This window comes from Lissotriton vulgaris, chromosome 5, assembly GCF_964263255.1.
Source record: "Lissotriton vulgaris chromosome 5, aLisVul1.2, whole genome shotgun sequence".
In the NCBI taxonomy this organism is placed as follows: Eukaryota; Metazoa; Chordata; class Amphibia; order Caudata; family Salamandridae; genus Lissotriton; species Lissotriton vulgaris.
In genome coordinates this window covers 1,747,672,653-1,748,637,153 of record NC_141693.1, presented here as the reverse complement: position 1 = coordinate 1,748,637,153, position 964,501 = coordinate 1,747,672,653, and the positions used below count along the sequence as shown (strand labels likewise).

The following is a 964,501-nucleotide window of genomic DNA, read 5'->3' as shown; positions in this document are numbered from 1 at the left end:
CAACTCAGGGAAAGAAGCACACATATCAATTTTACTTATATTATTTTAGAGGCAGTGTACACAGTCATATCAGCCATTTTAATGGCCAAACCCCTAAAAGCATCTAATGTACACAATACATATCCATATATATATGTCTGAGGACCCCAGTTTTGGGGGTCAGGGGGTAGCAGCCCCACACTCGCTCTGTTTATCTCCTGCTTCTCCTAAGTTACAGGCCCTGCCCCGGTTCCAGCTCTTGCTTGTTCTGCATTATGGCTCCCCGGGGCCCCTCACGCGTCTGTTTTCTGTGTCTTACAAGGTGTACAAAGTGCCCTGACATCGTGATGACCGTTTTCTGCGGCTCCTATTCCACCCCCGACCTGGAGTGACCTCTGACCAGGGGCATAATTTAGGCTCCTGCAGTTTATGCTGGCGCAGAGGGACCCAGCCGTCAACCCCCTAATTCCCCCGCCCAAGGAGTTTGGATAGCTGTGTGTTAAAACATATTGTATAGCGCCGCTCCTCCACAGTTTCTAAGCGCTGCAGATAACTGCGTTACACTGGCTTGCACGCTGCTATTACTGAATGTGTTCTATGCATCTTTTAATGAACAGCCATTTTCAAAGTAAAGCAATGTGACGTGCACTCAGATTACTCTGTCACAAGGGGAGCATTAAACACATCTTTATTGAAATCGAATGATAGCAGCCTCTGCGGGCACGGGGCAGGCTGGGTACCCTGCAGCGGGGCCCATCCTTTTCACTTGACAAGCGCAAGTTGTAGCAAGATGTAGCAGGGAAGGCCAGCATTCACAGTATGTCTCCTCCGAGAGATGTCAAACTAATGCTTGCTTTTCCAGCGGCTGACATATGCCAGAACACGCGGGCCTTCGCGACGTTCCGCAGGGGGGATGCAAAACGTCAGCGTTTACGGTGCTCGATTTGAGAAGCTAAAAGTCACCTTTCCTTGCGTTTCACAATTAAAATAGAATGTCAGCTTCGCCAGTGGTCACGGTGAGATATTAAAGTACAGATTTTTAATGCGTCAATGGCAGCTTTCTCTGGTTTTTGGTGTCAGATGTAAAACAAGGAATATTTTAGTGGTTCAAATTGAGGTGTTAAGAGTCAGACCCTGCTAAGAGTCAGGTTTTCCAGTGTGTTAGCGTGAGAGATAAAACGACAGGTTCACGCGGTTCCGGGTAAGACGTTCTAATTCGGATTTTCCAGTTCTTCAGAGTGATATATTAAATGTCAGTTTTTTGGGAACTCAGTCAGATATGAAAAGACATGGACGCTTTTCCAAAGGATCGGAAAAATAGCTTGGACCTGCTGATCAACTCACTCTGGTTGGCGCTGCCCCCGCACAAGGGGTCCGCCTGACCCAACCGGAAGCGCGGCGCCCACCCCATGCCCCCTGACCTGGGCGGACAGGTTCGATGTCAACAGAGCCTGGGGCACTTTCCTTCCACGAGGGACCGCTTTCGGGAGTGGGTTTTTCTCCTCCCATCCCTCACTGAGGTCAGAATAGGAAAATACCCCCGAGGTTATTGGTTTTTCGTGTGTGTGTGTGTGTGTGTGTGGAAGCAGTGGTGGTGGTGGTGGACGTGAGGTAATTTAGTGTACGTGTGCTCATTGGTGCACGTGTGTGGCCTTGTTTGGTGCATGGTAGGCTTGTATCTGTGCGCATGTGTGTCTTTGTGAGGATGCATGTGCCTGCAGTGCATTTTCTTTCATCTGCGACTGTGTTATGTGCATGCGTGTGCTCTGTGTGTGTCTTGTGTTGTGTACTTTCTGTCCAGTTGGCGTGCGACCGCCGAATTATACAGTATGCACCTGGGTGTACAACGTTGTTTCTTTGGATTCTGTGTGGACAATTGAGTGCCTCTTTCGGTGTGAAAGTATTGCTGGTGTGTTTGCGTGTTTGTGTCCAAATTTGTGAGTGAGCGTGTGTGTTTGTGCGTATGTAGATGTGTGGTGTTTGTGAGGCTTGGGGAATGTATGTAGGTGTGTGTTTGGTGAGACTTTGGGAACCCGCGCCATCGCTGGACAGGGACACGATCCCCGGTCCCTGTGGACTTGTGCCCCTGCCCGCCCCCGGCCTCCAGACGGCCTTCTCCCAGGGCCCGTCCCTCTGGCACCACTGTAATTGCCGGACACTTCCAGGGCCTCCGGGAGCCGCAGACGGGCCGCCTCGGCCCGAGACGCTCAGATGTTATCCGGCGAGGAGTCCCGCTTGCTGCTCCGTTCCCAGGCTCCGTGGAGTCGTAGCCTGCAGGGCAGATGTCTCTGGCCTAATGCCTCCCCGCCTCGCAGCCCCGGGCCCGCTTTAAATGTGCTTTACTGTACACTTGGAGCAGGACATAGATCTGCACAGGCATGTGTCAAACACAACAAGCCTTTGCAATGCAATGGTCTCGGCATTATTAAAGGTAGAGCTATTGGCATTGCTCATGACATTTTTTTTCATTTTTTTTTAAAAACATAAATAAATGGTATTGTCATTTACAATGGCAATAGGTGAGCATTAGAGAGTAGTAGAGAGTATTCGCGGACACAGAGCCGCGCACACACACACAGACAGAGCCGCGCACACACACACAGACAGAGCCACGCACACACACAGACAAGCCACGCACACACAGACAGAGCCACGCACACACACACACAGACAGAGCCACACACACACACACAGACAGAGCCGTCTGTCTGTGTGTGTGTGCGTGGCTCTGTCTGTGTGTGTGTGCGTGGCTCTGTGTCCAGGAATATTCTCTACTACGGTCTAATGCTCACCTATTGCCACTGTAAATGACAATACCATTTATTTATGTTTTAAAAGAAAAGGAAAAAAAATGTAATGAGCAATGCCAATAGCTCTACCTTTAATAATGCAGAGACCATTGCATTGTAAATGCTTGTTAAAATGTCTAATCTGTAGCGGTCTAGTTGCACGGTGAGTGCCACCCGAGACCCTTGGCCCTGAAGGGCCTTTACACATTGTAGCAACCTCTGGCCAGGCATGGCCAAAGGGTATAAATAAACGGGCGGAGGTCGCTCGTGACTTCCGGGACACCGATTGCAACAAGTGTGTGGTGTTGATTATTGCGCAGCCCCCTCGCTAGGCCCTAACGCTCTGGCGCGCCACTATGACATAATCGTCATTCAGATGTACACTTTCAAAAACAATGCCGGATTCATGTCTTCCAAATGTTAGTGAGTTCATGGCTTCATATGTTTTATTTTTTATCATTTATTTTAAAATATTTTCGTCAGTACAATTCTTCCGCAAGCTTTTATTTGATCGCCGAAAAATTAATTATTAATGCTACCCTGCTGTAAGAGGCCTGTTAATAAAACGTGAGAGATGTCTAATAAGAACACTGAAAGTACAAAACCCCAGCACAGACTTGGGGTGAAATTGTCACATGTTTCTGAAATTCACTTTGACTTGGTGAAAAAACACTAATGCCCTTTAAATATTGCCTTGTGAGTGTCTCTGCGGAGTCTGCTCAGCCATTCCCCCCCATTAATGTCGATAATACAATGAATAGCAGATCAATTGGGTGTAAATGCTGCTTATCGTGTCCATAAAATCCTCACATTCTATGTAATCATGAAAACTACCGCCCTCAAAGAGCAAAATTCAATAGCAAGAGTTTAAAATATTGTGTTGATTATCCTGGATCTAAAAAGTAATTAAAAAAATCATGGGTTGTTTTCTGTAGCTTACAATTAATTTGCTTTCATAAAAATACTACTACCGATTAAGGCGCAAGACTCATGATTTTTTTAAAGCAATAAAAAGCTTTATTTTAGTTTTCTTACAATTCAAACTTATTGCACTTCTACGAAAGTAAACGGGGAATTTACGTGCCTCTTATTTTTTTAAAAGCCCTCATCTTTTTCCGAATGTTAGGATGTACTTAAATGCCCAATATAGACAAAGGACATTTCAAATGTAAAAACATTTGTCAATTTTGCGTGTGAGGCATAAACGTGGATTCAAATATGAATCTGTTCCTGATGTATACATTTGTGGCTGCAGCATATACATACATACTCCTTATAACTAGTGGAGTCCTCTTTTTTCGAGCAGCTGGCCTAACCACTTCTGGTTCCTCAAACTACAATTACAATGCGCATTACAGGATAAGAAGTCAAGGGTGGGACTGATGGCCAGCACTCAAAATGATCAGGAGGACAATGTATATAATACAACAATTTCCCTCCTGGAATCAGTGGCACAGAGGCAATTAAGGCATCACTAATACAGCTGCTGCCAGCGCCCCCTACAGCTGTTAGGCTTCAGCTGTATGTGATTAGGATCGCGCTTTTACAAAGGCAAGTAATGGAGTTTAAGCTCCACAACGGCCCCAGCAGCGCCGGGGATGCCTGGCTTCACCTTGGGGGTGCCCTCTCACAGGGAAAGCCAGGACGGGTTCCCCAGCGGTATACAGCGCCAGGACATCACGTAACGAGGTAACAGTGCGCTTTACAAGTATACATACATACATTACACATGAATGACTAAATAAACTCGGCGTGGAAGGATGGCCGCTGGTGCATCACGCAGATGCACGAGCTGCACACAATGCACGCGCTTCTCGGGAAATTGAAAGGCCATCTTAAATGCAGCGAGATTGATGTGATCTACTCCTCCCTTATGTGTGCCCGACCGCAACCTTCTCTCTGAACCAATTCACTGGACACCTATAATGTGTGACAATGCATTTCAGTACAGTAATGCAGAGCACCACACTAAATGCATTTGTCTAACACTTGATGCGTGTTACTTGGCAGGACTGGGTGGTAGAACCCACTATTTACAGAAAAGTAGGAATTATATATATGCAGTAGAAGCCTGCATTCCAAAATCCCTGCATTGTCTAGTGTTTACTTTTAGTAGAGGGTTAAGAAAGTGATAACCTACTTGGTTTAGTCAAAATGACAGAAATCAGAAACCAAATTTCAATTAAGAAGGTATCTGTGTAAGAGGAATGGATAAGTGTAAAGCCACTGGCACATTACCAAAAGGTAAGTTGCCTAATAACAATAGGGAAATATTACAGGGGGACACATGGCAATTTTTGCGAACAAGAATGAAATCAGGAAATTATATAAACATTTGCAATAATAATGAATGGAGTTCTAAAAACAAAAACACAGTAAGAGGTAGGAGATTTGAAAAACAAATGTTAACTAGGAATATGAGAAGAGTAAGGCCTAAGCAAGAATATAATGAGATGAAAACAAAGGTGGCTTAGTATGCAAAAGTACAGTATACTGATAGGACTGGAGTGGAAAAGTCCATCAAAGAGACATTTTCGCTTTGGGGCCAACAGACATATATTTCTGGTGGGCTGGTCGAACAAAATGGCCTGTGACCGAGGAAGTGATCGTGTAGAAAGCCATAAATTGTTTTTAAAAAGATTGGATAGGATACTTTTCCAAGCCTTGTTATTAAAACTATACATTGTTACCTCAGACAAGTTGACATTGCAGAATATTTTTTATGCCGGAGTGCAAGTGGCTAGAAACCATTATATTGATTTGCAGCTTAATTTCCATTTTAAGGTGAAAGTAGTTTCAATATGAAGACTATACACAACATTGATTCTGAACACAAAGATGTTGTGCAGGTCTCTTAACAAAATCTTGATTTGCTTTCCAACATTGTGTATTCACGCATTCATTGAATTAATAACCAGTACCCAGATTTTTCTATTCATACCTTCTACGTTTAAGAAATTTCAGACCAATGCTTCCAAAAATGTGTGCTTCGATACAGTAAGTGTATGTCTCGTAATTAGAGCACAACCATTTTTTTAGCACAATATTTGTTTTCTTATGCTTCGCCTTTTGCGTAAGTTTGAACATGGAAGACTAGTTCAAGCTGAACATGTCCTGTGGGATGAGCTGCATGTGCAATGCTCAACACCAGAAAACGAATTGCACGGTAAATACATTGAACCGACTTTACAGCGATATTTGCACTGCAAGGGACTACATTGTGTATGCTTTCCATGCAGATGAGAGTTAGGGCCTTATCCACAGAGCACGTGTCATTCTTGCAAAACATTTATGCAATTTTGTTCATCCTGCTTGAAATGTATATGACAGTTAGCTTGATGCGCTCAATCAGAGATCAAATGTAACATCTGCACGGATACTAATTCTACTGACGATGAAAAACGTCAGCCACGTTACGGTTTATATCCTTGAGAAACATTTATAGAAATAAAATGCAATATCCTTGTTCTTGTGTTACCCATGTTATTTGATTTGAAGAAGCAGATTGTTTCTTATCACTGCTCCCTGTCATTGCGTCCAGGTCAACCTACTTATCCAAATCTACTCGCAAAATAAAAGTGTTGCAATCGAGTACATTGATTTAACCAAAGTAGCTACAGATTGGTCAACATTCGCAGGGAATCCTTTTTGATACTTTATTTTTAGTTCTGAATTCTGCAGTCTTCAAATACAAACGAATTATTAATTCTCTGCATTTACAACAAAATATGACTTATGCAAATGTATAGGCCCCCACTCCAAAACCCCAATAGTTGTGTCTCGTATGTACTCATTTCTTCTATGCACCTTTTTTTTTTTAAATGTTCTTCCGTGCATAAAGTGAATGCATTCAGCTTAAACAACAGGTATTCCAGAGAGACCGTCCACAGAACTGCTATCTAAACAAAGGAGGACTTGTAAACTATGTTCATAAAAGTATCACATTCATCACATTTGATCAAAAAAAACTTCAATAAAGACAATCTATTTTTTAAAAAGTTCAGTATTCTGTGTGCCTTATTTCAGCGTGTTTTTTTTAGTGGTACATGGCTTAAATTACTGTGGAGTAAACTGGGACGTTGGATTTGTGCATCACTTGTCTTGCTTGTATACATTTAGTTTTATGTTTCGCCTGTTAAAACGCCTTTTGTGGACTATATCAAGTACATATAGTGGGCTTAGAGCTTGCCTTTTGCTTACCTTGGACTGGCTTTTTTGTCTGTCTCATTTGCTTTTTTTTTATTCAATGTTTTCCCTTCCTCTTATGTTTTTCCAAGCCTGAAGCATTGCTGCTTTGTGATCATTTTGATGCTTTCAGCACGCCATGAGAGTGCAAGTCCTTTCTTGGTCTCTTCCTTATGTGCTGCCTTACATACCTTCCTCTCCCCACATTGTCTATTGCTTTCCCCAATCCATCTTTAAAACATATATTTTTTGTGTATTTAGTAGTATTAAAACCATTAGATATCTATTAGCAAATACTTAATACTACAATACACATGAGTGTAAAAGAAGCAAGGCTAAACAGTACAAAGTATCGCCTCTAATTAGCTCAGAAACTATAGAAGTGTTATTCACAATGCTTTTAGGACAGTGACCAGTTTTCAGCAAGTACTCTACCACTGCCCAAGTTAGGTGGAACAGTCAGGGAGATCTCACTGACAGGATCCCCATAATTTGTGGGGTTTGACAGGATGTATGTTAGTTTCCTTCTCTATTATGTTTGTATATTGTATATTAACAGCTTGCTGTAGTGGATGAAGAGTTGCCAGCACGGCACTCCAAAACTAGCAAATATTAGCACTCCCATGCTAATGTTTACTGATGATACACTGCTCATATATCGAACCACTCTGGGCCTTCAAGCTTTACTGTGGGGATTCCAAATGTTTGTGAAGACAGGCCTCGAAATTAACTTGGGTAAAATTAAGTTCATGGCCATAAATCCCCGCAAAATTCAGATGGTGATGTACAGGTCATGCATTGAGCGGGTTGCGAGTTTTGATTACCTAGGTGTGAGATTCTCTCATAAACTTTCTTGGGGGCCTCAACTTGAAAAACGTAAATCTTTGTTGCACTATAGCTCCACCATTAATTTATGAAAGCTTAGACACACCTTCTGTAAGGCGCTTTCTCCTGCCTAAGGGGTTTACAGAGCGGTGGTCTGAACCTTTGGAATACAGCGACACTATTCTGTGAGTACAAACAGAAAACAGATTTTTAAGGTCTTTACTTAATTTATTTTGTAGTACCCCTATGTTAGCATTAAGATGGGTCTTAAATATTCAGAGAGTTGATCATATTGTCCATTTTAGGATCCTAAAGTATTGGATCAGACTCTGAATCACCCCTGAGTTGCAGTCATTTAGCATGTCCCTGAAGGAGGTGATCGCCTTGATAAAACATTGTTCCATGCCTTGGCTTAAAGCAGTAAAAGAGATCTGCCTTAGTTTACATCTGTTGGAGGTGTGTGAACCCCGGAACATCGGAGCAGTAATATGGGTACCCAGATTAAGAGGTTATACTGTGAAGAAGCCTTCTTGGGATCTATTGGTGACAATCTCGTTCTGAGGGTTTGATAGACACGTTTCTAACATGCGAGTGAATGCCCAAATATGTACTAATTACAGATAGCATTACTTCCCATTTAGCTAAAACCATGTACTATCATTTTACAATTGGCTCCCTTCCTCTAAATTAGTTAACTACAAAATGGAAGGGTAGTAAAGGTGATTCTAGGGATTGCTCCTTTTGCCAGTTAGTTAGCAAAACCAAGGCCCACTAATTGTTTTGTCCCAAGTGCATTTCCCCTCTCTAAGTGGATCATTTTGATCTGCCACCAACTGGGTGTTATGTACTGTGCGGAGGCGTTATGCATTCTTAGATCTGACACATATGAGCTAATGGTTTTTGCACTTTCAATTTTTTTCAATTGAGCCTGATATATATAAGGGCTGGTAGCTCTAAGTAGTGTGCCTATGTATTGTTTTAATCACTGTAGGGGAGCGTGGTGCCAACAATGTGATGTCCTTGACTTTGGTGGGTCTGTTGTTCAGCACCTAGATACTTCTATGTTGATTGTCTAACACCTTTAAGATAGAATAGAATCTCGTGAGTTTTCCAGTCTCCCATAATGTAGGACAAAGCCTGAGTCTTTTTATTTAGTATTTTATGCTACTGTAAATCCTGGATTTTTATGGTCGTTGTATTTTTAGTAGTCCATTGTACTCTGGGAACTGCTTGAATATTATGTTCTTATCTCCATCACTTTCCTTTTTTTCTAAATACTCATTATAGAAGGACAAAGCACGACTGACTTTAATATGCACTTCATGCCTTAGTAAAGTATGATTTTTAATGTGGCACTGATAAACCATTTGTGTAGGCTGATTTAGGCAAATGTTAGATTTTTTACTTGTGATTTTTATACTGATGAAGCACTCATTCGAGTTGGCTGGCAGTATGAGCCCCCCTAGTAGTTTCTATTATTTTATTGGAACAAATTGTGACATGAAATCTGACTTTTTTCAGTGTTCGAGGAAATTCCCTGATTTTTTCATTTAGGATATGGTGGGTTACTCTTCATTCACTACTAACATTTGTATTACATATTATTATAACTGACCTGTCATTTTATTGGAATTTTCCTGTTTATTTTTTAATTGTGATTTTAAATGTACTTTTATGATTATATTTTATGTACCTGAAACAGAGTTATACTACTACTACACTACCACTTGTTCGTTTCTATTGTAATGCATGAGTAGCAAATTGCAGAATTGTAACCAAACAACTAATATTATAGTTTGGAGTCCCTTAGAAACATAGAGATATTACTGCCTCTACTGACCTAGAACCACCTCAATTACAAGATGTTCTCAATAATTTTGTTATAAGGCACAACAAACTCTTTAGGCTCCTGGTAGGCACCATGGAGTTGATACATTTAGTATTATTATTGTCCTGCTCCTAAACGTAGTCATAAACCAGCCAAAACCTTAGAAAAGTGTGTTTCACTTTTGGTGTCAATTTCAAATCCACATAGGTGTGTCTACCAATAGCATAAGAGTTGTACCTATTCTTCGTCTCTTCAACACACAGTAGATAGCATGTTGTGAACAAGCTTTCCCTGGTTTACTATTGAAAAATGCCATTAACATCCAGTGTTACTAAGCAGGTCCTTGTCACCAAATGCTATATATTGCCTTCCCTTTTCCCGGGCCTGTCTATAATAACTTGTAAATGAGATTTGGTCCTGAAGACATTTAGAAATATAATAACACATTTTTGATCTAGTAAGTCGGATGGGGGCATCAAACCCAGTTCTTAACAAAGACAATTTTGAGTACTGAAGACTGAATTGGACAAGTGTGCGTCACTGCTTCTATACATCAAACAGTTTCATCGCTCCGATCTTCCCCTTTTTGATTCTATTCAAATAATGTCTGCGTTTATTCAACCGTTGTTGTTAACGTGATTGGACAGGTTGATTTAACAAAAGATCTTTTTAGTTTTGTTCCATACCCTCAGATTATAGGGTTTCTAATTCTGTTTATTTGTATTCAATTTGTCTCTGCCTAGATAAAGACTTGCCCATTGAAAAATGGGAATAGGATGTTTTGCCATGCTTCCATTATAGGAGAGCCTTCTCATTTTACCTCATAGCAAAGCTTGGCAATAATCATTGACCGATAAATATTCTGCCGCCTCAGCAGCATAAGCCACGTGTGAAATCAATTCTCCTGCCATGCTCTCTCCCAAAGATCCTCTTTTTGATATCTGGCAACACCATCTGCCATTTGCTGTACGAATTTCTGGAAGTTTGGCATTTCTGTTCATAAGTTCTGAGTAGAAGAAAGGTTAGTTTTTGCTATGAAAAGGGAACCCAAAGTAGGATCCTGCCATTGAAAAAGCCAATTATCATTGTATCTGTGACAGTCAGTAGGTCTTCTATGAGGAAGGCACTTTGAGGAGAAACCTATTGTGAAAGTTGTCTCGTTTTTTTGTTTTATGCTGTCTCTTTCTGGTGTTTGCAAACATGAAAGAGAGTGTCTTAAACTTGAAGGAGATTGGTTCTTCTCAATGACCCATCCCTTCTCCTCTTATGGCTAGACCTACTTGTAGAAAAGAAGAAATGTAAGGGAACAAGGGTCCTAGGGGATATTTATTTTTGAGACCTGGCGCGGACACAACCCCCAATCACTTAACTTATAAACAATACAAGTGTCCAGGGGGCTGAATAAAGAGACTACCTCAGTGACATCTGATACTAGCAATATATCTTACAATTATAAGACATCAGTAACATCCTTAGGGTTTTAAGGAAGCCCATCAGTCACCACTCGGTACCGCCCTTCATCATCTGGGACTCCTTATGGTATTTCCATAGTGTGGCGAACATGATGAATAGTGGACCTGATGACAGTGTCCAACACCAATTGATGCCACACTAGGTATGCCTTCAGATGTACTGCTGGTGGAGAGGAGTGATGGGTAACGAAAATTTCAGTGCACACAAATAGAGAAATTATGAGAAAAAGTGGTTTAAAATTGGGTAGATGAGAGACTTTAGTTTATTATTTCGCTCAAATGCCCAAGATTAAAAACAGTGCAACTAAGGCAGTTTTAACAAATATCTGCCCAGGTTAATGTTGTTCGGTCAACATGTTTCAACAATAATAATGGACCATCTTGTCCTTGCCTTCCTCAGGACCTTGTAAAATCTAATTGCTACTGCAATGTGTGATTGACACAAAAAAAGTGAATAAAATTAAAAGATATCACCTGAATGTGAATGGTGTATATCAATACCCTTCTGCCTGTTAGACCACTGGAAAATATAGAAAACTAGCAGCCCGTCCTGACGTTGTCCGGGTATGAATTGCTGCCCGCCAGTAGTATATTGTTTTGTAGGATTTCGTTTTGATAGCATTTCTTATCTGTGAGAGGCCTGCGAAATGCTCCGATTCACAGTGCACTGCTAATGCACTTAAGAGTGCACGTTCAGTAGTGTGTGAACTCGAGTTTCCCTACTTTATTTTTCCTTGCAATATTATATAGCGTGAACTCGACAACATTGCATGAGCACAATTTACATTACAGAAGAACACATTCATTTGTGGTCGGGGAGACAAAGCGATTTGCCTGGAATCACAGGATGTTGAGCTGATGCCAAGATTCAAACGTAGCTCCCCAGCTCTAAAGTTCGCAATTCTAGAACTTGTGGCGGGAGGTGTGTCTAAAAGTGTATGTCGGTGCTGGCCATCAATTAGAGAGACCTGTGCATTTTTCAAATGGGTGGTGAAAAAATATGAGTACGTTGCTGGAGATGTGGGCCTCCGTGCCACCAATGTACTTACCGGGGGAGGGTAAACACCCATTATTCCGCAACTTTCTTACCGCATACCATCACTCTGCATACTTTCATTATGAAAGTACCATGACTCCTCAATGTCATTATAACGCATGGCATTACATTTGATATGCTTTTACCACGCAATTCGTTGTAAATGCATGAATGGTAAAAGCATGTTTTTTTTAATGTTTGGATAACGTAAGTATGGGTATAGGGGTATATGTTTTGGGGTACTGAGGTATATGTTTTAGGGTGTTTGGGTATTTTAAGGGTTCAGATATAGTTTTGGGTTATGGGGTACAGGGGTAGTTTTAGGGTTTAGGGATAGGTATGAGTTTTGAGGTACACGGGTATTTTTAGGGTTCAGGGCTAGGTTTGGGTTTTGGGGTATAGGGTATTTTTAGGGTTCAGGGGTAGGTTTGTGTTTTGGGGTACAGGGGTATTTTAAGGGTTCAGGGCTAGGGCTAGGCTTGGGTTTTGGGGTACAGGGGTATTTTAGGGTTCAGGGGTAGGTTTGGGTTTTGGTGTACAGGGTTATTTTTAGGATTCAGGGCTAGGTTTGGGTTTTGGGGTACAGGGGTATTTTTAGAGTTCAGAAGTAGGTTTGGGTTTTGGGGTACAGGGGTATTTTAAGGGTTCAGGGCTAGGATTGGGTTTTGCGGTACAGGGGTATTTTAGGGTTCAGGGGTAGGTTTGAGTTTTGGGGTACAGTGGTATTTTTAGGGTTCAGGGCTAAGTTTGGGTTTTGGGGTACAGGGGTATTTTTAGAGTTCAGGGGTAGGTTTGGGTTTTGAGTTACAGGGGTATTTATAGGGTTCAGGGCTAGGTTTGGGTTTTGGGGTACAGGGGTATTTTTAGGGTTTAGGGATAGTTTTGGGTTTTGGGGTATAGGGTATATTTTTAGGGTCAAGATGGGTTAGTGTGTAAAGGTGTTGGGGTATTTTAAGGAGTAAGGGTGGGTTATGATTATGGGGTGCAGGGGTATTTAAAGGGAGCAGGGTGGGATTAGCACACAATATGAGACATGGCATGAAGGGCGGAACGTACCACACGCCCCCAGTGTTTGTCACGCCCCCAGCACACGCCGACAGCACAACGCAGACAAGCCCACAAGGGACTACTTTGCTGACACGGTTCTTTTACTTTTTAAACGTATATGGTGGGCGTCTGTATAGCCTATGTCCTTCTGCTGCAACTGCCCTTTCCAACGCTGTATTGGGTGTTGTGATTGGTGCTGTTGTTCCTGAGATTACCCGCCTCAAAGGTTTGGGCTCACTCTTTATTATATTAGTGTGGATATGTCTGTTACTCATTCATAGATAGTCTGTCATAGAGGTAGACACTTGAAATGTGGGTGTCTCAATCAGTCAACATCACACCAGTGGCAATAATACCTTCTGGATACTTATTACATCACTTTTATTATTTCAAACCATCGTGTCATATCTTTGACATCAATGCGTTGGTACCCCCGCTTACCTGTTATGCAGGGGAATCAGTCCTCACCTCACCTGGCTGCGGGTCAGGGAGAGGAAGCACCGCTCTATAAAAAATCAGGGAAAAACAGCACACAAGACAACATCAAATGTCCCTCTATCCCTGAAAGGTTAAAACAGGTCCAGACGTACAATTCTCATTGGTTGTTATGTCAGAAATAGTAAGGGATAGCTCAAACCATATCCCCTTATTACTTTAGCCACAGTTGCTTCTATTGCACACAAGATGCATGTGCAAAGAAACCTTTTAGGCGTTGAGATCAATCCTTTGAATGGCAACCCCTTCAAGTGGTTGGATCAGTTGTTGCAATTCAGATTTGTCACGTCATCCATACTATGAACATAAATATTCTTTGTCATTAAATCACAATTGTGGCCCCAGATTTGTAATAGAACTCACATCTATTACTAGTCCATTATATCTGATGTGAATAGCGGCATAGTACCGTATTGTAAAATGCGGCATAAGGTTACAATTAAATGCTGTATAGAACCCGCACCTGTGACCCTTATCAATGGTGGGAACAGTACTCTCAAAACGATGAAGTACTGCTAAATGCGGCATACAGTTCAATGCATGGCACAGTGTTACTGAGTGCGGCATACAGTTAAAAAGCCGAAAGGCCCCCGCGCTTGTGGTCCTTGTTCATGCGGGGAACAGTATTGGCAATATGGCAAAATGCTGCTCAATGCGGCATACAGTTAGAAGCAGCATGACCACCGTACCTGTGACCCTTAACGGTACCGAAACACATTAGCACCCTTAATAAAGAATTTTGGAAAGCCCATGTCCCAGCTCCTTACCTCTCAGTCGATACTTCTGGCCGGCTTCCGAGCCGAATGGGGAGGTATCGATCGGAGCAAGGCAGTGTGTTTTTATCGCCACCATTACCCGGACGTTGGTGTCTCATCACGTGTTGTAAACACATGACGCTTTCCGGTGTTCTGGGTAATGTAGTCTGGTTGGAGTGCTTCAATGTGATTTTAAAGATATTTGCGCCTTTATTAACAACTAGCAGCCCGCCCCAGCGTTGTCTGGGGCAGAAAGGTGCTGGGGCAGCATTTGATGCTTGCGTGCCCATCCCTCTGTGCACACCCGCTCCCGACCCCCTCCCTCCTCGACTCCCTCCCGCCCGACTCCTCCCGCCCGTCCCTCTGTGCGCACCCGCTCCGACCACCTCCCACCGACTCCCTCCCGCCCTGACTCCCTCCCGCCCTGACTCCAATGTGCATTTACCTTACCTGAGCTGCCGCTTCCTTCCCGCGCTCCTCACTTCACCGCAGCTCCATGTCCGCCGCTCGTCATGACACACCTGAGCCGCCGCTTCTCCCCGCGCTCCTCACTTCTACACCGCTCGTCATCACGCACGTCGCGGCCAGCGCTACGTCGCGGCCAGCACAGCGTCGCGGCCGGCTCTACTTTCAGGGCACTACTTTTTTTTTAAAAAGTTATATTTTTAAATTTAAATTTTTTTCTATTTTTTATCGCCTATGTCCATCTGGACACCCTGACAATTTCTACAATGTATCGGGTGTGTGGATTGGCGCTGTGGTTCCCGAGTTTACCTGGCTCAAAGGTGTGTGTTCTCTCTTTAAAATAGTAGTATAGATTATACGCGCAATAATATTTTATTGAGTAACCGCTCTTCCAGTGATAATTTATCTATCTTTATTCCTGTCCAGCGAAATGAAGGGAAAAGGTCTATAATTTCATTCGAGCTTAATAGAAGTTTGTAAGGCTTTGACTCGATATGTAAATGGATTTGTAAAGGAAATCACGAGGTATGGGTCTTTTATAGTTATATTAAGCCTCATCCGTTTTTCAAAAACAAAAAACTTTATTGAGCACAGTGAAATGAACAAAGCTTGAAATCGAGCCAGGCTGGTTTGTTCATGGGTGCATAATGATGCTATGGGCACTAAATCATTGAACTCCAGACAAGGGTATAGTCGCATTTTATATGGGGTTCCAAAAAGACTTGATATAAAAAATTAAAAAATTCTGAGTATTGAGACTTTTTGTATCTATATGTATATCAAATCCCATGTTTCTGTGAGTGTATGGAGGGTGCAGTTGGATGGACTCTATGAATCTCATTCTTATAATGTTGTCCATGGAATATCATCGTTTAAGCCATTCTTGTTACACCCCAGCTTGAACACCCACTTCTGTTCTCTGAGCAATAGATATTTGAAAATGTCAGTCACATGGTTAGGAATATATGGCTGTTCTAGGACTGTCCATTTAAAGTCAGTGGCATTGTGTTTGGCCTCTAAAAAATGACTTGTCAGCCGGGTTGCTTGTTTCCTGCAACATGTAGTGCTTTTATGTTCAGGAGTATGAAGTTTGACCTTCCGCGTCGCCATTCCAACGTATCTAAGTTGGCAAGGACAAGTGATCATATAGATCAATTTCTCACTGTTGCAATTTGTAAATCTTTTCTGCTGCCATGGTCGATTTGTATCAATGTCAATGGTAAGTGATCTGTTTGTTTGTGGACATGCTGCACATGTGCCACATGGATGCTGGCCTTGCACTGCGGGCATATCCCACACAGTTCCAACCTGATGTTGTGCTGCATTCTTTGGCCTCGTATGTACCAGTTGGTCCCTTAAATTAGTTCCTCGTTTAAATGCAAATAGTGGAGGTTGTAGAGATTCTTCACCAGTATTCAGTATGGACCACCAATGTTGGAATTGGCTTTGGTTGCCCCCTCTCCTTTTTTGTTGGTTATTACCTCTTCCTCCTCAGTTGGGTCCATTTCCTCCAACACAGTTCCCACGGAATTACAACAACCAACCTTTTTTAGGGTTTGGACGGGGACGCTCCAGGGGCAGGAGACGGAATCATCAGGCTCAAGTACACTGGAGCCCTCCTCCGCCACCACATAGGAGTATGAGGAGCGACAAAAAGAAGGCCCAGGATCAACCTGAAACGAGTGCAGGGACAGGCTTGTGCTGAACCTGAGCTCTAAATCTCTTACACCCACAGAAGAGTCAGCTCTTACAGAGGGTTGGGTTTCGTACCGACTTTCAAAGGTGACCCCTTTCAAACTCACATTGAGATGGTGAAATTCTTCAGAAAAATAAGATCGCATTTCTTCTTTGCGAAAAGTACCAGAGATGACTATGAACCAATGGATATGAACACAGGTTTGAAAAAAACAACCTCTTTCAACCTACCGACTCATGAAATGCCGACGAGGGTCCTCACATTTGAACAAGCAGTGAAGAGACACGTCACTACATTATATCAAAAAGAGCACACTGTCTTTTGTAATTTACCGAAGATCGAACAACAAGCTCTCCGGAATTTGACATCTGATGAAGATCTTATCATCAAGCCAGCCTATAAAGGCGGGGCTATAGTCTTGCTAGACATGTGTACGTACCGCGCAGAATGCCTAAGACAACGCAACGACGTAAAAGCATATCGTCCGCTACAAATGGACCCGACGGCCAGAATCAAAACAACTATTGCCAATATGGTAGAGGAAGCATTAGCAGAAAGATGGATCACGGGGAGTGAGGCACAATTTCTCTGCACTGAACATCCTGTGATGCCCTATTTCTACATCCTTCCCAAGGTGCATAAAATACAGAGACCACCTCCAGGACGCACTATCGTAGCAGGTATAGGATCCGTCCTGGAAACGTTACTGATGTTTGTGGATCATTTTTTACGTCCAATGGTCAAAGAGATGCCCACTTTCTTGCAAGACACTCTGGACGTTTTACGCCTTTTACCAGAGATTTATTTCAATATAACAACTGACTATCTGGTTTCATTTTATGTTGAATCTCTATACAGATCGATCCCTCAAGATGACACCTTAGAAACCATCACTACTCTCCTGATGGAGAGGGATCTTAATTCCATCACCCTGGTCAATTTTATCATGTCATGTGCCACTCTTGCCATGAAAGAAAACTTCTTCAGATTTGAAGACACCATCTTTTTACAAACTTCTGGCATGAGCATGGGAAGTGTCTTTGCTCCAAGTCTAGCAAATTTATATGTTCATAGCTTTGAGCAGGAACACATCCTAACAACATCAAATCCCTTTCGCGAATCGGTTCGCGTATGGAAACGCTATATTGACGATATTTGCGTCGTATGGCGGGGGGAACACAGAAGATCTGCAGAGTTTCCTCGAATGGCTTAATAGTAGGAATGATTTCATACATTTCACCATAGAGTTCAATAAGAAGCAGTTAGCTTTCCTGGATCTATTGATCTTAGCAACACCTACAGGTCTCGAGTCTGAACTCTAAAAGAAACCCATGTCCCGGAACTCACTGCTACGCTATGATAGCTATCACCCAAAGTCCCTAAGAGACAACCTTCCTTATAGTCAATTTTTGAGGGTCCAAAGGAATTGTTCTACAAAGGACAGATTCAAAACACATTCTGCTCTTCTCTCTAAACAACTGAGAGGTAGGAAGTATCCTGAGAAACTAATACGCCGTTCTCTTAAGCGTGCAGGCAACAACAACTGGGAAGCACTTCTTGAGCCACCAGCACCCAAAGAAAGGCTGCAAAGATTGACGTTTGTTAACACCTACAGTACCCTGTCAAACAATATTCAGAATATTATAAGAAAGCATTGGTCCATACTGAGTACTGGTGAAGAATCTCTACAACCTCCACTATTTGCATTTGAACGAGGACCTAATTTAAGGGACCAACTGGTACATACGAGGCCAAAGAATGCAACACAACATCAGATTGGAACTCTGTGGGATATGCCCGCAGTGCGAGGCCACCATCCATGTGGCACATGTGCAGCATGTCCTCAAAAATATCACTTACCATTGACATTGGTACAAATCGACCATGGCAGCAGAAAAGGTTTACAAATTGCAACAGTGAGAAATTGATCTATATGATCACTTGTCCTTGCCAACTTAGAATCGTTGGAACGGCGACGCGGAAGGTCAAACTTCATATTTCTGAACATAAAAGCACCATACGTTGCAGGAAACAAGCTACCTGGCTGACGAGTCATATTTTTAGAGGCCAAACACAATCCCACTGACTTTAAATGGACAGTCCTAGAACAGCCATATATTCCTGACCATGTGACTGACATTTTCAAATATCTCTTGCTCAGAGAACAGAAGTGGGTGTTCAAGCTGGGGTGTAACAAGACTGGCTTAAACGATGATATTACATGGACAATATTATAAGCATGAGATTCACAGAGTCCATCCAACTGCACCCTCCATCAACTCACAGAAACATGGGATTTGAAATACATTTAGATACAAAAAGTCTCAGTACTCTGAATTTTCTTTTTTAATATCAAGTCTTTATGGAACCCCATCTAAAATGCGACTATACCCTTATCTGAAGTTCAATGATTTAGTGCCCATAGCATCATTATACACCCATGAACGAACCAGCCTGGCTTGCTTTCAAGCTTTGTTCATTTCACTGTGCTCAATAAAGTTTTTTGGTTTTGAAAAACTGATGAGGCTTAATATAACTATAAAAGACCCGTATCTCGTGATTTCCTTTACAAATCCATTTACATATCGAGACGAAGCCTTACGTACTTCTATTAAGCTCGAAGGAATTTATTAGACCTTTTCCCTTCATTTCGCTAGAGCAGGAATAAAGATAGATAAATTATCACTGGAAGAGCGGTTGCTCGATAAAACATTATTGCGCGTATAATTGTTAATAAAGGCGCAAATATCTTTAATATCGCATTGTAGCACTCGCGCATATACACAACCAGACTACATTACCCAGAACTCCGGAGGGCGTCATGTGTTTACAACAAGTGACGCGACACCGACGTCCGGGTAATGGCGGCGATAAAAACACACTGCCTTGTTCCGATCGAAACCTCCCCAGTAGGCTCGGGAGCCGGCCAGAAGTATCAACGGAGAGGTAAGGAGCTGGGACATGGGCTTTCCAAAATTCTTTATTAAAGGTGCTAATGTGTTTCTGTACCGTTAAGGGTCACAGGTACAGTGGTCATGCTGCTTCTAACTGTATGCCGCATTGAGCAGCATTTTGCCATATTGCCAATACTGTTCACCGCATTAACAAGGACCACAAGCACGGGGGCCGTTCTACTTTTTAACTGTATGCCACACTAAGTAACACTGTGCCATGCATTGAACTGTATGCTGCATTTAGCAGCACTTCATCATTTTGAGAGTACTGTTCACCGCATTGATAAAGTTCACAGGTGCGGGTTCTATACAGCATTTACTTTTAACTTCATGCCACATTTTACAATACAGTGCTATACCGCTATTCACATCAGATATAATGGGCTAGTTACAGATGTGAGTTCTATAACAAATCTGGGGCCAAAATTGTGATTTAATGACTAAGAACATTTATGTTCATAGTATGGATGACGTGACAAATCTGAATTGCAACAACTGATCCAACCACTTGAAGGAGTTGCCATTCAAAGGGCTGATCTCTATGCCTTAAAGGTTTCTTTGCACATGCGTCTTGTGTGCAATAGAAGCAACAGTGGCTAACTTAATAAGTGGATATGGTTTGAGCTATTCTTTTACAATTTCTGACATAACAACCAATGAGCATTGTATGTCTGGACCTGTTTTAACCTTTCAGGGATAGCGGGACATTTGATGTTGTCTTGTGTTCTGTTTTTCCCTGATTTTTTTATACAGCGGTGCTTCCTCTTCCTTAGCCGCAGCCAGGTGAGGTGAGGACTGATTCACCTGCATAACAGGTAAGTGGGGGTACCAATGCATCGATGTCCAAGATATGGCACAATGGTTTGAAATAATAAAAGTGATGTAATAAGTCTACAGAAGGCCTTATTGCCACTGGTGTGATGTTGACTGATTGAGACAAAGCGATACATGGCTTGGCAGTTCGGGCTGGACTGTTCCCATGAGGCACAGAGTCAGACTGATTTGCATATGGCCATGTCTGAACTGGGGTGGCTGAGTGAGCTAAAGAATGGTGATGGATTAAACCCAGATCAGTTGACTGGGGGTGAGTGTTTGATTTGCTCAAACGCTCTGTCCATCATCCCCTTTTATTTCGCTTTGTTCGCCCTAAGTTGGCAGGGTATGCTCAGACGTGAGTCCCTTGCTCACTTGGCCACTGGATTCAAGATAGCCTGGCTGATGAGGATTATGAATCCGAAACCGGTCCCAGGATGCTTGTTTCCGGTCCAGGGAAGACAAGGCTTGGCAGTTCGGGCTGGACTGTTCCCATGAGGCACAGGGTCAGACTGATTTGCATATGGCCATGTCTGAACTGGGGTGGCTGAGTGAGCTAAAAAATGGTGATGGATTAAACCCAGATCAGTTGACTTGGGGGGAGTGTTCTATTTGCTCAAACGCTCTGTCCATCATCCCCTTTTGTTTCGCTTTGTTAGCCCTAAGTTGGCAGGGTATGCTCAGACGTGAGTCCCTTGCTCACTTGGCCACTGGATTCAAGATAGCCTGGCTGATGAGGATTATGAATCCGAAACCGGTCCCAGGATGCTTGTTTCCGGTCCAGGGAAGACATGGCTTGGCAATTCGGGCTGGACTGTTCCCATGAGGCACAGGGTCAGACTGATTTGCATATGGCCATGTCTGAACTGGGGTGGCTGAGTGAGCTAAAGAATGGTGATGGATTAAACCCAGATCAGCTGACTGGGGGGGAGTGTTTGATTTGCTCAAAAGCTCCATCCATCATCCGCTTTTGTTTCGCTTTGTTCGCCCTAAGTTGGCAGGGTATGCTCAGACGTGAGTCCTTTGCTCACTTGGCCACTGGATTCAAGATAGCCTGGCTGATGAGGATTATGAATCCGAAACCGGTCCCAGGATGCTTGTTTCCGGTCCAGGGAAGACATTGCTTGGCAGTTCGGGCTGGACTGTTCCCATGAGGCACAGGGTCAGACTGATTTGCATATGGCCATGTCTGAAAAGGGGTGGCTGAGTGAGCTTAAGAATGGTGATGGATTAAACCCAGATCAGTTGACTGTGGGTGAGTGTTTGATTTGCTCACACGCTCCGTCCATCATCCCCTGTTGTTTCGACTGATTGAGACACCCACATTTTAAGTGTCTACCTCTATGACAGACTAGCTGTGAATGAGTAACAGGCATACTTTTTATCTTTTGCAGTGGTCTAACAATCCACAGGCAGAAGGGTATTGATATACACCATTCACATTCAGGTGATATCTTTTCATTTTATTCACTTTTTTGTGTCAATCACACATTGCAGTAGCAATTAGATTTTACAAGGTCCTGAGGAAGGCAAGGACAAGATGGTCCATTATTATTGCTGAAGCATGTCGACGAACAACATTAACCTGGGCAGATATTTGTTAAAACTGCCTTAGTTGCACTGTTTTTAATCTTGGGCATTTGAGCGAAATAATAAACTAAAGTCTCTCATCTACCCAATTTTAAACCTTTTTTTCTCATAATTTCTCTACTTGTGTGCACTGCAATTTTGGTTACCCATCACTCCTCTCCACCAGAAGTATATCTGAAGGCATACCTAGTGTGGCATCAATTGGTGTTGGACACCGTCATCAGGTCCACTATTCATCATGTTAGCCACACTACGGGAATACCATAAGGAGTCCCAGATGATGAAGGGCGGTACCGAGTGGTGACTTATGGGCTTCCTTAAAACCGTAAGGATGCTACTGAGGTCTTATAATTGTAAGATATATTGTTAGTATCAGGTGTCACTGAGGTAGTGTCACTTGTATTGTAGACCTACTTGTATCCAGAGAGTATGATTTGAGATAGCAACTTGAATCCGCTGAAAAATTCCAAGGCAATTGCCTCTGGTCAACTGGTACTCAGCAAAAGAGACTTTTGATACTGAAGCTGACATTTACCTTCATCAAACCATTGTAAATAATGAGGGCCACCTTAGGAAGCCATGGCCTCACTTCCCTTGTTCTTATGTGGTGGAGGATGTTTGACAGTGAACATTGAAGTCATTACAACTGAGGACATCCATGCAAAGGTTGAAATTGATAGGCCCTAAACTCAAAAGAGCTCTATGTTATAAACCTATTGATGACAAACATTATGCCAGTGAGCACCTTGATGTTCTAATGCTGATATATTTCCGGATATTAGGAAAGGCCATGGAATGTACTTTGAAGGAAAGTAGAATTGTTAGTTTGACTGATAGAGCTAAAAGTTGCACAGCCCCAACATTGTGGTGCTGATTCCATCAACTCTACAATTTCTTCTCTGTTGGTGTCAGAGGAACATCATGCTAAGGTGAAAGCTGTTTGACTCGATATCTTCAGATGTTTTATTGGTAGGATGGGGGCAACATGTTGCTCATTTATATATATATGTATTAAAGTGGGTTAAAACACTTAGACAACAAATGCTGTATAAAGGAACAAAAATACATAAAGTCCTCAAAACAGTGTGGGTCGTAGACTGCTAGGATTTTGGAAGTAGATGCATATTGGTAGTAGATATGGATAACAATCAAATTAGAAAAATAGGTATATATAAAAATACTATACTGATTAGTGATCCTAATGAGTGTACACATTTTAACATATTTATATTATTGATTGTTAAAGATGTATTGGAGTACATGAGTGGATGAATTAGGACTAGGTGACACTACTTTCACGAAGCTTTTGTTTTGATGGTGGTAAACCAGGTGTAAGAGTATAATTCAGATTTCAGTCTATTCCAGAGGTAGGATCTAAGTAACTGGAATGAGCAGAATCATGATAACACGCATGAGGGGGTGTGGAGCACCAAATAACTTTTGGTTAGCAGAGCGAAGGTTGTGTGATTAGAATTTGTACAATAATCCTAATAAGCATTTGTGATACGTAGGTGGCGGTGAAGGTATACGACCTTTACAACGAAACTTTTACAACGCACTACCATTACAACGCAGTCATTACAACGCAAACCATTACAACGCATTGCGCTGGGGGCGCTCTAGGATAGGGAATAAGTTTAATTTACTAACCAACACCTTCCCTAGTGTCCACGGGGACTGGAGTTGGAATAGTAAATTAAACTTTTCACTAGCCAGCACCCCAAAGCGCTATGCGTTGTAAAGGCATGCGTTGTAAAAAGCGCGTTGTAAAGGCATGCGTGGAAAAGTATGCGTTGTAACGTCATACATCCGGCGGTGAATCATATGAGGATTTATAAACCAGGATAAATGTTTTGTATGTAATTCGTTTTTTTTTTGTTAATAACCAGCTGCTTTGGTTACAATCGTGCAGTGTATGACTATGCATGGAAAACTTTGTTGAGAGGGCAAAGTTAAAGTCTTATCCATGGAAGGTAAAGAACATTGAGGAATACTATTGCAGTAATCAAACTTACTGAGGACGAGCTCAGAGAGTAATACTTTGTATGGAAGGCAACGTGAGGGTGGATTTTTCAAGTGTTAAATACTTACCTGGCAGCGCTAGCTATGATAATGGATTCCATGTTCATAGTTCAGTTTAACAGGATGCCAAGGTTTCAAGTTGAAAGTGCTAGGGTGAAATGAGTTTTGAAGATGCATGGGTTTAGATTTTGAAATAAAAGTGCATGTTTTTAGTTTTAGAGGAGGTAAGTGTAAGGAAAGTGGGGGCTACCTTGTGACAATTAACTGTGGGGCAATCAGAGTTTGTGCATTGTCTGCTTATGAATGATAGGAGAAGCCAAAAGAAGAGATAACATTTTGAAGGGATGTGGTGTAGAGGGGCGAGTAAAAGAGGACTAAGAAAGTAGACTTGACCAACAGCTTGTAAGAGGTTAGGATCAGAGGGTCAAAAGCAGCATGAAACAGAGAAGGATTGATCAGAGGGTTAGGAGGAAAAGAAGTAAAATTTTTCATTTGTGATAACTAGAGTGATGACTGTAGAAGTAGCGGTGACGTGTACAGTCAAATATAGTAGACAGATGTTGGAAATGGGAGACGAAAAACACCTTTCCTAGCAAATGTTATAATCACAACTTAATTTGATCACTGGTTATACCTCTGGTTGTTAGCTACCCATGAATATATAAACAACAGAATCTGGTGGTCTAAGCGAAAAGAGCATAGTCTGATTTCCATCAACTGCCCTTCATGGCCAGTGTCTTCATCTGGATCTCCTTGTTTCCTACCACAACACCTCTTGATCAAAGAGGGAAATTATGTGGATCAGATTTCATAGTAGTCACTGAAATCTCTTCAAAAATAAGCAAGTAAGACCAAATGACCTACTTGGTCCATCTTTTGCAAACTATGAATCTCAGATATATGATAGGACAACTGATGGTAAGTGTTAGTGCAGTGAAGTGCAGTGAATGTGAACAAATAAAAAGAGAAAGCCTTTGTGTAGCAGTTGCAAGCACTCAATATATGTGTAAGCAGGAACACAGAATGTAAATAGTACAGTTTGTATTACAGGACCTATTTTCTTCAGCAAAGATCTGCATGTGTTATAGTTTGTTTAAAGCCGAATCAGAAAGGCCCTGCTATAGACGGTTACAATACTCTATGAGAGATAGAAAACATAGAAATGGTCTTAGCATGGAGAGTCTTAGGTGTATATGACAGAACCTTCCCCAGCATTCGGAGTACATGAAAGCTGGAAGACGTAACAAAGTTCACATGATATCTGAGAGCCAGGTTTTCATCAGTCTATAACCCATCCAGCATGGCCTTGAGTGCAGGTGGTATCAAGGGGAGTCCAGTAATGGAGGCCAACCAGAGTTCTGCCAAATATGTTTTGATTTTGCCAATAATCAAAGCTGTTTTGCCCCCATTTAGCTTAAGAAAGTTGTTTCCGATCCAGGATTGGAGGTGTTCTAAGCATCAGAGGTGAGAAATTGGTTTGTTTGTTGAGTGGGGTGGAAACCCTGCTCAAGCAACAGCCACAATTTCTGACAGGTTGAATCACTAAATTAACCTCTGCTTAACCCTGTGGTAGCTTGGCACAAAAGCAGTCAGGCTTAACTTGAAGACAATGTGTAAAATATTTTTGCTGCACACAAACAGTAATAAAGTAAAAACACAAGACAACAAAAATAGACACCAATTTAGAAATAGTGAGTACATTTTAATAAATTATTTGACCCCAAAACGACAATAATCCAATTAGTAGAATCGGAGTTACGAAATTTTAAAGTTCAAGTTAGAAACTACTGCCTAAAAGTTCAAAGCACCAACATGCAGTAGCCCAAGACTGGTTCAAAGTCAAAAGTGATAGCCCACCACAGTGGAGCACGGTCGGCTATACAAGGAATCAATTGGGCCGGGTCGTCTGCGCTTACCATAGGACTTAAAAGAATTTTCATGGAAAAATGTCTGAGAAGTTAAAGTTCAGCGGGGAAAGACTGCAGGTGGTGTCCGAGGGGCAGGCTTTGTCGTTCGGAGTCACTGGATGAAACTACGGTGACGTTTCTATGTTCAGACTTAATCTCTTTTTTTCAAGTTGAAAATCTCCAGCAAGCAAACCTGCAAGCTTGCATAAGGGCTCCACGAGGCCGGATAACCCTTCTGCGAAGACTCGCTGAACAGAGTTTGCTGCTGCAGAGAAGAAAGTAGCTTGAGCTGCAGTGAAGTCAGGCCAAATGGTGATGCACCTTGGGAGGATCAACAAGCACACAGGTCCAGGTCTACTCTTGGTTCTCAGAGCAGTTTTTAGCCAAAACTTTCCTAAGTCCCAAGTTTTGGATTTTGTAAATCTGAGCACTTTTAACAGCACCTCCAAGGGTCCATGACTGGGGAGTCACCACTTGGAGGGCCAGGACTCATTTAGGCTGTGTTCAGGAGCTGGTTAAGATGGTTGAATCCTTTTCTGACAATGAGGCTTTGATCAGGAAGCCAGTTCACTTGCCCTCTGTGCCGCTCTGGTATTCCTGTGTTCACGTAGTTGAACAGGCCACAAGCATCAGGGCAGGCATCTGAGGGTTAGAAGGCCACTTTAGGCAGCAGAGCAGTCTTTGCATGTGCAGCAAAACAGTCTTCTGAAGTTCACAGCAGGCCACAGCCGCAGACAGTCTTTTGAGAATCCTTCCACAAGTCCAGAAAGTACATTGAAGAGTGGGTCTGCAAGTCCTACTTTTATACCTGGCACCTTCTTTGAAGTAGGAGAGGTTTCTAGAGATTCTCTTTGAAGTGCTTGGAATTTCCTGCCTCCCTGCCCTGGCTGCAACATGGCTGCAGGAACAAGTGTAGCTCTTTGTGCGAAGGCAGGGCACAGCCTATTGATTTTCAGTTGGGGGATGTGACCAGCTTCCCCACCAATCCTGCTAGTGATGGCCTATCCAAGTACACTTAATCTCTTATTGCAGCTGCGGCCTATGCAAGTAACGGCTGTGGGGCCAGGTTGGAGGGGGGGGGGGAGGAATTGGGGGGGGGGGATTTCAAGGGAAGATGCAGAGGGAAAATTATTTATTTAATTTTTCCTCTGCATCGTCCCTCAAAATCCCCCCAACCCAGCCCCACCGCTGTTACCTGCAAGGACTGCGGCTGCTCTATAGTGTGGATGTCTCGGAATAATAAACAAAGGCCCACTTTACACAGTCATGTGACCCAGGAACAGGCTGCAAGCACCAAGAAGTGCCGGAAAATAGCAACTTTCTAAAAGTGGCTTTTTAAAAATTGTAATTTAAAATCCTACTTTACTATTAAAGAGGTTTTTAAAATAAATTTCTTAGGCATCAAATATGACTTTTCTACCTGCTCAAAGTCAAAACTTAACACTTATTAAATGTAATAAGGTAACCCAATGTTATCCTATGGGATAGGGCGGCCTCACAGAAATGAAAAATGAATAATTGAGATTTTCACTTCAAGACATGTTGAACTTAAAAGTAAATGTCCGACCTTTTGTTTACAATGCTTATGATTATGGGCTGCCTAGGGCCTACCCAAGGGGTGATTTATATGAAATAAAAGGGGAGCTTAACGCTTGCCATGGGGGTATTTTGCCAAGTGGAATTGTCAGTTTGAAACTGCACACAGGCTACCGTGCCAGACCTGGGATATGTTTTAAAGGGCTACTTAAGTGGGTGGCACAATAGGGGCTGCAGGCCAACTAATAGCATTTAATTTACAGACCCTGGGTATTTGGTATACCAATTTAAGTAAATTAAATATGCCAGTCAGGTGTAAGGCAACTTTACCATATTTTAGGGTGTGAGCACAAGCACTTCAGCACTGGTTAGCAGTGGTAAAGTGCAGAAAAGAATGCTGCACATCGATTCACCAAAGTCTGCAATGGCCAGTAAAAAAAAATTCAGAAACATAGGAGCGTAAATGCAAAAATTCTGGGGGATGACCATCCTAAGGCTGACAGGTCTTCAAAGGCGTAACAAGATCTGAGTATCATCTGCTTACATTAGGGAGGGACTTGCTTGGCAACAGTGGCAGTATTTTTGGACCAGATAGAGGAGGCTATTGTCAATGGGAGTTAATAGGAGTAGGTCAGATGGTGGTGGATGGCAGAACAAGGGGTCATTTTTAATGTTCATATAACATAGCCTAGAATGAATATCTGAGATGAGACTATATTTTGCATTCTTTTCCCTAGGACACCTCAAGCATCCACGCATCTGTCCTGAACAGAGTATAGGGTGTGGAAGACATACATGACATGAAATTGTAAATGGGGTCCTGGAATAAAGGAGCTTTTCACACTGGGGGTTGTGAGTTCAATAATTGGCAACTGGAGCTTTGATGTCAATGTTGGCCTCCTTGTTTATCTGATGTCTCATAAATTTCATAGTAATGCATCTATTATAGCTTATTTTCTTGCTCACCAGTACAAACCCTTGTACAAGGTTCCACTGTGGCCAGACCAGATTGTCCTATTAGATTTTTTAAGACCACAGTGGAACCCACCTCCTCTGGTCTGAAAAGGACAAGTTACTTACCTTTGGTAATGCTTTATCTGGTAGAGACATAATCTAGCCGTCAGACTTGATTCCGAAAATTTTCAACGAGCAATAGCCTTGCGCGCTAGTAGGTTGCTTCACGGCATCATCTCTGCTGTTGTGACGTCTGTGTCATCTATATAAGCGCCACCTTGGCTCGCTGATGTCAGTTACTTTTCACGACTTTCCACACCAGGAGCATGGAGCCATGAGATGCACTGACAGTGGTGTGTTTCTGAATAACTAGGGCCCTGAAAGGGAACAACCCTGACCCTAAAAACCAGTCCGCAGTGTGGGGAGGATGGGTGGGCCGATAAGAAATCTGCAGTTAGATCTTGCCTGCACCAAATAGGGCGTTACCAAAGGTAAGTAACTTGTCCATCTGATAGAGACATCTAGCCATTCCTTACCTCAGAATACATACCCAAGTAATACCATCCCTAGAGGAGGGACTGCCGATAAGATTAGACCAGGAAGTCTGGTAGGACAGAGCGATCAAAGAGGCAGTCCCGTCAGACCAGGCAGTAGTGCTTAGTAAATGTGAGCAGGGATGCCCACGTTGGTACCTGACAAATGTTGAGGACTGGAACTCCACATTGCAATGCCATGGTAGCTGCCTTAGCTCTGGTGGAATGAGCCCTTAAGCCTTAGGAGGCTGCTTTTTGGCAGAGCGTAGCAAAGATTGATGCAGAGGATGACCCATGGTGAGATAGTCCTCTTCTGCACTGCACAACCTTTCTTTGATCCAACATACCCCACAAAGAGTTGGTCGTCCACTCAGAGCTCTTTTATGCGGCCAAGTTAGATCATCGATACTCTTTTTGGATCCGGGTGGTGGAGTCGCTCCTCTTCTTTAGAGAGGTCCACAGGAAGGCAGAACGTGGGCTATGTGACTCACTGCCCCACATGAATGGAGTTACTACTTTTGGTATACGCACCAACTTATCAGGGAAGATGGTCGGGTAAGGAGGCTTGGATGACAGCCTACAAATCACTCACCCTTCCTAGCAGAAGTTATTGCCACTAGAAAGGCTGTTTTGATGGTAATCAGCCACAGGGGGCAGTTGTACAGAGGGCCAAACAGAGTATACAGGAAGATGAGAATCAAATTAAGGTTCCACTGAGGCATATTTATTTATTTATTTATTTTAGTGTTTTATAGAGCGCGAACTTGACCCGTGAGGGTATCAGAGCGCTTTACAGGTTCATAGAGTAATACAACAAAGACGGTTATCAGAGGGTTGTACAGAATCAAGGGTCAATGGTAGGCAGGGAGTCAAAGGGGAATGTGCAAAGGAGGGAGGGGGCGAAAGCATAGGAACAATTTTCAGAACAGAAGGTTAGCAGGTGGAAACATATGTACAAACCCCTTAAGCTATCTATTCACAATAGGGGATTTAAATAAAAAGGGTTGGTCTGACAGCATCAGAAAGAAGGCAGTCAGGCTGAAAGGTACCCTTTGAGAGTGCCCAGAGCAGATCCCTGCTGGGCAAGGGTCAATTTTATTTATTTTTTTTGCCACCGGCAGGCTTACACGTTTTGGTAGAGGGACATGTAGTCGCCAAGATAACATTACAGACTTTGGGATGAATGCTGTCAACTGCTGCCGCTTAATCTCCACGCAAGAAGGCGTTGACAGGTTTGGGTGGAGGACCATCCCCTGTTGCTGCGACAGAAGATCCTACCGAAGGAGCAGGCTGATCGGAGGAGAGATGCTCAGTTGGAGAAGCTTGGGATGCCAGACCCTTGGTCCAGTTGCTCTTGATCTTCTTGAGCATCCTGGACAGCAGTGGTATTGGAGGAAAGGGGTAAAGGAGGTCTGAGCTCCACTCGAGATGAAAAGCATTGCAGAGCGAGTGCCGCCTTGGAAACTCCTGTGCACAAAACTGCTGACATTGTGTGTTCTCAGCAGAGGAAAAAAGATCTGGTGTTCAGAGAATCTGCCAAGTGTTGAACCTTCAGGGAAATAGCCTGCTGCCCCATCCATGCCCAAAGACACAGAGCCTCTTGACAAATGGTCCAGGACCCCACTCCTCCCTGTTTGTTGCAGTATCACATGGCGGTGGTGTTGTCCCTGACACTTGAACCAGCTTTCGCTCGATTGAAGGAAGAAAGGCTTTCAATGGCAAGCAAATTGCTAAGAGCTACAGCAGGTTTATGTGGAGTCTGGATTCTGCCAGAGATCAGAGTCCTCTGATCCCCACCTCTCCAAGATGGCCTCCCAATCCCACCAGTGATGCATTTGTCACTATTGTATAATCTGGTTGGGGAAGGGAGAGGGGACTGCCTCTGTCCCAGTTGGGGTTGGTCTTATACCTTTGCAGGTTCTGTGCAGTTAAATCTGAGATCTGAACGATATCAGAGAGATTCCCCTGATGCTGCACCCACTGGAACTTCTGGCCCCACTGCAGAGCCTGCATATCCCATTTGGCATGAGTCACAAGCAGGATGCAGGAGGCCATGATGCCCAGCAGCCTCAGAGACATTCTCACTGAAATCCAGGATAGAGGCTGACACATCAGTATCATATCACAAACACATAAGTCACCTTGAGTCTATCTAGAGCTTTAATGTAACTATTGATACTGAATGGTTGTAACCTCTCAAAAAACTACAAGTGACAGTCGATAAGGGGAATCATCCCTTAAGGATTAGAACCCTCACTCACCCAAGGGTGACATGCTTCATCATATGGGTCCTCCTTACTAGTGGTGAAAACCTAGTCAGCACTGGGAGCTACGACTTCACGCTGTTTAAGGAAGGAGCTCAGAGATGTTTTGTTGGAAGGATGAGGACTAATTCCCATATGTGAGAATGGTGGGTGTCATGAGGTTGCAGCGCTGTGTGAAAAGATAAAGTGACGGTAAAGACATGTTTGAGCCATTTGATCAGATCCCTGTATCGTTGGCTTTCTTCAGGACCAGTTGAAATAATAATATTGCTGCTGCTACAATTGTGATAATAAAGAATATATGTAATATATACAAAACCAGTATTCCTTTGTCTTCTTTATCAGGTAATACACAGGATATCTGCAGTTATGGAGAAAAAAGAGAGAGAGAACAACCACACAATTTCTTTCAATATTTTGTCATCAATGTCATGCTCGTTATTGATTTGTGTATCATGACAATATCAATAATTTATTTGCGCTATAAATTAGTCACAATCCATTAGGACTTACCCTCTGAAGTAGGATAGCCCTGCCTCACCTCAAACTGGCAGGCTGCTCAGGAAGGAGGCCCCGCACTATGGGAGAAAACCAAGCAACTTTTTGATTCAGCTCTTCAGTAAGGGACAATGTTAATATGGTTTTCTACGTAAACAGAGATAGTGACTATTGGTCTTATATGGAAATAGATGTCGATATTATTCTTGACCAAGAACTTACTAGTGTGTATTAACTAGAGGGTATGTGGCATACTAGTACAGACCAACTTCAAACTACCATTTACAGTCTGTTTACTTGCTAGCTGATGCATCTTGGCCCTCAGCAATGACCTCCACATGTTGATTTTGCTAAAAAATAACCTATTGCGAATACACATATTTAGTACTATTTCGCAGAGGATTTGGTGAACCATATGTATGCTTGGTTTTCTCCCGTAGTGCGGGGCCTCCTTCCTGAGCAGCCTGCCAGGTTGAGGTGAGGCAGGGCTATCCTACTTCAGAGGGTAATTTTTAGCGCAAATAAATTATTGATATTGTCATGATACACAAATCAATAACAAGCATGACATTGATGACAAAATATTGAAAGAAATTGTTTGGTTGTTCTCTCTCTCTTCTTTTTTCTCCATAACTGCAGATATCCTATGTATTACCTGATAAAGAAGACACAGGAATACTGGCTTTGTATATATTACATATATTCTTTATTATCACAATTGTAGCAGCAGCAATATTATTATTTCAACTGGTCCTGAAGAAAGCCAACGATGCAGGGATCTGATCAAATGGTTGAAACATATCTTTAACGTCACTTTATCTTTTCACACAGCGCTGCAACCTCATGACACCCACCATTCACACATATGGGAATTAGTCATCATCCTTCCAACAAAACATCTCTGAGCTCCTTCCTTAAACAGCGTGAAGTCGTAGCTCCCAGTGCTGACTAGGTTTTCACCTACGGTAAGGAGGACCCATATGATGAAGCATGTCACCTTTGGGTGACTGAGGGTTCTAATCCTTAAGGAATGATTCCCCTTATCGACTGTCACTTGTAGTTTTTTGAGAGGTTACAACCATTCAGTATCAATAGTTACATTAAAGCTCTAGATAGACTCGAGGTGACTTATGTGTTTGTGATATTCAGAACAGGGGAATTCTCACTTTGTGGTCTATAAACTTGTTCCCTTGGACCCCTAATCCACGGTAGTTTTGTATATGTATACATCAGTATCATAGCCTGAATGTCCTGGACTTACCACTAGGGAGGGAAAGCCCGAAACTGCACTGCACTGTGTCCAGAACAGCTCCGATGAAAGGGAGTATATGAGAGGAAGTCAGGTGTGATTTCTGCACGTTGATAGTGAACCCCAGTAAATGAAGGAAAATTGCCGTAGTCTGGAGGTGGGAGACGACAGCCTGGTGCGAGCCCAACTTCAACAGTCAGTTGTTGAGATAGGGGAACACTGGAACCCCTGAGCTACGCAGATGGGCTGCGACCAGAGCCAGAACCTTAGTGAACACCTAAGGGTTGCTGGTAAGGCCAAAGAAGGGCATGGTGAACTTAAGGGGCTCGTAGCCTTCAGTGAACAGTAGATAGCACCGGTGGACAAGCAGGATGGGAATCTGAAAATAAGCATCCAGCAAGTCCAGTGCTACCATCCAGTGTCCTGGGTCTAGGGCTGTCGCAGGGATTCTGCTCCTACACAGAACTGTGCACAGAGACCCAGGACCTCAGTGAATTGTGGTGTACCAAAAAACTCACCTTAGTGCCTAGAAGCCCTAACCAGCTAGCATCAGTGTCACATTAGCTCTTCGTCCTATAGCAAAGGAACCAATGATTAGACAACCCAGAACAAGCGACTTAGGTTATACTCAGGAATGGTGCGAAGCAAGAACACTCTTTCGTTATACTCACATACTAGTCCACAACAGGAGTAAAAAAGAGACACAGGTAAGGTTAAAATATTTATTTTAACAACGTGCTCTAAGATGCAGTGTCTTTGCTAACATAAGCCGACATATGATTAGAAATAATATGATCAGCATTGTTACAATTCCATAAAACACAAAAGGAGAAATCATATAATGATGGTGAAAATAGGTACAATAGCGCCTAGTAAATCACCCTCCCTAGCTAGGAACTATGTTTTATAAAATATAGAAGGTCTCTTAAACTTGTTTGGGGGACCCCATACCTCCAAGATCAGCAGGTGTGACTCACATCAGGATCTGCATAAGCTCTCTCTTGAAAAACGGGCTTTCTCCAAGTGTCTGAAATCATGCTTACAGTGCATTATTAAAGGCGCCAGAATCACGTTGGCTGCAGCTGCATATATGTTATGGCTAGAAGATGAGCCGATCAGCTCGAACAACAGCTACCTTGTTATGATAACCTTGGAGGTTTTAGAACTCAATGTACAGACTAGAGTTACAATGTAAGTCAAGGGATGCTGAAAACAAGCCATTCTCATGTGAAGCATTTCACGCAGCCTAATGTACAACAACAGTTATATGCAGTATTGTGTGCAAAAGCGGCAAAAAGGTAAAATGGCGTTTAAACTTCTAATAAGCCTATGCTAACTTAACAATGTGCGCAACAAGGCCTAGCCCACACTAAACCTCCCTTGATCGGGGTACGCACAATAGTGGGGGCAATTTTTAGAACGCAGAGTTCAAGTTCGAATGAGACAGAACCAAGTTCAAAAGTTCGCCAAAGTAGATAATTGGTAGTAAAATCCAAATTAGTAACCAACATTATTACTTTTTTAAATCCCAATAGGGATGTTTATTGTCATCACACATGTAACTTGTAAAGTTAATGAAAGAAAAAATTGTAAGGAAAAATGCCATCATAGCACTACGCGTCTATGAAGCATAAAAAGTCGTAACTTCAATCCAATAGTGTATAGGCACAGTACTTTGCAACCGCCTCCAACAGGAAGTCGTTGTTTTTGTCAGTGAACATTTCAGTCATCCAATTTAACAATGGAAAAGAACACACATTTTCCTCAACAGCCGGAGCCTCTAGCACCATCAGAGGACAACTCAGGTGTTCTTCGAGATAACTGCGTGCGAGAAAGTCATAGGCATCTGTCCATATGTTCCAATTGCCCAGGACTCCATGAGCCGCTGCGCAGGCCATAATCCCGACTCCAGAACAATCTAGTTCATGAACAACTAAGGGACTGATTAGTAGATCATAATCCGGGTTAGGAGACACCGTGTTGCAGAGACACAAATCCAAAACCCATTCAAATCTGCAATCCAGGCAGTGGAAAACTGGCTGCACGCATGTAAAATATGAAAACTGGAAAGATAAACCATACGCCACACTCCATAGTATTCAAGCATCCAGTTACGTAGTAGGAGCAGCCGGGGCGGACCATCATGGGGCGCAGAATGTGCTACCATTTTGCCGCAAGCAAATTAACAGCAGTAAGCCGGTAGCTAAGGGGAGAATTAACGGTAAACCGCCAAAGACGCTGGAAAAAATAGAATGAAATATGCCGGTATCACACCAAATATAGTCTGACATGAAGTTACAAGGCCGGAACTTACTACTTTAAAATAGTGTGCCAAGCCTTCGGTTGAAGAGGCATTAAAGATTGTGTGAATTAACACCCCAAAATGCAGGGGGAGATCTGTGTTTAATAAAGCATGAACCTCAGTACGAGTATTAGCCACATGAAGGACAAATGTTTCACGGCAGATGTAAGGGCGACTTCCTTTTGAGACAAAAGCGCTCTTATTCGATTCATCTTGTTGAACTCTGCTTTCAAGGTCGGAATAGAAGACCAGATGAATACATCGTGCTTTCCATGTGGAGAAGGAAACAGGACATTCTTACAGCAGACAACAAGTTGGAAAACAGCCACGATGTACTGAATTCCTGCCAGCATACCACAGCAATCTTCATTACTTAAAAGTAAATAACTACCGTTTTCTAATAACGTGAAAGTAGTTGTAATAGCCGGGGCGGGTGTACCTTTTAAGATACAGGCCAAATTCGGGCCATCTGTATTACAGGAACCGTGCAATTGTAAATTCCTACAGACCAATGAGTGATCAGGGTGGAAATGCAATCTTCTCCTTTTAAATGAACTTCTTTTCCCTCCCTCAGACACCTATAGGTGAAAGGAAGAGACCAAACCTAATGGAAATACGTGCTACCCAATGGTTCATATCTGCCTATGGCGTAATGTTTCATGCATGCTTCAAATTTAAACAGCGGGAAAGGGTGCGTTATTAACCCATGAATAAGCCACACTGCAGAATTTATCTCAGCCACTGAAAACGGTAAGGGTTCTAACTTATCAATATGCAAAAGTGAAAACGTGGCATCTTTCATTGACATAAATTGTTGTTTAACAGTCAGATTAAATGGTAAAAACAGTGTAGAAGTGTTCATATAGTCCAAAGGCACCTTCCCAGCCTTCAAAGTTTGTAAAGTCCATGCAAACTGCATAATAGAACGCAATTGATTTTGACTGTGATACAAAATTGAGACTTCATCTTGCACACTATCAACAACAGAAGAAACAATATTATCTAATGTGTAAATTTGGGAAGAAAGTGTGTTAATGCCATTATCCACAACTGCAAGCACTTTTTCTAAATTAGCTTGATCAATAGCACGTAACCTAAAGCAGCTTCAATTTGTGACAGCTTCCAAACTTTGTTGTAAACTGCATAAATCCATCTTTTGGATCTGCCTATTGCAGGAGCTTTTACAAAGTCATTCAAGTCTACGCGTCAGTTAATTTAGACAAATGGAGTTTGACTGACGCCAAGGTGGAGTGTTTGAGCCAGGACTGACATACCCTACACAGTAGGTAGTGACAGAATGGTCATTCGCAAAACGAGGGTCAACCCTAACTTGTGTATAGCCAGGGGCCAAACCCAGAAAACGATGCTGGCATGCATCTGCACTTTTTTGCCTTATTAACCAGCCCTTGGGATTCAAACTGCAAATATTAAAGGATGAATTATGTAACAGAGTCTGTAAATCACTTAGGGCCATATGTATCATTGACCTGATTTGCGATTCCCAAATAGCGATTTTTAAGAAATCGCTTTTTGAGAATCGCAAATAGGTATGTATGTACAAAATCGATTTATTTTGTGATTTCTTAAAATTCCTTAATTGCGATTAGCAAATTCCGAATCGCAATTAAGGAATACTTTCCCATTCCTTTCTATGGGCCAGGAGACCCATAGGAATGAATAAGAAGTTACTCTCAATTTGCGATTCGCAAAATGCTAATCGCAAATTGAGAATAATTTCAAGGGTGCAACACCCTGTTGCACCCCTGAAATATGCATGGGTGAACATGTGGCACACATACATGCCCTAAGGGCATGTATGTGCGTCACATGGCACTTTGAAAAATGCAAAAAGTGCATTTTTCAAGGAATTCGCAACTTACCACCAACTAGAAGTTGGTGGTAATTTGCGATTCCTTAAGGACATTTCGCAAATTATTTTTGCTTCATACATTGCATTTAAGGAATCGCACATTTTGCGATTCCTTGTTTTGCACCACATTTTGCTTAATACATACCATTTACCAAATTTGCATTCGCAAAGGCCGAAATTCTGCGAATTTCGGCCTTTGCAAATGCGAATTTGCTTGATATATATGCCCCCAGGGACCTACTGGTGTAATTATTCCAATTGGAGTATTCTCCCCAATCGGGAATAGAGGGAGCATTACATTAATATAGACGTAGCCAATCCAAAGCAGGTGGTTTGTGAAATAGTCAAATTCAGAAACAACATATGGTTTGGGATGAGACATGCACAATGCAAAGCCACAGAGCTTGGCACTTGCCAACTTTTAGAACCCAAAACATATGTAAGATCAATAGTATCTCTCCACAGCTCATAGCCCCCTACAGCCAATTGCTCGATATAGGACTTTGAATACAATAGTTTTGTGTGGGTGAGTTTAACTTTGGAAGAGGACTTCTCAGTCATCTCAAAATAAAATGCATCAGGATTTGATTGATTAAAATCAGCAAAGTAAGAAAACTTTTTCAAAAGAGTTTTGGAGCTGCCTTCAACAGGAGCGGGACAATGTTCCCATTGTGTGTAATTAACCACATTTCTAAATGTGTTTGCCTTGTACAGAACGTGATTGCCATAGTGTTGGTAACCAAACAAATCAGCATAATTAGCAGAATCTAAGTACAAATGTTGAGCATCAAAGGCAGCATAATATTTCAAATCAGAAAACAGAGCCTCTACGGTTTGGATGTCCCAATCATCAGAGCGAATAGTTTGTTTAACCACATCCCCCATTGAAACACGAAGTACATTAGGGACATTAATAACCTCTGTGGGTCTGTGGATTTGAAATTTTACAGCATCCCATACTATCCCATCCAAGACAGACCAAGCAGTGATATTCACAAAAGTCTGGTCCCTCTTCATTCTGTGTGATGAGCAGTTGGGGGGATGCTAAAGTTCCATCTATTAGTCTAATTGTAGTTCTTTCTTTAACAGTGTCCATTCACAAAACGGAAAAAATACACCACAAATCCAATGGACATGAATAAAAAAATTGAAAAAAGCACCAGCCAAATGTAAGTCCAGGGGGGAACCAGAATTTTTTTTAAACCAAACAGCAAAAATCGAAATCTTTGAGGGGGCCTTTGATGTGGCAGAGTCCATGTCAAATGAAAAATATGATTGATTAGCCTCACAGGTCTCTAAACCGGGCATAGATAAGTCTGTGGGATAAGCGTACTCCGGAACATCAAGAGGATAACCAGCCAGTGGATTCATTAAAGGATTCGTAACTGTAGTCATCTCGATAGCAACATCAGGTCCGGCCGCAGTTGTCGGAGCCAAAACAGAGTTTTGCACCATAGCTGGACAAGAGACCGCAGGTGTCATACTAAGAAGAATCGGCCACTCTGTATTGTTTGACATTGTCAATAGAGATGTACCTGTTTTCCTTTCTACCAGGAAGAGGAGGTAAAATTACTGTTCTTGTACCCTGCATGCCAAGCACAGGAACTGGAGCACGATATGAGGGACCAAACTCCACCTTGTTTGCGACCTTTTCTCGGACCAGTTCCCCAACTCCGGGTAGCCAGCCAACTACCGGAATCTGCAATGCAGCATCAGATGTGGAGGGCAAATGTTCCTTTGCAAGACTGTCTCTGGTCTTTTGGAGGTTCTGTAAAACATTAGAATGTCCATCTATGTCAAAGGATGCGGCTGACGGCGCCATGTCTAGACCCTCAAGGTCCGGAACAAAGATTTTGATGCCAAAGAGCATTTCATACGGGGTTTGCCCACCCAGAGACCTTCTAGGGAGATTATTAAGTGCACGCTGAACGCTATTGAGGTGGTCTACCCCGTTCCGGCCTGTACCTAATACCCTAGCTGTCAAGGATTGCTTAAAGTCACGGTTCATCCGCTCCACAACACTATTGCCCTCAGGCCGATAAGGAGACGAAAATTTTACTTGGACCCCCAATGAACGCATGGCATCCTTGTATGCCTTAGAGGCAAACGCTGGACCCTGGTCCCAATGGAAGGTACCACACGCAAAAATTCCCACAAAGATACCCAAATCCCTTACGACAGTTCGAGAATCAGCACTCCGTTGGGGCCACAAATCACACAAAGCGTGTGCATGAATCAACTGCAACTAAGATGTACTTATACGCAGTATCAGAGGAGAAAGGACCGCAGTGATCTAAATAAGCACACGCAAGTGGTTTATTAGATATGTACAACTGTGTCTGGGGCGGGCGTGCAGCAGTAGAAGGTTTAATCTGCTGGCAAATGTCACAATGAAGGACATAATCACGCGTCTGTTTGTACAATCCGCCCCACCAGTAACGCTGCTGTAGGAGAGAACCAGTAGCTGACACGCCGGCATGCGCTGAGGCCATGCCCTCAGGAGCCAATGTAATCAAAGTATGCCTGCGGTCTGTGTTGGGAATCAACCTGTCACCAACGTCGTTAATTCTCACATAAGGAACTTTATCAGGACTTAAATGATAAGAGTATTTAGAAGGGAAACCTTTTGGGTAATTACCTCCCTTCTCTGTTGCAGCAATAGCTGCCAAGATGTCATCATCAATCTTACTTTTGGAACGTGTAACCGATGCTACTGAGTATTCTGCAACTGCTGTCTTTGCTGCTTCATCGGCAAGACCATTGCCAACAGCGTGAGCTCCAAAACCCTGGTGAACAAGAGTATGAATTACATAGACGAGCAGGAGCCGTTCTTTAAGCTCAGCCACTCGTACCCAGATCATTTTATGTTTTATTGTGCGACCTTTGGAGTCACAATAATCATTTTGAGACCAAAAAAATAAGTTGTCATTGTATGATTGAACACAGTAGTAAGAATCACTTACGATAAGAGTAGTCACACTGGGAGCTGTGTACTCCAATGCAAGCATCAGAGCACGAAGCTCTGCCAATTGGGTGGTACAGCCCCTAATGTCTGTGTATACACGACATCAGACTTGAATTCACCATCCACAATAGTACCAACCACTATTGCGCAGGCCGAATAATATGCATGCTTTGAGCCGCTTGCACAGAACCGTCAGTGTAAATGATACAACGGGATTCCTCTAATGGGCGCATGGTCAGAGGAGCAGGATGAACAAATTCATACTGCAAAAACTCCTGAGTCTGCAGAGAGGAATCAAAAATGAACGTGACATCCGGCGATGTCAAGGACGTGGCCCATTGTATCCACCTCGGGTGAAAAGCCTTCGAATTTGGTACACCGGCTTTCATCACTGCCTCCAAGGCAGGATACGGAGTAACAACCAAAATGCGTTTTCCCTGCGACAGTGCACGTTCCTTGAGAATCGCAATTTGCACTGCTGTCAAAACTTTTTCTACAGTGGAAAACCGCAACTCAGTCGAAGTGTACAAGTGTGACTTGTAAGCGATTGGGACTGTGTCACCCTCATTAAAAAGTCAGGTACGTGAAACCCACCGCCCCGGCACGATTCTTATCACCAGGTTAGTGTGGTTATCACGAGTCAACAAGAATTTAGATTCTAGAAGATCAGCCTGCAAAGATTGCAAAATGGCTGAATGTGCAGGCAGCCAGCACGATTTGGAGAAAGTATGTTGTACCAAAGCGTAAAGAGGCTTGATACACTGGGCATAATCGGGATTATAAGTACCCCCGAAATTCGAAAAGGCCAGTAAAGATTGTCATTTTTTCAGTGTTGTTGGAGCACGCAGCTGTGCTCATTTCTCCTGGAAGTGAGGAGCCAAACCTCTACCTTCATTGTTTGAGCTCGTAGCCCAGGAACAACACTGTGTACTCTGCAATGTAAGATTTTGCAAAGTGGAACTTATAGCCAAAGTCTGCAAAACGGCAAATAATGCCGTCTACACGACAAAGATGCGGCTATAATTCATTGTCTGTGAGATAAATGTCATCCACATATGAACAAGCATCTGGGTTGAGCCTAAGCATGGGCGGAAAATCTGTTCCGCTCGCGGATTTTGCGGATTTTCGGTAAATTCGCAATCCGCGAACTCCCGCGAATTTACCGAAAATCCGCAAATCCGCGAGCGGCGGATTTTTCCGGGGGCAAAAGTTCAAGCCTGGCCTGTTGTAACTATTTTAGGATGGCACCGGCAAGCTGCCAGCGCCATCTTAAAATAGTTACTAAGTTAGCTTCAACAGGAAGCTCTAATAGATAAAATAAAGTAGGTGCTTTCACCTGCTTTATTTTATCTATTAGAGCTTCCTGTTGAAACTAATTTAGTAAGTATTTTAGGATGGCGCTGGCAGCTTGCCGGCGCCATCCTAAAATATTTACAACATGCCCTTCCTGTGACCCTTCCTGTGACTCATTCGTCGTCGAGGCAGGTGTGCCTTCTTCCCAAATCTACCGTGGAAAATCAGCTGTTGTGCTGGATAGAGGCTTTTGCATCCTTGACTTTCACGAGCGCAATACCCGTGCTGTTCCTGTGACCAGGAGCTTTTTCTCTTCATCTGCTGAACTGATCTTTCTCTGACCTTTTATGCACACAAGAGGCATGTGAACTCGCATGGAAGCCCCGCACGTTTGGCCCCGTCTTCCCGCCATTCACCCACTATGATGGACAGCTCACTCAAGGGACCCCTGCGCCCTTCGGGGCGATTGCATAGTAACACACACATGGTCGCTCGAACTAGTTGATGCTCAAATTCAGTGACTCATTCATTAGCCCAAAAACAATCATGAGCGTCTTGGAGGCTGGACAGGTGTGCCTCTTCCCAAATCTACCGTGGAAAGTCAGCTGTGATGCTGGGTAGAGGCCTTTGCATCCTTGACTTTCATGAGCGCAATCCCCGTGCTGTTCCTGTGACCAGGAGCTTCTTTCTCTTCATATTATTGTGTTCGCACGGGTTGCTGCAAGTTCGCACGCGTTTTGTACAATTTCGCAATTTGCGAAATTGTACAAAACCCTCGCGAACTTGCAGAAACCCGTGCGAACATAAAAAAAAAATCCGCAAATTCGCGAGAATTCGCGGATTTTGCGGATTGCGAGTTCGCAAATCCGCAAAATCCGCGAACGCGAGATCCGCAAAATTCGCCCATGCTTAGTTGAGCCCCTCTATAAGAGAGACTACGCGGAAGGCAAATACGCCTGGACTGTTTGTATAGCCCATAGTCAAACGCCAGAATTGGGGTATGTTTGCCACCACTGGTAAAAGCTGTCCCTTGGGTACCAATAGGGGACAGATTGTGGGCAAGGAAGCCATTGGATATGTCAAGTGTGGTTTTAAACCTTTTGCGCACGAGACTATCCACAAGAGCAGAACTGTGAGTATTCTGTACCGGGCACGTACGACAATGGGAATTCAGGTGGCGGTAATCCAATACCAAACGGTATGAGCAATCCGGCTTAGTCACAGTAAAAAGAGGGTTATTCATCGGAGACACACACGTTTCAATAACACCTTGATATTCAAATTGTTCAAGGATCTCAGCTATGGGAGCTTTCGCTTCACGTCGCATGGGGTGTTGGGGTTGAGGCTGTGGCATAGCCCCAAGGGAATCTCATGTCTGGGGGGAAATTTGTCCCACCCACAGTGAGTACGGTACAAAGCCGGTGCAAGCGCCTTAGCCCAATCTTCTGCAAAATGCATAGCCTGCCCCTTCTGCACTGTGATTACCTCCTCCCCTTGGGGAGCTGCTAAAACAAAAGGTGGGGGCCAGTCAACCTCCGCCAACAAAATGTCATAGGTAGTAGTCAGATTTTCCCAAAATACCCCTTTTACAGTACGTTGTATGCCACCTTCAATCAAAAGGACAATTCAAAAAGTCTATCAGGGGGAGCCATCCTAGTGTCAGCTGTCCCAGCTGCAACAAATGTGTCAGTCGCTGTCACCTTCAGTAGTGGACGCAGCGCCTCGTGCACTATGGTAATTTTGGCCCCGCTGTTCAGCATCACCGCCCATGTCAGATTCCGAAGCTGCGTTCTCACTATCTGTGGCATATCTCGCTGTTACAGCAGCAACTTTCTTATTCTGAAACTGGGGTCTCTGATGTGAAGAGTCATCCTGCTTGCCATTACCGTGATCCTTGCGGGGTGGGTCTTGCTTCGCACCCCTCCCTTGGCCGCTGTCTCCTCCACCGGTGAGTGAGACCGATAAATCCTGCAAAGAGCGAGAAGAATGTTGATCAGGACCCTGAAAACGATCAGGTGACTTGATGATTGCGCGGACACGCAATTCATAAGTACACTCTGTAGACACAGGTATTGGCGAGGCGAGACTGGACCCCTGTTTCTGTTGCTTTTTCCCCTGTTTTTTATTTTTAGTCCAAGTCTGTTTTGGACCAGAGGGGCGTCATCTTTGTCAGACTTCGCCCCCTGAGTTTGCTTTTGCGCTGCCTTGGCAAAAGGCTTAACACCGACACTATTACGCCTATTGGTATTATAAGCCACCGTAATAATTTTTGGTAACTGACGGGGTTTCTGCGTCGGGGACATCGCGCAAAGCATTCGACACCTGGAAGCTTACCGCATCTCCCTTAACGTTAGCAAGGACAAGATCGGAAACTACATCAAACACTCCAACGAGTCTCATTCCCAATTTAAAAGCCGCCTCCGGTCCGTGCTCATCCTGAACACGCTTAATGACGGAGGGTAGGACAGACATTGGCAGGGTGCCGAAGCATCTCGAATAGACTGCCGCAAAAATCATACCCCATGTGGTACAGTCAGTCACTTCAGGTACTAATTCTTTCTGCAAACTAATCATAAGAATTCTGTGCTTCTCCACAGAAGTCGTATTAGGAAATACTGCCTCCAGTTGGTCAAATTTCTCGGCAAGCCAAAAATGCATTTCATCCTTATCTTGGGGACGCTTGCCCATAACCGAATTAACCATAACGGGACTAAGCTTCAACCCGTTTGGCCTGACTGGATGCGCCGCAACACCAGGGCCCTCACCTGGCATGTTGCGGGAAATGTAATAAACCAAAGCCCTAATAACCGCAACTGCAGAGGTATTAAGGGGCCTTAATTCAAGTAAGGGACATTCCCCTGCACGCTGGTGTGGGGTAAATCCAGCCAAAACAGGCAGAGAAGCGCCTGGATTGGACAAAGGACCTAATCTAACTGCCGTTAGAGTGTGGGGAAGGGCGCCACCAAACCAAACGCGGTGCTGCCAAGCAGAAATCGGAATCTACTGTGTCCTATAAGGAGTGTACTCCGCAGGCACGGCAGTGTGAGTGTAAGTATGAAACAAATTGGTATCTCCATTGACCGCAGAAAACGTAACCCATGAGTAGAAAATCTCAAACTGGAAAGCTGCGTCAGCCCTTACAACAAAACCGACTGCCATGTCTTCCAAGGCGACGTTACAACCCTGTAAATGATTGCAGACCCCCATCCTACTATGCTGCGGGATGTCAACGGCCACCATTTTGACACAGAAAGAAAAAAAAACAATGCAACGAAAATAGCACAACTGGGTAGTAATCCAATAGAAACCGTTTTTTAAATTATCAAGCTTGAAAACACCTATTTAACTATAGGTAGGTTCATCCGTCACCGCTGTCAACCGGAAACAATAGTGAGGGGGTCGTGGACTGATATGAGCACTACTCGAGAGTCTCACAATAAGACCACAACGTTAGGGGCGCCATGTCGCAGGGATTCTGCACCTACACAGAACTGTGCACAGAGGCCCAGGACCTCTGAGAATTGTGGTGTACGAAAAAAACTCACCTTAGTGCCTAGAAACCCTAACCAGCGTCAGTGTCACATTAGCTCTTCGTCCTATAGCAAAGGAACCTATGATTAGACAACCCAGAACATGCGACGTAGATTATACTCAGGAATGGTGGGAAGCAAGAACACTCTTTCGGTATACTCTCATACCAGTCCACAACAGGAGTGAAAAGGAGACACGGGTAAGGTTAAAATGTTTATTTTAACGACGTGCTCTAAGATGCAGTATCTTTGCTTACATAAGCTGACATATGATTAGAAATATTATGATCAGCATTATTACAATTCCATAAAACACAAAAGGAGAAATCGTATTATAATGATGGTGAAAATAGGTACTATAGCGCCTAGTAAATCACCCTCCCTAGCTAGGAACTATGTTTTTATAAATTATAGAAGGTCTCTTAGGCTTGTTTGAGGGACCCCATACCTCCAAGATCAGCAGGTGTGAATCACATCAGGATCTGCAAAATGGCTCTGCCTCTCTGGAAAAACAGGCTTCTTCCAAGTGTCTGAAATCATGATTACAGTGCATTATTAAAGGTGCCAGAATCACGTTGGCTGCAGCTGCATATATGTTATGGCTAGAACATGAGCCAATCAGCTCGAACAACAGCTACCTTGTTTTGATTACTTTGAAGGCTTTAGAACTCAATGTGCATACTAGAGTTACGATGTAAGTCTAGGGATGCTGAAAAGAAGCCATCCTCAAGTGAAGCATTTCACTCAGCCTAACTTACAACAACAGTTATATGCAGTGTCGTGTGCAAAAGCGGCAAAAAAGTAAAATGGCATTTAAAATTCTAATAAGCTTATGCTAACTTAACAATGTGCGCAGCAAGGCCCAGCCACACTACAGGCCAGACAGGACCTGGGCCACAGTGAGCATCTTGAACTTTTCCTTTTTGAAGGAATAGTTGAGGGCTTGGAGTTCCAGGATAGGATGAAGGCCCTTGTCCTTTTTCAGGACCAGTAAGTAGCAGGAATAACAATCACAGCCTACTTATGGCACGGAACCCTCTCTATGACTCCATTGGCCAAGAGAGTCATGACTTCATCCTGAAGCAAAGTCAGGTGATCTTCCATCAGCCGGTTGTAGGTTGAAGGCATGGAGGGAGGGGTAGTCTCAAAGGGGAGGAAATAGCCCCTCCAGACTATCTGAAGAACCCATCTATCTGACGTAATGTTTTGCTAGTGGTGGAGGTGATCGCTGATCCTGCTACCAACTGGCCACCCATGAACTTCAAGGGCCGGACTAGGAGGGTTTGGAGGCTGAAAAGGCGGGGAGGTGAACTAACTTGACCTCTAGCCACCCAAACTGCGGGGTCGGAATGAGCAGCACCGTACAGAGGTTTCTAAACTTGCCGGGCTTGTTGCTGGGGTATGGTTGGCATGGCTGAAACCCCCTTCTGATGCCGCGAAAGGGAGGAAAAGCTGACGTGTGGCCACTGAGAGGCCCAAGGACTTGGCTGTAGCACATGAGTCCTTAAAGGACTCTAGAGCCATGTCTGCTTTGTCTCCGAAGAGACCGGTGCCTTCAAAGGGCATGTCCAAGAGGGAAGCTTGGACATCCCAAGAAAAGCCAGAAGTTCTTAGCCAGGCCAATGTAAAACAGCCAGCATCGATGACATCGCTTTGCCCAGCGAGTCGGTCATGTCAAGCTCACAGCGCATGGTGAACATTCCTGCATCTCTTCAGTCTGATACTTCTTGAGAGATGATGGCCCAGGCCTCCTTCAGGACCTGTGGCAGCACTTGCACAACCGTTTCCCAGAGGGAGTGGGAATAACAGCACAATAGGCATGCAGTGTTTGCAGGCTGGAATGCAAGGCTAGCTGAAGAAAATATTTTCTTACCCCAACTATCCAGCCTCTTGATTCCCTATCCGGGGATGCAGTGGGGAATGCACCTTGTGAGGTAGAGGCTTGGACTACCAAGCTCTCTGGGGTAATGTGGTTGGTCAGGAAATTTGGTGATAGCGGCGCACAATTTTCCTATTCACAGGAGCACCTGTGCTAGGCTTGGACCAGGTTCCCAGAAGGACTCATTGAATGGCAGGAGGAGTTCAGAGGAGGAGCTACCCGGCTGCAATACGTCCGTTAAGATGTCCGTCTTGACTTCCCCTGAAGGGAGCTGAAGGTCCACGATCTCAGCAGCCCCTCTTACCACCATAGCATATGAAGCTCCCTTCTACGTACCCTTGGTAGGGGGAGACAGCAGGCCGGAATCTTGAGAGATATCCAGTCCACTGGCCTCACCCAGTTTCTCATATCAGTCCATTTCATGTTCAGGCTGGTCTTGTAAAGGGTCCAGCGACCCCTCCCAATCTTCCTCCATTGCTAGCCCTTCAAAATATGGCTGAGGATCCAACCTAGGACCCCAGGGTGCTGTTGGCTCTCAATCAACATAGGTAGGAGCCGATCCGCCTCTGGGTCATCGGTGATTAGAATGGGGCTGGTGCCGCTGGTGGTCTCGGTGTTGGGATCCTCGGTGTCTGGGCAGATAACAGCGTGAACACTGGTGTCAGTCCGGATCCATGGCCGGATCCATGGGGAGGTCATCTGCGCCAGGACCGGAGCTGCCAGCGCAGAATCTGATGGAGCCCCCTCTGAGCCTGTGCGGATCAGGTTGCCCTAATATGAGGCACATTGTGTCATTGAATTCCTTGAGTTGGGCAAGGGTCGTTCCTGCTCCCAGTAAGGATTCAGCTGAACGAGCCTTAGAATGCCATGACCCCTCCATCGCATCAGCTGACCAACGGGGAGCAGTCAAACCATGCTTTGACCTTTTGTGCTTTTTACCTGATCGTCTCAAAGACTTTGAGTGGGAGGACGAAAACGTAGTGCTCCTGGAAAGGTGCGCAAACCTTCGTCTCGACCAGGACTGAGAAAAAGAGCTCTGGGGCAATGACACGGTGTCAAGCAAGAAACTTTAGGGACTACTCCCTCAAAACTTTAGGAGCCATGGCCCGGCAGTCTGAGCACGATTTCGAGTCGTGGTTACGCTCCGGATGCCCCAGGCACACCAGGTGTGGATCCGGTACCGACTTGGTGCGCTGATCAAAGCCACACAACTTGAATTTGGAAGCCTTTTTAGACATTCTACACACCGCAAAAATTGTCGACAAAAAGTTGGGAACTTGGCGACAGGGGGTAAATCTCTTCACAAATGGTGCAGAAAGGAAAGAACTGACGTCAGCCTGCCGAGGTGGCACCGATATAGGTGATGCAGAAGTCACAACGGCAGAGACGACGCCACTGACATCATGCAGAGGCGACTAACGCCATCTACAGGTGCACAAGGGTATTGCTTGATGAAAAATCTTCCGGATTCAGTCTGAACCCTGGGAAGTTATAAGGTAAGGAATCTAAAGCTAGATGTCTCTATTGGATTTGTATATTAGTAGGATCAGGAGGTCAAAGTCTTTTCTGAGTCATAAGGTGTTTTCTTAAATTGCTCAAAAAGATAAGAGCCAGAGATAAGTAGAGATGCATTTGGCTTCTGAACTTGACAATCTCGTAATCAGAGGAGAATGAATCACTTGTGTCAACATTCCAGAGTCTCAAGAAATTTGTATCAGAGACCCTCAACCACACATTCACAGTACACAGTATATATATTTTCCTCCCTCATGTGCAAAGGTAGATAGTGTCATCATTGGGTCTTATCTTTTTAGTGATTTTACACTGCAATTTTCTTGAGACTTTGGAAAGTGATTGATTCTCCTTTGATTATGAGGTTTTCTTAAATTGCACCATGGGTTAATCAATCTTTCAACTCTGTACTGCTATATGGAATGTCCATTGTTCACCTGATTTGCTTTCTCTTCATGCATTCTCCTCACTGGTGCAGTGCTCAAGTCCTGTAATTGTTAACAATCTGACTGCTCAACCTTGCAGTACAGCTCCCAATTCCTTTCCTCCACAACTCCCACTCCATAACCTTCATTAATGATCTGGGAACTTCTATGGTGGATTGCCTTGGCAACAGAAGCCACCGCATATCGCTTAGGGGGAGGGGCAGCCTCTGTTGCTGACTAGGTAGCACATTATTGAACTTATTCAGGGCAATGGGCCATACCCTGTATCTTGTCCAGTGGACATCCCAACTGTACCATCGGAAAAGCAAATTAAGACCCCAAAGATTATAAACATCCTGTCTTGGAATGTGGGTGTGAGATCCAAACTTGGTGACCCTGCATGGGGCTCATTCATAGACCAGTTTGACATGTTTGCTACTAGATACATGGAGCCTTGACTCTGTACATAGGCCTTTGCTACATAATTTGTTTTGGTCTGCTGGCTATAATGGGAAAGGTCGCCCCTAGGTGGTCTCCTAGACTGGGTATGATTCTCACAAAATCTTAAATTATGTTCACTTGCTAGCTCCTCACCTGACATTCAAGTCATAAGCCTTATACGGATAAATAGTTGTATGTCCTATTTGTATAATGTGTATAATCAAGTTATTAGAGGGGAGCTGAAACACCTACATTGAAATCCTTTATGGTCCAATAGGAAACAATTTGACACACATGACACTTTAATAATTGCGGGTGATTTTAACACCACTTTTAAACCACTCTATAATTGCTATTTCCTTATTGATGCAGAGGATGAGGAATGCGGTGTATCTGCATCATATATTGAGCCCGAGGAGCGGTGGACAGAGGTAGCCTATTAATTACTCTCATTAACCATTTCGTATGGACTGTGGGCTTGTAATTGTTGCACGAAGTCTGATTTACAAGCACTTCCCACTTTTAATGGCCCTAATCAAACTAGTAGGATTGACTAGATGCGGATTGCTCTCCCGTTATGGAGATCTGTAGTGGATATGAAGGTTGTTACAAGGAATGACCGTGCTCACAGCACCATTTATTGCACATTGTCTGACTGAATTAACCATCTGGAGGATGTTCCACTTTGACTTTTACTGGCTTGAATCCATCAATCAATAAAATTAAAGTTAAATGGGCTAAAATAGCTGTAAAATCAGATCTTAGGGCTGTTCTGAACCGGGCTCTTACAGACGCTATACTGAATCTAGATAGCCGTTTGACACAGGATAAGAAAAACTCTGCGGCTGCAACAATGCTTGTCAAGATTTCTTTAAATCATAGGTAAGTGTTTCACAAATAATCCCCCTGAGGTGTACAATCTGTAAAATCAACCGATTTATGGTACAATAATAATAATAATGAGCAAGCTTGTAAAGCGCCTGGTTACACTGCTTAGTGTCCCCGCACTGCAGCACAAACTCAACAGACCAGAGATATAGGAGCAGGTGAAAATAGGATCCTAACAACTTTGCCCGAAAGAGACATGTTTTTAGTTTTTTCCTGAAGAGTGTCTCAGATGGTTCTATGCATAAAGAGTAGGGGAGGGCATTCCAGTGTTTAGAGGCGAGATAACTAAGGAGCGTGCTCCCATTCTCGCTTTTTAAATTTTCGGGACTCTGACCAGATGGGCCTCAGCTGATCTAAGATTGCGAGAGGGGATGTAGGGAGTGAGAAGATTATGTAGGTAGCTTAGTCCTTTCTCTTGCAAGATGCGGTGGCTGATACAGAAAGCCTTGAAGAGTATCTCTCTCTCATTGGCAGCCAGTTGAGGTTCTTTGGTTTTTGACTTTGTCCTGTATTCGGCCGCCATTTTGTGTCCCGTCGCCATTTTGTGTTGCCCTCACTCAGGCAGCACGGCGAACGGAGTGTTTTTGCCTTTTCCAGCTGCTACGTATCTCTTTTGTTAAAAAGTAACCCCCTGCCCTTGTTTACGAAACTGATGTCAGGGTCTGGCCGAGTCCACTAATCCATGTCTAGGTTGATTGATCCCTGTCTCAAATGACTGTTTGGCTCTCCCTATTGTTTCCTTACTTTATCTTATCCGACTGGCCTTCGCTATTCTCTCTGTGTATTCTCTTGTTACACAACTATCCTTTGAGGCACACAAATACGCCCTGCCACCTGCAAATCGGATTGTAGGCACTAGCACTGATTAACTTGTGGGTAGGGGTGACACACATGGTCTGAAAGAAGGGCGTATTTGGGACACTTGATAGCTTGTTTTCCAACTTTTCCTATTGGCTAGCCTTGTATGTATTGGGAGTATACGTTGTAAATATGTGTGCTATAAAAGATTGTGTGCCACGGAATAAAGTGGCAGTCTCCTAAGAACCTACTCTGTACTTCTGGGACAACTATGCTTAGCTACAGCTAATAAACCTGGTTTTCTACGCCTAACAGAGTGTCTCAGGTCTCTGTCCGACAAGACAGGTGAACTCAGAGATTTACGGCGTGCCCTGTGCCGCCAGGCCCATAAGGCCCGGTTCTTCACAGTGTAGTGTAGAAAGAGCTTTCCTTGACACAGCTCTTCTTGGAAGCATTAGCACAAGGCGGGCTGCCACATTCTGGATGCATTGAAGCCTGTGCATGCACTTTTCAGTAGCTCCCAAATATAAAACATTTTCATCGTCCAGGTTGGAGGTGACCAATGCTTAGACTAGGGTTTGTATAGCAGATATGTGGAGCACGTCTAGAATCTTCATAATATGCGTAGGACTCCGAAGCATTTCCCCGCTACCTTTTTGTTCTGAGCATCAAAGGAAAGATTAGAATCTAACCACAACCCCAAGTTCTTAAGTTGATTACCTGGGGGGCTAGCGATTTGGCCACCACGCCGATAACCAGATGGAGGGGAATTTCCTAACCACTAGAATTTCAGTCTTGCTGCCATTTAACTTTAAGCAGTTATTGGCCATCCATAAGAAAAGATAGACAGGAGGCGAAATTTGTGGCCGATGTTGAGGGGAATTGCGATAGTGAAACCACCAATTGATTGTCATCCGCATATGACACAATAGTTATGTTATACTTTTCTACCACCTTTGCCAGTGAGGCCATGTACAAGTTAAAAAGAGTAGGGACTTAGTATAGAGCCCTGAGGAACCCCTTGAGATAGTAGGATGCTTTTAGAATAGTGAGGGCGTTGGGCCACTTGAAAGCTCCGGTCTTACAAAAAGGAAGTCATCCATTTTAATGCCTTTTTATCCAGTCCTCCTTCACTGAGTCGCTGTAAGAGAACTTTATGCGATACAGTATCGAAAGCCGCACTGAGATCCAGAAGGATCAATGCGACTGTCTGGCCGTCATCTACATCTTTACGAATAGTCTCGGTTGGCAAGAGCAGGGCAGATTCTGTGGAGTAAGTAGCCCTAAAGCCAGACTGTGTAGGGTGAAGTAGACTGTTGCAATCCATGTGGGCTATCAATTGATTGTTAACTACCGTTTCCGTTATCTTTGCAAAGTAAGGTAAAAGTGAAATGGGACGGAAATTATCTAGCTGGGTAGAATTAACACCTGGTTTCTTTTTAATAAGGAGAACTATTGCTTGCTTCCACAGCAATGGTACCACACTTTCCGCAAACAAGAGTTCCAGCAGATGCCTAATGTGTGGAATTAGAATTTCCAGGCCCTCCCTCATAGTTCTAGGGGTTGCGGGGTCTCTCAGAGACCCGGATTTGATGCTTAAGGCAATGTCTTTGAGAGTGGAGAGGTGGTCTGCCTCCTCCATGTTGTCTCTCTCCACCGGACCGGGGATCCCATTGCGTGCCACATCCGGGAAGGAAGCATACATTTTTGTAACCTTATCTGAAAAAAATAAGCCATTTGATTACATGATTCTACTGAGGGGGAGACTCAGTTCTTGTAAGTGATGTTATGTCTGTATAATGCTAAATAGAACTTTAGAGGAGCATGCAGCTTGGTCTATTGTATCACGAGTGATAGTTATTTAATTTTTTCTTATATTCGGCCTTCCTGAGTACTGAGATATTGCCCCCACAAACGTTCTAGATGCTTACATGCCTTTTTAGCTATTATTAGCTCATCATCAAACCAAGGGGCGGATTTTAAATGTCTGCACAGGACTTGCTGTCCAGGGGGCTACTTAATCCAAAGCTGTTGTAATCCATGTATCCAATGTACTACAGGCTTTCTCAATATTGGTACCCAAAGGAGGGCAGCTCTGCTGCAGTGAGTGAAGGAAGCTTGTCGGTGTGAATTTAGACCATTTCCTGTGCAGCTCATTTGGGCCCTTAGTGCCTATGAGTGGGCAAGTGGCTACAGGGACATTGAAGGGAAGAAGGTAGTGATCTGACCAAGGGACTGCTGTAGGGGGCTCCATTTTCAGAGCAGACCAGTTTGTGAAAATTTGATCTAATATGTGGCCATGTAGGTTGAGTAGGGAGTAGTGATTTCAGTGTGAGCTGGAGGGTAGCTAGTTCCTGACGGAGAGATTGTGCTTCCCAATTAAATTGGTCATCAAAGTGTAAGTTCAGATCTCCCAGAACTAGCACTTTGTTATAACGAAGAGCGGGTCGGATCAGCTGCTCCACTAAACTGGCTGCGAACTGAGTAACAGGACCTGGGGGACAAATAAATTAGGAAGCCCTTTATAATGCAGTTCATTGTAGCCACGACCGAGAAGAAGGTAGCTTCACTCTCGTTGATATTAGCTTTATCCAAGGTGCATTTAGGAAGAAGTTTATGTATAATGGCTATGCCACCCCCCGGTTGACTTTACGGTCCAATCTCAGGATGCCATAGTTTTGCAGGAGGGCTTCAAGTATGTCGGGGCTGACCACTCCTTTAGCCAGGTTTCCGTAAGGAATAAAACATCTGGCTGGCTGGCCGCAATGTAATCATGTACTTCATGCTGATGTTTATTAAGGGATCTGCAATTGATAAGTGCAAAGCAGAGCTTTGGCTAAGACCCCACTCTTCTCTTTTGGGCGGATATATTAAAAGAACAGTGGGAGCATTGTAGGGGGGGTGATAGCAAGCACGAGCTGTGCCTACATTGGTCTGTGATCACTGGGCATAATTGTCGTAATTCCTACCCCATGTATTTCTGCCTTAATGTAGAATGGGCAGGAGGACTGGCCGTTAGCTCTCCCCGGCGCTGACGGGCGCAGATGGGCTTGCCTTTGGCGCGTCCGCTGCGTGTCAGTTTGGGCATGCGTGCTAAATTGAGTTTGACCCTCCCTGAACTAGCACGCCAACTGCAGCACAGGGAGGGTAAGCGTAAGTGAGTGTAGTCAAAGATGTCTGCTCTCCACACAATCGGCATTGTTAGCCGTGATGGAACGGAGCAGAGGAAGAGCTACACACACGGAGACCTGTAAAAATACAATTTACAAAGGAAGAAAGATAAAAAACGCTTTACTCCTGAAACAATCCTATAATTAAAACCTCGTGCAATATAGTATTTAGGAAGTTAAAAATGCCAGGTGGGCAGTTCGGCACTAACTCATAAATCCTGCCTATAAGCTTGTGCAGACACTGCCACTGTCTGCTTTTCAGCCAATAAGGATTGTAGGACAGTGAAAATGAGATGTGCCAAGCCCTGGAAAGTGGCGGTGTGGATCATATCAGACTAATAAGGAAGCAATACAAGCAGGTCTTGGTAAAAGCGCGTAGTCACTGGGACACCCAGATTTGGAAGGAACTATACGCAGCAAAATCTAAGGATGCCAGGAAATGTTTGCACCTGGTTGCTAATGACGGGCAGAGTGGTAAACACCACCTGGCAAATTCTATCCATCCCGAGACTTGGCACAATCACTTTTCTGATGTATACAACATATGTTCGGGGATGGACATAGACGCTTGTGCCTCTTTAGATTCTGGTCGCAAGTGTCTATCTGCCCTTTAACTATAGATCTAAACAAAACTCTGTGTGTGATTAAGAGCATTGCCCTTGGTAAAGCAGCTGGGCCCGATGGGGTCCCTGGGGACCTTTTTCTTTCAGATCCAGAGAACTGGGCCATTTATGTAAATAAACTGTCCAACTGTCCAACGCAGTACTCAAGGGTGTGGATATCCCAATTAGCTGGAAAGCAGCAGAGATAGTTCCAGTGCATAGAAAGAGTTCTAGGGACTCGCCTCTAAACTAAGGACCAATAAGACTCATTGATGTTACCCAGAAGGTCTTTTATATGCATATTTTGAATAAACTTGACCTCTGGAAAGAAGAGCACAAATCCTTATTGAATTTGCAAGTGGGCTTAAGGAGAGATATAAGCACCATTGACCAGGCCTTTAGATTTCAGACCAATTATTGGAAGGTGGTTGCTTTATAGAAATCACATTTATATCTAGTATTCGTGGACTTGAAGTCTGTTTTTCACCTGGTCCCCCGACACAAACTCTGGGAGGTATTAAAGCAGATTTGTTGAGCATTCTTACGCGTTTGCGCCAAGACACGTGTGCACAATTACGCTGGGGACCTTTGGGCGAGCTAATGAAACACATAGGGATTCACAAAGCAGTACGTAAGAGATGCATACTCGCTACAACTTTATTCCTTCTTTACCTTATTGGTCTAGTAGCCTACCTTGAAGACTCCGAGAGTGTCACACCAGGAATCGTAGGGGGGGAAAGGTCGACAGCCTGGGGCTAGACAGAGCTTAGGGACAATTAGGCTGTTACGTGCCGAGTCTAACACATCTATTTATGTGCTGTCGCCAAATATCTACACTGGAGTATTAGAGCTAAAGTGTTGGGCAAATGTGAGTTATGCAGAGCAGTGTTTCTTATTTTCCTCTCCTGATCTGTGGCTTTCCATCAGTAGGCTTTGTTTAATGATCCTCTGAATTTGGGATTATTTACTATAGGTTTATGTGCACTTTAATTACATGGAGCCAAATTCTTGCGTTTGAACAAATGTTGCTCTTGCTAAGATATGTGAGTTTTAGTTTATTAGAATGAATGACCATTCTGTGTTTGTTGAACCTACCCATGTTATTAAGATTTTCTTTGTAATACAATAGGTAAATAGCGAATCCTAATGGTAAGTATAAATGTTTTGTGACCGTGAATGCGGTCTCAAAACATTCACATTTTACCATCTACTTCCATTAGGTGGGAAACCATTTGTAAATGGGAAGGGGTCCCTAAAGACCCTGCCCCCTTCCCCTTTGGGAATGGTTGTAAAAACGCTGAAAAATGAAAAGAAAACTGTTCATTTTTTTTTCACCGCAACTCGTTTTCCTTTAAGGAAAACGAGCTGCATTAAAAAGAAAAAGATTGCTTTATTCAAAAGCAATCACTGACATGGTTGTCTGCTGACCCCAGCAGGCCACCATCCCCGTGATTTTAGCAATTCCTAGTGGGTAACCAATTGTGATCTACCTCATTAATATTAATGAGGTAGGTCAATTTGCGACCCCCTAGGAATCGGTATATGAAACTCTTAGAGTTTCATATATTGGAAATTGTGATTACCTATTTGCGATTCTCAGAAAATCGCAATTAGGTAATTGCAATTTCCAATTTTGATACATGTGGCCCTCTGACTCTACAAAAGGGACTCATTATGAATCACAAATTGAAGGTGGTAAAATAAGCAACTCCTCCTTTTTGGGAATTGCGCTGGAAGGTATCATTTATATAGGACTGCACTTGCTGTCCCAACCCTTTCACCAGATACCTACACCCGAATTGGAGGTATCTGATTCAGCAAAGGGAATTTGTACCCCAGAGACAGGTTCTCCTTTGGGAATCGTAACTACTGGTGTTGCGATAATGAAGGTCCCTTTTTGGGAGGTAACAGACAGTGGTGCGGGGGATAACGACATGCTCGTACGCAGGTCATTCCGGACTAGAAAACCTTTTTTTGTAAATAAAAAAAGGCTCCTGTCCTTTTAAAGGACCTGCCCTGCTTTTTGCTGCCAGGTATGTGAACATAGAAATGGAGTCCAACTGTTACTTGAAGTTTTCCATTACAGAGATCAAGAAATGTCTTCCACCTAATTTATATTTAATAATCTGGAGATTATGCGACTTTTGGCATATTTACATTTTAGGATGCAACGGATTAGTAATTAGTACATCACTTGCTTTGCAAAATGATCGTTAAGTCCCAAGTTCTAGTTTGGGTTGCTAGAGATTGAATTGCTCAGATTTTAGACTGTTAATAACTTTCCGCCCGTTTGATGAATTGCCACAAAACGTTGCAGACCAATAGCTTTTTATTCATTGGCAGAGGGTGCAAAGTTTGGTGGTGACTGCTTAAGGGGAATCAATGAACAAAAAATGGGGGGGAACCAAAAGTGTGTTTTTAGTACAAAGCATTTTCAAAAGACTTTTGTGTCAAGTGGCGGGATTTTGATAAAAATTTGCAGGATTATACATTATGGTGTGTAGAAAATCCTTTTGTGCAGTACAGGTAAGTATTTTTATATCTATAATGCAAATGTAATTGAGACTTTCGTCCCCCCGACACCATTGCAGAAAGGAACCGCCCAAACTTAGGTTGGCGGCTCTGACCGCACCATTATGATGCGGCGTCCAATAGGGTGGTCGCAAACATCCATTTCACAATGGAAGCTTGTGCGGCAAGCTAAAAAGGCCCGCAGCACAAGCTTCCATTGAAAAATGGATGTTTGTAGAACATCCCTGGACCACACGTGCCCCCCATGCCCAAATGCGGAGAGCCAGGGGAGAAGGGGGCCCCAAATGTGATTTCTGGCATCCTTTCAATGTCGGAGAGGCCGACATGGAATGGATGTTGGAAACTGACATCATAATCTCGACCGCAAAGCCGCCGTCATTAAAGGATTATGCAGAACCATGTCGGAATCCCCCCACAGGTTTAAACGCCAACTGCCATCATCCTAATGCGGCGTTCGGACATTAAACCTACCATGCCGGGTGGAAAACCTCAGACCTCTGGTCTGAGGTTTTCCACTGAGAGAGGGACCGATTTTACCACATAATATCCTGAGACATTGTTATCACTCAGCCAGCATGAACCCCTGTGTAGGCCCTTCTGTTCAAAATGTAGGCCTTTGTTAGATTGGCCAGAGTACCGCCATTTTTCTATTTAGCAAGCTGAGGGCATATCTGACAAAGATTTTATTCAGCTCCATTCTCTGTGAGGCTTTTTGCTCCAGCCCCCTACCCTACTGTGTCCTAAGTTCACGAACATTAAAATTCAACATCCCCCCTGTTCTTTCGACACACAATGGACCACATCCTGGGTCTGTGTATGAGAAAAAGGGAACTTTCCCACCGCAGCTACGTCAAGCTGGAGTGATGGATGTGGCAACAGGACGTACAGATTGGTACATACATATAAATAAAATCCCTTTACGCAATAACACATTTTTCTGCTGTCCAAAGCAAATCTACGACAGGCGCCCAGTCTAAGAGGCATGACCTTTAGCCCAGCTTACGTGCCACAGTTACAGGAAGGGCTGCACAAATGTATGGAGAAAGAAGTACGAAGCACAATCCCATAAGTGACGCAGGTAGGAGAAGTGGCATCGGGTGGCGTGAGATGACGTTACCATAGACTTCTCACCACCTTGAAGAATATAAAAAGGGGATCCAGAGAGCCATCTTTGAATTACTCCTCATAAGTGAGTTTTTCCCAAGGGTTACTTGAGAGCCCTTGCTACATGTACTTTAAATGTGCTGCTCTATTTTATATTCTGCCATATGAAATATTGCATTTGCTATGTTCTCTTTTAACCCTGCTTTTTCCTTTTTACATTTAAAGTTATATTCTGCCATATGAAATGTTACATTTGCTATGTTCTCTGTGACCTTGTTTCATCCTTATTACATTTAAAATGTACAAATTGTAATTGCAGGATTTCTCACTTATAGGCAGATGTGAGTATTCCCAGATATAATGTGCTTTGCTTTTTGAATGTATTTTACTTCAAATTATACATGTGCATTTAAGGTTAAACTTTCACTCTGACTGTTAGAAAACTGTCACTCAGTAATTGCAATCTGATCCATGTCGCTATGTGAGAATGCGGAGCACTGGATTCAGAACTGTGATTTTTATGCCTTTATATTGAAGTTACTTGAAGTTGCATCTTCTCAATAAATCTGTTAAACTTTCAGCCTCAGTTTCCATAGCTCACATATCTGTTTTCTCTATTTTTACAGCAAGCGTTCCTGCACACTCTGGTACAAATTAAGGTGCTCCTATTGTCCCTAACTCACTCCCTCAGTCACTTTCTGCAGGCTCTCAGAGTTCTGCAGTTCAGCCCCTTGCCCTTTTGCCCCGTAATAAATCTCCCTCGAACACCACCCGGAAAGAGGTTTGCGTTCAAATGTTGCGTAAATTATATCTAAAATTTGTGTACTTTAAGTTATTGAGGGAGAAAAAATAATAAATAAAGTTACAGTAATTGAAAGGTGGTACAAAAACTATACATTTAAGGTATAACTATAACTTTAGCATTTATAATGTTTGTGCAGTTTAAGTTTGGTTTTTATAGAAAGTATAAATAACGTTTTCCTAAATATAACTTATCTTTAACCTTTGCTTTTTCATTGTGTGTGTGTGTATATATATATATATATATATATATATATATATATATATATATATATATATACACACACACATATAACCTACTGGAGGTCGCCAGTAGGTAGTTATAGTAGTCACATAATTTAGCTAGGCAAAGTATTTTTCCGTGTTGTCAATATCTTTGTCGCCATTTGACGAAACTTTACAACATTTTCAAAATGAATATGATGTTCTGTTCAACTGCTGGCTGTGTTGACACTTTTGGGGTGATCCATCAGGCGGGGTTCAAGAAAAAGGTGGGGACCCAAAATGCTTTTTCTCATGTTAATTCCCGTTGAGAATTTAGACACTACTACAGCCCAAACAGCTGATGGAATTACACCAAATTTGGCAGAAAGGTAGCTTTTGGTCCATAGAGCCCCCTTTTTGTTATTTGGTGTAAAATATGTTCAGTAGTTTTCAAGATATTTGAAGAAAAACAAATTTGTATACACAAATACTTTGCGACTAATTGCGAATGCATGCACCAATGCCTTAATTGGCTGGCCGCAACCTAGGCAGAAAGTTGCAGTTGCCATTTTATGTAGCGGGACACAGTACTGAGGGCTCTAAATATTTATTTGAAGTTATAGAAGGGATCAGGGTATAGGTTCCCTTTTCCCATAGCTGGAATATAGCTGTGTTTGAGGGACACCTTATGTATAAAACAGGTCAAAAAATTGTTTTTCCCTATGTGCGATATTCGTGAATGCGTCTCGAGCTCACTGTGGCCCCCGTATAAAGTTGCAATGAAATAGCGAATATTGCTGTTTAAAAAAAAAAGAACTACATTCACAGACTTTCAGACACAAATGCATTCCCTGACAAACCCACTCAGACTCTTTCACCCACTCAGACTCTTTCACCCACTCACAGACCCACTCTGACACTCATGCACCCACTTAGGGACTCACGTGCCCACTCACTGACATACTCAGAAACTGATGCATGCACTCACAGACCCACTCAGAGACTCATGCACCCACTCAGACCCACATAGAGACTCATGCACCCACTCAGAGACTTGTGTTCCCACTCACAGACCGACTAGGAGTCACAGACCCACTCATAAACCCATGCTCCCAGTCACAGACCCACTCAGAGACCGTGGCTCCCACTCAGAGGCACACTGAGACAGTCATGCACTCAGTCACAGACCCACTCAGACACTGATGCATGCACTCACAGACCAACTCAGAGACCCATGTACCTTCTCACAGACCCTCTTAGAGACTCATACACCCAATCAACCACCCACTCGGTCACTCCCACATCCATTCACAGATCATTTCAGACACTCATGTACCCACTCACTCACCCACTCTGAGACTTATGTATCTACTCACAGACCCACTCAGACACCAACTCACACACTTGTTCATCTAGGTAGATCCATTTAGACACTCATGCACCCACTCACATACCCACATAAAACACTCACACATGCATCTATACAGAGACCGAGTGAGACACTCGCGTACCTAGTCACAGACCCACTCAGACACTGATGCATGTATCTACAAATCCACTCACTCATGTACCCACTCACGGACCTACTCAGAAAGCCACACACCCAGTCATAGACCAACTCAGAGGTCCATGCACCCACTCAGAAAGACACTGAGACACTCATGCACCCAGTCACAGACCCACTCAGTAACTGATGCATGCATGCACTCACAGACCCACTCAGACTTGGGTACCCACTCACAGACCCACTTAGAGACTCACATACCCATTCACACACCCACTCAGACTCATGCATCGATTGAGAGCCACTTACACATCCGCTAGCAGACCTCCTCAGAGACACACATCCATTCACAAACTCATGCAGACACTTAGGCACCCACTCACATACCCACTCAGGTATTCATGCTTCCAGTCACAGACCAGCTCAGAGACTCATGCACTCACTAAGAGACCCACTCAGATACCCATGCAACCACTAACTCGCTCACCTACCCGAAGATGCATGACTCTACTTACAGATCCATTCAGACACTCACACACCCAGCCACATGCATAGAGTCACTTATATAGTTGTGAATTTTAAATGTCCTGGTATCTATTGAATGTTTGCTTTTGTTTTGGTTATTAGAGACATATTTACGAATGTGAAAAAAATGTATTTGAAAAGAACATGAACCAGTGTTTGGGAAATAGGGTGGCTCTTAGAGGAGCATTTGTGTTTATTGTGTGTAGATGATACCTACACATAAAACAGGATGCAGTGTTTCAAGTTGTTGAGGAACACCCTGTGGCCTTTCTCTGTGAAATGAACTCCATCATTTCTATACATACTATCCATGTCAAAGTGCAAGTTGCTGTTGGAGATCGAGCCCATGCTATGGCCCCTGGGGAATGTAGAAACAGTTTTTTTGACATCTTTCCTGGCTTTGTGTATCTGTGGACAGAATTGATTTGACCACTTTCATTTCTGCTTTGGAATATTTTGGATAATACCAAGGCAGTCTGAGGGAACAGTACCATTAATTGAGCAAAGGTATCTTTCATCAAGATTTCCAGTCCTACCCCAGTAAGTGTGCCTGGGTCATTGCTACCACAGTATACAATCATGAGGTCAGGGTGTTGTCAATTCGTAATACTTTCAATCAAAGACAACAATTGATTCAATTGTAACCCTCTCTGGACACTCCAAGTAATGTCCTCATTAGCCAAACCTAAGTGCCTGTCAATGCCACTCTATCTAGCACACTCTCTAGCCCAAAATACCAATCTTAGGCCCACAATCTACCCTCTAACCATTTTGAAGGCAAGGAATAGTAGCACACAGGAGACGGCTGGAGCTGAATGAGACAGTTTTCGAAATGAAAGGCAGTCAAAAGGGAGGGAAGGACCTGGTTTGAAAATATCTTTTATTAGATGGTGTAAGTATGCAGGTTGATAAAATTAGGTAGTATCTTCAAAATATAATTGTCTCTGGTAAACAAAAATGTAATGAAACTTGGATATGGTCTGAATAGTCCACCTGACCTGCTGATGTTCATTGTGAAACTAATAGATTGCTTCTAGAATGTGTTGTGAACTTGTGACCTACTGGTTCAAGAGAGTGTTCCAGAGGGGGTTCAAGGTTTTGGGGGTGGCTCTGAAGGGTGATGTGGTCATCTGAAGAGCCAGATCTTGAGGTCCTGCCTGAACTGGAGTAGTGTAGGGCTTTGCTGGAGGTGGAGAGGGAGGTTGTTCTGGGTCTTGACTGCGAGGTAGAAGAAGGACTTTCCACCCATTCTGGTCTTGTAGATGCGTGGCAGGGTGGCCAGAGAGAAGTCGGCTGATCGGAGGTTTCTCTTGAGTGCGTTGAAGGACATGCTGTTGTTTAGGTATGCTGATCCGATGTTGTGGAGAGCCTTGTATGCGTGCGTAAGGAGCTTGAAGGTTATTGCTAAGGAAATTCAGCTAAGAGACTGTGGGGGAAGGGCAATAAAAATACTTTAATGTATTAGTTAAAGTTAGAGTGGTTTAGACTCATTATTTATGAAGGAGGGTTTATTTTCCTAGTCAGGAGTTTCTTATGAAGTGTAGTGTAATTGTAAAGTATTAAGAGCACAAAGCTAAATATGTTTTTGGACTTCCGTACATATTCGCAAATTTGTTCCGAAGTTACATGGGGGTCCGCGCTGAGTGTTGTGACAAATTGGCAAATATGCCCAAAAACACTACCAGACTGGGCTTTTTTACTGATGTGCAAGAAAGGGTTAAGAAATACTGACAATTCAGAAGTAGAATAACAAAAGTAAAGTATGAAACAGACATTTCGATTTGCTAACTACGACAGTAAAAGTTGAAAAGGTTGCCATTAATGGTTGCTTTGTATGAGTGATGTACCATTATTTTGCTTAGTTTACAAATTTTCTGTGAGAGTACAGTGCAACAAACGATGTCAAAAAAATTACTGACCAAACGCTCAATTAACAGGTATGTGAATTAGAGTACAGTACAAAAAATGTGACTCAAAAGATACTTGTGCACATGAGGTTGATGAAAGTGTGTATGATATCTGCAAAAGTATTGAGTGTTTGTGGCAGGTTGTGAGTGTGTGTGATTGTTTGAATAGGTTTATGAATGGGTGTGTGGCTTTGTGGGTGTGTGTGTGTGTGTCTGGGTCTGAGAGTAGGTGTGTGAGTAGCCATTTAAGGATGTATTGTCCTGGAACAGTAGAACGTGCATATGGTGTTTTACTACATAGTTGAATTACAATTAAACCTTGCTTGCTAAGCTTTAAAGTTCTTTAAAGTTCTGTTTTTCTAAATACTAGTTACCCCTTAGGTAGGGTGTAGGTAAGTGATAGGAGAGAGTGCTATGTGCTTATATGGTAAGGCAAGCACTTTAAGGTCTCAGTCAGTCACATGTAGTTTGAGACTCCTAAGTACAGTTAAATATCTGTGTCTCACCCATACTGCAAAGTCAGTCATTCACCCACCTAGTCAGATGCACTTATGCATTCAGTCACATGCCCATACAGCAGTATCCAGCAGTAACAGAGCAAGTTGCACACACAGTTGTATAACCCAACGTTCAGTAATGCAGCCAGTAAGCAATCCATACATCCTTTTACATACACATATGGAGACCTCTAGGGATACTAAGACAGCTAAGCATATAACAACGGTACAAAAGGGGGTGGCAGAGTGGGATAAAGAACGGTGATGGATCAAACCCAGATCTTTTTGACTGGGTGTGAGTGTTTGATTGATTCAGATGCTCCGTCCATCACCACCCCCTTTTGTACCGCTTTTGGCCGCCATAAGTGTGGCAGGGTATGCTCAGACGTGAGTCCCTTGCTCACTTTGCCACTGGATTCAAGCAAGCCGGGCTGAAGACGGCTGGAATGCCTAAAACCGGTCCTCGAAAGCTTGTTTCCGGTCCAGGGAAGACATGGCTTGGCAGTTCGGGCTGGACTGTTCGTATGAGGCACAGGGTCAGACTGATTTGCATATAGCCATGTCTGAACTGGGGTGGCAGAGTGGGCTAAAGAACGGTGATGGATCAAACCCAGATCTTTTGACTGGGTGTGAGTGTTTGATTGATTCAGATGCTCCGTCCATCACCACCCCCTTTTGTACCGCTTTTGGCCGCCATAAGTGTGGCAGGGTATGCTCAGACGTGAGTCCCTTGCTCACTTTGCCACTGAATTCAAGCAAGTCGGGCTGAAGACGGCTGGAATGCCAGAAACCGGTCCTCGGAAGCTTGTTTCCGGTCCAGGGAAGACATGGCTTGGCAGTTCGGGCTGGACTGTTTCCATGAGGCACAGGGTCAGACTGATTTGCATATAGCCATGTCTGAACTGGGGTGGCAGAGTGGGCTAAAGAACGGTGATGGATCAAACCCAGATCTTTTGAATGGCTGTGAGTGTTTGATTGATTCAGATGCTCCGTTCATCACCACCCCCTTTTGCACAAGCATATAACAACATCATCACTTGCAAATACAGTGACACACCCAGAGAGGGACTGATACGCTTATTTAGATGTGTACGGAAGTAGTGATACTTCTAATCACCCATGCAGACAAGTAGCCCTAAAAGTATGTGTTGGGCCTGCGTGTGCAGTTTTACTGCTAAGTTAAATTGGTATTTAAAACTCCTTGCCAAGCTTTAAACTTCCCTGCTACAACGTATAAGTCACCCCTAAAGTAGGGTATAAGTAGGCCATTGGCAGGGTGCTAGGTGCTTTAAAAGTAAGACATGTACTTTAAAATTTTAATGAGTCACATGTGCACATCAAGAGCCATATTCTCAGCTGAACATCCAGTGTCCCACCCATACTGCAACTCACATACATATTTACAAAACCAAAGAGGCACTCACCCACTCAGTCAGATAGAAACAGAGACACTTATACATTTAGTCACATGCCCACATAATGCTTATGCATCCAGAAGTAACAGAGCCAGATGCATTCGCAGTTATATCCGCATCGCTGCTGCGGCTTTTCCCGCTGTGTGCGGCAATTTACGAAAAGCCGCGTTACGTGACGAACTCAGCTAGTCATCCACACACGACTACCGTGGCTGATGACGAGCTGAGCTCGTCATCAGCAGCGAAGCGGATAAACCCAAAATCTTAGTAATACAGACAGTAAGCATTCCATATTGTCAGTTACATACACATAGAGCTTTTCTGTGCAGTTTTAGTCCTAGGTTGAGTAGGAATTTAATATTAGTTGCCAAGCCTTTTTCTGTACATGAAAGTCCCCACTAAGTTTGGCGACTAGAAGACCTAAAGTGATGCATAGACTGACACATCCAGATACACACTTATACATACACTTATATACCTAAGAACCCAGTCATGCACAGACTGTCACACCCAGGCACACATACTTGCATACACTAAGACAGACAGGTGCATATTCATGCATAAACTAACACACCAATGCAGAGACTGATGCATACACTGACACACCCAGATACGCACTTATGCATACACTGACTCAAAGGCACGTAGTGATGCACATACTAACATGCCCAATGACACACTGAGCCATTCAGTAAGAAACATAGGCACACCCTGATCCATATACTGACACATCCAGGAAGACAGTGATACAGATGCTGACTCCAGATACACTCTGGTGCATACAGTAGTATACCCAGACAGACACTGATAAATACATATACATAAGCAAGCAGACAGTGATGGATACACTGACACACACAAAGACACACGTATGTATACACTAAAACAACACATGACACACGTATGCATACACTGACTCACCCACACCCATGCACACACTGATGCATACAGTGATCCTCCCAGTTACACATTGATTCAAACTCTGACATAGGCATGTACACACTGATTTCAACATGAAAAGTAATAGACTTACAGTGACTATAACATATTGCCTTAGCTGTTTATAAAGATATTTAAATGCTTAAAATATGTAATTTAATAGCATATTATGAAAAGCTAAATGATTTGATTTTCTTTCCAGACATCTACTTCAACTTACAAAGAGTTCACATGCCAAAAAACCCAGAAGCAATAAAGAAATAGAAGAAATTATACTATCTCCTTTCAACAGAGAAACAAAAGGGCCAACATGCAGACAATGTGGTGAGAGAGAAAAGAGCTGCTGGTAAGATAACAAAGATATTTCTGAAAATAGCATGTTGAAAACTTCAAAGTGAGCAAAACAAAGTTAATAAAAAGGGAGGTTTCAAATCAGCTTAGCAAGAGAAAAACTAAGTTACATTAAGAGTAATACATTGTATAAGAAAGAGGATAGTTGAATAAGAAGACAAAAGCAGTTTAAGGAAATAAGATTCAGAATGTTTAATAGGGTAATTCAGAATCTCGTATGAACCATTAAGTAGTGTAAAAGGAGAAGAGTAAAAGTTAAGCAAAAGGTAAGAGTTGAGTCTGTAGTTGATATGACATTGTCCCTGAAGAGGAAGCTTTTTATTTTGATTCTGAGCAGAATGAGAACACTTGATAAAACAGTGTTGTCTATGAAGAGATGCAGCCAAAGAAAGAATAGAATAGAAGTGAACAGAAGTAATTTCTACAAAATGTTTAAAGTTGAATGGAAGCCTACGCCAAGTGCTGAGCCTTTTCTTTAATGAAGAAAGCTACTTCCAAAAGAACACATTAGTGCATGTAGTTGAAACAACTGGTCAATGGTATGAAGTTAAAGATTGTACTGCAATTGCAAGAGGAGATATTTCCTAGGAATTTTGAGGATGTGATAGCTGAAGGGGTAAAAGGAAGACATAGACAGGACCCTATATGCAAATGGAACTGTTGTTGTATTTGCAATGTTCATCAGGAATCAATTGATATAACTTCCTAAGCGAGTTTCCATGCAGAAGTCTAAAACAGAAACCTGCAATTTTGCAAGGATTAGATACATGAAAAGTAAGGAAGTATAGTAATTTATAGGGACATTCACTAGCATGTCTATCAAAGAAAGTGTGCCAAACTACCTTTTTCCCTTTCAGAATGTTAGCTGTTCATTACTATAGAATGCAACATGTAGTCAGGAGACTTCACTATGTGAAAACCCCTGCCCTATGTTTAGGAGAAATGAATAGAGCTCTTTTGCATGGTACAGTAGCGGAGGTAGAAAAATTTTATGAAGATGTTCAGTTTTGTTTCTTTGGTCCAGAACAAGAGTCTAGAGAAAATGAGGAATTGATATGTACAGGCATAGAGGAACAGGACACACGTATCAGTATTGATAACTTTACATTAGAGATTACAAAGTTTAACACAGTTTCTTCAGAGAAAACAAACTGTGTTGGTGTTTGTTGGAGAGGCACTCACTACAAAAGGGAAATTCGCAATGCTTATCTATACTCACAAACTAAACAAGAGAACAGAGATAAGTAGCAATAATTTGCTGTATATTTATTTGTAGAAGAATGCTTTGATTTGTCCACAAAGCAAATTATATATAAGTATTGCTATGGTAAATTAGAGGATAACAAAATGCCAGCCAGAGCAGTTTATAACAAGTTAGAATTAATATAAATTCCAGGAGAATTCTCATACATTGAAGACAACCTTTTCAAGCAATAGTCGCATGGAACCAAAGACAGGAAAATTATCACAGACAGAGCTACAGAAAGGCCTTAAAGGAAGAGTTGTCTACTTACCTTTAGATTTTAAGTGGAATATTGATACTGTAATGGTAGAGAGAGAGATCGATGAACTCCTTATCATTGTGGTAAATAGTGTGCCTACTACGAATATACCCATGTGGCAAGAGTTAGTGGATGCTGATAAAGTAAAAAAGCGACATTATACCTGGTTCAAAATAATATTTGTCATAAAATTGTAGACGTTGTTTAAGATGTAGCTTGTCAAGGGGCTGAAACATTACCATCAAGTGGACAGATTGAAAAAGTGGATCGATCCATGACAGAAGAAATTTATGAATCCTACGTCATCCGTCCACTGCCTTCTAAAGAAGTTATTGGTGATATTATTGATCTCTTTCCAATGAAACAAGCAAAAGGAGCTCCAATGAGTGTGTGCGAGAAAAGTTTAGAGGCTTGCAGTTTTCCTCAACTATTTCCTGCTGGAGCAGGTGGCCGTGCTGATTACCACCCAGTACAAATACCAGCAGCTGAGTACAGGTAAACCAGATTATATTAAGAAGACTCTACATAGACAGAGAAGTCGAAGATCATTTTAATGCAAAACTCTAATCCTATTGTAAAAAAAATGGCTGCAACATCTTAAAAAACCATCACCCCCCCTCTGAAAGTGTACATGCATGGCTTGAGCCCAAACCGCTGCTCTGTACGGTGCGTAGAATCTCTAAGTATCGCTGAGAATACAATCCTGAGAATGCTTGTGGCCCTTCCTCCATTGATCCCCCTGACCTACGACTTGGGTATAAAACGTCTGGAGTGCTTAGCAATTTGGAGAACCTTATCATTTTGGATTAGAACCTGGACAACACCGGAACTAGTAGTGTATAGAGAATCTCTCCCCGAACTGCTGCCACTCGACACCAATGTTTCTTTTCCTTGGTCAATCCATATCAGAAGATGGCTCTTTAATCTAGGTCTGAGCAGGTATTGGTTGAATCCGAGTCTGCCGACTCCTAGATCAAAATGTGAGATAAAGCTTTTATTTTGGGATTGTATTAGAGATTGGGTACCAGCGAGTAGCACACATGGCAGTCTCACTAGACACTTCCTCCAGCATAATGTGACCCCTTGTTTCGAGCTATTCCTTGATGAGAAAGAACCACAACTGGCAAAGTGTTTATATATGAAATTCAGACATTGAATACTGCAAATACATAGTTTTGTTGCAAATGGTCATCTTCGCAACTTAAGGAGGGAAAGTCCCACTGCACTTTATGCCAGATGGGGGTCGGTGAAGGCATTTCACATGTTCTCTTCTCCTGCCCAGCATATAAATCTGCGAGAAGGAAGTGGATAAAACCGATAGGAAGGTGCTTTAGTGTCAGGAGAATGGATGACATGCTGAGAATATTAAAAACAGATAATTCTCGCTTAATAGTATTTGGTGTCAGCCGATTCCTACTGGCTATTAACTTTATCACGAAAAAGAGAGGGCAAAATCCAGGTCACTATCTAGAAGTGCTAATCCAGCGGCAATGGTGCACTATTTGGTAAGAATAGCAATGTCTATAATTCAAAGGGTTGGTATCTTATGTGTGTATCCTATTGTATTGACACTAAATTGTTATTCAGTAAAAATATAATTTCTTTCTTTGAAAAATGCTGTCCTGACAGACTTCGAAGGTGGTGCACCTTATTGATGGAGTGGGCTAGATTTGCGTGGTTGAGTAATAGCCAGGAGTATACAATCAATCAATCAATTGAGGCATTTATATAGCGCGCTACTCAGTTCAGTTCTTTTATTTGTTTCGAAGGTTAAAAACCATCATGAAAATACATAATAATAATAATACATAATCTCATAAAAAACATTCTGAACAACATGACATTTTTAAAACGAGCATCAAGTTAAAACGGGTTTTTGTGAATAGTAGAACCAGAGTACAAATATAATACAAGACCCCATATGACTTTTTGGATACCTCCCAATCCCACCAATTTCATCAGCCCCTTGTATTTCTTAATTTAAAAGCAATTTTAAGAAAACTTATGATAGAAAATAGAGTTCGCATTTCAGTGGCTCTTTGCAAAAACAGTAAAGCAGATTTAGCATGGATAATGTTTGAGTCCTTTAAAACACCCACTAAGAATCTTTGACGCGGCGTTTTATAAAAAGAACACAATAATACAAAATGAAGGGTGTCCTGCGGAGACCTATTGTCGCAGCCGCAGGCACCCTTCTGCTCAATTGTTTGAGTGAACCCAGATGGATAAGCTAAAATATGGTGCAACAAATTGAGCCTAAAACGAGTCATTAAAAACCTCTCGTGTTGACTGTACATTAAAAAGAGGTACGGTTCCATGCCTGCTTGATTAGAGACAAGCGAATGAGCAACTGCCGAGGGTTTAGTAGAGTCAAGCTCCCTCCTCCTGCCATCAAATTTTTCCAACAATTGCCTTTGTACTGAGTGTCTGGAGTATATGTCCACCATGGAGGGGTCCAGAAATAGCCTTTGTTCGTCAATATCCCCCAAAGTGTCTTTGACATATTTCAGCCAGGGGATTTGAAGCCATTTCTCTTTCATCAGGCAATCCTGGATGATCTGTCTGGATAATTCCGCATTGGGGTTTGACCAAATTTTAAGCCAGGCCAGTATAGGTCTCAGTCTGATCAGGTCGGCTATATATGTGGTTCCCAGCTCTTCGTGTGTTATTGCTGCGGGGATGCTCAGCGGAAGCTTTAACAATTTTTTTAGGAATTTATATTCCTCTCTTTGTATTGGTTGTGCATCCCTGAAACCCCACACTTCAGCTCCATAGATGGTCTTTGAGATGCTGACTGATCTATACAATGTCATCACCTGCTCTGGGGACCAACGTCCCATTCGACGGGCGCAGTTTAGTATAGCTCCATTAGCTGAGACTAGTCTCCTCGCCCTCTCCTCTATCAGAGGGGCGAACTTGAACTTTTCATCGAATAAAAGGCCCAAATACGGAAATGTTTTAACAGTGTCCAAGACATGATCCCCCAGTTTAAAAACAAATTTCTTCTGTGGTTTCTTCCCCACTACCATGATGAAAGATTTTGTCATATTGACGGAGAGGTCCAGATTCCTCATGAATTCAGAGAAACCCTTGATTAAGAGCTGCAGGCCAACAGCCGTTCGTGCTAGGAGGACCGCGTCATCGGCGTACAAAAGTACCGGCAGATGACGCGAGCCCACCTTTGGGCAGTCAGTTCCCAGTGCTATCAGGGCACTCTCCAGGCCATTTATATAAAGGGAGAACAGGAATGGCGCCAAGATACACCTCTGCCTCACCCCGCCCGAGCGCGGGAAGGGATCAGTACTCACCCCCCCGCACTATAGCGGACCTTGGCAGTGGTGTTCCAATGTAGCTCCCTCAAGATGTTAATATGATCCGGATCAATTATCAGGTTCGACATGAGTGACCATAGTTTGGCTCTGTTAACATTATCGAAAGCCGCTGCTAAGTCCATGAATCCCATGTATATGGTGCCATCAGTCGTCTTGGTGTACTTAGCGGTAAGAAGGTATAGGTTAAGGCATTGGTCACTAGTTGACCTGCCTGTTCTGAACCCATACTGGGTGTCCACCAAGATGTGGTGGGTGTCAGTCCATTCTATTAGGCGGTTAAGAAGCTCCCTCCCAAGTACTTTGGCAGAGACATCAATAAGCGAGATTGGTCTGTAGCACTGCGGGCTGTCCCTACAGCCTTTCTTGTAAATCGGGACAATCACCGCAGTGGACCATGATCTCGGCAGACCCGATTTGATTGCTGCATTCAGTACTCTTGTTACCATTGGGGCCCATAGCTCAGTGTTGCTGAGAAATAAATCTGGGGGGGGTTCCATCCGGGCCAGGGGCTTTGTTTCGTGTCAGCCCTAGGATTGCTTTAAGTACTTCATCCAAAGATAATTCAAATTTTTCTGCCCTTGGCCCCCTCCATGTTCCATCACCAGTATCTACCTCCTGTTGGTTGTACAAGGATTTAAAATGAGCGATCCATTGTTCCGGTAGAATATTAGAGCTGATGACTGGGGAGCTTGAGTCATGGAAACATGGTCTATTTATGATTTTCCAGAACTGTGCATAGTCCTTATTTTCACCAGCCTCCCTTAAATCGGCCCAGACTTCTTTTTGAAGAGTCCTTTTCCTTATCTTTACCTGGGTTTTGTAGTTCTGTCTGCAGCGAGTGATTTCAATCTTGTCCCTTGGGGGCTTTTTTAAACTCTGTTTTAGGTCTCTTAGCGCTTTGGAACAGTTAGAGTCAAACCATCTTGGCGAGGATAACTGTTTTACGGGCTTCTTAGTTTTCAGTAGCCTCTCTACAATTTTGGTTAAGGATTCGAACGCCTCTACTACTCCTCTACCCTCTGTTGTGCGATCTAAACAATTCTCTATGTGGGCTTTCCCTTCGTCCACTAGTTTGACATAAAATTCTTGGGGATTAATCAATGACCACCTTAGGTGTCTCCCTTGGTCTATTGGTTGGATATCTGTTTGATGGTCTTTTCTAATTAAATCCTTCCCTTTAATTTCTATTAGAATGGGGTTGTGATCACTAAAGGGACTCCACTCTGTTCTGGTATTTAAAATCTGTTCTCTAGCACAAGCGGAAATCCTTATATAATCTATTATGGACCCACCACCTTTTCCCTTAAATGTCGGTGTTGGGGATTCCCCTACCTTGAGTGCGGTTAGATCCATAACATGAGTGAGGGCAAAATTTTCTAGTAGCTTCATCAGAGTTGTACCCTATTTGCTATGTGTAAAATGGGGGCCCTTTTCCAGTGGACAAGCTTACCAATCGGGAGTTAGGGGGAGTAGTTTGGGGCATAGGTGACAGTTAAAATCCCCCATCAACAGGACAGTTGGTTCTGGCCCCTTCGTCCTTTGATCCAGTTCCTCATTTAGTCTGCTCTCCAGCTCTGCTAAAATTGGGAAGTTCCCCTCCACCGGCCCGGAGTTATAGAAATTTACAAACAGTAGACTCTCCCCCTGATGTAGAAGTCTGACTGCTTGTATGTTATCTGACAAACAGTCTGGGTATGACCAAGTACCTTTCAGGTCTAAGTCTACATATAATACTAGGCCTCCTTTTGCTCTTCCCGAATTTGTCCCTTGAAAAGGTCTAAAGAAACACTTATAGCCCTCCAATTGACATGGGTCCGAATCCCGTGCCCAAGTTTCTTGGAGCGCTATAACATGAAAGCGCCTTATAAATTCTAGCCACTCCTTACTTTTTAATTTGGCTTCCAGCCCTGCGATATTCCAAGATAGGATGGTCAAACCCTCCCTCTTCTCTTTGCCTCTTGCTATGTGAATTTCATTTAATCTATCCTCCCCAACTTTTGGTGTGTCTATGATGTTTATTTTGTTTTCCCCCTGACTCCGAAGTGAGTCTAATCTCCCAGTTCGTGTGTTCTCCTCACTCCCACGTTCGCCCCCTATTTCTAGGCCCGGACATCTACTAGTCGCCAAACTTACTACAGAGTTATTTTCTGTGGGTATAAGTCAATCAATATCCTCTAGTGATTGGATTGGGGCACATCTGTTTCTCCATTGTGCATAATCTCGGGGGGAAAAGGGCTGTTCGGGGTGGCTTACTAGTCTAGGTCTATAAGTACGCTGTGGTCTACCAAGCGTCCACCCTCCCTCATCACCCGCCCGATTATTATTCCGGCTCCTTGGGTAAAAATACCCAAGTGGGAGTGCACAGATAGTACTGGTTTGATTCCTGTTAGGATTCTTCAGGATATACTCAACCAGACTGGTGTCCGTAAAGTTTGCAACTATACAGTCTCCTCTTATATCTTTATTTCTCCCCCTGATCCAGTTTACCCTTCTTACGTGTGCTATCTCTCCTCTTTCCCCATTATTTAAGGGTCTGTGAATGTTCAGCCACTTGCAGATTTTGGAAAGTAATTGGTAATGTGATTCTCTCTCGTTGGGCCTAATTTCTGGTACCCCTGCAAAAATTATTACAAAAGGACTTGCCTCGGGGGGTAAATCTATGTGTGGGGCGTGACTATTGGTGTTATAAAAGGGGTCACAGTCTATATAACAGTGATTATAATTACCTTCCTTTTGAGGACGGTCTTCCTGTCTCCAATGCATTCGTGGTTGTAGAGGGGGTTTCTCCCTCTGTGTGTTATTCGCACCTTGATTGTGTCTCCCTCTAGAGTTGTCGTTAGTACCCCCTTTAGGATTTTGGGCGGTTTTAGGGGCCTCGTGTATCTGGACAATAGCATGTTGAGTGTGGCTGACACAGTTGGTATTTTGCACTCTCTTAGTATTTGCGTTGTCATTTGTGGCTTCCTCAGTTGATTGGGATGGGTCAGTGGAGGTTTTTGCCAGTGTGTGCTCTAGTGCCTTGGATTGTTTAGAGAGCTCACACATTATTTTATCCACCTTACTTATTATAGGCTTTAATTGTGCCGCAATGAAGGATTCTAACTGTTTTTTGAGATCTGTAACTAATGTCTCGATCCACCCTGGTGGAATGGATTCTACTTGGGAGTTATTTTCAACTGTTATATACTCTTGTATGCGTGTTGGGGGATTGTCTCTTACTAGCGCTTTCCTCTGTCTCTGGGACCCCTTGTTCCTCCCCAGTCGCTTCCTTTTTTTCCGATGGGTCGTTTCATTAAGCTCAGAGGTTTCTGGGCCTGAGGTTTGTGCACAGGGGACATCCTCCGTCTCATTATTTGGTTGGGATACACTGCCCTGGGTATTTGGGCTATCTGCTATTAATAGGTCTCTAGAGGGTGTTTGAGTGATAGCAATAAGGTTGGGCGAGGAGGATAAACTCCGTTCCATACGTTCAATTTCTCCTGTGACTTTCTTTAACATTAAGTCAATTGCTGTGGGTTTGTTCCCCTTTGCGAGGGCGCCCTCCTTTGTTTCCACACGTGTTTGTTTAGGGGTCGCTCTTTTGTTTAATTTGTTCCCAGCCGAGCGTGTGTTGGGATGGTTAGACATTATGCCCTTGTAGTCTCCTACCTTATCACAGCAGCTCTACGCTACGTAGGTTTCTACCAATCCTCTTGTGTAATGCCGTAGGGATTGTCTAATTACTTTAAGAGGGCTTCAATACCATTTGCAAATTCCCTGTACACACAATGCAGTACCTGGGTGTATTGTCAGAGGATCGTTGGGGCCAAGTGGGGTGGCCCGTCCCGTCCCTCGTCGTCCCCGGACGGCCACAGACGGCCCGCCCTCTGCCCGGGCTCCGCCCGGCGCCGTCCGCGATGCGGAGGAAGTGCCCTGTTTTAATAGCGCCTCCGGGCGCGCTGCGGGAGGAAGTGGGCGGAAGTTGTCGCTCAGCCCTCTGGGAGCTGTAGTCTCCAGCCGCCGCGATGGAGTAGGGCGGCGAGACCACAGCGTCAGGGCCCCAGGAGCGAAGTGGCGTCCCGCTGGTGAGTCTACCTTGGCTGGTATGCCTGCGTGCTGCCAGGAATAGTCCCCGCTCCGCCGAGGAAGTGCCCTGTTTTAATAGCGCCTCCGGGCGCGCTGCGTGAGGAAGTGGGCGGAAGTTGTCGCTCAGCCCTCTGGGAGCTGTAGTCTCCAGCCGCCGCGATGGAGTAGGGCGGCAAGACCACAGCGTCAGGGCCCCAGGAGCGAAGTGGCGTCCCGCTGGTGAGTCTGCCTTGGCTGGTATGCCTGCGTGCTGCCAGGAATAGTCCCTCGTGCTACTCACCCGGAGGGTCTCAAGGTGCTTGGGGGGGTCCGCTACTGCTCGAACAGCCAGGTCTTGAGCTGCTTCTTGAAGGCGAAGTGGTCTTGGGTTAGGCGGAGGTGGGTGGGGAGGGAGTTCCACGTCTTGGCGGCCAGGTAGGAGAAGGACCTTCCTCCTGTGGTGGCTCTTCGGATGCAGGGGACGGCGGCGAGCGCGTGGTTGGTCGATCGAAGCTGGCGGGTGGGAGTGTCGAAGTTGAGGCGGTTGTTGAGGTATCTTGGGCCTTGGTTGTGTAGGGCTTTGTGTGCGTGGGTGAGGAGTCGGAACGGGATTCTCTTGTTGACCGGGAGCCAGTGCAGGTCTCTCAGGTGTCCGGAGATGTGGCTGTGTCGGGGGATGTCCAGGATGAGTCTTGCTGAGGCGTTCTGGATCCGCTGGAGTCTCTTCTGGAGTTTAGCAGTGGTTCCGGCGTAGAGGGAGTTGCTGTAGTCCAGTCGGCTGGTGACGAGGGCCTGGGTGACCGTCTTCCTGGTCTCGGTGGGGATCCACCGGAAGATCTTGCGTAGCATGCGCAGGATGTTGAAGCATGACGAGGAGACGGCGTTGACTTGTCTGGTCATGGAGAGGGAGGAGTCCAGGATGAAGCCCGGGTTGCGTGCGTGGTCCGTTGGTTTGGGTGCGCTGCGCAGGGCAGGGGGCCACCAGGAGTCGTCCCAGGTGGAGGGCGACGATCCCAGGATGAGGACTTCCGTCTTATCTGAGTTCAGTTTCAGGCGGCTGTTCATCATCCACTTGGCTACGTCTTTCATCCCTTCGTGTAGGTTGGCTCTGGCGGTGGCGGGGTCGTTGGTGAGGGAGAGGATCAGCTGGGTGTCGTCGGCGTAAGAGATGATGTTGAGGTTGTGTTGGCGCGCGATGGCCGCAAGGGGGCTCATGTAGACATTGAGGAGGGTGGGGCTGAGCGATGAACCTTGAGGGACACTGCAGATGACTTCGGTGGCCTCTGATCTGAACGGGGGGAGGCGGACTCTCTGTGTCCTTCCGGCCTTGAAAGTAAAATTGCTACTCGTCGGCCCAAATACTGAAGTAACTTTTAATGGATATTTACTTTTAAGCTTTTATGTTTTTAAGAATAGGTTGATGATTTTATGAACTGACAGTTCCAGCTATACAAAGGTCATTTTATTGATTCCCTTCTAGAAAAATCCTTTTAATATTCTCTGTACCATTGCGGATATGAACCAAAACATCCCTACGTTTAGTCATAATGGTATATTGATATAATTGTGATTTTGCACACTGATCGAATATGCAGTTTTTTGATATACTGTAATAATTGCAATTTTGCACATTTACTGCACATGCACTTTTTAGAAATCAATATTGACACAGATTAAATAGTATTTTGCTACCCATACATTGCATAGGCACTTTATAGTTGCATAAGAGACTAGGGCAACCAATGGATTGTCAAGACTACTCTTGAAACCCTTCTAAACTCGAAAATAGATCTATCCGGATGTGATGAAGTGAACAATGGATGAGCGTATTTAAAAAGAACGGTTTTGTATGTATTGAATTTTAACTGTTTTCTTACTCTTATGACCTCTTAGGCCGAAATAAAGTATTATGAAAACCCTAGATTTCGCAGGTAGATATTCCATCCTCTATTTGAGAGTGACTTGTCTGGACTATCATATGCTGTAATTCACATACTAACGACAGGAGCTAACCTACAAAATCTCTGCAGAAGAATTCATTGACAAAGTTCATGGGAAGATGGAAGGGAACTTGATAAATCCGATGGCACGCCAACACGGGACCAATGAGTATTGGTTTCGTCGTCATGGAGAACTGAAATGTATGTTGAGAAACCTAGGTACAACTACTTGATTTGTGACATTGAGTTGTACAATGTATGTGTAGGATGACTTGCTTGAATTTTTGAGAGAAGCAAACTCAATATTTAGGACATCAATGTGAAGACCGCAGGAGAACTTTGCTTTTTGGATCTTGCTAATGTTTGTAGATATTTTAACCAGAGGTTGCAAGCCATGCTGTCTTTCATCTACAGCAAAACAAATCCTCTTCTTGGAGAAGTAACTGATTTCTTTTGACATATAGAGTAACCAAGCAAGAGGTGCTCTTCATATTATGGATGAAAGATGCACAGAAATGTGGAAATAACATTGATGGTCTGTACTCAGTTTCATAGAACAGTGCTTGATATGTGCCATCCCAAGAGACAGTGGTGAAAAAGACCTCGGACAGCAAGTTTTGTGATTTCAAACATATGGATGTGGCAAGTACCATTGTCGAAAATACAAATGTAAAGGACATTTTTTAAACAACATGTCATTTTGGATTTTTCAAGACTTGCCATTGCCAAGGAAGAGTGAACACCTTTATATCTGCAGTCAGAAATACAGTGAACAACGCATACAACCTGAGATGAACACTGTTGCTAAGTATATTAATGACTGTAATCCTGTTTTTCTCAAAATGTGGAATGCTAACATTGATATACAATTTGTTGCAGACCACTCCATCGCTGTTGCTAGTTACGTAACTTCATATATTACAAATTTCTGAAAAGACAGAGATGAAGGATATGTGGGAGGATATTTCTGCATAATTGACTCTAACCAAAACATTGTACAGGTTCACTTTAAAAATGCTTTCACATGTAGAGATATGTTCCTATGAATGCTGAGATAGATTGAGCTTATCCCGTTTATACTCGTAGTTATGTGGAATTGTCTGGAGTCTAGGCCTTGCAAGCACATGAAATAGAGTGTTGAAGCCTTTCCCAGAAATTCAGTACCTACTAGAGTTCGATCTGGAAAGTACAGACATTGTAAAATCTAATTTGTTGGAAGCATAATTTCCAAGAAGGAGTTCACATCTTGAAAACGTGCTTTTATGGAATACTTCAACACTATAGATATAGTAGAAATGTAACAGGAAATGTAGAAGCATAAAATATGCAGTAGTTTGTTGTGATGGCTGTTTGCTCAAACACACAAATGGAAATCTAACAAATTACATTAAACTTAGTTGCTAAACTCCAGCCAAAAGGGAGTTCTTCTATTTAGCATTTCTACAACTCTTCAAGTCTTGGCATTCTGAATCGGAATTACTTGAAGACTATGACTGCTATGAAGATTTTTGACAATGCTGTGAAAGACAGCATTCAGTGTTTCCAAAATACTTGCAAATGTTAAATAATGTGTTTGAAAAAAAAACACACGGAGATGATGGCGGAGCGCTGAAACTGTTCAGACACTTACCCCAGTCACAGATCTGGGTTCATGGGAACAGTCCAGCCCTAACTGCCAAGCCATGTCTTTCCTGGACCAGAAACAAGCATACTGGGACCAGTTTTGGGGTAAGACCCCTCATCAGCCAGGCTAGCTTGAATCCAGTGGCAAAGTGAGCAAAGGACCCACGTCTGGGCATACCCTGCCAACTTAGGGCAAACAAAGCAAATACAAGGAGAAATAATGTGATTGAACAGAAAGAAACCAATGCTGCTGAGATATTTGTGGAGAGTTCACAAAGCAGCCCAAATTCAGACCCACTGAGTCAAGATCCTCTTGAACAACCAATTATTGAAACTGAATCTGCAATAGCCGTGAATGAGGCGGAAAGTGTAATGCAACAAGCGAGACAGGAAAATATTGATTTGGAACAGTTAGTTAAACAACTGAATAACAAGAGAATATAGATCATGGATTCCCCCACGAGAAGAATTAATGTAAATGCTCATTATTTAAGCCAATACTATTATGCATTAGTTGTCAAGCTAGCACTGGGGAATGCTTTTTAAGTAAAGTTCTCACAGCTTACCTAAAGAGAATTACAGAATCAAATTACATTACATCGGATATTTATGCTACCTCTTGAACATGACCATAAACTTGAATACCAGAAGTTATCCAGTGAAACTTGTCATGAAGTCTCAAAAGTACTTAAGGAACTCAAGCTTTCAATCACCGAGCATGGTCTCAAACGTAATGCTTACCTTCGTACACTTGAGAATGCAACAGATTTTGAAAATAGAGTCTGACGTACTGTTTGGAGGAAAGCATTTAATTGTCTTCAGTGACCTACTGCAACTTTCCTCCATCAAAGGACAGCCTCTTGTCAAGACACTTCTACATGATGTAACTTGAAAATCTTTGGTAAATATTGGCAAGGTGAAAATGTGGCTACATTTCCAATACAAGGTACTGGTTAAGAATATGTGTCAAGCATCTAATGTGGAATATGGAAATAGTCAGAAGAACATTAGAATAGGAGTTCTGACAAAGGAGGGGAACCTTCCTTAGAAAGTCGACTTATCAAGAAACTATTTTCCTCTAACAACACAGCAGCACAGCTAATGAGAAATCCATAGTCTGTTTAATGCCTATGCTTCAGGAGTGCTCCAATTTTAACGAAGAATTATTAAACTGGAGAAAGAAGACATTTTGGAAAATACAGCAATGACAAAATAGAACACCGGGTGTCAACAGTATTGCTAAGTAGAAAACTGCAAGCAAATGTGGATACATTGGAGAAATCTGTTTTGAGAACTGCAAGATTAGAATAGTGTTTACGCGTACTATAGAGTAATTTTGAAACATAATTTAAATGTTGAAAAAGGATTAGTAGTTGGTGCTTTGGGTAAAACTATTGATTTCATTTACTTTCCAAATAGGGATGAGGTTGAATATTTAGCAATAAAATGTAATCAGATTGATGGTGTGAAGCAGATTGGTGGATGTTTTTCGCTTGTAAGCGACTTATATGTCTATGTGTTTGCTTTCCCTGGCAGCAGCAGGTCCCATTGTCTGTTGCATACCCTGTACCTATCCATAAATCTCAAGGTGTAGACGCAGCTTTTATTAATATTGGTAGTACTGTATTTGAAGAAGGTATGCCATATGTTGCACTGTCTTGCGTAAGAACATTGTCTGGTTTGTTTATGGTTGATAGCAAAGTTAATGCTGATGCAAGTTCTGTCAAAGAGTACAATCGGTTAAAGAGTGTATATGCTCCTCATATAGGTCAGTATCCCATTTATGAAAAACAGATAATCTGGCCAAAGGGAAATCTTGCCCAAGAATCTACTGATGTTGCTGAAAAGAAGGACAAAAAGCTAGGTGTTAAGAAGAAAAAAATGGAGAATGAGGGAGGCATAGTAGGTTACAAGTTGTCAACCCCTTCTGGTGCCAACTGCTTTGCAAATGTTGTTCTCAACGTATTCTTTCATTTGCCACATCTCATTAATGCAATTGAACAGAAACCACAGAAAAGATTTTGTTTTGCACTTTGTGGGTTGCTGCAACATTTACAGTCATAAGACTGTAATACATTGTGCTTCAGGCTTTTGAGATCTAGTAGATAACTATAGTGAATCAGTACAATTTACTAAGAACAGTTACCAAAATGCACAGGAGTTTATAATGGCCGTCCTTGGTGTTTTAGAAGAAGAAGAAGAAATAAGTAATGATGACTTATTTGGGCTGAGTTACCCGTGGAACCATGACTGTGAAGATTGCTCTTTTACATCTACCACTCAAATGAATTCTGAGCAGTTTATGTACTTAACAATACCTGATTCCAAAACTGTGCCATTTGACATATTGATCAAAAAGGCCAACCAAAATATGACCTGCCCAAATTGTAGAACAGATGTTATGTCTACATTACATAAATGAAGAAGTGGAAAACACCTTACATTATTGGTACAGCGATGCAGAGTAGACGGATCTTCAAATTATGAGCTTCAAAGCTGGAAAAATATCAGTTTCTTGAAGGACTCATGCTACTTTGGCTATCATCATTTATGAAGGACTTAATATAACATCTGGATACTACACTGTCAATTTAAAGAGCGAAACTAGATAAACAGAATGCAATAACAGCAACCTTAAATTCTAATCAGAACTGCTTTTCAAACTACCAAATTCTTACCTTTTGTTTTTTCAACCAAAGTTCAAGGAGGATAACTGTTAGAAAAGTGGTGTACGGTATTTCTTCTACATGGATCATCAGGGTTTAACCCCTTCTATGCTAATGACAAGGTCAGTTCGTCATGCAGTACACTGGACGTGTGCTTATGACGAGCTGACCTTGTCATAAACAATGGGAAAAAAGAAGATGCAGCGTGGGAGAAAAATCTCCATAGCATTGAAGGTGTTAAGGCATCTTTCGGCCTACCAGGGGTGATGCTTTCAAAAGGGTCTCCAAGCTTCACATTTGCTTTATATCTAGTAGTAGTATTGCAATGCATCTAATAATGAAAGTGTTACTTTTAAGATATGTTCAGTACGTATAGGTAAAACAATTAATTAATTGTATTGAGTGAAATGCATGGTGTCACTTGTTTATAGAGATATACTGCATTTCCCCACTGTTCAAGTATGAATCTTTATACAGTACATCCATTATGGTGTACAAGTATGGAAGGTGAGAACTGTAAAAAAGGGAAAATAAAAAGCTTTACTATAATTTGATATACTATTACAGTATAAGCAATGTGTACTATTTTGTTTCTGGAAATTTGTAAATGCAATTCTAACATATATTTATGTTCTTTTTCAACAGTGTTTGATGTGGTACGTATTTAAATATTTGAACATACTCATAATGCCACACAAATACTTTGGCAGGTACCCCTTGGAGAGGGCCTTCTCTATAGAGAGCACTTGATGTGTTTTGCCATAACTTTGTTTCAGTGGAGGGGATGATATACAGCTTTCATGCAAATGATTGCCGCTTTCTCAGGGGTTCTTCCTATGAACAACTGTGTTCAACAGGGTGAGGCTGCTGATTCTTACCACCACTAGACACCATTATATTTGGAAATAATTTCTAATTATTCTACAAAATAAATTTCCAAAAAAAAAGACCAGGTGCTGAAATAACCAGCATTTTTCTACAACCTTTTATTATTTTTCCTCCCTGTTCTAGGATGAATGTTTATACAGGACATCATTTATGATGTACAAGTATAAAAGTTGCGAACAGTAAAAAAAAAGGGGAAAGGAAATGCTTTACTTTAATGTGAGATAATAATACAGCAAAAGAAAAGAATACTATTTTGTTTATAGTATGGACCTATGCATCCAATTGACCGAAGGATGGATGGCCCGCTAGATGTTGTAGAGTGTTTCGACATGATTATGATATGATTTGGACCATGTATAGTCTAATTCTCCGATGCCACTTACCTCTATGTCGCCAGTTTACTTGGTGCCTCTTCCGCAGCTCTCCCTGTACCTTGGATATTCTATGACGCCGGAGTCCTACACGAGAAGCTGAAATGCCTCCGAAGACTGCAAGAGGAGCTAAGACTTGCGGCACTGCAAATCTCTCTTCCACGACGAAGATCAAAAGTGTATCTCAGTGCACCAGTGCAAACTCTATGGGCAGACTTGTGCGAACCCCTGAGGAATCATAAGACACCGGGAAAAAATCCATCCCGGCAGCCTTCTGTGCTGCCAAGTCTTTAACCAAAAAGCTGATTGCAATGGAAAATGGAGGTACTGTAATGCAGTCTAATGAGAAACAGCAATCTGACATCCCCACACTGCCTACTGCAGGGATTACTGTACAGAAGGAGTTAAGTGATCCTACTTGGGCTAAGTTAGGCTGTGTTGGGGGCACTCGGGATAGCGGAGGGGGCTCTAACTCCAATGTTAGAGTGGCCAGTCTATCCCCCCAGGGTACCCAGAGTGGCACCAGAAACAGTAATAATCAAGGAAGGGGAAAACACAGCCTTAGTTACAGTAAGACCCACACCTTTAAGGCAAATGCCCACTAATACCTCGAAGCGTAAGAATCAGAGCTGGGTCAAACAAGTTGACAACTTGGAAGCCAGGATTGAGACTGATTCTGGAGATAAATTCTTCTCTCTTCTGGATCCATCCACTCTTCTTGTAACGAGGATTCTTATGTGCACAAGCGAAGCTCAGGTTGGGACTTGCCAGGGATTGGATGGAGCTAATCAAGTGTCTATTCCTGGATGAAGGAGAGACTCCCAGCAAAAATAGTAAGCCAGGCACTGTCCTAAAAAAAGATTTGCCTGATATGGTGGTTCAAAACCGAGGTACAGGTGCTCCTTTGTGGGACTATTCATTCTCTTCTGTACTCGGCACTGATGGAGGGGATCTTCAGAGACAACACAGATAACCCCGGTCTGAAACCCATGAGTTTTAGCATTTTCTGTATATACTATATAAAGTTATTGATGCGTCAATGCAAGATATTCTGCTTGTGCACGAGCAAAGCTCAGGGTGGGACTTGCCAGGAATTGGATGCAGCAAATCAAGTGTCTACTCCTGGATGAAGGAGAAACTTCCAGCAAAAATAGTAAGCCAGGCACTGTCTGAAAAAAGGATTTGCCTGGTATGGTGGAGCAAAACGATGGTGCAGGTGCTCTTATGTGGGGCTATTCGTTCTCTCCCGTACTCGATGCTGATGGTTGGGATCTTCAGAGACAATGCAGATAACCCCCGGTCTGAGACCCATGAGTTTTAGCATTTTTAGTATATACTATATAATGGTATTTATTCATCAATGCAAGATATTCTGCTTCATTGTATATGTTTTTTTTGATTATTCTGTCTCGCTTCATCCTTGATGTACTGTATTATTCTGTTTTCGGATTGGCCTTAAAAAAAAAAGAAAAATTCATTTCCTAAATACTTTTGTCTGTGTAGTTCAAGAAATGTACTCTGTGAAGCTTTACACCAAGGAATACTCTTATACAGCCTCTGAGACATCCAAACACACACCAATACAACCTCTCACACACCCAGTCACTCACCCATACAGGCACTCACACATACACTCACTCACCCATACAGTTAGTAACATACTGACTCACTTACTAATACAGGTTATACCACATGCTCGCACCCATACAGATACTCACACACCCACTCACTCGCTCATACAGCTACTAACATAGGCACTCTCATCCATACAGCCACTCATACACCTATACAATCACTAACACAACAATCACTCTCCCATGTAACTACTTAAGTCAAGTCAAATAACTTTATTCAAATCAAAAGAATCATAAAAGTTTACAAGAAAGTTCGTACATTCATTTTAAAATACAAAAGATTTTAGCAAACAGTACACAAAAATTGGTATGAAGTTACATAAAGTCAATGCAATTTGTTAATGATTCATAACGTTTCCTGATTAAAAGAACAATTATGATAAAACTGAGCACAGAGCTACAAATGGTAACAGTTGATAATGACCTCAGGTAATCAAAAACCTTCTTGATTAGTACAGAGACGGATGTCCTTTAGAATCAGCTTAATGCTTTATAAAGCAAACAAAAAAGCATAAGATGCATTGTGCTCTGATGGGCTGCATTATTACATAGACAACGGGAAGGTCTCTCACACCATCCCCTCTGTTTTGGAAAAGCCACAAGAAAATGCAGTGTATTTAAACAAAATCTTGTCATTAAAAAGCACAAATAAGCCTGAGTAGTAAAAGACAAGTAGAATTGTTGTTGTTTTAAAGATACATATGCCACTGTGTTACTATCCTGACTAGACAAACTTAAAATAATATGATATGCATTCTTGATGACCGACTTCATATTAGATTGAATAGACTCCAGGTTTTCATAAAAATTTACAAGGCCTATCTTATAAAAAGTGTCCTTGACATAGCGTAACCATGGTACTGCCATTGCATTGTCAAGTAAGTAAGCTTTATTTCGATATATAAAAACATATCATAAAAGCAGAACATCACAATATAACAATATTCGAAGAACAACTTACAATTCATTATACAATAAAAGAGATCTGTCCATTGGACTAAAAATATGTTAAAAAAGGAGGGGAGACATTATTGGATCATCAGTTTTTTAGCGGTTCTTATACGCCAGGCCCATCCTAGGAACTTTGCCAAACAGATTGAGAAGAAGGGTCTTGCGTCTGAGAGCAGTAATCGCAAGGCTTCCAAGTGTGAACGAGTTCCTAGGCTCCCAAAAAGAGGCTTCAACCACCTCCGTCTGGGAGCTAAGTAGGCTCGGCACTCGAATAGGAAGTGAGCAACAGATTCTGTTTTCAGCTCACAAAATGGACAGTCGGGAACAGTTTGCAAGGGTGGTTTCCAAGTAGAAGTGAACTGGCACAAGGGTAAAACCCCGACCCTGAATTTAATATATAAAGCCCTGTCATGAGAGCTGTGTATCAAGTCCAAATAAGCTTCTCTGGAGGGGTTACATTTAACCATCAAGAAGTTGGCAACAGTTTTTGGATGGTTTAATTTACACAGTCTCTCGCTGTCGACCCAAGTCCAGTATGTCTTCTTCAGCTCCTGTTTGGAAGGTGCAGTTTTGTTTTCCCACGCTGAACCCAAACCAAGCAAGGTAAGCGCCTTCTTCACCTCTCTAAGCCAGGCGATCTTGTGCCAGCCAGGGAGGGACAAGACATCTTTTAGGGCGTCCGCATAGCTATGAAGTTCAGGAACATTCCAAATTCTGGACCACAGCAATAAGGGACGTAGTTTGGCTTGATCACAAATAGGGCGAGTACCAGCGTCAAGCAAGAGTGGGATTGTGGGAGTGCTTTGGGGTAGCCTCATCAAGTCTTTATGAAATTTGTTTTCTAGGTGGGCCAAGGTGTCCACTTTCTGGGTTCCCCAAAGTTCTGCTCCGTACAACGCTGCACTCACGACCCTAGCCCTATAGATGTCAAGCAGTGCCCCGATCGGTTTTGTGGAAGAGGCACGTTGTTCTTTGAGGAGAGCGCCAACAACCCTCTTGTGGGTTAGAAACACTTTCTGGTGATGGGCCTTCCAATTCATACTGTCACAAAGGCGAATGCCCAGATAATCAAATTCTTTGACCCGCTCTAGTGGAACGGAGTCTAGGGTGGGAGGTTTTACAGATTTCTTTGGGGGATTCAGAACGAGGAATTTGGTCTTACCAATATTTATTGCTAGGCCCTTGGCGTCACAGAAGGCCTTAAAGCTGGTAAGTAGCGCCTGTATACCTGTGGGTGTCTTCGATATCAGGAGGGTATCATCAGCGAACAGGAGTGTCGGGATTTTCCTCCCAGCCAGGGATGGTGCATCAGCAGGATGTTGTAAGAGGTGCTCCACCACTCCGTTCACGTATAACGAAAACAGAGTGGGGGCAAGCACACATCCCTGGCGGACACCCCTGTCAACTGGGATACGCGATGTTTTTTCTCCCTGAGTACCCCATCTGATTTGAGCGAAGTTATTTGCATGGAATTTTACCAATAGGGCCAGAAGGTAGGGAGGTAGACCTAAACCGTCAAGGACCTTCCACAGTAGTGCTCGTGGGACTAGGTCGAAGGCCGTTTTCAAATCTATAAAGACTAGATATAAACTGCCTCCTCCTAGCACCACTACCTTCCAATAGAGCATTAGAAGGCGGAAAGTCTGCTCGACGGTACCTGTCCCTGCTCTGAACCCCGCTTGGAAATCAGATAGTATCTGGTTGTCGTCCACCCACTCCAGGATCCTGCCCAATACTACTTTCCCGGCCACCTTTTGCGTTGAGTCCAACAAACTAATGGGGCGGTAGTTTGCTGGATCCTCCCTGTTACCCTTCTTGAAAATAGGGACGACTTCAGCGCCCCTCCAGGAGTCAGGTAAGGATCCCCCCATTGTGGCCTCATTGAGTAGGTCTGCAATAAGTCTGCTCCAAAATGTGGGATTAATTTTTATCAGATCGCCCGGGATCCCATCCGGGCCTGCCGCTTTGTTGGGAACAATACAGCTAATTGCCTTCTCTACTTCTATGGTAGTAAATACATCATCATTTGGTGGGAGAACTGTGGTACTGACCCCTAGTGGCGGGTCTAGTTGGATGAGCCCTGTTTGAGCTGTGTACAAGTTCGAAAAATGGGCAAACCAAACAGCGCCAGAAATGTTACAGGTCAATTGGTGATCTACGGGCTTTTCTCTTGACCTTAGCAAGTCCCAAAACCCCTTGGCATCTTTCTTTGTGCTTGCCTCCGTTAGGTCACACCAGAAATTGAAATCGTATGTCCGCTTGGCCTCGGACACAGAATTCCTATAGAAATTCCTTGCAGACCTGATAGCAGTTTGGTCTTTCCCTTTGACTGCAGCCACAAGTTTACTTTTAGCATTACGGCAACTCGCTGTAAACCACTTTCCATTTGATCTTGGGACACATTTTGCAGCGCTTCTGGCGCTGGGTTTAGAAATGGTAAATAGCCCACTTAGCGCAGTTATTGTCTCTAAGAATAGTGTTAAAGACTTCTTAGTAACCCCATTTGTGGAACTAAGCTTAGATTCAGCCTGGAGTAGGATGGTTTTAGCTTGCGTCATCCGTGCCTCATCTGATGCGATTCTTGCCCATTTGAGACGTCTCCCACAATTCGAGGGAAGGATCTCGCGTGACGATTTCCATGCCTGGTTCGTGCTTTCTTGGGAGTCCTGGTGCCAAGGGTCAGAAATAGTTACCGCAAGAGGGTTGTGGTCACTATCACAAGATTCTATAACCTCCATGTCTTGGTGGTATGACCAGAGGGTATAGTTGAGCATAACAAAATCGATTCTGGAAGAGTGACCCGTCCTGTTATATGTATGGGCACCCTTGGGGTCTGACCTGGAACGCCCATTCGTTGCTCTTAGGTTATGCTCCATACAGAGAGCGTTTATATCGATCGCCCGTTGTGACCATTTTGGGATCGGGTCAAGATTCAAAATGGGGATTCCCCTCCTGTTGTCCTCCTCATTAGTGTCCAGAATATCTTCTGCAGCTAGAGGCTCAAAACAGCAATTAAAATCGCCTGCCAGCAGGACGAGAGAGTCAGCGTTGCAGGCAGCCAGGATGTTGTTTAGACCTAATAAGGTTGAAGATCCTCCATTCCTGCTGTCCCTTAGATAGATGTTAAACAGTTCTAGGTTGCGTCCCCCTTTATGTTGGAGCGTTAGCCATTGGAGGTCGGGAGATTCAGTAGTTCTTTGGAGAACGCTGAGGTCAAGAGCTATATTGATCCAGATAAAAAGACCACCTGACGGGCGTCCTTTGGAACCTTGTTGGTGTACAGCCGGGACATAAAAGGTCGAGAAACCCACTCTGTGTCTAGGTTCCTGGCACCATGTTTCCTGAAGCAAACAGATGTCATAGGGTGCCAGGAAGGTGTTCCATTCTGGATTATCGAGATTGCGTTCAAGGCCAGCCACATTCCAGTTTAAGATCTTCAATGAGGAAACGCCAGGTGGACGGATTGTAGGAACATGCAAAGATAGAAGAGATTTTTCTTCATCCCGAATGGTTGGTATTGAGGGGATCTTGGTCCGATATAATTCGATGGGGCCAGTACTACCAGGCTGTTCGATCTCCAGTTGATTATAGTAGACAGGAGGAGATAGGGTTAGGGGGTGGGTGTCTGGCCGTAGTTCCATCCCTGTACAGTCTGAAGTAGTCGTTTTGGGCAGATCCAAGACACGTGGTGATTGAGGCAAAGGTACGCCAACTTTGTTTTGAGGGCTGTAAATTTGCTTTCCAGATAATTCCGGAACCGTGGGAGACAAAACTTTACCTACTTGTAGAGTGATAGTGGGCACAGAGAGTCAATCAACCTCCTCCAGGCCTCCATAACTGTTATAGGTTGAGAGGCCATTCCAATGTGAAAGGGTGTCCGTTGGCCTCGTAGGGTGGATGTTCCGTGAAGGATGTTGCACCAAGGACCAGTTGACCGCTTGGGTGTATGCTTGGCGTGGGGGGTAAAAGTAAGATAGCGGCCTCGGGATAACAAGTGATTCTTCGCTGGTTGGCCAGGACCAGATATGGCGTGCCGTATGTGGGTCGTCAAAAGTTACAACTACACAGTCCCCATTTTTAGATTTCTTTGTTGGTCCCACCCAAGGTATTCTGCGGACCATCATTACCCGGCTTCTCCTCCCATTAGTAGCCGGTCTATGGACGTTGAGCCAGTGCATTGTTTTATTTTTCAAAGACCAATGGTTTTCGTGTTGATCGGTGCCAAGGACAGGGACGCCTGTCAGCACAACTACAAACTCATTGGCCTCGGGAGGGAGATCTATATAGCCACCTCTAAAATTTTCTTTAGGACGGGGGCCCTGGGTTTCGGTAAGATGAAGTCTAGTAGGTGGGGCCAGATTTGAGGTTGTATTTTGTGGCTTTGAGATCCGTGCGGGAGCCTGCGGCTGGGAAGCCTGGGGTTTAGCGGTCGTAGAAATTTGATCCACAGCCACCGTCCTTGGCTTGGGAACAGGCCTTGCAGCAGCAGGTACTGGCACGGGGTGCTGCTCGATTTGTACAGCAGGGGCTGGCAATTGTGGGTCGGATAGAGACACGCCCTGGTTTTCAAGAGTTCTTAGGCCAAGAGTGGCCAGAGCAATAATGCTCTTTTCCATCTCGAGTAGATTGTTTTCTCTTCTAGATAGTCTTAGGTCGAGTGGAGAGAGAAGTTTTTTTAGTGTTTCCCAAACTTGGTCTATAAATTCTTTATTGTTTGGTCCATGGTCCTGTGACTGCAACCCCTCGAGCTCTGGTGTGGTGGTGGTTAAGCCGTCACCCGTTGTTTGGCATACTGGCTGTGAGATTAAAGGGCCCTCGGGTAAGGCAATACATACCTGGGTATTAGCCATTGTAAGATGTTGGGAGCCTGCCACTTTAGCCTTTTTGCGGGAGTAGGCTGAGCGTGATAGGCGTTTCCTTTTAGAATGTGTGCTAGAAGCACAGGAGGTGGTTAAAGTTTCTTTGGCGGGAAAGTTAAGGGTGGAGGGCTGAACATGGGGAAGTACAGGGAAACTTGGGTCTTCTACAGTGCGTATTTGCTCTAAGGGGGGAATGAGAGAAGAAGTGCTCGGGGAATGGTGGAGGTCGGCCTGAATAACAATGCTATCTGGGCGAACAGGGCGGGCAGGGGTGACAGCAGAGGCTATATGGCCTAGAGAAGATTTTTTCGAGTAGGCCATTACCTCAGACAGCCTACGTGCGGCTGCCAGTTCTAGGGATACCCGGGTTTGGAGTTTGGATATTTCTTCATCAATCGCTATGTTAGTGCGGGTGATGAAGTCATCCATCGGGCCGCTGACTTGTGAACCCCTTTTGGCGGCCTTGCTACGTGTCATCCTGGTGCTCATAATGCTTACTGTAGTATTGTATTGTGTTAGGGCCCTCACACACACTGCTAGGTGGGTTGCCTCTCTTTAGCTGGCCCAGCTTACCCCACTAGTAGAGCAACAGGCGGGGTAGGAGTAGCAAGGGGGGTGGGCCAGGGCCGTCCTCTGCCGTCCTCGCCCGGGCTGCGTCCCGCGCTGCGGGAGTGTTAAGCCAAGATATAGTGGGCGTTTTGGGCGGGATAGGCGGGGGGCGGGCCGGCGGGGAGAGCGGACCGGATGTTCAATCCGTGGTCTTCGCAGGGACTCCTGGATGTCGGAGTCCCTGCACACTCGCAGCCCACGCCTTTCCTCTCACCCCTGCCTCCGCTTGCAGTGTCCAGGTGCTGTCAGTGAAGAGAACGCACTCCTGTGCGCAGCGGCTCCCGCGGAGCGGGAGCGGCAAGCCGTGTGGGCGGAACTGCCCTTAAAACCCTCGAGATGCCGGTAAGCCTCTTCGCGTACTTTTCTGCGTCCCACACTATGGCTGGAAAAGGCACCCTTTAAACTGTCAGGTGGGCGGGGGGCGGGCCGGCGGGGAGAGCGGACCGGATGTTCAATCCGTGGTCTTCGCAGGGACTCCTGGATGTCGGAGTCCCTGCACACTCGCAGCCCACGCCTTTCCTCTCACCCCTGCCTCCGCTTGCAGTGTCCAGGTGCTGTCAGTGAAGAGAACGCACTCCTGTGCGCAGCGGCTCCCGCGGAGCGGGAGCGGCAAGCCGTGTGGGCGGAACTGCCCTTAAAACCCTCGAGATACCGGTAAGCCTCTTCGCGTACTTTTCTGCGTCCCACACTATGGCTGGAAAAGGCACCCTTTAAACTGTCAGGTGGGCGGGGGGCGGGCCGGCGGGGAGAGCGGACCGGATGTTCAATCCGTGGTCTTCGCAGGGACTCCTGGATGTCGGAGTCCCTGCACACTCGCAGCCCACGCCTTTCCTCTCACCCCTGCCTCCGCTTGCAGTGTCCAGGTGCTGTCAGTGAAGAGAACGCACTCCTGTGCGCAGCGGCTCCCGCGGAGCGGGAGCGGCAAGCCGTGTGGGCGGAACTGCCCTTAAAACCCTCGAGATGCCGGTAAGCCTCTTCGCGTACTTTTCTGCGTCCCACACTATGGCTGGAAAAGGCACCCTTTAAACTGTCAGGTGGGCGGGGGGCGGGCCGGCGGGGAGAGCGGACCGGATGTTCAATCCGTGGTCTTCGCAGGGACTCCTGGATGTCGGAGTCCCTGCACACTCGCAGCCCACGCCTTTCCTCTCACCCCTGCCTCCGCTTGCAGTGTCCAGGTGCTGTCAGTGAAGAGAACGCACTCCTGTGCGCAGCGGCTCCCGCGGAGCGGGAGCGGCAAGCCGTGTGGGCGGAACTGCCCTTAAAACCCTCGAGATGCCGGTAAGCCTCTTCGCGTACTTTTCTGCGTCCCAGAAAACAAAAGTTATTAATAGATCTTACTTGGCAGTTTTTCCGCTTTTCCGCTTTTCCCCGCTGTAAGGTCTCTATTTGCCTGGGATTCTGTAATTTGCTTAGCCTTTTGCCCTCTGTTCTTCGTCCTCTTCTGCACAACACAGAGCGTGTAATTTCTCCCTCTGAACGCCGCTACAGAAGCCTTCAAGCCGATGCCGATGCACCAAAAACCAGCGTGTGATTACACGCGACTTTCAGAACTTTCCCCCAAGCGCCGTAGCTTCCCCGCCTGCACCAGCACATCCAAAGCCGGGTGGGAGTTGAAGCAATCGCAATCCAAGCCGCTGCACCAAAAACCAGCGTGTGATTATAGGAGACTCTCCACAAGCGCAGCAGCGGCTTCCCCGCCTGCCCCAGCACCACAGGAGCCCAGCCGGGCGGGAGTTACTAAATCCAATGCGTACTCCGGGAATCAAGGTTCATATAGTCTCTTAACCCTTTCGATGCTGATGACGAGCTGGGCTCGTCATGGTGCACAGTGGTCGTGTGCTGATGACGAGCCCAGCTCGTCATGAGCCCCACCCTCGGGGGAAGCGCTGGCGCTCCCCCCGAGGTTCTCTGATCTTCGTTGTTTTGCTGGGGGCGGCAGCGGAAGAGCTTCCGCTGCCGCCCCGCCCCCCCCCATGGGAATCCCTGATGACGTCAGCGCGCACAGCGCGCGCTGACATCATCAGGGATTCCCTGCGCTCGGGAAGCCATTTGCTTCCTGAGCGCCGTGGAAGAAGGTAGGATTTCTGGACTCCGGCGGGGGTTTGGGGCCGCAAAGAGGCATCAGGGGAGAGGAAAGAGGTTTTCCTTTCCCCTGAAGTCTCTTTGCAGGGCATTTCTGCCTCACGATCGCGCACAGCGTCGCGATCGTGCGGCGGAAATGCCCCCACTAGCACCAGGGATTGAAAATGTAGCTTTTCGGAAGCGACCCCTTGGGCAAGGGTCGCTTCCAGGTGGGCAGCCATTTTCTTGACGATTTTCTGCCCCCCCTGGGGGCGAATCGGCCCGTTATTTCGGCCGTTTTGCCCCCAGGGGGGGGCAGAAATAAACCACTGGCACCAGGGATTATTTGTTTTGGCAATGTTTGTTTTTGGAAGCGACCCCTTGGGTAAGGGTCGCTTCCTGGGGGCCTTTATTTTGTCGTTTATTTTCTGTCCCCCCTGGGGGCAAATCGGCCCGTTTTTTTTGCCATTTTGCCCCCGGGGGGGGGGGGGGCGAAAATGCCCACTAGCACCAGGGATCTTGAAATTAGCTTTTAGGAAGCGACCCCTTGGGCAAGGGTCGCTTCCAGGTGGGCAGCCATTTTATTTTCGATTTTCTGCTGCCCCTGGGGGCAAATCGGCCCGTTATTTCGGCCGTTTTGCCCCCGGGGGGGGGCAGAAATAAACCACTGGCACCAGGGATTTTTTATTAGGGCAATGTTTGTTTTGGGAAGCGACCCCTTGGGTAAGGGTCGCTTCCAGGGGGCCTTGATGTTGTTGTTTATTTTCTGTCCCCCCCCTTGGGGCAAATAGGGCCGTTTGTTTGCCGTTTTGCCCCCGGGGGGGGACAGAAAATGCCCACTAGCACCAGGGATCTTGAAATTAGCTTTTAGGAAGCGACCCCTTGGGCAAGGGTCGCTTCCAGGTGGGCTGTGATAATCTTTTTGTTTTTCTGCCCCCCCCCCCCCCCGGGGGGGCAAATCGGCCCGTTTTTTTAGTTGCTTTGCCCCCAGGTGGGGGCAGAAATTCCCCACTGGCACCAGGGATCTGTTTTGGGGCAATGTATATGTTTTGGAAGCGACCCCTTGGGCAAGGGTCTCTTCCTGGTGGCAAGTAATTGTTTTTGAATTTCTGCCCCCCCTTGGGGCAAATCGGAGTGGTGTTTGCCTGGCGGTGTGTGTAGTGGTGCTTGGCTGGATGGTGTGCGTGGAGTGGTACTTGGCTGTCTGTGCACGGAAGGCTGCTTGGCTGGCGGTGTGTGTGGAGTGGCGCATGGCTGGATTGTGTGCGTGGAGCGGTACTTGGCTGTCTGTGCACGGAGTGGTGCTTTGCTTGCGGTGTGCGTGGAGTGGCGCTTTGCTTGCGGTGTGCGTGGAGTGGCGCTTGGCTGGCGGTGTGCGTGGAGTGGCGCTTGCGGTGTGCGTGGAGTGGCGCTTGCGGTGTGCGTGGAGTGGTGCTTTGCTGGTGGTGTGCGTGGAGTGGCGCTTGGCTGGTGGTGTGCGTGGAGTGGTACTTGGCTGTCTGTGCACGGAGTGGTGCTTGGCTGGCGGTGTGTGTGGACTGGTGCTTGGCTGGCGGTGTGCGTGGAGTGGTGCTTGGCTTGCGGTGAGGTGCTTGGCTGGCGGTGTGTGTGGAGTGGCGCTTGGCTGGATGGTGTGCGTGGAGTAGTACTTGGCTGTCTGTGCACGGAGTGGTGCTTGGCTGGCGGTGTGTGTGGAGTGGCGCTTGGCTGGATGGTGTGCGTGGAGTGGCGCTTGGCTGGATGGTGTGCGTGGAGTGGTGCTTGGCTGGCGGTGTGCGTGGAGTGGTGCTTGGCTTGCGGTGTGCGTGGAGTGGCGCTTGGCTTGCGGAGTGCGTGGAGTGGTGCTTGGCTTGCGGTGTGCGTGGAGTGGTGCTTGGCTTGCGGTGTGCGTGGAGTGGCGCTTGGCTTGCAGTGTGTGTGGAGTGGCGCTTGGCTTGCGGTGTGTGTGGAGTGGCGCTTGGCTGGATGGTGTGCGTGGAGTGGTACTTGGCTGTCTGTGCATGGAGTGGTACTTGGCTGTCTGTGCATGGAGTGGTGCTAGGCTGGCGGTGTGTGTGGAGTGGTGTTTGGCTGGCGGTGTGTGTGGAGTGGCGCTTGGCTGGATGGTGTGCGTGGAGTGGTTTGTGGCTGTCTGTGCACGGAGTGCTGCTTGGCTGGCTGTTTGTGCACGGAGTGCTGCTTGTCTGGCGGTGTGTGTGGAGTGGTGCTTGGCTGGCGGTGTGTGTGGAGTGGTGCTTGGCTGGTGGTGTGCGTGGAGTGGTGCTTGGCTTGCGGTGTGGTGCTTGGCTGGCGGTGTGTGTGGAGTGGCGCATGGCTGGATGGTGTGCATGGAGTGGTACTTGGCTGTCTGTGCATGGAGTACTGCTTGGCTGGCGGTGTGTGTGTGGAGTGGCGCATGGCTGGATGGTGTGCTTGGAGTAGTACTTGGCTGTCTGTGCACGGAGTGGTGCTTGGCTGGCGGTGTGTGTGGAGTGGCGCTTGGCTGGATGGTCTGCGTGGAGTGGCGCTTGGCTTGCGGTGTGCGTGAAGTGGCGCTTGGCTTGCGGTGTGCGTGGAGTGGTGCTTGGCTGGCGGTGTGTGTGGAGTGGTGCTTGGCTTGCGGTGTGCGTGGAGTGGTGCTTGGCTTGCGGTGTGCGTGGAGTGGCGCTTGGCTTGCGGTGTGTGTGGAGTGGCGCTTGGCTTGCGGTGTGTGTGGAGTGGCGCTTGGCTGATGGTGTGCGTGGAGTGGTTCTTGGCTGTCTGTGCACGGAGTGCTGCTTGGCTGGATGGTGTGTGTGGAGTGGTACTTGGCTGGATGGTGTGCGTGGAGTGGTACTTCGGCTGTCTGTGCACGGAGTCGTGCTTGGCTGCCGGTGTGTGTGGAGTGGTTCTTGGCTGTCGGTGTGCGCTGAGTGGTGTTTGGCTGGCAGTGTGCATGTTCTGTCGCTTGGATGGTGGTGTGGGTGGACTGGCGCTCGGCTGGCGGTGTGTGAGTACCTACTTTCTGTTGGTCACTACACACACTGCTAGTTGAGTGACACTCTACTCAGTCCATCATTTTGTGTAGTTGCTGTGGCAGATATTTGGGTGTGTGAAAGTGATGGGCCCTTGAATGGCGCTGTCTGCTGGTGTGAGTGTTGTAATGTGATGGGTCTGCGGCTGGTGGTGTGAATGTTTTGTATGTGTCACACGTACGAAAGGTGTATGAATGTCCTTACTGCCCCCGTGTGATGGGGTACTTGTAGGAGCAGAAGACCGACTGGCACCAAAGGGGTTAGGCAGTAAAATAAATTCAAAAAATTAACCAGTGTCTTGATGTTAAACCTCATCTAATCCCAATTGGTCTTTGCCCTATTTGATGGCCCCTCTATGCAAATGTAAATTTGGGGGGCAAATTTGTGTGTGGTTTTTTCAATTGTTATATTATTTGTGAAATGTGGTAGTAATTTTTTTATCTTCTCTATTTTTGCCTTGTTCCAGGCTTTTGCTGTTTGGATTGTTGTAGGTCGCAGGTCCGTTACTGCTGGTTTTGCAGCTTGTGTAGTTGCTTGTGCTTGGTAAGTGAATGTATTTTGTACTACTTTCCCTTGATGTTTGTCTTTTTGAAAAAGGTTGTACTTATATCAGTTTGTGTGGATCTGTTTCTTTTTTTCTTCAGCATTAGTGTTTGATGTGCACTTTGATTTCTAATTTGTTTGTTTTTTCTTTTCTTTCTAGTGGGATATCATTTCTTTTTGCTGTGTCTCAGCAGAGTAGGTGCTGGTGAGTGTAGCTGTATTTGGTAAGAGTGAAATTGTTTTGGATTGTATTGATCTTTGTGTGAAAGCCTTACCTTGTTTACTTCTTACTTTGCACAGTGTAGGTTGTTGTTCACTTGTGTGTGCTGTCTTCTTTCTTTGTAAGGATAATGGCTAGTCGCAGGATTACTGCTCAGCAGGTTCTTAGTTTGCTTTTTGAGTCTTCCTCTGACCATGGTTCAGAGACTGACTCTGATTCGGATTTGGAGGTTGGTGGAGAAGATTCAGGCAGTGAGTTTTCTCTTTGCCTGGATTCATCATCATCGGATGAAGAATCTTCTTCTAGTGCTGATGAAGTGTCTATGGTAGCGGAGGACATTGGTGCGCCGGTAGTGGACCAAGAGGCAGCTGTGCTACTTCCTAGGGCTGCAAGGTTTCCTTTCTTTTTACGTCGGCATGAGGCAGGTGGGCTGCAGCCTGCGCCCAAAAGGCTTCACATTGCTGTGGTGCGCCAAGCGGCATCTGGTGCTGTTAGGCCTCCTATTGTTGTAGAGCGACAAGGTGCATCAGGGCCTGATTTGTTTTCCGGTGGTGTAGTGCAGCAAGAAGCTTCTCAGGCTGCTGGGCTTCCCGTTGGTGAAGTGCTGCAAGAGGCATCTGGGGCTGTTAGGCTTCCCATTGTTGTAGAGCAGTAAGATGCATCTGGACCTGCTTTGTTTCCCGGTGGTGTAGTGCAGCAAGAGCCTTCTGGGGATGCTATGTTTTCTGTTGGTGATGTGCAGCCAGAAGTATATGTGGATGTTAGGCTTCCCGTACGTGTACAGCAACAAGTGGCTTCTGGTCTGCAGGCTGAGGTGGCTGCTCCCCCCGTTCATGGGGATGGCCTCTGGGTTCCCCCTGGCATGGTGCAGCCGGCATTGCCAGAGTTCACTGGTGTTCCTGGGTGTAGAGTGAATACTGAGAATTTTCAGCCAATACATTTTTTTCAGTTGTTTATGGACGATGTGTTTTTGCAAGAGATTGTTGAGCAAACCAATTTGTATGCAGAACAGTTTTTGAGGGACAACAGTGCCAGTCTTAAGCCCCATTCTAGAGCTACCCTGTGGACTCCCACAAATGTTGAAGAGATGAAGAAGTTTTTGGGATTAACTTTTTTGATGGGCTTGCTAAGGAAGCCATCAATGTCTTCATATTGGTCCACTAGTCCCTTGATGACAACAGCTATATTTCCAGCAGTCATAACTCGTGATCGGTTTTTGCTTCTTCTTCGGATGATGCATTTTGTTGATAATGGTTTAGCCTTGGCACGCGATCACCCTGATTGTGACCGTCTGTTTAAAATTCGGCCTGTCCTTGATCACTTTGTTGATCGTTTTTCTGAGATCTTTGCTCCTGGAAAAGAAATTGCAGTGGATGAGTCTTTGCTATTGTTCAAGGGCCGCTTGGTTTTTAGGCAGTACACTAGTAAGAGGGCACGCTATGGAATCAAACTGTATATGTTGTGTGACAGTGAGACTGGATATGTCTACAATTTCAGGGTGTACACTGGTAAGGAGTCCAGCATTAACCCTCCTGGTTGTCCTTCCACTTTTGGAGTGACTGAGAAAATTGTGTGGGAACTAGGTAGAGGATTATTTAACAAAGGCCACCATTTGTATGTAGATAGCATCTACACTGGTGTGCGGTTGTTCAAGGAGTTGGCCAAAGTGGGCACTGTTGCTTGTGGCACAATGCGCAGTAACCGGAAAGGTTTCCCAAAGGAACTTGTTTGCAAAAGGCTTGTGAGGGGACAGTCTACTGCATTGCGATGTGGGGAGCTTCTGGCTGTGAAGTTTTCAGACAAGAGAGATGTGTACATGCTGACTACTATCCATGACGAAAGTACTGTACCTCTGCCTGTTTGGGGTCAGGTTGCTGAAGTGCGCAAACCTGTGTGCATTGTAGATTACAATAAGTACATGGGTGGTGTTGACAGAGTAGATCAGAGGTTGGAACCTTATGATGCTATTCGAAAGGCTTACGTTTGGTACAAGAAGTTGGCTATTCATCTTTTCCATTTGGCATCCTTCAATGCTTTTGTTGTGTTCCAGAAGTCTTGTCCTGAGTCGAAGATGCCTTTTGTTAAGTTTCAGGAGTCTGTAATAGGCAGCCTTGTACTAGTGGAGCAGGCAAGTGTTCCTAGATTTGGAGTGGTGGAGGATGTGGCTAGATTGAAAGATCGCCACTTTGCTGAATTCATTCCTCCCACTACCGCAAAAGACTTTCCGACTAGAAGATGCAGAGTCTGTTGGCGCAGAGGCGTGCGGAAGTAGTCTCGTATGTACTGCCCTGACTGTCCTTCTAAGCCTGGATTGTGTCTGTCAGCTTGTTTTAAATCATACCACACGAAAAAGAAGTTTTGGGAGTTTTAATGAGCTGTGAAGTGAATTGCCTGGTCTGTATTCTGTAAAAAAAATTTGGTTTGTTTCAAGGTTTGGCTTTAGTGCAATGTGTTTAGTTTTAGAATTTGTGTAAGTTGATTTGTAGGTATTTCCATTTGTTTAGTGTTTTTTTGAAAAGAATAATTCTTATTGACGGCCGCCAACGCCAGTCGCGAGGCCACGCCCACCTGACAGGCCACGCCCACCCCTCCCGCCTATAAAAGAGCTGACTACGAGTGCGCCCATTGAAAACCACTACCTCTGAGGCGGAAGCCGGAGGAATTTACTCGCAGTTTATAAAATTGTTTATGTTGTGTTTGGGACATATTTTAAAACTTTTATTCCTACCTGGAGCTCTTTGCTGGGCTATTTGACGAACAAGCATCCCACATTCAGCGGATTTAGCGCTGCTTCGTGGATTTGTTATTGACGGCCGCCATCGCCAGTCGCGAGGCCACGCCCACCTGACAGGCCACGCCCACCCCTCCCGCCTATAAAAGCGCTGACTACGAGTGCGCCCATTGAAAACCACTACCTCCGAGGCGGAAGCCAGAGGAATTTACTCGCTGTTTATAAAATTGTTTATGTTGTGTTTGGGACATATTTTAAAACTTTTATTCCTACCTGGAGCTCTTTGCTGGGCTATTTGACGAACAAGCATCCCACATTCAGCGGATTTAGCGCTGCTTCGTGGATTTGTTATTGACGGCAGCCATCGCCAGTCGCGAGGCCATGCCCACCTGACAGGCCACGCCCACCCCTCCTCTCCCTAAATGTGCCTTCCACGCAAGCGCAGCGGACAAGCGCAGCGGGAACGCCGTTTGCGCGCCAAAGGCGCGCCTAAGGCAAGCCCGTCTGCGCCCGGCTTCGCCAAGTCATCGCCTCTCGCCAGTCCCCCTGGCCATACTCCGTCACCACCCCTCCACTGCGATAAAGAGCAACTACTTGCATGGAACCCTGGACGGTCCTGCGCCAACATCACAGGTAGGCCTGGTCACACTTGCCTACAATGCCAAACCTGCGATTTTACTACCGCTAACCCCTGTTCTATTCGACAACTACTAGAACCTGATAACACCACCTCCATCACGATCCTTCACCTCAACGTGAGGTCGTTAGCCAAACACCACCTTGAGGTCAATACCCTCATCCTGGAAGAAAATCCTGACATCCTCTTCCTCTGTGAAACATGGTTACGGGACGGCACCTCCACCATTCCCAACCTTACGCTACCTGACGACTACCTTATGTCGACTATTAATAGAGATGGAAGAGGAGGTGGTATCGCTATAATCTACAAGAAAATGTTTTCTTGCTCTTTCGCCAAGGAAGAAATACCAGACTGTGAAAGCGCCCATTTTAAAATCACCATAAATCCCAATTTTACTGTGTCGGGTCTCTACATCTATCGCCCGCCTGGCCCGCTTCAAAATTCATTGATGCTCTCCTTGAGACAACTACCGCTTTAATCACTAAAAATTCTAACTTCACGATCCTAGGAGATCTCAATCTTCACTTTGACCTGTTAAACGACGCTACGATCAAAAATCTCCTCGCGGATCTCTCCGCACTACAACTTAACTCTTTTATTTCCACCTCAACGCACCTAGCTGGCCACATCCTAGACCCAGTTTTTTCAAACTTGGAAAAACTTACTTCAGAGACTCCCTTACCGATGGTATGGACTGATCACTTCCTCATTAAACTGGCCATACAGGTCAATAAAAGCAGGCACAAGACCGCCTCGACCAGTCGCCTAAAAAGACCATGGCACAAATTATCTTGTAAGGACCTCCACACCACCTTAGGAGAATTCCACCATGACACTAACTCGGACATCAACGCCAACTACAACGCGTTTCATGAGTGGATCACGGGAGGGCTTGACGTCCTCATTCCAGCAAAATGGTCTAAAGGACGTAACTCTCCATCCAACCCCTGGTACAACGACACCCTTAAAACCTTACGCAAAGAGTGCAAAAGGGCAGAGCGCCTTTGGCGAAGGGAATATAATATGGAAGAAAAATCAAACTACTTACTTTTACAAAAAAAGTACCACAAAGCCATCCGTGCTGCGCGGACTGCCTTCTACGCTGACAAAATTGAATCTAGTTCCACCCCTGCTAAAGAAGTCTTTAAACTCGTGCAAGAACTTCAGAGCAGTAAATCTCCCCTCCCTAGTATCTCCTCCGCGCAACAATGTGAAGATCTTGCTAGGTTCTTTGTCGACAAAGTACAGAAAATCTATTCTTCTTTTCCTCAGCACTCCCCTAGCCCTACCAGCAGCCCTTCTCCTCCTCCCAACTACTCTACCCTGACTTCCATCCCGGAAATCTCCGGTGATAACCTCATCAAACTATGCAAAAAAGTCAAATCTGGTTCCCCGGCAGACCCCATGCGCCCGGCTCAATTCTTAGAGTCACTCAACTTCTTCCTACTGGCACTTACCTCTATTCTGAATCTCTCCTTTACTTCAGCGTGTGTACCATCTGCCTGGAAGCAAGCGTGAGTTTCACCCATCATCAAGAAACCCACCCTAGACCCATCTAAACCGGAGAATTTTCGACCGATCTCCCTGCTCCCATGGTTGTCCAAACTCGCTGAAGCGCATGTGAACAGTACTCTATCCCAGCACATGGTCAATAACATCATTCTGGACCCATCTCAAAACGGGTTCAGACCAGGCCATAGTACCGAGTCTGCTCTCCTGGCCACCACAGAGCACATCCGAACGATTTTAGATGCCGGTCAAAGTGCTGCGCTGATTCTTCTGGACCTCAGCGCGGCCTTTGACACGGTATCCCATGACATTCTCCTCAATCGTTTGGAGACATTTGGAGTATCTGGCCATGCTTTGGATTGGTTCCGATCATTCCTCGAAAACAGATCCTTCCGAGTCTCTGCCCCTCCCTTCTTATCCAAACCCCATCCCATTGCACAGGGAGTTCCGCAGGGCTCTGCATTGAGCCCATCCCTTTTTAATCTCTATGTCCGGCCTCTGGCGGCAGTGGCCAACGAGTGGGGCCTGACATTAGTGTCGTACGCCGACGACACACAGCTGGCCATCGCTCTTTCAGAAGGTCCTTCCAAATCCTCCTCTAACTTCAGAAACGGCCTCTCAGCGACTGCCCAATGGATGACAATGAATTGTCTACAACTCAATGCTGGTAAAACAGAAGTGCTACTCCTTGGCAAAAACACCAACCTCTGGAATGAGCACTGGTGGCCGTCCTCCCTAGGCACCATCCCCTCTCCCAAATCCCTAGTGAAAAATCTAGGCGTTTGGATGGATGCCTCACTCAACTTTCAGGCCCACACCAAAAAAGTGGCTGGCACCTGCATTGGCCTGCTGAGGAGCCTTAGCCACATACTTGGCTTTTTCAACGCCAAAACTCGTCAACTTATCATTCAAGCCACCATCCTTTCGCGTCTTGACTACGCCAATGTACTCCTTCTTGGTGCCAACAAAAGCGAGATTGCACGTCTCCAACGTGTGCAAAACTCTGCGGCCAGAACTCTGGGCGGCCTCCCCCGTAGATGCTCAGCCAGAGCGACCATCAAAAAACTACACTGGCTACCTGTTGATTCCAGAATCAAATTCAAGACTCTCATCATGACCTTCAAAATCCTCAAACTCGATACTCCCCCTCTGCTTGGACCACTTCTTACCCCCTATGCGCCGTCAAGGAACCTAAGATCTTCTAATCAAAACCTGCTATGCATCCCGCGCATAAAACTTTGCCGCATGGGCGGCCTCTCCTTCAGGTTTCTTGGAGCCAAATTGTGGAATGATCTGCCGCAACACATCCGCTCCATAGAAAGCCTACCAGCGTTCTGGAAAGCTGTAAAAACTTATCTATTCCCTCTCCCGTAATGTCCTTTTTCTCCCTTCTTCCGCTTAGGCCAGGTTCTTGGTTTTTCTAGCTCCGGGATGCCTCATTGCTGGGGCAGCTGTTCGCGCTCTACCAAAACTATAGAATAGAATAGAATAGAATGTGATTGTGGTGTGTGCAGGCTGGTGCTTGGATGGCGGTGTGCGTGGACTGGCGCTTGGCTGGAGGTGTGTGTGGATTGGTGCCTCCCTGGCAGAGTGCATGGTTTGGTGTTTTGCGGGTGGTGTGTGTGGTTTTTTGTTTGGCAGGCGGAGTGCATGGTTAGGTGCTTGGCTGGCAGTGTGAGTGTATGGTGCTTGGCTGGTGGAGTGCAAGGATTGGTGCTTGGCTGGTGGTGTGTGCACTGGTGGTTGGCTGGTGGGCTGCGTAGACTGGTGCTTGGCTGGTGGTGTGTGTGGAGTGGTGTTTGGCTGGCGGTGTGTGTGGAGTGGCGCTTGGCTGGATGGTGAGTGTGGAGTGGTACTTGGCTGTCTGTGCATGGAGTGCTGCTTGGCTGGCAGTGTGTGTGGAGTGGCACATGGCTGGATGGTGTGCGTGGAGTGATACTTGGCTGTCTGTGCACGGAGTGGTGCTTGGCTGGCGGTGTGCGTGGAGTGGCGCTTTGCTTGCGGTGTGCTTGGAGTGGTTCTTGGCTGGCGGTGTGCGTGGAGTGGTACTTGGCTGGCGGTGTGCGTGGAGTGGTACTTGGCTGTCTGTGTGCGCTGAGTGATGTTTGGTTGGCGGTGTGCATGGTTTGGTGCTTGGATGGTGGTGTGGGTGGTCTGGCGCTCGGCTGGCGGTGTGTGAGTACTAACTTTCTGTTGGTCACTACATACACTGCTAGTTGAGTGACACTCTACGCAGTCCATCATTTTGTGTAGTTGCTGTGGCAGATATAGGGCGTGTGAAAGTGATGGGCCCTTGAATGGCGCTGTCTGCTGGTGTGAGTGTTGTAATGTGATGGGTCCGTGGCTGGCGGTGTGAATGTTCTGTATGTGTCACACGTACGAAAGGTGTATGAATGGCCTGTAAAGAGGTTGGTGCCTTGACGTGGCTTTACAGCTCACGAGCTGTGAGTCAGTGGTTCAGTTTATCATACTTTCAATTATACGCAGTGTATTTCATTTTTGTGAAATTACTTGCAAATAAAATTGTATGTACTGAATCATCACTCATCCTCGTGCCAAATCCAACCAGTATGTGTGTGTGTTTGCGGTTTAGATGGCTGTCCAGTAATATTTGTTTTTGTTTTCCCTTTTAGAAGTAGGGTGTACCTTGTCCCTTTTTGTGAATGTTGTAATGTGTTGCTTTTCCTTCCGGATGGTGTCAATGGTCTGGTGTGTAACAGGTATGAAAGGTGCGTGAATGGCCTGTAAAACGGTTGGTGCCTTGTCGTGCCTTTACAGCTCACGAGTTGGGAGTCACTGGTTTGGTTTTTATGCATTTATTTATTGACAGAGCATTTCATTTTTTGAAATATCTTGTTAATAAAATTTTATGTACTGAACCATCACTCGCCCTCGTGCCAAATCCAACCTGTATGTGTGTGTCTTTGAGGAATAGTTAGCCGTGCTTGAATGTTTGACTTTTGAGTAACTCTGTTACGGTGTACATTATAGCTATAAATAACTTACTAAATTTAGATTTTATTGTTAAACCATGGAAGTATATGGTCATGTCTTTCTGGTGAATTTTATTGATTTTTTTCCACAATCTCCTGCAAACTTGAAATTGTCTGTCACAATTTCCTTGAACCACACGCTCTCAAATTGAAAACTTAATTCGCCACTGTACAATTTGGACCGTTTCCTGTTGCAGCCACTATGCCTCCCCACGCAAGTGAGGTACCATTTTTATCGGGAGACCTGGGAGAACGCTGGGTGGGAGGAAATTTGTGAGAGCCCATTGACGCCATGCTTTCCCACGCAAAAAAAGTGTGTAAAAACTGATTTTTCCAGCAAAAATTGTGGTTTGCAAGGGATTCTGGGTAAAGGAACGTTGGAGGATCCACGCAAGCCATACCTCCCTGGAAGCCCCTGGGTGTCTACTTTTCAGAAATGTGTGGGTTTAGTAGGTTTCCCTACATGGCCGTCTCGCACGGGGCCAAAAACCCAGGTAACCCCTCTTTCAAAAGCTGGTGGTATTGAATGTCAATACCACCAGCTTTTGCAAGAGGGGTTACCTGGGTTTTTGGCCCCGTGCGAGACGGCCATGTAGGGAAACGTACCAAACCCACACATTTCTGAAAAGTAGACACCCGGGGGCTTCCAAGGAGGTATGGCTTGCGTGGATCCTCCAACGTTCCTTTACCCAGAATCCCTTGCAAACCTCAATTTTTGATGGAAAAATCATTTTTGACACACTTTTTTTGCGTGGGAAAGCGTGGCGTTACTGGGTTCACACAAATTTCCTCCCACCCAGCGTTCCCCAGGTCTCCCGATAAAAATGGTACCTCACTTGCGTGGGTAGGCATAGTGGCTGCAACAGGAAAAGGTCCAAATCGTACGGTGGAGACATTACAATAACCAATAGCAAGATTACCTTCTTTTTTTGGGGGGGGGGACTGAGTTTTTGGACCGGGGCTCGGCGGGCATCTTTGGAAACTACCAAACCCAAACATTTCTGAAAACTAGACACCCGGGGGAGTCCGGGGAGGTATGGCATGCATGGGTCCCCCAATGTTTTCCTACCCAGAAATCCCTGTAAACCATAAATTTAGGTTAAAAAAACAGTTTTCCATACATTTTTGCGTGGGATCGCCGTGTCGGCACAAATGTCCTACCACCCTGCGTTCCCCTTGTTCTCCCGAGTAAAATGATACCTCACTTGTGTGGGTAGGCCAAAGGCCTGTGACTAAGGCAGGGGGGCTTAATTTGTAACACTGAAATACTACTTTTTTCAACATTCATTTTTGGCCTGTTCTGCTTTGGGGCACCCACACAAGTGAGGTATCTTTTTACTCAGGAGAACAGGGGGAGCGCTGGGTGGTAGGACATTTTTGCTGGCACGGTGATCCCACGCAAAAATAGTTTGGAAAAGTGATTATTTTGCCTAATTTTAAGGTTTGCAAGGTGTTCTGGGTAGGAAAACGTTCGGGGACCCACGCATGCCATACCTCCCTGGACTCCCCCGGGGGTCTACTTTTCAGATCTGTTTGGGTTTGGTACTTTCCAAAGAATACCACCGAGCCCCGGGCCAAAAACTCAGGTGCCCCCCCCCCCCAAAATGAAGGTTGTTTTGCAATTTGGTATTGTAAATTCACCACCGTATAATTTGAACCATTTCCTTTCGCAGCCACTATGCCTAACCACGCAAGTGAGGTACCATTTTTATCGGGAGACCTGAGGGAACGCTGGGTCGGAGGAAATATGTTGATTCACGCAGATTCTGGAACTTTCCACCACAGAAATGTGAGGAAAATGCCTTTTTTTCCAATTTCTTAGCTTTGCAAGGGATTCTGGGTAAGAGAACCTGGGGGTAGGCAGTCGAGTCACCCCATCCTGAATTCCCCTGGGTGTCTACTTTTCAAAAATATATAGGTTTTCTAGGTTTCCCTAGGTGCCGGCAGAGCTAGGGTTCAAAAACAAAAGGTAGTCTCTTTGCCCAAAAAGGGCACAATTTCACAGAACAATTGAGTTGTGACCACGTTGCGTTTTGCGCGGTTTCCTGTCACAGCCACTATGCCTACCCACGCAAGTGAGATACCATTTTTCTCGGGAGACCTGGGGGAACGCTGGGTGGGTGGAAATTTGTTGATCCATGCAGATTCCGGAACTTTCCACCACAGAAATGTGAGGAAAATGCGTTTTTTTCCCAATTTCTTAGCTTTGCAAGGGATTCTGGGTAAGAGTACCTGGGGGTAGGCATTCGAGTCACCCCATCCTGAATTCCCCTGTGTGTCTACTTTTCAAAAAAATATAGGTTTGCTAGGTTTCCCTAGGTGCCGGCAGAGCTAGGGTTCAAAAACAAAAGGTAGTCTCTTTGCCCAAAAAGGGCACAATTTCACAGAAAAATTGAGTTGTGACCACGTTGCGTTTTGCGCTGTTTCCTGTCGCAGCCACTATGCCTACCCACGCAAGTGAGATACCATTTTTCTCGGGAGACCTGGAGGAACGCTGGGTGGGTGGAAATTTGTTGATCCACGCAGATTCCGGAACTTTCCACCACAGAAATGTGAGAAAAATGTGGGTTTTTTTCCAATTTCTTAGCTTTGCAAGGGATTCTGGGTAAGAGAAACTGGGGGTAGGCAGTCGAGTGACCCCATCCTGAATTCCCCTGGGTGTCTACTTTTCATAAATATATAGGTTTGCTAGGTTTCCCTAGGTGCCGGCAGAGCTAGGGTTCAAAAACAAAAGGTAGTCTCTTTGCCCAAAAAGTGCACAATTTCACTGAAAAATTGAGTTGTGACCACGTTGCGTTTTGCGCTGTTTCCTGTCGCAGCCACTATGCCTACCCATGCAAGTGAGATACCATTTTTCTCGGGAGACCTGGGGGAACGCTGGGTGGGTGGAAATTTGTTGATCCACGCAGATTCCGGAACTTTCCTCCACAGAAATCTGAGGAAAATGTGTTTTTTTTCCAATTTCTTAGCTTTGCAAGGGATTCTGGGTAGGAGAACCTGGGGGTAGGCAGTCGAGTCACCCCATCCTGAATTTCCCTGGGTGTCTACTTTTCAAAAATATATAGGTTTGATAGGTTTCCCTAGGTGCCGGCAGAGCTAGGGTTCAAAAACAAAAGGTAGTCTCTTTGCCCAAAAAGTGCACAATTTCACTGAAAAATTGAGTTGTGACCACGTTGCGTTTTGCACTGTTTCCTGTCGCAGCCACTATGCCTACCCACGCAAGTGAGATACCATTTTTCTCGGGAGACCTGGAGGAACGCTGGGTGGGTGGAAATGTGTTGATTCACGCAGATTCCGGAACTTTCCACCACAGAAATGTGAGGAAAATGCGTTTTGTTTTCAATTTCTTAGCTTTGCAAGGGATTCTGGGTAAGAGAACCTGGGGGTAGGCAGTCGAGTGACCCCATCCTGAATTCCCCTGGGTGTCTACTTTTCAAAAATATATAGGTTTGCTAGGTTTCCCTAGGTGCCGGCAGAGCTAGTGTTCAAAAACAAAAGGTGGTCTCTTTGCCCAAAAAGTACACAATTTCACTGAAAAATTGAGTTGTGACCACGTTGCGTTTTGCGCTGTTTCCTGTCGCAGCCACTATGCCTACCCATGCAAGTGAGATACCATTTTTCTCGGAAGACCTAGGGGAACGCTGGGTGGGTGGAAATTTGTTGATCCACGCAGATTCCGGAACTTTCCACCACCGAAATGTGAGGAAAATGTGTTTTTTTTTCCAACTTCTTAGATTTGCTAGAGATTCTGGGTAAGAGAACCTGGGGGTAGGCAGTCGAGTCACCCCATCCTAAATTCCCCTGGGTGTCTACTTTTCAAAAATATATAGGTTTGCTAGGTTTCCCTAGGTGCCGGCAGAGCTAGGGTTCAAAAACAAAAGGTAGTCTCTTTGCCCAAAAAGTGCACAATTTCACTGAAAAAAATTGAGTTGTGACCACGTTGCGTTTTGCACTGTGTCCTGTCGCAGCCACTATGCCTACCCACGCAAGTGAGATACCATTTTTCTCGGGAGACCTGGGGGAACGCTGGGTGGGTGGAAATTTGTTGATCCACGCAGATTCCGGAACTTTCCACCACAGAAATGTGAGGAAAATGTGGTTTTTTTCCAATTTCTTAGCTTTGCAAGGGATTCTGGGTAAGAGAACCTGGGGGTAGGCAGTCGAATCACCCTATCCTGAATTCCCCTGGGTGTCTACTTTTCAAAAATATATAAGTTTGCTAGGTTTCCCTAGGTGCCGGCAGAGCTAGGGTTCAAAAACAAAAGGTAGTCTCTTTGCCCAAAAAGTGCACAATTTCACTGAAAAATTGAGTTGTGACCACGTTGCGTTTTGCGCTGTTTCCTGTCACAGCCACTATGCCTACCACGCAAGTGAGATACCATTTTTCTCGGGAGACCTGGGGGAACGCTGGGTGGGTGGAAATTTGTTGATCCACGCAGATTCCGGAACTTTCCACCACAGAAATGTAAGGAAAATGTGTTTGTTTTTCCAATTTCTTAGCTTTGCAAGGGATTCTGGGTAAGAGAACCTGGGGGTAGGCAGTCGAGTCACCCCAACCTAAATTCCCCTGGGTGTCTACTTTTCAAAAATATATAGGTTTGCTAGGTTTCCCTAGGTGCCGGCAGAGCTAGGGTTCAAAAACAAAAGGTAGTCTCTTTGCCCAAAAAGGGCACGATTTCACTGCAAAATTGAGTTGTGACCATGTTGCGTTTTGCGCTGTTTCCTGTCGCAGGCACTATTCAGACCCAGGCAAGTGAGGTAGCATTTTTTTCAGGAGACCTGGGGGAACGCTGGGTGGGTGGAAATTTGTTGATCCACACAGATTCCAGAACTTTCCACCACGGAAATGTGAGGAAAATGTTTTTTTTTCAAATTTCTCAACTTTACAAGGGATTCTGGGTAACGGAACCTGGGGGTAGGCAGACGAGTCACCCCATCCTGAATTCCCCTGGGTGTCTACTTTTCAAAAATGTTTAGGTTTGCTATGTTTCCCTAGGTGCTGGCAGAGATAAGGCTCAAAAACAAAAGGTAGTCTCTTCCTCCAAAAAGCGCTAGATTTCACTGTGAAATTGAGGTGCGACGTTGCGTTTTGCGCCGTTTCATGTCGCAGCCACTATGCCTAACAATGCAAGTGACGTACTATTTTTTTCGGGGGACCTGGAGGAACGCTGGGTGGGTAGAAATTTGTTGATCCACGCAGATTCCAGAACTTTCCACCACAGAAATGTGAGGAAAATGTGTTTTTTTGTCATATTTTTAGCTTTGCAAGGGATTCTGGGTAACAAAACCTGGGGGTAGGCAGACGAGTCACCCCATCCTGAATTTCTCTGGGTGTCTAGTTTTCAAAAATGTATAGGTTTGCTAGGTTTCCCTAGGTGCTGGCAGAGCTAGGACTCAAAAACTAAAGGTAGTCTCTTTGTCCAAAAAGCACAAGATTTCACTGGGAAATTGAGGTGCAACCACATTGCGTTTTGCGCTGTTTCGTGTCGCAGCCACTATGCCTACCCACGCAAGTGAGGTATCATTTTTCTCAGGAGACCTGGGGGAATGCTGGGTGGGTGGAAATTTGTTGATCCACGCAGATTCCAGAACTTTCCACCACAGAAATGTGAGGAAAATGTGTTTTTTTGTCAAATTCTTAGCTTTGCAAGGGATTCTGGGTAACAAAACCTGGGGGTAAGCAGACGAGTCACCCCATCCTGAATTTCCCTGGGTGTCTACTTTTCAAAAATGTATAGGTTTGCTAGGTTTCCCTAGGTGCCGGCAGAGCTAGGGTTCAAAAACAAAAGGTAGTCTCTTTGCCCAAAAAGTGCACAATTTCACTGAAAAATTGAGTTGTGACCACGTTGCGTTTTGCACTGTTTCCTGTCGCAGCCACTATGCCTACCCATGCAAGTGAGATACCATTTTTCTCGGGAGACCTGGGGGAACGCTGGGTGGGTGGAAATTTGTTGATCCACGCAGATTCCGGAACTTTCCACCACAGAAATGTGAGGAAAATGTGGTTTTTTTTCAATTTCTTAGCTTTGCAAGGGATTCTGGGTAAGAGAACCTGGGGGTAGGCATTCGAGTCACCCCATCCTGAATTCCCCTGGGTGTCTACTTTTTAAAAAAATATATAGGTTTGCTAGGTTTCCCTAGGTGCCGGCAGAGCTAGGGTTCAAAAACAAAAGGTAGTCTCTTTGCCCAAAAAGTGCACAATTTCACTGAAAAATTGAGTTGTGACCACGTTGCGTTTTGCACTGTTTCCTGTCGCAGCCACTATGCCTACCCACGCAAGTGAGATACCATTTTTCTTGGGAGACCTGGGGGAACGCTGGGTGGGTGAAAATTTGTTGATCCACGCAGATTCCGGAACTTTCCACCACAGAAATGTAAGGAAAATGTGTTTTTTTCCCCAATTTCTTAGCTTTGCAAGGGATTCTGGGTAAGAGAACCTGGGGGTAGGCAGTCGAGTGACCCCATCCTGAATTCCCCTGGGTGTCTACTTTTCAAAAATATATAGGTTTGCTAGGTTTCCCTAGGTGCCGGCAGAGCTAGGGTTCAAGAACAAAAGGTAGTCTCTTTGTCCAAAAAGGGCACGATTTCACTGCAAAATTGAGTTGTGACCACGTTGCGTTTTGCGCTGTTTCCTGTCGCAGGCACTATTCAGACCCAGGCAAGTGAGGTAGCATTTTTTTCAGGAGACCTGGGGAAACGCTGGGTGGGTGGAAATTTGTTGATCCACACAGATTCCAGAACTTTCCACTACGGAAATGTGAGGAAAATGTGTTTTTTTTTCAAATTTCTCAACTTTACAAGGGATTCTGGGTAACGGAACCTGGGGGTAGGCATTCGAGTCACCCCATCCTGAATTCCCCTGGGTGTCTACTTTTCAAAAATGTATAGGTTTGCTACGTTTCCCTAGGTGCTGGCAGACCTAGGGCTCAAAAACAAAAGGTAGTCTCTTCCTCCAAAAAGTGCTAGATTTCACTGTGAAATTGAGGTGCAACGACGTTGCGTTTTGCGCCGTTTCATGTCGCAGCCACTATGCCTAACAATGCAAGTGATGTACCATTTTTTTCGGGGGACCTGGGGGAACGCTGCATGGGTAGAAATTTGTTGATCCACGCAGATTCCAGAACTTTCCACCACAGAAATGTGAGGAAAATGTGTTTTTTTGTCATATTTTTAGCTTAGCAAGGGATTCTGGGTAACAAAACCTGGGGTAGGCAGACGAGTCACCCCATCCTGAATTTCCCTGGGTGTCTAGTTTTCAAAAATGTATAGGTTTGCTAGGTTTCCCTAGGTGCTGGCAGAGCTAGGACTCAAAAACTAAAGGTAGTCTCTGTCCAAAAAGCACAAGATTTCACTGTGAAATTGAGGTGCAACCACGTTGCGTTTTGCGCTGTTTCATGTCAAAGCCACTATGCCTAACAATGCAAGTGATGTACCATTTTTTTTGGGCGACCTGGGGGAACGCTGGGTGGGTGGAAATTTGTTGATCCACGCAGATTCCAGAACTTTCCACCACAGAAATGTGAGGAAAATGTGTTTATTTTTCATAATTTTAGCTTTGCAAGGGATTCTGGGTAACAAAACCTGGGGGTAGGCAGACGAGTCACCCCATCCTGAATTCCCCTGGGTGTCTAGTTTTCAGAAATGTATAGGTTTGCTAGGTTTCCCTATGTGCTGGCAGAGCTAGGACTCAAAAACAAAAGGTAGTCTCTTTGTCCAAAAAGCACAAGATTTCACTGGGAAATTGAAGTGCAACCACGTTGCATTTTGAGCTGTTTTGTGTCGCAGGCACTATGCCTACCCACGCAAGTGAGGTACCATTTTTCTCGGGAGACCTGGGGGAACGCTGGGTGGGTGGAAATTTGTTGATCCACGCAGATTCCAGAAGTTTACACTACAGAAATGTGAGGAAAATGTGTTTTTTTTTGTCAAATTCTAAACTTTGCAAGGGATTCTGGGTAACAAAGCCTGGTGGTAGGCAGTCGAGTCACCCCATCCTAAATTCCCCTGGGTGTCTACTTTCCAAAAATGTATAGGTTTGCTAGGTTTCCCTGGGTGCCGGCAGAGCTAGGGTGCAAAAACTACAGGTAGGCACTTTGCCATAAAAGGGTCAATTTGTAACTGCAAAATTGAGGTGTGACCACGTTGCATTTTGCGCCGTTTCCTATTGCAGGCACAAGGCCAACCCACACAAGTGAGGTACCGTTTTTATCGGGAGACTTCGGGTAATTCAGATTTGTAAATCAACTGTTATTACCAATTGAGCTTTCTAGCATTTCTCCCTTTCAATGACAGACATTGTGTAAAAAAAAAATGTTTTTGAAAAATGACCAATAATTCTCAAGCTAGTATGGGTATTCCCAATTTTGAAAATGTGCAATTATATACTGTTTCTGAACTTTATATTTTGTACCCAATTCAGAAATACATAGGTGTCTTTCATACAGATTTTTCCATGTATACATTTTCAAAGACAAAGTGCTCTATACCCAGTAAAAAAAAAAAACCATTGCAAGTTGCTGCTCAGTTTTTGGATCTGGGTTCGTCGGGTTCTTAGTGAAACTACAAGTCCTATATATCCCCACAACCAGGAATGTCTATCGGATGTAACAGTATATTGCTTTCCAAGAGCTGTCAAGATTAGAAAAAGTTATAGGTGAAAACGTTGAGACAAAAGGCTGTTTTTTTCAACAAATTTTCTATTATTCCAAGATTTAACTGTTAGTTTCGATAAAGAATCCTTCATGGATTTAGACAAATGACCCCTTTCTGAATTTAGAATTTTGTTTACTTTTCGAAAATGTACAGCTTTCTAGGATCCATTATTGCTTTCAAACTCTTTTTTACCATTAACTGGAAGGAGGTGGAAAGCTCTGAAAATAGCAAAAATAGGCTATGTCCCAGAAAAATGCCAAAACTGTGTGAAAAATGTTGGTTCCCTGACAAAAGACTGTCATTCCCTGAAAGCTGAGAAAACGGAGATTTCAGCCCCACAAACCCTTTTTTGATACCATTTTCAGGGAAAAACTCAGAGGCTTTCATTTGCAGCCCGTTTTTCCCATTTTTCTGAAAAAAACAAAAAAATCACTATATTTTGGTTAATTTCTGGGACCCCTCCAAGGGAATCCACAAACCCTGGGCGCCTTTGGAATCCACATGATGGTGGAAGAAAAGGACGCAAATTTGGCGTGGATACCTTATGTGGTCAAAATGTTACAGGGGCCTAAGCGCGGACTACCCCAAATAGCCAAAAAAGGGCTCAGCACAGGAGGGGAAAAGGCCTCGCAGCGAAGGGGTTAAAATACTCTTGAAAATAACAGCTCCTCTGAAGTCCAAAATTTCCCCCAAAAAAGCAACGGGGAAACATGAATTCTGTCAATCACATAATCTAAGCCCACCTCGGAATGACAGAATAAAGCAGAAGTACTACTGGGGATCAATAGGGGGCGTTTTAAAAATGTGTTCTCTAATATTTGGATCTGGACACTTTTATGGTATCCCCATACCCCTTCCCCATAGGTGGCTACTGACAAACATTTAGATTTATACAGTGTTTTCAGTTCAGTTATCGGCTTATGACTAAGTTTGCTGGCAAATCGAAAGAGCCCCTCTATGGTTCTGGTAGTTTGTTGTAACCATGTTGTAATCAAGTGGTCCCAGCTCAACTTATTATTAAAAAGATTCCCCAAAACTACTCACATACCCAACCACTCACCTATACAGCTACAAACACAACCACTCATACACACACTCTTTCACCCGTAAAATCACTAGCACACCCTGTCACTCTCCCTTGTAACCACTCACCCACCCAATCACTCACCCATACAGCTACAAGCACACCTACTCATTCACCCATAATGATACTGACACAGCTACTCACTCAACTTTACAGCTACTGACATAGCCAGTCAGTCACCCCTACAGCTAGTGACTCACACAGTCTCTCATACTGTCACTGACATAGACACTCACTCAACCATACAGGCATTTACAAACTCACAAGCCCACTCACTCACCCAAACACCCACTGATCGGTCATTTATAGCCTCTCACTTACCCATAAAAAAACACTCACACACTAATTCATGAACTCATAAAGCCATCCACACACTATTCAGACACCCATACATACACCCACTCACTCACCAATACGGCCGCTCATGCACCCACTCACTTACCTATAAGATCACTCACACACTCATTCACAAACCCATTCAACCACTGATACACCCACTCACTCACCCATACACCCACTAACTCAACCATTTACACGCCCACTTACTCACTCGTACACCCACTCACTAAGACAGAAACTCACTCTTTCATACTCTTTTTTTGTACTTACAAATACATACAGTTGATCTTTTCTTAAACCCAGAAAGGTGGTTCTAACGAGAACCTTTTTATTTTTTTGGGAGTTTTAAAAAAAAAATTCTACAAAGAAATTGGCAGCTGGAAAAGGTTCTGACTGAAATAACTCAAAACTGGGGCTAGAAGTGTCCTTAAAAAATAATGATAAGTAGCATTTGTAGACTTTTGCTGCCTCCAGAACTGCAGCAACAGATTCTTCCCCTACAGTGAAATCTTTCTTGCAGTCCAAACAAAATGTCCCAATTTTCTTGAGCTCTGGTGACCTCTCAGGGAAATGTTGCTGGTCAGTTGGTATAGGGTCCCCTGGTGCAATTGGTGTTGCACTTCTCACATAGAGAACACTTCACATACATTGCCACCAATTTCTTTTCCCCGGAGGGGATGGTGAAAAATGCCAATGTGATGGATTGGCGCTTCATCAGGAGTACCTCCTCTGACAAATTGTCTTCCACAGGGTACGACTCCTGATCTCCACTGCCACCAGATGCCTTTTATTTTTTATTTGAAACCTAGAAAATCTCAAAAATAATTTTCCAATAGGACAACAGAAGGTACTGGAATGTGAACCTCCAGTGTCATCACTGGAAGTCTAATGAAAAGAAAACTGGGCGAGGACTTCCTTTCTAGAATAATGAAAAGTGTTTTATCCAATGAATTACCTTTAATCCATATTCATGTGATATTCGCAAATGCGGAGTATTCACGAACACCGATGTATTCACGATAATGGAAAATGGAATAAACAGTGTTCAAACAAAATTATGCATGAAAATATTACTTTAGATGTTATATTAGTAAACTACTGATCATAAACATTAATTACAATATGTGTATATGTGTTTTTTACGCTTTCTAAAAATCAGGCTGGGTTTGCGAATAACCGCCGTACCAGAATGTACTCATCACAAATTTAAAAACAATAGCCAGTAGGTAGGTATAGTTACAACCAACTATTCCCATAGACAAAGCATCTTTTGTTTTGCTAATAACTTTGTCGCCGTCTGTTGAATCTTCACGAAATTTTAAAAAGTAGTATGCAAGTAAGTGAGATGCTGTCGGGAATGTTTCGGGGTAACACGTGAAATGGGGGCTGAGAAAAAAAAGGGGGTCCCAAAAACACTTTTTCCCCATGCAATGCCTAGGGGGATTTTGCAATTTTTAGACACAACTTCCATCCGAACCTCTGAACAGAATTACACCAAATTTTGCGCATAGGTATAGCTTGGTCTAGAAAGAGACCTTTTTGTAATTTTTTGTAAATCTGTTCAGTAGTTTGGGAGTTATTAAAGAAATACATTTATAGATATCTAGGTACGTGGATCCGCTGATCCCCCGCAGATCCGAAGCTTAATTGAAAAAAGAAAAACAGAACTATAGAAATTCACAAAAAAAAAATATTGTTACAGTGACATTATTGTTAGGTTAACTTTTTGCCCACACAAAACTATAGAAATTCAGCAGCTATAGTTATACTTATAGTTATACTTATCGGCAGGCTTTGGAGGGGGGTTAAATCGGACTCAATGGGTGGGCGTTTTCTGGAAAGTAAAATGTGTCCTGTAATAGAACAATATTGGGACAGTATAACTGTACCTATGGACAGGAAGTTATTCTTTCAATTAAGATCTGGTTCCCTCCTGTTGAGATATCTTACAGGCAGATGGAAGGGTCTGAATTCTATGTGCTGCCCAGCATGCGGCGCTATCAACGAAAGCGTAGGACACTTCCTATTTGCTTGTAATGCCTATGCCTCCCCAAGAAGGGTATGGTTAACCCCTGTCTGCAAGAATCTTGGGACATCTAGTGCAGTTGAGGCTCAGAGAATCATCTGTACAACTTCTGAGGAGCCTATTGTCATGGGTACAGCTAAGTATTTGGGCTGGGCTTGGTCCATTAGGCGGAGAGCTCTTTCTCTTAATGCTTCTTGATCAATGTTTTTAGCTTGTATTTATTTTCCCTTTTACAATGATTAAGCTGCGCAACTGTTTTAATATGTACTGGAAGCAATGTTTTTATCAAGTGTTATGTTTTTATATGTATGTTGTGCTTTTATGAGTATATAACTCGAATAAAGCTTTTCTACTACTACTACTAGTTATACTTATCTGAAGAAACTATAACATGTGCCATTAAGTAACTTTAGGCCACAAGTTATAGTTTCTTAGCATAAGTATAATTATAACTGCTGAATTTCTATGGTTTGTGTGGGTAAAACATCAACTTAACTATACAGTTCATGTAACATTTTGTTCTGAAACAAAAACATGTGGAAGAGATTGTACTTATTTTCTCCAATTGTCTAAGTCTACCCTTCCATTACCTGACTATAAGGTGCTTTTGAGGGCTCTTCCAGCCTAAAGAAGTATTATTGAACTCTATTAGAGACAGCGTGGAATTGGGACCAGCATATATTTCATGACTCAGCTTGCACTTTTTGATTAGGCAAGGGCCTGATTACGAGTTTAACACACACATCACTGCCAAAGTCGCGTAAAGACCACCCGTCTGATTTCGAGTTTAACTTGTGCAGGAGGGTGGTCCTTTTGCTGTTCCCACTTTGCTGTCCTGAAAAAGGACACTGTAATGGGAACAGCAAAATAGTTTCCAGCATGGCATAGACTGTGAAGTCCAAGCCATGCTGGAACTGGGGTGCAAGCAGACAGGGTGGCATATGTTGTGCCTCCCTACATGCATTCCCATGGCTGGGGCACATGGGGGTCCTGGAGGGCCCCCTATGTTTCCCCACTCCAGCCTCTTTGTCCCAGGCTCCCTGTCAAAAAAAGGCTGTTGGTGGAGAAACTCAACATATGCTTAGTGGGACTGTGCCAGTCCAGCTCAGCATATTGAATTGCCCCATCTCTACGCCACCGCCAGGAAACAGCAGTTCCTTGGCACAGCTGGCGTTCCACTGCCGGAACAATGAAAAAAGTCGTAATCCAATGATCACACCACCACCACCGCAAGTCTGGTGGTTCATGGACCGCCAGACTTGTAATCAGGCCCTAAATTCTTTGTTGTGCTCACAATAGAATCATATTATTATGAAACAGAACATTTACTGCAGCAACAACCCAAGCGTGTTTCTTCCTTGCCAGCCAGCAATCACCTCACCTGCTTTGCAGTTTCCAAACTCAGCTTCTTTACAGGTTGCATGACACAGAGTTATGTCTTCAAACATGAATTCACTTGGCATTGACACACAGCTAGTCCCTCCCGACCCCTTACCACCCACACTTTACTCTCTGTAATCAGCGAACACACATAAGTGCCAGTGCTGTTCCAGAATCATATTTTGGTGACACAAAGCTCAGGAAGGAGCCACCATGCTGTGGCTTACATCACCATGCTACACTATTAGACACACACTGGCATGACAAAACTATATTTGTATTACTCATATACAGGCAGAATACTAGTACAATTGCAAGACAGCACAATGGGTCTCCCATTGATTCATACCTAATGCCAAATTCCATGGCTTAACCATTAGCTCAAACCTATCCTTCATCAAATCACACATTGTGAAGAAACTGGAAACAAGGCCGGCTTTAGGGCACTGCGGGCAGTGCACCCGCACCTGGCGCAGAGATTTATGGGGGAGGGACGTTGTGTTTAGAAATAACTTACGAGTTTAAAAGCACCTGCTGCAGAGTTAGTTGTGTCCTGCGGTGTTCTGGCAAAAAGAAAAATGTCAAGCTAACTCTGGTGATTAATGTTCTTGCTGGAGATAGATAGCATTTTGTATCGTGGCAGTTTTGACTCATGAGTAAGCAGCACAGTTATTATACCTGCTGCAAAGAAGCACTTGCTTCTATTGCACATACCATTTATATCTCAGAACAACATTATATGTAGATGGCTCAGTGAGTTGCTCCTTTTACCACAAAGATCATGTTGTTACTTGCAGTTCATAAATTACAATCCTAATACAGCACAGTCACCTATGAACTGTCATCAAAGAGCTGCATGCAAACTGCATGGTATAGGTTAGAACATTGTTCTCCAGTCTTTCGTGATCCATATGTTGCTAAAAAGGGGTTGTTTGGGTAAAAAAAACGTCCTTATTAGCAATGCCAGGCACTGAGGTACATTTTAAATCATGGGTTTGTGCTTCTCCATAGTAGTTCTTCAGCAACTTCCCCCGCTCACCCCTACGGACCCCTCATCTATGTCCCTAATGCAGGTCCAGAACCTCAATACGGGACTTGACACATTCACTCCCATAAGTAAGGACACTTTGTCCCCCATTCTCCAATCACTTAAGAGTGGCTCACCGTCTGACCCCGCCCCAGTTAAAATCTTAAAGCAGGTAGCATCTACCATTCTTGCGCCAATGGTAAACTTAATGCCTCTCTAGCAGATGGAATAGTGCCCCCCAGCTGGAAGAAGGCGAAGGTTAGGGCCCTACTTAAAAAACCCAATCTAGACCCCCTCAATATATCCAATTTTAGGTCTATCTCTCTCCTTCCGTGTATTAGTAAGATGACAGAAAAATTCATCAACGCCCAGTTGTCTAATTACCTGGAATCGAACGAACTACTTAAACCTTCACAGACAGGCTTTCGCCCTGGCCAGGGTACTGAAACAGCGATGGTGACGGTGATCGAAGAGGCCAGGAAGATCATGGATGCAGGAGGATCAGTGGCAGTGATCCTCCTAGACCTAAGCGTGGCCTTCGACACGGTCAACCACCAGATCCTGGCCCAGCGGCTTAGAGATCTTGGAATCACAGGTGTCGCCCTGTCCTGGTTGAAATCCTTTCTTCATTGCCGCTCATTCCAGGTGGTAGAGGGTAGTTACATCTCTAAAGAAACCCCTATACGTTGTGGAGTGCCACAGGGCTCGTCCTTGAGCCCCACGCTCTTCAACGTTTATATGTCCCCTCTGGAAAAGATTGTCACCCCATATGGTATCAAACTTCTGACGTATGCGGATGACACCCAGCTGGTTGTCTCTCTTAGTCAGCAGGAAAATCCTCCCATCGACCTGCATTCCTGCCTGAGAGACATAGCCAGCTGGATGGACAGATCTCATTTGAAACTTGATAGTGATAAGACTGAGATACTGGCGATGGGGAATCAGTCCCACTTTCGTCCGGACTCTCTCTGGCCCCCATGCATGGGCAGGCCTCCAACCCCCAAATCCGAGATTAAAAGCCTCGGACTATGGCTGGACCAAAATCTTACTATACCAAGCAAGGAAATCGGCTGGAGTCTGTTATGGTCTCTTGCGCTCCGCCCGGAAGATTCTACCGCTGCTCCCTTTCCAATCGAGGAAACTGCTGATCCGAGCCTCATTCTGCCAAGGTTGGATTATGGAAATGCACTGTACCTTGGCGCACCGCAGAAAGTAACAACTAAACTCCAGGTAGTGCAGAATGCGGCCGCACGGATTCTTACCAACACCAAGAGTCGTTGCTCGGCCAAGCCGGCCATTAGAGCGCTGCACTGGCTGCCCGTCTTGGAAAGAGGGCAGTTTACGGCGCTCTGTCTAACGCACAAAATTCTCAACGGGAAAGCCCCCCCAATCCTTAAAGATCTGGTTACTCCATACACCACCTCCAGATCCCTCCGATCTTCTAACGCCTACCTAACTCTGCCACCTAGGATCAAGAGAGCACGATCGGGAGGTCGGCGTTTCTCTTACAACGCCTCCAAATTGTGGAACTCCCTCCCCCCTGATCTCCGCGCACAACCTAATCTTCTCGCATTCCGAAAATTTCTGAAGACCTGGCTGTTCCCGTAAGCTTCCCCTCTTGACTCCGCCTGCACTTCTGTTCAGCGCTGGGACGCTTACGGGCAGCCATGCGCTCTAGAAATCTTCTAACATTTAACATTTAACATTAAACACTCTTAAAACATAGTGACAACTAGTATTGGTGGCGTGACTCCTATATCTTTTAATCCTCATTGTCATATATAACATTTCTGATAGACTGATTTAGACGATTCATTTTCTCTACATAATGTGCTCAGACACCCTACACTGGTATGACCAGCTCTATAAAGCAACTAAAATGCACGTGGGAGGGGCTTTGAGGAGCATCGCTGGAGGGTGGTAGTGAGGGAATCCGTGTAGAAGGGGGCATTATTGTGGGGCACCAAAAAAGACTGTTGGTGTGTGCGATGGTGATGACAGTGCAGTGTTATGTTGGTGGGAGCACATGGTAAACGAAGACCAGTGGTAATCTGTCTGTGTATGACCCTTTCTAAGGATATCTGAACAAGGACATGCTAGCAATCTGCAGAAATGTGAGGCTTGGGATTAACTGAGGTGCTCTGGTGCATGTGAACCAGGATGCTGCTGTAGATTTCTGGCTGCTCTTTTATCCTGCTGGCTCCTGTTTGGCTGGCTCAAGTGCAGTGGAGAGAGGCAGCATTCGTTTTTATTGGGATTGGCTGTCGGGCTGTTGGCAGCCTGAGTCATATGGTCCTGGATACTGGGATGGTGCTCTGGAGGCTTGTTTTATGTGGAGTGGCAGGAAATCAAGCTCCAGTTCAACTTGACTTGGGTGCTCCAAGCTGTCAGGGAGCGTAACTGATTGGGGCAAGGCTCAGTTGTGATCACATGAGTAATGTCATCAATGATGTCCTCTGAGGTAATCAGTATTAGAATTCATTATGACTATTAAGATATCATTAGTGACATCATCTGTAAGGTCATTACTAGTGCATAGTGGTGGCTTGAGTTGTGGTTTGTGTAGCTAACCTCCGCTGGCCATTTCAAGGTTTTTTGGGTTTTGCGTAGCTAACCATAAATGCAAATTTCGTTTTTTGTGTGTAACCATGGTTATGTTTAGGTCTCGGCTAAGCGCGCGGAAGCGCGTTCTCGCCGAGAACCTATTGTTGCCGGGTCTGCTTCCCAGGCTGTCTCCTGGGAAGCGCAAACATACACAGGCACACATCCCCCTGCACGCATGCGCACACACAACCAAGCGCACATACAAGCACGCACACAGAGACACCCCCCCACCATCGCACACAGAAACACACACACAGGACCGCACATACACGCACACATACAGAGACACCCCGCCGTCGCACACATAACACACACACACGCACACGCACACGCACACGAGCGCCCCCCAAGGCCCAATGTCAGATGACATTTTGTTGGTCTGCTGCACTTGTATCACGACGTGGGAGACTGCCATCCACAGTGGAGTTTAAATATAGCTTTCACAATGTTGCAAAAACACTTTTTTTGAAACCATGGTAACCGGTGACTTAGAACGGGCTAGCTGAAAGCGCATTTTTTGTTGTATTCTCTTCTGAATGGCAAATAAATAAGTTGCGTATTCTCTTCTGAATGGCAAATAAATAAGTTGCAGGTGCTCTGCACATGCATGATTAGAGGAATGGTGGTGTACCCAACGTGCTCGTTCTTCATATATGTGGCAAGTGACGAGAGTTGTACATCTACCCACCTTCATCTAAAGATCACATGCCATGATGGCAGAAAAACCAAAATACAGTTTTATTGTTGGAGGCGCTCTAAGATTTACACACCGAGCCTATTAACTACGATATAAAGGATTTGCCCTCCGCAAAATGGCTTCAAGCTATGGGAAGCCATTTGCCAAGTGTTTTAAATTAGTACTTTGTGGTTGCTCTCACCATTCAGAAGACATCTGTGTCAACTTTGTCCGAGCCAATGCAGTTCAACCGATTTTCAGATGCTTCTGCTTATTGAAATATTAAAGACCGCCACATGGGCATCTCTTGATGTCTGGGAGCCTTAGCACATGGGAATAAACTTAAAAACTGCACTTCCTTTAGAGCTGCTGCCTTAGAAATTCCTTCCTTGTATCCATGCTGGTTTACCATACCATCCCAATTCGTGGCCTGCTTTATTATCTTCCCACACATTAGAAGTGAAAAGGCATGGAGTGTAAGCACACTTGTTGGTGATGTTTTAGGTCAGAGTTAATTTGCTATTGTGGTTCACAGCATTTCTCGTTCTGTATACATATGTCTGCTTACATTTCTTGCTGGACTTCAGCAATTAAGAAAGTGACGGGAGGTGCAGGAATGGGGTGACTTTTGTGGCAGAGGAGTTTTGAGTGCTTCGCAGTGTCTGCAGGTTTTTTTTTGTACATTTCCTAAGCGGCTGTGTCAGTTTGTTTTATCATCGTATTTTGAATCCATGAAGCCAAAGGAAGGTTCCTAGCTTTGGTGATTAATTAGTCTTATACATTTCTGTGGTGTCCCTGCTATTTCAATTTTTAATTAACAGTAACTTGTATGTATCTTTTGAATGTTCACTGCTGGTAATGCGTGCGGAAGCGCGTTGCCGCTGTCGTATTTTGAATCCATGAAGCCAAAGGAAGGTTCCTAGCGGGTGATTAATTAGTCTTATACATTTCTGTGGTGTCCCTGCTATTTCAATTTTTGATTAACAGTAACTTGTATGTATCTTTTGAATGTTCACTGCTGGTAATGCGCGCGGCACACATCCCCCTGCACGCATGCGCACACACACACGAGCGCACATACACGCACGCACACGGAAGCGCGTTATCGCCGAGAACCTATTGTTACCGGGTCTGCTTCCCAGGCTGTCTCCTGGGAAGCGCAAACATACACAGGCACACCTCCCCCTGCACGCATGCGCACACACACACAAGCGCACATACAAGCACGCACACAGAGACCCCCCCACCGTCGTACACAGAAACACACACACAGGAGCGCACATACACACACACATACAGAGGCACCCCGCCGTCGCACACATACACACACACACACTCGCGCACACACACACACACACGAGCGCCCCCCAAGGCCCACTTACCGCCAATTCGGTGTTCTGTCGCTTCCGCGGGGCTCTCCCTCAGGCATGGGAGCCCCGCGTCACCACTGATCCTCGGACCAGGAACTCCGTGGGCGCGGGCTTCGCGCACAAGACGGAAGTCCCGCCCCCACGCTAGGTTTCGTTTTTGAGTGCGTGCGCACATATTGCTGTCATTGGCAATTTTAAGAAGATTAATGCCTTTGGAGAAGTTGTGTTTTCTTATGGCAACTTGCCACTCCAATGCGTAAAAGCAGTCTATTAGGCCGATATGAACATACCCTTTAGAACATGGCCAGTGAGATCTCAGATGCAGTACCAAAGGACCTTAGAACCTGTTTGTCCCAGATTATTCATGACGGGCAAAACGCTCTTCACCTGCTATAACGCCTATGAAACAGCTTTCGTTTGCACACAGCAGCACTTGCCCTACCAGAGCAGGGCAGATTGGAGCACTTGTCATTCTTCCTCTGTATGGCTTATATCTTTGGCAGAGGAAATACCTGAACAGTAGATGGCGCTTGAAAAGAAGCAAAAATAAGCCATTATGAATAAATGTAGATCCCATATATACAATGTAAAAGTCACCATGACAAAAGGCAGATTTTGAAACTAGAAGCTGTCGAGCCACCTGAAGTTTGGGCTCTGGGTCAGCTTAAGGTCCTCTGGGAAACTCTAACGAAAAACTATTCGATGTTGACCCCTCTCAATCCTAAACTGCAGAGGGCGGTGGCGTGGGGAATGGGTGCGTTTGTGTACCTGTGTACATACTTTTGTGTGTGTCTAGCCCACAAAACACTTAAACAAATATTCAACATGTATGCTGTACTCTAACAGCTTTGGAACTCTCCAAACCCGTGGTACATCAATTGAACACTGCCCATTCAATACACACATTAGGTTTATTTGCCTAAGGTGCACCATCAGAGCTGTGTAAATAAAAACTGCGTCAGCCCCGTGCGTGTGGGGCCTCATCCACATTGCTCAGGTCATCCAAATTCCTGCACTCTGTACCACACTGCTTTCAAGAACAGCATACTCTTGCACACACTCTGACTGCTCACCAATTCAAAGTTTGCTAAAAAAGTTATGCAACGCATTGTCATACACAATGCCAATAACTCAAACTTTAATGCTGCGAGACCTATTGCATTGTAAATGCTTGTTTTAAAGGGAACTTCTAAGGTTATTTTAAACATTTGTTAATGTCTTATAAGTAGAAGAAACCACAACTTTCCCTTTATAGCATTTTGTAAGTGAATTTGTGGAGTTTGATGTCATACTTCAATTAATTTGTGCCTTGCTCTTGCACCAAATATGAACTTTGAACTGGGGAAAAATGTGGCATTATGGTTAGAGTTGAAAACATTGTACCTGGGAAACCAAGCTCGAGTGTTGGCCTGGGCTCAATATCTTGAGATTCTGGGCAAATCACTTAATCTCCCATTTCCTAAAAAACAGGAATGTGTCCAGATGTAATATATCTGGTGCTCATGCAAAATGCTCCAATAGCTTTGGGTGGAGTTCGCGCTTTACAAAACTGCAAAAATAAACAAAACAAAAAACAATGAAAGCATTACCATCCTTCTATACTTTGCTTGATGTTTGCATAGTTAGCCAGACGTTTGCAATCTCTAGAGGAAGTCCTGTCCTCGATGTGATTTTTCATCAATTTAGGAGTACTTATTGATTTGAGCCTGCAGGCTCCCCCTTTTTGGCCTGGGGACCTTGTGCATTTTTTTTACAGGTGACAGTTCACTTTGAATGTGACCTGAAATCACCAAAGTGACTCTAGACATCATCTAGGCAGCTGTTAAAAACTAGCAATAAATCCATTAAAATGTAATATAATGTGTTTTTCGTGGCATAGGTTTGAGGGTGCGGTTGGAAGTTTGTAATCCGCCATCTGGAGGTTCCACGTCGCTGATAACAAATTTGGATAGAAGGAGGCTTGTGGATTTCCAGCTGAGTCTGTGAACAGGGGAGAGGTGTGGCGCCGGGATCACGGTTCGATCCCCGGCGCCCGCCGCAGATCAGCTCAGCACCCTGTGACTCTGGAGAATAGCTTGTTTAATCTTCCCGACGGCCCCCAGCGCCTAGAGACCCTTACGGTTGATCGTTCGGGCTTTACAAATGTGGATTATTATAACACAATGCATTTTGGAAGACTCGCAGTTTACTGTAAATGCACTTTGGAGTTGTCAAGGGGAGACAATGCAAACCCTAATCAGTAAATTTAAGGAATACATCATAAATTAGCATATCTTTTGTGATTTAACTTTGCTCAATATGATCGGAACAGGAAAACAGATTTGTATTTAAAATATCACAAGGCACCTCAATGCTGAATACAAGACACCCTGGAAATGCCAAGTGATGTCATTTAACATTTTACCAGGGTTGCCATACCTAAGGTCCTAAGCAGGGTATGACGGGACGCAAGTTAACTGGTGAATATTAGTGATTTTTACGTTTTGTTTGTAACCACAACTTCTGTTTACTGTGTTTTTTCAGACAGATTTCTTTTTGAAATGTAAATTATAATATTTTGTTTCTCCTAACCATGATTTTACTTTAATTGCAGCGGGCAATGCCCTGCGCACATCCGATCACAGGCGGCAAACGAGATTTGGCCCCCTTTATTTTATTATGGATATATGTATATTTAATTACAATTCGTATTGATTCATTCTACGTTATTTTTTTGTTTATTTAGGCGGGTTTACAACTGCTAAACTAAGTCTGCGAACTCCTAGGGACTCGAGGGCCCTAGGGTCCTCCTGTCTCATCCTCCTGTCTCATCACATGGTTTGTGAGCTGGGCCCCAGGTACCCAAACCCAACACAGAGTACCAACAAGAGCCCAAAGAACCCTCATTTAGGGCATGCAGGGAAGAAGTGTTTGCGAACTTCAAGGTGCCACTCAGAGGAATGTGAATCCTAGCCAAAGTTCCACACAACGCTATGTAATTATTTATTTATTTATTTTTGTTTTTTTTAAAAACAAATGGGATATACCTTTGAGTCCCTACCCTCATGAACGAGTGTGTTAGTGAATATTTCTCTGGTCCGCTTTTATCTCTTTCACAATTTTTGTTTACATTTAATGTGGACCAATCACCATGTCCTGCAACGGCAGTTGCTAAAGACGTGTTTTTGTTTGCGGCCAGCTTTTGGTCCACAATGACAATTGTGGAATTTCTGTCTCAAATGGGTGACATGAGTGAAATGCTCCCTTGTCTAGAGAAGGGCTTTTATATTTTTAAATGTAGGTCTGTCAACAGTCTGCGTATCTGTGTACATAGACTGGCTGTGGGCTAATGATCCATATATCCCTAACGTTTGACTCTTTCAAGCTCACCCATAAGTTTTGAAACTCTAATTTCTAGAAAAGCACTAAACGTAAATTTACGCAAAACCAAGCGAATGCGCTTTGCTGACAAAATTTCCAGTTTCATGCCCAGTTTGTATAATTCTGTTCAGCATTTTCTTTTCAGCAACAGAGAGCAAAGATTCCTGTACCAGTTAAAAAATATATACTCTGCTTTATAAACTCCTCTACCTCATGTTTTCCCCTGTGCTAACATCACATTACCCTTTGACTTTTCCACTGAATGTATGTTTTTTTGTTTTCATATTCAGTTTAAGGCTGTGCGCAGCAATGGGGGGAAATGTATGTGGGAGAGGGTTTTGGAGTGGTTGGCTGCAGGGCCTTACTTTCAGCCAAACCGTTTGCCCTAACCCCTGCTGGCAGCCAACCCCCTGCTAAGAACAGACATTGGCGTCTTAAACTCCACACTGAGGACTTGGAAAATCGAAATAGATGCAATCATCTATGCCTCTATGGCTTTCCAGAGAATATTGAAGGCAAGGACATGCTTCTTTTCCTCAAGAAATTCCTATCAGAGCTACTTGAACTCCCTTTAATGCCTTCCCTAAATATTCAATGTGCTCATCGGCTAGGTCGTATTCAACAAAATGCCACCAGACCTAGAGGAATTATTATGCTATTTTTGGAATTTACTGATCTCATGCGTGTCCTCTCGGCAGCTAAAATGAAACGTCGTCTCATCTCGTCAGGTCATAATATCTATTTATCACATTATCTTTCCAATGCGACTAATGCACAAAGAAAGGAATTTTTGGCTCTCCGTCCTCAAATGAGACAGTTAAATGTTCGTTATGGCATTCTTCATCCATGCCTTTGTAAAATTACTTATGATGGTTCTTCTCATACTTTTGATGATCCTTCTAAACTGAGAGCTTTTCTTCTTACTCTTTCTCAACATTCAGCTACTGGCTCTTCTCCTCATCCCTGAATCTCTTGTATCTGTTCCTTCTTTTTTTTTTCTATGATGGCTGTTCATGATTCTATTCTTTCCATCTTCATCTCCGTCGTTTCATCTTCCATCTATGCAGTTGCACCACATGCATCTTTCTCTGATGTTTTCTCTTAGATCTGGATCTCTTTCCTTGGTCTATTTTCTCTTTTTTCTATTCTCCCTTCTTTAGGTCGAGGTAATATCCGGTCTGCCGAAGGCAGAACCGGAAGTACCGAGATTTAACGATTCTTAGTATGGACTATTTGTCCCGCCTCTGTTTTTGCCTCTCTCCCATTGGCTGGCTTCCTAAACGGAGGCCAGCCATTGGAAGAGAGAGCTGTCCCTCCGAATAGGCTCTGTCCTTTTCGGATTTGGAGGTGTGTTCGGTGTTCTTCTTTCCACTTTTAGGCCACGCCCATTCTGAGAACAACGAACACGCCCCCAATCCGAAAAATCTTGAACGTTGTGTCCGCCATTATTTGTTTTGTCTTCCCATGAGGATCGTCTCGCTGTTCGTGGCTCCCGCCCCCTCCCGCTGTTCGTGGCTCCCGCTGTCCCCCCTCCCGCCTCCTCCCGCTGTTCGTGGCTCCCGCTGTCCCCCCTCCCGCCCCCTCCCGCTGTCCGTGGCTCCCACTGTCCTCCTTCCCGCCCCCTCCCGCTGTTCGTGTCTGTCCGTGTCCTCTGTGAAGGTGCCCAAAACATACTTTGGATAAGGGCTAGCAATCACTTGTGCAGTATTTACACTGCCCCAGGGGTGTGAGGGGACCTCTGAACCGCAAACATTGCTTTATTTTTCAAACGAACTGTAGATGGGGCGCTGCACTTGTTGAAACTTAAAGTTGGACTGAAATCCATTTGAGGTCAATCCAACAGCGATAGTCAGTCTTCACTTTAAAACAAACGGGCATCTTCAGTTTTTGTCTCCTCTCTTGTCCTTCTTCTGTATCTAGCATCAACTCTTCCCCCTTACAATATATTTATAGTCCGTCCTTAGTGTCTTTGCCCATACCCTTCCCCTGTGTGCCCGCCCTAGTCCCTCTTCGGTGTCCCTGACTACCCCGCCCCCTTGTGTGCCCTAGCTGTTAGCGCCAGCAAGTGCTTCGGAAGGACTGGCTGTGTCCTCTGTTCTTCCCTATGGCGCTCAGCCGGGGCCTCTGGGTGCGCATTGCCTATGCGTCGATGGGGACACTGATCGGAGTTTCTGCCTTCCTGGCATGGAACGTGGCTTTTGGACAGCCCTGGACGGCGGCCATGGGGGGTCTTTCAGGTAGGAAAGTGTTGGGTTGAAAAAGAAAAGTAGGACATAAGGTACAGTAGGGAAGGGCCATGTAATGGCTACAGTTGGGGGAGGAGAGGGTCGCAACAATATGGGGAGGGGTTTTATCAGGTAATGTGGGGGTCTAATGTCCTGGGAGATATCAATGCTAATATTTAGCGGTCCCATGTAGTAGGGGAATTCTTCAGGTACAGTTGGCCAGGCTTTTAGATCTGCAGAAACGTTTTTTCTTCAACGCCACAGGCGAGGAAGACAGCTTAAAACAGAGGCACTGCCAGGTACATTAGCATGAGCGAGGGTCGGAGGCCAGTACTACATGAATGTGGCGGTGAGATTGTAAACAAAAGTGTGCCAGGTGTGGGGAAGCGGTGATCACAGAATGTGGACTTTCAGGTGCAGCAAGGGTGAATGGAGATTGTTCCAGGTACAGGTAGGGAAGGGAGCAGCATTCGGGAAACGGTTTGTGTCAAGTGCCACAGGTTTATGTGGCCCAAGTTGGAATAAGCAGGGCGCTCTACCTGGTATTTATTTGTAATTTTGCAATTTTTATATAGCGTGGACATGATCCGAAGGCTTCAGAGCGCTTTACAACAGTAGCAGGGTACCTGAGTTACAGCGAGTTACAGTTATGCGAGCGTGCAAATCTCTTGAACATTTTATAACCAGCTCCACTTAAAGATTTACTAAGTAGAACTACAATTTCTCCGAATATTTCTTTCTTCGGTCGACAAATCTTTGCCACTGTGTTAGAATGGAGCACAATCTGAATACATTGCTAACTAACAACATTTAATGTTTGGTCAATGATGAGTAGTTTGATTAAGATTCAAAAGCTTTATTTCTCCTAAAAGGGATTAGTTTGTATTTTTGTTCTTTTATTTAGGTTAGACAGAAAAGTTTGTTTACTGAAATATAAACAGTCATTATTCAATCAATCAAGGTTCAAAAAGTGCGGCTAATCACCCAAATGGGTATCCAAGCTTGCAGGCCCCAGAGCTTTATTCAAACAGCCAGGTCTTGAGAGCCACTTGGAATTCCGAAAGTGAGATAATGGTCTGGAGGTGCGTGGGGAGGCTGTTCCAGTTCTTTGCTGCAATGTGGGTCAAGGACCGTACTCCACTTTTTCTTCTGTACATGCAGGGAGTATGAGGAAGTGATAGGGAGGTGGAGCGTAGTCTTCTCAATGGTTGGTAATTAATGTAGGCGGGACCTTTGTTGTGTAGAGCCTTGTGAGCGTGGGTTTGTAGCTTGAATTGGCATCTCTTCTGTACAGGGAGCCAGTTTCCTGTGGTGGGGTATGATGTGGATTCGTCTGGGAAGGCAGAGGATGAGTCTGGATAGTGGCGTTCTGTATCGTCTGAAGTCTCTGTAGAAGGTTACTATGTAGAGGGCATTGCCGTAGTCCAGATGTCTGGGGACGAGGGCTTGTCACTGTGCATCTCGTGTGTAGTGGTAGCCTTTTGAAGATTTTACATAGTATGCGCAGAGTGAGGAAGCATGCGGAAACAACGTTTATCTGTGATTTCATGGTGAGTTTATTGTCAATGATGATTGCGAGGTATCTGGCGTGGTTGGAGGGAGTGGGTGCAGGTCCTAGATCTGATGGACACCAGTAATTGTTCCATACGTTGCTGCTGTTGCCAAAGATCAGTGCTTCCATCTGATCTGTGTTTAGCTACAGGCAGTTGTTGTCCATCCAGTCGGCGACGTTTGTCTTGCATCCGTGGAAGTTGGTTCTGGTGGTAATGGGAATAATCCGTGAGTGAAAAGATGAGTAGGGTGTCGTCTGTGTAAACAAAATTATGTTGAGACCATGTGATCTGACGATGTTGGCCAGCGGGGTGATGATATATGCGTTGAAGATTGTGGGGCAGAGGGTTGAGGCCTGGGGGAAACACAGAGGGTGATTATCTCGGATTCAGAGGCAACAGTTGAGAGGTGTTTCCTCTGTGTTCTTTCAGTGAGAAATAAGGTGAATCATCTGAGCACGTCCCCTTGAATGCCGATATGGTGGAGTCTTTCGATCAGTATGTGGTGGGATACGTTGTCAAAGGCTGCCAAGAGGTTGAGGAGGATCAAAGCTGCGGTTTCTCCTCAGTTGAGGAAGGCTCGGATGGCGTCGGTTGATATCAGGGCGGTTTCAGTGCTGTGATTGCTGCAGAAGCCGGATTGGGAGGCGCTAAGTAGCTGGTTCTGCTCCAGATGTGTCATGAGTTGATTGATCTTCTCTAGTACCTTTGCTGGGAATGGGAGCAGGGAGATTGGCAGGTAGTTATTGAGTTCGCTGGGGTCAGCAGAGGGTTTTTTGAGTACTGGTCTGACTTTCGCGTGTTTCCAGGCGTCAGGAAATTATGCTGTGGTGATATAGGTGTTGAGTATGGTGGTAAGTTCCTGGTTGATTCTTTGGTTTCCAAGGATTAAGATATTGTGCAGTCTGTGGGAGCTCCTGAGTAGATGGATTTCATGGTGGAGGTGGGTTCCTGGGTGGAAAGGATGTTCCAGGTGGTCAGTGTGTGTTGAGTGTCGAATTTAGTGGTGGTGTATCTGTGGAGCAAGTCCCTTAATGAGGGTTGGGGTTCGAAGTTTCTGTATATGATTGCGATCTTGTCGTGAAAGAAGTGGGTGTGGCTGTCGGGCAGCTTCTGTGAGAGTGTGATGTTGTTTTCAGCAACCGGGTTGGAGAATTCCTTAACAATATTGGAAAGTTCATAGGTGTCACTGGTTTCAATAAGTGCAACAAGGGCTGTCTTCTTTGTTGCCCTTAGCAGGCGGTTGTAGAGGTTGAGGAAGGTCTTGACGGCTGCCCTGTCGAAGGTGTTATTAGAGACAGTATTTAAAATAACAGTGTGTTCCACAAAGGAAATACTCCCTATCGTAATCTAAAGAACCTAACGTATCCTGAAGAGCGCCCATAAAGAGTTCTTTTGGAAAAGAACAAGCACTATATAGTAAAAGGCTAATGGCAATGGAAGGCCAAACTCCCCACAAAGAGTAGTTCTGAAACTCAGCAGAGTTTTCTACCAGCTGCACTGACAACCCATAAAATAAAAGGAAGCAGTCACAGCAGTAGCTATGATCAGCATAAAGAAGGAAAGTCTTGTCACAAAAGGTAAGGAAAATAAAGGAAATCACAGTTTGCAGTAGTTTATAGCAATCTTGGGCAGGATTAGCACAGTAAAGTGGTAAGGGGCATGGCAGGGAAGGTATGCATAGAATGCTTTTCCTCCCTAGCTAGGAACATACGATAGGGAAAAGCACAAAACATGTTGCTAACTCGAAATGTCGACTCACCCCCGACTAAGGGGAGAGGATCTTCCAATGGTCTGTTGCCTTATTCCTGGAATTTAGTGATAAACGTCCATCTCAACATGTTGTTGTTTATTAGGCGGCTACAAAAGATACATCTAGCTAGGTTTTCATGAGAACATTTAGCAAGCTTACTCTGTCAGTTGTTAATTATCCCATTGTATAACAATGGGCTGTTCTATGAAATATTATTATATGGCATGTCTCGTTAGATCATGGCAATCAGAGCGATAGCAAGCATTTTCTTTCACTTAGATTTTGTTCATTATAATCATGTGGCAGAGAAAACTATCTAAATACGATGAAATCATGTGGTGTGAGGGGAAAAGAAATACATTTTGCTGCAAACAGCATTTTTCACCAAAAGTCATGTTTTGCAGTTCAATTATAATGTGTAAGAAAGTGGCTCTATATATACTGGACCAAAGTAAGGTACAGTGTGTATAGAGTCCACAGTCCCCAGAGGTTTGGCAGAGGCTAAAGTTAGATATAACCTTACTCTCTAAAGTGGTAGCTTGGTTGAGCGGTAAGGTAGAACCAAAGGACAGTGTAAAGCATTTGTTATACACACTCAGTCAGCAAATGGTCTCACACACTCGAGAACTGAACTCTAGGCCAATTGTTTTGTATCAAAATATATAGTTATTTTATTTTAGAACCAACAAGGTATCACAATATACTTTGTCAGAATGAGTTACTTTTGTTAAATACTTTTCAAATAGGCAATAGACTTTTTGATTACAATAGTTACAGTTGTTGCAATAGGCAACATAATTTCAAACACAATGCAACATTGAGCTCAATGGGAATTTCTAGATAAATGCAATTAGTTACTTTATGGATTACTTTTCTAACCACAGGACTGTTGAGTGCAGAATGCTGTTGAGTGCAGAATGCTGTTGAGTGCAGAGAGTGCTGTTGAGTGCAGAGTGCAGAGTGCTGTTGAGTGCAGAGTGCTGTTGAGTGCAGAGTGCTGTTGAGGGCAGAGTGCTGTTGAGGGCAGAGTGCTGTTGAGGGCAGAGTGGTGTTGAGGGCAGAGTGGTGTTGAGTGCAGAGTGGTGTTGAGTGCAGAATGCTGTTGAGTGCAGAGAGTGCTGTTGAGTGCAGAGAGTGCTGTTGAGTGCAGAGAGTGCTGTTGAGTGCAGAGAGTGCTGTTGAGTGCAGAGAGTGCTGTTGAGTGCAGAGAGTGCTGTAGAGTGCAGAGTGCTATGAGTGCAGAGTGCTGTTGAGTGCAGAGTGCTGTTGAGTGCAGAGTGCTGTTGAGGGCAGAGTGCTGTTGAGGGCAGAGTGCTGTTGAGGGCTGTGTGCTGTTGAGGGCTGTGTGCTGTTGAGGGCTGTGTGCTATTGAGGGCTGTGTGCTGTTGAGGGCTGTGTGCTGTTGAGTGCTGTGTGCTTTGTACTGTTGAGGGCAGAGTGATGTGTGCTGTTGAGGGCAGAGTGCTGTTGAGGGCAGAGTGCTGTTGAGGGCAGAGTGTTGAGGGCAGAGTGCAGAGTGACTGTTCCAGAGAGAGCAGGGTATGTTTGTGCGCTTACACGGTGCACTGACACACAGGAGCTAAAACAAAGAACAGCGGAATACATGTCTTGTGACACAGGGTTCCAAAACACAAAGGTAGGTTACACTATGCTTAATTCCACAAAACTCATGCTATATACGGCTGAAAAATAGCACAAGGCGAGGATAATGAATTTCAACAGTACTGCGAAAGCATGGCTTACATTACAAACAAAGTCTTGCAGTTGCCCATTGTAAATGACAATGCCATTTATTTAACGATTAAGCTATTGGCAATGTAAATGACAATGCCATTTATTTCTGATTTAAAGAAAATGTCATGAGCAATGCCAATAGCTCTACCTTTATTGATGCCGAGACCATTGCATTGTAAATGCTTGTTTTTCTTTTCTTTCTTTTCATTTTTCTCGTGGTTGTTTCTCCCTTTTAATTTCATTTTATATATTGCATGTGTTCATCAATACTGTTTATTGTCTTAAGATGTATTCTTTCTTCCTTGCTTATATTTGGTGTTTTTCTCCTTACAGCTGTTCCATTCTAATGTGTCATCTCCTTCCATGTACCACCCTCCCTATTCTCCATTATGTGTAACTTTGTCACGTGGAATGTTTGTGGTCTTGGTCATCCCGTCAAAAGGCAAAAGGTACTTTCTCATTTATCTCAATTAAATGCTCAGGTTTCCTTTATTCAAGAAACGCATTGTAATGACACTGAATCGCTCAAATTAAAGGGGCAGTGGGTGGGTCAAGTTGTGTTTTCTCATTCTGTTGGTAAGAAGGGGGCTGTTGCAATACTGTTTTATAAAGCTTCACATGTACGATTTCTGTCTACTCACAATGATACTGATGGACGATGGGTAATGACTAAAGTGGTTATACAAAATAAAGAATTTGTTCTTTTGAGCATTTATGGCCCTGTTAAACCTGACCCTGAATTTTGGAACTCTATCAAGATTTTACTTTCTACTATTGACTGTCCGAATATTGTAGTTGCTGGTGATTTGAATCAATGGTTAGACCCCTATTCTGACAGACAATCCCAATGTAAATTCAAACTTGATAAATCCCACAAAGCATTTCACTCTGCCATTGCCTCTCGTCCATTATTTGATACTTGGAAGACTTGTAACACTGATTCCCTTGAATTTACTTTTTTTTCGAATGTTTATCAAACTCGTTCTAGGATTGATTACACTTTGATTAGTAAGTCCCTTCTCCCATCGCTCTTGTCATCAGACATTGGTTCCATTTTAATTTCATTCCTGTCCTTTCTGTTTTGGACCTTTCCTTAAGTTCACCCAAATTTAGCAGATGGAAGTTAAATAATTTTTTATTGTCCGATAACCCTTTCATTACAGAAGCTACTAAATTTATTAATGAATTTTTCACAATCAATAACCCTTCTGTCACCTCCACTTCTAACAATTGGGATGCTTTTAAGGCTTCTTTTTGAGCTTTCACTATCTCTTATGTTGGTAGGAAAAAGAAAATCACTCGAAATAAATATACAACGTTATTACATCAACTGAAAGTTTTTGAGCACCCATATTTTACTACTCATTCCTTCTACACCTCTTTATAACGTTTCTCCAGATCTTAAACCTAAAGCAGCTCAGATTTATATAATGTTATCATTACGTTATTGAACGACCTAAATCTCTTACAGAGTTAGCCTGGAAACTGACTTATCTTTTCCATTATCTATCTCTAATTGGGATTGATTATGGTCTAAGTTATTTAAAATTTCTGCTGCTGCACGCATTATTCAGTCTCTTTATTTTATTTATAATAGAGCAGTGATAACTCCTGTTTATATTTCGAAGTTCTCCCATGCCTCCTCTCCCTTATGTTGGTCATGTTCTAATTTTTCCTGGGACTTTGAAAGATCAAATTTATGATTGCGCTAATATTTTTAATTTTTGGCGTTCTATTTGGTCTACATGTATGACAATTTTCAAATGTTATATAACGTTATCATTGCAAATTTATTTTCTTGGTTCATCTTCACCTGACTTTGCTGAGTACTCTTCTATATCTTTATTGTTTGACCTATTTATAGCATTAGCATTTAAAGTTATTATGTCATTTTGGAAGGATAATTCAAAATTATCTGCATTGACTTGGTGGAATTTCATTTGTGACGAACACAATATTGCTACGGTCTCTTCTTCCACCTTAATCCAGAAAATTAAATCTGACCTTCTTTGGTTACCTTTCACAACTTATCTTGCTTCACATGCTTAACTACTTTTCTACCGTTCCTCTTTTATTTTTCTTACTATTCTATTTTATCATATACATTTCTACCCCCTACTTATTTCTCTTTTATGTTCTTTCCCTCCTCTTTTCTTTTATCTTTCCCCTCTTTTTCTAGCAATATTCAACACTAGTGTATTTATATGTTATTTGCTTATATAATATTTGTACTTTGTTTTTTATTCTGATAACAATGTAATCTTTTAGTTGTCCTGTTTTTCTTAAAATTCTTAGTTTGAAATACGGATGATTTTTCTAATAAATAAGGTAGTACAGATGAATTAATAATCATCTTAAAACAATTTTAATCAGTGGTTTAGATGTGTGTTGTTTTATGTAGTTTAGTTACGCCGCATTTTCATACAGACACCATTTTATTAACACAGATGCTGTTTGGTGTTCTCTTCATCTTGCTCCTGCTCATTACCTCTCCAAATCTATGTCCCCTGCTTGTCTTCTCTCCTTAATTTTTATGGAACAGAGGACACTGTGATGCAATTGGTTATTTTCTCTAGAGAGCTTGTATTGTTAATGAAACTTTCTTTGTGTTCCTAATGTAACTTTTTGAAGGACACTTCAGCTGGAAGTTCCGATGCAGATTTGGTAACACACTGGTGTATGAGTCTTTGAAAATGTTTCATAGTATGTTGTACATCTCCTGACTGTGCTGCATCTGTGGAAACTAATGGAAGAGTTACTCTACTTTAGACATTGGTTAGTGTTATAGTTATTTGTGTGAAAATCATCATTCTGATTTGTCCAATATGTGTTATCACGAGTCATGCCATGCTGAATTTGCAGTTTTTGCTTATTACCTATGTGTAAAATGTGTAGAAAAACCCTTGGTTTTGGGGGTGAGCCAGAGAGACTTCACTTTTACCTTAGAGATGGTGTCAGCGTTCCTTGTGAAAGTGACTCAAAGAGACTTTTCCTTTCTACTAGAGATGTTGTCTTTATGACTCTTTGTTGCTTATTTGGACTTGAAATAATTCTGATTTATGCCTATATACTCTGTATGTGAGCCTTCATGGCATACATATTTTGTGTTTCTCTGTATTACCTATTTTTAGATTGTGTAATAAAACCCTTTAACTTTTCATCAAACTGTAACTCATTTATGGAGTGCCCTAGTCACTATTATATTGCTTTGCGGAGTTGATTCTGTGGGCCCAATGTCGAGCAGGGTGATGACTTTTATCAGTAGATCAAGGGTGACATAACCAAGCTGCCTAAGGTAAATTTGGGGGTGATCAAAATATTGGGGTGCAGTAAAATATTGGAGTTCGGCTCCTACCCCCCCCCCCCAACAGCTTATGGAATATTTCCATTGCCAGCTTTCTGCCCTAGCCTCTCCTGCCTGCCCTCTGTTGTCTGCTTTTTTCCAAGCCCCTCCCACAATCCCTCAATTGTTAAAGTGTTGCCCCAATCCCTCCCGCCCTCTGTTGTCAGCTTTCTTTCCCAGTTCCTACTGTCAACCATGCATTGTCACCTTGCTGCCCAAATTCATTGTCTGTGTGCCCCCTGCCCCTACCATCAGCGCTTCATTATCCGCTTGCTTCCCAGCATCTACAGACAACCCTCCATCATTAGTGTGCTTCCCCACCTACCCCCAATTGTTTGTGTGCTTCAACAACCCCTTCTGCCTTCCTTCCATTGGCTGTGTGTTCCCCTAACCCCTGCTGCCGGCCCTCTGTTATCTAACCTTCTGCCTCAACCCTCCCCCGTTTTCAGTTTGCTTCCCAACCCCTCCAACTTTCCTTTTGTCAGCTTGTTGCAGCAGCCTCTCCAGTTGGCCCTCTGTTGTCCAGGTGCTACCTCAAACCCTCCTGCTGGCTCTCTGTTGTCAGTGTGCATCCCCAGCCCCTTCCACCTGCCCTTCATTGTCCGTGTGCTTTCCCGTCCTGTACTGCCTGCCCTCTATTGTCTGTGTACTTCCACAGCACCTCCAACCTATTCTCTGCAGTGCTCCCAACCCCTACTCCATTGTCAGCCCACTTTCCCAGCCACTTTGACAGGCCGTCTGTTGTCAGCATTCTGCCCCAGTAGAACGCTGACAACGTGTCAACACTCTGTTGTTGATTTGCAACCCCAACTCACCCCGTTGGCCACAACTCGCAGGGGAGATTATGGTTGACTCATCGTCATCATTAGCAACAATTAGAATGCAACTTGACAGTGCCTTTTCAGAAGTTATCTTGAGGTCTAAGGCTAAAACCACTGGTTGCTTCTTCATGTTTTTGCCAGGTATGATAAGCATGGAAAATGAAAACATGGCATCAGGAAAAACTCAATATGGCTGCCGGAGTTGGAGCCCCATAAAAAACCTCCCTAGTTTGGGATCACATATCTGTGAATATCCCTGATTATGCCCTTCCATCCAACCATCTACTAGTTATCATTGCATCGAAGACCACATTAGAAAGCATATGAACAAACCTGGCTTTACTCACATGCATGATTTTGAAGACTTTCCCTCGACATCTGGTGAATCACAGAGAATTGTAATTTCATCAACTCCCAGCAGTCTGATGAGCCGGCCATCACGCTGCCAAACTCAGATGCTTTTTTCGCTGCTCCTCTTGACCGTAGTCTTCTGTCTAGGTATCTGCTGTGTGTTGCCACAGCGTTTATACCCAGTCTGTGACCACCCAACGACCCTCAACTTTCTTCCGTTGGTGCTGCTATCATTGTTCGGAGAGTGAGTATATGTTACCTGAATGTTTAGTCTGTAGCCCCCAGGCTGTGGTATTCTTGAGGAATTTCAATATGGACCCTGCTGTGTGGCATGGCACCTGTGGCTCTCTGTGGGGCGTTGCTGCCCGTCTATGGAGCCTTGCTGTGAGGGGCTGGCTCATGACTGAGACACTGTTGCCGAGGTCCGTTGCTCTCCTCGGTAAACACACCTTGGAGCTTCCCGTGGGCTCGTTGTCCGCTCGCAGCCATATCCTGCACACTGTTTCATGTTATTGTGGGGCACTGGCACCTTCCTGGTGCACCGCTGGGCTGATGGCCTCCTCCGGAGCTGACTCTGCTACTCCTGTGGGCTTGGCGCCTGCTGTTGTCAAGGCCATCACAGCACTGTCTACAGTCATATCCTGGGAGTAACGTATGTCATTTCCAGTTCGGTCTGGGTGCTAATTGATATTTTGGTAATTCCAGATGAAGAGCCCTTCCGTTGGTGGTGGGAGTTGCCGGAGCACTCAGTGCATTATCATTCAGTCAGTCAAAAAGCTTTATTATCAGTTAAAAACCATAAAAGCACATATATACACAATTACAGATAAAAAAACAATTTAAGCAGATAGCATAAAACAGTCGTAAAAACAGCCTGTGTTCATAGGTATTTAAAAAAAAGCACAATATTACAAACGTAACAAAAGACTGTACAAGTTAAAATGAGGCAATCGGTACACAGTCCCTAAGCTATTTGTATGGAGATTAACTTCTATATTTCAGTGTTTACTGCACACACAGGAGCAGCAATCAAAAATTTTCAATTTTGATTTTAGCACCTCTTGTGCACCACATAGACAGAAGAAATCTAGCTGTCGCAAACACAGTCAAAGGAGTGGTGTCATATTTTAGGATTCTGAATACCTCCCTATAATCCCTGAGACCCCTAGACTTGCAAAATTGAATGATCCATTTGGCTCTAGCCCTAGAGTAGGAGGGGCAGAAGAGCAGAATGTGCAGATCCGTCTCTTCACTACCCTCACACCCTGGGCAAGAACTCGATGTCTGAGAAGCATTAGACCACTTATATGTTACAGCCCTTAGAGGCAGAGTTCCATGTCTAAACTGGAAATATAGTTTCTTAGCCAATAAGGGCTGGATATCGTCCAAAAATGTCTCAAAGTAAGGGATAACCTTAATATCCAAGAAGGTATTAATCAGTCTACCTAAAGCGGAATCCATTGACATGACTTCGTTCGATATCGCTTAAGTAGCAAACTCATTGACCTCTTGGAAATCAGGACGCAGGATTCCTCGGGGGAGGACCACATATCACCCTTGCCAAGTGCATGTCACAGCTGTTTGATGTACATCAACCAAGGGATTTTTTCTCACACCCACTCTGGGCAGAAGGTCCCTTAGGTCCTCCCTGTAGGTTGAAAGCTCAGGGGTGGACCCCAGTCGCCTCCAGTACAGCAGGGGACGATTTGAAACAATCTCCTGAATGCGGACCAAACCTAGATCTAACCGTAAAGGGGTCAAAGGGGAACTCTTGGGTAGTTTCAAAAGGCGTCTAATAAAACTATTCTCAGTAAGGGATAGAGAGGTGGAGCGAAGATGACCCCACAGGTCTGCACCGTACAGTGCTCCTCCTCTCGTCTGGGCTTTGTAAATTTCTACAGGCGGTCCCACCGGTTTAAAAGAACTCTCATTGTAAACCTTTAAAATACCGCCAGAGAATTGAGCCAGCTTCAGGTTTACCTAAGCCATGTGAGACCCCCAATCCATTCTGTCGTTTAATGTTATCCCCAAATAATCAAAGGTAGACACTCGTTCCAACCCCAGACCATCCAGATGGGGGTGGGGGCAGTTGGATGTTTTGGCGTTATAAACCATAAACTTAGTTTTGGAGAGATTAATCTCCAAATTCCTCGTTCTGCAAAAGGAACAGAATGCCTCCTGTGTTCGCTGGATACCCATCGAAGATTTTTATAACAGAAGGGTATCATCAGTGAACATTAGGGCTGGTATCTTAAGGCCTGCTAAAATCGGTGAATCTAGGTCCCTCCCTCCCATTAGGTGTTCATTTAGCCCATTGAGGAAGAGGGAGAAGAGCGTGGGGGCCAACACGCACCCCTGCCTCACTCCCTATTCCACTGGGAACAGAGCCGAGAGCTCCCCATTCCTTCCGTACCTCACTCTTGCGAAGGTACCTTGGTGCATACGTTTAAACAGACGGCACAAATACACCGGGACACCCAATAGCTGTTAAACTTGGCAGTGCTTAAGTCGTTGCCACCTTTTGCCTAGTCAAGGGGCGAGAAGTTGGGGGGTTTGATTTGCCCATATTTTCAGGCACTCAAGCTAAAATTAAGAATTAAATTTAAAGAATATAGAACATCTATATTCGATAATAGGAGTCCAACCACAAATTTCTAAAAACAGTATACTAGGAACAGAACACTGTAGGGGATAGCTGTGACTGATTAAAATAATAATAAATACCACATCAATAAGGGGAAGTCCCACGCATTCGCTTACAGAAGAACTAAATAAAGTGGCCCAGCCCGGCCTCTGACGGCCACAGACGGTCCCGCCCTTGTCCCGGGCTTGACCAGGGCGCTGCCCTCGCACCTCACGCGTTGCGTGGGGCGGGAGCGTTTTAATGCAGGCAAGGCTTCGCTGGTATGGCGTCAGCAGGCCTGCGCTGGCAGGGTAGTCTGGGGGCTGTAGTCCTGGGAGCAGTTTCCCTCACGGCGGCGCTGCTGGCAAGAAATGCCCTGCTCGTGTGTCCGATGACCTGCTGCTGCCCCAATCATCACTGGAAAGCCGTTCCCCTCACGGCAAGAAGAAATTCTGAAAGAATCCAGGTAAGCGCGTCCCGCGTTGCGTGGGGCGGGAGCGCTTTAATGCAGGCAAGGCGTCGCTGGTGTGGCGTCAGCATGCCTGCGCCGGCAGGGTAGTCTGGGGGCTGTAGTCCTGGGAGCCGTTTCCCTCACGGCGGCGCTGCTGCCAAGAAATGCCCCACTCGTGTGTCCATGGACCTGCTGCTGCCCCAATCACCACTGGAAAGCCGTTCCCCTCACGGCAAGAAGAAATGCTGAAAGAATCCAGGTAATCGCATTATCATGAAACTCACACTGTGGGCCTGTCACCTGCTGCTAGCATTCTCCTCCCCTGGTGGTGTTTCCTGTTGGGAGCTCTCTGACGTTTGGGAAGTTTGTGACACTTGGTGCTGTAGGTTTTCGGTCACTCCCGAACTAGAATGTCTGGGCACTCTTCTGTGCAGAAAGTTTGGGTGCGGGCCTCGAGTACTGCTCGCCCGACTTGGAGCTCTCCCCTCAGTGTTTCTGGGGACTGCGCCTAGTCTTGAGTTTAGCATTGCTCTGATTCGACCGTGGAGTCCTCGCTACATTCTTGGTTCTCTTGATTGGTTTGCTTGCTTTGATTATTGTCTATGCCTAATCTATCTGCGCCTGGGTTGTTTCAGTGTTCAATTGCTATTGGGGTGGGTGGTCACACATTCCTGGCCTGCCCTCCTCCTTAGGGGTCTTTCTCTCCCCTTCCCAGAACATGGGCCGCATCCTCAAAATGACGACCATATCACCTTAGAAGCAATCGACATAGGACTTTGTCCCTCCAATACATGGAAAGAAAAGAAGGAATTCCTTGCACACTTACAGAATTATAACTCTAATGTGGTAGCCATCTAGCAACATTGCTGGGCCTACCACTATCAAACTCACATGATCTACCTGACCTAGTACGACATACACGGGCCTAGCGAGAAATATGTCAGGGCCAGAGTAGAAAGGGCACTGGAGATGCAATTGCTCTTGGAGTGCCCCTTAGATATAAATGGCTCAACTTATTGTCCCCTGTGTTTTTTTATAGTGAAAGAAGGCACTACTCTGCTATTTTACCTAATCTGAAAGGAGGTCCATCCTTTCCCTAGTAAAGCTAATGTCTACTAAGTAGAAATAGTCAAAGGACTCTAACCTGCCAGAAACCTAGCATTAGAATGAGGACTCAAACTTCTCTGGATAGCTTCAATCGGAGGCTGCAAGCTTACTAGCTACTACTAGCTTGCCAACCACTCTCCGCATGGCCCAAATGATGACACTCTCGAAGTTTGAACTCCCAATACCAAATAGCAATATGACCCACATGACCCCAGCACCTCTACTCAGCCAGCTCACGAGCGCTCCACCTCTCCCCGCAATCTTAACTCTATCTCTAACTCAACTTCCCCTCTACTAGTCCTCCCAGTTCAGCCGTACCTTAACACCACAGTCCTGAACTCCCCCACACCACCTAGCCCCTGATCCAAAACTACAACTACTTGTCTCCACACTTCTCAAAATTTCAGACTTGAGATTACACTGAATCTACAACAACTTAAAACAGGAAACAAATGTGGGATCACACTGCTTCACCTCCCCGCAGGTTCTCCCCTAGGCATTATGGTGAATGCAGTTCACTAAGTGTGTGTACTTGTAAAGTCTCTCAAGTGTTTCACAAGGTAGGTGCAGATTAGTGCTGGCCATCTCTAGACACGTATTTCTGGATTGTTATCCGTCATCAGTAGAGATTAGGCAATTCAAATGCATGGGGTTGCTGAGCAGGCTGCCAAAGTATTCTCGGGTCACAGTACCTCTCCAGGCGCGCAGGTGCTGCTCCACTAGCTAGTCAGCTCAAATGGCTTGAGGGAGCCTTTTAAACAGGAAACAAATGTGGGATCACACTGCTTCACCTGCCAGCTGGTTCGCCCCTAGGCATCATGGTAAATGCAGTTCACCAAGTGTGTGTACTTGCAAAGTCTTGCGAGTGCTTCACCAGGTAGGTGCAGATTAGTGCTGGCCATCTCTAGACACGTGTTTCTGGATTGTTATCCGTCATCAGTAGAGATTAGGTAATTCGAATGTATAAGGTTGCTGAGCAGGCTGCTAAATTATTCTTGGGTCACAGTACCTCTCCAGGCGCGCAGGTGCCTCTCCACGGGCTCGTCAGCTCAAAGGGCTCCAGGGAGGTGAAGCAGTGTGATCCCACATTGGTTTCCAACAACTTAAAGCAGGTTTACAAACTCTAATAAGCATCACCTCGAAGCTGGCGAACGATTGGTGGTCCAACAGGACTCCTGGGTTGTATAGACATAACCACGCTCAATTTACTATCTACCACTCAAGGCTGCTGTCACCTTCTCCAGCCATTGTGATCTCATCTATCGCGGCGTCACCCCATCTGAGTTGGAGATCCATACCTTACCTCAATGTCTCCACTCAGCCCATTAGACTGAAAGATCCACTAACTATCAGGGACATTCCTTCCCTCCTTTCATATAATTCCACACACTACGGTAAACTAGACAATGGGGACAAATCCAAACAATTCCTTCAAACCCACACAGAGAACCCAGGCCCACCTACAGTGTCATAAACATGTACAACCTTAAGTAATTTCCCATCACACAGACTACCTCAGCTGACACCAATCCACACCTGAAATGCAAATCGACAGTGAAACATGCAGCAGATATTGCTAACCTCATCCTTGCGCAGGAGAAGTGTGGCTCAGGGGTTAGAGGCGGCAGACCCGGAAGAGGAGAAGTGTGGCTTAGGGGTTAGAGGCGGCAGACCCGGAAGCTGAGATCGGCCCTGGACCAGGGTTCAATTCCCCGCCTCGGCGGGTCTTGGGCTCAAAAAATTCCACGGACTCGATAATTCTCGCTCCGGTGCCTTCTCAACTCACGGGTTCACACTCTGCGACTCTGGGCAATAGCTTGCTTAATCTCCACAACGGCCCCTCGCGGCGGGATGCCTGGCTTTCACCTTGTGGATACCCTGCCGGGGTTATCTCACAGGGGAATACCAGGACGGGTTCCCTAAGCAAGCGCCGGGAAACCCTTTGTGGGTAGCTGTGCGCTATATAAGCTCAAATACATTTACATTTACCTCTTAATCCTGAAAGAAACATGGCTAAATGATTCCTATGCACCAATCCTGAACACTCTAGTCCCACCTAGCCATTACATCATATGACTAGATAGAGCTAAATGACCAGGGTGCATCACCTGCATCCACCATAACAATCTCTCAGTGAAATAGGCACAAACTGTTGCTCTATCCTCTTGTGAATACCTATGCATAGATATTATAAGTAGCAACAGGCCTTTATGCAAACTGCATATGATTTACCATCCACTAAGTAATAACCTCTCATTTATAGAACAAATTATGGAAATCGTCTCAACCAATGTGGGACAACACTTCATTGATTCCTGCACCTATTTGCTGGCCAAACCAGGGGCCAAACTTTGTTTGCTGAACCTCACCTGCCAAACTGCCGGAGGGTAGCGGGCTTCCAGGACCACAAGCGCTGTGAGGGGAACGGCTGCCGATCTACTCAACTGGGGCTAAACTACATCTCCCAGCAGCCCCAGTCACAGCCCAGGCACCTGCCATTGGTGTCATCAGGCAGCGCCAGGGCTCTTCATATGCGCAGCCGGTGCCCCGCAGCACGGGACGCACCTTCATCGATTCCTGCACCTATTTGCTGGCTATCCCAGGGGCCAAACTTTATTTGCTGAACCTCACCTGCCAAACTGCCGTGAGGGTAGCGGGCTTCCAGGACCACAAGCGCCGTGAGGGGAACGGTTGCCGATCTACTCAACTGGGGCTAAACTACATAACCCATCAGCCCCAGTCGCAGCCCAGGCGCCTGGCATTGGTGTCATCAGGCAGCGCCAGGGCTCTTCATTAGCCCCAGGGCTCTTCATTAGCGCAACCGGTGCCCCGCAGTGCGGAACACGCCTTCATCGATTCCTGCACCTATTTGCTGGCCATCCCAGGGGCCAAACTTTATTTGCTGAACCTTACCTGCCAAACTGCCTTGAGGGTAGCGGGCTTCCAGGACCACATGTGCTGTGAGGGGAACGGCTACCGATCTACTCAACTGGGGCTAAACTACATCTCCCAGCAGCCCCAGTCACAGCCCAGGCGCCTGCCATTGGTGTCATCAGGCAGCGCCAGGGCTCTTCATAAGCGCAGCCGGTGCCCTGCAGCACAGGAAGTGCACAGGTGGTGCCCGGGCGAAGCCCGTCCCAAGGGCGGCCCATCCTTGCCCGTCAGTGGCAGGAAGAGGCTGGGCTGGGACACCCCCCCCTGTGATTCGGACTTTGTATCTGGCAGGTACGTGCACATTGGTAAATCTGCGACAAGTGACTTATCTGAGGACCTGCGGTCCCCTCTTACAGACAGTGGGCGAGTACATTGTGCTGGGAAATTGCTTGGCCTGGAGTCTAATCATGGGGAAAAGAAAGGCTGTGGATGGTGCGGGAGGCGCTTTAGACTCAGGGGTGGGGGACCGGAAGGGGAAGAAGGTGAGAAAAGTTACCAAGATTCCCCTAAATAGCTGTGTCATGGATAGAATTGACAATATTATTGCGGAGTGTGAGGGAATTCTTTTACCCGATGAATCTACCTTGGTAACTATTGTTAGATCTCCTGCAACCAAGAATATAGGCCTAGTTCATACTCCATCTATACCCCAGATGTTCCGAAGACTTCCTAAATCACAGGCCTCGGGTTCTGTGTCTCCTGCAGACCCTGCTCAGCCGGGTGAAAGGGACATAATGGTGAGGAGTCCTGTTGATATTTCCCAGGGGGCAGAAGTGGGTCACCTGGAGCCTTCAGTGGTTGTGTGTTCAAACCGCTGCGCCGCCCTTGCTGAGCTTACAGATACACCAAGCGGGCTGCAGAACATCTTCACTCTGGAGGACCATGTACCGACCCTGAGGTCATTGAGATTTCCGAAGAACCATGTGATATTGCTCCTATGACCCTTAGAGATGAGGTACAGGTGGTAGGTTCTCTTCGTTTAGAAATTGTGGAATTAAAAAGGATATTAGATCTAGCGGTTGTAATTAAAAAAACAGTGCCTAGTACCCTTTCCAACAAATCAGAGTTCCTTTACCAGTTTTAAATGAAGGTGGTCAATCGGTTTCCTATACGAAAAGTAAATCTGCACAAGAATGTAGTCCCTTGTTTCATCAGGGGCTGGTCCAAATACCAGCAAAACCCCCTACTTTTTTAGGCCTTCACCCAACAGCCAAAAACTACCAAATAGAGCCACGGATGCATCATCCTTAGAAAAATGGGCGTATTGACCCGGGGCCTGGCTTGACAAACAGCTCTCCTGCATGTAAAACCGTCTCGGCAGGAGTGCCCACAGGCTCTTCCATGAGGAACAAAGTCAATCCACAAAGTCCACGGGCTACTATTAGGGACGAAGCAATAACTCTTCACCTTCCACCAGAATGCTCACTGTATGTGGTGATTCTTAAAAATGTTCCATCTTTAGATAATCATCGAAAACTGAGCTCAAGAATAAGGTATGCCATTGGCTTTCTAAATCTATCAATTTCTCTCCTAGTTATATCGGGATATGTTGTTTGTGAGAAGAGTTAAGTGGGTTGGTCCCTCTGTGAAAGAGGTGGGAGGTGATTGTGTTGTAGTCAACTGTAGATCCTACTTACTTTCAAAATGGATGATAGAGGAAGGAAGATTCTGGAATAACAAGTGTGGGGCAGGTGGGATTAGTATTCTACCACTTGGTGATTTCTACAAGCATTCAGATATAAATCATGAAGGTATCAATAGAGGTGGGACTTGGAGCCGGAGGTCTGCTACTTGGGAGTTGAATCATCGTTAGCAGGAGCTGGCAGCGCTTACTCGCTATCAGGCCTGGATGCCCATGATTGACTTTCATCTGTACAAGGTATAATCTTAGACCCCCTTGGTCATTAAATGGTGTGGCTCTACCTGGGGGTGAGTGCCACCTGTCGATTTGTCCTTGTTTTTAACCTACACTATTTCTCCAGATGAATATCAGGCAATTCATGCTAGCGACAGAGAGGATCCAAAGGCGAGGGATACTATTAAGGAGGTGGTATGCCCTATGAAAACTTTGGAAATTCTCACATGGAATGTGGCAGGTATCCAATCCAAACCAAAAGATTTGGACTGGTGTACCTTCATGGAGAAATTTCATATATGCATTCTACAGGAAACTTGGGCGGTGGAAAAAGTTCATAGAGTAGGCTATACTACTTATAGCGTGGAGGCAAAAATGGGAGAGTTGGGTCGAGCTGCTGGTGGCCTTTTGATTTGGGTTAAGAACTCCTTGGTTGGCAGATTTAGGTTCTTAACCTTATATCAGATGAATTATTAGGCCTGGAAGTTTGTTTCCCTAATGGGAAAACTCCATGTAAGATTTTTAACATTTATAATCGTTTCAGCAGCCTTTATAGACTCTCAAATACAATAACCACGCTGATAGATCATTTAGATGCTTCCACAGGGGATTGCTATTTGATGGTCGCCGGTGATTTTAATATCTCTTTTGAACCTGTAAATTATATATAGGATTTCATTCATTCATTCAATCTTTATTTTGGCTCATTCAGCCATAAAAGAAGCATAAACAACAACAATACATTTTGCACAGTGGATACAACATACCAATGGGAAGCAGAAAATATACATGTCATCAAATAATACAATAAAATATCCAGATTAAAATAGGCATATAACTAAAAAAAAAACAGATGTTTTTACAAATACCACCACTAGCCAGGATCAGGGCAACCTAACTTACATGCAATTTACACCCATTTAATGTCTACAGATCAAGAGCCAAATTTTTACGGGTATAACTAGCACTCAATAGGAATCTGCTGACACAAAACACTGTAAGGCGTCCAGTGTCTGTTTTAACAATCCTATATGCTTCCAGATATGATCGTATACCTAAGGCTTTACACAAGGGTTTAATCCATTTTCTCCTCGCTAGTTCGTAGACAGTACAGAAGAACAATATGTGACTGTCATCCTCTCTTTGGTTTAATTGACAACATGTACAATTTGCACTTTTTGATTGCCCTGTGGACTTATCCCATCTCGCTAGTACTGATTTTGTTTTAAGTATACCATATCTAAATTTTAAGTACAGGCTTTTTGCTAGGGGTGGTTGAATCTCATTTAAAAAGTCTTCAAAAAGTGGAGAGTCCTTAAAATCAAGAAAGCTACGTGTAATGGATCCACATGAGTAGTCATTTTGGTAATTGTGTGTTATATAAAACCAAAATCTTGCCTTGACCAGAATCTTACATCTTTGTCTCAAACACGCTGGATCGTCCCAGAAGTGGGCAAGGCCTATCCGATGAAACCAATTTTTAACATGCTTAAGCCAAGGGTTAGTAGTATAAACATCAAGGTTCTTAACTACTAAGATTCCTTGTCTATAATCTACAAGTTCGAGAGTACTCCAGAGTCTGACCCAGAACAAGAGTGGCCTAAGTAATGCAATGTGGTCTGTTCTTTTCATGTTTAAGTCCATAAATAATGGTACAAGTGGAGTGCATTTGGGCAATCTCAAAAGCCTTCTATAAAAAATGTTTTCACTAATCATAAAGATGTTACCTGCATTTATGCCCCAGATTTCTGCTCCATATAAAGCACCAGATTGGGCTTATATTTAAAAACTTCTAGTGCTTGTGAAATGGACTTACTTAGACTTGCCCCATGACGCTTTATAATAGGTAAAGTACTCTGATTGAATATAGTTTTACTTTTTCAATTTGCGTTCTCCATGAGGTTCTTGAATCTAGGGAAACACCCAAATACAAGAAGTTTGAAACCAGTTCAAGCCTTTGGCTATTTAGAAAGATTTGCCCTTTAAATGATTTGTGGGGATTTATGGACATACATTTGGGTTTTTTCGTGTTTATTTCTAGTCCTTTTGAATCGCAGTACATTTTAAAGGAGTTTATAAGTGTTTGTAGACCCATGGGCGTTTTCGAAATCAGTATTGTCTCGTCCGCAAATAGGAGTGAGGGAACCCTCACACCATTCAGTTTTGGGGAATCATTATTGCATTTATCTAAGTATTCTGGGATGTTGTCGACGAATAAGGAAAAAAGTGTAGGGGCCAGCACACATTCTTGGCGAACTCCCCGTCTGATAGGTATGGGTTCTGTTAGTTCCCCTTTCGGGCCCCAACGTACTCTTGCAAAGTTATTATCATGTAATCGTCTAATCTGCCGGAGTATACAAGTTGGTAAACCCAGTGCAAGCAAACAATCCCATAAACGATCCCGCAAAACTAAATCAAAAGCTGCCCTAAGATCAACAAAAGCTACATAAATGTGTCCTTTTAATAAAAAACATATTTCCAACAAATGCTACAAAACCTATCAATCAATCAATAAATCAAAGCATTTATATAGCGCACTACTCACCCGGAGGGTCTCAAGGCGCTAGGGGAGGGGGGGTCCGCTACTGCTCGAACAGCCAGGTCTTGAGCTGCTTCCAGAAGGCAAGGTGGTCCTGGGTCAGGCGGAGGTGGGTCGGGAGGGAGTTCCAAGTCTTGGCGGCCAGGTAGGAGAAGGACCTTCCTCCTGTGGTGGCTCTTCGGATGCGGGGGACGGCGGCGAGGGCGTGGCCGGTCGATCGAAGCTGGCGTGTGGGAGCGTAGAAGTTGAGGCGGCTGTTGAGGTATCCTGGGCCTTGGTTGTGTAGGGCTTTGTATGCGTGGGTGAGGAGACGGAAGGTGATTCTCTTGTTGACCGGGAGCCAGTGCAGATCTCTCAGGTGTCCGGAGATGTGGCTGCGACGGGGGATGTCCAGGATGAGTCGTGCTGAGGCGTTCTGAATCCGCTGGAGTCTCTTCTGGAGTTTGGCGGTGGTTCCGGCGTAGAGGGAGTTGCCGTAGTCCAGACGGCTGGTGACGAGGGCATGGGTGACCGTCTTCCTGGTCTCGGTGGGGATCCACCGGAAGATCTTACGTAGCATGCGCAGGATGTTGAAGCACGACGAGGAGACGGCGTTGACTTGTCTGGTCATGGAGAGGGAGAAGTCCAGGATGAAGCCCAGGTTGCGTGCCTGGTCTGTTGGTTTGGGTGCGCTGCCCACTGCGGGGGGCCACCAGGAGTCGTCCCAGGCGGAGGGTGAAGATCCCAGGATGAGGACTTCCGTCTTGTCCGAGTTCAGTTTCAAGCGGCTGTTCATCATCCACTTGGCTACGTCTGTCATCGCTTTGTGTAGGTTGGCTCTGGCGGTGGCGGGGTCGTTGGTGAGGGAGAGGATCAGCTGGGTGTCGTCGGCGTAGGAGATGATGTTGAGGTTGTGTTGGGGTGCAATGGCTGCGAGGGGGCTCATGTAGATGTTGAAGAGAGTTGGGCTGAGCGAGGAGCCTTGAGGAACGCCGCAGATGACTTCGGTGGCTTCTGATCTGAACGGGGGAGGCGGACCTAAAAACTTGTTCTATCGTACTTGTGTTCCGTCTAAAGCCTGCTTGGAACTTTGTAAAGATCTCATTCTCATCGATCCACAAATCCATTCGATTTAAAAGATGCCTTGAAAAGATTTTTTGTAAAATGTCTAGAAGACAAATGGGACGATAGTTAGAAGGATCATATCTATCTCCCTTCTTAAAAACTAAGATAATTTCTGCTCCCCGCCAGCTATCTGGTAAATTCCCTCCGGCAACTAATATATTAAAAAGCTTATTTATGTATGGCGCCCATACACTGATCTCATGCTTGTACAGGTCCCCAGGTATTTTATCTAGTCCTGGGGCTTTACCGTTTTTCACAGCAGTTATTACTAACTCTGTTTCCTCAAGACTGAACTCTATAGTGTTTGCGGGTGGGACCAACCATGGACTGTTTCCATCAGCTATCAACTTACTACCTGGTGCTTCATACAAGTGGGTAAAATGGTTGACTCAAGTTTGTTCATCAATAAACACATCATCCGGAGACCTTTCTCCAATTTTCTCATTAGCAACTAGTTTCCAGAAACACACATTGTCCTTCGCTTTGACAGCTATTAGCATGTTCTCCCAACATTCCTCATCCCAGTTAATTCTAGCCTTTTTCTGCACCCTCCTGTATTCTTGCCTTAGGGTCCTGATTACATGTGGTTTTTTGCTCTTAATTGCCTCTAAGAGTGAACCCTTACAGTTTCGACATTCCTTATTGTACCAGGGTTTAGTGCCAATGGAACTAGTTTTTTGCAGCCTTATTTTATTTGGCATTATCTACACAAATGGTACTAAGGCTTTAAAAATTCAATGTGCAGGTCAGTAAAAACCTTACCCTCTACTGGTTGGAGCAGATATTTGGCAAAAGTATCTGCAAGAAGTAGGTAAATGCTGGATAATGCCTCTTTATTACTCAATAAGCTAGCCCATTTAAGGGCTATTGTTGCTCATATCCAACATGCTATACTCCATGGGGCTCCTAGTACTAGGGACTAATCTATAGTCCATTGACAGGTGCAGTGGCCGATGGTCACTTTCATACCTAGGGTCAATTGCGAAGTCAGATAGGAAAGACCAAATGTCGAAAGATACCAAAATATAGTCAATCCTACTATGAAAATTGTTTTTAACAAAGGATGGTGCTTTTGGAGAGTCTGATGGAAAACGGCCATTACAGGCCCTCAAACCATGTACAGATACCAATCTCGTAATCTGGGTAGCTAGGGTCGTACAGCTCACACCCTCCGTGTATGATAAGGAGGGGATGTTATTGGCCCTATCCTCATCTGAAAAAACATCTCCAAACCCTATAATCGGTTCAAAATTACAGTTGAAATCACCGCATACTATTATACTGCTAGGCATATCTACATGATCAGTGAGGAGTTTGTCCAGTTTATCAAAAATTACAGATTCTTTCGATAGCCCACAGGGTCGGTTATAAACATTAAACACAACAATGCGCCTACCATCCTTCAGATTAACTACAAGTCCTAGTATATCTGCGGAATCAGTGTTTAATTGTGTAATTTTTACCTCTAATGACACACTGACCCATACCGTGAGCCCCCCCGATGGTCTGCCTCTAGCTGAAGGAACTGCCTCGATATTGAAAGTCCTATATCCCACCCTATGTGGTATTTCAAGGGTCCAGGTTTCTTGAAACAGACAAAAGTCACAGGAGTCTATATAGTTAGACCCATCAGGGTCAGAAAGATTTTTTATCAAACCAGCGATGTTCCAAGATATCAGTAATTTTGTGTTGCGTGGTTGATCTTTCCCTTACTAGTGTTGGACTTTCCCCTACTAGTGTTGCCCCCATTTCCAAGGCCACACTATTACTAGCCCCTAGTATAGGGCTTGCTACTGGGGGAACAGGGGCAACAGTCACTTGCCTTGTAAACAGAACACCTCCTACATCAGTATCGGCTCCCCCTTGGTTGGACCTAGTTGGCATCAGATCTTGAACCGCTTGTTCTACAACAGGAATAAACTTCAGTGTTGGATCACGCTCAACTCTCTGTATAATAGATTCTAGGATACTTGGTGTAACTGGTCCTAGGCTCTCCAACACTGGTTGTTGTATTTTTCCATCCGGTTTACAACCACCATCAGTTTTCTCTATTTGTATTACATTAGTGTGACCAACCATACAGTGGTCATTCTGTGATCTTCAATCACAGTTATCCAAACCAGAGAAAATATCAAACCTGTTTGCAGTCTCCAGGGGTATAAAAGGTCTCCGGTGTTCCATTCTCCTATTAGGGTTTCTAGAAGACCTGGGAGGTACCATATTCCACCCAAAGGGGTCAGCAACATGATGATAATATGGAGGTTCTGGTGGGAACCCAGTGTTAAAGGACATTAGGGGAGCAATCTGGTTGGGTATCTGAGCACCAATGTGGTTAGGAGGAAACACCAGGGATCTCGGGTAAAAATAGGTCAAAGGGCGCGGTACAATGGAGTTACTACCTCCACCCTGGGGCCAACTTAATATATGGGTGACTGCTCGAGGGTCTCTAAAGTTTATAACCACTAAATCACCATCAATATCCTTAACCCTACTACCCAACCAGGGGAGACGTCTAACGTGCACAATATCGCCATCGATGTTATGTGTTAAGGGTCTAAATTGAGCTAACCAGTGCATGATTTTATTTTTAAGCTGGAAGTATCCCTCCCTCTTATTTGTTGGCAAGCTAGGGACCCCCGTGAGAACAACCACATACGGGGCGGCTTCGGGGGGCAGTTCAGCTTGGGGGATTCTACGAGACGATGGCCTGGTATGACTGATGGGACCCCTTGTAGGCTGTTGTGAAGTCCCCACATGAGGTTTTGCAGGTCCGCTCGCCGCTACACTTACTGTTATAGGGACTGAGCTAATATTCTGTTTAGGGGAGGGAACCTTCTGATGCTTGGGATTAGTTGATTTAATTGGTTGATCAGAACCTTTTGAGGAACCGAGAGTACACGTAGGCACCGCGGCTGGAGGTACTGAAGCCCCACTCACCACTACCTTAGATGGACCCTGGTGACTAATAACTGCAGCCTCAATCACTTCGAGCTTTTTCTCCACCCTCCTCAGTCTCTCCATAATGGGTAAAATGAAAGACCTAATTAGGTGTTCCATGTTATCCAGTGAGGCGATAGTGGAAACATCCATATGGGATGGGTAATCCGGAATAACAATTGGAGCAATAGTATTTACAGGTTGTACAGCTGGTGCCAATGGTAGCAAGGGAGCCAGAGTTGGCATGTTAGATTGAGCAACAACAGGGTTCTTAGCAATTCTAATATTAGCTTTAGAAGGTTTTCCGAAATCAGAGTAACTGATCTTTGACTTTTGCTGTACCCCCCATCCGTCTTCCTTTTGCAGGTGGTGGGCCATGACTCTTAGCCTGCACAGGTTTTCTCTGTTTGTTTAGAACATGTTTAGGCTGGACCAGAGTCCGAGTAGACAAGTCAGCGTCCGGCAATGACGAACTAGGGGGAGGAATATGATTTGCGGGCTGATCTGTATGGCCCAATGGTGTAGGAGTGCAGTCTCGTAGCAGGAGTGGAAAGCTTTCCAAGCCTAAGGGATCTTCATTGGAGGAAGTACATCCAAGTGTAAGCGTAAGGGCTTTGGGTGGAGAAACGGCAGAAGCCTTGTTCTTTATACTTTCGACAGAGCGGCGACGCTCCGTCCCTACGATCTGCCAAGGTTTTCTCCCTATCTTGATCAATGGGAGCCTTTGTAAAGTAATTCTCAAGAGGACCATTGAAACTACACCCAGCCTTCTCAGACTGCAAATGGCCCGGACTTTATATACGTGAAGGGGCGTGACACGACCGGGAAGAGGAACCAGCTGAGGGTGTTGAACTGGATGCTGGTCCTCGCAGTCCCGGTCTCCCCTACTCATGCGTCGCAGCTGTTCTTGGTCCGTGAATCACAGGCTCCCAGTCAGCACAGGGTCCACGCAAAGGAAGGGAATCTCCTGCAGCTCTGCTCAAGTAGGGAAGTCTCCAAACACCACAGTCAGATTACGAGCGGCACCCCGCTTTGACAGCATCTGAAGATGAAGCAAGAGGGATTGCGAGATTAAATATTCCCTGTCTAAAAAAAAGCTCTAAGGTTGTAGAAGAGATTTCATCATTTACCATTAATTATGGGTTGCGTGCATGCAAAGATAGAACAGAATCAGATAGAGGAGCATCCCATACCTTTAAGAGAGGGCTATCTAAATCAAGACTGGATTATAACATGGTAGACCTAGATCTCTGGACAAACGTTAAAGATATGACGGTCCTCGAAAGAAGTGATAGCAACCATAACGCACTAGCTCTTTCTATGTGCGACATGATCCATTGGCTTGGCCCCTCTAAGTATAAATGCACCCCCCCCCCCCATAATAGTCAGCGAGGATTGCAAATATTTTGGCTGAACAGAATGTGTTAGCCCAGATCCATGCAAAGGTGTCAGATGTTATCAATAATCTAGACCCAAAAAAAGGGTAATCAAAATGACCCCTTAAGGATCTTTGAGAACCTGAAAATGATATTAAGGGATATTTTTGTTAACCGCTTAGTAATTCCCATCTGAATAGATTTACAGCCCCATGGTTCAACAATACCTGAAAAATGGCCAGGGCAACCCTGATCACAGCAGTTAAGGGAAGCTCTTCCTCAATCATAAGAGAATGTAGGAAAAGCTATCAAAAAATTCAAAAGGAGGCCAAGAAAGATTGGGAGATTGAAAAATGGAGGTTCCTGGTAGAGGCTGCCCACCAAAAGAACAGTAAAGCTTTTTGGCACCTTTTAGCTAGAGGTGCATCCAGGAAGGTGGCTCAATCTGACTCCCACCTACAGCCTCAGGTATGGGAAGACTATTATGGGCAGCTTTTTGCAAACTCTGAGGGAACAGTAGGCCCCGTTTTACGCCCAATGACCTCAGATGATCCTGAAAAGGATTTTTATGAGATCAATGTTGGTGAAACTATTATGGTTCTAAAAACCTTAAAGAAGGGGAAGAACACTGGCCTTGATAGACTCCCAGGCGACCTTTTTAGATCAGAGCCGGTTGCATGTCGCCTTGTTCTGACTGAAGTCTTCAATGCTATCCTTAAAGGGGGCACGCTGTCGCCCATATGGTTGGGCGTAGAAATTATTCACATCCATAAGAAGGGGGACAAAGGGTTACCAGAGAACTATAGGCCGATTACCTTAATAGATGTCCCCCAAAAAAATTCGGCAAAGTAATCCTAAACCGAATCCAAGACTGGATGGATGACACAAACATTCTGTCGCACCTCCAAGCAGGATTTAGGGAATCCACGAGCACAACAGACCAGGTCCTCATGTTCATGATGGTGATCTGGAAAGAGGTCACCATCAACAGGGGCCACTTGTATGTTGTGTTCGTGGACCTGAATACCGCTTTTGATTTTATAAATCGGGAACAGTTGTGGGAGACCCTGAGGGACATGGGGATGCCGCTTTATTTGGTTAACATCTTGATCCGTATGCATTATGAAACCTATGCAAAGGTGAGATGGAGCGGTGAGGCCGCCCTTTCTGGGAAAATATCTATACAGAAAGGAGTACGTCAGGGGTGTGTCCTGGCACCCACTCTTTTCACCCTCTTCATAAATAGTATTATAGGGGAGCTTTTTAATTGTGGTGGGACCCTCCAAAACTGGCAGGTCAACAGATCCCTTGTTTATTATTTGCTGACGACATGCTACTTATTGCAAAAACTCCTAGTGGCATCCAACATTTATTAAATAGATTTGAAAAGGCATGCCAGAGTAGAGGATTAATGATAAACTGTGGTAAAACAAAATACATGGTTTTCAATCCAAATAAGAAAAACACAGGGTCTTTGTTTCTGGACTCCCAGGCTCTGGAGAAGGTTAAAGCTTTTGATGATCTGGTAATCCGATTAAGTGATGATGTATTTTGGTCAAATCAGATAAGAAAGAGTACTTTGAGTCTTCAGCATGTTGATAGAGCGCTATTGTGAAAGGTTATAACTTCCCCCTATAGACCATTAGCCCCTATATTAGAAATTCATAAGGCAAAGGGCTTAGGAGCGGCCCTCTATTGGGCAGAGTTATGGGGTTTGGACAATGTAAAAGAGTTGACCAGGGCTGAAAATAACTTTGCTATGGCAATTGTTAATCTCCCAGGGTGCACACCTTTAATACCTCTCAGATCTGATTTAGGGTTAAGATGTATAGGACATTACGCTATCTTAAGGGCTCTTACCTTTTGGTTATTATTATTATTATATTTCTTATATAGCGCCAGAATCGACCCCCGAAGGGGTATCTCCGCGCTTGCCTTGGGAACCCGTCCTGGCTTTTCCCTGTGAGATAGCCCCTACAGGGCATCCCCAAGGTGAAAGCCAGGCATCCCGCCGCGGGGGGGGGGGCATTGTGGAGATTAAGAAAGCCTAATGCCCAGAGTTGCAGAGTGTGAACCCATGATTAGGTCAGGCACCGAAGCGAGAATTATCGAGTCCGTGGACATTTGAGCTCAACACCCTGCCGCGTCGGGAATTGAACCCTGGTCCCGGGTCTGACCTCTGCTTCAGGATCTGCCTGCTCTAACCAGTGAGCCACACTTCTCCAGAATTTGGGTGAGCAGAACTAAGGTACCACTAAGATGTGCAATGGGCGAACTTCTTGATTTACCCCAAAAAACGGGGCGCATTAAATGGCTCAAACAACTGAGGGACTGGTTTACTAAGCTTAGTATAAGTTACTTATGGGAGGATCCAGGGTCTATCCAGAAGGCGACTATTCCGATTTTTAAAAAAAAGTTCTGAGCTTTTATGGACCATGAATTTTTGATAAAAAATACCAAAGGCTCGCTTACAATAAATGTTCTTAATTTTAAATGCAAGCTTGCCTTTGAACAGTTTTTAGATGACATTGAGCCGCTTCAGGCTAGATCTTTATATTTGCAGTTCAGATATGGGATTTTACCATTACACACTAGAAGAAGTTCTTGGGCCAACGCACTCGTTTCACCTATATGCCCTGTGTGTCTGGATAAATCAGAGACTATAAATCACTTTCTTTTTTTCTGTCCTGCATATAATGATCATCTAAAAAAATGGATCATCCCTGTGTGCCGCATTTTATCTTGTATTCGCCCTTCTGATGCCATTAGGATATTTACATCTGGTAATACCAGGTGGCTTGTATTTGCACTAACTAGGTATCTCTTGTGTGCGTTGCGAAAACGTTTGAAGCTTTTATCAATTTAACCCTAGCACATGCAAAATAGTATTGATTGAAATTAACGGTTACTACTGCTTTTTTTAACTTACCCTGATCTGAGAGTATGTGATATATATTTTTTTATTGTAATTGCTACTATTTAGAATATGATGTTTTTCCCCAATTTTATTCAACTGTTTTTATATTGTATTATGATGTTTTTTATTTCTGTAAATGATCAATTTCTATTTTGATCGAATAAAATGTACTTACTTACTTCTCCCAGATCTTTCTAGGAGATTTCAACTTCCACTGGAATGACCCTACAGTGAATAACCTCAAAACCTTCCTAGTAGACCTCAACCTGATCTAATTCTGCAACAGTCCCACCCGCATCCTAGGTGCTTTCTTGGATTTAATCATTGCTAAGGTCAATTCCATTCAACGTGAGTCTATCGTCCCGTGAGACTGAACTGACCAACACCACAACACCTTCTACTTCACAGAATCTTGGATTACAAAAATTATTGAACTAAAGAAACCCAGACAATGGAAAAGGAGCATGCGAAACACAAACCTGAATGAAATCTTATCCCTCAACAGTAATACCGTGCCTCCTCCTATCGACATATCAGATTTCCATGACCTTATAGATCACTACAACAACTCCATGATGAACATTTTAGACTTGATTGCCCCTTTTACAGCTAAAATGTGTCCATCAAAGATCCCAAGCAATGATTCAATGGTAGACTAAATTCAGAAAGACTAAATCTGAAACTAGCTAAACAATTGTGGAGATTTTCCCCGTACCTTGAACACCTTAAGCACCTGAGAAAATGATGAGGAGAATTTACCACAAATGCATCAGAAGCACAAAAGCAAATTTCTTTAGAAATCAACTAGATAAAACCAGAAATTGTCCCCAAAAAATGTTCAAATTAGTCAAACTACAATCTAATAGTCAACCCAACCCTAACCCAATGGGGACCAGGTCTCAGCCAAACTGCGAGGAATTTGCCTCCTTCTTCCTTGAAAATGCAAAAAAGATTGAAAGTGATATGCGGACAGCAGTGGAGCTTCTTCCAGTCATACCACATATCAGCCCCCAGTCCCCCATATCTCTTAGGACCACCCCAAAAACAACTCTTCTTGGAACATATTCAAAACATTTGACGAAATCACCATCCTCAATATTCTAACAGCTCTGAAACCTTCAAACCACTTCAGAGACCCTCTACCTTTGACTTTCTTCAATGAGATGAAAATGTCTATTCTCCGACTCTGGACCAAGATAGTAAAGGCCTCCCTACCTCAAGGCAACGTTCCAGTTTGCCTAAAGTCTGGGCAGGTAACCCCTGTTTAAAAGAAAACCTACAGTGAATTACTAGGACCTAAACAACTTCCACCCAAACACCAACATTCCGATTCTGGCGAAGCTCTTCAACAAATTTGCCTATGTTTAGCTATGCAACCACATAGAACAATTCTGACTTTTAGACCAATTCTAATCCAGCTTCCATCAGGGGCACAGCACTGAAACAACCCTTACACAGACAGTTGAGGGTGTGCTAAAAATGTTGGATCAGAACAAATATCACCTTCTAATCCTCCTTGACCTCTCGTCAGCTTTTGATACTGTCAAACATGAAAGCCTCCTAGACTTACTGGAATGCCGGATGGGACTATCTGAGCCAGACTTAAACTGGGTTGCCTTGTTTCTCTTCACAACAGAACTCAAACAATCAAGCTCAGTCAATCCCTGTCCAATTCCACCTCAATCACATTAGGAGTTCCACAGGGCTCCATGCTCTCACCCACTCTCTTCATCTTGTTCATTGAGCCTTTAACTGAAATTTTGAAATCAGCAGAAATGTACTATCAAATGTATGCCGATGACACCCAACTATACTTGAAAACCATTCCTCTGAGGATATCAGAGGAATTGATATCCCTCAACACAACTCCAAACAAAACCCAAAAATGGCTGACCTCCAATCACCTCAAACTAAACATTCTCAAAATGGAATTCCTCCTAATCACTGAGCTCAAGCAGTCACCTGATAATGGCGAATGGATAAAACAACTAACAGCTCTTAGCTGCGTACCACACATTATAGATTCCTTGAAATCACTGGGAATAAGGCTAGACAAGAACCTGAACATGCAAGAGCACATCACACAGCCACCAAAGGAACGAACTTCCAAATGAACAGCTTAAAAAACATACAACCCTACCTCCCACTCGATGACTTTAATTCAGCTATTCAAGCCCTAGTAATTACCTCTGTGGTCTACCTAGATACAAGTTTGCTCGTCTTAGGGCTTCTCTTTATTCCACTTCAAGCTCATCTCAGGATCCAAAAGAACCAACCACATCTCTCCTGATTATAAATCTCTAAACGGGCTCCCGTATGAGGCAAGGATACAGTAAAAAATTGTCTGCATGACTCATAAAGCCCTACACTTCAACACCCCATGGTACCTTGTATAGAAACTGGAGCTATGTAAATGTATAGGCATTTATATAGCGCACTACTTACCCGTAGGGTCCCAAGGCGCTTCGACCGCTGCGAAACCCTTCCTGGCTTCCCTGAGAGATGGTCCCTTAATGGGTATCTCCAGGGTGAGACCAGGCATCCCCGGCGGTCTGGTGGGGCCGTTAGTGAAGATGAGGCAAGCTAATGCCCAGAGTTGCCGAGTGTGATCGCTGATCAGAGTGGGCACCGAGGCGAGAGAATTATCGAGTCCACTGACCCTGGTCCAGAAACCTGCCGCGCCGGGAATCGAACCCTGGTCCCGGGCCGTCCTCTGCTCTCGGGTCTGCCGCCTCTAACCAGTGAGCCACACTACTTCACTATCTGGTGACTGCGGATCCTCTAGAAGCACCAGCACTTTATTGCTGAAACCAAAGAAATTTCATAAAAAGAAAAGCTACAACCCAGACTTTTCGAGTATTGCCCCAAGAATTTGGAACTACCTGCCCCCTGAAACCAGACTTAATCCCTCAACTGCGGCATTCAAAAAAGAAGTTAAAGTGCTACTGATGAAACTTTTCTGAACTAGAACTTGCAAACTCTACTCTCAGGGCCACAATATGGTTCACTGTCTTCACCCATGTTTATTAATTGCTTTCTATGCTCTTGTTTGTTGATCCTTTATGGGACTCTCTCTCTTCATCTTGGATGTTGCTACATCCTTTATCGTTCTGGAATATGCAGTTGATTTGCTCTATGGTTTCTTTTTCCTGACCATGTGTAAGCAGTCTAACACCTTCAAAGGTCATATTTGTGCTATATAAAACGTTATAAATAAATCTGGATCAATCTTGAGATCTGGCCACACAAGTTAACTTATTATAAATGAAGACAGCAGTCTTGCTTGCAATTACAAACCTAGAAATAAATGTTTCAGTAGGAGAGTGAGTCCCTGCGAAGCATTGGGCCTAGTACATTGTGTCTCCTTCCCTCCCCTTCTTCCCCATCCCCAACTTCACGTTAGACATATGTTGCAGACTACAGTTGCCGCAGTACTAAAGTCATTTGCATGGCAGTTCTTGGTGGAGACGAACATTCTACATCCTGGTAGACCATCTATAGTTTTAAATTGGGATTAAAGGACACTCTCGAGAGTCCCTCAAACCCAAACATCCAGATATGCAAATATTTGTATCCTCTGTTTCTCCAAAACTACTGAACGGATTTACATCAATTTACAAAAAGCACATTTTATCGACTAAGATTTATCTTCCTGCCCAATTGGCCTGGTTCCGTTCTGCAGTTTTTGAGGTAGCGCAGCCTTAGAATGTCTATGGAAAATGCAGGGGAATTTTGTGTTTTGAGACCCCCCTTTTTCATGACCCTCACTTTAACGGCTCACCATGAAACTTTACACAAACACACTGGTTGAAAATGAAAATCTTTTTGGAAAGTTTCCTGAAGATTCATCAAACACTGCCAAAGTTATTAGCAAACTAAAAAAGTCATTTCCCAAGGCAATGCGTACCTAACTAAAACTATCGATTGGGTACCATCACTGAGATATGTGAATATATATATTTTCACATAATCACTGCTGCAAGACCCTGTGGCCAACCCCTTGAAAGCAGCCAACCTGGGAGGGGAGCACATAGTCCACCACCCCATGCTGATTTCAGCCCCAGGGAACCCATTCCCCGGTGCCCAAAACATTATTTTAGGGGAGGGGGTACATGTCCCCCTCACCAAGCCACATTTCGGCCCTCTGGAACCCCATCTCTGGGGGCCCAACCTTATTTTGAGTAGGGAGTGGGGCACATAGCCCCCCTGGGCCAATATTTGCCCCGGGGAAACCCATCCCCTGAGTCATCATCTTTTATTAATTGGGGAGGGGGCACCGACCCCCCAGCTGATTTTGGCACCAGTAACCCCTCTCCAGGGGGCTGGCCATTTCCTGATGGGGGAGGGTGGTATGCAGACCAAATCCCTGGGCAAATAGTGACCCGAAGACCCCATCCACCTGGGCCAATGCAATTAATAATTGGGGAGAGAGTCACTTGCCGCCCTCCCTAGGCTGATTTAGGGTAGAGGGATCTCATCTCCCGGGGCTTGGCCAAATTAAGAATGGGGAAGGAGGCACAGAACCCCCTTCCTTGGGTTAATATTAGCCCTGGGGGCCCATTCCTCCAGGCCTGGCCAGTACAATGTGAGTGCACAGGAGCACACGCAGGGCACCCATTTCCTCTTTGTTGTGCACTGCGGGGGCAGCTACAATACTCCTGTGTCCCCAGACGGCCCCCACCTCTAGCTGGAGACAGCATTGCTCCCGCCCACAGGGAGCAAAAAAAAGATGTTGCTGTCTGCAGGCAGGCACAATTTTTCCATCTGCTTCCCTGACCGCTTCAGTGCGGGCAGAGAAACAGATTAAAAGTCCGCTCCCAATCGGCGGGAGCATTTTACATGCTCCCGCCTGCTGCAAGCAGACTTAGTGTTTGCTCTCGCTTGGCGAGAGCTTTAAAATTGCTCCGGCCAAGCGTGCATAAACACGCTATGTCCCAAGGGTGCAGTCCCCAAGACAGAGCAGAAGCCTGGGGGGATGGGGTCCCCGGGGCCATTAATGGCTCCTCCATTTCCTATCCATGGCCTGGCACTGGGGGATGGGGTCCACAGGGCTAAATGTGGCCTGGAAGCCGGACCAGGAGGTCGCCCTTCCCCATTTTTGCTTTGTAATGGCAGACCCTGAGGATGGGTTTCCGGGGCCAAAATCAGCCTGGGAAGGGCCAGCGTGTGCCCCCTCTCCCTTAATATAAAATGTATTCCCCCCCCCCCCCCCCCCCCCGGTCGTGGCCGAACCAAGGGGCAAAGAATAGCAAGTGTAGGCAACAGCGCTTGCTTTTTATTTTCAATTGTGCCACAGATTTGCTGATCGGAGGTCAAGGTATTCCTACTCTGCTCCCTCCTTTTTTTGCCTTTTTTCTTGCGACTCGGATGAGTCTGAGTCCAAAGATGGCTGCCTACACTTCCTGTTTGAAGATCTAATTTTGAGATCTTCCGAATCCGCAGAGGATCCATGTTCCTAGATATCTAAATTTCTTTTTTCTTTAATAAGTTCAAAACTACTAAATAGATTAATACCGGATTACAAAAAGGCTCTTTCTGGACCAAGAGCTAGCTTTCTGGCAAATGTGATGTAATTTGGTCCACAGGTTCGGGCTGTAGTCATATGCAAAATCTCTATGGAAGATTGCATAGGCAAAAGTGTTTTGGGCTCACCCCTTTTTCTCATCCCTCTTTTGATGGATTACTCCACAACTTTTCAGACAACAGCTGAAGTGAATAGTACTTGAGACAATGCGGAATGATTTGTCAAACGGCACCAAAGTTAATCGCAAAACAAAAAATGCTTTGTCTATGGAAACTAGGCCCCTAATATACCTACCTATATATATATATATGGCAAGCAACGCACCCTCTCGATCTGGAGCAACGTGTTTTACCTCCAGAAACTTGGTCTGTGCATGAAACTGCAAACCCGTCAGCCCCCCATCGTTTCTAATGTACTACGGATTGATGGGGAGAGAGTAGGCAATACTGATTGCCTTATAAGGGGATATAAGAAATGGCTGAATATTTTGAGACGACTGCGGCTGTTTTGGGAATGTATATTGGGGTATCACATGGTGTCGGGAATGCCTCTCACTGACTTCCAATACCAGCATGCACCTGCCGCAAGGGAGAGCACAAGGCAATTTGCACATCATTAGGTGGAGGAGGAGCGAGAGACCACCTGACTAGGAATGGTCTCATTATCAGCATCACATCGCTCGATCCCCTGGAATATCTAGAAGCCCATGAACCGACACTGATGAAGCCAATCAGAGATATATATATATATATATATTTGTCCGATTTTTCCTCACCTCCTTCGGCGCAGAAATCAAGCCCTCCAGCCGAACGATACGGGGAAACCAATTTATTTCAGCAGGGGTAAATGCATGACCGGTTTCGACCCCATCGGGTCTTCTTCATATGCAGCATGGGGGTTTCAGGCACGTCAGGTTTAAGTGCCTTACATTTTTAAGTAACAGTGAAGAAGGACTCAAACGTGGTTGCACGCAATAGTTTGTTTAAATTCGTTCTTACATCTATGTTCTTTCGTGTTGTAATGCAATACCCTTTACTTTGCACGACCTTTCTTATGTTCTTTTTTGGAAACAGTTCCAGGATTTGATGAAAAATGTTCGAAGGTCTTGTCTGGGTTTTCAATTACTCGCATTCCTGGACTACAAGGTCCATCATCCATTGCGTATTTACATCAAATGCCCCACAGGTCACATCTTTCGCCGCAATTTTATCAGCTTTTAGCTAACCTTAGGCGCGCTGTTGTCCCAAGTCCTCACTGTCCTGATACACAGTGTGGCACCTGCTGAATTTTTGTCCCCGGCGTCCGGCCGTGTGGGAATACACTCTCCCACATACCCAGTGCTTAATTTGTAAAATATGAAGTGCAGGTGCTCTAAATTTTTGGGGAGGCCAAACCCACGTTCACCTGGCTCCACCCACTTCCTCCACTGGCGCCACCCACTCTCTATTGGCTCCGCCCACACCCTCAACTGGCACCGATGAAAGGCTTCTGTAATACCCGATCTGAATTTTAGGAAGGGAGTCTTGCTCCAAATAAGGTTTTGATAGAAGGTTCCCCTGCCCTGTGAAAATTTTGAAAAAGATTACATTAAAAGTGCATTTAAAGCACAATTTTGGAATAAATTACCTAAAATGACAAGTGCATTGAAAAGGGACAAGTAAAACATTCCAGTGCTTTATGTGCCAATTTAGGGAAAGGACAATACTCACATGCATTATAATGCCTAGCCCTGGCATAATGGTGGCATGACACAGTGGTGGCCAGTGTTCGGATATTAGCATCATTGTCAAACTGAGGTAGCCACATGTTGTATAATGGTGGCGACCATTGACAAACTGAGTGCATCCTTGAATTTATGGTGCCACCCTGATTACCGTTTTTAATATATTTTGGGCATCCATAGTATTAATGGTGTCTAGACCTGACACAAAGGTGACATTCACGCAATGGTACCCATTATTGACCTATTGTGTTGTCCTTGGCATTATGGTGGCCATCTCTGGCATAGCACTTTACATGCAGCTGAAGTCTTTGATAACAGTTTTAAGGTTACTGTATATTAGGATTGAAATTTATGAATTGCAAGTAACAAAACAATCTATATAACAAAAGCAGTAACCCCCTGAGCTACCCACATAAAAATACTTGTCTGTGATATGCAGAATAGACGTTCTTTGCAGCAGGCATGTTTACTCTCTCTCTCTGTGCTACTGCAGAGTCAAAAGTTGCTCCAGACAACTCTGATCTCTGCAACATGATAAATCATCACTTTATCTTTCACTTACCTACAGACTCACTGGGTGTTGGGTAAATAATTCCTGCTGCTCAGCCTGGTAGCTGTAGCTGGAATCTGTGGGGTCACTCACTACAAACTGGTGATCTGACTGATAGTGTTCTGATGTGCTGGAGATAAGGGAAGCCTAGCCCATCTGCAGCTTACGTTGAGGGGGAGAGGTCATGGTGTGGCACGCTTTCAGAGCTTTGCCCTGTGTTTAGACACACAGCGCCCCCTCTATCTTACCATGACTGGCATAGCCACCAAAGAATCCCCACGACAAGGCGGGAGGAGCACTGTTCAGGAAGTCATAGAGGTTGTTGAATTATGAAACCATGATGTCCGGGGGCTGGTGCTACGATTAACGTTACATAGTTAAAATCTGCTCAGCACGCATTGGTCCCAGGCAGCACTCTGCAAACTTGAAGCGCTTGAAAACGTGTGCACACGCACCAGCGCAATGAGGTCTGAGGCCTTAACAAAACTGAAAGCACGCCGCAAGTGAAGCATGTTTGAAGTGCACCGTGGTACATGCTACACACCATGAGCCTGATCTTAAGGGCAGTGGGGTGCTCAGTGTGTGGCACCAAAAAAATGAGGGAGCAATCAGACAAGGTCTAGTAATCCAACCATATGGCACCATGAGCCAAGCAGAGGTGGCGTGAATATGCAAATTACTTTTCATACCGCCACTTTAATTCAAGTGGTATTTCTTGCTCTAAACCAGTTTGTTGTAGTGCAAGAGTATGATTATTCTGGCATCGGTGATCTGCATTCTGCTAGTTAGAAGACTATTAGAAACAATCTTACACTTAGTGTGACAAATCAGCCTGACAGATGCCCTTTGTAGAAAATTATGTCACCATTTTCTTATGTTTTTGCATGAAGGACAATTTGCATCAGTAAGGCGAAATATTTTGTACTCACCAAGTCGGTTCCTGGGTATAGGAGGCATTACATTTAGCATAAGGTGCAAATCAGATGCATAGATGCTCCTGTACCCAAATTACTGTTGCTTTCCTATGATTGGCTGTTTACTATAGTCAATAAAACAGACAGTTTGAAAAAGTGTCTTTTCTATAAACAATGCATTTAGCAACCATTTGCTTACACGGTACCTGGTACTCTTTTAAGAGCAATGTGTCACACAATGTAGATTTTCGCTATTTGTTTTAATAAGCAGAAAATTACACACTAACCCGTAGGAATTATTTCACATGCACATTCATTAATTAAGCATTCTGTTACAGAATTTTATTATTTTTAAACCGCATACAACCGCTGAAAGATGTTGAGTCACGTATTAGGATTTTAAAAAAATCTCTATTCTGAACTCTTTTCCTTAACTAGAGTTGGGTTCTACTTTATGGTGTTATTCCCCATTCGTAGTGGTGCCAGTCCGACAGGAGAAACCACTACGATGTAGCTCAGAGCTATCCCCAATTGCACGACTTTTAATTCATGTCATTCATAAAACATGGACTGCGACTGCTTGCGTTTTTGAAAGAGGTAAATAGCCATTACCTGGGGCTGGGCGAGATGTTAACACAGGCTTGTTTTAACTCCTTGAGAACTTAATCTGCTGGTGGCAGCAAACACAGGGCTCTGGGGTCATGATCATCTACCTTCTCAAAACTCTTACATCTTTCCAGAGGACGCGCGTGAGTGTGTCTCTCTAGTAGTATGCACCATCTAAATATTCTTCATTTCCCTCCCTCCTTTCCTCGCTCACCAGGGCATGACAGGCATCCCCTTCAGGTGGAAACTGCACGCTGCCTTCGCGGGCCCCGTTGACAACCTTAATTAATGCAAACTTCACTTTAAATGTGCCTGGAGGCCAGGAGCATTGTTAGACCATCTTTGGATGGCCTCTTCATACCAAACTTTAAAATGGCAACACGCTGTTTACACTTTACAACATTAATGCTGAAAAGTGTTAGCTGCTATTTTAACATACCTAATCAGTCCTGCTCTCCCAGTCAATCCGGTCAATGGCGACGTGGGGGCTGGGGCTGCAGCCTGGCTCCAATCCACAAAGACGCACTGCAGCTCCAAAGGAATGGGATTTGGCAGCAGTAATAGGAGTGCGAGTTCGAGTTGCAAACAAAATGATCTGGCCCGCGCCCGCTGCACCCGTTACTTCTCTCATGTGCAACGTGCAAGGCGCCAACTGCCAAATACACTGTGGGCGGCGGGCCCCTCCTCCAGCCCCTGCTCTTTGAAGTAAAAAGCATTCCAGGTCAGCATGGGGTGGGGGAGGGATTCACGTGTTTACTCAAAATTAACCCTGCCTCTTGTCTCTGGTGCTGTGTGCACCCCACCCCGCCCCAGGCTGGAGGACTTAACAGACTGTCACGTCACCTAATGAAGCAAATATAAATGGCATTGTAAAATGCCGCGCCCACCATCCTGATATACAACACTGCCTTGTGCCTCCGGCTCCGGGCGATTAAATCTCGATGGGTTCACACATGGGGACCTGCATTGTGCATTCACTTTCATTCACAGTGCTTAAAACACGAACTTCAGGATACTACAGCCTGTAACAGCTTGTGGGTTTTCCTTTTGTTAGGCTAATCTCTTAACAGCAGTCACCCTTTGTAGACCCGGCCCTGAGACATAAGTGCCGGTGCTTAGCACCGGAAAGCCCCGTCACAAATTAAGCACTGCACATACCTTGACTGTTCACAAATGTAGCGGGATACCACTGGCCAGTGGATCTCCCTAGGACCGGTGGCGGTGCCTCCCGCATTCCTCAGTCGAGCCGCTTGGCTCTGTGCATCCTGCCAACTCCGTGTACAGCCGGCGGGTACCCCAATGAGATGTGTCCATCACTGAAACTCCAAGTTTGACGAAGGGGGACCCAGCCTGTCTGGTCGGGACTTGTTTGGCGACGTCACCGCCTTCACATGTCCGATTTTTCCTCACCTTCTTCGGCGCAGAAATCAAGCCCTCCAGCCGAACGTTACGGAGAAACCAATTTATTTCAGCAGGGGTAAATGCATGACCGGTTTCGACCCCATCGGGTCTTCTTCATATGCAGCATGGGGGTTTCAGGCATGTCAGGTTTAAGTGCTTTACATTTTTAAGTAACAGTGAAGAAGGACTCAAATGTGGTTGCACACATTAGTTTGTTTAAATTCGTTCTTACATCTATGTTCTTTCGTGTTGTAAAGAAATACCCTTTACTTTGCACGACCTTTCTTATGTTCTTTTTTGGAAACAGTTCCAGTATTTGATGAAAAATGTTTGAAGGTCTCGTCTGGGTTTTCAATTACTCGCATTCCTGGACTACAAGGTCCATCATCCATTGCGTATTTACATCAAATGCCCCACAGGTCACATCTTTCGCTGCAATTTTATCAGCTTTTAGCTAACCTTAGGCGCGCTGTTGTCCCAAGCCCTCACTGTCCTGATACACAGTGTGGCCAGTGGCGTAACGAAACATGAGGGGGCCCCCCTGCAAACTACATGGAGGGGGCCCCCCTCCCATCCTCCGTGCCAGTCTAGAGCTCTCAGGCCAGCGACCCGCCATACTGCAGCGGAAACGGGGCGATTGTTACGCCACTGTCACCAATGCAGCCGTTATAAGTAACACTGGATGGTGGAGTTAAAGGTTGGGCTTAGTCTGCCAGAAGGCTGTCAAAGGGGGTGGTCCATCCCTTACAGGGCCCCTGCCATCAGTAGGCCGGGGAAGTTTGCCCAATTTTAGGTGGGTTTCCTCATGTAGACTCCTGTCATGATATACAACACCGGGCCCACTTATCGTTCAGTTTTGACAAAAGTGCATCCACTGCTCCTTCTCGTTTCCGTTTAAAAACATTAGACAATGCGACAATGCAGTATTTCAAAAGCAGATGTAACTACAAAGAGCACATTTTGATAATACATTTTTATTTTTATTAGACAATAGCAATCTTGAGAGGCATTGCATAGGTTCATACACACTTTGACCCCAATTCCATCACAGTCTCTCTCTCTCTCTCTCTGTCAGTCAGTATCTCTCTTTCAGTCAGTCAGTCTATCTCTCTGTCATTCAGTCTCTCTTAGTCAGTCACTCTCAGTCAGTCAGTCTCTCTCTCTCTCTCTCTGTCAGTCAGTCAGTCAGTCAGTCAGTCCCTCTCTGTCAGTCAGTCTCTCTCTGTGTCAGTCAGTCTATTACTCTCTGTCATTCAGTCTCTCTCAGTCAGTCTCTCTCAGTCAGTCAGTCAGTCTCTCGCTCTCTCTCTGTCTGTCAGTCAGTCTCTCTCTGTCAGTCTCTCTCAGTCAGTCTCTCTCAGTCAGTCTCTCTCAGTCAGTCTCTCTCAGTCAGTCTCTCTTAGTCAGTCTCTCTCTCTGTCAGTCAGTCTCTCTCTCTGTCAGTCAGTCTCAGTCTCTCTCTCTCTGTCAGTCAGTCTCTCTCTCAGTCAGTCTCTCTCAATCAGTCTCTCTCAGTCTGTCAGTTTTTCTCTTAGTCAATCTCTCTCTCTGTCAGTCAGTCTCTCTGTCAGTCAGTCAGTCTCTCTCTGTCAGTCAGTCTCTCTCTGTGAGTCTCTCTCTCTCTCAGTCAGTCTCTGTCAGTCAGTCTCTCTCTCTCTGTTAGTCAGTCTCTCTTTCTCTGTCAGTCTGCCAGTCTCTTTCTCTCTCTGTCAGTCTTTGTCAGTCAGTCTATCTCTCTCAGTCAGTCAATCTCTCTCTGTCAGCCAGTCTCTCTCTCTCCCAGTCAGCCTCTCTCTCTCCCAGTCAGTCAGTCTCTCTCAGTCAGTCATTCTCTCTTTACCCCAGTCAGTCAGTCTCTCTCTGTCAGTCTCTCAGTCAGTCTCTCTCTCAGTCAGTCTCTCTCTCAGTCAGTCTCTCTCCAAGTCAGTCTCTCTCTGTCAGTCTCTCTCTGTCAGTCTCTCTGTCAGTCTCTCTCAGTCAGTCTCTCTCAGTCAGTCAGTCAGTCTCTCTCACAGTCAATCAGTCTATCTCTCTGTCAGTCAGTCTCTGCCTCTCTCTCTGTCTCTCTTTCTCAGTCAGTTTCTCTCTACCTTAGCCAGTCTCTGTCAGTCAGTCAGTCTCACTCTCAACCAGTCTCTCTCTCTCTGTCAGTCAGTCACTCTCTCTCTCAGTCAGTTTCTCAGTCAGTCAGTCTCTCGGTCAGTCAGTATTCAGTCTGAGTCAGTCAGTCTCTACTCTCTCTCCATTCTCTCTCTCAACTCTGTCCACTCTATCTCTGCTGTCTCTCTCTCCACTTTCACCTTTCCCCCCCTCCCCCTTGCATCCTTCTCCTCCTCCCCTTGTACCCTAGTCCACCTCCACCTTGCACCCTATTCTACCTTGCACCATTCTCCCTCTGCCTTGCACCCTTCTCCCCTCTGCCTTGCACCCTTCTCCCCTCTGCCTTGCACCCTTCTCCCCTCTGCCTTGCACCCTTCTCCCCTCTGCCTTGCACCCTTCTCCCACTCTGTCTTGCACCCTATTCCACCCCTGCCTTGCACCCTTCTCTACCTTTGACCCTTCCCCCCTCCGCCTTGCATCCTTCTCTACCTTGCACCCTTCTTCTCTCTTCTTTCCACCATTCTCCTCTCTGCCTTGCACCCTTCTCCCCTCTGCTTTGCACCCTTCTCCCCTCTGCCTTGCACCCATCTCCCCCTCCACCTTGCACCCTTCTCCCCCTCCGCCTTGCACCCTTCTCTACCTTGCATCCTTTTCCTCTCTGCCTTGCACCCCTTCCCCCCTCCGCCTTGCACCCTTCTCTACCTTGCACCCTTCTCCTCTCTTCTTTCCACCATTCTCCTCTCTGCCTTGCACCCTTCTCCCCTCTGCCTTGCACCCTTCTCCCCTCTGCCTTGCACCCTTCTCCCCCTCCACCTTGCACCCTTCTCCATCTCAGCCTTGCACCCTTCTCCCCTCTGCCTTGCTCCCTTCTCCCCTTTGCCTTGCACCCTTCTCCCCTTTGCCTTTCACCCTTCTCCCCTTTGCCTTGCACCCTTCTCCTCTCTGCCTTGCACCCTTCTCCTCTCTGCCTTGCACCCTTCTCCCCTCTGCCTTGCACCCTTCTCCCCCTCCGCCTTGCACCCTTCTCTACCTTGCACCCTTCTCCTCTCTTCCTTGCACCCTTCTCCCCTCTGCCTTGCACCCTTCTCCCCTCCGCCTTGCACCCTTCTCCCCCTCCACCTTGCACCCTTCTCCCCCTCCGCCTTGCACCATTCTCTACCTTGCACCCTTATCCTCCCTTCCTTGCACCCTTATCCCCTCTGCCTTGCACCCTTCTCCCCTCTGCCTTGCACCCTTCTCCCCTCCGCCTTGCACCCTCCTCCCCTCCGCCTTGCACCCTTCTCCCCTCCGCCTTGCACCCTTCTCCCCTCTGTCTTGCACCCTTCTCCTCTCTGCCTTGCACCCTTCTCGCCTCTACCCTGCACCCTTCTCCCCCTCCGCCTTGCACCCTTCTCTACCTTGCACCCTTCTCCTCTCTTCCTTGCACCCTTCTCCTCTTTGCCTTGCACCCTTCTCCCCTCCGCCTTGCACCCTTCTCCCCTCTGCCTTGCACCCTTCTCCCCTCTGCCTTGCACCCTTCTCCCCTCTGCCTTGCACCCTTCTCCCCTCTGCCTTACACCCTTCTCCCCTCCGCCTTGCACCCTTCTCCCCTCTGCCTTGCACCCTTTTCCCCTCTGCCTTGCACCCTTCTCCCCTTCTGCCTTGCACCCTTCTCTACCTTGCACCCTTCTCCCCTTTGCCTTTCACCCTTCTCCCCTTTGCCTTTCACCTTTCTCCTCTCTGCCTTGCACCCTTCTCCTCTCTGCCTTGCACCCTTCTCCCCTCTGCCTTGCACCCTTCTCCCCCTCCGCCTTGCACCCTTCTCTACCTTGCACCCTTCTCCTCTCTTCCTTGCACCCTTCTCCCCTCTGCCTTGCACCCTTCTCCCCTCTGCCTTGCACCCTTCTCCCCTCTGCCTTGCACCCTTCTCCCCCTCCACCTTGCACCCTTCTCCCCCTCCACCTTGCACCCTTCTCCCCCTCCGCCTTGCACCCTTCTCCCCCTCCGCCTTGCACCCTTCTCTACCTTGCACCCTTATCCTCCCTTCCTTGCACCCTTATCCCCTCTGCCTTGCACCCTTCTCCCCTCTGCCTTGCACCCTTCTCCACTCCGCCTTGCACCCTTCTCCCCTCCGCCTTGCACCCTTCTCCCCTCCGCCTTGCACCCTTCTCCCCTCTCCCCTGCACCCTTCTCCCCTCTCCCCTGCACCCTTCTCCCCTCTACCCTGCACCCTTCTCCCCCTCCGCCTTGCACCCTTCTCTACCTTGCACCCTTCTCCTCTCTTCCTTGCACCCTTCTCCTCTTTGCCTTGCACCCTTCTCCCCTCCACCTTGCACCCTTCTCCCCTCTGCCTTGCACCCTTCTCCCCTCTGCCTTACACCCTTCTCCCCTCCGCCTTGCACCCTTCTCTACCTTGCATCCTTCTCCCCCTCTGCCTTGCACCCTTTTCCCCTCTGCCTTGCACCCTTCTCGGCCCCCCTCCTTCCCTCCTGCGGATGCCCATGGTGTGTTCTAACAAGAGGGCTTACCTGAGGGCACCATTTTGCTGCCTCATCCCTTCTCATGTGAGCTTTGCCCTGGAGAATGCTCTCTCTAGGGGCCCCCACTCCCACCCTTGTCAGGGTCCAGAGCACTGCTCTGTGCTGTCTCCTGCTCTTGCTCTCTGAGGCCCCCACCCCATCCTTGTCCCTGTCTCTTCTCTTCTCTTGTGGGGTGGGCTTTGCTTATGGAGAGGAGAGAGTGGGGGCCGGGCTCTGAGCTGCCTCAGAGGAGCAGTGGAGAGCGCTGTATATGGGCCCCCCACCACACCCCACCCCATCCTTGTCCCTGTCTCTTCTCTTCTCTTCTCTTGTGGGATGGGGCCCCCAGCCCATCCTTGTCGGGTGGTGGCCTGTCACTGTCTCTTCTCTTGTGGGTTGGGGCCCCCACCCAATCCTTGTCCCTGTCTCTTCTCCTCTCTTGTGGGGTGGGGCCCCCACCCCATCCTTGTCCCTGTCTCTTCTCGGGTGGGGGCCTGTCACTGTCTCTTCTCTTGTGGGTTGGGGCCCCCACCCAATCCTTGTCCCTGTCTCTTCTCTTCTCTTGTGGGGTGGGGCCCCCACCCCATCCTTGTCCCCGTCTCTTCTCGGGTGGGGGCCTGTCACTGTCTCTTCTCTTGTGGGATGGGGCACCCACCCCATCCTTGTCCCTGTCTCTTCTCGGGTGGGGGCCTGTCACTGTCTCTTCTCTTGTGGGATGGGGCACCCACCCCATCCTTGTCCCTGTATCTTCTCTTCTCTTGTGGGGTGGGGCCCCCACCCCATCCTTGTCCCAGTCTCTTCTCGGGTGGGGGCCTGTCACTGTCTCTTCTCTTGTGGGATGGGGCCCCCACCCCATCCTTGTCCCTGTCTCTTCTCGGGTGGGGGCCTGTCACTGTCTCTTCTCTTGTGGGATGGGGCACCCACCCATCCTTGTCCCTGTCTCTTCTCGGGTGGGGGCCTGTCACTGTCTCTTCTCTTGTGGGATGGGGCACCCACCCCATCCTTGTCCCTGTCTCTTCTCGGGTGGGGGCCTGTCACTGTCTCTTCTCTTGTGGGATGGGGCCCCCACCCCATCCTTGTCCCTGTCTCTTCTCTTCTCTTGTGGGGTGGGGCCCCCACCCCATCCGTGTCCCTGTCTCTTCTCTTGTGGGGTGGGGCCCCCACCCAATCCTTGTCCCTGTCTCTTCTCTTCTCTTGTGGGGTGGGGCCCCCACCCCATCCTTGTCCCTGTCTCTTCTCTTCTCTTGTGGGGTGGGGCCCCCACCCCATCTGTGTCCCTGTCTCTTCTCTTCTCTTGTGGGGTGGGGCCCCCACCCCATCTGTGTCCCTGTCTCTTCTCTTGTGGGGTGCGCTTTGTTTATCGAGAGGAGAGAGTGGGGGCCGGGCTCTGTGCTGCCTCAGAGGAGCAGTGGAGACTGCTGTCTCTGGGGCCCCAGTCCTCTTTTTGGGACTGCCTCTGGCTCTGACTGAAGTGAAACAATGTATATTGATACTTTGTTTCTCTACAGTCAGAGGGAGGGGGCGAGGGGCTCAGAGCAGGCTGCACCTGCTTCAGATGCAGAGAGCGAGAGGCTTGCTTCAGCGCAGGCCTCTCTCACAGCCCTCAGAAGAGCTGAGGGGGCCGGGGTCCCCTGGGGGCCCCCTTCATTAACTGTAGAGAGTGAGGCCCCCCCGCACTGCGGGGTCTGCGGGGGCGTTTGTTACGCCCCTGAGTGTGGCGCCTGCTGAATTTTTGTCCCCGGCGTCCGGCCGTGTGGGAATACACTCTCCCACATACCTTGACTGTTCACAAATGAAGCGGGATACCACTGGCCCGCGAATCTCCCTAGGACCGGTGGTGGTGCCTCCCGCATTCCTCAGTCGAGCCGCTTGGCTCTGTGCATCCTGCCAACTCCGTGTACAGCCGGCGGGTTCCCCAATGAGATGTGTCCATCACCGAAACTCCAAGTTTGCGAAGGGGGACCCAGCCTGTCAGGTCAGGGCTTGTTTGGCGACGTCACCACCTTCACATGTCCGATTTTTCCTCACCTCCTTCGGCGCAGAAATCAAGCCCTCCAGCCGAACGATACGGGGAAACCAATTTATTTCAGCAGGGGTAAATGCATGACCGGTTTCGACCCCATCGGGTCTTCTTCATATGCAGCATGGGGGTTTCAGGCACGTCAGGTTTAAGTGCTTTACATTTTTAAGTAACAGTGAAAAAGGACTCAAACGTGGTTGCACACATTAGTTTGTTTAAATTCGTTCTTACATCTATGTTCTTTCGTGTTGTAAAGAAATACCCTTTACTTTGCACGACCTTTCTTATGTTCTTTTTTGGAAACAGTTCCAGTTTTTGATGAAAATATATATATATCTCCAAAAAAGGGTGTGCCACTTGCTTGGAACGCACACAATGACAAGCCGGACTCCTGTCTGTTTAAAAGCGTCCTTTATTCCAGCAGGTCAGTATTTCTGAATTCCCATTAAAAACGCGTGACGCATTTCGAAGCTGACATGCTTCTTGTTCACGGGCTGGTATGCAAATGAGGCAGTGATTACGAGCTGGAGCCGTCAGTCATTATGATTACTTCCCCCCCCCCCCTCCCCCCCCCCCTTGGTGGGCTTGCTCATGTGCATTCTGGAAAAGCATTCTGGAACTTCGAGTCCCTGCTCGTTTTTTGAGTCTAGCATAGGTTTTGTACTGGAACGGAACCCTTCAAGTACAAATTACCGTGCTCAGACTAACTTTAAACCTTTTCCCAGTTTGTATGTGTGCTTTACAGTTTAGCACCACAAACTTACAAAGTCAGAAAAGAAAGGTGAAATGAAAGCATTTCTCCTTCATAGCGCCTAATTGAAATGCGCACTATTTTCTCACACTAAACCCTGTCTACTTTTATAAGTAAATAGGGCCTAGCATCAGAAACTTTGGGTGGGTGGGTGCTTGGGAACGTCCATACACCACCCATGGTATTAAGTAATGCAAAGCAGCGTTATGCGCTGCTTTGCGCTACTTTCGAGGGATTTTCAAGTGCTAAACAAGTTTAGCACTGGAAAGTAAATTAGTAAAAAAAGATTTAGTTTCAATTTGTGTCACTTTTGTGACTCAAACAGGGCACTAAAACTTAGTAAATATACCCCAGTATCTTATGCTCACACAATAAATGTCATCTACTCACCCAACTACCATATGGTACTGATAAACACTGTCTCTACAAAAACACAATATCATATAATTTTATAAACCTACAAATTCTATAAATAGTTTCCTAAAGCACACCACATTGTAACCTTACTTAGGTGAAAATAGGGGTGACATAGGAATCATCATGAACACACTGAGCCATATTTATACACTAACACATTTGCTATCATATACCTGCACCCCACTATTTTACGTCAATACCATAGAAATCCTGAAGATACCACCTTCACCAGGGAATTTCTTTACTTGTAACGGTGAAGGCACTATCAACATATTGGTGAACATTAACTCCCAATCAACTTGAGATTTTTAAGGTTCGAGGCGTGTTTGTCACTGACCATGTGACATCATAAGAAGTGGATTGTGGGTGCGCAAGTTATACTTAGTACAATTAAGTATAACGGAGGAATTTCAATGGTATTTTACGAGTGAAATGTCCAGCTAACTCAAACACTCTGTAAAGAGAGGTCCACACAATTCAGTAAATGATAAGAAAGTTCAGTTTAATCAGCATAGATGAAGATACCTCCAGCTCCTTCCCCAGCTTCATCTTACTGGTACAACTTCAACACATAACATTCTAAGCACCTAGCAACTAGCAGAGAGTTCCATTAAGCATAGATCCTTACACATCTCCCCCATTACAAATATTGAAAGAAATACAACAAGAACATAAGAATGCAATTACGCACTAAAAACATAAGGAGAAAAGAGACCAGTATGGAAGTAAGAATGCACTAAGGAGCTGAACACTTTGCAACATTACCACAGCTCCAGGCAGAACCATCTGACAAAATAAGAACATTTCTTTTGACACATTTGACTTGCTTAGTTTGAGAGAACTTACTGTCCCCTTTAATCACAATTCCTCCCTTCCTTGTCACAACCCAATCACCCACTTTGAAATCATTCTCACGTACCCTCATTCTCAAGTTATACATCAGAGCAGAATCACCTTGCTGTTTGTCAACTCCACACTTCAATCCCCTACGATCAACCCATACACACTCCTTGTTTCTCAACCAACCCGGAACCTCCTTCACACCCGGCTCACTACCTTTAAGAGAAACAAATAGTGAGACACCAGTAACAGAGTGCGGTGTAACTCTGTAGGACCACATCATTTTTTTTAACTCATCAGACCAAGCCATCCCATTAGCAAGAGATAATTGAATATTCTCCATTAACAACCTGTTCACCCTTTCCACCAATCCGTTAGCCTGTGGCCTAAATAACGCAACCCTTTCATGACAAACTCCCATTCCATCCAGGAACTCCTTCATCTCCCTTGAAACCAACTGCACACCGTTGTCTGACACTAAAGTTTTCGGAATCCCTTCGTTCAAGAACGCTCTCTCCAAAAAACCAAACATTCTTCTAGTATCAATAAATTCAGTAGACTCCACCACAAACCATTTCGAATGATAATCTACAAGTACCATCAAAAACTTATTACGCACGCCCAGTCTATGAATTGGACCCAAAAAGTCTATAGCTAGTTTCTCCCAAGGACGTTCTGGAAACTCAACACATTGGAGAGGAGGTTGTCTAACCACTTTCCTCTTGTCACTACTTGCACATGCATAACAATTCTTCACAATATCGTCTATTTCCCCATCCATGCCTGGCCACCAGTAGGATTCTCGAATCCTCCTCTTTGTCATATTACGACCCAGATGGCCTTCGTGTGCCAAATTCATAATTTTAGTCCTGAGACTGCATGGTGGAACCAACCTATTTCTACGCCATAATTTTCCATCCGCAACACTCAATTCTCCCTCCACATGATAAAAACCCTTTAACCGAACATCAGCACAAGTCTCCTTAGACCAACCCCCAGACACATTTTTCATAACTATCTTCAATAGTTGATCATCACTCATGGCACCTTCCCACTCAACTCTATCAAATGCCAAAATTTCATTGCAACTGGCACTAAACTCATCATCCTCAAATTCCTCAATTACCACATCAACCGGCATCCTTGATAAATAATCCGCAACCACATTTTTCTCTCCCTTGACGTATTCCATTTCAAAATTGTACTCCAGAACTGAGAGAATCCATTTTGATATTCTAGGAGTCACATTCCCTTCCAAACCTCTACCTCCCTTGAATAAATGCACCAGGGGCTTATGGTCTGTCCTTACTCTGAAAGGCAAACCCCAAAGAAAATACCTGAAGTGTTTGATTCCCCAAGTACAAGCAAGAGCTTCCCTCTCAATTACTGAATAAGAAACTTCTGCCCCTTGAAGTCTCCTAGAAGCAAATCCAATGATTCTTTCAACGCCATCAGAAATTTGGGTCAACACTGCTTCAACCCCCGCACTACTCGCATCTGTAGTAACCAAAGTTTTGGCCCGGACATCAAAATGACCCAAGGTTGGTGCATGCAGTATACCATCTTTCACATTCTTAAACGCCTCCTCACAGCTTTCACTCCATTTGAACGCAACTCCATTCTTCATTAGCAATCTTAAAGAGTCTACAACATCAGCAAAACTTTTAATAAATTTTGAGCAATATTCGGCCAAGCCTAAAAAAGATCTAAGCTGATCCTTGCAAGTTGGTGTGGGAGCATTATTGATCGCAGAAACTATGCTTTTCTTTGGTTTAATTCCAAGACCAGATATTTCATGACCCAAGTAAGTCACACAATCACGCTTGAGTTGACACTTTTCCTTCTTTATAGTTAAGCCATTCCTCTCCATACGCTCCAACACTTCTGTCAAAACCTTATCATGATGTTCACAATCCTTTCCAACAATCAATACATCATCTTGGAAACACAAGACATTCTCCACACCAGCTAAAACCTTCTGCATCACTCTCTGAAATACCGCCAAAACGGATGCTAGGCCAAAAGGCATCCTGCAATACCTAAAAGCTCCTAGCGGAGTTACAAAAGAGGTAAGGTGACGTGATTCCTCGTTCAAATCTATTTGGTGATACGCAGCCGACATGTCGATCACACTGAAAACCACGCCACCACCCATCGCACTCAGCATTTCAGAAATGTTGGGTAACGGTTGCCTATCCACCCAAATATTCCCATTCAAATCGCGCAAGTCCACACGGAGCCGAATTTTCGCTCCCCCATCCTTTGGCGCAACCACAATGGGCGCGAGCCATTCTGAGGCTTCAATAGGCTCAATTATCTTCAAATCCAATAACTTGTCCAATTCATCTTTAAGGGGAGCCCTCATTAAATGCGGTACGTTTCTAACTTTATGAACTACAGGCACCGCGTTCCTTTTGAGTATTATCCTGTGCGAAAACCCCGTTCAACTTACTCAACTTTTCAGTAAAGACATCTGGAAACTTTCTCATGATATCAATTTCAAAACCATCAAGATTGAGAACAGTAAAAGAGGACACTGGTTCTGGTGCATTGGGATTTAACATAATGCCTAAATCCTTCTGGTGACGCTAGCCAAGTAAATTAGAACCTTGCTTGGTTAAGTAAACTCGCCCAAACACCTTCCTAGAAGAGAAAGTTATTACCATCCATTTCAGCCCCAAAATGTCTATAATCTTGCCACCATATTCCACAGCTTTAATGTCAGGAGACCCCCAGGAAGAAAGATCACTATCCTACGCCCAAACACTAATATACATGTCTTTGGACAGTAACGTGTAAAGGCTTCCAGAATCAATTAGCATCTTAACATCCTTAGTTTCAGGATGTTTTGGATCCCTGCAGTCAAAATTAATTAAACTATGTGGTTTCTCCAACTTATCCGTACTCTCGGTAGGCACATCAATTAGGCATACAGGATCTTGAGAAAAACTGCAGTTTTTCTCATCACTTACTCCATCAATTCACAACATAAACTCTTGAACATTCTCACAACAATCATCAATTTCATTAACATATTGAGTTTTTGCATTACAAACTTTAGCTAAATGCCCTCTTCTGCCACAGCCTCTACAAATAGCATTCCTGGCCATACAGCGTGTGCTTGAAGCTATATGTCCAGGAGCTCCACATCTATAACACTTCACTTGACGAAAATTTCCCTGTTGTGCAGGATTCGTAGGATTTGGACGGAAATTGCTAGGAAATTTACCACTAGACTTAGAATCAAACTTCTCTAGTGGGTTAATGATTTTCGTTTCATTAACACTGGCTTGAACTAGAGAAGTTTTCTCATTAACTTCAGTTTGCGTCGCCAATGTAAAGAGGGGTCCACACAATTCAGTAGATGATAAGAAAGTTCAGTTTAATCAGCATAGATGAAGAGACCTCCAGCTCCTTCCCCAGCTTTATCTTACTGGTACAACTTCAACATTAAGCATAGATCCTTACACACTCCTTAATACTATGGTTTTTCAGTGAATTTCTAAGGTTTATAAAATGCTAATTCCTAACTATAACATGTCTGAAACCTATGGATTTTTTCAGTGAATTTCGAAAGTTTTTTTAAATGCTAATTCCTAACTATAACATGTCTGAAACCTATGGTTTTTTGAGTGAATTTCAAAGGTTTTTTAAATAACAATTTTTAAATATATTAATTGGTATATTTATTTTTTTGATACTTATTTACTACATTTTTTAAAACTATTTCTTTTTAGAAATTTTATTTTTTAAATTACATTATAATTACATTGTACAATACATTACAAAATATACTTTCTCAGAATGAATGACTTTAGTTTAAATACTTTGCAAATAGGCAATAGACTTTTAAGAACAGTAGTTACAGTTGTTGCAATGGGCAACACAATTTCAAACACAATGCAACATTAAGCTCAATAGGAATTTCTAGTTAAATGCAATGGATTACTTTTCTAACCACAGTACTGGATCCTAGATTCAGTCCTGGGACATCTCCTGTAAACAGTTGAGTAAAATCGTTTTGGTTACAGTAGTGATTTTTAAGCAATATTATTATTTTTTAAAAGTTGACACTTAGAAACTTTTTCATATAGAATCACCAATGTTAGCCTACAGGAGCCAGGAAGCTGCGTTGCAGAGAGGTGTTCAGAGGCCATGCCCCTTAAGACAACACTCTGTTGGTCTTACTGGAGGTACCTAGTGGGCTAGTTCGCCCCCAGGGGACCTCAGGATTGAAGAGGAATTAATTCCCCAACTAAAAACGCGCCACAGGGGGTATTTGCACACATACCACCTCCGGCCCGCCCCCTACCTTTACCACTGTGCAAACGCGCCCTGTGGGGCATTTTAAGTCGGGGGATTAAGTCCCCTTGAATCCTGAGGTCACCTAGGGGCCAACTAGCCCACCAGGTACCTCCAGTAAGTGAAACGGAGCTGCGTTGCAGAGAGGTGTAAAAAGGGGCGTGGCTTCAGAACACCTCCCTACAACGCAGCCCCCTGGCGCACACTGGAGCTTTCTGGTGGGCTAGTTGGCCCCCAGGGACCCCCAGTATTCAAAGGGAATTTGTTCCCAATCTGCAAACGTGCCAGGGAGCATTTGCAGAGTGGTGCAAGGAGGGGGGTGGCCTCTGGCGTGCCCCCGCAATTATACATGCTTTTGCCCCAGGGGTGGCGATGCCCGGGGCAGTGTGGGGGGGGGGAAATTGCCCCCCCACACTTTATTTTTATGAACATGCCCGCAGGATTTGGCCCCCCATGGGCTAATTATCTTTCAAGCGTGGGAGCCCGCGCATTAGGTTTCTTTTTTAGGGCAAGATCCGCGCACCCTGCACGGATTTTGCAGATGTTTAAAAAATATATATATATATTTTTTGGGCCCTGGGGGTGATGTGGGACCCCCTGAGCAGGCCTAGGGGGTCAGGGTGTTTCAACCCTGCCCCCTTTTTGCGTTTTTTGCGTTTTTTATTTAGGTTTCTTGTGCCTCAGTTCTAGGCACAAGATGGCTGCCAACACTTCCTGATTTGGTGTTGACAGCCAATTAGCATGGAGCTCGCGATCGGGAGGGTGCGCAGATCCTGCGCAATCATAGATATATATGTACTTTTAATTGTGATTTTCTCAGGAACTACTGAACGGATTTACAGCAAAAGGCACAAGTCTGAACCAAGGACTACCTCTTTGTCAAATTTGATGTCATTCCGTTCAGCAGTTCGGGCTGTAACCGTGATGAACGGTTCCTATGGAAAATTGCATGGGGAAAACACATTTTGGGACCCCTCCTTTTTTCTCGGACCGCTTCACGAATCACCCCGAGCGCAAAGATTCCTCAACCGGCGCCAAAGTTATTCCAAATAGAATGTTGCGGATTTCCTATGGATAATAGGTCCCAACTATAACTACCTACTGGCGACCGCCAGTAGGTAATATATCAGTAATGTTATTAGAATGCATTTCCATCATTGCATTCTTACTGAATGCCTGTGGTCCACAAAACTGATAGAACCATGCCATTTATGCGAACTATTTATTTGCTGGTGATGTAGCCTACTGTGCATTTTATGAAATATCTGTCACTGTAATGTTTGTGTGATTGTAGAGCAGGGATGTGGTTATTTCAAATACTTATATCAACAGAACTGTAATCCAGTTTGTAGCACAGCATTGCTCACAACACTAGTGCAATTTATACTCCATATGACAAATGAACAGTTTTTTTCTGTGTATGGTTATTGCTATGATTAGTCTTCATCTTCTCCAGAGCTCTGCCTACAGTGTTATTGAAATAAACACTTTTTATTAAGTAAGCTGTGAGAGCTTGTGGCGAAAATCATCACTGTGCCCTGTACTGGAAAGGTATGCTGTGAGACATCATCTGTCAGTGCTGCCTTTGTTATTAGCCTTGACAGAACAGTCGATTTGAACACAGTTGGGATTGCTTGTCGCAGGCGGGTGAGAAGGTGATTGAGGGTCCTTGTCAAAGGTCCCCACCGTACCAGTTACTTATATTATCCCTGCTGAGCTCTCTGGTTAAAGAATAAGAGTTGCAAGTATTTGAACAGGCTAGGAAGGCCATAATATTAAACATAATGGGCCATACGTATGCAACTTTGGTTTTGCGATTCTCAAATAGCGATTTTTTGCAAATCGCTATTTGAGAATTGCAAAATGCTATATATGTAGGATTTGCAAATAATTTTGCCAATCCTACATATTCCTTAATCGTGATTTGCAAATTGCGGTTCGCAATTAAAGAATACCTCGCCATTCATTCTTATGAGCCGAGAGGCAGGAATGTGCGCCACATGGCACTCTGAAAAAAGTGAATTTTTCAGAGAAATCGCAAATTACCACCAACTTGAAGTTGGTGGTAATTTGCGATTCCTTAAGGCCAAATTGGACTTTTTCTGTGCTTCTTACATTGCATTTAAGGAATTGCAATTTGTGATTCCTTAAATGCAATTGCAAAATAAGAAATCGCAAAATTTGCAATTCCTTATTTTGCGAGGCAGTTTTTCTTTCATACATACCATTGAGCCAAATTGCGATCGCAAATGCCGAAATTCAGCGAAATTCAGCGTTTGTGATCGCAATTTGGAATGATACATATGGCCCTGAACTCATATAAACATACAGCATGCATACTGAAAACAGTGTCAGGGCACCCACTCTGTCCATTCAGTGGCACAGCCTCCGAGGTGGTGTTTTGGGTGTGGCATCTGCCAAATAAGTGCCTTCTTGGCTTGGTAGTTGGATCTGGGGTCCTTGAGTCAGATCTGCTCGTCGGGTTCCTGAGTCAGGTATGCTAGTCGGTTCCCTGAGTAAGGTCTGCTAGTCGAATCCCTGAGTCTGGTCTGCTATGTCTGTGTAGGTTTTTCGAAAGATAAAATAGTGGCCTTTGATGTAAAACAGAAGAGAAAGACAGAGAAATACGTCTAGTGGTTGAATTTCATATTGGGAACCCAGATAACCTGGAATCAATGCCGCTTCCCAGCATGTCAAAATTGTGTGATCCAAACATGTTATTTCACAGAGCCTCTATTTTCTATAATATTAAATATGAGAGCACTTTTAAATGCTTGAGTACAACCACATCTAATGTTTGATTATGATGGATATGCTATCTGGGGATTAGCCGCACTTTATAAAGCCTGATTGATTGATTTAATAGACTATAATGCAGTTGCATCTATAATAAGAATCTATGGCATTTGTACGGATTACATGATTAATGACTTGCTTCTTAGTTCACTAATGGCATTGTCTTTGGGGGGGGGGGTGGGCCATTAATGTTTCTAAGTTCATGTTTAAAATCTATTCCTTTTAATAAATGTCTTTCTATGCAGTGATATAATCTGACGTACTGAGGTGAAAAACTTTCTCATGTTAAAAAAATAATCTTTTTAAAATTTTGAAGATACTGTATCATATTTTTACATTAGGTTTATTGCATGATATATATCCCAAACATTTTCATGGCTTGGCTTGTAAACAGACTCCTACACCAAAGCCAGACCATTGGTTCGGCTCAGGCTCAACTCGCAGGCTGGCACTCCCACCTCAACTTGCAACTCAGACTTAATACATGGGTTGTCAGGCATGTGATCAAATAACCTATAAAAGGCGAGAACTGGAAACATGGAGCCTTGCCTACATGAACTGATTTGACAACATTACCATGAAGCTTCTCATAGCTGAAGCAAATAAGAGTCTGTGCAATGAAAATACACTTAAAATAAGTGATTCAAGAGCAGGGATATCAGACTGTTGTGTTGTACGTGACCATAGACCTGAGTTCCCATGGCCAGGTGGGACCGGCAGGGGTGTAGCTTTGGTCCTGGGGGGAGTATTTGGCCAGTGACACATCCAAATGCATTCTTACCTTTGTATTTGGGCCTGGGGGCCCTAAGTCCGGTTTGCTATGTCAGAGCTGGTTTTTATCATCATTCTAATTTCAGTAAAAGCTTTCAACTTTTTCATATTTTGGAGCGGAAATGTAAAATCTATATAGTTAATGGTTAATCAAAAAAATGGTAAATCTGCACCCACAGTAGTATTCCTTGAATGAGTGTACATTTTTTAATTCACAAACATTGGTAGTAGATGGCTTGGAAAGCTGTGCCAGTTGTAGGTTTCCAGGCATACTCCTGACAATCAAACAACCAAACTGTGTTGGTATGAATGCTTGCAAATAGTCTAACCAGTGGCATTTGGTCAGGGTAGTATTCTAACTCATTGTTTTTCATCCAATGTGACACTCTAGACAGAGGCCTACCTAATGAACTTCTGTACTCACTTGTTCCTCATGGAAAAACTTCATCCTGACCCTTTGGTCTAATCCTTCTAGAACAATCTTTGTGTACAGAACCTGTGGGTCTGATTTACTCCATCCCTTGTGACATACGATTGTGGAAGCTTTACTCCTGCTTCAGGTTTTCAGTCAGTCTGCGCTTTTTGAACGAAATTTCTTTTTAATGTAAAATGTATTGCAGCTACCTCAGCCCTTCTGGATGTGTATAGATGTGTATAACTGTAGCTCTGCTTTGCCACTTACGCCACCTGCACTGATGCTTAATGTATGTTTGATGCTATGAAGAACACATTTTTGTTTTATGACATAAGGTTGAGAGAATAATACATCACACTGACATGAATTTATGGGCATGTGAATTTATTAGTTTGATCATTTATTGAGGTACTCTCATACCTGCAGTGATCAGGTACCGACGGTGTGCGGAGATCATTTGAAACACATACCCACAGAACTGTTGTGTGTTGTTTTCATCCTGAGCCTTGGTCATTTCACCCCTCTAACCTGTAGCCCACTGCTTTTTTAGTTGGGATATTTGAGATTCACACCCACTGAATCTCACTGACTAAACGACACAACTACCATTTTTGCTTTCCAGCTTCATTTACATAAGATGGGAACTTGCCCATTAGGCAAAAAGCGTCATTCGGCTCAGTTGTGGTCTGATTGTGAGGTGTAAATCAGTGCCAATCCACAGTCCATTAGCATATGCTCACAAATTTGTGAGCGTTATTGATATCCACTCTGGAGATCCACCCGCAGTGCTTCCTTAGCTGTAATTGATTACCATTGCTGTTTAGACCATATTGACCAACTGCAGTGGGGTCTTGACCATGTCTCTTCTTCGGCAAAAATCCATGCAAGGCTGCAGCATGTACTCTGGAGGCCGCGTTATCTCTACCTGCACAGGCTGACACACTGGCTGTGGACACACATGTTTCTTCACCAGGTCTGAGCATTGGAGAAGGTTATGATGGAAGTGATGGTCAAGAAAGAAGCCTTCTCTCTCATCCTCCCTGTTTCTCATAATTCTTTGCTTGCAGCAACAGTTGTGCCACTTGCTGTTGGACGCGAGTGTTTGCTGTGGGTATCAACATGTTGCTGCACATGCTTAGTAAGATTTCATCTGGCTTAATGAGGGCTCAGCAGATGGATAATGGCAGGTTTAGGGCGGTGCTAAATGCTTGGGCTAATGAGTGTTTCAGATGTATGTAAATATTAATACAGACAGAAATTTCTCATGTGTTAATAGCCTATATGTTAATTGTCATATATTGTTTGGTCTTATTTTAAAATGTGTATATGCACTATTTTGGGAGAGTGTTTATGTACAGGTGCTTACATTTACCACACTATTCTAGAAAAGAGTGCTATCCCAGTTACTCCTTACCTCTTATACTATAGAAGTATTTTATTGTTTGAATAATTAAATCATTACAATCCACATACGAGAATCAAGACTATAAAACATTAAAACATATTTTTCAATAGGTTCCTCCCATCATTCTCGATAAAAGTGAGGCAATAAAATTATTAACATAAAAGTTTTTCTTCTAGGAAAGGATAACGTTCGCTTAAATACAACCACGTAGTGGTATAGTATCAATAAATACAGTTAATAAACACAGAGGTTACTTCTAAAAGAAACAGGTAAGCCATCAGACTTGAGAATGAGCATCCCTAAGTTAATGTAAAATTCAGAGTAATAACAACAAGTTGATGCTGCGTCCTTTCCTCAGCCGCACACCTAATAAAAACAAGCATTTGCAATGCAATAGGTCTCGCATTATTTAAGTTTGAGCTATTAGCATTGTAAATGGCAATTGTTTTTTGCTTTGTGCTATAGTTATTTTTTTACATAAAAAGCTATATATAAAATATGTTTTATTAAAGTTATTTATGCAGTATCTAAATTTTGTTTGCATAAAAGAGTACAATAATATCTTAGTAAAAAAGTCAAATATTTTAATGGTAATTCACCAAATGTTCATTTATGTGTTGGTTTTGAAAATAGCTAAATTAATAGCTTTGTCATTTACAATGCCAATAGTTATAACTTTCGCAAATGTGACACCTATAGCATTTGTAATGCAACATTTGTATTTACGTGACTTAGATGTATTGATATTACAAATAACAATGGCTTTTAATTTTTTTTAATACTTAATAAAAGTGATTGTAATTTATAATGGCAATAGCTTAAACTTTTGTAAATAACTTTTGTGAAGATTATGTTCAGTGTATTTTATTGTAACGAAATCCAAGAACAGAAGTGAAATATTAACATCTTTTTGTGACATTTGTAATAAAGCTTGAAACATTGAGAGAACATATTTGTGCTGTGGTGGTGCTGAGTGATGCTGTGGTGCTGCTGAATGGGGCTGTGGTGGTGCTGAATGGGGCTGTGGTGATGCTGAGTGATGCTGTGGTGGTGCTGAGTGGTGCTATGGTGGTGCTGTGGTGGTGCTGTGGTGGTGCTGAGTGATGCTGTGGTGGTGCTGAGTGGTGCTGTGGTGGTTCTGAGTGGTGCTGTGGTGGTTCTGAGTGATAATGTGGTGGTGCTGAGTGACTGTACTCACTGTCACTCTGCACTCACTGTCACTCTGCACTCACTGTCACTCTGCACGCACTCTGCACTCACTGTCACTCTGCACGCACTCTGCACTCACTGTCACTGCACGCACTCTGCACTCACTGTCACTCTGCACTCACTGTCACTCTGCACGCACTCTGCACTCTGCACGCACTCTGCACTCACTGTTTATGCACGCACTCTGCACTCACTGTCACTCTGCACTCACTGTCACTCTGCACTCACTGTCACTCTGCACTCACTGTCACTCTGCACTCACTGTCACTCTGCACTCACTGTCACTCCGCACTCACTGTCACTCCGCACTCACTGTCACTCTGCACTCACTCTGCACTCACTCTGCACTCACTGTCACTCTGCACTCACTGTCACTCTGCACTCACTGTCACTCCGCACTCACTGTCACTCCGCACTCACTGTCACTCTGCACTCACTCTGCACTCACTGTCACTCTGCACGCACTCTGCACTCACTGTCACTCTGCACGCACTCTGCACTCACTGTCACTCTGCACACACTCTGCACTCACTGTCACTCTGCACGCACTCTGCACTCACTGTCACTCTGCACTCACTGTCACTCTGCACGCACTGTCACTCTGCACGCACTGTCACTCCGCACTCACTGTCACTCTGCACGCACTCTGCACTAACTGTCACTCTGCACGCACTGTCACTCCGCACTCACTGTCACTCTGCACGCACTCTGCACTCACTGTCACTCTGCACGCACTCTGCACTCACTGTCACTCTGCACTCACTGTCACTCTGCACTCACTGTCACTCTGCACTCACTGTCACTCTGCACGCACTGTCACTCTGCACTCACTGTCACTCTGCACTCACTGTCACTCTGCACGCACTCTGCACTCACTGTCACTCTGCACGCACTCTGCACTCACTGTCACTCTGCACGCACTCTGCACTCACTGTCACTCTGCACGCACTCTGCACTCACTGTTTCTGCACGCACTCTGCACTCACTGTCACTCTGCACTCACTGTCACTCTGCACTCACTGTCACTCTGCACTCACTGTCACTCTGCACTCACCCTGCACTCACTGTCACTCTGCACGCACCCTGCACTCACTGTCACTCTGCACGCACTCTGCACTCACTGTTTCTGCACGCACTCTGCACTCACTGTCACTCTGCACTCACTGTCACTCTGCACTCACTGTCACTCTGCACTCACTGTCACTCTGCACTCACTGTCACTGCACTCACTCTGCACTCACTGTCACTCTGCACTCACTCTGCATTCACTGTCACTCTGCACGCACTCTGCACTCACCCTGCACTCACTGTCACTCTGCACGCACTCTGCACTCACTGTCACTCTGCACGCACTCTGCACTCACTGTTTCTGAACGCACTCTGCACTCACTGTCACTCTGCACTCACTGTCACTCTGCACTCACTGTCACTCTGCACTCACTGTCACTCTGCACTCACTGTCACTCTGCACGCACTCTGCACTCTGCACACACTCTGCACTCACTGTTTCTGCACGCACTCTGCACTCACTGTCACTCTGCACTCACTGTCACTCTGCACTCACTGTCACTCTGCACTCACTGTCACTCTGCACTCACTGTCACTCCGCACTCACTGTCACTCCGCACTCACTGTCACTCTGCACTCACTCTGCACTCACTCTGCACTCACTGTTACTCTGCACGCACTCTGCACTCACTGTCACTCTGCACGCACTCTGCACTCACACATGCAACAGTAATGTAAAGCTCTCAATGGACCTTAATCGGAGCGCGTTTCTGATTTAAAAGGCTGGCATGAAATAAATTAAGCGCATGTAAATTAGAAAGGAAAAAAAAACGAAAAAGCTATTAATATTGGGATAGAGTTTACGACATGCAGAAACCACACAGATTAAAGATGCAATCTGGCTGGGGACAAATGCCCACAGGCAAGACAGCAAACTAGAGAGCGCTAGAGTAAGAGTCTTCAAGGAACAAGAGCGGACGCACCGTAATCTCTTGGTGCTCACAGCTGCTTGGAAACTGTAATCAACGAACACGGGGAAATTCTCCGCATCACTGCCTGTAATTCTCTCCCAGCCTTCCACCAGCCCATCCTCTATGCACGTATGCTCATGTTACGCTTAATAAAATATTGACCTTCTATTCAATAAAAAGTGGTGCTATGTCCTTTATACAGCCACTCCATGTAGGCTCTGCGTCCCCACGCTCCAAGAGAAGCAAGGCACAAAATGTGCACTGCATTCAGAAATAATTTTTTTTTAAACATGCCCTAGCTGCGTAGTTGAGGTTCATTTCCGTCATAATGAAAACAAAAAACCCAACATGAAGATAAATCCTTCAGAAAGAATAACCTTAGCAATTGTGTGCAAATGGTGTGTGATAATTAATAGGAAATGTAATATAATATTAGGAGTGTGCGATATTTGCGTAAATTCTTTTGCAAAAAATACATGGAATTCTTCAATAAGTACACGAAATAACAAAAAAACATCGGTCCAGCATTTGGCAGCTGTTTTGCCATGTACATCCTCGCATTCATTCTTGGATACAAGGACATATTTTGCACTAAGAAAAAGTCGCAAAATCACGCGTGCACGAACAGCATCTGCACACGTTCTCTTTGCAAACCTTGTTTCCTGTGTTTATGCCATGGGATATTGACCCGAACAGAAGCTTCTTTACTTGATCTGGTCACGGTGTAATCACGTAATTGCCATGATTTCATCACAAATGTAAAGCAAATGCCAGAAATTAACTGAGATTACACTGTGTAACAGAAATTTCACCAGGACATACATAAAACCACAGAATTAGCGATAGCATCATAAGCGTGTCCTTTCACTGCAATTGCTTAATCCTCTGCATGTACACGGAAATCATTTGTCAAATATCAGGAAATGTAATCAAATAATGGAACAAAACAATTAAATGGAAAGGATAGCAAGGGTTATGAAAACATGTTCTTTGCTCACATAGATTGATTATGCACTCAGCTGTCTGTTGTACGTGCACCACAATATGCTTACAACGTGTGCAGTCTCCGAAGCTGTACGTCGTTACCGAAAGCACAGTGACAGTCCAGTATGCAAATAAACACAGTGCTAGGTGCTTGTGTGCTGACAAAATGGCCGTCTCTTCATCGCGGGCGCACTCTGGAAGTCAGGCAGCCTTTGTTTGGACGTGGGCGGGGCTCGTCAAAGAAACAGGAAGTAACTGCCGAGGAGGACGTCCGAAACATGCAGGCTTCACGCTGAAGTCCCGGGGCGCTTCAGAGAGACCGGGCGAAAGAGCGAGGGCAGACTGCATGGTAACAGAGGCAACACGGGGCTCCCGAGTGGTGAGGAGACCCCTGCGGCGTGCCAAAAGACGGCCCAGGAACCTGCACACCGAGCCGGTAAGTGAGAGCTTGCAGGCGGGGCGGGGCGGGGGGATTGTCTGTGCGTGTACTCTCGTGTGTGGGCGGCGGCGGCTGGGGGGGCGGGGGCGGCGGCGGCTGGGGGGCGGCGGCGGCGGCGGGCGGGGGGGGGGGCCGCCTGGGGAGGTGTAGTGTGTGTCTGTATGTGTGCGCTAGTGTCTGCCTGCGTGTGCATGTGTTGTGAACAGCCTGCTCTGTGTGTGTGTGTGTAGGTGCGGCGGCGGCGGCGAAGGGGGGGGGAGGGAGGAGGTGTGGCTGTGACTGTGATGTGCGCGGCTGTGATGTGCGCATGCGTGAATGTTGACGCGCGTGCACGCAGCTCAATCCACGCTCGTCACAGTTTTGTGTCCCTCATTCCCCGGTGTCAGGCAGCTATAAGTCTCCGACCCTGGACGCATCCTTCGGATGCGAATTCCAGGGCGAGACCTAAAAAATGGATTCAAGTTCCATGTTGTGAGGCTGCGGCTGGGTGCACTGGTTTTGAAGCAGGGCCTAAGATTTACTGATAAGCTTGCGATATGCAAGATGGATAAAGAGTGTAAGACTAATGTTTTAAGCTGTGTTCTCTGGGTTAAATGCCGCGATGATACCCTGCCTACAGGACCAGACTCCCAGTCTGTTCCTCTCAGGCCTCAGTTTTGATCTTGGCAATGGCAACAATGCTGGGCAGAGGCATACAACATGCGCCAAAGACTCGACCGAGTCCCCACAACCTCTGCAGAGAAGCTCTTCTGATGGGCGCTGCCAAAGGGGTAGATGTTTCGAAAAGTGCCAATCCCCCAGTCTAAGTGCCCTGAACCTCTGTTTTAGATACAGGGGGTATGTACAGGCAAGCTATGATGGCAGAGAAGCCAACTGAAGAGTTGATTACTTTCCATGCGTGCTTGCGTTTGGCAAGTATCACTTTGTCTGAAGAGTAGGAACACAATTGGGTGCGCTTCTTGATGCTTATTTGAAAAGCTGCGTTACTTGGGTTAAGGTTCTAGAGGTCACTTGCTGAAAATTGCTGTATGCATTTGTGAAAAAACCGACTCCAGGTAACCAGCTCCGGCCTGCCTTAGCTTATTGCACATTTTTAAATAAGCACCTGGCTTAACATTTCGTAGTTTAGGAGGCCTAGTTCTAATCAAATCTGAGCGGCAGATGCAGTTTTTGGCAGCTGAAAGACCTTTTTATAAATCGTGGTCACATGTTTGTTTAGTGTAGTACTGAGTTTACCTAGGGAGATTTCGAAGTCGTATTTTATCTCTCATGTCTTCCAACATTGGAGCTAGGCTCGGACCTTTCAATTTTTTAGAAAGTTTTGAAAGATTAACTTGAAAAGCCATCTATCAAGGCAATATCGCTGCGATGCTTGACAAAAGTGCCCCTAGAGTCGATATTAACCCCCAAGTATTTATATGATTTTCCTACTGAAAGTTCAGAGTTATTATAAGATCAACCACCACCTCTATGATGCTTCCTGCCAAGTATGACCACTTGGGTTTTCTTTAGGTTTACCTCCAGTTTGCTAATGACGGTATAACTATGTCATTTATTTAGCAGTCGTTGCAGCCCAACTTGCATAAGACTGAAGAGGACGAGGTCTTCGGCATGCAGAGGATCTGCTTAACTGAACACCATCAATATTTGGGGGATGACTATTTATTGCATCTAGCTCCGCTGAGAGGTCGGCAATAAACAGAATAAAAAGCAGCAGAGCAAGCATGCATCCCTGTTTGACTCCCCTTGACGTCCTGATTTTTCGAGATAGGTGTGTGCCGGTACCAAGCTGAATTGTATCCAGGTGTTGGTATGTAGTTGGACTATTGCATCCAGGAGTTTAACAGGGGTTCCCCATTTTGTTTGCTTGGCCCAAAGTGCCTCCCCTGGAACCCGGTGAAAGGCAGCTGTGAAGTCAACTAAACAGTAGTAAACCACCTTGGATGAAACTATCGCTTTATTGATAAGTATTGGTAGAGCCTGTACATTGGAAATTGTGCCCGAGTTCGCAGTGAAGCCTGTTTATTTTTTGGGGATCAGTTCTTCCAAGTAAGCCCAAGAGCTTAGTTCTTCTGGTAGAATGCTCTCAAAGTGCTTTGCCTCGTTGTCCAGTAAGGCTATCAGCCTGTAGTTGTTTGGGGATAAGTGAGAGCCAGACTTAAATTGGATGAATTATTGACCCTCGCCAAGAGTTGGGTATGATTGAGCTCCTTAGTTACTAATCAAATAGGATTGCTAGCTCTTTTGACCAGACAGAGAGGTTCAATTTAAACAAGGACTGAGGCAGGCCAATTAGGCCTGGCATTCTATCTGAACTTGCTTTGGTTAGTATTTTAGCCAGTCTTGTTTGGGTGAAAGAGATGTTCTCGCTTATATGCTGCTGCGTCTCTTGTAAGCAATCCTGGCGCTCCTTAGGGGCATCTTTAATCAGTATGGCATTGTTCATTGGTGTAGAATCTACTCCTCCATTGGCCGAGAAATGGGCACTCAAAATGTTTACCCATTCTACCTCTGAGATGTTTGCACTTCCCTGGGTGGTGTTTCCGTTGGATTGCCTGTTCACTAGCGCCCAGAATTTTCTTGAGTCCCGGTTTTTACTTTCTCAATCGAGCCTACAGCAAAGTTGTTCAAGGTGATGTTGTTTATCCTTTTGGTATGCCCATCTATAGTATTTTTGTGCAATGTTATACTCGTTCAATAGTTCTTCAGAATCAGGATGCTTCCTGGCTGCCCTGAGGGTGGTGTTTCTGATCTTCTTTAACTCAATAGTTTGTTTTGAGGTGGGAGTATGTGTACTACAAAAATCGTTATAGGACTGCGGCAATGTTTGAAACTGACTTAAAAGTTGGGCCCAAAAATGTGTCCAATCAGCTACTGGAGAGGCTTTCAACTGGAAACAACCTAAAGTAAGTAGCAGGCATTCCTTCATAATATTTATACTGATTTCTTCATTCCATTTTAAACATTTAAGGTTTTCAGAATGAGCTCCCCTGTGTGTAATTGTGGCAGGATCATGATAGACTGAGTTTAGGGAAACAGTAACGACTTGTAGGCGGTGATCATATGGCTGAGATACCCGCCACCCCCTCTCGACACAATCCCCAAGGATGGGAAACCGGAAACGGTTCTGAACTTTTGGAAGGCGGGAGGGAGTGACCCTCCCGGCCGTATTTATTAAAATATGAAACAAAATCAAAACATTAAAATAACAGTTTCATATTATGTACAATTTCATTTCCACATTACGATGTTTGGCTAACCTTAACATATTTCTAATACAAAGGTTCTCCTAGCCGAACTAACATCCTACAAAACATTTAACTTGAAATTGTACATCCTAACTTTTAAGGGCCAATGGCAAGGTCGTAACCGGTGTCAGATCCCTAACCAGAAATACCCCCCCCCACTTGGGAGGGGCGACCGCACAGAGGCGTACCTCAAGTGCATCTACCAATTTCCCTTGACTTGACGGGGGCCCCAATGAACTCAACGCCATTTAAAGGTCGTCCGAGGACTCATGTGAGGTGTCTAGAAGGTAGCGTAAACCCCCTCCCCACCCCACACAACTTACCACATCTGCCGTCGCAGGTGTCCTGGCCCCGGGAAATTCCCCAGGAGGGGCCCGTAGCCCCTCCTATCCAGGAAGGGGCCTTGACCGCCTTTCCTTTCCTTTCGGCGGCCCATCCTTAGAAGGGACCGCCTCCCCGTTGAGGGGCCAATGGCCACCTCCCCCGAGCGCTCCCATCCGTAATGGGTGACGCCCCCCCATAGGGATCTTCCAATTACTGCTCACCGATCATGACCTTACCGCCCGACCATAATAAATACGACAATTTAACTAAAATTACTAAATTACTAAACAACCATAACTAATAACTATTTCACGTATGATTACTGATCAACACTAGTGCAGAATTACTTTATTTGAAAAAACATACTGTAAATGACCATTCTTTATTGCATACTCAAAATAACACGACAATCATCACAACCTGCAAGAAATAGAGTTACCACATCAAAACTTTATTTAAAACAACTGGCTGTCCTCAGGGGCTGGTGGGTGGGTCAAAATTGGCTCTTCGTTCCGTCTCGAGCTCACGTGCAGCGGGGAGGTGCAGCTTCAGAGCACAGGAACAAGAGGATGCTTTCTTGGCTTGTTGCTCCTTTTATCCGTCTTCGGGCGGGCGTAAACCCGCCTCCGCCTGCCTCCGGGGGCGTGGCCAGCCGCGTCAGTGTCTAGGACAACCCACTCCAGGGCGGGAAAAGGCGCGCCCCGGCTACGCCGCTTCGGGCATACCAGCCGAGACTCGCCTCCCGCCCAAGATGGCTTCCCGGGGGGATCGGGGTACTCCACCATACGTTCGGGGGGACCGAATGGTCGCCCCTTTCCACTCTTGGATTGTGCTATGATAATGTGATTTTTTAGGTTTTGAAGCAAGTTTAAATATCAGATGGTATAGTCTAAGTAAGAATGTTTTCGGCCATTTGTCCACGTCCAATTTGGTGGTATATCCTGTGAAAATCTGCCATTCATTACAATGAAACTTGCGCTGTAAAGTTGCAACACACACTGTTCCCCTAGTCCACAATGCGGTTAAAGTTTGGGTTTGACCTGATCCTTCAGTACCTGTGGAGGAAATGGAAGGAGACTTTCTAAATCCACTGGGGTTCCCTGAAAAAGGTTGGTGTTAAAGTCCCCAGTAAGTAGACATTCTGTGTGAGGAAAATCCCCAACCAAATCGCACAGAACTGTGAGCAGCCCATTTAAGTGAGACCTTTTTGTTTGAGCATTCGGATTAATGTAGACATTGAGAAGCAGCAGAGGACTCTGTTGTCTCCTCAAATTAATTTTAACTCCAAGCAGCCAGTCCTCGTTGAGGTGTAATAGCTCAATTTGGCTTTTTAGGCTGCAAGAGATATAAATGGACAGGCCCCCCTTAGGCAGTCTGTAATTGCAATGCCTTACAGCTGCTTACCAGTATTCAATGTATCCTATTAAGGGGCAATTGAGTGTAGCCCATGTTTCCTGGAAGGTTAGGAGGTCATGCCTAAAAATGAAGTTTTGAGGCTCTGATTAGGCAATTTTATGTTGAAGCCCACTAATATTCCAGGCGCATAGAGATGAGGAAGACTGCGACTGCAAGTTGGTAAGAGTTACAGGTTGAGGATGTGCTTAGCAGCTTCCTTTTGCTTTAATTTTTGTGAGCATTGCACGTCTTTTCAGACTGACCTTTTATAGGACAAGGTTGCTGGCAACCATCTCCATGATCTGTCTTTTGTGACTGCATGACCTACAGCATTTATTAAAATTGAGTACGGCTTGGTTCTATCACTGTTCCGAAACCGACAAAAACTTGGCTGAGTAAGTGGTAACTTAGCTAGCATGGTAGGATAGCATGGTTTATAATACGGGTAGATTTTAATTCCTCATGACCCGATATATTTTCTGGCTAAGAGGGCTTGAGCCTAGATGGAAGATTTAAATGTTGCCAATGTTACTTCTGAGGGTTGTAGCCCTCTTGGAGGAAGAAATTTGATATACTCGATGTCTTCAGATGCCAATAGATCAAACCCTGGTGCTCCTTTTAATAATTTAATATTGTTAGTTCTATTAAGGACATCGTGCTGTCCTTTTGATTTGTATTCAGGTGTGAAAAGAATTTTGGTGTTCTTAGGGGCACGAGCGTCTCCCTGTTGGTGAGTACCCGAGTTGAATAAATCATAGTTTTCTGTTGGTGAGCCAGAGGCTGTTCCTAGTTTATGCATACAATTGTTTGGGCATCTAGCTGACTAGGCGGGGGTTCACCAAATGACCTTGATGCGTTCTTGATGGTTACTTTTAGATGGTTGTCTCCAGTGATGGATCGAAGAGTCTGAGGTCGAAGGGGAGTCAACATTGAATTGGAGTGGTCAATTTGGTTGTTGAATTGTTTTCTCTACTTGTAGTTGACCATTTGATTTTTCCATGCCAATTAAAGGCTCTTTTGGATCTTCAATGACTGCCGTGTCATGGGGGTTTAATGAAGGTCTTCTTAAGCAAGGAGAAAAAGCATGATGAACGTGGTGGTGTACAGGAGTAGGCCGTTGAGCATTTAATGTTCGGTTCGCAGTAGTAGTTTTCTGTTCGTGTTTCTGTAGACTGGGACTTGAAACTTGTTTATTGTCTGTTAATTTAAACAATGGATACAGCTTAAGAGATACAGCTGTAGTTCTTATTGTTAACTTGTTTCTTTGCTGACGATTAATTTTCCTTTCTCTCTTGCTAAGGGAATGAGATGATAGAGAATTGAGCTTAGGATGTTGTGAGACCAGTATGAGTGGCATAGGTTCCAGCTCTGCGTCAGCTGGGTCAACTGGAGGAATGAAATCACTCCCAACTTGAGGGCTCTGCGGCAAAGGTAATGGGCTCTTGTCCGGCAGCGTCAAAACTGGGTCATTATGGAAAGGTTTTGATACTTAACAGGGATTTACCTCTCCACTCCCTGTCATCCCATGGTCCACTGATGCCAGAGTTTTTTTTGTTTATTTTAGCAGAGCTTACCCTAAACGCTTTAGTTGGACCTGCTCCTGGCACTTATTGTCACTGCCTCCCGTCAGTTGTTTGACTTCGTCCAGGACACAATTTGGAAGCGCTGAAAGACTGCCAATGATGGGTGAGAAACAGCAAACTGACTGGATGAGGTATGAAGAGGATTAAACCCTTATTATTAGATTGTTCAGGTTCTCAAGCTTGTTGTCAATGCTTGCCGTAAACAGGGCTTAGGTGTTCAAGATCAACTTGGATGTCCAGTTTATCTGAATGATAATTTAATGCAGTGGCTGCAGTTTGAAGAGTTTGCAGCAGTTGTGACCATGCTGCTGGCATTGGGGTAGAGATAGAGCCCCTTGTACCGGAATCAAATTTCTTACTAGATTGTCTGTCTGCGTCTTTAATTTAAAAATATAGCTCCAATAATGATTGGCTGTTTAGATCAGTTCCTGTTTGTTGCTTTGTTGGGACAGTTACTATAATCCGGTGTAGTGATTGAGCCATTTTGTATGGGAACGGCTTGATTATGACCATTGCCCACTACCATCTCAGTATATTTTGCTCTAATATAGTGCTGTGTAAGCCTGCATAATACGAACTAGCTGTAAAGTAAGACTCAATAATGTTCTTTCTGTGCCTGACTGTATCTTGCTTAAAGGCAGGGCTTTACCTATTGGCTTTGGCATACTAATTTGGGCTCTTTACGGGAATAGTGGCATATGATATGCTTAAGTGACTCCATTTTCTAAGCTGTCGCCATCATCTAAGCTTTTCTGGGTGAGGAGTCATGTTTCACTTCTCACTTGTTTTTTGCAATTTGTATGCTGGTAGGAACCGGTTCTTGTGGGAGGAATGGGCCGGCTCTTCCCCGGAGCCATAACAAATGCCTAGCTAGCTGATGCTGTGACCTTGGCGCGGAGTGGTACGGAATCTGATGGGAACAGGGGGCGAGGCTTGCTAGAAGCTTCGACCAACGTTTCCACTTGTACTAAAGGGGGTGTTCGGGTCTCGACTACTGGTAGTCCATCACGGTGCAGACGTGCAGCTGTGACAGTGGAGCAGAGAATCCTGATTCGGCTGGAGAAACGGGCTCCCCTCTGGCGAAGTGGAAGCGGGATGTGTAGAAAGTTGGTGAGGTGTTCCACTAACTCTTATTTCCTAACTGTTCTTATCTAACTATTGTCTCCTATTTTCAGGTTATATACTGATTTACATATAAGTTCTGTATATGTACATCCTAATTGCATTAGCAATTGCTTAGGGATTAATGTGAAGAAGGCCTATCATGACATAGTAGTAATTTCTTTCTTTTGTCCTTCTATCATTATGTAATAAAGAACCCCCAGAATATATGTATCATTATTAGCTTGTATTTTTTTTAATTTTTTTTTATTTATAGTGTTTTGTATAGCGCGAACAAGACCCGTGGGTATCAGAGCGCTTAACATAAAAAGATTACAGACTTGACACTTATCACATCAATTATAACAACAAACAGTTATGAGGTAGAAGCGGTGAGGTAAAAGGGTGACTAGATAAAAGGCATTGAGAGGTGCATTGGTCTCAGATTGTGTCATAGTCATATCTTCAAGCTCGTTGAGGTAGGGTTATATAACATTATCAATATCATTGGCTATCTAGTTAGCCATTAGGTATTGCATAGGTTTAGCTTGTCATAGTAGTCATAAACATAATAAAGTGAGGTAGAGGTTATATAGTTTGAGCTGTGAGATACAGTATATAGGCTCCCAAATATATGAGGTAGCAGTTCATTGTGTAGCCGAGGCTCGGACGGGAGTCTTTCATTTGTTTGATATTGAACTTCCAATTATTCATGATGAGTACCTCTTCTTAGGCGTAGATGTTCATATCAATAGTCAGTAGTTTCTCTACGTAGGGTATTTACTCATCAAGTGGCTTTTTAGTTCCCGTTTGAATGTTTCCGTATTTTGAATTTTCCTGATGTTTGGAGGGAGTGAATTCCAAATTCTGGGTGCAGCTCCGGAGAAGGCCCGATCGTAGGTCCTTTTCTTGCGGAAGAAGGCCGGTCGCAATAGCAGCTCTTTGGCACTTCTGCTTGGTCTGTTGCCTCCCGAAAGTTTAATTTTCTTGGCTAGGTATCTAGGCATGTTGTAGTGAACCGCCTTGTGGGTTATACAGGCCATTCTCATTTGAATTCTGGCCTCGTACGGTAGCCAGTTTAGGGCTTTCAGGTGGGGCGATATATGATCGAATTTCTTCGTTCCCGTGATGAGTCTTGCCGCTGCGTTGAGGCAGGCTTTTAGTGGTGCTATGGATGTCTTGGGTAGGCCAGCTAATGTGGTACAACCATATTCAATCCTCGAGATAACTAGCGATTGGGTGGCCAGTTTTTGATCCGCCTCAGAGATAAAGGGTTTTAGTTTTCGTAAATAGTTCAAATGGAAGCGGGCGCTCTTAGCCATTGAGTTAATGTGGGCTTTCATGTCGAGGCTCTCATCTAACGTGATTCCCAGTGATTTAGCTGAGTTAACTAGGGTCGGAGTGCAATTTAACGCAGTCACCAATTTCACCCATTCCTTTACTTCAGGTTGGCTCCTTGTTGGTGAGATTAGCAGGAATTCAGTTTTGTGGGCATTTAGTTTCAGATGATTAGTTGTTAACCATTGCAACGCTTTCTTTAGTGTGTCATTCATTCGGTCGACGTCATCACGGGAGGCGATCTTTATATATATTTGCGTGTCGTCTGCATACATGTGATAGGATACCCGTGATTTTTGAAGAATCTCCGTAAGGGGTTCTACATATAAGTTGAATAGATCTGGGGATAGAGTTGAGCCTTGTGGGACCCCGATTGTGTTAGGGCATGGGGAGGAGGTTGCTTGGTTGATCAGGAATAGTTGAGTCCTGTTCTGTAGGAATGATTTGAACCATTTCAGTACATTTCCGGACAAACCCATCCTATCTTGAAGCCTGGTTATTAGTATTTCGTGATTTACAGTGTCAAAAGCTGATGACAGGTCTAGTAGGATCAGTAGGCATGCCTGATTTTGGTCAAGGGCTTGTAAGGCGTCATCAACAATATGCAGGATCGCAGTTTCAGTACTATGTCCTGTTCTAAATCCTGATTGGCAGTCGTCTAGTAATGCGAACTTAGCGATGTGTTGACTCAGTTGGCCTTGTACACATTTCTCAATAAGTTTGGCCAGTAAAGGTATGTTGGTCACTGGTCGATAGTTATTCGGGTCTGTCGCATCCGCTGTTGGTTTTTTAATGATGGGCACTACCTGCCCCGTTTTTAGGCAGTCAGGGAGGGTCCCTTGTGTAAGTGAGGCATTTATTATCTGGGTCCAGATCGGGACTAGAGTGTGGCTGATTTCTCTTACACACTTTGACGGTAGAGGGTCTTGATAGTGGTTGTTCGGTCTAAGTTCGGCTAGCTTTTTGGCAATCTTACCCTGGTCATATAGTTCAAATGTGTCCCAATTTGCTTTATTTTTTGTTTGAGGACCTTCTGTTGTCTCATTAGCCTCATTTTTAGGTGAAGGAAGGGTCACAAGGTTGGCTGCTGCACTTGTGAGCTCAACTTCTAGTAGTTTGGTTTTTTCCGAGAAAAATGAGGCGAATTCCTCGCAGTTTATGGGAGTTTTTGCGTTCTCTTGGGTCGTTTTGGTTAGTTTGTTTGACTGTTGTTTTAGGATCTCGAAAAGTTTTCGTGGTCTGTTTCTGGCATTATCCAGTTCAGCCCTTATAAATTCTTTTTTGGAGTTGATTATCTTTTTGTTATATTGTTTTCTGGTTTTTCTGAGGGCTTTCAACTCGGGGGAGGAGGGATGTTGTCTCCATTTCCTTTCGGCCATTCTTAGTTTTCGCCTGTCCTCGTTCAGTGCCTCATTAAACCAAGGATTTTTTGGCTTCTCTGAGACGTTTTTCAGTTTTTGAGGCATGGTGTCATTGACGATGTTACCGATCGAGGTTATGTAATGGTCAGTCAGCTCATTGACATTCTGCCTGTTATTAGGTGGCTTCAGGTCTTTCTCACATCTTTCAACCAATTGTTGGATATTGGCTTCCTTTGTCTCACGAATCAGTTTTTTGATCTTGCGAGGTTGCACGGTCTTACCCTTTTTTATTGTAGGTATCGTGAATGTTATGGCGTGATGGTCAGACCAATCGCATGGATCTATAGCAAGGATTGATGTCTCATTATTTCCTGAGATAATCCAGTCTAACGTCGCTCCTTGTGAGTGGGCTGGGTGCATGCTTGAGTAAGGTTTAGTTCATTGAGGAAGTCTTTCATCGTGTTAACCAGCTTGTCATTGTATTCCTTGAAATGGGAGGTCGGGGACTTTCTGACCTAAATGCTGTAGCATCGGAAGGATGGTAAGTTTCCCTTCCTGCAGGTAATTGTTGAAGGGAATGTTCTGCTCTCATCCAGGGAAACCAAAACTGATAAGTAATCCACCCAAGGCATTGTTAGGAGGAGTGTGCTTTGTTTTAGCTCCACCAAGGTGGGCTTTGTTTCGCATTGTTTCGCATTGTTGTTACCCTGTGGCCCTTGGTATTGTGTTGTGCTTTCGTATCCTGGGGTACATTGTTACCTTGTTATCCTTGCTTTCTTGCATTGCTTTACCGAGTGACGTTGTTTCCCCGGGTTGCTGTTATTGTCGTCACTGGTATTGTTTCTTGTGTTGTTGTCGCCAGTTGGCGTTGTAATTTGCAAGCTCCTCTGCAATAGCCATATATCGTTAGTTAATTATTAGTATTATTCCTTTCTTAGGAAAGTATTGTGAAGTGTTGTATCCTTTTGGGTCCCGAGAGGGGATAAGGTAAGTATGCCCTCGTGATTGGCAGAATTATCAGGTCATTACATCTTGGCATCATGACTCACAGGATCGAAAAGGTGGATTATAGGGGAAAAGAGAAGATTATGTTTTCTAGGAAAACAAAGGTTGACTTTCAATTGTCAATGGAAATTCCCGGATGGGAATCGACTCCATATGGAGTGCTGGCTCATAAATGGGCTAAATCTGCTGGTTTGAGTGAAAACTGGAATACATGTTTGTTTGATGCCGAACCGCCTCGAGTGGTTTCATGTTTGCAGAAAGTGCCGGTAACAAGAGGAGAAGAGCTTCCTATATTAGGACGGAGCCGATGGGTTTTGCTAAATGCTTACAGAATGATACATGAGAAATATGTGTAGTTACAGTGTGAGTGTAAAAGGTTGGAAGAACAGTATGTTGAAGCAAAGAATGCCACTACGTTGTTAACATGTCAAAATAAATTACTGTTGGACAAGATAGAGACTTATCAGACCGTAGTGGAAAGGGCTGCACTGCGCATTACAAAGTACAAGAACAGGAACAAGCGAGGGAGAGTTAGTAAGAGGAAGGTACACTTAGTCATTGCAAAAGCAGGGCTTGACTGGGATCCCGAGAAGTGGGATGGAAATATTTGGGATTCTTCAGAGTTTTCAGGTTCGGGGAGGAAAAGGTCAAGAAAACAGAGCCTATTAAGACTGAGACCGAAAATAAATCAGAGCAACGTAGAGAGGTGCATGCGCAGCCGATATATTGGAGAAAGTTGCAGGGTGGTCCGTAACATCCCCAGGGGTTAGCTTTAGACAGCTTGGAGGATTTTACTCAACAAGAGATTATTGACATTCCAGATAAGTTTCGGCAGAGACCTGGTGAGAACTTGCTTACATGGATGGCTCGCATCTATGACTTGGGTGCTACAGGTGTAATGTTAGACCAAGGAGATGCTTTAAAATTTTGTACGATAAGCACAGACCCGAAAATTCAGGAACATTTTAGAAATTATGGACTTAAAGATCGGATTAGTCTATTACAATTAGCTGTGGCCGGATGCAGTCATAAATACCTAACTGATTTCAGATTAGCCAGTGAATGAAAAGCTGTGGTATACATTGAGAGATGTGACACAGAGATTAAAGGAAGAGGTGATGAAAACAACTATTTTTCTAGATACCGCACGCAGACTAATGAAAGGATTACTTAACACTTCTGTAAGGAATAAGATCATTTGTACTCCTCCTCCTGCTTATAAGCAGGTAATGATGACATTGTTAATAAATCAAACAGGGAACACACTAGCACAAGTGATTGAAGCAGTGCATGAGTTGGGCGAACTGGGAGAATGGATGAAGACAGAAAGACCATCTAAATCTGAGATCCGTACAGATAACAACAAATTGACTAGATGAGATCTGTTTACAGCCCTAATGAAAGATGGGGTGAGAATGGAAGACATAGATGGGGAACCTACACAGACGTTATGGACTATATTTCGAAAAAGAGGTTTGGATAGAAAAGAAGGGAGTAGGAGAGTTAATAAACAGGATCATGAACAGAGACAGTCATAGGGAAGTGGTGACGAGCTATATAGGGGAAGAAGGGAAGGATCCCCAGTATATAGAACACGATACGGGAGGGAAGACTCCTCAAAACGTAGGGCCAGAAAAAAAAGAGGTAGATCTCCTGAACTGAGAATGAGAAACGAAAGAGGTAGATCTCCTGATTGAGGATCACAGAGTGGCAGGAATATAAGAAATTCATATTATGAAGAGAGAGTGTATGAGGGAGACGTACTTCCTAAACGATATGAAAGTCTGTATCCTGATTTGTCATGGGCGCAAGACAGGAACACAAACGACTAGGAAATAGGTCAAGCTCCGGTACAGAAAGGGGCTCGCAAAGATCATAGACCCTATGTAGACATAGAAATTTCCTGGAGGCATCGTAATATGCAACAGGCCCGAGCCTTAGTAGATACAGGAGCGGAGGCCACTTTGATATATGGAAATCCCAAGAAATTTAGAGGACAGTATTTTACAATTACAGGATTAGGTGGTAAAGAGACCCCAGCAGTTCAAACTACTCTTCAATTAAGAATCGGACATATACCAAGAAAAGAATATAGTGTACTAGTTGTGCCCCTTTATGAATGCATTATTGGAATTGACATCTTAAAAGGAATGACTCTATGTTTAGATGATGGATACTACCACTTTGGAACGAAACGCTACATCTCAGCTAATACTGTGACAGTAGGTCACTTGAAAATTCCTCCTGTGAAGGTGCCTCAGGCGACTAAAGTAATCTCAATGAAACAGTACAGAATTCCAGGTGGGCATGATGAGATCAGTGCTACTATTCAAGACTAAATGGACACAGGGGTTGTGGTTCCGATTACTTCTGAATAGAACAATCCCGTGTGGCCAGTGCGCAAAAGTGATAACTCATGGCGCATGACAGTTGATTACCGCAAATTGAACAAACATACACCATCTTTGACTGTTGCTATCCCTGACACTGTCACTTTAATTGAGAGAATTCAAAAACATTCTGGGACTTGGTATGCGACTGTTGATATTGCCAATGCTTTCTTTTCCATTCCTATAGCTCCTGAATGTCAGGAACAATTCAGTTTTTTCATGGGGTGGCAGACAAATGACATTTCGAAGTTTGCCACAAGGCTATTTGCATAGCCCGACAATATGTCACTGGCTGGTGGCAGAACATTTAGATGAGGTACCGATAACTTCTGGTGGGCAAATTTGTCATTACATTGATGATATATTGATACAAGGCGAAACACAGGAGCTAGTTCAAACTCAATTATATCAAATTGTAACTCATTTGCAAAGCAAAGGGTGGGAGATTAATCCTGATAAATTACAGGGTCCAGCACAGATTGTGAAATTCCTAGGCATTCAGTGGCATCAGGGAAGTCGAGAGGTGATCCCACAAGTGAGACAGAAAATGAAGTTGTTTGCAGCACCGCGAAACAGGAAAGAGACTCAGAGCTTTATTGGCTTGTTTGGGTTTTGGAGACAACACATTCCCCATTTGAGTCAGATTTTGGCCCCTCTGTACGAGGTTACTCGAAAGAAGAATGCCTTTGAATGGGGTGAGCCACAGCAGACTGCATTTGAACTGGCGAAAGAGGCTATTCAGCATGCCTTGGATTTGTGGCCAGTGCAAGATGGTGACATCGATCTGAATGTGACTGTACAGGGTTTATATGCAAATTGGAGTTTATGGGGCATTACAATGTTAGACAAAAGTACCCCTAGGATTTTGGATGAAGAAATTACCCGACACTGGTGAGCGTTATACACCTTTTGAGAAACAGTTACTTGCATGTTATTGGGCTTTAGTAGACACTGAACAATTGACTTAGGGACACAATATTAATTCGAGACCTGAGATTCCGATCATGCAATGGGTTATGAGCTCCCCTAAAACTCATAGAATTGGACACGCACAGGAAGCTAGTGTGATCAAATGGAAGTGATAAATACAGGACAGGGCTCGAGTGGGTCCTAAGGGGACAGCCATGTTGCATGAGCAGGTGGCGCATGCACCAATAGAAGAAACTGATGTGGAGTACAACGTACCTATAGTACAGGAATCCCCTGTTAAGTGGGGAAAGCCGTTTAGCGATCTCTCCGTGGAGGAGAGGAAGCATGTGTGGTTTATGGATGGTTCAGCCAGGTATGTTGGAGTAAAGAGACAATGGAAAGCAGTATCCTATAATCCTGTTACCCAGAAATTATTAAGTACAACTGGTGAAGGAAAAAGCAGTCAGTTTGCAGAACTTTATGCTTTTTATCAGGCTTTGAAACAGGAAATACCGGGAGTTTGCCATATTTACACTGACTCCTGGTCGACCGCTAATGGATTGGCGACTTGGCTTCCCACATGGCACGCTCATAATTGGCTAATTAATAAAAAAGAACTATGGGGAAAAGAATTGTGGAAAGAGGTGTGGGATATGCTTCCTCAAAGTACTGTTTTTGTGTTCTATGTAGATGCTCACTGTGTTGTTGATTCACTTGATAGGTGGTTTAACCTCATTGCAGACGAAAATGCTAAGATCTCTGAGGCAGAGGTGGAAACGCAGAATTCTTGGTTGGATTGGTGAGATGGGCACATCAAAAGTGTGGGCACTTTGGAGAAAAGATTACTAGCAGGTGGGCTGCAGGTAGAGGGATACATCTTTCCCATGATATGGTTAAAACAGTAATCTTATAGTGCCCTATTTGCCAACATTCTTGACAAAGAGAGGTACCACAGATAGTGGGGGTCAGTTACATCAAGGTAAGTCACCAGCAAAGATCTGGCAGATAGACAACATAGTTCCCTTGCCAACATGCAGAGGTTGTCAATATGTATGTACAGTTGTAGACATATATTCAGGATATTTGGTTGCATCCCCTTATAAACGTGCTACTCAGGTAAATACACTGAAAACTTTGGATTTGTTTGTTCTTTATTATAGGGGGCCTTTACAAATTCAATCGGATAATGCCACACACTTTAAAGGGAGATGGTGCAAGAATATTGTGCTCGACGCAATATCGAGTGGGTTTTTCATATCCCTTATTACCCACAGGCTGCGGGTTTGATTTAGTGCATGAATGGCCTTTTAAAAGATCAATTGAAAAAACTGTCTGATGGTTCGTTACGTAATTGGAGAAATCATCTAGTTGATGCCTTACAAATTCTCAACAATAGACCTTTACATAATTCTGATGCACCCATTATGCGAATGTTGTCTTCTTCTGTGAATGTGCAACCCCATATGGCAATGGCTATCATTGTTTATTGGGAAATTACTCCTGGAGCCTTAGCTCCACACAGAGCGACTCCTGAAGCCGCTGGTCTAGATTTGCATACTTTGAAACAACATGTATTAAAGCAAAGAGATATTGTCCTCATTGAAACTGGAATTGGTGTCCAAATACCAGCAGGACACTTTGGTCTGATTACCCCACACTCTGGACTAGCTCTGAAAGGCATCCAGGTGCTGGACGGTGTAATCGATTCTGAATATTAAGGTGAAATCAAAATTATTCTGTTGAACAGTGGTGATCTGGATTTGACAGTTTAACCTGGTGATCGAGTTGCCCAGTTGGTTATAATGTCAGTTCTTGGAGGGGTGGTGAGAAAAGGGACTGCCCCAACCCTCCTAACTGTACGTGGAGACGGAGGTTTTGGCTCAACTGATAGAAACCCAGGAGCCAGAGTGTGGGTACAGTCGCCCCTGAACCGGCTGAAATAATCGCCATGGGCAGTGATAACACAATATTGGTCATGAAACCTGAACAGGAAAAATGGGACCACGTCCCAGCTAACAAATGTTATCTTCGAGAATGAATATTGCCTATTTTTGACTTGTTTTATTAAGGTCATTGCATGGATTGTTGCTGTGGGATGTGTCGTCGCTGGACTCCTCTCGGCATAGTGCGTTTGGGGCCAAGATGGGCCATGGAGGATCAAAAGCGAGACTACCATCAGAGAATGCAGGATGGATTCAATCCTTTTTGACACTAAAAATGTTTGGGAGAACTTAGCTATTCGAGTGTTGAATAATTCCTATTTCTGCATGTCCAACATGAGAAGCGTCCCTGACATTTTATCCACATGCCTTGTTTCAGTTCCAACTCCTACAGCAGTTTTAATTAAAGCTTTCAACATTACAAATATCGATAGCAGTGTTGACATCGACACAGTGAAAAGTCGGCTGTCAGTGTATGACTATTGTGCCTCCTACACAGTGTTACCTGATCTTGACTCGCCGCAGACTTTTGCCGTTACCACTTATAACATTCCAGAAGGCGATAGTTGCTTCGATTTCACATGTGATCCACAATTTATTGGTAAATGTATTCAAACTAAATTAGAAAATGTTTCCACGCTTCCCCGACATGTACAGATTATGTGTTATCACCATCGCTGCTGATGGTATTCTCCTCCTGTGCTGACAATCATTGAATCCCATTGTTCATGACGAGCTCAGCTCGTCATGAGCACACAAGAGGTGTACCTCATGACGAGCTGAGCTCGTCATGAGCATCGAAGGGGTTATAGTTGTAAGCCTCATATGTGCCTTTTGGTTCGTAATTCTATGTCCTGTAGAACGACTATTCTTTCAGTGACTTATTATAAAAATATCCTACTATCAACTGGATGGTTATTTTCCTGCGGGAATATGTCTTGGTCCTTTATTCCTGCGAACATTTCCGGTGGACCATGTGCCTTAGCCAGACTTAGCCTGGCCATGTTTCCTATGCTACCCTCTATGCCTACTTGGACTGTACGTGAGGCACCTCCATTGGATGAACATTGTAAATCTAATCTGCATTTGCTTTCTAAATCAGAATATATTAGCCTTGCTGCTTCAATTGTGGGAATTCCCGGGCTTTCAATTTACAATTCCAGAGCCATTAGTAAACTGGCATGTCTCATGGTCAAATCTATCAATCACACTTCAACTGCTTTATCAGAATTTGTATTAGATGCACAGAGTGAGCGCCGAGCTATTTTACAAAATAGGGCTGCCATTGACTACCTTCTATTGAAACATGATCACGGTTGCTCTGATTTTGAGGGCCTGTGTTGCTTTAACCTGTCAGACCATTCGAGATCTATTCAGTCCCACAATAATGCCTTGCATAATTTGTCCATGGAAGTTCGTCAAAATTGGGATCAAGGGTGGTTTAATTGGCTTTTTGGGTGGTTGCCTGATTTTAATTTCCTTTGTTCTATTTTGGGTAGTGCACTCTTAGTAGTTTCCTTGCTCATTGCTATATGTTGCTGCATTCAATGTGTACCAAATCTTTTGAATATGTTTCGACCTGGTACTTTATCAAGATCTGTTAGTTATGTTTCCTATTATTCTTGTAATGATTTGAGACCGGTTTAATGTTTATATACGTTCGCTGGTATTGGACAATGGTCTGGGTGGAATGTAGTGATTGAGCCATTTTGTATGGAAATGGCTCAATTATGACCATTGCCCAGTACAGTATATTTTGATCTAATATAGTGCTGTGTAAGCCTGCATAATACGAACTAGCTGTAAAGTAAGACTCGATAATGTTCTTTCTATGCCTGACTGTATCTTGCTTAAAGGCAGGGCTTACCTATTAGCTTTGGCATACTCTAATGCCATCTTGCATACTCATTCGGACTCTTTACAGGAATAGTGGCCTATGCTTAAGCGACTCCATTTTCTAAACTATCGCCATCTTCTAAGCTTTTCTGGTTGAGGAGTCATGTTTTACTTCTCACTTGTTTTTCGCACTTTGTATGCTGGTAGGAACCGGTTCTTGTCAGAGGAATGTGCCCGCTCTGCCCCGGAGTCATAACAAACGCCTAGCTAGCTGATGCTGTGACCTTGGCACGGAGTGGTACGGAATCTGATTGGAACAGGGGCCGAGGCTTGCTAGAAGCTTCGACCAACGTTTCCACTTGTGTTTGGGTCTCGACCACTGGTAGTCCATCACGTTGCAGACATGCAGCTGTGACAGTGGAGAAGAGAATCCTGATTCGGCTGGAGAAACGGGCTCCCCTCTGGCGAAGTGGAAGCGGGATGTGTAGAAACTTAGTGAGGTGTTCCACTAACTCTTTTTTCCTAACTGTTCTTATCTAACTATCGTCTCCTATTTTCAGGTTATGTACTGATTTACATATTAGTTCTGTATATGTACATCCTAATTGCGTTAGCAATTGCTTAGGGATTTATGTGAAGAAGGCCTATTGTGACAGAGTAGTAATTTATTTCTGTAAGAACTGGGACCTCCAGTTTCCCGGGGGGTAGCTTGGCTCGAGCAGGTAGGCAACCAGGGGTTTACGCGTAAAGTAGCTACACAACACACTCATCCACTGAGACAATAAGTGCGCGCAATAATGGAGACCACACCAGCACTTTTGATTAAAATCAATAGCTTTTATATAGGATTAGGATCAGGGCAATCAATACATCAGCATTTCCTAGAGTATTTCACTAAAGCATTTTCATCATGGGCGCAAAGGTAGCAATTCAGTAAATAACATAGCCTGTCGCAATAACCTTTACATCAAGTAAAGTGGATACTTTCATTAATCATGAACCAGCATTTCAGGCAGTAAGATGGGCATTTCATCCTATAAGAATGAACAGTTCATTAAAGGTAAATATTTTGTTAAATTCCTTCCTCCAGAATAACCATTTTATTGAAGTAGTAAGGGAGTAAGTCAATAAGCAATATAGCCCATCTCCTCCAATAAGATGAGCTTGATATAGGCAGTTTCTGAAAAGTAGAAACAAGAACTGTATATAGTGGATATCCTATGTCTATAGGTCACGAGGTCTGTCGTTGATAAGGACTTTCTAATTAATTGGACTTCAAGGATCTTCCTATCCTAGTCTGTACGGTGAAGTAGAAAGAAGGAAATGTTACCTGGAGGTGATTGCCAACCCGTAGAAGTATGATATTATAGTGGGCAGGGTTGCTGTTCAGAAACCAACAGGTGATAAAAACCGGGATGGTGTTTCCTGTAAATAAAAAGTTTCACGAGTTTTAATGTGTGGTGCCCTGATGCAGCTGGTGTTTGCAGTAATATATGCAAGAATCAACATTAAAGCATGGATGGGAACAGGGCTTAGATGGAGGTTAAATAGCAGTTTTATTTTCAATGGCATTTCGAACCGGCTCTAGTGAATGCAAATTACTAGGTAGCACACATTATTGAATAATGTGGTAAGAATGAAACTTTATCATGGGTTGTGTGTGATACAACTTATAAATGGGAAGGGATGTCTAACCCATGACACAAACGAGACGAAAACCAAGACACTGGTGTTGATTCCGTGTCGCATCGAGGTTGTAATTGTTGGCATTAATTAGGTGCATCACGGGCGAGGATCATTTGAAGCGTGTAATTGATGACTTTCCTGGGACTGAAGTGGATAAAGAGGTAAAGAGTGCTGGGAGAATGGTTGAGCCCCCGATGGTTGGCCCAAGAGTATTTTCTGGTCTTCTGCTGTTGGACTTACACTGGGGACATCCAGCGGTGGTTGAATTCTGTTAGTTGGCGGAGTGTGGACAATTGCCTGCGTTGTTATTTGTTGTAGTATTCTAGCCTTGGGCACCTCTGGATCTAGGGGAGGGGGGGAGAACCTAACCCCTCTTGATGTTTTTTTGAAGTATGCTAAGATGGAAGGGGGTTGCGAATGCGTAGAGCCATGCGAAGAGCAACACTCCTTGTTGCTGTCACGGTCAAGTCCCTGAAGAAGAGGGCTTGATAAATGCAGCGAGGGCTTGTCCATGGATTGTTTAGGATTAGTCGCTACGGTTCCTTCTGCCACTGCTGCTATATGTTTTGATTTTTTTTGTCTTGGGAGATGGGAATACCTTCCTTATTTTTACGGATCTCATCACTCTGTTTTGTTAAGCTGCCTTAACAGCAATGCACCAAACACGTCAAGCCACCATGCCGCCTCCTTTTGGCCGGTACTCAAAAACCCGTGCAGTAATCGTGGGGTCTCAGGGTTATCTTGTTCCAGGGGGAACAGGGGAAACCCAAGTGGGAACACACCAGGACCCTGGAAGCCGCACCCAGACCTAACTGGGCCGCTTCTGTGGGGACCTGAGTTCACACTCAGCTTCCAGTAGCTACTACAGCTGCAGCTTGGACACCCCCCCATCCCCAAGGCCCTTCCTCCTCTTCTTTGAATGTTGTAACCTGCCTTGAGACCATGTAACCTCAGCCAGATATGAAGGGGGGCAAGTACCAAGTGCTGGGCGGTATGTGGTGTGAGGTATGGACAAGAGCCAGGCAAAGCGGTCAATGTGGGCACAGTGGCAAAAGTGGGAAGTGAGGTAAAAAGTGCCTGCCGGCGAGGCTGAATTAGACAGACCAGCAAGCGTAGCAGCTGCAGGCTAGAGCTGCCCACAGCAAACGGTGTGGTGCCGGTGGTACGGCACGGGGGATAAAGCACAGAGTAGAGTGTGGAGATAGGTCAGGAAATAGGTCTGGCAGGGCAAGTGCAGCAAGAGCCCTGTTCACAGCAAGAGCCTGTGAACAAGGTTCCTGACCTGTGAACAAGGTTCCTGTATGGAGGGGGGGTTGCGGGGTGATCGAAACTGGGACTCACCCACCTCTACTGGTGCTCCACCATTGCAATAATCCACTGACCTGCTGTCCTCAGCAGATTTTGCACACCTCGTCTCTGCAACCCATCCCTACGACCGCAACCGCAACCGCTACCGCTACAGCTACCGCAACAGCTGTAGCTCCGCCCCATGCTACACGCTCTCTCTGCTCCCACCGCTCCTGCTCCTCTCTGGTCTCATCTGCCATTGCTCTGTGATCAGCACTAGTTGGTAATCTTGCTACAGTATACCCAGACCCAACCCTACAGCAGGCTGTGGCTTCTGACTGCTTCCAAAGTCACACATAATTTCAGTTATGTTATGTCATGCCCTGCTAGGCTAGACTACACTGGGTTATGTTATTCTGTTTTGAGGATTGTGTTGCAGTACCATCATTTGCTACACTTTGGAAAGTTATGCTGCCTGGTAATATGTTGTATTACATTTGTTGCAAATGATATGGGTGTATTGTGTTACATAATGGATAAAGTATCTCCTGCCATACATTGTAAGGATAATCCAACTCACCAAGGAGTTATGTGATCTCATAGAGGAACAAGGCCGAAGGCGGGGTTCCTTTATAAGGTCTTGGAGCTTTGAGGGACTTGCAGTCGTTTAATGTACAGTAAACAGTATGTAAAAGTCCTTATGATACATGGTTGCACTATCTCCATTCCCACAAGCTGCTTAAATCCAAAATGTTTTGCTTTTTCATATGAAAGAGATAGTATTTTTGCAGACATTAAGAATAAAAGCATAATGTATAGTGCAAAAGTAAACACACTAAAAAGCATTCAGTAATTTGTTGTAAAAAAGTTGTTAGTATCACTTTAATGTTAGTCAGATAAAAAAAAACAACTCAGAATGTGTTGTACCATGCAGAGAGAGTGTATTTTGTTTGGAATGACCTATAGCTTACACAAAATTTACATTTTGCCATAAATATGTCCTTTCTGCTGATCACTGTTCATTTTCGAATAGCCAGTTTTGTTATTTAAACTGCAGATGTAATTATGCTCTGTGACTTGCCTTTCTCCTTGGCTACTAGCTCTGCCAGCATGCATTATGATATCAAATTCAAAAGTAAGAACTTATTAAAGTTGAGCAGCTATATCATTTTGCTGGATATATCACAACACAACTGTAATAAGGAAATTAAAGCCTGGCTTATATGCAGGAATTTCCGGCTTCCATGTATTATACTGGAATTATAGCATGCAAGGTGACACCTGGATAACTCCTTAATTCACTTCTTATTTAATTTTTCCTTATGGCCTTCTCTTCAGTGCTCATCTTGTGCATCACTTTCAGCGCTTAGCTGTAGCACCTGCATATAAGCTATTGCTTATTAGTTATTCTGTTCTACTGTCTCTTGTAAATTCTGTGCCCAATGTTCTTTAGGCTAATCCTGTATTCTTAATTCCTAATTTCATTCTAATTCTTGAGTTGAATTTAGCTGTCTGTTCTCCATCACCTCAATGGGTGAGCTCCCAGAATAAAGCCAGTTTATTCACTTTTATTGTTGCGCAATTTCTTTCCACATTTTGTCAAAGAGTTCCCTCAATCTTGGTGCCCACTGCATGATACTCGCTTCCCTGTCGTCATTGCCATACCGTGGGTATCACATTCGGCTGTTGGAAAGAGAACTGATATATAACCACTGCAGATGTCACACAGAACATTGGTCAGCTAACAAGGAGCTTCAGTAAGGAACTGAACAGCTGGCTGGGCAGACACAAGCCTGAGGATTTCTGCCCCACAACCCCAAAGATATGGAAGGCTCAGGGTGTATGCAGGATCAGCCTTAAATGCCTCCTATTTCCCATCAAGCCTTGCATGCAACAAGCAATGTTCTCCCAGAGGACGCAGCAGTGAACCATTCTGCGCTTGCATACAGCATGGGTGCCATATTGGGCTTCATACTACATCCATGCAAATCAGTCAGCTACAGCTGCAAAGGCCAGAGTGTCGATGAGTCGTGTTTGGTGGTCCAGAACATTTGGTGGTAGTGTCTCAGGGTGGATTTGAATGTGCACCTGTCTGTTTTGTCCTGGCTTATTTCCATTTGGGCTCCTGTTGTTTATAGTGGTGTTTCTTCAATCTGAGTACCCATGTACCAACTGGCTTGGGGAGTAGATATCTGGTATTGCTGTGTTTTGAGCAGGGCCAGGGAATCAGTGCAGGAACTGATCCAATTGTTGAAATTCTTGATAGCTCCGGGGAGGCTGTTGCTGTGTTCGAGTCAGTGTGAGTTAAGGGCAGTGCTCCTGTCCTTGTTAGCAATCTTGATCAATGCAAAAACTGTGCAGCTGCAAAGGTCTGTTCCTTTTGTAACTGAACTGGGGAGTTTTCAACTTCACATTTTCAAGATTTCTTGAGCCTGTCAACTTAGATGTTTAATTTGTTGAGAAGATAGAGGATAGCATGTGCACTGTTTTGTATATTAAAAAACCTGCCTTGACCAGGATCCTTGCCTGGTGAGGAGACCATTTCTTACCTTCCGTAGGATGATGAAAACTTGGCTAGTCTGAACCTTCTTTGTGGAACATCAAATTTACGTCCGCCCTGCCCTGGGAAACCCTTCGGGGTAGCTGTGCACATTACAAGTTGCTAATATTAATAATAACAGTGCACATATCTAAGAACTGCAGATAGATTAATAAAGCTCATCAAAGAGCCAAGAATCAACATGAGGTCACAATGTCTAAAATGACAGGTTTTTCCTTACCAACTGGTGCTTAGTTTCTCGGAGTGGTTTCAGGTGGTGGGCATCCAAACTCATTTCTGGGAATTAGGACTTATTTGACAGACTATGGGCCTAATTTAGATTTTTGCGGCCAAGTGACTCCATCACAAAGGTGACAGATATAGGATCTGACGAAATATAAATCGCATAGGTTATAATGGGATTTATATTTCAGCGGACGGGACATCCGTCACCGTTGTGACGGGGAAACCTGTTCTCCAAAATCTAAATCAGGGCCTATGCCCCTGAACAAGAGAAGAAAAGAGAGAATGAAGGAGGACCAGGAAGATAGGAAAACATTGACAGAGAGTGGAAGAAGGGCAGAAAATGAGCCTGCAAGAGTGGGATAAAGAGACATGATAAGGAGACAGGAAGTGGATTATGGTCGAAGGAAGATGCACAAGTTGGAATCAAGAATAGATAACCTTGGTCTTTGGTGAACCTGCCATTTGGCAGCCAGCTGGTGCTCCTAAGAAAAACTATGGGACTTTACACTTTTTTTGTAAAACATTTTTATTGGCATTTGAGATTATTACATACATCACATCTTTCACTGCTGATGGTATTGGCGTGCAAGTGATATCACACGGGTACATCATAAATTGACATAAGAGCCTATAATTTCAAGGTTGTAGAGTCCTCCCGCTCAGTCTATTGATTGGTGATGACCCTTAGAGGCCTGTGTTCAGATACATTTAACGTTCATGCAGGATGACCGCTGCGCCACAATGGGGATGTGAGGCGCATTGTCCCCCCCACACGTGTTCTCGTAGGGGTTATGGAATGTCAGCCATATTTTAACCTTGAACAAACTTGGGGTATGGAACTGGGATGCACTGTCTTATGATGCGATCGATATATATATGAGTGCCTGAATGCTGCACTATTGCGAGATGTCGTGTTGGAGTTGAGCTGGTGCGGGGAGGGGGATCGCTAGGAGCTATCTGTATGAGGGTGTGGTGATGGGTCGTTGGTGGCCATTAGGCATGGCCCATCAGGTGTCTGGTCCCGTTGCATACCCTCCTGAGCATCCGCAGTGGCTATAGGAGCCCTGGGGGAACCGCCCATCCGTATTTCTGCCACTTTTAGAATTTCTTGTGTAAAGGAGTGGAGTAGCATGGTCCAGGGCATGAAGATTGGATGTTTGCAAATTCCTTGGACTTCCTCCCCTCGGAGTCTTCCTCTTCCGCTGTGCCCCATTTCTTGACGGCACCCACCCAGGCCGCCAGGGGAGGGCCTTCTGGTGCCTTCCAATGCATAGTGATGCATTGTTTGGCCAGGAAGAGCACTAAGGAATCAAAGCGCATTTCTACTTTCATGTGCTTGTGACGCTAACAGATACCAAGGGCACTAGTTCCCATGTGTAGAGGTCTTGGAAACCTGTGACCGTTCTATGGGTAGTATGGCTGGTACGCCAGTAGGTGTGGAGTGACAGACAGTCCCATAGCATGTGCAAAAATGAGGCAGTGGGCTCCAGGCATCTAGGGCAGGCGAAGGAGCTGTTGGGGAAATACTTCTGGAGTTTTTCAGGAGTGAGGTATGCCAGATGTAGGATGTGCAACTGTATCTTTTTGAAGTGGTAGTTGCGGGATACCTTCTTGGTATATGCAAGTGCTTTCATCCATTCTCCATCATGTAATGGCCTGCGAAAGTCGGTTTCCCATTTTTCCCTGAGGGTGCAAGAGTGGGTTGTTTAAGGTACTGTATGGCTTTGTATATCCAGGTGACTAGGTGTTGCCCTGGGCCGATCTGTAGAATTGCGTGGAGGACCGAGTGTGTAGGGGGTTCTGTATCAATTGTGTGCCATTGTTTGCAGCAGTCATCTAGGAGCTGCCTATGCCACAGTAACTGTCCCTGGGGGAGGTCAAAGTCATTCATGAGTGCCTCAAATGTCTGCAGTTGTCCGTTAAAATATAGCGCCCCTTCGTCCGTCAGGGCATGTTCGGTCCATATGTGTAGCATTTTCTCCGTGTAGTGTGTGCGGCATTTGGGAAGCCCTACCAGCGGCAGGAGAGGGGAGTATGGAGGTGCCAGATGGTGCATTCTGTGGATGCGTGTGAAACATGTGCGCTCTGTCATCAGTTGGAGTGGCTTGGTCGGGGGCTGCCCAGCCCTTGGCAGAAGCATGGGATGGATGGCGGGGGTTTGAAGTTGTCCAGCTGTAATGATCAGTTACCTCTGCACCCGGCTGGCTGTCCAACGGGACACCAATTGTAACTGGGCGGCCAGGAAGAAAGCCTCGAAGGATGGGCCAGCTAGCCCTCCTTGGTCAAGAGGCAGCTGCAATTTTGCAAGGGCGATACGCCTACGGCCAGAGCCCCCAATGAGGGTCCACAGCAGGTTGTCTAGTTTGCTGAAAAACGAGCTGGGGAACCACTGGGAGGTTGGAAAAGAGATATAGGAGTCTTGGGACTAGGAGAATGTTTGCGACCACTATCTTCCCCGTGACTGCCAGTGAGAGATCTTTCCAAAAGTGTATGGAGGATCTGATGCCTGCCATCAGTTTACGGTAGTTGCCCTCGTAGATGTCCTGCGGTGTATGATATAGTTGAACTCCTAGGTATCGTACCACCTGGGGGCTCCATGCGAGGTCAACGTTGCCCAGTTTCAGCCGGCACTGGGGCATGGCCTGTACCAAGGGATATACGGTGGACTTGGACCAGTTGACTCTGAGTCCAGCCACTTCTTCAAAATCTTGTAGAATGCGTAGTATAGTGGAGAGGTCTGCTGCAATATCTCAGACGTAAATGAGTACATCATCGGCATACAGTGACATAGCATGGGTGGAGTTGGCAATAAGGATTCCTCGCCCGCGGCACGGAGGTGGATTGCCAGAGGCTCCATTGCCCTGGCGAAAAGTAGGGGGGAGAGTGGGCAGCCCTGCCGGGTACCTCCGCAGACCGAAAAAGTGGCGGAGATGAGGGGGCCTATTCGCGCTATGGAGGTGGGCGTGGAGTAGATGAGCCTAGTATAAGCCTGGAGGCGGGGTCCTATTCCTATGTGTTGTAGGACCCGAAAGAAATAAGTATGCCCATGAGAGGGTATGAAAGGCTTTTTCCAGATCCAGGACCAGACACGCCGCTTGGGGGAAGCGGTCACGGATCCGGTCCTGTACATGGAACAGCCGCTGGATATTGTAAGAGGCATTTCTACCGGCACAAATCCATTTTGATCGGGTGGATCAGTTGCGGAAGGATAATGGCGTATCTATCCGCAAGGATTTTTCCTTAGATTTTATGGTCCGCAGGTAATAGGGCTATGGGCCGATAAGAGCCCAGTTGGTGGGGATCCCTGTCCGGTTTGGGAAGGGACACTATAACTGATTTGCACATGGATTGGGGTAAGGCACCCTCGTCAAGAGCCACTTTGAACTGCCTCTATAGTTGGGGGACCAATTGGGATGCAAAGGTGCGGTAACATTTTAGTGGAAGGCCATCTAAACCGGGGCCCTTGCGGGTAGCTAACGCCTTCATGGCATGTCTGATTTCCGTCGCTCGGATGGGGTCGTCGAGGTCTCGGCGGGTGTCGCAGTCTATCTGGGGTAGTTGGTGTGGATTCAGGAAGTGGGAAAGGGCCTCCACAGGTATCTGAGCGGGGCTAGCGTATAGTAATGTGTAATGTTCTTGAAAGGCGCGCAGGATTGAGTCCTGGGAGTATAATAGACTATCTCGAGTACTGCAGATGGCTGTGATTGGCAGGAGGGTTGAATCTTGCTTGACAAGCCACTCCAATAACGTGCCAACCCTGTCACCCTCTTTTTGAGCACGGGCCACAGATGCCACAAAGTTATACTGGCGCAAGCTCGCTAACGCCTCTACATATGCTGTTTTGGCGTCAGCAATTTGGGTCGGCATGGCTTTGTCTGGGTCGGTCTCTTTGGTAAGGGCAGCCCGTGTTTGCTCTGCGCTTTTGATGTCTAGCTCCAAGACTTGGCTAGCTTCCATGATGTGACGAATACATGTGCCTCGTATAACTACTTTAAAGGCGTCCCACTCTTTCGCACGTGTGGTGGCTGTGTCAGTGTTCTCTTGGAAGTAGTGGCGGATGTGGTCCGCCTGAGTTTGTTTGAAAATTGGGTCGTCAAGACAGTCCCTGGGAAGACGCATTTAGGAACAGGGGGGGTGTGGTGGGCGCCATCGGATCGTGAGTGTGTGAGCGTCATGTTCCGATATGGTTCTGCGTAGGTAGTCCTTGTCTGAAATGAGAGGCAGGATAGCGGGGGAGCAAAGGAAACAGTCTAGGCGCACTCTGAGGTCGTGTGGCACTGAGTGGAACAAGTAGAGTCTGGTGGCAAGGTTCCAAGTTCACCAGGCATCTGTGAGGGACCAGTGGTGCGCCCATGTTGTGAATCGCTTTGCCTGTGCTGCAATGGGGGACGCCGGATGGGGGCGGGGGGGTTGGATCTATCCAGCGTTATATTTTGTATGTAGTTGTAGTCCCCTCCTAGGATCCAGGGGATTTGTGTGTATGTGCACTGCTTGACCGTCCAGTCGTCCCTGCAAGAGAACGTATCGGCCGTCTGGCTCAATGGTGTGGGACTGTTCCTGGAATGGAACGCTGGGACGTACCCATATAAGGGTGCCTCGAGCAAAGGCTGAATACGTTCTGGCGCATATGATTCCCCTCCACCGCTTACGCAGCTTTGCTATTTCTCCTGTTGTGAGGTGCATCTCTTGCAAGAAAGCAATTTGCGTGTGGTGGTGTTTGATGTAAGCATATACTGAGTATCGTTTACGCGCGGTGTGCATACCACACACATTCAATGTAAGGATGGTGATGGTGCCGGTGTGTGCCATCGATGTATGTGTATGGTATGTAGGGTTGAGGGGCACTCGGACTCTCCTGAAAGTCTCGAGCTCTAATCTGTTCCTCCGATGTCCGCACTACTTGGGCGTCTGTGCAGCTATTCTTCGGCATACTGGCGGGAACACAGTGCAGTATGTGCATGTTCAATGGGAGGGGAAACTGAGGTGGGCAAAACACAGCCCCAATGCGGGGGACCTATCGTCAAAGGCGATACGTCCAAACTAGCACTCAGTTGGCATGAGAGCATCGACATGTTGTGGGGGTGGCGGTCTAGGTCTGTGAGGTAGCTAAGGCGTTTGGGCTATGCGCGCAGTTTTATGGCTGTTTGCTGGTCTGCTTGAGTATATAAAGGACGTTCTAGGCCGAAGGTGGCATTTGGGCTCGCGTGCAAAGAGACTGCTTGTGTCGGTGCACAGAAGGCATCACCTCCCACCCGATACCTTCTTTATATTGCAAATGTCCATTTATATCAGGTCATTAGCTGTTTGTGGGGGGACCGAGGGCAAGGCCACTGAGTCGACTCCAGATTGCGTTGTTTCGCTGTCTCCTTCCTCTTCTGATGTGAATAGGTGGGGAGCCCGTTCAATATCTGTTGCAGGGGAGGTGGGGCGGAGGCTCGCCACCGCCTTCAGGGCTTTACGTCTTTCCTGAACTATTTGTTACAGGTCTGGGGACCCCAGGGTGCGTGGGAGTGATTTGCCCTGTCGGTTGCGACGCCGTGAGCGCTGTCTTCTGGGCCCGATGTGCCAGTGTTTTGTTCCTGGGTGTGCTCTGCACGATGGCCTGTGGTACAGTTCTGGTCCACCTAGTCATGCGCCCCTCCGGGGTCGTGAAGAAGTGGGTGGTGCCATCGTGTATGACTTTGAGGCGGACAGGGAATAGCAGGGAGTATTGCACCTTCTCTGCTCGTAGGCGCCGTTTCACTTCCAGGAAGGACGCCTTTGGCGCTGGACCGCTCGAGAATAGTCGGGGAAGAGCATGATGGTTTTGTTCTCTACTCGGAGAGGTCCAATCTGATGGGCCGCCTGTAGCACCGCATCATGGTCTATGAAGTGTAGGAATTTTGCCAGCATTGGGCTTGGCGGGGCTCCCGGCTGGGGGTGGCGTGCTGGGACACGATGGGCCCGTTCGATGGAGAAGAACGCTGTCTGCTCTGCATCAGAAGTGAATGACTTGGTCCAGGTCTCCATGTATTCCACTGCGTCCGCCCTTTCGATTCCTTCTGGCAAGTCAAAAACGCCCTTCCAAGTCATCGATTCGTTCTTCCATGGTGGACACGCGGCCTATCAGCGTCTGTATCGAGTCTTGGTGAGTTTGCACCATGGGCTGGATGGAGGTGACTGCTTTTTCATTATCGGAGTCCTTGTCAGGTAATATTCGGTGGTCATCGCGGAGGAGGCTAATGTCCGTCATTATGGTGCCCAGTTGTTGCTCCATGGATAGCCTGGATTGTTCTATTGCCGCTAGAACCCTGTCTAATTTGGCCGAGAGGGAGATGTCCGTTGTTGTTACATCGTCTTTAGGGGTGTCAGTGGAGTGATTATTGGTGGCGTCTGAGGTAGCCCCTTGGGCCGTTGCCGCTGCTCTGGGTTTGCCCATTTCGTCAACTAGGAACTTGTGAGCACGGTGGGTGTTGGCATCTGGGCAAAGTGCTGGATTGACTGACGGTGTGTCTTCTGGCGATGTGACGAGTTGGTGCCTCTTGTCAATGAAAATATCTCAGGAAGGAGACGGGATTTGGGTAGGTCCGTGGATTCCGGGTGTGCCGATGGGTGGGCGTTGCTCAGGAGGCAGCTGGAGTGGGTGCTCAGCAGGGGTAGACCCCTGTGCTAGGCAGTAACATTTGGTAATCTAAGCGTAATCTATTGTGTTTGGCGCCTGTCTGTGGGCTACCGCTGCCCAAGCAGTGGAGAAGCTTGCAATGTTCCCTCACCTGCTACTTTGCTGCTTGCGAATTGCCAGCCGTCGGTTGTGGGTGCTTCATATGTAGGTGGGACACATTCTTTGGGCTGATTCAACGTGGGAATGTGGCGGTATCACCCTGCCCAGGTGGGGGCCCAGCAGGCGGCACTATCAGCAAACGTGGGCTGGTGGGTCCCAAGTACAAGCCAGGCTAACTCTTGCCGCGGCTATCCGTCTGGCCTGCGCAGCATTGGGGGATACCACTGTTTTCCAGTCTCGGGCAGGTAGTCAGCCACTCCTGATGTCAGGGGTGCTGGCACAGTCTCAGTCGCTCGCTGCGGTACACCTCTGCAAATGCCGGTATCACCAGTTGTCGGCAGTCCTGTTCCGGTATGCTGCAGTAAGGGTCGGCACTCGGATCAGTATTTTGCGCGCCTCACACTTCTCCCAAGGAGCTTTTGGGCAACCCTCCCTGGTGAGGTCAGGCTGGTTCCTGCTGTGATGCAGATTGTGGGAAAAACAGTTCTCATCAATCTTCAGGCACTTACGGGCGCTGGTGCGGGTGCTGGCTGTGGTCCCAGGTGGGGGGTCTCAATGCGTGCCACGCTGTGGTGTGTCTCGGCAGTATATGTCGCACAGAACCGCCATCTTGAAGTCAGGCAGGCCACCTAGCGGGCGCAGCCCACGGGGTTTTGTGCAGGGTGAGCAGGGCCTCCTCCCAGCCTTCCAACGCCATCGAGCGGGCTCACCTGGGCGTTGCTTGCAGTCCGGGGTAATAGGAGGCAGGCTGCATGGATTCTCTGTCCAGCTCGGCAATCGAGGACCTCTTTTGGCAGGTTTGACTGGCAGCGGCACTTACGGGAACTCCATGCTCGCCAGACCGCCATTGGTTCATTCAGGACGCTCGGCATCTGCGATGGCGTGCAGGCAGGGAGCCTCAGTCGCCTGCCAGGTGGAAGACAGGTAAGGCCTGGGTGATGGATGGCGGTCACGCCGGTCCTCTTGCCTCTCGCATAATGTGAGCTCGCAGCCCTCCTACATTTTTAGGTCTATTGTTACCCCCTCCGGTGCCTGCGGCTCATCTAGTTTGCCTCTGGGGTGATAGGATTCTATTGCAGGACAGGAGGCTCCGATTATGCTATCTCATTTCTTTAATGAAATGCCCAGCAGCCATAGAAATAAAAGAACTACAATACCCAGAAACACATGGGCAACAACCATAGAGTCTGTGGTATAAAAGGTCATAGAGACAGTCACTCTTCCTCTTTCTTTGCTGCTCCGCAGCCAGTTAAGTGCATTTTGTCTTACCTTATCACTTTTGATGATATTATCTGCCTGATTTCACTTTGCGTGCTTTGTGCTTCTTAGCGCTTTGTTGTTTACATTGCTTGCGCTTCGTTTGCTTCTTCGGCGCGCTTTTGATGTTTGTTGCCCGTCCTATCGGCGCTTCGATTTCTGTTGTTTTAGGCGTTTGTTTAGGAAGCGCGTGTTCGCTTTCCCAGTGACTCGGGCGCTCGGCGCCTGTGTGTCTTGCAGTGTGGAGCGGGAGACCGGGGGTTTTGAGAGCCTCGCGCGCGGCAGCGCGAGCTTTCCTTTCACGCTTCTGGCTTCCTGGAACCCCGCGCATGCGCGGTAGGCATTTCCTGGTTCCTTGGCTTTTCAAAATTATGGAGCCTCCTGAGAGACGCCTCTAGTCAGCGTCGACGCCCACAGCCAGCGTGTTAACCCCTCAGACGCCCATTGTTGCAGAGACACTTTGGGTTGTAAAATTTGCATAGGCTCTGCCTAGAGTGTATTTTTGTTCTCAGCAAGCACTCCCTCCACATTTAAAAATTCGACCTTGGCAGTATTTTTTCCAGCTTCTTGGCTTGCTGTTGGGGTTTTTGCACTCCCCCTGAATTGTGCCTTTGGCATACAGGATTCTAGTCACCCAGTGGGCTATATATTTACTTTCTCACTCAGTGAGACCATGAGTGCTTCATATGGGGATGACTATTATGAGGAGAACGACGTCTCAGAGTCCTTGGAGTATGATTTGGTGGAGGCACTTGACCAAGGGGTCCAGCATTCGGTCAACCAAGCCTTGGTGAGAGCCATCACGCCTTTGTAGCGCCATTTAACCCAGTATGCGCAGCAGCAGGGATGGGTTCCTGCTTCGCGCAAGTCTGCTGCCTCTCCTAATAACCCTCACTCTTCGGATTTTCGGAAGCTGGCTAAGGCTTTGCAAACTGCTAAACCAGTGCCCAGAGTCGAGGCATCTGCGGCTGCTTCCCCTGCAGACACGGATGATCAAGACTCTTCATCCTCCTCTGACCAGGCGGGTCCCCCTCCTAAAAAGAAGGTCTGCAAAGAGCACTATGCGGATGCGCCCACGCATCCCCCTGTCCTGTCCTTTGAGCCCTCGGACATTGTCCATCCTAACTCTTCTGCTTGGCTTCCTTCACCTGCGGTGGCACAATACGTGCAGGCTCACATACGTCAGCCGTTTGATAAGGACGTGAGGGCCCGTCTTCGTTCGGAGTGTCCGCGTCCAGACCTAGCGGATCACCTGGCTGAAACTCCTGAAGTAGATCCCACGATGCTTACATAGCTCCGCAAATTTGCGAAGGACCCTAAGAAAGGGCTGGACCGTTCTTGGCGCTCTTGCCAGGATAAGGTATTAGACCTTATGGGTCCCCTCACTAAGATCCTCGACCTTGGTCTTGTGGCTAAGGAGTCCTCCACTATGGTGGACCCTGACGAACTAATTGAATGGGCTCAGAGGGCCATTTGCCAACTCGGTAATGCAAGTTGTGCCATATCTAGCGAACGTCGTCGTTCGATATTACTAAAACTTGATCCTAAACTTGCTGAGCTGTGCACTTCTGAGGCTGGTCCAGAAGCCCAAGGTTTGCTCTTTGGCCAACCTTTCTTAAAGGAGCTCACAAAATTTGTCAACACCTTTAGTGGCTTGGACAAAGCTCAACCCTCTTTACGCCGGGCCTTTCGTCCGGTTTTTGGCAGGGCCGGACGTGGTAGGGGACATCCGTCCGGCCGTGGTCAGCCTACCCAAAGGGGAACCCAGTCCCACAGAGGCCATCAGCAGGACTCCAGTTATTCGAACAAGTCCAAGTTCTACCTTTCGAAGAAAGGACGTGGCCAGTACCAGAAAGGTCGTTCAGGAGATCCTATGGTGGATACCAGGACTCCAACACATCAGGTGAGCCTAATTCCTGCATGCAGTGTGATTCTTGGGGGCAGGATACAGTATTTCCTACACAATTGGCGATTAATCCCCAGCGATGCTTGGGTTCTGGAGACTGTTCAGGGTTTCCGAATAGAATTCTATCAACGCCCGCATCAGACCCACCCACCTCCCCCTCTTTCTTTTTCAAAGCAGGATCAGGAATTCATTTCCACGGAACTGGAAGCTCTTCTGTCAAAAGAAGCCATAGTTCTGACCGTGCGTCATCCACAAGGGTTCGCCAGCACGGTTTTCCTGGTGCAAAAGAAAGGCGGGGGATCCCGTTTGGTTCTCAACCTAAAGGATTTCAACGGGGTGTGGTTTGCAGGCATTTCAAGATGGAGGGCATCCATCTGTTGAGGGATCTTCTGCAGGAAAAGGACTGGATGGTTCATCTGGATCTAAAGGATGCTAACTTGTCGGTCCCGATCTTTCCCCCTCATCGGCGTTTTCTTCAGTTTCAGTGGCTGAAGAACTGGTACGAGTACAGAGTTCTCCCATTCAGCCTCTCGTCAGCACCTTGGTGCTTTACGAAGCTTCCGAGGCCGGTGGTGGAGTCTCTCCGTTCGAGAGGTGTCCGTCTAATAATTTATCTAGACGATATCCTCATTCTGGCGGACTCTCCGTTTCAGGTGTTGACCCATCTGGACTGGGCCATAGATCTTTTGCAGTCTCTGGGATTCCTTGTGAACGTCCAGAAGTCTGTCTTGGTCCCGACTCAGGTGTTGGACTTTTTGGGTTTCCAGGTCAATTCTCTTACCTGTCAACTTCTCTTACCCGCTCAGAAAATACGTTATATCAAGAGGGAGCTAACTACTGTTATTTCCAGACCGACTGTGTCGTTGAGGTCGTTAGCACGTGTTGTCGGTCTGTTGGCCTCCTCCATTCAGGCGATCTTTCCGGCGCCCCTACATTACATGGCTCTACAGCACCTGAAGATCTGTCATCTCCAGAAAGGTCTTCGTTACTCGGACCAGATTCCTCTTTCCGAGGAAGCGAAATGGGAGATGCAGTGGTGGTTGGACCACATGGAGGCCTGGAATGGTCGGGCCCTTTTCGGGGCCTCCCCGGAATTGGTGATCGAGTCGGATGCCAGTGAGTGGGGTTGGGGAGCCCGGTGCGGTTCCGTCTCGACGGGGGGTCGTTGGTCTCCTCAGGAGCTCTCTCTCCACATCAATTGTCTGGAACTCCTGGCGGGTTCCTTTGCGATCAAGTGCTTCTCTCCCCTTCAGTCCCAGTGCTGCATTCTTCTCCGCATGGACAACGTGTCTGCAGTCCGTTACATCAACAAGCTGGGCGGTACTCGCTCGAAGCTTCTGGCGGAGATTGCCACGGATTTTTGGCATTTTTGTCTGCAGCACAGGAACACAGTTATTGCGGAATACCTTCCCGGCCGCGAAAATCAGATTGCGGATTGGCACTCCAGACACCTGAAAGACTTCAGCGACTGGAGGTTGCATCCCCGTGTCTTTCGCGCTCTTCTCCGGACTTGGGGTCCGTGTCACATGGATCTGTTTGCCTCTCTGCTCAATACTCAGCTCCCTCTGTTCTTCAGTTGGAGACCGGATCCGGAGGCCCTGGCCACGGATGCTTTTCTTCAGCAGTGGCCGTCGACTCTATGTTATGCCTTTCCCCCTTTCATGATGATACCCAGGGTTCTGGCTTACACGAAACGGTTCCAGTCGGAGATCATCTTGATTGCTCCGCTGTGGCAGCCTCAACCGTGGTTCCCGATTCTATTGGAGATGAGTTGTGCAGTGCCGCTCCTTCTTTCCCAGAAGGGGAATCTCCTCTTAGATCCTCTTCGGAATCCGCATCCCCTGATTCTCTCAGACTCTCTCCTCCTGCTAGCGTGGCGGATTTCGGGGAACGCTGGTCGGTCCCAGGCCTTTCTGCAGACGCTGCCAGATTCATTACTGACGCCTGGTCTTCCAGCACCCACAAACGTTACAGGGGATCCTGGAAGCGTTGGTGTGACTGGTGTGTTCAACAACAAGTTGATCCCGCTTCGGCGGATGTCTCTGTCATAGTCAATTTCTTGGCTTCACTGGCCTCCTCGGGTTTGGCATATCGCACAGTGAACAATTTTCGATCGGCCATCTCAGCGGGCCACCTCCCGGTGGACGGCAAACCTGCAGGTGAACACCCACTGGTTTCTAAGCTACTGAAGGGTATTCGTCACGCAAACCCTCCGCGCCCTAAATATGTCTTGTTATGGGACGTGTCTGTTGTGCTCCGTTTTTTGGAGGCCTGGCCTGTTAATTCTTTGCTCTCTCGTAAGCAACTGTTGGCCAAATTGACTATGTTGCTGTGCTTGATATCTTGCAAGCGTGTGTCTGATGTCCGTGCTTTGGATCTGGCCGGCCGCCGATTCACGCCTGATGGCGTTACCTTTCATCTTACCAAGCGTACTAAAGCGAACACTACTGTTATTTCTTATCCCGCTTTCCCTGCTCGTCCTAATCTGTGTGTCGTCCAATGCCTCAAGGATTATGAGGTAAGTACTGCTTCTTTTCGTGCAGATATGCAGGGTCAGTTGTTGATTGCTTTGCAAAAGCCTTTCCGTCCTGTCACCCCTGCTACTCTAGCTCGATGGGTTCGTTGGCTCATGGCTGAGGCTGGGATCGATGTTTCTGTGTTTGGAGCACACTCAGCTCGTGGGGCCATGGCTTCTAAGGCTTATTCCATAGGGGTCACTTTGTTTGACATTATGAAAGCCGCTGATTGGTCTTCAGACTCTGTTTTCAAGACGTTTTATTTTAAACCTATTGATATTTTTGCTTCTGTTGTAGTGGGTCAGCTTTGAACAAGCATAATCGGAGCCTCCTGTCCTGCAATAGAATTCAAAATTTGCAAACATTCGTGACAAGAATTTTCAATTCTATTAAGGACTAGGAGGCGAGGATTTTCCCACCCGTTTGTGTATGCATTTCTTGGTGAATCATATTCTGCATTTATGCTCATTATGTTTTTTTCCTTATATGCATACTGTTTATTCACCCTCCCTTGCTTTTATGCACACTATTTTCCGTAGCTTGGTATTACGGCTTTGTCTTCTTTTCAGGATCTGATCCCAAATGAGGAGTCTTCTGAACTGTCTGATGTCCACCTTCCTGCTTCATCAGAGTCTTCTTCCTTCAGTTTCCTTCACCTGGTTGCCTTCGGGATGTTCCTTGGCCTTCCTGGATTGGTGATGCTGTTTTCATTGTTTGACTTTCCGGATTGGCTTTGTTCTGTTTTCCTGGATTTGTTTTCACGAAAGAAAGAGGAAGAGTGACTGTCTCTATGACCTTTTATACCACAGACTCTATGGTTGTTGCCCATGTGTTTCTGGGTATTGTAGTTCTTTTATTTCTATGGCTGCTGGGCATTTCATTAAAGAAATGAGATAGCATAATCCTCGCCTCCTAGTCCTTAATAGAATTGAAAATTCTTATCACGAATGTTTGCAAATTTTGAATTCCTTCACGGGGCCGCAGGAGTTCTGTAGGCCCATAGCGGTTCAGTCACTAAGCAGGAATTTACGGGTGGGACGGGCGCCATTTTATGATCTGCCCGCTCCCCTGCCGTGAAGTCGGATTACGGCCTCCTCAAGGCTGCACGGTCGTCGTAGGTGCTGGTGATGAATGCCTGGTGTAGTCCGGTACAGCTGGATATTGATGGAGACCATCTGAGCTACATGTAGTCGAGGTGGAAGCCCGATAACAGAGCCTCAGCAGGGCACGTCCGCCATGGTGGCCATCTTGGCCCGCCCACCCATGGGACTTTGCACTTATTTCATATTTTTCTGCACAAATTAAGCACTGTAAAAGTTTTCCGAATTAAGTTCTACCAACACGAATTCGAAAAGGACCAGAGAAGTGAGATGCTCTCATTCAATGTAATTTACACTTTACAACTTAAAATTGACGGTTGAATTTCACCACCAGAGTTGAATGGTTTTGATACGCCTCTCTCTAATGCATTCCGTAGAGGACTTTTAGATACATTTGATGTCGGAAAATAGCTCGGAATCCTCGCGAAAGGCTCACTTTGATATGCAATGAGAACCTCTTACAAAGCTCATTAAACGAATCTAGTCTACTGTGGAATGATGTACTGTAGGCCTTTTTTGTTTAAGATGGATTTTTGCACTTCAGAAGGGGAGAGGCGGCTGCGGAGATGCTTGCTGGGGGTCAGGGGAGGTGCAGGGAGCCATACGGTCCGGCTCAGGCGTGGAATGCCATGGAATGCTAAGAGATCACACAGTTAATTATGCGCCGAACAATCCGTCCAGGCCCTTCCAATGAAAATGTGCTCTCCTGACCGGTGATGTCACAATCGGTGTTGCCGTAGCAACCTTTGCCAGAGCAGCTCAGTGATGCTGCTCCGCATCCCTGCCTCAGTACCGCTTTAACCCTGATTAGAGAGGAGAGAATGAACTCAGTTGAATACTTGGCATATCCTCTAATAGTCGGTAATCAGCGTCAAAACACAGTGCTGAAGAAAAAATGGGACAGCCAGCACTATCAGGGCCACAGGAGCAGAGTACAGGCTGGTATGTCATTTCAATTAAGTCATGTTTGAAATCGTGTTCAGTGTGCTCTCTGTGTATGCCATTTGTCGACTGATGGACCAACGAAGGCAGTATGAGACAATGTGGTATATGAGCGCCCCACAGTTCCTTCCACAGGTGCATTATGTAACATCCTGTACATTAGCCTTCAGGAACACCAAGGTCTCTCCAGCCAATGTAAACAAGCCCAAAGGTATCCTTGTGGTCTCGAAATCCTCCAAACTAGGGCCTGTTTGGAGATTTTTGTTGATCAAATAAAAGGCGCAGCATCCTACAAAAAAAATCACACTTCTCTACTAGCACAGCATTTTATTCCTAGCTGCATGTGGTATTCAAACCTCCTGTTTGTGAGAGCAAGATTTGTAGGGCTCTTTTGAAAGTCGGGAATCTTGCAGTTTAATGTGTCATAGCTTGAAGCATGGGATCTGGCTTGCTACATAAATTGTGGTTGGGCTAAGGTTATTGAATGACTCCATGTCACCAAGAACGCAAGGGCCCAGTCCTGGAGTTTTCTTCTAAAAATATTATTTTCAGGCGTGCTAGTTCATTTGGGGCAAGTGAAGTGAACCAGGGCTTTAATCCCAGACTGCATTAGGTTGTTAAAAAACACATGGATTGGAGCACAGCATGCTGTGTAACACGAAGTCATCTGGTAACCTGATGTGTGGCTAACATATTGAATTCATTTTTGTTATCTACATGTTTGAAATATAGGCGCGTGGCTTGGTAAAGTGTCCAGAATGTTTTGTTTTTGGGGTTTACGATTAAGTGCATTGTAAAGTGACACACAAGCTGGGCTTCTGGCTCGGAAAGTGGTGGTTATTGTAAAAACTAGTTCTTGTATAGCTCTTGCTGACAGAGTTATGTGTTGCTATGGTAACCAGCAAGTTTGCTACTCATATCAGTTGGACCACAGCACTCACATTCCCAATTCCATGCGCGAGTAGCTTGTCCAAGATTTAGCGTTGCATTCTGAGAGTTGTAGACTGCGTTTAAACCTAACTAGAAGTCTCAGAATGCAAAGCAAAAACATGGACTTTATGAACCACTCACGATTGAACATGGGAAACTTGAACCGACAGAGTTGGACTCTGGTACTGTCCTTGTGGAAATAAAAGCCAAATAGACCCTGATGGGTTTTAAACTCGTGATCCGCAGGTGAAAGTCATATTTGTTTACCGGTAATTGCATTACTACAAGTCATGCTCCCTCGCTTTAATTTGTTACACATGAGGTTTACCTGCCTCACCCGGACACCAATTACAAGAACTTTTAAAATAAAAGCCCCCCTTCACCACTTCCTGCTGTTTGTAAACAAGCTCAGTACCAAAAAACATCTCAGTTGCTCCATCCGTGAAGTTTTACGGACGTCAACTAGGGGTCGGCAGGGGTAGCAACTGTGACTAGGGTGACCAACTGTCATGGGTGCAAATTCAGGATGCTAAGTGTAAAACTTCAGCACAAAGGGTCAGAATTCAGGACAAAAATTCAGGACAATAGGTCAAAATTCAGGACAAAACTTCGGGACAAAAGGTAAGTTTTACAGACCCCCAGAGGAAGTTGCACTATAGTATAAAGGTAAGTACAGAGACAACCACTTAAGTACAAGTTAGAATGAGTGTATATTAGGTTGAGACAATCGTGCACTTAACAGTTTTTCGGTATGCGCGCAGCTTTGAGCGACTGTGCAGGTCTTTTTGTGGTATTTCATATGATAATAATCTATTTATATGGTTAATGCACTGGGTTATCCAGTGTGATATTTTGTTTACGACTCATGGTCCTGAGCAGGCATGTTTAGTGAGAGAAGTGATCAGGAAGATCTGCTCAGATAGACTGTGTTACTAACATCTCATATCTGAGTGCCATTGTGCAGCATGCATAGGTAAACTAAAGGGAGGATTGCTGTCATGAACCGACTATGGGGACGCATTATGGGTGTTTCAGCAAGTGGAACTTAAAATAGGGAATCTGACTTTGCTTATTGGGCTTCGCAGAGAGTTGCACTTGCTGACGGAAGTCAAAAAGGTGCTTTTCCCTGCAGCTTTCCTAAAGAAGAAAGAAAAAAGAAAAATATTTTTATTGGCATTTCAGATCATGTATAAAGCTTTCACATGAATAACTGTAAGGTTAGACATCCAACAGTTACAGTTTATATAATAACTATCTGTTTGGGCAGTTGGCCCTAAGTAGAATGCATTCCACACATTGCAAGATAACTCTACCCAGTCCTGCGTTTGGATATGCCTACGCCTTTTCTATCTGACATCCCTGGGGCCCAATCTAGTCAACGAGAGAGAAGTTACCATCGATATGACCTAGTGTAGCTCATGTTCTTGTGCCACTGTAAAAACAAGAAAAAGAAAACATTAAAACAAAATGTAAGAAGACAAAAACAAAACCAGTCCTCAGGCACTATTACGCTTCATGCAGGGGCGGGTGAAATTTCGCTCGACGCCATCAGCCAGCCAGGTGGAGTCGCCTATCTGCTGTCAGGGTCAGGCCCTATTTGCGAGTAGTATCGATCATTTATGCCTATAGCAAAAGGGGGAAGAGAAGAGGGGTGGAAGTAGACAACCAGGGAAGTTCTCCTCGAGAGCTGAGCGCCATTCGAGGAGCACAAATAATCGGAGTTGGCACATGTCTAGGGTAGAATTCCTGCTGTCGATCCCCCCTGTGATCTCCTGGCTCCTCACTATATAGTATCACAATGAGGCCCTCTGTGTTGGGGTTATCCCACCACCCTCCTCCTCACTATTGGGGCAGCTCGGATGTTCCCAATTGAATAGTACCTCCCTCAAAGCTTCTACAATAGGAGACTTACGCATACCCTTCTGTTCTTCCTTATGTAGTGCCCTGCCCTCTGCTGCAGCCCAACACAAGACCTCTGAGTCCCAAGTCCCTAACTGTGGTCCAGCCGCAGATTTGCAGGTGATCGCAATGCTCCTTTTGGCCAAGGCTAGGGCCAGTTCAATAAAACGACTCCCCAACTTGCGCTTAGGCGCTCTTGGGTAAAACCCCAGGAGGCACACCTCAATCTATTGAGTCAACGCACGGCCCAGTGTGTCGGTAAGTTTCTTCACCACTGTATCCCAAAATCATTTTATAATCGTGCAGCTCCACGTCATGTGGAGAAAGTCCGCTTCCAATTGTCTGCATCGTGGGCACTCCCTGGGTTTGCCCCAAATTCTGTGGTGTCATGTTTGTCATGTGGACATAATTGAACTGAAAATATTTAAGGCGTGAGTTGCGGGAGACTTTTTTAATATACCCCCAACTGTGGATCAGCGAGTGTTCTGTCAAGACACCGCTCCCATTTCCCCCAAAGGTCTAACAACGCGGACAGGGAGAACACATAAAACCACTTAATTTGATGCCTGGCCATGCCCAGTGTGACCACTGCATGAAGGACCCCATGCGTTGCCGGCTCCTCTCTTCCGATGCCCCACAACTTTTCAAATGTTCTTACCAGCGTCTCATATAAAATAAAACGGCCGTGAGGCAGTTCATATCCCTCCACCAGTTGTACCAGAGGGAGTAAGCATCCATCCTGAAAGCAATCCCCTGCTGTGTCCATCCCGGCCCCAGTACAAGCCAACAGTTGCTCTGCCCCAAAGACCGCCTTGGGGTCTCCGTGAGAGAGCCCTATCAATGGCAAAACTGGGGTGTATCTCGGACCTATCGGGAGTCGGCTCATGCACATTCTCCAACATCGTAAAGCAGTGGTTTGTAGAGTCGATGTGTAGGGTACCTTCATGGCCAGGTTCAGTAGTTTGGCCAATAATAGACAAGGTTCTGCCCAGGTTCCATCAGGTACATGCCTTCCTGATTAACCCCTTCTAGTCACTGTACCAGCCACTGTAGCTGTGCAGCCAGCTAGTATAATTAAAAGTCTGGTACCCCAGACCTCCCTCCTTTGTAGGGCGTTGCAGCTTCCTCAGTGCTACCCTGCATCTTCCATTCGCCCAGATAAGCTCCCGCACTAACGCATCCAGCAGCTTAAACTAGCCCACATCAAGACCAGTATGTTGGCAAAGAAGTGCAGTAATTGGAGCAAAATGACCATTTTGGTCAGGGAGATCCTAGCCATCAAGGGCAGCCGCAGTGAACTCCAAAAAGCCACTCTTGAGCGCAGCAAGCGCAATGTCTTCTCCAAGTTACCCTCCATCATATCTTCCAGGGTGTGGAAGATCTGGATACCCAGGTACCGGAGAGAAGTCGATGTCCAGTTGTGCTCCTCAGGGAGATACACAGGTCTAGGGGAGGGACCAGCCACCGTGAAAAAGGTGAGTCTTACAGTGGTTCACCCACAAGCCTGACAGGTTGCCAAACCGCTCCAACAACTCGAAGACAGAATCCGCCCCCCTGACAGCGTCCATAAGATAAATCAATAGATCATCTGCATACAGGGAAATCGTGTATAGTCTCCCATTCAAAGGTATCCCCAGTCCCTCACCTCCCGCATGAAAGAGTGCCGCCAGTGGTTCCACTGCCAGCAGGGACAGAGGACACCCCTGGCTGGTTTTGCAAGTTATTGCTATTCCGAGGAGATGATACCACCAGTCTTGGCCTGTGCCTTCGGAAGCATGTACAGCAGCAGAACCCATTGTAGCCAGCCCGTACTCAGCCCCATTTTGTGCATTATCCTCAAAAGAAAATTCCAGTTGACCATATTGAACGCTTTCTCCAGATCAATTGAAAGAAGCGCAGCCCGAGGCAGGTCTTTCGCCTCAACGTGGTAGAAAACTGAGTACAGCTGTCGCAAATCAAAGGACGTATTGTGGGAGGGCACAAACTGCAGTCGAACCCACTGTAGCCAGCCCCATTTTTCGCATTACCTCCAAATGAAAATCCCAGTTGACCATAACAACGCTTTCTCCAGATCAACTGAAAGAAGCGCAGCCTGAAGCAGGTCTTTCGCCTCAACGTGGTAGAAGAAGTACAGCCGTCGCAAATTAAAGGACGTATTGTGGAAGGGGAAAAACCTATTCTGGTCCAGGTGGATCAGATGAGTCATGCGAGGAAGCAGTCAGAGTGCCAGTATCTTACTGAGCACCTTAAAGTACGTATTAAGCATAGATAGCGGTCTAAAATCCTACACTTCCGCCTCCGAGCGCTCTACCTAAGGGAGTGGTATAACAGTAGCAGAGCACATCGTCGGTGGCAGACAGCCCAGATGAAGGGCCTCATTATACATGGTTACCAGACGGGGGGCCAGTTCAGTGCCATACTTTGTATAAAGTACGGCAGGCAGGCCGGCCATCCGAGCCTGATGTTTTATCTCCCGCCAGCATGGCCATGGCACCCCTTACTTCCTGAAGGGTAATCGGGCCCCCCACTCGTCCTCAACATCTCCCTCAACTTCCGTCAGTGCCAAGGGGGCCAGGAACGCAACCATCTCTTCGCTCGAGGGGCCTGACGGCGCCTGGTACAATGTCTCGTAATATGACCGAAACGCATCATTAATCCTATCTGGTTCAACTCAATCCGATCCCCTGGCAGCCTAATCTGAGTGATAGGGGATCCACGTGACTTCTGTCTAATAAGCCATGGCAAGAGCCTCTCCGCCTTCCCCTCTTCACCCTGTCCATGTATGCTCTGTTGTCATGAGTTCGGAGCCTTTTCAGTACCTCATTGTATTGTTTGCGCTTGCCCAATATTATTTCGCAGTTCCCGGGATCTGCCCCCTGCAGGTTGTCAAGAGTATGTAGGTCCCCCTCAATTCCTGTAAGTTCCTTATGGAGTTCCCTTTTGATCCCCATGGTCTGCCCCATACAGTAACCTCGCACCACCACCTTAAAAGCCTCCCACTCAACCAGGGTGGTGGACGCCGTGCCTGTATTCTCGGTGAAATATGTGTCAATTGTCGTACCCAGTGATCCTGCAAATGGTTCATCATCCAGTGTAGTGGGACTAACGTGCCACGCAGGTATTGGGGTCCTACGCCTCCGGGGATGGAGCGTCAAGAGCAAAGGACAATGGTCTGAATACGTGCGGCTCAAGTATTCAATTGAGTGGACAAAGGCAACAATTGCTTATGCGCACCAAAATGCGTCAATTCGTGTATGGAGGTGGTGTAAGTGTGAGTAGTAAGAATACTCTCTGTCCTCACCGCATTCTAAGCGCCATATATCTTGCAAATCCCAATGTGACATCCACTCACGCAGCCCCACTGCTGTCCGGTGCGCCTCTGCTCCCGTGAAGGGGGGTTGTGAGCGGTCCAGGCATACATCTGCTACTCAGTTAAAATCACCCCCCACCACCAATTGACCCACCTCAATATCGACTATGTGTGCTGAGAGGGATGTCAAGTAGACCACTTGATCATGATTGGGGGCATAACAACAACAAATGGTAATTTATCTACCCAGTAGTCATCCTGTCACAAGCACATACAATCCTCCAGCATCCGTCAAAGTACAAGACATTTCAAAGGGAACCCCTGGGTGCACCCACACAAGCACCACCCGGGCAAATGCAGAGTATCCAGTAGCATAAACCTGCCCCTCCAGTGGTCACAAATCTTCTCCTCAACTGGCCCACTTCGTCTAGCATTAAATGCGTTTCCTGTAGCAGGTCAATCTGCACTCCCAGGCGCATTAAGTAATTATACATTTTATATTGCTTCGCCATGGGGCCCACACCTCTAATATTCCAGGTAAGTATCTACACCTCACTCTACACCAGGGTTGTTCAGTAAGCTCCAACACCCATGGCCCCCAGACACCAGATCCCCTAATAATGCATCCCCACCCGCATGAGCTACATAACTGCTGGACTGTAACAACCCCAAACATAAAACAACTCCCCGGCCCCAGGGCATTCTGGCAATGGCCATCTGCCTAAACTCCACCTGAAAGAAAGTTAAAAATTGAAGGCCCAAACCAAATGTGGTGAAGACCTCCATGGGGGTTGCGGCTCCGCTGTCCAGGCAATTTCATCGCAGGTCGCATCAAACAGGACACAGTGACCATTGGTGTCGATCCTCCACTCCAGCACCAGCCCAGTCTCAAAGCCACCCAAGTTACCGTTCCTACTAGATAATGTCATCTGCCTTACGTGGGGTCACCTCCAGGAGCTCCAGGCTATTCTTACCCGAGGAGTCAGACTCGGAGCATACTGTTCCTTATGTAGATCTTGAGCCTTGATCCAACGGGGAGTTCCCTTTGCAGGCTGTGGCGGAGACCCATAAAGAGCTTCACCCTCGCTGTAGTTCCCAAAGCAAGTGGTGGGGTGGAGTAGAATGGGGTGGGGGAGGGTTCACTATGCCCTTGCTCATCGGCAATCTGAAAACTTTGAGTCATGCATGATGCACAGTGGCAGGACATGAGGTGACTGTGACATAGTATTGTTTCCAGGGCTTTAAGTGGGATGACAAAGCTGGGCATCTCCCAAGGGGCGTGTCTGATGTAAGTAAGGGCGTGACTGAAAACACCTAAGCTAAAAATATGTGCTGAACATAAAATGCTGCACGACTGGTATTTTGCTGTTTCTATCATTGCAACCAGTAACATTAGACCTACAACAAACCTAGACTACTGCATACAATAAATAAAAAAACAGCAGCTATGGCTTATTTGTATATAATATTAAAAATTATTCAGCTCTGAAATGATGAGACTGTGTAAGAACTATAACCTCTTCTTTTTAACTTCTTTCGAAAGCTTCTTGTCATGAACTGGCACGTAGGAGCATGCCGTTTTTGTACATTTGTTTTGTACATTTCTTCCATCTAAGCCTAACAGAATGCCCTGCCCTAGACCAAGGCAGGAAGGGGCCACTACATGCTGTAACAGCCCGAACTGGCCCCTTGTCATTTTGTATGTGGCAATCAGCCGGCATACAGAATGACAATGGGCAGTGTGGGGCTGCTCTTGCGCTCAGAGGAGGAGTGCAAGGCAGCCCCATCAGGGAGCTGAGGCTTCTCGCAGGGCAACAGCTCTGCTCCCTGTAAAGCCCACAGTTACGGACAAAAGGCTTCCATAATAGAGATCCTCACAGACAACGGGCATGAGGTCCAAATTATGGATGGTCCGTGAAATTACGGACGGTTGGTCACCCTAACTGTGACCCCTAGGCCACCTATTACGGCCCCTGCCACTTTGCTTGCAACCCCTGGCTCCCATTGCTGTTTTTAGGACACAACAGTTAGATTTGTTTTACCTTTACCAGAAAAAATATATATTTATACATATATATAAATGTAGATATATATGTATTTATATATATATATATATATATATATATATATATATATATATTATATATATATATATATATATATATCCAATCCAGTTGTGGTTCAGTTTTGCAACGCTGGCGCTCTCAATAATGCGCGGTGCTCCTTTCCTTGAATCGACAGAACCAGTCGATATGAAATTCAAACAGGTCCGACTTTCAGCCGGCAGGCAGAAAAGGCACTCACTCAGGCAGTGATTTCGCTCATACCAACAGCTTTATTTTGCTTGTCTCGTCAATAACCCAACGCGTTTTGCCTTCAGCCGAAGGCTTGATCACGGGTGTTGAGCTCTAACATGAGCCTTCTTTTATGTTTAGTGCAAAATTTGAAAAAAACAATCATAAGTGAATGGAAATGCATTCTGGGTGATATAGTTTTTCACATCTTTCGACATTACAACTAAGCAAGGTGATGTTAAAAATGCTCTTTGCATACATAGTGCGTGGAAAAGGAATTGTTTGCAAATTTACGGATGGTCTACACATTAATTCATGTGTTATATTTTTAACCACATCCGCGCACAGAGAATTCTCCTCCTGTGCTCAGATTTACAAAATCCCATGTTTCATGACGAGCTGGGCTCGGCATCAGCGTGCGAGGAGGCTACGCCATGACGAACCCAGCTCGTCATGAGCCTGGAAGGGGTTAATAAAATGTCTCTCTGGTGGGTTAGAGTTACTTCACAGTTTTTTCCATGAGAGCGGATGATCATGTTCCAATTTATCTGTTCTCTCTGATGCAGACCTTTATTTAATTCTTTCTGGCCGGTGCAAATGTTTTAGAGCTCACTGGTGAGCATGATATGTCCATCTATTGGCACTCGGCACCCTGAGTGTCTCTTGAGTCTCCTGGGTGTTGATTTCTCTCTTTGGTGAGTGAATATGTATATCGGTCAAGCAGTTTAGAGATGAACATGTCATTCTTCAGTTTGATTCAGACCTCGTGGCTCGAGCGTTCTGAAGGCGATGATATGCTTGGACTCTTTCTGTCTTAAGAGTTTTCTGCGGTCGCCTCCTCTCTCGGATTCTGCCAGTTGGTCAATTGCACAGTATCTCAGGGTTTCCCAATTATTATCATGGTATTGGTTCATGTGTTTGGCAATGGCATTGGTCTGATCTCGATGGGTGGTGGCTCTTGTGTGTTCCAGGATTCTTTTCTTAGCCTCAAATATCGTACTGCCGATATATCTTTTGTTGCATGGGCATGTTATTAGGTAGTCCACAAATGTACTCTTGCAGGTCAAATGTTGTTTTATCCACCATATTTTATTTTCATGCATTGTAATTGTCTTTGTGGCAGTTGAAATTTTGCAGACTTTGCATTATCTGCAAGGCCAGAATCCTTCTTGTTGTAACCATGTTGTCATGGGTTTCTCTCTGTAATGGCTGTGGACTAGTTGGTCGCCCAGATTTCTGGCTCGCCGATAAGTGATTGAGGGGTGGTCTCCAATGATTTTGACTAATGTTTGAATCGACCGAAGTATTCCCCAGGGCTTCCTGATCACTTTCGATAATTGTTGCTTTTCTGCACTGTATGTTGTTATTATTCGGATTGTTTCATCATTTTTATTTCCTTTTCTTTATGTAGAATTTCTCTTCTGTCTATTTCTTTCACTTTTTTGAGACAACTTGCCACTATTTTTGATGGATATTTTCTTTTTTGGAATCTCTCTGATGCCTTCAGGTTGTGTTTTTGGAATCTAAATTTATCTGAGCAATTTATTTTTAATCGGAGGAATTCCCCATGTGGAATGCTCCACCTTAATTTTTCGTTGTGGAAACTCTGACCGTGCATTATTGAGTTGGTAGCTGTGTGCTTGCGGTGTAATGTCCTTTCCAGATGGTTTTTTTCAATATAAATTTCAGTGTCCAAAAACACGATCCGTTCCGTACTTATGTCGTAGGTGAATTTGAGATTGGTGGGAGTGTTGTTCAATTTCGCGAAGTACTTTTCAAAATCATTTTGTGTGCCATCCCAGATTATAAAGAGGTCATTGATGAACCTCAGCCATAACACAGTTTTTTTCTTCCACTCGTAATTTTCAGTTTTCCAAGCTTCATTTTGTTCATACCATCCCATTGTCAGATTTGCGTAATTAGGGGAAAAAGAAAAGCCCATGGCACAACCATGTATTTGCCTGTAGATTTTATTGTTGAATAAAAAAACATTGGTGTGTAAGCACAGATGGATCATTTGATTCAGCATTTTGTTGTGTTCTCTGTACTTTATAGTCCTTTTTCCAAGATAGTATTTACTTGCCAACCTGATGTTCAATGTTGGTGTACAGGGATACAGCATCCATTGAGATGAGTTTATAGGATGGTTTCCAGGTGATATGTTCTAGCTTTTTTAGGAGATCAGTCGTGTCTTTTATATAGGATGTAAGATCCTTTACTAGAGGTGCCAAGAATTGGTCTATGTAGTTGGAAATCCCCTCTAGCAGTGAACTGTTGGCAGAAACAATGGTATATATATATATATATATATATATATATATATATATATATATATATATATATATATATATATATATATATATATATATATATATGTACATATGTATATAAATATACAAAGAAGCACTCAGACATCCGCTAGCACCAGGCTTTTGAAGGGTAAGAACGGAACCGGCATGCCAATGCAAATAACAGCTTTCGTTTCGAGTTATGCATGCCTGACATGTTTCTGTGCTGCCGCACTTCATCATATATGTATATGTATATATATATATATATATATATATACACACATATACATATATAGATATATTCTGTTTTATATTGCCCACTTGAACAGTACCATTTGCTTACATTTAGTTCTTGGCTTCTACAATGAGTTCTGTACGCAGCACTGGTGGCGTCAAGGTAGGGCACGGCACGCACTTGCAGCACGCACTTGTCCTCTGCGCATGTCAAAGTATGGGCGTGGCCAGGTAGGTTCATGTTGGTGAGCTTCTTTAGTCCATGCATTGAAGTGAGTGAGCGCAGGTCCTGCGGCAGCCAGTGCTCTTGACAGGAAAACCCTAAAGCTGGAAGAGTGGAACATTGAGGTAGGTACTGGCACTGTGGCAATGTGTGTCGTAGCCTGGCCCTGTCTGCACTGCAGTCACCCAGCCTCAGAGATTAGAAATCCCCTGGAAATGCACACGCAGGTAGGCCCTGGGCCCGGGCTGGGACAGTGATTAGGCAGTGCTAGCGTAGCAGGTGTAGGGTGACCACCTGACATGGGTGCAAATCTAGGTCAGTGTAAAAATTCAGGACAAAAATTCATGACAGAAGGTCAAAATTCAGGAAATGATTTTGGGACAAAAGATTCGTATTACAGAAACATCAGAGGAGGTCTTGCAATCGTGTATAAGTAAGTGAATAGACAACCAACATAAGTACAAGTCAAAATAAGTTTATATTAGGTTGAGACAGTTGTGCACTTCACGGTTTTTCTCATGCGTGCAGCTTTGAGCAACTGTGCAGGTCTTTTTGTGGGATTTCATATGATCATAATCTATTTATATGGTTATGGCACTGGGTTGATATTTTGTTTACAGTTAATGGTCCTGAGCAGTCATGTTTGGTGGGAGAAGTGGTTGGGAAGATCTGATCGGATGGACATTGTTACCAGTAGCTCATATCGGAGTGTCATTGTGAGATATAAAGCAGCATGCGTAGAATGTAGCTAATTGGGACTTGAACTGCTGGACTAGAGTGCAGTCCTCTGAGTGGCCAGCTTTATGTGTCAGATTGCCCGAAGGGTGAGAGCATAAAGCAAGAAAAGGGAGTTCTTAACCATCCTGCATTAGCTATAACTGACTGCAGACTGCTGAGTGTTATAATATTATTGTGGGCCAGAATGGTTAGATAGGAGTTGACATTACCATATAATGCCCTGCCTAGCCCTATATCAGCTCTCCTTATTTTACCTGTATACAGGAAACAGTATACTGATTGGGCTGTTTCATTTCTGTGAGCTGTAAAATGCAGATTCTCATTGATGCACAAAAGTAGGCTACAGACTAGTAACTGTATGCGTTGTTGAGGGGTATTTGTAGGTCAGAAGGCGGCACTGTCTTTTACATACAAACCAATCTCCATTGAAATGGCAGCAAAATACCAACATGCAGTTTGACTGATAAAACTATAAAGCGCACAAACAATATTGTGTGGAAATGTGGTTTCAACAAATACTGCTCATTTTAACATGAAGTGAATGACAAACAAGTGGTATATTTGTGGTTTCCTAACTGCTGATACTTTTTGAAACATCTGCACAGTTCTTTTCGGGTATTTAAAAGTTGTCATGTTCTACAAAAAAACAGACAGCTTACAGCCTTTGTTTTTGCACACTCTTTATCACCACAAAAAAATGAGTCCACTTTACGATTCTGTCTTTGACTGCAAAGTTAGAGTTCGGTAAGGTAGGCGTTACATGGGTGGTGTGTGGAGGTATACACCTGTTACAACGCAACTTTTACAACTACCTACCATTACAACGCAACTTTTACAACGCATACCATTACAACGCATTGTGCTGGGGGGCGCTCTAGGATAGGGAATAAGTTTAATTTACTATCCAACACCTTCCCTAGTGTCCACGGGGACTGGAGTGGGAATAGTAAATTATACTTACCACTATCCAGCACCTCTAAGCGCTATGCGTTGTAATGGTATGCGTTGTAATGGTCGCGTTGTAATGGTAGGTAGTTGTAATGGTATGCGTTATAACGTCATACATCCGTGTGTGGACGTTCCCATGCATCTCGATGTAAACCCATACTCAGAAAAGACTAGTAAACGAGGATTTGTGCCAGATTGGTGTGCCTATCAGAGGTAGGTGTAACAATGCGAAATATCATATTTCTCCTTGTTACTTCCTCTTTGCATGTGTGCTACATTCTGCAGCACACATGCAAAAAGGAAATGACTGAAAAGTATAGTTTTCCCTTCTGGCACAAAAAGCTTACTTGCCCACATTTTTTTGACACTAGGCAGCCACAAGTGTCCCAGTAATAGGAGAGAGCAGAACTGCACCATATATTTGAAAACATGGTGCTGTTGTGCTCTTTCCATTTCAGGCAACACAGTGAAGAACTTCACTTGCTGCGCTGCATTGCATGAAATGTTAGTAAATATACCAATCCTAAATTTGGCACAGGTTTTCAGACATAAATCTTTTTTGTGGCATTGTACAGCGCTCCGCTGCCTTTTTGGCTAGGGTCACACTACAGAAATAATATATATATATATAGGCATTAGATAGAAAAATCACAGTTTGTTATGAAAAAAGGCTACTTTTCAAAGAATGAGGGAAAAATGTATCCAAGACCCCAGCTTGGAGCATTTGTCTGACACTAAAAGGTTTTGGGATTAGTACCCACCAGTTTTGTTATGTTAGACATTTCTAATTGTGATCTTCGTTCTCCCTTGACTGGAAATGGTGAAATTAAAACTGTACAGGAACACAGGCTATAAGAAAATAAAATCCCTCCATTCATAATTTATGCCTTCCTACTAGTACGTCCTACATTCAACTCCTTAAGTCATTTCACCTCAGGACCTGGGGCACAGCCCAGGCTGCAGAAATGATAGCTACAACCCTGTCAGGGGGGCTATAGTGCTTGTTGCACCTGGTACGACAATCTTTTGTTGGGGCACCCTTCCGCAAAAGTAGTGGCATAACGCAAAACTATGGGGTCCCCCCTGAAAAATTAAAGGAGGAGCCCCTGAGCCTCCCATATCTCACATATGTACATTGGCATGAGGCTGCATGAGGCCTTGTGTTCCTTTGAACCTGCACCCGCAGTGCAGGGGATAGAGACCATCATTACACCCCTTCCCCAAAGACCCCCCTCTGCACAGATTTCCTCACTATCAACCTCCAATGGTGCCCCTTGCCTCTGTATAGACACTAGCTCATGTGTTTTTCTTTTCTTTACTAGTGCTACTCAGCCCAATGGTAGGGTGTTGAGCGCTTTAGCTCACACACATATTGTTCATAGACAATGACTCATATAAGACTGTAAATCAATGTATAGGAAATGCTACTTATGACAAGGAAGGCTACATGGTGTAGGAGTCACATGTCATCCATGCTGGTAGTTATTATATTCAGGGCCACTGGAATTATGCAGCAGGGGAGGGCCATATTATGCTGCAGGGTTGACTAAATATTTGGCAAGAAAAGGGAAATTATGCAGCATGATGCATCACATTTTGTGGTTTATTACTACATTATTTTCTAATTTCTACACTTTCTAACACTTTCTGGGCTCATTTGTTCCAGTTTAACACTCAATTATAGCAATATGCAAAAGAAAGGTGACCAATCGTCTTTTGCAAAGCACCTTAACACGTGTCAATGCCTTTTTTTTGAGCTAGAAACTTTTTTTAAATTACAATCTTCAGATTATCCAGTTGATGATAGATTATGTGGCAAATGCGGCAAATCCCTAGTGTTACACTTTGTGCTTTGAAAGAGGCGCAATATCCCTCTGCACTTCTTTATGATGAGTAAAATCTGAGGTTACTGAAAACTCCGATCTGTCCAAGCGATACATTAATCACGAGAGTTAAATATACATTTTTGTAATGGTCTTTAAATTGCAGTCACTCAAAGCACTCAGAAGTCTTTGCCTTTAATCCTGTTGGATATTTCTAAAGGCAGCATAGCCCTCCAACATGGCTCCTCCACAAAAGCAGAATACAGGAAAAGGCACACCACATGCTGCACTACACAAGGGCCTATTGCAAGGGAGTTGCCAGGAAAATAAAAAGCACCCTGCTTTATAGGGCACTAAATAAAGTGAGCTATCCTGTCCTTTTGAAGCCAGTGAGAATTGTTCCCCTGATGAAAATGTACATAAAATAATGCAAAATTACGCTTTTTTCAGCATCAAAGAAACTTGATCAAAACCTACATTGACATCTTTCTTTTATTGTTTCCGTCTTTTCATCTTCTTTCTTTCCTTATGTTCTACTTCATCCTGTCATTCTTTCTATCCACCTTGTTTCTTCCTTCTATCCGCCATGTAGTCCTCTTCCCATCTTTCTGTCTGTGCATCCTTTCCTTTCTTTCTCTCTATTCTTTAAATTCATGTTTCATTTTCTTTTCATATTTCATTATTTTATATTCCCATTCATTTTTTGTTCTGTTTTTCATATGATCGTCCTCTTGTCCTTCCTTCTATTGTTAACATTTTCTCAACACTAATCCTTTAAGGGTTCCGTAGTAGAGTGCTACTCGCTGAAAAAGCTCTTCGAAGCCTCGCCAGGGGGTAGTAAGCGCTTTATAAACGCAATTACAATACAATACAAATATATCTTGTCAGCTTTCTTTCATTATTTTCATTCTATTATTCCTTAGCTTTCTCACTCAATTTGTCTCTTGGGCACTCTTTGGCAACCTTTGGCCCCCTCCTAACAGCGGCATCATGATGATTATTCTTGCTTTGTTTATACGTATATTATTCTGTCTTGTGCTGACCTGTGGGCCACAAATCAAAGTTAGGAAGGTCCATGAGGCACTCATATCTGACCCTGTGACACCTCCCCTTAAGCTGATATAGGGGGCGCTTCATTGCACCCTTGGAGCATTGTAATTAGTTCTGTGATAATCAGCAGCAGTCGGAATGACAATGGGCCTGTCTGCAGTCTGTTTAAGGTCGGTGAGGGGCTACTGCAGCCTCTACAGTTTAAAAGAGAAGTGTGAGCTGGCTCCGATTGTGAGAACTTTTAAACTTTTGGGGCGTCCCGCAGGGGAACAGCGCAGCCTGCTGCAATCCACTAAATTATAGACAAAAGGCGTCTGTAAAAGGAATGATGACAGACAACGGATGTGACACCAAAATAACGGATAGTCCATGAAATTTACAGACGGTTGGTCTCCCTAAAAAGGTATCTTTATTAGCCCCAGGAGCACACACCACACTGTACAATGATTATTTTTCCTATTTTCATACGTTGTGAAGATTAACGGCTGTGTTTAGAACAAAGGATCTGTTTCTAAGAAAACAGTTTTTATTATTGGCATGGCAAGACAAACTTTTCCTTCTCTGCATAGCTGACATAACTGAATCCCATATTCCATTCTTTGTAAGACATGATTAGAGGGGCGAAACAAGTTGTTTATATTTGGTGGATGACGCAAAGAAATATCTCCGTTTGCAAAATGACGTAACCAGGGTCAGACTTGGACACAAAATAGGCCCGGCACCAAAATAAAAGTGGCCCCTTAACGGACCACATAGCTAAAAAAGTGGCCTACATTTGCAAATCTAGGCAGGTTCGAACTTGTAAAAATCTGCGGTATGGATATTTTTGCAAGGTATCTGACTGCATGCAGTTGTGTTTGCCACACACATTGTCTATGGCAATATCAAAGAAATCAACAGTAAAAACTGACCCACACACCTGTTTCCACGTTCTTAAATGATTGTACCGCAGCCAACTTGGACATCATGATAATGACGGGCTTTTTGATCCAATTTTAGAGTCTGAGGCATGGCCATCACTCGTGGGTTACTAGGGGTCACAACTATGGCCCCTGGCTTGCTCTCTGTGACTCCTAGCATTGCCTTTGTTGCTTCTGGCCTCAGAGGTGGCACACCCAGTGCCAAGTACACAAGGACCTTTTTATTTCTTATTTTCTGCTCAAGTCGATACCAGTACTAGGTTGCTTGTACTTCGGTTCAGAGAGGACCTTACATGGCAGTTTAGGCTGTACTGCTCCCATGAGAAGCAGGTTTACATATGGCTAAGTCCATATTGAGTTGCCATGGTGGGTGAAAAACGACAGATTGGGATGTGACCCTAGCGGTCCCCAGTTGTTGAGATTAATTCAAGCTTTCCATCCATCAAGTGTGATGGGTATGCCCAGACAAGGGTCCCATGCTCACTGTGCCACTTGAATCAATCTATACCTGGCTGATGAGCCCATAATAAGGGTGAAACTGGTCATTGTTTGCTTGTATGCTGATTCAGGGAGGGCCTGGCAGTTCGGCAGGACTGTTCCTATTGGAGCAAGGTGATGGCCTATTTGCATATGGTTGGATCCAAACTAAGGTGGCATGGTGGTTGAAAAACAATGAATGGAAATGCACCCTCAGCGATCGCCAGTGGCTGAGATTAATTATTATTATTATTAGGGGCATTTGTAGAGCGCCTGGTGTACGCCTACAGGCGTGTCCCCGCACTATAAAAGTGGGGTAAGCAGTTAGACAGCTAGCGCAACCGACTACCATCTGAAAAGGTAGGTCTTAAGTTTAGTTCTAAACAGAGGTTCTGATGCCTCCAGGCGTATCTCAGATGGAAGGTCATTCCAATGCTTTGGTGCCAAAAATCTGAACGATCTTCCCCCATACGTGCTTTCCTGATTTTAGGAATTTTCAGGAGGCCTGTACAGGAGGAGCACAGAGTCCTAGTGGGCTCATACCTGGTCACCAGGCTCTGTAGCGGGGCAGGGGCTTTGCCACCTAGAATCCTGTGACACGTAGCAAGGGCTTTGAATTCCACCCTGCTCCTCACAGGCAGCCAGTGCAGAGCCTGAAGTGCTGCCCTGGAGGAATGTCTTCTAGGAAGCCTCAAAGTAAGGCGAGCGGTGGCATTTTGCAGCACCTGTAGGCGGTTGAGAGCCTTTCCCGTGGCCCCCAGATACAGCAAATTGCCGTAATCTAGGCGTGAGGTGACTAAGGCATGCACCAACGTCCGACGAGCGGAAGTGGGCAGGAAATCCAAGACCTTTCTCAGAGTTCTTAAGACTCCAAAGCATGTCCCCACCACACGACTAATCTGGGATTCGAAGGTAAGGTTGGTGTCCAACCACATCCCAAGATTCCTGGCTTCCTGGCAAGGAACCGGTGTCTCTCCAAGGCAAGGTGGCCACCACGCCGACGTCCACACAGATGGACATCCCCCCACCACGAGCACCTCGGTTTTGCTGCCATTAACCTCATAGATGCTATTAAACATTCCTCCCCAGTGCTGCGCTGTCCATTGGAACTAGTGCTGAATGGACGTCCAATGGTCGTGCGCAGCACTGGGGAGGTAGTGCTGCCGTCGGCCAATGCACCGAGGCAGCACTTAAGGGGTTAAGTTTCAGGCAGTTGGCGGACATCCAGGCTGCCAGTTCTTGCAGGCATTCTACCCATCACTTTTTTTTTTGAAGCCTTAAGTGTATCGGGTCTGGACAGACGTGGACAGACGTGGGTCCCATGTTTACTGGGCCACTGGAATCAAACAGTACCTGGCTGATAAACCCATAATAAGTGCAAAACCTGTCCTGCTTGTATTCTGCTTCAGGGAGGTGCTGGCCTGGCAGTTTGGGCTGGACAGTTCCCATGAGGAGCAGGCTCAAAGCTGATTTGCATATGGCCAAACTGAGGTGTCATGTTGGGCGAAAAACGATGGTTTGGGATGCGGCCCCAAGGAATTTCCAGTGGCTGATATTAACGCAAGCATTCCGTCATCACTTTGTTTTTTGGCACCTTGCAGATCTGCCTTTATTGAGAACATGCTTCAAATGGATTCCCCCTGAATCCCTAGAGGTGGAAATTCACTTGCCACTCCATAGGCCATGGCGATTAACAAATAAATCCATGTAGTGAAGGGAGAAGTAGTTGGTTTCTTTTCAGTTTTGCCTATCCAAAAATAATAAACAGTGCTTCGGTATTTCAAAAGGGTTCAACTCTCTGCAAATAAATTAGGAGAGCCCTCTTTAGATTGAATGCATGCAATCTTCTTTCCTCCTCTGGGGAGGGAAAAATAAAGAACTCAGAGAGAATAACCTATTATTTTTTATTAAAGAGAGAATTTATCTTAGGCACAAAGGAAGGAAATGGAACCAAAAGTACCGTGGCCTGAAGGATCTTACAAAAAGGGTGTTGACATGACCATGTTTATAGTTCCCCTAATCTTCTTGCTGATTTGATTGCATGTTTTGAACGCAATACTTTTCATATCCACCTACTCTAAGGGTTCATAGGGAGATTTTATTAATGCTTCCAATAGTAGAGTTAGATTCCAGTCTAGAAATGCTCTTGATTATCTAGGACATAGGTTTGATAATCCTTTTAGAAATCTACAGGCCAAACCATCATCAGCTCTCAAATTCTTCCAAGAGTTCCTGAAGGCCCTAATTTCTGCCCACTGGTCCCACCAGCTTGCCACTGTCAACCCCAACGTTTACCCATTTTGCAAACATCCCTGATCAAGATTAACCTGACAGGTAAAGTCTAACTTTCTCACTTCACACCAACCCTTAGAATGACTGCCAATATTTGGGATATATCATGAGTGCAGCAGTTGTTTTGGAAGCCTACACCATGACATTTAACTCTTCCGGAATACCCTGTTTTCGTAATTCTCCCCTTTCAACCTTCAAGCCACCTGCTTGAGCTTTGCCAGTATACCATATGACAGAACTGGGAAGTTGAGAGAGAAGGGAATAATAGGGAGCCTGTAAATACAAAAGGCACTGCAGCTGTATGTATGGGACACTATTAGTGCTTGTACCTAGCCATACACAATGGGATTATCATACTAAGATGTTCCTAGATAGCACATGTGAGTACTGAAGGGGAGAGGGGAAGGTACAGAAAGGGTAATCCTTATTGAAGAGGAAGCCTCACACACACAGTATTGTGCCATGTTTCATCATCGGCAACATCTCCCCACCCTGGAAGGGTAATACTTCCAGGGCGGACTCGACCTCCTGTGGGACTCTACACAGGGCAGATAAAAGCTACTGGACAGTGAAGGGATCCAGGCCAGTACATTAAGAATACCTTAACGTATCATGGCTATTTACCTTTATTAGTGGGTACATTGGGTAAGGTTAAAAAGTTCTGAGGCGGTCATGTGAGAGCAATGAGTCACTCTGCCAAAGGAATTCAGGCCAACATGTTTCCACCCTTCTACGAAGCCCAAACGGGTATGGGGATTTCCTGAGTACCAGTACCAGTCCTCAGCATCAGTACTCTTATAAATTATTAAAATTAACAAAGATAGGGCGAGGCATGCAAGTGACACTGCGCAGCAAAACCATTAGCACTCAAAACACACAAGTGAATTTGTGAGAGGACCATGCATAAAAAAGGCAAGCTCAATATGCGCTCTGTAGGTTTTCTTTTCTTTTTACAAAAAACATGCATAGGATTACTAAGCACTTTAAATTTTTGCTCCCAGCCTTCCTATAGATTATAGGGGATACTGGCTCCTTGGACAGAAAGGGGAACTGTGTCCTTTGTAGTCACTCACTATTCTTATTGGGTTCAAAGCCAAAGTTTAGGATTAAAGAGATTTTTGTATACATCAATAGAGAAAGACATGTTTTATATCTGTTATATGGGAGATGTCAGGACATATAGCCATGTAAGACATATTCATCTTTTCTTCAAACAAATATTAGGACCAGTTCCAAGGCTGCCTTGTCGTGAAACCTTTCTAATTGTGTTGGTTTAGTTCATGCGATTATTCGTTATTTTCAAGCAACATATGTGGGTTCCAGGTCACCAGCCTATATTGGCCAGTAATCAGGGAGGGACCCATGCGTAGTATTCATTGCAGTCAAACTGCTTGGAGTGGCATCCAGGTTGTACCAGTAGCAGACGAGTGTTCACCCCAAGGTTAAAAGAAACGAAAAGTGGGCTATCCTTCGGGTCTTTAGCTATGTTTTGCATTAGGCACAGATTCATAAGGTCAAAGTTAACCATATGACACAATGCTCAGGGCCATGTGCAGTAGGAGTGTATGCAATTCTAAGTGAGGGTGTTTGTATTTGTATTTATGCATTCTGAAGGGTTTAAGGCCTTCATTCTTCCCCACTGTACCTCATCATTGAGCCCCGATGGTCAGTACGTAGCCTGTATATCCATCATTGTTCAAAAAGGAACAATGGCTCAGTCATGTCTATCCTGTTGTTTTTCAGTTTCTCAATGACGAACCACTCTAATTCGTTTTTGTTGAGTTCCTTTTCTAGGTAATGTCGAGTCAGTTTTTTTACATCTCATTTGCACCTAATGGTGCTGTGGTGCTCTGTGATCTGTGTGCATTTATTCCTGGTGGTCATCCCAATGTACATAAGATTATAAGGGCACCTGATCATAAAGACCACATCCCTAGAGTTGGAGTAAGTCAGGGATTTCAGTTGCCAGGTTGTGTTCACACCCAAGTCGACTTCCATCATTCTCCTTGTGTGGGGGCATACACTACAGTTCCCACAGGGAGAGTGTCTTACACAAGGCAGTAGGTAATCAAGGCAGTAGGTTCCTTAAAGTCCTTGGATCTCCTTCTGGTGCAGCTCATCTCAGGTGTGTGTGTATTATTATGTCTTTTATGTTTCTGGCTCTCTTGAAAGCATGCATTCATTTTTCTAGTGTCAAGCCGCCAGATTGTAATACTTTCCAATGTTTGTTGATGTCATTCTCGAAAGCATTTGATAGTGGGCTTTGGATAGTCACACACATCAGTCTTTTATTCTCCTCTTTCTCATTTGTGGTCAGCAGCCTTATTCAAGGCCTGGCTCTTTTTATCACATGTGGGGGATATTGTTTTTCTGCCAGTTTTTTCAAAAGTTTCCTTGCATGCGTTTTTTTTAATCGTAGACCTCCATGTAGTTATGCCTCAGATGTAAGAATTGTCCCACAAAGAGATTTTCCTTAAGTGAATGTGGGTGGAAACTTTCCAACCGGAGTAGATTTTTCCAGTCTGTGGGCTTATAGAACACCTCGGTCTTGAGGTATCCCTTTTTTTCTTTGACCAATAGGGCCAGAAAGGGTAACTAATTTCCTTCAATGGTAGAAGTGAAAAGTAGGAAAGGATCTAAGACATTCAGCTACTGAAAGAATGCAGTAGTATCCTCATTGGTACCTGTCCAAATCAGGAGGACATCATCAATGTACCATTTCCATACTCTGATCTTATCCCTGAAGGGCTTCAGACTGTGTGGCACATGCTCAGATTCCAAAGAATGGACATACAAGCATGCCAGACCTGGGGCAAACGTTCTCACCATGGAAGTCCCGTGGACCCAGAGAAAGAAATCACCCTCAAATTCAAAGTAGGTCTGTGTCAGGGTCAGGTGTGCTAGATCCAAGATAAAGTCCTGAGGGGTCATGTATTGCCAAATAGTGTCATTCCGATTCTTATCGACGACAGCTTATCTGGCCTTCTGTGGGATGTTGGTGTATAAGGATTCCAAGTACAGGGTAATCACCAGTTCCTTCCTTTCATCAAAGGTACAGTCCTTGATAAGATTGAGGACATCATTGGTGTCTTTTAGGTAAGTTGAGATCTTTTTTTACCATGGGTCGAAAGAAAAAATCACAAATGTGGGAGAGAGATTCCAGAACCGAACTGATGCTATAGACAATAGGTCTACCTGGTGGGGGACGTTCGTTTTTATGAACCTTCGGAAGGATGTAGAAGTATGGTGTCTTTTGGTTGTTTTTGTGTAAAGAATTCTGCCTCATGTTTGGTTATTCAGTTGTTTTAAATTCCTACACTCCCATAAGCTCTTCATGACGTCCAACAGCTTGAACAAGTTGGCATGTGGCCAATGTGGAACAATCATGAGAACCTGTGCTCATTCTCTTCTCACCCTTATGAGGAGTTATATTATTAATGGAAAGGGAGAAAAGGCATATATGCCACTTGCATGTCTAGCCTAGTACCCATGCTTATTCATCCCTCACACTCTAGCAAACCTTCTAACCTTTTTCTGCTGAGGCAAATAGATCTATCACTGATTGACACCAACGTAGAATAAGTATATTGAATACCATTAACTGAAGGGTAATGAGACAGAATATCGATGCAAACATTTTGAACTACAATAATATTGAGTGAGAAATATCACAGAATGGAAATATTGAGTGCAAGAATATCGTTGTCAAGAGTATATATTTGAAGGTAAGTAATATCGTTTTTCAAAAATATAGGAGTCATTAATATCGTTTGCAAACTTATAGTTGTTTAAAACATCGATTTTTTAATTAGTTATGTATTTTTGTATATATTATAAGTGTATGTGGTGCACTTTTTTGTATAAGTATTGATTGTTTTATATTTAATTTAATTAAAGTTTGTGTCTTTTAGTTCATAGTGGGATGTGGGTTTATAGGGGAAGAGGGTGGGAAGTAATTTAATTATAACAAATGAATGATTATTTTTTCTTTAATCATAATAATTTAATTGATATTTAATAGTGTTAATTATGCTTTTAATTTTTTGGGGGTACATTTTGGGGTCGATTACAATTCGGTAAAATCCCCTATGAATCGCTGTACGGAGCATTTTTCCCGTACGAATCATACACCTTCAACATCCCCCTACGTACGATGAAGTACGGTCCGAACCCAAAGCAGATCTCCGTACGAATCATACGAAAGACCATACGACTAAAAAATACGTACAAATCGCATTCGGAACACACAGTAGGCGACGTCCGTACGGATTGAAGCAGCTTTTCACGAACCAGCAAGTACGATTCAGTACGATAACACTCCGTACGACTCTTTTTCTATGGGAGTTTAAAACACACGTACAAATCGCATTCGGAACACACAGTAAGCGAAGTCCATACGGATTGAAGCAGCTTTTCACGAACCAGCAAGTACGATTCAGTACGATAACACTCCATACGACTCTTTTTCTATGGGAGTTTAAAACGTCCGTAAAATCATATTTTGACTCAAACCGCGTGCGAAACGGATCCCCCCGGGTACGCGAGTGCACCCCATGATTGCAGGGGTACGGTGTGTAAGGGTACGGTGCGAAGGGGAACAGAGCATAGGGGTACGGTGTGTATCCCCATGATTGCAGGGGTACGGTGCGTATGTGAATGTGTGGTTCTCCGTACGAATTGCTCATACGACGTTTTCCGCACGAATCGCGTTCTCGTTCCCCAGTCCGGATCGTACTTGTCGGGTCGTACAGCATGTTTACGATTCGTACGGTTCACCGTGAGGGTCCTGTATCATACAGATTTTCCCTTGCTTTTCATACGGTTCGCACACATTCATACATATTCTTTTCCTACGGATCGTACTACGCGATTCAGATGAATTTGTATGATTCATGAGGAAACGGCTAAGAATACGAATCGTCGTACTGATTTGTTTCCCGTATCGGAATCGACCCCTTTATGTGCGGTTTATAGGGTTTATAGGGATAAACGATGGGATGTAATTTATTTTTAATTAATTAATAATTAGTTGCTAATTAATATTAATTAATTGATAATTAACTATGTAAACTGTGTAATTTTTTTAGGTGCAGGGTTGTGGGGTTTATATGTGTAGAGAGTGGGAAGTAATTAATTTTACAAAACATATAATGTATAATACAACGTATATAAAGACTGACAGTACAACATTTATAAATACAAAACAACACACTAATAAAAATCCCTTACGGGATAATTTAAATTTCCACATATACATCTATAGGGACAGTGTATACAATCAGAGACCAACATGATAACAAGAAAAGATATGAAGCTTAAGGGGTCACTGGGTTCTAAACTTAGGATTTCAATATTGCTTGTTAATTATATAGACTGGCATTACTATTTACATGTATTAAATAAATAACTCTCAGTGAATCAGAGGTGAATGTTTGGGAAAAGGGGTGAAGGGATAGTGGGACCATTATGAGCTATTTGTGATTCGAGTATGTCCAGTTAAAAAATGTGACTTAAGAGCGGCCCATGAAACACACTGTATTGCTTAGTCGTGTCCTTCTCTGACTAATGTCATGTGTATTAGCAGTGTACTGTTCCAAATCATTGGTTTCTCCTTTAGTGTACTTAATCCCGCTTGGATCCAGGGTAGGCTCAATATCTCTTTATTTGATAATTCTGCAACAGTGCCTGGAGATAGGAATAGTAATAATCTTGAGGTTGTAGCTTCCTGTTCAGTGTCTATTGTCCCATACAAATGAGCCTTAACGTTTCTTTTATAAAGAAACTGTATGTATTCATGCTCAATGTTACTTAAAATATAACAAGGGAGGTTTCTCATCCGTTAGATAAATTCCCTGTTGGAATTCCAGTATTATAGCCCATGGATCAGAATATGTTTGTCCCCTTTTGTCTGTGTGAAATCATGATATTATTAAAAAGACCTTGTAAAATGGTCACCATAATTATACTCATTTAATCGTTTATGTAGTGAAAGGCCATGCGTCAACGAAATCTTGACCTCTTGTTCTATTACCAACATAGACACTAGTAAAGACTTTCCAAGATTTTACATAGCTTTTACAGAAGTATATGTAAACACAGTGAAGTTGCCATGTTGATAGAAAAAATAACGATAAAAATGGAACCTCTGTTCCTAGTTGGCCTGAAGACCAAAGTTACCTGCCACATGTTCTCCGTCTAATGTTAAAACGTACTGCAAGAAAAACCATTGTAATGCGAGGAAACCTCTACCCATGTGAAGCCCGGAGCCCAGATCGAGCCTCCGAAGGATTCCCCGTAATACGGTATTAAAATTCTATACGTTTGTAGCCGGAAACCATTTAATGTGATTAAGAGAGATGTGGAAGAGAATATAATGGTGACAAGGTTCTATGCACTCAGCCTACCTTTTATTTAGCTTCTGTTGATACTGCGATGGTCGGCGTCTCTCCATGTCGAGATTCGCGCCCACGCTGGCAGTTTCCTGTATGCGTATACTGTCTAACTGCCCCAGGATCATGCAATGGCCCTTAAAAGCCCATCTCCAAAATAATCTACACCTGGCTTGATTTTTCCTCCATGTAAGGGTGGCATCTCTGTTCAATAGTCGTGTAATAGCCCATAGGGACATATTTGCCACAAATGTCTCATATACTGAAGAGAGATAACATTGGTGGTATGGATAATCCCTCATTGGATATTTTGTTTTAATCCACTGCTACCGCCGTTATGCTTCAACCAGAATCTAACATAATCCCATATGGTTGAAATCAATGTTATTGGTGGAGTGTGTATTTCTACCTTGAATGTTGTATTATCGTCCAATGCTAAAATAATTATGCTAACACTGACATCTATCACAATCCACATCAAGTGATAGGAGATTCCCCAGGGGAGATTTGCAATGATCCCCTAAAGGCCCTGGAATGTGTCACAGTGACCACAACTGGTTCCAGCTTCTTATTCGAATATTGGTGGTACAAGCTTTCATATCTTCTTCACTAGGAGAAAATGGCAAGGTAAACCACAAGTCCCTAGATGAGACAGTGTTGTGTACTTCAATATCATTAAGGAAGCAAGCATTCGTCAAGTAGTCTATAGGTGAATGCAAGATGGACCTTACATATAAAGGACATTATCTCGTGTGTGGGGGTACTCCAAAGTCAGGAGAAATTTGAAAGGCAGATGTTAATTTCAGATTCAGAAATTTTGATAGATGAAATAAACGACTTAGGACTAGATGTAGGTAGGCTTTTACCGGTCGGCGGTAAAAGCCTTTCCCTATGTAGGAGGCTATTTTACCGATTCGGTAAATAACGGATATGTTATTTACTGATTCGGTATTTACTGAATCATCATTTACCGATTCGGTATTTACCGAATCGGTAAATGATATGTAGGGAGCACTGTAAACAGTGCTTCTAGGCTTTAAGAATTCGTTATTTACCACCAACTATCAGTTGGTGGTAAATAAGGAATTCCATGTAAATGCATAAGGGAAACATCCGTTACAACGCGGATGTTTCAACGCGGTGCTGTTACGACGCGTCCGTAACAATGCAAGTCGTTACCACGACTTGCGCTGGAGGGTGCTAGAAGATTAAAAATAGTAAATTTACTATTCCAACACCTTCCCTAGTGTCCACGGGGACTGGTGTTAGAATAGTAAATTATACTATTCGATATCCGCGCCCCAAACGCAAGTCGTGGTAACGACTTGCGTTGTAAGGGACGCGTTGTAACAGCACGTGTTGTGACGGTACGCGTTGTACCGTCACCAATCCATGCATAAATGTGCATTTACACCTGTGCCATGTGACAGACAAACATGCCCTGGCATGTATGTATGCCACACGTGAACACCAGCACTGATCAGGGGTGCAACAGGGTGTCAAAGTGACACCCTGCCACCCTTGACTTCTTCACAATTTTGCTGAATCGGTAATTAGGGATTCGGTAATTGACATTCATTCCTAACGGGCCTCTAGGCCTATACGAATGAATGGCAAATACCGAATCGGTAAATACCTATTCAGTAAATACTGAATCTTACCGATTAGGTATTTATTACCGAATTATTACTTACATTGGATTTACCGAATCTAAAATAGCGAATCGGTAAAATTCGGTATTTTAGATTCGGTAAATCCTAATTTCCTACATCTAGCTCCTAATGTTGAGAATTATTCAGTCATCTAATGAGTGGTTACCTTTACAGGAAGTAGTGGAGCTCATCATCCATGTTGTGTCCCATAGTGACACAATGTAAGCAGCATATCCATCATGCCTCATTGCGTCTGAGTGCCAGCACTCCGTCTCCACCCCTCACCCCAGGTGGCATATGGTCAATCCCATGAAACCAGATCTGGGGTTCCCTTGCATGTTGTTCCATCATGTGTGTGGTCATGGGATACCTGTTGTCCTGTTGTTTGATTGACCTGACGTGCTCCTGTATTCTAGTTTTCAAGGCCCTAACTGTGCTCCCCACATAGATAATGTCACAACTACAACCAATTACATAGGTCACAAAAGGTGTTTTGCAGTTGATAACATGACGGATGATGAAAGTCTGCACTGTATTGTATTGAAACTGTTTTAGTTTGTTTTTACTGTATTGGCATAAATTACAGTTCGTACATGTAAAGAAACCCTGTGATTGTCTTGGTAACCAGTTTTTATCTACCTTGTCCAGTACTATGTGACTTGGACACAGCTTATCACTTATGGTCATGCCTCGTCGGTATGTTACCATAGTTTTCTGTGTGATGACATCCCCAATGCCTGGCAACTCCTGCAATAAGGCCCAATGTTTTAGTAGTATCTTGTAAAAGTCATTACTCTGTTTACTAAACTTTGTAACAAAATTGATACTGCTGCTATTAGTCCTCGTTCTAGACCCATTTCTGTGTTGTTTTAGTGTGACCTCTCTGGGTGTTTGGCTGATCCTTTTCTCAGCATTTTGTAGGACCCTCTCCTTGTAGCCTCGTCCTTGACCTCTTCTAAATTGATTGCAAAAGTGTCTGGTTCGCTACAATTTCTTCTCACGTCACCATACAGAATGTTATTGATGGTAGATCTGGGGTGTGCGCTTGTGGCATGTGGTGTACTGTTACAGGTGGTGGGTTTTCAATATAGCGTACTGTGAATGCATCCTTCTTTAGCATAGAATGTGATATTAAGAAAGTCAATTGTCTTGCTTAAATGGGTTGTCATTCAAAAAGTTGTGATACTCCATCAATTGGTTTACAGAGCCATTCCAGATTACAATCACATCATGCGTATACCTCCCCCAGAAAATGATGTTCTCTAACCAAGGGGAAGCATATCGACATTTTTGAATTCATACTAGTTGGATGGACTAAATAATTTTGGAACTTATTTATTGTGGTGCACTTCACATTTGTGATTGAATTAATAATTAATTATGTTAATTGGTTAATAAACAAAATGTGGGTTTTGGGTTTATAGTGGTAAAGGGTGGGGAGCAATGTAATTTTACTTAATTTATAATTAGTTGTTTAATACTATGTTATTTCATTGAAAATTAATTTTAATTGTGTAATTAATGTTTATAAAGTTCAATTTTTTGTTTGGGTTGTGGGGATTATAGGGGTAAAGGGTGAGAAGTTAATTAATTTTAATACCTTATAATTAGGGCTCCCGGTTTTATGGTATTTATTTTTTTGCCATTTCCGTCTGTATTTATCCATATTTATTTTTCGGGCATTTTTTCTGTATTTATCCACATTTATTTTTACCACAAGCAAAAGATGACGCTACAGCTAGTATTTTTCCACATTTATTTAAATTGACAATGCAACGCGAGGAGCTTGTAAATAAGCCCCAATCTGTGATCTCTGTCGAAGGCCTGGAGGCAGGCAGGACACAGGTCATGTTGGGTCATTAGATTCCTGCTTGGGGAGAAAAGAAGATTGCTGTTGGGTAGAACTTAACCCCGACTCTTTGTTCCTGTTTAAAAGATTTAAGCCTATTGGCTTGAATTCCCATGATTCAAACGTTCAGAGCTGTGTAGAGTGAATAACCACAGCGTCCGTTGAGATTGATGCAGACCCAGCGTGCGTTCATTAGCCCTGGGTCTGTGTGTCACTGGACGGCCGTGCTGCGCCTGGGACTACTCACTGGACTGGCGCAAGCCTAGAGGGATCCTATCACTGATACGCCTTGACAAACCCCCGAATTATGGTAGCCTGCGGTGGCTCACGGCTGGATTCATGAGCCTGCAGCCACTGCCTTGCAGAGAGACGCTGCTTTAGTAATTAAATGAGCCGTCCTCGCCACACTCCAAGTTGGGACTCTGCTTCCGGCCCCGGCCCAAGTAAGTACCAGCTTCTATAAGCTTCCCTTCCTCCCATTCCCTCACTCCCCTTCCCTCACTCCCCTTCACTCCCTCCCCTCCCTCCCCTTCCCTCACTCCCTCCATCACTCCCCTTCTCTCACTCCCTCCCTCACCTTGCCTCACTCCCCTTCCCTCACCCCCCTCCCCTCACTCCCTTTCCCTCTGTCTCCCTCCCTGTACCTCCCTCTGTCATCTCACCCTGCCTGTGTGTCAGCCCAGGCTGCTTCCCGGGCACGCACACACAGCCGCCCCGAGCACTTCACAGGTCTTTAGAAGACCATTTGCATGTTAATGGGGCTTTTGTATTTCACCTCTTCTTAGGCCCCAAAAGAGCAGCAGAGTCTCCCAGAGTTGCGCTCCGCTCTGGTTGCAGACAGTCTTTAAAAAAAAATGTTCAGCTCCATCCTGACATTGTTAGTATCCATTAAAAACCTTTGACAGAGCAAAATGTTCTGTGTGACACCCGATCTTATTTGTAAGGTGTTAGTGTGATTATTGGAGGCGTTGTTTAGATCTCAATGAGGTTGTGTTATCTTTGCTGCATTGTGCGGCCAGCCATGAATGTCACCTGGGTAAAATAACTAAAATGTGTAATATCGGTTCCAAGCTCTGCAATACTCATCCCTTTGCAACCGCTCTGATCCTGCATTGCTGAAAAGCAGGAAACTTCTCAAAACTAAAAAGAAAAAGCAACAAAAAAAAAGTTTTTGTTACGGCCTGTTCAGCTGCAGCACCTTTAAGCTTCCGCACACGTTCGATTTATAAATAAAATGAACATCACATCATAATATTTTTAAAACAGAAAGGTCGACATAAGGTTGTCTTATGCACAGGATGATGGTGAATTATTTTAGCTGACAGTGTATGGTTGACTAAACGTTTCAATTCATAAACTGTTTTCACAGTTAGACAGTTCTTGTGGGCTCGTTATGAAACTGCGATGTCGATGTTGATCAATGGCTATGGGGATAGGTTAGAGGTCTCTGCAAAGCAATGTGGAAAATGTATTTGAAAACTTCTGTTCGAGAAATCACTGCATGGCTGAATATAGAACAATCCCTTTTAACCAATCCCAAATGCAGTTAACTCCATATTCATATGTCAGCCTTTAAAATTCTTTTTTTTAAAACACGGGTGCGATGACTGGAACGTCCGCCAGCTGCCAGGGAAGGCTTGCCGGGCCGTACTATGAGTACCTGTGCTCTAGAGGAACCAGGCCGTCCCGCCGACCTTAACAGTACGGTAAGGTTACAAGGGAAGTGCCCTTCAATTTCTGGTGCTCTGCTGCAGTTTTAAAATCTTCTTTTTCTAGTTGCTTAAATGGATGTAAATTCTGATACTTATATCCTGTCTCCCTATTATGCGTTGCTTTATTTTGCTTGTGAAAGTATCACTCATGGTAGTTGAAATGTCACTCTTATTTACATAGCAATCTGAAACCTTGGCAGCTATGAAGTCCGTCCTAATCTGACTCTGGCAGGGGCTCTAAAAGGGGTGAAATAACAAAGCAGCCTCATTAACAAATAAATGGTGAAGTACTTGGGTGTGGCTGGCAGCTCTGTGTGCACACAGGAAGCTGGGGAAGCTGTCACCTCTTAAGCCTCTAAGTAAGGTGAGACACCAGACGGCAGCACAGCCAAATATACTAGTATTTTCCCGTTTTTTATATATAAATACAGATAAAGGAACTTGTTTTCCTTCTGTATATGTGAAAATCAGTAAAAACGGAAAACCGGGAGCCCTACTTATAATTTCCTTTTTAATTAATAATATTTGTTTAATTGATAATTATGTTAATTCTGAAAATATCTTTTTTTTTTACATTTTAGTTGTGGGTTTTTGCAGGGGTATGGGGTGGAAAGTAAATACATTTTAAGCATTAGTATTTTTTTAAATCAATAATAATTATTCATTTAATAATTATGTTGTGTGTTTTGTGGGGGTATATTGTAGGGAGCGCATTTGTTGTAATTAATTAATAATTAATACTTAATGAAAATTAATTTGTTGATATTTATATTAATTGTGTAAATATTTTTTTAGGTGTAGGTTGTGTGTTTTGTGGGTTTATAGGGCAGGAAGTAACAAAACTAAATTTAGGTAATAATTAATGATTTTGTTAATAAATAATTTCTAAATAAAAATATTTATTTGTATGAAAAACATTTTTGTACTTTATTTGTAATAATATGTGCTGGTATTTGTGATATGTATTTAACATTATAATGTTTTTTATTTTTTTAAATGTTTAATTTATATTTTTTTTATTAAATTTGTTTTTAAAATATTTTTCTTTTTTGACGTTATTTTGTTTATTTTTATTGTTTAACTGACTGGAGTGGGAATAATACATTTTACCCCTCCGCTAGCCAATACATTTCCTACTGTTGCACTTATTTTAGTGGGAATAGTAAATTGTATCCCTCTGCAATCCAACCCTTTCCCTACTGTTGTACTGACTGGAGTGGGAATAATAAATTGTACCCCTTCGCAATTCAACACTTTCCATACTGTTGTACTGACTGGAGTGAGAATAGTAAATTTTACCCCTCTGCAATCCAACACTTTCCCTACTATTGTACTGTGGGAATAGTAAATTTTACCCTGCTGCAATCCAATGCTTTCCCTATTGTTGCACTGACTGAAGTGGGAATAGTAAATTGTACACCGCTGCAATCCAGTGCTTTGCCTACTATTGCCCTGACTGAAGTCGGAAATTGTTTTTTTTTGTTAATAATAGATTTCATTGTTGTGTTAACTGTAGTGGGAATACTAATTTGTAGTATTTTGTAATGCTATATTTTATGTAATTTTATATTTATTGTAGATAGAATAGTAAATCTTATTACATTTGTTATGTTGTAATTTATATAATTGTTTGATTTATTATAATACTAAAATTATAATTTGCAATATGTTTTGTTTGTAATTTATTTTTAATTGAATTGTAAAATATGTGTGTTGAATTTTTATTTTACATTAAATTGTTTCCTTTTTAAATATTGTATGTTTTTGGTATATTTAAATATGTTTACATATATTTGTAATAATATTATGCTATTTATGATTTTTTAAATATATTAATTAAAATATTCGTTTATATTTTGATATATGTATAATTATATATACATATATTTATATTTATATATAAATGTGTGTTTAAATGTTTAAAAGGAAGTTTGATTGTTGTATTTGTTAAAATATACATTTAATTATATATTTTTTATAAATTAAAGTTAGTGCTTAATTTATGTTTATTTGAATCTTTTACATTATAAATATTTTAAAATCGATATTTAATACAACTATATTATTGTAAACAATATTTTTTAAAATATTTTTGTACTTACTTTTTTAAGTATAGGGAGTCGATATTTTTGTATTCTATATTTTTACTTTGCTATTTTTTCCATCTATATTTTTGTGGTCGATATTCTGTCAGTGAACCTAACTGAAGAGAGAAGTCTAGGGATGAAGGTATCTCCCTGCTGAGGACATCGGCTATCACATTGCACACTGGTTGGATGTAGATAGCTGTCGGAGATCTCATTGGGCAAAGGTCCCAGCCAAATATCATGGGAGCAATTTTGTTTAAAGAACCGGATCTCGCCCCCTCCCCGCTTGTTGATGTAAGCTTTGGTTGTTTCATTGTCTGCCCAAACCAATACCAACTTTTCTTTGATTTGGGATACAATGACAGTACAGCTAACCTTACTGCCTTGAGCTCTCTCCAGTATGATGACGTTTGCACCTGTTAGAGGGACCAAAATCATTGAACATGTTGCTTTTCCAACCATGCACCCCAGCCTTATAGATCACTGTGTACTGTGATCCAAGAGAGTCTAGTAACTTCTTGTCTTACAGCAGCTCTTAAATATGACTCTGAAGTTTGCAAAGTCTTTGTTTTCTGGCAATAACACTACTTCAAGCAGTGTGTAAATTGTGTTTTCTGGAGCATCTATACAACCCTGTTTGTGTGCATTAATAGCAAATTTTCTCTTCGAGCTCAAAGAAGCAAGTTGTCGCGGTAGGGGTGCATGAAAATTCCCTTGCTGCCAGAGGAGTGAAACAATTTGTAAAAACCATTGATGAGTATTTTAATCCAAAAGGAAGAACCCTAAATTGAAAGTGTTCACCTTCCACTGCAAACTGTTGGAATCTCTGATTTGACTGTTTATTTGGAACATGCAACTAGGCGTCCTGCAAGCCTATTGCTAGCAAAATGTCCCCTGGTTGGTTCTCCAAATTATTGACTGTATAGTCACAATGCAGAAGTTTGTTGACCTGAGCCAAGTGTTCATCCCTTCAGATCTAGATTAATATTGAGTGTACCTGACATTTTTGGCTGGACGGAATATGCATCCCTTCCTATTCTACCTTTAGAACTCTGGTGATAGCTCATTTCTGGAGTAAAAATTTAAATCCCTCTAATAGCACCAGGTATTTGGGCTCTTCCTTTGGTAGTACATTTGAAAAACTCCAGTTCCTGGTGACCAATTCAAGAATTTGATTGTATAACCTCTTTCTTCTATGTTCAAGACCCAGTGATCATTCACATTCTTTCAAGCTTGAAGAAAATGATGGACCCTCCCACCCATCGGAATCTGCTTGGATGATCTCTAGTTGTCAGGAACTCTTCCTGGTTGTTCCTATTTGTTTAGTGACATCCCTAATTTGAGAGACAGATTTTGGTATGTATTTTCTCCTTCTACAAAATTAAGCCGTCAATTTTGTTTTTGGGGATGTTTTTGAGGACCTATCCAAATTTTTCTTGGCATCAGACTTCCCCTCATATGGAAGAGGATGCTTGCGATCCTTGAACGCTTTCAAAATCATAGTGCCCAATTGTTTGCCAAACATCATCCTTCAGAGGGAATTTAAGAAGAGCAATTTTCTCTGCAGACTCCGTTCTCCACTTCCTCTTTCTGAGATTTCTCCTGGCTGCAATTAAAGAGCCTGAACACATGGCTGTGGCTCTGACCACGTCTGAAGAAATGTCAGCCTTCAATCTTGCTTGTTACTCCATAGCAAAAAGAAGATAAGAGGACTCTTGTTACTCTTAAATATCTATGGTCAAACTGTCATTCCTTACACCATTGACTAAGTAGTATAAGGTGCATACATTCTTGCTTTTAGCACCAGATTTCTGCATCAATCTCTTTAAAGCAGAAAGCTAAGTGAGGGTATAATTCTCTGGATTGACTGAGGTCTTTCCAATCAAGGTGGTCAATATTGCACCCACTCCGATATTCTGGGGCAAATGGTCATCTCAGCATGTACACATTTTGCAAAATTCTTGAAATTGAATCATTGTACAGATCCTTCCAGTTCCCTATAACCATATCCTTAATCTTTCCATGAAAGGGATTATACATTGTTGAGGGCTTAGCATACTGGGGAAATAAGAAGGCCCTTATCTGTCTAAAATGAAGGAAAACCCACATTATTCCTCACATGAGAAAGAACTTCCCAAATGTTTTCTCTCCTCATGTATTTGCCAGATTACGACTGTGCTTCAACATCTGATACAGATGAATGGTTATCATAAACAGGTCCAGCAGACTTGGACACTCTTTTTGCTTGGCTATGCTTTGCTGCCAGTCTTTAGAGACAGCTGCCTCAATCTTGTTTTGTATTTCCTCCTTTGTCATGAGAATGGGGTCGACTATTGGGTGAAGTTGCAACCTGTGTGAATGAACTTTGGGAGTAAGCTCCCTGGAAAGCGCTACCTTTTCGTTTTTGTTGAAGGTGAGTAGATTTGTAAGGGCTCTTATTTCTTGGTCCTGTTACTTCTAAAGTGGGGTACATACAACCATAACACTTCGGGCATGATGTCGATGTTGGACGGACTTGAGTCCATTTTACATTGATTCGGTACTGAGACCGACTGACCTCCTGAACTCTGTTCGGTCGCACTCCTATTCTTTACAATGAGAGCATGCATTTCGACCGGATTGCATGCTCTCATTGTAAAGAGAAGAGTTGCAGTTCATACCTGCACCCCGCGGCAGGCACCTCGAGGTACCTGCCCCTGGGTGAAGGGATTAACAGGGGGTGGCCAACCTGAGGCCATGCACGCATTGAGGCCCCAAAGTCGACTTCTGACAGCCTTTCTCTGTCGGAAAGACTGGCACAGAAAGACTGTCGGAATCCGACATTGTAATTCCTCGGGAGGAAAGAACCGCCCTTGGTATTATTGGAGGCTTTGCAAAAGCCATCCGGAAATCCAGTTCAGATTCCTTAGCAACTGATTTCATCCAAATGGGTTGGTCAGAAATGAATTCGAACAGCTGATTACGATGCAGTAGGAATGACTCTGACCGAGGGTCAGCGATGTTTACTATGGCATGGTAATCAGCCCCTTCGTGTCACTGTTTGATTTGAGTGTAGCAGGTGTTTGGTGTTTAAAAGATACACAGAAGTTGTCTACTTCTCTTAAGCATGAATAAGGCTGTAAGAATTGGATGACTAGATTTCAGCTTTCATCTAAAAGGGTTTCATCTGAGTGTCTTAAGGGAAGATTGTACAGGGCTCCCTGCCATGATGTGTGAGCACTTCTAGGCGATTGAGTCTCATCTGGGGTTTCAGATCCCTGGGGATGAATGGCAGCCCACGGAAATGGGTACAATCTCACTTTAAGGGGCATTTGTGAATCGAGTGGAATATCCTCATGATACCAGGATCACCACCTGACAACGAAACACAAGTAACCAGAGACTAGTTTTCTGTTACTTTTCTGTCTCAGCATGTAAAAGATTACCATGATTTGGGTTATTTCCCAAACCAGTTCGGTTTGCCCAGAACGGAGCGGCTGCTGAAATTGGTCTTTGGGGGCCCGTGGCAGGCCCTCCTTCACCGGGCGGCCTCTGAATCGGGCATGTGGGGGTACCAATGGATCTCCCCTTTCCAATCATGCATAGTGTGGCAGGCACCATGGGGTGCCCACCACAGGGTGCAAGGTTTTCCCCAGCCACCCCTTTCATCAATGGGAGCCTGTGTTCACTTTCGTAACACATGCTCCCATTGAAGTCAATGAGAGTCTGACCAAATCGGATACGGGTGCATACGGATTCATCGTACTCGTTCAGTCAGACTCCCCCATTCAAGTCGTATGGAAATAATTCCAGAACCCTTTTGCTTGTAATGCTTTTCGAACAGGATTGGAATCGGGCTCTAAGTCTTTTGGTAACTAGGTTAATTCATTTTTTTAAACAATTGTATTGAGTTTTCATATAAACCATGAAGCAGGAAAACCACTCATAGTGACAGACATCCCGCAGTGACAGACAAATGACAGACATGCAAGTATAAATTCTTTCGGTCCCACTCTGTTGGCCCCCATCCTCTTCATTCAATGACAGGATCATGGGACATTCATTTGTAATATAATGTTGGACAACACGTCGCCACAGTCTTCCCAATCCCTGATCTGCTATACATGCACCAGGACATTCTGCTACTCCTGTGGTTCAACCCAACCCATAGTGTTCTATCCACATTCACAAAATCTTGTCAAATGTCTCTGAGAATATTCTTCTGGAGTGTACAGCTTATTCAACAGTCATTTGCCAGTCCATTTTTTTTTTTTTGAGACCCACGGCCTCAGATTTTATTTATTTTCACAAAGTAAAATGTATACAAAGCCAATCAATCATACAATGTTATATAATCAGCAGTCTCTTCATACTCGGCAGTGTGTCCGGCATTCCGGACGTATTCAAGTGAAAGTAAACAGTAGCCAGGAAAGATGCATTAGTCTACAGTTAACGATAGCTAGAATAAAGTAAGCATGCTATATCTGCAGTGTACCCCACTGCATACAGGCAAAAATTGTCCATGACAGGCCAGAGCAGTTGTTCAGGGCTGTGCTTCCTGGGCAATACAGATGGTGCATTGGGCTAAGCCACTCCCCGCAGTATATTACGGCGCACGTGGCTACAGTCATGTGATCATGGCAGTATATAATTACATAGAACTAAAACGCAAGAACAGAAATCATGATCACGGCAGAAACATCACCAACTGCAATCAGAAAAGAAAAGAAAAGGGGGGGAAAAACACATCAACAACAATAAGACTAGTGTTCGCATGTATAGCAGTGTGACTGTAGTGCCAGCATACTGGGGACAACAGAGGTGACCAGTAGAGGGAGGGAGCAGTCGTGTATTAAGGGTTGCTGTAGCTAGTGTCCTCTCCTTCATAGTGGGTGGTGATGGACCATCTAATTTCTTTGCAATGTCTCTTCACCACAATAATGCCCTATTTTAGAAACCCTTTCAGATGTTTCATGATGTCCTGTACCCCACATATGCCTAGTTGTAAAACCTGTGCTTCTTTAAAAAAAATCTAACCCTAGGACAGCTGCCATTTCTGCACATATGTTCTTCCAGTACCTCTCCTAGCACCTTTCCATACCTGTGCTGGTCCGGATAACATGTATGAATGTAACAGTGAACCTGCACCCCCTTGAGCAAGTGTCATTGTTCAATCTCCCAAAGGCTTGCATATGTAGAAATTTTAATTAAATTAGTCTAAATTTCACTCTGATAAACACCTCGAGCATAAGTACTTTGTACCAGGAGCTATTGTCTATTTCATCACTCACCCATTGTACCCTAAATGTATTGAGATTTTTCTGAGTGTTTTCCATGAGGTCACCAGGTACAGGAGATAGCTTTGCTTGTCAGCTTTCTTCCTTCAGTCTATACTCTATTGGTGAGTGCTCAATAATTTTTTTAAATTAATCTTTTTATTTAATGTTTGTGTTTTTTCTCATTAAATAACACTGAACAAGAACAACCCCCAATCGGTGTCTTACATGTTCGGCACTCATAGGCAGGCTTAAATTACCACCTCATGATGTGACACATCCCCCAGGAATCTGACCTGTTTTCCCATATGTTACAAAATAGTCCTCACTGCCTCGAGAGCATCACTTTCATTCTCCTCCCCCTCCCCGTTTCTGTCAGTTCCCCATGGTTTGCAGCTTTCTACATTGAACCCCTGTCCAGGATTGATGCACTTTCGGGCATTTCCATATATTTGTAGGAGTGTTCCCCAAAATGTACACCCCTTGAGGCAACGATCAGTTGTGGTTCTGCCCATTGTACACAGCCTCATTCTGGTGTAGTAGGCTCTGTTAAAAATGTTCAATGGAATCAGCTGGAGCCAAGCTCTGATAGACACCTCTCCAGGGTAGTGCCACATGGCCCGCATCTCTTCTGTATTCCTCACACAACCTACCTGGGTTCTGATCATAGAATAGCTTCTGATCTCGGGTTACATAGATTCACAGCCTGTGAATCACAGTTATTTGAAGCCCCTTACTTCCCTGGGTATTGGACTCTGCTATCCTTTGCTGGGTTGCCACCCTATATAAAATATTGATTTCAATTAATACGGAATCCGGAATAATTTCTGAAGACCGCCAGGATCTCCAGTATTCTGCCAATGTATCTCTCTGGGTCCGCCAGGTATAACAGGATGATGGGTGATGCAAGGAAAGTTTATGGGAGGGCAGCAGGCATTTGGGAGGTGGGTAATTGTAAACTCGCCGTTCAACGAATACGAAGGAATTTTGAGGAGCAGCACAGCATGACGTAATCTAGGTAACAGCCAGGATGGATTATTGTTAGTTTTCATGGGCAAGTCCTTACATTCTGAAGATACAGAAGCTTGACAGAGAGGGAGATACATCACTTAAAATGATGTCCTGGAACACCTAAACGTGAGCGTGGCCCACCGAAACATGAGCCTTGGTCCTCGCAGTGACTGTGCATAGGCAAATACAAAATGGCGCATCTTCAATTGAAAGTGTTACTCCGAAAGTTGTTTTCCTTCCTATTCTGGGAGTAATTGGGCCTGGGTTCTTTCCCATAGCCAACTCCAATTGTCCAACTCCTTTTAGAAAAGTGGGCTGTGCCTTGCAGGAAAAATAGGGGCATGTTGAAGGGGACAAGTTCTTTGTTTGGCACCAAGTAACTTTTGCTTGTGGATACTTCCGTTTCTGTTCAGCACCAGAGAAAAAACGTGTATTTATACTATTCACCTTTCCTGACCCCTGCAGCTGCATATCGGATCAGGCTGTGACAAAAGGTTTGACTAACAGAGTAGGTAAGAGAATGTGTACTATTTGTTTTTGTTTTTTTTAAACCTGCACAGGTCCAGCAAGGCACATACTTTAGGATATGCTTCATTTAAATTGTTTGTATCATTATCAATACCATGGATTCCTAAACAATAATACAAAATTCCAGATTATTGGTGATTTATTATCTTGTTGGAGAGCAATCCTTTGCCTGTTGGTAGTTTTGAAATGCAGATAAGCTGTATTTTATGCAATAGCTCAGTGGGTTACTGCCTTTGTCACAGAGATTCTTGTATTACTGCAGTTCAGAAGTTACAATCCTAACATAGGACAGTGACCTATGAACCATCATCAAAGAGCTGTCTACAAACATGAAATATATAGTTAGAACTTCACTTTTTTGTGTGACAATGTAGTTAGAACTTCCCCAGACTTTAATTGTTTTAATGTTGCTAAAATGAGTTTGGGCTGCTACACTTTTTTATTAGAAAATGCCAACCACTGGGGTATGCTTTAAATCCTGAGTTGTGCTTCCCCAGCCCAAACCCTCTTAAAATATACTGCCCACCAGTATGGATGACGTGTGATTCCTACACCTTGTAATCCTCATTGGTTTATATGGAATTGCCTGTAGACTGATTTACATACTTGTATGATTCATTGTCTCTGTATAATGTGTGCGTGGTGTGAAGTACTGTGGCACGCTACACTGATATGAGTAGCGCTATACAACAAATGAAATGCATATGAGAGGGGGCTACAAAGAAATGAAGGGAGGGTGGTAGTGAGGGAATCTGTGGAGAAAGAGGTCATTGGCGGGGCACGAAAAAAGACTTTCGCACTAGCGATAATTGACATGGGCACTTGGGTAGCCCATGTGAAAAGCTTGTACTTGGACGTTTCCAACCCAACTCCTCCAACTAGCCCATTAAGACCAGGGGAGGGAACAGTCAATTTTACCCCTGAATCCACTCTTTTGCTTGATGATCCAACCCTCCCAAGTAAAGGATTAGTCTGCACTACCATAAAGAAGATTCGACAGAACGGAGCACCTGGACCGAATGGGCTGCCTGGCTCCCTCTTCAGAGAAGACATCATCTTCTGGACGGAAAACTTCACACAGCTATATGCTGAATACAGGCTCTTGGGGGATGTTCCAGATTCCTGGAGGGGATCATTGCTCCACCAATATTTAAAAAAGGGCTCAACACCGATCCAAAGAACTACCGCATGATCGCCCTGCTGGACATCGAGGGCAAAGCTTATGCAAGCACTCTCCTAGCGGAACTAGCAGACTGGGCTGGCAATGAAGGCCTTCTGCCCTTTGTTCAGACCTGGGGGCTCCACTGTGGATAACATCATTGCCCTGTCATATCTAGCCCAACAAGCGGTGACCCATTGAACCCTGCCACTCTTTGCCTGCTTCATTGACTATTCAGCAGCCTTCGACGGGGTAGCGTACCATCCTCTGGCAGAAATTAGCATGTTAGAATATCAGCCAGCCTTTACTACAAGCAATTAGATCACTGTATTCACAAACTTGGGTTAGAGTCAAACTCTCGACTGAGTTCGCCACAGAGAAAATCTCCACCGATCGGGGGCTAAAACAGGGCTGTGTCCTGCCCCGATGATATTCAATTTATATACAGCCGACATGGGTCAAGCCCTGCATGGAGCCACTTTAGCGAACCCCAGGATCAGGCACACAAAGATCCAACTGATGCAATACAGCTGACGTGCAGGTGCCTCATTGCCAGGTACCTGGTTGCCTCTTTCCGTGTGGCAAGGCTAGGGTTTGCAGACTTGTGTGGACATTCCGGTAGGTGAGCATGATTGTGTGGCTCTGGTGGAGGTCCATAGAAGTCTTGACCTCCAAGCGCCCTTCACCTTCTCCGGAGACAGTGGCAGGGGATTGTTTGACCAGGGAGAACTCGAGTGTTTCTCTAGGGTGTGGAGCATAGACTGGATACCCATGAAGGCCCAGCCACCAGGCAGATCTACCTAGCCTGTTAGAGGAAGGCCAGGGTTCCAGGGCAAGGTGGCGTCGGAACAGTGAGGAGTCTGGGGCTCCTGTGGGCTGACCAACTCCAGTAAATCCCAGTGAGAGGTGGGCAAAGTACAGCTTTCTTCTGGGAAAACCTTAACGGGCATGTTGGTTTCAAGCTGGCTGCAGGTTGAACAGTTCCAGTAATCTCCAGTGAGAGGAAGGTGAAGGCAAGGATGCACCCAGGTGGCCCTGTACCCGCAGGCCAGGTTTCCAGGCACAGGGATGCGCCTCCTTTCCTACCCGCTATAAGTGTGGCAGGGTATGCTCAGACGTGAGTCCCTTGCTCACTTTGCCACTGGATTCAAGCAAGCCGGGCTGAAGACGGCTGGAATGCCAGGAACCGGTCCTCGGAAGCTTGTTTCCGGTCCAGGGAAGACATGGCTTGGCAGTTCGGGCTGGACTGTTCCCATGAGGCACAGGGTCAGACTGATTTGCATATAGCCATGTCTGAACTGGGGTGGCAGAGTGGGATAAAGAACGGTGATGGATTAAACCCAGATCTTTTGACTGGGTGTGAGTGTTTGATTGATTCAGATGCTCCGTCCATCACCACCCCCTTTTGTACTCCTTTCTTACCCGAGGCATGGTGGCATTGCCAGGGGAGGAGTCTGGGAACAGCTCCTGTAATCCAAACATAAGTGTTGGGCCAGGCCTTGACTTTTGCCTGGGAGGCTTTTAACATGTAGGCCAGTGGTGCCAGCCAATAGGCAAAGCCTCCTAGTCTGCTCGAGCAGGGTGGTACCCCACCTGAAAGGTTAGCCAGGCTTCAAGATGACCACCAGCTAGCTTGATGGCAAAAAAGTCATCAGTCACATTTCATTCTGAAGGCCAGTCCAGCCAATGGACAAGAATGGGTGTGCCAACTCAGTGACTAGCAGGTCTAATTTAAATTTTGCACTGGCCCAATGTTATGGCACTCATAGGAACCATCCTGTGATATTGATGTAAAATAACGGAGACTTTGACCATAGGTACCGAAGCAGCAGCGGGCATGGGTGTTTGCCCAAGAGGGTGGAATCGTGGGGGCCGGTTTTGGTACTGGTGGCCAGTTTTGCAGCGGTGGTGCAATATCGGCCCCCAATAACAAAAGCAGCAGAGCTGAGGACTGGTTCTGTTAAGCAGCAGTGCTTGACACTACGGCCTTCCCCCACCCCTCCCTGGTGGAGTGGGGGCGGACCAACAAAGTTTCCACGGCTGATTCAGGTTCTCAGTCAGGCCTTGTACCAAAGGGATGATTTATGTGGCAGTCAAATGCAAAACTCTAAAGTATTGAACATGTGTCCTATAGCACTGATGGACAGTGACATGTGGCACCGGTGTGCAATACTCTGCAGCAATGGGAGGGTACACTATGAAAGTGATGGGTGCATCTTAGATCAGTAGTGTGCAATTCTCCGTAGCATGAAGGCATATACCATTGCAGTGATTAGAACTGTCCTGTGGCACTAACGTGTATTAATATGCGGCACTGAGAATATATACTGTGGCTTTGATGGGTACATCCTACTTCACAGATATGCAACACTCTCCACCATTAAACGTGTAAAGAGCTTTAACTGAGTGCAATTTCCCTTGGTGCCAATGTGTAATACTCTTCATCAATCAGCATGTGTACCATTGCAATGATGGGTGCATCCTGTGGCACCAATCTGCAATACAGCACTGAACATGTATTCTACATTACTGACAGGCAGCATCATGTGACAATAATATGTTAAATTTACCACACTTAGGAGCTGATTAGGATCGCGGACGGAAACGGGTTCCGTCCGCCAAGGACGCGGCCAAGATACTCCCGACCACTCCGCGGATAAACCGCCAGTGCGTTTAGGATAATAATGTCACGAAACTCCGACCGCGGCGGACAGACCACATCAAACACCGTCCGCGGCGGACGGAGTACACCAGAGACAGCCGCAAGCGGACGGAACCAAATAAACACCGTCCGCCGCGGACGAACATGACCGCGGGAACAGGCACAGCTGCCGCAATACCTGCAGAGGCTCCGTGCCTGCGATTAGGATAACGCCGCCAGTCCTACGGAACTCACCTCCATCCACGACCGCAGCGTAAACAATGCAACGATAAACGGAGCATGCCAGCGGAAGGACAACACGAACACCATCCCTACCGTCAAACCAATTCCAAAATGGCTGAGGGAAGTAAATACAAAACACACTAAACAGGACACCCACCCACCTGAAACACCCACACCAATCACAAGCCACAATGACACCCCCCCAAGCACCTAAAAATCCACACAAGTCAACACACCCACCTAGCACCTGACTGGCAACAACCATTGGGACAAAACCACGACACAGAGTATAAAATTAATCCCACCCACTACCACAATCCTTTGCATCACAGCATAGCAGCAAGCAAGAGGCTGAATACCACGAACAGCAGACACAAAATTTACACATACAACCTGCACACAAACACACCCACCACACAAACACCCACCACACCATTCCTACACACCACACACCTGCACATCCCAACCCACTCCACCCACACCTTGAACATCACACACCATGGCACCAAAGAAAAATCCAAAATTCACTGACACAGAGTTGAAGGTGATGCTGGATGAAATCATCCGTGTCGAACCCCACCTGTTTGGCACACTAGTCCAGCAGACCACCGTGGCAAGCAAAAACCACATGTGGGACAGGATAGTCAACCGAGTGAATGCGTCAGGGACCATGCCACGAACAAAGCACGACATCCACAGGCGGTGGCATGACCTCAAGACAAGGGTCAAAGGCATCCGGGCAAAAAACCACCTGCGGGCACACCACACTGGCGGCGGCACAACCCCGGAGCCCATACCGTATGCAGAATGGGAGGAAAAGGTGCTGGGCATACTGCGCCCAGAGAGCCTGGAAGGAATCGAAGAGGGAGAAGAAGCTGGTAAGTACAAACCAAGCACCACTATCACACCGACATGGTCTGCCTTACACAACTGAGAAGACACATCTCCCAGGCCCCAATCCATGCATGTGGGCCACATACTCACCAAAATGTGAAGGCCTGTGCCCAAATGCACCCACCATGACCAAACACAAATGTCGCCTCATACCTTCCCAGCCATGCATGTTGTCAAACCACCCAGCACTACAATTCCCAACAGGCCCCCATGTCCACAGGGAGGGTGGTGGTGGGTGGGGTGTGTGAGAGACCAGCACTATGACTCCCAACAGGCCCCCATGTCCACAGGGAGGGTGGTGGAGGGTGGGGTGTGTGGGAGACCAGCACTACGACTCCCAACAGGCCCCCATGTCCACAGGGAGGGTGGTGGGGTGTGGTGAGAGGTGGGTGGGGTGAGTGAGAGGTTACTACTACGACTCCCAACAGGCCCCCATGTCCACAGGGAGGGTGGTGGTGGGTGGGGTGTGTGAGAGACCAGCACTACGACTCCCAACAGGCCCCCAAGTCCACAGGGAGGGTGGTGGTGGGTGGGGTGGGTGAGAGACAAGCACTACGACTCCCAACAGGCCCCCATGTCGACAGGGAGGGTAGTGGAGGGTGGGGTGTGTGAGAGATCAGCACTACGACTCCCAACAGGCCCCCATGTCCACAGGGAGGGTGGTGGAGGGTGGGGTGTGTGAGAGACCAGCACTACGACTCCCAACAGGCCCCCATGTCCACAGGGAGGGTGGTGGAGGGTGGGGTGTGTGAGAGACCAGCACTACGACTCCCAACAGGCCCCCATGTCCACAGGGAGGGTGGTGGGGTGTGGTGAGAGGTGGGTGGGGTGAGTGAGAGGTTACTACTACAACTCCCAACAGGCCCCCATGTCCACAGGGAGGGTGGTGGGGTGTGGTGAGAGGTGGGTGGGGTGTGTGAGAGGTCAGTACTATGACTCCCAACCGGTCCCCATGTCCACAGGGAGGGTGATGGCGAGTGGGGTGTGTGAGAGACCAGCACTACGACTCCCAACAGGCCCCCATGTCCACAGGGAGGGTGGTGGGGTGTGGTGAGAGGTGGGTGGGGTGAGTGAGAGGTTACTACTACGACTCCCAACAGGCCCCCATGTCCACAGGGAGGGTGGTGGTGGGTGGGGTGTGTGAGAGACCAGCACTACGACTCCCAACAGGCCCCCATGTCCACAGGGAGGGTGGTGGTGGGTGGGGTGTGTGAGAGACCAGCGCTACGACTCCCAACAGGCCCCCATGTCAACAGGGAGGGTGGTGGAGTGAGTGAGAGGTCAGTGATATGTAATGTTGGCACAAAAAACATGTCATGTCCACAGCATTGATCATGAAAATCTTGTCCCTCAGGTGATCGCAACTTGACTGGTGAAACCAGCAACCGCCTGCAACAGTCGCCCGACTCACAGCACGGACTCTCTGGGGACGATCCCATTGCCAGCTCCGGTGCAGAGGACGAAGCGGGCCCAAGTAGACTCCCAGGGCCATCAGGCTCACAGGACATCCCTGCCTCCCCGACCTTGGCCTGTGTCACTCCGGCAACACCTGCCATAGTGAGCTGTGCAGCCACCACCACCACCACCACCACCACCACCAGTACCACCACTACTGCCTGTGCCACCCTGCCTGACCCATCGCGCGACGCAGGGCCATCTATATCCCAGCCAAGCAGGGAGAGTGGACGGGAAAGGACAGAGCTGAGGGCACATCTCACAACCAGGAGTGCTTCTCACCGGCGAGGTGGGGTAGGACACCCACCCCATCCTGGCGCAGAAACACTGGAAGCCCTAGCCAGTGTCCAGGCCTCCTATGAGCGGGGGCATGCACAGGCTGATCGTGCCCACCAGGACTCAGTAGAGAACAGTAATCTGTTGGGGTCCATTGATAGCCGCATAGGGCAAATAGTGGACCTCATGGGCCAGCAAACAGTACTGTGGAGGGACTGGTTATCCTGCACCACACCACCCCCCCTCACCCAAGTGCCCAGCGGCCACGGTCACCAACACCACCGCCACCAGAGCCCATGGACACGGATGTGGCCCCTGACCAACCTGCCCCCCCAGCTGTCTCCGCTCTGGCTCCAAGACGGAGGGGCCGTCCGAGGCTGGAACTAGGTGAGGGCAGTGGGGATGCACCATCTACCCACTCCAAAAGGGGCTGCAAATGACTTTAACCTTGCCTGAGCCTGCCATTCACCCGCCAACTATCCTGTCCCACAACGCCAAGTATTGGCACACGTCTGTTGAACTAGCTGGACATCACCCAATGTGGTGTCCCCACGGTCTTTACATCTGCCATGACCTTCAGCTCACACTCCCCTACCCAACACTTACTTGTCAATATTCACCAACATCAATTCACACCCCGTAAAAATTTCACGTAAACACTCAATGATGTGTTGTCTCCATGTTTTAATCACATGATTGTCTTAGAATCAGACGTTACCAGGTGCAGGGATCTATGTCGGTGAGAATCATGCCTCTGTGGGAGTGACCTAGGGATAATGAGAGACAACAAACACACGTCATTAAACTGATTCACACCCATCACAAAACACTGTACTGCAACATCCCACAAACCACACTCATCACCAATTCTGTGGATCAGAGGACACAGATCATGGAGCTTTGCATGTACACAAAAAATACCACACACACATGCAAACATAACATACCAGAACAGCCAGCATAGAAACACCACATCCACACTCCACCAGCAAACATACATCACGCATTGTCAACCCGCACAAGAGGTACTTACTCACATTCAAGGAAAATAGCGATCAATGAGCTGACGCCTCTGGTCCACACCTTCTTCCTCACCACTATCCTCATCAGTCGACATGGGTGGGATGGGAGGCCGAGGAACTTGTTGGTCTTCAGGGTCCAAGATCAGTTCAATGTCATTGCGCAAGGCCAGGTTGTGGAGCATGCAGCAGGCAATCAGGATCCTGCATACTTTGCCTGGTGAGTAATGCAGGGCCCCTCCGGTTTTATCCAGGCAGCGAAACCTAGACTTTAGCAGTCTAAAAGTACGTTCCACCACTCTACGTGTCCTTCCATGGGCATCATTGTATCGCATTTCGCCAGCTGTAGTTGGATTACGTATGGGACTCAGCAGCCACGCCCGGTTTGGGTACGCAGAGTCGCCTATGTGGGGGGATGACAGACACAAATATCACAACCAGGATTGGTGGGTACCCCATGCCACACAGAAAATACAACTGTCCCCACAGCATACTCACCAACAAGCCACGCACATTCTGGACGCAGATTAGCCATCAGTTGGGGGACAATGCTGCTCCGCAGGATGTGGGAGTCATGTGCGGAGCCTGGAAATCTGGCACACACATGGGATATGATGTTGTCGGCCAGGCACACCACCTGCACGTTGAGCGAATGAAAGTGCTTCCGATTGCGATATACAGGCTCACGTGCCCGGGCTGGAATGAGACCGATATGGGTGCCATCAATGGAACCCACTATGTGTGGTATCTGGGCCAGTGCATAGAAGTCTGCTTTGACTGCTGCCAACTCTGCCGCCCGTGGAAAATGGATGTAATCATCCTTGTAAATCATCATGGCTTTGAGAACCTCCCGCAGTACCATGCTGAACATGGATTGTGACATCCCCCCGGCATGTCCAACTGTGTACTGGAAGGTGCCAGTTGCAAAGAAGTGAAGTGCGGCCATCACCTTTGCTGTGGGTGTAATGGAACCAGGATATGTTCTTCGTGGCTGCAGATGAGGAGACAATTGATCTACAAGCTCCAGCAATCTACGTTGATCAAGCCGGAAATTTCTGATCGCCTCCTCGTCAACCATGTCCTCCAGCACAGTGTATGGGCGATGCACATTTGGAGCCCTCCTGTGTGGGAGTAGATGTAGTAGATGTAAACTTAACAACAACGCATAGCTGTGCAACTCTATCACATGTAGGCCAACACAATTAAAATGAGAAATGTTTTCGACAATTATCATATGTGTGACATGTCTGAAATTACATTCAATACAGATTAGCATAAAAACAATTGCAGCCACTAACAACATGATGTGTGCAAACATGTACAATGTAACGTACACACATGTCAAAAGAACTGCCAACAAGACATGCCTAAGGACCCAAATGTGGACAAGCGTCATCACAGACACACATGCACGTGCACACACAATACAATAATGCAACACACACTCCATGTCTTCATGCACCAATGACCACACCTACAATGGTGAGCATCCTCACATGACATGCATGGTCACACAAGAGGCAACACACATACGCATACACAGAATGCATGTGTACCCCCACCATTGTAACTTGCACACACAAACCACACACTGACAACAGATTCTGAATGTGGGCAGACAGCCTTGATGTACTGTGTAGATGTGTATAAGTTGAAATGTGTGTAAGGAAAAACAAATTGTCAACACGTCGACATGCACATGTGTAGCAAATTGGGTGCACATCAATGGCCATTGTAAACCACTGGCAAGTCCAACAGTATGAACACACATGAAAAAAAGTGGATGCGAAATACACACGTGGCCACGGGCCATTGACTGCACATCCTAATTCTTGCAGCAGTGGGTAAATGTCCTAACACACATGTACAACTATCAGCATTACATGTGTGCGGAGACATGTAGTGTGTGTACATATGCCATGTGTGGACGGCTTCCACCTACGCAGTAGATGAACGTTGTCCATGATATAGTGCTTGACATATGCTGTTTCGCCAAGTACCATCACGGTCACACCCCTCATTATGCATGTGTGGACTTCCGCGACGGTGCAGCATTTGAAAATATACAATCAGTGGCGTCGCCATGGTGGTGCACGGCTACCGCTATTTTCGATTGCGCATACGCGCCCCGCGTTACCTCTTCCCATTGGCTACATGTGCACGGACCGTCAAGGTCACACATCGGCAACCGCATGCGCATGCTTCCGGTGCATCTTTTGAAAATATACAATCAGTGGCGCCGCCATGGTGGTGCACGCATTCCGCGGGGGAGGTGCAGGCCAACACATACTTGTGATTATGAAATTCGAAATGGCCGTTCATGACCCCCCTTACAGTCACATTGCATCATCCACCATAGAACGGCCGTGCCAGGCCGGTCACCCATCGCTGTGCCAGGCTGGTCACCCACCGCTGTGGCAGCTCAGTCACCCATTGCCGGTGCAGCCCGGTCACCCACCGGCGTGCCAGGCCGGTCACCCACCGCCGTGGCAGGACAGTCACCCACCGCCGGTCCAGCCCGGTCACCCACCGGCATGCCAGGCCGGTCACCCACCGCTGTTGATCTGCTGCGACAGCTGTGTGTGGGGCAGACCAACATGATCAATGCATTCCAAGACCACAATAGGAAGTTTGGGCAGGTGGTGGCATTCATGGAGGGGATGCATGGCGATGTTGCTGGTCTACACAGAACAGTTCAGTCATTGGCAAACACTGTGTCTTCTGCCATTGTACAGTCGCATAGACAGGGTGCTACTTCTGTTCCCCCATCTACACCACTTGATGTCTCAGGGGGGAGTGAATTTTCTGACCAGGACTCTTTTACAGGTTATTGCACTAGAAGCAGCCACAGGCAGCACGGCAGGGCGCTGAGGGCACAGACACCATCCCCTAGGACAGGAAAATCTGTTACCAAAGTCGACGTGAGCTACACTGGAGTTCACACACAGGATCCCCAAGGGGTGTTGGGGGAAATGGCTTCACATGCTACACAGGCATCCCACACAAAAGGTACTCCCAAGGCAAGGGAACCTCCCAAGTCCAGGGACACTCCCTTGGACAAGGACACTACAAAGGCAAAGCCACCTCAAAAGAGCAGGGACACTCCCAAGGACAAGGACAATACTAAGGAAGGGGCGACTCCCAAGAGCAGGGACAAGGACACTACAAATGCATAGCAAAGCTCAAAAGAGCAGGGACACTCCCAAGGACAAGAACAATACTAAGGAAGGGGCGACTCCCAAGAGAAGGGACAAGGACACTACAAAGGCAAAGCCACCTCAAAAGAGCAGCGACACTCCCAAGTACAAGGACACTACTAAGGAAGGGGCGACTCCCAAGAGCAGGGACACTGCCAGGGACAAGGTCGCTTCTGGAGACAGGTACACTACAATGGACAAGTCTGCACCCAGGGACAGGGCACTGTCCAGGGAGCAGGGAAAGTCCAGAGACAAGACTCCTCCTACGGCCAAGGCACATCCAAGGGACAAGGCTTCTCCCATAGACACTAGCTCCATCAAGGACAGGCATACATCACCCCTGGCTGCACTGAGGCTGATGTTGTCGAAGGAACGGAAAACAGATGTCTCCGTGGTGGAGTTCCCCCATACCTCCACTCCCATCCACGCCCGTCAGAGGCAGAGGAAGAAGTACCCTGTTGTTGCATCCCCCATTGCACATGATGCAGAGGCCAGAAGGCAGGCACACAGCAAACGACAAGCAGGGTCCAGCACGTCCCCAGAGAGCAGACCCCCAGCAGCAGATGCTCCACCTTTGGTGGGTGATATTTCATTTGAGTCCACACCACTTACCAGTCCCGTCATGTCCAGGGTGCCCTCACATATCCCTAAGAAATGTAGACACACACCATTGACACCTGACCACCCCGATGTCGCTCCAGTACAGCTATCCCCAGCTCCCAGAGCCACCCTGCCTCCTGGCCCATACAGCCCTGTGGCTCATCATTTCGGTGTTCCCAGTGGCGCATCAGAAGTTCACTCTCAGTTGTCAGATAGTGGCACTGTGTCTGTTGTTTGCTGTCATGCATCATGTAGTGGCACTGTCTCAGTTGTGCCCTCTCCTGTTTCTGGTGCTGGCAGTGTATCTGGATCGAGGGCTCATGTGTCAGTCACTACATCTGTGGCTGTGTGTCACACTCCTGTTTCTGGTGCTGGCAGTGTGTCTGGGTCGATGGCTCATGTGTCAGTCACTAGAGCTGTGGCTGTGTCTCACACTCCTGGTTCTGGTGCTGGCAGTGTGTCTGGGTCGATGGCTCATGTGTCAGTCACTAGAGCTGTGGCTGTGTCTCACACTCCTGTTTCTGGTGCTGGCAGTGTCTCTGGGTCGATGGCTCATGTGTCAGTCACTAGAGCTGTGGCTGTGTCTCACACTCCAGTTTCTGGTGCTAGCAGTGTGTCAGATGCAAGTAGTTCAGGCAGTCCACCAGCTTCCGTGATGTGAGGTGTATTTCCCTTCACTCACATGTCATTTGACTTGGTGTGTAGATTGTCCATTGTAACCAGTCTTGCATTGTTGTTGTCCTTGAGATGGGTACCTTGAACCACGTACTTGTGCTGCCTCTGATGTACCTGCTCTGTTGGCCACAATGCCCTGTTGCTGTTCTGATACTGCATTCTGCCCTCTCATGTGCTGCCTCTGATGTACCTGCTCTGTTGGCCACAATGCCCTGTTGCTGTTCTGATACTGCATTCTGCCCTCTCATGTGCTACCTCTGATGTACCTGTTCTGTGCAATGGACTGTTGATGCACTTAGCCCCTCTCATGTGCTGCCTCTGATGTACCTGTTCTGTGAAATGGACTGTTGATGCACCTGGCCCCTCTCATGTGCTGCCTCTGATGTACCTGTTCTGTGCAATGGACTGTTGATGCACTTAGCCCCTCTCATGTGCTGCCTCTGATGTACCTGTTCTGTGCAATGGACTGTTGATGCACTTAGCCCCTCTCATGTGCTGCCTCTGATGTACCTGCTCTGTTGGCCACAATGCCCTGTTGCTGTTCTGATACTGCATTCTGCCCTCTCATGTGCTGCCTCTGATGTACCTGCTCTGTTGGCCACAAAGCCTTGTTGCTGTTCGGATACTGCATTCTGCCCTCTTATGTGCTGCCTCTGATGTACCTGCTCTGTTGTACCCAGTGCCCATGCTCTTGAGATTGTACCCCGATTATGTTTAATAAAGCAAGTCAATCATGTGTAGTGGTTTGTCGTTGTCATTCCTGCTTGTGTACTTCAATTGTGGATATCTTTTTGCGATCTAATGTGGTTTCTCAAACATGACACTCCCCCTCCCAACGTCACAGCCCTGGCAGGTACTCCCCTTCCGACAGCAAATGGTGTGTTGCGTACCTGCGTCGTCGTCGATGATGGTCCATGACTTGCAGGTGGTGGAGCGCGAAGAGTATCGGAAATGGGTGTAGCGCTGGGTCCATGTGGGCGTGCTGCTTGTGGTGGGTATCTCTGCAATGTGTGGTTTCTTCGCTGTGGGGAATCCGCCGTGTTCAGGCAGGTTTTTTTTCCACAGCGGTTTTATGTGTGTTTTCCGCCATCGTGATTTGGGGGACGGTCGGTGACGTCAGTCCGTACGGCGGTGTCTCTGGATTGGTTACGTCCGCCGCGGAGTCGGGTGTAGTTCGGCGGCGGTGCGTGCTCTTCCGTCGTACACGGACTTTTGACAGTGTTTACAATCCTAATATGGCGGACGGAGTGACCGTGGCAGGCGGACACGGAAAAGGCATTTTCCGCCTACTCCAGGACAGCGGTCGCACTTCCGTCCGCCATCCTAATGAGCCCCTAAGTATGTCTTCTTTAGCACTGAGGAGCAGGGCTACTGGAAAAAACTACATTTCCATGTAAATATGAATGCATTTCACGTGCCTCATAAACCATCAGTAGTACATAATCTCTTAATTTTATCAAAAGCAATATTTGTAGCATAAGTGAATCAAAAGTGTCTGCACACAGGGTTCAGCTGAGTTTCAAGGATTTAAGGATGTGACAGTTTTGCTCAGTGTGTGCACATCCCTAGTTAATGGACCGTTTTATAGGCTTTTATCTGCAGCAGAAACCTGAATTGCCTACATGTAATTGAAAGAGGTTGTTAAAAAGGATTCCGCCTTTATCAGAAAATGTTTTGTTTCGCTGCACGCACAATTTCGTGTTCTCATCATGCTGATCTCAGAGCAGCATTCATTTTAAGAGGGCACTCAGACTTTGAGACAATCCCCAGCACCTTGCCTCACTTTTTAAGGCCCAATGTCATGAATTCTAAATTGCCTCCTAGTGACACCAGTACACTATAAATGTGCGAATGTACTATATTGTTTAGTAGAAGTATTGGGAAGCATTGCTTCTAGTGTGCCCATTGTGTGAGTGTAGGTAAAACACAATACTGAAGAAAGATTGTAAACCATGACTGGAATGCACCCAAAAAAATAAATGAAACACATCTTTTATTAAGTGCACTGTGTAATATTCTGCAGCCTGAAGCATTTGCACAATCTGTTCTGAGAGGTAGAAAGGCCACTGTTAATATAAAATAAGGCCAACGGTAATATAATATAACTGGACACAATGTTGTTTTTTTCTGAAGAACATTTTCAATTCTTAAGAAACCAAGGTGTGTTTTTTGCATTGCAATCTTTTTGATGTTAATGTACTAACATTCCATAATGGCTAAGTAATAATACCACGGACTGTTCAGCACTCTGTATTTTTAATTGCATAATGTGCCACAGAACTTATCTTTCGTTTGTACAATGTTTAACCAAGCCTGCCACATATTTTCGACTTCCATTGTCACATAATAGGCCTCTACCATGTCTTCAATACAATTACTTTGACTGCAATTGTAAATGTAAATGTGGGTGTACTTGTAAAGCGCACTGCGACTCCATGGAGTATCCTGGCGCTGAAGACCGCTGGGGAACCCGTCCTGGTTTTCCCTGTGAGATGGTCCCTTTCTGGGTATCTCCAAGGTGAAACCAGGCATCCCCGGCGTCTGTGGGGGGCCGTTGTAGAGATGAGGCAAGCTTAATGCCCAGAGTTGCCGAGTGTGTTCCCTGGTTAGAGTAGGCACCGAGGCAAGAATTATCGAGTCTGTTTTGAGCCTGGTCCACGACCCTGCCGCATCCGGAATTGAACCCTGGTCCCGGCCCAGACCTCTGCCTCAGGGTCTGCTGCTCTAATCGGTGAGCCACACTTCTCCAATTGTGCCCGGCGACCTCTGGGGGACCAGGCAGTGGTTTTGGACACCATGCTTGCTCCTTCTGAGACGTCCACAAATAGGAAAGATTTTCTTTGTAAAGCAATAGTCTTTCCTTCAAGGAACATTGGCTACTTCAAAAAAATGTTTTCCTTTTGGAAATGCAAATACAAAGATGGTGGTCTGCTTTTCCTTGTGAGCCACCCTTGCTGAGTATTAGCCAATCCCAGAAGGTTGCAAATAGCCACCTACCTAATGAATGTTCCTGAGTCAGGTTGTGTTGCGACCCCCTAAGTCGATGCACAATTTGTATTTTGTTTGTACATTGGATCATATGCATTTTCCACAGAAAAACGACAAAATATAAGACAACTCCAGGGGCTTATTTCAAAGCCCCTTGCACCGCCGGTACGCCACTTTTTCGCTTATTAAAAGTGAAGCAGCGGCAGCGAAAGATGTTTGTAAATAAGAACCCTAGAGCCTCATTTATGAAAAGTGATGCATCGCTGCGTGAGAACAGCAATGCGTCACTTTTCATTGTGCCCTCCTAGCGACATGATGGATTTGTCATATTTACTGTATGATGCAACAGGTCGCAAGGAATGACAGATACGTCAGTTTTACTGAGGCATCTGTTGGCGCAAAAATGACTAATTGCTGGAGTTGTGTTGGAAGCGTGACGCAACTCCAGCAATGCAGGGGGAGGGCTATAGATATTGCACTGCATCACCCTTACACCTACCATGAGGCGTAAGGTTTTGACACATTTGTGCCCTAAATGTGGCACAGTGAAATCTCATAGATTTCACTGCATCACTTCTAAGAGGCTTACTTGCGTGGCAACGCCCATCCTGCATACATTATACCTGACGCAGGTATAATGTAGCGCAGGGGTTTGCAGAGTGACTCATCTGCTTTGATGCATCACTTTGTAAATAGGGCGCTACAGGGGGCATGTTTTATGCCGCTGATGTGTCACAAAAAGTGATGCAACGAAAGCGCACAACTGCTGCAAGGCCTCATAAATAAGGTCCCTAGTTTCCTATTTAAATTGTAGTCAAATCTCTCTGCTTTCTTATTTGCAGTTTATAAGACTCCCCCCTCTCCTGTAGAGCCCAAACAGGACCACTTGACATAGCAAAATATTTACTCCTGACTCAAGGGTTGACTACCAGTGACAGATTTGATTGAAACGCCACTCTTTCTACAAACTTCTGATACAAATATAATCAGCTCAACAAGCCATTGTTCGCTATCACCGCTTGTGGGGAAAATTTTAATAGGAAAATATTAGACATGGGGAGAGATAGAGACTCGGGGCCTCATTTATGAGGACTTGCGTCAGTTTTGCGCTTCCGATGCGTCACTTTTTGTGACGCATCGGCAGCGTAAAACATGCCTCCTATTGCGCACTATTTACAAAGTGACGCATCTAAGCAGATGCGTCACTTTGTAAACCCCTGCGCCACATTATACCTGCGTCAGGTATAATGTATGCAGAGCGGGCGTTCCCCCGCAAAAAGCTTCGTAGAAGTGACGCAGTGAAATCTATGAGATATCAATGCGTCACTTCTAGGACGCCGTTGAGTCAAAATCTTGCGCCTGCCTCACAGCAGGCGTAAGACTTACACAGGCGCTTTCACATGGGGCTTGCCTCATGTGAAAGGTGCATTGCTGGAGTTGCGTCACTTTTGTGACACACTCCAGCAATGGGTCACTTTTGCGCCTACAGATACGTCCGAAATACGGACGTATCTGTAACTCCTTGCGACATGATGCGTCATATTATAAATATGACGCATCAATCATGTCGCAAGGAGTACGCACTGAGAAGTGAGGCATCGCTGCTTTCACGCAGCGATGCGTCATTTCTCATAAATGAGGCCCTCGGATTGTGAAGCCCTCCTTTAAATAATTTCTGCAGTAATTACCAATCACAATTACCCTTTTCCACAACCATACCTTCACAGAAATATTTACTGAACATAGATCGTCACACATTTTAGATTAGGGTTCACAATTTTTTGTAATGTAACTTATTTGACATGAAATCAAATATTTCTACAAATACATATTTTCCTTGTGTTAGAGTGAGGGTGGTCTGATTTTGTATTTTGATTTTGTATTTATTGTAACTTCATTTAAATAATATTATTATACTTATGTATTTATGTGTGTAAGGCTTAAGGTTAAGGGTCAAGATTGGGTTAATTTAATATAAAAATTAGTTCATCTAAATAAACATTTATTGTGATTTTGGTTACAGATTCCTATGTTATATTTAATTTAATTCATAGTGATAGTGATGTTAATAAAATGACATATGTAGCATTTTTTTTAATAGTTTGGGTTAGTGTAGAATTGACGTTTTTGATATAGAGGATATTTTAACTTTTCTGGCGAAGGACAGAGGGTTTACAAAGGACTGAAAGGATAGTATGTTAAACAGAAAATAATGGTTAAGGATAGGATCTAAACGTGATGGTAGCTTGTAGTGATGGTTTATTTAAATGTTAGTGATAGACGGTCAAAGTAATGATAAGGCTAAGTCATGGCAGAGAACAAGAAATATGTAGAAATAATGTTTTCCGAGATAATGGCATACAACTGCACTGATTGGCAGCTCCAAACTGTACTTTTATGCACTATGGGCCTGATAACAATGGCGGGCGGTTCGCCACCGCCGGCCCGGCGATGGCGATCCGCCCGTCATCATAACCTGATTTACCCCAGCCATTATTATATGGTGCATCCTCCAGTTTTCGGGCGGTCAGCAAACGTTACAATTGCTGGCTGGGCGGAGCAGGGCCACAATATGGTGGCGGTGCCTAACAGGCACTGCCATCCATATTATGATGTGTGGTTTCTAAAGCCTGGCGGGGAATTACTTTGGAGGTGGGGGCGGTGGGGGGCTGCACTTGGGAAGTACCTATGGTATCCCCCAACATTACCATGCACGAGGTGGCAGGCACCACGCGGTGCCAGCCACGTTGTGCATGGCAATGCACAACATGGCACTTGGCACTGTGGCGAGTGCTGCTTACAGCACCACCCACCTCAATGTCAAAGATGTGGAAGGTGACCGGCAGGGTGGTGGTCACATCCTAATTAGTGTTGCGGGACCGCCGCATGTCTGGCGGCCGGTCCCAGCAACGCTATTGAGGCGGCGGATCATAATAACCCCCTTAGTTGTGTGGGAGAGAGAGTCCACAGTCTTTACAGACGCTTTAGCTAAGCACCCACTCTGTCCAGACAGAGATTTTAATAGAGGTAGTCGAATTTTATTAAGGTTACCATGGCTGACATTTGGCAGAAGGTCCTAAACAGAAAGGCTTCCTGAAAATGTGTGGGGTGTGTTGTTAAAGGATCACTGACATAATATCGATTACAAAAATACTCCCACTCACAAATATCGACACATAAATATCGATGTCAAAAATATCGACATCCTATCTTTATAATGTAAACTACAAAAATATCAAAAAAACTAATATCAATGTACAAAATATCTTTTTTATATATATATATAAAAAATAATGGTAAATTAATTAATAAAATATTTAGATGTAATGTACATTTTAAAAAATATAATAAATAAATGTAATTTAAAAAAATGTAAACACAAAAAACATGTATTATATATATGTTTACTTTAAAAAAATTCTAAACTTATAATATTAATTTAATGGTACAAATATATAAAAATGTACATATAAATATGTATATACATACACCTATGACATAAAATCTAATAAAAATCATTATATTATACATTAAAACATTACAATACTTAATTTTTAAACTTACATTTTGCACTCCACTGAGTGCAACATTAGGGAAACTGTTAGATAGTGTAGGGGTAAAAATGACTATTCCCACTCCAGTGAGTGCAACAGTAGGGAAAGTGTTGGATAGCGGAGGAGTACAAATTAATATTCCCACTCCAATTACTGCAACAATAGGGAAAGTGTTGGATAGCGGAGGGGAAAAATTACTATTCCCACTCCAATGAGTGCAACAGTAGGGAAAGTGTTGGATAGCGGAGGGGTAAAAATTACTATTCCGAATCAAATTACTGCAACAGTAGGGAGAGTGTTGGATAGCAGAGGGGTAAAAATTACTATTCCCACTCCAGTTAGTGCAACAGTAGGGAAAGTGTTGGATAGCGAAGGGGTAAAAATTAAAATTCCCACTCTAGTCAATTCAAAATTAAAAACAATTGAATACAAAAGAAGTTAAAAAAACAAAAAAAAGGAAACATATAAAAATACTAAAAATTACAAAAGATAGAAGCATATTGTAATGTTAAAAAAATAAAAATTACCTACAAAGATGACTTTATTTAAAAAAGTAACTTTTTTTTTACAAACAAATAACTATATTTAATAGAAATTAATTATAAACAAAAAAATTAATCATTACATAAATGTAATATTTTTTTTCCTACCCTATAATACCACACGATTCACAGCACACTTCTACATTTCTAAAACATTGTACCTCCAGAATTAACATAATTAATTATCAAATAAACAAATATTATTAATTAAGAAACAATTAAAATAGATAAAAAATAATTTACTCACCAAACGTTACCCCTATAAAACCAAAATCCACACTCAAAATAAAAACTAACAATTACCATCAATATTTATCAATTAATGATAGAATAATAATGAGTAATTATTAATTAATGAAACCTAAAATACTTTCCAACCTCTACCCCAATAAACACCACAACACACACCTAAACATCATTACACCATTTTCATAACTAAACTAATTTTACATTATTAAATTAATATCAACTAACAACAACTTATTAAATAATTTAAAATAATGTCCTTCCCAACCTTTACAACTATAAACCCCACAACTCACATCTCAAATTAATTACACAATTGCCATATTTATTTTTTAATTAATAATTAATTCCCATTAATTAACAATTAATTGTAAATACATTTCTTGCCACCCTATTCCCCTATAAACCCACACCCCACTCCTACAAAAATGATACAATTAACATAATGACCAATTAATTCATAATAATTAACCAATTAATGAATATTTTTTTTTAATTTTTTTTATTTTTAAAACCTTTATTTGTGAAATGCACATTACACAGCGTCTGCCTACAACCCCTCGGGCCGGCCGCTATGACATATAGTGAAAGGATAAAAAGAAAAAAGGGACAGTACACTGTTAAAGCAATCTCTGAGCGTACATTATAGTGTGGAACCTGGAACCATATCAAAAGGATATTAAAGGTTTAATTTTATGATTTTGTCGAAGAAAAGCAACAACACACAAACACATGGTATCATACTGGCAAGGGTCATAGGAGGGGGGGAAAGGGGAAAAGGAATAAGTATATAAAGGAACACATCTGGCAAGGGGGGGCGAGCATGAAGGAAGAAAGGACACAAATGATATGGAAAACAGGAAACGGAACGTCAATCATGGGGAGGAGGGGAGAGGAACCTCGTAGTCAAGTGGAGGGGAGCAAATATCTCCGCGGTACGAATTCCACTGAGCCCAGACCTTGGACCATTTCTTGGGACGCCCCGTGCCTCATACACCGTCTTTTCTCGAAACATGCACCAGTCCATGTTCTCCTTCCAGGCACTGAGCAGCGGTGGTCTGGCGGAGCCCCAGAGCTGAGCTATATCCCTCTTTGCAACCATGTTGCCCAGAGTGACCCAGACCGTCTGAGCAGCAGTACAGTCCGTAGGCTCCCACACATTAAGCAAGCAACGTCGTGCTTCAGGAAGGAGGGGGACTCCAGTAACACGTCCCATCACATCGTGCACCCTGGACCAGAAGGCCGAGACAATCGGACATTCCCACAAAACATGGAGAAAAGTACCATCCATACCGCACCCACGCCTACACCGTCCATCCGTCACAAATCCCATTTGCACCAGACGCATACCAGTCACATACACACGGTGGAGGATCTTTAGCTGGACAAAACGAAGCCGAGCCGGAATAGCCACCTCCTTGGGGGAGGAAACAGCTGACTGCCAGTCCTCATCGTCTAGTTCAAGCCCGTCAGCTGTCCAGGAAGCACGAAGTTTCCCCAGCTGGTCAGCCCTGTTGTTAATGAGCTTCTTATATATTAAGGAAATCGTACTATCGGGGACATGGCCGTCTAGGACACGGTCCTCCAGGGGGGAGGATTGCGGAATATCAGTACAGGGGGAAAGACGGAGGACAAGGCATGTCGAACCTGCATATATCGAAAGTGCTCCTTGTCATCAAGCTGGTATTCCAGTTTCAGGACTTCAAAGGATTTCACAGCACCCCGTGCCCAAAGATCATCCACCTTACTGATCCCAATCATGTCCCACTTATCAAACCCTTTCGTCTTCCAAAGGTTGCCCAATCGATCTGAATCATACAATGGCGTCATACGCGTCAGCTTGCCACCCCAGCCCGTAGCCACAGTTGCATCCCTCCAGGCCCGCACTGCACACTTCGTAGGACCCGTAAGGAGACGGATTGGTGACTTCGAGTACAAAGCCCTATTAAAGTTGCCACCAGGCAATAAAAATTTATCCAAGGCAAAGGCGGGAGCGGGTTCCGATGAGTACGTTGCATGATTAATGGCGCTCAGGTGCGAGGCCCAGTAATAGCGTCTGATATCTGGCAAAGCAATACCACCATCGTACCAGGAAAGGGTGAGCTTGGACAGCGCAATACGGGCACGACCATCCCAGATCAATTGCCGCTGTAAACTCTCGACCTCGCGAAAGTAGCGAGCGGGAACTGGGTCGAAGAAATTCTGCAAGGCGTAGAGAAATCGGGGGAGCGACATCATTTTAAAAAGCGCCGCTCGGCCCAATGGAGATAAGGGCAGCTCACGCCACCGTCTCACATCTTGTTTGAGTCGGCGGAGCGGAGCATACAAGTTTCGCTCATAGCGAACTGAAGAGACCATAGAGACATAAATCCCCAAATACTTGAAGCCGTCAGCCGCCACCAAGATTGGGAACCTGCGAGGCAAAGGCGGTAGAACCCCAGCTATGACATAAACACAGGATTTGGTCCAGTTGATGACCAATCCAGAGTTCTTACCGAAGGATGTCAGAACGTCGAAGAGGACGTTCAAGGACTTTTGAGGGGAAGTGAAATAAAGAAGGATGTCGTCGGCATACAATGAGACGCGATCCTCTAGATCTGGCGTCCACCGGATCCCTTTAATCGAGGGTTCCCACCGGAGCCACGCCGCAAGGGGTTCAAGCGCCAGCGCGAATAGGAGCGGGGAAAGCGGACATCCCTGACGGGTGCCGCGGCCCAACGGGAAGGGGTCAGAGCTTCTACCATTTACCACAACCTGAGCCAGTGGTTGTTCATAGAGGAGCCTGACCCAGGCAATAAAGTTAGGACCAAAGCCAAACTTGGAGAGGTCCGCCCAAAGATAAGGCCATTCAATGGTGTCAAAAGCCATAGTAGCGTCTAGAGAGGCCACCACCGCAGGCTCCGTGAGAGTTGCAGCTCTCGCGAGAACACCATGAAGCCTACGCAGGTTAAGGGCTGTGTTTCTGTGCGGTATGAAGCCGGATTGATCCGGATGGATCAGGTCATAAATCACCTTCAACAACCGATTGGCCAGAACCTTGGCCAGGATTTTAGGTTCCGCGTTTAGCAGGGAAATGGGGCGGTAGGAGGTGCAGTGATCACGAGGCTTGCCATCCTTATAAATGACCACTATAGTAGCTAGGCGCTGTTCAAGTGGAAGGATTCCAGCCTCGAACGCGTCAAGAAACATGTTGCGCAGATGGGCGGCCATCTTGTCCGGACAAAGTTTGTAAAGTTCGATGGGCAAACCATTTGGGCCCATCGCCTTACCTGAGCGCAAAGATCGGATAGCGAGGGCAATCTCATCCACCGTAAAGGGAGCCTCCAGAGCTAGGCCCTCTTCTTCCGAGACAGAAGGAAGAGCTATATCACGCAACAACAGACTGGAATCAGCCTCATCACGATCACTCACCGGGGTGTAAACCTTCCGGAAGTGATCAAAAAAGCAGTCAACAATCTCACCGGGGTCAGACACACTCTCACCAGATTCGCGAACAATAACAGGCACAACACGACTCGCTCTTTCAGCCTTATCCAGCCATGCCAGGAGTTTGCTGGCCTTGTCACCCACATCATACAGCCGGCCCAATTGATTCGCTCGCATCAACTTAGCAGCATCGGTAACACAAGCCTTGTAATCCGCCTGTTTCAGTTCCAGAGTGTGTAACAGCGCAGGCGTGTCGTCCCCACCCAGCTCACTTTCAAGCGCTGTGATTTCAGTCTCGAGGGCCAGAACGGCCTCCCTCTTAGCCCTCCGCTCAGCAGCAATGAGAGACAGTGCGGATCCCCGAATAACAGTTTTAAAGGCCTCCCAGAGAACCGTAGGGGAGGTCACCGAACCCACATTTTCATCAAAGTAACAGTCAATAGCCTTCACCATATCTGAACGGAGCCGGGGGTTCCGGAAGTGCCAGGGGGGAACAGGGGGAACTTTGTTACCAAGAAGACCACCCACAGAAATCCTAATCATCAAGGGGGAATGGTCCGAGATGCCCCGGGGGAGATGACGAACCTCCCGGACCAAGGATAGAGTAGAAGCCAGCATAAAAAAGTAATCTATACGAGAGAGGCTGCCATGTGCACCAGAGTGGAAGGTATACTGCATCAGGGCAGGGTGCAGTGAACGCCAAACATCCACCAGACCAAAAGTCTCAGCCATCTCATAGAGCCACATCTGGGACTGCTGCAACACTCTAGGGGGCAAGCGATCACATTCGCCAGACATAACAGAGTTAAAGTCTCCGCCCATGATCAGCAGACCATCAGGGAGACCAAGAAGAGTCTTGCCAAGATCAACATAAGTGGTAGCCTGCAGCCCCGGGGGAATATACACAACCACTAATACAATTGGCTTACCCTCCCATCTCCCGGAGACAGCAGCATACCGCCCCCGATCATCCAGGATAACATCATCAATCTCAAGGGCAAGGGAGGATTTCACCATTATACCCACTCCCCGGGACCCGGAGGTGAAACCAGCGTGAGCGACCAGTCGATAGCCCCGACGGTCAAGAGCCTTACAGGCATTACCGATCAAGTGCGTTTCTTGAAGGAACACAACATCAGGGGCATGACGCCTTAGAAATTGTAACACAATGCCACGTTTAATTCTGTCACCCAAACCGTTGACGTTCCAAGAAAGAACCTGCATCTCACCCCCCCCCCCATCCCAGGAAAAGCGACCCGATCCAACCCCCCCCCACAACCACAGATCCAGAATACTTGCAATCAGTGACATACCATGAAAAAAGAAAAATAACAAAAAACATGAAACACAACCAAGTCCCCAGAAACCACCCCCCAACCAAGAACCCGTTACAACGCCCCCCACCCTGCACCCCTGCTGACTAAAAAGCCACCCCAAACTGCAGTGTGCCTGTCGCCCCATCTGATCTACACAAAGAACCCCCCGAGGAGGAAGGGAGAAATCACCCGCACCCGCACCACCACGGGCATAATCATGAAGCATACAATAAAATTACTCTGTAGAGTTCATAGTCTCAAGTCGGACCTCTGGGGGCCCACGTTAATCCTGGGCCGTCGCACCACCTTCCGCACCACCAGGGCCTCCGCTCTCGGTGTCATCTTTCGGCAACGAGTCCAACCAGTCACTAGCACGGTCCGGCTGATCGAAAAAATAAGCTCGTTCTCTGAACTCAATCCGCAAGCGAGCTGGAAACAGCATGGCGTACTTCAGTCCCAGATCTCTCAGACGACGCTTCACTCCGAGGAACCCAGATCATTGTCGTTGCACTTGGGGAGTGAAGTCAGGATAGATAGAGACAGAGTTATTATCGTATTTCAACGGGCCGTGTTTACGAGCGGCCTGCAGGATAGCGTCTCTGTCCCGATAGTGAAACAGCCTAGCGATGATAGGCCTCGGCGGGCCTCCTGGCTTCACCTGACCACCTGGGAAGCGATAGGCGCGCTCTACCGCAAAGAACTTGCTGAGACCTGCGGGAGCGAGTTTAGCGACAATAAGTTCCTCGACCAGTAGATCGATCGAGGCGGCACCATTGTCTTCCGGCACTCCGACCAAGCGTATGTTGTTCCGCCTGGCCCTATTATCGTAGTCTTCCATGCGTTTAAGCAAGAGGTCGTGTGAGGAACGCAGATTCCCTATCTCGGATTGCGCCTCCGCCATGTCCGTCACCAAACTCGATGCCTTTAAGTCCAGTGCCTCCACCCTCTCGTTCGTCTTGGCCAGGTCGGCTCGAATAAGAGTAACATCCACCGCCACCGTGTCTATCTTGGACACGATGGCTTCGTATTGCTGACTCATATCGGCCTTGAGTCCAGAAATGGCGGCCAAAAGGTCCTGAAGGGACACTTCAGAGGAAGACGACATGTCGGTCTTCGGGTCTTCCAAGCCAACACTGGTAGCACCGGGGGAGCCTCTCGGCTGGGTGTAGCGCTCGATCATATTGGACTGGATCGACCCCCCGCGAGTAACGGTCTTCCTGCATTTCTCAGCCTCAGGTTTCGTCGCCATGTTGCATTCAGCGTCGGCCGGAGACACCCAAGTGTAGCGGGACGGTGACAAGTCCCAAAGCTCAAAAGTCTAGTGTTACGAGAGGATGCCACGGGCCTCCTTGCCAGCACAAAGAAAGAAAACGTTCGCTGTGAGAGTGGCAGGCCAAGACAAAGTAGGAGGTCCCAAGGAGTCAGAGACGAGAGGGCCGGAAACCGAAAGTGAAAGTGGCACACCACCAGTGGGCCAGATGCCAGGCAGCCGTTGTTGTTGCATTACAGCTCGGCCATACTAGGCAGTTGAGACCCCGGTCGCGTCGGGGGTTAGGCCAGAAAGTTGGAGACGATAGAAAAATGGTCCCCGAGGTCCGATTTCGACCAAAAAAGGATCGACAGCATCAGTGAGAGTAGCACTCCAAAAGCCTGTCGAAGTGACCAGGATATCTGCAGGATAGATAAAGAAGGGCGGCGCGGGTCTCAGGAGCTCTCTGCTCACGCGACCATCTTGGATGCCCGCGTAGCTCCTCCAATTAATGAATATTTAATATATATATATATTCTCACAATTAATGTTATAAGATATAAATTAAATACATATGAATACATTAAAATAATTTATAATTTGATGATAATTAAATTAGTTCCCACCCTATTCCCCTATCAACCCACAACCCACTCCTAAATAAAAACGACAATTACCATAATTAGCAATGAATTAATTAATATAAATGAACAACCAATTAATAATTAGCTAATAATAAATGTATTCCCACTCTTAACACTATAAAATCAAAATTAAATAAATACAAAATAATAATTAATTTATTATAATGAAATTACTTCCCACCCTATTCCCCTATAAACCCACAACCCGCTCCTGTAAACAATAACACAATTGACATAATCACCAATTAATTAATTAAAACAACATAACAACCAATTAATAATTAACTAATAATAAAGGTATTCCCCAATTAACACTATAAAATCTAAATTAAATAACTACTAATAAATAATAAATATTTTTTTTATTATAATTAAATTACTTCCCACCCTATTCCCCTATAAACCCACAATCTGCGACAGAGCTAAAAAATGCAAAATTTAATTAGCATCAAATTAATAACTGCAAAAAATGTAACACATATATTTAAAAGAAGCAATACTTATAGAAAAAATAAATCATAAACTTTTAAAACACATGATAAAATACTTCACACTTAAAAATCGATTGGGGCAATAGCCACTAATCTGCCCCGCCAGGGGGGGGCAAAAAGCCAACTAGACGCCAGGGATTTCTTTTGGGCAACTTTGAATTAGGGTGGGGGCTCCCAAAATGGGCATACACATGCCCCCACCCCCTCCCCAGCAAAAATAAAAGCCTTCCTGCCCCCCCTGGGGGGCAGATGGGGCAGTAGCCCCTAATCTGCCCCCCGGGGGGCAAAAAAGTCACTAGACGCCAGGGATTTTTTGGGGTAAATTTTAATTAGGGTGGGGGCATTGGCATGCCCGTTTTTGGGCAGCCACACCTTAATTAAAATTTGCCCCAAAAACTCCCTGTTCTAGTGGACTTTCTGCCCCACCTGGGGTGCAGATGGGGGCATTAGCCTACAATCTGCCCCACCGGTGGGGGCAAAAAGCCCACTAGATGCCAGGGATTTTTTTGGGGTAAATTTGAATTAGGGTGGGGGCTCCCAAAACGGGCATGCCCTTGTCCCCACCCCCTCCACCTGCAAAAATAAAAGCCTTCCTGCCCCCCTGGGAGGCAGATGGGGCAGTAGCCCCCAATCTGCCCCCCTTGGACAAAAAGCCCACTAGACGCCAGGGATTTTTTTGGGCAAATTTTAATTAGGGCGGGGTCATTAGTATGCCCGTTTTGGACAGCCCCCACCCTAATTAAAATTTTCCCCAAAAACTCCCTGGCGTCTAGTGGACTTTCTGCCTGCCTGGGGGCAGATGAGGGCATTAGCCCACAATCTGCCCCACGGGGGGCAAAAAGCCCACTAGACGCTGGGGATTTTTTGGGGGCAAATTTGAATTATGGTGGGGGCTCCGAAAATGGGCATGCCGATGCCACCATCCCCCCTGCTGCAAAAATAAAAGCCTTCCTGCCCCCCTGGGGGGCAGATGGGGGCATTAGCCCCCAATCTGCCCCGCCGGGGGAGAGAAAAGCCACCTAGGGTGGGGGCTCCCAAAATGGGCATGCCTATGCCCCCACCCCTTCCCCCTGCAAAAATAAAAGCCTTACTGCCCCCCCGGGGGGGCCGGATGGGGCAGTAGCCTCCAATCTGCCTCCCCAGGGGGAAAAAAGCCCACTAGACATCAGGGACTTTTTGGGGCTAATTTTAATTAGGGCGGGGGCATTGGTATGCCCGTTTTGGGCAACCTCCACCCTAATTAACATTTGCCCAAAAAACTCCCTGGCATCTAGTGGACTTTCTGCCCCCCCCCCTGGGGGGGCACTAGCCCCCAATCTGCCCCGCCGAGGGGAGCAAAAAGCCCACTAGACGCCAGGGATTTTTTTGGAGCAAATTTGAATTAGGGTGGGGGCTCCCAAAACGGGCATGCCCATGCCCCCACCCCCTCCCCCTGCAAAAATAAAAGCCATCTTGCCCCCCCTGGGGGGCAGATGGGGCAATAGCCCACAATCTGCACCCCCAGGGGGGCAAAAAAGCCCACTAGATGCCAGGGATTTTTGGGGGCAAATTTGAATTAGGGTGGGGTCTCCCAAAATGGGCATGTCCATGACCCCACCCCTTCCCCCACAAAAATAACAGCTTTCCTGTCCCCCGTAGGGCATATGGGGCAGTAGCCCCCAATCTGCTACCCCCGGAGGACTACCCCGGGTGTCTAGTTTCCAGAAATGTGTGGGTTAGGTAGGTTTCCCTAGATGGCTGCCGAGCCATGGGCCAAAATCTCATGGGACCCCCCTTGCAAAACCAGGTTGGTTTGTGATTGGTAATTTTGATTTCGCCTCAATAGGTTTTGGGCCCTTGCCTGTGCGGGTCCTTGACCCACCCACGCAAGTGAGCACCATTTTTATTGGGAGACCTGGGGGAACGCTGGGTGGAAGGAAATTTGTGCATCCACGCAGATTCCAGAACTTTCCACCACAGAAATGTGAGAAAAAAATGTCTTTTTAGGTAAAATTTCTGGATAGGAGAGTGATGGAGTACCCACGCAAGCCATACCTCGCTGAACTCCCCTGGGTGTCTAGTTTCATGAAACGCGTGAGTTAGGTAGGTTTCTCTAGATGGCCGCTAAGCCCCAGGCCAAAAACACATGGGACCCCCCTTGCAAAACCATGTTGGTTTGTGACAGGTAATTTGGATGTCACCTCAATAGGTTTTGGGCCCCTGCCTGTCGCGGTTCCTTGACCCACCCATGCAAGTAAGGTACCATTTTTATCAGGAGAACTGGAGGAAGGCTGGGGTGGAAGAAATTTGTGGATCCATAAAGAATCTAGAACTTTCCACCACAGATATGTGGGGAAAATGTGTTTTTTTTACAATTTTTTAGGCTTGCAAGGGATTCTGGGTAACAGATTCTGGTGGGAGCCAGTCAAGTCACCCCATCCTGGATTCCCCTGGGTGTATACGTTTTCAAAATGTATAGGTTTGTTAGGTTTTCCTAGGTGCCGGCAGAGCTATGGTTCAAAAACTACAGCCAGGCACTTTTCAAAAAAAGGGTCATTTTTGACGGCGAAATTGTTGTGTGTCCACATTGTGTTTTGCGCCGTTTCCTGTTGCGGGCACTAGGCTGACCCACACAAATGAGGTACCATTTTCATCAGAAGACTTTGGGGAATGCAAGGTGGGTGGAAATTTGTGGATCCACGCAGATTCCAGAACTTTCCACCACAGAAATGTGGAGGACAATGTGGTTTTTTTGACAATTTTTTAGGTTTGCAAAGGATTCTGGGTAACAGAACCTGGTGGGAGGCAGTCAAGTCACCCCATACTAGATTCCCCTGGGTATCTAGGTTTCAAAAATGTATGAGTTTGCTAGGTTTCCCTAGGTGCCGGCAGAGCTAGGGTTAAAAAACTACAGCTCGGCACTTTGCCAAAAAAGAGTCATTTTTCATTGCGAAATTGAGGTGTGACCACGTTGTATTTTGCACCGTTTCTTGTTGCAGGCACTATGCTGACCGACACAAGTGAGGTACCATTGTTCTCGTAAGACTTTGGGGAACACAGGGTGGGTGGACATTTGTGGATCCACCCAGATTCCAGAACTTTCCCCCACAGAAATGTGGGGGAAATGTGTTTTTGTTGAAAATGTTTTAGGTTTGCAAGGGATTCTGGGTAACAGAACCTGGTGGGAGGCAGTCAAGTCACCCTATCCTGGATCCACCTGGGTGTCTAGTTTTATAAAATGTATAGGTTTGCTATGTTTCTCTAGGTGCCGGCAGAGGTAGGGTTCAAAAACTACAGCTAGGCACTTGGCAAAAAAAGGGTCATTTTTCACTGCGAAATTGAAGTGTGACCACGTTGTGTTTTGCATGGTTTCCTGTCGGAGGCACTAGGCCGACCCACACAAGTGAGGTACCATTGTTCTCAGAAGACATTGGGGAACGCGAGGTGAGTGAAAATGTGTGGATCCACACAGATTCCAGAACTTTCCACCACAGAAATGTGGGGAAAATGTGTTTTTTTCGACAATTCTTTAGGTTTACAAGGGATTCTGAGTAACAGAACCTGGTGGGAGGCAATCAAGTTACCCCATCCTGGATTCCCCTGGGTGTCTAGTTTTCAGAAATGTATGAGTTTGCTAGGTTTCCCTAGATGGCGGCAGAGCTAGGATTCAAAAACTACAGCTAGGCACTTTGCCAAAAAAGGGTCATTTTTCACTGCGAAATTGAAGTGTGACCACGTTGTGTTTTGCATGGTTTCCTGTCGCAGGCACTAGGCCGACCCACACAAGTGAGATACAATTTATTTTGGAAGACTTTGGGGAACGCGGGGTGGGTGGAAATTTGTTGATCTACACTGATTCCAGAACTTTCCACCACAGAAATGTGGGGAAAGTGTTTTTTTTTTTACAATTCTTTAGGTTTGCAGGGGATTCTGGGTAGCAGAACCTGGTGGGAGGCAGTCAAGTCACGCCATCCTGAAATCCACTGGGTGTCTAGTTTTCAGAAATGTATAGTTTTTCTAGGTTTCCTTAGGTACCGGCAGAACTAGGGTTCAAAAACTACAGCTAGCCACTTTGCAAAAAAAGGGTCATTTTTCACTGCGAAATTGAGGTGTGACCACGTTGTGTTTTGTACCGTTTCCTTCGCAGGCAACAGGCCGACCCACAAAAGTGAGGTATCATTTTTCTCAGAAGACTTGGGGAACGCGAGGTGGGTGGAAATTTGTGGATCTACGCAGATTCCAGAACTTTCCACCACAGAAATGTGGGGGAAATGTGTTTTTGTTGAAAATGTTTTAGGTTTGCAAGGGATTCTGGGTAATAGAACCTTGGATGAGGCAGTCAAGTCACCCCATCCTGGATTTCCCTGGGTGTCTAGGTTTCAAAAATGTATGAGTTTGCTAGGTTTCCCTAGGTGCCGGCAGAGCTAGGGTTCAAAAACTACAGCTAGGCACTTTTCCAAAAAAGGGTCATTTTCAATGCGAAATTGAGGTATGACCACATTGAGTTTTGCACCGTTTCCTGTCTCGGGCACTAAGCTGACCCACACCAGTGAGGTACCATTTTTTCTTGGAAGACTTTGGGGAACGCAGGGTGGGTGGAAATTTGTGGATCTATGCAGATTCCAGAACTTTCCACCACAGAAATTAGGGGAAAATGTGTTTTTTTGGACAATTATTTAGGTTTGCAGGGGATTCTGGGTAACAGAACCTGGTGGGAGGCAATCAAGTTACCCCATCCTGGATTCCCCTGGGTGTCTAGTTTTCTAAAATGTATAGGTTTGCTAGGGTTAAAAAACTACAGCTAGGCACTTTGCCAAAAAAGGGTCATTTTCACTGCGAAATTGAGGTGTGACCTCGTTGCGTTTTGCACCATTCCCTGTCGCAGGCACTTGGCCGACCCACACAAGTGATGTACCATTTTTTTGTAAGCCTTTAGGGAATGTGGGTGGGTGGAAAATTGTGGATCCACACAGATTCCAGAACTTTCCACCACAGAACCACAGAAATGTGGGGGAAATGTTTTTTTTTTTACAATTTTGTAGGTTTGCAAGGGTTTCTGGGTAACAGAACTTGGTGGGAGGCAGTCCAGTCACACCATCCTAGATTCCCCTGGGTGTCTAGTTTTAAAAAATGTATAGGTTTACTAGGTTTCCCTAGGTGACGGCAGAGCTAGGGTTCAATAACTACAGCTAGGCACTTTGCCAAAAAAGGGTCATTTTTCACCGAGAAATTGAGGTGTGACCATGTTGCGTTTTGCACCGTTCCCTGTCGCAGGCACTAGGCTAACCCACACAAGTGAGGTACCATTTTTCTCACAAGACTCTGGGAAATGCAGGGTGGGTGGAAAATCGTGGATCCACACAGATTCCAGAACTTTCCACTACAGAACTGTGGGGAAAATGTATTTTTTTGACAATTTTGTTCGGTTTGCAAAGGATTCTGGGTAACAGAACCTAGTGGGAGGCAGTCAAGTCACCCCATACTGAATTTCCCTGGGTATCTAGTTTTCAAAAATTTATATTTTTTCTAGGTTTCCCTAGGTTCCGGCAGGGCTAGTGTTAAAAAACTACAGCTATACACTTCGCAAAAAAAGGGTACATTTTCCTTCTGAAAATGTGGTGTGTTCACGTTGGGTTTTGAGCCATTTCCTGTCGTGGGCACTATGCCTACCCACACAAGTGAGGTACCATTTTTATCGGGAGACTCAGGGTATTTTATATTTGTAAAGCAACTGTTATTACCTATTGATCTTTGATGCATTTCTGCCTTCCAAATAAAAGACATTGTAAAAAAAAAGAAGTCATTTTGAAAAATGATCGATAATTCTCATGCTAGTATGAGTATTCCCAATTTCGAAAATGTGCAAATATGTACTGTTTCTAAACTCTATAATTTGTTGCCATTACAGAAATACATAGGTGTCTTTCATACCGATTTTCCCATGTATACATTTTCCCACAATAATTGCCATATACCTGGTACATAATAAAAAGCCATTGCAAATTGCTGCTCAGATTTTGACTCTGGGCTCGTCTGGTTCTTGGTGAACCTACAAGTCCTATATATTCCCACAACCAGGAAGGTCCAGCAGATGTAACGGTATATTTCTTTTAAAGAGCTGTCATAAGTACAAGAAGTTACAGGTGAACATTTTGACACAAAAGGCTGTTTGTTCCAACTAGATTTCAATTTTTCCAATATTTAACTCTTAGTTTCGATAAAGAAACCTTGATGGATCTACATGAATGACCCCTTGCTGAATTCAGAATTTTGTCTACTTTTCGAAAATGTATAGCCTTCCAGGATCCATTATTGATTTCACACTCATTTTTACCATTAACTGAAAGCACAAAAAATAGCAAAAATAGGCTATGTCCCAGAAAAAATACCAAAACTATGTAAATAATGTTGGTTTCCTGACCAAAGTCTGTCATTTCCTAAAATCTGGGGAAATGGTGACTTCAGCACAAACCCTTTTTTGATAACATTTGCAGGGAAAACCCAGACGTTTTCATTTGCAGCCCGTTTTTCCAATTTTTCCGAAAAAAAGCAATCTTTTTGCTGTATTTTGGCTAATTTCTGAGACCCCTCCAGGGAATCCACAAAACCTGGGTACTTTCAGAATCCCCATGATATTGAAAAAAAAGGATGCAAATTTTGCATGGATACCTTATGTGGTCAAAACGTTACAGGGGCCTAAGTGTGCAGTACCCCAAATAGGCAAAAAAAGGCTTAGCACAGGGGGGGGAAGGCCTAGCAGGGAAGGGGTTAACCAAAATTGCCTCTCTCCGGGAACTTGATTTATAGCCCACATGAGCTATGAGAGTGTATCCGAACCCATTTAGTGCCAGATAGTGATTGCCTCATAGATGAGTCTCTTGCAGAAGGACTAAATCAGGGGAATGCCTATGTAGGTATTGCAGGACCAGGATGTGCTTGATTTTATCCCCTTGGCAATTGACATTCCATGTCAGGATTTTCAATGTGGTTGCAGACTGTGTCTTGCCTGAGATGGTGATTCAATGGGTGGATCGTAAACAACATATAGCAAATATAACCTTTAACTTCATGAGCTAACTCCCTTTGTATAAACCTCCCTCCCTGCCACTCTGCACCATAGGTTAAAAACTACCCACTCCCCTAAATTACAGAGCAACGGTCGCCCAATTAAAACCATTACTACCTGTGGTTGGCCGGGGCTGCCACTCATGAACAGGCAGTAGCCCTCCCGCCCTCATTGCATCATTTATTCAAACATGTGTCCTACAATATAACAAGGTCATAGACACCACTCCAGTATCTTCTTCAAACATAGGGGTCACTTTTACCTGTTGCAGCCTTCGGTGCCACTGTTGTCTCTCAGATCGAGCACAGTCTGAAGTCCTTACATACGTTATGAAGAGTATCTCTGCTCCTTCCCTGCCCCCCACACTTCATTTGGTTGGGTCCACGGTGTCAGTTTCTGAAAGGGGGCCAGCTTCTGCCTGTTCAGCATGGATTCTCAGAGGAGAGGCGCTTCTCCAATCCTCCGTACCGCCGATTATGTCCCTGCCATGGTTGTCAGTTGGTCTTCTGCCCTCCTTCAAGCCTCTCCTAAACCCCATCAGGTGATGTGAAGTACCATGACTTGCCATTGTCTAGTACTGTCAGCTTGGCTGGAAATAGCATCATGTATTTGACGGTTTCAGTCCGCAATCTTCTCTTGACCTTGTCAAAGGTGCATTGTTGTCACTGGACAATGAAGGTGAAGTCTGGGAAAAATTGAACTAATGCATTTTCATAGGGCAGGTCGCCCTTGACTCGGGCTGCCTGTAGGATAGCATTGTGTTCCTGGAAGTTGAGTATCCACACAATGATGGTCCACGGTGGGGCTCCCGGTTTCGGCATCTGTACCAGTGCTCTGTGTGCCCTTTCCACCAAAAAGAAGTTTGACAGACGCTTGGTTTGGATGTGTTAAAGTATGATATTTTCCAAGAATAGATCTACATGTGGCCCTCCACCCCCTCCGGCAACCCCACCACTCTAATGTTGTTCCTTCGGGACCGCCCTTCCTGATCCTCCTGCTTTGCCGCCATTATCTTGAGGTGATGCATGAGTTGCTGTCTTCGTTTTTCCATTTTTTGTTGGTGACTTTCAATTTGATGTCTGTTTTAGCCACAGCAACCTTTTCTGAGATCTTGTTCATATCTGTTCTCAGCACATTCATCTCAAATGTGACCTTGTCCATTTTGGCCTCCAGAGTTTTTCCCAGCTTCTGGAATCCTACCATGATAGCCCCCAACCAGGGCTCTGTTGTCTCCTGAGTCCCTTGTGCCGCCACACCCTCAGCCATTGTCGTCCTAGGCACCGTGTACTTATCCAGTTTGTTGGTCTGGGGCAGGGGAGCACCCTTGGGCCACATTATGTTCTTGCACTCTGAGGGGGGGGTTGTTGTTCTCGGGTCCTGGTCCAGACACCCACAGCCGGCCTTGAGGTTGCAGCCCTGATGAGCAGTTTCCAGAATGCGCCCCCATCAGACTCTATAGGCGCTTGCTGTTGTGGCCTTGTTTAAAAGAACCTCTGGCTCAACTCACCAGGCTTCTATGTGCCGTAGGATCTCTGTCCCCAGTGTCCGCCCTGTGCAATCTCGAATTCACTCGCTTAAGGGCATCTCAGTAGGGTGCAGCTCCAGGCTTGTGACCTCGGGCCGATCTGCCCAGTCACTTTCGTCCCTCCGGACATCTTGGTTCACCACTGCGAAAGGGGGGTGGGGAGTCCAGTCATCTAGTTTAAGTGCCCCTCACAGCAGGCCTCTCAGGAAGTGATCAATGGTGCGCCCAGCAGTCTCGCACAGGGTCCCCATCCATAGTGCCCAGCTTGGACCATTCCTCGAGCTGGTTTGCCCTAGTATCAATCGGTCTCTGGGGGTGCCAGCCGCATACCTGCCAGATCTCGGTTTCAGGTTGTGTTAAGCAAGGTACTGCAGTGATTCCTGCTCCTCAGGGTTGGATGACATTTTACCTTTCGCTGATGGGGCCTGAGGCCATCGCAGTCCTCCGTCTTCACGTGGCTGTCCCGTGCCAAAGAGGGGGCTCTAGGCCAGGTTCCGTCATCAAGCACTATTTGTTTTGGGGAGGGCCCCCTGGCAGCAGCGGCCAATGTAGAAGCCCGTAGTCCCTCACAGCCGTTAGGAGCCTCCTTCCGCAGCGTTTAGTTTGAGCCGCTCCTCGACCCAGTAGGCCCCAATGGCGACGGGCCCATGGGAGCACCGTCCATGATCCCATTTTGATCCCAGGTACTGTCCACAGCAAGCACAGACACCCTGGTGATCCATGCTGTTCAGGATTGGGCATATGGTTGTCAGATTTTGGTGATGGCAGGAAGGCCTTCGCAGAGCTCTCTCACTGTGTGGCCATCTTGGCTGGCGCCAAGCCACGCCCCCGACTGTGCTTGTTTTTATGCTCACACGTACACGCTCACTCACCATCTCACTTTAGCTGCTGCTGTTTGATTATTTCAGAGTGACAAGTGCTTGCCCCTCGCCAGCCACTGCCTGGAGATTTCTGATGGTTGCTGCTTGGTTGTGCAGGTGTCTCTTATCGCTCCCAAACTGTGATAAGTCTTGGACACAACACTGTGGGGTTATACTGTGCAATTATGGTATAGGATGCTTATTTGGGCAGCTCTGGGAATTGGCCTCACTAGTGGCCCAGGACTCTGGGATGCCTGAACTGGTGTGCTGGAATTTCAGCTCTTGTGCATACCCCAGTGTCTCTCTTATCTCAATATTCTAAGGTCATTAGCAACTTGGTCTAGCTAAAGTAATCTGGGTCCGAAGGAGAGGTGATCAGAGGAGTTCCAAACACATATTGGAGAAAGGAAACTATCCTGTAATCATGGGCACTTTTGGGGTGGAGAGCGAGAGAGGCAATGAATTGCAAGGCAGGGTTGTAGCTCTTCCTTTATTGTCTCACTAGTAGCAGTTTATTGGCTGATTTCAGAGGTTTATTCCCTGTTTTCCAAGTTGCAGTCACCTTCATTGACTGGAATCAGGATGCATCTTTCATGAGAGTTGCATGAGATCTTGGTAATTAACTGGTTCAAACCTCTATGAAATTGCTTGCTCCACTTACAGACCAAGGAAGCGTCAATGCTACCATTGCTTCCGCTGGATAGGCAAGTCTACGGAAATCCGATATAAGTTGTTACAGGCCGAGCTCAAATAACTTACTAAATCCTACCAAGCCTTGATTGATCACAGTATGCAACTTCTTCCCAGCAGTCTGGGGTGTAAAAGGTTGTTATGGGTGTATAATAGATTGCCCGCTTCCTTCCCTAAAGGTGCAAAGTCTATGGCAAAAGTGAATCAAAATATTTTAACATTGATAATATGCCCAATTTTACCTCAGACTCAAAGGTAAAATCAATTAATGGACTATTTTGCTGATCAATCAAGTGAGCTTTTAGTTAACCAGCCTAATACCATTGTGGATGCTAATGCTTCTCCTGGAGTTGCTGATGTAACAAACTCTGGGGTAAGGCACCAAGCATCTGGCAATGTCACTGAATTAGAACAGGCACATTAGAGGGGTGCCTAAATAAGGCAGATGAAGTGGAGCGTGACTCAGCAGCCAATCAGTCTGTTTAATTGTACCTGATTACATCCCCTGTCTTTGGATAACTGAGATCCTTTCTTGTGATTAATTACACCCTTCCAGATCGACCATTAGATGTTTTAGTTATATTGCATGGTATCAGAGTCAATGAAACCTTAGCTTATGACCAACAAACCAACTAAACATAGAAACCTTTTGCGAAGATATCTTGAACCTCCAATCAGGAGACTTAGCTCTTTTGAGTTTCACTTTGTCACTTTTCATGCCACAATGTACAATGTAATCCACGTGAAATCACATGATCAGGATTTAATCATCTCACACATTTTGCAATCATTAGAAGGTATTCTGTACTCTGTACTTTATTGGAAAAGTCCTTAGAAGGATCGGAACATATTTCATCAACATTGACAACAATACTACAAATACTGTTGAGGACTAAAGATGTAAGTAAGGTGGTATCTCACACCTCTACCTATGAGCCTTCTTCACTTCCGCTGCAAAAGCTGGTTGTACCAGCCAGTAGTTCCTCATTGCATAACGTTGATTGTGCAGTAAATGATGATTTGGATGCTGAAGAAAAGGAAGCGAAGTTGGAAAGTGTGAAGACAAGAATTTGTGTAACAAGCACAGATATACTTATCACTAGCCAGGATAAATCCTATCTGAACAGTGATCGGAAAATACTAATAAAAAAAGATATAAGGCGTTGTGTATTTGCGTAAGAAACTGTTTACTGAAGGTAAGTCTGCAGCTGCGCCGTGGCCTATAGTAGTGGTAGGAAAAGAAACCACAACTGTTGTAAAGAAGACTGAGCCTCCGTCTGAGACTCCGGTTTATTGAATCTTCACTTAAACGTGGAATGAAATCTAACACTGAGAGTAGCAGTGCACAAACCGTTGAATCCTGAACCCAACATTTAGACCTAAACCACGAATGATCGAAGGACCAAGGCTGTTACAAACCAAGGCTTTGAAACCAAAGGAAACCCCTTGTTTGATTGACATGGTGACATGGCACCATAACAACAAAGGAAATCCCATTTATGTGTTATGGTTGTACAACGGAACCACGCAGGCTTTTACCACGCATGCCTTTACAACACGGGCAATACAACAAATGCATTGTTACCACGTGTTCCTTTACCATGCAAGTCTGGGTCGGTGTTGGACTTAAAATCCAACACCAGTCCAACAATGCGTTCCGTAAAGCAAGTCGTTGTAACCACTTGCGTGGTAAAGGAACAGATGGTAATGAAGCGTTTGCTGTAGTGTCCGAGGTGTATAGGCAGTGCGTGGTTCCGGCACATGGTAAAGGCTTTTTCCCATCTGTTACTCAGAATTTCAGAGCCTTTGATAAAAACCAACCCCTTAATCTATTGGCAAAGTTTTTCATGATGGAGGAGAAGGACATTCACAAAGTAGAGGCACCTGGATCAAGTTTCTGACCTTACTCCTGATTTTTATCATTTTGCATTCATACATCTGTTTCTGGATGTCCAATTAGTAAGACCTCTGAACAGATCATGTCTCCTCAACATATCCGATGCCATTCCGTCTCTCAGGTTAATATCAACCCACAATGTAAAATGTGTGACTGTATTGAAGATTAAGGGGCATAGGAATAGCTTCTGGCCAGGTCTGACCCAGGACAGAGCTAAATTAAACTTAAAAGGAAAACGATGATACTACATATTTAGTAATAAGCTTTCTATGTCCACAAAGTAGCAATTTGAAGGTCAACAAGTAATAGTGATGGAAAAGTCAAAAGTATCTGTTTGAATTGCAATTTTGTCTTGGAAGATTGCTAGCTTACATTCTAAAACTGCTGATGCTATGTGGCATGTGTTTAAAAATAACTATGAGGTTTGCTGTTTCTAGGAGACATGGGCTTTGTTGGGTTTGGTTCTGGGTGGGTATTTGGAGTTTTACACTCTGGCAAAAAGTTAAAAAAGGGTCCTCAACTGGTTGTCTCTTGGTCTGTGTGTGTCCACCAAGCTAAATTGTAAATCACAACAACATTACATTGTAACACAGGCTCTAATGCTCTGAGTTTGAGACTAACAAAACTAAGCAAATAAAATAGATTGTAATAATAAATATTCTGATTGTGTATATTGCACTGGTTTAATCTCCTGTGGATATCGAGTATTGTGGAAGCATTAGTGAATCTTCAGATCTGCATTTTAAATGTGGAGGTTTACTACATTATCCTCACGTGATGTATAGGTAGCGAGGTTGTGGAAGTGGATTCATGCTGGGGCCTTCTAAAAGCAGTACTAAGCCAGGGAAGAACTAATGAAAAGGGGAAAGCTTTACTTCGTTTCTCCTAAATTATGGGCTAAGGTTTTCACATGGCCATACCACAGCAGATTCACTATCACAAAAGAAGTTCAGATGAAGTATTAAGGCCGCTCTTGCTGACCACTTTCTGATTAATGTCGAAGCATGCGAGCGAGTCATTGATAAGGCAATTGTTGAAGTGTTTGAGGATGATCATGATTGCTAGTGGCTGGTTTTATTATTAAAGACTCTGCTTCATGTGTATCTATGCAGTTGGATAGGATAGAAATCATACCAACAAATGGTAGACGATCAATAAAATGGAACCACGAACAATACTGTAAGGAGGTACCCAAACTATTGTCTGTTTTATCTAAGTTTGCTGCCTCTATCCATGCTGAAAAAGACTTTGAGGAAAAAAAAATTTTGAACTATCTAAGACTATTGTACATAAATAAAAATGTTCTTGCCTGTTCCTATCTCAGCATGATACGAGAATAATGAGAATAAATATGCCTGGTGTTGGTAAAATGATGGTGAATGAAACTAATCGCTTTCATCTGCATAAGGTGTGCGTCATTTGAATCCAGTTATTGAGTTATAATTTTGATGGCTTAGGAATGAGTATAAAAAAAACACTCAATAAGAAACATGGTGATGCCCGGCAGAAGTTCTGGATTAATTTAAGAGAAGTGGTCATTAGACCAATCTTTGTGCTTGTTACGTATGTTTATGGAGGTGAGGGTAATAAGCAAGAAAGACAAATTGGAACAAGTGAATGGAATAACCACTTTAGTCACCTTTATTCTGGATGGGGTACACTCTCTGAGAATGACCAAATGAGCAATTTAGTTCAGAGCAAATTGCCTAGTAAAATTGCTTGCACCTTGATTATATTGGTGCCAGAGGTGGAGAGGAAACATTTTGCCAGAAAGTAAATATCTTATCTTAAAGATCTTATGCCATGCTGAGCCAAAACATGGTCCTCTGTTTCAACAAAGGTCTATAATGCAGCAGCAATGTCTAATATACTCCCATCTTCTTGGTGTTCAGCACTTCTAGTTCCTCTGCACAAGAAAGGTAGTTGTAGCTCCACGGCCAACTTTGTTGCTAGATGGAGCCGACAAAATATTTGGAAGGGTGCTGCTAAATCAGCTGCAGGGATGGATCGATGGTCATAATATATTGTTAGATGCCAAGGCTGGTATTAGGAAGGGACTAGCAACAACTGATCAAGCCTTATGTCTATATATATTTTAAAAATTTCCTATAAACCTGACCTTTGTTAATTTGAAATTAGCTTTTGATTTAGTAACTCAAAACAATCTTTTCCAATTACTGTAGAGATTGATTGTCGAACATGCCCATCTGCCTGCAGGGAAAGGACTACATGCGTGTAATACCGCTAGAGTCCGATACCATACTCTTGGTGAATGGAGTAGCAGTTTTGAAATCCCCATAGGGTGCCTGTCAAGGCTGTGTACTGGCACCGGTTCCATTTAATTTGTTTCTGAATAACGTGATATAATAGCTGCTACAAAATACTTGTCCTGCTCTTTGTAGATGACGTTGTTCTATTATATTGAACACTAGTTTACCCGTCGCGCGATGCTGCGATCGCAGAAGAAAGGAAATTTAAGAAAATATGGTATGATAACATTCAATTTACATTGTGTCATTTTTATTGAAACATATTCATTTTAATATGGAAAACATTTTAAAGTGTTGTTTTAATTCTGTTTATTTATTTGAGTGCTTGTGGATACACAGTATTTTTTGTTTTTCCGTCTGGTGCGTACACGAATAAATCAGAAGGTTTTCCGACGAGTGAGCTGGCCACATACAGTTGTCCATGTGAGAAGCACAGATTCTCCAAATCTAGTCCACACACTTGCAGCGATTTTCCTTGTGCTTTGTTGATGGTCATTGCAAAAGCGAGTCGCACCGTAAACTGTAAACGTTCAGTATTGAAAAGATTAAAAAATAATAATAATATTGCCAGAAACCTTCGCGGGAGTGTACTCAATAACTTTTCAGAATTATTATTATTATTATTATTTTTTTTTCCAGAAACCTTCGCGGAAGTGTACTCAACAACTTCCCAGAGTTTCATGGCGATCGGATGAATGGTGTAATGCATAAAGGACAAACAGACATACTTTCGTTTTTATATATATATAGATAACATGCAATGAATAGACTACTAGATATACAAAGTACTGCAAGGAAAAGGACTCAGTTATAAACACTTCAACATCTAAATCCATTTTGTTGAAGGCATCTCCGTCAATAAACAGCCAATTGTGTATGAAGGACAGGGCACTCAAGTGTGTGAAACATTTCAACTACTTCATTTTGATCAGCATTGTAAATGGCATGCCCCCGTAAAAAAGGCCAAAGCTGCACTAATGCAAAACTCCAGTGCCTTACTTTAGGTATAGGAATAAGGCGGGTAGCCAGTTTGTAAGTAAAATCCTCCAGGTTTATAGGCAAAAGACAGTTGCAGCTGCAATTTAAGGACAGAAATATGAAAATGTAGTAATTGTAAAGAGTTGAATGTAGTGGAGAGCACTTTTTTGAGATCATTGCTGATATTAGGTACATGTACCCCAAGAATCCCATTCTATTTGGAGCTAGTAATCAAGACGAACTCCGATGCTGTTTGCTTATGCTCTCTTTCACACCGGCTATGTGTGAATAGAACCTCCCTCATATTTGGATATATATCAGAGAAATTTGCATATGAGGGTTTATAAGGAAAGTGCCTGTTACTGCATTTTAAAACACACTTGGTCATCTCTGGGGAAATCCCAACTTAATTGGTCCTGACACTATAAGATTTGTTAAGGAACAGTATTGGGCCCATAGTTTAAAGGAAAACACCTTAAGTGTTCGGACGGGCACTTTGGCAGAGCGCTATTAGGATTTCAAAGTAAATGTAGGGTCTGTAGCAACTGGGCATGATCTATCCTGAAGTGCGTCGTACTTTGTATATCAGGGTCGGTTTGGGGACTCTCCCAACTAATAATAATAATAATCCTCCTCATTTGTAAAGCGCGAACAATTACCCCGAAGGGTCTCTAGGCGCTGGGGGCCATCGGGAAGGTTAAGCAAGCTATTGCTTAATCACCAGAGTCACATAGTACTGGGCTAATCACAATTGGCGGCTCTAGAATTTTGCTTCAGACTGGTTTTTCCACTCATTTATTGTTCTGTAGTTTCTTATGTTTAGTGTACATGGCTTTAATTGGGAAAGTAATTTTAAATGCATGCGCGGTAATGGACTATTAATAAATTAATGAAGTAATAAAGGCTTTAAACCACATGGTTTGTCAAACTATAAAATACATACATTTTGTTAGAAATAATTGTAAAAGTTAATAATACATACTTTTTTGCTATGGACAATCTTAAAAGTTCCTTTCAAACCCCTCTGCCCTATTTAAAGCCAATAAATAGCTTTGTACAGTACAAGTTAAATCAGAGAATCACATACTATATGCAATCTGTATCGCTTCCGTCTATGACACAATTGCATATTTTTCTTAAAAATTGGTTTAAAAACCAGAGTCTAAAATATATAAACATATAAACAAAACTGCAGTCATTCTATTCCCTCTCAAAATGAGGACGGTAGTAAAGATGGTAGCAGTGGTGAAATTGCCAGTTTCAATTTCTTGGTAACAAATGTCTTTTTAAAGACAAAGGCCCGCAAATGGATCCCCCGTCCCGGCATCATAAGATCAGGAAATGTATTTCAAACGGAATCGCCAAACCCCGGTAAACAGATCTCTCAAATTGAGGAAACAATGTTACAAAGCTTCCAGGGTTGCCGTCACCCGAGGCAACTGATAACAAACCTCAGATGGTCCTAACAAGGCCAGTCGCAGACCCGGCTTTAGGGCGGTGCAACCGGTGCAGCAGTACTGGGTGCAGACCTGAGAGGGGGCACTGACCTCAGGGGTGGCGGGAGCAGCTGTGTTAGCAATAACTTACGATTTAAAAGCAAATGCTGCCGAGTTACTTGTGGGTCCAGATTTCAGGCAGCAATAAAAGTGTCAAGATAAGTTGTGTTACCATAAAGTAGTGCAGAGTGTCAATATGCCTGCTGCAAAGAACAGATCTGTATTTTATGTGGCTAGCTGAGTGGATTAGTATAGCCAGACTGTACCAGTACTTTAAAACAAATAAAATGTATGTGTGAGAAGGGTTACGGAGAGATCAGGGCCACTTTTGCTGGGTGGTAGTGAGTGAATCTGAGGGAGAGGTAATGGGGGTAGGGCTCAAACAAGATTGTCGCACCAGGCACCACCAGCGCTAAAGGTGGCCCTGGCCAGAAGCCATGAAGGTTCCAGCCACCCATAACACCCAAATCCGAATTTACCTTCTGTCTGTCTAGCAATCACGCCAATGGAGGGGTAAGAACTTCTGTCTTCCACATTGGTGACTGCAACAACAGCACAATGACTTACTCTGCTGCTGCTGCTTTGCCCACTACATGCTTGCAATTTGACACGCTACACATACACCCTTGGACTGAACTGAAACAGAAATCTGAAAACATTGAGGAGGAGCTGACCTAAGCTGACCATCCGGTTCCTCCTCAAGAGCGGAGAAGCGTCGCCCGCCTGCTGCGAGTGCAGCAGGCAAATACAAATAAATAAAATGGCATGGGAATGCCCTTTTATTTATTTGCCACCGCACCCGCTCGCGCTGTGTTCAATGCAAGCGTGGGGGCGTGGCCGAATCCTGAAAATACAGGATGATTATACTGGTCTACAGTGCGCATGTCAGGTTGGTCAGCTGTCTTGGGACAGCCAGCCCAACATGCGTAGACCCAGCAATCCAAAGGCTGAGAAACAGCCTGGAGATTGATGGCTCAGGCCCCCAGCCTCAAAATGAGCACTGGGTTAGTCTGTTTCATCCAATCCTGGAGCTACTATCGTACTGATGAGAGTAGCTCGACGATTGGTTGGATCGCGTTCCGCTGAGCAGTAAGGAAAGTCCTTCCCTTTCCTGCTTGTGGACTACCAGGATCCCGGCAGAGAATTGCTGCACCGGTCGTGCTCCTGCTCCGTATTATGGTGAGTTTTGCGCCATCACACCACACCATAATTCATTAATGCTAGCCGCCACTAAAGCTGACACTGCTCTGGGCCCATCTCCACATAATTAAAGTATCACATTTCACAACATGTAGCCCCTGAATAGCTTCCTGTTTGCTGCTGAAGCCCCATTTTTTTTGTATATAGAAATAAGAAATGCTAATGTTTTGCTCTGGGCTACAGAAAAACCTGCTGATTTAAACGAGACTTGGTGCAGGGGATTCTGGTTAGGTAAATGTTGGGAGATCCATGCAAGCCACACCTCCCTGGATTCTCCTGGGTATCTAGTTTTAAGAAATATCTGGGTATTCCCCGCCTCGGCGGGTCTTGGGCTAAAAATTCCACGGACTCGATAATTCTCGCTCCGGTGCCTTCTCTACTCACGGGTTCACACTCTGCGACTCTGGGCAATAGCTTGCTTAATCTCCACAACGGCCCCTCGCGGCGGGATGCCTGACTTTCACCTTGTGGATACCCGCTGGGGCTATCACACAGGGGAATATCAGGACGGGTTCCCTAAGCAAGCGCCGGGACACCCACTGCGGGTAGCTGTGCGCTATATAAGCTCAACTACATACATACATACATTTGGTCCGTTTTCCTTGATGCCCGCCAAGTTCGGGACCGAAATCGCAGGTTTCTCCCTCGCAAATCCAAGTCTTTTTGTGATCAATAATTTTGAAGTCTCCACAGTATGTTTGGGGCATTTCATGTCACGGGCACTATGCCTACTCACACAAGTGAGGTACCATTTTTATCGGGACTTGGGGGAATGCTGGGTGGGTGTAAGTTTGCGGCTACACACAGATTCCAGAACTTTCCATCACAGAAATGTGAGGAAAATGTGTTTGAGGTTTGTAAGGGATTCTGGGTAACAGAACCTGGTGAGAGCCACACAAGTCACCCCATCCTGGATTCCCCTGTGTGTCTAGTTTTAAAAAATATACAGGTTTGCTAAGTTTTCCTAGGTGCCGGCTGAGCAAGGGTCCAAAATCCACATCCAGGCACACTGCGAAAAAAGGGACAATTTTCCCTGGATAAATTTTGGGCCATTTTCTGTCGTGCGCACAAGACCTACCCACACAACTGAGGTATCATGTTTATTGGGAGACTTGGAGGAATGCTGGGTGGGTGGAAGTTTGTGGCTCTTCACGATTCCAGAACTTTCCAGAACAGAAAAGTTAGGAAAATGTTTTTTTGTAAACAAAGTTTGTGGTTTGCAAGGGATTCTGGATAACAGAACCTTGTGAAAGCCACACAAGTCACCACATTCTGGATTCCTTTGCATGTCTATTTTTAAAGAATATATACAGATTTGCTAGGTTTGCCTAGGGGCTGGCTGAGCAGGGGTCCAAAATCCACAGCTAGGCACATTGTGGAAAAAGGATCCGTTTTCACTGGAAAAATGTTTATATATTTGTTTATCTGTTTATGCAGTTTTGGATAGCTTGAAAATGGCCCGAGGGCAGTAAACTGTGTTACATAAGAAACAATAAGTTTACATGAAAAGAAAAGTCGAACACAGCATTAGCACAGGGGTGTAGCTATTAATAGTGCAGAAGGCACAGTGGCACTGGGGTCGGAGGCAGTGAGGGATCCACTGCACCCCAGTTATTACTTTCTTTTACTACCCTATCGTGAACAGACAGCTCCTTTGCCCTGCTTGTTTTTGGGCCAGAGGTTAGGCAATTGCATTAAGCGAGAGGGTTGCATTAGAGTATTGAGTTAAATAATAGTGGGGTAAGATAGGGTATAAAAATGTATCTTAAACAGTTGACAACCACGGGCAAAGCCAGTAGTTCTGACTTGTTTTAGGCGAATGGCAGTCACTGTGGTATATATATCTTGATGCAGTAGCAGAATACTCTGAGAGCCACCAAAATACTGGTCAGATAGCACGCTATGAGAAGCACAGAATTTTAGTTTACATGTTAAGCCATGCCCTTGATTAGATAGGCCACGTCTCTTGGAAAGGATTCCTTAGTTACACTTTTTAGGCCACGGCCCTTTTAGAAACGCTCACCCATGTTTTTCATTCCACTTTAAAACCTGATAAATTAAAATAAATATTTTTATCACAAATAACAAATACATGATTCAAAAGGGAGCTACAAGGAGTCCCAAGTTGGAGATCTAAGCAACAGAGGACAGTTTCTCATAGGTAGTAATATGGAAGGCGGGAGCAGAAGGTCCAGCTGGAATAGAAGAGCGGAAAAAGGGAAACGGTAATAGGGGAGTTTGGTGTGAAATAACAAGAGCCAAGCGGAAGGGTATATCAGACGAAGAGGGTTAACTGGAACAGGACTAAAATTGTCTTTAAAAGAGTAGAGGTTTAAAATAGTAGAGGTTTCAGCTCAGACTTCAGTGTGGCCAGTTAGGCGATGGATCAGAGGCACATTCTATTCTGACTGCCTGGAAACGATGGCTACGTTGTGTCTTCCCCTGTGAAATCCAGAGCATTTAATTTGTGATTGAAGAGTGGGTCGAAATCCGGAGGCATGCATTTGTGGTTGAAGTGTGGGTCTTTTCTTGAGGGTGATGCCCTGGGATTTAGCACCAACAATGATCACTGATTTTTTTAATAGCCACATTTATTGATTTATTGCACAGGAAAATAAAAGCAACAACTATGACGCATAGCCACCATAACCAGAGTAATTATCAAGTCTCTGATTAATCTCCACATCACAAATTAAGAATAACAGAGCCCTCAAACTTGGAAATCTGATCAACATTACTGTTGGGCGCCAAGTCCAAAGTGATCCCACCACTTGTTTCATATCTTGGTGTGTGTTTTTGGACCGACCCAGGCCTCATACACTGGCCTCTCTTGCTGTGCACACCGGTCCACATTTCGGCACCATTTGGTCAGTGAGGGCTATTTCTATCACCGAGAAATGTCTCATTGTGCAACCATGACCGCTACTCCAATTAATCAATCAATCAATCAATCAATCAATCAAAGCATTTATATAGCGCACTACTCACCCGGAGGGTCTCAAGGCGCTTGGGGAGGGGGGTCCGCTACTGCTCGAACAGCCAGGTCTTGAGCTGCTTCCTGAAGGTGAGGTGGTCTTGGGTCAGACGGAGGTGGGTCGGGAGGGAGTTCCAAGTCTTGGCGGCCAGGTAGGAGAAGGACCTTCCTCCTGTGGTGGCTCTTCGGATGCGGGGGACGGCGGCGAGGGCGTGGCTGGTCGATCGAAGCTGGCGTGTGGGAGTGTAGAAGTTGAGGCGGCTGTTGAGGTATCTTGGGCCTTGGTTGTGTAGGGCTTTGTGTGCGTGGGTGAGGAGACGGAAGTTGATTCTCTTGTTGACCGGGAGCCAGTGCAGGTCTCTCAGGTGTCCGGAGATGTGGCTGTGTCGGGGGATGTCGAGGATGAGTCTTGCTGAGGCGTTCTGGATCCGCTGGAGTCTCTTCTGGAGTTTGGTAGTGGTTCCGGCGTAGAGGGAGTTGCCGTAGTCCAGTCGGCTGGTGACGAGGGCCTGGGTAACCGTCTTCCTGGTCTCGGTGGGGATCCACCGAAAGATCTTACGTAGCATGCGCAGGATGTTGAAGCACGACGAGGAGACGGCGTTGACTTGTCCGGTCATGGAGAGGGAGGAGTCCAGGATGAAGCCCAGGTTGCGTGCGTGGTCTGTTGGTTTGGGTGCGCTGCCCAGGGCAGGGGGCCACCAGGAGTCGTCCCAAGCGGAGGGCGAGGAGCCCAGGATGAGGACTTCCGTCTTGTCTGAGTTCAGTTCAGGTCAGTTAATGATTGGTCGACTCTCGTGCTCCCCATCCCTTTGAAGATCCCCAGTAGAGCAATCTTTAGGGATTATTCCACCTACCAGCCCAGCACCTCTGAGAGCGTCTTAGTCACTTCACCCCAGTAGCTGGCATTTAAAGGACATGAGCACACCATATGATAGAAGTCAGTTGGAGTGTGGACACATCTGAAACATGTGGGACCTCAGAGGAACGTGTGTGGTGTAAGTGAGTAGGGGTGAGATAGGCACTGTAAAGGTAATACATCTACACTAACCTTAATTTAGGTGAGATGGTTATGACACGCGGGCCATCCTAGCGTCCTGACAATCTTCTTCTAAGGGTTCGAACCACCCCTCCTATTGGGTTTGTAGCAGCGCAAACTTGTCAGGGGTGTTAATGAGCAAGGAGCATTAGATTTGGTTACCTTGTGAGGTGTTCGGGGAATGGGGTGCATTGGAGCATCTCCAGCATGGCTTTAAAGCCCATTGAATTTAACTCAACTTTGTATGCCGGGTCTGAACAGTGTACGTTCAACCAATTGTTGATGACAAGAGTCTGGGATGCCAGGTAGCACACATAGAGGTTGAGCACACCCAAGCCCCCATCATACATAGCTTGATGGCATTTGCTAGAGCAATTCTTGGTCTATATGTATGCCATATGTGCATTTTCACCAAGGAGGCCATCTCCTTCATGGGGCACCGCTCGTGGGACATTTTAAAAAAGGTACAGGAATCGCAGACGAATCATCATTTTGTATATTGCGACCCTCCCCATTACATTATGTGGGAGGGCCACCCATCTCTTTAAGTTGGCTTTTCCCTTCTGGACCAACAGTGTAAAGTTACGTTTCCAAGTCGGGAAAGAAAGCAATGTGAATTCCCTGGTAGCGAAGCTAAGGTGCTGCATAGGAATGGACATCTGTCACTCCATACATTCCCGAGAAGGATAGAACGGGACCAATACCAGTTTAGCATAGTTAACCCATAAACCCGAGGCCTCTTCATAGAGCAGAAGAATATGGAGGCAACGCGGGCCCATCACTGATGGGTTAGACAAGTACAATAAAACGTCATAGGCATACAGGGCAATGCGATCTTAATGGCCCCTCTTCCACTTACCAGCTCTGAACTTGTGCTTTGCAATGGATAAGTCTTTCCAAGGGCTTGATAACAAGGGTGAAGAGAAGTAGAGAGAGGGGGAAACCTTGTCTCATTCCCCTATGGATAGAAATCTGATCCGAGTCGTGCTGCTAATTTACACCCGTGCAGATGGTTCTAAGTATAACAGTTTGACATACCCACAGAAGAGAGGACCCGACCTAATGATCTGGATGGATAAGACTGGTTAGGACAGTCTTTAACTGGCTGGTCAATATCTTGGCAAATAATTTGATTTTCCTGTTGATCAAAGAGATAGGGCAATATACAGAGCATCTGTTGGGTGCAGGGCCCAGTTTGGTAATGACCACAACAGTGGTCATGTCAATTTCCGATGGAAAGTGGCCTGTTTATGCGGCCTCATTATAAAGTGTGAGCAAATGTGGATAGAGGATATCTCTATATGTGCTGTTGAACTCTGTAGTATAGCCGTCAGTGCCAGGTGCTTTCCCTGTGTGTAGGTCAGATAACTGGCGCTAGGTCTTCAAGCGTGATCAACTGGTCGAGCTCGTTCCGGAGAGCCCGGGACACCATAGACAATGAGATGTTGTCCAGCACCAGGGAAGCCTGTTTGGATTCCAGCCTCGTGATGGCAGCATATAGGTGTCGATAGAATTCAGAAAAGGCTTGTACTATGGCTGGAGTAGTACGGAGGAGTATACCTTTAGCATCCAAGATTTCAGGGATTGTGCTGGGATGCCAGAGGTGTATTGGCCAGCCAATATAACATCTTCCAACCCTCGCTCTAGATTTCTGATGTATCTCGGCTTGGGCCCAGAGAGTTGACGAGAGGCGCTCTCCATTGGGATCATCTGGAAGTTGCGCCTCAAGGTGCAATGTCTAGGCTTCCAATAGGGTAAAACGTTGGAGTCTGTCTTTTTCTTTCTTCAGTATAAAGCCCTAGGGTGGATCTGCATCTCTAAGACATGTAAGCAGTCAGTGGCTGCATGAGTACAAGAACAATACACATTTGTGTGTGTATTGATGTTGCCTGGGTGCCATAGCCCCTTCGTGTCGCATAAACCGAGTGTGTCTACCCAATTCGATAGATGACGCGTGCCCGTGCACCACCCATGCAGTCAATGTGGGAGTTAAGGACAGCATTGAAGTCCACCACCACCACGTGGTACTGTGTGGAAATTCTAGGATAAGAGCTGTTAGGGTGTGAAGAAGGGACTCACGAGCCAGGGGAGGGACATAGACACATAGCAGATTGAGGCCTTGTCCTTCCACTCTCCCCTCCAGGCTGATAAATCTGCCATGAGTGTCAGGGATGACTTGGGCATTTACCATGGAGAAGGAGCAGTGAAGGAGGATTGTCACCCCTTCAGGAGCCTCGCACAACGCCGGCATGGAAAACTCCTTTGTACCCATAGTTGGGCATAAAGGGGTGTTGGATGCCCAGCAAGTGTGTTTTTGAAGCGCCAGGAGGGGAGAAAGCGTTGACCGTAGTGCAGGACTTTGGACCCTTTGATACAGTCTGTTAATGTTCCAGGACTGGGCCTGGAAGTTCGTCAGGGCAGGCATAGGAAACTAAGTGTGGCCAATAGGGAGGGTACCCAGCACTCTTTAAGGTCAGCAGAGGGTGGGAACAGTCGTCCTGAGGCATGCTGGGGTGGACCATCCATTTTGAGTAGTGATGTGGCTTGGTGGCATTTGCAGAAAAACAAATGAAAACTAAATCTCTCACAAGTAAATGAAACAAACCCCCCTACAAATCCCCCACCCCATACTTCCACCCCTGAAGCATCTGTCACCCATGTAACTGTAACACAACCCTCAAACATTATACAAACAATACGTGGCGTGGTAGACCCCATCCTGGAAGGATGTCTGACTAGCTGTTGTTCAGTCCAGACTTGTCTCCCCCTTGGCGTAGTGCAGTCGGGTGGGCCTGCAGAAGTGCAACATCACCCATTGGTAAGGGTGTAGTTGGGCTGTAGATGGGGTGTGTCCCCGGAGGCCGCCATGTGCAAATTCAATTAAGTGATGTTGACTCATTCTGTGACGCTTGAGTCAAGGCCTGTGATTTCTGCGTCAATGTGTCTGATCCGGGGAAGGCGAGCAGGCCACACCCCATCCATGACCCTTGCAGGAGCGGGTCCAGATTCTGTGCTTCGGAAGACCATTTGTCGGTTCACTTCTGGGGTTGGCAGTTCTGGAAGTCAGAGTGGATTGAGTGGGCTGTCGAATAGGTCTTTCTTTAGTTCGCCAGTCCCATGCAGCTTCTGGAGTGTCGATAAAAAACTGCTTTGCAGTCAGAAACCACTTTCAGGGGCGTTGGAAACAGGAGCATGTAGGACAGGTATGTGGTCTTCAGTTTCTGTTTGATCTCTGTATGTGACCTATATTTAGTTTGAACCACTCTGGTGTAATCAGGGAACACCATTATTTTAGCATTTTGGTAGAGCAGTTCCTTGGTTTGTAAGGCATCGGGAACAATGGCATCTCAATCACAAAAATTTAGTTACTGGGTAATCATGTGCCTAAGTAGGGATCCTGAGGTGGGTTTGTGGAGAAGTGTGGCTCACTGGTTAGAAACGGCTGACCCTGAAGCAGAAGTCGGCCCGGGACCAGGGTTCAATTCCCGACGCGGCAGGGTCTTGGGTCAATGTCCGCAAACTGAATAATTCTCGCCTCGGTGCCTATGCTAACCATGGGTCTCACTCTGCAACTCTGGGCAATAGCTTGCTTAATCTCCACAACGGCCCCAGCAGCGCCGGGGATGCCTGGCTTCACCTTGGGGGTGCCCTCTCACAGGGAAAGCCAAGACGGGTTCCCCAGCGGTATACAGCGCCAGGACGCCACGCAACGAGGTAACAGTGCGCTTTACAAGTATACATACATTAGTGCCCTGTGGGCACACTCCACTACAAACAAGGCTGATAACTTATCCGCTGGTATCCAGGATTTAAGCTATTGTTCCAAAAATTCTGTTAGGTTCAGCATCTCCGAACCTTCAGGGAAGCCAATCATCCTAAGATTATTGTGCCGGGATTGTTTTTCATGATAACAACATGTGTATTTGTTTTATTTTTATTTATTTATTTTTACTTTACGGAGTTTTATATAGCGCAAACTTGACCTGAATCGGGTATCAGAGCGTTTACGTAGCACGAGTTGCATTACATGAGGACAATTAAAAAATGTTGTTAGGCACAGGGAGATTAAGTGATTTGCCCAGAATCACAGGATGTTCAGCATCATTGCTGAGACTCGAACCCAGTTCCCCAGATTCGAGGTCGACTGCCCTAGTCATTAGGCCAACTCCTCTCCCCTTTGTAATGCACATATTCACCCAAGGGTAACTTGGCACTAAATAACAGATGTTTATTGTTACCCAACTCAATGGTACTCATTTCAGCATCTTCGGCTTGATCTCGCAGCTCCACAGTTTGAGACATCAGTCTGGAGATCTTAATTTTCGATTTGTTGATGTCGTCCTCCACTGCTGATATGTGACTTTCGGCCTCTGTGACTTGATGTTATGCACGTCTTGGTGCATCAGTGCCACATAGATGTGAACCTCCCCAATTGTCTTTTCTAATGTGGCTTGCAACGCGTGAATGGCCTGAAGGATTGTGGAAAGGTCTCTGGGATCAGGGTTCGAGCTGGCCCTGTGGACTCTCCTGAAGTTGCGGGCCTCCTACCAGGCTGGTGGTAAATTTGTCGATGCATGTTTGGGAGGAGTGGTTCCTCGCTACGTTCTCAGGGACTCTGCTCTATGCGTGTCTGAGGCAGGAGAAGCCACAGGGACGCTGGCCGTGGTGAGTTGCAGCCCACATTGTTCCGGTTCCGGTGTCAGAGACGCGAGAGGTGGCGAAATACACCAAAGCCGCAAGCCGGAAGCCGTGAGCTGCAGCTGCAGCTGCAGTAAGCAAGTAAAACTCAACTGCAGTCTTCCGAGTTGACTGGGAGACTGGAGACGCTGGAGGCGGAGGCGCGAACGCGGCCGTAGTCAAGCCGTAAGCCGCGAGCCGTGAGTGATTACGGCTGCAACGAGAGACGCAAACGCAAGCCGCGAGGGCGGACAGCCAGAGTGAGAGACGTGGGACGTGGTACGAGGTATGAGGAAAGTTTACCTTCGGACCCGGGGAGGTCTCATGCCCGGAGCTGCTGGGGGTTGGAGGTGATTTTCGTCCTCTGAGCTGTGGGAGTCTGCACGGCCAATTGGACCCTTTGGGAGCCCCCTCAAAGCAGGCAGGGGTCTTAAGGCTCAGGCTCTGGCTCGGACAATTAAGGCAGGCATTGGAGGCGGTCTAGGCGGGTGTGGCAGGAACCACTTGGAGCCGCCAGGAAATTGCCGGGAGCTGGTAAAGCCTGATAATGAGGGAGTAGCCTTTTCCTGGCATTTGCTATTACCTGCTACCCTGTTACCGGTCGGTTTCGGTGCCTCCCGGAGCTGAGTGAGTGAGGTTGTGGGAGGAGTTAGGCCTGAGTGCAGCAGGAGTTGCCGTGGTTGCCGGAGTTGCTGTGGTTGCTGTGGCTACTGTGGCTCAGTGCAGGGGGCCTTTGAGAGACCTAAGTGTAGCAGTGGTCTGAGGAGCCTGTGGAGCCGGTGGAGCCTGTGGAGCTATTCGAGACACAGGAGCTGAACACAGACTACTTACCCAAGCTTGTGCTGGAGGACTAACTGCTGCGTGTCTTTTGTGTACCGACGGCTGCTGTTTGGCGGGACCTTGCAGCCTTTTGGGCCACTACGCTACATCTCGCGCCACCCGCTCCGCGGGTGCCGCTCGCCCCTTAATCTTTGTGGAAGCCTGGACTCTGCTGTGGGGAACTGAGGAGCCGCTGACCACTGAAACCCCACCCACTGCTTCTACCGGGACTGCGAGGACCAGCCTGCTTTGCGGTGAGAATCGGCCGCAGCTGGTCCTCTTCCCGCCTCTCCCTGCATTTAGTCCTCGGGGAGCCGCTCTGCTGTGGATTGCTACTTACCCAAGCTTGTGCTGGAGGACTAACTGCTGCGTGTCTTTTGTGTACCGACGGCTGCTGTTTGGTGGGACCTTGCAGCCTTTTGGGCCACTACGCTACATCTCGCGCCACCCGCTCCGCGGGTGCCGCTCGCCCCTTAATCTTTGTGGAAGCCTGGACTCTGCTGTGGGGAACTGAGGAGCCGCTGACCACTGAAACCCCACCCACTGCTTCTACCGGGACTGCGAGGACCAGCCTGCTTTGCAGTGAGAATCGGCCGCAGCTGGTCCTCTTCCCGCCTCTCCCTCACCTATTTTAATCGAGGGTTGTATTTCCGCGTACCGGAACGTGAGCGGGACGATATCCGGACGTAGCCCGGACAAAGGGCGGACCCTCTGTGGCCGAAGTAGGCTGGGCTGGGCCCACTTATTAACATTTACTCTTCTTCTTATTGGTACTATTTAGAATCCATTCAAGCCCTTATAGACTGCCAATTTCCTCAACATTTGTGATTTGTTTGATACGCTTTATTTGCTTTATTTATTTATCATTATTATTACTGGCATTGTGTATTGTTTTACCCCCTCTGAGGCATACTCTGAAATATGACGGCTAAAAAGCTTCGTTCTGGGAGATTGTTGGGGGGAAGGTCATGCGCTAAGGCAAGATCCAACCCCGTGCGAAACAAAGATGCCTCCAATCTCCATTTGAAGGGCCAAAGCCAGATATTTCAGTTGTGGGAGAAAACGGTGGATAAGGACCCAGTATAGGGGGCTGTCCCGGAAAAAACTGTTTTTAATAAGGGTGCTTGTTCAACTCCCTTGCATGACTCAGTGTCTGATCAGGTGAAGAAGGAGACGGAATTGGGAAATAATTTAAATTTAAGCTTACATTCTAGTTTGGGAGTTTTATCATCTCCTCCAATATTCTCTGAGAATGATAAGTGTTCAGCTCCCAACCTGGATAATTTGCATCAAACTAATGCCCCATTAATGTCCAAAAATTATAATCCCAATGTCTCGATAGGTCATCCTGAGTTAAGGGAGGTTATCAACGTTTATTCGCAGCCTTTGGATATTGACTTAGAGTTGTGTGGACGCTACTTGGTAGATGGGTCCATGAAATTACAAGAGGCTATAAAGACCCCAATTGGCGCTACCCCTTCTGGTTCACATCTCTATAGTAGTACTCCCTCCCTCAAATCCCAAGATATTACATTTCAGACAAACATGTCAAAGAGCCCGATGCTAAATATAACGGGGATTGATGCTATTAATGCTCCTAGCTCAAATGCATCTGAAAAACCTATATCAGAATCTCTGATTTCCTTGGAACATTTGTTATCTTCTATTTTAATACTATTGGGTAAATTTGTGGGCAGTACAAATTGTGTATTGGAATCTGTTACACAAATTTTAAAGTTTTTATTATTGAAACCCCCGGAAAAAAAAATTCTGCACGGATCCTTGTATTGCTCCACTTCCTGAAAAAATACCAGCGAATTCATCTTGTTTGCCGTCTCAGAATATGCCAGTTGCTCCTGTCATGAAGGAATTATGCCCAGTTTATAAAACGTCTGCATATAACTGTATTAAGGATTCTGAACTAGGCGTTGTAATGGATGAAAAAAGTGTTGAATTGCCAGATCCCAATGCCGAAAAAGTACTATTTCCCATTTTTGCGCCAGAATTCCAGGGGATGGAGGATGAGGTGAAAGTGGGAAAACTAAAAAAGATTAAAGGAAAAAAGAGGAAGCCTCTCCGTAGATTTAAAAAGAGGAGGCAGAGACAAATAATTTTTGAGGACTCCCAAGATTGTCATAACTCTCCCCCTGTTAAGGTTGAGACCGATAATGGGATTCTGAGGCATGATTCAAATATTTTGTTATTCAATACCCTGGTTCCTCCTGCTAAAATCAATGAAATTACCACCAACTGTTCTAATCCAACTTCAGGAGAATTGGATGTAGAAGAAGAAAGGCCCTTGGTTCACTTTCCTGTAGTGGAAATAAGAAAATCTGCTCCTGTGGTATCAACCGTTCTTAACCCCACTGCCCCCTCTTTCAATATATTGGCAGAAGGGGTAGTTCCTGCTCAAAATTCCTCTAATAACTCTGTTGAAATCTGTACAGATTCATTGATTCTAGATTTTCTCTCATTATTTGATCCTGATTTAGTATTGAATAGAACATTATTGTTGAAATGCTTTAAGGACATAGAGTGTCTGAAGCTACTTCAATCAAATGATATTGACTTAGTAACGATACTAGGAACTGGGGCCATGTCATTTATCAGGGTAAGGTTTCACTCCAAGCTGATAGTGAATCTTATACTAAATCAAGCAGAAATTTTCCAGAGTCAGGGGATTGATGTGGTGCCCTTTCTGGCCACATGTGGTAATAACCACTATGAGAATGGCTATCAACGGGTCCTGGGTCAAGCCGGTTCTTCTCAGCCTTTCGAAGACTTAAAGATTCGTATCTTAAAAACGAAACGGCTAGTGACACATGTTATCCCCGCACCACTGACAATAAATAGAGGTATATTTGAGAATAATCAGCAATGGAACTGGTTACCTGGTGCCTTGTCGACCAAGGTGACAGATAACCCAAAATTGTTTTCCCACCTTTAGCAGCTCCTTCACTGTTCTTTCCTGGAATGCCGCTGGCATTAACAACAGTCCTGAAAAATTACAGTACCTCTTTTCTTTGAATGCCAGTGTAATTTGCATCCAGGAAACCTGGTGTGTTGACAAATTGAATGCAGGGAGAGATTACTTTGTGTTGGAAGCGGCAGCCTCCCCTTCCAGCAGAGGACATGCAAAAGGGGGAATTGCGTGCCTTCTGACCAATAGAATAAAGTGGAATTTCTCCCACTACGTAGACCCCAGCAATCTTTTCCAGGCAGTGACTCTTTTTAGTCTAGATAACGTGGGAAAAAAGAACCCCTTTGTGATAATAAATGCCTATATACCGCCAGACGATTGTTTTAATATCTTATTAAAACAAGTTTTTGCTTTTATTAAACAAATCAAGGAGACGGTTCCTTCCCCCCACTTTCTGCTAGTGGGAGATTTTAATTGTAAAGTTTCCAACCTTAGCCTAGAGCTATTTAGAAATAAAGCCAAAGAGGAGGCTTTGTTGATTCCCCAAGCCCTTTTTCCAGGAAATATTAAAACAAATAAACGGGGTAAACTACTGTTGGAAGAATTGTATATTACGGAGGGGTTAATAGCTAATGGTAGGCTCCCGTCTGATGTCCCCGCAAAGTATACACATAGCTCCTCCCAAAGTAAATCAATTTTGGACTATGTAATCGTTGATCACTGTATCTTCTCTCTTTTAAGGGACTTGGTAGTTGTAGAGTCAACCTTCAGTGACCATAATGTGATTACGATAACACTTTCAGTAGATCCTCCTAAATCTGACCCTTGGTCGCTTAATGGTGATGTGGTATCCTTTCAAAAGAAAACAGGCAGATGTTTTTGGGACTTTAAAGCCATGAAGGGTTTGGAGCCTATCCTTGAAAAAACTTTAATTAATTTGGATAATTGGCAGGGGTTGGAACTAATCTCTTTTGAGGCTTTTATGAAGGAGATTATCTCTGCAGTAAAAAAATCGAATTTAACTATAAGAAAGATCTTCCTCCCTAAAGCAGTTATTACCCTCAATAAGGAAATAAATAAGTTGGTGAGGGAGCAATATCTATGTAGATCAGCAGAGAGATATCAGAAAATAGCTCTCCTCAAAAGAAGGAGAAGTAGGGTTAAGAAAAAAATCAAAAAAGGAAAGGAGGATTCCCTATGGATAGGTTTGCGGGAGGCCGCTGTCCAAAGAAAATCTAGACAGTTTTGGTCTCTCATTGGGGAGGGTTGTGGTACAAGAGTGAGTCCCCTCCCAATCCCTATCTCGGAACAAACCTGGATAGATTACATCACAAATGTATATGCTAGGAATGACCTGCGGGTGGAACTTAGGGGAATTGGTGAAGATAGCAATCTTTCAATAGAGTCTCCTTCCGAATCATCTATAGAATTGGCTATCAAGGATATGCGTCCCTCAGGAGCTATGGGACCGGATGAACTCCCGATATCAGTCCTGAAACAAGATCCAGTATCTTGGAGTAAAATCCTATTCCCATTATTTAGAATTTGCTTCATTAAAACAATTATCCCATCATCTTGGAAGGGGAGCATTCTGGTGCCCTTGTTCAAAAAGGGTGATAGAAACCTGCCCAATAATTATCGACAAATAGCCCTCTTAGACGCTATTGGGAATGTTTTCTCTAAATGCTTGTTGTCTTTAATTAATGATTGGGTGGTTCTAAATCACATTTTGCCACTAGAACAAACAGGCTTCCGCAAGGGGCATGGAACCCTGGACAACCTCTCCGCCCTTCAGATTATTGCTGATAAATACATAAGGGTACGTGGCGGAAGAGTGTATGTGGCATTTATAGACTTCTCCACAGCATTCGATAAGGTTGATCGCCCTTTGCTGTGGAGAAAGCTATCTGCTCTGGGTATGCCCCCTCAATTGTTAGATATGGTCCAGGCTCTGCATACAGATACATGATGTCAAGTTCTTCAAGGCGGAGAAAGGGGATTATCCAAGATCATTCCTTCAATTAACGGTCTTAAGCAGGGTTGCCTCCTTGCTCCACTACTTTTCTCTCTGTATATTGCAGATTTACCTGCCTCACTCTCCTCTTGTGATGGTATAGCCCCAGTATTGGGTGGAAAGCCTATCTCGTGCCTGTTATATGCGGATGATATTTTAATAATGGACCTTATGCCTGAAGGACTCGCCAAACGCCTCCATGCTTTACATTTGTATGCAGAAACTCATTTTCTAATAATAAATGCTGCAAAGAGTAAAATTATGTGTATTTCAGGCAGGAAAAAACATAAGTATGAGAGCTTTGTCTGGTCTGTGGGAGGTGACAAACTTGAGGTGGTAAAGAGTTATGTCTTCTTAGGAAAATTAATCTCAGACACTTTAAGTGATAAGCCCCATATCGATAATAATGCCCGGAAAGCCTTATCCCAAGGGAGAAGCTTAAATGCCTTGTACTCGGCAATGGGGAAAAGACACTTCTCTTATTTATTGGAGGTCTTCAGGGCAAAAAGTACGGATTGGAACTGGTCGACCTAAGGCATTGGGATTTTTTAAATGTGGTAGAAGGAAAATTATTGAGAGGCGCAACCTCCATTAATTCCGCTTGCACAGTGGCCGCTTGTAGACTTGAGTTTGGCCTGCGCAGCAGTTGGGTGCAGGGCCTGGCAGCTGTAGTGCGTTGGGTCGCAAGCTTAGCCAGAGGAGAAGTGGGGACTATGAGAAACCTTATGAAGGCGGAATTATTGGGAAGTTTAAGAGAATACTCCCTAATTGTTAAAAATTTTAGAAAGGCTGTTTCGCTTCTGCAGTTGGAGGAGAGTACTCTCTTTTCCTTATCTGCAGCTCAGTTAAAGTCTCTCTTGAAACAGGCCTCCTGGGACCTTAGCTTCAGGTTGGACAGTGCCTCGATCCTTGATAAGAAAGGTGTTAATCCCCTCACCGACTCATTTGCAAGGAAATTTGTCCAACCCTATGTCGCCTGGAATTTGCCTCATGGCGTCCGGAGATTTTGGTTTCTCTTGAGGCAGGACTTGTTACCCCTAAATAATCTTTTGTCTAGATGGTACAGAGTTCCTGCAATCTGCGACCTTTGTCATTTGTCCACTCAAGATCGAATGCATGTACTTTTTATATGTCCAGTGCTGCGCCCATTTCGCTGTAAGTGGTTAAGGCAAATATGCTTGCAAATGGGTATCTTAAATGCCAATTCTTTTATGCTTGCCTTACATAACCCCCCAAATGAAAGATTCTGTTTTAACATTTTTAACTTTTTTAAATGTTTTTTATGTATTTATTGATGGCTTGCTTATGAAGTATATATCAATGAATTATTCTGTATTGCGGTAAATTGTTGTAAACTGTCTTTTGGTATTGAATGGATTTCTGTATTGTGTATATTCTTTTATGTGGACCTCCACGGAGCTCCAAAACATAATAAAAATTGAACTTGAACTTGAGGAGTGGGCCTGGTGTATCTTGTCTTTCCCTATAGTTTCAGCTGTAGTGATGTCAGACAAGAATTGTGTGCCATCCAGCCTCCTTTCTCCAATGAGGTAGGGCAGCACGAGCAGCCGGGATAGTCTCAGTGAATAGCCTGGTAGTCTTGCAAGGCGAAGTCAAGCTGGTAGAATAAGTATCCGGGGCCCCCCACACTTCCAATTATTGTCAAAAGCACTGTCCTTCAAGTGTTTGTGCATTCCCCTTTGCCTGAAGGATGTATGTCGTTACAACGCATACTTTTACAACGCATACCTTTACAACACATTTTTTACACCGCAACATCCATTGGATAGTGTAGGGGTAAAAATGACTATTCTAACTCCAGGGGGTGCAACAGTAGGGTAAGTATTGGATAGTGTAGGGGTAAAAATTGCTATTCTAACTCCAGGGGGTGCAACAGTAGGGTAAGTGTTGGACAGTGTAGGTATGCGTTGTAATGGTATGCGTTGTAATGACTGCGTTGTATTGACATGCATTGTAATGACATGCGTTGTAGTGGTATGCGTTGTAGTGACATGCGTTGTAATGGTATGCGTTGTAATGGATGTTGCGTTGTAAAAGTTTTGTTGTAAAGGTAGTGCGTTGTAAAAGTTGTGTTGTAAGTGTTGTTTCCCTTGCCTGAATCAAGGCTGTACAACTAAGTCCTGCTGTTATTTGCATGTAGAGAAAAAGAGGGGCCTCACAGACTATCTGATAAGGGAGCCGCTGCGGGCCCCCGTGGATACCGTTCCGATGACATTCAGTTGTCAGTGTCCTCACTGCTATGGCCTCAGGGGCCGATGTTCAGTGTCTGCTTGTTTGCCAGGGGGAGAGAGGGCGAGTCAGCACTGTGGTGCAATGCTGCAAAAGCCAGCACTGGGCGGCCAAGTCCAGTCAGGTATGGCCTCTGTGATGGGCTTGCCCAGTGCGGTCTGCCTCAGTCATTGCAAAAAACTCCCCTTTGACACCTAGGGCACAGTTTCCCAGTGATGAGCCCTTGCGGGACAGAGCGAAGTCGCCCCCAGACCAGGGCTGCCGGAACAAGAAACTAAAGAGGCCATCAGCTGGAGTGGTCATAGTCAGGCCTAGATCCTCGAGCAGGCTGCCATCTTCAGCGCGGCGGCTCTCGCTCCTCGGTTGGGTCTGCAGTCTGGAGCCACACGCAAGCAACCAGCATCTTATGCCCACTCCCCTCCGGGACACCTGACCTCTTGCAGCCTCTGGAGGCAAGCAGGTGCCGGGGAAGCACTGGATAGGAGCAGCTTTCAGCAGGGAATGATTGAGGGGGGTCAGGAGCACTCTTAGAGTGAGACCGCCATCTTTATGCACTAAGCCACGCCCCATGATAACTGCTTTAAGTGAATCAATCCAGGATTGAATTGGTAGTGGTGACTAAAATGATACGGATAAATATTGCTTTTAAAGGACAGAGTTTTAAGTGGTGAGCGTCCAGCTAGTTTTGAACTGCTTGCGAAGTGTGAGCTTACGTAATTCAATGAATTCAATTGTTGCCATTTGAAGCTAAAGCCTTCCAAGGCCACACATGTAGTGTATGTGTATTGGCACAAAATTTGAATACAACACTTTACAACCAGTGCTTTAAATGGGCCGGTACTCACCGGTACTGAGTACCGGCACTTTTTCATTTTCTCCCTTTGAGTATCAGCACTTTTTAGGTCTTGCCTGGAATAAGCATCCGAAGGATGCGTCCAGGCGGAGACTTATAGTTGCCTGTCTCGGGGGAATGAGGGACGAGAGGGTGTTACGAGCTTTTGCTGCCAGATTTGGGTGTGCGAACGCGCACGTTCCGTCCCGCACCACGCCGTGCACATCCTTCCGATGTCTTAAAGTTGGCACACATGCGCGCGCATATACACAGACAGACACTCGCTCGCACACACCCCCTCCCGCACCCCACCCACCGCCCCACACACAAACACATACACGCAGGCAGGCACACACACAGGTACAACACACGCAGGCACGCAGCGCACCCCCCCAAGGGCTTACATACATACACACACAAACGCGCACACACACACTCCCAACCTTGCTCACCGGGCACATATAGGGCTTCCATCACTGGGGGGGCGGGCACCGTCAATGTGCCCCGACGCCCCCCTCACCGGCTCCTCTCATCCTGTCCCTCCGTGTCCAGACTCCGCAGCCCGCTCCGTTGTTTCTCCGCCCCTTCAGGAAGTTTGTGCGTGTCAAGCCTCTTCTTTCTCCCGGCCGGAAAACCTATTTGCGTGTCAGGCCTCGTTCTGAACAGCTGTCATTCAGAGCGCTGCTCCAGCGACTTCCGGCCCCCTCTGCTGAATGCTGGCTATAGTGCACTTCTGCAGCCTCCCTCGGGAGTCGGGACGCTAGTTGATGGGGGGCAGTCTAGTACACAATTGTCCCTCAGCGCTGGGAGGCTGGCCTGTGATGTCAATGTGCTCATGACCGCTGGACGCTGAAGGGACAGGAAGGGAATGTTCCTCGAATTGCTTGGATTAGTGCCAGCAGCGTTTGCCGTGTGCTTGGCCTGCAGCTCCCGGGTGCCTGGCGTTCTTCCGTTATACATACTCGGTCGGCAGCAAAGGCCTGGCGCTGACTCATGTGGTTTGACCCAAATCACGCAAGTGCGAGTTCGACAGGGGGCTCCCGTCCCTTCAGAAAGGATCAGTACACAGAGGGACAGCGGAGCGGGTCTGCCAGTGCTGCAGGCCTTGCATAACACGACGGTGACCGGCAATTAGCTCACATGGTTGCTGTGCAGGCACCTGTGTAGGGCGAGTTCCCCGCAGTACTCTGGTTAGAACAGGTTGCACTTGCACAGTTACATGCGGAAAAGAGTTCACTGCCCTTAAGAGCTAATAGGAAATCTGGGTTTTGTCGGATGGTTAATAGAAATCCACGCCCTTGCAGGAATTACAGTAATTCGATCCTTCGGGACCGTGTCTCAGCTTGTGCCAGAGCTGTGATGCCTAAAGTCCGCACCTGCGATCCCATAGGTGACGTGGTCTGCACTTCCGCAAACGTAGATACTGTAGACTGCAAACGCCTGGCTTAAGCCCCGTAAGTGGTCGTAAAATGACAACCAGTGCCTTACCAAACAGCTACATCTATAAATAAAACCACCGTAGCCTCCTTGGCTTACCTGTCATAGGGTTTAGCAATGGAGGCTAGGTTCCCAGTCCCATTTTCTACTTGCTGTGACAAGTCACACTTTTAGTCAAAATGTAGGGAAACCACAGAACGGGGCTTCAGCTGGTCAGGCATCCTTATATGTTTTAGAAACATTTCAGTCAGCCCCGTTCTGGGGGAATATTGGCCTGAATATTACTTTCATAATGGGGACATCCTAAAGACATGAGTGTATTGTCCACGATAACCGCAGGAGGGTTCCATAGTGCCTTGATATCAAGAACCTTCATTGAACCCACTCTGCCATTTGGGAATGAATGTACCTGTGCTACGCCAGGGTTGCACCAGAAATTGCTTGAATTATCCAGGTGGTTGTTCACGTCTGAGACATAAGGGATGAGAACCTCCCCTGATGCTGTCCACCCTCACACACTGCACCCTCATATACCACACCCTCACACGCACTGCACCCTCACACACACCGCACCCTCACACACACCGCACCCTCACACACTGCACCCTCACACACCGCACCCTCGCACACACACCGCACCCTCACACATCGCACCCTCACACACTGCACCCTCACACACTGAACCCTCACACACTGCACCATCACACACCGCACCCACACACACCCCGCACACACCCACACCCATACACTGAACCCACACACACACCGCACCCACACACACTCTGCACCCTCACACACACACTCTGCACCCTCACACACAGCTTATCTGTTATTTTCTTCCTTCATTGCAAAGTTTACTCCCTTTAAGATCTGAACACAGCTGCCTGGTCCTGTTTATGGCTAATAGATCATGTCTGCAGCCACACTGCACCCTCACACACACCGCACCCTCACACACCACACCCTCACACTCCGCAACCTTACACACACTGCACCCTCATACACACTGCACCCTCACACACACTGCACCCTCACACACACTGCACCCTCACACATACTGCACCCTCACACACACCGCACCCTCACACACACCGCACCCACACACACACCGCACCCACCCACACCCATACACTGTACCCACACACACACTGCACCCACACCGCACCCACACACACACCGCACCCACACACACACCACACACACCACACCCACACACACTCTGCACCCTCACACACACTGCACCCTCACACACTGCACCCTCACACACACTGCACCCTCACACACTGCATCCTCACACACTGCACCCTCACACACTGCACCCTCACACACACTGCACCCTCACACACACCGCACCCGCACACACACTGCACCTGCACACACACTGCACCCGCACACACACTGCACCCGCACACACACTGCACCCTCACACACACTGCACCCTCACACACACTGCACACTCTGCACCCTCACACACTCTGCACCCTCACACACTCTGCAATGGAACATACACTCCAAATACCACTCAGTGCCACATAATTATATGCAACATAATTGCACGCCTCATACTTACACTCTACTCAATGCAACATAGATACACTTTATCTATCTGTCTATCTATCTATCGCACTCACTCTATCGCCCTCACTCTATCTATCTATATATTGCCCTCCCTCTATCTATCGCCCTCCCTCTATCTATCTATCGCCCTCCCTCTATCTATCGCCCTCCCTCTATCTATCTATCGCACTTACCCTATCGCACTCACTCTATCTAGCTATCGCATCACTACAGCATCACTCAGCACCACCACAGCATCACTCAGGGGCACCACAACATCAGTATGCGCTACCACAGCATCACTGAACGCCACAGCATCACTCGTCACCACTACAACATCACTCAGCGCCACCACAGCATCAATATGTGCAACCATTCAACAACAACTGGTTCAAATATGTTCTCTCAATGTTTCAAGCTTTATTACAAATGTCACAAAAAAAGTTAATATTTCACTTCTGTTCTTGGATTTCCGTCACAATAAAATACAATGAACATAATCTTTAAATATTTACAAAAGCTATTGCCATTATAAATTACAATAACTTTTATTTCAGTATTAATTCTTAAAAAAATTAAAAGCCATTTTTATTTGTAATATCAATACATCTAGGCCACGTAAATACAACACATATTGCATTACAAATGCTATAGGTGTCACATTTGCGAAAGTTAAAACTATTGCTATTGTAAATGACAAAGCTATTAATTTCGCTATTTTCAAAACCAACACATAAATAACAATTTTGTCATTTACAGTACCAATAGCTCAAACTTTCCTAATGCGAGACCTATTGCATTGCAAATGCTTGTTCTAGAAGGAAGAGAGTACCGGTACTCATGGGGACCGGACTTTAACTGAGCCAGCGCTCACTTAATCCCTCAAGTGATACTAAGGCAGCATCTTTATCAAGCACTGCACGGAATCAATAGGAGCTTGTCACCAGGACCCAGCGTGAGCTGCTTTGTAATTCGTCAGAGCAGGGGTGTGTCTGCAGAGCCATTCGCTTTTCCATTGATCTTTCACAGTGGGGCTGAGAGGGGGATGTAAAATCTAATGGGTGAGGGTGGGAGGCACTGTTCAGGACTTAACAAAAGAAGATAAGGGAACACTTTTACCAGCGCCACTCATCTAAATTGCCTTCTTGCATGTTAAAATAAGAAGGGATCTTGTTACCAATGTCGCTGATCCCTATTTTATCAACCTTGGACAGACTGTTAGTCCAATGAAAAATGTGGAGATTGGCAACTGGTTCCCCATGCAGTCATCAGCTCTGGCCCTTATGCCACGTCTGTCAGTTTGCAAATGTTCCAGGAAAGACTCTGGTACTGGCCAGATGGCTCAGTGGGCTGTAGGCCACCAGTTCGATTTAAAGCAGGCTAAAGCAGCATGTCATCCTTAGGCTGTCGATAAAATGAATGCGTTTGTTGGATCATTGAGACATCCGTTATGGAATGGCCTCATTAGTATTTAGACCTTGAGGTTTGATACATAAACTGTCCTAATTTCTTTGGAACACTGCACATTAAAACCTTTATTTCAAACCGTTTGCAAGTGCGAGTGGTTCCGTTTAAAAAGTACTACTTTTATGTACAGATTTCGAAATCTAAGCAAATGGGAAATATCTGCTGAGGTGAACTTTGTGGATGCTGTATTCAGAAAGGAATGTTAACTGAAAGTCATAGTAAGTGACAGTGGAGGCAATTTAAAGCTGAAACCTTCTAACAGTACATGAGCAGGAGTGGGTAAATCTGCCTATCACCCTGAAGGAAATTGGAGTGTGCCACTGTTTGCCAGGGGGGTTATTGAGTTGGCAGAAAAACAAATAAACTGAATTAGGAGAAAGAACTTAAGACAAGCATTGGCAAAGCCAATAGGTCCTGTAATGGGACAGTTAAAAAGAAGCGTTATGCAGCGGCCAGAAGAAACATAGAAGGAATGGCAGTGGGAGGGAGTAGAAGGAACAGGATGGGGAGAGGTGGAGAGGAGAAGAAACACAATGGAGGAGGGCGGGGTAAGGTTAGAAAGGCGCCGTAACGTGCGCAGCGTTCACAGCGTTATATCGTTAAAAAAAAAAGAAAAGAAATAACACCTGAATCATAGCACTGGCAGGGGATGAACACTATTTAAAGTTTTTTCTAATATTTATTTAATCAACAATTGAACAATTGCACATGCAAGAATGCATTTGACATTTAATATAGTAAGTATATAAGGCATATAATATCAATTATTAGCTGAATTAACACAAGTGGGATCATGGTGTGTATTTTTATTACACATAGTACAGCCAGATCAGCCCAGTAGATACTTTATTCTTTCTGATATCACATCTGCAGCCTGTTTACTCCTTCCACCACTCCTTTCAACCACATTAAACGAAATGTCGAAAGGCTGAGCCACCAACAGCAATATCACTTTTGTCTGTATGTTCGCATTTCTCATCCAGTGGCAGATAGAGAGAGAGAGAGAGAATATGCTGCACACTAAAGTTATACGAACTATGTCTCTTCGAAAGAAACTCTGGTTTCCAGGTGACAGAAACACTCACTAGTGGCGTGAATGAAAAGAGTGCCCGATGAATTCCTTACTTTTTGCAGTTGTGCCTTCACCTATCATGAGAACCAGAAAGCATAAGTAACTGAGCTTGGGGCATCATAAGTAACAATAAAGTGGATAACTCTGGAGCTTAATGCACTTGCTTGAAAGATCTGTGCGCATTCTAATCAAAGGTTCAACTCACCATAATATTGCATAGAGGATCAACGTGTCTGCTGGAAAGCACGGCATGCAACATGTATATCACAGATTAGCTGTTTTATGTAGACAGCTTAGTTGATTACTATTTTTGTTGCATAGAGCCTTGTGTTACTTGCATTATAGCTTAGTGAGTTATGAATCCATAGCAGGACCTTGCCCTCAAACAAGAAGGCATATATTTAGAACTCGCTTTTTTTCTCTCAATCATTTCTTATTTTAAAGTTGCTAAAAAAATGGTTACTTTGGATAGTAATAAACACTTATCAGTAAGTGCCATACATATAGTTATTTGTGAGATAACTAATGGACAGATACATCCCACATTCAAACAATGCATGCAGATTTCGTGCATACAACTTTGGCACGGTCAAAAAGCTAACCTCGCCCCTTGTTCCACCTTAGCACCGCCCTGGTGCCCACCCTAAACTCCGCCCACTGCTCCTTTTGGTGAGTACCTGCACTTATTTTTTCCCATTTAAAGCACTGTTTACAACTAAATGTCTCTGCAACCAACGACGTTTGCTTTTCTTGCTGCATTTATCTGGCGATGTTCCCTTTTGAAAGTCTGTCTTGTTATGTGTTAGTTCTGCCAGTGGATGGCAGTATCACTTAGAGCTGAGCGCCACTTTTGTTTATCTGGCGAAGTTCTCTTTCAATGTTAGTCCAACGTTCTATTGCTGCCAGAAGATGTCACTGTAATGCAGGGCTGTCTCTGCTCCACTTGCTCTGTTTATTTGGTAATGTTCTGATAGAGAAGGTCAGGAAATGGGAGTCTGAAGTCTTCACGACAGCTCTAATTTGCCGGGCACGTGCTTATTAATGCTGATAAGGCGGCAGGAATGGTTTTTATCATCCCTCGCCTGCACGAGGCCACTAAGGTTGAGTGTCTATTTTGGGCCTTGCTTCTCTTTAGCTAATTATCCCCCGCTGACAGGCATGTTGCGAGAGCATTTCTTTGTCTCTTGCACTTGTACTTTTGGCCGCGGTTCATCAAACGTTTTTCCATTTTTGAAAACACTAAGTATAGCCGTTTGTTGATGTTATGTCTTACAAATAGCTAACTCTCTGGCTCCAATGTCTAATTGTGCGTGAGATTTAAGGCTAACGAGCTCGTTGCTGCAGTGAGTCTTGTAGAAACATTTTGGAACACCAAATCCAGTCTTTATAAAATGCTGGAGCACGTCTTTACTGTAGTGCTTGCTGCCACAGTCTTGCAGCTTTGTAGCGCTGTTAAAAACCATCTAATTGCCATCAGCAGGATGAAGGGCTGACCTTTCACCGTCTGGGGATTCTAACCTGTGAGACGAGGCTGAGCCTGTAGTGTCCTGCTTGACACGTTCTCGTGTTTGGTACTCCAGTGTTTCCACTAGCCACTCCTTGAGGGCTGGCTTCCACATTCCACCCAACCTCCCCCACGCCCATCCATCATAGGCGTCTCACCGGTCAGGTGACCCTGCTAATAAAAGGGGCCAGGTGCATGTGCCCTGGGTCAGTTCCAGTTACCATAGTGATGTGACTGTGCCATCATTGAATTGCACGTGGGCCTAGGGCCCAAGACCCGAATGAGCCCAAGTTCTACAGGAGATGCGTTAATTGGGATAGATAAACTGAAAAAAGTTAGGTGCTCCAGTAGGCTTTTATTTTATAGACTTCTCATCTTGGCAAATATTGGGGAGCAGGCTGATAATGTGTTACTCACTTCTGCCCAGGATCTGCACAAGGACAAGTATGATTAGGGAGAGGATGTATTGTTACGGCTAGAGCGGTTACCTCAGGCAATCTCCCCTAACAAAAATAAATGTGTCCATCTGTAACTAAACTGGTGCTCATGTAAAGCGCTCTGATACCTGATATCTTCGGGTCGAGTTTGCTTTATATAAAACTAAAAAAAAAAAAAAAAAGTTAAAGGTAGAGGCGACACTTGTTTTTTATATTCTTCCTTCACCTAGGTGCTTGCATGGTTATTTCCCACCTTGACCATGGGCAGGGGGAAATGATATATGCGAATTTGTTGATTTATTTTTGCAGACTTTTGTAGCATGAACTTTGCCCAGCGGCAGTAGCGAATTTTACATGAGAATCAGACCTTTCTTTTCCTTTTATTTTTACGTGAGAACCATACTTTACACATTTTGAAGCAATTTGCCCAGAATCACAGGATGTTGATGCGAGGCCATACCACAAACTGAATAGTCTCTTCTGGCTCTGCCTCATTCTGTGTTTTTTCTTGCGGTGCTTCCAAGGACGTCGATTCACTAAAATGTCAGGGATAGCAGAACTGACATCTCACGCCGTTTGACCCTAATGATATCACTGGAAGTGATAACATATGACCTATGACCACAGACTTTTCTCTGAATCTCAGAAAGTGATGTTACATGACCTCATTCCTGATGACACCACGAGAATTGGCACTGCTGAAGTTCCATGATAACCGCATGGTTAACACAACACAGCACAGGCAAACATCTGTCTTGGATACCACATAATATTAGGATGCTACCATAGTCTTTGAAAGTGGTGGAGAGTAATACTTGCCCTGATTTGTAGCGAACAAGTGAAGTGAGTGAACCAGACCTCTTCTAGGCAGGCTTAAGGGGATTCTTCCCCAAGAACATTGGGAAAAAACACAGTCATTTAATATACAATTTCCACATACATTTGCTAAAGTGCCAAAGGCTCTAAAAGGGCTATATATTTCCTTCCATGGTTTGGCACACCAAATAAATTAAGCTCTCCTCAGGAATTGACCCCATTATTTTTAAAATGTGCTCTGACTACCTCTATATGTAAAAATAACTATCTCCACTATGCCAGGGCCATCATTCTACCATGGGTGTTCTTCAAATGCCATGGATGCCCTTATGCCAAACATTACATGCACTATGCCAGTGCCAGGATCATACCAGAGGTGCCTCATTTGCCATGAATTACCTCTAGTACGCCAGTACTAGTATTTGACCACGGCTCTCCATTATACCAAGAATGACCTCCAGTCTGCTAGTTTCAGGATTTTGTGACGGGCATCTGTCATGCTAAGAGTTGCTTGCAGCATACTGGTGCCAGTATTTTGCCATGGGTGGCACGCACATTGACTCATAATCTGGCTCACTCGTACATTGCCACTTACTCGCAATCACTTGCACTCACTGTTACCCTCACTTATTCTCACTCACAATTACACTAACTCACGCTCGCTCATTCTGACTCACTCGCTAACACTTCCTCACTCTCATCTTGCACATTTATTCTCATTTACCCACTTACTCACTTGCAGTCACGCTTAGTGTCACTCACTCTCATATTGAGACTCAATCTTACTCATTTTCGCTCAGTACCTGTTACTGACTCTCACCCACTCACTTCCACTCAGACACACATGCTCACAAGTACAAACATGCTTTTGTCTAATGACTTTAGACTGCTGTAGCTCTCAGATCGTGGAGGTCGTTGCTGGTAACTTTAAAAAATTCACTGCTGGTTTTAACTTTATTTTGCAATCTTTTACTTTACTCACCTCTGCATTGTTTTGTGGTCCTGAGGCAGTAGCCGCCCGCCTATGCTCCCCGGTCCGTCACGGCAAGTGCCGATTGTATGGAGGGGTCGGAGGGCGCTGTCAGCATGCCCTCACTTCTGGTAGGGTGACAATTCTGGGGGTGAGCGGGCCTTCACATGGGTTGAGAGATGCTAGGATTCTGTCGACCTCCTCATCGACGAAACTCAGACCTCCTGCAGAATGGACAAATTTAAGATTTGTCTGGAAATTAAACAATTAATGCGAAAACTAAAACTGCAAGCCTTCTTCAAGAACGGTAATGAGAATGTGGTCAACAACATTGACCCATCAGATACAGGCCTGAGGAATGAGTCCACTTTCACTCCTCTAGACTCTACCATACCATACCAGTTGAGTTATTGGTTTTCGAGAAAGCAGTAATGGAGGAGCTAGAAAATCTCCCTACAACTGACAAGGCGATATTTCAGAACACCTCACAAAAAGAAAGGGAGGCCCTACATGAGCAAGCCAACAACTCAGAGATTATCATAAAACCAGCTGATAAAGGCGATGCAATTGTCATTCAGACCAAGCAGATTTATGATAGAGAATGCCGCAAACCATTAAATGACAGACGGAATTACGAGATACTAAGAGAGGATCCAACTGAGGATATCCGTATCCGTATTCTAATGATGGTTGAAGAGGCCACTGCCCATGATTGGGTATCCAAAAAAGAAACTGACTTCCTCATTCAGAGAAACCCATAACACCTTATTTTTATTCCATACCCAAAATCCACAAGGAGGCACCCTACCCACCAGGGCGCCCGATAGTATCCGCTATCGGCTCCATATTGGAACCACTCTCCAAATTTGCGGATGCGTTTTTGAGACCGATAGTCCAACAAACCGACACCTACCTTAAAGACATGAAGGCAGTACTACAATTGATTGAGGAAATACCTTTCTACCCCGAGCATGACCTATTGCTTGGGTTGGACGTGGAAAGCCTCTACACGAGTCTTCCCCATCGTGAAACCCTTGAGATAATCGAAGACACCATGGAAATACCAGACCTCGAGACATGTGGTTTTGGAGTGCATCAATCTGGCTTTGAAGAAATATTTATTTCTCTACGAGGGCACACATTACCTACAAAAGCACAGGACCAGCATGGGGAGCACCTTTGCTCTGAGCCTGGCTGGTCTCTATGTTCACCATTTGGAAACCACTAAAATTCTCCACCAACAGAACCCCTTCCGTGATCAAGTGGTCATTTGGAAATGGCACATCCATTGATGATGTGCTTGTGATTTGGAGGGGCGATACCCAGTCTGTCCAGAATTTCATGGTCTGGCTCAACCAGCAAGACCCACTTCTGAAATTTACCCACACAGTATCCAATGAAAACTTGGTTTTTCTGGACCTAAACATTTACCCTAACCGAGGAAGACTACATACATACCAGTACCCACTTTAAAGCTACTGCTAAAAACTGCCTCTTACTGTACAACAGTTTTCACCGGAGACACTTACGAGATAACCTCCCATACGTACAGTTCCTTCGCCTCAAACGGAACTGTTCCAACATCACTGATTTCAAAAGCCAAGCGGCAGACCTCGAGCAAAAACTACTACACAGAAACTATCCAAGAGAAATTGTGAAGAAAGGCCTAAAAAGAGCTAGGAACAATAATAGAGAGGCTCTATTGGAACCCATGTTGCCAAAGGAACAGGAAACCAGACCAATATGTGTAACCACATTCAACACCAACTCAAACAAATTCACTAAAATAGTGAACAAAAACTGGAAAATCCTTAACTGTGGCTCTTTGAACTTCCCGAAACCAATGTTCTCCCACAGAAGGGGGCGCAACTTAAAAGACATCTTGGTCCACAGTAGAACAAGAATCATGAAAGACAGTGGCCCTCCTAAATTGATATCTGTAAATGGCCACCATCCTTGTGGCTCATGCACATCTTGTGAATCCACCTGTAAAAGCAAAACAATCAAATTCTCGCATGGCACTACATGGGAACAACGTGGTTTCACGAACTGCAACATCAGAAATGTTGTCTACCTTATCACTTGCCAAAGAATACATTGGAATGACTTCTAGACCAGTCAAGATTCGTATTGGTAAACATCGAAGCAACATACGTTGCAAAAAACCAAGACTAAGATGGCCTCCCACTATCTAACCATGGGCCATGGTATTCAAGATCTTCAGTGGACAGTGGTTGAATCAATTAAATTTGAGAAAGATGTCCTTGAGAAAGAGCAAGTGTCTTGGGACACACATCACAGGGCTGAATGATGACATACCCTGGGCCCAACTGAGCCAGTAACAAGCTCTATCAGGAGATCAAAACCCTATAAGAACTGGTTGTGGTCTCTCCAACTTGAACTGGTCACACTAGCTATAGGCTGTTTGCACTCTGCATGCCACTGTAGAGTAATGATTAATTGCACAATGATCTGTCTCTACTTTGCACTCGTGTGTGTTGGCATGCCACTTTAATCACACAGCGAACCTTCTGAATAGGTTTATTTATTTTATTTATTTTTGACACTTGTAGAGCGCACTGTTACCCTGAGGTGTCCTGGCGCTGGCTGATCACTAGAGGGGGTGAGCGGGGGCATTAGCGAGAGAAAAGCCACGTTTTAAGAGCTTTCCTTAACTTGAGTAGATCGGGGATCTGTCTCAGATAGGCCGGCAGCGCGTTCCAGGCCTTGGCGGCGTCTAGGGAAAGACTTCTGCCTCCCCAGCGGACTTTCCTGATTCTAGGACGACAGCCAGCCCCAGCTCGGCTGATCGTAGCGCTCTGGCTGGTTTATGCCACTGGAAGAGGGGAATCAGGCGTGGGGGCCAATGCTGTGCAGTGCTTTGAAGATCACACAGAGTGATTTAAATAGGATTCTTTTCCGCACTGGCAGCCAATGTAGTTTAACTAAGTCATGGGAAACTGAGACAAACCTAGACGTGCCTGTGATCAGGCGGGCTGCAGCATTCTGCAGGATCTGAAGTTTGTCAAGGAGACCCTGCTGAGCATTTAGAAGGAGCGTGTTGCAATAGTCTAGCCGAGACATCACCAGTCCGGTTACTACTGTTTTTTTATGTTCTACCGGAAGGAATGGCAGGACCTTCCTGATGGGTTTGAGCACAAAATGCATAGCAGAGGATAGGGCCTATTGTGTTCCTTACCCTACATTAGTATTGATTAACTGTTTGCAAAAATATGGGCCCACTGTGTTCCCTACCCTACATTAGGATTGGTTATCTTTTGACTAGTATGTGGCCCCTTAATACGTATTGACATGAGGCTTGATACTGGATCCATGAGGCCACCCTCCAGACCTGATCCAACTATACAACTGAATACCAGGTTTCTTCTATGTGACACCTTGACCCCAATACCCCCATTTTGCGCTTTCTAGGCAAGATGTCCGCCCTCTTCTTTCGAATCCTGATTCACCACCCGTAGCACATACAGGCATCTCTGCATTAACAGACCCGCATACAATTGCCAAGTTGTCTAGCCTACAGATTTCACAACCAGTTCGGTGTTTTTGATCCTTGATACCGTTCCAAGATGGCTCCCATTTTCGTCCACCTTCCTGAGCTTACACCGCTCTAGTGTTCTGCTCAATCAGCCGCCCCTCCCTGGCACAGGTGCTAGTAATTATCCAGTTGACTCTAGTATATAACCGCATGTTCCTCTCCTTCCTCTCACACCACGGAAGCCGCGGATGAGGGAGGATGCGAGGACTGCTCGTGAACTAGTAAGTACGGCATAGCCGCTTTAGGGAGCCTTATGCCTAGACTTTCAACACCTGCTACCATGACTTTACTCTAAATCATGGCATGCCCCACTTTTACTTTACCAACAGATGGAAGTTCCATGTACCCCTCTTCCAGACCGGCTCATGGGGCACTGACTCTTATTTATTCCAGTATGTATTCAGTCCTCAGTCTTTTAATTTTACAGTTCACCAGGGACTTGTACAGAACTTCACGACATAGAGAGTGTGTTTTATGTTAAGTGTAGGTTTTGTCTTGTAGTGTTTTTCCTTTCACCAACAGGTCACAGCACCTAAGTGTATCTTACCGGCAAATCGCAAAGTCACCTTATATGTCACCATCTTTCCTTCCACGGGTGATATTTAAACGCGCATTGGGACGCGCAGTAAATACTTACCTGCTCTATCTTTATCTTTGCAGGCCCACGACTCAGGAATACTGACAGGCGTATAACTGTTCAATATTGAATGCCATTTTCTATTCACTTGTATATACACATAGCAGAAATTGTTGCCAACCTTAGTGAGTGACAGAGGGATCTGACCCCGTCCTGACGGCCTCGAAACATGTTGACAACACCAGGAGAACTAGCCCATTGTTAAGCTAGATTGTCTTTGCCACACTATTTTTAACGATACCAGCCTATGACTAATAAATAATTTTTTGCTTTCATAAGGCCAGGTATTCTTTTAAATCTCACTTTTCCATATCACTCCTGACCCTACTCACACTCACTCAATACACTTCACATAGCACTTACAATATCTAAGTGCTCCAGCGTAGTTGCTAGTCGTAGCTCGCCCCATCCCGCAGCGGGGCGGGAAGACCCCGATGTTGAAGCATGACACCAAGGGCCCTTTTGGTGTGTGAGGGGTATTTTAACAAATACTGTGTATGCCTGATATACTCTGGCTCACAGGAAACCTTCTAGAGGTGGACCTTGTTGTTTATTCATACCATTAACTGGAGGAGGGTGCGCCCACCTGAGTGCTTTCTAGCACTACCTCTTCACTCCCCCTTTTGATTCTTTGTTTACTGTACCAGGTTTAGACCAGGATAGCAATCTAGCCACGGACCAAGTAAATAACTGGATTAAAACAACGATTCTTTCAGTCACACCTATTAAACGAAAAACTATAAGAGAAAAAACATCTCTGAGCCTTGGTTCTCAGAGATGCTCAGGCTACAAAAACAGGCATGTAGGCGGGCCGAAAGGAGATGGAGTGATAACTATGAGGATAAGGAGAAAGAAATCTATTGCAAGACATTAGCTATCTACAAGAGACTAATAGCTGAAGAAAAATCAGCCTTTTTCGTAAAGAAAATTAAGGAGGCCAAAAACTCAAGTAAGGAACTCTTTGCCACTCACCGAGCCAGCTGCTAAACAGATAGAAGGCAGTCTAGGCTTTTGTAATGAACTGGGGCATTTTTTCATTGACAAAGTGAAACTCATTTACGATTCTATCTCCACCTCTAACTGCTACACCCATGCAATAGGAAATTCTCAGTCTAACCCAGGAAAGCACCCAGAGTCAGTTAACCCAGACTTTCAGTTTTCAGCCCCTTCGGTGGAACAGATATATCAACTCATAATGACAACCAAGTCAGGGGGTCCTATGGACCCTTGTCCCCGTAAGGTTTTGCGCATGTTCCCAGAGATGCTCAGCAATCAACTTCAGCTGCTCTTCGCCCAAATAATTCAGACTAACTGCTTCCCGAAGGCTTGGAAAGCTGCCTCTGTTTTACCACTCCTCAAAAGGCCTAACCTTGACTCTTCGGTACCAGCTAACTATAGGCCAATCTCGAGAATCCCCATCCTGGCAAACATTTTAGAAAAACATTTGAACACTCAACTTTCCGGGTTTGTTATGGCCTCCCAGGCATTAGGTATATCACAGTACGGGTTCCAGGAGGAACATGGGACTGAAACCGCTCTGATTATGGCAGCGGAGGAGATTAGGAGTATACTGGACGCAGGTGGGAAGGCTGTCCTGATATTGTTACACCTGTCGGAAGCCTTCGACACCGTCAACCATGACATACTCCTGACCCGTTTAGAGGAAATAGGTCTGCATGCATCAGCGATCGAACTACTGGCCTCTTTTTTAGGAGAGAGATCCTTTACGGTTCAGCTCAGGGAATTCTGATCAAAATCCTTCAAATCCCCCTGGAGGTTCCCACAGGGCTCGTCATTAAGCCCTCCCCTCTTCAATATATATGCTGCTCCATTAGCAAACATTGTCAGGAATTGTGGCTTCCTACCCATATCCTACGCTGACGACACCCAAATAGTGGTGGCTATATCTAACAACACAACTGAGACAGCCGATAGATTTCGGCACTGCATGGATCAGGTTAGTCACTGGATGCAAGTAAACTGCCTAAAATTAAATGGCGATAAGTCAGAGGTCATGCTGCTGGGGGCTGAACCTAACATTCGGTCACTCAATTGGTGGCCCAACAGTCTAGGCAGTTGCCCGTCACCAGTGGACAACATAAGCATCTTGGGATTCATGTTTGACTCCAAACTCACGTTTAAGGCTCAAATTAATAAACTTGTCTCCTCCGTATGGTTCACACTGAAGCTGATCAGAAAACTGTTGCCATATATCCCATCAAACACCTGCAAAACCCTTGTAACTATGCTGGCACTATCCAAAATGGATTATGGTAATACTCTGTATGCAGTGCTTCAAAAACAGTTACTGCTAAAACTTCAGCTCCTCCAGAACGCTGCAGCCAGGCTGGTATTGGACATTTCCAGGTTCGAGCCGGAGGCTCTCAGAATGAGAAGTCTCACTTGGCTTCCCGCTGAGAAAAGAATTCAATTCAAGTCAGCATGCCTGGCATATAAGGCCTTGCATGGTTAGGCCCTCATTTTCTGAAAACTAACCTATTACAGTACGATCCGCCTAGGACTCTCAGGTCCAGCAGTGCTAAGCTTCTCAAGACTCCCAGATTTAAACAACTAAGATGGGGGGGGGGAGGCTTCATACTAGACGCAGCTAAAACCTGGAACAAGCTACCAGTAGAAATACAAAACAGCCCATCACTGTGAAAGAATCTAAAGACCTGGCTTTTCTCAGCATAGTCCTGGCTCTTGTGTTTGCACGACTCTTTCCCACCCCCGGCAGGCATAGTCATTTCTAGCACCAAGGCGCCCTTGGGCATTCGCGTGCTTTACAAATCTGATAATGAAATCAATCAAATCAAATGCTTGCTCACACAAACACACTCTATCACACAAACTCTCACCCATAAACACACACACAACATACATTTAAAAAATATTGCTCTGTGTACTGTAGCTTCCAGGAAAAAGGAACACTAATAGTGAATAATAATTATTAACTTAGTGTGCCCACAAAATGGGCAGAAAACAAGAAGAGCTGAGCGCCAATGACCAAATGAGTAACCTGTGCCCAATGGCGTAGCAAGAGGGGGGGTGCGGTCTTCCCCGGGCGGCATGTGTTTTAGGGGCGGTGGCCTCCCCCCTACACTCTTACCTGCAGTCATCGCAGGAATCATCAGCACGCCCTGCCGCCGTGGGTAGCAAACGCAGGAACCGCCAGAGGCGGCACAAGGTCTACCTATGCCACTGCCTGTGTCCTTGGCTCTGATTTTGCCACCTTGAGGCCATGTCCCGCAACAGCATGCCAGGGGTCTCTTGGGCCAAGCCAGGGGTCACAGCCGCGACCCCTCCACGACCCCTGGTGGTCCCTAACTGGCGTCCATGGGCACTTCACTCCGAAATGGAAGACATTTGCTGTTAAAATCTTTATTTTGTAATGTACTCGTGCAGTAGTGAGATTGCAAGCATTAGAGCAGTTTAAGTAAAAAAACCACTGCAGGAGTTGAGCAAATGATTAATCTCTATCTCAAACGGTGTTTGCTCTGTCAAAGTAAATACAGCGTGAAAGCACAGAGACCTGACCTGATTCTTTCTCTTTAAACAAGCCATTACTGAACTGAGTGCTTTTGTAACTGGAACCTGTAAAGCAAATACATTTCTAATCTGTTAATGAGAAACTTCAGACACCTTTCATCTCAAACCCTGATAATGTTTACAACAGGGCCCAGAGCTGTGGGCTCTCTTTCATTTTCCGTTTTCCTTTTTTCTATTAATTTATGCATTTGTAATGTTTTTTTCAGGCTTGAAGTGGGGGTGTAGAAGCTTTTGTGCCGTGTCTTGGTGCATGCTTATTAAAAGGCGGAGCCTCTGTTTTCCAGATGTAGTGGTTTTAGAACATTTTACAGCTCTGGGCCTTGTCTCATTCATTGATTGATTCATTCATTGCCAGCTCTTGCTCACAGTGATATCTAACTAAAGGAAGTGCACTAATCTTTAGATTAGCAAGCAGCCATTCTAGTCCAGGTGTTCCCATTGGTTAGGCTTCAATGATAGTCTGTTTATTTTAGCATCCTGTTTATTCAAGACAGTCAACATTCAGTTGTGTCGCTGCACCGTACAATGTAGACAGGGCCAATTCATGCTTCAAGCTCCCCAATTGTGGTGGACCGGGAAGCATGGAGGTGCAAATGTGGGATACCCTGCACACGGTACCTGTGAACATGCATTGTCATAGGCCAATGATTGTTTCCATGATAGCTGGGTTAGAGCCCTTTTCCAAGGATGACGTCAACTTAAGGACACGTTTTACCTTTAGAGATGCTAGTAAGAAGGACTCAGAGCAGCTGCAGCAAGAGGGTCTGAACAACCAGTGAACTGCAGCGGGCTCCAAAACCTTTTTTGCAGCCTGCCCCATACGGTAGTAGCTCAGTTGAGGTTAATGCCCCGGTTACTTACCGGTAATCTTCATTACTCCCAGTCCTGGTCTTCCTGTTTTTTCTTTCTGTCAATAAGGCAAAGTATCTCATGCGTAAAAACTGCAGCCAGAAAGACGGACGAGGAGGTAATGGTCAGTTCGCCCCTTACATGTATAATTGAAAATTAGATATTTGATGGAACAACAGCGTCTATCTTCCCCAATGTCGCACTTTCAAAGAGCTGTAGGGCCGCATTACAAGTTCTTGGAGCAACTCCTTGTGAAAAGCCTCTCTGTACTGGCCTCCATCTTTACTTGTGAACGAGGCTCCCACCCTCCAGAAATGCATGGGTCCTTCACCTCTCAACATCATCCAAAACCTACAAACCATTTCAAAGTGCTCCTGTCATAAAATAACGGGAAACATCCATCACAACGCAGTCATTACAATGACCTACCTTTACAACGCAACTGTTACCAGGCAACTGCCTTTACATCGCATACCATTGCAATGCATGCCATTACAACACATGTCACTACAACGCATACCATTACAACGCATACCATTACAACACATGCTATTACAACACATTATAAGGTAAGTGATAGAGTTTTTTTAGTATTAGGGTGGGTGTGTGTTTTGGGGTACATGGGAATAGTAATTTTTACCCCTACACTATCCAACACTTTCTCTACTGTTGCACTCACTGGAGTGGAAATAGTAATTTTTACCCCTACACTATCCAACACTTAGCAATTTTTACACCTACACTATCCAACACTTACCCTACTGTTGCACTCACTGGAGTGGGAATAGTATTTTTTACCCCTACTCTATCCAACACTTACCCTACTGTTGCCCTAAAAGTATTATGTGTTGTAATGGTATGCGTTGTAATTGTATGCTTTGTAATGGTTGTTTTTTAAAATGTGTTGTAAAATCATGCAATGTAATGGTAGTTTTGATGTAAAGTCTTTGTTGTAAAAGCATGGGTTGTCATTGCATGCGTTGTAACGTCATATATTCTGAAATAACAACTCGTCTATTAACATGAAACAGGATTGGCTCTTTCACCTATCAATCATTCCACCCAGGAAGTGGTTTACTGCGGGAATCTAATGTCCCCTCGAATTCTAATCTATTGCATCATCGGTGAATCAAGGTCAAGGCTGGCACACACAAATCTAAGGGCCAGATGTAGGTCACCAAATACCGGTCGGTAGCGGCCGATTGCGGCCATTACTGACCGGTATTTCGTGATTGACATGTAGGGGGCCAAAATTTTACAGACTCTGTAAATTTACCGATTCAGTACATTTACCGATTCTGTAAAATACAGATTCTGTAAAATACAGATTCGGTAAATTTACCGAATCGGTAAATCAATATGTAGGTGGCACTGCAAACAGTGCCACAGGCCCCTAAGAATTTGTTATTTACCATGTAATACTATTGCATGGTAAATAACGAATTCCTGTGTTCATGCACATCTGTGCATGTACACCTGTGCCATGTGGCACACAGGCATGCCCTAAGGGCATGTATGTGTGTCATATGGAACACAAGCCTGGATCAGGAGTACAACAGGGTGTCAAAGTGACACCCTGTTCCCCTTGTCAATTCGGTAATTTTACCGAATCGGTATTTAGCGATTCGGTAATTGCCATTGGCTCCTATGGGCCTCAAGGCCCATAGGAATCAATGGCAATTACCCAATCGGTAAATACCGATTCGGTAATTACCAAATTCTACAGATTGGGTAAATTAATCGGTAAATATACCTAGATAGCATTTAGCGATTTGTAAATACCGAATCAGTAAAATTCGGTATTTACGAATCGGTAAATGCCATTTACCTACATCTGGCCCTAAGTAACTCCCACGCAAAGACCCTCTTTAAAGTAGGCCTCTCCAGCCCAGGAACCTTTGTGTGAAGAAATCCCATCATACTTCCTTGACCAAAAATGAACACCATCTGGTTCCATTCAATTTTACCTTCACTTCAATCCTAGGCTATAGAGAAAATAAACACGTAGTCCGTAGAAACTGGCGGAAAGTCACCGCTGAAATCATTGGCTCTGCACTATATAACACGCCATTTTTACTCATTAGTGAACCAAATTGTGATACAGCAACCTTCAACCTCTGGGTTGCCTCTGCTTGAGACGCTATCGCCCCTAAGATAGCCATGAAATCAGCCAGGCACAAACCCTCCACACCTTGGTACACGCAGGAAATACAAACAGAAAAAAGCTGTTGTAAACCTATAGCATTGAAATGAAAAACATCTACAGGAAAGCAGTGAACCAATTCCATAAATTAAAACATATCGCTATAAACAATCATATAGCTAACCAAATCGAAGCATCAAATAACTCTACTAAAGAAGTTTTTAAAATTGTCCAAAATTGTATGAAACCTGAGACATGAAAAGCAACATCACCCCTTCTGAGACTCTCTGTGAGAACCTTTCGATCTTTTTTCAATAAAAGATCGAAGATATCTACACCTCGTTCACTGAAAATGAGATCCTGATGACACCCCTCTCCCCACCCACAGAAATTTGGTCAGATTTTAGCCATTTCAGTCCTGAAAACTCTCTTAATCTACTGCTAAAAATTAGATCCGGCTCCCCCTTGGATCCCTTCTCGGCTAGATTTTTTAAACTACTGGTCCACCTGATTAACCCCCCTTTAAATGTGCTATGGAACGCATTCTTGAAAACTGGCATTTATCCGTCCGTGTGGAAAACGGCTCTCAACCAACTAATGCACAAAAAAGAAAATGCAGATCCAGCCATTCTAAAAAAAACTTTAGACCCATTTCTCTACTGCCAGCACCAGCCAAGGTTCTGGAGAAGGAGGTACAGAGGCAGCTATCTAACTTCTTGGAATCCAACAAGCACAATACGCAGTCCAGATTCAGAGCTGGTTACTGCACTGAGACAGCGTTACTAGAAGTAACCAAAATTATTCGAGCAACCTTGGACAAAGGTTGCTGTGCAATGCTGGTGCTGCTTGAATTGTCAGCAGCATTTGATACCGTGTCCCATAAGATCCTCCTCGACAGACTCAGGCAACTAGGAATTACTGGGACTTGTGTTAGCCTGCTTTAACTCTTTTCTTGAGGGACAAGCCCAAAGAATAAGGCTGCAGCCACACGTCCTATCGCCCGCCCTCTGATTTGTGGAGTCCCACAGGGCTCGGCCCCACCCTTTTTAATATTTCCCTTGCCCCCCTGGCCACACTTATTGAGCAACATGACGTTAGTGTCATCTCATATGCTGATGACACACAGCTGATGTTCTCCTTTAAAGACCACACAGATGCAGCTTTTACTAAATCTAAGTACTGTCTGACAGATATCTCCACCTGGATGACTACTAACTGCTTACAGTTTAACACTGATAAGACTGAATGGACCTTGGTGGACTTCCGTGCTCAATCCACCCCCATGTCTTGTCTCATCAGCTAAGAATTTGGGATTCCAAATCGACAATACAGTGTTGTGCAAAATCCAGATAGGACATGTTTCCTCTACTTGCTTCTGGAAACTGAAGGCACTGTGGAAATTCCTCCACCTCCTACCTATGGATTGCAGAAAAACTATTGTCCACGCACTGGTGACATCCCAATTAGACTATGCCAACAGTCTATAACTGGGCCTACCAGCCTACTTGTTCAGAAAGCTGCAAACAATACAAAACGCAGCTGCAAGGCTCAAAAGAAATATCCCCCTAAGACATCACATCTCACCACATCTACGTAGCCTTCATTGGTTACTGATAAGAAAACAAATGGAATTCGAGGCACTCACCCTTGCTTACATTGCAATAAATGGCACCGGCCCCCGCTACTTAAGGAAAAGAATCCATTAATCACATCACACAAGAAATTTAAGGTCCAATCACCAAGAACTTCTCATTACCCCTCGCTTTGCCAAGGCCAGACTGGGAGGGCGCTCATTCTCAGTCAAAACAACCATCCTCTGGAATGCCCTACCCCTACAAATCAGAAAGGCCTCATCGGAGACTAGCTTCCGTAAGCTACTGGGAGGATAGAGGATATTTTGCATATTTTTTGTTTTTAGGGACATCTGATCTTTTTAAGTATAACATTAGCTTTGTGTTTGAACAAGAAAGGAAGAGGATAAAGATGTAAATGATGTTGCTGTAGAGATGTTATGAAAACTGCATACTCAACGAACACTAAATGTGAAGGCTATGATAGAGGAGGGAAGCAAACCATATCCATCTTGGGGATTTTGCAGTTCAGATAGAACTAGGATGGAAACCTCAAGTATCTGCTGCGTGTTAGAAATTGGTTCTATAGTTGGCGGAGATTTGCACCCTGTCCAATTAGGGGCCTTAATCCTCATCAGGGTGAGTATGATGCACAACTAAAATTAACCTGTGCACACCCTCTGGTAGCTAGGCACAAAGCAGTGAGATTTAACTTAAGAGGCAGTGTGTAAAGTGGTTGTGCAACAATTTAATTATAGTATCATAGTGAAAACACCACAAAATGACACCACACCAGTTTAGAAAAATAGAGGATATTAACTGAGTAAAACAAGACCAACACAAATATCCAATAAGGGGAAGTCGAGATATGATTTATTAGGATTAAATGCAAAAACAGTGCTTCGAAGTCACTAGCGGTCAAAAAGTTACTTTAGGCCACAAGGTACTGGTGCAAATTCAAAGTTGAGGATGACCGCGATGGAGGGTAGTCTGGCTACAGGACCAATGCATGACCCACTGGAAAGTACCTTGTACGGAGCAAGCGTCTGCGCCGAAGGCTTCACTGTGTTGGTTCCAATCCACGTAGTTTTGTGATGCGATGGAGTCAAGCCTCACAGTCTGTGTCGAAGGACCGGCACTGCATCATCGTCGAACCTCGCAGTGCGGACCCATGTGGTTGTTGATCTGCCACTGCGTCGGAGAACACTGCAGCAGTTCCGTTTGGCGCAAATATTTCACTACGTTGAGTCCAGCAACACCAGCAGAGTTGTGAGAAGTTTGTTTGTGTCCCTGTAACTTCAGAAAACAAGAGGCAAGCCAGCAAGCCCATGGAAAATCTTGGGTCCAAGGATGTAGAGAGCAGGTTCAGTCCCTCTCACTCCCAGTCAACAATCAGCAAGCCGCAGGCCAACACAGCAGAGCAGTTAGCAATGTGGAAGACCCTCCTACGGCACAGCAGCTCTTCAGGGCTGAGCACCTTGTTTCAGCAAAGGTCTGATTTGGTGGTGTCAGGGGTCCAGTACTTCTATCCAAATTTGACTTTGAAGTGGGGTAAACATCAAAGAGGCCTCTGAATATTACATGGTCCTATGGCAGAGGTGTGGTGCAGTGGGGAGAGTTGTGGTGCAGCGGCCAAAGAGGCTGACTCCGGAGTGCGGGGCTCAAGGTCACTCCCCAGCAGCAGCTCAGCTCAGCATCATGTGAATCTGGGCAAGCTCACTTAATCTCCTCGACAGCCCCAGCGCCTGGATACCCAGAAGGGTGATAAATTGCACTTTACAAATCTGGAATTATAATTATTGTTATTTTTCCTGCCCTGACTCCAGACTCACTATAGGGGGCTCTTTCTGTGGGGACAGGCATAGCTCTATTCAAGTGCAAGTGTCAGCTCCTCTCTCCCAGTCTGCCTCAGGAAGGCCCTTAAACCTGCTGGTGGGCCATCAGAATGCAAATGTCACACCCCTTCTCCCTTGGTGTGAATGTCTAGAATGCATACATAAAGTGCACCCAACCCAGACGTGTATTCAGAGACTGGCAGAGTCACAGAATGGTTAAAGTAAGAAAATGCCAACCTTATAAAAGAGGCATTTTCAGACTTACAATTTAAAATCTGACTTCACTATAAGTTGTGATTTTAAATTGCGAGAGACACCGAACTCCAAATTTCATCAGCTCCCAATTGGAAATTACACTTAAAATGTGTTTAAAGCTAACCCAATGTTAACTTACAGGAAAGCTAGACCTTACAGTTGTGAAAAATGAAGTTAGGAGTATTTCACTACCAGGACAAGTAAAACTTAAAAGTACATGTCCTACGTTTTAAATAAACTGCTCCCTGCCCACGGGGCTTCCTAGGGCCTACCTAAGGGGTGACTTACAAGTAAATAAAATGAAGATTTGGGCCTGGCAAATAGGGTTAACTTGCCAGGTTATAACGCATTTTTAAAACTTCACACACACGCTCTGCATGGCAGGCCTAAGCCATTTTTAAAGGGCTACTGAGTGGATGGCACACTCAGTGATGCAGGCCCACTAGTAGCATTTAATTTACCAGCCATGGGCACATATAGTTCACTTTACTAACGCCATATAAGTCAATTAAGTATGCCAATTGTGGATAAGCCAATGTTACGATGTTTAGAGTACAGAACATCTGCACTTTAGCACTGATTAGAAGTGGTAAAGTGCCCAAAACCCTAAAGCCAGCAAAAATGAAGTCAGCAAAACAAGAGGTCAAAAGGCAAAAAGTCTGGGGAAACCACGCCAAAGATGCCTTGTCTATTGTTGGGTATTTCAGCTACAAAGTAGAGGGTCACACTATGTGAGGCATATTGCTGATTGGAGAGTGAAAATCCCTATTCACGTGTGGAATTTTGCTGCCTAATGACATGAGATTTGAAAACCGTTATGGAGGATGTTGCTTCCAGGTGAGCGGATGATGGAAAGCCCCTATCTATGTGTGGGATGTTGCTGCTGAGGGTTTAAAACCCCTATCCATGTGTGAAATGTAGCTGCCAAGTAAGCAGATATTGGAAAGCCTTTATTAATGTGTGAGCTATTGCTGCAAAACCCCTCTCTCCATTTGGGATGTTGCTGACTGGAGAGTAAATTCTCTAAAAAAAACAATCTGTGTGTGAGATGTTTCTGTCAGGAGACAAGGGTTGAAAATCCCAAACTGTGTGTGGGATGTTTCTACTGAAAGCCTACGGTTGAAAATCCCCTCTCTGTGTGTGGCAGGTGCTGCCAAGAAAGAGGAGGGTTCAAAACCCCGTATCTATGTGCGGTATGTTTCTGGCAGGAGAGTATAGGGTCGAAAACCCTAGTCTGTGTGTGGGATGTGTCTGCCAGGAGAGTAAAGGGTTGAAAAAAAACCTATCTGTGTGTGGCATATTGATGCTTGGAGAGCCAATTCTTACAAGAGGGCTTGATTTATCTTCAAAGCTTAGAATCAAGTGATTTTTGCACTGCTGTTCTCAGTTATATCATTGCTGCTATCAAATTGAGAAGGAGCTATGCATTTTAATGATGATCTGTTTTATGATGCTTTTAGAGTGTTATTTATATTTTATGAAGATGTAAATGTTTTATCCTATGCTTTTATGGTCCTACAATGACTGAATAAAGATGATTTTGATTGATTGATTGGAAACCCTTATCATAAGTGGGATATTGCTGCAGGAGGTTGACATCTCCTTTGTGTGTGTGGATGTGGCTGCAGAGGGTTGAAAATCCTATCTGTGTGTGGGATGTTGCTGCCAGATGAGGGGAGGATGAAAAACCCCAGCTGTCTGTGATAGCTTTCAGCGCAGTTAAATCTGGGTTGTAATCTACCATCCATAAGTGGAATATGCTGCTGGAATTTGGCGGAGATGTGAAAGTTTGCTGTTAAGAAGATGGGAATGGGAGACTAAAATCCCAGTGAGGCATCTTAGCTACTTGTCAGATGGAAAGGAGATTTGTGGTCAGAAGCTGTCAATAAATTGACCCTTGTTTACCCGCGGCTTCTGTAAACATCAGACATCTGCCGCTTGCGCTGTGAACATCTGCTGCTGGCAGGCACACAGTGTAAAAGCCATCTGTCCTTTTGCACTGGGATTAATACATTCAGCTTCAAAGCTAGCTATCAGGTACTCTCCTCTGTTACTGCCTCTGTGTATCAGTTAGATGTGGCTCTTGCACCAGCCCCTGACAGTGGCTGATCTTTAAACCTTGCATACTTCTTTACCGCCATGCCGCCCACAGGCTCACTTCCGAAACAGTTCGGTCACTTCACCTGCAGCCCCATGACTGCCCATAAGTTAACCCAGAACACTTGCGCCCCTTTCTGGGAGAGGTGCACCCCATTGCTGCTAAAGTATTCCAGCAACCATAGACTGATCAAGCTGTGCCTGATGCTTTCCCACCTTTTGCTTTGCATAATTTTTTAACAGCCACATTCCACTTCTCTGCTGGACAAGGCGCCCCTTCATTTCTGCCTTGGTATGATCTCTGAGCATACTAGTGTGGTGCTGTCGAACAATCATGCCACCTCAGTCAATTTGCTCCTGATGTGATGTAGCAGCTCCTTCCTGCCCAGCCATGTCAAGACATATCCCCCCAGGTGTATGATCAACGGATACGCCTTGTGTGTCTCGTCGGTGTGCAGCTCCTTGAGGATGGTGCCTAGTTGCTCCCATCACATTCCCAGTAAACCAAACCCTTTGATATCCATCCGGCATGGGTGTGCGCCCCCTGCTGCCCAGCTCTGCCTCCATCAGGCCTGGATCTCGCAATGAAGGAGGGACCGACTACCCATACCTTCTTGCACTCAGTTCCTGCTTGAGATTAGCGCAGACAAATGACAGCTATGCACACTGCATCCCTGCCCCCCAAGCATGTACTGTTACAGTGCGGTGGGTGGAACATGGGGGTGGGTGTTAGTTGCTTAGCCTGTTTTTACGCTGGATGCGGCTGGTGTACCATCACATAGGTTTCGTATGAGTTGGAGCGCAATCTGCTTACCGCCTTGATACCCTCTGTTGCAACCCCGAGCTGGGCAGCTGATGTTGACGCCCCTATATGGAATGAATGTGTGCCAAAATGGTGCTGTGTTAGGCCTGCCATAGTCAGACACTTCTTTAGTACTGTCTTGAACCGAAATGTGCTCAGGCACTCCTTGCTATACTTGAACAGAACTCCCTCTCCAATGGGACTCACTGCCCAGTGCCTTATCAGCCAGCACACTGAGCATAGGTTGCTGTCGAAGAGGCAGTGCAGCCACACCTTTGCCCCTTTCGCCGGTTGGTCCATTTTGGACCTCCTCAGAAGCACCTCCACCTCCCCGAGCTAAACTTTGTTTTAGCTGCTGTAGGGAGGCCTTGTCTGCTTCTTGCCTTAATGGGGCCACTATTGTCCAATGCCAAGGTGGAAGCTGTTTTGAACAATGTAGCCTCAAAGCTGCTTGTGCGGACAAAGTCTAAAGCAGGTCCCCCACCTGCTGGGCCATCATGTGGAATTCAAACGGAAGCCTTGTATCCTTCATAGGCTGCTCCATCGTTCGCCCCACCCTTTAATTGCTGCCCTTATGTAGTGTGAGCTGGTGGGGTCTTCTCTGGTGTCAAGCTTGGTGAAGTGGACAATTGCTGCTAGGTGCACTTGTACCCAGAATTTTGACTTCCCCTGTCAAACGGCCATTTCATGAACCGCTCGGCCGCCCCTGCTGCTGACTTATGACTATTGAATGCGGCCAGCCCTGTTGCCCTTTTCACTGTCTCTGCTTATTGTGTATACTGCTTTGCTGTTTTGGGGGCTAGCGCATGCTCTATTAGGTGGTATTGGTCACATCTGCTAGGTCCCACAGCCTGTCTGGCTATAGGGTCAGACTCTGCAATTCCTCTGGTGCAATCTTCTTGAATTTGCCCATCTAGTGTACCTGCTTGAGAGTGCTTCACCTTTATGTGTAGGTTGTTAACCAGTTGAATTCTTACCAAGTAACTTAACAGCTTCAGCACCTGGGAGCACCTGGCGGCCCCTCTTGGTAATGGTGTGCACCACAGCCTGGTTATCTGACCAAAGGGTCAACTTCATATCCTTTAGCTGTTTCCATCAGATTCTCAATGCTACCACTATGGGTTAAAGCTTCAGGATTGTAATGTTCCTGGTGAAGACCACCCTGGTCCACTGAGACCATCTCTTTGCACACCACCTTTTCCCCAAAATAGCCCAATACCCAGACTACCTGATGCATCCATGCACAGTGCTGTCTGCCTGTCTGATGCCCAAACTTCTCTGCAGATAAGGACCCTGTTGAACTCCTCTAGAAAGGTCAGCCACATTCTGAGGTCCTGTTCCACTCTAGCCCAGAATGTCGCATTGGGCGTTGTTTCCGAAACCCGCTTGTCAACTGAGTGAGCCTTCTCATAAACACCCTCCCTGCTGGGATAATCCTGACAGCAAAATTCAAATTCCCAATGAGCTCTTGGAGATTGCTGAGTTTGGCCTTCTCCTTCTCTACTAGCGCCCTGATGTCTTTTCTCATGTCAGGCACCTTGACCAGGAGCATGCGGGATTTGCTTGCCGCTGAGTCTAGATCTATGCCCAGGAACACAGGTTTTGTTGAGGGGCCCGCTGTTTTGTCTGCTGCCAGGGGACTGCCGAGCTCTGCTTCCAGTTGCTGAAACACTCCCAGTAAGTCCTCGCACTCTGTTCCCCCAGGCTGCCCCACAAACAGAAAGTCAGCCATGTAATAAAGCTTCCCCCCTTTTGGGTGCCTTTTTGTGCAGGGTCTACTCTAGAAAGGTGCTGATTCGCTCAAAGTATGCACATGATCTGGAGCACCCCTTTGGCAAGGCTTTGTGGAAATAGAAGTCCCCATCAAATTTGAACCCCAGGAGGTGATAGCTGTCTGGGTGTACTGGAAGCAGTCTGAATGCATACCCTGCTGTGCAGTCTTCCAGGTTAATCCCATCGTTCACTGAACCCCCGTCTGGAAATGAGAGGTGATGGATCAACTGGACCTGGCCCAATTCCTTCTTTGGCACTATGCCAAGCAGTTAGGTGACCAGGCCAAGCAGACATGTATGCTGTAAGGAGCCTTACACTCTGCACAATTTCCTCTCCTTCTGAATCTTTTACCTAGCCACCTCATGGTACTCGAGTGCTGACTGAGCAAAGGATCTTTTGATTCTTTGGAAGTGATGGATTCCTCAAATGGTATCCTAAAACCGTGCTTAAAAACTTTACTCAGCAACCGCGCATCCTCCTTGCTGTCTTATTCGTTGGCTAGCTGTCTTATTCTGTGGCTGTTTATTGGATACCTGACCAGCCTTGAATCCCCCACAACCTCTTTGCACTGTGCCTGTCTGGGCTACTTGCTTTTCTATTTCTTGTGGCTGGCTCCCCTGCCTTTCTTCCAGTCTATTGCCGGGCGCCTCCCATCCCCCCCCACATATGGAACCGAGATGTCTCTTGTTTTTCTTTAGAGTAACACATGTGAAAGGGCTGTTCACTCCTCCCAGATCAGCTCCTGTTTTCCATCACTATCATCATCTTGTGCATATTTGTAGACACATCTTCCTCATCCCATTTCATTTCTAGGGGTGCCTGATTTTTTTTACCTAAACCGTTGTCATAATCTAGCCATGCATCGCCTGCAAACTGCCTCTGGGCCTCGTGTATTTTTGACTCATACAACCAAAGGCAGTGCGGAACTTCTCGTCTGTAACCCACGCCATAATCCTAAATGAGCCGAGCCAGTTGTCAAAGTTCCTCTCCTTTCTCACCCTGGCCCTTTCTTTACTGTCCTTACCTTTCTTGTCACAATTGACCAGGCCCAATCACTCTACTTGTATCTCTAATAGGGTGAAAATGTCAAAAAACTTCTTGCACCAAATACACTCTTTCCCTGCCAATGGTAATACGCTTGCCAAACCTGTGGGCCTAGTAACCATGTATGGCTCTCCCAGTGTGCCCCTTTTGTATGTTTTACGTACCAGTACTAAAATGGCTGGGTTGCCTGGTCTCTGCCTGTGTCCCCCCTCTTGTGCCCTAAACTTCTGTGGGTGCTGTTATTATCTTAGCCACTGCCAGCCCCTCTGTTCTATTCGCTGCGGGCAGACCACCCCCTCTGTCGCCTCTTGACGCGGTGTGGTTGCGCTGCGGCCTGGGACCCCAGGTTGGAACCGAACACCCGAGCCCTCAGCTCTGCTCCCTATTGGCGCCCTCGCCCCCCCCCCCCCTTTGTTAACAAACAGAAAAAGTGCAAATTACTTTGGGCATTCATGCACAATCGTGTTGATTTGCTCACTGTTCAAAGTCTTGGCTCATTTGCTGGGCACTGGTATCACCGCTGCTGCTGCTGGCTCCTTGGTGTCCTTCTTCTCCCCATTCTTGCTGCTTTTGATGCCATTGCATTGGTGCTTTTTGGGTTTCTCCGTTTCTTCGTTCCCCGCACTGGGGCCCTCGTTGTCTCTGTCATTGTTGTGCGTGTTGGGGGCAGGCCGCCCCTTGGGCCTTCCTCTTTCAGGATCCATTCCTTCCTGTGTGTGGCCACTGCCTCCCTTGCTGCTCTCAGTCTTTCATCAAAATCACTTACCTGCAGCCCCGCTTTTCCATATCGTCGCTTTGGCTGACCCAGGTTTGCCGATAATCCTTTTGTTAAGGGGGTATTACCCTGCTTGCAGCTCCTTGCGCTGGTTTCACTGGCCCTACAACAGCTCACTGGCCTTCACATGTTTTTTTATCCAGCTGGGTCGCGTCGCCCATGTATTCTGTCCTAGATTGCTCTTCACCTGATTTTAATGCTGCCAGGCCACATCGCCCTTCTGGGTGGTTGCCGACTAATCTTTGCCTGTTTGTTTTGCAACTGGGTCCCGCTGACCGACTGCTATTTGCCTGCTTGTTGCAACAGGCCTGCAGTGCTTGTCATGCTGTCCCCCGCTTCTTATGCTCTGCGTGGAGCCTGGCCTATGCCTGTTCATGTGCTTAGTAGTGGATTACGACCAAACAGCTGTGCCCACTGATGCCCCTTCTGTATTGATTTTTTCTGTTGGTTCCCACGTGGTTATGAGGTGGCGAGACCGCGTGTGCCTTTTTACCACATTGCAGGAGTCTGCTCACTTGCTCCCAATCCTTCGAAGCTCTTAATGCTCTACCCAGTCCATGGTTGCATGTCTCTTGGTTTTTAAAAAGTGAGAGTTGGTGCTTCCTCCCAATTCTTGCTGCCCCCAATGCTCCACCTACCATCTGAATCGCGGCCTGTTGCTTTAATTCTGTCCGGCTGGCCCTCTCGCTCACTTGCAATGGGCGGGCTTGTGGGCTCGGCTTGCTGCCGTGCTAGCCGGTTGACAAGGGGTGCTTTCCCCCCAAGACCTTCTTCCAGCTCCAGACGTGGTGGAGAGTCTTCCACTGTTTTGTCTCTGACTGAGGATCCTAGGTCCATTTTTAGCTGCCTTGCACCGCAGCGGTGCGTCTCCTGCTGGGATGGTCTTCTTTTCTGTCCTGAAATGCCGAGCCTCCGTCCACGCAGGTCTTCTGGCTACTGGCCTCTCCCGGCCAACTGCTGTGCTCCTCGGGGCTTGCTACGGTTCTCTGGGAACTGACAGACGTCTGCTGGGCTCCACTGGACCTCACACAATGACCATTGCAGCACTTCTCCTCAACTCGGATCCCCCGGCTGGCTGCCACCCCTGCTCTGCTGGCCCAGTAAGACTCTTCCTCCTCTTTGTTTGTCGCACCGCCTGGCTGACCCAATACATAGATGGGGGCTTGGCCACAGCAGCTTCTTTTAACCCCTCCAAACCCACCCAGAGTCTATTTTGAAATTCGCCCTAGCCTCCTGTTGGACGTTTGGGGTTTGCACCCTTTGTTACCTGGTGCATTGGCACTCCCACCATTCCCCCTCACTTGGGGGTGGGAGTGCCATGTCTGGTCCTCTACTTTCTGCGCCCTTCCAGGCCTGTGACCTTCAGTCTGGACCTTGGCGCGGTTTAAGAGCTGACCCCTTCATACCCTCTGCGGGTGCGGTCCTTTCCCATACTTCAGCAATGAGCTCGATCAACGTTTGGAATTTGACATAAGAAAATTGTGTTATAAAACTTCATTGTATAAGAAGTTTGGGTCTAATTTACATTGGCTTAATAATGGTTTATGCAGTCTTAAACCTCTTTTAAGTCAGCGATATCCCTTTGAAAATCAAGAATGAATAAGTTCAAACTGTCATCAGACCCAAGCCACTGTTTGAAAGCAGGAAAATATGTATGTAAATAAAGCCTTATAGTTCTAAAATTAATGTAAACCAAAAAATACAATCTATGGCTGTCTTAAACTAGGGTAAAACCCTAGTATATCCGGCATGTCTTTTTTTGGGACCAATTAAGTAAGGATCAATCATTTGTTAATCAATTTCTACGTTTTTCATTAATGTGGCCTTTCTTTACAAAGCCATCTCTGAAAACAGTGTTTGCAGACCCAACCACACAGGACTAAACTAATAATGTCTCAATCTTCATTGCTGGTAATTGATTTAGTTGGTTGGTTGAAAGCTTTATTTGATATCCAAAGACATCTTACAAGCATAACATACATTATAAAAACAACATTTACAAAAAGTACAGGTATGTCATACGTTTTAAGAAGGTAAAATTTTAGGGATCACCCTAGAATAAGTTAGCTAAAAAGTAATTAAACCGAAATAGACAATCTATTGCAACGAATCAACCAGGAACGTTTTAAAAATTTGGAGACACCACATACTATAAGAGGAGAGGTATCCGTCAATAAAATTCGGAGAGCCACCGAATACATGCGTGTTCCCAGGCGTTTGAAGAGGGGTTTCAGCCAGTATCTCCTTGGGTGGATATAGTCTGGGCACTCAAAAAGTACATGTGCCACCGTCTCAGGCTTGGCTGGGCAGCAAGCGCAAAAGGGGTTAAATGAGCATAGGACTTCCACTTAGATACAGTTGCTCTTAGCGGGAGAGTGCCAACTCTGAACTTGAAGTAAAGGGCCCTGTCCGCTGGCATACTGATTAGGTCCATGTAGGGTTCGTATAATACCGCATCCTTTATTTTAAGAAACGCTGCAGTCGAATTGCAGTGATGTGAATTCCCAATCGGTTGGCAAGAGACCCAGTCCCAATATAGTTTTTTGAGGACTGCCTTGGGAGGAGCAGATCTTGTGGTCCAGCAATCTCCTAGGCCCAGTTCCCCCAGAAGAGTTTTTGTGTCCTTCAGCCACTTGATCTTATTCCAGCCCCCCATGTTCATTACTTCTGATAAACCCTCGGCATAAGATTTTAATTCCGGGACCCTCCATATGCGGGACCATAAGAGCAATGGGCGAAGACGGGCCTGGTCTTTGATGCTTTTGCAGCCCAAGTCCAAGAGCACCGGAACTGTAGGGGTGCTCAAGGGGAGAGCTAAGAGGTCCTTCAGGAACTTATTTTCAGCCTTGGATAGGAAATCCAAACTGCAGTGACCCCATAGCTCCGCGCCATACAGGGCAGAAGTAACCCCCCTTGCCTTGTAGATCTCAATTGCAGGCGCCACTGAGGATCTGGGAGATGCATGGTATTCCTTAAGTAAAGCACCGCCTACCCTTTTGTGGCAGAGAACCATCTTGTCGATGTGGGAAGACCAACTCATTTTGTCATTCAGACGTAGACCCAAGTAATCAAATTCGGTCACTTTCTCCAGAGGGACCGAGTTCAAAGTGGGAGGACGACCTAGTTTCCTTGGTGAACGTAGTATCAAATATTTCGTTTTTTCTACGTTTATCACCAGCCCTCTGGTTACACAAAAGTCCTGAAAACGGGTCAACAACTTCTGGAGCCCCTGGGGGGTCTTTGAGATAAGGAGAGTGTCATCCGCGAACAACAATGTTGGGATCCGCACACCCCCCAGGCAGGGTGCGTCCGCAGGTTCCTGAAGCAGATGCTCCACCACACCATTTACATATAGGGAAAAAAGTGTGGGAGATAACACGCAACCCTGTCTGACACCCCTACAAACCGGGATCCTATATGTTGTTTCGCCATTTCTCCCCCAGCGAACCTGGGCAAAGTTGTTCATGTGGAGTTTGGTGAGAAGAAACAGAATGTACGGGGGCAGGCCCAATCGGTGGAGAACCCTCCAGAGTTCCTCCCTGGGAACTAGGTCAAAGGCAGTCTTCAAATCGATGAAGGCCAAATAGAGACTGCCCTTGCCCAGTTCCACCACCTTCCAGTGCAGAAGTGTTAACCTAAAAACCTGCTCAATTGTGCCAGTTCCTGAGCGAAAGCCCGCTTGAAAGTCCGATAGAACTTGGTTCTCAACCACCCATTGAAGGATTCTCCCCAGAATAACTTTTCCGTCTACTTTTTGTGTAGAGTCAATCAGGCTTATTGGCCTATAATTCCCTGGGATGTCTCTACTACCCTTTTTGTAAATGGGGACTACCACTGCCCCTCTCCACGACTCTGGGATTGGGCCGCCCTCCAAGATGGCATTCAAGAGGGCCGAGATCATAAGACCCCAGTCAGATGGGTAGGCCCGCAGTAAATCCCCTGGGAGCCCATCCGGGCCAGCAGCTTTCAATGGGACCACGGTCTTAATGGCATTCTCAACCTCCCGCGGTGTGAACAAGCCAAAGGTGCTAGCCTCCATCGAAAAGGGGAATACAGCTGGCTCATTTAGGGGGCTTCTATCGCTGAATATAGGGCCCCGAAATGATGAAACCAGTTCTTGGGGTGGAATAGTGCACGTTCTCAAGGTATCATCGGGTCTACTACGGGAACCTATCAATTTCCAAAACCCCCTGGCGTCTTTATCTTTGCTAGCAGCCAGCAAATCCGCCCAGAATTTCTCCTCCCATTCCTTCTTTGCTATCTGAATAGACTTGGAGTAGACCTTCCTAGCCTCCCTTGTCCTAACTTGGGATTTTGCTTTAACTGCCTCAACTAGGTTTTTTTTCGCCTCCCTTCAGTTGTGGGTATACCAGCCGTCTCTTTTATTGGCCCTTTCTTTCGCCCCAATATGCCTCTGGCGCACAGTAAACAGATTTGTCAAGGCCCCAGTTAGGTCGCAAAATACTTCACATACCTCCCCCAGGCCTCCATCGACTGTGCCTAGGTTATGATGGGCTAGGGCCAGAAGTTGGGGCACAACCTCAAGTTTTCCGGCAGACAAGAGAAGTTTTGACCACTTCAGGCGCCTACCGCAAAGGGATACCTCCGACTCGCCTAGGTCAACTGTGGGGCTAGGTGCAGGACCCCCACTACTAACAGACCACCAGGGGGCTAGAGTGAGGGACAACAGATTATGATCACTTTCGACTGAAGGTACTATTACCATATCCCTCACTGAGCTCCATAGGCACACATCAAGCAAGATGTAATCAATTCTTGATGTGTGATTGGGCCTATTATATGTATGGGCACCCCCCTTGTCCGAGCTAGTCCTTCCATTTAGAGCCCTCAGGCCATACTCTATACTAAGGGCATTTAGCTGCAGTGCCACCTCTGACCATTTTTTGATTGGGGGCAGCTCTAGGACTGGTATCCCCCTCCTACCATCCTCCTCATCCTGGTCCTGGGTAACATCCGAGCCCAAGGGCTCGAACGTGCAGTTGACATCACCTGCAACCAGGGTGCAGGCTTTGTATGGAGTGGCCCCTAACAAGTCCTCCAACAGTGCGATTGTGGGAGACTGCCTCCCCCCCTTAGTGCCTCGGGCATAAACATTGAATATGTTCAAAACGACACGACCCCTGGCGTCCTTCAATGTGATGTTGAGCAAGTCTGGGCTATTAGTCTTGGTTTCCACTACCCTACAATTTAGGGATGAAGCTACCCAGATAAGAAGGCCCCCCGAAGGTCGTCCCCTGCCCGAATCTGGGCAAACAGCTGGGATGGCATAAGCAGAGTACCCCACCCTGCATACTGGCTCCCTACTCCATGTCTCCTGGAAAATGCATATGGAATACTCTTCCAGTAATGCATTCCAGTCGGGCAGTGCCAGTTTTCTGGTTATTCCAGCAACGTTCCAGCTGAAGACCTTTAAAACTTGGTCCGTCACAGCAGGAGCGCAACGGGAAACTATCTCTTGACATGGAGCCACCCTATCCGAGCATGGCAGTGATCCCCAATGACCAATAGAAACTAGGTCCCCCGAAGGGTCCAAGGTAACCGGTGGTGTAGTTTGGGTTTCATTAAGGGAGGGAGAGATAGGTGACATTGCGATACCGTATGGGGACTCGCCCAATTCCCCCCTATCTAAGCCTCCCGTTGCCTCAAGTCAGTGGCTCCTAAGGCCACAATTTTGACCCGGCCAGCCGGTCTGGGGATAGAAAAGGGGCTCAAACATACTGTGTATTCCACCAATAACACCCTTGCTCGTTTCCCCCAAAACAGGCCTAAAGGCGTGGTTTACAGTCCGCGGGTAGAAATAGGTCAGGTCCACTGCGCTAATTCCAGGGCCACCCACCGCTTGATCTTGACTACAGATCAATCTAGCCACTCTGTTATCCTGGAAGTTGATAATGACGCAGTCTCCCTCCAGCTGCTTCTTGCTCTTACCAACCCAGCCCACCCTGCGGACACCAAGGATTAGTCCGTCTACGCCCTCAGGGAGTGGTTTATTTGTTTTTAGCCAATGAAGGCTTTTATTTTTTAAGGCCTGGTGGGTCTCTAGTTGGTTATCTTTCAAGGGTGGGACCTTCACCAGTACAACGACATAGGGGTGGCAATCCGGGGGGAGATCAGCATAGGGACTACGAGACGATTTCTTCCAGGCGGGTGCAGCTAGAGCAGATACTGCCGAATGGGTTTTGACAGGATTAACTGGCAGAGCTGCCCCATCTCCCTTGGTCTTGGCACTGTTTAGGGGTAATTGCTTAGGTTTAGAATTAGAATTACACCCACCCGTTGGAGCCTTTGGTTGCGTTGCTTTCTTATGCACTTTAGGGACGTTAGTGGGGTTCTCTTGCGATGGAATACAATGTGGGGCGGGACCTGGTTTGGACATAGGTGGGGCAGTGTTAGTAAGAATAGGAGCCACACTTGGTGCTATTGGGGAAGCCGTCTTTAGCGGGACTGGGTCCTGTACCGGAGCAGCAGCAGCAGCTGCTCCTTTTCCCAACTTGCCACATGTGGGGTCCTGACTATTCCTAGTCTGATGTTTGATCAGAGTTTTGAGTGAAAAGAAGTTGTCAAGAGTCGACTGCTCAAGACTATTTACTCTGGCCTCCACCCTCTTAATTTGATCTATAAGCGGTATCAGAGAGCGATTGAGCGCCTCAATGATTTGATCCAGGCAAGCTGGGACTTGGATTGGAGGTAATTTGTCATTAGTATCAAGTCCCATTTCCTGGGACAGAGGCTCTCCCAACCCATCCAAATGCTCTGGGCTCTGACCATTACCTAATTTTGCACCCGTGGCCCTTAACCCTTGCTTCCTGAAGCGCTTTAAAAGTATGGGATGGCTACCTTTACGTGCACTCACAACTCTTTTCCTCTTGGCACGTTTCGGAGCACCCTGAAACACGCACGGAACTGAAGTACCCACAGAAGGAGCAGGGTCTGGCAACGGGGAGTTTTGACTAGTAACAGGAGAAAATAAAGGTAGAGCGCACCCTCCCGCAGTTTCATCACTGGCAACACCTGGTGTTAACTGTACTACTAAATTCTCTAACCTGTCTATACTTTCGCCTATTTCGGACAACCGGGAATGCTCAGGCACTTCTATAATAAGTGGGGGTGGAACCATAATTGTGGGAGGTGACAAGACTTTGGCCGCAGAGCCAAGAGAGGATCGTCTAGCAGGTAGGAGATCCCCGGAGAGGCGACGTTCCGTCATCGCAATCTCCTTCTCTATGACTACCGCTACTCTGGTTATAAACCTATCCATAGCACCTATCGTTGGGTTCCCCCCAGCCCCTTTGCCTCCAGCTCTGAGCGGTTTCCCAGAGCGAGTAGACATGATTGGTGTTTTACCCTCTGGCAGTGTCACAGTACCTTTCAGGGCCAGTATAGGTGATGTTAGGGACCTGGCCCAGCCCAGCCTCTGTCAGCCCCTGACTGCCACAGACTGCCCGCCCTTTGCCCGGGCTTCGCTCGGCGTCCCGCACGCGTCCCGCTGTGCGCCAAGCAGCCTGTTAAGTAGTGGCCGTTGTGGGCGGGGGCGTGTCTCACTGGGGGCGCGGCCGTGTGCACCTGAGCGGCGCAGGGACTCCTGGTCTTTTGAGTCCCTGCTTGCACACGCCCTCTGTTGGTGTTCCACTCCTCCTTGCTTCTTACTCAATCACCCAACAGCCTTGCAACCTGGCCCCTTGCTGCAACCCACGAAGCGGCACCCGCGAAGCTGGTGCCGCGAGCGGTAGCGGGAGCAGCGGTATCCGAAGGGATAGAGAGCAACAGGTCAGCTCCGGGGGTCCGTGGGTCCTTCTCCTCTCCTCTCCCGGGTGACAAACAACGGATAAGACGTCCCGCAGGCAAGAGGAAGCACACGCCTTTTAGATCTTGGTTGGGCGGGGGGCGTGTCTCACTGGGGGCGCGGCCGTGCGCACCTGAGCGGCGCAGGGACTCCTGGTCTTTCGAGTCCCTGCTTGCACACGCCCTCTGTTGGTGTTCCACTCCTTCTTGCTGCTTACTCAATCACCCAACAGCCTTGCAACCTGGCCCCTCGCTGCAATCCACGAAGCGACAACCGCGAAGCGGGTGCGGCGAGCGGTAGTGGGAGCAGCGGTATCCGAAGGGATAGAGAGCAACAGGTCAGCTCCGGGGGTCCGTGGGTCCTTCTCCTCTCCTCTCCCGGGTGACAAACAACGGATAAGACGTCCCGCAGGCAAGAGGAAGCACACACCTTTTAGATCTTGGTTGGGCGGGGGGCGTGTCTCACTGGGGGCGCGGCCGTGCGCACCTGAGCGGCGCAGGGACTCCTGGTCTTTCGAGTCCCTGCTTGCACACGCCCTCTGTTGGTGTTCCACTCCTCCTTGCTGCTTACTCAATCACCCAACAGCCTTGCAACCTGGCCCCTCGCTGCAACCCGCGAAGCGGCACCCGCGAAGCGGGTGCGGCGGGCGGTAGCGGGAGCAGCGGTATCCGAAAGGATAGAGAGCAACAGGTCAGCTCCGGGGGTCCGTGGGTACTTCTCCTCTCCTCTCCCGGGTGACAAACAACGGATAAGACGTCCGTAATTGATTTAGTGTGCTTTAGCAAGGTTATCTTGTATTTTGTCATATGGGGACATCGTCTTTTTTTCTAGGTCTGGATAAATGTTATGAAATTAAAAAATTGGCATACAAACAAGTACGCAGACCTAAGGTTCTCTGTGAGTCTGATCCATATTTTATGTAAATGATCTTAAGCAAGATTTCAAGGCTTTCCAGAACTTAGGGGCCTGTCCTTGTCTGAATGTTTTTATTGTTGAAGGTTCATTACTTGATAAGATGAAGACTAGCAGGTCTAAGGATGCTACCTGGGATCTGGTGTGCCATATTTGGAAGGCCTAGTCCATCTGGAACAAACCCCAATGTGTCATAAGACAACTTCAGTCAATGCAACTGTTTAGCAAGAACAACAAAAAACACGGGAGATCCTAAACTGTTAGAAGTACAAAGTTATTTATATAAAGTAATCGTTAAAAAGGAGTACATACACATGAATGAAGTCAACAAGAGATCATGAAAAGAAAGTGAAAATCAATTATTCTAACAATTCATGGCCAGCAACTATTCTACAACAGTACATAACACGACAAATCTCAACATGAAAACATATGTCGCAAGAGATTTAGCACAATTTCTCCGGAATAGAAGAGAAGGTCGATGTTTAGGTCTTGTGGTCACCATACCCTGATGACATCACAATAATTGACACGGCTGACGTTCCATAATAAATGCATGATTAGTGTAATAACTCATAGACAAATTTCGGTTTTAAATACCACCTGTATTAGGGCTCAGTTGTGATATGCCAGGGAAACATTATTTACTTTTCTTAGTATTGCATGAAAAAGTGTGTGTTCATCTGAAGAGGATACAGTGCCACAAAACACAGACAAGCACTGTGAACCTGAATTATTTTTAACCCAGATTGTCATCTTTTATTGGTTGCTCTAGTGTATAATGCAATGATAGATGCATTGAAAAATCATATGGAGAGAAAAAAGGAGATTTAAATAAAACAATAGTAGTTATGTTGCCATGTATTAATTTATGTAGACCACATATTGGACAATGAACTACATTATTGACCTAAATTATTCTTTACTATTAGTACATTTTGATTTAAGATCATTTGCAAGCCTCTGTCGCTCAAGATGGACAAGATTTATTTAGTGCCATAAGGTGCCTCCTTGATGAGGCTGGAGACGTAGTTTTTTGGGCCGATTTTAAGCCATAAATGAATGTAGCCTGCTTTGTCTCACTTGTATATAGAAACAAAGCGGTCCTTGACACAACTCAAAAAACCAATTAATGTAAATCTTATTTTTAGGATAAACAGATTAAATCTGTAGCTGGGGAGAGGAGATGTATTATTTGCAAAAAACAGTATTAATGCAACAAAACCAACACAAACAGGAAAGGTCCTGAATCGTATTACTCTGCTTAACGATTATTCCAGACTTTACGTTGCGTGTAACACAGGACATGACTCCTTGTTTTGGAAGGGTCCTGAATCGTATTACTCTGCTTAACGATTATTCCAGACTTTATGTTGCGTGTAACACAGGACACGCCTCCTTATTTTGGAAACCTCGGCAAGACGATGCTCGAGTTTGTCATTTTTCGAACCCCTTCTCTCGGTGGTCGGTTGGAATAATCGTTAAGCAGAGTAATACGATTCAGGACCCTTCCAGCTATCAGGCTTTGTTTGCCTTTACCGAGTTCTTTTATGACGGTCTATGAGCGATTGTGCATCCAATTATCAATCCATCCTTGGATATTCATTGACACATCATTAATAGGTGGCCCGTCCAGTCGCATTGACGTGACCCCTTCCCTTCTGACCCCAGTTCTGAAGAAGACCCGGAGCAGAGGCCGTGAATATCCCCTTTTTTGCACTAGGGTCGAAACGTCGACGATTATGCCCCCATCATTTTGAGGCCTACACCTTTAATTTTCCCTGCCCTTGTCCCCCCCTTGGGTATGGTAAAATTATGTATATATAAGTGTATGGGTAGGCTTTTGGTTGTTCAACTGGAAAATTTGTATTTTTAGTTGTACATAATTATCTTAAATTTGTCCTTTGAGCTATTTTCTCTCTTCAATTCACTTGAGCACCCCCTTTTCTTTTGCCTACTGCATCTTGAAGTTTTCTCTTTTGATCAATTATTTTAGGAACATGTAAATAAATTTGTTATATAAAAGAGAGATCAAGTAGAACTGTTCTTTTGATTTGCTTGTGTTGGTTTTGTTGCATTAATACCGTTTTTTGCAAATAATACATCTCCTCTCCCCAGCTACAGATTTAATCTGTTTATCCTAAAAATAAGATTTACATTAATTGGTTTTTTGAGTTGTCAAGGACCGCTTTGTTTCTATATATAAATTGTTACCCAGGTCCTTTGACTCACTGGGTCAACCCCATTGTTTTAATGTTGTCTCACTTGTAGCCTTTCTTATCATCTTCAGCTTTGTCATGAGTTAGAAGATACTGCAAAAGAATGCTTAGTTTGTGCCGGTGTTTCCGGGTGCTTGGCACAGGCACTTATTTTTAAAACTGATGCTCATCTACTGGCATACACCATTTGGTGGTGCTCTCAGCCTGTTTTTGTTTAGCACAGCAAAAGTCTTTAGCAATTCAGTCTATTATAAAATTTTAAAACTGGCACTTCCAGGAAATAGTCTCTAAATAATCTCTACAGCTTGGGTTGATCTGCAATAGTTAAGATGATGCGCTTGTTGAAGTGTGATGGTCAGAAGGTAATGCTGGCACTTCACTGGCAGTGCACAGTGAAAAAGGAGTACATACAGTACATACATTTTGGCCAGTAACTATTGAGGATCGCTTAGAGTGGATTTTACAGCCACCCCTTCTGCCTTGTGTTTGATTGTTTACTGGTGACACTTGGTCTTGAGACAGACGAGCCTAGAGCGGGATGGGGCCCAGAGCTGTGATGGAACTGAGGCTGGTAGTTTAAGTGTTTGGCACTGGCAGAACTCAAGTCACTGATCTCTGCTCTTCAAGAATGTATGAGATATTTAATGATCTGCCAATATGTGAATTGGGGGTTATAGAAACACCTGTTACAGTGCTTAGAAACAGCAAAAGTTGTGGCATTCTCCTTTTGGTTTGGCAAGTTTCCCAGGTGGTATCAAGTTATGTATGTTATGAAAGATGTGGTGCAACTTTGTGTGTGTGTGTGTGTGTGTGTGTGTGTGTGCGTGTGCGTGTGCGTGTGTGTGTGTGTGTGTGTGTGGTTGTGTGTGTGTGTGCGTGTGCGTGTGTGTGTGTGTGTGTGTGTGTGTGTGTGTGGTTGTGTGTGTGTGTGTGAGCGAGAGAGAGAGAGAGGGAGAGGGAGAGGGAGATATCACACTTGATTGTAATTTAGATTTAAAGGTTAATATATTGAAGAATGGCTTCCTATTTGCAGAATAACTTGTGCTGGTCTATTATTAATTACATTTGATTGCTACACATTTTATGATTCCGTAAGGGAGATGAAGCGTTTTCTCGTTAAAGGATTTTTTTTATCATGTTGACATTTATTGTGGTTTATGTTTATATGCTCTACTAATAAACATAATATTGACCTGACAATAGTAACAGAAGCTTGTTCTGCTCTGCTGCGCCTAAACTTTTATGGTTCGAATAGTCGGCTATGCGGCGAGCACAAGGTAAGTGTTTTGTTTTTTAATATAACTTTACTTCGTCTGCTGTCGACTCCCAGCCCCACCCTGCCCCCTCTGACCTGCATGGGCTGCTCCTGCTTGACTCTAAGAGTAAATGCATGTGCCGAACTATGAAAATATTTGTCATGTAAATCATACAAGAAACAACATCTAAAAATATGATGGTTTCTTCAAAAATTCTAAATGTCTTTTTTTAACAATCGGAAGAGTTTCTTCTTAGTTCATCAGGTTATATCAATGCATTGAAAGCCATTTATTGAAAGTGATCATTTAGAATCATAAATGTAGATACATTTATGCCCTCCAAACCCCTTCCTGATGACAATGCCAGTAGTAAACTTAGAGGCAAGTCAGTTGTCATGTGTACCTTATATGTGACCTGCATTCTTATTATAGATGGAGCAAAGTTAGAACCTGTTAAATCAAACTCCGGAGGTTTTTGTGCCACACATTTTCTGAACTCACTCATTTGAAGGTTATCATGTAAGTGATATTGAAGAAAAAGTAGACTCTGTGAAGTAAAATATTTTCCTGCAGTCACATACTTTGTTCAAGCAGGGAAGCTGGGATTGATCATGGATTTTCTGGTTTCACATTATGTAATTCAGCTAATAAATAGGTATCTCTTTCCCTTAAGCATTTTACAGCAACAGTCACTGCTTTGTCGTTCATTCTTGGCACAGGGGCAGACAGAAGCCACATGAAAGATGACCTTGTTTTGGGCTCAAGGGCTCAAGGGTTCAAGAGGAACACTAGATGAGTCACAGCAAGGCACCTTGCCTTTCTATAAGACTAGGCTTGGGATTTCTGTGATGCTCAGGGATAGCGGAGGGCAGGAATCTGATTGGTCCCCTGCCTGTCACTCACTTCAAATCAGTGTGCTGCCTGCAGGACATTAAGTGGGACGGGCCCTGCCAGGTCTCAGCAGTGGCAGTAATAAAAAACTGTCTTTGAAATAGATCCCTATTGGGTTCTAAATTCAGGTCCTTCAGAGAAAAACTCAATGCTTGAATAGAGTAATTGATGTCTCCATATATTTTGTTTATTTAGCTTTTCCATACAACATATGACTCTTTTACATGAGTGAGCCGCCTCTAGGTGTCTGGGTGAGTTCTGGTTGTGGGTGAGTTATTCATGTTGGGTGATGGCTGGGGGCTCTGGAGAAGAGTGCGAAGGTTGTCCGAATTTCTCAGAGTGCCTCTCAACCGGTAATAAAGGTGTTCAGACTTCATGCAATCCTTGGCCTCTATGCAGTGAGTGCACAGCGACGATCACATGTTCCAGCTGTAACTGTGATTGTATTTAAAAGTGTGTGAAGGAGGTACACAACTGTCAAAATATTGACCGCACTGAAGGAAAATAAAAAACCCGAATTTCCTCGTACATGAAAAGTATCAGAGTTAAGAACTGCATTCCAGCGATTTTACCTGGTTTTGTCAGGTCCTAACAAAATCCAGCTTTGTTCACTTTCATTCATCTGCTCATCCATCTGCCCACACAAATGAAGCATTCATCAAAAGATAAATTCCCAAGCCATCCAGGTTCCCACTCACCCAACTGTACAACAAACTTACAACATCATCTACTACTCCATCCATTTTCTAATGTATGTATACAGCCATTCAAGCCTACATAACATAACATAACATAACATAACATAACATAACATAACATAACATAACATAACATAACATAACATAACATAACATAACATAACATAACATGACAAGTTCACCTGTTGGGGAATTTTGGCTCTGTAATGCCAGATGTTTATACTTTACCATCCATAGTTGACCACTTTGCTGGCTCAACAATCCGTGCACTTACGAATACAAACAAACAAACTGAAATGTATGCACCATATATGCAAGAGTGTTAGTACTACTGCTGCTGCATAATGTGGCGCATCTTTTATTTCAGAGAGGAGGTTTCACGGATACTTCCTGAACTTTACCTGCTGTGAAAGGGGGAAATGGGTTCTTCTCCTGGAATGTCAGTTAAGAAAGGTCTCACTGCTATTACAATGTTGTACCTTTTCTATTAAGGAGGAAAGCTTCACTTCTCTCCAGGATGAACCTGTTCCTTGGGGAATGGAAAAACAACAATTGATGAACAGAATGCAGAACAATGTCATACATTCACCCCAGTACAGAGATCTGGGCCTAAATCCATCGTTTTTTTGCACTCCACAACACCCCAGTTCAGACATGGCCATATGCAAATCAGCCTTGACCCTGTGCCTCATGGGAACAGTCCAGCCCGAACTGCCAAGCCATGTCTTTCCTGGACCAGAATCAAGCATCCTAGGACCGGTTTCTGGCAGCCGTCTTCAGCCAGGATAGCCTGACTCCAGTGGTGTGGAGGGCATGGGACTCACGTCTGAGCATACCCATCCCACTCGGGGTGACAAATGCAAAAACAGCAATTGATGGACAGAATGCAGAACAATGTCATACATTCACCTCAGTACAGAGATCTGGGCATAGATCCATTGTTTATTTGCACTCCACACCACCCCAGTTCAGACATGGCCATATGCAAATCAGCCTTGACCCTGTGCCTCATGGGAACAGTCCAGCCCGAACTGTCAAGCCATGTCTTTCCTGGACCAGATTGATTCAGATGCTCCATCCATCACCACCCCCTTTTGTACCGCTTTTGCCCGCCATAAGTGTGGCAGGGTATGCTCAGACGTGAGTCCCTTGCTCACTTTGCCACTGGATTCAAGCAAGCCGGGCTGAAGACGGCTGGAATGCCAGAAACCGGTCCTCGGAAGCTTGTTTCCGATCCAGGGAAGACATGGCTTGCCAGCTCGGGCTGGACTGTTCCCATGAGGCACAGGGTCAGACTGATTTGCATATAGCCATGTCTCAACTGGGGTGGCAGAGTGGGCTAAAGAATGGTGATGGATTAAACCTAGATCTTTTGACTGGGTGTGAGTGTTTGATTGATTCAGATGCTCCGTCTATCACCACCCCCTTTTGTACCGCCTTGTGGAAGGGAAGCCTTACATTGCTAATGCTTGGCTGTGCCTATTCTGTGAGGGAGAAAAACCAAAGGTGATGATGGACGGAGCGTTGACAATACAAACACTCACCCCCAGTCAACTGATCTGGGTTTAATCCATCACTGTGTGCTCTGCCTATTCTGTGAGGGAGAGAAGCTTGTACTGAATCAGCCCTTCTCATGTTCCAGAATCATTCATCACAATCACTGTTGCATACCTTCGTTGGTGCTGGTGCTATAGGGTGAATCTGGCTGTGGGCTGTAACCATGACTATAAGCAACCAGTGAGTGCCCCACCATCTTCCATGAAGACTAACAGGACGAGTTTCTACCTTTGTCAGCGAAAACTGCAGACTATATCTGTGTATTCTGAGGGTATGGAATAGTAAGGGGGTGGGACCTGAATAGCAGCACGTGTAAAGTTGTGTATTGTCTTTTCAATAAAAAATATTTAGGAGCTATATAGACCGCTCTAAAATACTTGTGATGTATTTTCTTCTTGCTGCTTTATGTCTATAGGTCAAAGAGGAAACATGTTAGATTGTGCTGATTTTCATGTTTTTGTATCTGACTTGGCATAACTATACTGACCAGACCAAGGTCACTATTTCAGTCCTTTAGAAATAGCTTGGATGGTTAATACACCTGCACTGTAATCTAATGTTAGGTTAGATAGTTGTAGTCTGAAATAGATTAGCGCGTTCAATGTTTTTGGGCCTGATTTAGAGTTTGGCGGATGGGATACTCTGTCACAAATTAAATGAATATCCGTCTGCTAAATTTCAAGTGTATTTTAGCCATTGGCACTTGTAATATGGCTGATAGGATATCTGTCACATTTGTGTCGGAGTGACCCATCTGCCAAACTCCTAACTCAGGCCTTTTGTTACTGATATTTGTTAGTAGCTTTTGTCCCCACTTCCTGCTGCGCAGTGGGTGCTGGCGGGGGTGTTGACTAGAGCTCAGTGTCTCCCATCGTCTTCCTAGCTGGCCTGTTTCCATCGACCCTTTCTATCATTATCTCCCTTTAAGTCATCGTTTCAAGGTGTTCTGTCACATGCGAGTGGGTGAGGAGACAAACATCCAGGTGGTTCCGTGTTTGCTGTATCAGTAGAGCAACCAGCACAAGCCACACTTACACATCAACCTACAGCAACAGTGCACATTAGACACAGTCCATTTCACCATGATGTGCCCAATGCAGTTCAAGTGTTTCTCGCTCAGGGGTACATCCTTTCGAATTGTACTGACAAATAATAACTTATCATTAATTTAAATATCCACTGTGAAAAAGTTAGACTAAACCTACTACATCCACAAAATACTTGGAATGGCATTGAATCCATATAATTAGGAAAGGTACTCAAAACGTAACCACCATTTGAGCAAGCGACAATTGTACGTCCCAGTAGAATAAAACAAATTGCAATGTCCTCCCGCACATGAATACACAGCTATTCATATCTTTAAATTTGTGATACTATTTCTATATTTTCTATTAAAACAGAAAAAAAGGAGTCACTGGTTCCTTGCTCTGTGGATCACCACCGTGTGCATGAATTTTATACTTCACGTAGTTCCAAATGTTCATTCTTGAAGTATGAGGTGCCTTATGTCATTACACACTACTAGGTATTTTGCAATATTCATTGTTTGCAGATTTCACCTAGCTTGCTTTCTTTGAATTCTCTCTTCTTCAAGCATGGTCTAGTGCTGGGCTCCTGCACTCAACTGCCATCCACAAGCCCGGTCTACTGATGCCAGTTGTGGACTTATTCTAGATTGCACTCTATGGCCTCCCTGCTCTACATTGCTGTGTGGAAGAACCTGGCTTGAGTGGATAACATAGTCCAGACTATCTCAATGAGACCCAATGCTGACTGGCCTTCTTTTCTCACATAGTTGAAAACTAAAGCCCTTAAGCTGTCCATCGCCACTAACCCATAGCCCCAGCCTGTCCTATCCTTACTAGTTGGGTACACCTCGTTGCTTGTTGGTAAATCTTAGACTTGCACCCCTCTAACATTATTGACTAAGCGACGCCCCTTGTCCTGTTTTTCCTGTGTGCGCTGAGATTTGTGTTTTTTCAATTACAAATTGAAGTGCAGGGCTGCAAATAGAAGTAAAAAACTGGTGAATGGCACCTACTCACACCTTCTATGTGGCAACCTAATATATTGAGAATAAATTGTATTAATGTCTTTATAGATGCAAAAGAAGAAAAACTGTAGTTTGATAAAGGACAAATGATGTGCCAAAACTGCAATAGGAAAACCTTCCTATTTTTGTAACAATATTTTTTGCAAAATGTTACCCTCTGCCTACAGCTCAGAAGTGTATTGCGGTCACTACCAATAGCTCAATCTTTTTTCAACGTACTGATTGCAAGTGACGAAAACTGGGGAAAAATGTTGTACTTGGACTGAAAAACACAAAAGAAATAAAGAAATATATGTTTATTTCTAATTTTTTCTTCTTCCCTAGCAAAACCTGAGGTTGATAATAAACCCCCGAAGGTGTTTCTTCACCATCATGTCCAGATGAAAAAACTTCAGGTATGTGTTGTTGATAAAAAAGGAGGTATATAATCAAAAATGCCATGTTTGTCAGATGCATAAGGCTTTTTTATTTATTACATGAGAGGGATACAAATACATCCATCTCTAATTTACACGCAGCATATGCTATCTATAGGTATCAGCACAAGGCTTTGAGCATTTTTTGCTCAGTTGCAGTATTTGCCTAAAAGTGTACATATGGGTATTCAAACGTATTGGCAAAGATTTGATTCAAATTTATAGAGCGCAGCAATTACGTGTAGGCATCAAGGCACTATAATAACGTCAGATTGCTACAGAACAGCTGCAGCTCAACCAATTACCAAACAGTGGAGGCTGACTAAGTAGTATACAGAAAGGTCTTAAGTGCCTTTCTAAAAGGCAAGTGTCTATTGAACCCCATCAGAGACTGGGGGAGGGAGTTCTAGAGTCTGGCTATAGCCACCGAAAAGGCTCTTCCCCACCCCCCAATTTCTTCTTTTGATTTCTAGGTATGGTAACAAGTTTAGGATGCCCTAAACACAGATTTCTGCCTGGGGTATACCGGTGGAACAGATAACTGACTAAATATCGAGGGACAAAATATAGACTACCCAAAATATAGAATCCAAAATATCGACCGACAAAATATCGAATTCCTATCTACAAGCAGGTAAATACCAAAATATCGAACCCAAAATATCGTTTGTATATATATATATACTTTGTAAAAATATCGAATTTCTTAAAAATAATGTACAATTAAAAGAATATTAAAAATAAATAGCTAAAATATACTTAAAATACTTAAATTACCTTACAATTATTAAACAACTAATTTAACCTATAAAAAAAATATACAATCATATCTGGTAAAACATATATGTATATATATTAACATGATATTAATAAAAAATACACAATATTATTACCGTAGGATAGCGTAGGGGTAAAAATTACTATTCCCACTCCAGAGAGTGCAGCAGTAGGGAAAGCGTTGGATAGCGTAGGGTTAAAAATTACTATTCCCAATCCAGAGAGTGCAACAGTAGGGAAAGCGTTGGATAGCGTAGGGGTAAAAATTACTATTCCCACTCCAGTGAGTGCAACAGTAGGGAAAGCATTGGATAGTGTCGGGGTAAAAATTACTATTCCCAATCCAGAGAGTGCAACAGTAGGGAAAGCGTTGGATAGCGTAGGGGTAAAAATTACTATTCCCACGCCAGTAAGTGCAACAGTAGGGAAAACATTGGATAGCGTAGGGGTAAAAATTACTATTCCCACTCCAGAGGGGGCAACAGTAGGGAAAGCGTTGGATAGCGTAGGGGTAAAAATTACTATTCCCACTCCCGTAAGTGCAACAGTAGGGAATGCGTTGGATAGCGTAGGGGTAAAGCTTACTATTACCACTCCAGAGAGTGCAAAAGTAGGGAAAACTTTGGATAGCATAGGGGTAAAAATTACTATTCCCACTCCAGTGAGTGCAACAGTAGGGAAAGCATTGGATAGTGTAGGGGTAAAAATTACTATTCCCACTCTAGAGAGTGCAACAGTAGGGAAAGCGTTGGATAGCATAGGGGTAAAAATTACTATTCCCACTCCAGAGAGTGCAATAGTAGGGAAAGCGTTGGATAGCGTAGGGGTAAACATTACTATTCCCACTCCAGAGAGTGCAACAGTAGGGAAAGCGTTGGATAGCGTAGGGGTAAAAATTACTATTTCCACTCCAGAGAGTGCAACAGAAGGGAAAGCATTGGATAGCATAGGGGTAAAATTTACTATTCCCACTCTAGTTAAAATAAATTAATATCATTCACATAATTATCAATTAATCAATTAATAAAAATTAATTATCAATTAAGAATGAATTAATTATCAATTAAAAATTAATTAACAATGTATTCAAAATAAATACCAATAAATTAATTAACATATTTAATTAATTATAATAAAATTACTTCCCACCCTATTCCCCTATAAACCCACAACCTGCTACAAAACAAAAATTAATTTAATTCACATAATTATCAATTAATCAATTAATACAAATTAATTATCAATTAAGAATTAATTAATTTCCAATTAAAAATTAATTAACAATGTATTCTAAATAAATACCAATTAATTAATTAACATATTGAATTAATTATGAATAAATTACTTCCCACACTATTCCCCTATCAACCCACAACCCACTACAGAATTAAATTAGGCAAAAATAAATAACATAAAATGAATTACTTAAAATAAATTACAAAAATATATACACTTTTGACACATATACTAACATGCAAAACACTTTAAAAAATCGATATTAGTAAAAATTCAATATTTTTAATAAACTATATTATGTACTTCGATATTTTGACTGTCTATATTTTTAAAATCGATATTACATTACTTACCTTCAAAACAATATTTTTGTGGAGAAGTGTGGCTCAAGTGGTTGGAGCAGCAGACCCTGATGCAGAGGTCTGGCCCGGGACCAGGGTTCAATTCCCCGCCTCGGCGGGTCTTGGGCTCAAATTCCCCCGGACCTTACAATTCTCGCCTCGGTGCCTATTCCAATCATGGAGTCCCACTCTGCAACTCTGGGCAATAGCTTGCTTAATCTCCACGACGGCCCCTCGCAGCGGGATGCCTGGCTTTCACCTTGGGGATACCCAGTAATGGGTTATCTAACAGGGGAATACCAGGACGGGTTCCCTAAGCAAGCGCTTAGAAACCGGTCGGTGATACAGCGCTATATAAATGAACTACATTTACATTTACATTTACATGTCTATATTCTGTCCATTCGATATTTTGTCCATTCTATATTTTGGAGTCGATATTTAGGTTAGTCTATATTTTGGAATCAATATTTTGACCATTTACCCGGTGGAACATATCCCTGATACGAGCTGAAATTGCATGATGGAAAACCTTGTGTACGATGTAGATAGTCTTAAACCTGATTCGCTTACAGATGGGAAATAGCCTTTAAAACAAGGTTTTTACCTCGTTGTGCCTTTACCACGCACTTTTCAGCACGCATATTTGAACAGCAAATATGCATTTACAAAGATTGCCAGTACCAAGCATTTAAGGTAGCTTGGGGGGGGGTCTCACCCACAAATATATTGCTTTTAAATATAAAAACAATGCATGGCATTGGCATGCGGTTTAAATGCATATTCACGTTAAAAACATGCGTGCTAAAAAATGCATGTCAAAGGCATGCAAAGTAATTGCCTGCTTTGTACCATCTTACAGATGGGGAGCAAGTGCAGCTCCTGGAACCCAGCGGTCGCTGATTGGCGCTTTAGAATGTGCAGAAGTGCCTTAACAAGAGCGTTCTTTGCTACCTGCAGTTTGGCCTGGGTACTAATATTTGAGTCCAGCAATAGGGCATTACAATAATCCATTCTGGACATGGCCAATGCCAGGGCCACCTTTTTCTGTCCTGAAAAATAGAACATTTTCTGAAACTTCCTTATAAGCCAAAAATAGGTCGCAACTGTATGATTGGCATGCCCATTGAGTGAGAGTTTGCTATCTAGATTCACTCCAAGCTTTTTGACCTTCTCCTCTGGAGTAGGGAGTGTACCTAACATGTACGACCACCAGTTGGCATTCCAAATCGAGGCTTGCATCCCAAAGAGCAACACCTCAGTTTTTTACCCATTCAGTCAGACATGCAGTCTCTTGTTTGTGTTGGTTAACATTGTGGGCCTGATGTAGAACTTGGCTGCAACAGGGCATCTAAACAAAATCAACGTATTTTCCTTATGTCAACCTCTCGCATCCTCCTTCTAGTGGTGGGGAAACCACTGAGATTCGAAATGAGAAGCCCTTTAACTATCTGAAAACCCTGCCATGAAATGAAAAGATGGGTACCCATTGACACCCCCAGTGTCTGAGAGGTACCGCCTAAGTAGGTCTCTTAAGAGTTTGTTGCACCCGTTACATTTAACTGGTACTTTATTAAACTTGGTTGGGAACTCAGACTAAACTGCAAATGAACAGATATGTTATTTTTTACTGTTATCTTACTGCTGTTCTAGATGCAGACTTTCACCTATAGGCTATTATGAGTAAAAGTGCATAGTGAGATATTATCAAGTGTCACAAAATATGCTTTCTTATATCATATGTGTACATAACTACATGACATTGTGTAACTTGTAAAACCCAATAACATTTGTTTAAAAAAAACTATGAGAAAAATCATCTGACAGCCTGCTGACACAGGTCCACCAACTCAACAGTCTCAGAAAGGCTGCCCTAAGCATGGGAGGACATCACCTTCCAATACTGTATTTTCTTGTTTGCAACAGCCATGCATGGCACAATGATTGCAAACATGAAAAATGCCAAAATGTCTCCCATGACCTGGGAGAAAGCTCCCACTGTATTAGAATATTTGCTTTTCAGAAACAAACTTCCTTTTTGTAGATTGGTTCTTAAAAAAAACAAATACCAAAAGGGCTGCAATGACATGGCTTCCCTGCTGGGAGTGCATTATTTCAGGAAGTGTTTCTATAGGTGGAAGCAATTTTGCCAAAAAACCCCTGTTGAAAAAGCAGGGAGGTCTTAAGAGGGTGGGCCTACTGAGCGATAAATATGCTCCAGAGTCTTCCCCATTAAGCAGTCATGTTTGCTCACTGCTGTATTTGCTTTACATCCACAAATTGATGTTTTGTTCTGGCCTATATTCTGCAGAGCAGTCATTTAATTGCATTTTACTTATATTGTAGCTATCTTGACAGGACCTCTTTTATCTATTTAATCAAAAGCGTGGATGTCTGAAAACATGCTTCTAAACACAAGAATCTGTACTGTGAGTGCATGTCTGTATTTAGGTGTTTCTGGTATGGATAATCACTCAATGAACTTGTAGCAGTTAAATCAGTTATTTCCTATTAACAGGAATTAACCTGCATATTGTCCTGTATATAATATATATATATTTATAATTGGACATTATAATATTGTGGCTGCCTGTGATTTGAGTGCCTGCTTACATAGTAATTTATTCTTGTTTCCTTTAAATTAATAATAGTAAAATGTAAGGTACAACTGAAAGGTGTGTTATTTGAAAAGCATCAACATTAAAACAGTAACAGGCCCGAAGTAAAAAATAAAAACTATCCATTGTGAAAGCCAGATCAACTGACTTTGCCATTGCTTGTTTAAAGTCATTTCTAATATTGTCTAAAGTGCATAAGACTTATAATATTGTCCAAAGTGCATCGGAATTAAAGGAATTAAAGTAAAATAAAAAGGGAGGTTAAGATTTAGCACAAAAAAACATTGAAGAAATCCGTTTATGAAAAAAAACTGGAAATAGGTGTATTTTACACTAGGTATAACCCATCACATTTGTTTGAATTTCCTTGGCCTCAAATGCAAAGGGTTCTTTTTGGGGTAATGTCACAAAATATTTTTTTTAATGGAGTTAGTGAATTTTACTGTAAATATGATGTGACATCTCCAAAAGGCAGCCATGAAAGGAGAATTTTGAGGACCCCAGGTTTTTATTTTTTTAAGATTCCTAAAAGGTGGTGATGTGTAATCTAGAAATGATTCATCACACTGGTTTGGTGTGTGTAGGCTTCAAAGGCAACACTACTACGGAGTTTAAAGAATCTATTTTTTAAACAATTGTAAACATTTTTTTAAACAATTCTTTTTAACTCCTTCACTGCGGCGGCTATTCCGCCACAGTGCTGAGGGGGCGAGGCGGAAGAGCGGCGGGCGCATGCTGGTGACGGAACCGCTCCGACACCAGCGTCGGTTGCGCTGTGCTTATGACGGAGCGCTTCCGTAATGGCCCCACCCACTCAATAGAACGCTCAGCGCATGCACGGAATTCACGCCGCGCATGAGCGGCGGGCGGGCCATGACGGAACTGCTCCGTCATCAGCACAGCGCCACCGCAGCTGATGACGGAGCGGTTCCGTCATCAGCCCACAAGGGGTTAAACAATTCTGGGAAGTGGTGACTTTCAAAAAGTAGAGAACTTCAAAGCCAGGTACAAAGGGGAGTTTAGTAAGGGAGGTGGCCGAGTTATTTAAAAAAAATCTGAAACCAGGAAATTGGTGCCACGCAGTATCGCTGAAAGTTTAAAAATGTAAAAAGAAAAAAGCTACATATGCTCAACACTGGCCTCATAATAGTGTTTTTTTTTTATTGCTGCTGGGAGAGTGGGGCACGACGCACCTCAGGGGGAGGGAGGACATGCAACACAATACATTGATACAAGCAACAGAACAGAGGGCAGAGGCTAATAGAATCTGCACCCAACACGTGAATAGTGTTCCTCATTTAATTGAAGGTGCACGAAACCAAGGAGTACTTCCCCCTATACTCACCACAGTATGGGAACTAATCCTACAAATTTGATACAACAGCAAGAAGGTTTCAGCACTCTATAGACAGATTACCAATACTTCTTATCACAGTCCACTTCAAATAAGTATTGAGAAAATGATTGCATATAAATGAAAAAGGCATCCAAATTCGATAAATGCATTTCTAGTTCCAAAATTCTATTTATTATTCACAAAACAGAATCTTCTTTCACAGACGGATTCCTCATAGCCAACGCGTTTCGTCTCATTAGGAGACTTCTTCAGGGCTATTCAAGTAAATATACAAGTACATATTTAAAACGATGGAGTCTAACCTCATTATCCCACATTGAATACACAAACATCAGCATCATTCATGTTTAAAAAGATTTCTCATACAAAATTACCATTATTTACAAAAAAATTATATATGAAATGAACAAATATATACAAAATCTCAAAACAGTGCACGATTTAAAATAAAAATACAACTGATTAGAAAATCAAATCACATATACCCACATCCTCCTATTGTTATAAAAATTACGCTTTACACCTTTAAACTAACACAGGAAGTGAAAACACTCCAACCCTATACATATGTACATGAAACACCACATAAGTATAAATAACACAGTAAAAACAATACCTTAAAGTATATAACATATGTTATGTTCTTCAGGCATCGCGTAGTATTTCAAAAAGCAGTATGAGTTAAACACTCAATACAGTATTCTAACAGTCTGTAATGATAAATAGTACATTAGGGATTAATATTCCTTATAAAAGTTCCCAAACAGTACAGATCAGAGATAACATATAAACAACTATTGGTGAACATATAATTTATGAACAAAAAGTCCCCTGTGGAAAAAGCAGGAAAACCACAAGAGTACAAAACAATGGTGTCTATCTGTTATTGAGTATACATTTCATCATAAAGGCACATCTCTGTGTATATGTTAATCATAGTATTCTAACAGTCCATTGCATACTCGAATTCCTAAAAAATAGGTTAAACCCAGAAACATTTGCATCTTAGAAAGAGAAATAGTCTATTCATAGAGCGCCCTATCTTTTAATTGCATAATCAATTTCTAAACAACAAAGTTGAGACCAAGACATTTGCGTCTTGAAAGGAGAAATAACCTGCTAGTAGAGTAGCCATGCATGGATTATTTCATATAACACTGCAGTTGTGCACTAAGCTCGGTAATCACAACGAGCACAGAAGATTTAAATCCGCCGATCACTACAATTATCGTCCGATCCCATGATGCACCCATCACGGATTACGCCTAATTTTCCCGTTGCGTGCTCATAAGTCTCCCATAATGATTGTAAACAAAGCTTGCATTAACCCCTTCGCCGCGGCGGGAATTCCGCCGCAGCGCTAAGGGGGCGGGGGGGGGGTCAAGCAGCGCTCGCATGCTCGTGACGGAGCCGCTCCATCACGAGCCACGGTTGAGCTGTGCTCGTGACGGAGCGGTTCCGTCACGAACGCGCCCGCTCAATAGAACGGGCCGCGCAGGTGCGAAATTCGCGCCGCGCAGGCGCGCCGAGCGGGCCTTGACGGAACCGCTCCGTCATGAACACAGCTCAGCCGATGCTCATGATGGAGCGGCTCCGTCATGAGCACACAAGGGGTTAACAAAGACCCCGCCCATAATGATTAAGCGAGCACAGCGGCCATTTTTGCCTTGTCACGCACTATCAAGAAATGCCTAAGTTACATCAATTTCGGAGATTCCATATAAAAATACATAAAAATGCGAAAGATGGAGCGCTCAACCACCACAACTGTGAGTATAGTACAATGTGTTTTTAGATAAACACTCCGCAAGCTTTGTGAAACATAATTAAATGCCACCTAACAGGAGCGGTATTTGAAGCCACAATGTTGGAAAGATCCTCAATGACCAAGGATGTATGTCCTGAGCAGTGTATTAATGTTGTTTAAATTAAAAACATAACAATGTTCAAAGTAATAAGCCAATACCCTGTGCTGTAACCATTAATAAATGTAATTAATTAAACACCAAGACCAACTTTAAGGTTCGTTTATAAAACCTAACAGGTGCATAGTAAATCAATTTAACATCCTAAAGTGTCCCCTAACTCACCTTAGAACGGCATAATAACCGCACGCAATCCGATCAGTATGTAGGTTTCGCCAAACAAAACCGTACTGACCTCGCATTTTTAAATACCGCGTAGCGGAAATCACGGATCACGTGACTCCGCAAGTACCCAATCAACAAGTTCATGAGCACATTTCGGCCATCTTTTCCCTTTCGAGCTTTAACAACAACTATTCCTCATTAGAAAGTTACTTAAAAATAGGGGAACTCACCAACTTCCGTTATCGTAAACGCCAGAGAGCATCAAGCAAAACAGTGGCGACCATCTTGTAATTGCTCGCTCGAAGTATCCAAGTCTGTATGTTTAAACACAGATGAATAACGTGTGTGTATAAAAAATATCATAGCCAGGAGGGCTTTTATAAAAACAATTTCAACTCTCTAAGAGAATCCATGGATGTACTGTAAACAAAAGCCAAATATCGAAAGACTGAATTTGGACATTTGTTAGATAACGGAAATTTTAATTCCTCAAGTTCGTACCACTGGCTATACTTATAAGGCCAAATCTATTTCTACTGTACAACCATTTTATGATTGCAGACTAGAATATCAAAAAGCTGTGTGTTTAAAAAGCAGATATATCTATACTAATATAATAAAGAGAGAGCCCAAACCTTTGAGGCGGGTAATCTCAGGAACCACATCACCAATCACAACACCCAATACAGCGTTGGAAAGGGCAGTTGCAGCAGAAGGACATAGGCTATGCAGACGCCCACCATATACATTTAAAAGGTAAAAGAACCGTGCCAGCAAAGTAGTCCCTTGTGGGCTTGTCTGCGTTGTGCTGTGGGTGTGGTTTCGGGGCGTGACAAAAGCTGGGGGCGTGTGGTATGTTCCGCCCTTCATGCCATGTCTCATATCTTGTGCTAATCCCACCCTGCTCCTTTTAAATACCCCTGTACCCCATAATCATAACCCACCCCTACTCCTTAAAATACCCCAACACCCTTAAACACTAACCCATCTTAACCCTATAAATATACCCTGTACCCCAAAACCTAAACCCTAACAATACCCCTGTTCCCCAAAACCCAAACCAAGCCCTGAACCCTATAAATACTCCTGTACCTCAAAACCCAAATCTATCCCTGAACGCTAAAAATACCCCTGAACCCCAAAACCCAAACCTAGCCCTGAACCCTAAAAATACCACTGTACCCCAAAACCCAAACCTACTCCTGAACCCTAAAATACCCTTGTACCCCAAAACCCAAACCTAGCCCTGAACCCTTAAAATACCCCTGTACCCCAAAACCCAAACCTACCCCTGAACCCTAAAAATACCCATGTACCCCAAAACCCAAACCTAGCCCTGAACCCTAAAAATAACCCTGTACCCCAAAACCCAAACCTACCCCTGAACCCTAAAATACCCCTGTACCCCAAAACCCAAACCTAGCCCTAAACCCATAAAATATCCCTTTACCCCAAAACCCAAACCTACCCTTGATGCCTAAAAATGCCCCTATACCCCAAAACCCATACCTATCCCTAAACCCTAAAACTACCCCTGTACCCCATAACCCAAAACTATATCTGAACCCTTAAAATACCGAAACCATATACCTCAGTACCCCAAAACATATACTTCTATACCCATACTTACCTTATCCAAAGATTAAAAAAAACATGTTTTTACCATTCATTTATTTACAACTAATTTCGTTGTAAATGTATGGGTGGTAAAAGCATATAAAATGTAATGCCATGCGTTATAATGGCAGTGCGGAGTCATGGCATTTTCGTAACGAAGGTATGCGGAGTGATGGTATGCGGAAAGAAAGTTGCGGAATAATGTGTGTTTACCCTCCCCCGGTAAGTACATTGGTGGCATGGCGGCCCACATCTCCAGCAACATACTCATATTTTTTCACCACCCATTTGAAAAATGCACATGTCTCTCTTATTGATGGCCAGCACTGACATACACTTTTAGACACACCTCCTGCCACAAGTTCTAGAATTGCGAACTTTAGAGCTGGGGAGCTACGTTCGAATCTCGGCATCAGCTCAACATCCTGTGATTCCAGGCAAATCGCTTTGTCTCCCCGTGCCTACCACAAATGAATGTGTTCTTCTGTAATGTAAATTGTACTCATGCCATGTTGTTGAGTTCGCTCTATATAATATTGCAAGGAAAAATAAAGTAGGGAAACTCGAGTTCACACACTACTGAACGCGCAATCTTAAGTGCATCAGCAGTGCACTGTGAATCGGAGCGTTTCACAGGCCTGTCACAAATAAGAAATGCTATCAAAACAAAATCCTACAAAACAATATACTACTGGCCGGCAGCAATTCATACCTGGACAACGTCGGGACGGGCTGCTAGTACACTTATATTTTAATGCCTCAAATTCATTGCACTAGCTGTGCTAATATTGCCATGTTTACAACTATTATACAACCATCTTGTAATTGCTGACTTAAATATCTAAAACTGTATATTTTAGACACAGATAAATACAAGTTGTTAACGGTAAGTTACACATATTCATTTCATTAGTCCATTTGAGTAGAACATTAAGGGGTCGATTCCGATTCGGTAAAGGAATCCGTATGACGATTCGTATTCATAGCCGTTACCGTACGATTCGTCCAAATCCGTCCAAATCGCGTAGTAAAATCCGTTGGTAAAATATACGTCCAAACCTTTGCGAACCGTACGAAAATCAAGTGAAAATCTGTACGATATGGACCCTGAAAGTGAACCGTACGATTCGTAAACATGCCGTACGACCGGACAAGTATGATCCGGACCGGGGAGCGAGAACACGATTCGTACGGGAAAACGACACGTATGAGCTGCGATTTGTACGGTAAACATCGCGTATGAGCAAACCACAAAATCAAATACGAAATTAACCCCCCGAACAAAGCGCACGAGAACCCCGTAAAAACGTCATGTATGAGCGAGCCACAAAATCAAATACGAAACAAACCCCCCCCTGAACGAAGCGCATGCGAACCCCGTAAAATCGTTGTGTATGAGCGAGCCACAAAATCAGATACAAAACGAACCCCCCTGAACGAAGCGCACGCGAACCCCGTAAAAACGTCATGTATGAGCGAGCCACAAAAGTAAATACGAGACAAACCCCCCTGAACGAAGCGCACGTGAACCCCTAAAAACAGCACCAGGAGGGTGCAAACGACTTGCACAACACCACAGAACATGTCTCCTGTGTACAAACCATTGGAAATGAATGTCCTGGCCAGATCCAAACAGACAAACAGAGGGCTTAACTCAGACCCACCCCTTATAACACACCCACCAAAAATTCAAAATAAGCGCCACCCACAAATGGACCAATAAAAAGGTTCCACACACACAAACCATGATCCTTTGCAACATACCAATTTAGCTACAGACACTGACAACACACCAACTGCACACATCCACCTTCACACATACCCCACCAATCACATTCAGACCCACACCCCCATTCACATTCAGACCCACACACCCACATCCATACACACCGTCACCCCCAATTACATTCACTCCACACCATGTCCACACAGAAGAATCCAAAATTCACAAAGGAGGAGATGGAGATCCTTGTAGATGAAGTCATCAGAGTCGAGCCACAGCTGTTTGGCGCATTGGTCAGACGGACCAGCATAGCTGACAAAACATGCCTGTGGGAGAGGATAGTCAATAAGGTGAATGCTGTTGCACCCATCAGATGCACCAGGAGGGAGTGCCAGGCCAGGTGGTACGATCTGCTGAGGATGATCAAGCGGAAGATGGACGAAGATTACGCCCAGAGCCAACACACTGGAGGTGGGCCCCGCAGACCAGTACAGTACCATACCAGGGAGGAGAAGGTCATGGCTTTGCTACCACCGGAGGGAGTACATGGCATTGAAGGAGTCGTAGAGCCTAGTGAGTACACAAACAACTCATGTAACATGGGGGTAATTGCATCCACACCACAGTTAAAAAAAATGCCTGCATCAACCCCCAAGCGCCCGCCGCCCACAATTACAGTCAAAAAGAATGCTAATGCCACTAACATGTGTATGCCCCATTGACAAACCAAGGCCATGCTATGTCCATTGCTACAGAAAGCACAGACCCAAGAATGGACGTACGGTGTGCTGGGAGGGTGGGTGTCACAAAATGCATTGTGGGACTCCAAAGAAGACCCTATTGCATGGGCGTCCGCAGGGGGGAAAGGGAGGCTCTTGGCCCCCCTGGTTTGCCAGTGTGTCTGGTGTGGGCCCAGTCAGGGCCGGACCTAGTCCATCATGCTTTTGAAATGGTGCCATTGTCCCAGGTGGCAGCACCCGCCATTGGGTGGGAAGGGTACAAGGGGGTTGCTGAGAATTGTGCAAGGCTGAGGGGAGGACGGTGCAAGGGGGAGGGCCAGAAGGGTGCAAGGGGAGGGGGAGAAGGGTGCAAGGGGAAGGGTGAGAAGGGTGAAAGGCAGAGGGCCAGAAGGGTGCAAGGCAGAGGGGGGGAGGGCGCAAGGCAGTGGGGAGAAGGGTGCAAGGCAGAGGGGAGGAGGGTGCAAGGAGGAAAGCGATAAGGGTGCAAGGGGGAGGGCAAGAAGGGTGCAAGGCATAGGGCGATAAGGGTGCAAGGGGGAGGGGGAGAAAGTTGCAAGGCAGAGGGCGAGAAAGGTGCAAGGCAGAGGGCGAGAAGGGTGCAAGGCAGAGGGTGAGAAGGGTGTAAGGCAGATGGCCAGAAGGGTACAAGGCAGAGGGCCAGAAGGGTGCAAGGGGGAGGGCGATAAGGGTGCAAGGCAGAGGGGAGGAAGGTGCAAGGCAGTGGGGAGAAGAGTGCAAGGCAGAGGGGAGGAGGGTGCAAGGGGGAGGGTGAGAAGGGTGCAAGGCAGATTAGAGGAGGGTGCAAGGGGGAGGGCGAGAAGGGTACAAGGCAGAGGGCGAGAAGGGTGCAAGGCAGAGGGGAGGAGGGTGCAAGGCAGAGGGCGAGAAGGGTGCAAGGCAGAGGGCCAGAAGGGTGCAAGGCAGAGGGCCAGAAGGGTGCATGGGGGAGGGTGAGAAGGGTGCAATGCAGAGGGTAGGAGGGTGCAAGGGGGAGATCGTCAAGGGTACAAGGGGAGGGCAATAAGGGTGCAAGGGGGAGGGGGAGAAGGGTGCAAGGCAGAGGTCCAGAAGGCTGCAAGGGGGAGGGCCAGAAGGGTACAAGGCAGAAGGCCAGAAGGGTGCAAGGCAGAGGGCCAGAAGGAAGCAATGCAGAGGGCCTGAAGAGTGCAAGGCATGGTGATGAAGCTAAATATTCGGCCACCCCTATAAACATTTCTGAGGACGCCCAAGCCCAATCGCACTCATCCCTTATGGCCCAGGTACACACCCATGCACCATGCTCAATGCACATGGAGTGGGAATGTACTGACAAGGTAGCTGGCACTGGGCCCTGGTGTAGGCAGCACAAGGCCCCCTGGGACCAGTGCAAATACAAACACCAGGACAACAAGGTCAGATATCTTGGACAGGAACTCACAACCACTGTCTTGGCAGCATGCTCCATCGGGGGACAGCCAAACCACAAGGGAGGCCCAGTTCCAAATAAGACTGCAACTACCAGCATGGCCTGTCACACACCCCTTACACAAACATACCTTCTTGGGACAGGAAATGGAGTGCCCCACTGTCACAATGGTCATGTAACACAACAAAACCAATACAGATCGGATGAAGCATCCAAGCAAAAAATGCAAGGTGCAGATTTACAAGCCCCTTGCGGTTCCTTCACGACACCGTTGCTTTACCTTTGTGACGCAGCGGAGGCACAAAAGTTGCGCCATGGTGCTGGGTATTTACAAGGTCTTGCATCTGAGAGATGTGCCACGTTCTAAAGCCCTGCGCCAGAAGTAGCTGTTCTGGTGCAGGGGGCGGTGGGTGGCCGTCACGGCGCCGCAACACCTCCCAAAAGTGGCTGAGTGAAATCATAACGATTTCACTTAGTCACTTTTATGCACATGCTGCCTCAAAACCCTGTGCATGCTTGAAGCAGGCGTAAGGATTGACGCAGCATTGTGCAGATAGGGCCCCACAGAGCATTTGTGGTGCTTCGTTGTGCCGGCGACTCAACTCCTGCAATGTGCCACTCCTACGGCACAGATGAGTGACGCAGCTGTGCTGTTTTTCCACCATGGTGATCTGCATTGTAAATGTGTTGCATCCATCCTGGCATAGCTGTGGTGCACAATGACTGGCAAATCCCTGCTGATATGCATGGCTGTGTAAATGGCATTGTAAATAGTCCCTCACATGTCAATGACTCCTGAGCACAGATAAATCTGACCCCACAACATACCCATCCACAAGTGAACATTGAGAACAATCCAAATCATAGACAACTACCAGGTGGAAAAGTGCCAACGACAATGTATATGAAAAATGGATGTTGCATTAAATGACATTAATATTGTCTGTCTCTCACACCCACAGGGCAACGTGCAGAATCTATACCCCAACAATGGGGGAGATGAATCGCAGTCCCAGGCTCCACAGGACCATGATCCCACCAATAGCGACGCCTCTCAACACTCCACGGATGACCCCGCCCAACCTGGCACCTCTGGTGCCCAAACCCGTGCAGCAGCTGGATTAGGAACATCTGCGCCAACCACCACACCCATTCCTGCCACATCCCAGCAGACATCTCGGAGCCCTGCCCACACTAAACAACTGAGCCAGCCTGACAATGAGGGACAAGGTTCGCTGTGCCCACAACCGCAGGCCAGGCTTGTGTGGGCAAGGGTGGAGGGAGTGGCACCAGGCGGAGGTGAGAACCTGACCAGCCAGCTGCAGGGCCGGGTATGTCTGAACTGTACAACATCATGAAGGCATACCGGTGGGATACCAGGGACTTCAGCCAGGTAGTGGTGGCCCTCACAGAGATCAAAAACCTGCAGGCCGAGCCCACGCCAGTCAACAACAACACCAAGGATGGATGAAGCCAGGACTGGCTGAGCTCCTGGCGGTGTAAAAGGACATAAGCCATTCACTCCGTCGGATTGCTGACAGCATGGAGCACCCTCCCTGTGTCACCAGGCAAGAAACATCTAGGTGAAGACCGCCAACAGGCACAGGGTGGGAGGAGGAGGAGGAATCGTCCGACAGGGCGCCCCATGCATCGTCAAGGCCTGCATATGAGGGTCCCCCAAGGAAGGTGGGTCGTCCAAGGAAAAGGCAGTGAGAGGCAGTGGCCCATGTCCATCTCCCAGGTCACCTGGTCTGGCATCTTGCCTTTGAGTGCAACAGCATACTCTCATTGACTGTCCTACTCTCTCACATGGATTTGCTGGTTGCAGTCTGAACAATGATGACAAGCACTGTGGTCTGGACACTGTTGACTCAAACTGCAAGGCATCACATCTCCCTTTGTGAACTTTGGATTCCCAGCATTTTTGTACAGCACCTAGCACTTACTTACGTTTCCCGCACAAGACAGATTAATAAACAAAACTAACACAAGTGATGTTGCAGTCATTTTCCATGAGTCAACAACATACGTGTGGGGATATGTCAAACTATGCCAGAGTGTGGAACAAACTCAAGCCATCCATACACTGGGATCTGAGTCCGGTCGAGGACACACATAGGTCAAAATGTATCACCAAATACATACATGGAGCACAATACTCACCTGTGATGGTTTCAATCTGCTGAGGGGGGCTTGCCATACTGCTCGGACAGACAGTTTTAGGAATAGTTTTATGAAGGTGTAGAGGTCATGGGTCATGTGGAGGTGTACATGGAGGGAGAACCAGGTCTGTTTGGTGGTGTGGGAGAACAATCTCCCGCATGCAGTTGTACTGTGTATGTGATGAATGGTGCTCAGGGTAAGGTTGGCAGGACGGAGTTGGGGAAATGGGGTGTTGGATGGGAGACGTCCATGTTCGTCTTTGGGGCTGGGGTTGTGGAGTGCCTCCTGAGTGTGGCTGAGGAGTATGAAGGGGATCCTGCAGTTGACAGTGAGCCTATTGTAGGTATCTCAGGTGTACGGTCATGTGACTGTAGCAGGGGATGTTGAGGATGAGGTGTGTGGATGCACCCTGGATGTTCACAAGTCCTCCTGGAGTCTGACTGTTGTTCCTGCGTAGAGGGCGTTGCTGTAGTTGAGCTGGCTGGTGTTGTGGACCTGTGTAACTGTCTTTCTTGACTAGGAGTGGATCTATCTGAAGATCATTTGCAGCATGCAGAGGGACTTGCAGCATGAGGTAGAGATGGTGTTGAGTTGCATGGTTATTGTGAGCGAGGAGTGTACGATGAGCACCTGTTACGTGCGTGGCCACTGTGTGCTTGTGCACTGCCCATGCCTTTGTGACAGAAGGAGTTGTCCCAGCCGTAAAGGGACATACCTCAGATGATGAGCTTAGTCTTGTCCAAGTCCAGCCTCATGAGGCTGATGTTCATCCATTTGTCAACGCGCCTCATGCCTTCTTGAAGGTTGCATCTGGGAGTGGCTGGGTCTTTGGTGAGGGTGAGGAGCAGCTGGGTGTCAATGGCAGAGGACATGAGGATGAGGTTGTGTGTGCATGTGATGTTGAAGAGGGGGGTCATGGAGACATTGTAGATTGTCACGCTGAGAGATGAGCCCTGGGGCATGGGCCCGATGACCCCAGTGTACTACGTGCCGAAGAGGGGAGGCGGACTCCCTGGGCCTTGCTGGTGAGGTACTTGGTGTTTTCATCCTGGGCCTTCCTCTGGATCCCAGTGTTGGAGATGTGTGATCTGACAGTGTGGTAGCACATGGTGTAGAATGCTGTTGAGAGGTCAATGGGGTGAGGGTGGTGGTCTCACCATTATTGAGCAGGGTCCAAGATGTTGTTAGTGGTGGCAATGAGAGCTGTTGCAGTGGGGTGATTACTGTGGAAGATGGTCTGGGGCGGGTTGCCTGGAGATGTTTGCTTGGAGGGAGATGGTCAGTTGCACGTTGACTGTCTTCTTGATGACATTTGCCGGGTAGGGAAGCAGGGGGATGTTCCAGGAAATCCTGCGGTACTGCCGTTGTTGTTAAAGAAGGGCCTGGGTTTTTTGCATGCCTCCAGCTCCCATGGAAAGTGGCATACTCAAAGGAGACATTCATGACGTGCCGGAGGTGGGCTTCAAGGATGGTGTTTGCTGTGATTGAGATGTTGTGTGGGAAGGGTCCTGATGGAGAGCCAGAGTGGATGGTGTACATGAGCCAGGTGGTGTCTTTGCTGCTGACGGGAGTCCAGGACCTGAGGGGGGAGTATGTCCTGTTGAAAATAGCGCTGTCTGCCTCTGTGTGGCGAGGCTGTCTTGTACATCCTATAGATTGGAGTGGTAGAAAGTTGCAAGGGATCCCCTTGGCCGTGCAAGGGTGGGATGTCTTTTGGATGGAGAGCTGGGGTTAGATAGTTCACTCACAATGCTGATAAGGTCATTCATGTTGTGTGTGTTGGTGCCTAGGCCATACCTGAAGGTTTTCCTCTTGTCCGTGCTGATGATATGGTGATGTCTGTGTGTTGTGGATTTCAGGGCTGAAAGGTAACTGATGGTTGTTTGTTTTACAAGGTTTGCACAAGAGTCCGGCTAGACCTGTATGAGTCCAGTAGGTCTACCTTGTCCCTGGTGGCTTAACTGATGTTGTGCTGCATAGGAAAGTCCGCCAATGTGGCAAGAGTGTTGGATCAGTCGCTGATCCAGTGTGTGCGGTTGCAGGGTGTGGCGGTGTTGTTGGTTGGAGTGTCCTGTGTGAGGGTGCCACACAGCTCATCTGTGTTGACTTAGGTCAAGCATTTTTGGTGGATCTGTAGCGGAGTGTGGTGCAGTGTGTTGCTTTTCGGACAACTGGATGCAAATGTTGATGTACCAATGCAGGATGGTGGTGTGGTTGTCCTCCAGCCAGAATTTGCTGTCCCCCTGACCCATATAGTCTGTGTAGGTGAGGACTTGCGTGCTGATGTAGTTGTCCAATGCCTGAGGACCAATCAGTAAATCCGTTTCCTAGCTCTGTGGTCTCAAATTTTGCCACAAGTTCTGAGGAACCCTCTCTTCTGGAATTGCCGATGTGTAAATCCGGTTCCCCTACTGACCCCTTGCCCGCCAAGCAATACAACATCCTTGCTAAGATTCACAATCACCATTTAAACGCCATCTGGAACCTTTCCCTCAGATTGGGCTCTTATCCAGATGCGTGGAAACACGCGTTCCCCTGCCCATCTTAAGGAAAGCCAACGCAGATCTTCAATCTCCTTACAATCATAGACCTAACTCTCTTTTACCAGCTCCATCCAAGATTTCAGTGATATTTATCCTGCAGCAACTGATGGCCTTTGTTAAAGATAATAGCCTCCTTCACGACTCTCAATCCAGCTTCCATCCCGGCTATAGTACGGAGTCGGCCCTCATTGAAATGGCAGACTCTATACGCTGGGCGGTCGACGGAGGTTCCAAGGCGGTGTTGGGGCTGTTAGACTTGTCTACAGTATTTGACACAGTCGCCCATCCTATTCTTCTGAACTGCCTTAAGACCATAGGCGTGGGGGGCTCAGTGCTGAACTGCATATCGTCCTTAGTATCTGACTGCACACAACAGGTCCGGACCTATCCATTAATCTCCCCAGTCAAACCACTGAAGTAGGGTGTGCCGCAGGGCTCTGATTTTTTATATTTACTTAACCCCGCTGGCTGAATCGATTGCCATGTCTGAAGTCAAAATCATATCATATGCTGATGATCCTCAACTTCTATTCGCCCCAAATGCTGTGTGTGCCGCAAATGTTGACCCACTCAAAAATTGTCTCAAGAATATAGCGGCCTGAATGGACCACCATTTTTTTAAACTTAATCCAGATGACACTGAGATCCTATTTTTAACCAACCTTCTTCCCTCTCTTCCAATCTGTGGTGGTCAGAGAAACTGGCCATTGCTCTGGCACACAAGGACTAGGTCAGGAATCTGGGAGTTAGATGGGACAATCAGCTATCCCTTGCCACACAGGTACAAGAGCCGGGTGTTGCTTGTTTTGGCAAGATTAATATCATCAAGAGATTTATTAACTATCTGCACAATGCAACCCGGAAAACGGTGGTTCACGCACTGATTACCTCCCATTTAGATTACACAAAATGCTCGTACGTGGGTCTCATATTAGGCTTGCTCCGTATATTGCAGACGGTCCAAAACACTGCTGCCCGCCTGGTATAGGAGTCTCACTTTGACAACATATCTCCCTGTATCTTAGACTACTCCATTGGCTGCCCATGGCTACACGAATAGAATTCAAGGCGCTGACACTCGCATTCAGGGCAGGACAAGCCCGTGGTCCGGTCTAGCTTAGGAGGAGACTCCGTCCCTATTTTCAATCACGATCTCTACAGTCCAATGACAAGCACTTGCTCAAGTCCTTGGTTTGCAAAACCTAGTCCAGGAGGTGAAACCTTACAGGTAGGAACCACCCAATGTTGGACTAAGCTAACTGTTCCGCTGCATCTGATTCTGTCTGAATGTGAGTCACGCAAAGCCCTTAAGACCTGTCTATTTAGCCTGCTTGATTAGTTGCTCCTCCGTATGCTGCCTCATTTTCTTCCCACTACAGCGGCGGGACACCCCGTTGGGTTAGATGTGCGCTCAATAAATGCCTATTATTATATTTGTAGATGGCTTAGCAGAATTATGGGTGTAGGCCTGGAGATCTGTAGACGATAGTTAGACTGAGGGTGGTCGGGGGGTTGGTGTGAAACCTTGAGTGCAGATGTTTGACAATGCTGAGTGTGTCCTTGGGGTTGTATGTGACTCTGAGGGTGTACTTCAGAAAGAATTGCAATTCATCCTCCTGGATTGTTGGTGCGGTCCCTGCGGGTGATCTCGTATCTGTCTGTGATGGCAATGTTGAAGTAGTGTGCTGAGAATGCGTTCAACCAGGTTACTGTAATGAAGTGATGTGTGGGGCTGTTGTGTTAATGAGGTAACAGAGTCCAATGGCGTGCTGGTGGATGGAGCGGGTGTGCAGTAGTAGGCACTTGACATGGTTGTATGGACATGGTCTGTTAGGCGGGGCAGCGTGGTGTTGGCAGTAGGAGTTGCACACACAGCATGCAAAGCTGTCCTGTGTGTGCTTAGGGGTTGCCTGATAGCAGGTGGATGATTGTCTGGTGTTCACTGTTTGGAGGGTGGCTGGAGCATGAGTCTGTTGTGTTACCTGCGTCATGGAAGGACCAGAGGGTCTTGCACTGTGCACTTTGCAGGCGCTGACGGTCCTGCCTTTGGCACGGAGGTGGCGCAACAGTGGCACTGACAAGCTGCTGCCTTCATTAAGAATGGGTAGAGGGAGGGAGAAGCATCTGGGAGGCGTGTGTGTTCCAGAATCAGGGTACTCTGTGGTGCGGTGCCGCAGGGGAGGCAGCAGCAGGAATGAGTGAACACATGAAGGTGGAAGAGGTGAGACACCATGCAAAAACTAGCACACAAAGACAAGGAGGTTTGAAAGGCACAATGTAACAGGTGTATGGAAAGGAAGGAGTGTCTGGTTACTCATGGGTTACTCAAAGAAAACGGATGAACAATCACACAAACACCAATGACGGGCACAGGATCAGGCACCAAAAGGCCAAGCTGCGCACAGGACATGCAGTGTCAGCAGGTGTTGCCTGCCCGTTGTGGGTAGCAAGCTGCACCAATACATACACAACCATGTACTTCATGCACAATAGGGATCATTAGCCATGATAAACTGCATGCATGTTGCCACAGTACACATACTCCCATATGCACAATCTTTGTCAATTATGCCATAGATGACGCATGCAAAGTGGCAAGAGATCTGTGGTGACAGTTATGAGGCATATTGTACTGTGTGGAACACATTTTCTACACAAATGTATCAAGTTTGTGTTGAGGCCATGCTGCTTTAGCCAATGACCATGGCCAGTGCCATTGCTCTGAAGAAAATAACAGTCATGCAATTAGTTTACCTGTAATGCTGGTGAAACAATGTGCACACGACTGCCTGGGACTGTCGATTCCTTGAATCCTCAGAAACAAAGTGGTCCATCTCCCGATAGCCCCTTGGTCTGAGTAGAAATGACTGACTCAAAAGGGTGATCAGGTGAGGGAAGGAAAGGAAGGGAACAGCAGGGAGGGAGATCTGAAACAAAGGGAAACGAGCATAAGGATTCAACACTTCTTGTCAATGAATCACAGAATACCTCAGGACCTATACTGTAACAGTTATACCTGTAAAGGAAAACAACAGCCACTGTATCCTAGTTGGGATCACAGTAATGAAAATGATACTAGATCTGAGGATTGAACACAGACACATAAAAGGTAGCAGAGTATTGCAGCTAAATGAAGGGGATATAACGCTCTGCAGGCTGCTTCAATGGAATTAGAGCCATGCGGTAATCAAGAAAATCACACTGTATGAATAAGGCTCCAATAAACAGAAATTATAATGTGCTGCAGTGCTACTCACACAAAGGCAACAATCCGTAGTTACCCCTGGGAATCAGTGAGGGTCAAGAAGGGAAATTACACATCACCCGCAAGAGCCTTAAGAAGCTCATCCAACGAGGGAGGGAATTATGTAAAAATAACAATAAACCCCACAAGAGACAGTCATTGGCTCGTCCAACTGGGCTTTGAAATGCCTAACATAACAAGCTGCTGGACCGGAACTCAACAGAGAGTAATGAGGAGCAATGGCACAAAACCACCCCTACTGTGACCAGGATATGCAGCACGCCACAAGAGAATCCTGGGATTTACGTCACCCGACTGGTGCCACGGAAGCGTTTACATTTGCTACAACACAACGTTGTCACGTCATCAGCACAACATCACAACATTCCTGCCATCATGGGAATAGAAAGTTAACATCAACTTACCGAGAAGGCTTGCAAAGCAGTGTTTACACACAATGATGCCTTCACCAGAGTCAAAACTCCACTACAGATGACTGTCAAGAAGGGTGACTGTCCTGTCATGGGAGTGTTGCAACATGTAATTTGATCCATGGTGATGAGACATGACTGGATGGTTCTACAACATGCACAGAAACAGTTCCCACACATTTCCAAGCCATACCATACCCAAACAGCCTGTTTGGATTTCTTACTCGAACTGACATTTACACATGTCCGTGCATGGAACGCTGATTCCACCCTCGTTGCAATCATCATGAGGAATAGCAGGAGGACTAAGATGACACGAACAGACAACAGGCACAGAAACCTGGGAATGACAGAAACACAAGGGCTCACAGATAAAAATCTTTGTTAAAGACATGGGCATGTACAAAACAAGAACAATGTAGGACACATGTAAATTTCACGCAAAGTCATTGCGCATTACTGTGTGGCATGACATCAGCACTTGCGTGACACAACAGAACACACATCAAAGTTACTTTGCATACAGTCAGCTGGACACACACATTGCAACACATGCCACTCAATGCTACAAGCTTACACACTCATTCCCAGTGACTCACAATTATGAGCTGACTCCGGATATCATCCTCCTCCTCCTCATCACTTACATTGTAACCAAGCCCTTCATCCTCAACGGGTGGATGTTCCTGCTCCTCAGGATCCAGGATGAGTGGTACTGCCTTCTCAACTGCCATGTTGTGCAGCATGCAGCACACGATGAAGATATTACAGACCTTGTCCGGGGCATTTGGGAGGGATCCGCCGGTCTTATTGAGGCACCGGAATCTGCTCTTCAGGAGGCCAAACGTCCGCTCAATCACTCGCCTGGTCTGCCCGTGTGCATTATTGTACCGCTGATCTGCAGCTGTTCTTGGGTTGCGGAGAGGTGTCATTAACCATGGCATGTTGGGATAGCCTGAGTCACCTACAAATATACATCATGTAAATAAGTGGGTCAGGAGATGCAGTCAGAGCAAAAGATACTGAAACACAAAGGACAAACAGAGTTTACCCACCAACAAGACATACCCGATCATTGCGCAGCTGCAGCATCATTCGTGGCACCCTGCTACGCCTCATGATGAATGCATCGTGTGCCGATCCTGGAAAACGTGCACAAACATGGGAAATCAGCATGTTAGCAAGGCACACCACGAGGGAATTTATTGAATGATTATGTTTCCTGTTGTGGTAAGCCTGCTCCTGAGCCTGTGGTGGCAACAAAGCCACATGTGTCCCATCAATGGACCCAATGACATGTGGCATCCCTCCCAGGGCATAGAATTCACCCTTGACATCTCTCAACTCTTCATCAATGTGTTCCAACATGGCTGCTAAAACATCACGCAGGACACAGTTGAACATCGTTTGTGACATTCCAACGACATCAGTTATGGTTTTATTGAAACGTACCTGTAGCAAAAAAATGGAGGGCTGCCAACACCTTTAGCTTGGGGGTCAGCGCAGTAAGATACCTGTGTTGCGGTTGGAGATGTGGTTCCAGCCTGTTCGTCAAGTCCTGAATCAACTGTCGAGTGAATATGTAACGTCGGATGCAGTCATGTTCCCTCATGGTAGCCAAGTCTGGAAAGGGCCTTGAGAGAGGTGGTGCCCTGCAGGACATATTTGGGAAGATTGGAGAATAACTGTCAGCCAACCTCGATGGCAATGTACATAGCACATGCTTAACTGCTACTACATATCAGGTCACTATGGAGTGTGGCGTGTGCAATACATCCAGGACACATATGCCAGCTTGCTGGCACTCCTACGAAAACCCAGATACACCTGTTGATTGAAAAATAAACATGACATACCCTCAAATGAGCTGCTGGGCTGGTCTGAGTGAGCAGCCCGAGATATCACTGGAGTGACCCACGTCACAAAACCTGCAGCGGAAGGTTGTCATCCCATCCAGACAACTGACTGCAAGGCACATGCACAGGCCACATGGAATGTCTAATGAATGTTAAATGTTAAATGTCGTATACTTGTAAAGCGCACAGCTGCCCCAGCAAAGGGGCGTCCCGGCGCTGTATACCGCTAGGGAACCCATCCTGGCTTTCCCTGTGAGATGGTCCCTCCTGGGCATCTCCAAGGTGAAGACAAGCATCCCCGGCGCTGATGAGGCCGTTAGTAGAGATTAAGCAAGCTATTGCCCAGAGTTGCTGAGTGGAACCCATGGTTGGAGTAGGCACCGAGGCGAGAATTATCGAGTCTGCTCACCATGGCCCAAGACCCTGCCGCGTCGGGAATCGAACCCTGGTCCCTGGCCGACCTCTGCTTCTGGGTCTGCCGCCTCTAACCAGTGAGCCACACCACTCCACTAATGCACATATCAAACACATTGCGATTAAGGTGTGCATGTGACAACAAAACAACTCAGCCATTGTGACAATGCAGACATCTATGCCTGGGGAAAAATGATGTCTGATGCCATCAGACCCAAAAGCCGTGGGAATGCACAAGTGGCATGGTGTGGGTAGATGTGAAACCATTCCCATCTCAACACAGACCCAGGTTAGATGCACCAACAGCAGATGCAATTTAAAGAACACAAACAGCAAGCTCAATGTTTAACATGACACACACCGGACATAGTCACATAGGGTCATGCTGAGCGTGAAATGTCGAGTGACAAAGTGCCCCGCTCCCTGGTATCATGAGACAGGTGCACGTAGTAATGACTGTGCAATCCCAGTGTTGTGTGCATGACAACATCTGCATAGTGATACATATGGGACAAGTGTGAAGGTGATGTGTACCACATAGTGCCCCATCACACATGACATGTGTCAACAGGTCATCACACATTGATTGTGCAACAAGATCAGATGCTATATCACTGCCTGCCACACCTAGGGCCTGCACATGTAAGTATGCAATGACAAGTACTTGATAGACATCCTTGTTTGAACCGTACCCCTACATCCCTGCCATATGTTTGCCTCGTATCACTATTGTAATGGGGCCATATGTGAGCGTGTGAAACGCACCGTCCCCCTGCATTCGCATCAGCGTGTGAAACGCACCGTACCCCTGCATTCACATCTGCGTGTGAAACGCAACGTACCCCTGCATTCACATCTGCATGTGAAACACACCGTGTGAAATGCACCGTACCCCTGCATTCACAACAGCGTGTGAAACGCACCGTACCCCTGCATTCACATCTGTGTGTGAAACGCACCGTACCCCTGCATTCACAACAGCGTGTGAAATGCACTGTACCCCTGCATTCACATCTGCGTGTGAAACGCACCCTGTGAAACGCAACGTACCCCTGTATTCACAACAGCGTGTGAAATGCACCGTACCCCTGCATTAACATCTGCATGTGAAACGCACCGTGTGAAACGCACCATACCCCTGCATTTGCATCAGTGTATGAAACGCCCCATGTGAAACGCACCGTACCCCTGCACATCTGTGTGTGAAACGCACCGTGTGAAACGCAACGTACCCCTGCATTCACATCTGCGTGTGAAACACACCATACCCCTGCATTCACAACAGCGTGTGAAACACACGGTACCTCTGCATTCACATCTGCGTGTGAAACGCACCATGTGAAACGCACCGTACCCCTGCATTCACAACAGCGTGTGAAACACACCATACCCCTGCGTTCACATCTGCTTTTGAAATGCACCGTGTGAAACGCACCGTACCCCTGCATTCACATCAGCGTGTGAAACGCACCATACCCCTGCATTCACATCAGCATGTGAATAGCAGCGTGTGAAAACCAACGTACCCCTGCATTCACATCTGCATGTGAAATGCACCGTGTGAAACGCACCTCACCCCATATATTCACCTCTGCGTGTGAAAAGCACCGTACCCCTGCATTCACAAGAGTGTGTGAAATGCACTGTACCCCTGCATTCACATCTGCGTGTGAAACGCACCGTGTGAAACGCACAGTACTCCTGCATTCGCATCAGCATGTGAAACACAGCGTTCCCCTGCATTGGCATCAGTGTGTGAAACACAGTGTACTCCTACATTCCGGGCGTGTATGCGCTTCGTCTCATTATTGTAATCGTGCCATACGCGAGTGCCCCGTACCCCTACTTTCCGGGAGTGTGTGCGCATCGTATCACTATTGCAATGGTGCCATAGGCGAGCGCTTGAAACGCATCGTACCCCAGCATTCATGGCGTGTGTGCGCATCGTATCACTATTGCAATGGTGCCATACGCGAGCACGTGAGACACACCGTACACGTGTGTGGATCTCAAAAAAACTTAGGGGATGAGTAGTAGGCCCTGAATGCATCCTGGTTGTCATGGATACTGAGATTTGAGTGTGTGCTACAGGTGCCCTACAAAAGTTAGTTGGGCAAAAATATACAATGTTGCAAAATGATTGTGGAGCTGAAGCTCAAATTTTGAACGATGCAAATGCTGTCTGAGCCCTATGTTTAAAGGGATTGAAGGAAACGTATGATGCGAACAAATCTGACCTATCACTCTGTACTCCTCGAACCGAAAGCCCCTCATAAGCACTGATTTAAGGCAGCAAGAACCCCTGAGAGGGCATTGCCTGCACAACATTGGAGTGGACCACACTGCTGCTGTCTCTGCATCCTCTGGCATTTGATGGCTCGTTCAATGGAGAGGGCCCCAGCCTTCACCAAGGAGGAAAACCAGGCCCTGCTGGATGGCCTCCTACCACAGTACAGCAAGCTGTATGGGAGACCAGAGGAGCAGGTGAGTGCTGACTGCACTACCTTTGACTATGCACCTGTTGTGTGAGTGTCACAACAGGCATTGTGTATTGGTGGGACACACATGCAATGTGGTTGTGAGTTATTCCCGGGGTGTACATTGTGGTGTCTCTCATGCAGAGCATGATGTAGTTCATGTGTGTTCACTCCTCACTTGCATCGTGCTTACTGTGACATTCACTGCATATTGAATGACACATTCAGCCATGCCAAACCTTGGTAGCTTTATTCCCAAATGTTCTGAGGTGGAACAGTGTTCCCCCAGGAGGGACAGGTGACTGTTCTCACAGATGTTTATGACTTGAGGGGATTGAGATTGTCCAAATGATGTGTTTAACCTCATGGACATTGAAGTGTGTGAATGTTCCTTGTCATCTGGGTGAGTGTGTATGTGATGTGTTGCACCACTGCTGCATGGCGTATGCAGCAGCTCTAGCCATCTGATGTGACAAGTAAGCAGTGCTATGTGCCTGACTTGCAAAGCTAGCACGACACATGTGACATCCCATTGTCAAGTGGCACATGTGCAAAGTGAGGGTTGTATCTGCTGTTGTCAGTGACAGGTGAGTGATCTGTGCAGGGTGTGTCTGTCTGGTCTGCTGAGGGTTCTTAAGTGGAGTGGGATATGTGATTGCTTGGCACGTGCTGTCCCAAACCCAGCAGTTGCATGTGTTGCCCAGTGTGTGCCATGATCAGCGAGTGTGTTGCACCCGTTACGCCATCCGTTGCCTTTTAATGCCATGTAGTTCATTGGGGCTTGCCCACAGGCCTAATTCACATGGACAATGATGCAAGTCCTGTCACCATCCTATGCCCTGTTCACATTATCAATGGTGTGCAAGTGTGTGTCTCTGGGACATGGAGCAGGTGTTGTGATGTTGTTTCACTTTGTCTTCCTGATAGCTAACTGCCTACGAGAAGGGGGAAATCTGGATGGACATTGTCAGGGTCGTCAGGTCTGTGAGTGGCTATCGCCGGAGGCTGCGCAACGTCCAGGAGAGGTGGCAAGACATCCGGTGCTGGACCCGGCATATCGCCCGGGTCCAGCTGAAGATGGAGCCTCCACGCCGCCATGGCGGAAGCCGTCACCTCACCCCCCACATGCTCCGGGTTCTGGCAGTGGTGTTTCCAGACCTCGATAGGCAGTTGCAGGAGAGACAGCAGCAAGGAGTGGGTAGGTACATGGCTGTTTGTTGTGTTGTGTGTCACCTGCTTCTTGAGGTGCTCTGAAGCCTGGCTACACTCCCACAGTCGGGGTGTCTGGTCAGACAGGTTATATGTGCAGTGTCTTTTCAGTTCCCCATAGTCGCCAGGTGCTAATTTTCATCCCTTCCCCTCCTTCACATGTGCCCCCTGGTCTGTGTGTAATCACATTTGCACATGTTCATCTAGGGTGCAAGAAAATTAGACTGCACATTGATTTGAGCATCATGTGGGAGGGTGGTCTGTGACATGTGCTGGGATCTTGCCTGTGCCATGACCTGTGCACTGTGTTTGGGCTTCATATTTGTTTGCACTGATGATGAGCCTCAACATAGGAGTGTGAGGTTTCAACTGCACACCCTTGCAGCATGCATGACCCATGTTGTGTTCTCAGACATGATGTACATCAGTTGGGAGATATGCATAGTGACATGACGGTTACTCATGGTACAGTCAGCTCATTCCAGACCCACGGATCAGTGTGCCCACTACAGTCCCCTGAGACACCCTGGCCTCCTAATCATGTCTGTCATCCAACACTGTGCCCATTCTATGTGGGTTCAGTATGGGTATGCCTCTGTAGCATTGGTCCCGGGCATAGTTTGTATTTTTCCTGTGTCTGCCACATGTGTCCACTGGACATGGATACAAGATTTGGCTTGTGCATACTCACACTGGGCAGTGCCTGTGTGCCTATTCACAACAATCTGTTGTTGGTTGTTTGTGACTAATATGTATTGCCAGCCCCACAAGGTGAGCTTGGGTTACTTTTGGAATTGTTGCTGCACAGTTTTTGTTACCCTGATTCTGAGGTCTGTATTAATCACATTGACTGAGGGATGGGGGTGTTGTGCAGGAGAGGTCTGCATGGGCCTGCCTGATTTAGCCTTGCCAGGTCTGACCTGTGGGTGAGAATTGGCTGATCAATGTTTCACCATGCACTGCCCCTGTGATGGTGGCCAGTGATTTCTGTTGGGGCTTGCCAGTCTGTCATTTGGTTCCAGACCTGATTCTGTCTAATACATTTTTGTCACATGTATGTAGTTCTGATGCAACGCTGTTTTGTCTTAGTGTGCACACTTCTGTGTTGACATTTTGCCTGGGGATAATGGTGTGTCCACAATGCAGCAATGATTTTGTTCATCAAAATTGCAGGCCCATTAGCTTAAGCATTGTCCTGAATTGGGACATGTGTGCAGGCCCAGATGGGCCTTAGCGGGCACCGGGCAATCCCCTGGTGTGCCGCACGGGTGGGGGCCGGTTTTGGGCCCCTGAGGGCCAATTTTGTTACAGGGCCGTTTTTGCAGCATAGCTGCAAAATCTGCCCTGTAATAAAATCAGATGAAACCGGCCCTGGCAAAGAGCTCGGCGGCGCCCCCAATTCCCTAGACAGGGGGAGGTGGGGGGGGGGGGGAATTGAGCACTTTGCCAGGGCCGGTTTTGGTTCCTTGTCCAGCCCTGCACGTGTGCCATTTCACATGACAGCCAGTAGGTCTTATGTGCAAGCAACTGTATCATCAGGAAATGGATGCCCATGTGAGAAATGACATTTTTAAAGTTGTCTCACATTAATGATTGTACCTTGGCACTCACAACACTTGGTAAAAGTTGTTCATGTTTTGAATGTGTTAATATGACGAATTGTGTAAAGGACACTTATGTGCCTGCATGATATTTGCCTCACAAGGTAGTGCACACAAAATTACATTTCCAATTTTTTGAAAGAAGCAGGCAGCTTTTCAAAGAGGCCAGAGTTAGTGATTAATGGTGTGCCTTGATCTCCATGTATATTTCCCCACAGTGGTCTTGAGGTCTTGAAACTCCTTTGTTGTCAATTGTACAAACTAATGATTGTCAAGCCATCAAGACCTCCGTTGGACCATGTATATGGCAAATATGCAACACCATTTGTTTCTAACAGTGTTTTATCTTAAAGGGTGGCAGCTGTTTCAAAGAATGTGTAAATCTTTTTTGTCTGTGCATTTCATCATGAGACATCTGTCATGCAGGCACATACGTGTTGTCTTCACAAGATGGCGAATTACCACATTCAATACATGTCAATTGTGAAAAGTGTGGTGAGTCTCAAAATGGCAACATTTATTTACATTTATTTTTTCCCCAATGTACTTACAGGGCTCTGAGTGTGGGGTCACCTTGGAGAGTGAGGTGGGTTAGTTTACCCTGAGGGGCACCACTACTGTTTATTTCTTTGTGACCTTGAGGTGGCATCACTTCATTGTATTGATGGGCTCTCCTGTAAACAAACAGTAGCTTCTCAGTGTAATTCTCATTCAAGTTGTGGCCTGGTGTGTTCTTTGGATCCTTGTGTCCAAGTAGCATTGTGTCTATACCAACTGGGCAGTACAAGTCTCAAATATGTGCAGAGCTATCTGGCTGTTACTCATGATGCATGCCATGATTTCCAGTGTGACCTACTGATTTTGTGCCCATGTGTCAGATGTGTACAGGTGACTGATGCATTTCTGTTTCTTCTCCTTGCCCACAGCATCATCAACAGAGACAGGAGAAGACAGCTAGCACAGACCAAGAGAAGGGACCCAGCCACAGTGCCACCATGGATGAGGAGTCAGAGCGAGCCAGTGGCACGGAGGGTGAGGAGAGTAAGCCTGTGGACCTCTTGGAAGGCGACACATCCTACCATGCAGATGGATCTGCTTCTGACTCCCAGGAGGAGTGGAATATGCCGCAACACCTGGCAGCATCACTGTGTATGTCCCCGCCTCCCCCAGAACCATTTCCACCCACCCAGTTGCTTCGGTCCCTTCTGTCTGTTCAGCCCCCCATGTCTCCTTCGGCCCCGGCCCCGGCACCCCAGCCCCTGCCCCTATCTCCCCTGCTGCCCTCAGTGCGGAGTCTGTGCACCTACTCCGCCAGATTCAGGTTGTCCAGATATCTATGCTGAATGTCCTCCATGGCCACACTCAAATCCTAACACAGTTGTTGTCGTTCATGGAGGGCATGTCTGCAATGATGTCTGACCAACGTTGGATTATGCAGTCTATGGACTCCTCACTGACGGCAGTAGTCTCCCTCCTGCAGCGGTCCATCCCCCCCTCCTTCGGACCCATCCACACTCCCCTCTCCCATACCTGTCCAAAGCACACGCAGGAAGGCACGATCACGCACACCAATGGACACAAGCAGCACACCCCCACAAAAGTCAAAGCGCACACCTCCTGGCACGCAAACTCAGAGGGCTGCAGGCCCACAGGGACTGGGGTCAGACCGCAGACACGCAGCCAAAGTCACAGTCCGCAACCCTCACAGCCCTCTACCTCCACTCCCATAGTGTCCTCGGGTGTAGGGGTTGGTCTGGACGAACTGGCAGCAGTGTGCAGCGCTGAGTATCTTTCCACCTTTGGCGCTGCACAAGCCACTGAGGACGATACGTCCCCCCTGCACCCACCACACCTACCCTTCCCACTACTGTCCCTGCGGTGCCTGGTCCTGACCCTGATGATGTCCCCCAAGGGTTAACAGCCCATTATATATTTTCTGTGGAAGCAAGTTTGGGGTAGACGGCCTCCCCAACGTCCCCCTACAAGACATTGTTGTGGACTGGCCATTGGCCTTATTTGAGCTGGGACTCATTTTTGCACTTCTTTTCATTTGAAGCTGAATAAAGCCTTTTATTTTGCATTCTACACTATTGCATTTCAGGTACTTGATGTTGGTGATGAGGGCCCTAGAGTTGGTGTCATGGTAATGTTTAGGGGTTCTGAAAGATGTTTTTTGATGATGGTCATGAGGTGGACCATGGTATCTGTGTGCCATCACAATGACTCTGCAATTAATCATTGGTTGTGTGGGTTCAGTTTTCCTACAGACATTGTCCCAAGGAGTGTTCCTTCCTCTTAGACACCTGAGATCTTCACTGCAGACAGTTGCACAGTTGTTGTGCTGACATGTGTGCACATTTGCTTTTTTGGTGACAGTTCCCTTCAACAATAGCCATGCCTGCTCACAGATGTCTACTGCTCATTCGTCTGTGCCATGCTTAAAACTCACTGTTCTTGTGTTTTGAGTATGTACAAATGCCTTTATGGACACATTCACCCTTTTTACCACTATGCATGTGTGTTATCACAGCGTACCCCTATGTTGTAAATTGTTCTGCAGGGTATTTGGGCACATGACTCACAATTTTGAGCATTGTATCTAAGGGTTTTCAACCCTTTTCCTTCTATGAGAGACTACATCTTGGTGGTCTGACCACCACCTGGACATTCATATCAGCCCTGGGATGTACGTGACAGTGTGTGTTCCTTTTCGCTCTCTTTGCTTGGTGGGCTAGTACATCCCTATACACTATTGTGTCATGATGGTAGAATGTGTCCCCCATGGGTGGGTATGCATGTGGAATTTGACATCATACCCACATGTGGTGTGTCACGGAGTGTGTGACTGAAATCCATCCTCCATGGAGTGGGACACTGCTGTAAGTGATGTGTTGCTATGACACTATCATGAAAGTCACAAGTTAGGGATGTGCACATACCCCCATGTAGTTGTGGTATGCTGATGATGATGTACCCCCCTATATCTGAGCACTGCTGGGAGTCCTCTGCACCCACCCCATACTGTTGGCCTCTGCTGGGAGTCCTCTGCACACACCCCTCATATGTCTGGACACTGCTGGGAGTCATATCCACCCAGCCCTCATATGTCTGGCCTGTGCTGGGAGTCCTCTGCACCCACCCCTCATATGTCTGGCCTCTGCTGGGAGTCCTCTGCACCCACCCCTCATATGTTTGGCCACTGCTCGGAGTCATATCCACCCACCCCTCATATGTCTGGACACTGCGGGGAGTCCTCTGCACCTGCCCCTCATATGTCTGGACACTGCTGGGAGCCCTCTGAACCCACCCCTCATATGTCTGGACACTGGTCCCATTTAAAGTCCTCTAGTTTACATCTGAGGCCTGAACTATCTCTCAAATATGATGGTAAATTATTTTACAATAGGTTAAAGATAACTATAAACGTATTGAGATATATGCTCTGTAGGGCCACCATTCCCAGAAATAATGGGGCGACCAGGGGGAAAAATTCCCCCTTTGTGTATCTTTGGTAAAGCGTAGATACACGGTGACCTAGAGTTGTGGGCCTGTAAAAATCTGTATTCATGATCAGACAAGAGGTGTGATTCTTGCCAGTCCCATAGTTTCGAGTTCATATTATCCTCTATCTGTGACATGGGGTTAGTCCTATGTTTGTCATAACATCCTGAATCATTTACCTGTCTATCGATCTCATGCAAATGGTCACACAAATTCATGAGAACGATATTGCCGCCCTTCTCCTTGATGACCAAGTTTTTGTCATCTTTCAATGATTGTAATATAGATCTTTCTTCTGCACTCAGATTTTCAGTATGAATGCAACTTTTCTTTTTATAATGCAAGTTCTCTAGAGCATGTAGGTCATTGGTGACTTTTTTATAGAGAGCATCTATTGAAGACGGTTTGGTCATTGGTGGTATGAATTTTGATTTACATCGTAACCCACTGTCAATTGAGTAATCTTGTGATATGCCTAGATAATGAGCTACCTGAGCAACATCACCTATTTCTTCTTCATCATACAATGAAGCTAGTACATGCGTATGATGTACGTCTGCAATAGAGGGCATAAGATTACTACTATTGGCAGGTAATAAGGGATGTTGGACAGCCGGATGATCTTCAGAAAACTTCTTTATTTTAACTTTTTGGCCACATTTGAATAGATCAGTGTGAACATTTACAAAGTCACATTTGCTGCTGGGAGAGCGGAGCACGAAGCATCTCAGGGGGAGGGAGGACATGCAACACGGATAGTATTGATGCCTGCTGCTCTGCCCTCTTGCTAGCAATAAAAAAAAGTGCTATGATGAAGCTGCGCTGCTGTGCAGGCACGTTTAAAACATTGACAAAGCCAATAGGTCGTGTAGGTGCGGGGGAGGGGGTTTAGAGGAAAAAAGAGAGTGACAACGAAAAACACACCCTATCATTGAGTGCTAAATAACCAAAAGCGAGTCCATTCAAGCCTCGTATGGAAATATGCAAATTACCCTATGAGAACATAGTGAGACAAAAATCCTCTTGGGTGGGCCGAACAAACGAATAGGGAGAAAAGCCATTGACTCAAGAAAAGACAACTGAACTAGACACCAAGACCAGCTAATAATGAGCCAGGGGCTGAACCAAACCCAACTCTCGTGTATATGTAATGTCATATTGTGAGTGCATTCCTGCGTTGTGGGGAGCGCATGTAATTGTAACTGTATTTAGATAGTGCTTACTATCCCTGACGATGCATCAAACCGCTTTTTGGTGAGTAGCACGCTACTCCAGAACCCAAAAAGGATTAGTGGTGAATTAGTATATGGAAATATGAAATTCCTTTGAGCAATGAGTATGCGAGTCTGTTCTTTGGCCCTGCTACCTGCTTTTCTTTATCTTTTCTGTCTTGATCTGGGTGCTTTAATTGGCTGGTGCCTTTATGTCCAGTCTTATCATGACTGGACAGCATGAGAGGGAATCCCTTTTTTAATAGCGCATCATGCAGAGTTCTGCCCTTTCTGTGCGCTATAAATGACATCATATACTATAATCCAGTTTAGTAATACTTATTAGTATTTTAGCAACAGTTTGCCTGAGGGAAGACTCGTCTTGGAGATCAGTGTACTCTTCCCATGTGTTGTGTCGAAGCCATAATTACAGCTAGGTAAAACGTCATGTTCCTTATGTTCAGTAAGCAACAGCTGTTCTAAGACTCCATGAAACATCCTCCTGTGGCTGGTAATTGGTATCTGTTGCACACGCCTACCACACTGTGTGTAGGAAAGAAGAACAACAGTGGTTACAATACAGAAATTAAGTAGAACAAGTTCAATAACACCATGGGGTGTTTAAAGTTTAATTTGCAATAAGCTCTATTGTCAACCTCAAATGCGAAATCTTTGCACATTATAAAGTGCACCGCAAGCGAGACAGCTAAAAATAAAGCCAATATGAGTCAACTTTTGTTTAGTTCGCTGGGATCTGCTGTGCTTTTATGAAAACTGTATGAAGGCTAAATAAACAAACCAACAAAGCTCTGTTTTCAAATTGGTCTCAAAGAGATGTTTTTGCTTCAAAGAAACACTGAAGTGCATATGCAGTCCAGCTTGGAATTGGCCCTGCTGACTATAAGGAATAAAAGCAGCATGGAGGGTCAAATGGGGTGTCAGCAAAGTAACTCGACATGTGACTTGTTCCGTCCGTTACAGCGACCTACTGTCCCACCCCCCAAAAAAGTGCATTGAGCAGAAATGACTTGACACTCCCGTATCAGCCTGGGTTCCTGTCTGATGTAAACATCCCAGGCCTACTATTCCCTATAGAATAACATTTCTGGTGACAGTTTGATGCTAAATAGGTGAGGCGAAAGTCAAGACCAGCATGGCTAAGCCCTTAACACGCTTTTTGTAATGAAATGAAATGAAAGTTTTATAAAGTGTGTATATGCCGAGGTGTCTTAGCGCTCGCTAGCTGTCACTGAAACTAGACCAGAGGGAGATGGTAGGGACTATCGGCCACATGCATCATTGTAAGGTTTTGCGATTCCTTATTTGCGATTTTTAGGGAATCGCAAATAAGGAATCGCAAAATGGGATGCATGATTTTATTCGCATAACATTTGCGATTCGGGAAAAAATCGCAATTTTTACCGAATCGCAAATATTATGCAAATTCTAATTTGCGATTTCGCAATTCCCATTGATTCCTATGGGCCAAGAGGCCCATAGGAATCAATAGGAAGGCATTGACATTTTGCGAATTTCAATTAGCGATTTGCAAAATGTTAATGCATTCCATGAGTGCAGGGGGGGTCCAAAGGACCCCCCCTTGCACCCCTGAAATGTATTTTTAAGTGCATGTTTCACACACACATGTCCTAAGGACATGTGTGTCTGTGACATGACAGTGTTTAAAATGCAATTTTGAGCATTTTAATACTTTTTCGCAAATTACCACGAGGTTCACCCTCGTGGTAATTTGCACCCCCTAATTGCGAATACGCAATTTGAAAAACAACCATGCATGCTTTTAGGGAATCGCAAATTTGCGATTCCTTAAAAGCAATCGCATTTTTGGAAATCGCTAAAAATAGCGAATTTCACAAAAATGCATGATGCATCCCAAAAACTTATTTAGGAATCGCAAACGGACGAATTTACCGATTCGCACCGTTTGCACTTCCTAAATAGGTTGATGCATGTGGCCCTTTGGCTTAGATGTAAAAAGCCATGTTTTTTTGCGATTTTCTGAACAAATGTCTGTTGGTTTGACTTCTCAGACTGATGAGCAGAGTGTTCCACAGTTTAGGAGCCAGATGGAAAACAATTCTGCCAGCCCATTTTACAGTCTGCACCCTTGGAACAACCCGAAGGGAGGCTGTCGATGACCAGAGGTTGCATTTTGGGACTTGCTATCTGATATGCTTACTGAGATAGGCAGGTCCAGCCCCGTGAAGTGTCTTGTGCACAATGCACATTGTCTTAAATTGGATCCTTGTCTGGACCGGGAGCCAGTGCAGGTCTTGAATACTTTGGGATACAGGACTGAATTTGGGAATTTTAAGCAGTAATCGTGCTGCTGCATTTAGTAATGATTGCAGCTTGCATGTAGTCCTCTTATTTTCCCTAAGTAGTATTGATGCTGCTTCTTTTATAACTTTTTTAAAAAGCCTAAAAGCTGGCATGAATCTCCTTTTAAACCACACCTAGATATGTAAGATTGTTATTCTTTAAATATGGGAGACCCCCATATACCAGACACCTTTTTTAAATAATTTCGTACCGAAAATCTTATTTTCATCTTGGTTAAATTAATACTAATATTATTTTCTACACAAAATTGAATGAGGGTATCCCAGGACCTCTGAAGATCCACTTGGTTACAGTCAAATAAAACCATGTTGTCCACATATTTTAAGATTTGCATTTTGCTCCTTGCGAGGTGTGGCAGGAAGATCCTGTGGGAGGTCAAGTAACTTTCCATATATCTGTCATATATAAATTAAAGAGCGGGGGGCAAGCATACAGCCTTGTTTTGATCCTTAATTTGTATAGATCATTTCCGAAGTAGCCCAGTTAGGTGCTATCTGACCTTCACTCATGTTACTATGCAGTCCCTCAATAGCCTTCTAGAGCAGAGGCTGGATTTCCCAACTACTTAGCTTAGGCCAAATCAGGAATCTTGGTATATTGTCAAATGCATTCATAAAATCAATAAAGGCTTCATTAAGGATTTGTACTTTGGGGAATAAGGTATCTTTGATCAGGCAGGTAAGGGCAAGCATTTTATTCTCAAAACTGCTATTCCTCTGAAAGCCCGTTTGAAACCTTGGGATCAGCTGCTTATCTTTTGCCCAAGCTTCCAATTCATTTTTCAGTAATCTTATGTAAAACTTCACCTCGGTATCCAGCAGTGCAATCATTGTCATTTGCAGAGGACTGTCTACTTCTTTTCTTATGTAGTGGCACCAGTGTCAAACCCCTCCAACTATCCAGGCTGTGCATGTTACATAACATATTGAAAAGAGGGAAGTAAGGATGGGGGTCCAGAGGTGATGGTCAGATTTTATTAGTACTGCCGTAAGGCCATTTGGACTAGGGGAAACTGCATCTCTCATCTTTCTTATGGTCTTATCCACTTGAACTTCCTTGGGCCAAAAGTTGTCTCTAGGAGATTGCCGGAAATTGTGTATTACTGCTGTCTCTTCTGCTGAAATTATCATGTCCTCTGAACCGGAGAACCATAACTTCTTTTGTTGCCTTACGATAGTAGCTGCAGAGTGGCTCTGATACACAGATGGTATTTCTTCTGGCTAGTTTGGGCTTGCACTTACAGGAGGAAGAGGTGTTGAACTGTTGTCACCTGGTAAAATTGCTTTATGTGTGTGGCCAACTGCTTTGGAGCGATGTTGCATACCTTCTGATTTTTTCCTTTTGAGTTAGCTTGTTTACTAAGTCCCAAAATTTCATTGGATCTTTAAATTTTATAGTAGGATGGAGTATGGCCCAATTCAAATCCTCAGAGGATCATTTATCGCCTATTTCTATTTCCAATGTACTTGCTTAGTAATTTAATTTCTTTCTTTCAGGCTTGATATCTGAGGGGCATATTATCAAGGGGGTTTATCTCTGCTTTTTTGGCTTTAAAAGCCAAGAAAGCGGAGATAAAATTATCTCCCTATTACCTAGCTGTCGCTAACACCAGTTAGCGACAGCTAGTAGGAGATAGCACCATTTTGGGCCCCACTTTGCATGTCAGTGATATTTATCACTAATGACATGCAAAGTGGGCGTGCCAAGATATTAGCGACTGAAAACAGTCGCTAACATCGCTATCTCCTATTACCAACTTTTGGAGATATTCGCGCTAAGCACGAATATCTCCAAAAGCTAACACCTGCCTGAGCAGTTCTTAGCCATGTTATCCAATGGGAGGTGGATAACATGGATAAGAGCATTAGCTTGGTAATGCATGAATATCGCTGACTTTTCAGCGATATTCATGCATTGCGGCGATTTTTATCGCATTTGCGATAAACCTTGGTAATACCAAGGTTTATTTGGGGTAAAAATTGCCGCAGCTCAGCGGTAAATTTTTGTCTCTAACCAAGCAATAGCGATAATTATCGCTATTGCTTGGTAATATGCCCCTAAGTTCTTATTCCTGTGACTGCTTAGTAGTTCTTAGTAGTTCTACTAGCTTGAGCCTACCCTCCATTGCATCGTTAGTTGTCTTAATTTCCACGCTCCAATTGTTCAGTCCATGATCTTGTTTCAATGTATTCATCTAGGACTCATTCAGTTTCTAAGCAATCCGTTTTCCTGGGAAGTGTTGCTTTCTTGGCCCATAAATTCATTTTAGGGAACCATTCTTTCATTACGATGATCTTGCATGATTTGAATTAAGGTCAACTCCGATCAACAATAGAGCCTTAGGGTATTCTAACCATAAACATTTTAAAAAGTTCTCTAATAGCGTACAGACTCATCTTTCCGTTGTATAGATGGATGCAGATACATGTTACCAATTATTAATGGTTGGGTCATTCTCTTATGCTTACTTTTGGCTAGTTCAATTTTTACAAAAATAGCATCACCTTTTCCAGCCCAGATAACAGAAGTGTTGCCAGCCAGATAACTTTATACTTGTGCGGACACCCGACAACTCGGACGACCACCACATTGAGATGGCAGAGCAGGAGCAGCAAATTCTATGTAATCAGGAAGGGACTCAGGATCCAGGCTTCAAGTTTCCTGTAGACAGATAATATCATTTGCAGTTAATTCGCCCAACTCCTTTGCTTTATCTTCATAGTCTGAAATTCCTCAAGTAAATATTGATTTTCTTTGGCATTGACCTTTCCCAACACCCTTTGCTATCATTAGGAACGTTGATTTATGGGTCTAGCTAGTCATTCCCAATTGTATTGACAAAACATTTCCTGTTCCATTTTTTCCTTATTCTCAATCCCTAGTCATACAGGCCCTTCCACCCAGGATGTGTCAACCTCTTCTGGCATATGTTTAGAATGCCTTGGTGTCGAATAGGTTGTGTTATTTTCACTTGCATATTTGGACCTGTGCGATCCATGAGGGACCATTAGTTCCCTTTCGCTCTTTAATGCACCACTCCCAATCCCTTTCTCTACATTTTGAGGTCGATTTGAGTTTGACACCACTTTTTGCCCCAGACTTAATACTGTGGCATCTTCTTGTAACCCTAATGAGTTTCCCAACAAGGAAACAGTTTATTTGACCTGATGCTCCCCCTTCTAGGGAAATGCCATAAGGATGATATAGTGGGATTAGGTATCAAAGGGTGGAGAACCGGGCCTTATGGGCCTGGCGGCGCAGGGCACACCTTAATCCCAGAGTTCACCTGCCTTGTAAAAAACAAGACACTGCGTTACGCGTGGAAGCAAGGTTTATTAGCTGCAGCTAGCACAGTTATCCCAGCAGTTACACACAAGGTGGGTTCTAAGGAGACTGCCACTTCAATCCGTGGCGCACAATCTTTTATAGCAACATATTTACAGCATCTCACTCCTTACACATAGAAAACGAACCAATGAGAAAAGTTGGAAAACAAGCTATCAGGTGTCTCAAATACGCCCCTCTCTCAGACCCTGTGTGTTACCCCTCCCAACAAATCAATCAGTGATGGCATCAACAATCCCTTCTTGCAGGTGGCAGGACCTATTTGTGTGCCTCAAAGGATAGTTATGTAATAGGAGAATACAAGGAGAGAATAGCGAAGGCCAGTCAGATAAGATAGTATAAGGAAAGAATAGGAGAAGGCAAATAGTCGGTCGAAACAGGGATCAATCTAGCCAGACATGGATTAACGAACTCAGCCAGACCCTGACATCGGGTTTCGTAAACAAGGGCAATGGAGTTACTTTTTAACTGGAAGGACACGCAGCAGCTGGAAAAGCAAAAACACACCATCCGCCGTGCTGCCTGAGTGAGGGCAACACAAAATGGCGGCAAGACACAAAATGGCAGCTAGATACGGGACAAAGTCACAAATCGAAGAACCTAAGACCCTCCTTTTGCCATTACTCAGGCAAAACACCAGGGACTCAAGTTAATCTGAGTCGATGTCAATGGCCATGAGGTCATCGAGGTGTTGCTGTAGCATCATCCTAATATTCTCTGTTTTCTGTGACACAGGCTTCAGGACACACATAGTGGCACAAAGACCACAGATGGCAGGTCCACACTGTACACAGAGACAACAGGAGAAAATAACAGCCAACATCATTCCAAGGAAAGTTAGTATCTTCCATCCCCATGTAGACAGTAGTCCCCAAAACCATCCCATCACAGACCAATCTCCCGTGTCCTGATGTATAGACTCGGAGATGATATGTAACTTGGAGATAGCTTGGTATACTGTAGGGGCATTATCAGGAATGTAATCACTATAACTAGACCCAATCAATTTACAGACACCTCCACGATCTGCAAGGATAATATCTAGAACTATCCGATTTTGCAAAGTCATAAGGCGATCCGCCTGAGGTTCGGCTGTCAGATTACTCAAGGCTCCAGAAGTTACATTTATGGTAGCCTCAACAACGCAAACTAATTGTCTGATGTATCTGCTATTGGCCATTGGGCCCCAGAAAGGAAGCAACCCTTTGATAAAGTCACCTCCCTCTTGTCCTGCTGTGTCTTTCGAATCAATAACTCCCCTGCCATATCTTTTCCTAAAATGACCTGAAGGGGCAGTATATGTTAGAGGAAGAAGAAAGCCACATAACAGGTTCCTGAAAAATAAGTAGGAAGCCATGTATTGGCTCTATCATGACAGATAAAATATGTACCTTGTGATGGCACTAGTGGTGAGGGAATCTGAGGTGTATAGACATAAGTATGGGAGCAGACATTCTTTTCCTGTTGATTTTTAACATTCTGGCCATTAATTTGTAAGCAGAAATTACCTCGATGAGGTACAGTCCAAATTGGTGGGGATCTCCTTCGCCTAGCCTTATCTGTGAGGCTAGTAACATAACGGGTTATGTTCCAGCCATCATATGCTCTTTTCTCATCTACGGGAATCTTACTAATCCCAGCAATTCTAACTATAGCCACTATTCCCTTTATCAAGGAACTGTGACTGAAGTCTGCTCCACCACCATATGGACTACCAGGAGGATACCGTAACTGATTCTGATAGACATTAGAGAACATAGCCAAATAGGCCCAAGCGGAGCCTTCATAGGAGAATGGAAGGACTAAATACGGCATACCTCTCTCTATATTATGAGGCATGAGCCCACAGACCCAACAATCAGTAGTATTCATCACCAGTTGGTGCTGATGCAATAACTGAATAAATGAATTTTTGAAATATTCTGCAATAACTGAATAAATGAATTTTTTAAATAATCTGTTCCTGTTGTGAGAGTGTATAAAACCGATGTGGAGAGGCGGGAGTAAGGAAAGATAAAGAGACAGAGGTTGGAACAGGTGATGGCTGTATAGCATAAACAACCCAACTTACACACGCTAATAAAGTACATAGACATATCAGAATACATAAGATTATGCCACATGGACTAACCATCAATTTCTTGCATTTACTTTTCATGTTTACAGTCTGATCATTAATTTCCACTTTAACATCCATACTCTAAAGCGTTGCTCGCGGCAATCTTCCTAGATCACTTAGCTGTGGTTGTTAGCCGTACTATGAAACTGCAAGTCCTGCAGACCTATGTCACTACTCAGGTCACAGCTTAAGACTCCTACCGTGACCCTGCAACTTGATGGATAGTGGAAGAAAAAACCATTAATGTCTCTCAAAAAGTATAATCAGAAAAATAGAAAAAGTAATGTTCAATTGTCTTTGATTACTCTTGGCCGTAAATTATATCGAGTCTTATCAGGGATCGTTGGCTCCTTAAACAAAGCTTCTGGATTTGCTGTGTTCAAACGCAAATGTAATGGCACGGCTTCTTGTAACACGTCGTCGTCTTCTTTCTCAGAGTTTGTTTGGTCCAGGCGTGCACTACTAAACGGTACAAATCTAGGTACTCTTTCACCTTCGCTGTCACTCATGCCCTTACGAATCCATTGATCAAAAGGTAAGGGCAAAGGTACCCTCTTACAGTGCACGCCATGGACCCAGTTTTTCGTCCCAACGACTTTTACTGCCGTACGTGTTGTCAATAAAACTTGTTGCGGCGGGCCCCAACGAGGTTCCAGATTCTTTTTCCGCTGGAAATTCTTCACGCAGACCCAGTCTCCAGGTTGGATGGAGTGACCAGGATCTGCGGAGGCCTCCGGCAAAGCGTTTTGAACCTGTTGATGAAGAACACGTAATTTAGTGGTGAGGTCATGCAAATAGTCAATCAGCATTGGATATGGAATGTCAGAATACTTCTTAGGTCGAGGGACTCCCCAGACATTAGCTGGGCGCCCAAAAACGACCTCAGCAAAGCAGTGATATCTGGGACAACAGGAAACTGGGGGACAACAATCTTGTTGACCTCCCGAAGATCAATCACAAAGCGATACACAGGAGGCTGAGAAGGATCGCTGCGTTTAAGAAAAGGTAGAACAGGACTGTTACAAACATTACCTCTCGTTTCTTCGACCACATCCTTCTGAACCAGATCATAGATAATAGCCAACAAAGCTCATTCACCATCATTAGAAATCTTGTACTGTGGAATACGTGGCAACTTAACATCAGGCTTAATAGTAACCACATAAGGAGGAATCTGCAGCAAACCAACATCATTCGGACCTGTAGCCCAAAGTGTAGCAGGAAGAGATTGCAACTCAGGCGGAAATCTATCTTTCGATAGGTATGTAGGAGAAACCAATTTCTCACCCAAAGTAAGACGCACACCAGAGGGGGAACAATACAACGTTGCATGAAGATCCAAACCCAACAAGTTTTCCCCGCAACCAGTTGATAGAATAAGTGGAGCTTCAAATCGTAAGGACCAATTGAAAGAGGCAAAGGACAAGAAACTGGGTTAGCAACTGGAGCGCCAGAAAATCCTACAGAAATGTTCGTTAAGCCAGACAAAGGTGCCCCAGGGAGTTTTGAATGAATGATAGAACTTCTCATTGCACCAGTATCCAAAAGGAATGGCTCTGCAACACCCAAAGCAACTACTTCAACATAAGGTCCATTCTGATCCACTGGAACTGATATGACTCCCTTACTTTGTCCATGGCTGTCCTAACTAGAATGGAAATCCTGAACCTCACTCTCAACACAATATTCGTCATTGTAATATTGCGCAGACTGAGTATTCTGCTGATCAAAATAATTCAAAGAATTCTGAGAGACAAAGGAACGCTGTCCCTGAGGCAACGCACCTCGCCCTCTACCCCTAGGTGCTGATTGAAAACCACCACGGCCTCGCGGCCCTTGAAATCCACCATTACGCTGCAATAAAACTGGACAGTTATTCTTAAAATGGCCTTCCTCTTTACAATAGGCACACTGATTAGGACCAAGCAAAGGTCGTGGGACAAAAGGCTCAGGTTTCTGTAACAACCTGTGAAGCTGAGGAGGTTGCTGAAACTGACGCTGGCCAGAGCGAGGGGGATAAGCCTGCTGAAGAAGAACCTTCGTTTTTAATTCCTTACTCTTGTTCTCCATCTTATCTTTCTCTTCCTTATCCCTATTCTCATAATACTGAGCAGTGGCTAATATTTGTGCAGACGAAGAAACAGCCCAGGAACTTTCAGAATCTTTCAACTTAAGGGATAATTCAGGAAGTAAATTAAATACAAATGTATCCACAAATAACCGCTGTCCACCTTCAGTACTCATATCCTGACCGCTGTGATCAATAAATGTCTCCTCAAACCGAGTAAAGAAATCGGAGACACTCTCATCTTTCTTCTGCTTACACGCAGCTAACTTATCCCAGTTAACGCATAAGGCAGGCATCATCGTCTTCATTAAAGCAATGATTCTACCAGGCAACTTCGTAATCAAATCATCTGGCTTAGCACCACCCACTTGTGCTGCATCTGCGGCAGCTATAGCGGCCCAATTACCTCCTAAAGCTTGGTCATTGTCCTCTCTACGAATCCATGCCCACAAAGCTTGTGGAACTACATTCCCCATTAGCATATCAATATCGGCCAAATTCATAATACACGCATCAACAGTCTGGGACAGCTCTTTATAATATCCCACTGGATTTTTACGACGGTCCGGTAAAGACTGCTTAAGTGCTAAAACTTCAGCTCGTTTCCAAGGGACATGTACCCATATATGCTGGAAATGAGCAGGGATGCCTGGAACATTGCCTGCCTGGGGAACCGCTTCCATCCATACTGGAGGAACTTCTCTCATAGGATAATTTTTCGTCCTCTGTCGAACTGCAGGATCAGGTTCAGGAATAGTCTGGGAAGAATATAAGGACCTAAAAGTAACAAGTGTCTTTATAGCACCCTCAACTTCAGGACCCACAATGAGTCATTTGTCAAACCTATCCTGTATATCCAATAGACCCTGAGGAGTTAAATACAACTCCATATCCTCCCATCCTTTAACAAGTGCGTCACACATGACATTAAAAACGTATCTCTGCTCAGGCGCATTCCACTGGAGAAAGGTACTCAGTATATCGGGTACACTATACAGTGGGCCATTCATCATCCATTTGTGAGCGAGGGATTCAAATACAACTTGTTCATCAGAATCTGGAATTTGACTACAAGATTGCCTTCGGGAAAAAGCAGGAGTCCTATTAAACGGCCCAACGAGGGGGGAGAAAAGACCAGACACAGTATCAACTAACTGAGTACGAATCGGAGAAGAAGTAGGGAGTAAAACTGGAGACGCAGTATTAATCAAAGGAAGAGAAGAACTAGCCATTACAAGAGAAACTGAAGGTGAAGGAGACTGAGGTACAGAAGTTGGTGGCAAAGGAGGTGCGGGTGGCAATGCAGGAAGAGGCAATTGCGGAGGAGCCGGAGCTCCTGGCTGAACAACAGGTTGCTGCACAGGTGGCAATAATACGGGTGCATTAGCACCTGGCACATGAGGCAGAGGTAATCTCAGCAAATGGGACATTAAGGGATCTTCGTCAAGATCCTTACGCTGTGGAGAAGTAGGCAACACAGGATAGCACCTATCAATTGCCATTCGATGTTGTCTATCTGAGACCTCAATCGCTCGATCAGTCTCATCGTCTTTGAACTGCTGGGCAGCCTGTATGACCGACATATCTTTCATTTTCTTATCCCTTTTTGCTTGTTTAATTTCTCTCTGTTTGGCTTCCTTATGCCAAAGGCGGAACGAGTCAAACAATGCCGGCCGGGCTTTTCTCTTAAACAAAATTGCTTCCAAATTATCTAATATATCGGGCTCAAAGCTACCATATTGTGGCCACCGCAAAACACCATGGGCCTTATTTATGAAGGACTTGCGCCGCCGGTGCGTCACTTTTTCCCATGTTAAAAGTGACGCACCGGTGGCGCAAGTCCTTCATAAATAAGGCCCCATCTTTCTTCGTGTATCGGATCCATGCCTAATTAAAGGCAATGGGGTCAACACCATGCTTGGAATAGAGCTCATAAGAGGGAGTTCCAACCGGAGGAATCGGACATGAATCCTCGAGCCGGAAATCCCTAGTACAGCAAAAGCAACAAAGCTTCCTAAATCAGCTCAGACCAGGCATTTTAAGCACACCGATCCGTTTACTAACTTCAAGGAGTGAAAGCAAATATCCTCACCCCTCGGCTTCGGCTATTGCAATAGTCGAATAACAAAAGTCAAAAACAAAACAAAGAAGTGGGCGCTACCCACGAATACTTAACTAAATGGTCTTCTCACACCAACAGAGGTCCGTCTAACGCGATACCAGTCATCACCAGAGGGTCCAAGGCAGGGCGGTAGTCAGGGCAGCGGTCATCAGCAGCCGTCAGAAAGGAGTAGCCGCGCTTCAAAAGACCTTCAGTCCACTTCGACATACAGGGGTCGCTTGACGTGGCTCGCGAATCCTCCGGAATTTTCTTGCGGAGCTTCTCACGACCCTCGGGCTGAACCGCTACCACTGAAACCGCCCCACGTTGGGCGCCAGTTGGAGAACCGGGCCTTATGGGCCTGGCAGCGCAGGGCACGCCTTAATCCCCGAGTTCCCCTGCCTTGTAAAAAACACGAGACACTCCGTTGAGCGCGGAAGCCAGGTTTATTAGCTGCAGCTAGCACAGTTATCCCAGAAGTTACGCACAAGGTGGGTTCTAAGGAGACTGCCACTTCAATCCGTGGTGCACAATCTTTTATAGCAACATATTTACAGCATCTCACACCGTACACATACAAAACGAACCAATGAGAAAAGTTGGAAAACAAGCTATCAGGTGTCTCAAATACGCCCCTCTCACAGACCCCGTGTGTTACCCCTCCCAACAAATTAATCAGTGATGGCATCAACAATCCCATCTTGCAGGTGGCAGGACGTATTTGTGTGCCTCAAAGGATAGTTGTGTAACAGGAGAATACAAGGAGAGAATAGCGAAGGCCAGTCGGATAAGATAGTATGAGGAAAGAATAGGAGAAGGCAAATAGTCGGTCGAGACAGGGATCAATCTAGCCAGACATGGATTAATGAACTCAGCCAGACCCTGACATCGGGTTTCGTAAACAAGGGCAATGGAGTTACTTTTTAACTGGAAGGACACGCAGCAGCTGGAAAAGCAAAAACACACCGTCCGCCGTGCTGCCTGAGTGAGGGCAACACAAAATTGCGTCAAGACACAAAATGGCGGCTAGATACGGGACGAAGTCAGAAATCGAAGAACCTCGAGGGTATCTATCCAACTGATTACAAACCAGGTTAATGCCTCACGTCTCCTCCTATAAACCTATCTCCGTGTGTTCAATTAATTCAGTAAGCCCCGGTGCCTTCAAAGCCACATATTTATTGTTGTTTGAGGACAATGTTTCCAATCCTGGGACTTTGTACACCAATCTTATTATGTTTTGTCTGTTAAGGATGTCCCATCTTCCACACAAAACATATCCTGGGTATAACATTATATTTTTTATCCCTTTTCCAGTTCCTTTGATATTCCCCGTTTATTTTTCTGGCGAAGCTTTGATGATCCTTATTATCTGCTCTTCATTCGCTGTTTAGGGTGCCACACCCTTTGAGGGCTTAGCCTCTACTGTTGGTTTTATCATTTTCACAGACCCTTTTCACAGAAGAAGTTCACTCCCCTCCCCATGTCACCTTCTGAGCTCTATATTTATGTTGGCTTTAATGTTCAATTGACCCTTCCTTTATCTTTATGTGGGTAACCTGGTCCTGCCCTCCAGTGGATGCTGTTGATTTTTGCCCATTGATGTTACCTACCGCAACAGCTCTCTGCTCCACCAGCTCTAATTCGGCTTTGAGATAGGATTTTCCATTACTTTAAATTTAGATTCACCATCGTGGTTAACCAATATAATGCTGTGGTAGTACTGACATTGGGAATTTATCAACAAACGTCTCCTTTCTGTGAAGATTGGGAATAAATTGAATTCTCGTTTGGGAAGAGCTATGCTTTGGGCCCCTTTGCAATACCATTCTTATTTAGCTTCTTTAAACACTTTTGTCTTTTCCTTCAGAGTGCACACCAATGTTTGGCCATGTTTGAGGTTTCTTTTTACTTGTCTTTGTCATTTTCCTTCTCATATTTGTTTAAATCATTTCCTCTTCTTGAGATGCACTATAAGTGCAGAGCTCATTTATCTTTTCATTCAATGTTTTTTCCAACTCGCAGGCCGTGAATACACTTACCCCTTGCTGACCCAGTGTTTTTTTGGGTCCATGGTCAGACCTCAATCCTTCTGCTTTATTATTCATTCTCCCACTTTCACTGAGCGAATTCGCTGCAATTCCCTCCTTTATTTCCTGTAGGAACATTGACATAGTAGGCGGTATCCATGATTAAATCACATTGACAATCTACCGACTTGACTTTGATCAAATCTAGGGCTTGTCTTTTTAATTGGTTTAATCGCCCCGATTTGGCATCAGTTGCCACTGTGAATGTAGCTAAGGTCTGTAGCATGTTGATTTGCATCTCCTGTTAATCCCCATGTAACTTACTTGCATTGGCAATGGCTGTCAATGTTTTTTATTAAAGGCTCTCCCCTATAATAGCTGATCTACTGGTGGTAAATAGCGCAGGTACCTGGTAATCTCAGAGATAATAGTCCTCCATCTCATTCTCCGTCTTCCCATCTTGCTCACTATCACACTGGTCATATTCTGCGACTCTTCTGGTGAAAATATGGCCTTTCTCCTCAGTGGCTGATATCACAGGTCATTCACCATCTAGTTTTGTTTTAATTTGGGAGAGCTGTTCTCTTATCCCTGAGTGCGCTATCCTAATTCTGATGCTTAGAATAAGCTAGGACCTTAGATTCGAGGACGTCTCCCTTCAATTCCCTCAGGGGCTACTTCAACCCCAAGTCTTCTTTACAATTTTCCCTTTGCTTGTTTTAATTTTTTTATTTTTTTCACTTTTACTTCCCCTGTCCCCCTTACAGAGGCCTATCCTAACAGAAGTGCTGCTTGGCTTAATGAGAGGGGCCTGCCTGATCGATCTCACCATAGTTAGGCACTTTTACGTAACCCCGGGTGGGTAACTACACTCTGCCAGCCTAGTTTACGTAGTTTTGCCTACTTCGCATTCCCCTGTCGAACGCTGAGTTATGTTCACGTGCAAGACGTACAACGATGGGGTTATTCAGTGCGAGGAGGAGGCAGGAGGGAGCAGCCATTGCGAGGAGAAGGCAGCCAAGGCAAAAATGCCTTTTTAATTATTTGTAATAACTTCGGGAAGGGGAGGGAGCGGAGTGTAGGTCCACTGAGTTTTTTTAAAACCTTAGTGGAACTACGCAGAGCACCACCCGCATACTCCACCAAGGGTTACTTTTAAGCATCCTTCACTCATAGATCTACTCTTGCATAAGTCTGTCCTCCTTACTTTGATATGTCTGTACAATCATAGGAGATCATTACGTTCCTCATCTATAGGGTTACTAACAGTCCCAAAGATCAAGAAATCAAGGAGCGGAAGAAGATCTTTCTCCTATTTAGCCCCTAAATTATGAAATGCTTTGCCTGTAACTTTAAGAATGAACAAGGATAAGTTGAGCTTTAGGAAACAGTTGAAGGCGGTGAAAATCACCTATGTGCCTCCGTTTCTGAGTCTGGTTCGGTCTACCTAGCACTGGGAAGCCCGTTGGGTAGCCATGCACTTTAGAAGTGCCAACAATAGAATAGAATGAAATACTTGTAGACCTGTTTCTAACTGCTTAGCCACATTCTTCTTTTTATCATGTGTTATGAAAAAGTCCCTTATAGGTGCTGTCCCAGCTCTATTGACCTCAGACCTTATTGATGCAGTCTCACCATTAATGGATTTTGGGGGTGAGCCATGCCCACCAAGGCCTCCTGATTGTTATTCAAGTTCTTCTTAAGAGGGGTGTGTGACATCCTTTTATGTTTCGCTTTCTTTTAGGCCAGTTTTATCAACCTTTTCAGCAAAGGTTTTGAGTTAAGGGTTCTCAACCCGCAACCATGGTTCAACGTGGTCAAAAACTAAACGTTCGAAGTGGGAAATAGAAGAGTTGGTGGAGCACACCGGAGAGACACAATCCACACCGAGACCTAGCTGCCTCTGCACCTTCCGGGCTCAACCACAAAGGCGGCACACTAGCACCACCACCGCTGTTAAACCCAATCTTTGGCCCACTCTACCCACGTCTCCATAGCAGACAGACCTGCTCCTCACCCTAACTCATTTTTATGTCTCCTTTCCTCCTTCCTCCTTATACCTTGCAAAAATGAATTAGCACCAACAACCAAACTGCGAGGATGATGGTATGGCAAGCACCTCCGCCAAGGCACAAATTACCACTTCGCTCCAGCAAATGGGCGCAACACCGCACCTCCGTGGTCTTCTGTGGCCCCAATCCTGCCCAGTCACATCTGCTGCTACTGCTGCTGCTGCTGCAGGCAGCCACTCATGTGGGCGCAGGGCCGGCGCTAGGCATGGGCAGCGTGGGCAGCTGCCCAGGGCCTCGCACTCAGCGCACCAGCATGGGATCTCGAACCGATTGTGTGCCCTGTTGTTTCCCTGTCTCCTTGCAATTAGGGTCTATGGGAGGGGGTCCCCTCCCTGGGCCTCTGAGGGATGGTCTATGGGAGGGAGACGCTTCCCCTTGTCCCAATTGCAAGGAGACCCATTCAGAGACACTGCAGGAGGCCCATTGTCCAGGATTTTAGCGCCCCCACAGTGTTAACTCATAGCCCACAAGCAATTCTTACACCTACCAGGCTTGTGGGCTAAAAAAAGGTAAAACTGTGGGGGCGCTAAAATCCTGTACAATGGGCCTCCAGCGGTGTCTCTGAATAGGGTCACTTAAATAAATTAGAGGGGCCTCGTTCATTCACTTTTGGCCGAGGGCCTCGCAAATCCTAAAACCGGCCCTGTGTGGGTGGTGTAAAGCAGTGGGCAGGCAGCAGCAGCGGGCAGGCAGCGGACAGGCGGTGTGCCGTGTGGGGCGAGCCACAAAGAAGCGATGGGGATGAAGCTGGTAGAAGAAAGCAGCCTCTGAGTAGCATGTAGTTTGAGCACCTCCTCTTCCGAAAACACGTGTTAAAAGGATAGATAAGCTTTAATGAGATCTGCAGAAAGAGTAGTGGTTTTCGGAGCATCTGAATCATTGCCGCTCTCCCGGTGCACATTTTCCTCCGCAGTCTTTTACTCTGTTAACAAATATGACATTTTCTCCACACATCTTTCATCTGCATATCTCACATGTTATCTCATTTCTCTTCAGCACATTTTCACTCTCTACTCCTGTATTAATTACTTTAATCTCCCGAAATGCACTCTCCCCCATGCTCACAACCAACCTGTCCACCTATTGGCACTCCGTTATCTTTTCCTTTGGCACTTCTACGGGTGTGTGCCCCCTTCACACGTTATTTCCCACATTTACAATTGGCCCATAGGTGACCATCGCTCTATAGAGTGGCCAAACATTGGATGTGCATAAACCCCTCAGCTGTGTGAGCTACCCACGGGCCCTCCCACCGCTCAATTCTCCCCACAATTATTTACACCAGGGCCTTTGTGGTGTAGAACGACCGCAGTTTATTCACATCGTAAGCTGGTACTTGAGTTATCACAATTGCCTCGTTCATTAATATGTTCAGCTCTGTACAGCCTATATTTACAATTGGTACACCGTATAATCTTATCTTTTATTGTATATAAAACCATAACAGGCATAATGCACAAGGCATTATCCTGCAAATCAAAGGCTTTTGACTGGGTGTCAGATCACTGTTTATCAGCTGCGTTGTCAAACAACAAGGGGGGGACAAATGGAGGGCTTTTAGTAGGTCCAACGTACATGCCCTAGAAGCATTTAAACAAAGAAAGGGTATGGAGTTCCTAGGTGATGTGGTAATCACCATTCAAGTGCCATAGCATGTCAGTCCTGGCGGTATATTACAGGTGTTCAAGGAGGGGAATTCCTCCTTTCGGAACTAGGGCTCTCACACACCCAGCAAGCTAGGTGTCATGCTTCATCATTTGAGCCTGCTCCTCGTCGGGCCGGCGCTGCAATGCCCGACGGACACCCTTAAAGGGGCTCTTGTTCAGAGATCTTCTGTTCCTTGCCATAAGGGTGCAATGGGGGTGAGGGGCCTAGTTCAGTGTAGATGTGTGTGTGGGATGTTAAAACAGGGTGAGAGAGTCTTCATCAAGACTTTTTTTTGTGAGGGACCCTGCCTGAATAAAATGATAAGGGAGGGGTAGCGTATTTTGTTTTAATATGACAAAATGCATACTCTACTCCCCGATGGTTGACATGTTTCTTGCCTTAAATATGTCATGCCATGATCAATGGCGATTCTTCAGGACCATGAGAAAAAATAAATGTTTTAATAAAGAAAACTATCTACAATTGTGTGCTGCTTTGACAGCTAACCTTCTGTCGATTACTTGGCACAGCGGGCCACGGTTTAGAGGCTACCCTTGCTACTGAATGTCTGGAATTCTTGATCATGCCTGGGCTGCAGGTACCGTGTCCGCTCTGCGCTGCCCATTTCTTACCCCATTTGTGTGCCCCCAGAAACCTCTGCCGTGAGGCATCCAATGACCTTGTTGGGGCAATTGTCCTTTAATGACCTCGTGAGAACATATGTTTTTTTTTAACCCTGTTGAACGTTGCATCTAGCCGCCACCCTGGAGGTGGTTTTGCGACCCCTGACAGCTCCTCCCTAGGCTAAGAGAAGCCCAGCAGTTCTAAAGCCCCCACGATGTTCAGGAGGAACATGTCGATCCCTAAGCTAGACAGGTGGAGCTTATCGCCTACTTAATAGCCTGGCATCCTTTGGCTAAAGAGGCATTGCCACACATACTCCCAACCCATGTCCCTGCAGAACATTGTTATGTTCAGCTTCCTCCTTGATCTCTCTACTGCTCCCTGGTTCGCTGCACCCCGCAATTCGTATATTGCGATGATCTCTGACCATACTATGTCGACTGCTTGCACCATCCTTGATAGGGTTGTTAGGTCAGCCGCGATGGCTTCCAACAGGGCGTATCACCCCATTACCGCTAGATCGTTCCCCCCAAGTGTACTGCACAGCAGCAGGGTTCCTGTGAGCCTTCTGCATGTTCCGCACTGTAGGGAGGAGCTGGCCCCATTTCATGCCTGGTTTGCCCAGCCACCTCACCTTGGTGTTCCGTAGCCAACTGCAGCCATATATCTACCTGGCACAAACCCATTTCTGTGCCCTTGTGAAGGAGCAATGTCCCACTATCCATACCGTCCGTTATTTTGATTTGTCACCTGCAGTAAAATATTAGCTTTGCATTAGTACGATGAAGGCCTAACATACATTTTAAATGCTGAAGATGTCCACCTCGCTATATGCCTAATCCCTTTGCCTGCCACACCATGTGCCGCCACAGTTGTGGCTGCCCCAATGCGGAACGAATGTGACCCAAAGCGTGCTGGTGCAAGCCCTACTTTTGTCACTGCCTGGCGCATTACTGCTGTAAATTGTAACCTGCTAAGGTGGCTGCATCCCCATGTATGAATAGAGGGGGCCACCTCTTCCTCTGACCTGCAAGCACTTAAGGGTCAAGCAGACGAGGCAGTGCTTGCTTGCCGTATGAGCCTCTAGCCGTGTGTGCCTCCCTCTCCCAGTTTTTGATCTTTTCTGGTACACAACCAAATGAGTGCTGCCTAGGTCAAGCCAAGCCTAGATTGGCCCAAAATGTCCCAAAGAAAGCCAGGGAAAAACTGCTTCGAACAGCTGTGCATCCCCTGTGGATCTACATATGCCCGTTAGGATGGTTAGGATCGCCTTCAGCCTCTCAACGTCGATCAGTAGTTTGGTGTCAGCTGTCTGTGGTTGCAGTCAGCCCCAGCCCTTCATTGCTGTCTGGCAGTAAAACGTGCTTGTTGGGTCCACACCCCTGTACAACTTAGAGTGGTACTCAAATGCAGTTGCTCCCCAACCCTGGATTTGCGCTGCTCAAAAGCTCATTGTATAAATTGTTCCACTCTGTCGCTAGTGCAGGTTCTGATGGTTCCCCTGTTGTACTCCTGAAATGTTCCACACACTTACGGTAAGTGCTCATGGTCTTCGGGGACAGTGTTTGGTCCACGAGTAACAGGTCATCTCCACTGTGTCAAAACCAATGTGGGTCGGGGAAACCCTTCCCTAAGGAGTGTGCACTATTATAAGGAAACTGAGCAGTTTCTAATCTTCTTTAAATCCAATATTACTTGATGTTTCAAAATCCAAATTAATCTTATGAGTCTTTAAAATTTTTGAATCAATGATGCTTTATTGATCGTAATGCGGTGCTTTTCTTGACACCGATATCATTCGACTGATAAACATTTCCAATCCTTAGTTAACCCAAAGCATTTCGGGTCATATGGGACCCTTCCTCAGGGGTATGTGAACAAAATACATGAAAACTAGATCAATATAATGTCCATTATCATATGCTTCTCACTGAAAACAACATGACAACATTAATCTTAATGATGCAACAAGACCTACGTTACTTTATGTTTAGCACTTAAAACAATGCCATTCATGTTTATAACACAACAACCATATGACTTTAACCAAAATCAGGAGCATGTGGTTAAACAATAAAATTAAAAGATTTTCCAAGATAAGCGCTAATTCTGAAATGTGGCAAAACCAAAAAACGGAAGAATTATATTCAAAGCATTGTGGTGAAATTTTTTTATATCAACTGTATGTGGTTACATAATTACATGCGCTAAATGATCTTCTTAGCATGGCCTGTACTGACTGTCAGTCTTAGACCTGCACGCGCAATGCTTGCTATATTCTATAAACAACACTTACGGGAAGGATGAAAATACGTGCTGGTAAACCGTTACTTGTACGGCTTCTCCAAACGTTGAGAGTGAAATAATTTCTCAGAAACCCTGCTCTTAAAGGTAACACGATCTGAAGACCGCGTAGGAATCTTTGGAGACTACGCGGTCCATCATGCTCTATGATGTGCCTAAATAAGTTCGGAAAGGGACGCGCAATTCTCGGAGAAAAACGTAAGGGCAAAATTCAAACAAACCAAAATATAATCATCTGATAAACGCTAAGCAAACACTGATACATGCTTACGCTTTGTGCTCTATTATTGCAGGCTGATGCACCACTCTGTTCATAATTAGAATTTAATGGAACAATAACAGTGATAGCATGATGTTCATAGATGAAAAATTATACCAATGTGTTACAATCACAGTTGATACATAAAGTTATAAAATATTATAAGAAACAATACATTTCAATACGATCATTCATTCCAATCGGTTGTAACGAATGCAATGTTTTGATCCAGAAATATTCAGCACATAGTAATTGTTTTTGGGGATCCATGTCTGGCCGGAGTTTAACCGCTTCCAAAACAGTGAAGCGTAATTGAGAAATTTGATGTTTGGCTTCCATCCAATGAGACGCAACCGTAGATTTAAGATTCTTTAAACGAATGTTACTTTTATGTTCAGTAATTCGAACTTTCAATTTCTTTTCTGTGAGGCCGACGTATGTCTTGCCACACGGACATTTGATTACGTAAATAACATTCTTCGAGTCACATGTACTTGAATGTTTTAGAGCCATTTTGAAACCTTTGGTCGGATGCAAACATTCATTATCCACAATCACGTTGTTACAATGTGTGCAATTGTTTCACTTTTGCATACCTTTAAACACCTTTTGTTGAACTTGTGTTTTTTCTTTGGATAACATCTCTTTGATATTTTTACCTCGTTTGAAAGCAAACGTAATCTTTTCATCGAACAAATGTTGTAGATCTGGTTCATTTCTGATTAATCTCCAGTGTTTTGTCATGATTTCTCTGACTTTTTTGGCCTGTATTGAATATTTTAAGATGCAAATAGTGGGCTTCTTTTTGTCAGCCTTTGAACCAACCAACAAAGATTCTCTGCTCTTTGTGTTTACACGTTTAATTGATTCTTCCACAATTTCTTTGGAATAACCTCTCTAAATGAACTTCTTGCCAAATTGATTCAAAAATTTCATAGACTCATAAGATTAATTTGGGATTTGAAACATCAAGTAATATTGGATTTAAAGAAGATTAGAAATTGCTCAGTTTCCTTATAATAACCTTAGGGAAGGGTTTCCCCGACCCACATTGGTTTTGATTTCACGTTCGGCACTGCTTTACACAGTGCAACAGGTGAAGCTGCATGATCAGTATAAAGGTAGGATTCCATCATTAAACACGAGTGCACTGAGAAAACTTTGTCTGAAGCATATCCACTATGTCCCATATATCCCGGTAGCTCTGTCATCCGCTCATCTGCCCAAGGCGCCAGCTGGCAGAACCTTTCCCACTGAAAGTGAGAGAGAGCTTCAGCAATATAGTTGTCTCATCGGCCTTTGTCATAACGGCCCTCCTACGCGTTGTCCTTAGCATGTCAATTGCTTCATCTAGCATGGCATTGGATACTGAGAACTGGTCCTGATGCAATCCACCATTACCTGACCCCCCCTCCGGGTAAGATAGATGATGGATGAACCGGAACTGGCCCACTACATTTTGGGCACTACACCCAGAGGAGATACTATAAAATTGTCTAGCAGGGGCTTTTGAAATAGACCCACCCCAAGGCCCAGTTCCAGTTCTCTGCTGGTCGAATTTAAATCTGTGACCTCTGAACAGATGTCAGAAGTAATTGCAAGATTAAATCTGGCTCTCTAGCAGACCCGCTCCCCCCTCACATTTTCATGCAATTAAAACCTGAGTTGATTACTAAACTAACAGAGATTTTTAATATGTTTTTGGATCAAGCGATGGTGCCGGGAAGTTGGAAGGCAATTACCGTCCCATCTCGCTACTGCCATATTTCAGGAAGGCGCTTGAAGCCCTGGTAAACAACCAACTTACTAGCCACTTGGAAAGCCATGGACTTTGCGATTCCTCACAATCAGGGTTTCGATCAGCGCATAGTTCCGAAACAGCAGTAGTTGAGATGGTAGACAACATCAGGCTGGCTTTGGATGAAAGGCAATCAGCTATTCTGGTTCCCTTGGACCTGTCAGTCGCCTTCGACCCCATCTCCCATGCCATTCTAATACAACGGCTCTGGGAGATGGGGGTCCGAGGGAAAGCCCTGGATTGGTTTAAAAACGATCTAAATTACTGCTCCACCACCGTGCATCTGGGTTCCTCGGCCGCATGCAGTAGACCAGTAAGTATTGGAGTTCCTCATGGGTCTATCCTGAGCCCCATGCTTTTTAATCTTTATGTAACGCCGTTGGCCAGGATAATTAGATCGTATGGGTTTGAAGCAGTATCATATGGTGACGACACCCAGCTGATGATCACATTTGGTCCCGAACTTACACATACAATGGTCCGGTTTAGAAACTGTATGACCCACATTAACAGCTGGATGAGCCAAAATAAATTACAGCCAAATGGCAGTAAAACCAAGATCATTCTGTTTGGCAGGGCCGAAGAGTATTTGTCTAGCAGCAGGTGGCCTCAGGCCCTGGGTCTGTGTCCGCTCCCAAAACAAACAGTCTGCAACCTGGGATTAATGATTGACAATACACTCTCCATGAAAAACCATGTTAACTGTGTTCTGGGCACCTGTTATGGCATCATGCGGAAGCTACGTAAAATCTTTAAATGGCTACCAAATGAAATCAGGAAGCCATTGGTCCAGGGCTTAATTGTGAGCTGCATGGATTATGGAAATGCTTTATTAGCTTAATTAAATGAGGATCTTTTTTCCAAGTTGCAGATTTTGCAGAACACTGTGGCCAGACTGATCTTAAATCTACCTACGAGGTTCCCCTCATGCCCTAGCCTAAGTCTCCTCCATTGGCTTCCAGTCAGGAAAGAGGTCATTTTAAAATCCTATGCCTAACACATAGAAGTATCTATGGTACTGGTCCCGGTTACTTAGCAAAATACTTAAAATATATCAGCCTTGTAGAACTTTAAGGTCCTGTTCAAAGTTTCTCCTTTCCCCATTACGAGTCTGCAGTGCAAGAAACAGGGGTTGATCATTCTCTTTTCTTGCCCCTCATCTCTGCAACATGCTGCAGCTCCATCTTTCGTCCATCTCAGACAACCTGCATTTCCGCAACGAATTGAAAACACAACTGTTTTAAGTGGAACTATATATGACCCAGTTTTTGGAATTTCCGCAAGCGCCATGAGACCTCCTGGTGATATGTGCGCTATATAAGATTCTTTGACTTGACTTGGCCACTTAGTAATCTAGCAACTAGCAACCTCTGTGTTATCTGTAATGGGTTTTAGGTTGTTGCAGAGCCTCCCCTCCACTGGCCCCACAGATGGAATGCTAAAGCTGTTACTGAAACTGGCCGCTAGTAAGAGTGCATCGTCTTTTTTTGGGTTATGGTTGAGCAATTGGATGAGATACTGGCAATATATTGGGGAGGGTGCTAGTCCCCCACCCCTGTGTTCCTCTTTTCACTGTGTTTTTGTCACTAATCCCTTTCCATCTCCTGCACTCACTGGTCGGGTGGTTCCCTCCGCAACTGCTACAAGCTTATTTGAATTTGCACGCCACTCCTATTTGATTTGCTCACCTTGAACTTCCATCAGGCAGCGGGCTGTGGCCTCGCCTGTTTGTTCCTTGCGTACTGCTTTGCTTTGCTGCCCTGCTGAAACCAATCTGACCTCCTCTTGCCCCCGTAGGAGCAAAATGACTTCTTGCTTGTCTCTAACCTCTCCTGTGCCGCGACAATGCTTTCTGCTATGCTTTCCCAGCCATGTTCTGGTGGTCCCAGACTGTGATGGGCTAGGACTGCATTTTAGCTCTAAAACCTTCATCATACTTTAGTCATGCCTCTCCTTGGTACTTTCGATGCGCTCCATGCACTTTTTGCTCATACAATAACAACGCTCCTGAGCCATGCAGGAATTTTTCTACAAATACACAAGCCAACATGTGAAATGCATGCAGCCATATTCTCAATGGACTGCTCTAGCTTGGGTTTGCGCCTCTCCCGCTTGTCCTCATCTTTCTTCTCCTGCAGTACCAGGTCCAGCTCTGCCTGTTTAACCTCCAGTAATGAAACTATGCCTATGAATTCTTTCTGCCATATTCGCTCCTTAACTGCCAAGGGAAACAGACTTGCCAACCCAGTCCTGCGCGCCAGCATTGCTTGGTCTGATATATTTGCAGGCCGGCTTGCCATTTGTCCCGCCCATTGCAGTGTTGCCATCCGATGCCATTGTTGGGTTTGCCTCCTGAGGGTCCTGTGCCCCTGGTCCCTGGGTGTCCTGCACTTATGTTCCCAGTGCCCCCTACTGCTCTGTTTAGTTTGTAGGCTGTGCCAGCCTTGTGTGCTTGTCCTGGTGCCTTTTACTGTGTTCATGACCACTACACTGCCTTGCTTCAGCTCCTGTGTCTGCCCAGACTAAAAATAATTCCCTGGCCAAGCAAATGTTGGCGTGGGTTGCCCCTAAACCCCTACTCCTTGCCATGGCCACCCTGTCGGCTGAACCAATGAGGGGTGTGAATATTGCATGTGCCCTACGTGCTGCCCTGAGGATGTAACTGCGAGCTAACCAACCTGACCTGTGACGCCTGATTGGCCAACCCATGAGTGGCGCCGCTCTGTTCTGTTGACCCTAACCTAGGTTGCGCTTCTTCCTTTTCATGCCCTGCACCTTCCTAATTTGCGTGAGTCGTGTGCTCTGTGCTAGCTGTGCGTGCCTCACCATTCACTGCAGAGGTTCCACCCTGATGCGCTCTTCAGTCCTCGTCCATCACCGCTATGAAGGCTGCATGTGCCCGCTGACTGCCCCTTGTAGCTGTTTCCTTATCGGGCACCGCTGTGTAGGCTGCATGTGCCCACTGTTACTTATTCGGTCCACTTCCTTGGCCCTAGTTTTTGGCGCGCTCCTTTTTGTGCCATCTGCTGCTAGGCCCTTCGAGAGCTGCCCACGGGGGCGGAGAGGTGTTAGCTGCTCTATAGCTGCTCTAGTGTCGGCTGCGCCTCCCGTTCCGGCAGGAATTATCACAACACCTTTATGACTCTGAGGTTCTACGATTTCAGATTTCATCCCGTATCAAGCCGCCATTTTGTGTCCTGTCGCCATTTTGTGTTGCCCTCACTCAGGCAGCACGGCGAACGATGTGCTTTTGCTTTTCCAGCTGCTACGTGTCCTTTCAGTTAAAAAGTAACTCCATTGTCCTTGTTCATGAAACCTGATGTCAGAGTCTGGCTGAGTTCGTTAATCCATGTCTGGTTCGATTGATCCCTGTCCCGGCCAACTATTTGCCCTCTCCTATTCTTTCCTTATTCTATCTTATCCAACTGGCCTTTGCTATTCTCTCCTTGTATGCTCCTATTACACAACCATCCTTTGAGACACATAAATACGTCCTGCCACCTGCAAGAGGGGATTGTGGACACAATCACTGATTAATTTGTCGGGAGGAGTAGCACACGGGGTCTGAGAAAGGGGCGTATTTGAGACACCTGATAACTTGTTTTTCAACTTTTCTCATTGGTTCGTTTTGTATGTGCAAAGAGTGGGATATTGTAAATGTGTTTCCTATAAAAGACTGTGCGCCACGGATTGAAGTGGCAATCTCCTTAGAATCCACCCTGTGTATAACTTCTGGGACAACTGTGCTTAGCTGCAGCTAATAAACCTGGCTTCCACGCTCAACGGAGTGTCTCGTGTCTCTGTTAGTTACAAGGCAGGTGAACTCGGCAATTTAGATGTGCCCTGCGCCGCCCGGCCCATAAGGCCCGGTTCTCCAACTCGCTGACAGGTGCTGTGAGAAACACTGCCTTCAGCTTTTGCTCCATCCACAGCTTTCACAAAGACTCGTAGAGGAAGCACAGTTCATAAGTATGCACTAAACAAATGCTATGTGTTGCATGGACTAAACTACAGAAAAATAGCATATAGAAAAAACACATCATTTTAGAGAATGAAAGGTCAAACATGTAAAGAGTGCAGAGGGACTACGTGTCTGACATTAATTTCCTAAAACTGTATTATTAGTCTTCATTTAGAAATTAGTCAATCAGTGCTTTTGCATGCTAAGTTAATGATACCAACGTAGGACCCTATAAGGATGTAAATCTCTGCTGGAAGGCAACAGCTAGGCCTTTCTGGCACTATGAGGAGCAGCAGGACATCTGATTATGATTTGAGGCAGGCATGCGTTACTTTTCGGCGAAAGTGGCTACTTCGATATTAGTTTTCTTTTCATTCATAAAACTTTATTTCGGTCGAGCGACCATAAAAGCGTGCATAGAAAAACAGTACATTAAAATTCACGTCACTTCAAAGTTTTACAGTAGTTGCCATACTTGTTTGCATGGATCTAGTTACAGCACCTACATGGATCTAACAGAAGAAACAAATATATACAATAAATCATGACCTCATATAGGTTGGATAATTACATAGACACAAGCACTGGCTGACGAAACAAAGCCCTAGTGGAAGGCCATGAGTATTTCCAGACATGGTCCAAATAATGAGACTTTGTCTAAAAATGTAAAATAGCCATACAATGTCAGTTCCTTAGTACACGTTATGACTAAAATAAACCAGACAGTGACTTATACTTCTAAAAACATGCTGGCTTAATTGTTTTTTTGTGAATTAAAACTAGTGAGGGATAGAAATTATTTGCGGGACCTATAGTTTATCAGGACAAGATTGATTTTGTTACTGTTTGATCTTGTCTACCAACTTCCAGCGCCTGCGCCACATAGAGGTCAAAAATCGCGATACAGCAAATACAATTGGTCTGCCGGTGTCATATTTTAAAACTCTGAATGCCTCTACACAGTGTGCAAACCTAATAACATGAAGCTCAGATTCATCCTCCCAGCTGCAGGCAGGACACTCACCCCGGACCGTGCCCGTCAATTTGCCAGAAAAAGCGCGGAGCAGGAGGGTGCCCAATCTGAACTGAACATAAAGTTTCCTTGACAGGGGTGGATGGATATCGTCTAGAAAAGCCTCAAATTAATATTCTATGGGAAGGGTATGCCCAGACGTGGGTCCCGTGCTCACTGCGCCACTGGAGTCAAGCTATCCTGGCTGAAGACGGCTGATAGCCAGATACCGGTCCTAGGATGTTTGATTCCTGTCCAGGGAAGACATGGCTTGTCAGTTCGGTCTGGACTGTTCCCATGAGGCACAGGGTCAAGACTGATTTGCATATGGTCATGTCTGAACTGGGGTGGCTTGGTGAGCAAAATAACGATGGATTAAACCCAGATCTGTGACTGGGGATCAATGTTTTGCCATTGTCCAACATTCCGTCCATCATCTTGTGTGTTTTGCTGTTCACCCTATGTGGGAAGGGTATGCCCAGACGTGGGACCCGTGCTCACTAGGCCACTGGAGTCATGCTACACTGGCTGATGAAGGCTGATAGCCAGAAACGGGTCCAAGGATGCTTGATTCCAGTCCATGGAAGACATGGCTTGTCAGTTTGGTCTGGACTGTTCCCATGAGGCACAGGGTCAAGACTGATTTGAATATGGCCATGTCTGAACTGGGGTAGCTTGGTGAGCAAAATACCGATGGATTAAACCCAGATCTGTGACTGGGGGTGAATGTTTTGCCATTGTGCAACATTCTGTCCATCATCTTGTGTATCTTGTGTGTTCAAATAATTATTCCTCCTTCAGAGATAGGAATTTGGCTGTCAATTGTTCAGTGGATGGGTTCCCTAGCACCTGTGCTAGCTTGCTCATTCGATGGGCATTCACTAGATCAGAACGGGAGATTGAAGGGCAAGCTTCCGCCAGGTTAGTTCACAGGCTCGGTTTGCCTAGCCTGCTGCATTCTTTTTTTACATGAGTGAACCAGGGGATTTTTGCCACACCAGGAATACTCACTATCTCCTTCAATTCTGTTCTGTACACATTCAACTCGGGTGTCACCCTTAATCTGCGCCAGAACGTGAGAGGTTTCAATCCCATTTCCTCCCCAATTGATCTGATCCCCAGATCTAGCCGGAGTAGGATGAGAGGAGTGCTGGAAGGAAGACCCAAAATTTGCCTCATAAAGCTGTTTTCTACTTTACTCAGATCTTGACAGCAGCAGTGCCCCCATAATTTGGGCCCGTATAGGGTCGCACCTCTGCCTTGCATCTTGTAAATCTCAACTGCAGGACCAGCAGATTTGAAGGAAGAGTTTCTTAATAATGTAATGATTCCCCCTGATGTCTGCGCTAGCTTAAGTTTCGATTTGGCAATTTGTGGGCCCCAATCCATGTTTTCTGTCAGGGTGACCCCTAGATATTCAAATACCGTCACCCTGTCCAGTCTGATGCCATCTAAGTTGGGGTTGGGGAGAAGTGTTTTAGGTGGATTAAAAACCATAAACCTGGTTTTTAGAGTATTTATCTCCAATCCCCATTTGTTACACAAGGTGGCAAAACAGTCCAAGATCCTTTAAATGCCCATAGGGGATTTGGACATTAGACTGGTGTCATCGGCAAACATGATTGCGGGGACCTTGGTGCCTGTCAGTTTGGGTGCATCGTTTTCCCTCACCTCAGTAAGTTGGGCCAATAAAGTGTTGACAAAGAGGCAAAACAGGGTCAGTGCGAGCACACAGCCTGCCTTACGCCTCTGTCAACTGGGAACCGTGCTGTCATTTTTCCTCCTTTCTCAAATCTCACCTGAGCAAAGTTTGTATCATGTAGTCTAACAAGTATGGTCAGGAGATAGAGGGCAATCCCTAGTTCTGTAAGTACCTCCTACAGTTTCTTTCTGGGCACTAAGTCGAAAGCAGACTTTAGATCTACAAAGATTACATAAAGGCTTCCACCCTCCATTCGCACCGTTTTCCACAGAATTAGTTGTAGTCTATAAATGTTATCAATTGTGGAGGTGTTCATCATAAAGCCCGCCTGGTATGGGCTTAAGATCGCATGATCATTCATCCAACCTTGTAGGCGGTCGAGATTTAGTTTTGCAAAGAGCTTTTGCGCCACGTTAATCAGACTGATCGGTCTGTAGTTGGCTGGTAGGAGGGGGGAACCTCGTTTGAAAATTGGGACTATTTCGGCTACTACCCAGGTTTCGGGGATTGGCATACCTTTCAGAATGGCATTGAATAGGGTCTGTAAATAGGGTCCCCAGATTTTTGGCTCATGCCGGAAAAGATCTCCCAGGATTTCGTCCAATCCAGGAGATTTGCCGGGTGGGAGTTTTTTTATCCCTTTTACCTCTTCTGGCAGGGTGAACGTCTTCACAGCTATCCCTATACAGCGGTGGTGCGGGGGGGGGAGAGGGTGTGGGGGTAGGAACCCAGAGTTTCCTTGGTGGTGTACAGCACCTGGAAGTGTGTTTCCCACACTTCGGCTGCTATGTTGGGTTCCACTGCTGGTTTGCCCTCACTACTGTCCGTGCTGAATGTTGACCAGATTCTCTTCGAGTCTTTAGAGCTTAATGCAGTTTTTAAATCATCCCATCTATTCAGTTCGCACTCCTCTTTTGCTAGGCGTGTGATCTCTTTATACGACCTCCTCTTTAGCCTGCTAAGTGGTTTGTTGTTGGCTTTAATAGCCGCCAATAGATCCTGCTTGGCATTGTGGCAGCTGTCATTAAACCAGGAGTGGATGACTACTTTATTCCTCTTGTTATGCATCTCTGGGTGGAACACGTCTGCAAATTTAGATGTCATCCCTGCCTGCAAAGCTGCAACTTCTTTAACCCTTTCGATGCTGATGACGAGCTCAGCTCGTCATCACCCTCGGGTGTCGTGTGCTGATGACGAGCTGAGCTCGTCATGGTGCCAGCAAAATTGCAATTTGCAGCACAGCGCAAAAATCACCGCAGCAGCGATGCGGTTAAATAAATCAGGCATGGGTGTCCCTGAGACCAGTTCACTTAATTTTATTAGTTTTAAAACAAGCATGGTTTTAAAACTAATATCTAAAATAAATTGAGTAGTTGTGCATTTCAACACATTTGTTGTTTTTGTAAATTATTTTCTTCTATTCACTCTTAATATCAAACTGTGGTACTTGCCTGGGTATCAGTGACCTGTTACACATGTCTACAAAAAAAATTAAAATACAATGATATATTTCTCTATCTTGCTGTGAGCTTTCAGTCCAGGCCTACCTGTGTGTGCATTAGAGTGCCATCAAGGATATATCTAGTGGATAGAATATATCACAACCACAGCCTAATCTTGAAACCTATACAAGCTTTTAGAATGGCACTTATAAACAAGTACTAAAGATCTGGTAGAAACAGCCAATAAGCAAGGCAAAGCAGATATTGAAATGTGAGCACAGGAGTCATTCTTAGTAGTGACACCAGCAAAGATATTTGGCATGCAGTATTTAGGGAGGTGATGATAACATTAAAAAAAATGAAATTTCTAGGGCTAATTCACAGAAAGTCTTGAGTGCAGGAAGTTGTACTACAGACATACTCTTTCACATAATCTTACATGCCTTTGCTGGTCGACCTCCAAACATTGAATTCCCTCCTAGTAAACGTACAAAGCAGTCAAACTCCTTACTAATTGTATTTGAATGTTCCCATTTTAGACGTTTTGGGGCCAGTCCACAAAGGTACTTAAAAGAGGAATACAGGACTGCTCTTTTATGTGCTCTAAAATGCCTTTGGGATTAGCCCCTTTAGTCTCTAGCTTCTTATGTATGTTTCCTGTTAAAATCCACTCACCTCGCACCATATGCTATATAATCAGACACTTTCTTTGTAGTAATTTGACTCACATACTCCTCTTTAACCCCCAGCTGTCTAATTTATGCCTCAGCGCCTGTTGGTGCAACTGGGATTTGAAAGAGTTCTTTAAATCTACAGAAATGTGGAAAATGCTGAAAACAAAAGAATTAGGGGCATATGTATAAAAAAGACTTGCGTTTCTCAAATTGCGATTTTTAGAGAATCGCAATTAGAGAATCATTGAATACAATGTATGTAGGAATTGCTAAATATTTAGTGAATCCTACATATTCCTTATTTGCGAATTGCAAATTGAGATTCGCCAATAAGGAATACCTTCCCATTCATTCCTAAGGGCTAGGAGGCCCATAGGAATGAATGGGAAGACATTCTCAATTTGCAATTACCAATTAGTGAATCGCAAATTGAGAATGCAATTTCAAGGTCACCCTGTTGCACCCCTGAAATATGTATGTGTGCACATGTGGGGCACATACATGTCCTAAAGGCATGTATTTGCACCTCATGGCCCTTTGAAAAATGCACAAAAGTGCATTTTTTAAAGAAATCGCAAATTACCACCAACTTGAAGTTGGTAGTAATTTGCGATTTCTTAAGGCCAAATCGAGATTTTTCTTTGCTTCCTACAGTGCATTTGGAAAGGGGCGACCACTCGGTCCCCCCGAACGTATGGTTGGGTGCCCCGATCCTCCCGGGAAACCCTTTTGGGCGGGGGGCGTGTCTCGGCTGGTATGCCCGAAGCGGCGTAGCCGGGGCGCGCCTTTTTCCCGCCCAAGAAGGGTTGTCCTAGACACCTACACCCATGGCCACGCCCAGTAGGCGTACCGGCGGAGGGTACACGCCCTCCCGAAGAAGAATAAAGAGAGCGGGAATCCGAAGAAGCGTCCTCTTGTTCCTGTGCTTGGAAGCTGCACCCACTCGTTGCACGTGAGCCCTCGACGGAACAAGGAGCAATTTTGAGAACTTGTAATTCTTGTGTTTCTCTTTCAGTGATCTTACAGAGAAGAGACCCGGACTGTCTTGATCGACCCGGAGTGGATAATCGAACCATGTCTGGCAAGAAGGCAGGAAAGGGCTCCGAGACAGACCAGGTGCTTCGCATGTTGGTGAACAGAATGACGAGAATAGAACGAAGCATCGGTCAAGTTCCAGCGCTTGGTCGTGATATGGCGGGCATTAAGAAGCAACTGGCCGCAATGAACAAGCCTGGTAACCCGAAGAAGGTAATAGGCCGGCATTGCCGGGAGTGATCCCCGAGGGTAGAGGGAGACGGGTCAAGAGGAGGGCGGCGTCAGGGGAGGTCCCGGTACCCGAGGTGCCCCCGGTCAGCCCTGCAATACCAGCTGATGCCCCAGTACCTACCCCAGACGCGGGTCAACCGATTCCGGTTGTGATTACGCCCGCCGACGACGAGGACATGCCTCCCGAATTGGCCACCCAGTTGGCCGCATGGCTCAACAAAAAAGCAGGGGGTGCCACGGCGCCCGAAGACACGGCCGAAGAGGCCAAGTTACTAATCCAGCAGTTGCGGCAGTCACGAGATGCCGCGAAGGCAAATATCCCTCTTGTCTCCCCACAGGTGACCCCGGAAGGACCGGCAACTGGCATCGAGAAAACGGCGGGAACAACGACCGAATCGGGTAAGCTCGCTTTGCCAGTGGCGGGGGAGGGCTCATTGCCCTCAAGACGGGAGAGAGTGGTTCAGCATATCCCGTTGGCCATGAAAGAATTGATATGGGCAGACAAGTATGTTAATATGTTTTCGTTGTTGACTGACCATCGCGAGATGGAGTATGCTAAGACACAGAAAGATTTGTGGCACCCGAGTGTCTGGCGAGCAAAAATGGCGGGATTCAGGGTGGATGAGACGATAACAAATTGGGCCAAGGCCTTTGCAATGTTTACTGCGATTATTGGTGAACGTAAGCCCGAGGTATTGCCCGAATTGTCTTGTTATCAGGCACGTATAATGGATGTTTATGAAACATATGAGGGGAATGAATGGATGGGTTACGATATGAAATTCCGTAAAGGGAAAGAGTATGATTCATCTCTGACATGGGATTGTCTCGACTCGATTTCTTGGCAGAAGCAGCTCCTGCCTGGCGCGGCGAGGACGTCCTCGCCAGGTGGGAATGGATCAGGGTTTTCCCGCCAGCAGCCCGCGGTGCCCTTTCGAGCAGGCGCCAGTGGCGATCACCAGCCGAGAACCGGCGGGAACGGGGGAAAGCGGGGGGTCTGTTGGGGCTTCAATAGGGGCAACTGTACCAGACCACAGGGGGCATGTAAGTTTAAACATGCGTGTGCGGGTTGTGGGAATTCCTCGCACCCGGAGAGTTCATGCAGGTCAAAAAATAGCGGGTCGGGAGTTAGAGGAGGGTCCAAACAAGACTGAGTGGGATCGTTTGGTACAATTGCCTACCCCCGTTGATATCATGGCTATGACTCCCTGGCTAAACAAATACCCTGATTATGTCTCCGCTGGGGTGTTGAGGAAGGGATTTTTATGTGGCTTCCACATCCCGGCGGGGGAATTTCGGGGAGAACCCTTGTGTAGAAATCAGCTCTCGGCACAGCATAATCCAGGTGTAGTGGTGAGAAAAATCGCTAAAGAGGTGACCCTGGGCCGAGTCGCTGGCCCATTTCAGCGCCCGCCGGTAGCGAATTTCATCTGTTCCCCATTAGGGGTGGTCCCCAAAAAAGACCCGGGGGAATTTAGGCTGATCCATAATCTGTCGGCTCCAAGGGGTTTCTCAGTGAACGATGCGATTGACCCAGGAGTCTGTTCAGTGCGATACGCATCCTTCGATGAGGCCGTCACCATGTTGAATCGCCTGGGCCCCGGAGCGCTGATGGCGAAATCCGATATCGAATCGGCGTTCCCGTTGCTCCCGGTACATCCTCAGGATCAGCGTCTGCTAGGTTTTACGTTCCAAGGACGTTACTACATGGATAAATGTATGCCGATGAGTTGCTCCATCTCTTGTGCTTATTTCGAGAAATTCAGCTGTTTTTTAGAGTGGGCATTCACTGAGGCCACAGGGCATAAGCATGTTATGCATTACCTAGATGACTTTCTGTTCTTGGGAGCAGCCGGCGACACGAAATGTGCGCAGGCGCTACAGGAATTTTGCATCCTCATGAGGGAGTTTGGAGTTCCATTGGCACCAGGTAAGACGGTTGGACCATCTACTTCACTGGAGTTTCTGGGAATTGAGCTCGATTCTGTGGAAGGATGTTTCCGTTTGCCAGTGGGAAAGGTAGCTAAATTTAGGGCTTCCTTGGAACTGTGCCTTAGTAAGGAGAAAGTGACCCTGCACCAGTTACAGCAGGCAGTGGGTCAGCTTAACTTTGCCTTGAGAGTGATACCAATGGCCCTCCCTTTTTTACGCTCTATTGCACAAGCTATGGTTGGTCTCAAGGAAGGACACCACCGCACGAGACTGTCTGCAGAGGTTCGCCAGGATATGCGCATCTGGTTGGCATTTCTGGCGGACTTCAACGGTCGAGTAGTGTGGAACAAGCCGCCAGCGTCTTCAAACGAGCTGGGTTTTTGGACTGACTCGGCGAGGAGCGTGGGTTTCGGCGCCATCTTTGGCAATCGATGGTCGGCGCAAACATGGCCGGCGTGGTGGCGCTCCAGCGGTCTCACAGGTAACATAGGGTTCCTCGAGCTATTCCCTATTTTTGTTGCTCTGATGGCATGGTCGGACGAGTTCAGAGACCGCTCTGTGGTATTTTGGTCTGATAATATGACTGTTGTCGAATGCATTAACAATCAGGCAGCACGCTGCAAATGGATCTTGAGATTGTTGAAGGAAGTTGTGCTGCTTTGCATGAGACTTAATGTACAGTTCAGGGCGAAACATGTGCCGGGTGTACTGAATCATGCGGCTGATGCACTCTCTCTTTCACATGTGCAGGCGTTCAGGGGTTATCTACCTACAGCGAAGCACTCTGGCTAATCGGTGTCCCGGATTACAAGACCTCGTGGCAGCAAGCTTAGCCCCCAGGACGAGGAAGGCATATGAAGGAGCGTTTCGTTCCTATTGTGCATTTTTGGGTCCGTCAGGGAATCAGAATTGGGGTCAGAAGGATTCCTTCTTAGGGTTCCTGGTAGCAAAGCACAGGGAAGGCCGATCAGCGGCAACGGCCAATAGACACCGGGCAGCCATCTCATTCATGGCTCAGGTGCACGGCATCAAAGACCCAACATGTTCCTTTTTGGCGAAAAAAGCCCTTCGTGGCTGGCAGCGCCTCGAGGGTCGTAAGCAAGACGAGAGGCGCCCGATTGGCCTGGAAAGGTTGTCCCTACTCATGGCGAAATTAGTCACGACATGCTCCTCCCAGTTCGAAGCAGTTCTGTTCCGGGCAGCTTTCGCATTAGCGTTCCATGGGGCTATGCGGGTGAGCGAACTGGTCGCAAAGAATAAGAAGGATGTGGAGGGAGGCTTGTGCAGAGATCACATCCTGATTAGGGGTGATTCGATGGTAGTCACGATAGCTAGGTCCAAGACTGACCAGGGAGCTATGGGAAACAGTGTTGTTGTCCAACGCATACGAGGGTCCCCCACGTGCCCGATTAGGTGCATTGAGGAATACTTGGCACTGAGGGCGGAGACATGGGGGGGGAGTTTGCTGAGGCACATCGATGCCACCCCACTGACGAGGTTTCAGTTCCAGAGGGTGCTAGCACTGACAATCGCGGCGGCGGGCATGGACCGGTGCGATTTTGGGACCCACTCCTTCAGGATAGGGGCTGCCACCGAGGCTGCAGCCAGGGGTCAGAGTGCAGAAGAGGTGAAACAGTTAGGACGATGGTCCTCGAATTGTTTTAAAAGGTATGTGCGTTTGCACGTGATGTGAAGTCAAGTTACATGCACTCACGCTTCTTGTCTTCTGTTTGGTTTACAGTTTCGCGAGCATGTCATGCGGGGCGGAATTTGCAGTCGACCCAGCACCAGGGGACCAGCGGTCACGGATCACCTGCTGAGGAGAAAGTGGTGTGGCTCGTGGGCCACTCATACGTGAGGCGGGCCGGGGACGTATTCAAAGCAGGTGACCCGACTCACGCAGCTGGGGAATACGGGTACAGAGTGGCCTTCCACGGAAGGGGCGGGCTCTGTATTGACCACTTCGAATCTTTTGTTGAGGTCACCGCCATCTGTAATCATAGTACACCTGGGGGGTAATGACTTGGTGACGCTCGGTAGGCGAGTCTTACTCGAGCGAGTTTTGTCTGCCGTTAGCTGGTTGGCAAAAAGAATCCCGGGGTGCCCGATTGCCTGGTCCCACATGATTCCCAGAAGGGTTTGGCGGGGGGGCCTTTCAGTATCAGCTCTGAACCATTCGGTGAAGAAGGTTAACAACAAAATTGGTAGATTGTTTCGCTCTGCGCAGCTGCATAGCATTCCACATGGGTGCATTCGGGGTGAGCACATGTATCTCAATGATGGGGTTCACCTGTCCCGGGAGGGGAATGTATTACTCATAGGAGACTTCATAGCATGGTTAAAGGGTTTGAGGAAGCATGACCTTTAGGAGGAGTTTGTGGGGGGGGCCGGATAGCCGGTCAACTATCCGGCCCTGTGGCGGTAAGGTCATGATCGGTGAGCAGTAATTTCAAGGTCCCTAGAGGGGGGTGCCACCCACTATGGATGGGAGCGCCCGGGGGGAGGCGGCCATTGGCCCCTCCCACTGGGAGGCGGCACCCACTAAGGATGGGTCGCCTAAGGGGAGACAGCCATTGGCCCCTTCCAGGGGAGGAGGCGGCTATATGCCCCTCCTACGAATTTCCCGGGGGCCGGATATCCGCGACGGCGGATGTGAGAGAAAGTGTGGGGTGGGGGGGGAGTTCACGCTGTCCTTCCTACAGATACCTCACACGGGTGCTCCGACGACCTTTAAGATGGCGTCGAGCTGAAACGGGGGCCCCCAACAAGACAAGGGAAATTGGAGTTGGCACGGAGGGTACAGTCCTCTGCGCGGCCGCCACTCACACCGTGAGGGCGAGAGTTTTGGTAGTAGGGATCTGACACCGGTTGTGACCTTGCCGTTGGCCCTTAATGCTAGGATGTACAATTTTAATTTAGAATGTATGCATTTGCAGGATGTTAGACTCGGCTAGGAAACCTTTGTATTAGAGATTTGTTAAGGTTAGCCAATGAACATGTCTTCATCGAAATGTAATAAATGAAAATTGTACATGATATGAAACTTTTATTTAATGTTTTAATTTTGTTTCATATTTTAATAAATACGGCCGGGAGGGTGACTCCCTCCCGCCTTCCAAAAATTCAGAACTGCGTCCGTCTTCCCATCCTTGGGGATTGTGTTGGGAGGGGGTGACGGGCATCCCGGCCATATGGAAAGGGGCGACCACTCGGTCCCCCCGAACGTATGGTTGGGTGCCCCGATCCTCCCGGGAAACCCTTTTGGGCGGGGGGCGTGTCTCGGCTGGTATGCCCGAAGCGGCATAGCCGGGGTGCGCCTTTTTCCCGCACAAGAAGGGTTGTCCTAGACACCTACACCGATGGCCACGCCCAGTAGGCGTACCGGCGGAGGGTACACACCATCCCGAAGAAGAATAAAGAGAGCGGGAATCCGAAGAAGCGTCCTCTTGTTTCTGTGCTTGGAAGCTGCACCCACTCGTTGCACGTGAGCCCTCGACGGAACAAGGAGCAATTTTGACCCACCCACCAGCCCCTTATGGCAATCTTAGTTGTGCAATAAAGTTTTGGCTCTGATAACATCTTCTTTTCCTCCGTATAGCAGCAAATGAACGTCTAGTTTAAAGATGTCAGTTTGGTTTGTGGTACTGTTTTCCTGAGGAGTGAACAATTGATACAAGTAGGCAGGATGCTATTTTCTCCCTTAGTAGGTAAACAAATGTCGTATTTATTCTGGTCGGGCGGTAAGGTCATGATCGGTGAGCAGTAATTTCAAGGTCCCTAGAGGGGGGTGCCACCCACTATGGATAGGAGCGCCCGGGGGGAGGCGGCCATTGGCTCCTCCCACTGGGAGGCGGCACCCACTAAGGATGGGTCGCCTAAGGGGAGACGGCCATTGGCCCCTTCCAGGGGAGGAGGCGGCTATATGCCCCTCCTACAAATTTCCCAGGGCCCGGATATCCGCGACGGCGGATGTGAGAGAAAGTGTGGGGTGGGGGGGGAGTTCACGCTGTCCTTCCTACAGATACCTCACACGGGTGCTCGGACGACCTTTAAGATGGCGTCGAGCTGAAACGGGGGCCCCCAACAAGACAAGGGAAATTGGAGTTGGCACGGAGGGTACAGTCCTCTGCGCGGCCGCCACTCACACCGTGAGGGCGAGAGTTTTGGTAGTAGGGATCTGACACCGGTTGTGACCTTGCCGTTGGCCCTTAATGCTAGGATGTACAATTTTAATTTAGAATGTATGCATTTGCAGGATGTTAGACTCGGCTAGGAAACCTTTGTATTAGAGATTTGTTAAGGTTAGCCAATGAACATGTCTTCATCGAAATGTAATAAATGAAAATTGTACATGATATGAAACTTTTATTTAATGTTTTAATTTTCTTTCATTTTTTAATAAATACGGCCGGGAGGGTGACTCCCTCCCGCCTTCCAAAAATTCAGAACTGCGTCCGTCTTCCCATCCTTGGGGATTGTGTTGGGAGGGGGTGACGGGCATCCCGGCCATATAAGGAATCGCAATTTGCGATTCCTTAAATGCAATCGCAAAGTAGAGAATCACAAATTTTGCGATTCTCTAATTTGCGATGCCCTTTTGGGATGATACATCCCAAAAGGCCTTTTCCCGTTTACAAATGGACCGATTCTGAGAATCTGTCCGTTTGCCAACAGGAAATAGGCTTGATACATATTCCCCTTAGTAACTCTTTGTGCTTTCTTCTGGAAATCCAAATCTTACGAGGGTTGTATTTTACCTGTATGTGCAATGTTTCTTCAACAATGCTAAATAGCTTTAATTTAGTTAAAACTCCATAAAAACAGGTTACCTTCATGTTATACATGGCTCTTACTTAATACAGCGGCAGCTCAGCTGCTATGGCGGAGAAGAGTCGCCCCTCACTGCTGAGAACCAGCTGAGGGAAACGAGAAGAATAAAACAAATTGGTCTTATTATCATTTTATTTTTCCTGTTTTTCTCTAGAGCCAGCCAAGTCTGGGTGGGACGGGGTTTGACTGTCAACACAGGCACAGCCAGAGGAGGGAGGAGTAGTGCACAACCTAAGTGCGCATGGCGATTTGGCTGTCCGTCTGAGGCTGGCCAAATCGTCATTCGCACTTATGTTTCTCCAATCCAGCTGTGTTGCACAGCTGGTTTGGAGAAACAGCACAGACTCCCAGGCACTGTCTGAGTGGCAAAACAAGCCAATCAGACCAATCCTGGCGCTGGTCTCATGCTATTGAGAGCTGCACCAGGATTGGGTAGGGAGCCTGTGCTACTGTCTCAGGGACTGATAGGGACTGGTAGGACACCATCAGGAAAAAGAGGACCACTGAGGCGGCCAGCAGTGTTGGAATAGGTACGTTTTTTAATTATAATTATCTCCCTCGTCCCGTCCCTTCCTGCCCCCACTTCCATTTTGCGATGGCCGCTACTCTAATTAAGAATGATAAATAAATCCCTATGCATCATTGGCGACAACTAATTAAGTCCTACATATATGACAATAGCGGATTACATAGGAGTTCAGTTATTACTGCAGCATTGGTACTGAGTGTAGAGTAATTTCCAGAGCCTTGATGATGGCTGTGCAGCATCTTGAGGTATATTGTCCTACGCTTTCCATTTAAATGGTGAGGGTGGCCTGTGGAATCCACTTCACAGAAGCAAGATCTACATTTAGATCTTGTGCTCACCTATTAGAGTATAACTCTGGTTTGCCCTCATAAATGTCCACAGTTTTATTATATATGATATTATGAAGAATTTCTGATCATGTTGAGGCTGCAACCAACCTTCAAGGTGTACTGGTGAATGATGTCACAATACCACCCAACCCCAAGCAGAGGTCATCAAACAAAGCATCATATATGCCTATTGTTGGTAGGTGTTAGTGACACTGGACAAAATTGACCATTTAGGAGTCCTCTCACACAGCAGACTTGCTAGCAGTGTAGTTCACATTCCTCATTGTTTATTTCTTTTTAGGTAGTTAAGGTTTTTGGTTCCACATATGTAATGCATACTGCCACTCTGCACTTTTAAGATGGGGTTGAGATAATCGCTTTTCAATAATTGCATGTGGTCTGCTTTCACACCATTATGTTTTTTTGTCTAAATTTCCCAGTAGTTACCACTTCCAATGGAGTTTAGCAGCTGCAAGCGGAATTACTGGGCTGCAGTTAGTGTCAATTGTACACTTAGCAGGATAGTGGTCTAATGCACCTCAGGCCATGCCTCTATTCTCCTATGCAACCCATAGCTTCAGCGTTACTGTATTTTCTGTGCAGTATAAGCACCAGCAGCATGCCAACCTCGTCTGCACCAAGTCCCACCCCGCACCAGGGATCAGGGCCAGACTGGGAACAGAAACTGGCCATGGCAAGTCTGCTGTACTGGCGGTGAGGGGGGTGGTTGGCTAGTGAGAAGCAGCTTTTGTTACAGGGGGCCGCTTTTCTTACAGGGGGCCGATATTGCAGCACTGCTGTTAAACCGGCCTCCAGTAACAAAACCGGCCCTCACAACTCAAAAACCAGCCCCCAGCCTTCTAGCCCACTGGGAAAACGTCTGGTGCCCACTACAACAAATCCGAACCTGCCAGGGATCCAGGCCCATGGACTCCTATCCGTATTGAATCACATACTCTTTGAACTTTACAAGAAAAGAAAGATCTATAAAAATTGTGCTGTCTCTCTTATCATCTCAAAATGTTTCTTTCCCTGCTGCTTCTGTCATTTCTCCAGTTTTATTCCCACTGTCTCAGTCCAAACCCTGAAAGCCTCCCAACAACTCACACTCAACTGCTTCTGCCAAGGCATTAGTTAGATATTTTGGATTTTATCTAATTTTCTCAATCCATCTTCTTGTCTTTAAAAAAAAACAGGCTATGAGAGTTGTCAGCTGCCAACATCTCCGCAGCCATCCTTGACTGCTATCCCTTATTTGCATCAAGTCTGCTTGGGAAAAGTAGGTTGTGGTCTACCTGTCATCCACCATCCCTCTCTTAACTGTTCATTATGAGATGTCTCTGCCTTCTTCTAGGGGTAACTTATGCTATTCACACTTAAACACACCCTGACAACATTATTTTGCAGTGCCTTGACTTACCACTTTCTTGGGCCCAAATTCAGTGTCTGCCCTGCATTAGGTGAGCTTTTAGCTTCGCTAATAACTAAATTCAATATCTTCCTAATCTTAGGTGACCTCAATTTACAGTGATGCCAATTCCTTTACACAAACCATAGGAGCTCTTGGGCTCTTGTGGATTATTCAGAACACCACACATTAGACAGAGCAGCTGCCTGACCCCATCATTTGCAATTTGGCTCTTCAGCCCCTTGCCGCTGATCTTGTCTGATTACCTAGCAGTACCTTTTCTGCTGCTATCTCCTAGATATAAAAGATGGTTGCAATCAAGATGAATCCTCCCCATTCTCAATCCTAAATTACTTTTTACAACCTTACTTCAGTCAGAGGTGTAGCTTAGTAAGATTCAGTGGTGTTATTTCTCAGATTTCCAAACTCAATACTCCGGGGGTGGCACAGTGAAAGGGTTAGAAGACCAACTTTCTTGATGGAATGTTTACATAAGGAACAGGGTATGTACTGCTTTAGGTGGCCCTTTGTCTAGAGGGTACAGTGGATTAAAACCCCAATGATGGGTTGGAATGTTGCCCTGGACAATTGCCACTGGTCAGACTATTAGCATTAATTCCATCACATTGTGGGTGTTCGATTGGCAATGGTATGCTTAGAAACTTGAGAAGGGCGTAGCTTGCCAAGCCTACTACTGCCAATGTTTGTGAATTCCAAAAAGTTGTAAATTTGCATAGAGAAACATTTATTAAAAGTGATTTTGGAAACATTCACAGCTCACTGACCAAGGATAATGCCTTTAGAGAACTAAGAGGCTAGTCAGTAGTCTTGTAAACCATAAATGTGGCCTAAATTCATATTATAAATCGAGCAACATCGCACCCTTTTAAATAAAATATAAGTGCTGCTTTCACAGCCCACATCCTGAACTTAAGTAGTTAAAAGTGCGCTCATATGTGATAATAAAGAAAATGGAGGCTCTGCAAAATAAAAAAAGTGACTAGGATCACACATTTTGGACAGGCACGGTAGTGGGTATTGATTCTAGGTTAACTGGTTTCACATTTTGAAATTCAGCCGATAGAAGGGTATCTATGTGTCTCTCGCTCTCCTGTTTACATCAAAGTTCACAGTTTTGTCTTTCATTCTTTGCTCATGATGAGAAACCAGTGACACTCCGGGCCCCAGACTCAACTACCAAGCCCAGAATACATATATTTAGGGGTGTCATACCACAAACTCTGGAGCTACACCCTTGACTTGAGCAATGCAAGCTTTCCATTTTAAAATCACTTTGAACTTCTCTTTCGCCACTGAACTTTTTAACTGTTGGATAACAACTGCACTGGATTCACTTGCTCATCTTAAATCCAACTCTTCTCACCGCCCCCTCCACCCCTGCTCCCTGGTACTCTGAAGGACTCTGAGATGCCAAGCGTAACTATAAAGCTTGAGAAAAGTTGCGGCACCTAGCCTATGCTTCAAATGCCAACCCAGCCAAAAACACCACGATAAATATCAGTGTCTAACTTATGTACTATGCATTTCTTCTAGGCTCAGAAAATTGAGATATTTTCCAAACGTACTATGATCCCCATTGTTAAGGATCTCATACAGCCCGCAGTAAAAGTATTACCTTTTCACAAGAATTGTTTATCAGTCTTCCTACCTATTTTCACACCAAGATTACTACTATTTATGCAGGCATCTCCTCTCAACCAATCTTAGATTCTGCTCTGTCTCGTCTCCTAACAACTTGATCCAATCTTGTAATTCCATTTGACCTGTTGTAGATACGCTCTTTCTGGAAGAAACATGGGACCTTCTCCCTCCATCAAAGGAGGATTTGATCTTGATCCCTGCACAGCTAGTAAAGCTGGTGTTGCACCTGATATGGTAGGACTGCCTTTATGTTTCTCTGCAATTTTTATGCATTCAGCTTCGGTCCTGAAGACCTGGAAGCATCTTTGCTGACCCCCTCCTCAAAAAAGCCTCTGCTGACTTATATTCTCAGCAACACCTGTCCCATCCCATGCCTTTTCACACTAAAATCCTTGAAAAGGCAATGTACATTTTCCTAACTTCGGTGAAGAGGATATCTATGATTTTATCGAAGACAATGAGGTGTGGAAAATGTGCAATATCTCAACAGCAAAGAGAGGTGACCTAATAAAGTCAATGTTGTCACTGGTGGTATATAGGAGTCTGTGCTGGAGCCATTGCTCCCTCCTATTGAGTGAAAACATCAGAGAATAGTATACAATATCAATGTTGTTCTTATTCCTATGAGGCAGTAAAATAAGCAAAGGTGTGGAGACATAAAAAGCTGGACAAACAACTGAACCCTTGATGCGGGGTATTATCTCGTCTTATTGTCTTTCATACAATCTTAATGTTCTCCTCACTGAAGCTTGCAAATTCCCATTTTTCACATGACGATGAGGAAGTACAATATGCAAGTTATAAGCCTGGGGAGGACCTGAGTTGCCATATGTTCTGCTTGCTTGAGGTCAAATGTCCTAAAAGCTGCTGCCCGGGACAAGTCGGCCAGCAAAGAAAATTTAAAGGCCATGCCCACGCAAGTGAAAGGGGGTCTGAAGGAGAATGTAATAATGCCTGCACCTGCCTTGGCTAACTTGGCCGAGCAGTCAAAAGTATCACTTGAACCGGAGTGGGAGGCTTCTTGAAAAAAAGAAGTTGCTAGTCTGAAGAGCTGGGACTGGCGGTGCGAGAGATGTATTTCTGAAAGCAGGAAATCACAAATAAAACATGAGAGGCAGCAAATGAAGGATAAAGTGCCAAGTAGGATGGCGTCTTGGTTTGGTGTGAGCTGAGATGTAGAACATCACCTCGTCCAGAAAGAAATAGAGGCTTTACATGGGGGGGGCTCTGACATCATATAACCTCCTACAAAGATAAGTCTCAACAGAGATCTGGGGAACAAGAAGATAAGAATGTTGGAAATGTCTAAAGTGGAAGAATAACAAGACAGGGGTAGCCTCCAAAGGTGAATGGCCTTCAAGGAGATTGAATTATGCAGAGGAGGGCGAGCCACACTAGTTGATGGTGTCCTGTACAAAAGGCCCTTGGAAAACCAGGCTGAGAGAAAATTGGACCAATACAGTGGAGAACGAGCAAGGGGGTCCAGGTTTCATCTTAGGCAGCAATAAAGCAAAGCATTCTAGGCAGAACTGTATGCTTGATGAATGCCTGTGGCTCAGGATCAATCTGGCAGTTACGGACCAGATTTGGCCACCTCGAGGATCCCCAGAGATATCCATGCTACAATGTGAAGGTGACCATGCAGGATCAGGTTGTGAGGATGGTCCTCTGGATCTAACAGCAGGGAGATGAAGGAGAGAAGAAACAGGGTAGCATCATGGCTAGATCCTAGTTAGGAAACTAGACTTTACAAGACCAGGGGGGGGTTACAACTCACCTCAGAAGAAGAGCAAACAATGGAAAGACATGAGGTCAGAACCGAGACCAATCTTGAAAAAAAGCATCTGTCACCCAAGCTTACGGGTTGGGGTACCAGTTTTCTATGGTGCGAAGCTGGTGATTGAGGTAGGATGTTAAGAGGTATATATCCAGGGGAGGGAACCCAGAGAAGGATCAGAGAATGAAAAATGGATGGACCTAGTCTCCAATTGCTTGAGTCCCTGAGATATTTGAAAAACCAGTTCATAGTAGAATTGGAAAGACCTAGAAAATGTTTTGTAATCACTAAGGTTAATGAGAGGTGCAGCTTTAACGTTATTTTATGTTATGTTAATGCATTTCTAAAGTGGGTGTCTTGGCACTGATGCGGTATAGCAGTTTGGCAAGGAACAAAGAAGACGAGTTGTTAAAGAGCCAAGGTTTGAGCAGTTTCCTAAAAGTCAGTAGGGTGGGAGCTACTCTGATGCTTATAGGCAGACCGTTCTAAAGTGCGAGGGCTTCTGAGGAAAAACAACTGCCCTCCCCCTTCCCATTTGAGACTCTTGAATCTAGGGCAGGAGACCATCATGGTGTTTTTAGATTATAGGTCTCTGCTGGGACCATACCAGGTTAGGGACTGCTTGAGATGACAGGGACCTGAGTCATGGAAAGCCTTATAAGTAAGGCACAACGCCTTAAATTTTAATTTGGTTACTTACTGAAAGCCAGTGGAGTCCCCTAATGGAGGCAGAAACAGGTTGGAACTTGTGGAGATCAAGAATAAGTCTTGCCGCCATATTCTGCATGCTCTGTAACTTTTTTAGGTACTGTTTTTGAAGCTTGACATAAAGCCCTTTAGATTATTCAAGTTTGGTGAGAATTAGTAATGTGATTACTGTTTGTCTTGAATTAAGTGGAATAAAAGGAAGGATCTTTCTGATAACTCTCAAGGGATTAAAACTAACAGAGATAACTGAGATGATGTGTTTATTAACATTCAACTAATCATCTATAAGTATTCCTAAATTTTTCACTTTTTGAACCGGAATGGGGAGTGTTTCTAGCTCAGATGGCCAACAAGGCGGGCTCCAGAAATGTGGTCTATTACCGAAAAGAAGGACCTCGGTTTTATCAGAGTTCAGCTTGAGGCAATGTTTGCCCATCCAGTTGCTAACAGCTCTCATACAGTTATGAAACTGGGAAATATGGACATCTGTCAGAGGCCGACACAACGATCTGCGTATCGTCAGCGTATGAAGTGGGGGAGAACCCGAAGGATCTAATCAGGGAAGCCAGTTCAGTGACATAAATATTGAAGAGTAATGAGCTCTATGAAGATCCCTGAGGGACCCTACAAGGAAGAGCAAAAGACCTAAAGGAAAATTTATCCAGTATGACTGAGTGTTCTCTGCCTGTTAAAAAAGACTGAAGCAAAGGCTGAGCTTTGTTGGCAATGCCAAGTTTTTTGAGAAGAGCAATGAGAGTGGCATTCGCGACCATGTCGAACGCCACTGACAAGTCGAGAAGAATGAGTTCTGCAGAGTCTCCTCTGTCCAGGATAGTTCTTAACTCATCTGTGGTCTTTCATAATGCTGTCGCTGTGCTGCGCTCGGCCCTGAAGCTGAATTGTGTAGGGTCCAGTGAATGATTTACCTGAATGAACTGTTTCAGTTGTGAATTTATTATTTTTTGTACTATTTTTGTAGGAAACTGTAACCAATAAATGGAAAGATGATTTGCTGGGTTATCTGGGTCTCGGTTGGGCTTCTTAAGGAGAGGCAGAATAGAAGCCTTTTTCCACATATCGGGAAAGGTCCTCGTACTGAAGATCCTGTTAAAGATGTTGGCTAGATATGAGGCAATAGGAACAGGGATCTGTTTAAGAATAGAGGGGGTCAGGGGTCGTAGGGTGACCCCAATTGAGTGGAATTGATCAAGTTCTGATTAAGTATGGGCGGAAAATCCGTTACGCTCGCGGATTTTGCGGATTTTCGGTAAATTCGCAATCCGCGAGATTTGCGAATTTCCCACAAAATCCGCAAATTCGCACGCAGCGGATTTTTTTTTCTTGGTGATACAATTTTGCGGCGCGCGGCGTTTATCATCGTTTGCCGAGTTATTTTTCTTGATATTTTGCGAGTGCTGCGCCATTTTGGATCTTGCTGCGGGATCCCGCGGGAATTTGGCAAGCGCGATTACATAATCGCGGCTTGCCAACTAACGCGAGTACGCCGTGATCACGTATCGCGGTACTTCGCAATTGCAAGCTTTGAGATGCGGCGAGCAGCAACAATCTCGCACACGCGAAAATATAAAATTTGCAATTCTGCACAAGAAATCCACCAGCAAGCAGCATAAACCTTCTTGAAATGATGATTTTTATCTGAATAACTCCTTAGGTTGACATTTGCCTGCACTTTTTTTGCGAGGAGTCCATTTTGGGGAGGCGGGGGGGGTGGGAGGAAGGAAGTGCCCCACAGTCTTCAACTTCCTGTTCCTGTCCAGCAGGCTCCTCCCAGTGCTTTGTCCATCTCCTGGTCACTTTTCATTTGGAACTGGAGCTGGAAGGATTCCTTTTTGTGGATGCTGCTGGATATTTGGATTTGAGGCCTTTTTGACTTTCTTTGGATCACTTTTGGATTAGAAATTTCACAAGTAAGTTTGTTTGGGGCATTACAGTTGCTGCAACTACAATTTTGGAATTTTCGATTTTTGGGCTGTTTTGGGGCCTTTTGCCCAGGGGTACTCAGTGGTGGGTGGACTGAGTCTTTCTGTGGGGTGTCTTCTCTTGAACTTAAACATCATGGAGGGCATGGATGGAATGGGATTGTGCTGATTTTTCAGTGATTTTCGTTTTTTGGGGCTATACTTGTGGCCTTTTCACCAGGGGTATTGAGTCTAGCATGGGCCTAGTCTTTCTGTGGGGTGTCTTGAACTTAAACATCATGGAGGGCATGGATGGAATGGGATTGTGCTGATTTTTCAGTGATTTTCGTTTTTTGGGGCTGTACTTGTGGCCTTTTCACCAGGGGTATTGAGTCTTGCATGGGCCTAGTCTTTCTGTGGGGTGTCTTGAACTTAAACATCATGGAGGGCATGGATGGAATGGGATTGTGCTGATTTTTCAGTGATTTTAGTTTTTTGGTGCTGTACTTGTGGCCTTTTCACCAGGGGTATTGAGTCTTGCATGGGCCTAGTCTTTCTGTGGGGTGTCTTGAACTTAAACATCATGGAGGGCATGGATGGAATGGGATTGTGCTGATTTTTCAGTGTTTTTTGATTTTTCTGGGGTGTTCATGGGGAGGGACAGGCCATGTGGCTGGGGGCCATTTTGAGTGCTGCTACAGGCCCTGGCCATGTGCTGGGAGGCAAGTGGCCATTTTGAATGCAGGCATTGTTGTTAGGCCTGCAACCATTTTGCCTACTTTTTAACCTTTATGCCCAGGGGTAGTGAGTCTTGCATGGGCCTAGTCTTTCTGTGGGGTGTCTTGAATTTAAACATCATGGAGGGCATGGATGGAATGGGATTGTGCTGATTTTTCAGTGATTTTCGTTTTTTGGGGCTGTACTTGTGGCCTTTTCACCAGGGGTATTGAGTCTAGCATGGGCCTAGTCTTTCTGTGGGGTGTCTTGAACTTAAACATCATGGAGGGCATGGATGGAATGGGATTGTGCTGATTTTTCAGTGATTTTCGTTTTTTGGGGGTGTTCATGGGGAGGGACAGGCCATGTGGCTGGGGGCCATTTTGAGTGCTGCTACAGGCCCTGGCCATGTGCTGGGAAGCAAGTGGCCATTATGAATGCAGGCATTGTTGTTAGGCCTGCAACCATTTTGCCTACTTTTCAACCTTTATGCCCAGGGGTAGTGAGTCTTGCATGGGCCTAGTCTTTCTGTGGGGTGTCTTGAATTTAAACATCATGGAGGGCATGGATGGAATGGGATTGTGCTGATTTTTCAGTGATTTTCGTTTTTTGGGGCTGTACTTGTGGCCTTTTCACCAGGGGTATTGAGTCTTGCATGGGCCTAGTCTTTCTGTGGGGTGTCTCGAACTTAAACATCATGGAGGGCATGGATGGAATGGGATTGTGCTGATTTTTCAGTCATTTTCATTTTTGGGGGCTGTACTTGTGGCCTTTTCACCAGGGGTATTGAGTCTTGCAGGGGCCTAGTCTTTCTGTGGGGTGTCTTGAACTTAAACATCATGGAGGCCATGGATGGAATGGGATTGTGCTGATTTTTCTGTTTTTTTTCTCGATTTTTTTGGGGTGTATAACTGAACTGATGTTCCTCTGTCTTCCATTGCTTTTAGTTGCACAAGACTCAAGAGAACCACCAGTGCCAGGAAGAAGTCCTGCAGCGGTGTGTGTGTGTGCAGCATAACGTCACAGGACGTCACGTCTGGCCTCAGACAACTCTACAATTCGTGCAACTGCGGCCTGCTGTCTGACCTGCTCTGAAGAAGATGGCCCCAAAAAAAGATCTCCGTAGCTCCTCTAGCAAGAAAGTTGCTAGTAAGGAGCAGAAGAAGCAAGTTACCAAGGAGGCTGGTGTGCCGCCCGCCGCGTTTTTTGGGAGCAAAAAAAAAAGTACGCCTGCAGCAGCAGCAGGATCTGCTGGGGACCAAGCTGGGAGCAGCACCCCCGCTCCATTGGGTTCAGTGCCTCCACCACCACGCCAACTTAAGTCAAAGCCCTTGAGTGCTTCAGAGGCAGTCAGTGTACTTCTCCAATCACCATCGACCAGTGATGTTGGCTCATCGCAAGAAAGTAGCAGCAATGTCCCTGAATCAACACAGGTTGTTGTAAGTCATCTGACAAGTGTTAAACAACCACAGCCGCAACAACAACACCATGTGCAAGTACAAGCCCAAGTACATGTGGAAGGAGAGGCAGCGCAAGGAGATGCGCAAGCAGAGGTGCATGGAGGGTCACAAGTGCCCACAATAGTTGTTCCTCCCGACGTAGGGCCACATCAGGAAATCGACAATCAAGGCGAGGTATCATTTGAGGAAGCCACTCCTCCTGATGATCATTCATTGTCTTCCACACCCCTAGCAAGGAAGAGATCAAGGGTGAGGTCTACATCTTCTTCAAGCACACCTCCTTCTGATGATCGGGATGAAGATTGGGAACCACCAAGGCTGTCTGAGAGTGAGGCACACCATGATCTGACAAAGATACCTAAGCGTAAAAGGAAGGTCGTCGAAAAACTCATAGCTATGGAGTGTGATGAGGCTAAACAAGAAGTGACGCATACTGCTGCTGATGAAGCCCTTCACGACGACGATCCAGTCATCATAATGGTCACTGCAGCCCCAGCGGGCATGCAGCAAAGAGACATTTTGACCCTATCCCGAGAAGCTGCTGAGCGTGATGATGATGTCGACGAGGAGTCAATGGAAACACAACAATCATTGGATTTGGAGTTAACTAGTACACCAACACCTACCGCTTCCATATTTCTTTCTCGCAAGAAGGGAGTGGGACCTCCATCCACCTCGACCTCAATTAGTGGTGGTGACAGTGCAAAACGTACTGAAGTTCGGCAATCCACATCCTCCACTTCATCTGGCATTAGCAGCAGGACCACCACCACCAGTATCGCCGCCTCCTCCGGCCCCCAAAGACATTTCAAGTCTCCAGTTTGGGACTTCTTTAGTGGTTGCCCAAAAAAGGAAAACGTAGCCATTTGTAGCATTTGTAAGCTTCGAGTTAGTCGTGGTAAGTTTGGTACCAACTATGGTACCGGAGGCCAGAGAGGTCATCTTAGAAGAGCGCAACCTGTCCAATGGTTTGCGCACCTAGAGGCGGTCAAGGAAGCCCGAATTGCACGTAATGAAAACGTTGATTTTTCATCTGATGATGACGAGGAGGAAGAAGACGATTCAAACACTTCACTTACACCCAGTACCCCTGTCAGCAGCACACCCCATGTGAGCCACACTAAAAGTGTGGGAGAGAGTGAGACATAAATGCGAAAAAGTTCATCAGCGAGCGTAACTGGGTCGAAGATATCATCATCATCCCGTAAATCCTTGGTCCAGGGCAACATTAAAAAGATGTTGTTTACAGAAGCGCAATATGAACGCAACCACCCACTGACGCGTCTGTATATTACTAAGCTGGCTAAAATGCTAGCTCTGGACCTTCTCCCTTTTTCTTTTGTAGAAGGGGTTGGTTTTCTAGAATTAGTGGCAGCGCTCTGCCCTAAATGGAAGGTTCCTAGCCGGTACTATTTTGCCCGAGTTGCGGTTCCAGCACTACATGAAGATGTTCTGAAGGTGATTGGGGCAGCTTTGCAGAAGAGTGCTGTTCACACTATACATCTGACAACAGACATGTGGACCAGTGGCGCAGGCGCTGATTACATGTGCATCACTGCACACTGGGTCTCTTTTTCAGGGGCTAAAGCAAAGCTAAACGCAGGTGTTGACCCGGACATTGTTTTTAAAGCTGCTCGGAAACATGCAACACTAGCCATGTTTGGTTTGGAGAAACGTCACACAGCAGAAAACATTTTGGATGTCTTTAACACAAAAGGCCTTAACTGGCTGTCCCCCAAAAAACGCCAGGTTGGTTATGTTTCCACGGACAATGGCGCCAATATAGTTAAGGCCATGAGGCTGGGTGACTATTTCAGAGTGCCGTGTTTGGCGCACTGTATAAACCTGGTTGTCCAAAAATTCTTGGGTAATAAAGACAGTGCAGCGTACAGAGTATTGGACACCTGCCGAAAAATGTGCAACCATTTCAGCCATTCTTTTAAGGCCCGGAAGCAGCTGAGGAGCCTGCTATATCAACGTCAAATGCCAGTGAAAGCACTCATCCAGGAGGTGGTAACACGTTGGAACTCAACCTTCTACATGCTTGAGCGTCTGTATGAGCAGTATACGGTACTCGATCACTATTTCTTAACACAGGGTACAGCTCAGAAGGAGGACCTGAGGTTGGGTGCGGCGCAATGGAACATAGTTAAAAGCCTGACATGCATGCTTCATCCTTTTGAGTTCTTCACGCGTGCAGTCAGCAAGGAGGACTGTAATTTGGGAAAAGCTATCCCATTGTTGTACATGCTGGAGCACCAACTGAAGGAGGTGTGTTCTGTGTTTGAAAAAGATGAAAAAAACCAAGACTCTTTTGTTCTGGCTGAGAAATTATTAGAGCACCTACAAGGTGATGAACGTCTTAAAATGATCCACTCAGACCAGCATAACATTTGTGCTACTATTCTGGATCCACGCTACAAAAAGGCGCTGGCAGGCCAAGCATTCTTTCCTTTTGCTGATGAAGATGTTACAAGTTACAAACGGTGGATAGCCTCCTCAGCCAAGAGGTTTGAAAGAGAATGGCAGCAAATTGAAGGAGAAGGCAGTACATCAGCATCAGCAGGCCATCCCCAGTCACAACAATCCTCTTCTGCACCTGTGGCTGCGGCACAAGTGACCTCTCAGCCGTTAAAGAGACCGGCAACCGGATCATCTGCACCACCAGACGCAACAGTAACATTGGAGGCTGAAGAGGGTTGGCTAGCTCGGCTTGGGTTTGGTTCTCAAAAGGTAACAGCAACAGCTAAGCAAAGAGGAGGAACCTTGGAGGAGAACCTTGATTCGATGGTCAAGGACTATCTGAATGACTCAACAGAGGTCTATGTTAATGCTGACCCATTGGCGTATTGGCATGGGAAAAAAGAATTGTGGCCACAGCTCACCAACCTGGCTTTAAACTACTTGTCTTGCCCACTCGCAAGCGTGTCTTCTGATCTTGTTTTCAGTTCTGCTGGTGGCATTGTAACTTCCAAACGGAGCCGCCTCTCGCCCAAAAATGTGGAGAGGTTAACAATGGTCAAGATGAATCAGCACCTCATACCACCAGATTTCAGAGTACGAGAAAGCGCGCCGGATGAAGACGAGGTGGCCAGCAACATAGATGAGGGAATTTCTACTCTGTCAGGTGACACTGAGCTCACCCTGCCTGAATTCGCAGAGTATGATGACGAAGCCTTATTCTCATTCCTGGACCGTGATACCGAGCCCTGAAAATGAGACAACGAATCAATCACTTTCTTTTTCGCCCTTATTCTCTTTTATTCCTGTGTGTCTGTCTTTCTTTGTTGTGCACAGTTAATATAATTCAAACTTTAATCAGATAATCACAAAAACAAGCCCATCAGCAGAACTGTCTTCACTTGTTTGCTAATGGATTTGAAGGTGCCGCAGTCTGCATTCCTCAGGTTCACAAGTTCAGAAGAACATGCTCCTCTATCCTCCTCCTCCAGACTCCTATTTCCATCAAAGCAGAGGGCTCGTTTACGCCCAATGAAGAAAGACTCAGCACTTGTGGGGGTGTTGTTCTACCTCTTTGCAGGTGAGTTGACGGCTCTGGGACCATTGTTGGGAAGCTCTAAAAGTGGTTTGGACCAAATCCGAGGTGCAAATTTTTTAGTGTTTTTGGCTGACTTGCTTGCCTTTGAGGTGCTCTTAGGGGGGGTTCCGTCTGTTTGTGGGTGAGTTTCGGGGTCTGTCAGCACTGCTGGGACACTCTAATCTTGATTGCATTTGCTTTTCAGGAAATCCGTGGTGGCAAAACGGACTTATGGCCAAGCTACGCAGCGCGTTAGGACCGAAGGCCGAGAAATATTGTAAGTAGGAGATGTTGCTTTTGGCCTGTTTGGGGGTGTTATGCTTTTTGGCGGGTGGGTTGGCGGGTCTTGGGCCATTCCTGGGAAGGTCTAATACCGGGTGGAAGTGGTTGGGACAAAATCCACGCCGAAAAGCCTTTTGGCACTTTTTGTAACTTAGGGTTCGTTAGCCCTAGCAGCAGGATTGCATGTGTTTCGGGGTGTTCTACATTTTTGCAACTGAGTTCTGGGGTCTTAGAGCACTCGTGAGAATGTGTAATTTTGGTTGCAAGTCATTTGAAGAAAATCCATGGTGGGAAAGGGGGGATTTGGCATAGTTAAAGAAAGCCTTTGCCACTATTCTTAACTTAGGGTTCGTTAGGGTTAGCAGTATTTCGATTGCATGTGTTTGGGTGGGGGGGGGTTTTGAGTCTTGGAGCGATGCTGGCTATGGATACTTTTGCTTGGTTGCTTGCAAGTGGTTTGAATGCAATCCACGGTGGGTAAGGGGGTATTTGGGCCTACTTTTACTTTCAAAGTACGTTTTGTCACCAGTTTTCTGCTAGGCCTCGTTTTTTGCGATTTGATTGGGGGTCTTCTACATTTTTGCGACTGGCTTTAGTAAGGGTCTGGGTGGGAGCACTGCTGGGAAGATCTAATTTTGTTCTAAAACACAGTTTACAGTACACCTAGCTTGAGGGGAAAGATCCGCTACATTAATTTGCCCATACTTATTTATCCTTCAAAAGGTGACTCAGAGAGAGTACGCACTGTCAAAAATATTGTACTGTCTACTAGGAAAATCAAAGTGTGAGTTTTTGCACTCCACAGCCTACATACCTTATATTTATTTATCACTGGTGTTGTAATATTATATCACTTCCTGTTTTTCGTTGAATAATTACAGGCCGGGTTTCAGTCTGTGCAATGGGGAAAAAAGGATGGAGTCAGGCTTCACATTAACGAGCCGCAATTCAGCATCCGCCAGGCAGGGAGTGGACAGGGTGTCTTCTGGTCACCAACATTGATGGACGAAGCGTCAGATGGAATGGAGGAGTGCCGCTAATAAGAGGATTTTTTTTCTGCATGCAACTTACTTACCAAATTCAACAGGACAACTACAACAACATACAGATACAGTATCCATTGTGTTTTTCTAGGACTGTGACTGCATTTCTTGGATCTCTCTCTGCTTCTAAATTGATCCTTTAACACACCACTTAGTCCACTCCACTATCACATCTGCACCACACATAGTCATTTGTAAGTGCTCCTACGTAATTCGCAAGTCGCAGCACGCCCCAGCCCGTAGAGGACTGGGATGGCCCCAATGATGAAGCATGTCACCAAGGGGCAACCCTGGTGAGTGAGGGTCACCTAGAAAAAGAGCAATTTCTCCTTTTCTATCTACTACACCTTCCAGACCAACCCCATTGAGTGTTGTGAATGGATTTATAGTGACCAGCAAGGCTCTCAGGTATCTGGCAACAGAGACCTTATGTTGAATATAGTTAGCAATAATTCCACACACGCCCTGTACCGTCGCATTCTTTCTCCCACAGTTGTCGAAAGTACTACTTACTTTTCACTGACATGCATGCACTAGTGCATGCACTTTCAAAGATTGATGGATAGGTTTGTACCCAAAGCTTTGTTTATGTTCAATTGTTTGTCCATGCTGTGCTTTTTTTACAGGGTGTCTTCTGGTGGTGACCAACATCGATGGACGAAGCATCAGCTGCAATGGAGGAGTGCCGCTAATAAGAGGATTTTTTTTCTGCATGCAACTTACTTACCAAATTCAACAGGACAACTACAACAACATACAGATACAGTATCCATTGTGTTTTTCTAGGACTGTGACTGCATTTCTTGGATCTCTCTCTGCTTCTAAATTGATCCTTTAACACATCACTTAGTCCACTCCACTATCACATCTGCATCACACATAGTCATTTGTAAGTGCTCCTACGTAATTCGCAAGTCGCAGCACGCCCCAGCCCGTAGAGGACTGGGATGGCCCCAATGATGAAGCATGTCACCAAGGGGCAACCCTGGTGAGTGAGGGGACACCTAGAAAAAGAGCAATTTCTCCTTTTCTATCTACTACACCTTCCAGACCAACCCCATTGAGTGTTGTGAATGGATTTATAGTGACCAGCAAGGCTCTCAGGTATCTGGCAACAGAGACCTTATGTTGAATATAGTTATCAATAATTCCACACACGCCCTGTACTGTCGCATTCTTTCTTCCACAGTTGTCGAAAGTACTACTTACTTTTCACTGGCATGCATGCAGTAGTGCATGCACTTTCAAAGATTGATGGATAGGTTTGTACCCAAAGATTTGTTTATGTTCACAATTGTTTGTCCATGCTGTGCTATTTTTTCTTGTCTCCCAAAACCTTTCCCAAAACCCCCCGTACCCATCCATTTTTCAAACCCTAACCCTCTTCCCCCGGGCTGTGTGGTTTTGATTGATGTGTGACTAAATTACAGCAATAAATCCACACACTTGCTGGGGAGGATAAGGTGATAGCAACAGGCTGGTGAAGAAATCCGAGGATATATTCTTACTCTGCTAGACAAAGACCCATGGCTAATGTCAAAGAACTTCAACCGAATTAGTAGTTATACTTTACCATTTGTTAGGCTACAATGTGGCACTGTTCTAGTGTACTGTCACCTGCTATATTCTCTATTGTACCGTTGTATTGCTCAGGAGGACAAACCATATTTCATTTTCTTTTTTTTCATAGGCATGCAACTGCCACTGTGTCACACCACTAGTACCACCGCTATGAGGAAATTTTATCCGCCCAGGATCGCCAACCTTATTCGCTGTTTCCCCTGGAGCCAGCCCTGGGTCTAGCCCTACTTTAAAACACAAATTACAGGTAAGATAGGCGTTTGGTGGGAGGGAGGACAATGGAGTATTAGGAAAGACGAGAGACTGACGGTAGTACTACTAAAGTCCTAGGACTCTTGAATTCACTTCACTTACTCTGTGAGAGGCACTTAGTGTTGAAAACATTTGGACATTTACACTTAAAGGAAGAAAATGGAACTAAACTTTCAGGAAAACAAAGTTACTGTTAAACCCCCACCCACCAGGCAAGCAGTAAAAAACAGGTATGCTCAGATAAAGTTTGAAAAAGTATATTTATATCCCTAACAAAATAATCTCCCGCAAGACCCTCCCTAACCCCAACGGTTGTCCTTTAAAAGTCCCAAACCCAACTCCTGAATCCCACCCCCCAAAAGTCTCTAAAAAAGGGGCAAGGGACACTATGGGTGGATGCTGTTTACTTTTTGGGCCAGGGCATCATACTCCTGGCGGAGCAAGGCGTGCTCCACGCGGAGCCCCTCCAACACATTTGTGAAGTGGTGGAGCTCCTGCTGAAGGCGGGACACCCTCAGGGTACTGCTGCGCAGGCGTGCCTTGCAGTTACAATGGCTGTGAGAGGCAGCTGTTGTCCTTGCTGCTCGGCGGTGGCGTTTGGCTTTGGCAGCCCGGCTCAGTCTGGCTGGAGCACTGTGCTGGGTGGCAGCCTGTGGGGGCACGGAGGCCGATGCAGACGACGTTGTTGTTGTGGTCGACTGCACACTTTCGTCGTCCTCCAGGGCCACCAGCCGCTGATATTCTGCAACAGTGGCAGCGATCCTCCGTTGCCGGGCCGCTCTAGCCAGCTCCTTCCTCCTTGTTCGTTTGGAAGGAGCATCTATATGAAGAAAGAAAGACATAGTCTGTAACCAATGCTCTTTAAGATTAACTCAATCATTCAGCAGAAATTTGTGTTGCAGTACAACTAGCAACTTGCAAGCGCATTACATAACTATTGAGGCCAGTATCTATCTAACCTCCCACTTCTTCATCCTTGCTCTAACATTAGTGGGAGTTTAAGGAACAAATTCTACGAGCACTATGGACTTCCATTGGAGTCGACTATGAAAGTACACCAGTCTTCTTCTTCTTCTTGTCTCTTGTTTAGGAAAATTGGTACGTTATCTTCTGCAAGCCGGCATAATGCCAGCGCAGTGAACTTGCACCCGAGAAAAAGAGACGCACGCCATGATGAGTGACCTAGACTTGCGTTACTGTACCGGTCCAGTACATGCAGGTGGTGAAGCTCTTACTTTTCTATTACGGGTGGCACTGAGAATACTCTGTTACAAGGGCTACTGCTTAATTAATTTAACTTTCACACTACAGTGCAAATGAGTACTAGAAATGGAAAATGAAGAAGATAAATAAACTGATTATCTACCACCTCACATGGGATGTTTTTGCTTACATATGGGATGACTTTAGGTGCTTTGCTTTTTATTGAGCGACCAGTGATACATCCACACATGAATGACTGAGTACTACTAAACTTATTAAGAGAGGTAGGGAGTGGCCACCGTAATAACCGGATCTATGCTGTGCTTGCAATACAAACTACTGCTACTATTGATGGTAGTATCTGGACAAAATTACAAAACTTCTTTTCCTTGCCTTTCCTACACTGGAACGGACGTGTGGGTGCAGTGTTACATGCTCTTCAAAGTTACACTTAGTTCATCCACTGACCGTCTACTCTCTCTAGATCATGGGTACTCACAGACTTTCTCTCAGGGGCTAAATTTACAGTGTAGTTTGTGGCCGAGGGCCGCACTGGTGGGGGCGGAGTCAGAGGGGGCGGGGCTAAAGCAAAACGAAAACTTGTGACAATGAGGTTGCACACAGGTCCCTGCAGCAGATGCCTTCATCCACTGAGCCACCAGACCCATCATTTACATACATCTCTCTCCCTCCTGCCCTCCCTCTCCATCTCTCTCTCACTCCTGCCCTCCCTCTCCCTCCCCCTCTGTCATCTCACTGTGTGTGTGTCTGTCTGTGTCAGCCTTCAGCCCGGGCTGAGACAGCTTCCTCAACGCGCACACACAGACAGCCACACCAAAGTACTTAACAGGTCTTTAAAAGACCATTAACATATTATTGAGGCTTTGTTTGTTGTAGCGCCCCTGCATCTCCACCCTGACAATCACTGCTTGCCCGGCCCCACAGAGCGGAGGCTTTGTTCTATTTCACCTCTTTGTGGCCCTGCATCTCCACTCTGCTCTGTGGGGGCCGGGGGAGCAGTGATTGTCAGAGTGGAGATGCAGGGGTGCTAACAGGTGAAATACAACAAAGCCTCTGCTCTGTGGGGGCCGGGGGAGCAGTGATTGTCTGCAAGGTCTGTGCACCGCCAAGGAAGGCTTGCCGGGCCGCCACCGGCCCGCGGGCCGTACTATTAGTACCCCTGCTCTATACACATATGCTATCTAAGAGTCAGATAGTAGCATGATCCAGGTATATTATGGACACATACAGTTTCTGTGTCACCCACCCAGGCTGTTGTCCTTCCACCAATCATTGCTTCATCATTCACCCAGCCATGCATCTCATATTCTTTCCTTCCCAGCCACGTCTTCAATCTCAATAAGTAAGGAATATATAAGAGCTTACCTCTGCCCGCCACCACCACCGTCTGAACTCTCACAGCCGGCACTGGAACCGCCGCATCCTCCCCTGAGGAATTGCCCTCCGCCTCCGTGTCGAGCACCACCACCTCCGCGTTGGCCCCGCCACCAGATGTTCCACCTACAAAGTACATTTAAGAATGTTAGAATAAACCACTCACTAGTATTTGGTCTAGGAATGAAGACATGTGAAAACAATGTAATTTGTGACTGTGTACTCTAAAGTAAAAAAAAATGTCCCTTTTTCCAGGGAAGGGTGTTGTCTTGCTGCACTTTTTGGCACAACTGATGAAGGCTGGCTTTTTAACACGCACCATTTTTCTCCACACAGACAGAAGATGGACTTCTAACAACAAGATCAAGTTGAAACAAGGTGAGAGCTCGGCTCAACCACAAGAAATGTCTTCAATTAATCGTCAGCACTAACCACTTTTCCAGTCTCAGTTAAACGTTTAGTTTTTTTATTATGACTTTATTTTAATAAATGTGTTTACTTTTAATAAAGCTTTTAAACTTAAATAGACTCTGTGTTTTTTGGTCCAGACTAGAGTGACTGAGCGAAAGGTTTTGCAATTTTTGCAAGCATGAGTCCGTGCCTCTGACACTTCTTGACTCTGACTCCGAGTCCGTACTCTTGAGCTACGTTGGATAATCATGATTGGAGATGAATCATCGATGAATTTGGGAGGTAAATGACTGTGCTACACTATGTAGTCAGTCAGTAAGGACATTAGGGGTTCAAAGTCTGTTATCACAGAGGTATGTGGAAACTCTAACAGCGCCTATTATAATTGATAAGCAATGCACTATTTATTGTCCATAGTTCTGTTTCTGCAGAAGAATTGTCCCCGCAACAGTAGTGGTATGGATTGTCCTCCTATCCAAACCAAAAGGTAGTATCTTATTCTTTCTTGGTGGTCATGCACATTTTATAGTTGGGAATTTTCACAGCAGATAGAACACTTCAAAAGACATTATGGACAATCCCAGAGGACTGCACTAAGTTGATAGAGCTATTGCTGACTAGAATGGGAGTTTCGCCAACCGTGCAATCTTAGTTAGCTACACAGACAGACTAATAAGAATAATCTAGTAATACCACAGGGAGTCATAGTAGAGGCAGGATAAGAATTTAGATACAGTCTACAAGAAGATCAAAGACTATTTTGAAAAAATCAAATGAGGAACGCTAGGGAAAGTAGGTACTAGTCTAAAATGAAAACTTACTGGGGCCAGCAAAGGAGCCCTCGCCTGCCCGATCCTGGCCCTGTTCAACAGCATCCGCCTGCTGCTCCTGTGTCCTCCCCTCGCCCCTGGGGGGAGCTGACGTACAACATGAAAGAAAGAACAGAAAACATGGATGATTGTTGCTTGTCAATGTCAACCAAATCAAACATTTCAAAACAACAATAATAAAATATTTCCGCGAAATTATATTGATTAGGGTTAGTTTTCATTGATTTGCGGACCTGCGACTTCGAAAGTCACGTAACTCACTAAACAAAGTACTGAAAGGTTCACCTAGGACTGGCAGGCAGCAGTCCGCAGGCAAGAGGCAAAGTGACAGACAAACTCCATTGTGATTTCAGTCAGATCAGTGACAACACTAACAGTTGCCTGCTACATAACCAGTCATTTAAATAGTCAAACTATCAATCCACCGCCACTATTTTTCTTATTGTCAGGGGTACAAAGGAAGGGGCAGATTTAAGCCCCTTGCGGCTCTTTTGCTCCGTTCTTGCGTGACTTTTGTGACGCAGCAGCTAAACAAAAGAGGCGCCATGGTGCGGCGTATAATATTATAACAACGTGACGCATTTGGGAGATGCATCCCGTTATAAAGCCCTGCGCCATCAGGGGGCGTTCCGGCGCAAGGGAGGGCATTCCTGCACTGGAACACATCCTAAAAGTGGCTGAGGGAAATCTACAAAATTTCAATCAGTCACCTTTAGGACAATGATGCGTCACACAAACCCTGGCCTGCACCTGCTTGAAGCAGACGTACGGCTTGAACCAGCATTGGGGAGATAGGGTACCCCAGAGCATTGCTGGAGCTGCGCCATCGTTGCGACGCAACTCCAGCAGTAAAGCTTCGGTGACGTTTTGGGCCCATGGTGCGCCGCATTGCAAATACGGCGCACCATGTTTGGTGGTGGTAGCGGGCTGCACAATTACTGGCGCATCCCTGCTACTTTGCAGGGATGCGACGTTAATTGCAATTCTGCCCCTTAGGGGCATACTTACTTACGCGTTCTGGCGCATCTCCAGAGATGCGCCAGATCAAATGCGTCACGCAAAACTACCCTTGCGACACGGCAGATGCGCCTCATTTACAATGCGGCGCGCCCTGGCGCAAGGGTAGGCACTTGCGTGGCGCATCACGTCACATAAGAGCGGCGCATCGCTGAAGTCACGTCGCCAATGCAATGCAACTCCAGTAATGCTCAGGGCCACCCAATACTTAACATGCTGTGTCAGTCCTTACGCCTGCTTCAAGCAGGCATAAGGAATTGAATTGACGTAGCAGCGTCGCAGAAGTGCCTGCGTTAAATCTTGTAGATTTCACGCAGGCACTTTTGCGAGGCGCACAGCCGCAGGACCGCCCACCCTGAATACTAGGAACGCACCCATTGTGGCGCAGGCCCATGGCTTTATAACATGACGCATCTCCCTAGATGCGTCACGCTGTAAATGACTCGCAGGGATGCGCCACGTTTACGCCGCTGTTGCGTCACGCAAGGCAACGTAAACGTGGCGCAAGGGGCTTGTATATGTAATCTGCCCCCTAGTGTCTAGCATTACGCAGTTCTGTAAAGTACACTCATACATAATTGTTACTCAGGCCAATGAGACCACAAAATAGAAAACAAATAAGCATAGTAGCAACACCACTGAGAAGGAGAGCAGTGCACCTGAAATGCACAGAAGATTTTGAAATATAATTTAACTACAATGTAATCGTCAGCAGCATTATTGGCTTGCTCCATGTAAAAAACAAATATTTGCAATACAACAACACAGAGCAGGAGAAAACATAGTAGTGAGTGATGAAATAGCTACTACTACTCACCAAGCCCGGGGATCTCCAAGCCGAGCTGGTCCAGCAGGTCGCGCTCCCTGTCCAGGACGTCCGTCCAGCGGTGGGTGACCTGGCTGTAGGTGCGCTGGACCCCGGAGAGTTGGGACATGGCCCAGCACACCTTCTCCCACCGCTTCCGGCGCTCCCGGATGTTGTAGCCGGCCGCGATCCTGCCGCCTCCCGCGATGGTCCTGGGCAGGCGGCGCTAGACGAAGTAGACCAGCGCGCCCACTTCCTCCGGGCTGAAGATCTCCCGTTGCGTCTCCTGCTCCCCCCTCAATCGACCGCATGCTGTCCTGGCACGGGGTCCAGGACTCCTCCTCCCCGCCGCCGCTGCAGCCCTCAAGTGCCTGGGCAGCTTCACTGCGCCTGGCTTCACCATGGTCGGGGCAGGTAAGGTAGGAAGTAGAAAATTAAGAAGGAATAGGATAGGGAAGAAGAAAATAAAAGAGTTTAAAAAAGTAGTTTAAAAGTAAAGAAAAATAGCAGAAAAGACAAAAATATACAGCTAGGAAAAGAGAGGGATAGATAAGAAGCAAAATCGTTAAAAAAAAAACTGAAAACAAGCAAAGGTTGGCAAAGATAGCAAGAGGATAAACACCATGCCCAGACACAGGAAATTAATGAAAAACAAGATGGCCGCCCGTTCACGAGCGCGAAAGTAAGTTCGCACGAGATTTTCCTCGCGAGCTTGTACTCGCAATGCGCTTACTTCGCGAGATTATACATAGCGGGCGGAAACGGAAATACGTCACGCAAACAAAATGGCCGCGCCCGTACTCGACCTTGAGGTAAATTCCCGTGTTGCGCTGCAAGCGGCTCGCGAATACTGCAAAAAAACTCGCGAAACAACAAGCCGCAAAAAAAATATAAAGCTCATTCGCACGAATTGGCGGCTTCCACGGTCGGTTTCGCACGACGCCGCGCCTCGCGAATAGCACGAAAAAACCGAAAAACGATTTTTGCAAAAGCAAAAGCAATGAGCAGGTGCAAAAGGTCAACCTCATGATTTGTAACGATTCCCTGTAGTGCTTCCTGAGGGGGCCCTCCAGAATTCGGTTGCCTGCTTGCAACTATTGTGTGACCCTGCTCTGACCTTAACTGTATGCCACAAAGGTCCTGATTTACAGCTAAGGGAGCAGACAACCAGGTGCCAGGCTGGAACTTCAAATTCAGTGACACATTAATTAGCCCCTAATTCATTATTGTCAGTTGGGGCAGGGCAGGTGTTGTTAAAAAACTAACCCCAAATTAATTCATGTCAGTTCAAGCAGGGCAGGTGGGCTTGCTTTTCCCCCCCATCTTCTACAGTGATGATGAACCAGAGGGTGGCATTGATGTAACAGAGGGTGGCATGGGTCAAAGAGAGGGTGGCAGTGGAGAAACAGAGGGTGCTGGGAGGCTGTGATGATGAACCAGATGTAGAAACAACATAGTCGCGACCGTTGCAAGCCGACAAGTAAGTTCGCAATTGCGAACTAGTACCAAATCCTCGCGAACTGGCAGAAACACTTGCGAACACACAAAAAAGAAAATCCGCAAATTCGCGGGAATTCGCGGATTTTGCAGATTGCGAGTTCGCAAATCCGCAAAATTCACGAACGCGAGATTCGCAAAATTCGCCCATGCTTAGTTCTGATACCGTGGTAGAAGAAAAGTGACTGAATTTGGATAGGGAGCTACTAACAACAAGATCAGAGACATTAGTAGAAGATTGAGCTATGGGAGGGCTAATGCTAGAGTCAACAGTTCTGAAGGAAGTGAATTGATTATAGATTTGACCACCTTTGTCACAGAAGTGAGAGGTTATTTTTTCACAGAAAGATTGACTATTATTTAATCCTTTAGTCTCTGGGGCTTTGATAAGTTTATTTATAACGTGGAAGAGTTCTATAGTAGAATGCTTGGAGGCTTCAATTTGTTCTGTGAAAAGGGTAGATTTTAGATTTTTCATTGATGACTGCCTTATACTTGGCAAACGAGAGTTTATAGATTTCTCTGTCAAAGTAATTATAGGTGGTTCTCCATTTCCTTTCGAGCTGTCTATATTTTTGCTTTTCAAGGTGAAGTGTTTCTGTGAACCAAGTTGCAGATTGTTTCGATCTGTTATTGCCAATATTTTTAGTAGGAACAGCTTTGGAAATGGCAGAGTTTAGCCAATCTAAATAGTCGGCTGTAGCCTGATTTGGGTCAAGTAATAGAGCGGGAGCAACCTAAGAGAGATATTGCCACATTATTTCAAAGTTGGTTTTAGTCCAGAGATGATGTGACGTGGGATTAGGGTCTACTGTTCTGTTTTGAATAGGGGAGGTAACGGTTAATTCGAAGACAATAGCTTTATGGTCGGCCATGTAAGAGGGAGAAACTCCTTGACAGAAATAAACTGGTTATTCGAAAAAAAAACGTCTAATATATGACCAGCTCCATGGGTGGGCTGATGTAATAACTGAGGAAGATTGAAAGCTTTCATAATATCTAGTGCAGCCTGAGTATCTTTATCTTTCGCACAATCCAGATTAAAGTTGAAATCACCTAGCACTGTAAAATCGCTGATACAGGCCCCCACCTCAACCAGAGTATTAATGTAATGTAGAAAGTCACGTCTTGGGTCAGGGGGATGATAAATAAGCAGGCTTCTGAACGAGTAGTCATTAGTTAACTTCAAGTTAAAGGAGAGAGTCTCGCATTCCAGATTAGGCGTGGAGTCAGTTTTACACTTAAAGCAACTTTTGTAGATTATCCCTAAACCTCCTTCTCTTTTGATCAGTCTCTCTACTCTGGTCATGGTGTCCTAGAGGAATTGTGATTAGAAGATCAGGACTGGAATATTTATTTGCCCAAGTTTTTGTGAATATAACTCTTAATGAGTTCAGCAAGTTTGTGAGCATGTTTTACCAATGACCGTGCGGTGAAAAGAGCAAGGCAAAATTTAGATAAAGTCTCATAATGAACATTCTTAAAAGGAGTGGATTTGGCATTAGGCAATGTTTCATGGCATTAGATATGAAAGCCACAGTTGTTGCACATAGATCTTAAAAGACCCGGACTAGGGTCGATGTGCATGCAGCAGCGATCAGGTTTGTTAACGGAGTGGAGGTCTTTAGCTGACTAGGTGATCCTAGTCTCCTTTCCTGGAAAAAAAGGGCAGCATCTCCAGCCCTCCGAGCAATCTGGGCGCAGACCGGCGCAGACGGACTTGCCTTTGGTGCTCCTTCAGCATGCCGGTGGTGCGTCCAGCCCAGCATGCTATTTTATGGCTAGTGTCTGGCAGAGTGCTGGCCTGTGACCCCAACCTGAAGTTCGGTAAGCGAAGGGGAGAGTCTGCTCCCCTCCGCACAATCGGCAGGAATTGTCGTGGCGGACCGGGGAAGCAGAGAATGGTGAACAGAACAGGTAAGATGAAATAAATTTACATGAGCGAATTTACAAGTCTCTAAAATCCTGTCGCTAAAACAACCTATTTAATTCTGTATTAATCGTAATATGTACCAAAATAACAGCATAAAATAAAATAAAAACATGAAGACCTTCGCATAGCAAGTGGCTTACCAAGCGGCTATCCCGTGTTGACGGTGCCTGGTGTGATAGTCGTTTTAGGCACCCCACCAATGCCTACCCCCACTGATTCTTTCACTACCACCCTCCAACAGTGTCCCTCATCTCTCCATAGCCCCTCTGTCACCATATATTTCATTATTTTTCTTTGTTATAATTTTTATTGGTATTTTACAAAACAATATATGACACATAAAAAGTAACACCCCCTTGCGGTAGATCTCGCCGAGGCTCACATACTCGACAATTGGCTATCGGTTACAGCTTGTCTGTTAGGTGCATGTATACCATCGCTCCTATGCCCCTCTGACTTTTAAAAACTTAACGTAAAACATATAGGTATGTTCGATTGTTCTTGACTCAAGAGTTCAACACAGTTAACATAAAACATGTAGTTAATGGCTTTTTGTTTTGTGGTTGCCGTCAGTCTGGTGAGGAAGTTTGAGTCTACTGACCATCCGAAATCCCTGCATCGTCCTTACCCCTTTCTGCTCCATTTGCCCCTTGTTAGTGATGTTTGGTTACAATGAGCTGATTGGGGTTACCTACACAAATGTATATCTATTCAAATGAACGCTTTTTTACAATATTAGGAATAGATAATGAAAGACTGGGGCAACAACACTTATATTATGCAGTTTGAGTGCAGCTCTTTGATGCTAATTCGTAAACCACTGTTCTATATTAGGATTTTAATTTATGAACTACAAATAACAAAAGGATCTCTGGTTACAGCAGTAACCCACTGAGCTATCCACATAAAATACACTTCAGGATCTGCATGGTACATGTTCTTTGCAGCAGGCTTACTAACCCTCTGCGCTACTTCATGATGAGTAAAACTTCCACTTGACAAAACTCTGATCTCTCCCACAGTAAAATGAGTCACCAGAGTTATCTTGATATTTCTATTGCTGCCTGAAAACCGCTGGATTCACCAGGAACTCCGCAGCAGGTGCTTTTAAAACCATGAGTTATTTCTAAACACATAGCCTCCTGACATCATTGGCAGATGCGGCTACACTGGTCGCACCGCATGCAAGCCGGCCCTAGTCAATGAGACAGTGTTCTTAGAGAGCGCAGGTTGCTCGTTAAATAAAGGGAAGGTGTGAAGGAAAGGGGAAGACATGGGAGATGGTTGAGTGGCTGCATCAATGGTCATGCATACTGGAAAGCATGAAGAGGAAGTAGCAAATACATCAGTATAGTAATTAGGTAACTCAATACAGATAATAATGAAACAGCAGAAAGAGAGCGCAAGCACAAAAGATGAAAAGGACATTTAGTAGATTTGTAAATTAAAGAGAATAGATATGAGACACTCCTCAATGACTTTTAATAAACTAAAAACGTTTTCAACTATTTGGAATCCAGCAATAAGCTGGATCCCTCTCAACCAGGTTTTCATCCCTGCTATAGCACTGCCTCTTTCCTTGCTCCAGTTACGGGTGATCTTAGACTCCCTGGCAATGGCTGCTCTGCTGCACTAGTCTTTCTTGGTTTGTTGGCCTCTTTACACAAGGTCTCCCATCCAACCCTCATTAATAGACTTTTCAATATAGTTGTCTGCAAACACTTCCTTAACCCCTTCGCCACGGGGCTAATTCCCTCGCGGAGCTGGGGGGAAGGGGGCGCGTGCAGCGCCACGGTGCTTGTGACGAGCCCAGCTCGTAATGCTGCACGGTGGCGCTGTGCTCATGACGAGCTGACCTCGTCATGACAACACCCGTTTTCGTGGAACGCTCAGCACAGCAGGGAAATTATCCCCACGTGTGAGCGCCGCGCGGGTCATGACGAGCTCAGCTCGTCATCAGCACAGCGCAACTGTGACTCATGACGAGCTGAGCTCGTCATCAGCACAGGAGGGGTTAAAAGATTTGCTCACGCTTACCTCTAGATATCTTTTCTCCTCCTTTTCGCTCTGCAGCTACCCCTCTCAATTGTAGCATTCACCACAACTCCTCTCTTAGTCTTACGTTATTCTGCATATAGATCACGCTCCTGTCCCCTTTGGTACGTTATATGGACCGTGATATAATGCCATACGCAGATGATACTCAGATCACTAAAATTCCAGCCTTAAGTCAATCAAAGTTTCGATCCTGTAGATACCTTGTAGATGATAAAAACGACCTCAAAATTATAGTGTCAAAGCAGAAATAGTGCTTTTTGGACCAGTCAGTTGACCCGACATCTCCAGGTGGCTATCAATCTAGTCCTTCCTGGTGCTTTTCGAATCGGCCAATAATGTGTGCTTCATCAATGATCAAAGCCCGCCTTTTTTTTAAACATGTTAATGATATCGTAGGTTGCTGCTTCTCAATCTTGAGAATGCCAGAAAAATCATCCCCATTCTCTGCATCTTGTCTAGAAACACGACGTTCGCTCTGTCATCTAATCACCCTATCTTGGTATCCCAGACTACCTTAGCCATCAGATTATGCAAAATGCCGCAGCACGTCTCTTTCCTAAGACCCAATCACCCCTTCGGTCTCAGCTTGCCTGAATGACCTGCATTAGCTTCCTATCAGAAAGTTTTCTTTGCTCAAGTGCCTCTGTGTAGTTCACAGAGGTTTTCAGGCATGGACGTCATTTAGGGGTCGCCAGAAACACTCCCAGCTTCTGGGGCTTCTTACAAGGGGATAGAGAGGTCTCTGGAGTGGTGAGAGCCTTGTACTGACCATTACGCACCAGCACAGCCCAGACTCCTGCCTCAGCTGCAACCCCTGGTACCTGTAGCACTGTCTTTGGGACCCCTGGCCTCAGAGGTGTCAAATTCAGTGGCAGCAACATAGGGGCAGCTGGGGCTCCACTCTCTTTATTTTCTGTCAAGTTTTTTATTACACTAATAGTGAATAACTACAATATATTATTCCCTCACAGGCACATGCATCAAGAACAGCTTTTGCGAGTCCTTAATTGCGATTATTAGGAAATCGCAATTAAGGACTCTCACAAGCCTATGCATGTAGGAATCGCTATTAAAATAGCGATTCCTAAACATTCCTTAATTGTGACTCCCAAATTGCGAGTCGCAATTAAGGAATGCCTTCCCATTCATTCCTATTGGCCTATAGGCCCATAGGAATGAATGGGAGATTGCGTGCGGAATTTCAAGGGTGCAAGGGTGTCCTAAGGACACCCTGTTGTACCCCTGAAATTGCTCTGTGCACACATTTAATTGCACACACACGCCCTAAGGGCATGTGTGTGTGCGTAACCTACAACTCTGAAAAATGCACAGTTTTTACAAATTACCTTCGAGTTCAACTTCATGGTAATTTGCGCCCCCTATAAGCGTAATTGCTATTTTAAAGTGGTTCTTGCATTGCATTTAAGGAATCGCAAACTGCAGTTCCTTAAATGCAATTGCAATTTGAGAAATTGCAATTATTTGCGAATTCTTTAATTGCGAGTGCCTTGAACCTTAATGCATTACAAATGCCCTTTTTGCGTGCGCAAACAGGCGTTTTCTGCTAATCGCACCGTTTATGCTCCCAAAAATGGATGATGCATGTGCCTGTTATAGTGTAATAAAAAAGAAGTACAATAAACTGGAAAATGCCCTTCTATGGCACCTGAGGTAAGTAAAAAATGCTTTTAAATGTATGTTGTGTGTGTACTTGCGGGTAAAAGTGTGTTTATGTGTAAGAGAGTATATATGCTGTGCTTAATTTGAGCCAGTGGTTTCCGTTGCTCGACACCTGCACCTAATTGTCAGCACCAGCACCTATGACTGTCTGCCACTTGGTGGCAGTGTTTGTATAATTTAGAGATGAGCACAACAAGAGCTGTTTATTAATTCAATAGACATTAAAAATGACTAGTGTCTGTTGCCCAAGCCATTGTTATAGAGCTGGGTGCCCTGGAAGAGTCTGATTTGTTACAGTTGTAGGAGTGTGATGTTTAGTAGTTGTGTTTGTACTGTCATTGGCAGTGCTTGCAGGGGGAGTGAGTGCTGCAAGCTGCAGTGGACTCCTGACGAAAGTCCTGGCACTTATCTTTTTACAAACTAAGCACTGTGTGAACTTGTGTGTAAGTGTAAGTATGTGTGTGTGAGTGAGTGAAAGTGCAGGTCAGAGGTCGACAGGCATATGATGTCACTTCCGCTACCCCTGGTATTTCAGTGAATTGATGTCAATGTCTTCAGGCCCTATTTACCTCAGAAATAAATTCCAGACCATCTTCCCATGCGTTTCTTATGTTCTTGTCCTACCAATCATTTGATGGTTCTAGGCATAAAATTACCCACAATGGGTGGCTTCTCCATCTCCTGCTTGTCTGCTGCACACAATAACTCGATTCTTTTAAGACTACTAGGACTATTCGTTGTCTGTTTAGAATTTTTTAAGTTTCGCCTATTATCATTCGCTTGCGAATGTAATAGGCGAAAATTCAAGGGCTCGATCAACTCGTCAAACCACTGCGGTTTTCTCACAGTGCATGTGAGTCACGTGACCACAAAAGCGGGTCACGTGACCACACAAGCACGCGCATCTCCCTAATCCTTTTGCCACACTTCTCCTCCCCTCGCTCGCATTCCCGCCCCCCCACCAGGCTCTCCTGCCCCCATCCGGCTTCCCTCCGGCCATTTGCCTGCATTACGTACTGCTGATTCCGCTAGGGGTCTCGAGTAGCAGTCCTTCCTTAATCTTCATGACTTCACCACCTGACCTTCATTGCCCAATCCAGCTCTAGTCCCGCCTCCATATATGACACACCGAGTTCAATGGGCTCCCCTATATTCACACACGCTATTCAGCTAACTTCACCTTGTAACCGGTAAGCACTGTCAAAGTTTAATGCTTTGTGTTCAATTATTTGAGGCGCTAAATTAGTGCACGGTGTCAAAAACTTTCACGAAATGCATGTTTCATGAGGATCGGTGTGTTTGGGGGTTGTTGAAGTTGTAATGAATAAGTTAAGTTCAATACCTGAGCACTCACCATTTCCGAGTGCTCTGAGACCATGTTCTCCACTTAGCTAGAAGTCTTCATTTATTTTCAACCAAAGTTAAATTCATTCGACCCCCCCCCACCACCTCCCCCTCATCCTTCCAACTATTCGTCCATTGAGCCACGCAACCAAGTCTGAAATCTCGGTCCATTAATGAACGGACACAGGTTTTACTTGCGAAGACAGGCAGTTGTTTATTCGACACTTACCCGCTCCTTGGCCGGCTTATTACGCGTCATGTTTAAGAACTTGAGCATGCCACCGTCCCCCTGAGTCCTCTCTGTCTCCAGGTTGGCTGCTCCTCCGTCCGTCGGATGACCCGATGCCCGTCTGAGGTAAAAGCCAACACCGTCTGACAGCCCAGCCCAGCGCAGCCGCCCCCTGCCGCAGATCACACGTGCACCGCAGCAATCTTGTGATTCCCAGATACTGCGTTCGCAGTTAGGGCGGGGCATCGATTATCAAAGATCACCCTCTCTTCCATTCTCCTGCCCCGGGCTGCGGGGCTCGTGGTGTAACTGTAAGCTCGCACAACAGCAGCATTGTCCAGCCCTCGCCATCCTTCTCCAGCTCCAGGCAAAATCCAAACAAGAGCGCTGCTGCCTGGGCCGCCCACTTTCTTGTTTACGTAGTAATTTTATGAATTACGTTTTTACACCTTTTTGGTATCAAAGATAAAAATAACTACGCACAATCTTGCAATCACGAGTCTGTGCTGGAGCCAAGTTTCGAGTGGACGTACATCCTGTCCAGTGATTCAGCTTCAGAGATCGAAGCCAGTAGGTTTGGGTTCAAATCACCGCATTCTCGCTTAAGCAAACTGTAAAGTGTTGGGAGCAAGGAGTACTCTTCGCGTGGCTACCAATTATTAGAGCCTACTGTCCGCGCCACTGGAAATATGCGGCAGGGTGGGACCGAATTAAGCAGCACATTCACTATATTATGCGGCAATAAAAGGCAAATTATGTGGCGTAAAGAGGCACATTTACTAAGCAAACCGTGCACGGACCCTCCTCAAACAAAAAAAAGTATAGGACCGTGAAAGGACAATGTTTATTTTGACTCGGGCCGTGGGCGTGGCTTCTCCAGTCACTGAACGACATTTCAGGTTAAACTCGCAGGCGTGGTTGAACACGAGACAGAAGCTCAATCTTTGGCGTTTCGCCTCACGCGCTGCAACCCAATGCCCGAGCAGAAAAACAACTGAAGTCCGGTTAATCTAGCCATGGGTTCCAAGGTAGCGGAAAGCAAGCCTCCAAGCGCTTCAAAGCCTGGTCAACAGTAGACATGCAATTAGAAACCAATGCCAGCACAAGGCACCTAGATACCACAGCAAGGTATAAACGCAGGCACTGTGCGTCCATTCACTCAAGGTGGGGGGGGGGGGGAGATCAATGTCGCTCTACACAAGGATGCCAGCACCCCGTTCGTCTATGCTACCCACCACCATGCAGACTAGACGGCCCTTGCTGGACTTTGGGTTAAAGAAGAGGAAGGCAGGACCATATATTATAAGCAGCGCCACTGGAATTATGAGATAGCGCGGCAGCGGTGACTTTTGCATAATTAAAGAGTTGCCACATTTCCCGCATAGTCCATATGCTACTGCATAATCTGCCGATTTTAACATAAAACAAGCACTGGCGTTGCCAATAGGTTTCGCATTTGGAAAGTTGGAGCTATTGGTTTTGTAAATGACATTTTATATTTATATATCGTTATTGGCATTGTCAATAACAATATATAAATATAAAATGTCATTTACAAAACCAATAGCTCCAACTTTCCAAATGCGAAACCTATTGGCAACGCCAGTGCTTGTTTTTAAAAACAGCCTTTTACATTAAGTTGTTTTCTTTCAGCTGTGTGTTCTTTTTTAAGCCCCAGAAAACCCATTGGGATGTTTAATGCTCCTTAGAAATCTGGCAACATAACATAGCTTAATGTAAATATTTTTTCTCCTAAACAGATTAACCATTTAACTGGAATTTATGTTTAAAAGAACCAGTTGTTAGGAAGCAGTCATTCTGCATTTGCTCGCACAGCATGTACAGGGGATAGACTTGCCTCCTGCAGCCTTCTTGCATTACCTGGGAGCTGCTCTTATTTTCATCCGCACATCTGACTGGAGAATCAAATTATGTGAAGTTTCCCGATAGCCCGGGTCACGATACAGTGCTCATCTGTAATGAAATGTGTCAGGGCTTGCGTGGGAGGGAGGCAGCATCTGAGCAGCATTCACATAATGAACCATTTCGAAGCACAGCACTTTGGCCCCCGCCATATGTCTGAGATAAAGGTTTGATTTGAATATGGATGCCTCAGAAACTCTGCATAAAAGTAACTTTTATTGTAGAGTTACCCAGCATTATTATCCTATCCGCACATTCTAAATGCACCCTGATGGCGTTTGAATGCATTCTTCTTTAATGGTGTGTTTTGTGATTTCTGTGAAACATTTTTTTTTTCAATCAAGCAAAGCACTGGAACCAAGCGGCAATGGAGCACCAAATTATGTGGCTGGGATAGCTAAATTATTTGGCAAGGAAAGGCAAATTCTGTGAAATTAGTTGGCACATTCTGAGCTAAATCGGTCCCAGCATCAAGGAAAATCCAATGATATTTTGAGAAACAAAACAATGGCTTCATCAAAACCTTTTCAAAATGTTACTCACAAATACGTAATGAATGTGGCCTGCACAGAAAAACCCTTTTTTCTATTGACACTCTTCATTCTATTTCCCAGGGTACACTTGGGCTTGTATAAACCATACACACTGTTGTGTCAGCAGAAAACAAGCCTGTATGTCAGAGCTTTCCAAACTGTGTGTCCCGACACAGTACTGTGTCGCCTGCAAATGGTGGGTGTGTCGCCGGATGACACCAGTATTAAGGGCATTTAGCCCATAACTGCTGCTAATTAGGAGGCATTCCTTTGAAAGAGTGTCTCGGAGTTCACAGCAGCAGCAGCGTGGTCTCTGAGACACTCTGCTCTCTGGGGGCCGGGCGATTCACAACAAAGCCTCATTAACAAGTAAGAGGTCTTTTAAAGACCTGCAAAGTACTCGGTGTGGCTGGGGGAACATCGTTTACAACGCAGTGTTTACACTGCACTACCTTAACAACGCTGCCATTACAACGCAAGTTGTTACTATGACTTGCGCTGGATGGCGCTGTTGGTTAAGGAATATTGCAATTTTATATTCCAACACCTTCCCTACTGTTACGTGGACTGGTGTTGGAATATAAAATTATAATATTCCACAATCTGCGCCCTCCAACGCAAGGCGTTGTAACGGCAGCGTTGTAAAGTACCGCGATCTAAAAGATCGCGTTGTACTGACATACATCTGTGTGGCTGTGCGTGTGCCTGGGAAGCTGGGGTGAGGTGACAGAGGGTGACAGGCTGAGGGTGACAGGCAGAGGGAGATAGAGGGAGGAAGACGGAGAGAGAGGGAGACAGAGAGAGGGAGACAGAGAGGGAGAGAGGGAGGGAGGGAGACAGGGAAGGAGACAGGGGAACAGAGGCAGAGGGAAGGAGACAGAGGGAAGGAGACAGAGAGGGAGACAGAGGGAGACAGACAGAGGGAGGGAGACAGATAGGGGGAGGGAGACAGAGAGAGAGGGAAACCGTGGGAGACAGAGAGAGAGGTAGACAGGGGGATGGAGTTTGGGGTAGACAGACAGAGAGAGGGAGACAGAGAGAGGAAGACAGATAGAGGGAAACAGACAGAAGGAGGGAGACAGAGAGAGAGGGAGACAGAGGGAGACAGAGGGAGGGAGACAGAGGGTGACAGACAGAGGACGACAGACAGAGGGAGACAGACAGAGGGAGACAGACAGAGGGAGCTAGAGAGAGAGAGACAGAGGGCGACAGACAGAGGGAGACAGACAGAGGGAGACAGACAGAGGGAGGGAGCAGACAGAGGGAGACAGAGGACGACAGACAGAGGACGACAGACAGAGGGAGACAGACAGAGGGAGACAGAGGGAGACAGACAGATGGAGCTAGAGAGAGGGAGACATAGGGCGACAGACAGAGGGAGACAGAAAGAGGGAGACAGACAGAGGGAGGAAGACAGACAGAGGGAGGAGGGCGACAGAGAGAGGAGGGTGACAGAGGGAAGGAGACAGAGGGAGGGAGACAGAGGGATGGAGACAAATAGAGGCAGATGAGGGAGACAGACAAAAGGGAGACAGACAAGAGGGAGACAGACAAGAGGGAGACATACAAGAGGGAGACAGACAAGAGAGAGGGAGAAAAGACGGAGAGAGAGGGAGGGAGACTGGGGGAGAGGGATATAGAGAGAGGGGGAGGGAGACAGAGAGAGGTAGACAGAGAGAGAGAGGGAGGCAGACAGGGTGAGTGAGACAGAGGAAGACCGAGGGAGACAGCGAGAGAGAGAGTGGAAGAGAGATAGAGAGAGAGAGGGAGATAGAGAGAGAGGGAGACAGAGGGAGGGAGGCAGAGGGAGACAGTCAGGGGGAGACAGAGGGAAGGAGAGGGAGACAGACAGAGGGAGGGAGACAGAGGGAGACAGCGAGAGAAAGAGAGCGAGGGAGACAGAGAGGGAGACAGAGGGAGGGAGATAGAGGGAGACAGACAGAGGGAGACAGAGGAAGAGGGAGACAGAGGGAGATGGAGACCAAGGGAGAGAGAGAGAGTGAGAGGGAGGGAGACAGAGGGAGGGAGACAGAGGGACAGAAACAGAGGGAGACCGAGGGAGGCAGATAGAGGGAGACAGACAGAGGGAGACAGAGGGAGACAGACAGAGGGAGGAGGGTGACAGAGGGTGTGAGACAGAGGGAGCGAGACAGACAGAGAGAGACAGAGGGAGGTAGACAGACAGAGGGAGACAGTCAGTCAGTCATAAATCTTTTATTCGGTAATTTTGTAATAACCATAAAAAGAACATTTATAACATACAGTTTTAAAACAAGTGGTCAGCGGTAAGAATAATTTTAAAAGAACATAAGTACATTTGATAGGATAACAATTTGTTAAAATAGTTAAAAAGACAGAGGATGTGATAATAAAGTGCTAGTACGTTAAAAACAGCCAATTAATCAAGGTTGCATCGATATTTTATACACATTTTCAGAAAACATGCAACACGTTTGGCAATGAATACAGAGTCCAAATATTGTAAAGCCAAAAAAGCGGGATGACAGAATCTCAAGCCCATGAATGAGAGTAAAGGAATAATCTAGCGCTTTTGCGGCAATTCATAGAACCTACAGAAAAATATAACATGCATTGTGGATTGGTCCGAAGAATCATCACATGGGCATTTAATTATAGATTTAGACCAATCCTGTTTTTTCGGAAAAGAAATCATACGAAAGAAAGTATTAAAACGAAAGCTTGTAAGAAGATATTTTTCGTGTGCATTCAGATTATATTTTAAATACGGTTGGATGCCTGAGGTAGTTTGAACAGTTAAAATCTGGATATTGGAGGTTTTGCTAATTTCTTGAGATAAGCGCAACTCCCTTAAGTGTGATAAGCATAACATTTGCAACTTTTTCCTTGAAATGTTTGACATAGTTAATGGCTCAAGGAAATACAGAGACAGATCTAAGTCCACAAAAAAACTGCTCACATAGGACAACCAGGGAATTTTAGCCCAGTATACCAAGCCCAGGCAGTCGGTAATAAGGGTGCGGTTCAAATGACACTGCTCTGTGGTCCACACTCGTTGCCATAAAAGAATGGGCTGAATTTTGATATCAGTGATATAGTCCATACCCAACTCGATATGGCTACCGTAAGTTGGAGCACTTTTAGGAAGTGCCAGCACATACTTAATAAAGGTGTTTTCTACAATCTGAAGAGCATCTGCCGCAGCGTAGCCCCAAACCCCCGCGCCATATACTGCCACACTATGGCATTTGGTATGATACATTTTCAAGAGTTCTTCGGGGGTAGGTTTACCAAGCTTTCTTGCGAAGGCTACCAGGGCAGTAGTGGCTCGAAGAAACAACAGTTTCCTACTGCACATAGCCTGCCTCCAAGACATTTTACTGTCAAATAAAATGCTGAGATAGGGATAGGTGTTAGTACAATCCAGCTTTTCATTGGCAATAACAATCGGTTTAGGTTTCTTTAACCGCTTACCCACGTGCATGACAAAAGTCTTCTTGATATTGACCTTTAGGTCCAAAGAGGACATATAGTTACAATAATTGTTGAGAAGGTGCTATAGTTGGTTAGGGGTTCTTGCCATTATCACAGAGTCATCTGCATATAATAATGCAGGGATAGGGTGATGGGCTATTGTGGGGAGGTCCTGGCTACCTTCCCACATAGCCAACTCTAGGCCATTAGTGTAAAGATTAAAAAGGAAGGGAGCCAGTAAACAGCCCTGTCTAACTCCCCTGGAAATGGTAAATGACAATGTAAGACTACCATGAATCCCGTATCTCACCCTCGCCGAAGCGCCAGAATACAGTTCACGTAAAAATGTGACCAAGGGGAGGGAGACGGAGGGAGAGAGAGGGAGGGAGACAGAAAGAGGGAGACCGAGAGAGAGGGAGGTAGACAGAGAGAGAGACAGAGGGAGGGAGACAGAGACAGACAGAGATAGAGACAGAGACAGACAGAGACAGGGACAGACAGAGACAAATACAGGCAGAGACAGGGACAGGTGCATATAAGGAGAGGGAGACAGAGAGAGGGAGACAGGCAGAGAGTGAGACAGACAGATGCAGAGAGTGACACAGACAGAGGCAGAGAGGGAGACAGAGAGGGAGGGGGAGACAGAGGGAGAGAGAGAGAGAGGGAGATAGAGGGTGACAGAGGGAGGGAGAGGGAGGGAGACAGAGGAACGGAGACAGAGGAACGGAGACAGAGGAACGGAGACAGAGGTAGGGAAACAGAGGGAGGGAAACAGAGGGAGACAGAGAGCAGGAGACAGGGTGACAGAGGGAAGGAGACAGACAGAGGGAGACAGAGGGAGACAGACAGAGGGAGGAGAGCGACAGAGGGAGCAAGACCGACAGAGACAGAGGGAGGTAGACAGACAGAGGGAGACAGACGGAGACAGACAGAGGGAGACAGAAGGAGAGAGAGAGGGAGGGAGACAGAGGGAGAGAGAGGGAGGGAGAAAGAGAGAGGGAGACACTTAGAGAGAGAGAGAGAGAGAGAGAGAGAGGGAGACAGACAGAGTGAGTAAGAACCCCCCCTGAATCCCCCTTAGGTGGTTCGGGCTCACTTGCTACGCTCGCTCGCTGCACTGCCTTACTGTGTCCCCAACATGAAAAAGTTTGGAAAGCTCTGCTATATATTCACACTTCTTGCACTGAAAGGGATGCCACATTCCAACTATGGGCCTAATTATGATGTTGGTCGGATGAGCGCCCAACCGACATCATAGTGGAATGGAAATACATGACCATAGGTCGGCCGTTCCACCTGTTGTATTTGGATGCAAACATCCATTTTACAATTGCAGCTTGTGCGGCGGGCACAAAAAGCCAGCAGCAGAAGCTACAATTATAGGGGAGAGGAGTTGGCCTAACAGCTAGGGTGGTCGATCTCAAATCTGGGGAACTGTGTTCGCGTCTCGGCAAGGACGCGCAACATCCTGTGACTCTGGGCAAATCACTTAATTTCCCCGTGCCTAACAAAATTGAATGTGTCCTCATTTAACGCAACTGGTGCTCTTGTAAAGCACTCTGATACCAATACCTTCGGGTCGAATTCACTTTATATAAAACCCTGTAAAAAAAAAAAATATATATATATGGATGTTTTCATACATCCTTGCACCATGTGGCAGGCACCATGCGGTGCTGCCATGCGGTGCAGGGATTTTTAAGTACCCCCCAGGCCCAATAGTGGAGGGCCAAGGGGGAAAGGAGCCCTGTTAGGAGCCCCCAAAGCCATTTTCTGCTTGTCTTTTCATGGCGGGCGTGCCACCATGAAAGGCCAGGTGAAAAGTGACATTATAATCCTGATGGCAGAGCCGAGGCTGGCTACACCGTCATTATGGATTTATCAATCCGCCCGCCTCCCTGATTGGCTCTGTGAGGAGCAGAATCCCCCCGTTGGCTTCTCACCGACTTGCATTTTTAAGTCACCATTTACTTTCTGAGTACAATTGCCAACAGCTTAAGTGAGAAGTTCATTTTGACAGTGCCACTGTGTTGCATCACTTATGCTATCTTTTTTTATTTTAGAAATGTATGATTCGCTGTTTGAGTTTATACATTTCTGTTTTTGGAATATGCTGCAGATGCTGGGTTATGTTGCGTTTGGCTTCAGAAATGCGAATTTCATGTGGCCCTGCTTATAGTCTGCAACAGTGCTTAATTTGTAAAAAAATAAAATAAATAAGTGCCAGGGCCATCGTCAAGAGCCCTATGCAACTTGCACTACACATTGCCCCTGCTAGCTCTGCCAATGACAGTACCAACACAACTACTAAGTATCACACTCCTACAAGTGTGACAATACAGACTATTCCAGGCCTCAAAAGCAATAAGAATCGCTTGGGCGACAGGTATTAACCATTTTTAATGTATATTAAATTAATGAACAATTGTTGTTGTGCTCATCTGTAAATTAGACAGACATCACAACTATGGGGCAGACTGTCATAAGTGGTGGTGTTGACAATTAAGTGCTTATGCTGAGCAATGGAAACAACTGGCTCAAATTAAGCATTGTGCAAGCTTTGCTGCAGTGAAGTGACTGTCTGCTTGGAGTGTGCAGAATATTATATCACTCCAGGAACCTAGCATCAAAATCACAGAGAGACAAGTGATCTCTCTATGCGTGTACACTGGGGGAATAGAACTTTCAGTGGCAGATTCATAACATAACCTGTATTTGTGTGGAGCGCACGTTAACCCAGAAGGTTATCTTGGCACTAAATATCAGATGTTTATTGTTACCCAACTCAATAGTACTCATTTTATTGACTCCAGAAGGATGTTAGTGGGCCCGCTGGGATTTGAGCCTGTGGATGCATTAGTTCACTAAGCCGCCAAACCAAGCTCATGAAGTGAAGTGTTTCCAAGCCAAATATGTGCCTGTCAAAGAGCATAATGAAGAAATATGTACACTGCGCACAACTCTCAGAAGCAAAATAACATGCCACCAGCACACCTTGGGTCTCATTGACAAAAGAACATTTGCTACTAGATGTACGTTTACAACCAAATTCATCTCACCCACTCCAGGCAGGAATTCTCAAAAAGAATTTCTGGTGAGGAGATCTCAGTCGTAAGTGGGGAGGTCTTCGTTCCCCTTCGTATCCACACATCACAATCAAGTAGTTGGAAATTGGACATTCCAAGGTGTGGTTTGCCTTGGATACTCATGTATATCTACAAACATGGACTTTTGTAGGCTTCACAAAAGCTCATCTCAAACCCTTACCACCATGGAAAACGTCCTAAACTTACCCGAGCACAGGCCCTGGTCAACCACCCTTGCAGGCGGAGAAGGGAATAGATCACCACCAGCTTTGCAAGGGGCTGAACTCAAGGGTTTTCTCCACATGGAAAACATTTTCCCAACAGAAAAAGGAAACAAGCACTGGAAATGCAACAGGTCTTGTATTTGTTGGAGCTGGAGATATTGGCATTATAAATGGCAATGTTTTATACTTTGCAACAGGTCTTGCATTTGTTGGAGCTGGAGATATTGGCATTATAAATGGCAATGTTTTATACTTTGCAATAGGTCCTGTATTTGTTGGAGCTATTCACTTTGTAAATGGCAATGTTTTTTATTTATCCTTGGGGTTTTATATAGCACGAACTTAACAGCCTCAGTTGTGAACTTCGATTCATCAAAGTTTTCTGAGCCCTGAAATTTGCACAAGTAAAGTGCTAACAGTATAAATATGGGACTGTTTAATAAACGAAGCCACTGCAATACAAGAGCAAAGGTGACCAAGTGACTGCTTCTGGGTTGACAGAGTTGCTTGCAGTCACTGCCAGTTAAAGCTAGCAGGCCCGCTACTATGAGTTTATCAAACTTAATGCTATGTTTTCTTTTGTTATGCTATGCTATGTTATGCTATGCTATGCAATGTTTTGTTGCATTTTGTTATGCTATGCTATATTTAGTTATGCTATGCTATATTTTGTTATGCTATGCTTTGTTGTGTAGTGCTATGATTTGTTTTGTTGTGCTATGCTTTGTTTTGTTGTGCTATGCTTTGTTATGCTATGCTATGTTTTGTTATGCTATGCTTTGTTGTGTTTTGCTATGCTGTTTTGTTTTGTTTTGTTCTGCTATGCTATGTTTTGTTTTGCTATCCAATGCTTTACTTTGTTATGTTATGCTATGTTTTGCCATCCTATGCTTTGATTTGTTATGATATGTTTTGTTATGCTATGCTATGTTTTGTTATGCTATGCTATGTTTTGCTATGCTATGCTTTGTTATGCTATGCTATGTTTTTTATGCTATGGTATGTTTTGTTGTGTTGTGTTTTATTATGCTGTGCTTTGTTTTGCTATGCTATGTTTTGTTATGCTATGTTTTGTTATGCTATGCTATGTTTTGTTGTGTTTGGTATGCTATGCTATATTTTGTTATGCTATGATATGTTTTGTTTTGTTTTGCTATGCTATGTTTTGTTTTGTTTTGTTATGCTATGCTATGTTTTGCTATGTTTTGTTATGTGTTGTTGTGTTTTGGTATGCTATGTAATGTTTGGTTATGCTATGCTATGTTTTGTTTTGCTATCCTATGCTTTGTTTTGTTATCCTATGCTTTGTTTTGTTATGCTATGTTATGTTTTGCGATCCTCTGCTTTGTTTTGTTATGCTATGTTGTGTTTTGTTATGCTATGCTATGCTTTGTTATGCTATGATATGTTTTGTTGTGTTTTGCTATGCTATTCTTTATTATGCTATGCTATGTTTTGTTGTGTTTTATTATGCTATACTTTGTTTAGCCATGCTATGTTTTGTTTTGTTATAATATGTTTTGTTATGCTATGCTTTGTTATGCTATGTTTTGTTATGCTGTGCTTTGTTTTGATATGATATGCTATGTTTTGCTATGCTATGCTATGATATGTTTTGTTTTGTTATACTATGCATTGCTATGCTATGTTTTGTTAAGGTATGCTATTGTTTGTTGTTTTTTGTTATGCTATACTATTGTTTTTGTGGTTTGCTTTGTTTTGCTATGCTATGTTTTGTTGTGTTTTGCTCTGCTATTCTTTATTATGCTATGCTATGTTTTGTTGTGTTTTATTATGCTATGCTTTGTTTTGCCATGCTATGTTTTGTTTTGTTATACTATGTTTTGCTATGCTATGCTTTGTTTTGTTATGTTATGCTATCTTTTGTTATGTTATGCTATCTTTTGTTATGTTTTGTTGTGTTATGCTATGCTATGTTTTGTTGTGTTTTATAATGCTATGCTATGCTTTGTTGTGTTTTGCTATGCTATGTTTTGTTATGCAATGCTATCTTTTTTTAAAAAAAAATGTATTCCTCATATACCAATTTTGGGTGCTCTAGAAGGGGATCCTCTCCCCCCCCTGACATCTCGATGTTACGTCCACAGAATTTGATGCCAGTGGAAGCAGGAAAAGAAACCCCCCTCTAGTGTTTACTGTTTGCTTTATCCACCTCAACCTCTGAAACTTGGCGGCCCCCGAATTGGTTGAGGACTAAGCACCAACAGTACCCATGTGAAATCATAGGAATACTCTCATCTGTTCCGCCATGCCACAAGGAGCTCCCAGATCTTGAACTCTGAGGAATTATCACATGCTATATCAGACACACTGATATATATAATATACTTTGAGCATTCAGAAAAAATGGGAGCATCTTCAGATTTCCATACTTTACATATTTCTCGTCTTGCCAATAACATCACATAGAAAATACATTTAGTCTGTAGATTATCAAGATGGTAATCCGCCTCTAGGCCGAACAAGATCATTACCGGTGACACCACATACATCCACCAAAAAACCCTCGATTTTTTTCCAAAACAGGTTGAGACTAGGACATTCAACAAACATATGTAGGTCATCTGCCTCTAGAGATTTGCACTGTGGACAGCTATATTGCAGGTTTGTGATCCTTGTCAATCTTTTTGGGGAAAAATACACTCTGTACAGTGTGAACAGATGGTTTCGTTTAAGAGGAGCTGGCTTTACTATTCCATTCACCAGACTAAAAGAATCCCCCCACAGGTCTACCAGTTTGTTACCATCCAATCCCTCAACATTTCCCCAGAGATTCTGAAGTTCCAAATCAGTAACTCCCTCTTTTTCCTTCAATGCCTCATACCAGAAGGAAAGCTCTTTATCCCAACGCCCCTTTCTGTTTACAAAATCAAATTTTGGGTTAGATGCACAATCCCATGTTACAGTAGACCACCAGCTTGATAGCTGGTAATATTTAAAGCTTGTAAGGGTTCCTCCGGTCAACATGAAGAGGGAATCCCACCCCAATAGCTGTTGGTCATTTTGTAAATCTCTCCACTGCATCAACCCTGCTAGTTTAAGAGGGGTTGACAGTTGATCTCTAAGACATTCTGGGGTCCCTGGAGAGTCCCATATTGGGGCCTGAGGAGCATAGTATGGGATTTGTAGTTTTTTCCTGAAAAAACCCCAATTCTTCAGAGCCGTAACAAAAACCTTTAGTCTGACCTTTTTATAAAATCTGGGGTCTCCAAACTTAAATAAAAAATATTCATAGCCTTGGGGGATACCATGCAGTATTGCCTGGTATCCTCCAAGGCTATGAATATTTTTTATTTAAGTTTGGAGACACCAGATTTTATATGCTATGCTATGTTTTGTTTTGCTATCCTATGCTTTGTTTTGTTATGCTATGCTGTGTTTTGTTATGCTATGCTATGTTTTGCTATGTTTTGCTATGTTTTGCTATGCTATACTTTGTTATGCTATGCTATGTTTTGTTATGCTATGCTATGCTTTGTTGTGTTTTATTATGTTATGGTTTGTTTTGCTATGCTATGCTTTGTTGTGCTATCTTTTGTTATGCTATGCTTTCTTATGCTATACTTTGTTATGCTATGCTATGCTTTGTTTTGTTGTGTTTCGTATGCTATGCTATGTTTTGCTATGCTATATGTTTTTGTTTTGTTATGCTATGCTATGTTTGTTTTGTTATGCTTTGCTATGTTTTGTTGTGTTTTGTTATGCTATGTTATTTGTTGTTGTGTTTTGCTATGCTATGTGTTGTGTTTTGCAATGCTAAGCTTTGTTTTGTTATGCTATGTTTTGTTTTGCTATCATATGCTTTGTTTTGTTATGCCATGCTATGTTTTGTTTTGCTATCCTATGCTTTGTTTTTTTATGATTTTCTATGTTTTGTTGTGTTTTGATGTGCTATGTTTTGTTGTGTTTGCTATGCTATGCTAAGTTTTGTTATGCTATGCTGTGTTTTTTTGTGTTTTGTTATGCTATGCTGTTTTGTCGTGTTTTGCTATGCTATGCTATGTTATGCTATGCTGTATTTTGTTATGCTATGTTTTGTTATGCTATGCTATGTTTTGTTTTGCTGTTTTGTTGTGTTTTGATATGCTATGTGTTATGTTATGCTATGTTTTGTTTTGTTATGCTGTGCTTTGTTATGCTATGCTATGCTATGTTGTGTTTTGTTATGCTATGCTATGTTTTGTTGTGTCATGCTATGCTTTATTTTGTTATGCTATGCTATGCTTTGTTATGCTATGCTATGTTTTGTGTGTTTTGTTATGATATGCCATGCTATGCTTTGATATTCTAGGTTTTGTTTTGCTAGGTTTTGTTGTGTTTTGTTATGCGATGCTATGTTTTGTTATGCTATGTTATGCCAGGCTATGTTCTGTTATGCTATGCTATGTCTTGTTGTGTTATGCTATGCTTTGCTATGCTATGCTATGCCTTGTTTGTTGTGTTTTGTTATGATATGCCATGCTATGCTTTGTGTTGTTATGCTAGATTTTGTCTTGTTATGCTATGTTTTGTTGTGTTTTGTTATGCTATGCAACCTTTTGTTATGCTATGCTTTGTTTTGCCAAGCTATGTTATGCTATGCTATGTTTTGTTGTACTTTGTTTTGTTGTGTTTTGTTATGCTATGCTATGCTCTGTTTTGTTGCGATATGCTATGCTATGCTTTGTTATGCTATGCTATGTTTAGTTATGCTATGCTATGTTTTGTTTTGGTATGTTTTGTTGTGTTTGTTGTGCTATGCTATGTTTTGTCATGATATGCTTTGTTTTGCTATGCTATGATTTGTTTTGCTAGAAAATGTTATGCTATGCTATGTTTTGTTGTGTCTTTTATGCTATGCTCTGTTTTGTTGTGTTTTGCTATACTATGCTTTATTATTCTATGCTATGTTTTGTTTTGTTTTGTTATGCTATGTTTTGTTGTGTTTTGTTATGCTATACTATGTTTTGTTATGCTATTTTTATTTTGCTATGCTATGTTTTGCTATCCTGGTGTGTGGTTGTGTGTGTGTGAGTGGTTGTGTGTGTGTGGGGTTGTGTGTTTGGTGTTGTGTGTGTGGTTGTGTGTGTGGGGTTTTGTGTGTGAGGTTGTGTGTGTGTGTGTGGGGGGGTTGTGTGTGTGTGGTTGTGGGTATGGAGGTTGTGTGTGTGTGTCCTTGGGTGTGGGGTTGTGTGTGGGGTAGTGTGTGTGTGGGTGTGTGTGTGTAGCTGTGTGTGGGGGTGGGGTTGTGTGTGTGGGAGATTTTGCATGTGTGTGGATGTGTGTTTGTGTTTGTGTGGGGGGTTGTGTGTGTGTGGGAGGGGTGTGTGGGGGGTTATGGTTTTGTGTGTGGTGGGTTGTGTGTGTGGGGTTGTTGTTGTGTGTGGGGGGGGATTCTGTGGTGTGGGGTTGTGTGTGTGTGGGTTGTGGTTTTGTGTTGGGGGTTCTGTGGGGTGGTTATGTGTGTGGGGCTGTGTGTGTGAGGTTGGGGGGTTGTGTGTGTGGGGTGTTTGTGTGGGGGTTGTGTGTAGGGTTGTGTGGTTGTGGGTTGTGTGTGGGGGGTGTGTGTGTGGGGGGGTTGTGTGTGTGGGGGTGTTGTGTGTGTGTGGGGTTGTGTGTGTGGGGGGGGTTGTGTGTGTGGGGTTGTTTGTGGTTGTGTGTGTTTGGGGGGGTTGTGTGTGTGGGGGGTGGGGGGTTGTGTGTGTCGGGTTGTACGTGTGTGGGGGGTTGTGGTTGTGTGTGTGGGGTTGTGTGGTGTGGGATTGTGTGTGGGGGGGTTGTGTGTGTGTGGGGTTGTGGTTTTGTGTGTGGGGTGTTGTGTGGTGTGGGGTTGTGTGTGTGGGTTGTGGTTGTGTGTGGGTTGTGTGTTGTGTGTGTGGGGTTGTTTGTGGGGGGTTGTGGGGTTGTGTGTGGGGTTGTGTGGTTGTGTGTGTATGTGGGCGGGTTGTGTGTGTTGGGGGTGTTGTGTGTGTGTTTGTCGGGTTGTTTGTGTGTGTGTGTTGGGGGTGTGTGGGGGGTTGTGTGTGTGTGGGTGTGTGTGTGGGGTTGTGCTTGTGCATGTGGTGTGGGGTTGTGTGTGAGGGGTTGTGTGTAGGTTGGGTTGTGTGTGTGTGTGGGTGTGTTTGTGTGTGTGTGGGGTTGTGTGTGTGGGGGGGTTGTGTGTGTGGCGGGTGAACCTGGAAAAATTGAGAGCTCAGTGGCAGGTGGGGGTAGAGGGGAGGGTGCTGCTTTAAGAAAGTGGCTTCACTTGTGTACTCGCTGGTAAGTGATGAACTGCACTTTGAAATGGTTTTACAGCAAGCAGTACACGCACATTGCCAAAAACTGTTAGAGTGCTCAAAGAAACGCACTGTGAAAGAACACACAGACATACATATTTTGGAACCTGGTTACATCAAACGGAGTGTCCACAATGCCCTCAACATAAATCAGAAGCTCAAAAGAAAATGGTCCAAGTTGCGGGACTTGCAGACAAAATGTGAGATTTGTGGTGTGATGTACTATGGAACACACAAATTATGCCTTCGTTTTCAGTCACCCCATATTTCCCTTCACCACCTCTTTTTTTGTTCACTGAAGCGCTTTGAAGCCATTAAAAGGTGCATACGCTACAATATAAGCACCCCACGCATGCTGACCTCACAGGCGTACCCAGGCAGCCACCCTATGACAAATGCTCAAAGCCCAGAATATCCGAGCCTGAGAGAGTGCTCTCTGAACCTTCCTGTGGTGCCCTGGCTTCTAGGCGCTGCGTGGCCCTCAGGGAGGGGGCGGGGGGCATGCACACATTCCTTTATCCTGCCACCTCATTGCCAGATTTGCCCCTTGAGAAAAATTGCAATTGTCATCACAGTGAACATGTAACAGGCAGCATAGCTCACTGGGTTAATGCGACTACTGCTTAGATCGCATTGACGCCTACAGGTCCCTGGCTTGAACCATACTGGTGCCAACTTCATTCTGTGGTTGCTGAAAGGAGTATCGTTAATATGGAAGTCACCCTTATGTTATTGTGAGTTCTGAAAGGATGAAATATGGTGGCAATGGGTGCTCCATAAATAGCGTGTGCATGTTGTGATTTATAATAACCCTTTCACATGAAGCATACACAGACTGATACCCCAAGGGGCGCCGGGGGAGAGTGTAGATGATCTATCGAACTATGATAAAAGGTTGGGTCGAGCCCCTCTGGGGGCTGCGAGTGCACCGTGTCTGTCCGTCCGCAAGAGTTTCTGGGGCATACTCGCGGGAGGGGGGCTTTGAGCAGCGAGCGGATGGAAGCTGATTTAACGGATGGATTCCAGTAATTAAATGACTTGGAAGAGAATTCCTCATGCATCTCATTCGCATAAAGTCATGTGACCTAGTTTGCAGCTTGTCCAGTCTGGTTGACGCGCAGAGTTTGGGTTCTGTTGAGCCTGTTTGTGAGCTGATTACGTTCATAAAATACATTTTACCGATTGTATGCTAAGACGCCGTCTGATGAAAGATGCTTTACTCGTAAATTGCATCGTTCATAAAGTGCTACAAAGGGCAAGTCCAAGCGGTTCATGTTGCCCACACTGGAGCAGAACAAATTCAGGATATTGTCACACAAAAATGTGAGAGAGAGATAAATCAAGTGTGAGAGAGCAGAAAGGAGTGGGGCTAGGATGCAGCCTCAACAAGCTCTCGGCATTGCTGTGACGGGGTGGGGGAGGGCATTCCTTTGAAGTCTGATGGGGGAGAGCGGATTCCTTTGAAGTCTGATGCCGAGGCTCAGACAAATGGTGTGGGTGTGCGATGTGCGATGTGGCTGGCGATGTGCAAGTGCCTGGCTCACATGAACTGTACCCAATCCGCAGTTTGGGTAGACTTTTGAAAGCCTTACTATAATCTCGACAAACAGACATTGCTAAAGCAATGCTGTAGTCGAGACCTAAAAACCAATGTGCCTGATTTAGATCCTAGCAGACGGGTTACTCTGTTATAATAAGGCTGATGGATATCCCGTCTGCCACAATATGAATCCCATAGGATATATAATGGGATTTATATTTCGGCAGACGGGATATCTGTCACCGTTTTGACTGAGTAACCCATCAGCCAAGATCTAAATCAGACCCTATATGTTTGTATAGGGGATGTGTTTTCCCCTGTATGAAAATTTCCGCTACAGAAATCTCTGCACAGTCAGACTAGCATCCCATTACAACCTAGGAATACACATGAAGTCTTCACCTGGCACAAATTTCGAAGCGCATTTCTGGAAATATTTGTGAATTCCAGAAAGAATCGGCATTTGCATATAGGTGTAAATCTGAGAGTGCTCTTTGATACATTTCTTTGTGAATATGCCCGTAGTGAGCACTGCATATTTATTATATGCATCTGCAAAATGTTTCTGCTTAGCATTTACAGAAACTAATGGGAGCATAAGTGGTGCAAAGCCTGAGGGAGAGTGCACTAAGTCCAGTTTCTACAGAATGAGTGAGGTAATGGTGCAAAAACACAAATATAAAATACTGAATTCCAAGGATTCACTTCCTTAGATTTTCATATTGTGTGCTTTGTGTACATTTTACTAACGTATGGTTAGAAAAATAGACCAACATCAGCAATGTTGTTATGTGAACATCTGTGAGTCGTTGCTAACCAGGTGAAGATGTCCTAAACTGTACATAACTTCATATACATGCAAATCGCTCAAAAAGCACGACCAGTCCTATAACCAGGCATTTGTCTGTGGCGACATGCAGTGCAATAAAATCCTTTCATCCAAACAAACAATTTGTTCCTAATAACATTGCCAGAGTGTTTTTTTCTGTGAAAGTGATCAGCAGGCTGAAGGCTGCTGATAAGACACATATATGCCTCTCTATGGGAGGATTCAGTGTTGGCTTTGAATAAATATAAACATGCTCCTATGTTTTTTTCAGTAATAGCTTTGTGTGCCACCCGTCTCTTAACGCACACAATCAATATATTTAAAAAAAATACAAGTATCCATTTTATTTACTGAGTGAACAGAGCAAGTTTTCACTATGCTCACCAAGGGTAGTAATTAAGGTTTTCATGTGATTGAGTTCTAAGCTTTGTTTTTACTTAAGGTGTGAAAGAGATATAGGTGATTCATACCAGGTAAAATGACATTGATTTGTTCGTGTATGTTGTGTATTAGTGGATAGTGTGTATGTGTTTACTTATGCTAGGAAGGGGGCATGGGGGCAGTCTTACGCATTTTCGTATAGGGCAGCAACAACTTTCTAAGGCCAACTCTAACAAACAGGACCTAAACTCATAAATCAGTTTACTGATGCCCAATGTTACCCCACTGTGGTGTATTATTTCATGTAAGTAATCCCCATTCCAGGGGAAGGAATTCCTTGGAAAGTTTGGTGTAAGTTAAATATCAACCTATTTCAAACTTTCTCATTTAGTATATTCATTTTAAAATTTTGACTTCAATTTGTTACACAAATTAAGATTTTGTTTTCATTTTTTACAAGACCTATGACAAATCTTTGATTCTTGCCAAATGGTGGGAGATGTAATCCTATGAATAACAGGTGTAAATTCCTTTCTTTAAGTGGAAAGGGAAAATGAACACCCTCAATATTGGTATGGGTTTAGGAGATGGAGTTTATAAATGGAAAACAAATATTTTTCCTATGGGGAACTATAACAGTGAGGTGCTATTGCACAAAAGAAATGGCATATTTTCATCTACAATTGCGGGCGAATGCAACTGTGGATGTGACTCCACATAGTCCCAAATACTAAGTTATATACATTTTGCAGGGACATGCCTAGAAACCTGTGACTGTCGCAGATTTGCAAGCAGGCACTAATGTTAATCTATGCTTATGCAAGGGTGTAATTCTACGGATACAGATTTTGAACAATTACCAGTTCTTTTTTAACCCAGCGAATAAAGCAGAATTGATCACCAAAATAGAGGATTCAACTCTAGTAAAGACAACAAAACAGATAGAGGTCACACCATTATATACAGTTCAGTCAAATATATTAGCCATTGCATTCTCTGAACATAATAGTACACCTCACCAATGTATGTATATTATTACTATTAATAGGTATATTTTGCTATTTTGCTTAGATGCGGGAGATGTATCTTCTAACCTAGATAACACATAAGGAGGCAAACATTGAAGAAGATGACGCTGTGGCAATGATACCCATGATAGGAGGCTGGTGTTTCAAATTAACATTATATAGAATTTACAAATCAAAATGAGTTATGAGGGACTCATCTACCAATGTTCCATAAACATAGTTACTATAAAAGATTAAACTTGTTTTAATCATTTAACCAAATTGAAATTGAAATTTTGAGATTAAAAAGTAAAGGATGATATTTAATCTAAAATGCCTTTTTCCTATTGCAGATTCATGTTGTTGGTATAAACCCATTGAAGTGGAATTACAACAATAAGTTACCACTGCTCCTTTGTTTGTAATATATAGGTTGAGATGAGGAGGCTTTCTTCAGTTTTGAACTCCAACAGCCATGCGCAAATTGTTAAAGTTAAAGTTAAAGTTAAAGTTGGAGTAAAAAACAGTTCAAACCCCTACAGACGTAACAGATGTAAAGGTTCTTCTGTGCTTCCCACTACCTTTCTTTTGTTTGTAAATAGTATATCAAGAGTAATACAAGTGTACCTCATTTAGATGTGTTGACTTGGTGCAGGGATTTTGATTTTTTCTGAACCAAATGATCTGAGCTTCACTTTCCATACTCTAAACAGAGCTACAGATGAAGCAGGAGGCAAAAATTACATACCAAATAGGTTGCTACAAACCACTGCAACTCAATGAGAAAAAGCCATATGTGCTACAGTAGAGTGTGCAGATATTAATAGAGTAGAAACATGGATCTCGAAATGGCAAGAGCCAGACTCAAATAGATGCAAAAAAACATTTGGAGGTATAGCTTTCAATAAATATCTGATAATTAACCTGTCACCTTAGCTGTGAATATTTTTTAAATAGTAGTTGACAATAGGGTTTATGTAAAGGAGAAGAAAGGGAGGCAATAGAAAAGGTAATGATGTTCTTGTTCAAATCAGGTAAAATTCAAATAATTGGCAGTATGCAAATGTTAATATAGTAATTTATTGAAATATTTATTGGAATTGACGGAATATTGCAGGCTCTGAAACGTAAAAGTATACACGGATTCAGCCAAGCACGGTGGAGCGAATTTGGTTCCCATTGTAGTTCCCTGTCTTTTTGTTATAATAATGTTGATTGAAACTGAAGTCATTAATCGAGAGCCAAAAGTATAAGATATCAATTATCATACTGTTTGATTCCATGAAGTTCACTGGTTTGGTGCCAAATTCTTTTTTTGGCTGCATTGATGCCATCTGTATATTTTATGGAGGTATACAGTACAGGCGGACTGCATCATTTGTTGTCAGGATATAGGATCCTCCCAGATAATGTTGAGAAGTTATCTCAGGATGCCCTTCCTGTCCTGAGTATAGTAAGGAAGAGCTTTCATATATGGTTGTAGACGATGGTCTTTGAATTCCCCTAATCTTGAAAAAATCGAATTTATTACAGGAATGATGGTGAAAATGCCTTTTTATGCATCTTTGGTGGTAATACTTCAACAATTTGATTTTTACAGTTCTGTCTGCGGTTTCTACAGCTTGTCATATGAATCTTATGGTAAGAAAGCTATTCCTCACCTTCAAATGCCTTGGGCAAGGTTTCATGCAATCCACAGTAGAATAAACATAACGGAGAGAAGGAGTAGTATCATGCGGATAGTTTTGCCCTCTAATGGCTTGCTTTATAGCTTTGTTTGCCTACCCCTTTTATGTCGGGAGGAGAAAGATTTAATCTAACCCCCACACATCTAATATTGGAGAAAGTGTCTAAGTCAAAGGGCTGAGATGTATTATTCCAACTTCAATCCCACAAATATTGGGAAAAGTGGATTAATCGTAGGGGTGCGATTTACTATTGTAACTCCAAAACAACTCAAATTGGGGAACGTTCATAAATAAAAGGGGTGAGATTTATCATTCTAACTCCAGTTTAGACTAATTGGTTAAAGTGCATACAGAAATGGGGTATGATTTACTCTTCAAAATCCAGTCCTATAAAGAACAAATATCTGATTTTCCTCAATGAAGTAATGGCTAAACTAAAGCTTTACCAAACTCAAAGGGGCCTAATGTACATGGACACGTATTCAAGCCTGTTTTTTCATGTCTGTCTGCTAATCTTTCATAAAGAAGAGCAGTCAGATGATCTCAGTCGCAAACACCCACAGCTAATAGGCACTCATTTCTGTATTTGAGCACCAGCCAGACAAATTTGAGGACATTTAGGGCTTGATTACGATCTTGGGTGACATGGTTACTTCTTCACAAACGTGATGGATATACTGCCTGCCAAATTACAATTCCATTATATCATATAGAACGTGTAATATGGCAGACGGAATATCCGTCACGTTTGTGACTGACTATCATGTCCACCAAGATCGTAATCAGGCCCTTAGTCTATCTGGGGCCTAACAGAGAGGTGGTAGGACATGAACATTTTCACCATCTGACATCTCTTCATTTTCACCCTCAAGGATCTTCTCATCAATGACGTTGTAGCAGTTTAGCCACATAAGGTTAAATCTTAGTATACTACCTCAGCAAAAATAAAGAGGTCTCACAAAGCTGCATAAAAAATATTTACAGCACTAATATATTTGTATTAGTTGGGTGTTTTCTAATCGCAGAAATAATTTGTTCCGAACACAGCTGAGCCATGTTACAGACAACAATCTTACATTTGTTTTTCAAATAGCTTATGTATAATTTGAAAAATGTTTTTAAAAGTTTCTTTGAAAGTGGAGTGATTGGAACTCATTAATGCACCACACACCTGTCCAGAAAAGAAAACATTGCTAGAGCTCATGTTTGGTACATAACATGCATGTACCAAACACAATTTTACGGATGGGATAAGTCTTAAATCAGGATTTAAAAAGTCTGGAAGAGATCCTAATTATGTTATATTGTTCATCATGACTTTTGGCATGCCTTTTATGTTGGTCTACCCAATGCTTTGTCATTTCCCATGACACTTTTCCCCAGTTACACCCTACTCCTGGAGATTGAAAGGTGTATCCCATTGCAAGTTTGTATAAAACAGCCATCAAGGCTATCATTCTGATCATAACCATACTGTCCTGGAGAAATTAAAAGGTTGTCTTTGTGGTAAGAAAGATAGCACAGATTGAGCTGAGTGACCTCTTCCTCCTCTGGCAGGATCAAAGTGCCCACTTACAGTGTGACCCTCTAACAACCTAACAAGGCCTAGCCCTGAGGCATATAATTAATTTATGAGCACACCCCAACCTCTTCTTTGCAATAATTCCAATTGTTGCAAGTCCATACAGTGAGAATCTTGTGGCCTTTAGTATCCACTTGTTTTTTGCGCTGTCAACTATATAAATACATTGTTGTAGTCAACCAAAGTTTATGTACAACATAAAACATCTTTGTATTTTAGTAGCACTGGATAGAGAAATCCAACCTTTGGTTTTTTGACCAATGAAATAGACAATTTATCTCTAATAAGTGAAAACAATTTGGACAGTCAGAGCATCCAGAGTAGAACGATTATATTTAACCTTAATGTACAGTCGTAAATACTCATCAGGAGCATGGGCAACAATTGATAAACCAGTGTAAAAGATTAATTTAGTCATGGAGAATTAGAACTCTGTACATTGTAGAAAAGAGAGCATATGAAAATGCATTTTCTTGTTGTTGCGTCTTGATTTGTTTCTCTCTGAATATCTGGTGCATTTACCTCTGAAGTAATGTTTCCTTTTAACTGGGCCCAGTCACATGTTACCTCGACAACCATTTTCTTATATCCAAATTGTCTCAACCTGAGTAAGACTGCTGTGCGCTGCACGTGACCCCTGAACAGTTGCACAAACCACAGATATGGGGTAGGAAATAAAGAAATATTTTCCAACCTGTTCATAATGTTATTTTAGATTATATGTTTTCCCTAGCTGGCTATTGCAGGAAATAGTCCTAGTACACAAAATATTAATATCATAAATCTGTAACATTTTGTAGGAAACTGCTAACATAGTGTACAGTTCATGTGGCTGGGAAAGACATGAAAAAACAGCAGTGAAGGTAAACTATTATTACATATTACATCACTATCACAATTGAAAATATTTTCTGCCAGAGCAAAGGCAGAATTAACTCTAAAAAAAATTCACATTTATATCAGAGATTACTGTTCGTTATCACTTTTTTGGCCTCTTCCTACGTGCTGCTACTTTCAAGGACTTGGATCAGCTTTGACATGTTCGGTTCGAGGACGATGTTGTACTGTAATGTCCATTCCCTGTAGGGAGATGGACCCGATGACAGTTTGGGATTCTCACCCCTCATCTCCATTAGTCATTTGAGGGGCCTGTGGTCTGTCTGAACCTGGGAGTGAGTCCTAAACAAGCATTGTCTCAAATTCTTTAGGGCCCAGACCAGGGCAAATGCTTCCACAGATCCCTGTCCTGTCTGGCACTTTCTGGCCATGATAGCCAGGCCTCCATTCTGCAGGGCCAGAAGCACTTCCTGAAGGTGGATCAGGTGGTCTTCCCAACAGGAGCTGAAGACTGCAGTGTTGTCTAGATAGGCAGCATTGACATCCTTAATCCCAGCCAGAAGCCGGTTGACCAACCTCTTGAAGGTGGCAGGGACATTCTTTAACCCAAACGGCATTAGCTGAAACAGGAAGTGGCCCTCCTGGAGGAAGCAAGGGGGGGTTCAGACCACTCCATCACCTCCTCACTTAAGGCAATGTCCCCGCACCCTTATGTCAAGTCAGACGTATTCCGAAACTTGCAGCTCCTACCTGGTTAATGAGCTAATAAATTTGGAGTATTTGGTGCACAACAGTCTTAGTGACTGAATTTAGCCATCTATCATCCACATAGAAATGGAGTTCTGTTGTGGCACCCAGTGGGAGGACCTTGGATAGCAGAACCACTGGACTGGACCATGGGCTGAAGGAATGCTCATTCTACCCTAACTTCAGCATTTTGGATATCTCAACAATAATGCTGGGTCTCACTTTATCAGGAAGTCTGTAAATCTCATTCCTGAGAGGCATGTGTCAATGTTGTGGGTACACCTGGGGTAAGTTAGAAGAGTGAGGCAAACTGCCCCAGCAAGTGGAACAGTTCCTCTGTTGCTCTGGAGTCAGGGTAGGGGAGAGGACAACACTTTCCACTAACCATCCTGCTCGTTGGAAGATAGGAGTTGTGGAGAGGTTCGCTCTCCTCTTCCACCCCATCATCCATCACCAGGAACAAAGTGACCTGGGACGTCTTAAAGCGGGGCTTGAGTAGGTTGGCATGCACCTCCCTTGAGTGACTCCTTGGGGCCTTGAGACTTAACAAGTTGGTGACCTCCCCTCTGCATTCCTTCACCTCAAAGGGCCTGGTCCACCAGTCCTGCAAGGTCCAGGGTTCCACTGACCCCAGAACCCATACTTTCTCATCAGGCTGAAACTCAACCAGAGTGGTCTTCTGGTCATGCTAGACTCCTGAGAAACATGTAGGGGACTACATCCTGGGAAGGGGGGAAGGTTCCCGGGAGCTTGCACCCACACCTCCTTCACATGGCTGAGAGGCTCTCTGACAGGGTGGCTATACAGAAATTCAAAGGGATTGAACCCTACTATCTTCTATCTCCCTGTAAGCAAACAACACGCATGGTAAAAGGAAGCCCCACTACTGCCTCAAGGGCTCTGACAGGCCCATTATCATGCCTTTGAGGGTCTTGTTGAACCTTTTTACATGCCCATTGGTCTACAGATGGAATGGTGTGGAGCACTTGTAGGTTACTCCTCACATTTCCCACATTGACTTCATGTAAAATGACATGAATTTGGTGCCTTGGTCAGACACCACCTCTTTGGTGAAACCAAACTGGGTAAAGATCCCCAGCAGTGCTCTGGCCACTGCAGGGGCCATCACCATCCTCAAATGTATGGCCTCTGGGTACTGAGTGTGCCACCAGAGATTAGGATGAACCTGTAGTCTTAGGGTCCAGGGGCCAACCATGTTGAAGACCACACTTGCAGAGGGGGGGCCAACAATAGGAAGGGGAACTAGGAAAACCTTCTGCTTTGCCTCTGCCTCCCCACTACTCTGGCCGGTAGGACAGGACCTGCAGAATGCACCTGAGATCGTTTTCATGCGGAGCCAATGGAAGTGGGTGACCAAACTTTGCAAAGGTCTTGGCCTGCCCAAAGGTTGTCCTGCCAGGGGTACATCTTGAGGCAAACCCAGTAGGAAGGCCCTGTAGCACTAGGGGACCACCAACACAGGGGTTGCACCAGGCTCAGGAACCTTAGGCTCACTATACAAGAGATCATTCTCCAAATAAATCAGGTGATCACAAGGTGTTGCCAACTTCTTGGGCATTGGCCTGCCACTGTAGGCCCTTAAGGGTAGAGCATTCTTTCTGGGCTTTGGATAACTTTGCCCTGGATGGTCCCCGTTCAGTTTGCCAGTTGGCCAGCTCAGGTAGGTCCCCCAGGGCAGCAGTGCCCTCCCCTGTAGGTTCTGGGGAGTCACCCTCAGGCTTGGACTCCTCCTGGTCTGTGGGAGTCTTAGGGATGGGTTTCCCATGCCCCTTGCCTTTACTATTTTTGGAAGGTACCAGGGCCATTATTCCAAGTTTCCAGTCCTTTTGACCTTCCTCTCAGGAGCACACGAACCGTGTGGTCAGGTACATCCACTCAAGAAACCCAAGCATCTCCAAATAGGACTGGAGCTCCATGCCTTTCAAGATGGTGTGCTCCAGGTCATTACCAATCAGACAATCCAGAGACATGGCTGCACTCATAGCCACCCATAGGGATCCTGAGCACTCTCCCCCCATTCAAAGAGATACAGAGCCACAGGGTAGTGGCTTTCATGGCTTTCAGCTACCACAACTTGGTTTCCTTCATTGGTAATCATCTGCTCTGAGGGCACTAGATGACACCTGACAGTATTCATGCTGGGTCCTGTGCCTCTCTGAGCCTCCACCCTCTGCCTATTGAAGGTGACCCACTGCCTATAATTTTTAGTATTGGTAAGCAAGTGAACTTTGGGCATCTCAAAATCATCCATGGACACTAGCGTAACATCTGCACTATCTCCCACACTAATTGGAGCAACCTCCTCGCCAAGTACTTCACTGGTCATCCCAGGTGTCTACCCACCAGTGGGGGGCTGCTGCCTTTTAGAGCAGCGCAGAACTCCTTTGACGCGCCCCATGACGCACTCAGTAGTACTCGTAGCATTTAGGAGAAGAACGTCCTGAGGATTTCTTCCCAGGATATCTACCTTTCCACTGGTAAGGCGGGGACTGGAAATCCTTTCCCTGAGAACTGCTTTGGGGGTCTTTTGAGAACTCTTTATTTTTATCTCCCCCTCTTTCTTCTGGTGGCGATGCTGTCCACCATTTTGGTGATCCCCCCAGATACCTTCTTGTGTAAACTCATGCTGAGCCATAGGTTCGCTTCCTTGACACGCTCACTATAGATTGTGAGTTTAGTATCAACAAGGTCTTGGTGTAGCTCTGTAAACAATGACTGAACATGTGCTCTTTGAGAGTAAGAGTGTGCAGTGTATTGTAATCACTCACATTACTGCCCTTCACCCAAAAATCCAGCCACTTCTTGGAGTAACCCATAGAATCCACCCAGGACTGATGACAGCTACTGGCTGTCCCTAGACTTCAATCTGAACTTTTCAGGGGTAAGACCATACTTTCTGGCAATGGTTTCTTTCATGAGTGGGTATTTCATCCGGTCACCCTTCCCTACAGCTTGCAGTGAATCCATTGCCTCATTAGGTATATGCCTCTAGAGGCTGGCTTCCCAGTCATCCGCAGGGATCTTATGCATTTCAAGAGCTACTTCATATGCATCAAACCACTTGTCTATGTCATTCCTCACGACAAAGATAGGCACCAGATCCTTGGGGATGTAGACCCTCCGACCTCCACTGGACACTGGATTTACAGTGTCACCATTACCACTGGACCTTGTGAGATTCTTTGACTTCAGGTCCAGCTTTTTCAGACTCACTTCATGAGTAAACAGCAGTTTCTTTTCTGCTAAGGCCCTTTCAGCCTCAGCTTTCTACTTGGCTGAGGCAATCTCTGCATCAGTCCTTCTTTTCTCCAAGGCCCTCTTTGCAGAAGCCTCCTCTTTGGCTGCACTCTAATTTCAACTTGAGTAGCTGCATCTTAAGCTCTCTGTCAACTCTCATGTACTCCATTTCCTTAGGGGACAGGCTGGTGACAATCAGGGGACCTTACTGCTGTAGGCAGGCTTTCCTCCTCCTCCTGCTGCAGGTCTGGCCTGTAGTCAGGCCATTTCCTTTCTTCTCATCCTCTACAAGGTCATTGCCCTCCCACTCTCTGGTGGCAGCTTACATCTGGCGGACCTCTTCATAGGTTCTAAAGGCTATCTAAAAGTCTACTTTTGTGCCCCCATCTGCAAAGTTAGGACTCTCTCCTTGTAGAACTTCCTCAACTCTTCCATCTTGAGTTTGCCAATGATGCTAAGTTCTTGCTCCATCTTCTCATGAAGGAATCACAGATGAAGCAAATTTGAGTCAGGAATTGAATTTAAATACAAATAAAAAAGAATAGCCAATCAAGGAGAATTTTAAGATGCCGAATCTGATGTTGGATTATTTTATGGGATTTTTAGTTTTTCACAAATCACTGCACAAACACAGGTACTGTATCCTACTAATGAACACCAATGTAGGAAATTAGATTATAGGTTTAGAGGGGTCGAAGATCTACTCAGGCAACACCCACAATTCTTGTAAGGGTGAAGCACAAAAGTCACTTAATGAGCCCGTGCCTATTCCTCTGGTAGCTTGACAGAAAAGCATTCAATCATAACTTAGAGTCAATGTGTCAACTAGTTATGCAGCACTAAACAGCAATAAAGTGATAACAAAACACAAGAAAGTACCCAAAGCCATTTAGAAATTTAAATAAAATGATACCAGAACAAAAAATCATATCAGTAAAACTGGAGATATTCAATTTTAAATTGTTTTGTGAAATAGGGCCTAAAAGTACAAAGCACCACTCACTATCATCTGGTGGGGCTAGACCAGAAAGAGGAAAGTCACAAGTTTAGGTCGATCTCGATGGAGTGTTAGTTTGTACAGGAAACATATTAGACACTCAATAGACTTACCTTCTAAGTCTGGCGCAAAGAGTTCAGTTTGCATTGAAGTAGTCCACAATTTTGAGGTGAGGATCATCTATGGTCATTGTAGTAGCGTAAAATGCATATTGGGCGTTGCTGATTGTTCTGACTGTTGCACAAAGAGCTGGCCAGTTGTTAGGGAAGGTCTTCGCTGTAGCTTGGCATTGGCTGTCTTTGTGGGCTATCATTGCTGTAGTGCAAAGGGCAGGTCCTGTGTTGCTGGTCGGTGTGGACAGTATTGTTGGCGCTAAGAGTAGGGTTCACTGTGGCTTAAAATTGGTGGTCATTGCGGGTGGTAGGGTTTAAGCACAAAGGGGCCCGTTCCCAGTCATGTATAGCCCAAACTTCAGGATTTTAAGATTTTCAACTTTCTTAAGGAAGAGTACACTCTGAAACCAGCCTAGGGTCCAGGACCTGTGGGGACCTCTTGGGGATCAGGAACTCTCTCCAGCAGAGGCCAGCAGCAAGGCTCAGGCTGGTTCAATTGCAGATCTAGGGACGCCCAGTTGCATCAGGTCAGCTGAACAGTTTCAGGAAGGCCTCTGAAGATTGTATTCCTGTAGCTCACACAGGAGATCAGTCAACGGGCCTTTGAAGTCACTCTGGGTAGTCTGCGATTAAGGCATGCAGGTCCAACCATCCTTCTCAGCGATTAAGGTAGTCCTTCAAGCAGCAGGGCAGTCCTTTTCTTGTAACCTTCACAAATCCAGGAGTGTTCTGATGAGTGGCTCTGGAGTTCCAATATTTATATGTAGTGCCAGCCATTGTGTGTGGGGACTCCCTGTCCTACCTCCCCCCACACACATACATCTGGTTCTGGAAATTTCTGACCCTTCCCCTCTCAAGGCTCCAAACTGTCATAGGGAAAGAAAGCACAGGACAGGCCTGGTGCCCGGTTCCATTGTGTGTGCAGGAGGTAAAACCCACAGAAGTATAAATGGGACTGGGTGCAGAACCTCCCCAGTCATCATGACTGGACGGCTCATTCTGTCCACACCTAAGCTGTCTTTGTGCTACTCTCTAGAAGCAATACCCCAACCCCAACAGTAGAGTGATTCACAATCATGTGACCCAGGATAACGGCAGAAGGCACAGATGCATTGGAGAAGAAAATGCCAACTTTCTAAAAGTTCAATAAATAACAGCAGTAGTGCACTCAATGTAATCTTTTCCCTTCTATGAAACAAACTACTCAAATTCAAACCAAGTTGGCATGCTAACCTCGAGGTGGTACTACCCTACCACCAATTCTGAAAGAAAATGTTACCTCTGACAGTCTGTCTAAGGCAAGGTCAGCACTACCCTATTGCTCTCATCCTAGAGTGTATTATTATATATATATAGGTTTTTAATTAACTGTACAATTAATTAAAATCTTTACAGTAAAAAGAGAAAGTGCAGAGAACAGTAATTCTAAAAAAACTTCTTTGCATGTTTAAAAAAAGGTATACGCCAGTGCTAGTTAAAAAAAATGGTATAAAAAAAATATATATATATATAAAAAAAAGACAGAGTGAGAAAGAAGGATACAGCTCCCACAGTCTTAGTCCCATTGATTGGCCTTTCCCCGCAATTGTATGCGTTAGGACAAGTCCATACTTTCTTCCATATGGGGGCGTGCAAGTGGCACTGTCAATGAAACTGCGTGACGAGTGCACTTCAACTCTGATCAGTTGCTTTTGAGGTGAGACTCCTGAGTGATGGAATACTCTCATTATGGATTTTTAGTGCTAAACTAATTTGGTGAACAAATTTCGCTGATCTCGCTAGGAACATAGTGTTGGTGGTTGACAAACACAGGGCTGATGCTTCCGAGCATGTTGTTATGCTCCGATTAGGGCAGAAGGGGCGCAGCAGTCGCCGGCGTTCATTCTTAAAATGAGGACAGCAACAGAGGAGGTGCAGCCAGGATTCCCTTTTGTACGTGCATAGCCTGTAGGATATGGAGTCCCCTCTTTGGGCCCAAGCGGGGTTGAAATCTGCTATCCTGAGCGTGATCAGCCTCATGGATAGGATTTTGCTTCGGGCCTGTGTTGTGATGGCCTCGCTTAGATATGATTGTGCTTTGCCCACAGTGTATAAGTGGTTTAGGGGTTCCAAATTGGGGCTACGGTGAAGGGATTTATAATCAAGTTCAAAGGAGATTTCGTTCACTTGTTTGTTAATGGCTCTCTACCAAACGTTCAGCGGGATGTCCTGCCGCACAAGATTTTCCTCCACTATCTTAAGAGCTTTAATTGCAATTCCCAGCCTGGTGTGCCATGTCGATGCTGGGTCTTCAAAGATGTATCTCAAGTGGTGTTTAAGGGAGTTAGCCGGGCCTTTAATATCCTTTGATACAACTTGATAAGGTCCCCCTGGCCGATCACGTCAGGCCTTGCTAGGCCAAGCTCCAGCCTCAGCCTGGTTCTTCTTGCAGACCTAGGTATATGTAGCACCGACTTGTAAGCCTTACCTTGGGCACAGTTGAGAAGTGGGTCCAGCTTCCCAGGAAATGCCAGATGTCCATAGGAGATTGCAGGAAGAAGCTTTGCTCTTAAGGCTATCAGAATTGGGCTAGCGGAAGGGCTGATCAGGTTCTGGCTTAATTGTCTTAGCAAATGTGTTACCTTGTTGGCTTTCGAGGTCAGCTGATTAAGGTGGACATTTGCTTTGGCCCGTTCTGAGACCCGGACCCCCAGATAGTTGTAAGAGGCCACAGAGTGTATTTGAGCATTTCCCAGCTGCCAATGTGCTTGCCGTTTCTGATGGTAGGATCCGAAAATGATGACCTTAGTTTTCCCTTGGTTGACTGTCAGGCTATTGGCGATGTTGAAGCTGTTTAGGGCCGTTAAAGCTCATTGTAGGCCTATCCTCGTGTGATCCATTATGGCTGTGTCATCAGCGTACTGTAAAACTGGTAGCCTCACTCTTCCTAATCTGGGGGCTACTAGACTAGCACCTTTTAGGGCCTCACCCAAATCCGCGGTGTATAAATTAAATAGGATGGGGGCCAGCATGCACTCTTGCTTCAGCCCGTTTGCTGTGGCTATTTTGCAAGTGACAGTGCGAGTGCTTGTTTTAACCCGCACCCAGGTGGCCTCATATTGTGACCTAATAGCCTTCAAAAGTTTCGGTGGTATCCCTCATTTTTTTAATTTCCACCATAGGCGTTTTCTGTCCACTTTGTCAAATGCTGTGCTGTAGTCCACAAAGCAGCAGAATAGTGGGGGATGGTTCTTCAAGGTTGCCTTGGCTGAAAGATGTGCAAGCGCCAGGACGTTGTCCATTGTAGATGCCTTGGCCCTAAAACCAGGCTGATACGTTGGTATTATATTTTAATCTTCATCCCATTTTTCTAGGTCGCTGAGTAATAGGTGTGCATATGCCTTGGCCTCCAAGTCGAGCAGGGCGATGAGCCTGTAGTTCGAAGGCTCTGAGCGGTCCCCTTTTTTAAAGATGGGAAACAGTATAGAGCCCCTCCAAGAGTCGGGGATTGTAGCGGTCAGGTAGGTGTGGTTAAAAAGCGGAGTTAAGAGTGATGCCCAGAACTCTAATGCCTGTTTAAAGAACGGCGCTGGAATCCCATTGGGCCCCGGCGCACCGTCAATCCTCATCCGCTTGATGGTATTGATGACCTGTCTGGTGTTTGTCCAGGTTGGTGTAGTAACATCAACGTCGGCCTGTAGAGCTACTACCCCTTATGTTGTTGCCTGGGCTTGAGATGGCTGCTTCTGGGTGGAGGCAGGACTGTTGGACATCCTCAGTTAGCTCCGCCTTGTCCGTTGTCGAAGGTTCATGACTGGGGGCTGTTTCGTAAAGCTGTTTCACGTGTTGGATCGAATCTTTTTTGGCTACCCCGTTTTCTCTCGTTGGCCCTCGGTTGCTCGGCTGATTGATGAATCTCCAGAGTCGTGCCGGGTTCTTTTGTTTGAGAAGGAAGAAAACTTTTAGCCATTTGCTTTCCATGTCTGTTTTTTTAAGTTCCCATAGCTTCTTCCTTAGGGAGGCCCTCAGGTCAGATGTTGAAGGCCCTACTGTTTGGCAGCCCCCTCTTTTCTTTGTTGCGCGAGCCTTGCGCAGGAGTCGTTTAAGTTCCCGTATTTCCTAAGGGCAGGTGTTCCGGTTCTTGAGAGGCGCTTTTATCATTGAGTTTTGTGGTTTGGGATTTCCGAGTTTGTTTTGTAAATCCGCAATGATTTGCACCCATCCTGTTGTGGGGGGATCAAATGCAAGCAGACTCCCTTGCTGTGTCTGATCCAGCCATGATTGAAGTTTCCTCTCTGTCTTGTCTGTCCACTTGATTCTCCGCAGGACGGTGGGAGTCTCCTCCCCACTTGACTCCCCAATGGGTTGGTAGAGGGTGGCGGCCGGTATGACCAGCTGGAATGATGCTCTTAATGGCCTATGGTCGCTATCCTGCCGGTTCACAACTTCAAAATCAGTCATTCTATCCGCCAGTACTCCACTTATCAAGATGTAGTAAATTCTGGACACGTTCCGAAAAGTGGGCTGAGGCTGCCAGGCACTTGAGCGAGATGTTTTCTGTACATGAGTTGATGTCAGTTTGCAGCCGAGAAAAAGGTCGCGCAGGGGAGCCGCCCTTCCCGATCCTCAAGGAAGGGTTTCCAAATTGTCTTAATTTTTTAGGTTAAAGTCCCCCACTAAGATGACCTGGTGTGTTTTATATTTATTTAGCAAGTCCTCCAGATTTGATGCAAGTGCCTCCAGATGGTCTTTCATTAGAGTCTGTGAGGGGTTGATGTAGCAGTTTAGTACTAGCAGATGGATTGGATGTTTGGTGAGACTCGGACCCCTTATCTGTAGCGCTTGTAGACCAAGCATGTTCGCGTTGATGGAAGTAGCTTCGAGGGCACACTCATGTTTTATGAAAATTGATAGTCCGCCTGCTGGGCGACCGGAGATGTTTCTTTTCGTTGCTGGTAATTGGAATTCGTAATACCCGGCCAGAGGGGTGTGGGTCAGGGCCCAGGTTTCTTGGAGACAAATTAGGTCTCCACATTCCAGGAACTGCTTCAGGTTTTCATTGTTGTGGATTTTGCTAATCCCTGCTATATTCCATGAGATTACTGGTAGATGAGACTTCGCAGTGGTACCGAGCCTGACGTCCCCGCAGGGGGGCAGACTTTTGTTGCATCTAGGAATGCTGTGTCCTCCTACTTCCGAGTCCCTTTTGCTCAGGGGTGGGAGAGATGTTGTGTATGACTCGTTGGTCATTTTCGTATAGGATTCTGATTCCTGTGGGTGCCCTATGGCCCGTCTGGCTTCTGTATGGGGGACCCAAACTGGTTGTCCCTTTTAGGACTGATCGGGTGGCCTTTCTCCCGCTGTCTGGGACCAAAACGAGTGGATATTTTGGGGACGATAATATCTGAACTTCGATTCCCCACTCCGCAAGTAGGGCGGAGTTTTGCTTGATGGCTTGCTGTATTTCTTTAATCTTCAAACCCACCACGGTGGAGTCTCCATGAGTGTCCCCTTTCAAACTCATGATTTTCACCCATTCTATATCCCCTGATTGTGTCTTGTCCTGGGCGTCCAGATGTTTAAAAAGACGTAGGAGGTTGCTCCGGTTCAGGATTAAGCATGGGCAAATTTTGCGAATTCGCGATCCGCGAATTTGCGGATTTGCGAATTCGCGATCCGCACAATTCGCGAATTTGTGCGAATTTGCGGATTTTTGGTTTTTTGCGTGTTTGCGGGGTTTTTTGCGTGTTCGCTGGGTTTTTTGCGTGTTCGCGGGGATTTTTGCGTCTTCGCGAGCCGCTTGCATAGCGAAGTTACCCATGCAGTCGTTTATGGGAGAGGGAGAGAGAGATAGATAGATAGATAGATAGATAGATAGATAGAAAAAGAGAAAGAGAGGGAAAGAGAGAGGGAGAGAGAGAATGAGAGAAAGAAAGAGAGGCCGGATCTCTGAAGGGCCAGATTCCTGAGTTGCCCCTACAGAACATACAGCTTTTTATTTTTAGCAAAATGCATATGAAAATTGTGCTGTAAAGGTCTCTTTTAGTTTAACCCCTCCTGACAACTCACAATGGGTGTATTTGCCATCCTCTCCCTTCTTCCTGTTTTTTATATCTGTAAAGTGCTTCCTGATGAGGTTTAATTCCTTGGACAGGTGCCTCGTTGCCTACTTGTAACTATTCTCTGACCCTGCTTCAAGGGTCAGAGCAGGGTCAGAGAATAGTTGCAAGTAGGCAACGAGGCTCCAGGAAGCAATTAGCAGCAGGTGTCCAAGTTGAAGTTAATTTGTTTGTAACCCTTTTGTAAAAGGTTTAAAAGAAATTAGGTTCAACTTTTGCACCTGCTGCTGTAAACCTTGCATGCCTGAAAATTCGACCCCGCTGATTCGCGGATTTTACCGCGATTTCGTGAGATTCACGGATCGCGAAATCGCGGAAAATCTGCAAATTCACCCGCGAAACGGATTTTACGCCCACCCTTATTCAGGATGTCATGGTGTCCTGTGCTGGAAAATCTTGGAGTAAGTACCACCTCATAGACGGCTGCAAGTGCATCCAAATTTTGGGCCATGCCTCCCTTTTTTGTGGCTGGTTCTACTGGGGTGGACGCTGACCTGTGACTGCCTTGGGGGGTTGAGGGCGGGCCTCCTTGCGGCCTCTTGTTTTGGTCGTAGTTGATCCTAGTTGAGAGCTGGTGGCTTGTTTGAGGTTGATGTGCTTCTAATTTTTTCTTCATTAAATTCAACGGTAAAACAATATGTGACAATTAATCAAGGTTAATCATCTGCTAAGTAATAATGTGAAACAATAATATCAATCATGAAAATAAGTCTCTCTGTTGTCCAGCGTTGCTTGATGCTTCTCTTTTATTCAAAGATGCAAGGCGAAACAAGCCATGAGTTTCATTGTGTGTGATTCCACAAGTCCCTCAGGGGTCTGGCCTCTTATGGTTAATCATATTAAGATAGTCTTTTATCCGCAGTAATGCTTAGGACATATATTGGATTAGCCAGGTCGTGTAACAATTGCACATGACACATTGTTTATTCACACTTCCTCTGGATTAGTATTTTCTACTAGATTGACAAGCAGACTTTGTTTCTCTAAAAATTATGCACACTGTTGAGTGTTGCTCTAAAGACTTCTATACCACGTCAGAAGAAAATTGCTCTAATTAATGCACTACGTGACCTAACAGTAGTATTGCTCTCCTTTGATGTTCAGCATGACTTTATTCGAATGTTGTTATTACGAACCATTGACCATTATTATTACTAAGATCATTATATTGTGGCTTTGTTTTTTATTGATGTTGACTCGTTTCTATTGATGATTCCATGCCTTATTTAACAACACGAAGATTGTGGATTAATATTAACACCATCAACTCTTATGATTTTCCCCCCCTGCGCTGAAAATCTGTAAAACCCATTGTTCATGACGAGCTCAGCTCGGCATGAGTGTACGAAAGGTGTACCTCATGACGAGCTGAGCTCGTCATGAGCGTCGAAGGGGTTAAGAACAACATAATTACAATATGGCAGGCACTACCCCAGACTGTCATAGGTAACATTAACTTTCTAAAAGTGGCATTTTAAGAAATGTAACTTAAAATCCAACTTCATTATTATAGAGAATTTTAAATAACAATTGATTTTAGTGTAAGCAGCATATCTATCTTCTCCCAATGCAAAGTTAGCACTTATTACATGTATTAGGGTAACCCAGTGTTTGTCAATGGGAGAAATAGGCATTACAGCAGTAAAAAACAACTTTAGGAGTTTTTCACTGCCAGGACATGTAAAACCTAAGCACACTAGTCCTAATTTTTAAGATACAATGCACCCTGCTATTTGAGCCTTTAGGACCTTCTTAAGGCGTGAATTATAAGTATTATAAAGGGAGGTTTATGCCCGGCAAAAGTTTTATTTTGCCATTAAAACTGCACTACAGGCTGCAGGCCTGAGACATGGTTTTTAAAATGCTACTTTATTGGGCGGCACTAGTGCTGCAGGCCACTAGTAAAATTTAATGTACAGGCCTTGGGTACATGTAGTGTAACTTACAAGAAGCTTATTAATAAATGTAATGTGCCAATTAGGTTTAAGTAACTTTTACCATGTTTGAAGGAGAGAGCACAAGCACTCCAACACTGATTAGAAGTGGCAATCTGTACTGAATTCTAAAGCCAACAAACCAAATTCAGCAAAACAGGAAAGATGAGGGAATACCTCGCCAATGATTTCATATCTAGCACACTAGTATTTGGAAAGGTTTATCAAGGGATACCTGCAGCACTACATGAGGCCTGGACCAGGTTGTGGCTCAGTGCATGAGATTGTCTTTTAAGTGGAGTGTGCTGAAGTAGCAGGGTCATGGATAGCATTTGGGGTGTTGGATAGAAGAGCTAAAACATGGTTTCCGCATTTTGTTTTTTGGGTGCCTAGAACTCTGGTATAGTTTTAGTGAAGCAAATTAGGTTCCCCAGGAAAAAAAGTAAATTACTATCCCAAAACTCCTCTTTAGCCCATTTCTGTCAGGGATTCCACTGACTTTACAACTCTGAAAGCTCTGCTGTCCATGTGATAGGTCAAAGGTCTCGCAATCATATGCTCAGGCTAGAGGGAAGAATACGCGAAATTCTGTCAGGCAGGTTGTGTGTGAATGCCTATAAACTTTACCATTCAAAAGTAGAATCAAAATATGATGCAACCCTTGTAGAAGAGTGCTTGAAGTTATAGGACTGTTCAATGACGATCAGTTTGTTCTAAAATCTAAAATAATCTTCTTACAGCACAATGATCCTTTCAGTATTTGTGCTGGGTCACAAACTGTTTAAAGGGAAAACAAAAGTATTAAATTCAAGGCTCTGGCAACGTCTTTGACACATGGCTAGCTAGAAGATGTCAACATCAGATGTTAATTTGAGCTTTCCTTGGTATTCTGAAATTACCTACTTACAGTGGCGGCTCCTCTGCTAAGGCAGAGGAGCATCGCCCCACTGCTCGTGGAGCAGTGCCCAAGAAAAAGAAAATGATAATAACAACAAGTTATTATCTTTTTATTTTTTTAATGCTGGACTCCGACTCCAGCCAGGTCAGGCGGGATGGGGCTAGGCTCCCCCATGCCAGAGGGAGCAGGAGTGATTTACACCCTCTCCCAAAGTACTCATGACGGCTTGGTCGGCCGTCTGGCGCCATCCAAACAGTCATGCGCACCTGGTATTTTCATGGAGAACATTCCCAACCTCCCTTTTACTGCCTGAGCGGTCATTTTGGCCACTCGGACCAATCATGACACTGCTCCTGCAGCGTCGTGATTGGCTGGTAGAGTCTGGGAGACTGGGTGCTTGCAGTGCTCTGCGAGGACTACGGGGAGACGTGCAGCAGCACAAAGAAGGTACGTTAATTTTTTTTTAGATCATCTCTCCCCACCACTGCCCCCCCATCCCTGCACAGAGGCAGCTGCCTTTGCCTACTTAACATCAGAGGTGGATTCTCATCTAGGTATTTCTGCACCACCCATTCTGTGCTGTACATAGTAATCTAAATTAATTTAATTTGATATTATTTAATTTAATAAACCGGTATTTGAAGGACTACTTTACGGTTTCAGTGAACTAGGACTTTAAAGACTTCAAATACACATATTTTTGGAATAAAGCAGATTAGATACTTAGAGCACAGTAATGTTTATTCAACCAATGCGAAAATATCACCATTTATCCGTTTCAATAACAGTCAAATCTCAAATTCATTTTCCCTAAAATAAATGAAGGTTCGTATCATATTAATTCAAACTTATTTCCATACACACCTCATATGTAAAATAAAAAAGAACTATTAACAAGGGACAGATGGTACAGAAACTTTGTGCGGCTTTTTTTAGGAGTTGAGCCAACTTCTAAGGCAAACAACAGTGTTTAAATAGCTATGAGATACTTCACTGATAAACACAACGTGTCCATCAATCATGCACAAACTGAACACATGAAAAACACGCAATTTGAGAAACTGCCTGTTGTATATCAACTAGGGATGTGCAGCGGTGAGTTGAACTGCTTGTTGTGCAATTGTGGACTATCAGAACATTTATCGCAAGATTAACTTTACAATAATTAAAATATCTGAAATCAATACTGGGGATATTCCCAAAATCATTTATGCGTATGGGAGGTTAGATTAAATAAGCTCTCTTGTGGGGTCTTACATGCCTTTGTGAATCAGCTACGAAATGCTCAACTCCTTTTAGAAAAAGTACAAAGATTACACATTCCTTTTTTTTTTTGCTATTGAGTATGAATATTTCTTATATATTCCCATTGCATTCCCATTTTGATGTTTCGGGTAAGGTAAGTAAGAATATGTAGAAAAACACTATAGAAGTGCTACTTTAGATACTCCAAAAGGCCTTTGTATATCAGTCTTGGATATATTAACTGAAGCCTAGCCTAAAGTAATCATCACCCTTATCACTGTCACTAACCCTGTCCTTAGTCATAACTCTAATTGTATCTTGATCCCAAGCCCATGTCCTCCTAGCCTTTTCCTTATTTATGCTAATCCTTGTACCCAGTCCTGTCCCTGTCCGTATGCCAATCCCAGACCCCGTTCAAACCCATCTTTAGTCCCAACTGTACTCCTTACCATGCACCAGATTCATACAACATGAGACATTGAAAGTTCGTGTTTACTGTAGACGTGTGCTGACTCCACCATCCCACCACCTCCACCCACCCCCACCTTCCCCCGCCGGATCGTGGCACGCGTCCTGAGAATCTACTACAGAAGCTGGTGTCCAGGAAGCTTTGCCGCAACAGTCTGCAGCCACCTCAGATAGTATGAGGTGGACAAATTCCAGAATAATTTCAGTTATAGCCGGGATGAAGACAAGGACGCGCTGCAGTGCCAAACTCATGGAGTAACAGAATCGGCCCACGGGTGCATTCCAAGCTGGGTGGTTGAGGTCCTCGTACTCAAGAAATTGGAAGGACGGGGAGATTCACTAGCTAGTGGTGCTGCGTATGCCTACGTTCTGGTGACAGCGGCTGCGGCTTCGGCTACAGTGATTCCTCCAGTGAAGCCATAAGGACTGCGAGGTTCGCCCAAAAGACTGAACCATGCCACTACCTAAAAGAGAGTGAATTCTCTCGAGGAAGGTTTGCGTTGGGCAAACCATCTTGGCGTTTTCAGACCAATGGACATGAGATCCAATAGTCAATTTTTGAAAAGGAATACAAGCTACAATATTACTGTACCTCTGACTCCCAAAATATCAAGAATGGCTGTGACGGAGCCTGTAGATCAAGCATGAAGTGGTCAAACTCAAGCAATACAGATCATGCACGCCTGCAGTAATCTCAGGTTCAGAATTAATTCCTGATGGCAGCCATACCTCGTTTCTAGTTGCTTCAGAAGCAGAAATGTGTAGTGTTCATCAGAGGCTAGCTCACACTGTGGATAGGTTCCTGCACTTTCTCCCAGTCTGTGATCTATTAATCTATAAGACTGTGTGATCAACAGCAGGGATAAGGCCTCAACAGCAATATTACAGGGGAACATATCAGAAGTATTTGAATTGCACGTTTTTTTGACAGGACAATTAAGACGGCACATAGGCGAAAGTAGTTTAGGAATGTGATTTTGCATTTAGATCTGTTGGAGTACAGGCCTACTTAGACCAACAAGAGAAGGTAAAGGTGCTCCATAAGGTACATTTCATGTTTTTGCTAATGTAAATGGTACTCACACTGTTTTAAAAGGGATTAGTACAACAAGGCAATCATGTTCTATGAGATAACTTTCTTGTTGAGAAAATGCTAAATGTTGTTTGCCTAATTTTTCATTGAAAAAGATGAGGGGAGATGCAAGGTCCAGTAAGATTGAAGGTTACTTGGAAGAACAAGGTAGCATATTACATGTTTTTTTTTTGCATGTGTTGGTTTTTGATGTCTTTTTTCATACATTAAATTGCAGAATACGTTTTCTATTGAAAGAGGATGGATGAATCACGCCCACAGCACAAGGCCATTTTACAGCACCCAGTTAGAAGTCGCACTAGTACTGTCAGATTGGCTAATGCAGGTCACACCCTCAGGGGCAGTCGGACAGAAGAGGGTGGTTTCAGGGTTCTCAAAGGAGAAACCTGGGATGGAGGGTTGTACGCAGCACAGGTGAAAAAGAAACCACGGGAGATGCAGTGTTTGAATTTCGAAGTTTCAAAAAGTCTTCCTTAAAGTTTTCATTATGATGAATGGCTTCAGTTGAAATATTATCTTGTAAAGCTAATGGAATAAATAGTAAATGCAACTATCAGCATTGATGAAATGCTTATATAAGCAGGGCAAAGACATAATCGTTCTTCAGGAATTCCCCTTTAAATAAAGAAAGACACATGGATTTCAAAGTGGGTATCACTTCCATTCTTTTCCTCCCCACATCGTGGTGTAGCAATCTGTTTTAAGGAGGATATTAGATGTTAAGGTAATAAGCAATGAGGGGCAGATTTGCAAGCCCCTTGCGCAACAGGTGCATCACCTTTTGTGTCGTACCGGAGGCACATTTTACTGCTCCATATTTACAAGGACATGAAAAGCGATCCTGCGTGACTTATCCTGTCCTTGTAAATATGGCCCATTTGCACTAAGCACTTTGCGTGAAAGGGGTGTTCTATGGGTGTTGCTGTAGGAGTTTCCTCGCAACACCCATGGAACCAGACACATTTCCAGATTTACAAGAAATCGTAAATCTGTAAATGCGTGTGAATGGAAGACGCAATTGGGAGAAATGTATTCATTCTCCTCGTTTTCTTTTCCTCTTTCTATGTGTGCTGCATAGAAAGAGGAAATCACCTCTAATGATTGTTTATTTACAGGAAGGGTTCCCTTACTGCACATAAACAATCATTGAAACAATGACGTTTTTCAACTTCTATGTGTGCTTATGCAGCACACAAAGAAGTTGAAAAACTGCATTTCAGATTGTTTTTGTGAAGGAAGGGAACCCTTCCTCAAAATAAACAATCTCCCAACGATGCAGGCATCCTTGTACTATGGTGCAAGGGTGCCTCAGCAGGCGCATGGCAGCAGTTTGTGCACCAGCGCAGGGGAAAGCACAGAGATGTGACATATTGTTGTAAATATGTCGCATCCCTGTGCTTTGAAAGTGACTCAGTGTGGCACAGCCAAATGGCTTTCGTTCCGCACTGAGTCACTTTCTTGTAAATCTGCCCCTGAATTTGACAGAAACAGTAGATACAAATTTGTTAAAGTTGCATTAGGAAAAAAGGTTTTTCCCAGAGATAATCCCAAGCAACCCGGTCGAAAGCTTTTTCAGCGTCTAAAAATACAAGTCAAATATTAGACCGAGTTGCTTGGGACCAATCCAAAAAGGAAATCACACGTCGAATGTGATCGGCGGTGTCTCTACCTGGGATAAACCCATGTTGGTACTTAGAAACTAAAGGGGACATAATATTGGAAAGTCTAACCGCTAAGATTTTAGAAAAAATTTTGCTGTCAGAATTTATAAGTGAAATAGGGCGAAAAGATGAGGGTAATAACGGAGGTTTGCCTTTTTTAAGAAACACCGTAATAATAGAATCATGCCATGATTGGGGGGAGTTACCTTGCTGTGCATTTAAACATAAATCCAATAATTCTACTTTTAACACATTCCTAAAAAATTTATAAAATTCTAACGGAATGGCATCGGGTCCTGCTGATTTTCCTGAGGCTAGCGACATTAGGGAGAGTTCGATCTCCTCCCAGGTAAATGGTAGATCTAGTTTCTCCTTCTCTTCAGTAGATAGGGTAGTATTCAATACTGGGTCAACAAACTGATTAATCTGGTCTAAACAATCAGGGCGATCATCATCAGCATACAGTTTGGAATAAAAATCACTAAAGACTCTCAGAATATCTTCCATTTTGCTAACAGTCGTCCCTAAATGGTTGTCTATTTTGTTAATACTAGCAAAAGCTGCTTTCTGTCTCGCCCTCTTTGCCAATATTTTGCCCGAACTTTCCCCAACTTCATATAACTCTGTCCTGAATGCTGACACTTGTTGCGCAAATTTCGTAGCAAAACGTTGGTAAATCGTAGTTTTTAGGGCTGCTAGTTTCTTTATAATAATCTCCGTAGGTAATCCTCGCTTATATGCTTGCATAAGTTGGACCTCTAAAGATCTAAGATTTTTAATTTCAGAAGTTTCCTGGACTCGGGCTTCCTTTTGTTTGCTTAATGAGTAACTAAGTGTTTCACCCCGAACCCCACATTTAAAAGCATCCCAAACTATTTCTGGTGATGCAGTGCCTTTATTATTAAGAAAGAATTCCGGAATCCAGGCATTCATGCGGTCAACATAGGCAGAATCATACAATAGTTTACGATCAAAAGACCATAAGCGGGTAGTATTAACGATATTCAGTGCAAACTTGAGTATTAAAGGATTATGGTCTGAAATAACTTTCGGAAGGACCTCATATTCTACTTGCGCTAAATCATTATGTAATCCCTTAAATACAAAAAAATAGTCTAATCTAAAAAAACTTTGGTGCGGTGCAGAAAAAAAAGTGTGCCCAAACATACCTCCTCTTTTCTCATGACCTACATCAGTTAGTCTGTACTCTTCGATAAACCCCTTAAGTGCTGTAAATACCTTCTTCTTCCTGTCCTTGTATGGAGTACTACTGTGAATATCAAATGTTTCTTCCAAATGTAGGTTAAAATCTCCACAAAAAATAATATTGGGTGACCATTGTGCCAGCTCTACACTTAGAAAATCAAGTGCACTAGAGTCATCCAATATAGATCCATACATGGAACATATAGTAACAATTAATCCTCCAACTTTAAGTTCAGCAATCACCCATCGTCCAGATAAATCCTCTTTAACTCTTTTAACTTCCCCCATTCCACGCCTCTTAAGTATTGCGACCCCTCGTGTTGTGGAGCTCTGGCGAGAGCACCCTACCACTTCCAGCCCAAGATCTCTTAAGGTCCCTCTGTTAGACCAGGCGATATGGGTCTCTTGAATGCAAACTACATCCACCCGCATAGTTGTTAGCATCTGGGCCATTATACCTCTTTTTCTTTTATCGTTCAAACCACATACATTGATAGAATATATCGATAATTTAGCCATTATAAAGCATTTTTAAATGGACTTGACTAGACATAAACATATGAGCAACAACTGCCGAAATTCGATATCTACCAAAAATGAATCTTAGATAAAAAACACATACGTCTTCCAACTGTATGACCTTGCACCCCAAAAGAAGGACTTCTTCCCACTCACCAACCCCTTTGTTCCCCCCCACCCCTCCCTTCCCCCACCACCCCCCCACCCGAAGCGTAAGGGCTATTGCCCTCATTGATGGTATGTGAGTATCAGCTGTGAGTTCCACCCGGGTCTGACCCTCCTGACAAAATAGCAAAAGAAAATAAAGTGCATCTGGAACTAGAAAAAACAGCAAGGTAAAAGAAAAAAGGAAAACAGTTAAATAGCAAAGCACACTGCTAAGGGGTCAGCCCATTCAAACTAACTGCAGTGTTAAACATGACCTTTTTCCTGTAACACTTATTACATAGTCTCTAAGTATTGTTGCGCTTTTATCTCCGAGACAAAAAATAAGGTTCTTCCTTATGCACAACTTTGAGTTTAGCTGGGTTGAGTAAGAAGGTTTGACTCCCCTTAGCTTGCATTGGTGCCATAAGCTGTTTTAGTCTCCAACGTTGTTGAACAGTTGCAGCACAGAAATCTGGTCTAACAAAGAATTCGTGCCCCAAGCCTTTTCTGGGTTTAGAAGGTCTTGCCAAATCATATAGGATCTCACGGAGAAGATAGTTCTGCACACAAATGAGAATAGCTCTTGGATGTTTGTTCCTCCCTTCCTGATCTGATTTTTGATTAAATGGGAACCGATGAGCTCTTATAATTTCCTTATCCCAGTCCCATCCAGTGAGATCCTGAAAAGCATCCGAAAACAAGTCTATTACAAAACGTCGAGCGCCCTTCCCTTCTGATTTTTCCCCAACTCCCAAGATACGTAGATTATTGCGCCAAGCACGATTCTCTAAATCCGTTTGCTTCCAGTCCACATCTTGCCTAGTACTGTCCAAGTCTTTGATTGAGCTCTTTTGTAGCGTTAACTCATCCTCTACTGCCGATATACGTGTTTCAGTCTCTTGCACTCTCAAGTTAGTATCCGTACTAGACTTGGCCAATCGTCGAACAACATTTTGGAGTTTACGTACTGCTCCCTGAGTCCGAAGGCCCTCTGCCTTGGTTTCTTCTCTGTGAGTTAGAATCATACGATACATTGAGGCCTGTAACTTATATATGGACTTTAAGGTGATCTCCTCAGTTTCCTCTAATAACTCAGTTTCAGAATTTTCATGATCTGATTCATTATTTACACCGGCCCCATCCCATTGAGGTTGATTCATAGCTGTTATATTCTCCTTAGATTTTTCCTCTATGACCTTGCGGACCGTGTTTGAAGCTCCTTCATTAATTAGAAAGTCAGAGCCAAGCATATCTTCCTCTGTGATTTGATTGCACTCCTCCGCCCAATCTTTTACCTGAGAGTGTTCCTCATTTAGAAGCTCCTCCTCAAGATCACCTTCTGATGCAGCTGATAAGTCAGACATTGAAAAAAATTGACCCCCAGACTCTACAGACTCTGCATCATGTTGTTGTTGTGGTAGGTCATTCGGTCTAGGTGAAACTCTAACTCCCTCTACAGCAAGGCAAAGCTCAGATACTGCATCATCGTCGTTGACTTCCCCTCTTACACCAACATCTTCATCAGCTGGAACTAAAACAGCATCAATTTTAGCTGGTTGGCTTGAATTGGGTTTTTCGGGGTTAGAGTGCACTGTAGCCTTAGATGGAGTCGGGTCAATTGTAGTACTTTTATTAGGGTTAATTGTAGGCTTTTTCTTAAATAACTCAGGTATTGTGGGCTCTTTAGAAACTCCATTTGTTTGTAAATTGCGATTTTCTGGGTCTACTGTTGTAATAGTATTTGCAGCATTCGCAGCATTTGTGGAGTTAGCTAGATTAGTGGTATTTTTTTTTGTTACTCTGCCTTTGGGAGCCATGTTAAGTGGATAACGATATATCCCATATAATGTATCAAAGAGTAAGAGTAGGAAGAGTTTTTTTCAGTCACTTAAATCACTTCTAAAAGTTCGATACTTTCTGGCTTGCTGGCTGCTAAACGAGAGTTTTCAAACACCACAATGTAGCAGATTCAAAAAAAAAATATATATATATTTTCCACTCACCAAAGATGTCTTTAATTAAGCGTTGCAGCAGAAAGAAAGAAAGAAAAAACTGCTACAGTTGCTGACTGCAAGAGATTTTAAAGTACAGCCGTTTGTTTGAGCACCGCCGATAACGCCTTTACTCGCGTCCTTCACAGTATGTCCGAAGCACCGGCAGTACCCTTCTAGATGAAGCAAAGACTAAATATTAACAGTGTAGCCAGGAGCCAGGAGCCAGGAGCCACAAATTCCCGGGAAGTATTCCAGGCAAAGCACACCTCCAGCACAGACGCCCAAGCTGCGTCCTCCACACGCCTCACAGCAGCTCACCTCGCCTCGCCTCGCAGCAGCTGACTCGAAAATGCGATAGGTCACGGTTGGAGCGCCGCGGACGCTCAGAAGCACCTGGACCCCGCCAACCAGCAGGCAAAAGTCAGCACGGCCCTGCAGCTCGGACCAACGGCTCCCATATAGCGCAATAAAACGGAGAACAAATCGATCTTTTCTCCACGGCGCCTGTGTAGAAACCCGCGTAGCCTCCAGCTCTCAGCTCGCAGATGATGATCGGAAGCAAGCACCACGCTCACGCCAGGCTGGGTCGGATCCCCGGACAGAACACGAGCAGCTCCTCACACGACTGCAGTAGCGGCCACCATCTTGCTTGGGATTATCTCTGGGAAATTCTGCTCAGGAAGGGCTTAGGACAGGGGATCATTTAAGCCTTGAAAACTTTGTATATCACCCCCAAAGCTTATATACGAATCAATGGACAATTATCATCACCTTTATCAATTTCCAGGGGTACCCGTCAGGGATGTCCCTGTTCTCCCGTACTTTTTGCTTTTTATATTGACCCCCTAATCAATCGTTTTTTTTCGGAAGCTAACATCAAACCCATACATTTAGCTAATATTAACTATCGAGTCCTTGCTTATGCCGATGATATCGTGATTACTACTGCAGATGTCCAAACAGCCTTACCTATCATTGACCAGATTGCTAAACAGTTCAGGTTCTTTTCGGGTTATAAACTTAATTTGGAAAAGACTCAAGTTTTGTGCTCAGGAGAAAACCCACTAGCAAATATTTCTACCACTTCAGAAGTCACATATTTAGGAATTAAAATTTCGCTACCTATAGAAAAGATACCAGAGCGCAACTTAAACCCTATTATAACCCAAATCAACACCTCATTACAGCGTCTTGATCATTTACGGTTATCCCTCTTTGGTCGACTTAACATTTTAAAAATGTTGGTTTTACCGAAGGTCCTATACCTATTTCGCACAATTCCTCTGGATTTCCAATTACATTCCTTTAAAAATTTAGAAAGAACCGCATTTCGTTTTCTTTGGGGCTATAAACGTCACAGAAAAGCTGCTAAGAAAATGATTCTTAGCAAGGAATGCGTCGGATGGAACGTACCTTATTTTCTTTTTTATTACTTTTCTGCTGTTTTACAATACATTGGCCCCTTAATTTTGGGTGATAGAATTGAACTTGTAGAATGTCAGACCCCATCAATTTACCAAATGATCTTGGGTGAGAAAGTTAAGGGTAGCTTTTTGAGAATAGTAGAACCCAGCTATCACAAAAAAAAAAATATAAGACGCTGAAATCAGCTTTTGGAGTCTGGCAGAAAATTCGGAAACATATTAAACTAGTGAAATTAAATTTCTACACTCCTCTTACATCAATGGATCTATTTCCAGAAATTTTTTATGATTTAATTATGTATAGGTGGCAGCAGAAAGGAATAAAGCACCTGGGTGATTTATTTTACAACGGGCAAATGATTTCGTTTCAGGATTTAATGACTAATTTTTCTGTGGGAAGAAATGATTTTTTTAAATATTTACAACTTCGTAGCTTCCTACGGAGTCATCCTTCAATTCCACCAGTTAAAAATCCTTTACTAGAGCTTTTACAAAAGAAACCTCGGATAGGCGTTATATATTTAAGCCTAATGCAGGAATACGGGGATGATTTAGGCCAATGTCAGATTAAATGGGCTAACAGTCTAGGTATATTGGATGTTGATATCTCATTGTCAATTAAAATGGCTGCAGAGTGTCTCATAACTGGGATGATGAAATCCCAACATTTCATGTGTATCCATAATCTTTATTATACTCCGAGCAAAGTAGTTAAATGGAGCACGACGGTAGGCACGAATTGCAATCGATGTGGATTGTATGCAGCCGATGAATTACATATGTTTTTTCTTTGTTCTAAATTATCATTGCTGTTTCAACAAATCAAAACTTTTTTATCTATTATTTTGAAATGTAACATAAAGTTAACGAATGAATTAGTATTACTTGGTATAGATCACACTGTTACTAGGCCTAGACCAATTTCTTATTTCCTTTTTCTATGCATGGCCGCAGTCAGATCCTGCATTACTAAAGAATGGATTAGCCAGGATCCCCCCACGTTTTTTATGTGGCGTGAAAAATTATTATTTATGTATAATATGGAATCTGCTATCTATAAGCTTAAGGGGGTTAAAAAAAGAATCATGGGAGAAAAAATTTGGGCACCAATTGCCGAGTGGATCTAATTTTATGTTTTCTATATTTGTTCTTCCATTCAGTACTCTGTTAAAAATTTATTATATAATTTGTTCTTCTTTTTTGAAGATATTGTGTTTTTTTTGTGCTTATTAATATGCTTTGCTGTATTTCCTTGCAATAAAACTTTAAAAAAAAAAAAGGAAAAAAGGTTTTTAATTTTATCAGCTTGATTGTTCTTATAGAGGATAAATATGACTCACTGCACCAGCTTAGTATCATTTTAATGCTATTTACCTAATGCATAATAATGAGAGGCGTTTTTAATTATTTACGGATAACTCAACTTGACTTTTCTAGAAAGAATAAAAAACAAAAGGGAACCTAAAACACTATGCTTATTTTTTCACTGTAAGCAGATATTGTGTTTAAAGATCCCTAGAAGGTATATAATCCAGAAAAAGGCAATATAATTCTTTATCTAAAAGCTTGAACACTGTCGTTTGTATTGACTTTTTAAAAACTTCTCAGCATCATACCTTTTCTGAGCATTCCTTCGATAGTTTAAAAGCAGAAATGGAGTGAGTGCATCACCCCCATACTGAGATGGCTTTATAATAAGAAATTACTGTATGGCGAGGAATGGTTAAACATCACTTGCACTTTCATCAACTGATTTTTTGCACAAAATATAGGCACTGCAGATCTCACCACTGTCTGGGATACTTTCAAAGCAGCGCCAGGGGGGCACATGATTGAATTAACTTCAACAAGAAAGAAACAAAAATTACTAAAGCTATCAGCTATGCAAGAATCAATAGAAAATAGGGCCTCGCAAATGATGATCTCTAGCGCAAAAGAAAATATCAAGAATTGGGACAAGGCAAGACACACTTTCAAAAATTGTTTTCTTTCTCAAAAATTGATTAATGATAACGCTCGGGGACAGTACTCCTACAGGGAGAGCAAACATATATAATGAATTCTAGCCTAGTCCAACAAGGTTAAAACCATCAGATGAAGCAGATTTTTTTCAAGCATTATAAGACCATATATCCATCGGTTGATGGTGTTATAGATACCGCAGTTCACCAATTCATGGATAACATTTAAAGCCCCAAAATACCTGATGAAAAAGCTTACGATTTTACACAAATTATATCTCAGGCACAAATCAAAGTGGTATCTGATAGCTCAGCTAATTGTAAGGCTTGTGGGAATGACCGGATCCAAAGTAATTTTATAAAATATTTTTTCCACAAATTCAGAGGATCCGGAGGAATTTATTTAATGAAATTCTGACAGAGAGAAGAGTTCCCAACTATTTCTCTGAAGCCATAGAAGCAAGATTTTTTAAAGGAATAATCAGTTGCAGGATCCAAACACCTATAGACCAATTAGTTTAATAAATGTAGACTACAAATTATTAGTAAAGTAACTTAACTTTATATGTCAGGAGAAACCAGCTGCAATTTTTGAATAAGTTCAAGGTGCCCATCATGCTCCTTTTTTTCTTTTTCACAATTAACAGCATCAGTGGAGGGTATTGTTACTAAAGACGTACTGCACCATATTGCTGGGATTACCACTGGCATAACCCAATTTTATCCCATAGACCTTTTTCTACATTCAATTACTTTATGTACTTTACGTACTTGCAATGTGGATAACGTATGCTCAATGTATGATATTTGCTGCAATACTCCTGTAAATCCCTATTTGACTTTGTACACCCAGTCCAAACATTTTATGTTTTATATCATTCTGCAAAGGCTTCTGATATTGAATTTCTAAACGTATTTTCCCCCCATATTTTATCTCATGGAATTTAATATCGGGCTTCATTTTATACAGTTACCCCAAACTAAAGGTTATTTGTGAATCACCATCTATAAAACGGGCATTTTGAAAGAATATTGTAGTGGGTAAGAACTTTATTAAAAATTCACTATGTAAGGATTAAACTGTAGTTAGGAAACTAACAGAAGGACACTTTATAAACCTGTTTTGCATAAATTCTTGTTGTCATCTGCAGATTATGCCATTATTTTGAATGTTTACATAGAGAGGCTAAAAAATGATACTTTGCATAATCTCACCTTGTCCTAGTTATATGACTCTGTAGAAAGATCTCTTCACAAAGTACTGATTGGGGTGGGTTTATCTAACTTTACTGGGAAAAATATAATTTTCAACATTTGAAAGTGTAAAGGATAAGTACTTTCTTGGGTACCAGGCAGACTGAACAGTGATCCTGCCCACCTCGCAATGAATGTAGTTGTTAAAGACGTCCTTTCCGCAGCAATTATATATGTTGCTTTTGAGAAAACAGAACTAAAATATGAAAGATGTTAGGTTAAACACCGTCAATGGATTTTGAGGCTGCTGGATGTTGCTTGGATTACCATGCAAGTGAGTAATGACCAAACACTCTTTGCTTGAAGTTATTCAGTGACATTTCTGAAATACATTGATGGTCTCTATCCAGCTCCAAATGGTGTGATGACACACCAGTAAAAGTGGGATGTATGACGTTACAACGCATACCATTACAACTACCTACCATTACAACGCGACCATTACAACGCATACCATTACAACGCATAGCGCTTAGAGGTGCTGGATAGTGGTAAGTATAATTTACTATTCCAACTCCAGTCCCCGTGGACACTAGGGAAGGTGTTGGATAGTAAATTAAACTTATTCCCTATCCTAGAGCGACCCCCAGCGCAATGCGTTGTAATGGTATGCGTTGTAAAAGTTGCGTTGTAATGGTAGGTAGTTGTAAAAGTTGCGTTGTAACAGGTGTATACCGTAAAAGTGCCAACTGTACCCTGCGTAGCTGTACCAATGGAGCCAACAAGAGAGTCAGAGGCTTAAAATCTGATTGACAACCTAGTTTGGGTAAGAAGAAGTCTTACATAGTCTTACACAAACTAGGTTGCTAATCAGATTTTAAGCCTCCGAGTTTCTTGCTGGCAGGGTTAGCTACTTCTTAGGGCCCTGTGGTGGGAGCAGCTACTGCTGATTCCCACTGCCAGCATGATATGTGCATAGATGAAATACAGTGGTTTTTAATGAGCTCAATCCAGCCAACAATAAAGTTTATCTATAAATATTGCATCGTCATTACAGGTCTTAATAGTCAACTTTGCAATACTGTGACAGCGCACTCTAAAATCTCTCATCCTGACTTTTCTTTGGTGATATAGGGGCCAATTAGGATGGCGGACGGATCGCCACCGCCATGCAGGCGGTGGCGATCCATCCGCCATCCTTGCCCGTCCGCCACCTATTTCCCCCTGCCATATCACAATGGCGGGGGGACCGTGGCGGACGGGAAGACTGTCCGCCGCTTTTCCGACCACGGCAGAAAAGGTCTAATATGGTGGCGGTGTCTATCAGACACCGCCAGCCATATTAGGATGGTCTGAGGGAAATGCCTTTCCGTGGCGGCAATGCCACAACAAAAAGGCATACAGTCCTTGCTTTGGGGACCCGTTGCGGGACCCCAGGGTGAAGGGGGGGTGGGGGCTTCACATGGGGGGTACCTATGGTACACCCTGCGTTTCACAGTACAACATGGCAGGCACCTCGCAGTGCCTGTCATGTTGTGCTGTGAAACGCACAACATGCATTTTTGACATTGCGGCGGATGGTGATTTCAGCACCGTCGGCCGCAATGTTAAAAATGCGGGATGCACCTGCCACTGTGGCGGGTGCATCCTAATTCGGGGCACGGTACCTTCGCCCTTGTGGTGGGTGGTCCCTGCCCCAGACAGGATGGCGGACGGTCCGAATCGGCCCCATAGTTTGGAAAACCTTTAGGAAATTCCTAATACACTGTTACCGCCTTACTCCTAACACTTGTCAAGAAACGTTATACTGCTTTAACAATTTGGGTATACATCAAAAGTATAGGTGTTGGAATACATTACTTTAAAAAGAAATAATGTATTATTGTTTTGGCCTGCAAATGTAAGCCATACAATAGGAAATCTATAATACTACAAAAGCTGAGAAATCACTTTACAAATCAAGTTGACTAGCAAATTTCATAAAATACTATGTGTTTACAAATTATTGAAACAACCATATAATATTTAAATATGCTTCATTCTCTTCCTCCAAATCCACCAAAAATCTCTAATTATAAAAATGGGAAAAGAAAACACAGGAGAGTGTCGTATGTAGAATTAAGTCCATCTCTCTCCCCAGCTCAATGCACAACCTACGATACAGCCTTCCTGACTGTCTTTAAACTATTTAGTTATGAGCATGAGAATTTGATACAGTCCAGCTAGTGGAACACTATGCACTAATCCTTCTTGTCATGAAAATCAATTGATGCCAAGCCTATTGGCACTAAATGGGAAATGTATTTAGGCAACTTATAATGCTCGAGCACAGAGTTTGCATTTTTCATTGGTGGAGTTAAGACCTTGTAATTTTACATCCACACACATTGCTCCATAAAGTAAGCATAGCTGCTTGGCATCTAGAAGCACCTTACTGTCCTTCTAAAGTGAAAATGTGTTTAACTAAAAAAATATTACATTCATATCAAGTCAAGGAAAACTTTATTCGATTTATTCGATTGTTATTGTATCAATCATAAAAGCACACATACATAAAAAAATCGAATACAATTTCATTAGAAATTACACAAGATAAAATCTAAAAATATACAACATTATGTTTAAGATGCAGTAAAACCATACGAAAACAAATGTTTCATTTTAAAAACCTGCTGTTTACTGCAAAGGAGGTGTCCAGGGTTTACAGGGCATCAAAAAATTTGTTTCGCTGCAGGATAACCTTCTTTAAAAACGTTGTTACTCTCCAAGCAATGCATACATCTTCCTGATGCCAAATAAATGCTGGACAGCATTGCCTTACACCTTGACGTTTTAAAAATGGAAGTATCCACACTCTCCTCAACTCTTCATAAAATGTATAAAAGAACATTAAATGAATTTTGGACTGCTCTGAATGTCTGTCACAGGGGCAAAAAGACAGGTTACATGACCAATTGTTCATAGATGGTGCTGTCGTTATTCTGTGGACATTACCCAATCTCAATCTTGTCAGAGGCATCCTATAATAGGCTCCTGTTACAAATGATAGGTAGGGCTCCATTTGTATACAATAGAGCAATAACTGATGATGCATAACGCTAGGTTTCACCATTTCCCCTGCCATTCTCAAGGAGCCTAATAATTGTAAACCCACCATTCTCAAAGCCTTTCTCAACACTGATAACATAGTGGTGATATTCGTAAAGTATTCCGAGTGACCTAGGTCCTTCATGATATTACATATAAAGTTGATCCATGGGATCTTCAAGGGCCCATCCAGACCCAGACTATCCTTCATAATGTCTCTATTTAACTTTGTCTGCTCCTTGGTCCAGATCCTATGCCACAGGAGTACTGGTTCCAATCTGAAGGTCAGAAATAAAACCAAGACCCAGATCCTTGTGATAAACAAAGGAGGAAGTGCTCGGAGGAGCAGACAAAATGTATTGCAAGAAGGAATTTGTCCACCTGCTACAGTGGAAGGGTATTAGCGAAGCCCCATACCCCTACCCCATACATAATAGTGGATGTGATGCACTTTACTTTAAATATTTGCAGAAGTTCCCCTGGCTGCTTTTTCCCCAATTTCCTAGCGAAGGATGCTAGGGCTGTGGATGCTCTTGTAAATGCTAGCTTTTCAGTAGTTATCGCTTGGGACCAGGTGTCATTCTGATTAAATAAAATGCCCAGATACAAAAAAGTACCTTGCTGTGGCTACTCTCTGAGATCTCTTACCGCATCCCATAACAAAAGTTTTAGAAACATTAATACTAAGTCCCAGATCTTTCATGAAGTCATTAAAGCTGTCTAGGACCCTCTGCAGTGACGCTATTATCCTGGGACGTAGGACGGCCCCTGAGCCATCGGGAAACACTGATCGGTGGCAACTCTGCTTCACCTCAACGACAACGCTCCTGCCATCCGGGGTATCGATCCATTGAGAACTTGATGCAGTTGTTGCCTCACTCACCCTGTGAGGTTTGATATCCCTCCCTCTCCCTGTGGCCACTCGGTGGGAGTCACCTGTTTGCTGTGGAGAAGGACCCTTCTGGAAATTATTTGAGTCTTGCTGGGAAGTTCCTTCGGCCTGGGCTTTAAGTTGCCCTTTGTTTCATAAAAACCAGACACTCTTTGTGCATTTTTAACCTCGGGTGTACTGTCCCATACCTCTTATCCATCTTCGCCCTGATGAAGGTGTAGCCCCGGCTGGGGCGATACACCAAAACGCGCATTGGCATTGTTCGTGGGGGGCAGCTGGATTGCATCCACCCCTACCCCCCTGATGACTTTCCCCAACTTGCCATCTAATCATTCTGTGGCTGTTGTATATACCTTAATGGAACTGCTGAGTGTGATGTGTGAATTTGTTTTTTGGGACTTGATTAATTGATTTATGTTATATTAAAGTGTGGCTTGGTTTTGTATTTAATATCTATTTATAAATTGATGAAATGTTTCTTATAAATCTGATAAAGAAAAAATAAAATGATCATATGTTTTGAATAATCCAATGTGATTGTCTTTCCTAGCCTTGGCCTGCTCCGGTGGGTGTTCACTAGCATCAGGACTCTCGTCTAGGGCCTTTTTTTAATGTATTGGGCAGGTAGTTCCTAGTTGTTGGTTGTCTTCTATTTCCCCCTGCTTACCTGCCTGTATCCCTTTAGGGGTCCCCATTCTTATTAGTAGGATCCTCTGCAGATCTGTCTGTGCCATTAGGACAGCATCATCGCCTGCCTATAGAAGGGCTGGAATAGGTCCCCCTCCAGCTTGAGGGAAATCTTGTCCCTGCCTAGTCAGTGCTTCGCCAAGGCCATTTATATACAGATTAAAAAGGAAGGGGGCCAGGACACAACCTTGCCTGACCCCCCTCCTACTGGGGAAATAATCAGTACGCTCCCCTCCTGTGCCATAGTGAACACTGGCTGAGGCTCCATTGTACAGTTGTTGCAATAACACTATTATGTTTGGTCAACCCCCATTGCTACCAGGACCTCCCATAGCCTCCCATGCCTTACGGAGTCGAAGGCCACGATGAGGTCCACAAACACCAAAAAACAAATTGCCCTTTTTTGCTTTGGATTATTTGCCAATCAAGATAGACATGCTTAGGCTTTGTTCTGTGGTTCCTTGCCCTTCTCGAAAGCCATACTGTAGGTCGGACAATACCTGATTGTCTTCTCCCCAATCGCTCCAAGACGATGCGGCTCACCACTTTTACCATTGAGTCGAGAAGGGAGATTGGTCTGTAGCACCACGGGTCGGGACGATCAGCTTTTTTGAATATTGGGATAATTATTGATTCAGTCGAGGTCTTTAGTATTGATGTTCTAAAGCTGGACTTTATAACTTGAGTATGGGACCCCAGAGGGAGATGTTAAATTTGGATAGATCAACTGGCACACCGTCTGGTCCCGGGTTTTGCCCCCCAGACTGTTAGAGAGTGCTCTGTTTACCTCATCCAGTGTAACTTGCAGCTCTATACTACCTGGCTGAGCTGTGATGGAAGTGAGCTGTTGTGGATCAGATGCTCCTTGCCCATTATACACCTTAGTATAATGGTTAATCCATACCTCCCCCGAAATTGCGTCCTCAATTGTTGGTCCATTACCGTCTGATAGAAAGAGGGCCCTTACTGCCCTCCAAAATGCCCCACTGTCTTTCAGTAAAGCAGCATTCATATCATATTTCATATTACCAAGTGTGACCAATTACATACAAGGCAATTTAAAAACCCAGATTGGATTCCTTCAGCACATTTAGTAAGACTGTTACGTTTCCCTAAATCTCTCCCTTTGAATGTACATGTAGTGCAAATAACCATGTAATACAAAATACATACATTGTAACGAGAAACCATCATAATAATATAATATATTCCAGATTTGAGTTATTTTAGCTGAAAGCCGAATGAAGTTAACTTTGGGTTTCTTAGCGTGAGCAATATAGTTAGATAGCAGTCTACAGTTATGGTTAAATATCAGGCTATTCGTGAGGTGGCAGCCGCGTGACTTTCCAAGCTGCATAAATACAAGTAGCCACTGTACTAGAAATGGATCCACTGCCATTTCGGAGCTATAACTGCATGGCAGACCTGCAATACCTTATATTATATCTCTTAAAACGTAGGTGTAGCTATAATCTCTGTACTGGCAGAGAAAATGTCCATAGCACCATTAAGTGCAGTACTGATTTGTCGCCAACTTGTGAGCAATTTAAAATAGTGACCTGTTTCTTGTTCTACCAATCCTTGTGAAGGTTTTTAAAGGAAGCACACCGGGCCGAAACATTATAACTAAAGCTTTCTTTGTTTCAGGGAAGAGTTAGCCCAAATTATTCTCATAACAATCAGCAGGTAATTTTTCCAGTAATTAGAAACACTGGAAATTTACTTTGAGAGCATTCCATTATATGGATATTAACATTTCAGAAGACATGATGTTACTTGAGCATTCACCCTTGTTTCGGTTTTCTTTCAGAAGGAAGTGGTGCCTGTGTTTTTTGCCTTTGTTCGAGCTATACATAAAACTCTAAAAATAAGAAATGAAATAAAAATACAATCTACACTGTGACAAAAGCCTAGTGTCTAAGATGTGCTCAGATGGAACGCCAGCCTGCTAAGCTTTACTGAACATGGTAAAGTTTAAACCAATTTTCCATATTTTGGACATGTAGGTTTTGAATTCTGCGGTGGTGTGAGATTCCCAAATGGATTTTCATCCACTATAATGCTCCATTAAATTGGTTCTGGTCTAGTACCCGTACTGCAAGTCTTTTAAAATAAGGTTGGCTGCCTGTAGGGAACGTGGGTCAGTTGGCTGCGGGAAGAGTGCAGATCACACAGATAACACAAGTACACATGTATTGGCTGAACCACAAGGCCTTTTTTCTATCTCAGACTTTTATCTGCACACAGCTAGATCTGTGGTGCATAGATCCATTCTGCATTTACACGTGGACCCAAGGCATACTTAAAGTTGGATACCCATATTTCATTTGTATTCAAAAGAAAAAAATATTATTTTTACAGTCAGTATTCACTTTACAGCTAAATGGGGTACAATTATTGACACATTTTACTGAGACCCAAATCTGTTCTCTAGCTATATTACCATGAATATATTCTACCACACATGGGTACATGAATTATGATTTCCTAGTCAAAGTCAAAATCAGCTTTATTCGGTGCAACAAGTATCACCATAAAAGGAATATGATTCGTTATTTCGCATACCATTACTTCGCAGCATTTTGCTACGAAGTTTTTACTTAGCAAATACCATTACTACGCAAGTTTTTTAGTTTGCATAGATTTACATTGCAAGAGTTAATGTATGCGAACTAGACACTTGCCTATGTAATAAAAACATACATTTACCCCAACACTACACTAAATTCTAAATACAAATACACTACCTCACACATAACAAAATCCAAAACACTACCCAAGCACTACACTACACTACTCAAACACCACTACACTACACTTAACCGTAAATCACTACACCCTGGACGACCCCCTCCCCCTTCCCCAGCCCGCTCCCTACATCCAAACACTAACCTTCACGACCCCCAACACTACCCTAAACCACTATCCTACACTACACAACACCACAACACTACCCTTAAACCTAAAACACTACCCCCTGCACAACCCTCCCCGGACCCCCAGTCCTGTCCCTACACCCAAACACTACCTTGCAGGGCACACCAACACTACCCTAAACCCTAAAACACTACCCTAAACTCCACACAAAAACAACAACACTAACCTAAACCCTAAACCACTACCCCCTGCACGACCCTCACCCATCCCCCAGTCTGCTCCACACACTATAACACTACCCTGCACAACACCCCAACACTACCCTAAACCATAAAACACTACCCTTCATTACACAAACACCACAACACTACACTACTCTCTAAAATGCTACCCCCTGCACAACCCTCCCCCGACCCCAGTCCTGTCCCTACACTCAAACACTCCCCTGCACGACCCCCTCAACACTACCCTAAACCCCAAAACACTACACTACAGTAATACCACAACACTATCCTAAACCCCAAAACACTACTCCTCAAACACAACAATACCCTTAATCCTAAAAGACTACCCCCTGCACGACCCTCCCCTCCCCTAAACCCTTAAAAACAGGCCCTCTTACCTCTCTCTCCTCGTGTCCTCTGTTCGCCTTCCTGCGTCGTCAGAAGGGCGGGGATGGTTGCACGTCATTGTGAGGAAACGCCTCAGTTTCCTCACAACGATGTGGTTTGCATTACAACGCATGCGTTGTTACAGCGCATGTGATGTAATAACATGCGTAGAAATAGCTACATGTTATTACAGCGCATGCGTTGTAACACCTGCGTAGTAGTTGTACGCGATGTAATGACCGCATATAAATGGATGTTTACCCCATAAAAGCATACAAATCAAAGAAAACATTCCTATAGTACACCATAATTAAAATGTATAAGAGATAGCAATTTAAAATGCATCAGATAGAAAAGAGGCAGCTAAAAAAAAAATACTGATACATATAAAGTACATAAAATGCAAAATGCCATCATAAAATAGGCATGGAAGATTGGAGTCAATAATACACTACCCATAGTGCATCCAGACATGAGATGTAAAGTGCTAATGCATAAAAGTGCATTACGGTACATAAAGTGGAAGGTGCCACTATTTGTTAAAATAGATAATAAAGAGCAAGACTAAGGATAGTCATCCAAATTTTCATATGTCAATATATCCAAATGTGAATATTCCTTTCTTTTCCTGATTGTAAGTTGTACAAATCGGATAAGAATATTTATTTTTTTCACATTTTCCAGACTACACACAAAGTTAAAATCATATTTATAATTAAATGCATATTTGATAGAAAAAGGGTTTTTAAAACTGATTTCCGAATATCCCTATAAAAGCTACAAAAAAGGATAAAATGCAATGTGCATTTTCCATGACATGGGCAATTTGGTAATTTATAGCACCACTTTTTCGTTCTCTGAAATGCTACTAGATAATGTAGTGTCCCCATCCTTAGCCTAGTTAAGTAAAATCTCTGTTGAATATTTCTTACCAGCAGTAGATATAACTGTGTGCCCCTCATAAGTGGGCGTTCGCAATAAGAAACAACACTAAGATTTTGGCTGGCAACCCTTTCTCTTTCATTTTCCATGGCATTTAGATATCTCAACTTCAGGTCACTTTTACTGAACTCCCGAATAAATATAGGGTTCTTTTTGTCAATATCGACCTTACAGCATTTTTAGGAGGTTAAAAATGGGTTCCAACCATGGTATTTTCCGGCTAAAGTCAAGGGCTAGGCAATCCGTTATTAGTTCTTTTGTAAATTTTGTTTCATCCTTAGCCCATAACCCTTGCCAGAAAGTAAGGCCAGCCATATTTATTGTGTCGCTTAATTACGATACCGAGAGTTCTTTGTGACCTATGTAATTTGCTGTTGCGCTTGGGACTGGCAGAAATCTTTTTAAGAACTTAGTTTCTTGGATTTGTAGGGAGGCGGTGTTAGCTCTCCCCCAAATCGCAGCCCCATAGCAGACTTCCTAGTCACTGGCTTGATGAGAATCGCTTTTGACTGGCGGGTCTGAGTGAAGATAATTGCTGCCCCCTTAAGCTGGAAGATGAAAGTCCCTCAACACAATAGGCCCACATCGTAGAGGGGAATTTTTTAGAACAAAGGTTCTTAGCTTTTTGAAGATAGAACAAATACTATATAGAACACAATAGGCTACTATATGTTTAACTTCCTTGTCCAGCCGGGCAAGGAATTTATTTATCAACAAATAAAAGATAAATGGTTATAATACATTTCTATAGCAGTAGCAAAACACAATCCTGTGCTGTACTGGGAGGAAAGGAGAAAATAGGAAAGGGTGAAAGGGGTGTTTCAGGCAAAAGAAAAGAGCAGGCAGGGCACTGTTATAAGTAAGGAATATTGACAGTATCGCCTGGAGTAGTACATACAACAACAAATATAAATTATTTTCATGTATGACCACTCATGGGTGTCATACATGAAAACATATAGTAGCCTATTGTGTTCTATATAGTATTTGTTCTATCTTCAAAAAGCTAAGAACCTTTGTTCTAAAAAATTCAGTTGATACCCATGGTTCATAGCTACCCGCTGGGTCCCCCTTGTTTTCTTAAAAACACATCGTAGAGGGGAGCAGCTTGAGCCTTCCAAAGGGTAATGGTCGAGGCTGAGAGTTTTACAAGCTTTTGCAGCATTCTTCTGATGATCAGTTCTCAAATTGGACAAATGGCAGAGGGCATAATCACGTTTACATATTGTTACAGGATTCTCCTATCAATATGGGTCCTAAAAGGGTCCAGAGAATAGCTTAATATATTTCTACTTCCTGTAGAAAAACCTGACTAGGAGTAACCTAGTAGTGAGGGGCTCAATGGAGGAATTGATGCAGGGGCGAAGAGGCTGATGGTAAATAGCAGATGCATAAGACGTGGCCTTGTAGTGTATTGAACAGATGGAAGGAGTTAAATGGGCTATAATGAGGAGTATGGAGTTGTGGAGTGCTTTGTTTTTTTTTTGTTTTTTATTGTGATATTGCATTTAAGTTTACAATACTCAATGTTAATCTCTGTTCTGTTATTAATGAGTTAACTATTTTGTTTATGATTGCCATGGCTATGTCGGCAAAAAAATAAAACAACGATGAAGGCAAATTGATTTGCAAAATATAGGCGACTCTGGCATTGGTACCAGAGATCCTTTTGGATGTGGTAAAACATTAATCAAATGGTTATAAACAGATAAATGAGGGATAGGTGGTGCAGAAATTTAAAGTGGTGCTGCCACTCAATACTCAAGTGTGTACATTTACATGCAGAATTGTAACAGGTATATATTTCTGCCTGACAAACTTGGAGCTAAAACATATTCACACTTGTGTCATAACAGAAAATCATTTTTTGTTGGAGAAATACCTTCCTTTACTTGCAGCACCATCAAGGTTTAAAGATGTTCCCATCCAATTCTCACCCTCTAAATTATTTTTTCTGTCCCTGACAGGAGTAAATATTTGAGCATTGCTATTGGTAAAATATTCAAATAGTTTCTCAATGCTCACAGATTTCGCAGTGTGAGATTCTTCATTAACACCATCGATGCTGATGGTATTTTCCTCCGGTGCTGGTCTTGTTGGAAATCCCATTGTTCATGACAAGCTCAGCTTGTCATGAGCACAGCTCCACTGTGCCTCATGACGAGCTGAGCTCGTCATGAGCATCGAAGGGGTTAACCTTTAATTGTGGACCATGCCCTTGTCAACTTCAGTATACCCATCCAGCACCACAGAAGGAACACCATTGCCAAATAGTGATAATGGGTATGGAACAAGATCTCAGAAGCATCCTGGCCTGGTCTTTCAAACTCCTACACCACTGGCCTCAACACAACAACAATCTCCTCAAATCCATCTCCAACTTCAATTACTGGATAACTGCCTGCGTAGACACACTCGCTCCTCTCAAAGCCATCAAAACCATGAGCAGAAGACAGCAAGCAAGTTGGTACACACTAGAGCTCATGCTCACCAAACGTCACTGCAAGCTACTTGAATGCAGATGGAGATAAAGTATGGATGACAATGGCAAGAGCACCTACAGATCCACCCACATACACTAGCATCACCAAATCAGATCCACCAAAGCAACACCAGCCGTGCTAAGGAAATCTTCACAACAGTGAAAGACTTCACCTCTCCGACAGAAAGCTCCACCAACGTAACCCCCTCTCAGGACCTCTATACTTAACCTGCCTTTATTCTTCCGCAAAAGGATCACCAGCACCTACGGCAAAGTTGAGTCCTAATTTGACCTTTCTACCGTTACAACCTTCCTATCTACCTCAACCAACAGCCAGAGGACCACTCTGACAACCTAGCAAATCATCGCCACTCATGAAACAGCAATGACTATGAAGTCCTTACACCCCAAGGCACCCTCGGAACCCTGCCTTCACAATGTCTTCATCAAAGGACTGGACTGCATCAGTGGAATGGGTTTGTATTTGAAGTTAATGAGCAAAACACCAGAAACTTTATCCATTCAAATAAAATGGAGTCTTGCACCAAAATGTGGCATAGCTATATTACATTATTATTCACACTCCTAGCCCACATAATCAAGTTGTTTTGAGTGTGTCAGATACAACCATATGCATCATTAAAATTACCAATTTGCACAAGTAATGTGTCACCCAAATTTGCACACAAAAAAAAACGTTATCACTGTCTCCTCATTACTCCTTCCTCATGGAGACGTAAGATTTTGGCCAACAACCCTTTCTACGAATGTTTGTGTCAAAATCCATGGATTATTGCATGGGAATACCCATATACTATCCATGGAACGCTCCCTTGATGCAAAGTAACGCAAGGCAGTGTATATTGCACCTTTGTGTTGCTTTGGGAAGCTAACACAAATTCCGATTTTTTTTAATGTTAAATCACAGTTAATGCAAACCTGGTCCTAATTTCCCCAGGCCTACAAAAACAAAATTAACAAGAGCCTTTGTAGAATGTTCTGGTGCTCGTGTAAAGGGCTCTAATGCTTCTGGGTCAAGTTTGTGCTACATAAAAACTGCACACAAAAAAGGCAGGAACTGAAAGTCAACCAGATCTGGAGACCAGTCTACTGCTCTTGCTCCTTTCTGCAATCTTGAGTAGCAAATATGTTGAGGGTCTAAGAAAGGGATGAGGGGGTAAATCCTGTGATGTTATCACAGGTCAAAGGGTGCATGATCTCACTTACGCTACTGCTGGCATTTTGGTAATTTAGTGTGGTGAGCATGAAATAACAGCATTTCTACGACATTGATTAGGAGTGACAGGCATAAATATTCCTGAGCTGACTTGTAAGTGTCTGTGTTTAGCCCCCAGATGTGGAATTTACATTTGTATGAACATGTAAAGCGCTGTCATATTGGATTGCCGGCGTATCCCTCAATTGACAAGTCCTTTCCGCTGTGAAAAAAACCCATTAAGGCCTCTTCTTTTTCGTAGATGGAACAGGAAAGAATGGCTGTTATCGAGAAGGACAACCGGCTGCTCTTGGACCGAATCGCAAACATCATGCGCACCAAAGGATGTGTGGACAACTGGAACGAATGCTACATCAAGAGGTGAGCGCGAGCGGCTGGCGCGTTCCCTTGCTAATCTCTTTCCCGCTTCCCGCGCAGGCCGCGCGCCCTTGCCCCCGCGTGACGGCTATTCTTGGAACCCACTCTAGCGTTCCGATTGTGCCTCGGAGCGGGACTGAGATACGGTGAGCCACATCAAAGCTAATAGATGATAAGTAGCTTCCCGTTCCGCCATTGGCTGTCTTTATTAGTGCTCTTTATTATTTCAATATAGAAGCTCGTCGTCGTTCCAAGAATGTACAACTGCCCAGCCCCGCGGGCTTGGAATTTCTTCAGCGTATGAAAATGTCAGTTTTATTTTTGTATTTATACCTCGAGGGAACAGAGCCAAACGTGTTGGAGCCTGGAGGTAGACTTTTACACTTAGGGGGACACTCAAAAATGGCTCTCTCATCGCTGCCCACCTCCCAGAGACCTTTCTAAAGGTAGTGAGGGAGTATGTTACAAATGGTGGTAGCCATTCTTACGTTTATTTACCATATTGCTATGCGCCCGCAACTGTTGCTTTCTAGCTAGATTTGTGCTATACAAATATCCAGAAACATGCACACACTGCAATGTCCGGATTCTCCTTTGTTGAAATATCAATCCTCCGAATTTACAGGAACAGGCCATGCGGCAAGTGGGAAGGTCTCTCAAAATCGGGGCCAGATGTTTGCTTGCTAGGCGGGATTACTTCGCAATGATGAATGAAGGCTATGAATATTTGCATTCAGACATAAAAAAACGATATACTCTGGATCACACAGTGTACTCTACTGGAAAAGGTGAATATAGGAATCCTAATTCATCTGGCTGTGGAGAGCAATCTTTAGGGTTTTATAACATGTTCTATTCTCCCTGAATGTGTTTAGTGCAACAATGAACTCTAGCCGGAAGGTAGTCCATGAGGCCTAACATGCAGATGTTTGTGCCTAAGCAAAATCCATGTCCAGCATGTTTGACCTGATAAAGTGTAACTTGAAAATAATACCCAGGCACAATCTTTATGCGACCCTAGAGTCACTGACCTTCCGGAATGAATCAGGGGAAAGCTGCGGAATGGATCAAGGGCAGTGGTGTAGCTAAATTGCTAAGGGCCCTAGTGCAAGCACATTAACTGGGCTCCCTCACTAGGGTATCATCTCAGTCTTCCAGCTGCTCCTGGCACTCCGTAACCTCCTTTGACAGAGCCTGCCTCTGCCATATCAAAGATCACTACCATTCTCATATACACACTATTGTATTTTCACTCCCTGCACGGCATTTCTGCTAGTCAAAGAGATAACCCTAAAAACCATTTCCAAAGTGCATGCACACACAGATATAACATGCAGGGACCCCACACTCACTCTGCTGTCCTCACATAGGCACATCCCTCATGCTGCACTCACACAGGCGTATCTCATTCGGCACTCACATACCTTTAGACCATTTACCCTGCAGTCACAAAGGAGAATGTTAATTCTGCATTTACATAGGCACATCCCGTGCATTGCACTTACAAAGTGTAGCTATCCTGAACTCACACAAGGACATTGGTCACATACAGGCACACAGCTAACTAAGAAGAAGATGCGTTTGGACAGATGGTGGCATAGGAGACAGGTTGAGTATCTGTTGCATGCAGTGCTTTAAATGGAAAAAATAAGTGCAGGTACTCGCCAAATTGAGATGTGGACTAGGGGGTGGAGCTTGGGGGGGGGGGCTATGGGCGCAGAGCTATTTGCAGTGCTAAGGGACCCAGCCAGGGCACACATTTAATGTAGTTGAGATTGAATTGGTGTGCAGATGTGCATAATGATACTAAAACATTTCAGTTCTATTTTGAGTATTCCATTTATCTTATACGTACAAAAGGTATATTTATTATTAAAGTGGGTTTCTGATGGTGCAACACCTAGATCACATATGACAAGCACAAGATATTTTCCTTACCATTTTTTGGAAAGGTTTAACTATGGTTAACCCTCTTGTCTCATTGCCACTTAGCAGACATCACGCAGCCCCTCCTAGGAGGCACAGCTTTGTCTCCAAGCTCCTTACCTGCTGTAAAGTCTGATTGCCTCTTTCTGGAGGTGGGCATGCTGCTGAAGCCCGGCTCTGGCTCAGTTCCAGGTCCTTTTGCACCCTCAAGCCCAAAATGAACTGAACTTTGATTGTGCCTCTGCCTGTCAACCAAACTTTAATCTCATGTGCAAAGAATATAGAGAAAATAGTGACCTTTATTGAAATACAGGAGAGAAAGAAAGATGCAGTCAACAAGAGGCTGAATTGCACAATGTGAAAGAAGAAATTCTGGGATCAATCCCAGCTTTCCCACATGACCAAATTGTGTGATCGTAGACAAATATTTTATCTTACCAACCTCCTTTTTCTTCATTAGCAAATATGATAGTATATTCAAATGCACGAGTTCAGGATGTGTGCTGTACAATCACATTTTGTGTTACATTTAATACACTATGATGTTGCTTCATTCATGAAAACATATTAAGCCAAATATAATTAACACCTGAAAAGTGACTTGCTTCCTAGATCACTAATGACATTGTTGTCATGGTGGGAGCACAAACTCCTCTCAATGTTGTGAAATAAGCTTGTGCACCAAGGTGAAATGCTTACAAATGGAAACAAGCATGTGCAATGCAATAGGTCTCGCATTTGCAAGAGTTTGAGCTATTGGCATTGTAAATGACAATAAACTCGATTCATCATTGTGAAGTTTTGCGAGTCTGAAATAGCGATTAATAAGGAATCGCTATTCCAGACTCGCAAAACGGGATTCATGTAGGAATCGCAATATTTTTTGCGATTCCTACAGGTTCCTTATTTGCGATTAGCTAATTGCTAATCACAAATAAGGAATGACTCCCCAGTTCAGACATGGCTATATGCAACTCAGTCTGACCCTGTGCCTCATGGGAACAGTCCAGCCCGAACTGCCAAGCCATGCCTTCCCTGGACCGGAAACAAGCTTCCGAGGACCGGTTTCTGGCATTCCAGCCGTCTTCAGCCCGGCTTGCTTGAATCCAGTGGCAAAGTGAGCAAGGGACTCACGTCTGAGCATACCCTGCCAAACTTATGGTGGCCAAAAGCGGTACAAAATGGGGTGGTAATGGACGGAGCATCTGAACCAATCAAACACGCACACCCAGTCAAAAGATCTGGGTTTAATCCATCACCGTTCCTTAGCCCACTCTGCCACCCCAGTTCACACATGGCTATATGCAAATCAGTCTGACCCTGTGCCTCATGGTAACAGTCCAGCCCGAACTGCCAACCATGCCTTCCCTGGACCGGAAACAAGTTTCCGAAGACCGGTTTCTGGCATTCCAGCCGTCTTCAGCCTGGCTTGCTTGAATCCAGTGGCAAAGTGAGCAAGGGGCTCACGTCTGAGCATACCCTGCCACACTTAAGGCGGCCAAAAGCGGTACAAAAGGGGCTGGTAATGGACGGAGCATCTGAACCAATCAAACACTCGCACCCAGTCAAAAGATCTGGGTTTAATCCATCACCGTTCTTTACCCACTCTGCCACCCCAGTTCAGACATGGCTATATGCAAATCAGTCTGACCCTGTGCCTCATGGGAACAGTCCATCCCGAATTGCCAAGCCATGCCTTCCCTGGACCGGAAACAAGCTTCCGAGGACCGGTTTCTGGCATTCCAGCCGTCTTCAGCCCGGCTTGCTTGAATCCATTGGCAAAGTGAGCAAGGGACTCACGTCTGAGCATACCCTGCCACACTTATGGTGGCCAAAAGCGGTACAAAAGGGGTTGGTAATGGACGGAGCATCTGAACCAATCAAACATTCACACCCAGTCAAAAGATCTGGGTTTAATCCATCACCGTTCTTTAGCCCACTCTGCCACCCCATTTCAGACATGGCTATATGCAAATCAGTCTGACCCTGTTCCTCATGGGAACAGTCCAGCCCGAACTGCCAAGCCATTCCTTCCCAAAGAACGGTGATGGATTAAACCCAGATCTTTTGACTGGGTGTGAGTGTTTGATTGGTTCAGATGCTCCGTCCATTACCACCCCCTTTTGTACCGCTTTTGGCCGCCATAAGTGTGGCAGGGTATCCTCAGACGTGAGTCCCTTGCTCACTTTGCCACTGGATTCAAGCAAGCCGGGCTGAAGACGGCTGGAATGCCAGAAACCGGTCCTCGGAAGCTTGTTTCCGGTCCAGGGAAGGCATGGCTTGGCAGTTCGGGCTGGACTGTTCCCATGAGGCACAGGGTCAGACTGAGTTGCATATAGCCATGTCTGAACTGGGGTGGCAGAGTGGGCTAAAGAACGGTGATGGATTAAACCCAGATCTTTTGACTGGGTGTGAGGTTTGATTGGTTCAGATGCTCCGTCCATTACCACCCCCTTTTTTACCGCTTTTGGCCGCCATAAGTGTGGCAGGGAATGCTCAGACGTGAGTCCCTTGCTCACTTTGCCACTGGATTCAAGCAAGCCGGGCTGAAGATGGCTGGAATGCCAGAAACCAGTCCTCGGAAGCTTGTTTCCGGTCCAGGGAAGGCATGGCTTGGCAGTACGGGCTGGACTGTTCCCATGAGGCACAGGGTCAGACTGATTTGCATATAGCCATGTCTGAACTGGGGTGGCAGAGTGGGCTAAAGAACGGTGATGGATTAAACCCAGATCTTTTGACTGGGTGTGAGTGTTTGATTGGTTCAGATGCTCCGTCCATTACCACCTCCTTTTGTACCGCTTTTGGCCACCATAAGTGTGGCAGGGTATGCTCAGACGTGAGTCCCTTGCTCACTTTGCCACTGGATTCAAGCAAGCCGGGCTGAAGACGGCTGGAATGCCAGAAACCGGTCCTCGGAAGCTTGTTTCCGGGCCAGGGAAGGCATGGCTTGGCAGTTTGGGCTGGACTGTTCCCATGAGGCACACAGTCAGACTGATTTGCATATAGCCATGTCTGAACTGGGGTGGCAGAGTGGGCTAAAGAACGGTGATGGATTAAACCCAGATCTTTTGACTGGGTGTGAGTATTTGATTGGTTCAGATGCTCCGTCCATTACCACCCCCTTTTGTACCGCTTTTGGCCCCCATAAGTGTGGCAGGGTATGCTCAGACATGAGTCCCTTGCTCACTTTGCTACTAGATTCAAGCAAGCCGGGCTGAAGACGGCTGGAATGCCAGAAACCGGTCCTCGGAAGCTTGTTTCCGGTCCAGGGAAGACATGGCTTGGCAGTTCGGGCTGGACTGTTCCCATGAGGCACAGGGTCACACTGATTTGCATATAGCTATGTCTGAACTGGGGTGGCAGAGTGGCTAAAGAACGGTGATGGATTAAACCCAGATCTTTTGACTGGGTGTGAGTGTTTGATTGGTTCAGATGCTCCGTCCATTACCCCCCCCCCCCTTTTGCACCGCTACTACTACACCCCAGCTTAGCCTTTGCTCTTCCAGCACAAATCTGGTAATTATCTACTAATACCATTGTCAGCATTTGAATGATAAAATATCTTTTAATGCACCGACAAAAAGGATGTGTATGCGCAACATGGGTGCACATCATGATTTCAGGGGTGCAACAGGGTGTGCTTTTGACACGCTTACACCCTTGAAATTGCATGCGCAATTTACGAATACCTATTGGTACTCGCAAATTGCACATGCAATCTCCTATTCATTCCTATGGGCCCGTTGGCCCATTGGAATGAATGGGGAGCCATTCCTTAATTGTGACTTGCAAATTGCAAGTCGCAATTAAGGAATGCCTAGGCTTTTGCGAGTCCTTAACTGTGATTCCTTAATAATCGAAATTAAGGACTCGCAATATCCTACCTTGAGGCATGTGCCCCAATGATCCATGTTTGTCATGTGTTCACTGACTCCTTGGTGATTTTTTTTTAAGATTCATACATTTGTTTGAAGCAACTTAGCAACTAGTAAGTGTCTCATTGGGGCTTTATCAGCGTGCTCACTAATCAGCAGAGTGAGTTTTTAGTATTTTCGTGAAGGTTACACTTTCCACTAAACTATGATCATTGTGATTTATGATGCAAAACTTATACCATCACAATATTTTCAGATGGAGATAATCGTGCAGTCAGAATAGCGATCCTTTCTTTACGTTTACTTTGAAGAAACAAAGTTTGTGTTATAGTGCGGTAGTCTCAGTTCAGTATGAGTTTTTTTGGCAACTGTGCAAGGGACATTGTGGATATAGAGGATGGCAAGTGTAGACCGGGCCATTGGAATTATGTTATTGTGAAGCTGCGGTGATTTTTGCATAATTATAGACCCAAGTGCCACATAATCCATCTGCAGATTTTAACAAAAAAATAATTGTTTCTAGCTCAAACTGTTCTAAAGTTACTAAAAATGCAGTGGCACGTGTTACCGGCGATCAGTGTAAGGCACTTTACAAAGCTGGACTGGTCACCTTTCTGTTGCTTATTGCAGCCAATGCCCAGAAAGTATTACCAAGTTTTGAAATGACTTACTAATGAAGTAATACTATCACACAATGTGCTGCAACATGGCGCTTATTTGCCTTTTCTTGCCACATAATTTATTTAACCCAGCCGCATAATTTGATCCTCTTCTGCCACATGATTCCAGTGGCCCTATGGATAGGTGTTTCACTACTGCGGATTTCGCTGAAGAATGTTGGTTTCACTAGAGGTCCAGCCCTTTGGTTGCAGGCCGTATGGATACATTTTAAAGTACTCTTTGGGGTCTACAATTCTCCCTCTTCCTTTTTAGTCTCTTGACCTCCGAACCCTCACTGCACATAGCTGCCTTTTACTCTCCTCTGACTTCTATTATTATCACTGAAATTTTTCAAACATTAAGAATTATCCAAATCGTGTCATAATTAAACATAGATAGCATTTCCTGGCGCTTCTCCCAATCTTCTCATTCTTCCTGTCCCACAGAAATTCATATTTTACTACCAAGTAACCCACTACATTCTTGTCCACCTGAATCTCTACTTGCAGTCTTTTAGATTCCTGTGGTGCAGCAGTGCCGTAGCCTAATACCTATCACTTGACAGCCAGGTTACATTGGACAACATAAGTAAAAGCATTGTCATTTGCAATGCCAAAAGCTCTAACTTTCACAAATGTCAGACCAATTGAATTGCAAAAGCTTGTTCATAATAGGGAATTGGGTAGGGCTCATCCTCTTGTGACAATGCGTAGAAATCACTTTCTGTCACAGTGTATGTGACAGATTACATATGACTCAACCATCGGTCACATTGTGTTAGACTCAACCCATACTATAGGTGTGGAGTACAATTTGAGGTGCACTACATTTTTGACATTATCCACTCAAAAATAGCATCTGGTTATCTATAGTTATTGCTAACTTGAGTTGCCCCTGTTCAGTCTGAAGTTGCGGTCACATATCAAGAGAGAGTGTGAGAGGGACATAGAGTGAAAGGGAATGGGTGGCAAAGAAGAGTAATAATATATTGAAATAGAAAAAGACAATGTTTTTTTTTTAATTCGGATATATATATCTTAGAGGTTGTTTGATCACACTTCTTAAAGAAACGCTATGGTATACTGGAAATGGACTTTAGCAGCACTTTAACTGGATGTTTATTGACTAATTAATACAGTGCTTAATTTGTAAGGAATGAAGTGCCTGGACCCAAGTATTTCACACAGGTCCATAGCACTAAGGACTATCGACAAGTTACTATAAACTGCAGTTTTAAATTCTAGTTCATACAGCTAAACTGCATTTATTCATAATAAAACAGTGGGGTACGTGGACCCTGGCTCAGCGCTTGTGTCGGTGGTGCACACAACAGCACAAGCTACCTGCCTCTGAGTAATTCATTCTAGGCGTTTTGTAATTCATCAGGGAAACTGTAGATCTTGTCAAGCACACAAATATAAAACCCTAACTGATTTGAACTCTAATTAGAACATTGGAATGTTGGGAGCTCCATTGAAATCAATGGTGTGCTCTGGGCTTATAATGGCTGGTATCAGCCTGGAGTTCCAACATTCCAATGTTTCTTTGTTCACAGCTCTGGCTGTCAACAAAGGCTTCAGGGAACCTGAGGGGATTCCAATCCCCTCACGCTCCAAAAAGGCTTTGTTTTTTTTGTTAGAACATTCTGTCCTCTAGTGACAGAATGTTCTAATAGCCTTATCGTAGATGGGCTATACCGCTATTAAAGTCCCTCTCCCTTGTTAAAGGCCCTCGCCTTCGGCTCGGGGCCTTTAACGCTGGAGAGGGCCTTTAATAGCCGGTATAGCCCTCTACGGCGGGCTATAAGGCTATATTAAAACAGCATAATCCTGTCTAGAACAATTGTTGGCTATTTCGCCTGTCTTTCATTATTCCATTACATTCACATGCTGATTCAGTTACCGTTGTACATTCCAGAGACTAGTCACTTTGCTTATTCTTCAGTTGCAAGCTATTTCAGGATGTCCACGATACAGTCTTCAGAATCCATTGAATGTTAAAAACAGCTACATCTAACATGTGTTTCGTGAACGGTCACTATCTAAAGCCTTTTTTTCATTTCTAAGTACACATTCATTTCTTATTTGACCCTGCAGATCACACAGTAACACATTCACGAATTCTTGACACTGTGGACCTCAAATTGTGATTAATGACTCATAAATAGGAGCAGATCTAAAAAACGCATCTGATTCGGACACATAGTTTGAAAAGTAAATAAGGCTGGCTCATTATAATGCATGATCTGGCTTGGTTGAACTTCAAAGGTCCGATTGTGATCCACGACATGTAGGGGAATGTCGTATAGCGGAAACGTCATATTGGGGCACCGGGTTGTGACACCTGTTTAGGAAGCAGCACGCGGTTGGACTTGGAAGTTTAAAATTCTAACTTGTCATATTCCATATTTATTCCACGAAGTAAGGAAATGCAGAAAAGGTGATCCAAGTCCATATCACAGCTATGCTTATCCTTCACTCTTTTCACATTGCCTCCAGAAACCCCAAGTCACTCATAAGACAATCTCAGATGGACATCTGAATTGGGTACATACACGTTCATGTGACCGTCAGACAGCCCCTGCCCATCCTGAGACACTGTTAGCCAGCACTATAAGGTCACACAATTAAATACACTAGACATCAATTCAATTGATTTGTCAGTCAGCAGAAGACAAGTCTGAGTACTAATACAGTTCAAATGTTTACAGAGATTTACTTAGCCCCAGGCACGCGTTATACTAGTTCAACATGACCACTGCTGGGAGCATAAATTCATCATGTGTTCTTACTCAACCATAGGAATTGCCAGTATATGCAATCTACCCCCAGGCTTTAGTACAATCTACGTAAACATTGTTTCCTATATGCAGTTGTGGACGTGTAGCTTTATCCTAAAATTCTCACTTGGGGCGCGCCAACGGCCAGGACCTGGAGTGAAGTAGTCCTGATACAGACTTTGGTGCTACCCAACTGGAGACATTGCTCTTTCTTGTAAATTTTGTTGGAATTGGGTTCTGAAACATTCTTGTAAGAATGACAGACAAAGGATGTAATTTCAAAGCTTTATGTAAAGAATTTAAAGGTAGATTACATATAACATGCCATAAGTAAATTCAGCAGCAGCACATACAAATCAGATGTACAGAGAAGTCAATGCAGTTTTAAGTAAAATCCAGCATAGATTCGCCTTCGAAAGGTGGGGGAAAGGGTCTCCTCCTATATAGAAAACTGCATATCCTTTTGTAGAACTTTAGACAAAGGCCTTTATACTTCTTACATGAGTACATGGATTTCAGGATATGCACCAATGGGGTACGAACAAGAAGAAACTTTCACCACAAAATACATTTGAACTTTCTCTCATAGTAATAATACTTTGGGTTTGCAGACATTCTCACAGTTTATTTTAACAATTCAATTGATACAGTGTATGGCAAGAGCCTGAGAAGGTTGAAATGTTCTTGGTTAGGTGAGAGCAAGTCTCCACTTGATTTCAGCCGCTGCCTGGCCACTCTGAGGTTATTTAGGATTCTTCCAGGAGTGGTGACTTTTTCCAAGTTTATTGCAGTATTATTTTTTTAGCATTCTACTAACTTAGAATAGTAAGTGGCCACTGCTGTTAGTATACAGCACCTATGGTTGTTCACTAGTTAATAGATAGCATCTCATTCATCCGATGCAAAATGGTCTTGGATTACTTTCAGGGGAGTATTTTTAAACAGTTTCCTTGCCAGCATTGCTGCACTTTGTCATTCGGAGCCCCCCCCGAGTGGGCTCTAATTGCTGCACCTTGATTCTTGGTGCCCTGATGGGAAGAGACTATCTACCCCAGCATTCTCCTGTTCCAGGAGGGGCCAAAGGTTTGCTGGAAGCGCTCTAAAGCACCAGAGGCTAACGGGCCCGTTTACGGCCATCATTGCCCAGAAGAGGATGGGCTGGGCCAACCCCCTTGTCCCTTGCCTGTCGCATCACATCTATTTTGGAGATTCCTTTTTCTGTTCCCTATTGTGAGCCGTTCTAGCCACGAGCCTTGGGCATGCGCAAATTGGCTGCATGGAAGGATAGTGGCAATATGAAGCAGGGCATCCTTGACTCTCTGGAGGGGTCAGCTTTTTTCAGGGCCCCACAACCACTGGGCTGGGATGTGCTGAATCTAGTCAGTCCATGACTTAGAGTAGATTAGGATGTCATCGGTAATGTTAATGGCACCTGGGATACCGGACAGTGTTTCCTTGATTGCATTCTGGGAGACTTCTGCTGCCAATTGGATCTCAACGTTTAGACGATTGAAGCGGTGGAGCCCCATGAGGGTTGAAAAGGTTGTAATGTACCTATTGGCTTGGTCTTAGAGGAGTTGACGGTAACCCGAGTTGACGTATACCTTGGAAAACTACTTGGCACCTGTAAAGTCAGCAATTATATCATCCATCTTAGACGAGATATGTTATTCTCTCCAGATGGCGGTATTTGGGAGTCTCATATCAATGCAAAGTCTCACGCCTCCAGGTTGGTTTGGTTTGGGGGCAATCACTATGGGGGTTGGCCTGAAGACTTTCTCAATGACTCTGAGTTTATTTAGTCGTAGGAGTTCTTGCTCAACTTTGTCTCTCAAAATGGAATGGGACACAGTGGTGTCTTAGAGCTATGGGCCTGATGGCCTTGTCAATGTGAAGTTTGACAGTGTAATCTTTCAGGAAGATCAGACCCTCAAAGACATACTTGTATTCCTGGAAAAGTTGATCCACTTGACTTGTGTGGATATTCTTGGCAAATTTGATGAGTTTAAGTTCTTCAGCAGTGTGACAGTTCAGGATCGTATCCCCTTTCTTCCTTGTTACAAGAATTTGGCCTTAACCTCTGGGGCCCCGTGTGGATGTGCTCTTCGAAAGCCCCCTCAAGCTGAAGCTGTGTGTTGCTGCCGTAGATGAAGATTTCTTTTTTGGTTGTGTTTAGTGGGGGCTTAAAGCGTACTCTGTTAAACTAGTGTATGTCCATTACATTAAAAGAGGCCCCTGTGTAATTGAGAGCTGGTATAGCTTGGCTATTGATGGTGATGTGACAAGATGGAAGCAGCTTGACTGCTTTCTTGGCGTATTCTGTGGAAAATATTTGGAACATGTCTTTGTCATCATCTTTGTCTTCCCAACTGTGATAATCTGGGAGACGGGGATGGGCTCCTCTATGCCCACCGCTCTGAATGGTGCTCTGGCAGGGGGCGGGCCATCCCTCAGCACACCTTGGCACTGATGTGTCATACTTGGGCGAAATGGCTGCATCTCCTGCACTTTGAGCATGTCTGCCCTTGGGCGGGGCACTTTATTACCAAGTGTGCTGTCCGTACACAGTTGTCACAGGGGGGTCCCCCTTGGGGCAATCTAAACAGAGCGGCTGAGGGACGGGCATAACGGACTTGGTCAGTGGCTTCTGTCTTGATGCATGGTTCAGGGTCCTTAGGTGTTGTGATTGTGGTCCTGGCTAACGCCGCCTCCATGTGCTCTGCTCAGCTATTGGAATGTTTGTGGTTTCATGCCAGTACTAGGATGTTGTCTAGCATGATGCCAACTACCCTTAGGATAAGAAGTCAGAGGAAGCTGGATTGGCACCCCTGGATAATCTGAGTCCTGACCTCTTTCTGCGTAGCATGGGCCTGTGACATCATTTCAGACTGGGCATGGTGGCGAGGTAATGCAGGCTCTAAGCTGGCACCAAGGGATGCACTGTAAAACAGGTGATGGCTGCCAGCGCAGGTGGAGATCGGGCCACACTCACCCATGCCATAGAGGAAGCAGGCTGAAGAGGAGTAAGCTGGCAGTTGCCGCATTGCTTGCGCTGTAGGATACACCCACTTGGGTGTGCACTCCGTGTGTAGGCTGCTTCCATACTTGATACCATGTGTTCCAGGTATCTGTGACTGACGGTGCCATCTGGATAGAGCATGTGGGCGGGCAGAAGGGACTACCCTGGAGGTCTGCAGAAGTGGTGGCACGGTCGGTCTTGCTGGGCAGAGCTTAGCCACAAGGGGCCTGCAGCTTTGCTGAACTACAGCGGGGAACACTGCCCACCCAGCCGTTGAGAGAGTCCAACAAGAGGCGTCAGGCATCAAGGCAGCATAGGAATGTACCTTGTCGCCAATGTAGTGTGAGTGTGCTTGCAGGGCCTACCACAAGCACTGAACAGCAGGTGTAGACTTACATAAAGATTAGTGGGGGAAGAGACAATACGGTCCAGGAATCCCGAGACTGGACATGAATACCAAAGAAGTTTTTTCTTGGAGGAAAGTTATCTCAAGGCTCTGGACCTCTCCAGCCTCTAAAGAAAAGGTAAACAGGGGTTGCGAGCATATATTCCTCCTTTCCCAATATTTTAATTCATTCCCATCAAAGGGCATATTTTCCTTAGTTATTGAAGATAACACAGTACCAGGTGCTTTGAGTGAACGGAGATCTTTTTATTCGTGTTATCACAAGATTGCATCCATCTTTGCTAATTTTTCAGTTATTCATTGTGCAGTTTAGTTTTTTAGAAACAAAAGAACAGAACAGCCGACACGTGTATCGCCCTGTTTGGCGAGTAGGGCCAGGGCTTTCTCAAGGCTAAATAATGGTCTTTCCTTTTTACCAGGATAGCAAAGAATCATGTCCACCCGGATCCAGCGGCGTGGGGTAGATGCGTGAATTGCAGCTCAGGGACTACCAACCTTGCGGTCGAAGATCTACCTGAAGCTTTACCCACTGGATACTGTCGTTATCTGACTGTTAATAACTTTAGGTATTGGCAGTTACAATAGAAGAAGGGTAATATAGTATTGTTCTTCCTTCACCCTTAAGTGTTGTTGTATCCACATTAGCATACATACATTACACATTAGGGAATTAGAGGAGACAGTTTTTCCACATTAAGATACTTGCTAAACAGATCTGGGTCCTGAAGAATCGCTTGTTAAATTCACGCCAGCGAGAAACATGTTGACCGGACTATAACAAATTCTGGAGGATTTCTGGAAACAGCACTCTCCTCTAGAAAACCGTTTTTAATTAAAGCAGTGGACCTTCTGAATAAATCATTCCCGGTACCACTAGCTTTATTTTAATTCACTCCTCAACGTCTACCCTCTATCCTGACCCCATACCCGCACTTCATCCATACGGCTGTTGGAAAAAGATCTCCGCCAAAGAGCCCCTCTAAGAGGTGTTGCCCGTTGGGTATTGCACCGCCGACCCAACGAGGAGCAGGCCCAAATGATGAAGCATGACACCTGAAAGGGTGTGTGAGGGCATTAAATCCAACAAAATGGATTCCCAGGGTTACCTTTTAGTCACCCTGCCATAATCATTCGCGTCACAGACTGTACCTATCCCCTCTCTCCCTTAGGAACAGCACGGCAATTATTGCGAATAGGTATCCCTTTCGGCAAGCTGTAGCTTGACCTTATACTTGTAACCAAGTAGTAATAGCCCATTACTCCTCCTTTTTGATACCATACATAAACCCAGAATGACAACTAAAATGCCTGGGATTGTGTTAGCCAGTATTTATTTCTTTGCTGCTAGGATTTCCTCTAAAAATGGGTTGAGGGTGGGGCAGGTCCACCAGGATTCTTAAAGCACATGACCACCCCATTAATCCAGTGGGATAGAGGTAGGGAGGAGTTTGTGTAGGCTTGTAGATTAGAGATACCAGTTGAATATAACATTATAATGTTTCTCTACCCTGCATGCACGAAGACCCTTTCTTACTGCTGTGCATACAATGATGGGGATAAGTGACATCCGTGCCAGGTAACATGTGCATGCAAGAGTTCCACTGATTGTCAGGAATGCCCAAGCCCACAGTGTCCCCTGCATTTATGTATTTTCAATTAGCCTCTCTCAAAATAAATTTCTCAACCATCGTCAGGACTTCTGGTGCCTCAATGAATGAGTGCATCACCCAATATATCAGCTGAGCATAGTGAAATCTTTCCACATGTCCATGCCAAAGATCATCTTGCAAGCATCAGACAATTTAATACTTCCTCGTTCAAACATGTGGGAGATCGTAATACACTCTACCTATCTCTATTTACCAAATGGACAAGGGCTGTTCTAAAGGACTGGTTAAAGTGGATAGGCTTACATGGTGATGCGGATTTGGCAAGCCCCTGGTACGCGTACACATTATTCATGTATGTGTTGGTCAGTCTGTTTTCTTTCTGTTTCCATGAAAGCTCCTGAAGTGTGCTGCCTTGAAGAGCCCTTTCCATACGGACCTATATGTTGCTTGTGGCCTATTGGAGCCAATCTACCAGAATACGAAGGTAGGACAAGATGTAATACAATAAAAGCAAAAAACACAGACGTGAGACAGAATGCAGAACAAATCAAACACCCCCAGTCAATAGATCTGGGTTAAATCCATCTTTGCTTTGCTCACCATGCTGCCCAGTTAGACCCAGCCATATGCAAATCAGTCTTGACCCTGTGCCTCATGGTAACAATCCAGCCCGAACTGCCAAACTAGGTCCTCCCTGGACTGGAAACAAGCATCCTGGGATAATAAAAGGTCTGGGAGGCCCATGCTTGGTAAGTTATTATTATTATTATTATTATTATTATTTATTTGTATAAAGCGCATAGTCACCCGGAGGTATCCCAGCGCTAAAAACCCTAATTCAACAAATCTGAGGACCGGGAGCTGAGAGCAGAAGAGAGGAAGGGTGAAGAGAGAAGGCCATCATCCACGACTCAAGGGCTGCCTTTCTATCATATAAATCAATAAATATGCATAAGGACAATATGAAGGGTGTTCATTTTTATAGTGTGGATTATATCCATACTGGTGAGTCAAAGGTGAGGCAAACACTTTGTTTCTAAGAGAGGAAAAGAGAGCGAAAAAATTGCTTTGTATATTTGCTTGACACCGGGGAGAGATTGATGCCCAAGTATCTGATAGGGTGGGTCGCATCAGGGCCTTAAATGCCTCCACGTCTGCTTCTCAGATTGAGCAACATCAAGCTACTCTTTAAAAGGATTTTAAAATTCTTCATCTTTTGTTGAGTGGACGAGTGAAAGCTAAATAAAAAAAACAGAGACAAATTTCATATCTCATAGGCAGCGTTTATCATGATCTTGGAGGCACACCAACAATATTAGCATGTCCAAAGTATAGAAGTTCTACCAGGTCTTTTTTTGCCATAAACCATAAAAGGCAGATAAAAAAATAAATTCAATACAGTGACAGGTTATTTCTTTATTATCATGAGCAAATCCATTGTGCGTTGTTGATCAGACGACAGAACAGAATTGCACAATCTTTAAGCAGATAACCAATCAGAGAAGGAAGATGATACATGCCACCAGTGTGATACAATATGACCTAGTGTATGATGTCCACATTCCCAGTGATTGGGATAGTGGGTACTTTCCAGAACTTGACAACAACATATTTTTCTAAATACTTGGTCCAATCAGGGACAGACACTTAGTCCTATATATATATGGTATGCTGAGGATGGCTGTTGCTGGGCTAGTGAGCTAATGCATGTTGCAAGTAGATTCCTTGAGAAAGACTTGTGTTACAAGCTGTTCGGCAGAGCATATTTGTCTGTTTGAGGTCATGTGACTTCTGCACAGGATCTTTTGCAGGCCTGGTCATCACTGAGTATCACAGGACAAGAATATAAGATTCCAATACAAAAAGAGATAGCTTCCATATTTCCCTCCTCTGATAATCAGTGATGATCTCTTCTTCTCTTACTCTTCTATTTCATCTTTCACTTCCTGTTCCTTCTCTGTCTTGTTTAATCTTTCCTTCAAATACCCCGCTCCTAGTTTCTTGTATATCTCTGTCAATTTTCCATACTGGCGTTTGTGTGGTACAGAAAGTGGGTGAGAACAACAGCTGTAGAAAATGGTGGAGAGAAGGGTGGGGACTACCTGTATGAGGATACATATAGATATCATTGCCACCATCCCTTTTTACCAATGCTTCAAGCAGCCAAATTCCGAGCTCCCAAACCAGGACAATATTGAATCTCATATGTCTCCACCCTCCATATCGTGTGCCTCTTTTTCTACTTTCCTTACGTTACCTATGGCTCACCTAATATTGTTGCTGTTGTCTGGTATATATGAGCAGCATTTCTGATGTATTACTTGACACACCCTGCCCTCATTGGCCGGGATAATGTCTAAGGCAATGCTATTTGGAATTACTACTGCACTTAATGCAGTCAGTTCTTCAATTATGTTTCCTAGTGCATCTGTGGTAGAACTGACCATGTCTTCTATCAGCCCATCTAGTTAGTTTATCAAGTGGCTGTTGTGGCCCACTTTGAATGGAGGTACTATACCAAATGCTGATATAATTTTGTTAGCCCATTCAGCTAATCTTTTCTTCCTGATGTTTCCTTGGCCCTGCCCAGGTACATGGAGGTGTCTGGCTTGAGACATTCATGGCAGTACAAAACAGAGGTAGCAACCTCTATACAATTCCATGGGCAAGTAGAAATATGCTGAGGTGCCACACATAAAGAAAGGGGCCTTGTACCCTACCAATTCTGGTGAAAGGTGCATGGGCCTGACCCTGACTCTCATCAAATTGACATAATGTGTGCAGTTACTATCGCCCACATAGATATTGTTTTTTATATGTCGAGAGCAGCGTATAATCACCTCTTTGCTTGGCAAAGCACCCAACCCACATGTCTCATTGTTAGAAGTTCCAGTGTGCATAAGACAAGGGTGTCAACAAGGGCATTGCAGGTGACAAAAGGGGCTCCCACTAGCTGTGCTACCCTCAGTCTTGGTATTCCCAGGTAATATTCATTCTTATCTCCCAGGTAGTGCCAAGCCTTTGGGCCTGGCTTCAACCTATTCCCTGCCTCGTGCTTTTATCTAGATGGACCAGTAGGATCACTGACATAATATAGAAGGCCAAAATATCGACCTACCAAAATATCGAGTTAAAATATAGAATGCCAAAATATCGACCTCCTATCTCGAAAGAGGTAAGTACAAAAATATCGAATCAAAAATATCGATGTAAAAAATATAGTTAGTCAAAATATCGATTTTTTTTAAATGCTGTAAATTAATTAAAAATTAATGAAATAATAAATATAATGAACTTAAACATACTTAAAATACTTAAATAACCTTAAAATTAATAAATAATTATTGTAAGTAAAAAAAAACATACAAATTGATATATATAAACGTAATATTAATAAATAAATTACAATATTTTTACCGTAGGATAGCGTAGGGGTAACAATTACTATTACCACTCCAGAGAGTGCAACAGTAGGGAAAGCGTTGAATAGCGTAGGGGTAAAAATTACTATTCCCACTCCAGAGAGTGCAAGAGTAGGGAAAGCGTTGGATAGCGTAGGGGTAAAAATTACTATTCCCACTCCAGAGAGTGCAACAGTAGGGAAAGCGTTGGATAGCGTAGAGGTAAAAATTACTATTCCCACTCCAGAGAGTGTAACAGTAGGGAAAGCGTTAGATAGCGTAGGGGTAAAAATTACTATTCCAACTCCAGAGAGTGCAACAGTAGGGAAAGCGTTGGATAGCGTAGGGGTAAAAATTACTATTCCCACTCCAGAGAGTGCAACAGTAGGGAAAGCGTTGGATAGCGTAGGGATAAAAATTACTATTCCCACTCCAGAGAGTGCAACAGTAGGGAAAGCGTTGGATAGCGTAGGGGTAAAAATTACTATTTCTACTCCAGTGAGTGCAACAGTAGGGAAAGCATTGGATAGCAGGAGGGTACAAATTACTATTCCCACTCCAGTGAGTGCAACAGTAGGGAAAGTAAATACTTCATATATAAATAAAAATAAAATAAATAATAATACCAATTACAAATTAATTAAAATACTTAACACTTTTATATAATATATTAATTAATCAATTAAAAATGCAAATGACAATTAATTAATAAAAATAATTACCTACTAATACAAATTATTTACCAATTAACAATAAATTAATTAACAATTAGAAAATAATTAAACATTTGATAAAATAAAAAAAATTAAAAATAGAATTACTTACAATTAAATTACTCCCCACCCTATTCCCCTATAAACCCACAACCCACTACAGAAACTAAATTAATAAAATTAACATAATTATCAATTATTAAATTAATTAAAATTAATTACCCATTACATTTTAAATAAATACCAATTAAAAATTAATTAACATTTATTTCACAATAAATACAAATAAATAAATTAACATATTTATTTATTTATAATTAAATAACTTGCCACCCTATTCCCCTATAAACCCACAACCCGCTACTGAAAATAAATTATTAAAATTAACATATTTATCAATGTATCTATTAATTTTAATTAATTGGCAATTATATTTTAATTAATTACCAATTAATAATTAATTATTAATAATTCAAAATAAATACCAATAAATAAATTTACATATTTAATTAATTATAATTGAATTACTTCCCACCCTATTCCCCTATAAACCCACAACCCGCTACAGAAAATAAATTACTAAAATTACCATAATTATCAATTAATCAATTAATTAAAAATAATTACCAATTATATTTTAATTAATTACCAATTAATCATTAACAATTAATTCAAAATAAATACCAATAAATAAATTAACATATTTAATTAATTATAATTAAATTACTTCCCACCCAAGTCAAGTCAAGTCAAGTCCAAAAACTATTCGATTGTTCATAGTAACAACCATAAAAGCACATTTCAATAAACATACGATGACACATAAAATCCGAGCATTGTTAAAAACAACATAAAGTAGAGAATCACAAGCAGAATATACAATAAAAAATATAACTATAAATGATTATGTTAAGTAAAATATATCTGTCAGCAACACAATTACCCCTCCATGCTTTTCCTAAATTTAAGTGCTAGTTTTAAAAAGCTACATACAAATAAAGTGCAATCACAGCTTAGAAGTTGGAGGTAATAAAGTGCTGGTCTGATTTGTGCAAAGTTCATTTGTTTGAGGCGTGGTTTTAAATATAGCTTCCGTGGTACAGTATAAAAGGGGCAGATGAATAGAAAGTGTGCCAGATCTTGCGGAGACTTTTTGTCGCAGCCGCAAGCTGGCAACACTTGGCCTCGATGGGCCCCCCTCGGTACGGCCAATAATAGATGGAATATATCTAAGCGAAACCTCGTCAGCAGAAAGCGATCATAACCTGACAAGGGCCATGACAGGTACGGTTCCATGCGCAAAGAGGTTTTTAGTAGCACATGTTTCCGAACACTGTCTTTCTTAAGTTCGGCCTCCTCCCGAGCTAAATACCTAGATGCAATGAAGGTCTTCTTCACAAAATTAACATCAGATTTAGTGATAAACTCTGGGGTTGCAAAAAGATCAGGACCCCCTAGTTCAGAAAAACAGTTACTGATGTATTTAATCCAAGGGACTTTAAACCCGTTTTCCCATGTTAGTGCTTCTTTCAGGATTTGTTGGGTAAGGGGTATATCAATATTTAGCCAACAGTTTAGCCAACAAAGTAAGGGATTTACGGCTATCCTATCGCATAAATAGGGCATGCCCAACTCTTCATGGGCAGAAAAGTTTGCTGTTCCCCTTGGAACCCTCAAAACTCGTTTTAAAAAACTATTTTCTGCAACCTCCAGGCCTCTAGAGGAGGCATACCCCCATAGCTCACTTCCATAGCATGCAATAGCAGTGCTCTTAGCTTGATAGAGTTGGAGCAATGCGGCCACCGGACTATTACCCATTTTTCTTGCAAAGTCAAGTATTGCTGCATTGGCTCTGGTTACCTCTCCTATTTTTCTCTGTACTGCAGGTCCCCAATTTAATTGATGATCAAAGAGGACACTGAGGTAGCAAAATGTTTTAGCTACAGGAATTTTTTCCCTATTAACGTTAAAGGAGTTTGGCTTTTTTTCCCTAAGCCTACCTTCATGACATAAGATTTTGAGTTATTGATACTCAGGTCCCAGGACTTCATAAAAGCATGGAAAGAATTTAGCAGAGCTTGTAGGCCAATTGCAGTCCTGGATATCAGGACTGCGTTATCCGCGTAGAGCAGAACCGGCAAGCCTTTCCGACCGACATAGGGGTAATCTACTCCTGTACTTAAAAGATGCTCTTCCAGGTCATTAATGTATAGGTTGAAGAGGAATGGGGCTAGAATACACCCTTGGCAGACACCCCGATGTATTCCAAAGTCCCTCGTTACTTTTAAGTCTTGTGTGTAACGGACATTTGCTCTTGTGTCGGAGTGCATGTCGGCTAGCAAATTAATCAGATTCTGCTCTACACCCATTTTTGCCATGGCATCCCATAGCCTACCACGGTCTACACAGTCGAAAGCCGACGATAGGTCCATGAATGCCATGTGAATTGTACCTTGTCGGGCCATGGTGTATTTTCCTATAATCATGTACAGGTTCAAACACTGGGTAACCGTTGAGTGACCAGGCCTGAAGCCCTATTCCCCTATAAACCCACAACCCGCTACAGAATTATATTACGCAAAAATTAAATACCATAAAAATAATTAATATAAATAATAAAATAAATATACACTTTTCAAACATATACTAACATAAAAAACACTTTAAAAATTGATATTAACTTACTTACCTCAAATTCGATATTTTTGTAGTCTATATTCTGTCCATTCTATATTTTTGTAGTCTATATTCTGTCTATTCGATATTATGTCCATTCTATTATTTTTTAATTCAATATTAATGCTATCCTATTCGATATTTTTGTAGTCTATATTCTGTCCAGTCGATATGGTGTCCATTTTATATTTTTTAATTGATATTAATGCAAATCGATAATAAAAACTCAATATTTTGACTGTATACCTCTGCCAAAGGAAGGGCGTCTACCTTTTAGTGGGCGTGCTATTCTAACTGAGCAATCAATCAATCAATCATTTGTAAAGCGCACTACATACCCGCAAGGGTCTCAAGGCGCTGGGGGGGGCGCTACTGATTGAACAGCCAGGTCTTGAGTATCCTCCTGAGGGTCAGCAGGTCTGGGGTCTGTCGTAGGCTCAATGGGAGGGTGTTCCATGTCTTGGTGGCGAGGTGATCTCCCACTGGTGGTTGTTCTTCAGATGTGCGGGACGGTGGCGAGTGAGAGGTCGGCGGAGCATAGCTGGTGGTTGGGGATGTAGAAGGAGAGCAGTCTGTTGAGGTAGGCTGGGTCGGTCTTGTGGATCAACACCAAACCAAGAACTCCGGCATTCTATATAGTGCCGAAGATTCACAAAGCACAAGTGCCCCCTCCGGGTCGCCCAATAGTCTCGGGGATCCAGTCTGTGTTGGAGCCGCTGTCGCAGTTCTCTGACTTTTTTCTTAGGGTATGTGTTGTGAACCAACCTTCCTACTTGCAGGACACCACGGATATTTTAAATATCCTAGAAACCCTTGAATATGATCTCAGTCATCAATTTCTGGTAACGATTGACATCGAATCGTTATACACAAGCAGGTGGCAGCAGCGCGTGCCCTGTCGGTATGTGAGTGGTTTTATGACATGCCCCAATCATTTGTACGTGCATAAACAAGGGGAATCCTACCGATAGTGACTAGGAGGGGTGTTGCCCACCAGGGTGTGGGAACACTCAGTGTTTTTTTAAAATACCCCTCACACACCAAAAGGCCCCTTGGTGTCATGCTTCATCATAGGGTCTTCGCACCCCTCTAGCGGGATGCGGAGTGCTGCGACCTACGACTACGTGGGAGCACTGATAGTAATGACTATGTGTGGTGTGTGTGGTGCAAGTGGAAGGGATATCTTAAGTGAGTGGTGGGATTTAGTGAAGGGTTAAAAAGTACCTGGCTCGTAGGTGTATTGGAAAAAACTTTATTCACAACCCCGGGCTGGTACTACTAAAAGAAGTGAAGTGTGAGGTTGTCTGTCGTGTTTATGGACAGTACCTCAGGTGACGCACACCTGAGGTATGATGAAGCATGACATCAAGGGGCCTTTTGGTGTGTGAGGGGTATTTTAAAAAACACTGAGTGTTCCCACACCCTGGTGGGCAACACCCCTCCTAGTCACGATCAGTAGGATTCCCCTTGTTTATGCATTTACGTTTGTGGAGTAAGAATCCTACCTCTGTACTCTACCTCCCCTCTCTGTTAATTTTTCCAATCATTTGTACTCCAGTGTGTGGAGATAGCCCTCACCCGGAATTTTTTCCAATACAAAGATCAGCTATACCTCAGGTGTCTGGAACTTCAATGGGGGCTACTTTTGCCCCCAGCCTGGTCTGCATATATGTGGGCCAGTTCGAAGCACACTATATCCTTCATTCATCTAACCCCTTCAAGAAGAATATTTGTCTCTGGAAGAGGTTTATAGATGATTTGGACAGGCACAGAGGTTGAACTACAAAACTTTTTTGTCTGGCTGAATGGCCTGGATGAATGTCTCAAATTCACCTGGAAGGCCAGCAGGGATACAGCAACATACCTGGACATTTTTGCAGTGGACAAACGGTTATGTACTAATGTTCACCAAAAGCCGACGGACAAGAACTCTCTACTTCACTATAGGTCATTCCATCTGCATGCCCTCCGGGACAATTTACCAGTAGGCCAACTCCTCCGGTACCGGAGGAATTGCAGCACTACCGAAAAACTTGTGGAACAAGCAAATGAGTTGGCTGAGAAACTTGGTCACCGTGCATATCCAAAAAAGGTTGTGAAGAATGCCTGTAAGAGGGAATTAAATACACCAAGAACAGTACTATTGGAAAGAAACAAAAAAGAGTGAGGACATTGTCTTCCGGTAGTCACCACATTTGACCCTCTGTCCACAAAAAATCGTCAAATTATCAGGAGACATTGGCACCTTCTAAGCACGAACAGCTTTACGATGCCACCCCAAGGTTTGCCTTTAAGAGATCTCAGAACCTACATGACAGATTGGTACATTCTCGCCCCAGACAAGTGTTGAACACCTTGGACATGCTAGCAGGGCACCATCCATGTCGCGGTTGCTCAGTGTGTGACTTAACAGAGTGAGTGAATTGTGTGCAATTGGTGGACGGGAAAACGTGGCATTTGAATAAATTCCCCAATTGTAACACGGCCAATGTTATCTATCGTCTGACTTGCCCATGTGGGCTTTATTACATTGGTCTGACTACATGAATGAATAAAATTCGCATCCAGGAACATCTAAGCACTATTAAAGCCAGTAAATACACCACCCGTGCATTATCGTGAACATAAACATGATTACAGGGACATCAGATGGGTGGTGCTTGAGAAGGTCTGGGGCGATCCATTATACATTAAAAACGATCGATTTCCAAAGAGGCACGCTAGATATATCAGGAGAGAGCAGATATAAGACTGGACTGAATGATGTGATTGAGTGGAACAAAGTAATAACACGCACATAGTCACAATCAGAACAGTATTCCCATTCCCATGAGTAATGGGCTGTGTCAACACTTATGGATTTCCTTCCTCTTAAAAAATAAAAAAACATCTTGGCCTTAGGGAGGCATTATAAGTCTACACACATCCCCTCACCTCTGTGACTTTGAGGTAGGATGTAGTAAAGAGGGCTCTCCGTATGGTTGGTGTCAGGGTGCCCGGCTGGGCATCCGGTAAATAACTGTGAGATCTATGCATTGTGAACTAAAATATGCTCGATGTACAAATAACAGTCCTGGCAATTGTGAAACATAAATATGTGGGTGGTCCCGGTTTTGGTCCACTAATGGGACGTCTATTTCAATTCATATTTCACTATATAGCCGGATTCTGTAAGAGAATAATAAGATGCTCCCTTGTGGGTGTTCTTGTAAATGGTACTGTGAAAAGTTGTGCATTAGTTTTTTTAAAGAGAGAGTTAAATACATTTATTATTCAGTTTACATGATTATCCGGTAAACACGAGAGGTACAATATATGTTGTTGCCCATTTCAAAATGGCCGCCATCACTGTACATCACGTGATGGGCGCATGCACGCCTCGCACTGGCGTCAGACCATGTCTGGCAGAGAGTTAGTTGTTTTAAAAACCCGCACTAGATGTATAACGGAGCGGGGAGCCCTAGACGGAATACGCTAGGAACTGGTCCGGTAAGAGGAAATGGGCATAGACGGGGACGACCGTTAGATAAGGACAAGGCGGCCACCCCATGTAGCATATATTAAGTGCCCGGCATATCTAATAAGTAATGCTTGGAAGAACGGCACAACATCTGTGTCTTTAAACTTGAGGCATTAATACCGTGATAGTAAGCACCAAGGGCAGAATGTTTAGACGCCACGAGGAGATGGGGCTCTAATGTAGGGACATAAAGGTCATGATATTGAGCACTACGAGCAGAATGTATATGTGCCGCGAGGAAATGGGGCGCTGAGATGTAACCAACCATGTTTGGTGTGGCTGAAGAATGATGTGGGATGAATGATAGTACGATGAAAATCATATATAACGGGTGAACCAGAAGGAACCTTGTGGCCCTATATTGGTAGTGTGTATGTGTATGCCGTTACAGGTTGACGGAACGCGATTGGGACCACTAAACGTGAATACATACACGTTCATGGCTGCAGGTATCCCAGCGAGTGGCAACCACCAGGTACAATTTGATGTCCACTGAAAAATTACATGACAATCGAATAACAATTTCTTTGGGCAACCATTAATCAGTGTCACTCTGTGTGTTTTTATATGTTGTGTTTGTGTCTGTGTTCCAACAGGTTTTAGTGCTGTAAAGTGACAGCAGTGTGTGGCACTGACCCCTAGCCCTGAAGAAGTTGCCAACCAAGGTTGACAGGCAACGAAACATGTTGGCTTCATGTATGTTAAAACGAAGCTCAACAGTAGATTTTTGTTTTTAATGTGAGCAGATACCCAGCAGCGCATACAGTTTATCACAGTGCTGGTGGTATCTTGCTCAGTTTTAGTTCGTTAGAACAGTGAGTGTAGGTGCTCTAGCCCAGGGGGTTGGGTTAGTGTAGATGTGAGCGGTTAGTTTCACAGTTAAGTTTTACACTTTACTCTCACGTTTATTTACAAAAAACTTTTTGTTTGTGGTGGGAAGGTGCCGATGACGATAAGTGGAACACACTGGCGAGTACCTGTCAGCAGTTCCTTGGTGGTTGTTTCCGTGAGGTCCCTTACCACCTTGCACACACTTTTTTAGCACACTTTTAGAAATGGAAAGGTGGTTGGAATAACTGAAGACACAGACACAACAATGATTTTAGAAATGAGATAGGCACACCCTGTTAGTAACGCAGAAATGCCGCGTACTATAAATATCCTCACTAATTAGGAGGCAGGTGTTGTTTTGATAGAGCTAATTACAGATGGAACAGGTTTTGTTGATGATAGTACTGTGAGTGGAGGGTAACCTGTGTCCCTTTTCCCCTCTTGGCTCCTGTTTTGTTTTGACCGGTCTTGTGGAGGGACTTGTGTGCGTCGGTGAGGAGCTTGAAGGATATCCTCTTGTTGACGGGGAGCCAGTGTAGGTTTCTCCAGTGGGGGGTGATGTGGCCGTGGCGTGGTACATCGAGGATCAGTCGTGCCGAGGCGTTTTGGATGTGTTGTAGTCGTTTGATGAGCTTGGTCGGGGCTCCTGCGTAGAGGGCGTTTCCGTAGTCGAGTCTGCTGCTGATGAGGGCCTGGGTGACTGTCTTTCTTGTATCTGTCGGGATCCATCTGTAGATCTTGCGGAGCATGCGGAGGGTGTTGAAGCAGGAGGAGGAGACGGCGTTGACTTGCTTGGTCATTGAGAGCGTTCAGTCGAGGATGATTCCCAGGTTGCGTGCATGATCGGTGGGTGTTGGGGCTGCCCCCAGTGCCGTCGGCCACCAGGAGTCATCCCAGGCTGAAGGGTTGGAGCCGAGGATGAGGACCTCCATCTTGTCCAAGTTCAGCTTCAGACAGCTGGTCTTCATCCAGTCGGCGGCGGCCTTCATTCCTTCATGGAGGTTGGCTTTGGTGGTTATGGGTCCTTGGTGAGGGAGAGGATCAGCTAAGTGTCGTCGGTGTAGAAGATTATGTTGAGGTCGTGCTGTTGGGCTACATGTGCGAGCGGGGCCCTGTAAATGTTGAACAGCGTCGGGCTGAGAGAGGATCCCTGGGGTACGCCGCAGATGATCTCGGAGGCTTTGGAATGGAATGGGGGAGGCGACGCTCTGGGTTCTGCTGGAGAGGAAGGAGGTGGTCCAATCCAGAGCCTTGTCTCGGATCCCTGTGGCGTGGAGGCATGTGCGTAGTGTGCGGTGGCAGACGGTGTCGAAGACGGCAGAGAGGTCTAGGAGGTTGAGAGCTGCGGTTTCGCCGTTGTCCAGCAGAGTCCTGATGTCATCGGTGGTGGCGATGAGGGCAGTCTCGGTGCTGTGGTTGCTGCGGAACCCTGACTGGAAAGGGTCCAGGATTCTGTTTTCTTTGAGGTATCGAGTTAGCTGTCTGTTGACGGTTTTCTTGATGACCTTGGCTGGGAAGGGTAGCAGAGAGATGGGCTGGAAGTTCTTGAGGTCTCTTGGGTCTGCCTTAGGTTTTTGAGTAGGGTGTTTATCTCGGCGTGTTTCTATATCTCTGGGAAGGTCACAGACTCGAGGGAGGGATTGATGATGTCGCGTAGTTGGGGTGCGATGGAGCTGCTTGCTCTGTTGAAGACATGGTGCGGGAATGGGTCTGACGAAGAGCCGGAGTGGATTGTGCACATAGTCTTGATGGTGTCATCGATGCTCAGGCTGGCCCCGGTTAGCAGGGGGTCGTGGTCGATGGTGTGCGGAGGGTCTGTTGTGCTGCTGTCTGTTGCGGCTGTCTGGGTGTTGAAGCTGTCGTTGATGTCTGCTATCTTGCGGTGGAAGAAAGTGGCGAGGGAGTCGCACAGGGCTTGCGACGGCGGGATGTCGTTTGTGTTGGAGCTGGGGTTGGAGAGTTTCTTCACGATGTTGAAGAGCTCCTTGCTATTGTGTGCTTTGTTGTTGAGGGGGTCTTTGAAGGAGGTCCTCTTGGCCGCTCTGATGAGGTGGTGGTGGTTGCGGATGGCATCCTTGTGTGCTGCGTGGCTGTCTGGAGTTTGTTCAATGTGCCATTTCTTCTCTAGTTTCCGGCAGGATTGCTTGGAGGTTAGGAGTTCTGGGGTGAACCAGCAGGCCCTCTTGCTGGTGTCTCTATGGGGGAGGTTCTTCAGCGGGGCGAGGGTGTTGGCGCAGTCCTCGATCCAGCGTCTGAGGCTGTGGGCAGCATCGTCGGTGTTGGAGGGTTTGGTGGGTGGGCTGAGAGCGAGGTTTGCGTGATATGTTATGTTGATTCAGAAGCATGTCTCTTACCGGGGTACAACCTACATATTTTGGTACTGGTACCACATTGTAACACATTTTAACCTCAGCATCTGTTGGCAAGTGTGTGCAGACATAACATCCTGATACATTTATTATATACACACACATACATCTTCAGCATCTGCACTTATTTGTTCCCTTCATATTCCTCCCATACCATCTGTGTCGCCTCCCTCCCATCATCAATCTCATCCCCATTTGGTATTTCAGTTACATTATCAAAGTAGGGCAAAGGGTACACAGTCTCTCTAGTATTGGTAGTTGCCACTCGTCTATCCATATATGGTATGGTGATATATTCTAGGAATAGTACTACTAGCGTTTTTATTATCATTGTGGGGACAGGAATACAGATGCAATTCACACCCATGGCCATTTCTGCCCACGCCTTGAAGACATTTTTGACATTGTTACCTGTAGAAAACAAATCGCGCAGTTTCTTGAACCTTTTGGATAATGTCAGAGGTTACGAGCACGTGAGGTAATTTTGAGCAAAGATTGTAACAGTGTTTTTCCGGTGAAGCTGCAGGTGCAAGACCTTTGATCACTTTGGAAACAAACGCTGCTACATCGTCAGTGGTCTAGACATCAACAATTTGACTGCAGTCATAGTTGAACAGTTCTTTTTGTGAAGTATGTCTCTAATTCATTGTAATTGCTGCAGAAATTTGGAAACACATTTTTATAAAGGGAAATCCTGATGCAATGTTGTCAATAAGCCTCTCTGTCTCTTAGTCTATGAGAGTCTGCTGAAAACTGCAGAAAAATGCATCCTTTGATTGAAACAGGTCCTTGTTTTATGTAAACCCCACCCTCCTCTTTGCACACAACTAATCCACAGTTATTGCATTCAATGCCCTTGTTCCCTCAGCTGGGGCAGTCCTTGGTATACCTCGTCAACTGTCAGGCTGCCCGAGATTTGATCGAGAACCTTGCATGAACTCCCTCCGCTGTCCGAAAACTTTGGATGTTACGGACTGGAGATTGCGCCTTTCAGTCAAATGTTAGGCTGACATATCTGACCAGCCCATTTGTTGTACTCCCCCCCCCCCTATGATTTTGATGAGTGTTCAGGAGCCACCCCTCTCGGACATTTTTACTAGGTGAATCTGAACAACCCATTTGTTGTACTCTGCTCCACTCTATGATTTTGGCGAGTGTTCAGGAACCTCTCCTCTCTGATATTTAACCCTCATCCCCTGATGGGATGAATCTGCTCTCCCGTCAGAGGTCCTTTCTCTCCTTGAAAAATAGACATACATTAGAACCCACAGGTCTTAATGCCTTCCTGCACTATTAAGTACCCTCCTAATCTCTCCAAAAATGCCTCAAAAAGACTAAAAAAACAGCTCCTCAAATATCATCCTGAAACATGTATCTCTGACCCATACTTCTGCTCTAGGAAGGGATCACTAACTAATGATCTCATCTTCTACACGTAAAGACGTGCACAATTGAGAAATTGCCTTTATTCCATGAGCCGAATCACCTGCTCCAGGAAAATGCCTCAAAGTCTTAGACTGTCTGTCTTTCCCTTGCTCTTCTGCAGTGCAGACGTTACCATTTCTTTATAGAACAATATGAACATTCTAATTCAATTCTCGAATGGCAAACTAGCAATAGTGGATGAGTTCTTCCTTATCATCAAGAAGGCGTTTAACAATAAGCACTCACACCCCATCCACAATCACTCTAGCTACCTTAGCGTCGCTCAAGCATCCCCTTTAACACCCATGTTTACCCCAGCATCACTCAGCCCACTACCCTTCGTGAGTGTGGACTACCCCACTTTCTCTGCCCTTTCCCCATAGAATTCTCCTATCTGACTGGGCCTATGAACCACTCCCTGACTCGCCAACCCAATGTACACGCCCCCCCTTCCATAAAATGGCAAGCATAGATTCCACCAACCCTGTACCCTTTTCCTCCCATCTGCTCGCTCCCCGGTCCTCCTAACTCTCAGGGAGGGCCCCCCAACTACTCCCCCAGCTCCCTCCTGTGCCCGGATGTTCTCTATTTCTAGTTATATAGCCCCTAACATGATTAACCTCACGCCTACAAGGTCTCCTGCTCAGCACATAATCTCCCCTGTCTCTCCCTTCCCCAACTCCCATCTTCACTCATTCAGTCCCCCCGCAACACCTCCCTAACCTACAATTACTCCAGACCTCCAATAATGGCTTTCCTCTCATATCGGCCTCTCATATGGCCTCCCCACTGAACTGGCCTTCAGCCCCAACCCACAGCAACCTGTCGCCACATCTTTTGGGGATCACCCCTCGACGAGATTTCACTTTATCCTGCTACAGCTCAAAGATGAACTCCAGAGACTTACATCCATCACCACAGAATTGTTGCTCACTCATAGGCCCAAAAGTGCCATGCTGACCCGTATGGATTCTCAAAGAGTCCCGCTGCCTTTCCAAATCCATCACGATACCCTTCCCCAATGCCTCGTCTCAACACAGGAGACTGAATTATGGTCTCTCTTACAGTGACATCCATGACCTCCTCCTTTTCTACTCCCACTCGAAAGATACCAATATGGCCTGTCAGGGACAAATTCAAGCCATCCAGGCTAACTCTTACAGAGAACCTAGTTTCAACCGCAGAGCTGTAAACATTGACGATCTCAACTGTATTAACATCTCTAGGTCTGCTGCTATCCCCACCTATAACCAACTGAAATGTTTGCTCCTCAACTGTAGATCAGCTGTTAAACATGCATCTGATATTTATGACCTCATCCTCACACATGAGTTCGATATCCTTATCCTCACAAAAACATGGTTAAACAACTCATCTCCTCTTATTTTAGACCTACTAATCCCCCCTAGTCATGGCATCATTCGACTAGATAGAACAAAGAATACTGGTGGGGGAGTAACCTTTATCTACCAAACGCCCTCTCTGTGATCCAGTCAGAAACTGCTGCTTTGTCCGCTTGTGAATATCTTAGCATCAACATCGCTAGAAAGAATAGTTTCAGCTGTAAAATACATGCGTTTTACCACCCTCCTGGAGACAATTTGCCTTTCATTGAATAAATCATAGAAGTGATCTCAACCGGTGATGACCCTCAAGTGACACAGATCTTCCTTGGGGATTTTAATCTTCACTGGAATGACCTGATTGATCATGCAGTGAACAGCGTCAAGTCCTTTCTGTCACACCACAAGTTAAGCCAAATATGTGACAGCCCTACTCATATCACATGTGAGACACTGGACCTTATCATTGCTAAAATGGGCAACACCACATTGGGGTCCGTTATCCCCTGTGACTGGACAGACCACTACAGCATCACCTTCCTCATCAATGTGGGTGTGATCCTGAAGAGACCACCACTGAAGAAAACAAAACAGTGGAAAATGAGTTTTTGAAACATAAACTCTAATGACCTATCTGTCCTCTGTAAATGATGCCTTGTCTCCTCTGACGGACATGGTAGATGTCCACTACCTCGCAGATGTCTACAATACCACCATCTTGAATGTCCTTAACTCAATCACCCTCCCCCCAACTAAACAAAATTCCCACCAAAATCTCTAAACCTTGGTTCAACAACAACCTTAATTCAGAAAGATGCAGTCTGAGATTAGCAGAAAGAGCCAGGAGATCCTCGCTCTCTTTAGAGCACCTAGAACTCTTAAGATCAATTAGGAACACATAAAACAGAAGAATCAAATATGTGGAGGCCAACTTCTTCAGAACCCAGCTAGACCATGCCAGGACTTGACCACAAAACGTTTTGAAATTGTCAAGAAACAATCACTCAACGTACCACACCCGCTTGGGAATGGGTCCAACACACTACCAAACTGTGAAGACTTGGCTTTCTTCTTCCTGGGAAAAAATGAAATGATTGAAAAGGATCTACGCTCATCGAGGGAACTACTTATGGCTTCCCACATCCTTCCTCACACCTCCCTGACCGCTGATCTGGTTGGTCACCCTGGGCGGGACCCCAAAAATAATACCTCTTGGCACAATTTCACACCCCTGCATGAAAGTGAAATTTACAAAATTCTTTTAGCTTTGATTGCCTAAAGGTAGGGCAGGTAACCCCCATTCTGAAAAAGCCAACTGCAGATTACTCAGATCTTAACAACTTCCGCCAGATCACCAACTTCCACACTCTGGCAAGCATCCAGAAAAATGCATCCAGATCCAACTTTATCAACCATATAGATAACTTTCAACTCTTGGACCAACACCAATCCGGCTTCCATCAAGGACAGAGCATGGAATCAGCACTCACTCAAATTATTGATGACGTATTAAAAATGCTGGACCAAAACAAATCCTGTGTTCTTATACTACTTGACTTATCTTCTGCATTGCAGTGAAGTAGTGTGGCTCACTAGTGAAGTAGTGTGGCTCACTGGTTAGAGGCGGCAGACCCGAGAGCAGAGGACGGCCCGGGACCAGGGTTCGATTCCCGGCGCGGCAGGTTTCTGGACCAGGGTCAGCGGACTCGATAATTCTCTCGCCTCGGTGCCCACTCTGATCAGCAATCACACTCGGCAACTCTGGGCATTAGCTTGCCTCATCTTCACTAACGGCCCCACCAGACTGCCGGGGATGCCTGGTCTCACCCTGGAGATACCCATTAAGGGACCATCTCTCAGGGAAGCCAGGAAGGGTTTCGCAGCGGTCGAAGCGCCTTGGGACCCTACGGGTAAGTAGTGCGCTATATAAATGCCTATACATACATACATGCATTTGACACTGTTAAATATGATGGTCTACTAAACCTACTTTAACGGAGGAAAGATAATCAGGGTCTGTTCTGCAGTGGTTCACTTCATTCCTCCACAGTAGAACCCAAAGAGACAAGGTTAATCAATCCCTTTCTCAGCCCTCCGCCGTCACCCTTCGGGTTCCATGGGGATTTGCCCTCTCACCCATTCTCTTCAACCTATTCTTGGAACCTCTTGCAGACTCCTTGAAGGCTACTAACATTCATTATCACACGTATGCAGATGACACCCAATTGTATCTGAAAATCTCCTCCCCAGAAGACATTACCTCCCTCAACCCAACATTTTTCAAAATACTCGGCATTGGCTCACAAGCAACCATTGCAAGCTCTATGCTGCCACAATGGAATTCCTCCTAATTACTCCTCCTAACAACATTATCAAGATCAACCTCTGGATGAAGCATCTCACTGCCCTCAACTGTTCTTCTCACATTACAGACTCTGCTAGATCTCTGGGAATTACACTAGACAAATACCTGAATATGCAGGAACACATCAGTAATGTCACCAAAAGAACAAACTATCATATGAGTTTGTTAGGGAAACTAAAACCCTTCTCCCACAGGACAACCTTGAATTTGCAGTCCAAGCTCTTCTGTTGCCCAGGCTCGATTACAAAAGTGCCACACTAGGGCCTGCCTAGATACAAGCTGGCCCCTCAAAGGGCCTCACTTAACACAGCTGCCAGACTTGTCACTAGATCTAAAAGAAATAAGCACATCTCCCTGGATCTAGAATCCCTGAACTGGCTCCCTTACTAAAGATCGTGTGCCTGTCTCATAAAGTCCTACATTTCAATACCCACAGGTATTTGGCACAAAGCTTGAACTATCAGGCGGAAATAGATCATCGCAAAGTGCTAGCCCTCAGCTCTTGAAACCAGCCTTCTCGGGTATCGCCCCGAAGATTTGGAACTCTTCGCCTGCAGATGTCCCCTTGATTTCATCGACCACCTCCTTAAAAAACGAAGTGAAAACATTTCTGATGAACACGTTTTTGCCCTTGGAGTACATCTTTAGTTTATTGATTCCAAACCTCCCTGTTATTAATTTGCTGATGCTGACTTCTACTTTTTGGACTCCCTTTTGTGGTAAAGAATATTGATTTGTTAATCCTCAATGTATGTTCCTCACTCATATATGTTTTTGGTTCTTGATCTCACATCTATATCCTACCTACCCCTTCATGTAAATTTATCAGAAAGGTAGAAATTGCTCTGCAGATCACGCTTTTTGTAATTTGGTATTAATCCGTTCAGTAGTAATAGAGATATTAACCAGAAAACAAATTTATATATAGGGACGTGCATCCTCTGCAGATCCACCCGTGGGGGATCCGTGGATTCATGCACCAAAGTCCTGATTGGCTGGCCGCACTTTCCCAGAAAAGTTACGTCCGCTATTTTGTTTGCTGGGGAAACTGTACCGGGGGTTGAATAGTTGTTTGTATATTATATGAAGGGGTCAGGTAAGAGCATTCCTGACCCCTTGTGCGTGTTTAAAAAGAAGGCTAAGCATGTGTACTGGGGTTGGAATTCCCTAAAATTGTTTTTTTTTGCCACTGACTTGATCTGTGTATCCCTCGTGGGGCTCAGCGCAGCCCCCGTGTAACTCCGCTGGGGAACTGACGTCCGAGCGCCTAAAAAAATAATATTTTTACACTCTTACTCTTACAGTCACTCACATACCCATATATATATATATACTGCCACACCCTCTCACATAGCCAAACAGTCACTCTCACACCCACTCTTACACCCATACAGTGTCACACCATTCACAAACCTATTTCATCCATACAGAGACTTTCACACCCACTCATATATCCATACAGACCCTCTCACACCCACTTTTACACTTATGCAGACACTGTTACACCCATTCACAAATCCATAGATACTCTCATACCCACGCTTACACCTATATAGACAGTTTTATACACACTTGCATACCCATATAGACACTGTCACACCCATTCATCTATCCTACACATTGTTACACTAATTCACTAACTCATACAGAGACTATCACATCCATACAGAGACTTTCACACCACTCACATATCCAAACAGACCCTGATATACCCACTCTTACACCTGTGCAGACAATGTTACACCCATTCACAAACCCATACAAGGACTCTCACACCCAGAATTACACCTATATAGAACACTTTCATAGCCCTTTAGATAGTGCTACAGAGAGGCGCACACTTACTAATATACTTATAAAGACACTGTTACAGCCAGTAACATATGCATTGAGACACTTATGCACCTAAAATGATACTTATTTAGACTCTGTAATATTAAATGTGCTCTTTTGCATTGAATGTCTGCTTTGGGTTTGCAAATCCGCAGATTCAATAAATTGTTTTAAAAGAAGGATTTACAGTTAAAAATAACAACTGTTTGAGACATAGGGTGACTCTTAGAAGATCTGTTGTGTTCTTTGTGTGCATATGATGAGTACATATATGAGCGGATGTAGAAACACTGTTGCTTTCACCTGTGAAGTGAATACCATCTCTCCTGTATATTCCATGCATGTTGAACCACAGTTTATTACTGTAGATAAAGCCCATATTATCGTCTCTGAGGAATGCAAAAACTGTTTTATTAACATGTTTTCTGGCTTTCATACACTGAGACACCCATGAACACACTGATGTATTAATGGACATACTCACTCATACACACACTGACAAACTCTAGATCTCACTAATAGATACACTGACACACCCATGGACACACTGATGCATTACCTAACATACTCACTTACTCAGTCCTGCACACACTGACACAACCGAGGTCTCACTAATAGATACACTGACACACCCGTGGACACACTGATGCATTAACAGACATTCACTCTTTTAGTCATACACAGAGTAACCGACTCTAGAAAGCACAAATATGTACACTGACACACCCATGGACCCACTGGTGCATTAACTGGCATACTCACTCAGTCATACACACATTGACACACTCGACAACTCACTAATGCATACACTGACATGCCCATGTAAACCCTAATGTATTAACTGACATACTCACTCACCCAGTCCTACACACTCTGGCACACCATTGGTTTTACTTTTACGTACACTAACTCACCCATGCATACACTGATGTATTCTCTGAAAGAATATTGACTCACTCATATACACACTGAGACACTCTGGGACTAACTGATACATACACTGACACACATATGGACACACCAACAATTCACTAACACATTCAAACAGTTACTCCTACACACACTGACACACTCTAGGACTGACTACTACATACACCGACACATCCATCGATTCACTAATGCATTCACTAACATACTCTCATACTTACTTCTACACACTCTGAGACGACCTACAACATACATACACTGACACACCCATGAAAACACTGATCCATTAACTGAAATACTCATTCACTTAGTCATACACACACTTACACATCCTAGATATAACTAACTGATACATTGACACATTCATGGGAACACTGATGCATTAACTGACATTCACTCACTCAGTCCTACACACTCTGACATATCCTAGAAGTCACTAGTGCATACTTTCACAAACACATAAACAGACTGATGTATTCAGTAACATACTCACTGCATCACTTATACACACTTATACACACTCTGACACACACTTGCTCTCAGTAGTACATACACTGGCACACATGCATTAATTGATATACTCACTCACTCACTCATACACATTCTGACACACCCTAGGTCTCACTAGTAAATTCACTGACACACCCATGGACAAACTGATGCATTGAATGACACTCACTCACTCAGACATACACATAGTAACCCACTCTAGAAGTCACTAATATGTACACTGACACACACATAAACACACTGATGTATCAAGTAAGATACTAACTGACTCAGTCCCACAGACTGATACACCTTAGGTTTCACTAGTACACACACTGACACACCCATTAACACACTGATGCATTAACTGACATACTCACTCATTCAGTCATACACACATCGACACACCCTAGGTCTTACCAACAGATACACTGACACACCCATGGAAACACTCATGCATTAACTGACATTCAGTCACTCAGTCCTACACACTCTGACACACCCTAGGTCTCACTAATACATATACTAACACACCCCTGCACACAGTGATGCATTAACTGACATACTCACTCAGTCTTACATACAGTGACACACTCTACAACTCATTAATGCATACACTGACTTGTCCATGGATATTGATATTGAGCCAATTTGTAAAGTGCAGCATATACCCGAGGCATCTTGGCGCTATCTGTGGTCAATGGAAAAAGACCTAGTTATTGTAAGTACACTAATGTATAAACTGACATACTCACTCACTCAGTGCTCCACACTCTGACACTCCCTAGGTTTCACTAATACAGATGCAAACACATCCATGCACACACTGATGCACCCTATGACAAAATCACCAACTAACTCATATACACACTGAGACACTCTTGAACTAACTTATACCTACACTGAGATGTCGTGAATCCGCTAACACACTCTCACACTTACTTCTCCACACCCTGCGACAACCTATGAATGCCTAATACATACACTGACACAACCATGAACACACTGATGCATTAACTAACATATTCACCCACTCAGTCATACACACACTGATGCACCATAGATTTTTAAAACATTTTTATAGAGTTTTATATAGCGCAAATTTGACATGAATCGGGTATCAGAGTTCTTTACATAGCACCAGTTACATTACATGAAAACACATTCATTTTATTTTTTTCTTAGGCATAGGCAGATTAAGTGATTTGCCCAGAATCACAGAATGTTCAGTGTCATTGCCGAGACTCGAACACAGTTCTCCAGATTCGAGGTCGACCGGCCAAGCCGTTAGGCCAACCCCTCTGTCGCTAATAGAAACACGGACACACCCATGGACACACTGATGCATTAACTGACATTCACACACTCTAGAACTCACTAACCCATACACTGACACACTGATGTATTAACTGACATACTCACTCAAATTGTAGATCTAATTATATGTCCACATTGCAGATTCAGAGAAGTGGAGAATATCTTATACTGATGCTTCGACTATGCCAATCAGATGGATTAAAAATAGAAGCTGGAATTTCAAACTTTAAAGCAGGACAAATTCCAATTTCTGGAAGAACTTACACAACACTGGCTCTCATCTTTCACGAAGGGTTTTATCTAACTTCAGAACACTACACTGTGTACCTAAAAACTATAAATGGATGGACGGAATGCAACGATAGTAAGCTCACCTTTTTTAAAAAAAAAAAACTGCCTTTCAAACTTCCAAATTCGTACCTCTTCTATCTTCAACCAAAGTTCTAAGGATTAATGTTGAAAAAATGTTATGCAGTGTTTATTCCTCATGGATAGTTTCTGTTGAAAGCATCATTTGGCCTACTAGGGGTGATGTCCTTCAAACGCTGTTCAAAATTCGAATATTAGTTATATGTATTTCGTGTGATGGATTACTAACAAGGTGATAACATTTTATTTTTTGTCTGGTATATTTCTGTAGATAGGTTCAATACTGTAGTAATACAAGGGATTCATTAGCTGTAGTGAGTGCATGGTATAGTGTGACTTAGTTGCAGAGCCATACTGTTAATTCTGTATTTTCCTGCAATCAAATTATTGTTTTTCCCAGCTGTTCAAAAATAAAACTTCATGCAGTACATTGTTAACAGTGTAGAAGTATGTAAGCAGAGAACAGAAAAAAGGGAAAATTTAAACCTGTAAATTAAATGCATATTCACATTACAATCTTTTTGATGTATGATGCTTTATTACTAGCATGTAGAACTATATTTCAGAACTATAATCTTTGGTACCTGTATTCAAAAGAGGAAGAAATAACTTATAATATTTATATTTTTTCGCTTTTCTTACAGATGCATGGAACCATTTATATGAGCAATTTAAATGACTAATATGCCGCCCCATGACATACTAATACATACACTAATACACCAATGCATACAGTCAAGCATTTACTACAACATTAAATCACTCCGGCAGCCTAATACTCTCTGAAACTTACCACGGACTCGGTAGTAACCAATATATTTAGTAAAGAAATAAAAAGAGAAATACAGCCTTTTTTAGATTTTGTGATGAGGTTCTATTTTTTTTTGGTTTAAATTTGTAAACACTTATTGTACTCCAAAAAACACGATACCAAACTGTTTTCAAACAACTTGCATGAAAATAAACTTTTTATCCAGTTCCATAATACAGCAAAGGAATTTGCATGTTAAAATCCAAATGATAAAGTTCACAAGGACGACTATTAACTGCTTCCAAGTACTCTACACCAGATTTTATGTTGATTCCAACTGGCATACGACAGTGTACGAAATGCATTCCCACATGGCCCAAATCTGGAGAGACAGCTTCCACTGTTATCGCCGCTGTTGTTAATGGTGATGACACACTTGCTGAAGACCTAGAGGAATGGGCAGCAGCTTCCTTCTCTCTAAGCATCCTTGTTCTAGGCTCTTTGATGAATGGACCTTAAGTACTTGAAAGCTGTGCAATGACTGCATTTCTTGCTTGTCTCTCTTGAAAGTTCCTTTGCACAAATATTGCGCTTCACCATTTTTCTTGCCAGAAGGTGAAGAAAAGCCAAACCTCAATTTCTTTCCTTCATGGTGCTGCTTGTGCATCTTCTTTCTCACATCTCTTGTTGAAGAAGAGGATCTTCTGCAGGAGCTCATGTTGATGCTGTAGCCATTGTAACAGAACACACCGGTATCACACAGAAAAATAGAAAATTGTTCTTTATAAGTCCACCTCTGTGTGTCCTCTATGCCATATGCAAGGTTTTCAGGAGCAGTTCAATTCCAAGGACCATGCGCCTTATGTGCCAAAAGAAGCAGGCGGGGTCAATGTGCTCACTCGCCGGTCCACGGTGCTTATCATCAGATTCGTGAGGTCATAAAGACATTACTCAAGTGCAGTATAAAGAAAGTTTCATGCAGACCAACTATTTATCGCCATCTACCATGTCTTCTATTCGGCCAGAAAAAAATGCAGCTATAAATCAAGAAGTTTGATTTTTAAAAAAGTAACAGCAAATTTGCGGTTTGCAAACCTGAGATGCATCATGTGCACTTAATCGGACTTCAAATTGATAGAGTTCTTGCTGGCTAGCGAGGGGTTGGGTACAGGCGAAACTCCACAGTCCCTCAAATTGCAAAATGTAAAAAAATAAAGAAATGTTTTAAAAGAAACAAGATAATTTTTTTTAAAAGTGGTCAAACATTTTTAAAAACATGTGCACGTTAAAGACTTGTTTTCAAATATTTACAAATAAACAAAAAAAAGATTCAGAAATATTGGCTCCTAAAAGCAAATGATCCAGACATTGGCTCCCTACTTGGATCACGTCCACTAGTTACATACAGGAAAACAAAATCAATAAAAGATCTAGGGCTTACCCCTGAGGAGGAACCTTTGGTCCCTGTCAGCACAGTGCATAATTTGGGGGTTCTGATAGATGACAATCACCAAATGGAGTCGTCACAGGCAAAGAAGACAGCCAGTGTGTGCTTCTCTTTGATGTGCATGCTGCATCAGATACTCCCAATACTACCTAAGGACTCGCGCACCCTTGTAGTGAGAAACACAGTGTTAAGCAGACTGGACCACTCCAACTCCCTGTATTTGGGAGCACCACAGTATATCTTTCAGGGGCTGCAGAGAGTCCAGTTGGCAGCAGCAAAATTGGTGCTAAATAGGCAACGCAGATCCTCCACTACCCTTGCTCTGAGAGACCTCCACTGGCTGCCTACCAAGGAAAGGGTCCACTTTAAATTACTCTGTTTGGTGCACAGAGCGGTACACGATCTGGGTCCAGTCCCACTACATAAAAAATTTACCTGGTACCTTTCAAAGAGGCAGCTTTGCTCCTCCATACAAAAAATACTCCTTGACTGTAGTTAGATAAAAATGAAAAATACCTACTAATGGACATAAAAGAAAGTCCTTATAAAACAATTGCAGACAAATTGAAGGAAATACATTTGTAATGATATCTGAAAATGTACATGTACTACACAAACAATATCACCACAACAATTTGAATATACCATGTAAATATTGCAATATAATTTAAATGATAACAATATGCACTACATCTCCCACAATGCCGCATTGAAGGCTAATGTGAATTGTATAAAACTGCAATAGTGAGAAGACTCACCTACATGATGACGGTCTTGGAGGGCTGAAACGCGTGGTGTGAATCGATATAGCTGAATAAAAGCTTTAACCCCTCCCATGCTCAGGACGAGCTCAGTTCGTCATGACCGTTAGAACGCTCACACGCGGGGCTAATTCCCCTGCTGTGCTGGGCATTCTAAGGAACGGGCGTGGTCATGATGATCTCAGCTCTTCATGAGCACACGAGAACCGTGGCTCATGACGAGTTGAGCTCGTCATGAGCATGGTGGCGCTGTGCGCGCCCCCGCCCCCCAGCACAGCAGGGGAATCTGCCCCGCAGTGAAGGGGATAAAGTTGGGTTTCCAGAGTGCAGCGAAATTTTGTTCTTTAATTAAGCTTGGGATTGGATTCAGCCCATCGAGACTATGCACCCATCGCTTAGCCCAATTGGGCCCATTGGAAGAGGCCAATCTGCTTCACCCTAACCAATCCGGTTTTAGATCTCAGCACTCTACTAGGTCGGCTCTACTGTAAACGGCTGAATCACTCAGAGCAGCTCTAGATCAAGGAAAATATGCTGTACTGGTCTTATTAGACCTGTCAGCTGCATTTGACACAGTCTCACATGTCATTCTGCTAGACCGGCTCGCTTCCTTTGGCATATCGCACACAGTTCTGGCTTGGCTAAAGAATTTCTTGCAGGACCGAAGACAAGTAATCACTTTAGGTCCCTATAAATCAGCAGTTAAAATCAATGCTTTCCGGGGTCCCTAAGGGGTCAAGTCTCAGCCCTATTCTTTTTATTGCCTATATGGCCCCCATAATTAGGCTGATATTGTCATTTAACATAGAAGCAGAAGAAAATCTACGCCAATGTCTCACTGCCACCTTCAACTGGATGAAGACCAACCATCTTAAAATGTAATTCTGAAAAGAACAGAAATTCTACCGCTAGGATAAGGGAATTTTTTCTCCCCCAAGACCTGGTGGTGCGTTGACGCCACCGCCCCCCTCATCCCCCCGCCCAACACAGTGAATTCTGTTAGAAACTTAGGAATCAAATTTGATGCCACTCTTTCCTTTAAACAAAAATCACTGGCGGTTGGTGGGACTTGTTTTCACATTATAAAAATGCTTAGAAAATTATTTGACTTGCTTCCCATTGCTGCCGTAGAGAGAGTTGCTGTGGCCCTAATAACATCAAAACTTGACTACTGCAGCAGCCTGTATGCAGGCACAAATAAGTCAGTTCTCCACAGGCTTCAGATGGTCCAACATGCAGCTGCACGTCAAGTGCTGAAATGGCCTAGGAAGTCATCTGCATCAGCAGCCCTAGAAACACTTCATTGGCTGCCAATTCATAAACGAGTCCTTTTCAAGGTCCTGCTAATCACTTTCAGGACAGTCAAGGACACAGGTCCCCTCTATCTTCAAACCAAATTCAGGCAATATTTACCCACTCGGAATCTCAGGTTCTCCAATGCCAATTTGCTGAAGGTTCCAGAGTTTAGACTAATTTCAAAAGGAGGGAAATAACTTGCAGTAATATGGTTGAAGGCCTGGAACATACTTTATTTCAAGCTACGTCAAATTCCATCCGAGACACTTTTTAGGAAATCAACCAATCAATCAGACAGATTTGTATAGTGCGCTACTCACCCGCTAGGGTCTCAAGGCGCTGGGACAGGGAGGGGAGCCGCTACTGCTCGCAGAGCGAGGTCTTGAGCTGTTTCCTGAAGGAGAGGTGGTCCTGGGTCAGACGTAGGTGGGCGGGGAGGGAGTTCCATGTCTTGGCCGCCAGGTAGGAGAAGGATCTTATTCCGGCTGTGGTTCTGCGAATGCGTGGGACGGTGGCGAGGGCGAGGCTGGCGGAACCGGAGTTGGCGGGTGGGTGTGTAGAATGTGAGGTGGTTGTTGAGGTATTTGGGGCCCATGTCCTGGAGAGCCTTGTGTGCATGGGTGAGGAGTCTGAACGTGATCCTCTTGCTAACGGGGAGCCAGTGCAGGTCTCTCAGCAGGGGAGAGATGTGGCTGTGGCGGGGGATATCCAGGATGAGTCGTGCAGAAGCATTCGGTATGCGCTGGAGTCTTTTCTGGAGTTTGGCTGTGGTTCCAGCGTAGAGGGTGTTCCTGTAGTCCAGTCAGCTGGTGACGAGGGCCTGGGTAACCGTCTTCCTGGTGTCGGTGGGGATCCACCGGAAGATCTTACGGAGCATGCACAGGGTGTTGAAACAGGATGACGAGACGGCGTTGACTGGCTTGGGGATCGTGAGGGAGGAGTCCAGGATGAAGCCCAGGTTGCGTGTATGATCTGTTGGTTTGAGGGTGGTGCCCAGGGCAGGGGGCCACCAGGAGTCGTCCCAGGCAGAGGGGGATGTTCCCAGGATGAGGACTTCCGTCTTGTCTGAGTTCAGTTTCAGATGGCTGAGCTTCATCCATTCCGCAACGTCTTTCATTCCTTTCTGGAGGCTGGCTCTCGCGGTGGCGGGGTCATTGGTGAGGGAAAGGATCAGCTGGGTGTCGTCTGCGTAGGAGATGATGTTTAGGTTGTGTTGGCGTGCGATGGCTGCGAGGGGGCTCATGTAGACGTTGAAGAGGGGGGGCTGAGAGAGGATCCTTGTGGGACGCCGCAGATGACTTTGGTGGCCGCGGACCGGAACGGGGGGAGGTGGACTCTCTGGGTTCTACCGGCGAGGAACGAGGTGATCCACTCCAAGGCCTTTCCTTGGATTCCGGTGTTGCTGAGGCGCTGTATCAGGGTGCGGTGGCATACGGTGTCGAAGGCTGCTGAGAGGTCCAAGAGGATGAGGGCAGCTGTTTCCCCGTTGTCGAGCAGGGACCTGATGTCATCGGTAGCTGCGATGAGGGCGGTCTCGGTGCTGTGGTTTGCTCGGAAGCCGGACTGCGAGGGGTCGAGGGATCTGTTTGTCTCGAGGAAAGCGGCGAGTTGTTTGTTGACGGCCTTCTCGATGACTTTGGCCGGAAAAGGGAGGAGCGAGATGGGGCGGAAGTTCTTGAGGTCCGTGGGGTCCGCAGTGGGTTTTTTCAGGAGGGCGCTGAGCTCGGCGTGTTTCCAGCTCTCCGGGAAGGTGGCAGATGTGAAGGAGCTGTTAAGGATGTCCCGGAGTTGTGGTGCGATGATGGAGTCGGCTTTGTTGAAGATGTGGTGTGAGCACGGGTCGGTTGGGGAGCCAGAGTGAATGGTGTTCATCGTACTGGTGGTGTCTTCGGTGCTAACCGAGGTCCAGGTGCAGAAGGCGGTGGTGGGGGTCGCTGGTTCTGTGGTTGGGTGCATGGTCTGTGCGCCAAAGCTGTTGTGTATGTCGGCGATATTGCGGTGAAAGAACGAGGCGAGTGAGTCGCAGAGGTCTTGCAAGGGTATGATGTCGTTGGTGCCGGCGCTGGGGTTGGAGAGCTCTTTAATGATGCTGAAGAGTTCTTTGCTGTTGTGGGAGTTGTAGTCCAGTCGTTCTTTGAATGTGGTCCTTTTGATGGTGCGGATCAGCTGGTGGTGTTTGCGGGTGGTGTTCTTGAGGGCTGTCATGTTTTCTGTTGTCTGGTCGTGGCGCCAGGCTTTGCTCGAGGGTGCGGCAGGTTTTCTTGGAGTTCTTGAGGTCGTTGGTGAACCAGGAAGCTTTCTTGCTGCCAGGTTTGCTGGGAGTGTTCTTCAGTGGTGCGAGGTCATCGACGCAGTTGGTGAGCCACTGTGTGAGGTTGTGGGCTGCTTTGTTCGGTTCCGTCGTGTTGGTGGGAGGGTTCTGGCTGAGGGAGGTGATGAGCTGGTCGGCGGTGATCTTGCTCCAGCTTCTGCGGGGAACCCACTGTGGGATGTGGTGGGTCGCGGTTCTCCTCAAGTTGAAGTGGACGCAGCTGTGATCTGTCCAGTGTAGTCCGGTGGAGTGGCTGAAGGAGATGTGCTTGCTGGAGGAGTGATGGGGTGAAGCGTGTGGCCGGCGTAGTGGGTGGGGGTGGTCACCAGTTGCTTGAGTCCGAGATTGGCAAAGTTGTTCAGCAGGGCGGCGGTGTTGCTGTCATTGTTGTTCTCCAGGTTGAAGTTGAGGTCTCCTAGGAGGATGTAGTCTAAGGAGGTTAGGGCGTGCGGGCTGACGAAGTCTGCGATGGCTTCGCTGAATTGTGTGCGGGGTCCCGGGGTCTGTAGATGAGGGCGCCTCTGAGGGTGGTCTTGGGGTCAGTGTGTATCTGGAAGTGAAGGTGCTCGGCGGCGGTGAGGGTGTCGTCGGAGTTGGTCGTGATGTGGATGGTGTTTCTGTGGACGATGGCGATGCCTCCTCCGGTTTGGTTGGCGTGGTCCTTCCGGGTGATGTTGTAGCCATCCGGGATGGCTATGGCGATGTCGGGGGCTGAGGAGGCGTTCATCCAAGTTTCTTTGAGGAAGGCGACGTCTGGTGATGATTTGTCGAGGAGGTTCCAGAGTTCGACGGCGTGTCTGTGGACGGAGAGGGTGTTGAGCAGGATGTACTTGAGGTGGTTGTTGCTGGTGCCTGGCTTGGCGGGTGCGGTGCAGGTTCGGAGTCAGGTGAATTTGCAGGCTTGGCAGGTGAAGGGTCCGTGGGCACGTCTCGGGGTGGCATGTTAGCAGGCGCGGTTCCGGCCGGCGTTGAGTGCGTGGAGGGTGGCGGCGTCGTAAGTCAGTCAGGTGGGCTGGCACCGTCGAGGGCCAGGGATCCTGGTTCTGGGCGCGGTCCAGGCACGGCCGGGCACAGACGGGCTTGCCTTTGGCGCGCCTTCGGTGCACAGTCGGCGCGGTCGCGCAGTGGTCGCCATAAGAGGGCAGGAGGGGAGGAGGGGTCAGCTGGGAGGCAGGAGGGTAGGGAGCCACTGGGTGCAGGGGGGGCGGGGCCGCAAGGGAGGCAGCGTCGGGAAAAGCTCTGAAAACATGGATCTTTACAACATCTGACGCCATATGTAGAACTCTAATCTAATACCTTTTCCTTCGCATCTCTTATGCATCTAATATGGGTTCATCGGCCACGATTTCTATGTTGCCGCTTAGCGCCATGATTCTCTTTTTGGAGCGGCAGTGCGCTTTATAAATGGCCAATTACAATTACAATTACATACCACCAGCATGATTCAATAGTGCGTGATGTCCTCATGCCTAGTGATTGGAACAGTGGGGTCTTTAGCAGAACTAGACAAGAGCATCCTTTGCTAAATACTTGGTTACTTGGTCCAATCAGGGATAGGCACTTAGGGGTCGATTACGATGTCATTTGGAATGGCTCCAAAATCGGATTAGGGTCTGCTGAATCCGATTCGGAACCCGTCTTTCCGACCAATTCGGACAGCTTTCCGAACGAACTATTATGATGTTCGGAAAGTGTTCAGACTTTCTGAGCCGGTTCCGGATGGCACTGGATGAACTGAGCCATTCGGAGCTGACTCGTACAGGTCTACGACTGAGTTTCTGACCAAGCGATTACAATGTCGGATTCTGACAGCCTTTCCGATTCGGTTAGTGCAAAACATATCGGCTGTTGGAATCTGACCTTGGGGGTTCGTAGCAGGGCCACCTTCAGCCAAGCCTTCCGAATGTGGCCCCTGAGGGTACCCAAGGAACCCTTCTTTCAGACCATGCACAGTGTGTGAGGCACCAAGGGGTGCCCGCCACAGGGTGCTCGCTTTTCCACACACACCCTTTTCTTCAATTGGGGGCCGGTGTATTCGTTGGAACACAGGCTCCCATTGAAGTCAATGGGAGTCCGACCGAATGGTATCTGGAACCATTGTAATCGCGTCGGACTCTCCGACTCCGATTCGGTCGGAAATCATTCTGAGACTGGTTCGGTTGGAATTGTTTTTTGCATAATTTATGCGTCACTCTATGCCGCAAGGGTATTGTTTTGACTTATGCAGGGTACTCCCTTGTGTCTGGACAAAGCTAAACCTCTCTGAAGAGCTGTAATGACAGGGAAACACGTGTCAGTGGTTGCTTTTACTCATTTCAGGTTGGCTTGGATGGTATTTTACCAATCCAAAGCTGTAATATTGTGCCTGGAGTGATAAATGGCTTTTGTCATTTTACAGCTCGGCGTGGATAGCATTGTGCTAATCCTATGCTTAAAGACTTTGCTGTACAAATAGCAAAAGACTTTGTCAATTTCTATCTCGACGCCGATAGCACTGTGCTAATCCTATGCTTAAAAACTTAGATAGAAAAGCAGAAATTTGAGGTGAGCTAATTTACAGTGTCGCTGGTGTTGAGGGTGCTCTATACAGGAGCTGCCTTCCACCTAACCTTGGGAACTACCCAGAGTTCTCCTTCTTTTTTGCATATATATATCTATCTATCTATATATCAGTTTCCAAACTTAAAAAGATGCATGATTCACTACGATAGGCGAAAGTCACACAGTGGGCGTGGCAGGAGTAAGGGCACCTCTGGTATTTACCTCATCCCCTTGTGGCTGGTGCTTACGTTCCTGTCAATAGCACCAATGTACCAAGCACCACACTACTGTTCACACAAGCCAACATCCTGCTGCTTCTGTGCTCTTCGGGAAATCCCGACCTGGCGTCTTGGACTGGAGTCAGTCCCAACAATTGTTGCTGGATCTTTCAGGCAGCGGCGGGATGGCAGTTTGCCACACACATTGAGCCACTCACCAAAATACCACAACCAAGGCTCCCCTCCTCTGTGAGGCTCCCCTCACGGAAAGACCGGGCACACACAAAGGCTTGCTTGGAACGGCAATTTTTTTGGAACGGCATAATGCATTTCGGAGAGTTCCTTCTTCAGATGCCTTCCCCCAAAAAACTGTGCCTGCTTCAAATGTCACATGGTGGGCGTGACAGGAGTAGGGGCACCTCTGGTAAGTACCTCATCCCCTTGTGGTGGCGGTCACATTCCTGTCAATAGCACCAAAGTTCCAAGCACCACACTACCGTTCCCACATGCCAACATCCTGTCATTTCTGTGCTCTTCGGGAAATCCCAACCTGACGTCTTGGACTGGAGTCAGTCCCAACAATTGCTGCTGGATGTTTCAGGCAGCGGTGGTACGGAAGTTTGCCACACACATTGAAGGTCTCCACAAGTTGCCACTAATTCCTGCCGTACTTCTTAAGGACGGGATGCCCAAGGTGCTTAGCGGCCAACATACTTGCCTGTTCAGTACTATCAAGATAGGAGTGATTGGATGGTAGCAAACTGGTGAGCTGCTTTCAGGGGAGCCAGGTGGATTTTGGGAATCCTAGCTGCAAAAGCCTTGTCTCAGAAAGGTCCCCGATTTGACCACATATTTGAAATCTTCAGGCAGGAGCAAATATTTCATAGGAGTTCAGTTTGAAATTATTTATGTGGGATTGAGAATTCAGGTTTCTGTCTAGAAAGCCTAGAAATGTATTACAATCAATGACAGTGGGCTCTCCGTTGAGATTCTCAGAAATGGGATTCCTGGTTGCCTGAGGTATGCACCCAGGCCATGCAGGAACCCCCACTCTAGTCAGGGTAAGCTAGATACACACTAAAAGATAATCTGTGCTCATCCTTGGTAGCTTGGCACAGAGAAGGCAGGCTTATCTAAAGAGGCAATGTGTGGCACAGATAAAGTTGCAGTTCATGCACCGCTGGGCTTATGTATTAGACTGTAAGCAGGAGCTGTTAGACCTGCTGGAACTGCTGGGATCGAGACTGCTGCACCAACAGGTAAGAGATTATTAGAATTTCTTAATATAAAGCTATGTTTAATTGCACTTACATATTTCACTACTCCTTTGCAGCAAAGATGGTAGGCACAGGCACCTTGGTGTGAAAATTACATCCCAGCATTCATCTTTGTTACAATGCATTGGTGGAAAAAAAACTATATATATCTTTCCTTTTCTACAGCACAAAACCTTTTGCAATAAATTACACTTAGAGTTACGCTTGCCGCTGTCTCATCTATATATATATATATGTGCATATATATACATATATATATATATATATATATATACACACACACCATAATATATTGTAATATATATATATATTCCACCCACTGTGGATTGCACCACCAAAATTCAAATAATGTCAATGTCAATAAAGAATGTCCAGAAATGTTATATCTTTCTTTTGTTTCTTCTTTATTCAATTTTCTTTTAAGCAGCCAACGTGTTTCGTTCAACAGAACTTCATCAGGGCGTGCTGGCTGTGTCCAATGTGCACAGGCATCACATCAACGTGATATGAGCTAACAGCTCTGCATAAAATAGATAACGGAGACGGGCAGGCTTAAGGCCTACAGTGAGGTGCAGTACACTCAAAAAGTTCGTTTTGGGTGTTGTGTTGAGTTGCTCTGGGATAGGGTTATATGTAATATATATATATATATATATATATATATATATATATGTGTATATATATATATATATATATACATATATATATATATATATATATATATATATATATATATATATATATATATATATATATATATATATATATGCGCTCTATATTACATTACTGTTTATTTAGACTTTGTTACTGGGGAGTGCATGTGATCGATTATCTACTCCAGAGAGACTAGCAGAGTGTGTCAGTACTCAATTAGAGTGCACTCAAGAAAACTTGGGGTCAATATCAATTGAGTCAATTTGCCGGGTATTAGGATTTTTTTTGTGTTCCACTGTGAGTGGAGGTCATTTAGGAATAGATTGTCAGCAGATAGCATCGGAGGCAGTTATGCCTTTGCTTAGGTTAATGGGTAGGAATGGAAGAGGACAATCAGATTGCAAAGGTGGTGGGTCTTCTTTGACTCATTGATCACTGCAAGTCTCTCGCTCTCTGTGAAGTGCAGCACAAAGTTAGAGAACCGTGACAATAGCAAACATACTCTATGGCTAGTGGAAGACTAATATTAATCGTAGTTAATTTGTAGGGCAGGGAACCTTTTTAGATGCAGCGTCAAGGGGAATAGTATTGGTTACTGTAGATTTTTTTCCTTTCAATCAATAAATGTGTTTTAATGTAGTACTACTTCTAAACAGTTTCTTTTTTAATTTCCTCGGTTCAGTGCCACCAAGGAAAAGAAATATGGCCAAAGAGTCCTCACAGTCCGGCACCCAGGGTTTCACCACCACTGACACTACAGCTGCAGGGACTCCCAATGATGTTGGTAGGTCAGGTTCATTTATTTAATCTTTTTAGGTTTAACAGTCAGTCTCACCTCATCATTGCTCTCTGTATCTTCTTTTTTTGTATTCTTCTTATTTTCTGTTACGTTCCCCTTAATCTGCGTATCTGCTTGTTAACACCGCACACAGTTTCATTACCTTCCATTTCTCCAGCCTTCTTCATCCTGTCACTAACTTTTCCCCGTCTTTCCCCTCCTTTTACTCGCTGTGCAGCAATCTCTACTTACTGTACCTTTACATTTTCTCTTTCCATTGCCTTCTTCATCCTTTAATCATTGTTTTCCTGAACCCTTCCTTCCCAAGCTATTTCCCCACCATTAAAAATGTGTTTTATAACATTGAACATATGGCTATTAGACTTTTAAATTGAAGTAAATTCTTCAAATTGATGCTGTGGCGACAAATAATTTCAAGTTAGTTAAGTGTTGCTTTTAACTTGTGCAAATACTGTGGTTGGCTGTGTTTTCTGTTTTTTTTCCAGTATCTACCAGTATCTACCCTGAAGGAGGACTAGTAATGGGGAGAACGGGGTTTGAGGCAGCTGGAATGAGTGGTGGTAAGTCGGTTCCTTTCTCAATAACAACTGATGTATTTACTAATTTGGTTGTACTTGTTTAAGTCTATTACCCAATCCATGTAAAATTATCCACTTTCTGATCTTTCTTTCTCTGTCTTGCTGTCAATTACATTAATGGGTACAAGAGGCACATGGCCAAGGGACCACCACACTGTACCCATCCATACCAACACCACCTTACAGCCCATACATCTCATCCTGGCACCTCCCATATTTCTCTCATAGCTTCTGCCTATGTTTCTTATTCTCTTATGCAATCTCTTACCTTTCATTAACAATGAATGTGAGTCACGTCATTTGACCCAACATGTCTCTAGCCAAACTGACACTACCCCAAGACCGGATTTTTTAAATAATCAGATCTTACCTAAAACTCCCTAGCAAGTAGCGACCTATCAAAGTTATGTTGTTGTACTGTAATGTTTTTGGTAGTAGGGTGTGGTGTGGGGTTGGTGTGATTCAGGGGTGGGCTCTAGCGTAGGGTAAGAGTAGTTGCATGGATGTCAATTCAGGAGTAGCAGAACCAACATCATACACTCTTTGGCCTTAATGACATCACAGAAAGCATCATATGACATTTGATCTTGATTGTTCCCAGAGAATTATGTTACTTAAGCACTATGATGACATCACATTAACTGACAATACTTAGATTCCAAAATAACTATGATTAATTTAACAACGTAATGCAGACAAATGTCTGTTTTAGTTATCGCCTATGTTAAGGTGACGACATGATCTTTGAAATTGGCAGGCCATAATACTTCTGATACATTATACTGAGCAAGGGAAAAGTGAGGCTGAACTATTCTAAAGGGATGTCTGTGGGTTCTACCCTTCCCCCAAAAGAATTCTGAAACAACTGGGAACAAAGAGTACTTTTCAAATTTTAAGACACAGTATTCACATACATTTGCTAATAAGTCGTAGGATCTGGAAAGACAGTAATTAAATATTGAAGTCCTTTTATGGTGTACCAAGCCAATGAAGCCTGATGCTCACCCTAAATGACTGCATTTTGTTCACAATGTGCTATATGTGCCACAATATATGCAAAATTAACTCCATTGTGCCATGGCCAGCATTTTGTCATGGATGCCAAAAATTACGTAGAATATGCCAGTGTCAGAATTTTGCAATTAATGGCATCTATATGGCAGTGCTGACACCAATGGCAAAAAGCATCTCTTATATTTCTGGTAACCCTGGGCGTAGTGTGCGGAGCGGGGCTATGGGGAGGTCCACGGAGTTGCAAGCGAACTCCATAGAGCTCCGCTACGCCGCCCGCCTCCACCCCTCTATTAAGAAATAAGTTGACCTTAATTAAAAAGAAACCTAACACCGCTACCTGTGTACCGAGGTGTCCCCGTGCTGCCCTCCTCCTCTTCCTCACCATACCAGTAATGCCTGAGAAAACTGCGCATGCGCAGGTGTGTGGGCAGTTTTCTCAAGCATTACTGCTACAGTGAGGAAGAGGATGAGGGCAGCCCTAGGACACCGCAGTACAAAGGTAAGTGGTTTTAAGTTTCCTTTTAATTAAGGTTAACTTAATTCTTAATAGGGGATGGAGGAGGGGGCTGGCAAACTCGGCTCTGCTGCGGAGTGTGCCAAGATTTGCCTTCTCCGCGTTCTCCATTCAACGTGGAGAAGGCACATATCCGCATACTCCGCTGGCAGAGTGGAGGTCTCCGCCCAGGTTTAATGTGAGGGCCATCATCCTTTCTTGGTTGCCCTCCTTCTATTTGCTATGGTAGTCCTCCCAATGGAAAACCTGCAAGCATAATACCACATTCTCACTCATGCTCACTCTTATTCATTTATTCATTCACATTCACTTGCATTCACTCATTCATTTTACATAATTTCTAACCTATGTTACTCTCACACACTCAAATTCAAATTCAAATTCAAATTCAGCTTTATTCGATTTTGCAAACATGAAAATGATAAAAACACAGATTAAAAAAGAGATTACAGTTTGCTATAACTACACATTTAAAAAACATCATAATTCTGTAAAAAAACATGCATAGTATGGCGATAGATAATCACATTGTGTTTCTAAATTTATTAACAGACTTTAAAAAAGAGGAAACGGCCATTGTAATCAGTTGATTTTCTAAAAGTTCACACACTCATTCTAGCTCATCCACACTCACTCTCATTCAGTCTTACTCTAACTTACTCATATTTTCCTACTCACTCACACTCACTCAGACTTTCCTAATCACTGACATGCATTTGCAGTTCCTCTTATTCTCCCTTAATTAACCCTGGGTTGGAGTAGCTGGCAAAGCGGGACTACACGGAGGTCAACGAGTTAGGAACCAACTCCGTGGAACTCCGCTCCACCACCCGCCTCCACCCCCCCTAGTAAGAATTAATTAAGAAGACATTAAAGGTAAAAGAATAAAGACTTACCTTGACTGCGGTGTCCCTGGGCTGCCGTCCTCCTCTTCCTCACCGTCTCAGGGTGATCTGCGCATACGCGTGCGCCCGCGCATTTCTCGCAAGGAATGTGCATGCACGCAGGCATGCCCAAGTCACCCTGAGATGGTGAGTAAGAGGAGGACGGCAGCCCAGGGACACCTCAGTCAATGTTAAGTATTTATTCTTTTACCTTTAATGTATTTTTAATTAATTCTTACTGGGGGTGGAGGCGGGGGCTGGTGAACTCCGCTCCACTGCGGAGAGTGCAGAGATTTGCCTACTCCGTGTTCTCCGTGAAACGCAGAGTAGGCAAATCTCCGCTCACTCTCAAGTGTTGTCACATGCTCTGATTCCCACATTCCCACTCTCATTCACATTCACTTTTCTCTCACTTATTCATACTTTTTCACTCACACTTACTGCCTCTCCCTATTACTCATTCTCACTCACTTTAGCTCATCATTCACAGCAACATTTACTCACTGTTTCTCATTCTCACTGACACAGTACCTCACTTATTCTTCTTACTTACCCACTCCGACTCACTTGCAGTCACTCTTATTCCCACTCACTGATTCTCACTCACTCTGACTCACTCATACTCAATACTGACACCTAGTTTCACTCTTTGTTTTTCACTACCTGTCATTGACTTTTACTCACTTTAATTCACATACATGCTCACACACAAGCTCTACAGTGCATGCTCTCTCACACAAACACACTCTTACCTACAAGTATGTACAAAATATACATTTTAAAGTTCATCTGCCAGTGAAGGTCCCATTCCAGGTCCTGGTCCTCCATTTGTTTCTCTAGTAGGGAATAGTAGGCCATTATTCCTTCCTAGTGTAATAAAAAAATACAAATGGCCAGAAAACAAGAATGACAGAGCCTGAAGCCCATAAGGATGCGCTGCCCCTTTGTTCTTGACACTGAGTTTACCACCCGTGAGGCCATGGGTCACAAAGGCATTTCATAGGTTTGCAATGGGAAAGTGAGGGGTCACAGATGAAACCCCAAAAGGATGTCCATGCTGTTGCACTACTGCTAGCAGCAACTCTGTGCTTTACACTGGAGGCATGCTGCTGTTGGCTCTTCGTCCTGCCTGGACCATGGTGTACTGCATCTGCTGAATTACTACTAGTGGCACCTCTGTGACGCATTTTGGGAGCAGCCTGCTGTCTGCTTTGCATGCTGCCTGTGCTTTGGTGCCACTTTACCTGTTGCTCTACTGAAAGAACAGCCCTTGTGCTGGTGCCAGACTGCTTGTAGCTCTTCAGACATCACATGTGCCCTGGTGCCACAGATCCTACTCCCAGCACCGGCCTGTGTGCTCTGTGCTGGGAGCAGGCTGTAAGCTTCTCACACCCATTTGTGGCTACAATTTAACACCCTTCCGCCACCACACTGGACATGGTGAGTGGAGAGCGGGCAAATGGGTGGTTGGTGGGTGCAGTAAAAAAATACTTCAAAAAACGTAACATAAAAGAAAAGTTACTGAAATGTTTTCCACATTCATGTCCTCCTTGCTCCTCTTCTTCTTATGTCACATCCAGAGCCCTAGCTAACTCACTTAACCAATCCTGGTGCTGCTCTCATGCTGCATGAGAGAAGCACCAGGTTTGGAGGGTTGAGAGGTAAAAAGTGCGCATGTCAGGCTGGCTGTTCCAAGACAGCAGGCCAAAGGGACATGCACGCTTGTAAATTAGTGCACAGGCAGCCCACAACTGCTGCCTCTCAGCAGGCCCCACCCCGTCTTGACACTCGGTTCAGGAAGCGTTGATGAAAAATAAAATAGTAAATTCATTTTTAGTCTCAGGGCATTTATGTTGGTGCTCTAACGGAGGAGCTGCCCCTGGCTGTTGCAGTGACCGTCACCTATCAAACTCTGCCACTATATTAACTAAAGCAAAACATTTAGGTAGGAGCAGTAATAAATTGTCAGTCACTAAGCAGGACCTGGCATCACTGGAACTGCAGCTCTTCCATTGTCCAGAGCCTTATCAGACTATAGATAATACAGAGAGATAGACCTTAACTTCTACATGCCTCAGGATTTCTCTCCTCTCGTCTAAAGGTCTTGCAAGTGAAGTTAAAATGACTGCAGCAGTGTAGGAAAGAAACCAAAACTAACTGTTCTAGCAGTAGTCAGCCTCTGCAAGAGAGGCCTTAAAGGTTGGTTGCTAGGTGACAGCTGGCGCTTGCTGATGGTCAAATTGAAACAATTTGTAACAGCTTAGTGCTCTAGTGAGTTTATCCTGAAGTAGAAGTAAAAAGCTTCCTTTTTTGCACAGTAAATATATCAGAGTGCCCTTGTTTCTGGTGCTGCCTTTGCGACATCAGATACTACCAGCAGCAATAGCAGTGTCAGGACTCTCAAGGAGCAAGCCTGGGGTAGAAACAGCGACCCTTGGCGACTCCTAAATTATGTCCCTTATTAGGGACAATGGATTTATTATTGCCATAATTCTGTGTCAATAGTTGTCCGAAAAATATTCCTCCCCACCAGGTTGGTTCTGTTAATGTTGCATGATAGATGTAGTCAAATATATTGTACTGCAAATTAAATTGTCATACATTACTGCGCCAATATATATAAATTTCCAGTTTAATCTTTTCTTTGAGCACAGTATCTGGTTAAAGTGTTCCCCTATGAATTTAATTCATTTAATCATTTAATGTGCACTTTTCATCAATTTCGGTATTTTAACTTAATCATGCAATTGGTCCACCTTGATTAATTTATACCATATATTCCATATAGGAGAGGAGTATGTGAATTTGGCGTAAAAGAAAAGTACCAGCGATGGAGAAACACATAAAAATTTCAGTACCCCTAGGGCCCGAGTTCAAGTTTCAGCGGTGCAGGAGCGGGCGGTGCACCACCACCATGCCCCAGCAAGCCCAAGATTCGCTGCCAACCGCCCGCCAAATTATGAATTAAAAGTAGTGTAACAGGCGTTGCCTCTTTTTTGAAGGCGGCAGTGCCTTTTGAAAAACACCGCAATGGGACTGTACAACATGTATCCACATGCGTAAGAAGCACAGGGGCCTGTAGGGCCCCCTTTGTTTCCTCTCCGCCACGGTGTACATGGAGAAGGAATCTCCATGACACCGCCAAGCATATTGTGGCCCCATGACCGCAGCAAAATTGCCAGGTAACAGCGGTTCCCTGGCGGCATCAGCTTTCCAGGGTGGTCCAACTTTCCAACTCATAATGTGGCGGTCAGACCCCCGGTGCGGTGGTGGCCGCGCCCCCATAAGTCTGGCGCTCCTCAGACCACCACACTCGTAATCAGGGCTCTAAACAACCAGCAACTATGCATGATTGTCTGACTATAAATTCCATGTTCTTGAAGTGGGATTTAATATTATTTTCTTCTGCCCTCAAACCATCCAGCTGTCCCAGCTCTTGACTCCCAGGGTGTGGCGGGAACTCACCAACACCAGCATGAGACAGTGGCACAATTTGCCAATCGAAAATAGAGACCAAAGCTGTGGCCTAAAGCTGGCTAATTTTACTCGAATAGGAAGAGGCAGCAGCAGTTGCTTCAGAGCTGCTGAGCCGGTGGAACTACTAATGCCACCACAGCATCAACAACAGAGTAGGCAGCAAAGCCTACAACCACAAACACCATCACAAAGACCAGCCCAACTACCCACCCCTTTCATCCCCACTGGTTATCCTACATTCCTGAGACAATTAAGAGAAACCCAGAGGGAGACCCTGGTCAGACTGGATATCTTAGAGGTACTTAAAAAAATGTATTAGGGAGAGGGCCGGGTCTGTGGTGGGTGGTACTATCTGGGGAAGGGAGTTTAAATAAAATTTGTTTAGGTGATTTTCAGGATTTAGGTTAGTGGGGCTGACTGGTTGGGGGTTGGTGTGCTTAAGGACAGTCAGGGAAATGGTAGATTAGTTAGATTAGTTTAGATGTTTTAGGGAGTGGGTGAACCAGTTGCAGTAGTGTGGGTGGTAACAACTGGGGAAAGGGTAGTATGTGTGTTTGGTGTATTTTAGGGTTTTGTAAGAGGGTGGGCCAGTTGTGGGTGGGGTGAGGGTGTTTTTGTATGATAAATAGGATTATTATAAATCAGTGTTTTAAATAGTTTTTTTTACCCATGCATTACTGTTTTGTAGTAGCATTTCTGTTCATTAAAACAGAAAGCTTCATTACGTAGTACCCACCTATCCAAGACTGAGCCCTATGCCTGGTCTCATTACCAATAAATTGTCCAGCTGTATCCATCCCTATCATATAGTCTGTCTTTGCCTGAGCTCCCTTAACAGACTACCCATACTACTTCCAGTCTACTAGTCCAGACCACCCTTCTGCTGTATGTATTTACTTTAGAAGTATCTAGAGGGGTCACATTATACGTAGTGCCAGTGCCAACTCCAACCTAAACCACTCCTCATTCACATTCTCAGAAGAACGTACTTTCTTACCTGAGTTGGAAAAGTGTTGTCTGTTACATCACTTCCACTGCCCCAAGAGCACCATAATGCAGTGGGTTTAACAAAGGGTCTTACTGCAAATGGTGGCCCTATCAGGGCAGGATCTTCTTACTGTTAAAGAAGCTGGAGAAGCAGCCAAAGGATTATCATTCTGCAACAGGCTACTTAACTGAAAGAAAATACAGAGTGGATAATTCAAGACAGAGACCCTTGGAAATCAAGATATTGTACAGAATTATATGCTCAATCATTAGTGTAATTAATTTCCTGCACTATAATCACGCTTTCTTACTAAAGTAGGAGGAGTGGCATGGTCCAATTTGCAATTTTTGTTAATTTCCTGTTGTAACAGTTGGCTTAGCTTTAACCAAATCCGCCCCACCAAGCGTGAGAGTTGTTGATGGTGGAAATTATTTATAAGCACAAAAGATGGCACAACTTGTGGAAAGTGGATTAGGGATTTCATGAATAGGTGGGTAGGGGGAATTAGGGGATGGTGAGAGATAAACATACACAATATTAATCATTTCCATGAACACGCCACATCTGTTGTGGAAGGAAGATCACAGGTCAGTTAACAAATGTAAACTGTCCTTCAGCCACACAGACCCCAAAGTTAGCTAATCACTGCCTAGGCTTCGAAAATGCAAAATAGGGAGGAGCCACACAGTTCCACAAGTAGTTATAATAAAAGAAAAAAAATACTATATACAAATGGGCAGTGCAACTGCATTCTTCTGGCATTGTCCGTCTTGAGTGCAGGACTGAACCACAAAGCAGTAGCAACATGGAGCTTTCTTGTAGTAGCGGAGGTCTGTGGAATGCAAAAATAAAATGATAATATTGGAGTTTCAAACTAAGTATGGTGCATGAGAAGCTAGAGGGCAGTGCGCAGAGGCTGGTGTAGTGGTGTGCCATTAACTAAGAACTAATTTTGTACCAGTCCCAGACGGTCAGACAACTAGCTGCATGTACCCGACTGAGCACTCAAACAATAGGATAACAACACTGTGTCCTCCAGGATGTGTCTACCAGACCACATCAACCACTTTAACGGCGTTTGCCACTTGAGCCATTAGTCTGCATTTTCCTTACCAACGCACCTCTCTTCAGTCCAAGGAGGTAGACCTCTTCAAACCTTTTGTATTATATTCTATTGAAGTAGATAGGCAGTGGTCCTTCGGCTTGGTTGTTGCAAACATAACTTTAAGATTTCATACAAAAGAGATCGATCTGTAGTGTTGAACAAGAAAATGAAAAGAAATTGAGGATTAGTTTAGTCTAGGTAAACTGACTGGTCTCAGAAGAACATAGAGATCATAGACTTAAGTTAACAAAAAGACAATGAAACTGCCAGTGAGATGTGTAAGAAAAGCACTGCCCCACAATAATCCTACAAACATTACATATAAATTTAGTTTGACAGACCCTCTCAGCCATCACATAAATCGTTGTAATTTGGTTTTCATTGATGAAAATTACCTTTTCCAAGTGTGGTGTTCATTTACCTATGTGTCCTTCTTTCCACAGAAATGAATTCCCCATATTGAAATTTTCACTGGCAGCCCAGCATGGAAATGAAACAAAGGCTAGGGATGGGAGGCATCTTCTTGCTCTTTTATGAGATGGCAGCTTCCATTGTAGACTGACACCATAGCTCTTTCGAAAGCCTACAGTTGGATCGAAGGTTGAATTAGTCTTTCTCATCTCTAAGTCTGCCTGACCAAACATTGCTCAGTCATCACTGGTCCGCTCCATTTCAGATTAGATATATATAGCCTGCGTTATCTGCAAAGCATATATAAATATATATGTGTGTGTGTGTGTGTGTATATATATGTATGTATACATGTGTTGGAAATGGCCCTTTTTGCAGGGTTATCCTCAAACTTTTTGCTTGTTCCTCCTATTTTTCCCTGACCTGTTCTTGGTGGTTTTAGGACTCTGGGCACTTTACCACTGCTAATCAGTGCTAAAGTGCATATGCTCTCTGTGCAAATTGTGTTATGGATTGGTGTCTCAATGATTTGATATTTGATGTACATGTTAGCCCCTAGTAAAGGACACTGAGTGCGCCAGGGCATGTGAATCAAATGCTACTCGTGGGCCTGCAGCACTGATTGTGCCACCCACGTGAGTAGCCCTGAAAAGGTACCTCAGACCTGCCATTGCAGACAGTTTGTAACTGCCATGTCGACATGGCCGGTGCTCACACTTGCCAGTCCCTAACCTTCCCTTTTCTTACATGTAAGGCACCCCTAAGGTTGGCCCAAGCTACCCTTGTGGGCAGGGTGCAGTGTATGTCAAAGGTAGGAAATGCCCTGGTGTGTGTGGCATGTCCTGATAGGGAATTACAGCCCATTTCGTTTTTCACTATTGCAAGGCTACCTGTTCCCCATAGGACAAAATGGGAAGTTTGTTTATAACATTTTATAAACATAACAGGCCCAGGGAATTAGTTAAGAAAATGTTTAGTATGCTTGAACTCAGAATCTAAGGGTGCATCTTTTAGTGAAGGTGAATTTTACATTCTGAGTTTGAAAATACTACTATTAGAAAATAGGTATTTTCTTGCTCGGTCATCCCGTGTGCCTCTGCTGGAATGTGGATTGCCTGTCTGGGTTTTGGATGACAGAAGGCTGGGGAGCTGGAGGGCTCCAGATATTCTAGGTAGGTCAGGAAAGGGCTGCGATGTGGGAATGGGGTGGAGATTTTCTTGCATATTTTCTTGCATCTCAAAGGGCCTGGTCTGCCTCTGACAATGCCGTCTCCACCTCCTGCCAGGATATCACACCAGAGAAGGCAGAACTGGTTCTGGCCGGGCACAGACACCCTCTGTCTGAAAGATCAAAGGATTTTTAGATACAAATACTGGGTCCCAGACCCCTGAACTTTAGAACTCATCTGGAACAAGAGACTGCCAAGAAGAAGAACCAGAGAAGCTTCAAAAAGGAACGACTGCTCTGCTGGGTGCTTTGCTGGGCTGACCTGCAGTGGCTGCTTCTGTCTTGGGCAGTGAAAGACCTGGACTGGACTTTCTGCAACCTATTTTGTGAGTCTTTCCAAGGGCTTGAGGTAGAGCTTGCCCCCTGCTCACGAAGTCTCAGGAAGTACAAAGACTTCGAGCTCTTCTGCCCGCAGCACTTGGGGACTGTGTGTTTTGTGCTGCAAACAGAGGAAAATCAACTCGACGGTGTCCACGACGCCCATGCCGACTCCTTGTCCTAAAGGCACCGTAGAGGGCACCGCCGCAATGTCGCACTACACCCTTGGTCTCACCGACGATGCCGGTTGATGCCGCAATCGAGTCGCTGCTTGCACAGTGAATTGTGGGCACCGCCTCGCTTCACGCCTCGCTTTGGCACCCCAGAGAACACCGCCGCCATGCCACACTGCAACCTTGGTCTCACCGACGACGTCTGTTGATGCTGCTATCGAGCCGCTGCTTGCACCGTGAACTGTGGGCACTGCACTCAGCACCGCTTCGCGCTGAAGCTTTGGCACCTGCAGAGAGCACGGCCACAATCTGGCACCGCGACCTTGGTCTCACCGACAACGCCTGTTGACGCCACCACTGAGCCGCTGCTCAGACCGCAACCTGTGGGCACCGCACTCCTCACCGCCTTGCTTCACGACAACGCCTTGGCACTGCAGAGGGCACCACCGCAACGCTGCAATGCTGGTCTCACCGACGATGCCTGTTGACGCCGCCACCAAGCTGCTGCTTGCACCGCGACCTGTGGGCACCGCACTCCACACTGCCTTGCTTCACGAGGACGCCATGGCCTCCCTGACACCGCCACTCCACGCCAAAATTGACACCGCTGCTTGCACCCTGGTTTGAGCGCACCGCTCGTAAGTCACACGACGCACCGCCCTCATCCCGCACCGCAGCCTTAGCCTACCGACGGCGGTGCCCTTGACTCCAGTTCGTCAGCCGACGACAGCGCTTCAGCAACGCCGCCGCCACCGCTTGCACCGGGACCTGCTAGCACAGTGGCGAGCACTGCCTTCATCTAGCACCGTGACCCTGATCTCACTGCCAACGCCACCTGACGCTGTCACTGAGCCGCAGCTCGCACCGCGACCTGGGGGCACTGCATGCCGCACCGCTGCACTTCGCACCGCAGCAACTGACGCCTGCCAGCTCCAGCGCTCCTGATTCCATCAGAAAGGAGCTTGGCCTGCAATGCGAGTGACTTCAGGGGCCTCAACACCCTGCATTTCTCACAGGCACCGTTTGCGGGTCTTTCCGACACCATAGCTGGCCCATGACCCCACGACCAGCAAGAACTGTTGGAATTGTTTTTTCTCGCCACGCCGTGATAGCCCCGGGCGGAGCTATCAACATCAAGCAACTATTCTTAAAGCATATTTAGATAAGTGAAGACTTTGGAGTATAGTTTTGTGGATTTTTATCGTTTTTGGTCTTTTCTTAAGTACATAACAATTGGATATATAATGGAGTGGTGTACACTGGAGTGGCGTATATTGGAATACTGTTGAGTGGAGTGATGTATAGTATAGTGACATACAGTGGAGTGGTCTACATGTATATGTGAAATTTAGCAACAATGTAGATTGTGGTGCGCAGAGTAACACAAAACAGCAAATTGAGCGGCCTTGTGTTTCTCCAGATTTACTAATCAATGCAAGTCCAAGCATGGCGACCTTGCATTGCTTTGTAAATCTGACTTAAGTATTGTGTTGCCCATACAACACCATGTATGATGCAAGGGTACCTCAATACAATAATGCAGCTGGAGCTAAGTAATATTTTTGCCATTGTATATTGTTTTAACATTGCGGTGTATCATGGTAATTGGCGATGACAAAAGTGTATATTTGCTCATTTTTGGATAAGGAAAAGGCAGCCATATTTCTTTTACTCCACTTTGGCTGTGTTCTGTAGTATGGCCTTAGATAAAGGTTAGTAGTAGGTTTTACTGTAGTCCCCTACCTATTACCACTTTAATAAAGTGGTAATAAGTAGGGAAATTCATATGTATATTTTACATATTTTTAAATATGTTTATGGGGTCCTGCGATAGTACCTAGTAAATACCATATTTTTTAGGAAATGTTTGTTTTTGTAGGCTTTTTTTAACTTGTGTGATATTTTCCGTGTATTTGTTATGTATTTCCGCAGTACTCTGTACACTTTTTTTTACAGAATTAAATGTGATAAGAATTTGTAAAATACAGTGTGTCACAGTGTTTTTTCACATTTTTGAGCTTTGTTTTTTTTTTCTTTCAGTACTGCAGTACTTTCTTGGTAGTAGAGCGGTACTTGCCCCCTGCTCACGAAGTCTCAGGAAGTACAAAGACTTCAAGCTCTTCTGCCCGCAGCACTTGGGGACTGTGTGTTTTGTGCTGCAAACAGAGGAAAATCAACTCGACGGTGTCCACGACGCCCATGCCGACTCCTTGTCCTAAAGGCACCGTAGAGGGCACCGCCGCAATGTCCCACTACACCCTTGGTCTCACCGACGATGCCGGTTGATGCCGCAATTGAGTCGCTGCTTGCACAGTGAATTGTGGGCACCACCTCGCTTCACGCCTCGCTTTGGCACCCCAGAGAACACCGCCACCATGCCACACTGCAACCTTGGTCTCACCGACGACGTCTGTTGATGCTGCTATCGAGCCGCTGCTTGCACCGTGAACTGTGGGCACCGCACTCTGCACCGCTTCGCGCTGAAGCTTTGGCACCTGCAGAGAGCACCGCCACAATCTGGCACCCCGCGACCTTGGTCTCACCGACAACGCCTGTTGACGCCTCCACTGAGCCGCTGCTCAGACCGCAACCTGTGGGCACCGCACTCCTCACCGCCTTGCTTCACGACAACGCCTTGGCACTGCAGAGGGCACCACCGCAACGCTGCAATGCTGGTCTCACCGACGATGCCTGTTGACGCCGCCACCAAGCTGCTGCTTGCACTGCGACCTGTGGGCACCGCACTCCGCACTGCCTTGCTTCACGAGGACGCCATGGCCTCCCTGACACCGCCACTCCACGCCAAAATTGACACCGCTGCTTGCACCCTGGTTTGAGCGCACCGCTCGTAAGTCACACGACGCACCGCCCTCATCCCGCACCGCAGCCTTAGCCTACCGACGGCGGTGCCCTTGACTCCAGTTCGTCAGCCGACGACAGCGCTTCAGCAACGCCGCCGCCACCGCTTGCACCGGGACCTGCTAGCACAGTGGCGAGCACTGCCTTCATCTTGCACCGTGACCCTGGTTTCACTGCCAACGCCACCTGACGCTGTCACTGAGCCGCAGCTCGCACCGCGACCTGGGGGCACTGCATGCCGCACCGCTGCACTTCGCACCGCAGCACCTGGCTCCTGCCAGCTCCAGCGCTCCTGATTCCATCAGAAAGGAGCTTGGTCTGCAATGCGAGTGACTTCAGGGGCCTCAACACCCTGCATTTCTCACAGGCACCGTTTGCGGGTCTTTCCGACACCATAGCTGGCCCATGACCCCACGACCAGCAAGAACTGTTGGAATTGTTTTCTCGCCACGCCGTGATAGCCCCCGGCGGAGCTATCAACATCAAGCAACTATTCTTAAAGCATATTTAGATAAGTGAAGATTTTGGAGTATAGTTTTGTGGATTTTTATCGTTTTTGGTCTTTTCTTAAGTATATAACAATTGGATATATAATGGAGTGGTGTACACTGGAGTGGCGTATACTGGAATACTGTTGAGTGGAGTGGTGTATAGTATAGTGACATACAGTGGAGTGGTCTACATGTATATGTGAAATTTAACAACAATGTAGATTGTGGTGCGCAGAGTAACACAAAACAGCAAATTGAGCGGCCTTGTGTTTCTCCAGATTTACTAATCAATGCAAGTCCAAGCATGGCGACCTTGCATTGCTTTGTAAATCTGACTTAAGTATTGTGTTGCCCATACAACACCATGTATGATGCAAGGGTACCTCAATACAATAATGCAGCTGGAGCTAAGTAATATTTTTGCCATTGTATATTGTTTTAACATTGCGGTGTACCATGGTAATTGGCGATGACAAAAGTGTATATTTGCTCATTTTTGGATAAGGAAAAGGCAGCCATATTTCTTTTACTCCACTTTGGCTGTGTTCTGTAGTATGGCCTTAGATAAAGGTTAGTAGTAGGTTTTACTGTAGTCCCCTACCTATTACCACTTTAATAAAGTGGTAATAAGTAGGGAAATTCATATGTATATTTTACATATTTTTAAATATGTTTATGGGGTCCTGCGATAGTACCTAGTAAATACCATATTTTTTAGGAAATGTTTGTTTTTGTAGGCTTTTTTTAACTTGTGTGATATTTTCCGTGTATTTGTTATGTATTTCCGCAGTACTCTGTACACTTTTTTTTACAGAATTAAATGTGATAAGAATTTGTAAAATACAGTGTGTCACAGTGTTTTTTCACATTTTTGAGCTTTGTTTTTTTTTTCTTTCAGTACTGCAGTACTTTCTTGGTAGTAGAGCGGTACTTGCCCCCTGCTCACGAAGTCTCAGGAAGTACAAAGACTTCGAGCTCTTCTGCCCGCAGCACTTGGGGACTGTGTGTTTTGTGCTGCAAACAGAGGAAAATCAACTCGACGGTGTCCACGACGCCCATGCCGACTCCTTGTCCTAAAGGCACCGTAGAGGGCACCGCCGCAATGTCGCACTACACCCTTGGTCTCACCGACGATGCCGGTTGATGCCGCAATCGAGTCGCTGCTTGCACAGTGAATTGTGGGCACCGCCTCGCTTCACGCCTCGCTTTGGCACCCCAGAGAACACCGCCGCCATGCCACACTGCAACCTTGGTCTCACCGACGACGTCTGTTGATGCTGCTATCGAGCCGCTGTTTGCACCGTGAACTGTGGGCACCGCACTCTGCACCGCTTCGCGCTGAAGCTTTGGCACCTGCAGAGAGCACTGCCACAATCTGGCACCGCGACCTTGGTCTCACCGACAACGCCTGTTGACGCCTCCACTGAGCCGCTGCTCAGACCGCAACCTGTGGGCACCGCACTCCTCACCGCCTTGTTTCACGACAACGCCTTGGCACATTTCTTAAATGTATAGAAACTTACAATAATTTTTCCCTACCTATTACCACTGTACTATAGTGGTAAGAAGTAGGGATATAATATAAAACCTCATATAAAACCGAGTACTTACCATTATCTATGGCCATAAACCAGAACACTGGCAAAGTGACCTCAAAACAACATGGATGCCTTCAACGTTTGTGAAGGCAGTCATTATCCAATCAGGTAAGGACTTGTCCTCTCCATGTACTGCTGTAGTTTTGCGAAATTTCACAGATTCTGCAAAAGTACTCTGGTCACAGATATCACTGTGGTTAACTGCCTTATAACTTAAAAAATACTCACTCTTCTTACCTGCAGTACCCAAATAAGGTTGTTTCTGTACCATAATGTATAATCCTGCCAAATGGTATGTAAATCCTTTCATGTATACATTGTCACGCAACTTCAAACACTATAGTATATGGAAAGTGCATTAGTAGAAAAACTCATTTTGTGACCCCTATTATCTTTGCATCACCCGCTTAACAATTCCCCACAAAAATTGACATCATCACAAAAAGCAGAAAATGCTATAAGCCTGAACATTTTTGAAGTGATTCGTTAAATGGGTGGAAAGTTTTAGGGAGCAAAAATACAAGAAATGCCTATCTTTGGGAATCCTAACTTTAACTACAGAGTGGCAATCGGACATAATGTGACTTATTTCTTTTTATCTATTTTATTTGTTACGTATTTATTTATCAGTGTGACCATAAATGTGACTTTTAGTTGTTCATATATTAATTCTGAAGCTTAACGTATGCAGTCTAGTTTATTTTTTTTACTTCCTTGCTACTTTTAGTAGTATTGTACTACATATGAAGTCCAAAGTAAGTGACAGCCAATCATTGTTGTTATTGAGATTATTCATTGTTTTCCTAGTGGCCAATTATCATGTCCTCCATATAGTAGTTTGTGTAGCTAACTGCTAGGTCACTTTTCCATTTGCTGCACAGGACCGCATAAGGAAGATGTTTTTTGTTTGGCTTGTTTGGCACAGTTTTATTTTCTGAGCCAGAGGACATGCAAAGAAAACTTATGTAGATTAAGATGTATTCTATTTGTTATTGGTTACCATTAGCACGTAAACATAAATGGGTCTCTCAGTTGTTCATGTAGTGAATCTGAAACTTTACATATGCATTTGTTTGACAGCTGATCCACATTTCCATTGTGAGGTGAAAAAACTGAACAGTGCTCTACTTCATAGTGTCGCCAACCTATTGCAGCACTTGATGGTGCAGCGCTGTCAGAGCAACAGTGGAAAAATAGGTATAACTTACACTCTTCCATTTTGAATGGAGGGTCTCCACTAATTCAAGAACCTTTTTCCTTTCAAAAAAGAAAAATGAGGAAGTCAAGTGCTAACATTTTTGCCAGATTCCCATTGTACAGATGCCCTTTTTCATTGGGTCGGTGGTACTGTGACTCCTTGGTGAACATAGCCTTGATCGTTGTAACTGTCTCCTTTATGCTGCTTCCAGTCGTAGTTGCATATGGGGAGCAGGTAGGCCGCTTGATTGCTTTGGGTGACAAATTCCCGCTGTTCCTTGTGCTATTATAAGGTTTCTGCAGGTGATGCACACCTCTATGTCAGAGGCACAGGGCTGCTTTGGCTGCCATCCTCCTCTTCTTCCTCATCACCATCTCCTTCAATGAGTTAAACTTCTTATTTTTCTCTCTCCCCACCACGAGCTATGTTTTTGAGATGCGGTGCCCACACGATTATGTGCTGATTTTTCATATGGAAAAGTATACAAAAAATGATGGATGGAATGCTTGTGATTAGCTCAGCTACTGGTAATTACTCTGGGCCATGTCCCAGTCCATTTTTATTTTGAATGCCAACTCAGTTTGGATTTTTCAGATGGGCTAGTTGTCTCTTGGTATCATAAAGTTCATCTGGCTTACTACGATAAACCTTTTTATTGTGTGATTTGCTCCTGATTTGACCTGAGGGTAAAGAAACTGGGAAGTAGGATGACAAAGCCTGAAGAACTTGGTTGAGGTGGAGCGAGGCAGCTGTGTTGGACTTTCTCTAGGGCTGTTTGTAACTGCAGTAGGGATTGTGGTTGCTGCAGGGTTTGGGGGTCTTCATGTAAATGTAAATCCATATTTGTAAAGCGCAAACTACTCACCCTTATGGGTCTCAAGGCGCTAGGGGCCGTCATGGAAATTAAGTGAGCTATTGCCCAGCGTCACATGGTGCTGAGCTGAGCTGCCGCCGGAGCAGGGGATCGAACTGTGAACCCTGTGCTCCGAAGTCAGCTGCCCTCGCCGCTGCACCACACCTCTCCACTCCATCTTGAAAAGATAGAAGCAGACGCTGTTGGTGGTACTGCATGACTAAGAGTAGGTTCAGTTGAAGTGAGCTATACTTTCTATGTGCCACTCTCTAACAATTATTGGCTCATTTTCCCCTTCCTCACTTCCAAGGATTTGGGGACTCTTCCTTTTCCCTTTTCTCTTGTGGCAAGTCTCAGACTCAGCTGAGGTTGAACCCAATTCTATAACACCAGAAAGGGGGGCATAAAGAAGATGGGGGAGAGCTCTTTTCTAAGCTGGAGATCTTGAAACCGTTGTGGAAATGTCAGTCTCAAGAACATCAGCAAGCTTAACCTCCTGCTCTGCTCCTATTTCCGGAAGAACAGTCGCTGAATCTGGCTCCTGTTGACTTTCCTGCTTTAATTTAGTTTACTGCTGAGACAATTCCATTTCTGATTCACTGCTCTCTATGACTGCAGTCACTGCAGCTCTGGGAGACACAGGCTTAGGTTTTGGTCGTTTGATGCTAGAGCAATGCCAGTGATTGTAAAATACTTCTCATCCTCATTGGCCATTTTCGTGGAAGGAACCTCCTTCTTTGGGCCATCTTTTGTATAGGTTTGCAGAGAACCTGACACAATCAGAATATCATAGCTGGGGACTCTCTGGTGTCATTGTTAGCTAAATCCCAGAATTATCTCTGTTTCTATGCTATGCATGACATGACATCCTGTTAACCTGTAGCTAATAAAAATGAAACAGGAGTCAGTGATACTTGGGCACTGTAGTCAATGTGATACAAGCCATCAGCAACATCCATTCTTAACAATAGTGTACCCATGCATAAACTATTTTTGCTAGACATTGCACAGATAAAGGTAAATTGATGCCCCTCCATGGCTCATGGGAAGTAGGGGGATGCAGGCAAAAACCGAATAAATACATTAAATAATTACTAGTGCCACTCCGGGGCACATAGGGACTCTGGAGGGCAGGGCAAGGCAGACAAAATTTAGATAACACAATTAAATTATTGGTGGTGCCCCTCAAGGACCCAAGGGGCCTCTATATGAATCAGGTGGCAGGCATAGATCCAATAAATAAATTAATTAATTACTGGTGCCCCATTAGGGCCAATGAGGTCTCTATGGGAGGCAGATAAAAGTTGAATAACTGAATAAAATAATTGCTGGTGCCCCCATTGGCCCATGGGGACTCTTTATGGTTCTATTTTTATCAGTCAGCCAGTTGACTTATCGGTATGCTGAGATGGAGATATTCCCAGATAAATTGTACAAAGTTCTGATAGGAAAGTTTAAAATCTTGACAAGTGATGTGTAGCATATATTAGGGAAGCATACACTCGATGACTATTACAGTAACTTTCCTGACTAACACCCTTCTATATCCTGTTCTTGTATGTTATATTGAAGTTTCAATGTATTCAAACTCTGGCTTTGAGGCTACTGTATGGACTGTGCAAGTATGCTCATGTCACTGTTGGCTGTCACTATTGGCACTATCTCCCTGTTAATTTAAAGATCAATTTTAAGGTCCTCTGTCTCTACATAGAGAATCATTGGGGAGAAGGTTATAAAGAGACCTGTGAAATGTGGAAGGGCAGACATGAAGACTGGTTGCTTGGGGAGAAGGCCTGGGAGCTTATATCCAATTGTAGGCTCCAGTCAGAACATCTTAGAGGTATGTGCGAATAATACATGGTTTGACATAAGGTAGGTAGGAAAGGTGCTAATCATTCAGCCAATATTATGATTAGGAGGTCAATAATAATATAGATATAAATGTTATGTAGAGGTTCGACTAATTATTACAGATGGTAGGGAGTTGCAAAATAAAATCTGTTGGATTTTTCTCATATTCGTCTAGATTACATTTGGGCTGCTGAGATTACATGAATACTTTTCATCATTGTGATACACACTGCTGATTACATTTAGTAAATAATTAATTATGAATGCCAACTGGTGTGTAAATCAACTGCGTTCCCCCGTCATGTCTGACGCCCACCCAATAACAAACACCCCCTGCAGATAAGAGCTTCTGTGAAAAGGGTGTAATAAGCAACTTCCCCTTAGGGCTAAAGAAACCTTTCAGGGTATGCCATTTGATTTGGGGACGGTTCAGGACAGCCTCTAAAACACCAGTCACCATTAAGAATCAGATGTGTCTTGAACAGTTGCACAATTCGGCTCAAGACATCAGACATTTGCGAATGGCTGGGCCGGAAACTTAGCAAAATATTATTTTATCTAATTTTGCTGGCTAGAGATTTGATTCATAAAAATGTAATTGAACAATCCCTCCGGCAGTGAAAGACTGGACTAACATCATTATGAGATTTCGTTTTTAGGATTGTGAGTGCTTTAGCGAAAAGAGAACTCAATTCTGACAACCTGCAAAGAAATGGTTGAGATCTAAGAGGCTGGTCCTATGATTATTCCTTTGTCTGTCTCTGGCCCGGCACAGGCACGGGATATTGGGAGTTGGGCGATACGCTCATTCCAAGGGTCGAGGAGACTTGGACAGCTCTGACATTGCAGTAGATGGATTGGCCCATCAGACATTGGTTTAGTCAGAGTGCGCATTTGCTGTGACAAGGACCTATAAAAAGGATTATCAAACCGTTAAAGAGTATTTAGGAATTTCTCTACTATAATTCCCTTCTTAAATTGACTGCAGCACTAAGAAAAGGGTTTGTGGAATTACATGGATTTAATTAATAAAGTGGCAAAATATTTTAAAGGAAGCAATCAGTACTAAAATATCTTATTTGAATTTCACTTAAATGTCAGAATTGTTTTATGATGTGGACAAATGCCTTTACCCTCCATCAGTTGGGAACATTTGATACTGCCTGGGCAACGGTTTATCTAATTAATACCAGTTTTATACCTGAATTCAGCAAGCAACATTGGAAAGCTGACATGTGAAGGGTCTGCCACAGTGCTGCACCATGTGTGGCATGTTTTCTTTAACTTTTGATCCTTTTGAGCTAGAAAGTATGCAGCAGAAGGTGGGCTATTGATCTTCTAGCATAAATCCATATTAATGTCGGACATGCCATGACCATAATACTGTGTCAATCCAGTTGTCCTGAATGGATCAAGTGAAGCTAGTCTTATTTTTACCGTTAAGTAGTCCCGCTAAATTTTGCACCATTTTTGCAGTTTAACACTTTTGTTGTCCAAATACAGAATAGCTGTTTTTTTTTATTTTACAATTTTACTTGAAATTCCCAGTGGGCTGAATTCACAAGATTTGTTTGAACAACCAGTTTTAACATGGGTGTATTAAAAATGGTGCCTGTAGCTCAAATGGACCATTTCTCTGCTCCCTACTTTGGCTACAGTTACAGACTTTTTTTAGCCAGGTCCCTTTCCAGTGCGCTCGATAAAAAGGGTATTTTAGTCTGGTTTGGATTTACTTTAGAGCACAGGCCAGCTGCAGCTTAATTCGCGTGTTATATGATCCAAGACCTGGAATGTGCTACTGTGTTCTCCTGTTGGATCTACCAGCAGCCTTTGATACAGCTTTTGAGACAATTGATGGGTGGCAGTGTGGCAGTTATAGGCTTGCAGAATAACACTGACAAATTATTACGGTCTTTTTGAAAGATTGCACCCTGAGGGTGTTTTTTTCCTTCTTTTTCATAAGTGTAGTATGAAAACAAATGTTTGGCCGCCTAGGGATCATCTGTCTCTCCTGTCCTTTTCAAGCAAAAATTTGAAGTTCTTGGGTGTATTATTAGTGTGTTTGGTTTACAATCAATCTCGTGTGTTGATGGGAGGTAGTTTCTTATTAAGACAGAACCACATTGAAACAACTGCAAACTATCTTCCTGTATATCTAGAGAAGATACAACAGTAAGGGCCTGATTACGAGATTGGCCGATAACTCCATCATAAACGTGACGGATATCCCATCCGCCAAATTACAATAGGGTATTAGATGTAATGGAATTGTAATTTGGTGGATGGGATATCTGTCACGTTTGTGACGGAGTAACCCTGTGTGGCAAGATCGTTTAGGAATCATCTTAGATAAAGACCTCAGCTTTGACAAACAGCATCGTGCCTTAACATTAGCATGCTTTTTACAGCTCTGGATCCCAGTGAAAATGCTACCTTTAATCTAACTGAAATGTACACTGCAATAATAGTAACCTATACAAATTCTCAGCAGGATTACTGTGATGAACTGTATCTAGGCTTGCAACTGAAGAATCTGAATCTACTTCAATAATTACAACACTCTGCGCTTCAATCGATCAAAAAGCTGAATATTAAGTATCATGGGGCTTCTTTTTAAAGAAAGAGCTGCAGCAAAGTACCCCAGACCCTTTGGCTGCAACAAGCTGTGGCACTTTGAAAACACAGGGATACATCATTTTTACAACAATATGACACATCCCTGTGAGTTGCCCTGTGCTGGTGCATAATCGGCTGCCATTTCCCATGCAGGCACCCTTGCCCCATGGTGCAAGGGAGCCTGCGTTGCGGGGATATTGTTTCTGTGCAGGAAGGGGTACCCTCCTGCACAAAACCAATAAAAATAAATAAAAAGAGGTGATTTCCTCTTCCTATGTGTGCAGCAGAATGCAGCACCCCTAGGAAGAGGAAAAAACGAGAAGAAATGTAAACATTTCTCCTTGTTGTGCCTTGCTAACCCACCCCTGGAGTGGCGTAGCATGCATACGCATTTCCAGGTTTACAAATTCTCGTAAATCTGGAAATGCGGCAGAATACATGGGTTTGCGTGGGAACACCCACAGCAGCACCCATGTGACGCCCCTTTCTCACAAAGTGTTGCTTTAAGGGCCATATTTACAAGAACAAAAGACCCGAAAAAGGGGGCCTAAGGGATTATTTAGAGACTCACAGACTCTATCCCCCTACTTCAATTTGTTATTCACACAAAAAGAGTCCGAAGTCTATAACCAAGAGTGTTCCTCAATATATGAGCACTCCAAAACTCAAGTACTCAAAAACTCAAGCACAACAGATGAACTAAAGGTTTAAATAGAGAGTAGATTCGAAATGCATTCAAAACGCTCAACAATTAGATGACCTCAAGGAGAACACAAGAGAAAGCCTCCGCAAGGGATCATTGGTGTCCCATCATTACACATGTCCAGTGTCATCATCTGGGATGCCAATCAACTATACTTCACCTTGCTTCCAACCAGGAGGAGGATAGAAGAAAATAGTTGTATCCTCTTTGTAGAGTTCTATATAAGAGAATAGTGTAAGAGGACAAAAGCTCACTTAAGTTGATAGTGCAGTGCAAAAAAGACAAAATGTGAGTTAAAAAAGGATAAACATCGGAGATTGAGAGTATCAGTGATTCTCACAAATATAGCCTCCCAGATGTCCCCCTCTCTAAAAACAGTGAAAGAAAAAAGAGATCAAGAGCAGTTGAAATGTAGCACTGCTCTTCTGGTCGACATGTTTCAGCTTACGGGGCAAAGACTCCCTAGCTTTCTTCAGCACCTTAATACTTCGAAGAAGCTTTGTCACTGTCACCTAGTCATACTATGTACATACTATTTGATAAGTTGAGTGATCCATTTTCAAATCCTCGATGTGGACATGATGTATCTGACATCTGAAAGAATTTGAAGAAAGAAGATAGAAACTGAATCTCGTGTCTAACAAACTAAAAAAACACATTCAATGTATATTGTTAGCAATGGTAAACTTACCAATGCACCACGAGACCTAGGCCTCACCTCTCTTGGCACCAGCGTATGTCAGAGAGACCCCACTCTGCGGAAAGATAGTCCAAAATGCAGGGAAACGCATGTAATTATCACAAAGAAGAAACCATTATTTCTAGCAGTAATGCCTGTAACACATATATGTCTAATATCAGGGAATACTTAGAACTTTTGTTCAATAGTGCGTGAATATTCTTAACCTAACACTTGGCTAGTCAGCGGTCTAACATATAAAACATGAAATCAATAATTGTTTTTCAATCATACAAAATAATAAATAAAACAAAGGTAAATATTGATGTGGTCAGCATTGCCAAATTCGAATACAACCTTTGTCTTGTGTCTTTGATTATCACCATTATGAAACTTCAAGTCTATCCCACTTGACAAGACATATGACTTCTCTTGTTTTATCTTGCACAGAAAAATGTATATATGTACTGGCTTTTCTCTGCCTCAGAACGTTATATATGCATTCATATAGACATTTTTATTGGTCATCTTAACAATGCACTTTCGCTAAAGTGGAAGTCTAAAGATTTCTTCAGGAAAGGATGAGTTTTGGCCCGATTCCCATCGATGGTGGACAGCGCTATCATTTATTTTTTTAATTATGAAGCAGGTGAATGAGTTGTAGGTTGTGCAGTAGGTTTGCTGCAATTATTACATGGAGGTGTGTTGGTATATGTGGGGGCAACAACAAGTAATGCTCAGTACATATTTGATGTTTTTTTTCCCCGCTGGAGTTGTTAGTAGTGTATAGTGTGGTGGTCGGGGTCATTGTCAAAAATAGCAGGGACCTGCTCTCAGGCTTACAATTCTGATTCAGCTGTCCGATAGCATCATATTTTGTAGGGGCTCGAACTACTACTACTTGGTCCAATGCCAGTCACAAGTCGTCTGTTTCATCTGCCATTGTTGTGCTGTCTCGAAGTTGTAGTTAGTGGTCGTAGGCACATCTGGTGCAAAGTGTCATTAACAGCTGGGACTAACAGGTGGGCCCAATCTAGTTGTGTGTATCCTTGATTTTTTGGTGGGCTTTGCTGCACGTGGGAATGTGTGGAGGGGCAACATGTTTGCTTCAACCAGTCCCCTGTTGCAAAAAAGTGAGCACTATGTACTACTTTCATGAGTCCCAAAATGATGCATATTCCATGTAATGTGAACTTTCGGATATTTTGTTTCTAGGTTATTGAACTTCAAACTAAATAAATTTTAAATTCGATTCGAATTTTTTCGTTTGGATATCAGCCAACGAACAAATCTGTGCTGGGCCAGTGAGTGTGTGTGGGTTTAGAAGAAACCATTAACCTCGTCTTCATCCTAATGCAATTCCTCCCGCTTGCTATAAAAACTGTACAGTGGTTTATGAACCAATGTTCTAATGAAAACTTTGCCGGAGGAAGGTAAACACAGCAGTGACGGAAAACCATTACATTGCCAATGAGGCTTGCAGAGTGCTTTCTCCAGCAACCTTCTTTTCAGCCGTACCATTTTCATACAGGCCAGCATGCCGCTTTGTGGAAAGATGCAGCTAGTCCCGACTAATGTATGTTGATTTAATTAGCTGCATAGTGGAGGAACTTGACGCCAGCTTAGTTCATTTGTATGAATCCCCTAAATGTGATGCTAATCACAAAAGACAAAGAGAACAGCAAGGATCCATGTTGTCACAGGAACGGCATGCAACTAGGACGAGAGCTGCAAATAAAACTAGCTCAGAAGGTTGCGATGACGAGAATAATAACGATCTATTGTACATATTATGTTTCATTGGATTGGGGAAGCACTTTTGAACCACAGCCCCCCTAGAGCGTAATAGGTACTATCAATTTATATGGGGTTAACAGGAGGAGCAATAGATAAGACAGAAAGAGTTGGTGGCATTTGATACATATTACAAAGGCAGTTTTAGGCACAACACGTCATAGAAAAAAACATGTTGCACTCATTTGCACCTTTGATAACGGTCACCCATGTACAATTTGCAGCATAAATTGGAAGAAAAACGTAATACAAATTGGGGTTTTCCCTTTTCTAATGCAGAAGAAATCGGATGTTATTAAAGCCATTGAGGTGAGTATAATTTGCAAATATGAATGTGTTACTACTCCCAGTGCAATAATAAAAAGCATTGGCAAAACCAATAAGTTCGGCGTTGGATTGTGGCTATTCTTTAGTCATGGTTTTTGCAACAACAAAAAAATATTCTGGAAGCAGCAGAACCTTCGCTAAATTAATACAAAAAAATTTGGTTAAAGGAAAAAGTGTTTTTCTGGTCTCAAAAAGGTACACATTGCCATGGTACACCCGGCTTTAGAGGGAACTACCTAGTGTGTGGATGTGCTCCTTGTGAAAGGGCAGCATGCTGTAACTCATTGTGAAGTCAGTCAATGGCTGAAATGAGCTAACATTGCCTTAATGCATATTGGAGTAGATGGAAGAAACATGTGAATGACACAGTCTCATACTAATGGATGAAGTCTGGTTTAAAGCCCCCATAAGTACCTATGTTATGCATACTTTTGGTATAATTAGAAGGTCTTGCCTAACACAGACCTAAAAAAGTTATTGGTTTGGCATTGGCTGCTAGCCTAGCCTTTGAGAAAAAAGGCAAGAAAGAAGGAAAGAAAGTATGGAAAAAAAGGAAGGAAGGGCAGCAGATGAAAAAGGAAGGAAGAAGCAAAAAAAATAAAGAAGGCATAAAAGAAGGGAGGGAGGCAAAAAGGAATTAAGGATGGAAAAAGAATAAAGAGGGAAGGCAAGTAAAAAGGAAAGAAAGGAAGAAGGCAACATATAAGAAATGGAGAAAAAAGGCGAAAAATAAAGAAGGAAATAAAGACGGCAAAAAAGAATAAAAGAAAGAAAGACAGACAAATGTAGGAAAGAAAGAAAGGAAGAAAAAAGGCAAAAAAAGGAATAACAAATAAAAGATGGCAGAAAAGAAAAAAGGAAAACAGAAATAGGGAAGGCAATAAATAAAGAAAGACAAAAAGAAAAAGTAAAGGAGGGAAAAAGAAATAAAGAAGGAAAGACAAAAAGAAAGAACAAAAAAGGTGAACAAAAGAAGGTAATAAAGATGGACAGAAGGAAAAAAGAAGGGACAAAGAAAGAAGGCAGAAAGAAAGAAGAAAGATAATATTGAAAGAAGGCAATAGAGAAAAGGGAAGAATAAGGAAAATGAAAGAAGAAACAAAAGAAAGAATGAAAAAAGGACAAATGAAGAATGACAAAAAGAAAGAGAGAAAGAATGAAAGTAGACTAAAAAGAAAGCAAGGAAATAAGAAGGAAACAAAAATGAAGAAGGCAAAGAAGAAAGAAAACAAAATAAGGAACGGCAAAAGAAAAAGAAAAAGAAAAAAAGAAAGAAAGAAATAAGAAGGAACAAAGGAAGGAAAATGAAAATAAAAAAGCAATAAGGAAAAAAGAAGGAAAGTAAAAGGGAAAAAGTAAAGAAAAAAGAGGAAGGAAAGAACTAAAAAGGAAAGAAGGAAAGAAAGAAGGTTCACAGTATAAAATAATGGATACTAAACCAAAATTACACCCCACCTATGTGTACATAAAACTGTTACAAGTGTGCAGCAAATTAAATAAAATAAGGTTTGGTTTTCTTCCTGGCAAAGTTTATTAAAGAACCCATTGCAGGAACACAACATGGAATACTGTGAAATAGCAGCAGGCCACTTTCAAAAGAATTTGCAACAGCATTGTAAAGAGACAAGAACTGGTAAAGCTGGAATGTGCCCTGTGCTTACTTCAAAGGTGTCTCACTACCACATCAGGCAATACGACATTGTTTCCTAATGTGCTCATTGTGAAAGAGCATAATGCAGTCACTCAGAGTGAAGTTAACCAGTACCTTAAGTAGGCTGACCCATTGCCCCGTGTTGTAAACTGTATAGGACGGAAGCAACATGTGAATGACACAAAAATGGGCTAATAGGTAAAGAGAGGGGGCTGGACGCCCCTTTAAGTAGGTATGTTATTCATGTTATTTTAGTAAAATCAGAAGGTGTTCTCTAATGCTAGACCTAAAAATCTAAGCAAGTCCATTATGACATAATTCACATATCCTTCAAAAGGAAGGAGCAAACCGAAGATATTCACCTTATTGCAAAGAAAGGAAGCAGCAACTTCCAATGACAAGCAGGAGGAAACAACAACTTGAAAGGACAAGAAGAGGCACCACTATGAGTGGAGTTCAAAATAGAGAGCTAGTTGCAGGATAGGATCTTCAGTCGGACAGGAATGGAAATAACCTTCAAGAGATGGTGGAAAATGTAAGAGTACAGGGATGTATCAAAACTAGGGAAAGGAAAAGGTACAATAAAGAGAGAAGTCAGAGAGAGAAAGAGAGAGTCAGAAGAGGATCATATGGAAAAGACCATCAAGTAAGAGTGAGAGGGATATTATACTTGTCTCCCTGTATTTGAAAAAAATCTCAAATTTCCTCTGCGCTAAAACTGGAAAATGCCTATTTTAAGGCAAGAAAACGTGGCTTAGGAAGTACTGCGTCACTTATGTGAACATCTGGCTTTAGGTAGATGGTCCTGACGTTAGCTGTGTGTGAGCAATTGACAACTTGGAGGATGACATACATCCTTGAGCCAGTGCGGTTGGCCTTGGATGCCATGGTACTCGGAGTAGCGTGAGCATGAAAGACTTCATCACCCATAGAGGCCTTGATCTTGGTTAACCAGCAAGTCTAGGTAGAACAGGAAACTGGTTTAAAAGGGACCCTGAAGGTTTCACGGGTTGGTCAGAAGAAGGGATTCTAAAATGGCTGGTATTAGAGAGATATTCTTTTAGATAAGCATAAAGAAGGTTAAGAAGATAGATAGGCACAGAGAACAGAGTGTAAAGTGGCCTTGGTATGACCTGAAATGTAAAACAACCCCATCTGGGGAGAAGCAGTGACCTGAGGTAGACAGGGCCCTAATGTCGGACACTCTTTTTAAAGAGATGAGACAGAGTAGTGAAGAAAGCTTAAGAGAACTTTTCTTAAGGGAGAAAGAAGGATTGGGGGAAGCTGCAGAGAAGAAATTAAGAACTAGGGAGACATCGCAACTAGTGGAGTACTGAGGTAGGGAGGGGTCTCATAAGGTAGATGCCTTTTATTCTATGACAGAAAATTGAAGCCTTCCCATTGGAAAGGTGGTTAAGGAGAGAAAAGTGTGCAGTGTCTGCTGAATGGCAGACAACAACCTCAAGGTTACAGGGAAAGCTTTTATCAACTAAGTCTAAAAGAGTTAACTGTGGAGGCAGGAGAGGCAGCAAGGGGTCCTGATCAAGTCCCCGTCTGACTCACCTACAAAACCAAGCTGACCATACTGAGCTGTAGGCGAGTCGGGTTTATGGAGGACATAACGTTTTATCCAGATTAGCAGAGAGTCCCAAAAAACATTACAATTGTGAGAATTCCCTAAGGTTTTCCAGGAGAGAAGAACAAGATGTCCTCGAAGGATTAAGTCATGGAGAAAGCCCTCTGGTCTCAGGAGGAGAGTGTCCAAGAGAGGAAGCAGGTGAGGAAAGGTGGTTGTTCGTTCAAGCAGATGGGGAATGTATGCTTGAGAAGACCTTAACAGAGAATCAAGGAAGAAAATGCAAGCAAAGTGTCTTGCTAAAAGAAGAACCCTGGATAGAAGAGGGAAAGCATGTGAACAAAGCCACTCCAATCTTGAAGAAAAGCATCCATGACCAGAGGTTCTCAATGATCCAGAATATTTGAGAACACAATAATAAAATGCTGGAATCTCATGGGGGAAAAGAGTACCAGTCCACAGTCGAGTTGGAAAGAGTAGAAGCATACTCTGCAGTGACCACAAAGTTGTTGTGGAAACAATGTTCCAATAGGTCTTTGGAGAGGTTGACCAGAGTTTTTGACCCAGCACTGTCAAACGTGTTAACAGTGGCAGCTGGCACCCTACATATTTTGCGGGGCAATCACAACCCACACTTTGAATCTTGTCACTATGATCTGGTGTTTCAGGGTGTTTTAGGGTATCACACTCTGATGAAAGTTTATTATCAGGGCTGTTCCAGAAATTTAGAGGCTTTTCCCCAGGACAAAATGAAAAATTAAATTTCAATAAATTAATTTTATTACCATTTTATTTTTCACCTTTTGCGGCCCTGGCAGCAGGTGGGTGACGCTCCTCCCCAATAATGGAGAGGCCGCTGCTGCTTGTTCATGTAACAGACTGTGGTGAAATTCTGCATAAGACTAAGGGGCTTATTACAATGGCGGATGGACTTCAGTCCGCCCACCATCGTATCTGGGATTGGGACCACCCGCCTACAAGGTGGTGGACCCACAGGGGTAATTACAATGCGACCGCCATTACGGCGCTCACAATACCTATATTTTACATTGTTTATTTATTTATTTTATTTTTGCAATTTTTAAAGCGCAAACAAATACCCATACGGGTGTCTCGGCGCTGGTGATCTCAGAACTCACTGCAGAATGACGGGGGAGTTAGGAGGAAGAGAAGAGCCATGTTTTTAGGCTTTTACGGAATTTAAGAAGCGTGGGAGCCGATTTGATATGGAGTGGGAGAGTGTTCCACAGTTTAGCTGTGGCTGTGGTGAAGCATCTGTCTCCCCAGGTGGCCTTTCTTGTGCGAGGTACGTTCAGCAAGAGGGCTGTAGAGGAACGTAGCGTCCTGCGTTGCTCCACTGGGCGAAGAGCTTCTTTTAGGAACTGTGGTCCTGTATTGTTTAAGGTCTTATAGGCTATACTTAGGGCCTTAAATTTGATTCTACTCCTGATTGGAAGCCAGTGGAGCTTTCTGATGTGGTGGGAAGTGGAAGTGAATTTAGGGATAGAGAGTAAGGTTCTGGCCGCCGCGTTTTGCACGGTCTGCAGCTTGTTAAGAACCCCTTCTTGAGCATTCAGAAGGAGAGAGTTGCAGTAGTCTGTTCTTGAAAAGACTAAAGTGCTGATGAGTGTTTTGCCGGCTGATTGAGGTAGGTAAGGCAGAAGTTTTTTGATTTTTTTGAGGGTGAAAAAGGCGGAAGATACGACAGCATTGGCATGATGGTGAAAAGTCAGCTTATTGTCGAAGAGGACTCCTAGGTTGCGGACTTTTGCCACTGGTTGGGGGGGGGAGCCCAACTCAGGTGGCCACCACTGCGGGGACCATGCTGGCTGCAGGCTCCCGAATGTCATCACCTCCGTTTTATCGGGCGGGTGCTGCTAGCTGCAACACCTGCCACAATATAAAAACAGGACATGTAACATATCCCTGCACTACGTGGCTGGCACCATGCAGTGCCTGCCACATGGTGCAAGGATATGTTGAGGGAGCACCTATAGTGCCCCCCAGGGCCCACATCCGGGGTGCAGGGGGCAGAGGGGGCTTCCGGAATGGGCCCCCAAAGTACCTTTCCGCCTGCCTTTTCATGGCGGGAACCCGCCATGAAAAAGGCAGGCGGAAAGGGACATCCTAATCCCTGGCAGGCACCGCCACCGTTGTAGGGAAATGATTCCCCTCCGACGGTCTGACAGGCTCCTTGAGCCTGTCGGAACCATGGCGGTTGGTCTTCCCGACCGCCAAAGACACGCCCGACATTATAATGTGGTGGGCGTTAAACCTTCTTACGGTGGTGGTGAAACCGACACTGACAGACTGTTGGTGACAGTTTCACCACCATCATAATGAGACCCTATGATCTCCACTGTTCAAACCATTCAGATTGACACTTCTATAATAATGTAGGGAGTCAGTTCCAAGACTCCATATTCAAGAGCTCTGGATAGAAGATGCCAATGCAGAGATGACTGGATTTGCAGTAGGGAGTGAAGGAACTGCGTGGAAGCCACAGTGAAACCAAGGCAAGCCAGGGACCTGGGTAGAACGAGCGGACAGAATGAGCTGAGTGAAGCTCTTGCTTGATGCAGGAGATTATTTTGCTAGGAAACGCCGGAGTACAAGAGGTTGTGTCTACATTGAAGTCTAGAAAATCTGTGGACTGGGAAGGAGTGCAAGATGATTGTGTCCAAGTAGACCAGAAATCAAACTGTAGGTGAAGAGAGATAGTCAGCTCACGATGACGGTGTATAGTGACAGGACACTGGTGCATCTTTATCATATTGTCAAGGTAGATAATGTTAAGAATGCCTCGGAAGCAAAGATGGGCCACAATTGTGCAGAAAATCTTTTTGAAATACCTTAGGATGGAGGAGGCTAAAGGGAAGGCAGCAATACTATCAAACTTGGCAGCACCAGAAAACCTTTAAAAAGGGCAGATGTCTGCACAGATAAAGATAGGAGTAGAGTGTGAAAGTGATGGATGCTCCTCTCCATCATAAAATGTCAGTAGTCTACCCAGTGGTTCAGGATTTGGAGGTTTATGACTGCTCTTAGAACCTACTGTTATTTCTTGGCTAAAATGAGATTACTAATAAAAACCCCTTTGAGGTGGCTGGGAACAATGACACCCTTGTTGAACCTATACGAGTCCTCTTCATCTACAGAGGCAGATTCTTCGGGTAAGAAAGTAATGGAATCAGAATGCTTTATTTCATGAGGAGGGACCCAATAGTTTATTTGGTAGTCACAAATAGCTTGCAGAACTTAGGGGTCCAAAGTAATGGAATGCCACTTGGGTAATAAAGAGGGCAATGTGCCCATCTACCTCGATATAATGTTTTCATTGCTCCTATTTAGGTGCCCCTATTGCACTCCATATAGTAATGTATTGGCCGCTCGTGCAGCGTGTAAATTCTGGATTGCGCTTGTGGCCATACTGGGGGCAGTATCTACAGCGGAGACCCCTAACAGACCTTCTTTGTGACCTGGGAGCATTTCGGCTCGGTCACCTCGCCTGGGGGAGTGTCACAGACGCCGCCTGCAGAGGGAGCGGGACTGCGAGGTCCAGAAGTGCTTGCGCCGTCCACCACGCGCACCTGGTTCCTCTTCCCGCCCCCTCCTCCCTCCGACCTTCCTGGACGCTTGAAAACTCCTCGCGGCCCCCGCTGGCGCGGGAGCCGCTTGTGCAGCGTGTAAATTCAGGATTGTGCTTGTGGCCATACTGGGGGCAGTATCTACAGCGGAGACCCCTAACAGACCTTCTTTGTGACCTGGGAGCATTTCGGCTCGGTCACCTCGCCTGGGGGAGTGTCACAGACGCCGCCTGCAGAGGGAGCGGGACTGCGAGGTCCAGAAGTGCTTGCGCCGTCCACCGCGCGCACCTGGTTCCTCTTCCCGCCCCCTCCTCTCCTCCTCTATTTTAACCCCGCCCTGAACGCGAACGCGGGACGCACGCGGACGGAGAAGCGGGCGAAGACCGGGCAAAGAGCGGGCCGTTGTGTGGCCGTTAGGTGGCTGGTGAGGCTGGGCTGGGCCCTGCCCCTTTTCACTCTCGGTTGTGTACCCCGGACTTAAGTTCTCACCACTGTACACTATCTGCGTATTTCCCCATTGTATTGCATTGCGCTCTTGATGTGATTATCTTGTGGCAGGTTAGTCCCTTGAACATTGTTGGCTGGGAAATTATTAGCACGGCTATTCTCGCTAACCTTCTACAGTTATCTATTCATTTGTCACTATGGACATGGCCTCACCTGGGAAAGTGGGGGCAAATTCTAACAAGGGTACACTGGACAATTACTTTAAGAAATCCATTTCAGAAATTGATAGAGAAGAAGCTCTAGAGGAGAAAAGGATGGAGCGTCGCCGCTCCATCGAGGGTTATAAGGCTAGACCTACCCTGGGTACATCCCCGCTCACCCAACTACCTAGTATAGAGCTGATTACTGAGGACCCCTTTACATCCCAGGGAGTCCCAGAACTCCTAAGAGATATCTCTCCCACGCTACTCTCTCCTGGGGACCCTTTAAGCTTACCCCCTCTTGCCCCCCCACCACCCTGCAACTCTGATGCAGCCCTGAAACCCATGCCAGCTTCCATCCCAAATGGAAAAACTATTGTCAAAAATCAGCCAAGGAAGGTTGAGACCCAGATAATTCATGGTCCTCCGCCCAAAAAGAGAATGAGGAAGGGGGGCCCCATTCAAAAGGGTAAAACTAGTCATACTGAATTTGGCAAGGGGTAAGGGGGGGGGGGGGTAGCCTCTGTTTCCAAACCAACCGAGGGTACAAGAACTGTTAACTCTACAGTGACTATACAAGACACACCACCTCTCACACTAGCTACTACCCCTCCAAATGCAAATTCTGAGGAGATTCTCCCGCTTGCCCCCACTTTGGAGTATCTTGGGCAAATGCTCAGGACGCTCACCTCCCCAATCGTGGATAGATTACTGGCCATTGAACAACGGCTAGTGAATCTGGAGCAGACTATTCTTAATAAACTGGACAACCAGATGGCTGCTCCCATACCTAGTATAGTGCCAACTCCAGTCAGCTTTTCAAATAGCTCAAAACCTCCTATACCCAAGAAGGCCCATCCAACTTCTACCAACCTAGCCAAGGCGGCTCATACAACTTCTATTACTACTACAACAGCTTCACCCCCCATGTCCATTGCCCCTACCAAAATAGTGGCAAATAACCCCTTAGGAACCTCAACTTCTACAAATGTCTCTAGACCTGCCACGCACTTGAATGGTGCCGTCCCCAAGGGCGGGAATAGTATGCTTCCAAGATCAATTCAGTTGGTTGAAGAGAGGGAACCCCCCACTAAAGTACAAAAACGTAGGACTCCCCAGGTCGAACTTCCTCCGGAATCACTACCTTACGTAGTGGTGCTCACCGGTGTCCCGACTCTTGACCCTGATAAGCGAGAAGGCCCACAGCAACTCAAAAATAAAACCATGTACTGGCTGTCAAAGAATAGACCACTCCCGGAGAATGTAAACGGGGACATAGTGCATGTGCGCTGACTCTCCTGGTTGGGGGGGCGGGTGAAAGATATAGAAGGCGACTTGATTGTGATCAACTTCATGGACCCTGAAGCTGTCAGGCACATTTTGAGCTGGATGCCAGGGAACCTAGGTAAATCCATCATGCCGTGTGATCTCACCTATTTCTACCCCAGAGCTTTAGTGGCCCCCCTCTCATGTCCATGGCCTTCTATGGCCCTGAAAGGTATAAATGGTCCAAAACAAACCAACCATTATCTACCCTTGTACACTGACCCCTCGATTCCCAAGAATGCTCATAGGTGGGAATTTGTCCCACAGAGGGGCTATGGTACTAATTATAGGAGTTTGGACCATTTTTCTCAAACAGGGGGGATGGACCACCTGCTTCCCTTCACACCCCTGGAAGTTAGCAACAGATTTGAAGTATTCTCCGGCTTGGATTCTTGTGACTGACTCGTGGGGTGCTCCCCTGGCCACTCCACCGCAGAGAGGCCTTCAAGCGAACAGGATGGTAATTTTGATGCTCAGGCTCTTAACCCTCCTCGACAATCGCATGGTGGTGTCTATGGCACAATCCAAACCCTTCCAGCTAGAATTAACCACAGTTTATCTCCCCCTCCACGGATTTCTACTTCTTATGTATGCAGTGGTAGAGACACCTCTGGGGTGCAGGACACCACATTCCATAGTAATTCTAGAACCCTAAGGGTACTTTAATGGAACGTTGCAGGTATCTTTAACAAAATACATACTGAAGAATGGGACTCCCTAATATTAAATAATGACATCTGCCTCTTCCAAGAGACATGGGCGAGGGAACCGGTTTTCAAGACGGGCTATGCTGTATTTGAAATTCCTGCAACTTGGAATGGTAAGGGGAGGTCCTCAGGGGGTTTGGCGGTGTGGATCGCTTCTCACATTGGCTGCATAGCGGAAAGTATAGCCACATTTTCACAAGATATCCAGTGTGTTTCACTAATCTGGACGGGCGCCCCGAAGTTGGCAATATTAAATGTTTATTCTCGCCCAGTAGGTCCAACGGCGGAGTCTACTACACTTGAAGACCTTGCGTCTTTCTTGAGTCAGTTGCCGTCAGACTATAAGGTGATTATGGGTGGTGATCTTAACTGCCATTTTGAACCTTTAGAGGGCTTGAGGGAAGGGGCCCTCACGGCAGAAGACGATTACTGGGGCATACCAGCGTGTCAATCGCCCCACCCCAGATCCTGGTCTCCACTAGCGGTCCAAATTATGTCATTAACTCTTAATTTCGCGTTAAGAGCTTGTAATGGTCGCACACCCTCAGACACCCCTTCAAAATGCACATTTAACAGACCAAACCACGAGTCACGACTGGACTACATCTTTGTTGATACCAGTTTGTGGCCAAAGGTAGAGGATTTTAATATAATCCCTCGCATTGATAGTGATCATAATGCCCTTTCACTTTCCTTGGCCTATCTTCCTGAGCCTACCGGACTCTCCTCCAGGGAGGAAAGAGATGAACGGGGAAACCTGGTATTAACCTCAAATAGGCGTAGGGTGAGATGGCAGAAATTCTCCAAGTCGGAAGAAAATATTGGGAAAATTTACAATCTCCTGCTCCCAAAATTTGAGGCTTTGGATGAATTAATTAGTCACTCCAGTACTCAAGATTTATTTAAAACCCTACCTTCTATACATGAAGACATAGTGGTAGCTTTGGGAGAGGTACTCTATCCAGAGGTACCTAAATTAAAGCACAAGACTAGAACCTCTACTTGGTACAACTCTGACTGCAGAAAGGCCAAATCTGACCTTATTGCCGCAGTCAAAGAGGGCGCTCCTCGTTCCAGGGTGTCCGTTCTGCGACAACAGTATAAGGTCACTATGGCTCGTGCGAGGTCAGACTGGGATTGGGATAGATGGCAGGATCTTTCGGCAGCCCTAATAGCTAAAGACACAAGAAGATTTTGGTCCATAGTCACTACTGGTTCAGGGGAACCCAAGGCTGCAGTTGAACCCAATATAGCAGCACATATATGGGAAGATCACTTTGGGAAACTTTATGCAGATGAATTAGAAAATACTGATGCCACTGTTGCAACACTTCTCTCCCTCCCTGGAGATACCTTGGAGTTTACGCTAGGGGAAGTGGTTAGCGCAATAGAAGGCCTAACGTTGGGCAAGGCCCCCGGCCTTGATAAATTACCAGGCGACCTTTTTAGGTCCCAATCAGAGATCTGGGCGCCCTACCTTCTCATTCTTTTCAACTCAATAGCATGTGGAATGGTGATCCCCTGTACTTGGCTGGGGGCAGAGATAGTCCCTATCTTCAAGAAGGGCTGTCCTCTGCTCCCATCCAACTACAGGCCGATCAGCCTGATAGATGTCCCCCAGAAGATTTATTCGCGACTCTTATTGGACCAACTCATGGACTGGATGGAGGAAAATGAAATCTTAAGCCCTCTCCAGGCTGGCTTCAGGAAAAATACGTCCACCATGGATCAGATCTTCCGCCTCGTTCTCCTGTATTGGAAAACGATGACCATTGAGGGCGGGAGATTGTACATGGTGTTCGTAGACCTGAGGTCAGCTTTTGACCTGGTTCCACGGAAAAAACTCTGGGAGGTCCTGAGGGAGATGGGAGTACCCACCAATTTACTCCAGGCAATAATTAGACTCCATCAGGGCAACTTCGCCCAGGTACGATGTGGGCGGGGTGGTGCTTTGACAAAAAGGTTCCCTGTTTCCCGGGGGGTTAGGCAGGGGTGCGTACTTGCCCCCACCCTTTTTTGTCTTTATGTGAATAATGTCATCTCGCATCTAGCCAACGTAGGGGACAATGACGCCCCTGTCCTGGCAGGCAGGAGGGTGCCAGCAATTATGTTTGCTGACGACACCCTCCTGCTTTCCAAATCACCCATGGGAATCCAGAGAATTCTTGACGGCTTTGATCTTTTTTGCAGGCAGTACGGCCTCGAGATCAACGCCGGGAAGACCAAGTATATGATTTTTAACCCCTCCTCCACAACTAGACCCAACCCATCCCTAAATTCCACGGTCCTAGAGAGGGTCAAAACATTCCAGTACCTGGGCGTAACGCTCCAAGAGAATCTTTCATGGTGTCCACAGATCGCAAGTTCGCGAATTAGGCTCTCTCAACTTTTTGGGGCTATTTTAAAGGTTACAAATACCTCAACATACAAACCCATAGCTCCCGCAGTTGAGATGTACAAATTACAAGCGAAATCTGCTGCACTTTATGGCAGCGAACTTTGGGGACACCAAGCTGCAACTGAGTTGGTACGCGTTGAAAATAGCTTCATGAGGCGTCTTTTGGCCCTCCCAGCTGCAACTCCCCTGTTTCCCCTACGTCTTGACCTGGGCTTACCGTCTATCAGGGAGGATGTCGAACTCAATCCCATAAGATTCTGGCATAGACTCTGGTCAACTAAAGAGCTCAGCCACTACAGGCAAGATCTTGTGCATGTTATGAACTTAAACCACAATGACAAGATCCCCTGGCTATCTTTTGTTAAAAAAGAACTGTTCCGGCTAGGCTTCAATGAATTGTGGCTGGCTCCCGAAACTGGATGCAACAAGGTCCCTCGGAAAAGACTAGTGAAATCATACAAGGAACAAAATCTGGTATCCCACATGACTGCACCTAGTATTGGCACCTTAACCCACTGTTTTACCCAATCCAAAAATTCTTACAACTTTGAAATTTTTTTGGATTTTATTTACCCGATCACGGCAAGGAAGCTCTTTATACAGTGGCGGTTCGGAACCCTACCCCTCAAATCCTTTACGAGCAAATGGACCAATGGAGGGGACAAACTATGCCCTGGCTGCAATTCCTGTGATGAGGAGGAAATCCATGTTTTGTTTTTTTGTCCCACCTATAGTTCCGCAAGGAAATACTGGTTGGTGCCTCTATGTAGAAATATGGCAATACGAAACTGTCTAACATCCTATAGAATATTGAAGTCTGATTCCTCCCCACACATTGTTTTTGCAGTTTCAAAATATTTGTTCGCCATGTGGCGTATTAGGTCCAAGTTGATTAACACCTTAGCAGCTATAGAACGTCCAGCTCCAGTGCTGGACGTTCCATTGCGCAGGTGCAGTTCGAACGTTCAACGGCCGACGGCAGCACTCCCGAGGTAGAGGTGCCGTCGGCCACTGAACGGGCGCAGCACTTAAAGGGTTAAGGTTAAACCAACATAGGATGATAGTTCCGGCCACTGTCTTAAAGTAACCTCTAGCTCCTGTTGGTAATGTTTTTATAACAACGCTTATTACAACGCTTATTTTACCCTAACTGATACAAACTGTGCTGTTTCTTTTCTATTCACCTTATTTATCCAATTTTAAATTGCCAAGACTTGATTCTCATCTGTATCTATATGCACTTAAATGATGATGTATTTAAATGATGATTTTAACAATGTTGTATGTTTTTTCATGCATCTTTTATGGTCTTAATGACCGAAATAAAGATTTTTGGATTGGATTGGATTGGTAATGTATTTAAATACATGCTATTTTCATTATAAATTCACAATAGTCAAATTGTTTAATGATGGTTTTTTTGCAGTGTTTGAATATATTGTGTAATGTTAGTTTCAGTATAATCTGATATCTTAATTTTCCAGTTATATTTTCAGTAAACAAGGTTTCACAGAATCATAAGTAGATTAAAGGGAACTTGGGCTCCCACACTACTTGTTTGTTCCAATAATAATCAAAAACGTTTAGTTAGAGTACAAACGCTGCATTAGAATGTTATTTGGGGAGAGAGAAATCTTCCAGGTGACAGCAAGCTTAGGGCTGCGCAAAAAGCTGTAAACGCCTTTCCCTTTCTGAAGGCTAAAGGAAGGCCTATCTAATTCTATTTCTTAACTATAACGTCCCTGTGACCTTTTGTTTTTTCAGTAGATTTCTACGTTTTTTAATGGTATTTCGTAAGTATGTGTCCCTGTAACCTGTTTTTTCAGTGAATTTCGACATCTTTATAACATAAAGTCATATTTAATTACCATACTTTAAAGGTTTTTAAAATGATAACTCCTAACTATAACGTGTGTGAAACCTATGTTTTTTTTCAGTGAATTTGCAAGGTTTTTTAAATGCTAATTCCTAACTATAACGTGGCTGAAACCTATGGGTTTTTAAGTGAATTTCAAAGGTTTTTTAAATGGTAATTCCTAACTATAATGTGCCTGAAACCTATGATTTTTTTCAGTGAATTTCAAAGGTTTTTTAAATGATAATTTTCAAATGTAATAATTATTATATTTTTTATACTGATTTACTACATTATAAATTATTTATTTTTAGATATATTATTTTTTAAATTACATTACATAATTTTAATATAAATTTAAAAAAAAATGTTTGTACACCTCTCTGCAACGCGGCCCCCTGGCGTGTTTGCAGAGGAGGAACTAATTCCCCTTGCATACTGGGGGTCCCTGGGGGCCAACTAGCCCACCTGGAACCTCCAGTATGCGCCAGGGGGCTGCATTGCAGAAAGGTGTAATGAGGCCACACCCTTTTTTACACCTCTCTGCAACGCAACCCCCGGGCGTGTTTGCAGAGGGGGAAATAATTCCCCTTGCAAACTGGGGATCCCTGGGGGCCAACTGGCCCACCTGGAACCTCCAGTATGCGCCAGGGGGCTGCATTGCAGAAAGGTGTAATGAGGCCACACCCTTTTTTACACCTCTCTGCAACGCAGCCCCTTGGCGCATTTGCAGAGGGGGAACTAATTCCCCTTGCATACTGGGGGTCCCTGTGGGCCAACTAGCCCACCTGGAACCTCCAGTATGCGCCTGCATTGCTTTGCCCCGGGGGCAGCTTGGCGGAAATTGGGGACCCCCACACTTCTTTATCACAATGCCCTGCGATTTGATCCCCCCGGGGGTAATTTTTAAAAAAACAGACCGGGTTTAAAAAAAAGAAATTGAGACTTTTTTGTCCTTGTGGAACTACCTGGGCAGGCCTAGGGGGTCATCATGGTGTGTCTACCCTGCCCCCTGTTTTTGTTCTACACGTTTGTTTTTCTGCTTTCTTCTGCCTCGGTCTACCTAGCACAAGATGGATGCCAACACTTCCCGGTTAGAAGTGTTGACAGCCAATGAGCATGCTGCTTTCTCGGAAAGGCATGCTGATTGGCTGCCACTGTCTGTCAACACTCCAAGCCAGGAAGTGTTGGCTGCCATCTTGTGCCTCGGTAGGACCAAGGCACAAGAAAGCAGTGAAACAAAAGTGGAAAACACGCAAAGGGGGCAGGGGAGAAGCATCCTGACCCCCTTGGCCTGCTCAGGGGATCCCACAAGGACCCCGAAGGCCCCAAAATTGTATTTATTTTTTCTAAAAAAATCTCGGGGTGCGCGCACCGTACGCGTAACTAAGCGAGGTACACACACGATGCGCGTACCCCGCGGGGCCTAGGGGGTCAGGGTGCTTCTACCCTGCCCGCTTTTTGAGTTGTACACGTTTGTTTTTCTGCTTTCCTGTGCCTCAGTCTACCAAGGCACAAGATGGCTGCCAACAATTTCTGTTTTGGAGTGTTGACAGACAGTGGCAGCCAATCAGCATGCAGCTCGTGCACGGAGAGGTCCGCGCACGGTGCGCGCACCGTGCGCGGACCCATGCGCGCACGGTGCGCGCTTATATCAATCAATCAATCAATCAAAGCATTTATATAGCGCACTACTCACCCAGAGGGTCTCAAGGCGCTAGGGGAGGGGGATCCGCTACTGCTCGAACAGCCAGGTCTTGAGCTGCATCCTGAAGGCGAGGTGGTCCTGGGTCAGGCGGAGGTGGGTCGGGAGGGAGTTCCATGACTTGGCAGCGAGGTAGGAGAAGGACCGTCCCCCTGTGGTGGCTCTACGGATTTGGGGGACGGCGGCGAGGGCGTGGCCGGTCGATCGAAGCTGGCGTTTGGGAGCGTAGAAGTTGAGGCGGCTGTTGAGGTATCATGGTCCTTGGTTGTGTAGGGCTTTGTGAGCGTGGGTGAGGAGACGGAAGGTGATTCTCTTGTTGACCGGGAGCCAGTGCAGGTCTCTCAGGTGTCTGGAGATGTGGCTGTGACGGGGGATGTCCAGGATGAGTCGTGCTGATGCGTTCTGGATCCACTGAAGTCTCCTCTGGAGTTTGGTGGTGGTTCCTGCGTAGAGGGAGTTGCCGTAGTCCAGACGGCTGGTAATGAGGGCCTAGGTGACCGTCTTCCTGGTCTTCCTGGTCTCGGTGGGGATCCACCGGAAGATCTTACGTAGCATGCGCAGGATGTTGAAGCACGACGAGGAGACAGCGTTGACTTGTCTGGTCATGGAGAGGGAGGAGTCCAGGATGAAGCCTAGTTTGCGTGCGTGGTCTGTTGGTTTGGGTGCGCTGCCCAGGGCGGGGGGCCACCAGGAGTCGTCCCAGGCAGAGGGTGAGGATCCCAGGATGAGGACTTCCGTCTTGTCTGAGTTCAGTTTCAGGCGACTGTTCTTCATCCATTCGGCTACCTCTTTCATCCCTTCATGGAGGTTGGCTCTGGCGGTGGCGGGGTCGTTGGTGAGGGAGAGGATCAGCTGGGTGTCGTCGGTGTAGGAGATGATGTTGAGGTTATGCTGGCGTGCAATGTCTGCGAGGGGGCTCATGTAGACGTTGAAGAGGGTTGGGCTGAGCGAGGAGCCTTGAGGAATGCCGCAGACGACTTCGGTGGCTTCAGATCTGAACGGGGGGAGGCAAACTCTTTGTGTCCTTCCGGCGAGGAAGGAGATGATCCACTCCAGTGCATTCTCCTGGATTCCGACGTTGCTGAGTCGCTGCACTAGTGTACGGTGGCAGACAGTGTCGAAGGCCGCGGAGAGGTCTAGGAGGATGAGGGCTGCTGTTTCTCTGTTGTCGAGCAGGGCTCGGATGTCATCGGTGGCTGTGATCAGGGCGGTCTCGGTGCTGTGGTTGGCCCGGAAGCCAGACTGCGAGAGGTCGAGGGATCTGTTTGTCTCGAGGAAGGCGGCCAGCTGTTTGTTGACGGTCTTCTCGATGACTTTTGCAGGGAACGGGAGCAGCGAGATGGGGCGGTAGTTCTTGAGGTCGGTGGGGTCGGCTGAAGGCTTCTTTAGTAGAGCGCTGAGTTCGGCGTGCTTCCAGCTCTCCGGGAAGGTAGCAGTGTCGAAGGAGGTGTTGATGATGTCCCGCAGGTGGGGTGCGATGACAGCATCCGCCTTGTTGAAGACGTGGTGAGGGCAGGGGTCGGTCGGATATCCGGAGTGGATGGAGTTCATCGTCCGGACGGTGTCTTCGGTGCTGATTTGGGTCCAGGCGCAGGGGGTGGTGGTGGGGGGCGGTGGTTCGGTTGTGGCGTGCGTCGGTTGAGTGCTGAAGCTGTTGTGTATGTCTGCGATCTTGTTGTGGAAGTAGGAGGCGAGGGAGTTGCAGAGGTCTTGCGAAGGGGTGATGTCGTTGTTTCCGGCGTTGGGGTTGGAGAGCTCTTTAACGATGTTGAAGAGTTCTTTGCTGTTGTGTGCGTTGTTGTCCAGTTGTTCCTTGAATGCAGTTTTCTTGGTTGCGTGGATGAGTTGGTGGTGTTTTCGGGTGGCGAGCTTGAGGGCAATCATGTTGTCCGGTGTTGGGTCTCTGCGCCAGGTTCTCTCGAGGGCTCTGCAGTTCTTCTTGGAGCTCTTGAGTTCTTCGGTGAACCATGGGGCTTTCTTGCTGCCGGGTCTGCTAGGCGGGGTCCTCAGGGGGGCGAGGTCGTCAGCGCAGTCGCTGATCCACTTCGTGAGGTTGGTGGCCACTTGGCTGGGGTTTGTTGCGCTGGTGGGTGGGTTCTTGCTCAGGGACGTTGCGAGCTGGTCGGCTGTGATCTTGTTCCAGCTTCTGCGTGCAACCTGTTGTTGGTGGTGGTGGATCGTGGTCCTCCTGAAGCTGAAGTGGACGTAGCTGTGGTCCGTCCAGTGGAGTCCGGTGGCGTGGCTGAAGGCGATGTCCTTGCTGGATGAGAAGACGGGGTCGAGTGTGTGTCCGGCGTAGTGGGTGGGGGTGGTGACCAGCTGCTTGAGTCCGAGGTTAGCGAGGTTGTCCAGCAGGGTGGTGGTGTTGCGGTCGTTGTTGTTCTCCAGGTGGAAGTTGAGGTCCCCGAGGAGGATGTAGTCAGTGGAGAGGAGTGCGTGCGGGCTGATGAAGTCAGCGATGTCTTCGCTGAATTGTGTGCGTTGTCCCGGGGGTCTGTAGATGGGGGTGCCTCTGAGGGTGGTTTTGGGGTTGATGTGGACCTGGAAGTGCAAGTGTTCGGCGGTAGTCAGGGTGTCGTCGGAGTTTGTTGTGATGCGGATGGTGTTCCTGTGGATGATGGCGATGCCTCCTCCGGTCTGGTTGATGCGGTCCCTTCGGATGATCTTGTAGCCGTCTGGGATGGCGATGGCAATGTCGGGCGCTGAAGAGGCGTTCATCCAGGTTTCCGTGAGGAAGGCGACGTCTGGTGAGGTGGTGTCGAGCAGGTTCCAGAGCTCGACGGCGTGTCTGTGGACGGAGCGGGTGTTGAGCAGGATGCACTTCAGGTGGCTGCTGTTGTTGCTCATATTGGTCTTGGTGGGTGCGGGTGTAGTGCGGGTGGCGGGAGCGGGGTGGCCAATGGGCAGGATGGGGGCGGAGACGCCGGGGGGCAGTGGCGGGAAGGAGGCCGCTCGAGGGAGGGGGAGGGCAGCACAAGGGGTACAGAAGGCAAAAAAGGGGGAGGCAAGTGAGCAAATGCGAGGGGGGACAGGTTAAGAACCGTGGGGAAACAGGAGAAAGAACAAGTGGAGGCAAGTTACACAATGGGAGGAACAGGTGAAGATACGAGTGGAGGCAAGCTTACAAAACGGGCGGAAAAACAGGAGAAAATGCGAGGGGAGCTAGTGGACAGTACAAAGCAGCAGGCGCACAGATAACACAGGGGGAAACAGGCACGCCGCAGCAGACAAACAGCGGCGAAAACGGGGGTGGTCGAAGGCAGTGCGCGGCACTCAGCAGGGCAGGGTCCTGGCCACAGCGGGCAGGAGCAGCGGAGGTGGGGCGACCTCACGTGGTACAGGCTCGAGCGGTCGCTTATAGATATATACATTTTTTCAAAATCGATTTTCTCAACAACTACTGTAGGGATTTACACCATTTAACCAAAAGCGTGATCTGCGTACCAAACCCTACCATTTTCCCAAATTTGGTGTAATTCCGTTCAGCAGTTCTGGCTGTAGCCGTGTCTAATCGTCCTATGGAAATTAACATTGGGAAAACACGTTTTGGGACCCCCCTTTTTTTTCGGCCCCCGCTTGACGAATCTTCCCAAGACTTTCAGGGAAGGAGCGGAGCGGGCCATCTTCTTTGAGAAATTCGCGAAGATTCAACAACCGGCGCCAAAGTTATTCCCAATAAAAGGTTGCGGATTTCCTATGGAAACTAGGTCCTAACCATAACTACCTACTGGAGACCGCCAGTAAGTAATACATATAATATTTTCTCGCTTGATGTTTCCTTTCTAGAAATAAACGAGCGTAGAGCCAAATCTGTGCTTCATATTCTTTATTGCCACCAAGCTAGTCTGCCATGAAGTGTTTCGGCCATCCCACAGCCTTGATCACATGATACGACTCAAATTCTGATTGTCGTATTTAAATGGCTAGTGCTGAATTTGCATTAGTTGACATAGACAACATACATTTGTTACATTGTAAACATATCACTCCAAAATTATACATTATAAATATGTGGATATTGTGTGTATATATATTTACAGTGCAATACATTATTTGAAATGTTCTGCGTACAGATCCCTGTATTGCTCAAATATGTGAAAGTTGCCTAGACTGTGCATGGACGGTATGTCTGCTTGATATGTGCTTTTAAATACCAATCCTGATGAGTCTATAATTCAAATATCTGCAAGCTGTTTTTAAGTGCATAAGCTAAATGTAATAAATAAGTGTTGTGATGCCCTATAAAAGAAAAAGTGCAAAATGTAAAAGTGTGTGTGCTGTATATTGCCGTTCATCCTACGTAATCATTTCTGGGACAATATACTTATACATTTAAAGTGTAAATATACATTGTCTACTGATTCTCGACAGTAGGTAGTTATAGTTATGACCTAGTTTCCATAGTTAATTCTCGTAGGAACGCGTTGTTGAACCTACAGCCCAAACAGCCCAAACAGCTAGATGGAAATACACCAAATTTGTCAGAAAGGTAGATGTTGTTACGCAGATTGTGCATTTTGTTATGTGGTGCAAATCCGTCCAGTATGTATGAATGAATTTTATTTATATTGCACAGTTACTTAAAACCCTTTGCAATATAGCCTGCCGTAGAGGGCTATACCGGCTATTAAAGGCCCTCTCCAGCGTTAAAGGATCGAGCCGAAGGCGAGGGCCTTTAACAAGGGAGAGGGACTTTAATAGCCGGTATAGCCCAGCTACGAATAGCTAGAACATTCTGTCGCTAGAGGGCAATATGTTCTAACAAAATAAAATAAAGCCTTAAGGGAGCGCGAGGGGATTGGAATCCCATGAGGCTCCCTGAAGCCTTTGCTCACAGCCAGAGCTGTGAACAAAAAAAAACATTGGAATGTTGGAGCTCCAGACTTATACCAGCCATTATAAGCCCGGAGCACTCCATTGTTCTCAATGGAGATCCCATCATTCCAATGTTCTAATGCGACTTACATACAATTAAAAAGAGAGTTGGAACAACCATTGTTCCAAAAAGCATTCGTAAAAAAGCATTTACATACAGCACTATCAAAACATAATAAAAGGATGAATATATACATTAGTAAAATGGCGAGAGATTGCCAGTTCAACGTTTTTGCAAATTTAATACTGGTTCTAAGGTTTAATAGTTAAAATGTATTTATTTTATTTATTTATTTTTGCAATTTGTTTAGCGCGCAAATACCCGGGGGTGTCTCGGCGCTGTAACGATCAGAAACTGCACAAACTAAAGCCTCTATTGTGTAAACAACCTGGTCTTAAGTTGTTTCCTAAAGCTAAATAGCGTGGGGCAGATCTTAATACACAGAGGGAGTGAGTTCCACAGTCTGGCAGTAGCCACGGTGAAACGTCTGTCACCCCAGTTGACCTTTCTTGTGGGTGGGACGTTCAAAAGATGGGCTTAAGATGAACGGAGAGTTCATGGTGCCTCTGGAGGTTTAAATGCTGATTTGAGGAACTGAGGTCCCGTATTGTTAATAGCTTTATAAGCTATACATAGGGCCTTAAACTTTGTGCGACTTCTCACTGGAAGCCAGTGCAGATTGTGAATAAATGGGGAGATGGAGTGATGTTTTGGAATCTTGAGCAGTACCCTGGCCGCAGCGTTCTGCACCAACTGCAGCTTATTAATCACTTTAGCCTGAGCATTAAGGAGAAGGGCATTACAGTAATCAGTTCGTGAAAATACCAGGGAGGTGATAAGGGTTTTTGCCGCCGAAATGGGTATGTAGGGTAGAATTTTTTTAATTTTCCTCAAAGTGAAAAAGGATGAGGAAACAACATTATTTACATGGTGGTTAAAGAGAAGCTGATCATCAAAGATGACTCCAAGGTTTCTTACCTTTTTGACAGGTGTAGGCAGGGGGCCTAGTTCACTAGGCCACCACTGAGGGGACCAGCAGGGTTCTAACTTGCCAAACAACATAATCTCGGTCTTGCTGGAATTCAGTTTGAGACAGTTGGCCGCCATCCATGAGCTGATGGACAACATTGCTTCCCGTAAATTGGCGGCCACCCTGTCTCCTTCCCGGTGTATTGAAAGGACTAACTGGGTATCATCAGCATAGGTGGTAAGGCTGATGTCATGTTCCTTTATCACCCTCGCCAAGTCCGACACATAGATGTTAAAAAGAGTCGGACTTAGCGAGGAGCCCTGTGGAACACCGCAGGGAAGGGAAAGAGGAGATGAATAAAAAGAACCCAGTTTAACAGTTTGAGACCGGTTACGTAGAAAGGATGCAATCAAAGCCTTGGCTTTGTATTTCACCCCTATGGCTGCGACACAGTCGATCAAGATGTTGTGATCGACCGTGTCGAAAGCCGCTGACAAGTCTAGCAATATCAGAACTGCCGCTCCTCCCTTGTCTAGTGTGTACCTAATTTCATCTGCTGCTTTGATAAGCGCTGTTTCGGTTCCATGTGCACTCCTGAAGCCGAATTGGGTGTCATCCAATAGGTTATGAGTATCAACAAAATCGGAAAGTTGTTGATTCATAAGGCTTTCAAAAATGTTGGATGGAAAAGGTAAACATGCAATTGGTCTGAAACTAGCAGGGTCTGTAGAATCAAGGGAGGCTTTTTTTAAAAGGGGTCTGATGATCGCTTTTTTCCATACCGATGGGTAGGTACCTTCCTGAAACATATTATTGCAAATGGTGGCCATTGCAGGTGAGATAGCCTCAGGAATGAGGTTGAGAATAGAAGGAGGACAAGGGTCTAATGGTGAGCCTGATTTAATGGTGGTAACAAGATGTGAAATTTGTTCAAGTGTAACTGAATGAAAAAAAGAAAAAGACGGAGAATTAGGAAAATAATTGGGGACTGGGGATTTAGCTGGAGACATGGCTTGAGGAGAGAAAGTGACGTCTTCACCAGTTGGTTACTAGAGACTAATTAATTAATAAACCAGATTGTCTTTCATATTGCCTGGCCCCTCTTCTTCCATAAGCCTAGGTCGGAGCTCGGCCAAGTATCTCCCAAACCTGGCCAAGTCTGGCGGTAGAGTGCAGGAAAAGAGTACAGAGGCGGCTTCATTTACTGTCCGGACCTTGTTACGCAGTCATATTTGTTTTAAAAGGTTCTGACGGGGCTGAGGCATACCGGGACAGCAAAAAATCAAGTGTAGCAGAGATTCTTGTTTGAAGTTGCAGATTCTACATCTGATTTTGTGTTCAAGGGACTTCCACCCATGGTTTAATTCCTTAATTGGGAGAGGCACTAATCTGGCCCATATAATGTTTTTGAATGCTTTCCTTCCCAGAGCTTGATAAATATAGGGCTGGATTTTGTGCCCTGCATATGATGTTAACAGCCCTGGTTAACCTCTTCCTGTTACATATTGCGCTAGGTCATTTATGTGTGACAGGGAAACATTGTTTATTAATTGAGCTTTTAATGGCCAGATAGTTTATCGACCCTTTGTGCCAATTTTCAATTGCCAAACTCAACATTTCCACTGCTTTCTCCATGTATCATTGCCACGGGTTGATTGACCCTCCATAGATTGGCTTCAGCATGCTCTTTAAGCTTCCGGCTGGGGTTGTTTATACTCGATATTAATATTTTGCGTGCATTCCCAAGAATTCTTTACTTTGTTGCTTCACTCCGAATTCCAAACGAATTAGGCTGTTGCGAGTGTATTTAGGGAGTTTGAAATGCGTTTGTAGGCCAGGCATTGTGCTTTGTCCAACATTGCTTCCATTTTTCCCGGAAATGCCTGCTGTGCATAACCTGCAGTCGCCCTAATTTTAGCTTGTATTACTTTTCTGATAGGGGCTGTTATTAGACTATGCATCAACTCATTTATTTTGCATAGGGCAAAAGTTGTTGACTGTGCTCTGGCCTTCAATTTCTGCAGATGTAATGTTGCTTTACCCGTTTCACTGACAGGAAGCACCTGAGATAGTTGTACGATCTTGCGGGAGCGATGATTTCTTTGCCCACATGCCATATCAGTAAAGCTGTTTTTTGAAAGATGACCGAAAATGACTACTTTAATTTTTTGAGCATTTATTATAGGCTCATTTATTTTGTTGTACTTATTGAGGGTGTCTAGGCCCCTTAGTATACTGATTTTTGTGTGGTCCATTACCACTAAGTCATCTGCATATTGTAGTATTTGCAGTTTGTTGGTTCCAAATTTTCAGAGTTACAAGACTGGCATTATGAAGCTTCTTCCCCAGGTCTGCGGTGTATAGATTAAAGAATGTGGGGACAAGTACACATCCCTGTTTTAGTCTGCGATTTGTCAAGCACTTCTTCGTTGTGGTGTTATCTGCTAACTTCACTTTGATCCAGGTGTTGCTGTATAATGAAATAATGGCATTGAGGAGACCTACTGGGATATGCTAGTTACGCAATTTGTCCCAAAGCTTGTGTCGGGGCACCCCATCAAAGGCAGCTAAGTAGTCAACAATGCATGCAAAGACTGGTTTACCATTTTTGCAGTTTGCTTGCTGGCTTAGATAGGACATGGCCACGATGTTATCAGTTGTGGAGCCGCCTTTACGAAATCTGGTCTGATAGTGGGGGAGGATTTTGTTCTCTTTAATCAATCTATTTAATTCATTTAGTAAGGTGCTGGTGTAGGCTTTTCCTTCAATGTCCAAGAGGTCGATTAATCTATAATCTTTTGGGTCTGTGTTGTCTCCTCTCTTGAAAATTAGATGTAAAAATGACCCTCTCCATGAGTCAGGCACTTTTGCTTTCAGTCTACATTTGATGAACAGTTTCAATAACATTTTTCCCCAATATACTGGATCTTCTCTAAAGATAGCTCTGTAAAATCCGTCCAGTAGTTTTTCAGAAATTTAAACAGATACGTTTTGATATATCTCTGGCCATGGATATTTCACGGTGGTTTCTCGAATATTCGCGGATATGCGCTCCATCCGGAATGCTGTGATTGGCTGGACGCAACCTGAACAGAAAGGCTAACATAAGGGGTCAGGGTGGAGATACTCTGACCTCATGTACGCGGCCCCGTGCACCGTAACGGGGACATCGTGAGTATCATGGCGACAACGCATATATTGTTAAAAATGTTTTTTTTAAATCAGTGAATCAATAAGACACATTGTTACAGAGATTTTGAGATTCTGATCAATGTTTTTATAGAGGTATTTAGGTAGTGATTTATCTAGTGTGGTTAGAATTAATTATATAGTTATATTTTGTATGTGGTTTTCGCTATTGAATTCCTGCTTTTGCTTTCTACTTTTGTGACGTATTCGCCGTGATTGTGGGTACCAACGTCATCGCAACCTCGAGCATCACCGCGAAAATGTAAAATAGATTTTAGAGATGGTTTTCATAGAAACGCACTAGAAAATCATGACTTTAGAGAATACTGTAATAATCCCCTAGTGTGTAAAATACTGTAATATGTGTGCACATATGTGTTTTTCACTTTATGGAAAAGGTGCAATGGTTGCGGCTAATGATGGTATTGCAACTTCCTGAATAACCACGAAAACAGAAAATAGGTCTTAAAGAGGTACTATAAAGAAACTTAGTACAAAAACATGAGTTTAAACATGTTTTTAAAGAAGCATGTATATAGTAGTATGTGTAGCGTAATATTTACAATGGATTTTTTAGTTCATATTTTTGGATGTGCTGGTGGCGGTTGAATGTCTGCCTTTGTTTTCTGATTTAGAGATGTATTTGCGGCAATGGTGACGTCATCGCAAAGAAACCCAAAAACTAAAAAAAGGATCTTTATAAATAAAATTAACGATATTTTGGGTACGAGGGTGGCTCTGACAAGAGCTGTTGTGTTGATTGTGTGTATATGACAACTATACATAAAACTGGATGCAGAGTTGCAGGTTACTTAGACATAACCTGTTGCCTTCATCTGTAAAGTGCACTCCATCAATTCTATAAATTTCATGCATGACAAAAGGCAGATTGTTGTTATAGATACAGCCCATGTGATGGTCTCTGAGGAATGCAGAAACCGTTTTATTAACATGCTTCCTGGTTTTGTCAATCTGTGGACAGAATTGATTTGGTCACTTTCATTTCTGTCTTTAGCATATATTAGAGTACACCAAAGCAGTGTGAGGGAAAAGCAACATCAGTCCTGCAAAGGTTTATTTCATTTGAATTTCCAGCCCTACTCCAGTCAATGTACCTAGGTCATTGCCACCACACTGCAAAATCATGAGGTGGGGAGCTTGGCAGTCCACAATGGTGTTTAACCAAAGCCAGGAACTGATGAAACTTTAATCCTCTCTGGCCAAACCAAGTATCTCCACATTTCGTAAACCTTAGTCCCTGTCAATACCTCTCTTCATTTCAGCCTCTTTAGCCCCATAGACATGCTGTGGCCCACAATCCACACTCTTAAGTATTTTGAAGTGAAGGAGCAGTAGCAGTTAATAGAAGGCTGAAGCTGAATGAGGTAGTTTTCCAAATGAAAAAGAGTTCAAATGGAGGTGTTATTTTTTTATTTTTTTTAAAAGGTATATTTCATTAAATGGTGTCAGCATAAAAGTGAATCAAATTAGGGAGTGTGTTGGATGCCTTAGCAACAAGTCCTTTCATTGGCTGTTGTTTAAAAAAACCAAATGTAATTCAGACATAGATATGCTTTTGAATCTGTAGAGTAAACCACACCTGCTGTATCTTATTTGGATGTAGCATGCTAGTTTTAGAATGTGCTGTGAACTTGTGACCTAATGGGTCCACTGAGTTGCTATGTACACTGAGCTAAGGGTCTATTGGGGGGCAGAGTGTGCTAAAGAGACAGAACATTTTTTTAAGTTGAGGAGTTATGACAGAATGTAAGTAATGGAACACTTTAATTTTCAACTCAGTACTATGTAAGAAAACTGTGGTTCAGTATTTAAATGTTAAAGAACTGAAGCTAAGTATTGCTTTGGACTCTTTTTTGTGATTATCGCGAAAAAAACATCATGAACCTGCAGAGACAGGAACCTCATTTTAAGACAGGGCAAGGGTTAACAAATGCTAACAATTAACAAGTGGAGATACAGTAGTCTAAAATGAAAGACATGATTTAATTTGCTGCCTTTCACATGATAATAGAGTGGAAAGTTGAAGAGGTTGCCATTTTATAGTTGCTTTCTATGAGAGTTGGGTACCATTCTTGTGCTTAGCTATTACAAACTCTTAACAGTCTCAAAACTTTCCAGAAAGAAATAAAACAACAATATAATATACAAACTAAATTCACTGGTATGAATATTTTACCTTAGAAATGAAGATGTATATGGGAGTTTGATTAAAAGGAGTATCACAGTGAGGTGAACAAAAATATATCAGATGAACAGTATGTGACAGAGGGCATGTGTTTCAGATGTTAGTACCGTTGAAATTTACCATGAGCAATGCCTTTAAAAATGGCAATGTTTTAAATGTCTAAGTGTCATGTGCAGAACAGACAGATCTATGTTATTTGCATTCTGGGAACTGTACTTTTAGTCACATTATTAAATAGGAGTAGTGTAGTCATGAAAAACACATATGAAATTGTGCTGTGCCTGTATATATACAGTATAAAGTAGTAATACTTGTTAAGTATGTACTAGGAAGTATTAGTCAATGTGGTTTTTAAATGATATGGGTTTGCATATGTTAAGGTGGTCAGATATGGTTTTTCTGGCTGCAGATAGTTATATGTTCAGTGAGACTCTTGAGTTTACTTAACGATGCAGAGAACTATATATTTTTGGAAAGATAGCCTGAATGTATATATCTATTATGAATTCACATACATGTTTACATGATGATCTATGTTCTTTAACGCTGTTGAAAATGTCATGTATATGGTGAGTGTGGTGTATTTCTTTAAACATGCTATGTTTAAAATTGAGGAGGGTTAATTGTGCAGAATGTTTCTTGAGAGTTCTTGTGCTAGCTTCACTTGGCATGTAACTTTTCTTTGCAAAATGCTGAATATATGTTTTAAAGACACAAGAAATATTTGGAAAATGATGTAGGTATGCCATTAAGAAAAGGTTTTGTGCTTTGAAAAAGTGAGAATTGTTTTAAGTTTTAGAAATGTACTGACGCATGTGCACGCTGAGTAATAGGGCAATGTATGCTTTTGGAGAGCCACGTAAGCAAATATATATCAAGTGTGATATCTAGACTTATTCAATTATCCAGGCATTACACATTCACTCTTCCAGTCATGTAGGCACTATTTATGTACTCATTGAACTACGCAGGCAACACCCATGCGTTCCTCCAATCACCCAGATAGTAGCAATATAGTTGTGAGGATGCACAGACACGAAATATGCAGATATGAAACCACCAATGTAGTTCCTACATGCTCAGGGAATCATGCAGGCACTACCTATATTCTGAGGGAATCACCTAAGCACTATCTATGCACTCGTCCAATCATCTAGGTAGTAGTGTTGTACTCAACAAGAAACATATGTATTTAAAAGTTTTGGTGAGGAATATGTACTCTTTTAGAACCATCTGGTGCATTATATATGTAACCGGTCAGACACTGTTTGCATGCACTTGAAAGAATTAGTGAGCTATATACTGTGATACTGATTATTCTGATGATATTTTTACACAGTGTTTCTCAAAATTTAAATCTGACACATCTAAGAAGAAAAGTAATGAAACACTAAATGTACCAGTGACCCAGTGGTAGAGAGGCCCATAAATAGCTCTTATGTTGTAGTTTTTGATATACAGTATTGAGACACTGTGGTTGATGTATATTTTAAAATTGAGTACATAAGGGATAAAGTGGTATTTTACTATGTATAAGTGAAAACTGAGATATGGTGCAGCTGTGTTGTAGAAGAGGGTGCTATAATATTAAAAAGTAAGTAATAAATTAAGTTGTGTGCATGATTTGTTTTTGGTACATTGAAATAAATGTTTGTAGGTATGTGGGTAGGTTGATTTGTAGATTTAAAACTGCAACATAACATAAAAATGTGTTTGTATTATGTGTAAGCCAGTAGTAAAGTCAGTGGTACATTGGATAGAAAAACAAAATTACAGAACAATAGCTGCTTAATTACATACAGATTGCCTACAAAAGCGTGGAGGAAACATGCACACAAGCAAGTATAGTATCTATTCAGAACTGAGGCTCAAACTGAGGCTCAAAAGGGGCAAAATTAAGAAAAAGTGGTGAATGAAAAAAGAGCTATTGGTAATAGTCAAAGTAATTTCTTAAAAATATATGTGGACATTTCCAAAGATTATGAAATAATGAAAATAACATTCATACTATGAGAAAGATTAACAATAGACAAAATCTATATAACAAGAACAGGAAAGAATGTAACAAAGATGGATACACCTTAACCAGTAGACAGAAGCTGTGTAAGAAAATCAGACCTACGATGTTTCATAGTAGAATAGTTACAAGTCTACTGAGAAGAAGGATAGAGGGAGACATACAGTGAAACAGAAAGCATGAGTTGGGAGAGTAATTGACAGTCTTTGCTCTGAAGGTAAAGCTTTTTTTTAATTATAAATAGAATGAAGACTATTGACAAAATGGTGTAGTGGATGAGGAGACAAAAGCAGAAAAAAGATTAGTGCATAGTGAAATATTAGTGAATAGCATTTGTAGCGCTTTTAGTGGAGATTGCATACATACTTCTGGTACAGAGTATTTCTTTAATGAAAAAAGCCATGTCCAGGATAAGAGATTAGTTCATGTCATTGATTACAGAGGACAATGTTATAAAATGAAGAATAGCACTGATATAGCTAATGTTATTTGAGAACAGGAACAAGGAAGGTTGAGCCGGGTACCAGTATAGAAATGGAATTGTAGTAGTGTTTGTAGTATTCAACAGCAATCCATTGATATATTACGTTTTATTTTACATATCTTTCCAAGACAAAGTATAAAACGGAAAAGAAGTACTTTACATGTCTTGGATCCTTGCAAGTTTAGAAAGCTTACAGATTTACAGGGACACTCACTAGCTTGTTTATCAAACAAAGTGTGCCAAAACCCCTTACATAATTTCAGGATGTTAGCTGTACACCACTCAACAATGCAAACTTAAGTTAGAATGCTGTATTATATGAAAGTTCCTGCTTTATGTTTTGGAGAAATAAATAGAGCACTTCTGCATGGTAGTGTGGCAAACATAGAAAATTATTGTTGTGATGTGTAGTTTTGTTTCTTTGGTCCTGAGCAGGATTCTATGGAAAATTAAGAATTGTTTAGAGGAGGAGTTGCAGAACAGGACACAGATATTACAGTTGATAATTTTGAAGAAGAGATTACACAATATTGATGCACTCACTAGAAGATTTAAACACATACTGTTGACTTGTATTTAAAAAGTGAAATAGTAAATAATAATAACTGGCAAAAGTCCATATGGCAAATTATATGTAAGTAGTGTTACAATAAATGAGAAGATAATGAAATGAACAACACATAGATATTAGAATACATTCTTACGTTTTGTAAGGTAATAAAATACCTGCTAATGTAGAAAAATTATTAAGGGCCAGAATTTTAAAAAATCCACATTGATGATTTTTTGCAGGATTGTAAAGGGCTCTTAGGGACTGCTCTCTAGCACTCACTACAACTCCACAATCCATGCAGCATGATGCCATCCCGTAAAACTGTGGATCCAAATCTTGAAGTTGAACTTGGACCTCTGAAGTACTCTCTACCCGGTGCTGTTATGACTGCTATTGTTTTTTTTTTTGTTTCAAAACTTTTATTCGATTAGCACTTAGCAGAATCATAAAAAGTACATCATAAAATGACAGTACATGTTTAAATCACAATGTATAATACAAATAAAAACTGATTGACTTTAAAAACTATGGATAAAAACAGTTATGACGAATTGTGTACAAAGAGACATAAAATCATGAGAACGGTAGCTCAAACTGCACACAACGGATTTTCAAACATGATTTAAAAAAACAAGCTACGCATTTAGCGGCATTTTGTGAGTCTAACGACTGCAGGGCCAGATAAGCTGGCCAACAGGTTCTCAGGCCCATTGCACGAAGAAGGGGGATAATCCAGCGCTTGCGGGGTTGCTCGTAGTATCGGCAGAACAAAGTTACATGTAATGTGGACTGAGAAGATATTCCATCACACGGACATTTAATCAAATCATGGGACCAGTTTAACTCAGTGGGGAAAGTAACAAGACGAAAGAAAGAATTAAATCGAAACCTAGTTAAGACAAATTTTTCATAATTAGATAAGACAAAAGTTAAATATGGCTGGATACCGGGGGAGGTCTGGACCATTAAGATCTGCACATTAGTTGGCTTAATTACTTCTTGAGAAAGACGCAAATCTCTGAGGTGGTTTAAACAGATTTTTCAGGGCACTCCTAGAGATGTCTGATGTTGAAGTGGGCTCACAGAAGTAAGATGTGCAGTTCAAATCCTTTAAAAAATTGAAGACATAAAAGAGCCAAGGAATTTTGCTCCAACAAGCCAAGGATAAAGTCAGTTATTAGTGAACAGGTTAAATGGCATTGCGGTTTATTCCAAATACTGTGCCATAAGAGGATCGGTTGACATCTGATGTTATCTATTAAATAGTCGATGCCCAGCTCGATATGGCAACCGTAAATTGGGGCGCTTTGAGGAAGTGCCAAGATGTATTTTAAAAACCCGTTTTGGACCTTTTGTAGATCGTCTACGGGAGCGTAGCCCCAAACACCTGCGCCGTAAGTTGCTACGCTATGACATTTAGCGTGATAAATTTTAAGCAACTCGGCTGGGGCTGGTTTGCCCAATATACTTGAAAAGGAAACAAGAGCAGAAGTTGCTCTCTGATAGAGTAACTTTTTACTAGACACTGCTTATTTCCAGGATAATTGGTCATCCATTAGAATACCTAAATAGGGATATTCCCTGGCGCGTTCCAATCTAACTTGTTCTATAAAAACAGGTTTAGGGTTCTTCGCCTTGGGCCCAAAATGCATAACAAATGTTTTGCTTTTATTTACTTTCAACCCCAAGGAAAGCATAAACTGGCAGTATTTGTCTAGTTGTCTTTGTAGCTGTATTAGTGTTCTTGCTAAGATAACTGAGTCATCCACGTATAATAGAACGGGAATAGGGCAGTGTTTAATAGATGGAAGGTCCTGGCTCCCTACTAACATGGCCGATTCCAGTCCGTTGGTATACAGATTAAATAAGAAGCGGGCCAGGACACAGCCCTGTCTGACTCCTTTGTTTACTGGGAATGAAGGAGATAGTTCGCCGCCGATCCCATATCTCACGCAAGCAGTAGCATCAGAGTAGAGCTCGTGGAGAAATTTAATAAGTGGGGGGTCTACCCCCAATTCACTGAGAATGGACCACAGCCTAGAATGCATCACGCAGTCGAATGCTGCGCTGAGATCGACATAAACTAGATACAGATTATCTCCTTTTGCCCCTACATACTTGCCTATTAGGAGGGTGAGATTCAGTGCCTGTTCAACAGTGCCAAGTCCCTCCTGGAATCCATACTGGAGATCGGTTAGGATGTTATTCCCAGACGCCCTATCCTGGAGACGTTCCAAGATCAGACGGCCTGCGCCTTTCCCCAAGGAGTCCAGGAGGGAGATAGGCCTGTAACAGGCTGGATTGTTGCGTTCACCCTTTTTAAAGATAGTAGGGAGCAGAATAGAGGAAGACCAGGAATCTATTAGGCCTATCTTTGACACTGCTGCCATTACCTGGGTGACGAGGGGTGACCAAAGTTCTATGTTACTTACAAAGATATCAAGTGGGACTCCGTCGGGGCCGGGGGCCTTACCAGTTTTGGAGGATGATAGTGCATTAATGACTTCGTTTAGGTCGAAGTAGAGGTCAATGGGATATATTGGATCCTTGACACTGTCCTTACCCATCTGAGCCACAGTTGTAACGTCGACGGTTGAACCACTAAATATCTTTGAAAAGTGAGCCACCCACTCGTCAGCCATCACAGCCACATTTAAGTGTTGAGAGGCTGTGGCATCAACCAAAAAGGGTGATTTACCTGTGCCCCAAAACAGGGAGCTGTCTTTACGTAGACAACTCTCATGCAATTGAGCCCAAAGATTTTTCTTTATTTCCTTTTTGCGGTTGTGTTGTGCCAAATTGTAAGCCTTTCTAAGTTTGGCAATCGCAGCTAGATCTCTATTTTGACTGTGAAGGGCTCTTTTTAGGGCAGTTAATGCTTTACGGCAGGTAGAATCAAACCATTTTATGGATTCCTGTTCTCGGGGTTTATGATGACAGAATAATTCTGCCTGTATGACTTTTAAGATCTCCAAAAAGCTGGATATAACCAACTGGGGGGTGGAATCCTCTGCCAGGATGTTGTTCATCCAAGGGAGGGCTTTGGAAATAACTTTGCCCGTAATTACTTCAGGGTCAACTTTGGACCATTTTACTGAGAAGCGGTTTACCTTATCCATGGTCAAAGATTGTTGGTTTAATAAGCTGATCCTGGTGGGGTGAAGTAAAGGGATGTTAATTGACAAGATGATACTATTTGGGAAGTGGTCGCTGGAAATATCAGAACCTGTTTTAAATAGTTGCAGTTGTCCCTTTAATATTTGGGAGCATATAATATAGTCAATGAGACTTAACAGACCCCTACCGTGAAATGTAGGCTTAAATTCAACGGCGGGTCCGCAAGGTCATTAGCATGTTCCAGCTCCAGGGAAAAAAGACAGTCATTCAGGGTATTGCCTAAATACGAGTGTGTGAAATGGGTCAAGGGGCAGCCGAGTTCGTCTTGGAGACCACAAATACCTTTCTTGTAATTGTTACACAAAGGAACATTGAAATTCCCCCCCCACCCAAATCACATAGCAAATATGAGAGGGGTACTTATTTTGTTGTTCTTTTATAAAAGAAGTAATTTCAGTTAAAATCTTAACACAATCAGCAGGGTGGAGGTTATTGTAAAAATTAATAAACAAATGTGACATGTACTTATTGAATGAGACCATTATAATTTGAAAACTCACATTAGTAAGAAGGACTATTACGTTCGTTGATGGTAAGTTATTTGAGAAATATGCTACTAGGCCTCCCTTTGATCTACCATGTGTTGTAGTACTAGCTGGAACGTGGTATGTTTTGTAGCCCTGAATGTGCATGGGCTCGGTGGCCCAAGTTTCCTGTAAGCATACTATTTGGGGGGCATTCACAATATCTAACCATGGTTTGAGATTTATCTTAGAACGGAGACCTGCTTCGTTCCAAAATAGAACAGAGAGCGTCCGGTTATAGGTAACTGAGTTACTTGTACTCAATGAAACGTCAGAAGGTAAAGTTCCTGGGCGTAGGAAGGTGTGTGTTGTTGAGACAGTGGAATAAAGTACCAAATGATCATTAAGTCCAGAAGGATTATCTTGTACTAAATCTAAGTCTATTGAACTTAGGGAAGGAGCTTGCCTGGTAACACTAGGGGGCTCAGTCAATGCTTTTACTTCTCGGGGGACTGATGGTTCGAGGGCCGATTCTACAAGAGAGGGTGGTATTATTGGTTTGGAATTTGCCATTGAAACTACGATACCATCCGTACAATGTGGGCTCGAGGAGCAATAAGCTGGATGCAATAATTTAGCCTCGTGGAAGGTGAGACCTATTGCTTTGGTATGGTTTTAGATGGTAAAGCATAGACGTAGTCCTGCAAGTTTATTTTTTATTTGTACCCCTTGACATATTGTGCATTGCTCATATCTGCTCACTATGAACTCCTCTTAAAGAATGTTCAAGATAGATAAATGGGCATGTTCTTCTTATTATTTTAGTTGAAAAGTGTATTATCCAATGATATTTCTTTATTTCCCTGTGACTTGATTTTCAGCTTTTTTTTGTGGTTTTGTTAAGTAGTAAACAATTTTTATTCTTTTTCAAGGTAATCAAAATAGCAACACGACAGGAGGAATTCTAAAAATTTGCACTGAGAAATGTGCAAAAAATGTAAAAGAGGAAACAATTTGCATGTATGATTTTTTGCAGCATTGTGAATAGCTGTAACACACTGCTCACTAGTAGTTATCACAACACTACATTCCATGAAATATGTGGCTATTACTGAAAACCGTGTAGCCATATCTGTTCTAGTAGTCTTTCTGAAGGGACTTTCTTGCCGGGCATTGTTGTTCTGCTACTGATGTAGATGGTTCTCCAGCTTCCCTTTGCTTAATTGCCAGTTGGAGATGTTTTCTATGTTAGGTTTTATGATGAAAGAACATGGACGTCATCCCCCATGAATATGTTTTGTTCATCCCTCTGGAGAGGGTCTTGTCACAGATTGTGCATTGCACTAGTTTGCAGCAGTTTCTGATTCACCATGAGTTTGGGTAACAATGGGTAGTTTGATGAATGTTTGGTAGTTAAGTTGAAAGTTATTTTTTTAATTTGTTGTATTTGTCAAATATGTTGTTAAGATAAAGTTAAACCATTGTGTTGATAAACAGCTAGTCTCAAACTTTGTGCAAAATATGTTTATATATCTGTTTTACACTTGGTCATTTGTATTGATGACTACTGATGTCATTGCAACTACCAGTGGTGGTGTAATGAAGAAAAATGTATTTTTATGTAATTATTTCGACAAATGAATACAAAGTGAAAGTTAAATTAGTATCTTACTAAATAGCTACACTGAAACTTTATGTAAAATATCTGTCTATTTATGTTTTTTTCACGTTGTCAAAAACACCCAGTATTTGCAGTGTGTCCTTGGAAATTGCACTCATAGAATCAATTCAATTCAAAAAGTGCTTTATTCGAGTATTACTCATAAAAGCAAGACATACAAACATATAATAAAATCCAATTAAATTTACATAGTCAATCAGACAAAGCACATTACACAATTTAAACAATTAAAAACTATTACACAATTAGGCAATTAAAAACAATGACACATCATATATACAGGTGCAAAAATCATTACTGTTAAAAAATACCAGAGGGATGATATTCATAATAGCAATATAAAAATCCTCAAGAATTCATTCCATTGAAAGTTCAAAGTTCGAGCCGATGACACATTAAATAAGCGTAAACAGAGAATAGACAAAAGTCTAGCAGTCTCTGGTCAGCTAAAAGATTTACAGAGAATAAACATTAGTTTAGCAGTCTCTGGCTATTACTAAGCAGTTACAGAGAATAGACAACTGTCTAGCAGTCTCTGATCAACTTGATGGCGAGTAATTAACTTACCAACAGTCTCTGCCTTAAAACCCACGCCCACCCCAAGTACTTTGCAATTGCAATATTGATCCATTCTTCAGTAGTGGATTTTACAATACGCAGTGCCACCATGCTACTTTGTGTACCTAAATTCCTACACATAGGAGCCAACCATGCTCGCCTTGGGGCAAAATATACTGGGCAACAAAACAAAAAGTGACCTAGAGTTTCTTTTCCTACCCCACAGGCTGGACAAAATGCTGCCCCCCCAGATTTCCATTTAGTTGTTAAGTTACGAAGGGGGAGCGAGCCTACCCTCAATTGGAATAGCAATTTCCTGTCCAAGGGGTTCGTTATGTAATCCCAATACTTTTCATAAATGGGGTACATTTTAACTTCTAGGTAACTAGTTGCCATGGTCCCACTGTTAGTATTTAGCATACTGCTATTGGCAACATATTCCCAAAAAATGTCTTTTAAAACAGACTTGGAGGGAAATAAAGCCCCAGCAGGATCGGTCCATAAAGCATGTAGTCCTAAGTTGAACAATGCAATCTTTAGTGTTTGAAACCATCTGATTTTATTATAATGGTCAGCTTTAATAACATCAGTGAACCCTTCCGCGTAGTGGGAGAGCTCTGGCGTAGTCCAAAGTCTACGCCAGAATAGTATCGGACGTAGTTTAGCCTTTTCCGTAATTTCTCTTCTACCTAACTCGTAACGCAGGGGCAATAATGGACTGCTCTGTGGGGTACCTGTCAACGACCTCAAAAATTTATTTTCAGATAGTTGGAGTTCATGGAGGTTTTCATACCCCCATAACTCCGCACCATACAAAGCAGACCCAATTGCTTTTGCCTCATATATTATCAAGGGTGGTTTGATGGGTTTTGTCAGTGACTTCCTATGCTCCTTGATTATAGTGCCGGCTAGCTGCTTGTGCCTTAATGTAGCAATATTGAGGTGTTGCTGCCACTTATTGTCATTGGAGATCAGGATCCCCAAATAAGTGAAGGGTTTTACAACTTCCAGGGTGCGACCACTCATGGTAATTTTTGATTTAAAATTTCTATGTGGGTTAAAAGCCATGAGTTTTGTCTTGGACGCATTCACCTCAAGTCCGTGATCAACACAGAACTCGTCAAATATTGCCAATGCTTTTTGTAAACCACTAGGGGTTTTTGATAAAATTAGGGTGTCATCGGCGAACATTAAAATAGGGACTTTCTCACCAGCAAGAGAAGGGGCATCCACAGCCCGAGATTGCATGCGGGAAACAATACCATTAATAAAAAGGGTAAACAAAGTAGGGGCCATTGAACATCCCTGCCGAACCCCGCGCTCAACAGGAAATTCGGCAGTGTCATTCCCATATCCTCCCCATCGTATTTTGGCATAGTTGCCCTCATGCAATCTCATAATTAAAATCAACAGATCCCCAGGGACCCCTAGTGTCTCAAGCACTTCCCACAGTTTTGCCCTAGGTACCAGGTCGAAGGCAGCCCGCAAATCAACAAATGCTGCATACAGGCTACCTCCGCCTAGCACCACGGTCTTCCACTGTATCAGTTGGAAACGGAAGACTTGATCCACAGTACTGGTTGCCCTGCGAAATCCAGCCTGGAAGGGGGATAAAATGTTGTATTCATCAGCCCAATCGAGCAACCTATTAACAATTACTAGCCCCACTATTTTCTGAATGGTGTCTATTAAACTAATGGGGCGATAATTACCGGGCTGTGCTCGATCTCCTTTCTTATATATAGGGATGATTACAGCACCCCGCCAGGTTACTGGGATATCTGCCCCTCTGGTAATCAAATTTATTAACAAATGAATATATTTGCACCATCTATCAATGTCATTCAAATAAACATCTGCCGGAACCCCATCAATACCAGGGGCCCGCCCACTTCGAACAGTATTAAGGGCAGTAACTATTTCGTTCTTGGTGAAGATGTCATCCTCAGTTGGTAAAAAATGCAGGCAACTTCTATCCACTGCCTGATCTCTGGAGGCATACTGTTCGCTAAAGAACTTAACCCATGCGTCCTGAGGGACATTATTAGTGCTAACCTCTTCTAACCTGTCATGTCCCCATTTGACTATATGCCAAAATAACCTGGAGTCCTTTCGATCACTTGCATTTTTTAAGTTGTTCCAGTGTGCCTCATCCCAATCTTTTTTCGCTTTTGCTATGCACTGTTTATAATGCTTCCTGGCAGATCTAATAGCCTCTAGATTTTTGTTTTTGATAGCATCACCCAAGGAGGTTCTTGCCAACCTACATTCATGATTGTACCATCGTGCAGGTCTATAGGCACAGATCTTCTTTTTATTTACCGGTTTCAGAAAATGGCCTTTGATTTCATTAAAGAGAACTTCATGGACCTTGGTGACAGTGTTTTTGCTAGGAGGGAGCCCAGCTTCACCCTCAAGGGCCATGATAGCCTTGTCAGTTGCCATACTTATTTTTTCCAGAACCAGCTGATCTGTTTTAACACTAGTCCACCTCAGCCTGCGTAAGTCATTTGTAGGCACAATCAGCGGGGGTAAGGGATCAACAGAAGCACTAGGAGCTGTAACTTCAGACAGCCACCATTTATGGAGAACACAAAGAGGGTTGTGGTCACTCTCGAGCCTTTCCTTAACCTCCATATCAATAATAGATGACCATAGGGACATACTGCATATAACATAGTCAATACGGCTCTTAGATCTTCCATTATTAAAAGTCATGGCTGATACTCTGTCTGACTTAGTACGACCATTCAAAGCCCTTAACCCATGTTCAAGGCACATAGCATTCGAACCTAAGATATCCTCGGTCCAGCGAGTTATTGGGGTTAGGTCAAGTGCAGGGATTTCCCAGATCTTATCTTCCTCCGCACCTAAAAAAGCCTCACCAGTATCAAGGGGTTCAAAAGTACGGTTTAGGTCTCCTGCCAATATAATGTTGTTCCCAGAAGAGTGGATATCTAGGTAATTGTACAGAGACGATAGGACCACTGATTTACCAGCACTTCCTCCTCTAGCATATAGATTATAAATGTCAATGGAGGTGGATGAGTCCCTCGTAAGTCTAATGAGCTGAATATCTTTATGATTAAGCTCTAGATTTTTTACTAAGATCTTCAGGGACTGACGGACCCATATAGTGAGTCCTCCCATCGGTCTCCCTTTGGGACCTTTAATGGCCGGTACATAGTAATTCAAATACCCCAAAGCAAAAACAGGATCACAGGCCCATGTTTCTTGAAAAATGCAAACATCATACTTGCTGACAAATACAAACCATTCTCCACAGTCCATTTTGGAGCAGAGCCCTGCTACATTCCAAGATAGTAAGTTCCCGGAGGCATACTCCGCACATATTTCAGAACTGTGATCAAACCCATTCAAATTTGCATCAACATTAGCATTGTCATTTACAATTGGATAAGTTAGTCCTACTGAAGCATCAGGATTACATGACTCATTTGGTGTACCTATAGCTCGACTATGCCCCCCTATTGTGCAAGCGGCTGAAATTTTTTGCAGCAGAGGCGTACAATTAGTTATTTGTCAGTCACAAGCATCTAGATTGGAAAGAGCAGAAAATCTGTTTTCCAGTCCTAGACCCCACTCAACGGAACCAAAATTCTTACTGCCCCTTTTGGTTACGACGTTCCATTTTGTTCTTAAGGTGCTTGGATTGGGGCCTCTGCCTTTCCGGGGGTAAAAGAAGTCTAGAGTCAATGGAACAATAGAAGTAGATCGTCTCTGTGGAGGAAAAATGTTAGGCAAGATGTTTGGTAGAACCTCAGGGTCAGAGAGATTGAGCACAACGCAATCACCCTTGAACTTTTTTTCCCTGTTCCCAATCCACTCCACTCTTCTTGCGTTTACCAATTCTTCAGATAATTGCTGTTTGCCCCACGGAGATATGGCCATGTTATTAGTTAGCCAAGATAAAGATTTATTTAGAAGTGATGATGTTGTTTCAACTTCACCAGGAGCCAGAGGGGGCACATTTGCTAGTACAAGAACTAGTGGCGAAGCTTCCACCACCAGCTCAAATGACCCTTTCGAGGTATTACGTTCACCATTAAGATGGGCGGAGGGTACAGCACCAAAGGTATTATCCGGTGGGTTTATCAGTGGAGCCACTGGGGGGTTTGGGGCAACAGTAGGAATCAGTCCGTTGTATTTAATCGATTGAATGTCATTAACCAAAGGTTGAACACTGGACGTAATGACTTCTGGGAGTTTCCCCACTTCACCCAGAGTTTTTCCAAGAAGACCTTCCAGTTTAGTTACCTCAGCGGCTAATTTATCAATTTTGCTTATCAAAGGTTTAACTATTCCTTTGATTTTTGTGTCCATCAAACTGCAAAATTTCTGAAATTGAACATTAGAGAAGGTCACATAGGTTTCCCCAGTCAAATCGTCCTCCTCCTCGTCAGAAATTTTCCTTGGTGGTGTTGCAATTTTATTTTTAGCTGACCTTAATCCCACCCGTTTTTGTATAGCTTTTCTTTTGGCCCCTGTAACCCTCGGTGCCGGAATAGGGACAGTAGAAGGGATGATGGGCTCACAGGTCGTAGGGCTCAAAGTCACGACTTCATTATCACTGTTATCTTCAGTACTGGCTACTATGCCACTGGGCTGGATGGTAATAGTGTCCTGAGCGGAAGCATGTGCCACTCCAGAGAGGCTATTATTTAACAGATCAAAGGAGTCCTCTGTCTCTTTGTCTACTAGTGGAGATTGTGTAGATGAATCCAAGCCCAAAGAAGACCTTCTATCACTATTTATTTTCGCCACTACCTGGACTAAGTAGTTCTCCATAGTATTAGTGGCTGGTGTTAACTTTCTACCAGGCATGTATGCAGATGGCTTTAGCGCTAAAACAAGACTTAGAAGCTAAATAAGGGGTGAATGTTTTACCTGGAGGTCGATGGATCGGAAGAACTGTGATCGTTTGTAGGCCTGTAGAAGATTGGGCAGAGTTCCTGGCCCAACCCAACCTTGGCCGACCTCGGACGGCCTCAGACAGCCCGCCCTTTGCCCGGGCTTCGCCCCGGGCGTCCCGCTCGCGTCCCGCGTCTCCTTCCCCCTTTATTCGCCTCTCTGCGCTCAGCTGGCGCGTCTCGCGTCACTTCCGCGCGCCGCCGCGAGGCCTGCCGGGAGTTGAAGTCCCCCCGGAGCCGCGGCGCGGTTTCCAATGCCCTGTTGTGACTCTCGGCGGTGGCGGCTTGGGCGTCAGCTCTGGCGCGTTAAATTAGCCTGGAATGACTCTCGGCGGTGGCGGCTAGCAGGTTAGTGCAGACGGGTCCCAGGATGTGACTCTCGGCGGTGGCGGCAGGTAAGTGATCTCCCCCGCTCTGCCGGTCTCCTTCCCCCTTTATTCGCCTCTCTGCGCTCAGCTGGCGCGTCTCGCGCCACTTCCGCGCGCCGCCGCGAGGCCTGCCGGGAGTTGAAGTCCCCCCGGAGCGGCGGCGCGGTTTCCAATGCCCAGTTGTGACTCTCGGCGGTGGCGGCTTGGGCATCAGCTCTGGCGCGTTAAATTAGCCTGGAATGACTCTCGGCGGTGGCGGCTAGCAGGTTAGTGCAGACGGGTCCCAGGATGTGACTCTCGGCGGTGGCGGCAGGTAAGTGATCTCCCCCGCTCTGCCGGTCTCCTTCCCCTTTTATTCGCCTCTCTGCACTCAGCTGGCGCGTCTCGCGTCACTTCCGCGCGCCGCCGCGAGGCCTGCCGGGAGTTGAAGTCCCCCCGGAGCGGCGGCGCGGTTTCCAATGCCCAGTTGTGACTCTCGGCGGTGGCGGCTTGGGCGTCAGCTCTGGCGCGTTAAATTAGCCTGGAATGACTCTCGGCGGTGGCGGCTAGCAGGTTAGTGCAGACGGGTCCCAGGATGTGACTCTCGGCGGTGGCGGCAGGTAAGTGATCTCCCCATAGAATCACATAGTCCCTACCTGTGCAATCATCAAGGATGTAATTTCTCCAACACACTTCCTGGCACACTACTGGTTGAGGGATGAAGTGTCCTTGGCTATTGAGGGTTGTTTAGGGCCAACTACCTCTCCTTTTACCTTAAGCAAGTCACACACAGTGTGTTTGCTAAGATGTCTACGGAGGCCACACCCCTTTTCTCCACCACTCTGCAAATGTATTTCCTGGCATACTATAGGTTGGGGAATGAAGTTCTCTTGGATGTTAAGGGACCTTGGGGACCAAGACGCCCTCCTGGTACTTTCTGTAATTTCTACACAGCTGAATTCCTGAGAGCTGGTCACGTCCACTACTCTGCAAACACCATTGACACTTTAAAAAAACAATGCAATTCACTATAAAAAACAAAGGTTACAGGACTGTTATAGTTATAGGAAATACCATTAAAAAAAACCTTATCAATTCACTGGAAAAAATCAAAGGTTACAGGGCCGTTATAATTAGGAAATATAATTAAAAAACCTTAGAAATTCACTGAACAAACCAGAGGTTACTGGGACGTTATAGTTAGGCTGACATTTCACTCATGCAAAACCAGAGAAATTCCGCAGTTTCGCACCCCTGCAATGCACTGCTTATGACCTCATATATTACATCGCTCATGACATAGTCAGTGACATCACTGATTACATCATCCATAGAACCTCTGATGCACCCAATCACACCCCATATAACATTTGATACACCCACTCCAACTTTAACACTGCCATTCTCAAACCCATTCACACACCCGCACAAGTACTTAAACAGCTAGTCACTGATTCATAGATCAACACACATATCTCCTCACTCACCCATACTGGCACTCACATACCCACCCACTCACTAATACAGCCACCGACATATCCACTCATAGAGCCACTCACACACTGGGTCAGTCACCCATAGAGTTAGTCACATACCTACTCACCCATACAGTCAATCACACAGCCACTTACCCATATAGTTAGACATACACTCACTCATACAGATACTAACACATGCTCACTCGCCTATACAGTTGCTGTCACAAGCACACATTCACTTATACAGCCACTATCACATTCACTCACTCACCCATACAGTCACTCACATACACCATCACTAACCTATACTGCTTTTCACATACCTAGTTACCCATGCATATACCACTGACACATGCACTCACTCACCAACACAGCCGTACACACACTCTCTCATCCATACAGCCCTTCACACACACACTCACTAACCCATAGAACCACTGACTCATCTACTCATTCATCTATACAAGCAGTCACACATCCCCTCGCCCATACAGACAGTCATACATCCATATAGGTACTCAGACAACCAATCACTCACCCATACAGAAACTCACAAACCCACACACACACCCCTACAGCCACTTAGACACCAGCTGACACACTGATACAGACATTCATACAACATAGTCACTCACCCATACATTCACTGTGACACTTAATCACTCACTTATGCAGTCAGTCACGCACCAGCTGAGTCTTCCATGCAGGCACTCATACACAAAATGTTTTAACAATACACCTTGGTCTATATATTTAACACTCATAACCTTTTTAAAAACATTCATAGTTATTGGATGATGTAATGAGTGAAGTTATTTGAAATGTCATGAGTGATGTCAGTGACTGTGTCATGAGTGATGTAATTTGTGGGGTCAAAAGCAGTGCATTGTGGGGGTGCGAGTTATAGTTACCTTAGCTAACTATAACAGCTGAATTTCTCTGGTTTTGTACTAGTGACATGTCAGCCTAACTATAGCATTCCTGTAACCTTTGGTTTTTTTCAGTGACTAAATACATATCTCAAATTAGCACAAAAGGAACCCTCACTCATGACACGGATCGGATGTTGAAAGTATTATGCGTTTCGACCAGCTCAAATCGTGAATGGCAAACAAGTGGTGGTGTATATAAAGGTGAAAACAGAAACACAAACAAAGGACACATTGTTCCCAAAGTCTTGTTGACTGGATTTTTGCAGCAGCCATATTTGAATGATGTCATTCTGTTCATTTGGCATTCTGCACAAGTTAAATATCAAAATAACGGTGTAATACAGCAAACAATGTCAACATTACTTCATGGCAACTGAAATGCTTAGCAAATCAATCTCAAGATGTGCGAGGCAAATACAAAAAAGCAGCAGTGAAATCATAGTGCAGTTAAATGCCAAAAATGAGTGAAAACATGACTTGAGTGTGGTAACCGTGGGGGTACTAGAGAGGGCGGGCATGTTGGAAGAAGTACCTGGTGCAGATGTTGAAGGCATAATACCCCACGGTTGGTGATAAAGACTGGAGAAAAGCAGACATGTATATGTACATGAACAGTCAAGTGCCCTGATGCAAACGCATATCATCACATAGGAGACCAGTAATGGTCTTGGGGAACCGCATGGTTCACTTTGCGCCGGGACACTTTGAGTAGCTGCGCGCTTTATAAGCTCATAATAACATAACATAACATAACATAGCATAGATAGCATAGCATAACATAACATAGATAAGGAGGTCCATTGGGAGACCATGTCTTGTTCCCTTTGCGGTGATAATAAATGAATGGCGCATGCCCTGGTCCACACGGTGCAGGTAGACACTAGCAATGAAGACCAAATGGGCTTCTCATGACAAAAGTGTCTGAGTGCATAGTCGCGTCCAAGTGGGCAGACATCGGAAAGAAGGAATCAGTCCAGAATCATATGTGCCAGCACACAGTGTAGGCACAAAACCTCATGTAAAATTCAGAGTTCTGAAAAGTAACAATGTGCAATTAAATTAGTGAAAAAATAGTTTGATCTGTGAAGTGCACTACCACCAGGACTCATGAAGAGGAAGGGGAGGAAGGGGCTTCCTATATAGTCTGGTGTGGATCTCCTTCTAGACATCCCTACTTTAACATCTACACACCCCACCATGGTGGTGCTAAATGTTGTGAGTGAGGATGACATTGTGAGGGTTGTCATTGAGCCTATAGACAAAGAGCACTGCCAACTCCTCAGATAATGAAAAGGTCATCAATATACCTGAGCCAGAGCAAGACATGCTCCAGCACAGGATAACTCCCACCAACTTAAGAACGAGCTTGCAATGCTAGGAGCAAAACATGTCCCTATTGTAGTATCAAATATCTGTGTATACAGGGGGCGTGGCCAGCCAGCAATAAAGATAGCCACTTTGTGAAGCGGCTCCGATATGCAACCTCGCCTTTACGTCTCTCTGCTCACTAATCCGCCCCCCCTCGGAGCGATCTGAAGCTGTCGGACTGTTCGTGCCTCTGAGGGGAACCAGAGGAGCCCACACGGTCCCGAGGCGGGAGACAATGTGAGCTCCAGGGCTCTGGCATCGTACACGGCAAGGAGAAGCGCCACCCTTTAGTGTTCCAGGAAGCAGAGACTGTGCATTGTGGGTGGGAGGCAAGGTCTCATTCACCCCTCCCCCCGTGGGGTCCACAAGTCAAAACGGGGGAACAGTGGAGCCCAGCGGCCCTGGAAAAGAGGGAAGCGAGCCGCGGGGACTCTGGCGGTCTCCCCAGCAGGGTGTGGCACCGGCCTTTTTGGTATTTAGAGGCTGGAACCGAGTGTGGCCGATGCCTAGTGGCACTTCACTCTCCCATTCCCCTCCTGTGACCTAAAAGCCTGAGCTGGGACGAAGAGAAGAGAGGGGAGTCGCAGGAAACAGAAATCAGACGGCCTGCAGGAAAACCGGCACCGGGCACCTGTGCTCATCTCTTGGTTTAAGCAGGCATATTTCCAAAGGTGAGAGACACCAAGAAGAATTCCAAAGTGGAAATAAATATACAAAGCTGGAACTACAGTAAACAAACTATATTTGTCCCAGGAGACTCTGTACTGGATGCCCCACCACAGGTCACCCCACAGCCCACCTACTGTGGGTGACAATGCAGGGGGGTTCAAACTCAAAAGGACAAGGGGAAAAGCAATAGGCCACGTGGAGCAAGCCATCACTCCACAGGAGGCAGGTGGCACTGAGTACTCCTTTTCACCTACAAATCTCTCCCCGCTCCACTCAGCTGATCCATTACTGGTGAAATATTGCACTGGAGACAGGAATCAGCCACAATGGATGGTGGCAAAGGCCATAAAGGTGCCACCCAGACAAAACTGGACCAGTTTGTTCTTATAGAAGATGGGGGACTGGGCAACTTTGAGATGAGAATGGACACAGTCACAATGAAAGTGTCACTAATGAGGGCAGACATCCGCAATGTAAACTCTAGAGTGAAGGAAATAGAAGATACTACTACATCCCTAGACCAAGTTACCAAGACCCTACAGAAGCAAGTCTGGGAATTACAAGAAGCTTGTGTCAACAATGGAGGGAACTTAAAGGGCAATTTTTAACGGGGTCCAGTGCATGCGCCCATGAACTATAGCAACAAAAAGAAATACACTGTTCTCCAGAAGAGAGTACTATACGGAGTAACCAAGCAAGAAAGCAGCAAGGGGGGAATCCCCCTTTCGGAACTGAAACCCTCACGCACCCAGCAAGCTAGGTGTCATGCTTCATCATATGTAAAGCCCTGCACCATCAGGAGGCTTTCCGGTGCAGGGGAGGACGTTCCAGCGCAGGAACGCCTCCTAAAAGTGGCTGAGTGAAATCTACAAGATTTCACTCAGTCACTTTTAGGCCAAAGCTGCGTCAAAACAGGCGCAAGGCTTGACACAGCATTGGGGAGATGGGGCCCCCCAGAGCATTGCTGGAGCTGCGTCACGCTTGCGACGCAGCTCCAGCAATGCGCTGCATTTACGGCACAGATGCATGACGCATTTGTGCCGTTTTTGCCACATGGTGCGCCGCATTGTAAATGCGGCCCACCATGGGTGGCGGAGCTGCGGTGCACAATAACTGGCGCATCCCTGGGGATGCGCCAGTTATTGTAAATCTGCCCCTATACATTTAGCCAACGAGGGAGCACTTACTGATTAGATAGTAGAAAGTACTCCAGTTGAGTGGAGGTATTGCACAAAACAGTGGCATATTCGTGGACAAACACGCATTCTCCCCCCTGTTAGACTCGTTTTTTGTGCCCTACTGCCCTCTGTTAGACTCGTTTTCCCTTGGTTTTCTTCCCTTCTGTCCTCTGTTAGACTCGTTTTTCCCTTGTTTTTCTGCCCTTCTGCCCCCTGTTAGACTCGTTTTTTGTGCCCTTCTGCCCTCTGTTAAACTTGTTTTCCCTAGTTTTTCTGCCCTTCTGTCCTCTGTTGGACTGGTTTTTTGTGCCCTTTTGCCCTTTGTTAGACTCGTTTTCCCCTTGTTTTTCTGCCCTTCTGCCCTTTGTTAGACTGCTTTTTGTGCCTTTTTCTGCCCTCTGCATCACCACATCATCACTTAGCGCTACCCCAGCATCACTCAGCACCACCACATTATCACTCAGCACCACCACATTATCACTCAGCATCACCACAGCATCACTCAGCACCACCACAGCATCACTCAGCACCACCACAGCATCACTCAGCACCACCACAGCATCACTCAGCGCCACCACAGCATCACTAAGCGCCACCACAGCATCACTCAGCGCCACCACATTATCACTCAGCACCACCACAGCACAACTCAGCACCACCACTGCATCACTCAGCACCACCACAGCATCACTCAGCACCACCACAGCACCACTCAGCACCACCACAGCACCACTCAGCACCACCACAGCATCACTCAGCACCACCACATTATCACTCATCACCACTCAGCACCACTCAGCACCACCATAGCATCACTCAGCACCACCACAGCATCACTCAGCACTACCATTGCACCACTCAGCACCACCACAGCATCACTCAGCACCACCACACCATCACTCAGCACCACCACAGCACCACTCAGCACCACTACAGCATCACTCAGCACCACCACAGCATCACTCAGCACCACCACAGCATCACTCAGCACCACCACATTATCACTTAGCACCACCACAGCATCACTCAGCACCACCACAGCATCACTCAGCACCACCACAGCATCACTCAGCACCACCACAGCACCACTCAGCACCACCACAGCACCACTCAGCACCACCACAGCATCACTCAGCACCACCACAGCACCACTCAGCACCACCACAGCACCACTCAGCACCACCACAGCATCACTCAGCACCACCACAGCATCACTCAGCGCCACCACAGCATCACTCAGTGCCACCACAGCATCACTCAGCGCCACCACATTATCACTCAGCACCACCACAGCACCACTCAGCACCACCACTGCATCACTCAGCACCACCACAGCACCACTCAGCATCACCACAGGACCACTCAGCACCACCACAGCATCACTCAGCACCACCACATTATCACTCATCACCACCACAGCACCACTCAGCACCATCCCAGTATCACTCAGCACCACCACAGCACCACTCAGCTTCACCACAGCACCACTCAGCACCACCACAGCACCACTCAACGCCACCCCAGCATCAATCAGCGCAACCATTCAACAACAACTGGTTCAAATATGTTCTCTCAATGTTTCAAGCTTTATTACAAACTAGCAGCCCATGCCGACGTTGTCCGGGTATGAATTGCTGCCGGCCAGTAGTATATTGTTTTGTAGGATTTCGTTTTGATAGCATTTCTTATCTGTGACAGGCCTGTGAAACGCTCTGATTCACAGTGCACTGCTGATGCACTTAAGAGTGCGCGTTCAGTAGTGTGTGAACTCGAGTTTCCCTACTTTATTTTTCCTTGCAATATTATATAGCGCAAACTCGACAGCATGGCATGAGCACCATTTACATTACAGAAGAACACATTCATTTGTGGTAGGCACGGTGAGACAAAGCGATTTGCCGGGAATCACAGGATGTTGAGCTGATGCCGAGATTCGAACGTAGCTCAGAAAGCTCTAAAGTTCGCAATACTAGAACTTGTGGCGGGAGGTGTGTCTAAAAGTGTATGTCGGTGCTGGCCATCAATAAGAGAGACCTGTGCATTTTTTAAATGGGTGGTGAAAAAATATGAGTATGTTGCTGGAGATCTGGGCCTCCGTGCCACCAATGTACTTACCGGGGGAGGGTCAACACCCATTATTCCGCAACTTTCTTTCCGCATACCATCACTCCGCATACTTTCATTACGAAAGTACCATGACTCCGCATTGCCATTATAACGCATGGCATTACATTTTATATGCTTTTACCACGCATACATTTACAACGAAATTCGTTGTAAATGCATGAATGGTAAAAGCATGTTTTTTTTTAATGTTTGGATAAGGTAAGTATGGGTATAGGTTTTCGGGTACTGAGGTATATGTTTTGGGGTGTTTGGGTATATTAAGGGTTCAGATATAGTTTTGGGTTATGGGGTACAGGGGTAGTTTTAGGGTTTAGGGATAGGTATGGGTTTTGGGGTACAGGGGTATTTTTAGGGTTCAGGGCTAGGTTTGGGTTTTGGAGTATAGGGGTATCTTTAGGGTTCAGGGGTAGGTTTGGGTTTTGGGGTACAGGGGTATTTTAAGGGTTCAGGGCTAGGTTTCAGTTTTGGGGTACAGGGGTATTTTTAGGGTTCGGGACTAGGTTTTGGTTTTGGGGTACAGGGGTATTTTAGGGTTCAGGGGTAGGTTTGGGTTTTGGGGTACAGGGTTATTTTTAGGGTTCAGGGCTAGGTTTGGGTTTTGGGGTACAGGGGTATTTTGGGAGTTCAGGGGTAGGTTTGTGGTACAGGGGTATTTTAGGGTTCAGGAGTAGGTTTGGGATTTGGGGTACAGTGGTATTTGTAGGGTTCAGGGCAAGGTTTGGGTTTTGGGGTACAGGGGTATTTTTAGGGTTCAGGGGTAGGTTTGGGTTTTGAGGTACAGGGGTATTTATAGGGTTCAGGGCTAGGTTTGGGTTTTGAGGTACAGGGGTATTTTTAGGGTTTAGGGATAGGTTTGGGTTTTTGGGTACAAGGTATATTTATCGGGTTAAGATGGGTTAGTGTGTAAGAGTGTTGGGGTATTTTAAGTAGTAAGGGTGGGTTATGATTATGGGGTGCAGGGGTATTTAAAGGGAGCAGGGTGGGATTAGCACACAATATGATAATGAGACATGGCATGGAGGGCAGAAAGTGCCACACGCACCCAGCGTTTGTCACGCCCCCAGCACACGCCCACAGCACAACGCAGACACGTCCACAAGGGACTACTTTGCTGGCACGGTTCTTTTACCTTTTAAATGTATATAGTGGGTGTCTGCATTGCCTATGTCCTTCTGCTGCAACTGCCCTTTCCAACACTGTATTGGGTGTTGTGATTGGTGCTGTGGTTCCTGAGATTACCCGCCTCAAAGGTTTGGGCTCTCTCTATTATATTAATATGGATGTCACAAAAATATGTTAATATTTCACTTCTGTTCTTGGATTTTCGTCACAATAAAATACACTGAACATAATCTTCACAAAAGTTATTTACAAAAATTTAAGCTATTGCCATTATTAATTAAAATCACTTTTATTTAAATATTAATTATTTAAAAAAAATTAAAAGCCATTGTAATTTGTAATATCAATACATCTAAGTCACGTAAATACAAAACATGTTGCATTACAAATGCTATAGGTGTCACATTTGCAAAAGTTATAACTATTGGTATTGTACATGACAAAACTATTAATTTAGCTATTTTCAAAACCAACACATAAAAAAAAATTGTCATTTACAAGACCAATAGCTCAAACTTTCCTAATGCGAGACCTATTGCATTGCAAATGCTTGTTTTTATATCTGTCAGTGTTTCCTGTTGAGGTTTAGTTTTCGTGACAGGCGCCTCATTGCCTACTTGTAACTATTCTCTGACCCTGCTTCAAGGGTCAGAGCAAGGTCAGAGAATAGTTGCAAGTAGGCAACGAGGCGCCAGGAAGCACTTACAGGCTTTCAGCAGCAGGTGCCCAAGTTGAAGTTAATTTCTTTGTAACCCTTTTGTAAAAGGTTACAAAAAATGAGCTTCAACTTTTGCACCTGCTGCTGTAACCCTGTAAGTGCTTGGCTTAAAATTCGTCCCGCTGATTCGCGGATTTTAGTGTGATTTCGCAAGATTCGCGAATCGCGAAATCGCGGAAAATCCGCAAATTCGGCCAGCGGAACGAATTTTCAGCCCATGCTTAGTTTCATGCTTTGGGAGCAATTCGTCAGGACCTACAATGAAATAGTGCTACACAGGGAGGGAGGGGCGATTACTACCTTCCTCTTGAAGTAGGAACGCAGGCCGGATGGACCTGCTCTGTCTAAGTGGTACCCTACTAAGACCAAAGCTGGGCGTCACCAGTCTTCGCGAGTGTGCTGGCACCCAAGTGGTAGGTACCTGTCCACAGGTGGGACCACACCGCAACACCAACCCGCATGTCAGGGTCAGGGAGAAGCTAACACCACAATGGAGGCTCACCTGGAAGATAATGAAGGTAGAGCGAAGCGTAATAATATCCACATTCAAGGGGTTCTGAGCGGTGGGACCCTCAACTGCAGCACCAAGGGCTCTCCAAATATTTTTCAGTGGAACGGGCCCATAGAATACCGGGCAGGAGCCAGCGACCGTGAGCAGCCCCAAGACCTATCATAGCCAGGCTCTTTAACTTTAGATATAGAGATGTAATCCTTCAGACTGCCAGAAGTGCATCCCTAGTGCTCATTGAGAACTCACACATCACCATTTTTCCAGACTTCATGCTCAAGTTACAGAGACTGTGGTGTAGTTTCCTTGAAGTTACAGAAGAATTAACTGAGCACACTGAGAGAGAGGCAATATAGAAGGTGGAAGGAGGATCTATTATGCAGATGCTAACAAGTATGGTAAGACGCTGGAGAGAGGGGACTGGAGAAAAGAACGGTGAGGTCCGGGACAGAAGGGTCAAATACAGAACCGAATCGAGGTAGAGGATCAGTTTGAAATATGACCACTTGGGAATAAAACCTTTGAGTGATCTGGACATTCTTGACAGTACTAATATGTGGGGAGGTCGGGTGAAATGCTGGGGGTGGTTCATGTCACCTCTACTGTAATGTTGTTGGGGAGGGGCAATAGGCACCCTGCAGAGTTTGGGGGACGGGCAGTTTTGAGCTCACTGTGCAGGGAGGCAGGGTGGGGGGTGGTTCAATTTGTGGGGAGAGGTATTGAGGGGTGGGGGAAGGGGGTGGGAATGTTGTTTTACACAGTATGGTGGCTGCGGAATGCATGAACTTGAGCTACATAATGTACATATATCGATGTGGTTGTATGCAAGCTTGCTATCATGCGATTACTGGAAATAGTACAGGGAGAAAATGGGAATACAGACAAAATAAAACGAGGAGTTGTGCTACAATTTATTAAACAATACTTGCCCGAAGTGATACTCCTCCAAGAAACACATCTATGGGCAACACTTGTAAGGCCCTAGGTAGATGGGGATATAAAATGGTGGCAGACGCAGGATTTACAACTAGCTCTAGAGGGATAGGTATACTATTAAAGTGGCAATTACCATTGATGATACAGTGCTTCTGGTTTGACCCTCTTGGCTGATATGTTGCCCTTTCAGGGACATGGAAAGGAGGGACAATAAATATACTGTCGGTCTACGTTTTCCCGACTTTACATAAGACTATACTGACAGACCTTGGTAGGTTCTTGTTGGAACTCCAACCTGGCAAACTCCTCATGGGAGGAGATTTTTATATGACAATATGCGATTCACTTAACCGTCTCCCTGCATGGACAACTACACCTTCCACCACCCACCACACACACTTCTGTGTGCCAATGGGATTAATAGACATATGTCACGTCCAAAAAACCACAATTCAAAAATTCACATTTCATCCAGGAGTACACGGGGGCCTTTCACGGATTGACCTGATATTGACTCAGGGAAACAACTACTGAGATTTAGCGAGGTACTTCATTTGGTGAGAGGAATATCTGACCATTCCCCTGTATGGGCCATATATAGGATTGACAAACAGGTACCCAGTAAAGGAATTATACTCAACCAATGGTCCTGGCTCTGTGGGATCTGTCCGAATCCTCTGAGAAGCATACAAAACAGTAATTAAAGGTGAAGCACTGTCATTGACTATTGGACATAATAAACAATCTAGGCTAGAGGTCAAAAGATTGAATAGGAAATACTAGCACTAGAGGCCCAGCTAGCCACGGACCCCACCACTGATGTTAAACATGAACTAGCACTTAATAAACAGGCATATAGGGACCTGAGCACTGAGGCGGGAAGACTTAACTGCAGTGCAACCCAACACCGTTTATATGAATCAGTAGATAAAGCTGGGAAATTGATAGTATGGCTTAATAAGAGAGAAAAGGCAAGCAACTGTGGACAAAGCATTGGATCGCCTTCGAAATTTGCACCTCCCCACCATCACAAAGGAAGATAGTGACATTATAGAAGCTGACCCAACCATAGAAGAAATAGCTCAGGAAATCCAAAAGACAGCATCAGGTAAGGCCATGGGGCCTGCAGAAATCCCAATAGAGCTATACAAATCCAAAATGACGCTCCTAACACCCCACTTACTGAACATGTATATAGAGAGCTGTGAAAAGGTAGAACTTCCCAGAGAAGAAATACTGGCATCTATTGTTGTTATACACAAAGAAGTAAGAAAGCACAAGAACTGTTCCTCTTACAGGCCCATTTCCCTCCTCAATACCGAAGCTAAACTACAGACGAAACTTCTAGCCCTGTGACTGATCCAAATTATTAACAAATTGGTTCATCTGGATCAATCCGGCTTTATGCCTGGGAGGAGTACAGCTCTAAATTTGTAATGTCTCCAGGGGTTTCTGGGATGAGCTTATTTCATTCAAGAAGACGCTGTGATTCTGTCACTAGACGCCCACATGACGTTTGACACGGTCGAATGGCCATATCTTTTTACAGTGCTCGAACGCATGGGCTTCGACCCTAACTTCCTGTCTTGGGTACGCCTATTATATACGGCTCCATTGGCAAAAGACTCGTAGTTAACAGAAAGATTTCTAGAGAATTCCTGTTGTGACAGGGGACAGGACAGGGCTGCCCCCTCTCGCCTTTGTTGTATGCCCTAGTCCTGGAACCATTGGCGATTTGGGTCCGTGCAGACCCCTAGATACGATGTTTGCGCTGGGAGTGGAAAGACGGAATATCCCTCTATGCGGACAATATCCTATTATACTTGGCATCCTGTGCGCTTCCCTGAGTAGGATATGGGATTTATTCACTTACTTTTGGAGACACTTGGGTACACCATTAATTGGTCTAAATCAATGTTCTTTGTTTTCAGGGAAGAAGCTCAGGACCGGACCCAGTGTACTGAAGTAAAGGTGACTAGGGATGGATACCGGCATCCAGGGATTTATGTCACAGTAAGCTCAGAGGCCTTCATTGACCATAATCTCCCGGGTCCCTTGACACAACTTTAAAAAGAGGTCTGCCACTGGAGGAAACTGCCTCTTTGCCTATTGGTTTCTATATGTGTGGCAAAGCACGCCATTCCCAGTCCTGGATGTATGTTTTTGGACTATTGAGTTGGATTTCAGAACCCTGTTTGGGATGGGAAGTTCTCCTTGTATAGTGCTCATATAGCTGACCCGTGATTGGTACGATGGAGGAATAGCATTGCCAGACATCCATAAATATTACCTAGCGGCACAGCTTGCCACGATTAACCAATGGATGCCCTGCCCCCGGGAGATCCAGTATACAACATGGATCATCAACTGTTGTAACCACATGGCTACAAATGATCACTCTACACTCCTTTCAAAAGTGGAACCCTGACAGAACCAATCACTCACAGTCTAAACATGGCATAGGACCCTCAAAACACTAGGATCCCCCGTCCTGAAGAAGACCCGCTGCTGAGGACCACACTTACCCTTACGCAATAGGATCGAAACTTCGACGCACCTGAATAGGCCTACACCCTACATCTGCCCCTTACTCCTGACCCACAGATGAAGTTACACTGTGAATAAAAACAGTTCAAATAATGTATTGTACGCAACTGTGCTTATAGGGGTAGGCTGGAACATTTTAACGGAGACTATCTTCAACCAATGTAGGCCCCCGATTGTTTTTCAAATATTCAAATTTCTTGAATACAACGTCAATTGCTTCTTATCATTTCCTTTTATTCTTTCGCATGAGCACTAACTTTTCACGTACCTCCTTCTCCCTGATGATAACCGTGTGGAAAAACATTGTATATCAAAATAACTAATTGTATCCGTTTGAAATAATTCTTTGTGTGACTGAATAAACTCATGTTATCAGTCTTTTGGAAGTGGCCTTTTTTATTTTTCTGTGTGCGCCTATGATCTTATGTGCCTAAATGACCATACGCATTCAATGACAGTGTTTTGAATCTTAAACTACAACAGTCTAGGACCATTGTTTTTCTGTACACCTGAAGAGCAACAGATGCCATGGAGCCTCTGATCATGCAGCTCGGACACCCAAAAGGGCCACAACATCCACCTCCACCACCCCCAGGACCACTCCCCACCCCCTGGGATCCCCACCGCCCACCCCGGACCATCACTATGGCAGTGAGGCAAGACAGTGCCCCCTGAAAACGCACCAACCTCACAAACCCATCACCAGAGAATGACAGTGCCCACCACAGGCTCAAAGGGACAATCAACATCCCACCTCAATCAAAGCTGCTGGCCGTGCTGCATGTATTGGCCTCGGGTACCTTCCAGCCAACAACTGCTAGACACAGAGGATTCTCACAGCCAGCCCAATCCAAGTCCCTCACAACGGTCGTGGATAACATCATCACCTTGGTACCCCACTATCTACACTCCCCCCACTGCGCAGGAACAGCTGGAGACCAACCAAGGCGTCTATGCCATAGCCTGCTTCCCACACGTGTGAGGGGAAATTGACTGTACACATGTGTTCCCTGGCAACACTGCACACAATACCCGCAACAGAAAGCACATACGTTCCATCAATGTGCAGGCAATATTGGACCACCCAGGAATCTATCTCCACCAACGTCAACACTAACCACCCAGGCAGTGTGCATGATTCCTACATCTACCGACAGTCCATCATCCACCAGCGCTTCCAGGAAATGCACTGCTCGTTGGTAATGATGGGTATATTGTTAATGAAAAATGGACCCAAAGATTCTCCTTTCGCACAAGGGTCCCTCTCATACACGGAATTTAAGAAAAATAACCCCCTTTGGTGTGTGATCATGATAAAACAGTCATGCAATCCCATTTTTCAAAACGCAGTTTTAATTTAATTTAACTTCGGTTACTCAGACCATTAAGGCACATAAAAAAAAAAAGATAAACATTTCCATCATGCACTTAATCGACAGTTGATTTTGACACATTGATTGGGTATTAGAAACCACAATTTCATGATCCGTCCTTGATGTACAATTAACCCCTTGGCCAAGGCGGTAATTCTGCCGCTGCGGTGAGGGGGGTAGGGAGGGGCCGCGCAGCGCCGCCATGCTCGTGACGGAACCATTCCGTCACGAGCCACGGGCGCGCTGTGCTTGTGATGGAGTTGTTCCGTCTGGGCCCCGCCCGCTAAATAGAACTGCCGCGCAGGCGCGTAATTCCTGCAGCGTGGGCGGGGCGGCCGCGCCGTGACGGAACCACTCTGTCACCAGCACAGCGCGTCCGTGGCTCGTGACGGAGTGGTTTCGTCACAAGCACGGAAGGGGTTAAAAACAATTATTCAAATAAATACAATAACTATGATAAAAAAAAATTTGGAACAATAAAAATAGGCACGTTAAAACCTATTAAAATCCTTCAATCGCACTCCTCATAATTACAATTATCAAAGTATATGACATCTGGAACTCCACCATTTTTGCGAGGTTGAAGAAATATTCATCACTGGGTTCTTTACAAATTTAGAGTGCAAATGCAAAATATTTCAAATATTTGCTAGAATTACATGTTACAGTATTACAATTTCAAACCAATTTTGGCTCTAATAAACATCACATTATACAGGAATCTCGATACACAAAAAACCACCAGTTGCGTGGTGTCCGTCCTTAATAGATGCTCAGCCTCACTGCAAAGCCTAATATTTAAGTTGTTGCAGAGGGTTTAATCCATTTTTTTCTTGGAGTGTCATATAGGGGACAGAAGAAGAATATGTGTGCATCATCTTCCTTGACCTCAGCCAAAGTTTTCCAAAATGTACACTTGTCATAATCCTTATCATCACGGTTACTGCCCCATTTGGATTAATTATTATTTGTTTGTAAAACCCCGTATCTAAATTTCAGGTACAAAGATTTTACCGTTTGCGGACGCACCTCATCTAGAAACGGTTCAAACTGAGCTATGTCTTTGAACAGGAGAAATTATGTTGTCAGTGGGCCTAGACTAGAGTCATGTAGCAATTTACTATTTACATCGGTTCAAAAAGATGACTTCACTACCTTGCTACATGCCATAGACCGTTCTAGAGGCTCCTCCCAGTAGTGTAATAATCCTATTCTGTCTAACCAGGTTGACACGTGTTGAAACCTTGGTATAGCCTTGAAAAGACCAATATTCATTATCTCCTGTAAACCTTTTTTGTAATGTACGAGCTGCATTGTTGACCAGATTCTTACCTAAAATAAAAGAGGGCGTAATACAGCATGATAATCAGTACGTTTCAGATTCAAGTCCAACATTACTGGGATAAACGGGGTCCTATTAGGTAGAGACAATAATTTACGGAAGAAGTTATTTTCCCCATTTTCAAATTTACGTTTGCAATAGGCACACCATATTTTTGCTCTGTACAAGGCAGCTGACTGGGCCTTGAATTTAAAAACCTCAATGGCAGGAGATACAGCCTTAGAAATACTTTCCTCATGCTTCTTTATGATGGGAGTACAATTTTGGAGCAGGATTATTCAGTTTTCTTCCAGTTGTGGCTTCCAGGTCAACTTTGTATCTAATGTGATGCCTAGATAGTTAAAACTGTGTACATATTCTAGAATTTGATAGTTTAGCTCTAAATTCTTTTAAAAAGATTTGTGAGAATTAATAGACATGTATTTGGTCTTGCTGGTATTTTTTTTAAGTCCCTTGTTGGTACAATACAACTGGAAGGAATTCAACAGATTTTGGAGACCGCTGGGAGTTTGCGAGAATAAGATGGTATCATCTTCAAAGAGTAATGCAGGAATTACTTTGCCTCCCAGCTTAGGTGAATCATTTTTACAGCCTTCCAGATAACAAGGGATGTCATTTACATACAGGCTAAACAGGGTGGGCGCCAATACACAACCATGACGTACTCCCCGTCTCACAGGTATTTCCTTGGTAAGTTCCCCCCTCGGCCCCCATCTCACTTTAGCGTAGTTTCCCTCATGGATCCTAATTATCTGGACAAGCAGTTCGATTGCCACCACCAGATCTTTCAAGCAACCCCGTAGCCGGTTCCTGGGTACCAAGTCGAACGCAGCCTTCAAGTCTACAAAGGCAATATATAAACTACCTTTCCTTAAGTTTATATATTTCCAGCAAAGACACATGAATCTGAAGACTTGATCAATAGTGCTAGTCTTCTTCCTGAACCCAGCTTGATAATTTGAGAGTAAATCGACCTCTTCAATCCATGCAGTTAACCTATATAAAATGTGCCTGGCAAATAATTTTTGTGGTATATCGATCAAGCTAATGGGGCGTTAATTTGCCGGATCGTGTCGATTTCCCTTTTTAAAAACTGTGACTTTTTCTGCCCCTTCCATGTGTTAGGTATCAGTTCAAAATCAGCTATCGTATTACAAAGATGGTTTATATAGGGTCTCCAAATAGTTAAATCATGTTTTAAAAGATCACCCGGGATTTTTTCGGGTCCTGGTGCTTTACCTGATTTAACTGACTCCAGTACTAGTAGAGTTTCATTTAGTGTAAAGTACAATTTAGCTGCCTTTGCAATTTCTCCATTGTCTTTTGTTACCACAAAGGCGTCGCCATTGGTTTCAGAGTAAAGACCAGAAAAGTGTTCCACCCATGTATTTTCGTCAAGGAATAGGTCTCTCTGCGTTCTTCCCGACCTGTTCCCTTTGGCTATCAGATTCCAGAATCCAGCCTGATCCTTGGCTTTAGCCGCACAGATTAGGTCAGACCAGATCGCCTCACCCATGACCTCTTTGCATCTTCTAGGGTCTGTTTATAGTAATGCCTTTTGTCCTTATTCTATCTATATTTTTGCTCCTAACGGCCTGAATTAATTCTGTCTTGGCCGCTCGGCAATTCCCATTATACAAGGGATTACCAAAGCTATTCTTATGTGTTGCTCCTGCATTCCCTTCTTTGGGTATTTTGCTTAGCACTGGTCCTAAGGCATTTACCCGCGTACCATGCAGGTCCTTCATCTTAATTTGGCCTATGGATTGTTCTATAAAAGGTGCAATTGTATCTGCAAAGGTAGAATAAATACTAGCCATTGCTTTGGTGTTCCCTAGGATATATGGCCACTTTACAGATCGGTTGTTTTTCCTTAGTATGAATTCATCATCCTTAGTATGAATTCATCATCTGTGATGCCAGTCTCATTGGAACCAGTTTGAGTCGGGAGAAAAAATTCCGATAGTACCATCAAACTCATGGGTCGATGGTCACTCTCTGATCTGGCATCAATTTTAAAATCAACCAGGTGGCTCCAGAATCCTAGTGCCACTAGAATATAAACTATATTAGTTCACGATTGGGCATTTGGTCTGTCAGAGGGGAGGCATCCATTACAAGCTCTGAGGCTATGGCCCATTGTAAGCCTTAATAGTTGGGTCGCAGCGACTGTACACTTCGCCTCTTTGTTACTTTCTATCTCTGGAATATTGTACGTGAGGTCTTTAGCCTCTAGCAGGTTACCAAATCCCGATACAGGTTCAAAATTACAGTTGAAGTCGCCTCCAACTATAATATTTGGTCTGTATCCTAGTGTATCAAAAAGGAGGTCCAGCAGGCTTATTACTGCCGACTCACGATGTGCAGGGCCAGGTCTATTATAGATATTAAATAAAAATAGGACCCCGCCATTCTTCGCAACTAGTTTTAGGCCCAATATATCTCGGGACGGTACATTTAGTTGAACGATGGTAATTTCCAAGGAGACCCGAATCCAGATTACCAAACCCCCCGAAGGCCTTCCTTTCAATGAGGGACTAGCCCCCACACTGAATGTTTTAAAATCAACTCTGTGAGGTATTTCTAGGAGCCAAGTCTCTTGTAAGAGTATGATGTCACTATCCTCTATATATTCGTTCCAGAATGGGTCGACTATATTCCTCCTTAAACCAGCAATATTCCACGATGTAACACATAAATTCGAGGTATTGCTCGAAACCCTAAGCCGCTTTAAGTCATCTCCAATAGTCCTAGTTGTTATAGATAGATCATTACTGCCTGTCGTGTTGGTTGATTACACCTCTACGTCTGCCACCTGCAGTTCCCAAGTACCCTCTACTATCTCTGGGATAATTGCTTCGTTCATTAGATCCCTTGGTGAATAAGGCTGGTGAACCTCCACTATCAGTGTCTCTCTGGTGCGAAGCCCCTGTCACCGAATCCTCTTTCCGAGACACTGTTGGTGATTTCAACCTACAATTTGGGAACTTTAGATGTCAATCCAGATCCTCGAGGGTTGACAGTGCCTCAAAGCAATTATTCAGTGGCACCATGGGAACAGCACCATTTGCATTTCCTCTCTCCATCGGTCTGTAAAAATATCCCAGTGGTAACACACTGATGCTGGTGTTCCCCAGAGCAGTTATCTCTTTGGTGGCTAAAATGGCCCTGGCCATCTAAAATTTACTACCACACAATCACCCCTGATATTCTTCCTGGATCCACCCACCCAGCCTACCCTGTGCACTATTAGGATATCAGCCGCTCTCATTGAATTGAATTGCTTGAATTTTACTAGCCAATCTATCGTCTTGCTTTTTAGATTCATCCAATTCTCATTCTGGTCCCTCCTAAGTGCTGGTACCCCTGCTAGAACTCGACAAACAGAGGAGGGTCCCTGAATACTGGAATGCAGGGAGAGGAGAGGAGGCAGGGAAATAACAATAGCAAAAAAACACAAAAACTCTCCCTAGCAATAATTTTGATAAATGGGTGTTACCTCAATTCAATACATAAATATCAATATTGTCCCAAACCAGAAACAGTTCTTTTTTTATTGAGTCATAAATTTCAACATGTTATTTATATCTTATACACATTAGTTTTCTGTACATCCTAAGTATTTACATTAAGCCCCAAACACAAATATATACATGAAGGTCATTCCAATCCTACTCATTCCACACATGCCCATTCGCATCAATCAAACCATACACAGCACAAAATACATCATACTAAAATACATGAAACTAAACAATATACACAAAAATAACAATATCTACAAACACTAAAGACAATAATAAAAGAAGAAAGCACCGACGCGCGTTTCGGAGTAGGATAAGGATCCAAATTCCTTCTTTAGGGCGCAATGGATGCAATTCCTTACAGATACGGGATTCCTCCAAGGATATAGGAACAAAAAGTTGCGTAAACACCAGAAGGAGCTCAGACTCTAAAGCATATTCCAAGCCTGGAATATAAAGTGGCTGAATAGGCCTTAAAGATAAAATAAATCCAACTGGCTGCCTGCAAGATTACAGATCACCAAGGAGAGCAATTACGGAGCTCAATCTTTCGCGCAATTAACAAGGGGTTCAATCTCTTTCCTGGATTTGGGGCCAACAAAATGCTCATACATGGGCTCAAAGTCAATCTAAGTCAATGCTACAATCCAATGGGAACAGGGCTGATATCCACATTCCCTCAAAGGCACGAGCGTCATTCTCCTACCACGATTCGAAGGGATATATGCTGGAACTAACACATACGGGCATGAGGCAGGTGGTAAATTTAGGACATCATTAATTATTAGGAGTTAAATCTGTACCTTTCGGGCTATATAGTACTGGTTTATCAATATGAGTTTCTGGTCTATCGCAAGCTGTATCACAATATCAGAGACCTCTTGGATTACGTTGTGGATCAGTACTAGCTCGTGTCTCAGCCTCTATTGTTACCACCCTATCGTCTCCCATGGATTTGTTATGTGAACTAGGACTATTCCTAGCCGCACCACACCATATACTAATATCTGGTTCGAGCGGTATTGGCCAATTGGCACTCTGTGCAATCAATTTTGGCGAATCTCCATGTTTTTTTAGCATCCCTCTCTTTTGGGCACAGTCACTAGGGGTTAGATACCTTTGCTCAATAATCCTATGGATTTTTGAAGTTGGCCCAGCTTCTCTTCCAAGGGCTTCAAAGCCACACTAATATGACTCGCTAGATCAGATAGCATAGCTTCCTTGGCAGACTCAAGAGATCTCTTTACAATGCTCTTGAAATCCCCATAGTAATTAGCTAAGTCAGGGTAGTTTTGGTCATCATTTGTCTCTGTCTGGGTACATACACTTTTCACAGATAGCCTAGATGAATCGAAGCTGGATTTCATTTTCCCTCCCTGTGATGGCCCCCCTGCAGCCCTGGCCCTAGATTTCCTTACAACTGGAATAGCTTTATTTTTTACACACTTCTCATCTCCTTTTTTCCCCAATCTCGGGTTTTGCTTTCTTAGTCTAGTTCCCACTGTCGAACTTGGTGAGCTAATTGTCATTTATCCCTGCAGAAGCAGATATGATAGAGCAATTAGTTGCCAATCCATCCTCTTTGTCTGTTTCTATGGATATCAGTGGGGATAGGTGCGGAGTGCCTGAGAGCCTAGGTGAGCACAATTGTGTGCGTATTGGTTCAAATGATAATCGCCTTTTGGCTATTTCGATCTCATGACTTAATAGAGATTCTGACCTGATGATGAAAGCATCTAGGGTAGCCGCACGACCCTTACTTTTGCGCATGATACTTCCCTTTATGAAAATAAAATAAACAGAGAATAAACAGAGCACTTTAGGGTAAAGGAAGTTCAACTACTATAATAGTTCAAGCTCACAGCTATAGGGCTACCAGTGTCCAAATGTCAGATGGGTGGCCCAATTCAGTCTCTGTCGGGCTATGACGGGTGCAGACGGGCCCGCACTTTGCCCGGGTTTTGCCCGGGCAAGCGCCCGGGCAAGCTGCGCGCGTCCCGCGCTCCCCCCGTGTGGACCGCAAATGCCGGGAGCCTGGTGGGAGCTTGACGTAGAGCAGGTACGTGCGTTGCAGTCTCCTTGGACTGTGGAGCTCCTGAAAAATACTAGGCAGTCAAGATCGGCAGCAGGTGCTTGAAGTACCCGTGCTGCGGGAGCCCGTGCGCGAGCCCGTGCGTGACTTCAAGCATCTCCTGGCGCTTCCTCTGTGACACGATGTCCGGCGCAGCAGAGGAGGATGCTGGGGATTGTAGTTCTCTCCCCCGTGTGGACCGCAAATGCTGGGAGCTTGGTGGGAGCTTGCCGTAGAGCAGGTACGTGTGTTGCAGTCCCCTTGGACTGTGGAGTTCCTGAAAAATACTGGGCAGTCAAGATCGGCAGCAGGCGCTTGATGGACCCACGCTGTGGGAGCCCATGCACGACTTTAAGTGCCTCCTGGCACTTCCTCTGTGACGCGATGTCCTGGGCCGCAGAGGAGGATGCTGGGGATTGTAGTTCTCTCCCCCCGTGTGGACCGCAAATGCCGGGAGCCTGGCGGGAGCTTGACGTAGAGCAGGTAAATGCGATGCAGTCCCCTTGGACTGTGGAGCTCCTGAAAAATACTGGGCAGTCAAGATCGGCAGCAGGCTCCTGAGGGACCCCTAAACGCAGTTAAAAAAAGAGATCTCACACCCTACATTACTTTCAGCTTGCCACCGCTTTCAAGATACAGCCACTCACTCTCGTCTCTCGTTGTTATTTAATGCCATCATGCTGTCTCTAACAACACCTTACCACCCGGGGCCCCAGGGAGCACTTAGGATGTGCGAAAGGTGAATCTTTGGGTCCATTTTTCATTAACAATACACCCATTATTTTGCAGATTGACATTGCAGTTGAATGTTAAATCCAACGAGAGGACTCACAGACGGAGCCTCTTGTATGACCTAAAACGATAGAGCCGGTACGCAGAACGGTGGCTCATTTAGGGTAAATACAAACTCTATAGTTGAGATGAATGCATCACAGTTTCTCTGCATGAAAGCAAGAGTTGAGAGTAAAGGGATGTGTACTTTCCCTGTTTTTTTATTTGGCAGTCCTCGGAAAAAGTTATTTAAGTGTCCAGTACTGGTGCCATGCGACTTTGTTTCTCCTAAAGAAATTGCCCTAAAATCACTGTGGCAATGAAACATGTCGGTGCTGTATAAAGCGGTATAAAGCGGTATGCATGACAAGCAACCGATTTTAATTTGAATAAGTGCACACGTGAATAATAAAATTGGTCCAGAGTAAAGTGCAACTTACTTCAATTTTAACTTCACATGGTCGCATTGTGGGATGTGATCTTTTCACTTCACTTCACAGCACCTATTGTTTTTGATTTAGACACTATACTTAATATTTTTCAAGACAAGATGACTACCGATGATGATAAAAGTGGGCCCAGCTGGTGAGTACCAACCAGTGAGCTCGATTGGTGGTGCGCACGTGAGGGGTCATCTTGCCTCTTCAAATTTTTTCTGATTTTTTTCTGGTTTTGTTTTGATTGTGATGTTTAGAACTTTATGCACCTTTCACAAATTCTCCTGCACGTTGGTCAAAAGGGGGGGGGGGGACGTGGTGACTGCCATCTGTCAAACGGTTTCTATTTTAATTGAAAGCAATCGCTTGGTTACTACCCTACCTCGTTATGGTAAAGAGAGGCGTATATGGGAATTAAATTTTATGAATCCCTACCTCCACTGTAAATTATTTGGCCTAAAGAGAGGCGCCTTATAGACCAGGTCTTTATGTATTTCGATTTCCCTTGCTGGAAACGTCTACTGCCTACACTGCGGTCGAGTTGGTCGCACAATTGGAACTGAGCATCGATTTTTCAACGCGTTGCAGTCAGGAGGAAAAAAGGATAATCGTTACGGAGGTGATCAAACACTACTGACAACTGCCCTAATGTCACTAACTCTGTGTATCGTGAGCCAACGATAGGTGGCTGTAGGCCACTACTGACCGCTGCCTCAGGCCTACACTGTGTTCGAGTAGGTCAGACATTTGAGACTGAGTCTTGATTTAGCAATGACAAAGTTCATATCATTGTACCGGCCTCATCGCAGACTGCATCCCCTCTCAGCCCCAGTGCCACTAAGTCTGTTCCCCGGCATTCATGGACACTCTCTGGTTGAACTTTGGTGGCGTCTGAGTCTATGGACTAGGGGGTTGTCTTCATCCTCATGTAGCTGATACCGAAATGCTGTTGGAAACGAGGATGTTGCATTCCACTTATCCATGTGCTGCACCCAGACGGCTACTGCCTTCTGCATCATGCCTTGGAGGACACCTTCCACTGTCCCCCGCAACCCTCCACCACATTCCCCTTGGACATCGTCGAGGACCTGCTCAGTCCGCGTGGCCCTACGAAAGTCACAATCCGTGGCGGTGTGCCTGTGCCCACACTAACTCTGTGCAGCTCATGTCACAGAGTTAGTGGCCCTGCACTGTCTGCTTATGGACTACATGACGGATGTGAGGTTTTACGTGTACATACCCATCGCACAGTTTTCTGCTCGGTTAGATGTAGTTGCCCCGTTTCTGCATATGTACGGAGCCAGTTGTGTCCTCTGTTCTGTTGTTGCCAATGTGGATGTGCTGTTCTTGCTATGTGTGTGTGCTGCAGTGTGCCACGGGGATCAGGGGCATGATCCAGGGTCATTGTGGGTGTGCAGTGTGCCACACATTGTTGTGCATGTGTGTCATTGTGACCATCTCCCCCATCCTCCCAGTCCCTGGTCATTACTCACCCTGTTGATGTTGTGTCAGGTCCTCTTGAGCTGTGTCCGGACTCCCACCTCCTTGCACCGTCTCCACACAGATGACTGTGGCCTCCGTTTCCTGTAGCTCCTGCTGTGGTGCAGGACTCCCACCTCCTGTCACCGTTGCTGCCTTCCTGTTGGCAGCGGGTTTGTCCTTGGTTTGGTTTTCACATCACGTCAGCGCCTCTTGAACTCCTCGACACTCTGACTGCATTCACAGTAGTCCAATTGTGGGTCAGTTGATGGTAGTGTCCTGTCACCTCCATGATGGAGATCTGGTTTTCCTGCTGACTGCATGCTGTCTTCTTCTCCCTCTTCTCCTTGGCATTCTCCAACCCCGTTGTTCCTTGCTGGTGGTCTGTGGAGCTTATGGGGTTTGCGTTCACCTCTGCACTCGGTCAGAATGCATCCATGTTGCTACGCACTTTGAAATATTTTTGGTGTGTATTTTTGGTTGCTTTTATAGTGCATGTTTCCGCCAGACGTGTGGGATTTGCAGACCTGCTGCTGCTTTTCGAAGCTTTTTTTTCCACAATTAGCCTCATCTCAGGTTTTTTTGCGTTCATGTCTTGTATGTTTGAGGCTTTGCGTTGACTTTATCGCTGACATTTTACGCGTTGTCGGGGGCCTATCACATGGTGCCTCTTTGTTGTGAAAACTTAGTTAACACAGCTTTATTTTCCAGCGATAGACTGCGATGTTGAAAGTTGCGTTAAGTTAATTTTGCGATGGGTATCACACGTTCTTGAGAATATCCCTCCAAAAATAGGTATTGGAGTCTTTGACTTATTGAGGCAGGAATCAAATTTGCCTCATCAACACCTGATCATTTGAAATTGAGACAGTCTGTATGATTGAGGCAAATAGTGAATCCTAAATCAATAGACCAAGCGATGGAGTCTTCATCTAACTGTAGCAATACAGTGCAATCCTTTTTTATGTTAAAATAGAACACATCGGGTTCACCATCCCTTCTAAAACCAAGTGTAAGCCTGATGCCAAAGTTGATTTTGATGGTCCTAACTCCCTTCAGTTCTGAACTACGTCACTAGATGAAATTACATTTATTATTAATTCTACTAAGCTGCCTAGCTGTCCTGGAGTTACATGTCCTTTCAGGGTAACCAAGGAGTGCCACAGGTAGAGCACATTGTAAAAGGTGTTTGTGAAGACAGTGTGATTCAAAACTCATCAAAAGAAACATCGGTATCCTTCCTCATAAAAAAGATAAGGTTGGAAGCTCTTAATCCTACCAACCATTGCAAGATTTCTAAAATTAAGTGTCTACTGAAGATGTTTGATATAGAAGAGTGCCTACTTATGATCTTGGAAAACGCAGCTAACGTTCAACTTCACAAACGTTTCGAGACGATAATATTCTTGGACACAGGCAGTCTGGATTCAGACCACATACATGCACTGAATCCGTGTTGCTATATTCTCAAACTGCCATTCTTAAGATTGTGGATTCAGGAGTTTCTGTGCTGTTGATGCTTCTCAACCTTTTGATATCCTTTAACTTGCTTGAAAACTCTGTTGATCATACCCAAGTAGTAGTCTTGCTATCCAAAAATGTGCTTGTAGATAGCGTGTTGCAGAGTTATAAAAAGGGGGAACATCACTTACAACGCATTTATTACAACGCACTACCATTACAACGCAACCATTACAACGCAAACCATTACAACGCATTGCGCTGGGGGGCGCTCTAGGATAGGGAATATATTTAATTTACTATCCAACACCTTCCCTACTATCCACGGGGACTGGAGTTGGAATAGTAAATTAAATAAATCACTATCCAGCGCTTAAAAGCACTATGCGTTGTAGTGGTATGCGATGTAAAAACCGCGTTGTAACAGCAGGCGTTGTAATAGCCTGCGTTGTAGTGACACCAATCCCAAAAAAGTCATCTATAAGTTAATGAGTGAGTACATGCTCAGTCTAAACAATGGCAAGAGTCAGGACTGATCACTGAAGTTAGAAACCATAACAATGACCATCACAGTTTACAGGTTGCCTGACATGAAGTGGAGGTGAAAGGTAGGGAGAAATTTAAGGTGAAATCTTTGGGTATATATTTCGATGATAAGCTAATAATAGATTAACAAAAACCATTTTATGTTTCCTCAAATTGTCATTTAATACTCATACATAAAATTAAATATATACTATCTGAAGAAATCTCTCCCGGAGGGAATTCAAAGCATTGAACATCTAGATCCATTCCTGAAGGGCCTAAAAACTTTCCTGTTCTGTTGAAAATCTTTGCTTGAAGTAGTTTATTGCTTAGTAGCTCTGGGTGGACTTTTTTGTAATATATAAATCCTAAACTAAATGTAATTGAATTCAATTTGTAAATTGACTTTTAATTCTGATATTTTCCTGTATTTCTCCATTTCTCAATTACCAGGGTGTAGGGTGGGGGTGGGGGGGGGGGCTGCTGACCACAGAGGGTGCACAATGAACATTAGTTCATCTCCTCCAAGCATGCTCAATTTATACTTGACCCTCCCAATTTGAACCCATTTGATAAGCTGGTTTCTGTGAATTCAAACTGTTTCTCTAGGTTTAGGCAAAATCAAAGGAGAACATGGGCAGATATCTCTGTATCTCTAGTGCATGTGATGGGAAAACACAGACTATCAAGTTTCTAAATTTTAACCCAAACCTAGAAGCCTTCAAGATTATGCTTACAAATTGCCAATGGACCTTCTTAAACACAGAGAGCCTGGTTCACAAGATAAATTTAAACTTTTGTGTAAGTATGCTACTTTTAGGTATTCACAAGCTACGTGTGGAGTTTTACGAGTCTCTGCTCCCTATCTTTATGTATGTAGAGCTCTCCGTACCCGGAGACTCCACAATTGCGGCAGTAGATGATTTAAAGCTATCACCAAATAGTATGTGTCATCATTCCGTAACTATCTTTCACAGCCACTACCCCCTCTTTCACTATCTTAGCTTTCAGGTTGCAAGGCAAAATGTTTGCTTCATTGTAGTATTGTGCCTTCAGTCTCAGCATTGCATATTCTGCTTTCTGTGTCAAGTGCCTTGGCATGTGCTCTTGTGGCCATTTGATTATGTCATATCTAAGTAAAACCTAGCCTTTCATCTCCTTTAGGTAGTTCACCTCCCTTTGCCTAACCTCTGCATTGTCTTGTTAATTTTTGAAGCAGTAACTATCAGACAGTGCCTTTATTACCACTTTCTTGGTGGTCAGTAGGATAGCTATGCTTACCCCACACTTGTTGTTATCAGTCAACTATGAGTTTATACTATTCTGATCCTCCTCCCTTAGCATTTCCTCCTGTCGGATACTTAACCTCCAGTGTATGTCCAAGGTGGATTTGGTAGATATAATGAATATTGTGGGAATCACCGCAGCATCAGAAAGGGATATGTAGCCTACATTTGTGTTTGCAGGTCATGAGTCCTTACAGGCTTACACCCAGTGGCGTAACGAAAGTTGAGGGGGCTCCCTGCAAAGTACATGGAGGGGGCCCCCTCCCCGGGCCACCACCTACCACTTTTGCAGAGGAGGCCCCATGGAGCTTGAGGGCCCACCCTGCACCGAGGGGGTTGTGGGGGCTTATCTTATGCCACTATGAAGATGCCAGAAATGCCTTTTATTTCAGTTATGGAGCTATCTCATCAGACAACCAACAGGCCTACAACTTCGGGCCATAAGACATCCACCTTAACACCAGGTAAAAAACAGAATAAATTCATTTTGCACTGACATAGCATCAATAATTAGCCCATAGTAAGCTTATTCTATTTTGGCCACAGCACAAAAATAGAAAAACTTTCTCATGTGCCCGTGCGGTGAGTCCTGTGGGACTGGCAGGTTTTTATGCCCAGGGAGGTCTGTGGGACTGGCTGGTTTTGGTGCCCGGGGAGGTCTGTGGGACTGACAGGTTTCTCTGCCTGAGGAGGTCTGAGGGTCTGGCAGGTTTTTCTGCATGCGGAGGTCTGTGGGACTGGCAGGTTTCTCTGCCTGGGGAGGTCAGTGGGGCTGGCAGGATTATGTGCTTGGAGAGGTCTGTGGCTTTGGCAGGTTTCTCTTCTTGGAGAGGTCTGTGGGGATGGCAGATTCTGTGCCTGTGTAGCTCTGTGGGACTGGCATGTTTCTGTGCGTGGGGAGGTCTGTGGGACTGGCCGGTTTCTGTGCCTGGGAAGGTCTGTGGGACTGGCAGGTTTCTCTGCTAGGGTAGGTCTGTGGGACTGGCAGGTTTCTCTGCCTGGGGAGATCTGTGGGGCTGGCAGAGTTCTGTGCTTGGGGAGGTCTGTGGGGCTGGCAGGTTTCTGTGCCCGGGGAGGTCAATGGAACTGGCTGGGGAAGTCTGTGGGGATGGCAGGATTCTTTGCTTGGGGAGGCCTGTAGACCCGGCAGATTTCTGTGCCCGGGGAGGTCTGTGAGGCTGGCATGTTTCTGTGCCCGGGGAGGTCTGTGGGGCTGGCTGGTTTCCCTGCCTGTGGATGTCTGTGGGACTGGCAGGTTTCTCTGCCTGGGGAGGTCTGTGGGGCTGGCAAGATTCTGTTCTTTGGGGAGAGCTGTGGGGCTGGCATGTTTCTCTGCCTGGAGAGGTCTGTGGAGATGGCAGATTCTGTGCCTGTGGAGGTCTGTGGGACTGGCAGGTTTCTGTGCTTGGGGAGGTCTGTTGGGCTGGCAGGTTTCTGTGCTTGGGGAGGTCTGTGGGACTGGCAGGTTTCTGTGCCCGGGGAAGTCTGTGGGACTGGCAGGTTTCTGTGCCTGGGTAGGTCTGTGGGACTGGCAGGTTTCTGTGCCCGGGAAGGTCTGTGGGTCTGGCAGGTTTCTGTACTCTGGGAGATCTGTGGGGCTGGCAGGTTTCTGTGCCTAGGGTGGTCTGTGGGGCTTGCAGGTTTCTGTGCTTGGGGTGGTCTGTGGAGCTGGCAGGTTTCTGTGCCCGGGGAGATCTGTGGGACTGGCAGGTTTCTGTGCCTGGGGAGGTCTGTGGGACTGGCAGGTTTCTGTACCCTGGAAGATCTCTGGGGCTAACAGGTTTCTGTGCCTGGGAAGGTCTGTTGGACTGGCAGGTTTCTGTGCCTGGGGAGGTCTGTGGGACTAGCAGGTTTCTCTGCCTGGGAAGGTCTGTGGGGCTAACAGGTTTCTGTGCTTGGGGAGGTCTGTGGGGCTGGCAGGTTTTTCTGCCTGGAGAGATCTGTGGAGATGGCAGATTCTGTGCCTGTGGAGGTCTGTGGGACTGGCAGGTTGCTGTGTTTGGGGAAGTCCTTGGGACTGGGAGGGTTCTGTGCTTGGGGAGGTCTGTGGGACTGGCAGGGTTCTGTGCCCGGGGAGGTCAATGGAACTGGCAGGTTTCTGTGCATGGGGAGGTCTGTGGGGCTGGCAGACTTCTGTGCCCGGAGAGGTCTGTGGGGCTGGCAGGTTTCTGTGCCCGGGGAGGTCAATGGAACTGGCAGGTTTCTGTGCATGGGGAGGTCTGTGGGACTGACAGGTTTATCTGCCTGAGGAGGTCTGAGGGTCTGGCAGGTTTTTCTGCATGCGGAGGTCTGTGGGAATGGCAGGTTTCTCTGCCTGGAGAGGACAGTGGGGCTGGCAGGATTATGTGCTTGGCGAGGTCTGTGGCTTTGGCAGGTTTCTCTTCTTGGAGAGGTCTGTGGGGATGGCAGATTCTGTGCCTGTGTAGCTCTGTGGGACTGGCATGTTTCTGTGCCTGGGTAGGTCTGTGGGACAGGCCGGTTTCTGTGCCTGGGGAGGTCTGTGGGACTGGCAGGTTTCTCTGCTAGGGTAGGTCTGTGGGACTGGCAGGTTTCTCTGCCTGCGGAGGTCAGTAGGGCTGGCAGGATTATGTGCTTGGCGAGGTCTGTGGCTTTGGCAGGTTTCTCTTCTTGGAGAGGTCTGTGGGGATGGCAGATTCTGTGCCTGTGTAGCTCTGTGGGACTGGCATGTTTCTGTGCCTGGAGAGGTCTGTGGGACTGGCCGGTTTCTGTGCCTGGGGAGGTCTGTGGGACTGGCAGGTTTCTCTGCTAGGGTAGGTCTGTGGGACTGGCAGGTTTCTCTGCCTGGGGAGATCTGTGGGGCTGGCAGGGTTCTGTGCTTGGGGAGGTCTGTGGGGCTGGCAGGTTTCTGTGCCCGGGGAGGTCAATGGAACTGGCTGGGGAGGTCTGTGGGGATGGCAGACTTCAGTGCCTGGGGAGGTATGTGGGGCTGGCAGGTTTCTCTGCCTGGGGGAGGTCTGTGAGACTAGCAGGATTCTGTGCCTGGGGCGGTCCGTGTGGCTGGGAGGTTTCTCTGCCTGTGGAGGTCTGTGAGACTGGGAGGTTTCTGTGCTTGGGGAGGTCTGTGGGGCTGGCAGGGTTCTGTGACCGGGGAGGTCAATGGAACTGGCAGGTTTTTGTGCATGGGGAGGTCTGTGGGGCTGGCAGACTTCTTTGCCCGGGGAGGTCTGTGGGGCTGGCAGGTTTCTGTGCCCGGAGAGGTCAATGAAACTGGCAGGTTTCTGTGCCTGGGGAGGTCTGTGGTACTGGCAGATTTCTGTGATTGGGGAGGTCTGTGGGGCTGGCAGGTTTCTCTGCCTGACGAGGTCTGTGGGGATGGCAGATTCTGTGCCTGTGGAGGTCTGTGGGACTGGCAGGTTTCTGTACCCTGTGAGGTCTGTGGGACTGGCATGTTTCTGTGCTTGGGGAGGTCTGTGGGGCTGGCAGGTTTCAATACCCGGGAAGGTCTGTGGAACTGGCAGGTTTCTGTGCCTGGAGAGGTCTGTGGGGTCAGCAACTTACTGTGCCTGGGGTGATCGGTGGGACTGGCTGGATTCTCTGCCCGAAGAGGTCTGTGGGACTAGAAGGTTTCTGTCCCTGGGGAAATCTGTGGGGCTGGCAGGTTCCTCTGTCTGGGGTGGTCTGTTGGACTGGCAGGATTCTCTGTCAGTGGCACTGGCAGGTTTCTGTGCCTGGAGAAGTCCGTTGGGCTAGCAGGTTTCTGTGCCCGGAGAAGTCTGTGGGGCTAGCAGGTTTCTGTGCCTGGGGAGGTCTGTGGGCTGGCTGGTTTCTCTACCTGGGGAGGTCTGTGAGGTTGGCAGGATTCTCTGTCTGGGGGAGGTGTGAGGGACTGGCAGGTTTCTGTCCCTGGGGAGGTCTGTGTGGCTGGCAGGTTTCTCTGCCTGGGGTAGTCTGTTGGACTGGCAGGATTCTCTGTCTGGGGGAGGTCTGTGGGACTGGCAGGTTTCTGTACTTGGGGAGGTTTGTGGGGCTGGCAGGTTTCTGTGCCCGGAGAGGTCTGTGGGGCTGGCAGGTTTCAGTGCCTGGATAGGTCTGTGGGGATGGCAGATTCTGTGCCTGTGTAGCCACGTGGGACTGGCATGTTTCTGTGCCAGGGAAGGTCTGTGGGACTGGCTGGTTTCTGTGCCTGGAGAGGTCTGTGGGACTGGCAGGTTTCTCTGCCAGGGGAGGTCTGTGGGACTGGCAGGTTTCTCTGCCTGGGAGGTCTGTGGGGCTGGCAAGATTCTGTGCTTGGGGAGGTTTGTGGGCCCGGCAGGTTTCTGTGCCCGGTTAGGTCAATGGAACTGGCAGGTTTCCGTGCTTGGGGAGGTCTGTAGGGCTGGCAGACTTCAGTGCCTGGGGAGGTCTGTGGGGCTGGCAGGTTTCTCTGCCTGGGGGAGGTCTGTGAGACTGGCAGGATTCTGTGCCTGGGGCGGTCTGTGTGGCTGGGAGGTTTCTCTGCCTGGGGATGTCTGTGGGACTGGCAGGTTTCTCTGCCTGGGGAGGTCTGTGGGGCTGGCAAGATTCTGTTCTTTGGGGAGATCTGTGGAGCTGGCATGTTTCTCTGCCTGGAGAGGTCCGTGGAGATTGCAGATTCTGTGCCTGTGGAGGTCTGTGGGACTGGCAGGTTTCTGTGCCTGGGGAGGTCTGTGGGGCTGGCAGGTTTCTGTGCTTGGGGTGGTCTGTGGAGCTGGCAGGTTTCTGTGCCCGGGGAGATCTGTGGGACTGGCAGGTTTCTGTGCCTGGGGAGGTCTGTGGGACTGGCAGGTTTCTGTACCCTGGGAGATATCTGGGGCTAACAGGTTTCTGAGCCCGGGAAGGTCTGTGGGTCTGGCAGGTTTCTGTGCCTGGGGAGGTCTGTGGGACTAGCAGGTTTCTCTGCCTGGGAAGGTCTGTGGGGCTAACAGGTTTCTGTGCTAGGGGAGGTCTGTGGGGCTGGCAGGTTTTTCTGCCTGGAGAGATCTGTGGAGATGGCAGATTCTGTGCCTGTGGAGGTCTGTGGGACTGGCAGGTTGCTGTGTTTGGGGAAGTCCTTGGGACTGGGAGGGTTCTGTGCTTGGGGAGGTCTGTGGGGCTGGCAGGGTTCTGTGCTCGGGGAGGTCAATGGAACTGGCAGGTTTCTGTGCCTGGGGAGGTCGGTGGGGCTGGCAGACTTCTGTGCCCGGAGAGGTCTGTGGGGCTGCCAGGTTTCTGTGCCGGGGAGGTCAATGGAACTGACAGGTTTCTGTGCATGGGGAGGTCTGTGGGGCTGGCAAGTTTCTGTGCCCGGGGAGGTCAATGGAACTGGCAGGTTTCTGTGCATGGGGAGGTCTGTGGGGCTGGCAGACGTCTGTGCCTGTGGAGGTCTGTGGGACTGGCAGGTTTCAATGCCCGGGAAGGTCTGTGGGACTGGCAGGTTTCTGTGCCTGGAGAGGTCTGTGGGGCCAGCAAGTTTTTGTGCCTGGGGTGATCTGTGGGACTGGCTGGATTCTCTGCCCGAGGAGGTCTATGGGACTGGCAGGTTTCTGTCCCTGGGGAGGTCTGTGGGGCTGGCAGGTTTCTCTGCCTGGGGTGTTCTGTTGGACTGGCCGGATTCTGTCTGGGGCAGGTCGGTGGGACTGGCAGGATTCTCTGTCTGTGGCACTGGCAGGTTTCTGTACTTGTGGAGGTCTGTGGGGCTGGCAGGTTTCTGTGCCTTGAGAAGTCTGTTGGGCTGGCAGGTTTCTGTGCCCGGAGAAGTCTGTGGGGCTAGCAGGTTTCTGTGCCTGGGGAGGTCTGTGGGCTGGCTGGTTTCTCTACCTGGAGAGGTCTGTGAGGTTGGCAGGATTCTCTGTCTGGGGGAGGTGTGAGGGACTGGCAGGTTTCTGTCCCTGGGGAGGTCTGTGGGGCTGGCAGGTTTCTCTGCCTGGGGTAGTCTGTTGGACTGGCAGGATTCTCTGTCTGGGGGAGGTCAGTGGGACTGGCAGGTTTCTGTACTTGGGGAGGTCTGTGGGTCTGGCAGGTTTCTGTGCCCGGAGAGGTCTGTGGGGCTGGCAGGTTTCTGTGCCTGGAGAGGTCTGTGGGGATGGCAGATTCTGTGCCTGTGTAGCCACGTGGGACTGGCATGTTTCTGTGCCAGGGGAGGTCTGTGGGACTGGCTGGTTTCTGTGCCTGGGGAGGTCTGTGGGACTGGCAGGTTTCTCTGCCAGGGGAGGTCTGTGGGACTGGCAGGTTTCTCTGCCTGGGGAGGTCTGTGGGGCTGGCAAGATTCTGTGCTTGGGGAGGTTTTTGGGCCCGGCAGGTTTCTCTGCCCGGTTAGGTCAATGGAACTGGCAGGTTTCTGTGCTTGGGGAGGTCTGTAGGGCTGGCAGACTTCAGTGCCTGGGGAGGTCTGTGGGGCTGGCAGGTTTCTCTGCCTGGGGAGGTCTGTGAAACTGGCAGGATTCTGTGCCTGGGGTGGTCTGTGTGGCTGGCAGGTTTCTCTGCCTGGGGATGTCTGTGGGACTGGCAGGTTTCTCTGCCTGGGGAGGTCTGTAGGGCTGGCAAGATTCTGTTCTTTGGGGAGATCTGTGGGGCTGGCATGTTTCTCTGCCTGGAGAGGTCTGTGGAGATGGCAGATTCTGTGCCTGTGGAGGTCTGTGGGACTGGCAGGTTTCTGTGCTTGGGGAGGTCTGTGGGGCTGGCAGGTTTCTGTGCTTGGGGAGGTCTGTGGGACTGGCAGGTTTTCTGTGCCCGGGGAAGTCTGTGGGACTGGCAGGTTTCTGTGCTTGGGTAGGTCTGTGGGACTGGCAGGTTTCTGTGGCCGGGAAGGTCTGTGGGTCTGGCAGGTTTCTGCACCCTGGAAGATCTGTGTGGCTGGCTGGTTTCTGTGCCTGGGGAGGTCTGTGGGGCTGGCAGGTTTCTGTGCTTGGGGTGGTCTGTGGAGCTGGCAGGTTTCGGTGCCCGGGGAGATCTGTGGGACTGGCAGGTTTCTGTGCCTGGGGAGGTCTGTGGGACTGGCAGGTTTCTGTACCCTGGGAGATATCTGGGGCTAACATGTTTCTGAGCCCGGGAAGGTCTGTGGGACTGGCAGGTTTCTGTGCCTGGGGAGGTCTGTGGGGCTAACAGGTTTCTGTGCTTGGGGAGGTCTGTGGGGCTGGCAGGTTTTTCTGCCTGGAGAGATCTGTGGAGATGGCAGATTCTGTGCCTGTGGACGTCTGTGGGACTGGCAGGTTGCTGTGTTTGGGGAAGTCCTTGGGACTGGGAGGGTTCTGTGCTTGGGGAGGTCTGTGGGGCTGGCAGGGTTCTGTGCCTGGGGAGGTCAATGGAACTGGCAGGTTTCTGTGCATGGGGAGGTCTGTGGGCTGGCAGACCTCTGTGCCCAAAGAGGTCTGTGGGGCTGGCAGGTTTCTGTGCCCGGGGAGGTCAATGGAACTGGCAGGTTTCTGTGCATGGGGAGGTCTGTGGGGCTGGCAGGTTGCTGTGTTTGGGGAAGTCCTTGGGACTGGGAGGGTTCTGTACTTGGGGAGGTCTGTGGGACTGGCAGGTTCCTGTGATTTGGGAGGTCTGTGGGGCTGGCAGGTTTCTGTACCTTGTGAGGTCGGTGGGACTGGCAGGTTTCTGTGCTTGCTTGGGGAGGTCTGTGGGGCTGGCAGGTTTCAATGCCCGGGAAGGTCTGTGGGACTGGCAGGTTTCTGTGCCTGGAGAGGTCTGTGGGGCCAGCAAGTTTTTGTGCCTGGGGCGATCTGTGGGACTGGCTGGATTCTCTGCCCGAGGAGGTCTATGGGACTGGCAGGTTTCTGTCCCTGGGGAGGTCTGTGGGGCTGGCAGGTTTCTCTGCCTGGGGTGTTCTGTTGAACTGGCAGGATTCTCTGTCTGGGGCAGGTCTGTGGGACTGGCAGGTTTCTTTACTTGGGGAGGTCTGTGGGGCTGGCAGGTTTCTGTGCCCGGAGAGGTATGTGGGGCTGGCAGGTTTCTGTGCCTGGAGAGGTCTGTGGGGCTGGCAGGTTTCTGTGCCCCAGGAGGTCTGTGGGGATGGCTGGTTTTTCTACCTGGGGAGGTCTGTGAGGCTGGCAGGTATCTGTGCCCAGAGAGGTCTGTGGGGCTGGCAGGTGTCTGGGGCAGGATGCTGGGTGATCTTGTCACATCCACAGGGTCAGGGATTTGGAGACATTTATGTACCAGAAACATTGATCCTTTTACTGCTACTGAGCGGCGTACAACGGCTTCAGGGCGGAAAAGTGCACGAAGCGCCCCACAGTTCAAAGGTCGCAAGTGAGGTAGGTTGTGCTGGTGTTAAAAAAAAAGTCCAGAAAGAGAAGATAGTTACACACGCTTGTGCCTGTATCCACGGAAGTCACGTGCAACCTCTGGTAGAACATGCTTTGTAAAGTAGAAAGGCTGTTAATGTTATTTTTTTCCTTTCATATCAATGGGGTAGGATTGGTGGGTCTTTGCGACAGCAGTAAACAGACGGGAAGTACATGGTATGCAGTGCCATGAGAATTATGCTGCAGGTACTCAATTATGCAGCAGGAAAAGGCCATTTATGTGGACTAATGTTGCACATTTTGTGATACTTATACTTAGTTTTTGAAATTTTTACACCTTTTAAGACAGTTCTGGCAAACGTTTCACCTCAGTCTCAGTTTAACAACCAAACAGCAGAGAGTAACTGAAAGGTGGCCTGTCAATTTTAGCGAAGGGCATTTGACTGTGCAGCAATGCATGTTGCTGTATTTTAGTAACTTTTATCTGTCTCAGCTAGAAACCATTTTTTTCTGTAAGCTGCAATTTATGTAGCACCACTGCCACCCCAGCCCCAATCCTCACTCTCTCTGCCCCAACCCTCCCCCACTCCACCCACTCACACCCTGATATCCAGTTCAGCGGGACCCGCCCCTTCAGAACTGACATCATTCGGCAACTAGAAATCAATTACAAAAGAAATCGGGTCAGTTTTGGGGGGAAGTGGGTACCACTTTGCCTTGATAAAGTCAGGGGAATTTGGGAAACTTCTCCCAAAGTCACAGACAAAGGTGTAAATTCATAGGTGAAGGGTACATTTTCTTGCGCCCACAAACTTCAATGACGATTTTTGTGTTTTCTGTAAAATCCGCAAATCAACATAAATCGCAGGTGTAACTGATGACACACACTTTTAATCTTTAATGTGTAATATAACCCTCCTCTTTTCCAAACAAACTTCATGTACCAAAGGCGCCTTTCTTTTACTAAATGACTTCACTCTAAACTGGAGACCTTACTCACACAAGTGGTCGTCGCAATGAATTTTGGGTAGGGTGCACTTGTCTGCAAGGGGGGGTGGCATAAACTGGGGGAACAGACAGACTCACCTGCGTGGGCCGCAGAAGACGGGGCAAACAAGGCTAGCAGGAGAAATCGCAAGTTACCTCTCAATTGTCTCCACTCTGGCCTCTGAGATGCCTCCTCGCTTCTCCAGTCAGCAATGCGCATGACAATTGGTCACCAGCCCCACCTTAAGGGTGAAGAGTATGACTGCGGAGGCGCGGTGATAGACACATATGCATGCTGCGCAGTTTGCACCATTATCATTTTTTTACATTTTACCATTTAATTTATGAAGAAAAGTCTAGAGCAAGCGTAAATTACATAACCTACCTATATTAATTAATTACCTATCCCAGACGGTCACTCATGTGTAGTGCTTGCTGGCACCACTGAGGGGGACCCTGGAGCACAGGGGTACCACACAACACGGGGGCTGCGGGGGCCTGTGTTATGCCCCTGGGGCCTGTGTTATGCCACTGCTTATAATTCCACGCCACACAATTCAACTATAAATAATTTAACCCTGCAACATTCCATACCACATAAATATAATCCTAAAAATACACATATTTCCACTTCACTTCATACCACATAATTCCACATCACACAACTTAATACCACTCCCAACCACATAATTAAACTCCATACAACTCAACTACACATAATTCAACTTCAACCTATATAATTACACTTCACACAACATATTTACACTCAACTCTAAAACACATAATTACCCTCCACAAAAAACAACTCTGCAACATATTGCATAATTCTACTCTGCATAATTATACACCACGCCACATAATTCCACATGTCACACAATTCCACAATTCATCCCCACGCCATTTATCACACAGCAGAATAACACTCCACATATACCATACAGCTCCACATAATTATACTCTACTCCATACTACATACATACACTCCACATAAATCCAGACTATGCCACGTAGCAACACTCCACATAGCTACACTTCACACCATGCCTCATAATACCACTCAACATAATTTCACTCAACACCGCAACTTCCACGTCACACAATTCAACTCTACACATTTCCATTCCACACAACATAAATCACAACAAACTACATAATTCAGACTAACACCACAAATGCACAGCACACCACATGCATCCAATCTACACCATAAAATTCCACATCATGCTACAATATTTACAGCACACCACATAAGTAAACTCTACTACATATCACTCCACAACACAAAATTCAGATAATACCACTCCAAGACACACAATCCCACTCCACTCAATACCACATAATTACACTGCACACCATGCAACATTATTTCACTACACAGATCCAATCAACACAACTCAATTCCACAACTAACAATTTCAATCCAAACCATATATGTCCACTTGACACCACACACATTCCCTCCTCTCTAAACAGAAAACGCCTAGGTAAAATGCATAGGTAAAATGCATTGTCCTTTAAAACATCAATAGCTCTAACTCTCACCTTCAAATGCATCCCAGCAGATCCTGTTTCAGGAGCTGCAAACTTTCTGGCCAAAGTCAGCTCTGTGCTGTCTCAGAGGAGCAGAGCCCTGCGGAGAATGCTGTCTCTGGGGTCCCCATCCCATCCTTTCTCCTGTGAGCTCTCCTCTTTGCTGCCTCCTGTGCTGTCTCTGGAGCCCCCACCCCCATCCTTTCTCCTGTGAGCCCTCCTCTGTGCTGCCTCCTGTGCTGTCTCTGGGGCCCCCACCCCCATCCTTTCTCCTGTGAGCTCTCCTCTGTGCTGCCTCCCGTGCTGTCTCTGGGGCCCCCACCCCCACCCCATACTTTCTCCTGTCAGCTCTCCTCTGCACTGCTTCCTGTGCTGTCTCTGGGGCCCACACCCCCAGCCTCCTCTGGCCTGCCTCCTGCGCTGTCCCAGGGTCCCCCACCCCCATCCTTTCTCCTGTCAGCTCTTCTTTGTACTGCCTCCTGCGCTGTCTCTGGGGCCCCCACCCCATCCTTGTCCTCTCCCCATCTCAGAGGCTGTGCCCTGTGGGGAATGCTGTCTCTGGGGCCCCCACCCCCATCCTTTCTCCTGTCAGCTCTCCTATGCCCTGCCTCATGCGCTGTCTCTGGGGCCCCCACCCCCACCCCCATCCTTTCTCCTTTCAGCTCTCCTCTGCGCTGCCTCCTGTCAGCTCTCCTCTGCTCTGCCTCCTGCCCTGTCTCTGGAGCACCCATCCTTTCTTTTGTCAGCTCTCCTCTGCGCTGCCTCCTGCGCTGTCTCTGGGGCCCCCACCCCCATCCTTTCTCCTGTCAGCTCTCCTCTGCACTGCATCCTGCGCTGTCTCTGGGGCCCCCACCCCATCCTTGTCCGTTCCCGTCTCAGAGGCTATGCCCTGTGGGGAATGCTGTCTCTGGGGCACCCACCCCATCCTTCCCCCTGTCAGCTTTCCTCTGTGCTGCCTCCTGCTCTCTCTGGGACCCCACCCCCATCCTTGTCCTCTCCCATCTCAGAGGCTGTGCCCTGTGAGGAATAATGTCTCTGAGGGCCCCCACTCCCACCCTTGTAGGGTCCCGAGCAGTGCTCTGTTCTGCCTTCTGCTGTCTGGGTACCCCACCCCCATCCTCTTTCCGGGCTCGTGAGCAGGCTGCAGACACTGCAGCTGCTGCTTCAGAGCCTCACAGATCTCCAGGAAGAGCTGAGGGGGCCCCCTTCACCTACCAAAGACTGCCCCCCACCCCCCAGCACTGCGGGGGCTGCGGGGGTGTTTGTTATGCCCCTGCTTACACCTGCAGTGGATCTAGTTTATGATACTTCCAATGTAGGGCCAAGTAGAAAAAGTGATCATAAATGTCAGGTGCTGAGATTGTAGGTATCCACTAGCCCCCGTTGCTGAAGCCAGCTGAGACATGACTCAGTGAATGAGCCCATTAGCCCAACTGGTGACCCAGTTCAGGGACACCCCCGCGCCGCACGGCCACCAGCTGCTGCGTGTGCCTTCCCGCCCTGTGCCTCGCCTGCCCCGTCTCAGCCACGAGACCACGCCCCCTGCCACCGAGCGGCGTGGTCTGCACTCGATTCCTGTCCTGTGACCCTTTATTGGTTTTTGCCTTGATTTTGGTGTCCCTGTATTTGTTTTGCCTCGTTTTTGGTCCGTTTTATTGTAATTGTATTTATTTTGTTTTTGCCTTGATTTTGGTGTCCCTGTACTTGTTTTGCCTCGTTTTTTGGTCCGTTTTTACTGTAATTGTATTGCTGTTGTTGTGCTAATTGTTTTTCTCTCCTCCGCTGTTTCCCTGGTCTGCCTCCCCCTGCCACCCCCGTCTCATCCCTCCCCGCTCCCCGCTTCCCGCCACCACCGTTAACCCCGCCCCTTTTCTTTCTGTACCCTCCCCGCTCCCGCCTCCCAGCTGCTCCGCCCACCCGCGCACTTCGCCATATATGGCGAACGCGCAGCGGTCACGCGCAGCGGGCGCGCCGATTGTGCGCCGAAGGCGCGCCAAATGTAAGCCCGTCTACGCCCGTCCGCGTCTGGACCGCGCCCAGTGCCAGGACCCCTGGCCCACGAGGACCCCGACCGACCCGCCTGACGTACACCGCCGCCACCCTCATCGCACTCAACACCGGCCGAGACCCGGGATGCTACAGAGCCACCCCACGACGGTTCCACGGACCCTTCAGCTGCAACACCTGTAAGTTCACCTGCATCCGGACCTCGCCGGCACCAGCACCCGCCAAGCCGAACACCAGCAGCAACCACCTCAAGTGCATCCTGCTCAACACCCGCTCCGTCCACAGACACGCCATCGAACTCTGGAACCTCCTAGACGCCACAGCCCCTGACGTTGCCTTCATCACGGAGACCTGGATGAACGCCTCCTCAGCGCCCGACATCGCCATCGCCATCCCAGAGGGCTACAAGATCACCCGGAGGGACCGCAACGCCAACCAGGTGGGAGGAGGCATCGCCATCATCCACAGGAACACCATCCGCATCACGACCAGCACCGACAACACCCCACCCTCCGCCGAACACCTGCATTTCCAGATCCACACCGACCCGAAGACCACCCTCAGAGGCACCCTGATCTACCGACCCCCGGGACCACGCACACAATTCGGCGAGGACATCGCCGACTTCGTCAGCCCGCATGCCCTCCCCTCCGCTGACTACATCCTCCTGGGGGACTTCAACTTCCACCTGGAGAACAACAACGACTGCAACACCAGCACCCTGCTCGACAACCTCGCCAACCTTGGACTCAAGCAACTGGTGAGCACCCCCACCCACCTCGCCGGACACACACTCGACGCCATCTTCTCATCCAGCAAAGACATCGATTTCAGCCACGCCACAAAACTCCACTGGACGGACCACAGATGCATCCACTTCACCTTCAGGAGAACGACGATCCACCACCACCAGCAACAGGTTGCGCGAAGAAGCTGGAACAAGATCACAGCCGACCAGCTCGCCGCTTCCCTGAGCCAGCACCCTCCGGCCAGCTCAGCGAACCCCAGCCAGGCCGCCGACAACCTCACGAAGTGGATCAGCAACTGCGCGGACGAACTCGCCCCCCTGAGGACCCCGCCCAGCAGACCCGGCAGTAAGAAAGCCCCATGGTTCACCGACGAACTCAAGAGCTCCAAGAATAACTGCCGAGCCCTCGAGAAAGTCTGGAGAAAGGAACCCACACCGGACAACAGGACCACCCTCAAGCTCGCCACCCGGAAACACCACCAACTGATCCGCACCGCCAAGAAAACGGCTTTCAAGAACCGACTGGATAACAACGCCCACAACTGCAAGGAACTCTTCAACATCGTGAAAGAGCTCTCCAACCCCAACGCCGGAAACAACGACATCACCCCTTCGCAAGACCTCTGCAACTCCCTCGCCTCCTACTTCCACAACAAGATCGCGGACATACACAACAGCTTCAGCACCCATCCGACCCACGCCACGACCACAGCAACGCCGCCCACCACCACCCTCCGAGCCTGGACCCCGATCAGCACCGAAGACACCGTCCGCATGATGAACTCCGTCCACTCCGGATCTCCGACCGACCCCTGCCCTCACCACGTCTTCAACAAAGCCGACGCTGCCATCGCACCCCACCTGCGGGACATTATCAACACCTCATTCGACACCGCCACCTTCCCCGAGAGCTGGAAGCACGCCGAACTCAGCGCTCTACTCAAGAAACCTACGGCAGACTCCACCGAACTCAAGAATTACCGCCCCATCTCTCTACTCCCGTTTCCAGCCAAAGTCATCGAGAAGACCGTCAACAAACAGCTGGCCGCCTTCCTCGAGACGAACGGATCCCTCGACCCCTCGCAGTCCGGATTCCGTGCCAACCACAGCACCGAGACCGCCCTCATCGCCGCCACCGACGACATCCGAGCCCTGATGGACAACGGAGAAACAGCGGCCCTCATCCTCCTAGACCTCTCCGCGGCTTTCGACACGGTCTGCCACCGCACGCTAGTGCAGCGCCTCTGCAACGTCAGAATCCAGGAGAAGGCACTGGAATGGATCGTCTCCTTCCTCGACGGAAGAACACAGAGAGTCCGCCTACCACCGTACAAGTCAGAGGCCACCGAAGTCATCTGCGGCGTCCCTCAAGGATCCTCGCTGAGCCCTACACTCTTCAACGTCTACATGAGCCCCCTCGCGGCCATCGCACGCCAACACAACCTCAACATAATCTCCTACGCCGACGACACCCAGCTGATCCACTTCCTGACCAGCGACCCCGCCGCCGCCAGAGCCAACCTGCACGAAGGGATGAAAGAGGTAGCCGAGTGGATGACGACGAGCCGCCTGAAACTGAACTCAGACAAGACGGAGGTCCTCATCCTGGGCTCCTCGCCCTCCGCCTGGGACGACTCCTGGTGGCCCCCCGACCTGGGCACCGCACCCAAACCGACGAACCACGCACGCAACCTGGGCTTCATCCTGGACTCCTCCCTCTCCATGACCAGGCAAGTCAACGCCGTCTCCTCGTCGTGCTTCAACATCCTGCCCATGCTTCGGAAGATCTTCTGGTGGATCCCCACAGAGACCAGGAAGACCGTCACCCAGGCCCTCGTCACCAGCCGACTGGACTACGGCAACGCCCTCTACGCCGGAACCACCGCCAAGCTCCAGAAGAGACTCCAGCGGATCCAGAACGCCTCAGCCAGACTCATCCTCGACATCCCACGGAACAGCCACATCTCCGGACACCTGAGAGACCTGCACTGGCTCCCCGTCAACAAAAGAATCACCTTCCGGCTCCTCACCCACGCACACAAAGCCCTTCACGATCAAGGCCCGAGCTACCTCAACAACCGAATCAACTTCTATGCTCCCAAACGCCACCTCCGATTGGCCAGCCAAGCCCTCGCCGCCGTCCCACGCATCCGTAGAGCCACAACAGGAGGAAGGTCCTTCTCCTACCTGGCCGCCAAGACCTGGAACTCCCTCCCGGCCGACCTGCGCCTAACCCAAGACCACCTCTCCTTCAGGAAGAAGCTCAAGACCTGGCTGTTCGAGCAGTAACGGCACCCCCCCCCCCTAAGCGCCTTGAGACCCTACGGGTAGGTAGTGCGCTCTACAAATGTCTTTGATTGATTGATTGACTCTTGTTTACAGATATCAGTTTCCTCTTATGATAGTATCCGCCCTCAGCTAGCTGGAGTCACCTGCAATTGCTGTGCAGATAACGTTCTCCTGCCCAGTTCTGGGAGTATGAATGTTAGATAATTTAAATGCAGGCATGAGTCTGCCGCCCACTGACCTCTTTCAGGTGCAGCAAAACATCTGCTCTATCTACAGCCACCTAGTCTTCGTCTTCTCCATCTTGTTTGGACTCAGTAGCATATGCTTTCCCCATTGCTTTCTTTCTGAACCTCCACATATGTTTCCGCGGCTCTGATTTCTTTTCTACGGTTTTTCAAAGTCATCCACTGGGGCTCACAGAGATGCTAAGGTTGTGCTTAATTGAGATCCTATTGATTCCACCTCTGATTTATTTACTAACAGGAAGTGTTTTAAATAGACTCAAGTGATATCAGAGCTCCTCGTATCCAGAGGCTGTTTGTCAAAGAAAATAGTGTGTTACAGGGAATTGTTTGGCTCCTTTTCTTTTTTTTATTTATTTGAATTTTAACATTTATTTGATGGACAGTCTTTTGATTTTCATCATTTTATCACTTATTATTATATCAATTTAGGAATGTCTAGCCTGGAAGGATAGCCACCCAAAGCAAAAGTTGGGTTGGCTTATTCATGTAGGAGCTCCTAGTATAAAGTGAAAATAAGGGTGTAACAATTGTAGAGTTATTACACCCTTAATGAAATTTACTCTCTTATGAAAGAGGAACTTTCCCACATTTTGCTTGATTTGTTTAACTCTATTTATATTTTAAAACAAGACCTGCCTGCATCTTGGGATCTCGCCACAATAATTATATTAGTAAAGCCTAATAAAGATCCAAAACTCTGCGAGTCATGTAGACCGATCTCCCTGCTCAACTCAGATTACAAGATATACACGCAGGTGATTTCAAAGAGGTTAGAGAGGGTTGTCGGTCTATTGATTCACAATGATCAGCAGGGTTTCATCAAGGGCAGGCATTTGCATGATTTAACACATAAACTAATAGGCACCATTGATATGGCTACTGTAAATGACTTGCCCCTAACAGCAATGACTTGTGACGCAGCCAAAGCGTTTGATAGGGTCAATAGGGTCTTTTTCCAAGAAGTAATTCAATGCTTTAACTTAGGTCATACTTTCTTATCAGCAGTTAAATCATTGTATAAAAATCCTGCTGCCCGAGTTTTGGTAAATGGTACTCTTTTATCCCAGATTACAATAGGCAGGGGCCCCAGACAGGGTTTCCCTCTTTCACCATTACTTTTAACTTGTATATTGAGCTGCTTGCCATTAAACTAAGGGAGTGCAAGGATATTACTCCATTTACATGTAATGGATGGGTCAAGAAAATAAGCCTTTATGCAGATGATGTAATGATTTTTACGGTACACCTTCAAGACTCTATAGTATCTACTTGGGACACCTTAAAAAGCTTTGGAGAGGTATCGGAGTATGCAGTTAACCCAGTCAAAACAGAAGTAATGCAGTGGAACACACACTACAACTATGGTCAGATCCGACGTGGCATTAGGTATTTGGGGATAGAGGTAGCTCAGAAACTCGAATTATTACCGAAGGTAAACTTTGACAAAGTAACACCTAAAGTTAGGGCACAACTGCAGAAATGGGACTCACTACCCCTATCCTTTCTAGGAAAGTCGAACTTGCTAACAATGGTAATCTTGCCGAAATATACGTTCTTATTCAACTCAATTTCTTTGGAGTTCAAGAAGCACTGGATAACTAAGGCACATGGTCTCTTCATTAGCGTTATCTGGGCTAAAAAAATATCCTGAATAGCTTGGTGAAAGCTTAGGGCAAAAAAGGAAAATGGCGGGATTACTAGTCCAGAACTCCTGCAATACCAGAGGGCGTTTCATTTAAAAAAATTCAGACAGCTATTGGGCGATACCACTTCTTTTACACCATTATTCCATGCATTGACCTTAAATTTTCAGTCCCAATCCAGGTTCTTTCTGGCATCAAATAAGAGTGATACTACGAATCCCCTATTATAGCACTTATGCCCCAATATGGAACTCACCTGGGACACCAGCCTGCCTACAAGATGTTCTTGCAGTTCCAATCCAAGCAAAGGGGATTGAAAGATGGGGGGAATTGCTAGAGGGATCGGAAATAATGTCATGGCAAAAGCTGGAGGATATAACTGAGGGGGTTGTCTCCAAATTTAAATTTGATCAATTATCAAGTTGGGCCAAATCATTAACAAAAGAAAGGAACGGCAATGAACACTTTGAATGTAAAGTTGTTACTACCTCTTTGGGGCGGAAAGAAATCGCCGAATGATATTGGATGCTAGTTCAACCCCGCGAGGACTCTCAGTCATGGATTAAATCAGTTTGGAGGAAGGAGATGCCGTGCTTTGATCTTGACATTTTATGGCAAGTATATCTGTCTTTTTTATGGCAAAATGTTAAGTCTGCACCGCTACGGAAAAAACATTTATTTACTACTCATAAAGCATATTGGACCCTGTGTAGGCTATCCAAAATTGGTTCCAAAGGAGTGAAGTGCCTAAAGTACGGGGTAGTTGAAGCAGACAAAGTACATTTGTTTTGGCAGTGCCCTTCAATCCAAACCTTCTGGGGAAAAGTAGGTTAGACGATTTCCAGCATTATGGGCTATGAAGTCAAGGTGAGTCTTCCACATGCAATTTTTGATGTAACACCAGTTGAGGATGTAACAACTAATTAAACACCACAAAATTATTTTATTTTTGTTAATTCTATTGGTGCGTAGGAAATTGTGCATTAAGTGGATTTTGCCTGTTCCCCCAGTGGAGTGTGAATGGCTTAACTCAATACATAGGATCGCAAAATTGGATAGGGCAACACGCAACATAAAAAAAACAAAATTTTGGAATGTATGGGATGATTGGTGCAGAAGTAGGCAAACATAAAAATAAATAATTACTGCCTAAAGTATTGTTTTTCAATTTATCTTCTAAGGTAGCAATCTTCTTTTCTTTATGTTTTTTCTTTTTTTTTGCTTCCTTTTTCTTCTTTTTAGTTAAGGATTTAGTCCTATGATTATGTGATAGCTCTACAGGCCAGGAAGTCCAAAATGGTTTGGACTGAAAGTCCTGGTGCGGAATATCCATATGTCCTGTTATGATGGAGAAAGAGAATCAGAAGGAGGGAGACAAGAGAGGGGTGAAAGGTTGGACCAATTTGAGGGTCCAAGTTGCCTAGTACATCCCCTCTGTAAAAGGAGTGATCGGACTCCCTCATATATTGGCGTAACCAAACCTGGAAGTTAAAACCTTCCTTTCTTGTCATTCTCTCCCCTTTTTTGCCTCTCCAATCTATAGTGGCTAAATACAAATGAGGTAATCAATGGAGAGAGCGAGGGTTTTGAGGGGCGACTCCCATCCCCAGATGTGTAATCATGAAAACAAATTGGACTGGCCCACTGTGTGGAAGTAGTGGAATATTAGTTGATGTTCCAAGTCACTTGTAAATTGAGCTTTGTCAGCTGGGCACATTAGATTTTGTTAATAAACCCCTCACACACCAACCTGGTTGGTGTCATGCTTCATCATCGGGGTCCAACCAGGCAGCCGAATGCCGCCTGGTTGTGCTTCAACCCCTGACTACAGCGGAGCAGGTGTGGTGCAGTAGTGTGATGAGGATGAAGGTGAATAATAAAATGCACCTCTGGGGATCCTTGCCCAATATTTTATTCGTGGTGGCCCAGGGTGTGGGATAAAAGTATGTGATGCAACTATCAGTAGAAAAATTATGACTACTTAGTTGGCTAGGTGTTGGCGGTCTACATGTTTCAGTCCCAGGAGAAAAGTGTACGGGACTTTCGTCAGGACCAAGTAGTGAGTGGCAAAAAGTGGTGCCACGTGTAAATAATGTCCAACACACGCACTAAGGTGTGTGGAAAGGTAAAATAATGCAGTTATTCAACTTACATATACTGCAGGGAAGCGAGAAAAATCTTCGCTAGGGTTCTAGTCCAGAAGATCGGGGCGCAGGGAGAGATTCTCCTGTGTATTATTTAATGGTGAGGAGTCCCCTGCGGCAAACCTAGTCTGGTGCCCACGTCGTCCCGGTGACGCCGTGGGCAAGCTGGTGCAAGCTGTGAAGGACACATTGGAAGGGATAACAAACAGAGACAGACATTGAGAATGAGAAAGCAAGAAACAAGGAAGGGTACATTGAGAAAGGTGCACATCAAGCCTTCTAAACTAATGTAATTGAGAGTGTCATTTTGTTAGACTCAAAGCTAGAGCATCTGGGCAACATTTGCAGGAGCTCCCTGATGAAGGTGCATGAGGTTCTAGCATAAATTTGAATAGAACCCCTGCATGATTAACTATGTGCACTGTACTGGGAAGGCTGCTGGGCTGGGAGATGGCGGGTGATGGTTAACATATGAAAATCATTTGATCAATGTAAAGAAATAAGGATTGCCCTTTGGACAAATACCACAATTCTTCTTCAATAGCAAAGTTCAGAAAGGAAATATACAAGCATCTGTCCTCAGAAAGACTCCATCATCAGACCTCGGAGCGTTTAATGTTGAAACAGCCTGATTCTTTTGAAAACATCAAACAAACTGCCCCGATTTGAAGATAGCTGTTATTTAAAGGACAATGAATGATCCCTACAGCATCGTTGAAGAGATCCCCATAGGACACAATGGTTGATAGTTTTCTTGAAGTTTCTATAACTTTTGCTATGTAAAGTGAAAACCCCTTATTTTCTAACCCTCTACTCTAAACTCCATAGTCTAAAGGGGAAGACCTCAAACTTTTCACTGAATGATGTTGAAAGGAGGGGAATCATTGGAATTTTCTAGTTCTGGCAAACAGTTAGCCTCTTATGCAGCGGAAACCATGATCTTCGCACCCAAAATGCAAGCTCTAATATGATTATCCTCTTATTTCCCTTCAGTTGGGCTAATATCTTTGGGATCAACAGAAAGGAAGGAAAGCGTAAAGTAGTTCCCAAGGTCATTACACTGCCAGCGATTCCATTGCCCATACTCGATCAACCTAAATCCTTAATGCTAATCTGGGCACTTGATTTTTGTCTGGGCCCACACCCATATCAAGAAACAGGGTTATGAATCTTTGACTATTTAGGGAAAGAGACTGGGAGGAAGGAAATGCACCACTCAAGTAGTCTGCCTCAACATTCTCCTGTCCCCTAACATAAGAAGCTGTCCAATTCCCCATCTGTGCTGCTAAGACTCATGGATCTTGACCTCGTTCCCCTCATTATTGATAGCTGTACAATTCACTATATTATCCAAACTTACTAGGACATGGTGATTTCTTATCTGTGGGAGAATGAATATTAGAGCTCCGAAAATAGCCATCAAATCCCTCCCGTTGGCATATTGCCAAAAGTTTGTTACATACTAAATAGACTGAGTGAACAATCTCTCCATCACCACTGCCGAGGAAATTGAGCTGGCATCTGTTTTTTTTTTCATTTTTGCCATGCTATCTAAATAAAATGCCATTCTCCAGAGAAGCTAAGAACATCCACCATTTCAGGGCTTCTCATAATCCCTCTGTCACTCGACCAATTTTTTCAAAGTTTTGAGAGATTGGGTCCAAAACCTTTCTTTACAAATTATTCAACAATGAATACAGGTGGAGGCATGCCCTTGAAACTGGGAAGATGCATGCCGCTATATGACTTTACACCTTCAACAGTCTCATTGGGGCTACTTTCTTCCCGCAAAGATGTGATACCAGGTTCCTGAGCCTCATTACTTTTTTTAGTGGAATAAACATCTATGAATATTCGTTCAGAACAAGCTCCTAAAAATCTATTATCTCATAGAGGATTCACCTGACATTTTATTGCTGTTGGGAAGATATGGATACATTGCCAGGCCCTAAACATGAAGCAATGCTACTAGGGATACCACCACTTTTGCAAACACCTTCAGAACTGTTTTCAGGCCAAATAGCAGGACACGAAAATGATAATGGTTGTGCCGGACACCAACCTGGGAAATCTTGTATGCTGTTTTGCTTTAGAGGTATGACGGTAAGTGTCTGATTTACAGTTTGGCATAGAGTGTACTTCATCGCAACGGCGACGGAGTACCCTCTCCACCACACTGAAGATCAGCCCACCTCATTTAGAGTCAGGCAGACTTTCAGTAAGTTTACGGTCCATCACCACCAGAAAAGTGCAAAATAACTTCCACACTATGGGAGAAAAGTCATTGCTTTTTTATTTTCATAACACAATTTCACTTTGGAATTTTGTTTTGGAAAAAAAAAACAATGAAAGTTTGCCATACGGATCGGTCATGTTGACAGAGTCGTCCATCAAACTTTCAATGCTTTGACAGGAACCGTAGTGGCTGATTGACATCTCTAAATTTGGCAGGCAGGTACTACCTCAGAGTGACGGAGTACTTTACTCTATTGCCCTTACAGAGAAAATTCCATCTGCCAAACTCTAAATCAGTCCTGTCTCCTTTCAGTCTTTCGGCTCTCCTTGTTCAGTACCTGATCATTATCTGGATGACTTCAGATGCAGCTTGACTCTTCTTCATACACTGAGGCTATGAGGTGGATCTGTTCCCCAAGTCTGGAGGAGAATCATGAGAGGTATCATATTGCCATCCTTCAGTATTTGCAGCAGCTAGATATTGGGGTAGATTGTTCCCAAGTTTTCATAAAATGGAGGACATTTGTTGCTAACAAAGAAGAAAGAGAGAGAATGGTGCTGAATGTTGTAATGATTTAAATAGAAAAGGGTTTGTCAGACACTACTATAGTGGATGAATTAGCTGGAATATCCTTTTATGGCAAATTGTTGTTGGGTTATGACCCAGTTGAAGGGGACTTATTACAGAGAGTTTTGAACAGTGAGGTAGAGAAAAGGGTATATGAGCACCGATGAGAAAGCAGGTAACAGTGGCATTACTTGAAAAGTTAGTACTGATGTTAGCAATTGGTTGTTATCATGAGTTTGTGTATAGGTTGTGTATGTTATGGATGTTTTATGGTGCCTTTAGAGCATTGGAGCTATAGGGTTAACGTGTGAGAAGTAATAAAGTTTTCTTGGAATACCGAAGATTGCGAATATGGTTGAGAGTATCGACACAGATCGAAGAGGAAGAGGGAAATGGATTTGGTTGTATAGGAGTGGTAAGGCTAACATATGTCCTAGTGATGAATACATGCATATTACAGCATAGTGGGTTTGAAAGGTGAAGAAATATTCTGCGATAAAGATAGATCTAGAATCATAGTGTCCAACTTGTTGGCAGTGATGTGGATAGCTTTGAAATAATTCGGATTACCACATGACAGGCATGGGACCCATTCATTCACGGCAGGTTGTGTACAGGAACCAAGCTTGTTTAAAATGATTACATGAATTGTGTAAATTCCATTATCAGATGGGCAGCAAAATATGTGGACCATCAAACTCACAGCTACTCCCTGTGACTTCTCAACAACAGGCATGCAGTTTTATGGTGGGGAAAAATTGGCATGCATTGGGGAAGTTTGCTGACTTTATTAATGGGACTTTTTTCAAGCAGAGGGACCCGGATATGGTGGTGATTCATTTAGGGAAAAACGATTCAGTATTAGCACTGATTAAACTAGAGGTCTCCAATCTTTTATGCAAAAAGAGCTACTTATGTTCAATCAAAATCCTCTGAGCTCCTAATATTATTAGCGCTGTAGTAGTAACAGACAAGATTCCATTTGTGGCAACCATATGTAAGACTACTAGCAATGATAAACTCAGTGCATTAGGCACGGTTGTGAGTAGTTACGTTAAATATGCTTAGTCAATGTGGAATGCCTCTACAAGGGAATAATACCTAACAGCAATGACTGCAGTGTCCCTAGCACCAGGTTAATGATATTAATAATATTCTCCGCAACCCTGTTTGATTTTTAGCACTCAAATAACAGCTTTTAAATATCTTTTGAACATTCAACCTTTTTTATCCAAACATCAGCTTATAAATTCTGAAAGTGTCCACATTATTGTTTCAAATGCACACTTTTCAATTTTGCTATGCACATATTTATGCAAACAAGTAAAAGCTTCTATATTTGTCCACTGGGCTACCCAGAGGAGAGCTTCTTTCAGGTTACTGGAGAGCTACAAGTGGCTCACGAGCTACTTACTGGAGAAACCTGGATTAAGCAAAAGAAAGAAGAATTAAAGTGGATCAAAAGTCATGGGCCGGGTGCTTGCATTGTTTAGACACATTTTTTGCCTAGAAGGAATTGGAGAGGGGTGCTCAAATGTGCCGCAATGGAAAAAGCAAGACAAATGGTGAATAGAGCAATAAGAAAGTATTGTATGTCAATGGGAATTAACGTTTTGTCTCCTAAGCACACTAGAGAGAAGGATGGATATCTTTTTTTTAGAGCAGATCAGGTGAATCTGTGTAAATTGGGTCATGATTGTTATATGATGTAAACGAGAGACGTTCTGGCAACATTGTGGAACGAGAACATGTGGTGTAAGGTAAAATGTTAGTAAAATGAAAAAACGAAGGACAACAGGGTAGGTGCTAGCAGGAAAACACTTTCCAGGGTGTTTCTAAATTTCTGTTTTTTGGGCGATAAAGGGTCAGTGCTGGTGTATTCACCCCCTCAGGAAACGGGGGGAGCTCAGATGAGGGGCTGAGTAAGTTTGGAGCTTTGGAACAACATTAGGGAAGTTCGCTCGGGAATGCTTGCTGCGGCTTTTAGAAAGAGATTGGGGAATACAGGAAAAATGCTGTGAACGGAAGAAGAAAGGAAAGCGGTGCAAGCGTATGGCGAGTTGTTTTAGCAATGTTCACAAATTAGAAGTTTAGGATTGGGGAATGGCAGCAATTTAATGTATTAGTATGGTTCAGTTTTCATGTTGTATTTTGTAATGTTCATGAACTGATTCTATAAACTTGTCTGAATAAAATGGACTTTTCTCTAGTAAAGGTTTCTGGTAAATGTAAATGTAAATGTGCTGGACTTGTAAAGTGCACAGCTGCCCGTAAGCGTCCCGGCGCTTGCTTAGGGAACCCGTCCTGGTATTCCCCTGTGAGAAACCACGGCAGGGTGTCCACAAGGTGAAAGCCAGGCATCCCGCCGCGAGGGGCCGTAGTGGAGATTAAGCAAGCTATTGCCCAGAGTTGCAGAGTGTGACCCCGTGAGTTGAGTAGGCACCAGAGCGAGAATTGTCGAGTCCGTGGAATTTTGAGCCCTAGACCCGCCGAAGCGGGGAATCGAACCCTGGTCCACGGTCGATCTCAGCTTCCGGGTCTGCCGCCTCTAACCACTGAGCCACGCTTCTCCATTTTGATGGTTATTACGTGATGTAAGGAACCGAGGGGGGGGGTGAGGCTACAGGCAGACTCCCCCCTCACAGGTGACTTCGGGCAAGTGGCACAGGCCACAGAAACAGGGAGAGTAGATAGGCTAAGGACATAGAGGATCCGGTTAGAATATGGTAGTATATAAGGACAAGAGGTCAAGGGTCTATTACCATGTAGGCAGGGAGGGAAAGTTTAAGTCCCCACTCCCATCCATATTTTTGGAGTTACTGCAATATTTCACTTGGGTGGACGTGAATTATTTTTTTGGGGGGTTGGGGCGCGGGGAGTTAGAGACAGTTGCTGCCATGGTAAGGTAGGTTGTAGTATTAAGGTGTTACGGTGGCAGTAGTTTGGAGGGATGGAATGTCTGGTGCTCGCATATCCACATATTCAGGGGTGTGCAAGGGGAGCACAGTGGAGGGGTAGAGTAAGTTTGGGGCTTTGGAACAGCACTATGGGATTTTGCTTGGGGAATGCTTCCTGGGGCGCGAGTAAGAGATTGGGGAATGCAAGGTAAAGGCTGTGAGTGGATGAAGAAAGGAAAGAGGTACAAGCACATGGTTAGTTGTTTTAGTAATGTTCACAAATTGGGAGATTAAGGGATGAGGTATTGACAGGAAATTAATGTATTAGTTAAGTTCATTTTTTATGATGTATTTTGTAACGTGTATACAGTGATTCTCGAAAACTGTCTTAATAAGGTGGCCTGTATGTCTCTATGCAGCACTTTAAACATGTTCACAGATTCATGTTTCCAAATCTTGATCCCACACTGACCAGCAAATATGTTTTTGAAGTATCTTCATCTTCCCTTTATCTTCTTCTCTAGGTTTCTAATTGCGTATTTTCCCTTTTCCTCTGTTTGCTGTGGTGGGTCCGCTCCAGATATCTGCAATACACCAAAACTCCTCTCCATTCTATTAGATCTTCCCCTCTTCTAAGACCATCATCCATTCCACTTAGATACACCCACCTTCTCTCAATTCCTGTTCTTCCAAATCATCAATCTCCTCTCCATAATTCCATTTCAACAGAACTTCAACATCTGCAACTCCCCCATCGACTCACCCCCAGCCGCACACCATGATCCACAATACCATCATACATTCTCCATTGTTGTGTAGACATATATCAGGGTGTTGCGTTGTCCCTCGAGGTAAAAACAACAACACTGAAGGCTTTTTCAAACATTCAAGCCAATGTGCTGGAGCCCTTCTTGCTCTGTTGGTTTCTGCAAACTCTCGTTCAACACTGATGCCAATACAGTCCGCCCAAACCCCCAGTCACATCTGACCCTCCAGTACCATGGCCCTATCAGCAACTCCATCTCTGTTTAACTGTCCTGACCTACATCCTGCTCTGCAATCCATACCCATCTGACCTCGCCCCTTTGTGAATGCAAATAAATATTCTCACTGACCACTGTACCTGTTTCATAAATACCTTCCTGCCGAATATCCCCTTCCTCCACCTCCCACCTTTCTTGCTCTGCATGAGTATCTACATCTCCAATATCAGCAAAACCTGCGCCAACCTTCTCCTATGCATCTTTTACCTTCTGTATATTCATATTTCTCCCTAAATTCCGTGCGTTACTATACAAGATTCATCCTATTTTTCTGTGTATATTACTGGTAACGATGGGAGTACAACTCCCGTCAAGCTCCGGACCATAGTGACATCACTCATGTGCGCCGCCTCGTGCTGAACGCTCCCTGATAACCTACTGAGCTCATCGCTCTTACAAACCTAGCCAGCAATAACGCTGTGCCCATTCCGTTGCCTCCACCCAAATCCCCAGCCTACACCTTCTCCCCACCTTCCTCCAGAAACCCACCTCCCTGAACCACACTCATAGCAAGGACCCGGGGTCCTGCACGGCTTCATCTCTTAACCCGCCTTCTTCCTGCCAGAGCTGGCGTTTCCCCTCTCTCCTTTAAAGAGCTAACTGCAACCTCCTGACCCTTGTGTCACAACTCTGCCATACTGTAATACTCTTACACCTCCTCCTCCCTCGCGGTGGTGCCCAGGTTGGTACCGCTTCCACTACACCGCTAGACGCCTGCCTTTGTGGCCGATCCATGCCCACCCACCGGTGTCTGAGAGTACTGTGTTTTAGAATGTCTTCCCTACCGCCTTTGCAAAGTGTGCGAGTAGTTACCCTGATTGCCTACCCACTGTCTCTTACCATCACCTCTACGTGCAGATGATCTCTCAACTTCCTTGGCCTACCTCTAAAAGTCGACCTCAACTTTCGCTGCCTGCCCACATGGTAATGGAGCCCGCAAGAAACTGCACCCTTGACCTCTTGCGCCACCATATTGTAATCCACCCATCTCTGCCTTTAGCTTATCTCCTCTCCCTGTCTTTGTGGCCTGTGCCACTTGACCGAAGTCACCCGCTCCCTCCACCCCACCCCTTCCCCGAGTCCCTACATTTGCATGGACATGCAACTCAGCTATTATTGGCATATGTTTTTCTTAAGTTATCTTACTGATGCTCTATAAAAGAAACAGGCCATCTCGCAAGAGGAATAGATTTGTATTTTTAAATTGCCAACTTTAATTGCTTTCACTTTTTAGATGATTGCACAGTGACTGGGAGATTAGTTATTTCGTTTCACAAATTAAAACAAGCTACTCATTACTTTCTGAGTGCCTGGTGATATCCTGGAAGCTCCAAGGACGTGCCTGTCGCCGAGTTGAATCAATTCTGTTGAAATAAACGTTATTTGGATGAAGAAAAGACTATAGTCTAATGCTTTCATGTCCTCCCTAAAACAATGAGATGCGTGCTTGGCCAGCATGTCTTTGTGTAACTTCCGGTCTTTACGTGGCTAGTATAAATAATCTATTGATTCTCTTTAACAATTGGCTTGCATCAGACCGTGTAACTGACTGCTGGAAGTCCGATAGACATTCCCCAAATTATATGTTTATTTGTTAGTTAGTTTACGTTTGTTTAGAATTATTGTTATGATTAAGGTTTTGATAAGGTTAGATTAAATTAAATTAGTTAATCTATATTTATGGGCATGCTTGTGCTTTAAAACCGTGCCTATGGTGCTAGAGTCACAGGTGATGACTGTGAGGTTTAAGGATTGGGGATTTATGTATACTTCTATACATGGCAATGTCTGTCTTCATATTTTGTTTTGACAGAATGATTTTAGACTCCCAGGTACAACTGCAAAACCTGCCAGCTGCATTCCAGTTGCCAACCTGTGTCGATGGGTGGACAGACATGTCTTCCATTGCTACCTTCACCTCCTCAAAGGGTTGTTGTTTACTTTTCCTTACTTAGCATGTTTTTGCCCCACTTAGTCTTATGTTCGCCAAAACATTCATACAAGATTGATGGATGAAGAAGTGTAGGAAGGGGGGGCGTGGCCAGCCGCCAAAGATGGCGGTCGCAGTCTAGTGGGGCTCCGGACCCAAGGGGGCAATATCCTGACTATCACCGCACTAAGGATATACCGTGAGGCCTGGGGGTTCCAGAACCTCCCGTTGCAGTCAGGATACAGAGTTGGGACGAGACGGCAGCAGGATAGAAATCGCGGATGCCAGCAAGGGAGCGCTGGGAGTGCGGCCTAATGAGAGAGAGCTGAAGGGCTCCTATCCTGATCGGGAGGAACTCGAGGTCGCGTCTATGCCTGGAAGCCGCTCTGATCTGCTCGCCTGCAATTATGCAGTGGAGAGGGGACTGGCAGGCCGGGAGCGGAGCACGGTGAGCTGAGCACCGAAATCTCACCACCGAGCAGAGTTGACAATGTAATGTTGGGGGCCCTGGGCCCTCATGCTGGAAAGGACTGTCACAGACACCAACAGCTACATGGTACAACTGGCCCAGAGCATGTGCGCTCGGCCTCTTTTATTAGAACTGTGTCACCTGACCAGTGACATCAGTGGTGGGTGGGTGTTTAGTGTAGGGCAGACAGAAACACTAGACTGCTGACTGTGACTCTGGGTCACTACATCCCTCCCAAACTTTGGGGAAAATTGAAAACAAAAGAAAGTCCAACCTGTGGGAGAAAAGTGCAGTTCGCAAAACCCCACCACAAAGTTCAACCTGCGGGAAAGAAAATCTACATACAATATAATACTGGACTCTATAGTTTGAAGTGAGTCTCTTTGGTGGATTGCAGGTCGCAGATGGTGTAGTTACTGCATCCAGGACTCATGAGTCACTGTGGCATGGTTTGCCGTTGTTCGGCGGGTCCAATCTTCTGTCTGCGCCGCCTGGACGTTGTCCTTTGCCTTGTCTTTGCTTCACACCACAGGTGACAGTTGGTAGCTAGATAGAAGGGTGACGTGATCCGAGTATTGTTTATCTTCTCGGTTCTCCTCTTCAGTCCTGGTTCTTGGTGATGTCTCGGGGCAGGCTTCAAAGTATTTCTGGGCAGATGAAAGGAGTAGGTGCATACATCCCTCTCACTAGGATGCCCCTCTCGCCGGTATTCCTCTCTCACAAGATGTCCGGGAGGACCTCTTTGCCAGGCTTCCACTGGACTGGTGTTTTCGGTCATGTTGCTCCACCATAGCCTTCGGGCCGTGAGCGGGGCGCTCCACGATCTTCACCGTTGTGTCCTAGTTCCACCTGAAGGTTACGCTGTTGACTCTTTTCTTCCACACAAAGCTTTCCTCTCAGTGGGTCTTGCAGACGCACCGTTGTGGATCTGTCTCTCTTGCGGGACTTGCTGCCACCAGAGTCCCTTGAGGCCTTTGCTTCTTGGGCTGCCATGGGTTGGTGTGGAGTGGTCAGTTCCTCAGCCGGATGTGTGAGCACTCTCGCCATCCAATCTTCCGCTCAACCCCAAAGGTAGATTGTTGTCAACAGTCCAAACTTCCCCTCTTCTGCGATTGCCACATGGATGGATGGCTTGTAGGTGGATATCTTTGACTTGTGCCGCCGGTGTTCCTGCCAGGCCTTGTTCTCCACTGCACTCCGGTGTTCTGGTGCATGTCGCCATCTTCTCCTGATGTTTGTGTGAGTTGGCTGGTCACACCTCTTCTCTTCTTGTGATCTTCTAGTGGCACCGTGGCACTCGCTTCCCTTCTTCTCCTCCTTTCCTTTCACGACAAGGTCGGTCCTTTTTCTTTTTTTCAACCACCCAGGCCATCTCCGTGTGGCGTGCACTCCATACATGTCTCCCTGGTTGCGTCCTACCCTTAGGACACGCCTTCTCTTCTTCCAATGACCAAAACCAGGCATCGCACCTTTCTTCCTGCCGCTCCTCCTTTACTTCGGGTCGGTGTTATCAGACCTCTTCTGGGTCCCGTCCATGGACCTCTTCTTGAACTTCACGTCGGTCTTCATGTCAGAATATTCAGTTACTTTAGCTTTGACCTTCTGGCAAGTCTTCGCAGTCGTGACCTTTTGGCAGGTCATCTCCTTTTCTTTCCGGGTGACCATCTGACTGGTCATCTTCTCCTTTTCTTTCCGGGCGACAATCTGACTGGTCATCTTCTCCTTTTCTTTCCGGGTGACCATCTGACTGGTCATCTTCTCCTTTTCTTTCCGGGCAACCATCTGACTGGTCATCTTCTCCTTTTCTTTCCGGGCGACCATCTGACTGGTCATCTTCTCCTTTTCTTTCCGGGTGACCATCTGACTGGTCATCTTCTCCTTTTCTTTCCGGGCGACCATCTGACTGGTCAGCTTTTTCCCTTCCTTCCGGGCGACCATCTGACTGGTCATCTTCTCCTTTTCTTTCCGGGCGACCATCTGACTGGTCAGCTTCTTCCTTTCCTTCCGGGCGACCATTTGACTGGTCATCTGTCTGGCGGTGACTTTCTGGCAAGTCATCTTCGCTGTGACCTACCGACAGGTCTCCGAGGACGCAATCCCTGCGTCACTCAAGTCGTGGTGGCGTGGAGTTCCGTCACTCTGTGCGCATTCCTGCGCAGTGCTGTTCGGTCTTGAGGTGTGGAGTTCCTTCACTCCTTGCACGTTCCTGCGCAGTGCTGTTCGGTCTTGAGGTGTGGAGTTCCTTCACTCCTTGCGCATTCCTGCGCAGTGCCACGTTGTCCTGGTGGGGCTTACTTGCTGCGGTGTGGCGTTCCTGCACCATCACTTGTCGGTGGCTTAGCGTCTCTGGGCTGCTGTGCGCCTGTGGGCACTACCAGGTTTTGGGCACCTGTGTGTGTTGTACAGTCATTCTCTCCTTGTGTTGCAGCTGTTGTCACGCTGCAGTGTAGTGTCCTGCGTCCCTCTTGGTGCACACCAGTGATTACGCTCTTTCCCTTGACACCTGGGTACTTGGCTCGACACCCCTGTGCTTTCCCATCACTGTGCCACCTTCCTTTTGCTGTTGCCTCTATTGTATAGTTCATTCAGGCTGTAAGGCGCGATGGCGCCTGCCGGCCACCGGGTGGCAGTGTTACCTTCTTCTGTGTGTGTCTCGTTGCTCCAGGCCTCTTGGGTGCCTCTGGGACCTCTCCTGCGCTGTGGATGGGGCTCCTGTTTACAGTGGTTGCTGCTCTGGACGCCTGCAGGGGCCACACACTGGGACCCACACGAGCATGCAGGCATCACCTGAGGACTTCTCTTCTGATCCGGTGAGGCAGCCACACGTGTTTGTCCTGCCCCGCAGCAGCCTCATAGCACCTGCGCTGCACGGGGGATCATTGCAGCTGAGCTGCGGGTGGCAGGCAGTCTTTGTGTTTTGTGGGGGCCTGGGGGGGGGTGTTTGTAAGGAATCCTTGGGCGGCGCCGGCCGCGTGCAGTCGTTCCCCTCTTCGCCCCTCGCAGCAGGCCCTTCCAGTTCGGGTTTGCTAGTGCTGCTCTTGCTGGGGGCAGCGATAGGGTGCTGGCGCTGCTTCGGCCATTCGCGGGTGGGCTCCGCTGCATGAATTGGTGTCCGGCAGCTCTTCACTTGCTGCTGGCGCTTCTCCGGGGACTGTTCACCCTGCCGCCTCCATTCACACACGCGGCGGGGACAGGGGACGCTCCGGGCAGGCCGCGGGTAGGCTCCGCTGGTCCTGCTTCATATAAAGTTCATTTTCGGCGGCATAGCGTCCTGACTATGCGGGTGGGCTCCGCTTCGACGGGGCTCTTCACATGCCCCCTGGCATGTCGGGCATTCGGTGCTTCGCTACGGGGCACAGCAGGGGTGCTGGCGCCCGTCCCGGGGCCGCTCGCTGCTTATCACGGTGCCCAGTGAGTGCTTGAACTTTGGGGCACTTATGCTGTTCGCGGGTGGGCTCCGCAGCGTTTATAGTTCTGCGGGGGGTCGCTTCTGGCTCATGCAGCTCCCCGCGCTTCTCTCAGTGCTCGCTCACCTCTGGCGGGCGGGCCTCTCCATTGTCTGCGGGCATAGCGAGTGGGCTCCGCCCGGCCAGTACTCATCTCCGGTGGGGGTCCCTGCTGCCGCGGCCGACTCGGGTGGGCTCCGGTCGGTCCGCTTCATGCTGGGGCACACTTCCGGCCGGCGGGCCTCTTCTACCACGCAGGTGAGCACTGCTGTGGTCGCCTCTCAGCTGGGTCAGTCGTGGCCGATGCGGGTGGGCTCCGGTCGGTCCGCTGTTCTTCCTGCAGGCTTGAGAGGTGCGAGGTGGGCTCTCGGTCACCTCGTTCGGCATCCAGGCCCGGCACGGCACACTCCCCGCGGGCCTCACTGCAGGCCGGCGCCGATCCTGTGGGGGAGGGGGTGCGATGTCGCCTCTCAGCTCCCTCATCTTTCCCCACGATGTTTTGCTTTCAGCAGGCACACATGGCATTGCGTTACCGCCTCGTCGCCAATGTAATGTTGGGGGCCCTGGGCCCTCATGCTGGAAAGGACTGTCACAGACACCAACAGCTGCATGGTACAGCTGGCCCAGAGCACGTGCGCTCGGCCTCTTTTATTAGAACTGTGCCACCTGACCAGTGACATCAGTGGTGGGTGGGTGGTTAGTGTAGGGCATACAGAAACACTAGACTGCTGACTGTGACTCTGGGTCACTTCAGACAACTCAAGCTGGGGGCAGGTGGCCCTTACCGGCTTCCATTTCCTTTACGCGGCTTGCCGTTTTATCTATGCGGCCTGCCGGAATTCCAAGGAGCCGCACGGTGGGGGAGGTGAGTGCGGAGGACGACTGAATTATCGGCGCGGTTTGGTGGAGACTTCTCGGCGGTGACGGGGGCGAATAGATACATGCCGTTTTCTCTCCCCCGAGCTAAGGCACGTGTACATTTTGTGGAGCTCCACGAGGCACCCTGCTGTGCGACGGGGGGTTGCAGAGTGAACTAAGACGCTGTGTGACACCGAGGGTGGCAATTCACAGGAGACAGAAACTATCAGCAGGCTCGAGGGCACGGCGGAGCACCGCTTGGTGAGAAGGAGTGGATATAGGCTTGACCACTGATGAATAGATGGCCGGTTCTAGGTGAGGGCCCATAACATCAGCATCAAAACTTGCGGTTGAGAGGATATTGCGATGGGCAAAGTTTTAGATGCTAGCTTGCTGGCAGTGGGGGCCCCCAAGACTCCGGCGACAAGGGGCCGGGCACTTCCACCACAGACCCTCCTGAGCCCCACATGGAGAAACTGGATTTAATGTTGAAGGAGATCCGCAAATCCAAGAAGATACTGGAACAGCAGATAGGAGCCCTAACGACAGGTCTTACTCTGCTACGGGCAGACCACGTTAAGCTTGCTGAAATGGTGCGGGACCATGACAAGGCACTGATGAGCATAGACCCCCAACTCAAGGAACAGTCGACGCAAATAAAACAAGTACAACACCAGGTTACTGGACTCCAGGAGGGCGCAGAGGGACGCAACAGACGTAATAACGTCTGTGTTATTGGTCTGCCAGAACAAAGCGAAGGAACGAGACGAGCGGACTTCATGGAAGCATGGTTCAGAGAACATGTTGCCCCTGAACGTTTGTCCCCATATTTCTGTGTGGAGAGAGCACACCGGATACCGACTGGCGCACCAAGAGTGGGTGCCCCCGCACCCTGTGAATTTCAAAATCCTGAATTACAGGGACAGAGATATGATACGCCAGAAAGCGAAGGAAAAGACAAATATCCAATTTGAAAACCAGCGGATCTCACTATAGCCAGACTATATGATTTTGGTACATCGTCAGCGGACCTCTTTCCAAGCAGTAAAGAAAAAACTGCGGGCGGCTCAATTCAAATATGCCCTATTGTTCCCTGCCAGACTCAAAGTCATCCATGATAAGAAATCTTATTTCTTCGACAGCCCCACCGATGTAGAAGAATGGCTAGAGGTAATGTACTTAGACCATAGTCAGGAGAGACTATCCGGCTCGGTGAGAAACGACCCTGTACAATCACAACGACAGCTGCCCGGAGGAAAAGGAGGAAGATCGAGAAATTCCGCAAAATTGGGCCCTACTTCGGCCCAAAAGAGGATGGACAGAGAGGAGGCGTTGGCGGTTGCTGGATCCTGATGGACTCGGAGGACAGTACAGTACACTCGGATTTGGAATATAGCATTACTCTTTTTCCCTCGGCGACGCCACAAATGGGGGATGGCCTGCTGGACAATTGAGAGACGGTCGTGAACATTCTCCACATCAGGGTCGCAGAAATATGGCTACTTGGACACAGACATCATATCAATCACTAACCAGTATCCTTTTTGTTTGACCTGATGATATTGTGCATTTAAAAATGTATATGATACCTATATTATGTGCTGCCCTGACATGGTCTCTCCTTAGGTATACATTGATAGATAATCTAGACTACTACGATTCCACATATTTGTGACTAATACCAGGTATTCGTAGGCAACATGTTATAGCGGACCCGCCTGGTCTCCAACATGGAAACATTTATTCTAGAATGCACTACTGAATATAGCTTGAGAGGTATGATCCCCCCGGGGTCCAATAGAGCAACTGGAGCTGTACACCCATTTGGTCAGCAGTATGGTGGGCTGCTCTTACTCCCCACAAACAACAGGCGCTGTTCTATGCCTTTTGTATGTTTTCGTTCTTTGTTTGGTTCAGCATTGTTTATTGGCTGCACCATTTATAGTTAGTTTGCAAGGGATGGGGTCTTCCTGGTCTGCATATACTTGTGGGCTCCACGCTGCACGGAGAACAGCACAAGTAATACATATATCTGCTTAGGCACATACAACCTGTTGACCTGGAATGTACGGGGACTGGGGCCGTGAGCAAACAACACACAGTACACGCTTACCTTCTGAGGAGGAAAGCACAGATAGTGTTTTTACAGGAGTCCCATCTGATGGAGACGGAGGCCGTGAAAACTCGGAAAAAAGGGGGAGGCAGACTGTATACTACTAATTATTCGGCCTTTGCTAGAGAGGCGACTATTTGGATCCGCCATGGAGTCCCGTTTGTCGAAATGGACCGACGTATAGATGGCCAAGGAGGATATATACTTTTGAAGGGCACCTTAGATGGTCTGCCAGTAATACTTGGTAGTATATATGTCCCGAATTTCTATCAAGACAAATTCCTCTCTGGTCTGGGCAGGGCCTTGGCGAGTTGGCATACCATTCCCTGGATACTGGTGGGCAACTATAATGTAGTCCTGGACATTGACTTAGACAGATCCCATCCACCACTACACGGAGTCAGCACACATAAACAGGCCGAATTTCTGCACACTTGGAAGCAGGGCTGGGGTCTCATAGATGCATGGCGCGTTCTTCATCCTATACACAAGGAATATTCATTTTACTCCCCAGTACATCAGCTTCATAATAGGCTTGATAGATTTCTGTGCTCTCCCACAATATCAACGCAAGTACATCAATCAACATATTTAGCCAAAACTTTCTCATATCACAACTCCCTAGAAATGACCCTAACATGGGGCAAGGTACCGGCCCTGTTCCAACTTGGAAAATATGTGCCCAATTCCTAGAGGATGCCCACTTTCGGACCACATTTTTGGATACTAGTAATAACTATTTCAGAAACAACTGGAATACAGCCTTCTCCAACCTCAAAAATTGGGACGCGTTCAAGGTGGTGGTTTGAGGCTCGGTAATTGATACCACTGTAGGGGCACGCCAAGAAGCACACAAAAGACTTATAGAGACAGAATCCCTGATGTCAGAGTTAGAGCCGGTCGCAGTGACAGATGAGGACAAAAGGGCATGTCTCCAGGAGGCCCGTATTAAACATGCAGAGACTGTAAAAACACTTAGACTCATGGATTACCGAGCATATACACAACTGAAACACACGGACGCAGACAAATAAGGAACATTACTAGCAGGATTACTTAAAAACAACTTGGAAACACCTGTTATCACATGTATCCGGTCACCACAGAAAGGACTGATTCATACACAATTTGAAATTAATGGAGCATTTTATAAACACCTCAGTACTCTGTATGCGACACCAACACCAATAGGCAAGGGTCTGATAGATGCTTTCTTCGACTGCTTACAGTTTCCCAGGCTCACAGAAACTATGCGGAAGAGCCTTTTAGGCCCCATCACCCAACATGAAATAAAAGTAGCGATCAAAGGCCTCAACCGCAATAAAACCCTGGGCCTAGACGGCTTGCCCGTTGAATTTTATGCTACATACTCGTAGGTTTTAACACCTAAGCTAGAGGAGTTATATAAGACGGCTTGGGAAACTGGTAGATTACCGCAATCTACGATGCAAACTTTGGTGGTGTCATTCCCCAAGCCCGGAAGAGACAGCACTTAGATGTCCCATTATAGACCGCTGTCATTACTGACTACCGAATACAAGGTTCTTAGTAAGGCATTAGCCAATTGTCTGATTCCCGCTCTTTCCACTCTTATACACAGTGGCCAATGTGGGTTTCTTCTTGCACGTAGCACCTCACTCAATACTAGGAGACTCCACCATGTAATGAGAGCTGTTCCCAGTGACTATGACAAGGCAGGATGTCTGGCATTAGATTTACGTCAGGTGTTTGACTCTATAACATGGGAGTACATGTTTGCAGCCATGTCGCTTTTTGGTCTCCCCCAAGATTTTCTGAGATGGATACGCCTACTCTATGCTGAATCTACTGCGAGAGCACGTACGGGATAGTATATATCCCCATAATATGCGGTACACAGAGGTACTAGACAGGGGTGACCGCTTTCCCCTCTCCTGTTTGTGCTTCCGTTAGAACCGCTGGCCATAGCTTTGAGTCGATCGTCTGGAGATATGGGAACTCCCTTACAGGATAATACCCACCTGGTCTCCATATACGCCAGTGTTCTTCAATCTGTGGGGCGCGCTCCCCAGGGGGGGCACGCCACCATTTTATTTATTTATTTATTTTTCACATTTGTAAAGCGCACTGTTACCAGCCGGTGTCCTGGCGCTGACTGACCACTCCCTGCACTTGGCCAGACAAATAATGTTTAAAGAGCCATGTTTTCAGGGCCCTCCTGAAGGACATTAAATCTGAAGCCAGTCGGAGGACCACTGGCAAGGCGTTCCAGGCCTTTGCTGCTCCCAGGGAGAAACTCCTTCCCCCCAGCGGGCTTTCCTGACTCTAGGAACCACAATCAGCCCCTGATCGGCTGACCTGAGGGCTCTTGCTGGTTTATACCATTGGAAGAGCTGAGTCATACAGTGAGGGCCTATTCCTTTGAGCGCCTTAAAAACTACGCAAAGAGCTTTGAATGCAATTCTTTTCCGCACCGGTAGCCAATGCAATTTCACCAGATCCTGGGCGACCGGGGCAAATTTGGGTGTGCCCGTGATCAACCGGGTTGCTGCATTCTGCAGGATTTGCAGTTTATTAAGCAGCCCATGTTGAGCATTAAGCAACAGGCTGTTTCAGTAATCCAACCGCGACATTATTAGTCCCGTCACCAGTGTCTTCCTGTGCTCATCCGGGGGAAAGGGCAAAACTTTGCGTACTGTTTTCAGGAAATAATGGGTTGCTGAGGACAAGGCGTTTACTTGAGGCCTGAAGGACAGTGTATCGTCCATCAGGATCCCCAGGTTTTTCACCTTAGCAACTGGGGAGGGGGGGGGGGCACCCATTTCCTCTGGCCACCATCTTGGAGACCAGAAATTTTCTCTGGCCCCAAAGAGGAGAACTTCGTTCTTTGATGAGTTCAGCTTCAGGCAATTCCCTGCCATCCAGCTGCTGACCGCCCGCATGCAGTCCTTAAACCTATTGGCTGTGCCTTCCACTTCCCCCGCTAGCAGTGACACCACAATCTGCGTGTCGTCTGCATAAGATGTTAAATTAAAACCGAAGGATCTGATAAATGGGGCCAGAGTGGAGACATATACATTAAAAAGGGTCGGAATCAGGGAACCCTGAGGGACCCCACAGGGGAGCACAAACGGGTCCGATTCAAAATCTCCCAGAGCCACCCCCTGATTCCTGTTGGAAAGAAAAGCTTGCAGAATCTTAAGGGCTTTCCCCTGAACCCCACAGGCCCTCAAACAGTCCACCAATAGTACGTGGTGGACCGTATCAAAGGCCGCGGACAAATCCAGCAGGATCAGGGCCGCTCTGCCTCCTGCATCCATCACTGATCTAATATCTTCTGCCGACTTGATCAGGGCTGATTCTGTACTGTGCCCCGCCAGGAATCCGTGCTGTGAGGTATTGTGATGTTGCCCCTCACCCAGGGGGCCGCCCACTCCTCCTGAAAACCTACCTTTGTTGACTTGTTTTTTCTCTGTCCCATGTCGAAAGTTATCACCCATTTCGAATGAGGATTTTTGATTGGCTGCTGCTCCCGCTTTCTCCAATCAGCACGCAATGAGGGGTACAGCAGCTGAGTTTGCAAAAAGTGCAGCGAAATTTGCGGGTATAATGCTCCTGCATTCCGCTTTTGCTGCTTTTTCTTCCTGTCACGGCTTTCCTACGTTTTCCCGTTGCCTTGCTGTGAAATACTGATGAAATCTGCACAGCTCATTGGGCTTTCTCAAAGTGGGGAGGGGGATGGGGGGTTGGGCTGATGTTCAGCCATAACTGAGGTTTTGATTAAAATGTGTGCCTAGTAAAACCCTCCTCGCGCACAGGGCTTTATCTGCGCATTGCTTCACTGCCAGTAACCAATTTAGTCTGTCTGCTGGTGGCCTCGGTATTTATACTTCACTTTAATTAGGCTTTATTCGATATATTTCAATCATAAAAGACATTTTACAAAGAAAAAAATGTGTTGTTTTTAGTCCCACCCCCTCCCCCCAACCCCACAAAAGTTACAGGATCCACAATGATTTGATACAATAAAAAGTATAATTAAAAATCTCTCTATCTCATCCTATTTACATTTTTACATAATCTTAAAATCTCTATTAAAATAAAGGAAACCAATTCCTTTCTCTTAAAAAAGTCTAAAAAGCTAAATTCATGGTACCAAAATAGAAAAATAACAATTACTTAAGCAGCGTACATGATTATTCATTGATTAATACAGATTACCAATTCAAATGAGCACAAACAATAGCGACAGACAGTAACAATCCTACAGTTACTCCAGACTCATTTTGCGTGCCCGAATTATCCACATCCAGTGGAGGAATTTTGCCATGGCTATAACAACGGGCTGAGAGGTATCTGTTCTTAAAATCCTAACAGCCTTGTTTGCTGTTCTTAAGCCTAACTGGATACAAATTGGTTTTAGCCATGAACATCTAGGCATTCTATATTCAGGACAGGCAAACAACACATGTCCAATGTTTTCATTATGATCCGGACAAAAAGGGCACCTTGAGGTTTGTACCTTATTCCACTTCGCTGTTAGGGCATTCAGAGGTAGTGTCCCCACCCTCAGCTGATGGTACCTCTTCCGGTCCCCTGGGACCGTGATCCAGTCCCAATAGGATTCTAAGGCCGGAGAGTGCTTGAGTTCTAAGTAATCGTGAGTAAAGGAACGATCAATATGATTCCTAAAACACTTAATCTCTAGCATGCACCAATAAAGCTCACGGAGTGTCTTTTTAGGTGGAAATACATTATTTAGAGGATCATCCCACAAATGAGATAACCCAAGTGCCCTATATAAGCGTTTAACTTCTCTCATCCAAACTATCTTACAGCCAGTATCCAGGGTCCTCACCTCTAGGGAGCCTTGGGCATATTGGGAAAGTTCTGGTGTTACCCATAGCCTTCTCCAGTAGGCCACTGTTCTATACCTGGCCAAATCCATAAAGCTATAAAATCCTAAATCATAATTTAAAGGTATCAATGGGGTTGACATAGGTAAGCCAGTAATGTTGCGGAGAAATTTGTTCTGTGCTACCGTCAACTTGGTAAGGTTACTGGACCCCCAAAGTTCAGCTCCATAAAGAACTGATGCTCCAACCTTAGCATTGTAGATTTTTAGGACAGGTCTAATTGGTTTAGAATGAGATGAAAACAGCTCCTTAGTGAGAGCACCTGTCAATTGAGCATGTTTTGTAGCTAGCTCATTAGTGTGCTGTTTCCAGTCTAGATTATAGGACAAATTGATACCGAGGTACTTAAAGACCTGGGTCTGTTCAAGCTGGACCCCGTCCATAGTAACTCTACCTCTAATGTGTCTCCGTTTGTGCATAACCATAAATTTTGTTTTGCTTGTATTAATAACAAGTCCATGGTCTGTGCAAAACGATTAAAAAACCCCAATGGCCCTCTGGAGTCCCTGCTGGGTCTTTGATATCAGCAGGGTGTCATCCGCAAACATCAACAGGGGGATCAGTCTTCCTGCCAACTTTGGGGCATCTGTGGGCTGATGTTCAAAGTACCTGATCACCCTGTTGATGTATAGCGAGAAAAGCGTTGGTGAGAGTACGCATCCTTGGCGTACTCCCCTCGCAATGGGGAATTTCTCAGTGACACTACCTTGCTGATTCCACCGTACTTGTGCAAAGTTATTTTCATGCATTCTGATCAGCAAGGACAGAATTTCTATTGGGATACCCTGATCTTGTAGGATATTCCACAGCTTGTGGCAGGGAACTAAATCAAAGGCTGATTTTAAATCAACAAAAGCCGCAAAAAGCATCCCACCTCCTAGTAAAACTACACGCCAATACAATAAAACAAATCTAAATACTTGGTCAATGGTACTAGTATGGCTACGAAAGCCAGCCTGTAGGGGTGACAATATATCCTGGTCGTCAATCCACCCATGTATTCGCTGTAATAGTAATCTTGCCAATACTTTCTGTATACATGCGATCAGGCTAATAGGCCTATAATTGGCTGGGTCCGAGCATGCCCCCTTTTTAGGTCTCCTGGCGTTTAACAGCGCGTCAGCGCTGTGTCCGCCAGGAGATCTTTTGTCAGCGACTCTCAGTCCCAGGAGACAGTCCTGGCCACGCGCATCCTTCCAGGCGATTTGTAACTGGAACGCGCGCTGTGGCCAGGCGCTGTCTCCTGGGAAGCGCAAGCACCCCACACGCATGCGCATACACACACACAAGCGCCCATGCACGCACGCACATACATACATACAGAGACACCCCCCCTGACACATACACACACGCGCGCACACACACACGTGCACCGAGGCCCCCCCCTCCCTCCCTCCCTCCCCCGCCGTCACCGTCGCACGCATACATACACACACGAGCATACACGCACACACACACACAAGTGCACCAAGCCCCCCCCAGCCTTTTTTTGAACTTACCTGGCCAATGTCGGGGACTCTGCTCAGCACGCGGCGCCCAACCTCCTGCTGGCGCGGCCCCGGGGCTCCACACCGCTCACAGGAGCCCCGGGCCGCGAGACGCAACGACTCCGCCTGCCTCCTCTTCCGCTCTGAACGTGGCTCCGCCCCCGTCACAGGCGACCGTGCCTGACTTCCGGGGCGGCCGCGGCGGCATTCCGGGGGCATACTCGATTCTATATTTAAAGTGCCTCCTACTGTGTAATTTGACAGGCGGCCTGAAATTATGTTTTGCGAGACGTTTTTATTGCAGAGAAACATTTGCAAATGGGAATATAAGCGCCCCTCAGTCCACACACTGATTTTCTAGAGGTTGACAACAGCCTCCTTTTGAGCGCATGGTGAATATCCACAGGAAAACAACATCCCCCCCATACCGCCCACTACAATCATCAATTGGGAATTGGAAGCACCCCCTTTAAGCACCCTATAAGAACTCACTGACTATGATAAAGCCCCAAGAAGCTCACCCTTACGGCCCACACTCAATAGCAACAGAGAAATATTTACGCCCTGATCATTAACCGAGAGACATTTCCCCTTCCTGCACAGACAATGTCAAACTGCACATCTCGTCGTGTTTCCGGTTCCTTTGAAAACATGTTAGGTTGATGAAAGTTTAAGTGAAAGGGGCACTTTAAGTCGTTCTGCAGAAGGATCAGGGGCTGCCTGGCTGTCCTGTCCGGTGCTGCGGAGACAGGGAAGGGGTGTGCTGAAAGCTGAAAGCAATGCAGCCCCAGTGCCAGACTCCCTTGCCTTTTCCCAGTTTGATGCAGAAGTATTTAACAAGGAAATAGAACAGTCTCTCACAAAAGTATGCAGAAAACGGTGAGACCTATTAAATGAGTGCAGAGTGAGTGCAGAGTTGTAATGCAGAGTAGTGAGTAGTGAGTGCAGAGTGGTAATGCAGAGTAGTGAGTGCAGAGTAGTGAGTGCTGAGTGCAGAGTAGTGAGTGCAGAGTAGTGAGTGCAGAGTAGTGAGTGCAGAGCAGTGAGTGCAGAGTGCAGAGTAGTGAGTGCAGAGTAGTGAGTGCAGAGTAGTGAGTGCAGAGTAGTGAGTGCAGAGTGCAGAGTAGTGAGTGCAGAGTAGTGAGTGCAGAGTGCTGAGTGCAGTGTAGTAAGTGCAGTGTAGTGAGTGCAGAGTAGTGAGTGCAGAGTAGTGAGTGCAGAGTAGTGAGTGCAGAGTGCAGTGTAGTGAGTGCAGAGTAGTGAGTGCAGAGTAGTGAGTGCAGAGTAGTGAGTGCAGAGTAGTGAGTGCAGAGTAGTGAGTGCAGAGTAGTGAGTGCAGAGTAGTGAGTGCAGAGTAGTGAGTGCAGAGTGCAGAGTAGTGAGTGCAGAGTAGTGAGTGCAGAGTGCTGAGTGCAGTGTAGTAAGTGCATTGTAGTGAGTGCAGAGTAGTGAGTGCAGAGTAGTGAGTGCAGAGTAGTGAGTGCAGAGTGCAGTGTAGTGAGTGCAGAGTAGTGAGTGCAGAGTAGTGAGTGCAGAGTAGTGAGTGCAGAGTAGTGAGTGCAGAGTGCAGAGTAGTAAGTGCAGAGTAGTGAGTGCAGAGTAGTGAGTGCAGAGTAGTGAGTGCAGAGTAGTGAGTGCAGAGTAGTGAGTGCAGAGTAGTGAGTGCAGAGTAGTGAGTGCAGAGTAGTGTGAGTGCAGAGTAGTGAGTGCAGAGTAGTGAGTGCAGAGTAGTGAGTGCAGAGTAGTGAGTGCAGAGTAGTGAGTGCAGAGTGCAGAGTAGTGAGTGCAGAGTAGTGAGTGCAGAGTAGTGAGTGCAGAGTGCTGAGTGCAGTGTAGTAAGTGCAGTGTAGTGAGTGCAGAGTAGTGAGTGCAGAGTAGTGAGTGCAGAGTAGTGAGTGCAGAGTGCAGTGTAGTGAGTGCAGAGTAGTGAGTGCAGAGTAGTGAGTGCAGAGTAGTGAGTGCAGAGTAGTGAGTGCAGAGTGCAGAGTAGTGAGTGCAGAGTAGTGAGTGCAGAGTAGTGAGTGCAGAGTAGTGAGTGCAGAGTAGTGAGTGCAGAGTAGTGAGTGCAGAGTAGTGAGTGCAGAGTGGTAATGCAGAGTAGTGAGTAGTGAGTGCAGAGTAGTGAGTGCAGAGTAGTGAGTGCAGAGTAGTGAGTGCAGAGTAGTGAGTGCAGAGTAGTGAGTAGTGAGTGCAGAGTAGTGAGTAGTGAGTGCAGAGTAGTGAGTGCAGAGTAGTGAGTAGTGAGTGTGCAGAGTAGTGAGTGCAGAGTAGTGAGTAGTGAGTGCAGAGTAGTGAGTGCAGAGTAGTGAGTGCAGAGTAGTGAGTGCAGAGTAGTGAGTGTGCAGAGTAGTGAGTGCAGAGTAGTGAGTGCAGAGTAGTGAGTGCAGAGTAGTGAGTGCCCAACCCACTCGCGGTAGCTTGCCTCGCTTTATGTCTCTCTCCACACGCCTAGCGGCCGCCACTTCTCCCCTCCTTTGCAGAGTAGGCCTCAGCTAGCTTCGTGCTCCATCTACCAGTTCGGGCCGAATTTGCAATCGGCACCCTGGGCAGTTCTTTCAGGGCTTGCGGGTAGGTCTCTGTGCCCCACGGGGGGGTGGGGGGGAGAAACACCAACCTCAGCGAGCAGCTCCGACTTCACCCGATGGGCACACCAGGCCGCAGGTTGCCTCGTGGCACGGCCTACACCTCCTCGGGCTCGCGTGATGTTCCCAGGCGGAATGTCAATAACTCAAACTTTAATGCTCCGAGATCTATTGCACTGCAAATGCTTATTTTTGTACTCGTGCGTGGTGAGGTGCCCTAGGGGGAGGAGGAGGCCGTTGTTTTGGGTTTGCGGACAGTCGCAGAATCGAAAGCAGACTTTCAGTGAGTGTTTTTTTCATTTATTTTTTAAATCGATTGTTATGACTATGCTTTTGTCCCTGCCTGTTCAGCTTCATTACAATAGCGATTGCGAAAGCTATCAATTTCAGTGCTACTTTTTCTTGCAGCATTTACCATCTTTATACAACAATTCAGAGTTTGATAACAAATTAATGTAACACATTGTAATATACAATGCCAATAGCTCAAACTTTAAAGCTGGGAGACCTATTGCATTGTAAATGCTTGTTATAGATGGGGATGATCTCGGCTCCTTTCCAGGTCTCAGGAATAGGCGAGCCCTTTGCAATAGCATTGGCTAACAGCTGGATATAGGTGGCCCATAGGTCCTTGTCGTGCATAAACAAGTCTGCGGGGATAAAGTCTAGGCCCGGTGCTCTGGCTTTAGGTATATTATTCAGAGTTTTTAAGACATCATCTTTAGAGAAGAGTAAGTGGCTCGTTGGAATATCTACTGGGGCCACACACTCCTCTTCACCGTCTATAACAGCAAACTGGGTAGCATAGTGGGATACCCATGCTTCTGGTGACACATGATTCATGGGTTCTCCTCTTATGGCCCCCCTTCCCCATTTGACAATGTTCCAAAAGGGCGTCATAGATCTTTCCCTACTAGCTGCGAGGAGATCCTTCCAGTAGCCTTCCTCCCAATCCCTTTTTGCACTAGTTTGCACTTTTTTGTACATAATTCGTGCCTCCCTTATCTTGTTTTTATCTTTAGTTTTTACAGCATCTGACAAGGACCTATAGGCATCCCTACAGGTTTTATCATACCACTGATCCTCCTTTTTAGTTGGCCTACGCTGCTTCTTCTTAACTTTTTTTACAAAAAAAGGTTTTAATTTATTAAAAAATTCATCATGGATCCTAGTAATTTCAAATATTGGAGTATCCTTATCAGTTATACCCTGAACTTCTCTAATGGCCTGGGTTGTTAGATCCCTCAAGGCTATTATACTTTCCTCGTTGGCTGCACAAGTTGACCATCTAATGTGTCTTTGATCATTTGAGAGGTTTATTAGGACATTTTCCCTATGTTCCTCTTTTGTCTCCAGATCAAACAGTTTGAAGATTAAAATCAATGGGTCATGGTCACTTTCTGCCCTTGACTCAATCCACATGTCAAGAACATTAGCCCAGTTTTCTTTGTTAGTCAGGATGTAATCAATACGACTATGTGTGGTTCCATTAGAGAAGGTTGGGGCGCCCTGTTTGTCTGACCCTGTTCTTCCATTAGTGGCCCGCAACCCAAACTCGACACATAGGACTTTTAACTGTAAGGCAGCCTCAGACCATTTTTTAATGGGTATCAGGGAGAGCTGAGGGATTTCCCAGATGCAGTCCTCTTCAGTTGTGAGGTCTACATCCTGGTTATCTAACGGTTCAAAACAACAATTAAAATCGCCACCAATGATAATGTCAGCATTTAGACAATGTTGTTTCAGTAGGGAGTCCAACTGATCAACCGCCTCAGTAGGTTTACCTCCAGGTAGTCCCCTAGAGTAGATGTTAAAAATAAAAAGATCCTTACTGGACGGTCGCTGTAGCTTGACCAACAATATGTCGGAACTATTGGTGCCTATTTGAGAAGCTAAGTAGTCGTTGTTCTGTTTAATCCATGTCACCAGACCACCTTTGGCCCTTCCCCTTAAACTCGGAGTGGCTGGAATGAAAAAATGTAAATATCCTTGAATTGGATCTGGGTCCAAATGCCAAGTCTCCTGGAGAAGGATTATGTCCTTTGAATCCAGGAAAGTTAGCAAGTCCTGTGATGGTATCTTATTTTTTAGCCCTGCAACATTCCAGGACACTAAGGTATGCTGGGCAATGATATTATCATTGGTAGTTTTAATACTACTGAGTTGGCCCTCTCTCTGTTGCTGGGTGAGATCATATTCACTTATATTATTCCCAATTACAGCCAGTTCAGGAGATACATTTTCATTTAACTCATTTTCCTCATTATTATCAACATGGTCAGAGCATTCATTAAAATTGTAAACATTATTCATGGCACCAAGGTCACCCTGTATATTAGTTGCATTAATCAAAACATCAATTAATTTAGTATTTGATTGGGTTTCCATTTCCCTGCCAGCTTGATCACCAGAGAGAGTTGTAAAATCTTTAGAGCTTCTACCCAGTCAATCACAATCATTAAGCCCTGATAAGGCTTCATATCTGTTGCCTAGGACCATGCCCCATTCGTTCGGAGGAGCCCTTGGGCCTCTGTTGTTTCTAACGGTGTTCCACAGGGGTCCCGGAGTCCTCGGAAAAGTTACATTCTGCTGCTCCCCGTAGAAAAATTTTAAGGTGAGGGGAACAACAGATCCTGCTCTTCTTTGAGGAGGGTAGATATGGTTTAGGAGATTGGGCAAAACACCTGGGTGGCAAAAAGTCACTATGACACAGTCTCCCTTGAACCTTTTCGGTCGATTTCCAATCCAGGCTACCCTCTTTACGGACTTGATTTCAGATGCAAGCTGATGTTTACCTCCCGGAGCCATTTGCATGTTGCTTGTTAACCAGTGCAATGCCTTGCTGGACAAAGATGCTGGCGTTTCAGATTGTGCATCCGTTGGCGGGGGAACATTGGCCAGCACCAGTACCACTGGGGAGGCTTCTTCAATAAATTGAAGAGGGTCTGTTTCCTGGCAGTTTATTGGTGCGATGGCTGTTGGCTTTGGTGCGCCAACAGTATTCAAGGGCCGATCGGTAGGGTGAGTTTCATTTCGAGCTGGGCTTACAGGGAGGGTTGGGCTGCTCTCTTTTTCTCTAGAGCTCCTCACCTTAGTCTCGGTTGATTTCACCATTTGTGTCACCAAGGTATTGACCATATCAACCCCTTCCACAGCCTTGGCCTGTAGACCACTCATCCTTTTTACCTCCGCATTCAATTTGTCGATTTTGGCGACTAAAGGCTTGATGATAGTTTTGATTTTGGAGTCAATGATGTCTGCTATCTTCTGGAGCAAATCATCCTCATTATAGCTTTTGTCATGGTAGCTTTTGTCAAGAGCATTATTATCATCATCATCAGTAGTTTTTGCCTTGTTTTTTCCTACCGGGGTAGCTTTTTTCCTCCTGTTTCCTGAGCGTAACCCCGTCCGCTTTTGCTGGGTTTTTCTATGTTTCCTCATAGGTCGAGTTTCCTGCTCAGGAGATGAGAGTTCATCAAGGTTGTGAGCCAAGGTCTCATGTTCGAGGTCGATAGTAATTTCTGAACCCAGTGGCACAGTATCGGCTACATAGTTCAACATAAGACTGTTCTGGTCATCAGGGATTGGATTTGGGTGGACCGTAATGTCTATTAGGTCGATAGAGTCATCATGCGCTAGAGAAACTGACTGTTGGGGGCTTTGTGTCGGGCTTGATAGCTGTAGGTTAGGGGATTGACTCAGTCCCAATGATTGTCTTCTTTCGTTGTTGATTTTGGCAACAACTTGGAGCATATAGTTTTCTATAGGCTTGGTGTTACTAGGTGGCTGTTTTTTTGACATTTTTTTAGACATGTCTAGGGCTGCATTGTTAGTTTGACCAATATAAAGGAGAGTAGCACACGTACACGTCTGCTCAACAGACCTGCTAGGTCGACTAAAATTTAAAGACTGCAAAGGTGCTATATAGTCTTTTCCAATAGACACTTGTTACTTTTGCACAATCACGGGTGATATTCAATTTAGATTAGAGGCAAGCAGTAAGCCACTCACATTAACATCACATAGAGGGATTAGTAAAATGATGAGATGTTTCCTTACTTGTTAGGGGGGTTGCCCAGTCCAGTCCCGGCCAGTCTAGGACTGTCTAAGACTGTCCCGCCCTTGTCCCGGGCTTCTCCCGCGCGCGACTCGCGGGGCGAGAGGGGGCGTCTCCCTTTGAACGCCTCCTGGTGCTCCCTCGCCGTCACGGGCGCGACGCCCCTGGTGCTGCTGGGGGCTGTAGTCACTGCTGGACTAGTGACCTCGCGCTTGTCCCGCTACACTGCTGCTGCCGTTTCCCTCACGGCGCTGTTGTCCTCAGGTCTCTGTTCGCTGCTCACGGTAAGCCCTCTCTGCTGTGGCATAGGTTTCACAGTTCTCCCGGCGGCGTCTCCCTTTGAACGCCTCCTGGCGCTCCCTCGCCGTCACGGGCGCGACGCCCCTGGTGCTGCTGGGGGCTGTAGTCACTGCTGGACTAGTGACCTCGCGCTTGTCCCGCTACACTGCCGCTGCCGTTTCCCTCACGGCGCTGTTGTCCTCAGGTCGCTGTTTGCTGCTCACGGTAAGCCCTCTCTGCTGTGGCATAGGTTTCACAGGGCTCCCGGCGGCGTCTCCCTTTGAACGCCTCCTGGCGCTCCCTCGCCGTCACGGGCGCGACGCCCCTGGTGCTGCTGGGGGCTGTAGTCACTGCTGGACTAGTGACCTCGCGCTTGTCCCGCTACACTGCCGCTGCCGTTTCCCTCACGGCGTTGTTGTCCTCAGGTCGCTGTTCGCTGCTCACGGTAAGCCCTCTCTGCTGTGGCATAGGTTTCACAGGGCTCCCGGCGGCGTCTCCCTTTGAACGCCTCCTGGCGCTCCCTCGCCGTCACGGGCGCGACGCCCCTGGTGCTGCTGGGGGCTATAGTCACTGCTGGACTAGTGACCTCGCGCTTGTCCCGCTACACTGCCGCTGCCGTTTCCCTCACGGCGCTGTTGTCCTCAGGTCGCTGTTCGCTGCTCACGGTAAGCCCTCTCTGCTGTGGCATAGTATTTATACATAATACATATGGCAATCTCATCAGATGCAAACAACATTACTTGCAGGATTACTTAAAAACAACTTGGAAACACCTGTTATCACATGTATCCGGTCACCACAGAAAGGACTGATTCATACACAATTTGAAATTAATGAAGCATTTTATAAACACCTCAGTACTCTGTATGCGGCACCAACACCAATAGGCGAGGGTCTGATAGATGCTTTCTTCGACTGCTTACAGTTTCCCAGGCTCACAGAAACTATGCGGAAGAGCCTTTTAGGCCCCATCACCCAACATGAAATAAAAGTAGCGATCAAAGGCCTCAACCGCAATAAAACCCTGGGCCATGCGGCTTGCCCGTTGAATTTTATGCTACATTCTTGGAGATTTTAACACCTAAGCTAGAGGAGTTATATAAAACGGCTTGGGAAACTGGTAGATTACCGCAATCTACGATGCAAACTATGGTGTTGTCATTAACCAAGCCCGGAAGAGACAGCACTGAGATGTCCAATTATTGACCGCTGTCATTACTGGCTACAGAATGCAAGGTTCTTAGTAAGGCATTAGCCAATCGTCTGGTTCCCGCTCTTTCCACTCATATACATAGTGACCAATGTTGGTTTCTTCTTGCACGTAGCACCTCACTCAATATTAGGAGACTCCACCATGTAATGAGAGCTGGTCCCAGTTACTATGACAAGGCCGGATGTCTGGCGTTAGATTTACGTCAGGTGTTTGCCTCTATAACATGGGAGTACATGTTTGGAGCCATGTCGCTTTTTGGTCTCCCCCAAGATTTTCTGAGAGGGAAACGCCTACTCTATGCTTAATCTACTGCGAGAGAACGTACGGGATGGTATATATCCCCAGAATATGCGGTACACAGAGGTACTAGACAGGGGTGCCCGCTTTCCCCTCTTCTGTTTGTGCTTCCTTTAGAACCGCTGGCCACCTGCGTAAGGTTTTCAACATGCTTTTATTTTGCCTAGCGCGGCCTTCATTAGTGGCGCTTCCTGTTGCATTGCTATGATACACTTTCCCTTCCGGACAAGCAAGAGAGCGACGCTTGAGTAATTGACCGAGTGCTCGCTCACAGAAGAATGGACTGCTTGGTAGCGAAAATTGGGAAGTTAGGATATTTACATGGTAAAACTGATCAGGTAATAGTTCGCCCTCCAAATGTAAGTGCCTCAAGACGTGGCTCCACAGGGCAGGTGGAGGTGGATGGGAGCTGGCACTTATGTCCTGGATGCTACAGGGCCGTCCTCCAATGTGGTTATCATTCACCCACTCTGGAACCCTTCTGTGCTGTCGGATTTCAGTGCTGGGTTGCACTGTTTCAGTCCTACATCAATCACTATTGCACGGTTTGCATAGGGATGGTGTGGAGCTGGCAATTATGTTGGTTTTGCCTTTCTTGTGTGAAACTTGAGCCCAATAGCTTATCTTGCTTGAACTGACATCCCAGTGAGGGAGAGCAAGTTATTTAAGAATCATTAGAATGAATCTAATCAACAAAAAAATACCTCTATAATGTTTTATTCACACTATAGGAAAACGAGCAATGTTAGGCAATCACAAAGCATACACAATTATAATGGTACAGGTGCCCCTGGGGATGGGGGGGAAGTGATATAGTGAAGGTAAGGTGGGGAAGTACTTTGTGACAATAAAAACACGATATTGATCGAATGATATTAGGATACCAATGTTAAATAATGAGCAAAATAAATGGTTAATCAATGTCAAAGTTTCAAAGAACATGCCCCAGTGTCCATCATGAGCACGAATGGTGGGTTGAAAGGGGCTGTTGAGGGGACGTATGTCGACGTTTCGACCCTAAGAAAGCAGGATGGGTAAGATTCCTTGCACGTGGGTCTTCTTCAGGACGGGCGGTATAGTAGGGGCAACCAACCTGAGTACATCGGTTTGGGGATGAAGTTAATCCAGGTCAAGGTCCATGTCATTGGTTTAAAACTAATGAAGTAAAGTCCGGATTTCCCGGAGTGGATCCAGTTGCTGGACGCGGAACCACTCGAACAATCGAGTAGGTTAGAAGTCCGCTGGTGTATTCTACAATTGAGGAAAGGTCGCTGATCAAATCAAGCGCGGTTTCGGTCGGCAAGCAGCTCGGCGTCTGACTCGGGTTCTGCTTGCCGACCGAAACCGCGCTTGATTTGATCAGCGACCTTTCCTCAATTGTAGAATACACCAGCGGACTTCTAACCTACTCGATTGTTCGAGTGGTTCCGCGTCCAGCAACTGGATCCACCCCGGGAAATCCGGACTTTACTTCATTAGTTTTAAACCAATGTCATGGACCTTGACCTGGATTAACTTCATCCCCAAACCGATGTACTCAGGTTGGTTGCCCCTACTATACCGCCCGTCCTGAAGAAGACCCACGTGCAAGGAATCTTACCCATCCTGCTTTCTTAGGGTCGAAACGTCGACATACGTCCCCTCAACAGCCCCTTTCAACCCACCATTCGTGCTCATGATGGACACTGGGGCATGTTCTTTGAAACTTTGACATTGATTAACCATTTATTTTGCTCATTATTTAACATTGGTATCCTAATATCATTCGATCAATATCGTGTTTTTATTATCACAAAGTACTTCCCCACCTTACCTTCACTATATCACTTCCCCCCCATCCCCAGGGGCACCTGTACCATTATAATTGTGTATGCTTTGTGATTGCCTAACATTGCTCGTTTTCCTATAGTGTGAATAAAACATTATAGAGGTATTTTTTTGTTGATTAGATTCATTCTAATGATTCTTAAATAACTTGCTCTCCCTCACTGGGACCCCTCTACTCATAACGATAGCTACCCAGGTCCCAGCGACTTTATTGGGTTAACCCTTGTCTTACATAATGAACTGACATCCATCACTAAAAATAGTGCAAAATTACACAGTGGCAAATTTCGGATAATCCCGCTCACAACTTTTACATTTCACAAATCCCCGGAAGCTTGTTTCCTTTCCAGTAAAAGAATTGGCTTGGTAGTTTGGTCTGCCCTGTTCCCATGATGCACCGGGCCAGGGACAGACTAATTTGCATGTAGCCAGGTTCTGAGCTGGGATGGTGCAGTGAGCTAAAAAACGGTGATGGATCAAGCCCGGATCTGTTGACTGGGTAGGAGTGCTCTGCTTAATTCAGATACTCTGTCCATCACCACCCCCTTACCTGAATCGTTTTGTCCACCACAAGCGTGGAAGGGTATGCTCAGACATGAGTCCCTTGCTCACTGCACCATCAGGATTCAAGCAAGCCGGGCCGACTATGGCTGTAATGCCAGAAACCGGTCCTCGGAAGCTTGTTTCCTTTCCAGTAAAAGCATTGGCTTGGTAGTTTGGTCTGCCCTGTTCCCATGATGCACTGGGCCAGGGACAGACTGATTTGCATGTAGCCAGGTTCTGAGCTGGGATGGTGCAGTGAGCTAAAAAAACGGTGATGGATCAAGCCCAGATCTGTTGACTGGGTAGGAGTGCTCTGCTTAATTCAGATACTCTGTCCATCACCACCCCCTTACCTGAAGGAATAACTGGAGACACATGGACAGACCAGGAAGAGGGGAGGGGAAGGAAGGGGGTAAGTACCTTAGTTAGGGAATAGCAGTATAAATACATGGCAAGGTACATTAGAGATGTAAACGGTTCATAGGTGAGATTATGCATGTTACATTCAATGCTTTGTAATTTTCATGCCATATAAATAATGGTCACGAGGATTGGAGTATGTATATCCATTTATGTGTTGCTGTTACACCTATATTGAAAATGCCAGGAATCTTTGTTGTACTGGAAAGAACTTTGAATAATGGCAAAATAAAGTATATTACAAAAAAATAAATGAAGAAGTGTAGGAATAAGTGCGCAGTTTATGGTTTTCAGTACACTTGCAACTTTTGCGCAGTTCTGCAGGTCCCTTTTTGGTATTTGTTATAATCATAGTTCACTTAACTGGTTACTGCACTGGGTTGGCCATTCTGAGATATTTAGTTTACAGTGACTGGTTCTGATCAGGCAGAGGTTAAAGGTAGAAGCAATGGAGAGAACTTCTGGGATGGACTATATTAATATCATCCCACATGTGATTGTCATCTCGAGATGTCAAGAAGCGGTTGTATGTAGTTAATAGCTAGTTGGGACCTCCATTGAATGACAACATTAAAATCCTTCGTTTCACAGATTTAATAATAAGGGTTAACATAAATCATACATGTGGCTTGTAGTAGATCGTGCTCAGAGAGAGAAGACATGAAGGGAATGGATAGGAAAGAGATTTGCTTGAGAGAAAGAAGAGTCGATAATCAGAAGTTTAAAGTCTACGTTTTTTTTCATGCAGGGTTTTTAGGAATATTGTTAAGATTTTATGAGACAGCGTGCACAACTGTAGAAGGAAACAGCATTATTTGCGTGTGTTACAATACCAGTGTTCACCATGAGAAACAAGCCATGCACGCACTATCACCACCCCTGAGCAAATATAATTTAAATATGGTTTCATTTCCCAATAGTCTGATGGAGTACAGCACTGAAACAAGAATGGTGTATTTTAAATATCTTTGTTAGAGATTCTCCTCCCATTTTCCTCTGAAAATCAGGCAGGATGAAGAACAGAGGGGCATATTATCAAGCCTGTGCGCTAAAATTATCGCCGCTTTATCGGCCGAAAACGGCCGACAAAGCGGCAATAATGGGCTTGATAATATGCTCTGTGGAATTCCAATCGAAGCACATGTTAGATGTGAAGACATCTAACATGGGCTTCGATTGGAATTCCACAGAGCATATTATCAAGCCCATTATCGCCTCTTTATCGGCCGTTTTCGTCCGATAAAGCGGCGATAATTTTAGCGCACAGGCTTGATAATATGCCCCAGAGTCCTTTTTAGTTAGCTGGTGTTAAGTAATGCTTCTCAGGGCACGCCTCCAACCCGAATCACCCATAACATAAGAACAGTGAAGTTCAATATGTTGCATCTAGCTGTCATTTAGTATTTCTGTTGCATCAATCAGAGACTTAAAGGAAAGGACCTTTCCAGACAATTCCACACATGGGAAACATAAACTGCATTCTTATCCTCGCAGTCCCATCTACCAAACCCCCAATGCTAAGGAAGAAAAGTAATCAGCATCCCCTTCATAACACGCCCTCATTGGATTTCTAATGAGAGCTCTATCTGCATTGTTCCTCAGTTTACTGTGGTCTCCACAAAGAAAACATGCACTATAACTCCACTGCCTGGGGCATGGGGGTTTTGGTGTACGGGACATCCCCACCCCTACCCCTAACCCAGGCGTCACCAATGTTCACTTAACTACTGAAAACATCACAACCTAAGAGCAAACAACTAGAAAAGGGGAGAAAAGGGGAGTCGTGGGCATTTGAGAAGGACCTTGCTAATTTGTATTACAAAACACCAACTGACAATGAATTTTGGTTGAACTAAATAGTTCTCACATATTAGGTGAAGGAACACTTTTTTATTAGAAATATTTCCAAGGTTTTTAATAAATAATATTTTGTACAGAGACATTGGTGGGTAAGTTTTAACCTCTTTTCTTCCCTTGGATGACAAACGCTGTAATATAACCACAGACACCAGAGATGTTTAATCTAAGATGACAAAACTGTCAACCAAATAAAATAAACAGGCACAGAGCAAGGGAGCATCAAACACGATATGCAGAATGTTTTTAAAACGATTAAAAGAGGTTAATATTTCAATTCTCTGCGCTTTTAAATATATTTGTTTTTTTCTTTTAAAAGATTTAATAAACAACACATTTGGTAAATCATGCAGTCTTGGCAAACTTCTGAAACATCTGCACTTTGATTTAAATCAAATTTGATCCTGCACATTATGAAATCAAAACTTTGATATCATTTTTTAGGATAGTGGGGGCTGTATGGCTCATCTTATAAAGGTGGGTACCAACCGCTGTAACATTTTTAAATATACAAATACAATCTGTTGCAGAAAAGTGCAGGCTGTGTATTGGTTTTATTATTAGTAAGAAAATAAACAAAAGCAATGTTTTTCCTTCTGTCTTGTGAATGGAGGAGGGGATATCAACCTCTTCAACAAGTAGTCGGAACTCTGGACCAAACAGGGCCTCATGGGGTTTTGACAGTGACCACTTATAAATGCGTTTAGGAGACAACGGTGGAGATGCCTGTCACAGTCACAGTGAGGTAAAGGGCCAAAGGAAAATGGAGAGAAGAGGGGGAGTGGGGCCTGTTTGTTGATAATGTTGCCCCTGACGACACTCCTTATATTGTAGAAAATCGTGTGGACGTTTTAGATGAAAGATTAGAGCAAAACAAGGATTAAAACACGCACACCTACACATCTCATGTGTAGGAGAAACACCCAAAGCACAAAATACACAATTATAAACCCATGCAGCCACGCACAACTTAGAGACATACCATCCCCAGAGGCTACGCATCAATATGCTATCAAACTACTCACTAAAATCTCATAAATCATAAAGCTACATAGCCACAGCCACCACTCAATCAAGAAACCTTGCCTCACCTAAGTGCTCTCAATAAATCACCCATACCACGCCCTAGGTTGACCATACCAATTACTAAAAACACTACTCACAAAGCTAAAAAAACAAGCCCCAGAAAACATGCCATATTTTGTGATGCAACAGGCATAGCCAAATCATAAATCACATTCACTGAACCAGATCACGCAACTCTGCCCCTCACTTATGCTTTAACGCTCACAAGCTTCCATACTCAAGATACCTGGGCCTCACTATATACAGTAACTCCAAGCACAGCACAACTGTGTGGAAGGCACTCAGCGGAGCGCAACCTCACAAATAGCTATAAAAATGCACACTCACATGTAAGCACGCATTCACACCACAGGGATGACACAAGGCAGTCCCCCCATACACACAATCCCACACAAAATGTCACATGAAGTAAGACTATAGGGGTTCATATCTTATTTTGCAAGACACGCTTCATATGCACCAATAGGACACAAATCCCTCATAGGTCTCTTAGACACCCACCCCTGGCCACTGCTGCTTCATCCAGTGCATTTGTTACCCTCTGCCACTTTATTACCCCCCACCCACCTCGTTCCCATGACCCTGCAGTAAGCACTCGCTTCTGCTTGCGGTTACTCTGGCACACTGCATGCCTGGCTCAGCAAACACGCTAGCTCCATGCCTCTTTCCCCACTCCCCTCAGGCTCCTGTACACAAGCTCGATTTGTTTCAGCCCAAGTGCATACCCATTACTTACTGCCACATGTTGCCTCACCCTCTGCCCTGTGCACCCACTGGTCACTCACCTCTGTTTGTTCTTGTTTCAGTACACTGCATGTCTGGCACTGCACACCCGCCTTACTTACTCCAGGACCAGGGACACCAAGAACAGTCCCCTCAGCAGGGGATCCAGAGACATGAAGGCGTTGGTGGTTGAAGGGTCCCTGCTGGGTAAGATCCGCAGCGCGAGGCCCAAAGGATGCTCTCGGCTAACGCTGATCCTTCATCCTTCTTGTAACCTGTAGCTAAACAACTATTTGTATAACATCCCAGGCCTTTGCTAAAAGTACAAGCCCCATCCACACTTTTTAATAGAACTCAGCAGCCACAACATGTCCAAACAGCGCTTGCCCTTGGACTCTCCCACCAGGACTCGTCACGCTTTCCCACAGGCCACAGACCCACCCAATGTTGCAAAATTGAATTCAAAGTCAGAGAAAACAAATTGTGATCTGAATTTCCTCAGATGAACACCAACCATTTCCACCAGCAGTTGTCCTTTAAGTCCTATAATACAATCCTGAGCGGAACAACTGAACCTGTTACAAAGAGCAATTTAGCAAAACGAGGCTTAGCCTCGACGAAACTTAACTTGACATCTCTCTTTTTTGGTGAAGCCCATGCTCCAGCCAATGCCCGCTTGTTTGCATCATCAAAATAAAAAGATCACTTTGTTTATAGTTCTGCAACTACCTTTCGATGTATTCTGACTCTCACAGTAAGTAAGTAAGTAACTTTTTTATTAACTGTGCGATTACTTAAAATCTTTACAGTATAAAACACATAAACAACACCCCCCCTCCCAACTACCTTTCCCCCAGTAAAAACCTGGTGTTCAGCTTTAAAATAGCACCGTAGCTACACAGGCTCTATTTACTACTTTGTGTCTATTTAAACCTTCAATTAAAAGAATTGTGATTTTTTTAATTTTTTTAAAGTTACAATATTGGGTTAGCACCGTTTTGCATTTTTGCATCTCTAAGGATCAATGGTTATATAAGAGTCCAACATGGTAATTCTCTCCATGATACTAATTGTCAATAAGAAAAGTTTCTTACCGAGCCCCCTGTTTGGCCCCAAGTTTAATTTCTGATTCCAGTGGCCTCGCAAGAAACCCCTGAATTAGGGGACGACTAACAGGGTTAGGGCACCAGATCATTTTCATTGCAGAATGACAGGACCCCTGAGTTCCGTGGCCTTTTGATGGAAATCAAGTGCAATTCTAAGTACAGAATTTTCTTTCTTGCTTGAGCTGAAAGTGAATCTTACAAATATGGTTGAACTTTGCCAGGAGTATATGACTTATCCAGGGCCAATGTGAGGGAGTTGTACCGGAGTGATGAACGATCCAATTCAAATGAGATGGTCTGGACTTGGCGCTTTACAGCTTGGGCCCAGGCAGAATAAGGAATTTCCTGAAGGGGCATGCTCTTTGCCTCGATTTTCAATAGGTCTATTGCTTGTTCCAACTTGGAGTGCCATGGGGAGCCCGCTACCCTGAAAATACATTTTAGAAAATATTTGAGATTGTTTTCAGGGGCTTTCAGTACTCTGATGTAATATTTTATTAGGTCCCCCTGTAGTACCAACTCCAGGCGGTTCACACCTATTCCCAGCCTTAGCCGGGTGTTCCTTGCTTGTCTAGGAGCTTGCAGCACAGTCTTGTAAGCATTCATCTGGGCCGCATTGATGACTTTCTCAAGTGCTCCTGTGAAGGCTAGGTGACCATATATGATTGCGGGAATCAGTTTTGCCCTAGGTACCGTCAGCATAGGTTCTGTAGATGGACTAACTAGGCGAAGGCTTAGACGTCTGAAAGACAGGATTATTTTGTTAATTCTCAGTGTTAACTCCTTTATGTGTTTGGCTGCAGTGGCCCTCTCCGACACTCATACCCCCAGATAATTATAGGATGTAGCTGTCCTGATTCGGTGCTCACCCAAAGACCATGTTGCTTGTTTTTTTTGTGGGGGTATTTACCAAAGATTACTATCTTGGCCTTGCTCTCATTGATCTGTAGGCTATTTTCCTTGTTGTATATTGCAAGACTATTTAATGCACTTTGGAGCCCCACCCTGGTGTGGTCCATGATCACTGTATCATCCGCATACTGGAGAGTTCCCAGGGCCAACTTCCCCAATCGCGGAGGTACTAGGCTGGCATCTTTCAGGGCTTGCCCCATGTCTGCAGTGTACAAGTTGAATAGTAGGGGGGTCAAAACACAACCCTGCTTTAGTCCGGTGTTAGTTTCAATTCTTGGTGTTACGATTGTTGGACTTAATTTGACCTGGACCCATGTCCCCTCATAGAGGGCTTTTATAGCTTTTAGCAGGGTTTGAGGGATCCCCCAAGATTCGAGTTTTTGCCCTTAGCCGTCTTCGATTGACTCGGTCAAAGGCCGTGGAGTAGTCTATGAAGCAGCAAAACAGGGGCAGCTTGTTCCTCAATGCGGCTTGCTTCGAGAGGTAAGAGAGCGATATGATCATATTGTTCATGGTGGAACTATTGGCCCTAAATCCAGTCTGAAAAGGCGGGAGAATACCGTTCTTGTCCACCCAGGCCTCTAGGTCCCTTAGTAATAGGCGGGCATAAACCTTGGCTTCTATGTCAAGAAGGGCTATGAGCCTATAATTAGCCGGGTTCAAGTGGTCTCCCTTCTTATATATTGGAAATAAGACCGAGCCTTTCCAGGATGTTGGTAAAATTGCTGTAAAGAATGAATGATTGCATAGCGGGGTAAGTATGGATGCAAAAAAGGCAGGGGCGGCTTTGAAGACTTGGCCGGGAATACCATTTGGGCCAGGGGCCCCATCTGTTCTTGTTGCCCTAATGTACCTTACAGTCTCCTCCACTGTATAAGTGACGGGCTTACTGGGCACTGTCATATCTTTCAGCGCATTTTAATGGTTACAGCTGCAACCTGAGACCACTCTGAGCTGGGAGAGCCCCTCTTATTTGCTCCACAAGTGTACAGACCCTTCACATACTGTTCCCACACGTTGCCTGCAACATTATTTTCCTTGCGCTGGCTTCCAGAGCTCAGACTGTTGTTGCTATTGTCTTTTTCTTTAATTAGGGAGAACACTTTAAGCCAGTTCTTTTCTGTCCGCTCCCAGACTTTCTTCTTATAAGTGGCTCACAAGGCAGTGAGGGAGGGCATCTGTGACAAGTAGATACCTTTCTTTTTTGCCTTGATTGCCTTATTAAGGACGTGTTTGCTTTGTGTCAGGCTACGTGGTTTTCGACGTTGTGACCAGGATTGATTTGAGTGTTGGCTGCTTCTTGATTGGTTGCTGTTACCTAAGTTCTTCTGTAAATCCATTGTCAGTATTTCCCAAAAATGTGTGATGTTCTTTATATATTGTGTCTTTAGTTCCGCCTCCCTTTGCCTACATAATCCGACAGGCTGTGACTGAGGTTGGCCCTCCATTTTATTCTTTTGAGGACTAGATGACGTTCATCGCCTGTGGTTGCTCCAATTGTTTCCTGGGCTTCCACCTGTTCCCGCACCGGATTAACGGAGGCGCAGAGAGGCCTGTGGTCGCTTTTGTCTCTGTCGACCACAGTGAAGTGCAAAATGTTGATGATTTGCTTTTTATTTGGAAGAACACCGAAGAAACCTTAAAATTGGCACTTATTGAACTCAACTCTAAAGACGACCGAATCGATTTGACTTGGAACATCAACCACAATGAAATCGCATTTTTGGATGTCCTCATCAAAATCATGCCTCATGGCATAGAAACAGATCTGTTTCGCAAGAATACAGACCGCAACAATGCTCTGCTTTTCAGCAGCTTCCATCAGAATTCCCTCAAGAGACATTTACCTTACAGTCAGATGCTAAGGGTTACCAGGATTGTATCAGACCCCAACACCAGAACCAATCAAATTTTATCCATGGCATCTAGATTTCGTGACAGAGATTACCCTGATGCAATTCTTAAAGAGGCCATTGACCGAACCACAGCAATTCCCCGGACGGAGGCTTTGCAAAACAAACCCAAAACCAACAGCAACAGAATGGTACTCGTATCAAGGTACTCCACCTCTAGCAACAAATATAAGAAGATCATTTTAAAACACTGGCGAATTCTATCATCTGAACCAGACTTTGGCGAACTATTCAAAGACCCTCCCATTTTCGCTTACACCAGGCCAATGAACTTCAAGGAGATCCTGTCTAAACCTCAGCCCGAACTGATGTCAACACACCACACGGGCACCCGACCATGTTATCATTGCAGCAACTGCAATAATGTTATTAAAGGGAACACTGTCAGCCACCCCATGAGAGGCTTTAACATCAAGCTCAACGTGGACGCAACTTGCGATTCTGCTAATCTAATCTATCTTCTCAAATGTCCATGTGGCAAGACCTACGTGGGAAAAACTAGCAGGAAGATCAAAACCAGACTTAATGAACATAAGTCAAATATTCGAACCAGGAACATGAAATCCAACATTGCCATTCACTTCACCGAAGCCAACCACAATGTGGCACAGCTTAAATACCTAGTGCTGGAAATCGTCCCTAAGATCGAAGGGAGAGATAATAATAAAACTCTCTTACAGCGTGAAACATGTTGGATGTATAGACTGCAATCCCAGAAACCCTTCGGTCTCAATGACCGCACAGAATTAAGTTGTTACTTATAATATGCCCCCTTGGGCATTTCTTGATGCACCCGATCCTGTTTTGCTGCTGCCTGTTGTAACTGCATGTTTGTTCACGACACACCATTCTAAGATGGCCGCGCTTTACACTCCTCACACCCTAACCCCTTTTCCATGTCTACCATCCCTCCACTAACTCTTCTTAACTCCGCTTTCACTCCGCGAAGTTTGTCATCATTTGATCCGGAGACCGATGTGCACTATCTTTCAGTTTCACCAAGTAAGTCTGCCCTTTCCACCGCGTAACTTCCGTAATTTCGGCAACATTCTGCACGCTCTTGGCCAGGCGCGCTTAAACTGTTTCAAACCATTCGTTTTCGTGTTAACCCGGTAACTCCGGTAACACTTGGCATGCTCTCGCTAGCAGCTTTTCACCCGACTCAACCTGCTCTTAAAATACCACTTGTTACTCACGCTTCACCCGCCTCACACGCTTTCTAAACACACCACTCGTTTCACTTATGATACCGGTTTGTAACTCACGCTCTTTCTAACACATGGATTATTTACCGTTCTTCCGTTTTGGGCGCATGAGGTTTTTTTACATAATTTGCACAGTGTCACGCAGTTACTGTGATTTATGATTTAGACAGAAAGACAATGAATTGATTTGTCGTTTGTATATTCTTTGTTGTAGTGCTCCTTGAAAAAGGACGGTGGGTCCGAAATGCATTGGAGCTTCTTCTATGTTTAATGATGAGAACAAAGCTCATTAACAATTTCATATGATGACAATATGATACACAACATGGAAACTTGAATTAAAATTCGAAAACTACTTAAACCTTTGGCATTTTGAATCTTTTGGAATTTACTGTGTTGTTGCCATACACACAGGACCACACAAGTGTGCCCACCACAGGGATGCGCTTACACCCCAATAGCGCACTCAACCCCATAGACCACAGTGAAGTCACATAGTTTGTGGGCCTGCCTTCATTGATGAAAATATAGTCAGTGGTGGAGACATTCCTGAAGGTCGATTTAGGTCTCCATGAGGGACGGCTGATTTTTTTTATCCCATGAGTGGATTGTAAGTTAAAGTTTGTGAGAAGTGAAATTAATGGGCCCGACTTCTTCCCATTACTGGGTGTGACAGGGATCTGACCCAGACCTCTTGTGTTGAAGTCTCCCGCAATTATGACGTTATGGTGCTCAAATCTGATGAGTATATCTTCCAGAATGCTGGTGAAGGATTCCATGGCCTGATGCGTTTGAAATTTAGTTGGGTTAATGTAACAATTAATTAGTAACAGAGGATGGGGCTGTTGTCCCGTTTTCAGCCCCTTTATTATAATGGCTTGAAGGACAGAGGCCTCTACTTTTATTTCTTTGATTTAAAATTTGCAGGCGTGAGTTAAAAAAATGGATCAGCCCCCAGACGGGCGTCCAAAGATTGTCCTTTTGGTCGCTGGTATGTAATGTTCATAGAAGCCGCCAATTGGGGTGGTTGACTTGGCCCAGGTCTCCTGAAAGCACAATACGTCCCCCTTTGCGAGATAGTCTAGTGTGGCCTTGTCTCTAAAAATGTTACTTAACCCAGCAATGTTCCATGAGATAAGGGTTAGCTTACTATCTTGGCCACTAATTGAACATCCTCTGTTTTCATTGCTGTATACTTGATTAGGGACCCTGTCGCCATATATCCTCCGTATGGGCCAGTACTTGCTGGAGCGGCTGCACTCTTTGCTGCGTGTCTCTGTGCGAGATTTGATTTTTAGCGGGGTTCTTGGTCTCCCTGTTTTCGCACCTCCACCTAGGATTTTGTTCAATGTACCTCGTAGGACTGATGTAGATTCTTGCTGACTCTCACATTAGGACCCTGACTAATGCAATGGACGGTATTTGAACTTGGAAAGTGTCATATACCACAAAATTGTAATTAGAGGGTTTCAGATTGTTCTCTGCCTGCTACACTTCACTATGTAATTGTATTATTGTACATTGCTGTTGCCCTCAAGTCATTGAAAAGGCCAGTCTCTGCCATTCGTGTAACTCCCTAAAGCCCTCTGTCATTTGAGTCTAGTTTGAGCTATATAAAACAGCATAAAGAAATAACATAATAAATAAATCCTTCTGCAGTGCCATCTGATGGCCAACCATTTATCTACTCAACACATAACCTCACATGTTGCATCACGCTGCCTGTGTTTTCAGACAACTGTCTCACCATAGCTGCACTGGTATTGTAATAATATACCTCCTCCTTTTGCATGTCACTGCTGGTAGGTCTCCCATCATTTTGAACTTCAACCCTGTCTGGTACACAAGGTTCTTTAGGCTACTGTTTTAAGATAAATATAAGGCTGCATTATACATTGGATAAAGGATCTATCTATCTCTCTATATATCTATGACACAATTGCTTAACTGTATTCATTTCAAGACTGCATTACCATTATGCATTTTAACCTTTTAATGCGACTATGCTGCACCTTTAAAGAATTTTTGCAACAACAATCTAGAGTTAGAACATTGCTATACATAAATAATCTCCTCTCAGAACTCTCCTCTTTTAAATACTGCTCTGGACCGATAAGTACCTTGCTATTTTATGTATTGTATTTTAGGAAAGTAAAATGTATAAAAGGTATTTTCATTTTGGGTTTGCTTCTAATGTATAGTTTACAACTATAGGGAATAGTGTTATTTGTGTTTGTTGCTGGTGCGTTGTGAATATGAGGGACGTTTTTTCTGTACCCGAGTACAGACTACCGGAACCAAAGGTGAGTACGGAGATTATTTTTGGTTCTTCCCAAGGAACAGTAGGGGGTCGTTTGTGAGGGTTTTAGAGTCAATGGTAGAAGTTTACTCAGGATCCATGGGTGTTGGAGACAGTCCAAGGTTATGAGATAGAATTTTTAAGTTTGCCAAAACAAAGGAGGGAGCCAAGAGAGTTGCCAGTAAGCGAGGAATTAAAGAAAGTAGTGAATCTAGAGTTAGAGTCTATGCTACAAATGGAAGCAATTATACGCTTGGAGAAGACAGCAAGGTACTTAGTAAGTACAATTTTCTTGGTAAAGAAGAAAGACCAGGGATGGAGACCGATGATTAATCTCAGGGAATTGAACAAGAATAAAATATACACACATTTCAAGATTGAGGGGATCCACTGTCTGAGAGATTTGCAGTTAAAAAAAAGACTTGTTATTGAAATTGGATTTAAAGGATTCATATTTCTAAATTCCCATGGGAAAAGAGAGTCAGACTTATTTACAGTTCTGTTGGAGACGTCAGTTATATCCGTTCCAGTGTCTCCCTTTCAGACTTTCTTCGGCATCATGGGGCCTCATTTATGAGAAATGGCGCATCGCTGCGTGAAAGCAGCGATGCGTCACTTCTTAGTGCGCACTCCTTGCGACATTCCTGATGCGTCATATTTAGTGTATGACGCATCATGTCGCAAGGAGTTACAGATACGTCAGTATTTCTGACGTATCTGTAAGCACAAAAGTAACGCATTGATGGAGTGTGTCACAAAAGTGACGCAGCTCCAACAATGCGTCCTTTCACATAGAGCAAGCCCGATGTGAAAGGGCCTGCGTCAGTCTTACACCTGCTGTGAGGCAGGCGCAAGATTTTGACGCAACAGCGTCCTAAAAGTGATGCAGTGAAATCTCATAAATTTCACTGCGTCACTTCTACGACCCTTCCTTGCGTCAACACGCCCCCATTGCATACATTATACCTGGTGCAGGTATAATGTGGCGCAAGGGTTTACAAAGTGATGCATCTACCTAGATGCGGCACTTTGTAAATATGGCGCAACACGGCGCATTTTTTACGCCACGTGTGCGTCACAAAAAGTGACGCACCTGTGGCGTAAAAGTGATGCACAGCCTCATAAATGAGGCCCATGGTGTTTTACCAAGGTCATGACATTAGTGGTGGGCTATATTTATGTGAGAGAGGAATACGACTGATTGTATACTTGGACAACATCTTAATAATGTCCCAAGACATGAACAAGTTGAAGAAAGATTTGGAACAGGTAAAGAGCAAGCTTAGAACAATTTGGATTTATTGTAAATAGGGAACAGTCTATATTGGTACTGAACCAGAGTTTGGAGTTTTTAGGATTCCTAATAGATACAGGAAGGTTGTTTCTGCAAATTGCAGGGAGGTAGGTGAAGATGGTAATGAAAGGTTTTGAGAATGGATTTTCTTACTTTAAGAGATCTGGCTCGGATAATTGGATTGTTATCTTCTTCCATCTAAGCAATTTTTCAGTTCTAGTGCATTACCATGAATTACCAACGGTAAGGGGAAGCAGTGAGGAATTGTTTTTGATACAGGAATAAGACAGTTCTGATTGCAGAGGCAAAGAAGGAATTGCTTTGGTGGTTGGACAATATGCAGGCATAGAATGGTGAAGCCATTTTTGGTACCACCACAAGTTTCGTTTTAGAGACAGATGCAAACAAAAGAGGTTGGGTAGCTCATTTGGGAGCGTTGAAGACAGGTGGAATGTGGTCACAGGTCGAAAGGAAGAAGCATATATATTGGTTAGAGTTAAGAGCAGAGTTTCAAAGAAATATTGAAGTCAATGTGTCAGCACTAGTATGCATCAACAAGTTCGGAGGAAGCAGATCCAGTGGTTTGGCAGAACTGATGAAGGATTTTGGGAGTTTTTGCGAAGAGCACAGGATTACTGTAAGAGCAGAATATTTACAGAGAGTAATGAATGCATCAGCAGATTGGAATTTTCATCATTTGACAGATTTCAGCGATTTGATAGTTGAATCACCGCTGTTTTGGCATGATCAACGGTTTCTGAGGACCGTTAGAGGTGGATCTTTTTGCAAGCAGATTGACTTACCAGCTTCCAATGTACTACAGTTGAATACCGGATCCAGAGGCGAGTGCAGTGGATGCTTTTCAGCAAATTTGGAAGGGGAGGAAAGTTTATGTTTTTCCTCTTTTTTGCAATGTTTCAGAGTACTACTGAAGTTAAAAGAAGAGAGGTGTCAAATAGTGTTGGTGACACCGTTTTAGGTATCACAGGTATGGTTTCTGACTGTGATGGAGTTGTCTTTTGCACTACCCTATTTGGTTCCAGTAGGAAAAAGGTCTTTTGAGAAATGGGGAATGCCAGGAACATCCGTTGGTTCAGGGTTGAACCTTTTGTTTGGAAGGTGTCAGGAGACCTGGATGTTGGCAGAGGGTTTCGAGCCGGGCTGCAGAGTTATTGGAAGAATCTTAGGCTCCAGGGACAAGGAAAACATATAGAGGAATTTGGAGAATCTGGAATAGTTGGCTCATAAAGAGGAAATTGGCTCCAGTGGAGGTTTCTATCGTGGATGTGATACATTTTTTAGTGAAACAATATGAGAAGGGTTTGGAATACAGGACTTTGAATTGTTATATGTCAGCAGTGCCTGCTTGACATGCTGAAGTTGATGGTAGGTCAATAGGTATGAATTTGATGGTTTGTAGGATAATGAAGAGTATGAGGTTGAGGAGACCTCCAAGGACACAATGTGCAGTTTTGTGGGATGTGAATCTGGCCTTACGATTGTTTCAAGAGTGGCCTACAAATAGGTATTTAGATATGAAAAAGCTTACAGGAAAGTTATCTACTCTTTTATGTTTAATATCATGTAGAATATTCTGATAAGGATTTATAGTCCAGAAGGAATACATTTTGAAATATGGAGGAGAGCAAAGACCATGTCAGAGTCAGCCTTTTACCCTAGATTTTTACCGAATCCTACATTGTGTGTTGTGGGTTGTTTGCATGAGTATGAGGGGGGAATATTGGAACATAGGAATCATGGAGAAAAGCAATTACTGATTTCATATGTTAAACCTCATAGGGCGGTGAGTTCTGCAACTATAGCTAGATGGGTGAAAGTTATTATGATGCAGGCAGGTGTTGATGTGAACATGTTTGAATCGCATTCTCTTGGAGGTGCCATGGCAAGTAAATAATATTTGTCTGGATGATGTTTGGAAGAAATATTTAAGGCAGCTCATTGGTCAACTACTGGGATTTTACAAAGCATTATTTTAGACCAGTAGAGCACGTGTCAAAGGTGGTGATCCAGCATCACCACATGCATAATGGCAGCCTCCGGTCTTGAAATGAAATGGCAATTCTCTAAATTAAATGAGAAGAGAATCAAGATTTCATTTAAGACAAGGAGGCCAACATTATCCCTCCCGCCAAATCCCAGATATTGGAGAATTATATTTCAAAAAAAGAGAAGGAAAAAAAGAGGAATAAAGGCATGAATGAAAATCTGGTTTAGTATCCTAGATCTGATCCGCGCCAGTATTAGTGATGACATTTTTTCATAAGTCCTACTTTTCTAAAAAATGCTGCTAATCCCAAGCTTCTGTAGTGAAGTTTATTGTTTTTATTCCTTATAAAATACTTTGTTTTGGTGGGTCCATGGGTCACAATTTGTCCCCAGTCATGATTCCCAGTTGCAGATTGGATGGAGCTATGTACAATATTCTGCATTTTGCTTGAGATAAGAAAGGCCTTTTTCCTGAAATATGTCTTGAAAAATAAAGATTTTTGTTTGAATTCCATGCTTTTGATTTACATTTCAGACTTCCATTGGCTGGAATTGATTATAGCATAGCTGAAAGGTGAACAACTTTAATTTAGCACAATGTCTAGCAGGAGAGGGAAGGCTAATTTCTTATTCTTTGATTCTAAAATGTAAAACATGGCCTGAAATATTTCACATTTGACATGCTAGACTGAAAATGAAATTTTCCTGGCAAACAGTCTTCAGTTTTGTAGGATATTCCAGTTTTATCTCAGAATTTTAAATTTAGATTGATTTTAGGAATTAGGATTGATTTTACACTTTCTAGAAATCTAGAAAAGCTAGTTTCTGATCCCCGGCCCCTCACTTTGTGAAATAAATTACTGATTTGTTTTCTTTTTTCTTTACTGCATATTTGTTATTGTCTCTTAAGGCATATCATTAGTAAATATTGCTTAATAAAAGCCGATTTTTTATTCTAGTTTGAATGATGGAAAGAGAAATAGAGACATGGTGAAAATTAGCATGGAAAACCAAGCATTCAACAAGAGGCTTCAAGAAGGCAAAGGTTACTATGACCACAAGAAGTGGGAAGAGGAATGGCAGGTATGAAATATTTTCAGTTCTGAAGCTAAAAGGAGTGTTTATTTTTGGTTTAATAAAACAACGGGGGCAGTTCGAATTGTAAAATAATTTGGGTTGAATTAATCGAATCCAGTTAATTGGATTTAGGAATCACTTTGTATGATCAATGTTTTAATGTGCCATGTGAAGTTCAGGTGACACGTACATTATTCTGAGGATCCGATGCCTTGGAGCAGTCGAAAAAGCTGTGCATTGATGGATGGATTTCCTAGAACTGGGGAAAAAGGATGAATTTACTAGGATGTTAAGAGAGAGGCACACATTACGATAGACCAGCGAATAAATCGAGGAAGACAACTAACTGAGGCCAGCTTACGTTAAAAATCAAATTGTATTTTTTGAGATTCCTGCATTCTGCAATTAAGGTGTTTGTGAGTATTTATTTTAGTCCACTATCAGGATGTCATAAAGTAGCTCATTGCTGACAGTGGTCTTTGTTCTGTGCTGGCGCTCTGAATTCCAGACCCATGCTTTGGTACATTTGGGGACCAAGAGACATTACAAAGCTGAGCCTTAGTCTGAAAAATTTGGACACAGCCACATTTTTATTGAAACTTCGGCAAACTATAGTAAAATGCAAAGACTAATTTGTCAATAACCATTTACGTATATTGATTGTTATATGTTCCCCCTTCGATTCCATGTGCCAAAAGTCATATCAGAAAGTCTGAAAAAAGAAACTTGGTTGCATTTACTGCCATGTTTCCTATTCCCAATGTATCACAGTGAATTGGGGTTGAAGGATGTAAAGGGAAAAAAGAAAGGGAAGAAGAGGTGATCAATCCACCCAGCTTTGTGATGCTGAATTTTTCCGTTCAGTAAACCTTATTGCCCCACCTAGAGCACAACTTCTCAATGTACAAATACAACTTAAATCTTAACTTTTAAACCTCAATGTGCTATTACTCCTCCTTTCTTCATGAAGTTTCTATCTTTAACCTTAGGTTTCTTCTCTCGATGAATAGATCACATTGTACGCTATTTTCGGTACTCCTACTTTAACAATGTATGGTTACAGATCGTTTGCCTTTGCTGATCTACTCAAACTCTTTTAGCATATAAAATCTTTCTGCCTCAGACACTTTGGGGCCGATTCACATAACTAATCTGAGACAAAATCCTAAACTTACTACTTTTGGTATTCACAGAAGGCATTTAGTAGTAGTAAAGTTAGGATTTTGTCTTTAGTTAGGATTTTGTCTTAAAATCGAAACTTAAGACAAACTTAAGTTTAAATTAAGACAAAATCCTAACTTAAGACGAAATCCTAACTTAAGACAAAATTCTAACTTTACTACTACCAAATGCCTTCTGTGAATATCAAAAGTAGTAAATTTAGGATTTTGTCTCAGATTAATTCTGTGAATCGGCCCCTTTGGCTCTGTAGCCTGGCTACTCCTTGATATAAGTCCTGGTTTGTAGCACTTTCAGTTTGTTTCTACCTTCTGTTTTGAAAACATTAAGTGGCTGTTCGTTTCAAATGCTCTTGCGATTTAGCAGTTGTAAGGGCAACTCTGAGTTTTCCTTACCTGGTAGACATCAGATCTCTTTCATGGGCTTGACCATCTGTGTTTGATGTCAGTCAGTCAGTCAAAATACTTTATTTCAATAAATCAATATCATAAAAGGACAATAGCACTATAGAATATTCACATGATCTAAAATACATAATTGATACAGGATAAAATCATGATTAATTCACACAATCAAAATATTTACAAAAAGGTGTAAAAATATTGTCTTTTAAAAATACATTTAAAATACATTAAGATACAGTAAAAATAGGTCAGTTAGGTAGGACTACATTATCTCATACATTTTACATTCACACATATCAATTTTATTCAATAAACATTCCCTATAGTATAAACAGTATTTGCTTTCATCCACTATAAAACCATGTTATAAGGGTTATTGGTCATCTTCCTCTTCTTGATTCTGTGTTTGATGTGTATTTCTTTGTTACATCAAGAATTTTGGTTGACTCTGCAAAATATTCCCTCAACAGCAAGCAGTGCCATACTACAGTGGGTCAGGTTTATACATTTTTTTGGGTCTAGTCCTCTCCATTTCATGTCTTAATTTGACACCATTTTTTAAAGAATAATACAGGATAACCTAACATAGCTACCAAGCAACATGTAACACATCAGCCCAATTTATGCCTAAGAGCATAGACACAGCATTGTAGACTACAGTGCAAGCATGCTTTGCAGACGACATTCAGAAAACAAGTGCATTGGGGTGACCACCAAAGCAAGAGCTAGCCAGCCCTAAAATTAGTCTCATTTCCCTATGATACTAGCTATCCCATCCCGGAGTTGGCGTACTCAAGAGAGATGGTAGTGTTGTGTTCATTTTTTTTTTTTTTTGCAACTATGCATTCGCATTTCGGGCATTCAAATTCCATAGTAAGCCTTTTGGGTTAGGTCAAATAAAATCTTTAAAAAAACATGAAGGTTCCTAGCTTGCACTCCAAAACCTTTTCAAAAGCCACATGTGTAACCAATCCATAATAAAAATGTTGATGTCCTACAAAATGTATGGTGCTGCAGCAATGTGTTTTCTGCTTAAAAACACCCCAGAACTAACTGCAATAAATGCCGTATTCCAAACCTGATATGTGGACTTGCTGCGCACACGACTGAGTCACACTCCCTCCAAAAATGAAATGTTCAGTGCACATTCTATCCTTCAAATGTGGAAATGTAATTATTCATTCCAATGTAAGTTGTTGCCAACAAAACAATTAAATCCATTAGGCAAATGCTTTAGGAATAGACGATCAAAGTGTATTCCATTTTCTTTAGTGCACTGATTCGTTACCTCATAACAACATCATTTACATTGCGTGCTTCACTTCCATGTATTTCGGACACTACATTGACCTTCTTAGGAGAAAATGGAACTTCAAGAAATTAAGTACAAACAACATTAAAAAAAAGAACCCAAACATCATATACCATACTTTATGAGCTTGAGTGACTTGAAACAAAACTAAATAAAACCAACACGAAACAACTTCTGTCTTTCAACAATCACGTGAAAAATAACCAGAATGTCACTCAAACCAGTATTCAAGCATTGGCCAGGGGTGATATGGTACCATCACCCGAGGACACAACCAACAAATGTACTATATTCATTGAATACTTTGTGAGAAGGATAGAAACCCAAATAAATAAAAATAAAGTACCACCTAACGTTGGAAAATGCAAGTGAACCCATGCATAAAATCAAGTTGAACGAAATATTTGAAAGTCAGTGTTGAAACGCAGACAAACAAAACAGCTTATCACAAAAATAGCCCTTAAAGAAACCGTGCCTACAAACTCGCAGTTAACAAGGCGACTGTAACTGAAAAAACGCTGGCATGATTGCGTGAACAAGTGCAACCAATCTTAACAGCCAGATAACCATGCGTGCAGAAAGAAACGGACTGAAGCTAAACAAACACCATGGGGACGAAAAAAGAAAAGCTCACCTAAGTAGTCAACACAGTCCTGTTTCATTGCCAAACCAACTTCATGATAGCCACTTTCATACAAATTACAAACTCTATTACAAGCGTCTCTAATCATGTGACTTCTCATAAACCAGTGAAACTGCAGACCATATGATTCTGCAAGTATCCATGATGACTCGAACTTATTCCGTGCCATATTGAAGGAACAGAAGATTAAACCGCTGCCTGTTTCTAACAAAAGTCCAATCATTCATTGGAACTCAATCAAGTCCTTAGGAAAACTAAAAAAAAAGCTCAACTGCATCTTATCAACCTTCATCAAAATAATCTTACCAAAAACGTGCGCCATGATAAATAACCTAGGGGCATATTATCAAGAACAGGCGATACAATTATCACCAGGAAACTGCCGCTAAAGCGGCGATAATGGGCTTGATAATATGCCCTTGAGAATTCCCATAGCAGTCCAGGTTAACACCAGAACCTGGGCTGCTATGGGAATTCACAAGGACATATTATCAAGCCCATTATATAGTTTTATCGCCTGCTCTTGATAATATGCCCCCTAGTTTCATAATGATTGGAACAATAGGGTGAAAAATAATAACCTTTTACTTGGACAAACCTAAAAATTGTAATGGTAATGAAATTGGTGACCAAGTGCACTATTGAACTAAATAGATAAGAAAGAGCACGTAGGAACTTTCTGGTGGTGGTGCCAAAGCTTAATATACAATAATGAATATATAATTAAAAACAAATCCACAAACTGCCATACAGCTGGTGCTAATAAATCAATTGTTGACAATACCACATATAAAGTGAATACATAAAATAGTTGTGAAAACATTGTAAAAAACATGACATTTCAAGTCTATAATTAGGACTAAAAGGCAACTCTGTTTTGAGCAATTCAATTTCAACCTTCGGTATTATGACCTCTAGAATTTGAAATAGTGAGTTGCCTATGTTGAGCTTTAATTTTTGCAATGCGAAGCGACACTGTGGGGTCGATTCCGATTCGGGAAACGAATCCGTACGACGATTCGTATTCATAGCCGTTTCCCATAAGAATCATACAAATCCGTCCGAATCGCGTAGTACGATCCGTAGGTTAGAAATAAGTCTGAATCCGTGCAACCGTACAAAAAACAAGGCTAAATCCGTATGACTTAGACTCTCACAGTGAACCGTACGATTCGTAAACATGCCGTACGACCCGCCAAGTACGATCCGGACCGGGCAATAAATACGCGATTCGTATGGAACACATCCCGTATAGGTAATTCGTATGGAGAGCCACACATTTACATACCTACCGTACTCCTAAATTCAAGGGGTGTACGCCCCGTACACCTACGACCTTGGGGGGGTACGAACCGTATCCCTATGCTCCGTACACCTACGATCATGGGGTGTACGCACAGGGACATACACACCATACCCCTGAAATCCAGGGGTGTACGCACCATACCCCGATGCACCGTACCCCTGCTATCATGGGGTGCATGCACCGTTACCGGGGCGGTCCGTATCGTACGCATTTTGAGGCGAAATTGGCTTTTACGGATGTTTTAAGGTCGTATGTGAATGTTTCTTTTGTGGTGTTAACAATGACTCAGTTTTAACATTTTAGTCGTGAAATGGAATCTTGGATGACGGTTATAGGGTATCCCCACATCATGAAAGTATTAGCATAGTCATCTAAAGAGTCTTCAAAAGATTGATGTTCCGCTGTTATGCATTTGACTCTCATAAATTGAGTCCATGGAAGGTGTTTTTTCAATTACATTGGGTGCAAACTAGAAAAGGCTCAGCAGTTGTTCGTATCAGTAGGTTTCTGGTACAACCCTGTTTCTAAGAATCATATTTGTTTTTATACTTCCACATCAACAAAAGTGATTTTTTATTTGTCATTTGTGTGTGTAAAATGAATTTGCACATTCTTCATGTTCAATTTAACTATTTTCTCTTGCAATTTAGAGAAAGATGTAAAAGCTGTATGTTAAATATAAGTTAACAGCGATTGTTCCAGGATGCGTCATTTTAAATGGGGCCTGATTCAAACATATCCATAAAAATATACACATAGCTGGGGGCCCCCCATGAATCACATTTATGTTCCCCTTTTTTGAAGAACACTTCTACTATTCCATTCAAAGTAACCGCAGTATGAACAGAAGCGCAAAACCTCAATCAAAACATATTATTGACTTGTATGTCTTCATGTCTCAAGAATGCTCATTCCATTTGGTATGTTACATAAAGCATGACCATCTATGGTGCATAGCCAAATATCTTGCTCATTCTCATTAAACTTCATTGCTGATAGCATTTTGAGAAAAGATGTAGGGCCTGACTCACAAAGTTAATCTTACCTTTTTGTGTATGTCTATGTTTTTTGATATTCACAAGTGATTTATGAGAAGTATCTTCACAAGTTCGATGTCTCTGTACATAAAAAAAACATAAACATACACAAAAGTGTATATTTACCTTTGTGAATCAGGTCCATAGTGTCTTGTACGTTCTATTCATAGACTGAGTTATACGCTGAAAAAAATAATAAATATACTTTCCCAGTGGTGCATAAATGAAGCCACATGCTGCCCTTTTTTTTAGTACTCCTTGTGTTTCTGAACTGAGTGATTCTGGTTGCACACCATTTATCAATAAATTGTTTGTTGGACTTACAAAGTGTTGGTTTTAACGAGACCCTCAAACCTCTTGGAATCCATTTAGCTTTGTGGTATTGGATTAAAGGTGTGGTATGTAGCCATTGATTACCTTCTCTTTGCAAGCGGACGCGCGCTGACAGACTGCAGCGGTGGTTAGTATTTATTATGTAAGGCTCAGTGAGTTCTTCTGCCCAGCATTAATAGTAGCAGACCACTAGCCTCCTGCAATAATGCTTTTTTTTTAAATTGATTTGCTCATTTACACATTACTCTGTTTTTTAAAATAAATTTTTACTCACTCTGCCTTCTTCTTTCTTTTGCCGCCTGCACCCTGGTCCACCACGGGGCTCTCCCGATTGTTGTGGAGGGTGCAGGCTGACACAGGCAGACAGTCTTTTCTTAGTGGCAGTTGGGGGCGGAGCACCGCGATTAGCGCCGCGCTTGCAGCCTATATCTTCCAAAGGCTAGCACGTTTGCGCCCGTCCGCGGCCAACCGGGTCCAGGGGCCATGCATTATGCCCGTTTTTTCTTTCCGTTACTCCTCAACTGAGCCATCAATCAGGATACTAGGAGTAGCATAGACAAACTAGGGATTTTGTCCCGCAAGAACACCAGCTGTAGTACCACTACCTTTCCTCCTGTTCACACGCCACCGACAAGTCCGAGGGACGCTCTCCTCAATACTCCCACCCCTCTTACCAGAACTAGCCAAGACAACCTGTCCATTTGGTACCTTAATACCCGCTCGATAGTTAAGCACCAATTAGAGATTTTCTATCTTCTAGACACCAATAAGCCAGATATACTACTTTTATCAGAAACCTGGCTAACAGCCGAATCCAACCCGACCATTCTGGCTGCAATCCCGGACAACTACTATGTCCTCCAGGCCAACAGGCTTGAGAGTAAGGTGGGGGGAGGGGGGGTTGCGACCATATTCTCCCAGTCACACAAATTCACTTCTCTAACAACATCAATAATTCCCTCTGTTTACAGCCTCCTTTTTAAGTTTGAATATAATGGCTCCACCTTTACCTATTCTACAGGCCCCCTGCCCACATGCCCAACTTCCCACAATTATTTGATAATCTGATTGCTGAGTTGGCGATTAACCATGCTAGAATCCTGATCATTGGCGATTTTAATTACTGGCCACATGACTTGCGTGAAAGCCCTTGCTCAGCAGACTTCTCTGATTTGCTGAAAGGAATTAACTTCTCCCAGCACATCAAAGTACCTACTCTCATGAAAGGACATATCCTGGATCAGGCCTGGACTTCCAATCTCGATATCATTACCTACAAATCACTCCCTGCACATGGTCTGATCACCACTTCATTTTTTTTCCATTTCCAATACCCTTGCCACTAAAGCATTTTGCGATTCAGGGCGTGCCACGAAATTCGTTTTACTTATTAAATTGTTTACTTACCTCCAATTATCCATATTCCGGTTTTTAGCACCCCCCACCCAGCCCCTCCCCTGCCCCGCCTTCCTGCCCCACCGTAACTCCCTCCACGGGCCGCTGCTGCTCCTCTATGAAGAACTTTCAATCAACCATGAATTTCATCATCAACTGGATGAACCTAAACCAGTTAAAGCTTAACCCCGATAAGACAGAGCCGGTCCTCACAGCGTCCCCAGCTAATCTGTGGAACTCTAACTTCTGGCCCCACTCCTTGGGATGCCCGCCCTCTCCAGTCAGCATGGTGAGGAGCCTAGGTGTTACAATTAGTAGTGATCTCACCATGAAGGCCCAGAATAACTCGGTGGTTTCCGTCTGCTTCTTCCACTTGCGAAGAATCCTATTCCTTATTCAAGTCACTCTGGCCCTAGTAATGTCGCGTATAGATTACGCCAATTCACTGTGTGCTGGAATCCCTGCATATCAATTACACTGGTTACAAATGGTACAGAATCAAGCCACCAGGCTTGTCTACGGCCAGCCGAAATTCCACCATGCAAAACCCCTGCTTAAGAGTCTGCACTGGCTCCCAGAGACCCAGCGCAGCCTCTTCAAACTTGGCTGCCTGATCCACAGAGCCTTGTCCTCCGACGGATTTGTTTTTATCGCTACCAGAATACATCGCTATGCCCCCTCTTGTGACCTATGCTCTTCCAGTCTGAATCTATTGACCCCTTGTTCATTTAAACGGGAAAAAAACGGTGATCTAGGATTCTCATCCCTGGCACCACATTTCTGGAACACCCTTCCCCCGGGATTGCGCCAAGTTTCCTCCTATCCTCAGTTTAGGAAATCCCTTAAAAAATGGCTTTTTTTCCCAGGCCTATAACTAGTTACCACCAGCCACATCTGTCAATGCCTCTCTTCCCAAGCACCAAGAAACCGCTGGCGAACGTGCGCTCAATAAATAATTTTATCATATCATCAAATGTTTTAATTCTCAAATGTTGTTTCTGGCACCATTAATGGTTAAGATCACCTATTTAGATTCCACAACTAATGCATAGGTGGCAGATGCCTGTTCAGGTGTATAAGCCTGAAGTGCCAGCTCGGTTTTCTGTAGATTGAGCTATGTCATCAAAAGACAGCTTGTACTTGAAACGTTGGTGCACATGGAAAAGTAAGTAGAAAAAATGAATGTCTTTCAAAAAAATGAATGTCTAAGTCTAAGGTGATACGCTTGTAAGCAATCCATAATAGAAATGTTGATGATCTACAAAATGTATTGTTCTGCAGCAATGTGTTCTCTGCTTAAAAGCACCCCAATTGAAACTGCAACAAATGCTGTGTTTCAAACTTGATAAGTGGACTTGCTGCGTACATGACTGGGACACAATCCCTCCAAAAATTAAATGTCCAGTCAAAGATATCCGTGAAAGCCCGACTCTATTGAAAGAGCAAGTCAGATGGGAAAAGTGAAAGTTCTGAAACTGTAACTCTTTTAAAAGCACTTGGTTTGATTTTTGTAGGTTTATTTAACGCCTTACAAGTAAACAGTGTTCCCAGAACCTTAGGTGATGGAGTTTATCCCCCTATATAATTAGCCCTTTTTTGATGCTTTGGAGATTTTTCATTTAAACCTTCATTAGTTTTTTTCCACAAATGGTTTCCAGAGCCAATTGTTTGTCCGTGGTGATCCTAAATGTACCCAAGTTACCCTGGGTTTGAGGATTTCCACAGAGGATGCTGAGAAAGTAGTCAAGCTGTATGCTTTTGATGAAAAAAATAGAAAAATGTGCTATGCAAGAACTATGCAAAAAATATGTATTTCTCTAAGAATAGCATCACCAAAATGTTTGCTTCCAACATCGCCCTCTTCCTGGTTTTCAGGAAGAGACAGAGTTCTAAAAATACATTTTTACCACACATTTTGCAACATTCTATATGCAGTTTATGGTGAAACCTCTGAAACCTGGAAAGATATTCATTTCTGAAAACTAAACAAAATTCTGAATTCAGCAAGGGTTGTTTTTTGATATTGCCTAAGGTTATTTCCAAAGGAACTAACTATTAATATCTAAATCTATGCTATCTCTTTTTCTTGCAGGCAACTAGCTAACTCCACTCATGTTTGAAGCAGAGATAGTTCTTATACCTGAACCTGGCAAAGACTTATACAATTGTGCTTACATTAGTCCCTCAGAATTACGCCCCTCACTTATTAATGTTCTCAGAGAATTCGAACAATTGTTGGGTTTTAAATCTTTTTGTTGGGCTAAAACCTCTTTCAGATACTTGAGTCTCATCATCAAGAGCCACCTTGAGGGTTGGATCAGGGCCAACTGGCTAGAGCTTCATAAAAATAAATACACACATTCATATGGCGGGGCAGTGGGGGTAGTGACCCGCATCTCCAACAAGATCCTAATACGTCCTACAAACAAGAGAGACTTGGCTTGCCCTAAACATTTGAAATATTACCGGGCAGCACACCTCTGGTTACTCTCAGAATTGTTTGTGAGGGAAAGCAAAAACACTGGTTTCACATGGTCTGAGCTGAAGCCTGCCGCCAACTATGGGACCTAGGCTGGCTCCCCTGATGAAATAACGTCTATGCCTCTACTCCTATTAAAACAGGCCTTGACATATGGGACCAAAAAAAATAGCAATCAAAAAATATATTTTCCCTTTCCCCTTCTCCAATACTCCCCTTTTTAGGAATCCTGACTTCTCACATGCTCCAAGCCCCACAGCATTCCCTAAATGGGAGAGGATTGAGTGTATAACCCTGCAGGACCTCTTCTAAGGGAACGATTGTAAGTCTATTAAACAGTGTAAGTATGATTTGTGTATCACAGAAAAAACACGGCTCCATTACTTCCAGCTCAGACACTGGGCTTTACATCCATTAAACCATGTGACTTATACATGTATTTGATTGAAAAAATGGTCTGGAATATAGGCCATATCGTGTCCTCCAAGAGTCAAGCCTTTTGTTAATCACCCTTATCAAACGTGTTAGATGACGGACTTGGGAAGTGAAATAGAACCCAAGGGCTGGGATCAGCTGTGGAGGGACATACCTAAATCTCTCAGAATTATCCCGCAGAGAGAATCTGCATACAGGGATCTACTAGTAGTATCTAACCCTGAGCAGACTACACTGCATGTACCCCTTCGTCCTGGCTTTATGCTGGTGATGCAACCAAGAACCAGGCATCTTCCTACATGTGTGGTGGTATTGTATTGTGCAATCATCAAAGTGTTTTGGAAGGAGATACTGGGGCATATAAAGGGAACCTTAGGCTAACCCCTTCCATCTGAGCCTGGCTTTTTTTTCCAGGAACTCAGACCAAGGTCCATAAGTGGAATGACGATTTTCAACTGGGTGCCCTTCCAACATATGTTCAGGGGCAGATAAAGAGTTGATTGCCCTTTACTGGAAAAAACAAAACCTCCCACCCGGCTCTCTATAGTTTTATAGGATGCAGCAAGTTCTGACTATGGAGCCAATAACATGCAACATAGCTCAAACCAAAAAGAAAGTTGATCACATGTGGCAGCCATTTAGTGACTACATATCCCGGTTACAACACCATAATAATGTCTGCATAAATTAAGCACTGCACTCAGGTTCCTTCTTCATGTAGGTTATTGTCAAACCATACACTTTACCATCCATATGCATAAAGCCTCTCTGACAATCTTTATGTTATGTTATGTTATGTTATGCTATTTGGATTTATAGCACGCACAACTACTCATGAGTGTCCCGGTGTTATGTATTTAGGGGAGCAGGAGACTAGCAGAGGAAAAGATAAGTTTTAAGATTTAGCTTGAATGCTGACAGGTCTTCAATACTGTGTAGAGCCAGGGGAAGAGCATGCCACGCTGCTGCCGCCCTCCGAGTGAGAGACCTGCCTCCCAACCTCTGGAACGGAAATCGGGGAACCATTGCGAGCCGGCGGGATGCCGATCGTAACAGTCTTGAGGGCACGTAGAAGGTAAACAACTTTTGCTGATAAGATGAGCCAATGCCATGAAGGGCACGGTGGGCTAGGACCAGCGATTTGAACTTTACCCGTTCTGCTACGGGAAGACAGTGAAGGGAGCGCAAGTGGTGCTGCAGGCTATGTCTGCTGGAAATGCCCGGCAGAAGTCTGGCTGCTAAATTCTGGACTACCTGCAGCTTTTTAATCAGGTAGCCAGGGATGCCAATGTAAAGTGCATTGGCATAGTACAGCCGTGACAGGGTAAGGGTACAAGTGGCCGTTTCTCTAGCTGCTTGAGGCAGGAGAGAAAAAGCCTTATCTTAAAGTCTTAAGAAGTCCAAATCAGGTACCGCAAGCTTTGTGATGTGAAAAGAGAAAGAAAGAATCTCATCAAACCAAACCCCCAAGTTCCTTGCCGGCTTCCCTTCAGAGGAGGACGGGGGAAACTCAACTGGCCACATAGCTTCCCGGAATCTGGGACGAAATTTTTGTCTCTCTGATTACTCCTCGTTGCATTTTAGTTGAGTCCCCGCGAGCTACCTGAAAATGGAATAGAGACAGTGATGAACTGCAGCAACAGAATTGTCATCACTGTCCCAGGTAAAGAGCAGCTGTGTGTAATCGGCGTAGGCCATCACCTTCGCTCCCAACCTCTCAGCCACATAGACTTGGGGGTTCACATAAATGTTAAAAAGAAGAGGACTGAGGGAGAACCCCTGGGACTCCAGTAGTCACATCCTGATGAAGAGAGGCAGATGAAGGCAGCCAGATGTGCTGGGCCCGACCGACAAGAAAGGACCTGAGCCAATTTAGGCCATCCCCGACACACCTATCCTGGCCAGACATGAGAGGAGAAGAGAGTGAGGGACCGTGTCGAACGCCATCGAGAAGTCAAGTAAAATCAGTGCTCCCCTCCCGCCAGAGTCTAAGCACTCCAAAATGGCCTCCACCACCTCCACCAGCACAGATTCCATGCTGTGTGCTGCTCGGAATCCTAACTGCGTGGGATGCAGCAGACCCTCTCTTTCGACAAACTCCGTGAGTTGTTTGGTGACAACCTTCTCCCTCACATTGGCCAGACCAGGTAATAGAGCGATAGGCCTGTAATTCCCTGGACTGCGAGTGGCTAATGATGGCTTTTTTATGAGTGGTAAGATCTTCGCCTGCTTCCAGGACACACGGACGCTAGCTGTGTGGAGGTACAGATTAACAACGCTATTCACCTCAGGATTCATTGTCTCGGCAGCTGCTGCTAGCAACCTGGCTGGACAAGGATCAGAAGGAGAGCCAGACTTTAGGCTCCTCAGGAATTTAAGCGAATCAGCCAAGTTCACCGGAATAAAGGAGTCCAGGCAGTGGACAAGGCAGGTCTCCTCTTCAGCTCCTTTCCTCACCAACCCTTCTACAATCTCACCCTTCAACATTCCACTATGATGTAAACCCATTCCAGATCAGCCATTCCATTTCATCATTATAAGGCTACATGTAACACATCCTCCCCTTAACAAAACAGAAATGTTTTTAAAAACCCATCTAAGTGCTAAGGAAAAAACTTACAAAAGTATGACGTAATAGGAAGAACAGAGAGGGAAAAATACATCAACATTAGTAAATATAATGCAGATGAACATAATAAATAATAATAATATTGCAGATAAATAATGTTCAGCATGAAAGAAAGTCCAGCCAAACTGATAAGGGAAACAGCATTAATGTAATGTAGTCCTTCAACTACCCTGAATATTTTTTAATCCTATCTGATCTCCTCATGACTCCAAACTTTCTGCTATTTACACTCCTCAACACTTCTTCATTCCTAACCACCATCTTAGAATATTTCACCATATTTGATGTTCTTCAAAGCTAACCTGTATCTAGCCTGACAATATGTGTCCTCACCTCACTGATTTTATATGCTCCCAAATATTTAGAAAGACCTTTCCTCACATGCCTTGGTTTCTTCACAAGGAAACTTTCTCCCACTGTCCATGTCTTACAATTAGCCTTACGGGTGTCTTCATGCCAGGTTCTATATTTCAATTGATGTTACTTCGTACAATGCAATCACTCTTCCACAAAGCTCCCCAAACCACGGGAAATTGTAAGCCATGCTGATTTCAACTTGAATGTGGCTTTTCTAACCTTCATCCATTGTAAAGGAGCCATTGTAGTAGCACCATTGGGTGTGGTTCAATGTGACCACAAATTGTTTCTCAAAACATCATGCAACAACAACCTGGCTTTCAATGACTTTTGCAAACACACTCTCCCCAACGTATCCATAGCTACAACCAGTCCATTTGCTTGAAGCCTGTGCAATTCCATACACCAATGTATTATCTACAACTCTTTAAGGAAATCACACATTTCTTCTGAGAAAATCTGCACAACACTATCCGGCATAATGGTTTCTTTTGAAAGCTCATCTTTTAGAAAATCAAGGACCACAGGCTTAGATATTGAATGTACACATTTGGTGAAAATCCATTTTGTCGCATTATCTACTAAGACAATCACAAATCGTCCAAGTCCAAGTTTTCTCCATGACTGCTTTTGTGCCAAACTACCAGAGGTTTACACTCAGGTTAATTTTGTCACTTTTGTGGCTCACCCAGAAAGGGATTATGGCTGCTGCTTGAACAGGCATGACCCGCATTCAACCAACAGAATTTCTCACAATAGTCATTAACATCCCTTTCGTCTCCCTGGGTAAGTAATACTACAGTTTTCCTCAATTTTTGACCCAGAGTCCTCTATTATTTTTATGTATGGATTGCCTGACCTAACTGTCTCCTGTGTGGCATTATGGGATACTGGGTGTGCGCTGAAGTTCTTGAAGGCACAGTGCCAGTTTTGTTAGCTAAGCTTTTTCTTGCAGCCTATTGACTAATTCTGTCTGTCATTCCATTTTTATTTTCATTTTAAAAAAGGTTTGTGAATGATTTCCTATGATCACTTTCTTTATAGTGTCCTATTTATTTTACATTCCTTTATTAACATTGTACATAACATTACAAAAATATCTGCAAGTGTGAGTCCCTGCTACTGGTTTCATATGGATTTCACCACATATATTGTAGTTAAGTATGGGCGGAAAATCCGTTCCGCTCGCGGATTTTGCGGATTTTCGGTAAATTCGCAATCCGCGAGATTCGCGAATTTCCCGCAAAATCCGCAAATCCGCGAGCAGCGGATTTTATGGCTTGCTCGCACTGTTCGCGTGAGTTCGCGGCTTCCCAGTTCAACTTCGCGCCCCGCGAATAAGCGCTAAATTGCAGAAATACGATCTTAGCAAAACCGAAACTACTTACCAGGTTCAAAAGTTCAAGCTCATCATTAATAGCCATTTCCTGTAGTGCTTCCTGAGGGGCCCCTCCAGAGTTCAGTTGCCTACTTGCAACTATTATGTGACCCTGCTCTGACCCTCAGAATAGTTACACATATGCCACAAAGGTCCTGAATTACAGCTAAGGGAGACAAGCAGGAGCCAGGCTGGAAGTTCAAATCCAGTGACACATTAATCAGCCCCTAATTCATTATTGTCAGTTGGGGCAGGGCAGGTGTTGTAACTAATTTTGCAACAATGAAAGCACTTAGCAAGTGCAAAAGATCACTAATCAAGAAGCACTAAGGAAGCAGGTGCCAGCTAAAAAAATATTCTGTGACACATTAATCATCCCCAAATTAATTCAGGTCACTTGAGGCAGGGAAGGTGTGCTTTGCTTTGCCACAATAATGTACACTGGACAACCAGAGGGTGCTGTGATGAAACAGAGGGTGGCATGGGCGAGCCAGAGGGTGGCATGGGAAAACCAGAGAGTGGCAGTGGTGACAGAGGGTGGCAGTGATGAAGAAGAGTGTCCCAAACAGGCTGGACACGTAGAAACAACAAGTTCGCAAAACTTGCGACCCGACAGGTAAGTTCGCTTTTGCGAAATTGTACAAAAACCCTCGCGACCTGGCAGAAACCCGCACGAACACAAAAAAAAAAAATTCGCGAGAATTCGCGGATTTTGCGGATTGCGAGTTCGCAAATCCGCAAAATTCGCGAACGCGAGATTCGCTAAATTCGCCCATGCTTAATTGTAGTGTTCACTATACACTCGGTAATAAAGCACTCCAGGCCGGCGAATCGCAGCCAACAATGCCACCCAACAGGCTATTACATTGTCAAGTGTGCAAAGAGAAAATAGTCAATGGGCCTGATTTGCAAAGGGCAACTGAGACGAAGGTCTAACTTTACGACTTTCGGTATTCACAAAGGGCATTTAAAAATAGTAAATGCCCTTTGTGAATACCAAATGTCTTAAAGTTAGACTTTCATCTCAGTTTTGCTTTGTGAATCAGACCCAATGTCATTACATGTTTAGTAAAAATGATCAAGACAGCAATTAACATAACACAAATCAGTCAGGGACACACCTTCTATGGATTCATGGGCAGGAACCACGCATAACACATGTTGGACCTCTAAACTGATACCAACTGTGCCTATGGCATCCACCTTCACCACCAGCCTTATTTTATAGTGACTTATAAAAATAATTGTTTTATTTTTTTGTCCCAAAAATTATAATTAAATAATATTTGACCTTCTTAGCCTTTTATAGGCTGCTGATGTTTTATATATATATATATATGGTTGGAGTCAAGGTTTCTGTAGAGATAGTGACATGGAAAGAATACCGAGGGGGTTACGCATATTGACTGCACCAAGTTATGAGGAACCAAACCCCGAGCTAATGAGAGAATGGGCTGCATGTAACCTAGAATGTTCACAGAGACTAACTCTCATTCTCATAAAATATGCTGATATTGACAGAGCCAAACTTTTGAAAGAGATTCAAGAGATTGAAGATGAGATAGAAAAACTTGAATTTAAGGAAGAAAAACACAAGTTAAGAAGTGACATGACAGCCTGATTAAAGAAAGAAGAAGACAAGATCAAAGCCAGAAAGGCATTAAGTCAGAGAGCCAAAAATGATTATGACCTAGGGCAAATTTTCACCTTTGCGAAACGCTAGGATGCAATGAGAAAATCAAAGTTCCAAGGCAGCAGTGGACCAACAAGACCACCCCCCATCAATGGCAAGCAATACCTCGCAATCTGAGATTAGTTCTGGTGGGAGCGACTCCGACTCGGAAATGCTCAATGTGGCAGCAGCAAGCCAAAAACCAAAACCTTCGCCTGGGGAAGAATTTAATTTTTTATGAGAAGAGCGACGCCAAACGCTTCGACCAAGACCGGCCAGAAATCCAGAAGCACCAACTTCAAATGGCGGGAGAGGCACAAAGCAAATACCAGGAGAGAAAAATCCACCCAAAAAAAGAGGAACGAGGTACTGGAGGAACAGAACACAGAACTAGACGACAACAAAAATACAATTGTCAACCATGCCAACATCAATTTAACAACACAGGAAGCCAATATATTAAAGCTAGAACTGTCAGATGATCCTCAGACTGATTTTGATTATTCCACTACAAGATTGGATGGTTACAAAGGAGTTTGTAAATTGAAATTGAAAAAACATTTTATAGTCAATCAAATGAACACAGAAAGAACACCGCAAACAACATCGACAGTTAATGTGGCACCGACGCTATCACAGCCAGATGAATCATGTCTACATATATTACAAGACCTGTATGATAAAATGCGACGGAACCAAATACAGGCGACTTAACACCCCCAGATCAAGGACAATCTGAAAAGGTGGCAGTCAAATCACAAAGTCCATTCAAAGTCAAACCAAAGTCCTCGTTCAACCCCATCGCAGTACGAGACGCTATTGAAATTTTCATGAGGCGGTGACGGCAGAAATGAAAAATCTAACAAAATCAGTACAAAAAAGAAACAAGAATTGGAACAAAAGTAACCAACAAAATAGAAACTTAATCTCGAAATTACAAAAAAATAAAAACATTGTGATCCGGAATAGTGACAAAGGCAGGAACATTGTCATCTGGCCGCTGAAGGATTGCAAGAGAAGCCTTTCACCAGCTAAATGACCGCTCTTGCTACGCTTGTACAAACATTAGCAGTCTAAAAGCTACATACAAAGACTTTGAGAAAAAACTCTCCGATGGAAACGTGAAAATGTACTCAGTGTTGATGAGTACAAATATATGAATAATGACAATCTGACCACCCCAACTATGTATTTCATTCCTAAAATTCATAAAAACCCTACAAATCCACCGGGTAGACCCATTTTCAGTGCTAGGGATGGACTAGTGGAACATGCAACCAAATACATTGATTTTTACCTACAAGGCTTTGTCCAGGATTTACCATTGTATGTGAAAGACACCAGTGACTTTCTAAGGAAAATCTCAACATTTGTTTGGCAGGATGATTTCCACCTGATTGCATTGGACGTGAAGGCGCTTTACACAAGTATCGAACACACCGATGGTTTGGCAGCTGTTGAACACTATCTCACGAAGAGACCAGTAGAACATCGGGAACATAGTATGATGTTAATAGAAATGATTACATTTTGTCTTCACAATAACATCTTTATGATCAGCAGCCAATTATACCAGCAAACCAGAGGTGTAGCCATGGGGGCTAGTTTCTCACCAAGTTATGCCTGCCTGCTAACCAGGCCACTGGAGTCAAGCTATCCTGGCTGAAGACAGCTGATAGCCTGAAACCGGCCCTAGGATGATTGATTCGGGTCCAGGGAAGACATGGCTTGGCGGTTCGGTCTGGACTGTTCCCATGAGGCACCCATGATATGCATATGGCGATGTCTGAACTAGGGTGGCTGGGTGAGCAAAATAACGATGGATAAAACCCAGATCTGTGACTGGGGGGGAATGTTTTGCCATTGTGCAACATTCCGTCCATCATCTTGTGTGTTTTGCTGCCTGCACATGGGCATGGGGGAGGAACTGGTCCTCATGGAAAAACATAGTCATCGCATGAAGAACAATGTTAAGATGTGGTTACGTTTTATTGATGACCTGTTTGTTATTTGGCACGGCACAATAGAGGAGGCTCACACATTTGTTGAGGAAATTATTATCAACAATGTCAATTTACAGTTTACAGCATCGATCAGTAAAATCAGTATCGAGTTTTTAGACAAACAGGTGTACATTGACTATAACAAGGATTTAAACCTGTCTCTTTAGGAAAAAAACAGCTGCAAATTCCGCATTACATGCAAGCAGCTCACACACCAAATATTTAATAACAGCATCCCCTATGGGGAAATGCTACGGTTGCAACGCTTTTGCAGTAACAGCGAAGATTTGAGGGTAGCACAACTCGAAAGTAAAAGAAGATATCAACAGAGAGACTATCCGGTCAACATAATTGACAAGCTCAATCCAGACAAGACTGAGTAAGTCTTGACTGTAGGTGGTTGCAGTCCATGGTCCCCGTTATTTTGGCCCCCTTCACTTGGTGTTCCCCCACTCCCGGTTCCTAAAGTCAAGACCCTTGGGATTCTGCTCAACTAACAACTCTCTGTGCACCCCCAAGTTAGTTCGGTGGTATCCTCCTGCTTCTTTTCTCTCAGGACAATTAGGAAAATCTCTCGCTTTTTCTCTATCCAGGCGTTAAAGGTCATCGTAATGGCTATGGTGCTTTCGCGCCTTGATTATGGAAACATAATCTACAACGCCGCGCCGGCTTACGCCATACATCGCTTGCAGCTAGTGCAGAATCAGGCTGCCCGCCTGATTCACGGATTGCCCAAATACCATCGAGCCACTCCATTGCTAAAGGCACTGCACTGGCTGCCCGTGAGAGAGCGATCCCTATTCAAACTAGGCTGCCTCACTTTCCAGGCCAGGATGGGCACTGCCCCCGAGTTCATCAGTTCAGCCATCAGTCCCTACTTACCGGGCAGAGAACTCCGTTCAACCCACATGGCACTCCTGACCATACCCCGCTTCAAGAAAAGAAAGCCGGCGGGGCGAAATTTGCGACCCTTGCACCAGTGTTCTGGAACTCCCTCCCCTTGGCGCTTCGTACTTCATCCTCCTATTTAGAGTTCCGGAAAAATCTGAAAACTTTTCTCTTTTCTAGCGCCTTTGCCACTTAGTATGCCCCTCCTGCTGCTGTCTGCTGGTCGTAATCCTTAAAGCGCCATGAAACCGCTGGGTATAAGCGCGCTCAACAAATGTTTTTAAATTCAAATTCAAATTCAAAGCCATCACTAAATCCTTGCAACAGAGTAGGGAACAGGCAATGTAAGAGAGAGGGTCCCAAACAAATGTAGAAACATGCCAAACTAATACTGAGAAGGAAGAATTCATATTAATTATGAAATACAGTAAGCAACACAGGTCTCTTGAAAAAATTATCCAGCTAAATTGGCCCCTGGTGCGAAGTGATCCAGTGATTGGACCCCTGCTACCGCAGAGGGTGTCCATCACCTAAAGCAAGGCTCCCTCAATGAAAGATATTTCGGTAAAAATGAGCGCTGAAGTTGTTGACAACAGTGGCTGGATTAAAGCCAATAAAGGATTTTACAGTTGTAAAACCTGTAAAGCATGTTCCCATGGAATAAACAAGAGTACTTACATGACACCCTTTAGTGAAAGAACATGTAAAATATCCAAATTGTTGACATGCAAAACCGAATTTGCCGTCTATGTCCTGTCGTGCCCATGTGGACTTCAGTACATAGGCAGCACTAAACTACTGGTTCATAAACTGGTGTTGCAACACCTGAGATGATTCAGAAAAGGGGGTGGTGATGAACAGAGTGTCTGAATTAAGCAGACCACTCTTACCCAGTCCAAAGATCAGGGCTTGATCCATCACCGTTTTTTAGCTCACTGCACCATCCCAGCTCAGAACTTGGCTATATGCAAATTAGTCTGACCCTGGCCCAGTGCATCATGGGAACAGGGCAGACCAAACTACCAAGCCAATTCTTATACTGGGAAGGAAACAAGCTTCCGGGGACCGGTTTCTGGCATTTCAGCCGTCTTTGGCCCGGCTTGCTTGAATCCTGATGGTGCAATGAGCAAGGGACTCACATCTGAGTATACCCTTCCACGCTTATGGTGGACAAAAATGATTCAGAAAAGGGGGTGGTGATGAACAGAGTGTCTGAATTAATGCCTGGCATATAAGGCACTACAAGGGAAAGGGCCACTGTATTGGAGAACACACCTCAAGAAGTACATACCATATAGAAATCTAAGGTCGGCATAGGCACAACTATTGTCAGTCTATAGGTACAAGCAGTTACGCTGGGGGGGGAGAGTTTCATTGTAGGAACTGCGAAGGTGTGAAATTCTCTCCCCTTGGCGATAAAAAAATAGCAAGTTCCTGATGTCATTTAGAAGTCTGCTGAAAACATGGTTGTTTAAGAACAATCGAAACCGCAGCATTCTAGCTTTTCCGTTAGTCCTAGCGCCAAGACGCTCTTGGGCATACGCTGCGCTTTATAAGTCTGTAAATCAAATCAAATCAAATTAAATCAATTCTGCAATTCAATTCAAAACATCGGAGGGGCTGAATGCCACAGAAGATTTACACACATGTCTCATATAAACAAATGGAAGGGAGAAAATAAGGAAACTGTAGGACCAGACATGAGGGTTTTTACCAAAGTTTGCTAATCAAATCTATTTATAGTTTTTATTTAAAAATCTTTTTAACACCCCATGTTTTATAATCAATTTTTAATGAATTAATTATTTAAGTTATGGTTATATTGTGTTTCAACTGTACGAGGGGAGATTTTGAATGCATTACATGAAATATTTATAGTGATACAGATCATCAAATCTATTTTACTATTTATTTATGTTATGTTATGTTATGTTATATTTAATTTGTAGAGCGCACGGCTACTTGGGAGTGTCCCGGCGCTAGCTTCTGAAAGAAAGAAATGCCCTCTCAACTGATTAAAAAAGCAACGTTTTGAGTTTCTTCCTGAACAGCAATGGGTCTTGAATGCTCCGCAGGGCGAAGGGCACAAGTTCAAGGCTAAACCAGCCCTGCGCACAAAGGAATTGCCACCCAGACGCTGGCGCTTGAACTTCGGGGTCTGCCTTAGCAATTGAGCAGAGGACCGAAGCTGTCTCCCTGGCACATAGAAGGCGAATCTCTTTTGCAGGTAAATAGGGCTGGTGCCATACAGGTCCCGATGAGCAATGGTCAGCATTTTAAATTTCAGGCGCGATTAAACTGGGAGACAGTGCAGGGCACGCAAATGTGACTGAACACTGTCCCTGGTAGACAAGACCACGAGAAGTCTAACCGCAGAGTTTTGGACCACTTGCAATTTTTTATTTTTTTTATTTATTCATCTATGTATTTATTTAAGTATTTATTCATCTGTGATGTTTACATTCATACTGCCAGTCAGGGTTGTAAATGTGCACAGGAGCTCCATAAGTGGAACACACGCCATAGGTCCAGCTTAACACATGGGGTGGTCATTACAAATTAAAAATAAAACTAGACGGGGCGTGGCTTGACCGCCGAAGCACCATGGCGGACCCCGAGTGAGCTCCGTCTCCTCACAGAGCTCGTTGCCGTCTTCAGAACCTTTCTTGCCCGCACATTTTCTCTCCAGCGGTATGTGCAGGCATGCGGAGTCAGGGGTGAGTCTGCTGGACTGCTTTGAGGCACATTTCTTCGTTGCCGCGATGATTTATTCACTGCAGCATTTTTTCTTCAGTGCAATGCGAGCAGCCGCCATTTCTGACCGCGGCACTCGCGCTCTTATTCGTTTATCTTTGCCGCTTCCTCTGCCTTCTATGCCCTTATAAACCATCTGCTGAAATTTTTTCCAGCCGCTTGCCTCATACTTAATCTTTTATCAACTGGAACTTTGTCTACACATTTTGGTTACCATTATTATGGCTTTTTTGCCCATCTGTGGAAAACATTGTTCTGTATCTGAATTTTAGTAGTGCAACTAGAGGATATTTGAGCTGAACCATGCCAATTGGGGCAATGATTGTGCAGAGCAGCTAGTTGTTCATTTCAACCGGTTCATTGGCTGAGCAGAATAACAGAAGAGTGGTTACTAATACCTGAATCCTATGTGGCTAGGTGTTATATCCTCCTTTCTTATTTTATGAGGAGGCAGGGTCCATAAATCAGAAGTCCTCTCCACCTCCAACTGATTTCTTGTATTCCTCCGTTTGTGAGGTGTTGACAATAGTGTTTACTGCGGCTTCTGTGAGGGGAAATTTGGTAATACCGGCCCTCAAGCTTAGCAGTTAGCATTATATGTGGACTCTTTTTCTCACTGTCTGAGATAATGTGAGATTCAAGTCGTTATACATGCTATTTATACCTATTCTTTGCTCTGTTCCTGGATTCTATTATGATAGAGTAACTTTCTCATCAGCTTTTCTATTTTTTGGTGACCGCAGGCCCTACCGCATGTGGCAGTGTATTCTTTAACAACTTATTTACCAGCATTTGCTAAGCAATTTCTTGCTGTCTTCTATTTTTTCCTTATAAGTTACCTTGCTTATCTCCAGTGTTCATTATGGCTAATGACTTTCACTCTGCGAGATCCTCCTCTGCTGGTACTAAACCAAAAAGGCATAAGAATGACCCACCCTCTCCTATCCTCTCCTCACAAAATCCTGTTTTGGACACTATATTGGATGAGGCAACTCAACATCAAGTATGGAATTCTTCACCCCAGCCTTTGTAAAATCACACATGATGGACGATCACGTTCCTTTGATGATCCTACTAAACTCTTCCTCGACACGATTTCATCGCATGGCATGGAGACTAATAACTAATGATTCCTTTTTCTTTTAGGATCATTGCGTTATCTGCTACCTGTATAATCTATTGTTTCTTTCCAGGATTGCTGGCTTATCTCCATTGTCATTAACTTGCATTATTTATTTTTATTTAGTTGCTGACTTTCATTGTCCTTTTTGGGGTTCTTTTTTCTGTTACTATTCTCTTATGGGTGTCTGTGTTCTTCGCTGTCACCATGCTTCTCTCAACTTGTTTTTTTTTCTTTCTTCAGACCTGGATTTTCCTCCTTGATCTGTCTACCTACTCCCTTTTTCTATCTTCCTATCCCTCTCCCTTTTTCTATTTTTCCTTTCTTTATTTTTTCTTCTTATTTTGGCAGTTCTGCTGTTTAACACGTTTTGTTTTTTACAATGTTATCCTTTCATCTTTGCATAATTGGTATTTTTCTTGTCTTTCTTTTTGGTTCCACAGTTTTCTTTTTGTTGGTCTTGCAGTTTCGTGTTCCTGTTTCATTCCTTACTCCATAATCCAACTTCATAGTTAATGTTGTCTCGTGGAATGTACGTGGTCTAGGTCATCCTGTCAAACGTCAAAAGGTATTGTCCCACTTAGCTAAACTTAATGCTCAAGTTGTTTCTTTGCAGGAAACCCATTGTAATGATGTTAAATCTTTAAAACTTAAGTGCCATTGGGTTAGTCTAGTTGTTTTCTCACCAGCTATTGATCGTCATGGTGATGTTGCTATATTATTTCAAAAATCCATTCAGGCTCAAATTGTATCATCTGACTGTGATTCCAATGGTCGTTGGGTGATAGTTGACGCTACCATCAACAAAAAGCTTATTACTTTTTTCAATATTTATGGTCCTGTGAAACCAGACCCTGAATTTTTTCATTAGAATTTTTTCATTAGAATTATTTTCCAAAATTGAAATTGATGTCTATCTCTAACCCTAATATGATACTTGGTGGCGATTTTAATAATTGGTTGGATCTTTTCTCTGATAGAGTATCAAATTGTAAATTTAAACCTGATAAGACTCACAAATCATTCCAGTCAGCCATTTCCTACGGTTCCTTGTTTGACTCCTGGAAAACATGTAATCCAGATGCCTCTGAATTTACCTTTTTCTCTGCTGTTCCCCACACTAGATCTCGTATTGATTATATTTTAGTTTCCAAGTCATTGTTGCACTGTCTCCAATCATCTGAAATTGGCTCTATTTTTATTTCTGACCATGCCCCTGTTTCCACCTGCATTGATACATCCCTATCCCCTCTCAAACAAGGTTGCTGGCGTTTTAATAATTACCTTTTATCTTACCGTAACTTTATTTCAGAGGCATCCTCTTTCATTAAAGAATTTTTTGAACTTAACAACTCTCTTGGTACCTCTATACACAATAACTGGGATGCTTTTAAAGCATCTTTTAGAGCCTTTTCTATTGCTTACAAAGACAAGAAGAAAAAATTGTTGAGTAAAGAATATAAAGACACACTAGGTTTAATCAAAACTTTGGAACATAGATACTTTTCCTCTAACTCTCCCTCTTCGTTACAAGAACTAATTAAAGCGAAATCCATGTTAAATAAAATTGCAACTGTCAATGTCTGTAATGTCCTTCTTAAAATCAAATCAAAATATCATGGGGTCAAAATAAAGCCGGGAGGATGTTGGCAAACTACTTAAAAACTAAATTTGAACGTAAAAATATTGGCCCTATTCATTCAGAAATGAAAATCAACTCCTCTCTTCTGATTCTGATATTATTGACACCTTTCAATCATATTATAATAACCTGTATACAGAAACAACTGTCCCAACTGAGGGAGATTTCACGTCTTTTTTCCACAACATTCCCAAAACTGCAACCCCTCCTGACATCTTTACCTCTCTTGAGGAAGATATTTCTCTTCAGGAAATCAATGCAGCCCTACAGCCTTGAAAAGGTCCATAGCGCCCGGTCCTGATGGTTTTTCATTAGAATTATTTTCCACTTTTTCTTCCATTTTTGCTCCTAAATTACTGGAACTTTTTAATTCCTTTCTATCCAACTGTAAAGCTTCCGGGTCTTTTTTAGAAGCACTTATTATAGTTATTCCCAAACCAAATAAAGATCCTTCCCTATGTAAGAATTTTCAACCTATATCTTTAATCAATTATGATTGTAAAATTTTCGCTAAGATTTTAGCCACCAGATTGGAGACTGTTATTAATCCAGATCCGTCTGGTTTTGTTAAAGGTTGTTTAGCCTCTGATAATGCCAGAATGTTTTCTAATATTATTACTCTTAGCAAAAAATACTCTTCCCCCTTAGCAGCTCTATCATTAGATGCTAAAAAAGCTTTTGACCGAATTAATTGGGATTTTATGATACATAAAATGGTTTTGTTTTGGTCCCAAGTTTATTCCATATGTTAAATTGCTCTATACGGATCCTAAAGCATGTGCTTCTTTTAATGGTATCTTTTCCCCCTATTTTTTTGTGCAAAGAGGTACACGCCAATGTTGTCCCCTTTCCCCTTTACTCTTTCTGTTATGTCTGGAACCTTATCTTCAACCCATCAGGAATAACTCACAGATTTCTGGTTTTAAGCTAAAATCCCATCATATTAAATGACATTCTTATTTATATGTCTGATCCTGTATCCTCTCTCCCACATTTTCTTCACGAAATGTCCTTATTTTCTTAAGTGTCTGGATACAAATTAAACTTTTCCAAAACAGAGATTTTGTCATTAAATGACTCATGTTATCAACATATGTTTGATTCCACTAATTTTACATGGTGTCCCCAAAAAATGTAATATTTGGGAATTTCCTCTAATATCCCTGACACACTGTCCCATAATTTTACTGCCCTGAAATCTGAAGTTACCAATTTTCTATCCTCTTGGTATCCCTTGTTTTTATCCTGTTGGGGTAGACTTGATACAATAAAAATGATGATTGTACCTCAGGTATTATTTATTTTATCAATGTTACCTTTTAAAATTCCTAATTATTATTTCTCACAGATTAATTCTATTTGTACTAAGTTCCTTTGGAACAATAAGCCTGCCGTATTCCACTATCCAAACTGTCTCGTCCTAAATCTGAGGGAGGTGTTTGATTTCCTGACTTTAGATTATATCATAATGCATTTTTAATTCGCCAATTTTATGCTTTGTCTATAGATTATCAAGACGTATCTAAACCATCATGGGTCTAATTTGAAAGTGCACTGTTAAATGACTTTTCTTTTCAGGGTTTGATTCTTATGTCCAAATGTACTTTTATTTCTCAATATCCAATTTTGAAATACTCTCATTACATATTACGTACACTTTTCTTTACTCCTTTTGACGAATATCAATCTTTACTAGCTTCTTCATTATGGTTTAACAGTCACATTAAATTTCGTCACAAATCCTTTAACTACAAACATTGGAAAGAAAGGGGTATTTCTTAAGCTTATCAATTGTTTGCCAATAATGTAATTTTACCCTTCCATAAACTGCAAGAGAAGTATGACCTACCTGACTCATGAATTCAATAATATAATGTTCTAGTTACAACTCTCCAAAGTACCCTAACACTCCTCTTTATAATGTTTCTTCTAATACTATACCCAGTGCTTCATTTATATATACAATTTTATCTAATGTATCCTGTCCTCGTAGAAATTCTAAGGTTGAAATTGAATGGGAACACAACTTCACTCTAACATTATCTATTCCTCAATGGGACAAACTATGGCAGAAATTATTTAAACCCTCCAAGGCTGCCAACATAACACAGTCTCTCTATTTTATCTATAATAGAGTTGTTATTACTCCCTCTCTCCTACATAAATTCAATCCCTCAATATCAGCATCTTGTTGGTCATGCCTTACTGTTGAAGGTGCATTAATACATCTACTCTTCCACTGTCCTAAGGTTAATTCTTTTTGGAAAATTATTTGGTCAAAATGTTTATTGATTTTTTCATATAATATTCCTTTTAGTATCCATAAAATATTTTTAGGCACTATGTCTCCAGATTTTGATCAGGTTTTCCCCAAAACTATCTTATTTGACTTGTTTCTTGCTGTTGCTTTTAAGGTTATATTAACTCACTGGAAAGACAATTCTAAATTGCCTTTTTTGCATTGGTGGAATCTCATTTGCGATGAACACAGAATTGCTTCTGTTTCTCATACCTCAACACATTTACAGATCAAATCTGATGTATTATGGTTACCATTTACTACTTATTTATCTTCGAAATTACCTTCTCTATAATTGCCTAGTTCCTCTTCATTTCTCTTTTCTTTTCCTACTTTTCTTCTCTTTTCCTATCTCTCTCTTACTTTTCTTCCTCTTCCCCATCTTCCTCTTTCCCCCTTCCTTTTTAATATTAAAACTATCTTCTTATAGTACTCTTATACACTAGTTATTCCACAGATTTGCTCTTTTCAATTTTCTCACTGTTCGTTTTTTCTTACCATCAGTTGTTTTTGATTATGACTATATTGTACTAGTTCTTGTAATCACTTATTATTATATCCCTAACTTCACTATTCTTTCATATATATGTATAATAAGTTATGTATTTACAGCACTATTTGAACATACTAGTTGTTCTTTGTATTTTCTGTGTTTGTTTCCTTAATAGAAATTATTTAACAAAAAAAAAAACCTAGACAATGGAGTTTGTGAAAATACATCAATCAATCAATCAATCAATCAATCAAGGACATTTGTAGAGCGCACTACATACCCGTAGGGTCTCAAGGCGCTGGGGGTGGGAGAGGTGCCGCTACTGCTCGAACAGCCAGGTCTTCAGCTTCTTCCTGAAGGAGAGGTGGTCTTGGGTCAGGCGCAGGTCGGTCGGGAGGGACTTCCAGGTCTTGGCGGCCAGGTAGGAGAAGGACCTGCCTCCTGTAGTCGCTCTTCGGATGCGGGGGACGGCGGCGAGGGCATGGTTGGCTGATCGGAGGTGGCGTTTGGGAGCGTAGAAGTTGATTCGGCTGTTGAGGTAGCTCGGGCCTTGGTCGTGTAGGGCTTTGTGTGCGTGGGTGAGGAGGCGGAAGGTGATTCTTTTGTTGACGGGGAGCCAGTGTAGGTCTCTCAGATGTCCGGAGATGTGGCTGGTACGTGGGATGTCGAGGATGAGTCTGGCTGAGGCGTTCTGGATCCGCTGGAGTCTCTTCTGGAGCTTGGCGGTGGTACCGGCGTAGAGGGCGTTGCCGTAGTCCAGTCGGCTAGTGACGAGGGCCTGGGTGACGGTCTTCCTGGTCTCGGTGGGGATCCACCAGAAGATCTTCCATAGCATGCGTAGGATGTTGAAGCACGCCGAGGAGACGTTGTTGACTTGCCTGGTCATGGAGAGGGAGGAGTCCAGGATGAAGCCCAGGTTGCGTGCATGGTCTGTCGGTTTGGGTGCGGTGCCCAGGGCGGGAGGCCACCAGGAGTCGTCTCAGGCGGAGGGTGAAGAGCCCAGGATGAGGACCTCCGTCTTGTCTGAGTTCAGTTTCAGGCGGCTGGTCGTCATCCACTCGGCTACCTCTTTCATCCCTTCGTGCAGGTTGGCTCTGGCGGCGGCGGGGTCGTTGGTCAGGGAGAGGATCAGCTGGGTGTCGTCGGCGTAGGAGATTATGCTGAGGTCGTGTTGGCGTGCGATGGCCGCGAGGGGGCTCATGTAGACGTTGAAGAGAGTAGGGCTCAGCGAGGATCCTTGAGGGACGCCGCAGATGACTTCGGTGGCCTCTGACTTGTACGGTGGTAGGCGGACTCTCTGTGTTCTTCCGCCGTCAACATTGGTTATAGGCAGCATCCACATCAATCCGAAAGCTGATATAGATATCCCACCATATTATGGCTCCAAAAAAAGAAGCTTATCAGATTTTGCCCTGTTTTGCACATTCAGTTGCATTTATAAATACAAGCACTAAGCACTTTAATTCACGTTATTGCACTATGGGGTAACAACTCGTACAGTTGCCAGATCAAACAGATGTCAAACATGGGAAGACCACACAAACAGGGATTAAACTCGTAATTTGTTGCCAAGCGATTAATAATTATTTTAAAATAACATTAAATAAGGCATTTGACCGTCATTTTACAAAGCCTCAAACATATGGTTTATATTAGTGATTTTTATTGTCTAAATCGCTCAGTTGGCTTTTTAATTGGTTGTTTAATATTTATTGCTTTATTTATTGTAAGGTTGAACAAACGCTAAATGAAATGCAAATTGTTTAAAAAGAGCAACACTAGAAAGTATATCTTCCAGTTCTATTATGAGTATGCAACACGTAATAAGTTAATTAGGGAGCACTGTCACTTTAAATATTGCACTGTTTTACCTTGCCACTGTCACATGATCAAGGCTCAAGCAAGCCGAAATGCGTAATGGCGACAGGTGACGAGCAATAAACTTTTGTTTTCGCACCATTTTCTGGGTCCACGTCTATGGAGGCAAGCCTGCGAATGCACCGAAGGTTGCGATATATATATATATATATATATAAATGTATGTGTCTTGTAAAGCGCATTGCTGCCCTGAGGCGTCATGGCGCTGTAGACCGCTGGGGAACCCGTCCTGGCTTTCCCTGTGAGATGGTCCCTACTGGGTATCTCCAAGGTGAAATCAGGCATCCCTGGCAAATATGGGGGGCCGTTGTAGAGATGAGGCAAGCTAATGCCCAGAGTTGCCGAGTGTGATCTCTGGTTAGAGTAGGCACCGAGCCGAGAATTATCGAGTCTACTGACCCTGGTCTACGACCCTGCCGCGTCGGGAATTGAACCCTGGTCCCGGGCCGTTCTCTGCTGCCGCCTCTAACCAGTGAGCCACACCACTCCATATAGCGTGTAGCGGCTTCTTTCGGAGGGGGAACTTGGTTTGGATATATATATATATATATATATATATATATATATATATATATATATATATATATATATATATATATATATATATATATATATATATATATATATATATATATATATATATATATATATATATATATATATATATATATATATATATATATATATATATATATATATATATATATATATATATATATATATATATATATATCGAACAAGTGCAATCTCCCAGGCTCCGACCACAGCGACCCAGGAAATCACGCGGATCCAGTATTTATAAAGCACAGATTTATTTAAAAGCTGAACCAAGCAATCTGACGCGTTTCGGGCATCCGCCCTTGCTCACAGACAATCAGAGTTGGAAATGCTTGCGTTTTAAATAGTAACTGCTAAACAGTGAAAAAAGTGCATTTTTTTCTTTTTTTCATCATACACCTCGTGGTAATAGACAGCGAGGACAAACTACTTGCAGTGAATAGTCTAGTCTGTTTTCCAAACATTTTGAAATGGCAACAGTTCGAAAAATTCATTAACTGGTTTGAATCCACATATTGAATTTGACAAAAACGGAAACCCATGATAAAAAAGTTAAAAATGTAAAAAACTTTTTTAACAGCTTAAAATGCAAATACCAAAAGGTTGTATATAACAAATATATATACACACATAAAGCCCCCGCCTACATTCAATGTTGATAGTGCAAAATAGCAGAATAAAGTGCATAGTGCATCAAAAAATAATTGTTGTTATTATAACAGATGCATTAAAAGAACCAACAGTAATCCTGTTGGTTATGTGCAAAATACGCTTAAATGTAAACAGTATAATGTTGCATCTATATCTATCAAAGTGCAAATCAGCGTAATATGTAAACATACGACTGTAGCAGCATAATTATGGGGCATGGGCTATTTGGTATGATAATCAAGGGGATGTCATTGTCGTAAGACGAACTGTTGCAAAACCATATTGATCAGGAACTACAGAAAAAAACTGTTGCCTATGTCCTCAAATGAGTGTACCCAAAAATTAAATGCAAATACATAAATAATGAAACACCGTGAAATAATATATACAGATGATTCGTGCAACAACCCAACAAGGAGACAAAATATTAATCACGTAGGGGAGGGCGGCAGCCAAATGAACCCTACCACCCAAAGCAATGCAAAACGAAGTGGACAAAGCAAGGCTTGATTTACAGAAACACATGTAGGTCCTCCGTGTTATTAAGACCATTTGGAGATCTGCTGTCTAGCTCAAGAATGAAGTGAGATTCCATTCTTCTCAGCATCCTGACCCTATCTCCGCCTCTTCTAGGTTTATCTATTGCAGATATATATATATATGAATATATGTGATCAAGCCTCCCTGGAGGCGAAACGCGTCATGGCGGCAGCGCTGGCTTCATTGAATTAAATCACCTTTTCACCAGCACTTCTGGGTCGGCTCTTTGTTACTTCGCATTTCGGCATTTTGTGCCCTGAGTGACAAGTTTCGCTACATATATATATATATATGTGTGTGTGTGCATGTGCAACAGAAAGAAACAGACATGTGTGTTTCAGCAAAAGCCTTCAACTGGGTCAATCTATGCACGCTTGGATCCCCACACATGAGCTGGACTATTCAGTGCTTATAACAGGTAAGCAACCTTTCCTTCCAACACACCTTACAATCACAAAAATTGTGGTTCATTTGTGCTTTGCTAACTGCTGATATATTTTGAAACAGCAATTTGTCAGAAGGCATAGTCTGACATTTGATCTCTGTCTTCGAACACACAGCAAATATGAAAAGATCCAAATAACAATTAAAGGCACCCGTATTGCTCATTCACTTGCTTTTTTTTATTATTGTCTTTATTACATTTTAAACATAAAAATATAATCACATCTGGCAGTGTATTAGACTGATGGTACATGTCTTCTAATCACAAATCTTGATGGTCATACAAAACCGTTTACATAGCAAGCAAAAGTTTTGAAAAAGGCAACCGTATATGGCTCTTGATATGGCTCTTATACAACATGTCTAGGTACGCAGTGGTGATTTTATGAGGAACATTATATAAGTTGAGCGGGTTCACTTTGGTCCTGACCCAAAGCACAGACATACTCACAAAAGCAGGACCATACATCTCTGGGACGGGTAGCAAGGGGCTGTAGATTGACATAATCATCCCCCATGCTCTCACATCTGCTTATGCTCAAAAGACAGCCCTTACCAGAAGGCGGTCTGCTTCTCCCCCTCTTAGGGATATCTCCCTCTTGCCCAGCAATAATGCCATGGAAATGAATCAGCGTATACCCTGCAGGACTTCATGGGTGTATCCCAGTAGGGCTGTCACAGGATTAAGGGTTAGCTTGCAGCCAGTCATGTCAGATATGTGTTTTTATATGTCCTCCCAGTGACTAGCAATCACTGTGCAGGGTCACTGGCTGAGTAGGGTATGTGGATATCTGGGATTGGAGGTAACTTTGGAGCCTTTTGAGGACAAAAATATCCATATAGGAGGCAGTGTGTGTACGTGCATCCTCTGCGGGTTGTAGGACATGGCCGTTAAGGAAAAAGTCACCTAGGGTAGATATTGAATATTTATCCAGCGTTCGTCTAACCAAAGTTTCCCTTAGCGGGGATCCATGGGTTGTTCGATATGAGGATAGCCTCAAAATAGAGTAGGGCCCCCAGTAGAATGTACCGCAGCCTTCGCCATGCCCAGCAGGTCGTGGAGACAAAGTGTATATCTTCAGTGTCAAGTGGTATGCCACAGGGTAATATTTGGGAGTGGAGGAGACCGTCCAGTTAGGCACGCTCTGGGCATAGGTATGGGATACATGCATCTGGATGGTACCAGTGATATGTGAAGTGGCACTGGGCCGCGAGGTAATGAAGATGGGGGTCCGGGATTTTGAGGCCTCCTCTCTCATAAGGCAGTATCAAGGTTTCCCATTGTATCCCATATCAGTCGCAATAGTATGCTGCGGAGGTTACTAAAAAAAGTGGTCGAGAGTGGAATGGGGATGTTGTTGAATAGGTAGAGAAATCGTGGCAGTACTACTATTTGAATAATGGCCACGAGCGCTCATCCACTTCCTGAACTTCAGCATAGTTTCTTTGAGATGCTGCAACATAAAACCCAAGCACCGCTATTTCCAGCACCTATGTACCAATGACTACAAAGATGCTAAGCGCTTCCTGGCTGAGAATGGCCAAAACCTGGGGAGAGCCTCTTTCCTTGAAGCAGCTGTTGGGCAATAAGTGACCCTTGGTGGGACAGGCGTGTCTACCAGGGCCGGACTGGCCATAGCGGGCACCGGGCGTTTCCCCGGTTGGCCGCTAGGGTGGGGGCTGGCTTTGGGAGCTCCTGGGGGGCCGTTTTTGTTACCGGGGGTCGGCAGCTTAGACCCCCTGTAACAAAGTCGGGTGAAACGGGCCGTCGAAAACTGCTCGGCTACACTCCCCCTGACCTCAGGGAGGCCAGCTAAGCAGTTTGCCAGGGCCGGTTTCTGTTCCCTGGTTTCTACATGTGTTCCCCTCCAGCAGACCTAGGTGACTCACAGCACCACCAGCCAGGTAAACATTTTAAATTGTCTGACTGTAGATGGAGTGCTGAGAACGCATTATTGTGCAGTGAATGGCGGCGCGTCCCTCTCTGTGGGAGAAGGAGGTACATGCTGGTGAAGAGACACTCTGCACTGTCTCCTGCAGTTGACAAATGGAAGGCGTCTCGGCAGCATCCCAGAGATAGACTCTTTATTTTACCGATTTCTATAGCAAGATATAAAAATTTGCTGTACTCTTGTGGGCTTTAAAGAAGCAATGTTAAAAGGGAGCTGGGCCAAAAAAGCTCATTGCTGGAAGGGCTGATCTAAATCCCAATCTCTGTGTATATGGGTGAGTCAATGCCATGCATGAGCTCTGGCAACCATCTACAACTGTCTATAGACAGAATTTAAAATACGATAAAATACAAAGCAAAATGTGCCCACACAAGCCACAGATATGTGATTATTTGTGTTGCAAACACACAAAGGCAGTCGGTCAGCACGATTTCGCTATTTGTGGAGAAAATGACATGCTTTTACTGGGTGTTGGAGTTGTTAAATCTTTCCTCTACGTTTACAAGTCAATTATAGGAAAGGACGCACAAAAACTGACCTTTTGCAACAATGTTACGTAGCACGTGAACCTAATTACCTTGCAGGCTCAGTATCCTTGTGGGTGTGAATGGTTATTGTTTTTATGTTTGCATTGGCTTTGTAGGAATAATTCAGTACATATTTGCAGATGATCAGAAGCTCAGAAAAGTTAAAGTGATAGTTAATAATTGCCCTACTGACAATGCAGCTCTTCAGCCGGAACACGCATCTTTTAATAGTGAATTGTATATTAATGTGTCTTAAAGATGTTTTAAAGTTTAATTTCTGGAATTAAATTCGGCAGCTTGGCATTTTGTTTTTAACAGTGAATATGTTCATGTTTAGTAAAAGCCTAGTACTGCCCTAGAGTACCTCTGCCTCCAGGTGTGATTGTCTGAAGCAGGAGGGCAGGTGCTGGTGTCAAATATGGGTAGTTGCTAAACACGCACCCTGCAACCAGGAGGCATGCATGCCTTTTGTTCATTTGCATTAGACGCCTTGAGCTTGAAGTCAATTTGGAATTAAGTGGCATCTAATGGCCTTGTTAACGAGACTACTGTGCTTGTTCAATCAAGCCCAAAGAGAAGCACAAATCACTTGTGTGAAAACTAGAGGGTGACACTGAACCTGCCTTTACATTCTTAGGGGGTCATTTAAGAATTTTGTGGTTGGACTGTCAATCTCTGTGTGTAGCCGAGAAAACAGGTCAGTCACACCAACACCAGAGGGGGATGGTCCGCCAGCATAAAGGGACCTCTCTGTGGAGATAAATCTCCATATCGACAGGTTGGCGAGGTGCAATTGCTGTCACCGGTGTCAATTCTCAAAACCACAATGTACTCCAACGTAGCAGGTATGGTTCAGGGGGCATAGTTCCAATGCCTAAATTGATCTAGCCAATTTTTTGTTAGGAATTTTCACCCAGCCAGTAGGAACATTATGTACAGTCCTATGAAAGATTTCCAATGTTTTTACATAGCAATCTGTCATAGAGGTGCCACTGAAATTGATGGCTATTTTCAACAGTCCCTTCAATGTACAAATGGTGTTTCCAGTGTCAGAAATGGCTTGGCTGCAGCTCCATCGGAAAGGTGGGATTTCCTTCCTCTTTAAATGGGGTGGGAGAATACAGATGTGAGCTTTCTTTGGGCCGATGTTGCATTATTACTTGCCTTCAAATTGAATCCTTTTTTTTGGGGTCGGAGCACCACATGCCAGTGAACCAGAGAGAACCAGCTGACAACTTTCAAATTTTGGTGGACATACGTAGGTGTTAAGTATCCAAGAGTAGACAAAAGTTGTAAAGCTACATAAATGTATGTAGAGTAAATGAGAATCGTTAAATATATTGGGTCTCATTTATTAGGTTTTAGCGTAGGGCAGCTGCCTATTGCGCTTCCCTACGGCAAAAGAAAAGGGCAGGAATGCGCCGTATCTATAAGATATGGTGCATTCCTGTCTTTTCCCCCTGCGCCGGCGCACAATGGGCTGCCGTGCGCCAACGCAGGCACCTTTGCACCATGGTGCAAGGATGCCTGCGTTGCGGGGATGAATATTTTTGAACAGGAAGGGAAACCTTTCTGCACAAAAATAATCACAAGAGGCTTTTTCCTCTTTCTATGTGTGCAGCACACATAGGAATGGGAAAAACGAGGAGAAATAAAGATATCTCTCCCGTTGCACCTCCTTACTCCTCCCCTGAGGAGGCTTAAGCTTTCGGCATTGCCTCAGATTTACGATTTCTCGTAAATCTGGGGCAGTGTCCAAAGGCCATGGATGTTGCTGGGCATGCCCCCAGCAACACCCATTGCACGCCCCTTTAACGCAGCACTGATATTTATCAGGCAGCATTAAGCCAAAAAAAGTGGCTTAGTGCTGGCTAATAAATTTCACGCAGGCTTCTGCGCCGTGGAACGTCACAAAAAGTGACGTTCCGACGGCGCAAGGGGGCTCATAAATGAGACCCATTGAATCCATTAAATTGTAGGAGCTGCAGTTTGCTTGCATAGTTGTACCAGCAGGATTCTATGGCAGAGATCCTGACTGAGTGAATGTTGTATAAATCATGAGCGACAGATATCAGTGAATATGAATGATTAACACTGGTTTACTCTACGTAGCTAGCTGAGCACCATAGAATAAGATATAAAGGAGGTAACATATGTTTGAAAGTGGTTATTTGACAGGTGGCCCAAGATATTTGCGAATGACACTCACTCTAATGAAGACGATGAAAATTGAATTGATATTGAAGGATTAGTCCTGAGTCTTGCCCACCTCAGTACAATAATAAGTGATTCATGAAAAGACATGGATAGAGAGGCTTGCATGTTTGTAGATAATGCTAACAAATACAAGCTGGTCATCAGCCTGAGGTTATTGTGCATTAAGAGTGTTTGGAAGATCAATGAAGCTGATGGAAGAGCAAAAATAACGGTTCGAAAGAAATTAGGGTAGCATTTAGCATACAGAAAGCCAGAGAGTAGCTGAAAATAATGTTTGAGCGCTAGTAAAATAACTGCTGAATTATGAAGGCAAGGAGAAAACAGCTGTCATGGGTTTATATAACATTTTAAATAAGTGAGAAAAGGCCTTTAACGGCAATATTTTATCAACTCTTTTCTTGGTTTTTAAAATATACCCAATCATCCAAATCAACCAAGTACAACAGTTGATTGAAAATAAAATTGTTTTTAACTTTTTAAAAGAAAAAAAATGAAAGTGGAGGCTTCAAATTGGCTGTAAACACACTTCCACTCGGTATCAAACTTACACTGCATCTTTAAGAATTACATAAGCTGCCAGCCTTCCGGTTCCATTTTGAGGTATATTTTCAGTTCTAAGAGAAGCATACCCGAACACATCTGTTTTTCTTGGCGCATTTTGACTGAAAACATCAGGCTCGATTTAGAGTTTGGCAGAGACACAATGGCAACAGAGCACCCTCTCTGCCTGACTCTTGGTCCAGCTGCCCCGATTTAAGGCTGGACGGGCCAACAGTATGTCAACATGGAGACTACTCCCACCTTGTCACTGACATCTCCTCTAGTGGCCCGACCAATGACTAGCCATTGGAGATAAGCCCTCCGACCCAATTTAGAGTGGGAGATCGGATATCTTTATTTGTCACCGCCACGTAAAATCTGACTGTGAGGGCTAAAAAACATAAAGAAATGGCCAGCTACCCCATAGGGAAAACTCTTAGGTGTGGAGGCCATTAGTTTAACTTTTTTCAAACACAAACTCCCACTCTGGGGGATTGTTTTTGAAAAATTAAACCATTGGAAACGTTTAAAGGCTAGCTATTTTATTTGAATGTGCCATCCATCAAACATTTCCAACATTGACAGGAACCGCCTTGATGGCAGTGCCTGCCATTTTATTGTGATGTCCACAGGGCCAGCGGATATCTCTTAGTTTGGTGGGCAGAGTAATGCAAGGATTGGAGATGTAAAATCTTCCACCACCCTGTCTGCCTTTACTTCATCAATTAGGCCCCACATTTTTATGCAATTGTGCCTCTATTTAACATGTATAGAAATCTTCTACCATTTCACTTTTAATGCTACAAGTCTATTTTCCTTGTTTTTCCTTGAGTTGTTAAGTCACCTAAGATTCACTCCTGAGTCAGCTCTCTTTAATGAGCACCCTTCTAGGAAGTCCTGGAAGGATAGGCACAATATTTGTGTTGTCTTTCTTCTGTGCTCTTACTTAATTAAGAAATGTAAAATATAGGCCTCATTTATAGTTTGACAAAATGAGAGTACCACCGCAAATCAGATGCTCCTGTCCCATCAAACTCACAGAACCCTCTCCACTCTACTAGAAGCATGACAACAACAGTTGGACTGTATTCGGGTGTGTCTTTACAGGACATTTGTTTTTCACGTGAAAAAGCAGGCACGCCTTCACTGTGTTTTACTGCCTGGATGTGAATGCACCAGTTGACTCAGCAGTGAGACATACAGTTCTATGCAACCTGTTTCAATAGGGTGAACCTGTTTCCCGCTCCGTTCAACTTTGATGTATTGCTAGCTTTCATATATTCAGAAGCAACCCTCCCCTCTCCGCAGTGAGAGGCTCACTGCTATAAGACATACTATTCATACTTGTGCTACCAAATCTGAGCCAAGGTGGCCTACAGAGAGTGTTGGAGAGCCCAGCACTTCCACCTCATTGGCAGAAGTTCCATTCGTTTCAAACAAGGTGGATGTGCTACCAAGAAGCACTGTTGTTGAGGCCTGTTGCTGTTTTGGCACTGATTACTGCTACTTCAAGTAACCAGGTATTCCCAGTCTGATGATGGGGAATGATTCCAGAAAATGAATAGTTGAAAGATACCAATGCTGGAGAACTAGAGTTAAGTAAGAAAGTTAAAGTGCAGTTGTAGTTACGAAAGAACAACAACGGCCCCTTAGAATTCCCCAATTATGACTAGTTCCATAACCCTTAGCTCGCACACTATAACTATAACTCGTTCACCAAATTTAATGTTTATGACCTCACAATATTTATAACATTAAAAGGAAGAATTCACACCACATCTTTAAATGACAGCACATGCACATACAAAGATATCATACTGTATTAATATGTGTTTCTTTCATAATGTTAAAAAGGTAAAATGTATGACATCAATTATGTCATTTGTTAAGTCATCTGTTACGGGGAACATCCTGAACGACGACTCCGGGACAACGACTTCCGGAGTCACGCAAGCAGAACAACAACTTGCCCGAACAACGACTTAACCTTAACCACGCATGTGCGTGGTTCAGGCTAAGACGCTCTAGTGTTCGGGATGGGCAAAGTTGAGAGGAGCGTTGAAGGAACAGGACAGTTAAGAGGGTTTTGGGGTGGGGAGGGGGGTTGGGTGTTAGTTTTTAGGTGGTGGGAGGGGTTCGGGGTAGATTGTAAAGGGTGGGGGGTTCTTGTTAATTTTTAGGAGTTGGTGTTGTGATCTTTTTTAGGGGGTGTGAGGGATTTGTCGAAGGTTTTAGGGGTGGGAGGGGTTCGAGTTAGTTTTAAGGGAGTGGGGGGTTCATGTTAGTTTTTAGGGGGTGGAAGTTTGTGATAGTTTTTAGGGGTGGGAGGGGTTTGTGTTAGTTTTTAGGGGGTAGGAGGGGTTTGTGTTAGTTTTAAGGGGGTGGGAAAAGTTAGTGTTAGTTTTTAGGAAGTTGGGGATCATGTACGTTTTTAGGGGGTGGGAGGTGGGGGTAGTTTTTTGGGAGTGGGAGTGGGAGGGGTACGGTTTAGAATTTAGGTTATGTGTTTACCATGCATTCCTTTACCTCGAAAACTTGTGGTAAAAGAATGTGTGGTGAAACAAATCGTGGTGAGACGCCGTCATAGTACAGACCCTGTGGTTTAGAGAGCCGTTTTCGAGGAACTTGTTGTTCCAAAGTACAATCATCTGTTACTCCAAGGATGAGGTAATGCACATTGCATTTGGTGTGCAAGTGATATGGAGAGTGAGAGAGAGATCATTGTAATATCACTGCAACCCTATAACATATTAAACATTTAACATGTTATATATTCTTTTATTCTTTTACACTACATTTTTTTGTGGTAATTCTCTTAAGAAAGATGTTTTGTCAAAGGGTGAAATGTCTAATGAAAATAGTGAGTGTAATACTAAGCTTTACAGTTTGGATGTATGCAACAGTCAAGAAAACAGCCTTATTTATGTATTTAAAGGTGTAATGTTAGGAAAAAAACATCCTTTCCATCTTTAACTGCTGGTCTCGGATATATGTCCTTAAATATGCTCATTACTGAGCCACCTCCTGTGCTTGAGAGCTGAGCAAGGATTAAAACCAGAGCTATACAGTTCTGTACAAACATAAGCATGTAGCCTTAATATAAGGGCATACAAAATGCTGGTACAGAATCTCATGTGCAAACTTGGATAAGAATATGTTTTTATTTGTTTTTATTGTATTTGTTTAGATGGGAGCCTCTGTAATATGTTAACAAGACTCTTTCCGGCTTAGAGTGCCAAATAAATTATCCAAAACCGGAATCAAGGATCTCTATGTAGTTCCCAAGTTTAGGCGGAGAGCAGCTCCTTTATAGAGAACCCTACTGCACCAGCAACACTCTGAATCTGCTCACCTCAAATGTTTGTTTTTCTAGCAGAGGTTTAAGCATAAGATTAACACAGTTCCATCCATGCTGAACTAGAAAGAGACAAAGCCTTTTGCCATTTCTACAGGAAACCCTTTAAGTATAGTATAGGATTAGCACAGTGCCATCTACACTGAGCTGAAAAATGATCAAAGCAATTTATCACTCCAGACACAGTATTTTACAGCTTTAGATTAGTAAATTACCATCCAAGCCAAACTGGAATGAATAAAAGCACCCCTGAACACATGTGTTTAGTTTTAGCTAGAACTCATCAGTGAGGCATAGCTTTGTCCAGACACAATGGAGCACTCAGTATAAGTCAAGACAACTGGGGTGGCTCCTCCATTGGAGCTGAGGATTGTCAGCCCACTTAAGTGCCCCGCAAAGCTCTAGAGATTAAAAGTAAAATGGTAATCCATTTCATCAGCCCCTCCCGAACCGAGCATCAGGTAGGGTCGGGCCTGCTAAGTGGCAGCTGGGAGGAGTGCTACGGAGAGGGCTGCTGTACACTGTTTAAAGTATGCATGTCTCTTTGTCCGGTCATCTTGTGATGGCCAGCGAGACATGCGCACTTTAAACCTCTCAACCCAGCTGTCTTAGGTCTAATTGCAGGCCTCCAGTATTCTGGGGAGCGCCAAGAGAGGGCCCTCCCACCAATCGGTGAGTTGCTCACATGCTGGGTAACAGCATGTGAGCAGGCCAGGACTGGTTGAGGGAGTTTGCTGGGGCCCGCACTGGAGTCTCAGTCGAAGAGATCCGGACCGAGGAGGACGTCGTCACGAGCCGGTAAGTGTTTTAATTTTTATTTACATTTTATTTGCGCGAGCACACACTCATCCATTTGTTCGCCCACTCAGTAGATGTCAGGCATCACTGCAAGACAATACCCTTTCAGGCTTAGAGTGCAGAATGATGTATGCAAAACAGTGAGAAAGGAACTCTGGGTAGTGACTAAATTTAGGCAAAGAGCATCTCCTTTATGTGGAGCAACCTATAACAGCAGCAACACTCTGAATCTGCTCACCTCAAATGTCTGTTTTTCAAGCAGAGATTTAAGCAAGGTATTAGCAAGTGCCATCCACACCGAGCTAGGAAGGACAAAGCATTTTGCAATTTTTGCAGCAAAGACTTTATGCAGTTAGGAGTCTCAGGTATAGGAATTCCATTTGCTGACTAATAACTTTGCCCCTGTTTGACGAATCTTCCTAAAACATTCCAGACGGATAGCTTTTTCTACATTGGCAGAGGATGGAAAGTTTTGTGATGATTTGTCAAGGGTGTGCAAAGATTTAAAAGGATCCAACAACACGTTTTTCCACAATTACATAGAGCTTTGTATTGGACATAGCACGAAAATGGCTGAAATTGGCAGGATTATACATTATGGTGAGCAGATGATTCTTATTGGTACCACAGGTAAGTAGGGTAACTATTTGTTAAGTTATAGGATATTTTAACTTAATGTTGTAGTAGTTTTATGAACTGTTGCTGTATTTCGCGAAAGTACCGTGGTGTATATCGATGATAAGGCATTATGTGATTGGCTGACTGCTTTTTGCAAAAGTTAAAGTCAGCCATGTTGTTTAAAGTATACTTTGGCTGTGTTCTGCTTTATACCCTTAGATGTAGGTGAGTAGACATTGTATATTCTCCCTACCAATCACCACTTTATTTAAAAATATATATGGAGTAGCTTGGCATTTATTAAGAAGTACCACTGTATTAGTAAATATGTTAAAGATTAAAAATACACTGTACTACACTATATGTTACAAATATAGTGTACTACAGTGTATTTTACATTTTACATTTTTTGCATATTTTGTATGTAGTGTACATATTACAATGCACACTATTCCTCTATACACTACTACACTGTACCTCATTCCACTCTACACCACTCCACATCACTCCGCTGTACATTTTTTTGCTGTACGCCACTCCATTTTACATCACTTCAGACTATGCCACTCCACTGTACTCCCTTCCATGCTATGATATTTTTCTGTATGCAATTCCATTCTACACCACTCTACTGCATGCCATTCCACTATATGACACTCCACTGTGAGACTCCACTGTACGCTATTACAGTGTATGCCACTCCACTCTACCCTACACCACTGTACGGGGTTGCACTATGTGCCGCTCCACTCTACGTCACTCCACTCTTTGCCACTCAACTTTACTCTATTCCAATATATTCCACTACAGTGTACCTTACACCGCTCTACGATACTCCACTTTACACCACTCCACTCAACTCTGCCCCACTCCACTGTATGCTATTCCACAATTTTTCACTTCACTCTACACCACAGCTCTCTACACCACTCCACTGTATGCTTTTCCACTGTACGCCACTCCACTCTATGCCACTCCACTTTATGTCACTACACTCTACGCCACCTTACTCTGTGGTATTCCACTGCATGCAACTCCACTCTTTGCCACTCCACTCTATGCTGTTCAACTCTATGCCCACTCCACTATATGCTATTTCACTGCAGACCACTCTACTCTACGCCACTCTACTCTACCCCACTCTATGCTATTTCACTCTTCACCACTCAACCTTACGCCACTCCAGTCTTTGCCAGTACACTGTACTTTTCTCCACTCTATGCTACTCTACTCTATGCCATTCCACTGTACGCAACTCCATTCTACACCACTCCAATCTACGCTATTTCTCTCTACACGACTATACTCTATGCCACTCAACTCTAGACTATTCGATTTTAAACCACTTCATTCTACAATATTCCATTCTACATCACTCTACTCTACACTATTCCACTGTATGCCACTACTCTCTACCTCTCTCCACTGTGCTCTGCTCCACTTTACACTAATCCACTGTATGCTATTACATTCTACCCCACTCCATTCTGCGCCATTCCATCACCACTCTATTGTATGCTATTCCACTGTATGCTACTCCACTTTACACTATTCCACTGTATGCAACTACACTCTATGACACTCAATGTTACAATATTCAACTCTATGCCACTCCACTGTTCACTTCTCTATTGTACGCCACTCCGCTGTGCGACATTTCACTCTACACCACTCCACTGTACGCTGTTCTACTGTATACTACTCAACTGCACTCCACTCCACTGTACGCTACTCAACTGTTCGCTATTTTGTTGTATGCTACTCTACTGTAGACCTACACTGTATAACATTCAACTTTATGCCACTTCCCTGTATGCCACTACACTGTACCCCTTTCCACTATATGCTATTTACCTGTATGCCACTCCACTCTATGCCACTCTACTCTACTCTATTTCACTCTACTCTATTTCACTCTTCACCATTCCACTTTGTGCCACTCCAGTCTATGCCAATACACTGTACCCTACTTCACTCTACTCTACACTACTCTATGCCATTCCACTGAACGCAACTCCACTGTGCGCCACTCCAATCTACGTGCTTCCTCTATGCCACTCCACTCTACACTATTCCACTGTATGCCACTATTCTCTACCTCACTCCACTACGTACCTTCCACTCTACACCACTCTACTTTACACTACTCCACTGTATGTTATCACATTCTACCCCACTCCCCTCTATAGCACTCCATCACCACTCCATCACCACTTCACTGTGCGCTGTTCCACTGTATGCTACTCCACTATACACTATTCCACTGTACGCATCTACAATCTATGCCACTCAACGCTGCGATATTCAACTCTATGCCACTCTGCTCTTACATTCTACCCAACTCCACTCTATGCCACTCCACTGTTTTCTATTCCACTGCATGCCACTCTACTTTATGTTATTCCACTGTATGCAACTACACTCTATGCCACTCAACTCTACAATATTCAACTTTATGCCACTTTGTACTTTTCCACTGTCCACTACTCCACTCTACGCCACTCCACTCTATGCTGTTCAACTGCATGCTATTTTGTTGTACGCTACTCTACTGTAGACTATTCCACTCTATAACACTCCACTTTACACTATTTCCCGGTTTGCCACTCCACTGTATGATATTCTACTCTACCCCAGTCTAATAAACGCCACACCACTCTACGCCAATCCACCGTACTCCACTGTATGCCACTCCACTGTATCCCACTACTGTCTGCTCTTCCGCCGTACTCCACCCAACCCCACCACGCTCTACACCACTCCATTGTACGCTACTCCACTCTGCACTATTACAGTGTATGCCACTCAACTCTACCCAAATACACTCCATGCCACTCCGCTGTACCGTGCTCAACAACACTGTACTCAACTACAGTCTATGCCCCTCTAGATCAGCAAACTATACTTCACTCTATAGCACTGGACTGTAAAAAAATGTACTTGTGTCAATGCCAGTCTACAGCACTCTACTATACTTTATACTGCTGCGGAACACTTGTTGCAAAGTCATTCTGTACCCTGGGTACCCCCAAAATTTTGCTGACTGATGCTGATGGTAACTGATTTTGACTGACCCTGGGCTCTGCTTAACCAGGCCCAGGGCCAGTGCTAAGCTGAAAGGAACACATTAGAATACAGTTAAAACACCTAATATACACTAGGGTACACTATGGTATGGTAGGGTACCCCTGTAATTACCATGACCTACCCTATAGGTCCCTAGTATATAATAGGGCAGGGTATTGAAACTACCTAGAAGTCCCCAGTATACTGGGGCGTGGCAGTTTAGAGGCCAGCAACTTTTTCTGCATGTGCATGTGTGCACTGCTGAAGCCTGAGGTCCGTTTAAAAGCAGCCCTGGGTGCCAGGACTGCTTTTAAGAAGTAAATTGTGACCAAACTCAACTTTGGTGGTAGGGGCACTTCAAAGTGGAAACCAACAATGTTTTCGCATATTAGGGACCCCCAGGGTCTCCCCTAGGTATCCCAGGAGTGGGAGGTCAGTTATCTATAAGGTACACCCTTATACATTGAGTTTTATATGCCTGGGTAAAGTGAAATTTCACATTTCACTCTCCACATTGTGTTATAGTGCTTCTCAAATTCGACTTTAATGCTAGGAGCACTGGATAAGAAGGATCTGCAATATTTCGGCAGATTCAGAACCCCTACAGTCTCACCTAGTTGCACAGGGGGTGGGGGTCCTGTAGAAATTGGTTAAATACTTATAAAATATGTTTTTATAAGCACTGGTGCTAAAAAAATTGGCCCAAGTCAATTTCCCCATTAAAAAATCCTATGGCCCATTGGTTAACATGGTAGGAAGTTGTTGATTAATAAATATTGATAGGAGAGGCCTAACCAGACAATTCAAAGACTTCCCAGAATGGTAGTAGTAAATCCAACAATAATATATTGTTGAAGTTCTCCTAAAGTGTATATACAAGAAGTTATAAGATTTTCTTTTTTGTAAGTCCAAATTCAGCCTTCCAGTGGTTTGCCCTGATTGTTACGAGTTAAATGGATTCGCCAGGCTGCTTTGAAGAGGTGATAAAGAGCCCCTGGGGTTACCAACTCTGCTGGGAGGGCAGTGTGCTGGTCCATAGGAATGCCAGGCCAGGGAGTGGAGTCTTAAACCGTGCTCTTCAAAAGCAGAGGGGAGGCCTGGGTGTCAGTTACACTTTTGCACTCTTGACCCAGAGTCAGGGCTAGGCTTAAGGAATGTATGTGCAGATTAAGCATGGGTGAATTTTGCGAATCCGCAATTCGCGAATTTGCGGATTTGCGGATTCGCAATCTGCAAAATTCATGAATTTGTGCGAATTTTTCTTTTTTGGCGTGTTTGCGGGGCGATTTGCGTGTTCGCGGGGCGCTTTGCGTGTTCGCGGGGTGCTTTGCGTGTTCGCGGGGTTTTTTTTGCGAGACCGCTCGTTGTTGTGCCCTTCTGCCCTCTGCCCCACTCGTTTTTGTGCCATTCTGCCCTCTGCTCGACTCGTTTTTGTGCCCTTATGCCCTCTGCCCCACTTATTTTTGTGCCCTTCTGCTCTCTGCCCCTCTCCTGTTTTATTATAGAATGCCGCCGGCAAGATGCCAGCGCCATTCTAAAAAAGTTACTAAGTTAGCTTCATCAGGAAGTACTAATAGATCAAATAAACAGGTGCTCGAATTCAGTTAAACTCGAGCACCTGCTTCAATTAGTGCTTCCTGTTGAAGCTAACTTAGTAACTATTTTAGAATGGCGCTGGCAGCTTGCCGGCGCCATTCCAAAATAGTTACAAGACTGAAGCTTGAACTTTTACCCCCCGGATCCGTTCCACTCGCGGATTCGCGGATGTTCGGCAAATTCGCGGGAGTTCGCGGATTGCAAATTTGCCGAAAATCCGCGAGCGGAACGGATTTTGCGCCCATGCTTAGTGCAGATGGTAGGGGGAGAGTCCATGGAAATAATCAATCCCAGGGGGTGTTTTCAGCCAGCTCTTACCTCCTTGCTAGAAAATCAGCCATTATGGATTTGGAAGAATTGATGCACTCTGGGACAAAATAATGCCACACTCTACAGGATGTGGTCATAACTATGAGGAGTTACCCTGCTCTCATTGGTCAGAAGTGACCTGTTGCTTGACCCAGAGAATTTTGAATAAGTATCTGAGAGGGGCAGAGCCCTCCAGATCTGCTGCTTGAAACTAAACGAAATAAGAAGTGCCCTGTTGAGAAGATTTTGCTGTGCAAGGAACTCTAAGGCCTGACCTATGAAGACTGCACCTTCTGAAACTAAATACCTGTTGCATTCTTAAGTGTACAAAAGCAAGCATTAAGTTTGAGACCATGCTCACATCATCAATAATTAAAAGTTTCATTTTCTTCAGCACTCTTGACACTTCATAAGAAGCTTCTCTGGACAACTTCTGATATTCTAATGTATTTTCATGCTCAACTGGTAACATCAATAATCTATGCAAAGTAACTCCTTTAACATTGTGTGCAGCTAATCCAGTTAGAGCTGTTACCACACAACATAAATGTGAACCAGTAGTTTTTCGAATATAGCTGGTCAAAACTTTAATAAAAAAATGTTTACCTGTCCCAGCTTGACCACTGATGTACATCAGAAGAGGTTTAAAAGATGAACACACACATTCTTTCTTTTCATGCAACAATCCATGTTCTATCCGTTCTCTCACTTGCACATATATTTCTTTCTGTTCAACATTTACTTGTTCTTTTAAGTTTTCCAATATAATATTCACCTTGTTTGCTTGTTGCATTGCAATTTCGACTTCATACATAGCAATCGCTGCTTCATTTTCCAGCATTGGTTGTCCAAGAGGATCTTGAATACATGGACCACTACTTTGACTATCTTGAGAACTTTCATGAGCTATTTTAGCTGTAAGAGTCTTTTTCTGTTCAATTTCATCATTCAACATTTTTAAATATGTAGGGAAAATTGTACATCCAATGCTATCTTTACATGCATTAAAAGAATCTTCATAGCAGTCAAACTCTCCAAGTAATTCACTTTCGCTACGCCATGGTTTAAACAGTTGCAGAAGTGCTAAATAGAAAAAATTCTCGCTTATCTGGAGTTTCTCTAATAAGTTTTTATTGTGGTTTATAAGATTACCCTTTGCATATTTTACTAAACAAGCATGACATCCAACTACTGCAAACTTTCCTTCTTTTAAATTCAGTTTTAGCATTTCTTTTGAAACTGTAATGTTGAAGTACTTCATACAGACATAGCTGTTCCAGATGTCGACTCCTTTTCGGATAGTATGTGTCAACATATTAGTTTTAAGAATGTCTGTACTGTCTGGTTCATTTGCTGCTAATTGTTCAATTTCTCCCAATGATTTCAACACTCTATTTTGTTTCCAGGCAAGACCTAAACTTACACAAATGATTCCTCGTGACTTTGAATATAAACTTGAAGAGCACAAGTAGTCTGAACATTCATAAGATCCAATTTCTCGGTGGGAAAGCATTTTCAAAGTAAAGCTGTACAATTATTTGCTAAGGCTTTTCTCTTGTGGAATTTCTTCCCATATTTGTTTTATCTCTATTTTTTCTGATTTTGGATGGATGTCTATGTTTGCATTCCACATTTTTAAAATGGCTGGATTGTAGTCATTGATATACTTTCACACTTCTGTTCTTTTTAAGTTGTAGGTATTCTTTGGAGATTTCCGAGTTATTGTGTGCCTTACAGAAAAAAAAAGAATTTACTCTTCCTTTAGAAATGACGATACAGGGAAAACCAAACCGACATTTGGTGTAAAATTTTCCTTTAGACTTGTATTTTCTTCTGTAATACTTTCCACAACGAGGACTTTGGAAATGTAAAACGCTGTCTCAAGCTTCTATCTCCTCCTTCTCTTGGAATCTCACATGTCACAAACAGTTCGGTGAAAGACAATATAATTTCATCAGAATCATTTCCAAATTTATGTGCATCCTTGATCCATGGTAGCATATGTATATGAGGTGCTCCTCTGCTTTATACTACTTTCTCCAAAAGAAATCGGTAACTTCTCCAAGAGGTGGATTCTTTTTATTGCAGATACAAGACATCACAGCTTGAAACCCATGATTAAAATATCTGCACACATTTACAGTTCACCAGGAGTCTTTATTTCAACATTTTTTATATTGGAATTCACTTCTCTTAGAAACTCAAGCAAATCTTCCCATGCATACTCTGCACAGCTAAGTGTGACAAACCGTGTTGGTGTACCTAAGTTCCATAACATACACTTGAGTTCTCCATGACGACGATACCATTACTCATTTGTTCCACGTTGACATGCCATCAAATTGATTAACTGTGCTTCTAAATTTTCATCTGTTTCTTGAACTTTCTCCACAAATTCTTTCACAGAAAGAAGTGACTGATGAACTCCAATTTTAAGTATGTGGTTCACTGCATGCGACAGAGAAGACAGATCACTTTCAAACAAAAGGTTATATATGTATCGAATGCACTGTCAAAATCTAGGAACTTCAGACTATAATCTTGTTGACCGATATTCTGAAGCTGGAATCCATACAAGTCGGTTATCATATCCTCCACCTTCTCCAGTAGGAAACAGCTGTGGAAAACAATGAGCTTCCAAGCTTTTCTCCCAAACACTCATTGGAGTTCCCTTTGCTTTTTTCATTTGAAATAACTCAATGCTACTCCCTATGACTTCTTTTGAATCCAAAGGACATATTGTGTAATGTTCATAAATCTCTTCAGTCTTTGACTTATCCACTTTCTCTATTTGACCACTTGAAATTTCAGATTCATTTTCTAAACTTATTATCTGTTCATCCACATTTACATTTTTGTGATAAATATTGTTCTCTATAAGATATAAGGTAGCCTTTTCAACTTTATTAACATCTACAAATTCTTGCCATATTTTCTGACTCTTTGTTGGTACACCATTTGCTAAAATAACTACTGACTCATTTTCCTCTTTCTCTCCTGCAATAGTTTCAATATTTTTCTTAAAATCCAAAGGTAAGTACACCACTCTTCCTTTCTGCCCTCTTTGCAAGTCTGTTGATGGCTGTTTACCTGTTTTAGGCTCCATTCGTATTATAGTTTGAAAAGGATGAACATATTGAATTAGAATTGACTCATATGTATTCAATTTGGCCAGTTCCTCCGGAATAGATACTAATTCTAACGTATTATGTACTGCTCTAGCAGGCATTTTGTTCTCTTCTAATTTGTTGTAACAATATTTACATATATGTTCATCACTACCTAACTCAAATTGACCTTCTACAAACAAGTAAGTTGCAATTTCTTCTCACTTACCATTGTTCTCCTTTTCACTTTTCAAATACAAATCAACATTCCTACTTTGACTTTTATAATGAGTACGTTGACAACCAACACAAACATAGTTTGGTATTTCAGAGCACACTACATTAAACTTTCCAATTTCATCTTCAAACTGATCAGTGCTAATCACTTTCCCATCTCCTTCAACATCTGTAATTGTCAAACTTTCACTTTCTATGGACTGCTCTTCTGAACCAAAATATTGTATTTCAATATCATCACACTTTTTTTGAACATCTGATAAAGAACCATATAAAAGACATGTGTTCAGTTCACTTAAACATAATGCAGGACTTTTTACATTGTACAGTTTCCTTACAAACGTCCGCATTTCTGAATGGTGTAATGCTAACACCCTCAAGTGATGAAAAACACTTTTACAAACTTTTCTTGAAAGACAAGCCAGAGAATGTGCATACTTCTCAGTATATTTTCTTACATTACATGGATCTAGTCCTTGTAACAACTTAATCTTCTGTTTAATACTTTTCTAAGTATGTATTCGCATAGCAAATTTCGCATTATATCAATAGATTCCTGTGGAATACTACAAATACTACTACAACCCCACTTATACACACGAGCTTGTGGACGTTTCCCTTGCACTTCTTCAGCTATTAACTCTTCTGCACTTTTACCAACCATTTCCTCCATTGGAAGAGGGCAACCATCCTGAACTTCATAGCAACGACCTCCAGTATCAACTGCAAATGGTAAACTATTTTCCTGGAAGTAACTTTCCTCATTAAAAAAAGGTTCACTAGAGGGCGTGGCCTGCGGCGTCAAGATGGTGGTCGCACTCTGAGAGTGCTCCTGGACCCCTCCGTCATCCGCCCGGCATCCGCTGCTAACTGCCTACCTTTCTGCCATCTGCCTGCCTGGCGCGGATCCCTGTGTGGTTCGCTTTTCTCCGATGTCCTTGGGGGCCGCTCCGGAGCTCCCTTCCTCCCCCCTTGCTCCTTGCTCCCGGAGGCCCGTCCCGACTAAAATGGCGATCCCCAGGTGGCGTGGGCCTGAGTGCTTATCTCCCAGAGGCCCTGGACCCCCCCTCCCACGACTGGGAGTGCAGGGTAGTAGATCGGGGGAGCTGTCGGCCATCCCAGGCGCTGCGAGTGTAAAGTGCGACTGGGCCGGAGAGACATCGCCTGCGCCCCCCGAGGCCGGGGCTGCCACGAGAAGCCGTTGGGCCGCGGACCCATCCCGGAGCGCCGGACTGGGGGTGAGGCGCAGAGGCGGCGGCTGCTGGTCCGGCGGAGAACCCAGAGGAGCTGCCGGTACAACAGGCGAGGTGAAGGGACAGACCTGTGAGACAACGCTACCAAGGTGAGGAGTTCTCGGGGGGGTTGGGGTCGGCCAGGCCCACGCTTTCTGCCTCGGGGCCTTGGACTTTTGCCGGCCTGCTGGTGCAACCCCGTGAGGCGGCCCTCGGCCTGCTCGCATTGACCCGATCTGCTCTGGCCCGAAACCCCCCAATGGAGAACTGTGACCCACTGAGAGACCTGTGGCCGGTGGCCTTGTAGCTCATCAACCCCTTGTGCAGAGACACCGCTGGCCCCCCCTGCTGCCTGGGCGAGACCGGAGGTCAGAAGCGGAGACGACCGGCTCTCCAGAGACGTAGAAGGGAAGGTGGAGTTGTCGGCGGGGGGTCGAGCTTCCTCGGGGTGCTGCTGTCCCTCCGAGGAGTGGGCTCATTGACCGGAGGTGCCACAACTGGCGGGAGCATTCTTGGGGGGTGAGACTGGGCCCGCACAATCTGCCCTGGGGCCTGGGCCTTGTTTTTGCTCAGCCGCTGCACCCCCCACGAGGCAGCCCACCGGTCCCCTAGCACTGGCGTGAGGGCCTGTGCCCCAAGGAGTCACTCTGCGGAAATACCTGACCATCACCACGAAGCTGTAGAGGCAGCCCTGCGACCCCTCCTCCTCCGGGGTGGCTGAGACCACCTGCGCCTTGCCACGTGGAACTGTGCCAAAAGGAGGCCCCCGGAGAGGACCACCGGGGCCTTGACCTGCCTGGAACCGTGTGCCCGGGGAGGGATGTGGCGGGCTCGTTACCTGCTGCGGAACCGGGGGCGGCCTTACCCTATGACCGGCCTGTCTGGGACCCGTCTATGAGTGCCACCGTGCCCTGGGTGCATTGTCATGGGGCAGTCCGGCCCCGGGAAGACTGACCAACGCATTACGGGCGGCCTCCACCCGCTTCCCCCCGCCCTCGCTCCCACCTCAAGGACTCTGATATAGACGGTCTGGGTGATACGGAGAGGTCCGCTCATCATATCAGGTGGCAGGGTGCCACCTGACCTACGCCCCATCCTCTCTAGCACGCGTTGGCTGACTGTCTGCACCTATGGGTAAACTCCACACCCTCCCTGGCCCCACAACCCAAACAACAATGAAGCAGTTTGCGAAATCGGATCAGGGACCCGGTGGCGGAACAGTGGCTGGCATCGGCCCAGCTGGAGGGGACCTATCGACCATCCTTCAAGGGATCTCCGTGTCCCAATAGTCAGTTGAGAGCAGGATAGGGGAGGTGCGGATCGATGGGGCCCTCATCCTCCAGGCTACGGAGCGCATCACAGAAGCGGAATCCCAGATCTCCACTGTGGAGGACGATGTCAATACCCTCAAGTCTCAAATGACCCGTCTCCAATCGCAGACCTCGGAGCTCTATCGCCGGGCCGAGGATGCTGAAAACAGGGCGTGCCGAAACAACCTGCGCCTCCTGTGTTTCCCGAAAGGGGTGGAGAAGGAACACACTGCCACCTTTATGGAGGCTTGGATCCGCTCCTGGATGCCCAAGGAGAAGCTCTCCCCCTGGTTCGTGGTGGAGTGAGCTTATCGCTCCCTCGCCCCTAAGCCGCCGCCTGGAGCTCCTGCCTGTCCCATCATCCTCCGTGTTCTTAACTTCCGTGACAGGGACGCCATACTGGGGGCGGCCAGAGAGCTGGGACCGCTGCATTACCAAGACTCTAAGATAATGGTGTTCCCAGACTACTCTAAGGAGGCTCAGTCACAACGTCGCTCCTACGACGAAGTTAAACAAAAGCTTAGGGCGCTGGTCCTTCGCTACGGGCTCCTCTTCCCGGCTCGGCTTAAAGTGATCTTTCAGAACAAGACCTTTTTCTTTGATTTCCCTCAAGCAGCGTAGACCTGGCTCACGGAGGAGTGGCCCCTCCGGCCGCAGATGACTCTCTCCCCTTCTCAGAGAGCCCCAGAGCAGCCAAACCAAGCCACGCCGATGCCCAGGCGCCGTAGGACCGAATCCCGGAGGAGGGCCGGTCGCAGAGATGGTAGCTTCCAATCGCCGGAGGCACAGGCACCACAATCTTCGATCCAGACCCAGGAAGGGGGCCCGCTCCCCCACCACCGGCTTCCTCCCTGATTGACCTGGGTAGCGTCCCCGGGCCCAGTGAAACTCTGCGATGAGCCATGTCGCACTGTGACCTGTCCGGGAGCTCTGTGATCCGCTGCTCGGACATGGATACCGGGTCCTGATTGACGCTATCACCAGTGCCTGAAGCTCCGACCCAGGGCTCATCATCAATGTTCATATCTCCAACTCTGTGATCGAGCTCACACGGAGCTCGCCAACCTGATCTGTCGGGGTCCTCACACTGATGTACTCCTGAGTTTGAACACCTTAACCCACAGATGCACGTTTATTCTCTTTTCCTCTAACCTGCAGTTAGCATTTCATCCGAACACATGGAGTGGGGTCCGACTCAGCCATGTCCCAATCTTGTGGTTGCTAACTATTTCAGTTTAGCTGTTCGCCTACCTGTGAGGTGTTTGTGACTTGTTTAAGGGCGACAGATGCTTCCTGTTTCAAAGTATAGGGAGGGGGAGTTGTGGGGGAGAGGGGGGGAGAGACCGTTGTCTCTCAAGGGTTTGTTGTTTTTGGCCACCCACGGGCTGTAGTCACATGTCCTATTGTCTTTCTCTGATGTCACATACACCCCTGTCCCTATTTACACCCCTGTCCCTACTCCCTGGTGCTCCAGATCTGGCCGTGGCCTTCCCCCTGACTATGGGGGGGTTCTACCTCCCCACTTGCCTCACGCTTAACCCCACCTTCACAAATGACCCAAACGCTAAACACACCCCTCCACATTCTCTCTTGGAATGTAAATTGCCTCCTAGGCCGTATTAAATGCACTGCAATGCTCCGCGCAGCCCGACGACACATGCCTAATGCCCTACTCCTTCAGGAGACACATCTTCTGGGCTCCCAATGCCACTTCCTGGCCCGTTACGGGTTTGACCGGGTCTGGCACTCTGGTTTTGCTAGGGGCTCCAGGGGGGTGGGAATTCTTCTGAGACGTGGGCTCCCCTTCACTGTAACCGACGTCGCCACTGATATGCAAGGGACCTTCGGGGCCGTGTCGGGGATGGTTGAAGGTAATCCTGTGAACCTTCTTTGCGCTTATGTTCCCACAGCGCTCCTGTCATCCACCCTCCGGCGCCTTACACAGGTGATCTCTTCCCTTCCCCAGGGCCTCGCCATCGTCGGGGGTGATTTCAATGCTGTCCTACAACCCTCCTGGGATGTGACGGGCCCTCCCGCGGCGCAACGGTTGACCTCCGCAAAGAGCCTATTGGGGTGGACCTCGGCTATGGGTTTCTGTGATGTATGGAGGGTGTGGAACCCCCGAAAAGAACAATACACACACACGTCAGCCTCTCACCACACCCACTCCCGGATAGACCTCATTCTGATGCCCGCCACAGACTGCCAGTTGGTGTCCGGGGTTGAGATCCTCCCTAGGGGAATCTCCGACCATTCCCCCATTTCTCTCCGCATCGGGTCTCCCTTTACAGGCCCCAAAACAACCTGGCATTTAAACGCCTGGTTCCTGCAAGATTCCACACTGGTGGAATCCCTTGGCCAGGAACTCCGCCACTACTTCTCCGCTAATGTAGGTTTGGTCCCTTCGCAAGGTACACTTTGGAAAGCCTGCAAAGCAGTGGTTCGAGGGGTGGCCAGGGGGTTAGTGCATGCCAAACGCACGGCCCAGGTCACCCAACTGGCACAGCTGGAATCCTGAGCTGTTCATTTGGAGCGGGCTCAAGTGGTCAAGGACAACGTCGACTCCTCTAGGCAGCTGGCGCTGGTCCGGGACGAAATCCGACGGCTCTCTCTGGAATCGGCCAAAATGCCATGGCGCTCCTCCATGGCCCGTATTTAAGGCTGGGGTGACAAGAATGGCAAACTGCTCCACAACCTGATACCCTACCCTAGGGCTCACTGCATCATTACAGAGATCCGAACTGCCGGTGGGACTCACCAGGTGACATCGGTGGCTATTGCGCAAACCTTCGCTCACTACTATGCGGCCCTATACGCGGCATGCCCCCCCAGAACCTCCCTCGCTGATTTGATGGAGAGATCGGGGACTTGCCTACCCTGTCTTCCCCGTGAAACCGCAGACTCCCTAGACGGCCCTCTCACCCTGGAGAAAATCCATGGGGCTATCACCATGCTGCACTCTGGCAAGACGCCCGGACCCGATGGATTCCCCCAAGAATACTACTCTATATTCCGTGATGACCTGGTGCCCCACTTAACGTAGATCTTCCGCCAGGTGGTTGAAGACGGATCCTTCCCGTCTGAACCCGATGTGGCGACCATTGTGGTCCTCCCAAAGACACAGCCGCCTTCCCTAGACTGCTCTGATTACCGCCCCATCTCGCTGATAAACACCGAAATTAAAATCTACGCTACAGCGATAGCCCAATGCCTTCGGCCCCTTCTATCCGACCTGGTCCACCCTGATCAATGTGGGTTCATGCTAGCCAGAGGCACCCGCCATTGCATTCGTCGCCTCCACTTGGCGTTGGCCCATCGGCATAAACTGTCCCCGTACCTGGCGCTTCTCTTCGTGGACTTTGAAAAGGCCTATGACACAGTGGACTGGGGATATTGAAGGGATGTTCTGGAGCGCATGGGTTTCGGCCTCCCCTTTCGCCACCTGATCCAGGTCCTTTACAACTGCCCTAGAGCCTGTGTACTTGTCAACGGTGCATTTTCTGAACCATTCCCAATCCGGAGAGGCACCCGCCAGGGCTGCCCCCTTTCCCCGCTCCTATTCGCTCTGGCGGCGCTAATCCGGCAGGAATACCTTATCCAGGGATGGGTGTGGAACCAGAGTCAGGTGGATAAAATTGCCCTGTACGCGGACGATGTTCTGCTCTACTTGGCCGACCCGGAGCGCTCCGGGTCCAGGACTCTAGTGGCCCTTTCTGAGTTCGAACAGGTCTCAGGCCTTCGCCTCAACCCAACGAAGTCTACCCTAGTCCCCCTTTGCCCCTCCCGGGAGTGTTTCGTTTGGCAGGCGATGATCCCCCTTTGGAGGCAGTCATTTAAGTAACTGGGAGTGTGGGTGACCCTCCTGCCGGAGCTGGAGTGGGCCCTCAACATTACCCCCCTGGTCACCCGGATGAAAAGTGACCTTAGGAACTGGCAATCGCTCCCCCTTAACCCGCTGGGCAGAAGTGCCCTTTTCAAAATGATGCTCCTCCCCCGTTTTCTTTACAATCTGCAGACCACCTCGGTCCCCCTCTCGAGTAGCTGGTTTTGAGAACTAGACGGCGCACTCATTCGGTTTTTGTGGGGTGGTGGAAGATCGCGGATGTCCCTGTCCCATTGCCGGATTCCCCCCTTCGAAGACGGTATGGGAGTCACCAACCTCGATTTTTACTAACCCTGGGCGGAGTTCGCGGAGTGGGGCTTCGCGGAGCTACGCGAAGTGGGCGAGAAACTACGCCCACCTCCGCACTCCGCGTAGCCCCACTCCGCAAAACCACTGGCCGCCAGCCCCGCCACCCGCCTCCCTCCCGCCCTCCCTAAATACTTTAAAATAAAGGAACGCAATAATTTTAAAAGCACTTACCTTGCCACCGCGTTCCCCGGGGCTCGTTATCTTCCGTCTTCGGTATTTTGCAGTAATGCGCATGCGCGGGCGGCCGCGCATGCGCATTTTCACGAGAAATGCGCATGCGCGGCCGCCCGCGCATGCGCATTACTGCAAAATACCGAAGACGGAAGATAACGAGCCCCGGGGAACGCGGCGGCCAGCGGCGGCAAGGTAAGTGCTTTTAAAATTATTGCGTTCCTTTATTTTAAAGTATTTAGGGAGGGCGGGAGGGAGGCGGGTGGCGGCCAGCTACGCTCCGTCTGCGGAGCGTGCGTAGTGCCGCCTGGCTCCGCCAGCTCCACAAAATGCGGAGTGGGCGGCACTACGCACACTCCGCAGACGGAGCGTAGCTGGCCGCCCACCGTTAATTTTTACTACTTAGCTACAAAACTCATTGTGATACACGATTGGTTTGCGGACGGCTGGTCCGACCCTACTTACCGGGTGGAGCTTGCTGCCCTAGACTTTCCGCAGATTCAAAGCTTCCTATATGGCTCCCCGGTGCCACAAACCCTGCCCCCAATCACCAGGTCGGTCCTCATGGCCTGGCGTGCTGCCCTTTGCTTGGTGACCTGGGACGGGAAGCTGACCAGACAGACACCACTTTGGCATGGCACCTGGTTGAGTGAGGTCTCATCCCTGGAGGGCTTCCGCCGTTGGGACTTGGTGGGGCTGACACAACTTTGGGACGTGTGGGTAGGGGATCACATGCGCTCCTTCTCTGACCTACAACACAGGCACACTCTCTTACACTCCCAGTTCTACAAATATTTGCAACTCCGCCATGCCCTTCATATACACCTCCCAACGCCCACCTCCCTCCCGGAATTTAGTCCCCTAGAGGCACAGGTCATGATGGGTAACCTGGGGAGAGGGGGGTGTCCCATATATACCGAGCCCTGGTAAATAACTGGTCACATCCCTGGACCGGCTTAAGGAGCGATGGGAGGGATGGGTAGGTCCTTTGGACGAAGCAGACTGGCGAGATGCCCTTATGGCACCCAAAACCCTGACTACATCTTCTAAACTACGCCTGGTCCAGCTTTACTACCTCCACGCTGCCTACTTTACCCCAGCGTGTCTCTTTCGCGCTGGAATACGAGCCTCCCCGGACTGTGCGTGCTGCTCTGGTGCCCAGCTGACTTCTACCACATGGTGTGGCTATGGGCGGTGCAAACGGAGAAGTGCCACTATAGCCATACAGAGGCTTAATTTCAACAAATGTCTCCCAAACCGCTCATCAGGAAAACGTATTAAAACATGCACATTTGCGGGTAAAACATATACCATGCCATAGAGTGCTTTATAAGTGCTCCCAGTGGTACTACATCACCTTTAGTAGCTGACATCTGCACGTTACTAAATCCTATGTTTTAATGACCAACATACCCACCTCCCCCACACCAACCCCGCCCTTGATTAACCATACAAAATCAAATAGAAACCCCCACCATTCATAGTAGCGCCACTATACCGATACACAGGGTTTATTTTAAGAGGTGTCTGCTGGAACACTTATCAGCAAAAAGTATTCAAACATGCAAATTGAGGGGTAAAACATAAACCATCCCATAGCACGGTTTATGAATAGGCCCAGTGAAACTACATTACCTTTACTAACTACACATGCCCACGTTACAAATATCCATCTTATAATCAGTAACATACGCACCTCCGCCACCCCCACCCATGCCCTTGCTTAACCTTACAAAATCAAACAATGAGCCCCAGCACTCCCATTACCGCCACTATATCTATACATAGACTTAATGTCAACAGGTGTCTGCCGGAACGCTCATCAGCAAAAGCTATTAAAACCTGCAATTTTGCAACTAAAACATACACCATACCATAAGACGGTTTATAATTAGCCGCAGTGCCACTAACCACCGCCACACCCACCCTTGCTTAACTTTACGCAATAAAAGAAAGAGCCCCAGCAAAGTAGAAGCGCCACTATGGCCATACAGAGGCTTCATTTCAACAGATGTCTCCCAAAATGCTCATCAGAAAAACTTATTAAAACATGCGAATTTGCAGGTAAAACATAAATCATGCCATAGGACACTTTATAAGTGCTCCCAGTGGTAATACATACCCTTTAGTAGTTCGACATCTGCATGTTACTAAATTCTGTGTTTTAATCACCAACATACCTACCTCCCCCACACCCACCCCCGCCCTTGCTTAACCATACTAAATCAAACGGAAACCCCCACCATTCTCAGTAGCGCCACTATACCCATATATGACGTTAATTTTAACAGGTGTCAGCCGGAGCACTTATCAGCAAAAAGTATTCAAACATGCAAATTGGTGGGTAAAACATAAACCATCCCATAGCACGGTTTATAAATGGGCCCAGTGGAGCTACACCTCCTTTACTAGCTAGACATCTATATGTTACTAAAGTCGTTTAAGCACTCTGTAGAGTGTATAGCAGGGGATGGTGAGAGTAACCAGAGTTCTAATTTCCAAACTTTTGATATACTGTCCCTTTACTGTATCTATATTAAAGATATTAAATGAAATGAAAAAAATTGATGAGTGTCTCAAAAGGGATAGTGAAGCTGCCCACTGGTAAAACCCGGACCACTTCAACACCTACGCATATCCAGCAAAGGGACACAGCCTAAAAAATAGTATCACATATAATCACATGTAGTTCTCTAATATCAACAAAGTCATACAGAAAATATACCGCACATTTTCATTTCTTTTTTATCTCTCACACATTTATAAAACATCTCTTCTAAAGAAGCACTCCCCAAACACTTCTATTCCATAAGAACAGACAATCATTAATACGTTTTCTACCATATATTTTACTATATCTACCTTTCTTATTATTCACTAGTCAGAAACTACGAAAACTATAACTATACTCAAATGCAAACCAGAAACCATGTTCATATTAGATCTCAACCTATGATCAACTGATTCAAACTATGCGTACATATTAAAGGAACATATTACTTTTACTATCTCCATCTCCTCTCCATGTAATCTCCAAACACTGTAGACGGCCTCAAAGTACAACAACCTACCTTGACTTACATTCATATCTACCTCTCAGTGTCAGAAATGAGACCACAACCTGCCCACATATAATTTCTGGGTTTCGTTTTATCGCTTTTAACTTAATAACACTTACATCTCCTACCACCACCCCCACCTCACTATTTTCACAAAAAGTATCATTTGCAAACATGCAAATTTTTTTTTATCTTGGCCGAATACATTACAAACCCAAATTAATACTCTACCTCATTTTCAAAACCATACAGTCCTTTAAAGATGACAACCTACATTTCTTCTTTGTGAAAAATTCCTAAACATATAAAAGTACTTTTGTAACAACAGGTCAAAGTTTATGCATATTTTATAACCAATATCGAACACCACACTATACTAACACTATATTATTTTTAAATAAAAAATACTTTAAAACTTAAAACATCACCTCAAATATTTAATCACTACTACAGAACACATAACACACCTTGTTCATGTCTAACTAACCTTTGTAGTTGGTATGCAGATTTCAAATGTCACACATACATACAATTCTTTCTTTGTCACATAGTACATGTAAAGCACTGATTTCATCAAGAATGGAACCAGTAATGGCACAATTTCTGTCGCTCCACACATAAATACATGTAAAGAACAAATCAGAATAATTCATTCCTTCAACGACATTCCAAAACTTATCTCCATAGGTTAATTTTGAATTTTCCATGCGAAAAGCTACTTAATATTCTGCGCCACATACAGGTCATAAGTTCAACCTATTTTATCACCACACTTTCTGGAACATCCTATGACACCTGCAGGTTAAAAGTTCATCAATTTTTTTTAACCTAACAATATAGTTTTGCAACATTTTATCGAACATTTAACGGCACGTGCAGGTTAAAAGTTCACAATAGGGCTCAGTAGTTCATCAGCTTTATCCACAACTTTAGCAGCACCTCAGCTTACGCCCCCAGCGCCATCAGTGCTTTCCACTTTACAAATACCAAATTCATTTGATACGCGTGAATTTACCTTCGCACTTCCTATATAACATCCTCTAAGCACCATACATAAGTTACAATGTTGGAAACAAAAGTTCCTCCGAGTAGGTATTACTACATGCTGACACTACTTGGACAGATGTGGCACAGTGGCCGAAGCACATGACTTCACAGCATATGACACACAGTTTGGGCTCACTCTTTCATCCCCAAGCCCAGCAGCACCTCACCTTAGCAGCATGAGACTCTAGACAGTACCTCACATTTTCCGTACCCCGGGACATTCGGACGAGTAGGAGTCAGTAGTTTGTCCTAGTAGGTATAAACACATGCTGACACTACTGTCACAGGTGTAGTGCAGCGGCCACTGCACATGACTTCACAGCATAAGACACACAGTTTGGGCTCACACTTTAATTCTCGAGTCCTGCACCACCTCACCTTACCAGCATCAGACTCTACGCAATACCTCACTAAATCTCCGTAGCCCAGCACTTTCACACCAGTAGGGGTGAATACTTTGCTTAGCACCCCCTCTATACAACACCCTAAACACACCACACAAGTTACAGTGCTCCTCCCCACCTCTTTCCTACTTTTTTCACCCTTTTTTCCCCTTACTCGCTTTAACGGAATCAAAAATGGGGGCCAACACTTCCTAGTTGCAACCGATCGCAGCGGTTGCAGCCAATAAGCAGCAAGCTTGTGCTCGTAATGCCTCAGCCAATCAGATGGCTGAATTCCCAAATATCGATATCTGTAAATTTCGATATTACTCAAAAATTACTGAACGGATTTACACCAAATAAACAAAAGTGTGCTTTCTAAACCGATACTCTTCTCCCTGCCAGATTTGGGGTAATTCCGTTCAACCGTTCGACCTGTAGCCTTGTCTAAAGTTTCCTATAGAAATGAACATGGAGAAAACACGTTTCGGGACCCCCCTTTTTTCTCTGCCCACCTTGACGAATCACCTCCAAACTTTCAACATAGGAGCTGATGTCAACAAAGAATTAGTTTTGAAAATGTTAGTGAAGATTCATGAAACAACGCCAAAGTTATAAGCAAAACAAAAAATGCTGTTCCAATGGAATATATATATATATATATATATATATATATATATATATATATATATATATATATATATATATATATATATATATATATATATTATGAAGTTGAAGTTGGAGTTAAAGTATTTATTGAGCGCACGACTACCAGGCGGTTCCTTGGCGCTATGGGTGCAGACCCAGGAGGGCAAAGGGTGGATACTTAGGACGGAAAAGCTTGTGAGAAGAGTAGAGTCTTCAAGACTTTACGAAAGTCAAGATAGAAGAGCGTGGATCTAATAGTGCAGGGAAGGGTGTTCCAGAAGGTGGGTCCAAGGACGGAAAACTTCACGCCCCCAGATGTTTTCTTCCTGAAACGGGGTACAGTCAGAAGGAACTGGGTAAAGGAACGCATCTCCCTACTGGGAGCATTGATTTTTATTGCCGAATTAATAAAGGCTGGAGCAGTTCCAGCGCGAGCCTGGAAGGTCGTGCAACCCATCTTGAAGAGGGCGCGCTGCCGAATAGGGAGTCAGTGCAGGGATTTAAGTAGATGAGTGACGTGGTGGAATTTCGGGAGGCCATAAATGAGACGAGCAGCCTGATTTTGGACCATTTGAAGGCGCCGAAGATCATAGGCAGGGACCCCATTGTACAAGATGTTGCCGTAGTCGAGGCGTGACAAGACCATGGCCAATAGGATCAATGTGAGAGCAGAAAAGCAAAAAACCGAGATATCTTACGAATGGTGCGAAGAACTAAAAAGCAGGATGACACCACTGAGCTGATCTGGGAATGTAGAGTGAGGTGGTTGTTGAGAGTGATCCCTAGTGTCTTGACTGAGGAGGAAGGTGAGGGAGGGGTACCCAAGGAAGGAGGCCAAAACAATGGGGTCCAGGGACTGGAGCTGCCACCTGTGAGTAGTAGTTCAGTTTTATCTGGATTTAACTTAAGGTGGTTGCAGTTCATCAAGTCCCTGATAAAAATCATAACCGATTGGAAATTGTGAATGCACTCAGGGGAGGAAGAAAGGTTAAAAATTAGCTGGAGGTCGTCGGCGTAATTGAAGACAGTGACCTCCATCTGCTGTAAACCAAAAATGAGAGGAAAAATGTATAAATTAAAAAGGAGAGGGGAAGGGAAGAGCCCTGAGGAACGCCACATTGAACCTTACGTGGGGGTGCGGAAAAGTCGGCCAGATGGACGGCCTGCGTGCGGCCACTCAGAAAGGAGGCAAGCCAAGCCAGAGCATGTCCCCTAATGCCGGCCGCCTCGACACGGGAAAGAAGGATGGAATGATCAACCGTGTTGAAGGCGGCGGACAGATCAAGGAGGACCAGTGCTCAGACAACCACTCACACACAGATTGAAACAGTCTAATGGCCTCTCAGATGACATATGTTAGAAATAGTATCGCTCAGTAGTACAAAAAGAATAGTAAGTTATGCAGCTGCTTAGTTTAAATCTTTAAAACTTAGAAACGTTTATTAAACAAGTACCCTCACTTGATGATGTTATCAGTGATGTCATTTGAAATGGCATCCGTGATGTCACTTACCAGTTCATGAGTGATGTATTATGTGAGGCCAGGAGCAGTGGAATCCAGAGTCATAAGTTATAATTAGCTCAGGTAATTATAACTGCTGAATTTCACTGGCTTTATACGAGTGAAACCTAAGCCTGACTATAAAGTCTCTGTAACCTTTGAATTTTTCAGTGAATTTCAAAGGTTTTTTTAAAATTCTATTTCCTAACTATAACGGCCCTGACACCTTTGGTTTTTCTCAGTGAATTGCTAAGGTTTTTTTAGTTCTATTTACTAACTATAATGGGCCTGTACCGTTTGTGTATTAGTGAATTCTTAAAGTTTTTAAATTTTTATTTGCTAACTGTAACATGTCACCTTTGAGCTTAGGTGTGTGAGTGACTTTATAGGTCAATTAGTGGGTATGTGTGTGGCTGTATTGCTCTGTGAGTGGGTGTGTGAGTAGTCGTATGGGTCTGTAAGTGGGTATGTAAGTGGTTTTGCGTGTGTGTGAGCGGTGTATGTATCGATCAGTGAATGCTAGTGGCTGAGCTGTCTGGATGTGTGAGTGGATTTGAGAATGGTAAAATGGGTCTGTTAGAGGGTGTGTAAGTGTGTGAGTGTGTCAGAAGCTGAGTGAGTGACTGTGACAGACTGGAACCTCACCTGTCCCTTTATCCTACAAGAGAACAAAATCCCTACCTAGCTGGAGTCCTTTCCCCAGGGTAATTACTGAGAACTACCTCATTGGTTAAATGTCCAGTGCATTTTTTACATTACATCTGCGTAATGGATCATTAGGAAATGTCTACTGATGCGTATCCTGGTCAGAAATGGTGACCTCATGCACAGGTGAGGTCAAAAGGGGCCAGAGACTCCAAGTCTAGATAGTATTTTGTCAGTGTACCCCTAGCCTGTCATTGTCAGGTGCTAAGCGCACAGAACTCCCATCATTTTTTGGGCCCTGGTATTTTGCAGTGTATTGCATCTCATGTATACTTCCTCATGCACTGTTGCTGTGCAGTCTATTCATTTGCTAGTGCACTGTTGTGAGATATAGGTGTGTAGTACATGTTGTACAATAAAACAGCACCGTTCATAGCCAGAACTTGAACACCGTTGGTTATTCAGCTGTCCTCGCTGTGCCTGTTGTTTAGAACACAGAAACACTTTTGGAACAGGTTTTCAAATTGACTTGCGACAATTGGCAGGTACACATAATACGTAGTCAGGCTATCATCTGGAATCGTCCTGGAGATGCAGGCACGCCCCAGGGACCCGGGCCATCTGGGGGCTGAGATGTAAAGAAGCAAGGGAGACTGTGTTTCATAATTGTTTTTTTTACATTTTGCCACAAATTTGTTTGTTTTGTGGCTTAAATTTTAGATATAAATTATTTTTGGCCCGTTGCAAGGTCCCTAGGGACTCCAGGGTTGGGGGCTCAGGTTATTCCTATCCTGCCCCCGTCTCTTTTCCAAAAACTTTTTTTGTGGAAAGTCATTCCCAAAGTAGTCGAATCCCAAAATGGCTGTCAAAACTTCCTGGTTGAATGGTTGGCAACTAATCAGAGCTCTGCATTTCCCTGCATGAGCTTGTTATTATTCACGAATTAGCCGTGATCACAGATATACAAATTTGGATTTCCTTAAATTTCTCAACAACTACTGAACAGAATTAAAACAAATAACTAAAAGCATTATCTGTGAAGAAAAGCTTTCTGCCAAATGTGGTGTCATTTCATCCAGCTGTTCGGGCTGCAGTTGTGTCTAACCCTCCTATGGGAATTAACATGGGAAACACACTTTTTTGACCCCTCATTTTTCTCAACCCATGCTTAAAGGATCACCCTAAAACGTTCAATGCACAACAAGAATCACAAGGGCGCTTTGTATTTTGGAAACTTTTGCAAAGATTCCTCAAACGCCCCAAAGATATAGGCAAGTCAAAAAACTATTTTCCAATGGAAACATGCTCTTAACTATAACTACCTACTGGTGACCGCCAGTAGGAAATATATATATATATATATATATATATATATATATACATATATATATATATATACCTTCTACTTAATCTCCTACTGCACAAACAGACGATGGGTCTGTTCTGACATGGTTTTTGGCTCTATTTCTGAGTGATGATGACTTTAAGCTTGCTAACATCTTGAATCTGTATTCTTACCTTGTGTTGGCCCCTTTAAGCCCTTTTTTTCCAGACCTAGAAGCATAAACTAGAGGATAGCTGCTTAATATGATGATAGATCCCTTATTCTTGATTCTAATCCATCTATTGCCTATTGGCTTTGACATAATTATGTGTCCTTTCATCATCCTGCCTATAGTAGAGGGTGGATCCTGTAGTCCTGACTTTATATTACATATTGGTATGGTTTGTGTAGGTACTCTGACAGAGTTAGGTGTTATTTCATCCTTCTCAGGCCTACAAGGCCCAGAACTAGAGAGACTCCATTTTGCTTTCTGTCCTTGCAGATCTGAGAAGCTTGCAGGGTAAAGGTAATGTTTTAGTTTTGAGCTGTTGTTCGTCCTAAGCGAACCGGAGAGAACCGGCTAGAGCTGAATCTAATCAAGAAGTGTCCCTGGGCTCAGGTCTCTAGACGAAACAAGCAGCTGATCACTGTGGGAGCGTCTAGAGCAAGGAGCCTGGTGCATGGACCTGGTGGGAGGAGGCTACTGGCTGGAACTTTCCACTAGAGGAGAGGATTCCATATTAGCGAAGTGCAGGAGAGGAGGAGTGTCAGTTTGGTTATTGAAGAGAGAGAAGTAGGATGGTTGCTGGAGCTGAAGAGTACAGTTCAGTTTCTAGCTTGGGAGCTCCGGACTTTCTCTCCAGTCGACCCCAACTAAAACTCTTTCCTCATCCCTCTTTTGTGGAATTCTGCAGTTTGGCAAACACGGTGTCCTCTGGCCCTCTGCGTGATCCACTGCCTCCCAAATTTTGGAAGGCTTTTCAGGCGGAACTTTTTCAACCTTTGTATTCCATCTGCCTCCAGTCTTTGGAGTTGGTATCTGTCCCCGAGTGTTGGAAGCTAGCAGTAGTGTCACCTCTGCTCAAGAAACCAACGCTGGACCCGACCTGTCTTTCCAACTATAGGCCAATTTCCTTGCTCCCTTTTCCTATTAAGATCATGGAAAAATGGGTGACCCGCTCGCCCTCAGGTTTCCTGGAAAACATCGGTTGGTTCGATGAGGCATAGTTTGGCTTCTGCCCCGGGCACGGGACGGAGTCCGCGCTGGTAACCGTATTGGACAACCTTCGTTCGCGTGTCGACAGTGGTCGGGCAGCATTTTTAGTGCTGCTCGACATGTCGGCCGCGTTCGATACGGTCTGCCACCGGACCATTATCAGGAGACTGGAAGAGTGTGGGGTCACAGAGGATGCAAGAGACTGGCTCATATCCTATCTTGGCAGTCGGCAACAGTTGGTCTCACTCCCTCCATTTTGTTCTGAGCCAAGGAAAGTAGGGCAGGGGGTCCCACAGGGCTCGGCCATCAGCCCAATACTTTTTAATCTGTACCTCCGCCCCTTGGTCCAGCTTATAAAATCTTTTGGTGTCTCGGCTTTTAATTACGTCGACGACACCCAGCTGGTCTTTTCCCTGGAGGGCAACAATGCGGTCTCGCTGGAGACATTCCATCGCTGCATGGCAGCCACAGCGGACGGGCTACGGGCAAACTCCTTACAATTTAACAGCGCAAAGACAGAGGTTCTCTACTGTTCCATAGATCGGATCTCGCGGGCACTTCCAGAGAACTTTTGGCCTGCCTCCTTCCCCGAGCCAGTATCGGCTGCGGAATCTGCTCGCAACTTGGGGGTGATCTTCGGCCCAAATTTACAGCTTGACATGCACGTCAATAAAACCACGTCTACGTGCATGATGCTGTTACGCATGTTGCGTAAAGTTCTGCCCCTTCTCCCCGCCTAAGCCAGGCCGGAAGTAGTTTGCGGGACCATACTAAGTCGCTTGGACTATTGTAATGCGCTACTTCTAGAGGCCCCAAAAAATCTGGTGGGGAAGCTACAACGGGTGCAGAATATGGCCGCCAAGTTGGCTCTCTCACGCCCTAGGTCTAGTTCTTCTACCCTAGCGTTGAGAGAGCTACACTGGCTCCCGGTACATCTGAGAGTGCTGTACAAAGCCGCTTGTTTGGTGTTTAAGGCAGTACATCAACTGGGCCCGATACCTCTGCAGAATATGTTCACCTGGTACTCTGCCCCGCGACTTCTCCGTTCCTCTTCGGTGCATCTGCTGGTAGTCCCGAGGTTTCAGAGAGTCAGGATGGGTGTCCGCTCATTCAGTGTTGCAGCGGCCAAACTTTGGAACTCCCTGCCACTCTCCTTGAGAAGCCACAGAAACTACCTTCCATTCAGGAAAGCGTTAAAAACGCACTTGTTTCCTAAAATTGTTGTGTAAGTGAACAGTGCCACCGCTCAAGTTCAAAGCACCAGGATGCCCTTTGGGTGACAGGACTGCACTTTATAAATACACTAAATAAATAAATTGGTTTTCTGGAATGGAGAGAGAAGGCAGATAATTGCTGAAGCTGGAGAGAGCAGTCATATGAACAAAGTTGGAACTATCAGCTGGAGCTGCCAGTTTATCAGAATGCATTAAAGCAGTTACCAGTCAGATGGAGGAGTTGAAGCTGCCAGCTAGACCAGTTGAGCCAGAGGAGTGAAGCTGTGGTGACGGAGGGAGAGAGAGAGAGCCCTGATTCCACCAGAGAGAGAGAAAAGCATTCCTTCTAATAGGGTGAGGTATTCCGAACTAGTTTGCTTTACACTTACACCTTAATCTTGTCTTTTATTTCCTAGGCTAAAGCCTCCTTATTGCATTGCTAATCCTTTTTCTTTCAGCGGTGTGACAGTCCCTGTTAGTTACATGTGGATGTAGTATAGTAATAAAGCTTTACAGAGACCCTGCAGATCTGTGTATGTTTCTATTCCCATTTTATTGTTATTGTAATAAAGATACCCCAGTTCTTAGTGAACCAGTGTGCATGTGTTGTTCTTATGATAGAGCTAACCTTTCTACTAACCAGATGCTAATATAGTAACTGATGGATCAAAAGGAAACACCACTCTCTCCAGTTTTATCGAAGCGACAGGGGGCCTGGACCAATCCCAATCTGGATTCAGGCCCAACCACAGCACTGAATCAGCCCTCCTCTCTGTGACAGATCAGATCAAAATGTCACAAGATAGAGGGGGCTCTATGATTCTAGTGCTGTTGGACCTGTCCGCAGCCTTCGATACCGTGTCTCACAACATCTTACTGAACCGGCTGCAGGGAGTAGGAATCGGAGGCGTAGCACTATCTTGGTTGGAGAGTTTCCTCGCCGGGAGATCACAATCTACCAGCCTGGGCCCCTTTCGTTCCATCTCAAGGGGGCTCACGAAGGGGGTGCCACAGGGCTCATGCCTTAGCCCTACTTTGTTCAATGTCTATGTGGCCCCCCTTGCTGAGATTGTGCGGAAATACGGGTTCACACCGGTTTCCTACGCTGATGACACTCAGCTTCTCTACCCTTTCAGCTCCCTTGACTCTAAAACCAAGGGGAATTTTGCTGAAGGTATGAGAGCGGTGTCACACTGGATGGCGAGGAATTGCCTCCAGTGTAATGTAACAAAGACCGAGGTCCTGCTCTTTGGCAAAGCAAATATCCTCTGGACCCCTGACTGGTGGCCACTCGACCTTGGCCTAGTACCGGTACCCAAAACACACGTTAAAAATCTTGGAGTGAAGTTTGACCAAAAACTGACCATGAAAGAACACACCAATTACATCGCGGGTTTGTGTTTTTACACCATTGGTTTACTCAGGCGTGTCTTTCCTTTTCTTCCTGCCACATGCAGAAAGACACTTGTACAGGCCTTGGTAACCAGCCGTCTGGACTACTGTAACGGCCTGCTGACATTAGCCAGTACGGATGCAGTAGGCCGTCTGCAGGTGGTCCAGAACACAGCAGCCAGATTGGTCATGGGTGTACCTGCCAGGACTCCTTCCAAGCCCTTGCTGAAAGAACTGCACTGGCTTCCCATACGACAGCGCATCCACTTTAAGATCTGTTGTACGGTACACAAATGTCTGTATGGAGTAAGCCCCAAATACCTAGCCCAGTCTCTTGAACTTTACCAGCCTAGCAGGTCCTTGCGCTCCTGCAATCAAGCCCTGTTAAAACCCCCCATTACAAAGAAGACTAGACAGGGTGACCGTGCCTTCTCCGCTGTTGGTCCTGCCCTTTGGAACAACCTTCCCACTAACCTAAGAACCACCATAAACCACCTGTCCTTCAGAAAGGCATTAAAAACCCTCCTTTTCCAAGAAGCATTTCCACCCACATAAACCACATCAACCTCAGGCTGCTCTACCCAATAACTCTCTTAGCTGGCAAAGCGCGGAGATACCCCTCCGGGATTGATTCCTGCGCTCTATAAGAAATTAAAATAAATAAATAAATAAATAAAATAAATAGGAGTGCTTAAATCAGGGAATAACATTTGCATACAGTGTGTGTCTCTTGTTCTTATAGTACAGGTAACCTTTTCTTCTAGTCAGGTGTTACAACCAGAACAGATGCTACCCCTGATCAGGTAAGTAGCCACTGAATATTTAGGGAGAGAGAGGAGCCCTTGAGCTAGGAGAATAAGTTATACACTAAGTAATTCGGCCATTCCATAATATTATTGTAGTAGTGAACCTCTAGTGAATAGTGAGAGAAACTTCCCAACATAGAGAGAGAGAGAGCTGAAGGTATTCATAGGAAAGTGATTGTCGTTGTGTAGCGGCGTTAATGAGAGCACCGGGGGGATACGGTGTGTAGTGAGATCGCTGCTAGGGAAGGTGGCGTTAGTGAGAGCACTGATTGTGGTCAGTGTGTATACCCACAAGATTGTGGCTTGTGAGAGCACCGGAGGGACACGGTATGTAGTGAGATTGCTGCTAGAGAGAGAGTGGCATTAGTGAGAGCACTGATTGTGGTCAGTGTGTATATGCACAGGATTGTGGCTTGGGCCCTGGATGAAATAGTGAGAGCACTGGGGGGATACAGTGTCTATCTTGAGCGAGCACTGGGTGTAACCAGTGTGTAATGGTAAATAATCAGAACTGCCCCAGGGTAGATTAGTCTGGGCCCATGTGGTCGCGAGACTATGAGGTATGAGTGTGGTGTAGGGCATGGATGTCCTTAGTAATCAGTGAGTATTCCTAGTAATCCCTATAAATTTAGTGGTGTTTCTGATGATATGGGCTTGTATATTGCGAGTTCCCCATCCTCAGGTAGGTACCCAGGTGCCTGGACAGATGGGTCCTGAGGAGGGACGTGGTTACGTTCCGGCTGGGTTGGAGGTGCTCTGAGGAGCTGGTCCTATCTGGTCCGAGAATCTGGCCGTTACAGGGTCCGACGCCTCTTTTCTAAATTTACGTGTGTTATAGATAATTGTTGTGAATTTTTAGAACAGTTTTAAAGGGGTATGCTTAACACGGTTTTAAATATGTTTTAATTCGGGATTTTCCTGTTAAAACCAGACATAACTCTATTTTAATTCAGATATACCTGATCACTTGTTTGTTCTCCCGGTCTGCCGCAAGTTTTCTCCGATTGAGCGGAGGTAGAGAAACAAATTACCCTCACTTCCTCTTGCACTTCGCCATTAAGGAGGCAGTAGTCTAGTTTGCTGCACCTCCTACTTCACCACCTCCTGGGCATGCTGTGGACGCATGGAGTAGGCGTTCCACTGGCACACCAATGGCAAGCACATCTGTGCCCATCCGCACCTGACTGTCCCCTGGAGCCAGGACCCCTGCCCTCTTCCTGTGTCACAGTCAGTCTTACTAAAATGACATACTCCTTTAAGAACCTTTTCAAAATATGAGAATGCTGCAGGCCTGCATTTTCCTTGGACCACATCTGCTCAAATGGTTTCCCTCTAGTGCAAGAGGACCCAGTGGGTTGTATTAAGTGTAAATACTGCTGCAAGACTGTTGCTATGAGTTACTTAAGGTCAAATAATGTAGTGTCTAGCAACTCCACTGCAATGTCCATTGGGAAGGCTTGTACTGTACTTCAGCATCAGTCTCTAGAGCCTGCTCATTACGCTCATGTTTTTAAGGATTTCCTATGTAATGTAAGATCTCTTCCTAAACTTGCCACCAAATGTTGGGACCTTCTTTCCTCCCTTATGCCTGATGTTGGTTTCCTCACAGAAACTTGGCTAAGTCCAAGTGCAATACCTGCTATTGGGCAAGCCCCTTCTCACAACTATCGTTTGATCAAAGTAGATAGGGGGATGAATAGGAGTAAGCCTGGGTGGAGTTCATGGAGATCCACTGCGTGGAACTTTGTGAAATGACCAAAAAACTTCACCAAACTATGTGGAGTTCTGCACGCGGCGGAGTGGGTTATCTCACACTGCTTGCACTGATTTTTAGTGCCGGGTGTTTGTCCAATGCGAATGGCATCTCACACAGTGCAAGAGGGCACTGCTTCTTTTTGCCACTCGAGTAGAAGTTCTTGCCCTTTACTGGAAGATAGTGTTGATCAGCTAGGGCAGCTTGCATGTTGCCTTTGTCGATCTTAAATCGGCTTTCGATCTGATTCTCCATACCAAGCTTTGGCAGGTACTTAGCAATTTGGGCATGCCCCCTGAGTTCTTGACTCTGCGTATTCACTTACATGAAGCCAGTTACGCCAGAATCCGATGAAGAATTCAAGGCCAACTTACTGACTGGATCCCTGTTTTTAACGAGTTCGCAAAGGCTGTGTCCTCGCCCAGACACTTTTCTCATTCATTATACTTAAATGACATATGTGACTTCCTTATGCAGATCCCATCCAATGCTCCTACCCTTGCTAGAGACAAGGTGCCAATTTTACTTTTCGTTGATTATACCTTGTTGATCTCCAGAACCCCAAGCAGGCTGCAGTTACTGCTCTACCGCTTTGAGGAGTTCTGCGACTCGTGGGGTCTGGAGATCAACACAATGAAAATTTAATATGTATCTTTCAACAAGCATGGGTAGGCCAGCACTGGGTGGTATGCTCCTTGAGAAAGTTGATTCATTCATTCATGCATAGGGAGTAAGATTGTGCTCCATTATTTTACAGAAGTATCCTAAACGACTGACAGGTGCCATTTTGAAGGAGCATTGGGCATTTTATACCAAACCTGTTATCGGAGTTCTGAAAATTCATGAGGCCAAATTTGTGGGTTCCGCCCAATATGGAGCTGAGCTCTGGGCTTTTTGAATTGTACAAGCCTCTTCAAGAGCGAAAATAAGTTTTTGGGGAGCATTGTAAATCTTTCACCCAGCGCACCGTTACTTCCCCTGACCTTTGACATGGGTTGGAAACCCATTGCAAGCAAAGCGAGATGGCATCGCACATTATGCCTCAGCCTCAATCTCATAGATCTAGTTAAGTTTCATGGCTTATCAACATCAAAAAGCTTTTACCTTTATTAGGTAGCCTTGGGTAGATAAAAAGGTATTTCTGGGCCTGGTCATTCCAGAGTGCTATGCATGAGCCTGACAGTGCTCTGTTAACAGGGAAATGTATTAGTGCCCTAGAACAATACTGGGACATCATTACAGTCCCATTAGATAGAAAATGTCAGTTCCAATTCAGGATTGGTGTCCTACCTCTCTATACATTCTCATGCAAATGGATGGCCGTTGACTCCTTGTTATGCCCAGCTCGCAAAATCATGGATGAAATGGTATCTTATGTTTTATTTGCGTGCCTGGCATATGCTAGAACTCGCCAGTTGTGGATCAAAAGCCTTATGCAAACAGTTGGGCACATATGGAAAGGGGCAATCACTCGGTCCCCCCGAACGTATGATCGGGTGCCCTGATCCTCCCGGGAAACCATTTTGGGCGGGGGGCGTGTCTCGGCTGGTATGCCCGAAGCGGCGTAGCCGGGGCGCGCCTTTTTCCCGCCCAAGAGGGGTTGTCCTAGACACTCACACCGATGACCACGCCCAGTAGGCGTACCTGGGGTGGGTACACGCCCTCCCGAAGAAGAATAAAGAGAGCGGGATTCCGAAGAAGCGTCCTCTTGTTCTTGTGCTTGGAAGGCTGCACCCACTCGTTACTCGTGAGCCTTCGACGGAATAAGGAGCCATTTTTGAGAACTTGTAATTCTTGTGTTTCTCTTTCAGTGACTGTACAGCGAAGGATCCAGGACCGTGTCGATCGACCCAGAGGAGATTATCGAAACCATGTCTGGCAAGAAGGCAGGAAAGGGTTCCGAGACAGACCAGGTTCTTCGCATGTTGGTGAACAGGATGAGGAGAATAGAACGGAGCATCGGGCAGGTCCCAGCGCTTGGTCGAGATATGGCGGGCATCAAGAAACAACTGGCCGCAATGAACAAGCCTGGTAACCCGAAGAAGGTAATAGGTCCGGCATTGCCGGGTGTCATCCCCGAGGGTAGAGGGAAATGGGTCAAGAGGAGGGCGGCGGCAGGGGAGGATCCGGTCCCGGAAATGCCCCCGGTCAGCCCTGCCGTACCAGCCGACGGCCCGGTACCAACCCCTGACACGGGTCAACCGATTCCGGTTGTGATTACGCCCGCTAACGAGGACGATATGCCTCCTGAATTGGCCACCCAGTTGGCCGCATGGCTCGATAAGAAGGCAGGAGGTTCTACGGCGCCAGGAGACACGGCCGAAGAGGCCAAATTACTAATCCAGCAGTTGCGGCAGTCGCGAGATGCCGCGAAAGCGAATCTCCCTCTTGTCTCCCCACAGGCGACACCAGAAGGACCGGCAGCAGGTCTCGAGAAAACGGCGGGAACAACAACCGCACCAGGTAAGCTTGCCTTGCCAGTGGCAGGGGAGGGCTCATTACCCTCAAGGAGGGAGAGGGGGGTTCAACATATACCGTTGGCTACAAAAGAGTTGATCTGGGCAGACAAATATGTCAATATGTTTTCATTGTTAACTGACCATCGCGAGATGGAGTATGCCAAAACACAGAAAGATTTGTGGCACCCGAGCGTTTGGCGCGCCAAGATGGCAGAGTTCAGGGTAGAAGAGACGATAACAAATTGGGCTAAGGCCTTTGCAATGTTTACTGCGATTATTGGGGAACGTAAGCCCGAGGTATTGCCCGAGCTGTCTTGTTATCAGGCACGTATAATGGATTTTTTATGAAACGTATGAGGGGGGTGAATGGAAAGGTTACGACATGAAGTTCCGTAAAGCAAAAGAGTTTGATGCCTCTCTGACATGGGATTGCCTCGACTCCATTTCTTGGCATAAACAGCTCCTGCCTGGGGCGGCAAAAACTTCCTCGGCAGGTGGGAATGGGTCGGGGGTTTCCCGCCAGAAGTCCGCGGTGCCCTTTCGAGCAGGCACCGGCGACGATCACCAGCCGAAATCCGGCGGGAATGGTGGAAAGCGGGGGGTCTGTTGGGGCTTCAATAGGGGCAATTGCAACAGACCGCAAGGTACATGTAGGTTCAAGCACGTGTGTGCGGGCTGTGGGAATCCCTCTCACACGGAGAGTTCATGCAGATCAAAAAATAGCGGGGCGGGAGGTAAAGGAGGGTCCAAGCAGGACTGAGGTGGATTGTTGGGTACAATTGCCTACTCCCGTTGATCTCATGGCTATGACTCCTTGGTTAAACAAATACCCGGATTATGTCTCCGCTGGGGTGTTGAGGAAGGGATTCTTATATGGCTTCCACATCCCGGCGGGGGATTTTCATGGGGAACCTTTTTGCAAAAACCAGCTTTCAGCACAACAGAATCCAGGTGTTGTGGAAAGAAAAATCGATAAAGAAGTGAGACTAGGCCGAGTGGCTGGGCCGTTTCGGCTCCCGCCAGTAGCGGATTTCATCTGTTCCCCGTTAGGGGTGGTCCCCAAAAAGGACCCGGGGGAGTTTAGGCTAATCCATAATTTGTCTTATCCAAGGGGCTTCTCAGTAAACGATGCTATTGACCCAGAAGTCTGTTCGGTGCGGTACGCATCGTTCGATGATGCCGTCACCATGTTAAATCGCCTGGGCCCCGGAGCGCTGCTGGCGAAATCGCATATCGAATCAGCGTTCCGGTTGCTCCCGGTACACCCACGGGATCAGCGATTGCTAGGTTTTGCGTTCCAAGGAAGTTATTACATGGATAAATGCATGCCGATGGGTTGCTCCATTTCTTGTGCCTATTTTGAAAAATTCAGCTGTTTCTTAGAGTGGGCATTCACCGAGGCCACGGGGCATAGGCATGTTATGCATTACCTAGATGACTTTCTGTTCTTGGGAGCAGCCGGCGACACGGAATGTGCGCAGGCGCTACACGACTTTTGCATCCTTATGAGGGAGTTTGGAGTGCCATTGGCACCCGGTAAGACGGTTGGACCATCTACTTCACTCGAGTTTCTGGGAATTGAGCTCGATTCTGTGGATGGATGTTTCCGTTTGCCAGTAGGAAAGGTATCTAAATTTAGGGCTTCCCTGGAACTTTGCCTTAGTAAGGCGAAAGTGACCCTACACCAGTTACAGCAAGCAGTGGGTCAGCTTAACTTTGCCTTGAGAGTGATACCAATGGCCGCCCGCCCCTTCTCACGCTCTATTGCACAAGCTATGGTTGGTCTCAAAGAAGGACACCACCGCACGAGACTGTCTGCAGAGGTTCGCCAGGACATGCGCATTTGGTTGGCATTCTTGGCGGACTTCAACGGTCGAGTGGTGTGGAACAAGCCGCCAGCGTCCTCGGACGAGCTGGGTTTGTGGAACGACTTGGCGGGAAGCGTGGGATTTGGCGCCATCTTTGGTAATCTATGGTCGGCGCAAACATGGCCGACGTGGTGGCTCACCAGCGGTCTCACAGGTAACATAGGGTTCCTCGAGCTATTCCCTATTTTTGTTGCTCTAATGGGATGGCCGAACGAGTTCCGAGACCGCTCGGTGGTATTTTGGTCTGATAATATGACTGTTGTCGAATGCATCAAACAACAGGCAGCACGCTGCAAATGGATCTTTAGATTGTTGAAAGAAATTGTGCTGCTTTGCATGAGACTGAATGTACAGTTCAGGGCGAAACATGTGCCGGGTGTACTGAATCATGCGGCTGATGCACTCTCTCGTTCACATATGCAGGCGTTCAGGGTTTATCTACCTACAGCGGACCTAGTGGCTGCACCATTCCCCGAAGCACTCTGGCTAATCGGTGCCCCGGATTACAAGACCTCGTGGCAGCAAGCTTAGCCCCCAGGACGAGGAAAGCATACGAAGGAGCGTTTCGTTCCTATTGTGCATTTTTGGGTCCGACAGGGAGTCAGAACTGGGGTCAGGAGGATTCCTTCCTTGGGTTCCTGGTAGCACTGCACAGAGAGGGCCGATCGGCGGCTACAGCCAATAGACACAGGGTTGCCATCTCATTCATGGCACAGGTGCATGGCATCAGAGACCCAACAGGTTCCTTTTTGGCGAAAAAAGCCCTTCGCGGCTGGCAGCGCCTCGAGGGTCGCAAGCAAGACGTAAGGCGCCCTATCTGCTTAGAAAGGTTGTCCCTGCTCATGGCAAAACTAGGCACGACATGCTCCTCCCAATTCGAGGCGGTGCTGTTCCGAGCAGCTTTCGCATTAGCGTTCCATGGGGCTATGCGGGTGAGCGAACTGGTCGCAAGAAATAAGAAAGATGTGGAGGGTGGCTTGTGCAGGGATCACATCCTAATTAGGGGTGATTCGATGATAGTCACGATAGCTAAGTCCAAAACTGACCAGGGAGCGATGGGAAACAGTGTTGTTGTCCAGCGCATGCGAGGGTCCCCCACGTGCCCGATAATGTGTATAGAGGAATACTTGGCACTAAGGGCGGATACATGGGAGGGAAGTCTGCTGAGGCACATCGATGCCACCCCACTGACGAGGTTTCAGTTCCAGAGGGTGCTAGTAATGACAATCGCTGCGGCGGGCATGGACCCGTGCGATTTTGGGACCCACTCCTTCAGGATAGGGGCTGCTACTGAGGCTACAGCCAGGGGTCAGAGTTCAGAAGAAGTGAAACAGTTAGGACGATGGTCCTCGAATTGTTTTAAAAGGTATGTGCGATTGCACATGTTGTGAAGTCAAGTTACATGCACTCACGCTTCTTGTCTTCTGTTTGATTTACAGTTTCGCGAGCATATCATGCAGGGCGGAATTTGCAGTCGACCCAGTACCAGGGGACCAGCGGTCATGGAACACCGTCTGAGGAGAGAGTGGTTTGGGTCGTGGGCCACTCATACGTGAGGCGGGCCGGGGACGTATTCAAAGCAGGTGACGCGACTCGCGCAGCTGGGGAATACGGGTACAGAGTGGCCTTTCACGGAAGGGGCGGGCTCTGTGTTGACCAATTTGAATCGTTTATTGAGGGTCTCTTAGGGCGGCAGAGGTCACCGCCATCTGTAGTCATAGTACACCTGGGGGGCAACGACTTGGTGAGTATGGGTAGACGAGTATTACTCGAGCAAGTGTTGTCGGCCGTTAGCTGGTTGGCAAAAAGAATCCCGGGGTGCACGATTGCCTGGTCCCACATGATTCCCAGAAAGGTGTGGCGGGGGGGCCTTTCGGTGTCAGCACTGAACCATTCGGTGAAGAAAGTTAACAACAAAATTGGTAGATTGTTTCGCTCGGCGCAGTTGCATAGCATTCCGCATGGGTGTATTCGGGGGGAACACGTGTATCTGAATGATGGGGTTCACCTGTCCCGGGAGGGGAATGTTTTAATCATAGGAGACTTCATAGCATGGCTAAGGGGTTTGAGGAAGCATGACCTTTAGGAGGAGTTTGGGGGGGCTGGATAGCCGGTCAACTATCCGGCCTGTGGCGGTAAGGTCATGATCGGTGAGCACTAATTTCAAGGTCCCTAGAGGGGGGCGCCACCCACTATGGATGGGAGCGCCGGGGGGGAGGTGGCCATTGGCCCCTCCCACTGGGAGGCGGCACCCACTTAGGATGGGTTGCCTAAGGGGAGACGGCCATAGGCCTCTCCCAGGGGAGGAGGCGGCTATATGCCCCTCCTACGAATTTCCCGGGGCCCGGATATCCGCGACGGCGGATGTGATAGAGAGTGTGGGGGTGGGGGGGAGTCCACGCTGTCCTTCCTACAGATACCTCACACGGGTGCTCGGACGACCTTTAAGATGGCGTCGAGCGGAAAGAGGGGCCCCCAACAAGACAAGGGAAATTACAGTTGGCCATGAGGGTACAGTCCTCTGCGCGGCCATCACTCACACCGTGAGGGCGAGAGATTTTGGTAGTAGGTATCTGACACCGGTTAAGACCTTGCCGTTGGCCCTTAATGCTAGGATGTACAATTTTAATTTAGAAAGTATGCATTTGCAGGATGTTAGACTCGGCTAGGATACCTTTGTATGAGAGATTTGTTAAGGTTAGCCAAATAACATGTCTTCATCGAAATGTAATAAATGAAAATTGTACATGATTATGAAACTTTTATTTAATGTTTTAATTTTGTTTCATATTTTAATAAATACGGCCGGGAGGGTGACTCCCTCCCGCCTTCCAAAAGTTCAGAACTGGGTCCGTCTTCCCATCCTTGGGGATTGTGTTGGGAGGGGGTGACGGGTATCCCGGGCATATAGCCATTCAACCGTATTTAGAATCTTAAGATAAGATTCTTGCCCTCTTTTTGCATCTTCTGTAGCTAAATTTCTGGGGCGTATGTGATCCAAAAAAGAGTGGTGATTCCCTCCCAGTTCTAACAAGTGCAGGATTTTCTAGTACTATTCTGATATTTATTTATTTTAAGCATTTATATTATATATGACCATCAGATAGGTCTCTTTTATTCTCTACTTTGTAATCTGGTGGCAACTCACCAACTTCTACAAAACTGACCTCAGTATAGAGCTCAATGTTTGATTTATCTAATGTGACAAGATTCTCTTCGTGCCATTACTAGTGGCCGGGCTGCAGGACCTGATGGCATACTAGCAGACTTGTTCTTTTTCACTAAATCAATCAAACAAGAGATGAACGGAGAGCGCTAGGAGATTTCAATATCCTGGCATCGATTTTAACTTGAAGAATGATACCATAGCAAGGAGGACTAATATTCATAATTGTCATCTTATGCTCCGATTGCGTCAATTTGCTCAGATATAGTACTTTTGTTATGATTAATTTATACACTTGTGAAGTATCATTGTTGGTTTTACTCTTTTATGAACTGCCTTATTTATGCTTTTATGACATGATTGCCGAACTAATTATTTGAATTTGTATGGCTGTGTTTGTAAGATGAAAATGTCTGTGTGGGTGTGTAAGTCGGTGTGTGACTGTGTGTGTTAATTGCTGTGTAACTGGTATGGGTGAGTGACTGTGAACTGTGTGACAGTAGTTATGTGAGTGACTGCATGGAAGTATTATTAGGGAGGTATATGTCTGTGTTGGTATATTATTGGGTGTCTGAGTGTTTGAGTGGGTATGTGAGTGTCTGTGTAGGTCTGTGAGTGGGTGTGAGAGTGACTGGGTGGATGTGTAAATAAGTGTCTGTATGAATGTAAGAGTCTATGTGAGTAGTTGGTTACATCTGTAAATGGGTGTGTGAGTGGCTACATGGACGTGTGAGTGGGTGTGGGTGTTTGACTGGCTTTATGTCAATACCAGAGTGACTTGATAGGTATGTTAGTGGGGATCTAAATGTCTGTGTGCATGTATAACTGGGTATATGTGTGTCAGTGGGTATGAGACTGTCTGTATCAGTCTGTGAAATGGTATGGTAGTGGCTCTATGCCTGAGCAAGTATGAGTCTGTGAGTAGGTGTGTGGCTATGTGTTTGTGTGTTTGTTTCTATATATGTGTGCAAATGAGTTTCTAAATGACTGGCTGGATATGTGAGAAGTGAGTGTCTCTATAGATGTGTGAGTGAGTATATGAGGGGCTATATGGGTCTATGAGTGGGTGTGTGAGTGCCTGTGTGGGTGTGAGAGTTCATGTGACTATGTATGGGTGTATGATTATGTGAGTAAGCATCTCCATATGTAAATACCTGTGTGACTGATTATATGGGAGTGTAACTGGGTGGTTGAGTGCCTGTGTGCGTGTGTTAGTACCTAGGAGCACCCTCTAGATTATCTTGATTTGAGAGCTGTTGGCCATTCATCTTTGCATGGAATTCTGTGAGTTACAACAAAGCAATTTCCAGCTTACAAAGTCTATCCAAAATAGGGGAAAGGCTTGTTGTTAGTTGTGCTGTATTTTATCTATAAAAGGTTCCCATCCTGGGTTGGGAACGGTGTCTGGATTACTAGGAACAGTCATTATCAAACTGCGAATCAGAAGAACATTTGTTTAATAGAACATGGTGCTTTCTAACAGCACTAGCAGTTTTAGGAGCCCTAGTTTGAAGTGGATGTTTGTTTTTTCTTGTTTTCTTATTTGGGGGCCCACTCTCACTAGTTGCTGGTAGATCAGAGCTAGCAGACAAGCTAGCAAGAGGAGATAATAGACACGTCTTCATAGCATCCACCACATGTGAAAGATAACAAGATACCCTAACCTTCTCGCTTCCCCCTTTGTCATTTACCCCACTATCTCTTGAGGGCTCCCTTGGGCTTGAAACCGAGTCACTCATTTCAATAGATAAGCGCCACTCATCCGGAGATATTTCTTTATCCAACACACCCACGGCTTATGTTAAGAAAGAGCTGAGGGTGGTACTACATAAATGTTTGGTGACCACATCTTTGTGCAATTTTCATTTCCCCATTTTGAACTGTTTTGTTCCTGTTCCACACAGTTCTTGTCCCCTCTACAACAAACACTCACCAGCACCCTTTCAAGGCTGGGGCCAATTGGGGTGACTTAGCCCAGGTTCTTCCAGGCTAAGACCGGCCCTGTCACATGCCCCGGGGCTTCCCGTGCTTTGGGTTCCTGCAAGGTGCTTTATAGCGTGTTTGCGGTAAGGCAGTACAAGCAGCTCAGGTTATTATGGGACTACGAGCCCCTGCACAGTGTCCCTTGTAAGCATGGGCGGAAAATCCGTTCCGCTCACGGATTTTGCGGATTTTCGGTAAATTCGCGATCCGTGAACGCTCGCGAATTTACCGAAAATCCGCAAATTCGCACGCAGCGGATTATTTTTTTCCTGGTGATTGCGAACATGTAGGTGCGGCGGGCAGCAACAATCTCACACTCGCGAAATTACAAAATTTGCAATTCTGCACAAGAAATCCACTAGCAAGCAGCATATACCTTCTGAAAATGATGATTTTTATCAGAATAACTCCTCAGGTTGACATTTGCCTGCCCTTTTTTGGATTTGAGGCCTTTTGACTTTCTTTGGATCACTTTTGGATTAAAAATCAACTTTCACAAGTAAGTTTGTTTGGGGCATTACATTTGCTGTTCTGCAGAAAAACGAGTTTTGCTAAACTGAAAGCACTCAGCAGGTGCAAAAGTTCAAATTCATCATGAGTAACCATTCCCTGTAGTGCTTCCTGACTGGGGCCCCTCCAGAGTTCAGTTTCAAGTTGCAACAATTGTATGACCCTGCTCTGACCCTCACAGCCAGATCATAGAATAGCTACAAGTAGGCCACCAAGGTCCTGGGAAAAAAATTGCACTGCAACAGAAAGCAAATTACAGATAAGGAAGCAGGTGCCAGACTGGAATTTTAAAACAGTGACACATTAATAAATCAACCCCAAATTAATTCATGTCAGTTGAAGCAGGGCAGGTGTGCTTGCTTTTCCCCCCCATAATCTACAGTGATGATGATGAACCAGAGGGTGGCATTCATGTACCAGAGGGTGACATGGGTGAAACAGAGGGTGGCAGTGTTGAAACAGAGGGTGCTGTGAACCTGTGATGATGAACCAGACGTAGAAACAACATAGTCGCGACCGTTGCGTGCCGACAAGTAAGTTCGCAATTGCGAACTGGTACAAAATCCTCGCGAACTGGCAGAAACCCTTGCGAACACTATAAAAACAAAAAAATCCGCAAATTCGCGAGAATTCGCGGATTTTGCGGATTGCGAGTTTGCAAATACGCGAATTCGCGAACGCCAGATTCACAAAATTCGCCCATGCTTAGTCCCTTGCCCCAAACAACAACAGGGCATACTAGTATTTATAGCCATTAAATATGTAAGTCATATCCAGTAAAAGTAAGGTGTTTTCAGTGGATTCCCTTGGTTGCAATACGGTCCTTCTCTGGTTCTTGGTCTGGTTCTTGATCGTTTGGTCACCCTGAATGGTTGGTTCACCATTGGGGATAAACAACAACAAAGGAGGCCTTAGTTAACAGGGCTGGCTGGATTTTATGTCTCATCACCCCACCTTAATGTGAGAAGATAGGAAAGCTGTTCCCCCAGTTATTCACAAGTAAGCAAAGGGGAGGAACAGATGCTATCCACAGTGAGAAAACTAGGCCAAAGACTCCTCCACCGTGTTTGAGCCATAAAATACACTCTCCTGCTGACCTGTTCCCTTTAATATAAAAATGTTAATAACAGAAGGAAGGCTCTGCCACCTTGAGTGCACCCCACAGACGATCCTACAAGTCAACTAAATACCCACGTGCTGCCACCTAGCAACAATGAATTGGGCACCCCCTTTGCTACTTGCTTGATGCCTTGGCTCTGGAGTAGTGCCACAGCAGCCTCGTCCTTAACGCTTTTCCCAGAGGTTGCCCACACACCGTCATCAAGAGACGCTGTGGTCTTAGACTCCTCCTTCACTGATAATGCTGGTCGTGATGGATCCCTTCAGTTGGTTGGCGTACCCCTCACTTCAATTAACTCAGATGCCAAGGGTAGAGTTATAACTGACATCATAATCAGGCCCTAGTCTAGTTTCTCTGTAGACATTGTATTAAACTTTGCTATTTCTCATCTAAATGTATCAGTACTAATTTTTGCATTCTGTTCCTCTACACTTGAACATACCAACTCCTCATTTTGTCCAGACTGCAGTTCAAGACCAAAGAAATGTAAATGAATATCTTCAGAAACTTTGTCAACCTCTGATACTTAACCATACAAAAATGCTTTGTTCATTTCTATTAAACGCAAAACAGGACATTTCACATAGTAAAGTCTTCTAACTAAATATCGTATCTTTGAATGGTGAACAGCCAACATTTGACACTGATGAAATGTTCTTGAGCACGCTTCCCTGGATAGACATGACAGTGAGTGTCCTTGTAAATTAGTGTACTTCCTCAGTTTGCATGGATCTTTTGCTTGCAGTATTGCAATGTTCCACTTCATTCTTTTAGATAGAAATTGACATAGAAATGTTCTTAATGTATTAATTGATTCCTGGCGAATACTACAAATACTACTGCAGTCCCATTTATACACAGGAGCATGTCCACGCCTTCCTTGTGCTTCTTCAGCCTACATTTCTTGAAATCTTCTCCTCCTTTACGTTTCAAGTACCTTCTTTTACCTCATAACATTGACCAGTTGTTTCAACAAATTCATTCTGTTGTAAGTAGCTTCCTTAATTAAAGAAAGGCTCAGAACTAGACGGAGGCTTCCATTCTCCTTTAAACATTTTGCAAAAATTCCTTCTATCAATAAGCCTGTTTTTTGGCTTCTTTTCTTCATAGACAATACTGTTTTATCCAATTTTCTCACTCTATTTAGGATCAAAATAGTTTGCGCTTCAGAGCAAATGCATTATCAACCATACTCTAAATATATTGTTTTGGTTTCAGTGCTGCTCTTCTCCTCTTACTCTCCCTCATTTTTCATATTAAAAAAAATCACTTTTAATCTTTTTTTCTCCTTCTCCATTCTGAGTCAATTGCAAACTTTATTTTTTATTTGATACTTTTTCCATATTTTGCATTGACCTATACACTTTTTTAATTAACCCATTAGTTCTCTTACCACCAGCTATTTTTTTCCGGTATGTGCTTTTTTACTCTCACTTTCAAGCAAATAGTACTGTTTCATCTGGGCGTGGCTTGGACAGCAATGAGGACGGGTGCCTGAGTCCGTTAACTCCATCAACCCAAGGGGAACAACGGCGATTTAATGAGCGAAACTAAATCAGCGTAACAGCCAAACTACAAGCACAGACGTCGGAATATCAGGAGCATAGACTGAGATACCCCACCACAACCAAAGAGTGCCGCAAGCCAAGAAACGGTCTCCAACACAAGACCAAGACAGACGCGAAGAGGGGAAGAAAATGGCGCCGCACCAGTGCTAGCCCTGGTTGAGGAAGATCTGGCCCCGCGAAGAGGAGAGTGAGAAGGACTGACAACAGAGCACCCCCACCCTGAGCTACCAAGCCAGGTGAGTGCTAAGAGGGTGGCGAAAAGAGAGCACTAAACCGCTAAAAAAGGCTAATAAGCAACCGGGGCAAAACTAAACCGAAGGTGCACACTGGCAGGGGCCATCTTGGCCAGCACACACCCGCCGGAAGCAACAAGGTTGGTGGAAAGGCACAGAAGTATATATGTGGGCCTGCAACACCGGGGACAAGTCGGAGGGAAACATCTAAAAGCACAGCCCTGTGAGCCGGCGAGCCTGTGGCCCTGAGAGTGCGAACAAGGACTACGTATCAAACAGCATCAAGACAACGGGGAATACGAAACTGAAGGTGCACACTGGAAGCAGCCATCTTAGCCAGCATAGACCCACCAAAACATAAGAGCGCCTGCAACACCTGGGACAAATCGGAGGAAAGCACCTAAGAGATCAGTCCTGGGAACTGGCGTGCCGGCGAGCACATGAGTGCGAACAAGGTAAACGCATAAAACGGCAACATACAACTGTGTATACGCAACGGAAGGTGCATACTGGCAGCTGCCATCTGAGCCAGCATACATCCACCAAACATATGAGCGCCTGCAACACTGGGGACAAAACGGAGTAAAGCGGTTAACTGGACATCCCTGTGAGCTGGGGAGCCTGTGAGTGTGAACAAGTACAACGTATCAAAGGGCATCAAGACAACGGTGAATACGAAACTGAAGGTGCACACTGAAAGCAGCCATCTTAGCCAGCAGACACCCACCAAATATATGAGCGCCTGCCATACTGGGGACAAATCGGAGGGAAGCATTTAAGAGAACAACCCTGGGAGCTGGCGTGCCGGTGAGCCCGTGAGTGCGAACAAGTACAACGTATCAAACGACAACAAGACAACGGTGAATACGAAACTGAAGGTGCACACTGGAAGAAGCAGCCATCGCAGCCAGCAAACCACCCAGTGCCGACTCCATTCCCAGGCCACTAAATCTGTGAACAAAGCGCAGCAGACATTAACAAGGGTTAGCTCTGGCACAAGCAGAAGAACGCTTTAACACACCAGACCAGCAGCAGCAAGCAGAATGCACAGAGGGGGGAAGCAAACTTGAAAGTGTGGAGAAGAAGAAGCCACCCTGGCCAATAAAAAGCAAGTGGGCATGCATAGAACGAGAATACCTCAGCTAGCACCTTCAAGCAGAACTGGCGGGAGCAAAAAGAAGGACAAAGGCCATCCGTGAGCCTAGCAGATACAGACTAGACCGCCAGCACACGAGCAAAGCCACACCGGGTCCAAGAGGGGAACACTCTAGCTCGGCCATACAACGTAAGAGCGGCAGATTGGACAGCTACCTAGCCAGAAGGCACCTCAGCGAGATGTCTAACCTAGAAGGGAAAGTAGCCAACGAAGTAAAGAAATACAAAAACAATCCTGACTCGCCCTTGAAGCTCAAAAATGACACAACTCTGGGCACAATCCTCAGGAAAGTCAACGAAGGCAACAGGGTTGCTAGATCCACCAAACAAACAATCGACAACATGCAACTTGAGCTAGCAGCCATAAGAGCAGACCAACACAAGACAAACACCAGGATTGACGCAGCGGAAGTGAGAATCAGCTAGATCGAGGATGCCAACACGCAATCTAGCAGAGCCCTGCTGTCAGTCTCCAAGGCCACCAACAGCCTACAGAAACAGCTGGCTGAGCAAGATGACCGCACAAGAAGAGGCAACATAAGACTTCTCTGTGTACCAGAAGGGGAAGAGGATAAACCCGGATCCTGCTCAGCCCTCCTAGAGGAGCTCATCCCACATATCACAGGTCTAAGCTTTGACAAACACTTCGAACTAGACAAGGCCTATCGAGTACCAGCGATGAAACTCCAAAGCGCACGTGGCCCCCGCCCAATTATTTGCAGACCCCTTAGATCGCAGCAGACCGAGGCCATATATGAAGTGGCCAGGAAAACCCAAACACTAAAGAGGAAAGATACCAAAATAATAATCACTCAAGACTTCTCGCGCCAAACAGTCTAAACAAGGAATGGCTTCCTAGCCCTGAGAGACAGAATGAGAAAGGACAATATCACTTCAGCTCTACAGGTCGGCAAGACTGAGAATCATGGACAAGGGGCACCCAATGATCTTCGATGACCCTGTAGAACCGAGAAGACACTTACGTGGACCCCCGGTGGAGGACATGGAGTCGCAATGCACAGAGACTGCGAAGAGAAGAGCATCATCGGATAACACAAGTGCAACGGACCAGACCTGCAATGGACAATAACCATGCACACAAAAGAACTCAAGCACACTGTCAACGTTTCTACCTCAAGTAACACTCTACCTCACTGTATAGCCTTTATCTAAAACATGAACTCACAAAGAAGACGTTCCTCTGTCCCGGGGTGGACCCTGTCACTGACGCTGCAGACTGACACTACCTCAAGGTAGCACGCCTACCTCAGCCACCCTGGGACGAGTGGGAGCCCAAAACGGCATCATCTTCCGCACGGACCAAATGTACATCCTTTACTGATGATCCCGGGTCAACACCCGGGACAATGCGGTAGACAACTGGAAACCCTCGGGGGAGGAGTGGGGGGAGGGAACTTTGCTGTCGCACGCCCAATTTTCGAAATGCGCGGGGAGGGAAGGAGGGAAGGGGGAGCAGGGGGGCAGGGGGTAGGCCTGTACAGACCATATATTCCTTTTTCTTTCTTTCTCTACTTCTAAGATTCTCAAAGGACACACATTCCCAGCCATCACGCATCGCAGACAGTCCAGACGGGGCACGCAGGGAGGCACTAGGAGAGGGGTGGATAGACCAAAACGCATGGGAGCCAACCCCTTACAGGCAGCACCAATCAAGAGCGATAAAATACACTTACCATGACTACGCACAGTGACTCCCAACTACTCTCAGACCTGAAAATAACCTCACTCAAAGTCAAAGGGCTCAACCACCCGATAATGAGGAGGAAGATAATGAACTATCTAACCAAACTAAAAAGCGATGTATATGTCCTGCAGGAAACAAAACTTTCCGAAGAGGACGCACAGCGCCTAAATGCGAACTGGGTTGGACTAACCCTGTGCTAGCCAGCCATTCACAAAAAAAGAGGAGTAGTAACGCTAATGAATAAGAAAGCCAGACTGACCCTACTCGAGCACCAGGCAGACGAGATTGGACACCTGCTAATAACCATCCTGAAGCGGGGGGAGGAAACGATACACATCGCCAACATCTACGGCCCTAACACGGAGGACGAGTCCTTCTGGGGAGAAGTGGGAGACAAACTCGCCAGCCTCCCCCAAGAGGAGCTACTGATAGTAGCAGGGGACCTTAACCAGGTATTGGACCAAATTCTAGACAGACACCCACAAAGGACCAGCCACCAAGCACAGTCTCAACACACACTTAGGAACCTATGCGCTAAACTTCACCTCAAAGATCCATGGAGACTCCAGAACCTAGACGCCAGAGACTACACCTTTTACTCACACCCCCATAACTCGTATAGCAGGATCGACTACATCTCGATATCTGCCACTCATAATCACCTCATAGAACACACAGAGATTGCGCCAAGAACAGTGTCAGACCACTCCCTCATCAGCCTAACACTTAGCGGTCGCCACAACGAACAAACTAGCTGTAGATGGAGATTCAATAGCGATGTCATTAAGGATCCAACCAATGCAGCAGCCATAGAGGAAGCCATAAAGAATATCTAGAAAATAACGACAAGCCAGACATAGACAAGGGGGTGCTCTGGGATGCTATGAAGGCCACAATAAGAGGGAAAATAATAAGAATCAAGGCCAAAATGAACAGGGACAGGAACAAAACAATAGCAAAACTAGAGAGACAGATCAAAGACCTGGAGATGCACCACAGTGTCAACCTAGCTGATAGGAACACACTAACTACCCTGACAAGGAGAAAATACGAACTAAATAAGATTCTAAGCGAGAGAGCAGGCACATGGATCAACAGGTACAAAGCCATAAATCTCTGTTCAGCAAACAAAGCAGGAAAGGCCCTAGCCTCTTACCTTAAAAGCAAGCAAAGACAAAACGCCATAGCAGCCATGACCAACGCCAACAAGAAATCTCAAACAGCCAACAAAGACATTCTCAGAGTTTTCAAAGAATTCTATGATGAATTATACAAAGAGGACAAATACCTTAACCCCGATGGGGGGGGGGGGGGGGGCAGCCCTCCTGGGCAAGCTTAACCTACCCAAACTAACAGAGTCACAATGTGCATCACTAGAGTCAGAAATAACAGGGGCAGAAATAGATATGGCAGTAGCGGCCCTAAAAGATAATAAGGCACCGGGGCCAGGCGGCTACACAGCCAAATTTTACAAACAATTCCTCCCCCAAATTAGAAACACACTGAAAGAGGTTTTCGCGCACTGCATCAAAGTAGGGGAAATGACAAACTCAATGGCAGGGGCCAATATCATAGTCATCCCCAAAGAAGGCAAAGACACGCAATTTCCGCAGAACTATAGACCCATCTCTCTAATCAACGTAGACTGCAAAATATACGCAAAAATACTAGCGGGAAGACTCAACGCACAACTTCCAAACCTCATACACAAAACTCAAGTGGGCTACCTTAAAAACAGACTATCCCAAGACAACACAAGACTACTCTGCCACAAAATCAATTTTCATGGCCCTTCCTTGACCAGTGTATTCAGAAGTTCGGCCTAGGCGTGCAGTATAGGTCAATGGTGATGGCACTGTACAAGGCACCCAAAGCCAGAGTTGTGGTGAATGGAAGCACATCAGAGGCCCTATCTCTGGAAAGAGGAACCAGACAAGGCTGCCCACTATCCCCGGCTCTTTTCCTACTGACCCTAGAACCCCTACTGACCATGATCAGGAACAATGCCGAGATTAAGGGAGTGAAGGTCAACGGGAACACGGTCAAACTAGCAGCATATGCCGATGACATACTCATCATGACAGAGAACCCCGAGCCCTCAATAGAAGCACTAATGAACACCATCAAAGTGTATGCCAATGTAGCAGGGTACAAGCTTAACAGGAGCAAGTCAGAATGCAAGCCACTCAACGTCCACACCACCAGCGGAGTGATAGGAACCTTCGGCCTACTCTGGCAGAAGGGTGCACTAAAATACCTAGATATCTACTTTGACAGGGACCTCAGGTCAACACTTAAGCATAATGAAAAATCAATGCTAAACAAAATAAAAGACAGACTAGACACATGGTCCCCCAAGTACGTCAGTTGGTGGGGCAGAGTAGAAACTATTAAAATGATGATAAACCCCATGGCCAACTACCTGCTGAGTATGCTGCCCCCATTAGTCACGGAAGAATTCCACAAAAAACTGAACACAATGATAAACTCATTCCTCTGGAGGGGTAAAAAGCCAGGATTAGCCTCCAGAATCTCAGGCTCAGCAAGGACCTAGGGGTGGCTCAACGTCACAAACTTTAAGACTTTCCAGACAGCCTGCCTCGCCAGGCAAGGCATATACTGGCTCACGCAGGAACAGGGATACACACCAGCTTGGCTGGAACTAGAGAAAGCTCTGCTGGGAGGCATGAACCCGGCGGCCCTCCTCACGGCTAACAAACACCCGGAAGCCAACAATACAATCCTCCGAAACACCAAAAAAACCCTCCTGCAAGTAGACAAAAGAATGGGAAAGAGTATAAAAAATACAAAACACAAATCCATTTGGTTCAACACAAAAATTAAATACAAGAACAGCGTACTTAATATAACCCCCTGGCTCCAGCGAGGTATCCACACCCCATCCCAACTAGAAGCACAAGGATCGCCTTCCACCTTCTCCAACCTACAAAAAGCACACAACCTCCCAGACATAGAATTATATAACTTCCTCAAAATCAAAGCGGCAATCACTAGAGCAAAATTAAGCAAAGAGGTACCACCAATACACCAATACCTGTCAAATCTCAACAAACTCGGGCACCAAACATCTTACCTATACAAATTACTAAGGGCCAAAACAACCAATTTTAACAGGAAAGTCATAGATCACTGGGAAACACTAAACACTGGGCGGTTTAGCGTAAAAGAAAAAGCCCTCCTCTGGGCCTCGGCAAGCAGGAACAAAGTCACCTCCACACTAGCACAAACAAAATTATGGCTCCTACACAGACCGTACTGGACCCCGGCACGCCTAGCAGCGGTTGGGCTCACAGACAACGACCTATGCTGGAACTGTCAGAAACAGAGAGGTGACCTAGAACACATGATTGTCCAATGCCCTAAAGTAAAACATTTCTGGGGGAAAGTAACAGATTTCATCTACAATGCAACTGGGTACACTCCAAAACTGGACCTCCTCAGCATAGCAAATGCATTCACAGCGCCGGAGATTCAATCTGCCAACAATAGGAGCCTCATTGACCTGCTCCTCACGGTGGCAACCAAGTAGGCATGAGCGAATTTTGCGGATCTCGCGTTCGCGAATTTTGCGGATTTGCGGATTCGCAATCCGCAAAATCCGCGAATTCCCGCGAATTTGCGGATTTTTTTTTTTTTGTGTTCGCCCGTGTTTCTGCCAGTTCGCGAGGGTTTTTACAATTTCGCAATTTGCGAACTTACCTGTCGGGTCGCAAGTTTTGCGAACTTGTTGTTTCTACGTGTCCAGCCTGTTTGGGACACTCTTCTTCATCACTGCCACTCTCTGTCACCACTGCCACTCTCTGACTACTCATGCCACCCTCTGGCCCACCCATGCCACCCTCTGTTTCATCACCACACCCTCTGGTTGTCCAGTGTACATTATTTTCGGCAAAGCAAAGCACACCTTCCCTGCCTCAAGTGACCTGAATTAATTTGGGGCTGATTAATGTGTCACAGAATATTTTTTTAGCTGGCACCTGCTTCCTTAGTGCGCCCTGATTAGTGATCTTTTGCACTTGCTAAGTGCTTTCATTGTTGCAAAATTAGTTACAACACCTGCCCTGCCCCAACTGACAATAATGAATTAGGGGCTGATTAATGGATTTTAACTTCCAGCCTGGCTCCTGCTTGTCTCCCTTAGCTGTAATTCAGGACCTTTGTGGCATATGTGTAACTATTCTGAGGTTCAGAGCAGGGTCACATAATAGTTTCAACTGGCAACTGAACTCTGGAGGGGCCCCTCAGGAAGCACATATATCAACAAGGAGAGAGGTAGGGAGAGTCAAAGACACTCTCTTAGTCCCCGGTTAAATGTCAAACAACAAAAGAAGAGAGGTCTAGTCTGGTCAAGCACACGGCTACCAGAAATATGGAGCAAAAAGATAAGTGGATAGTATTGATCACAGTCACTCTATTTGAGTGGGATCACAGTCACTCTATTTGAGTAGGAAAGCCCTTACACACCGACCTGGTCAGTGTCATGCTTCATCATCGGGCCCCACCGAAGAGACCGAGTGTCTCTTCGGTGTGCTGCGACGCCAGAAAGACTGCGGAGCTGGTCGTGTGGGGAGGATGTGTTGTGAAAATTCTCAAATTAAAAGTGACTAACAGGGTATCAAAAAAACTTTAATGAGTGATCCCTAAGACACGTGTAAGTGGTATATGTGTCTGAATTTAATAGCCAAGGTTATTAGGATTTTGTTTAAATTCAGCTAAATACCACAAATTTATTAAAATTAATCAGTCAACATGTTTCTGCCTTCAATGTGGTATATATTCACCATGGCATTCTTCAGGACTAAAACCCCGGCGGTATGGACACTCTAATAGTCCACCCTAACCTGGGGGCGTGAAAGTGAAAAGGAAAAGTGAAAAAAGTGCTTAAAAATTAGGAGAGCAAATTGCTCAATCCAAAAAACCCCAAATTCAGGGGTGTATCAGCACTTTAAAACTGGGCGCTACTTGCACCATGGGTCTCGGGAGGGGGGTTGGAGCGCGCTTGGCACATCGCCCTCAGCGCTCACAGCCCGCTTGTCAACCTGCAAGAACCCTCTGGACCGGACCCCGACGATGAAGGCAGAAACATGTTGACTGATTAATTTTAATAAATTTGTGGTATTTAGCTGAATTTAAACAAAATCCTAATAACCTTGGCTATTAAATTCAGACACATATACCACTTACACGTGTCTTAGGGATCACTCATTAAAGTTTTTTTGATACCCTGTTAGTCACTTTTAATTTGAGAATTTTCACAACACATCCTCCCCACACGACCAGCTCCGCAGTCTTTCTGGCGTCGCAGCACACCGAAGAGACACTCGGTCTCTTCGGTGGGGCCCGATGATGAAGCATGACACTGACCAGGTCGGTGTGTGAGGGCTTTCCTACTCAAATAGAGTGACTGTGATCCCACTCAAATAGAGTGACTGTGATCAATACTATCCACTTATCTTTTTGCTCCATATTTCTGGGATCCCTCAGGAAGCACTACAGGAAATGGCTACTAATGATGAGCCTGAACTTTTGAACCTGGTAAGTAGTTACTTTCAGTTTTGCTAAGATCGTATTTCTGCAATTTTGCACTTATTCGCGGGGCGCGAACTCACGCGAACTCACGCGAACAGTGCGAGCAGTGCGAGCAAAATCCGCTGCTCGCGGATTTGCGGATTTTGCGGGAGATTTGCAAATCTCGCGGATTGCGGATTTCCCGAAAATCCGCAAAATCCGCGAGCGGAACGGATTTTCCGCCCATGCCTACAACCAAGACAATCCTGTCTAACTGGAAGGATACAGGGAAGGCCACTTTCAAAGTATGGTTCAACTGGGTCACCTTCCTAAGGGGAGCAGACAACATAACGAAAAATCGAACACCGCAAGTTGGACGCAGCAATGAGATGTGGCTCTACCTGGACAAATACCTTGCCTGGCAAAAACTACTGTGAATGCACCATCTGGCCATTACACAGATCCCCCCTTACCTCCCACCCTTTGTAACCCGTCTTCAAACTCTCTGGCCATACAAACCTCTATTCACCGCACCTGTGTCCGTCCTCTCTCTCTCTTCTTCTCGTCTCCGTCCTACTTACCTCTACACACGATCTCTTCTGACCGTAGGGGGCAATGCATATGACCGGTATGTAATGACAAGGACTCAAGCAACCTATGTATAACCAGCACACAAGCGCCGTAACAAGCCCGTATGTATTATTACTGATGCATATGTTTACATTTACCAGTGTTGCCTTCAATCAGCTTACTCTGTACTGTTTTGTAAAAACTTCTTCTAATAAAATCTTTTGGAAAAAAATAAAAAATACTGTTTCCTCTGTTTTCTTCTCCTTCCTGTCTATTTGGTCATTATAAATTCTCCTCTTTAAAGTGGATATCCGAAAAGCAAATATAGAATACATTTAACTTTACAATACATACTATTAAATTACATACTGTAAGCAAGTGAGTAGCTAGATAACTAGTTATGTCAGCGTATAAGACTCTGTGTAAGTGTCTCAATATGGGTATATAAATGAGTATATAAGTAGCTCTACAGGTGAGTGGTTGAGTGCATATGTGAATGACTGTATCAGTGTCTCAATACGTGTGCAACTGGATATTTAGGTAGCTCTTTGGGTGTGTGACTGTGTGTGTTAGTGACTGTATGGGTGTCTAAATGGGTATATAATTGGCTCTATGGATTGGTAACGGACTGTTTTAATGGGTGTTCGACTGTGCAACTATTTGAGCAAGTGGATGTATTACTAGTGGATACATAGAGGCTGTGTGGGTGTGTGAATGTATGTGTAAGGGCCTCTGTCGCTGTCTGGCAGAGTGTGTGACTCCAATTTTCTAAATACCTGTGTGACTGGCTCTGTGGTTGGGTGACTGGGTGTATAACTGGGTGTATGGGTGTGTAACTGCATGCATAAGTTACTTTTTGATTACTGGATACATGCACAGTTTCATCAGTACATTAGTGGGTATGACAGTGGTTGTACGGATTTGTGAGTTACTATGGATTTAGAAATAGGTGTTTAAATGGCTCTATTGGTGGGTGACTGGGTGTATAACTGAGTGTATGGGTGTATAAGTGCATGTGTAGCTCATGGTCTGATTACTGGGTACATAAATAACAATCAGTGTGTGACTGAGTGTGACAGTGCCCGTATGGATGTGTGATTGACTATGTAAGTGGAATTATGGGTGAGTAAATGGGTGTGTGAATAGCTTTATGGGTGAGTAACTGAGTGATTCAATCACTGTTGGCCTATATGTTCCTTTGTGGGTGTGTCACTAGATGTGTAAGTAGCTAGGTGTGCTAGTGAATGTATGGGTGTCTAAATGGGTATATAAATGGCTCTATTGATTGGTAACTGACTGTGTTAATGGGTATTTGGGTGTGCAACTGTTTGTGCAGGTGCCTCTATTTACTAGTGGATACATAAATGTTGTGTGGGTGTGTCAGTGGATATGTAAGTGCCTGTCTCACTGGCTTACAGGGTGTGTGAGTAACTATGGTTTTACAAAAGGTGTTTAACTGGCTCTATTGGTGGATGACTGGGTGTATAACTGAGTGTATGGGTGTATAAGTGCATGTGTAGCTCACCGTATGATTGCTGGGTACATGAATAACAATCGGTGTGTGAATGAGTGTGACAGTGCCTGTATGGATTTCTGAATGACTATGGATGTGGATGTACAGGGGAGTAAATTGGTGTGTGAATGCTATTTTGAGTGTGTTACTGAGCGTATCAATAATTGGCTGGTTATATCAGTAGTTGGTACATAAGTGCTTTTGTGGGAGTGTAGCTGGGTGTGTAGATGTCTGACTATGTACAAATTATATACTATTAAATTACATACTATAAGCAAGCACCCACATCTAATGTCAAACACATTCATTTATACTGGCATAACTATATTTTCAGTATAGCAATACCTTTTTCTGGTTTGCTACTCACGGTGTTTTACTTAATGTCCTCATCTAACCTCAATTTTATTTTGCCTTTTACTGTTGTGTCTTGAAGTAACAGATTTTTTCCAGCTAATATATCCACCTTTTTTTACAAATATTTTTTATAGTACACACTAGGGGCCCGATGTAGGTAAAAGGGATTTTCCGATTTCAAAATACCGAGGCGGGCCGAATCGGTATTCTGAAATCGGAAAACGAGATGTAGCAAACAAACGGCGAAATAATAGCGAATCGGTCGGCATCGGTAATGTGAATCGGTACGTACCGAATCGGCACGGACCGAATCGGAAATTACCGAATCGGCTACCACCGAATCGGAAATAGCCGAATCGGCTACCACCGAATCGGAAATAGCCGAGTCGGTAAAATCCGATTCGGCAATTAACGAATCGTAGGTATGAAAACACACCCATGGCCAAAAAGCCCATAGGAATGCATTGAAGAAACCGAATCGGTAAAATCCGAATCGGACAATACCGAATCGGATTTTACCGATTCGGTAATATCCGATTCGGTAAAAGCCGAATCGGCAAAAGCCGATTCAGCCAATGAGGTGGCTCCCCTCCCCCACCCAAACAGGGAGTGGCAACCCTGGCAGGTGCAGCTAATTAAGAACTTTCTGGAGAGCCAGCCTGAGCTGAACACTCACAGTTAGCAGCAGTGGGAGTAGGAGGTAGTGAACTGTTCTGATCAAGATGGCAAACCAGAGTGAGAGCCAGAAGTCCACCCAGAAGAGGAAGCCTAAGTTCAGCAGCATCGAGCTGCAGGTGTTGGTTGAGGAGGTGGTGAGGGTGCACCAGCAGCTATTTGGAAAGCTGTCCCTCAATGTGCCAGACAGCACCAAGAGGATGATCTGGAGCGAAATCGCCCAAAAGGTGAATGCTGTGGGTGTCACCCCCAGGTCCCTGGATGAGCTGAAGAAGCGTTTCTATGACATCCGCAGCCTGACCAAACGGAAGATGGCAGAGATCCAGAGGCAGGCTGGAGGCACTGGTGGAGGCAGGAACCCGGCGCCACCCCTCACAGACCTCGAGGAAATGGTGTCCACCACCATTGAGAGGGAGAGCGTAACCGGAATTGGGACCCTGGACAGCTCAGCCAGAGCTACAGCTACAGGTAAGAAGCATGCGCATCATGACACACCCTACCAGACACCTCCCCATTAGACACAATGCATAGCCAAACCCCAGCACAGTACTGTAACCAACATACAAGAGACAAGCATCATGGTACATGTAGTCAGCAGAAGTTAGCAAAATATGGCAGTGCAGAATCACAAGACAGGAAACAGTGGAACGCATTCTAAGGAGATGCAAGGACATGTGGAATGCTTTAATTGTACTGACTGTAATACATCGGCACTCAAGTTACAAATGCTTCTTTGTACCTAGGGGCACCATCAGGCGGACAAACAATGACAACAGAGGCAGCAGCACCATCTACCACTGCACTCGCAGGGCCGAGCACCAGTCAGGCTGCCGAGGAGGAGGAGGACGAAAACACCATAGGGCTTGGTATAGAGGGAGACCTGGTAATAGACTTTGAAGCACTGCACTCCCCACAAATGCCGAGCACACCCCCCTTGCAGTTCTCCCCAGAGAACTCCCCGACAAGGGACCTCCTTCCACCTACACCAGCTCCTGCCACGATCATGGCTGTGGCACCAGTATACCCTGTCCTGGGAGCAGGGGCTCAGGCCCCGGCCAGCTCCACACCCCCACCAGTGGCACCCCAGCCCACTCAGCAGGCAGGCAGCAGCAGTACCCGGCGCCGTGCCATTCCCACCACTGCAGCACCAGCACCGGAGGGCAGTGTCTTCCTGGGCCTCGAAGGTAATATGGTAAAGATCCAAAGGCAGCAGGCGAAATCCATCATGGCCTGCCAACGCCAGCTCCTGCAGCACAACCTGCAGATGGGGGAAATGGTGAAAGGATTTCTGGCCTTTGTGGATTCAAACAAGGAGGTAGCAGCAGGTTTAGGCAGGCTAACCACTGCCATAACCCAGTTATGTGGCAGACTGGAGGAGAATGAGCTGGTGCGCAGGCGGGATGCCCGGGTGCAGAACCGCTCCATGAGCCGCCTTGCTGCTGCAACGGCACAACTCTGTCAGCGCGGTGCCAACATGGAGTGTAGTCTCACACAAAATACGGCAGAGATAACAAGGGGAATGGCCCGCATCACGACAGCAATGGAGGCCATGATTATCTCTAACACTGCCGCAAATCCTGCCCTGGACCTGGGGGATGCTGGGGACAGCAGCAGCCGCAGCAGCCCAGCCAGCGCTGCGTCAGAGCCACGCAGGAGCACCAGGCGCTCCGCAGATGCCGCTGGTCATTCTGAGGGGGCTGAGGGACACCCCAGTGGGGCTGCCAAGCGCTCAAAGAAATAGCCTTGCAAGGGCGGGTGAGGCAACCTGGACCTTAGACTTTTGTTTTCTTTGCTATTACACCTTTTTTTTGTTGCACATCAGTGCAGTAACTGTGTTGCAACAGTATTAAAAATTGTTTTTTCACCACAACCATTTACCTGTCTTTGCATCTGTACTCACTCAGAAATAGTTTTCTGTAATCTCCTCACGTCTGTATCTGCCATCACTTGGCGTACACACCCCAGCTGGCTGTGTCAGTGGCACAGCTTCGTCGTCGTCATGGTCCTCGTAGTCAGACAACTCCACCTCAGTGCCCTTCTTCACCGCAAGGTTGTGTAACATTGCACATACAGCTATGATCTTGCAGCAGGTGATGGGGGTATACTGCCTAGCACCTCCACTCTTGTGCAGGCATCTGAATCTACTTTTCCAGATGCCAAAGGTCCGTTCGACGACATTCCTTGTGCGTATGTGGGCCCGGTTATACCTCCTTTGGCTGGGTGTGGAGGGGTTGAGGTAGGGGGTGAGTATGAATGAGCGGAGGGCATATGCACTGTCGCCTGGAAGAGAAAGGGGTAACATTACACACATGCATACATGTATTCCACCTAGCTACTGTGTGTTATGGGGGTCTGATGATGTGTCTCACCTAGGAGGTATCCTTCACCAAATTCGCCAGCCATCAGCCGTGCATAGATGCCACTCTGTTGGAAAATATAGGAGTCATGGGTACTCCCTGGAAATTTTGCTACCAGGTCTGTGATGGTGCACTTCGCATTGCAGATCACCTGCACGTTGATGGTGTGTGTAGACTTCCGATTGCGGTATATGTATTCTGTGTCCGCTGGTGGGCAAATCGGAATGTGCGTGCCATCTATGCAGCCAATGATTTGGGGAAATTGTGCCATCTGGTAGAAGTCAGCTTTAGTTTGTAGCAGTTCTGCGTGGGTTGCAGGGAAAGAGATGTATTGGTCCATCCTGTGTATCATGGCGTCAAGGAATGTGTGGAAGAACCTTGACAGGCTGCTCTGGCTCACCCCTCCTACCGCCGCAACTCCACTTTGATAGCTGCCAGACGCAAGCAGGTGTAGCTGCATAGCACCTGGACGTGTGCTGGGATGGCGTGTGCCCTTGGGGTGTGGTGGTCCAAGAATGGTTTGAGGTCCCTGATGAGCTCAAGTATGGTGTCAGAGTCCAGCCTGTATCTCTGTAGGATCTCTGCCTCTGTGAGCATGAACAGGGTTATCCTCTGTCTGTAGACCTGTTCATTTCTTAGCCATTCCCTCTGGCCTCACAATGACATAAAAAGCTGCCATCCTGCAAGTTGCAATGCATTTTGGGGCTGTTTATATGGGTTGGAGTTGGTTACCACCTGATTGTAATCCATGGTAAATACCGAGTGAATTCTACCGAATTTGAGCCGATTTTGGTGTTTCTGTGCCTCCCTATATCTCCCCATCTGTCGGAATCGGGGAATTTCCCGATCGGTGATTCATGCGAATCGGTATGTTCTCCGATTCGGCTCATGTCCGATTCGGTGTATCTACCGATTCGGTACATGGACCGAATCGGCTTCATTCCGATTCGGTGTGTCTACCGAATCGGTACATGAACCAATTCGGATAATTTCCGAATCGGTGTCACTACCGATTCGGTACATGGACCGAATCGGTTATTTTCCGATTCGGTGTCACTACCGATTCGGTACATGGACCGAATCGGTTATTTTCCGATTCGGTGTGTCTACCGATTCGGTACATTGACCGAATCGGTGTTTGCATCCGATTCGGTGTTTTACCAATTCGTTACATATCCGATTTTCGGTATGTACGTATCGGATTCTTTTCCATTCGGTACTCATTCCGATTCGGTTTTCACTCCGATTTTTATTTTTTTTGGTTCCCTACATCTCGATGGCTGTTTACCGATCGGTAAGGGCCAAAAATCGGTATTTTCGGCCATTACCGATCGGTAACGGCCTACCTACATCGGGCCCTAAGTCACATACCTGTGAAATCTCTTGCTGTTCTCTAACTTTTCTGTCAATATCACTTAACATTTCTTTGCAGTGCAAATCACAAGATAGAAATATAGTAATGCTTTTCCACTCTCAGTGCCAAAGGACCAATAGTTGCTGCCCTTTCCACTCTGCTTGCAAACATACTCTTCTCCTTAGCAAATACCATACTTCCTTTCATCTTTTAATTTTATTATACCACTTATAAATGGTCTTTAACTCTTTCCAGGATTTGGGAAACAAGCCCAATGTAGCAAGATTTTTGGGTGTATCTGTTGTGCCGCTCAACTGGGCCTCTGTGTAAATCTGCAGCAGGCACATGGATCCACGTGGAAACCCTTACAAGTATTTAACCATTTTATGTTAATCCTTTCCATAGACATTTTAGTTTTGTAAAAAAAAATAGTCAATTTCAAGCCAAACACTCCGTTATGAACAATGTTTGTACACCACTCTATATTTGAGTTTCACAGGTAACAGGGTGTTCCTGAAAAACTTAAGAGACTGAGGGCTTGATTTAGATCTTGGCGGTACAGCGATGGAGTAAGCTTTTTGGATGGTTTTCCTGCCTGCCACCCTGGTGGTCTGCCAACCTGATTTAGATGCTGGCTGGCTAAGGAAGAGAAGACCGCTGCGGTCCTGCTGACTCTGCCAGGACTTCGCTCATCACCCCTACGGTGGGATGGGCTGCAGCAGGTGGTGGCGGAACTCCAGCCAGGATTCCTACCCTCCAGATTTTGATGCAGGGCAGTTTCAAATGGGAATCCTTCTTACTTTGAGTCAGCAGAATGGGATGAAGAGGGGTGCAAGAGAAGAGCGGGTCGAGAGTTGGGAATCAAGCCCGGCTGTGCTCGAGGGTGTCAGTACCGGAATGAAGACTCCCCAGCGTATTGGGCCCATCCAGGACAGGCATTGGCAAGTTGAGATATTGGGATATACCCACTTGGGATCTTTTCTCATTCACAAAAACTAATTCACACCCTAGGTTCCCAGAAGCTGAGAAATGATTTCAATTTTTTCCCATGAGTTCCTTTTTTATCTGTTGTGAACATCTTCATCTACAATATAATGTGTCCTACTGTCTTGTGACCAGCTGACTCTTGGTCATTCTAGTGAATTTTAAATGAATGATTTGACTATATAGAAACAACTAAATATTTACGCTGACTTTTGAAGACAACCCACCCAGCACTATAGTGTGTTCCTCTGTGCAAATCCCTCAGTGAAATGAATACCACCATAAATGGTTTCCGTGCTCATCATGCCACAGGACTCAAGGTTTCATATGTCCACTTTGGCACTTGACTGGAATTAGGTGAGTTTTAAAATTCTGTGATGGCATGTTTGGTGGATTTGGTTGGTTCTTATCTGCTCTGTTGCCATTGTTTAGTTCAGTGTGACACAAATGAGTGCCTGTACAATTGTAGGAAGAAGAGTATTGATCAAATATTTTTATTGAATGGCAGCTGCAATGTTGCTCATCACACAGTGCTGTTGGGTAGAGAGTAGGTGTAGTTTGGAATCCCAAATGATTTTTGTTTGCTGTGAGCATGGAGAGCTGATTTTGAATAGAAGAAAATAAAGGCCAGAAGTGAAGATTTTGAGAGGTTTAGACTGTAATCATTCTAAGGTCAATAAAAGCAATATAATTTTTGGGGTATAAAGGACACCTGTTGTATAAGCACCAAGAAACATTTTAGTATGTGATAAGTGCACAATATACATGTTAAAAATATCCCTTTATAAATCCAGAGCTAATATTAGTATTAGTGTTGTAATAGGGATCACATCAGAAAAGATTATATTAGTGGTCACCCTATGCAAGTTCATCTGCAGTAAGCAACTCTGTGCATCAGACATGGTTTCCATCAGTAATATAAAAAAAGGTTTTGTATATTGGTAATGCCTTTCATAAGTAATACTTAACAGCCATAGCTGCAATGCTTGCACCAATGTCAGATTTAAATATATTTATGGAAATTCCACCATATTTCACCAAACATCAGTTTATAAGTGCTGAATGTACACACATTCTAATCTCGCATACATTATTTTTAATTTTGGCATCCATTAATTCAGCTGAGGAAAATCTAATGTATATGCCTGGGCTGCACACAAGAGAGCTACCTACAGGTGAACAGAGAGCTACCAGTAGCTCATGAGCCACACATTGGAGAAGCCTGGTGAAGAGGTGTATATCATTCTTTGGTTGTAATTACATCATTACACATAGTCGTTTACTGGCCTCAAGACTTCATGTATAATTTTATGATTGTCCATAACTCAGTCGGTTAAGCTAGTATTTAGTTGGTGTGACTGTTCAGCCTGAAGAGTTACATTGGTTTGTCCATATTGATTTATGTGATAGTATACTGTTTTACTACATAAATTAGGTTGTCATTTAGTAGTATACTCTTTTGCTCAATATATATAATGGACAGTGAGTTTGATAATGTGGTGTCTAAATCATATTTGCTTGTATTACTTAATGTATAAATAGAATCATTCAAACTTGGAGTCATGTGTTTATCACAAATACTGTGATTATTGAATTTCATGAAATATTACCACACTTTATTCTTGTTTAAGTGTAGAGTGAAAGTGTTTTGCAAAAAGAAGAAACTGAGCTATGAAGAATATGAAACTGAGAATCTGGAATGTTAATGGAGATAAAGTACAAAGTGTAACCACTTTGAACTGAAAGAGAAACAATAGGTTAATTAAAGTTTTAACAGAAACAGACTATTACTACTCTCTCAACTACAAGCTTCACATTAAAGAAACCTAGATGGACTCATTCTCTTTTCATCCAAGACATCCAATAAATCAGCAAATCTGTAAAGCAGAAAAAAGAAACAAGTCACAAATATGGGCCCAGAGGAAGATCTTATGGCACACATTTCTAGCACTAACAAATTTAAAGTTTCAGTTTGGAACAGGACTTCATTATATGCACCCCAAAACGATGGGTTTTCTTTTACCCTCATTGGAATGTTTGTTGTTATATTAAACGTCTTTATTTCTTTTTCTACAGGGAAAAAAGCCTGACAAAATTCCAAGTATCGCTAGCAGCGGATACAAGGAATTCAAGTCCAGGAGTCGATCAAAAATACAGACCAGGAATAAGAGCATTGAGGTTCTTGTCAAGGAGGTAAATTGTCACATTACTACTGCTATGCTCTGTAGACATATGTTTACAAAAATAACTATGGTAATTATGAATAATGTCTTAGACATATTAGTAACAGTGGTTGTAATAGCAATAGTAATCTGCATAAGAGGAAGATAAATAAGAGGAGTAATGCTGTTACTTTATTACAATTTTACTATTCTTTTTTTTCTCCTTTTGACATTGACTTAAGTACAAAAGAAAAAGGTTATAGCTTACCTTAAAAATGTTGAATTCATTATCATTTAGCCAGTTGAAGATGATGGAGCCTGTTGTATAATGGAAAGAAAGATACATGAGAAATAATACAGTGTAACATTTGCCCTGGGTCTTATGTATGGAAAACGGTCTAGCTAGGGTACAATCATGAATCTGAGGAGCTTCATAAACAGAAGTTGGACATTGATTGCTGTAAACACACCATGTTAGAATTTTTAACACATTTTTACAATGGCATTTACCGTGATAGTACACAAAACATATTAGTACCCACATGGTCAGCCACGTGTGTCCTCCACAGTTTCCCCATGATAGACCTTATAAGAATATTAGTTTTTAGTGCCCAGGTGAAAACTGTGTGCCAATATTTTTGTTTCTAGATCGTCAAAGTGATGAGGAGCCTCTTTTGATAACAGTGCAAAAATGAATATATCATTCTGCAGTGCCAAAAGCCAGTCATGAGAGGCAATAAAATGTTGTTTAGAATAAGGTTTAAAAAGTTAATAGAATGAGCAAGATTTTCCATATGTGCACTCCTGCAGACTGCAATTGTTAAAGCACATTTACTAAGTTAATAGGAAGGTTGGCGCTGGGTGTTACTAAATTATGCTGGGCACAGTTTAAGGGTTTCTTTGGTATTTGTTGGTAGGTAGGTGCTCTTATTCGAGATAGAAGTGTGCACCCACCTAGTTTTAAAACAGTTCTGTCTAACATTGCGGTTAGTTTATTGCTTGCTTGATCACCACTAGAAAATAACCTAGGTACCGGTAGCTAGAAAAATGTTGAAAATGACGGTTCTAGACTCTTCAAACAAACATGCAGTGTTTCTAATGTAATATTTGGTTGGCTTGATCACTTCATGTCTATAATTTGATGAACCTATAGACAACGTTCTAGCAGATTTAAAATAATTGCATTGTGATTTGTGAAATCTAGGCATCTTGGTATTCTTTGTACTGCAAAGCATAAATGTAGATCCACCGCAATTTTCAAATACCTTTTAGTGCTGCATGGTGCAACATCAGATGTTTTGGTATACTAGGCACTCCCTTAACAAATTATTCTCCTAGTGTATTGGGTAATTGACCCAAGTGTGATCATGGTAACTTGAATGGAGATTTTAAATCCTCTCGAAAATCAAGAAAGCTTTAATTGTGTTAAGGAAAAGTGATTTTATTCCCATTAATGTAGTGTTGTAAGAGGATGCTCCCCTATAAATCACTGTAGGGAGAGAGATTGGATACATCACCTACTATTAAAAGATCTATGACTATGTAGGGTTTGCGCTGCTAACATGGCTCAAATATTCCCTCAACCAAGTAGTTTTCAATTTCATAGTCTTCTGCACTTCTAATCATTAAACTCCTTGTAAGAAATAGGGTTACTTAGAGTGGAAGGGGTGGCGGTAAGTACCCTCCTCAAGTAATAATCACAATCCTTGTCAGGTGAACCACTAAAATCACTTGCTAAACCTGAGCTAAACCCACTGGCAGTGCTTAAAGTGACATGCTTCATCATATGGGTCCTCCTTACCAGTGGGGAAAACCTAGTCACCACTGGGAGCTACTACTTCAAGGTTTAAGGAAGGAGCTCAGAGATGTTTTGAGTTTCTAGGGAGTAGGATGGTAATCCCATATGTGTGATGTTGGGTTATAGTGAGGTATATTGCAGCGCTGTGTGAAGGAAGGGTGTGAGTTAAAACTGCCTAGATAGAATCACCAATTCACTTTATTACTGTGTTCTACCTGACAGGATTAAAATGTAACAGCACAGTGGTATGGATATAAACCACTGTTAGTGATAGGTCGACATGTTTCAGCCTGTTGATCAATTTCTGTATCAGCGGCTTTCTTCAGGACCAGATATTTTACAATGCTGCTGCAGTTAGTGTGAAAAGTAATAATTGAAATAAATGTTAATACACCACCAGTATTCCTGCTCAATTCTATTGCTTGTGTCAGGCCATACTCTGGGTATCTGTGGAAAAAAAACAACAGATGCAAAGGCGATTTTTTAGGAGTGATGGAGAGAAAAAGAAAGGGCAATTCAAACCATTTGTAATTAGATCACATGTTAAACTGTACATTGTGCTTTGTCACTATGTCACAATTAAGTATTTCCTTAATTTTGATCAAAGATTTTGCATTCTGACTTTAGCCCTATAAGTCTAAATCCACCATGAATGTACATTACTAGAGCCCCACTGGACCAGAGGGGAGGCATTAGAGACTCACAGGGTGGTAGGCAGAGGCCAAACACCATGGTCCATTTCTTGTGCAGTGGCCACTGACCAGCTGGACATTTGCAGAAAAGTAGCTTGTTGTGTCCATGTAGCTTTAACAAGAGGTCAGCCGTATGACCCTTGGAGGCAACTTCTTTGTCCTGGTAACAAAAAGGGAAAGAGCAGGACCAGTTCTCCCGTGCTCTTATAAGGTTGTGGAAACCAGGTTCAGTCTGCTTCTCGCCTTACTCATGGCCAGAAGTGTTATGAAGTGGGTGCCTGGCGATGCCATATTTATTCCTGTCGCCAGCAAGTGGATGGGAATGGCCTCTGGGGACATCCTCACCAATGTAGGAGAGGTTCCTGGTGCTGACCCTACCCACTTTGGGCATTTTCAAGATGGCTAAAGTCTTCAGCCACACTAAACCTGGGCTCTGAGGGCTGGGCATGTGTGTTTGGGGAGTGTTCTTTAGTGATCGCTCTGTGCTCCCATAGCTAACTCCAAAATCCAGATTTTGGTAGTTGCTATACCCACTACAACCTCAGAGACAGTTGTGTAGTAGAACAAAGCTGAGTTTTCTAAAATCAGTCAGTGGATACACAAATTGTTTTGGCATTCTGTTTCCCTCCTTTTACGTGTTTCCCAAATGTTTTATGTAAACTTAGACGTCTCAAACACGCAGTGACATTTAAATGTCAAAAGAGGCCCACTGTTATTGGGGCATGACTGACTGAGGAGACAACAAAAGGACCCTGCCCAGGTTTTATGCTAATATTTGCTTGTGTCGGAGTGGCCTCTTTGAAGTGCAACCCTGGTGTCATATGAATGGTAAAAAGAAAAGATGATGGACGGAAAGCTGAATTAATCAAACATTCACCCCTAGTCACAGATCTGAGTTAAATCCATCTTTTTTTGTACACCACGCCATTCCAGTTTAGACCCAGCCATATGCAAATCAGTCTTGACCTATTTCCCCATGGAAACAGTCTAGCCTGAAATGCCAGGCCAGGTCCTACGTGAACCAGAATCAAGCATTCTGGGACCAGTCTCAGGATAACACCCCTCATCAGCATGGCTAGCTTGAATCTGGCGATGTAGTGAGCACAGGACCTACGTCTGTACATACCCTTCCCACTTAGGGCAGCAAATGCAAAAAGAAGAGATGATGGATGGAATGCTGAATTAATCAAAACATTCACCCCAGTCACAGATCTGTATTAAATCCATTGTTTTTTTGCACACCTCGCCATTCCAGTTTAGAACCAGCCGTATGCAAATCAGTCTTGGCCATGTTCCCCATGAGAACAGTCCAGCCCAAACTGCCAGGCCAGGTCCTCCCTGGACCAGAAACAAGCATCCTGGACTGTTCCAATGAGAAACAGGATGAAGACTGATTTGCACATGGCTAAGTCTGAACTGGGGTGGCAAAGTGAGCTAAAGAATGATGATGGATTCAACCCAGATCTGTGACTGGGGGTGAGTGCCTAAAAAGATTCAACGCTCTGTCCATCCTCTCCTTGTGTGTGCTTGGTTAACCCTAAATTGGCAGGGTATGTCCAGACATGGGTCCCTTTCTCACTATGCCACTGGATTCAAGCTAGCCGGGCTGATGAGGGTGGGTTACACCGAAACCGGTCCAAGGATGCTTGTTTCTGGTCCAGGGAATACCTAGCTTGGCAATTTGGGCTGCACTGTTCCCATGAGGAACATGGTCAAAATTGATTTGATTATGGCCAAGTCTGAACTGGGGGGGTGAAGTGAGCTAAAGAATGATGATGGATTCAACCCACGTCTGTGACTAGGGGTGAGTGCCTGAAAAGTTTCAACGCTCCGTCCATCATCTTCTTGTGTGTGCATCATATGAATGGTCCCAGGAGACCTGTCAAGCACAATGTGAAATTCAATGGGGAGTTGACACTTTAATGTCAAAAAGGATCCTTCCAGCTTCCCTAGCATATTATGTCAGGTTTAGCGGGGTCATCACTGCACTTTCAGGTCAGCCTATTGTTTTGCCCCATGCTCTAAATGCTGATTAAGGGCTGACCTAATTGGGAGGGCAAAGAAGCAGATTTACCTTCCAGGGGCTTTAGGCGGGGCAAATGTAACTTTCTAAAATGTACCTTTCCATCATTTTCAAACAAATCTGAATTAGAATTTTAACAACTATAAAAAATAGTCGTTTAATAATTTTTCTAGCTAGTCCCATTGCTGAGATACTGGGTTAATATTAAATATTGCATCCCAATATTTTTCCATTAAACAGGCAAACCTACTACAGTGAAAATAGCTTTGAGGCCATTTTTTCACTGTAAGGACATGTTCAACACTAAACTTTTACATGTCCTACTTTTAAATACCATACACATCTGTCTTTAGCGGCAATAGGGCCTACATAAGGGTGATTTATAAATATTTAAACAGAAGGTTTGAGCCTATCAAAAGGGGTTATATTGATAGGTCAAATTTGCAGTTAAATTCTATAAAGCCAGCATATTACAGCCTAACACTGCAGCGCCACTGCTGCGGGATCAGCGATGCTCAATGGTTGTAGTGATCCTGTGGCGGTCCCACTGTCATAGTTGTAATACAGTGGATGGACGGCCAGCCTGGCGGTCCAGGGATCACCACCATGAGTTTGGCGGTCCCATGGACCTCCAAGCTCGTAATTAGGCCCTTGGTATTTTGATATTAAAGCACATTTTATGTGTCACCCCTTCAACCTTAAATTAGCTGGACCCACCTTTTCCTATTGACAAATAGTCAGTGTCAATAGATGCCTAGATCTATCTACAAAGTAACAATCAATTTACTGGATCATTTAAATCTGGCAAATAAAGTAAGACATCTTTGAGGTAAGTATTTTTTCATAATTTTTCCAGTAGCTTCAAAATTAATTTAAATTCTCCATGTACATTCTCAACTAGTGTTGAAACCCAATGTTGAAAACACGGTATTACCATAAACACCGATCTGCCTAAGGCAGCCAACAGTGAACTGGATGATCACATGCACATAAGCAGTTCCATGGTGCATCATCATCATCATCATCACCGTTACCATTATTTGTTCGACAGAGATGCATTTGCCCCATCTCAAAGGAGCAACCTGGCAATTTTCAAACATTGGTGTTACAAGTAAAACAGTAGCAAATAGAAAACTATTAAATAATCTGTTTAATGGACCCATTATTCAACAATAAAATCTTTGCTTATCTCCGCACTTGGGGCGGAGTCTCCCCACTCAGGGCAGAATCTCTGCACTGAGCACTGCTGTGCGGAGATATAGCCCTGAGTGCAGAGATTCTCGTAACCATACCACTCATAAGTCCCTTTGTGAATCGGGCCCTTATACTCTACTTTGAACGCTGGAAACATACATCCAGCATGCATGTACTTTGAAAGTTCAGCTTTTTTCTAGACCTCCCTGTACAAGGTATTAATTATTTTAGGCATAACTGCAAAAGATTTGCGGGCTGTGGATGACATTTTTCATCTCGATCAAGAATCTAATCATATTTTTGTTGAATTGCTAATCATACTGCATGCTTTACAAACAAGACGCAGATTACTGGGCAAAAGCACTCAGCCCTCTCTTCACTGAAATAAGGCAGACTGGCCTTCTACCCCACTCTTGGAGGGCTTCGATAATTTCGCTAATCATTAAGTGAGGAGACAAATCCCTGACAAAGAATTACAGCTTAGTCACCCTCTTGGACAACAAGGCAAAACTTTTTGCAGGAACACTTCTGGAGCTACTCCAGTTATGAGACGAAGGTAATTCTATCATCCCTCTAAACCAGACTGACTTCTCTAAGTCTGTTAGAACAGTAACAAATATCACGTCTATGGCTTTACTGATCGATAAGGGAGAAAAAACAAAAATGCCATTATGCCTATGCTTCATCGTCTACAGGGCCACTGTTGATCATGTAAACAGCAACAGATTGTGGGCGAAGCTGGCCAAATGGAGCATACCACAGCCATTGCTTAACTTGCAAATCAATCTGCACACTGACACCTGGATCCAAATAAAATTGTGTGACAGATAGCCCTTTCAAGGAGGATAGCAACAACAAAAGGACTTAAGCAAGGTTGTGTGCTGGCACCGACCCTTTTCAATCTGTTCCTTGCAGGCTTGTCCCGCTATTAAACGCCAGCAACTCACACGCTCCAAGGCTAGGGACGTCCGCACTAACATGCCTACTCTATGCAGATGACTTAGTCTTCATTATCCAGACAAATGTAGGTCTCAAGCATCTCCTCACCACCACACTTGAATACTCCAAAGCCAACAGCTTGAATATCAACTTGAAAAAAACTAAGACTATGACAATCAAGAAGAATTTAAAGAAATCACCGGCCTGGTACTGGGGGCACATTCGTATTGATTCTGTATCAAAATATAAATATTTAGGAGTGGATATTGACAAAGGCGGCCACTTCAATATCACCCCCAGCAGAGTAACAACATTTTCACCCAAATGCATGGCAGCTAACAATCATTCAGCAAATGAGCCGCCTACCATAAACTATTATGGAAACGAAAGAACATCTGTTTTAACTAAACTCTTTTCGTAATTTTTCTGTTTGTTTTAATCCTCATCTCACCTTTTAAACCTTTGCGGGTCTTACGAAGCCGCTATTATGATCTGTGGGCCTCCCGGCTTACCGCACTCGCTTAGGTCACCCGACCGATCCTTTTTGTGAGGGAACTTGGTGTAATCATAGGACCAATTATATTAATCTTAAATTAAGACCCCAACTCACAAAAGGATGCCAGATGTTTAATGGCTTATCTTCTACACCTTCGTATTCCAGTCGAGCCATAGCAAGTGAAGCTTTGAGCCAGTCCTCCCTTTTTGGTGGAAGGGGATCTTTCCATTTCTTGCAGATCTCTCTCTGAGCCAATAAGACCAAATAGATTAATAAACCTCTATTTATCTGTGAAGCCATCTGACAAAATAGGGCATCATCCCCAAAAAAGACTAATGACAAGTTGACATCAATATTAGTTTTAAAAATATCTCGATGGGAGTCGCCCACCTTACTGAAATTTCCTTCCTTATTAGGACGGTGGATTGACATAACCTTTCGATCTCCCCATTCCCTCTTACTTCCTCTTTTTCTGTGTCTTACCTTGACACTAACTGTATATATTTGAATCTAGAGAACCCTGGACTGATCCTAGCTCTCAAATATTACCATGGGTGAATCCCCTCGGAATCCACCAACTCAGCCCAGGTGGTAATACCCGCACTCTTTATCGGCAACGCCAAACTGTCTCTAAGCAGCCCGGGGTTCCGAGTGCATCCCAAACGGGGACATAATCTGAATAATAGCCTATTCCCCAGCTGAGTCTAACCCTATGCCACAACTCCAAGGCTGCCCTCAGAACCTTCAGACGTACCCGCTTAAAAAACTTATATAAAAACGCCTCACCGCCTCCACCTCCTTCGGCTCTCGCCATTTCTCCTAGCAACCTATCCCAGGCTGACTCCTTCGGTTTGACAAGTTTCATCCGACAGCTTTTTAAACTGGAATGCTACCTCGTACAAACTAACATCGGGAAGGGCCAGCCCGCCTTTCTTTAATCTGCGTCTAAGTTTCTTCCAGTCCAATCAGACCCCATTGTCCCCCCACACAAAGCTCCCGATCTTACTCTGCACCTTACTTAAACTCTTATTAGAAAAGGTTAAAGGTATAGTGGTGAATAGGTAGGAAAGCTTAGGGAGAGTGACCATCTTTACCAAGTTGGTTTTCCCATAAATGGTTAAGGAGAGATTCCTCCATCTGCTGAAGAGGCGATCTACTTCTTTGATGATTCTGTTGAGATTAATCTGAGGGATTTTTTCCAAATCCTTAACTATGTAAATCCCCTGATATCTCAACTCTGTACTAACCCTTCATGCTCACTGATCCAGGTTCCAACACATAACCTCTGTCTTTGATTTGTTGACTAAATAACCAGACAAAGACCCAAATTCAGTCATAAGCTCCTCTACCCGCGGAATTACCACCTCAGGATCACTCGTATATAATATTAGATTGTCTGCATAGCGAGCTATTTTAGAACTATATTGTTCATATCTAAAGGGATAGATTGATTCATCTAATCTCATGGCTTGTGCCAGAGGTTCTATATAAATATTGAATAAAAGGGGCGAGATCGGGCAGCCCTGCCTGGTCCCTCTCTGAATATTGAAACATGAGATTAATAAAGCATTTAGAAAAATTCGAGCAGAGGCTCCCTGGTAAAAATTCTGCAAGGTTTGGTTAAAAATGGGACCAAATCCCATTACCTTCAATACTTCCCAAAGGTACACCCAGCAGACTCTATCAAAAGCCTTGGCCGCGTCCAAGGCGACTACGGCCAAAGGATTGGATCTCTGAATGGCCAGGTCGATGTTGCCTATTAACAATTGTGTCTGCTCTTGGATGTACCTTCCTGCAACAAACCCCTTCTGATCCGTATGTACCAACATCGGGACCAATTTTGCCAATATGCCCATAAAGATCCTATAATCGGCATTCAGCAGGGAGATTGGACGGTATGAATCCGCCTTTATAGGGTCTATACCTGATTTTAAAATCAGAACAATTGTTGCCTCCCTCCAAGACTCAGGGTCCCTACCAGTGGGGCAGTAAACCGAGTTAAAAGTAGTACCCATTACAGGGATCAACTCCTCTGCAAGAAGTTTAAACACTTCACTCAGAAGTGAATCCGTGCCTGCAGCTTTTTTGTTCTTAGATTTTTTAATTTGCTCAGTTATCTCCTCCAAAGTAAAAGGAGCATCTAGGTCGTTCCAACTTTCCTCCGACAGGGTGGGAAGATGTTTGATTGCATAACCATGACTGGATGGAACTCAGAGAAGGTGTCAGATCCTCTATGTAGAGATCAGAAAAAATGGGAGAGGAGACAGGATTGCATATCCTCGATCCTGCTTGATGTCTCCCCATTGTTATTTATTATCAGCTTAATTTCTTCTTAGAACATAATTTATAAAGAAACTTTTAATCAACACATGTTGTAGCAATGGTTATTGAGTAACTATGCTAATAAAAATAAACTTGAAACTTAATCATACTGCATGCTTCTCTCTATCTTGCTCCTAGAATATCTCAGTACCATAAACTTGAGTTGATGTCTAGCAGCAGGAGAGGTTACAAGTGCTGGAAATTAATCCTCCATACATAATCATTGGGTAACCATTGATGTCACAATGCCAGGACTTGTTCACGTGGCTTGGTTTGGCTTCTTTACATGTACATTCAAGATCTTCTGTATGATATCTAAGACCATGAATCATCTTCAGTATGATTTGAGTCCCCCTTCACAGTTTCACTCTATGAATCATCACATATGGAGTGGCGGCTGCTACCTGGAAGCAGAAGTGAGGCAGGGTGGGGGACTGGGAGGGGAAAATGGGTTAAAAAAATCACTTACCTCTAGACTGCCGCCTCTCCTACGTCCTCTTTATGGCTTCTTGGGGGAGACAGGAAGCAGGAAGCAGGAAGCATCTAGGCTCCTAGGATCCCTGTAGCCAATCACAACTCTGCAATGCAGCATTGTGATTGGTCTGAGCACCGTGTCAAACTGCAAAAAGCAGTGGGACGATGCTCCTCCGTCTTAGAGGAGGAGACGCCACTGCACATATGTAAAATACAGTGAGAGTAATAATCAAAATATGTCAGGTTTCTATGGCATACTCCTGAAAGAAAGTGAACATGTTTATAATAAAAACAGAAAATAGAAATATAAGTTGTAATGTTTCCTTATATAAGAATTATCCTGTGGATCAAAGGGATTTCTCAAGGTAGACTTGTTTGTCCTCCTCTAGCCATCCACTAATGGTCATAAAGGTTACTCCATTAGCCCTTTCATAGCTTGAGTGTGCGTTTTGTCAAGGAGTGATTAAAGCAGTTCCAATATCGATAGGATGCCGAGCCTAGGATGCCAAGGGGGCTACTTGATGCAACTGAGGCACATAGCCCACACTACCCTATGTTAAAATATTTGCTGGTTAACAAGCAGTAAAAATGGTAGCCTAGATTTCTAACCACTTCTGCACTACCTTGCTCCAACTTTAAAAATAATTCATGGGGGAGGTAGCCTATTCCGCTCTTTGAACCCCTTCCTCATGCGATTAAGTGTTAACGCGATTAAGTGTTAACGTTATACCCGTTAAGATTATTTTTGGATTGAAAACCCTATGTTTAAGTCGGTTCTTTTATGCGCTGTGAGATCATGCTGTGTCGACAGAAAACAAAAGATATGCAGATGTTACATAAGTTATTAAATAGGAGCCCTAAAAAGTGACTGCCTGTTGCTTCCACATTCACAAGCTAGTGCTTTTTCAGAAGTGGTGGTTTTATTGTAAACCACCACAGACAAACATGACAGTATCCTGTCTCCTCAGTGGTTTGCCTGTCGAACTAAAAAAAATTGTGAGGCTGCAAATAAAATATTTACTTTCTGAAACCTCCAAGCATTTAATCAGGCCCGGGCATTCTCAATACATCTCTGTTTTTCTTAGTGAGTTTTCCTCTACCTCTTTATTTTTTTACCCATGTTTTTTATTGAACAAAGCAAAAAGGAGAACATTTTTCAAGCAATTATGTCATCAGGATATTGAACTAAAGATTATACATTTACTAAAGCAATTTTAAATTTGCTATAGAACAATACAAAATGCGAATATGGAAACATACAAAAACAAAAACTCTCTCAGCATTTCAATTAGTCAATTTCTGTGGCATAGATTAAAGGTTTAGAGCATTTTTGTCAAATCAGAGAGCCACATCATTGTCTGTACACCAGGCATTTTCCAGTCTGGCCTCTTGCGCTGATGGAAATAAATCCTTAACTCAGCTAATAGGATTTCACCGAGGAGGGGGGAATTCAATACTCTATATAAGCACATCTTCTTATTCAGAATGTAGCAAACGGTGTTTTTAAAGTCATGCAATGCATGTGAAGCGTGAATGGCACCTGCAGTCCAGGTATCAAAGAACGTGAAAGGCCTTGAAATGGTGTGAAACAGCCTGTATGAAATCTGCCCCAGTGGGAGGTAGGAGGCAGCACGCAAAACCTTTAGAGGTAGCACAATTACTACAGATACCAATACGTGACTATTCCAGAGAAACAATTCAGCCACCTTACCTTCTGCAGAATCAATCCCCATGGCTAATCTATCAACTGAGTCTCAGAGACCCACTTCAAGCAGCACTTAATGCCCTTCATTGACACTTTGTCAAACAATTCGTTATAATAGGCTGTGAACGATGGTCCAAGGAGCTTAATAAAGAACAGACCAAGGCATATACAAGATAGTATTACCAGATCTGTCCATGGACGAACCCTTCACTCTTCTCAATGTAAGTACACCTTTCAGCTGACCTTGCCGTAGCAGGTCACTGCTACTCATGGTGCTACATATGTCCCATAATACCCTGCCCTTGACTCTTTTCCAGGCAGGTCACTCCCCACGCTGCACAGCACCACCTGCTGTGCCCGTATCCCTGAGCTCTCTGCTGCCGCTACTGCTGTGAGTTCGGGGCCCTCTTCCCCCGCAGGCAACCACCTGCACCTCATCCCTGGTGGGCCAATGATGAGCCGTAGGTATCTGGGTACTCGCTCCGCCCCTTTTTCCTGTCTGCCTTCTGTTGTGATTTTGCATTCTGTTTTTTCTTGGATTCTGTTTTTATCCCTTGTTATTTCCTTTTGTGCTGTTATTTCCTTTTGTACTGTTATTTTGCCCTTCTGCCTTGTAATCTCTGCCCCTTCTGCTCTCCTGTTTCCCGCCGCTGCGTCCGCTGCGGCCCAGCCCCCCGCTCGCCTATTCCTCCCGCTCCTGCCTCCCAGCTGCTCCACCCAGCTGCTCCTCCCTCCCACCTTCCATTTATTGTGGCTGCCGCTGCGCGGTGAGGAGAGCGACCCTTGACCCTGTTCCAGGCTGGTAGCTCCCCACGCTGCACCTGTTGTGCCCGTGTCCCTGAGCTCGCTGCTGCTGCTACGAAGCCAGCACCCTCTACGCATTCAATGCCGACCAGTCACACACCTGCTTCAGGGCACCCTAAAGCGCACCCAAGGACCCTTCTCCTGCCGGAACTGCAGCTACACCAGCCTCCAAGCCACCACCACGCGCACTGGGGTAGGTCACAACAACCTCCGATGCATACTACTCAACACCCGCTCAAAACGCAAGCATACCATTGAACTCTGGGACCTACTTGACTCTTCCTCCCCCGACATTGCCTTCCTGATGGAGACCTGGATAAACCCCTCCTCGGTGCCCGACATCGCCAAAACCATTCCTGGCGGCTACAAGATCACCCGCAGGGACCGTACCAATGGATCAGAAGGAGGAATCGCCATGGTCCACAGAAACACCCTCAGAATCTCAACCAGCACCGACGACACCCTCAGTGCCACCAAAACCTGCACTTCCAGATCCACATCAACCTAAACACCACCCATACCCTTGTGTCCATGGACTACATCCTCCTACATCCTCCTCGGAGACCTGAACTTCCACTTCGAGAACATCAAAGTCAGCAACTCCACCACCCTGCTCAACAACCTCGGACTCAAACAGCTCATCACGACTCCCACCCACTCAGCCGGACACACGCTCAACCCCATCTTCTCCGCCAGCAACCACGTCACCTTCAGTCACACCACTGAACTCCACTGGACTGACCACTGCTGCATCCACTTCACCTTCGAGAAGCCCATCGCCTACCACCACACACAACGGGGCCCCCGCCACAGCTGGAGCAAAGTCACCAAATACCAGCTAAACATCACCCTCTCCCAAAACCCACCAACTCACACCACAGACATGACACTGCCGCCCGCAACCTCAGGCAATGGATCAACGACTGCGCCAACACTCTTGCCCCGATCAAGAAACCCTTTAACAGATGCACCAACAGAAAGGCCACCTGGTTCACCGCCAACCTTCAGGCATCCAAGCAGGCCTGCCGCAGGCTCGAGAAGAAGTGGCACCACGAACAGACACCGGACAGCAATGGAGCCTACAAGAGTACCATCTGCAGACATCACCAACTCATCCGAACTGCCAAAAGGACCTCCTTCAAAGACTGCATTGGCAATAATGCACACAACAGCAAAGAGCTCTTCAACATAGTGAAGGAACTCTCCAACCCCAGCTCCAACTCCAACGACATCCTGCCATCGCAAGACCTCTGCGAATCCCTAGCCACCTTCTTCCACTGTAAGATTGCAGACATCCATGACAGCTTCAACAACTAGGCCCCCCGACATATACGACACCTCAGACTCACCGCCTCCAGCCACACCGAACCCCTGCTTTCCTGGATCCACATCAACGATGACAACACCATCAAAATCATGAACACCATCCACTCCGGCTCACCATCAGACCCCTGCCCGCACCACATCTTCAACAAAGGAAGCTCCACCATCGCACCCCAACTCCGCAAGATCATCAGCAACTCATTCAAGACCGCCACCTTCCTGAAGAGCTGGAAGCACGCCGAGTTAAACGCCTTACTCAAGAAACCCAAGGCGGACCCCCAAGGACCTCAAGAACATTTGGTCCATCCCTACCCCCGTTCCCTGGCAAAAGTAATTGAGAAGATTGTCAAAAGGCCTCGAAGAGAACAACAACCTAGACCCGTCCCAATCTGGATTCCGCAGAAACCACAGCACCGAAACAGCCCTCATCGCTGCTACCAACGACATCAGGGCCCTGCTGGACAACGGAGAAACTGCGCCCTCATCTTCCTGGACCTTTCGGGCGCCTTCGACAGCGTCTGCCACCACACCCTGTGCATACGCCTCTGCAACGCAGGGATCCATGACAAAGCCCTGGACTGGACCACCTCCTTCCTTACCTGCAGAACCCAGAATGTCCGCCTCCCTCCATTCCGATCTAAAGACACAAAGATCATCAGCGGTGTACCCCAAGTATCGTCCCTCGGTCGCAAACTCTTCAACGTCTACATGGCACCGCTCGTCAAGTTCGTCCGATTACATGACCTCAACATCATCTTATACGCCAATGACACCCAGCTGATCCTCTCCCTCACCAAGGCCCCCACCACCACCAAAACTAACCTCCATGAAGGTATGAAGGCCATCACCGAACGGAACTGAACTCGTACAAGACGGAGGTCCTCATCATCGGATCCACCCTCTCCGCCTGGGACGACTCATGGTGGCCAGCCGCACTGGGAGCTGCACTGACCATGCACGCAACCTGGGGGTCATCCTGGACTCATCACTGTGAATGACCCAGCAAGTCAACACCGTCTCCTTCTCCTGCTTCAACACCCTCTGCAAGATATACAGATAGATCCCCACCAGAACCAGAAGGAAGGTCACCCAGGCCCTCGTCAGCAGCAGGCAGGACTACGGCAGCACCCTCTATGCGGGAACCTCAGCCAAACTCCAGAAATGACTACAACGCATACAGAACGCCTCTGCACACCCCATCCCCGACATCCCCAGCCACAGCCACATCACAGCCCACCTGAAAGGCCAGCACTGGCTCCCCGTCAACAAGAGGATCACCTTCGAAGCTCCTCACCCACACTCACAAAGCACTCCACAACGCCGGACCAGCGTACCTCAACGAACGACTCACCTTCTACACCCGAACCGCCACCTTCGCTCCGCTGACCTCGCCACCATCCCCTGCATTCGACGAGCGACCACCGGCGGCAGATCATTCTCCCACCTCGCTGCCAAGACTTGAAACACCCTTCCCTTCCGCCTATGACAGACCCAGGACCTGCTGACCTACAGAACACTTCTCAAGACATGGCTGTTCCAGCAGTAGCAGCAGCCCCCCGCCTCCCATGGCCTTGAGACCCTCACGAGTGAGTAGTGCGCTCTACCAATGGATTGACTGATTGATGCTGCACCAAAATCTATCATACTCTACAGTGCCTTACCATATGATGCTATACCTTGGCGGTGTTCCACTTAAGTTTTGACTTAAAATTATTGTGATTACAAAAGTATTGTGGACCAAAATAACAAAGATAAATATATGATTTTTAAGTATTTCACTATTATATTAAATGTTGAAACAAGTGTTTACTGTAATATCAATTTTTATCATTATTATGGTGGTTTAGGTTTAAATCATGTTTATTATAGTTTTGATAGGAGTATAAAACACTCAATGCAGGCATTCCCACCAGAATAAAAATTCTCCCTTCTCCCACCTGTACTCAATTACCCCCCTCCCCATTTCCCATATACTGTACTAAGTGAAACAATTCCTGCTAGGGAAGTGTGCTAAACCTGAGCATCTTAAAATCCGTTCTTGGGAAACAAGTTCTATCCTTGGTATGCGCTCATGGTAGTCCCAGCACTCTTAACCTTGTTGGTCAGGTGGTTCCTGTAAAATCACTACTAAGCTAGTCTACTACTGTAGTCCAAAGATTTTTATAAATGCAATCCCGAACCAGGTTATTGTATGCTAATTTGTGGTGCCCTATCAAGGCCCAAAGCCTCAGAATTCACTGAGCATGGTTGGCACCTAATATTGTTTGTTTGGCTGCTTTCAATACAAGCAATATTGTCTTACATCTTCTGGATTGTAGTGGGCATAGAGCTGGGGCGGTCAGCCTACAATAATGATCTCAGGGAATTTGCCAAGGTCAGTCCCCATTATTTTTTGTATTCTTCGATAATATATGATGAATATTTCTCTAACAATGGGCATCTCCAGAGTATGTGTAGAAGTGTTCTTCTTTCCCCCAAACCCTCTCCGACACTCATAACTTCTTATCAGATTAATAGTGTGCAATCTTGCTGGAGTATTGTACCATCAGTAGAGTACTTTGTAAATGGTCTCATTGCTTCTCATCAAATGTAAAACCCAGTTCTATTTTTTTATTTGAATTGTAGCAGAAAATAACGTTTACGGTTAGTGGGGTATGTATTGTGAATGGGTTATATACCAGAGACCAGATGTTGTGTGGATGATAGCCTTTGGAGAAACTTATCAAAGAGATCAGGCTCTGTGTGGCCCCTTTCTTCACTACTGGTTGGGAGGCTAGTAACAGCGAATTGTTCTGACACTAGAGTTCCAAGTTTCATTGATATCTTCAGATAATCTAACTATGCTCTCATGAAAAGACTTCTGAGCCTGAAACATCCCACTGTCTTTCATTTTGAAAAAGTGTTGCTGTCCAGCCCCGGGGAGGAATTTTTGTTACCAAACAGCATTAAAGGAGATGGGTAGTTAGCTATGACTTCAGTTGAGCGCGACTACACACCCTTGAGAGTCTCAAGGTGCTAGGGGGAGCGCAGGGTCCTGTGCATCAAAGAGGAGGTCTATCGAAGAGCCATGTCTTGAGGTCCCTCGTGAAGTTGGGGAGTAATGTTGTCTGTCTGAGGTGGAGCGGGAGGGCGTTCCAGGCTCTGGCCATGAGGAAGAAAAGGGAGCGGCCTCCCGATCTGGACTTCCTGGTGCGAGGGACCATGGTGTGGGAAAGCTGGGCTGATCGTAGGGTCCTTTGGGGTGCGTGGAATGTGAGTTGGCTATTCAGGTATGCTGTTCCAGTGTTTTGGAGGGCTTTGTGTGCGTGGGTGAGAATCTTGAAGGTGGTTCTTGTCTCGATGGGGAGCCAGTGTAGTGTGAGTAGGTGCTGGGTGATGTGGCAGTGTCATTGCAGGTTGAGTAGTAATCTGGCGGCAGCGTTTTGGATGTTTTTAAGTTTATGTGTGAGGTTTTTGTTGATTCTGGCATAGAGTGGGTTTGCTTGCCCTAGTCAAGTCTGCTGGTGATGAGGGCATGTGTGACGGTCTTTCTGTGTTCGAGGAAGATTCATTTGAAGGTCTTGCGTAGGAGGCGGAGGGTGTGGAAGCTGGGGGATGCAACAGAGTTGGTCTGGCAGTCTTTTTTGAGATCGGAGTCCAGGATGATTCCGAGGTTGCATGCATTGTCCATGGGGGTGGGCGGGCTTCCGAGGGTGGGGGGCCACCATGTGTCGTTTGTAGGCACTGGGGTGTGGGCCCTTGATGAGTACTTCTGTTTTGTCCGTGTTGAGTTGTAAACAGCTGCTCTTCATCCATTTGGCGACCGTTTCCATGCCTTCTTGAAAGTTGTGTTTGGCTGCGTCAGGTTAGTTGGATAGGGAGAGGAAGAGTTGAGTGTCGTCTGCGTATGAAACAATGTTGAGTCTGTGGGTTCTGACGATGGGGGCAAGCGGAGCCATGTAGATGTTGAACAACGTAAGGGTTGAGGGAGGATCCTTGGGGGACTCCGGAGGTGGTCGGTTTGGGGTCCGAGAGGAAGGGAGGGAGTCTGACCCGCTGGATTCTGCCGGAGTGGAATGAGCGGATCCAGTTGAGGGTCTTGTCCCGGATCCCTGTGCCATGAAGACTGCGTGTTTAGATGCGATGAGAGACTGTGTCGAAGGCCGCTGAAAGGTGAGGAGTATGAGGGCTACTGTCTCTCATCTGTCCAGGAGGGAGCGAATGTTATGTTATGTTATGTTATATTAAATTTGTAGAGCTCACGGCTACTTGGAAGTGTCCCGGCGCTAGCTTCCGAAATAAGGAAGTGCCCACTCAACTGATTAAAAAAGCAGTGTTTTAAGTTCTTCCTGAGCAGCAATTGTGCTCTTGAATGCTCCGTAGGGCTAAAGGCAACAAGTTCCAGGCCAGACCAGCCCTGCGCACAAAGGAATTGCTACCCAGGCGCTGGCACTTGAAGTTCGGGGTCTGCATCAGCAATTGAGCAGAGGACCGAAGCTGTCTAACTGGCACATAGAAGACGAATCTCTTCTGCAGGTAAACAGGTCCGGTGCCATACAGGGCCCGATGCGCTATGGTCAACATTTTAAATTTCAGGCGCGATTCCACTGGGAGCCAGTGCAGGGTCCACAAATGTGACAGGACACTGTCCCTCAGAGACAAGCCCACGAGAAGTCTAACCGCAGAGTTTTGGACCACTTGTCATTTTTTTACCAGGGACCCCGGACAACCGATCAAAAGGGCATTGGCGTAGTCCAGGCGGGACAGAATTAACACATGAACCACTGTTTCTCTGGAAGTGCTAGGCAGGAAAGAGAGAGGCTTCCTCAAACTCTTGAGTATGCCAAAGCAGGTTCTGGACATCATCTGTTGTGGCGGTTTCCATGGTGTTGTTCTTTCTGTAGCTCTTCGATGAAGGTGGCAAGTTGGTTGTTGATGGCTTTCTTGATGACTTTCGCTGGGAACGGGAGCAGGGAGATGGGTCTGTAGTTCTTGAGGTCAGTGGGGTCCACCAAGGGTTTCTTCAGGAGAGGGTTGATCTCAGCGTGCTTCCAGTAGTAGGGGAAGGAGGCGATCACTAGGGAGCAGTTGATGGTGTGGCGAAGCATGGGGGCAATGGTGTCGGTGACTCTGTTGAAGATGTGGTGGGGGCAGGCGTCCGTGGGAGCCCCGGAGTGGATTGACTTCATCATCTTCAGTGTGTCTTCTGTGGTCCAGCTGTATCCAGCTGTCAAATGTTGGCTTCAAGGTGTCGGGGTGGTTGGTGAGGGTTCTGTGTGTTGACTGACTTCATCGAAATTGTCGTAAATGTTCTTGAATTTATGGTGGAAGAAGGTGGTGAGTTTGTCGCAGAGGTCTTGTGAGGGAGGGACGTCTGTAGACTCGCTGATGGGTTGGGTAAACTCCTTTATGATGCTGAAGAGCTCTTTGCTGTTGTACGTGTGTGTGGAGATTCTGTCTTGGGCCACTTTCTTTCTTGTATTTCTGATGAGTTGGTGGTGGGCATTGGTGGCGGCTCTGAAGTTGATGTGGGCTTCTGTAGATATAGAGTTACTCCAGGCCTTTTGTAAATCGATTTTGGCCACTATAGGTGTGGCAGGGTATACTCAGACATGAGTCCCTTTCTCACTGCTCCATCAGGATTCAAGCAAGCCGGGCCGAAGAGGCTGAAATGCCAGAAACCGGTCCCCGGTAGCTTGTCTCCTTTCTGGTAAAGAATTGGCTTGGTAGTTTAGTCTGCCCTGTTCCCATGATGCACTGGGCCAGGGACAGACTGATTTGCATATAGCCAGATTCTGAGCTGGGATGGGGCAGTGAGATAAATAACGGTGATGGATCAAGCCCTGATCTTTGGACTGGGTAAGAGTGGTCTGCTCAATTCAGACACTCTGTTCATCACCACCCCCCTTTTGTAAATCGATTTTGGCCACTATAGGTGTGGCAGGGTATACTCAGACATGAGTCCCTTTCTCACTGCTCCATCAGGATTCAAGCAAGCCGGGCCGAAGAGGCTGAAATGCCAGAAACCGGTCCCCGGTAGCTTGTCTCCTTTCTGGTAAAGAATTGGCTTGGTAGTTTAGTCTGCCCTGTTCCCATGATGCACTGGGCCAGGGACAGACTGATTTGCATATAGCCAGATTCTGAGCTGGGATGGGGCAGTGAGATAAATAACGGTGATGGATCAAGCCCTGATCTTTGGACTGGGTAAGAGTGGTCTGCTCAATTCAGACACTCTGTTCATCACCACCCCCCTTTTGTAAATCGGTTTTAGAGGCGGCGGCATTTGTGTCTGGACTCTTCAAGTTCGGTGGTGAACCAGCTAGCTTTCCTGACGTGTGCGTTGTTGTTCTTCTTGAGGGGGGCGATTGTGTTGGTGCAGTCGGATATCCATCAGTGCAAGGTTCGGGCTGCGGTGTTGGGGTCATCGTACTCTGTGATGGTTGGGGTGGAGTTGCCGAGTGAGGTGGTGAGCTGATCGTTGGTGATTTGAGTCCAATTTCTGCATGGGAACAGGTGTTGGGTTCTGTGGTTGGTGGGTGTTTTGAAGGTGAAATAGATGCAGTGATGGTCTCTCCAGGGGAGTTTGGTTGTGTGGCTGAAAGTGATGGACTTTCCTGTGGTGAAGATGGGGTCAAGGGTGTCTACGTGGGCTCAGTCACGATCTGGGGAAGTCCTATGTTGTGGAGGCTGTCCAGGAGGGATGTGGTGTTGGGGTCTTGTTGGTTGCTGAGGTGCAAGTTGAAGTCTCCCAGCAAGGTATAGTTGGTGGATGAGATAGCCTGCGGGGTAATTCTGTCCATGATGGAGTTGGTGAATGGTCCACGGAGTCCAGGGGTCAGTAGAGGAGGGTTCCCCGGAGGGTGTGGAAGGGCTGGCCTGTTTCTTGAAGTGTAGGTGTTCCATCAGGTCTGTGGGCTTGTCAGAAAGTGTGCTCAGTCGGAGGGTGGATTTGTGGACAATGGGGATTCCCCCCATGGCCGGTGGGGCAATCCTTCTGGGAGATCTTGTATCCTTAGGGAATGGCGATGGTGTTGTCAGGTCCTGAGGTGGTGTAAGTACAGGTTTCAGTGAGATATGCAACGTTCAGGGTGGTGCTGTCGAGGAGGTCCCAGATTTCGATGCCATGTTTATGGAGGGATCGGACGTTGACGAGGATGTATTGCAGGGTCTTTGGTGTGGTCGCGATGTTGCGGGCGGGTTGTGCTGGATCCTTGGTCTTAACAGTGCTGCAGGAGTGGCAGCAGCGGTGACAGCTGAAGGGTCCATGGGTTTCAGCTGGTGATGCTAGCTTGCAGTTGTTGTTGCGACCTGGATTGAGTGCATAGAGTGCCGCTTGGTTGCAGGGTTGGCTGTTCGGAGGTCCAGGGTTCCTGGCACTGGTCGCGTTCAGGTCGTGGATGGGCGCAAAAGGGCTTGCCTTTGGCACGCCCGCTGCATGCCCAAATGCAGCCAATGTTAAGTGGGGGTCGGGGAGGGCTGGACAGCTGGGAGGCAGAAAGCCGGGAGGGGAAATTGTCTTGGGCTGTTCGCACTGGAGGGAGGGGCCGCGGTGTCGAAAAGCGGGAGAGAGGTGCACAGAATAAAGAGTATAGTGAAAACAGAGTAAAAGTGAAAAGGAGGATGGAAAGTGATAGAAGAGGGTGACAGTTAAAGGGTGAAAAACGAAGATGAAAGGAAAAGGCAAGCAGGGAAATGGAGCAAGAGAAAGACTGAGGGGTTCACTGGATCACCAGGGATGAGGTGCAGGTATAGCCTGCGGGTGGAGGAGGGCCTCCAACACCAACACTTGAGAGTGCAGGGCCTCAGGAGGGCCTCACTTGATGGTGGAGCTGTGAGGGTGGGAGCGCAATTTCCCTGACAATAAGTCAGTGGTCCTGCTCCCATGACACCATGAAAGCCATATAGCTGCATTTAAAGCATAACATATACCATGGGTGCACTTTTTAGTCTTTCTTTAATAATTTGGCCCCTAATTTGGTCTGGCGTTGACCGTGATCTTTTGTGTTCATTAAAATTCTGTCTTTCTCTCTCTGTATCTGGCTTCACTGTGAGTGACAGGATTCTGCTCTTTCACCAGGGGCATATTGGCACACAAAGTAGGTTTGTTCAGTGCCAGTAACTACTGTGGCTGTGTGCATTTTTGAGACCCAAAACTATTTTTGCTTTTTCCAATGTTTGTTATAAGTGTGAGGACTCCGCAGCTCCCACACCAATAAGGTTTTACAAAAACCGTGCCAAAAGAAATCACACATTGACAAAACTCAAAGCAGACCACCAACTTCAGACCTACTGGCTTTGCCAATGCTTGTTTATGTTTGTTTCTCGTAATCTTATTGAAACTGTTACACTGATTTTCCATTATGAATATTTTTCGAAAATACTAGGATGCATCAACACATGTTACTAAATGATGCTGCAAAGAAATGATACCTGACATTTTACAGTAGTTTAGAAAAAAAATAAAATTTCTGCTTTAATTTTTTATGAAAATCTTATTTTGAAAGCAAAGAATCATCAATCAGACATGGTGGTCTACTGAGCCCAGCAGGCCACCATCCCTGGGAGGGCCAGTAATTCCCAATAGGTTTGCAAATTGCGAGAGGCTCATTAATATTAATGAGCCCCGCAATTTGAGACCCCATTGTGAATCGCAAACAGTGTTAAACATACTGTTGTACATTTTGTTTTGCGTCTCGCAATTTGTGACTCGGAATTAGTCGCAAATTGCGAGGCAAAAAAATAAAATGGTCCTACATCTGGCCACAGAACTCCAGGGTCAGAAAATGTATTGTTTCAAAGTACAAAGAATCATTTCCTAACTTTGCCACAAACATGTCTTCACAAATTTGCTACAATCCAGCATTAGTGGCAGGTTTTATTTGGCATAGTTTGAGGTTATCTTTATAACCCAGAATAGATTAGGCCCACTTAGACAATATCGGCTACATCTAAAATAGCCAGTCAAACTTATATATGTTTCATTTTCAAAGCTAATGTTCCCATTTTGATCCTTATTTTAAAACATCTTCAAAAGAAATCAGTAACAATGCTGTGTTGGAAGTGGCAATCTTTTGTGTGGTGTGCCACCAGATGTTTTGGCTTGACTGTTTTTGCTAGCAGTAGAACTCTGTGAATGTTACATCTGCTAACCAGGGATAAAGTGCCTGTGCTCCCCTTTCAACATGATGACATTGACATACCCCCTAATTGGCATATATAGCTTACCTTCAAGTTCCTACTGCGTGGTACCCAAAGTGTACTCAAGGCCAGCATGTTAAATGTCACTAGTGGACTGCAACACATATTGACAATGCAAACATGACTGCAGGCCTGCCATGTGTTGCATCACTGTGCAGGTTTAAAATGCAATTTCAAACAGCCAAAATCACCCCTTTTGACAAACCCAAACCTTCTTTTCAAATATTAATAAGTCAACCCCTACGCAGGCTTTACTTCCCATAAGGCAGGGTGCATGGTATTTAAGAGTAGGACATGTAAAGGTTTAATTTTAAACATGTTATTACAGTAAAAAAGCCTTAAAAGCCATTTTCCCAGTAGCAGGGTCAGCTATTCCAATGGAAAGCATTGGGATACAGTATTAATTTTAATAATGGTAACTCCTCCTAAGAAACAGCTACAACGTAAATTCTTGGACTTCCCAAAAAGTTTATTACAAGCCCAATTCATTGGTAAAGTCGGATTTGTAATACATAATTTAGTACAGGTACTTTTAGAAAGGGACCTGTTACCTGCCTAATGCCTCTAGAGGCCCATTTGCATGATCTGCAACTGTCATCCAGGAGTTATCAACTTGCTCTAGGAGGTGAACCAATGGCCTTGGGTATCTGTTTCTCTTGCAGGCTGACCATCTGGTCTGTGCACAGGAACGTACCTTCAAAGGAACTGTTCTGTCACAAGCCGATGTGGGTAATGGAAGAGGAGCTGCCCCCAGAACTGGTTTAAAGTGACCGGAGGGGAGGGGTTATGCATTTCCCTGGCCACACCAATAGGGTGTAAATGAAAGCGCTGCACATGGGAAGAAAGGGTATACTATATTTGTTTTGGGCACAGAGAGGTACCTTGGTACTCATTGCACACAGGGAGTGCTGCAAAAGTGCATGCGTTTACCCGTTGGGTAGAGAGGGTCCAGCAGTCATCCCCACCCCCAGGCTGGTGTCAATAAATGTGACACCCACAGTACCTTCCTCAGAACATGTTATGACCCTTTTCCTGCATTTTGACCTGACTAGTTCCAAGTGCACCTGCCCTGGACCCTGCTGCTGGCCTCTTTTGGAGTGAGTCTTGACCCCCCAAGTGTTGTCCCCAAGGTCCTGGATCCTTGACTAATGTCAAAGTGTACTCCACCTAACAAATCTTGAATCCTGAGACTTAGATACCTTTTGCCAATTTTCAGCTTTGAGAACTAGTGGGGGACTGTGATCAACCTGTCAAGCCAATGTGATGGAAGTGCATTACCTCTGGGTAGAGACTTCTTAAGGCATGGTTAAAATGGGCTATGGCCCTAGCCTTTCAGGGCCCCCCTGATATTCTTCTCTGTTCTGCAAAGTCTTGCTCTTTTGAGCTTGAATAATTTTTCTAAAGATTGTTTGAAATACCATTTTTTAAAATTTATTTTTAGTATGGGTGATATGTGAAAGTCTGTTACAGAAAATTTGCTGAGAAATGCTGTATCTACGTTTTATACAACATCCATTAAACATTTTTTCTTTTAGATCAAAACAGACCTCACATATGAGAAATGGGAGGCTGTTATAGAGATTATCCGCATTAATATTAGTGAGCTGCTGTGTTACAATATTGAAAACACACGTCACTATCCTTGAATATTGGATGTAAACACATTTAGAATTTAGACGAGTGCGCTGGCCAAAGAGGGCATGAACGAGCTAAAATTGAATCATAAATTTGAAACTGTCCCAAACAGGGGCCCTCAAAATACGTTTGGCCCAGGACCACAAATATCCTTAAAATGTCCCTGATGCTGAGCCAAAGATCCCTGTAGGTCCTGCTATGTTCTTTATGCAGCAGTAAATCCAATTCAGTAGGCTCTTGCAGAGACAGTGTCTGGCCTCGTGTAGCCCTCTTTGGCTAAAGCCTGCAACCTTTCCCATTGGAATAATCCAAGCTCCACAAAACTGACAAAGTCCAAAGGTAGAAATCTCTATCGGATGAAGGTGCAAATTGTATCCGGCTGGTGAAGGCACAAAATTCTAATTTCTTCACCCTCAGAGCTCAACAGATTTACCAAGATAGTATCCAGCAGGTATCCAACAGCATGAAGCCCACTTCAGCCACAGCCTGCATCTTACCCCACTGAGCATTTTAAAACTTTCCAACGGGTTAAGCCTGGTTTCTGTATACAACCCTTGTCCCATCTCAGTCGACCATGACGTGCCACTGCAGCTGACGCATAGTACCTTTTGTGCAGGTGCTGTTTTTACATTTAAACCTTTTAAAAATTCATAATTCCGTTTCGTTCTCATTTTATGTATTAAAACTTCTACTTTTCACTATTACTTTTTCGTAAATTGGTTTAGGATTTCGTTGTGTTGTGACTTTATTCCTATTTCAGTAATGCATAAATACTTACACATTGCCTCAAAGTTAAGCCTGCCTGCTCTGTGTATTAGCTACCACGGGGATGAGCTCAGGTTTTTAGTGACTTTAGTGGTTCATCCTGGCAAGAATTGCAATTATTGTTTGAGGTGGGTTCTCACCCCTCTCAATTAATATCCCAATATCTCACAAGCAGCAACAGTGTCATGACACTTTCATTAATTAGCTGCAGTGGATCGCTCTGAATGAACTGGATTTCAATCAGCACAAACCTATGAAGAAAACAGTTAGTTAGTTTCCCCTAGGTTTAATAGCTATGGTTGTTTATTGAAATTACCAATTGGATGCATAATTTACAGCTTTATGTTCATATAGTTTATTATTCCTGCAACAAGTCTTTGAATTCAGTGCTACCAGGTCTGGTGGAGTCGGGTATGATGAGGACATCTTTAAGAGCTAAGCTTAAGTATGGGTGCTGGTCATGATGGCTTTGTAAATGATGCAGCTTATTTTGAAGATGGTGTGGGCCAGCAAGGAGTGGGAATGGAGCTAGTATCAAGCATTCTTTGTATTTTTGCAGTGTGTTCCTTAAGGTGGACTTTGGTGTGAATCCAAGTGATTTGGCATTCTGTGAGAGTTGAGAGTTTGAAGTTTTCAAGGTTCATGTCATTGAACTTGCTGAAATGTTGCTGTGATATCACTTGCAACTTTGTCAATCCCTGCACGACACTCCGTTTGGGAGACAATCTGAAATACAGCAATACAACAACCCAATGCAATTACAGTCAGTGATATTTGTAATTCTTAGTAAATAAATGCATTGATTAGTGATGTTGAAAATGTGTGCCTGCCTCAGAATATACACGTCGTTAATGTTAAGAATGAATTGTAAGGGCAGTGTTTGCGCATTGGCTACATGTGTTATGGCACCTTTTGGTTCAGGTTCAGGTTCCTAATGTAGGTAAGGGGCGTTTACATTCCATAACCTATTATTGATGGAAACAGCATGCACAGTAATGTTTAAACGAGAGTTTACTCTAGTTCCAAGAACAATAACAACCAGATGTCAAGGTTTGTTGATGCACTTTTGACTTGTTATCTTTTGCTTTCTGACATACAATAATAATCAAGTTAGACAGTGGATGGACATTGGGGTGTCCCGTGATGCCAGCTTACAATGTAACTTCTCCTGTCTCTACCCAGGTGATGCGTGACCTGTTCAGTGCCATTGATGAAAACGCCAGGAAGAGTGAAGGAGGCGAAATCGTCTTCGATGAAATCCCTCTGTGTGAATGTGATTCTCACGTCAACGTTGGCTCTGATGCAGCGAAAACAAAACCTTCGGGCACAGGGCTCTTTCCCCCTGTCTTGCCCTTGCTCCAGGGACCACGTTCGAACATGAAGATGGGCAGACCCAGAAATCGAGGCAAGAAAAGGGCCAAGAACGTGCTCTCTTTGTAATGAATGAAGGAAAGCCTAGGACATTTGAAACTCCTCAAGCAGCACTGTAAAAGGAGTAATGCAAAACAATAAAAAAGCAACCACAAGGTATAATTATGTACATTCTATACCTTTAACCTGTGTACATACTCGATTCTGTAACAGTGAGTTTGCAATTATAAATGTCTTAACTCTATGGCGAAATTCTGCATGTTTTTTAATCCCCTACAATAAATATTTGCTATTTATGTTTCAGAGTCCATGCTATGTATGCTGAAATGCCATTCTGCAATGAAAACGGAGTAGTTCTGTTTGCCCGTTTTATTTTTCCTCGTCAACATCATGTCAGAGCTTGACCAGTTGGTGGTGTGTCCCACCTTTGGCTTCACTTTTGAGTATATGCGTGGTTTCTATAAACCCTTTGACTTATATACCTGCACATCCCACAAACCATCTGGCATCCCTGCCCACATAGGCCAACCCATGAAGATTACATACAAATTCAACTACCATTCTGCATGATCTGTATTGCTGCCTGGGAGGAAGATTACACATTTTCGATGATTGCCACCATGGTCCATGCAGCAAATCTGAAGTTATGTCCCCTATCTTCTTTACGTATCCATTCCATTCAATAACTTTATTTCGGTTCACAGAACCACAAAAGTGCACAACATCATATAACACGACTCAGTATAAGTAAAACTACACAGCTATAAAGTGCATTACCTAACTGAGCACACAAACTCTCCACCGAAGTCAATTCAGATGAAACTATATAAAATATATTACAAAAAATTCTATAAACTAGTTTAAATCTATTACCTCTGATAAAATAGAACACTTATTAACAACTACCCCCTTTAGACAAAATTACATGGGACAAAAACCTCCAAGAGATCCTACAGCCAAATCTAGAGGGGTCTGCTATGCCAACCATATTGTCCAAGGTCTGGGTCAATAGCGGCTCCAAGAGGGAGTGCTGCGTGGTGGTGGGGTGGAGAGGGGTAGGGTGGGGGTAGTAAACTACAGCATACACGCTGCATCGCCATTTGGCATTGCAGTAGCGGCAATGTAATTAGTTTTATTTATTACTTTCTTTACTTACCTCCGTTCGGCCGTATGCTGTCGTTTACCACCCCCCACCCTGGCCCTCCCCCACCCGCCGCACCACCCCCAGCACTTTCTCAAGGACCCGCTATTGGTCGGAGAATATTTAATAAAAGACTGTCATTGTCATGTTGCTATTTCCAAAGAGCATAGTGCTCGAATAAAATATTTTAAAATCACTAAGACCTTATAGTAGATATTTACATGCATTTTGCTCCAATGTGCCAGGTTGTGCTTGGAAGAGAGATTAGGGAGTTGCGTGATTGCTATCGACCATACATCACCTCATAATTCTTCAGAATGATCAGGTGCCACATGGTAAGGTCAGGCTTCATTCCTATCGAGGAAAGACAAGGCATCACAGAAACCTTTTCCTGATGCACCAAACTGAGAGCAAGTATTTAGAGACTGTGTAAGTATTAGGCTGGTGTGTGTCTGTTTTCAAAACCCTATCGGCCTCATGGCAACGTGATGTCCCTAGATTTCTGGAGAGCTGAGTCAACCATTTGGCCCTAGATTTCTTATAGGTTGACGCCGAAAAATGAGGCATATGCCTCCATTTCTTGTCCAAACCACAGGAAGATCAATTCAATACCTCACTCCTTCAATGGTTGGTAAATGTGCCCATGGGAAGAGTTCCGTGCCTAATCTGGATGTACAGCTTCCTCCCTCACTAGGGCCGGTTGCACCTCATCCAGGAAGTCCTCAAATCAATAGGTTTCTTTAATCCCTAGAAATATTATTGTTAGTGTTCCTGAGAGACTTTCCAGAAGGGATGTTGATTTAATCTCCTTATAACATCTCACCAACTCCCCTTGGACACTGCCGAGCAAGCCACTGCCGGATCATCCCGCAGGCTTGCTTTGTAATGTAATGTAATGTAATGTATAATGTAATGTATAGGCATTTATATAGCGCACTACTTACCCGGAGGGTCCCAAGGCGCTTCGACCGCTGCGAAACCCTTCCTGGCTTCCCTGAGAGATGGTCCCTTAATGGGTATCTCCAGGGTGAGACCAGGCATCCCCGGCGGTCTGGTGGGGCCGTTAGTGAAGATGAGGCAAGCTAATGCCCAGAGTTGCCGAGTGTGATCGCTGATCAGAGTGGGCACCGAGGCGAGAGAATTATCGAGTCCGCTGACCCTGGTCCAGAAACCTGCCGCGCCGGGATTCGAACCCTGGTCCCGGGCCGTCCTCTGCTCTCGGGTCTAATGGTTGTGATGGTTTCTCTAATATAGTGAAGCCATGCTGCTTGCCCACCCGTTGAAGTCCTGGGATCTCCACCAAAGCCAATCTATAAGAGGTGTGCAGATTTTGCTTTTGATTATTGTGTTGTGAAATGGCCTGTGGTTGCCATTATAGCAAAGGTCAACGCGAAACCTTTTATTTATCCATATAAAATATATTGTGCCACTTAGGGCCTGAATTTGGAGTTTGACAGACGGCACTGTGTCACAAACAAGAGGAATATCCATTCCATCTTCCTACAATTACATTAGGATATAATGCATTTGTAATAAGTCAAACTGAATATCTGTCACGTTTGTGATGGGCTATCTGTCTGGCAAATTCTGAATCAGGCTCTTGGACCGTGTCATCTGCATTGGACAAACCTTTGCAACAACTGCTACAGCATCAGTGTTCAAAATACCATTATGTCAGTGGCAGGCCATCCAAATTTCAATTTAATTGCAGGAATTGAAATAGTTTACATTCCAGTGTTGTCCTAGTTCTCGAGCCACTGAGACAACATGCTCAAAAACAGTCATCGATTCTGAATGGGTACACCTTAAATAATTCAAGTAAAGGCGGTCTCTTTATTATAACCATTTTCAAGGTCTTTTCCTCCAGGCAGTTTCCAATCCATGTATATCTTCCAGAGAGACAGTCTGAAGGATTACTGCATGTTGGACATTGAGACTTTTTACCACTGCTAGCCAGTGCTAGAATGCTTGTGCTCTCATAGTAAAATTGGCTTACACCCAGTAATGTGGTACTTCATGTACTCAGGACCTGTAAATTAAATGCTACTAATGCGCCAGCAGCATTTATAAAGCCACCCACTTAATTAGCCCTTCAAAACATATCTCAGGGATTTCATTTCAGGCTGTGGCAAGTTTTAAACTGCCAACAAGACCTGGAAAAATAAATATTCTGCCAGGCCTGGAACTCCCTTTTTAATACATATAAGCCACCGCTATAGTAGACTTTACACTGCCCCGAGGGCAGGGTGCATTTTGAATAAATGGTAGGACAAGTGTTTCTGAATTTTGCATGTCCCTGTAGTGAAAAACAAAAACAAATAGTTTTTCACTACAGTGAGGCCTACCTGTCCCATCCGATAACATTGGGTTACCCTATTACATTTAAACATTGCTAATTCTGATTGGGAACAGTTAAAATTACATGTTTGGTCTCAAAAGAATTGTGATTTCAAATCCTTTTTAATAATAAAGCTGGATTTTAAGTCAAAACTGTGAAAATGACACTTTTACAAAGTTTCTATTTTCTGGCCTTAACCATTTGGTTCCTGTAACCTGTGTCCTGGGTAACATGACCCTGAACAGTTGGCACTTGGCCTTTGTGTATTCTTATACACACATAGGACCTGTTCACACTGTAAATCTCATCCTCAGATCCTTACCAATCTATTATGTACCGTCTGTACATTATTGACCTGGGTCACCACTTTAAAGCTGCTTAATCTGTTTTCGATGTTACCTAGTACCTTCTCAAGCATGTATCTCGGAGTATGGTTTAAAGTCTGGAAATACTGTACCAATTTGGTTGTAAGTTTTCCTGTACTTAGAGTACTCAAGTGTTCTTGTATCCTGACTTTGACTCTCCGTGTCGAGAGACCAATATAATGAAGGTCACACAGACACGTGAGTCTGTAGATAATGTTTGCGTTGTTACAGTTACTGAACTTGTTCAGAAACCAGATTTTGTTGCCTACAAGGGAGGCACTTTTAACCGGCGCCGTGAGCTCACACACTGAACGACTACCACATGGGAAATGTACCTGTGGAACATTGGTCTTTTGTGGTTCTTGTTTCGGCCGCGTGCACATCACACACTTTATGGTGTTACTCGCGTGAGGCAGTACCATCCCTTTCACACATTTACTCTTTCTTAATCTCTTCTCACTCACTTGAAGTACATTCTTCGCATGAGGGGAGGGGATTGATTGGGGGCATCACCAGTTAGAATCAACGCAACAGTTAAAAATGTTAACTTTTCTTCACTTTTAAGTGGTGACCCAGATCCTTAAAGTACAGACGGTATAAGATTAACGGCTGTCCCAATGGACATCATAGTATCTGAGGATGAGATTCACTGTGTGAACAGGTCCTGTGTTGTGTATGAGTATATGAGTGGGGGATGACCTGTTTTCTACCCCTGTAGCTCCTTTGTGTGTAAGGCTTTGTGTATTCTTCCCAGACAGTGAGACAAAGGGGACTAGATATTGGCAGGATGGGCCACCCTACCATAATGGGTGGGCGGAACTGTATCCTGCCCCACTTAAATTTATAGGGCTTCCTCTACCACACTCAAAGAGGATCTTAACACCAGCCTTATGTCACCCTAGACCTCTTGGAGCATGGACATGGGAAGAAAGAAAATTTCCAGAACCGAAGGTGGATAGCCTAGAAGTTTCCCCCACTTCAAAGGCTGCTACCAGGTATAAATATTGGACCCACAGACGAATTCTTCAGTACACTCCTTGAAATGTGGACTACAGAAGAATAACTGCCTTGTCCTCCAGAGGACTACCCTACTTCTTGATGCCTGCCTCATTATTCACAGGACTGATGTGCTGCTTTCAGAGGACTGCCCTGCCTTATTCTTCAGAAGACTTGACTGCTCCTTGAGGCCTGCACTTGCCTCTACGTAGGAAGACTGGACCTGCTCCCTTCATCCCAAGCTAAACTGGGTGCCACTAAGGGTCAGTTGACTAGAGGGACACAGCAATTTCCAGAGGCCTCCCTCCAACTGCCCAGCTGACCTGATGCACCTGTTTGGACCTGCAACTGGACCTGCCTGATCCCTCATTCCCAAAAAGTGCCTCCCCAGTTCTAGAACACTTGGCTGGCATCAGAGTTTATTTCTCCACAAGAAGAGGTGAAATCCTTATGTTTAAGGCTCTTAGTGACCATGAATAGGCAGGCCCATTCGTGCCCAGACTCTGCCACCCTCAATGAACGGCAGCTGAAAGCTCCAGTGAACCAGGCTCTTCACGTTACAGGGACCACCAGCAGATGACCAGCACCACAAGATGTACACTTCGCGCTACAGCAACAACAGATCACAGTGACCGCCAATGTGTAGCTCCAGTAACAATGTCCACGAGCCCAACCGGATCTTCACTCTGCAGGGACAACTATTCGTGACACCAGGCCTGCTCTTCGAGCTACAGCAATGACCATCGGTTATGACCTCCTCGCGGCCTCCTTTACTGGGAACTGGAATCTTCATGTGAACTATGAGATGGTAACTTTTTCAGCAGGACTAACTTGTTCCCTGTATCTGACTCATGCTCCATCGTGGTAAGCCTGAAATTGAGACTTTTCAGATGTCTGTAAGTGGGGCTTTCTGCTTTTATGTGGTATACTTTAAAATCGAATATCTCTGGTTCTACTGATTTGATATTTGATATTGTGGTATAATTTTATAACATTTGGTCTATTTTTCGAAATTTTGTGGGATTTTTCTTGTGGTGTGTTTTCTCTTTATTACTGTATGAATGCTGCATATACTTTACACATTGCCTCTAACTTAAGCCTGACTGTTTTTGTGACAAGCTGCCAGAGGGTTAAGCACAGGTTATAGTTCACTCTGACATGGATTGTGAACATTCCTTGAGAAGGTTCTTTACTCCCCTCAAGCAAAACCCCAATGTCCTTCAGCGCCCTTCGTGTTTGCATGAGTAAATCCAAACAAAACCCATCACGCCACAACATCGATCGGAAACTGAGAACAGAAATTCTGAGGCTTAGCATTGTATTTTTACATTTGTACTATATGATCGATCCACAGAACAGAAAAGAATGTAAACCATGTGTATCTTATTTTTCTCAGAGGAATAATAAGAGTATAAGTGGCGATCTTCCTAATTGAGTGTGGAAGGTACAGGTGCATATCTCAGTAGCCCTTTGAGCAGAGTATGGCTTAACTAGCTATAGTTTGGTCTAGCAACTATTGTGGAGCAAATATACGTATTCCAAATGACGCTTTGCACATCCTCACCAAACAGTAGAGAGAAATTAGCCTTCTATTACTTGGAACATTTCCATGAAATAGCTAACCTACAACCTAACCGTCCATTGTGGAGAACAATGAATTGTTAGGCTGTACCATTTTATCAGTGCCTTTAGAATTCTGTTCTTGTTTATTTGTTTCTTGGCCACAATTGTTAACTTGTCTGACTCTTGCCTAGGCTTCACTAGTGCCTCTTAAATGATGTCCCTTCTAGCATAGCTATCATTCTTTTTTCCTCATGCTGAATCATTCTGGAGGTCTGTGAAATCCTTAGTCCGCTTTCACAAGCTGTACAGTGTAGTGAGCATTAAGGGTCGCAGGGCAGCGACAGTGGGTGTATAAATATTTGCGGCTAAAGCTAGTTTTCACATTATGCCCAAACGGACTGGATGTCATTGGAGATGTAAAGCCCCTCATGTCCTCCTCTGGGTTCCATGTGACAGAATCTTGGATCCATCTGCCTCACTCTTCTCATAACATCGAAGGCAGGAACATTTTTAGCACTATAGAGTACTTAGCATATAGCAACTACAATTTCATTAACATACAGCCTGGTTCATCATTGACCCGTGTTGCGAGTCTATAATAGCGATTCATAAGGAATCCCTATTACAGACTCGCAAAACGGGATTCATGTAGGAATCGCAAAAAGATTTGCGATTCCTACACAATCCTTATTTGCGATTAGCAAATTGCTAATCGCAAATAAGGAATAACTTTGGCCCATAGGAATGAATGGGGAGCATTCCTTATTTGCGATTAGCAATTAGCTAATCGCAAATAAGATAGCGATTTAAAGGGTGCCAGGGGTGTCCAAAGGATACCCTGTAGCACCCCTTAAATGCAAATTGAAACAGGTGTTGCGCACACCCATGTCCAAAGGACATGTGTGTGTGCAACATGCAACTTAGAAAAATGCTTTTAAAAGCATTTTTCTGAGTTTTCGCTATTTACCACGAGGGTTGACCTCGCAGTAAATAGCGTGCCGAAATTGCGAATTCGCAATTTTTAGATGGATGATGAATTGCATTTAAGGAATCTCAAATAGAGATTCCTTAAATGTAATTCCTCGCAAAATTGCGACATCGCTATTACCGATTTTTGCATTTGGGATGATGAATCCCAAATGCAAAAATAGAGCTCGCAAAGGGCCAGATTCTCAGAATCTGGCCCTTTGCGAACTGATTTCGGCTTGATGAATCAGGCTGTTAGTGAATAGGATCAGCACTGCTTTCTTTCACTTAAGGTAATTCCTCTCGTATGGCTTTTGTTGTCAGTTGGTGTTGTGTGCTCTTCCAAGGGTAACATATAGAAAACATTCGATAAGCAGGCTTTCTCTCTAAAGGTCTGAAACAATTCTGGAAACTAGGCTTTAAAAAGACACACCCACCCTTATATTATATTTTAGACAGATAAGATATGTCTTAACCTCAGCCTACCACTGTCTATGTGCGCTCTGAACCTTGCCTATGGTGCACTAACTGTTTGCTTTCTAGCATTTGCAATGCATATAAGTATATCAGTCCGGGCAGAGGTAGGGATGCATATTGGTGTTTGTTAAGACAAACGTTTGTTCAGGAAAATCCCATCCACAGACTGTGACGTTTATGAATATGAAAATCATTGCTAATATGTTCTCATACTAAGTAACTATGTAGAATGTTTTGTTCTGATATCAGTCATGTCCAGTGCCCTATTTGGCCTACTCCATTCCCACCTGCTAATGAAAATAATGCTGTGTGCCCACACACTGCCAGTACATATATTGCCATTATCATGGAAAGGGGCTGCGAACAATAGTTGTGTTCTACCTACATATCAAGGTTTTGTACTTCGACCTGCACATATATTGACACATTTACTGAGCACTGTTCTGAGTTATATACGACTGAAGCGGACGTAGACATGAAGAATAGCCACCTGCAGTGTCTACTTTTGCAAAGTCAGAATATTTGCTGTTCAGGCTAGCATGGTATTCAGGGACATGCGCGTGTTTCATCAAGCTTATTGCCTTGCACTTTGTAGCCCTACCAAGGTTGCAATGGTAAGATCTCTTATTCGTAGTGAAAATAGCATAGTCTTCTATAACAGACTGGAAGAAGTTATTGTGGGTTATATTTTTATTTTTATTTTAGAGGTTTTATATAGCGCTGGCTGGACCCAGCGGTATTAGAGCGCTTTACATGATAGAGCTAGTTACCGTAAGAGAATAATTACAGCATCGCATCAAAGAATAACAAAAACATCAGAGTGCTTTACAAGACTGAGATATATATGGTAAAACTAAATTACAACATTTACAACATCATTATAGGATAAACAGCAGTAAGACAGAGAATAACAAAAGGCTTGAGGTGTGCATAACATGCAAACAGATACTCGGAGAAAAGAATCAAGAAGTTTTGGCTCGAAGTGAAAGGGTTCAGAGTGTTTTTTTATTGGTGGTCCCTATGGTACATGGACATATGAAAGCACGCTCAGTGCTGTCTCAGAAGGCAGTTAAATATCTCAGATTAGAGTTGAAATGGGATAATGGCTAAAGCTGGTGATACAGCTAGAGACAGAAATAGTGGCTACATGTGCCACATTATGGGAAGCATTCAAGACTGTGATTAGAGGAAAATGTATTGCAAAGGGATACAGTATCCTTAAAGCACTTTTTGTTAGGCTCAGCAATCTAGAATCTGAAATCAGTTTCCTGGAGAAGTTACATGCATATAAGCCAGACCCAGCTGTCCTGGCAGCCCTCAATCTAAAGCAGGCGGAATTCATAGATGCAGCAGAAATAGAAGCAATGTTCTTAGGGAATATACGGCAGGTAGGAGATGTGGAGTGTGGGAATGGCCAGGGTTCAATCTAGTTGGCATGTTTCAACATGTGTACGCACCATCATGTAAAATCGAAATAGAGTCTAGTGATGGAGGCACCCGATATAGTTCAGATGAAATATTGGACACTTTTACTGAGTACTATTCTGAGTTCTATACAACTAAAGTGGCCTCTGACAGGAAGAATGAACATACATTTCTAGAGAAGGCAACATTGGCATGGTTGGAGAGAGGTCAACGTGAAACACTATTTTCCCTGTTTATGCCAGAACAGTAAAAGGGTTGATCGGCTCTATGAAAAATGCCTTGGTGCCGGGAAGGGATGGCCTCCTGACTGGGTTTTATCAAATGTACGCCATGGAGCTTATCCCATTTCTGCTGGTGGTGTATAATGAGGCCTTCGAACACGAAACATTACCTCCTTGCCTCAGAGAGGCCATAGTCATAACCCTATTAACCTTCCAATCTATGCGAATCTTCTAGACCACTATCATTGATTAACAGGGACAAAAAAATCCTAGCCAATATCTTGCCCAATGTGTTGTCCTCACTGCTGCCTGGGCTGATTAGACCAGACCAATAATGATTCATACCTGGCAGATCCACAGTAAATAGCCTGTATGCACTGTTCGCTGTAACCCACCGAATCAAACTGCATATAGCAGTAGTGCGGCCTTCCTGAATGCAGCAAAGGACTGATTCTGTTGAATGGCCTTTCATGTTGAGAGAATGGACGTGGGTAAAGCCATGCTGAATTGAATTACATTACTGTATTCCCAACCAACAATCAGGTTTTAAGTTAATAGTCAACTTTCTGCTGCACAACTTTCTGCTGCACGTGGAGGAACACAGCAGGGTTCCTCCTTATAGAAGATCCTCTTTGCACTGGCAGTGGAGATGGTGGCGAGCATACAGAGGAAATATTATTACAGAGGAGTAAAATTCAGCATTCAGAAAACTCTTTTGTCAATGTATGGAGACAACATTTTGATAATAATAACAGCATTAGTTTAAAGGTGGAGTACCATTCAAGGTAACTGGTAGATTAGTACTCATGAGGATGGTGCTTTTACCAAGATTATTATGCTCGTATCAAAACATCTTATTCCCTTCATTAGATCTTTCCATGGCCAAAATTTGAAAAATAATATTTAGTTGCGCAGGCACATTTTGTGTGTTATTGGCTCCATACTGCTAGACAGGCACCGCACCGGAATCTAGAAGATGGGTTGGCTGTCCCTTGCCTATTGTGCATTACTTTATTCCAAAAACCCGACAGCCCCCCTAAGGAAATACATACAATACACTGCACTATTTGGGCATGGTCTATGCTTGGCACGCTGATTAGGATTGAGGAACCATACTCTCCATTGGTTCCATTTTTTGGCAATCTTAGTATCAAAATGGCTAGTAAACAGGGTACCACAAGACCACTACAAAGCAAACAAATGAATAAACTTGGTAACTTCTTTATTAACAAGAAATGTAAAACTTTCAGAGTACCCAAATAGCTGAGTGGCCACAATTATGGATTTTTTAACATATCAGCACTTACGTCAGATTTAGAACACAATGCCTGAAGGACTTGCTGAGTAGTAAACGTTTACATTGGTTATCTCTAAACCCTGAGCCAATAGATTACCTATGAGCAAGGCCAGAATGGCCATACCAGGCATCAGGCATTTCCACAGGAGGCTGGAGGGGAGGGAGGCTGATTTTCCTACGGGCCAGTTTTGCAGGGATTCTGCAATATCAGACCCCGTAGCAAAATCATCTGGCCTGGCCAGCATATTCAGTCACTTCTCATTCTCGCTGCAGAGTTCTTTGTATATCCAGCAATTTTCAGGGAACAATAAAAGTGTCAAAATTGATATCTCTGGTGATTAATCTTCCTGTTGGAGAGAGTTAGGAGTTTTGTCATTTGGCAGCTTTGACTGATGTAAAGAGGTGCAGAGGGTTAATGTGACATCCCTACTTAACATTCGTCCCAGCCGAGAGAAAAGGTGTCAGCTGTGAAGACTTCCTAAGAAGTACATTCACTTCCAATAGGTGACTTCAATACTGAGCTCGTTCTAAGATGCTCCTTACTACACCCTACTCCGCCTCAGGTTCACAACTATCTACATCTTGCCTTTCCCAAGCCTAACTCCTAGACTGCTGTGTACTCTCTGCTCTCTGCTCCGGACTGACTCTCCATCCTCGGGTGCTGTTACTAATACAAAACCCCAAAAACAGTTGACACGCCTTCGGACATGCCCCTCTGGCAGGTGTAGCTCCACGGAGTTTTCCACTATGGCACCTCTCCATCCAGCGTCCGTTGGAGTGTCCTTGGGTCCCAGGCACCTTCTCCGCTGAATGTTGCACTACCAAATTCTTTGGCAGCATCTCTGTGTTTGCTCCTACTATCCTAACTTCTAAACAATGGCCTTTTCTACCTAACGAGCCTTGTGGCCTTGCACCTGCAAGCTAAAATATGTGAGACCATCCTTGCAACATTCGGAATTACAATTTTAATATTTGCTGAGGACAGCCTTTCCCAGGCAAGAGAAATGATTTCTTTCCAATCAAGGCTAACCAATGAAAAATACAATTAGGTCTCTACTGACTTCAGCATGTCCCAGGCCTTTGCACCTTCAAACACATTTATAACACAACATTACATTATATTTCATCGCTTTCAAATAAATTCTACAAGGAATATCTTTCACATTAAACTCTATGTTAATCCACTCATTAATAAACACATGTATTATTTCATTAAGGCACATCATTGTTAACACAACATTTCATATAAGATTTTCTTCTATGTTATGCAGCATCACACTTTCTAGTTAAGGCACTACATTAATCTATGATTAATAAACACCCCACTCATATTGCACTGATCCCCGGCATACCATTACATTTCTAAACTACATTAGTAAAGGTTCTCTAAATATGTGGGTGCTGACTACTTGGGATTATAATAAACCCCTACACAATTTTGAAATAACATAATTTCAAAATAACATGGCGCTCTCTCAGTCCCCGCCTTTGGTGACCCGGGTCATCACATACTACACCATCCTCAGGGAAGAACTGACTTAAACGGAGCTTGTTGCCACTTTCCCTCTCTTGAGCAACGCCATGTTTTTCAGACTTCAATATTGACTGTCCTGCAGTCTCTCCATTTGCCTCTCTTGCATTCTCATTGACCTCTCCAGTCTACTCGACTTGTACCACTTGTAGGCTCGTACCAAAACCCCACAATCCAATCACACAACACACCACTATGATAATTAGCTTCAGGATATAACTAAGAATCCCTTTTCCAAGGTTTGCAAACCAACTGCCAACCTTGCCAAAACCCTTTTCAATCTTTTCCCACTCTGTTTCTTCAGTCAAGCCCTCAATTTCATAATGAATCGCAGTAATGTTGCTTATATATTTCTCCAGATCCTTGCTGTTATCTGGTATATAAGTACAACATTCTTGAACCTTTAAAAGCTTACAGACTCCTCCCTCTTTAGCTAGAAGGACGTCTAAAGCAAGACGGTTTTGTAAAACCATAGTCCTTATCGATAACATCTCACCCTCAACCAACACCAAGGACTTAGCTGTACTCATAGATAACTCTTCCACAACAGTCCCCAATCTCCTAATCTTCACATCATTCAAAATCCCTCCCAGAGTTGGTATCATTGCTCCAAAAACATCTCCATCTATTGCTCCTACACTTTCACCTCGCTTCACTCCCACATGTTGGTCTCCTTCTATAAGATCATAATCTTCTGTATGATAAATCTTAGGGAAAATGATCACTAAATAGCATGTTCCACACCATTTCTCAGGCAATCGCACATAAGCATTCCTCCCACAGACAAAATACACAGTCGGAATCACTTGTACCACATTTTGCAAGAAAGCCTTCGCATAATACTCTAAAGTAAACGTATGCTCACATGTAGTGTGACCTACATTGACATTCTCATAATAAGTCTGTGGTCAGTGAATGCACAATTTCCCCTTCTGTACTTCATCCAAAACTATTGGACCAAAATTCCCTTTAGACTTGTGCAACTTCTCTTCATCTGTCCAATCCACTCTACCCTGTCCAGAATCTCGTAACTGCTTTTGTTTACGATATCTGTCTTCTACCTGATCAATGAATTTCTTCTCTGTATCTGACAACAAGCAAGTCAGATTGTGACGATGTGCATAAGCTGTCTCCAACTCCTGGGTCAGAATAAAATAGGTTCCAAGCCTGTCCTCAGACAGATAATAATCATACTTGTTCAAATGCTTATAGGCAGGCACTTCAGGAAGCACCGCATCATAGTTCGAAGAGAAATATTCAAAATGATTGCGACCATAAAATTTGCTAAGCAGCAAACGACATGAAATTCCATATGTCAATGGAAGGTGATGATACTTAATACCCTCATCTACAGAAGCCGGCAATTGCATACACACATAACAATCTTTCACATCCATTGCATCAATATACTCATACAACAACTTTGCATATGCCTTAAGCTTGAAATTACCTCTAGACAGATCTGCATGTAATCTACGACTCTCCTCTAGCAGCAAAGCTCTGTCATTTCCTACCTTGACCTCTTCTTTGCTAGGAGTAGTAGGTGTAGGTGTTCCCTCAACTTCCACTGCCTGCTCATGTGGTGCCAAATCTGAAACTACAACTACTAAAATAATGAAGAGTATTACTCCTCCTACAAGTGTGCCTACAATGCACCTAGCTCTACGATTCGGGTTTCCAGCCTCCATGGTCTCAAGACTTGTCTCTTGAAACAGTCGTTCTGCAAAAGTATTCAAAAGTCTCTTTCTTCCTTCTTTACAAATGAAGCACTCAAACCACACCTCAGAGGCTGACATTCCCCTTTTAATTTCAGTTCCTTATTTACAGCAACAACAGAAAACCCTAGCCCTTCTCCGTCCTCTATGGGAAGTCCCTACATTTCTTCTTCTTCCACTCGGATCTATGATATTTACAGCAAGTATTTACAAAAGTCTCATTCATCAATAATAAGATTTGTTCCAACCGCTTCTAGTACATATTCCAAAAGTTCAAGATGAATAACAATGGATTTTTGAGCTAATATTTCAGGGCCAAATGTAGGGAAAAGCAATCTACTCAAAATTAGATGACGAATTCTGCTCAAGACTGGGGGATTTGGAACATTGATGGTCAGTACACCTTCGATCTCAAGTCCCGGTACCAACAGCAGCACGTCCAATTTAATGTTCGGACTGTTACTGATCACTGTCACTGCCCTCACCCTTCCTGATCTCAATACGCCTGGCATCAGTCACAGGATAGGTCAACTCTGGAGTTGCGTACCTTTGACAAGGCACCCTCCTTCTCCGGGACCTCCTTAATCCTCCACAAGCCCGTCCTTCGTCTCCATCTGATTCAAAATCCTCAGACACAGGAGCAAGATCTCTTTCGGAAACCAACCTCAGGTTCAGTCACCTCTGTCTTTCTGGCCACTGCTCCTCTGCTTTGCTTGTTCTTCTGCCTTCTTGCTCATGCTGCTCACAGTTTTCTTCAGCTGAGTTCGGCTTTGGCTCACTTTCACAGTTACTTCCCCTTTCTGAGGCAGCGTCAGCTTCACTTCCGTTGTGACTTTCCCCAGCTTGACCTAGTGAGTAACCAGCTTCATCAGACACCCTCTCAGCTTGGCTTGTCCCCTCCTGTGGTTCCGCCACCTCAGCTGTATTTTCAGTTGGGAGAGGAGCTGTTTCTTCCAAGGGTGTTGGAACTCGACAAGTATGTGAAGCATGCACCGAATCCACACTTCACAGCAGTGTTCGTGATAAGGATGACTTGATAGGGTCTCTTTCAACGAACATACAAACAGCTCTTTCTCACGTGCTTCTAAACCAGTCCCAGTCCCTTGGACTCAGATCGTGGCAGAAATCACTGGAAGCCGGGACCACAGCAGCCTGCACCTAATGGGACACAGAACTTATGGCATCAGCGAGTCCCTTGCAATAATCAAGAATAATATAATCTGTGATACTCAGTAAGGCTGTCAATGGAACTGCTGGTAACCTCATTGCCCTCCCCATCAGCACTTCATGACACGAGAGACCTGTTCTCCTGTCTGGGGTACTGCGCATACTCATCAGCATTAAAGGTAGAGCGTCTGGCCATTTCAGAGACGTGGATGAACACACTTTTGCCATCCGGGCCTTCAAAGTTCCGTTGATCTGCTCCACTATTCCAGAAGCCTCTGGTCGGTAACTACAATATAGTCTCTGATCAATGTTCAGTGCTGTGCAAAGCATCTTCATGCCCTCCCTATAAGAGTGAGTTCTTCTGTTCGATTCCCAAAAAGGTCGGAACCCCGAATCTAGGCACAAGTTTACTCAACAATAGTTTAGCTTCTGTAAGTGCGTCACTCCTGCCTGTTGGATATGCCTCCACCCACTGTGACAACACACACACCATCACCAAGATGTACCTCAAATGATTGCATTTTGGTATCTCGATAAAGTTTAATTGCATCCTATTGAAGGGTCCTCCAGACCTCCCAATGTGACTCATGGTAACTGCAGTTCTCTTTCCAACATTCATTTGCTGACACGTAACACACCTCTGACACACAGCTTCTGCCACCGCACAAAATCTCGGATTGTACCATATTTGTCTGAACACTCGCACCATAGCATCTCTTCCTAAATGAACTGCACCATGATTTTGCCTTGCCATTGGACTCAACAAGTCATCCGGCAACACAGCGCTCCCATCAGTCGAGACCCAAATATCCACATCTCCTTTCACACAGCCTGAATTGATCCACACATTTTTCTCGTGGTCCAACACTTGTTCCTGCATGCACTTGAGCTCATCCCATGTATCTGCCATCTCCATCATCATGTTCAACTCAGTTATCTCCTGACATCCCTCTATGTCTTGTTCAGTAAAGGAATAGCCTTCTCAGCACAGAAACGTGCAACCTCATCAGCATATCTGTTTCCAAGTGACACAAAATCTGTCCCTTTACCATGGGCTGTACACTTTACAACAGCGATCTCTTTGGGACATTGCGAAGCTTCCAAGAGCAACCTTACAAATTCCCCATTCCTGCTAGGGGATCCAGATGAGGTCATGTAACCTCTCTGGGATCATAACTGTCCGGAATCATGAACCACACCAAACCCATACTGGCTGTCAGTGTAGATGGTGATCCAAATTTGATCTGCTGCCAAGCAAGCACGAGTTAGGGCAATGATCTCAGCCACCTGAGTGGAGTAGACTCCTTCCAGGCATGCAGCTTCACCAACTCCTGTGATAGTATATACAGCAAATGCTTCTCTCAACTGGCCAACACCGTCTCTTATACAGGAACCATCAACAAAGAAAATTTCATCAGGGTCAGTCAATGGTTCATCAACAATGTCAGGTCTCGGTTTGGTGCAAAGTTCAGTCACATCGAGACAATCATGGTCCTCACAATTGTCATCAAGCATTTTTGGCAACGGCATCAAGGTATCAGGATTCAAAACAGAGCACCTCTTAAGGGTCACATTCTCCGCAGCAAGTATAAGCAGCTTGTAGCGTGTGAGCCTGTTATTTGTCAAGTGCTGTGTCTTGGTCCTGGACATCAATAGCTCAACAGAGTGCGGTACATGTACAATCAAAGGATGACCCATTACAATGCTCTCACACCTTTCAATGCTGACACCTGTTGCAGCAAAGGATTTGAGACATCCGGGCAACGCTGAAGCTACTGGATCTAAAGTAGCTGAAAAATAGGCAACTGGTCTACGGACACCTCCATGATCCTGAACTAGGACTGCTAATGCACATCCTTCTCATTCACAGCAGAACAATGAAGAAGGCTTGTTGTAGTCAGGCATTCCCAGTGCCGTAGCACGACAAAGGTCCTCTCGCAACTCAAGGAAAGCCTTCATACAGTCGTTGTCCCATGGTACCGGATCACTCACGTCCTTGTGCATCAGTCTCTGTAAAGGCTTTGCTTTTAACGAGAAGTTGGCAATCCACTGGCGACACTAGCCAACCATCCCCAGGAACATCCCAACTTCTCTCTGGGTTGAAGGCACCAACATGTTCATGATTGCCTCAATCCTGTCGGGTGACACCTTCCTTTTGCCCTTCTCTATTCTGTGACCCAGATACTGCACCTCATTCAAGCAGTACTGTAACTTATTTGGTGACACCTTGTGTCCATTCTCTGCCAAACGATTCAACAAAGCGATGGTATCAATCCTGGACGCATCTTCTGTCTCTGACGCCACAAGAAGGTCGTCTATATACTGGAAAAGAAAACAGAGTTCTGCTGCAGTACTAGACTCTCCAGATTCTTTTAAAAAATCTGATTAAAGATCAATGGACTCTATGCATACCCCTGAGGGATACAGCACCACGTTAAGACACGACTTTCCAGCTTGAAAGCAAACACAAATTGTCTCTCTTCATGTAGAGGTATTGAAAAGAAAGCCTGACAAAGGTCAATCACAGTAAACCACTCAGCTTGGCACGGTATCTGAAAAAAGATTACAGATGGGTTTGGTACCACTGGACAGCAGGGAACAACTATGTTGTTCACCCGGCGCAGGTCCTGTACAATTCTAAACTTCCCGCTCGGTTTCTGCAATCCCATGATTAGCGAGTTACATGGACTCCCCAATATCTCCTTCAGTAATCCCTGTTTAATCATAGATTCAATCACAGGCTTCATCCCTGCAATCGTTTCTGGGGTCAAATTGTACTGGGGTGTTCTGAGGAAATCAACATTCCCCTTGACCTGAATCTTACCTGGTTCAACACCCTTAATCAGGCCTATGTCTTCTCCGGTAATGTCCCACACCACCTGTGAAACTGACTCTCTCAAATCAAAAGGAAGCTCCTCCACTGTCAAAGCAGGGTACATCTCTATGCACACATGCTGATTTGCCACCTTAAAGGTAGTGTCATAATCATTCGTCTGCAACTCCACTCTTTTGGGGGTGCAGTAAATGGTGCAATTAAGCTTGCATAGGAGATCCCTCCCTAGCAAACACACAGGACTTGAATCACACACCACAAATTGATGTCTATCCCTAAACGTTCCTATCTTCACAGGAATCGGTTCTGTCAGAGGATTTGTCAATTTCCTATTAGCAACACCTACAACTTGGGTTGTCTGTCCCGAGAGGGGTAGGTTGGGGACTACTGCGAATCACACAGTAGAGCGGGTAGCACCAGTATCAACCAAAAAGGTGGTAGGATGACCATCCACATCAGCTTCAACAAATGGTCCTCTACCTCCAAGACTACCCCAAGAGTGCAGTCTTCCTCCCCCCTCAGGTACCGTCATGCCAATGGATCTAAGTAACAATCATCGCTCTCATCAAAGAGAGGCATCTGCTGGTAAGTCCAAATCCCTGTCGATATCTTTGGCGGCTGAGGAACCTGGACTCAAGGAGCCAAAGTCCCCCCTTTTATCGACTTAGTCTTTGGTACTAGTGTCGTCATCACCCGGGGCACCAACACCTGAGCCACTTCCTCCTGCTGCTCTTGATTTTCGGGATTATAGGTGCACTCGCGTCTACAGTGTCCAATCTGATGACACTGGTGGCACTCAGTAGTCTTTTTCAAAGTCGCCAAATCTACCCCCGGCTTAGAGTCATCTCCATTTCTCTTTTTCAGAACATTCTGTCTCCTCCCTAAAGTTCCACCACCCGACTGGGCCTGACCTCCCTTACAAGCCGATTGCATCTGGACCAGCTGCAGCTTGTCCTTAAGCTTCTTGCGCTTTGAGTCGATTTCATCACTACAATACCTGACATAACTCAAAATCTCATCCAGCGGCTTTTTCAGCCAACAGATCAGGTGTTGCTGGATCATTAGACAGATATCAGGTCTCAACCCCAGAACGAACTTTGAAACAAATTGTCCAATGCCCTTGGGGTCCATCACATCTAGACCACTGTACTGTTTATAGACCTGCAACAACCGTTCATAATACTCATGTACTGTCTCTTTGAGTCTCTGAACTGTCCGATCTATCTTCACCCAGTCAATATCCTGTGGTGATACCTTAGATTTCAACCAAGTGATCACTTGTTCATATTTCCTCATCACCAAAGGTGACAGGCCATTTGTGGCAGCATCCCTCTCTGGCTCCACAGTGGGCCATTCAATAGCAATCTTGCATGCTTCCCACAAATCTCCTGGAACCACAATATCAAACAAGGTGTTCAGGTCAATCCCCAGTACTTTTGAGATCTTAACAAACCTCTCTACCTGCTTGTACCATTCAACTGGGCTCTGTCTCAGCTTTGGGAAATCGTTCATAAAGGCAGTTAAATCCCCGCGACTCCAGGGCACATATACATATCCTCCATTGGCCACCTTCCGTAAAGGATAGGGTTGTGGGTTTATAGGGGAATAGGGTGGGAAGTAATTTAATTAAAATTAATTAAATATGTAAATTTATTTATTGATAGTAATTTTTAATTAATTGTTAATTAATTTATATTTGTTAATCAATTAAATTTTAATTGGTAATACATTTTAATTAATTGATTTATTGGTAATTATGTACATTTTACTAATTTATTTTCTGTAGCGGGTTGTGGGTTTATAGGGGAATAGGGTGGGAAGTAATTTATTAATAATTAAATAATTAAATTTATTTAAATTTATTTAATTGGAAATAATTGTTAAATAATTTTTAATTATTAAATAATTAATTGTTAATTTTTAATTAATTTGTATTAATAGGTTATCAATTTTAAAATAATTATTGTTAATTAGTAATTATAATATATTAATTATTATAATATATACATTTTTTTATTTATTTTTAATTAATTATTAATAGATATTCATTTTTAAATTATTAAATAATATTTGAAGTATTTACTTTCCCTAATGTTGTATTCTCTGGAGTGGGAATAGTAATTTTAACTCTTACGCAATCCAACGTTTTCCCTACTGTTGCACCCACTGGAGTGGGAATTGTAAATTTAACCACTACGCTATCCAACGCTTTCCCTACTGTTGCACTCTTTGGAGTGGGAATAGTAATTTTTACCCTTACGCTATCCAACGCTTTCCCTACTGTTGCACCCACTGGAGTGGGAATAGTAATTTTTACCCCTACGCTATCCAACGCTTTCCCTACTGTTGCACCCATTGGAGTGGGAATAGTAAATTTTACCTCTACGCTATCCAACGCTTTCCCTACTGTTGCACCCACTGGAGTGGGAATAGTAATTTTAACCCCTACGCTTTCCAACGCTTTCCCTACGCTTGCACTCTTTGGAGTGGGAATAGTAATTTTTACACTTTTGTTATTGTACGTTAATATTATTGGATTATTTAATTATATTTTGTTACTATATATACATATGTTTTAACAAATATGAAATACATTTTGTTTTTTACTTTCATTAATTATTTAATTATTATAAGTTAATTTAAGTATTTTTAAGTATATTTTAGTAATTAATTTTTAATATTAATTTAATTTAACATTGTTTTTAGTAAAGTCGATATGTTTTAAAACTATATTTTAGTAAACAATATTTTTAACTCGATATTTTTGTACTTACCTGTTTGTAGATAGAAACTCGATATTTTGACTGTCGATATTTTGTCAGCGATATTCTTGATGGTCGATATTCTGTCCCTCGATATTATTTCAGTGATCCACCTCGACTAGATGCATCACCCAATTCCCTACAATCACTGTCCGGTCCCCTGCGCCTACTCTCTTCAGGGGTGTTGTGAGGAACCATCCTGCCTTCGCTACTTCCATGGTCCCAATCCTTCCTCGGCCTGTAGCTCTGAGCCCTTTCAAATGTCTCCCATGTTCTCAAGTCAGGCCTCAATTCCCCGAAAGACTTTGGCCTTGGGTCCCTTAAATCCATAGGTTCTCTCGATGAGTCTGCAGTCGCTAGTAAAGGGGTACTAGATTCTACGGGCCTTGGCATTTGACTCAGTCTGTCCACCACATTGTTCCTCTCATAACTGATGCTCCCTTCTATTCCGGTCTGTGGTGGACTTACGCTACGCACCTGCTCTGAATTGTATACTGACACTATGGGACCAATGGTAACCGGTACTGTAAGAGCATCCGGCAACCTCTGAGAACTACATTCTCTCTGTCTCCTGCCCAGAGCGTTCCCATGACTTCAGTTCTAGGAGGGACTTGCGGTACCCTATCTTCCTCTACCGGGGCTGACTTCTCCTCCTCCGACTCTGGGTTGTATTTAGGTGGTCTCTCAGATAACGGCCTTTTTATCAAGCTGTCATCCGTATCACTGTTGTCTTCCTCTGTATTCTTTTTCTGCGCCTCCCCTGTTTTAACCAACAGTGGGTACAACCTATCTCCCTCAATCGTCTGTACCCTCCATCTCTTTGCCAATGCATCCCACCTCACATCTTGAACTGCCCTAACTGACCTCTTCACTCTTTCCTGTCGCCTGTCCCTGTTTCTTTCGTGCGCCGCCTTGATCCATGCATTTAATGCCTCAAGCTGTGTCGGTCTAGGCAGAGGTCGCAAAGAAGCCATAATCGATTTCAACTGATACAACACTTCCAATATAAAAGTCCCATATCTAGGAAAGATCAACTCCTCATTTCCATCAGTCATCTTGCACCAATTCTCGAGCCACAATATAGTATGCAACCCAACATTTGTAGCCATGTAATCAGCTGGAGTATCCTTGGGCGGAGCCTCTTCTCCCCGCTGGGGTTCTACCTTTTTCTCTTTTTGGAACAAATCTCGTAAGACTTTAAAACATTGCATGATGAAAAACAGCATTTCTTCTCCTGCAGCGCACTTTTACTTCCTGATGGCAATCCCCCAATCTCAGCGCGGCTTCACACCAACCACCCTACCCCAGCCCGGCACCTTCTGACGTCACTCGCCTCCGCTTTCGCAGCAGTTCCCCTCCTTTACAGTTTGTCTCTCACTTGACGCACTCGTCCCATTCATACACTAAATGATCACTTCTGACCAAGCAATCACTTCGCTGACTGTACGTCCACAGTCTGTCTGTAAGACGACAGTTGCGTAATTGTCACTGAACTGGCAACTGTCTTTCCACCAAACGACCGGGCAATCACCTCACTGATAGGTTACAGACACACAGCAACTCACGACCAGCGTCAGTTACCCACGCACTCACACGTTTGTTCCCCCTATCTCGGTCCAGCGGGTTATCGATGGTACCTCACGATCCCCTTAAAATGGTTGACAATTACTATAGGTTTGCTGTACACCTGAACCATTTAAGCTACTCCTTGAGCCTAAGATTTTCCCGGGCTGCGCGCGCTCACAGCCTGATCTCCTTTCATACAACAGGAATTCCAACTCCGCAAGAAATTGCAACACAAAACACAACACATATAAACACCGCAATCTAGCAACACATAACCCTATTCATACTCACTCTCCTATCAACTGCTGCTTTTCGCCGCACCGTCACTCTCCGTCGAGCCCCATGGAGCGCTGTCTTCCACCGATAATTCACTGGGCAATCATCACCTAATTTCTATGGGCCTTGGGAACTTCTAATCCTAATCTAGACCTTTCCTTGCTGTAGAAGGGAACCATCAACTCTGCTACCAACTGGGGAAGCTGGGATTCTCATCTAGATTTTCCTGCTAATCTCTTGAATCCCAAGTCTGGTCGACTGAACCTTTTTCCCTGTCATAGAAGCGTAAAAGGGAAGATTTTAATCAACCACAGCTCATAACAACTTCGTAAGGCCAATCCAAATTTTACTCAAAGGACCACTGACTACGAACTGAAGTTTTGAAGATTTATTACAAAGCCAAAAATAGTTGGCATAGTGAGCAAGGGATGCGATGGATTTAGGCCCGGATCTCTGTACTGAGGTGAATATATGACAGTGTTCTGCATTCTGTCTATCAATTATTCTTTTTGCACTTGTCACCCCGAGTGGGGCGAGTTTGCCCAGACGTGGGTCCCGTGCTTTCCATGTCACTGGAGTCAAGCTATCCTGGATGATGAGGGCTGAAAGCCCGAAACCGGTCCCAGGATGCTTGTTTCTGGCTCCGAGAGAACCTGGCCTGGCAGTCCGGGCTGGACTGTTCCCATGAGGCACAAGGTCAAGACTGATTTGCATATGGCTGGGTACAAACTGGGGTTGCATAGTGGGCAAAAGAACAATGGATTGACCCTGTTTAAAATGCAATAAACAGTCAATTTGCCTTTGAAATAAAAATAATGATACCACTAACCTATTTCCCTGTCACAGAGGTAGCTAACCACTATAGTTTGTTAAAAGAAAGCCCTTTCTACCTTAAAATGAATGCAAAATAAGCCCCCTAACGCATTATTTTGAAGATACTTGGATTTGCAGACAGTGCTGTTCCAGACACTGATGCCAACCCAAATTCCAAATAGCATGGTAGAACATATGTGACAGCACCTTGGCAGTGGAAGCCAAAACAAACAACACAATGGAAAGATGGCACAATGCCTTCATATCCACCCTAGGCAGAACCTAAACCATACTCTATAAATGTAAATAGGCATTACAAAAATAGCAAAGCTAATAACAACTAGGAATGGAGCAAACTGTAATACAAATTGCACCTAAACTGAGCAAACAAACCAAAAGAATGTACAACATGCTTCAATTTAAAGTCAAATTATTCATAAACAAGAAAGGAGTAGATTACTTTGAAATAATAGTCAAAAGCATATTATAAAATCAATGCTTACCTACAAAACTCACATAAAACTATAACATAATCTTAACCAACATAAAAAGAATTTTTTATTTAAGTAATAAACGTCATATTTTATCATGCCAGTAAAACATTAAATAAAACTCCAATATTAAATAAGACTAAAGTAATAAAATAAGATAAATTATATTGAATTCTAAACCTCACCAACTAAAAAGCTCAAAGAACAAACTCAATCCATTACAAAACATAATTACAACTCATAAAATACATATTTCGAAATAACAATTACATAATTGTTATACAAATAAAAGAAATTTAAAGTTTCCCTCCAAAATAAATATGACTTACTGTTCTGTAACTGCAAATCATCCTCTGTATCCACTTAGTCAAAAAGTTAAATCCACCTAAAAAAGGGCAAATATGATCCAAAAAGCCCCCACCCCCCCCAAAAAAAATGCAATAATAAAACCAATTCAATAGAGATCCATCGAAGCAATCCAAAGTTTTTATAAAATATAAAAATCACCAAAAAGTGTTTAAAAAACAGAAATGCTCCTGGAACTTTGAAAAAGGAAATCAAAGTTAAAAATATTGGTTTATTATAAACCAAAAGAGATTGCCTTAAAAATAAAAGGTAAATCTCAATTCCCATAGGACACTTTCATAGACAAAAACCTGCAAAGTAAAACAGAAACCCCACCTGCAAAAACACATTACATTCCCAAAAGTACATATACATTACACCTAATCTTAATAAAGCAAGTAAAATAACACAATATAACATAACATATTGATATATTACTAAAACAGTGTACGAAAACCCAAACCTACACACTACTGAAAAACAGTACAATTACTAGAACTAAGGGGCCTATTACGATATAGGTCGTAAGTCCTCGACCTTAGGTCAGAGGCCTTCTGACTGTCATTGTCGGTTTCAATTCTGCCCAGCTGATTTTGATTCATCCGGTCGGAATTGAAACTGGCTGGTCCTTCTGACTGGATTCTGATAGGCTCAAGGAGCCTGTCAGCCAGTCAGACCCGGCCCATAATCCAAATGGATGGCGGTTTACGCCGTCCGGATTACCATGCACGGTTTCCGGCAGTGTTTCCATGCCGGCCTTTCCGACATGGAAACCCTGTCGTAAAGCGTGTTTGGGGGCCCCTAGCAGGGCCCCATTTCCGTTGCGGCCTTTGGTTGGTGCCCCCCCCTCTTAATCCCTGCATCCCGTAGGGTGTAGGGATTAACACATCTCACATCACATCTGACATTTCTCTATGGGAGCATGTACTATGGCTGGTTTATAGCCCTTACACAAGTTCCCATGAGGGAATGTTGGAATGCAACTGCGTTGTTGGGAGAAAAGTCTCCTCCCGACATTCGGAATCTCCACGACCACATTGGGAGCCCTTCCGACCGACTCTGTCGATTTACATTCCAACCACCCGATAACGATATGTTCATGGTCGAATTGTAAACCACACAGTCATTCCGAATCGGTTCTGAGCGACTCGCAGATAAATATGTGTCGGTCGGAACCATATCGCACACCCTTATGGACAGCATTTCTGCCCTCGGGATTGCAATGTCGTTTCCCAACAGCCTTTACGCACTGGCCTGTCCGACACAGAAAAGCTGTCAGAAACTGACATTGAGGGCCCCTGGCAGGAACCCCTTAGCCCCAAGCCTACGGTTGATGACCGAGGGGATACCTATGGTAACCCCCCCTGTAAAACCCTGCACTGTATGACAGGCACTGTGGGGTGACTGCAACAGGGTGCAGGGTTTTCCACACACCCCCCATTTCCCCATAGGAGGCTGTGCTACGTCCAGGTGTTGGGTGCAACACGAGCTCCCATAAAGAACAGTGGGACTTCGACAGAACAGTGTTCAGTTGCATCGTAATCCAGTAGTCTGAACTACCGACCGCAAGTCGGTCGGTCCCGATTCCGAGTTGGTGTCAAGCAGATGGTTTCCACCCGATATCGCAATGAGCCCCCATGTACGGAGGTCGGTCGGTCCTGTTTTGACATCGTAATAGGTCCCTAAATGTACAAAACCCCCACAAACAATGCTATAGGTATACGGGCGGACGCGTGTGAGGTAGTTGTACTCTGTACCATTTTGCTATATTGTTACACTACCCAGCGCTAGTTGCATGACGCTTGCTGTTGCTGTTTTAAACTGTCACCATCTATTTTTGTGCATGCATCTTTTTTTAAATCTTTTAACACCACGAGGGAAATGCCTGATGTTGCGAGGATTCTCTCCTTGAGCCACAGTTCCGGTTTGCTTCCCTGGTCCACAGCAGGTCCTAATCCTGTTTGTGTGGAGGGATGCTATTTCCGGTCAATTGAGGGTTGGCGGCCTAGTCCCCACCCTCACTTTCACGTAAATTGGCATGCGGAGCACGCAGAAGACACACGCAGTGAGTGCGCCGGCGGCGTGCCGAAGGCAAGCCCGTCTGCGCCCTCCGCACCAGGATGTCGCCAGGAGCCAGAGACCCTGGTCAATATTCTGTTAACAATTGCTCCCCCATGCAAATATGTTATACCAGACAAGAGCTAATGAATTTACAGACCAACGTCCCCCCACTTGTCGGATAGAAATCTGGCCATACCCAGAAGGCCCATTTTCCTGCTGAGCATGCCGATTTCAGGCAAACCATATCTCTCCTGGTCGGGTTATCGACACCTCCAGGGATAATCCACGGAAGGGATGGAAAAATCTGTTGTGCAATATTCGATCCCTGCCCAAACACTCCATTGAGGTATGGGACCTAGTGTCCTCGGTTGAACCTGAACTGGGCTTTCTAACCGAAACCTGGCTCAAGCCCCACTTTGTGCCAGCTATAGCGCTAGGCATGCCGGTGGGGTATAAAATGGTTAGCCTGGATAGAACTACGAAGACAGGGGGTGGAATTGCCATTGTGCATAAAGATGGAATCAATGTCTCTATTCTAGATCAACATGGCGTTGCTACTATGGAGATGTTTGTCTTTAGGATAGATGCCTCCCTGAAAGCTAGCTGGAAAGGGGCGTTAATTTATCGTCCCCAGGACCCCTAGCTTATTTCTCTCTACGATTGGTTGAACTATTAGCCCCATACGTGAGCGTGTGCAATAACTTTTTACTCTTAGAAGATTTTAATATTCATAGTGAATGTCTTTCCAATCTAGACGCACAGACTCTTTTGGCTGATTTATCCCTTTTAGGCCTATCCCAGCTTAATGAAGGCCCGACCCACATAGCTGGTCATATTCTAGATATTATATTTTCAAATTCTTCCAGGATTCAGTGAGAACCTCCCCAACAACTTATGTGGTCTGATCATTCAGTTATTGAATTTACCATTCTGGACCCTATAGATTTCAAAACCCCTGAATCAGCTACATTTCCTACTCGCAGGCAGTGGCAGAAAGTCTCTGCAGAAAGCTTTCAAAACTTTTTTTTTAAGCCTCAAAATTCTGCATCGGACAGTATTGAGGAAGCACTGTCCAAATATAACTCGGCTGTTTCTACAGCCATTGACCATATTGTGCCTCTGAAATCCTTCCAGAGCCAACCCAAACACTCACAGGCAGTCTGGTTCTCGACTCAATTGAGAGTTCAAAAACAACTTTGCAGGAAGTTGGAGAGAATCTGGCATGCTTCTCATAATGAGACGGACAGAGATCGGTTCCATTCCACTCTGTCCAATTATCATAAAAATATAAAAATAGCACGGAAGACCCATATAACATTGCAGTTAGCCCAGGCCTGCAACTCCTCTAAAACACTGCACCAAATTCTCCAGTCCTTCATTAGCCTGTAGGCATGTGAAAGCTTAGAGGCCCCCTCCCGACTGCTGTGCAATGATATTGCTCTCTATTTTGCACAAAGAAATAGAGCTTATCTATGAAAAAATCACTGCAGCAGGAAGCCTGCAGGAGATCCCAGTGGCCTTGGACCAATTGAATCCAATATACCCTCAGATGTTAGAGCACTTCCCTGCAATTGCATAATCAGAGGTTGAATCACTGATCTTCAAGATAAAGTCTGGGTCCCCTTCAGACTCTATTCCAGTTAAAGACATTCCGTCTTTAGCTAAACATCTGTGCCCCTCTGTGCAATCTTTTATTAATCTCTCCCTAACGGAAGGTCGTGTACCGCTGGAGTGGAAAGTTGCCCAGGTTAGACCAATTCGTAAGAACACTAAAACTCCGTGGACGGATCTTTCCAACCTCCATCCTATTTCACTCATCCCATTCCTGAGCAAAATAAAGGAAAAACATGTTAATACTCACCTCTCTAACTTTGTCGGACTGACTGGATGCTTAGATCCTTCCCAGTTCAGTTTTAGGCCCAAATACAGCACCGAATCAGCATTACTAGTGGTCACAGATAACATCAGGATGACCCTAGATAAGGGCCACTCTATGATTCTGGTGCTGTTGGACCTATCCGCTACATTCAACACAGTCTCACATAGTATTTTGATCAGAAGACTGGAAGAGGTGGGGCTAAGAAAATCAGCCTTACAATGGATGAGGAGCTTTCTAACTGATCGCTCCCAGATTGTCAACTGGGGCCCTTACCGTTGGGCTCCCTTAGAACTGTCCAAGGGAGTACCCCAGGGCTTGTGTTTGATCCATACATTATTCAACATCTATACTGCGCCCATGGCCAATCTCTTGAAGACACATGGGTTCATCCCCATATCATATACCGACGATACCCAGCTACTCTTTCCATTTGATAAATTCACCTCAGCGGTACTGCGAACCTTCTCTAATAGGATGAGAGCCATATCACACTGGATGAAGAATAATTTTCTCCTGTGTAATGTGGGATAAACAGAGATTATGCTCTTTAGAGAGGCCCCCTCCTATGGACACCAGAGTGGTGGCCGACCAATTTAGGTTCTCATCCCGCCCCAAAGTTTACAGTCAAAAACCTGGGTATCCGCCTAGATCAAGCCCTCATCCTGAAGGAACATGCTGCTCAGACAGCTGGTTCCAGTTTCCATGTAATTGGCCTGCTCCGCCGAGTTTTCCCTTAGCTTCCTGACTCTACCCAGAAAACTCCATTCCAGGCGATGGTATTAAGCCGCCTAAACTATTGTAACGGCCTCCTGTTCTGCAGGTAGTTCAGAACACGGCAGCACGGTGGGTCCTTAATGCGCCCTCCAGTACCCCCTCTCGCTCTCTTCTTATAAAGTTGCACTGGCTCCCTATTCGCCAATGGGTCAAATTTAAAATCTGCTGCAGTATCCATAAGTCATTGACTAACTTGGGTCCTTCTTATCTCTCTGAGAAATTCATGCCCTATGTACCATCAAGATCCCTCCGCTCGAGTGCCAAACACCTTCTGGTGGGGCCTCGAGTGAGAAAGGCAAGATTAGGAGGAAGAGCTCTTTCCCATCTTGGTCCTCGTTATTGAAATGAGCTCCCCCTGTCCTTGAGACAGTGTTCAGAACACGTACAATTCAGGAGGCTGCATAAGTTAAGACCACTCTTTTCTGCGCCTGATAACCTCGCTGGAGTTGCCTCACGCCCTCACGGTCCATCCTAAGCGCAGAGATAACCCTTCGGGGGTCGATTCTAGCGCTATATAAACAAATAAATAAATAAATATAATAGCTAACCTCTAGACTTCCCCTCTGTATCCCCCCATAATAAACACTTTAAAAGGACTTACCTGTCCAACTCACAGTAGCACTTTTCCGTGACCTGGATGCGGGAAAATAGACTTAAAACGATACAAATAGACTACAAAATAGACGGTCACAGTAAAAAAAAAAATGTAACCTAACTGAAACTTCAAAAAGACACTATCTCCCTTAGAAATGAATGGGAAAATAAATGTAAAAAAATAAATTAAAATATAAAAAAATTATTAAACTTATAAAACATGTAAAATATGTTGTACAAATTTTAAACATTGTAAAGTATAAATGAAATATCAGTATAGAAAGATACAATTATCTTTCTAAACACCAAAAATCCTAAGTAAATAACATAAACTACTCCAAAGAAATATTGTTTAAAAAGGTATTTTACACAAAATGATCAAATCAATTATTCACACTCCAACATTTCTTAAAAATGTTAAGAAATGTTGGACACTATGGAGGTAGCATTTACCATCTCCACTCCAATCAAAACCAATTTGGTGAAGGTGTGGGACACTAAAGGAGTGACATTTACTGTTCCCACTCCAATGTTTACAAATTTGGGGAAGGTGTGGGACACTAAAGAGGTGTCATTGACTAATCTCACTCCAATCTGTACCAATTTGGGTTAGGTGTTGAACACTAAGGGAGTGACATTTAACTTTCCCACTCCTACATAAACCCTTTTGGGAAAGGTGTTGGACACTAATGGGGTGATATTTGCTATTCCCAATCTAATTTATACTAATTTGGTTAAGGTGTTGAACACTAAAGGGGAGACATTTACTATTTCCACTGCAATCTAAAACATTTTATGCAAAGTGCGGCAAACAAAAAAAAGTATATACACAATCAATAGTCAATATATAATTTTTCATCTATAAAATAAAATAAAATAAAAATGAACTTTCAAATAAAACAGTAACCCACTCCAAAAACCTGTATATTTGTAATTAAAGAGTAGCATTTAAAATAATGTGTTTACCAATATTAATGAACATTGTATTTTTATTAATAATTACTAATAGTCCTAAACTGTGAAACATAACATTAGAGAAAATCATACTCCAAAAGTAAAAATCAAAAAATCAATATATGCTTTTGTAACTGATTTTAAAACTAAATAATGTTTTTTAAATGCAAATAATGCATTTGAGTAAATATACTCCCAACAGCAGAACATATTTAAATATTAAACATATTAAAAATGTCATTATTGTAATTTTGTTGAACTAATTCATCAATAAAGTATAGCATGCAAATATACATGAAAATAAAGGTAATATACATCATAAACAATACATATTTATTCTTTATTCATAATTTAATTGGTCAACATTTAAAATAATTTAAAAATAAATGTAAATAAATAACATTAGAATATTTCAAACACACTATATACAGTTACATTATAATTTTCAACAATAAAATAAATCCTTTAAAAACATTTATATTCTCAACATCATATTTAATTTAATTAACTGTTAAATATAATTGTTTATCAAAAATATTTTAAAAATATTTTAGATTGTAAAATCATTTTGACATATTTAAATCTTCCACATTTTTTAAACTTAAACCATGAATGTAATATTTATTTTAAAAAGTGTTTATATTTATTTATGCATGCAAAATAGTTATATACTCTTATTTAGAAAAAAATGTAATGTAACAAAATAAATAGCATTAAAATAATCAACATTACATTTGAATTAAAATATTCACTCTAAAAAAATCTCTCCACCCTTATCCCCTAAAAACTCAACATCCTGCTCATATATATATGTATGTATTTATGCATGTTATATATATATATATATATATATATATATATATATATATATATATATATATATATATATATATATATATATATCTGCGCAAACTCCAAAGACAGCCACTACTGGTTCTTGTGAGAATCAGAACCCTCCAGGCAATAAGGAGACGGACCACGAACTGGATACACAGATGATTTATTGTCCAAGGGTTGAAAACAGCGAGGGCAAGACGCGTTTCGGGCTTCCAAAGCCCTTGTTCACATGCATCGATTCAACATCTTTTTTTCATTTTTATAATGCAGTGCAAGTCCGCCTCCCCTCCCTTTCTCTCTCAGGTCACATGATCATAGACATAAACAAAAGAGTTTATACACAGTGCGATGACAAAATCATAACAATAAATTCTGTTTGTTGTTAGTTAATTGTTCACATATTTTTCTTAAACATAAAAATTGCAATAATTATTTTGATATTTCTGGATAAATCCCAAAACAAGCACTGGCCTATGTGCAAAATAGCTCAATAAACACCAAGACATTGTAAACATATATAATCCGCTTTCCTGAATTGTTTGGGGTAAATCTCTGTGCACATTATAGCAGATGCCTATATAAGCAATAACACATGTGCAAAATTACGCAATGATGATAAGAGTATTATGGGATAAATCCCTGTGCAAATCTTAGCAAAGGCCTGTGCAAAATAGCAAAAGTGCAAAATTATTCAATTTGTATGGAACAATTAAATCGATATCAATTATTTCATTTGTTCAAAATACATTCAACAAATTGTACAAAATATCGCGACCTTTAATTGATAGGGGAACGGGAAAAGTGGTGAAAGTGCAAGTACTAATGTGTTATTGAATCTCAGTCTACAATTCACTGAGATAATAAAGTGCATAAGTGCCAATGGAGGGAAAATTAATCACAAGAAAAGAGAAACAAAGTGCTGAGAGCTTATGATGATAAAAATCTGTGTATATGGTACATGTATGTTAATCTAGACACGAAGGAAATATGGATTTATTTCCTTATTATTGGTCTGAGTAAACTCATACATAAAACCTATTAATACCAGTATAAATAAATCATCATTTAAAAGTTATAGAAAAAGACACCACATATGTAAATAAGTGTTAAAACCAGTTCTCACATCTAAGGTACATGAATAAATACCTAAAACCCAGTGAAAAAAAAAATATATATATACATATTTGGAGGAAGCAGAGCAATAATTAAAAAAGTGGCTGACAAGGAACTTGACCAGCCACTTTGATTACATGTATGAGCAAGATATTTACAAGGTGAATTCGTGAAAACAGATTGCCACGCTAGATCACAGGGATCCTGACTTATCTAGGGGGTTGAAAAGGTGCTAACAGGAAGCCTAGATGATATGTGATATTTACAGTTGACAGATGTTTAGAGCAAGTAATTATAAAAAATGGCGTAGAGCCTCTGTGTTGTTAAGGCCATTCGGCCATTTGCTATCAAATTCAAGGATCAAACTTGACTCTAATCTCCTTAACTTGAGCTCCCTGTTGCCTCCTTTTCTGGGTTTTGGGACAGAAGCTATCACATAATAAGAGAGACAATTAAGGTCTTTGTTATGTGTGCTCTCAAAATGGCGAGCCACCGGATATGCCTGGTCACTATGGAGGATAGCTCTGATATGTTGCAAAATCCTGACGTGCACTTGCTGTTTTGTACTGCCAATATAGTTAAGGCCACAAGTACACGTCAGGACGTACATAGCATATTCAGTTTTGCAAGTGTGGCTACCTTTGATCGGAATATCAGCAGTAGAAAACGGTGTTCTATAGTGGGTCTTATTGATTCCGAACTTGCACGCTCTACAAGAGGTGCACTTTCGAAAACCTGCTGATATTAGCCAGTTGGGCTTTTGTTGCAATTCAGGGCTACTTTGATCAAGAATTGCGCCCATATTTTGTGCTCGTCTGAACGTAACCAAGGGTTTGTCAGGTAGCATGCATCCCAAAACAGTGTCAGTTTGAATAGTAGACCAGTGTTTGTTTATGATCTGTCTAATTTTATTTTCCTGGCTACTATAGTCAGTGATGAATCTTGGACACTCTATGTCGTCTGTTTCACTTTCATTGGTGGGCATACTATTTTTATTAACCAGTAAACTGGCTCTAGACAGTTTCTCAGCCTTTACTAGGGCCTGGTTAAAAATCTGGTCAGAATAACCACGAGCTCTCATCCGGACTTTCAATTCGTCAGTGCATCGTTTAAAATCCACAGCAGTGCTACATATTCTTTTTAACCTTAGGATTTCTCCGTAAGGTATGCTGTGGAAAGTATGCTTTGGATGTAGGCTTGAGGCATGGAGCATAGTGTTGCCAGCCGTGGCCTTTCTGTGTAAAGTAGTCTGGATGTGATTGTTGTCATCTACATATATCTTGACATCTAAAAATTCAGCTTGCCTGGCACTGATGTTGGAAGTAAATCTTAGATTGAGGGGATTGTTGTTAATTTCACCAATAAAAGTTTGTGCTTCTTCTTCATCCCCTTGCCACACAATAAATATGTCATCGATATATCTAAGATATTTTACAATTTTCTCTCGCATCCAAGTTTGGTGTTGGACCTGGAGGACCTGCTCCTCCCACCAGCCGACGTGTAAACACGCATAGCTGGGGGAGAAACAGGCCCCCATGGCCACACCCCTTAATTGTTTCCAGATTTCCAGATTTCTTTGCCATATATCACTCCGACTCACCTTCTACTTCCAATTCCAAAATGAACAGACAAGCGTGGACCCAATTTCGTAAGTGCATTATTTTATTCTTGCCAATGCCGCCATGACGCGTTTCGGGAGATCCCTCCCTTGATCACATGACATCTCATTGATTTTTTACATCGCTTTTAAAGTGCAAGTGCAGTGCAACCTCCGATAGACATAGATGAAATACTTTCCGCTTACATGCCTCAATGGTGATTTATAACAGCCTAAATGCTTAATATGATTCCTCAACAAATTGCATGGAATAAATATCTCATACAAAAAATATAACAGCATAAATGCATAAAATAACCATTCATTCTCAACTATGTCAAAAGACAAAAGGTTTTGTTAGTGAAATATATATAAATACTATGTGGGAACTTATGTTCCTGTGAAAATAAAATCATCAAATCAAACCTAAGTCTCAATTTAACTATTCCTAATAAAGTGACTAATGTGCTTAAGAATCCCAGCCTCTTTTAAAGTGCATGAAAAAGGCGTTAGGACATGGAATACTCATTATTCATCATAGGTTGATTCATCAGAAAATCAATTGTAATAACAAGAAGTATTTAACAATATGTATACTTTCTATCCAATGATCTCTAAAATCAATCCTTAATATAATAAATAAATAAATAATATTATCCTAAAATCCATTTCTCGAGTTAAAAGAATCATAGAAGGTGAAAAAGTGGAAAACAGTTCTAATTTCATTGTATGTCAAATTCACACCATCAGGCTAAAACTCAAGTAAAATCCATCTAATCATATAAATATATATATATATATATATATATATATATATATATATATATATATATACATATATATATATATATATATATATATATATATATATATGTATATATATATATACATATATATATATATACATATATATATATATATATATATATATATATATATATATATATATATATATATATATATATATATATATATATATATAAATGTGCAATGCATATATATTAGATACAGTCAGTCAGCATTGTTCATAAGATGGTGTATAGGTCTTCAGTATTATTCAACCCATTCGGGTGTTTGGAGTCGAATCTCAGAATGTATGTTGTGACTCCTCAATCTGGACTCCCTATCCCCACCCCTTTTATGAAGCAATATGGCATCTATCACATAATATTTGAGATGTTTAGGATCACTATTATGACTGAGCTTGAAGTGCCTTGCAACCGGATAACTTTAATCATTGTTGCAAATGGCACGCATGCGCTGTAAAATCCTCTTATGTGCTGGCAATTTAGTGCTGCCTATATATTTCACATTACAACTACAGGAGAGCACATATACCGCATAATCCGATTTGCACATCAAGTGCAAATTGATCTTGCCAACTCCAGGATCAAATGCGGTTTTATAACAGGTAGTATTAATTCCATACTGACACGCTTTACAGACAGAGCATTTGAAGAACCCCTTTCTAGCTTTCAACCAGGAGCATTTTGGTCTTGCTTCTATGCTGCTCCTAACAAGTGAAGTCCCCATACTATTTGTTTTTCTAAAAGAAACTTCTGGGTTGATGGGCAAAATACCTCCAATTACTGGGTCACTTTTTATGATAGGCCAATTTTTTCTCACTATTCCCCTAATCTGTTTCTCTTGCCTGGAAAAGTCGAGAATCAGCCTTACAGGCTCATCCGGTCCTTCTTTCTTGCTCTGTCTGTCCTTAAACTTCAGCAGATCCTCTCTACACAATGATTTAGATTTGTTAATAGCTGTCTCAATCATTTCAGAACTATATCCTCTATTCAGAAACCTATCTTTGCATTCCTTTTGCTTTTCATTACAATTGTCATCTCTACTACAAATCCGTCCGATACGGAGCCTTTCTCCATATGGAATACTCCTAATTAAATGGGACGGATGAGCACTTGAGGCATGCAATAAAGTATTACCTGCCGTAGGTTTCCGATATAGAGTAGTAGTCTATTCATCTCCCTTTACTTCAACTTTAATATCCAAGAAGGTAACCATAGTCCCACTTATTTCTGCTGTAAATTGCAAGTTTACTGTATTGTCATTCAATTTTTCAACGAAATCAGAAGCACTGTCAAAATCACCATCCCAAATTATAAATAAATCATCAATGTAGCGCAGCCAGGTTACTACACTCTTATTGTATGCTTGTTCATGTTGCTGCCTGAGGACCAGCTCCTCCCACCAACCCATAAACAAACAGGCATAAATGGGGGAGAAGCTTTTCCCCATAGCAACACCCTGAATCTGCTGATACATTTTTCCATCAAAAAAATGATTTTCTAAGCATAATAATAGCATTTTGAGAATCATCCTGTAGTGTTGAACAAAGGTTATTAGCCTATTTAACAAGAAGTACTCAACTGCTCTCATACCATCATTTATTTATGCATGCAAATAGTTATATACTCTTATTTAGAAAAACATGTAATGTGACAAAACAAATAGCATTAAAATAATCAACATTACATTTGAATTAAAATATTCACTCTAAAAAAATCTCTCCACCCTTATCCCCTAAAAATTCAACATCCTGCGCATATATATATGTATGTATATGTATATATATATATATATATATATATATATATATATATATATATATATATATATATATATATATATATATATTGGCGGTCGCCAGTAGGTAGTTATAGTTAGGACCTACTGTCCATAGGAGATCCACAACATTCTATTTGGAATAACTTTGGCGCCGGTGGACGAATCTTCGTGAATTTCTCCAAGAAAATGGCCTGCTCGGTTCCGCTCCTTCCCTGAAAGTTTGTCAAGTGGGGGGGCCAAGAAAAAAGGGGGTCCCAAAATGTGTTTTCCCCATACAGTTTTCCATAGGGACCTTTAGCCAGGGCTACAGCCCGAACTGCTAAACGGAATTACACGAAATCTGGCAGAGAGGTAGAGTTCTGTTCGCTGATTGTACTTATTGTTAAATGGTGTAAATCCGTTCAGTAGTTACTGAGAAAATTGCAAGTAAAATCATAGCGATATCTAGAGACAGAGTTGAGCACGCGTACGGAAATCTGTTCAATTACGAGCGCGAGCTGTATGCTGATTGGCTGTGAACTGTCTGTCAACACTCGAAACCAGGAAGTGTTGGTGGCCATCTTGTGCCTCGCTAGAACCGAGTCACAAGAAAATAGTAAAGCAAAGTTGAGAAATAAGGGAAGGGGGTAGGCTAGAAACATTCTGACCCTCTAGGCTTGCTCAAGGGGTGGTACATGGATGTTTAGGCTCTATTTTTTATTTTTATTTTTTTTAAAGAAAATCGAGGCGTACACGTGTGGAAATACGTACAATTATGAGCAAGAGCTGCATGCTGATTGGTTGTCAATACTGCAAAACAGGAAATGTTGGCAGCCATCTTGTTTGTCGCGAGAGCCGAGTCACAAGAAAATAGTAAAACAAAGTTGAGAAATAAGGAAAGGGAGCAGGGTAGAAACATTCTGACCCTATAGTCTTGGTCAGGGGGGTGGTACATGGATCTTTAGGCTCAATTTTTATTTAAAAATAAATAAATAATGGCGGGGTACTTATGCAGTACTTGTACGCGGTGGAAAAGGTGAAAAAAAACTAGAAGTCTGTTTTGTTTATTAGGCCTCGGGGGGGCAAATTACGGGGGCAATTTTTAGAGCTATATTTCTATGACAGTATGTAAAACTTTCCGTTTTTTTTTTTTTGCTGCATCAGTTGTACTCTCTACGCATGCGCAGCCTTGTTTGCAAGTGCACTTTTTTTTCTTTTTCTTCAAGTTCGCCAAGCAAACCTCTCCTGATTTTAGGTATTACATTTGCAGCTTTCTTTTTCCGGGTCATGTGTGTTATCTGGTGCTATACTTTTGTAATATATTAATAAACATATTGTATGTATATTTATTTGAAATGTAGTGTCAAGGCGCCAAACTTTGGTTACATACTCCGTCCAACTGCCATTTTAGTCTTTTCCTCCGCTATTTTTATTATACCTGTTACTTTCATTTTACCCTGCGCATATTTTCTCTGTGATCGATGAGATTTCGTGCCACAGATACCACGGTGTTTGTCCTTGGCCTCCGATCTTATCAGACTTGGTCACACGTATACCTAGAAACTAATTTGAAGGACGTAAGGCACAGGCATTACAACACGTGTTGGGCAACAAAAAACATTATTAAGATTATGCATTTATCATGTGTGGTAAATGCATACTAGTTGTAAAAGCATGAGCGGAAAAACAATATGCGTGCTAATGGTTTTGTGGTGATGATCAGGCGTGCCTATGAACCGGGTCTGGGAGTGGTGGAGTCTGCGGTACCAGGCGGAGGGGCACGCAGCTGCACTCATACAATATAGAAGTAATATAGGATTTTTAAAACCTAAAAAAAAATTATTTCATAATTATCCTAGATTAAGTCTTCTGTTAGTATGTTCATTAAATACATGAATATATGTTTTTAAACAATTAAAAACATTTTTGTCTTTTTTGTACGGGACGCCGTACATGACGTCACACGGAAGCTTTGATGAGACGCGTAAATGCATACTAGTTGTAAAAGCATGAGCGGAAAAACAATATGCGTGCTAATGGTTTTGTGGTGATGATCAGGCGTGCCTATGAACCGGGTCTGGGAGTGGTGGAGTCTGCGGTACCAGGCGGAGGGGCACGCAGCTGCACTCATACAATATAGAAGTAATATAGGATTTTTAAAACGTAAAAAAAAAATTATTTCATAATTATCCTAGATTAAGTCTTCTGTTAGTATGTTCATTAAATACATGAATATATGTTTTTAAACAATTAAAAACATTTTTGTCTTTTTTGTATGGGACGCCGTACATGACGTCACACGGAAGCTTTGATGAGACGCGTAACCTCGAAGCATATTCGTAGCGAATGCTGAGAATGATTAGTAGTACAAACTATGGTGCAAACACTCTCTCACTGTCAAATCAGAGCACAGGGCGCTCTATGAGAATGGTCACTCATTGGAGATCCAATTCAGGTGTGTAGCTTATCCACAGTATCATAAAGTTATTTTTTAATCTGGTTAAGTTTGAGGTTTGCATGAAATACTGTGCTGTAGGCAGATATGGATGTTTAGGGAGCGGTTATCTCCATTAAGCTTGGTTATTATCATTTACATATAGGTGTCTGAGGAAGGGAAAAGAAGTCTATGTGAATGGCGAGGATTGCACAATAGTACCAGATCACTCCTTAATTTGTAGACACATACAATTGCATGGCTCTTGTATACAAGATGCGCCGAATTTGGACTGAGTTTTGAAAGGTAGTCCGACACCTACTATCATAACAACGTTCAGTTTACTGGAAACGGGAGTTATTTACTTTGAAATAATGGAGATTGTTGTGCAATGTTAGCAGGCATCGCTTACATGATTACGGTAACTGAGCGTGTGGTTTGATTAAAAAAAAGTTGTGTTAACTACTCTGCATGGGAAGCTGGATGTTTCCATCTAGCTGTCGATTTCGACCTTGTAAGCAGAGTCAACCAAATGAGTCGTATAAGAGTGCTCTTATATCTGGTACAGAAACATTTGTCCTTTATGTAGCAAACAGCTGCACAGAAGTGCATCATTTATTAAATACAGACGTGCTCTTGAATTTTGGGGAGTTAATTTAGAGTATCTTTAATGTGTCCTTGACTACGGGGTTACCTTACTTTTTTAAGGTTAGAAGCAGTAGCCTTGTGACTTCTGTAGAACGTATATTTGATGTCTTTTTGGGATTTTTTCATTTGATTTTTTCCAGCATCCTTGATGGATTGCACTTAATACTCGCATTAGTTGTTGGTGTGCTTTTATTAATTTGTTTACATAAATATGGATGCACATCCTGCAGCAGATGATAATATGTCCCGTCTGCGCAACCGAATGCTTAGTTACTATGGATCGCTGCCTTTGGCTACATTGAGTGCAGCTTATGGATTATCGTTTCGATTCTCCTTTTTCACATGCGTTCAACCTGTGTTCCATTGCCTGAGCAGTGATTTCGACCGGGCCCTGGATTTGTGTCTCTGCAGTACGGTGTCTCCTAACGCGGATTATGCCTAGCTGATGAGCTCCTTACTTGCTCATGACGTGCTCTGTTCTGGCGGCAGGATTATGGCCTTAGCAGCAACACATGGAATAATGGGACGTTGGAATGTTTTTGCAGCGGCGCTTGAGTTTTTGGCACGCAGTTACATTGAAGATGACCCGAGTTTTCCTCCGATGGTGATAGAGACTCCGGTTGGTGAGGAACATGTATGTTCATTCCCACTATTGAATTGGATGGCTGAAATGTTTTCAGATGAGAACAATGACTTCCTCTTGGAGGCTGTTGCTACATACTGTGCTTACACGCTGTTGGATTAAGACTCTTTGATTTTTCAACGTATTCTTTATTATTTAGTTGCTGTTTTCTATCAAAGAGCGAATAACTTTTTTGGGGAAATGTGAACTTGACTCTGCTTTTTAGGCTTGGACTCTACGTTCCTAAATCGCCCACGTTTATATCACGTGCTTTGATCAAGAAAGGGTGCTGTGGGGCTGAGCAATGCATTCACACCCTGTTAAGTTAGCATGGGTTTATTAGAAGCTTACACGCTATTTCTGCTTTCCTGCTCTGCTTTGCACACGACACGTACTTGTGATATTGTTTAGAGAAGGCTGAGTATTTTGCTTTATATGAGAATAATTTGGTATGCTAGATTTGTAAACTGCCTCGCTAGTTTTGTGTTTATAGTGAGAGCATGGAACATCAAGGTTATCTTGAATACTGTGTCTGTTATTCAGAATGATCCTCGCACGTTCGAGCCATAATACATATGGAGCTGTGGCCACCTCTGATACTGGCGCGTTTCATAATCCATTGTCGAGGCAAAGTTACACACAGTTGGAACAACATTCGTATCTTGACAGTTTGTGGAGCACTGAATGTGATCCACTACTGCTGAGTACCAGAGGCATGGGTCTGCCGATGTAATCCTATGAGACTTTCTGTAGTTATAAACTAATCTGCTAGGTAAGGAGGGTGAAATGTAGGTATATTTTAAATTTGTTTACCTTTAGCATTATAGGATGCTTTTTCCATTTGTATTTCATAGAATAGTAACAATGCTGACAACCTTGTTTCTGATAATATGTTTGGTTGTATTTTCTACGGTACTGTGCATGAGATTATGGCGTTAGAAATAAACATTTCAAAGTTGCACGTGTCTTTATTTACATCTTGTTTTTGACTGGTGTAAGAGTATATTGAAAGAGTGTTTTTGTTATCCACTTTACTTCATGTAATCTAAGTCGCATGTTCTGGGTTGACTAGTCATTGGTGTTTTTGCTCTAGGGCGAAGAATCAATGAGTCACTGATTGCTAGTTTGGTAGGGGGCTTGTGTAGTAAGATGGGTTTTGGTAGACCGTAATTCACTGAGGTCCTCAGTCTTTATGCACAGTTCTGTGTATGAGCAGAATTCCTGGAACAGTAGTTACAACAAAAAGGCTCGCTAAAGGGCTTGCACTTTGAATATGAATATAAAATAGAAGAATAGTTGATAATCACAGCTATGGAATGCAGCAATTAGATGTGTGTATGTGTGGATGATGTGTAGATTGAGTGAAAGATGAAAAACGTGAAAAATAAGAAAGGTTGGAGAGACACAAACTACCCACTGCATTGTCAGTGAAGTGGATCTTTGGATTTCCAGGTCATTACAGAGATAGGGTGTTGGATTCCGCAGTGGGAGCAAGAGAAACTAGTACAACAACTAAGGAAGAAAGCTAGTGCATAAAGTACACACAGTTGGGCAGATTTACAAGGTTGTGGGAAAAATGATGCAAAAGTGGCGCAAGGGGCTTGTAAACCTGCTGCAGTGTGTGGTAGAAAAGACGCAGGAAAGGACAGAAGTGTGCAAATTACCCACTACTATTCACGGGGGGTAGTTACCAAGAAAGCTGAATAAAGGGCCTGCACTTTGATTTTGAATTAAAGAATAATAATTGATAAGCTTAGGCAAGAATGGTAGCAAGTAGGTGTGTGTATTTGTGGTTGTTGTGTTGATTGGGTGGAAGATGACTAAGGTGAAAAATTAGAGTGGTTGCAGAGATGCAAACTTTCCATTTCTTTGTAAAGGAAGTGGGTGTTTAGTTTTCCAGTGCATATATATATTCACTGAAAAAACCATAGGTTTCAGGCACGTTATAATTAGGAATTAGCATTTCAAAAACCTTAGAAATTCACTGAAAAAACCATAGGTTTCAGCCACGTTATAGTTAGGGATTAGCATTTAAAAAACCTTAGAAATTCACAGAAAAACATAGGTTTCACCCATGTTATAGTTAGCTGGACATTTCTCTCATACAAAACCATTGAAATTACCCCGTTATAGTTAGTTCAGCTAACTATAACTCGCGCGCCCGCAATGCACTGCTGATTACGTCACATATTACATCACTCATGACATGGTCAGTGACATCACTCATCACATCACTGATGACATCTCAAATGACATCAGTGATGACCTCACTGATGACATCATCCTTGTGAAAGAGTGGGAGACCTCCTCTCACCCTAATATAACCTTTGATACACACATTCAAAAATAGAAACTAACATTTTCAAAAAAAATGGAGATACCAATACCATTTGCAACAACCTAGTAGGTAATTCCAACATCTACATACACATCCACTCATTCACCAACAGTTCCATATAGTCACTCATACATGTACTCACTCATCATATGTACTCATACACCTATACATCCTGTTACACACTGATACTTATCCATAGAGTTACTCACACACATACTCACACAGGCAAATAAACTATCAAACATCCATTTACTTGCATAAACAGCTATACACACACCACTACACTTACTTCTACAGAAACGTACACATACTTACTCTCTTAAACAATCACTTATAGAAAAACAAACTTATTTATACAGGAACTCCTCCAATCTCTCACTCTCACATATACTCACTTGTATACATCAATACTCACATATACTAGTTTAAAACATATGTAGTTACTCATATAGATACTATTGAGACAGCCATTCACTCACTAACACACCCATACACACACTCATCCACCCATACAGTCCTGCACACATTCTGTCTTCAAAACACATACAAACAGTGAGTCAGCCATTCATGCATCTGTGCGCTAAGTATTGCCCCCCACCAAACCATACAGACACTTATTCAGATACTCAATAAACCAACTAATAACCCATATAGACACTCATGTAGCTACTCACCAACACATGCAGTGACTTATATACAAAGTGAGACACTGATACAGATATTTACATATTTAAACATTACTCGCTAATACATGTATTCACTAAGGTATACTTAATAAGTCAGTTATACAATCAATTTTACAAAATAAACATCAATTTAGACACTTATTTACCCATTTATTCTTCCATCAACCTTTAGATATACATATATAAAAAATATTTATTTTTTAGAAAGACACACATTCACTGGATGATGTCATCAGGGAGGTCAACAGTGATGTCATTTGAGATGTCATCAGTGATGTGATGAGTGATGTCACTGACCATGTCATGAGTGATGTAATATGTGACGTCATCAGCAGTGCATTGCGGGCGCTCGAGTTATAGTTAGCTGAACTAACTATAACAGGGCAATTTCAATGGTTTTGTATGAGAGAAATGTCCCGCTAACTATAACATGGGTGAAACCTATGTTTTTTTCTGTGAATTTCTAAGGTTTTTTAAATGCTAACTACTAACTATAACGTGGCTGAGACCTATGGTTTTTTCAGTGATATATATATATATGCAGCAACAGTAGTTTTCAAAGGCTCCGCATTCCCATCGACCCAGGAAATCCTCACGAAACCAAACGTAGATAAAGGCACAGAGTTTATTTAAAGCTCGAGTCCAACAAAATCTGACGCGTTTCGGGCATCCGCCCTTGCTCACAGATATATATATATTCCACAACAAAAGGTAGCCCTCAGGAAAGGAAGCCACAGGCAGGTAAGTGTTTCATTTTATTCATGGAGCTAACTTGCCAGCAAATGCAGCGTGGACACAAGCATGAAAGTTCAAAGCAGCCAGACGTGTTTCGGGAAATTGGATTCCCTTTCTCAATGGCTTCTCATCTGCATACCGTCCAATGGCATTTCCCCGCACATTATAACTTCCAGGGCCCTGCCCCAGTGGGCGTGGCCAAACGGCCTTCTGGTTCCTGTAGTGCCGGGGACTGTATTCTTCAGTGAGTCCATCATTCAATAGCAAAACAATATTAAAACCCAAGTGGGGCAATGCTGACTCCTGTTGTACACTTTGCCCCGGAAATAAGGCAAGTGCGGCGCCAGTGCAGGGTGGTGCTCTCATGTGGCACATTTTTCACTGCTGGAAAGCGGGGCAGGCTGCCCCTTGTGCGGTGCTTCTTTCCACTTGGATTTTAACTTTAGTTCATATTTTGAAGGAATTGGAAGTCGCCCCATGAGGGGAAGAGGGTTGGCGCACTACAATGCCCAGAAGGCCTTACGAAGGGCCACGCCCACTGTGGCAGGTGTTGGATATTTTAAGAACTGTGCGCAAAGAAAATGTGCTTCCAAATCCCTGTGAACATTGCATATTTATTAACTAATGGCCAGTCGGTAGTTATAGATCGGACCTGTTTTCCATAGGAAATCTGCAACATTCTATTTGGAATACCTTTGGCGCCGATTGACGAATCTTCGCGAAATTTTCAAAACTAGTGGGGCGCTCCGGTCTGCTCCTATCCTTAAAGTATCGGGGTGATTCGTCAAGCGGGGGATGAGAAAAATGGGGGGGCCCAAAACATGTTTTCCCCATGCAATTTCTCATAGGAACCTTTAGTTGCAACGGCAAAATACGCGCAGGGTGCCATCCCCGAGGCTAGAAAATAAATGGTTGGGGGGGTCAACTGCCACCCCTGAGCAAAATACATTGGTGGGGGGCTCAAAGGTCCCCCCCAGCCCCGGGGACCACTACCCCCCGGGGCTTTCTAAAAAATGGTTGGGGGTGGCTCAAAGGCCCCCAAGTCCCGGGGAGATGCAAAAAGTATTTAACCAATGGCATTAATTGGTGCCACTTTAATCCTCTCTGTCCAATCCATTTAATGTCTACATTTGGCAAAGCTAGGGCTTTGTCAATGCCTCTGTTTTCTGCATACCTTTGGCTCCAGAAATTATAGCTGTGTCCCACAATCCACACTCTAAGGAGTCCATTACGATTGCCAGTGGATCGCCACTGCCTGTATGGCGGTGGCGATCCACCCGCAAAAAACCTCCGCCTGCACTGAATTCTGCCCGCCACATTACCATGGCGGGGGGGAGCCTAGCAGACGGAAAGATCATCCGCCATTTTTCCGCCTGGTCAAAGTGTCGACTGGGCGGAGAAACTGCTAACATGGTGGTGGTGTCTGGGAGATGCCGCCATCCATATTAGCATAATTGCGGGAACATGCCTTTAAAGGGAGGCAGAAGTCACTTGTGGGGCCCGTTGCAGGCACCCAGGGATTCTGGGGGGTGAGGGGTGCACATGGGGGGTACCTATGGTACCCCCCTGTATTTCAATATACAACGTGCCACGTTGTGCTTTGAACTGCATGATGTGCATTTTTAGCATTGCGGTGGGTGGTGCTTTCAGCACCGCCCCCGCAATACTAAACATGCGGGAAGTGCCCTCCACTGTGGCGGGCACATCCTAATGTCCCCCATGGGACCCCTGCCATTATGGCGGGCAGTCCCTTTTTGCGGCGAAATGGCAGGCGGACAAAGTCCGCACGCCATCCTCATGTGCCCTTAAGCATCTTGAAAGGAGGTCTGGATGCACTCAGATGGTCTCTGTAAATGAAATGGCAGTTTGAAAACTAAGTTTTTCTAAAATGGTGGATAAGATGCAGTTTGGAAAATAGAAAAGAAATGATTAGCTGTTTGAGAACATTCTAGACTGAAAAGTAGGGTGTATGTTTCTGTTTTTTAAAAGCATGTTTCTTATTGGTTAACAAAAACTGTTTGAAGGAACATTACTTAGGATAAGCTGATATTTTGTAAAGTCAAGCACACTTGTTGTTTGGATTAGCAACATTGTGTGCTGAACTTGTGACTTGTGTGCTCAGTTGAGTGTTCCATGAACTGTTACTATGGTAACAGGCAGTCGGCAGATTGGGGGTAGGGTTCAAACTTATGTCAATTGAAAAGGGTTGAAATGTGTAACCAATAGACATGTGTGTTAGCTTTTTAATGTGGGAAGCAATGTGATTGGATATTTACATGTATATGTGTGCAGAATGAGAGGAAAAGTTTGCCATTTTTTGGTTTGATAAGAGTAGTGCAGTACAGAGATTCTGAATAAGAAAATCTGGTGTGTGACTGACATACTTCTTAATCTACAAATACATTTGAAAGGTAAGTTATTAATTTGTGAGGGTTTGTATGTGGTGTCTTTCTTTTTACTAAGATTAATGTGTTTCTCCTGGTAAAGTCCAGGGAGTAGTATTGCTTGTCTAAAATCACACTGTGAGTCTGAGTGCATTTGGGAACCATTGTGAGAGAAGAATGTGGGTACTTCATGTGTTCGCAGACACATAACTGCTTAAAAACCTATCCTGTTCTCAAGAATTGGTAGAATTAGAAAGCAGTGATTGCTTATGTATTTGCAAAATGAGTCAGACTTCCACACTAAAGTGCAGTACTGAAATATGTGGAATGTGTGCAGTCACCTTACTTCTTCTAGACTAGTAAATGTGTTTGATAAAGTCCAAGGGATAGACTTGCTTGTCTAGAATCACACTGTGAGTCTGTGTGCATTTGAGAACCGTTTTGAGAGAAGCATTTGGGTACTTCACATGTTTGCAAACACATAACTGCTTAAAAACCTATCCTGTTGACAAGTTTTGGTAGAATTAGAAACCAGTCATTGCTTATGTATTTGCAAAATGAGTCAGGATTCCACACTAAAGTGTACTACTGAAATATGTGAAATGTGTGCAGTCAACATACCTTTTCTACACTAGTGAATAGTCTTGCTTGTCCAGAATCACACTGTGAGCCTGTGTGCATTTGGGAACCATTGTGAGAGAAACCCTGTCACTGCTGTTGCAATCCTATAGTGACCCTTTTAAGCACCATGTACTAATCCATTCACTGAAGTAAAACTCAACCAATTATAAATTCACCCAGTGTCTCTCCTTATACTACTCTAATCCTTCAGTCAGTGTCCATGTACTCATGCAGTGAGCCAGGCTTTAGGGCATGGAGTGCTTCAAACTCCTATGCACTATGCATGTAGTGCTCTAACCACCTTCACACTTGTGTTTCAGGCCTACAATTCCCCAGTCAGTATCCTTACACTCCAGAAAACACTCTGTTACTGCTCTTGCAATTGTATAGTGACCCTTTCATCATCATTTACTAATCCATTCACTGAAGTAAAACTCAACCAATTATAAATTTACCCAGTGTCTCTCCTTATACTACTCTAATCTACTCTAATCTATTCAGTCAGTATCCATGTATTCATGCGCAAGCCAGGCCTCAGGACATGGACTGCTTCAAACTCCTATGTATTATGCATTTAGTGCTCTAGCCACCTTTACACTTGTGTTTCAGGCCTACAATTCCCCGTTAGTATCCATACACTCCTGCAAACACTCTGTTACTACTCTTGTACTCCTTTTGTGACATTTTCAGCACCATGTACTAATCCATTCACTGCAGTAAAATACAACCAATTATAAATTCACCCAGTGTCTCTCCTTGTAGCACTGTAATCTTTCAATCAGTACATAACTACTCATGCAGTGATGCAGGGCCTTAGTACTTGGACTGGTAGGAACTACTATGCACAGTGCATGTACTCCTCTAACCACCTACACACTTGTGTTTGAGGCCTACAATTCCCCAGTCAGTTTATATACGCTGCTTCAAACACTGTGTTAGTCCCCTTGCACTTCTCTAGTGACCCTTTCAGCACCATGTATTAATCTATTCACTGAGTAAAACATAACCAATCATACATTCTCCCAGTGTCCCTCCTTGTAGTACTCTAATCATCCCGTCAGTATCCAAGTACTCATGCAGTGAGCCAGGTCTTAGGACATGGACTGCTTCAAACTCCTATGCACTATGCATGTCCTCTAACCACCTACACACTTGTGTTTCAGGCCTACAATGCCCCAGTCAGTATCCACATACTCCAGCAAACACCATGTTACTGCTTTTGCAATCCTATAGTGACCCTTTCAGCACCATTTACTAATCCATTTACTGAAGTAAAACTCAACCAATAATAAATTCACCTAGTGTCTCTCCTTATACTATTCTAATCATTCAGTCAGTATCCATGTACACATGCAGCGAGTCAGGCTTTAGGACATGGACTACTTCAAACTCCTATGCACGATGCATGTAGTGCTCTAACCACCTACACACTTGTGTTCAGGCCTGCAATTCCTCAGTCAGTATAAATACACTACTGCAAACACCCTGTTACTCCCCTTGCATTCCTCTACATTTATGTATAGACCTTGAATTACAATTTCAATTAGTGATGAGAAAAGAAAGTGGTTAAATGGGTTTGATATAGAATGTGTTTGTATAGTAATAGAAAAGTATAATGTATATATTTATTAAAATACATTTAATTACGTTTATTTTTACAGATATTGTTTATCATCATTAAAATAAAGTTATCATGCCTGAAAAATCAAGAAAGAGAAAAATACAGCTAAAGGACAATTATTTGAAGAAAATTCAACAACAAGTATTGTGTGACCAACATCATGTGGGTAAAAAGAAAAAATCTTCTGGTAAGACAACTAAGGAATTCATTAAAAAACTTTCATAGCCGAGAAACAGTGTGCAGAATGTGCAAACTACTGAGAATGGTTCGAATAGAAAACAGAATATCAATGACAGGAAAGGAAAAAAAGTTAATGTACAGTCAAAAGATTCAATGTATGGTAAAAGAAGGCAAAATCAGTATAAAGAAATTTGTAAAAAGTTATTCTGGTTAATAGCGTGCCTACTAAGAGTAAGAAAATCTGCCAAGAATTAGTGGATGTTAGGAAAGTGAAAAAGGCGACTTTGTATCTGATAAAAAACAATGAGTACTATAAAAATGTGTAGTTGGGAGAAGAAGAAATGCTTTTAGCAGAAGATACTTAAACGTCAAGTGGACACATTGAAAAAGTGGACATGTCCAGAAGTGAAGAAATCTGTGAACATTACAGTGTACATCCACTTCATTCAAAAGAAGTGATGGGGAATACTATTGAGTTATTCCAAATGAAAAAAGCGAAGGGAAGTCCCATGAGTGTATGGGAAGAAAGCTTGTAAGCTTGTTGTTTTCCGCAGTTGTTTCCAACAGGAAAAGGAGGACGATATGAAGAATGACCTGTGCAGATTCCTGCATCTGAATATCGGACAACAAGATTGTATGCAGAAGATCCAAGATTTCGACAATGTATCCCATATATATTTCATCTTTTGTTTGTGAGTGACTTGTCTGGACTTTCATATGCAGTCAATCACATATTGAAAACAGGAGTACATCTGCAAAATGTTTCTGCAAAGGAATTTATGGATAAAGTGAACCAGATAGATGATCATTTAGAATCTCAGCTGATTAATCTGATGGCATGTCAGCATGGCAGTAATGAATATTGGTTCCGTCGTCATGGAGAACTTAAATGTATGCTAAAGAACTTAGGAACTCCTACATGGTTCCTTACCCTAAGCTGTGCTGAATACGCTTGGGATGATTACTTTATTTTTCTTCGAGAGGCAAATTTGAATATAAAAAATATTGAATACAAGACACCTGGAGAATTGTGCTCTATGGATCCTGTTAACCCCTTCGATGCTCATTACGAGCTCAGCTCGTCATGAGGCACAGTGGAGCTGTGCTCATGACGAGCTAAGCTCGTCATGACCACACCCATTAACATTGACCCTCAGCACAGGAGGGGAAAATCTCAAGCAGTGATGGTGTTAATGTATGCAGGTATTTCAATCATAGATTTGAAGCTATGATGTCTTTTATCTGCAATAAAATAAATCCTCCCCTTGGAGAAGTTGTGGATTTCGTTTGCAGAAAGGAGTATCAAGCAAGAGGCGCTCCTCATATACATATGCTGTTATGGATCAAGGATGCAACCAAATTGGGACTGGATTTGGATGATACTGTTTTGTCTTTTATTGAAGAATATGCCACATGTGCTATACCCAAAAGCACTGAAGAAAACAAGTTAAGACAACAAGTCTTACGATTCCAAAGCCATTGATGTGAAAAATACTGTCGATGAAAGTACAAGTCTAAGGATAAGTTGTATAGCAAATGTCGTTTTGCATTTCCACGTCCTGTAATGTCCAAAGGAACAGTGAACAGTTTTATGTCGGCTATGCGACATACTATTACAAGAAAGTCTCCAAAAAATACCTACAATTTGAGAAGAAGCGAAGAATCAAAATACATAAATGATTACAATCCGGTTATTCTGTCAATGTGGAACGCTAACATGGATATTCAGTACGTTGCAGACAATTCCATTGCTGTTGCTTGATATGTAATATCCTTCATTACAAAATCAGAAAAGACAGAATTGAAAGAAATGTGGGAAGAGATTTCTCACGAGAAGAGTCTAAGTAAGAAATTATACAGTTTCAGTTTGAAGATGTTATCCCATCGAGAAATTGGAGCGTATGAATGCTCAGATCGGTTATCATCTGCAAGTCTGTACTCCAAATCTAGAAGAATCATTTGGGTGAGTGTAGGTCTTGCTGCAACGCGAAATCAAGTACTTAAATCTGTACAAGAAATTGAATATTTAGCAGAAAAAGATCCGGAAAGTATATATATTATGAAAACAAATATGTTGGATACATATTATTCAAATAGAAGTCATCATCTTGAGAACATATGTCTCTATAAAGTGCTGCAAAACTACACTTTTAAACAGAATGCTACAGAAAACATCAATGATGGAAAATATGCAGTAATTGGTTCTGAAGGATGTTTGGTGAAACAAACGAAAGGAAATTTGATTAATCAAAGGAAACTGAGTTGCGATACTCCTGATAAAAGGGAATTTTTTAATTTAGCCCTTTTGGAACTGTTCAAACCGTGGCGTTCAGAATTGGAATTACTTGGAGATTTTCAAATCAATGAGGATTCCTTCAATGCTTGTAAAGATACCATAGAATATACTGTTTTTGTAAATTATGTAAAAATGTTAAACGATGAAATTGATCACGAAGCTACTATTGCAGCTGAGATTGCTAGAAACAGTTCTCAAGACAGTCAAAGTTCTGCTGGACTGAGTCAAGATCCACTAGGATAACCAATTGTTGAAAATGAAGCAGCAATCGCCATGAATGAGGTGGAAACAGCAATGCATCAAGCTCAAGAAAATATAACGGACTTAGCAAACTTGGAAGAACAACTAAATGTTGAACAGAAAGCAATATATCAGCAAGTGATGCCGGGAGATTTGCGCTACTAATACTGAATTGACTTGTGTATTTTACTTTGTTTTAAAAAATACTTTCCCCCCCTGATCACCTTCACTTGGGACTTGGCGCCCCCTGCAGCAGTCGCGCAGCGATTTCCAGCGCTGTCCCGAAGCTCAGGGCCACTTTGCCGCCTTCTCCCCTCCCCAGCTCGCACAAGCCACGCCCACTTGAGCGAGGCCACGCCCCCTCGCTGACGCATATAACGCCGCGCTGAATACGAGCGCGCCAGAGAGACCTTTGATACTCCTGAGGTGGAAGCCGGGAGATTTGCGCTACTAATACTGAATTGACTTGTGTATTTTACTTGTGTTTTAAAAAATACTTTCCCCCCCTGATCACCTTCACTTGGGACTTGGCGCCCCCTGCAGCAGTCGCGCAGCGATTTCCAGCGCTGTCCCGAAGCTCAGGGCCACTTTGCCGCCTTCTCCCCTCCCCAGCTCGCACAAGCCACGCCCACTTGAGCGAGGCCACGCCCCCTCGCTGCCTCCAGTCACCTCATAAACATGTGCTTTCCAAGGACGCGCAGCGGACGAGCGCAGCAGGCGCGCCGTTTGCGCGCCGAAGGCGCGCCTAAGGCAAGCCCGTCTGCGCCCGTCCGCGCCTGGACGGGCCCAGGGACCAGGCCGAATGGAGAACACATCAGGTACACCTCCCCTGAACTGCTTTCCCTACAGAACACCAGCCTCCCTCCTGTTGATCCGACCACACTCGCTCGTCTCAAGGCCAACAACATCTATCCTTACCATCATACGCACGCGTTACCCTCCACCACACCGCAAAGCCGTAACCCTTCCAAGCCCCCCTCCAATCCCAAGACTCTGACCTTCCGTTGCCTTTATCTGAATACCAGATCCCTGGTCAATCACCAACTAGACATCTTTCTACTACTCAAGTCTGACAGACCAGACATACTATTTGTCTCCGAAACATGGCTCACCGCAGACTCCTTACCAGATATCCTTAATGCCCTACCAGCCGACTACTACATCCTGTCTGCAAACAGAAAAACAGGAAAATCTGGAGGCGGCGTCGCCGCCATCATCCACAAAGACCACACGTTCACTACTTTACCCTCTTTAGATTTATCAGAAACTGAAAACCTAGTCATCAAATTTGACACTAATATAGGAACCATGGTACTTGCACTGATTTATCGTCCGCCCACATCAATGCCCTCCTTCCCAGTCTCCCTGACTGAGCAATTGGCCACCTTAGTCGTTGACTACGATAAAGTCATGGTAATAGGAGATCTTAACTACTGGTATAATAGTCTGGATGCCGGACCTCATGCTACAGAACTTTTTGAGCTCCTCTCCAATCTAAACTTCCGTCAACACGTCTCGACCCCCACCCACGAAAAAGGACATATTTTGGACCACATCTGGTCCCATAATATTTCCACTTCCAACCCCACGGCTTCACCATGCATATGGTCTGACCACCATCTGCTAAAATTCTCCCTTACCTCTCAAGGCAATCCCAAAAATCATGCGCCCTTGGGAGGGCTAGCCAGGAAATGGAGATCTTTAAACCACCATGATTTCCTATCCACCCTGACTAACTCTATCCCCCCCTCGGCCCCTGACATCGATATCAATTCGATGGATAAGGCTCACACTGAATGGCTTCTATCTGCATGCAACGAACATGCTCCCTTAACCAGATTCGCCCGCGCCCGCCGCATGGACGCCCACAGGTGGTTTTCTGCCGACCTAAAAAAACAAAAATTAGAACTTCGCCAACTGGAAAGGAAATGGAGGCATGGCTACCACCAAGAAGATAGAACATCCTACACGACTGCTCGTACAATTTACTAGAGCGCTATCCTATCCGCCAAAGCAGCCTTTTTCTCTGAAAAAATATCCAATGCTCAAAATAAATCAAGAGAAATCTTCAGAGTCGTAAACGATTTGTGTAACGACTCTAGAACCTCTCCCTCTCAAACACCATCCCAAATGATGTGCAACCGGCTCAATGACTTCTTTAAGGAGAAGATCGACACCATAAAAAATAGTATTCCTACCAACCATGCCATGGCTGACAACCTGGACATTAGCAGCAACCCACACACACTCCAGGAAATCCCCCCCATCGATCCACCCAATCTGCTGGAACTGATGAACCGTGTAAAATCTGGGTCCCCCAATGCTCCCTGCCCTCCGCACATACTAAAGGAAGTCTATACCTCACTACCTCAAGGTATACTCCCCCTTCTGAACACATCCCTACTACAAGGAATAGTCCCCAACTCATTCAAAGACGCTACTTTAGTCCCTCTTCTTAAGAAACCGGGGGCTGATCCCTCCAATCTCTCCAACTACCGCCCCATATCCCTCCTCACTTATGGCGCCAAACTGCTCGAAGCCCATATTACCAGCTGCATATCCAATTTTATAGAAACATCTAACTACCTGGAGCCTAACCAAGCCGGGTTCCGCCAGGCACATTCCACCGAGGCCGTGATCCTCGCTGTCCAGAACACTCTAAGGACCAACGCCGACAATGGAACTCACCAAGCCCTCGTACTTCTCGACCTGTCGGCTGCGTTCGACACGGTGGATCACTCCATCTTCTTACACCGTGTCGAACAAGCCGGCCTCAACGGCGCTGCCCTCGACTGGATCAAGTCCTTTCTAACGGACAGATCCCAGGCAGTAAAACTGGAGAATTTCATTGCTCCCAAACTCTCCACCTCTTGCGGTGTCCCACAGGGCTCCTCATTATCCCCCCTCCTTTTTAACTTATATCTCAAACCGCTACTGCACTCCCTGAAACACAGAAATGTCACCATTTACAACTATGCGGACGATTTGCAGCTGATATTCCCCCTCAACTCTATGGACTCTACTAAGGAATTTCAAACCACCATGCTGCACATCCAGAGCTGGATGGACCAGAACCATCTTAAGCTCAACCCTGGAAAGACCGAGCTTGTACTCCCTGGTAACAGCGCTTTAAGTTGGGGCCCCCACTTCTGGCCAGCCTCTATGGGCTCCCCTCCTTCCCCCACCCAGTCAGTGAAAAGCCTCGGGGTTACTCTCTGCTCCGACCTCTCATTGAAAACCCAGGTCGGAACAGTGATCTCTTCCTGCTTTTTTCAGCTAAGAAAGATAAAAAAAATCACCCATTTGCTGTCTCATTCTGCACTCATTCAGGTGATAATCGCCTTGGTCCTTTCACGTCTGGACTTTTCCAACTCTATCTACTTGGGCCTTCCTCTCACCCTCGTTAAACGCATGCAGATTGCTCAAAATCAAGCGGCTAGATTAATATTTAAGAGCAACCGCAGGAAGTCGGCCAAACCCCTACTAGCCTCCCTCCACTGGCTCCCCATAGCCCAACGGATCACCTTTAAGGTAGGCTGCATAACCTTCAAAGCCTTTCACGGCAAAAGCCCCAAGTTCGTTAACCATCTCATAAATAAATACGAACCGACCCGGGATCTTCGCTCTGCCCACCTGTCCCTTCTCTCGCTACCCATGTACAAAAAGAAACGCCTAGGTGGATCTCGCTTCGCCTACCTTGCCCCCAAAATCTTTCCCCTGTCTATTCGGAACTGCACTAAGCTAGTAGAATTCAGGAGAGCCTTGAAGACCTGGCTATTCAAACAAGCGCACGGTTAGAGCATTGTCACCTCTGCCTCATCAGTTACCTTCTGTCTCTCAGTGCCATGAAACCTCTGGGTGACCGTGCGCTTAACAAATTCCGAATAAGAAGATCATTTCAACCTATCCGAATGTATGTGAGTGGACAAGCTGGAACAAGAAATAGTTCCTTAATTAAAGTAATCACCAGTTATCTACAGAAATCAACTGAGTAACATTTGTCTTGTGTTGTAACTGCTCTAACTGGGTTGGCAGCACACAACATTAAAGGAATTACATGCTCAGTTGTTTTTTAAACAACGGTTGCCTAGCGAATTACCAAATTCCTACCTAATATTTTTAAAGCCAAAGTTTTAGGAACATAGGGGTTGATTAGGATGGAGGATGGATTGCCCCCGCCAGGGTGGCGGTAGCCACCGCCGGCCCGAAGGGGCAATCCGTCCGCCATCCTCCCTGAAATGACCTCCTCCACATTAGGATGGCTGGGGGGTCCGCGGCAGATGGAAAGAACGTCCGCCGCTTTTCCGCCGCAGTCGCCATGTGGGTGGGGTCCATTTTGAGTGCTGGTACAGGCAAGCCATGTGCTGGGGGGCAAGGGGCCATTTTGAATGCAGGCAGTGTTCTCAGGCCTGCACCCATTTTGCCTAGCTTTCATCCATTATGCCCAGGGGTAGTGAGTGGTGCATGGGCCTAGTCTTTCTGTGGGGTGTCTTGTATTTAAACATCATTGAGGGCATGGATGGCATGGGATTGTGCTGATTTTTGTGTGTTTTTCGATTTTTTTGCCTGCTGTTGGGGCCTTTTGCCCAGGGCTAGTGAGTGGTGCATGGGCCTAGTCTTTCCGTTGGGTGTCTTGAATTTAAACATCATTGAGGGCATGGATGGCATGGGATTGTGCTGATTTCTGTGTATTTTTCAATTTTTTGGGCTGCTGTTGGGGCCTTTTGCTCAGGGGTAGTGAGTGGTGCATGGACTGAGTCTTTCTGTGGGGTCTCTTTAATGTAAACATCATGGAGGCATGGATGGCATGGGATTGTGGTGATTTATGTGTGTTTTTCATTTTTTGGGGGTGTTGATGGGGACTGGCCATGTGGGTGGGGGCCATTTTGAGTGCTGGTACAGGCAGGCCATGTGCTGGGGGGCAAGGGGCCATTTTGAATGCAGGCAGTGTTCTCAGGCCTGCACCCATTTTGCCTAGCTTTCATCCATTATGCCCAGGGGTAGTGAGTGGTGCATGGGCCTTGTCTTTCTGTGGGGTATCTTGAATTTAAACATCATTGAGGGCATGGATGGCATGGGATTGCGCTGATTTTTGTGTTTTTTTGATTTTTTTTGGCTGCAGTTGGGGCCTTTTGCCCAGGGTTAGTGAGTGGTGCATGGGCCTAGTCTTTCTGTTAGGTGTCTTGAATTTAAACATCATTGAGGGCATGGATGGCATGGGATTTTGCTGATTTTTATGTGTGTTTTCGATTTTTTTGGCTGCTGTTGGGGCCTTTTGCCCAGGGGTAGTGAGTGGTGCATGGACTGAGTCTTTCTGTGGGAACTCTTTAATGTAAACATCATGGAGGGCATCAATGGCATGGGATTGTGGTGATTTGTGTGTGTTTTTCGATTTTTTGGGGTGTTGATAGGGACTGGCCATGTGGGTGGGGTCCATTTTGAGTGCTGGTACAGGCAGGCCATGTGCTGGGGGGGCAAGGGGTCATTTTGAAAGCAGGCAGTGTTCTCAGGCCTGCACCCATTTTGCCTAGCTTTTATCCATGATGCCCAGGGGTAGTGAGTGGTGCATGGGCCTAGTCTTTCTGTGGGGTGTCTTGTATTTAAACATCATTGAGGGCATGGATGGAATGGGTTTGTGCTGAATTTTGTGTGTTTTTCGATTTTTTGGGCTGCTGTTGGGGCCTTTTGCCCAGGGCTAGTGAGTGGTGCATGGACTGAGTCTTTCTGTGGGGTCTCTTTAATGTAAACATCATGGAGGGCATGGATGGCATGGAATTGTGGTGATTTGTGTGTGTTTTTCGATTTTTTGGGGTGTTGATAGGGACTGGTCATGTGGGTGGGGTCCATTTTGAGTGCTGGTGCAGGCAGGCCATGTGCTGGGGGGGCAAGGGGTCATTTTGAATGTAGGCAGTGTTCTCAGGCCTGCACCCATTTTGCCTAGCTTTTATCCATTATGCCCAGGGGTAGTGAATGGTGCATGGGCCTAGTCTTTCTGTGGAGTGTCTTGTATTTAAACATCATTGAGGGCATGGATGGCATGGGATTGTGCTGAATTTTGTGTGTTTTTCGATTTTTTTGGCTGCTGTTGGGGCCTTTTGCCCAGGGGTAGTGAGTAGTGCATGGACTGAGTCTTTCTGTGGGGTCTCTTTAATGTAAATACAGACCACTGGGCTTCACTGGTGATGCTAATGGGGTGCAGTGCAAAAAATAAAAGTGAAAAAACGTGAAAGTGAAATTGACTCCAAGGGCCAAAATTAATTTTAATCAGTATGGCACTCGGGTCAAGATTAAAATTTTGCCAGAATAGTTTGAAATAATAACTATATATGGGCAAAGTGAGTGAAGGTCGACATGTTTCGTCCGAGCAGGAACGCCGGCATCGAGGTACCGACGGACAGAGCGGGGCCTCCCTTTTTCCCGAGTGGGTTCCGGGTGAGGTGAGGCGTACTCCCACATAATGCTGGGAGATACATAAAGTTCTGGACTTCCTACAGTATTCATCTGGGCTCAGAGGAACTGGTAGGACTTATCCAATGTACATTAGCGTGCATCACCGAAGTTTCCTAAATGGTCCTGAAGAAAGCTAAGACCAACAGTCAGTACAGCTGAAACATGTCGACCTTCACTCACTTTGCCCATATATAGTTATTATTTCAAACTATTCTGGCAAAATTTTAATCTTGACCCGAGTGCCATACTGATTAAAATTAATTTTGGCCCTTGGAGTCAATTTTACTTTCACGTTTTTTCACTTTTATTTTTTGCACTGCACCCCATTAGCATCACCAGTGAAGCCCAGTGGTCTGTATTTACACCATGTTAATCCATCTCTGCACCATGACTAGGTGCACTGTTTGAGAATTGGATTGGTGACATCTCCCACATGACGACATTCCACCACATGGGTGGGCTGATGGGAATTTTCCTAACAGACCCGGGTTATCACTTCTAGTGCTACTAATGGTTTTGGGGCACTAGTTCAGTTGCGGCACACTTAGGTTTCAGACCAGGCCACTTTTTTGTTTATTGACAGTTTCTCTTAGGGCATGAGTGGTTTTGGTCGTTAAATACAGCCCTATTTGACCCTCCTTACGTTTATTCTCTGTCTCTTTAATGTAAACATCATGGAGGGCATGGATGGCATAGGATTGTGGTGATTTTTGTGTGTTTTTCGATTTTTTGGGGTGTTGATGGGGACTGGCCATGTGGGTGGGGGCCATTTTGAGTGCTGGTACAGGCAGGCCGGATCACTGATATAATATCGAGGGACATAATATCGGGGGCAAGGGGCCATTTTGAATGCAGGCAGTATTCTCAGGCCTGCACCCATGTTGCCTAGCTTTCATCCATTATGCCCAGGGGTAGTGAGTGGTGCATGGGCCTAGTCTTTCTGTGGGGTGTCTTGAATTTAAACATCATTGAGGGCATGGATGGCATGGGATTAAGCATGGGCGGAAAATCCGTTACGCTCGCGGATTTTGCGGATTTTTGGGAAATTCGCAATCCGCAAGATTTGCGAATTTCCCGCAAAATCCGCAAATTCGCACGCAGCGGATTTTTTTTGCGGCTCGCGTCGTTGGTGATACAATTTTTGCGGCGCGTGGCGTTTATCATCGTTTGCCGAGTTGTTTTTCTCGATATTTTGCGAGTGCTGCGCCATTTTGGATCTTGCTGTGTGATCCCGCGGGAATTTGGCGAGCGCGATTACGTCATCGCGGCTTGCCAACTTGCACAGCGAGAGTTTGTCAACGCGAGTACGGCGAGATCACGTCTCGCGGTACTTCGCAATTGCGAGATTTGAGATGCGGCGAGCAGCAACAATCTCGCACAAGCGAAAACATAAAATTTGCAATTCTGCACAAGAAATCCACCAGCAAGCAGCATAAACCTTCTTGAAATGATGATTTTTATCTGAATAACTCCTTAGGTTGACATTTGCCTGCACTTTTTTAGCGAGGAGTCCATTTTGGGGAGGGGGGCAGGGGGGTGGGAGGAAGGAAGTGCCCCACAGTCTTCAACTTCCTGTTCCTGTCCAGCAGGCTCCTCCCAGTGCTTTGTCCATCTCCTGGTCACTTTTCATTTGGATCTGGAGCTGGAAGGATTACTTTTTGTGGATGCTGCTGGATATTTGGATTTGAGGCCTTTTTGACTTTCTTTGGATCACTGTTGGATTAGAAATTTTACAAGTAAGTTTGTTTGGGGCATTACAGTTGCTGCAACTAAAATTTTGGAATTTTCGATTTTTGGGCTGTTTTGGGGCCTTTTGCCCAGGGGTACTCAGTGGTGGGTGGACTGAGTCTTTCTGTGGGTTGTCTTGAACTTAAACATCATGGAGGGCATGGATGGATTGGGATTGTGCTGATTTTTCAGTGATTTTCGTTTTTTGGAGCTGTACTTGTGGCCTTTTCACCAGGGGTATTTGAGTCTAGCATGGGCCTAGTCTTTCTGTGGGCTGTCTTGAACTTAAACATCATGGAGGCCATGGATGGAATGGGATTGTGCTGATTTTTCAGTGATTTTCGTTTTTTGGGGCTGTACTTGTGGCCTTTTCACCAGGGGTATTTGAGTCTAGCATGCCCAGGGGTAGTGAGTCTTCCATGGATGGAATGGGATTGTCCTGATTTTGCAGTGTTTTTCGATTTTTGGGGGTGTTCATGGGGAGGGATAGGCCATGTGGCTGGTGGCCATTTTGAGTGCTGTTACAGGCACTGGCCATGTGCTGGGAGGCAAGTGGCCATTTTGAATGCAGGCTTTGTTGTTAGGCCTGCAACCATTTTGGCTACTTTTCAACCTTTATGCCCAGGGGTAGTGAGTCTTGCATGGGCCTAGTCTTTCTGTGGGCTGTCTTGAACTTAAACATCATGGAGGGCATGGATGGATTGGGATTGTGCTGATTTTTCAGTGATTTTCGTTTTTTGGGGCTGTACTTGTGGCCTTTTCACCAGGGGTATTTGAGTCTAGCATGGGACTAGTCTTTCTGTGGGCTGTCTTGAACTTAAACATCATGGAGGGCATGGATGGAATGGGATTGTGCTGATTTTGCAGTGTTTTTCGATTTTTGGGGGTGTTCATGGGGAGGGATAGGCCATGTGGCTGGTGGCCATTTTGAGTGCTGTTACAGGCACTGGCCATGTGCTGGGAGGCAAGTGGCCATTTTGAATGCAGGCTTTGTTGTTAGGCCTGCAACCATTTTGGCTACTTTTCAACCTTTATGCCCAGGGGTAGTGAGTCTTGCATGGGCCTAGTCTTTCTGTGGGTTGTCTTGAATTTAAACATCATGGAGGGCATGGATGGATTGGGATTGTGCTGATTTTTCAGTGATTTTCGTTTTTTGGGGCTGTACTTGTGGCCTTTTCACCAGGGGTATTTGAGTCTAGCATGGGCCTAGTCTTTCTCTGGGCTGTCTTGAACTTAAACATCATGGAGGGCATGGATGGAATGTGATTGTCCTGATTTTGCAGTGTTTTTCGATTTTTGGGGGTGTTCATGGGGAGGGACAGGCCATGTGGCTGGTGGCCATTTTGAGTGCTGCTACAGGCACTGGCCATGTGCTGGGAGGCAAGTGGCCATTTTGAATGCAGGCTTTGTTGTTAGGCCTGCAACCATTTTGCCTACTTTTCAACCTTTATGCCCAGGGGTAGTGAGTCTTGCATGGGCCTAGTCTTTCTGTGGGTTGTCTTGAATTTAAACATCATGGAGGGCATGGATGGATTGGGATTGTGCTGATTTTTCAGTGATTTTCGTTTTTTGGGGCTGTACTTGAGGCCTTTTCACCAGGGGTATTTGAGTCTAGCATGGGCCTAGTCTTTCTGTGGGCTGTCTTGAACTTAAACATCATGGAGGGCATGGATGGATTGGGATTGTGCTGATTTTTCAGTGATTTTCGTTTTTTGGGGCTGTACTTGTGGCCTTTTCACCAGGGGTATTTGAGTCTAGCATGGGACTAGTCTTTCTGTGGGCTGTCTTGAACTTAAACATCATGGAGGGCATGGATGGAATGGGATTGTGCTGTTTTTTTTGTTTTTTTCCCGATTTTTTTTGTGGTGTATAACTGAACTGATGTTCCTCTGTCTTCCATTGTTTTTAGGTGCACAAGACTCAAGAGAACCACCAGTGCCAGGAAGAAGTCCTGCAGCGGTGTGTGTGTGCAGCATAACGTCACGCGACGTCACGTCTGGCCTCAGACAACTCTACAATTCGTGCAACTGCGGCCTGCTGTCTGACCTGCTCTGAAGAAGATGGCCCCAAAAAAAGTTCTCCGTAGCTCCTCTAGCAAGAAAGTTGCTAGTAAGGAGCAGAAGAAGCAAGTTACCAAGGAGGCTGGTGTGCCAACCGCCACGTTTTTTGGGAGCAAAAAATAAAGTATGCCTGCAGCAGCAGCAGGATCTGCTGGGGACCAAGCTGGGAGCAGCACCCCTGCTCCATTGGGTTCAGTGCCTCCACCACCACGCCAACTTAAGTCAAAGCCCTTGAGTGCTTCAGAGGCAGTCAGTGTACTTCTCCAATCACCATCGACCAGTGATGTTGGCTCATCGCAAGAAAGTAGCAGCAATGTCCCTGAATCAACACAGGTTGTTGTAACTCATCTGACAAGTGTTGAACAACCACAGCCGCAACAACAACACCATGTGCAAGTACACGCCCAAGTACATGTGGAAGGAGAGGCAGCAAAAGGAGATGCGCAAGCAGAGGTGCATGGAGGGTCACAAGCGCGCACAATAGTTGTTCCTCCCGAAGTAGGGGCACATCAGGAAATCGACAATGAAGCCGAGGTATCATTGGAAGCCACTCCACCTGATGATCATTCATTGTCTTCCACATCCCTAGCAAGGAAAAGATCAAGGGGGGTGTCTACATCTTCTTCAAGCCCACCTCCTTCTGATGATACGGATCCAGCTTGGGAACCACCACTGCGGTCTGAGAGTGAGGCACACCATGATCTGACAAAGGTACCTAAGCGTAAAAGGAAGGTCGTCGAAAAACTCATAGCTATGGAGTGTGATGAGGCTCAACAAGAAGTGACAGATACTGCTGGTGATGAAGCCTCTCACGATGACGACGAGCCAGTCATCACAAAGGTCACTGCAGCCCCACCGGGCATGCAGCAAAGAGACATTTTGACCCTATCCCGAGAAGCTGCTGAGCGTGATGATGATGTTGACGAGGAGGCAATGGAAATGGAAACACAACAATCATTAGATTTGGAGTTAAGTAGTACACCAACACCTACCGCTTCCATATTTCTTCCTCACAAGAAGGTACCCACCTCCACCTCAATTCGTGGTGGTGAAAGTGCAAAACGTACTGAAGTTCGGCAATCCACATCCTCCACTTCATCTGGCATTAGCAGCAGGACCACCACCACCAGTATCGCCGCCTCCTCCGGCCCCCAAAGACATTTCAAGTCTCCAGTTTGGGACTTCTTTAGTGTTTGCCCAAAAATGGAAAACGTAGCCATTTGTAGCATTTGTAAGCTTCGAGTTAGTCGTGGTAAGCTTGGTTCAAACTATGGTACCGGAGGCCAGAGAGGTCATCTTAAGAGAGCGCACCCTGTCCAATGGTTTCCGCACCTAGAGGCGGTCAAGGAAGCCGGAATTGCACTTAATGAAAACGTTGATTTTTCATCTGATGATGACGAGGAGGAAGAAGACGATTCAAACACTTCACTTACACCCAGTACCCCTGTCAGCAGCACACCCCATGTGAGGCACACTAAGAGTGTGGGAGAGAGTGCGACATCAATGCGGAAAAGTTCATCAGCGAGCGTAACTGGGTCGAAGATATCATCATCATCCCGTAAATCCTTGGTCCAGGGCAACATTAAAAAGATGTTGTTTACAGAAGCGCAATATGAACACAACCACCCACTGACGCGTCTGTATAACACTAAGCTGGCTAAAATGCTAGCTCTGGACCTTCTCCCTTTTTCTTTTGTAGAAGGGGTTGGTTTTCTAGAATTAGTGGCAGCGCTCTGCCCTAAATGGAAGGTTCCTAGTCGGTTCTATTTTGCCCGAGTTGCGGTTCCAGCACTACATGAAGATGTTCTGAAGGTGATTGGGGCAGCTTTGCAGAAGAGTGCTGTTCACACTATACATATGACAACAGACATGTGGACCAGTGGCGCAGGCGCTGATTACATGTGCATCACTGCACACTGGGTCTCTTTTTCAGGGGCTAAAGCAAAGCTAAACACAGGTGTTGACACGGACATTGTTTTTAAAGCTGCTTGGAAACATGCAAGCTAGCCATGTTTGGTTTGGAGAAACGTCACACAGCAGAAAACATTTTGGATGTCTTTAACACAAAGGTCCTTAACTGGCTGTCCCCACTAAAACGCCAGGTTGGTTATGTTTCCACGGACAATGGCGCCAATATAGTTAAGGCCATGAGGGACGGTAACTATTTCAGAGTGCCGTGTTTGGCGCACTGTATAAACCTGGTTGTCCAAAAATTCTTGGGTAATAAAGGCAGTGCAGCGTACAGCGTATTGGACACCTGCCGAAAAATGTGCAAGCATTTCAGCCATTCTTTTAAGGCCCGGAAGCAGCTGAGGAGCCTGCTATATCAACGTAAAATGCCAGTGAAAGCACTCATCCAGGAGGTGGTAACACGTTGGAACTCAACCTTCTACATGCTTGAGCGTCTGTATGAGCAGTATACGGAACTCGATCAATATTTCCTTACAGAGGGTACAGAGGAGCTGAGGATGGGTGCGGCGCAATGGAACATAGTTCAAAGCCTGACATGCATGCTTCGTCCTTTTGAGTTCTTCACGCGTGCAGTCAGCAAGGAGGACTGTAATTTGGGAAAAGCTATCCCATTGTTGTACATGCTGGAGGACCAACTGAAGGAGGTGTGTTCTGTGTTTGAAAAAGATGTAAAAAACCAAGACTCTTTTCTTCTGGCTGAGAAATTATTAGAGCTCCTACAAGGTGATGAACGTCTTAAAAAGATCCACTCAGAAGAGCATTACATTTGTGCTACTATTCTGGATCCACGCTACAAAAAGGCGCTGGCAGGCCAAGCATTCTTTCCTTTTGATGATGAACATGTTCCAAAGTACAAACATTGGCTAGCCTTGTCAGCCAAGAGGTTTGAAAGAGAACGGCTGGAAATTGAAGGAAATGGCAGTACATCAGCAGGCCATCCCCAGTCAAAACAATCCACTTCTGCACCTGTGGCTGTGGCACAAGTGACCTCTCAGCCGTTAAAGACACCGGCAACCGGATCATCTGCACGAGACACAACAGAAACATTGGAGGCTGAAGAGGATTGGCTAGCTCTGCGTGGGTTTGGTTCTCAAAAGGTCAGAGGCACAGCAAGAGCTAAGCAAAGTGGAGGAACCTTGGATGAGGACCTTGAGTCGATGGTGAAGGACTATCTGAATGACTCAACAGAGGTCTATGTTAATTCTGACCCATTGGCGTATTGGCATGGGAAAAAAGAATTGTGGCCACAGCTCACCAACCTGGCTTTAAACTACTTGTCTTGCCCACTCGCAAGCGTGTCTTCTGAACGGGTTTTCAGTGCTGCTGGTGGCATTGTAACTCCCAAACGGAGCCGCCTCTCGCCCAAAAATGTGGAGAGGTTAACAATGATCAAGATGAATCAGCACCTCATACCACCAGATTTCAGAGTACGAGAAAGCGTGCCGGATGAAGAGGAGGTGGCCAGCAACATAGATGAGGGAATTTCTACTCTGTCAGGTGACACTGAGCTCACCCTGCCTGAATTCGCAGAGTATAATGACGAAGCCTTATTCTCATTCCTGGACCGTGATACCGAGCCCTGAAAATGAGACAACGAATCAATAACTTTCTTTTTCGTCCTTATTCACTTTTATCCCCGTGTGTCTGTCTTTCTTTGTTGTGCACAGTTAATATATTTCAAACTTTAATCAGATAATCACAAAAACAAGCCCATCAGCAGAACTGTCTTGACTGGTTTGCTAATTGATTTGAAGTTGCCGCAGTCTGCATTCCTCAGGTTCACAAGTTCAGAAGAACATGCTCCTCTATCCTCCTCCTCCAGACTCCTATTTCCATCAAACCAGAGGGCTGGTTTACGCCCAATGAAGAAAGACTCAGCACTTGTGGGGGTGTTGTTGTACCTCTTTGCAGGTGAGTTGACGGCTCTGGGACCATTGTTGGGAAGCTCTAATACCGGATAAAAGTGGTTTGGACCAAATCCCTTGCTTGCCTTTGAGGTACTCTTAGGGGGGGTTCCGTCTGTTTGTGGGTGAGTTTCGTGGTCTGGGAGCACTGCTGGGACACTCTAATCTTGATTGCATTTGCTTTTCAGGAAATCCGTGGTGGCAACCCCGACTTATGGCCTAGCTACGCAGCGCGTTTGGACCGAAGGTCGAGAAATATTGCAAGTATGAGATTTTGCTTTTGGCCTGTTTGGGGGTGTTATGCTTCTTGGCGGGTGGGTCAGCGGGTCTTGGGGCATTCCTGGGAAGGTCTAATACCGGGTAGAAGTGGTTGGGACAAAATCCAGGCAGATTTTTTTGTGGCTATTTCTGACATTTTGCTCAATGTAGCGTTTTCGGGGGCCTGTTTGGGGGGCTTCCTGGTGTTTGTGGGTGGGTTTCGGGGTCTGGGCACACTGCTGGCTATATATACTTTACTTTGCAAGAGGTTTGAAGCAAATCCATGGTGGCAGAGGGGAGTTAGGGCCTAGCTGCAGAGCGCGCGCGGAGTGATTTGGGAAATTTGGGAAAAACTGACAAAGTCCCCATTTTTGTACTTTTGCTCTTTGGCTGTTTGGGGGTCTTCTACTCGTTTTCTCCTGGGTTGACGGCTCTGGGGCCATTGCTGGGAAGCTCTAATACCGGATAAAAGTGGTTTGGACCAAATCCCAGGCGGAACATTTTTTGTGTTTTTGATGACTTGCTTGCCTTTGAGGTGCTTTTAGGGGGGGTTCCGTCTGTTTGTGGGTGAGTTTCGTGGTCTGGGAGCACTGCTGGGACACTCTAATCTTGATTGCATTTGCTTTTCAGGAAATCCGTGGTGGCAACCCCGACTTATGGCCTAGCTACGCAGCACGTTTGGACCGAAGGCCGAGAAATATTGCAAGTATGAGATTTTGCTTTTGGCCTGTTTGGGGGTGTTATGCTTCTTGGCGGGTGGGTTGGCAGGTCTTGGGGCATTCCTGGGAAGGTCTAATACCGGGTATAAGTGGTTGGGACAAAATCCAGGCTGATTTTTTTTTGGCTATTTCTGACATTTTGCTCAATGTAGCGTTTTCGGGGGCCTGTTTGGGGGGCTTCCTGGTGTTTGTGGGTGGGTTTCGGGGTCTGGGCGCACTGCTGGCTATATATACTTTACTTTGCAAGAGGTTTGAAGCAAATCCATGGTGGCAGAGGGGAGTTAGGGCCTAGCTGCAGAGCGCGCGCGGAGTGATTTGGGAAATTTGGGAAAAACTGACAAAGTCCCCATTTTTGTACTTTTGCTCTTTGGCTGTTTGGGGGTCTTCTACTCGTTTTCTCCTGGGTTGACGGCTCTGGGGCCATTGCTGGGAAGCTCTAATACCGGATAAAAGTGGTTTGGACCAAATCCCAGGCGGAAATTTTTTTGTGTTTTTGATGACTTGCTTGCCTTTGAGGTGCTTTTAGGGGGGGTTCCCTCTGTTTGTGGGTGAGTTTCGTGGTCTGGGAGCACTGCTGGGACACTCTAATCTTGATTGCATTTGCTTTTCAGGAAATCCGTGGTGGCAACTCCAACTTATGGCCTAGCTACGCAGCGCGTTTAGACCGAAGGCCGAGAAATATTGCAAGTATGAGATTTTGCTTTTGGCCTGTTTGGGGGTGTTATGCTTCTTGGCGGGTGGGTTGGCGGGTCTTGGGGCATTCCTGGGAAGATCTAATACCGGGTAGAAGTGGTTGGGACAAAATCCAGGCCGATTTTTTTTTGGCTATTTCTGACATTTGGCTCAATGTAGCGTTTTCGGGGGCCTGTTTGGGGGGCTTCCTGGTGTTTGTGGGTGGGTTTCGGGGTCTGGGCGCACTGCTGGCTATATATACTTTACTTTGCAAGAGTTTTGAAGCAAATCCATGGTGGCAGAGGGGAGTTAGGGCCTAGCTGCAGAGCGCGCGCGGAGTGATTTGGGAAATTTGGGAAAAACTGACAAAGTCCCCATTTTTGTACTTTTGCTCTTTGGCTGTTTGGGGGTCTTCTACTCGTTTTCTTCTGGGTTGACGGCTCTGGGGCCATTGCTGGGAAGCTCTAATACCGGATAAAAGTGGTTTGGGCCAAATCCCAGGCGGAATTTTTTTTGTGTTTTTGATGACTTGCTTGCCTTTGAGGTGCTTTTAGGGGGGGTTCCGTCTGTTTGTGGGTGAGTTTCGTGGTCTGGGAGCACTGCTGGGACACTCTAAGCTTGATTGCATTTGCTTTTCAGGAAATCCGTGGTGGCAACTCCAACTTATGGCCTAGCTACGCAGCGCGTTTAGACCGAAGGCCGAGAAATATTGCAAGTATGAGATTTTGCTTTTGGCCTGTTTGGGGGTGTTATGCTTCTTGGCGGGTGGGTTGGCGGGTCTTGGGGCATTCCTGGGAAGATCTAATACCGGGTAGAAGTGGTTGGGACAAAATCCAGGCCGATTTTTTTTTGGCTATTTCTGACATTTGGCTCAATGTAGCGTTTTCGGGGGCCTGTTTGGGGGGCTTCCTGGTGTTTGTGGGTGGGTTTCGGGGTCTGGGCGCACTGCTGGCTATATATACTTTACTTTGCAAGAGTTTTGAAGCAAATCCATGGTGGCAGAGGGGAGTTAGGGCCTAGCTGCAGAGCGCGCGCGGAGTGATTTGGGAAATTTGGGAAAAACTGACAAAGTCCCCATTTTTGTACTTTTGCTCTTTGGCTGTTTGGGGGTCTTCTACTCGTTTTCTTCTGGGTTGACGGCTCTGGGGCCATTGCTGGGAAGCTCTAATACCGGATAAAAGTGGTTTGGGCCAAATCCCAGGCGGAATTTTTTTTGTGTTTTTGATGACTTGCTTGCCTTTGAGGTGCTTTTAGGGGGGGTTCCGTCTGTTTGTGGGTGAGTTTCGTGGTCTGGGAGCACTGCTGGGACACTCTAAGCTTGATTGCATTTGCTTTTCAGGAAATCCGTGGTGGCAACTCCAACTTATGGCCTAGCTACGCAGCGCGTTTAGACCGAAGGCCGAGAAATATTGCAAGTATGAGATTTTGCTTTTGGCCTGTTTGGGGGTGTTATGCTTCTTGGCGGGTGGGTTGGCGGGTCTTGGGGCATTCCTGGGAAGATCTAATACCGGGTAGAAGTGGTTGGGACAAAATCCAGGCCGATTTTTTTTTTGGCTATTTCTGACATTTTGCTCAATGTAGCGTTTTCGGGGGCCTGTTTGGGGGGCTTCCTGGTGTTTGTGGGTGAGTTTCGGGGTCTGGGAGCACTGCTGGGACACTCTAATCTTGATTGCATTTGCTTTTCAGGAAATCCGTGGTGGCAACCCCGACTTATGGCCTAGCTACGCAGCGCATTTGGACCAAAGGCCGAGATATATTGCAAGTATGAGATTTTGCTTTTGGCCTGTTTGGGGGTGTTATGCTTTTTGGCGGGTGGGTTGGCGGGTCTTGGGGCATTCCTGGGAAGGTCTAATACCGGGTAGAAGTGGTTGGGACAAAATCCTCATGGAAAAGCCTTTTGGCACTTTTTGTAACTTAGGGTTCGTTAGGGTTAGCCCTCGCAGCAGGATTGCATGTGTTTCGGGGTGTTCTAGATTTTTGCAACTGAGTTCTGGGGTCTTAGAGCACTCGTGAGAATGTGTAATTTTGGTTGCAAGTCATTTGAAGAAAATCCATGGTGGGAAAGGGGGGATTTGGCATAGTTAAAGAAAACCTTTGCCACTATTCTTAACTTAGGGTTCGTTAGGGTTAGCAGTATTTCAATTGCATGTGTTTGAGTGGGGGGGATTTCGAGTCTTGGAGCGATGCTGTCTATGGATACTTTTGCTTGGTTGCTTGCAAGTGGTTTGAATGCAATCCACGGTGGGTAAGGGGTAATTAGTAAGGGGGTACTTCGGCCTACTTTTACTTTCAAAGTAAGTTTTGTCACCAGTTTTCTGCTAGGCCTCATTTTTTGAGATTTAATTGGGGGTCTTCTACATTTTTGCGACTGGCTTTAGTAAGGGTCTGGGTGGGAGCACTGCTAGGAAGATCTAATTTTGTTCTAAAACACAGTTTACAGTACACCTAGCTTGAGGGGAAAGATCCGCTACATTAATTTGCCCCTACTTATTTATCCTTCAAAAGGTGACTCAGACAGAGTACGCACTTTCAAAAATATTGTACTGTCTACTAGGAAAATCAAAGTGTGACTTTTTGCACTCCACAGCCTACATACCTTATATTTATTTATCAGTGGTGTTGTAATATTATATCACTTCCTGTTTTTCGTTGAATAATTACAGGCCGGGTTTCAGTCTCTGCAATGGGGAAAAAAGGATGGAGTCAGGCTTCACATTAGCGAGTCACAATTCAGCATCAGGCAGGCAGTGGACAGGGTGTCTTCTGGTGACCAACATCGATGGACGAAGCGTCGGCTGCAATGGAGGAGTGCCGCTAATAAGAGGATTTTTTTTCTGCAGGCAACTTACTTACCACTTCCAACAGGACAACTACAACAACATAGATACAGTATCCCTTGCCTTTTTCTCTGACTGTGACTGCATTTCTTGGATCTCTCTCTGCTTCTAAATTGATCCCTTAACACATCACTTAGTCCACTCCACTATCACATCTGCACCACACATAGTCATTTGTAAGTGCTCCTACGTAATTCGCAAGTCGCAGCACGCCCCAGCCCGTAGAGGACTGGGATGGCCCCAATGATGAAGCATGCCACCAAGGGGCAACCCTGGTGAGTGAGGGGACACCTAGAAAAAAAGCAATTTCTCCTTTTCTATCTACTATACCTTCCAGACCAACCCCATTGAGTGTTGTTGTGAATGGATTTATAGTGACCAGCAAGGCTCTCTGGTATCTGGCTACAGAGACCTTATGTTGAATATAGTTATCAATAATTCCACACAGGCCCTGTACTGTCGCATTCTTTCTTCCACAGTTGTCGAAAGTACTACTTACTTTTCACTGACATGCATGCAGTAGTGCATGCACTTTCAAAGATTGATGGATAGGTTTGTACCCAAATAATTGTTTATGTTCAATTGTTTGTCTATGCTGTGCTTTTTTTACAGGGTGTCTTCTGGTGACCAACATCGATGGACGAAGCGTCGGCTGCAATGGAGGAGTGCCGCTAATAAGAGGATTTTTTTTCTGCAGGCAACTTACTTACCACTTCCAACAGGACAACTACAACAACATAGATACAGTATCCCTTGCCTTTTTCTCTGACTGTGACTGCATTTCTTGGATCTCTCTCTGCTTCTAAATTGATCCCTTAACACATCACTTAGTCCACTCCACTATCACATCTGCACCACACATAGTCATTTGTAAGTGCTCCTACGTAATTTGCAAGTCGCAGCACGCCCCAGCCCGTAGAGGACTGGGATGGCCCCAATGATGAAGCATGTCACCAAGGGGCAACCCTGGTGAGTGAGGGGACACCTAGAAAAAAAGCAATTTCTCCTTTTCTATCTACTATACCTTCCAGACCAACCCCATTGAGTGTTGTTGTGAATGGATTTATAGTGACCAGCAAGGCTCTCAGGTATCTGGCTACAGAGACCTTATGTTGAATATAGTTCTCAATAATTCCACACAGGCCCTGTACTGTCGCATTCTTTCTTCCACAGTTGTCGGAAGTACTACTTACTTTTCACTGACATGCATGCAGTAGTGCATGCACTTTCAAAGATTGATGGATAGGTTTGTACCCAAAGATTTGTTTATGTTCACAATTGTTTGTCCATGCTGTGCTATTTTTTCTTGTCTCCCAAAACCTTTCCCAAAAACCCCCGTACCCATCCATTTTTCAAACCCTAACCCTCTTCCCCCGGGCTGTGTGGTTTTGATTGATGTGTGACTAAATTACAGCAATAAATCCACACACTTGCTGGGGAGGATAAGGTGATAGCAACAGGCTGGTGAAGAAATCCGAGGATATATTCTTACTCTGCTTGACAAAGACCCATGGCTAATGTCAAAGAACTTCAACCGAATTAGTAGTTATACTTTACCATTTGTTAGGCTACAA

At 44.9% G+C, this 964,501-nt stretch overlaps 1 protein-coding gene across 1 annotated transcript; it reads left to right on the top strand.

The window, feature by feature from the left end:
• The first annotated feature begins 230,761 nt into the window (after positions 1-230,761).
• CFAP97D1 (CFAP97 domain containing 1) lies at positions 230,762-893,122 on the top strand. Its single transcript, XM_086920478.1, has 6 exons — positions 230,762-230,906; positions 380,780-380,850; positions 549,957-550,075; positions 762,714-762,837; positions 866,058-866,174; positions 892,673-893,122. The coding sequence occupies exons 1-6, from the start codon at positions 230,786-230,788 to the stop codon at positions 892,928-892,930; spliced, it is 810 nt and encodes a 269-aa protein (XP_086776604.1). The 5' UTR covers positions 230,762-230,785; the 3' UTR covers positions 892,931-893,122.
• Positions 893,123-964,501: the final 71,379 nt, after the last annotated feature.

Excerpts from the sequence above, each read along its gene's own strand:
- CFAP97D1 (XM_086920478.1), top strand. The coding sequence starts at position 230,786 with ATGAACTCAGTTGAATACTTGGCATATCCTCTAATAGTCGGTAATCAG. Across the intron at positions 380,851-549,956 it reads TCCAGATGAAAAAACTTCAG|ATGGAACAGGAAAGAATGGC; the intron begins GTATGTGTTGTT and ends TCTTTTTCGTAG. Across the intron at positions 550,076-762,713 it reads AACGAATGCTACATCAAGAG|TTTGAATGATGGAAAGAGAA; the intron begins GTGAGCGCGAGC and ends TTTTTATTCTAG.